Source organism: Microcaecilia unicolor, chromosome 2, assembly GCF_901765095.1.
Source record: "Microcaecilia unicolor chromosome 2, aMicUni1.1, whole genome shotgun sequence".
Taxonomy (NCBI): Eukaryota; Metazoa; Chordata; class Amphibia; order Gymnophiona; family Siphonopidae; genus Microcaecilia; species Microcaecilia unicolor.
In genome coordinates this window covers 601,329,871-602,483,303 of record NC_044032.1, presented here as the reverse complement: position 1 = coordinate 602,483,303, position 1,153,433 = coordinate 601,329,871, and the positions used below count along the sequence as shown (strand labels likewise).

General features: G+C 42.0%; 1 protein-coding gene across 2 annotated transcripts; it reads right to left on the bottom strand.

The window, feature by feature from the left end:
* Positions 1–258,292: 258,292 nt before the first annotated feature.
* On the bottom strand, positions 258,293–1,136,212 carry FSTL5 (follistatin like 5). Of its 2 annotated transcripts, XM_030191590.1 has the most exons (16): positions 1,136,184–1,136,212; positions 1,070,090–1,070,228; positions 1,004,475–1,004,508; positions 843,824–844,072; positions 642,586–642,782; positions 616,654–616,774; positions 510,618–510,784; positions 454,746–454,866; positions 430,607–430,768; positions 416,802–416,936; positions 372,381–372,407; positions 368,494–368,612; positions 359,525–359,674; positions 323,907–324,014; positions 310,126–310,250; positions 258,293–261,335 (listed from the first exon to the last, which is right to left on the bottom strand). In XM_030191590.1, the coding sequence occupies exons 2-16, from the start codon at positions 1,070,210–1,070,212 to the stop codon at positions 260,633–260,635; spliced, it is 2,541 nt and encodes an 846-aa protein (XP_030047450.1). In that variant the 5' UTR covers positions 1,070,213–1,070,228; positions 1,136,184–1,136,212; the 3' UTR covers positions 258,293–260,632. The 2 variants fall into 2 exon arrangements, with proteins under 2 accessions (XP_030047450.1, XP_030047451.1); XM_030191591.1 differs by lacking the exon at positions 372,381–372,407.
* Between the last annotated feature and the right edge of the window lie 17,221 nt (positions 1,136,213–1,153,433).

The window sequence follows — 1,153,433 nt, the reverse complement described above, 5'->3', positions numbered from 1 at the left end:
AAAGGGCCCTGCGGTAGTGGTAACGACCATTTTTACCGCATGCTGAGGCCCTCTTTACTGCAGTGGGTAAAAAGGCTGCAAATATACATAAAAAAAAGAGGTAAGAACAACAATCAAGGTGGAGAAACAGGATCTGCTATGAGGGAAACAATACAGGAGCGAGGGAGTAGCGAGATCAACAGGACTCTTCCAAAGACCGAGGGAGACAGGAGGATGATATGAAAAATAGGTCCTTTATGAAGTAGACTCCACACGGCACCGCATTTTGGCAGTAGTGCCTACCTCAGGAGTCTGTTTATTTTTATGGTTCAGGGACAAATGTAAAACCAGGCACAAGTCTTTAAAAAGACTGATAATGAACTGGTAAAACATAGAAAACAATAAAAATGTTAACCGGCCATCATCCTGCTGTCCCCCTCGGTCTTTGGAAGAGTCCTGTTGATCTCGCTACTCCCTCGCTCCTGCAAAAATACATAGCCATGCAGTAAGATTGTTCTTACCGCATGACCATGTGGGGGGAGCACTTACTGCTACCCATTGAGGTGGCGGTAAGGGCTCCTATGCTAATCCAGCAGTAAGCGGGTAGCATGCGGCACTGCCCGATTATTGCTGGGTAACCACCATGCAAAAAATTGAGCCCTATTTTCCCAAGTGCAGGACATGGTGCACACTGGGGCTGTAACTACCACCAGAGTCTGCATTGGGCAAGCAGCAGCTCCAAATTGGCACGCGGTAAGCCCATGTTTGGCTTACCGCTGCTATGTAAAAGGGCTTCTTTATGTGCTTACTTAACCAATGAGTAAACTAAATATCACCACTGACTGGATAAGTTGTGGCTTCACCCAAACTCCATTCCTAAACTGTCCCTAACCTAGCCAGTTACAGATTGCCCGGTTAGCACAGATATTCAGTAGCACTACCTGGTACCACCTCTCCTGGCTGGTTAAACCCATTTGAGTATCAGTCTCTATATTTTTATCAGAGACAATAAACTATGTACTGTACTTCTTCCATTCATAGAAGAGAAAATGGGTGTGTGGTAAGGTACATAAGTACATAAGTATTGCCATACTAGGAAAGACCAAAGGTCCATCAAGCCCAGCATCCTGTTTCCAACAGTGGCCAATCCAGGTAACAAATTTTATTTATTTATTACATGTATACCCTACATTTTTCCACCTATTTGCAGGCACAATGTGGCTTACAAAGTACAGTAAAGGTGTTTGCCATTTCGGTTGATAACAAATACAAGATTGTGTTGTGGTCAAATGAGGTAGAAATCAATCAAGCGTTGTGAGGTTGAGGGAAAAGAGGAAAGTAAATTGTCCAGTACGATCATTGATTATGGTGTGTTTTTGGGTGTGAGGATTTATGTTCGATCGGTGGGATAAGAGTTTTTGAAGAGGTGGGTTTTTAATGATTTCAAGAAGTTTAGATGGTCATGTATTGTTTTCACTGCATATGGGAGTCCATTCCATAGTTGTGCGCTTATGTAGGGGAAGCTGTATGCATAAGTTGTTTTGTATTTTAGCCCTTTGCAGTTTGGATAATGTAGGTTTAGGTATGGTCATGCTGATCTGAGTCTGTTTCTAGTTGGTAGATCTATGAGGTCTGTCATGTATCCTGGGACTAAGCCGTAGATGATGATACCTGGTAAGATCCCAAAAAAGTACAAAACATTTTATACTGCTTATCCCAGAAATAGTGGATTTTCCCCAAGTCCATTTAATAACGGTCTATGGACTTTTCCTTTAGGAAGCCGTCCAAACCTCTGCTAAGCTAACCACCTTTACCACAGTCTCTGGCAACAAATTCCAGAGTTTAATTACACGTTGAGTGAAGAAACACTTTCTCTGATTCTTTTTAAATTTACTACATTGTAGCTTCATCGCATGCCCCCTAGTCCTAGTATTTTTGGAAAGCGTAAACAGGTGCTTCACATCCACCCGTTCAACTCCACTCATTATTTTATAGACCTCTATCATATCTCCACACAGCCGCCTTTTCTCCAAGCTGAAGGGCCCTAGCCACTTTAGCCTTTCCTCATAGGGAAGTCGTCCCATCCCCTTTATCATTTTCGTCACCCTTTTCTGCACCTTTTCTAATTCCACTATATCTTTTTTGAGATGTGGCGACCAGAATTGAACACAATATTCAAGGTGCGGTCACACCATGGAGCAATACAAAGGCATTATAACATCCTCATTTTTGTTTTCCATTCCTTTCCTAATAATACCTAACATTCTATTTGCTTTCTTAGCCGAAGCAGCACACTAAGCAGAAGGTTTCAACGTATCATCAACGACGACACCTAGATCCCTTTCTTGGTCGGTGACTCCTAACATGGAACCTTGCATGATGTAGCTGTAATTTGAGTTCCTCTTTCCCACATGCATCACTTTGCACTTGCTCACATTAAACGTCATCTGCCATTTAGACGCCTAATGTCCCAGTCTCGTAAGGTCCTCTTGTAATTTCTCACAATCCTCCCGAGATTTAACGACTTTGAATAACTTTGTGTTATCAGCAAATTTCATTACCTCACTAGTTACTCCCATCTCTAGGTCATTTATAAATATGTTAAAAAGCAGTGGTCCAAGCACAGACCCCTGGGAACCCCACTAACTACCCTTCTCCATTGAGAATACTGACCATTTAATCCTGTTCTCTGCTTTCTATCTTTTAACCAGTTAATCCACAATAGAACACTACCTCCTATCCCGTGACTCTCCAATTTTATCTGGAGTCTTTCATGAGGTACTTTGTCAGACACCTTCTGAAAATCCAGATATACAATATCAACCGGCTCACCTTTATCCACATGTTTGTTCACCCCTTCCAAGAAATGTAGTAGATTGGTGAGGCAAGATTTCCCTTCACTAAATCCATGTTGACTTTCCTGCTTATTTTCAAAGGAGAAGGGCGGCCATCTTCCGACACAAATCGGGAGATGGGCGGCCTTCTCCTAAGGCTGGCCAAATCGGTATAATTGAAAGCCGATTTTTGCTGGCTTTCACTGCTTTCCATCGCAGGGCTGGCCAAAGTTCAAGGGGGCGTGTCAGCAGTGTACCGAAGGTGGGACGGGGGCGTGGTTAACAGATGGCCGGACTCGGCCGATAATGGAAAAAAGAAGGCCGGCCCTGACGAGCATTAGGCCGGCTTTACTTGGTCCCTTTTTCCTCACAACCAAGCCTTGAAAAGGTGCCCGAACTGACCAGATGACCACCGGAGGGAATCAGGGATCACCTCCCCTAACTCCCCAGTGGTCACCAACCCCCTCCCACCCCCCAAATAAATTATAAAACATTTTTTTGCCAGCCTCTATGCCAGCCTCAAATGTCATACCCAGCTCCATCACTGCACTATTCAGGTCCCTGGACCAGTTTTTAGTGGGTACTGCAGTGCACTTCATGCAGGCAGACCGAGGCCCATCCCCCCTACCTGTTACACTTGTGGTGGTAAATGGGAGCCCTCCAAACCCACCCTAAACCCACTGTACCCACATCTAGGTGCCCCCCATTACCCTTTAAGGGCTATGGTAGTGTTGTACAGTTGTGGGTAGTGGGTTTTGGGGGGCTCAGCACCCAAGGTAAGGGAGTTATGCACCTGGGATCAATTTGTGAAGTCCACTGCAGTGCCCCCTAGGGTGCCCAGTTGGTGTCCTGGCATGTGAGGGGGACCAGTGCACTACAAATGCTGGCTCCCCCCATGACCAAATGGCTTGCATTTGGCCGGGTTTGAGATGGCCGCCATTAGTTTCCATTATCGGCGAAAACCAATGGAGGCCATCTCTAACGCCGGCGATTTCTAAGGGCGGCCCAAATGTTGAGATTTGGCCAGCCCGACCGTATTATCGAAACGAAGGATGGCCGGCCATCTTGTTTCAATAATACGGTCGGGTAAGCCGCTTTACGGGGCCATCATTAGAGATGCCCGCCCTTATAGAAGGCTGGCCCCGTTCAATTATGCCCCTCTTTGTCTCATTAATCCATGCTTTTGAATATGCTCTGTAATTTTGTTCTTAATAATAGTCTCTACCATTTTGTCCGGCACCGATGTCAGACTCACCAGTCTATAATTTCCCAGATCTCCTCTGGAACCTTTTTAAAAAATCGGCGTTACATTGGCCACCCTCCAATCTTCCGGTACCATGCTCGATTTTAAGGATAAATTACATATTTCTAACAATAGCTCTGCAAGCTCATTTTTCAGGTCTATCAGTACTCTGGGATGAATACCATCTGGTCCAGGAAATTTGCTACTCTTCAATTTGTACAACTGCCCCATTACATCCTCCAGGTTTACAGAGAATTCATTAAGTTTCTCCGACTCATCAGCTTCGCATACCATTTCCGGCGCCGGTATCCCATCCAAATCTTCCTCAGTGAAGACCGAAGCAAAGCATTCATTTAATCTCTCCGCTATGGCTTTGTCTTCCCTGATCGCCCCTTTTAGTCCTCGGTCATCTAGCGGTCCAATCGATTCTTCTGCTGGCTTCCTGCCTTTAATATACCTAAAAAAAATTTTATTATGTGTTTTTGCATTCAACACAATCTTTTTTTCAAAGTCCCTCTGAGCCTTCCTTATCAGCGCTTTGCAGTTGACTTAACATTCCTTATGCTGTTTCTTATTATTTTCAGTCGGTTCCTTCTTCCATTTTCTGAAGGATTTTCTTTTAGCTCTAATAGTTTCCTTCACCTCACTTTTTAACCACGCTGGCTATCGTTTGTCTTCCATCCTCCTTTTTTTAATATGCGGAATATATTTGGCCTGTGCTTCCAGGGTGGGTGGCAGCCAGCTGCAAGTCCTCACAGAAACAGAAAATGTAAGTAAACAGTAATAAAAGTTTGTTCTATTTTTTTCTATGTTCAACTCTACAAAAGCCTGTTGCTTCACTGCTTAGTATAGTGCCATCAATGTTTCTTTCAAAATTAAAAGGAAGCAGTCTCAGTAGGGCTTGCTTTTGGCAACACTGCACACACAGTGTTGCAGGTCCAGACAAACACAATTAAACATAGGCCTGCCTTCACTGTATCTGATTCTTCACAGTGATTGCAGAAAAATTTCTACTTTGACAGTTGTTCACCAGAGGTGTAGCCAGACCTCGATTTTGGGGGGCAAATTTTACCTCGCATCCCTGAAGTAACCCTACATACCTGGGCTGGTGAGAGTCCCCAAGCCCCACCAGCAGATTTCCTGCAGCGATATTCACCATCGCTCTGCCTACCATTCTTTACCGCCTGGCACGCATGCTCATTTTTAGTGAAATTGAGCATCCATGTAAAGCTCACACATGCTCGATTTCACTAAAAACAAGCATGCGCATAGGGGAAGGGTAAAGTAGGGGAGGTAGCATGGTGGCAAATATCACCACAGGAAAGCTTCTGCTGGCATGGCTTGAGGACCCCCAACAGCCAAGCCAGCAGATCTTTGGGGGCCCCAAACCCAAATTGGGGGGCCTAGACCCTCAATGCCCTCCATGACTATGCCACTGTCATTCACACATAGATTCTGGAGGAATAAGCTGGAAGGATGCTCTGCTTCCCTGAGCCTTTTCTCAGGTACTGCAGCCAAGCTTGGAACACCCTGGGAGGACCTCTCTCTCTCTCTCTCTCTCTCTCTCTTACTCTGGGCCTCCCTGTTCTATTCCTGCTCTGGGGTTTTAACTGTGCCTCAGTCCCCTGCCCCCTTGGCTAGGCAGGCCAACATACCTATTCTTAAAGTGGCTCAGTGAGGAAGTGCTCTTAAGGGGTTTACCTAGGCACTTGCTCACAGTGGATCTCTGTATGTATATTTACAACTTTAACCTCTAGTTTAATACAGTTCTCTTTGAGTATTCTAATTTTTCTATTGTATGCGCATGTCCAATTAGTTACAAATTTCGGCATCTAAAAATAAACATTGTAAAACTGAAATGTAATTATTAAAAGAAGCTGACATAATAAGTTTTGTGACTTTTTCTTTACTCTGTTTCTATGAAATTCAGGTCTAATGGTACATCAGCAAGTGGCTAAATGTTCCTAGTTCCCAAAATGAAGGAGCTTTCTTCCTGCCTTTATCAGTTGTAGCACAAAGTGAGTTATATTCAAGTGCAGTATTTTGCTGTTCCCAAAGGGCTTACAATTTAAGTTTGGATGAGACAATGGGGGTTAAGTGACATGCCCAAGATCAAAAAGAACTACAGTAGGATTTGAACTGAGATTGCCTGGCTTACAGTTTGCTGTTGTAACCATTAGGCTACTCCTCAGCTGCAAGGAAAGGGGAAAATGATTGTTTGCCAATTCATATGTCATGACACCCTAGAGAACAATGTTCTTTAACTGCCTTCTATATGCCTTGTGAATGAAGGTTAGTTATATCTGGTGAACCAGTATCAAAGATCAAGACTTCACAAAAGGCTTTATATCTTTTGTGTATAGCAAATGCTTACCAGTGCAATAGGAAAGAAACATTGCACCCCCCTGTATTCTGTTGGTCACCTTTTTAAATTTTTTTTTTTATTTATAGCCGTTTAAATTTTTACAAGCGATAAAACAACTTGTGGGAAATACAGAGAAAGTAATATATAGGAATCATTTCAGTCAGGTAATTCTATTCTCTTCCTTAGACCACTAAATAGGGAGAGTGAAACAAGACAAGATCGATCGATTAAACAATAAACAGAAAAAAAATGTGGTATTAACCTGATTATCCCCAGATATTACTCGTCTAATTCATTATTCCACATTGATCATCTGGTTGGCTTCTTCAAGGCCAATACGGTGTAAAGTCAAATCATTTCATTGAAAACATACTTATTGTTCAATATTAGTTAGAAATAATACATCTGATTACATTCTTTCTCTTTTAAAAACCAGAAGTTATTTAACAATACATATACTTAAGTCTCTAATTCAAATCCCACTGATTAAAGTAATCCTAGTTTTCACAGGCTTCACTCCTTTTAAAGTAATAATTTCTGTTGGTCACCTTTTAAGTTGTTGTTTGAAGAAGTTAATGGGTCATTGGGAGTCACATTAATAAACAAATTCTGATCTTCGATGTGGCAATTATTAAAACCATTTCTGCAAATAAGAATGTGTCAGCAGTGAAGTGGAGGACTGGCCTAGTGGTTAGGGTGGTGGACTCTGGTCCTGGGGAAGTGAGGAACTGAGTTTGATTTCTACTTCAGGCACAGGCAGCTCCTTGTGACTCTGGGCAAGTCACTTAACCCTCCATTGCCCCATGTAAGCCGCATTGAGCCTGCCATGAGTGGGAAAGTGCGGGGTACAAATGTAACAAAAATAAAATAGATACTATTGGAGATTCTACATGGAATGTTGCTACTATTGGAGATTCTACATGGAATGTTGCTATTCCACTAGCAACATTCCATGTAGAAGGCTGCGCAGGCTTCTGTTTCTGTGAGTCTGACGTCCTGCACGTGCAGGACGTCAGACTCACAGAAGCAGAAGCCTGCGCGGCCACATTGGTGATCTGCAAGGGCCGACTTCTACATGGAATGTTGCTAGTGGAATAGCAACATTCCATGTAGAATCTCAAATAGTAGCAACAGTGGAGGAGTGGCCTATTATAGGTATAGGTAGAATAGGTATGTTGGCCGCCTAGCCAAGGGGGCAGGGGGACTGAGGCACAGTTAAAACCCCAGAGCAGGAATAGAATAGGGAGGTCCAGAGTAAGAGAGAGAGAGAGAGGTCCTCCCAGAGTGTTCCAAGCTACTACTACTACTAGGGTTCAGTACCTGAGAAAAGGCTCAGGGAAGCAGAGCATCCTTCCAGCTTATTCCTCCAGAATCTATGTGTGAATGACAGTGGCGTAGTCATGGAGGGCATTGGGGGTCTAGGCCCCCCAATTTGGGTTTGGGGCCCCCAAAGGTCTTCTGGCTTGGCTGGTGGGGGTCCCCAAGCCACACCAGCAGAAGCTTTCCTGTGGCGATATTTGCCACCATGCTGCCTCCCCTACTTTACCCTTCCCCTATGCACATGCTTGATTTTACTGAAATCTAGCATGCATGAGCTTTACATGCATGCTCAATTTCACTAAAAATGGACATGCGTGCCAGATGGTAAAGAATGGAAGGCAGAGCAATGCTGAATAACGCCGCAGGAAATCTGCTGGTGGGGCTTGGGGACTCTCACCAGGGTGGTGGACTTTGGTCCTGGTGAACTGAGGAACTGAGTTTGATTCCCACTTCAGGCACAGGCAGCTCCTTGTGACTCTGGGCAAGTCACTTAACCCTCCATTGCCCCAGGTACAAATAAGTATCTGTATACAATATGTAAGCCACATTGAGCCTCCATGAGTGGGAAAGCACGGGGTACAAATGTAACAAAAAATGGGTTATTTGAAAATTACCCCCTGTGTAGCACCTGTATTAAGTGTAGACATCTCTGGGACTGTTGTTTTGGTTGGAAAAATGTCCAACGATAATTCAGGTGGAAACCAATGTAGGTAGTTTTTCTGTAAACAATTTTCAAAGAGAAAGTATAGACCAGTAGAAGCAGAATGTGTTTGATTGGGAGAGGGCAATGGAAAAACAAAAGCTCTGTCTTTCCTCCTACCCCAATAGGAATTTCATTTTATAAAGGTTATAGCATCTCCTGTATTAAAAGCTGATTTACATGTGCAAATGGCTTTACAAGTGCACAGTTTTGAAGAGGGTTATGTTGGGCAGACCTGAAAAGTATTCATGTATTTCCTTTTTGCAATGGAAATATATATATATACCTCAACAATTTCCCCATACCTCATTGACATTTGCACTTGCTTTTGGCATGCATAAGTGTTAGCTGCTTATTTAGACCTGAGATTTGGAGAGGTGATTAAGGAGGCCATTTCAAAAATAAGAAAAAATGTGAGTATTGGTTTGAACAAGTTCCCTACGGAAAAGTCCATAGTCTTTTATTGTGGCAGACATGGGGAAGCCACTGCTTGCCCTTGGATTGGTAGCATGGAATGTCGCTACTATTTGGGTTTCTGCCAGGTACTTGTGACCTGGATTGGCCTTTGTTGGAAGCATGACACTGGGCTAGATGGCCTATTGGTTTGACCCATTATGGCTATTCATTTGTTCTTATGTTAGTTGGCTCCCCATGATCATGCATTTCACAAAATTCATTGCTTATAAATGTGAGTGTGGGCATTACATGTACAGAGTATCAAGTGATGCAGCTTTTTTAAAAACTATTTTATTTTGTTTTATACAGCAACTTTGTATAGTATTTTTTTCTTTCTTCTGTGGTTTATATTGGTCAATAATGTGCTTTTTGAAACATATCTGCTCTTACTGTACATGCAATAAAACAAGTGTTTTTCTCATGGGCTTAAATGTATTATTATTGTTGTTCTTATTTTTATCGCCCACAATATTCAGAACCATTTAACCAGCCAGGAATGGCACCTGGACGGTTAAATGGTACTTAGCCGGCTATCTGTGAATTTTCAGCTGGACATAGTTGGCCATGATCCACTGAAAATTCACAGCTAGCAGCTAGCCAGTTATATCATGTGATATAGCCGGCAATCTGCTGATTTTCAGTGTGAGTTTGGCAGCCATGTTTGGCCGCATGCATGCCTGGTATTAGCTGGTTTAAACTTGACCGGCTAGTGCAAAATATTAGCTTGTCTGGTTAAGTTCAATGTTGGTCACCAGAAGTGGCCCAGTATTGAATATCTGTCATCACCGTGGACCCTGGGAATTAGCCAGGCTAACTCCTGTGGTCTGAACATTGACCTCATTCAATTCAAGCTTCACGCAGATTCTTAGAAATTATCAGGTATTGTTGCAAAATGTAGTTTGAACCAAGACTGTTTTCTTTTTCTTAAATCCACTGTTGGCAGATCTGCAATTTCAAGGTTTTCTAGAAATTTGTCCAGCCTTGGCATATTTTCACCTAAGGCACCTACTGTATAACACTTCTTCTATTGTCAGATCTCAATACTTCAGTAATTCTTCCAATTCTTCCTCTAATTCTTATGTCTCCTGGTACCACAGTGTCAATGGAAATCATAATATTATTTTTTTTCAATTATCATGATATTGGGAATAAAATGTTCCAGACGTTGGTTGTTTGAATTCAAAAGTACCTAAAATCTTGACTTTTTCATTTTCTATGATTTTTTTTCTGCAGGGTGGATATAACACTATTTTTTTACTGCAAAGTTTATTTTATTTATTTGCAGACATTTGATATACCACAAGGGTGTCCAGTCATGGCAGCTATTTGATTCACAGTTAAAATATAAAATGAGAGTGCAAGAGATGAGGGAAGAAGGTGAAAAAGAAAGAGAGAAAAAAAAAAACAGACAGGAAAGAGGGGAAGAGTCATATTGTGCAAGTCATTTTTTTGTGCAAGCTCCAGTGAATCATTGTGGCTACCCTGTTGTATCATATTTTCATAATCAGTATGGACAATTTTAATACATCCATTAAGCATGTGGTCAATTTATTTATTTATTTAAACAATGTATATACCACCTAAATAGTCTACATTTGCTGTTAGTCAAAATATGTTGAATGCTCACTTTCATGCAGTTACAGTAGTTTGTAAATCTTGTTCCTGAGATGTGTACCCAGCTGCAGCCATTGCCACGCTGTCATCCATGTTATTCTCAATTTACCTAAGGTATGGTTTATGTAAATCCTTGTTTTTCCAGTTTTTCAGTTCTGTGCTTGTTTTTCCTTTTCTTCCACCTTGATAATTTCCTCCCTGCAAACCTCAATTAACATTTTCACATTGCTGATGTAATCATTCAGTTCCTGTTTTTCCTTCTTAACAATCCTTCTAGCTTGAAGTAGACCCTGATCATCAATATTTTGTGATAAAAATAACCAGCCAATGTCACTTCAAGGGTAAAAAGCATAATGTACTGTCAACAGTATTCTAATTTTCAACTCCAGATTATACAATTCCAGCTGGGTCCAGTATAAAATTCCAGCTGTGTATCTGAATATCATAATGGCTCATGTGTTTACGGCTTTCATATTATTCCACAAATACTGTAAACAATCCACTTGCAAAATAAGCACACCTTGCAGACAATAAAAGTGGAATTAACACAATCTTCAAATGCTGATAATTAATGTTGAATTCTTCCTTTTCTCTTTTCTTCTTTTAATATTAAAAGTGTGAAGGAAAAATACCTCAGAGATCTGCTGTGCTCAACCTTCTCTTCACCAAAGCACTGTGCAGATAATTAAATTATCATTGGTCAAAAAGCCTCCAAAGCCTTCCCTCTAAACACTTCCATTAAATAAATACAAGCAAAACGGCACACTTATCTTTAAGCCCACCAGGGTCCAGTTTCACCCATGACATCTCCTTGCTTCTTCAGGCGAAATATGTACCCAATTGTGCCACAAAAACAAAACACACCACATAAAAAAAAACAGCATTTGTTATAAACAAACTTTCCTTCAGACATATATACTCGAAAACTGGCAGCACTGTCTTCTCGCTGACGCTAAATGCTAAATCTAAAATGAAGCTTCAATATAGCTCTGACACCAAAGCTCTCTACAGCCAATCAAGGTTGAAATGTCATCAGGCCTCTGAGATCAACCCTAAAATCATAAGAAGGCAGCCCATTTAAATGCTGTGCTCAGACCCTCAGGTCGATCATTAGCATTATATATGTTTTTACATGGTACCTAATCACTGCTAGGTTGCCATCAACTAGCTGGGTAGATGACTGCAGCTATGCAGCTGGACTGAGGATGAAAGCTGGGGAAATGATTTGAAGCCTTGAACCACGAAAGAAAATAGCTAGAAAGAATAGGCTGGGGGGGGGGGGGAATGGACTAAGTGAGTTCCATTCTTTTTTTTTAATTGTTACTGAACTGTTTGAATAAAGCTGTGCCCTATTTTCTTTTGCTTTCATATTTTTATTATGCAATTATAAATACATCTATAGCAGTCAATCACACCATTTGTAATGAAAAGTGAAGGATAAAGAAAACACATATCATACAAAATTAAGGGGCCTTTTACTAAGCCACGTAAGCATCTAGGTGCACCCAACATGCACCAAAATGGAGTTACCACCTGGCTACTGCGTGGCTCTTCTGGTAATTTCATTGTTGGCGTGCGTCTGATATGCACGTCTAAAAATAGTTTTTTATTTTAGATGCATGTATTGGGCGCGTGCCAAGTGGTATTTGATGCACGTAGGTCATTACTGCCCGGTTACCGCATGAGACGTTACCACTAGATCAATGGTTGGCGGTAGGGTCTCAGACCCAAAATGGACCTGTGGCAATTTTCATTTTGCCGCACATCCATTTTCAGTAAAAATGTAAAAAAGGCATTTTTACAGGTGCGCTGAAAAATGATTCTGCACACGCCCAAAACACACATTTACTCTACTGTAGGCCATTTTTCAGCATGCCTTTATAAAAGGGCCCCTAAGAAAATAATCCTTTACTCTACACTAAAATCTGCATTGTTCTTTCGGTATGATTGCCCTCATTTTTTGACACTATGGTTTCCTTTTGGTGCATTAGCTTCATACATGCACAGTCTTTTTAAAGACCTCCTTTGTTTTTCACCGAACAGCCCTTTTTTTTTTTTTTTAAACATTTATTGTAAGACTCCAGAAGAAGGCACGTTACATGCTGAAACACGGTGCCATGTCGAGTCTTGACCTTAAGTTTTAAGCCTTGACATTAATTTTAATGTGCATCATTGGATTTTTAGCTTATTCATGTTAATGTGTATTATTTTATATATATTATATTATTTCTCTACATATTTTAAGTAATAAATTGTGATTGTATTGTTCCTGAGGTTTGTCTACCCTTCCTTTGTTCCCACTCCTTTGTGCATTACTGCTTGTCTCATGGGACCTTTTTTGTTCAGTTACCTTCTGGTTTCTGGTCTCTGCACTAAACTTTGAAGAAAAAGGTTTCCCAACTGAAAAATCCCTCGTCATTAAAAAGAAATACCCTTTTTCACTTCTGGGTTTCTCTTGTCATATCAGGGTAAATTTTTATTCTATTATTTATTCAAAAACAGAGCATTCCTATTCTTAAAGAAAAGCTGGAGAACCCAGTCGCTGTCAGATTTCAAGGCAAACTGACCAACTAATATAGATAAGAGTCACCATATCAAATTCAAAAGTCTCTAAAATATCTAAAATATTCAATAAAGGTGTAGCATTGAGAAGTGGAACTTCACCAGGCGCTCTTCTCTTTGCAGAGGGCAAATATACTTGAATTATGGGAGGCACAGAGTGGCATTTTAGAAAGGTTGTCCAAATTGGAAAAAGGACATGAAAATCAGTATGTTTCTGATGGTGCATGAATTCATCCAGAATGAACAGCTTGCAGGCTCAGTAAGTGGCAGTGGTTAAGAAAGCAAATTGAATGTTAGGTATTATTAGGAAAGGAATGGAAAACAAAAATAAGGACATTATAATGCCTTTGTATCGCTCCAAGGTGCGACCGCAACTCAAATACTATGTGCAACACTGGGCACCGCATCTCAAAAAAGAGATAGTGGAAACAGAAAAGGTATAGAGAAGGGTGACGGAAACTATAACGGGGTGGGATGACTTCCTTATGTGGAAAGGCTAAAGCAGCAAGGGCTTTTCAGTTGGGGAAAAGACTGCTGAGGTGAGATATGATAGAGGTCTATAAAATAATGAACGGAGTGGAATGGGTAGACGTGAATTGCTTGTTTTCTCTTTCCAAAAATGCTAGAACTAGGGGGCATGCAATGACGCTACAAAGTAGTAAATTTAAAATGAATCAGAGAAAATCAGTGTAATTAAAATCTGGAAATCATTTTCAGAGAATATAGTAAAAGAAGTTAGCTTAGCAGGGTTTGAAAAGGTTTGGATAGCTTCCTAAAAGAAAAGTCCATAAGCCATTATTAAAATGGACTTGGGGAAATCCACTACTTTTTTATAGGTTAAGCAGCATAAAATATATTGTACTGTTTTGGGATCTTGCCAGATACTTGTAACCTGGATTGGCCACTATTGAAAACAGGATGCTGGGCTTCATGAACCTTCGGTCTGTCCCAATATGGCAATATTTATGTACTTATATGTGACTTCACTAGCAGCCCTTGATGAGCACAATAAGGTCAGTGCCCTGCAGTGGAATGCAAGGAATACCTGCAGGTTGAAGGAAATGCACTGATACAGCTTACAAACACTGCCATAGCCTGACATATACCAGATGACTTCACTCAAGGCCATTTCTGAGCACAATAAGATCAGTGTCCCACTGGAGGATATGGCAGTGGGCAAATGCCTCAAGGAAAGGGGTGAGACCAAAAGAGAAGGTCCTGCCCTCTTGGAGTCCTTTTGGAGGCAATAGAGGAGCAAGGAGTGGGAGATTCTGCCCTTCCTTTTTCACATGGGGAAGCATAAGGGAGGTTGGTCTATAAAAATAACAACTGTGATGACAAGAGGACCTATGGATCAACATTTGCAGTATAAAGGAGGAGCTGTAAATACTAATCTCCCCTCTCTGGTCTCCTTGTCATCAGATTGTTGAAACACCCCTCCCCCTCTCCAACCAGTAGTAAGGGAGTTGCACCTGTCTCCTAATAATGCTGGTAGTGAGTCTCAGATGCCATGCCCTCTTTAGAGCCCACTCCTAGTTCTTCGGATAGATTACCAGTACCTGCCCCTATTAAACTATTTTTGGACTCTCCTTTGTTGGTCTCCTAACTGCAACAAAGTCAATTACTGATAGTACGCCTGAGGAAAGTTTAAAGGATATTGGCACTACAGTCTTCAAAATAAGGAAAATTTTATCTAAAAATTCTGAAAATACTTCTCTTAAACTTGTTGAACATGACAATTGAATTTGTTTAATGGAACAAGTGTTTAAATCTGACTCTCAGCTAAAATCTGTTTAAGCTGCAGTTTCTGCTGTGACTAAGGATAATCTAGTGATCTATATGCAGATGGAAGCAATTGAGAACTTAACGCGAGCATGTAACACATAATTATTTGTCTCCTATGGAATTGTTTAAAATGTCCTTGAGAGATATACTGCAATTCCCTAATCCTGATGTTGTGACAGTATTAAATCTACATTATTTGTCTAGAGGTATTAAAGAGCTTAGAAGGGTGGGTGAAATAGATGTGATTAATTCTCCAGATAATTTAGATGTCTCTCAAATCCTGGAATCATCTCAGGATCTGATACATAACTTACATTATATTACATTACATTACATCCAGACTTGTATCCCACTATCACCTGTCTGAAGTGCAGTGCACCCACTAAAAACTGCTCCAAGGACTTGCATACTGCTATCAGGGAGCTTGGTATGACATTTGAGGCTGGCATAGAGGCTGGCAAAAAAGTTTTTTTTTTTTTTTTTTGGGGGGTGGGAGGGGGTTGGTGACCACTGGGGGAGTAAGGGGAGGTCATCCCCGATTCCCTCTGGTGGTCATCTGGTCAGTTGGCACACTTTTTTGAAGCTTGGTCGTGACCAAAAAGGGACCAATTAAAGCCGGCGAATGTTTTTTTTTCCATTATTGGGCGAAGCTGGCCATCTCGAGAGCATGCCCCCGTCCCGCCCCTGTCCTGCCTTCACTACCCTACCAACACTCCCCCTTGATGTTTCGCCGGCTCCACGATGGAAAGCAGTTGAACCCGGCCAAAATCGGCTTTCGATAACATCGATTTCACCGGGTTCAGAAGATGGCCGGCCATCTCCCAATTTGTGTCGGAAGATGGCCGGTGATCACTTTTGAAAATGAGCTGGTTAGTTACCTTACAATTAGAGGAGCAAAAACTGGCAATTTTGAGACCCTATTTTCCTAAGAAGAGTTTACCTTTTTGTGGCCAGGCCATTATGTTATTTCCTGATGTCTCAATTACTGAACATGGCCAAGACCGAACTTATTGTCTTCCCACCCAAGCCCACTTCTCCTCTCCCTTCACTCTCTATCTCAGTTGATAACACCCTCATCCTCCCTGTCTCATCTGCCCGCAACCTCGGGGTCATCTTCGACTTCTCCCTCTCCTTCTCTGTGTATATCCAGAAGACAGCCAAGACCTGTCGCTTCTTCCTCTATAACATCAGCAAAATTCGCCCCTTCCTCTCTGAGCACACCACCCAAACTCTCATCCACTCTCTCATTACCTCTCGCCTTGACTACTGCAACCTACTCCTCACCGGCCTCCCACTTAACCATCTATCCCCCCTTCAATCCATTCAGAACTCTGCAGCGCGTCTTATCTTCCGCCCTCTCCTCAAGTCTCTTCACTGGCTCCCAATCATGTACCGCATACAGTTCAAGCTCTCCTACTAACCTACAAATGCACGCGATCTGCAGCCCCTCAATACCTCTCTACTCTCATTTCCCCTTACACTCCTACCTGTTACCTCCGCTCACAGGACAAATCCCTCCTCTCAGTACCCTTCTCCACCACCGCCAACTCCAGGCTCCACCCTTTCTGCCTCGCCTCACCCTACGCTTGGAATAAACTCCCTGAGCCCATACGCCAAGCCCCCTCCCTGCTCATCTTCAAATCCTTGCTCAAAGCCCACCTTTTCAATGTCGCCTTCGGCACCTAACCATTATACCTCCATTCAGGAAATCTAGACTGCCCCAATTTGATTGACTGCACTTTTGTCCTTTAGATTGTAAGCTCTTTTGAGCAGGGACTGTTCTTCTTTGTTAAATTGTACAGCGCTGCGGAACCAGGGCAGCGCTTTAGAAAATGTTAAGTAGTAGATCCGAAAAATTACAGACAGGTAAGCCTGACTTCAGTGCCAGGCAAAATAGTAGAAACTATTATAAAGAATAAAACTACAGAACACTTTGACAAACATGGTTTAACGGGACAGAGTCAGCATGGGCTAGGGGAAGTCTTGCCTCACCAATTTGCTTCATTTCTTTGAAGGCGTGAATAAACATGTGGACAAAGGTAAGCCGGTTGATGTAGTGTATATAGCTTTTCAGAAAACGTTTGACAAAATTCCTCATGTGAGACTCCTGAGAAAATGTAAAAAATCATGGGATAGGAGGCAATCCAGCTTATTTTCGAAAGAGAAAAATGCCTATAGTGCGACCTACGTTTGTCTCGCAAAGGCGCCCAAATCGGTATAATCGAAAGCCAATTTTGGGCGTTTCCAACTGCACTCCGTCGTAGAAATGAATAAAGTTGACGGGGGCGTGTCGGAGGCGTGGTGGAGGCGGAACTGGGGCGTGGTTATCAGTCGAGGAGAGATAGGCGTCTTTAGCTGATAATCGGAAAAAAAAGGCGTTTTTACCGCGATTTTGGGTCACTTTTTTTGGACCCTTTTTTTTCACGAACAAGTCCCAAAAAAGTGCCCCAACTGCCCAGGTGACCACTGGAGGGAATCGGGGATGACCTCCCCGGACTCCCCCAGTGGTCACTAACCCCTCCCACCAAAAAAAAACTCACTTTATGCCAGCCTCAAATGCTGTACCCACTTCCATGACAGCAGAATGTGTTCAATCCTCTCACAGCCTTTCCCTGGGTCAGATGTGGCTCTCGGGAGCAGTACAGCATTGCATTGTGGTGGGTGTAGGGTATTGGGCTCCGTGATTTCATTAGCTTGTGTAACAGTCTCACGATGTTGGTAGTTGCTAGGCTCTTCTCCCATGGTGCTTTTCCCCCTGCCTACTGGGTCAGAGTGTGTCCTGTTGTATTTCCTGTTGTAGTCCATGCGGTAGTGGCCATTTTTGTAAGCCAGTTTTAGTTCCCTTTCCTGGGTTAGCCACGTTAGACAACTTAGTTCTTCCCTTGAATGTGGCTGAAAGAGGGAATTGTACAGCATTCTGCCAGCTCTGACCTACTGCTCATCTCAGTACCAGGGAGACTCGTTGCCAGTGGGGCACAACCTCTGATCTGCAGTTAACTGTGAGTAAAGGCGGTTATTCCAATAAAGGACATTTTCGGAGAGATTAGTCTTCAGGTGTCAACTGGTGTGCCAATGTTATATAGCAGCAACCAGTCCTAGAGGCCTGCGTGTATGCAGGTCCCTGGAGCACTTTTAGTGGGTACCGCAGTGCACTTCAGCCAGGTGGCCCCAGGCCCATCCCCCCCCCCACCTGTAACACTTGTGCTGGTAAATGGGAGGCCTCCAAAACCCACTGTACCCACATGTAGGTGCCCCCTTCACCCCTAAGAGCTATGGTAGTGTTGTACATTTGTGGGTAGTGGGTTTTGGGGGAGGGGGGTTGGGAGCTCAGCACCCGTGGTAAGGGAGCTATGCATGTGGGAGCTTTTTCTGAAGTCCACCGCACTGACCTAGGGTGCCCAGTTGGTGTTGCTAGGGCTAGATGGGAATCTACACGGAATTCGGCTTTTTTCTATTTGTCTCCCTCTCTTTGGAATGGCCTTCCAAAAGAGATCAGACTTGAGAAATCTTACTTTCATTTTCGGAAACTTTTGAAAACCTTCTACTTTATCGATTATGTAGAACAGAATTTAGAATAATGGAAGAAAGGTTATAAATGGGCATCTGTAATATATATTAAATCAAAACTGTATTATTTGTCTGTGTAGATTATATTATGTATTTAATTTTGTATTTGCGGTGTTCTCCTGTATACTAATCATGAGTTATACTGTTTTTCATCTTATGTAGCTAGTTTGTGGGTTTGCTATGCTTTCCTGTAATGATTGGAGTTCTAATGTTTGTCCAATTTGTACTTATTGTATTGCTTCTTTTTATAAATTGTAAACCGTTCTGTCTTGCAGTAGCAATAAGATACGGTATATAAATTTACGTAAATAAATAAAATAAATAAATAAATAAATATCAGGGGGGCGAGTGTACTACGAATCGTGGCCCCTCCCATGACCAAATGGCTCGGATTAGGACGTTTTTAAGATGTGCGTTTTTAGTTTCCATTATTGCTAAAAAAAACAAACGCCCAGCTCAAAAACATCCATTTTTTCGAAAATTCGGTTCGGCCCACCCCTTCACGGACCCGTTCTCGGAGATAAACGCCCATGGAGATAGGCGTTTTCGTTCAATTATGCCACTCCACGTCTCTCTGTGGATTAGGAATTGGTTATTGGACAGTTAACAGAGAGTAGGGTTAACTGACCATTTTTTTCAGTGGAGGAGGTTGAATAGTGCAGTGCTACTGGAATTTATTCATTTAGATTTTGCTCACACCTTTTTCAGTAGTAGCTCAAGGTGAGTTACATTACTACTACTACTACTTAACATTTCTAGAGCGCTATTAGGGTTACGCAGCGCTGTACAGTTTAACAAAGAAGGACAGTCCCTGCTCAAAGGAGCTTACAATCTAAAGGACGAAATGTCAAGTTGGGGCAGTCTAGATTTCCAGAATAGAGGTAAAGTGGTTAGGAATAGAGGTAAAGTGGTTAGGAGCTGAAGGCAACATTGAAGAGGTGGGCTCTGGATATTTCTCTGTCCCAGGAGGGCTGACAATCTAAGTTTGTACATGAGACAATGGAGGGTTAAGTGACTTGCCCAAGATCACAAGGAGCAGCAATGGGATTTAAACTGGCCACCTCTGGATTGCAAGACCAGTGCTCTAACCACTAGGCCATTCCTCCACTGGGACTGGTGTTATTTAACATATTTATAAATGATCTGGAAATTGAAACAGTGAGGTGATTAAATTTGCAGATGACACAAAACTATTCAAAGTTACATTTTAGAAGACCAATTGTTCATTGTAGATGCCTTGTTATAGAATCCCTTTCATGTGCACTGCAAAATGCTATGATTGTAAACTCAATAGAACATGAAGGTCATACTAAGGACTCTTAGGGGTTAATTGATGTTTACAAAACTGTTTTGATAAATTATTCTGATAAATAATCATAATCATTTATCCTGATAATCATTAACATTTTATTTGTATTCTATTTAGAAATTATCCTATATTCATAAGTGTGATTTTGAAAACACTACCATCTTATTTGCTTTTTAGGAAGGGGCTGAAAACATATTGATATAGTAATTGATCAAAGCCAAGTTCACAACACTATTAATGTTTTCAAGTGTGTTTTTATGACCTGTCTCTGTTGTTGAGTTTTTGGGGGAGGGGGGTTTGGGGGGGATTGTGAACTGTTGTGAATCCATTCTAGAATTACAGCCAGTATATAAGACATAGATAAGATAAGCTGCCTACTTACACTGGGAAAACTGTCAAACTGTAGCGGCGATAATCTACTAATGTTGTTATATACACTATACGCCACCAAATAGTAGTGTATGAACCTAGAGCATCTAATGTAACCCAAACAAATGCTTCAAATGGAATTATCACAATGTATAGCTGATAGATTTTAGTTTTATCGGGGAAAGTCTCATATGGTCACCGGGGCAATTTCTGTATCATCAATGTGGTGTACCCTATTTTGTGACAATTTTAATCATTGACTTACCTCCAAGCTGCCTCTTTTGATTATATTCTAATTTTTTGTTTTTTTATTTTGTATTTTTTCTTTCTACATTCATTAAGTCCTTAGTGTTTGCCACATTAATCTTTGTCAGTGTCCGCACTGTAACAGCTAAGCATAACGTTTCATCTTAGCAGAGGTATTAATCACAACACTTATCTATGTGTCCAGGTGTCACTGTAGCCCCGACAGGTGCCTGTTTTGCTCTGTATGGCTTTCTCAAGGGATAATTAACCACCGGACCTGGACAAATTAAATAAGAGTCCATCACCGTGTATGTCTGATGCAGCACTCCGTCCTTTCCTGGTTCTCCTTGTATCTTTCCCATCGCTCCTTCAGAGTATTTTCTAATGGCTCTTCTTCCACCCCCATCCCGCTCTCTGTTGGGGTCCCTCAAGGATCTGTCCTTGGACCGCTTCTTTTCTCGATATACACCTCTTCCCTGGGCTCCTTGATCTCATCACATGGATTCCAGTACCATCTCTATGCTGATGACACCCAGCTTTACCTCTCCACTCCCGACATCACAGTCGAAACCCAGGCCAAAGTTTCGGCCTGCCTCTCCAACATCGCTGCCTGGATGTCCAACCGGCATCTGAAACTGAACATGGCTAAGACTGAGCTCCTTGTCTTCCCACCCAAACCCTCTTCTCCTCTTCCCCCACTCTCCGTCTCTGTTGACAATGCGCTCATCCTCCCCGTCTCTTCAGCCCGCAATCTCGGAGTCATTTTCGACTCCTCCCTCTCCTCCTCTGCCCATATCCAGCAGACAGCTAAGACCTGTTGCTTCTTCCTCTATAATATTAGCAAAATTCGCCCATTCCTTTCTGAACAGACCACCCAAACTCTCGTCCACTCACTCGTTACCTCTCGTCTTGACTATTGCAACCTTCTCCTCGCTGGCCTCCCGCTTAGTCACCTATCCCCCCTTCAATCTGTCCAAAACTCCGCCGCACGTCTTATCTACCGCGTGAACCGATACTCTCATATCACCCCTCTCCTCAAGTCGCTTCACTGGCTCCCAATCCACTACCGTATACAATTCAAGCTTCTCCTATTGACCTTCAAGTGCACTCAATCTGCAGCCCCCCATTACCTCTCTACCCTCCTCTCCCCGTATGTTCCCACCCGTAACCTCCGCTCTCAGGACAAATCACTCCTATCTGTACCCTTCTCCACCACCGCTAATTCCAGACTCCGCCCCTTCTGCCTCGCCTCACCTTATGCCTGGAACAGACTTCCTGAGCCCATACGCCGTGCGCCCTCCCTGCCCATTTTCAGTCCTTACTCTTCTCCCTTGCTTTTGGCGCCTAACCACCTTCCCCATTTTAGATACATACACTGACTACATAGCTTATTACCTTTAGATTGTAAGCTCTCTTGAGCAGGGACTGTCCTTCCCCTTGTCTAAACTTGTACAGCACTGCGTAACCCTGGCAGCGCTATAGAAATGCTAAGTAGTAGTAGTAGCAGTAGCACTCCAGTTCGTATAATCAATACATCAAATCATGGCTTACAGGTTTTCAACCTCCTTGTCTGCACACCGCCGTTAGAACCTCTGATGGTGACGGCATCTTATAAACAGTAACGGTACCGAGCATATCTGGTTTCCGGTACTGCATACGTGGGCTCTGAGATTGAATCACATAAAGCATCCCCAATGGATATACGTATTCAAACCATTCGGTTCCAGGGTGTCTAAATGGTAAATCCAGAAGGTTTCTTGCTGAAGTAGTCTTCTATTGCGATCCCCTCCCCTGGGTATTGGGGGTGACGTGATCAATCACCATGCATCTTAGAGTTTCCACTGTGTGACTGTTTTACATGCAGTGCTGTACCAATGGGGCCCCTACGTTGTGTGCTAAAATCCGTGACCGGTGTTCTGTCATCCTTGCAATCAGGGATCAACTTGACTTCCCAATGTAGACTTTATTGCATGGGCAGATAATATAATAAATAATGTATGGAGTGCGGCACATAGTGTGATGTTTCAGCTGATACTGCTTGCCATTGTTCCTGAAGCTGGCTGTCTTGATGGTTAAATCACATGTTTTACAGCTAGTCTTCTTACATTTGACATGGCCAGTTGTAACTAATGCAGATTCTAGGTCTTCACGTGGTAATTCAGCGGGGCTCAACAGCTCCTTCAGGTTCCTCGTGCGCGAAAATGCTGTCCTTACACGATGATGCATGAACAGAGGATGGGATCGCATCACGTCCCAATGTTGCCTGATAATGCGGGCTGCCCCTTCTCCACCTGGGGCAAACCGCATAACAAAAGTCATAACAGGATCTCTGGGTTCATCACTCTGCTTTGGTTGCCTTCCTCAGTGTCTTATGTGGGTATTTCCTCTGTGTAAGGTACTTACTGAAGTCATGCGCTTGGAGCTTAAAGTCCTTATCTGACGTGCAAATCCGTCTGAAGCGTACTTACATTGGAAGGCAGCAAAGAATAAGGGCATCTTATCTGCAGTGAAGGTGGGGGCCAATTCTGCATTACCACCTGCAACATTTGGCCACCCCCCCCCCCCCCATGCCACCCCCCCCCCCCCATGCCCACCTCAAGCTACGCCTATATCTACTGATTTATAACCCTGGATCTAGAGACACATTTATTCTGCAACATGTTAATAAACTTTATTTTACTTTGCTTAAGTGTATAAAATAGTTTTTCTTTGATTTATACTGGATGAATTTACAATTAGGCAGAGAAGTGAAAACCAGGACCTTGTCATTGAAACCGGGTCACATTAAACTTCCCAGGGGATTTTAGTACATAGCATGGTAATAAATAATAGTCATTAGCAGGCTATGCACCTGTTTAGCATACACAGGCACATTAAAATTTATAGCACCTGCATATGCACTATTCAGTACACACATTGCCCTTTATTAGAGGAATTTTAGATAGCATGTTAATTTAACAGTGTTTTCAGTACATAGGACCAGAATAGTAAAAGTTATTTTCGATAAGATCCTTGGGGTCAGATTCATCAAGGATTTTATCAAAAAATATAGAATGGCACACAGTTCAAAGCTCATTGCAGCACTGTGTAAGGTCAGGGAAACTGGCTACTGAGCCAGCTTGATGCTTGAAGGCAGAGGATGGGGGTGACAAAAGAAGTATTTTACATCTGGAAGGGTGCCTGCAATATTTTATACTTAGGAGGGGTGAAGCTTTGAATTTGAGGGGCAGTGATTTTATTCTGGTCTCTGAGGGGCTTATTGGTTGCTAGGGAAAGGGGAGTATATTACTTTTTCCATTAGTAAACTATTACCATTCAAACTGATTCTCTATATCATGAGAACCTCATCGCCACCATGGACACTGACCTATGGGATACCACAAAGACAGATACTGTCACCCCTTTTGTTCAGTATCTACCTCTAGCCACAAGCCAAGCTGATTTGGTTGATGGACATTCAGTTCTGCAACTACGTGGATGATGCACAGCTACTCATACCCACTGAACCTGACTTACCCACAGCCCAGAATAGACTAACTATTTAATATCAATTCAAGAATGGGCTAAAAACAACAAACTTTGCCTGAACCCAAGTAAGACTGAGCTTCTATGGGTCCCTAACACAAGTGGGTGCATATCTGACATCAAAATCTCTTTTGGGAAATATAAACTCCTCTCAGATCTCAAGTCAGGAATCTTGGAATACAGCTAGACTCAAAATCCCCAAATCCAAGGAACATTCAAAAGCTGTGTCTATCATTTGTGACAACTATGACGCCTCTCTCCTTACGTTAAGAAGGCAAGATTTTGCTCATGAGATCTCTAAGTTGGTGTCAGCCATTTTGAAGTATAAATTCAATAAGCTACACACTGCAATCAAGGAGGTCCACCTTGATCGCCTAGAGATCGACATAGTAGTGCCTCCAGAAGTGGACATAACCCCCTTGGACAGAGGATCTGATGTAACCAGGGGAAATGCGGTGCGACAGCAGCTGATCCAGGAGTACTTTGCCAGAGTTCCCCAGCCTCTGTAATCAGCTACCACTTGTGCATTACTGTATTGTATATATAGAGTTACCAAGGTAGAAGCCAAGAAGACATATATGCACAGCGTTCTTTAAACCACAGCTTATATTTCAATCATTAGTGAGACCATCTGTATGAATACTTGAAATGTTTATATTAATAGCATACAAATACAAAGTTGTGACAAAACCCTTGTGTGTGGTGCACACAATATCATATATAACCAATGTTTATAACAGTATATTAGTTCAGTAACAAAAACATGGCATTCTGTGTGCTATTGTCACCTTTATCAAGGTCTTCAGTTCTATCCAACTTGAACTTATTTCCCAAAATGTATAATCCACAAGATGGTAAACCCATACACATGATACGTAAAAAAAAGTGAATTAAAAAAAACAGAGACAGTCTTTGGTGTTCAAAGTGTTCCACTTAGACCGTCATGTAGGACTGATGGATCTTGCTGTTGCACTGTGCCTTGAAAAAAAGAACAAAAATTAGTTGTGAATTCTGAAAACAGCACGGTGGGGACATGGATGGACTGTGTAGGTCTTTATCTGTAGTCATTTATGGGGACGTTATCAAGCTGCATTGGGGCTCTTTAACTCATATTTGTTGCACCTTAATGTGACTTATAGGGCCCTAATGCATCTTGTCTAAAATTACTTAGGTTACCGAAAGTTGCATAATAATGAGATGCAAAACATGCATATATATTTGAAGCATCTCATTATTAAGTAAAAACCATGACACAACTTGCAGTGATTACATCGCAAGTCACATTATGAGCAGAAAATCATAGTAAAATGATCCAGCCACAAGCTCAGGAACATCAGGACTCATTGCAAGGCCCAATGCTCCCAGTCAGAGATTAAAGGGTCAATGGGGCTGATTGCAGACCATCCTCTGATCTAAGTCCTCACAACTCCAAGCAAATCTTCCCAATCCCTGATCCAGCTCCCAACACTCCAATCAATCCCTCCAAATCCCCAATCTAAGCCCCCCATCCTCATTCTTATACCTCTGTTCGCTGGTGGTCTAGGATTCCTTGGGCATGCATAATCTTAGTTGTTCCTGCGCTTCCAGCATCACCTGCCAAAATGGCTCCCCTAGTGGTAGTCTCACATGACTACCACTAGGGGTCATGTTTCCTTATGAGCTCTAGTGGTATTCGTGTGAGACTAGCACAAGGGGTGCCATTTTACAGGCAGCGCCAGAAGGGTAGGAACAAATGGGGATTGCTCCTATGAAGGGAACCCTAGACCACAAGGGAACAGAGGTACAGGCACAGGGGTGAAGAGTGGAGGATGGGAAGATGTGTTGTGGGGGACTTGATCAGGGGGTGGAAAGAAATGCTCAAGGCGGCTGGATAGGAGATGGGCAGATGTGCCTGGGGGAGGGGCTGGAAGATGTGGTCAGGAGCTTCAGGCCCTGGCTTGGCAGCATGATGTTCCATGCCGATAGACTAACACTGCTTGCAGGGTGGCTCGCAAGCAGCATTATTCATTTACGACGGTAGTCAGCAACCTGTGGGACTGTTATAAAACAGGCTGCTAACTACTGTGGTAAATCAAGGTGCAGTAAAAGCTTAACTTTTACCACATCTTGATAACTTCCTCACTTACTGTGTTACTATAACTAATGCAAAATACTTTAAATTGAACTTCCTCTCAAAAATGTTAAGCAATTTCAATGCATTCAGAGTGCAGGATTGTGTTTGGTGTTCATACTAAGGTAGCCCAACTGTATCACTCCTGTTCTGAATTTTCTGCATTGGTTGTTAATTGAGTCCAGATGCAGCTTAAATTGTTTATATTGATAAAGATCAAACAGAACTATGATACTGAATACTTGCAGGGTAAAGTTTCATTGTATATGTTTCATCTCTTTCTTTTCATGTAGATTTGTTTACAATCCCTGTATTGCTGCTTGCCTATGGAGAATCAGAATAAAGGCCTCTTCAGTTGTTGCCCTATGAATATGGAACACATTAGACTGGAATCTGACTTTTTGGGCGTTAAAAACCATTTTAAAGCCTATTTCAACAGACATGTTTTTCAAATTGATTTTCTGTTTCAAATACAATTTTATTTTTGTTTAAGGATCATTCATTTTGTATTACAGTAATTTGTATTAATTTTATTTTATTATATTTCTTGCTATTCCATTAAAATTATATTGTTTTGCTCATGTACATCACGATGAGATTCAGGAAAGTGATTTATAAATTTAATAAAAGGAAAGGAAAGAAAATTCTCCATGCAGATGGCATAAACATATGTTGCAGATTTCTAAATACATCTACCCTGGACCACCGATAAACTGGAAGCTATTATTAAATTAATAAATTCATCCTGACCCACAACTACTTCAGCTTCAATAATAAAATTCATTTCATTTCATTTATTTCATTATTAGCTCAGTGATTTTTATTCCCAGTCCTGAGGGTCACTGACAGGTCTGATTTATATGATATCTATAAAGAATATGCATGAAAGCAATTTTCATACAATAGAACTAATAGTCATAAAACTCTCTCTCATGCTTATGTATTATCAACTATCACAAATATAAGGTTCACTCTATTTCAATATAGTCATTTGTGAACAACACTATCTCATGTGTGACAGCATAGGTTATCTATTTCTACTAACCCTATACCACAATTTTACTTATTCACAGTTAAGATTCATTTAAATTCCAATCTTTTGTGGTTTAAGAGTCAAAAGGATTCTGTGGGAAAATTCCCCTTCAACTTATCTGTGATACAGTTGTTCAGTCCTTTAAACCACCATGTTGAAGAATCCCTTTACACCATAACCGTCGTCCAGCTTTTATGATGACCAAATTGCTGTGATCCTAATATTTAAACTGCCAAATCCATATTCACGATCCTCCATTTCATCTCACTGTCAAAAACCTTCTCACAACCCAACATGATCCATCTTTCTCTATGGTGTCTTCAGGGGTTGAGACCAACAAATTACAAATATCTACTAAATATTGTAGCTAGAGAGAAATATTCTAACATTTTTTTTAAATCAGTTAAGCTCTTTTACTTACCAACAATTTGAAACTCACCTTAGATACAGAGAACTGAACGTCCCAAGAGTGAAGCTCCACAGCAAGCCTTTGTCTAAAAAAATGCCGATACATGCATGTGAAAGCACCCATGATTGCCACTGGATAAAAGATCTCAATCATTTAAATAGCTGCCAAATCTATCTCCATGTTAAGGCCCTGCGACATCAAATGCATTCAGAATATACATAAATGCATTCAAAATATACATAAAATAATACCACAAACCCTAAAAACAATCATAAATATTCATTATCTATATCATTTAAATCCATATGAACAATCTTGTCAACTCCAAAAAAGAAATCCACCACTTATTATAGCCGTCAGACTTACTATGACGCTCATTTGAGAGCAGATACTTCTTCAGAGCTTTACTAAGGGGCCCTTTTACTAAGCTGTGGTAAGCATAGCAAACGGTGGCTTCCTACGGAGCACACTGAAAGGTCCCGCAATAATTTTTGGGTGTGTGAGCAGTACTCATGTACTAAAAAATAAAATTTATTTTTTATTGGTGGGAGCAGGTCTGGGAGCAGAGAATGAGCATGTTCTGTGCTAATCAGTTAGAACACAGGTTTAGGCGGAAATTCTATATATATATATATGGCGCCTAAAAATCAGCACTGGAATCAGTGTCAACTACACGTATTCTATAATCGGTACCTAGATTTAGGCACTGATGATAGAATACATTTAGTTGATATCTCAACACTTAAAACTATGTGCATCTGTTTACACCAATGAAAACATAGTATAAATCCCGGTGCGTAGATTTAGGCATACTGGGCCATATTCTGTAACTACATGCATAACTTTCAGAATGCTCACAAAACGCCCATTTCCCTGCCCAGAGCCTGCCCCTCTTGCCTGCGTGCATTAGAAGTTCAGTGCAGTTTGTAACAGAATACGCCTAGTGAGTTGTGCTCCAAAATTCTAATCAGTGTAAATTAATGGTTATTATTGCTTTGTTAAATGCTGTTATCAGCACTCATTAGCTTATTAAGCCAATTAAGTTGCGTGCACTACTACAGAATCCATGCCGATTTCAGCGCGGATCTCTGGGCATGTTATATAGAATCCAGGGGTTAGTGCCCGAGTCCCTACTGCCCACAAAATAAGTGGTGGTAGGAGCTCACACTCTAATGGGAAAATTAGTACATGTGCAGCAAAACAGTGAAGATGACACAAGGATGAGGGGACAACATTCCAATCAGTAAAAACAGTTTCTTACAGATTGTATTGGACTCAACCCAGCTGTGTTTCAGCCAGCTAGGCTTGCATCAGGAGTCTATTAAAATAAGCATATAAAAAAACTGACAAATACAAGAATACAATGCAATATAAAAAGATGTAATAACATTAAAATTCAAAATAATTTATGTCAAAATTATTAATTTATATTTTGAACTTTAATAACTTTGAAACAGTCTTTAAATTTAGCGATCCATTATATAAAAATGATTAAAAAATGATACATGAATATAAAACACATATAAATACCTCATATATCAAATAAGGTCATCCACTTGTTGAATCTAATGAGAACATTGATAATGTGCATGGCCATAAATATGCAAAATATAAAAACTGGTCATTTTACATTGGCAATAAAACTGGCCTTAGTATGCAGTGCAGGAATGACCCATATAAATACGTGCTTAGGCCACTTGTTACCACAGTTTGGGCACCTGGATACCTGAATGCGGAGTCCCACAGGGATCCCCCCTCTCACCGACTCTATTCAACTTAATGATGATACCCTTGGCCAAAATATTATCAAACCAAAACCTCAACCCATACATATACGCAGACGACGTAACGATCTACATCCCATTTAAACAAGATTTAAAGGAAATTTCCAATGACATTAACCAAAGTCTCCATATCATGCATTCATGGGTGGATACATTTCAGCTGAAACTTAATGCAGAAAAAACCCAATGCCTAATACTTACCTCTCAACATAACACGAACAAATTCACCACCATTAACACACCAAATCTGAAACTTCCAATTTCGGATACCCTAAACATTCTTGGAGTTACCATCGATTGACACCTAACACTTGAGAGCCATGCGAAAAACACAACCAAGAAGATGTTTCACTCAATGTGGAAACTAAAAAGAGTAAGGCCTTTCTTCCCAAGGACTGTTTTCCGTAACCTGGTACAATCAATGGTGCTCAGTCATCTAGACTACTGCAACGCACTCTACGCCGGCTGTAAAGAGCAAATAAATCAAGAAACTTCAGACAGCCCAGAACACTGCAGCTAGACTCATATTCAGTAAAACAAAATATGAAAGTGCTAAACCCCTACGAGAAAAACTACACTGGCTCCCACTTAAAGAACGCATCACATTCAAAATATGCTCCCTAGTTCACAAAATCATTCACGGAGACGCACCAGCCTACATGTCAGACCTGATAGACTTACCACCCAGGAATGCAAAAAGATCATCCCGCACATTCCTTAATCTTCACTTCCCCAACTGCAAAGGTCTAAAATACAAACTAATGCATGTGTCAAACTTTACCTACCTGAGCACACAGTTATGGAACGCACTGCCACGCAACTTAAAAATGATTTACAAACTAACCAACTTCCGCAAACTACTGAAGACCCATCTCTTTAATAAGGCACACCACAAAGATCAACAAATGTGAACATACACCACTCCTCCACATATACTCAGAACTGTCCTATAATATCTGCTTGTTACATTACTATCATGTTTTATCATTATCATGTAACCCAAGATTCTTCTGTAACACTAAATGTCTATTTTCTAATTTACTTCCACCATTCATGTTATATTGTAAGCCACATTGAGCCTGCAAAGAGGTGGGAAAATGTGGGATACAAATTCAATAAATAAATAAATTTGCCAAGGTTACTCAAAGCCAACTACAGTATAGGCAGTGTATTCCATTGTGCTGAAATATAACAAAAGAAGAAACTAGCCCTGACAATTCTACTGAAGTCATACTCAGCCATGTAAACCAATATTTGGACATCCATGCAATATGGATATCTAAATGCCACTTTCCAGACATCCAATAGATGATAGAGCTTCTGAAATAAGCACTTTAATATCCCATTGCCCCTGGTGCGCACTTTGATTTAATGTACATAAGTACATAAGTAGTGCCATACTGGGAAAGACCAAAGGTCCATCTAGCCCAGCATCCTGTCACCGACAGTGGCCAATCCAGGTCAAGGGCACCTGGCACGCTCCCCAAACGTAAAAACATTCCAGACAAGTTATACCTAAAAATGAGGAATTTTTCCAGTCCATTTAATAGCGGTCTATGGACTTGTCCTTTAGGAATCTATCTAACCCCTTTTTAAACTCCGTCAAGCTAACCGCCCGTACCACGTTCTCCGGCAATGAATTCCAGAGTCTAATTACACGTTGGGTGAAGAAAAATTTTCTCCGATTCGTTTTAAATTTACCACACTGTAGCTTCAACTCATGCCCTCTAGTCCTAGTATTTTTGGATAGCGTGAACAGTCGCTTCACATCCACCCGATCCATTCCACTCATTATTTTATACACTTCTATCATATCTCCCCTCAGCCGTCTCTTCTCCAAGCTGAAAAGCCCTAGCCTTCTCAGCCTCTCTTCATAGGAAAGTCGTCCCATCCCCACTATCATTTTCGTCGCCCTTCGCTGTACCTTTTCCAATTCTACTATATCTTTTTTGAGATACGGAGACCAGTACTGAACACAATACTCCAGGTGCGGTCGCACCATGGAGCGATACAACGGCATTATAACATCCGCACACCTGGACTCCATACCCTTCCTAATAACACCCAACATTCTATTCGCTTTCCTAGCCGCAGCAGCACACTGAGCAGAAGGTTTCAGCGTATCATCGACGACGACACCCAGATCCCTTTCTTGATCTGTAACTCCTAACGCGGAACCTTGCAAGACGTAGCTATAATTCGGGTTCCTCTTACCCACATGCATCACTTTGCACTTGTCAACATTGAACTTCATCTGCCACTTGCACGCCCATTCTCCCAGTCTCGCAAGGTCCTCCTGTAATCGTTCACATTCCTCCTGCGACTTGACGACCCTGAATAATTTTGTGTCATCGGCGAATTTAATTACCTCACTAGTTATTCCCATCTCTAGGTCATTTATAAATACATTAAAAAGCAACGGACCCAGCACAGACCCCTGCGGGACCCCACTAACTACCCTCCTCCACTGAGAATACTGGCCACGCAATCCTACTCTCTGCTTCCTATCTTTCAACCAGTTCTTAATCCATAATAATACCCTACCTCCGATTCCATGACTCTGCAATTTCTTCAGGAGTCTTTCGTGCGGCACTTTGTCAAACGCCTTCTGAAAATCCAGATATACAATATCAACCGGCTCCCCATTGTCCACATGGTGAATGAACTTATTCTACCTGAAAAGTGTTGAAACTGTCCTTGACTTAAAATTGGAAATGTGACCTAAAAATACAAAATATTATTAAGTTGGAGATCAACACACACTAGTGAAAATGGCATAGGCACCTTAAATGACAACTTTCAAAGTCATTAATCTTTCTGCATAAATATATATCTGGGTAAATTGACCTAACTGAAAATTCTCCATCTCAGCACTGTTAAAAGGGGATTCAAGCTTTCAGTTTGCACATACTTTTAGCTGAATTGGAAGGAATCATTCCCAGGGGATATGTTTAGGTCAGAAAGGAAAACAATATGCTTACACTGGATTTTCAAAACTAAAATGTGCTACTGCTTTAGTTTGCCTTATTAGTGAGTTTTACATTAAATTAGATTTTTAGGTGTGGTAGTGAACCGTAGTAAGTTAACCTCTGTGCATACTCTTGCCATTGTTTTGTAGTCCCATAAGAAGCCATTGCTAAATGACTTGGGTATTTTTAATCTGTGTATGTTGAAAGCGAATCCCCCCCCCCCCCCCGTTTACTAAGTCATGCTAGCGGCTGCTGTGCGCTAATGCCGATACAGCCCATTCAAAGTAAATGGGCACAACACCAATTCAAAGGAAATCAAAGAGAAATATCAAAGGAAATTAATCAAATGTCTCACCAAAAAGACAGAGAAAAAAAGAACGCATATAACTGAAATAAAGTACATGGGGTGGGGGGTGCTATGCCCAGCTAACTTTGGGGGTTAGGCAGAAAAGCTGCTGTGGGCTACAGAAAAATCACACTTTTGGCATACATTAGCAAAATTCGCCCTTTCCTCTCTGAGCACACCACCCGAACTCTCATCCACTCTCTCATTACCTCTCGCCTTGACTACTGCAACCTACTCCTCACTTAGCCATCTATCCCCCTTCAGTCCGTTCAGAACTCGGCTGCACGTCTTATCTTCCGCCTCGACCGATATACTCATATCACCCCTCTCCTCAAGTCACTTCACTGGCTTCTGATCAGGTACTGCATACAGTTCAAGCTTCTCCTACTAACCTACTAATGCACTCGATCTGCAGCCCCTCCTTACCTCTCTAGCCTCATCTCCTCTTACGTTCCTATCCGTAACCTCCGCTCTCAAGACAAATCCCTCCTTTCAGTACCCTTCTCCACCACCACCAACTCCAGGCTCTGCCCTTTCTGCCTCGCCTCACCCTATGTTTGGAACAAACTCCCTGAGCCCATACACCAGGCCCCCTCCCTGCCCATCTTCAAATCATTTCTCAAAGCCCACCTCTTCAATGTCGCCTTCGGCACCTAACCACTACACCTCTACTCATAAAATCTAGACTGCCCCAACTTGACATTTCGTCCTTTAGATTGCAAGCTCCTTTGATCAGGGACCGTCCTTCTTTGTTAATTTGTACAGCGCTGCGTAACCCTAGTAGCGCTCTAGAAATGTTAAGTAGTAGTAGTAGTTTCGATTATCTGTCATAAATGGGACTGACAGGTTCGAAAAGTCAGAAAAAGTGGATGAGGGATAAAATAGAAGTAAACTGAATGCAGCAAAAAAAAAAAAAAAACCCTTAAAACTTAACGTGGTCAAGAATCATACCTAGCATAGGTGCCTTTTAACTAAATGTGATTGTGGGAAAGAGAAAGAGAAATCTGCCCATATCTCAATGACAATGCTTTGACATCACTGAAGTAAGGAAATAAGTCGGATAATTGAGACTCTACTGTATTAGTATTCTAACCCATTTAGTGATTGTACTAAGCCATTACCTATCTGCCAGTACAAACGTGTGTTTTGGAGGGAGACATTTCACTTGTACAAATGGTTATTTTATGTTACAGAACCAACTATTGGTTTAAGAAAAATAATTATTGATCATCTGTATAGGAGAGCAAGAATTTCTCTGAATGAAAAATTAGATTTATAGGACTGAAGTTTTTCCCTCAGGTTCACACAAGAATCAGATATGAAACTTTAATAACAGTATGGCTACAATTAATGGGATTAGTTTCCTTGTTTATGCTACCTTAGCATTTTCATTGATTTAAACATATTCTGTCTGATCTGACACATTGCCTTCTCAAGCATGAAATATTCACATTCCTCCAAATGATAAACAAAGGTTCACTGAATGCTGCATAGAATATGTGAGATTTAACCTGCAGGGTTACACTGAAGACAGCACATCTCTGAAGATTTTATTATGAAAAAAAATGACTAATGAACTGAAAAAGAATCCATGTCAAGAATACTCAGCCGTTCTTTGCAATAACTCCACCAATATATTGCTGTTATTAGAATTTACTGGGATAATGATGCAATTTTTACAAAATATTTCTGTGCTTTAGGATCTCTAGAGCCACCAGAAAAATAATCCTATCCTTATGTTTTAATATGCCAAATATTTTCAACAAATATAAAAACATAGAAAATGACAGCAGATAAAGACTGTGCCGCCTATCCAGTCTGCCCATCTTTGCAAACTACTAATCTCTGTTATCCCTTCCTGTCTCTTAGAGATCTTCTACGCTTGCCCCACACTTTCACAAATGCGAATACAGTCCATGTCTCCACCACCTCTACTGAGGCCATTCTACACATCTATCATTCTATCATATTTTTCATAAAGAAGTATTTCTTAGATTACTCATTTTTCACCCTCATCCTATGCCCCTTGTTCCAGAGTTTCCTTTTTTCATTTGAAAGAGGCCTGCTTCTTACACATTTTTGCCATGGAGGTATTTAAATGACTATTATAACTCCCCTCTTTGGCCTTTCTTCCAAAGTATTGTAACCCAATAATAACAAAATTTGTACCTGCCGGGATCTTCCTAGAGGGGTCTGGGTATAGTGGGCAGGATCCAGGGTGATGATGGCAAAGCTGGTCCTGATTTTTGAGAGTGAGATTTTAGCACATGCCTTCTGCCCTGTCCCACTCTGCCTTGGTCCTGCCAACTCTACCTTATGACTCCACACCCTAGCATACCTCAATCCCACAGCCATTCCAGAAAATATTTTATTTATACCAGTGACAGCAGGGATGGGTAAGAGGGATTGTTTCAGTTCACTCTATTACAGCCCTATCCAGCATCTATTCCCCCCAGGAGCATAACTGCAAGGGAGCCTTGACTCCCCCCCCCCCCCCCAAGTTAAGCTTAAGCCCACTCCAAAATTGTGGCACTGGTTGATTTGTTGGCAGAGATGCCCAAGACCCACTAGCTGAAGACGTCCACTGCATGAGCCTCCTACCATGCTGTTGAGCTCTGCAGCAGTCGGCAGCATGCTTCAACCATTGATGTTGGCCCTTCTGCATAGACTCAGTTCAGGCACTTGAAAATGGAAAATAAGATGATAACTTTTTATTGGATTAGCCTAACACCTTTTTCAATTAGCTTTCAGAGGCCAAACCCTCCTGCCTCAGGTCAGTATTGGTCTGTGAAGGCTAGTCAAAAATGTATTAAAATTAGTCCAATATAAATGTGTCACCTTAATTTCTAATTGTGTTTGTCTTCTGTGGGTCCCACTCCTGGCTCATCATCTGTAAATACAGAAAAGAAATATTTGTTAAGCAATTCTGCTTTACCCTCATCAGCTTCTACGTATTCCTCCCCTTCACCCTTGAGAGTCTCACAATGCTAATTTTGCACTTCCTATAATTAGCATATCTAAAAACAAAAAGTCTTGTTCACCATCCTCATATTGTACTCAGCTATTTTTTCTTCCATTTGCATTTTTTCTATCCTGACTACTGTAACCAGTGGATTAAGTATTAAAAAAAAGTTTATCTGGGGTCTGGGGGGTTTCCGGGCTTCTCCTTAAGCATTTATGACCAGTGCTTTCTCTTTTATTTGATGGCTTTGGTGCCTGATTGGAGTCTCCTTGGGGTCGTGGAGCCGCAGTAGCTGTGACCTTCCCTGATGCAGCCCAGCCGAGGAGTGCTGTTTCCTGGTCGGGCGTGAGTAACAAAATGGCTTTGGCCTGTGAGAGGAGGCTCTGAGCATGCGCGATTTTTCATGCATGCACAGTAGCACTCCCAAGCTGGCACTAGGCCCGAAATGAAGTCAGAGCCTAGATTTGAGAGGCACCTGGGTGAGGCACCACGGTAAATCACAGTGTTTTCCTGCTGCCATGGAGGGCCCTCCAGGATCCAGACTGGAGGTGGAGGTCATGTCCTGACTCTATGGGGGACCAGGTAAGGAGTCTGGCGGCCCATGATTGTATTTAATTTGTTTTTAAAATGTGCTTTTATTCCCATTGGGACAAGATTTAAGGGGTTAATTTTTAGAGGAATCTAGTGGTAGTTATGAGTTCCTGAGAACCTCTCTAGGTGGGCTAATACTTTTTGGAAATAAATAATTTTTGAGGTAAATCAAGAAGGTTTTTGTTTGTGCCAGTTCTAAACTTTGATTTTTTTTTTTTTGAGTGAGTGTCACTCATGGGTGTGTGTAGGGCAATGCAGAATTTTATTAGTGTGGACATCTCTGGTTTTATAGGGGGTTTAAGAGTGATTTATGACAAAAATGTGTGAACGTTCTTAAATCTGTGTTTAAATGGATGGAAAAAAGTACAGTATATGTGGTTTGATGGAACTAATGGTTACAGGACATTTTGAACAAATTTCATGGTAATTTCTGTGGCATTTTTATTAAAACTTCAACTTTTCTATTATTCTCTATGGAGAAATTCTCTTTCAAAATGGAGATTGTGAAAGTTCAGTTAGGGCCCATGCTTCAAAACATTCTATGATCTGAGACCTGATTGGCTAGCAGAGGCTACTGATGCAATCAGTGTCACTGTCTCCTTTAGCAACATTATGCCTAGCAGTGGGGAGAAAGGCTGGAGATACCGAAGAGTGAGGACATGTGTGAGAGAGCTCTGACTACGTGATAGATTTCTGAGCCGAAAAAGTTAATTTTCCCTCAAAGGCTTAAGTGCTGAATGAAGGTAAAGTGAGTTGGAAGTGAAAGGTGTGGATTTGTTTTAGAAAAATTTGAAAACTGATTTCTTATTACCTGTGTGTTATTTGAAAGTTTTGTAATTAGGAGTGATGGCGAGGAACTGTGTGAAACAGGTTTATTTGAGTGGATTAGTCCCAGTTAAGTCCCAAGGAAAACTGACCTTCAAGGCCTAAGGTTTGGCCTAAAGTAAAACAACTTGTGTGTTATGTGTGGTTTGCTAGTGTGACAGTGTGTGAGCTTGCAGCCTTTTGTAGAGACCTAGTTGCTGTGGGCACTGTGGACTGCAGTGTTCAAAGAAGAGTACCCTTCTTTAGTTAGGGTATACAGTGAATAGCAAAGGAGAATTGTTTAGGGTTGCAAAATTAGCATTTATTTTCTCAGCTAGAAAGTCCCAGTAATCCCTATGCACTAGCTAAGGTTGTTCCTGGTGTTAGACAGGAAGAAATGTTTTCTTACTGATTTGCTTTAAAGTGAAAGGCAGTAGGTTTCAAAACTGGAAGAAAATAACCCGAGCTCAAAACGGTGAAGAAAAGAAGCACAAATAAAGACCAAAGTAAAGTCTGCACCTCCATATACAGCAAAGGACATTGACAAGTCACTAGGTTTAGTAAAACTTACCTTTTCTAGAGACTGGTTCTGGGTGTCTACACCTGAAAAACATAAAATAGATTCTTAAGACACAAACTCTAAAAAGAAAGTTATAGCTATAGAGTAAAAGAAAGAGAGTAAGATAATTTGGTCAATACTTATTTGATAGTTTCACTGTTGTTCCAGAGCAGTATCTTATTTGATGGTGTCACTGTTGTTTCAGAACAGTATTGCTGTACCTGTTAGTTAAATTGTTCTACCAGAAGTATTGTTTTGAAGATATGTTTATGCAACAGAAGAACCAATTTTGTTAACGTGAACACATTTTCTATAATGCCAAACTGGGTTTTAAATAAATTATAATTTATAATTACTATCTGTCTGGTTATTGGGTCTCAAAATCCTATTAGTTTCCATTCCTCTCCATAATTTAGAACTTTGGAGATGAGGTTAGTTTAATTGTCTCTGAGCTCAGAGGTGAGATGTGAGCTTCAGGTATCTGGCCACGGGTAATAGTAAAGTTCACAGGCCCTCTGCGATTCACCAGCTTCACTACTTTATCAGCTATTTTTTTTTTTTGAGAGAAGTATAGAGATTGTGGATGCTTGTCAAAGTGGCTTGCTCAGACAAAGGGTGATGCAACCCATGAGGGGAGGGTCAATGTTGGATCTAGTGCTCACAAATAGAGGAAGTGTTTCCAATATCCAGTTGGGTGCCCACCTAGGCAATAGTGATTATCACACAATATGGTTTGATATTAAGAGCAAAAACAGAGTGCAGACACACAAAATTCAAACTACTGAATTTCAGACATACTGGTTTTGTTAAAATGGGGGAATAGCTGAAGAAGGAGCTGATGGCATGGGTAGGCATATGTGAAGTGCAAGCACAGTGGTCCAAGCTTAATGCTGCTTTAAATATAGCAACTAATGTTTACACAAGGAAAGTAAACAAAACAAGAGAAACAGGAATCCTATATGGTTCTCCAAACAAGTGGCTGAAAAAATAAGAGCAAAAGAAGCTTCATTCCAGAAATACTGAAGAATGTAACAAGAGGATCACGGAAAATATTACTGGATTAAACAAAGAAGTGAAGAGGGAAATGCGGCTAGTGAAAGCGCAGGTGAAGGAAATAAATGGCTAAAGATGTAAAGAGAGGTGACATGATCTTTGTCAGATATATTGGGGAAAGGAGACAATATAGGACTGGAATTTTAAGACTGAGAGATTCTGAGAATGGCTATGTGGAGAGTGATAAGGATAAAGCAAATGTGTTAAACCAAGACTTCTTGTCAATGTTGACAGAAGAAAATCATGGAGAAGAACCTTGGTTGACTGCCAAGGGTATTTCTAGGAATGGAGTGGATATTGCGCCGTTCACAAAAGAAAGTGTTTATAAACAGCTTGAAAATCTGAAAGTGGACAAAGCTGTGGGACCAGATAGGATACACCCCAAGATACTGAGGGAGCTCAGAGTCCTGGCGGGACCTCTTAAAGATTTATTTCATAGATCTTTAGAGATGGGAGAGGTTCTGTGGGATTGGAGATGAGCTGATGTGTTCCCTCTTCACAAAAAGCAGAGACAGGTAAGACGTGGGAAACTACAGGCTGGTAAACCTCACATTGGTGGTTGGAAAATTAATGGAGTTGTTGCTGAAGGAAAATATAGTTAACTTTCTAGAAGTCAACAGGTTACAGAATCTGATGCAACATGGTTTTACCAAAGGAAAATCCTGCCAAACAAATCTGATTGACTTGTTTGACTGGGTGACCAAATAACTGGTTAAAGGACAAGTGCTAGATGTAATCTACTTGGAATTCAGCAAAGGCTTTGATACAATCCCTCACAGAAGTTTCATAAATAAACTGAGAGGGCTGAACCTGGGATCCAAAGTGGTGAACTGGATTGGAAAATGGTTGACTGACAGGCTGTAGAGGGTGGTGGTAACTGGAATCCACTCAGAGGAAAGCAAGATGAGCAGTGGAGTGACTCAGGGGTCGGTGTTGGGGCCGATTCTTTTTAATATATTTGTGAAATACATTGTTAAAATGTTAGAAGGAAATGTTTGCCTTTTGCGGAGTATACGAAGATATCCAATACAGTGGATACCCCAGAGGTTGTATTTATTATTATATTTATTGCATTTGTATCCCACATTTTCCCACCTATTTGCGGCTCAGTGTGGCTTACAATACATTGTGAATGATGGAAATACAATTTGTTACAGTAAGATTATGGGTTACATTGTGAAGAATTATGGGAAGACAAAGTCAAAGTCAAAATGTCAATGGGGAGTAGAACAATGGAATGTAACAAGGGGGAATTGATAAGGCGATATAATAGTAACAAGAGAACATTAGAGTAGTACAATTTTATCTGTGGGTGGAGTTTTAAGTGTGGTGAAAGTACGGGGAAGAAAATTCAGAAGCGAGTGTATTGATGCATTTCTCTAGTGTGTATGGACTTCATGTGTTTTGATCCTTGCAATAAATTTTCTCAAAGAGATGAGTCTTCAATAGTTTGCGGAAGTCGGTTAGTTCGTAGATCATTTTCAGGTTGCGTGGTAGTGTATTCCAGATTTGCGTGCTCATAAAAGAGAAGGTGGATGCGTGCAGTACTTTGTATTTTATGCCTTTGCACTTAGGGAAGTGGAGATTGAGGAAAGTTTGGGATGATCTTTTAGCGTTTGTGGGTGGCAGGTCTATTAAATCAGACATATATGCAGGGGCTTCACCGTGAATGATTTTGTGGACTAAGGTGCATACTTTAAAAGTGATACGTTCCTTGAGTGGGAGCCAGTGTAGTTTCTCACGTAAGGGTTTAGCACTTTCGTATTTTGGTTTTCCGAAGATGAGTCTGGCTGCTGTATTCTGGGCTGTCTGAAGTTTCCTCAGTATTTGTTCTTTGCAGCCTGCATATAGCGAGTTGCAGTAGTCCAGGTGACTGAGTACGAGTGATTGCACTAGGTCGCGGAAGACAGATCTTGGAATAGATCTCCAAATATTAGAAGAATGGTCAAAGGTTTGACAGTTAAAATTGAAACACTCAATATTCCCAGGAAACCTCAAAATATATATATATATTTTTTTTTTACTGTTCTCTCAATGTTTTTCTATTTAGTGTTTTGTGCTCAGTTTTTAGTGCATTACATTGACCATGTTCAACAACTTGTAATATCACCAATCCACTATCATTGTACCATTGCCCACCCCTGCCTTCCACTTTTATACATTATTTAACTGAAAATTATCAAAAACATAAGTCTTTTTTAGAAAAACCTGTTCACTTAGCTTGGAATGGCTGTTAATTGGTGCTATGGTGACCTTCCTTTGATTGGTGCTGGTCTTGATGGAATCATATGCCTTATAGAATTATCACCATGACCCTTTTCACACAATGTGATTCTTTAAATCTTTATCATGCTTTTTTGTTCATGGTCCATGTTTTGCCATATAGTTGCATCCTTAGGAGAACTTAGCTGAAAAGACAGGTTAACAATAAAATATCAAGACGATTTTTAGCACTGTCACACAACATACTTCTTAACATTTCAAACTATTATCTTTTAATTTACTTTTTATAACTAATCTGAGATGGAGTCCCTCTCCACCCGAGCCCATTTGGAAAAACGCTGGTGCATGCGTACAAGATCTTTTGTACATCACTGAGTCCTTTCTATGGGAATTCTAATATATTCTAAGCAATTTGATTTCCCGGTCTAGGCCATTAGTGGCCACTGTATTCCATATAAATATGAACTGCTGTTTTTTTTTTTTAATAATACTGCTACAACATCACCCCCATGTGGCAAAGTGATCTGTAACAATACTACATATTTTAAATCTTCTACTTTGTGCTTTTATGTGTTGTGTGTGACTAAATCTTGGTTGCTTGAAAGTTAAAGTTGAATGCCAAGAAGTGCAAAGTGATGCACTTGGGATTGCAGATATCCAAAAATAGATGTACCTAATAGGAGGGGAGAGATTTGTAAGCTTGGCTCAGGAGAGGAACTTTGGGTAGATGGTGTCTGAGGATCTCAAGGTGAAGAAACAATGCGACAAAGTTGTGGCTGTGGCCAGAAGGATGCTAGGCTGCATAGAGAGGGGTTGTTGATGCCCCTGTACAAGTTACTGTTGAGTCCTCACTTGGAGTATTCTGTAGAGAATGACTTGGGATGGGGACCCGCGGTAATTGCGGAGACGAAGCGGGAACAGAGCCTGAGTAGACAGAGCGAGGATAGGGACAGAGCCTGTGGGGATGGAAATGAACTTTGTCCCTGTTTCATTCCTTACTTTAAAACCTGTTAATGAACTGGACCATTATTTATATTTGAGTGATATAGACAACAATATTTTGATTTTTTGGAAAAACAGGCAAACATGTAGCCACAACTAGCAAAATTTGTAAAGGGGAGATCCTGTACATTCCTGCTACCAGCACATCTTCTCAGAAGACATCTTCTATTGCAGGAAGGACTGTGGAAGACAGGAGAGCTAGACTGAACCCGGAGATTGTTGATGACTTGAATTCATCTACAGATTAAAAAATCATAAGTGTTTTTTAGGCCATATTTCTCCCCCGCTAAGGCATACAGAATGGGTCAGGGGCGTATCTGCATGGGGCCACAGGGGCCTGGGCCCCCGCAGATTTTGCCCCGGACCCCCCACCGCCGTTAACCCTCCCTCCCTCGCCTACCGCCGTCACCTACCCCGAGGTCCGCTTCCTCCGGCTTTTTAAAATATTGCTTCAGCTGGCGGGGGACCCCAACCCCCTGCCAGCCCAGCCGCGATCTTTAACTTTTTCATCCTCGTCGTGCAGCGCGCTGTGAAAGCTGCATGCATCTTTAGATCCAGTTGGATGGAGTCTGTCTGACGTCGCAGCACGTTGACGTTACAACGTGCTGCGACATCAGACTCCATCCAACTGGATCTAAAGATGTAGGCGGGGGAGGGAAAGAGTGTTAACGGCGGTGGGGGGGGGGGGTTGACGGCGGTGCGGGGGGCTATAATGTGCCCCCTCACTCTAGCCCCTGCCCCCCCCTACCGCCGAACCTCAGATACGCCCCTGGAATGGGTTGTATTTTAAATCCCTGGACATTTTAAACAGGGTGGATTAGGATTCCTTGGGGTAGAGGAAGTCAGCTATTGTTGGGGTTGGAATGGTAGAGGTTGTTGGTGGTGGGGTTATTATAGTTGCTTTTTATTGTTGTCTATTTGTGATTTATAAACAAGTATATTGTTCCTTTTTATACTTTAATACAAAGTTTTAAATATAAAATCATAATTCTTTGAGGCTTCTGTAGATGAGGACGGAACCTACAGGGATGGGGTGGGAACAGAGACAGAGCCCACGAGGATAGAGACAGAATCCATGGGGATGAGGCTGGGATGGAGACAGAACCCACGGGGTTGGAGCAGGGATGGGGGAAACACTTTGCCCCTGTGTCATTCTGTAGTATTGTGTTCAGTTTTGGAGACTGTATCTTGCTAAGGATTTAAAAAGACATGAAGTGGTTCAAAAAAAAAGCAACAAAAATGGTATGGAGTTTGCCTATCAAGACATATGAGGAGAGACTTGATGACCTGAACATGTATACCCTGGAGGAAAGGAGAAACAGGGGTGATATGATACAGATGTTCAAATATTTGAATGGTATTAATCCACAAACAAACCTTTTCCTGAGACGGGAAGGTGGTAGAACTAGAGGACATGAATTGAGGTTGAAGGAGGCTGACTCAGGAATAATGCCAGGAAGTATTTTTTCACCAAGAGGTGGTAGATGCCTGAAATGCCCTTCTGTGTGAGGTGGTGGTGATGAAAACAGTAATGGAAGTAAAAAATGTGTGGGATAAACATAAAGGAATCTTATTTAGAAAGAATGGATCCAAAGAAGCTTAGCAGAGGTTAGGTGGCAACACCGGTAATTGGGAAGCAAAACCAGTGCTGGGCAGACTTCTATGGTCTGTGCCCTGATCATGGCTGAATAGATTTGGATGGGTTGGAGTGGAGCATTTCAGGGGCTTCAATGACAACTTCAGAAATTTTAGAAGAAGGACCATGTCAGGCAGACTTTTATGGTCTATGCCCTGAAAATGGAAAAGACAAATCAAGATGTGGTTTACATATGAACTAACACATCATGCCTTAAATAATGAGTTTATCTTGTTGGGCAGACTGTATGTACCATACAGGTCTTTATCTGCCATCATCTACTATGTTACTATGACCTGCTTCATGCATTGACTCACACATTACTTGCTTCAAGGATCAGGCTGCCAGTGCCTCAAAAAGCACATGATTAGATCCCGGTGTAGATCTGTCTGGGGGAACTAATGACAAATTAAAATCCTCTAAAATACACAACTTCTCCACATCCATATCTAAAGACAACATAAAAATAAACAAAGCAGAAAAATCAGCCATCAAAACCCCCGGAGGGCAATACACCACAGAACAAACCAAATCCTCATTGCCCACCATTGAAACCTCCCTTCATTTTGAAAACTGGCCACAACCACCAACTTAAATCTCAATCTCTGCTTGAAAAAAACAAACAAAAAACCCCACTCCACCCACCCCTCTTTTAATTTCACTACAAGCCCATTCCCATGTGCACAGGACAACATTGCCTTACCAATACCAGATCAGTTTCAAGCAACCAAGATTTAGTCACACACAACACATCCAGACTTCAGAAATACTCTCCCAATTACTGTAATTAATAATGTTACTCCATTCATTATAAATACACTCTGATGATTTCATTGTTTTTTTAGTACCTGGTAATAATGTTCTTTAGTCATTATATATGCATGAGTATGTATAACAAACTATGTTGACAATACACTATATCCAAAGCTCTATTCATAAGAAGAATGGAGCTAAGAATCATTTTCTAATTACTTTGCAGCTATTAATTACTATGCCTAAAAAAATGTTCTGACCTCAGATGTGAGGGCTCCTTTTAAAAGAGGTTCACAAGTCACAACCTAATTGTCTAAATGCATAGATTATGCTTATGTTTCTCAAATTAGCTTACTAATGTAGTTTAAAGAAATGGGACATTTGTTATCAAAATTCTCAAGAGATTCATGAACACTCACTACAGAATACAGATGCATGCAGAATACAGTGAAAAATGTAGCACATTCTTATCTTCTCATAGATTAACTAAGATTTCAGTTTCCCTACCTCTTTCAGTCCTCTGGCATCTGCACTTTTTACCCCTCAGGAAGTTGATTACAGATCTAAAGTCCTAGTAGTAGGTTTTGTAAGAGTTCAGCTTTTACAATGCCTCAAAAAGAACTGAATGGAAGTAGAAAATGAGGAGCAGGGTGTAATATGGAGTGTTGCCACGATTTGGATTTCTGCCAGGTACTTGTGATCTGGCTTGGCCACTATTTGGAAAACAGGATACTGGGCTAGATGGACCATTGGTCTGACACAGTATGGCTACTCTTATGTTGCCTCCTATTTACATGCCTAGATTTCAAAGAATAAATTTTAATTGTTTTAGATTGAGATCATACTTGGTGGTGTCATTTCAGTATCCCATGCACAAACACTAGAACACAGATGAAAGGTGAAAATGAAACTCAGGCTGAATAACAGTACATTTCCGTTAATAGATGTATAATATATATATATTTTTTTTAGTTCAGGCCGGCTTGATGGCCTGGAATACACTTTCTGGATGATTACAATATGCTTGAGTCTCATTAAGCCTTTTTTTCTTAATATGCAAAGTCACATATGTAACATTGGTCCCTAAAGGTGGTGAAACTGGAATAGGTATACCATAACCTCAGCACCAAGCAGGGCTTTTTTTTGAGAGGGTACTTGGGGGTACTGAATACCGGCACCTTTTCTATTGTCTGGTAAAATTGACCCATAGACCTCAAGTTTTAATGAAAGAGCTCAGGCTCTACACACAAATTCTGCCTTGTTATAGATTCTGTGACTGGTTGTAGGAGGCCTGGCTATTGTGGGGTGGGTCCCTCAGTGATCACCTTACCCCTGAAGGGTGGCCTGGTATTTGAGTACCGGTACCTTTTTTGCTAGAAAAAAAAACACACTGGCACCAAGTATGGGTTAGAAGCCAAAAACCTTTTCCTACACCTCTTTTACAAGCTAGTCTGATTCTTATACTCTCCCATGTAGTTTTATAGTTTTGCACCATAAGAATTAATGGGAAAGGGGACTTGATATACTGCCTTTCTGAGGTTTTTGCAAATATATTCTGTACCAGGGGGCAATGGGGGGGTTAAATGACTTTCCCAGAGTCACAAGGAGCTACAGTGGGGATTGAACTCAGTTCCCCAGGATCAAAGTCCACTGCACTAACCACTAGGCTACTCTTCCACTTCACTCTAAACTTTCACTCTATAAAGACTTCACAAGATAGCAGTACAAAATTAGATATCAAAGTCATGTTAAAAGCAATTACTAAGCTACAGTAAAATGTCCCATTTTGCCACAGCTTAATTTACCATGGGAGTCACTAACATGCAGTGACTCAGAACCACAGGTTGATAACTTCCATGGTATATGAATAATGCGACTTTTATTCCATCCATTGTGAATTCTCAACATAATAAAATCGTACTAAGACAAATGGGGGTTTCGTGTAGAAAGGATACCAATGCAGAAAAGTAAATGGTGTAGCATGGGAATGTGAAAAATGCCATATAGTAAAAAGAGACTAACAGGCTCATTTTTGAAAGAGATGGACGTCCATCTTTCAGAGACATCCAAATCCGTATAATCGAAACCCGAATTTGGACGTCTCCAACTGCAGTCCGTCGCAAGGACGTCCAAATTTCAAGGGGGCATGTCAGAGGCGTAGTGAAGGTGGGACTTGGGCATGCCTAACCCTTGGAAGTCTTAGAGACATAATCGAAAAAAGTAGGGACATCCTAAATTAAAACTTGGACGTTTTCACCCAGACGTGTTTTTTTTTTTTTACAAATAGGGCACAAAAAGGGGCCCAAAATGACCAGATGACCACTGGATGGAATTGGGGATGAGCTCCCGTTACTCCTCCAGTGGTCACTAATCCCCTCCCACCCTCAAAAACCATCTTTAAAAATATTTTGTGCCAGGCTCATATCTCATACTCAGGTCCATGACAGCACATGCAGGTCCCTGGAGCAGTTTTAGTGGGTGCAGTGCACTTCAGACAGGCGGACCCAGGCCCATACCCCACCTGTTACGTTTTTAGTTCTGTTTCATTTTGTTTTTTATAATATGTTATTTCAAGGCATTTTGGGTTCAGGCCCGCCTAGCAGTGGCAAATATTTTGCTGGTGTAGTTGTGGAAGTAAGCAGCCACCGATGCTGCCAACCTCTGTGCATGCTCATTTCATGCACATGAACCAAGCAAGTACAAGGTGTGTCAGTATCAGCAGCTGAAAGCATGCCACTGAATTCCACAGTATTCAGAAGGGGAGTTCTGATGGAAGCTTGGGGACCCCAGCCAGCGAAGAAATTCATTTTTAACTTTTTTTTTTGGTGAGGGAAGGAGGTAGCAGATGAAACCAGGTGTGGTGGTGGGGGAGGGGGCAGAAAGGAAATTTGTGAACCCACCCATTCAACCCGAGGCACACCCAGAAATTCACTTCTAGCTACATGTGCTATGCTATATGATTCTTATATTCTGGTAAGTTCAAAAGAAATTCTAAGCGGATTACAAACAATAAGTACTTCTTCAAGAGAATTTACAATTACATATCTAATACACTGAAACTAAAAAAAAACAAAAAAACAAAACTGTCTCATCAATTGCACATCTAAAACATTAATTACAGTTGTATATCTAATACATTGAAACTAGGAGTGGCCTAGTGGTTAGGGTGGTGGACTTTGGTCCTGAGGAACTGAGTTCAATGCCCAGCACAGGCAGCTCCTTGTGACTCTGGGCAAGTCACTTAACCCTCCATTGCCCACCGCATTGAGCCTGCCATGAGTGGGGAAGCGTGGGGTACAAATGTAACAAAAAAAAAAAGGTGAAAAACACCTTTCTCATCAAACAAAAAAAAAAGATTTGAACGCTATCCTAAAGGAATAATATTGTGTTATTCTCTGAATTTCTTAAGTCTGTTCCAAAACCTTATTCCTTGGTGTAAAAAGGAATGCTCTAGCATGGTTTTCTTCCGGACGTCCTTAAATGATGGATAGTTTAATTTCAAACAGCGTTCTGATCTACCTGAGGAAAAAGATGAGAAATCCAAATAATTAGTTTACCAGATCCATCACCGTACAGCATTTTGTACATCATACATGCTTGCTTAAACTTCAGTCTTGAAGATGCAGGAAGCAATATAGCTCCTTCAACAGTAGGGATGCTTTATTAGTAACTGGGGTGGGGGATGGGGGGCATTTTACTAAATTGCACTAGTAAATGCACTTAGATGTTCCTGATGTGTGACTTTCCCATGCGCTAAGCTCATTTAGATTACAGCAATAAAATAGCTATTTTTCTATCTGTTTATCTTCCATATTTATAGCCTGCTTTAAGCCAAAACTGGGTACAAAAAATACATAAAATCAATACATACAAAATAGATGCACATTTAACACTGTCAACAATAATTTCCAGCCTTAGGAGAACTCATCAAGAATAAGCCCAAAGTCATCCCTCTAAAAACACCTTCACAAAACAATGAGTCTTCAAATATTTCTTAAACTGTTGCTTCTTTGAGAAAAGTCTCAAAAGTCCTGGAAGATTGTTCCACATACTCACAGCACCAACTGAAAAGGCTTGAGTATGAGTATCACCAAAATGAAAAGCTGAGCATTGTGACCCACAGGGCCTTCACAGGTTTGTAATCCACAGGTTACTGCAATTCCTTAAACTTACAGCTGAGCAGGCCTCTTGCCAGGAGACAAGCACAGACACAGCCCTCCCATGCCTGTCCCTCCTCAGGATCCCCTTGTCCAGGATTTACCAACTCCAGACCAACAGTCTTTCTTTTCTTCTTTATTTACTTTCTCCAACACAGTCTTTGATACATACAGTTAGCAGGTTTTGCTTCAACTCTCCCTTCACTCCCTTCTCATTACTCTTGGGAGATGAAAGGGGTCACACCCAACCACTGTCAGTCTCTAGCACCTGACAGCCCCTCTCCCCCTTCCCGTTTGACCCCAGTTGACCCCCTCCTCCTCCTCCTGACCCCAGTTGAAAACCCTCAACCCCGGTTGGAGTGCTTCTGCAACTACTTCTTTCCCTCTTTCATTAAGTCATCAAACCATGTGGCCAGGAGTCCTCTTACTTGCCCTAAGGCAGAAATGTCCTTGGGATCTCCTTCTGAAGTCTCCAATCCTCCTCCAGACTGCCAGTCCATGGGCTCCTCTACAGCCCTCTTTACCAGCTGCCTCCCATCATCATTATCCCCCTCTCCCAGCTGTTTCCTATTCTGTTCATCCAGCCCTTCTAGATCCTCTGCCTTTCCCTTAGGATTCTGGGACATTTCTTTCTCAAGGGCTGCTGGGACTTGTAGTCCTTCAGCCTCATTGTCCTCAATGGTGAATGAGACAGGCTGCTTTCTTGCACTGGACCTGCACTTTTGATTCTGGCCCTTTCGGCTCTATCCTCCCAGGGTGGTCTAGGATACCCAAGCAACTTCCCCCTTCCCACTTTCCTCGCTGTGCGACCCTCGCTCCTCGCCTGATCACAGCATACAGGAATACATAATTGCTTTGCCACTTCTGACCAAAATGCATGTCTAGGTTGGTACATAGTTTGCACATTCAAAAAATAAACAGGAACTGATTCATATACCTGTTGATGAATTAAACATAAAACCTTTAAAAAAACAAACAAACCTACCTTCTATTTGACAGGGAACCAGTGAAGCCTTTTCCAGATTGGGGTGATATCATGGTCTGATTTCTGCATTCCTGCAATTAAATATGCTGCCGTGTTCTGCATGACCTGCAGAGCCTGAAATCTAGCCACTGATATACCTAAATAAAGAGAATTACAATAATCTATTCTAGTTAATATCAGGCTCTGCATGTGCTGAAAAAAAGTAGTCAAGCTTACCTGATCAATTTGTTTTTGCATTGTTAAATTTGAATCCAATAACACCCCTAAATTTTGAAGGAAAAGCTTCACTGTAAAACATTCACCTTGGAATTTTAATGTGACCAGTAAGATAGGGTCCAATTGCCTTCCCACATACATAATCTCAGTCTTTGCAAGCATTTAAGACAAAATATGTGGCTGCATCCAATTTGTAATCCTGTTGAAATACAAAGATAATACCCCAAATAACTCTTGTTCATCAGTCATAACTGGAAAGAAAAATTGTATGTTGTCAGCATATATCCTAAAGGACACTTTTAAATTCTGAAATACCTTGCTCAATGAAGCCATACACAAGTTAAAAGCAAGGCCAACAAAGCCGACCCTTGTGAAATATCACAGTTTATTGAAAAACTGTCAGACACAGAATCAGGAATTTTAACTACAAAAGATCTTCCCCTTAAATATAACTCAAACCATTGTATGACTTGACCCTACATACCTACATCATGAAATATGCTAAGTAGAATTGCATGATCAAGAATGTCAAATGCAGAGGCAATATCCAGAGTCATCAAGAAATAACAAATATTCTTATCCATTCCAATTCTCAATTTATCTGTCATAGATAGTAATAAAATTCCACACCATGATCCTTTCTAAATCTATATTAATACTCATTTAATACATTATTTCTCTCCACAAACTCTAGCAATTGTCTCAATACCTCCTTCTCTGTTACCTTGGCCAAGAATGGCCATACCAAAATAGGTCTATAATTACTAGGTACTGTCACATCTAAATCACCTTTTTCATTAACAGCTTTACATTTGCTAACTTCATACAGTCAGCTAGATGACCTGACAAAAATGTATTACATCCAACATTGATCAAAAACAACACAGAACTGCAAGGATCACACTGAGTATATGTGGGAGTCAAATTCTTTATTTACTAATACATCTTCCTCTTCCACCATGTGAAATTCAGACCAAATTTCAACTGATCCATCCTCAAGTGTCTCAGTTTCCAAACAAACCACAGAGATCTGTGTTTCATCTGCACACAATTAAGGAGCCATTTATCATAATCATGAGGAGATAAACTCTGATCAACCTCATCAGCAATACCATTAACCGTCTGAAATAGCTCCTTAGTTCTATTTAATGACAACTTTATTTTATCCTGAAAATATAAATTTCTAGTAGTTTCACATAAACAACAACAACAACAACAACAATCATTTCTAAAGCGCTACTAGGGTTACGCAGCGCTGTACAATTCAAACATAGAAGGACAGTCCCTGCTCAAAGAGCTTACAATCTAAAAGACAAGAGAACAAACTAAGGACAAGTGAACAATCTAGAGGACGAGTGAACAGTTAATCTGATAGGGTGGTTAGATTGGGGTATTTTATATTTCTTGAGTGGTTAGGCGCCGAAGGCAGCATTGAAGAGGTGAGTTTTAAGCAGAGATTTGAAGATGGGTAGGGAGGGGGCCTGGCGTATGGGTAAAGGAAGATTATTCCAGGCATAGGGTGAGGCAAGGCAGAATGAGCGGAGCCTGGAGTTGGCAGTAGTGGAGAAGGGTACTGAGAGAAGGGCTTTGTCCTGTGAGCGGAGGTTGCAGGCGGGAACATAGGGGGAGATGAGGGTGGAGAGGTAGTGAGGAGCCGCGGCCTGAGTGCATTTGTAGGTAAGGAGGAGGAGCTTGAATTGTGTGCGATATCTGATCAGAAGCCAATGAAGTGATTTGAGGAGAGGGGTGGTGTGCGTATAACGGTTTTGGCGGAATATAAGACGTCCAGCAGCGTTCTGAACGGATTGAAGGGGGGATAGATGGCAGAGTGGGTGGCCGGTGAGGAGTAAGTTGCAGTAATCGAGGCGAGAGGTAATGATACTACTAACGTTAGAAAATATAAATCAAGATCATCTTCATCCACATCCGTTCAGCTGCTCTTACTCCTCTACATACCTCCTTCAAAATGGGGGTGTGCCATCTGAACTTCTCTGAGGTTTTTATACACTCTGTAACTTTCTGAGGTGTTACTGTAGCTAAAGAATCTAACAGAGATTGTGTCCAAATATTAATCATAGTATCATGATCCATACTATCAATGAAGACTACTTTTTTAACTCATAGATCTTTCAAAATTGTCATATCAAACTTTTGCCTAACCTTTCCCATTGTTGAGGTTTCATAGGAAGAATTAATACCATCTGTTTATTTATTTATTTATTATTTATTTATTAGGATTTATTGACCGCCTTTTTGAAGGAATTCACTCAAGGCGGTGTTGAAATAAACAGTCTTGAAATACTTTCACCCAAACTAGATGTGGTTGATGAGAACAATACAAATTTTCATGAAAAGGTAAATTAAAATCCCCTAAAATATAAATCTTACAAAAATCAACAGACAATGTTGACAAGAATTTAAGAAAAGGGAAACATTAGCCAATAGTTTCCATAGAGGACAATATAAAAGACACAGCACAAGTTCCTTATTATCAACAATTAAAATATCAGCAAAGTCAGATGACTCAGAAAAAACTAACTTAAAAACTAAAGTCTTTTTTTACAAATAAATAAATAAATAGCAATACCTCATTCCCTTTTATAAGTCCTACATGCCCATTCACAGCCATAATCTTATGGACATTACCTAACTTTAACCAAATCAGAGTTTAACAACCAAGATTCAGTAACATATAGTACATCATATCTTCCTCTTCTATTAATCACAAATAAGAAATTCCTAACAGAACGAGCATTAAGCAAACCAATCCTCATTTTATTAGTTTTATCATTGACAGCACGATTCACTGACTGTAACACTGAAGTCACACCTGGGAACTATCTCTGATATTGTTTTGTAGATGATAAAGGACCATAACTGCCATGCCCTGTAACAACCTCTGTTGGGGCAAATTTACATATATTATAAACAAATACAGACTACAAATTACAACTAAAACCACTCATTTAAACAAATGGAGTACCTCAAAGCTGACAAGAAGTCCCCACTAAAGTTATATATGAAGGGGCATACAAGGGGGTAGAGCATGCCCCTTTTTTTAGTTGGATTTTGCTCACACCTTTTCAGTAGTAGTTCAAGGTAAGTTACATTCACTGAGTATTTCTCTGTCCCTGGAAGGCTCACCATCTAAGGTTGTACCTGAGGCAATGGAGGGTTAAGTGGCTACAAGAAGCAGCAGTGGGACTAGAACCAGCCACTGCTGGATGTCAAGATGGGTGCTCTAACCACTAGACCACACTTCACACCTTTGGCATGCCCCTTCAGCATGATACCTCAGAGCCTGGTGTCCTTTTAATCCCATACCAGTGATATCATTCAAATGTGCGCCTCACAGCTGTAGCACTCAGGCACCGAGTCCTCTCCAATACCGGAAGGGAGTAGCAGATGGAAAACGTTAGGTAGGACTTAGCTGACACAGTTCAACCCTCTTATCTCCCAGCAGAGTTTAGATACAGATGGAATAAACATGCCTCAGAGCCCAGTGTCCTTATAACCTTGTGTGGGTGATATCATCCAAATGTGTGGTCTCACAGCAGTAGCGCTCAAGCACAGGGTCCTCCTCAACACCGGAAGGGAGTAGCAGAATGGAAAACACTAGGTAGGACTTAGCTGATACAGTCCAACCCTTTAACCTCCCAGTGGAGTTTAGAAGCAGGTGGCCCTGTGCTAATGTTAGCGAACGAAGGAGATATATTTTTTAAATTCTGCACAAGCGAGAACAAAATTGGATTTATAGATTGCAAACTGTTGCTCCAGACGGACTTAATGGTCCTATCGAATGGGAAGCTTTCTTTTGAAATTATGCCTGGTGGATACCTAGCCCTTTAAATTTTAGATGTGTAATGATTGGTTGAATGTTTTTTTTTTCAGCATCCTTTTAAGCTTTGTTGCCATTTTGGAGTTGGATTGTGCAAAAAACTGTTCCTCCTCCTCCTGACACAGCTTGTGGCAAAACAAGGGGGCCCTTGTCAGGGATGATGAACTGTGCAATGTATTGCTGGTTGGGATGATTTTCCAGAAACTTTCATGAAAACTTTTGTCCTCCTTTGCAGATAAGTGGTGGAGCTTTCTTCTATTTTTCACACAGCGCTGTAAAATGTTTTTCTAGAAGTAATTGCCAAAATGTAGGTTACCCTTTTGGGGGATATGCTATGCAAATATGGTTTTGTGGGTTAAATGACTGTTTTGAGGGGTAGAAGTTTTCCTCTGATGTTGGGAGTTGTTTTCTACTACTCTTTTTTTATCTGGTTTTATAGTAAGAAATCAATGATAATGAGGCCCATTTGAGGGTTTGTTAAAAAGTCAACAACTTCTCCCTTGGCTGTTGAGGTTTCATTGTTTTATTGTTTGGATGTAAAGGATGATAGTGATGTCGCATTTCCCCACAGGGTTAACTTAGCAAAAATTGTTAGTATTGTGAGCATTAGCACCAGGGCCGATCTTAGCAAGTGCGGGACCTTTGCAGACCAATTTGGTGAGGCCCCATCCTAGCCCTGCCCCTATCCTAGCCCCGCCCCTGCCCCACCCATTGATAAGATTATTCAATTTTTAGAAAATCTTTTATTTATGAAATTTCAAATAAAGACAAATGAAGCTAAACTTGTACAGGAAAAACTGATTGAAATAATAAGCACAATGCTATCATGAACCCCCCCCCCCCCTCCCAAGAAATAGGCAGAACTGTAATTACACCAGGCTCTAAAACACCAATACACTACCTTGTGAAAAAAAAAGGGCTGCAAATACTACACACTAGCAGGATACTGTACCTTGATCACACATGAAAAACACATGACACAACAAGTATGAAGGCAAAATACTGAATGGAAAGTTACCTCAAGAAGTCAGACTCAGCATGCAGCAATACTAGAAAAATTGAAACTTACATGCAAAATATCACAGATGCACATTTCTAAAAGCTGACATATTCCAATTAATAAATTCTGAATAAAATACTTTTTTTCTACCTTTGTTGTCTAATCATTTAGTTTTTCTATTCGCTTTGGTCCCAGTGTCTTCTGTTTTATGCAGTGTCTTCTTTCCGTTTGATATTTTTTCTCTCACCTTGTCCACCATCCTCCTGTGTCCTTATGTGTTCTGTCTACCATCTGTAGCCCCCTATCCCTATCCTTTCTCCAGTTTCAGCATCTGCCTTCAAAGTGTTCTGATCCAGCCCTTAAATTCAACAATTTTCCCTCCATCCACATCCAGCATTTCTCCTCTCTCCCCTCCACTCCATTTCCAGCTATTTCTCCTCTCTCTGGGCCCTGCCATCCCATCCAAGTCCATCCTTGGCCCTCTCTGCCCTTCCCTCCTCCATCCACATCCAGCAATTCTCCTCTCTCCCCTCCCATCCATTTCCAGCAATTTCTCCTCTCCCTGGGCCCTGCCATCCCATCCAAGTCCATCCTTGGCCCTCTCTGCCCTTCCCTCCTCCATCCACATCCAGTAATTCTCCCCTCTCCCTTCCCCTCCATTTCCAGCAATTTCTCCTCTCCATGGGCCCTGCCATCCCATCCAAGTCCATCCTTGGCCCTCTCTGCCCTTCCCTCCTCCATCCACATCAAGCAATTCTCCTCTCTCCCCTCCCCTCCATTTCCAGCAATTTCTCCTCTCTCTGGGCCCTGCCATCCCATCCAAGTCCTGGCCCTCTCTGCCCTTCCCTCCTCCATCCACATCCAGTAATTCTCCCCTCTCCCTTCCCCTCCATTTCCAGCAATTTCTCCTCTCCCTGGGCCCTGCCCTCCCATCTGTTCCTCTCTCCCCTGCCCCCCTCCATTCACCCATGTATCCAGCAATTCCCCTCTCTCCCTGAGCCCTGCCATTTCATCCATGTCCCTCTTTCCCCTGCCTGCCCTCTTCTCTCCCCCATGATCAATCCCTTTCCTTTTTTTTCTTTTAAATTTACCTCCAGTCCGGCAGCGTCAGAGAAAGCGCTCCCAGTAAAAGCGCTTCTCTTCGCTCAGTGACCCGCCTTCTTCTCACTGGGCGGGCGGAACTAGGTCAAGTCTGACTGAGGTGCGCCGCGCGGGGCCCCCGTAAGCGCGGGGCCCTATGCGGCCACCTCGGTCGCCTCGGCCTAAGACCGGCCCTGATTAGCACATGGTCTTTAAAAAAAAAAAACGAGGACACCCATCTCAAAAACAACCAAATGCAAGCCCTTTGGTTGTGGGAGGAGCCAGCATTCGTAGTGCACTGGTCCCCCTCACATGCCAGGACACCAACCGGGCACCCTAGGAGGCACTGCGGTGGACTCCACAAATTGCTCCCAGGTTCATAGCTCCCTTACCTTTGGTGCTGAGCCCCCAAACCCACTCCCACAACTGTACACCACTACCACAGCCCTAAGGGGTGAAGGGGGGCACCTACATGTTGCTACAGTGGGTTTCGTGTGGGTTTTGGAGGGCTCACATTTACCACCACAAGTGCAACAGGTAGGGGGGATGGGCCTGGGTCCGCCTGCCTGAAGTGCACTGCAGTACCCACTAAAAATTGCTCCAGGGACCTGCATACATAAGTACATAAGTACATAAGTAATGCCACACTGGGAAAAAAACCAAGGGTCCATCGAGCCCAGCATCCTGTCCACGACAGCGGCCAATCCAGGCCAAGGGCACCTGGTAAGCTTCCCAAACGTACAAACATTCTATACATGTTATTCCCGGAATTGTGGATTTTTCCCAAGTCCATTTAGTAGCGGTTTATGGACTTGTCTTTTAGGAAACCGTCTAACCCCCTTTTAAACTCTGCCAAGCTAACTGCCTTCACCACATTCTCTGGCAACGAATTCCAGAGTTTAATTACGCATTGGGTGAAGAAATATTTTCTCCGAATTGTTTTAAATTTACTATACTGTAGTTTCATCGCATGCCCCCTAGTCCTAGTATTTTTGGAAAGCGTGAACAGACGCTTCACATCCACCTGTTCCACTCCTAACGTGGAACCTTGCATGACGTAGCTATAATTTGGGTTCTTTTTTCCCACATGCATCACCTTGCACTTGCTCACATTAAACGTCATCTGCCATTTAGCCGCCCAGTCTCCCAGTCTCGTAAGGTCCTTCCGTAATTTTTCACAATCCTGTCGCGAGTTAACGACTTTGAATAACTTTTTGTCATCAGCAAATTTAATTACCTCGTTAGTTACTCCCATCTCTAAATCATTTATAAATATATTAAAAAGCAGCGGTCCTAGCACAGACCCCTGAGGAACCCCTTCTCCATTGTCAATACTGCCCATTTAACCCCACTCTCTGTTTCCTATCCTTCAACCAGTTTTTAATCCACAATAGGACTTTTCCTCCTATCCCATGACCCTCCAATTTCCTCTGTAGCCTTTCATGAGGTACCTTGTCAAACGCCTTTTGAAAATCCAGATACACAATATCAACTGGCTCCCCTTTGTCCACATGTTTGTTTACTCCTTCAAAGAATTGAAGTAAATTGAATTGATTTCCCCACACAAAAACCATGCTGACTCGGTCTCAGTAATCCATGTCCTTGGATGTGCTCTGTAAGTTTGTTTTTAATAATAGCCTCTACCATTTTCCCCGGCACTGACGTCAGACTCACTGGTCTATAATTTCCCGGATCTCCCCTGGAACCTTTTTTAAAAATGGGCGTTACATGGGTCACCCTCCAATCTTCCGGTACCACGCTTGATTTTAAGGATAAATTGCATATCACTAGCAGTAGCTCCGCAAGCTCATTTTTCAGTTCTATCAGTACTCTAGGATGAATACCATCCGGTCCAGGAGATTTGCTACTCTTCAGTTTGCTGAACTGCCCCATTATGTCCTCCAGGTTTACCGTGAAGTCAGTAAGTTTCTACGACTCGTCCGCTTGAAATATCATTTCTGACATCTGTATCCCACCCAAATCTTCCTCGGTGAAGACTGCTGTGATGGAGCTGGGTATGACATTTGAGGCTGGCATAGAGACTGGAAAAATGTTTTTAATTTTTTTTGGGTGGGAGGGGGTTGGTGACCACTGGGGGAGTAAGGGGAGGTCATCCCCCATTCCCTACGGTGGTCATCTGGTCAGTTCGGGCACCTTTTTGAGGCTTAGTTGTGAAAAAATTGGACCAATTAAAGTCGGCCAAATGCTCGTGAGGGCCAGCCTTCTTTTTTCCATTATCGGCTGAGGACGCCCATCTCTTAACCACGCCCTTGTCCCGCCTTCGCCCCCATGAACTTTGGTAGTCCCCGTGATGGAAAGCAGTTGAGGACGCCCAAAATCGGCTTTCGATTATGCTGATTTGGGCAACCATGAGAGAAGGACGCCCATCTCCCGATTTGTGTCAGAAGATGGGCATCCTTCTCTTTCGATTATGCCGCTGTAAGTCTCATTGCCTAAAATGGGATCTGTCCTAAAATAGTATGAGTTAGTGGTAAAATAACATGTCTTAACAGTAGCCCATTTTGATAACTTCCACCCCTAAGTGGGCCTTCTCACAAGGACATCTGATAGATTTCAGATGGTTGCTAATGCAAACTTTGATTTGGGGTGCTGACTTGCTAGTATGCATAAGTTTTCTTAGGCAATAGACTGCATAAATGATTTATGTGACAGTAGAATCAGTATGCACAGGTAGCTTGCATGGGAAATGGAGAAGGTGATGCTGGTTTAAGTGAGACTGATGCTAACTCTTGGGATTTCCTATAGGTTAGCAGCCTAAGGACCTCTTTTACAAAGCTGCCCTAGCAATTCCTATGTGGTAAATGAGAGGAAGCCCATTCAATTTCTATGGGCTTCCTTTCATTTGCCACGCGGGAATTGCTAGCACGGCTTAGTAAAAGAAGCCCTAAGTGTGCAAACTTCTATTATGGACACAAATAAGCTTCATGGTAAATGTTTCCATAGAATTTTGCCAGTGAGAAGCTGGCAAGAAACAATAATTAAACCAAGGACCTCTTTTACTATGCTGTGTTAAGCAGTTAAGAAGGGGGTTTACCATGCAGTAGACAATAGCACAAACCCACGCTACTGTCTCCTGTGTTAAAAAGGCAGCCATTGCAGTAAAAATCCCACATTATCTGCCTAACGTGGCAGTGGGTTGGATATGGGCATGACATGGACTGCTACAGATGTGTCCAGTAGTGACATATGTAGTGTTCTAGGCAAGGTATACTGTTCTAGGCAGAATGTCAGGAAGTATTTTTTCACGGAGAGGGTGGTGGAAGCTTGGAATGCCCTCCCGCGGGAGGTGGTGGAGATGAAAACGGTAACGGAATTCAAACATGCGTGGGATAAACATAAAGGAATCCTGTGCAGAAGAAAGGGATCCTCAGGAGCTTAGCCTAGAATGGGTGGCAGAGCTGGTGGTTGGGAGGCGGGGCTAGTGTGGGCATACATATACGGTCTGTGCTGGGGCTGGTGGTTGGGAGGTGGGACTAGTGCTGGGCAGACTTATACAGTCTGTGCCAGAGCCGGTGGTGGGTGGCAGGGATAGTGCTGGGCAGACTTATACGGTCTGTGCCAGAGCTGGTGGTTGGGAGGCGGGGTTGGTGGTTGGGAGGCGGGGATAGTGCTGGGCAGACTTATACGGTCTGTGCCAGAGCTGGTGGTTGGGAGGCGGGGTTGGTAGTTGGGAGGCGGGGATAGGGCTGGCCAGACTTATACGGTCTGTGCACTGAAGAGGACAGTACAAATAAAAAAAAGTAGCACATATGAATTTATCTTCTTGGGCAGACTGGACGGACCGTGCAGGTCTTTTTCTGCCGTCATCCACTATGTTACTTTGTTACTATGTAAGTATAGTGTACCTTAAACAGACAGCATAAACCATCCCCAAGAAAAAGCTTCACCAGTAGACTCTCAGAAACTTTTTACCAAGCTGTGGCAAAGGGGGACCAGCGCTGGCATCAGCACATGTTTTACATGCATGCTGAGGCCCTCTTTTACTGCAATTGGTAAAAGGGAAGTCTCGCCTTCTTACAGGAAATGGCCGTGCAGCAAGTAAAGCACTTGCTGGACAGCCATTTCGGGGGAAGCCCTTACCGCCACCCATTGAGGTGTCGGTAAGGGCTCCCATGTTAACCTGATGGTAACCAGGCAACACACGGCACTGCCTGATCACCGCAGGGTACACTCCGGTGCTATAAAAATAAATACATTTTTGTAGTGCCGGAAATGATGGCACACTGCTGCGGTAGCCTGGCGGTACTTCCTGTATAGCGAGCGGTAAGCCCGCGTTGGACTTACCACTGCTTAATATAAGGAACCCTCAATTCTTAAGCAAATCTACTTTATTGTAGTACTCAGAATAAACAAAGAAAATCTAACTTACAGTTCAACTGCTTGTAATAGAATTGCGGAGTTCTGTCCATAGAGTCTGTATCTAGCCACCTGAGAGGGAAGGAGATGGCCAGAACCTCAAAGCAATAACACTCAAAGGAAAATAAGGGGTAAAACTCAGAGAAAATAAATGGAGAATGACTTGGGGTAATGATCTGGGGAGATGCCTTGAGGAGATGGCTTGGGAAGATGGTGAAAACTCTTGATGGAATTAAGTTAGGATCAGCGCCTAGAACAGCTGCTGATCACAACAACTTGCTAGGAAGATTGGGCTCCTTCACATAGCCCATGGGAGCAGAGAGGAAGGGTTGGCCCTAACTCAGAGCTAACAGCCAATAGGGAAAGCTCAAAAGGAGACAATCACAGGAACTGGGAACTATTTGTAAAGCAATCCCAATACACAATGCTATTACACAAACAATGCAATTGAATAGAAATAATACTCATATTAAATACACATGAATATGGGGGAAGGACAACAGCTAATGTGGGGATCAGTACTAGCTGTCATGAGTGCTGGTAGCACAGCCAAACTTTCCAGCTTTTCTTGTGGTGATGGTAAGTGCAGCTCTGGTACTGGAAGTCTAGTAGCACAGTGCACTAGCACATGAATTGTGACAGTGTTACTCTGAACCCCCCAGCACAAACATCAAACCTGCCTGCACTTCCACTGATCACACAATCCCCACATATCCCAATATAACCTCAACCCTTCAATCGTATATCTCTGACCCCCTGACCATAGACTCAACCCCCCAACTCAAGGCCTGCCCCCCTAACCCAAGGCCTAACCCTTGACACAAGGCTTGACCTCCTGACTCAAGACCTGAACCCAAGCACATAAACTCCACTCCTTTGACAAAAACCTCACCCCTAACAATAAACCCTGCCCTCCAGAGTCCTACCTTTCCTACCCCCTGGGGCTTAATTGGAGGTCAGCACTGTTGGTTCTCGGGGTCCTGGATGATAGCAATCCCCTTTTTCTACTACCTGGGTTGGCACCCTAATCAAAAACAGTGGCAATAACCTTATCAGTATTACCACTAAGGGTCATACAGTATTACCATTAAGGGTCATCCTATGGAATATGGTGAACCGGGGGAGGGGGGGCAACAAAAAGGGATCACTGCCACATGACCGACAGGGTAGGGTAGGGCTATGGATGGTAGAGTTTTTTGTTAGGGTGTTTTTTTTTTTCTTCAGAGGATAGGATTTATGTGCTTGGGACTGGATCTTTTGTTGGGGTTGGGCCTTGTCAGGGTTCAGGCCTCATGTCAGGAGCATTGAGCCTTATATTGGAGGGTCAGGCCTATGATTTGGGGGGTCAGGTCTATGATCACGGGGTTGAGGTTGTGTAATTAGAGGTCTGGGTCAGGCTTTGTGATGGGGGTAGAGTCTTGTATAAGGGGTAGGGCCTTGAGACAGGGGATCAGATCTGTGAATGGGGACTCAGGGTTGCATGATTGGGGGCTTGGATCTGTTATTGAGGGTCAGGGTCAGATTGGGGGGGTGTCAGGATTGTGTGATCGGGGTTTGGAATCTCAGCAGAGGGTCAGATATATGATCAGTTTGTGTGGGGGATCAAGGTTATGACTAGGGATTCAGATTGGGGGAGGGATGGGGTTAGGGTTGCCATATGGCTCCAGAAAAAGGAGGACACATTGATCCAGTCTGGGTTTTGCTTCCATTAAAAGCAATGGAAGTAAGACCCAGACTGGCTCAATCTGTCCTCCTTTTTCTGGAGCCATATGGTAACCCTAGATGGGGTGCACCACCACATCAGGTCTTTTTTTATCTTCAGTGCACCCGCACCTCATTACATGCAGGACCCGATGGCATAGGTGATCCTGAGCTATCTGGCACTGCATATAACACGGAGCATGTGCCCTCTGCAGTAAATGCAGGGTAGGTTTAGGGCATGCATCCAGCATTTACCACACAGGTTTTGCACTTACTACACATTATTTTTGTGTTAAACGTGGTAAGTACAAAACTTGGCATAGCTTAGGAATAGGGCTGTTAAGTGGATCTACAATCAAATCTGTGTTACTCCATTAATAAAATTTAGTTAATTTGGCCATGGCCAATTAAAAAAAAAATCAAAACAATAACAACAACAAAATAGAAAATAATGACAGAAACCTAACAGCTATTCCAGATAACAAATCAATGAGGATGTTGTTAATTAAAGATAATAAGATATTTTAGCTACAAGCTAATCCAATACTCAGTTTTCATGAAGAGATGGTAATACTTAGAAACCAGCGTGATAAACAGATTGAACTCTTCAATGTGAAATGTACAGTGATCTTTCAAAATATATACAGGAAATGCAAAACCACATTTTAATTTGTTTTGCACAAACTGAAAATGAATTAGCAGGTATACTTACATAAGTAGAAGAAGCAATATTAAAAGGTATAAATAATATGGTAAATGTTGACATTGATAATGAACTATCAGACTGAATTATGACAATCATGAACTGAGGGCAGATGATTGCAAGGAAATTGGAGAGCTAGGCTTAACCAAATTATTTCAGAATTTCAAACTGGAAATGGAATGTCAGAAAATGAATATTACTCTTTGATAGACAAACTTAATGAAAAACAGTTAGACCTTTCATCTCATGTAGAAAATTATTGCATTTGCTTGTAAGTTTACTGCTGGATGTGGCAAATCAGTACTTATAAGAGCTATATATCAATCCTTTTTAAAGCTATATGATAAAGGAGATTGTAATCCTGATGATCTGAATGTCCTTTTTTGTAGCTTCAACTGGAAAATCTGCTCATGTTATTCATAGAATAGCACTCCAGGCAGCATTCTTTCTCCTTTCGAATCAATCAGGGAAGAGAATGATTGAACTTCCTGCTGATGTAGCTAACTCCATAAACTTTGCAACATGAAAGCAATTAGAAATGGACAACATGCACGGCATTTTCGTAATGTAGAGTTTTAGCGGTAGTAAGTTTTTGGAAAGGATAAAGCTATTTTTATTTTGATAGTTTCAGACAACCACTTTCAGTTGGAAACAGGTATCTTTACAATATACCAGCATCTGAACCTAATTTTATTTATTTATTAAACTTAATTAACCACCAACTACAGATTGACATAAACAACTCGCATTGTAGTAATAGCATAAATAGTAGTAAAATGACCAGTGAGCTCATTTTCAAAGTACTTAGACTTACAAAGTTCCATAGGTTACCGTGGGGCTCATTTTCGAGTCAGATGTTCAAAAAGTGTCATAAAGCAACATTTGGACAAATGTCTTCACAAAACGTCCAAATCAGCATTTTAGAAATCTATTTTACAGATGTTTATCTAGGTAATTCACCTGCAGGATGCCCAAATCAGAAGGGAGCTTGTTGGGGGCAGGCTTAGGGCTTAGTGAAAAGAATGGTTGGCATGTGGCAAAAAGGTCCGCACCCTGATGCAGCTAGGGTTTAATACCTCTCGAAACATTGTCCGTGTAGGCAGCAGATCTGAAAAGTCAACATAAGAGCTAAATAGTATAAGTGACTTTTATAGAAGTTTAAATAAATGAATGAAGTTTGTGAAAAGTAATTCTGACCAATGAAGAAGCAGGTGAATCATGAGTTGTATACTAATGTGAAACAAGTCGCTTTTGAGGACATGAATATTAAAAAAATGAAGAGTTATTAGAGTGCTGAGCATTTATTAGATACTAGTAAAAGCGGCCCGTTTCAGAGAGCAATGAAACGGGCGCTAGCGAGGTTTTGTTGTTTTAGCGATGTTGGGGGGGGGGGGGGTCAGTGACATACCGACAGCGTTTGGTCCCGTATCCTTCCATTATTGCAGCTCGTCGATCGGTGCTTCGTGCATGTACAGGTCCTTTGGGCTCAAGATTTGCAGTTAAATAGTAGGAAGAGATATTCCTTTTTTTCCATGCTTGATGCACTGCACACCAAGAAAGACACTGGGAGAAGGAGGAAGTGGCCAACTGAATGGCAATGATATTGCACTAATTCAAATTGTCTAAAGTATGAGAGGAGTATGCAAGATGGTGATTCCTAGAGGGAGCAAAAAGAGAGGCAACATTGCCACCGCAGTAATGCTGCCAGCCATCAACCCACCCCTCCCCCCAAGAAGATCTACCTCGATCCTTCTTGGCTGCCCTGGTGGTGTAGTGGCTGCTGCGGGGCAGGAAACAGAATCCCACTCTTTCCTGCCCTCTGCCACTCTTCTGTCTCCCTTTGCTCTTCTGTGCTGCACTGCTTTTGGGTTTTCAAAATGGCTGCCCAATGTTTTTTTTTCTCCCAGAGGGGAAGTAATGGCTGTTTGCTATGTCAGCACATTGACATTCCACCATTTACTCCTGGAGCCCTTACCAACTCCTATTTAGGAAATGGCATGCTGAAGAAGCCAGAACTACCACCGGGCTCCTGAGCAATACCGTGGTAGCCCTAATGCAACTAGATAAAAGGGGCCCTATATGCATTACTTCCAAGCTTATAGGTCAATCCTCCTCTCCTATTGTTTTGTGTCTATATCCTCTGAAGAGGTTCTTGCAGAGTGACCACTGTACAGAGAACAAACATAATAGATTCTTAGACCAGCACAGTAAAGCTGAATTAAGCAATATTGTGGTCTGTTCATGTCAGTGGTAAACTCCTGATGACATCCATTTTTTGAGTGAAATGGGTCCCATTGGGATTTATATTTGAACATGTGACCAGTTGATCTCTGAATAGATAAATGTGTACAGAAGTTTTTTACTGGCAACTAATGAATATTTTTTATATACAAGAAAGTTTTTGGAATAAGTAAAACATTTTCATAAATATATGTGATCCGTTGTTTTGACTCATAAGCAAGATTTTTAAAACCCTGAAGCTCTTGTAGATTGGATTTTTGATTCTCTGAAGAGGTTCTTGCACAGAATTTTTACAAAAAGATTACTCAGTTACGTGACATCTTTCTTATTAAAGGTATTTTATATATCCCGCTACTCCATCTTGAATGTCTTTTATCTTGCCCTGCCATACTTCCCTGTCTCTTATTACTTTTTTCTTGAATAGTTCTAGTGGTCCTCTGCATTTTACTTCCCATTTTGGTAGTGCTTGATTTATCAGCTGCCTTTGACTTTTTGAACCATCAACTTCTTTTGTATCATCTCTATGAACTGGGGGTGGGTCGAAGGATGCTTGACTAATTTTCTTCTTTACTCATTGATCATTCTTTTTAAGTGGGCACCCCCTCTTTCACTTCCCCTTAGCTTGGATTATCATATGGTACTCCCCAGGGTTCTATTCTGTCCTCACCTCAGGGCCAGCATTAGGGGGTGGCAAACAGGACAATTGCCCTGGGTCCCCATACCATTGGGGGCCCCAAACATTCCTCAAGCTAAAGGAGGCATAGGTTGAAAACTGACTTTTGGGTACCCTCCTTGGTTTCCACACTGTGCCCCTGAATGTCTAACACCAACCCTGCCTCTCCTTTAATATTTTATTTTAGCCTCTTGGCAAATTTAGTTCATATTCATGATCTCCAATCATTATTCTATACAGATGATATTCTTTTAGTTTTTACTTTTGATCTCCATGCTCCTAATCTTTGCCTCATACAGACCTGTTTAGATGATATGACATCATAATAAGAGAGTGACTTGTTAGATAAATGGCTGTCTATCCAACTAGCCTTAATCACTAGCCTGTTCAATCTCCCAGTTCCTCCACTTGAGTTCTTCCCGCACTTAGGAAGGATTATTAATGCTGACTTCATTCAGGGATTTCACATATCCTAATATAACCCAGGTATCAACAACTCTAGCACCAGCTCAGCTCATTCCACACCAACCCTGGTCACAGGGATAATCTCTACCTCCACTATACCACACTCTCACAACCTCTGCACTCTCCGTTCAGCTTGTGCTTGGGAGTGGGTTAAGGTCCAGACTAGAGGTCTGGGGCATCTGGGAAAATTTAATGGATCTTTTTTATCCACTCTCACTAATCCCGGGAGCAAGCATCCTCAGTTCTGCTGCAAGGACCACATGACACTCCAAGAATGTTGATGCAATGCAAACTCAACTTTACTGAACTTTCTGTAAATCAATGTCTTATAAATCCATATGTACAGTGTAACTCCTCCTGTCAATTCAAGACTGTGTATTACAACCTCAACCCTCTTTTCCAAACATGATGTTTCTTAACAATTTCAGTATTTACACATTTACAGATACTCCTGCCCTTTAGAAATCCCAGAGACTGGCAATAATCTAAAGCTTGTCCTATATTTCCTTGATCACAATCCACTTCCCACACACACAGACTCTTTATGCTGTTCTTCTTCTAGCAATGTGATTCTGGAGCGGCAACCTGACCTTGAACAGTATTCCTCTGTCCAGGTTCCTGCTTTTGAGCTGGGTTCCCCTTACCCATCCTTAGTTCTGACACCTTCACACCACTTAATGGACAGCAACTGCTCCTCAATTCAGCCTGAATTTGGGATCCCCCTGTCCACCAAGGTTCCCAGCAGCAGGGTCAGCTCAAGGGATAGTGCAGCTCTGAGCCAACTTGCTTTGGCAGCGCCCCCCTCCCTCTCAGTGGGTTTGACATCTCTCCCTTCCTTGGGCTGGCATTGATCCTCATCACAGCAGATATGGCACTGCTTCCTCATGCCTCTCACTCTCCCTTGGTCCTATTAAGTTTATGTTGGTCACCGACAACAGGAACAGCAGCATGACTGACTGCCTTCAAGTAGCCCTTGGTCTTCGCTCTGCCACATCCTGCCCATAGGAAATTGCATTGCAGGAGGAAGGATGTAGCAGAGGGAAGACTCAGGAGCTGGCCAAAAACAACCTGTCATGCTGCCGCTGCTGTAAAAATCACAGAACCATGGGGATGTGAGAGAAGTGAGGGAGCAATGCTAGATCCATGGAGTGAGAGGGGGGAATAGAGAAGGGGGGAGAGACAAGACCAGGGGGGAGAAAAGGCTTAACCAGTAGACCAGGTGAGATCAGAGGCTAGATATTTTGGCACCCTTAATCATCAGTATCCTGGGCCAGAGCCTCACCTGGTCCAATGGTTAAGCTGGCCCTGCCCAGTGGGGGTACAGGCAACCAAAGATCACTTTCCTCTACAAGTAAAGACATTTACTCTCTCTAAACTCCATCTCCCTTGTCAGTCAAACAGCCTACCCACATTCTCTCTGCAGCTTGTTTACACAACACACCCTTTGGGCTGGGCTTTCTTCCTACCCAGGGACATGCCACACTCTCCCCCCCTAGTAACTCTAGGGAAAAGCTGTCATCATTCAGTAATCCCCTTATGATTACACTAAGATTGAGTTTCCTGACCTTGTGAAGTCCTACATCCTCTATGAGGCCTTCTAGATGCTCTCTCTCTCTCTCTCTCTCTCTCTCTCTCTCTCTCTCTCTCTCTCTGCATACGCTAGTTCATGCTTTCTTATATTCAGTTTTGGGTTACAGCAGTATAGTGTATACAGGGATTTCTAAACACCAGCTTAAGAGGCTTCAAACTACAGTTGCCCACTTCCTGTACAATAATCGTAAATGTGACCTTGTGTCCCCTCATTTGCAACATTTACACTGGTTACCTGCATCTGTTCTATGCTTAACTCACAAGGCAGTCTTCCATGGGAACCCTTCTTACCTATATAATATAGCTATTATTTATACTTCCAGTGACTCATATCGCCTGGTGTTTGTAGTAAAGGGGGGGAGGGGATGGGACTTCATATACCTTTCTGTGGTTATAATCAAAGCGGTTTACATATTATATTCAGGTACTTATTTTGTACCTGGGACAATGGAGGGTTAAGTGACTTGCCCAGAGTCACAAGGAGCTGCAGTGGGAATCAAACCCAGTTCACCAGGATCAAAGCCCACTGCACTAACCACTAGGCTGCTCCTAGTAGCCTAATGGTTAGTGTAGTGGGCTGGGGAACTGGGTTCAATTCCCTCTGCTGCTCCTTGTGTCCATGGGCAAGTCACTTAACCCTCCATTGCACCAGGTACAAACTTAGATTTTGAGCTCACTAGGGCAGAAAAAGTACCTGCCATATAATATATTTAAACCACTTTGTATGCACCCATAGAAAGGCGGTATATAAAATCAATTACCCTTTACCCGTTCGTAGTACTTGCTCACGATCACTATAAATCTACTCGTAAATCTGCCATCTTTTTCTTTTGTTTCCTTGTCTGTGGAATGACCTTCATCTCACTCTTCAGAGAGAGAGAGAGATATCTTTTGTAAAGTTTAAATTTGCTCTCAAAGCTTATTTATTTAAAGCAACTTTCAGTCGTGTACTGTCTGGCCTGGGGAGCAGCTTTTGTCTTCTTTTATCCTCTTTTAAGGAATACTAGTTTCTATCCACTTGATGAAAGAATTTCCTTCCTATCCATGTTTTAAGGCATTCCTTTCCATTCTTTGTTACCCCCCCCCCCCCCCCGTTTACTAAACCGTGCCAGGGGCTACTGTGTGGCAATACCGACACAGGACATTCAAAGTGAAAGGACAGTGTCAGCATTAGCGCACCAGCAGCCGCAAACAGGGGGGTTAATCTATAAACTGCTTTACAGATTAACAAAGGTGCTATAACAAGTAAGTACCTAATAAACAAAAACATCATGACCTTATTTACTGTGATGTAGGTAAATTACTACTTTGGGGAGGAGGGTTTGAGCTCCAGATTGATGATTACGATTGTTTCCTTTTTATTCCGCTGCTACTGGTGATGATTATGGTAATTAGTTCAGAAGCTGACAAATGCGGTTACATTAATCTCAAAATTCCTTGTTTAATAACCAAACATAAGAAAGGATACATCAGCAACTGTTCTAAGCTGAGCAGAAGTGACAGTAGAGAAAAAGAGTGTGAGAATGTAGGCAAGTGGAATTACAATTCTGGGAGGGTAGCAAGGCTATAACAATTATTTATTTATTTTTTTAGGACATCAGTAGACAAAGAGCAGAAGCGAGAAGAAAAGGTTACACACAAAGCACATCCTAGGGAGATAAGTTCTCTTATTTATTTGGTACAGACAGGGAATAGATACTAAGGAGAAGAGGAAGAAGGACATTCCATGAGCAACATTCCCTTGGAAGATCTCCAGCTGGAGCCCAACATCTAAGAGAATATCTAGGAGGGAGAAAATATAAGACAAGTGACTGTATAATTAAACAAAAATGTGCACATGGAGACAAATGAGATAGGACTGATACAAAAGAAGGATGATTTAAAAAGAAACAGAGAGGAAAGAAAGAAGAGAAAAAACACACACATATATATATATATATATATATATATATATATATATATATATATATATATATATATATATATATATATATATAATGTCTTTTGCTACTTAAATCATCTTTTTACACGTGAACATGGTGTCTATCTCTTTTGAAAAGATCTTCCTAGGACTACTACTACTACTACTACTATTTAACATTCCTAAAGCACTACTAGGGTTACGCAGCGCTATACAATTTAACATAAAGGACAGTCCCTGCTCAAAGAGCTTACAATCTAAAGGACAAGTGAACAGTCAGTCCGAAAGGGGTAGTCAAATTGGGGCAGTCTGGATTTCCTGAAAGGTGAGAGTTAGGTTCCAAAGGCAGCATTGAAGAGGTGGGCTTTGAGCAAAGACTTGAAGATGGGCAGGGAGGGGGCTTGGCGTAAGGGCTCAGGAAGGTTGTTCCAGGCATAGGGTGAGGCGGGGCAAAATGAACGGAGCCTGGAGTTGGCGGTGGTGGAGAAGGGTACTGAGAGGAGGGATTGGTCCTGTGAACGGAGGTTTCGGGCGGGAACGTAAGGGGAGATGAGGGTAGAGAGGTAGTGAGGGGCAGCAGACTGAGTGCATTTGTAGGTAAGAAGGAGAAGCTTGAACTGAATGCGGTATCTGATTGGAAGCCAGTGAAGTGACCTGAGGAGAGGGGTGATATGAGGACTGGACTTACTACTGCTTTAGAACAAACTGACACATAAAAACCTAAGTATAATCATAATTGTCCATCTACTACAGTATCCTGTTTCAAATAAAGGTCAATCCAGGTCAAAAGTACCTGGCAGAAAGCCAAATAGTAGCAACATTCTATGTTACCAATCCCAGACCAAGCAGTGGCTTGCCCATGCCTATCTCAATTGCAGACTATGGAATTTTTAACGAATCCTCTAACATCTAATCGAGCAAGTTTATTTAGTTAGTCAGTTCTACTTTTCATTCAGCAAGGAGGAAAATGCTTCAGATGTTTGGCTGTTCTTTATGAATTTTTCCATTTGCCATTCGAACTTCCTCATTGTCCAAAAAACCTCTGAATTGCATCTTTTTCTTATTTTCTCTTTTTCTTGTTATTTTTTAAAATTATTATTTTTTAAAATTTTAGATTTTACTCTTGTTCACAGTCCATTCTTCTATGTCATTCTTATCTGACAACTATTTCATAGCTGACACTAAAGTCACTTATCTTAATTAGAATGCTCTTAACGTTGGTTTGCTCAACAGAGCACCTCCTTTTCACCACTGCTTCTTCAGGAGACCAACCACCTATATTCAGCCTATATTCTTTTGTGTCCTATATCAAGCACACCCTCAAGTTGTATTGAAAATTAATAGACCCCTGACACAGACCTTTACGGCCGAAACACAAATCGTGTCAGGTTGTTTTTATTGATTTGAATAAAGACCTTGTTCAGGGAACACAATTTGTGAGAGGACTCTTTTGGATCCACTGTTCGTTTGTTTTGGCTTTCGTTTCTCCTGTGGAGAGATCACCTTCTGTAGGTGTTGGCACCATCTGAAAGTAGCCCAGGTTTTTATCCTTTAGATCAGTGTTTCCCAAATCAGTCCTGGAGTACCCTCTTGCCAATCAAGTTTTCAGGATATCTACAATGAATATGCATGAAAGAGATTTGCATACAATAGAGGCAGTGTATGCAAATCAATCTCTTATACGTTCATTGTGGATATCCTGAAAATCTGACTGTCAAAGGGGTACTCCAGGATCGACTTCGAAAACACTGCTTTAAATAATAGAATTTGAACATTACTCTGAATGTATACTGTTAGGCTGCACCATGTTGCAGGAGCCAAGAGACTTTGGGTGAGGTAAGCTAACTGTGGGACCCAAGTTGTGAATGCCTCTGGAACAGTCAAGGCCATTTTATCTACTTTGGAATCGACTGCCAATAGAGATATCAGTTAAACTGAGACAAGGCATTAGCAATATTATTCTGCATACCAGATTAATGTTTTACTGAGGCTGCAACATTCAGCTGGAGGGAACATACTAAGAAAAACACAAAAGGCAACAGTCTACTTGCTACATAAAAGTCTGTTATAAAAAGTAGACCGATACACATATATAAAAACAAAGAATAAATTATTTCTTTGTTTTTATATATGTGTATCGGTCTACTTTTTATAACAGACTTTTAGGGAACATACTAAGGCCAGTACCAGGACCCTCATTAGCTCCGCAACTACGGGGTGTCTTGCAGCTAAAGTGTTAATTATCTTGACAACTGCAGCATTATCCAACGAGAATTGACCCTTATGTTCTTAAATTTATTGCCAACACCCACAGAAGGTGATCTCTCCACAGGAGAAATGAAAGCCAAAACACACAGACAGTGGATCCAAAAGAGTTTTCTTAAACAAGGTCTTTATTTCAAATCAATAAAAGCAACCCACTGTCTGTGTGTCTTAAATTTATTGCTACATATATGCAGAACCCTCAGAATAGAGGGTGGATGGAGTTGTGGGTTGGTGGATTTTGATAGGGGTAGGTACTAGATTGTACAGGCTGCAACGGTTTGTGTGAACCTGTGAGATATCATGTATGGTAGATTTTGAGGAGGATAGAGTGTAGATTGGGGAATGGGATTTGGTGTGGGTGGGAATGGTTGGTAGGGTTTAGATTTATGTGATGATTTTATTGTGTTTTACATGTTGTGATCACTTTGGGTCTCTGATAGAGGTTTGAAATAAGGAGATATATATATATATATATATATATATATATATATATATATATATATATATATAAAGAGAGAGAGATACACACACACATAAATTTGTAATATTTTCTGTGGTAGTATTTCTTTTTTTCAGTTTTTGGCTTTTGCCTAGAGGAGTTCAGAGGGTAGTGGGGATTTATTTGAGTCAGCAGGCCTTCATTGGGCCATGTGTTAGCAGCCAAGTACTCCCAGGGACAACAATAATACAGCTTGTGAAGTTTATTGCAGCTGGTTTCATTCATTTAGGGGCCCTTTTACTAAACCGTGGAAGGGTGAATGCGCAGGTTGCGCGTGCTAAATTGATACTACCACTGGGGTAGCGTGAGTGCCTCACAGTAATTCCAAAGCTGTTTCCCATGGTAGAAAATAATTTTCTATTTTCTACATAGGGAGCATTCCCAGTGGTAATTGGCAGTGTGGCCACATTGTTGCTCGCTGACTGATTACTGCACAAATAACACAAGAGCCCTTACTGCCAAGTAAATAGGTGGTGGTAAGGGTGCAGGCAGTAAATAGCCATGCACTACTTTTAACACTGGTAGTCAAATATAACAATCCCAAAAATAGTTCCCTGGTAAAATACAACTACCAAGTATCCAATAACCAGGGCACAACAAAGGATACCGAATATATGGGAGAGAGATATCAGACACTTAAATCTTTGTAGAAGAAAAAAATTGTTTGTTATATCACTTATTATTTTATTAAAAGCACAGGTGTGCAGTTGATTCACACAATAACACGCACGGAGAAGTTCTATGATTGAGAAGCTTATCCACCCTTAGAGACATAAATCACTTCGGTGTTGTCTCACTTGGGTGAGTTTATACTCTGAGAATTCTCCATTATCACAAAAAAAAATTTTCTTCTACAAAGATTTTAGTGTCTGATATATCTGTCCCATATATTCGGTATCCTTTGTTGTGCTCTGGTTATTGGATACTTGTTACTTTTAACATTAGCACACTGCCATTTACTGAAGTTTGCTGAGTAAGCTTCGGAAGCACTTATGTAAGGTGGTTGTATGACTACTTTTAGGGGTTCACTTTGCTTTTTACCCCTATTAGTTTTTTTACCCCTGACGCAGCCTGAGGGTGACAATAGTAGTTCTACCCCCAGAGCATGCCATTTCTGGTGATAGCAGAAATATTTAAAAAATCTTTCTTCTGGGGATTACCCAGCCGTAATCAGGCAATATTTATACACTTACTTTAATTTATTTTAATACTGTTTGTACCCTAAACCTTAAAATACCTTGTATTTCTCATTCTGTAAATGGTGTTAGCCACTACGGCTTTATGTAATCCACATTGAGCCTGCAAAAAGGTGGGAAAATGTGGGATACAAATGCAACAAATAAATAAATATTTAAAATCAATTGGGTCTTTCTTTACCCAATGCATAATTAAACTCTGGAATTCGTTGCCGGAGAACGTGGTGAAGGCGGTTAGCTTGGTAGAGTTTAAAAAGGGGTTAGACGGTTTCCTAAAGGACAAGTCCATAAACCACTACTAAATGGACTTGGGAAAAATCCACAATTCCAGGAATAACATGTATAGAATGTTTGTACGTTTGGGAAGCTTGCCAAGTGCCCTTGGCCTGGATTGGCCGCTGGGCTCGATGGACCCTTGGTCTTTTCCCAGTGTGGCATTACTTATGTACTTATGTATTTATGTACTTTTGGAGACACGCCCATGGTCCATCCATGCTCCACCTACATGTATGCTCCCCATGCAGTTAATCAACCCAAAAGAATGTCCCTCACGCTGGACCTAAAACAACTGGTGACCCTTTGCAGTTAGGCACTGTGGGGCCCTTTTACTAAAGGGTTGCCGAATAGCAACCCGGAACTACTACCAGCCCAATACAGGTGACAATAGTAGACAGAAACAAAAAAAAGGCAAAGATCTGCCACAGAAATAGCAAATCAAAAGAAAAAAAGCAGATCAAAAAAGACAAAAAAAAAAAATAGAACAGGAGGGTAACAGAAGAAGTGGTTTATTACAAGTTACCCGACGTAGCCACGTTTCGCCCTCAGGCTGCGTCAGGGGTAAAAAAACTAATAGGGGAAAAAGCAAAGTGAACCCCTAAAAGTAGTCATACAACCACCTTACATAAGTGCTTACCAAGCTTACTCAGCAAACTTCACAATGCTATGTTGACTCCTCCGAGCGAACTCCATTTACAACCACCCTCTGGCGTCTGCCCGTCAACCAGTTCCTAATCCAGTTCACCACTTCGGGTCCTATCTTCAGCCCATCTAGTTTATTCAATAGCCTCCTGTGGGGAACTATGTCAAAAGTAACATAGTAACATAGTAGATGACGGCAGAGAAAGACCTGCATGGTCCATCCAGTCTGCCCAACAAGATAACCTCATATGTGTATACCTTACCTTGATTTGTACCTGCCTTTTTCAGGGCACAGACCGTACAAGTCTGCCCAGCAGTATTTCCCACCTCCCAACCACCAGTCCCGCCTCCCATCACCGGCTCTGGCACGGACCTTATAAGTCTGCCCTCCACTATCCTCTCCTCCCAACCACCAACCTCTCTTTCCCCACCTGCTCCGCCACCCAATTTCGGCTAAGCTTCTGAGGATCCATTCCTACTGCACAGGATTCCTTTATGCATATCCCACGCATGTTTGAATTCCGTTACCGTTTTCATCTCCACCACCTCCCGCGGGAGGGCATTCCAAGCATCCACCACCCTCTCCGTGAAAAAATACTTCCTGACATCTTTTTTGAGTCTGCCCCCCTTCAATCTCATTTCATGTCCTCTCGTTCTACCGCCTTCCCATCTCCGGAAAAGATTTTTTTGCGGATTAATACCTTTCAAGTATTTGAACATCTGTATCATATCACCCCTGTTCCTCCTTTCCTCCAGGGTATACATATTCAGGTCAGCAAGTCTTTGTTCATACGTCTTGGAGGGCAATACATCCATAGCACGTCCTTCATTTAATTCTATGGTCGCCCAGTCAAAGAATTCAATGAGATTCGTTTGGCACGATTTCCCTTTGGTAAAACCATGTTGTCTCGGATCTTGCAACTTATTTGCTTCCAGGAAATTCACTATCCTTTCCTTCAGCATGGCTTCCATTACTTTTCCAATAATCGAAGTGAGGCTTACCGGCCTGTAGTTTCCAGCTTCTTTCCTATCACCACTTTTGTGAAGAGGGAGCACCTCCGCCGTTCTCCAATCCTACGGAATCTCTCCCGTCTCCAAGGATTTATTAAATAAATCTTTAAGAGGACCCGCCAGAACCTCTCTGAGCTCCCTCAATATCCTGGGGTGGATCCCATCCGGTCCCACTGCTTTGTCCACCTTTAGATTTTTAAGTTGTTCATATACACTCTCTTCCATGAATGGTGCTATATCTATTCCATTCTCACATGTACTTTTGCCAGTCAATTGCGGTCCTGCTCCAGGATTTTCTTCTGTGAAAACAGAACAAAAGTATCTATTTAGCAAATTTGCTTTTTTTAGCCGCCCAGTCTCGTAAGGTCCCTCTGTAATTTTTCACAATCCTGTCACGAGTTAATGACTTTGAATAACTTTGTGTCATCAGCAAATTTATTTATTTATTTTTATTACATTTGTACCCCGTGCTTTTCCCACTCATGACAGGCTCAATGCAGCAGGCAATGGAGGGTTAAGTGACTTGCCCAGAGTCACAAGGAGCTGCCTGTGCCGGGAATTGAACTCAGTTCCTCAGTTTCCCAGGACCAAAGTCCACCACCCTAACCACTAGGCCACTTCTCCACTCATCAGCAAATGTAATTACCTCGCTAGTTACTCCCATCTCTAAATCATTTATAAATATATTAAAAAGCAGCAGTCCTAGCACAGACCCCTGAGGAACCCCACTAACTACCCTTCTCCATTGTGAATACTGCCCATTTAACCCCACTCTCTGTTTCCTATCCTTCAACCAGTCTTTAATCCACAATAGGACATTTCCTTCTATCCCATGACCCTCCAATTTCCTCTGTAGCCTTTCATGAGGTACCTTGTCAAATGCCTTTTGAAAATCCAGATACACAATATCAACTGGCTCCCCTTTGTCCACATGTTTGTTTACTCCTTCAAAGAATTGAAGTAAATTGGTCAGGCACGATTTCCCCACACAAAAGCCGTGCTGACTTGGTCTCAGTAAGCCATGTCCTTGGATGTGCTCTGTAATTTTGTTTTTGAAAATAGCCTCTACCATTTTCCCCAGCACCGACGTCAGACTCACCAGTCTATAATTTCCCAGATCTCCCCTGGAACCTTTTAGAATAGTTTATAGAATACTTGCTGTGCCAACTCACGCCTGATATTGAGATGATGTAAGAGGTCATGCCTAAACATGGGCATACCAATGCTGGCAGTATTCTATAATGGAATCTTGGTACCAAGATGCCATTATAGAAATGGCACTAACCCCACAGCAGTAGGGTGCCTAGATTTATAGAATTTATAGAATTGCCACCTTAGGGGAAAGAGGGTCCCAGAAAACAACAAGGCAAGTGACCTGCAAAATCCAATGTGGAAAACAAACTGGCAGAGCAATATAATATCCAAACCACTTTATTGAAGATACCGTATGTAAGAAAAATGCCCGACACAGGCCATGTTTCGCCCAACAATAGGGCTGCGTCAGGGGCTATAATAAACAACAAACATATCAAATTATAAAACATAGAGAATCATAAACAATAAGTAGCTCTATGAAAATATGCATAAAAACATCAATACTAATAGTAGTATACATGTAAAACATAGACATGAATTATAAACATTGAGAGTCTCTTTTAAATTCAAAATTAATATGAATATTTAAAAACACATCAAGATAAATATATATAAAAGAAATGCAATACAAAATATAATTTTAAAAGAATGTTAACACATGAATAGGCATATAAATATATATATAAAATATATAAATATGTCAAAAACCTCAACATTATAAACTAAAAACAACAAATTAAAAACATAAATAATACATATAAATTGTGTAAAATACCAGCAAAGAAAGGGCACTTGCTTGGACATAAATAGAAAAAACATCGATTGTAAAACCATTAAAAGTCGTAAAATCAAGGACACATACCTAATCTGTATCTTCATTAAATGAGAGCGGCTGAAAGAGGATGAGCAAATATATAAATAACACATGACTAGAGAAAATGATTAAAAAATGATTTAAAAAAATAATAATAAAAATATAATAAATAAAAATGATGAAAATTTTCCATTAAATAGGCATATAATACTTACTAGTAAATAATATATCAAGGCAAGGATAAAAGGAATTTCCTTTATAAAAAAACAGCAAAAGCAGCATAAACCAGCGTGTTCCTGAATGAATAAAAAATGAAAAATAAATGATACCCAAATATCAATAATAGAAAATAGAAAAAATGTGAACGAAAGATATATAGAAAAAATATATATATAATATTTAAGAATAATAAATTGAAAATAGGTGAAATAAATATATTAGTGTATATAAACATCGAAAAGTAATATATTATAAACTAAATCGTGATTAGATGTGTGAAACCTATAAATTGCAATAATGCATTCTAAAAACAGTGAGTAATATATGTATGAATCCGTGCCAAAACTTAATGTAGATATGGAAGTCTGTAAACGCAGCCAATCATAATGCTTGTTCGGCGATTACATAAGTGCTGTATATTGACAGCATCAAAATCTACATCTACCGACTTGTCTACACGCCAAAGATCACCTGATGTTTGCTAACTAAAGCTCTATTATAAATGCTAACAGCGTCTAGAGCTTGTCGCTAATTTGTGAGCAACACAAAATGAAATAAAACTGTTCTCACGGTAAACTCAATGGTCACTTACGACGTCAAAGGACTCTGATGAACAAATTATAAAAATGGGGTCAATAATATATGAACTCATTTCCAGCCATAATCTTTAAAAAATGGCTGGCAAAAGAATCCTCACCCTGAGTTAAAAAGTATATCCATTGATGATCTTATATACCATATCAGAAACATAAATATAAATACTAGCAGTGTCTGGAACTTGTCACTAATTTGTAAGCAACACAAGATGAAATGAAACTCTTCTCACAGTAATCTCAAAGGACATGAACAACGTCAAAGAACTCTAATGAACAAATTATAAAAAATGGGGTCAATAGTATATAAACAACTCATTTCCAGCCATAATTTAAAAAAAAACATCAGCTGTCTTTAAAACTCTGTCAGGTGACACTATATCTTGCTGTGATAACCAATGAATCCAAAAAAACTAATACTCACTCTGTGACGCCAAATGCTTAATGAGCAGTCTGCTATCAAAAGCTGGAAAAAAAACGTTAGGAGTAAAGACGCTACCTTATATACGTCATTTCCGATTCAAAAGACACCTGTGAAATCTCAATTGAATCTGATGATCTAAATTACAAGATAATATAAATGGAAATTGACAACTATTTGTAGTGATCTATTATCTTTAAAATATGATATAATGAAATTAAATAGATGGTAATATTTAATGATTGGCCATGCACATCACAGCCTATGTTGGGCGAAACACGGCCTGTGTCGGGCATTTGTCTTACTTACGGTATCTTCAATAAAGTGGTTTGGATATTATATTGATCTGCCAGTTTGTTTTCCACACCTTAGGGGAAAGAAATATAGTAACTGTGTGGTGGTCACCTTTTAAATATTGACCCAGTAATATTTTCCAGAGTTGGCCTGTCAAAAAATGGAAATCTACATCTCCTAACCCTACCACACACACACACACACACATATGCCTTGGTTCCAATTACTTCCCAGCCTGTGTGCAGGTATAAAAATTCACATTGTCACACAGAGGGCAATTCTATTTTTAGGCTCTAAGGGGGAATTTTGCACAAAACATTTGAAAATTCTGCACACTTTATATGCAATTTTCTCATGCAGAATCCCCCTATTATAAGGAATGGCATCTCCCCCTAGGCATGAAATATACTCTCTCTTGTACCACCACCACCAGCACAGCCACAGAATCTTCCCATGTACTTTCCTACAGACATGCACGCCGTTCCCATGGCACATACACACACACAAATCACTCATCCACCTTTTCCAGCCTCCTCCCTGCACACATGCGAGCCACCTTTTCCCAGTCTCCCCCCCTCCCCACATGCCTTCCCTACCTTTTTTACAGCTCCTTTCCCCATGGACCAGGCCCCTCATTCCCTCCTTCCTTGTACCTTCACCACCTTCAGTGTGGCATGAGAAGGAGCTGCCCAGCAGTAAATCAAGCTTCTACCTGTTCCTCTGCCAGCTTGGGCCCAACTGTTCCCTTCAACCATGCTGTCCTCCAAATAGCCACTGGCAGGAACTGCCAGGGACCAAGGTAACAGAGGAGCAGGAAGCAGCCTGACATGCAGTTGAGCAGCTCCTCCTCATTCCAGAGTAGTAAATGTGAGTCTGAGAAGCAGTACATTCCTGTGTGGAAGAAGATGAAATGCAGTGACAGTACCCTCCCGCCTTCCCTATTTTGCAGGCCTTTATACCAGTTTATAATTGCCTTTCTATGCAAAGGAAAGCATTTAAATTGGAAGGCATTGCTACTTTCACACTAGAAACTCCAGTTCAGAAGGAAGGACTCACATTTTTAACATAACAAAGCAGAAATAATGTCACACGTCTTTCAAAAACACATTGATATTTTGCCTCAAACTGCCAGTAAATAAGGAGACATCAATTTTCATGTTTTCCCTCTTTTCCTTATTCTTTTTCTCATAGCGTGGTCACAAAGACAAAAGTTCAAGTTAGATGTTTTTATTTAAAAGCTCTCCACAACTATTTTTCTCTAATACCTCTAGTTTATTAAAGTCCTTCAGCACAGAAACAACTATTGAAGTTGATTGATAGCATAATGATGGTAGTGATTTTAGTTGTATTGCCATGCAACACCACTTAACAGCCCTGCCTCTGAATTTCTGTAACATATCAAATTCAGGCTCAGAATTCCCCCCCCCCCCCCCCCCCCCCCGTACATTAAAAGAGAACAGATGATTCTTCCAGCCCTTGTCTACATTAAATATTGCTGCTGAAAGTATCACAGTGCAGGAACTATCTCCTGTGACAATTAGAGGGCATTGAGCTGAACTGGGAGAGGGAAGGAGAGTGGAGCCCAAAGAATGAAAGACCGTAGCAATAAAACCTAACTCATCTTTTAAAGCTGTATCTCTAGCATCTGCCTATTCCATATAGTTTGCACAAACACAGCTACCTATTCAGCTTGTAGTTGTGTTATAGACCGGTGAGTCTGACATTGGTGCCGGGGAAAATGGTAGAGGCTATTATTAAAAACAAAATTACAGAGCACATCCGAGGACATGAATTACTAAGACCAAGTCAGTATGGCTTTAGTGTGGGGAAATCTTGCCTGACCAATTTACTTCAATTCTTTGAAGGAGTAAACAAACATGTGGACAAAGGGGAGCCGGTTGATATTGTGTATCTGGATTTTCAAAAGCGTTTGACAAGGTGCCTCATGAAAGGCTACAGAGGAAATTGGAGGGTCGTGGGATAGGAGGAAATGTCCTATTGTGGATTAAAAACTGGTTGAAGGATAGGAAACAGAGAGTGGGGTTAAATGGGCAGTATTCACAATGGAGAAGGGTAGTTAGTGGGGTTCCTCAGGGGTCTGTGCTAGGACCGTTGCTCTTTAATATATTTATAAATGATTTAGAGATGGGAGTAACTAGCGAGGTAATCAAATTTGCTGATGACACAAAAAGTTATTCAAAGTCGTTAATTCGCGAGAGGATTGTGAAAAATTACAGAAGGACCTTACGAGACTAGGAGACTGGGCGGCTAAATGGCAGATGATGTTTAATGTGAGCAAGTGTAAGGTGATGCATGTGGGAAAAAAGAACCCAAATTATAGCTACGTCATGCAAGGTTCCACGTTAGGAGTTACGAACCAAGAAAGGGATCTGGGTGTCGTCGTTGATAATACTGAAACCTTCTGCTCACTTCCAAAATTGGAGGCGGTAAGGGCTCCCCTGGGAGAAATGGCTACACAGCAAGTATTTAATTCACTGCATGGCCATTTCCTTTCTTAATAGAAAAAAAATCATTTTACTGGTGGCGGTAAAAGGGGGTCTTGGCATGGGTTTGCTGAGTACCGACACCACCGCAAGGCCCCTTTTATTATTTAGTAAAAGGGGCCCTAAGGGGTCCTTTTACTAAGGTGTGCTAACAGATTTAGTGCATGCTAAATGATAAGACATCCATAGAAATATAATGGGCATCTTATCATTTAACGCATGCTAATCATTATTGCATGCTAAATCCATTAGCTCACCTTAGTAAAATGACTCCTTGGTTGTATTTTAGTCACCTGTTTTTATTGTCCTAAGTTTAAAGAAATAGACGGTAATGGAGAAAGAAGATTCAGTGGAAATTTTGTGTTTGGCAGTTTATGGAAGTCTAAATGAAGGTAATGAAAGAGTGGTTAAGAATTTTACTAGTATTTTTAGGAAAAAAAGGAGTAGATTTTTTTTAATCTTTATTTTTATTTCAGATTTTCTTTGTAGTACACCAGCAATCAAATATGCCATGCATATACTAAAACAAGAGGTATATTCATATCTTTGATGATGCAAATAGAAAAAGAAGATGTTTGTTGGAAGGGAAGTTGTCCTACATAGTTTCTATTATTATTGGTCTTTTCCTTCTCTTTTTTTGTGTACCCCGCCTTTGCATTATTTGTTCGTACTCATTAGAATTATTGTAGATTTATGTCTCATTTTCTTCCCAACTATTTCTCTTTTGCCTGAGTATCACTGCACTCCCCTGGGTATGCCATTGAGATGAAGCGATTCCCTTTATTAGAGGTGTATTTTTTTGGTGGCACTTTCTTCTTTGTTGTGCACATACTTCTTTCTGTTCTACCCGTGAGACATCCTTATGGATTCTCCTTTCTTTAAGCCTTGCTCTGACATGCTTCTGTTTCTCTTTCTAAAACCGGAGATGAAGGAGAAAGAGGACCCCTGGAGGACAGGACAGGACTCTTCACCCACCCCCTCTACCAAGAGGACAGGACACTCTCACCCTTCATCAAGTTCCCCAAACCCTTCTGGGAAGAAAGGAATTTTTAAGTCTGTTTCATTTTTTTTTTTTTAATTTACATTGTTTTCTTTTTTTTTTTAGATCTGTATTGTATGTGTGTCTGTGCTAATGAATATATTTAGGGGCTCTTTTACAAAGCTGCAGAAACACATGCTTACCGCAGCAAAAAAAATGGCTTACTGTGGGTGCACTGAGGCATTGCATGGTAATTTGGGGGAGGGGGTGTGCACCTCCCATGCACTAAGAAATATCATTTAGTTTTTAGCGCTGGGGCGGCTCTAGGGGGTGGAGAGGGGGCATGTTCTGTGTTAATTGGTTTGGGCAGGTTTAGCGTGTGAATCTGTACTACCTTCAAAATAGGTGGTGGTGGTAGGAGCTCATGCACTAATGGCCACAAAGAAATAAGAAAATTAGTGTGTGACCATTAAAAAGAAAAAATAGGCCATTTTACCCCAGCAGTAAAAATAGCCTTAGTGCACAGGATTGACCCGCATAAGGCCACACTAAGGGGTCCTTTTACTAAGGTGTGCTGACAAATGGCCTGCGATAGTGTAGATTGTAAAGTGTATCCTCTTCCCTCAGCGGTTGCAGCTCTCCACAACCTGAAGAACACCTTCCAGTACTGCTCCTTTTTCCCTCAGAACAATGAAGCTTTTTTATTGCCTAGGAGGGGCTTCCCTCCTTCCCTCAGTTGTGGCACCAAAACACAAAACAAAGCACAGTTATCATTCACCTTTCTCAATCCGGTTAGTTTCCCAGGCCAGGGTTCCACAGCTGCTACCTCTCCCTCCCTCCTGGGGGAGAGTAGCAGCAAATAAAATAAAAAAACACAGCTCAGTCCAGCTTGGCTTTCAAAACACAGTTCAATTTTAGCCAAGCTTTCAAAACACAGCTCAGTTTAGCCAGGCTTTCAAAAACACAGTTCAGTTCTAGCCAAGCTTTCAAAATACAGCTCAGTTTAGCCAGGCTTTCAAAAACACAGTTCAGGTCTAGCCAAGCTTTCAAAATACAGTTCAGTTCTAGCCAAGCTTTCCAAAACACAGCTCAATTTAGCCAGGCTTTCAAAAACACAAGTCAGTTCTAGCCAAGCTTTCAAAATACAGTTCAGTTCTAGCCAAGCTTTCCAAAACACAGCTCAATTTAGCCAGGCTTTCAAAAACACAAGTCAGTTCTAGCCAAGCTTTCAAAACACCGCTCAATTTAGCCAGGCTTTCAAAAACACACAGTAATGGCTTTGCGCGGGCTCAAAGCCTAGGGTCCCACCCTCTTGGTCAGTCATACTCCTACCTGACCTCCTCCCGCATGACCCGGCTTGGCCCCGCTACTTCCCTGGCTTTCGCTGAGCCAGAGCTGAAAAGTCCATCGGCTCTTCCAGGGTGTTCTCCGGTTCAGTCAACTCCATAGGGCAAGGCTCACTCTCTCCCTCTCTCTCCTCAGGAGCCCAATCCATATTCTCCTCGCCCCGCCCTTCTCCCAGCTGCTCACCCGTTCTTTCATTAAAGCTCTTTGGTGTCTCTTCTTTCTCCACCCACCTGTTCCACCACCTCTTCCACCAGGTTGGAGAATCAGCCTTACTCCTTCCCCTGCGGCCCTCCTCTGGCCACTCCTGGGACTGCACATCATTTCTCTTATCCCCAGGCTCCCTTAGGGCATGCTGGGAGTTGTAGTTCTTTATTTCTAGTTTTTTCCTGGGGAATGCCTGCCTATAACGGGGGTATTCTGGCCTATCCCAGGGTTCCTTTGGGGCCTGTCCTACATACTCTTTACAAGATGCATGTTTTGGGCGCATGCAGAATTATTTTTTGTGCACCTATAAAAAATGCCGTTTTAAAATGTTTGCCAAAAATGGATGTGCGGCAAAATGAAAATTGCCACGCGTCCATTTTGGGTCTGAGACCTTACCACCAGCCATTGACCTAGCAGTAAAGAATCCGAGCAGTAATAACCTATGCATGTCAAATGCCACTTGGCGCATGTCCATTACGCGTGCCCGAAAATGCGCATATCGGACTTGCGCCAAAAATTAAATTGCCACAAGAGCCACATGGTAGTCGGTTGGTAACTCCATTTTGGCATGCATTGGGCGCACGTAGATGCTTATGCAGCTTTGCAAAAGGGCCCCTAAGGCCACTGTTTACTGCTGTCTGGTAAAAGGGCCCCTTAGTGATGTGCTAGCATGAATGAGACTGCTATCAGAGAATGAGTACATACAGAGCCGCCGAGAGGGGGGGGACAAAATTCCCCGCGCCGCCGCCGCCGCAGTCCGGCCCACCCGCCCTCCGTCGCTCCCTGGCATTGAATTTAAGCGCCTCACCTTCGAAAGCGCAGCAAGCAGCGGCAGACCACTCCTTCCTTCCATGTCCTGCCCTCGCCCTGCACAGACCTTAAGTGAGGCACTTAAGGTCTGTGCAGAGGGCTCGGGGGTGGAGAGAGGGCCCGGTGGTAGGTGGAGGGTGGCCCGGCGAACTCGGGTGGGGGAGGGGCCAGGGGGCAGCCTTGTCCCGGGCCTGGCCCAGTCTTTCGGCGGCCCTGAGTACATATATGCAGCGTGCGTCCTGAGATTGTAATTGTCTGAAAGAAATGTGAGAAGATATATGAATATAGGGAAGGCGGGGCATTCATGGCTACTGCTGGTATGCATTCCAAGTAGAACATTTTTTTTAAAGAAGGCAATTTTTAATCTGGCAGCACTGGGACAATGTCTGTGGGTACTTCTTATCAACACAATTTTCATGAATTTTTAAAACCCAGGTGTGTCCATACTTTCACTTTAAAATGAACCATAGATACGAATACCCATGGATATGTGTATCTGCTTTCTATCAGAGCACATTTTTCATAAAAAGAGAAGATATTCAGAGTTGAACATGCATTCTGTATGTATTTTCCTCACCCGACCTAAACATATCCATATGAGTGCCACCTGCATGCAGCTCCTTGTTTGTACATTGGGGAATACTATGCATACGGTAGTTGCAATGAGAAAGTATGACTTTCAGGCAGTCAATTTATGTGCTTTGAAAACTGTCTTTCAAAAGAAAAATGTCACCTTTAAAACAACAAGAGATAGTTCTGAAAGAGCTTTTATTTTTCAACACTGTTCTGATCTTTTTTTTGTTTCAGATTCTATTCCAAAATAATTGACTGGAGTAAAATAAAGGGACTGGCATGGGATGACGTCAATGATTTCCCAAGGGAAAAAAAATGAAAACCTGCCTCCCCAAGAAAAAATATCCTTCTGTAAGAATGATCACAACACAGGCAAAAGGGAGACCAGTGATAAGCAATAATAGAACATATTTTTTATTTTACTACTTCTCTTCAGATTAACAAGTATGGATTTTAGAAAATAACATATCTGGCACAAATCAGTGGTGCACTCTACTAGGACATATTTGCCCTCTGGTTTGCAAATTAGGTTATGCCCCTAGGCCACTTGAGAGGAAAGAATGGATACTGAGCACAATATTTACTCATCTTACCCTTGTGCATAGAGAAAACAAATCCAAGATAGAGGAGATTAAAATGGAATCAAGTAGTAGGAAATATACCTTTTAAATCAACAGTGCTGTTAACCTTGAGAGAAGCAATAGACAAATTACTGATGGATCAGATATAGATGGCATTTCAAAGTAGAAAGGTTCATTTTTTACACACTTTTTACTGATTAGTTGAAAAGGAATAAGAAGTAACTGGTATATGAAAGAAGCCTGAAGCTTAATCCATCTTTTTCACACGACCTATGAGAGCGATGAAACTTTGCCAGAGATTTAACTTCAACTCAGTTAGCTACAAGATGTTCAGTGTGCTGCAACACTTTGACATTTTGTTCCATTAAAAGTTTAGTGTATTCAAAAACTCAGTGAGAAGTATCATGCCTGGATAAAGATAGACAAAAAATGATTATAGGGTTTGAAAATACCCAGGTAGCTATCCACATTTGTTCCCTCATAATGTCTTTAAAGTGAGGCCAATCAGAATTCCCATGGTCATTATATGAAACATCTACTGATGAATATAACCACTAGCCTTATATGGTGCTGCCCATTCACCATTGACTGGTGCTTGATAGAACATCTGTTTAATTCTTAATATGAATAAAGAACAGTGGTATTTATCTGAGTAAATAAAAGACCCAAACCTAGGTTATTTGGTGCTACTTCTCTGGTTATGTGCTGTTGCATACCAGATTATATTCCATCACATGCCCAGTCAGATGCCATGACATAACTGGATATTTTCCAATTGGTTCCTTATCCAGTCTAGCACACTCTGGGGCTGAAGGACATATATGGCCTTCATCAGATTCTGGCTCCACAGAAGTAACAAACATGTCACCAAGAAAATTATCAGCTTTGTTTTTTTTTGAAAGAATGTGGTTTGACTTCTTTATCAAATTAATCACAGGACAATCAGGAATGTCTGAGACCATCTTACGGATGCCCTCAATGGTAGCTTGTCAAGATTCCTTGAGGTTAGTATTATGCTTTAAACAGGGATCCATAAGGGCAGCCATATAGTGGAGTTCATGCAAAGGTAAATGGCTTTCAAGAAAATGATGCAGTTTTAGTTTGAGATGCTAAATTGGTTCAACTTCATCACCAAGGATTGAAAGACTTTTTGCCAGTTTCACACAAACAACGACTACTAGATGCAGCATTGGTGTCTGATCAGATGAAATGAGTCTTGTTGCATCATCAAATGCTGCAAGTGCTTTAATTACATCCAAAAGAAAGTCCTCATTAACATCCAAGAGATGCATGGTAGGTATGTGGTCTTTTGCACTTTCAGCGAGTAACTTCAAGTGTTCCAGATTTTCTGAGACAGGGTTAAGCATCCTCAGTGTACTGGTCCATCTAGTAGAAAAAAAACCTGCTTTAATGTTGTTTCCAAATTGTGTTGTAGGCAGGTGCACTTAACCCTAGTGACAGTTTATTTGCAAGTTGTGATCAGCTCAATAACTGGTCAAAATGGTAAACTATCCACAATGGGCTTAGGGTCCAATGCATGAGAGCCAGACCTGGTTGTGAAATGCAACCTTTATATTTGTTCCATTATCTGTAGTGTAAAAATTGTTTTGATGGTCTGCATCAAAATCAATCAGAATTTTACCTACGACTGACCTGATGTTGTCAGCCGTCTTCACTTCCTCCATGTATTTCATAGCCAAGACATTTGCCAAAAATTCACAGTTCGAATTAACATAATATACAGTTACAGTAATGTAGCTGGTGCTAGTTAATTCATGGGTCCACATATCAGTTGTAACTGCCAATCTGCAAAGTCCAGACTATTGCTCCTTTAGCTTTATTTTCTCAGTGTCGGCCAAGAGGGACAAATGACGAGACACAGTTCGAGGAAGAATGTCATCAATTGGCACCTTTACATATTTCGCCCCCAACGAAATCAACTTTGATGCCAAAACTTTAAAACTTCTGCCTTTGATAATGGCGAATGGCCTGGCACACATTTCAGCAGAGGCATTGACAATAGCGTTCTTATGTAATATCAAAGGCTTTGGTCTATCTGGTACATTTTGAAAGCCTGACATTGACTGTGTCCCTTTGATCTTGTTCTTTTGTACATGGCATAACTTCAGATGAGCTCTCAGACCACTTGTGTTGTCCAACAACTTCCACTTCAGCACACCACTGCACTGCACACAAACCATGAGATAGCAAAATGTGCCATTGATGTTGAACTTTTCATAGGCCACACATAGCTTTGTCCCTTGCATTTTGTAAACAAGGTGTGTTTACATTTTCAATTTAATAGTTTATTGAACGCATTTTTCCAAAAATGTAATTGTATGCATTAGGGGTCTTTAAAAAGAAAATCATGTATTAGCATGAATGTAAACACCAAGATAGAAATCTAAATCTATAGTATAAAAACATCAGCCTTGTTTCATTTAGAGTTGAAAGAAGAAGGGACAACTTTTTAATTTAAACAAGATTGCTCTTGTAACTATGCAGAGCTGGCAATCAGCAGTACAAAAAAAAATAGAAGCTTAATTCATGCCTTGATTTTAATTACTCTATCCACTCTGAAACTTATATTTCTGCTGACCTCAAGAAAGGTTTACAACACAATTGCAATAACAAATAGTCATATAATGCCATTGGATAAATCTTACAATAACTTATGATTGACTTTTGAACAATTTCACCTAGCATAGTGTAACCAGTGAGTTTAATTTAGAGAATACAAAAAGAGTGTTTTTTTTTTCTTTAATTCCTGGTCTGGGGGTGTTTTCTTCTGGGTCCAGTCAGCCCTGGGGCTGTTTCTGTGGTCAGTCCCTCATTGGTGTCCTTGTGATTTGTTGGAAACCAGAAGGAGAGGGCTTGAGGGGTCCGGAGGTATTTTGGAGTCTTCTGGGGAGAGGTTGCATTTGGCACGACCATCCGCAGAGCTTCTTGGCTAAGAAATGAGTTTCTCAGGCCAGGACACACTAGGAAAATGACTGGTCATGGTCTGGTCAAGTCTATGGAGCATGTACGTTTGTTCACACATGCACAGTAGTGCTATGGAGATGCAACTATGTCCAAATTGAAGCTGGAGCCTCGAATTTTGGGCCTATCAGCTTCAATTCTGTGGTTTTTGTTGTCTTTCTCCATGGTTTCTGGTGGGGGTCAAGTGAAGGGTTTTCAAGGGTCAAGGTAAAGTGTCTGGTGGCCCAAGGTTTTAATTTTATTTTAAATTGCACTTTTTGGTCCCGTTTGGTTTGGGGCTAAGGGGTTAATTTTTTGTAAAATATAAAGTCAGTTTTGGGCTCCCGAGAACCTCCTAAGGTAGATTAGTACCTTTATGTTTTTGACAAAAACATTTTAATGGAGAAATGAGAAGGTTTTGGTTTGAAGTATTTATGGGTTCTAGGTTTGTTTGTTTGTTTGTTTGGTTTTTTTTTTTTGGCAGGTGTCATTTGGGGGTGTGTTGGGACATTACTGAATGTATTTGGAGAGGACATATCTGGTTCATTGGGATTTGGGGGGGTAATTTTTGAACAAATATGGTAATGTCTGTAAATGGGAAGCAAAATTTGTGGGAAAAAAATGGAATGTGGGGCACAATAAGCTCTAGGGTAACAGGACGAGTAAATTTTGTGGAAATTTCTGTGTTAATTTTGATAAAAATATATTTTTTTCCCATTAATTTCTATGAGATGAAAATGGAGACTTTGAACTTTCCAGTTAAGTTCCATGACTTTCAAAATTTTGTGCTAGGGGATTTGATTGGTCACCAGAGGTCAGCTGGTGACTCAGTCACTGTATCCCCTAGCAACAGCTGCTCAGGCTGCTGTTAGAGGGGCTGAAGTTCTCAGTGAGGTTGGATGTATATATGAGATCTATGTGCTTTAGAGAAAATTTTTGGGCTAAAAGGCTGTCAGATGATTTTAAATTTAGTATTCTTTACCTTGGGGGTTTAATGGAGCACTGGTGTTCACCCCAGAAGTAATTTTCTTTTAAAGAAAAATAATTTTATATTCTACTACTTTGGGAAGTGTTGTGAGTGAGTCTAAGAATGATTGGAGCTGTGACAAGAGCTCTGATTTTAAGGTTGGAGTGAGGTCACAGAAGAGGGAAAAAGAATATTTTCTTTACAGAAGTTATTTTTAAGTGGGACTACAAGGCCTAGGTTTGGCCTATAAGATCTAAGTGCTGGCCTACTGACCGGGTAATAAAACAGTGAGTGACTGGTACTATATGAGTTGTAACTGGAGCTTTATTTAAAGGTCGAAGTGAAAATACCAAGAAACAGAAATTGAATTTAAAGGTTGTTTTCTTCAGTACAACTGCCTGAAATTGGGTCCACAGGACCTGAGTGTAAGGGCCTAGGGTTCACAAGCATAGGTGTTGGCCTAAAAGGAAAGCACAAGTGGGTATGGAAGATTGCATAAGTGAGTGTGAAAGTATAGGGACAAAAATGACAAGACAGGTACTTAAGTTAAAGAACTCAGGGGCCCTTTTACTAAGGTGCATAGGTGTCTACATGTGTACAATGCACATAAAATTGGAACTACTGCCCAGCAACCGCATGCCCCAGGCGGTAATTCCATTTTTCATGCATCTCCAAAACACATAGTAGAAATACCGTGTAGCTCTTACTCAGCAGTAATCGGCAGTGTATGTGCACTGATGATCACCACCCAGTTGACATGTGAGACCTTACCGCTAAGTCCAGGGCCGGTCTTAGGCAGGGGCGACAGGAGCGATCGCACAGGGCCCCGTGCCTCCAGGGGCCCCATGGCACTTCCTCCCGCTCCCTGCCATTCGATCCTCAGCTTTCCTTCCAGCCGCCCTGCATTTAAAAACTTGCAGCAGCGTCAGCGAAAAAGCAGGCTCGCCTCTAGCCTTCCCTTCTCTCTCAGTGTGCACTGTGCCGCCTTCACGGAAACCAGAAACAGGAAATTGCATCAGAGAAAGGCGGCACCATGCACACTGAGAGAAGGGAAGGCTAGGGGCGAGCCTGCCTTTTCGCTGCTGCTACTGCCGCTACAACTTTTTAAACGCAGGGCAGCTGAAAGGAAAGGAGGGCTGTGGAAAACTGAGGGCACAAGTGGGACTGGGGTTGGGAACTGAAACTCAGGGGCTGAAAAGGGGGGTAAGTTGGGGGCTGGGGCAAGTCACTGGACATGGAGGGGAGGGCAGAAGAGAATCGCTGGACATGGATTGGATGGGAGGGGAGGGGAGGACAGGGAACAGAGGAGAATCACTGGACATGGATGGGAGGGGAGGGCAGAGGAGAGTTGCTGGACATGGATGGATGGAGGGGAGGGCAGGAGAAATGCTGGACACGGATGGAGGTGAGGGAAGACAGGAAGGAGATGCACATGGATGGAGGGGAGGGGAGAGAGGAGAAATGCTGGACATGGATGGAGTTGAGGGCAGGGAAGAGAGGAGAAATGCTGGAGGGAAGGAAAGACAGAGGAAGGAGATGCACACGAATGGAGGGGAAAAGAGAGAAGAGAGGAGAAATGCTGGACATGAATGGAGGGGAGGGAAGACAGAGGAAGTAGATGCACATGGATAGAGGGGAGGGGGAATGGAGAAATGCTGGACATGGATGGAGGAGAGGGAAGACAGAGGAAGTAGATGCACATTGATTTGGGGGAGAGGAGAAATTCTGGACATGGATGGAGGAGAGGGGAGAGTTGAAATGCTGGACATGGATGGAGGGTAGGGAAGAGAGAGGAGATGAGATGAACATGGATGAAGGGGAGGAGAAATGCTGGACATAAATGGAGGAGAGGGAAGAGAAAGGAAGGAGATGCATATGGATGGAGGAGAGGGAAGAAAGAGGAAGGAGATGCATACTGACGGAGAAGAGGGAAAGGAAAAGAGGAGAAAAACTGCACATGGATGGAGAAAATAGGCAAAAGCTGGATCCACTCTATACCTCCTCCAGTCAAGTCCGCGGAGGACCCAGCTTTTACCTATGGATGTAGGGCAAGAAATGAAGGAGGAAACTAAAGAAATAAATGGAAAGGTAGCCCTGGAAGTGGAGTTAAGGGAGCAGATAAAGAGCAGCAGATTCAGAAGCTGGGACCAACATGATCAGAAAAACAAAGTCACAAGACAACAAAGGTAGAAAAAAAATCATTTTATTTTTATTTTAGTGTTTGGAATATGTCCAATTTGAGAATTTACATCTGCTGTCTTATTTTGCAATGTATAGCAATGTTCTGCTTTTCTGGTGTTGTGTTGCATGCAAAGTCTGTATGCTAATTTGGTTTGTGTCATTTTGGGTATACTGGAGCTGTAACAGCTTAAAGAAATTATTTATAATTTTAAAAAAGGTATTTTTCTTCTCTTGTACTGGTGTAATATTTTCAATGATTACTGTTTATATGCACCATGGCTGGTGAAAGGGTGTGGCTAAATGTGCCAATATTGTCCAGTTCAAAAAGTCGAATGCAGTTATATTTGGCACTTAAGACTGCACGTTCAGTGAAAGGGGGAAGGTCTCATAATGTCACCACGCTTTGTCCTGAAACCTTTATTTTTCTGTTCATGGACCTTCAAAGCTCGAGTGGATCTATATAATCATTGACGACCCCCAGCCACCTATTTTACTCTATTTTTTGTTAATTTTGTAATTTTACTTAATTATTGTGATTATATATGTGTTTCTTCACTCTAATGCGTTCATTAATGTTTAAAGACACAGTCTTATATTTGAAAGCACTCTTGTACTGAAGGATAATCAATTAGTCACTTATCTTCATAGTTCATATCTTCTCCAGATCCTGACAGGTCCCTGTTTTGCCTGGGCTTTGTCTGGGGATCGGGACTAGGTTGCAGATCTAATAACAAAACATACAATAATGCTTCAGCATATTCTCCAAGTTTCATATATAATTGCTATTTATAGCTTGGGCACTTACTCGCGTCCTTCTCACTCCGAATGCAAACCGTGACTATTCAACATGGCGATCACGCTTTCTAATGACTTCTTTACTGGATATGCACGGGGAAGCTACCAGAAACTCTCATTCTCAACTGTAGCATCCCCAGGGTAAATGCGTGTTTAATCTCTCCAGTTCCAGAGATTTAAGGAGATAGGTCCAAAAAACTTCCCTCTGCAAAAGTTTTCTATTGAGATCACCCCCTCGATTACTTAGTTGGACTTGTTCTACCGCCAGACATCTCATGTCAGTAAACTCATGAGAATGCAGCACGCAGTGCTATAACAACAGCGCTCCTAGTGTTCTCGCCATATTGCGTAAACGGTGTTCCCTTATCTGTACATGTAAAGTTCTGCTTGTTTTCCCTATGTACACTTTATTACAGGGACAAATTACTACGTAAATTATGTTCTGGGATTGACAGGTGGTATGTTGTCTCAATTTGTAGGTCTTTTTGTCCAAATAATTGGTGAATTTGTCCGAGTGCATGGTGATTGTACATGTTGTACAATTGGGTCTGTTGCATTTACAATGACCGAGTGAGGTATTCACATAGGACTCTATGGTGGGAGGCATTCCTGCTGGACTCAATATCTCTTTCAGATTCTTTGAGCGAGAATATGCCTTCCTTAAGTGCGTGTTGCTGAATACAGGGTGTGTTGTCATGATGTCCCAGTGGCGACGAATGATGTTAGCTGTGGCTTCTCCTCCTGGTGCAAACCGCATCACAAACACCGTCAAGGGATCCTCTGATGGAATATGCTTCTTCGTCTGTAATAAGAGGTCCCTGTTGTTGTACCTCGCTGTTAGGTATGCCCGCTTAAGGACCTCAGATGGATAATTCTGGTCCTGCAAATTCTGTTGGAATGCTTGTGCTTGTGTTTTGAAATCCTCCTCTCGAGTGCATATGCATCTAAATCTCAGCATCTGCGAGAAAGGACTACTCTCTCTTAATGACCTCGGATGACTGCTCCCATATTCAAGGATGGTATTTCTGTCAGTTTGACGAATACCTTGGTGTTGAAGGTCCGATCGTTTAACTGGATGCTCACATCTAAGAAGTGTATCTGAGTTGCGAAAGAGGCTATCGTGAACTGTATGCTACTGTGGCAGGTATTAAGCCACTCACACAGATCTCATAACTCGTTTTCTGTTCCCCACCATAGTAGGAAAACGTCATTGATAAACCTCTTCCTTAAGAGTATTTTCTGTTGGAAGGGAGATTTTCTAATCCACTTCTCTTCAAACACATTCATGAACAAATTTGCTAGTGTCGGGGCAAAGATAGCTCCCATCGCTACACCAGACAGTTGTACATATAGATCATCCCGAAATCGGAAAAAATGTTTGCGCAAAGCTATTTCTGTCAGCGTGCATAAAAATTGCATGGGTACTTCGTGTGGTCTCGGTCTTGCCTTCAATGTGGTCACCACTATTGTGAGTAACATCCTGTGGTATGACTGTATACAAGGATTTAATATCTAACGTGGCCATGACCACGGGAACATTGTCCAGTTCAGCACACTATTAGCAGCCAAGTTCATACAAGTTAATTATGTTTAGTGGAAAATAAATCTGTTAGCTCAGGCTGCTTGCTATCTGAATATTCAATCACTGTTTCATTATTGCTACCAAGTATTACATATTAAGGGGATTCATTTTAATTCATTTATCCAGTCCTTACATGCACATGGTTTTGCTTTTTAAACCCAAAGGTTTCCTAGTATAACATTTTTCCTGTTTGAATTAGTTTTTGTATACAAGTTTTGCTTGATTTGACTTTATTTGAAATAAAAGAAAATGTTTAAAACATATCTTGTCAACAAGGGGCGGGGCTGGGTGGAGCGGAGCTAGGTGGGACTGGGGGGGGGGGGACCCAGAGCACTGGTCTGCCAGGGCCCTGAAATTGCTAAGACTGGCCCTGGCTAAGTCAATGGGTGGCGGTAAGGTCTCATGCCGAAAATTGACATGCGCTGGTTTTAATTTTCCTGCACATCCATTTTCGGCCCAAAAAAGATCTTTTTTGCAGACTTGCTGAAAACTGGACCTGTGCGCATCCAAAATACATACTTATACCAGTGCAGGCCATGTTTCATCGTACCTTAGTAAAAGGGCCCCTCAATTATTGTTTTTTTTTTGTTAAGTAGAGGCCCAATTGAACCCTTTCTTATTAGAAAAAGTAACCTGAAACTAGCCAGTAAGATAAACTCTCTCTTTGAGTTGTTTTTAAATTTAGAGTAGTAAGACAAGGTTCTAGAGTCCGTATATTGGAGCAAGCATGCAGCAAAGGGCCCTACCATTCAAGCAAAGTGAAGAGAGAAGACTCAAGAGAGACCACAGTTTCTACTGATAGCTGTACTCACAAACCTGGAAGAGAAAGAAAGGACACTAACACAGTAGTGACTTACCTGATAGGGAAGACCCTGTTTTGTAGAGGTCTGAAAGACAAAAAAATGCACAGAAAGAGTCATTTCTTAGAAAGTTACATTTTATTTTGGAATTAAAGTTAGCAGTTAAAACCAAGTGAACACTAATGCTTATCTGATATTTTGGTTCTTTATCAAGATGTTGGTGGGAAAGGTCTAGTTGTTCCTGTAAAGGAATAAAGGTTATAAAGTGTTAGCTGTTGAAAGTGAAACTGTTTAAAAACATTTAGCAATTCATTTAATTGAAAAGTCCCCAAATTGGTTAATAATAATTATCAATTAATGTTGTAACATCTGACTGGTAATTGACTCATAATCCTTTTAGTTTCCTTTCTTCTTTCAGTTTAGAACTAAAAGAACATAGTTATTCTAATGTACCTTGCTATTCAGATTTGCCTGGTGATTTATTTTATTTATTTATTTATTTATTGCACTTGTATCCCACATTTTCCCACCTATTTGCAGGCTCAATGTGGCTTACAGAGATCTGTTATGGCATCGCCATGACAGGGTGAAAGGAACAAATTGGTGTTATAGAGAGATCAATGATGACAGAGAAGAACTAAGTAGACATTTAAAGAAAGACATCGTTTAAAATTGGGTGGGGTGAAGTGTAAGCGGCCGGTAATTGGTAAAGTCACCATGCCCCCAGACCAGGTATTTCTTGGTCAGTAAGCATTGCAGATTGTCGCACCAAATGTGTCTGCCCCCACCAGCAGACCCCAAAATGCCTCCAGACCCCTGAAGCCCTCTCCTTCTGCCTCCAATGAATCACATGGTCACCAATTAGGGATTGGCCACAGAAATGGCCCCAGGGCTGACCAGACCCAGAAGAAAATGCCCCCCAACTAGGTATTAAAGATTTAAAAAAAAACTTTTTTCCTCTCTAAATTAAACCCACTGATTACAATAGTAATAGGGGGAAAGGAGGAAGCTTGAGAAACAGGCAGGTAACCCTTTGTATGGAGTGACTGCTAGACCGGTGATCCTGATGTTGGTACCAGGCAAAATGACACTGTTATAAAGAACAAAATTAAAGAGCATATTCAAATGAGAGAAAGCCAACATGGATTTAGTGAAGGGAGATCTTGTCTCACCAATCTACTACATTTCTTTGAAGCGGTGAACAAACATGTGGATAAGGGTGAGCCAGTTGATATTATGTATCTGGATTTTCAAAAGGCATTTGACAAAGTACCTCACGAAAGACTCCAGAGGAAATTGGAAAGTCATGGGATAGGAGATACTATTCTATTGTGCATCGAAAACTGGTTAAAAGATAGAAAACAGAGAGTAAGGATAAAAGGTCAGTATTCTCAATGGAGAAGGGTAGATAATGAGGTTCCCCAGAGGTCTGTATGGGGATTGCTGCTGTTTAACATATTTATAAATGATCTAGAGATGGAAGTAACTAGTGAGGTAATTAAATTTGCTGACAACACAAAGTTATTCAAAGTTGTTAAATCACAAAAGGATTGTGAAAAATTACAAGATTGGGAGACTGGGCATTCAAATGGCAGATGATGTTTAATGTGAACAAGTGCAAAGTGATGCATGTGGGAAAGAGGAACCCAAACTATAGTTATGTGATGCAAAGTTCCACATTAGGAGTCACCAACCAGGAAAGGGATCTCAGTGTGCGGCAGCGGCTAAGAAAACAAATTGAATGTTAGATATTATTAGGGAAGGAATGGAAAACAAAAAAGAGGACATTGTAATGCCTTTGTATCACTCCATGGTGCAATCACACCTCGAATACTGAACACTTACTTACTTAAGTACTTATGATTAAAAGGTAGAAAGGCTTGTTCCTACCTCACCTTATCCCTTTCTTTCCGCCATTCAAAATAGAGTTCAGCAGGTCTACACTCCTTTTTCCAGGGTCTGCAGTGCCTTGTTGTGAGCTCCTCGCTGGCTCCAGCCCTGATAATGGAGTCCAAGGAGGCAGCGGCTGATGACTGCTAATGGGAAGCTCCAGGAGCAGTGTACCTTCACACCCCTCCTCCCTTCCTCATGCTCCTCTCCAGCACAAGCATGCCCGCAGCCACAAATCACTGGAACTTTGCTTCTGCTGTTGTTCTCCTCCTTGTTGTTGTAGCCTCTCTGAAGGCCCCTGCCTGCATTCCTCCAGCGCCTGCTGCCTCTGCAAAACCCCAACTATTCTACTGTGCTCTGCCCGCCACCAATCCCAGAGCAGCTTACTCAAGTGCACTAACACTTCTATCCAATCAGAGAGATAGAGGGAGAGAAAGACATGCATACAGTGGTGGAAATAAGTATTTGATCCCTTGCTGATTTTGTAAGTTTGCCCACTGACAAAGACATGAGCAGCCCATAATTGAAGGGTAGGTTATTGGTAACAGTGAGAGATAGCACATCACAAATTAAATCCGGAAAATCACATTGTGGAAAATATATGAATTTATTTGCATTCTGCAGAGGGAAATAAGTATTTGATCCCCCACCAACCAGTAAGAGATCTGGCCCCTACAGACCAGGTAGATGCTCCAAATCAACTCGTTACCTGCATGACAGACAGCTGTCGGCAATGGTCACCTGTATGAAAGACACCTGTCCACAGACTCAGTGAATCAGTCAGACTCTAACCTCTACAAAATGGCCAAGAGCAAGGAGCTGTCTAAGGATGTCAGGGACAAGATCATACACCTGCACAAGGCTGGAATGGGCTACAAAACCATCAGTAAAACGCTGGGCGAGAAGGAGACAACTGTTGGTGCCATAGTAAGAAAATGGAAGAAGTACAAAATGACTGTCAATCGACAAAGATCTGGGGCTCCACGCAAAATCTCACCTCGTGGGGTATCCTTGATCATGAGGAAGGTTAGAAATCAGCCTACAACTACAAGGGGGGAACTTGTCAATGATCTCAAGGCAGCTGGGACCACTGTCACCACGAAAACCATTGGTAACACATTACGACATAACGGATTGCAATCCTGCAGTGCCCGCAAGGTCCCCCTGCTCCGGAAGGCACATGTGACGGCCCGTCTGAAGTTTGCCAGTGAACACCTGGATGATGCCGAGAGTGATTGGGAGAAGGTGCTGTGGTCAGATGAGACAAAAATTGAGCTCTTTGGCATGAACTCAACTCGCCGTGTTTGGAGGAAGAGAAATGCTGCCTATGACCCAAAGAACACCGTCCCCACTGTCAAGCATGGAGGTGGAAATGTTATGTTTTGGGGGTGTTTCTCTGCTAAGGGCACAGGACTACTTCACCGCATCAATGGGAGAATGGATGGGGCCATGTACCGTACAATTCTGAGTGACAACCTCCTTCCCTCCGCCAGGGCCTTAAAAATGGGTCGTGGCTGGGTCTTCCAGCACGACAATGACCCAAAACATACAGCCAAGGCAACAAAGGAGTGGCTCAGGAAGAAGCACTTAGGGTCATGGAGTGGCCTAGCCAGTCACCAGACCTTAATCCCATTGAAAACTTATGGAGGGAGCTGAAGCTGCGAGTTGCCAAGCGACAGCCCAGAACTCTTAATGATTTAGAGATGATCTGCAAAGAGGAGTGGACCAAAATTCCTCCTGACATGTGTGCAAACCTCATCATCAACTACAGAAGACGTCTGACCGCTGTGCTTGCCAACAAGGGTTTTGCCACCAAGTATTAGGTCTTGTTTGCCAGAGGGATTAAATACTTATTTCCCTCTGCAGAATGCAAATAAATTCATATACTTTCCACAATGTGATTTTCCGGATTTAATTTGTGATGTGCTATCTCTCACTGTTACCAATAACCTACCCTTCAATTATGGGCTGCTCATGTCTTTGTCAGTGGGCAAACTTACAAAATCAGCAAGGGATCAAATACTTATTTCCACCACTGTATGTACATAGACAGAAGTCAGACAGGAGGGTGAGAGGCAAGAAGTGGGATGGAGCAAAAGTTGTAATTGAGGTAAGCTGTGAATGCTGGTCTGGTTTGTCTCCATTACTGTGGAATTACTGCTATGATGCTCCCCATTCCAGCGGTACTACCATATAATCTTTTACCGTAACCATGGTATTACCGTATCATTTTTATAATTATTCCCCATTACTGCGGTAATTACTGTGGTAACTGCAGTATTACTGTGGTAGCCATTACCGTGTCCCTCTCTAGTGTAGATGATTCTCTGTAACAGTGCAAATGAGTTAGGTGGTTTTCTAGTTGACAGGAAGTTTGTACCAATAAGTTGTTATTAAAGGAGCTAGAAATATTTTCAATTTTTTTTCTGTAAAAAAATTGATCAACTTGGCTACATTGATCTGCTGTTCTTGTAGGCCAGCATGAGACCATAAAATTGGCCTTTTTTTCACAAAGGAAAATAATTCTCTTGATTTACTACTACCTAGTTCAATCGTTTTAAGACAAAAAAAGCAACTTCTTTTTTTTTTTACCAGATAGTGCCTGTGTATAAACTATTCTGTGTGAGCTACAATCTGCTGCTGTTTCATCATTCCTAAACATTCTCTGTCTGTTTCCAAGCCTTTACCTTTTCTGCTTTGTCTTTTCAATTTCTTTTCATTTTTTTTCTTTGATCTCTGTCTCATCCTATTCACCAGGATCCTTTATATTATTTTTCTATTTTCTCCATAATTTCTCTATATTTATAGCACCAGTCAACTTCTGTGTACTTCTTTTGTATTGTACCTCCAAGTCTGCTTTCTTATCCTAGTGAAAGGCTGACTACACATTTGTAAATTACTATTTAGTGCATAAATGATTTTGAACTTTATTTTATTATTTGGAACATTTGATATACTGCCATTCAGCAGCCATCATGGTGGTTTACAAAAGTCCAGTGTTTAAGAACAGTTGTCAGCAAAAACACAAACATACACAAAAAAAAAAAAACAGAAGGGAGGCATGACAGAACAGTGTTTTTTAAGCCTGTAAAGCTATTTCCTGAAGTGTATTTCTCTAGTTTGGCCAACAAGTGCTGCATGTTTATGTTTTGAAGCTGCTTTAGAACTGAGGGGCCCATTTAGTAAGCCGCGTAGGTGCCAATGCATGCCCAACGCTTGTCAATTTAGAGTTACCACCCGGCTACTGTGTAAACCTTGCGGTAATTTTATTTTTGATGCACGTCCGCTACGCGCACCAGAAAATAATTTTTATTTTCTGGTGCGTGGCAGAAACTGAGCAGTAATTATCATTCTATGTGCATAGATAATTACCGCATGGTTACCAAGTGAGACCTTACCGCTAAGTCAATGGCTGGTGGTAAGGTCTCAGACTCAAAATGGACGTGCGCCAATTTTTATTTTGCCGCATGTCCATTTTCGGCAAAAATGTAAGAAGGGAAATGGGACTTGATATACTGCCTTTCTGAGAGTTTTTTTTAACTACATTCAAAGCAGTTTACATATATTCAGGTACTTATTTTGTACCAGGGGTAATGGAGGGTTAAGTGACTTGCCCAGAGTCACAAGGAGCTGAAGTGGGACTTGAACTCAGTTCCCCAGGTTCAAAGTCCACTGCATTAACCACTAGGCTACTCCTCCACTAAAAAAAAAAGGCCTTTTTTACAGGCAAGCTGAAAAATGGATCTGTGTGTGCCCAAAACACGTGGCTACATTACCGCAGCCCATTTTTCAGCGCACCTTAGTAAAAGGGCCCCTAAGGTTGTTTTCTTTGTTTAAGCCTTTTGGAAAGGCAGTCTTCAGTATACTTTCAAAGATTATTGTTCTGGGGTCTGATTGGCCCGGGAGCTCAATTTCATTTGGATTTTACTGGCTTTTCCCCCAGTCAGCCAGGGAGAAAAGACAGATCTCTTTGCTGAGGCTCAGTGAACAGTTATATGTCCTGATCTTCCCAGGTACTTTTTAGAAATTAAACAAATGTTTAGATAGTTTTATAATTGATCCATTTTTCAGTTAGCAGTTATTGTTTGCTGATTGCACTTTTGTTGTTCATTGTTTAATATTTTTAAGACAATAAACACTATTCAGTTTATTGTCTCTGCTGTTTGGACTGATAAAGAATCCTGGTGGCTTGTGTGTTGGGTCTCTGAGTGCTTTCTGGGAACTGTGGGACCACTGGGAGTGTGGCCTCCAGTAACCTAGAAATCACTGGGGATAATTTGAGAGCAGATTGGGAGCCAGTTGGTGGGAGGAGGATGAAAGTGTAGATCACAAGCAGCAGGTGCATGCAGACCTGAGCTGTGTTGGGGATAGACCCTCTAAGTGGCTGTAGGGTATCTCAAGGGTGGCTACGTGTTTCGTGACAGGAGGGAGTTAACAGCACAACATAACAACTGGAAAATCAAGAGAAAGAAGGACCAACATTGTGTTAGAAGGAGCAATTAAACTTAATTTGTTTTCCCCATTGGGAAAGCCTGGGTAAAAAAAAAAACAGGTCTTCAGGTTAATTTTAATTCATTTATTAATTTATTTTCAGAAGGCTCAAGTCAAAGCTGTATTGGAGACTTTCTAAGGGTAGGGACAATACAGCAAAAGTCTGAGGAAGAAGAGGAGTCAAGCCATAGTTTAAAAAAGTAAGGAATGACCAAAAGATCAATGTTTGCTGAGTGTAGTATTTGGGAAGGTGAACATGGAAGCATCTGTGAAGAAAAATAAGTTGGTTGACCAGTGTAGAGACCTCTGTGAGGTAGTTTACATAATTCTGCCTTTTTGAGTATTGAAACTTAGTTGTCACGGAGTGGGCTACTCCTTAAGCTTTCTTAAATCAATTTTTTTTACTGCCTACTTTCTCGGACAGGTACAGTCTATGAAGATCTTGGTGTCATCTGCAGAAAGACTCTTTTCCTTCTAAGCTCTTCAGAAGATTCCTCACAAAGGTGCCTTTTTACAAAGGGGCAGTAAGCACTAATGCGTGCTTACCATAAGTTAAAATGGCCTACCACAGTGTGTGCTGAGGCCATCTGTGGTCATTTTTACATGTGCACATGCAAACTGCACCCTACAATATTTTATCTATTTTTTGTTTGCAGAGGATTCATGTCTGGGGCAGAGTATAAGCGCATCTATGCATATCGTTTAGCGTGTTAGCTTCACCGCATGCTAATTGATTAATGCAGTCCCCACCATAAGTACACAAGTATTGCCATACTGGGAAAGACCAAAGGTCCATCAAGCCCAGCATCCTGTTTCCAACAGTGGCCAATCCAGGTCACAAATACCTGGCAAGATCCCAGAAAGTGCAAAACATTTTGTACTGCTTATCCTAGAAACAGTGGATTTTCCCCAAGTCCATTTAATAACGGTCTATAGGTGGCATTAGGGGCTCACACAGTAACGGCCACACACTAATGGGAAAATTTGCATGTGGTCAGTAATGGAAAAATTAGATTTTCAGCCATTTTACCCCTGCAGTAAAAATGACGTTAACGCGTGGGAAGAACTATATAAGGGCGCACTAAGGCAACTTTTTACCCCTGAAGTTATTGAACTGAAAGAACCCTAGGACTGATCTCTGAAACACACCAGTTATCATATTTCTTGTTTTACTGAGTGAACTTCAATTACCATAGTTAGGACATCCAATAATTCTGTGGCCAAATTAATCCTCCTGTTTATCAAGCCGTGCTAGTGGTTCCCACACAGCAATGTCATCAGCACACTGCAGCCACTAGCATGGCTTAGTAAATAGGAGAGGTAAACAATAAAACTTGCGCAGAAATGCAAATTCCAACTCTTTGTTTAGTCAAACAGACTCTGAGGGGCATAATCGAACGCAAACGCCTATCTCCATGGGCGTTTATCTCCGAGAACGGGTCCGTGAAGGGGCAGGCCGAACCGTATTTTCGAAAAAATGGACGTTTTTGAGCTGGGTGTTTTTAGTTTCCATTATCCCTAAAAAAAAAAACAAACGCCCAGCTCAAAAACGTCCTAATCCGAGCCATTTGGTCGTGGGAGGTGCCAGGATTCGTAGTACACAGGCCTGATATGCCAAGACACCAACTGGGCACCCTAGGTCAGTGCGGTGGACTTCAGAAAAAGCTCCCACATGCATAGCTCCCTTACCACGGGTGCTGAGCTTCCAACACCCCTCCCCCAAAATCCACTACCCACAAATGTACAACACTACCATAGCTCTTAGGGGTGAAGGGGGCATCTACATGTGGGTACAGTGGGTTTTGGAGGCCTCCCATTTACCAGCACAAGTGTTACAGGTGGGGGGGGGATGGGCCTGGGGCCACCTGGCTGGTGCACTGCGGAACCCACTAAAAGTGCTCCAGGGACCTGCATACACGCAGGCCTCTAGCACTTGTTGCTGCTGTATAACATTGGCACACCAGTTGACACCTGAAGACTAATCTCTCCGAAAACGTCCTTTATTGGAATAACCGCCTCCACAAATAAAGAAGTCTTCAATAGCTGTTTAGTAGTCTCAGTTCCCAGTGTTAAGCGTTATTCTATAAACGACACCTAACTTTTTAAACGCCAATTATAGAGTAATGCTTTGAGCTATTTTTTTTCAGCATCATTTATAGAGTTCAGTCCTCTTTTAGAAAAAATGAATGAAATAAACTAATTTGCTGAGCTGAACCACTGGGATTTCTCTGTGTAAGGGAAAGCTTTCAACAACACAGCAAAACAACATTTGGCCCTAACTGCTGTTTTTAAAAAAAGTAAAGAAAGTATTTTGTTTGTTCTATAATATGAAGTTTATATACTTAAAAAAGAAAGGGGAGGGAGAAGTCTGTTTCTGCCTAAGGACATTTAATACATTTTTATATCACAGCATGCCTATATTTTCTAGAGCTGGCCAACATTTTTCTCTTTGTATTGACTGTATTTTTCAGTTTCCTAACCAGGAAAATGTGATGGGTTTTGATTACTTTTAAAGATTTCAGCCTCCCCTCTCCCACCTCCCCTTAATTCTGTGGTGTGTATCTCCCAGCTCTGATTGCAAACTGGAAGTTGTAAGGCATTTTATAATATACACTAACTATCCTTAGTCGGGATGTGCATTCATTTGTAACAATATGAGAGATATCAATGACATAACCAATGTCATTATGAAATGAAAACCAACAGAAAAAATGTAATGCATTTTTGTCATCAACAGTGCACACTCTTTAGAAAGAGTGCATGCTCTTTCAGAAGAGTGCATACTTTTTACAAATAGTGTACAATGTTCCCAAAAATGCATACTATTTGCAAAGAGGGCACACTGTTTAGGGAAGCATGCACACACATTCCTTATATTAAATGCACTTTTTCCTAAACAATGTACCCTCTTTGCAAAAGAATAATAATAAATCAACAAGCAGTGCAGTTTCATTATTACACCTTTTGCTACTAGTACTTAAAAATGGATGTTTCATTGGTGGATGTTTTTATAAATTGATCTATTACTCTTCTGTTCTTAATTTTTGATAGTGGATGAGGCAAACACTGTGAACACACACATTATGATTTTTGTTAAGATATTTTGGCTTAAAAGATATATGTTATTAAGCTACACATCACTATTGGTAATTTTAATTGCTTAATTTTATTCATATTTATTTGCATTGTTTTTATGTATTGTTTATGTATTCTGTATAATTTTAATTTATGTGTTTATGTATCCAGTTTTTACCCCTGACACAGCCTGTGGCAAAACATGGCCACATCGGGTGACTGTTTTAATAAACGATACAGTGCTTCAGAATTGCTGGTCTGCTTGTTGGTTTATTATGTTCAGTTGTGGATCATTGGCTCTTATTGTTGTCCATTGCCCTCTTTGAAAAGTGCACACTTTTTTTTTTATTATTTGTTGCATTTGTATCCCACATTTTCCCACCTATTTGCAGGCTCAATGTGGCTTACATAGTACCGTGATGGCGATCGCCAATTCCGGAGTAACAACTCTTCTAAAAGAGAGCACACTTTTAACAACATCGCTGTCATAACAACAACAACAATGAAAAACCCAAATAAAACAAACATTCCTGTAACAAACATAGGAAACAGCATAAAAAATGTTTTCTGGCTGAGCACCCCAGGCTATACTAAAACATTTCATCTGCGACTTTAAAATCTTGTTTGACAATATCATTTGAATCCTAAGGGGACATTTTTGAAAACAATTCAGATGGGTAATGATCAAGCTGTATTATGGCAATAACATTTGTTATTTGTCCCTAAATGTGTTCAGTGACTCTAACATTCCATTGCCATAATGCAGAATTATTTACACAATAGTGACATACAAAGTATGTAAATGTTTCATTACTATATAAATTCTATAATGCAGCTTGTGGTGAACACTGTAAGCCTCATTATAGCAAGAAAAATATCTCCAGCAAAAAGCTGGGGTTATTTTCCTCTCCTGAGAGCACTGAGCCTCAAAGCCATAGCCTTTGCTTCTGGGCCACATCTTACAAGGACTGCTGAAAGTCACTGATGCCACCTTAGGTCTGCACTCCCACCTCCTAACCACAACCACTCCAACTTGGAGGAACCCTCCATATTTTAGCCCCCATTCCAACGCAACCCCTTCCCAAATTAAGACCCCCCCCCCCCCCAAACCGGAAGCCTCCCTTCACTGAAAGACCCCCTTGCTGTTTCTCTTCCTCGTATAGAAGGACTTTACATGTTTTGAAGTCAATTTGATAACTTTAGGATTACTTGTCACCACGGAACAAAGTCAGACCCCCCAATATACTTGAGGATTTATTGAGTGGACCGCGCATAACTCTGTTTTTCCTTCTCTTCATTTACAAGTGGTATTTATGTTAAAACATCTTTCTGTCTTCTGTACAGAGATAAGCATTATAATACTCACGTTTTAATTCATTAAATATTTTAGGATCACACAATTTTTAATGAGTGTTGCAGTAGTATGATGCCAATTAGTTTGTGCAAAGCAAATTTTCCCTATTCTTTATTTCTTTTTTCTAAAAATGTTGTAACAATGTGAATGAGAATAGCAAGGTAGATATAGCAAATTATAAGGCGTTTCAAGCGGGAGGTTTATTAATGGTTTGCTAATGTCTATTGTTTGTTCTCATTCTTCATACACATTTTGACAGAATTATGGTAGATGGTTAAGGCATTTTAAGACTAGATAAACATAGTAACATAGTAACATTGTAGATGATGGCAGAAAAAGACCTGCACGGTCCATCCAGTCTACCCAAGAAGATAAATTCATATGTGCTACTTTTTTATTTGTACTGTCCTCTTCAGTGCACAGACCGTATAAGTCTGGCCAGCCCTATCCCCGCCTCCCAACCACCAGCTCTGGCACAGACCCTATAAGTCTGCCCAGCACTATCCCTGCCTCCCACCACTGGCTCTGGCACAGACCGTATAAGTCTGCCCAGCACTATCCCCGCCACCCAACCACCAGCCCCGGCACAGACCGTATAAGTCTGCCCAGCACTAGTCCCGCCTCCCAACCACCAGCCCCAGCACAGATCGTATAAGTCTGCCCAGATATTAACCAAGCAATGAGATATTATTGCCTTTATTTTAATTGCAACAAGTATGTTTTTTATTTCTTATTTTTAGATTCTAAAAGATAACTTTTAGGGAATACTTTATATTAATCCCCTTTTAGGTGAGAAAATATTTGTGCTATCCTTTAAATACCTTTTGATGAGACTACATTAGTACAACTCTTTTTTAGTTAACAAAAAGATTGAATAATATGAAACTGCATGTTATATAGAGAATGACACTGTATTTGAGGCTCACACGCAGATAATCACTTTTTCCTATATTTTTAAGTTTTCACATTAAGTATGCATTTATTTGATGTCATAGAGAATGGCACTATATTTGAGTTCAACATATAGATAATCACATTTTCTCCTGTACTACACAGTTTTATTATATTTTTGTATTTTTAAATTTTCATATCATGTATGCATTTATTTGATGCTTTATATTTTTATTAATGTCATTTTACTGATGTTTATGAAAGTTTTTTGTCTATATGTTTTTTTGTAGTTTTTACTCCTGACACAGCTGAGGGCGAAACGTGGCCATGTCGGGTAACTGTTTTAATAAACACTTCTTTTTATTCTATTTTATTTGTTCTGCTTTTCTTATACTTGTATCTGAGCAAATCATTTTGTGCCTCTTGTTCTTGTTTTTGTTTTGGTTTCTATATGTGTATTTCCACAGTGGGTAGAAGAAATTCTGTGCAGAAAAGAAACTACCACTATTACTACTACTACTATTTAGCATTTCTATAGCGCTACAAGGCGTACGCAGCGCTGCACAAACATAGAAGAAAGACAGTCCCTGCTCAAAGAGCTTACAATCTAATAGACAAAAAATAAATAAAGTAAGCAAATCAAATCAATTAATGTGAACGGGAAGGAAGAGAGGAGGGTAGGTGGAGGCAAGTGGTTACAAGTGGTTACGAGTCAAAAGCAATGTTAAAGAGGTGGGCTTTCAGTCTAGATTTAAAGGTGGCCAAGGATGGGGCAAGACATAGGGGCTCAGGAAGTTTATTCCAGGTATAGGGTGCAGCGAAACAGAAGGCGCGAAGTCTGGAGTTGGCAGTAGTGGAGAAGGGAACAGATAAGAAGGATTTATCCATGGAGCGGAGTGCACGGGAAGGGGTGTAGGGAAGGACGAGTGTGGAGAGATACTGGGAAGCAGCAGAGTGAGTACATTTATAGGTTAGTAGAAGAAGTTTGAACAGGATGTGAAAACGGATAGGGAGCCAGTGAAGGGTCTTGAGGAGAGGGGTAGTATGAGCAAAGCGACCCTGGCGGAAGACGAGATGGGCAGCAGAGTTTTGAACTGACTGGAGGGGGGAGAGGTGACTAAGTGGGAGGCCAGCAAGAAGCAGATTGCAGTAGTCTAAACGAGAGGTGACAAGGGTGTGGATGAGGGTTTTGGTAGAGTGCTCGGAAAGAAAGGGGCGGATTTTACGGATGTTGTAAAGAAAGAAACGACAGGTCTTGGCAATCTGCTGGATATAAGCAGAGAAGGAGAGAGAAGAGTCAAAGATGACCCCAAGGTTTCGAGCTGAGGAGACAGGGAGAATGAGAGAGCCATCAACAGAAATAGAAAACGGGGGGAGCGGGGAGATGGGTTTGGGGAGGAAAATGAGAAGCTCGGTTTTGGTCATATTTAATTTCAGGTGGCGTTGAGACATCCAGACAGCAATGTCAGACAAGCACGCTGAAACTTTGGTTTGGATGCAAGGTGAGATATCAGGGGTAGAAAGGTAGATTTGGGAGTCATCAGCATAGAGATGGTAGGAAAAGCCATGGGATGAGATTAATGAACCAAGGGAAGAAGTGTAGATAGAAAAGAGGAGGGGACCAAGAACAGAACCCTGAGGTACGCCGACAGGCAGAGGGATAGAAGTAGAAGAGGATCCACCATAGTGAACACTAAAGGTGCGGAGGGAGAGGTAGGAAGAGAACCAGGAAAGGACAGAGCCCTGGAATCCAAGTGAGGACAGGGTATCGAGAAGTATGCTGTGATCAACAGTGTCAAAAGCAGTGGAAAGATCAAGAAGAATGAGGATGGAATATTGACCTCTGGATTTAGCCAGTAATAGGTCATTGGAGACTTTAGTAAGCGCAGTTTCGGTTGAGTGGAGAGGGCAAAAACCAGATTGTAGTGGGTCAAGAATAGCATGTGAGGAGAGAAAATCAAGGCAGCGGCAGTGAACAGCACGCTCAAGTAATTTGGAGAGAAAAGGAAGGAGAGAGATGGGTCGGTAATTAGAGGGACAAGTAGGGTCAAGTGAAGGCTTCTTGAGGAGAGGTGTGACCACAGCATGTTTAAAGGCAGCAGGGACAGTCGCAATGGAAAGTGAGAGGTTGAGAATGTGACAGATAAAAGGAATAAGAGCAGGAGAGATGGCATTAAGAAGGTGGGTGGGAATGGGATCAGAGGAACAGGTGGTACATTTTGAGGAAGAAAGGAGAAGTGTAGTTTCCTCAATAGTAACTTCAGGAAAGGAGGAAAGGGAATGAGGGGAAGGAGAGAGAGGGGAACGAACTAGTGGAGGGAGAGGTGGTGAGGTAGAGAAAGCAAGGTTTATCTTTTCAACCTTGTTGTGAAAGAATTCAGCAAGGGTCTGAGGAGATAATGAAGGGGGAGTTGGGGGAGGGGGCACCTTGAGGAGAGAGTTCAATGTGGTGAAGAGAAGTCGAGGATTAGAGCCAAGAGAGTTAGTCAGTTGGATATAATAATCCTGTTTGGCACGTAAAAGAGCAGATTGGAAGGAGGTCAGCATGAACTTAAAGTGTAGGAAATCAGCAAGGGCCCGAGATTTCCGCCAGAGGCGTTCGGCGGAGCGGGTACAGGAACGTTGGTAGCGGATATTAGAAGTCAGCCAAGGTTGGGGTTTTGTACACCTTACAGGGCGGGTCATCAAAGGTGCAAGAGTGTCTAAGGCAGAGGATAGAGTATTGTTGTAAGAAGAAACAGCCTCGTTGACAGATGTGGATGGTGCCACAGTAGAGAGGAGGTTTGAAACATGGGAGGATAGAGATGAAGGGTCAATATCGTGAAGATTCCTAGATAAATTAGATGAGATAGGACGGGACTGGGAGGGAGGAGATTTAAGTGTGAAAGTTATAAGATGGTGATCAGAGGAGGGAAGATCAGAGGCAAGGAAACTAGAGGGTGAACAGTTGGAGGAGAAGATGAGATCAAGACAGTGACCATTTTGATGAGTGGGGGAGGTGGAGCATAATTGGAGATTAAAGGAGGACGTTAAAGCGAGTAACTTGGAAATATAAGAGTTGGAAGGATCATTAGCAGGAATATTAAAGTCACCAAGGATGAGAGAGGGGGAGGAAGGATCATGGAAGAAGGCAAGCCAGGCATCAAAGTCACTGAGAAAGGATGAAAGGGACTTATCAGGGGGACAATAAATGACCGCTATTCGAAGAGGCAGAGGAGAGAAAAGGCGGATAGAGTGGACTTCAAAGGAGGAAAAACAGTGAGATTGAGGTGGAAGAAGGGGTTGAAATCTGGAGGAGGGAGAGAGAAGTAGTCCAACACCGCCCCCACGGCCAGCAGGGTAAGGAGTATGTGAAAATAGATAACCGCCATGGCACAGGGCTGCGACTGAAGCAGAGTCATCAGGGCAGAGCCAGGTTTCTGTTATGGCGAGCAGATGGAGGTGACGCGAGATAAAGAGGTCCTGGATATAGGCGAGTTTGTTACAGATAGAGCGGGCATTCCATAGGGCGCAAGAGAAGGGCAGAGAAGAGGAGGAGAGTAGAGAAATAGAGATGAGGTTAGAGAGGTCGCGGTGAGATCTGTAGAGTTGGGATAATAGTTGGTGAGGGGGGCCAGGATTGGGATTGATGTCACTGGCTGAGAGTAAGAGAAGGAGTAAAAGAGAGCGGAGGAGAGTAGGAGAGGTGTGGCCACGAAGGCGTCGAAGGCGAGAGGTATTTAGGTGGAATGGGGAAGGCAAAATGGACGGAAGAAAGAGGCGGAGATTAAAAGCCAAGAGGGAGAAAGAGGGTAGGAGAGAAGGTGAGGTGATGAAGTCGATGGATGGGCAGTGAGTTCCTGTAGCGGAGAGAGGTAGGGGTGAGGGAAAAGATTAGGAAGGGACAGGGCTAGGAAGAGAATGTGAATAGGGGCCATAAATGACTGAGGTACTTTAGCAACTGGGAAGAAGATTAGATGTAAAGAGAAAAATGCCCCGCGCGCCATTAGACGCGCGGCACCTAGATCAGAGGCCCTGAGTGGATCGGAGTGGATCTGGGTGTCACCCCGGAGAAGGCTGTAAGAATATGCAGATGAGCTGCAAGTCCTCCACAGCACCTGAAAGGCAGCCGGTGGTAGAGCTGGGCACCTCTCAGCTGAGGAAAGGCTTACCAGGGGTTAGGCCGAAGCCAGCATTCCTCCCCCTGAGGGTCGCCTGATCCAAAGTAATGACTACCAAAGTAATGACTGAAACTTTGCTTACCCATATTGTTCCCAGATTTGGTGTACTACACAGAATTGTTACTGATAATGGTTCACATTTTTGTAATGTTCTACTTCAAGCAAAATTTGGCTTTTGATTGTAGATGTTTCAGTCTATTCACCCAACTGTAATGATTTGGTGGAATGGTGTAATGGACTTAAAAAAAACAAATTAAGGCAACTTATTACTACCACAGATCAGATTTGGCTTCAGGCATGGCCTGTGGCCCCTATGATTCTAAGAAATACTCCTTTGTGAGTTTGTAAAATGTCCCCTTTTAAATTATGATCGGGGTGTGCTATATGTGTACCCATGTCAGGATACGCCTCAAATGCCCCAACCTTACCTGATGACTTGTCTGTGTTTGTTAAAAATTTTCAGGTTGCAACCCAGCAATTGACTGCCATAAAGACTATTATACTTCCATTTGTGGATCCACCATACAGGTTTCATTCAGGGGATCTGGTCTATCGACATAACTTTTCCAAAAAGACTTGGCAAGCTCCTGTCTACACTGGTCCCTTCAAGATCTCCACTGCTACTCCCACTGTAGACATCCTGAAAAGGGATTCCACTTGGAGACATTTATCTGATTTGAGGCCTTGCCCTTTTTTTTTATTCGTGGACAGTGATTTGTTTCCCCTTGTGGGATATTAGAACTTTTAAAGATTATTTGCTTGGGTTTCTTTTTTATATTCTTATTTTTCTGATTTTGCATTATACATTTCAACTAAGCATATTCTAGTAACATTTTTTTTACCCTTTTGTTACTCGTTCCTATATACCCAATTTTTTTCTTTGTTTATTGGGAATAGCATCATTAGTTATATCTTTAACTTGTGTTTTCAATATATCTAATTGTTGGAAATGTATGACATTATCTTTGGCTTTATCTACAGGTTTTCCTTATTCTGCATTTTCTTTGATGCTGGCCCATCTAGCTATTAACTCTTTTCTGTGGACTAACTCTTCTGACCTGATTAATGCTACTTTGGGCCTTTATACTTGGGGGAATGGTTCTCTGACACTATTACCAAATTCTTCCATTATTGTTTATTCTACTACTTGTGCCTTTATCTGTTTTTCAAATTGGGGCAGCGGAACTATTCTAGATAATTCCTCACATTCATGTGAATAGTTTTTTACCTGTTCTGGATGGCTTACACATAATGGAACTGTAAAACTGGGTTTTTGTTGGATGTTCAAGTCATGCAATGATAGTACTCTTAATGATAATTTTTGGGCTCTCCAATCTTGTAATGATTTCACTTCTATACATCAGAATGGGTTTCAGTATAACTACCCCCTTCCTTTTTGAGGTTATTATGATGCAATTACTCCTACTAATATTAGTTATGGACATGCATCTAACTGTATTGTAGCCTTTGTAGGCCACTACTTTGTGTGTGGTTCCCATGCCTACCGATCCCTCCCGCCTATTTGGAGTGGCACTTGTTACCTTGCTATTTTTCATCCCCCTGTTAAGGTCTATAATTCTTTTTCCTCCTTTTCTCATTCTCACTGCTGGATTTCTCATCATAAGTGAGATCTCCAACAAGCTTATGATATACTTAACTCAGCCGCTCCTCTGATGAAAGCCAAAGCTGTTGGCTGGTCTATTGTAGGTTTTATCCCTTTTACTTTCTAGATGGTCTGATTCTGTTATGTCCACTAAAATTTAGTGCTTGCAAGCACTTTTGGAAATTATAGCTCATGAATATGACCTTGTCTTTCAAGCTATTACTTCTGTACTGTATCAGCTTTGTACCTTTTCTCTGCAAAATAGAATGACTCTGGACTATTTACTTGTCTCAGGTTGGAGCTTGTGGAATTATTCATTTATTATTTATATTTTGCTCACACCTTTTTCAGTAGTAGCTCAAGGTGAGTTACATTCAGGTACACTGGATATTTCTCTGTCCCAGGAGGGCTCACAATCTAAGTTTGTAATTGAGGTAATGGAGGGTTAAGTGACTTGCCCAAGATCATAAGGAGCAGCAGTGGGATTTGAACCGGCCACCTCTGGATTACAAGAGTGGTGCTCTAACCACTAGGCCACTCCTGTTGTGTGTATATTATTGATACTACTCAAATAGTATTAGATGCTGCAAAAAAGATGATAGATCTGACCTATGTTAAAGACTCTCAATCCTTGTGATATTGGTTCACGGGTTTTATGGACTGGTAGAATAGTTCGGGATCTATAGTAAAAGGTTTCCTTATGTTTATTTTTTCTAGTTGTATTATTACTGTAATTGAATGCATTATGTTTCCCTGTATTTTAGCTTTTCATAAACATTTGTTAGCTCGTATTACTACTATTATTATGATTAATTAGTCCTCTGCTGCTTCGTCTCATGATCCTGTTAAAGAACATATAACTTATTGGTTGGTGATGCCCCCCTTGTGGATAAAAAACAAGATGGCAAGTGATCTGCAAAATCCAATGTGGAGACAAACAAAGCAGATCAATCAGTGATATGGTTCAAAACTTTATTTTCAGAAATTTGCCCGACACAGACTGTGTTTTGCCCACAAGGGCTGCATCAGGGGCTCTACAAAAGCGAAACACAATCTTTGTTGGGCGAATTTCTGCTTTGTTTGTCTCCCCCTTGTGGATAATCCAGCCTAATGTTTGTGTTTACTCCTTAGTTTTCCTTTCCTTTTATCTGCTAGGAAGAACCCAGTGATAAGTTATATATCCCTTCTGCTGCTGTGTGAAGAATCCCATACCAGTGGATGGATGGAATTCTTTAAGAGGGAAATGTGGAAATCTCTGTGCATAGCATAGTTTCTTGTTATAAAAAATGGAATATGTGTCTTCTTTAACTCCTGAGTGAAGCAGAGTTTGGCCAGATTTGTTTCATTAGGAGGTTGTGTGATAACAATAGAAGCCTGCCAGGTAAAGATGGACTATAGACTCTAGGGTATAATGTTTTTTTTGTTACATTTGTACCCCACACTTTCCCACTCATGGCAGGCTCAATGCAGCTTACATATACAAGTACTTATTTGTACCTGGGGCAATGGAGGGTTAAGTGACTTGCCCAGAGTCACAAGGAGCTGCCTGTGCCTGAAGTGGGAATTGAACTCAGTTCCCCAGGACCAAAGTCCACCACCCTAACCACTAGGCCACTCCTCCACTCTTCAGTGCAGAGATAAGAATGAAATTAGAAACTAGCATTTCTGAAGGAATGGAACTAAGAATGGATCTGGGAAAGAAAAGGGGGTAGTGGTAGAAGTAAGTAATTAACTGCATATTCAGCAGAAACCACAAAGGTGGGGGCGAGTCAGCAGATGTGGAGCATTGCACATACACAGCTTGAAGTAAAAGAAAGAAAGAAGAGTATACAAATAGGGCTGAAGAAAGAGGAGGCAGAAAATTTAGTAGAACTGGTCAGCGTTTTGCTGCAGATTTTGCTTCAGCCCCTCATAGGAGGGAAGAGAGCTAACTGCTTGTTTCAGAACATGTTTTATGAAATTGCAATGTAATTGGTTTTATCTGATTGGTGTCTAAAATAAAGGTCTTTGAAAAAAGGAACATTCTTTTACAAATTGGCTCAGAGTGTATCTCTTCCTGTGACAAATGGAACAGGTAAAATTTAAAGTATAAAAGAGTAAATCTGGGGATAAGCACCCTTGAATGTTTAGCCCATGCAGCCTTCTACTAATTATCTTTCCAAGGAAATTGGGTAGGGGCTAAACACTGCAAACTGTGAAAGCTTAACAACAAACTAAAATGGCCCCCATTTATATAAAATGGCATCACAACAGAACTCAACCAATCAAGAACATAGGACCCTGTTTACTAAGGTGCAGTAGTGGTTTGTGGCAAGTGCTAAAATTAGTGCATGATAAACACTAGAGACACCCATATGTTCCTATGGGTGTCTCTAGTGTTAGCACACACTAATTTTTAGCGTGCGCTAAAAACACTAGCACATCTATAGCACGGCTTAGTAAACCGAGCCCATAGTGTTTCCTCTGTCCAGGGTTATTCAATAAAAATGACACCATTCAATTTTAGAATTCAGTCCAAAAGGTTCTAGAGTCTCTAAATGATAAATCCACATTTGTTCCAACAGCAATATCATCCATCGTCTATCACTATCTCTATTTAATGGTTTATTCCATTGTAATAATATACAGTGTAATGAATCAAAATCATGCTGTTTGGCCATGCACTGCACTGCCAAAGGGGAGGTAGTTTTCTGTGTACAAATTGTACTTTTTTGTTCTGTCAACTGAATATTCAGGCATCTTGAAGTCTGCCCTTCATATATTTTTTTTGCAGGGACAATGCATACAATAGATGACAAAATCTGTGATGTATGTTGTTTATTTATTTATTTTAGGCCATTTAGACTCCGCCTTTTGCCACAGTTTTGCAGCCCCAAAGCGGCTTACATCATGTAAATTATATTCTTTTCTAGATTGAGGATTTTTAAAATTTAGATGACACATCTACAATCTTATATATTTGACAGCTGCCACAAATATCATGTCCCTTTGTTTCAAAACTTTCCCATAATACTGGTGGATAGATAGGTAATACTGAAGGACTCAGGAGCTCTTTTAAATTCTTCCCTCTACTAAATTTAAATGTAGCAGAAACAGGCATGGTGGTTATGATATGCCAATGCTTCTTTATCAGGCAACCACTTTAGAAGTAACAGAACAACCCATGTCACAAAATCCCCATCAGATGCATTTTCCAATAGCAGGGTTAACAACAATTCTGCATGATTATATCTTGCCACTTAAAGGCTGCTGCAATCAATTTTCAGGATAACCTCTATAAATTAGACAGTGGCATAAATCACTAGATTGCATCTTCAAATCTTCAAAATATGAACAGATACATCTGTATTTAAGAAACTGTGATAATGAGAGACTGTTCTTAAGGGACCTAGGGTGCAACTACGATAATCCAATACCAGCAATCAATGGTTTACAGCAATAATGCCCTGTATATTTTGCTAGGTATCCAGGGCATTCTGTATTTATAAAATGGAGGGTTTGAATGAGATTAGCAGAAAGGGGTTGGTCTGTTAAATTTTCCCCAGAACAGTTCCCAATTGACTTCCACCATGAAGACATATGTATCTTCTACTCATAAACTCTGGAATCTTAGGAGGCCCACAAAAGTCTGGTCTCTCGGATTTTTGTAACAAAGTGAAACAATGTGCCAAAAGTGTTTACACTGCAGACAGAGTTTTAAAACATTTGGTGCACTTTACTTATTTGACAGATGGTAAGGAGAAGATAGTGGCATAGCCGAAGCCAATGAAAATGTATATTAGGAAGTAAGGCATATGAACCCTGCAAAACACTGAATGTCAACCTCCTGGAGTGATCAACCAATTGAATTATTTACCATACATGAATTCCTCCAAATGGGTATTGATAGGCTAATAAGCCATGAAGTCTTCTGCATATTCTCAAGTGCTCTAAGTACCTGACATAACAGCATATTACATAATGATCTCTAAGGAATTTAGGAGCCACCATGCTCCAGAGATGTTCAAGAGAAAATATAACCAATGTGGACCCTTAACATCACCAGCTTCTATATCCAACCATTGCGTACCATACTGTAGTAGGAATGCTTGATTATATAAATAAAAGTCAGAAAAGCTGACTCCACAGCAATCGCAAGCTCTCTTCAATTTGTTCTTGATGATTTTTAAGACATTGTTCACCCAGAGAAAATGGAATAGCATCCTTGTACACTTCTTGCATATAGCTGGGTAAAAAAAAGAGATATGCTTAAAATATAGTTTCTTTGCAGAGTTGCTGCCATCTTGATTTAATCAAGGTGACCTCAATCTACTACTTAGACCAATGAGCGATAGATTGGACTAGGATTGATTTAATTTTCTTTATTCCCCTTTGCTCAATCTTTGCAATATCCCTAGTAGGACTCATTCCCAAATATTTTATAGTGTTGCCAGCCTACTTGAAGTCAAACTATTCAGCATCTGCTATATACTTCATTCATAGACATTAACTCTAATTTGCTTCAGTTAATTTTATAGCCAGAAAACACAGCAAACTGGGAAATTAAATGAGTGACAGCTGGTAGTGATGATTCTGAAGATGAGAGATAAAGCACTACATCATCAGCATACATTGCTAGCTTTCATTCTACTCTAGGCACTTCTATGTCCTGTATATCTGCACTCTGGTGTATAGCAATAAGAGGGAGATCAAACACTAGATTAAATAAGAGAGGGATGATAATTGTCAACCCTGTCTGGTGCCATACCATAAGTGAAAGTCATCCAGCAAGATGCTGTTGACTAACAAATGAGAATGTGGATTGTTGTAATAAACTGAGATGTGTTTTACAAAACTGCCTTCATATAAGAGCCAGTACAAGATAGCAAATAGGTATGCCCACTCAACACAGTCAAATGCCTCAAAAATAGATGCAGTCCAGAGTCTGACCTTATCATAAAGACAAAGAAAAATCTAAACATGGCAACAGCTCCTCTGCCAAATGAATTAAATTACAAGTTAAGTGCACAACCACTTGATGTACAGTAGTGTCATACAAAGATTCATACAACAAATGACCAGCAATATGGGTAGATTGTTTCAACAGCTGATCAAATATACAAGCAGAGAACAAATCAACCAATAAATGATTCTGTTCCAAAACCAATACAGAATCCAGTTCAAAAGGTAAATTAAAATCACCTAAAACACACAAAGATACTAATTTAACAGGTAAAACAAATAATCATATTTAAATGAACTATCTTTAAATAACAACTTAGGTAGACAGTATACAAACAAAAATAAATCCATTTATTTGGTACCACTAAAAGCATCAACAGCAGAGAGAATCAACTTGAACATTCCTAAAACCTAACATTTGAACATAAATATCACCCCCCCCCCCCCCCCTTTTCCTTGATTTATCCATCTCTGGTCCAGGACCCGGCTTTTTTTCTTTTTAACTGTCCATGGTATTCACAAGCCTTGCTGCCAACACCACATCTCAAACACATCAATATTTCTTTTTTCTCCTATGTCTTAATGCTCCAGCTCTCACATCTATGGAGTATAATAGAAAAAACCATGGTACATGCTATTTGGATCTTTGCTTGTAAGAATATATTTATTTATTTATTTATTTAAAACATTTCTGTGCTGCAACATCTACCATTCTTAGTGGTGAACAAAATGACATACAAATTCTTTAGATAAAAACACATTGATTACCATATAACATAGTAACATAGTAAATGATGGCAGATAAATACCTGTACGGTCCATCCAGTCATTGTTTCTACTCCCTCCAGGATATCCACTCTAATGGCTATTTTCAAGTCATCCGCAAATAGGTAAACCTTTCCTTCCAACCCTTCAGCAATAGCTCCTACAAATATATTAAACAGAATCTGCCCCAGCACCAACCCCTGAGGAACTCCACTGCTCACTTTCCTTTCCTCTGAGCGGATTCCATTTACCACCACCCTCTGCCACCTGTCGGTCAACCAGTTTCCTATCCATTTCACCACTTTTGGTCCTAAGTTCAACCCTTTCAACTTATTCATGAGTCTTTGGTGGGGGACCGTATCAAAAGCTTTGCTGAAATCCAAGTACATTATATCTAGTGCACGTCCTTCATCCAGTTCTTTGGTCACCCAGTCAAAGAAGTCAATAAGATTCGTTTGGCAGGAAATTCCTTTGATAAAGCCATGTTGCCTAGGGTCCTGTAACCTATTGGCTTCTAGAAACTTAACTATCCTTTCATTCAGCAGCGACTCCATTATTTTTCCTACCACCGATGTGAGACTTACCAGTCTGTAGTTTACCACTTCTTCCCTGTCTCCATTTTTGTGGAGTGGGACCACATCCGCTCGTCTCCAATCTTGCGGTACCTCTCCCATCTCTAAAGATCTATTAAATAAATCTTTAAGAGGTCCCACCAGGTTCTCTCTGAGCTCCCTCATATAATAGGCACATCAACTCCTGTTCATAACCCTTCAAGTTTCAAGATAGCCAACCACGATGTTTATTCTTACTTAGCATCTTAACTATCAGAAAAGGCACACTGGAAAAGATGTGTTTTTAGCATTCTTGTAAAATTCATACACAGATCTAATCATTCTCAAAGATGGTGATAATTTGTTCTATAAAATAGGTCCAATTATATATTTAAAAAATGAATTTCTATGTTGCTCTAAATGCACCACTCAAAATAATGGTATATCAAACAAGTTAGATCTAGCAGATCTCGGTGATCCCCTTGACTGATACAAATGTAGACATGCTGAGATAACAGATGGTACAGAATTAGTTACTACTTTAAACACTATCAACAACAATTTATATATCTTTGCTCTTATATATTTTTTTCCAAACCCTTCGTTGAAGCTCTGCCATGTGCCAGTTGCTGTTGTATTTCTTGACTGCTGAAGCCTTTCTAAATGATAACTGATTTCAGAAGGCAGAAACTGTCCATGACTTCCATGTGTTCATTAACAGCACTGAAACTGGCGGTTGTGCTTGTTGTCATAAATTATCTTCTTTAGATTTAGTTGCAGTACCATTCTTTCACTTGTTTAATATTTGTTTATTTGGCATTTTCTATACTGCCTTTCATAGGTTACAGCAAAGTGGCTTACAATCTAATTTATTAAAGGGCCCTTTCATTAAATTGCATTAAGGCTTACTGCAAAACGTGGTAATTTGCTTGTCAGCGTTTGATACTCATGTGCTATTTAATTGTTTTAATTTTGTTTTGGGAAGGAATGTGTCACAGGCAGGGAATGGGCATGGAAGCATTAACCAAGTAGTACATTCACATTAGCGCATGCTAACTGGATAATGCAGGGTTAATGCGAGAGCACTTAGCACCTTCTAAATAGGAGGTGGTTAATACTCTCCTGTTAATTATTCTCACATGCTAATGAAAAATTAGTACAGGACCTGCAAAAAAATATATATACTTAAAATACTGGCATCTTATATATGGGCTTAGCATGTGGGAAAGTCCCTTGTTAAAATACGGTAAGTCCATATTTTAGCGTGTGTCAGTAAAAGGGCCCCCAATACAGGAAAGAAAGAGCTATTGAGGGGGGGAGTTAATAGAGGTCAGCAGTCTTTTAATATATCTTTTTTCTCACTTGATAAAACAAGGATTCTACTCAGTGAAACGATTAAGGTACTAGGTGTGTTAATAGATTCCAATTATTCATTTCAACCTCAGTGTTGTCAGTAATTTCTTCTAAGTTACCCCTGATTGATTCTATTCACCATCTTTTGGAAAGAAAGCCCTTAAAATCATCATCTATGCTTTAGTAATCTCACAATTAGGAAATTAAGGTGCTTTAACTAATACAGATTATTGCAGTTAAGTTGATATTTGAGGCCTGTTTTAATTGTGGTAGATGATTTTCTTGACAGCTGTAAACATGGTTGCTAATTCATTTTTATTTTTCTGTTATTGTTTCACAATATATGTTTTAGGTTTTTTGTGTTTACCAGAACATATTTTTGGCTTTTAAACAGCATTGTTTAATATCATCACTTTGACTCATTATGTGTGTGATGTGGATGTGATGTAATTTATGAGGTCATAGCACCTCCTCTATTTTAACTGCCATTCTTATGCATGGGGAGTCTGGCTTCAAATGTTTGGTGTTTTTGGCATTTATACTGAAGAATTGTTCATGCAGTAATACCTTTATGTTTTTTTTTAACTCAAGTTACTCTTAAGCATTGTGTGCAGTTAGTTTTTAGCAACTCTGGGGTTGCTTTTATGTGTGTTTTTTTAATTGCCATTCTCTAAAATGTGGCGAGTTTGGCCTCAGCCATTTTTTGGCACTTGAATTAGAGGACTGTGGATGACTTTTAATGGGGTCTTTTACTAAGCTATGATAGTGTTTTTAGCTCATGATAGAAATCAGCTGATGGCAAACGCCAAGACACCCATATGAACATAGGAGCCCTTTTACAAAGGTGCACTTAAAAATGGCCTGCAGATGAAGAAATGCTTACAGATATTAGGAAAGCTGGCAAATTGGGCAACACTATGATAATAGGTGATTTTAATTACCCCGATATTGACTGGATAAATGTTACATCAGGGAGTGCCAAGGAGAGAAAATTTCTAGATGTAATAAATGACTGCTTCTTAGAGCAACTGGTCCAGGAACTGATAAGAGGGGGAGCCATTTTGGATCTGGTTCTTGGTGGCATGCATGGCATAGTGTGAGAGATGGTGGTGTTGGGTCCCCTGAGAAACAATGATCATAACACGATCAAGTTTGAGCTACTATCTGGGATGAACTCGCAAAGGAAATTTACTGCAGCTGCATTTAATTTTCAAAAGGGTGACTATAATAATATAATGGGGGAAATGGTTAAAAAGAAACTAAAAGGATTGGCTGCTAAAGTTAGTACACTTAATCAGGCATCGACATTATTCAAACATACGATTTTGGAAGCCCAGTCCAGATGCATTCTACATATTTGCAAAGGTGAAAAGAAGAGAAAATGACTGCCAGTATGGTTAAAGGGTGAATTAAAAGGCTATTACAGCCATAAAGACTGTCCTTCAAAGAATGGCAAAAGGATCCAAATGCAGAAAAGAAGAAGCAATATAAGCACTGGCAAGTCAGATGCAAAGCATTAATAAAGAAGGCTAAAAGAAAATATGAAGAGAAACTTGCCGGAGAGGCAAAAATTCATAGTAACAACTTTTTCAGGTCATTTCTCTAAATGGAAGAGGGTGGCATGCCACGGGGATCTGTATTGGGACTGGTGCTATTTAACATATATATAAATGATATGGAAATCAGAAAGATGAGTGAGGTGATTAAATTTGTGGATGATACAAAACTATTCAAGATTGTTAAAACACGAGCGGACTGTGAAATATTGCAGGAAGACCTTAGGAAATTAGAAGACTGTGTGCATCCAAATGGCAGGTGACATTTAATGTGGACAAATGCAAAGTGATGCACATTGGAAAGAATAATCAGAATCATAGTTACCTAACGCTAGGCTCCACTTTAGGATTCAGTACTCAAGAAAAACATCAAGGTGTCGTTGTAGATAATATGCAGAAATTTTCTGCTCAGTATGCGGCAGCAGCCAAGAAAGCAAACAGGATGATAGGAATTATTAGGAAAGGGATTGTGAATAACACCAAAAATACTATAATGCTTTTGTACCGCTCCATGGTGTGACCGCACATTTAGTATTGCATTCAGTTCTGGTTGCCGTATCTCAAATAAGATATAGTAGAATTAGAAAAGGTTCAAAGAAAAGCGACCAAAATGATAATGGGGATGGAACTCCTCTCATATAAAGAAAGGCTAAAGCGGTTAGGGCTCTTCAGCTTGGAAAAGAGGCGGATGAGGGGAGAAATGATTGAGGTCTACAAAATCCTGAGTGGTATAGAACGAGTAGAAGTAAATCAATTTTTTACTCATTCCAAAAGTACAAAGACTAGGGGACACTCAAGGAAGTTACATGGAAATACTTTTAAAACTCTTTGTTGGAGGATGAAGTAACAGTGGTTACTATATCTCGGTTTTAAAAAGGTTTGGACAAGTTCCTGGAGGAAATGTCCATAGTCTGCTATTGAGACAGACATGGGGAAGCAACTGCTTGCCCTGGAATTGGTAGCACGGAATGTTGCTGCTAATTGGGTTTCTTCTAGGTACTTGTGACCTGGCTTGGCCACTGTTTGAAAAACAGGATAGTGGGCTAGATGGACCATTGCTCTGACCTAGTATGGCTACTCATTCTCTATGTTATGTTTTTTGAAAATTAACGAGGAAGTTTGCCCAGCTTAAACAGTCTGAAGTACAAGACCATAGACTGAGTCTTTTTCCTCCGTAAATCTCAATATGTTAGGTTAAGTGAGGTAGAGATAAATTGCACCATTATTAGATTGAGTATTCTCACCAGCAAGTTTATTGTCAATTGATTGAATTAATTAGACATATTAACCTTAAAAGAATCCCAAAGAAAGGATCTAATAGTGATTGCTATGGATATTGAGAAGGCGTTTGACAGGGTAGAGTGGAGCTTTCTATTCAGAACTCTGTCATAGTTTGGTGCATGACATACACAACATTCCATAGTCTCTGTACTACTTTTACTTTCATATATTAGGGGGGGGGGGGGAACTTCCATGGTGAGCCTACTTTTTGTTAAAACACATTATTTTTAACACCCCATTACGCATTGCACAGGCAAAGGTGTTGTGAGAGCTGGGCAATGGGGTAAAGCAGATGTGCCTTTGGGTATCTCAATGTACTTTAATGAACTGCTACCAATGTTCCCATCAGTTTTTAGGTGTGGGGCAGGAAGCTTTGGGGATAAAGGGTTATGATATGTGCAGCCCCTCTTTTTAGCTTTAAATGGTTAGTGCAGGGGGCCATTTAATTACTTGTCATTTGATATTCTGTAGATTCTGATTTCAGCAATATTTTGTTATTCTTTCTTATGAAAAATGAATAACATGTATTGCAACAACTAAGGGACCTCACTGTATGTGACCTTGCCTATATATGGTGCTTGCACATGAGTGATTCTGTGATCCTGGGGATTAGCTTCATACTCATCTTGCCAGGGTGTGTTTGATGGATCTCCATGCCCTCATGGAGGGGGGAGGAAAGGTGATGGTAGTGCTTAAAAATTTCTCACCTTTGTCTGTGGCACAGGAGAACCAGGAGCTCTGTCTCTGACACAGTGAAACTGGCTTCCTGCACAGAGACATGACACTGTTGAATGTTCCTCCATATGCAGAGGTATATATGCATGTTATGTACATAGAGGGAATGTTCTGCTGTTGCCATGGGTGTTTCCTTGACAGGGGGACCAATATCATTGTTGCACATTTTGCATAGTGTATTTCCAATTGACGGAGTCATTTATCTCTGAATGTCTATGATGTTTGCAGTGTGTCTTGTTTTTAAGCATTTTTTTTCTGTATGTTCAAATATTGGAATATGTTTAGTTTTTTCTTCCATTATGGACATATGTTTTCAGACATTTTCTGAGAAATGTTTATTTCGCCATTTGAATGTCATATTGAAAATGCCCCTCTTAATCAGTTCCACATTCAGCCTGCCTGATTTCTGATACATTACAGCCAATTGCTTCAACAACTTTCAATAATAATCATACACCAGGTTTACCCAGTGTGTTTTTTTCCAGCAAAAAAAGGTGCCGATACTCAAATCTAGGCCACCCTTCAGGGGTGGGGTGATGACTGAGAGACCCATCCCATAATAGCCATGTCCCCTGCAACCAGTCACAGAATCTATGAAAAGACAGAATTGGTGTGTAGAGCCTGAGCTCTATCATTAAAACTTGGGTTCCATGGGTCAATTTTAGCAGACAATGGAAAAGATTCTAGTACTCAGTACCCCCCAGGAACACCCTCAAAAAAAGACATGGGGTTATTTCTCCTGGGTCATCAATTTATTGCAGTAAACTGCCATTGCACACTTAGATTTGTCAAACATTTTGAATTTGCTTTCTCATCCTCTCGGTTTTGAAAAGGATTTTCTCCAGTTTTGTTTTGTTTAATTTTAAAATTCTAGGAATGAGACTTCCAGGCTCCAATGTATGTTAGGCATGTCCTACTTTCACTGTAAAAACTACACCTCATTGAACCAAGTGGCAATTTGCTTTCTACCTTATTTAAGAATTGGAATAGAAATCTCCTTAGTTCAGTCCTTGTATTAATCCTGTATTCATTTCATCTTATGCAAAGGCTATTGCAGTTCCTAATAATTGTTGTGCTGCTATGTCTTAGAATAAAATCAGTCTGCATCATTGCACAGACTTTCAAATTGCATATGTAAATGTGCCCCATGACTCATGTGCTGGTGCTTAATGCTCACATTTCTTTCTCTGCATGTAACATGTACAGTGAAACCTGTATTTTCACATAGCACCTTTTAAAAGTATGCAACTTGTGACCTATTCATTGGACATGGTGCTTAACAACCTGCTGTTTGGCAATGCCACTTCAAGCTGTTGTGAAGTATGAAAGCAAGCTGAACATATTACATTTTCCTGAGCCAAATTCAGGCTATTCATTACTAATTCTATTTACATTTTCTCCAGATAGTTAAAACATTGAACAACAGGCTAACTGATTTTTATCTGCCACCATCTACAATGTTGCTATGTTATTATGCTGCTATGACAACAGCTAAACTTCTGCAAAGATTATAAAAAATGAAAATTAAAAAAAAGAAAAGAAAACCTATTCAAAGGACTGCATAGGTAGTATTCACAGATGCTATTTATTTATTAGGATTTATTTAGAAACTTTATTTTGAAGAAATTCATCCACACCATTGTGGAGCAGACATAGATAATAAATAATTAGAACAGTAAAATATTCAAGTAACTCTGGGGCTCATTTTCAAAATAGAAAAACGTCCAAAAAGCGGCACAAAGTAGCAGATGGACGGTTTTCTTGCCAATATTTCTGAATTGCTATTTTCAAAACCCATTTTAAGACAATTTTCTATGCAGTTCATATGCAGTGCATCCAAATCAAAAGGGGTATGTTGAGGTGGGATCTGAGCATTTCCAAAACTTGGATGTTTTTTTCCCATAATGTAACAAAGCAAAAACTTCCAGGACTAAGTTAGACAGTTTAGTCTAGACTTGTTTCTATCACGACTATCGTATTTTTCGGACTATAAGACACACTTTTTCCCCCCAAATTTGGGAGGAAAATGGGGGGTGCGTCTTATAATCTGAAGGTAGAGAAATTCGAGTTCCGGGATCCCCTGCCTGCCCTCCCTCCCTCCGAGTTCCAAGATCCCCCTCCCTCCCTTCTTCTGAGTTCTAAAAGTAATTTTACCTAGTCGGGGCAGCAGCAGAAGCGAAAACCATGCAGACTCGGCACGTCACTCTTCCCTTCTGTCTCTCTCAGCTCTGGTCCCGCCCTCATTTCCTGTTTGAGGGTGGGACCAGAACTAAGAGAAACAGAGTGTGCAGTATATGAGGTGAGATGGGGAGAGGTGCAGATGCAGGACATGGGTAGACATGGGGAGAGGTGCAGATGCCTGATATGGGGAGAGAATGATGATTCTGGATATGGTGAAAAATGCATATGTTGGATTTAATGAGAGATTGAAGGGGGTAAAGGGAGAAAGAGATGCAATGCTGTAAACACAGGCACTTTTCTATATAATTGCTACATTTTTTATTGCATATAAACAGCTTTGCAGAGGTTTGTTTGTTTGGTTTTTAATTATGAAGTCAATATATGTTTGTGAGTACAAGTATAGCTTAACTGTATTTTCAGTGGCACTACATTTGTACTTTGTGCTGCTGAAAAATACCTATACAAGCTACATATATATATTTTTGGCCATTTACAACTTAACTGGCCAAGTCAATATTCAGCATTGGCCAGTTAAGTTAGAACCAGCCAAAGATATTTCAAGTATTGATGTGGCCATATTTGGCCACCAAACGTGGCCAGCAACACACTGAAAATTGGCAGATAACCGGTTATATTGCGCAATATAACCAGCTATCCATTAGGCATAAACTGGTAATATTTAGTGGGAGACGGCTAGCTATCTCCCACTGAATATTGGCAGATAGCTGGCTAAGTACCATTTAACTGGCCAGGTGCTATTCCTGGTTGGTTAAATGGTTTTACATATCAGCAGGTATATGTGTAGGCACTGTTATTCAGCACCTATGTGTGTAGTTTATTCATTAGGTCCTGACACTTCAAGTTATACCTGATTTTGTCATGTCCAAGTCAAACGTATAAATTACATGTATAGGTGCTGAATATCAGACTGGATGGACTGTAAATGTCTTTATCTGCCGTCACTTACTATGTTACTATGTGTAGAGTATACATGTACTTGGGACTGGCCTGGAACATCCCTTCCATATCCCAATTTCCTGCTATATGAGTCTATGGGCCTTATTTACTAAGGCACATAAGCATTTTAAAATACTTATAATTAATGTGCGTGCTAACCATGTAGGCACCTATAGGGATATTATAGGCGCATACACGGTTAACACGCATACATAGTTAACACGTGTTAAAGACACTAATGCGCCTATAATGTAACCAAAAATGGTTATAGAAATGTAATTGAAAACAAATCAAATGCTAATTTGTTGACCGCTAGTATCCCCACTTTGGGTTCAATGTAGTGTACAGAGTAGCTAAAATACAGAATTAATTCAAATTATAATCATAACAAAATATTACTACTAATCACTTGCATTTTTAGGAAATAGAAAACATCTTCCTGAAGACAATATAGTTATATTCAATCCTAATATAAGAAGGAAGAGAATTCCACACTGATACTTCCAAAACTGAGAATATAGGGTTTAGTATTTTCAAAAAACTGGCATTTTTATAAAAAGGTGGGCATAAGATCGGTTGACCTCAAAGATGCAAAGAATGTCCACTAAAATATGAAGTGAGTTTATTCAATAATTCTGAAGTGGACCCATATAGAATATGAAAAAATTAAACAATCTGCTTTAAATTTAGTTCTCTCATTAACAAGGAACCAATGTGATTTCTCAAAGTATGGTGAGATATTGCTATATCTATTGAGTTTAAAAATTAATCTTACAGCTGTGTTCTGTATCAGCTGCAATTTTTTAAAAAACATTATTGGTACATAAACCAAAAAACAAGGCATTGCAGTAATCCAGTATAAGCAACACATAAACATGCTGATAACAACAACAACAAAAAAAGATCTGACCAAATGTAACTGCCTCATTTAAAAAACTGTTGTCTGCCAGAGTTAATTAATATTGAGCTTATTTTCGAAAGAGATCGCCGGCCATCTTCCGACACAAACCGGGAAATGGCTGGCGATTTCCTGATCCCGGCCAAATCGGTATAATAGAAAGCCGATTTTAGCCGGCCCCACTTGTTTTTGTCGCGGAGCCGGCCAACCTTCAAGGGAGGGTACAGAAGGCGGTATGGGAGGGCGGGGTGGGGCGTGGTTACGAGATAGCCGGCTTCACCCCATAATGGAAAAAAGATGGCCGGCTCAGACAAGCATTTCGCTGGCTGCACTTGGTCCATTTATTTTTAGGTCCAAGTCACAAAAAAGTGCCCCAATTGACCAGGTGACCACCGGAGGGAAACGGGGATGACCTCCCCTTACTCCCCCAGTGGTCACCAACACCCTCCCACCCCCCAAAAAAGTTTTTTTGCCAGCCTGTATGCCAGCCTGAAATGTCATACCCAGCTCCCTGACAGCAGTATGCAGGTCCCTGGAGCAGTATTTAGTGGGTGCAGTGCACTTCAGGCAAGTGGACCCCGGCCCATCCCCGCCTACCTGTTCCACTTGTGGTGGTTAATGTTGAGCCCTCCAAAACCCCCCAAAACCCACTGTACCCACATGTAGGTGCCCCCCTTCACCCCTTAAGTCTATGGTAATGGTGTAGAGTTGTGGGGAGTGGGGTTTGGCGGGGATTTGGGGGGCTCAGTACTCAAGGTAAGGGAGCTATGCAACTGGGAGCTATTTTTTTTTAATTTCTAGAAGTGCCTGTTAGGGTGCCCGGTTGGTGTCCTGGCATGTGACGGGGGCAAGTGCACTACAAATGCCGGCTCCTCCCATGACCAAATGCCTTGCATTTCGCCGGGTTTGAGATGGCCGGGCCCGGTTTCCATTATGGTTGAAAAACGAAGCTGGCCATCTCCTCTAAACCCGGCGATTGATTTAGCTGGCCCCAACTGTATTTCAAAAATACGGTTGGCTCTGCCCCCTTGTGAAGCCGGCACCAAAGATGGCCAGCCATCTATTTGGCCGGCGACGTTCGATTATGCCCCTCTATGTGATCCATAAGTTAAAGAGGAATCAAGAAAAAACCCTAATACTCTTGATTCTGTTTCCACCTTCAGAACTTTATCAGTAGACAAAATCAAAGAGCTAGGTATTTCAATACCCTGAGTTCTAAACCACAGTACCTTTGTTTTTTGTATTTTTTTTGGGGGGGGGGGGGGGTCAGATTCAGTTTATTACCTAATGCCCAATCTTGTATTGCATTAATCCCTATCTTAACAGAATTACAAAACATAGTGCAAGGCTTGAAACCAATAGTCTGATAATTGTTTATTCTGTTTCACAGAATAACTCTGATTAGTTAAAAGTTCATGGAACCATTTATTTACAGTGCCAGATATTCCTATTTGGCTCAGAGATTGCAACAGCAAGACACGATCTACCGCATCAAATGCGGTTGATACATTAAACTGAAGAATAACTACATAGCTTTTCCTTAATGTATGTAGTTAAGACAAACAACATCTCTGTACTATGTACAGATTTGAATCCAAATTGTGACTGATGTAAACCAGAAAACCTATTTGGTGCTATGCTGGTCATCCAAGTGCATTTTGGAAAATTAACTCCTATATAGCCTGGGAATACGCTGCTTCCTTTTTTCTTGGGACAAACACCTGAATAGTATTCTTAGTGAGAGGAACTTCTGCTCCCTGACTGAAGATCTGAGGAGCCCCCTCCTCTCCCCACACACACACAATTTTGGTTGTCTTGGTGAGGGAAGAGGATGCATTAGATCATCCCTCACCTCAGGCAGCAGATTGTCTTGAGCCATCAATCTGCATGGTTCATACTAAAGACTGGCCCCAAGATGAGGTGCACCAAAGCAAAAGTTATCTCAGTGGCTACAACCCTTTGAGCTAGCCCTGGATAATGTACCCTAACTGGAGTTTAGTTAGATGATAAGGGTAACTTACCTGAGGAAAAATTGAATATGCAATCAGAAAAGTTGCAACAACTGATCTCAGCTAGAGTATATGTGTTAAGCATGCTCCGCTGATGTTAGTGCATGTGTATATGACTAGCTGGTTAGTTTCATCTCCCATTAAAGGCCTGAGAAAAAAAAGTTATGCTTTGAGCTAAAGTAGAGATAGTCTTGTGTTAGCAGACGTTTTCATGGGAGTAAGTTCCAGAGTGTGGAGGCTACTCATGAGAAGGTTTGCTGGTGGGTGACACATGGAATGATTTCTTTTGGAAAGGAGATGCTCCTTTGGACAACAAGCCTTGGTGGTGCATAGAGGGCTATCCTGTTTATCTTGTTCTTCAAAAAGTCTGACCCATTTCCTTTAAGAGCCCATACGTCTAGCCCCGTCTTTGGCCGTTTTCAAGTCCAAACTTAAAGCCCACCTCTTTACCACTGCTTTTGACTCCTAACTACTACTACTTAACATTTCTAGAGCGCTACTAGGGTTACGCAGCGCTGTACAATTTAACAAAGAGAGACAGTCCCTGCTCAAAGAGCTTACAATCTAATAGACCACTACTCACTTGCCCTGTCCTTTTATCCTCACCTCTATATTCCCGTACTTTTATCCTTATCTCTTTATTCCCTTACCCTTAATTGTTCTGTCTGTTTACCTGTCTTACCTAGATTGTAAGCTGGTGTACAGCGCTGCATATGCCTTGTAGCGCTATAGAAATGATAAGTAGTAGTAGTAGTAGAAGAAGATCAGTGATCAAAAACTTTAAATCTAGCCCTGTATTGTACTGGTAGCCAGTGATTTTTTTTTAATAGAAATCTTACAATATGATCACATCTCTTATTAATGCTACAGCATTCTGAATCAATTGGAGCTGGTGCAAACTTTATAGACACACCAATGTGGAGTGCTTTCCAGTAATCCAGCCTTGAAATCATCGTGGTGTGAGCCACTGTGACAAGGTGGCTCAAATGTGGCATTTGCTGATTTGCTAACTTTCTCATATAATGAGGTTAACATTCCAAGAGTGTTGTCTGGAAGATTAGGCAAGCCTCAGTTATGCTGCAGCAGTGATACACTGAAGATTGGGGTGGAATGGCTAATGATTAAAAGAGCAAGCTGAAAGCTAAGATTCAAATTCATCTTCTCCTATTCATGTCCTTTGTGACATTGGGCAAGTCACTTCAACCTCTGCTACTTTAAGTATAAACTTAAGACTAGAATTACCAGTGTGTGCTAACGTTTTAATGCATGTTAATGTGATTTAATACTGGTTATTTAACACAAGCCTCATTATCATTATTGTGTTCTCTCCATTAATAGCTTGTGTTAATTGCATTAACATGCATTAAACACAAATTAATGCGTGACAATGCATTAACACAGGCTAGTAAATCTAGACTTTAGATTGCAAGCAAAGTGAGCAATTAAACCTAGAATCCAAATTGAAGATGCCTATCACAGACAATGTTCCCTCTAAGCTGTGCTGGAGTCATCCACCTAGCACTATCACATTTTCAATAGTGAGGGACAGGCATGTGCTGCAGCACTCTAGGGAACCTTCCTATCCCTAGTGATTGAAAACACAATATTGAAGCACCTGCCTCTACTGGCAACAATAAAGTTGGAAGACTCCCGCTCAGCTTAGAGGGAACAGTGATCACAGAGTAGTCTGAATTGTTCATCTCAGAGGTGAGATCACTTCAGCCCTTGAAGGGTAAAACAGCGTAGTTTGGGCTTGTCCCTTGAAGAGGGAAACTCAATTGCAAGTAAATAAAATCATATTATTTGTTAAAATACTCTGACTCAGAGCTTCTGCTTGCCTCGGAAAACTATCCAAACCCTTTTGATATTGTTTTTTTCTTTTTAAATCAGCCACTGGTCTCACTGGCATAATATAATACCAGTTTCCAGTTGATATGCATAAACTTCATTATCCCATCTGGCATATTCAGAGTTGCAGTCATGACTATGTTATAATCTGGAATTTCGTAGAGGAAACACATCGAGTTCCAGTATGTTAGGAGAGCAAGAAAGCAGTACAAAATCAGAAATGTTTCCCTCTATTTCAATCAACACACAGTCTTATTTGAATATCTTTAAAATTATTTATGCTTGCCCAATTTCATAGAAATAGAGGCAAAGGAAACTATAGAACTCTTCATTATATATATATTTTTTCTTTTCTTTTAATTGTGATTAATGGGTGAAGGCCAGGGGGGCACATGGAGGGATAGAGAGAATGAGTGAAGGCTCAATGGGGCAAATGGAGGTAGTGGGACAGAGAGAATGGATGAAGGCACAAACTAAGCATGCTTGGGGAGTGCAAGCGTTGCTGGCTGGAGGCACTCTGCTGACATCCTTGTTCCTGAGGCAGTACGAGGAGGAAGGGGGTGACTCAGGAAGTGGATTTCTTCAACTGGCGGGGCTTCAGCTACTCCACCAGCCACTGAACAGGTACTGTAAATTGGGGGGGGGGGGGAGCTTCACCCATTCTCTCTCTCATTTGCCCCCTGTGCCTTCACCCATTCTCTCTCTCCCTCTACGAGTCCCCCTGTTCCTTTACCCATTTTCTCTCTCCCTCAATGTGCCAACTGTGCCTTCACCCATTCTGTGTCTATCCCTATGCCCCCTGTGCCTTCAACCATTCTCTCTCTCTCTGTCTCCCTGTGCCTTCACCCATTCTCTCTCTCCCTCCATGTGCCCCCTGTGCCTTCACCCAATCTCTCTCCCTCTGTGTGCCCCCCCAGTGCCTTCACCCATTCTCACTATCCCTCCGTGTGCCCTCCTGTGCCTTCACTCATTCTCTCTCTTTCTCTATTATGCCTCCCCTACCACATTCTCCTTCGCTCTCCTGCCCACCATCTCTCCCAGGCCACTGTGGCAGCGATGAAGGTAGTGGCAGTGGCGGTGGCTCTCCCCTCCCCTCCTGGTTTACCTCATCAATTGTCTTGCAGTGGCTGGCATATTGAAATGCTGCTTTGGCCTGCACAGGGCCTTTCGTTCTGACCCGACGCCCCTTTCTGAAAATAGGAAGTTGCGTCAGAAGGGGGTGGGATGGGTCAGAAGGAAAGGCCCAGTGAAGGCCGAGGCAGCATTTCAATATGCTGCCGGCTGCTGCAGGGTGAATATTTACTGCAAAACAACTAAGGTAAACTGGAAGGGGAGGGGGAGCTGCCAGGAGTTCCAGAGGGAAACCAGAGATGCCAGAATTGGCAGGCAGTTAATAATTGATCACAATGAATTTTTTAAATCATGGCTAACGATTTTGCATGTTAATCACGATTAACATGCAGCCCTAATATAGATAGATACACTGAGCATGATATTTAGCCAGCAGTGGGAAGCAAGTTTACTGTCTGCCGCCAGAGTTAAACCCAGATATTTGATGCAACCGGCATTTAATATCTGGATTTATTTTGGTCGCCAAAATTAATACTGATATTCAGTTAACTTTTTAACAGTAAAAGATAGGCCTGCTAATTAAGTGGCCTATTTTGACAAGTCAACATAGCAGGGAGCTGAATATCCGCACCTAACCAACTATGTTGAGCAATATAGCCAGTTAGCGGCTAGTCACTAACTGAGATATTCAGCTGGAGATAGTCGGTTATCTTCTGCTGAACATCCACATTTAGGCAATTAAATCCTATTTAACCTGCTGAGAGCCATTCCTGGCTGGTTAAATAGTTTTGAATATTGGGGGGACTGTGTTTCAAAACAAAACTATACAAAGTTGTTTTCTGCATATCTCAAAGCTTGACCAATTTCAATACAATTTGGGATATATCATCCTGAATAAATTTGCAATAAGCCTACAACCAAATAAGCTTGTTCAAAATGGCCCCCACTGGCATGCACACATGTTTGGAGTTATTTTCTACATTGATCAACCACAGCATCAATGATATCCTGACTCAAGTTGGCCCACACCTCAGCCAAGCATTGCTTGAGGTTGTGTCACAAAGCGACTTTTCATAAGCATACTTCTGCATAAGACCCCAAAATCTGTCATCAACAGGGTTCAGGTCTAGACCATTAGGGGACCACAAGTCCAGCAAAATGAAATCCAGAGTCATTCTCTGCAGCAGCTGGATTGTTTCACAAGCACGATGATCAGGTGCATTGTCTTGCTGACTAACATTGCCAACGATATGCGAAATGGCCAGTAGCAGTTGCTGTGATAGTAAAACTTCACAATAGTGCTTGTCATTTGCACCTGGTTTGATGAAGAAAAGCTCTGTGCATCCCATTTTGAACACGCCAACGGAGACCATGACTGATTTGTTGAATGTTGAGTGAATATGCAGAAAACGATTTTCATCAATATTGCGCTTCTTAACTGCAGTCTGTGAGTAAAGTCAGTCATTTGGGTGTTGGCAGGTGGCTCAACCATGAACATTTTCTCATCTTTAAACCAAATGAAATCAGAATCATGTGAGGGGAACTTACGAAGAAGCTGCTTGGACCATGCCATATAAACAATGCAGTTGTTCTTGGTTAGCTGCTGTACTTGCCTCTGCTTAAGACACTGTAGGTCAAGATCACTGTGAATGATTCAAAACAACATTGACTGAGAAAGGCCAGTTGCTTGAATAATTTGACAAATGGACTTGTGAGTTTTAGGTGCATCTTCTTGATGCAGCACAAGTTCTTCATCTGTTGCAATGTTTTCCTCAGTGCGAACTGATCAGGCCTAGTCACTTCCTGACTTGCGATCAGTTGAGCCTGACAATTTCTTCCAAACATACAGTATTCTATGTTTACCCTCTTCCACCTCTTTTCTGGAAATTCTTGCATCTGTTTATGAGAACCATAACCTTTCTTCAGATACAAATGTTAATAAAGTCTGCAAAATACTGACTTATGTAGAACGGGTAAATGTGAATCAACTTTTTACTCTTTCAAAATGTACGAAGACCAGGGACACTCAATGAAGTTATACAGTACTACTTTGAAAACAAACAGGAGGAAATATTTTTTCACTCAACAAATAGTTAAGCTCTGGAACTCATTGCCAGAGGATGTATTATCAGTGGTTACTGCATCTAGATTTAAAAAAAGATTTGGATGAATTCCTTCATAAAAAGTCCATAGTCTTGCTATTGAGACAGACATAAGGAAAGCCATTGCTTGTAGCATGAATCTTGCTACTATTTGGGATTTTGTCAGGTACTTGTGATCTCAATTGGCCACTGTTTGAAGCAGGATACTGGGCTAGATAGACCATTGGTCTGAAACAGTATGGCTATTCTTATGATCTGATTCTCCTGACTGAAAACCATGATAACTGTTTATGTTTGAAGCAAAATGGCATCTGCATATATCATGACGATAATCATTAGGTGGTGGTGATGTTGTTTAGGTCATGTGGCTGGCATAAGTGTCTTATTGCTAATTTATTTAGCATCATATATCCCATATTTTATTGAAATTTGGTAAAGTTTTGAAAGTTATGCTGAAAACAAGCTTTGTGTGTGTGTTTTTTTTTTAAACAGTGTATATAAGAAATATATACATACACATATACATCTATATTACAAGGGGAAGCCTTCAGACATTGTTGAATGATCACGTAATTTCTTTCCACTCACTCCTAACTCATTTCATCTCACTGCTGCTGTTCCCCTGCTAGTATCAGCCAGATCATATCCACCATGTGTTGTTAGTCATGCCACTGCTGATACTGTGCTGGTACTGACCTACATTACAAGGATTCAGACTGATGAGACCATACCGGGCAGGCAATACTGGAGAACAGGAGAATGCAAGGATGAGGGAGAAAGAGAAGTTGCTGCATAGTATTAGGGAATCAATGGAATTAGAAAAAAGGTGGAGAGAAGCAGGAGAGTGATGGGGGGTAGGAAAGAATGTGAGAATACAGGACTTCCTATCAAACCCCCACATGCACTGTCCTCTAGTTATTTAAATGTATTTATTTATTTCTGACATTTCTTATACTGTAAATGATGACAGTATCAAAGTGGAGTGTGATCATGACAATTTAACAACTGTAGCAAATAGCAAACCCCATAAAGAACAGATGAGGACAAGGAACACCAAGAAGAGGGGATGAATAACACAACAAAATTCTTCAAAAGAACCAGCTTAAAAAAACCTGATCACATAAGGGTGGAAGGTCTGAAAATGAGGGAGCGAGGGATGGTCTAGGAAGGCAAAGGTAAAAAGAAAGAGATCAATGCAGGGAAAGGCCTTAGCAAAAAAAAAAAAAAAAAAAAAGATCTTCAGTACCACCTTAAATTTCTTCAATGAGGGCTCAAGATAGAGAGTGGGTGGCAGTTAAGATCATAAGAATAACCATACTAGGTAAGACCAATGGTCCATCAAGCCCAGTATCTTGCTTCCAACAGTGGCCAATCCAGGTCACAGGTTCCTGCCAGAAACCTAATAAGTAGCAACACTCCATGCTACCAATCCCAGGGCAAGCAGTGGTTTCCCTTATGTCCATTTCAATAAGGGCCTATGGACTTTTCCTTCAGGAACTTGTCCAAACCACTTGGGACAGTGAAAACATACCTACATATAATGTATCTGTAAACCAGTTTTAATGTACCACAGAAAGGCTATATATCAGATCCATAATCATGACGCAAATGTTGGAGAAGTGGACTGATTAGAGAACCAGATACCCTCCAATTTGTGGGGCCTGACAACAAGTTTGTGTTGTGAAATTTATGAGGAAATCCCACTAGGGACAGTAAAAGTACCTGCATATAATTGTAAAACGCTTTGATTGTACCATATAAAGGTGGTATATCAAATCCCATAGATATAAATTGTAGAATGCTGCGGTCACAATAAATTCCACTCTTTATTGGATAACTGATCAAGTGTGAATATATACTGTGTATGGTCTAGAGTGAAAGGAGAGTGCTGAAGTGCCACTTGCCCGATTTGTGCTATGCCATTTTTGGTTAAGCTGCACTTGGTGCCAGTTCGGGCAAGATTGCAATTTAAGGAATTGTTGTTTGTTTTTAATATTTTATATGATTTAGCATCTGATTACATTTATAATTTGGTCTCTCTGTATTCATCTAATAGAACCTTGTATTCAAATCAGGAGGAGAGGCTGAAAGTTACTTTAGCTGTGATTTGTCAAAAGATGACCATGAGGCATAGATCTGTAATACGAAGTGGTCCAGAGTTATGGAACAATTTGCCAAAAGATATTATAAAAATCACTTGTTATTCTATCTTCAGGAAAGCGATTAAGACTCTTCTGTTCAAACAATATTTCCAGGTCCCTTCTGTATGAAGTAATGTATCTGTTAATTATAAGTCTACTGTAAGATGATTTGTAATTCAATGGAATTTAGTCTCATTGACGGGTAATTTTACAAAAGGCGTGATAGGCTTGATATGTGTGCAGTGCAGGCCAAAACAATACTACCGCCAGGCTAGCACTCCCTCTGATGGTAATTTTGAATTTGACACATGCCCATACCGCTGGGACAAATTATTTTTTTATTTCCTACAGTGCAAGACGTTTCTGGTGTTAATCATCAGTTGGCACGCTCTGACCGGTCACCCCATGTATAGTGTGTGAGCCCTTACTGCTAGATCAATGGGTGGCATTAAGGGCTTAGGCCATAAATAGGCATGCGCTGATTTCAATTTTACCACATGGCCTTTTTCCCCAGATACAGTAAAAACTGTTCTGGCACACACCAAAAACACGCACCCACACTACTGCAGGTCACTTTTTACCATGCTTAGTAAAAGCACTCCTCAGTTACTTATTATTGTTAATCTGCCTACACTTTTTAGGTGAAGTGGGCTAGAAATTTTCTTATTAGTTTAGATTAGACTTACTAGTTTATTCACACAACTATTCTTGTGAACTTATGTTCATTGAGCCAGATTAATCTATCGTTGGAAACAATTAGAATCAAAGCATATAGACCATACTCAGTTCTGGAGCAATATAGAGCCCATTATACCCAAGTCAATTGAAAATCAAATAAGTTGGATAAATGATTGGGATAACATTGGCATCCAAATCCTGGATAACATGGCCTCTAAACAGATTGAAATAGTGAAGTAATAAATGGTACAATTCAAATTTATTGGCCCTTAAACAACTGTGTTGGAAATTAGAGAGGAAATACTACAAGGAAAAGATGATCATGTTACATTTTAAATGGAGGAAAACTATAAATGAATACAAATGTGAATTAACTAACTCCAAAAAGGTCCATTATACTGACCTGATTGTTAAAGATATCTCCAATACAAGAAAGCATTTTCAACTTGTAAATGAATTGGCAGACATTAAAGACATTTGCAGTAAATCTGGAGAAACATTTCCTTCAGCCTCCTGGTTTGCAGATTATTTTAAACAAAAAATAGATAAACCATGTACTGCACCATTAACCAAAGATGAAAGCCTAGAAGTCTATTTATTAAATTACCCAAATGAGAAATATATTCTGGTAGACAGGATCTGGAATATCTTTCTCCCTGTGTCCTTAGAGGAATTAGATACGTTAGCAAAAAAAAAAGTGCTGGGTCCAATTTTATGCTACCTAATTGTCCTACTTATTTAATGAAGGAAGCATCAGTGTATTTTAGAGCTGTATTTTTGAGCTGGCTGAGAGCTTCCTTATTGCTAGGTGAATTTTCCAAATAATGGGGCAAAATAATCCTTACCCCTATAATGAAAAATTTAAAAGCTTCTTTAAATGAAATTACCAACTACAGCATCTATCCCTTATTTCATTAAAATCATGGACGGTCTTGACACAAAACAATTGGAAGATTATTTAGACCAATTTAACATTCTCCATATTGCTGAATCCAGTTTCCGTACTGATCACAGCATGGAGACAGTATTAGGAACCTTGGTGACATAGGTCTGACATTTACTAAGTAAAGGGAAACAAGCTCTTATTATGCAATACAATTTATTGAGTGCATTTAACCTGGTCAATCACAGTTCATTACTGTATATTTTGGATAGTATTGGGATAACAGGGAATGTGTTAACTTGGTTTAGAAGATTCCTCACAACCAGGTCTTATAATCAATGGGACTTTTTCTGATAACTGGCCTGCAAAATGTGGGGGTACCTCAGGGTTCCCCTCTATCACCTATTTTATTCAACCTATTGATTGTCTTCCTTGGGGTGAAACTAGAAAGGGCAGGCTACCAGATTTTTATCAATGCAGATGAAGAAACACCATCTTACTACTGGTAGTATCCAAAATAAGTGAGATGCAACATGAGATATTAATTTGTATCTCTTTTGACTGATGAATGGATGTGTGCTAGTCACCTGAAACAAACAAAAAAAAAGGATACGACCGCATTTTTATTAATTGGGTCAAATTCCAGACTTTATCATGAGGCATCATTTGTTGTGGATAGTGTAAAATATAACCTAGAAACATAATTAAAAATATTACAAATTATAATAGATTATAACCTGACAATGGAACTTCAGATCAATCATCTGGTAAAAAGCTATTTCTGGACCCTGAGAAAATTGAGAAGAATCTGAAAAGATATTCAAGAAGATAAGTTCAATTCCTGATCCAGCACAAACTAGATTATTGTAGCATAGTCTTATCTAGGCATTTCTAAATATATGTAGAATGTAGCAGTTTGTTTAATCTTTTCTCTTAAAACATTTGATGATAACCTCTTTTTTTGTTTATTTTGTTTTATTTCATTTGCTCCCCTTAGAATATAGAGTTCTCTACCAAATTTATTGTCTGATATTTAAGATCCTTTATGGAACAGTGCAAAAATATATGCTTCCATTTATCTGTAGGCCAGCAGTCAACCAATACCACCTAACACACACAATTCTATGATTTCATCCTTTCCAAATCCTAGGGGTATTTTATCTGTAAAAGTGTTTTCCTCTTTATTTTCTTATCAAGCTGCTAGTGCTTGGTCTACTCTACCTAGTGAGATAAGATTCTTATCTAGCTATGCTATTTTTAAAAAAGCTATCAAAACTGTCCTGTTTTGAAAATATCTTCTACAAAGACAACATTAGGTTGTATTAGTATGTCTTATATCGTGTATTAATCTGTAATTTCCTAGATATATAATCTAGTCGTTTGTAATTCATTTGGAGTCATTAACAGGAATTAATGGAATATAAAAGGCATAACTGTAAACCTGAAGAAAGCCACAGTAACATGGCTGAAACATCAAAGGGGCCAATCTATTACATATATATTTATTTAATCATTTACTACCTGCTTACAACCTAAGGGCACTGTTTACTAAGCCACACTGTAGGCGTGCTAGGGTTTTTAGCTCGTGGTAATACTAGAGACACCCATATGGGGGTCTCTAGCGTTAGCGCGTACTAAAACACTAGCTCACCTTAGTAAATAGAGCCCTAAGCAAAATGTAATAACACTCATATTCATAAACTTTACACAACACAAACAAGTCCTTCTAAACAAACAAAACAGGTATTGAAAAAATTAAATCAACTGCACATTCATGCAATAAAGGCCTGCATGAAAAGGTGTGATTTTAATTCCCATAAGCTAAAATATCATGTACTGGTAACCAATGCAAGGATCCCAAAACAGGAGTAATGTATTGCTGCCGAGGTTCATAAAATCATGAGCCTCACAGCTGCATTTTGTACCAACTGTAAAGTTTTAAGACACGTGAGCAATTCCTAAGTATAGGACATTGCAATAATTTGAACCCTCCAGGCATACAAAATAATTTGCTTATAAATTAGTTAACGGTAAACAATCTTAGTTTTGTTAAGGTCAAAATGACCTCTGTGGTAGTTCTAGTGTTAAGGGATAAATTTTACAAAACTGGACATCTAGGAAGATCCAATTAAAAGTCAAACAAAAAACCTTTTCAGTCTTGATTTTGTAAATGTTATATTAAACACCAGAGAGGTAGGCACAATTGCTCCCTTTATCGCGTGTGCAAACCACAGGTTTAACTGAGCAGTTAGCTGATACACCTGTCTCAGACCAGCTGTAAATGCAACATTTAGGATTTTTTGTTCAGTCAGACATATTTCACAAGTATTTTCACTTTGAAAGTTGCCTAAAGAACACAAACCAAGAGACACTTGTATCTCCTTTTCTGTAGGCACTTTTTCCAGCTAAGACATGCATTTTTGTGTAATTAGAAAATCTGATCATAGAATCTATCCCCACCCTAACTCCTCCCCTTGGAATGTCTTCACTAAATTCCAGTTCTCTCTTTTTGAGCAAGTTACATAAGTTTACTGCCACGGAGGGTGGGTAATGCAATATAGATAGATAGATAGATAGATAGATAGATAGATAGATAGATAGATAGATAGATAGATAGATAGATAGATAGATAGATAATCCCTATAAATAGCGATTTAGGGGCCCTTTTACTAAGCCTGCCTTATTCTTAGCATGTGTGTTTCCCACTCGATGAGGCCACTTTTAGCGTTAATTTTCTCCTTAATGGCCACGCGTTAATTTCCCAATTAGTGTATGGCCAATAGCACCACCTATTTATTAAATGGTAAAGGCTCCTGCGCTAACCCCATGTTAATCAGGCAATACACAGCATTTACCCATGCTACCTGATTAGTGTAGGGGCATGCATGCCTATTCTCTGTCTCCAAACATGACCCCCATGTTAAAAACATATTTTCTATATTTTAGCATGCGATTGGTGTGTTGATCCCAGAACTATCGCAGGATGCCTCAACGTGTCCTGTGGTAGTGCCTTTTTAGTGTGCTGTAAGCATGTGTTACTGCTTGCTGCCACTTTGAAAAAAGGCCCCTTAATCTGGTAAATGGCTTTCCTGCTTATTTTCAAATGAGAAGGCTGGTCATCTTCCATCACAAATCGGAAGATGGCCGGCCATCTCCTAAACCAAGCCAAATCGGTATAATCGAAAGCCGATTTTGGCCGGCTTCAACTGCTTTCCGTCGTAGAGCCAGCCAATCTTAAAGTATGTGTGATCTGAAAAAGGGGGCACAGAAATGGGAAGGTCATAGGCATAACAGGGGCATCATAAAATTAACACGCATTGTTACAGAATAATGGGGATACATGCCACATTTGTACCACATTTCAGTTGGTGCAAATGGCCACGGAGAAAGTTAGGTGCAATTCCTGAGTATAAGCGCTATTCTATAAATAGCACCTAACTTGAAACGTGGCTTATAGAATAGCACGTTTTTTAGTGTTGATTTTTTTTGGCACCATTTATAGATTCTAGCCCTTAATGTGCATTAAGAGGGAAAAATGTGCCTTATTTCCTCACTGCAAGTTAGTAATTACCCTCAAAGTATCAACAGTAGTGCGCACTACTACTACTGCACCTAGACTATTGCAATGCACTCTTTGCCGGCTGCAGAGAACAGACTGTTAAGAAACTCCAAACTGCCCAGAATACCGCAGCCAGACTCATATTCGGAAAAACAAAATAAGAAAGTGCAAAACCCCTAAGAAAAAAACTACACTGGCTCCCACTTAAAGAACGTACCATGATCAAGATCTGCACGGTTGTTCATAAAATTATTTACAGAGATGCCCCGTCATACATGCTAGACCTTGTAGACCTGCCTCCCAGAAATGCTAAAAAATCTGCCCACACATTTCTTAATCTACAATTCCCCAGCTGCAAAGGAGTAAAATACAAACTAACACATGCGACCAGCTTCTCCTACACGAGCACGCGGCTGTGGAATGACCTACCAACTAGCTTGAAAACAATCAACGAAATAACCAACTTTCGCAAATCTCTGAAAACATATCTCTTCAACAAAGCCTACCTCGAGAATCCATAACTTAATTATAACACTTCACCACTCTACCCTTCCCTGAAAGTCTTCTTTCTATAACTGTTTGATTAATACTGTTTGCAATCCTTGAGATTTTGTAACACCAATTGTAACTCTTATCCTGGAATGGCAATACCATAACAGGTCTGTCTAAGCTACACTGAGCCTGCAAATAGGTGGGAAAATGTGGGATACAAGTGCAATAAATAAATAAATAAATAAATAATAAACACTGTTGAGCAATAAGATGTCCTGCTGATCACATTGCTCCCACACCACTACCACCACCACCCCCCTACACACACACACTTTGAAAAAGAGTATTAAAAATGCTGAATAGGGAAACTAAACAAAATGCAACTTTTTGGACTGCATATCCCTAGACCTCAACTTGAATCCAGGTACTGTGCTATCTACATGCAGCATTGACAACCACAACATGTCTACATAAGTACATAAGTACATAAGTAGTGCCATACTGGGAAAGACCAAAGGTCCATCTAGCCCAGCATCCTGTCACCGACAGTGGCCAATCCAGGTCAAGGGCACCTGGCACGCTCCCCAAACGTAAAAACATTCCAGACAAGTTATACCTAAAAATGAGGAATTTTTCCAGTCCATTTAATAGCGGTCTATGGACTTGTCCTTTAGGAATCTATCTAACCCCTTTTTAAACTCCGTCAAGCTAACCGCCCGTACCACGTTCTCCGGCAATGAATTCCAGAGTCTAATTACACGTTGGGTGAAGAAAAATTTTCTCCGATTCGTTTTAAATTTACCACACTGTAGCTTCAACTCATGCCCTCTAGTCCTAGTATTTTTGGATAGCGTGAACAGTCGCTTCACATCCACCCGATCCATTCCACTCATTATTTTATACACTTCTATCATATCTCCCCTCAGCCGTCTCTTCTCCAAGCTGAAAAGCCCTAGCCTTCTCAGCCTCTCTTCATAGGAAAGTCGTCCCATCCCCACTATCATTTTCGTCGCCCTTCGCTGTACCTTTTCCAATTCTACTATATCTTTTTTGAGATACGGAGACCAGTACTGAACACAATACTCCAGGTGCGGTCGCACCATGGAGCGATACAACGGCATTATAACATCCGCACACCTGGACTCCATACCCTTCTTAATAACACCCAACATTCTATTCGCTTTCCTAGCCGCAGCAGCACACTGAGCAGAAGGTTTCAGCGTATCATCGACGACGACACCCAGATCCCTTTCTTGATCCGTAACTCCTAACGCGGAACCTTGCAAGACGTAGCTATAATTCGGGTTCCTCTTACCCACATGCATCACTTTGCACTTGTCAACATTGAACTTCATCTGCCACTTGCACGCCCATTCTCCCAGTCTCGCAAGGTCCTCCTGTAATCGTTCACATTCCTCCTGCGACTTGACGACCCTGAATAATTTTGTGTCATCGGCGAATTTAATTACCTCACTAGTTATTCCCATCTCTAGGTCATTTATAAATACATTAAAAAGCAACGGGCCCAGCACAGACCCCTGCGGGACCCCACTAACTACCCTCCTCCACTGAGAATACTGGCCACGCAATCCTACTCTCTGCTTCCTATCTTTCAACCAGTTCTTAATCCATAATAATACCCTACCTCCGATTCCATGACTCTGCAATTTCTTCAGGAGTCTTTCGTGCGGCACTTTGTCAAACGCCTTCTGAAAATCCAGATATACAATATCAACCGGCTCCCCATTGTCCACATGTTTGCTTACCCCCTCAAAAAAATGCATTAGATTGGTGAGGCAAGACTTCCCTTCACTAAATCCGTGCTGACTTTGTCTCATCAGTCCATGTTTTTGTATATGCTCTGCAATTTTATTCTTAATAATAGCCTCCACCATCTTGCCCGGCACCGACGTCAGACTCACCGGTCTATAATTTCCCGGATCTCCTCTGGAACCTTTCTTAAAAATCGGAGTAACATTGGCTACCCTCCAGTCTTCCGGTATTACACTCGATTTTAGGGACAGATTGCATATTTCTAACAGTAGCTCCGCAAGTTCATTTTTTAGTTCTATTAATACTCTGGGATGAATACCATCAGGTCCCGGTGATTTACTACTCTTCAGCTTGCTGAACTGACCCATTACATCCTCCAAGGTTACAGAGAATTTGTTTAGTTTCTCCGACTCCCCCGCTTCAAATATTCTTTCCGGCACCGGTGTCCCCCCCAAATCCTCCTCGGTGAAGACCGAAGCAAAGAATTCATTTAATTTCTCCGCTACGGCTTTGTCCTCCTTGATCGCCCCTTTAACACCATTTTCGTCCAGCGGCCCAACCGACTCTTTGGCCGGTTTCCTGCTTTTAATGTATCTAAAAAAGTTTTTACTATGTATTTTTGCTTCCAACGCTAATTTCTTCTCAAAGTCCTTTTTTGCCCTCCTTATCTCCGCTTTGCATTTGGCTTGGCATTCCTTATGATCTATCCTGTTACTTTCAGTTGGTTCTCTTCTCCACTTTCTGAAGGATTGTTTTTTGGCTCTAATGATTTCCTTTATCTTACTGTTTAGCCACGCCGGCTGACGTTTAGTCTTTTTTCCCTTTTTTCTAATACGTGGAATATATTTGTCCTGAACCTCCAGGATGGTGTTTTTAAACAGCATCCACGCCTGATGCAAGTTTTTTACTCTGCGAGCTGCTCCTTTCAGTCTTTTTTTCACCATTTTTCTAGCCCATCTTTTAATATATTCGGGAAGATAAAAAAAAAGAAACTAGCACTGGATTTTCTGAAAAATAGTTTACAGATGCAGAAACAGGTATCAATGGAACAGTACTTCCTTGGTCTAGATCCTATCTATCAGACAGGCAACAATCTATAGTGTTTAGCAGCAACTCATCACCACCATGGGCACTGGCCTGTGGGGTACCACAAGGATCGATACTGTCACCTATTTTGTTCAATATCTACCTCAAGCCACTTGCTGAGCTGATTCAGTCAATGGACACTCAGTTCTACATCTACGTGGATGATGTGCAGCTATTCATACCCATTGACCCTGATGTACCTACAGCCCTGAATAAACTGATTACCTAATATCAATTCAAGAATGGACTAAACACAACAAACTTTGCCTGAACCCAAGTAAAAACAAGCCTCTGGGTCCCTAACACAAGTGGACATATACCTGACATCAAAAGCTCTTTTGGGAAGTACAAATCCCCCCTTAAATCACAAGTCAGGAACCTTGGAGTACAGTTAGATTCAACACTTACTCTGAATCCCCAAATCCAAACAACCTTCAAGTGCTGATTCTATTTGTGGCAGCTACGCTGCCTCTTTCCTCACATCAAGAAGGTAAATCTTATCCCAGTTGTGCATGCCATGATAACATCAAGACTGGACTACTGTAATGCACTCTACACTGGTTTGACTACAAAGGGCCTACACCAACTCCAATTGATTCAGAATGCTGCAGCAAGACTAATAGGTTGCAAGCAACGTGACCACATCACACCATTTTTGTAAAAACTTCACTGGCTACCAGTACAATACAGGGCTAAATTTAAAACTCTATGTCTGACTTTCAAAGCCCTTAAAGGAAATGGCCCCCCGAGTACCTGAAGAATAGGATGATATTCTACACACCTCCAAGGACACTAAGGTCTTCTCAAGGACTATCACTAACCACACCCTCTCCAAAAGACATTACATGATGTGATACCCGCAAGTAAGCCTTCTCTGGAGTAGCCCCCACACTCTGGAATGCATTACCTGAAATGCTCTGCTTAACACAAGACTATTTCTACTTCAGGAAGCAGGTAAAAGCTTGGATCATCAACCAGGCGTTTAATGGAAGATGTAACTAACTTGTTAGTCTTACTCACACAAACAGGCTGCACATACTGCAACAGGACGTGTTTATCCACTCCTACCCTAGCTGAGATAATATTTCCCCATCTTGCTGACCTGATGTGCACCTCTCTTTAAATTAGTCACCTTACTTTCTAACTCCTCTTGCTCTCTTACCTATCTATATGTTCCATATTTGCTTATACCCTACACTGTCAATTAAAATGTTCTATTATGTATTGTGTTGACATTGTAAGAGGTATACTGTGCTATACTTTCTATTGTTATTTGAATATTTTTACTGCTGTAATTGTCTATTGCTCATGTTTGATTTATTCTTACTGTACACCATCTTGAGTGAATTCCTTCAAAAAGGCAGTAATAAATCCTAATAAATAGCAGGTCTTCCAGCCATTATTACTGCTCAAACATTAATTTTTCATGTATGCATAAAAGGGAATTTTATGACAAGCGCCTCAATATGAACAGTAGTATATGCACCCGAATTAAGTGGTAAAGATTGAAAAGATCCTTGCATGCTGTTAGAAACTGTATGAGATACTGGTCCCTGTTGTGATACTACTGACCTAGATGGCTCTTGCATGTTAATAGTTGCTTGAAATTAACCAGGCGGCCATGAAGGGACATATACTTGTTGTTGATGTTGTGGATACTGTTGATATTTTTGATGTTGTTGGTATCACGATTTCCTCTACACCGTCCTCCCCGGTTCTGCATGTGTCCCCTTCTACCACTGCGTCGTCCTCGCATGTTATATGTGCTGTCAGAACTTTCATTTGAACTAGACAATCCTTCCAGAACCATTCCCCGTTGTGCCTCCTGTGAGGGGGACCGTCTTTCGTTCAACCAGGTATATATCGGACCAATTGCGTAGTCCTGTTGATGTCTCTGAAACTTCTTCAGCTTGTTTTGACGTAAAGAATAATAGTACTGATCCAAAGAGGACAATTTTACACTCAACTGTTCTTCTGGTTTAAACAAAGAATCCGGTGATGGTGAAGATAGCATCTGTAACTGGGTGATTACCCCATCTACAGTAACTTTTAATTATTTTACTGTTTCCTGAGCTGTCTCCACCACAAGCAGCATCAAGTCCCTAGAACATCTATTCAATATGGCCGCCCACCGTTCTAAAAATGGTATCTTATCTTGAAATATTTTTGGTTCCTTTTGAATGCGCAATCCTCTAGGGATCATCTGATGCTTAATATATTCAGTGAGTTGTTGCTCATGGAATTCTAGACTAATCATGTTCCATTTATGTTGTACATAAGTATTTTTAAGGCCAAATAATTGATATCCCCCCATATTGAGCGCCCTGACCCAATAGGGAAGAACGTTGTAATACTGATGTCACATGTTCGTCTGAATAACCGAACATGGATTGCCAATTGGCTGCCATCTGGATTTAATTAGTCCACCTTTGGATAATGAAAAACAAAAATCCCTCTGTCTCTGGTACAAATAAATCAATAGCCTTCACAAAACCAGGACTACTGTTACCTGATGAGATAGTTTATAATTATTCTATGCCACACTTCATCAATGGTTGAAATTTTTATTTAGTGTTTTGTATTACATTGTATGAGAGTACCCTCAGACTTTCCCACTCATTTTTGCATCCAGTTTCACTGCTGCTTGGTGGTATAGCACTTCTTTCATCGGGTTACTCTTCTTTTTTTTATACTTTTCACCATATGCGTGCTATTAGTGTCGGATAATAATACATTTTTAACTTTTTGTATATGTACCAATACTTGCCGTGCTCATTCACTAAATATGAAAAGGTGGCGATAGTCATTCATAAAAATTGCACTTATCTTTCTCTCTGTATCAGCGTCCACATAAACTCGCTGAATCAAAGAGCGGAACCGTGTGCAAACTTCCGACCACCTTCCCTTGACACCCGACACTGCGGGTTTCAATTTTCTTTCCTCAGGGACTCAGGTTAAAGCTGTCATCCACACTGTCTTCCTCTATTAAACAAGCTGCAAGACGTTCCTGTTATTCGCTGTGGTAGCTTTTATAGGCACTCCTCGCAAGGCTTCAAACCGAAAATCACTCTATTGACGTCACTGCATGGAAGAAAATATTTTTTGTATATACCAACTTTATTAGACCAGGGCACGCATTGTTGAAACTTTTTATTTTTTTATTAAAAGAACAAACATTTCTGTGTCCCCACCCCCATTAAACTCCTCCTTAATGGTTGTAATAGTAATAATAATAATAATAATAATAAATCCCACCCTGAAGATGCATGACTCAGATAATAGTATTCTACTCTATATTTTCATTCAAGCCTTCAGGTCAAATAGTTTGTAATTTATAAATCCACCACTGTTCAAGACGGGTCAATATCGACACCCGATCGGCAGCAGCGGGGGTTTCAGGAACCTGATCTATAATGAACCACTGTAAGTCTGTGAACATATGATGAAATTCCAGACAGTGAGCTACCAATGGAACAGTAACAGTTTTTGTCGCCAACCGACTTTTGTGTTCAGTCAATCGAATTTTCATCCTCCTAATGGTATGTCCTACATAATATAATTGACAGGGGCATTTTATAATATATACCACAAATGAAGATTGGCACGTAGTGATGTGATTTAGTTTGTAAGCTTGCTGTGTTCCCGGATACGTCCACTCCTGCATGACCATGGTCTGGGAGCAAAATTTACATTCCCCACAGGGTTGATGTCTTCCCTAATTGATAGATTCCTACATTCCTCCCCGTGAACTCCGCTCGCTTGACAAATCTCTCTTGTCGTCCTCCTTCTCCTCCACTGCTAACTCCAGGCTTCACTCCTTTTCTCTCGCAGCACCTTATGCCTGGAATAGACTTCCTGGGCCTATACGTCTAGCTCCATCTCTACCTGTTTTCAAATCTATGCTGAAAACCCCCTTTTCACTGCTGCTTTTAGCTCCTAGCCACAATTGCCCTCCCCTTGTCCCTTCCTCCCTTCTCACCCATTACTTCCCTCACCCGTAACTGTCTTGTTTGTCTGTTTTACTTAGATTGTAAGCTCTTTTGAGCAGGGACTGTCTCTTTGTATCAGGTGTTTAGTGCTGCATGCGTCTGGTAGTGCTATACAAATGCTAATAATAATAGATTGATTATGCTGAACCATAGTGGTATGTAATAGATTATCTCTTAAATTATGTCCCCGTGTGTAGGCTATACATGGCCGCTGTGTAAAAATTGGATGAAAAGTTAGTACTTGCCAATGTTTCAACAACAACTGGGCTATTTGGGGAGCCAAAGTCAAGAAACCAAATACACACACCACTTTCTCCATCTTTTGGTCTATCTAGCAGTAATAGAGACCGTTGGGCATACCAGGCTCTTTTGTATGCCTGATGGATACATGCTATAGAGTATCCTCTTTCTGTAATGTTAGGTTTTCCAAAACCTGGTGTCCAAGGGGAGCCAATTAAGAGCTAAGCAAGAAAACTTTTGATTTTGGAGTTCAAAGGTAATTTTAAATACGAGTGAGGTTAGCATAACTGATCCCTTCAGTTCAGTGGCGTTCCTACGGGGGCTGACACCCGGGGCGGATTGCCGATGCGCCCCGCCCCCCGGGTGCAGCGCCCCCCTGCGAAAAAACACCCGATCCCCCGGCGACCCCCCCCCCCCCGGTGCATGCTGCTGGGGGGGGTGCCGCGCGCCTGCCGGCTCTTCGTTTTCATGCTCCCTCTGCCCTGGAACAGTAAGTAACCTGTTCCGGGCCAGAGGGAGCATGAAAACGAAGAGCCGACAGGCGCGCGGCACCCCCCCCAGCGGTGTGCACCCGGGGACGGACCGCCCCCACCGCCCCCCACTTGGTACGCCACTGCTTCAGTTACTTTTGTAAATCCCAGGTCCAAATGAGCAGTTAGCTGACACTTATTTGTGTCTTGAAGAAGGCATAATTGCAGACCTCTAGATTTTGTAAAGTATGAGTGAATTGCTATTGAAGAATTTGAAATATATGCATATTTTCAGGCCTGCTTACAACATGGCCCTTTTAAAACTGGGCATGCTGCACATCTATAAGCAGAGGTTTTCTGTGTAAGTAGAGGTTTTCTAAAATTGCTTTTTAAAGATGTCAGTCATTTTGTGGTCCTTCTTAAGGTGCACTAATGGATTTAGCACATGCTAATGATTTGTAAATTCTAAATGATATAACACCCATTATATTATAACACACATTAGTAAAAGGAACCCTTATATTTGTAACTCCACTGTTTACATGTATAAATGCCACACAAGCCTTCTAAAATGACCTCCATAGTCAGGGGGACCAGTGCACTACAAATGCTGGCTCCTCCCACGACCAAACAGCTTGCATTTGGTTGTTTCTGAGATGGACGTGCTTTGTTTCCATTATTGCCAAAAATAAGAAACGACCAAGTCACGGGACAACCATCTCTAAGGATGACCAAATTTCAGGATTTGGGCGTCCCTGACCATATTATCGAAACGAAAGATGGATGTCCATCTTGTTTCGAAAATACGGGTTTCCCCGCCCCTGGATGGGGATGTTTTGCGAGGACATATTCCAGGCTTTTTATAACTCTTGTTGGACCATAGGCTGAAGTCAGTTGGGTTGCACTCAATCCAATGAAAACTCAGGGATAGCTGAAAACTAGTTTCATTTAGTTTTGAGATGGAGCATGGTAACTGGTCACATGTTTTAATGACATCATAAGAGTTTCTGTCTGGCCATCTGCTCGTAGTGACAGGATTAGGCTTTCTTTTGTTAGATTAGGTAGATGGACTTTCAGTCTCTGAGTCATTGTCTGAGAATAGGTGGAGTTTCAGTGTCTTTTGTTAATTCCAGTCTCTGTGATTGCGGTCCATCTTTAGATTTTTGTTCTTTGGAGATGTGTTGATGGACTGTATGTATCCACCCAGCTAGCTTTTGTTAAGGGAGGGTGATGGTCAGACCAATTTATCTGATACTGTTCCAATAAGTCTTTACAGCTGTATATTTTATCAATAACTCTGACAACTAAACTCATATCATGCTACAATTGGAGCCAATTAACTATAATAACCCAATTATTGCTATTTAATAACTTGTTACTCAATTAAGATGCATGCGCAACTTGGGCATGCGCCTAAATTTGGGTACACAATTTTGGGCACCATGTATAGAATTCTGGGGTAACTGATTAGCGCAGGATTAGCACATGAGCCCCTACTGCTTACACAACAGGTGTTGGTAAGTGATCACACACTAATATTTTTTAATGGTCATGTGCAAACACATGGCCATTCTTAGGACAAATAGAAAACTGGCCATTTTACTGCTGAGGTGAAAATGGTGTAAGGGCATGTTAAGGCAATTTTATGCTGCAACTTAGTAAAAGAACCCTTAAGTGGCTTTTAGGTATGCATTTTAATGGGGTGCAAACAATCTATATGCTACTACTACTACTATTTAGCATTTCTATAGCGCTACAAGGTGTACGCAGCACTGCACAAACATAGAAGAAAGACAGTGCCAACCCCACCCCCAACGAGCTATTTTAACCAATGGGGTTTTCAGCTATAAATAAAGCAAAAAACTATATAGGTACTTTTACTTTAATTATTGCCCAGTGGAAAATTACCCCTAGAGATTTGTGCCTGCTTTCTCCACAGATCTTTTTTCTTCCCTATTTTACCCATGTAAAGGACTTTCATTATCACCCTCTGAAGTTCATAGCACATGCAGTCAAAAACAATGAGGCTGCTATTCAAAGCAATTTAAGTAGGAAGAAGCCTCTCCTGCAGGCTTAAATAGCTTCCCAGTGCCTAACCATGGATATTCAGCGGCACCTTATAGCTAAGCCACCTTATTTAAGACAGCTCTGGAGCTGACCTAAGCGGGGTCATTGTGGTGCAAGTCTAAAATGGCTATTGTGACCTCTTGCAGCAGCTCATGGTACTAGAAAGGTCATTGCAGCCATTTTAGAACAGTGCTGCAAGAGGCAGGTGTGAGAGGGCCGCGCTGGACTACCAGGGATACAGGTAGGCCTGGAGGGAGGGCGGACATGCCTGCATGCATGGCTGAGGGGCGGGGGGTCTTCTGGGGCCGGGGGTCTTGATGAGGGAGGAGGGAAAGAAGGGAACATTGGCAGGGAGGCTTGAGGGGGGTTGGGTGCTTTAGTTAATAAAATTAAAAGAAATTTTTAAAAAGTTATGCAGGCCGGCCGGCTCAGTATTCAGCCAGGGCCCGGCCACATAAGTTTATGCGGCAATGGTTGAATAGCAGTCGGGCCTGTAAAGTGCCGGGCACCCAGCCCACCCCCCAAAAATCCCCAATATTCAGTGCTGGAGCCTGGCTATGGCCTGGCACTGAATATCGGGGGATAAGTTAGCTGGTAACGATCAGCGTTTAAAAAAACACTGACTGACGCTAGCTGAATATCAGGTGGAATGTTTGTAAGAGATCTAATCTGCAGGTCTCTTGCTTTTCCTCTTTTAGTTCTCTGTTTGTACAGTATTTCAAATTTTCTTGAAACCTGTAGTGGCTTTTAACAATGTAATACATCATTGTCATAGTTTGTCTAATGACATTAGATAGGTTTCAGCCCATCATACACTGGTAGTTCAGAACCAAAGTCAACAATCTCTTTCAATAAAGGTTCTAGTATTTTCTTACAAAGTATTTTTCTGGAACAGTCAGTTTGTTTCTATCCTGTTCATTTATCTGGCATTGATACTTTTTTTTCTTTAATCTATTGCCTTTTACACAGTGCTATATTGTGCATGAAAGGCAATTTATAAATAAACTTAGATTGATGATACGAGTGAGGTAGGTGCTCTGTAGCATTAATAATACTATTGACAGCACTGCACTGTTAGTCTACAGAGAACCGGGGGTTTTGCTTTGAACTGGTCATGCACACAGGGTTCCATCAGTTTTTGAATCATGTGGTTAACTGATGACAGCACAAACAAAAATAGAAAATAAATATGCAGAAAAGAGACTCGTCGCAGTTTTACCAATGACCCTCAGCCAGGTTCCTCTCAGTTGTTTAGCTAAACCCAGAGGACACGACACATGAGAAAGGCACCTTAATCAGTTACAGAGGGAGTAGCAGAGCAGAGGGAGTAGTAGAGTCAGGGTTCAAATTTCAGAAAGGACTGTACCCTGGTCATAAGACCCCTCCCCTACAGATTGGGGGGATGCTTATGACTGGCAGTGTAGGCAGAAGCAGTTCTATCAGATCCAGCTATCCAATTAAAAAAACAAAAGGAGAAGAGGAAGTAGGGAGTTCAATAAATGGGTGGATTGGGCTGGTTAGCAGCAGATTTGCTGGATAAGACAGAATAGCAAAGGAAAGCAGGCAGATCCATGCGCAAATCCAAATTAGAGCCAATTAATGTCAATAATTGATTGATAAAAGGCAATTATTGATTGTTAATGGCTTATTAACTAATTTAGTTGCATGCAGATCTCAAGGATCACATGCAATTTTAGGTACCCAAATGGGGGCACCATTTATAGAATCTGAGGTTTAATGTGCAGTTAGCAAGAGCAAACAGGTTACCACAGAAATCTGTTTAAGCATTATGCAGTATTTTTCCTGTTTGCAGGTGCTAATGGTTTATTACCAATTTAAAAAATATATTTTTCATAGGGGGCATGTCATGGCATTCCTGCATTATCCAGCTTGCATATTACGATTAGCATGTGCTAACTAGATAATACAGAGTTTACATTGACATTTGCACTCAGCCACTTAAAAACTTATCCAACTCATTCACATAGAATGTCTTTTACCACTCGGTTAGTGCCGTGTGCTGCAAAATAAAAATTATTTTCTGGCACACGTACTGGATGTGTGTAAAACATGAAATTACCACCCGGGCCATCTGATAGCCTGACGGTAATTCCAAATTGACACGTGTTGGGTGCATATAGCATAGTAAAAGGGCCCCTTCTTAAATCATTCATTGGCATAAACTTTACCATTTCAACAAGTACAGTAGAATAACTTGAGCACAACTAATTTAGCCCCCACTGCAGCTTTCTAGCTACATGGAGCCATTTGGTGCCCAAACTAGCTCTCCTTATTTACATAATTTTCACAACTCTCTATCCCATGACTCAATATGCCATTGAGTCGTGCCTCTACTTATGGTTGTGCTATCCATGAGTGACCATTTCAATTAAAGAGTTATCCCTCAAATGTTTATGATTTCAGCTATTTCTGGTGCTAATACCCTCAATTAAGGGGCCCTGATGTCATCACATCGATTGCTGAGAGTGTCGATGGTGTGCTTAGCTCTTGAATGAGGTTGAAAAAGTCTCCTGAAGAAGTTATATATGAAACACGGCCTGTGTAGAGACCGATTATGGATTTGAAGGAAGTGTATGGATGAAGAGGTTTCAATACATGTTCCGATGAGTGACACGTTGAGCAGAGAATTGATAGCAGCGGGTGCATCAGTTTGTGGACTTTTGAAAAAGCTTTCAATTTAAGTGTCAGCTTCTGTTTTCCAAAAATATTGGAGCTATGGAATGGACATATAACAGTATTATTACTGTGATTACAGCATTAACAGCATATTATATGGACATATGAGAATGCCATTTGAAGCTGAATACAAGTTTGGATATGTGTTGGTGTTAAACTAGGGGTGATTTGATCACCGAGTTTAGTCCTCATCAGTAGTATGGACAAACGTTTGTCTCTGTTACATGTATAATTCATTGGGAAAGTCTTTAGGAAAGTGTGCATGATTAGGTATGATAAGTTGTAGTGACAAAGCTATTTGTGATATTGTGATGTGAGTTGTTTAATTAAAAAATTAAATATTGGATATTGTTTAAAAACTTTATTAGTCATACTGGTAGATACATTGATATATAGTTGGCTAATTTTTAGGTGATTTAACCCTGTTATTGTGTATAAATATTAATTGGAGAAATCCTGAAAACCCAACTGAATAACCCTTGACGACCGATGTTGGACAACCCTGATTAAAAAAAAAAGCAAACAAACACAGAAAAACAACAGACAAGGGCAGGAGGGTGGACAAAATTTCTATCTCACCTCACCTACCCTCTACAGATCCCTCCCCATCACAAATGTCTCAAAGCCCACCAAAACCCTGTACTTAATTCCCCGTTACCATCCCTCAACCTTTTCACTTCCACCAATCCTCTTCTTTTATCTCCCTTCAATCACAGCTTCTCCCTTTGTTGATAACCCGACCAACTTATCCTACCTCCTTATACCCTATATCACCCTGATCTTTCCTCTCCACCCCTCTCTCTTTCATCACCCCTCCCACTCTCCCCAGTCCAATAATCGCCTCAATCCACTATCCAGTTAACAGTTGCTGCTTCAGCCAATGTTATAAACACCCCAGTGCAACCTGGGGGGGGGGGGGGGTCCCAAATGCGAGAGCACTTAGGACAAAATTCAATATATGGCACTGAAAAAAATGAGGGCTAAGTTCTATCCTTTAAACACTGCTGTGAGTTGGGTGCTACTTATAGAATAGCGTCTAGTGTAAATCCCCATGCCTGAATTAAGCATAAACACCAATAATACTAACCAGGGTATAATATCCTGGAAATATTCTCAGTGAAGGAGTTGACCCAGTGGTACACCAAATCAGGGTAGTGCTTATGTGACCAATTATTAGGAGAGAACTCAGAGTAAAAACTCACCTGGATAATTCAACACAAAGTGTTTAATGTCACCAAGGGTGGACAAAATATCTCAATCACTGGTCTACTCCTTAATCTATTTTTTTCTATAATTTTTATGCTTACAAATGCACCCCGTGCTACTATGCAATTCAAACCTTCCTACAACACACTCCTTCCACTAATATAGGCTACCAATAGGTCAGCTCCGTAACTGGTTTCCAATGACCTCATATGCACCACAGATCTTTAAGTGCATAAATACTATATCCATTTGTTTTTGTTAACTTGTTCTTTTAAACTATCTACTAAAATAGAATAAGTAGAATAAAGGCAATTAGCGTAATGGAGTCAGGAGGGTCTTTGATCAATCAAGCGTGCTCCCGGTCACCAAAGGAAGTTGAACGCATTTGTTGCTTCACTAAGCAAACCATTTCCCTTCGATAGTTCAACTTTGTCCATTATCATTCAACTTAAAACTGTTTGATGATATACTTCCAAGCACGCTTGTAAAAATCCAATGCGCATGTACCGTCCACTGACTTCAAGCTGGGTAAACTTGCTTTAAATCCCACTCTGCTCCAACACAATGTCCAAAAGAGGAATAACGTGAGTCCGACTCTGCAGGGTTTCGAAAGCTTCTTCAGGAACTCAACGCATCATGAATCCTACTGATGACATATTCGCATAAGATATTCACTTCCACAAATAGCGTTAAGTGCTCCACTTCTTATGAATTAAGCATAAGTCAGACGTATTCTCTATCAGTACCTGCCAAATTCTTGGAATGCCCATGACTCATTCATGCCCCTCCCAAGGTCACGCTTCTTTTCAGATGCACACACTAGAATCTATATGTACATCTTTTTAGAATATGCCTAGCAAGATGCACGTGTAACTTATAATTGCCAATTAGTGCAGATAATTGAGTAGTGCCCAATTAACAACATAAATTGGTTCATTATTCATTTAAAATGCATGATGAATTTGGGCACACACCCACATTGCCACATGCAATTTTGAGCACCATATATAGAATCTGGGAGTTAACATCTCCTAAATAGGAGGCAGTAAGTGCTTCTACATAAACTCTATGCAGGTACCAGACGCTAATGTCGACATTAGCACATGACCTGCAATAAAATATATATTTTTTAAAAACCATAAATGCTGTGTTAAATCCGGTCGTAACGCATGGTAAAATCCCACCTTACCATATGTTAAGCACAGATTTTACCACAATCTAGTAAATGGGCCCCTTAATGAAGTGCTAATAATGCTTCTGTGTATCATACCTATGGATTTGATTAAGTATTTTGTATTGTGGTGGTATCCTTCAATGGATCAGAAAGGCAGTATATAAAATTTAAATTAGATTAGATTTTGTTGCTTTACCATGCTCATTAAGCATTTTAAAATGTTTGATTATGTTTCTTCTTGCTGTTAAAAAATAGATTCCTTACAAAAGTTGTAAAAAATAAATATCACAGAGTGTACTGTAAATGCCACTACAGTTCTTTTTGGAATTTTGCAGCCTACGTGATGCATTGAACTGTATTCCTTTGATATAACAAATGTTGAAGTTTCATGCCATCAAAATAATCAGTGTGCTGTAAGGGGTGTAAGGTAGCTTTGGATAGGAAAACAAGCCTAATTGTTCACAAGAGTGTAACATATTTCTGTTCAATTGTTCTTTCAAGTCTTTTGAAAAGAGCAGTACAATATAACACAAAGTCAACTGATGTTGTTCTGTCTGATGACTAGAGACAGGGGAGTCCAAGAGCAGTTCTTTTGATTCATGTACTGAAAAGCACATTTCAATTAGAGAACAAACTGGAAGAAGAGTCAGCATTCAGGACCATTATTCTTGAACTAGTTGTCTCTCAATTGATGATCATCGTTATTCCAGAATCAACCCATTTAGTTGCTTTTTTAATGATAGATTGTATGAACATCCCTAAATTCTAAGACCTAAAGGAAAAACAAAGTAGTATGATGCTTTATCTGTTGTTTAATAGACTCTTGTATATTAGAAGAGAAAATCATTGCACCATGCACATTTTGAAAGGGATCAAATAGATATAATCAAAACTTCAAATATTGTCTATTCACTTCTCATAACTACTAGAAGGATGTCTTTGTATAGCTCATCTAGGTAGTTAAACATAGTTAAACAGACATAAAATATTGTCCATGTAAAACTATACAAGTTGAACTACTTCAGCTACTTGCAAAATTTGATCCTGCTTTAGAGGAGCGTACTTGATGTTTTTGAGACAAAGATGCATTTGATGAATACCTTCCATTACCCCAGGTATAAAAACAGATTGTGAACCAGTAGAGACAATTGTTCAGAAAAAAAGTCTGCTAATTCCTGAGCAGATGACTACATTAATGAAAGAATCTTTTGTTGAGGTGGTCAGAGGTTTAACCAAAGAGAACAGCTTATTGCTATTAATAGGCCCAGTACCAATCAGTTGACTGTAATAATTTTTCTTACTATCCACTACCTTTTTGTCATAGAGTCTAAACGCTGTCTTCTAAGAAAGCTTATCATCTATTCTCTTAGTTTTACACCAGTGTCTCTCTAGACATCTACAATTGTGTTTTAAAACATAAAGTTCCGTAGTAAACCAGGGTGAATTTCTCTGAGAAATAATTTTATTAGTAGATAAAGGTGAAATTTTATCTAAAACATTTAGAGAAACTAAATCCCACCTGAGCTTAAGTGAATCATTTGAGTCAATTGAAGGTAATATGTCTGACCTCATAGACCAATAGAGAGCATTATCAGTTTTACCCCTAGTTGATTCCAATGTAGACTTTCGTTTTGTAGCAACTTTACCCAGACAAATATTTAAAGTGAATTCTAATTGAAAATAGTCAGACCATGGAACTGGTGACCAAGTGCCTATCCTGCTTATAATCAAAATAGAAAAAAGTCTATATTGTGACCCAAATCGGGAGATAGACGTTTATCTCACAAAAATGAATAAAGTGGTATAATCGAAAGCCGAATTTGGACGTTTTCAACTGCACTCCGTCGCGGATGCGGACAAAGTTGATGGGGGCATGTCAAAGGCGTGGTGAAGGCGGAACTGGGGCGTGGTTATCTGCCGATCAGAGATGGGCGCCTTTCGCCGATAATGGAAAAAAATATGCGTTTTTAGCGAGAATTTAGGGCACTTTTCCTGGACCCTGTTTTTCCACGAATAAGGCCCCAAAAAGATGCTCTAAATGACCAGATGACCACTGGAGGGAATCGAGGATGACCTCCTCTGACTCCCCCAGTGGTCACAAACCCCCTCCCACCACAAAATATGCCGTTTCACAACTGTTTATTTTCACCCTCAAATGTCATACCCACCTCCCTGGTAGCAGTATGCAGGTCACTGGAGCAGTTATTAGGGGGTGCAGTGGACTTCAGGCAGGTGGACCCAGGCCCACCCCCCCACCTATTACACTTGTGCTGGTAAATGGGAGCCCTCCAAACCGCCCCCCAAACCCACTGTACCCACCTGTAGGTGCCCCCCTTCACCCCTTATAGCTATAGTAATGGTGTAGACTTGTGGGCAGTGGGTTTTGAGGGGGATTTGGGGGGCTCAACACCCAAGGGAAGGGTGCTATACACCTGGGAGCTGTTTTACCTTTTTTTATTTTTATTTTTTTGTAAAAGTGCCCCCTAGGGTGCCCGGTTGGTGTCCTGGCGTGTGAGGGGGACCAGTGCACTACGAATCCTGGCCCCTCCCACGAATAAATGTCTTGGAGTTATTCGTTTTTGAGCTGGGCGCTTTCGGTTTCCATTATCGCTGAAAAACCAAAACGCCTAGCTCAAAAAAAGATAAACGTCCATGTTTTTCGAAAATACGGTTTGGTCCGCCCCTTCACGGACCCGTTCTCGGAGATAAACGCCCATGGAGATAGACGTTTCCGTTCGATTATGCCCCTTCACGTCCATCAAATTAGGTGAGTAAATAGCAATAAAATCAAAAGCGTGACCCTTCTCATATGTAGGGCCACTTTCCAATAAAATCAGATCACAAGAACATCAAAAATCTTTATAAATTGCACAACATTTGCATCATTAATATCTTCCAAATGAAGATTTAAATCTCCAAAAATTATTTATTGATTTGTTTATTTAAAAGCACTTGCTATACCGTATACCAGGAACCAGAGATACCAGGAACTGGCATCTAAGTGGTTAACACAAAGATAAACATAATCATGATGTGCCAAAGAGAAACATGTACACACAAATACTGAGGGATGGGGAGGACACATCAAAGAGAACAGCTGTTTTGAATTTGGCGAGAGAAGATTCACATCTTGACCTACAATATCAAATAATTCTGCTTCTATTTTAGGCCAAGACTTGGGGGGAGGGGGGATAGATTAGAAGTATTCCTGTAATTAATTACAAAATCTGGAAAACAGGTGTTCCATGCTTGGGAAATGTAATGATTTATTTGACATGTTATACAACTGGCATGTGCTGCAGCAGAGATGTTCTTTCATGGGCTCAGTAAATGAAGAAGTAATTTGCAAGTTGCACTTACTGATTCAAAATCTGGAGAATGTGATAAGGATAGAATGGAATTTGTTAAACAGCATCACAGCTTATGTTTGCCAGAGGATGTTAATAATGCAACTGAGATCTTGCAATACATTATGGTGCTCATTTTAGATGCATATGGATGTCTCAAAAGTCAGAAATGGACATCCATGTGTTTGAAATATTCAAATCCCAATTTCAACACTGCAGTACATCCAAATATCAAGAGGGTGAGTTCTCGGCATGCTTTGGGTGGGACTAGGGAAGGCCTGAAATCTGAATATCTAACAGTAATTAACAAAGGGGAAGAAACACCCATGTCTAAAAAGCAAGACATTCTTATTTAGATCTGTTTCAGGAACATCCTGGCTACAGAAAGGTGTTCTGATTGAGTAGACGTCTAATGGAGGGATTAAGACATGATACCTCCTTAATCTTTCAGTAGGTGCTGTCTCTCTCCTTCTCCCTGAAAGTGAAGTAAGAATGGGATACCAGGCTCCATGACAATGTTGTGCCCCCGTGTTCATGGAGGAAGAGTGCGTTGTTATGTGTATTTAATACGAGTATTATCTATATTTTAATTGCATTGTCTGTGTAATAGATAGCACTGAGTACTGGGGTTCCCCCTCTTATAGTCAGCAGTGTCCTATGGTTGACTCCATGTGAGCTTTCCCTATTGGCTGTTAGCGCTGAGCTAGGGCCAACCCTCCCTCTCTGTCCCTATGGGCTGTGTGAGAGAGAACAGTCTTGATAGCATGCTTTTGTGATCAGCAGCTGTTCTAAAGGTGGATCCCTCCCTAATTAAATGTGATTCCATCAAGATTTTTCACCATCTCCCCAAGTCATTCCCCTTTATTTACCTTGAGTTTCTCCCCCTTATTACCTTTGAGAGTTACAGCTTTTTCTCTCAGCTGGGCTGAGGTTCTAGCCATCTTCTTGCCTCTGGAGTGGCTAGATACAGTCTATATATGCAGAAGGCGACAATCCTCTTCTGAATAGCTGAGCTATAAGTTGGATTTTCTTTGTTTATTCTGAGTACTATAATTAAAAAAATGTGCTTGAGAATTGAGAGTCTACTAGTAAAGCATGTACTTCGAGATGGTTTAAGTTGGCTGTTGAATCTACCCTATACTTGCCTAGAACAGCACAGTGAAAAATCTTGATAGAATAAAATCATTCCTCAATGTGAAAGAGCAGTGTTACAAGTGCATTGCTTAAAACTTTCTAATGTCTGATCTCAAATGAAAATTAAATAATTCTGCAGAAGAATAGTACAGTGCAAAAACCCTAAGCATAGCTTTATCACTAGCAGAGCAAATAAACATTTGTTAAAATAAATTCAATTGCTTAAAGTACTTGTGGTGTCAGTTTGAGGGGAAATCTGGACTGTTTGAGGGGAAATCAGGGGAAAAAGCCTGATAACAATTGCTGCTGAAGAGTTATATAGAAGGCAGTTCTAGTGCATTCAAGGAAACACTTTCTCTGAAGTAGTCTAGCAAGCTTAAAAAGTTGCATGGCTTTGAATTTTACTGTATGAATTTCAGTGAGAGACTGGTCTGCTTGAATAAATGAAGAATTGTGGAGCTTGCATTCAAGTCTACAAGCAAAGGACTTGTACAGATTTCATAAGCCTTCCAAACAGTGTGGTGCCAGTATGGGCAGATAGAAAAGTGTTTGAAAGATACAGAAGGACACAAGTACTTAAATATAAAGCTAAAGAGCAGTATGAAACAGAGGTAAACAGATTTGTCTTCTGAACAAATTCTGGATCAAAGTAGAGCAATACATTTTTGAGGTTTCAAAGAGGAGCAAAACTGGAAGCCTCTATACTGAGCAGCTGCAAATAGCCTTTAACCAGTACCAGCAAAAATCACTAGAGTACTGTCAATATCTGAGCAGACAACAGACTACAGATCTTACACTCCAGACCATAGTGACAGAAGCAATTAAGGGCACAGTAGCACACACAGGCCCTGTGGGGAGAATCAATCCCAACATTCTAGAAACTCTAAGCACAACACTAGAAGTTCTAGATATTGAAATTCACAGAGTATAAACCATTCCAGTCAGTCTGCAACCAGTGCAGCAGCTCTCCAGGTCCCAGTCAAGGCCAAGACTGCTAAATCAAAAATTCTTTATAATAAACAGGAAGCAGTCATAGAAATTGAGAAATTTAAATTAGAGGAAGAGGGAAAGAAAGCAGCAGCAGAGGCTGCTGCTACTAATCCTGAAGCCAAGGCTGCTGCTGCTGCTGCTGTTACTGCTACTGCTGATAAAGCAAAGGTTGATACATCCACTGCTGCTGCCACTGCTAAGGCTAATATTACCACATAGGAAGCCACTGCCACCACCAATGAATGCAAGAAGACATAATTAGATATTGCCAATAAGCTTCTCTAGCAAGCAAAAGAAGTAGCTGCCATGCAGGCTGAAGATATAACTCTGGAAAGGGTATAAGGCAAGATGGCAGGGAGAGCCAGCTCAGCCATATCATCATTGAAGATTCTGCCCAGCAAACATCAGCATATGTGAAGACGCATATCCTGGCTCACAAAAGTGCACATTTATGTTCTGACTCAGAAATGTCTAAAGATTGTGAGCAAGAATGTTCTTCTACACGAGAGTATAATTCACACAAAATCATCAAGCCTAAGGCAAAGCATTCTATGGAGATTTGTTGCCACCACAGTGATCTACACACTCCCATGCAAATGGATACGCTACGATGGACTCTCGTTCCAGGAAAGTGCACCAAGGGAAATGCTTCCTTTCAACCACAGACTCTATCACTACCTAAGAACTGGATTCAGACACAATTTGAGCAGTTACACCCAGCAAAACACCCTGTGATTAAGCAAGAGCCATCTGACTAGTCATACTACATGTCTGATTTCAGACCAACCCCAGCAAACAGCCAGCCACAGACACCTACTGCCAGCATGCTATAAACTTCAGAGAGAGAAAATCTAGCAACATATATGGCTCACAAAAAGATGGTGAACATGTGTCTTTACCAGTTCAGTGACTACCTAGAAAAGTATAGAGGGTGTAAATCTAACATTAAGGATGCCACAGCAATTATGAAGCTCACTTCAATGCAAGAGATGAACTTGATGAGAAAGTGGCTGGGAACTGAGTCAGCCAATTGTGTAAAGAGTTTACCAGATGCATATTTGCATGACCCCTCAGGAGGTTTGAAAGAAATATAGGATAAACTTGATCAGTGCTATGACAACCCAGAAGCTAACCAACAGGCAATGATGAAAAGAATAAGGAGTTACCCAAAGGTGACAAATAGAGATAATGACAAGCTACAAGAATTAGATCTCCTTCAACAACTGGACTCACTCAAAGCTTATCCAAACCTCACTGAACTGTATTACTTGGATACAGCTTGGGACATAAATGAGATTATATCAAAGCTGCCATATGACATAAGAGAAAAATGGTCATCGGTAGGCGCCAAGTATAAAGACAACCATCAAAAGAGGTTTTCTCCATTCACAGTCTTTATGAAATTCATCCAAGATTTGACAAAGAGGAGAAATGGTCCCAGCTTCATATTAGATGTGCCTGAAGCCGTAAAGACAGGCTACTTCAATATTGAAAGGCTGTTCAAGAAGTAAAGCTATACCAAGAAGCCTATAACTGTAAATATGACTGAAGTGTCACCCACAGCAATCTTACCTACTGAACAACCTCCTACTACAAAGAAAGTAGAGGATCCCGACAGACAATGTCCTATACATAACAAACCTCATCCTCTCAATAAATATAAAGGGTTTAGGAAGAAACCCTTAAGAGAACGTAGTACAGAATCAGCTATAAATGTTGCTCTTCATCCAAGTACAAATGTATGGCGTGCACTAGTAACCAGAATGTCAGCACCTTACACCCTGACAAGAGTAAGCCTATTTCTACAGGAACCTCAGCCTCATAGTCGAGCCATGTCACCACCAAACATTACCCCAAACTGTACACAGGTCTGCAGAGGAAGTTGTAATGGACAGTCAGCCACCAAAATATGTGTGGCTAATGTATATTCAAAAGAGCAACCAGAAAAGGCAGTAAGGATGTATGTCATCATCGATGAGCAGAGTAACCTGTCCCTGGCCAAGACAGAGTTATTTGACTTATTTGATATAAAGGAGCTTGCTATCTCTACATCAAAACCTGATAGAAACGATGGATGGTAGCAATAATACCTATGTACCAACTCTTATTGAATGTAATCATATACCTGATAACCAAGAAGAAATTCCCACAGCAGAGGTTGAGCAACACTACCATCATCTCTAGCCTATAGCGGAGTATCTGCAGCCTTTAGACCCAAATGCCAAGATCTTACTCTTGTTGGGAAAAGATGCACCAACATTGATCAGAGTTTGAGGGTCATGTGCAGGTCCACCTGGCACCCCATATGCCTACCATCTTGCTGGAAGAACCAGACCCCATCTCAACCATTTGTCAGGACACCTCTCCACCAGTTTTAGGAGAACATCTGGGGAACTCAGTGTGCCAAGTCATCTCTTTCAGTAGAAGATACAGAGTTATTGAGAATTATGGATAAGAAATTCTACAAGGATGAATCCAACAGCTGGGTGGCTCCACTACCACTCTGGACACCCAGAACATGGCAATCTAACAACAGAGAGCAAGCTCTCTCTCTCTCTTCTCGCTTCTTTCTTGGGGTCATCTTTGACTCTTCTCTCTCCTTCTCTGCTCATATCCAGCAGACCGCCAAGACCTGTCGTTTCTTTCTTTACAACATCCATAAAATCCGCCCCTTTCTTTCCGAGCACTCTACCAAAACCCTCATCCACACCCTTGTCACCTCTCGTTTAGACTACTGCAATCTGCTTCTTGCTGGCCTCCAACTTAGTCACCTCTCCCCTCTCCAGTCGGTTCAAAACTCTGCTGCCCGTCTCATCTTCCGCCAGGATCGCTTTACTCATACTACCCCTCTCCTCAAGACCCTTCACTGGCTCCCTATCCGTTTTCGCATCCTGTTCAAACTTCTTCTACTAACCTATAAATGTATTCACTCTGCTGCTCCCCAGTATCTCTCCACACTCGTCCTTCCCTACACTCCTTCCCGTGCACTCCGCTCCATGGATAAATCCTTCTTATCTGTTCCCTTCTCCACTACTGCCAACTCCAGACTTCGCGCCTTCTGTCTCGCTGCACCCTACGCCTGGAATAAACTTCCTGAGCCCCTACGTCTCACCCCATCCTTGGTCACCTTTAAATCTAGACTGAAAGCCCACCTCTTTAACATTGCTTTTGACTCGTAACCACTTGTAACCACTCGCCTCCACCTACCCTCCTCTCTTCCTTCCCGTTCACATTAATTGATTTGATTTGCTTACTTTATTTATTTTTTGTCTATTAGATTGTAAGCTCTTTGAGCAGGGACTGTCTTTCTTCTATGTTTGTGCAGCGCTGCGTATGCCTTGTAGCGCTATAGAAATGCTAAATAGTAGTAGTAGTAGTAGTAGACTCTGAGAAGGAAACCATAGAGAAAACAGAAATTTACAGCATTCACGCAGAGCATGCTGGATAATGACCATGCGGAGTCATCTCCACCATTAAAAGACAATGAAGAATGTTGGTACTCACCTACCTTTGGTGTGTATCATCCACAAAAACCAGGCAAGATCAGGATTGTGTTCAATTCCAGTGCTCAGTTTCATGGAATTTCACTCAACAATGTTCTGCTTTCTAGGTCTGACATGATCAACAACCTAATAGTAGTCTTGGTATGCTTCAGAAAGGAATCTATCATATCCAGCAAATGTTCTACTGTATTGTGGTGTACCAGACTACCAAAACTACTTGAGATTCCTGTGATACCATGATAATGATATTAACCAGGCAAGCGTAGAATACAGAATGAGAGTTCATGCCTTTTCTCATAGTCAATCACCTGCAGTAGCAACCAATGGGCATAGAAGGACAGCCCAAGAAGGAGAGAGAGAATATGGGACAGAAATCAGACATCTCATTGAAATATATTTTTATATTGATGGTTGTTTCAAGTCTTTACCTACTGCGGATTAAGCCATTGACTTGCTGAGGAGAGCACAAGCAATGCTGGCAGAGACCAATCTGAGACTTCATAAAATCTCCTCTAACAGTCCTGAACTAATGAGAACATTTCCTGCAGAGGATCATGCCAAAGATGTTAAGGATCTAGATCATAGAAGCCTTGGATTACATTGGTATCTAAAGAAGGACATTTCCAGCTTTCAAGTCTCCATCCAAGAAAAGTCATATACATGCAGAGGTGTCTTGTTTACAGTCAATACTCTGTATAATCCACTGAGGTTTGTAGCTCCAGTCATCATTCAAAGAAGATCCCTACTGAGAGAACTTTCCCAAAGTACTGATGAATGGTATGTTCCATTACCACCAGAAATGCAACAAGAATGGGAGAAATGGAAAGGTTTTTTAAAGACTCTTGAACAACTGCATATCCCATGCACTTATATCCCTGTAGTACTCAGTACTGCCTCTCACAAAGAAATCTGCATCTTCTCAGATGCTTCTGAAAAAGCTATAGCTGCAGCTGCCTACCTGAATGTTACAAACACAGATGGGCTATCTTATGTTAGATTAATTTTTGGGAAAGCCAAGTTAGCACCACTACCCAATCATACTGTTTAGAATTGTGTGGAGCAGTACTAGCACTAGAGGTAGCAAATATTTTACTCAATGAAATAGACATTCAAATTTATATGTCAAATTCTACACTGAAAGTAAAGTCATTCTGGGCTACATCTAAAACTAAACCAGGAGAGTATATGAAAATCAACACAACCAAAACAGTAGCATTATGTGCCAACTGACCAAAATCTAGCAGATTGTTTCACCAGAGCTGTGCCAGCATCTTGTCTAATGGAAACTACATGGTTATCAGGACCAGACCTTCTTCTAAAACCTGACCACACATCTCCAGTGATGGAGAACTCTTTTGAACCTATAGATTCTGACTCTGACACAGAGATATATCCAGAATTCACTGTTCTTGTTACTAACATTGTGCCTGAAAGCAACTTGGGAGCTCAGAATTTCTATAATTTCTCAAGTTGGATAACAGTCAGAAGAGCTAGCGCATATTCATATTGCATCTTCATCTCATCAGTTAGCTGATAAAAAAAGAAAAAACTCAGCACATGTATCCACTGGCACTTGTGTTCAAAGCCTTTCTCAGTAAATGAGATTATCTGAGCAAAGAATATCATCTTACGTTGTATACAACAAGAAATGTATGTGGAAGAATTCAAATGCATCAGCAGAGGCATGAACCTTCCAAATAGTAGCTCACTTCTAAGGTTGAACCCCTTCATCGATAGGGAAGGCCTGCTGAGAGTCGGAGGCCACCTCACCCAAGCAGAACTAGAGAAGGGTGAGAAGAACCCTCTTATCATCCCAGGCTGGCACCACATATCAACTTTGTTTGTGCATCATTAACACGAGAAAGTTAAACATCAAGGATGACATTTCACAGAGGGAGCTATCAGAGCTGCAGGATTATGGATTCTGGGAATGAAACGTAGAATTACCTCTATAATACACCAGTGTGTCAAATGTTTTAGACTACAGGGCAAGCATCAAGAACAAAGAATAGCAGATTTTCCAGTAGACCAGCTGAGTACTGAACTACTATTCACCTATGTGTGCCTAGACATATTTGGACCTGTTCAGTTGTGGCACGATGCACAAGAGGTGGAGCATCATTGAAGTTATTAAGTCAATGGACACTTCAAGTTTTTTTAATGCCTTCCTAAGATTCTTTAAGAGATCCAGAAAGCAGATCTGTTCTGATTGTAGAACCAACTTTGTGGGTGCTTGCAGAACGTTGAACATCACATTTACTAAATTAGACCATTGAGAGATACATATGCAACTGAAGGCATACTTGGATCTTCAATCTCCCTCACTCTTCACATATAGGAGGAGCCTGGGAGCAAATGATTATAGTAGCTCATCATGTCCTTGATACCATGCTCTTGGAAATTGATCACTTTCAACTAACACACAAAGCTCTGACAACCTTTCCTACAGAAGTCACTGCCATTATAAATGCCAGATCTATGGTACCAGTATCGTCAAACCCAGAGTTGCAAGTGATTTTAACTCCAGCTAGGCTTCTAACATATTTTTTGGGAAACATTGGAAGAGAGAATACCTTCCTACTCTGCAATATCAGAATAAGTGGCAGGATAATCAGCCTAACTTACAAGAAGGTGACCTTGAAGTACTAAAAGACAGTCAAGCACAACTAACAGTTGGCCTGTAGGGCTCATCACCAACATATTTAATTGAATTGTCTGTGTAATAGATAGCACTGTGTATTGGCCCTTCTCCTATAGTTTACAGTGTCCTGTGATTGACTCCATTTGAGCTTTCCCTATTGGCTGTTAGTTCTGAGCTAGGGCCAGCCCTTCCTTTCTGTTCCTGTGGGATGTCTGAGAGAGCTCAGTCTTGCTAGCATGCTTTTGTGATCAGTAGCTGTTCTATGAGTGGATCTCTCCTTAATTTACTGTAATTCCATCAAGATTTTTTACCATCTCCCCAAGTCATTCACCTTGAGTTTCTCCCCCTTATTTCCTTTGAGAGTTACAGATTTTCCTCTTAACTGGGCTGAAGTTCTGGCCAATTCCATGCCTCTCAGTTGGCTAGATACAGACTCTATGTGCAGAAGACAACAATTCTCTTCTAAGCAACTGAACTGTATGTTGGAATTTCTTTGTTTATTCTGAGTACTACAGTAAAGAAGATTTGCTTAGGAATTGAGAGTCTACTGGTAAAACTTATACTTGGGGATGGTTTAAGCTGGCTATTGAATCTGCTCTATGCCTAGAACAGCACAGACAGCTTCAGGTATTATGTGCATTCTTAACAGCAGGAAGAAAGTCTGTGGAATAGCCTAGAGGTTAGAGCAGTGGACCATAAACCAAGGAACACAAGTTAATATCCTACTTTGGCTTTATTTTTAAATTGTGAACTCTCCAGAAACTGAAAAATACCTACTGAACTGAAAATATATAAGCCACCTACAAGGCTAAAAGGCTATTAAAGTGGTGTACATTCAGGTTCAGTAGGTATTTTTCTGTTCCTGGAGAGCTCACAATTACAAACACATAGAGTTAAAGTAGGATTTGAACCCGGGTCCCTTGACTTACAGCCCACTGCATTAACCATGAGGCTGGTCCTCTATACTGCATGGATGTCTGCATGGCAATTTTCTAAGAATGCTGCTATGCAGACATCCATGTCCCTTGTTTTTCCCCCATTCAAAATTTGGATGTTTCAATTTGTAAAATTGACATTTCCAGCACTAGGATGTCTATCTCACATATTTTTGAACAGTCTGCATTCTATTTGAAGATACATGTGAGATGGACATCCGTTTGGGACATTTTGACTTGTATGTCCCTATTCTGACTTGGACATCCTTTCGAAAATGCCCCTCTACATCTAACAGTTTATGTGAAATCTTTCCAAATGCTGCAATTGGATTCAAAATTTGTTGACAAAGTGCATGGATTGCTTTATCTGAACACGGCTTTTCCAAACTTAAACTTCTGAAAAATAATTTAAGATCTAGCAGTAGCCAAGACCTTTTAAAGGACTTGTCTATTATTGACATTGAGCCAGAAGAAAGTTATAAAACTGACTACAACCAAGTGTTAGCTGAATTTATGTCCTGCAGAGTTTCTAGAATTTGGCTTTGTCCTTTGGGCCTGATTCTATATTTGGCGCCCAAAATTTTATCAGCATGGATGGAAAACACACCTATGCGTATTCTAAAAACTGTGCCTAAAGTTTAGGTGCAGTTTATAGAATATGTATAGCACCATCCATGCACTAAAAGTTATGTGCAGTCATTTACACCAATTAAAAGCTGGTATAAATGCTCACGTCTAATATTAGGCGCAGAATGGGTTATCTATAACACTGCATACATTTTAGGAATGCCCACAAACCGCCCATGCTCCTCCCATGGACACGCCCACTTCTGAGATCTGCACAGTGTAATTTACGTCGGCTAGTTATAGAATATGCTTAGCAAGTATTGTCCGTAAATTCTAATTAGTGCTAATAAATGCCAATAATTGCTTGTTAACATCCAATTATCAGCACTGATTGGTTTGTTAACCAACAGAATTATTTTCAAAAGAGAAGGGCGTCCATCTTTTGACACAAATCGGGAGATGGCGTCCTTATCTCAGGGTCGCCCAAATTGGCATAATCGAAAGCCAATTTTGGGCATCCCCAACTGCTTCCTGTCGCGGGGGACAACCAAAGGTTCCCAGGGCCGTGTCAGAGGCATAGTGAAGACAGGACTATGCGTGACTAACACATGGGCATCCTCGAGCGTAATGGAAAAAAGAAAGGGCGTCCCTGACGAGCACTTGGCCGACTTTACTTGTCCATTTTTTCTTACAACCAAGCCTCAAAAAGGAGCCCGACTGACCAGATGACCACCGGAGGGAATCGGGGATGACCTTCCATGACTCCCCCAGAGATGACTAACCCCCTCCCACCCTGAAAAAAACAACTTTCAAAACTTTTTTTTGCCAGCCTCAAATATCATACTCAGGTCCATCGCAGCAGTATGCAGGTCCCTGGGGGGGGGGGGGGGGTTGTGTGTGTGTCAGCGGAGGCATAGCGAAGGCGTGGACGTCCTTCTTTCAACATATTGGATATCCTGAACTTGCCGCCCCCACAGGGACGGCCAAAATTTCAAGGGAGTGGAGTGGAGGATGGCCTAGTTGTTAGAGCACTGGTCTTGCAATCCACAGGTGGCCAGTTCAAACCCCACTACTGCTACTTGTGATCCAAAATCCAAATAAATAAACAAAGGGGGCGTCTGAGGCATAGCAAATACATGGACATCCTTCCACAGAAACATCCACATTTTGGATGTCCTCACTGCCCGTCGCAGGGACGGAGGCATAGGGAAGGTGCCTAGCACTTGCACGTCCTTCACCCATACTCAAAAAAAAAAAACAAAGATGTCCCTGACGAGCACCTGACTTCTGCTTTTTAAGGTTGCAGATGGCTATTATACACGCAGCTTGTCTGCGTGTATGAAGCTGTCTTTGGCATGCGCAGAGCAGCCACGCATAATGCTTGGCTGCTCTGCACTGGCTTCCCCTCCTTAGGAAGGAAATCAATGAGCTAACAGCGAGAAGCTCATTTGCATGCGATTTCCTTCATGCATGCCCATTCATTTCCGAATCGCTAAGGGATCGGTAAGGGAAGGGCTTTTTCCATTCAGTTAGTGCATCAGTTAGTCCACTGCAGTGCCCCCTAGGGTGCCCAGTTGGTGTCCTGTCAGGGGGACCAGTGCACTATGAATGCTGGCTCTTCCCATGACCAAATGAGTTGGATTTGGTCATTTCTGAGATGGGCGTCCTTAGTTTCCATTATCGCCGAAAACTGGGCCCGACCATCTCTATGGTCGACCTAAATGTTGAGGTTTGGGCGTCCCCGACCGTATTATCGAAACAGGATGGCCGCCCATCTTGTTTCGATAATATGGGTTTCCCTGCCCCTTCGTGGGGACATCCTGTGAGGACGCCCTCAGGAAACTTGGGCGCCCCGTTCGATTATGCCCCTCCAATCGATTTGCTTGCATACTCTCAGATTTGCATGCATAACGCTAATCACACAATATAGAATTTAATCACACAATATAGAATTTGTAGGTTGGAGTCTGAAATGTCATATTTGTAGGTAGATCTAGCAATGCCACTTATTTACTCAGATGGTATTTTATATTTGATCAATTATACAGTTGTTGTTACTATCATTTACTACTATGTAATTTTCCTACAGTAGAACTGCTAGACTTACTTTGGTGACTATTATAATGTTGAAATCCATAAACTTTATCAGTTATCCTTAAGTAATAAAATGATAAGATGGGTTTCCAAGTTCCAAAATTTTATGCCAGGCACTCCTAAATGTCCAAGACTACCTATGGCTACTGCTGTCTGTGGCATTGGTTATACTGTACCTATGTGCATGACTGTCCCAGAATGCTCACCACTGATGCTGATACCCTGCAGTATTTGGGTCTGGACAAAAAAAACAAACATCAATTTTAGCAGCTTTTTATCTGGTTTAGCTCATTTATAATAATTTTTTCAGTGTTCTTTTCTGGCCAACAGACAAGTACTTCTCAACACTCTCACACTGGGCTAGTTTAAAATGTAATAAAGTCTATTTTCATGTTTTTTACATCATTTTAAAAATATTGTCCGCTGAGTTGATAGTGTAATAACATATGCATGACAGTAATCAAAATGCAGAGAAAAACCATAATTGCAACATTATGAATATCTGTTGTCAACAGATGGTGATGTCACACAATGCCACTGCTATATACAGTAGTAGACTGACAAATGTGACCACTGTATTGTTTGGATTTGTGCACATAAATATGATTGGAATCATAGAACGAACCATGAGCAAATACAGATAAGGACCAAAGCCACACTAACTGTGCTTACTAAATGCAAAACGTGCATAAATTACTTTGTATTTTTCAGATTGGCAGTACATTATATATATTTTAATAAGCACAAGAACCACTGAAAGCCATGGCCAGGGTTGACTTCCCTTCAGTGTGTCTCTGCTTACACTGAAAGTGGCAATATTTAGCCACTATCTCCCACATTCTATATAGTGCGACCTAAATTGTGCATTCAAATCTGGTCATATTCCAATTTGTGCAGGTAACTTAATCGGCTTAACAAGCCAAACAGCGTCAATAATAGCTACTTAACAAGCAATTATTGACACTAATTGGCTGTAATTAGAATGTATGCACACAACTTTCTAAGTGCATTCTGTAAAGTGATGCATGTAAATTGTAAGACGCAGATCTGAAAAGGGGGCATGGTCATGGGAGGGGCATAGGTGGGTCATGAGCATTCCTTGAATTTATATGCGGTGTTATAGAATATTCCTGTTCCGTGTACAACTTAGGCATGGGCATTTATACCAGGTTTTAGTTGGGGTAAATGGCCATGACTAAATTTAGTCTCTAGATGTATTCTATAAACTGCTCCTAACTTTAGGCATAGTGTATAGAATATGCCTAGGTGTATTTCTGTGCCAAATTTTTAGGTGTCATAAATAGAATCTAGCCCTATGCCTTAGATTTTATTTCGGTCACCCAAATTTGGGTGCAGATTCCAGTTCTGCATGTAAACTAGTTAATGAGTTATTAAAAATCAGTGTAACTAATTATTTTAAATTAGTCCAGATAAAAAAGCTGTCCTAATTTAACAGCACAGCAATATTTGTGGAGGATAATTTTATAACATGCAGCTGGTTTAATAGGCAAGTAGGTACCTATTTAGGAGTTATTTTATGAAGATACAAAAGCCCGTTTGGGGTGAATTCTATAAATGATGCCAAAAAATCAGCTGTTCCCTAAACCGTGCTTAAAGTGAGACGTGATTTATAGAATAGTGCTTATGCCCGGGAATCATGGCTAACTTTAGACACGGCCATTTGCACAAACCGAAACTTGGTGTAAATGTATGCACTTAAATTAGGCACATACCCTCCTCATTCTTTAACAATGTGCATAAATATTAGGTTCACCCCTGTTCCATCCTTGACCCTAATATTTCTACACCCCCTTTTTGAACTCATGCATAAAATTTAGGCGTGGATCCCACGTCTACATTTATACACATATATTTCAACACATTTAATTAGTGCCAGTAATTGGTTGTTAACAAGCCAATTTTCAGCACTAATTAGCTCGTTATTCATTTAAATTGCACACACAAATTAGGCACACAAATTTGCACGCATAATTTTGAGCAACTTTTATAGAATTTGGGGGTAGGTGACTTCATAAAATACTGGGGTAACTGGCAGAAATTGTGTTTTGAATGCAAGTGCAGACATTTACATCTTCTCATGAGCACATGTGAATGTTCACATGTAGAGTTTGTGCGAACACTCTCACATAAACACATTTTATAATCTACGCTTGTACTTGCGCACTCCACTCAAACTCTGCCTCTGGACACCTCTGCTGGCATAATACGCACCATCATGTTAACTCACATAGAACTCTTAGTAAGCAGGGTGTCTCTAGCATTTATCATGTGCTAATTTTAGGCGTGCACTAAAAACACTAGCGTGTCTTAGTAAAGAGGGTCCTCAGTTTTATGCTGGCCATATACAGATAACATAAACTTTATAAAATGACCCTGAATGTGGCTGAATATTACAGTATTACTGCTCTATGTATAGCCAAAACTGGTGACCTCTTGAGCAAAAGCCTTTTACCCACAGCAGGGTAAATTCTGGTGCTCTGGAAGTGTCTGGTTTGTACTCTGTACTGTGGTGAAATTTTTCTGCTCTTAACAGGCATTCACACTCCCTTTTCATCAACAACATTCATATCCATAAATAAATAAATATAAACCACTTCACTCAAACTGTGGATTAAATCAGCCGCAGCTTTATTAACCAATTTCAAATCATATTTAATAACTTCACTCTTAAATGGTCAATTACAATAATGTAACAACCCCCCTCCCCCGTTAATCAGATGGTCTCATACTGACATATCACATTCTCATTGACCCAATGGTATGGTTCATTGATCTGCTGAACCAACCCATTTCCCCCATGTCCATGGTGGTACTTGCACATTAACCCCAAACTTTCTTTCAATGGACTCCTCAACTGTATCACTTCTTAATTCACACTGAAATGTAAATGATCCTTTAAATCCCCCCCCCCCCCCCCCCGTAACATACTGGCCCCTCATTCCCCTTTAAGCCTCCCTATTACCCACCATAACAACCTCCACCCCAGAACAAAAAACCTTCCAATCCCAAAAGGCTGGGAGAGTCAGCCAAAATTAGCTATCACCTGCCCGGTCTTGTGAAGAAACTGCGAGCCCGCTCAAAATTCTCCACGCACTTTTCTTTCTCCTCTCCTTAATTAGTTCAGATTCCCCAATCTTTCAACCAACCAGCTCGTTACCTTAACTCAGCTGCTTCACTGCTACTGTTCCTTATTATTCCAGTCAGCTCAGCCATGTTAAACCACCCCAGTGTAAAATATGAAGTGGAGCAGAATATTTGCTGAGCACAGACTGTTTTACTCTTTCTGATTGCTGTGCTGCAACTAAGCACATTGTTCGTATCCTGATGGCTGTTTAATTTAAAAAGTCCTGGAGTATTCCTTTTTTCATCACCTGCATGGAGCTTAAATGGGGGGGGGGGGGGGGGAGAACATAGCTATTTACAATAAATTGGTATTAACTTTAAAAAAATCACTTAGTCTGATTCAGGTTTAGGTAACTAGAATATTGTCACATTCAAGGATTTTATTCTACAAAAAAGGCTGTCAATTTAATCTTCTGACTTGAACTTTTCCATAAAATTTTCATTTGCATGTCATTTACATAAGCAGATTGCTTTGGACTCACATCAGTCACACTACTCGACTTCTCAAAATTATTCAACTAGGTGCTTTATCTTGTTTATCTAATTTTGAAAGGTAATAGGTAAATTCTGCTTGAGACTCAGTTGAAAGAAAAACATGAATAAGTCTGATGTGAGAAAGGTTCTAAAACTGGTTGAATTTTGACAAACATAAAACTAACTTGCCTGTCTTCAGTTGACGGGGAACAAATGTAGTGTATGTGCTAGAACAGTGGGCTAACAATGATTAATGCAGCTGAAAAAATGTAGTAAATCAATAAAGCTGCTGGAATAGACTAAGGAGCCTGTTTACTATTGCATAGTAAAGTTTCATCCTTAACTGCAAATATTAATGCATAGTAAGTGCAAAGACCCATTCAGGGGCCCTTTTACTAAGACGTGGGTCTACGCGCTCCCAAAGTGCGCCAATATACAGTTACCATACGGCTACTGTGTGGCTCTTGCGGTAATTTCATTTTTGGCGAGCGTCCGATACACGTATCCAAAAAATAATTTTTATCTTCGGACACGCGTATTGGACGTGCGCCAAGTGGCATTTGACGCGTGTAGGTCATTATCGCCCGGTTACCGCATGAGACTTTACTGCTAGGTCAATGGCTGTCAGTAAGGTTTCAGACCCCAAATGGATACGCAGCAATTTTCATTTTGTCGCACGTCCATTTTTGGAAAAAATAAAAGGTATTTTTTGCAGGTGTGCTGAAAAATAATTCTGCACGCACCCAAAACACGCGTCTACACTACCGCAGGCCATTTTTTAGTGCATCTTAGTAAAAGGACACCTCTAGTTCTTCACTGTACGTTATGGTTTTTTTCAATTATCATAGATTCATTTAATGCCTCCTTTTGAGGAAGCAGTAAGTATACCTATACTAGTGGGAGTTCACAGTAAGAACCATGCACTAATTCCAATATGCAGCCCATACCCATTTACTACCTATAACCCACTAAGTTCTCACCCTCTAACACAGCATGTGGTTAACATGTGAATTAGCATATGTTAGCTATCATGTCAGTGCAGGAACAGTTACCATGCTCATGTGCTAAATTAGCTCTGTGCATTTAATGTGCCAGTTATGCGCACCACTGCTGGCACCAATCTGTAAAGATACTCATAACTGGTTTGGTGTATAAGTGTTAGGGGCATGCCAATGAGCGGAACATGGGCGGGGGTGCCAATTGATGCACATGCCTTACAGAATCCTGTAACTTTCGCCCACACTTGCTGTACTAATGTGCCAACAGTTACATCATGTCCATAGCAGTGGGAATTATGAGCAATATTTAAATTATAAGGAACAAGATTGGATATTTTTGCTGAATTCTATGACACCATTTGGGCTGAACATGAGATTGAATGCATGTTATTGTTTTGAGATCTCTGACTGGCCAAGATCCTGATTGGCTGACTGGGACACATGGATAGTATTTAATTTGTGAAATAAAGCTGTAACCACTTTGGCCGCCTTGATAGAAGAATGGAAGAGATGTGACTGCTATAGTGAGTGGGATATTTGTGCTGTTTAGGAGAGAGTAGCTTGATGAATGTTTTCTTTTTTCTTTTTTTGTCTTTTGCAGATTATAGTATTGCAAATTGAAGTTCAAGGGGTAATTCCCTTGAAACAGTAGTTGGGTAAAACATGAATTCATGTTGGGCTCCTGATTTTTAACGTTCCTTCCTTTTGAATATGAATCTCTGCACAAGATAAGTTGATTTTTTTTTTCAATAATGAGAGAGAGAGAGAGAGAGAATGCCTGTGTCTGTGTTTGTGTAAAGAATGCCTTCAGGTGCTACTTATAGATGGAATGTTTTGAAATGCTACCTTATTTATAATATGCATTTTTGATAATGTGCATAAAATACATTTAGAAGAATAATTTCAATATGATTTCACTGAAATGTTTAATAGCATACATTAAATAAATGTGTGCCTTCAAAGATTCAGAAACTAAAAACTTCAGTAGGATGCAGAGCCATTGAAGGGGAACATATTTAAAAATGATCATTTGACTTGCAGAAGAGCTGGTTTTTTTAATTATTATTTTATTTTTTTTATTGAAATTTAAACATTTTGCAAACCAAACATCCATTTGTACAGAAAAGTAAATAACAAAGAAGGAAAACTCAGAAGATTATTTTGAAGTATAGAAATTTCAGAGTTATATATTAATGATTGGTATGAAGAGTCAGTTTGCACCTTTAAATTTAACCAGGGATAAGGAAAGGAGAAAATATGGGAGAACCATTTCATATCAACAATTTTCTAAAGGTTTGAAATTTGCAGACAATTTTTCTAAGTAGATATGTAGACAAAAAGACAAGTGGGCTGATTAGCTCATGCCATAGAAGAATCTAGTTATAGTAACATAATAAATCATGGCAAGTAAAGACCAAAATGACCTCATCCAGCCTGTCCACTAGGTGTGTGTTCACTTTGGATAGATGAACCTATAAATTCCCATGGGCAACCCAGCAGAAACTTATTCCCATCTCATTTAACTGACCTCTCAGCCATCTTTCAACAGTGCCCACCATGTCTGTGCCAATCATGCCCAAAATCTGTTGATGGTCTTAATCATCTCAGCTAGGAGGTCATTTCAAGCCTTGACATCTTCAACTTAACTCCTTATGAGACCAATACTTAAGCTACCCAAACTCCTTTTTATGTCTTGTCACCACACCTACAAAAATGACTGAAGCTGTTCGCAAAACTCTGACCTATTTATGATACAGTTATTGAAGCAAATTAGCTTCAAGTTATTTTTTATAAGTTGAGGTTAGTTTATTATTTGAGGGACTTTTTATTTCCTTGTAACTTTAGAACCGTTGCCCAAAGTTTAATTATTCCCCATTTTGACTAATGCAACAGTTTGGTGGTTATTGTAAAAGTTATATTCACGTTTTGGATGTCTGAAAACTGGTATTTAGAAATCCATATTGCATGGGCATCCAAATCCTAATGTTACAAAGGCAGGATGTGGACATCTAAAACTACAATATGTCTACATGGCAAGGGGGTGGTGGTCTGTATGTGTTTTCAGCAGAACTGGGGGGGGGGGGATATGTATACCCAACTCCAATCACAAATGGGATCCTTGTCTAAAATGATGGACATTGTTATGTAGACCTGGTACTTGTCACATCCAGGTTACAGAAAGGTGCTCTGATTGAGCAGCTGTCCACTGGAAAGATTAAGGCATGACACCTCCTTAATCCCCCAGTGGTTGTTATCCCCTCCCTTTCCCCTGAATACAAAACTGGTAAGGGATACTAGACTGTATGACAGCTTCAGGTATTATAGACATTCTTAACAGAGCAGCATGTCAGTTTGAGGATAGGTAATGCAATGGACTGGAAACACAGGGACCGAGGTTCAAATTCCACTAACTCTTTTAACTGTGAGCCCTCCAGGGACAGAAAAATACCTACTGCATCTGAAAATTTAAGATCTGTAAGCCTGAAGGCTATTGAAGTGGTGTACAAATTAGTACAGTAGATATTTTTCTGTTCCTGGAGGGCTGACCAAAAAAATCATAAACAGCTGAAGTGGGATTTGAACCTGGGTCCCCTAATTCTCATTCCACTGCTCTAACGTTAAGCTACTCCTCTGCTCTGTACTTTGCACAGATCTCTGTGTGGCCATTTTACAAGGTGGACATTCCTGTGTTGCCATATAAAAGTCCAAGTCCATTGTTTGCCCAGTTCATAATTTGGACATTGCAGTTTTTAAAATGGATGTTCATGCTGCAGGTTTCCAGTACATGAACACCATCTCACATGCATTTTAGAAAAGTCTGTATCCCATTCTAAAATACATCTGAGATGGATGTCCATTTGTGATGTTCTAACTTGGACATCTGTATTCTGATTTAGACGTCCTTTCAAAAATGACACTCCACACTACTTGGTCTGCCTCAGAAGATGCTTAAGGTTTTTTCTAGTAGCTCAGAATACAGTTGTAAGGAGTACTAGTAGGAAATCTAGATTTGAACATATATCACCTGTTCTGTTTCAGCTGCATTGGCTTCCTATAGAATGGAGGATTCAGTGTAAGATTCTATTACTCATTTTTAAAATTTTGAACTGTCGAGTCTGTCCTTCTGTCCTTCTCCATGACAGACTAGCATCAGATGCCTTCCCCCTGCATTGATGATCAGGTCTTCTGTATGCGTATCTTCCCATTTCTCTTGTGGTGAAGACTCTGCTGAAACTCAAGCAATACCACGGGACCATGATCTTAATTGTGCCTTACTGGCCTCGGCAGATCTTGTTCCCTCTTCTTCTGGAGTTATCCTCAGAAGAACCTTGGAGATTGGCGTGTTTTCCGATCATTATCACATAGAACAAGGGGTCTCTTCTACATCCCCACCTTCAGTCTTTAGCCCTCATGACCTGGATACTGAAAGCCTAGAATTTGCTTCTCTCAGTCTGTCAGAGGGTATCTCCCGAGTCTTGCTGGCTTCCAGGAAAGATTCCACTAAAAGGTGTTATTATTCCAAATAGAGGAGGTTTGCCATCTAGGGCCCTCACAAGGCCCTAGATCCTGTTTACTGTCCTGTATAGTATCTGCTTAAATACCTTCTGCGAGTCTGGTCTCAAGACCAACTCCATAAGGGTTCACCTCAGTGCAATTAGTGCTTATCATCAGCGTGTAGAGGGTTGTTTGCTTCATGAGAGGTTTGCTTCATGAGAGTTGTTTGCTTCATGAGAGGTTTGCTTTTGTCAAAGCCCCCTGTCAAACCTCCACCTGTGTCATGGCACCTCAATGTCATTCTCATCCAGCTGATAAGAGCTCCTTTCAAGTCACTGAATTCCTGCCATCTGAAGTACTTGACCCAGAGAGTCATTTTCTTGGTGGCTGTTACTTCAGCTTGTAGAGTCAGTGAGCTTCAGGCCTTAGTAGTGAAAGCACCTTATACTAAGTTTAATCACAACAGAGTAGTCCTCCGCACACACCCTAAGTTCCTGCCAAAGGTTGTGTCAGATTTCCAGCTGAACCAGTTGATTGTCTTGCCAACATTCTTCCCCCGACCTCATGCCCATCCTAGAGAGAGTACCTCACACATTTTGGACTGCAAGCAAGCATTGGCCTACTATGTGGAGCAGACAAGGCCCCACAGACAGTCCATCCAACTTTTTGTTTCTTTTGATCACAACAAGGTAGGAGTTGCCATTAGGAAATGCACAATTTCTAATTGGCTGACAGATTGCATTTTTTTCACGTATGCTCAGGCTAGGCTGACGCTGGAGGATCATGTCAAGGTTCATAATTTCAGAGCCATGGATATGTCAGTAGCCCACATGCAGTCAGCCTCCATTGAAGAAATTTACAAGGCTGTAACGTGGTCTTCAGTCCACACATTTACATCTCATTATTTCCTTGAGCAGGATACCCAACTCAATAGTCAGTTCGAGCAGTGTTGTAGAATCTGTTTGGGGTCTAGAATCCAATTCTACCCTCCTAGGCCCATTTTCTTCTGTTCAAGGCTGCACTTTCACTCAGTTTGGATATAGTTTCAGGTTGATCTGAGTTATATCCTCACATATCCTCACCGTTCTGAGGTCCAGTTGACCAATTCTTGTTGTTTTCTGTGAGCCTGGATGCTATAGATACCTCACTTGTGAGAATTAATGCCTAATTGTCCTCAGAGAAAGTGAAGTTACTTACCTATTGGGGTCTTTTACTAGCATTTTAACACCTGGTTAGAGTAAATTAATGCATAAATGATGTATGTGCCATTAATATAGTCCTTTAATGTGAGCTAATTAACACAGGTTAATGTCCTGTGTCAACACACTTTAATACAGTGTTACTGTTCCCAAAAACTCGGTTATATGCAACTGTTACTACTTGATTCGATGTATGTTACAATCTAATCTATCACTCAGGAACTAATATGCAATACCATAACGTAGTCTTCTTTACCATGTATATATGCACCTTAATGCAATGCCTTTTGTAATTCTGTTACCCGGAAATGGCAAGCACCATTACGGCAAATGTGGGATACAAATGCTACAAATAAATAAATAAATTAATTAATTAATTCTGTTTATTTTAAGCAGGGATTTCGAATTCTCTTCCAAAATGCTCGCAGTCAGTTCAGAATACTACAATATGACTTCTTTTCCAAGCCTCAAAATACAATCATGTGACTCTACTACTAATGCACTATAGGGTCCTTTTGCTAAACTGTGGTAAAAGGGGGGCTGCGCTAGCATTAGTGCATGTTTTTGATGTGAGCTGAGGTTCCCTTTTACCAGAGTGGGTAAAAGACTATCTTTTTTTCTGAAAAAGAAATGGCCATCCAGTTAGTGAACCATTTGCCAACAGCCATCTCGGGGGAGCAGTAAGGACTCCCATGCTAACCCAGCTGTAACTAGGCAGCCCATGGCGCTGCCTGATTACCGCCAGGTAAGCACCAGCAGTACAAAAAATAGAAAATATTTTTATAGTTCCATAAATGTCACGTGCTGGGGCGGGAACTACCACCCGGCTCCAGCGGTAGTTCCAGATTGGCACACAGCAAGCCCATTGCCATGCGCCAATCCTTTAGCAAAAGGGTCCCTTTGTGCATAAGGCCATATATTCTTGCATTCCCTCCCTACCTGGCCCATCTAGTAACTCCTTTCTTTATCCCTTACTTTCTGTGTTTCTCATGTGATTTCTGGTTATATATTTCCCCGCCCCCCAGCTCTGCACACGTAGAAATAGAAACATGATGGCAGATAAAGGCCATATGACCCATGCAGTCTGCCCATCCTCTGTAACCCCTAATTCTTCCTAAGCGATCCCACATGCTTATCCCATGTTTTTATAAATTCGGGAACAGTCCTCAATTCCACCACATCCAACGGGAGGCCATTCCATGCCTCGACCACCCTTTCTGTGAAATAATACTTCCTTAGGCTACTCCTAAGCCTATTCCCTCTTATCTTTGTCATATGCCCCTCATTCCTAAAAAGCAGAGATAGTGCTTTTTATTTTTCTATCACACCCCTCATTTGTAATTCACAGCCTGTTCAATTACAGCTTGAGTTTTCTTTTGTTAAATTCAAGAAAGATCTTAAGATCCATTTTTTACAAAGGCTTTTGGGGTTGACCCCTGAGTTGGGGTATACATGTTACCATATATTTTAACTCTCTTCTACTGTCCAATCTGGAATACGGTGCTCTTTTCTAGTATTTTTATGTTTGTATTGCACACTACCTTGTTATGCCAAACAAAAAAGTAGTATTTTAAATTCCCAATTCCCAATAAGCATATTATTTGCAGACTAGTAAACAAAGGCCCATTTCTGAGAGCAATGAAACGGGCGCTAGTAAGGGTTTCATGGCTGCATGGCTCGTCGTGGTTTTACCTGGTTTGTGGCGTGCACCGCTGACCGCTGTTGTTTCCGTTGTAGCTCTGTGTGGGTGGCGGTTTTCGTGCCCTGCCCTCGACGTCATCGCGTTTTGACGCGAGGGCAGAGCAGAGCTACAGTGTGGAAATCCGGAGTTTGTGGCCTGAGTAGATGGTTGGAAGTGAGAATCTGCTCCGCCCTCAACGTCATAACATTTGATGCAAGGGCGGGGCCCAGAGACTGTGATTTTCGTGGCTTCAGAGCTTCGAACATACGAACCTTGGCTCCTTTGGCTTCAGTGACGTCAGCAAGCAATAGAACGTTGAGGATGAGTTTTATATATAGAGAGATAATTTAAATTTGTCAGAAATTCCTTCATGTGCCAGATGAGTATAATGCAATGGATTTAAAAAAAAAATGATACTGAATTGCTACCAGGCTGGTTGTTATGTTCAGATGTCTAGACATATTTCTGCAGCTTCAAGAGAAGGAGAAGCAGCATTGTTGTTGATTTTAGTATTTAGAAACCTAATGATAGCTATGGCTAAAGAAAGAGGGTTATAAAACACAAATCAGGGGAATGAAAATGTTTAACATGATTTCAACCCATACATCCTTATGTAATATATTACAAAATCTGTTCAAGGACAACACATCCGGGAGCTTGACTTTAATAATGACCAAGATAACTGAATTGTGTTTGGTCAGTCAGTCTCTCCATTGCTTCATCTGGGTGGTAGAACTGAAGATTAAATTGCTCCTTTGTGAGGGTAATGTCTGCAAATGGGTTAATTCTGTGCATTGGTACACACAAGCAATAATGATATTCAGAAAATCAAAATCATGATTCAAATTACACATACAGCAACAATCTGATATACCAGCACTTAAAAAGAGAGGAAAAAAAAAAAGACCTCAGAGAGCAATTCCACCAGCTGCCTGACTGGGTGGCTGGGTTCACATCAGGCTATGCAACTTAGATTAAATAATACACTTTTTGCTTATTTACAACACAACCTTTTACTTACTTCGGCTCAGTCTGTGTTGAGGCACCAGTCCTCAGTTTTACTTTGAACTTTTTTTCATTTATTTTGGCTGGACAAAAAGAAACTTTTATCTTCCCTTCAAATTACAAATAACTCTCCTCATGTCCTGTGATCGGTACTGGATCTATATTTACATCTAACCCTCCTCCTAGACAACAAAGAAAGAGCCTACAGCAACCTGCATCAATTGGACCATCCAAGGATATAAGAACCAGAAACTATAAAGTTCATACCTACAATCCGTGAGTTACAGTTTTATTTTAACTACATAACTATTTCTAAAATTCTGAATCTGTTAGATTCCTTAAAACTAAAATCAACTATCAACCCCCTCTGCCTTCATTTTCCAAACAAATTCATATAGAAGTGCAAAGTACAGCCATTTATTTCTCTATTGCTGGAAGCCTTTGATCTTTGACTCTCTTTGTTTCTGAAATAAGCTGGATTTGCAACTGAAAATCCTCCAGAGATCTGCATCAATTGGAACAAAAAATACCAGGATCAGAAACTGCTAACTGAAACCACCACTACAACTTGTGAGTTAATGTTCATATCTATAACTTATACTATCTCTAAAGCTCTGATATCTTGCTGAAGCATCCTCAGCATGAAAACTTCCAAATAATTTCACAGGAGTAAAACACAGCCACCTGATGCATGTCTTTAATGAACAGGAGTGCCAGTTAAATATTAGATACTGGACTTTATAAACCAAACTACCAAGCATTTCCCCTGGCTATATTCCAACATATGGTTAAGGTCAATGACGCCTCTTTGTCTTACAAATGCCTGAACTGCTCAGATCATCTCCTCCTCCCCTCTCCATTGCCTGCAGTACTCCCAAGCCTGAATCTTGAATATATGGTAACATACTAGATGATGGCAGATAAAGACCTGTATAGTCCAGACAGTCTGCCCAACAAGATAAACTTATTATGTATGAAACTTTATATGCATACCTGACCTTGCTTTGTCCTTTTTCAGGGTACAGACCATAGAATTCTGTCCAGCACTAGCTTTGCTTCCCAATTACCAATGTGGTCACCCAATCTTCACTATGCTTCTGTGGATCCAATCCTTCTGAACTGGAATCCTTTGTGTTTATCGCACACATTTTTGAATTCTGTTACTATTTTCATCTCCACCACCTTCCGTGGGAAAGCATTCTGAGTATCTACCACCGTCTCCATGAAATAATATTTCAAGACATTTTTCCTAAATGAATAATATATTAAGAGAACTATCTCGATTTGTAACCATGACAGTCACACTGTGGCCCAGCGTTTGCCATAAACTCTCCCTTCAAAACTGTATGACTGATGATGGAAGAACATCAGCCTGTTAGAGGAACCCAAGGAATGCTTAAGGTCAATTCTGCTTAGCTCTGTACTTATAACCATACTCCAAACAGCAAACAAAGGAAATCAACAACTCTATAACTTGAGAGCTACACTGTGGCCTCTCGCCTGATATGAACTCTCCCTACTGTTGCACGACTTACTTTGGAAGAATGTCAGCATAAATGAGGAACCCTACCTAATTACAGCAAGTCATAGCATCATTTTGAAGTCTGCCACACCAGCACATCCACATCTCCCCACCTTATGAGTACCTGAGACACCATGACGTATCCTCACCATCAATAGCTTCTACCTTCAAGGAGAACTGAAATCATTAACAGCGCACATTTAAAACTGATAAAGAGTGCTAAACCTGACTGACTTAAACTAACTCAAAAAGCTATCACCATGAAGTGGCTCACATGGATTTGCTTAGTCCTCTTGCGCATTGCAGGAGGCAACCTACCAGGTAACATAGTGCCTAATCATATCTCCATAATCTAAAATCAGTCTAGAAATCCCTGTACTAAGATACACCCTAATTGTAATGTCAGATACCTGCTAGACAATGCCAACATATACTGTCAGAATACTCTATGGTTACAGACCAGAAAAAATGGCTAACATTTGAAGGCCTAAAAAACCTTGCTACCTTTTGCAAATAACCAATCAACTCTCCCGTTTGGAACACAAGTCTCAACTCATTCCTGTTCCAGCCATCTATATCGACGCTAGATCTGTGGGGAACAAGGCTGTCTTACTCAGGGATCTGCTAGAATCTTCAGATTTGAACTTTCTGTTTATCTCAGAAAAATGGCTCACAGAAGTTGAATCTGATACTAAGGTGACAGTCCGATACTGCCCCACATCTATCCACCCAGTTATGATATTCTTCATTATCCAAGACAGGGTAAAAAAGGAGGCGGACTTGCTCTTACCTTTAAGAGTTTTTTTCCATGTGTCTTTAGTTAGTTAGTTCTGGGGTTTTCCCTGAAATGGAATACATGCTATGCAAATTCTGTAATTATTCAAAAGAGGCAAATCAAATCGCCCTACTCCTCATTTACCGTCCTCCGGAAGCTTGGTCCAAGGCAGAACCACTACTTGTAGAGATTAATTCCTCTACCATGTCACAATTCTCAAGGATATCTTAATGGGAGACTTAAACCTACATTTGGAAAGTGATGTAGACACCAATGTCCACAACTTCAAATCATTCCTGAAGGACTGCAGACTAACTACATTCTCCAAGGGTGCAAATCATGAAAAAAGACATGTTAGACTTCATGACGTTCTATCCTAATAGCTTGATTAGTCATTCAAATGGAAGCCAGTACCATGGTCTGACCATTTCCAACTGAATTTCACCATTGATACCTGTATGTCAAGCTTAACCAGACACAAGTCATCCAAAATCATCTCCACCAGAGGTAAAATCAACAAGGCTGCTTTCTGGTTGGAGCTAGTCTACTATAGCCGTATTTAATTTTTGAAAGGGTGACTATAATAAAATGAGGAAAATTGTTAAAAAAATAACTAAAAGGATCAACTGCAAAGTTTAGGACACTCAATCAGGCATGGATGTTATTCAAAAATACCATCTTGGAAGCTCAGTCCAGATGCATTCCACGTATTTGCAAAGGTGGAAAGAACAGAAAACATCAGCCAGTGTGGTTAAAAGGTGAAGTAAAGTAGGCCATTACAGCCAAAAGATTGTCCTTCAAAGAATTGAAAAAGGATCGAAATGAAGAAAATAAGAAGCAACATAAGCACTGGCAAGAAGGATAAAAGAGAATATGAAGAGAAATTTGCTGCAGAGGCTAAAACTCACAGTAACAACTTTTTCAGGTACATCAGAACCAGAAAGCCTGCGAGAGAATCCTTGGGATCATTGATCATGAAGGAGCAAAAGGGCGCTCAGGGAGGACAAGGCCATAGCAGAGAAACTGAATGAATTCTTTGCTTCTGTCTTTACAGAAGAAGATGTAAGAAATCTGCTTATACTTGGAATGATTTTCAAGGGTGATGATGCAGAGGAATTGAAAGAAATATTGGTGAACCTGGAAGATGTACTGAGCCAAATTAAAGAGTAGTAAATCACCAGGACTAGATGGCATACATTGAAGGGTACTCAAAGAACTCAAGCATGAAATTGCTAATCTGCTGTTAGTAATATGTAACCTGTCGTTAAAATCGTCCATAGTACCTGAAGATTGGAGCGTGGCCAATGTGACACCCCAATCAACATCCGGCATATTGAAGTCACCTATCAGTAGTACTTCCACTTTCCTAGCTATCTTATGGATGTCATAAATTTAAGTCTCTGTCCATTTCCTCCGACTGTGAGGGTGGTCTGTATATCACTCCAATATAGATACATTTTCCTTTCCCTCTTTCCAGCTTAACCCACAGCGCTTCTTCCCTACCCCACATGTCCTGCAGTTCTGTCACTTGGATATCATTCTTAGCATATAATGCCACACCTCCACCCTTTTTCCTACTCTCTCCTTCCTGAATAGATTATAGCCAGGTATAGCAGCATCCCAGTCATGGTTTTCCATGAACCACGTCTCTGTGACCACTACTAAATCCAAGTCCGCTTCCATCATTATAGCCTCAAGTTCTAGAAGTTTGTTTCCCCTACTACGGGCATTGGTATACAAGGCTCTCCAGATTTTACTCCTTTTATTCCCTTCTATAGAGGCATTAGATGTGCTACCTCCTTGGGGTTAATTATGGCTTAGTGGCCTTTTATACCCATCCCCATCAATTTTAGTTTAAAGCTCTCTTTAGTACTTTTGCCAGCCTGTTGCTGAAGACACTCCTACCCTTCCTTGACAGATGGACACCATCACCGCTCAGTGCCTCTTGGAAAATCATCCCATGGTCTACGAAACCAAAGCCCTCTAGTTGGCACCAACCACGCAGCCACGCATTTATCTCCAAGATGCAAGCTTCTCTCATTCGACCTTTACCTTCGACAGGGAGGATCGATGAGAACACTGCCTCCACACCTAGATGTTTCACCCTCTGACCCAAAGCCTCAAAGTCTCTAACGATATGTTCAGTAGGATACTTAGCTGTATCATTTGTGCCAACATGGTTGAGTAGCATAGGAGCGAGGTCCGTAGGCTTGATGAGTCTAGGCAATCTTTCCACAATATCATGAATCTTGGCAGCCGGCAGACAGCACACTTCTCTGGACAACATATCTGGCCGGCAGATGGGCACTTCGGTACCCCTGAGAAGTGAATCTCCAACCAACATTACCTTTCGCTTTCTTTGGGCCAATTGTCCGGCCGTGATGGCATTTTTGGTCATTGTTTCCTCCTGTTTTATAGAATAATGGCACTTACCCACAGAGATGTCCTCTTCTCTCAGAACTTCTCAGAAGTAACTCGTAGTCACCAGTTAGGTGGACACCTAGGGGAGGAGAAAACCCAGGAATAGATTTTAGCCCAGTTCTTATGGCCTGGTATATTTAAGCAGGTAGAGCTCTTTTCCAGTCCTTCCCAACCTGCCGAGGAGTCCTGCGATGGTCCCACTTGCTCCTCTTGTGCCCACACCCCTTGTTGATACCCTATTTGAGCAGATAACAATGGACTTCATGAGACCTCTGGAATACACCACTAAGAAATGAGTTACTTCTTCCATTAAAGGCTTGGCTGAAGACCCAAGCTTTCACTTGTTTCCTGAAGTAGAGATATTCTTGTGTTAAGCGAAGCCTTTCAGGGAGTGCATTCCAGAGCGTGAGGGCCACTCTGGAGAAGGCTCACTTGTGGGTTTCACATCGTGTAATTCTTTTGGAGAGGATGTGGTTAGGGATACCCCATTGGAGGACCTTAGTGTCCTTGGAGGACTGTTGAGGCTCATTCTGTTCTTCAAGTACTCAGGCCCTTTAAGGGTCTTGAAGATCAGACATAGAGTTGTAAATTTAGCCCCGTATTGTACTGGTAGCCAATGAAGTTTTTGCAAAATGTTGTGATGTGGTTCAGTCACTTGCAACCTTCTGTGAGTCTTGCTGCAGCATTCTGAATCAATTGGAGCTGGTGCATACCCTTTGTAGTCAGACCATTGTAGAGTGCATTACAGTAATCCAGTCTTGATGTTTTCATGCCATGCAGATCTGGGGTAATATTTTCCTTCTTGATGTAAGGAGAGAGGCAGTATAGTTGTCACAAATAGTAAAAACAGCTCTTGAAGATTGCTTGGATTTGGGGTGTCAGAGTAAGTGTTGAATCTAACTGAATTCCAAGGTTCCTGACATGTGATTTGAGGGTGAATTCGTACTTCCTAAAAGAGATTTTGATGTCAGATATATGTCCACTTGTGTTGGAGACCCAGAAAAGCTTGGTTTTACTTGGGTTCAGTCAAAGGTTTTGTGCTTAGTCCATTCTTGAATTGATGTTAGACAGGTAATCAGTTTATTCAAGGTTGTAGGTAAGTCAGGTTCAATGGGTATGAATAGCTGCACAACATCCATGTAGATATAGAACTTTGTGTCCATTGACCTAATCAGCTCGGCTACTGGTTTGAGGTAGGTATTGAACAGAATAGGGACAGTATCAATCCTTATGTTACCCCACAGGTCAGTGCCCATGGTGGTGATGAGTTGCTGCCAAACATTATGGATTGTTGCCTGTCTAATAGGATCTGAATCATACAAGTGCTGTTCTATTGATACCTGTTTCTTCCAGTTGTACTAGCATGGTATTAAGATCCACAGTGCCAAGAGCTGCTGAGAAATCTAGCAGTATTAACATCAAGGTAAATTTCCTGTTTTGGTTTCTGTGAAGATCATCTAGCAGGACCGTTTCTGTTCCATAACAGGGTCTGAATCCAGATTGACATGGATCTTCAGCATGGAGAAAAGACGGCTGAGGGGATATATAGTGGAGGTCTATAAAATAATGAGTGGAATGAAATGGGAGATCGCTTGTTTACTCTTTCCAAAAATACTAGGACTAGGGGGCCCATAATGAAGCTATTAAGTAGTAAATTTAAAACAAATCAGAGAAAATATTTCTTCATTCAACATGAAATTAAGCTCTATTATTCATTCCCAGAGAATATGGTTAAAATGTTTTGGTTAACTCTTAAAAAAAAAAGTCCATATGTCATTATGAGGATGGACTTGGGAAAAATCCACTGCTTATTTTTAGGCTATGCGGCATAAAATCAATTTTATTATTATTATTTATTACATTTGTACCCCACTCTTTCCCACATACAGCAGGTCCAGTGCAGCTTACATAGTAAAAGAAAGCATCTTACATGATAAAGAATGCAGTAAAAACAAGGAAATGTAGGAACAGTATTATAAATTGTGATGATCGTAACTGCTTACATTATGAAAGGCATTACAAAGGGCACGTGAAAAGAACGTAATGAACTAGAATAGGGAAGGTAGACAAGGATATGATAGGTGAAAGGGAAGGAGAATGGGAGGGAAATGGTAAAGGATGGAGGGAAGAAGATGAGGGATTGAGTATAACATTGGGGTCAGAGTAAGTGTCGACGTCTTAGCACGAGTATCGTAGGTGATCTGGTGGAATTAAGCTGGTCCAGAGGGGCATAATCGAACGGCGCCGGCCATCTACATGGGCAGTCATCTATATGGCCGGCACCGCAAAAGGTGGTCCTGAACCGTATTATTGAAAATGATGGCCGGCCATCTTTCATTTCGATAATACGGTTGGGGCCAGCCAAATGTCAGAGATGGCCGGGTTTGAGATGGCCAGCCTCAGTTTTCACCGATAATGGAAACTGAGGCCGGACATCAAAAACAACCAAATCTAAGGCATTTGGTCTTGGGAGGAGCCAGCATTTGTAGTGCACTGGTCCCCCTGACATGCCAGGACACCAACCGGGCACCCTAGGGGGCACTTATAAAAATTTAAAAAATAAAAATAGCTCCCAGGTGAATAGCTCCCTTACCTTGGGTGCTGATCCCCCCAAATCCCCCCCCCCAAAACCCACTCCCCACAACTCTACACCATTACCATAGCCCTTATGGGTGAAGGGGGGCACCTACATGTGGGTACAGTGGGTTTTGGGGGGTTTGGAAGGCTCAACACTTACCACCACAAGTGTAATAGGTAGGGGGGGGGGGGGGGGGATGGACCTGGGTCCGCTTGGCTGAAGTGCACTGCACCCACTAAAACTGCTCCAGGGACCTATATACTGCTGTCATGGAGCTGGGTATGACATTTGAGGCTGCCATAGAGGCTGGCAAAAAATGTTTTATTTTTTGGGTAGGAGGAGGTTGGTGACCACTGGAGGAGTAAGGGGAGGTCATCCCCCATTCCCTCTGGTGATCATCTGGTCAGTTGGGACACCTTTTTGAGGCTTGGTCGTGAAAAAAAAGGGAACAAGTAAAGTCGGCCAAATGCTCGTCAAGGCCGGCTTTCTTTTTTCCATTATCGGGCGAAGCCGGCCATCTCTTAAGCACGCCCCTGTCCCGCCTTCTGTACCCTGCCAACACGCCCCCTTGAAGTTTGGCCGGCTCCGCGACAGACTGCAGTTGAGGCCGGCCAAAATTGGCTTTCGATTATGCCGATTTCGCCTGCCTTGAGAGATGGCCATCCAACTCCCGATTTGTGCCGGAAGATGGCCGGCCTTCTCTTTCGAAAATAAGCTGGATAGTTGCCTATGTGTGTCCAACGTGCATCAATTTGGAGTTACCGCCTGGCTACCGCATCATCCGAGCGGTAATTTCTTTTTTTACGTGTGTCCGCTATGTGCACTGGAAAATCATTTTTATTTTCCTACACGCAGCGGAAACTGGGTGGTAAACATCATTCTACGCGCATAGACTATTACCACATGATTACCGTGTGAGACCTTACCACTGTAAGGTACTTTTATAAAATATAATCACATACAAAAGCAATTATTCTGGACTCCTTTGCTCAGGGATGACAGTACCTAATTGGCCCTTAGGCTAGCTAGCTGTACCAATGAAAGGAACAATGCCACAGAGAAGTTATATATCATTTATTATAAATAGAAAAAAAATATATATATGGCTAATGCAAAGCAAATTACAAAATAGATTTGTGCTACCAAAAATAGATTAGCACCAAGATTTATACAAAGAAATATGATTAGCCAAATAGACTATCTAAATAAGTGATCACACAACTAATCACAATACTGATATCCTAATGAGATTATAAGAACTTAACAACAAATATGTTTTGTGCAAAATACACTTAGCAGCTAATGATTCACTGACCACCAGTCCTGGACCACCAATCTGTTGCAGATAAAACCATGAACTAACTAAACCCTGAACCATAGGTAGTACATTCTGTCATTTCACCTTGCAGTACGTATTGGAGACTTCCAATGGTAAAGAATCGTATTCCTCTTCTGAGACTCAAGCTGAAGCCTCAGCGAGTCTCTCAGTCTAGAAATAAAGTCCAAGGTCTGTATTCAGTCTTTAAGGTGAGGCCGTGTATTGTAGCTGAGCTAACCTTGTCAGTTTGTTACAAGGTATGCAGTTCACTGGTGTTTAGGAAATCAGTCTCTTGCTCTCTCTCAGAGCCATCTATTCTCCAACAAGTCTTCTGTTCTTCTCCTCTCTCTTCTCTTTCTTCAGTCCAACATAGGCATCTTTCTGGGTCAGATGACGCCTATGGACCAATCACAATGGTGTAATTCTGGCCAGCCAAATTCATGGTCACTTCATAGTCATGGAGAGAGGCCTTTGTTATAGCAAAGCAACTGTTATCAGACACCAAGCAAACCTCCCTGATGGATCCCATACTCCTGGAGCCATCTGTGTCTGTCTCCTCCATTCTTCCCAGGAGATAGCTGGGGCTAGTTTGCAGCAAACACCGTGTCCTTGGATGAAGTCATCTTGGTATGCCCAGCAGTAATTTTCCTTTGTAGACAAGCTGGTTTCTGATGGTTACAGATGTATTCAGGCCACAGGCTGTAGAATCCATATTGTTATAAGAGAATGGTTCAGGCTTGTATAGGCCCCAGACCAGCAAAGGTGAGATAGCAGGTAAATACTCCTACTCCACTAAGTCAATGAGTGGCGGTAAGGTCTCAGACCCAAAATGGATGCACGCCAATTTTTATTTTGCCACACGTCCATTTTCAGCAAAAATATTTCAAAAAGTCCATTTTTACAGGCGCTGAAAAATGGATCTCTGTGCACCCAAAACATGCACCTACACTAGCGCAGCCCATTTTTGAGCGCACCTTAGTGAAATGACCCCTTATGTTCTTATTTTGCACTCTTCCTGATAATCTCCAAATAAAGCTTCTCTCTGACACCTGAAAGAGAATCCCTATTTCACAAAGGCTGCTTCAGGGGTTGACCAAATCTGGTGTCATAGCCACTGCAGAATTGCCATTTTGTAATTCCAATAGCAGTGGGCCGTGTAGCGGCAATTATAGCACATATGACATGACTACTGAGATCTCCTCATTCATTAATCCTTATGATGGCAAACAGTATGTGTTGAAGGGCAATACAAATTATAAAACAACTTATGTGGTCTATGCTCTTAAATGCAAATGTAAAATACAACAACAACAACAACCATTTCTAAAGCGCTACTAGGGTTACGCAGCGCTGTACAATTCAAACATAGAAGGACAGTCCCTGCTCAAAGAGCTTACAATCTAAAAGACAAGAGAACAAACTAAAGACAAGTGAACAATCTAGAGGACGAGTGAACAGTTAATCTGATAGGGTGGATAGATTGGGGTATTTTATATAAATTGTACGTGGGAAAAGCTACTCGCAACATATTAGGATGATTTAGCATAGATCATGTGTCACTCAGGCAAGTTGGGGGCTCCTTTTGTTTCTCATTGTTCTTCTTCAAATCATTCCTTTGATGAGTTTGTTTGTGCTGCCATTGAACATGTGACTGTAAACAATAGAGGAGGGTATTGTACTTTGAAATTGCTCTAGTGGGAACAATGGTAGATTCATCTCCTGCATTCTTTAGTGCCTTCAGGTTTGAATGTGGGCATTCAATGGATTGCTTTTTTTTTCTAAATTTTTAATTGTGAATTGACACACTGTGTTTTGTCCTGGTTTTTGATTGGTTGGCTGAGCAGATGTTCGTTAATTGGTCTGTTTGTATGATGGCATCTGCTTTATAACTCACCGCCAATTTGAAAGTTTACCAGCATTAATTGTTATGTCAGTCTTATAACAGTATGAGCGCCAGGCTTTCTTTTAAATGTTTTCCACAAATTTTTTTCCCTGTGTAGCTGGTAATTTTTATTTTGTTCTGCAGAGACCTTGATGTTGTGAATTGGGCCAGATGCATGTGCAGCTGTTTTCATTTTTCACCTGAGGAACTCTTTTAGTGAAACGGAGATCCCCGTAGGGATCGAAGACTTAAGATAAGTGCTGCTTTATAATGTTACAAAGTTGAATTCTGCAGAGTTGAATTTTGCAGTGCATGACCATTCATGAGGATTTATGATTGGGACTCTGACATTGTGAATGTACACACAGTGAGAGTATCATTGACACAAGTTTATATACTTTGCACATGATTATTTGTGATTTTGCATATTTTGAACATTAATATAAAAATAAATATGGAAGTTTTTATGACCTATGATTAAAGGAAGGATAAAGTTGTACTAACTGAACAGCCTGCTAGCATTTCAAACATGCTAGCTATATGAAGTCTTTTCTCCTAGAAAATTATATTTGTTTGGACAGCTGTGTTTCCACTGTTTTGTTTGTTGTAGCATCTACCGTTGGATGTTCAGTAGATTTTTTCCATATTTCTTGATTGTATTGATCTTCTATTAGCAACACCATTCTGGTGCTCCTCTCTCTGTATCATCTATGTGATGTAGCTAGTCACTGTGTATTTGTTTGTTTTGTTTTGTCTTTTTCTGTCAAAGTCTATCCTGCAAACAGAATTCTACTCTGTGACATTTTCATCCTTCAGTTAATGTTGCAGCAGATCTTTCCATAAGATGTTCAAAATTATTTGTTTCTCCATTGCTGCTGAGTCTCTATAATGATTCATGGCTAGCAGTCAGCATCTCCTGCCTGCCCTGTGTACACACTGTAGAAGTTATATATGCTGCTTTCCCAGGTATTCTGTCTTCACTGACAGGGAACAGATCAAAGTGATTGCTGTATAGCTGCAGCTAAGCGACATGGGGATGCACAGTTCATTGAGAAGTCTAATGAACAATGTATAGAATAGATTCATTCATCTTTTTGAAACGGCAGTCTTCCAAATTGAACAAACCAGTAAGTTCAACATGAGTCAGAACTTATTCCATGTATTAGTAATCCATGTAAGTTTAAGTCTATAGGCTTGCAGAATATTTATTTGGAATCACACAGGTCAATATTTAACCCAGCACTGAATATCCAGGGCTAATTCTGAACAAGCTGGCTGCCAGAGTTTATTTATTTATTTTATTTATTTATAGCATTTAAACTCTGCTCTTTCCCGCTCGATAGCAGGTTCAGTGCGGCTTACAAGGTATGGTACAGAGTATCACAGAGATAATACAAAGTATGGTACAAAGTATCATAGAGATAACCCAGTTATAGAGAGTAGGACAATAGGACGATACGATACGTGGGGGAGAGGATTGGAATTTGGGCGGTGCTAGTGATGTGGATGTGGATTAGGTTTAAGAATTAAGTTGGGTTGTTAGGGTAGACTTGTTTGAAGAGGTACGTTTTCAGCAGCTTCCGGAAGGGTAGATGTTCATTGGTTGTTCGGATGTGTCGAGGTATTGTGTTCCAGAGTTTGCTGCCTATGACGGAGAAGTTGGATGCGTAGTAGGTTTTGTATTTGAGGCCTTTGCAATTTGGGAGATGAAGGTTGAGATATGTTCGAGAAGATTTGGACCCGTTCCTGGCTGGTAGGTCGATCAATTCGGTCATGTAGCTTGGAGATTCGCCATGGAGGATTTTGTGGATCATTGTGTGGGCTTTGAAGTTTATGCGTTCCTTGATAGGGAGCCAGTGGAGTTTTTCACGTAATGGTGTTGCACTTTCAAATCGTGATTTGCCAAAAATGAGTCTGGCTGCTGTGGGTCTTGGTTGAATTTCATGCAGAACCCACATAAGGGTTTCTGCCAAGGTCCAAGCTCTCCCCCAGAATAGCACCCTTTTTCTGATCTCCCTTACTCCTGAAGACACATAAAAGAAGGCCTGAGTCCCTCATTGCATTCCACCCCCACAGGCCCCCTCTGGGCTTGCTTGGATATTCCTGAGGGCAAACAGGTAGGATTAATGCCCACTTGCTTTTGCCTGGCATGAAAGCTTGTTCAAAATGGCTGTCGTGACCCCTAGAGGCGGCCTAATAGGACATTGAATATCATGCATACACTGACTAGTAAGATAACCAAAGATGAAAAGAAATGTTTCCTAAAAATCTTAGGAATTTTAAAATGAGTTTACATCAAGAGCAATACATGTGTATGCATTTATTATTATTATTTATTGCACTTGTATCCCACATTTTCCCACCTATTTGCAGGCTCAATGTGGCTTACAGAGATCTGTTATGGCATCGCTGTAACAGAGAAGGAGTACACTTCGTGTTACAAAGGGATAAAAGAAGACAAGAGGATCAGGTTATGCAGTTATACAGTAAGACATGCTGAGTAAAGGAGTGTAAGGGTTGTGTTCTAGTCATTATGGGTTTTCGTGGTAGGCTTTGTTAAAGAGATAGGTTTTCAAAGCTTTGTGGAAGCTATTTAATTCATTAATCATTTTCAAGTGAGTTGGTAGTGTGTTCCACATCTTCGTGTCATGTAGGAGAAGCTGGACATGTGTGTTAGTTTGTATTTGACCCCTTTGCAGCTGGGGAAGTGTAGGTTGAGAAAGGTGCGGGAGGATCGTTTGGCATTTCTAGGTGGGAGGTCCACGAGATCTAGCATGTAGGTCGGGGCGTCTCCATAAATGATTTTATGAACAATTGTGCATATTTTGAACGTGGTACGTTCTTTCAGTGGAAGCCAGTGTAGGTTCTTTCTTAGGGGTTTTGCACTTTCATATTTTGTTTTTCCGAATATGAGTCTGGCTGCAGTGTTCTGGGCTGTCTGGAGTTTCTTGATGGTCTGTTCTTTACAGCCAGCGTAGAGTGGGTTGCAGTAGTCCAGGTGGCTTAGTACCAGGGATTGTATCAGGTTTCGGAAGATGGCCCTTGGAAAGAAGGGTTTTACTCTTTTGAGTTTCCACATGGAGTGGAATATCTTCTTCGTTGTATTCTTCACGTGGGTTTCAAGTGTGAGATTTCGGTCAATGATGACTCCCAGAATTTTCAAAATGTTTGAGATGGGGAGGGAGAAGTTAAAAAGTTATTTCAAAAGGTTACAAAGGTACAGATATTCTTCTCTGGTTATAGAAAATATAGAAAATAAACACTTCTATATACCTTTATATTTCTACCAATCATTTCTTAATCAGAAATATGATTCCAGGAAAACAGATTTTATTAGGTCTCTGAGACATTTTTAAAAGGTTGTGAAATTCTTTATTGTAAATCCTACAGTAGGAGTCATATGCTTAGTTGCATCTTCTGAACATCTATCTATCTATCTATCTATCTATCTATCTATCTATCTATCTATCTATAGAGAGAGACAGAGAGAGAGAGAGATTTTTTTACAGAGTAGTTGAGCATCAGACATTCTTTGATAAATTAAGTGAAACCTGTCTTTGTTCTTTCTGACATGTTATTCCATGTCACTGCATGAGGTAGATTGGATATGGCATACTTGTACTGAGAAGGAAGAGGAATTGGTATTTCTGTAGACTGAGAAGAAAGTGTTACTGAGTAAAACTGGAAAAATTAGCTCTAATGCTACGTATATATTATTTTAGAAGTTATTAAAATTCAAGCTTATTCATATTCTTATAAAAAACAGGTCAATTTCACTTTCTAATACTTACAAGCATATACCATGAATGTGAAATATTTTGAGAAATATGGTTTCAATATGACATCATGTTCTATGCTGGCACTGAAAAAATATCAAAAGTATGTAATTAGGGTCATTGGGGCTCATTTTTGAAAGAGAAAAATGTTTAAAAGTGGCATAAATCAGCATTTGGACATTTGTTTTTATTTTATTTTATTATTATTTAAACAATATACAAGTTGTAGTAACAACACACTTGTGGAAACACAGAGATCGTGTAAAGGAAAATAAACATCTGGACCAACAGGTCTCAAACAAAGAGTATTATAACAACAATCCTATCTCTTTCTCAGACCTCAATCTTCAAAGGAGGAAAAGGTGGTGAAAATCATATAGGAGAGATTAATAAAAGAAAACATTGTCTATTAGTCAGTGGCATTACTTCTGATATTTTCTCACTATTTCTAATAATTATTCTCAATTCAAGCTTTTCCTATCTACGAAACCCTGTAATTGTTCAGGATCATAAAAAATATACTTGTTATTCAAATATTTGACAATACATTTACAGGGGTAGGCAAGTAGAAATGAAGCTCCCATTTCTCTCTCTATCCCTCTGTAACAAGAATTTTCTACGTCTTTCCTGAGTTACTCTAGTAACATCAGGATAAATCCATATTCTTTGACCATAAAATGGTTTCTGAAAATTTTTAAAGTATAATCTCATCAGTGAACTTAAGTCTTGCTCAAATATTAAGGAAATAAATAAAGTACCACGAGTTGTCACTTCAGTTATGGATTCTTCCAATATAGCCGTTAAATTCTGAAGATCTATTTCATTACCCTCTTGTCCAGGTTCATTCTTCTTTGTTGATATTTTTAAATAGTAAATTTTATTACAAGGAGGGATAGCTTGAGATGGTAAGTTCAGATTCTCAGTTAGATATTTTTAAATAAGTCTTTTGGAGATATCCCAGGTATTATGGGGAAATTTATAGCTCTAAGAGTCAGTCTTCTATTGAAGTTTTCTAACTGTTCCATTTTTCTATGAAGCAAAAGTTTATCTTTTACCAGTGAATCAGCCATGGTCTTGATACTTTTTATTTCCTCATAATTCTGGGATATTTTTGCCATTGTCTCTGAACGTACATTATCCAAGGATTCCGTTAACTGAGTCATTTTTGTCCCAATTGAAGTAGTTTCTCGAACGGACTTAGAAACAACTTGTTTTAGATCCTGAAGCGCTTTCCAAATTAAAGTCAGCGTTATTTCTGCAGGGTTTGCTTCTTCCAAGCTTTCTTCCGTCGCAAACTCAAGAAAGGCACTGCCAGACTGAATGTTACCTTCAACGACTTCCGTTGCTTCGAACAGACCTTGCTCTTTCCTTTGTGTTGCCGGGCATGGAGGTGGAATAATCCCTGGGGGCGAGAGACAGATGTCCAAACCCTGGGACATCGGCGCTCCTACGACGGCATCCATCGCGGGTCTCGCCTCTCCAGCTTCGCGAGATTGATTCACCACGAAGCGCTCCAACGTTTGCTGCCGCGGAGACGATGTCCTGGCCACCGGCAGTTGGCCCCTGGTTATCGCCTTTCTTTTAGTGTGAGGCATTGTAAGTAACCAAAATTGTTTTAGGAAATATTATTTCAAGGCAGCGGGAGCGTCTCGTGTGTGCGTTAGATCGCCATCTTGCCACCGGAGCATTTGGACAATTTGCCTCAACATTCAAATCACTATTTTCAAAACCCATTTTTTAAATGTTTTGGTATGCAGTTATTTATTTATTTGTAACATTTATACCCCGCACTTTTCCACTCATTAGCAGGGTCAATGTGGCTTACATAGTAAATCAGGTTAACAAAGTAATACAGAATGGTTCATCAGCAATGCTTTCAAATCACAAGGGGGCATGTCAGGGGCATGTTTGGGGCGTACTAAGGGCAGGATTTAGGCATTCCTAAGATTTGGATGTTTTTTTCTGCCCTATTGGAGCAAAATAAAAACATTCAAGACTAAAAATAAGACCTGTTTTAATAACGACTAAGCCACAAAAAGGTGCCCTAAATGACCAGATGACCATAGGAGGAATAAAGGAATGGCAAGTCCTTAACCGCCCAGTGGTCACTGACCCCCATTCCGCCCTCCAAAGCTGTGAAAGAAATAGTACCTACCACCCTCTAGGACAGCCTTGAATGTTATAGCTAGTCCTATTAGAGTAGCAAGCAGGGGACCCAGGCTCATAATTCATTCTAATTCTTTCACTTGTAGTCAAAAGTGTTAGCCCCCAAAACCAACCCAAAATCTACTGTGCCCACCTATAGGTGACACCGGCAGTCATAAGGGCTATTGTAGTAGTGTGTAGTTGGATACAGTAGGTTTTTGGTGGGTTTTGGAAGGCTTACCATACAAAGTAAGGGAACAGTGGTGAGATGTGTACCTAGGACCTTTTATGTGAAGTCCACTGCAGTGCCCTCTAGGATGCCTCACTGCTCTGCTGTGATGTCTGTGCAGCCAGTCTACTAAGAATGCTGGCTCCTCCTAAATCCCAATGGTTTTTCCACTTGAAAGTTTTTATTATTTTTTGTTAAATGGCCCAAAAAGATAAACGTGTTAAGTACTGTAACGTCTAGAAAAAGACCATTTTTGAAACAAACAAACATTTTTTTTGGTTTTGAAAATTGTTATATTCGGCATTTAATTTTAGATGTTTTGAGCAAAATGTCCAAAGTCAGATTTAAACATCATACAAAAATGTCCCCCCAAGTGTCTGAACCAAGAAAAATAAACAAAAATACATTATACACAGATGTGAGTACATATTAACACTGTGGGATTCATAGGTCTTAATTTCAGCACAATTCATGCTATTGAAAGTGAGATGAGGTCTTTACCATAAATCTTTTTTGGTTCATTATTTTATATTGTGTTGGTTTGATCTACCCAGCATAGACTCCTTCTTCAGAACTGTCTTTTTTCATATCATATAAATAATGAATGTGTTCTTGTACCTTTAATCTATGGTAGTTGGATAGCAATATATGTACCCTACTATATAAATGAATAGTGACTGACGTGCCGCACATGCGCAGAACAGCTGCACTATTCTGCGCATGCGCGTCACATCACAGATCACTCCTGATGTGGTTAGAGGCAGGACGGACCAGCGCCACTACAGAAATCCAGAACGGCCGGGCAACTGCGCATGTGCGGCACGTCAAGATCACTCCCGACGTGGTTAGAGGCTGACCCTCCACTGTCACAGGGACTCCTAGTACCCCTCTCACACACACACACACACATGGGACACGGAGGGGATGGGAGGGGAGGAAAGAATCGCTGGACATGTAGGGCAGGACAGAGAGGAAACCTCGCTTACACGAGAGCCTTCCTAGGGCCCATTCATGTGATTCTGCTAGAGTACCATTGCAATTTATACAACATAAAAATGATCCAACCATTCATTATCATTTTTTAGCTAGCGCACATCAGGCGATTTTAAGTAGTTTTTTTAGTAAGAACACCAGGTGATCAGTAACGAGTTGTGCACTCCTTCCTTTTCAAAAACACTTTGACGCTGTCCGTTTCCATTACAGAGATGAAGATCAGCGCATAATATTTTTAAAACCGATCGCTAGCGATATAATTGACGTTCATGCGATTCTGTCAGAGTACCATCACAATTTATATAACGTATAAATGATCCGACCATTCATCATTTTTCCATAAGTGCATTACCATCATTTACATGACTTATAAATTGAATCATTAATTGGTGTATAATACATCAGCCTCTCTCAAATAAGAAGGTCCCATTGACTCATATATTCGTTCATATTTTATTATTTATTTTTGATTTTGTATTTTGCCTTTTTCTATTTATTTTTTTAGTTTTGTTCCATTACCATTCTTTTATTAATATTTTGGTACTATTATATCTTTTATTCTTTCATTATTTTTTCATTTTCATTCATCCAGAGATACGTCATTTTGTGCTGCTCATGCTGGTTTTTTATGAAGAAGATTACATATATACTTGTTCCAACAGAGTATTTGATAGTAAGTACCACATATGCATTGGTTTGGCATTTTTTATCATCATCATTATTTTTTTTTTTTGGAAGTTGTGTTATTTCATATGTTGGAGTCAATTATGGTCCTTATACATTTGTTCCTCTTCTTTCAGCCGATCTTACTTAATTTATTTATTTTTATTTTTGTTACATTTGCACCCCGCGCTTTCCCACTCATGGCAGGCTCAATGCGGCTTACATGGGGCAATGGAGGGTTAAGTGACTTGCCCAGAGTCACAAGGAGCTGCCTGTGCCTGAAGTGGGAATCAAACTCAGTTCCTCAGTTCCCCAGGACCAAAGTCTACCACCCTAACCACTAGGCCACTCCTCCACTAGTAAAGATACAGATTAGGTAGGTGTACTCAATTTTTTAATTATTCTTTTATTTTTTAATTATTATTATTATTTTTTAATCAATTTTTATGTTTGTGCCCTTTCTTTGCTGGTATTTTACAATATATTTCATAATATTTATGTATTATATGTGTTTTATATGCATTTTTTATATTTCCAAATAATAATTTGATGCTTGGTGTTATTTTACATGTCCACTGTATAGATTTTATGCATGCTCATATGTACTTCTATATTATTTTCATTACCAATATTGAATTATTATTATTATTATTATTATTATATTATTTTATATAATTTTTAAATGCTCATTTTATTTTTGATTCAACAGGGACTCCCCATGTTTATAATTCATGTCAATGTTGTACACGTAAATTATAATTTAAATTTATATTGATGTTTTATATATTTTTTATATATCTTATAGATATCAATATATTTTATGTTTTACTATTTCATGCTTCTAATTTTGTTATTTATCATAGCCCCTGACGCAGCCCTATTGTTGGGTGAAACACGGCCTGTGTCGGGCATTTGTTTTATGTACGATATCTTCAATAAAGTCCTTTTGGATATTATACTGATCTGCTGGCTTGTTTTCTACCTCTAATAATTGTCGTCAGAAAAAATTGGCACTAAGCGTGATTCTATAAAGAGTACACAACCTTTATAGAATTGTGGATAGCACTGATTCCTGTTGCAAACGTACACGTGATGAAATTAAGTGAAAATGCTGGCACCCAGGTTATTATGCTGAGGCAGTATTCTGCAAGAACACAAATAACTTTTTGGAATGCTCCTGATATGCCAATGCCCCTATGGCCATGCCCTCTTTTGAGTTGTGTGCTATTGGAATTAGGTGCCGTGGAGGGGTATAATTGAAAGGGATGCCTAAGTTTTGTTGAGGACGTCCTCGCAAAACGTCCCGATGGAGGGGCGGGGAAACCCGTATTATCGAAAAAGAAGATGGGCGTCCATCTTTCATTTCGATAATACGGTTGGGGATGCCCAAATCTTGAAATTTAGGTCATCCTTATAGATGGTCGTCCCTAGACTTGGTCGTTTCAGATTTTCGGCGATAATGGAAACTGAGGACGCCCATCTCAGAAATGACCAAATGCTAGCCATTTGGTCACGGGAGGAGCCAGCATTTCTAGTGCACTGGTCCCCCTGACATGCCACGACACCAACCGGGCACCATAGGGGGCACTGCAGTGGACTTCATAAATTGCTCCCAGGAACATAGCTCCCTTACCTTGTGTGCTGAGCCCCCCCCCCCAAACCCACTACCCACAACTGTACACAACTACTATAGTCTTTATAGGTGAAGGGGGGCACCTACATGTGGGTACAATGTGTTTGTGGTGGGTTTTGGAGGGCTCGCTGTTTCCTCCACAAACATAACAGGTAGGGGGATGGGCCTGGGTCTGCCTGCCTGAAGTTCACTGCACCCACTAAAACTGCTCCAGGGACCTGCATACTGCTGTCATAGACCTGAGTATGACATTTGAGGCTGGCATAGAGGCTGGCAATCAATATTTTGAAAGATGTTTTTTGAGGGTGGAAAGGGGTTAGTGACCACTGGGGGAGTAAGGGGAGGTAATCCCCGATTCTCTCTGGTGGTCATCTTGTCAGTTCGGGCACCTTTTTGTGCCCTGGTCGTAAGAAAAACAGGACCAGGTAAAGTCGTCCAAGTGCTCGTCAGGGAGGTCCTTTTTTTTCTATTATGGGTCGAGGACGTCTGTGTGTTAGGCACGATCAAGTCCCGCCTTCGCTATGCCTCCGATACGCCCCCTTGAACTTTGGCCGTCCCTTCGACTGAAAGCAGTTGGGTACATCCAAAATCGGCTTTCGATTATACCAATTTGGATGACCCTGTGAGAAGGACGCCCATCTTTCGATTTGTGTCGAAAGATGGGCGCCCTTCTCTTTCGAAAATGAGCCTTTTAGGGGCCCTTTTACTAAGCCGTGTAGGTGCCAACGCGTGCCCAACACACATCAGTTTTGAGTTACTGCCTGGCTACCGTGTGTCTTTGTGGTAATTTCATTTTTGATGTGCATCCGCTAAGCACGCCACAAAATATTTTTATTTTCTGGCATGCGGGTGGTAATCAGCATTTTACACATGTAGACTGTTACTGCCAGGTTACCGCACAAGACCTTACCTCTAGGTCAATGGCTGGCAATAAGGTCTCAGACCCAAAATGGACACACAGCAATTTTCATTTTGCCGCACATCCATTTTCATCAAAAATAAAAAGGCATTTTTTACAGGTGCTCTGAAAAATGATTCCGCGCATGCCCAAATCACACGTCTACACTACCACAGGCCATTTTTCAGCACACCTTAGTAAAAGGGCCCCTTATAGAATAACACGCAGTCAGAGGCATGCACAAATTATGGTGTGTGCCAATTAATGTCAATAATTGGCTGTCAGCACCCGATTATTGACATTAATTGGCTCATTAGCCAATTAATTTGTATGCAGATCTTGGGAGCGTGCCCAAAGTTTGGGGCACAAATCTAGGTGCCATATATAGAACCAGAGGGTATATTATTTATTTATTGAGATATGTTAACCACCTTTATGAAGAGGTACATTTTAACACCAAACTTACAATGTTGTTGACAGCATAACAATAGTAAAATGTAAGTAAAAACATAAATACAATGAAAGAGGGAAACTTGAAAACAGCAAATTGAAACCTAATAATAAGACTACCATGAAACAGGATCAAAAATATACACCTTTAACAGCACTGAAATTCAAATAACAGAGACATAAAATGATATATGTATGTTAGGAAGTGTTCAAGAAAACAGGTAGGTAGGCGACTTATAAAATCCAGCATGCAGTAAAAGAAAAGAGGCAAGTCACCACAAAGTTTTTCACCACTAAAATCTTAAATAAATAAATAGTTGGAAGCCTGACATGGCCGCGTTTTGCTCTCTTAAAGGCTGTATCAAGGGACTGAAATTACAACTGTTAAGAAAACATATATAAAAGAAAGAATGTTAAAATTAAAATAACATGAATATCCTAAATAATATAAAGACTACATAATAAAAACATACATAGTTGTAAACCATCCGTAGGTGGAATTGTTTAGACTGCACCAATGGGAATGTACTTTTTATTTTCTAATTATTAATATTTACTATATGGATGGTTTATATATATATGTTTTTATTATGTGGTCTGTACTTTATTTAGTATATTATTTATATTCATTTGCTTTTATATGTGTTTTTTTAACAGTTGTAATTTCAAGCCCCTGATGGAGCCCTTTAAGAGGGGAATACACAGCTGTGTCAGGCTTCCTACTATTTATTTATTTAAGCTTTCAGTGGTGAGGGCCCCTTTTACAAAGGCATGTAAGGGCCTACATGCATCCAGCACATGCCAAATCAGTATTACCACCCTGCTACTGCGTGCCCCGGGCAGTAATTCTGAATTTGGCGCACTCTGAAAACATGTGGTAGAAGATATTTTCTATTTTCTACCATGAGGTGCTTACCCGGCGGTAAACGGCAATGGCTGCGAACTGCATGCCTACCACTTGTATAGCGCATAAAACCTTACTGTTAAGTCAATGGGTGGTGGTATGGTCTCAGGTCAAACATGGACGTACGCTGGTTTTTATTTTGCCGCACATTCATTTTCCGGCCCTTAAAAAAGGCCCCTTTTCCAGTATGTGGTAAAAACCAGTCCGGCACGCATCCAAAAGACACGCCCACACTGCCACAGGCCACGTTTTGCTGCAGCTTAGTAAAAGGACCCCTAACTTTTTTCAGGCCATGTTTACTAAGGTGCACTAGCATTTTTTGCGCTTGCTAAAACCTTACACATGCTAACTGTGTAGACGCCCATAGGACTATTATGGGCATCTATACGGTTAGCGCACGCTAATGCTTACTAAACAGGGCCCAAAAACTCTCTGGCGATTTGTCTCTTTTTTTTTTTTTTACTCTGTCACGAAGTGTTTCCGGGAACAGAATCGGGGAAGATAATGAACTTACATGCATACTTCTGAATTTCCAAAGTAGCCATAAAAGTGGTCCTAGAAAAAAATACCCATACAATTAGCAATCTGCATGTGTACTTTTCACAAGTCAATTTTCAAAGAGATATTTTTACTTTGATAATTGATTTTTATTTAATTTAAATACAGTTCTGCAGAACATTCAAAGCAGACTACAAAATGAATAATGATGTCATACCCCTGAACCCATATGCCAGGCCCCCTCCCTACCCATCTTCAAATCATTGCTCAAAGCCCACCTCTTCAATGTCGCCTTCAGCACCTAACCACTACACCTCTACTCAGGAAATCTAGACTGCCTCAACTTGACATTTCGTTCTTTAGATTGTAAGCTCCTTTGAGCAGGGACCGTCCTTCTTTGTTAATTTGTACAGCGCTGCGTAACCCTAGTAGCGCTCTAGAAATGTTAAGTAGTAGTAGTAGTAGATCTTTTTAATTGATTTTTATTTAATTTAAATACAGTTCTGCAGAACATTCAAAGCAGACTACAAAATGAATAATGATGTCATATCTGGGGGTAAAAAGTACTCACAGAATTTATAAACATGTGCTTTGTTTGAAAATTGTCCCCTATTAGACCGCTAGAGAAGCCTTCATGGACTGTTGAACAATTGCTTTGTTATAGGTCTGTCACACTGTTCCAGAAGAATGCTATTCATGCCTTATTGGGATTCATTCAGGGTACCCTGTCAGTCTAATGCCTTTCTTAAAATTAAAGTAGATTTTTTCAACCAACTTGCAGTGAAAATTTTGCTTCGCTGATTCTTTGTCTAGCAGTGTGACCTTTTCGGATAAATGATGTTGTAGAGTGAGGCTAAAGTGATTGTCTTTTGCTCTTTCATCTGAATATGTGATGAGATCAGATTCTTTGATTGCAGATTAGTATTTTCATATTACTTGTATGAATTGCAAGGCCTTATAAGAAGAGAAAATGTTAGTGTTAAAAGCCTTTGCTAACAAGAGAGTATCTCTGCTGGGTAATTGTTCAAATTCCACTGGAGATCATACAGATTCAACAGCTCTGTTAACTTCTGATGTAGCAATTGCCTTTATCAGCTTCTGCAGCTGTATGAGAAAGACAGATATTGAGCCCAAAGTGAACATTTCTGGAGAGTCTTTGGAGACGTATGAGGGGGTGTCAAGGGCACTTGTTTTCATTCTCTTTATTTTCATGTGTCTTTTGTTTTTGTTTTGAGGCAAAAATTTTATTGTTGAAAAAGCTGTGCTGAGTAGTATGTAGCACTAGAATAGGAAATGGATAACAACTGAGAGATCATTAAAAACTGTAGTAAAAACCTAATGATCGAATCACCTGATTTTTCAGAGCATACAGTGAATGTATCTAAATTACACAAGAAAAGGTTTGTACAAGAAAACCAACTTTACCTTTAAAAAGACTACAGATCCTTAGCAATGCAATATGTTTCTGTGATTGCTACATAACCGTAGAGGTAAAACAAGCGGAGCTCTTCAGGAAGGGATTTAAAAAGCATACTGAATGGCGCCAAAACATTAAGGAATGTACCTTGCACACGTTTGGAGGCAAAGAAGAGGTGACACAGTGCTATCTCCATTAGGAGAAAGAAAGAGCAGACAGCAGTAATGACTGCTCGAGACAATATGAAGAGATGAGTAGTATTGCAAATGTAACCCGGTGGGTTATATATATATATATATATATATATATATATATATATATATATATATATATATATATATATATATATATATATATATATATATATATATATATATTCTTTTCCTGGGCTCCCAGAGATTGTTGGTGCAGAAGCAGTTCTGGACTTCCTGCATGGAGCTGTGCTGTCTGCGGCTTGCCCCCAATGCTCTGAGTGTTGGAGAAAAGTCTGTAAATGTATTTAGATGTGTGTTTAAACATGTGAAAGGTGCACAATTATTGATGGCACCAATAATTGTAAGGTGTTTTGATCTGATTGTATAGAAATGTTATGGGGTTTTGTCTGAAAGTATAGCTTTTCTATTATTTCCTATGGAAAGTTATTTTCCAAAATGGAGATTGTAAAAAAAATGTTAATTAGTGTCCATGAGGCAAACACCCTGTGTTCTGACACCTTATTGGCCAGCAGAGGTCAGCTGGTGACTCAGATACCCAGTGTCCCTTAGCAACAGCTTGCCAGGAAGTGGGGGGAGGAAGGGTTGAAGAGACTGGAGTGGGAAGATGTTTTTGGGAGAGCTCTGTGTTCTAGGCAGAAAAGTGTGTGAAAGTAATTTTTTCTGTGAGCTTTAAATTCATGAATACAGGTGAAGAGAGTTGAAAGTGAAAAGTGTTGGATTTGAGCAGAGAAAGAAAGTTCTAAAACTGATTTTTCTGTGTGCTGTTTAAGTATATGAAAGGGAATTTCTCTGCAAGTGTTTGAGCTCTGAGTGTAGTTGAAGTGAGCTGGAGGAGAAAAGTGTTGGATTTGAACAGTGAGAAAGAAAGAACTAAAACTGATTTTTGTTTGTGTGCTGTTTAAAAGTTTTGCAAGTTAAGACTGGTAGAGAGACCATGATTGTGTAAAACAAATTTGTGCAAGTATCCCAGTTAAGCCACTAGGAAAACTGGTCTCCAAGTTTAAGGTTGGGCTTGCAGTATGTGTGTTCACATGCTGGTGTAATAGAGTGGAGGATTGCATGAATTCCATTTCTTCCATTGCAGCCTGCCCCTGTGTCTGAGGTAGGGTCTGCATTATAACTGCTGGCAGGGGTTGGGGAAATGGGTTAACAACAAAATCACTACTACTAGATCCTCCCCTTTTCATAGTTCTAATTCTGCTACTACTTATTCATTCCTCTGTCTTGAAGGACATCCAGCATTCCTTGAAAGCAAAATAGCCATATTATGCATTTGCAATTGTTACTTCATAGAAGTGTTGGAAAGATGGCCAATTATTTTCCCCTGGCTCACATGCTTTTTATAGTGCAGACATTCTGCAAAGCATTAAACTCAGGGCACAAAAGCACCTCCAAACATCTGCTTTTTTTTCCTTGAACCTTAATCCGGCAGTGCTGCACACTGCCCAGTTTCCGCCGGGTTAGCGTGGGAGCCCTTACTACCACCTCAGTGGGTGGCAGTAAGTGCTCCCCCACACCAGAGCAATCTTACCACATGACCAAGTCTTTTTACAGCCTTTTTACCCGTTGCAGTAACAATGGCCTCAATGTACGGCAAAAATGGCCCCCGCCGCTAGTTCAGGGCCCTTTTTACCACAGCTTAGTAAAAGGGTTCCACGTATGGGCTGTGTCAGCATTGCCAGGCAGCAGCCGTTAGCACAGCTTAGTAAATGGGGGGAGGGGGTAGATGAATTGGGCATGGGCTTAAAATAAGCTTTTGAAGTGATTGATACACACATACACACAGACTTTGATATGTTTATTTATATTTCCCAAATATATCTAAAAAATAACTTAGAATCAGTTCATAGGAAGTGTATACAGTGATTGTAAAATAACTGTTTCAAGGAAGCATACAGCTAAAAAAATAAAATATGAACAGAAGCAATAATCAGCAGAAATCAAATAATAACTAGGTAAATACCTAAGCCTAAATAATAGCAATAAAATGTCATGTAAGCAAATCTTATAGGTTCTTCTTATCATAATATAGAAACATAGAACATGATGGCATGTAGGGATAAAAAAAACCTCACTAGTCTACGCCCAATTTATTTTCTAGTATAATACAATAAACTGTAGTTGATCTTCACCTTTTCTTATATGTTACTGCAATTAGGGATCATCTGCTAAAGAACAGTTTCTGACCACAGGCAGATTATAACAATTTCATAGTACTTTCTCAGAGTCTATATTTGTGCTCTTATGCCGGGAAAAGGGCATATGGGGTACACTATATCCTACTGGTGTACCAGAAAGATGCACGGGGAAAAAGGTTGTTTATTTGCAGAAGTTGTCCTTCTGATGGAATTGCAAAGTCATTGCTTACAGAAGTTGTCAACAGCATTTTACTTTACTAAAGCTGTCATTCTTTTTTTTGTGCATGATGCACTACGTTATCGAAACACCTTTGGCTCAGTTGTTGTTTAGTTAGCAGCTTAGCACAGCAGTTCGTCAAAGGTCACATTTCAACACCATTCCAAAAGCTGACCTAGTTTACCTTTCCAATCCATTCTCTGACAACAAGCAAGTTAATCAGGCTGAAAAACTCAGAAATGACAGCTCCTGTATGATGGCAAATTCTAAAGACAAAACAATACTAGGATAATTCTTTAAAGGTTTTTTTTGCATGTAAAATCTGTTTACATGCAGAAAAAAGGATTTTATAAAATTTCACGGCCATTTATGTGTATGTAAGTAATCGATCTGCAAACTCCAACGTAGACAACAAAACAACAGATACAAAACGGAAAAATGTTCAAGAATTTATTGATGATGTCAAATACCAGACTTATTGCCCGATACAGGCCGTGTTTTGCCCAAGAAGGGCTGCGTCAGGGACAAAAATCTCAGAGATATCATTCATCGTAATGTTATTCACATGAACCTTGAAATGCTAGGTTCTTGATAGAATAATGAGTTCTTGAAAAAATAGCAGGAAGGATATACTAATAACGATCATCACATGCCTTTCCTCTAGTGCTTCCGTTTTGTATCTGCTGTGTATGTAAGTATGCATGATGACAAAGTGATGCATATTTATATGCATTCCATGTGTAGTCATTCCTAGAGCTTAGTTTGGGTGGGGCATAATGTTAGTTGAAATGTATGGATGTATGCAAATACATGCAACATCCAATCAAGTTCTTTGTTCAGACTTTTGGGTGCTACTGTTTGAAGCATATAAATCTGTTTGAAGCATATAAATCCATTTTTGCTCTCTTTAATTCAATATCCTTTCAAAACTCACCCCCTCCCCCCAGCCTTGATGGATCACACTATTGTATGTCTTCTATTTTTTGCTGATGAGCAGTCCAGTAGGACACCTGTGGTGCTTTGGTGCAGTCTGTTGTAATGTGGGACTTGTGATCATTTAAGCTTAATCTAATTGCCAGGGTAGTTCTACCAATGTATATGAAGTCACGGGCATATGATAAGGATGGGCTGTAGTGGGCTTTGATGGCAACTCCAATAATTAGGAAGTAAGACCAGTGCCAGGCATACTTCTACAGTCTGTGTCTCGTAAATGGCATGGACAAATCAGGATCAAGTATGGGTATTTTATATCATATTCATATTTATTTATTGGGATTTATTAACTGCCTTTATGAAGAGATTCACGAGTCTGGGTGTTGTGCATTTCATTGGAAGAGGAGAAGGCATCTTAAGGTTGAAATTATTAAGTAAAATGTGTTATCAATATGTTTGAATCGTTGGATTAATAATATATTGATAATGAATGTGACTATGTTAGAGCAATAATAATAATGCAGCTCTGGTCGCCTTGTTGGGCAGACTGGATGGACCGTGAAGGTCTTTATTTGTCATCATTTGCTATGCTTATATTTATGCAATAAATCTGATGGTGTTTTTCCACTGATGTTCAAGGTGACAACCTTGGCATCTGAAAAGATGAAGTCCCTCATTTAACCTAGTGCTAAATCATCCAAAATAGATGTGAACAAATCATTTCTGGTAGAAATAGACTGAGGAGCCGTTTTACTAAGCCGCGTAAACTTCTAGGTGTGCCCAACACATGCCAAAATGGAGTTACTGCCCGGCTACCAAGTGGATCTTGCGGTAATTTTTGGTGCATGTCCAATATGCGCATCCGAAAAATAATTTTTATTTTCGGACACGAGTATCAGACGCGCGCCAAGTGGCATTTGACGTGCGTAGGTCATTACCACCCGGTTACTGTGTGAGACTACCACTAGGTCAATGGCTAGTGGTAAGGTCTCAGACCCAAAATGGACGTGTGGCAATTTTCATTTTGGCACACGTCCATTTTTGGCAAAAATTTTAAAAAGGCATTTTTTGTAGGTGCACTGAAAAATAATTCTGTGCGCACCCAAAACACGCATCTACACTACCACAGGCCATTTTTCAGCTCACCTTAGTAGAAGGACCCCTAAAATTCTCACACAGAGCCAGTACCCTAGTATCTGATGCTTAAAACTATGATCACATTGAACACTTGGACTATAATTCAAATACACAACACTATACTGAGGCATATCCGAGAAAAGGGGGGGGGGTCTCATAAATGTACTAAGAATATCTCAGTCAAAAACAAGGTCCAAAATCACCCATCCCCCAAAAATGACTTGATTTTGTTTTCTACAATTAAAGTAGAAATTAGACATACATAATAAAATGTATTCCTCATAGCTGGATTTATTTCCCAAGAGTCAAATATTTGAATGTCCGTCCAAAAACAATAAATCAGTCAAATTTTAAAAGACAATCTAAGAATAAGAGGCTCATAGTGAAAGCAAAAAAAAAAAAGTAAAAAATGATGGCATAACTGGCAGATAGTCAAAAAGAGGATAAGAGAGTAAACTTTAAAGTTGAAAAAAAGAGAGTATGTAGTTCACAAAAACACAAAAGCGAAAGTCTCTCTTGTACAAACTGCAAGATACTTGATATAGTACTATATTTCTGTGAAGTGCAAAATATGAGAAAGGGAAAAAGCTTCTGCGCCTCAACATGGGTCAAATTTTCTTCATCGGCATAAAAAAACCATTTTCTCTTTGAATCTTGCTAAAAGCTTTACAGGAAAATCTTAATTTTCATGGATCCAAAAAAAGTTAAAAGACGTGAAAAGAACACTTAGCTTTAAACTTCTAAATAGACACAGACATGCAGGAAAAGTCAGTCACATTGAGGGGCATAAACGAACGGGGGTGCCCATCTATAAGGGCGCCCATCTCTAAGGCCGGCACCGTAAAGAGGCATCCCCATCTTTCGTGTTGATAATATGGTCAGGGCTGGCCAAATCTCAACATTTCTGTCAACTCCAGAGATGGCCGCCCTTAGAGATGGCCGGAATTGGTTTTCACTGATAATGGAAACCGAGGCCGACCATCTCAAACCCGGCCAAATGCAAGCCATTTGGTCGTGGGAGGAGAAAGCATTTCTAGTGCACTGGTCCCCCTCACATGCCAGGACACCAACCGGGCACCCTAAGGGGCACTGCAGTGGACTTCATTAATTGCTCTCAGGTACATAGCTCACTTCCCTTGGGTGCTGAGCCCCCCAAATCCCCCCCCCCAAACCCACTCCCCACAATTGTATACTACTACCATAGCCCTTATGGGTGCCATTGCAATTGTGGGATGCGGAGGGTTGGAAATCCTGAAATGCACCTTTTTATAGGGCATTGGAGACATTTCAGCTGCAGACACTTAAATGTTTTGGAGATGGACTGTTATTATTATTTTTTTTTAATGACCCATACATGAAACAATTTGGGAAGAATGATGTCTAAATCCTATAATTTAGATGCCATTTTTGACCCTCAACTTTGCCTTACTGTTGCTAAGGCGGAGGTGGCTTCTCATCTGTCTGGAAACTTCCACACTTAGGAAACTAACTCATTTGCTCTCCATTCTGTCTCTGGAGCATCAGGGAGCTGAACCCTAGAACCATGAGCCAGCTGGAGCCCCCTTTTGCCACTGTCTCCAGGTAAGCAGAGACTTCTGATGCTACCTTTCTTCTTCTGCTAGGGAGTTTACCTGAGACCCGATCTGCCTTATTTTTCTGTTAACAAAGGACACCCTTCTTTTTGCAGGACCTGGCTGCTAGACAAGATAGAGCATAGGCACTGGTCAGCAGGAACACAAGGGACAGCAGTGGACTGTGATACTTTTTTAATGCTATTTATCTAGTTATTGTTTAAAAACAGATGCTATAAGACTGTGGGGATATGTGCAGCTGTGAATGTCATAGAGACACCCAATTGTGACTGCCTGCCTGACCAGCATGGGAGGAAGGAGGGAAGATGGCTTGGGAATGGGTCTGTGTACCATGTTCTCCACATGCCTGAGGTTCACAGAGTCCACATCTGTTGGCTTCTCTCCAGCCTTACATGTCACATCTCTCTTCAGCTTGCTCCTATTGTTTAGAGTCAGTCCTCCACATCTCCATTTGTGTGATAAACCCAATTCAACTTTGCCTTTGTGCCCACTCATTCCCAGGGTTGAGGGATACCATTTTATTTATGTATTATAATTTCTTAAAAAGTTAACTGACCTCCATAATCATCAGAATTCCAGCATCTTTTAACATTATACCTGTCCTGTTCATGTTCTATGGGTCCTGAGATGGGGCCCACACCCTCTGCAATGCCATCTGCAAATTCCATAGGCGGGTGTGGGTTTCTCATGCAACTGTTCCTACTCTTCCTTCCCTGTAAGTGGCTCCTGGCTGGTGCCTATGCTATTCCCCTGCCTTCTGGTCTGCTGAACACTGAGTAAACTCTAGTCTCTGCTATGGCCATGGACAACTGCTGCTTACTACCTGACTGGCTGCTATTGTGAAAGAACAGACATATGTATAACAGTTCCTTTCCCTCCTCATGTATATCCCCTATAGTTGTATCTAATTTGTTTTCCTTCCCTCCACTTCAATAGCCAAAATTGTTGTAAATATTCAGATATGAAGCAGCTGTTTGCAAAACCCTCAGTCATATTTGTTGCAGGAAAGGAAGCATGCAGAACAGAGAGTAAAGTACAGTATAGCCACTGCCTATGCATACCTGCTGACTGGTACCAGATGTATGACTAGTGAGAGACAACACACCTTTACCTTGAGGAGCTGTATGCAGTCTGTCAAAAGGATGTGGGGCTGCAGGGTGAAGGGGGTTTATGGGGCTGGTCTCCTGCTGCAAGCTGTCAGGAACAGAAAGGGAAATACTTAGTGGGTGAATCATGACCAACATCAGTACATGTGGCCCCCTACCTGGGACCAACAGTGCAAATGTTACCTAGGGTCTTTGGCAAGGGACACCTGTGATTGGAACTTGGTTCCAGGCCCAGCATGGAACTGTACTGAGGGACCAGCATGCCAAGTTTTCAACAATGTTTATGTCACAGACCACACAGCCCCATGAACCCCAGCTTTCCCTCAGACCATATATGTGGTGGCAGCATTGGTATAGGATAATGGCCAGATTGTGAACCCTCAGGGAATAGATAGCTGCAGTTGTAGGTGGGCAGTATGCCCCATACTATACTGTGACCCACAATGCTGATTCTATGCTCTGCTTTGTATTCTCATATCTGGGTATCTGTAGCTGCATTAGGAGATAATTTCCTTTGGTCATTTCATCTTCACATTGTTCCCCTAACCCCCAGAGGTATACTGGATGAGCTGAGTCAGGAGTATAGATATTGCCCTGTCATGCCCATCTTTTTCGAAAATACAGCCTGTCCCGCCCCTTCATGTACCCGTCCTCGGAGATAGTCACCCATAGAGATGGGCGTCCGCGTTCGATTATGCCCCTCTTGGTCTCCTTAGTCTGTTAAGACAGACGTCACCTACTATCACCCATCCTAGGGCGATTCATTATGCATATGGGGCATCAGGTAGACCTGCATGTGCCCCACAAACTCTGATCAAGATTGGTGCATCTCTTCCCAACAAGAGTAAGAACTTGGCATTTGGGTCTAAAGGCTACAGATATTTCGCTATAGGTTGGAGATAACAATGGAGTTGTGTAACCTCTGGTGTAGGGATTTCTTTTCGGTTTTCATCCACCGCTTCTATCATGTATTCACTTGATCTTCTCCCTGTCCACTTTGTCCTCCTTGAGCAGGTCTTGACATTATAGGGATAGTGAGCCCCTTGGATGTCAAATAGGTCAAAGAACTCTGTCTTTGACAAGGACTGGTTACTCTGCCTATCTATGATGACATTAATCTTTACTGCCTTTACTGGTTACTTTTTTGGATACACCTTGGCTACACATATCTTGGTGCATGACTGTCTACCACGGCCTTATCCACCCACCTGTGTACAGTTTGGAGTAACATTTGGTGGTGACGCTCATTTTACCTCCTTCTCCCTGCTGTGGCTTGACTCTGAGGTTGGGATTCCTGTACAAGTAGGCTTACTCATGTCAGGGTGTAAAGGAGCTGACATTCTAGTAACATAGTAACATAGTAGATGATGGCAGAAAAAGACCTGCATGGTCCATCCAGTCTGCCCAACAAGATAAACTCATATGTGCTACTTTTTCTGTATACCTTACCTTGATTTGTACCTGTCCTTTTCAGGGCACAGACCATGTAAGTCTGCCCAGCACTATCCCCGCCTCCCGCTACCGGCTCTGCCACCCAATCTCGGCTAAGCTCCTTAGGATCCATTCCTTCTGAACAGGATTCCTTTATGTTTGTCCCACGCGTGTTTGAATTCTGTTACCATTTTCATTTCCACCACCTCCTGCAGGAGGGCATTCCAAGCATCCACTACTCTCTCTGTGAAAAAATACTTCCTGACATTTTTCTTGAGTCTGCCCCCTTCAATCTCATTTCATGTCCTCTCGTTCTACCTCCTTCGCATCTCCAGAAAAGGTTCATTTGCAGATTAATACTTTTCAAATATTTGAACGTCTGTATCTGTATTCTGGTCACTATTGCACTCCATACACTTGATGACTGCTTTACAGTATTTAGCTATGTGCTTGGATGAAGATCAACATTTCTAGCAAATTCTGTACTTTTTCAACAAATATTAACATTCTCTTAAACGTTTCTCCCTAAATACTCTACTGAAATAATGAGATTCCTTATGTATAGGAAACTGTCAGGTTCCTCTATTTTCTCTGTAGAAGGAGGGTGATCAATAAGATTGATGTGGGTGAACCATCTGTCATGTGTCTAACGATAGGCTTCTTGGTGTTGTACTTCTTGACAGGCCTTTCACTAGGGAAGTAGCTTTCTTAACTGATTCAGGTACATCAAACATGAACCTGGCATCATTTCTCCTCTTTGCCAAATCTTGGATGAACTTCACAAAGACTGTGAAGGGAGGAAACCTCTCTTGGTGGTTCTCTTTATACTTGGCACCTATGGATGACCATTTTTCTCTTATGTCATACAGCAGCTATGATATAATCTCATTTATGCTCCAAGCTGCATCCAAGTAATATAGGCCAGGATGGTTTGGATAAGCCTTGAGTGCTTCCAGTTCCTGGAGGAGATCTGATTCTTGTAATTTGTAATTATCTCTGTCACCTTTGGGTAGCTCCTTATTCTTTTCATCAGTGCCTGTTGGATAGCTTCTGGGCTGCAATAGCACTGGTCAAGTCTTTCCCATATTTCTTTCAAACCTCTCGAGGAGGTCATGCAAATATGCTTCTAGTAATATGCATTTGACTGATCCATTCCCAGCCACTTTCTCATCAGGTTCATCTCTTGCATTGGAGTGAAAGTAATAATTCTGTGGCAACCTAAAAAGTTAGATTTCTGCCCTCTATATTTTTCAGGGCAGTCAGTGAACTGGGTAAGCCCCATGTTCACCATCTTTTTGTGAGCCATTTATGTTGCTAGATCTTCTGTCTCTCTCTGAAGTTTCTAGCATACTGGAAGTAGATCCCTCTGGGATCCCTCTGTGCTGGGTTTTGTCTGAAGTCAGGCATGGAGTGTGGTTGGTAAGGTGGCTCTTGCTTAATCATAGGGTGTTTTGCTGGGCGTAACTTCTCAACTTTTGTCTGTGTCCAGTTCCTAGATAGCACCAGAGTCTGCAGTTGAAAGGAAGTGTTTCCCTTGGTGAGTTTTCCAGGAGCAAGAGACCATGGTAGTGCATCCATTTGCATGTGAGCATTTGAATTACTGTGGTGGCAGCTCAACTCCATAGCATGCTTTGCCTTAGACTTGCTTCTTTCAGGTAAATTAGGCTCTGGTGTAGAGGAATGTGCTTGCTCAAAATATGATGACTCTTCTGAGTCAGACTGTGGCTGTGTGCTTTTGTGAGCCAGGGTATAAACCTTCACATATTCTGCTGTTCACTGGGTAGAATCTTCTGTGATGATATGGCTGAGCTGACTCTCCCCACCATCCTGCCTTATGAGTTCTTCAAGTTCTTTTACTTGGGCCTTGAGGACAGCTGCTTCTTTCTCTTGCTGATGCAGCTTCAAGGTGATGTATAATTTTCCCTTCTTTCATTCAGAGATGGCAGCAATGGTGGCAACATTAGCCTCAGCAGTGGCAGAAGCAGCATTGACCTTGGTGGTGGCAGCAGTAGCAGCAACCTCAGCCACTGCTTTTTTTCCCTCTTCTAATAATTTAAGTTTCTCAATTTCTATGATTGCTTCTTGTTACTAAAAAGATCTTTTGATTTAGCAGCCACTATATCCATTGTATTTAAGAGCAATACAGCCAATAGTGGGCCTGTTGTAATGGTTTGTCCTGTGTGATTTTAGAGACCTTGAACCTCAAGAATTTCTAGAACTGTGTCTGGAGTTTCCTGAATGTTGAGACTAATTTTCCCCTGCAGGAGATGTGTGTACCTCTGTGCCTTTCATTTCTACTTCGGTATCATATATTTCTCTGGCTTTAATAGGCATATTTGGTCTTCTGGATCTTTCTGACCTCTTCTCACTGCCCTTACTTGCTTGTGCTGTACCCCCTGTGCCAAGCTGCTCAAATACTTCAGAATCTGAAACAGCCTTGGACTAATAAAATAAATCTCTCTCTCTCTCTTTCTCTCAGATCACCATTGAAGAGTGAAACTTGACTTTGTGCCAAATATTGTCTTGTAGAAACAGCAGGGGGTGGGGGCACACAGCAGCTTCATTAGGAAGCCTTAATATGGAAATTCCTCTCATTCCCTTTTAGCTTGCAGGCAGTGAGGGTAGAGGGTGGGAAGTGTGTCTTGCACTATGCAATGCACTTTTGTCAGCTAATTGATTATACAAGTTTGCCTTTCTGTGCAGGGAAACTGGCACCACACTGTCTGGAAGGTATATGAAATTTGTACAAATACATTGCTTATTGAATGCAAGCTCCACAATTCTCAGTTTATTCAAGTAGACCAGTCTCTCACTGAAATTCACACAGTAAAATTACAAGCCATGCAATTTTTTTAGCTTCCTAACTTCTTCAGAGAGAGTGTTTCTTTGAATGTACCAAAACTGCCTTCTACATAACTCTCCAGCAGCAAGTGTTATCAGGATTTTTATTTTAACGGTTTAGATTTCCCCTACCAATATCATAACTACTTTTACTTTAACAAACTGTTATTGCTCTGCTAGAGATAGAGCTGATGCTTAGGGCTTTCACACTGTTCAGTTATTCTGCAGAATTATTTAATTTTCACTTGAGGTCACACATTAGAAGCTTTTAAACAATGTACTTGTAACTCTGTTCTTATTTTCACATTGAGGAATGCTTATAATTATTCTGTATGCACATGTCCACTAAAATCTTTATCAGTAGAATCCACTAAGTGACCAGGATGTTTTACTCCCCCTGAGATTTTTACTGTAGTGTCCAAGCTTTTTCACTATCCTGCTCTAAGCAAAGTATAGTGTAGCTTAAACTACCACATTAAACCATTCCCAAGTAGAAACTTTACTAGTAGACTCTCAATTCTTAAGCAAATCTTTTTCACTGTAGTACTCATAATAAACAAAGAAAATCCAACTTACAGTTCAGTTGCTTAACAGAGAATTGTTGCCTTCTGCACATAAAGTCTATATCTAGGCACCCCAGAGACAAGGAGGTGGTCAAAACCTCAGCCCAACTTAAAGGAAAAGCTGTAACACTCTAAGGAGAATAAGGGGAGAGAAACTCAGGGAAAATAAATTGGGAATGACTTGGGAAGATACTGATTGATGGAATTACAGTAAATTGAGTAGGGATCAGCACCTAGAACAGCTGCTGAACACAAAGCATGCAAGGAAGACTGGGCTCTCTTACACAGCCCACGGGGCAGAGAAGGAGGGCTGGCCCTAGCTCAGACATTTGAGCTGAAAGGGAACGCTCACAAGGAGTGAATCACAGGATACTGCAAACTATAGGAAAAGCAGTCCTAATACTCAGTGCTATCTATTTCACAGATAATGCAATTGAATATAGATAATACTCATATTAAATATTCATAACAACACACCCTGCCTCCATGAATATGGATTGAAATCATAAACCCCAAAGGGAAAGATAAATCACTCCAGATTCAAATTAAAAAATCAATCCCAGTTTCGTTGTATGTATTATTTTATAGTATAATATAAACGACACTCAGCAGCTATTTCAGGAAAGGAAAAAGTTCTAATACATTGTAGGAGTGAAGGAATAATGAGAAACTTCTAGTATATGCTGTTTCTTACTGCGAAGCCCAATTATTAGTGAGCATGCCAAACTTCGGCTCCCTTAAATGCTCTATACATCATAATTTATTTATTTATTTGTAGCATTTGTATCCCACATTTTCCCACCTATTTGCAGGCTCAATGTGGCTTACATTTGCCATAGTGGTGATTGCCATTTCCGGTCTACAGATTTGCACATGGTTGTACAGTCAGTGCGTACATACATGGTATAAGAATACGTGGAGGGGCATAATCGAACTATCTCCATGGGCGTTTATCTCCGAGAACGGGTCCGTGAAGGGGCGGACCGAACCGTATTTTCGAAAAAAATAGACGTCCATGTTTTATTCGACAATTTGTGAGCTGGGCGTTTTTGTTTTTCAGCGATAATGGAAAATGAAAGCGCCCAGCTCAAAAACGAATAAATCCAAGGAATTTGTTCGTGGGAGGGGCCAGGATTCGTAGTGCACTGGTCCCCCTCATATGCCAGGACACCAACCGGCCACCCTAGGGGGCACTTTTACAAAAACAAAAAAAAAAGGTAAAAGAGCTCCCAGGTGCATAGCACCCTTCCCTTGTGTGTTGAGCCCCCTAAATCCCCCTCAAAACCCACTGCCCACAAGTCTACACCATTACTATAGCCCTAAGGGGTGAAGGGGGGCACCTACATGTGGGTACACTGGGTTTGGGGGGGTTAGATGACTAAGCATTAAGCAGCACAATTGTAACAGGTAGGGGGGGATGGGCCTGGGTCCACTTGCCTGAAGTCCACTGCACCCCCTAACAACTGTTCCAGGGACCTGCATACTGCTGCCAGGGAGGTGGGTATGACATTTGAGGGTGAAAATAAAAAGTTGTGAAACATCATTTTTTTGTGGTGGGAGGGGGTTAGTGACCACTGGGGGAGTAAGGGGAGGTCATCCCCGATTCCCTCTGGGGGTAATCTGGTCATTTAGAGCACTTTTTGGGGCCTTATTTGTGAAAAAACAGGGTCCAGGAAAAGTGCCCTAAATTCTAGCTACAAACGCATACTTTTTTTCCATTATCGGCGAAAGGCGCCCATCTCTGTTCGGGTGATAACCATGCCCCAGTCCCGCCTTCACCACGCCTCCGACACGCCCCCGTCAACTTTGTATGCTTCCGCGATGGAGTGCAGTTGAAAACGTCCAAGTGCGGCTTTCGATTATACCGCGTTATTTGTTTTTGTGAGATAAACGTCCATCTCCCGATTTAGGTCGGAACTTGGGCGTTTTTCTCGTTCGATTATAAGCAGGATAGTGATCCTGCGTAGGTGTCAACATTATGTTGTTGCTCAGGTATCGACATTAGGGTAAAAGTGATAGTGTTTGGCATTGAGGTTAGTCAGCATTGTGTGGTTACATAGTAATCGATATTAGATTAGAAGTGGGATTGTTTGTTTATTAAAAGCATTGAGGTTATTCGATCATGTGATTAAGGTCGATCCAGTCTTATTCTTCAGCCTTATTGTTTAGTAATTAGGACGGTTGTTTGTGGTATAATGCTTCTCTATACTTTCCAACACCCTTTTTTTTGAAAGAGTAATTTTTAAGCACATCAACTCAGAGCAATAATAATTTTCATATGTTATAATTCTACTAAACAAATTCCCAAAAAGCTATATATGAGTGCACAGTTCAGTCTGCTGAATAAAGCTCTCAAAAAAGGAGCTAATCACAAGTTAAGTCAAGGCACCAGAGAAGAAAAGCAGAAGGCAGCAAACTTATCTTAATATATGTATGAATTTAATCATGAATATGGGGGCAGAACAGCAACATTGTACAAAAAATAAGCTGCTTGCCTTTTATTCAAACAAAATAATTATTACCCGTTTAGGTTTTCTATTTCCAAAACTAATCTAGTTTTGGTGATTCCACCTTGTGTTCTTTTCACAGTCTTCTCCCAAATGGTAGAACATCAGCAGGAGGCCACTTATAACTGAAAGAAGATCCACCAGGTTTTTAAAGATTCCTCAGCACAAAAATGTGAGAAATTATAGTAGGGATTATAGCTGCATTCAGTCGCACAAAAAAAAGAAAACAAAAACAGGCATTCCCACAAGCATGATTGGACTACAGTCGTGGGGGATAGGAGTTAGAGTTGTAGTAGAATAGTAGTATTTTCAGTGATCTCTGGCTACATGTTGCTGGTCATCCCTTTGTGCAGGAATAGCAGGAATAAGCTTTTGTTATTTCTAGCTAGTTTTATGTGATTTTCACTGGCAACATAGGTAGCTGTCTTGCTACTAAATAAGAATTAACATTAAGCCTATGCTTGCTTTATTTCATATGAGAATCATGTGTTCTGACATAAAAAAATATGAAGCTAAATTAGTTTTGTGCTATAGCTGAAATCTGATTTCTTCGATACCATCTTAACTTAGCTAATCAAATTAATTTGACATTTGACATGGATGTCTCATTGAAAATCAAGCTGATTAGAATTAAATGTGTAGTGTTAAATGGATAGTTGCACTTGTTGAAAATCATACTTCTTTTCCTGATTACAGTTTCAAGCACCTTCCTAGGTAAAGATATCAGATCCTAAGGGCTGTTAAAGTCTACTTTGAATCTCTTCATATAAAGCAGCATCAGTAGCTGTTCTTCAGTGCGATATATTTTGACCCTCTGCATATACCTCCTCCTCCAAAAATGTGATCTTCTGTCAATGATTTCTCTTTCTCGCTCTCTCTCTCTCTCTCTCTTTCTCTCTAGTACTAGACCATTTACTTTCCAAGCTACCACAATATGTATTGCTGCATATGCCAGGGAAATTCAACTCCCCAACAAGTATTTTCAGAATTTACCTCTGTTATTATTGAAAGTACTATTAAGTTTCTACAGGAGAGTAATAAAATGAAAGCATATGTTCACTCACAGCCATTGAACATATGAGGGCCTTTTTGCTAAGTTACTTTAAGCAAATAGTATGGGTTTTACCAAATGGACCCACACTATGCCTACCATGCCTTAAAACCAGCTAGCATAGTAAACATTCCATGCTAGTTGCTTAAAGTGGAAAAGGGTGATGAGTGGGCATGACAGGGAAATGTGCAAATCAGAATCCACTTGTCTAAATCAGAACTCCTATGATTCTCCTTCCACACAAATCAGAACCACCTTTCTAAAAAATTATAACCCGGTGTAGTCACATCCCGTTCATGGGAATTATGGAGCCACATCTCCGTAATAGCAACAATATCCAAGTTTTCTTCAAACATCAGGGCTTACAAGTCTTGAACCTTTTTACCTAGACTACAACCATTTGTTCTCATTACTTTCCATGTGCTTAGTGAGTTAGGTGGTTTTCTATATTTAGATGACCTTTCCCTCTGCCATCATTTTTGTTCTGGGAGAGACTTTCTGAATTCCCTTGTTTCTTTTTGTCACCCCCGCCTTCTAGTTTAAATGTCTAGAAACATACTGTCTGAATTTCTCCCCAAGGATCCTTTTTCCTGTCACAGAAAGATGTAGCCCATCATTACAGTACATGTAACATAGGATTTAAGGAAGGAAAAAAAATAATATATACTTACCTGGTCCGGAGGCTCCTGGGTGATGTCACTGGTATGGGGGAGGAACTGCAGGACATAGGGGTGATCCGGGGCTGCGGGGAGTGGCGCTGGATTTTTCAGGGCCCGGGAGCGATGTTGGACCAGGTTTTGGGGTGGGCACGATCGGAGGAAGAGTGCCGGATGAGGAAGGAGCTGCAGGGAACAGTGCTGACGGGTTCGGGGTTTTCAGGTCTGTTGCGGCGGTTTTGGGGGGCATCTCGAGGGAGAGCGGGTCATCTTCAGGGAGAGCGGTGATATCGGGGGCCCAAGCACGGAAGAAGGAGGAGGAACGGCGGGTCCGAGACGTGCTGCGGGAAGCAGTGCGGAAGCAACAGCGAAAAAGAGCATGGCCGGCGAGAAGAAGACGTCGGAAAAGGTGCGCGCGCATGCATTAGGTGGCGCGCCTCATGCACAAATCGGGGGCGTGCCTTATTCCGTTTAGGCTGAAGCTGGGGCCTAGATTTTGGGCTGAGCTTCGGAGGTTTTTTTTTTTGTTTCCGATTTTGGTTGGAGACTTCGAGGACCGGAACCAGCAGAGGTCTTCGTGTAAGGAGAAAATCAGCTTAAAGGTAAGGGGTCGTTTGGCCCGAAATTCTGATTGGTTAATTTTTAAAATGTAAAATAGTGTTTTATTTTTTTTTTAAATTCAGGGATTGTGCGATTTAAATTTTGTTTGTATATTTGTGTTCGGGGAATTTTTATTGGATTTTTGGGGTGGGTTCGTTTTTAAATTTAAATATTCTAAGGGGGTGTTTTGGAGGGGGGTAGGTTTGAAGGAGTTAATTAAGGGTTAAATTAAATATTCGACGTAGTAGGTAGTGAGGGAGGAGATTGAATTTTTAAAGTGGGTTTGAAATTTTTGGGATTTTTAAATGGTGTTAGAGGGATAAGTGTGGGGGTGGATGTTAAACGAGGTTATTTTTAAATTCTAAAAATATAGTTTGGTAGAGAAAGGGAGGTTTTAATGGTGGTGGAGAATTTGGGGTAATTTGGTTAAAGTAAGGGGGTGATTTTGGTTATAGAATGCAATTTCCATTCATTTTAATGGGAAATTGTCTAAATAAAATGGAGATTTGCACGGCTGGCCAGCATTCCGCTGGTCAGCTGTGGAAATTGGAATGTTGGAAGTGGTCTGGGATTGGCTGGGGGGGGGGGGTTCGGAACCCAAGCCAAAGCTCAGTAACCAAAGCAACGGGTCAGCAGGCAGTTGGCAGAGTGTGGTTCATGGTCAGTGAGTGAGGAGGTGCTGTGGAAGTTGTGGAAGAGAGGGGAGTGATCTAAGGGTAAAAGAAAAGATTTTGGGAGAGATTTTGTGTGACAAATGGTAAATGAAAGTGCTGTGAAGGGGGTGATGTGATTTAGAGGAAAGGCAATAGAATTGACCAGGTTTTGGGAGTTTGTGAGAATGTGAAAGGGATTCAGGGGGGGGACAGGAGAATGGTGGTATCAGAACATCAGTGAAAGGTATTGTGAGAGGTTTGTTAATGTATTTTGAGTATAATTTAAGGGGAAGTCAGGGAAAGTTGTACTATTGCCTGAGTGGTAGTGGGATGGAATGGTGAGTTGGGGTGGACAATTGAATGTGGAGAGAGTGATGCAGCGAGTGACTGACTGTCAAGCTCTTCACATTAGCTTAGGAAAAAAAAATAAAAATTATAGCGCAGGCCTGGAAGATAGGGAAATGTTTTATTAATTTTATTTTGGAGTATTAGTTGGCCACAGTACTTTTGCCTAAACCCTATAGCTGGACCGTCTTCGTTTTGGAGGTAGGGAGGAAGGGTTTTACCTCAAGTTTATTTATTAAGAGAAAGGTTTAGGAAGAAGACACGCTGCTTCAGGACGGACGAATTCCAGAGAACGTCATGGGCCCCCACGCAAGAGAGTCTTCATCAACCACCAGAGAGAAATCCTAATACAGCTAAGTGACTTGTTTGAAAACCAAGGAAACTGGGAGAAAGAAAGAAAGACTTAGTTGACAGGGAGATAAAACACATGCTTAACTTAATCATCCAGAAAAGCTGAAAGGAGTGATATAGTGCCTGGAAATAAAATAATAACCAAAGAATCAAACTCTTGAGATTAGTTAGACAGGAAGAAAAGTGACTGAAAGAAATTTGGGAAGTGGGTGTTTAGAGGATACTTATCTGATGTTGGTTGCATTCCGCAGGGGAGAGTGTGGTTCTGAAAGAGGAAGGATACACATAGTTAAAATAAGGTACCTTATATACATGGTTCTTTAAACTAGAACATAGTAAAAAGTTGTATTATTTGCTGCAAAAAGAGTTATATCTGTGATCTAGACAAAAAGTGTATTAAAATAAAAATGTTACATTGTTTTACAAAACCGAATGTATTGACTGGTATTGTTTAATTTGAGTAAGTATCTAAACTTAGTTTATTTTCCTCTCACGCTTTTTGAAAACGTGAGACGAGGTTAGTGAATCTGCACCATCCCCTGAGTTCTGTGGGGTATCCCAACTTGTGCCACGACTACTACCATCTGGTGTTGGGTAAATCACCCCGATTACTACAGAGCTCTGGAGGGTGGCAACAGGATTTTGGCGTAGTTGGCAGGATACTTGCCTAAATTAAAGTTAACTATTGTGGAATGTGAGAGCAATTTATCCATTTTTCCTTTAAATTGGGTAACTGGCTGTTTTTGGTGGCAGTTGTGATCCGGAGGTTGCTGTCTTGAATAAAATTAATTTTTAAATAAAGTGGGTCTTGTGTGAGTGTCTCTTGTGGGGGTCTTTTAGTTCTCTTGGCAACACCCAGAAGAAGATGGAAGGAGAAGCTACAGGGAGTCGGGCCGCACCACAAATTGTGACTCACACGGTGATAATTCCTCAAGATCGGACCATGCCTGTTTTCCAGGGGTTCCTGAGAAGTGCCAAAGATTTAAGCATTGAAGATTGGATCGGTAAGATGAAGACCAGGATGAGGATATTGCGAGTGGCACAGGAAGACCAGGTGGAGGTGATCAGGGACCATCTTAGGGGAATAGCGTTGGATACAGTAAAGTACTCCTTGCCTCGAGATTGCTCAGCGGAAGAAGTTCACAACCTGCTTAGGCAAGTGTATGGCGATAAAGTTGCCATAGGACTAAGAATTCAGGAGTTTTACAACTTGAGACAAAAGGAAAATGAGCCCATTCATGTTTTCGGCTACAAGGTCCAGGAAAAACTGGAGGCAATTACCAAGAGAGACCACAGAAGAATCAGTAACCCCGACGAGACTTTAAAAGAACAATTTGTTATTGGTCTTAAAGATGAAGGATTGAAGAGGGAAGTGGCAAAAAGAGGAGAAGACAATCCAGCCATGTCCTTTGCTGAGCTCATTCTGGCCGCTATTCGATGGGCTCGCGAGGAAAGAGGGTTTGTCCCAGTAGAACCCTCTCCAAGGAAGATTTTACAAAGAAGTCGTGAAGATGCCGGAGATTTCCGTAGGTCAGAAACATCGACTGCGGAAGTGCTGATGCAGCAGATGTCCCAGATGTTCACAAGATTGTATGAGCGGCAGGAAGAGGAGTGGAGCAGGCAGAGACGGGAACGCAGGGACATGAGACCTACTAGTTTCCGGGGAGGCTATTCTGGGTTTCCTCAAAATAGACCGACCAGGACTAGTATGGGAGAAGTAATTTGTTACCGGTGCAATGAGCCAGGACATTTTGCCAGGGATTGTGTTAGCGAAAGAGTCAATCGTGCATACTCCGCCGGAAACCCAGAAGATTCAGAGAAACCTGGTCCAAGTGGTGTACAGAGGAGTGAGTGAAAACAGGAGGAACCGTCCTCAAAAGGGGAAGCTAATGAGTTCGTGGTCCGGATGCAAAGGTATCTGGAAAGTGAAGAGGCTCCTGAAGAGAAATTGTTAGGGGAAAGGGCAATTGGAGCAAGTCCTCTTCTTAAAATTACAATTGAGGGAGTCGAAACCTTATGTACAGTAGCCACCGGATCTAATGTTTCAACGATTCTGGCCAGTTTTTTTTATAAAAACTTTCCCCACACCGATCGGTTGCTGGATGCAAGCCAGCTAACTTTAGTGGTGGTAAATGGAACTGAACTCCCTGTCTTGGATTACATTGATGAGGATGTGAAATGTTTGGGACAACTGGTACCTCAAAGGTGCATCTTTATAGTAAAAGACAATTTCCAGGATGGTCAGGTGGAGAAGAATCCTGTACAGGGGATAGTTGGCATGAACGTACTACAACATCTTAAAGGTTTGTTTAAAGACCTCTCAGCGTTCATACTGTAGCCTGCAAAGATTTCGGGTATCCTGACAAGGATTTCTGAGAAGCGTGCGATCAAAGTAAAGGAAATGTACGGGCTGGTTAAGGTACAAGGAAGCGTTGGACAAATTATACCCGCAATGTCCGAGCGGGTTATTTTAGGAAAGTGTCAACGGATACGAGGGACGTCCAGAGGATTGCTGGTGTCAGCATCCAGAAAAATAAACCTGCCAGACAAAATAATGGTGGCCAACACACCGGTTACCCAGAATCGGGGAAACGTCCTTATGAGAATGATTAATACCGGAGTACGGGATGTGATTATCCCAGGGAGATACCAAATAGCAGAGATTCAACAACCAGCTCTGATTCTGACAGAGGTGGAGTTCAACGAGGATGAAAGAGTGGAGTCAGAATGGGAACAGGAATTACCGAAAGTAAAGGTTGACTGGGGCAAACTATCTTCCGAACAGGCTTGCCGTTTCAAGAAGTTATTGTGGAAGCATCGAGCTGTCTTCTCCTCGAGTGATACTGATATTGGGTTTTCCAATCTGGTTACCCATCAAATTAACACCAGAGAGTTGAACCCAATCAGGCAGCCTTACCAGAGAGTTTCACCCCACATATATGAGCAGTTTAAGGAGCATGTCAACGACCTGTTACGACAAGGAATCTTGAGAAGAAGCCAAAGTCCTTGGGCCTCACCCGCTGTTGTAATCAAGAAGAAGGACGGAAGCATCAGGTTCTGCTGTGACTTCAGGAAACTAAATGCCATTACAATAAGGGATGCTTACCCCTTACCCCGGATAGATGAGTCCTTGGATTCCCTTGGAAATTCCAAATGGTTTTCATAGCTGGATATGACATCAGGGTATTTCCAGATGGGCATGCACCCGGGTGATATGGAGAAGACTGCGGTTACTACGCCCATGGGACTATTTGAGTGGACTAGGATATTATTTGGTCTTTGCAACGCACCCGCTAGCTTCCAACGATTGATAGAAACGGTCCTTGCAGAGTACATTTTTGATATCCTCCTCCTGTACTTTGATGACATCCTAATTTTTGTACCCTCTTTTGACCAACACCTCGAGAGGCTAGAGCAAGTTTTTACACGAATACGAAGACATGGCTTGAAGCTCAAACCATCAAAGTGCAGAATGATGTGTCTGGAAGTTAGATTTCTGGGATACATAGCATCAAGTCAAGGAGTTTCAACAGATCTGGAAAAAGTGAGGGCACTTCGGGAGTGGAAAATTCCAACAACCAAGACTGAGGTCCGTAGTTTTTTGGGGTTTGCAAGCTTTTACAGGTGGTTTGTGCAGAACTTTGCACAAGTAGCCGCCCCCTTACACGCACTGAGGGATCAAAACTACAATGGACTGAAGAGTGCCAGACAGCATTTGAAATGTTGAAGCAGAAGATGTTATCCGCCCCGGTATTGTCGTATCCTATCTTCACAGAACCCTTCATCCTAACAACGGATGTGAGTAATCGAGGGTTGGGGGCCATACTCAGCCAAATACAGGGCGGAGAGGAAAAGGTGATCGCATTCGCAAGCAGGGGACTCAGGAAGTCAGAAAGAAATGCGAATAACTACTCGGCTTTTAAGTTGGAGCTACTTGCACTTAAGTGGGCTGCCACTGAAAAGTTCAGGGAGTATCTAATATATAAAAAGTTTATACTCCGAACCGACCATAACCCGTTGAAATACCTGGATACTGCAAAGGTGCAAGCGGTGGAGCAGCTGTGGTTGGCTCAGTTAGTGGAGCTCGATTTCTCTGTGGAATATAAAACCGGAAAAAGTAATGCAGTGGCGGGTGCTCTCTCCCGGTTGCCTGATAAAGAAGAACCGGAGATGGATGGTGAGGACTCAGAGAAAGACTTCCTGAGGTTTACCTGTGCTTGGATTACTGTTAAACCGAAGAAAAATGCGAGGAGGAAGGATAAAAGCTGGAAGTTTAGGAGAATTCAACCTGAAATACAGAATTCTGAGATCTTAAAAGAGCAAGGAGAGGATAGTACTCTGGGGAGCGTCATAACTTGGCTGGTCGGTCGGTACTCGTTACTAGACCGGACAGCTAAGCTGCTTTTGCTTCAAAATATAATTCCACGATGCCCCATACAAAGAGGAAAGGCTTGGTGAGAGTACAACCGCCGAAAACTCTCACCTCTACGCCTGTGCAACTTACCCTGGACCGGTTTGTTATGAGTCGAACACAAGAATCAGGTGTAGTGGACCCAGTGAAGGACGCTGGCGGAGGAGCGCTGATGCCCTCAGGGTTGGAAACATCTCTTTCTTCGCCTGAGCTCTATCCACCATCTTGTCCAGCTCTCGTGAGAAGTCAGCCAGAGGACCCGAAGGTACCAGAAGTCGGCGCTACAGGTTCCTTAGTTGGCGGTGGCGTACCTCAGTTAGCTGAGAGTTCCAGCGTGGAACAAGTGGTTCCCGAGGTGGTGACATTAAACCTGATTTGGCAAGCTATCAAAGAGCTGACCAAGCTAACGGAGAAAACGGCTCAAGAAACTACTGCCATTGTAAGTAAGCTTGAATCTTTAAGCTTAGCTTTTGATAAATTGAAAAATGAATCGTCGAAACAAATGACTCAAGTACAATCAGACATATCGAATTTAAAGGCTACATCGGTTGCATTGGTTAAAGATAGTTTAATAACCGCTCAGAAAATTGAACAGATGCAGAATTATAACAGGAGGCTGAATTTATGAGTTCTAAACTTCCCAGTAGTTACAGCAATCTCAGCCATGGAATTATTTAAGAAATACTTGATCGAAGTTCTTCATTATTCACCCACTCTGATTCCTCCTATAAATAAACTATACTATTTACCGATTGCCTCAAAAAAACAGAGTGTAATAGAAGAAGCTGGAACTCGGTTACAATCACATGTGGATGATAATATAACTCTGGATGTTTCTGCACTCCTGGATCAATCTTTCAGTGATATAAAAACTCGAGCTACATTGCTTGTGTCATTTATATTTGAGCAGGATGTTAACTCTCTAATGAAAATTTATTTTAAGAATACTTTGACTCTTTTTTGTGGGGCCAGGATTTGGATATATCCGGATGTTGCTAAAACTACCCAAGAAAGAAGAAAATTATTCCTGGCCCTAAGAGAGGACACTAAATCTATCGGTGCTAAGTTTCTTCTTCAATATCCATGTAAATGCATAATTTACTATGTTAATAACAAATATGTTTTCTTCGACCCTGCGCAGCTCAAAAGAAAATATCTGCCTAAATTAGAGATTAATGTATATGAGCTATGTGATAATTTGTGTTCATTAGACCAGGCCATATGCCTCTTTAATTTTTTCTTCTTTATTATCTCCTATATTATGTTCGCCCCCCCCCTCCGTCTTTTTGTGGTCTGAGGTAGAGGTTTTATTTCTATAAGTGTTTAAATGTTTGGGAAATAATTTTGTGTTAATTTCCTTATCATTGGTTCCTATTAGTGATTATATATAAGCCTAAGCATAAAAGATTCGATGATATCTTAGCTCTATATTTCTGTATACAAGATGGAACAGCTTGTAAAATTAATAATTTTCAATAAAAAAAAAATAATAAATAACTTGGCTGGAAGAAAACCATACCCTGGGAAGAGAGGAGTTGGATTCTATTGAAAAGAAAGCCTTAAGGAAACATAGAGAAAGGTTGTGTGTCAAGGGGGGCATCTTATTCAGAAAGTTGGAAGATTGTAGAACTGGCAGAGATGAGCTGCAAGTGGTGGTGCCAGACATTTTGAAAGATCAGGTGCTCACCATTTTCCATGATCGGATGGGACACTACGCAGCGGAGACAACCTTCAAGAATTTAAGGAAAGCCCATTTTTGGGTGAATATGAAAAGAGATGTGATCAGTTGGTGCAGAAATTGTAAGAGGTATTGTTTCTCGAAAGATCTTTTCCCCAGAGAGCGTGCTGAACTGGGTTGTTTTAATGTTATACAACCGCAAGAGGTCCTAGCCATCGACTATACAATGTTGGAAAGGGACAGTGGAAGGTACGAAAACGTACTGGTGATGAGAGATATGTTTTCCCGTTTTACAATAGCGTTGCCAACCAAAAATCAAACGGCAGAGTCCACTGCCAAGATGCTGATTAGCAGATGGTTTATGGTGTACGGAGTGCCTGAAAGATTACATTCAGATCAGGGGCCAGTTTTTGAATCTCTGCTGATCCAGGAGATATGTAACTGGTATGGAATTAAGAAGATGCGCACTTCTCCATATCACCCTCAAGGAAACGGCAGGTGCGAAAGATTTAACCGAACATTTCATCAAATTCTCCGTACCTTCCCACCTGAGAAATAAAGATACTGGTCCAGATATTTACCGGAAGTCAATCAAATATACAATAGTTCGGTGCATCAGGCTACGGGTTATACCCCTGCGTTCCTGTTCTTAGGAAGAGAAAGTTTGTTACCTCATAACAAATTAGTGAGCAAAAATGAAGAGGAAATCGGAGATAACATTAAGAATTTAGAAGAATGGACGAAGATTGGAATTCACTGAAGATTTAGCCAGAAAAAACGCAGGAATCCAGTTTGAGAAAATGAAAAGGCAGTTTGATAAGAAAGCGGGTGCGGAGCAACTTCATGAGGGAGACTGGGTGTTGCTGCGAGAATGGGGATTCTGCGGTAGGCACAAAATACAAGACCTGTGGGAAGAGCAACCATACAAAGTAATACAGAATTTGGGAGAACATTCTAATGTGGTGAAAATACAAAATAGAGAACACGGAATAAAGATAGTGCACCAGGATGCACTAAAGAAATATGATTTTGAGGTAGTAGTACCGGAAACCGATTTGTTACAAAAGCAGAGTAAAGAAATTTTTGAAAGGGCTGGGTCATCTAATACTGGAAAAGAGTTGAAAGAAAAAGTGTGTGAGTACATTGTCTATACAGAATTTATCATTAATCCAGACAGTGGGTCGACTAGGCAAGAGAGGTTGGGGGAAGTGAGAAGTTCGATCAGAAGCACTAAAGGAGTTCACTCCTCATACTTAACAGAGAATTTCATTTTAAGTTAAATGGCAAGCAGGATAGAACGTGTAATATGGGACATTTATCAGTAAATGTGAGTTCAGTAAAAAAAAGACAAGCAAGGACTGTGGCCAAAGAAAACTGATAGGAAATGATTCAGTCAAGATTTGTTCATTAAAAAGTACGGGTTCCTAATGAAAAGAATATTGAAAAAGGAAAGTGTGATTGATTGATTAATTGGAAAAAAACAAACAAACAAAGGTAACCACTAGGTGGTAAATGTGCTCAGTGGATTTAGGAAATCTAGGAATTCCCATTGAGGATAGTTTAGCTATTGGATGTTTGGTATATTGAAATGACTGGGTATGGTTGGAGTACGGATGCTTGTAGGTGTGAGGAATATTGTTTGTTTAGAATTCAAGAGTGTGGAAAGTGGGAGTTGAATATTGGGGACAATATTAGTTTTTAGCATGGGTGAGTGTAACATAGGGTTTAAGGAAGGAAAAAAAATAATATATACTTACCTGATCTGGAGGCTCCTGGGTGATGTCGCTGGTATGAGGGAGGAACTGCAGGACATAGGAGTGATCCGGGGCTGTGGGGTGTGGCGCTGGATTTTTCAGGGCCCGGGAGCGATGTTGGACCAGGTTTTGTGGTGGGCGCGATAGGAGGAAGAGTGCCGGACGAGGAAGGAGCTGCAGGGAACAGCGCTGACGGGTTCAGGGTTTTCAGGTCTGTTGCGGCAGTTTTGGGGGGCATCTCGAGGGAGAGCAGGTCATCTTCAGATGGAGCGGTGATATCGGAGGCCCAAGCACGGAAGAAGGAGGAGGAACGGCGGGTCCAAGACATGCTGCAGGAAGCAGCGCGGAGGCAACAGCGAAAAAGAGCATGGCCGGCGAGAAGAAGACGTCGGAAAAGGTGCACGCGCGTGCATGAGGTGGCGCACGGTATTCCATTTAGGCCGAAGCCGGGGCCTAGATTTTGGGCCGAGCTTTGGAGGTTTTTTTATTTTTGCTTCAGATTTTGGTTGGGGACTTCGAGGACCAGAACCAGCAGTGGTCTTCGTGTAAGGATAAATCAGCTTAAAGGTAAGGGGTCGTTTGGCCTGAAATTCTGATTGGTTAATTTTTAAAATGTATAAATAGTGTTTTTATTTTTTTTTAAATTCAGGGATTTGTGCGATTTAAATTTTGTTTGTATATTTGTGTTCGGGGAATTTTTATGGATTTTTGGGGTGGGTTAGTTTTTAAATTTAAATATTCTAAGGGGGTGTTTTGGAGGGGGGTAGGTTTTGAAGGGGTTAATTAAGATTTAAATTAAATTATTCGACGTAGTAGGTAGTGAGGGAGGAGATTGAATTTTTAAAGTGGGTTTTGAAATTTTTGGGATTTTTAAAAGGGTGTTAGAGAGATAAGTGTGGGGCGGACGTTAAACGGGGTTATTTTTAAATTCTAAAAATATAGTTTGGTAGAGAAAGGGAGGTTTAATGGTGGTGGAGAATTTGGGGTAATTTGGTTAAAGTAAGGGGTGATTTTGGTTATTAGAATGCAATTTCCATTAATTTTAATGGGAAATTGGCTAAATAAAATGGAGATTTTGCACGGCTGGCCAGCATTCCGCTGGTCAGCTGTGGAAATTGGAATGTTGGAAGTGGTCTGGGATTGGCTGGGGGGGGGGGGTTCGGAACCCAAGCCAAAGCTCAGTAACCAAAGCAACGGGTCAGCAGGCAGTTGGCAGAGCTTGGTTCATGGTCAGTGAGTGAGGAGGTGCTGTGGAAGTTGTGGGAGAGAGGGGAGTGATCTAAGGGTAAAAGAAAAGATTTTGGGAGTGATTTTGTGTGACAAATGGTAAATGAAAGTGCTGTGAATGGGGTGATGTGATTTGGAGGAAAGGCAATAGAATTGACCAGGTTTTGGGAGTTTGTGAGAATGTGAAAGGGATTTAGGGGGGGGGCAGGTGAATGGTGGTATCAGAACATCAGTGAAAGGTATTGTGAGAGGTTTGTTAATGTATTTTGAGTATAATTTAAGGGGGAAGTCAGGGAAAGTTGTACTATTGCCTGAGTGGTAGTGGGATGGAATGGTGAGTTGGGGTGGACAATTGAATGTGGAGAGAGTGATGCAGCGAATGACTGACTGTCAAGCTCTTCACATTAGCTTAGGAAAAAAAATAAAAATTATAGCGCAGGCCTGGAATATAGGGAAATGTTTTATTAATTTTATTTTGGAGAATTATTTGGCCACAGTACTTTTGCCTAAACCCTATAGCTGAACCGTCTTCATTTCGGAGGTAGGGAGGAAGGGTTTTGCCTCAAGTTTATTTATTAAGAGAAAGGTTTAGGAAGAAGAAACGCTGCTTCAGGACGGAAGAATTCCAGAAAACGTCACGGGCCCCCACGCAAGAGAGTCTTCATCAACCACCAGAGAGAAATCCTAATACAGCTAAGTGACTTGTTTGAAAACCAAGGAAACTGGGAGAAAGAAAGAAAGACTTAGTTGACAGGGAGATAAAACATATACTTACCTTAATCATCCAGAAAAGCTGAAAGGAGTGATATAGTGCCTGGAAATAAAATAATAACCAAAGAATCAAACTCTTGAGATTAGTTAGACAGGAAGAAAAGTGACTAAAATAAATTTGGGAAGTGGGTGTTTAGAGGATACTTATCTGATGTTGGTTGCATTCTGCAGGGGAGAGTGTGGTTCTGAAAGAGGAAGGATACACATAGTTAAAATAAGGTACCTTATATACATGGTTCTTTAAACTAGAACATAGTAAAAAGTTGTATTATTTGCTGCAAGAAGAGTTATATCTGTGATCTAGAAAAAAGTGCGTTAAAATAAAAATGTTACATTGTTTTACAAAACCGAATGTGTTGACTGGTATTGTTTAATTTGAGTAAGTATCCAAACTTAGTTTATTTTCCTCTCACGCTTTTTGAAAACGTGAGACGAGGTTAGTGAATCTGCACCATCCCCTGAGTTCTGTGGGGTATCCCAACTTCTGCCACAACTACTACCATCTGGTGTTGGGTAAATCACCCCGATTACTACAGAGCTCTGGAGGGTGGCGACATACAGCCTGTTATTTTTTCCATGCTCCTATCTATCTAAAACCTTCTTTACATCAAGACTCAAGCCACTTATTGAAATCTACTGTTTTGTGTAGTCTTTCCTCTCCCTTCCCCCATGTTGGAATTATTTCAGAAAAAGCCACAGTCCGAACCAAAGATTTAAGTCCCTCCCCAAGCTTCTGGAATTCTCTCTGTGATGTAAACTTGCTATTGTTGGCCAGGTCATGTGTGACGATCACTACTGCCCAGGTGTGCACCCACTCGGACATTAGACACACTTTTTGAGTGGCTGCCCTTTGCTGTAGCTGTTACAGCAAAGTAAACTGTGTGATGATCACTACTGCCCAGGTGGGTACCCACTCGGACATTAGACACATTTTCCCCATTTGTGAGCACCAGATCCAGCGTCACTCCTTCCCTTATGGGTTCCATCACCATTTGTGTGAGCAGGGCACTTTATAAGGCATCCATGATCTCTCTCTACTTCTTTCTGATTTCGCAGATGGAACTTTCCAATGTTATGTTTTGTTACATGATTCTTGTATTCCGCAATTACCATTGCTAGTTCTATGCGGATCACATGGCATGACAACAGGATCATTTTCCTAGAATTAACAACAATGTGTAATTACATAGTTAGAATTATTGAAGTATTTCACAAATAAATAAGGGATATGTTTACTAAGGCATGTTAGTGTTTTTAATGAGCCTTTAAAGTTAAGGCGTATAAACGCTAATGTGCCAATACATTCCTGTAGGCACATTAGCGTTTAATGCACATCTACCTTTAATGTGTTTTAAAAATGCTAATACGCCTATAGCCAGTGGTGTGCTGGTAAATGTTCGACAACAGGCTCTCCTCCCGGTCCCCCTCTGCGCCCCCCCCCCCCCAAATTGCAGAGCTGGCTATAGCTGGGGGGAGTGCCTGGGGGAGGGTGGCAATGCATTACTCCAGGAAAAAAAATTAAATGATCCCAGGTTCCAATCTAATTCATGTTTAATGTGTGATAAAATGCCATAAATAAGTAAATAAATATAAACTTTTAATGTTGAGCACCTGATTCTCAAAGTGAACATATTCCAAACACTATAATGAAAATAAAATGATTTTTTTCTACCTTTGTTGTCTGGTGACTGTTTTTCTGATCATGCTGGCCCAGTATCCGATTCTGCTGCTATCTGTCCTCTAACTCTGTTTCCAGGGCTTCCTTTCCATTTATTTCTTTCCTTTCCTCCTTTCTTCTTCATTTCTGGTCCTCAGCTTCTGCCTATTTTCTTCATCCATGTGCAGTTTTTCTTCCTTTTCCCTCATCTCATCTCCTTCCTCACTCTTCCCTCCCCTCCATCCATGTCCAGCATTTCTTCTGTCTCCTCTCCCCTCCATCCACCCATGTCCAGTGACCCTTCTCTCCCCCTGCCCTGCATGCACCCATATCCAGCGACCCTCCTCTCCCCTGCCGTCCATGCACCCATACCCAGCGACCTTCCTCTCCCCTGCCCTCCATGCACCCATACCCAGTGACCCTCCTCTCCCCTGCCCTGCCCTCCATGCACCCATACCCAGCGACCCTCCTCTCCCCTGCCCTGCATGCACCCATACCCAGTGACCCTCCTTTCCACTGCCCTCCATCCACCCATGTCCAGCAGTGACCCTCCTCTCCCCTGCCCTGCATGCACCCATACCCAGCGACCCTTCTCTCCCCTCCATCCATCCATCCACCCATGCCCAGCGACTCCCTTCTCTCCCCTGCCACCCCCTCCCTAGTTGTTCAGCGAATTCTCTTCCCTCCCTCCAGATCCGGTCCCTCACCGACCTGACTCTGAGTCACCCTGCCTTGGCCTTCGAATTCTTCGGGGCAGGCAGTCTTGCTTGCCCACTGCCAGCGCAGACTCTCTCCCGCTTCCGGATCGCGTTTAAAAATGGCTGCTGAGACTTCAGCAGAAGTCTCGCGAGGCTACCTCTGGAAGTCTCTGTGGCCATTTTTAAAGCGCGAACCGGCAGCGGGGGAGACTTAGCGCTGGAAGCGGTCAGGCAAGACTGCCTGCCCCGAAGAATTCGAAAGTCAACGCTGGTGTCAGGTCGGTGAGGGACCGGATCTGGAGGGAGGGAGGGAGGAGAGCCGGCTCGCAAGTCTGTAGAAAATTTAACAACGGCTCTTGTGAGCCGGTGCGAGCTGGCTCCAGCTCACCACTGCCTATAGCACACCTTTGTAAACACAGGTCTAAGTCTTAAGAGTCTAGTGAAATGTCAAATAATTTTCTATACAGTGAATTGACGGAAATTCTTCAAACCAAGCCAACACCATATTTCCAATACCAATATTGCTCAGCCTGGTCAACAAGATATTGTGATCAACTGGGTTGAATGCACATGATAAATCAAATTGTATCACTATAGCTTTATACCCTCAGGTCAATAAAGATTTACCATGTTCTTCCAATTGTGTCGGAAGTCTGTAGACAACACCCATGTGGACAGAGGTTACATCATTTCTTTTCAAGGTAATCCATATCACTTCTTCATTTCCCAGGTCCCTGGCATTTCAGTCAGTGTGATATTGTTTCTCACATATATAGCTACTCCTCCACCTTAACGACCATCTCTATCCTTCCTAAATAGTTCGTAGCCTGGTATGTTTGCATTCCATTCATGGGAATCATTGAACCATGTCTCTGTGATAACAACAATGTCTAAGTCTGCCTCTAACATCAGGGTTTGCAAATCATGAACTTTGCTGCTTAGATTGTAAGCATTTGTGGTCATCACTTTCCAGCTACATTTCAGTGGCAGTCTCATCTTCTGTTTAGTTTTTTCTTTAGTCTCACTTCCTGCCGTGTTGATAAGAAGTGATTTGCTAAGATTGTTGTTTTCATTGCTTTCTTTAGTACTGTCAAATCTTCTCTTTAGCTAGGGGTGACCGCTGGAAGTGACCTGCCTCCATATGCCATCCCTGCCTTCTAGTTTAAATGCTTCAATATATATTATCTGAATTTCTCTCCAAGAATTTTTTTCTGCCACAGTGAGATGAAGTCCATCATTACAATATAGTTTTTTGTTTTTCCATGTATTGCCCTATCCCCCTATATACCTGAAACCTTCTTGATGACACCAGGCTTTGAGACACCTATTGAAATTCTCTGTATTTTGTAAACTTTTCTCTCCCTTTCCAAAAGTAAGTCGTACTTCAGAAAACACTACCATTTGTACCAAAGGTTTTAACCCCTCCCCATTTTCTGAAAAGCTGTCTACACTGCAAGTGGGGTATTATTGGCCAGGTCATTTGTTCCCAGATGGTACTCCTGGTAGCTGAGAAGCTAGAAGGCATTTCACTTTGCTGGGCCCCTTCAAATGTGTTTCAAAGTTAATGACTCTGATAATAGAATCCCCTAGTAGCAACAGTTTTCTGGTATGAGATTCTTTATTAGTTCTTTGGGGGGTTGTGAAGAAACAGTGGCCCCCTTTTACTAAGGCGCGCTCACGTTTTTAGCGCGCTCTAAAATTGTGGATGTGCTATATGTTAGAGACACCAATAGGAATGCATTGGCATCTCTTAACATTTAGCATGCCCACAGTTTTTGTGCACGCTAAAAACACGAGTGCGCCTTAGTAAAAGGAGGCCAGTGTGTTTTAACCACGTAAAATGTATTGAATATTTCCCTGCATTATGTTCTGAAGTGTATTTCTCCTGTTTGGCAGCAGATGGTGCATGTATATGCTTAAAGCTGTTACAGAGGACTCACTTGTCTTTCTTTATTTGGCACACAGAAAATAGGAAGTGTCTATAGTGATGTAATCAGTTTTTATTTGAAACTTGAATGTTCTGGGCTCTGATTGGCCAGGAATTTTGAAAATTACTCAGTAGTGCTGACTGTTGCTTCAGTCCAAGCCAGGAAGGAAAGAGAGACAGAGCTGAGGCTCTGTGAACAGTTATATGTCCTGACCTTCCCAGGTACTGTTTAGACAGTATATAGATGTTTAGTTAGTGTTATAATTGATCCATATTTCAGTTACCTGCTATTGTTTTCTAATTGCACATTTTTTGTTCAATGTTCAATTTATATGAGAATAAACAAAATTGTTTGTTTGCTCTGCCTGTCTGGATTGATAAAGAATACTGATGGTTTGTGTATTGGGTCTGTGAGTGCTTTCTGGGAACTGTGGGACCACTGGGAGTGTGGTTGCACTAACCTAGAAATCACTGGGGATAATTTGAAAGCGGGAGACTCTCCCAGAGGCTGTTGTAGCCCAGTCGGTAGGAGGAGGTTGCTAGTGTAGAACACAAGTGGCAAGTGCAGGCAGAGCTGACCTATACAGGAGATAGACCCTCTAAGTGAACACAGAGTAACCCCAGGCAGATGGCTAGACATTTCATCACAGGTGTCTTTTCTCTTGGGACATCTTCATCGCTTTTGTTCCACCTCAGTTCCATGTACTGGAGCATCACAGTGCTGTAATGGAACAAAATAATTTTATAGGGGCAACAATGGTGAAGGTGGATGCTTCCGTGCCACATGTCGTAGTGTACCTGAGCCTACTGTGATCCATCTATTCTTAGGTGTTTTTATTTATGAGGCAGTGGTGAGAAACTGGTATGATTCTGCGCAGTGATAGAAGCTGCTTTAATTGCATCCAATTCCTGTTTTAGGGGTCCTTTTACAATTCATTTTTCAGCGTGCCTGTAAAAAAGGCCTCTTTTTTTTTCCACGAAAAAGGATATGCGGCAAAATCACAATTGCCGTGCGTCCATTTTGGGTCTGACACCTTACTGCCAGCTATTCACATAATGGCAAAGAATCCTGGCAGTAATGACTTAAGTGTGTCAAATGCCACTTGGCGCACGTCCATTACGTTTGTCTGAAAATAAAAAATATTTTTCAGATGCGCGTATTGGACATGCACCAAAAATTAAATTACCTCGAGCCACGCCAGGCGGTAACTCCATTTTGGCGCACGTTGGGTGTGCGTAGATACTTATGCAACTTAGTAAAAGGGGCCCTTAGTATGTTAAGTTTCTGTTTTATACTAGCAAACTGAAGACTGATAGGACCATTTCTAAGCCTCCAGATGACATGCCTTGGAACTAAATCACCACAATTATTACACAGAATAAAAGTCATCTTGATTGGTTGGAATGGGTATGGACAGGTGAACTATGATAGGGGTTAGTAGTCTGTAAGATTAGTTGAGTTTATCCACAAATATTTTGTCTTCCCCTTATTCAGTTTGAGACTATGCGATGTTACCCATCCTCCAATTAAATTGATGTTATTTTGCATCTTCATTACAGTTTCTGACTATTCTTTGGATAGAGGCATCCCTGCAGAGCAGTGGGACACTCTAGGAGGCACTGCAGTGGACTTCACCTAAAAACTCCCAGGTACACATCTCACTGTTGCTCCCTTATATTGTATATTGAGCCCTCCAAAACTCACCAAAAACTACTGAACCCAACTGTACACCACTACAATAGCCCTTATGGCTGCAGGTGTCACCTATATGTGAGTACAGGAGGTTTTTGGTGGGCTTTGGAGGGCTCACACTTTCCACTACAAGTGTAACAGTGGTCCATAGAGAATTGCAACAACCACTACTCCAGGGACCTGCTTGCTGCTCTAATAGGACTTGCTATAACATTTGAGGCTGTCGTAGGAACTGGTATGTACTGTTTCTTTTATATCTTTGGGGAGTGGGAGGGGGTCATTGACCACTGGGGGAGTAAGTGGGGTCATTGCTTTATTCCTCCAGTGGTCATTTAGGGCACTTTTTGTGGCTTATTTGTTATTCAAACAGGTCTAGCTCAAAACATCTTAGTTTTAGTCCTGGATGTTTTTGTTTTGTTCCATTATGGCTGAAAAATGTCCAAGTCTTAGGAATACCCAAATCCCAACCTTAACACGCCCCAAACAAGCATCCTTTAGATTTGGATGCACTATAGACAAACAGCACAGAAAAACATCTGAAAAGTATTTTTCAAAACTACTGATTTGGATATTTTGGTGAGAAAAATGCCCAAATGCTGCTTTATGTCACTTTTTAGATGTTTTTTTCTCTTCGACAATGAGTCCCCTAGAGTCACAAGGAGCTGCAGTGGGAACAAAAATAAATAAACAACATACTCTTAATAATGCAATTAATCGTGATTATAATTGTAATCAAAGTACAGCCCTTACAAAAATACCCCCTTATTATAGTGACCTCAAAACCAAAATACATACGGTTCTTACTTCAAGCTCAAAAACAGTTGTTCAAACAGGACAAATATTTAGCTATGTAAAAGCTTTCTGACTTTAGTTGAATCCCAGTTTTGGAATTCTCTTCCTTGTGATGTACCTCGGTTTAATGATTATAGGGATTTTAGGAAATCTGATAAGACAGAACTTGTTCAGCCCTTCTAGGCTGAGAGGATAAGAGCAGGGTGCCTAGGATTGATGAGGGATAGATAAAAGTCTATGAGTGATTGGAGGTATGCTATGGGGGGACTTTGATGAAGGGTTTTATATTTTATAGTGGGGTGCTTTTATTGTTGAACATGCTGTATATTGCTTTGAACTAGTAAGGCTAGCCCCTGTAGTTTGAGGTAATTTGCTTTTGGAAATATGCCTAGAGGCATCTTTTAAAATATTTAAGTCAGCATTGAAAATGTATTACTTCAGCCAACGTTTCTCTTCCTAAGTCTTAGGAAGTCTCCCGGTCTGTCCTGGTGTAGTAGCTTTGTATTGATTTGTGACACTTCATCTTTGTCTGACCTATTGTATCTTATGGATTTTATGAATTAAGTGCTCAAGTTTTGATAGTAGAATGATGATCTTATGCAAATATGTATCTTAGGTATCGATGTCATTTTTATTTGACTTCTCCAAGCCTTTAAATTATTTTTATTGTAAACTGCTTGGATCTAGCCTGGATAGCAGAATATCAAAGAAAGTTCAAAAGTTGATACAAAATTATAATTATATACTTAAATTAAATACAGAGTGGAGCAGGAACAATCCTCAGTTGTTCCTATCAGATTAAATCATCCAGCATGGCATTGGTTGATCTGAGGTATCCCAGTGGCCTTCACATGAAGGACCAGAGAGAAGCCTTGGGTTCAGCATCTTAAAGGTTGGCACTAGTCGGGAATGAGGAACTAGGGGACTGCAGCTGCCCGGTGATTGACAACGAGGGTTCTACTGATAAGGAGGGTGGCATTGAGGGAGCATTCAGCAGGCTAAGGTTTACATATTGACACATTTGAGTGCATAAAAAAGGGGCCTTTTTAAATAGGGGATTTTGTATGAAGTTATTTGATATTTTGTTTTTAATTCAGAGATTCACAATGCATAGATGCTGAAAGCACCTGCAGATGTCTTGGCCTATCATTGATCTCAAAGCTAATTACCCAACTCTCTTGAGGGATAGATAGCAACCAAGACATAATATACCACTCTGTTTACTAAGCCACACTAGCAGCTGCCACACGGCAATGCTGACACAACCCATTCAAAGTGAATGGGCTGTGTCGGCATTAGCGCACAGCAACCGCTAGCGCACCTTAGTAGCAGGGGGGAATAGATTGTTAAGTTTATTAAAATACAAATGAATGCATTTACTAATGAGATCTTTTTTTTTTTAATTAACTTGCATGTGACACAGGTCACTGATTTTTGAATAGCTTACGTGTGGTTTCTGTATATATGTTCAATAATGCAATGCCAATTGTGCAATAATGCCATGGACCGAGCATGAATTTCAGCATGTGGAGAGTAATTTTATAACAGGTCACCTGAATTGAAAGTTCAAGAAGACATCAAATTGTGAAGCTATCTTATAAGGATACATAGACATAACCTCAGAAAACCTGCACAATTGCGGCTAAAATGCACCTATGTACATTTGCACCTGCTTGGGAGCAGTAGTTACTGTATACAGGTCAAATATGCACAGAGGTTTGTATTTTATAAATGATACACATACTTCATAGCTTCCCCATGCTCTAACCAAATTATGTCCCTGAAAACTCCTGTATGTAGCGTAAAGGTACACTATTGACCCCGATATAACTCGGAAGATGGGATCCAAAGTTTTAAATCTCATTTTAAGTGGTGGATTGAGAGGCCATGTATTCTCCCCCTCCCCTCCTCGCTGCACCTTCACCCTCACCTCTTCCTCCTCAAAACATACCTTTGCTGGTGAAAAGGTCTCCTGCGCAAGTCCCCCATGCAGCGGAGCAGCACTTAAGTTAGTGATGTGCTTTGGGTATAATAGGTGCATAGCCAGCACTTAAATGTTTATCTTGCATAAACCTCTAAGTCCCGATTTTACAAAACCTGGGACATGCATGTATTAGACCCAAGTGCTTGCAAATGGCAAGGAAGCATGGCCTGAGCGTATTTTGGTTGGGATAAGGGCATAAGATAATAGATGTTTAGTCCCCTTTTCAGGAGTTATGCCTGTTTCAAAGCACATTTATGATTTTGTGAACAGCTGCTATTGAGCAGCACTCAACAAAAGATCAGGAGGGAGGGGTTGTCCCTTTAATCCCTCAGTGGTTTTTGTCCCCCTCTCTCCAAATATCAAAACGCCAAGATTAACAGGTCACTGTGATAGTGTTGGAAACATAACCAGTTATGTTTCTAGGATTGCGAAGAAAACCAGTTATGTGCTGTTACATAGCTGCTTATGTGCCAGAATATAACTGGTTATGAACCAGCTTTCTAAATATCTATATTCAATGGGGTCGATATTCAAAGTGATTTCATCAGCCAGAAACAACTCCTGCCTGGTTAAATTGCTTGTTCGGGGCTAACCTCTCATTTTCAGTGGCACTTACTTGTTTAGTACCACATAAAATGACCGGTTAGCGCCTAATGCAAAACCAGCTATTTTGGGGGTGTTCTTGGGGCAGAGACAGTATTTGTCTGGACAGGGTCACCACATAAATAGGACCACATAAAAGTCTGTTCTATTTTTTAAGTGGTGCCCCATAGCTGGTTAAGAGGTCCTTTTACTAAAGGGTCGGTTGCCGCATGCCAATCTGGAATTACCACCGGACTACAGCAGGAGCCCAGTGGTAGTTCCCACCCCCAACATGCACCATTTCCAGTGCTACAAAAATATTTTTTATTTTTGTAACACCGGTGCTTACCTGTTGGTAATCGGGCAGTGCCGTGTACTGCCTGGTTACTGCCAGGTTAGTGCAGTAAGTGCTCTTCCCTGGAATGGCTGAACAATAAGAGGCTCACTTACCACACCAGAAAAAAAGACAGACTTTTACCCTCTACAGTAAGCGAGTGTCAAAAAACACATGCTGACGCTAGCGCAGGCCTCCTTTTACCGCAGTTTAGTAAAAGGCCCCCTAAGTGCTGAATATTGTACTTAACTGGCTATGGTGTAGCTGTCTGAGTTTCAGCTTGTGGAGTCACAGCAGATTGTACAAGTGATTCAGGCACTAAGCAATTCTACTTCTGTTCTATATGCATGTTCTACTATGGTGTTTAAAGTTTTGAGATCAGACATTGCAGACTCCATGGTTCTTGTCATCAATTGGATTAACTGATGCTGTTGTCCCTGAGGGTTTGAAAGGAGCTGTTGTCTGCTCTTTGTTGAAGAAGCCATCATTGAATATAGAATGAGTGGATAGCTTTCATCCTATTTCAAATTTAGGCTTTTTTTTTTTATTTTTTTTGCTAAAGTGCTTGATAAGATAGTGTTATTTCAGTTGAGTGACTATTAGTGGAATAGCAGTCTTTGTTGGATTCATGTCAATTTGATTTTTGATCTAAACATAATAAGGAAACTTTGCTGCTTACGATGATTGATAAGATTTGTCTTGGCTTTGGACAGGGTAAACACTATTTGCTAATATCATTAGATGTTGCGGCTGCTTTTGATATGGTCAGTCATGCCATTTTACTGGAGCATCTTTGCTCATTTGGTATTGTTGGAAACATTTTGGCTTGGTTTTGGTCATTTTTGACTGGCCGGTCATTTCAGTTCAGCATGCTTCTGTTTCTCAATGGTCACCTAAGGTATATGGGGTGACACAAGGATCTTGTCTATTGTCTATTTTGTTCAATCTATGTATGCATCCTGTTTGTCAAGTGTTAAGAACATAAGAGTGGCCATACTGGGTCAGAAACCCAAATTGTGGCAACACTCTGTACTACCAATCCAAGAGCAAGCAGTTGCTTTCCATGTCTGTCTGATAAATACATAAGTATTGCCACACTGGGACAGACCAAAGGTCCATGAAGCCCAGCATCCTGTTTCCAACAGTGGCCAATCCAGTTCACAAATACCTGATAAGATCCCAGAAATGTACAAAACATTTTATACTGCTTATCCCAGAAATAGTGGATTTCCCCCAGTCCATTTAATAACAGTCTATGGACTCTTCCCTTAGGAAGCCATCCAAACCTTTTTTAAACTCCACTAAGCTAACCGCCTTTACCACATTCTCTGGCAACGAATTCCAGAGTTTAATTACACATTGAGTGAAGAAACATTTTCTCCAATTCATATTGAATTTACTACTTTGCAGCTTCATCGCATGCCCCCTAGTCCTAGTATTTTTGGAAAGAGTAAACAAATGATTCACAGCTACACGTTACACTCCACTCTTTATTTTATAGACCTCTATCATATCTCCCCTCAGCCATCTTTTCTCCAAGCTGAATATCCCTAGATGCTTCAGCCTTTTCTCATAGGGAAGTCATCCCATCCACTTTATCATTTTTGTCGCCCTTCTCTGTACCTTTTCTAATTCCACTATATCTTTTTTAAGATGCAGTGACCAGAATTGAACACAATATTCAAGGCGTGGTTGCACCATGGACCGATACAAAGGCATTATATTGTCCTCACTTTTGTTTTCTATTCCTTTCCCAATAATACCTAACATTCTATTTGCTTTCTTAGCCACCGCAGCACACTGAGCAGAGGATTTCAACCAGTGGTGTGCTGGAGCCGGCTCGCATCAACTCGCAAGAGCCACTTGTTAAATTTTGACAGATCTTGCAAGCCGATTGTTCTTCAGGGCGAGCCGGCTCCATTACACGAGGTAAGCATGGCAGGAGGGCGCCATCACAGAGAATTGCTGGGCATGGATGGGTACAGGGGGGCAGGGGAGAGAAGAGAATTGCTGTGCATGGATGGGTAGAGGGGGGCAGGGGAGAGAAGAGAATTGCTGGGTATGGATGGATAGAGGGGGGCAGGGGAGAGAGGAGAGTTTCAGGACATGGATGGAGGGGAGGGCAAGAGAAATTCTGGACATGGATGGAGGGGAGGGAACGGAGAGAGAAGAAATGCTGGACATGGAGGGAAGATAGAGGAAGGAGATTAGAAGGGGGAAAAGGAAATGAGGAGAGAAACTGCACATAGATACAGAAAATAGGCAGAAGCTGGATCCACTGTACAGTCAAGTCTGCGGAGGACCAGAAATGAAGAAGAAAGGAGGAAAGAAAAGAAATAAATGGAAAGGAAGCCCTGGAAACGGAGTCAAGGGAACAGATAGAGAGCAGCAGAATCAGATACTGGGCCAGCATGATCAGAGAAACAAAGTCACCAGACAACAAAGGTAGAAAAAAATAATTTTATTTCCATTATAGTGTTTGGAATATGTCCACTTTGAGAATCAGGTGCTGAACATTAAATGTTTATATTTATTTACTTATTTATGGCATTTTATCCCATATTAAACATGAATTAGATTGGAATCTGGGATCATTTAATTTTTTTTCCTGGAGAGAGTAATGCATTGCCCCCCCGGCTATAGCCAGCTCTGCAATTTTGGGGGGGGCGCAGTGGTGGATGGGGGGGGGGGGGGGGGCGCCAAGGTGGACCGGGGAGAGAGCCTGTTGTTAAAAATTTACCAGCACACCACTGATTTCAACGTATCATCAACAAAGACGCAGAGATCCCTGTCTTGGTCAGTGACTCCTAACATGGAACCTTGCATTACATACCTATAGTTTGGGTTCCTCTTTCCCAGATTGGGTCAGTTATTGTCTTTATGCAGATGATCTGCAAGTTTTTTTTGCTGTTCCATCTAAAGTGGATGATGCTGTTGACATGGTGAGGGCCTTCTTTCATAAAGTACAATCCTGGATGTGTGAGAATGGATTATGTGGCAAAGACTCAAATTTTGTGGTTGTTCCGATTGGGAGAGTCTTGTACGGTTTCTGGATTTGAGTTGGACTCCATTTTCGTGCCTGTAGTTATCTCAGTTCATAGTTTTGGTGTGAGTTTAAACACGAAGTTGTCTTTTAAACAGCCGGTGGCTGCTATGGTCAAGAGTTTATTTTACAAACTGCAGATGGTATCTTGCTTCAGATGTTTTTCTCTGCATAGAGTTTTTGTACTGTGCTGCAGAGTTATGTACTGCCTTCTTTTGATCCACTAGAACGTACTGGGTGGTGTGGATGACAATCAAAATTCAAAATAATAAACAAATCCACGGGATATGAAATAACGTACAGGGGAAAAGCCTCAAAGAGACCCACATCAGAACCAGGGAAAGGCTGTCAGAGGATAGAACACATTCTGCTGTCATGGAGGTGGGTACGGCATTTGAGGCTGGCATACAGGCTGGGAAAAAAGTTTGTAAAGTGGGTTTTTGTTGGTGGGAGGGGGTTAGTGACCACTGGGGGAGTCAGGGGAGGTCATCCCTGATTCCCTCCAGTGGTCATCTGGTCAGTTGGGGCACTTTTTTTGGGACTTGAACCTGAAAAAAAGGGTCCAAATAAAGCGGACCAAAATCTCATCAAAAACGCTCTTCTTGTTTCGATTATCAGCTAAAGACGCCCATCTCTCCTCGGCCAATAACCACGCCCCAGTTCCGCCTTCGCCACGCCTCTGACAAGCCCCAGTGATCTTTGTTCCTCTCCGTGACGGACTGCAGTTGAGGACGCCAAAAATCGGGTTTCGATTATACCAATTTGGGCGCCCACGGGAAATGGACGCCCATCTCCCGATTTGGGTCGAAATATGGGCGTCTTTCTCTTTTGAAAATAAGCTGGAAAGTAACATAGTAGATGACGGAAGAAAAAAAACCTGCACGGTCCATCCAGTCTGCCCAACAAGATAAACTCATATGTGCTACTTTTTGTGTATACCCTACCTTGATTTGTACCTATCCTCTTCAGGGCACAGACTGTATAAGTTTGCCCAGCACTATCCCCGCCTCCCAACCACCAGTCCCGCCTCCCACCACCGGCTCTGGCACAGACCATATTAGTCTGCCCAGCACTATCCCCGCCTCCCAACCACCAGCCCCGCCTCCCACCACTGGCTCTGGCACAGACCGTATAAGTCTGCCCAGCACTATCCCCGCCTCCCATTAGTGTAATGTTTTGTTGTGCAGTCTTCTGCGTACAAAACTGCAGGCTTTGCAGGTTGCACAGAACTCTGCAGCACAGGTACTTTTGGGTCTGAGTCGGGAGGAGCATATTATGCCTCAGTTGAAGATGTTACATTGGTTTCCTGTGGAACTGCATTTTCAAATTAAACTCTTGTTACTGGTGTTTCAGGCGTGCCAGTGTGTTACTTCCTTGACTTTGGTGTGTTGTTTACAGCCTTACTGTCCTTCACTAGTACTACGATCTCAGGACCAGAATTTGCTGATTGTTCTCTTGTTTCATCAGGTGCATTTAGAAGAAATTCTTTGTCAGGTCTTTGTGGTTTCAGGCCATTGTTTGTGGAATTCTTTGCCATTGCCCATGTGACAACTTGCATCTCTCTCCGTTTAAGAAGCAGTTAAAAACCTGGTTGTTTTCCAGAGCATTTGGTTAATGGTTGGGTCTTGTTTTTTTTTTTTTTAGTTTTATTGTTTGTATGATTTTGTGCTGTTTCTGTATTTTTTATGAGTGTTTTATTGTACCTCATCTAGATGCTTGGATAGGTGGATTACAGATGTATTAAATAAATCTGGAGATTGAATGCTGGAGCCCAGACATGGCCCAGCATTGAATTTCTGGCCATCACGCTGGCAGTGGTCAGCATAATTTTGAATGCCACCACCTGAATGTCCACCCCCTATATGTTTATTTTTCTAAAGAAAAATACACCGATTTGGGTGAATCTCTTCATAAAGGGGATTAATAAAGCCCAATAAATAAATAATTTTGAATGTCTATGCTGTCTGCACTCAACACTTAAACATTAAATTTAAATTGCAATTTTAATTATAATCACAAGATAACAACTCTTGCTACAGTAACACAGTAGAAAAAAACAAAGGAAATAACAGCGTGTACATTCCCAGATAAATAAAAGACATAGCATTAATCTTTCTTAGACCTTAATATAGAGGGGGCATGAAAACAACAATTAAGTTGAAAAACAGCATAAATTGTAAGGTTAGGCTTAACATGATTACCCACTCAATATTGCTATTACATCCAACTAAAATCAAACTAGTTTTTTCACATCAAGAAAGGCCTTCAACTGTTCAGGGGTATAAAATATATATTTGGACCCTCCAAACCTAACCAGGCACTTGCATGGATACACCAACAAGAAAGAAGCTCCAATTCTTAGTTTCTTGTTTCATAGATAAAAACTTCTTTCTACATTCTTGTGTAGTCTTTGAAACATCAGGATAGATCCAGATCTTCTGCCCTCCAAAGGGAACTTTGGAATGTTTAATGAAAAGTCTCAATACTGTATTCACATCCTGGACAAGCAAGGTAGCCTTTTCTGTAGCTTCTGATATAGACTGTTCCAGAATTACTGAAATATTGTTCACATCAATAGATAATTCAGCCTCAGCTTTTTTATCTTCTCCTTTATCCTCCTGGGCCATAGGTTTAGAAGGCAAATAATATATCTTGTTTATAGGAGGCAATGACTCTGAAGAAAACTTTCAATTTTCCACCAAAAACCTCTTCAAAATGACCGTGGGAGACTTAGGAAAATTTAAACGAAGGTTGAAATTCCCCATCTGTTCTATTTTTCCTTTGGAGCACCAATTTATCTTTTATTGCAGCTGTCATAAATTCTTGCAATGGCTTTATATCATCTTGCACTTGCCTGACTTGGCCGATAAGATCCATTTTAGCAGACTTCAAAGTCTTTACTAATTCCTCAAATAAATAAATAAACACCTTTATCTCACCCGTTAATTTAGCAATGGTTGAATCCATAAGGTGTGTAACGTCACCTCCGTCTGGGCAGCGAGAAAACCAGCTGCTCCCTCGTTGTTCTTAACTCACAATCAGGCTCATTTTTGAAAGAGAAGGGCGCCCATCTTTCGACACAAATCGGGAGATGGGCGTCCTTCTCTCAGGGTCGCCCAAATCGGCATAATCGAAAGCCGATTTTGGGCATCCCCAACTGCTTCCCGTCGCGGGGACGACCAAAGTTCCCGCGGGCGTGTTGGAGTTGGAGGTGGGACTGGGCTTGCCTAACAGATGGACGTCCTCAACCAATAATGGAAAAAAGAAGGGCGTCCCTGATGAGCACTTGGCCAACTTTACTTGGTCCATTTTTTCTTACGACCAAGGCTCAAAAAGGTGCCCGAACTCACCAGATGACCACCGGAGGGAATCAGGGATGACCTCCCCTGACTCCCCCAGTGGTGACTAACCCCCTCCCACCCTGAAATAAACAACTTTAAAAACTTTTTTGCCAGCCTCAAATATCATACTCAGGTCTATCGCAGCAGTATGCAGGTCCCTGGGGGGTGGGGGGAGGTGTGTGTGTATCAGCGAAGGCATAGCAAAGGTGTGGACATCCTTCTTTCAAACATTTTGGACGTCCTGAACTGCCCCCCCCCCCACAGGGACAGCCAAATGTCAAGGGAGTGGAATGGAGGAGTGGTCTAGTGGTTAGAGCACTGGTCTTGCAATCCAGATGTGGCCAGTTTAAATCCCACTGCTGCTACTTGTGATCCAAAATCCAAATAAATAAATAAAGGTGGTGTCAGAGGCATAGCAAAGGCATGGACATCCTTCTTACAGAAACATCCACATTTTGGACATCCTCAACTGTCCCAGGGATGGAGGCATAGCAAAGGATGTCCCTGACAAGCACTTGGACATTTTACACCTGGACTTGTATTTTTCTAAGGTTTTAGACAGCTATTATACACGCAGCTTGTCTGCATTTATGAAGCTGTCTTTGGCATGCACAGAGCAGCAACGCATAATGCTTGGCTGCTCTGCACTGGCTTCCGGGTGTCAGAGGCATAGCAAAGGCATGGACATCCTTCTCACAGAAACATCCACATTTTGGACATCCTCAACTGTCCCAGGGACGGAGGCATAGCAAAGGACGTCCCTGACAAGCACTTGGACATTTTACACCTGGACTTGTATTTTTCTAAGGTTTTAGACAGCTATTATACACGCAGCTTGTCTGCATGTATGAAGCTGTCTTTGGCATGCACAGAGCAGCAACGCATAATGCTTGGCTGTTATGCACTGGCTTCCCCTCCTTAGGAAGGAAATAATGTGCAAATGAGCTAACAGTGAGCAGCTCATTTGCATGCGATTTCCTGCATGCATGCCCGTTCCTTTCAAAATCACTAAGGGATCGGTAAGGGAAGGGCTTTTCCTGTTCAGTTAGTGCATCAGTTAATCCACTGCAGTGCCCCCTAGGGTACCCAGTTGGTGTCCTGGCATGTTGTCAGGGGGACCAGTGCACTACGAATGCTGGCTCCACCCATGACCAAATGAGTTGGATTTGGTCGTTTTTGAGATGGGCATCCTCGGTTTCCATTATGGCCGAAAACCGGGGTCGACCATCTCAACATTTATGTCGACCATCTCTAAGGTCGACCTAAATGTTGAGATTTGGGCGTCCCCAACCATATTATCAAAATGAAAGATGGACGCCCATCTTGTTTCGATAATACGGGTTTCCCTGCCCCTTCATGGGGACATCCTGTGAGGATGCCCTCAGGAAAACTTGGGCGCCCCGTTCGATTATGCCCCTCCACATATAACAACATTTTAAGAAAGAAACTTCAAAGTTACAGGTTGTGAGTATATATATAACACTTACTATCCTTAACGGAGTCCCAAAATTATCACAAGTTTCAGCCTGAAAAAGGGAACACTGGGGGGGGGGGGGGGGGAAACCCTGACTTTAACATTGCACTTGAAGGGGAAAAAACAAAAATTGACCCCCCCCCCCCAAAAAAAAAAAAAAAAGTGCAGGGAACATTAGAACCAGCCAAAATCTAAAAAGGTTGCACACACACACACACACAAAAAAAACCTCACGAAACTGTACACAGCAAATAAAAAAAAATTCTCAGACCTGACATCACTCCAGCATTGTAGCAAAATGTGATATATTCTCAGAAAGAATCTGGCAATCCACAATAGTGATAGCTCCTTAAGGTCCCCTTCCTTGTGGTATAAACTTCAAAATTCAAAGAAAAACAGCACTGAGGGTCAATGTACACAGCTCTTCAGGTGTACATCCATCCCTCCCCCCCCCCCCCCCCCACTTCATTCTTACAACTTTGCTTCAACCCCTGCCACCTTTTCTTAACTTACTGGAGAAAACTGCTCATCCTCTTTATTCCTCCAAACTCACTACCTATTCCAAACCATCTACTCAGCTCTCTCTCTCCTACTGTTATTCCTTATATCTGGCATATTGTCAGTCTTTCATTTAATACTGCAACTGATCCTCATGCCTTCAGATATTCTGTGGTTACCTCATGCCTCAAAAAACCTTTACTGGAACCTATCTGTCCTTCCAACTATTGTCCCATCCCCCTCTTTTCTTTCTTTGCCATGCTACTTGAATGTGCTACTCACTGCTTTTGTCTTGACTTTCTTTCATCTCAAGCTGTTCTTGATCTACTAGAATCCGGCTATTGCCCTCAATATTGAAAAGAAATGGTCATTGCCCAAGTCTCCACTGCCTTATTCTTGGCCAGTTCCAAGGGCCTTTACTCAATCCTCGTCCATCTTGCTGCTTTTGATACTGTTGATCACCACCTACTCCTTGAAACACTGTCCTCACTTGTATTTTTGGGCTCTGTTCTATTTTGGTTGTCTTCTTATCTCTCCCATTGCACTTTTAGCATGTCAGGGCCAGCGTTAAGGGGTGGCAAACAGGACAATTGCCCTGGGTACCCACACCACAGGGGGTCCCAAACCTGCCTCAAGCTAAAGGAGGCATAGGCTGAAGGCCAGCTTTTGGGCCCCCTCCATGGTTTCTGCCCTGGGCTCCTGAATGTCTAACACCAGCCCTGAGTATGTGTTCTAGTGTATACTCCTCCACTACTATCTCACTATCAGGCAGTGTACCTCAGGACTCTGTTTTGGGACCCCTTCTCTTCTCTATATATATTTACTATCTGGGTGCTCTGATCTCCTCCTATGATTTTCTGTATCATCTTTACACTGATGACTTCTAGATCTACCTTCCCACACCAGAAATTTCAGCAGGAATTCAGGCCTAAATCTCAGCTCTCTTGTCTGACATCGCTACCTGGATATCCCACCACCATCCAAAACTGAACATGGCCAAGAATGAACATCATCCCTTAAACCCATTCTCCTCTTTCCTTATTCTCTATTTTGTGGATAACACTCACATCCTTCCTGTCTCATCAGCTTGTAACCTCTTTGCCTCCTGTCTCTGAACATATCCAACAGACTGCTAAAACCTGTTGTTTCTTCATCTATAACATCACCACCATTTGTCCCCTCCTTTTCGAGCACATCACCTCACACATAGATTATTATAACTTCCTTCTCAAAGGTTTCCCACTAAACCATCTTTCTCTCCTTCAATCTTTTCAAAATTCTGCTGCATGATTTATCTTCCACTAGTGTCACTATACTCACGTTAGTCTCTCTCTTCAAGTCACTTCATGGGATCCTTATCCATTTCCATATATAATTCAAATTCCTCTTACTTTCAAGTGCATTCATTCTGTTGCTTCTCAATATCTCTCCTCTTATCTCTACCTACACGCCTCACCAGGAACTCCAATCATCTGGCTAGTCACCTTATCTGCACCCTTCTCCTTCAATGCCAGCTCCAGACTCTGTTCCTTTCATCTTGCTCTGCCATATGCTTGGAATAGACTTTGTGGGTAGGTATGTCATGCTTCATCTCTGACCCTATTCAAACCTAGGCTGCTTTTAACTCTTAATTCCCCATTCACCTGTTCAGTACCCATGTTTGTTTCAATCATTCCCACAATAAATAACTTCTTAATCCAATGGTTTCCAAACTTGGCTTGGGGGAAACCCAGCCAGTCAGGTTTTTTGGATATCCACACTGAATATGCATGAGAGAAATTTGCATGTAGTAGAAGCAATACATGCAGATCAATTTCATTAATATTCATTGTAGATATCCAGAACACCTGACTTGCTGGGGTTTCCCCAAGATAGATTTGGGAACCACTTCCCTAATCCTGTATTTGTCCTGTTTGTCTGTCTTGAATAGGTTGTAAGCTCTTACATGTTTTGTGTACGTCACTGCATACATCTTATTGCACTGTAGAATTGATAGGTAGTAGTAGTTATATCTGTGTTTTGTGTTAGTTCCTATTACCTGATTGGCTCTTTGCATTCAGTAAATCCTTATGTGCCTTTTTATGCTGGATGCTCTTCTTGGAGGTACAACTACAATAGGGCTTATCTTGAAAAATCCTAGTTCTTATCTTGTTCTAGTCTAGTGTCCAAGCCTCATGAGTCTTCAGTCAGAATGAACCAGCCAAAATAAAAGTACTGAAAGATTGACTCAGTCACTATATAAAAAAAAGCTGATAAAAGAACTCAGCTAAATTTGAGAGTAACAAAGGACAGGAAAAAAGTGAAATGGCAGGTTACTTTCCAGTGTCATTCAATTTCAGCTTTTTCCTCCATTGCTAATAGCTATCAGACATAAGCCAGTCTTGAACTTGTGACCTCTGGATTTGGAAACAGATGACTTCCAGGAGCTGTTTCATCACTTAAGGGTTTCCTATAGTCAAGCCCATGCCTAGTTGTGTCTTGTATTTCTTCTACAGTGTTTTCTTGTCCAGTTAAGCCCTATCAAAAATTTATAAAAACAAAGCAAATACTTGAGTAACCATCAGCAGGCCTAACATTTACAAGCCTGCAGTTACATTAGCCATAGACTTAGCATAACTGCAGGCCTATAAATACAACAGGGACACATGTAACATACATGCATAATTACTGAATACTGTAAGTGGGAACGCTGCCCATGTCCCACCCATGCCATGTATACACACCCTTGCATTTGCACATTATGAAAGCTACACATGCCCTTACAGAACAATGCTGAGGAACCCTGCTGGCACCTTCATGGCATGTGTGAATTTGGGCACCCAGTTTATAGAATTTCTCTTCATCTGCTCAACATACACTTTAGTAAAAGGACCCTCAGTAGAACAATGCAATTTCATTGAGTTTACCTCCAAAGGACTAGATTCTATATATCAAGCCTAAAAAATCGGCACTGAAAGAAAATATACTTAGGCATATTGTGCATATAAAGTACACTTAGGCATGCTTTATGGAATAAGCCTAAATTACTAGTGCACAACTAAATTTAGTCGTGGGCAGTTACGCCAAGTAAAACTTGGTGTAAATGCCGATGCTTAAATTATGCGCAGGCCAGGTATATTCTATAACTATGTGCATAGATTTCAGAAATGTTCATTACCTGTCCATTTCATGCCCATGGCCATGCCCCTTTTAACTACGCAACTTAGAATTTACATGCATCACGTTATAGAATATGCTTAGACTAGTGTATGGGTAAATTCTAATTAATACCAATTAGTGTCAATAATTGCTTGTTAAATGGCAATTATTTCTGCTGCTTGGCTTGTTAAGTAATTAAGGTGCACACGCAAATCCAGAATATGACTGGATTTGCATGCACAACTGAAGTTGTGCTATATGGAATCCTGGGGTATTTCTATAATTGTGTGCACAATTTAATTGAATAATAAGCTTATTAGTGCCAATAATTGTCTTTTTAACAAGCAATTATTGGTGTTAATTGAAATCAATTAACATGTACGCTTGCAAATTTAGGTGCGTGATCCGTCCCTAAATTTGACGCATGTCCTGGAAAAGGGGGTATGAAAATGGAAGGGTCATGGACATTTTGGGGCAGAATGTGGGTGTGCATCCAGTTACAATTGCAATTACAGAATGTAAATTTAGGAAGGGGCATGTGCACCATGTTTTTGTTGGTGGAAATGGAGAAGACTAAGGTTAAGCGTGACCCCTGTGCTTAAGGCATGGCTTATAGAATAGTGCTTAAGCATTTTTTTTCCGCGTCAATTTCTTCAGGCACAATTTATAGAATTCACCCCTGTAATTATGAATGAGTAAATATCTGGTTTATAACATGTAAAATATAAACAATATAATGTGTCTTTGAAGTAATCTAGTTATGCACATATATAGTAAATCACTAAAGTCAACACTATTTAAAATGTAAGGGTTTTATTCTCCTTTATTCAAGCATTTTCTACATACAGAACATCCACATTGTGTAAATTACAAAGGATAATGTGTGAGAGACAGACTAACTTAACGAACATCATACAAGGTTCTTGTTCACAATAGGAAAAATTGTTAAAAAGGAAAGTACTTTAGATTCTAAACTAGATCTATAAGAAGACTTCTTTCATTTCAATCTATGTCTTGGAAAGTTTGATCTATCACAGTGTAGGATGCTAGACCACATAGAGATAAGTGATTATTATGCTTGCTACATTTCAGGTCTCTAAGCAGTTGTTACTGTCTAATTTGAAAATAAGTTGACAGAAATATTTTTGTTTGCCTTTAAATAGCAAGGGTTAGTTTGATAATTTGTGAGAACTTTTATCAAGATAAAATTAAGATGCTTTGAATGGGCTTCGTCAGCATTGCTGCATGGGAAACGCTAGCGCAGCTTGATAAAAGAGGCCCTTAGTTGGAAGAGCAGTTTATCCACATAAATCAGGTCTCCACATTTACTTGTGGCACTGGAAACCATTTTGAATTTTAGCCATTACAGTTTTCTCACTCAGGAATATACGATCTATATTGGAGATTGCCTTACAAAATAAAGCAAATGCATGTACTTAAACCTTTTTGTTTTCAATTTTTCCAACTGTAAGTGCAAGGTAAGAAAGAAATAAAACATATATGAATGTCTCTTATGAAAATACAGTACATGATAGACAATTCATAAATGTCTCCCATTGAGGTGAAGGTGTCTGATCAATCCATAATTTTTTCTTGTTACCAAGTCATATCTTTTAAGTAATGCATGTTAGCTGGTTATCTGAACTTTATCCAGTGAAAATCAGATAATTAATTCAGCCATTTCCAGTGCATAAAGTACAAATGAGTGAACTCATTAAAAAAATACAGATTAGTTCCTTCACATTTTCTGGCAATAATGTAAATTAAAAGTTAATGTAAAAATGATTTTCTAATCAATTCTGATATTATAAAAATTTCACCAAATTAAATATATGCATTCATCTGAAACTTCAGAAATTTCTCTGAAGTGCCCTATCAGTTTTTGAAATTACTGTTTAGCCATAAAAATTAACAATAAAAAAATTCCAGAATCAACAGACTGCATACGAAATTGAGGGGCCTAATGCATGCTTATGTTTTTTTGTGGTAATTTGCTATTTCCCATGTGCTAAGTGCACATTATTTATTTTTATTTTTGAAAAATATCTTTTCAGAGGAGGCATTCCTGGGCAGGGAATGTGTTATGATTACCTCGCATTATCTGATTAACACAGAATGTGGGAGCAGTTAATGCTTTCTAAATATAAGGCGGTAAGTGCTCCCATGTTAATTTTTTTTGCAGTTGCCACACACTAACATTAGCGCACGACCTGCAAATAAAATAAGATTAAAAAATACCCTTAATTTTACTGATGCATTAAATATGGGCTTAGTGTGTAGTAAAGACCCACGTTAAAATACGCCATGCCCGTTGTTTTGCACATTTGAGTAAAAGGGCCCCTAAATATGAAACAGAGGAAACAAATCATCCTCAAATGGCTGTGACTGGAAACAGAAGAGTACAGAAGACATGCATGTACAAATATTCCCCTTCTTCTCTTTTAAAGTTTTCCACACCTGGTGGAGACTAAACACTAGAGATGTTAAATGCTTCTTTTCAGCAATGAGCCACCTGTAGCCACAATGGGATTAAATTATACATTTTCTCATTTTCCTTCTTCTCGTGAGATATTCCTTCAAGGCACAAAGAGATTAAACAGTGGACAGGACTTTGATGCTTAAATTGTAAAGAATTTAAAGGCTGCAATATACCTCTTACTCCTTTTGGGAAGCTAGCCGCAAAGATTAATTGGATTTACTCCCAGCCACTAAAATAGTTTAATGTCATTTCAAATTCCCTGCATTTTAGGCATTTTTGTTTCTTTTTGCTTTTTTTTTACGTATTCCTCTACATTTCTGTTACTACATGGTAACTTTAAAAAGTTGCTATAGATTTGCTTTCTTAATTCACTAATTTAAATATTCAGATATCTAAGGGGTCATTAAGAATTAGCCATGTTGTTAACCATTGCAATTTTAGCATTATGTAAGCCAAAATTACCCCTCCTTTTACAAAGTCACACGACAATGCTGTGTTGGCATTGCCGCACTGGCAGCCACTAGCTTTGTAAAAGAGGGTGGTAATATTAATTTCAGTTTTAGCCAAATGATGCAGAATTATATAAAGGGCTAATTGCTTAAATGGTAAAAGCAATGCACATTTAAGAAATGGAGATAAGTGCATTGTTAATTTAGTAATTACCTAAAATTAAGTTTATGCTTCCCCAACCCAAATAACTGTGTTGCCTTTCTCCACTTCTGTGATCTCACAGTTTAATTTATTGAGTCGTCCATCTAGAATAAAGAGTGATTCCTTGGAAGGTGTCATTAGGTACTGGCCAAAGAGACCACTGCCCTGGATTATCCGGTTCTTGCTGTCCCAAATCCACTCTTCTGTCTTCACAGGCTCTTTGAGGCTTTTTACCATTTTAACTTTACCAGAAGAAAGTTCTACAAAGAGCACATCAGTCTGTGTGCCAGAACTAGCATAGACATTGTACTGATGAACCTCTGTAAATGATGGCTGGAAAGCCACATCTGATATATGCAAGTTAGTATGAATATCAAATGCTTCTTGGATTTCTCCTCTGATTGTAATATATTGAACACTCATGAGACCTTTTATGTCATCAATGCTGACAAGGTAATGTCCATCGGGAGAGATGTAAGGGGTTCCGTTTATATCCCCATTATATCCAATTACAGAGTCAGTAATACCATCCACTATAAGTTGCGGAGGAACAGCCCCAGTGCTATCAGGTAGACAGGAAATAAAATAATACCCTCCAAGGTGGGTATAAGCCAGAGATCGGGGAATGCAATTATAGTCCTTTAAATTAATTGTCTTGATGTACGACATTGTTTCTAGGTCAATTTTTTGAAGTGCAGGCTCACCTTTGTGAAGAATAAATCCAAACCTATAATAAAAGATTCAAAAAATAATTAATATTAAGGTCACATAAGATATTGTTCAAGAACATTTTTCTACAGTTCAACACTTGGAAATAATTAATATGGGCATGTTTTTAGATCATATTAAATATTTAGCTATGGTATATTACATTACAGTAATCATAGTGCATCTTTTTTATTATAACACAAGCAATTTTTTTCACTGATGTTTCTTCTTCCTAAATATAACATGATTCAGGGCTGTTGCACATAATGTAATAAATAAATACACTAGTCATTTGAAATTTCTTTTTATATACTTCATCACAAAAAATAAAAATTTAATGCAAATATTTATATTTTTTATAGTCTACTATAGTAAGAATAGAACTTTGATACTCTCATGATAACTGTATAGCTTATCATACATTTCATCCTCATGGTTTCTAAGACCAATTTTATGATATCCTTGAGACTGGATTAATGGTATTGACATTTGTACTTTGAAGTTTAGCTTATCATGCTACTTTTTTGATTAACCTGGCTGTTCTCTTACATGTACCTCCCTACACAACATTGTATATCAACACAATCACTCAAAGCAATATAGGCATGTAATCTGGATGTCAAGAACTGCTGATTTATTGACATGGACAAACATATGCCAATACCTGAGCCAGTCAAACAGTATAGATATCACCACCCTCTGTTATAAGGCAGCAAATGGTAGTCAACAAAATTGAAGGTAAACAACTAATGCACTCTAGACAAGTCTAGTCTTCAAGTATCATCAAGTGGCATTTTATTCATATCTCCTCCACATCACAACTAGGGCTCTTATCAAGTGACTGAACCCAGTTATAACCACAATGCCATCATCTGAAGTGATGCCAACCTTGCCAGAGTCTCCCATTATTGTCTTCTTACAGTCAGGAAGGCAGATGTACACTGCACAGAGTAAGCAATGATTTTCCTAGCCCCCCCCCCCCAAGAAAAACAAAAACAAGTCTATATCCATACAGCAAATGATTCTTTTAAAATAAGATAGGTGGGAGGTTTTTCACTGGCAGAAGAAGCTAAGCTAAGAAAGGGAAACATTGCACAGTTCCTCCCTTTGTCAATACCATACACCTACCCATACATCAAGCAACCCTACTAGCAGTATGAGCTATGCAGAGACCAATGTCTTGCACATCCCACTCCCCTGCCCTAAGTGCACCTCCAGTCATATAAGGTGATAGTCAAAAGTTCCTGTTATCTATAGCAGCTGACATTCCACACAATCACTCCTCCCTGCATCATCTTTCATTGCAACATTCACGCCGTCTCCTCATAACCCCCCCCCCCCCCCTTAGCACCATTATCATCTTGATGACAGCGATCCTCTTTTCAATGATGGAATTGATTACAGAAACCCTACTTATAGTAACCCATATCATGGCACCATCTATTACTCATACTAATTTACCCAGGACTCTTAGATTTCAAAGTCTTTGTATCCAAGACCCTGAAAAGTGGGACCTGGGACTCAAGACAGCAGAACTCGACCCTGAGGCCTTTGATCCAATAATTTTATCCTAGATCCTAAGGCATAAGGACCCCATAACTTCAGACATCACATTCTTTGCCCTATGGATCTTGGAACCTAATTTTATGGCCCTGGATATCTGGATTCTAAGGTCAGAACAGTATCACCAGACCCCAAATTTCCAGATCTGGGGCCCCTGAACCCTGCTGCCTTATGGCCATATGTGGTTGAAATGTTTCTTTATCTTGTCAGATCATTGATGGATGGAAAGTACTGAGAAACTATAAAATATATATCCTGGGTCCGGGGTTTCAATATCCATGAATGCCTGGTTCAATATGTCTGCATCTGAGTCTTCAGGATATGGGAATCTCATGTTCAACTTTTTTGGGGGTAAAGTTGTGGATCCATAGTCTAAGATCCAAAGATACAGGAGTTCTGAGTATGAGGGTCTTAGGTTCTAAGAGGGATCAGCAAGGTTTGTTCGGTTACCATTTAATATGTGCCAAGCACTAATACAATTGGTCATCAGTAAAACTGATTACTGCAACTTTGTTATTTGGGTCATCAAATGGAAGTCCACTGCCTACAAATAATTAAAAACATAGTGATGAAACTTATTAAAGGACTGAAAAATTGGGATCGCTGTTAAAAATCCGCTGTTAAAAAAACACTGGTTTTAAATTTCACATAGAATTTCTTTAAGAATCTAATAGAATTGTATAAGATTCAGATCTCAGAGTTTCCACTTCATCATCTCATTTATTGATACCTTATTCATCACCCAAATCATTATGATCAATGCAGCATATTTTCCTAAAAGCAAAGTCCATAAGCCATTATTATTTCTAGGATACACAGCATAAAATATATTGTACTGTTTTGGAATCTTGCCAGTTACTTGTGACCTGGATTGGCCACTACTGGAAACAGGATACTGGGCTTGATGGACCTTCGGTCTGTCCCAGTATAGCAATGCTTATTATGTTCTTATGTTCTAGAAGTGTTTCCCAAGTCCGGTTCTGGAGTACCCCTTGACAGTCAAGTTTTCAGGATATCCACAATAAATATACATGAAAGAGATTTGCATATAATGCATATCCATTGTGGGTATCCTGAAAACCTGATTGGCAAGGGGGTACTCCTGGACCAACTTCGGAAACACTGTTCTAGAATCTCCTGGCGATACCTTCAATTAGGTGTATCTACTATGGCAAAATCCAGCACTGTATCTTTAATGTTGTTAGCCCCACAATTTGGCACAAGCTTCCTAATATTATAAGAATGGAACTTTCATTTCAAGCATTAAAGCAAAGCCTTAACAAACATCTTATTTTTAGATGCATTCGCTTGGAATAAAATCTGTATATGTTGATTTTGGTTACAAGGAATGCTAGGTGGCTGGACCATTCAGGGCCTGTAGTATGTTGCAACTATACTCTATATGTCTATGCTTGACATCATATTTGTATTTCTCTTCTTGTTTTAAAGATATTGTTTGTAAACCACTATGATGGCATACCAAAAGTAGTATCAAGTCCTAAATAAACTGTAAACTAATACATGCCAAGCACTTGCTCTGATTAACACAAAATCATGCTTTACCCTATATTAGACTGTGCCAATTTTGGCAATAACATAGCATTCCGGAACATTATAAAAATGTAAATAAATTGCATAGAAAGTAAATCTACACGAAGCAGTTCATGAATGATTAATAAAGGCCAGATCAAACTTGTCCATGCAATATAATTTATGCTAGCTCTGTGGTAATAAAAATAAGAAATAAATGTCTACAGCTCTTCAGTTCAAAAGCCTTACATAAATTTTAATCCCTCCTCATGTGTTTTAGATCAAGAAGCCTTTTTGTCTGAATTCACTCTCACTTTTCTAATTTATTTTATGGCCTTAAGACTCCTTAGTGACTATCAAAGGGCTCTCATGGCCCTGGTTCCTATCCACCTGACTAATCACTCTATGAGGTTACCATTCCTTGACTGACTTCCCATTCCTTGACTGACTTCCCACTTTCTTCCCGCCCTCCACTGGTGGAGACTTCTTGTCCTTACCCATACCATCAAAAGCAGCCAAGATGAAGATGTAGGTAGGATAGAGCATAACTCACTTATATCCTAACAGTTCTGAGATCCAAACTGGTACCAGCAGGGCTGGATGTAAAATTCTGGAACTCATATGCAGTTTTTTTTTATTGTGGGTTGGTTGCAGCAACAGTAGAAGTATTAACTATACAAAGTTCTGTGCAGGTTCAGTAAGCTAATTTGTGGTCCGTTAGCCTTGGAAGCCCTTCACACAGGTTCCATGGAATAAGAGTGCCAACGTAGAGGAGGAGGAAGAGAGATATAGGAGCTGTAGCTGCTTGCTGGTTCACCAGGTCAATGATTAACTTTGTGTAAGTTGTTACTGCTACTGTTCCTGCAGCCACCCATAAGAAGAAGACAGTGGTGATGCCTGCAAACCTGACAGCTGTTGTGGCACGCATCATAATTTGATGCTGGAGATAATTGATGGTGTTGTTTTTAAATGGTTTGTTTTGATTGTAAAGTTATTAGTGGGATGGGGATGGAACTTGATATACCACCTTTCTGTAGTTACAATCAAAGTGGTTTATATATTATATACAGGTACTTATTTCGTACCTGGGGCAATGGAGGGTTGTGGCTTGTCCAGAGTCACAAAGAGCTGCAGTGAGAATCGAACCAGATCCCCAGGTTCTCAGGCCACTGCACTAACCACTAGGCTACTCCTCCACACTGAGCAGCCTGGTTGCCAGGAGAGCAGTGTAAAATAAATTAAAGGAAAGGAAATGTTGGCTTTGGTTGAATTTTGGCCTTGGTGCAGGACGATCAAATAATGTCCTTTTGCCCAAATGGGCAAAACCTGTTTTTAACACTCTTAGGGCCCTGTTTACTAAGGCACACTAGCATTGTTAGCGTGCGCTAATACTAGAGACACCCATATATTCCTATGGATGTCTCTAGCGTTAGTGAGTGCTAATTTTTGGTGCATGCTAAAAACACTAGCAGGCCTATAGCGCTGCTTAGTAAACAGGGCCCTTAGCGCTAAAGATTTTATGCCCTTACAATTGTTAGTGTTAAATTCCCACTGACCAATATTCAATGGAAGATAACCAGTTAGGAGGGCTCCCAACAACCAGGTGATCTCCAGATTTTCAGTTGCACGTAACTGACTCTATCCACTTAGCACTGGGCCAGTCTGTGGAAGGAGTCAGGGCGCAGCCAGTTTATCCAGATAGCAGCGATAATTCAAGGTGAGTTACATTCAGGTACAGTAGGTTTTTCCTAGATCTCAGAAGACTTAGATTGTAAGACTTACAATCTAAGTGGCCCTTTTAGTAAAGGGCGTAAGTCCTAATGTGCACTTTGCACATAAAAAACAGGCTACTGCAATACACATTAAAATATTTTGTGGTATTTTGATGTTAGGCACATTAGCTATTTTTTAAAAAGTATTTTGTGGAAGGGATGTGACATGGGTGTAGAATGGGTGCGGAAGTGTAAACCAGCTTGCGCATTCAGATTAGACTGTGCTAACTGGCAGTGGCGTAGGAAGGGGGGGGCGGTGGGGCGGTCCGCTCCGGGTGCACGCTGCTGGGGGGGTGTCGGCTCCGCTGGTTCACTGCTCTCTCTGCCCCACAACAGGTTACTTCCTGTTCTGAGGCAGAGAGAGCAGGGAACCAGCGGAGCCGACGCAGCTCCCAGCGACGTGCACTCAGGGCGGAGTGGCCCCCCCGCCTGCCCCTTTGGTATTAATGCGCTCTCCGGGGGAGGGTGTGCGCCGTGCTGCACCCATGGGGGGGGGGGTGTGCAGCGGCGAACCGCCCCGGGTGTCAGCCACCCTCGCTACGGCACTGCTAACTGGCTAAAGCTGAGCTAATGTGGGAGCATTTAGCGGGAGGCAGTAAGTGCTCCTGTGTTAACTTTTTACAAATAATGGACCAGATTCTATATATGGCACCTAAACAATCCGTGCTGTAAACATTTCCGCCTAAGCATATTCTATATGTGGCGCCTAGATTAAGGCACGGTATGTAGAATACACTTAAGTTGATATCCCTGTGATAAAAATATGCGCATCCATTTAGACTAACGAAAACATGGCCTAAAGTCCTGCACATAGTTTTATGTGCACTGGGCCAAATTCTAGAACTACACATGTACATTTCGGAACACCCACGAAACACCAGTTTCCCTGCCCTTAGCCACGCCCCTGTTGAAAGGAGTGCATTAGAATTTAGGCTCATTTTATTAGAAAATAAGCTTAGCGAGTTGTGCATGTAAATTCTAATTTATTGCCAGTTATTGCTCATTCTTGCTTGTTAAGTGTTGTTAACAACACTGATTAGCTTGTTAAGCCAATTAAATTATACATGTTGTTATAGAATACACCTAGATTTTGGCATGGATTCCTAGATGCACTATAGAGAATCTGACAGAATGCATGTTAAAGTCAACATTAGTGCACAACCTGTAAAAAAGATTGTTCAAAAATGCCTTAAATTTTGCAGCACTGAATCTGGGCTTAGTGCTCGGAAATGTCCCATGTTAAGAACTGTTAGGCTTGGATTCTAATGCCCTTTAGTAAAAGGGCCTCTAAGTTTGTATTTAACTTTATCCGCTTTGTTATCCAGGGACCAGTCTGAATATCAGCCAGCATTCAGCTGACTGACCACTGCAGGCTAAATATTGTCCCACCAGATAATGGCTATGTTAAAATCAATGAATAAACCTGAATTAATGGCTAATTTTAATACATGATCTATAGCTGAGCAGTGGCTGACTAGAATAAGATTAAAAAAGTAATGGGAAGAGTACTATAATAAAAAGAACTAGTGCTAAAAACTAATTACAAGGAAGAAGAAATAGCACTGAGTCAATGCCATAAGAAAACCAGCTAGATCTGCTGCCTTTGATGACCACTTAGCTAGAAATAATTATTCAAATCCTTTATGTAAATTTTTAGTACCATCAATATATTTTCATTCACTTCATTTACCTTTAATATTTTAAGAACATCAAATTAATCCCATTATTATCCAGATAATTATCCAAATCTTTCTCATTTTAGTTCAGCTGGAATGAATCCAAGAGATTAGATTCATGCAGGTTCATCACCGAGCTCCTATTTGGTATCGTTTTCAATAAGGCTTCCTAACCACAATAAATCTAGGAATTGCACTGTCTGACAGTAGGAATGACCTGCTGCATTAAAATGTCTTTAATTTGCATAGGGCCAATGCTATAAGCTGTAAATAGTTTCAAAGACGCCCCACAATATCATGCTTTACTGACTTGTGTAAATAATATTCAAAATTGTTGCATGGCACTAAATTTTGCTATAGAGTTTACATAAAATTGTGGACATCACTGCAAAAAATTAAGACTACCAATCTGAGATATAATTAAGGGGGCCATTTACTAAAGTGTGGTATAGATTTGCAGATACAGTGCGTTAGTTGCAAACATTAATGCATGAAGTTCAATGCCTCTGTGGATCCCTCCTCACGTGCATTTGCTCTTCAGTTACCACATAGGCAAGATTACTGCAAGATAATTTCATCAGCATACAGCACAGCACGTGTATCTGTACAATCTGACCAAGGCATTTACCAAGTGTCGGTGATAGCGGTGATCCTTGTGGTACTCCACAGTCTGCTTTCCACAGTGATGATATGCTTGAGTTTGATTTTACTTGGTATGTTCTTGTAGTTAAGGGTAAAAGGTGATTATTGCTCTTTGAAGAATATTTGGCTGTCCAAGCTGCTATATTGTGGAAGGATATTGTTGACATATTTTTATTTTCTTTCTTTAGAAAGAAGGTCAAAACATTTTTGTTTAAGAAGATTATATTGCAGACTTGATTTGTAATTCTTTAATTTGTTCATGTAATTCTTAGAGGATTGTTCTGGTTTTCTTGGTATCTGTGACCAGCTTGGAACTGAAAGGCGGTAGCTGGATACAAGTCAAGATGTTAATGTTAATGTTAGTATCCAGCATGCTAAGGCCATTTTTATCGCTGCAGAAAAATGGCCATTAGCGCACAGCCATTTAAAAAAATTACCATGAGCACTTACTGTCACCCATTTTGTAGATGGTAAGCGCTCATGCACTGTGTAGATGGAAATGCACTGACTGGGTAGTGCAGGAACATCCACTCTTCGCTCATGACGCACATCCTCAAAAAAAAATTAGAAATATTTTAAAACATACAGTAGTTTGTGCACATTTTGGAGTTCCTGCAGTAGACTTGAATGCTGGGGTACTTCATTTTTAGCTGCTTTAGGTGCACATTAGCACCTAATGCATGGGATAGTCACAGGGAATGCCCAAAGAGAAAGAGGATGGAAACATAACATGACTGCTGAGGTGTCATGATGGGCAAGAGTAATGGGAACTAAAGCCAAAGCCATACAGACTTCTACAGTCTGTATTGTGCAAATAGCAAAAGACTGAAGATTAATCCAGCATAGGGGACACTGAGGTCGATGCTAGACAGGCTTCTACTGGGGGCATAATCAAACGGAAACGCCTATCTCCATGGGCGTTTATCTCCGAGAACGGGTCCGTGAAGGGGCGAGCCAAACCGTATTTTTGAAAAAATGGACGTTTTTGAGCTGGGCATTTGGTTTTTTTAGCGATAATGGAAACTAAAAATGCCCAGCTCAAAAACGTCCTAATCCGAGCCATTTGGTCGTGGGAGGGGCCAGGATTGGTAGTACACTGGCCCCCCTGATATGCCAGGACACCAACTGGGCACCCTAGGTCAGTGCGGTGGACTTCAGAAAAAGCTCCCACATGCATAGCTCCCTTACCACGGGCATACCCCCCTCCCCCAAAACCCACTACCCACAAATGTACAACACTACCATAGCTCTTAGGGGTGAAGGGGGCACCTACATGTGGGTACAGTGGGTTTTGGAGGCCTCCCATTTACCAGCACAAGTGTTACAGGTGGGGGGCAGATGGGCCTGGGGCCACCTGGCTGAAGTGCACTGCGGTACCCACTAAAAGTGCTCCAGGGACCTGCATACACGCAGGCCTCTAGAACTGGTTGCTGCTATATAACATTGGCACACCAGTTGACACCTGAAGACTAATCTCTCCGAAAACGTCCTTTATTGGAATAACCGCCTTTACTCACAGTTAACTGCAGATCAGAGGTTGTGCCCCACTGGCAACGAGTCTCCCTGGTACTGAGATGAGCAGTAGGTCAGAGCTGGCAGAATGCTGTACAATGCCCTCTTTCAGCCACATTCAAGGGTAGAACTAAGTTGTCTAACGTGGCTAACACAGGAAAGGGAACTAAAACTGGCTTACAAAAATGGCCACTACCGCATGGACTACAACAGGAAACATAACAGGGCACACTCTGACCTAGTAGGCAGGGGGAAAAGCGCCATGGGAGAAGAGCCTACCAACTACCAACATGTGAGACTGTAACACAAGCTAATGAAATCACGGAGCCCAATACCCTACACCCACCACAATGCAATGCTGATGTGACCCTGTACTGCACCTGAGAGCCACATCTGACCCAGGGAAAGACTGTCACAGGATCGAACACATTCTGCTGTCATGGAGGTGGGTACGGCATTTGAGGCTGGCATAGAGGCTGGAAAAAAGTTTTTAAAGTGGGGTTTATTTGGTGGGAGGGGGTCAGTGACCACTGGGGGAGTCCGGGGAGGTCATCCCCGATTCCCTCCAGTGGTCATCTGGGCAGATGGAGCACTTTTTTGGGACTTGTTCGTGAAAAAAAAGGGTCCAAAAAAGTGACCCAAAATCGCGGTAAAAACGCCTTTTTTTTCGATTATCTGCTAAAGACGCCCATCTCTGCTCGGCTGATAACCACGCCCCAGTTCCACCTCCACCATGCCTCCGACACGCCCACGTCAACTTTATTCGTTTCCGCAATGGAGTGCAGTTGGAAACGCCCAAAATCAGCTTTCGATTATACCGATTTGGGCGCCTTTGCGAGACAAACGTCTATCTCCCGATTTAGGTCGCACTATAAGCGTTTTTCTCTTTCGTAAGTAAGCTGGATAGTCTGTGCTTTGCAAATGGCAAAAAACAGGTGAAGCTTCACCAAATCCAGTGTTGTAGACCATTTTATTGTCACATGCTGCAAGTGAGGGTGCTATGCGGCTCAAGGGGGAGGAGAAGACATCTTGACTGGCAATACTTGGGCTGCTCTAATAGGACTGCCATAACACAGGGGCAGACTGACCATATGGGCAACAGGGCAGTGCCCGAGGGCCCAGAGGCTCTAGGGGGCCCAGAGGCTCTGCCCAGATGCATGGATGCCCAGTGCACCGCTAGTGATCTAGTGGCCTCAGTGGGAGGGAACATGTTCTTTCCTGCCCAGCCCACTAGGCTACTGCTATTCCCCCACCCCGCCCAGAACCACCTTATTTTAAAAATGGCGGCCGAAACTCCCTGCGGAAGTCTTGCGAGACTGTCGAGACCCGCAAGACCAATGCAGGAAGTCTTGGCCACCATTTTGAAAATATGGCAGCACCGGCAGGTGGGGGAATAGCGGCAGCGCAGCAGGCAGGAAAGAACATGACCGCCCCTGCAGAGACCGCCAGCCTACCAGGACCCCTCAGGTAGGACCGGGACAGTGGGGCATCAGCTGCAGTGGCAGAGGCAGCAGGGGGGGGTGTTGGGCAGCGGCCAGGCAGGGAGCCCACATCACCTCCAGTTCACCCCCGCCACAACATCTGAATTAGTGATGGAGCCCGATATGTTTACATCTTTGCAGGGTGGGAGGGGGTCAGTGACCACTGAAGGAGTAAAGGGAGGTCACTCCTTTATTCCTGCAGTGGTCATCTGGTCATTTATGGCACTTTTTGTGGCTTATCCATTAATAAAACAGGTCTAGATCAAAATATCCAACTTATAGCTCTGGATGTTTTTGTTTTGTTCCATTACGCCAGAAGAACATCCAAGTGTTAGGAATACCCAGATACTGCCCTTAATACACCCCTGAAACACCCTCTTGTGATTTGAATGCACTTCTGACAGACTTCATAAAAAAATGTCTAAAAACTAGTTTTGAAAATACCAGTTTCAATGTGTTTTTGTGAGAAAAATGTCCAAATGCTGATGTATGCCACTTTTTGGACATTTTTCTCTTTTGAAAATGAACCCCTTAGTTTCCAGGCTGGAAAGGAAGAGGTCATGGCCCAACAGACCTTTACTCTCCTCACACTTCTGGCTCCAGAATCAATAAAGCATGGACCAGATATTCAGGGAAGTAACTGGCTTTGCTGAGATTCTGCGGGATAAAGGCATAGGTGTTTGCATACTGCTATGAGCGTGACCAATTGAGCTGGTCATTGATCACCTCAGATTCCATGAAGATCATCTCTTGTTACAGAATTGCATGAATTTATAGTACTTAAACTCAACATGTAACTTTACTCATAGCAAATACATTATTTGAAATATAGTACTAGCATCAGTGAGTTAATCAGGATTACAGATAATGATTGCAGTGATACTGATACAGGAAATTGAATGGAATTGACTCAGTAAGATTAGGCTCAGGCAATCTGCCTTCAGTGAGGTTCTTTCAGTTTATGACCTTGGCAGCAACTATTCTTTCACTTCAAAGCACCTATTAAATATCACAATAAATCACTTTAACACTGCACTGAAATGCCCCTTTATATGCATTATTTTCTGAATATCCATGGAATAGAAATATGTGCAAATTTGTCACATGCAGTAATGAGTATATTAAATGGAAGTATAAATTATGCAGTGTCAGCCTGTTTTCTAGCATTACTATAAAATGCATTACAATATACAATCATTCAAACACAGTGTTAGCTGATATAAGAACATAAGATGGGCCTTGCTGAGTTAGACTAATGCCCACTGAGCCCAACAGTCTATTTCTGACAGTAACTAGGCCATATCACAAGTATCCAGAGGATCCCAAAAAAGTAAACCAGTTTTCTCATAGTTCCTAGTTTACTTGGCTAATGATATTTCATTAACATTTCCTCCAGGAAATTGTCTTAGGGAGGACGTTATCAATGTATAAGACATGATATTTTACCTTTAACCCCAGTTTTAATTTATGAGAAAGCAGCTTACTTTTAAAACAAGTATGCTGCTTTCTCTCACCTTTAAAACAAAGAATTAATCAATTTAACCCACAAACCCTCTGTTTCACAAGTTTTTCAACACAATTTCTTAGTAAGCCAATACCCAAAGGTGCAAATTTCTCACCAAACGAGGAAAGTCCTACCATAGCTCTATGTCAGGACTGAGGGTAGACTGGGCTCTGGCTTTCCTTCAAATTTGTGTTTCTAAGGCAATTTCTTCTAAAAATAAAATCATAATGACTCATATGGCAATTAGTTGGGCACACAGATCCTTACAAATTCTCTTTTTGGTCTCTTACAATGCTTCAGTTCACACCTATTCAAAATAGCAACGTGGAGGGGCATAATCGAATGGGGCGCCCAAGTTTTCCTGAGGACGTCCTCGCAGGACATCCCGGCAAAGGGGCAGGGAAACCCATATTATCAAAACAAGATGGGCGTCCATCTTTCATTTTAATAATACAGTCGGGGACGCCCCAAATCTCAACATTTAGGACAACCTTAGAGATGGTCGTCCTTAGAGATGGTCATCCCCGGTTTTCGGCAATAATGGAAACCAAGGACACCCATTTCAGAAATGACCAAATGCAAGCCCTTTGGTCATGTGGGGAGCCAGCATTCATAGTGCACTGGTCCCCCTGACATGCCAGGACACCAACCGGGCACCCTAGGGGGCACTACAGTGGACTTCATAAATTGCTCCCTTACCTTGTCAGCTGAGCCCTCCAAACCCCACTCCCCACAACTGTACAACACTACCATAGCCCTAAGGGATGAAGGGGGACAGCTACATGTGGGTACAGTGGGTTTCTGGTGGGTTTTGAAGGGCTCACATTTACCACTATAAGTGTACCAGGTAGGGGGGGATGGGCCTGGGTCCACCTGCCTGAAGTGCACTGCACCCACTAAAACTGCTTCAGGGACCTGCATACTGCTGTCAGGGAGCTGGGTATGACATTTGAGGCTGGCATAGAGGCTGGCACAAAATATTTAAAAACATTTTTTTAGGGTGGGAGGGGGTTAGTGACCACTGGGGGAGTAAGGGGAGGTGATCTCCGATTCCCTCCAGTGGTCATCTGGTCAGTTCGGGCACCTTTTTGTGCCTTGGTCATAAGAAAAAACAGGACCAGGTAAAGTTGTCCAAGTGCTCGTCAGGGACGCCCTTTTTTCCATTATGGGTCGAGGACATCCATGTGTTAGGCATGCTCAAGTCCCGCCTTCGCTACGCCTCTGACACACCCCCATGAACTTTGGCCATCCCTGCGACGGAAAGCAGTTGGGGACGTCCAAAATCAGCTTTCGATTATACCGATTTGGATGACCCTGTGAGAAGGACACCCATCTTCTGATTTGTGTCGAAAGATGGGCGGCCTTCTCTTTCAAAAATAAGCATGTTAATCTCTATCTATCCCTGTCAATCAGGGTTGCCAGGTAGAAATTTTTTTTCCAGCCCAATCCGGGCCAGAAACCAGCCCAAAACCCGCCCAAACACAAACCCCGCCCCTGACACCCCCACCCCCGCGTCACCGGCCCCGCCCCCGCCGTCACCGGCCCCGCCTCCCACGTCATCGGGCCCGCCTCCCCGTAATCAGCCCCGCCTCCCACGTCATCGGGCCCGCCTCCCCGTCATCAGCCCCGCCTCCCCGTCATCGGCCCCGCCTCCCACGTCATCGGCCCCGCCTCTCACGTCATCGGCCCCGCCTCCCACGTCATCGGCCCCGCCCAAAACATCACTAACCCCGCCCAAAAACGTCACTAACCCCGCCCCCCGCGGCCGAAAAAAATCAAAAAGCCGCCCAAAAAGCCGCCCGGAAGCCTTAAAAACCGCCCAAAAAACCGCAACCCGCCGCGGGCAAAAATTTCCCGCGGCGGGGTGCGGAAAACCGCCCAATTGGGCGGTAAAACCGCCCACCTGGCAACACTGCTGTCAATGTTGGGCAGACTGTAGATAACTGCCTAGCACCAAGGTCTCTCTCAGCCAATCACAGACAGGGGTCTCTCTCAGCCACTCACAGACAGCTAAATACGCTGTGATTAGCTGAGAAAGACCCCTGTCTGTAATTGGCTGAGAGAGACCTGAAGGGGCATAATCAAAAGGGAGGGACATCCAAGTAAGTGGAGCTGTGGCCAAGTGGTTAGAGCACTGGCCCTGTAATCCAGAGGTGGCTGGTTCAAATCCTGCTGGTATTACTGAAAAAGCTAAGCAAAAAATACTTTTGATTTAGGACATCCCTGAGGAGCACTTCAATTTTTTTTTGTTTTTTTTTTTGGGTGGGAGGGGATTGGTGACCACTGGGGGAGTAAGGGGAGGTCATCCCCGATTCCGTCTGGTAGTCATTTGGTCAATTGGGGCTCCTTTTTGAAGCTTGGTTGTGAAAAAAAAGGGACCAAGTAAAGCTGGCGAAATGCTCGTCAAGCCTAGCTTTTCTTTTCCCCATTATGGGGCGAAGCCGACCATCTTGTGAGCACGCCCCATCCCCCTTCACTACCCTACCGACACGCCCCCTTGAAATTTCACCTGCTCTGCGACGGAAAGCCGTTGAAGCCGACCAAAATCGGCTTTTGATTATACCGATTTGGCCGGATTCAGGAGATTGCCGGCGATATCCTGATTTGTGTAGGAAGATCCTCAGCGATATGTTTTGAAAATAAGCCTGTATATTACATACAAGAACTAGCGTGTTCTATACTATCAAAGGCAACGAGAAAGATCTAATAAAGGGGCCCATGGTGTGGAGGAGTAGCCCAGGGCCAGTGCAGCAACCTGGGGAACTGGGCTTGATTCCCACCACAGCCCCCATGACCCTGGGCAACCCACCCAAGAGGCCCCCCCCCCCCCCCCACCAAGCAGCAGCAAAACGTGGCCTGCAGCAGTGTAGGCACATCCATTGGGTGCACACCAGACCAAGTTTTACTTTATCTACAAAAAAAGGACTTTTTTTTTAATGGGGCAGGAAAAGGGCCTGTGGTAAAAACGAAACCAGCGCGCGCCCAAAACCAGCCAGAGCCCTTAATGCCAGCCATTGATCTAGCAGTAAGGGCTCACATGCTACACGTGTGGTGACTGATTGATGCATGCCAAATGCCGATTACCGCCAGAACTGGAAGGCGTAGGAGGAAATAAATAAATAATTCATCCACACGTTATGGGCACACACCAAATCTGAAATTACTGCCAGGAGGGCTTTCTGGCCTGGTGGTAGTGTCATTTGGGCGCCCGCTGCATGAGCGTACAGCCTGCCACGGCTTAATAAAAGGACCCCTTAACCCTCCATTGCCCCAGCACAAAACAAGTAGCTGTATATTATATGTAAACCACTTTGATTGTAACCACAGAAAAAGCAGTATATCAAATCCCATTCCCTTTCCATTTTACTAAACTGCAATAATATGTGCTTAATTTGAGAAAAGAGTGTTTTATAGTAATTTGCCTGACAGCACGAAATAACTGCACAACATTTTTTTTTCTAATTTTTGCAGGAGGTACATGCTATGGAAGAGTTATCCAGCTAGTGTATGATTATTAGCGCACACTAACTGGATAACGTGGACTTAATTTGGGAGCACTTAGCATCTCCTAAATAGAAGGCAGTAAGTGTTCCCATGTTATTTATTTGCAAGTCCCACGCACTCATGGAGAAATTGTCATGGAACTTGCAAAAAACCCCCAAAATGAAAACGCCTTAATATGCTGCCATGTAAAATATGGCCTTAGCAAATGTGCTAAGTGAAGAGAGTGAGGAGGGCAAACCGTGCAAATCTCTTTTTGAAACCTGATTGATTCTAGTTTAAGAAATCCTGCTCTATCACGGTGTCAGGCGTTTGCACTGTTGCCTCCTCATTGAAGCTTACCTAAAAATGAATGTGTGAGGCTTGGCAAAAATTATCCACAAGGGACCCATCCAACTGTGTGGTTTTTTTTCTTAAAAAACAGACATATTACATGTCTCCTTCAATCTATCTGGGAAAGTTGCAAAAGGACATTTATAATCGCCTATGAGCGTTCCAATAAAAAAGCTGAGCATTCATAAATCAAAAAGGCTGGGCAGGATGTAGAAAGCAATCTGTTGCTTTAGTTGTAACTAAAATCTTTCTACTTTCATGCAGGAAGAGAATCATAAACAAACTTGGTTGATGTGCCAAGCCCAAGCCCTTCTAATTCCAAATGGTCATGAAGCACAGGGTTAGAAACAAACTGTAATTTTTAAAAGTATCAGCAACCTTCTGTTTTTCATGACATATGAAAGCTTTTGAAGGTATCTTTAAAGCTCAGATAAAGCTTCAGGGCTACTTTTAGCCTGTGAAATTTTTAATTCAGAACCTTTTATTTTAAACATTTGCATTATTACTGCAAGTGTATGCATTTACTTATTTATTTATTTAACTATTTATATACCACAACTATAGCATCAGTCTGATTAATGCATTTAACATCCAATAGTCCTACCTCAGCTTGTTAAAGTAAGTACAATTACTGTAATTCTTTCATGTACTAAGGGGCTGCTTTAGTAAGTGAACTTGGTTTCCCAATTATATGTGCGACCTGATTTAAAGCTTGCATTCAAGAAGAATTTCACTTTCTGAACATATAAAATGGCATTTTAAAAAGGACGTCCAACTCAGAACATCGTACATGGATGTCCATTTTTCAAGTGTTTTAAAACAGGATCGGCCCATATACAGCCTGTTCAAAAATACATAAGAAATGGACATCAGTTTTATAAACTGAAATATCCAAACTATGAATGGGGCAAAACATCTTTGTGACAGCAGAGAAACATCCATATTATAAAATGGCCATACAGGCATCCATGTTGAAAAACAGCCTAATGGGTAGGGCATCTGTGTGAGAACTAGCATAGAGGAGAAGAGGTTACTAGTCCACTATAGAGTGTTACCCAAGGCAGTCATTAACCTTTGTTGCCATATCTTATTTTTTTAACTTCTGAATTCAAAGATAGAATTCACTTTATTTCAACAGAGTACAGAGCCAGTAATAGAAACAAGACAATGGCCTGACCAAGTTATTGGCTGAATCGTAGTAATATCTATCTGATAATCACATTATATAGATTCAAAATAAAACACTCATGGAAATATTTATTAAGGGCCAGTAAAAGTTGGGGTTCTACTGCAATTTGTTGACTCCACTGTAAAACAGAATACTGCTGCTAGTTAGTCACCTTGCAGACAGTGTTATTTCATTTCAAATGCCCAGCGGCGTACCAAGGGCAGGGCGGTGGGGGCAGTCTGTCCCAGGTACATGCTGCTGGAGGAGTGCAGAGAGCAGCCGCGTGCCTGTCGGCTCCGCTGGTTCCCTGCTCCCTCTGCCCCGGAATGCTAAGAATGCACCGGGGGGGGGGGGGGGGGGGGGCGCATTGTCAATTTGTCCTGAGTGGCAGCTGACCTAGGATCGTCACTGCAAACGCCCAAGAGCATTGGGTTGCTAAGCCATGGCCTGATGCTCCCAGGCATATCTTAGAGGGGCCGGCAACTGTACTGAATAGGTGAGGCCTGGGCACCCCTCCTAAGCATAAACTCCCTCTAACAGCCCCCTAAATCAAGCACCCACCCTCAAATAGTGCCCCCCAACCAGAATTGCCCCCCCCTTTGAAGGGCTCTCTCTATTGTTGAACCCTCCAGAAGTTACGTCACATATAGTGGAAGACTCCCCCCTTCCCTCCAGGCCATGAATCTGCCCCATACCCCTGGACCTATCTTTATAAAATCATTGGTCCCTAGTGGTCCATGCAGCAGCTAGGGAAGAGCTCAAGACCCAGGCACTGGCTACCAAGAGTTAGTTTATGCTGAGGGCTGGTGGTGGCAACCCTCTGTTAACATCACACAATAGTGTTTTGATTTCTTCATTTATTTCATTTGGACCTCAATTCGTTGTGGTCAAAATGTTTACCTATTGTTCTTTTTGAACATTTTTCCTTGCATTCATTTTCTTTCTCTTTGTCATGCTAACCAAAGTGACGGTATTTTCGAAACAAAAGATGGATGTCCATCTTGTTTCGAAAATACAGGTTTCCCCGCCCCTGGATCGGGCCTTTTTGCAAGAATGTCCAAATCAAAACTTGGATGTCCCTTTTGAAAATGCCCTTCAAAGAGTAATCAATCCCGTCTTTCAGTCAAAACTACTAATCACAATGCCTAGGATTTTCCAAGACATAATTTCCCCTATCAACAATAATATTTACCTGATCATCCATCATCCTTCTCAAAAAAAATCAGATTGAGTTTGTCCAGATAAAATGGGACCCCCTTACAGAGTTTCAAAATACTTTGCAATTGTTTAATCATGTAGGGCCCCTGTTACTAAGCTGTGTGTTTTTGATGCATGCTAACACTCCCTTTTACCACAGTGGGTAAAAGGTTGTCTTTTTAAAAAAAGAAATGACTGTGTGGTAAGTGAACCACTTACCGCGTGACTATTTCATGGGGAAGAATTTACCGCCACCCTTTGAGATGGCAGTAAGGGCTTCCACGCTAACCTGGTAGTAACTAGTCAGTGCTGGGTTACTGCCGGGTAAACACCGATAGTACAAAAATAAAAAAATATTTTTGTAGCACCAGAAATGGTGTGCACTGATGATGGGGAGTACCGCCGGGCTGCTGCATAGCCCAGTAGTAGTTCCGCATTGGGCTTAATGCTGTGTAGTAAAAGACCCCCATAGTATGACCTTTGAAAATACATTAGTCCAACCTTTATTAGGAAAACCCCTTAGAAAATGCTTTGCACTGTTTGCCTTATTTTGTCACAAAAATGTAATTGCAACTTTATCTTCTTCGCTAAAAGCCATTTTGCTAAAATGGACCTCAATGGTCACTTCTTGAATGTCATCATTTTGAAAACAGGGGTGATCCAGTTTTTATAGCATCTTGCAGTAACACCTAAGAACTTAAGGATATAAGAATAGCTATATTGGGTCAGACCAATGGTCCTTTTAGCTCAGTATCCTGTTTCAAACAGTAGTTAATCCAGGTCACAAGTACCTGGCAGAAACCCAAATAAAAGCAACATTCCATACTACCAATCCCAGGGCAAGCAGAGGCTTCCCCATATCTGTCTCAATAGCAGACTATGGATTTTTCCTCCAGGAATGTGTCCAAACCTTTTAAAAACACAGATACGCTAAAAGCTGTTACTACTTCCTCCGGCAAAGAGTTCCAGAGCTTAACTATTTGTTGAGTGAAAAAATATTTCCTCCTAAGTGTTTCATGTAACTTCATTGAGTGTCCCCTAGTCTTTGTACTTTTTGGAAGAGTAAAAAAAATGAATTTATTTCTACTCATTCTACACCACTCAGGATTTTGGAGATCTCAATTATATCTCCCCACAGCTGTCTCTTTTCCAAGCTGAAGAGCTCTAACCTCTTTAGCATTTTGGGGCGGTGATTTAGGAAAATGTTGGGATCTCATTTTTTTTCCGACGCCATATAGTCCTGTAAGTAGAGGTATTTTCAGTTACCACTGCTATTTCAAGAAATATAATTATATCAGGTAATAGTAGCCATACAATTCTCTCTTAGTGGTGTAGGAGTGGACAAGCAAACACTGTACTCGGCCTGCGGCCATCACTAGACTGGCAGGACAACCTCAAGCTCTGTGCATACTACCTATGGACTTTGCTCTTTGCACACAACTTATGGACTTTGCCTTCTTTGTGGCATACTTTATACTTGGGTGTTTACTGAACATTTGCATCTTCTTGTATTGTGCCTTAACTATCAACTGTCAGCTCCTGATAGCTAGATAGATAACTGATTGAGACAGGATGCAGATGCATTAGATAGACAGCATAACACACTGTTTATTTTGTGTAGACTGTTGTGGACTTTTTGTACTAACAGGATTTTCTATTTGAACTTTGCATACACACTTGCACCTTTGCTTTGTACCAAAACCTAAGCTTACATATAATGAGCCTAGACTAAGACCTAAACCTGTGCAGTTTAGACTTTTACTAGTAGTATGTATTTATTAACCAGCAGCTAGATAACAAGTTGTAGTAGTCAGCAATTTAGGATTGTAGGAAAGGCAGCTGGCTCTGCCAGCGCAGTCTTGTGATTCAGGCATAGAGGCTGTATTGTGTAAATGTGCTGGAACACTGCAATAAGTTACATTTCTTGCAAAGTAACAATTTCTATGAAAGCTGTGAAACTGACGTATCTTTTCTCTGTGAGAACTACAGAACTACTAATGTATTGCGCATGTGCCTGTACTGCGCATGCGTATGTGTGACGTATGATGCGTTTTATGCGCATGACCAGTAATCTGTATAAGAACAAGTGTCAGATGACGCTCGTGACGCAGTATCCTGAGACTGATCTCGGTGCTGTTCATTGCTAGCAATAAAGCTGCCTCGTTCTCGGAACCATTTGCCTCTTGTCTCCTGATTTACTTAGCCGAAGATTCTGTTACAGTGGGACCCCAGGTGAATCCTTATTCTGGTAGTGGATTCCTGGGCCTATATAAACAAATTGTTTATGGGTCCTGATGAGCAGGGGGAAGACGTGAGTCTCCAAGGCCTGAAGTGGAACACAACTGTCTGGCTATATCCTCTTTTTAACCTAATTAATCCACTGCACATCAGTTTTTGAATTAAAATGATAATTTATGACACCTCTTAAAACAACATTAAATTATTGATTTACAATTATTGACAAACTCAAAACCCTCTGAATCTTCAGGCCTCTGATGCATGGTAATCCCCCCCCCCCCCCCCTTGGTTTTCTTAGATTCATTAGGGAGTCTTGTTTCTTGATCTATAACATCTGCTTCTCTTAGAATTTGAAAAAGATAAACTCCTTTCCTCTCTTTCATTCTTTCTGCCTTCTTAGATGGTTCTATTGCCTTGAGACTAACCCAGCCCTCTTCTGCTCTTCACCAGAATCTCTATACATCCATTATATGCAATTTAAGTAAAATACCAGTAATCCTGAGGATTTTAGAAGAATGCTAAGTGTTTGTGTGGCACAGATAGAGCAGGAGGGTAAACTAATGGTTCCAGCAGCAGACTGGAGTGGCCTAGTGGTTAGGGTGGTGGACTTTGGTCCTGGGGAACTGAGGAACTGAGTTCGATTCCCACTTCAGGCACAGGCAGCTCCTTGTGACTCTGGGCAAGTCACTTAATCCTCCATTGCCCCATGTAAGCCGCATTGAGCCTGCCATGAGTGGGAAAGCGCGGGGTACAAATGTAACAAAAAAAAAAACAACAAAAAAAAACAGCAGCTCACTGTGACCTGTGGGAAGCCACTTGACCCTCAAATGCCTTGGGCCCAATGCTGGGCAGGCTCTGGCAATAATGCCAGTCCAGGTCATACCTTACTATATTGGACAGCAGCATCACAGCAGTGTCCCAAACTGTGCAATGACAAACTACTTCTATATCATGCCAAGGAATCCACAAGGGGGGGGGGGGGGGGGGGAGCTTCATTACTGTATGTGGTCACCAGGAGTCTACTCCACTGAAGGGCACATCTGGATTTTGTGGAGAGGAAAGGGTATGAATAAAAGTGTGTATCTCCTAAGATAAAAAGGTTAGATAGTCCAGTGTTGTGGTTTCTAATCATATTTACATGATATACTCCAATTTGGCATGTCACTATGTAAACAAACAACAACAAAAATTCTTAAACATTTATTTTATTCTTTATAGGGTGTGGGCAATTGTGTGACCAGTTATAGGATAGTACTAGTTATGTACGTATCGTAGGGGCCCTTTTACTAAGTTGCAGTAAAAAGGGCCCTGCGCTAGCGGTGGGGGTCATTTTTGCTGGGCGCTGGGGCCCTTTTTACCATAGCGGGTAAAAAGGCTGAACAAAGAAATGGCTGTGAAAACAGATTGCTCTTATCATGTGACCATGTGGGGAGGAGCACTTACCACCACCCATTGTGGTAGGGCAGTAAGGGCTCCCACGCTAACCCGTTGGTAACTGGGCAGCGCACAGTGCTGCCAGATTACCACTGGGTAACCCCCTGCAGAAATATTTTTCAAATATCTCCACTAGAAATGCCACATGCTGGGGGGTGGAACTATCACCGGCACCCTTGTTGGGCCGGTGGTAGTTCCAGATTGCTGAGCAGTAAGCCTGCATTGGGCTTACCACCACTTAGTAAAAACATAGTAACATAGTAGATGATGGCAGAAAAAGACCTGCAAGGACCCCTTAATTAGTTAATTGGCAATACAAAATCAATAATTGGCTTTAACAAGCATGAATTGGGACTAATTTGCAGTTCCACACATAACTGACTTATGACCCTATTCTATAAAATCAGCCACGAACTCATACAGGGGCCTTTTACTAAAGCTTAGCACGTGCTAAATGATAAGAAGTCCATAGGTACAAAATGGGTTTTTTAGCATTTATCATGTGCTAATTCTGTTAGCTTTATTAAAAGGGCCCTATATTGTGCAGGTGCAAAGGGGGCATTGACATGGCAGGGTCATAGGTGGGTTGCACACTTATGCATAATATTTAAAGAATACTATGTTGAATATGTAAGTGCCAGCATTTAGATGCGCACATTTGCACCAGCTATAGAGATGGCATGAGTGGTCATGCCTAAGTTTAAGCACAACGTGTTCTGTCCTCTGACAGCCTTGCACTAGTTTATAATCGGGCTTATTTTTGAAAGTGATCGCCGGCCATCTTCCGACATAAATCGGGAGATGGCCAGCGATCTCTCAAAAGCGGTGAAATTGGTATAATCGAAAGCTGCTTTTTTGACACCATCACTGCTTTCCCGTCACCAAGCTGGCGAAAGTTCAAGGGGGCGTGTCGGAGGCATAGCGAAGGCGGGACATGGGCGGGCATGGGTATGGCTAGCAGATGGCCGGCTTTCATGGATAATGGAAAAAAAGTGGCGTTAATCAGTATTTCGCCGGGTTTACTTGGTCCTTTTATTTTCATGACCAAGCCTCAAAAGGGTGCCCCAACTCACCAGATGACCACCGGAGGAAATGGGGGGTGACCTCCCCGTACTCCCCCAGTGGTCACCAACCCCCTCCTACACTAAAAAAATAAAAATAAAAACATTTTTTGCCAGCCTCAAATGTCATACCCAGCTCCCTGACAGCAGTATGCAGGTCCCTGGAACAATTTTTGTTGGTTGCAGTGGACTTCAGGCAGGCGAACCCAGGCCCATCCCCCCTACCTGTTACACTTGTGGTGCTAAGTGTTGAGCCCTCCAAACCCCCCCAAAACCCACTGTACCCACATGTAGGTGCCCCCCTTCACCCATAAGGACTATGGTAGTGGTGTAGAGCTGTGGGGAATGGGTTTTGGGGGGATTTGGGTGGCTCACCACCCAAGGTAAGGGAGCTATGCACCTGGGAGGTATTTGTATATTTTTTTTTAAAATTTTTAGAAGTGCCCCCTAGGGTGCCCGGTTTGGTGTCCTGGCATGTCAGGGGGACCAGTGCACTACAAATGCTGGCTCCTCCCACGACCAAATGCCTTTGAGATCGCCGGCATTTGTTTTTTCATTATCGCTGAAAAACAAAACCGGCCATCTCAAACCCGGCGAATTCTGGCATTTGGCCGGGCCAAACCGTATTATCAAAAGAAAAGATGGCCAGCCATCTTTTTTGGTAATACGGTTTGGCCAGCTGTTTGCGGCACCACCAAAATAGATCGCCAGCAATCTATTTTGCCAGCACTGTTCGATTATTCCCCTCCATGTGACCCTAAAATATGTTTAATGCCTTTACTGTCATTCTCACTTCTAAGGATCTTCATTGCTGTAGTTCCCACTGCAAAGATACGGGAGCAATGTATTGTGTGTAATGTAGTTCAGAGGCAATGTAGCCACACTTGTCTATCTGTATAAGAACTGTTACCACTGGTTGTGCGGCTGCCCAGACCTCCTCTCTTTCTCAGCCAAGCTTGGCTCCTTTGTCTACTTGCTATCATTTCCTGGTCATTCTTACTATCTCTGTCCTGAGAGGTCAGCTAAGTACGACCTTTCTCTCCAATCGAAGGCTGTCCTCTAGGACCTCCCCTTGCTACCCGATCGCAGGCTCTGTCCCCATTGGTCTATTTACCCCCTACTCCTTGGGGCTGTGTGAGCCCTTCTTAGCCTCTCCCTCCCCCTTGCTTCGAGGCATTCTCCATCTTTCTTCAGACAGCACTTGTCCTGCTAAAACTCCCTGGAACAAACTTGTTTTTTTTTACCTTGAATATATCTTCCTAATGAGATATTGCACTCTCCAGTCACCCAGCTCTGAGCTACTTCTACCTGTTCGACTATTTTCTTACCTCTGCAATAAAGCTGCCTCTCCTCAGATTTCTACCTCCAACCACTGATACAGCTCTCAGAATTACGGAGTATCTGTGCCCTGGGGCAACACTTCTGAAAATCTGACTGTTAACAAGTCTTAAGAGGCTTGACACACTGTTTCTAACTTATTCTAGTATTTTTTAAGGGAATACGTCATTATAGAAAACTCATTATTTTCATGTCTATATTTTAGTACCCTTTATAGAATTACCTAACAGCTTAATTGTGCACAAATTTGAAACAGGCAGACTAGACTGGTCATTTTCTGGTTTGTATTCAAAGCTATCTAAGCTTAAATTGTGCTGAGTGGGTCGGCCACCAATATTCAATGGCACTTAAATGGGCATTCCAGACATGGAGTTGGGGAGGAACCAGGAGCTTGGTGAGTGCCAACAATATTCAGGATAAATAGCAACCCTAACTTTGGTTGTTTTAGCTATTCAGGCACTTCCACAAAAAACAAACAAACGAACAGAGGGTGAAAGACTTCATGAGACAAGTTCTCAGATAACCAGTAAATACAAAAATTCTCCAATGTTAAGTAACAGGATGTGTAGACAGTTCTGACCCAACACATTCATCAGGTATACCAAATTCATAAACATGTAATGTAGTACGTTTTTCCTTTAAAACCGGTGGTTTGTTTTGATGCCTTTAATAGTCTAAGGACTTGTACACTGTTTTTTGCGAACACTTTGCTGTGTATTCATGCTTATGTTTTTTGGAGGCAATTCCCCCCTTTTTTCAGCGTTGCTGACAGCAAGACTCCTGAGGAAGGTTGGTAGCCAAAACATTGCCCATGTCGGCTCAGAACTGTCTATACATCCTGCATTTTAACATTGGAGAATAAACCTTCATGTGTTTTTTAAGCTTGTAGACTTCTGATTTTTGCATTCAATTGTTTTCTGGAAACATATCTTGTGATGTCTTCCACCCACTGAATATTGGCCTATATCACAAAACTTCCAGGTCACCACTCTGATGTCCCCTCTCTCTTTACAGGTCCCCTCCAATCCTCAAAGCAGGCCCCCCTCCATCCATAGCCCTCCCTCCAAAGCAGGCCCCCTACAATCCTCAAACCTCCCTAAACTTACATTCCCACTCCTAGCCCAAACTGAAAGCCCCACCCACAATCCAGCCCTCCTCCCCGCACTACCCCAGAGACTTATCCAGGGAAGATCCCTGGTGTCTAGTGGGATGAGGCCGAGCAGTCCCTTTTCTGCTCCTGTCCTGTTGGCTCTGGGTGGCAAAATGGCAGTGCTGACCCTGTGTAATAGTCTTGCAGTACTGCCATTAGGGTTCAGTCTTCCAGATAAGGCATACTGATGCTGTTGCCCTTATATAGAAGGCTGTCGCCTAGCAGTAGTACCTCACTGAGGTTAACTTGAGGTTAGCGCAGCAATTTTGTCACCTGGAGCCATCAGGAAAGGAACGGAAAGGGGACCACGCCGGCCTCCATCCCAATAGCCACCAGATATCTCCCCCAGATAAGTCTCAAGAATGAAAAGAGGTTGCAGGGGTGTTGCAGGGATGGGGGATTGGACTGTGTGCAGGGCTTCCATTGGGGGGGGGGGGCATAAAGGGGAAAGATAATGATTTGGGGATCAGAGGGAGACCATAAAAGAGAGGAGGGAGACAGTTTGGACACATCTGACAGACACTTTCCCTTATGCAGATCCTAGCCAATATTCAGCAGGTGCAGTGCAGTCAGACCCAGATATTCAATGCAAGTGCCAGGACATGGTCCAGCTTTGAATATCCGGGGCTAAATTAGCCAGTGACAGTTAATGTTTAAGAAATGCTGACCGCCAGTGGCTGAATATTGACCTGTTTGGTCCTTATCAGCCACCATCCATTTATTCAGTATCATAATCTCACTACATGTCAAATTTTAGAATTATCAGAACAATGTTTTGAGATAAATGTGGATACAACTATGTTTTACACATTGTTTGATCCAGCCATGTCAAAGTGGCTTTAAATTGCCCTCCTAGTGATAGCATATACTTGCACATTAGCTGGATGATGGGCTGCAGACTAGGTAAGAATTATACAGAACAGCTCCAGATGGATTAATTTTGTATTTGCTAAGAAAGCAATGTTCAGTAGTTTCTCTTTTATTAGCATTTTGCATGTCCCAGCAAGCAAGCCATATTCACATGGGAAACTTCATTATCAAAGCACAATCTTTTGCTGAAAACTAAAGATGAGAATGTAGAAAAGCATTTTCCAGGTAAGTCTGCACCATCAAATTAGAATAGAATGGATTTTGATGCTGACATCATATTACAAGATTTGACACAACCCTCTAGCATTAATGTGCTATTTTACCCCAGGAGCTAATGATGGCAACCAGTGATACAGTTTCATTTAAATGTTTTCATAGAGTGCATTCACAAATGATTTGAAGTGTTTATCGAAAGCATTAAAGTGTGAAAAGAAGAAATTGACAGATTTATAACAATGCTTTAAGAGGGCAATTTTCAAGCAATATGGGCAGGTAAATAGCCATTTACTTATGTGAATCAACCTTCTACATATTTCCCTGCCTCAGTGTGGCTAGAAGTGCATGCACTTGCTTTATAAAGTGTGCAATTTTAACTGCATTAAGATGAGGCATCCCCAGGGGTATGTTTAGGTTATAAGAGGAAAAGTCTGGCTGAAGATTTCAATTTGAACTCCATTTCCATTCTTTTCCAAGGAGCAAATACCTACAGAAAATGAAGAAGCAAACTCCCATCCATGCTTTGCAACCAGATAACGTTTCAACATGGCCGTATGTCCAGCAGGTAAAAGGTGCTCATTTATTGTGCCACAGAAAAGCGGTATATCAAATCCATGACCCTTTGTTGAAAAATGCACAGATTAAAATTTGCTACTTATAATGGAGTTTTACAGTGATACTTGGAGAGCAATTTTCAAACCAGTTTACCTGAGCATATTGGCCTGGTTAAACATTGCATTCCTCTGCCTGGTTAAAAGTACATGAAGGCTTCTATATCAGGATGCCAGGGTAAGGCTACAATAGTAGCTTGAACTGTGGACAGCCTTGAAGTTTACAATAGGAATTGTGAATTAAATTTGGGGCCTGTTTTGTGTATGTATTGTGATCACTGATATAAAGTGGTAGTATTGCTGGACAGTACAGAGGTGACATCATCAAGTGGTGACTAACCAGCTCTTAAGTGATGCCTTTTGGGAAATTGAGTGTTTGCCATAAATGAAATACTGATTGTGCACTTTACATAAGTACATAAGTATTGCCACATTGGAAAAGACCAAAGGTCCATCAAGCCCAGCGTCTTGTTTCTAACAGCGGCCAATCCAGGTCACAAATACTTAGCAAGATCCCAAAAAATGTTCAATACATTTTATGCTGCTTATCCCAGAAATAACCAATCTACTACATTTCTTTGAAGGGGTGAACAAACATGTGGATAAAAGGGAGCCAGTTGATATTGTGTATCTGGATTTTCAGAAGGTGTTTGACAAAATACCTCATGAAAGACTCCAGAGGAAATTGGAGAGTCATGGGATAGGAGGTAGTGTTCTATTGTGGATTAAAAACAGGTTAAAAGATAGAAAACAGAGAGTAGGGTTAAATGGTCATTATTCTCAATGGAGAAGGGTAGTTAGTGGGGTTCCCCAGGGCTCTGTGCTGGGACCGCTGCTTTTTAACATATTTATAAATGACCTAGAGATGGGAGTAACTAGTAAGGTAATTAAATTTGCTGATGAGACAAAATTATTCAAATTCGTTAAATTGCAGGAGGATTGTGAAAAATTACAAGCGGACCTTACAAGACTGGGAGACTGGGCGTCTAGCTACGTCATGCAAGGTTCCACGTTAAGAGTCATGGACCAAGAAAGGGATCTAGGTGTCATTGTTGATAATACGTTGAAACCTTCTGCTCAGTGTGATGCTGCAGCTAAGAAAGCAAATAGAATGTTAGGTATTATTAGGAAAGGAATGGAAAACAAAAATGAGGATGTTATAATGCCTTTGTATCGCTCCATGGTGCGACCGCACCTCGAATATTGTGTTCAGTTCTGGTCGCCGCATCTCAAAAAAGATATAGTGGAATTAGAAAAGGTGCAGAGAAGGACGACGAAAATGATAAAGGGGATGGGACGACTTCCCTATGAGGAAAGGCTAAAGTGGCTAGAGCTCTTCATCTTGGAGAAAAGGCGGCTGAGGGGAGACATGATAGAGATCTATAAAATAATGAGTGGAGTTGAATGGGTAGATGTGAAGCATCTGTTCATGCTTTCCAAAAATACTAGGACTAGGGGGCATGCAATGAAGCTACAATGTAGTAAATTTAAAACGAATCGGAGAAAATGTTTCTTCACTCAACGTGTAATTAAACTCTGGAATTCGTTGCCAGAGAATGTGGTAAAGGCAGTTAGCTTAGTGGAGTTTAAAAAAGGTTTGGATGGCTTCCTAAAGGAAAAGTCCATAGACCGTTAATAAATGGACTTGGGGAAAATCCACTATTTCTGGGATAAGCAGTGTAAAATGTTTTGTACTTTTTGGGATCTTGCCAGGTTTTTATGATCTGGATTGGCCACTGTTGGAAACAGGATTCTGGGCTTGATGGACCTTTGGTCTTTCCCAGTATGGCAATACTTATGTACTTATGAAGCTCATCTGCATATTCTCACAGCCTTCTCCGGGGTGACTCCCAGGTCCACCCTGATCCACCCAAAGCATTCGCTCCATGTGCTTAGCGCTTCCACCAGCTGCCTTCCAGGTGCTGTTGAGGACTTGCAGCCCATCTGCATATCATCACAGCCTTCTCCAGGGTGACTCCCAGGTTCACCCTGATCCACCCAGGGCCTCCTGATGGCGCAAAAAACATTTTCTCTATACACTTTGTATTTTCTCTCTGTTATTTTTTATGGCTCCAGTACACTTTCTCTTCTTGGTACTGTCCTTTCCCAATCTCTTTCTCTGTCTGAAACCACTGTATACCGTAGGAACATATTGCCCACCTTTTGCTTTCATCATCTTACCATTCATCTTGTCTTCTCCCTTCTTCTCAGATCTCAACCTTCAACATTTCCTTCCTTTCATTCAACCATCTTCATGCTGTCTGAGTACATATCGCCCTTGTTGCTGCCGTCATGCCTCTCCTACTATTCTGTGTACTATCTTGATCCTTCTCTTGCTGTCCGCTGAGGATATCAATCCCAATCCTGGTCCTCCAAATCAGCTCTTATCCTATTCATGCAGGTCACACTGAGGGGCATAATCGAACGGGGCACCCAAGTTTTCCTGAGGATGTCCTCGCAGGACGACCCCATGAAGGGCGGGGAAACACGTATTATCGAAACAAGATGGGCGGCCATCTTTTGTTTCGATAATATGGTCAGGGACGCCAAAATCTCAACATCTAGGTCGACCTTAGAGATGGTCGTCCCCGATTTTTGGTGATAATGGAAACCCAGAACACTCATCTCAGAAACGACCAAATCCAAGCCATTTGGTCATGGGAGGAGCCAGCATTCATAGTGCACTGGTCCCCCTGACATGCCAGGACACCAACCGGGCACCCTAGAGGGCACTGCAGTGGACTTCAGAAAAAGCTCCCAGGTTCATAGCTCCCTTACCTTTTGTGCTGAGCCCCCTCCCCCAAAAAAACCCCAAACCCACTCCCCACAACTGTACACCACTACCATAGCCCTTAGGGACGAAGGGGGCACCTAGATGTGGGTACAGTGGGTTTGTGGTGGGTTTTGGAGGGCTCACATTTACCACCACAAGTATAACAGGTAGGGGGGATGGGCCTGGGTCTGCCTGCTTGAAGTGCACAGCAGTACCCACTAAAACTGCTCCAGGGACCTGCATACTGCCGTCATGGAGCTGGGTATGATATTTGAGGCTGGCATAGAGGCTGGAAAAATATGTTATTTTTTTTTTTTTAGGGTGGGAGTGGGTTAGTGACCATGGGGGGAGTAAGGGAAGGTCATCCCCGATTCCCTCCGGTGGTCATCTGGTCATTTAGAGCACAATTTTGTGGCTTGGTCGTAAAAAAAAAAAGGACCAAGTAAAGTCGGCCAAGTGTTCGTCAGGGACACCCTTCTTTTTTTTATTATCATCCAAGGATGCTCATGTGTTAAGCACGCCCCAGTCCCGCCTTCGCTATGCTTCTGACATGCCCCCATGAACTTTGGACGTCCTCATGATGGAAAGCAGTTGAGGACGCCCAAAGTCAGCTTTCGATTATGCCGATTTGGGCGACCCTGGGAGAAGGATGTCAATTTCCCGATTTGTGTCAAAAGATGGGCGCCCTTCTCTTTCAAAAATAAGCCTGACTGTGATGTCTCCAATATAATTTCTGTTCCTCTCCTTTCCCCTTCTTTTCTGCCTTTCTCATATGCTTGGTGGAATGCCCACTCTGTCTGCAACAAACGTTTCTACATCCACAACCTTTTTATCTCTCATACTTTCCATCTGCTTGCCCTGAGACTTTGCTTTGCCCTGCAGACTCTGCTTCAGTTGCGGTCCTGTGTAATGAAGTTTACCTTTCTCAGATACTTCTCACCTGGTTGGCCGCAAAAGTGGTGTTAGGCTACTACTCTCACCCTCTAATAGATTTTAACCTCTACTCCACCTCAGTCTCACTGCTTTTCTTCCTTCAAAGTCCACTCCATCTGTCTATTCACTCCTCTACCTCTCTGAGTAGCAGTCATTTTTCAACCCCCTGATAAGTCCCTTTCTCACTGACTTTGACTCCTTGCTTTCCTTATTTCTTGAACTTTCATCTCTTTCCCTCATTCTTGGAGATTTTAACATTGATACTAATGATCCCTCTGACACTTATGCTTCAGAGTTTCTCACTTTAACATCGTCTTTCATTCTTTAATTGTGCTGTACTATCCCTACTCACCAGAATGGCCACTGTCTTGATCTTATCTTCTTCTCCAAATGCTCACTCTCCAGTTTATGCACCTTGGCTCCTTCCCTCTCTATCATCTAATAACTTTCACACTTAAACACCCCCCAATTCCCATCCAATTTCCACCAATACATCTAGGAATCTTCAAGCTATTGACCCTTGCACTCTCTCCACCAGAGATTCATCCCTCTTCTCAATCACTAAGTTATCCAAGTCTGTAAATGCTCCTTCCATTCTCCATTCTGTAAGGCACACCAAACCCCAGACTTGGCTGACATCTAGAATCCACTACCTACGTTCTTGTGCCGATCTGCCAAACTCCTTCGGTAGAAATCCCATGCCCATGCTGACTTCATGCATTTCAAATTCTTGCTGACCTCCTTCCAGTCTGTGCTTTCAATTGCCAAACAGGACTACTACATCCAGTTGACAAACTCTCTTGGCTCAAACCCTTGACATCTCTTTGCCACACTGAACTCTCTCCTCAAAGTGCCTTCACCTCCAACCCCCCCCCCCCCCTCTTCAGTTTCTCCCCAGACTCTGGCTGAGTACTTTCATATTAAGTTTCACAAGATTAAACTTGAATTCTCAACCAAGTCACCTCCACCTCTCCTTCCCTCAGTCTATTCTCCAAACCCTTCTTCACCCCCTGCCTGCTTTTCTTCCCTTTCTGAAATCACTGAAGAGGAAACTGCACATTTTTTCCTCCTTGAGACTAACTACCTGTTCCTCTGATCCTATTCCCACCCATCTACTTAGCACTATATCTCCTACTGACATCCCTTCTGTCATATCCTCAATCTTTCACTTTCCACTGTGATTGTTTCTGATGCCTTCACACATGCCATAATTACACCACACCTCAAAAATCCTTCATTAGACCCTACCTGTCCTTCCAACTATTGCCCCATCTCCCTCCTCCATTTCCTATCCAAGATACGTGAATGTAATGCTCACTGCCATTGTCTTGACTTTCTTTCATCTCAAGCTATTCTTGATCCACTCCAATCTGGCTTTCGCCCTCTTCATTCAACTGAAACAGCGCTTACTAAAGTCTCCAATGACCTGTTCCTGGTCAGATCTATAGGTCTCTATCCTATCTTCATCCTTCTCGATCTATCTGCTGCTTTTGACACTGTTGATCACCGCCACTCCTTGATACTCTGTCCTCACTTGGATTTCAGGGCTCTGTTCTTTCCTGGTTTTCTTCTTATCTCTCCCATTGCACTTTTAGTGTATACTCACTCTAGTGGATCCTCCTCCACTTCTATCCCACTATTGTTGTACCTCAGGGATCTGTCTTGGGACCTCTGCTTTTCTCTATCTATACTTCTTCCCTTGACGCTCTGATCACATCCCATGGTTTTCAGTTTCACCTTTATGCTGATGACTCCCTGATCTACCTCTCCACACCAGAAATTTCATCAGGAATCCAGGCCATCTGAAATTAAACAATACCAAGACTGAGCTTCTTATCTTTCCCCCTAAACCAACCTCTCCTCTTCCCCCATTCTCTATCTCTGTGGATAACACTCATCCTCCATGTCTCATCAGCTCGTAATGTTGGGGTCATCTTTTACTCTTCTCTCTCTTTCTCTGCGCATATTCAACAGACTTCTATAACATGTCATTTTTTTCTCTATATCACCAAAATTTGTCCTTTTCTTTCTGATCACACTACAAAAACCCTTATCTATACTTATTTATTTATTTATCGCATTTGTATCCCACATTTTCCCACCTCTTTGCAGGCTCAATGTGGCTTACAATACATTATGAGTGGTGGAAATGTATTAGAAAATAGACATTTAGTGTTACAGAAGGATCTTTGGTAACATAATAATGAAAAAGAAAAACATGATAGTAGTATAACAAGTAGATACTATAAGAGAATTCTGAATATATGTGGAGGAGTTGTGTATATTCACATTGGATTATCTTTGTGGTATACCTTGTTAAAGAGATAGGTCTTCAGTAGTTTGCGGAAGTTCGTTAGTTCGTAGATCTTTTTTAAGTTGCCCGATAGTGCGTTCCATAACTGTGCACTCAAGTAGGTAAAGTTTGACGCATTTATTAATTTGTATTTTAGACCTTTGCAGTTATGGAAGTGTAGATCTAGGAATGTGCGGGATGATCTTTTGGCATTCCTGGGTGGTAGGTCTATCAGGTCTGACATGTAGGCTGGTGCATCTCCGTGAATGATTTTGTGAACTAGGGAGCAAATTTTGAACGTGATGCGTTCTTTAATTGGGAGCCAGTGTAGTTTTTCTCATAGGGGCTTAACACTTTCATATTTTGTTTTGCCGAATATGAGTCTAGCTGCAGTGTTCAGGGCTGTTTGAAGTTTCTTGATTATCTGCTCTTTACAGCTGGCGTAGATTGCGTTGCAGTAATCTAGATGACTGAGCACCATTGATTGTGCCAGGTTACGGAAAACAGTCCTTGGGAAGAAAGGTCTTACTCTTTTTAATTTCCACATTGAGTGGACCATCTTCTTGGTAGTGTTTTTCGTGTGGCCCTCGGGTGTAAGGTGTCGATCGATAGTAACTCCAAGAATTTTTAGGGTGTCCGAGATTGGAAGGTTCAGGTTTGGTGTGTTAATGGCTGTGAATTTGTTCTTGTTATGTTGAGAGGCGAGAATTAGGCATTGGGTTTTTTCTACATTACGTTTCAGCCAAAATGCATCCGCCCATGAATGCATGATATGTAGACTTTGGTTGATTTCATTGGAAATTTCCTTTAGATCTTGTTTAAATGGGATGTAGATCGTAACGTCATCTGCGTAAATGTATGGGTTGAGGTTTTGGTTCGCTAATAGTTTGGCCAAGGGTATCATCATTAAGTTGAATAGAGTCGGCGAGAGGGGGGATCCCTGTGGGACTCCGCATTTAGGTGTCCATGCGGCTGAGGTAGTTGAGTTCGATGTCACTTGGTATGATTATGTGGTTAGGAATCCTTTGAACCAATTGAGAACGTTGCCTCCAATTCCGAAGTACTCGAGGATATGTAGTAATATTCCATGATCAACCATGTCGAAAGCGCTTGACATGTCAAATTGTAGGAGTAGTATGTTCTTTCCAGTTGCAATCATTTGTTTGAATTTAGTCATGAGAGTGACTAATACAGTTTTGGTACTGTGGTTGGACCGAAATCTCTCATTTAGACTATTGCAACTTGTTTCTCACAGATCTCCCACTAAGCCATCTCTCACCCCTTCAACCTGTTCAAAATTCTGCTGCATGACTTATTTTCTACTAGTGTTGCTATGCTCATATTTGCCCTCTCTTCAAGTCACTTCATTGGCTCCCTATCCATTTCCTCATACAGGTTAAAGCCCTCTTACTGACTTACAAGTGCTTTCACTCTGCAGCTCCTCAGTACCTCTCCTCTCCTCTCCTCTCCACTCCTCTCTCTCTCTCTCCACTCCTCCCCGGGTCTCTCTCCACTCCTCCCCGGGAACTCTGCTCATTAGGTAAATCTTTCATGTTCAAATGTACAGTACTGCATATGTCTAGTAGTGTTATGGAAATGATAAGTTAAAGTAGTAGTAGTGGACCCTGATTGTCCCTTTAAGCAACCTGACTCAGCAAATGAAAACCTTAGTATTTGATACATGGAACAAATTATATGCTATATAGTGTTAATTTTATTTTTTAGGGATAGTAGAGGCAGTTGGATGGTTGTTTATTAGAAGCATCATTTTACCATTGTGGGTTATGAAGGAAATGGGAGCTTTTCTGTGTAAGTCTCCTGTGAAAACTCATTTAGAGTATTGTGTACAATTCTGGAGACTGCATCTGCACAAAGATGCAAACAGAACGGAGTCAATCCAGAAGGTGGCTGCTAAAATGGTCATTGGCCTTCATCAAAAAGCTTATAGGGAGAGACTTAAAAACCTCAATGTGCATACTTTGGAAGAAAAGTAAGAAAAGGCAGATATGATTGAGACATTTAAAAACCATAGGAGGTGGACCTCTTTCAACTGAAAGGAATTTCTGGAATAAGGGAGCATAGGATGGAGGTGAACAGAGATAGACTAAGGAGTTATTTAAGGAAATATTTCTTTATGAAAATATAGTAAATGTACAGAATGGCCTCCCAGTGGAGGTGGTGGAAACAAGGACTGTATTTGAATTCAGGAAAGAATTGGGCAATCACAGAAGCTCTTTAAGTGAGAGGAAGAGATAGCAGAGCATGATAGTTGATATGGATGGGCAGACTGCCACCATGTTCCATGTTGTATGTTTCTATATTATTCCCATGGTACACTAGGATACATTACCAACATGGCTACCTTTACAATGTTCATGAACACTACTCTTGTACTGTCTGGCAGAAGTTACCAGAAATAAAAAAAATTAAACATGTACATTGTAATGGCATTTCTAAAATGTAAGGGTATTTATTTATTATTATTTATTTATGACATTTATACTCCCATACAATTTCAAGTTCAATGTGGCTAACAAGCTAAAAAGAAGTCATTACAAAATATGAAACAAAATACACAAACCCACATATATCTATAAGGAAAGAATCGTAAATAGAGGTTTAGTGCAGTATAACATAAGCTTTCATTAGTACTGAAATCATCAGGACTCTTTTTGCTAGAAAAGGACAAAAAAGATCAAAGAATAGACCCATTGTACAGCTACATTAGAGAGACTGCTACGCATTTCAAGGTTTAGTTTTTAGGTGTCAAAATAGTGGTCCATTAATCTATTTTCTGAAACATAGAGCTCATAAGAGTATCCTAATTGTTGGCGCAACAGCCTGAGAAACATGATGGGGCTCTGAGAAAAAAAAGACTATTTTGGTATGTGAACATTACTTTTCTAGGAGATCTGTGGAGACTTATTTTCAAAGCATTTAGACTTACAAAGTTCCATAGGTTACCATGGGCTCATTTTTTGAAAGAGAAAAACATCTAAAAAGTGTCATAAAGCAGTATTTGAATGTTTTTCTCACAAAAGGCGTCCAAATCAGTATTTTTAAAATCTATTTTTCAGAGGTTTTTCTATGCTGTTCGTCTGCAGTGCATCTAAATCTCAAGGGGGCGTGCCGGGGGCATATTAAAGGTGGGATTTGCATGGTCCTAATACTTGGATGCTTTTCAGCCATAATGGAACAAAACAAAACCATCCAGGACTAGAACTAAGGTACAAACTGAAAAGCTAAGGAATAGGAGACAAGGTCCTATTGTGGATTGGGAACTGATTAAAAGAGAGAAAACAGAGCTTAAGGTTAAAAGGCCATTTCTCTCACTGGAGGGAGGTGAATAATGGAGTGCCATAGGGATCTGTAATGGGTTCAGTACTTTTAAACATACGATGTGTATAAATGACCTGAAAATGGGAATGATGAATGATGTGATCAAATTTGCTGATGACACAAAATTATTCAGAGTTGTTAAATTGCTTGCAGACCTTGGGAGACTGGAAGACTGGGCATCTAGATGAGAAATTAAATTCAGTGCAGACAAGTGTGACGTGATGCACACAGGAAAGACTAATCCAAATTATAGTTACACAATGCTAAGTTAAACATGTGAAGAGCACATTTTAACTATGCACCCTGAGGTTAGGCACTAAGTAGCAATTAAGCACATAAGTGCACTAAGTTCTATTCTATAAGGGCACATGCAAGGGGGCCTATATGAGGGTGGAGTATGAGTAGGACATAGGTGTGCCTCCCTGTTGTGCATGCAACTTATAGAATACTATCAGAAGCATAACTGAAAGAGGACGCCCATCTTCTGACAGAAATCAGGAGATGGGCGTCCTTCTCTCAGGGTCACCCAAATCGGCATAATGGAAAGCTGATTTTGGGCATCCTCAACTGCTTTCCATCGTGGGGATGACCAAAGTTCACAGGGGCGTGTTGGCAGTGTACAGAAGGCGGGATGGGTGCATGGTTAAGAGATGGGCGTCCTCGGCCGATAATGGAAAAAAGAAGGGCAACCCTGATGACCATTTGGCCGAATTTACTTGGTCCAAAGTTTTTCATGACCAAGCCTTGAAAAGGTGCCCGAACTGACCAGACGACCAACGGAGGAAATCGAGGATGACCTCCCTTTACTCCCCCAGTGGTCACCAACCCCTCCCACCCTAAAAAAAAACATTTTTCCAGCCTCTATGCCAGCCTCAAATGTCATACCCAGCTCCATCACAGCAGTATGCAGGTCTCTGGAGCAGTTTTTAGTGGGTACTGCAGTGCACTTCAGGCAGGTGGACCCAGGCCCATCCCCCCCACCTGTTACACTTGTGGTGGTAAATGTGAGCCCTCCAAACCCACCCGATACCCACTGTACCCACATCTAGGTGCCCCCCTTCCTCCCCTAGGGCTATGGTAGTGGTGTACAGTTGTGGGGAGTGTTTTTTTGGGGGGAGGGGTTGTTGGGCTCAGCACCAAAGGTAAGGGAGCTATGCACCTGGGAGCAAGTTCTGAAGTCCACTGTAGTGCCCCCTAGGGTGCCCGGTTGGTGTCCTGGCATGTCAGGGGGACCAGTGCACTATGAATGCTGGCTCCTCCCATGACCAAAGGGCTTGCATTTGGTCGCTTTTGAGATGGGCGTCCTTTGTTTCCATTATTCAAGAAAACCGAGGTCGTCCATCTCTAAGGTCGACCATCTCAACATTTAGGTTGGATGCGGTTCCTTGCATAAGAGTAGAAGTAAGGAAGAGGTTGAGAATTACAGACCTTGGTGAGTAAGCTAATGGAAATGCATCTAAAAAGGATTGTGACATTTCTTCAACTACATGGAATGCGTGACACGAGGCAGCATGGCTTCACTAGTGGCAGGTCGTGTCAGACGAATCTGACTGTCTTCTTCGACTGGGTGACCAAACAGTTGGATGTGGGAGGGGCGCTTGATGTGGTATACTTGGATTTCAGCAAAACCTTTGACACAGTTCCGCACAGGCGACTGATAAATTGTGTGCCCTCGGTGCGGGACCTAGAGTAACTGATTGGGTAAAAAACTGGTTGAATGGTAGGAGACAGAGGGTGGTGGTAAATGGAGCTTGCTCTGAGGAAAAGGAGGTAGTCAGTGGAGTACCACAGGGATCGGTCCTAGGGCCGGCTCTTTTTAACGTCTTTGTGAGCAATATTGTGGAAGGGCTGTCTGGTAAGGTTTGTCTCTTTGCGGATGATACTAAACTCTGCAACAGGGTGGACACAAAGTATGGCATAGTATACTACTTACAATGCCAACATAATATGTAATATAATATTTGATTTGACCGTGTAGGGTATAAGCAAAGATAGAACATATAGGTTAATAAGAGAGTAAGAGGAGTAAGAAAGTAAGCCGATTAATTTAAAGAAAGTTGCACATGAGGTCAGAGAGATGGTTAACATATAGATAGTTTAGAGAGTAAGAGAAGTTAGAAAATAAGGTGACTAATTTAAACAAAGGTGCACATGAGGTCAGTGTGTTGAGTGAATTTCTTAAAAAAGGCGGTAAATAAATAAATTTGTCAGGACCACCCTAATTTGCTATTATGATTTCTGCTTTTGAAAAACAGGCAAATGGTACACTATACTGAGTTGTGTGTTTTTGGTTTAATGTATTGCATTTATGACAGTTGTTCTATGTAATGTGTTTTGTGACAGAAAAGTAATAAATAAAATGGTTGAACTTAAAAAAAAAAGCTTTTGGGACACTTAACTATCCAGTAGGGCTATGGCACTGAAACAGTCTTCTTAATATGTTACACCCCTAATCCCACTAGCTCTTTCATCTGCTGGCAGTACTTCTGACCCCTGTCCTACCTAACCTGCCTAGCAATAACCACATCTATGCCAGACTCAGAAACTGAGTGTAAAGACAAATCCAAAGAGTCCTCCAATTCTGAAGATTCCCATACATATTCTGATACAACCACTCAACATGTCACCAGTGCTTTTCCTGAACCATACACTTTATTACTCTGCTTAAATTCTTCAAAAATTTGCAATCTGTGATCATGCTTCTTGCCCTTTTTTGCTGAAATCAAGGGGTCCTCATTATCCCTTGCCCCCGTATGCTAACATGGCAAGGATAAAGTCATCTTTGCCAATAGAGAGACTAGATGTCTGCCTAGGATGGTAGCATTTTGGGGACACCAGAACAGAATATTTTATCCTGTTCCATACTCCTCATCCCATGTCTAGCATCTTCCCCCTCTTCTCTGCCCTCACTGACACTGCCCTACCACTTCCTGCACCCAGATGGAAGTGAGTCACCTCAGGGAAGGGGGTGCATGGATGAAGGTTCATCTAGGGCAGAGGTAAGTAGCCATGGTCTGAGGACCACAATCGAATCGGGTTTTCAAGATTTCCACAATGAATATTGTGATAAAGTCACCTCCAGGATAGTTGGGTTAAGGCAGTTTCAGTTTGAAATACAAGTCCCAGAAGGCATTGCAGGCAAGCAGCCAGAGGGGGAGATGAAGAACCCGGACTGGACTCCTAGCTGCAATCAGGGAAGACATGGGTGTAAGCTGGCAGGTTGTGTAGATTGGCTGCCACTAGGTGGAAAGAGAGTTGGGAAACCCTGTGTGCAGGAGCTCATCAGTGGTCTCATTAGTCTAATGCTTAACTCAGCTGGTTTGGGTGTAAGGAAGCTAATGGAAGGAGAATGATTGGTTGTGGTAGCTGAAGCCAGGAATTGATTAGGCAGGTGGGAAGGAGTCCCAGCAGAGGAGTTGAGTTCAGTTCAGGAGAGAGAAGCAGAAGGGGAGAAGCAGTTACAGGCTGAAAACCCTTGGGCAGGGAGGTCCCTAAAGTATTGAAGCAGGCTGAGATTCCTTGGATGACAGGAAGTCCCAAAAGTATTGAATTCACTGTGAAGCTGATGCAGGGGAAACCCTTGGGTAGAAGGAGTCCCTAAAATATTGAGCTCTCCTGAAGGTAAAGAGGATAGAAGGTAGAAACTGCTGCTGGGTGACTGAACTGTGATGATGAACTGAAAGAACTGTTTGTCTTGGGAATTGAATTACTGTTTATTGTGCATTGGATAAAGACTCCAGACTGGAGCCTGTAAGTCTGTATTGAATCCTGGTATGTGCTATGCTGCTGTTGGAACTGTGTACTAGAAACCTGCATGGAATAAAAGTCCTTAAGATTGAAGTTACTGGTGGACATCTATTTCTTCATTGTGCCGGGAGCCTGTGGCTGGAGGAGACTGTTCTATCGTTGGCTGCACAAGAGAGGTACCTGGTTACAATATGCATAAAATGTATTTGCATAGAAAGGAAGCAGTACATGCAAATCAATCTCATGCATATCCATTGTGGAAATGCTGAAAACCTGACTGGATTGTGGCTCTCAAGGACTGAGGTTGCCCACATCTGATTTAGGGCATCTGATACCCTTGAGCCAGCCCTGGGCAAGGAGCACTTCTCAAAATACGAACAGTCCAATAGGACCATGTTGTAGCCACTGTACAAATCACTGAACTTATCTCTTTGCTGCACTGTTGGTTGATTAGCAGGACTAAAAAAGCTAGAAGTGGAGAAATCCTCAAGCAGCCCCTCAATTACAACCATACATGTAAACTGTGAAGTGAGTGCTCTTGCTCCTGACCTTTCCCAGCATTCCTAAATCTCACCTGATCACTCAGTCTTCTGCTCCTAGAACCTCAATCCATTTTTTGCTCCACAAAATAGATAGGCCTTCATGTACCCCCTTACCAGGAGAAAACTCAATTGCCCAGGTCAAACCTTGCTACTGCATCTCTTCTTCAGTCAAGATACACCCTCCCACCCTTAGTGCAAACATTGTGCTCATACACTGTCTCCTCTCCCCCCCCCCCCCCATGAACTCTCCTCCCAACTATTTTTATATACAATTTGTGTTCACCTGTAGCCATTCCCCCTTACTCACCCCTCTAGGGTTGGCTTTACCACTATGTAGACTTGGCATCTGCCCAGTGCAGCACAGTGCTGAAGATGGTGCCAGTGCTGTCACATCAAAACAAAGCAGCACAAATGCAAGCGACACAGTAAATCACAGACACCTTGAGTACATGTACACACTTGGGCCTTATTAGTACAGGATAGTCAGAGAAGGGAATCAGCTTAAGGTCTTGAGCATACACATATGTTTTCAGGCCAACACAGTTATGAGGAAATGAGTCAGGCATGGAAAGAGGAGGCCAAGAATGAAAAATAGTGGATGAGAAGTATAGGGAAAAGATAAGAAATGGAGATGTTGGGCTTTGGAAGGGAGGTATGAAGAAAAGGAGATGCTAGACAATGACAATGAAGTAAGAGAAGGGACAATGCTGGAATATGAGGGTTAAACAATGAAGAAAATAGGCTATATATGGGGTGGGGGGAGTAGGAAAGGTATTGTATTGCCCCTAGGGAGCTCAAAACAAAGGTTTATCTGAGCATTAGATACCCTTGAGCTGGCCCTGCACTCACTTCCAGCAACTGAATCCCTTCAAGAGAATCCCCTCTCCTACCCTCACACTTTCGCTTCCAGAAAGCACTTCTGGAACAACATCTCCCACCAACCAAAACACTACTGTGTGAGAGGCAGGCTCAGCTAGCAGTGACCATCCCTTAAAACTCCCTCTAGTGCAAAACCCCAGGCCACTGACAGCCCCTAAGTAATGTTCACCCAGGCCACAGATAACTGTGGCCAACCAAGCACCACAATGCAGAGCATATTTGACCAGACTGCTGACACTGCTTCTGTCAAAGTCACATCTGTGCTCCCTTGCCACTGACAGTGTTAAACCAGCTGCAACATCTATCTAGAATGCTACCAAGGGCCTGCAAAGAGAGCAATCACAAAACCCAGTCCCTCTTGTGCTCACCAAAATGCCATTAGCAGCCTGGGGGACCCTGCCATCCTACGTCACAAAGTAGGATTGGCTGCCTCCAGCTGCCTCCCCCTCTCCTTATACGGTAAAATTATGTATAATCATACCTGATAATTTTCTTTCCATTAATCATAGCTGATCAATCCATAGACTGGTGGGTTGTGTCCATCTACCAGCAGGTGGAGATAGAGAGCAAACTTTTGCCTCCCTATATGTGGTCATGTGCTGCCGGAAACTCCTCAGTATGTCGATATCAAAGCTCCATCCGCAGGACTCAGCACTTAGAGAATTACACCCACGAAGGGACACTCTGCCCAGCTCACCACCGCCGAAACGGGGGAGGGGAATTAACCCAGCTCATCCCCACACAAGTGGGGGAGGGGAATCCGTTCAGCTCATCCCCGCGGAGCGGGGGAGGGACACCACACCCGCCGATGCGGGGGGATCTGGCTTATCCTGCAACCGCAACCGCGGGAGGAGCTGACTGACCCTAACACCGCCGAAGCGGGAGGGGTACAAAGCTGCCCTACAGCCGCACGAAGCGGGAGGGAGTGCCGGCAGAATTTTAAGTCTCAATTCAGCCCCGTAAAACGGAGGGGAGAGGAATGCAGCAGCTCACTGTAACACAAACTCGTCTTAACTCTTGAAGAATCCAAGTGAAAAAACTTGAACACGAAGTCTTTCTGAAGTAACTGAAGACTAAACTTGAACCTGAAATGCAACCAGAATAAAAACAGTACAGATATCTGGGAGGGGCTATGGATTGATCAGCTATGATTAATGGAAAGAAAATTATCAGGTATGATTATACATAATTTTACCTTCCATATCATCAAGCTGATCAATCCATAGACTGGTGGGATGTACCGAAGCAGTACTCACCCAGGGCGGGACATTGAAATCCCTGACCTCAACACTGAAGCTCCAAACCGGGCCTCCGCCCGTGCAGCCACAGTCAAACGGTAATGCTTGGAGAATGTATGAGCCGAAGCCCAAGTTGCCGCCTTGCATATCTCTTCCAAGGAGACGGATCCGGCCTCTGCCATCGAGGCCGCCTGAGCTCTCGTGGAGTGAGCCTTCAGCTGGATAGGCGGCACCTTCCCCGCGGCCACATAAGCCGCTGCAATGGCTTCCTTGACCCATCTTGCCACTGTAGGCTTAGCAGCCTGCAGACCCTTACGAGGACCTGCAAACAGGACAAACAGATGATCCGATTTCCGGAAATCATTGGTCACTTCCAAGTATCTGATGATGACTCGTCTCACATCCAGATATTTAAGAGCAGAGTACTCCTCTGGGTAGTCCTCCCTACGAAAGGAAGGGAGACAGAGCTGCTGATTCACATGGAAGCGAGAAACAATCTTGGGCAGGAAGGAAGGCACTGTGCGAATAGTCACTCCTGCCTCAGTGAACTGCAGAAAAGGCTCTCGACATGAGAGCGCCTGGAGCTCGGAAACTCTTCTGGCTGAAGTGATAGCCACCAAAAAGACTGCTTTCAACGTCAGGTCTTTCAGAGATGCCCTCGACAAGGGTTCAAAAGGCGGCTTCTGCAATGCTCTTAGTACCAGGTTGAGATTCCACGCAGGCACCACTGAGTGCAGAGGAGGGCGCAGGTGATTAACTCCCTTGAGAAAGCGCACCACATCTGGCTGCGAAGCCAGGGAAGCACCCTTCAGGCGGCCCCTGAAGCAAGCCAGAGCCGCTACCTGGACTTTAAGGGAACTGAGCGACAGGCCTTTCTCCAGACCTTCTTGCAGGAACGCCAACACTGAAGAAATTGGAGCAGTGAAGGGAGAAAGTGAGCCTGCTTCACACCACGCTGCAAAGATACGCCAAACCCTGGCGTAAGCAGTAGAAGTAGAGCGCTTCCTCGCTCTCAGCATAGTGGCGATGACCTTGTCTGAGAAGCCCCTCTTCCTCAGACGCTGCCGCTCAATAGCCAGGCCGTAAGACCAAAGGGGGAGGGATCCTCCATCACCACGGGACCCTGATGTAACAGGCCCTGCTCCACTGGCAGCCGCAGAGGATCGTCGACTGAGAGCCTGATCAAGTCCGCATACCAGGGACGCCTGGGCCAATCCGGACCCACCAGGATTACCCTGCCGGGATGCTTTGCCACCCGGTCTAGCACCCTGCCCAACATGGGCCAGGGCGGGAACACATAGAGAAGCTCTTGTGTCGGCCACTGTTGGAGAAGAGCATCTACTCCCAGGGATCGAGGGTCCCGTCCTCTGCTGAAAAAGCGCGGCACTTGGCAATTGGCCGATGACGCCATCAGATCTAGGCTCGGCTGGCCCCAGCGCTTCGTGATGTCCAAGAACGCCTGAGCAGATAGCTGCCACTCTCCGGGCTCCAAGGTATGGCGACTGAGAAAGTCCGCCTTGACATTCATGACTCCGGCAATGTGGGCCGCTGAAAGCTGCTCCAGGTTCACTTCCGCCCACTGGCAAAGATTCATAGCCTCCTTGGCTAGAGGGGCGCTCTTGGTACCTCCCTGGCGGTTGACATAGGCCACAGCCGTGGCATTGTCCGACAGGACCCGTACAGGCTTCAACACCAGTACCGGGATGAACTCCAAAAGCGCCAACCGAATGGCTCTGAGTTCCAGGAGGTTGATAGACCACTTTGCCTCTGCAGGAGACCAGAGCCCCTGCGCTGTCCTTCCCAAGCAGTGGGCTCCCCAGCCCGACAATGAGGCGTCCGTCGTGACGACAATCCACTCTGGGGTCACCAGAGGCATTCCCGCAGACAACTTGTCTGTCTGCATCCACCAGCTCAGCGCCTTGCGCACTGCTGGGTCCAAGGGAAGGCGCACAGTGTAATCCTCCGACATCGGAGTCCAGCGCTGCAGCAAAGAGTGTTGAAGTGGTCTCATATGAGCCCTGGCCCAGGGCACAACTTCCATCGTGGCCGTCATAGAGCCCAACAGCTGCACATAGTCCCAAGCCCGAAGGGGAGAGGCTACTAGGAACTGGTCCACCTGAGCCTGAAGTTTGACAATCCGATTGTCTGGCAGGAACACTCTGCCCACTTGGGTGTCGAATCGAACTCCCAGGTACTCCAGGGACTGAGTCGGGCGCAGCTGGCTCTTCTCCCAGTTGATGATCCATCCCAGGGAGCTCAAAAGAGCAACTACCCGGTCCACAGCTTTGCCGCACTCTGCATAAGAGGGGGCTCGGATCAACCAGTCGTCCAGATAAGGATGGACTTGTACCCCTTCCTTTCGTAGGAAGGCCGCGATGACCACCATTACTTTGGAAAAGGTCCGCGGAGCAGTAGCCAACCCGAAAGGGAGGGCTCTGAACTGGAAGTGTCGTCCCAGGACTGCAAAACGCAGAAAGCGTTGATGAGGAGGCCAGATGGGAATATGCAGGTACGCTTCCTTGATGTCCAAGGATGCCAGGAACTCTCCTGCCTTCACTGCCGCTATAACAGAGCGGAGAGTCTCCATGCGAAAGTGCCGCACTTTCAAGGCCCGATTGACCCCTTTGAGGTCGAGGATAGGCCGGACAGAACCTCCTTTCTTTGGTAGCACAAAGTAAATGGAGTAACGTCCCTTGCCAAGCTGACTTTCTGGCACCGGAACGACCGCGCCCAGGCGGATCAGATTGTCCAAGGTCTGCTGCACTGCCACAGCTTTGACCGGAGACTTGCAGGGAGAGAGTACAAACCCGTCTTTTAAGGGTCGGCAGAACTCTAGTTTGTAGCCGTCTCTGATGACTTCCAGCACCCACGCGTCTGAAGTTATTGTGGTCCACTCGCCCAGAAACGAGGACAGCCGTCCTCCAATCTGCACTGGGGCGTGGACCAAGACCCCGTCATTGGGTACGAGACCCTGGGGGAGGACCGGAGGGAGCACCTCCGGGACGGCGGTCTCTGCGAAAGGAATGCTGCTTGGGGGAGAAATTCCTCTTGAAGGAAGAGGGGGCAGAGGAACCCGACTTGCCCGGGCGGTACCGACGGGCTTCCTGCAACCATCCTCTGGAGGTACCGGGACGAGTACTAGCCCGAGCCCTGACCTCTGGTAACTTCTTGCCCTTAGACGTGCCGAGATCGGTCACGATTTTGTCCAGCTCGACCCCAAAGAGCAGCTTGCCTTTAAAAGGCAACCTAGCCAGGCGGGATTTAGAGGCGTGGTCAGCAGACCAATGTTTCAGCCAAAGCCACCGCCGCGCAGAGATTGTCTGAGCCATGCCTTTCGCTGAGGCCCTCAAGACATCATACAGCAAGTCTGCCAAATAGGCTAAGCCCGATTCCAGGGCCGGCCAATCAGCCCTCAAGGAATGATCCGAGGGGGAAGCCCGCTGCACCATAGTCAGGCACGCCCTGGCCACATAGGAGCCGCAAACTGAGGCCTGCAAACTTAAAGCAGCCGCCTCAAAGGACGACCTTAAGGCCGCCTCCAATCTTCTGTCTTGGGCGTCCTTTAGGGCCGTGCCACCTTCCACCGGCAACGCCGTTTTCTTAGTCACCGCAGTGATTAAAGAATCCACGGTAGGCTACAGATAGGCCTCACGTTCACTCACAGCCAACGGATAGAGGCGGGACATAGCCCTAGCCACTTTAAGGCTCGCTTCTGGGACATCCCATTGAGCCGAAATTAAGGTGTGCATGGCATCATGCACGTGGAAGGTTCTAGGCGGGCGCTTCGTCCCCAGCATAATGGCAGAGCCAACAGGGGCTGAGGGAGAGACGTCCTCCGGAGAGGAAATCTTCAAAGTGTCCATGGCCTGTAACAACAGGTTGGGCAAATCCTCTGGGCTAAAAAGCCGCGCTGCAGAGGGGTCATCCGCTCCAACCGAGCGGGGATCCGTCTCCTCCAAGGAATCCGCAAAGGACCGTTGGGAGACCTCAGACACGCTGCCCTCATCTACATCGGAGGAGACAAATTCCTCCAAGGCCTGGGAATCAACCCGAGGGCGTTTACCTCTGGGAACCTCAACCTCTTTACCAGACGAGGGAGCAGGGGCAGCGTTGTGCATGAGGAAGGCCTGATGCAGCAGCAAAACAAACTCGGGGGAGAAACCCCCCAGACTGTGCACTTCCGCAGCCTGGGCAACAGCCCTAGACGCACCCTCAACCGGCGCTCGCAATAGCGGGGGAGAGACATGCTGCGCATCCAAAATGGCGTCCGGCGCGAAACTCCGCGAAGGAGCCGCGCGGGAAGAACGGCTCTTAACTTTAGCCGCTTCTGTGCCGTCGCCCAAATTAAGGGCGTTCATGGCATTAATGTCTCCAACCTCAAGGGCGGCCCAAGAAGAAGCCGTCCGAGCCGCGTGGCCGGCCAAGATGGCGGAGGCGAGGAGCGGGGGATGGGCGTTTATGGCGGGAAAAACCGCCACGCCGGAGGAAGGACCGGGACATTCATCGGTCATGAAACTGTCACCCAACAAGGGCGAATCAGGGTTTAAGACCCCCGCATCCCCTCTAGAAGCGCTCAAGCGACCCGGGGAGCGACCCTTTGCGCCCTCGCCCTCCGACGCCATATGCCACGAGGAGAAGAATCGGGGAACCCCCTGCCCGCTATAAAAAGGTAAAAATTACCTGCTGTCCGCTCCGAGTTGTAACGACCTGGTGTCCCAGTGAGTAGCTGCAATAGACGCTTAAATAAACGTCGAAATAAACGCCTTTAAGGACGTTCAAATTTTTTTTTTTTTTTTTTTTTTTTAACGGAGCCAGCGGGAGGGGGGAGAAAAGGAGGGACCTGGCACCACCAGGTTTGCACTTGCTCAAAAGAGCCCTCAACCCCAGGCACTCAACAAAACCTAAAATTTAGGCTTGGAGGCCTAGCCAGAGCTGCTGCTGTGTGTGACCACCACCTGCTGAGATAGAGAACATACTGAGGAGTTTCCGGCAGCACATGACCACATATAGGGAGGGAAAAGTTTGCTCTCTATCTCCACCTGCTGGTAGATGGACACAACCCACCAGTCTATGGATTGATCAGCTTGATGATATGGAACTTTTATTGCACTACCCCAACCCCTAAAGGGATATTGGAGTTCGGCTATGTTAAATTTCCTCTAATCTTTTGATGAGGGATGGCCTTAAGCATTGCCCATACTATAGCATCATTATTTTTTATCCAAATGGCGACTTCAAACCTACTTTCTACCCACGTAGAATTCTTGTGTTCAGAATATAAATCAATTTCAAACAATATAATAATACAATAAAAAAACAAAATACAGTATACTCTCATTTTCAGTTACCTACTGAGTTGCTGGAATGGCTGTAATATGTACACAGAAGGAATCAGAAAGAAACAGCTGAAATTATTTCAAATGAGACAAAAGAAATTAAATAAATTTAAAAATGAAAAAAAAAGTTTAATAATTTACAGACTTAAAGCATTCCACTTACTGGTTAATGATGACATATCAATATCACAGCAGATCTAAATGATATGGAAAACAATCAAAATTGCACGTTTCCTGACCAAAATGTCATCTAATAGCATTATGCATATGGAATGTGATATGAGTTCATTAATACTAATTCTGAATTTTTAAAGCAAATCTTAGTTTATTCCAAAAACAACAATGCAGGATGGTTATTACTAAAATAAATGAAATTAAGGGTCTCTTTTGCGCTCTAAGGGCTCCTTTTACTAAGCGGTGGTAAGACCAATGCGGGCAAACCATTCGCTGTACAGGAAGTACCACTGTGGTACCGCAGCAGCTCGGTGGAACTTCCCACCCCTAGCGTGCCGTCATTTCTGGTGCTACAAAAATGTATTTATTTTTGTAGCATCGGATTGTACCTGACAGTAACTGGGAAGTGCCACATGCTGTTAATGCGGGAGCTCTTACCGCCACCTCAATGGGTAGCGGTAAGGGCTCCCCCCCAAAGAAATGGCTGCACGGCAAGTGCTTAACTTTCTGCACAGCTATTTTCTGCAGGAAGGCGAGACTTCCCTTTTACCAGCTGCGGTAAAAGGGGGCCTCGCAGCTCCCTTTTGTCACAGCTTGGTAAAAGGGGCCCTAAATGCTAAGAAGCCCATTTTATACCTATGGGCTTCTTAGAAATCAGAGCACGATAAGCTTTAGTAAAAGGGCCCCTAAATTTTATTTCTTTTTTATTGAAAACACAATAAGAAGGCGTTGTGGATTTTTCTAGTTTGTTTGCTTACCTGATATGAGAGATGAGGAGGGTGGTTGAAGGAATGAAGAAATCATCCACTCTATCAAACTGATTTCCCACTGGCTGAGTATGGATAGTATGGTGGGAAGCACTGCCACTAGCCTGAGTTATCACCTGAATAACAAAAAAATATCTGGACTTTATTGAGTTACAAAAGAACAAACATCTTTGTACCGCTTACACAGCTATGACTTTCCATGAATTATTTTATGGTTTCCTGTAAAATTGTAACTCTCTCTCTGGGTGTATTCCCATATCTTGAGGACTTGAACTTTCCTTTCTTAGCTTTAAGATACTGTTATATTTCCTGATTATATTCCCCCAGATTCTATAAATGATGCCAAAGTTGTGCACATAAATTTGGGTTCGTCCAATTTGCATGTGCAATTTTGAAAACAAAATTATTTATGAAATTTTCAATTGATATGCATTACAACACATAGACAAATGGAAATATAAACAAGCAAAGATTATCTCAAACAAACCTATAAATACTAGTCCACAATATAAGATCCAAGATTAGAAATAAAATTAAAGGAAAAATATTCCAGATACATCAGAAATATATCAAACAGCAGTGTTCAAGAGAGGTCAAACTAGCCAGCAGAGGCAGATAACATTTATTATTAGATGAGGAACTTTCCCTTGAAACTAAAAAAAGTCAATCAGTTGCATATTTATTTATGTATTTATTTATGGCATTTCTATTCCGCATTAGCCCAAGTGGAACTCATGTTCAATGTGGCTTACAATATAAACATTAAAAAAAAGAAAGAAATTAGAGTTACATTTAAAGAATACATCATAAAAATATGTAGGAAGTGATGGGGCAAATTCAGTGGGGCGTCAGGAAGAAGTGAAATAAAAGGAACTAATAATATTCAGCACCAAGTTCTAACATTGTTGAAGATTGAGCTAAAAAAGTAAGATTTCAATAAATTACAAAATAACCCATATAATCACTAGTATAAATTTGTTTTGGAAGAGAATTTCAGATTTTGGTGCATTGGTAAGAAAAGTTAGCATTGCGAATTGTTTTGTATGATACTTTTCTGCAACTGGCGAAATGTAAAATGAGGTATTCTCAGGATGACATGGAAGCATTGCGTGGAGGTAAATCAATGAGTTCATTTATTTAGGATGGTGACATACCAAATAAGGGAGTCCTTTTACAAAGCAGTGGTAAGCCCAACGCATGACCATCTGCTGAAAAAAACCAAAGACCTGCCTTTTACCCGCTGTGGTAAACAGGGGCCTAGGCACACGTGAAAAGCACACGCTGATGCCAGCGCAGGCCCCTTTTTGTCGCAGCTTTGTAAAAGGGGCCCAGAATTTCATGGACCAATGCACAAAGTTTGAATGAAATTTTGCTCTTTATAGGTAATCAGTGTAGATTATGAAGGAGTACGCCTTGTAGCGCTATAAAAATGCTAAATAGTAGTAGTAGTAGTAGTAGAGTGGGGTAGCTTTAGACGAGCAATCGTATTTTGAACAGTTTGTAGTTTTTTTAAAGAAGGCCGCATTTAATTCCAGCATAGATGGAATTACAATAATCGATTTTTGTTAAAACAAGGGATTGGGAAAAATGATTGTGATCTCTTTAGTTTCCAAAGCATATGGAAGGAACTAGAGGCAGCATTCGAGACTTGACTTTCTAAGGATAAAAACTGATCAATTGTAACCCCTAAGATTTTCATTGAGGATACAAGAGGATAGGTTAGGCTCAAAAAATAGGAAATTAGCAAAACCACAAGATATAAAACATCTACATGGAAATCTCAAAGAAAATATTGTCACTAGAGCCAAGACTTGAGGCCGCAGGGCCAAAAAGTCCTTCCTCTTTTTCTGGGTCTCACTACTTAAATCAGGGAAAAACTCATTCAGAGCCTAAGAAAACCACATCCATTTTTCTGAACTATGAACATAAATTAAATTTCTATCTTGTTCAAGTGCAAATGTGGCAATCAATGTTCTTTTTTTCAGTCACAACTTCATTAGAGCTTTCTAAAAAAGCTGTCAATTCCATAGTCTCATAAGATCATTCATTCAAACCTTTAACTCTTGAATGAAAAAGAAAGGTAACAAGCCTTCATTACTGGTGGTAGATTATTACTAGGAAACTACAAAGCTTCCATTAAATATTTCTGTAACCTAGCCCTTGGGCTTATCACCGTAGATTTAGGAAAGTTTAGAAAGCGTAGATTCAAAACTCTACTACAGTTCTCCAAATACTCAAATTTCTTGACCAAACCAGCTTGCTCAGTAGTGCGCAATATAATTGAGTAATAAGCCAATTGTCCTTAATTGGGTGCTATCAATTATTAACATTAATTGGCAACAATTTCAATTTGTACACACAACTTAGTGCTATTCTATAAAGATTGACATGCAAATCATTTTGCGTGTAATTGAAAATGGGGTGTAGCTATGGGAGGGTCGTAGGCAGGTCAGGGGCATTCACAAAAGATGCATGTAGAATTTGTAGGATCCATGTCTAATTTACATATGAGGATTGATACCAGATTAAAGTAGATGTAAATCCCCGTGCCCAAAATTGGGTGCCGATCCCAGCGCTATATGCTATTCTATAAAAGGCGCCCAACCTGGAGCACCCTTTATAGAATACCATTCAGAGTGCATGTTTTTTTGGTGTCCAGGGTTGGGCACCATTTACTGAATCTAGTCCACTGTGAGTAGTTACTACACTTTACCTTATGCTATTTGTACAAGTTGTTTTTATTGATTACTAATTTTTGAAAGTCTATAAATAAAAAATAAAACCCAAGAGGGGGGTAGGAGGGCAAAATTCCCTAGGCCCCACCTCCAAAGAGGGCCCAGTGCCCGGCTTTCGGAAAGTGCCAACAATCACTGTGGATCGCCAACATCCCACAGTTCCACAGGAACGGTAAAAAGTTTTGTTCCCATAGTAAAAAAATCTCTTTCTCTCCGCAGGTCTCACTTATGGGATCCTGGAGCCAGCAGCGATTCTCAGTCAGAGGTTGTCTCTGGAACAGGAAATTGCAGTAGAGAGGGTACAACAGAAGCAAGGCCATGGAGATGGCCCCTGATTGTAAATCACTGCCATCTTCAGGAAGCTGTAGGTAAGACCAGCGGGGAGGAGGAAGGGAGGGGAGAAAAGTGGCAGTGGCCAGAGGGAGAAAAGCAGCAGTGGCTAGGGGGAGAGCAGCAGTGGTGGTGGTGGGTAACAGCGACGGGGGAGGGGGAGATGTGGGTAACAGTGATGGGGGGATGTGGATAACAGCGATGAGGGGTAGGAGCACTGGGGGACCCTGAAGATGTTTTTGCCCTGGGCCTAGCTTTGTCTCCCGACAGTTCTGGCTGCAGATACTCACATAACTTGCAGTATTTTAGAAGCTAGGTATATAAGTTTGAGCCCTGGCCATGTGTACACCAAAGATGACAAGTTACCCATTTCCAAGCTGGAGATTTTAGGACATTCCTGGCTTTCTGAACACCTCATCTTTAGGTATTATGGAACTTCAATCACTGATTTCAATGGGCAGGATCAGGCACTACAAATCCCACACTGCTTCAAGACATAAGTTCAAACCAGGACTGGCCCAAATTCTTCAGCCTGGAATAGGGTAACTTGGCATCTCTAGTGTACACCTTCTTATAAATGTGAGTTAAGCAGGTATTTACAAAATAATGCTTAGGCAGAGGTTTGACAGTTTTTTTTAATTGATTCATTGGGATTTATTAATCCCCTTTATGAAGAGATTCACCCAAGGGGGTGTACAGCATATACAGTTTAAAGATAATGCTTACAATTTGTTAACAGCATAATAGGAAAACAACCAAGTATAAACATAAAAACAATAAATGAGGTAAACTTGAAAACAGCACATTGAAACTTAATAATAGACCTACTGTGAAACAGTATCAAAAATATACACATTTAATAGCACTGATATTCAAATACCTGAGATATAATACAATGATACACCTAATAAGCATGTATTAGAACATTCAACTAATGTAGATATGATGCAAATGATTTTCTACAATACAGCTTACCATATAGCTGAAGAACCAAGTGCAGATAAATGATGGGATGCACAAATGATCATATATCTATGCATACCATTATTCTAAACATTTTCATATGTAATGGGTATGAAAATATTAGTGCCTATATTATACAATTTTTCCCTTTAAGTTCTTTATCTCTCTGATATAAGCTGTAATGTTTCACATTTTTATACACATGCTTATTAGAACACTAAGGGGTGAAGTTATCAACTTTGGCTACCATTAAGGCGGGTTGTTTTACAATTAACAAGGGTTATTAGTAACTAGGTCTCATTGAATAAAATGGAATTTGTGCTAAAATAGCACTAGTCAGTGGTAAAATAACCCATCTTAATGGTAGCCCATGTTGATTACTTCCTCCGTAAATACTATAGCATGTCATGTGCACAATAAAATGGCAATGTTAAAAATACAATTAGGGTACATTCAAATCATACCTCATACAGGGGCCCTTTTACAAAGCTACAGCAAAAAGTGGCCTGTGGCAGTGCGCGCTCATCTTTTGGGCATGCGCTGGGCCATTTATTACCGCATCCTAGAAAAAGGGTCTTTTTTTTAAGGGACTGGAAAATGTACATGCGGCAAAATGAAAATCAGCACTCGTCCATTTTCGGCCTGAGACCTTACTGCCACCCATTGACTTAGAGGTAAGGTCCCATGCGCTACCCGGCAGTAAGCATGCAGCTCATGCCCACTGCCATTTACCGCTGGGTAAGTGCCCTGCAGTAGAAAATATTTTCTAGCATGTATTTTTGGCACATGCCAAATTCAGAATTACTGCCTGGGACATGCAGTAGCCGAGCAGTAATGGCAATTTGGAGCGTGCTGAATGCGCATAGGCCCTTACTGTATACACCAAAGGCCCCATATTCTTATCATTAGTAAGTGAATATTCATAGTCAGATATTCTGTTTTAGAAGCAATGAAAAAGAAGAATACACTTTTTATTTTTTTGGTCTTGGATGCGCAAAATATTTACCTTACCTGAAGTCCTACAACTTTGGCAATAGATTCACTATGGGAGCCTTTTACTAAAGTGTGGTAAATTTTTGTTGTTACTGTTCAATAATTATCCAAATTGGGGTATACTGCAAAGCCCCTGCATTAATTGTTGGAGGCATTCCCAACATCGGTTCATAGAATAAAAGTAAAGAAAAAATATTCAGCACACGTTAAAAGTGCTAACAGATGCACCTGATCCCATCTATTGTCAGTGTATGTAACAGTTGTTACTGTGTTATCTGCTGCAGTAACAGTTAATGAGCAGACAGCATGTGCTACCTGCTTTCCCTCCCCTTTACATGCCATTCAATTAATGCAGGAACTAGCACACTCTATGAAGCTGTTTACTAAATATGTGGAGTATGATCTCAATTTCTCAAACTTACTGCTAATACTTGCCATAGTACTTGCCTCTTGCCATACAGAGCTTCTTTCTGAAATTTATAGGATGTAACATGGGCCTTAAAATTCTTTTTAATCATGATTTTGCATGGGCACAGTTTGAGGGGGAGGTGAGGGGGGCATTGCTCCACCCCCCCAAACAAGCTGCTCTTATCCAAGGTGTCACTACAGGTCGGCACGGGGTAGCAAGTGCCACCCCTCTGCCACCGCAGTTTCAGAATGCCTCAGTGCCTGTTCAGCATCTCACGTCCCCCCCTTCGATTGGCCCCTCTTTACAATACCTAGTACTTATATTGCACCTGCACCAGTTTCTAGTTTGAAGCGGATTACATATTAGAAGAGACATGAGTCAAATGAATTACAGGTGTAGGTAATACATTCCAGATCTTGGCTGTTGATAAGAAAAAAAAGTAAGACAAATTCTCTTAGGGGGTCTTTTAATAAAGCTTAACTTGAGTTATCTGCAGCAGGTCCCATAGGAATTAAATGGGCCATGCTGCAGATAACCCGAGCTAAGCTTTAGCAAAAGATCCTCTTAGATCTTAAGACCCTTACATGTTGGAAATGATAGCCTTAAAAAATGTTGGGTTCCATATCTTGAATGCAGAACTTTAATCAGTGTAAACATATAAGCCAGGGTGATTCCATGATCATTTTGAATATTAAACAACATAATTTAAAGATGATCCTAAGCCTCCACACGCAACCAATAAAGTTCAATATTGTAGCGTAATTCTGTCAAACTTCTTCAATGAGCAAATCAACCATTTAGCCGTAATTTGTTTCATTTGTAACTTCTTTAGCAAGTTCTTAGAAAAACCCAGATAGATTATGTTGCAATAATCTAGTATAGATATCATCAAAGCTTGCACACTAATCTAAACTTATTCTGTGTTAATTATTTTCAAATTTGTCTGAGATTATACATCAACCAGAAACATCACCTAACAAGCACATTTATTTGGGTTTTCAAAGTTAGATTTTGGTCAAGAATAACACCTAGGATCTTCAGTGAGGATTCTAATTTGTAATTCATGTTATTTTCTATAAAGGAGAAATGTTGGGGAGCTATCCTTTTCTGGCAAACCTGTTTTATCACTGTTTAATTTTAACTGATTATTAGCCATCCAGATGACAATCGGAGAATCTTTGTTTACCTCTCCATGCTCAATGTACATATCCTCAAAACCCCACTACTACTATGTTTTACTACAACTTGTACTTCAAGACTTTGTAATTCTATTTACTATGTAAGCAGCATTGAACCTGCTAAGTGTGGGAAAGCATGGGGTACAAATATAATTAATAATAATAATAATAATACAACTCTCTATATTAGATTTAATCTTGTAAATATCAGTGAAAGTCAGTGACTATCAGTGAAATATTTTAAACATATTTATAAATGACCTAGAGATGGGAGTAACTAGTGAGGTAATTACATTTGCTCATGACACAAAGTTATTCAAAGTCATTAAATCGCGGGAGCATTGTGAAAAATTACAAGAGGACCTTACGAGATTGGGAGACTGGGCGTCTAAATGGCTGATGACATTTAATGTGAGAAAGTGCAAAGTGATGCATGTGGGAAAGAGGAACCCGAATTACAGCTACATCATCGTACATTCATCTCAGAACTCCCACTCCCAAATTATCACATCACTCATACCTTTACTCACAGAAAGTTATATACCATATGACTTCATGTCCTTTTATCGCCCCTAAGCTACCATTGTTTCCTTCCAAAGTTGCAATGCCTATGTCCCATTATTACATCCCTAACGACACCTCAACTGCTTCGCTTAACCCTGCATAATATAATCTCTAACTATCTGTAACAAATTGTATTTCCAACATTCAAATCGTATTGTAAGCCATACTGAACCTGCAAAAAGGAGGGAAAATGTGGGATACAAATGCAATAAATAAATAAATAAAATCATGCAAGGTTCCACATTAGGAGTCACAGACCAAGAAAAGGATCTAGGTTTTTCCTCGTTGATGATACGTTGAAACCTTCTGCTCAGTGTGATGCTGCAGCTAAGAAAGCAAATAGAATGTTAGGTATTATTAGGAAAGGAATGGAAAACAAAAATGAGGATACCTTTGTATCGCTCCATGGTGCGACCGCACCTCGAATATTGTGTTTAATTCTGGTCGCCGCATCTCAAAAAAGATATAGTGGATTTAGAAAAGGTGCAGAGAAGGGCGACAAAAATGATAAAGGGGATGGGACAACTTCCTTATGAGAAAAGGCTAAAGTGGCTAGGACTCTTCAGCTTGGAGAAAAGGCAACTGAGGGGAGATATGATAGAGGTCTATAAAATGATGAGTGGAGTTGAACAGGTAGATGTGAAGCGTCTGTTTACACTTTTAAAAAATACTAGGACTAGGGGGCATGCGATGAAGCTACAATGTAGTAAATTAAAAAACGAATCAGAGAAAAGTTTTCTTCACTCAACGTGTAATTAAAATCTGGAGCTCGTTGCCAGAGAATGTGGTAAAGGTGGCTAGCTTAGCGGAGTTTTAAAAGATTTGGATGGCTTCCTAAAGGAAAAGTCCATAGACCATTATTAAATGGACTTGGGAAAAATCCACTATTTCTGGGATAAGCGGTGTAAAACGTTTTGTGCTTTTTTGGGGTCTTGCCAGGTATTTGTGACCTGAATTGGCCACTGTTGGAAACAGGATGCTGGGCTTGATGGACTTATGTACTTAAGTACTTATCTAAGTCAGACTTAGCACTGTGATAACATCAGCATACATAAAAACCTGAAAACCTGCTGTCTCTAATACAAAATTCAGCAAGGACATAAGCACATTAAAATAGAACGGGGGAGAGTAGAATTCTGTGTGACCCCAAACTCCTTAGTCCATTTAATCGAGAGAATCCCATTCATCTTGACCAGATATGATCTTTTTATAAGAAACCCCCTAAACCAATTTAAAACATTTCCTGTTGTACCAATATTATTTAGAGTTTTCAATAATAACTCATGATCCACGACATTGAATGTGCTTGATAAATCAAACTGCATAATAAGAGCTTTTCTCCCTTCACGCATCAAAATTTTGGTCTCAGCTATTAAAGCATAAAATGTGGTTTCAGCACTAAAATTAGCTCAGAACCCTGATTGAGAATAATGCAAAATATCAAATCTGTCCAAGCAATCAGTAATACGTCGTTGAAATCGTCCAAAGAACCTGAAGATTGGAGGGTGGCCAATGTGCCACCAATTTTTCAAAATGGTTCCAGGGGTCATCTGGGAAAATACAGACAGGTAAGCCTGACATCAGTGCTGGGCAAAATAGTGGAAAATATTATAAAGAATAAAATTGCAGAACATATAGACATACATGGTTTAATGGGACAGAGTCAGCATGGGTTCAGCCAAGGGAAGTCTTGCCTCACCAGTTTGCTTAATTTCTTTGAAGGCGTGAATAAACAAATGGATAAAGGTCAGCCAGTTGATGTAGTGTATCTAGATTTTCAGAAAGCTTTTGATAAAGTTCCTCATGAGAGATTCCTGAGAAAATTAAAGAGTCATGGGATAGGAGGCAAGGTTCTGGTGTGGATTAGGAATTGGTTACTGGACAGAAAACAGAGGGTAGGGTTAAATGGTCATTTCTCTCAATGGGGGAAGGTGAACAGTGGAGTGCCGCAGGGGTCAGTACTGGGACCAGTGCTATTTACCACATTTATAAATAATATGAAAATCAGAATGACAAGTGAGGTGATTAAATTACCTCAGAAAACTTTGACTTAATTTTCATTAATGAAACCTGGATTCATTCCCAAAATGATCCTATAATTCTTGACCTATGCCCCCCCAGGATAGAAACTCACCCATTGGATTAGAAAAGGAAAAAGAGAATTACCTCTTTAAGAACACGCAAAACAAGAAGACAAGACCCAATGCCTTGGCTCAATGATGAACTAAGAAAACTAAAAACTCTTTCCAGAAAACATGAACGGGCATGGAGAAAAAAAAAAGATGAACACACTCTTAATGCATGGAAACTAATGCAAAGAAAATACAAATATGCAATAAGACAGTCCAAAAGGCTCTACTATAAAACTAAAATAGGTCCAGACTACAAAGACCTGAAGAAACTATTCCATTTTGTCAATAAACTAACAGATTCTAACTCACTCACCTCTATCAATTCTGAAACCTCATCTACCGTCAATCTTGCTATACTTTAAGGAAAAAATAACAAAATTGCGTAATTCACTCCCTCAGCACAACTCAGACATGGATTATTTAATCAACTGCCTAGATTCTACCCTGGGAGAATACCCTGTAGATCAGACCCTGTTAAACTTTGCCCCCTCACCATTGATTTAGTTACCCAGGCGTTTCATAAATTTTCAAAATCTTATTGCAAACTGGACACCTGTCCTAACCACTTACTCAAATCTGCCCCTGACCGCTTTATTGCAGACCTTACATGCTATTTAAACTACATGCTTTATTGCAGACCTTACATGCTATTTAAATTACATGCTTGAACATGGTTTCTTCCCTGTGGAATATGGTAACATTTTACTCACTCCAATACCAAAGGACACCAAGAAAAAAAGCAATGATCTCACAAATTATCGCCCCAATGCATCCATTCCACCTCTTGTTAAAATGATGGAGAGCATGGTGACCAAACAATTTAATGATTACCTGGATAAGTTCTCTATACTACACAAATCACAATCAGGATTCCGCCCCCTTCACAGCACTGAAACCATGCGTATCACTCTCCTTGCCAACTTTAAGCAGGAAATAGCTTTAGGCAAAAGCATACTTCTCCAATTTGACATGTCGAGTGCTTTTGACATGGTAAACCACAACATTCTACTCAACCTTCTTGATTACTTCGGGACTGGTGGAAATGTACTTAGATGGATTAAGGGTTTTCTAACCTCCAGTATTTATCAAGTAAAATCTAATTCAACCGTATCACCATTGTGGAAAGCAGACTGTGGAGTTCCTCAAGGCTCACCACTCTTCAACATAATGCTGATTCCTTTGGCCAAGTCCTTATCCAATCTAGGCCTTAACCCGTTCGTTTATGCTGATGATGTCGCAATTTATATTCCCTTCAGACATGACCTGTCTGAAATTACCAATGAAATTAATCTTAGTCTGAGCACCGTGAATTTATGGGCAAACTCTTTTCAACTGAAACTGAATACTGAGAAAATGCACTGCCCTATCCTTTCATCTCAACACAATAAGTCCAAACCTTCAACTCTAATCACCCCAGATCGTACCCTTCCAATCTCAGAGAGCCTAAAAATACTTGGTGTAACAGTTGATCACAATCTATCACTTGAAAGCCAAATAAATTCCACTACAAAGAAAATGTTCTTCTCATTGTGGAAACTTAAACGAATTAAACCTTTCTTCCCGAGAGAAGTATTTCGTAATCTAATACAATCAATGGTATTATACCACTTAGACTACTGCAATGGAATTTGCGCAGGTTGTAAAGAACAACTTACAAAGAAACTTCAGACCGCCCAAAACACCGCAGCCAGATTAATTTATGGTAAATCCAAATTCGATAGTGCTAAACCTCTTTGAGAGAAACTGCATTGGCTTCCAATTAAGGAGTGAATCACCTTCAAAATCTGTACCTTAGTCCACAAAGTTCTTTAAGGAGAAGCCCCAGGATACATGACCAACTTAATTAACCTACCTTCCAGGAATACATTCAGATCATCCCGATCATACTTAAACCTTGATTACCCTAGCTGCAACGGCCTCAAACATAAATCCACTTATGCTTCCACTTTCTCCTTTATTAGTACTCAACTATGGAATGCACTGCCAAAAGCTGTAAAAACTATTCCCAATCATCTTAATTTCAGGAAATCACTCAAGACCAGCTTATTCGGAAAGGCCTATCCCAAGGATTCAACATACGTCCCTACATCCTGCAACACAGCAAATTAATGGACCATTTTGGACATCCTTAACCTTCCCTCCTTTTTCCCTGTATACCCTGTTCTTTTGATGCTCCCTGACCACTACACTATACTATATTTGTATATTTACCGGATTGGTGATTGCCTCTACGGTTTGATGTAAGCCACATTGAGCCTGCAAATAGGTGGGAAAATGTGGGGTACAAATGTGATAAATAAATAAATTTGAAGATGACACAAAACTGGCAGATGAAATTTAATGTGGACAAATGCAAGGTGATGCACATTGGAAAGAATAAACTGAATCATAGTTACCTGATGTTAGGGTTCACCTTGGAATTCAGCACTCCTGAAAAAGATCTAGGTGTTGTTGTACATAATATGCTGAAATCATCTGCTCAATGTGTGGTGGCGGCAAAAAAAACAAACAGGTTGCTAGGAATTATTAGGAAAGGGATAATGAATAAGACCGCCAATACTATAATGCCTCTGTATCGCTCCATGGTGCAACCTCACCTCGAGTATTGCATTCAGTTCTGGTCGCCGTATCTTTAAAAAGATATAGCGGAATTAGAAAAGTTTCAAAGAAGAGTGACCAAAATGATAAAGGGGATGGAATGGCTAAAGAGGTTAGGGCTCTTCAGCTTGGAAAAGAGACGGATGAGGGGAGATATGATTGAGGTCTACAAAATCCTTAGTGGTGTTGAACAAGTAGAAGTTTATTAATTTTTCACTCATTCAAAGAGTACAAAGACTAGAGGAAACTGAAGGAAGTTACATGGAAACGCTTATAAAACAAATAGGAGGAAATATTTTTTTCACTCAACAAATACTTAAGCTCTGGAACTATTTGCCGGAGGATGTGGTAACAGCATTTAGCATATCTGGGTTTAGAAAAGGTTTGGAGAAGTTCTTGGAGGAAAAGTTCATAGTCTGCTATTGAGACAGACATGGGAAGCAACTGCTTGCTCTGGGATTTGTAGCATGGAATGTTGCCATGATTTAGCTTTCTGCCAGGTACTTGTGACCTGGCTTGCCCACTGTTTGGAAACAGTATACTGGACTATTGGCCTGACCCAGTATGGCTACACTTATGTTCTTATGTAACCAACTGAATAATAACCAAACCTTCCATAACTTTTTTCAAGAATGTAATTGAGGCTACAGGTCTATAATTACTTACAGTTGCCCATGATGCCTTCTTATTTTTGGTATAGGGGTAAGAATAATTTTCTCCTAAACAAGGTGGAAAACACCACAAGAAAGAGATGTAGTTTCGGTCTGTTTTGAGTCAGTTGCCGCCATGTTAGATGCTGTGTAAGATAGGAAGAGTGCTGGTTTGGTGACCACATTGTGATCCCCCGAAGAAGGTCGTATAGATCGAAATGCCTGGAACAATAGTAGGTGTGGCAAGCTTTTCAACTTATAGTGCTGTACCCACGGAAGTGGCTGAAGCTAATTAGTCATGTTTTTATAGTCCAATGTCTGATGTTGTGAATTTATTTGAGTGATATTAGATTAATAAATTGAAAGAATTTAGTGGTGACAAAATTCTAGTTGTGTAAGAGCTCTAGAGGCAAATGATTGATGACAGGATAAGAGGGCTAGGATTTTGAACAGCTGTGCGCTGTAAGAGATCCAATAGCTCATGTCCAATATTCCTCTGATGCCTCTAGGTATGATTTACGCTACTGCCAAGTTCTACTCCTCTGTTCCTTTTTTTTTTATTATTATTTTGTTACTATTTGGGATTCTGTCAAGTACTTGTGACCTGAACTGGCACTGCTAGAAGCAGGATACTGGGTTACATGGACCATTGGTCTAACCCAGTATGGCTATTCTTATGTGATTTTTTTTTTACCCATTCCTCCTTCAGCTGTGGGATTGTACAGTCTTGCTAAATAGTAGTAGTAGTAGTAGTTATAAATTACCTCATGGGTATGGAGGAGTTTTCTTGTTCATATGTCCAGTTTTTAAGATCTATTAGAGGCCAGTCTACAGTTCCAAAACTGGGTTTACACTAGTATTCTATAATAGATTCTGGACACCCAGCTCCACATACTGCATCAAGGCGCCTACATCTAAGCGCCCCTGTATAGAATTGCCCCCATAGTGGACACTGGAGTTGAAACAAAATTATGATTAAACAAAGTTTAAAATTATATTATTGTCTTTCAGTTTTTAATAATAATATGATCAATTTCAATTTACATTGTATATGGCATTTTCATTTCTATAATAATGGCTTATAATGTGATTGAAAACGCATTAATAGTTTTGTAAAACAATATTGAAATGTTTTAGAATATTAGTATTTAAAACTATACTTTAAGAATCTAATATTTTAGAACACTTCCAACAATCTCTGTTTACTGTGCTGCTCTTACCTGCAATGTGGGTGAAGTCTTTTCCATATTACCCCAACTTAGCACCCAAACTTGGTCATGGGATTTATCATAGTGTAGCTTCACAGGAACAGGATCTGTACTAACCATCTAAGATAAAACAAAAAGAGCAAATTTGCCTGTTAAAAATGTATCTTTTTTAATACAAATATTGTAATATACTCTAGATGTCAAAGTTAGAAATAATAAGGCATGATTCACACTTGAAATGGAGTAATGGTAGAGAAGGCAGCATGTTCCTGTATTAGTTTTGTTACAATGGCCTACTATTGTTTCTCTACATAGCAGTGTTATGAAAAATTACCAATAAAAAAAGTAAAAACAATAACAACAACAAAAATCAAACAATTGCTTGGGGTGGGGGTGAGGGGAGGGATCAGAAGCCCTGATTCTGGTACCACAAGTTAACCAGGTATCAGCCAATATTTAGACAGGTGCCCGGTTAACTTGACACTAAAGTTAGAATAGTTTTTTTGCTGTTCTAACTTTAGCCACTTACTTAATCAGTTGGCAGTTTGAATATGGCCACTAACCAGTTAAGATCCAGCTCCTCCCTGGCTCTCATCAATCTACACCCATGGACTGCTCCAGCACAGTGCAAGGTTGGATGTTGTGATATTCAGTAGCACTGTCCAGTTATCAACGCTTAGGCAGTCACAAGTGACTTAATCAGGCAGGAGCCTCTCCTGACCAGTTAAATCGCTTTGAATATCAGGTCATATGTGTATTCCTGTGCAAAATCAGAAATATAAATCTAATTTTTTGGATTGCTATCCAGAACCTGCTTCCTTTGAATCTGTACATCCTGTTGCATTGTAAAATCAGCATTTGCATGTGTACATACTGCTATATACAAGTGTGACTGCTGTGCAGGACTTCTAAAATGATCTCCTGCCTTTGACACAGGTAATCGTAATCCTTTTTTGGCTAAGGAATATACCTCTTGAGTTGGTATGCTGGTTGACAGTTTTTGTTAACAGAGCCTGGCAGTGCTATGCTTACTCCTACATTGAAGCAGTGTGATTTGGATCCCTTTCTGTATAACCATGATACCACACTTGTTCACTTCCTCATTACCCCCTTCTTAGATTACTGCAACCTAATCCTTGCAGGTCTCCCAGAGAACTATCTTTCACCACAGCAATGCAGCTGCTTGACTTATCTATCTTCAATGTTGTTACAATCATATAACCTCTCTGCTCAAGTCACTGACTTCATATTCACTTCCGTATTCAGTCCAAATTTCTATTACTCATTTGCAAATGCCTTCACTCTGCTGTCCTTCATTACTACTCTCTCTCTCTCTTTCTCATGAACTCCATTCATCTGGCATGTTACTCTGATTTATGCCCTTTTTCTCAACTAACTCCCATACCTCCACTTGTTCAGTTTTGCTATACCATTTGCCCGGGACCAACTTCCAGGAATCAGAGTGTCATGCTTTATCTGTCCATTTTCAAATTCAAACTAATAATAATAATAATAATAATCATCAGTAGTAGTTTTAGTAGTAGCAGGTTTCCTAAAAGCTCTATTCTGCATAAGACACCTAGATCAGAAAAGGGGTGTCAAAGTTGGGATGTTCAAAATTTTCCAGGTATTTTACAAAAGGTTCACTGAATGCAGAGCCTTTTTAAAAATACATGTAAGGATGTGTCAGAGTACAAGAGGTCTCTGGTGCTGTTTTGAATCTGGGACTTGCAAGAGCAGAAGAGATTGGGGATTGTTCCTGCTACCCCTAGACTATCAGGGATACCAGTATAAGCTGAGGAATGTGGATAGGGATTGGGATTGTGGTTGGGGATGGGGTTGAGGGTGATTGCCAGGAAGAGTTCATATTAGGGATGGTATTCATTACAGGGGGGCTGTAATGGGGGTCATTGATATCAGAGGGTTGTTCAGGTTGAGCTGTTGCTGGGGGCGAGGACTGGAATGTGCTATGGATAGTGGTGGAGGGTGTGATCAGGGTGCATGGAGGGTGTGATCAGGGTGCATTGTGGTTGCAGAGGAGTGATCAGGTCAGCATCTTCCATGTGAGAGTGATGACTTGATTGGAGGCCTTTGATGATGGGGGTGATCAAGAGAGGGAGCATTCATCAGCGTTTATATCTGCCCTTTCATGTAGGCACTTATGACTGTTTTGGGGTAGATGTAAATGCCAACATCTAGAATTTTTATTACCAATGTGTATTCCAATTGTAAAATGAGGAATACACATCTGCATTGTAAGCCTGCTCAAACCACTCACTCTACATGCCAAAATGCACCCCATTACCTCTACACATGGATTGGATTCCCAAATGTAAATAACAGCTTTCTAAAATCATACTTACTGTACATGTGTATGACAATCTATACGTTTAAAAGCCACTATATGCAAGTGGAAATGCTTCTAAAATTTTTATTTATTTATTTATTGCATTTGTATCCCACCTTATCCCACCTATTTGCAGGCTCAAAGTGGCTTACATAGTAAAGACTAATGTAGCTAAAAAGCCTTGGGGTTGATTTTTAAAATGATTTAACTGGGCAGGAAAGGCACCTACCTTCTGCCAAGGCTGATTATTCAGCAGCAAATAAACAGGGGGCAGCGTCAAGGTGGATATGGAAGTTACCTAAACACCACTGATAGTCAATGGTGGTGCCTGGATAACTAACCTGGTGAACAGAACCACATAAAAGGCATTTCTCACTCTACTGGGTACCACACTGAACAGTGGCAGTACCCGAAAATTTCAGGACAAAGGCAAAGACCTGGATATTCAGTATCGGTACCCAGCTAGGAACCAGAATTTAATATCTGGCTCCAAAAATACTGACTGCCATGGAATCAATATCATTTAGATTGTTTTTAGAAAGTACACATGTACCTTCCTTTCTAAAAGTGTTTTGTATATGTGATAACATATCAGGCACACTTGTATATGTATATAACATCTTCTCCAAAACAGATATAAACAAACACACATATCAGCCAGAATATACATACGTGCGAGGGGCATAATCGAACGGGGCGCCCAAGCTTTCCTGAGGATGTCCTCGCAGGACGTCCCGGTGAAGGGGCGGGGAAACCTGTATTATTGAAACAAGATGGGCGTCCATCTTTCATTTCGATAATATGGTTGTGGATGCCCAAATCTCAACATTTAGGTTGACCTTAGAGATGGTCATCCTTAGAGATGGTTGTCCCCGGTTTTCAGCTGTAATGGAAACCGAGGGTGCCCATCTCAGAAACGACCAAATCCAAGCCCTTTGGTCATGGGAGGAGCCAGCATTCGTAGTGCACTGGTCCCCCTGACATGCCAAGACACCAACCGGGCACCCTAGGGGGCACTGCAGTGGACTTAGAAATTGCTCCCAGGTGCATAGCTCCCTTACCTTGTGTGCTGAGCCCCCGAACCCCCCCCCCCCCAAAACTCACTCCCCGCAACTGTACAACACTACCATAGCCCTTACAGATGAAGGGGATCACCTACATGTGGGTACAGTGGGCTTCTGGTGGGTTTTGAAGGGCTCACATTTACCACCACAAGTGTAATAGGTAGGGGGGATGGGCCTGGGTCTGCTGTGAGGGAGCTGGGTATGACATTTGAGGCTGGCATAGAGGCTGGAAAAAATATTTTTAAGTTTATTTTAGGGTGGGAGGGGATTAGTGACCACTGGGGGAGTAAGGGGAGGTCATCCCCGATTCCCTCCGGTGGTCATCTGGTCAGTTCGGGCACCTTTTTGAGGCTTAGCCGCAAGAAAAAATGGACCAAGTAAAGTTGGCCAACAGTTCATTAGGGACGCCCTTCTTTTTTCCATTATCAGCCAAGGACGCCCACATGTTAAGCACGCCCCAGTCCCGCCTTCGTTATGCTTCCAACACGCCCCTGGGAACTTTGGTCATCCCCGCAATGGAAAGCATTTGGGGACGCCCAAAATTGGCTTTCAATTATGCCGATTTGGGCGACCCTGGGAGAAGGACACCCATCTCCCGATTTGTGTCAAAAGATGGGTGCCCTTCTCTTTCGAAAATAAGCCTGCTAGTATGCATTTTACAAAGTAAATATGTAAACACCCAAATTTTGACTCAGGTTTGCCTGTAGGAACACTGACTTTATACATACATACATAAGAAAATTATGGGATGTATATTTTTATAGTGTATTAGTGGCAAAGTTTGCACAACCTGCTTTCTACGTGTAAAAACATGTTTTACATATGGGTCTAGAATTGTTCTCTAAAAAGGTAACATTTTTTTTCTTTTTGTTAACCAGTGTATACTCCTTCCATAATAAAGTGAATCATTTGATAAAAGTGTATTTGCATATTTATCATATTTTGCTATTGATTCCCTTTAAAAAAAGGTGATTTACAATTCCTTCCTTGACGTTTTCCGGAGTACTGGGACTGCTATCAAAAATTCCCATCATCTTGTATGTCTCCAAGGCACCTCTGTCCTTCCAGGGATCATCAGCAATCTGTGATTAAGGGTGTACTGTTCTAATTTATTCCATAGATGCACTGGCCCCAATCTATGCAGGGCCTTAAAAGCCAACATAATAAATTAAAATTGTATTTAAGAGGCTAGCCTGTAGGATTCGTTATGTAGCAAGACGTACAGGGACAATGGCATAAATTAAGGACTTAAATACCTAGATTCAAAACTGTGAGTGTTGTTTATGAGTTTTCCTGCCCCTTTTATAAAAACTAGTCTTGCCTGTAAAAAATATCAGAGGATACGTTTCAATAGCGTGAACTTTTCTCTAGCAGATGCAGTCCCTATGATTTATGCTCTGCTGCTGCTTATCGCTTAGAAAGAGCTAATATGGACATGAATCTTATGCAGGCATTCCTCTAATTTGTGTCCCCCAGATGTTGTTCTAAAGGGACCTTAGTGACATGCCTTGGAGACTTTCATTTCCTACTCTAAAATAAAATCTTGTTTAGGTTAAATTATTTTCATTTGCTGTTGGGGTTTCTCACGCATTGGGGACATGAGAAATATGTGCTGGAAAGTTGAGAATGTGAAGTAATAATAGAGCTGTATTTTGCTCTGACCTCTCGTTTCTTGTGCTAAATCATAGTTTTATTTCAATTCAGATCTGTGACTCTGGTCTGTGGGTTGAAGCCAGCCTCCCCCACCAGATACCAAGAGATCTCAGTGCGCCCCAGTAGTTGTAGAAGAACCCAGATGGGTATCAATGTGAGATTTAAGTCATACCTGCCCTTTACAATAGCAAATAGCCAAATTACATCAAGTATTTTCCTATCCTCAGATGGTTTGCACCTGAGGCAACGAATGGTTAAGTGACATCCAAGGCCACAAGGAAAATCAGTGGCATTATATACCCTGACTCTCACATTCACAACCTGCTGTTCTAACCACTAGACTACTCCATGACCATCTTGAACATTGCTGTACCTGTATGGCTGAGGTTTGCTTTATGTGCTGCTTGTGTTTTTCATTCATACAGCTATGTTAAGTGCTGGTTTTGTGACTCTGCTTATGTGTGTGTGTGGGGGGGGGGGGGGGGGGGGGGGGGAGTGTATGGTTGTATAGGTACATGCCAGGCTGGCATACCTGGTACTTATGCCTTTCTTCATCCTATCTGTATGTGTGCAATCTGATTAGGCTGCAATTGCATGTTCCATATAAGAGAAAGAGCAACAAAAGTAATAGGGGAGGGATGTAGGCTAACCAAACAGATAACGCTCCATAGGTTGATTGTAGTAAAATTTATTAAGAAGCCAGATACAAATGACTTGACACAGCCGTGTTTTGGCAAATAAATTGCCTACTTCAGGAGTCAAGTATTTGCTATAAATATCCACTTAATTCAGCGTAATATAATTAATAAAGCCAAAAGAGGTTTCAACAGTGACAGTCAATTAGTCATGATTGAAACAGGTCTAGATAAAAAGAACTTAATTTTGGCCCCAGAAATTTTCATTTTGTTCCATTATTGCAGAAAAGCATCTATCTTTTGGTGTCACCCATGTCCTGCCCAAAACACACCCCCTTGAAATATGGGCAAACTGTTGAGCAAAATGTCTTGACTTCCACTATCTCTCTAGTTTACTTTTCAAATAATCTTTAGCAGATTTAGCTAAAATAAATATATTGATACATGTAGATCAAATAAGCATATAAATAGCTATTTGAGAAAGCCATTATTTATACATATTCCTTTCCTGTTAACCTGCGTTTGTAGTCTCTCCTGGCCGTCCTCATCTTTATATGGTCTTTCTTCCTGCCAGGAACAGGGAAACTTTCCCAGGAACAGCCTGGCCAGGAGGAAGATATCTGATGCTGCTAAACTGGGTCGGCTTCTGTTGGCAGCCATTTTGGTAGTATTCCTGAGTCTGCAAAGCCAACATGCGCATCAAGCACACACACACATATGACAGTGTATATGTCCTTGCTGCATGTAGGTACCCACGGTTACATGAGCTCTAAGGACGATACCTAAATGTTAGGTGTGCTGATAGTAGATTGTACTAGTATTCTACAACAGAACCTGGAGAAACAGGTTCCTTTACAAAATAGACTTCTTAAGGCAGCACTTATTCATGGAGGCTGTTGATGTGATGCCATTCTTTTTTTTTTCTACCTTCATTTTTCTAAAATGGATACTCCTGCTACACATGCTGGTAACTATATTTGGCAGCATCCTTATTTATATGAGGTATTTTACAAAAGGCATTGTGTTTTGCAGATCCTTTTGTAAAATACTTAGAAATATGAATATCCTGACCTGGACGATTTATGTCCCATGTTGAGCTCCTATGCAAAATGGAGCTTCGCATATAGTTAATGAGTAAACTATTCAAATAAATTATACTGAATTCAACAGTCATTGGTATCATCAATATTTGTTTGGTCTTTTCACAGCAAAGCAAATTTGCTTTTTATCCCCCCTGCACATTCCTGGTTAAAATACAAACCATTTGTATTGTATCTACAGTATGTTACTATATTATGAATATCATTTTATTATACACCATTAAGCAAACAGGAAAGAAAAGGTTTTGTCATTTATGCCCTGCTATGTGAATTTAATATATGAAGATTTCCTCAGTGAAAAGAAATACAGTAGCACACCTTTCATCTGAAGATATATTAACTGTAAACTCTCATTATCCATAAAATGTCATGGTCCCAGGGCTCTGATCTATTATGTAGAAAAACATCATACATAAGTCATAAGCCATTGCTTCAGTCTCACTCTTAGCTATTTACAGCCAGTACAGAGCCAGGCATACCTTGTATAGCAGTCTTTAAGTACTTCTATCCAAATATTCTAGTTAATAATATAATTTACTGAATATATCAACTGGGCAAACAGTTTTTCTCTCTCTTCTCTCTCACATTTTCAAAAACTACAGCGTGACTCTATAGAGTGTTCTATGGTCATCCATTCTTTTGTGTTAGCACCTAACACAGCTTGGTAAAAGGGCCCCAATATTAGATGTGTTGTATAAGGAATGTATTTTTACAGGATGTAGTATTTTATCTGTGAAAATGGGTTGTTTTAAAAATTTTACATGCTCTGAGTGAGTAAAATTACACACTTTGTTTGAAAAGCATATAATTTTACCTGAATTACAAGAAGGCATTCCAAGGGTGTCTTTAGATCAGGAGAGAAATGTCAAATGTAGGTGGCATCTTCAAATTTATACTTGAAATTATCTGCTGATCTCCATGGGAACCTATTTCTAGGGCAATAATTAATGCTTAGATTTGTTTAATTATACAACTTGTTTAATTTAAGTACAACTTAAATTTGTTTAATTTAAGTACAACTTCCATATATATATATATATAACTAGCCGTTCAGCCCGTAAAAACGGGCTAGTATAGGAGGGGGGGGGGTTGAAAGGCCCCCCCACCCCGCCGCCGAGTTCGCCGCAGCCGCTCCCCCTCTGAGTTCGTCCCCCCCCTCGGAGCCGTCGCCACCCACCTTCCACCCGGTCGGGCCCTCGCTCTGCTATTGAAACAGCGAGGGCACGCAGCACACAGCTGTACTGCTGAGCTGCTGTGGCCTTCCTTCTTCTCTGCCTGTGTCCCACCCTCGTGTGACGTAACGTCGTCGAGGGCGGGACACAGGCAGAGAAGAAGAAGGAAGGCCGACGGCAGCTCAGCAGAGCTGTGTGCTGCATGCCCTCGCTGTTTCAGTAGCGGAGCGAGGGCCCGACCGGGTGGAAGGTGGGTGGCGGCGGTGACTCCGGGTGGGGGGGAGCGTTAGTGACAGCGGTGTCCCTTGCAAATGCGCAGTAGAGACCCTCTCTGTTCCGGCCTCGTCATCACGTATTGACGTGGGGGCGGGGCAGAGAGGGTCTCTACTGCGCATTTGCGAGTGAGTACGACACTCGCCATTTATATATATTGATGATACTTATGCTGCTTGAAGCAATGTGCTCAACGTGATTGCCCCTACGTGGTTATGTAAACACCAGTTTATTTTTTTTATCCTGGCAGTTTTCTCTTGTAGTTTTTGTATTACCAGTTCATTCCAAACTAGGACTGGGATTTGGTGCCATCAGTCTCCATTCACTACAGGAGGGGATTTTTCCCTTATTTTCATATTCTTCCCAAATTATCAAGCCTGTCCAATGACATTGTGTGCCACGCATCAAGGTTCATTCTGGAACCTAGCAACTATGGCCCTAAATCTAACCCAAATCTGACCAGTTTTTTTTTTGTTTTGTTTTTTTTAGACTTGTTGAAATTTTATTAAGATTGAACTGTCAAACATATCAGAACAAACCAAGTGGAGTAAAATATATATCTCAATCAATATTTTCAATTTAGAACTAAAATCAGGACACTAAACTCAGCAAGAGCTACTATAGTGCCCCAACTTAATAAGTTGATAAAAAAAAAAAAGTTATCTTATGGCCAGTTCACAATGGAACTAAATATTTTCTTTATGAGATGCCTAATGCAAGCGTCCATCGATAGAAGGCATTTTAACAAGCAAGCAAGCTGTTTAGCTAGAGTCCAATGTTAATATTATATCAGTGAGGAGACAGACTAAAGACAGGTCTAAAATTGTTATGTCTTCATACAGACTCGAGATTCTTCTCATTAATTCAACTTAGCAATTAGATTCAGTTTTCCTCTAAAAATGATCATGCTGACCAGTTAAACAATCACAATAGCTCCCACTGAGAACAATGACTACCTCCTTTGCAGTATTCTCCAGTGCTTTTTGTCCCAGGAACAGATAGGGATCAAACTAGGGACCTTCCTCTTCTGGCAAGTAACTTGATACCTGTATCACAAGGCCAGACCAGCATCATTATTGAAGGTGACTGTTCTCCACCGTTCACCCCTCCCACCCCAAAAGGAAAAAAAAAGTTGCACAATACTGTTAGATAAACATAAGTCTATGCTTTCCTTGGTTGATTTTTGGAAACTGGTGCAAGCCATGGTGTTGACAGGACTTGACTACTGTAATACTGTGTATTTGGGCCTCTCTAAAGCCTGTATCCGCTCTTTACGGACTCCAAAGGAGTGTCTTTTGTTAAATATTCCTGACCTTTAAGCCACCATTGACTTAGAAGTAAGGTCTCACTTGCTAACCGGGCAGTAAGCATGTAGTGCGCACCAACTGCTGATTACTGCTGGGTGAGGGCCCTGTGGTAGAAAATATTTTCTACCGCGTGTTTTGGGCATGCGCCAAAAATGGAATTACTGCCCGGGCCATGCGGTAGCTGAGCGGTAGTGCCAATTTGATGCCCATTTGACGCGTGTAGGCACATACACGCCTTTGTAAAAGGGCCCCTCTATTTCCTAGTAGCTTGGTATGTAAATCTTGCATCATGAATAGATCCGTAACAAAGATTTTTACAACATGGAAAATGGAAGAGATGATATTCTCTTGATGTCAGATGAGCATAAATATTGTATGTAGTCAGGAAAAAGGCCAAATAAAAATTTGATAACACATAGTTTAAAGGTAACTTTTTCACTTATTGGAAGCCAATGCAGTTTGATTAAAAGAGGAGCTGACCTGGTGAATCGAGGGGCATTACATACAAGACGAGCGGCAGTAGTCTGAACTGTTTGAATTTTTTTGATAAGAGAGACTTTTAAGCCCGAGTAAACAGCATTATAGTAATCAAATTTGGATAGCTCTAAAGATTGAACCAAAGAGCGAAAAAACAAGTTAGAAAAGTATTTTAAATCTCCACAGAGAATTAAAAAGACTAGAAATCACCACAGAAACCTGAAGTTCAAATGATAGGTATTGGTCGATAGTTATTCCCAAGATTTTCATGGTAGTAGAAAAAGGGTAAGACGCATTATCGATAGTGAAGTTTTTATAAGTCATTGGGTGGGCAGAATTGGTTAGGATTAGGAACTTGGTTTTATCCTTATTCAGTTTTAATTTAAAATTGGCAGTCTAAGATTACATCAGATCCAAGCCAGACTTAGTTCTAGGCAAGATTTCGTCTAAGTTTTCTTTAAATGGCATGTAAATAGTGACATCATCATTATAAATAAAATATATTAAAGCCATTTGATTCCAATAATCTACCTATTGAGACCATCATTATAATAAACAGACTGGGCCATCATTATTTTAAACAGACTGAGGAAGAAAGGGGTGAACCCTGGAACACCCCACACACAGAAAGCCAGGGTGAAGAAATGTTACCAGATAAGTTTACTTGATATTTTCTTGACTTTAGGAATCCATTGAACCATGTCAGGACTTCACCACAAATGCCAAAATGATCCATTGGACTCAGTAATATATTATGGTCAACTGTGTCAAAAGTGCTGAACATATCAAATTGTAAAATCAACATTTTTTCCCCAACTTAAATCCATCCTGAAATTGGTTATCAAAGTAGTAGGAACTGTCTTTGTACTATATGCAGGTCTAAACCTTGACTGAGAACTATGTAAAATATTATGAGTCAGAAGGTATTCCATGAGTTGATTGGGCACAAGGCCTTCCATTACCTTTACTAACAGTAGTGTGGATGTGCTATTGCACCAAGAGAGGGGTACCACTGACTATATGGCTGTTGAGAGACATGTCAGCATTTAAGAAAGCTTTAAAAGGCCATGTTTAGGGCAGCATATGGGACTGTACTTGTATAGGATCTTTCTGAATTATTAGTCTTTACTGGACTGCTTTTTGAATTCTGTTGAGTATTTGTATTTTACTGTATATCTGTTTTTCTCAGTATTTTATTATGTATGTTTTATTGTGCCCCACCTCGGGTAAAGGTAGGATATAAGCAATAAACCTATAACCTATATAAAAATATTGAAGCCATGCTAATCTAACTTTTTTTTAAATGAGAATATATGGTTCATACTAGATAACTTATTTACACTAAATACTACCTGCAGCTTTGGGAAACAAGTTGGATACATTCAGGACAAGATAGGAGGGCAAATATGGCAACTTATGGGACTTTGCATTCTGAGACCTAGTTCTACTGTATTGGGCCTGCTCTTCTCTTTCCCTCACAGTTGCTTACTTCCAGCATTCTAGGCTCCCCCTGCTGTTTTATGTATCCTGCCTAAGGGTACAGCACTGAAGGCAAGAGATATGAGACACGGACTCTTCAATAAACTCTAGCCCCTACCTTTTTTCTTTTCATGCATATGAATATACAGTGACACACAGTGAAGAAGACAACTTAAAGGCTTCAACATTTATTTATTTTCACAATCTTGATATACCACTGCAAGGCCTACGCATAGGTAACTATGCATTTACACAATAAAAATAACAACAATTAAGCATTCTACTAATCATAACATTATAAAGAAAAAAAGAGGAGGGGGAAGAGAAGAGAAAATGAGAGGAGAAGATATATGGAAGAAAATTAAAGTCTGCAGTCAAGTTGTATTAGGAAGCAAAAGAAAAAAAAAACAAGGGAGAGCTTTGAATGTTTGCTTAAAAGTGCTTCCTGATAAATAGTGGGAGGTCATGCCAAAGTTTGGGCCCGTTGTAATGGAAAGCTGAATGGTGGGTACAGGATAGGCGAAGTTGGGTTGGGGAAGGTAATGTGATAAGGTTATTGTCGGTGGGGCGGAGGCAGTGGAGGGGAGCATAGTGAATGAGGAGTTTGTTGAGGTAAGTGGGTGCCAGTGGAGACAAGATTTGTAGACTAGAAGAAGGATTTTAATGATCCTGGCAGGAGGCCTTTCACAACAGAGTTATTAGTCACCTGCACAGAAACTTGGCATAGGGATGTCACCTGACTCCAGTTTTTTTTCATTTGGCTCAATTTAGTCCTGGTTTAATTCCACTACATGAAGATATTAGGGAAGAAGTGAGAAACTACAGACCGGTAAGTCTCATGTCGGTGGTAGGAAAAATAATGCAGTCGCTGCTGAAAGAAAGGATAGTTAACTTTCTAGAAGACAACGGGTTACAGGACCTGAGGCAACATGGCTTTACCAAAGGAAAATCCTGCCAAATGAATCTCATTGACTTCTTTGACTGGGTGACAAAAGAAATGGATGAAGGCTGCGTGCTAGAAGTAATCTACTTGGATTTCAGCAAAGCCTTTGATACGGTCCCCCTCAGAAGACTCGTGAATAAGCTGAAAGGGCTGAACTTAGGACCGAAAGTGGTGAACTGGATAGAAAACTGGTTGACCGACAAGTGGCAGAGGGTGGTTGTAAATGGAATCCGCTCTGAGGAAAGGAAGGTGAGCAGTGGAATTCCTTGGTGCCAGGGCCCATTTTGTTTAATATATTTGTGAGAGATATTGCTGAAGGGTTTGAAGGAAAGGTTTACCTTTTTCTGGATGACACGAAGATAACCAATAGAGTGGATACCCTTGAGGGAGTAGAAACGATGAGAAGGGATCTCCGAAAGTTAGAAGAATGGTCAAGGGTCTGGCAGTTATAATTTAATAAAAGTAACAAACGCTGGGGTATATATTTTCATCAGGTTTTGTTTGTATTACCTAAGTATACCTAATGAAAACCATTGGTATTTAATAATTGACAGATAATTATACGTGATGCTATTGTGCTTAATTTTTTTTTTCTTTTTTAATATATGCAGTAGTGCTCAGTGAAAAGGGCTGTCCTGCAGGACTCTTACACAGTATGAACTGTGTTACCTCGCCCAATGTGACATCATAGCACTCCAACCTCCCTCTCTCTGTGTCATCAATAACATTTACTGGTGCTGACATCCAATTTCATGCTTCAGAGGTAGAAGAGTAAATAGAACACTCTACTTATCTTCGGGTGTAATGCCAGTTCATCCTACAGGGGTCCTTATCTCATCGTGTATTCATCCATAAAAAAACAGCTGTAAACTCCAGGCACTATGGACTTGAAATCCATCAGCTGCAGTCCACAATACTTTTAGGTTCCCGTCCCTACATGCGAGCAAAGGCATCTTCAGGGGAACGATTTGCTGAATCTGTGGCGGGAACCCTGATGAGCATTTGGCCGACTTTACTTGGTCCAAAGTTTTTCATGACCAAGCCTTGAAAAGGTGCTCGAACTGACCAGACGACCAACGGAGGAAATCGGGGATGACCTCCCTTTACTCCCCCAGTGGTCACCAACCCCTCCCACCCTAAAAAAAAACATTTTTCCAGCCTCTATGCCAGCCTCAAATGTCATACCCAGCTCCATCACAGCAGTATGCAGGTCCCTGGAACAGTTTTTAGTGGGTGCAGTGCACTTCAGGCAGGCGGACCCAGGCCCACCTCCCCTCCCCCCTATCTGTTACACTTGTGGTGGTAAATGTTGAGCCCTCCAAACCCCCCCAAAACCCATTGTACCCACATGTAGGTGCCCATTCACCCCTTAGGGCTATGGTAGTGGTGTACAGTTGTGGGGGGTGGGTTTTTTATTTGGGGGGGGGGGGTTAGAGGGCTCAGCATCGAAGGTAAGGGAGCTATGCAGCTGGGAGCAATTTGTGGCCCCCTAGGGTGCTCGGTTGGTGTCCTGGCATGTGAGGGGGATCAGTGCACTACGAATGGTGGCTCCTCACATGATCAAATAGCTTGGATTTGGTCATTTTTGAGATGGGCATCCTCGGTTTCCATTATCGCCGAAAACCGGTGACGACCATCTCAAAAATGACCTAAGGTCGACCTAACTTTCATGATTTTGGCGTCCCCGACCGTATTATCGAAACGAAAGATGGACACCCATCTTGTTTCGATAATACGGGTTGCCCCGCCCCTTTACGGGGCTGTCCTGCGAGAACGCTCTCATGACAACTTGGGCGCCCCGTTCAATTATGCCTCTTTATGTTACTATAATGGCTGCCTAGCTGCTTTTAGCAAAAGATAAAGCATAGCTAAACTTCATGTCCCTGCAGACAGTATAGGAAAAAAAAAACTGGATTAGATCAAGACTTCTGGGAAAGCTAGAGCCATGTGCTGGGCCTAATTGTCCATGCACATTCTAACAACATTTCTCACAGGCTCACACACTCTATTGAAGTGAAAGTTGTTAAAAACGCTTTCCCAATATGTTCTGGCACTGCTGTCTATCTCCTTGATCTTCATTATTTAATGGCATTGTTCATTAGTTTCACAATGAAACAACACAGACAATAAAACAGGAAGTTTGTCATGCCATTTGCAAGTGAAACACAATGATAACAATGAAGTACTTGCTTTTAGTTCATCTTTATTTTATTTCATTTACCATTACAATCTATGGGGAAGCAGAAGCACTGCCTATTTGTTTTTCAGCTAAGGAGCCTGATACAAATGGAATATGGGTAAAAAGACTTGTCTCTGCCTCAGTGGTCCCAAGCCAGAATTCCTCAGGCTTAAAGGTCCAGCACTAAAGATGTGTGTGAGAGAGAGAGAGAGAGAGAGAGAGAGAGAATACAGAAGTATAGGATTACCAAATAAGTCATCAGTGACAGGATGAGCCAGTTCTGGTTAACAGACGAAAAGATACCATGTTACTGCCCAGTTCTGGTTAAACCATATTGCATGCCTGAAACTCATGTAAGTTCAGCTTTTTCCCATTGATTTCTTTAAGAAAATCCAAGCTAAAGTCCCTTCATGCACTACCTAGGACTGGTTCAGTACATCCTTTTATGATCTGGGGCCGTCTGGTAAATGAGGAGAACAATATAAGCCTTTCTCCTTTCCACAATAATATCGGGTTGTACATAAGTACATAAGTATTGCCATGTTGGGATAGACTGAAGGTCCATCAAGCCCAGCATCTTGTTTCCAACAGTGGCCAATCCAGGTTACAAATTCACCTCCCTATTTTAGAGTACTGAAAGGGACTGACAGTGTGCAGATGCTATATAAAATGGTTAATTTATTTTTTTTTAAATTCTCTCACCTATCTCCAATCCTAGGCAGCTTATAAAAGATGGATCCTGTCTGGTTAAATTGCCTGTTTGGGGCTAATCACTAATTTTCAGCAGCACTTAACTGGTTAGTACCACTGAAAATAACTGATTAGTGCCAAACTGCAAACCAGCTACTTTGGGGGGCATTCCAGGGGCAGAGACGGCACTTGGCTAGTTAAGTGCCAACAACTTACGCAGCCGGCTTCTCCTACATAAGCGCACAACTATGGAATGGGCTCCCAAAAGCTGTGAAAACAATCCACGAGCAGTTAAACTTCAGGAAATCACTAAAAACCAACCTCTTCAAAAAGGCCTACCCCACGTAACCCTCTTCACCTACCAACACAGCATGACTATGATCGAACAGGACAACACGCAAACTTCATCCATTCCGACCCTCCACTTATACCTCATACGGTCACTATACAACTTTATATTTGTTATCCACCGACTGGGCAAATGCCTCTGACGGTACTATGTAAGCCACATTGAGCCGGCAAATAGGTGGGAAAATGTGGGGTACAAATGCAACAAATAAATATTCAGCACTTAACCATTCAGGTTAACACTATAAATAGGACCGCAAAAAAGTCAGTCTTATCTTTAAGTGGTAACCCGGCTCTGCAAAACTGGACATTCAGTGCCAAAGCACAGACATAGTTTAAGCGCCAGCGGTGGTCAGAAAAACTTTGATCACCGTCAGCTGAATATTACCTCCTTAATTTCTTAGTGACTGCCAAGAAGGTGGTCCAGTGTACTTTGAATATTTCTCCTATGTAGAATTGCTCAGTGCACTACAATTTGATCAGCTGACCCTGCAACGGTAAGCTCCATGCCCTTGGTTACATCAATCTGCTGTAACTTCCCACAAGATTGCCACTGTGCAGCATACCACCAAAAGGGTGTGGCAAAAGGGCTTGTGTAGTGATTTTGTGGCATTGTGGTTTTTCTGCACATAAGTGGTATACATCGTTGAGATTGTTCATGTTTTTTTTTAAGTTACGTATTTAACTCAATAGATTAAAGCAGTTCATTGGGAAGCTCTTTCCACTGTTATGCAGATGGGGCATTTTTACTTGGCCTCCATCAACTCTGATTCAAACTTCATTGAAGAGGGAAGAACAATCAATCATGGATCATATATAAATAAATAAGATACAGAAACAGCAACGTTAAAACTGTGTTTTTAAATGCACATATATACACTACACTATACTAATGGTGAACTATTAAGCATTATTAAAAGATGGCTAAATTTTATTTTATTGAATCAGTTTTCCCCCTTAATTATATTATAGATCATCAACCTCAGTGATCAGTTTGGGTTGGAGGAGTGCTCGCTTTAGAATGGTCTGATTTAGAGCTTCTCCGGGTTGACACCTCATTTTCCGACGATGAAGAGGTAATGTTGTTATGAGCTGAGATCTGGCTGTTTGTTCAATTTATATTTCTCCTGAGTCCACATTCAAAATATACAGCCTTTACTGGCTGTATAACAACTTTGGTCCTGACAGTGGTAATTTGTACTTGCTGACTTTAACCTGCATATTGATGGTGTTCCGCTTACAGCTGCAGCAGATGATATTTTATCGGCAATGCCTGCATAAGGACCTATATAGATAACAGGCATATCCACACATAAGTAAAGACACAGTCTTGGTTTAGTGTTTCTCCCAAGTGTCTTTGATACAAGGATCAACAAATCCTAGGTGCTCAGTGACTAGAAATTACTCACTGGCACTTGGAATTTTACTTGCCATGTATACAAATGTAGCCACTCCTGTTCAAAACACTTTACAGAATTACGTGGCTCTTTGATAGTGTCAGGCTTCTTCCCTGGAAGCACTGGGTTTTTGAGCCCTTGGACCACTACCGTGAAGTGGCAGTGGCAGGCAAGGTCACCTTCAAAGCAGAGACGAGGCAAGGCTGGAATGGAACCCCGGACTGGAGTTCTGCACTGGAATACACAGGACTGGAATGCACCGGACGGAGACAGAGGTAGAGCTAACTCAGGCAGCACCCCCAGGTGCAGTAGAGTGGAGTAATTAGAGCCATGTTGGAAGCAGCCAGCACACAGAAGGAAAACTACTCCAGAAAGGATAGGCAGAAGCCAGCTTAGAAGCTGAACCCCAGAAATAAGGTAAGTCTGAGGGTGGTCACGGCCACAGATGTGACAGATAGTTTGAGCTGTGCAGTACAAGAATTGCCCTGCTGGGCTTGGAGATCTCAAGTCTCTGAGACTAGCACAGTAATGCTTGCACTGCATGGCTCTGACTTTTGGAAAGCTGTGTGATTCAGCAAAGAAGCCACTCTTGTTACTGAGACTACAGTAAGATGAATAAAATAAGTCTAAAAGGGATGGGGTGGCTATCTGGCTGCACAGTGGTGATGAAGTTACTAGCTCAAGGGAGAAATTTGGAAGGGGGTGTATTAGAGGCTTATGAAGTGGCTAACTGGCATGTGAGCCTAATGGAGGAAGATGGAGAGAGGTGTAAACTTTGAGGAGTGTCTGACTTCCTAGGTGGTTTTGCTCTCAGGGGGATAGGGGATTAGCTGGCTACAATGCTCTTATGTATAATATCCTATTTTGATTATAGTTTTTACCAGCAATTCATAGAGAAAGCTGAACCAAATAGGCAGGTTCTTGTGAACACTGTATTCACAAAGAAGCATAACAAGATAATGGGGAGCTCATAAACAATAAAACAGATAAACTTATTGTAAACCCCGCACCCCTGAGACTCTTGGCCCAAAGAGTGTGCCCCAGGATACCCGATGTTATTGTTTGTAGTCGAACCGAGTGTCCAGGATCACACCGCCGAGAGCAGGGGGGAGCACATTAAACTTTACTTCGTCTCTCACACTTAAGGAATGAGGGAGAAAGTAAAACCAACTTCAGATTTTTACATTCTATTTATTTTATAAAATCAGACACAAGTGTTCACAAATTATTTTTTTATTTTCCTTCAACACAACTTGGTAAGTATTTAACCTTTTTCTTTTAAATTCAACAATATTTCCTTTCTTCAAATATTTGAACATAAGTATTCTATATGTGGTTATAATTATTTACTTATATTTATTTTTTATTCTCTTAACAGAGTTACCTCAAATACCCCAGAAAAAGAACAGCCATCAGATAAGTATACATTTTCCAACATTAAAATGAATCAATTTTCTCTATAAACTTTTTAATTTCTTGCATTTAGTAAGAATTTGATTCTTTGTGGGTATTTTTGTGTGTTCACAGGATTCACTTTAGAAGAACCCAGCAAATATTCAGGTGAGTATATCAGCTTATCGTTCTTTTATGCAGTTACTTAGCTGTAGCTGAAAATATTATTCTCCAAATGAAACCTGAAGTGCAGAATTCTTTCTTGCGTGGGGGCCCGAAGAATTTTCAGGTTGTAGTTCACTGCTTTCCCTTTCCTTTTCTTGCAAAGCTTCTTCCTAAACCTCTCTTACTCAAATTAAATTTGGGGAAGAAAACCCTAACTTCCTGACACGATTCATTAAATTCCAATAAGTAACATTAAACAATTCTTAAAACACTGTGGCCAATTAATCTAATACAAATAAAATTAATTAAAATATTCCCTCACTTCCAGGCCTGCACTTTTATTTCTCTAAACTAGGAAGGGCAAATGAAAGGGCATATGCTTTCACTCCAGGATTCCATCAGCACTTCATACAACATTATAAACACTCAAACACCATTTCATTTATACCCCATTAATTCCCTTTGGTACAACAATAAAACTAAACCCCCTTTTCCCCTAGAAAAATAAGTAGAATTAGCTTTACTCACTTCCTCTAATCTATACTAAACCTCTTTTAAAACTGCTTTAAACAAGCTTCACTTACCCTACTATACACAGCAGTCAAATCTGCACAATCTCTCACCAGAACTACCTGTACTCACCAGTGTAAATATCTACACTTATCACTGTGACACAGTTTACCTGCTTAACACTAGAATTTCCCTTTAAGCACGTTTAAACTGCTTCTTTCTCTCTGCCACAAACACACTCAAAACATTCTCTCTCCTCAGCTGCTTCTGCCCTTCTCAGCAACTGAGAGGCAAACTGTTGCTAAGGCAACGGAGACTCAGCTTGCACACCTGACCTCTCCTGGGCAATAGAAATGTCCATTTAAATCCCACATTTTTTTTTACAAACACTTAGAATCCTGTCTAAACAAACTGATTCTCCATTTTGATTTTTAATTTTTCCATAGAGAATAATGGAAAAAGTACCATTTACTAAATATTAAAGTGAATTATATACCAAACTGTATCAAAATCACCAAATCAATTATGCATTACAATGACCACAGAATTATAGTTTTACTTTTCAAAATTAACTATTTTTAATGAACGTCCCATATTTTTCATCAATAAAACCCTTTTAAAAATCCCAAAATAAATTAAAAAAACTTATTAAAAATGTAATTAACTCCTCGAACACCTGCTCCGTCGAAGGTTTGTTTTTAAATCCTGGCGGAGACCCCTTTTAAGCCCCCCTGGGAAAAGTACTACTTAAAATCTTTTTTCAAATTTTACCCCCCCCCCCCAAGCAAACCTCAAGCGGTTCTCAAAAACCCAAAATTAAAAAAAAAATGAAAATCCCATTAACCCCTTAATTTCTATAAATATAAGACCAAAAATCCACAATTTAAAACAAAACCAAATAATTTTTGGGCCACCCTTACCTGACTCCCTAGAGTCCCCTGACCTGGCAACCACTGTTGGGTTCCGGTCCCGAAGGTCCCCATCAAAAATCGGATCAGAAACAAAAAGACCCCCAAAAGCACAAAAATCCCTGGAACTCCGTCTGGGCAGCTCTAAAATCGAGCCCAAGGCTTCAGTGAGGCCTAACCGAAGCTCCAGGGATTGACTGAGCCCATCTTGTTTAACATTATGATGATCCCTCTTAGTTATCTTTTAGAAAAACATGGTCTTTCGACATACATATATGCTGATGATGTCACCATTTATATCTCACTCTCTAAGGAATTATTTGACATAACATGATTAGTCTAGGGATAAAACTTATGGAATCATGGGCTTCTAATTTCAAACTAAAACTTAACAACATGGGCATGTCATGGACATGTCGCCAAATGATACACACACTATTGGGTGCATTGCATGGCAAAGTTAGGTGCACCTACTTACACTACTACTACTTACTACTACTTAACATTTCTAGAGCGCTACTAGGGTTACGCAGCGCTGTACAAATTAACAAAGAAGGACGGTCCCTGCTCAAAGGAGCTTACAATCTATTGATCTGTCATAAGTAGGCCCACTTACCTTTAGACTTGCCAATGCAACTTTTTGCTAGTATTCCATAATAGCTTAGGTGTACCATTACGCCACCATTACAGATTTGATGCTCAGCATGCCCCTTTGTGGGGTCCAAAATGAGGTACCAATTTATAGAATTGTCTTCATATCCTTAAACTCATGTTGAAATCAGCAGCCAAGGCAATGCTTTTAGTACTGATTTATGATCAGTAGTCATCAGCATAGCAACTATTCTAACAGCAATCTTTTGGATCACTCATAATGGGTGCAAGGACATGTTGAGAAGTCCTGGATCCCTTATATTGCAAGAATCTAAAGGAGTAAGTAACTACTGCAAAACAGTTTTAAAGTAATCTGCATTAAGAAATAGCTTTAAGTGATTAAGCAACTGCAACTCAAAGATGAGTTGCATACCCAATTATTAATGTGAGCTTTAAAATCAAATCTGTATCCAGGCTTACACCCAAACAACCACTGATTAGCCATAACAATTTATGAACTAATAACTAGATCTTTCTGATATGCCAGGAAATGTTACAAATGACTTATTCAGATTTCATACCATACCATTAGCCTGCAGGCAGCACTCTGCTAACTTCACATGGGAAATCATCTAGTTAAATATAACATCAAGATTTGGAACCATAGATGAAAACAGCATATGGTCATCAGCATATAACCTGAAATTTACTTGCTGCATGTGTAACTCAGAATAGAAAGGACAAAAATATAAATTAAAAAGCTAAACCAAGAGAACTGAGCCCTGAGGCACCCCTCTGTTGAAAGGATACCAATTAGATATGCCCTATTTTGTTATGTACTTGTTGCACTCAACCTGTTAAATATAATTGAAAGCACTGGAGGACCTTACCCTCAAGCCTGTGGCTTTATAATCTAGATAGCAAAATAACATGGTCTTCTGAATCAAAAGCAGAAGTAACAACCAAACAAGCTACTACAACAGCACCTGAGGCTTTGATCGCCTTCAATCAAATGTCCAATGTAGACACCAAAAGCATCTCAGTACTAAAGCCTTTACAAAACGCAAATTAAAATACTCCAAGAAGCTGATTTTCACCTACAGATTGAACTAATTCATTTAATACCGACTGTTCAATGAACTTCAGTAAAAATAAAATGGCAATTCTGCTATTTAACATATTTATAAATGATCTGGAAATCGGAACAAGGGAGGTAATTAAATTTGCAGACAACATGAAACTATTTAAATTTGTTAAAGCCGTGAAAAATTGCAGGAAGGGCTTAGAAATTTGAACTGGGCTTCCAAATGGCAGATGAAATTTAATGTGGACAAATGCAAAGTGATGCATATTGGGAAGAAGAATACAAATCATAGGTACCCAATGCTAGGGACCACCTTGGAAGTCAGCACCCAAGAAAAAAGATCTAGGTGTCATTGTAGGTAATATATTGAAATCTTCTGTCCAGTGTGCAGCAGCAATCAAAAAAGCAAACAGGATGCTAGAAATGATTAGGAAAGGGATGATAAGTAAGACCGAGTATACTATAATGCCTCTGTATCACTCCATGGTGTGACCTTACCTTGAGTACTGTGTTTGATTATGGTTCACCGTATCTCAAAAAAGATATAGCTGAATTAGAAAAGGTTAAAGGAAGGGTGACCAAAATGATAAAGGGGATGGAACTCTTCTCATATGAGGAAAGGCTAAAGAGGTTAGGGCTGTTCGGCATGGAAAAGAGATATCTGAGGGGAGATATGATTGAGGTATACAAAATCCTGAATAGTGTAGAATGGGTAAAAGTGAATCAATGTTTTACTCTTTCAAAAAGTACAAAGATTAGGGGACACTTGAGGAAGTTACATGGAAATACTTTTAAAACAAATAGGAGGAAATATTTTTCACTCAACGAATAGTTAAGCTCTAGAACTCATTGCCAGAGGATGTGATAACAGCAGTTAGCACATCTGGGTTTTAAAAAGGTTTGGGCAACTTCCTGGAGGAAAAGTCCATAGTCTGCTATTGAGATAGACATGGGGAAGCCACTGCTTGCCCTGGGATTGGTAGCATGGAATGTTGCAACTAATTGGGTTTCTTCCAGGTACTTGTGGCTTGGATTGGCCACTGCTGGAAACATGGTACTGGGCTAGACAGATCATTGGCCTGCCCCAGTGTAGCTATTGTTATGTTCAATAGTTATTCAAATTATCTATACCTGTTGTGCACTTCTTGAAGATTGGGTGCATTGCAGCTCTTTTTTAGCAAGGGGGATAAGAAACTCTACTCATTCTAGCTATAAATTTCTGCAATCTTGATTTTAACTAACTGAAGCAATGCAGTAGGGCAAGTATCCAGTGGTCAAAGCCAATCCATCACTCTGCTGTCTACTGGTTTCAGATGCAAGAGCACTGAATGAACAAGAATAAGATAACCAGGGCTTTTTTTGAGGGGGTACTTATGGAACTGAGTACCGGCACCTTTTCCATTTTCTGCTAAAATTGACCCATGGTCCCCAAGTTTTAATGAAAGAGCTCAGGCTCTACACACTAATTCTGCCCTGTCATAGATTCTGTGATTTTATTGCAGGGGGCCTGGCTGTTGTGGGGTGGGTCCCTCAGTGATCACCCCACCCTTGAAGGGTGGCCTGGCATTTGAGTACCAGCACTTTTTTTGCTAGAAAAAACACACTGGAGATAACAGATAGATCTTAGGATAATAGTGTCAAGCCAAGATATCACAAGAGTCAACTATATTGCTTGGATTCATCAACATAAAAACAAGTACCAAATAACTCCTGCCCTTTTAGCAGCAGTAGAGGGGTAGTTTTCAAGGTGAAGTAAGGGTCAGGCTTTTACCGAACCTTAATGTAACAGAGTCACCAACCAATGGTAGCTCAGTACCATATGTGAATTATGTTGCTTGTGATCAACTCGCACACAGCATTATTCTACTGTCCCAGGAGCATCAAGCTACAAAGCCACAGCTTGATGCTTCCAGCTGACATCTTAAAGGGCCTGTCTCTGCTGTCCCATTTCCCCCATCTAGATAGAGATTTACCATATGGCACCAGAAAAAAAGAAGGACTGATTGAGCCAGTCAATGGAAGTAAAACTCAGACTGATTCAATTTGTCCTCCTTTTTCAGGAGCCATATGGTAACCCTAAATCTAGACACCTCCCCCTGTGATTCACTCCCCCCCACCCATGATCAATGCACCTCCCTAATCAAGACCCCCCCATCAAGGCCCTCCTAACAGAATCCCCCCCCCCCCTGATCACCCTCACTTCCAAAGAGACTCTCGATCAGGCCCACCAAGCATTCCCCCTTGCCCCTCCCCAGGCACACCTTCACAGTCGCTCCTGCTTATGCCAGCTCCAATCACAAAATCATGCTGTGACCCTCAGCAGCAATCTCACAAGACTGCCGCTGACAGTTGTGGCAGCAATTTTAATGGCAGAAACAGCATGGGCAAGAGCAACTGGGGATTGATCCTGCCTTGACTAGGTTACTAGCCTGCTTATTTTTGAAGGAGAAGGGCACCCATCTTCTGACACAAATCGGGAGATGGACGTCCTTCTCCTAAGGTCACCCAAATCGGCATAATTGAAAGCCGATTTTGGGCGTCCTCAACTGCTTTCTGTTGCAGGGATGACCAAAGTTCAAGGAGGCATGTCGGCAGTGTACAGAAGGTGGGACGGGGGCGTGGTTAACAGATGGGCTTCCTTGGTCAATAATGGAAAAAAGAAGGGTGTCCCTGACGAGCATTTGGGCCCGACTTTACTTGGTCCATTTTTTTTTTCAACCAAGCATCAAAAAGGTGCCCGAACTGACCAGATGACCACTGGAGGAAATCGGGGATGACCTCCCCTGACTTCCCCAGTGGTCACTAACCACCTCCCACCCTGAAAAAAAACTTCAAAAACTTTTGTCTTTTTTTTTTTTTTAGAGTATGTCCTTCACTATGCCTCCGTCCCTGCGACAGCAGTTGAGGACGTCCAAAATGTGGATGTTTCTGTGAGAAGGACATCCATGCCTTTGCTATGCCTCCCACACCCTTTTTATTTATTTATTTGGATTTTGGATCACAAGTAGCAGCAGTGGGATTTCAATCAGCCACTTCTGGATTGCAAGACCAGTGCTCTAAACACTAGGCCACTTCTCACAGAAGCATCCACATTTTGGACATCCTCAACTGCAGTCGCTTCCCCTTCTTAGGAAGGAAATTGTTTGCAAATGAGCTAACAGCGAGCAGCTCATTTGCATACAATTTCCTTCATGCATGCCCGTTCCTTTCCAGATTGGTAAGGGAAGGGCTTTTTCCATTCAGTTAGTGGGACCAGCGCACTACAAATGCTGGCTCCTTCCACAACCAAATGGGTTGGATTTGGTCGTATCTGAGATGGGCGTCCTTGCTTTCCATTATCGCCAAAAACCGGGGAAGACCATCTCTAAGGCCGACCTAAATTTCATGATTTGGGCATCCCTTACCGTATTATCGAAACAAAAGATGGACGTCCATCTTGTTTCGATAATACGGGTTGCCCCGCCCCTTTACGGGGAACGTCCTTAGAGATGGGTGCCCTTAGAGATGGGTGTCCCTGTTCGCTCATCCCCCTCTAGATCATCCTGATTTAAGGTAGGCATTGGTGTCCTACAGATGGGTCCAGGAGGAGGGAGAATTAATGGTTCCTCCTGTTCGGGGAGACAGGATGATTCTTCCTATTCAAGGGGCAAGGAGCAGGATGAATGCAGTCCCTTCTCTATGGGGGGGGAGGGAGGGAGGAAATGGACAGATAGATGGAGGTTCCTCCTGTTGGGCTGGGGGAGGAGAGGGAATGAGGGATTGGCCTTCTGTCTAGGAAGGGAGTGGGGGCTGAGCCAGGACTAGCACCAATTTGGGCCAATAGCAGCCAGTTTTGGTTTGGCTTTGGTTTCAGCCAAATCCAAATTGTGGCCACAGATTCAGTTTCAGCCAAAACTGAAAGAAAAAAAAAAGTTTTTGGTTGCCTTCTAACTATAACAAGGAGACAGAGAAAGAGAATACATTTTCTGTCACATTTACTTTTTTTGGTTTCTTGTTAACGAATGAATACTTTTTAAGTCAGGCCACGATGAAACAAAATTGATTTGGATTTGCATATTCCTTTCTTGACATTTTCTGGCCAGCATAAGAAAAGAAAATAATACCCAGATCACTATTTTTTAATGTTGGCATTATGGAATTGTTAGTTTGTTTATCAGTTCGTCAAGGACAGTACCAGCTGGCTAATTAAATGAATCTAATTTAAACTAATGATATAGATCCTCAAGATAATGCACTAATGACTGTCTGAGATTGCTGATGACACTTAAGAGTACTCCTGAGGTACTATGTCCCAGTAAAACCCGCTCTTCTTTTCTGAAATAATAAAACGAAGCTGGTTGTTTACCAGTTATTCATTCTTGCCAACAGCAAATGAACAGCAAATACTATTTTATGTTTAGTCAGAATAAAACATGAGATTCAACACTTCACAACATTTGTTGTACAATAATTTATGTGACCCTTCAGTATCCAAAATGATGCACACATTTTAAGTAATTTGGGTTGTTTATGTTCCATAAATTAATATCTAACAGACAAATAGTAACGACTTTGCATTAGCAGGAGTTAATAAAAATACCACTTCTTGTACTATTTCAATACACTGATTGTTGAATCATATCTCACTAAACCTGGCCCACACTACCAGAAAAGTAGCTGCTATAAAACATGAGGGCTGCTTCACTAAACTGCAGCTTGTGAACATAAACACACACAAAAATCATATTCTTGTGCATATTAATGATTACTGTGTTTACTATCAGGGAAAATCCATGCTAAATTTATAAATCGTAGCCACATTCAAAATGAACATGGTCATGTTTTTAAATTAAGCAATACAATGATAATGAGCTACTTAGCTCTCATCTCTGTATTCAAATAGCTATGCTGAAAGGAGATACAGTTTATGCGGATGATTTGTTGCACAAACATTTGTTCCATGTGGGAGGGTCATAGGAAGAGTCTAGAATAGCCAGTGCATTTTTTCTAGGAAAAAAGGTGCCGGTACTGAAATGCCAGGCCACCTTTCAGGGTTGGGGTGATCACTGAGGGACCCACCCCACAATGGCCAGGTCCCCTGCAACCAGTCACAGAATCTATGACAAGGCAGAATTGGTGTGTAGAGCCTGAGCTCTTTCATTAAAACTTGGGGACCATGGGTCAATTTTAGCAGACAATGGAAAAGGTGCCGGTACTCAGTACCCCCAAGTACCCCGTCAAAAAAAGCCCTGAGAATAGCGTTTCCCAAACTGTGTGCCACATCACCCTGGTGCACTGCAGCACTCTCTCTGGGGTGCTGCAGCAAATCCCAACCTCTCTCCTGCTCAAACCGCTACTGCACATAGCAGTGGCAGAAAAACAACAAAAAAATGCAAGCGTAGGGCTGCAGCAGTCTTCAAGCATGTGCTGTCAGTTCTGTTGGTCCTCTGCCCCTGGAACTGGAAGGTGATGTCAGCGGGAGCAGAGGACTGGTAGAACTGACAGCACATGCTTGAAGGCTGCTGCAGCCCTGCACGTGCAGATCGCGTGACTGCTGTTGGGCACTGGATTTATACCTGCTGAAACCTGGTGTAAAGCTGACACCGACTTAGGCGCGAATGTGACATTGTTCTCTAACATTGTGCATAACCTCTAGGAACACCCACTGATCTGCCCAAATTCTTCCTATAACTACACCCCTTTTGAGTTGCAGTGTTATAGAATAGGCATCATGGAGGTTTGCACACAACTCCTAATTACTGCCAGTTAAGTGCCTATAAACTCCAATTAACTCCAATAATACATTTTATTTATTTTTTGAGATGTATTAACCACCTCTATGAAGTGATTCACCCATGGCAGTGTATAAAACTTATAATTTTGTTAACAGCAGAGAATGTGGTAAAAGCGATTAGCTTAGCGGAGTTTAAAAAAGGTTTGGACCGCTTTCCAAAGGAAAAGTCCATAGACCATTATTAAATGGACTTTGGGAAAATCCACTATTTTGGGGATAAGCAGTATAGAATGATTTCTCATGTTTCACCAGAAAGCACAAAGATCAGTTCACACTCCCTAGCATCTCCTTTCATGACGTACCAAGATCACTTTTCCATCTTCTGGTTCTCCTCTGAAGTATCAAAATATCCTACAACCTGCTGAGACTCAAAGACTACGCCAAATCACCCATGGTAATCTTTCAATATTATGTCAGTTTAGGGCAGAGCTCAACGAAGTTTCTTAGAATCTAGGAACCAGCCTTAGAACACCTGTTTTTTTTTAGTCAATTAGGCATATTTATAAATCATACAGCATCCAGCTTGTAGCCACCCAGACAGTTTCCACCTGAAAGTTCCCACCCAGAACTCCCCCCCCCCCCCCCCGGTCATTTCCCCCCCTCCCTATCCTTTTTACTTTGTTTTTATTCTTGTATCATGACTCTTTTTTGTTTTCCGACTGAATTCCCATAATTCTCGATGGGTACATCGCATTTCAGATGCTAACAAGGAAGATCATTTGTGCAGCAGATGGATATACATAGAGGAAGTATAATAACAAAATAACTTTTCATAGGTAGAGTAGTACTTTGTTATAATTCATAATCAGTGTGTCATTTTGAGGGGCTGATTATAGGGACACCTAGCACATGTTGTGCTCAACATTCAGAGTTTCTGTCTATCTATTTATTTACTTATATCATGCATTAAACATGAATTAGGTTGAAACCTGGGAGCATTTAAAATCTTTTTTTTCCTGTGCTTACATTTTCCGTTTACTGGCAGGCAAGATGTAGTTGGGGGGGGCACATTTCTCCCCCCCCCCCCAAAAAAAAAAAAAAAACTGCATGTCTGGAAGGGGAAAGGGATGTGTAAAAGGTAATGTCTGCGTAGAGGGGCAATGCTCCCCCCCCCCCCAAATGCTGTAGAAGGGGAAAGGGAAGGAGATTAAAAGGCATATTTTCAAAGCACTTAGCCTTCCAAAGTTCCATAGGTTTTTATGAAACTTTGGAAGGCTAAGTGCTTTGAAAATATGCCTCTAATTGTCCTAGTGTGTGTGTTTTTTAAGTTGTGGGTGGGAATTGTTCTCCCTGGTCTGGTGAGAATTGGTTCAGTGGTAATTGTCCTAGGTGGGAATTGTCCAGATGGGAATTGGTGGGTAGGAACTGTGTGGTGGGAAATGTCCAGGTGGGAACTGACCTAGAACCAAATCATACATTCATAATGTGGTCAAGGTGATGCACAGCAAGTTATGTATTACAGTAACAGGGAAGCATTAGATATGGAACTATTGCTATCCCTATTGCTGGTAAGGGTGGAGAAATAGATTGGGAGGTGTGCCCACCCAAGTACCCTCAGTAGCTGCAGCAATAGCTTTTCGCTGTTGACACCTGCACCCAGCAGCTGCAGTGATTGCTGCAGACTGAGTCCACCCATTCTCAGCAACCGCAGACTGAAGCCCCAGCACCCCAGAAGCACATCTTCATCCCCTCTTGCCCCCCCCCCTACCGAAGATTTACCCCTCTCCCCCACCTCCAAAGAGATCCCAGGGCCTGATATTCAGCTAGCAGATACTCTTCTTTTCTTCTGCTTTGGATCAGCGCAGGGTCAGGTCTGCATTGAGGGAGGGTAGTACGCGTCTTTATAGAATTGGCACTAAGGGCCTGATTCTATATATGGCACCTAAAATCAACGCATGGTAGGCAATTATGCCTAAGCATATTCTAAATACTGTGCATAAATCTACGTGAGGTATTTAGAATATGCATATGCATAGCTTATATGACTGAATCTATGCGCAGCCATTTACGTCAACAAAAAGCTGGTGTAAATCCCTGAACGTAGATTTACACACACTAGCCTATATTTTATAACAACACAGGTACAATTTGAAATGCCTACAAAATGCCTGTTTCCACACTCTTAATCATGCTCCTTTTTGCCTTTGCACATTACAATTTATGTGCAAAACATTACAGAATACACTTATCAGTGTTGTACGCTTAGCAATATATGCAAGTAAATTCTAATTTTTGCCAATTAGTGCTCATTGCTTGTTAAGAGCTGTTAACAAAGCTTAACTGCTTGTTAAAAACAATTAACCTACGCAAGTAGTTATGAAATATGCCTGGATTTACATGCAGAATAGTGCATAAATCTAGGTACGCTATATAGAATCCAGGGGTAAGCGCATGGCATTGGGGTATCTAAATCATGGCACTGATTTATAGAATTGTCACCCATATGCATATAGGGAGTGAAGGAGTGGCCTAGTGGTTAGGGTGGTGGACTTTGGTCCTGAGGAACTGAGTTCAATTCCTGGCACAGGCAGCTCCTTGTGACTCTGGGCAAGTCACTTAACCCTCCATTGCCTACCACATAGAGCCTGCCATGAGTGGGAAAGCATGGGGTACAAATGTAACAAAAAATATTCCTGTAGGATGTGACACCAGCTCAGAACCATGCACAGGTTTTTCAGAAGTGTTTGTTATGGCTAAAGCTTTACACAAAGGATTATAGGAGTCATTCTTCTTAATCATCATCCTTCTCGATCTATCTGCTGCTTTTGACACCATTGATCACAGCTTACTCCTTGATAGGCTGTCCTCACTTGGATTTCAGGGCTCTGTTCTTTCCTGGTTTTCTTCTTATCTCTCCCAGCGTACCTTTAGTGTATACTCTAGTGCAGTGATGGCGAACCTATGGCACGCGTGCCAGAGAGGGCACGCAGAGCCCTCTCCCTTGGCACGCGCGCCGTCGCCATCGCTGGTCCGCCCACTCTCCCTCCCAGTTCGGCCTTCCTCCCGCCCTCCCTCCAACGCAACGAGCAACAGCCCGCCCGCCCGTCCTCCCTCCCTCCTTCCCTCCCTCCCAGCACCAGGAACCCCCCTCCTCCTAAAATTTAAAAAGCATACCTCCAACCTCCTCAGTCGGGGTTAAGGCGGCGTGCGTCATTAGCGAAGCGCCTGTGCTTCGCTCGACGCGCCTTCGGCCTTCCCTGTCTTTCAAGCTCTGGTCCCGCTGTATTTAAATTGTACTGTTGCTGGCAGGATGTCCAGGTCCTGCCAGCCAAAAATGTCTGTTGCCCAAGCCCCCGTCTGTGCTGCTTGAGCAGCGAGGAAGTCATCAGCATGCTTCAGCCACCAATGCCAGAACTCCTACACATGCTCAGTTCAGTCATTGATCTGAGCATGTTCAGGAGTGCCGGGATCGGTGACTGAAGCATGCCGCCTTACTTCCTTGCTGCTCAGACAGCACAGGCAGGGGGGGCTTGGTTATCCCTACTAGCTACAATTTTGGAGGGGATTTAAGCCCAGTGTGGAGTGGGCGGGATCAGAGCTTGAGAGACAGGGAAGGCCGAAGGCGCGTCGAGCGAAGCACAGGCGCTTCACTGCCGCTGCCGACGCACGCCGCCTTAACCCCGACTGAGGAGGTTGGAGGTACGCTTTTTACATTTTAGGAGGAGGGGGGTTCCTGGTGCTGGGAGGGAGGGAGGACGGATGGGCGGGCTGATGCTCGTTGGGTTGGAGGGAGGGCGGGAGGCCGGCCTGGTGCTGTCTGTGTGCTGCTGGGTGGGAGGGAGGCCTGATGGTGGGTGCTGGGTGGGAGGGAGGCCTGCTGCTGCTGCTGCGTGCTGGGTGGGAGGGAGACCTAATGGTAAGTGCTGGGTGGGAGGGAGGCCTGATGGTGGGTGCTGGGTGGGAGGGAGGCCTGCTGCTGCATGCTGGGTGGGAGGGAGACCTGATGGTGGGTGCTGGGTGGGAGGGAAGCCTGATGGTGGGTGCTGGGTGGGAGGGAGGCCTGCTGCTGGGTGCTGGGTGGGAGGGAAGCCTGATGGTGGGTGCTGGGTGGGAGGGAGGCCTGCTGCTGCATGCTGGGTGGGAGGGAGACCTGATTGTGGGTGCTGGGTGGGAGGGAAGCCTGATGGTGGGTGCTGGGTGGGAGGGAGGCCTGCTGCTGTGTGCTGGGTGGGAGGGAGGCCTGCTGCTGGGTGCTGGGTGGGAGGGAAGCCTGATGGTGGGTGCTGGGTGGGAGGGAGGCCTGATGGTGGGTGCTGGGTGGGAGGGAGGCCTGCTGCTGCTGCTGCGTGCTGGGTGGGAGGGAGGCCTGATGGTGGGTGCTGGGTGGGAGGGAGGCCTGGTGCTGGGTGCTTTTGGGTGCTGGGAGGTAGGGCAGGGGGGAGAAGAGGGCTGCTGGACATTTGTGGCTGGAGGGGAGAGGATGGTTGCTGGACATGGATGGAGGGCAAGAAATGAAGAAGAAAGGAGGAAAGTAAAGAAATCAATGGAAAGGAAGCCCTGGAAACGGAGTTGAGAATAGATAGAGAGCAGCAGAATCAGCGACTAGAACCAATATGGATAGAAAAACAAAATCACCAGACAACAAAGGTAGGAAAAATCATTTTATTTTCATTTTAGTGTTTGGAATATGTCGAATTGGAGAATTTACATCTGCTGTCTTATTTTGCACTGGGCATACTGGAGCTGTAACAGCTTACAGAAATGATTTATAATGGAAGAAAGTCATGTTATTTTTTTCTCCTACACTAGTATAATATTTTCAATGATGTCTGTTCATATGCGCCATGGCTGGTGTAAGGGGTGTGGCTATCATAGGGGTGGAGTCATGTGTGGTGACCCCGCCCATAATGAGTACCGGCACTTTGCGATAAATAATTCGGTTTTGGGTTGCTGTTTGGGCACTCGGTCTCTAAAAGGTTCGCCATCACTGCTCTAGTGGATCCTCCTCTGCTTCTATCCCACTGTCAGTTGGTGTACCTCAGGGATCTGTCCTGGGACCTCTTCTTTTCTCCATCTATACTTCTTCCCTTGGTACTCTGATCTCATCCCATGGCTTTCAGTATCATCTTTACGCAGATGACTCCCAGATCTACCTCTCCACACCAGAAATCTCAGCCGAAATCCAGGCCAAAGTATCAGCCTGCCTGTCTGACATTGCTGCCTGGATGTCTCAGGGTGTGAAGAAGGGGTGTGAGTGCCAATGTTAAGTGTGAAAGACATACAGGCTTATTTTCGAAAGAGAAGGACGCCCGTCTTTTGACACAAATCGGAAGATGGGCGTCCTTCTCACAGGGTTGCCCAAAATCAGCATAATCGAAAGCCAATTTTGGGCATCCCCAACAGCTTTCCGTCGTGGGGATGACCAAAGTTCACAGGGGCGTAACGGAGGCGTAGCGAAGGTGGGACTTGTGCGTGCCTAACACATGGGTGTCCTTGACCCATAATGGATAAAAAGGGCGTCCCTGACAAGCACATGGACAACTTTACCTGGTCCTGTTTTTCTTACGACCAAGCCACAAAAGATGCTCAAACTGACCAGATGACCACCGGAGGGAATTGGGGATGACCTCCCCTTACTCCCCCAGTGGTCACTAACCCCCTCCCACCCTCGAAATACATCTTTCCAAATATTTTGTGCCAGCCTCTATGCCAGCCTCAAATGTCATACTCATGTCCATCGCAGCAGTATGCAGGTCCCTCGAGCAGTTTTAGTGGTTGCAATGCACTTCAGGCAGGCGGACCCAGGTCCATCCCCCCTACCTTTTACACTTGTGGTGGTAAATGTGAGCCCTCCAAAACCCACTACAAATCCACTGTACCCACATCTAGGTGCCCCCTTCACCCATAAGGGCCATGGTAGTGGTGTACAGTTGTGGGTAGTGGGTTTTAGGGGGGTTGGGGGGCTCAGCACACAAGGTAAGGGAGCTACGTACCTGGGAGCGATTTATGCCAACTGCAGTTCCCCCTAGGGTGCCCGGTTGATGTCCTGGCATGTCAGGGGGACCAGTGCACTACGAATGATGGCTCCTCCCATGACCAAAAGTCTTGCATTTGGTCGTTTCTGAGATGGGCGTCCTTGGTTTCCATTATCACCGAAAATCAGAAACAACCAAGTCTAGGGACGACAATGTCTAAGGATGACCTACATTTCAGGATTTGGGCGTCCCCGACCGTATTATTGAAACGAAAGATGGACGTCTATCTTATTTCGATAATACGGGTTTCCCCGCCTCTTCGTCGGGAGGTTTTGCGAGGACATCCTCAGCAAAACTTGGGCGTCCCTTTCGATTATGCCCCTCCATATCACCTTTGTAGGCATGAAGCCAAAGGCAAATTATTGAAAGGACAATTGATTGATTGAGAAAGACTTACCCTCAAAGGATGAAACTACTCCCTCATTACTGGATATAACAGCAGAAGTCTTAAAGTCACATGGCCAAAACAAGTATCACCTAAAAACAAGATAACTATATCCTTGGAAGTAAGTCTTTCTTCAGTTCCCTTCCCAATTTTTTTTGTTTCTTTTGTGTTTTTCTTTTTATGATTGCTTCTTTTTGTTTTGTTTTATTTTGTTTTTTTCTTTCTCCTTAATCCCTCATGCAAAGCTCTGACTGAAACAAGCAATTGTTAAAAACCTATGCATGCCTTTGAACTAATGTAAAACTCAATGTGGAAATTTTATCCCACACATGTACATTCCATTTATAAAATGGGGGATACATATGTACAATTTAGCCCCTTTCAAGCCACATCCCCTTGAAATTTCTAAGTGGTGTGGATCTCCATATGTAAACAGCAGCTTGCTGAAATTAGTATTCACACATGTATGCGACAAAAGAGAAACTAGTAAAATAAAAGTAGGATCCTTCTATTATTACTATACAGTTTTGCACATTCCCCTGGATTCTATATAGCGTGCCTAAGGATCTGTGCCAAAATCCAAGCATATTCTATAACAATGTGCATTAATTAATTGGCTTAATAAGCTCATCAGCATTGATAACAGCTCTCAACAAGCAATAATGAGCACTAATTGGTACTAATTAGAATTTACGTGCACAACTCGCTAAGCACATTCTGTAATGTAGTGTACCTAACTTTTAATGTGCGCAGGCAAAAAGGGGCATGGTTAAGTGCGGGGAAATGGATGTTTTGTGGGCGTTTTGAAATTTATATGCAGAGTTATAGAAGATGGCCCAGTGTGCCTAAATCTACTCATCAGGATTTACGCCATATTTTCATTTGTGTCAATGGATGCGTGGTTTTAAGCATGAGGATGCCAACTAATACTACTCCTATCTCTAGGCGCCATATATAGATTTTTAGGTGCCATATATAGAATCTCCCCCATGGTAGGTGGCTTATTATCTGAACAACAAATAGCTGAGATTTATCTTTGTCTTAACCCCTAATCTTTAAATGATATGTTTTGACATGTTCTTGAACATTGTGTTTGGTTTAGTACACCAACCCATTTTCTGATCAGTTTTACTAGCACATACTCGTATATTAACTTAATAAAATATGATCAGACTGAAATTGCTCAATTTCATTCAACAAAAATCTTGACTGCACCCCTCACCAAACTTATGGAAACGAAGACTTTTATATAGAAAGGAGTGGCATAGCCAGAAGTCCATTTTGGGGGGTAGGGATGGACTAAGGGGGGCCACATATTTACTCTCATCTCTCTCCCTCCCACCACCACTGCTGTGTTTAAATTGTACTGTTGCTGGCAGGATGTCCAGGTCCTGCCAGCCAAAAATGTCTGTTGCCCAAGCCCCCGTCTGTGCTGCTTGAGCAGCGAGGAAGTCATCAGCGTGCTTCAGCCACCAATGCCAGAACTCCTACACATGCTCAGTTCAGTCATTGATCTGAGCATGTTCAGGAGTGCCGGGATCGGTGACTGAAGCAAGCCGCCTTACTTCCTTGCTGCTCAGACAGCACAGGCAGGGGATTGGTCAATGGATCTTTTTGTCTGCCAAGGCTTGGTTAAACCTACTAGCTACAATTTTGGAGGGGATTTAAGCCCAGTGTGGAGTGGAGGGGCAAACCTCCAAGGCACCCCCATGGCTACACCTCTGATAAAGAGTTTTGTTTCTTCATTTGATTTATAAAGTATAATAAAGCTTGTCACTGGTACCTGTACAACTTTCTGTGACTGTACATCCACAATAATCACTCTATCCAAATTGGGCTGAGTAGCATAAATAAACTTGTCTTTGACATTAACAGCCGATGCCCATACACATGGCTGAGCTGTATCACTCTCTGGTTTGGGACATACTTCTTCCTAAAATTGAACATGAAATGAGAAAACATGGACATCATACATTAGAGTTTTTTTAAAGCTTTACAATCTTATTCTAAAGCTATTCAGACATCTGCATGAGTTCTTAGGTAAAATAGCTTACTTCTTTTGAAAATTCAAACATAATTATAAATGATGTTCCAGCCTATGAATGCCTCTCCCCTATTACAGATAAAAGTACATGTGCTGAAAAATTTATGGCAGGGCACCTACATGAAATTAAAAAAAAATCTATTTATGTGTATTTTATAAAAGCTAGAGAATGTCCTATGTAATACAAATTCAAACATGACAGACTCAAATGCAATATTAATGGGCCCTTTTACTAAACTGAGGTAAAATTACTACTACTTAACATAAAATCTGGGCTTAGTGCGTTCTAAAACAGGACTTTCTCATGCGCTAAGCTCAGATTTAATGCAGCATCTTTGTAGGACTTTTTTTTTGCAGGTCATGCATGTTTTGCTAAAAAATTAATGCAGGAGCCATTACCGCCTCCTATTCCGGCATTAACTTTAGCTGGATAATGTGGTAAAGGCTCACTCTCTGCCCATGACATGCCCAACAAAAAATATATTTTTTTAAATAGGTAACAAATGGGCAAAATACTACAAAATACTTTTAATACATTCTGTTAGTATGAATTAACTGCACATTAACCATCTAATTCTATAAAATTCCCCAAAAATTGTGCTTGCAAATTTGGTTGTGTGCCCGCATGCAGATTAATTGAATAATAAGTCAATTGGTGACAATAATTGATATTTTAACAAGCAATTATTGGCGCTATTTAGATTCAATTGGAGCTTACATGCATACATTTAGGCATGGGATCCACACCTAAATTTTACATGTCAGTAAAAAAAAGGGGCATGGAAAGGGGAAGGTCATAGGAAGAATGAGGGTGTTCTTAGCATTTACGTGTGTTATAGAATTCAGGGGATACATGCCTAATTTAGGAGTCCTGCTTTTACTGCCACCGGTAAAAGGACTTCTTCTTTTTACATGGACATGACAGTGCAGTGTAACACTTGTCATGTGGCCATTTCCAGGGGGAGCCCTTACTGCCGCCTATTTAAGAGGCAGTAAGGGCTTCCGTGCTAACCAGCAGTAGCCTGGCAGCACATGGCACTGCCCAATGCCTGCCAGGTAAGCCCCCGGCACTAAAAAAATTAAAAATGATTTTTTTTTGGCATGGGAAATACCACGCAATGGGAGCTGGCACTACCGCCAGGCTCTCCTTGATAGGGTCAAATTGCCATGCACCAAGCCCATGGTAGCCCTACCATGGCTTGGTAAAAGGGCCATTTAGGCACATTTGCACCACATTTCAGTTGGCCGCATCTAAGTTAGGTGTGATTCCAGGACATAAGCGCTATTCTATAAACCGTGTCTAACTTTAAGCTTGGCTTTTAGAATAGTGCTTTTTTTGTGCTGATTATTTAGGTTCCATATATAGAATCTAGCCCTAAGGGCTTAATGTCATTTAGAAAAAGGACCCCTAAATTTGCTAATGTAATAATAATGGAATCATCAGAACAGAGATCTGAGACAGAAACCAACCTTTTATCACTAAAGAAAGCGGTATAGTGTATGTTAAAATTATCAGTCTCATAAGCCTTTTAATTGATAACTTTTTTTTTTAAAGTCCATTATATTGTAAGTAAAAATAATACTTATGAAGCCAGCATTGGTCTAAGTTTCATCACTTGACTATTTCAGTGGAATAGCTTTTCTCTCAGATGGTCTTAGTGTTTGTTACCATCATGAATATAATCTTTCCACAGAAAAACAGATGTTTTAACTTTACTCCACAGGCCATAATGACGTATGAAATTCAAAAACTTTATTGTTCATTAAAAAATGTAGGAATGTTGCACTTTAGTTATAAACGTTTTCTATATTGTTAGACACATTTTAGAAAGGGCATACAAACTTGAAATTGAATCGTTCAAGTTGGGACATCTCATGTTTTATTTGTATTTTAGAATAAGATTGGCTGTATGTAGAGCTTGTTCTAAAATACACAGAGAAATAGACATTTATAGACAGTTAATTCTTTCAGAAGAACTGTAAATGCCTAAAATATTAATGGGCCAGATAACATCACAGCAAGATATGGAAACTCTGCCTGTTTGCTACAGACATGCAGTGTCTGCATTTTGTATCCTCCTTTGTTGTGAAGTGACATATCTTGCTGTGATGGCTATCTGACCCCTGACGCAGGCATTCACCGAAACATGGGCCATGTCGGGTCATTGAATAAATATAACAAAATATAGCATAATATGTCTTGTATTCCACTGTTAACTTGTGATTCTAAGCAGATCACAATAAAAGAGTCTGGACATTATCAGAAAATACAACCATTAGACTAAAATAATAAAATACAGCAAAAGACTCTCACAGCTTCATTATTATCTTTTCCTTTTTGTCTTTGGCTCTGCCTTGTGGTTCCATCTGCAGCCCTATACACTTCTTCACAATTTATCTGTTGTCATTTCCCTCTGTTATCCTTATGTGACCAAAACAGAAACATATGTGTTTATATGTGCCAGCAGATAAATGCTTTATGTTCTGAAATGCCAACATTCATGTTTATATGGCAGAACATAAACATATATGTTAGCCATTTTAGAAACAAACATTTATTTCTCTAAGTTATCATGCAGTCTAATAGTTTCTAATCCCTCCTGTGAAGTGCTGCTCATTACAAGCAAGTTTCTGAAACCTAGATGACTTTCCTGCTTATTTTTGAAAGAGATCGCCGGCCATCTTCCGACACAAATCCGGCCATCTCCCGAACCCGGCCAAATCGGTATAATGGAAAGCCATCACAGAGCCGGCCAAAGTTAAAGGGGGCGTTTCGGAAGGGTATGGAAGGCGGGATGGGGGCATGGTTATGAGATGGCCGGCTTCAGCCGATAATGGAAAAGAGATGGCCGTCTCTGACGAGCATTTGGCCGGCTTCACTTGGTCCATTTATTTTTAGCACCAAGCCTCAAAAAAGTGCCCCAATTGACCAGATGACCACTGGATGGAATAGGGGATCACCTCCCCTTACTCCCCCAGTGGTCACCAACTACCTCCCACTCAAAAAAAATTAAAAAAAACATTTTTGTTGCCAGCCTGTATGCCAGCCTCAAATGTAATACCCAGTTCCATCACAGCAGCATGCAGGTCCCTGGAGCAGGTTTTAGTGGGTGCAGTGCACTTCAGGCAGGTGGACCCAGGCCCACCCCCCCTATATATTACACTTGTAGTGGTAAATGTTGAGCCCTCCAACCCCCCCCCCAAAACCCACTGTACCCACATGTAGGTGTCCCCCCTTCATCCCTAAGGGCTATGGTAGTGGTGTACAGTTGTGGGGAGTGGGTTTTAGGGGGGATTGGGGGGGCTCAGCACCCAAGGTAAGGGAGCTATGCACCTGGGACCAAATTTTGAAGTCCACTGCAGTGTTCCCTAGGGTGCCCGGCTGGTGTCCGGGCATGTGAGGGGTACCAGTGCACTACAAATGCTGGCTCCTCCCACGACCAAATACCTTGGATTTGGCCGGGTTTGAGATGGCCGGCATTAGTTTCCATTATCGCCGGAAACCAATGCCGGCCATATCTAAAGCCGGCCCTAATTCTGAGATTTGGCCGGCTCCAACCGTATTATCGAAATGAAAGATAGCCGGCTATCTTTTTTCGATAATACGGTCGGGGCACCGCTTTACGGCGCCGGCCAAATAGATGGCCGGCGCCATTCGATTATGCCCCTCTTTGTTCATTTAGGTGTCCTCTTACTAAGGTGCACTGAAAACTGGCCTGCGGTAGTGTAGGCACGAGTTTTGGGGCGCACACAGATCCATTTTTCAATGCGCCTGCTAGAAATGCCTTTTTTTAAATTTTTGCCGAAAATGAACGTGTGGCAAAATAAAAATTGCTGCGTGTCCATTTTCGGTCTGAGACCTTACCACCAGCCATTGACTTAGCGGTAAGGTCTCTTGCATTAACCATGCGGTAATCGCCTACGCATGTCAAGTCGGAGTTACCGCTCGATTTTCACTCCATACCACAAAATAAAATATTTTTTCTGGCACGCATAATGGGCGTACATAAAAAATGAAATTACCGCACGGGTCACGCGGTAGCTGTGCAGTAACTCCAAATTGGTGCACGTTAGGCACACATAGGTGCCTATGTGGCTTAGTAAAAGGGTCCCATAGATATGCGTTCCCCTTCTGAAATGGGGAATACACATTTATATATATTTTTGTCCCACCCTAGTCCTGCCCAAAACATGCATTTTCCAGTTTTAAATGTTTATAGCCTGGCATTTAGATGTTTATGCAATATAGAGGGGCATAATCAAATGGGGTCGGCCATCTATATGGGCGGCCATCTCTATGGCTGGCCCCGTAAAGCAGCATACCCGACTGTATTATCGAAACAAGATGGCCGGCCATCTTTCGTTTCGATAATACGGTTGGGGCTTGCCAAATCTCAACATTTGTGCCGACTTTAGAGATCGCCGGCATTAGAGATGGCCGCCATTGGTTTTTGCCGATAATGGAAACTAATGGCCACCATCTCAAACCCGGCCAAATCCAAGGCATTTGGTCATGGGAGAAGCCAGCATTTATAGTGCACTGGTCCCCCTCACATGCCAGGACAACAACCGGGCACCCTTTGGGGCACTGCAGTGGACTTCATAAATTGATCCCGGGTACATAGCTCCCTTACCTTGTGTGCTGAGCCCCCTCAAATTCCCCCTAAAACCCACTCCCCACAACCGTACACCACTACCATAGTCCTTAGAGATGAAGGGGGGCACCTACATGTGGGTACAGTGGGTTTTGGGGGGGGGGTTGGAGGGCTCCCATTTACCACCAGAAGTGTAACAGGTAGGGGGGGATGGGCCTGGGTCTGCCTGCCTAAAGTGCATTGCATCCACTAAAACTGCTCCAGGGACCTGCATACTGCTGTCATGGAGCTGGGTATGACATTTGAGACTGGCATAGAGGGTGGCAAAAAATGTTTTGTTTTGGTTTTTTTTGGGTGGGAGGGGGTTTGGTGACCACTGGGGGAGTAAGGGGAGGCAATCCCCAATTCCCTCCGGTGGTCATCTATTCAGTTGGGGCACCTTTTTAAGGCTTGGTCATGAACAAAAAGGGACCAAGTAAAGTCGGCCAAATGCTCGTCAGGGCCGGCTTTCTTTTTTCCATTATCGACCGAAGCCGGCCATCTGTTAACCACGCCTCCGTCCCACTTTCGGTACCCTGCCAACACGTCCCCTTGAACTTTGGCCAGCCCTGTGATGGAAAGCAATTGAAGCCGGCCAAAATCGGCTTTCGATTATACCAATTTGGCCGGCTTTAGGAGATGGCCGGCTATCTCCCGATTTGTGTCGGAAGATGGCCAGCCTTCTCGTTCGAAATTAAGCAAGATAAGTACCTAAATGCTGGTGTATGCACCTCTAAAATGTGAATAGTGCTTATAAGATAAGCATCTGTGGCACTCAAACTATGAAGCATTTTGATTTTAAAATTAGAAAATAAATCAGTGTGATGTGTAGATGTAAGAAGATGCAAATGTGTGTGTGTACTGTGAGTAAGTACACATGTATTGTATAAAATGTGTGGATATCAGAACGTTGCAACTACTAACTCAAACTATGCCCATCTTTTGACATGCTCACCTATATATAAACATTTGTGCATGCAGTTTTATGAGCCCTTTATCAATATAAAACATGCTTTTCATATATAACATGCTTTACAACTTTTACCTACAAAAAGCATTCCCCTGGATTCTATATAGAGTGTCCAAACTCGGGAGCCATAATTTTCGTGCAAATCTGAGATCTTCATATAACTCAATTGTTTAGTGGGTGATAACACACACCAATTAGGTACTTAATTGGAGATGGAGGCTGATCTTTCCTATATGCTGTTCTTTAATATGGTGCATAATTTTTTCCATGCACAACCCAAAAGGGGGCGGGCTCTGGGAGGGACATGGACATTCAAAAACTAAAAAAAAACCCCCACTGTAAATGAACCACACAAATGTATAACAGTGTTCAATTTCCATAAAGTGACATATGCAAATCAAAAATATCATCAATAACGATGTGTATTAAAAACTTTAAAGAGTGGAAGGAAAAGCCTCAGAACCCAGTCTGGAAACTTGAAATTTTCACGGGCTATAAGGGTGAAATCTCAAAGGCATAAAAACCTTCCACATATATATTTCTGTTGTAAAGTAACTTATAGAAGAACATTTTAAGATGTTTTCTGTTTTCAGATGGTTGGACCCGAATACCCTGGAGCAGCTCTCCTTGCGAAATGTGCCACCATCAATGGGACCTTATGAAACTACCCCAAATGATTGTATATATAGAATTCTCATTCTGGACTGGGTTCTGAGGCTTTTCCTTCCACTCTAAAGTTTTTGATACACACAATTATTGATGATGTTTTTGATTTGCTGATATCGCTTTATAGAATTTATTTGACCACTTTTATACACTTGTATGGTTCATTTACAGTGTTTTTTTTTTTTTTTTTTTAATTTTTGAGTTGACATTGATTCCATAGTTTCTTATCTGTAGGGACATGGCCATTTCCAAAAGTTAGATGACACAGAGGGGCATAATTGAAAGGCACCGGCCAAATAGCTGGCCTGCCATCTCTAGCGCCGCAAGCGGGCGGAGCCGGCCATCTTTTTCTTTGCTAATACGGTTGGGCCCGGCCAAATGTCAGAGTTCACTGGGGTTGAGATGGCTGGCCTCGGTTTTCGGCCATAATGGAAAAAAATGCCGGTGATCTCAAACCCGGCGAAATCCAAGGCATTTGGTCGTGGGAGGAGCCAGCATTTGTAGTGCACTGGGCCCCTTGACATACCAGGACACTAACCGAGCACCCTACGGGGCACTTCAAAACATTAAAAAAAATAAAAATAGCTCCCAGATGCATAGCTCCCTTCCCTTGGTTGTTTAGCTCCCCCCCCCCAATCCCCCCAAAACCCACTTCCCACAATTCTACACCATTATCATAGCCCTAAGGGGTGAAGGGGGGCACCTACATGTGGGTACAGTGGGTTTTGGGTGGATTTGGGAGGGCTCCCATTTACCACCACAAGTGGAACAGGTAGGGGGGGATGTGCCTGGGTCCACCTGTCTGAAGTGCACTGCACCCACTAAAAACTGCTCCAGGGACTTGCATACTGCTGTCAAGGAGCTGGGTATGACATTTGAGGCTGGCAAAAAAGTTTTTTTTGTTTTTTTTTTTGGGGGGGGGGGGTGGGAGGGGGTTGGTGACCACTGGGGGAGTAAGGGGAGGTCATCCCCGATTTCCTCCGGTGGTCATTTGGTCAGTTTGGGCCCCTTTTTGAAGCTTGGTTGTGAAAAATGGGACCAAGTAAAGCCGGTGAAATGCTCATCAAGCCTGGCTTTTTTTTTCCATTATCAGGCGAAGCTGGCCATCTCGTGAGCAAGCCCCCGTCCCGCCCCATCCCGCCTTCACTACCCTACCGACATGCCCCCTTGAAGTTTTGCCTGCTCCGTGACGAAAAGCAGTTGAACCTGGCCAAAATCGGCTTTCGATTATACCGATTTCGCCGGGTTCAGGAGATTGCCGGCCATCTCCCGATTTGTGTCGGAAGATGGCCGGTGATCACTTTCGAAAATGAGCTGGACAATGCCCATCTTCTCCTAATTTTGTTGCCAGACTTACGCCTGATAGAACCAGGCATAAATCCAGTTCCCAAAATTATGCATAACCTGCGTGCTCTGCTAGTATTCTATAAAAGTGAGATGCCTTTTATAGAATATGGCAGTGGTTCCCATACCTGGTCCTGGAGGCACCCCAGCCAGTCAGGTTTTCAGGATATCCACAATGAATATTTATGAGAGAGATTTGCATGCACTGCCTCCACTGCACTCTCACAGAAATGCCAACCAGTCAGGCTTTCAGGATATCCACAATATTTATTGTGGATATCCAGAAATCCTGAATGGCTGGGGTGCTTCCAGTACCAGGTTTGGGAAACACTGGAATATGATTTTCATGCAGATCTTCCTGGACCAAATATAGGGGCCCTTTTACTAAGCCGCATAAGCATCTACGCATGCCCAACACATGCCAAAATGGAGTTACCACCCGACTACTGCATGGCTCTTACAGTAATTTCATTTTTGGTGCACGTCCGCTACACGTGGATGAAAAATGTTTTGTATTTTTGGGCGCGTGTAACGGATGCGCGCCAAGTGGCATTTGGTGTGTGTAGGTCATTACCGTCTGGTTACCGTGTGAGTCTTTACCGCCAGGTCAATGACTGACGGTAAGGTCTCAGACCCAAAATGGACATGCGGCAATTTTGATTTTGCCTCACGTCCATTTTCAGTAAAAAAACCAAAAAGGCCTTTTTTATTACAAGCGCGCTAAAAATGGATTGGCGTGAGCCCAAAACCTGCGCCTACACTACCGCAAGCCGTTTTTCAGCATGCCTTTGTAAAAGGACCCCATAGAATCCAACCCATTGTATCTATACTTCTGCCTGCATAGGGTGAGAAATTTATTAGATGCCCATTTATACAGGCTCATTAATGTTATACACATGTAAGTGGCTTTGAAAATTACCCTCACTTGTCTTCATATGACACTGTTCCTCACTTCTGAAATAGAGTTAACCTCCTCTTGTTACAAGAAGCTGGACATGCTGCACCTTGGTATTTAGCTTTTTTCCATTCTTCATTTAGTTTAAATTAATGGTTGATAGTTATGAAGTACAATCCATGTACAATGTTGTACATACCTGAGATCCAAAGATTTTTTCACTTGGTTTAATGTGCCTCTGAAACTCACATTCTACTGGTTGTATCACCTTGATTCCATCCTCATAGAAAACATAGAACATGTTTCCAATTCCTAGACCTTTAGAAAAAGAGATCAAAGCATTCAAAATTTGTTTAGGAAGAGATATTTATACTGCTCAACCGCAACATAGCTATTTGTTAAATAGTATATCATTGATTCCTATACTGGAGAACTGTGGATCATCTGTGATCATCTGTCCATCTGATGATTTCTTCTATTTCTTGTATTCCATGTTTTTTAAAATTGCTTTTATGTTATTCTTATGTAAAATACTACTTCTATTCCATTTCTATTCAACATATCCTTTTGAAATAGAACATATTTATACCATCCGGTTACTATCTCTTAAAACTACCATTAATGACAACCTGTTTGTTAAAACATTTTCATTGTAATCATTACCTGTTTATAACACCTACTCTGTAATCTCGAGCTACTTGGCAATCTTATTAAATATTCACTTTGTAATCTCAAATTGCTTGTAAACCACATTGATCTCAAGAATGCTTGGGATAATGTGGGGTATAAATAACAATAAATAAAGGAATAAATAAATAACTTAGAACATATGTCTCCAAATTATGCTTTTTATTATGTCCCTATAACAGTAATAATATCTAGGCTAACTTCTGTCAGTATGATCAGCAGCTCTGGGATTTTATTGCCATGAGTGAGCATTTGGGTACACACCCACATTGATGATATTCCCTTTCTTTTGGATTCCTCTGACATGAAAACTTAACTATTTCTTTTAGACCACCATCATTTTCAGATCATTTCCAGCTCTTTTAAAGTATTGCTAATGCAGGAGTTAATCTATTCTTAAGCATCTTCTGAACAGATACGGACCAAATTCTGCCTAACGTTTTATTACTCCTGATGGAATAATGACCCAACTTAAATGACTCAACCCTGCAACACCTCACTATTAAAGATCGTATTGGATATTAATGAACTCTTTTACCTCAACCCAACTTGATTGAATCTTATCTTCCCTATCCCAATACAACATATCTTCCCTATCCCAATACAACATTTTGTACCTATCCCGTACCGGATTTGGCGAATACCTTCACAGTATTATGTAAGCCACGTTGCACCTGCAAATATGTGGGAAAATGTGGGATACAAATGTAACAAATAATAATAATAACCATCCTCAGTGAAGCCAAACTGCTACTTTTTTTATACTTGTTTATCTTTAATTGTTGGTATAGGGAATCCTGTTTTCCTGCATAGTGCATATGAGAGCTTTCAAAGTAGACCACCAATCTTGCTAGCTGATTAGCATCCTTTCGTATCTCTTCAGTCTCTTCCTGCAATAACTGAAATCCTCTCGTTTCTCCTTCCTATTTTCACTTGCTTAAGGATAAGACTAAAGATTTCACTGGTAATGAAAGATCAGATGTGCCTTTTAACATTAGAGCCCATGGGTAGATTTCTGCAAGGTGATAAATACAGTTTTAGTGTGTTTCTTTCATGGATATGCTGTAAGGTCTTAAACACACCAGTTTGCTGTCATGTCATTTGGTTTTGCTAGGGGCGTAGAGAGCTCCAGAACCTAGGCTATCACATTCTTCTGTGTTGTTGCTAAAATTGCATATTTTTAGAGAAGGGCATTATCATCCTACTATAATGAATTAAATTGTCACACAAATGTCATGTTTTTGTTTTGCATTAGCTTGCTTATTGAACCCATTATGGCATCAATAATTACTTTGCCTCTTTTAATGACTGTCATTAACAGGTACAGTTAGGTTATTAAAATGTAATTGTAAAAGAAACTACAATTGTAAAAGTTCACAAGGTTATAAAGCAATAAGTAAAAGTATACAGGAGAGAAAAAAAGTTACTTTATTGTTCCTATTGGCTAATTCATTCTACAGTAAGTATATCATGGCAGGAAAGAAAATCAGTTAAGTCATTATTATATGTACCATGAGATAACATGGTGTAATTCTAGATTTAATAGTCAAACATATATGTAACCTTTCTGCATTAAAGATGAGACTTAGAGAACAAAGAAGCACTTTTAATAAAGAGCATTAAAATCTGGGCTTAGCGCATCTTAAAATAGGACTTTCCTGCGCATTAAGCCCAGATTCAACACAGCCTATATTTATTTTTTTCCAGATTATGCGCTAATGTTTGTATTAGTGCATGGTACTTGCAAAATATTTAATGTGGCAGTATTTTATGCCTCCTATTTTGGAAGCACGGATCCCCTTATATTCAAAACCATTTAACTGGCCAGGAACAGCATTTAGCCAGTTAAATGGCACTTAGGGTCCCTTTTAGTAAGCCGCATGAGACTCTTTGCGCACCCGTGTGTCAAAATGGAATTACCACCCGGTTACCATGTGGCTCTTGTGGTAATTTCATTTTTGGCGCACATCATATACATGCAGCCGAAAAATAATTTTTATTTTCAGACACGCGTATTGGACGCATGCCTAGTGGATTTGGCGTGCATGGGTCATTACTGCCCGGTTACCGCATGAGACTTTACAGCTAGGTCAATGGCTGGTGGTAAGGTCGCAGACCCAAAATGGACACACGCCAATTTTTATTTTGCCACACATCCATTTTTGGCCAAAAAAGGCCTTTTTAGCAGGTGCACTGAAAAATGGACCGGCATACATCCAGTACATGCATCTACACCAGCGCAGGCCATATTTCAGTGCACCTCAGTAAAATGATCCCTAACTATATAGCTGCATTTGCTAAACAGATCAATCCCTTTGAGTGTCCAGCCCTTGTTTATAAAGAAGAAGCTTCTGAAAGCCGTATCTTGAAATCAAAGTTTCAGAAGTTAATTCAACTCTTTTGCTTTCTTGGGGGACAGTTATAAGTTTGTCCATATAGATGCAAAGTCACAAGGGTTCTTTGTACCCATAAACTTTGCAATATCTTTCAAAGAGACAGCTTCATGTCAAATACTAGGAGAGTGAAAACCCAAATTTGTTTTAAAAAATGTGTCTTCTGTTCATTTAAAATGAAATTTTCCTGATTAGTTGAAATCATTAATAGAGCAAGAAATTCAGGTACTATAAATAATTAATTTTTCTTCAAACAATTTCAAACGTAGGGCCCTGTTTACTAAGCCACGTTATAGGTGCGTTAGCATTTTTAATGCGCATTAACCATGTACTTGCGTTAACAGTGTACTCGCATACAATATCCCTATAGGCTCCTACACAGCGCACATGCTAATTGTAAGCGCTTTAAAAATGCTAACAAACCTTAGTAAACAGGGACCTCAATTAAGGATGAATCCAGAAAACGCATATTTTTAACATCTGTAATGTACAAATCATAATACATACAATATAACTAGCAGCAACTCACAAGACATTCAGGAGTCCTTTTACAAAGCTGTGGTAAAAGGTGGCCTGTAGTGTGGGTGCCTCTTTTTGGCACGCACTGGGCCACTTTTTACTGTGGCTGGGAAAAAGGCCATTTTTTAATGGGTCGGAAAATGGGCGTGAGCCTATTTACGGCCTGAGCCCTTACCGCCAGCCATTGACCTAGACGTAAGGGCTCACACGCTACCTGTGCAGTAACCATGCAGTGTGTGCCAATGTGGTCACGCTAATGATTACTGCTGGGAGCACTCCCTGTAGTAGAAATTAGAAAAATATTTTCTACCATGGGATTCGGCGCATGCCAAACTCAGAATTATCACTGCATGCACATGCTACCCCTGTAGCATGCTACCAATGCATTAGCCTTCCTGCAGCTTTGTAAAAGGGTCCCTCAGTGAAATAAATATATAAGAAAAGTATCATCATGAATAGCATAGATAAAAATGATTTGTTCAAATACCTTCATCCCGCCACAATATATTTGCAACTGCAGCATGTTAAAATAAGAGAGAGGAAAAAAATGGATGAATGGGGAACACATGAAAAAATATATTAATACTACTAAAAGAAATGGAACAATTCCTGATAGAGAACTAATTAATATTAATAACGATCTAACACAACTGACTATTGTTGCTGAATTTGCACCTAGACTTACCTGGTTTTGAGAAACGTGTATTGAAGACTTCCTACCATGGTTTGAGCAGAGAGGAGAGGCTTCTGTCCATTTAAACCACACCGAGCAGGTCAACACAGACACCCCATCAGCAGACAACCTTGCTAAATTCTTCAAAGAGAAAATTATAAAACTACGATCCACGTTACCCCTTAATACCACTGACTACGAAAAATTTATTGATTGTCTAGACCCAATTTCCGATGAATACCCAGCAGACCGAACCTGGACAAACCTCGATCTACTGACCCACAAAACCGTCACCCAAGCAATCAATAGATTCGCCAAATCCCACTGCAAACTGGGTACTTGTCCCAACAACCTAATAAAATCCGCCCCCAACGCTTCATAACAGACCTCACGTCACATCTAAACTACATGCTACAACATGGACTCTTCCCCAAGGACAAAGGAAATATACTACTCACCCTAATACCTAAAGACTCAAAGAAAAAAAAAACCCAAATGACATAACCAACTATCACCCGGTAGCATCTATCCCTCTGGCAGTCAAACTAATGGAAAGCCTGATAACCAACCAACTTACCGACTACCTAAACAAATTCTCAATGCTACATGAATCACAGTCAGGATTTCAATCCAACCACAGCACCAAAACAGTACTAATCACTCTCCTAACCAAATTCAAACAAACAATTGCAACCGGCAATAGTGTACTTCTCCTACAATTCGACATGTCCAGCGTGTTCAACATGGTTAGCCACCAAATACTATTGAACATCCTAGAATACTTCAGATTGGAGGAAACGTACTTAAATGGATCAATGGCTTCCTAACCGCAAGATCATACCAAGTGATATCAAACTCAAATACATCATCACCATGGAAACCTGAATGCGGAGTACACCATGGATCACCGCTCTCACCAACCCTTTTTAATTTAATGATGACACCTTTAGCCAAATCGCTATCCAACCAAGGACTCAATCCTTATATCTACGCAGATGTCACGATCTACATCCCGTTCGGACATGATCTAACTGAAATCACAAATGAAATCAAACACAGCCTCCAAATAATGAATTCATGGGCGGATGCATTACAACTAAAGCTTAACGCAGAAAAAACACAATGTCTCATCTTCTCTTCACAATATAACACAAACAAACCCATCACCATAAACTACACCCTTCCTGTGTCGAACAGCCTGAAAATTCTCAGAGTTACAACTGACCGAAATCTTACACTAGAAAACCATGCGAAAAATACAGCAAAGAAAATGTTCCTCTCAATGTGGAAACTCAAAAAAGTAAAACCTTTCTTCCCAAGGGAAATATTCCGCAGCCTAGTACAATCAATGGTGCTAAGCCACCTAGACTATTGCAATGCCATCTATGCAGGATGCAAGGAACAAATCATTAAGAAATTCCAAATGGATCAAAACACAGCAGCCAAACTCATAAATGGAAAAACGAAATACAAAAGCGCCAAACCCCTAAGAGAAAAACTACACTGGCTCCCACTAAAAGAAAGAATTGCATTCAAAGTTTGCACCCTGGTCCACAAAATCATTCACGGTGAGGCCCCGATCTATATGTCAGACCTCATAGACCTACCAACCAGGAACAAAAAAAGATCAGCACGCACATTCTTGAATCTCCACTACCCCAGCTGCAAAGGACTTAAATATAAATCAACATATGCATCCAGCTTCTCCTACATAAGTGCGCAACTGTGGAGCGCACTACCAAATTCCATAAAAACAATGCATGATCTAACAATCTTCCGAAAACTACTGAAAACCAACCTGTTCAAAAAGGCATACCACAACAATCCATCCTAAATACTAGACAACTAAACTCTACCTGAACTAGACAAAACCAACCTCTCCACACTAGACTGATTAACCTACGTTATCACGTATGAACACTACGCATTATGCACTACCACTTTATTTTGCATGCCAGAAATGAACTTTCTATAGTTGATTGTTTAAAATACTCTATAATGTACTCTATCATTTAGGAACTTCAATGTAACACCACTTTGTAATCTACTCTATCATTTATGCACTCTAATGCAATACCACTCTGTATTTCTTAGTCCGGAAATGGTGATCGCCATTACGGCATAATGTAAGCCACATTGAGCCTGCAAATAGGTGGGAAAGTGTGGGATACAAATGCAACAAACAAATAAATAAATAAATAAATAAATAAATAAACAAACTACTAATATTCAGCTGCTCTGAACCAGGCAGGACTGCTGAATATCAGCTCAGGCTACCCAAACAAAATTCCCACCAGTGACAAGGAGGACCATGGAGTAGTTGGGAAAGGTGGCACCATTTGGGCATGGGCCTCAGCGTTTCCCACTGTAATGCCCTTTTGCCGTGCAGTAGGCCCATGTTAGACCTACCACGCCTTATTAAAAGGGTATCATAGCTCCTGTTTAGAATCATGCTCACAATTACATACTGGAAGGAGGTTCCCTTCAACAGGCACAGAGTATTGCTAGTCATCCTGCTAGTCAGAAAATGAACATGGTCAGGGCCAGATTAAGGCCAACTGATGCCCTAAACACAGCCCAACAATCGTGTCTCTCAGCGCTTCCATTGCTTAACTGACAAGACATTAACGCCCCCTGTTTACAAAGCTGCGCAGCATTGTTCACATAGCCCATTGAAAGTGAATGGGCTGTGTCGGCAGTACCACACCCCCGCTTAGTAAACAGTGGGGTAAGATTTGGTAAGTGCTAAGAAATATTACTGTATGAAACAAAACATCATACATATTTCTAATGATAAGAAAAAACACTGAAATTCATGTTGGATAGTGGGTGTGGCAGGTGGCAGTGAAAGAGTTAAGGGCATGATAGCTAGGTGGAAAAAAACAACTCTGTGGTGATCCTCTTCCCTTGAATAGTTCTTCACTCAATGGATAGTTTTAAATATTGGCCAGTATGTATCTATTATGTTATGTCTATTAAGTATTAGTTTAATTTTTGTCTTGTTTTGTTTTTTTATATATCTTCATCCTTGTTATCATTGATTTGAATTCTAAACCGCTTAAATGTCTTATGTATGCATAGCGGTATAACAAACAAAACTGAACCTGAACTTGAATTTAAGCTCTGGAACTCATTGCCAGAAGATATGGTTATAGCAGTTAGCATATCTGGGCTTAAAAAAGTTTTGAACAATATCAGGACCATAGAGTATAATGACATATTAAGCTCATCTAGTTTGCCGAAATAAATTTCTACTTTATTGCAATGGGCTCCAGTTAATCTCACGCTGCCTTTCTGCTTCCTTTGCACTACAAGATCAATTGTGTATCTAGTATACATATTTTCAACATGAAAAGATTGAGCCTTTGTTAAACCTTTTGTTAAAATCAGTTTACTTCAAATGGTTGAACTTAGGCTTCTATCTCTCCAATTATACAACCTACACAATGTTAACCCTCTTGTGTAACCAAATGGTTTTGTGCTCTCTTCTTATCATAAGCATCATATCGCATTATTGTGCTTTAGACTCAAAAAGGGAAAAAAAGACTTCCTATTCAATATGAGGTATAAAAAAGGGAAAGTCCAGATGGTATTCAGTTCAGAACTGAATGCAAAGCACTGCTTCATATAGAAATGAGAAATGTGAGTGTTCTAAGGACAAGCATTTGATAGTTGACATTGAGTATTGAGTTATGTATGGTGTAGTGATGATTGATTTATCTGAACATTCTGGCAGCTAGCACCTATTATGTTTAAGGCATGCTTGACAAATACCTTTGATTACAAAAAAAGCCTAACAAGGACTTCTGTTTTTTAAATGCACAAGAAAATCATAACAAAAGACATTAGATCATGTGAAGAAAATGACAAAACATCCTACCTCAGTGCATTTTTGACTGATTACTTGGCATCCAATACCCCAGTACACATACAGCTGTTGTGCCCTTAGTGTAATTGATATTTTTACTTGTCTGTGGACCAGTGTATTGTGATAAGTTTTGGACTGAATACCATCTGGGTATCCTAATTTTTTTTATGGTTCATTTCTTTTAGGCATGTCGGTTTAATTGAAAGTATGCTGGTAAAAAAATGTACAAAAATGTCATAACAGTTGAAAATAATAGATCTAGTCAACAACAGTCAGGTCTGTCTGACAAATTGTGTAGAACTGGGGGGCCCTATACTGAATCTTAGTGCATGTTAATGGAATTAGCGTGCGCTAAATGCTAAGAAGCCCATTTTATACCTGTAGGTTTCTTAGCATTTACCCCCTAATTCTATAGAGCTCATCAAAAATTGTGTGCACAAATTTGGGTATGTGCCCAATTTGCGCTTACAATTTAATTGAATAACAAGCCAATTAGTGCCATTAATTGGCTTGTTAACAAACAATTGGCACTAATTAGAATTAATTGGAATTTATGCTTGTAAATTTAGGTGCAGGATCTGCGCCTAAATTTTACACACAAGTAAAAAAAAGGCAGCGCAGAAATGGGAAGGTCATAGGTGCAATAGGGGCATTCCTAGCATTTATGTGTATTGTTATAGACTATGGGAGTTATGCACCAAATTTAGGTGCATACATTTGCACTACATTTCAGTTAGTGCAAATGGCTGAGCCTGAAGTTTGGCATGACTCCCGGACGTAAGCGCTACTCTATAAACAGTGGCTAACTTTAAGTACGGCTTATAGAATAGCGCTTTTTTGGCACCAATCTTTTAGGCGCTATATATAGATTCAAGCCCTTAGCGCATGCTAATTCTATTAGTGCACATGCCAAGCTTTAGTAAAAGGCCCCTATGTAATTTATAGGTAAGGTGGTTGACTGGATCTGCCTGGTAAGGTGAATGGAACTTAAACCGAACTTGACTATGAGAAATCAACAATGGCAAAACCATAACAATTGAGTTCTGATCAAAATATATTGAAATGTAATGAAACCCCTTGTTAGAATATGCTATAGAGTGTGGTGCTTACTCAAGAACACACACGGGATATTTCTTTTCTCCAGTTGTATCCCCACTACCACTTAGCACATGCACTCTCTCCTTCAGGTGAGGATCTGATGAGGAAGTTACATGGAAGTACATTTAAAAACAAATAGGAGGAAATATTTTTTTCACTCAATGAATAGTTTAGCTCTGGATATTGTTGCCGAAGCATGTGGTAACAGCAGTTAGCGTATCTGGACTTAAAAACGGTTTGGACAATTTCCTGGAGGAAACATCCATAGTTTGCTGTTGAGATAGAATGGATTGGCCACTGTTGCAAATAGGATACTGGATTGGATGGACCATTGGTCTGACCCAGTATGGCTGTTTATATGTTCCTTTGAGTGCCTAAAGGTGTACATTTTTATGCTTTGCTAAAAATACTGTATCTTATAAAATGTACTAGTATAAAAGGCCTGTTTCGGAAAGAAATGAAACGGGCGCTAGGCAGGTTTTCCTCGTAGTGTGGATGTTTGAGTGTGTGTGTGAGAGTGACTGTGTGAGAGAGAGAGTGACTGTGCGAGAGAGAGAGTGACTGTGCTATTGTGTGTCACATAGAGATTGAGACTGGGTGCTTGTGTATCTGTGAGTGAGTGTGTGTGTTTCAGAATGACTGTGCGAGTGCGTATTGGTCAGAGTGAGTGAGAGAGACAGATTTTTTTCAGAGATACAGTGTGTTTGACATAGAGTCTGGTTTTCCCCTTTCCCTCCCCATCCTACCTTTCCCTTCCGTTTGCCCCCCCTCCTTTTCCTCCCTTCCTCTACTGAGTGAGTGTGAGCCCCTCCCCTCTCGCAGGGTCCCCTCCCCCACCTCTCTGTTGTGAGGACCCCCTCCCCTCCTCCTTTTCCCTCTGTTAAGCGTTACTGACTTCCTCCTCCTCTATGCCTGCGTTACTGTAAGAGATTGGGCAGGCTTTCCCCGCCGAAATACCGAGGGGGGCTCCGGGATCTCTGTCCAAGTCCTCTGTCATTGCCGCTGTGTGTACCACCCCGCCCTCGACGTCATCGTGTTGTGACGCGAGGGCGGAGCTACATTTCCCTTTTTTTGTTGTTGTTGCCTCGCTGGTACTCTTCCGTCGTGAGTTCAGACCTCCGTTTCTTGGTTTTTTTTTGAAGCGCTATTATTTTATGTCGATTTACCCTCCCTCGACGTCATGACATGTGGACGCGAGGGCGGAGCATACAGAGATGGAGCCTGAGCTTCAGAAACTTCAAACCCTTCACTGAAGCCACAGAGTCAGCTTCAGAATGTTGAGGTTGGTTTTTATTATATAGGATGCTTAAACACTGATTCCTATGAGCACACACATTTTTTTTGACTCAGAAGATACTTTGTGCAGGAGCATTCAGGAAGGAAACGTTATAAAAGCACAGATGATCCCTGACACAAAAAGTGCTTAACATCTGGCTTACCATGCACTAACTGTGAGAATACCACAAAGACACTTAACGTGTTTCTGTGATAGCAATTAACATAAAGAGGGGCATAATCTAAAGTTCAGGTGGACAACGGGTACACAGTAGAATCTACATAATATATAGGAATGAGTCCTGGTTTTGGATGTTTAAGGAGGTTAGGGTAGTTTGCGTTATAAATTTCAGAAAGGTGTATTAAATGTTTGGATTCAGGTTGGTCACTGTGAGCTTGAGCCTTTTCTGTTCAACTGTCGAATTTATGGGTAGACTTGATCGGTCAACTGGATGGTTAGGTAGGTTCAGTGGGGATCTGTTTTCTGAAAAGGTGGGCCTTCAGGTCTTTCCAGAAGGTTAGATAGTTGTCTGTCAGTTTTAGGTCTTTTGGAAGTGTATTCCAGGTTTTTGTGCAGATATAGGTAGGGTCTTGCTGATTTGTTTGTGTTCCAGATTGGTAAGTCTATTAGATTGGTCATGTCATGCACTGAAGTACACCGGGGAGGGGCAGATACTGAACTGGCAGAGTAAAAGGAGAGACAGGATTGAGGCACCACTGCTGGCCTGAGTTAAGCATTGGGGGGCCTGTGCCCACCCAGGCCCACCTGTAGCTACCCCATTGGTGCCAATATAGCTAGTCAGGCAAGGTGAACTGCACAAAATGCAGTCCTAACTTTGCTCAGTTAACTATGCGTGCATGTCACTGAATTGGTCATACCGGCATAACGTCTGGACACCACCGATGACCCAAATATTCAGTGTCAATACCCAGAAATGGCCCAGCACTAAATACCCAGGTCTAATTTAGTCAGCAGCGGTCAGTGCTTAAGATCAAAGAATAACCACTGCCAGCTGAATTCTGACCAAATATTCTACTACTACTATTTAGCATTTCTATAGCGCTACAAGGCGTACGCAGCGCTGCACAAACATAGAAGAAAGACAGTCCCTGCTCAAAGAGCTTACAATCTAATATTCATAACTCTGCACCTATCCAGTATTAGTTACCCACATGTTCTTTACATTATTTCCCATCTCCTCATTGTGTCTTACACAAAGCATCATCTTGCTTTTACATTTTCATCTTGAAAGTTCCTTTTCTGTGGTGTAAGCTTTCCTTTGACATTCAGGATTCACTATCTCTCCTTAAATCACATTCTCAGTCTTAGAAAAAAGTTCCTTTACAGGAGAGGCATGATAAGGAGCTCTCCTCACTGATGCAGGAAATAACTCTTTTAAAGTAATGGTTGCAGTTGAGAAAGATGACTCCTAAATAATTAAAAATGATTGAATCAGTATTAAAAAGCAATTATCTGGCTTTAGTACCCAGATGGATGAAGATGAACACAAAATGGCTTAATGGAAGGCTTAACTGTACAATTAAAGCACACATTCTAAATGTTATATAAACTATGAGAATTAAATTGGACTCCTGATTTCAGGTACAGAAGAACAACATACATTTTTTTGGTTTCAATAAAGGACCAAAAGGTAATAATTGTGAAATATTTATGCAGTACTAAATAATCAAAATACTGAATATTTGATTTGATTAAGGTTTTAAAGGCTCATAATTGCCCCATACTTTTTATATATGTACATATATACCTAACTTCATTTATTACATTGCCTTTTTACATAAACAACAAAGTGGTTTACTTCAAGTACACTATTGGCATAAAAGAATTTCTCCATTTTATTGCAGCACTGTAATTGCATTGTAATTGTAATTGTATTGCAGTACCTTTAGATTGTAAGCTCTCTTGAGCAGGGACTGTCCTTCCCCATGTTTAAACTTGTACAGCGCTGCATAACCCTGGCAGCGCTATAGAAATGCTAAGTAGTAGTAATAGTAGTAGTAGAGTGGTGATAAGAATTCAGGTACAATATCAGCCTTATTTTCGAAAGTGATGGGCGCCCAGATTTCGACCCAAATCGGGAGATAGGCGCCCATCTCGCAAAGGCGCCCAAATCGGTATAATCAAAAGCCGATTCTGGGCATCTTTCACTGCACTCCGTCGCGGGAACGAACAAAGTTGATGGGGGCGTGTCAGAGGTGTGGTGAAGGCGGGACTGGAGTGTGTTTATCGGCCAAGGAGAGATGGGCGCCTTCGGCTGATAATCAAAAAAAGAAATGCGTTTTTAGTGTGAATTTAGGTCACTTTTTTTGGACCCTTTTTTTACATGAAGAAGTCCCAAAAAAGTGCCCTAAATGACCATATGACCATCGGAGAGAATCAGGGATGACCACCCCTGACTCCCCCAGTGGTCACTAACCCCCTCCCACCAAAAAAAACAACTTTAACAACTTTTTTTCCAGCCTGCATGGCAACCTCAAATATCTAACATTTTATAGGGGATAGATGTCATTTAAATTACTATTTAAAAAAATAGAAGGTATTTAATTTCTAAATACATGCGGATAAACATTATTCATATCTGCAGAATGAGATTTTTCTTCTAAAATGTTGAAAAGTTGTAAATTAATTGTGCCAATGCCTTCCACTGCTCCAGGTGAGCCGTTGTTGCAGGGTGGGAATGTTGTTTACTTTTCCACTGCTGCTCTCCTCCTGGTCTCTGTCCAGGTTATTGCCAGAGGACAGGAAATCAATAGAGCTCAGCAGCAAAGGAGAGTGGGGGTTTGCTGAAGTAACCCAGCAGGTGGTCTGTCCATCATGACTCCTCTGAAAATGTTTCAAATTGATGGCCATACCCAGCTCCATCACAGCAGTATGCAGGTCCCTGGAGCAGTTGTTAGTGGGTGCAGTGGACTTCAGGCAGGTGGACCCAGGCCCATCCCCCCTACCTATTACACTTGTGGTGGTAAATGGGAGCCCTCCAAACCGCCCCCAAAACCCACTGTACCCACATGTAGGTGCCCCCCTTCAGCCATAAGGGCTATGGTAATGGTGTAGAGTTGTGGGCGGTGGGTTTTGGGGGGGATTTGAGGGGCTCGGCACCCAAAGGAAGGGAGCTATGGACTTGGGAGGTATGTGACTTTTTTTTTAATTGTTACAAGTGCCCCCTAGGGTGCCCAGTTGGTGTCCTGGCATGTGAGGGGGACCAGTGCACTACGAATCCTGGCCTCTCCCAAGACCAAATGCCTTGGATTTGTTCGTTTTTGAGCTGGGCGCCTTCAGTTTCCATTATCGCTGAAAAACGAAACCGCTCAGCTCAAATCCGCACAACTCCGATGCATTTGCCGGGCACAAACCGTATTATTGAAAAAAAAGATGGGCGACCATTTTTTTCGAAAATACAGTCTGTCCTGCCCCTTCACGTACCCGTTCTCAGACATAGATGCCCATGGAGATGGGCATTCACGTTCGATTATGCCTCTCTATGTCCTAGCCACAAGGAGCTTACAATTTAAGGGGGCAGTTTTATAACTGGCTACCTCCATTTAGGTGCCCTGAGGGCAGGCAATAAGAGTATATTCTATAATGGAACCTAGGGGCTTGGATTCCATTGTAAAATGCTAGTGTAACTCCGTATTGCCATGGCTAACACTTGGGCACCTGAATGGCATCTAAATGCATCAGGGACATATGTAACAGGGTAAATGGGAGCCATACCTATGTCCTGCCCTTGCTCTGCCCATTTGTACACCCCTCTTGCAAATATGCGCTGTGCAAGATTGCCACCTAAACACTGTTGTGTGTTTGTGTGTGTGACTTTCTGGAGTGTGCTTGTGTATGTATATACATATACTGGTATTCTATACATTTATATGTGTAATATATACACACAAATGTGAGCTGTTGGTCTATAGCACTGCCTTTCATGTGGGTACCTGAGGCAACGGGAGATAAGGTTGCAGGAACAAGATGCAAACTCTGACCTCTCTAGTTCTCGGTCCATTGCGCTGGCCACTAGATCACTTCCATAGACTATAGAAATAATTAACCAAACTACTATTAAAAAGTGGCCTGCGCGTGCTTATGTGGGTTATTCTTTCACACTAAGGCCATTTTTCCGCAAGGGCAAAATGGCTGAATTTCCATTTTTTTCTAATAATAGCCATTCACTAATTTTCCCCATTAGCATGTGAGCCCCTACCATCATCTATTTTGTAGGTGGCAAGGGCTCAGGTGTTAACCATGTGCTAATCAGTAAGTATATGGCAATATAGTTGTGCTACCAATTACCACAGAACATGCATGTTGTGATGAAACGTTTAGCCACCCACCTGGGATTACCCAGTGGCCAGTTAGAGAGTCTATCCCCAGCACAGCTCAGGTCCACCTGCACCTGCCACTTGTGCTCTACACTTGCACCCTCCTCCCACCGACTGGGTTCCAACTGCTTCTGGGCAAGTCTCCCGCTCTCAAATTATCCCCAGTGGTCCCACAGTTCCCAGAAAGCACTCATAGACCCAACATACAAACAGACAGACAAGCAGAGGCAGCAAATTAAATTGTTTATTGTCTGAACTTGAACAATGAAACAAAAAAGTGCAATCAGCAGAACAATAACAGGTAACTGAAATATGGATCAATTATAACATTATCTAAACATTTGTTTACTTTCTAAAAAGTATCTGGGGAGATCAGGACGTATAGCTGATCACCAGTTATCAAATATAGCTGTTTTACGGAGCTTCAGCAAAGAGCTTCCTCTCTCTCCTCTACCAGGCTGAAACTGGAGCAAAAGCCAGTACAATCCAAATAAAAATGAGCTCCTGGGCCAATAAGAGCCCAGATAACAAGTTTCAAAAGTATACTGCAGACTGCCTTTCCAAAAGGCTTAAACAAAGAAATAATAGACTTGGTTCTATAGCAGCTTTGAAAGATAAAGATGCACCACCTACTGGCCAAAGTAGAGAAATACACTTCAAGGAATAAGTAATACAAGTTACAGGATTAAAAACACACAGTTTTGTCACACCTTCCTCCTCAAGAGAGAGACCTTGGACTGCGGCCTCTACAGACCGCAGATCAGGTCTCAATAGTCCAGTGTCATGGTGGTTCTGGCTCTTCCTTTCTGGAGAGGCCAACAGTTTCACCATGTTCATTGCCTTTCCAGTGCTGTATGGTAAATTTGTACATTTGCAGAGACAGGCTCCACCGGAGTAGTTTCCCATTCTCTTCTGAGACTCTCTTAAGCCAGACCAATGGATTATGATCTGTGATGACAGTAAAATCTCACCCATACAGATATAGTTGTAACTTCTCGAGGGCCCAAACTAAGGCCAAACACTCCTTTTCAATAGTGGCATAGGCTACCTCTCTGTCAAGGAGTTTGTGACTCAGATACACAATGGGGTGCTCCTCCCCTCTGCTATTCACTTGACTGAGCACAGCCCCAATGCCATATGCCGAGGCATTAGTCTGTACCACAAATCTTGGCTGTTAATCAGGTGCAGCTAGTACTGGATCGGTAGCTAATGCTGGCTTTAATTTTTGAAAAGCCAATTAACATTATGGCAACCAGGTAATGATTCGGGGTAGTCTCTTTTTAGTCAAGTCATTCAAGGGCTTGGCTATGGTACTGTAGTGAGGCACAAACTTCCTGTAATCCTCCGCTGTTCCAAGGAAGGCCAATACATGCTTTTTAGTTTAGGGAGTGGGCCAGTTTTGTATAGCTTCCACCTTAGCTGGTTCAGGCTTCAGCTGTCCACCTCCCACTATGTTCCCTAAATATTGCACTTCTGCCATCCCCACCTGGCATTTGCTGGGTTGTATAGTCCTGAGCCGGTCCAGTACTCCACTCAAATGGATCAGGCGGTCATCTCAAGTCTGACTGTACACAGCAATATCATCACGATAAGCCCTAGCATGCTCCTAGAGTCCATCAAACAGACGATTCACTAAGGACTGAAATGTACCAGGGGCATTTTTCATTCCAAAAGGCATTACAGTAAACTCATACAGACCAAATGGGGTAATAAATGCTGATCGCTCCTGAGCAGCAGCTGTTAGGGGAATCTGCCAGTACCCTCAGCTAAGGTACACTGTAGTCAGGTTCTGGGCCCCAGCTAAGTGGTCTAGTAATTCATCCATCCGGGGCATCAGATAGGTGTCAGATATAGTACATTCATTAAGTCGCCTGTAATCCATGCAGAAGCGCGTTGTGCCATCTTTTTTGAGAACGAGAAATACAGGAGAAGCACAGGGACTATGATACTTCTTTATAACACCTAGGGCTAGCATCTCATTAATCTCCTGCTACATTTGCCTCTCCACCTTAGCAGTTATCCGACAGGCACCCTGCTTCAGTGGGTCACGGTCACCTGTGTTTACATTGTGATCAGCCAAATGAGTAAGTCCTGGTTTACTGGAAAACACATTAGTATACTTTTGCAATTCTGCTTCTAACTGCTGTCTCTGGGTGGGAGTTAATTGCTCTTCCACTACAATTTGTTGTGTGGATCCCTCTGGTAAGGTCTCTGCTAAGAGATCAGGTATGGGCTCAGTATCCTGACACTCTTCTGGTAGGCTGCACACACCTAGCATCATAGCTGTACGATTTGAATAGACCTTTAACATATTCACATGAAAAGTACGCTGCTTTTGGTCTTGGGAGTCACAGAAGAGAGGGTAAAAACAGCATACAAGCATAAACAGAAACAGAAAAAAAAAAGCAACACTGGGCCTTCAGGATAGAGATAACGGTCGTCCTTTAATCTGAAAATGACCCGACATGGGCCGTATTTCGGCGTACAAACGCCTGCCTCAGGGGTCCACTACGTTGTGATTGTCCTATTAATCAAACAGAACGCTGTCTGTGAAAAAACCCGCCAATTTTGGCTTGTTAAGTAATTAAGTTGCGTGTGCAAATTCAGAATTGGAATGGATTTGCATGTGCAATTTAAGTTGCGCTATATAAAATCTGGGTGTAACAGGCTAAAGCCGAGTTAACATGACGGCATTTAGCACCTCCAAATAAGAGGCAGTAAGTGCTCTCGCATTACTGATTTTTAAGTCCCACTCATTAATGGAAAAATTAGCACAGAACCTGCAAAAAAAAAAAAAAAAAAAAAAGCTCTATTTTAGGGACACACTAGAAATGAGTTTAGTATATGGGAAAGTCCCACAATAAAACACACTAAACCTATTTCTTAGTGCATCATAGCAAAACAGACTCTTTATAAAGCAATGCAACTTTATATACTACTTTTCAGCACGTGTGTAATGCCAAACTTCACAGGCAGCTCAGAAATGCATTTTGGTAAACCTCACTGAACTGTATGTGAAAATGAGCCCTTGAAATTTATATATGTGTCCTCATTTTTCTAAATATCTTAACTCCATCTTTCTAAATGGAAACTATTTTCAGTGCAAAAGGTTTTAGCATTGCTTTGCAATTATTCTATCATTGTTGGTACAGCTTTAACACTGGTGGCTTCTTTGCTAAATAAGCACCTGAGTTCAAAGAAGAGTGACCAAAATGATAAAGGGGATGGGACGCCTCTCATATTTTTATTTATTTATTTATTTATTAGGATTTATTTGCCGCCTTTTTGAAGGAATTCACTCAAGGCGGTGTATAGTAAGAATAGATCAAACATGAGCAATAGACAATTACAGCAGTAAAAATATTCAAAAACAATATGAAGTGTAGCATGGTATACTCTTTACAATGTCAACACAATACGTAATAGAACATTATAAGTGATAGCGAAGGGTAAAGCAAAGATGGAACATATAGATAGGTAAGAGAGTAAGAAGAGTTAGAAAGTAAGGTGATTGATTTAAAGAAAGTTGCACATGAGGTCAGAGAAATGGTTAAATGTTATCTCAGCAAGGGTAGGAGTGGAAAGGCTAAAGAGGTTAGGGCTCTTCAGCTTGGAAAAGAAACATATGAGGGGGGATATGATTGATGTCTACACAATCTTGAGTGGTATTGAACAGGTAGAAGTGGATCAAATTTTCACTCTTTCAAAAAGTACAAAGACCAGTGGACATTCAATAAAATTACATGTAAATACTTTTAAAACAAATAGGAGGAAATATTTTTTTCACTCCAAGAATAGTGGTAACAGTAGTTAGCCTATCTGGGTTTCAAAAAGATTTGGACAAGTTCCTGGAGAAAACAAAATCCATATTCTGCTATTGAGATAGACATGTAGAAAGCCACTGCTTGCCCTGGGAAAGGTAGTTGGAAATGTTGCTACTATTTGGGGTTCTGCCAGGTAGTTGTGACCTGGATTGGCACTATTAGAAGCAGGATACTGGGCTAGATGGACCATTGGTCTGACCCAGTATGGCTATTCTTATGAGTCTTAAGAAGAGCAAACCAGATTTCTTTATATATGTACATTTGTACATTCTATTGTACATGTCTGGGGTTTTCCACTTAGTTATTTCCCTTATTTATTAGGAATGTCTGGTTCTTGTGTCCTCTGTGCTCATATGTAATAGATCAGATGCAAATTTAATATATATGTGATAGAACTTATTTATATTGTAATTACTGAAAAGGTTGCTCATCAGTCATGACTTCCTTCCCCTGCTAATGCTAATTCAGCAGCACCTTGCTTGTACAGGACAGAACAGTCTGTTCACCTCACAGTTCCAGGCATTCTGCCAGTGCTTTACTTTGCCTCCTGCATATAATTAGTTTTTTCCTCATTTGCCTACTTGATGATTCCTTATCAGGACTGACTGCAGGCAGATTACCACAAACATCAGGCAAGATCTGGTTACACATGAACACCATTTTGATTTGAATTTTAGATTTAATTACTTGCCTTTTTTCCAAATCCAAGCTCAAGGAGAGTTACAAGCAAGTGCACAAATTATTTTCCTGTCCAAGTGGGTTTACAATCTAAGTTGTACACAAAGCAATTGAGGATAAGATGACTTGCCCATGATTACAGCAGCAGGAAAAGTTGGTTTTTAAACCCTGACTTCTCAGGTTCTTAACTTACTACTCTGGTCACTAAGGTGCCCATTTACAAAGGTATGTAAGGGCCTACACACATTCAGCGTGCGTTAAATCGGCATTACCGCCCAGCTAGTATGTGCACCTGGCGATAATTCTGAGTTTGGTGCACTGAAAACCCACAGTAGAAAATAGTTTCTACTGTAGGGGCATTCCCGGCGGTAATCGGCAGTTGACGTGCGCTGGACGGTTATGTGGGTAATACATGAGCCCTTATCGATAAGTCAATGGGTGACATTAAGGGCTCAAGCTGTAAATAGACATGTATTGGTTCTAATTTTGCCGCACGTCCATTTCTCAGCCCCCCCCCCAAACCCCACCTTTTTTCCAGACACGGTGGAGAAATGGTCCGGCGTGCATCTAATACATGTGCCCACACTCCTGCAGGACACTGTTTGGCATGCCTTTGTAAATGGGCCCCTAAGCTACCCCTCATAACCTTGTCTTGTCCACAGAGTGTTATTTTTCATCAACTGCTCATATCAAGGTTTTAAAAATGCATACGAGATAAGCTTCCCGTACAAAGCATCCCTCATTCTATGATGGGTTACTGATGAAGGCAATAACTCTAAACTTTCTAGTTTAGTGGATAGTTTTCAGTCTATTTTTGTGGATATTTTGTACCCATAAACCTTACATATTTGTGAAAGCAAATAGATGCATGCATTGCATGTATTTTATAAAGACATTTCTGCTATGTACCTATATGGTGTGCGTGTGATCAGGCAGGGAGCGTGGATTGGGAATCCAAAGGAGCAGGAAGGGGAAAGTCCCTTTTGTACCAAAAAAAACCCACGGGAGTACAGGGCCAGAAGGTCCAGAACCAAAAGATCTAGGCCAGTTTGGGAGAGCAGCTTGTCTCCTTCTCCATTGAGGTTATTGGGCTCAAAAGACTACAAGTCCCAGCAGTCCTTGAGAGAGGCACCGGGTAGGACCAGGAAGTGCTACCCACACTATGAGTCCCAGAATCCTAGGGGAAATGAGGAGGATCTGAAGGGGCTTGATCAGGATGATAGGAGACAGCTGGGTGGAGGTGATCAGGAGGAGGGGAGATGACTGGGAGGAGGTGCTGTAGAGGAGCCCATGGACTGGCAGGCAGGGAAAGGTGGAGGATGGTTAGAGAGAGAGGAGATCCCAGAGGGAGAGCCCATGAACATTTCTGCTCTAGCTCGAGTCAAGGCCGGTGAAAGGGCTCATGGCAACATGGTTCTTTGACTTAATGAAAGGAGGGAAGAAGTGGCTTCAGCAGCACTCTTAACAGTAGGTGAAAGTTTCAACTGGGGTTGTGTGGGAGGTTGTCAGGTGTTGGAGCTGACAAGGAGGGTGGGGCCCTTTCATTTCCCAGGCTGTAAAAGGTGGAAGTGAAGATGGGTGAAACTGAACCAGTTGCATGGTGTATACTAATGACTGTGTTTTTGGAATAGGAAAGGAAGGAAAATAACTGTTAACCTGAGTTTGTGACAAGGGTGAACTTTGATAATATAAAAAGGTAACAGGACCTGAGGAGTGGGGAAGACATACAAGTGCCTTCTCTCCCCATAAGGGGAAGGGGAATGAGGAAAGGTTAAAGGCGGGGGGGGGGGGGGGGGGGGGGGGGGGTGTTGCCCTTCAGACAGAGAGTGACTATTGCCCTGGAATTAAGGGTGGACTTGGATGAGTGCTCAGAGATCCCAAGCAGCTGGATGAGCTACAGTTGCGAGCAATGGTCAGAAGCTAGAAAGGGGCGAATAGAGGAGCCCCGTAAATCCAGCGTCTTAGCTGCAGCCTGGGTGGCCACCTAGGTCAGAACTGGGTGTATCCATTCGGGGTTGAAACCAGACACTGGTGTCCCCCTTCATCCATAAAGGCTATGGTAATGGTGTAGAGTTGTGGGGAGTGGGTTTTGGGGGGATTTGGGGGGCTCAGCACTCAAGGTAAGGGAGCTATGCACCTGGGAGCTATTTTTTTTAATTCTTTTTAGAAGTGCCCCCTAGGGTGCCCGGTTGATGTCCTGGCATTCAGGGGGACCAGTGCACTACAAATGCTGGCTCCTCCCACGACCAAATGCCTTGGATTTGGCGAGGTTTGAGATGGCCAGCCTCGGTTTCCATTATCGGTGAAAACCGATGCCAGCCATCTCAAACTCGGCCATCTCTGACATTTGGCCGGCCCCAACCGTATTATCAAAACAAAAGATGGCCGGCCATCTTTTCAATAATACGGTTCGGGACCGCCTTTTGCGGCGCTGGCCATATAGATAGCCGGCGCAGTTCGATTATGCCCCTCCATGCTAATATTACTGGGACAGTTCCTAATTAGCTTGAGACTCTCCATGTGGCAGTGGGTAAATCAGTCATAATCTCAGACACATATCTTCTGACACCTCACTAAATTGACACCTAAGGTACTGTAAACCAGCCCTAGCTTCCATTACGTTGACTTTATTAAACTTTCCTTAGCTGACCAGGCTTCACAGTGGAAAGCAATCTTGAAACAAGCCTTCGATCAAATACTCCACAAATTCACACTGCTACACTTAGAGAACCTTGGTATACACCCAACTTGAAACTCGTTAAACACCAATTCCATCATGCCGAATGACTTTGGAGATGACTCCGCACACCTGCTCTCTCACTGCTTACAAAGATCTAGCATGCAAATATAAAGCTTCCATTCTGAAAAAAAATATATTTTATGCGTTGAATAACCAAAGCCCGTAACATTTCTATCCTTTACTCCATTCTTAAAATCCTCACTACATTTCCTACTCTTGCAGACTCTTCCACATCCCCTCCCTCTGTCCAGGTCTTGGCCACCTTCTCTGACAAAATGCAATCTTTGAAAGACCCCACCCACTCACCTAGTATTGCCATGTTCTCTAGTCCTCTAAACAATTTCAATATTCCTTCCCTCTGCAATCACCACGGTTTTGAAATCATGAAACCGATGACAGCTCTGCATGACCCTATCCCCTCCCTTGTCATTAAATGTGGCATTGCTATACTATGTCCCTACATGTACCACATGATGATAGCCAGTCTCTCTCAGGCCCAGGTTCCCACCATCTTGAAAATAGTCATTTTATGACCCAAATTAAAGGATCTCCACAAACTAACTTCCTGCTGCTTCAATTACCGCCCAATTTCCAATTTGCCTTTTGTAGAAAAACTTATCAAAAATGTTGTTCTCTCTCAACTCAGTGACTTCATTGAGAAAACAAATGTACTTCACCTGAACCAGGCTTAACTACTTTTATTTAATCTTACTTAGACCACTCTAAATTGGTTCTTGTCCTTTTCTTGGACCTCTCATCTGCATTTGATCTTGTAGACCATTCCTGTTTCAATGTTTATGCCATATCAGCATCACAGGGCTTATACTAGACTGGTTCCACTCATATCTAACATCTAGTAAATATAAAGTAAGATATCAGGGAGCATCACCCAGACCTGTCTCTGCATGTGGTGTACCCCAGGGTTCTATCTTGGCATCTATTTTATTCCACATTTTTGTCACCACTTCTGACCCTCATCCAGTCAATTAGGCCTCATGGGCTACATATATGGGAACAACATACAAATCCTGATGCCTCTAGAGTCAACTCTCAAGACATACACTCCCTGAATGATAAGATAGCCTAGGTCACTGATAATAAACTGAAGCTAAAGCCAGAGAAATCCAGAGCCCTCCTATGTTTAGACCTGCCTAGCATGACTACCTGCATCACTTTTACTCTGATAGACAGGTTCCATTGGTCCTGACTTTAAGAATACTTGGGATCCTACTTTACCATGCTCTTAACTTTCAACCACAAATCTCCTATTTGACCCATCACTGCTTCTTTAAACTACACATGATTTAATTGATTAGATCACTCCTCCACCCTTCTGCTCTTCAAATGCTAGTCCATTTTTGTACTCACTGAATTTAACTATTGTAATTTGTTATATAAAGGCCTTAGGCAGAAAGACTTATACCATATTCAATTAATTCAAAATATTTCCCAAACTAATTACAACTCAAGGAAATTTGGTCATGTTTTCCCCCCCTTCACAAAGTTCCACATTGGATAGCAATCACACATCAAATCATCTATAAGAACCTGCTTTTGGTCTTCAAAACAAGGGGTACAGACCCCCCACTCTTTTTGGAGTATCTCCTGACAACTTATTCTCCAATACCACTTTTTAGCTGTACCCTCCTTCAGGCAAATTACTTATGATACCACTCGACACACTATTTTCTCAGTCATTGGTCCTACCCTCTGGAATGCTCTATACCCTCATCTATTCTTACAGACCTCTCTATAGAAATTTAAATCTGACCTGAAGAAATTTCTTTTTGAACATGCTTTTATCCACACTTAAATCTACTGTGGGCATGGGCCTGCCAGGCAACTCAGATGAGCTTTTATAGCCCTACTCACTGTTTACCTCCTTTATCTTATCTTCTCTGTCATTGAGTGGAGGAGTGGCCTAGTGGTTAGGGTGGTGGACTTTGGTCCTGGGAACTGAAAAACTGAGTTCAATTCCCAGCACAGGCAGCTCCTTGTGACTCTGGGCAAGTCACTTAACTCTCTATTACCTGCCACATTGAGCCTGCCATGAGTGGGAAAGTGTGGGGTACAAATGTAACAAAAAAAAATTATTGTAGTTCCATTTCCTCTCTCCCAAACCTGTTTATCCAATTTCAGTCTTCCTCTCCATCTCTCTTCAGCTTTTTATTTATTTATTTAGATTTTGCTCACACCTTTTTCAGTAGTAGCTCATGGTGAGTTACATTCAGGTACTCTGGATATTTCTCAGTCCCAGGAGGGCTCACAATCTAAATTTGTGCCTGAGGCAATGGAGGGTTAAGTGGCTTGCCCAAGATCACAAGGAGCAGCAGCAGGATTTGAACTGGCCACCTCTGGATTGAAAGACCGGTGCTCTAACCACTAGGCCTAGGATTGTAAGCCACTCAGATATGCTACTTGATGTGTGGGATAACAAATACTTAATAAACTTGGAATCTTGGATAAACCTGTAAGTCAGAGTATGAATCTTACTCTGTAGTGGTCCAGCCTCATTCACAATCCCACAAGGGACAAACTGAAACCTAATGATAATGGACTGAGAAATGCAGCCCAGGGGAATGGGTTATGGATGTGATGGTTTATAGCAAGAATGGTGGTAACTGGTAAGACAGACATATGTAGATTCTATAAAATAAGTGCTGGAAACAGTTACTCATCTCATAGCTGGCTGTGAAGTTCAGATTAGAGAACATTTCTACACAGAAATACATAATAAGGCAGTAAATCTCATCAACTGGAAACTTTGTAAACATTGCAATACTGCTGTACTAGAAATTCACGTTAATACCTGGTGAATTTTAATCATGACCCTATGAGAAATATAGAGAATGAAGAAGTTCTAATAAACGTGGGACATTCCCATTCTGATTTTTAAAAAGCCTGATGCAAGAAAACGGGATATAGTGGTATGATCAGTGCCAAGTGGCTCTCCTATTAATTGTGTGGAGAGGGACAAGATCCACAAGTCCCAAGAAATACAGTTAGAGACCATGAAAATGTGGCAGAAATATATCAAAAGATCTCCCAATGTATTATTTATTTATATTATTTATTGTTTTATTTATTTTTATTATGTGTCACATACCTATTAAAAGCAATTTCCAAGCACAGTAATAGGCAGCTTATCACATATTACATCATATGAACTCTAGAAGGCAGAGCTCTTTGGCATAACGCAAGCACTATGCAAAACATTAACAGTAAATTGTGAGAGGCTGAGATCATTCCCCACACAGCTGAGATCATTCCCCACATATTGCTGCTCAGGAATGAAACTCAGTACTGTTATGGCAGATTTTCTTTAACGCTGTAAAAAAGAGGGGCTTTTGTGCAAGGTAAGTGCGTTTTTCAAGCTAAATGCTTATTTGAAAACTTGAACATTTTAAATTGGTTAAACATTGTAATAATTGATTAATGGAGGTTTTTTATGCCAGTGATTGCAACTAAGCCTGTGATTGACTGAATATTTAAATGGTCGGGGTTTGCTGAGGACTTTTCCTCCTTGATTTAATTTAATCTGATTAATATATACGAGTGTTAAGTTTGGTGAGGATTAAAGATATTTTGGTGATTTACAAAACTAAACCATTACAAGACATTCCTCTAGTGGAAGAAAGCATAGTATTCTGAACAGTCTCTTCCAAGAAGTTCACATTAAGAGATCCCATTCATGGGAAGAGTTGGTTATAGTACTGTTGGCCCTCTTTGAAAGTATATCTGTCCACAATTAAATGATGTATTTAAATATTTTATTTATTACATTTCTTATGTATCACCTGCAAGCCCAGAAGCTATCAACATGGTGTACATTCAGATACAGTAGGTATTTTTATGTCCCTGGAGAGCTCACAATCTGAGTTTGCACCTGAGATGAAGGAGAGCTAAGTGACTTCCCCAACATCACTAGAAGCTGCAGTGGGATTTCAGCTGGTTCTCAGCCCTCTCCTTTAACCACTGTAGCTGTTGCTTCTTGAATCTGGGAGCTTTCTGGATTCTTTACATAGACTGGACCTTCCTGTTCACAAGGTGCACAGACAGGACTTCTCCAATTTTCTCATCTGTATATCTTTAAGGACTTTGTGAAGCCCATCACACCTTCATTGGAAGGGATGTGGATTTGGAAGATGTCCAACAATTCTGCCTCACGTTTCTCCTCCTTCTCTAACTGAAATATAATGATGTTAGCCATCTTCTTTTTGAAAACAGCAAAAGATTCATTTGAAGTGGCTTTCTCCTTTACGTTGAATTAGAATGGTGTGAAGGGAGATCAAAGGGACACTTCATCATAGACAATTTGAGGCAAGAATATTTTGGGGCCTTTTTATTTATTTATTTGCTGCATTTGTATCCCACATTTTCCCACCCTTTTGCAGACTCAATGTGGCTTACAATTATGCCGCAAAGGCGATCACCGTTAACGGAATGAGAAGTACAGAGAGGTGTTACAGTTAAGGTATATGGAAATATCAAGTAAATTAGATGTGAGAAATAAAATATCAAATGAATTAGGAGTAAATGAATAAATAATTCATAGCAGGTAGGTAATAACAGGACAAGGTAAAATGTTCAATAATATCAATGTGATTAAAAAAAACTAGATTAAAGGAATCAATGCTGGTTTGTTCTGGTGCATTTTGATGTCAAGTCTTTATGAAGGATTCTTGCTATAAGTGTCTTTGAATAAGTTTGTCTTCAGTAACTTCTGGAAGGTTATCAGATCGTTCGTTATCTTTATAGCCTTCGGTAGTGTGTTCCTTAGTTGTGTGCAGATGTAGGAAAAGCTAGACGCATATATTGATTTGTATTTAAGTCCTCTGCGATTGGGGTAATGGAGGTTTAAGAAAGTTCATGATGAAATTTTTGTATTTCCTGCTGGCAGATCTATGAGGTCTGAAATATATGACGGGGCCTCTCCATGTATGACTTTATGAGCCAGGGTGCAGCTCTTGAATGTAATTCGATCTTTTAGTGGAAGCCAGTGTAATTTTTCTCTAAGGGGTTTGGCGCGTTCATATTTCGCTTTTCCAAATATGAGTCTAGCTGCAGTGTTTTGGGCTGTCTGGAGTCTCTTGATAGTTTGTAAAAGTGAATAGAATGTTGGGTATTATTAGGAAAGGTATGGAAAAGAGGTGTGAGGATGTTATAATGCCGTTATATCGCTCCATGGTGCGACCCCACCTTGAGTATTGTGTTCAATTCTGGTTGCCGCATCTCAAGAAAGATATAGTAGAATTGGAAAAGGTGCAGCGAAGGGCGACTAAAATGATAGCGGGGATGGGACGACTTCCCTATGAAGAAAGACTAAGGAGGCTAGGGCTTTTCAGCTTGGAAAAGAGACGGCTGAGGGGAGACATGATAGAGGTATATAAAATAATGAGTGGAGTGGAACAGGTGGATGTGAAGCATCTGTTCACGCTTTCCAAAAATACTAGGACTAGGAGGCATGCGATGAAACTACAGTGTAGTAAATTTAAAACAAATCGGAGAAAATGTTTCTTCACCCAACGCATAATTAAACTCTGGAATTCGTTGCCGGAGAATGTGGTGAAGGCGGTTAGCTTAGCAGAGTTTAAAAAGGGGTTAGACGGTTTCCTAAAGAACAAGTCCATAAACCACTACTAAATGGACTTGGGAAAAATCCACAATTCCAGGAATAACATGTACAGAATGTTTGTACGTTTGGGAAGCTCGCCAGGTGCCCTTGGCCTGGATTGGCCACTGTCGTGGACAGGATGCAGGGCTCGATGGACCCTTGGTCTTTTCCCAGTATGGCATTACTTATGTACTTATGTACAGATGGCTTAATACTAGTGATTTTATTAAAGTGCAGTAACGTTTTGCCCTTATTGCACCTTAAGTGCAAAACTTATGGTGTGGAAAGGTCAAAACCTATGCAATAAATGCAAGGGCTGTGGAAAGCATCTCCCTGCATTTACCACACAGGCCAGACATGAAATTCAGTAAATGTCACTGAATAAAAGTTAGGTGCGGATCTCCCAAATTCTATAACACTGCACGCATCTTGTGAAAATGCCTATGAGTTGACCATGACCCTCCCAGTGCTTAGTTTTGCTGCCCCTTACACTCAAGTGTACAGATACCCATGAAAATGTTGGTATCCTGTATATTTATTCACACAAGTTGCGTGTAAATGTGGTCACCCCATTGCAGAATTGCCCTTTTTCTGCATGGGCATCAATGCATGTAACAAGGGCCCAGGCTTAATCAAAATAAAAACTCCGATCATGATACAAGGCTTCCCTTCAACATCCCCTGATCCCTAAACCCCTTGAGGCTACCCTCAAATTCTTTATGGATTCCCTAGTAGTCTAGAGGGCCATAATCGAACGGGGCCGGCCATCTATAAGGGTGGCCATCTTTAAGGCCGGCCCCGTAAAGCAGCGTCCCCGAACGTATTATAAAAAAAAATGGCCGGCCATCTTTCATTTCGATAATACGGTCGGGGCCAGCCAAATCTCAACATTTGTGCCAGCCTTAGAGATGGCCACCATGGGTTCTCCCCAATAATGGAAACTCATGGCAGCCATCTCAAAACCGGCCAAATCCAAGGCATTTGGTCGTGGGAGGAGCCAGCATTTGTAGTGCACTGGTCCCCCTCACATGCCAGGAAACCAACCGGGCACCCTAGGGGGCACTGCAGTGGACTTCAGAAATTGCTCCCAGGTGCATAGATCCCTTACCTTGTGTGCTGAGCCCCCCAAAACTCACTCCCCACAACTGTACAACACTACCATAGCCCTTAGGGATGAAGGGGGGCACCTACATGTGGGTACACTGGGGTTTTTTTTTGGGGGGGGGGGTTGGAGGGCTCACATTTACCAGCACAAGTGTAACAGGTAGGGGGGATGGGCCTGGGTCCACCTTTCTGAAGTGCAGTGCACCCACTAAAAACTGCTCCAGGGACCTGCATATTGCTGTCATGGAGCTGGGTATGACATTTGAGGCTGGCAAAGAGGCTGGCAAAAAATGTTTTTAAATTTTTTTTAGGGTGGGAGGGGGTTGGTGACCACTGGGGGAGTAAGGGGAGGTCATCCCCCATTCCCTCCGGTGGTCATCTGGTCATTTAGGGCACCTTTTTGAAGCTTGATCGTGAACAAAAAGGGACCAAGTGAAGTCGGCCAAATGCTCGTCAGGGCCAGCTTTCTTTTTTCCATTATCGGCTGAAGTCGGCCATCTCTTAACCACGCCCTGTCCTGCCTTCGGTACACTGCCGACACGCCCCCTTGAACTTTAGCCAGCTCCGCGACGGAAAGCAGTTGAAGCTGGCCAAAATTGGCTTTCGATTATACAGATTTGGCCGGTTTTAGGAGAAGGCCGGCCATCTCCCAATTTGTGTCGGAAGATGGCTGGCCTTCTCCTTCGAAAATAAGCAGGCTAGTGAACCTAGGCAGGAGCCTCCCTCTGTTCCTGTCCTGTAGCTGTTGTGGGATCAAAACGGTTGATATAACCCCTAGCAGTAATCTTCTAGTACTACTGCTAAAAGTATATCTGTCATGTAAGGGTAATCACTCCTTTATTTGGCATGCTGACCCCTAGTTATTTTACAGGTTTCACATCTGTCACATTTGTTGTGCCCTAAATTATTAATGCAGTCCATAAAAATCAGTACTGACTTGTTAAACATTTGGTAAATCAGAAAACAAATATGCCTTTAGATACGGAGACCTGGTATACACCATTACTAAGAAAGATAAAGTAAAAATCTTGTATGATGACTAAACTTGTCAGTTGCTGTTTTTAATGGCTGGAATTTTAGATGGCACATTTGAAAAGGGATGGTAAAAAGACCAAGAATATTATAATGCCTCTGTATTGCTCCATGGTGTTGTCTCACCTCACCATTTAGTTCTGGTCACCGTATCTCAAAAAAGATATAGCGGAATTAGAAAAGGTTCAAAAAAGAGCAACCAAAATTATAAAGGGGATGGAATTCCTCTCATATGAAGAAAGGCTATAGTGGTTAGGGATCTTCAGCTTGGAAAACAGACAGCTGAGTGGAGATATGACTGAGGTCTACAAAGTCCTGAGTGGTGGAGAACAAGTAAAAGTGAATCCATTTTTTATGCTTTCAAAAAGTACAGATACTAGGGGCACTCAGTGAAGTTACATGGAAATATTTTTAAAACAAATAGGAGGAAATATTTTTTTCACTTAGTGAGTAGTTAAATTCTGGAACTCATTGCCAGAGGATGTGGTAACATCGGTTAACATATTTGGGTTTAAAAAAGGCTTGGACAAGTACTGGTTAAAAGCCCGTAGTCTGTTATTGAGACAGACATGGGGGAAGTCACTGCTTGCCCCAGAGTTCGTAGCATGGTTTCTGCCAGGTACTTGTGACCTGGATTGGCCACTGTTGGACTAGATGAACCATTGGTCTGACTCAGTATGGCTATTCTTATGCTCTTATGTAATACAGAAGTAATAGTTTCTTTATGACTTCTGACGATTATTTTAGTGGTCAATAAAATTTCTCTTTCATCTCTACCAATAAATAAAGATCTCTAACAAACCTTCTTCACAACATCAAAGTTAATCGCTCTAATATTTCAACAACTTCTGAGCTTCTAGATTAAATAAATATGTAGTATGTTATGATTTCATTACAGTAATTTTGTTTTAACCATGATAATATAGAATTCATAGATGAGTTAAGTACCTGTTGAATTATGATTCCGTGGTCTTTATTTCTCCTATTTACATGTGCCTGCCTGAGACTTTTAAATAGAAGACAATAATATTTCTTATAGTGGGAGGGTTTTGTTTATGCCATTTTAAAATTCCACAGTCCTTTTGCTTTGCATGAATTATTTTGTTATGACTTGGGGTCTGCCCTTGGATCGCAGCTAAGCTAGAGCAACCAAGCCAGCTCAAAGGCTGGCTAGACCCTGACTGGCAGTGGGCGAGACACTGGGTAAGGCTGGACTGAAGGCTAGGCTAAAGCTTGAAGACAGGGCTAGAGCTTTAAGGTAGTACTGGAGCAACGCAGGAACAAGGCTAGAACAGGATTAGAACAAGACACAGGCAGGAACTTGAGATAAACTGGAACAGGGCTGCAACACACACTAGACAACTCTAGGAGACCTGTTGCATAGGCACTAGCTGGAAGTCATGAACTTCCTTAAATACTACTAGACAGGAAATGATGATATCAGCCAGAGCCCTCTTGCAGGGCTATAAAGGAAGTGCTGGGTTTCCAGAAAGTAAACAGACCCTTCTTGGCATCGAATACTGCTGGAGACCATAGAGAACTATGCGGTAACAGCAAAGTCAGCATGGCATCTGTTAGAGGTGCATCCAGCAAAAATGACTGCCCATTCTAGGTACCCAATGCTAACTACTCTGCCCATGTCCCACTGGTGCAGCCACAGGGAGCTTTTGGGGCCTGGGCCCCCTCACATACAGCTTGGGCCCCCTCTGCTTTAATAGTTGTTGAGGATGCCAAGTCCCACCAATAAAAGGCGTCTCCTTCTTGAGTCCCATCTGTGCTGAACTAGCAGCGTTTATTAGCGGCTGAAGTTTGCCTGCTGAACTGAAGGCTTTCCCGTGCATGATCCATTATACCTGAACTGAGCATGTGTGGTACAGCCAGCATTAATGGCTGAAGTGCACCTGAAGAATTAAGTGCTGCTCGTTCACCATAAATGCGACTCAGACAGGACAGGAGACATCTTCGGCTGGTGGGTATTAGCATCCCCGCCAGCAAAGGTAATATTTTATTGTGGCTGTGGCTACTGTGAGAGGGGGAGGGGGAAGAGGAAGAGAATATTGCTCCCCTCCAGTCCACCTTTGGGAACCTCCAAAACCATACTTCTGGTTATCCTCCTGCCATGCCCTGTCTAGTTCCTGCCCCCTAACACAAAATACCACCATCTTCATCAGAATGGAATCAGGTTACTTCAGCAAGTATGGGTTTTCTGGCAAATTGCCTTGGAATATTGACTCTTACTACTACTACTACTACTTATAATTTCTATAGCGCTACAAGGCATACGCAGCGCTGTACACCATACACAAAAGACAGTCCCTGCTCAAAGAGCTTACAATCTAGATAAGACAGGTAAACAGACAGAACAATTAAGGGTAAGGGAGTAAAGAGGTGAGGATAAAAGGACAGGGCAAGTGAGTAGTGGTTAGAAGTCATAAGACTCATATGTATGTATGTATGCACATATTTTACAAAGCATATGTGTGTCTCACAACTTTGACCCAGCTCCACACGAAAAAGAATGCTTATATTTGGCGCACCTAAAAACATGCATGCTCCCTCAATGTGTGCTCTTGTACATGTGTTTCAAAGCAACATATATTACATTGCATTGACATTTCACTCACACAAAAAGCATATGTATAAACTATGGGTTTTTTTCTACACAAGGGCAATTTTTGCAAAGGAAAATTAAGTGCATATTTTATTATTGAGAATTAGACACACGATCCACAGGTATAACATATCCATGGAAAATTTACTTAGGCAATGAGTTTGAAAACTGACCACAAATTGACCTATATCACAATAGCAAAGTAACATCACATTACCTGTGAATTCATCCTTGTAAGATTAAAAATCATTTACAGGTTCTGAATGTTTTAGAGCTAGTACTAAATGTTGCTTATGGTTAATTAAGTGTGAGGATATCATACAGGCTTAACTTACAAGCCATATGATTTCGCTTCATCCTGCCTAGTTAATCATAACATAAAAAATCAGAACAAATGATACGCAGAGAAAATAAGTATATGGATATTAAGTATAACACACAATGTTGGTTCTATTAAATGCATATGAAGTTGGGCGTATAAAAATATATCCAACAAACCATCATCAAAAAGCTTTTAGTCTCATTTTAACTTATTGGCAGCTAATGAGGGTTAAAAAAAACACCTTCAAAAGTGTGTAGCATTCATGCTATAATACTACTTATAAAACAACTAGTAAAAAAGGCCCGTTTCTGACACAAATGAAACGGGCGCTAGCAAGGTTTTCCTCGGAGTGTGTGTGTTTGGGAGAGTGTATGTGAGAGTGAGTGTTTGAGAGTCAGAGTGAAAGTGTGAGTCCAATCCATGCTCCTCTGTCACCTGGCCCCTCCATTCATCCCTATCCAGCAATTCCGCTGTCTCCCTGAGGCCTGCCCTGCAATCCATATGCATCCATGGCCATCTGTCCCCTCCATTCATCCCTATCCAGCAATTCCCCTCTCCCTGAGTCCTGCCCTTCCAATCCATGCCCATCCATGCTCCTTTGTCACCTGGCCCCTCCATTTTTCCCTATCCAGCATTTCCCCTCTCTGCCTGAGGCCTGCCCTGCAATCCATATCCATCCATGGCCATCTGTCCCCTCCAATCATCCCTATCCAGCAATTCCCCTCTCCCTGAGTCCTGCCCTTCCAATCCATGGTCCTCTTTCACCTGGCCCCTCCATTCATCCCTATCCAGCAATTCCCCTCTCTGCCTGAGGCCTGCCCTGCAATCCATATCCATCCATGGCCATCTGTCCCCTCCATTCATCCCTATCCAGCAATTCCCCTCTCCCTGAGTCCTGCCCTTCCAATCCATGCCCATCCATGCTCGTTTGTCACCTGGCCCCTCCATTTTTCCCTATCCAGCATTTCCCCTCTCTGCCTGAGGCCTGCCCTGCAATCCATATCCATCCATGCCCATCTGTCCCCTCCATTCATCCCTATCCAGCAATTCCCCTCTCCCTGAGTCCTGCCCTTCCAATCCATGCCCATCCATGCTCATCTATCACCTGGCCCCTCCATTTTTCCCTATCCAGCATTTCCCCTCTCTGCCTGAGGCCTGCCCTGCAATCCATATCCATCCATGCCCATCTGTCCCCTCCATTCATCCCTATCCAGCAATTCCCTCTCCCTGAGTCCTGCCCTTCCAATCCATGCCCATCCATGCTCCTTTGTCACCTGGCCCCTCCATTTTTCCCTATCCAGCATTTCCCCTCTTTGCCTGAGGCCTTCCCTGCAATCCATATCCATCCATGGCCATCTGTCCCCTCCATTCATCCCTATCCAGCAATTCCCATCTCCCTGAGTCCTGCCCTTCCAATCCATGGTCCTCTTTCACCTGGCCCCTCCATTCATCCCTATCCAGCAATTCCCCTCTCTGCCTGAGGCCTGCCCTGCAATCCATATCCATCCATGGCCATCTGTCCCCTCCATTCATCCCTATCCAGCAATTCCCCTCTCCCTGAGTCCTGCCCTTCCAATCCATGCCCATCCATGCTCGTTTGTCACCTGGCCCCTCCATTTTTCCCTATCCAGCATTTCCCCTCTCTGCCTGAGGCCTGCCCTGCAATCCATATCCATCCATGCCCATCTGTCCCCTCCATTCATCCCTATCCAGCAATTCCCCTCTCCCTGAGTCCTGCCCTTCCAATCCATGCTCATCTGTCACCTGGCCCCTCCATTTTTCCCTATCCAGCAATTTCCCTCTCTCCCTGAGGCCTGCCCTGCAATCCATATCCATCCATGCCCATCTGTCCCCTCTATTCATCCCTATCCAGCAATTTCCCTCTCTCCCTTAGTCCTGCCCTCCCAATCCATGCCCATCCATGCTCCTCTGTCCCCTGCCGCCTCCATTCATCCTTTTCCAGCAAGTCCCCTGTCTCCCTTCCATGACCCCCCCTTGCATCCATGCTCCTCTCTCTCCCATGTCCCACTCCCAGCCTGGGCCGCCCTCTTCCCCCCCCCTTCGCATCCATGGTGTCGTTTCTCCCCTTGCCCTGCCGCTCCCATTGTTTTTATTTTGTGGCCACCCTCTTCGCTCCCCCCAACATGTTTTTTTTTTTTTTCTTGTTTTTAAATGTACCTCCGTGGCGGTTCCGGCAGCGAAGCGTCAGGGAAGGAGGCGGTGCTCCCGACGTCTAGGTTTCCCTTCGCTGTGTTCCGCCTTCTTTTGACGTCATCCTTGACGTCAGAAGAAGGCGGAACACAGCGAAGGGAAGGCTAGACGTTGAGAGCGCCGCCTCCTTCCCTGACGCTTCGCTGCCGAGCGTTGCGATTGGTTGAGTGTCATTGCTCCGCCCTTGACGTCATCACGTTTGACGCGTGGGCGGGGCAGACACAATGCGATCTCACCCCCTTCACTTTTGGCTAACAGAGGCTTCATTCGAACGTTGGAGGTGCGTTTTATATAGAGAGATAAGAACTAGATTCACTGATGATGGCAATAAAGAATCATCTGATTCCTGAGTGGAGGAGTGGCCTAGTGGTTAGGGTGGTGGACTTTGGTCCTGACAAACTGAGTTTGATTCCCGGCACAGGCAGCTCATTGTGACTGGGCAAATCACTTAACCCTCCATTGCCTGCCCTAGTGAGCCTGCCATGAGTGGGAAAGCATGGGGTACAAATGTATTAAAAATAAAAAATATGCAACTGTGCACACCACTTCTTGCTTTATCTGTGGTTTGTTTCATTCATGGTAGGTATTTTCCTTCTTTTTTATGTACTTTTGTTCACATCATTAAACATATCTGCTTGCAAAAAAGAATTTACCATTGACATAGATAACTAAAACTCATCCCATTAAAAGCAACGGGGCTGATATTGAAAACCACTTGTACTGGTCAGAATCAGGATACATTTTGGTCATATAATTCATTGTACTGCTAAAATAGGGAGAAGGCAGCAGCTGTACCTATGGGTGGCCATGAGAAGACTGAGTAGACCCTTCCAACTGCCACTGGTTGCAATGGCCAATGGTGTGATGTCCTCTTTCTGTATTGGCAGATCATAATCCAAACATAAGGGTTTTTATTTTGGGTTGGTGGTCTTAGGAATGGTCTTTATCGGGACAGAATTGTTTGAGCTGTTGTTCACTTGAGATAATGGATAGTTCAGTTCTTTCAGGTATATGAGGAGGTACTCTCAGATGCATCTTGTTATTATCCTTCTATTGTCTGGTTCACTTACTTATGCTGATTCTCTTTACAATGCTTTTCATTATTATTATTACTATATCATGATGACCTTTACTTTTGCTACTTGGAATGTTAGTGGTCTCAATCATCCTTTAAAATGCTGCAAAATGTCTGATTATGTCATTAACAAAGGTGAAGACATTTTATTACTTCAGGAAAAAACATTTGAATTTATCAATTTGTCCTACACTGAAATTCCCCTGGTCTGGATGCCACTTATATTCTCCTGCTATATTTAAAAAAAAAAAGAAAAAAAAGGAGTTTCCATTCTTTTTATGAACACTATAAATATCCAAATTCTGCAGCAGGCTGCAGATTTAGAAGGGAAATGGATTATCACTTCAGTTACAGTAAACTCTTACTTTTTCTATTTTGAATGCCTCTGCACCGAATATAGATACTTCCATTTTTATGCCTATTATCAGAGAAGCGCTATTGGAATACAGCTCATATCCTATAATTGCTGTTGGGTATTTAACCTCCCACAAGATCTTTTATTAGATCTCCAACCTTCTTGTACTTACCCTCCATCTAAAATGTGGCAATATTTATATTCCGTCATTAGCAAAGTGGGCCTTGCAGATCCATGGAGAATCCTGAATCCCACTGAAAATGATTTCACTTATTTTTCTGCTCCAATCTTATTCCAGGATTGATTTTTTTCCTTATTTCCAAATCACTTCTTCTTTTGGTATTATCCACACAGATTTTTGCTATTATATTATCTGACCATACTTTGGTATTCCTACAACTTGAACTTATTTCAACCAAACCGACACCATGCTGGAGAATCTATTCTTACTGAAGAAGATTGTCTAAAGGAATTTATATCTTTTATGGAAGATTTTTTTTCAATGCAACACACCATCTGTTTCATCATTTACTACTGTTTGGGAATCATTCAAGACTGGCCTATATGGAGTAATTCTCTGCTTTGTTGCCTGTCGCAAAAAATCTGACCTGGCTTGATATTTATCTTTGAAAGCTGAGATCTCCCACATAGAACACCTGCATATTCAATGGGGTGATTGCATTGTTCTTCCCAAACTTTTGAAGCTCAAATATGATTTTAATAAGCACTGCAGCTCCAAAGTCCATCATGATATGGTCTTACAGCAATCTGGTCAATATACATCTGCAAACAAATCTAGATGCCAAATAGCTCGATATTTCGCCAACCGCGAGCAACGTTCTATAATTGTTTCTGACTGGCCAAGTTTTATCTGATGATATGTCAAACACCAAAGAATGTGAACATTTTTAAGGATAACTAGTCTCATTATCAATCTGTGATCATTCCTTATCAGGAACTTCTTTTCTACTCAGTTTATCTCATCCGGCCTTATCCAACACTCAAGCTACCACATCTGGCATCATCCCAATGATCACGGTAGATTTGTGGAGGCTCAAATTACAATCTTACCAAAACACGGATGTGATTACTCTAATAGCCCTGTTTACTAAGTTGAGCTTGTGTTTTTAGCGTATGCTAAGGCTAGAGACACCAATAGGAATAGATGGGTGTCCCTAGCGTTAGCGCACGCTAATTTTTAGCACGTGCTAAAAATATTAGCATGCCTACAGCACAGCTTTGTAAACAGGGCCCAAAGGTTGTCAAATATAGATCCATCTCACTTTTGAACATTGATTGTAAAATACAGTACTTGCAAAAGTTTTGCCACACATTTAGAGACATTGGGGTCCTTTTCCTAAGGTGCGCTGAAAAATGGCCTACATTAGTGTAGGCGCATCATTTTTCAGTCTGTAAAAAAGGCCTTTTTTGTTGACTGAAAATAGACGGGCAGCAAAATAAAAATAGGTGCACATCCATTACTGCCACCCACTGACTTAGCGGTAAGGTCTCATGTGTTAACCAGGCGGTAACCGTCAGTGTACGTAAAATGCCGATTACTGCCCGGTTAGTGCCACGCATTAGAAAATAAAAAATATTTTTGGGCACACGTAGCGGATGCATGTAAAAAATGGAATTACTTCCCGGGCCTACATGGCTTAGTAAAAGGGCCCCATTGTTAACTATTATCATACATCCAGACCAGTTGGGTTTTATGAAAGGATAGTACATAGGTGATCATGCTCACACCTTTCATGCCTTGATTGATCTTTCATATCAATATGGTCACTCTGCTGTTGCTATCTCTGGATGAGAAGAAGATGATTGACTTAAAAGCATGTTTCCTGGCCTATTGGCAAAACAAGGGCATTTGGAGGGGCACTTTTGAAAGAAACGTCTAAATCAGAATTTGGACGTTTTACAAAGACGTCCAAATTCCGAACAGGAAAGAAGGTCATTTTCGAAATTGTGTTTGAAAATACTATGGATGTCCTGTGATTTGGACAGTTTTTTTCTGATTTGGATGTCCATTTTCGAACAAAAGACGTCCAAATGCAAGAGGTCCAAAACAGGGAGTAGTGGCTTAATGATTAATGCAGTGAGCTTTGATTGTGGCAACATGGGTTCAATTCCCAATGCTGCTCCTTGTGACTTTGGGCAAGTCAAATGCACAAGGGGCATTTTTGGATATGACATCTAAATTTGAATTTGGGCATTTTTTTGTAAAACGTCCAAAATCAGAACAGGAAAGGTTATTTTCTACAAAAAAAGTCACTCTTTTCCTTTTGAAAATGCTTTTTGGAAAAATGTTTTGTGAGTTGAATGTTTTATTTTTTTGGTCCATTTTCAAACAAATACATCCAAATGCAAAACATACAAAATACACAAGAAAATCCACAATAAAGTGAAACCATTCACATGTTCTAAGTGTGGTAAAAGCTTTGGTTGTAATGTAAATCTCAAAGTGCATCAGAAAGTCCACACGGGAGAGAAACCATTTGCATGTAAAGAGTGTGGTAAAAGCTTTGGTCAGAAGGTACTACTACATACATTGTCTAACTTTATATTTTTTATTTATAAGAATATTATTTTCATTGTGAGAGCTGTTTATTAACTATCTCATCCTTGTTCTTGTTCTTATGTACGGTTTTTGCAATATAATTTTTGTTTTCCTTTGTTCATATATATATCAATAACATTTTAGAAATTACAAAAAAAGAAAGTTGTAACTAGAACTGAAAGTTCATTACATGATGACAGTTGTTCTATTATGTGACTTGACTTTTTAAGACTGTTGAGAGATTTCAGAAGCTGGACCAGAAGATAGAATTTTTTTTATAATGATTGTGGGTTGTTGAAGCCTCAAGTTAATTCTTTACAGTCTATTGGGATATCTAGCATCAAAAGCAGTCTCAATATTCATTTTAAGTTGGAATCTTTGGAAAACGTCCCTGTCTATAAGGAACTTGATGTTTTCTAATTTTACAATAGCCTCAAATTCTTTTTAAAGAAATATATTACTGAAGCACTGGGCCTTCCTAATCCTGATCTAATTTTGATAGATAATTGCTATTATATAGCTAAGTTGACTCAAGTGGAGAATCAGGCAAAGGGGAGATTGGAACCATCAGGCAGTTTTAATTTAACTGGTTTCTTAGAGTATTCACACCATGTAATTAATACTAGATCTACCCTTCTAGTCTCCTTCTCCACATACAGTAAGTAAAACTTTTGGTGATAAAAGATTACTTTAAGAATAAAAATATGTTTTTACTGGTCAAAGGGTTCAAATATTCCCACATGTATCATGTGTCACCCAAATGTATGAAAAATAATTTCTTCAACAGAAGTCATAGGTATTAGAGAGAGGGGGTATTATCGTCCGGGTGTATTGAGGTCTCCACCTTGCTTAGAAGTAAGATCAGCAGTATATATATATTACTGTAATAATGAACCTGAGTATGACATTTGAGGCTGGCATAGAGGCTGGCACAAAATATTTTAAAGATGTTTTTTGAGGGTGGGAGGGGGTTGGTGACCACTGGGGGAGTAATGGGAGGTCATCCCCAATTCTCCCCGGTGGTCATCTGGTCAGTTCCGGCACCTTTTTGTGCCTTGGTCGTACGAAAAACAGGACCAGGTAAAGTCATCCAAGTGCTTGTCAGGGACGCCCTTTTTTCCATTATGGGTCGAGGACATCCATGTGTCAGGCACGCCCAAGTCTCACTTCGCTACACCTCCGACACGCCCCCGTGAACTTTGGTCGTCCCAGCAATGGAAAGCAGTTGGGGACGCCCAAAATCGACTTTTGATTATACTGATTTGGGTGACCCTGTGACAAGGACGCCCATCTTCTGATTTGTGACGAAAGATGGGCGTCCTTCTCTTTTGAAAATGAGCCTGACAGTAAATATGTTTTTAGTTATATTAAAAGCAAGAAGCCAGCAAAAGAATCAGTTGGACCGCTAGATGACCGAGGGGTAAAAAGGGCACTCAGGGAAGACAAAGCCATAGTGGAGAGATTAAATTAATTATTTCCTTCAGTCTTCACCGAGAAAGATTTGGGAGCGATACTGGTGCCAGAAATGGTATTCAAAGCTGATGAGTCAGAGGATTTTGAGGGTAGTAGGGGGTTTGTGACCATTGGGGGAGTAAGGGGAGGTCATCCCTGATTCTCTCCAGTGGTCATCTGGTCAGTTCGGGCACCTTTTTGTGCCTTGGCCGTAAGAAAAACACGACCGGGTAAAGTCGTCCAAGTGTTCGTCAGGGACGTCCTTGTTTCTTTCGATTATGGGTCGAGGATGTCCTAGTGTTAGGCACTCACAAGTCTACACCTCCGATATGCCCCCTTGAACTTTGACTGTCCCTGTGACGGAAAGCAGTTAGGGTCGTCCAAAATTGGCTTTCGATTATACCGATTTGGACGACCCTGTGAGGACATCCATCTTCCAATTTATGTCAAAAGATGGGCGTCCTTCTCTTTCGAAAATGAGCCCAAAAGAGTACAATACAAAAACAAAAAGTTTTGATAGTCAAGAGATGTGGGTTTTATTATCTCCAAGTACACAACTTACTTAGGGTTTTTTTATACTAAGGTTTCCTCACGTTTTTGGCGTGCGCTAAAAATGGGCATGCGCTAAACTTTAGAGACACCAATGCATTCCTATGGGCATCTCTAACGTTTAGCGCGTGCCCAATTTTAGAATGTGCCAAAAACGTGAGCGTGCCTTAGTAAAAGACCCCCTTAGCTTTTAAATGTCAGCCCTAAATTCTTTAACTGCAACAGTCACACTCTGCATTATTGCACTTTTATTAGAGGACTTGATTATTGTGCAATGAGATTATGTTTAAGCATGGTATAGTTACAGACTTTTTAGCGTGACCACCCAGCAATTTTTGCGTGTTATTATTTTAAAAAAATGAGATATCAGCCTACTGTCAATGATGTCACAATGACATAGACTTGGGTCTCGGAAGCAATGTTGGAGGCCTATCCACAAGCTTCACCCAAAGCCGCAAATAACTGGTGAATTTTAAGGAAGTTCTGCAGATGATCTGGCACAGCCTGCCACAGGGATCGATTAATAAGTTTAAGAGCTTCCCAAAGCGACTGAAGGCCTTTGTTAAAGCTGGGGGGTAGACAACTTGAGCATTCACAGTGACTGCAAAATTCTGATGCATGCTTAATTATATTGTTTGAATGGCATTATTTTACTGTGTTTTAGCTCAAACATTTTTAATGCGCAAAAATCACTAGCTAAGATGTCAGAAACATCAACATAGCTTAAGATAATTAAACGATGTTTAATAGTAATTGTGACAGAACAGTAGGGTCCTTTTACTAAGGTGCGTTGTAAAGTGGCCTGCGCTAGTGTAGGCATGTGTTGTGGATACGCGCAGATTCATTTTTCAGCACACCTATAACAAATGCCTTTTGGGTGGGGGGGGGGGCAGAAAATGGATGTGTGGAAAAATGAAAATTGGCGCGTGTCCATTTTGGGTCTGAGACCTTACCACCACCCATTCACTTAGCGGTAAGGTCTCATGAGTTAACCGGGTGGTAATGGTCAACGTGTGATCAAATGCCAATTATCGCCCGCGTATCAAAAATACAGTATTTTCTGCTGCACATAAAAAACTGAATTACTGCCTGGGCCACACGGTAGCTGGGTGGTAATTTCAAATTAATGTGCATTGGGTGCACATAGTTGACTACGCAGCTTAGTAAAAGGGTCCCAGTGTGTTTTAAGCCTGTAAAATATATTGAGCATTTTCTGAAGTGTATTTCTCTAGTTTAGCCAGCAGGTGGTGCATGTTTATGTTTTGAAGCTGCTGCAGAACTAAAGCTATTTTCTTTGTTTAAGTCTTTTGGAAAGGCGTCTGCAATATACTTTCAAACAGTGGCGTAGCCAAGGGTGGGCCCAGGTGGGCCCAGGCCCACCCAATTTAGGCTCAGGCCCACCTAGTAGCAGCACAGCTATGATAAGGCTGGCAGGGATCCCCAAGCCCCACCAGCCAAAAACTCCCAACAACTGTCCCTCCTGCATACCTTGTAAATAGCAGATCTTCACCTGCAGCAAGCAGCAACTGATACGTACTGTTCGCACCGACCCCACAGCCTTCCCTCTGATATATTCCCGCCTATGTGGAAACAGAAAGTTGCATCAGAGGGAAGGCTGTGGGACCAACATGAGCTGTGTGTATTAGTTGCTGCTCACTGCCGGTGAAAATCTGCTACTTAAAAGGTATGCGGGGGGGGGGGGGGATGTTTGAGAGCCCATATGGCATGCAGGCGAGAGAGGGAGAGACAAAATCACTTGTGGGATAGGGTAGAGTTCTTCTGCCCACCCATCTTAGGCCCAGGCCCACCCAAAATTGGGTGTCTGGCTACGCCCCTGCTTTCAAAGATTATTGTCCTGGACTCTGATTGGCCCAGGAGCTCAATTTCATTTGGAATGTACTGGCTTTTGCCCCTGTCTTAGCCAGGAAGAAAAGAGAGTAGGATTTCTTTGCTGATGCTCTGTGAACAGTTATATGTCCTGATCTTAGCTTAGAAAGTAAACAAACGTGTAGATAGTTTTTTAGTTGATCCATATTTCAGTTACTTGTTATTGTTTGTTGATTGCACTTTCTGTTCATTGTTCAATATTTTTAAGACAATAAACAATTCTCAGTTTATCGCCTCTGCCTGCCTGTACTGATAAAGAATCCTGGCGGTTTGTGTGTTGGGTGTATGGGTGCTTTATGGGGATAGTTTGAGAGCAGTCACCTAGAAATCACTGGGGATAGTTTGAGAGCGGGAGACTTGCCCAGAGATGGTTGTAACCCAGTTGGTGGAAGGAGGGTGCTGGTAACATAGTAAATGACAGCAGATAAAGACCTGTACGGTCCATCAAGTCTGCCCGACAAGATAAACTCATTTTACATGGTAGGTGTTACTTTATATGTATACCAGAGTTTGATTTGTCCTTGTCTTTCTCAGGGCACAGACTGTAGAAGTCTGCCCAGTACTGTTCTTGTACTAAGTTTTGAAGTTAACGTCGAAGCCCCTTACAATTTACACTCCAGCCCATCCCTACCTATTCAGTCACGATCAGGGCGTAGACTGTAGAATTCTGCCCAGCTCCCATTTTGTTTCCCCAATTACCGGCGTCGCCACCCAATCTCCGCTAAGATTCCATGGAACTACCCATGTGGAGCACAAGCGGCAGGTGCAGGCAGACCTGAGTTGTGCAGCGGATAGACCCTCTAAGTGACTGTGGGTTAACTCCAGGCAGGTGACTAGGCATTTTGTGACAGTAATACATACATAAGTAGTATGATTAAATAAGTGTGTAAAGTTTCTTGTTTAAATTCAAAGCGGGTGCTGAGAAAACAGAAAAGACTCTAGGGCAGGGGTAGGCAACTCCGGTCCTCGAGAGCCGCAGGCAGGTCACGTTTTCAGGATATCCACAATGAATATGCATGAACTTGATTTGCATACACTGCCTCCATGGTATGCAAATCTATCTCCTGCATATTCATTGTGGATATCCTTAAAACCTGACCTGCCTGCAGCTCTCGAGTGCCGGAGTTGCCTACCCCTGCTCTAGGGGGTTACTTCTTTTTGCCTCACTCAGTACATATGGGTGCTCATTTTCAAAGCACATAGAATTACAAAATTACATTGTAACTTATATAACATTTTAAGTCTATGTGCTTTGAAAATGAGCCTCCCATGGGAGCCTAAACAGCAGTAATGGTATTTGCACTGTATATATAACTCAAAGTTTCCATATGAGAGTCCTTTTCACACTTTCCCCCCTTGTTTACTATGCTGCGCTAGTGGCTGCCAATGCGCTAATGCAGATATAGCCCATTCACTTTGAATGGACTGTGTCGGCATTGCCGCACAGCTGCCACTAGTGTGGCTTAGTAAACAGGGGGTTAATAATTACTATCAAGCTTTGGCATATTTTAGGATTGTTTTACACGTGTAACCAGCATATAGATGCGAGCATGTGCTTTACAGAATTGCCCTAAAGCTGTTTTACAAACACACATACACATCCACACACAGGGCTGAAAAATGTGCGCAGAAAAAAATATGCCTAGGCGTATTCTCTAAATTACACCTAAATTTTATAGAATAGTCTTAAATTTCCAAATGGTACATAGAATGCCCTGATCAGCTCTCCATGTGACCAAATTTGGTCACATCTATTTAGGCCATGTTTTACTTGGTGTAAATCACAATGCCTAAAATTAGGTGCATATTGGATGTGTTCTATAGTAATGCGCATAGATTTTAGAAACACCTATGCCCCACCCATGGTCATACCCCCTTTTCAACTATTTAGGAGCACCACGTTATACAATACATTTGGAGGGGCATAATCGAACGAACACGTCTATCTCCATGGGCGTTTATCTCTGAGAACGGGTCCGTGAAGGGGCGGACCGAACCGTATTTTCGCAAAAAATAGACGTCCATGTTTTATTCGACAATTTGTGAGCTGGGCGTTTTTGTTTTTCAGCGATAATGGAAAATGAAAGCGCCCAGCTCAAAAATGAATAAATCCAAGGCATTTGTTCGTGGGAGGGGCCAGGATTCGTAGTGCACTGGTCCCCCTCACATGCCAGGACACCAACCGGGCACCCTAGGGGGCACTTTTACAAAAACAAAAAAAAAGGTAAAAGAGCTCCCAGGTGCATAGCACCCTTCCCTTGTGTGTTGAGCCCCCCAAATCCCCCTCAAGACCCACTGCCCACAAGTCTACACCATTACTATAGCCCTAAGGGGTGAAGGGGGGCACCTACATGTGGGTACAGTGGGTTTGGGGGGTTGGACGACTAATAAGCATTAAGCAGCACAATTGTAACAGGTAGGGGGGGATGGGCCTGGGTCCACCTGCCTGAAGTCCACTGCACCCCCTAACAACTGCTCCAGGGACCTGCATACTGCTGCCAGGGAGGTGGGTATGACATTTGATGGTGAAAATAAAAAGTTGTGAAACATCATTTTTTTTGTGGTGGGAGGGGGTTAGTGACCACTGGGGGAGTCAGGGGAGGTCATCCCCGATTCCCTCTGGGGGTAATCTGGTCATTTAGGGCACTTTTTGGGGCCTTATTCGTGAAAAAACAGGGTCCAGGAAAAGTGCCCTAAATTCTAGCTACAAACGCATACCTTTTTCCATTATCGGCGAAAGGCGCCCATCTCTGTTCGGGTGATAACCATGCCCCAGTTCCGCCTTCACCATGCCTCCGACACGCCCCCGTCAACTTTGTACGCTTCCGCGATGGAGTGCAGTTGAAAACGTCCAAGTTCGGCTTTCGATTATACTGCGTTATTCGTTTTTGCGAGATAAACGTCCATCTCCCGATTTAGGTCGAAACTTGGGCGTTTTTCTCGTTCGATTATAAGCAGGTTAGTGAGAGATATGAAAGTGGTCTATAAAATAATGAGTAGAGTTGATCGGGTAGATGTGAAACGTCTGTTTATGCTTTCCAAAAATACTAGGACTAGGGGGCATGCGATGAAGCTACAAAGTAGTAAATTTAAAACGAATCGGAGAAAATGTTTCTTCACTCAACGTGTAATTAAACTCTGGAATTCGTTGCCGGAGAATGTGGTAAAGGCGGTTAGCTTAGCAGAGTTGAAAAAAGGTTTGGGCGGCTTCCTAAAGGAAAAGTCCATAGACCATTATTAAATTGGACTTGGGGAAAATCCACTATTTCTGGGATAAGCAGTATAAAATGTTTTGTACTTTTTTGGGATCTTGCCAAGTACTTGTGACCTGAATTGGCCACTATTGGTAACAGGATGCTGGGCTTGATGGACCTTTGGTCTGTCCCAGTATGGCAATACTTATGTATCTCAATGCCAATTAGTGCTGATAATGGCTTGTTGACATCCAATTGACAATGCTGATTAGCTAGTTAACTAATTAACTTATGCACATTGTTATAGAATACACTTCAATTTCCATGCAGAAATTGAGACACCATACATAGAATCCCAGAGACAGTTTTTACAGTATTGCTGATCTATAAAAAACACATTAAGCATGGTCCAACCTGCTGCTACACTATGATATATCTATTTTTCTCCCCTCTTTTGTCTTGTTGTGTTAATAATGCATAACTTGTCTGTCAACTTTCTTCCCCTTTCATTCATTTATTCCTGTTTGATGTGCTGTATGGTAGATATACTGCTTAATTACTCTTACCGTAGTGAAGTCCTTCTAATAAGTAAAATAAATAAAATGTGAAATTGGATCTTTAAATTAACATCCGTAAAGTACCCAAAGCTCAATAGCAGGCTGGAAAAAAAAGCACTATAAGAAATGTTGTTCAGGAATTATAAGCAGAGTGACAAATGCAGCACAGAAACCTTTGGGGTAATATTCAGCTGTCTGGTGAATGCATAAAAATATACAGATGTATATTGTTATTCATAACTTCAGCTAAGATATGAGTTCAAGTCTGAATCCTGAAAATACCAGCATAACTAAATATATTAATGTATAAGTCATGTGGACAATAATTAAATATGGCCACTATCCCCCTAATTCTATAAAAGTCACCAAAAATTGTATGAACAATTACATTGAGTAAAGTGCTAATTAGTGCCAATAATTGGCTTTTAACAAGCAATTATTGACACTGATTAGATTTAATTAGCATTTACATATGTAAATTTAGGTGTGGTATCCACGTCTAAAATTTATGTGCGATCCAAAAAAGGGAGTGTGGAAATGAGAGGGCCATGGGTATAATGAAGGTGTTCCTAAAATTAACATGTATTATTATAGAATAACAGAGATATGCACCTAATTTAGGTATGATTCCCAGGCATAAGCGCTACTGTATAAACAGCACTACACTTTAAGCATGGCTTAGGGGCCCTTTTACTAAACCGCGTAATTGTCTACACGGGCCCAACTCGCACCAAATGGAGTTACCGCCTGACTACCACGTGGCTCTTGTGGTAATTTCATTTTTGGCACATGTCCGATACGCATGTCTGAAAAATAGTTTTTATTTTCCGGTGCACGTAACGGACACACGCCATGTGGCATTTGGCATGCGTAAGTCATTACCACCTGGTTACTGCGTGAGTCCTTACTGCTAGGTCAATGGCTGGTGGTAAGGTCTCAGACTCAAAATGGATGCAAGGCAATTTTCATTTTGCTGCACGTCCATTTTCGGCAAAAAAAGGTCTTTTTTACAGGCGTGCTAAAAAATGGATCAGTGCACACCCAAAACCCATGCCTACACTACCACAGGCCATTTTTCGGCACACCTTTGAAAAAGGACCCCTTATAGAATAGTGCTTTTTCACTACTGATTTTTGTGGTGCCATATATAGAATCTGACCCTATCTGTACAGTTTATGGCAATGCCCTAGACCTCTCCTGTTCCTGCCCCTCCCCCTTTTATATGGCTAAATTCAGGCAATGTATTGAGTATGGTGACAAAGACAGTGTGGACTTGAACCAGAAACGCATGCTGTGTGACATGCCTGTTAGTGCACCTGCTCCTCCAAGAGTGGTATGGACAAGCAAGGGAAGCAATGGACAGGGTACAGGTTTGGTGCCCCCACTTTCCTTGCACCCTGTGTGACATAGCTCACAAAGTCCTTGCTATCTTCTATCCTGAGTCCATATACACACATTAGAAAATAGCTATTCATTCCTACCCAAAAACGTAACCTCCTGATGATGAAAAAGCAACTGCAGAACAGCCCCTTTGTCTAGAACAAATACAAAAAACATAAACAACATTGCTCATCTTAATAGTACCTAGGGATTACTCTAGTAATCCAATAAGGTCTAGGATATCAGCAGACATTTCAATATCCTGTTCCTCCTCCTCTTCACTTGTACTTCTTTTTACAAATAATAAATTCTCCGGAGAGGAGGAAAAAGTGCTTCTGGAACTTCAAAAATTCCTTAACAAATGTATGAAAAAAAAAACTCACAGGGAAGCTTAGTAGTAGCGTAAAGACAATTTAACAATCTCAAATTCAGACTACTTGTAAAATTATCAAAATTCTCCATCTTCCTGTGCAAAACCGTCTTCTTCTGAATTAACATCACTGCTACTTACGGGTTTTTCGTGCAGAGTCCTCCACGAAAAGTGAAGATATGTCTTCATCCACTCCTGCTTCATTTTTAGCAATGCAGGTATAGGCCCCCGTGTCTTCATAGCGCACATTGCTTATATGAACTTCACTAGCATTTGCTGAAAGAAATCATGCATTTTTAGATATTTTTGTACAAGAATTTGCACCAAGTTACTTATACTAAACTGGTGTACATTCTACTGGCTTTTGGGCAGAGCATGGGCGAATTCATGATTTATGCACAGTCTATGAAATGTACTAATTTCTGCATACTATATACTTACGCTGGTGTCTAATCCTCATAAAGCTTGAAACATAACTTTGAATAGTGGAAAGATATAGGAAATAATGAAAGAAAAAAGAATATTGCACAGTGAAATTGCAAATGAAATTAAATAATGGTGTTATTATGAAATTTTCACTACGAGGTTTTGTGAACCAATGATTGAGTCATTGCTAAAGATGTGTTGTGTAGCCACAATGAAGAGTGGTTGTTAAAACATCTTGCGATATCTGAGGTCCTTTTTCCCACTTAATAAGAAGAAATAAGTGGATCTGCATATTGTAGTTGCATATCAAATAGACACTTTTATGACAGTTGCTATTCATAGGCCAGAGAGAGCTAGGCTAAATGACAAGCATTTTATTGCTATCCTCTATAATGAACAGACTCTAGAATGTATGCATGTTTACCTTGTATGTGCCTACAATATCCCTGTAGATGCTTACATGGTTATTGTGCACGATAATTGTAGGCATGTTAAAAATGCTAATGCACCTTAGTAAACAGGGCCCTTGGTCTTATTTTGCATCCCTATCCTAATAATTCCTAGCATCCTGTTTACTTTTTTGGCAATTTCTAGTGACCAGCATTGAAAATCCATTTTTTGGGCCTAGTTTAAACTTAACCAGCTAAGTTAATATTCAGTGCTGGCCGGTTAAGTTCATGGCGTCCAAAGATAGGCCCGCTGAATATCAGGCCTCCATGTGTATAATGCATGCATAAATGTTATCACATACTCCCTCACTTTATATAGGGTGCCAAAAGTTATGACCGAGAGGGACTGGCAAAAGTACACCTGAGAATGAGGTGGATAGAGCGCCATTCACAGAAGAGAGTGTGTATCAACAACTTGGAAAGCTAAAGGTGGACAAAGCCATGGGGCCGGACGGGATCCACCCCAGAATACTGAGGGAGCTCAGAGAGGTTCTGGCGGGTCCTCTTAAAGACTTGTTTAATAAATCCTTGGAGACGGGAAAGGTTCCGAGGGATTGGAGAACGGCGGAGGTGGTCCCTCTTCACAAAAGTGGGGATAGGGAAGAAGCTGGAAACTACAGGCCGGTAAGCCTCACTTCGGTTATTGGAAAAGTAATGGAAGCCATGCTGAAGGAAAGGATAGTGAATTTCCTGGAAGCCAATAAGTTGCAAGATCCGAGACAACATGGTTTCACCAAAGGGAAATCGTGCCAAACGAATCTCATTGAATTCTTTGACTGGGTGACAGGAGAATTAAATCAAGGACGTGCTATGGACGTCATCTACTTAGATTTCAGCAAGGCTTTTGACACGGTTCCCCACAGGAGGCTCTTAAATAAACTAGACAGCCTGAAGATAGGACCCGAAGTGGTGAACTGGATTAGGAACTGGTTGACGGACAGACGCCAGAGGGTGGTGGTGAATGGAGTTCGCTCGGAGGAGGGAAAGGTGAGTAGTGGAGTGCCTCAGGGATCGGTGCTGGGGCCGATTCTGTTCAATATATTTGTGAGTGACATAGCTGAAGGGTTACAAAGTAAAGTTTGCCTTTTTGCGGATGACACCAAGATTTCCAACAGAGTGGACACCCCGGAGGGAGTGGAAAACATGAAAAAAGATCTGAAGAAGCTAGAAGAATGGTCTAACGTTTGGCAATTAAAATTCAATGCGAAGAAATGCAAAGTGATGCACTTAGGGAGTAGAAATCCAAGGGAGACGTATGTGTTAGGCGGGGAGAGTCTGATAGGCACGGACGGGGAGAGGGATCTTGGGGTGATAGTATCTGAGGACCTGAAGGTGACGAAACAGTGCGACAAGGCGGTGGCCGTAGCTAGAAGATTGCTAGGCTGTATAGAGAGAGGAGTGACCAGCAGAAGAAAGGAAGTTTTAATGCCCCTGTATAAGACATTGGTGAGGCCCCACCTGGAGTATTGTGTTCAGTTTTGGAGGCCGTATCTTGCGAAGGATGTTAAAAAAATGGAAGTGGTGCAAAGAAACGCTACGAGGATGGTATGGGATTTACGTTCCAAGACGTATGAAGAGAGGCTTGCTGACCTGAACATGTACACCCTGGAGGAAAGGAGGAACAGGGGTGATATGATACAGACGTTCAAATATTTGAAAGGTATTAATCCGCAAACTAATCTTTTCCGGAGATGGGAAGGCGGTAGAACGAGAGGACATGAAATGAGATTGGAGGGGGGCAGACTCAAGAAAGATGTCAGGAAGTATTTTTTCACGGAGAGGGTGGTGAACGCTTGGAATGCCCTCCCGCGGGAGGTGGTGGAGATGAAAACGGTAACGGAGTTCAAACATGCATGGGATATGCATAGAGGAATCCTGTGCAGAAGGAATGGATCCTCAGAAGCTTAGCTGAAATTGGGTGGCGGAGCAGGTGGGGGGAAGAGGGGGTGGTGGTTGGGAAGCAGGGATAGGGGAGGGCAGACTTATACGGTCTGTACCAGAGCCGGTGATGGGAGGCGGGACTGGTGGTTGGGAGGCGGGAAATACTGCTGGGCAGACTTATATGGTCTGTGCCCTGAAAAGGACAGGTACAAATTCAATTCAAGGTAAGGTATACACATATGAGTTTGTCTTGGGCAGACTGGATGGACCATGCAGGTCTTTTTCTGCCGTCATCTACTATGTTACTATGTTACTATGATAAATCTTGCAAGATTTATTCAGCAGTAAAGTGCCTTCTAAAACCCATTTGATACAAATTCAAGAAAGAGCTGAGTCTTGAATAATCCTGCAATTAATCACACATTAGGCAATTACACCTAAGCATATTCTAAATACTGCACGTAAATCTATGCAAGATATTTAGTATACGCTTAGATGAAGTTCATGGAGACGGGAGAGGTTCCGTGGGATGTTGTCCCTCTTCACAAAAGTGGTGATAGGGAAGAAGATGGAAACTACAGGCCGGTAAGCCTAATTTCGGTTATTGGAAAAGTAACGGAAGCGATGCTGAAGGAAAGGATAGTGAATTTCCTGGAAGCCAATAAGTTGCAAGATCCAAGACAACATGGTTTTACCAGAGGTAAATCGTGCCAAACGAATCTCATTGAATTCTTTGACTAGGTGACCGGAGAACTGAATCATGGACGTGCTATAGATGTAATCTACTTAGATTTCAGCAAATCTTTTGACAGGGTTCCCCACAGGAGGCTCATGAATAAACTTGACAGGCTGAAGATAGGACCCGACATGGTGAACTGGATTAGGAACTGGTTGACGGACAGACACCAGAGGTGGTGATTAATGGAATTCCCTCAGATGAGGGTAAGGTGAGTAGTGGAGTGCCTCAGGGATCGGTTCTAGGGCCAATTCTGTTTAATATATTTGTGAGTGACATTACCAAAGGCTTAGAAGTTAAAGGTTGCCTTTTTGCGGATGATACCAAGATTTGTAACAGAGTGGACACCCCGGAGGTAGTGGAAAACATGAAAAAGGATCTGCAGAAGCTAGAAGAATGGTCTAAGGTTTGGCAATTAAAATTCAATGCAAAGAAAAGCAAAGTGATGCACTTAGGGAGTAGAAATCTGCGGGAGATGTATGTGTTAGGTGGTGAGAGTCTGATATGTACAGACGGGGAGAGGGATCTTGGGGTGATAGTATCTGAGGCAGTGGACGCAGCCAGAAGATTGCTAGGCTGTATAGAGCGAGGTGTAACCAGCAGAAGAAAGGTGATGTTGATGCCCCTCTATAAGTCATTGGTGAGGCCCCACCTAGAGTATTGTGTTCAGTTTTGGAGGCTGTATCTTGTTAAGGATGTTAAAAGAATTGAAGCGGTGCAGAGAAAAGCTACAAAAATAGTATGGGATTTGCGTTACAAGACGTATGAGAGCAGAGACTTGCTGACCTGAACGTGTATACCCTGGAGGAAAGGAGAAACAGGGGTAATATGATACAGACGTTCAAATATTTGAAAGGTATTAATCCGCAAACGAACCTTTTCCGTAGATGGGAAGGCGGTAGAACTAGAGGACATGAAATGAGATTGAAGGGGGGCAGACTCAGGAAAAATGTCAGGAAGTATTTTTTCACGGAGAAAGTGGTGGATACTTTGAATGCCCTCCCTCGGGAGGTGGTGGAGATGAAAATGGTAACAGAATTCAAAATTGCATGGGATAAACATAAAGGAATCCTGATCAGAAGGAATTTATCCTCAGAAGCTTAGCGGAGATTGGGTGGCAGTGCCGGTGGTGGGAGGCGGAGCTAGTACTGGGCAGACTTCTACGGTCTGTGCCCTGAAAATGGCAGATACAAATCAGGGTCAGGTATACTCATAAAGTAGCACATATGAGTTTATCTTGTTGGGCAGACTGGATGGACCATACAGGTCTTTCTCTGCCGTCATCTACTACGTTACTATCCTGTTTACTTTCGAAGGAGAAGGGCGTCCATCTTCTGACACAAATCGGGAGATGGGCGTCCTTCCCCTTAGGTCGCCCAAATCAGCATAATCGAAAGCCGATTTTGGGCGTCCTCAACTGCTTTCCATTGTGGGGACGACCAAAGTTCAAGGGGGCGTTTTGGCAGTGTACCAAACGCGGGATGGGGGCATGGTTAACAGATGGGCGTCCTCGGCCAATAATGGAAAAAAGAAGGGCGTCCCTCACAAGCATTTGGCCGACTTTACTTGGGCCATTTTTGTTCACGACCAGGCATCAAAAAGGTGCCCGAACTGACCAGATGACCACCAGAGGGAATCGGGGATGACTTCCCCTGACTTCCCCAGTGGTCACTAACCACCTCCTACCCGAAAAAAACAACTTCAAAACTTTTGTCTTTTTTTTAAGAGTATGTCCTTCGCTATGCCTCAGTCCCTGACAGTGCAGTGGAGGACGTCCAAAATGTGGATGTTTCTGTGAGAAGGACATCCATGCCTTTACTATGCCTCTGACACCATCTTTATTTATTTGGATTTAGGATCACAAGTAGCAGCAGTGGGATTTGAACCAGCCACCTCTAGATTGTAAGACCAGTGCTCTAAACACAAGGCCACTCTGCCATTCCTCCATGCCACTCCCTTGAAATTTGGCCATCCCTGTGGGGGGAGGGGCAGTATGCACGTCCCTGGGGGGGTATGTGTGTGTCAGCAGAGGCATAACAAAGGCGTGGACGTCCTTTCAAACATTTGGGACGTCTTCAATTGCCCCCCACAGGGATGGCCAAATTAGAAGGGAGTGGAGTAGCGTGGAGGAGTGGCAGAGTGGCCTAGTGGTTAGAGTACTGGTTTTGCAATCTAGAGGTGGTAGGTTTAAATCCTACTGCTGCTACTTGTGATTCAAAATGCAAATGAAAAAAGAGGGTGTCAGAGGCATAGCAAAGGCATGGACATCCATCTCACAGAAACATCCACATTTTGGAGGTGCAGGGAAGGACGTCCTGAACTGCCCTCCTTAAGAAGGAAATCGTGTGCAAATGAGCTAACAGCGAGCAGCTCATTTGCATGCAATTTCCTTCATGCATGCCCATTCCTTTCCGGATCGGTAAGGGAAGGGCTTTTTCCATTCAGTTAGTGGGACCAGTGCACTACGAATGCTGGCTCCACCCATGACCAAATGGCTTGGATTTGGTCGTTTCTAAGATGGGCGTCCTTGCTTTCCATTATCACCGAAAACCGGGGACAACCATCTCTAAGGTCGACCTAAATTTCATGATTTGGGCGTCCCCGACCGTATTATCAAAACGAAAGATGGACGTCTATCTTGTTTCGATAATACGGGTTGCCCTGCCCCTTTACGGGCCATCATTAGAGATGGGCGCCCCCATTCGATTATCCCCCTCCACATTACTATCTGTGTTTAGACTTAGCTAAACGTCTTGATTGATTTTTTTTTAATAATTTTATTAAATTTTACAGCTACCTTTGATGCACTAACCTTACTATTTTACAGTTCCATTTAACGAATTTGAGATTGGTGGGATGATTTCTACCTAATTTCCTTAATTTTTAATATACGGAAGCCAGTATTACATAACTGTTCTATCTGCGGAGCGGCAGTTTTGCTGTAATGTTCCTTAATGATAAATTTTAGCACCCATCTTGTTTAATATTTGTGTCTGCTGAGAAATTTAATCTCACAGTTCTGTATTACTGTTTTATCTATGTTGATATCATTTAATGGATGATCCCTATGGGGCTGTTAAGATGTAAGACAGCACTTAATCTAAATCATTGCACAGAGAACATTATACAGTGTTGTAAAGTACATAAGTTTAATCTGAGCCATATAAACTGAGTGGTTGACATTCAAAGCAATTTAACTGGGCAGAGTAGGTTCCTGCCTGGTTAAATCATATTGGCCAGTTACTCCATTTACTTCGTGGTGCCGCGAAAAGGAGGGTCTTTTCGGCCTATCCTAGATTTAAAAGAAGTCAACAAGTCTCTGCACGTGCGGCATTTTCACATGGAAACCACTCTGGTATTTAGATATATGTAATGAGACCTCCTTTTCATCTACAGATCTGAATTCAAAGCCCAAATCTACTGATAAACAATAGACACAAGGCTCAGATGTTATTAAAAAAAATAGAAAACTTGGCATCAGGTAGAATAGTGGAAAAAAATGACATCCCAGGAAAGCAATAGGGCATCCTTGGGGGCACTGCAGTGGACTTTATAAAATGCTCCCAGGTACTCAACGTGTAATTAAACTCTGGAATTCATTGCCAGAGAATGTGGTAAAGGCGGTTAGCTTGGCGGAGTTTAACAAAGGTTTGGACGGCTTCCTAAAGGAAAAATCCATTGACCGTTATTAAATGGACTTGGGGAAAATCCACTAAGCAGTATAAAATGTTTTCTACTTTTTGGGATCTTGCCAGGTATTTGTGATCTGGATTGGCCACTGTTAGAAACAGGATGCTGGGCTTGATGGACCTTTGGTCTTTCCTAGTATGGCAATACTTATGTACACTTCTGACCATTGCTCCCTTACCTTGTCTGCTGAGCCCCCCAAAACCCACTACTCCCAACTGTACACCAGTACCATAGCCCTTACAGGTGAAGGGAGCACCAATATGTGGGTACAGTGGGCTTCTGATGGGTTTTGGAGGGCTCACAGTTTCCTCCACAAGTGTAACAAGTAGGGGGAGGTAGAAGCCTGGGTCCACCTGTCTGCAGTGCACTGCATCACTACTAGACTACTCCAGGGACTTAATTTCTATTCTAATTGACCTGAGTATAATATCTGATGCTGGCATTTTTTGAGGGTGGGAGGGGGATAGTGACCACTGGGGGAGTAATGGGAGGTGATCCCCGAGTCCCTCCAGTGGTCCTCTAGTCATTTGGGGCACATCTTGTGTGCAGTAGAGGAGTAGCCTAGTGGTTAGTGCAGCAGACCTTGATCCTGGCGAAGTCGGTTCAATTTCCACTGTAGCTATTTGCTATAAAAACAGTACCCTTCTCCACCACTGCCAATTCCAGGCTCCGCTCAGTCTGCCTTGCTTCACCCTATGCCTGGAACAATCTTCCTCAACCCCTACGCCAAGCCCCCTCCCTACCCATCTTCAAATTTCTGCTTAAAACTCACCTTTTCAATACTGCCTTCGGCACCTAACCTTTCGGTAAATATAGTATGCCCTATCAGATTGACTCTACACTTGTCTTTTAGATTGTACACTCGTCTTTAGATTGTACACCTGTCTTTTAGATTGTAAGCTCCTTGAGCAGGGACTGTCCTTCCATGTTAAATTGTACAGCGCTGAGTAACCCTAGTAGCGCTTTAGAAATGTTAAGTAGTAGTAGTAGTAGTAGTAGTAGTAGTCTAGCTCAAAACGTCTATTCTAGGCATATGGTGCAGCAAGATAAAAGGAACGGAGTCTGGAGTTAGCAGTGGAGGAGAAGGGTGCCGATAAGAGAGATTTACCCAGTGAATGGAGTTCCTGGGGAGGAGTGTAGGGAGAGATGAGAGTGGAGATGTACTGAGGAGCTGCAGAGTGAATGCACTTATAGGTCAATAAGAGGAGTTTGAACTATATGCAGGAACGGATAGGAAGCCAGTGAAGTGACTTGAGGAGAGGGCTAATATGAGCACTAATTCTATAATGACAATATCATATAAAGTTGCCATTATAGAATAATAGCATAAGTCTGCATTGCCCTGCAATAGCAAAAAGAAGCAAGTGCCTATTTCTGCTGAATCACTTGCTTATTTTTGCTATGCAAGGAAGCGTGTTTTGGCACGTAACTCTAGGCGCAAGCAATTACACTATGTGAAGAGCTGGTGTAAATGTTTGCTTCAAAATCCTGGCAGTTATGCATATAAAATTGGAAGTATTTAATAGCTTAACAACTAATTGCTTGGCATTTCCTTGACTCTCCAATGTCCCTACCACATCTACACCCCCGCTTAGAGCTCTGTGTCAATTAATTAGGTGCTAAGTTTATAGAATCAGAGCATAAGTCATATACATGCATGCATAACTACAAATTAGTGACAATTAGTGCTTGTTCTCACCAATTATTGGTACTTAATGCCAGTTTAGCTTCAGTTAGCCAATTTAGGGGCCCTTTAACTAAGTCGCACCCAAAAGTGGCCTGCGCTGGTGTAGGCACATGTTTTGGACACACGCTGGTCTATTTCCTGAGAGTGCCTGGAAAAAAAATGGGATTTGTTTTTAATGTGCCAGAAAATGGATGTGTGGCAAAATGTAAACCAGAATGTGTCCATTTTCGGCCTGAGACCTTAAGGTCTCACATGCTAACTGGGTGGAAAGTGAGCAGCGCACGCCAACTGCCGATTACTGCCGGGTAAGGGCCCCGAGGTAGAAAATAGAAAATATTTTCTACCGCGTGTTTTGGGCATGTGCCAAAAATGGAATTATCGCCCGGGGCATGCAGTAGCCAGTTGGTAGTGCCAATTTGACACACATTGGATGTGCATAGGCATCTACGCACCTTAGTAAAAGGGCCCCTTAGTTATGTATGTAAATGACTCTTGCGAACCTAATCTTTAGCACCCTTTTAGAATTTAGGAAAAATGCTTAACGTAGTTTAGTAAAAGGTCCCCATTGTGTTAAACATATCAAAGACTATGTCAGATTTCCTAATTGCTTCAAGAAGAATATACTATAATATTTTGAGTCACATGAGGCTGATTTAAGCAATGAAGGGCAAATGGATCAGGAGTCCTTAGCTTCTACTTTTTCATCACAGTATAAATTACCCTCGGTTTGGGTTCCCCCTGGTCCTACTCAGTGCATTTTTTCTAGCAAAAAAGGTGCCGGTACTCAAATGCCAGGCCACCCTTCAGGGGTGGGGTGGTCATTGAGGGACCCACCCCACAATAGCCAGGCCTCTGCATCCAGTCACAGAATCTATGACAAGGCAGAATTTTTGTGTAGGGCCTGAGCTCTTTCATTAAAACGTGGGGGACCATGGGTCAATTTTAGCAGACAATAGTAAAGGTGCCGGTACTCAGTACCCCCAAGTACCCCTTCAAAAAAAGCCCTGGTCCTACTGATCCGGTGGTGGAAACATTTCAGAGATTAGTACTTCAGGATGTGGGGGATATGGAACAACAACATGAGTTTGTGCAGTGTAATTTAACCAACTTACAAAGGTAAGCATTAAGAGATTTGACACTAGACCCTGATATTGTTATATCCAAAGCTGATAAGTGCGGAGGGGTTGTAGTTCAGGACTATGTGAAATATGTTCAAGAGGCTAATCGTCAATTATTGGACACAACGTTTTATCAGAGACTTCCTGGTGATCCTACGGTAGAATACTTACAATTTATTTTAGCATTATTGCTATCTGCAGATGCACAGGGTATTATAATGGCCAAAGAATACAAGTATTTGGTTAGGAGAGCGCCTAATTTATTTATTTATTTATTTGTTTGTTACTTATATCCCACATTTTCCCACTCATGCAGGCGCAATGTGGCTTACAGAGAATTAAATAAGAGTACAAACTTAAAAGCTTAGGCAAGCATAAAAGAAGCAAGTAGGAGGGGAGAAACTAACAGCGTGAACTAGGCAGGGTAATGTGCCACATAGTTACTTTATTCCTAAGATCCACAAGTCAGTGAACAATCTCCCCAGCCGTCCTATAGTTTCTGGAATTGGGTCTTTATTTGAGCCCTTGTCTCAATTTCTAAACTTTCATTTGCAACCGGAAATATTTAAGATTCAGACTTATGTTAAGGATTCTAATGACATGTTGAAATATTTAGCTTCCACTCAGATAGCTCATGATCAAAAATTCATATTGGTGACTCTAGATGTCCCAGCATTATATAAGAGCATTCCACAAGGAGCAGCTCTTCAAATTATTAAACAGGTATTGGAGGGTCGGGAGCTATTGGGTGCGTTAATTCAACTGTTGATGCAAATGGCATCACTAATCATAGAAAAGAATTATTTTACGTTTTCAGATCAGCACTTCTTGCAGGTGAGAGGGGTTGCCATGGGAGCCACAGTGGCTCCCACGGTAGCCTGTTTATACATGGGAAATTTTGAGACACAGTTTGTGTACCCTTCAGAATTTAAGGATAAAATCCTAATGTGAAAGAGGTACATCAATGATGTGTTTGCTATCTGGTTAGGTACGGGAGAGGAGTTGGATGTATTTTAGGAGTATTTAAACAGGTGTGATCCCAATATTCAGTTTGAAACACAGACTCGGGGCAACACAGTGTAATTTTTAGATATTGATGTGGAATATGTGCATGATCGGTTTGTCACCAGTACTTATCCAAAACCCACTGATAGGAACACCATTTTGCACTTTGATAGTCATCACCCTAGGAAGCTAAAGGAGAGTATTCCTGTGGGACAGTTTCTGCGTATAACAAGATTATGTTCTACTGATGTATATTTTATGAATCATTCGCCGGATCTGTCAAGTAGATTTCAGCAACAAGGGTACCCTAAGGGTGTGATTTGATCAGCATAAAAGTGAGCTAAACATGCACAATGACAGTGGCTATCACAGAGAGCCACTAAGGAAAAGAGTCCACATATAAATTGTGTGTTGCCTTTTTACAAACAAACTCAATTCAGAAAATCATTTTGAAGCATTGGCCAATGTTGAGGTTGCATAAAGGATTATTGGAGAAGCCTCGCTTCTCGTGTACTAGAGATAGGAATATAGGGGAGATCTTATCTAGTAACAAGAGATCTAGATCACCTATAAACGAGGGTGCTAAAGGACATGGTCCCTGTCAACAATGTGTGTACTGTAAATATGCAATGAATGTTAACCAGGTTAGGGTTCCTAACACTGGGAAGCAGTTTTATTTACAAATGAAAACGGATTGTAATTCCAGCAATGTGGTGTATGGCATTTGTTGCCCATGTCAGTTGTGGTACATTGGAGAGACCACACGAAAAATAAAACTGTGAATACCACAACATTTGAGCAATATAAGATTGCAGAAGAGGGATACTCCTTTGGTCAATCATTGGTTGATGCGTAATCATTCAATTTTGAAGTTGCGGTTTGTTGTATTGTTTCTAATTGAGAGTGGGAGGGGCAATATTGAAAAACACTTGGTTCGTAAGGAACAGACATTGATATATCATTGGAACACCGTGGAGCCCTATGGACTAAATAAAGAGGTTGATTGGTCATTATTGATGACCACTTAAAAGAGCCAGGCAGTCAGTCACCCTATCGTGTGAAGCAGGAAACACGGTAGAAGTGTTGCAGTCTGGGGAGCTCCACAAGGTATACTGAACAGAGTTTAGAGGTCAGATATGGTAAGAGAAAGGTTGTTTTTATATTAGAGCTATGATGGAGGTGGAGATAAGATTGTAATGTTGTGCATTATGTATTGTCAAAAGTCTCCTGATGAAGTAATTAAAAGAAACACGGCCTGTGTTGGGACCCAGAAAGTATGGGACAGGAAGATATGTGAGATGTGGTGGATAATCAAGTGCCAACCAGTCCACAGTCTCTCTTCGTTTCACTTTGGACCAATGACTTCTTTTCAGAAACCAATAAGGATTTAAAAGCAAGCTGAAGAATGTATTTATCAAGGTGTGACATTTCCAATTGTGGAGATTGAAACGGAAAAGACATTGAGGGTAATTAAAAGAAACATGGCCCATGTTGAAACAGGCCATCGCCTTGGATATCTGGAATAACGTACGATGAACTACAGCTGATTTTGCTGAATGGTACTGGGGATGAACAATTTGGGAAATGTATAATAAGGAGAGATCACTGTGAGAGTGTGGGGCAGAGAGTGTTTTATTGTTAGATAAGTGGTGTTTTCATAATAAAATTGTAAAAATGTATTGTATACATTGATGTGGTTGTAGTATATTTAAATATTTAAAGATAGTGCATTAGTCAAGTAATAGAGACAATATATATCTATGACTAATTATTGTGAATTTTCCCAGGGGTTGTTAATAAGTGTACCCAAAATACACTATGAGACAATTTACAATCAAAAGAATTTATTTATTTTTCTAAAATTCCCTAGCAATTTTCCATAAAACATAACTCATTCAATGTTGTCATGTTCAGAACAACTTTAACAATTGTTTTTCTAATTACTAATAGAAGATACATCTAAGATGCTTTCTACTGGCATTATGGGGTGAACTCTATATGGCAGTGAAAACATTGTCACTGAAAAAGCGCTATTCTATGAGCTGCACTTAAAGTTAGACGCATTTTATGGAATAGCAGTTAAACCCAGGTCTCATGCCTAACTTTAGGCATGGCATTTGTACCAACTGCACAGAAAGAGAGTGGGAAATGGACCAATGACTCCAGGAGAACGGGAGATAAGATTTAAAAGAACCACTTTATTCAATGACTCGACACAGAAAACTGTTTCGTCCAAAAGGCCTGCCTCAGGAGTCTAAAAACAATAAATATTTAAAAACATAAGTTCAAATAAACAACAATAATAAGAAATTATACATAAAAAAAACTCTAACAGTATATATATAGTTAAGAGATAGACTAGAGTAAAAGCATATATATACATATACAAAATTATAAATATATATAGACACATAATTTTGCAGAATGATAAAAGAAAACGAACTCCTGAGGCAGGCCTTTTGGCCGAAACACAGTTTTCTGTGTCGAGTCATTGAATAAAGTGGTTCTTTTAAATCTTATCTCCCATTCTCCTGGAGTCATTGGTCCATTTCCCACTCTCTTTCTGTGCTGTTATTTTTACGTGGGAGTTAGTGTTCATCCAGTTAGGTGGATTACTCTCTCCTTATTTGTACCAACTGAAATGTGGTGCAAATGTATGTGCCTAAATTTGGCACGTATCCCTCATATTCTATAACAATGCACATACATGGTAGGAACACCCCTGTTCCACCCATTTCTGTGTCTCTGTTTTTTTTTACTGACACCTAAATTTACATGCATGTTTCAATTAAATCTAATTAGTGCCAATAATTGCTTGTTAACAAGCCAATTAGAACTAATTAGCTCAATATTCAGTTAACTTGTGTGTGCAAATTAGGCATGTGCCCAAGTTCGTGCATATGATTAAACACTTGTAAATAAAAATGTCATATAAATAATAATCTACAAATTACCTTGTAGAGTAAGCTGTTTGGATAACTTTGGAGTGATGTCAATTCCATTTTTTAGCCAAGAAAGTTTTGGATTAGGAATACCATCAGCAAGGCATCTAAGGCTAGCTGTAACACCTGGTTCTCTGGCTTGACTTTCTGGGTATACTCGGATGACCGGTGGAACTAAACAGAGAGAAAGTACAGCAACAGAATATTAGACTTTGAACAAGAAATAAGCAGTCCAAATAGCACGTGTTATAACATGTACTACAGACCTCATACATTAATGGAGACAATTTTAAACTCCACAGGATATTGTATGCCCATGGGCACACTGAACATTCTCTTGAAGTCTCAGAGGGGTAAAGGGGAAACCATGAATAGTTTCACTTTGAAAATGCAGGGGTGGTTCACAAAACAAATATATCAGTGGCTGAAGATATTGAAACTGCTTTGCAGTAGGGTCAAAATCAATGTTGAGATCACAAGAGGGAATTGCAAAATGACACCCTACGCACTATGAACTAGCTTCACTCTTCCCCTGCTTCTTGATCTGCCTCTGGGTGAAAAAGTCCATGCTGTGAACCAGAACAGCTACTGTTATCTGCAGAAGGACAAGAGTTTTCAGCTCCCCTATGGTAAATTCATCCAAAAGTTGTCTTCCGTCAAGGAAGTTTTGAATTTTCACCAAGAGCTTAGAAGCTTATTTGAAATGAAAAATCCCCATTTGAAAAAAAAAATCGCAGCAAGAATGGGATTCAGGTATTTTGGTAGCACCTTGCACCTACTTGAAGGGGGCACAAAAGTATGAGATTAAATCTCCACATCTACTTTCACTCTCCTAGCCTAATTCCGCAGCTTTTCCTTTTTCATTTCTAAACCATTATTATTTTCAAAGGACATACAAGCAAAAATGTACAAATGAAAACAGTACTGATTGTTGCAGTTGTCTAATTAAGATGCCAGCTGCGGAAGCTTAAGAGAACATAAAACAGTATAAAACAGTGGCAGTAGAGTATACAAACCTGGACAAAAGTCAGCAGATGTTAACATCTCAAACAGAATAGTGCTTCGCTTCAATGTTATGGGTTGGCTTTAAAGCTTAGAGTGGCTTGAACTGGTTTCCAGATTCATTCAAATATAGTTTCTCAGCTTTTATCATGCAAGTAAACATCTGTACACTGTGAAATAATGTGCCTGCTTTTATCCACACTGAGTGGGCTGGGTACTATTCAGGGTTTTTACCTAGGCAAAAATGTATTTACCCACATAAAATGTTGGATTGTGACCTACATTGTTCAAAGCCATTCAATGGATCAAAAAGGGTTATTACCCTTGCCTGTGGGGACACCATGGCACAGATTTCAATTAATCTATGTGTTTTAAAAAATGCAAGTATGAAAGAGAAGTAGAAGACTTTCCAGGTGGGTTTTGTTTTGACCTGTGTTCTGCAGCACCTCATAACAAAACTGAGAAACTAAGGAAACTGCTGTGTATGGGGAAGGACAACACATGCTCAGAACTTTACAGTGAGCTATGGGAGAGCTATTGTGCCCAGTGATGTGTGATGACATACCCCTCTTGTGAGCCTGACAGAAAAAAAAAAGAATATAGGAATTCCCTGATTATTTGTTTAAATCTCAGTTTTAATCATCTTTCACTGTACAAAGCAACATTTAGCTGATAAGGTGGATATTCATTGTTGATAATTTTCAAATTCCAAACTATGCATCATGGAGTAGAGTGGTTCTCAACTAGTAAACTAGTAAGGTTTTCAAGATATTCATAATGAATATGCCTTAGAAAGATTCCTATGACCTGCCTGAATTGCATTCAAATTTCTCTCTTGCCTCTTGCCTTCTGGGCAGCGATATTATTTTTTCTGGCATTTCAAAATCACACCACATTTCAAAACAGAAAAGTCAGAAATTCATAAAAGCAAATCAGTAACTACAAACAATTTTTTTCCAAATTGTGTCCACAGTATTTGGAAGGGAAGAAATAAAAACTGGAATAAAGCAGAACAATAATTAGAGATACCTCCAGGAGCAGTCCCTACAGTGATATTCCACAGCAGTACTGAAAGAAAATTAATGTTGAAAGCATCCATCCCTTTACTTTGAAATTCTTGAAATTTTGCACATTTCTAAAAACATTGCTATTCTCTAAATATATTGAAGGCTCTTCTTCATTATTTATTATTTATATGTATGCTGATTGGTTGCATTACCTACAGTGTATTACGTTTATTGCAAAAACCACCAAGAACTTTGGGTTGAGGTAGTATATAAATACTAATTGTTATTGCTATTATTGTTATCTTTGCATTTGTTTTTGTTTACTGGATTACTTTTGTTTCATGTATGTGCTTTGAACAGTTTTTCGACAGAAATAATTAAGGACTGTCTAAATGATAGAGTGAAGCTAGCTAATTCCTGCTTTCTTTTACTGACTAATTGATTAATTTGATTAATTGCTGTCAAGTTGAAGCTAACTCCTGGCAAAGGACTGTGTTAATAGCGAAGTAAAGACATTTGTTCCTAATTTCTGTTTTGCTGACCAATTAATATGAAAATAAATCTTGCTGAACCTACAAGCTAGTGAGCCTGACCTGAAATAGGCTCATTCATCCCAGTTTCCCACAAGCATATTCCAGGATTCTTCTCTTCTAGACTTAACTCAGCACCATTGGTACTTGGTCATGCCTTCTCCTAGTCTATTTGCAATTATGGCTACTGATGTCAGACACCCCTACATACCAATGGCGTAGCCAGGGGGGGTGCCAGGGGAGCGGCCGCTCCCGCAAACGGAGTTCTGCCAGCTCTGGTGCCTATTTTTTTTTCTCAGTGTTGCATTGAAAATGTGCGCCAGCGCCGGCAGAAGTCCGCTCTCGCTCCCCCCGCGCCGTCAACCTGGCTCTGCTTCTGCTACATACTTCAGAACTCCTCTCGTGCCTTTCTGCCATATTCCCACTTCCTCTTCTGCTCTCCTCATCCTTCTGCTTACTGAGGCTTAATAATGGAATCTTACTTTTCTTTATTTCCATGTTCTTACTGCTGTCCTGAATCAGCCCCCCTCCCTTTCTGATATGACCAACATTACAATGCTTTTTCTTGCTATCATGAATTCTACCTTAATATTCATCCCAATCATTGATGTCACCTTACCAATCCAGGGGCAGCAGCACATGTTTTTGGTTGGAGGGACCAAGCAAACCAATCCCAGACTCTGTCCCCAGGTTCTTCAATTGTTAATGTTGTGTTTGACAAAATATTAGTAGGGTCGTAGATCCCTGTAGCCCACTCTATTCCACTGCTTATATGCCAATAAACCTATTAAACAGACTGTGTGCAGCATACTCCTAGCTTACCTGTGTACCCAGGCTACTGATCATCACATACCATGGTCCCTCCTCTATGATACCATACACAGTCACTCCTTTAATGCAAACCCTGACAAAAACTGATAAACCTTGAGACAGAATGACACCAGGAGCACTCATCTTACAATGATAGCAGGCAACAAATACCCAATAAAAGAAAGAGGAAAAAAATACACCAAATGTGAAAGCCCTCATCAAAGTCACAAAGAAGCCCTTTTTAGTAAATGCAATATAATCTGGGTTTAGCAAGTTCTAAGCAGGACTTTCCCACATATTAAACCCAGATTTAACATAGCACTCTGTAGGGCATTTCTTACTTTTTTTGTGCAGGGCAAGCACTAATGTTGTTATTCACATGCAGTAACTGCCAAAAAATGTATTTGGTAGTACTTTTCACTATACACCAATCATAATGCACTAGCTGGATAATACAGGAGAACCTACTCTACGCCCATTACATGTCTTCTCCCAAAAATATTTTCAAAAAATAGGTAATACATATGATACCAAGCTAACAAGCATAATACTGTAAAACACTTTAATGTGTTTTGTGGTAGCCTGTTGGCACAGGCTAAGTGTGTATTGAAGGCTTAATGTCCTGTAGTAAAAAAGCCCATTAGCCTGTAATTGCCAGGGGGCATACACATGAGTGGAGCATGAATGAGCCATGGGTGTGTTGCCAAATGATATGCACAAGTTATAGAATTCTATTTGTTGCACACATTGCATAGCACAATTATATGTTAAAATGTCTACCAGCAACTGAACTGCCATAGGTGGCATGCCTACATTTTAGCACACAAACATGACTTTGCACTAGTATTGCATAACAGTTTAAGCATGCCTGTCATTATTGAATTTGCACTAAGTGTGCCGCATTGTGGTTCCTACATCTAGGTGCCAGGTTATAGAGATGGTCCCATTCTCCTGGATTCTATGTATCGCACTTAGTGTTCCGTGCTGAAATCCAACCGTATTCTATGACAACACAAGTAACTTAATTGGCTTAACAAGCTAATCAGTGTTGATAACAGGTCTTAATGAATAATAATGAGCGCTAATTGGCAATAAAAAGAATTTGCATGCACAACTCGCGAAGAGTATTATGTAATGCACTGTGAGCCCCTTTTACCAAGCTGAGGCAAAAGGGGGCCTACGCTGGCATCAACCCATGTTTCTAATGCACGCTGAGGCCCACTTTTACTGCAGTGGGTAAAAGGTAGTTTTTTTTTTTTTTTTTAAGAAATTGCCATGCAGCAAGTGAAGCACTTGCTATGTGGCCATTAGTGACAGTATTTCCTTATGTCTGGAGGGCTTACAATCTAAGGAAACCTTTTAGTAAGCCACACTAAAATGTGGCCTGCACTCTTTTTATCCCACGCACTGAGGCCACTTTTAGCACGGCAGTAAAGTAGACACAATTTCTATTTTTCCATTCATAGCCATATTCCCAATTAGCACGTGACATTTAGAATGTGGAACCGCCCCGCCACCTATTTACAAGGCGGTAAGGGCTCCCACACTAACCCCGCGCTAATTGGGAAGCACACGGCAATTTACCTGCACTACCCAATTAGCGCACATCATGCCTATTCTTCACCTCCAAACACTCTCCCAGAACTATTGCAGGATGTTTGAGCCAGGGGCGTATCTGCTATGGGGCCACAGGGGCCTGGCCCCCGCAGATTTGCCCCTGGACCCCCTTACCAATGACACTCTCAACCCCCCTCCTCCTGCCGTCACTCCGCTGTTGCACCTCACCTCCCTTTGCTGGCGGGGGACCCCAACCCCCGCCAGCCGAAGTCTCCGTCCTTCCTTCCTTCCTTTGTTTGAGATTGGTGGTTTCTGACGTCCTGTACGCACGCACGTACAACGTGCAGCGTGCAGGACGTCAGAAACCACCAAACCCAAACGAAGGAAGGACGGAGACTTCAGCTGGTGGGGGTTGGGGTCCCCCGCCAGCAAAGGGAAGTGAGGCATGACGGCAGAGTGACGGAAGGAAGGACGGAGACTTCGGCTGGCGGGCCAGCCCCCGCCAGCAAAGGGAGGTGAGGCGCGACGGCGGGAGGAGGGGGTTTAAAGTAGTCAGGCGGGGGGGAGTGGTGGCGTCGTCTTCGTCTTCAGCGGGGGGGGGGGGGGTCAGTGCCGCCGGGGGGGGGGAGGCTAAAATGTGCCCCCTCTCCTCAGCTCTGCCCCCCCCTACCATTGAAGTTCAGATACGCCCCTGGTTTGAGCGCATCCCTTGGTAGTACCTTAGTGCGTTAGTGCTTACTGCCACTTTCTAAATGGGCCCCTAAGGTTATACATTAGGGACTGACTCATCCATGATCACAAGTGCCATCGTTGGGAAATGAACCCTGGATTTCCTGGCTCTTAGCCAAGCTCTTTATTAGGCTACTCCTCCAGGTACAACATGTTCGAAAATAAAATACCATTCAAAAAATGAAGAGCAAAGGTACAGTGCAATTTCCTGCTGGCTTGAATTTTATTTATTTATTTTTGTTCTATTAAAGATTTTGAAATTTACAAGAAAAAAAGAACAAAATGATTATAAAACATTTTTTTTTAAGTCTAAGTGGCCTTTGTACAAAAAATGGCATACCACAGACCATGCTGGGGCATCCTGCAGCAATTTCAAGATATGCGCCCGCTACCCACATACTCAAAGATAAAGTTTATTTTGAGGAGGGGGTGCAGAGAGTGGGCATATTCTGTGCAAATCAGTGTAGATATATTGCTGTGCACTAACCGATTAGGATGTGCTTAGCAAGTGAGCCCTTACCACCTACATCATGAAGTAGTGATAATGGCTCATGCGCTAATCTATACTAATAGCCATGTGCTAATGGCAAAATTAGCACGTGGACATTAATACAAAAAAATAGGAAATTCAGCCATTTACCCCAATGGAAAAAAATGGCCTTCCTGCTCAGAAAAGACCTGCGTAAGGATGCAATAAGGCCACCTTTTACTGCAGCTTGGTAAAGGGCCCCGTAATGAAAGAAGACATAAAACCACAAATACAATTATACCATACCCAAATACAAAAAGTAGACAAGTTTTCTAAAAAAAAACACTGCCAAATCTCTGTAGTGAGCTATACATCCACCTAATGATAAAAATACCTTATGGCCCCCTTTTACAAACTACACTAGGTTCTACCACACACCTAACACAGAAAAAACGGCCTAAACATAGTAACATAGTAGATGACGGCAGAAAAAGACCTGCATGGTCCATCCAGTCTGCCCAACAAGATAAACTCATATGTGTATACCTTACCTTGATTTGTACCTGCCTTTTTCAGGGCACAGACCCAGTGGCGTACCAAGGGGGGGGCGGTGGGGGCGGTCCGCCCTGGGTGTCAGCGGGTGGGGGGTGCTCCGCGAGAGCCGACAGCTTTTTTTTTTAATCCATGCAGCGATCGCCGATGCAGGCAGCGCCTCGCGTCTGCCCTGCACGAACTGAAAAGAGGAAATCGCTATGCTGACGTCGGGCCTTCCCTCGCTTGTTGTCCCGCCCTCGAGGAAATAGGAAGTTACCTCAAAAGAGGGTGGGACAACAAGCGAGGGAAGGCCCGACGTCAGCAAAACGATTTCCTCGTTTCAGTTCATGCAGGGCAGACGCGAGGCGCTGCCTGCATCGCTGCACGGATTAAAAAAAAAAAAAAAAGCAGTGTGATGGCTTTAGGGTGAAGAGGGCTCAGGCCTCTCGACAGAGGGGGGGGGGGCTCAGAGGGGAGAAGGGGATTGGTGAGGGTGCTCAGAGGGAAGAAGGGGATTGGGGAGGGTGGGGGTGCTCATTGGGGAGAAGGGGATTGGGGAGGGTGCTCAGAGGGGAGAAGGGGATTGGGGAGGGTGGGAGTGCTCATAGGGGAGAAGGGGATTGGGGATGGTGGGGGTGCTCAGAGGGGAGAAGGGGATTGGGGAGGGTGGGAGTGCTCATAGGGGAGAAGGGGATTGGGGATGGTGGGGTGCTCAGAGGGGAGAAGGGGATTGGGGATGGTGGGGGTGCTCAGAGGGGAGAAGGGGATTGGGGAGGGTGGGGGTGCTCATTGGGGAGAAGGGGATTGGGGAGGGTGCTCAGAGGGGAGAAGGGGATTGGGGAGGGTGGGAGTGCTCATAGGGGAGAAGGGGATTGGGGATGGTGGGGGTGCTCAGAGGGGAAAAGGGGATTGGGGAGGGTGGGAGTGCTCATAGGGGAGAAGGGGATGGTGGGGGTGCTCAGAGGGGAGAAGGGGATTGGGGATGGTGGGGGTGCTCAGAGGGAAGAAGGGGATTGGGGAGGGTGGGGGTGCTCATTGGGGAGAAGGGGATTGGGGAGGGTGCTCAGAAGAGAGAAGGGGATTGGGGAGGGTGGGAGTGCTCATAGGGGAGAAGGGGATTGGGGATGGTGGGGGTGCTCAGAGGGGAGAAGGGGATTGGGAGGGTGGGAGTGCTCATAGGGGAGAAGGGATTGGGGATGGTGGGGGTGCTCAGAGGGGAGAAGGGGATTGGGGATGGTGGGGGTGCTCAGAGGGAAGAAGGGGATTGGGGAGGGTGGGGGTGCTCATTGGGGAGAAGGGGATTGGGGAGGGTGCTCAGAGGGGAGAAGGGGATTGGGGAGGGTGGGAGTGCTCATAGGGGAGAAGGGGATTGGGGATGGTGGGGTGCTCAGAGGGGAGAAGGGGATTGGGGAGGGTGGGAGTGCTCATAGGGGAGAAGGGGATTGGGGATGGTGGGGGTGCTCAGAGAAGGGGATTGGGGAGGGTGGGAGTGCTCATAGGGGAGAAGGGGATGGTGGGGGTGCTCAGAGGGGAGAAGGGAATTGGGGATGGTGGGGGTGCTCAGAGGGAAGAAGGGGATTGGGGAGGGTGGGGGTGCTCATTGGGGAGAAGGGGATTGGGGAGGGTGGGGGTGCTCAGAGGGGAGAAGGGGAATGGGGAGGGTGGGAGTGCTCATAGGGGAGAAGGGGATTGGGGATGGTGGGGGTGCTCATAGGGGAGAAGGGGATTGGGGATGGTGGGGGTGCTCAGAGGGGAGAAGGGGATTGGGGATGGTGGGGGTGCTCAGAGGGAAGAAGGGGATTGGGGAGGGTGGGGGTGCTCATTGGGGAGAAGGGGATTGGGGAGGGTGGGAGTGCTCATAGGGGAGAAGGGGATGGTGGGGGTGCTCAGAGGGGAGAAGGGGATTGGGGATGGTGGGGGTGCTCATAGGGGAGAAGGGGATGGTGGGGGTGCTCAGAGGGGAGAAGGGGATTGGGGATGGTGGGGGTGCTCAGAGGGAAGAAGGGGATTGGGGAGGGTGGGGGTGCTCATTGGGAGAAGGGGATTGGGGAGGGTGCTCATAGGGGAGAAGGGGATTGGGGAGGGTGGGAGTGCTCATAGGGGAGAAGGGGATTGGGGATGGTGGGGGTGCTCAGAGGGGAGAAGGGGATTGGGGAGGGTGGGAGTGCTCATAGGGGAGAAGGGGATTGGGGATGGTGGGGGTGCTCAGAGGGGAGAAGGGGATTGGGGAGGGTGGGAGTGCTCATAGGGGAGAAGGAGATTGGGGAGGGTGCTCATAGGGGAGAAGGGGATTGGGGAGGGTCCCTAGAGGGGAGAAGGGGATTGGGGAGCTCAGAGGGGAGAAGGGGATTGTGGAAGGTGAGGGTGCTCAGAGGGATGAAGGGGATATGGGGATTGTCTATTAGATTGTAAGCTCTTTGAGCAGGGACTGTCTTTCTTCTATGTTTGTGCAGCGCTGCATATGCTTTGTAGCGCTATAGAAATGCTAAATAGTAGTAGTAGTAGTAGTAGAAGGGGATTGGGGAGGGGAGTGCTCAGATGGGAGAAGGGGTCTGGGGGTCTGACAAGGGGGCAGGAGGGAAAATGGGTCCATGCCTAGGGCAGGTGGGAGAATGGGTCTGGGGCTGAAAAGGGGGGGGGGAATGCAAGGCATGTGGTGGATGAAGGGGGCTGGAACTGGGGGCTGAAAAGGAGGGTATTTGGGATAAGGGGGCTAGTACTGGAACTGGGGGCTGAAACGGGGCAGGGGCTGAAACTGGGGGCTTTAAAGGAGACAGGGAGAACTGGCTGGGGCTGAAGCTCGGGACTGATGGGAGAAAAGGGATGGGGACTGGTGGGATAGTGGGGCTGAAAAGGGGGGCAGGTGGGAGATGTGGGCTGGGGCTGGAACTAGGGGCAGGTGGAATAAGGGGGCTGAAAAGAGGGGGCAGAGAGAGAGAGGGGACAGACCCTGGATGGAAGTGGGGAGCGTGAGGGAGGGCAGACCTTGGATGGATGGGAGAGGGAGGGCAGACCTTGGATGGATGGGAGAGGGAGGGCAGACGGATTGAAGGGGCAGAGAGAAAGGGCAGATGGTGGGTGGAAGGGGGAGAGAGAAAGAGGGCAGACTGGGGTAAATGGTGGATGGAAGGGGCAGAGATAGAGGGCAGATGTGAATGGAAGGGAGTGAGAGAGATGGCAGACTGGGGCAGATGGTGGATGGAGGGGCAGAAATAGAGGGCAGATGTGGATGGATGGAAGGGAGAGAGAGGACAGACAGTGGATGGAAGGGGCAGAGAGAGAGGGCAGACACTGGATGGAAGGGACATTAGAGAGGGCAGACACTGGATGGCAGAGAGTGAGCGAAGACATGCTAAATAGATACTTTTGTTCTGTTTTTACTGAAGAAAATCCTGGGGAAGGACCGAGAGGGACTGGCAAAAGTACACCTGAAAACGAAGTGGATAGAGCACCGTTCACGGAAGAGAGTGTATATGAACAACTTGGAAAGCTAAAGGTGGACAAAGCCATGGGGCCGGACGGGATCCACCCCAGAATACTGAGGGAGCTCAGAGAGGTTCTGGCGGGTCCTCTTAAAGATTTGTTTAATAAATCCTTGGAGACAGGAGAGGTTCCGAGGGATTGGAGAATGGCGGAGGTGGTCCCTCTTCACAAAAGTGGGGATAGGGAAGAAGCTGGAAACTACAGGCCGGTAAGCCTCACTTCGGTTATTGGAAAAGTAATGGAAGCCATGCTGAAGGAAAGGATAGTGAATTTCCGGGAAGCCAATAAGTTGCAAGATCCGAGACAACATGGTTTCACCAAAGGGAAGTCGTGCCAAACGAATCTCATTGAATTCTTTGACTGGGTGACGGGAGAATTAAATCAAGGACGTGCTATGGACGTCATCTACTTAGATTTCAGCAAGGCTTTTGACACGGTTCCCCACAGGAGGCTCTTGAATAAACTAGAAGGGCTGAAGATAGGACCCGAAGTGGTGAACTGGATTAGGAACTGGTTGACGGGCAGACGCCAGAGGGTGGTAGTGAATGGAGTTCGCTCGGAGGAGGGAAAGGTGAGTAGTGGAGTGCCTCAGGGATCGGTGCTGGGGCCCATTCTGTTCAATATATTTGTGAGTGACATTGCCGAAGGGTTACAAGGTAAAGTTTGCCTTTTTGCGGATGACACCAAGATTTCCAACAGAGTGGACACCCCGGAGGGAGTGGAAAACATGAAAAAAGATCTGAAGAAGCTGGAAAAATGGTCTAACGTTTGGCAATTAAAATTCAATGCGAAGAAATGCAAAGTGATGCACTTAGGGAGTAGAAATCCAAGGGAGGCGTATGTGTTAGGTGGGGAGAGCCTGATAGTCACGGACGGGGAGAGGGATCTTGGGGTGATAGTATCTGAGGACCTAAAGGCTATGAAACAGTGCGACAAGGCGGTGGCCGTAGCGAGAAGGTTGCTAGGCTGTATAGAGAGAGGTGTGACCAGCAGAAAAAAGGAGGTTTTAATGCCCCTGTATAAGACGTTGGTGAGGCCCCACCTGGAGTATTGTGTTCAGTTTTGGAGGCCGTACCTTGCGAAGGATGTTAAAAAAATGGAAGCGGTACAAAGAAAAGCTACGAGGATGGTATGGGAGTTGCGTTCCAAGACGTATGAAGAGAGACTTGCTGACCTGAACATGTATACTCTGGAGGAAAGGAGGAACAGGGGTGATATGATACAGACGTTCAAATATTTGAAAGGTATTAATCCGCAAACGAATCTTTTCCGGAGAGGGGAAGGCGGTAGAACGAGAGGACATGAAATGAGATTGAAGGGGGGCAGACTCAGGAAAGATGTCAGGAAGTATTTCTTCACGGAGAGGGTGGTGAACGCTTGGAATGCCCTCCCGCGGGAGGTGGTGGAGATGAAAACGGTAATGGAATTCAAGCATGCGTGGGACAGGCATAAAGGAATCCTGTGCAGAAGGAATGGATCCACAGAAGCTTAGCTGAAATTGGGTGGCGGGGGAAGAGGGGTTGGTGGTTGAGAGGCTAGGATGGGGGAGGGCAGACTTATACGGGGTCTGAGCCGGTGATGGGAGGCGGGACTGGTGGTTGGGAGGCGGAAAATACTGCTGCACAGACTTATATGGTCTGTGCCCTGAAAAAGACAGGTACAAATCAAGGTAAGGTATACACATGAGTTTATCGTGGGCAGACTAGATGGACCGTGCAGGTCTTTTTCTGCCGTCATCTACTATGTTACTATGGATGGAAGGAAGACAGTGAAAAGAAGATGAGGAAAGCAGAAACCAGAGACAACAAACTGTAAATAAATATTTTAATTATTTTGCTTTAGGATATAGTATTGTAGCTGTGTTAATAAATGTTTATAAGTAGAACATGTAAATAAGGTCATCTTTTTATTGGACTAATTTTAATACATTTTGACTTAACTTTCAGAGAACAAAACTCCCTTCCTCAGGTCAGGATAGGATAATGTAACAGCACTATACTGTATTGACCTGAGGAAGGAGATTTTGGCCTCTGAAAGCTAAATGTATTAGTCCAATAAAATGATATTATTTGTTTTATTTCTATTTGTTAATTTGTAAAGTGGTGATTGGTATTTGTTAGTTTTTTCAAATTTACATCTGCTGTCTTTATATTTTGCACAGTACTAGGGGACATTTTCTGTTTCTGCGGTGTTGCATTGTATGCAGAGTCTGGCATCGGGGGTTCAGTTTAATTTTTGTCTAAATAGAAAGTTTATGATTACTTATTCTATAGTGGATTAGGGTGTATCTGTGTTTGTGAAAAAGACAAGGCTTTCAGTTGGCATTGACTGTGCAGGATCTACGATCTGTACTATTCTGTCTGGTTTCGTTTTACAATAGGTGAATTGATGTTCTAGTGCTCACTGTAGTGTTTTAAGATGTTTTCCTTTTCCTTGTGTGACTCGTAGAAATGACTGCTTATGGTATGGTAGAATCGCTCTATAGGTCCTGATGTTTTGTATTCTCGGTATGCCTAGTACTGGATTTTGGGGGGGGGGGGGGGGTGTTAAAAAATGACCGGCCCCGGGTGTCAACTACCCTAGGTACGCACAGACCGTACAAGTCTGCCCAGCAGTATTTCCCGCCTCCCAACCACCAGTCCCGCCTCCCATCACTGGCTCTCGCACAGACCGTATAAGTCTGCCCTCCACTATCCTCGCCTCCCAACCACCAACCTCTCTTCCCCCACCTGCTCCGCCACCCAATTTCAGCTAAGCTTCTGAGGATCCATTCCTACTGCACAGGATTCCTTTATGCATATCCCACGCATGTTTGAATTCCGTTACCGTTTTCATCTCCACCACCTCCCGCGGGAGGGCATTCCAAGCATCCACCACCCTCTCCGTGAAAAAATACTTCCTGACATCTTTTATGAGTCTGCCCCCCCTTCAATCTCATTTCATGTCCTCTCGTTCTACCGCCTTCCCATCTCCGGAAAAGATTTGTTTGCTGATTAATACCTTTCAAGTATTTGAACGTCTGTATCATATCACCCCTGTTCCTCCTTTCCTCCAGGGTATACATGTTCAGGTCAGCAAGTCTCTGCTCATACGTCTTGGAACGCAAATCCCATACCATTCTTGTAGCTTTTCTTTGCATCGCTTCCATTTTTTTAACATCCTTCGCAAGGTACGGCCTCCAAAACTGAACACAATACTCCAGGTGGGGCCTCACCAACGACTTGTACAGGGGCATCAACACTTCCTTTCTTCTGCTGATCACACCTCTCTCTATACAGCCTAGCAACCTTCTCGCTACGGCCACCGCCTTGTCACATTGTTTCGTCGCCTTCAGATCCTTGGATACTATCACCCCAAGATCCCTCTCCCCCTCAGTACCTATCAGACTCTCCCCACCTAACACATAAGTCTCTCGTGGGTTTCTACTCCCTAAATGCATCACTTTGCATTTCTTCGCATTGAATTTTAATTGCCAAACCTTAGACCATTCTTCTAGCTTCCTCAGATCCCTTTTCATGCTTTCCACTCCCTCCTGGGTGTCCACTCTGTTGCAAATCTTAGTATCATCCGCAAATAGGCAAACTTTACCTTCTAACCCTTCGGCAATGTCACTCACAAATATATTGAACAGAATCGGCCCCAGCACCGATCCCTGAGGCACTCCACTACTCACCTTTCCCTCCTCCGAGCGAACTCCATTTACCACCACCCTCTGTCGTCTGTCCGTCAACCAGTTCCTAATCCAGTTCACCACTTCGGGACCTATCTTCAGCCCATCTAGTTTATTTAAGAGCCTCCTGTGGGGAACTGTGTCAAAAGCTTTGCTAAAATCTAAGTAGATTACGTCTATAGCACGTCGATGATTCAATTCTCCAGTTACCCAATCAAAGAATTCAATGAGATTCGTTTGGCACGATTTCCCTCTGGTAAAACCATGTTGTCTCGGATCTTGCAACTTATTGGCTTCCAGGAAATTCACTATCCTTTCCTTCAGCATCGCTTCCATTACTTTTCCAATAACCGAAGTGAGGCTTACCGGCCTATAGTTTCCAGCTTCTTCCCTATCACCACTTTTGTGAAGAGGGACCACCTCTGCCGTTCTCCAGTCCCTCGGAACCTCTCCCGTCTCCAAGGATTTATTAAACACATCTTTAAGAGGACCCGCCAGAACCTCTCTGAGCTCCCTCAATATTCTGGGGTGGATCCCATCCGGTCCCATGGCTTTGTCCACCTTTAGCTTTCCAAGTTGTTGATACACACTCTCTTCCGTGAACGGTGCTATATCCATTCCGTTCTCAGGTGTACTTTTGCCAGTCCCTCGCGGTCCTTCTCCAGGATTTTCTTCAGTGAAAACAGAACAAAGTGAGACACGCTAAAGCATTCCACGTTAGTGTGTGCAGATAACAAAACTAAGGACACAATATTTATTTATGTCTTGTTTTCATTTTGGAGGGGGGAAGGTCAGTGCTGAGAATGGGCATGGATATGCTAATCAGTACATCCATAACACTGGAGCTCTTAGTGCCACCTACAAAGGAGGAAGTAAATGTTCCTGCAGTTATTTTTGTAAAGGATTGCATGATAATAGCACATGGCCATACATCCTGGATATATTTATTTATACAATTTCCATACGCAAATGCCAATCAAGATGGTGTACAATCATCATATAGAAAAAGGCCATTTTCAATTATAACATGTTCTGACCCTGTTAGCATTAGCGCACAAAAACTGGGAAAAAAATTAACGCTAAGAGGCGCTAAGAGCATCTGAGGTAATTCAGCATTGTTCAGTTAGTGTGTGCTAATGTCAGCACACTAGTTGAATACTGCTTCCACACCCATGTCCCCTCCATTGAATAAATACATACATACCACACGATTAGCACACACAAATGGCAATACTAATGCAAAATGCTCTACTGCATTCTGCATGGCCATTCTTCCCACATTAGCACTTAATGTAGTTTAATAAAAGGACCCCTTAGATTATAAGTCCATTAAGGACAAGGACGTGCTTATATATAATATGTAAGCCACTTTAGTTGTACAGCAGAAAATACTATGTCAAATAATGTATAATAGAGGAAAAAAGCTTTAAGATATTTCCTAAACTGGAAAATATTACTAATGCAGAGCACTTCATATTGGGAACATTCCACAAAGTGAATCTGCAGTATAGAATACTAATAAATGATATTCCTCCAGTCTAAAAGAAGGGGACATAAACATAATAATTTCTTTACTGAACGTAATGCACGAGAAAGATGGTAAATTCGAAGAGTAGCAGCCACTGACAAAAGAGCATCATAAATCATTATTTCATGAATAAGAGTCAATACCTTGAAGTGAACACACCATCTGACAGGGAGCCAATGCAGTTCAAGATAAGAACATAATAGCCGCATAAGATCAGACCAAAGGTACATCTAGCCCTGTGTCCTGCTTCCAGCAGTGTTAAATTCAGGTCAAAAGTACCTGTCAGAATCTCAAATAGTCACACGATTCATGCTACTGATCCCAGGGACAAGTAGTGGCTTTCCCCATGTATATCTCAATAGCAGACTATGAATGTTTCCTCCAGGAACTTGTCCAAACTATTTTTTAAACTCAGCAACGTTAACTGCTGATACCATATCCTCCAGGAATAAGTTCTAGAGCTTAACTATTAGTCTAGAGCTTAAAAATTAGTTGAATATTTTTCCTGTTTGTTTTAAAAATAGTACAAATGTGTCTTCCTTGAGTGTCCCCTAGTCTTTGTACTGTTTGAAAGAATAAAAAAATAGATTTATATTTACCCGTTCTACACCACTAAGTATTTTGTAAACCTCTACCATATCCTCTCTCAGCCATCTCTTTTCCAAAATGAAGAGTCCTAACCTCTTAAGCCTTTCCTCATGAGAGGAGTTCCATCCACTTTATCAATTCAGTTGCTCTTCTTTGAACCTTTTCTGATTCCGCTATATGTTTTCTGAGATACGGTGACCAGAATTGAACACAATACTCAAGGTGAGGAGGCATTGCAGTATTCTCGGTCATATTTACCATCCCTTCCAAATAATTCCTAGCATGTTGTTTGCTTTTTTGGCTGCGACTGCACACTGAGCAGAAGATTTCAGCGTATTGTCAACAATGACATCTAGATTTTTTTCTTGGGTGCTGACTCCCAAGGTAGAAAATAGCATCAGGTAACTGTGATTCAGATTATTCTTCCCAAAGTGCATCACTTTGCATTTGTCCACATTAAAATTCATCTGCCATTTGGATGCCCAACCTTCCAGTTTCTGAAGGTCGCCCTGCAATGTTTCACAGACCACATATGTTTTAATAACTTTTAATAGTTTTGTGTCATCTGCAAATTTAATCACCTCACTTATTCCCATTTCCAGACCATTTATAAATATATTAAATAGCACTGGTCCCAGTACAGATCCCTGGGGCACCTCTCTATTCATCTTCCTCCATTGAGAAAAACAGCCATTTAACCATATCTTGTTTTCTGTTCAATAACCAATTCCTAATCCACAACCAGGGGCGAGGTAAGCAACACAGGGGGGCGCCGACCTCTAGAGGGCGCCACTCACTTGCAAAATCTTTTACCTGAAGTTGTGATTCTCCTCTCTCCCCTGCCCTTCCCACATCAGGAAGTGAAGGTAGCTCACCAGTGCTGAGACAGACATGCTGCTCTGCTAAAGCTGTTTCAAAGAGTACAACCAGCACCTATTTATGGCTTTGGTGTGTGAACAACTTTCATTCAGGGTGAGCTGGAACAACATTCAAATTAAAGAGAACAGGTTTGGAGGCAGGTGTGCAAGTGAGACTGGGGAGAAATAAAAAATAAATAGTGTAATTGTTATCTATAAGTGGTTCAAAGTTTTTGTTTTTTGAGCATGTACACTGAGAGGAGGGCAAGGCATGACTGCAATGATGTGTACATAATTATCATAGCTACAGCTAAAATCCATTTAATTGGCTGAGCTTCAAAGAGGAAGTTTAGCTGACGTATAGTGTAGAATAGCTGGTAAGTAAAAATCTGATTGCTCTTTTTGCGTGTTTGTTTTTATATAAAACATTCTGCTTGGGTAGGGAGAGTTTGTGATATTTGAAAATACATTTTGCTTTAATGGAATTGCTAAACTTTAGAGTCAGAGAGTTATCAATGAGGGATACATACAGTGAAAAGGAAGCCCTGGAAACAGAGTTAAGAGGACAGATACCAGCAACAGAATCAGATACTGGGCCAGCATGATCAGAAAAAGAAAGTCACCAGCCAACAAAGGTAGAAAAAAATCGTTTTATTTTCATTTTAGTGTTTGGAATATGTCCACTTTGAGAATTTACATCTGCTATCTTATTTTGCAATGTATAGCAGTCTCCAAGAGACTGGGCTCCCAGTGAGCCAGGGAGGTCAGACTGTGTAAATGAGATGAAGAGACACCCCCCCCCCCCCCCCCCCACACACACTGTAACAAAGACAGGAACATGCATAATCAAAGCTTAGGTCTCTGCAGTTACAAGGGCTGGCCATTCCTAATTATGCTAATAGTTTTTAATAGGCTAAGTCCCACTGAAAAGCCTCATTATAAAGGCAATGCTTTCTCTGGAGAGCAGTGTTAAGAAACAGCAGGAATTGTGTTTATTTTTTTAAACTGCTTTCCAGTGTAAGCTAATTTACAGTCTTCTAGTATATGCTTGACATTGAAGGGTGTGGTAGACCCTTTTGTCAGGTCTGGCTGGGCCTGTAGTTTTCAGTCTAAAGGAAAGACAGGTAGCAATGGAGAAACATCTAATGAAGAAGTGAGACGGGGGGGGGGGGGGGGCACCAACTGATAGTCTGCAGGGGGGCACCAGAGACCCTTGGCACGGCCCTGTCCACAACAGAACACTGCCTCCTATCTCATGACTCTTTAATTTTCTCAGGAGTCTCTCATGAGGAACATTGTCATAGGCTTTCTGAAAATCTAGATACACTACAGCAAGTGTCTCACCCTTATCAACATGTATATTCATGCCCTCAAAAAATGAAGCAAATTGTTGAGGCAAAACTTCTCTTGGCTGAATCCATGTTGCCTCTGCCCCATTAAACCATGCCTACCTATGTGTTCCTACATTTTATTCTTTATAATAGTTTCCACTATTTTGCCCAGCACTGACTTCAGACTTACCGGTCTGTAATTTCCTGTATCACCCCTGGAATCCTTTTTATAAATCAGAAGTACATTGGCCACCCCCCAATCCTCAGGTACTATGGACAGTTTTAATGATAGGTTGCATATCATTAACAGCAGATCAGCAATTGTTTGCTTGTGTTCTTTCAGCACCCTAGGGGGGAATGCCATCTGCTCCAGCTGATTTACTACTCTAATTTGTTGATTTGTCTCAATGTGTCTTTCAGGTTCACTGAGATTTCTATCAGTTCCTCCACATCGTCATTCTTGAAAACCATTTCTGTTACTGATAGGTTTCTTACATCTTCTTCTGTAAAGACCAGAGCAAAGATTTCATTCAGTCTCTCCCCTATGACCTTGTCCTCCCTGAGTGCTCCTTTCTCTCCTTCAAGGTCTAATGGTCCCATGGATTTCCTCACAGGATTTCTGCTTCTGATGTACCTGAAAAAGGTGTTACTGTGAGCTTTTGCCTCTGCAGAAAGTTTTTCTTCATATTCTCTTTTGGCCTTCTTTACCAATGATTTGCATCTAACTTGCCATGCATATGTTACTTCTTATTTTCTTCACTCCTTTTTCCATTCTTTGAAGGATGTTCTTTTGGCTCTAATAGCCTGTTTCACTTCAACTTTTAACCATGTTGGATGTTGTTTGCTTTTCTTTTCACTGTTGTAAATATGTGGAATGCACCTGGTCTAGGCTTCCAAGATGGTATTTTTAAACAAAGTCTATGCCTGATCTAAAGTCCTATAAAGTCCTAACCTTTGCAACTGATCCTTTTAGCTTCATTTTGTAACCATTTTCCTCACTTTATCATAGTCACCCTTTTGAAAATTCAATGCTGCTACAGTAGATTTCCTTTGTGACGTCATTCCAGATATTAGCTCAAATTTGATCATGTTATGATAACTGTTTCCCAGCAGACCCAACACCGTTACCTCTCATATTATGCCCTGCATTCCACTAAGGACTAGATCTAAAATAGTTCCCTGTCTTGTCAGTTCCTGGACCAGTTGCTCCAAGAAGCAGTCCTTTATTATGTCTAACAATTTTACCTCCCTAGCACTCCCTGATATTGGGGTAATTGAAATCAGTACTCAAAGACAAAATCACCTATTCAAGGTATCTCTTACTGCCTTGCAATCCCCAAAAAATGTGGAGAAAAAAGACCTCAGAAACAACAGGGCTTTAAAACAAACAACCACAGATGATAGTAGTGAAAAGCTCCCCTTCATTCATTGGTCAAAAAACTCTATACTTAAAATTTGACCGATGAACCCTGAAGCAGGCGACGAAACGCTGGCCATCGTAGGTCATGGTCCATTAGTTTGAACAAGAGGAGAGCAAAGAGCAAGGAAGATCAACTTGGAGCTAACTCTTCAGATTACTATTGTGGAGTAGAGATTTGAATAATACATATTTCTGCAGTTATATAATTAAGTATTTTTCCACAACATTGAGCAAAACAGGTCTAGTTTATCAGGAGGTTTTTTATGCCATGTTTTTTTTAAAGCCAATGATGAAGCAGTCCTGCTTTTGTTGCTTTTAGCAACTTTTTGAGCTTCGTGAGGCTTTTTCCTCCTGTAACATAAACTTGCTAGAGTCAGACCACTAGAGAACTCTCAAAATGTATTTATATATATTGATTACACAATACAGAGGGTTCTACCCTATTTTTTGATTTAACGTTAGTGCACGGCCATTAATAGAGAAAAGGAAAAAAAATCTGTCATTTTCTAGCTTTGGTAAAAATGACCTTAGGGGCCCTTTCACTAAGGCATGTAGGCACCTAACTATCACCTGGCTACCGCAAGCTCCGGGCAGTAATTCTAATTTTGATGTGCGTTCAATCACGCGGCAGAAAATAATTTCTATTTTCTACCACGTGGCGCTAATCGGGCACTAATCGGCAGTGTACAGACGTTGATGATTACCACAGGGTTAACATGTGAGACTTTACCACTAAGTCAGTGGGTGGCGGTAAGGTCTCAGGCCCAAAATGAACGCACGCTGATTTTTATTTTGCCACATGTCCATTTTTGACCCAAAATGCACCTGCGCACGTCCAATACACGTGCCTACACCAACGCAGGCCATTTTTTGGCGCGCCTTAGTAAAAGGGCCCCTTAGTGTGCAGGCAAAACCCACATCAGAATACGCTAGGGCCATTTTCTACCACAGCTTAGCAAAAGGAGCCCTAAAATATTCTTTTTTGGCTGTCATAGTGGTTTCTGAAATGTCTCTAAATAACAGAGATAATCAGCCAAAGAAGAGGAATTAGGATGCCTACGCCAAGCATGCTCTTTTCTGTGTACCAAGTGTTTGCCAAGTTTTAAATGCTCTGAAATCCATGGAGCTATATGGTGACATTTAGGAGTCCTTTTCTTTAAAGGAGCTAATATTTCAAGACAGAGTTGAAAACCAAAATAGGTAACTCTTCTAATTCTTTCTTCAAATGACATTGAAGCTTTCAGCTGGACAGGGTGAAAAGATCCTTGTGATTTATATTCAGATCTACTTTATACAAAATATTTGTAATTATGCACGGGAAACCAATAAGTGATAAATGATCTGACCAAGGGATAGGTTCTGTGGATAATTTCACCTGAGTATTTAAAAGATACTGCTCATCAGATTTAATAAAATATACACGCAGTAAATTAAAAGTATGCTCTGCCTTGTGTTTTGCGCCACTGACTGTCTCCAACCTAAATAAAAGACAAGATTTGGAGAACGTCAGACTGTCACATCACTATCTGCGATCTGATCAATATGCAAATTAAAATCACCCAGTATAAGAAACCAAAACATTAAAAAGGGCAATGGTGTTTCCTCTGCTAATGAAGAACAACCTTGACCAAGAAAAGCTCAAAAGTTTCTAGCCAGTATCTAATATCCATGGGTGTAGTTTGACAGTTTCATTTGAGGGGGGGGGGGGGGAAGCAAAGGGTGGGGCGTGACACATTAGTATATTCATTTGCATATATACATCTTATACATATTCATTATAGTTATTCAAAACACACATACACAAGCCTAGAACACTGAACATGAAGCCAATATCTATCTATCTATCTATCTATCTATCTATCTATCTATCTATCTATCTAAGGCAAAAACTGGAATGGAGACCCTCCCTCTCCTCCACCCAAGAAAGCCAGACTCTACAAACAGGGCAATACTGGTCAGAGAGAAACAGAAATGTTTTTTTTTCCTCCTGTACTCTGCAAAATACAGAACTAAAAATAAATAAATAGATAAATAAATAAATAAAATAAATGTACATTTCACAAAGCAGGCACATCTCAATCTTTAAAAAAATATTAAATAAATATACATATTTTTTTCTACCTTTGTTATCTGAGCACCTTATTTTTTCTGATTGGGCTGGTCCCACTCTGTTCCACTTTCTATGTGTCAGTCTTCTAAATTCTTTTTCCAGATTGTCTTTTCCATTTCTTCTCTCTCCTCTTGTTGTCATCTTTTCCCATTCAGTCACCAAGTCCCACTCATCTTCTTCTCTTTTCCCCTTTCCCCATACCCCTAGTCGCATCCATATTCCGCTCCTTCTCCCTCCCTCCACTCATGCCCTCTAGTACCATCCATCTTCTGCTCCCTTTCTCTCCCCACACCCCCTAGTCCCAATCATCTTCAGCTCCTTCTCCCTCCTCCACAAGTCCTACTCATCTTCTCTGTTCCCCTTCCCCCCACACCCCTAGTTCCATTCATCTTCTGCTCCTTCTACATCTCTCTCTCCCTTACTCCCCCCCCCATGGTCTAAATTTTTTTAACCCTTCCCCACCCGGGCCTGCCCCTGTGTCTCTCGACACCACCATCACCACAGCACTGGAGTCTTCCTGTGGCGCCCGGTATCTTCCCCCCCCCCCCCCCAGTTTTCCAATTGGCCAAGCCGCCGGCACTCATCAAGAAAGCAGCACACACACACACTGCTCTAGATCTACCCTGGAAGCCCTTCTCCCTCCAACAGCTTCCTGCCTACGTGGGAACAGGAAGTTGAAGGAGAAAGAAAGGCTTCCGGGGCCAGGTCTAAAGCAGTGTGGGTAATGCTTTCTTGCTGAAGCTGCTGATGGCTTGGGGGAATGGAGGATGGGGTGGCAGCTCATTTGGGGGGGGGGGGGGGGCACTACATCCAATCCATTCATTAATAAACCAAAAGCCTCAGAAGGGAAGGAGAATGCTCAAGGAAGTGGTATTTTCCTAGTGTTTATGCAATAAACACCTGTTATTTTATTTACTTTTTGCACCAGTCAAAGCCTAAAATCAGAAGCCCTAAATGCAGTCTAATAAGGAGCTGAGAAGTAGTTGATGAACTAATCAGTGTATAGTGTACACAGAATATCAGGACAACTATCACTACACAATATTTGAGATTCTTAGCTTGGAATCACAATGAGGGGCATAATCGAACGGGGATGACCACCTCTAAGGGCGCACATCTCTGAGGACGTCCTCACGAATGGGCAGGGCATTCCATAAAATTGAAACAAGATGGGCATCCATCTTTCGTTTCGATAATACGGTCGGGGATGCCCAAATCTCAACATTTAGGCTGACCTTAGAGATGGTCAACCTAAATGTTGAGATGGTCGACCTTAGAGATGGGCGACCTCGGTTTTCGCCGATAATGGAAACCGAGGACGCCCACCTCAAAAACGACCAAATCCAAGTCATTTAGTCGTGGGAGAAGTCAGCATTCATAGTGCACTGGTCCCCCTCACATGCCAGGACACCAACCAGGCACCCTAGGGGGCACTGCAGTGGACTTCACAAATTGTTCCCAGGTGTTATAGCTCCCTTACCTTCGGTGCTGAGCCCTCCAAACCCCAATCCCCACAACAGTACACCACTACCATAGCCCTTATGGATGAAGGGGGGCACCTATATGTGGGTACAGTGGGTTTCGGGTGGGTTTTGGAGGGCTCCCATTTACCACCACAAGTGTAACAGGTGGGAGGGTTGATGGGCCTGGGTCCGCCTGCCTAAAGTGCACTGCATCCACTAAAAACTGCTCCAGGGACCTGCATACTGCTGTGATAGAGTTGGTTATGATATCTGAGGCTGGCATAGAGGCTGGAAAAATGTTTTTTTATTTATTTTTTTTTGGGTGGGAGGGGTTTGGTGACCACTGGGGGAGTAAGGGGAGGTCGTCCCCAATTCCCTCCGGTGGTCATCTGGTCAGTTCGGGCAACTTTTCGAGGCTTGGTCATGAAAAAAAAGGGACCAAATAAAGTCAGCCAAATGCTCGTCAGGGACGCCCTTCTTTTTTCCATTATCGGCCGAGGATGCCCATCTCTTAACCACACTCCCGTCCAGCCTTCGGTATGCTGCCGATGCGCTCCCGTGAACTTTGTTCGTCCCTGCAACGGAAAGCAGTTGAGGACGCCCAAAATCGGCTTTTGATTATGCCAATTTGGGCAACCCTGAGAGAAGAACGCCCATCTTCCGATTTGTGTCGAAAGATGGGCGCCCTTCTCTTTCGAAAATGCCCCTGAATATGGTTGTTAGTCTTTAATACTGCTCAAGTCAATATGATGCTTTCCAAATGTAACAAAATAATAATGTGATTTTTTTTTCAAGTTTCTCAAAATCCTATCTTATCTACAGGGCTTTTACCTCCCCCCCCCTTTTTTTATGGAGGCAGGGCATACTGTGTCATACTTTATTATCTATTTTTTTTTATTCCTTTCAGCACTGCAATGTCTATATTTATTCAGGAACACTAAGTACAGCATTATAACCATGCTTTATCAGTGAAAGGAAACACTGTGTAACTACACAAAATTATATAACTGAAACCCAGAAAAAAGACCACAGACAACATGGTAATTAGGATATCTTTTCTTACCATTCACTTGAAGGATGTGAGTCTGATAAGGCTTATCATAGCCATCAGCATGGCAGCTGTAATTTCCCATGTGAGTTGTGGTGACCTTAGTAATGTACAAGGACCCATCATCTCCGAAATCCTACAGGGAAAGATTGAGAAAAAATGATCATAATTAACTACCTGGCACTGCATTAACATCCTTGCACCTTAATTGTAATGCAAGATTTAAACCATTTAGGCATAACATCTGAATGCCAATGACACAGCTTGTTCTAAATTTGATTTGTCAGATCTCTTTAATGAAGAAATGTCATTTAAAATACAGTGTAGTATTCAATATTCATCTCTTTTGAGCTACCTAACATTGAAAACCTCAATACCTCAACTCGGTTAGGTAGTTAAACTGAAGTCTTTTCAAACTGCCCAACAAAGTGGATTTCTTTGTATTATTTACTTAATTTATTCTAGCATGATTTTTAGCAAATCACAATTTGGGATAAATAATATTCTTATTATAGAGAATGTATTCTTTCTCAAATTTGAAAATCACTCAAATGAGAATATGATGTGGATATTAACAGTATTGTTCTTTCCGTCATCATGGGCAGGAAATAAACCAATTGCTAGAATTGCAGATCAATGAAGCAGGATGCTATGTTTTGTGATTTGATGAAGGTAGTATATTTAGGCACATTGGGAACACAATAGTAGTAAAAAAAAAACAAAAAACAATAGTTATAGAGATGTAACCCTTTAGAATTAATCCTTAACAAAAAAAAAGAAGGGACTGATGCAATAAGAGGAGGGATAATGCTAATGCTGGGAGCAGGAGTTGAGGCCGAGGCTGAAGCTAATATTGGGCTAAGGGAAGGAGGATGAAGTAGGGACTGTGACAAAGAAGCTTAGGACAAGGGGGTTAGTGATGGCAGATGCTGGGGGGAACAGAAATAGAGCAGGACAGATTGTGAGGGAGAGAAGCAACAAGATATGAAGGGAAAGAGCGAGGCAGAGGGATGGACACTGGTGTAATAAGGAAAAAGCAGGGTAAATGAATATTGGAGAAAGAAATTGATGGGTGGATGTTGGATAAAGGGACGACATACTGTAAGACGTGCTGGGTATTGAAAGTGGGGACTTGGGACTGCGTAGGGTAGAACGAGGCCTGTGGGATAACTAAGAGGGATACCAAGGACTAAACCTGAGTAGGGATTAAGAAGACAATGGGACTAGGATGCCTGGAGAAGGATATTTTTAGGGCTGGAAGAATGAGAGTGGAAATATGCAGAGGGAAGATGATTTGAAGAATCTAGAAGATTTGTGAAGCAGTTTAAAGGGGAATAGAGCTGTATATGGAGTGAGAGAGACAGAAGAAGAAAGGCACAGATCTGTGAAAGAAGTGAGAGGATAGCAATGGGGGGGGGGGGGGTGGTAAGAGGGAATGGGACTGTAGATAAAAGTACATAAGTACATAAGTATTGACACACTGGGACAGATCAAGGGTCCATCAAGCCCAGCATCCTGTTTCCAACCTTTTTTAAACTATGCTAAGCTAACTGCCTTTACCACATTCTCTGGCAATGAATTCCAGACTTTAATTACATGTTGAGTGAAGAAAAATGTTCTCCAATTCATATTACATTTACTACTTTTTAGGTTCATCGCATGCCCCCTAATCCTAGTATTTTTGGAAAGAGTAAACAAACAATTCACGTCTACCCATTCCATTCCACTCATTATTTTATAGACCTCTATCATATCTACCCTCAGCCGTCTTATCTCCAAGCTGAATGAAGGTGAAGAAGAGCTAAGAAGTGAAAGGTAGTTGAAGATGAGGAGGGGAAAAGTACAGATGGTGGAGGTGGGAAATATAAGGTGGGAGAAAGATGGAAGGAATAGGAGACTGCAGAAGGCTATAAAAATAAGTGGAGAACTAGGAAATGGAAAGCTGGTACGTAGATACAGAGAGGGAGACTGAAGACTAGAGCAGAGAAACGAGGAATGAAATCTAGCTATAGGTAGATAAAACAAAATGCAGATGACAAATTGAGAAAAAAGATGGAAGAAAAGGACCAATATTAGATGTGGAGAAGGGAGGACAGTAGATAGGGAATGTAAAGGACTAAAATACAAGCAGATACAGTGGGGGAAATAAGTATTTGATCCCTTGCTGATTTTGTAAGTTTGCCCACTGACAAAGACATGAGCAGCCCATAATTGAAGGGTAGGTTATTGGTAACAGTGAGAGATAGCACATCACAAATTAAATCCGGAAAATCACATTGTGGAAAGTATATGAATTTATTTGCATTCTGCAGAGGGAAATAAGTATTTGATCCCCCACCAACCAGTAAGAGATCTGGCCCCTACAGACCAGGTAGATGCTCCAAATCAACTCGTTACCTGCATGACAGACAGCTGTCGGCAATGGTCACCTGTATGAAAGACACCTGTCCACAGACTCAGTGAATCAGTCAGACTCTAACCTCTACAAAATGGCCAAGAGCAAGGAGCTGTCTAAGGATGTCAGGGACAAGATCATACACCTGCACAAGGCTGGAATGGGCTACAAAACCATCAGTAAGACGCTGGGCAAGAAGGAGACAACCGTTGGTGCCATAGTAAGAAAATGGAAGAAGTACAAAATGACTGTCAATCGACAAAGATCTGGGGCTCCACGCAAAATCTCACCTCGTGGGGTATCCTTGATCATGAGGAAGGTTAGAAATCAGCCTACAACTACAAGGGGGGAACTTGTCAATGATCTCAAGGCAGCTGGGACCACTGTCACCACGAAAACCATTGGTAACACATTACGACATAACGGATTGCAATCCTGCAGTGCCCGCAAGGTCCCCCTGCTCCGGAAGGCACATGTGACGGCCCGTCTGAAGTTTGCCAGTGAACACCTGGATGATGCCGAGAGTGATTGGGAGAAGGTGCTGTGGTCAGATGAGACAAAAATTGAGCTCTTTGGCATGAACTCAACTCGTCGTGTTTGGAGGAAGAGAAATGCTGCCTATGACCCAAAGAACACCGTCCCCACTGTCAAGCATGGAGGCGGAAATGTTATGTTTTGGGGGTGTTTCTCTGCTAAGGGCACAGGACTACTTCACCGCATCAATGGGAGAATGGATGGGGCCATGTACCATACAATTCTGAGTGACAACCTCCTTCCCTCCGCCAGGGCCTTAAAAATGGGTCGTGGCTGGGTCTTCCAGCACGACAATGACCCAAAACATACAGCCAAGGCAACAAAGGAGTGGCTCAGGAAGAAGCACATTAGGGTCATGGAGTGGCCTAGCCAGTCACCAGACCTTAATCCCATTGAAAACTTATGGAGGGAGCTGAAGCTGCGAGTTGCCAAGCGACAGCCCAGAACTCTTAATGATTTAGAGATGATCTGCAAAGAGGAGTGGACCAAAATTCCTCCTGACATGTGTGCAAACCTCATCATCAACTACAGAAGACGTCTGACCGCTGTGCTTGCCAACAAGGGTTTTGCCACCAAGTATTAGGTCTTGTTTGCCAGAGGGATCAAATACTTATTTCCCTCTGCAGAATGCAAATAAATTCATATACTTTCCACAATGTGATTTTCCGGATTTAATTTGTGATGTGCTATCTCTCACTGTTACCAATAACCTACCCTTCAATTATGGGCTGCTCATGTCTTTGTCAGTGGGCAAACTTACAAAATCAGCAAGGGATCAAATACTTATTTCCCCCACTGTACATGCCACCACCTTCTCTTACATGAGCACGCAGTTGTGGAATGCAACAGCCCTGAAAGCGACTGACGAAATAACTAACTTCCGCAAATCCTTGAAGACACATCTCTTCAACAAAGCCTACAAAGAGAACCCATAACCTTACAAAACTACCTTACAAAAATACCTCACCAATCCACCCAGTTATTAAAGTCCACCTTCTATCCTGCCTAACACCTTCCTTCTCGCTTCCCTTACTTAATCTTTGTACATTACTAATTGTACTGAGATCATGGAATGATTTTGTCATAACCAAACTCTGTAAGCCACATTGAGCCTGCAAATAGGTGGGAAAATGTGGGATACAAATGCAATAAATAAGAGAAAAAATGTAAAATGAAATCTAGAAAAAAATACTTAGGAGAAAATCAACAAGAGAAAGCGATAAAGGAAGAATAAGACCATTCCAATTTGAAAAATAAAATTATTGATTGACAATTGTCAGTTTTAGAGAATAAAATATGGAGAATGTATTTTACTAAGTGGTGGTAAGCTCAATGCGGGATTACCGCTTGCTAAACTAGAAGTACAGCTGGGCTACCGCAGCAGCCCAGCAGTAGTTCCCATCCCCAGTGCACGCCAATTCAGTGCTTACCCAGCGGTAATCTGGGCAGTGCCGCATGCTGTCTGGTTACCACTGGGTTTGCACGGGAGCTCTTACCGCCACCTCAATGAGTGGTGGTAATGCTCCCCCTCAAAATGGCCATGTGGCAAGTGAAGCACTTGCCGCATGGCTATGTCTTTAAAAAAAACAGCCTTTAACCCGCTGCGGTAAAAGGGGGCCTCAGCATGCCATCGCAAGCCTCCGGTTGCCGCAATTTAGTAAAAGGACCCTGGAATGAGGAATTTACATTTTTTTCTTTGTATTTTGTTCCATACAGGAGGAAATGTATTTCAGTTCTAATTTCTTCAGTGTTCTACAGCTGAGAATCTGGTTTGTTTCTAATTTGTAGCCTCTTCTTTACAAGTTGATGGTACAAGTTTTCAATGTGTAACCAAGGAGAGAAATCATGTTAATATATATAGAGTCTGTGTAGGAGACCAGTTTATTTCCTCTTCTCATCTGCAATGTTAGCTTTATATAGGTAGAGTTGGTGAAGCTTGAGTTGTTGCATTTGCTACAGGTATGATATAGTAAACTGCTGAGTGTCATGTTTTGCAAGATTTTGTGTTATTTCACACAGTGTCTAGTGGCATTGTTGTCATCAATGAGACACCAGAATATGAATAGACTTTGAAAAAAATATATACAGATAATATCAGCCATCTCTATAACTTAAAGCCCAGATAGTATTTGGAGGCTGGGTTAGGAAAGAAGAAAGAGTAGAACAAAACATTATCTTGATAGTAGTAATATTCAACCAGTGGATAAATTAAATATTTTGTTTAACTCTGCCAAACATCAGGCCTAAATTGGATAGCGATTGTACAGTCACCACACTGTGCATATATTTATCATTAGTACCCATACAGATAACAGGACTGAATATACAGATTAGGTTAAACATGGGTGTTTAACTTAGGCTGATCACTGTACTTGCTGAAAAATTACCCCCTTCTATGTGGATTACACTACAAGATTGGCCCAAAAATGGGAGCAGCAAAATTGATTTAGGGTGTTATATCCTCTTGAGCTGGCCCTGAGCTTTTTGCGCTATTGGACATATGTTCAAGAAATACATAGCAGCACTGAGGGAAATAGCTCTCAAAGGAGTCATCTGGGAGAAAGTGATGAAAGTTACACATTCTACTAGATAGAAAAAAAAACCTAAAGATGAATGGAAAACATCTGGAACAGGCTTTTTTATTCATTTATCTTTGGTGCACAATTTGAATAAATGTCCAAGAGGAACCAATGATAGATCACATGTCCATCTGCATAAACATCTTCAGTGCCAGCAATGTCATAAAATAAAAATACTAAAGTAGTATTTAGATTGAAAAAAAAGATTATTATAAAAATGATTTAATTTGGGGAAAAAAAACTACTAAATGAAACAATGGCAAAGTTAAAAATTTGCATGAGGCATCAACTTTATTTAAAATTACTATCCTAAAAGTTAAGATAAAATGTACATCATGCATTGAAAAAAACGTTAAACAAAGATCAAGCAATCGGCAGCTTGTTAAATATTGAGGTGCAGAGGAAATTAAAGTTAAAAGGACACCTTTCAAAAATAGAACACAAATACAAATGAAGAAAGTAAAGAAGAGCATCAGTGCTGATGAACTGGATGGAAAACATTAATGAGGAAGATTAAAAAAAAATTGCAGGCAACAAAAATTATTCAAAGTTGTTAAAGCAACAAGCAGATTATGAAGAATTTCAGAAGGATTATGTTATTAAGTATTAAGTTATGTCCAATAAAAAAGGTATCATCTTATTTTCTTTTCCATGTTTTATTTTGTTTGATTTCTATTGATAACCTTAAGAGTGGACTAACACGGCTACCACACTCCTCTACTTAAGAACGATTATGTGAAACTGAGAGATTGAGCACCTAAATGCCAGGTGGAATTTAATGTAGGCAAGTGCAAAAGTGATGCACATATTAAAAATAGACCAAACTATAGGTACACATGCTGGGTTACATATTAAGAGTCACAACCTGAGAAAGCCATTTTGGATTCATTGTGTACAGTACATTGACACCACCATCTCAGTGTGTGGTGGCAATCAAGAACAACACCAACACGGGCTTACCGCTCGCTCTTCTGGGACTACCGCCGGCCCAAAGTGGCCAACAGCGGTAGTCCCGCCCCAAGTGAGCCATTTCCGGGAGAAAAAGAAAACCCCAGAAATGGCTTGTGTAGCTCTAACCCAGCAGTAATCGGGCATCACACACTGCCCTGTTACCGCTAGGTTAGCATGGGAGCACTTATCACCACCTCAATGGGTGGCAGTAAGGGCTCCCCGCCGCATGGCCACATTGTAAGAGTTTTCTCACCGTGTGGCCATTTTTGGGGGGGAGCTTTTACTGGCTGTGGAAAATACAGCCGTGGCACATGGGAAAATGGCCTCCACTGCTAGTGCAGGACCCTTTCTCCTGCAGCTTCGTAAAAGGGCCCCTATATGGAAGAATTAGTTGAAAAGGAATGAATAACATAATTGCTCTGTATCTATCCATGCTATGACCAACCAAAACTTTTATACTGTATGCAGTGCTGGTCTCCCCATTTCAAAAAAAGGTAGAAGGAAAAAGGCAACCAAAATAATAAATGGAATGGCTCCCATATAAAGGTGGCAAAACAAGCTGGAGAAAAAGTCGATAAATTATGACATTATAAAGAGCACTCGGTCCTATCAAAGGCAATCTCAAAGAAATTGGAGTAGCTAAACTCAAATGATCACACCTGTACTAATTAATGGTCCCTTTACTTGTGATCTGCTGAGTGAAAAGGTAACAAAAGTGGGGCATGTGACTTATTTATAGCACAAGATAAAGGGATATCAACTGCATAATCCTGCCAAATTTCAGCTTCAGGTATGGAATAATTATATCTTTAAAAAATGAGAAATGTTTATTCATAAAAAAAATAATTAACCCCAGAAATCACATACCCAACTTTAGGTACCTTTTTGGCATTTGTTCTTTTTAGATTGTAGAGCATGAAAAAACATCAAAAATGTGAAAAAAAATTGCATCAAGGAGTGCTAGGGAGGTAAAATTCCTAGATGTAGTAAATGAACCAACAAGAGGGGTAGCTGTTTTAGATCTAGTCCTTAGTGGAATGCAGAGTTTAGTATGAGAGGTAACGGTGTTGGGTGTGCTGGGAAACAATGAAAAAATGATCAAATTTGAGCTAATATCTGGAGTGAAGTCGTAAAGGAAATCTACCGTAGCAGCATTTAATTTTCAAAAGGGTGACAATGACAAAATCAGGAAAATGGTTAAAATAGAAGCTAAAAGGATCAAACAGGACTTTAAATCAAGCATGGGCATTGTTTAAAAATACCATCTTCGAAGCCCAGACCAGATGTATTCCATGTTTTATTAAAGGTGGAAAGAACAACAAACTATACCTTGGTTAAAATGTGAAGTGAAAAGGGCTGTTAGAACCAAAAGAACATCTTTCAAAAAATGAAAAATGATGCAAATTAAGAAAATAAGCAACATAAGCACCAGCAAGTTAGATGCAAAGCACCATAGGCGTAGACTGGGGGGGCCAGGGGGGGCAATGCCCCCCCAAACGACGTGAGGCGCCGCCGCGCCATTAGTTAAAAAAAAAAAACAACACATGCAGGCACGCGCTCCTCTCCATCCGCTTGGCTTCCCTGCCCTCTCTATCTGCGTCCCGCCTTCCTCTGACGTCATTTCCTTTCGGGCGGGACGCAGACAGAGAGGGCAGGGAAGCCAAGCGGATGGAGAGGAGCTTGTCCATCTACCCCTCTCTCTTCCTCCCTCCCTCCGGCGCAGGCAGCAGTCTTTTCCAGCGTTCCTGGCAGCGGTAGCTTTGTACACGCTGCCTTTGGCTCTGCCCCGAAGCCTTCTCTTCAAGTTCCTGTTCCCGCATAGGTGGGAACAGGAACTTGAAGAGAAGGCTTCCGGGGCAGACCGAAGGCAGCGTGTACAATGCTACCGCTGCCAGGAACGCTGGAAAAGACTGCTGCCTGCGCCGGAGGGAGGGAGGAAGAGAGGGGGTAAACGGAGTCACCATCTTGGACCTCGCGGGGGGGTGGGGAGCAGAGGGAAGATGGATGGGACGGAGGGATGGTGAGCAGAGGGAAGGAACAGAAGATGGATGGGACTGCGAGGGGTGGGGAGCAGAGGGATGGACCAGGAGATGGATGGGATTGGGAGAGGTCAGGCACAGCAGAGGGAAGGAGCAGAAGATAGATGGGACGGAGGGATGGTGAGCAGAGGGAAGGAACAGAAGATGAATGGGACTGGGAGGGGTGGGGAGCAGAGGGAAGGAACAGAAGATGGATGGGACTGGGAGCGTTGGGAGCAGAGGGAAGGACCAGGAGATGGATTGGACTGGGAGGGGTGGGGAGCAGAGGGAAGGAGCAAGAGATGGTTGGGACTGGGATGGGTGGGGAGCAGAGGGAAGGAGCAACAGATGGATGGGACTGGGAGGGTGGGGAGCAGAGGGAAGCCTACTGGAAAGAAGACACTGCATAAAACAGAAGACACTGGGATCAAAGCGAATAGAAAAACTAAATGATCAGACAACAAAGGTAAATAAAAGTATTTTATTCATAATTTATTAATTGAAATGTGTCAGCTTTTTGAAATGTGCATCTGTGATATTTTGCCTGTAAATTTCATTTCCTTCCTCCATATTAGCATATTCATTTGCATATGTATATATGCAAATGATATGCTAATATGCTCCGCCCATTCTTTGCCCCCCCAAATGAAACAGTCAAACTACGCCTATGCAAAGCACTGATATAGAAGGCTACAAGAATATAAAGAGAAACATGTCACAGAAGCAAAATCTCTTAGTAATCACATTTTCAACAAGAACATCAGAAGTAAAAATCCTGTGAGGAAATCCACGGGACCTTTAGATCATCAAGGAGCAAAAAGGGCCAAAGTATAGAGACCGATTGAATTCTTTGTTTCAGTCTTTACTGAGGATGATGTAAGAATTCTACCTGTATCAGACATGGTTATAAGGGTGGTGATGCAGAGAAACTGAAAGAAATCTCAGTGAACCTGGAAGACGTGGAGGGGCATAATCGAAAGCGAACGCCCGTCTCCATGGGCGTCTATCTCCGAGAATGGGTATGTGAAGGGGCGGGACAGACCGTATTTTCGAAAAAGATGGCCGTCCATCTTTTTTTTCGATAATACGGTTGGTGCCGGGCAAATGCATCGGATGTGTGCGGATTTGAGCTGGGCAGTTTCGTTTTTCAGCAATAATGGAAACCGAAGGCGCCCATCTCAAAAACAAACAAATCCAAGGCACTGGGTCATGGGAGGGGCCAGGATTCATAGTGCACTGGCCCCCCCTCACATGCCAGGACACCAACCGGGCACCCTAGGGGGCACTTGCAACAATTAAAAAAAAATTAAATACCTCCCAAGTCCATAGCTCCCTTCCCTTGGGTGCTGGGGGTGGTTTGGAGTGCTCCCATTTACCACCACAGGTGTAACAGATAGGGGGGATGGGCCTGGGTCCACCTGGCTGAAGTCCACTGCACCCACTAACAACTGCTCCAGGGACCTGCATACTGCTGTCATGGAGCTGGGTGTGGCATCTGAGGCTGGCATATAGGCTGGCCAAAAAAGTTGTTAAAGTTTTTTTTTTTTTGGTGGGAGGGGTTTGGTGACGACTGGGGGAGTCAGGGGTGGTCATCCCCGATTCCCTCCCCTGGTCATCTAGTCATTTAGGGCACTTTTTGGGGGCTTGTTTGTGAAAAAAAGGGTCCCAAAAAAGTGACCTAAATTCTCGCTAAAAACGCCCATTTTTTTGTTTATCGGCCGATAAATACACCCCAGTCCCGCCTTCACCACTCCTCCGACACGCCCCCCATCAACTTTGTCCATTCCTGCGACAGATTGCAGTTGGAGGCGCCCAAAATCGGCTTTCGATTTTACTGATTTGAGCGCCCATGGGAGAAAGGCGCCCATTTCCCGATTTGGGTCGGAATATGGGCGCCTTTCTCTTTCGAAAATGAGCTGGATACTCAGCCAAATCAACTAGTTAAGAATAGTGAATCACATGGACAGGATGGTATATACCCCAGGGTACTGAAACATGAAATTGCTAATCTTCTGTTAGTGATCTGTAACATGATTAAAATTGTCCATAGTACCTGAAGATTGGAAGGTGGACAAAGTAACACCTGATTTTTAAAAAAGGATTCCAGAGGTGATCCAGGAAATAATAAAACAGTAAACCTGATGTAAATGCCCAGCAAAATACTGGAAACTATTACAAAGAATGGTTTAATGGGACAGAATCAGTATGGATTCAGCCAAGGGAAGTCTTGCCTCACCAATGTGCTTCATTTCTTTGAAGGCATGAATAAACATATGGCTAAAGGTGAGCTGGTTGATGTTTTGTATCTAGATTTTCAGATAGCTTTTGACAAAGCATCTCATGAGAGACTGCTGAGAAAATTAAAAAGCAATGGGATAAGAGGCAATGTTCTGTTGTGAATTAGGAACTGTTAATGGATAAAAGACAGAATGTAGGGTTAAATGGGCATTTTTTTGTGAGTAGAGGAGGGAGAATACTGGAGTGCCTTGGGGATCTGTACTAGTACCAGTGCTATTTAACAATTTATAAATGATCTGGAAATTGGAACAAGTGGGCTGATTAAAATTACAGATGACATAAAACTATTCAAAAGTTATTAACACACATGTGTACTGTGAAAAAAAATTGTAGGAAGACCTTAGGAAAGTGGAAGATTGGGCATCCAAATGGCAGATGAAATTTAATATAGACAAATGCAAAGGGATGCATTGGGAAGAATAATCCAAATCATACTTACTTGATGCTAGGGTCCCCCTTAGGAGTCAGCACCCAAAGAAAAAGATCTAGGTGTTATCATAGACAATACATTGAAATCTTCTGCCCAGTGTGTGTGTGGCGGATAAAAAAAAAGCAAACAAAATATTAGAAATTATTAGGAAATTGCTTCATGATGCAACCTCACTTTGAGTACTCTGTGCAATTCTGGTCTCAATATTTCAAAAGAATATACAGCAGAATTAGAAAAGATTCAAAGAAGGATGAGCAAAATGATAAAGGAGATAGAACTCCTCTCATATGAGGAAAGGTTATAGAGATTATGGCAATAAGCTTGGAAAAGGGGTGGCTGAGGGGAAATATGACAGAAGTCTACAAAATCCTGAGTGGTAAAAGTGAATCAAGTTTTTACTCTATCAAAAAGTACAAAGACTAGGGGACACTCAAAGAAGTTACACGGTAATAGTGAAAATATGTTTTAACTTGACAAATAGTTAAGCTCCTGAACGTGTTACCATGGAGTTGGTGTGTTAGTGCCTAAATGCTGAAGAACCCAAATATCTTACTTTTATGAGATAAGCATGTAACTGTGAGCCCTTCTCATACTCTGCTCAAGCTCTGTCATCTGTACACCCTCTTTGCACAAATTATATGGGCATTTACAGAATAGTGTTTAGGCATAATGTTGACATTTATGCATGTATATGCACACATGCATGCATAAATGCTATTACTTTAATCATTATATGCATAAAAGACCCATAAATGTTAATAAGTGCTATTATAGAATTGTCCTCGCATGCATATTACCACGTATGCACTACAATTATTTATATAAAATTACCCCTTAAAGTCTTCATATCCTTTGTCATACCAAAACTAGGGGCCCTTTTACTAAAGGTTTGCCGTGTGGCAACCCAGAACTACTATTGGCTCAATGTGAATACCAGTGGTAGTTCCACCCCCAGCACTTACCATTTCCAGCACTAGCAGCACTAGCAGAAATATTGAGAGAATATTTCCACAGGGAGATACCCAGCGGTAATTTGACAGCTTCACGTGCTGCCCAGTTACCTCTGGGTTAGCAAGGGAGCCCTTACAGTCACCTCAATGGGTGGCGGTAAGTACTCCTAAAATGGCCACATGGCAAGTGCAAACTTACCACATGACTATTTATTTTTTCCACCTTTTTAGTCACTGCAGTAAAAGGGGACTCTGCACACAGCAAAAACTCAAGTTACCGTTAGTGCAGGGCCCCTTTTAACACAGCTTAGTAAAAGCCCCCCCCCCCCCCCCCAATTAGGTACATTTCTAAAAATGTTCTTAATAATGCTCATAATAAGTTAAATAGAGCTACTTGTATCCAATCACAGTAGCTGTCCTGATTCAAAAACTCCTAGATGAAGAATCAATCTGTTTCTGTTCAACAAAGTGATGTTGAAGCAAAGATCTAAACATGCCGAATATAGGGCTAGAAACATGCCAAACATAGGGCTATAGAAATAACATAGAAATCAATTTATTCAAAGGTATAGATTGGTGGCAAAATATAAGAAAATTTAAGTATGTTTAAATTGGTCGTCCCTAGATATGGACATTTCTGATTTTCGGCGATTTTCAAAACCAAGGATGTCCATCTCAGAAATGACCAAATCCAAGCCATTTGGTCATGGGAGGAGCCAGCATTTGTAGTGCACTGGTCCCCCTGATATGCCAGGACACCAACCGGGCACCCTAGGGGGCACCGCAGTGGACTTCATAAATTGCTCCCATGAATATAGCTCCCTTACCTTGTGTGCTGAGACACTCAAAACCCCTCAAAACCCACTACCCCCAACAGTACACCACTACCATAGCCCTTACAGGTGAAAGGGGGCACCTAGATGTGGATACAGTGGGTTTCTGGTGGGTTTTGGAGAGCTCGCTGTTTCCTCCACAAACATAACAGGTAGGGGGTGATGGGGCTGGGTCCGCCTGCCTGAAGTGCACTGCACCTACTAAAACTGCTCCAGGGACCTGCATACTGCTGTCACGGACCTGAGTATGACATCTGAGGCTGGCACAAAATATTTTGAAAGATGTTTTTTGAAGGTAGGAGGGGTTAGTGACCACTGGAAGAGTAACGGGAGGTCCGGTGGTCATCTGGTTATTTCGGTCACCTTTTTGTGCCTTAGTCGTAAGAAAAACAGGTCCAGGTGAAAATGTCCAAGTGCTCATCAGGGACGTCCTTTTTTTTCCATTATGGGTCAAGGATGTCCAAGTGTTAGGCCCACCCAAGTCCCACCTTCGCTACACCTCCGACATGCCCCCTTGAACTTTGGCCATCCCTGTGATGGAGTGCAGTTGGGAACGTCCAAAATCGGCTTTTGATTATACCGATTTGGACGTTTCTGTGAGAAGGACCTCCATCTTCAGATTTGTGTCAAAAGATGGGCGTCCTTCTCTTTCGAAAATGAGACCATATATCACCCTGAAACTAATAGGTTGGTGGAGAAATTTATTGGTTCATTAAAGCACATGTTAAAGACTTTTGTAGAAACATGAGACCATGACTGGGAGAAATACTTGCTCTACCTACTCTTTGCATACAGAGACGTACCTCAGGAGTCTACAGGGTTCTCCCCATTTGAGTTGCTTTATGGCTGGAGGGTAAGAGGGCCCCTTGACCTAATAAGAGATCATTGGGAGAGGAAATTTGACATACCTGACACTCCTGTAATTGAATATGTAGTTAATATGCAGCAGAGATTAGAACTGGTGGGCTTTGTCAGAGATAACTTGCAGGCAGCCTAGACTAAGCAAAAGAACTGGTATGAACATAAGGCCTGAATTAAAGAGTTTTATGAGGTTCAGCAGGTACTTGTTTTAGTTCCAGTATGTCAGAATATACTTCAAGCTAATTGGGCAGGACCTTACAAAGTCATAAGGCGCCTAAATGATACAAACTATGTTATAACTATGGACTCTCCAGACAGAAAGCAGTGTACTTTTCATGTAAATATGTTAAAGGCCTATGCAAATCTCATAGCTATGGTGCTAGCTGTATGGAGTATATCAGAAGAGTGACAGGATAGTGAGCCCATACCTGACCTCTTAGCAGAAACCTTACCAGATGGATCTATACAACAAATTGTAATGGGAGAGCAATTAACTCCCACCCAGAGACAGCAGTTAGAAGCAGTATTGCAAAGTATACTGATGGGGTTTTCCACTAAACCAGGACTTACCCATTTGGCTAATCACAATGTAAACATGGGTGGCCATGACCCACTGAAGCAGGGTCCCTATCGAATATCTGCAGAGGTGGGGAGACAAATGAAGCAAGAGATTGATGAGATGCTAGCCCTAGGTATTATCAAGAAGTCTCGTAGTCCCTGGGCCTCTCCTCTAGCTCTTGTTGAAAAAAAAGATGGCACAACCCACTTCTGTGTGGATTATGGAAACTTAATGATTGTATTGTATCTGACACCTATCCGATGCCCCGGATGGATGAGTTACTAGACTATTTAGCTGGGGCCCAGTACCTGACTATAATGGACCTTAGCTGTGGGTACTGGCAGATCCCCCACCAGCTGCTGCTCAGGAGCGATCAGCATTTATTACCCTATTTGGTTTGTATGAGTTTACTGTAATGCTTTTTGGAATGAAAAATGCCCCTGGTACATTTCAGTCCTTAGTGAATCGTCTGTTAGATGGACTCTAGGAGCATGCTAGGGCTTATCTTGATGATATTGCTGTGTACAGACAGACTTGGGATGACCACCTGATCTATTAGAGTGGAGTACTGGATCGGGGAGGCCTGTCTGACTATAAAACCCAGCAAACGCCAGGTAGAGATGGCAGAAGTGTAATATTTAGGGAACAGAGTGGGAGGTAGACAGCTAAAGCCTGAACCCGCTGGCTTAAGTGGTTGTGCCTAAATTATACAGTGTAGGGGTAATTCTCAATAGACTGCCTAAAGTTAGCTGCTGGAAAATTCATGCTAAGTGTGGATTCTATAATGGCAGTTGCATGTGCAACTGCCATTATAGAATACTACTGTAAGTCCAGATTTACATGCCTAACATAAGGCACAAGTACTTACACCAGCCAGATGACTAGTGTAAATGCTTGTGCCTAACTGTAGTATTCTACACATCCCTGACTTGTTGACAAAAAAACAGCACCAAGGGCCTTCAAGATGGGGCAAATCAAGAGTCTTTATTAAAGAAACTCAACACGGGCCATGTTTCAGCGCAGTATGTACCTGCATGAGGGGTCTATTCAAAAAATCATTAGTGTGCATTAAAATTTGTTAGCACACCTTAGTAAAAAGAGCCCTAAATCATAAAACAAGTATGCAATAATATAAATCTAGGGCACGCTTAGCATGACAAATGGCATCAGCATTAACTATTGGCACATAAGTAAAAAATATTTGAACACAGTTCAATCACCAGCATTTCTACTACTACTACTATTTAGCATTTTTATAGCGCTACAAGGCGTACACAGCGCTGCACAAACATAGAAGAAAGACAGTCCCTGCTCAAAGAGCTTACAATCTAATAGACAAAAATAAGGTAAGCAAATCAAATCAATTAATGTGTACAGGAAGGAGGAGAGGAGGGTAGGTGGAGGCGAGTGGTTACAAGTGGTTACGAGTCAAAAGCAATGTTAAAGAGGTGGGCTTTCAGTCTAGATTTAAAGGTGGCCAAGGATGGGGCAAGACATAGGGGCTCAGAAAGTTTATTCCAGGCGTAGGGTGCAGCGAGACAGAAGGCGCGAAGTCTGGAGTTGGCAGTAGTGGAGAAGGGAACAGATAAAAAAGATTTATCCATGGAGCGCAGTGCACGGGAAGGGGTGTAGGGAAAGATGAGTGTGGAGAGATACTGGGGAGAAGCAGAGTGAGCACATTTATAGGTTTCTCACTGCAGACTTCTGCAAACACTTACTCCATCTGGCTCTATATGATATAAGGGGTAGAGTTGCAAGAAATGAAAAAAAAAATACAAGTTTTTTTTTAGTTTGATCTGAACTCTGAGAGTTACTCTATTTCAGCTACCCCAGATGACATTACCCACTTATGTGGCTTTTTAAATCTGTCGTTGATGACCACCATCTATCGCAAGTAAGCAACTTTATTTGATTATACAAGAGATTATTTGCAGGAAATAGTAACACTAAGGGACCTGTTTACAAACAGCGTTAAAGGTGCATTAGCATTTTTAGCGTGCACTAATGATTAGCATGTGCTAAACGCTAAGTCGCCCATAGGAACATATGGGTGACTCTAGCGTTTAATGTGCGCTAATTTTAGCACGCACTAATAACACTAACATGGCTTAGTAAGCAGAGCCCTAAGAAAAAAAGGGGGCAGTGAGAATTTTTTTAGTATTATTTAAGAACAAGCTATCACATTGGAGAACATCATTCTAAGAAGATTCTGTTATTAGAATATCAGATTACAGTGATATGTAAGGATAACTTTAATATAATACAGAATAATGCTGTTGTATTTTACAAATTAGAATTGATGGAGAATAGACAGAAAAACCTGAATGTAAGGGTTTTTGCTTTTTAGTTTCCTTAGCCTGAGAGAAATGTTCACAAACTACTTGACAGAGACTGTAAAATTCCTAGGAAAGTTTTGCTTTCATGAAGTTTTATACCTTTGTATAAGAAGTGTGAGGTGGAGCAGTCTACAGTCTCAGATGAATTTTAAGTTTCAGTAGATAACTGCATTTCTGAAATGAGCTAACTTGTTAAACATTTATTGGGATTTTGAATGTTCCCAGTAATGGACTTACTGTATGTGAGATTCACAAACTGAAATTAGGTTGTCTTTCTTTAAAAGGAACTCGACATAGAAGACAGATTGAATTATCATTCCTCATTCAAGGCGTTAGAGTATGGAATAGCCTCCCAAGACAGATTAGGGAACTTTTATTCCAGAAAGCAATTAAAACATATTTGTTTCCCAATTCAATAATTTAATTGATTGTATTTAATAGCTTTGTTTTGATTTTTTACAGTTAGTGTATATTGTACTTGCCTCTACTGTTGAGGCCTTTTTATAATTTGTACTTCCCTCTATTGTTTAGATCTTCTAATCCGCTTAAAATTTTATTTTTAAGAAATGCACAGAATATAATACTATAGATGGTATGGTAAGATAAAAGATTTTTTTCACATGTAAAGGTCTTTTTAAAAATTAGCACAAGAGTTATGCATGTAAAAATGTGTGTGGGGGTGCTCGAGCGTGACTGCTGAATAGCAGCATAGGAATAGAGATTCCTGAGCATGTTGTATGTATTATCCTTTTATCGGAGCCAGACTTGTTTTATTTGAATATCTTCCGATATTTCTACTTTCTGCCATGTCACCTCAGAAACAAAGTAAGATTGAAGCCATTTTCTTAACAGATTCTGTAAGTAAATGCTAGAAATCTGACCCAGCCTCTCCCTGCAAAGACACGTCCATGAGGGAAGGTGCTTGTTCTTCGCCAGACATCGCAGCACAACTCAAACAGATCACTGCTCTCGAAAAAAAAAATCTGCAGTGAAATCCATCCAGGAATATATATCACATATGAAAGAATGGGCAGTTTGAAGAAACCAAAGGGAGAATCAGCAGCCCCAAAGGATAATCGCATGATGTGCTGAAAAACATTCTGCACTGAAATCCACCAGGAAGATATATCACATATGAAAGAGCGATTTGAAGAAGCCAAAGGGAGAATCAGCAAGCCTCAAAGATAATCGCATGATGTGCGCACAAAATGGTGCGGGAACTGATAGCAGTCCTAGAAGACACAGGAACCATCTTAATAATATACGAAATTTGGGCCTGCCAAAAGGTAGTGAAGGCATAAATGTTGCAAAATTCTTTGAAACATTCATCCCTTCGCTCTTTCAACTTAAATTTGAGAGACCATTTGAGCTGGACCGTGCCTATCGAGTACCCTCCCAGATGGGGTCTAATCAGAAAGGTCCAGGCCTTGTTGTTCTTAAAGTTCTAGGGTTTACCCAGATTCAAGAAATATTACAAATTGCTAGATCTCAAAAACAGATAAAATGGAATCATCATTGCATAATATTTACAGCTGATTTCTCTAAGGATACAGCTAAAAAAAGAAATGCTTTTCTAGACCTATGACTGCGGCTAAAGAAGTTGGAAGCAAAATATAGACTATTTGCACCCATGATTAAGAAGGTCACCCATTGAAATAACATAAAATCTTACACTGATGAACATGATTTGGAAAAGTACGTCTTAGAACAAGAAGGTCTACAGATGGTCTTATAATGCCTATCCAGCTTATAATTGAAAAAGAAAAATGCCTATATTGCGACCCAAATCGGGAGATAGACGTTTATCTCACAAAAACGAATAACGCGGTATAATCGAAAGCCGAATTTGGACGTTTTCAACTGCACTCCGTCGCGGATGCGGACAAAGTTGATGGGGGCGTGTCAAAGGCGTGGTGAAGGCGGAACTGGGGCGTGGTTATCGGCCGATCAGAGATAGGCGCCTTTCGTCGATAATGGAAAAAAAATATGCGTTTTTAGCGAGAATTTAGGGCACTTTTCCTGGACCCTGTTTTTCCACGAATAGGGCCCCAAAAAGTGCCCTAAATGACCAGATGACCACTGGAGGGAGTCGGGGATGACCTCCCCTGACTCCCCCAGTGGTCACAAACCCCCTCCCACCACAAAAATATGCCGTTTCACAACTTTTTATGTTCACCCTCAAATGTCATACCCACTTCCCTGGCAGCAGTATGCAGGTCACTGGAGCAGTTATTAGGGGGTGCAGTGGACGTCAGGCAGGTAGACCCAGGCCCATCCCCCCCACCTGTTACACTTGTGCTGGTAATGGGAGCCCTCCACACCGCCCCCCAAACCCACTGTACCCACATGTAGGTGCCCCCCTTCACCCCTTAGGGCTATAGTAATGGTGTAGACTTGTGGGCAGTGGGTTTTGAGGGGGATTTGGGGGGCTCAACACCCAAGGGAAGGGTGCTATGCACCTGGGAGCTCTTTTACCTTTTTTTTTTTTTTGTAAAAGTGCCCCCTAGGGTGCCCGGTTGGTGTCCTGGCATGTGAGGGGGACCAGTGCACTACGACTCCTGGCCCCTCCCACGAACAAATGCCTTGGATTTATTCGTTTTTGAGTTGGGCGCTTTCATTTTCCATTATCACTGAAAAACAAAAACGCCCAGCTCACAAATTGTCGAATAAAACATGGACGTCTATTTTTTTCGAAAATACGGTTCGGTCCGCCCCTTCACGGACCCGTTCTCGGAGATAAACGCCCATGGAGATAGACGTTTCCGTTCGATTATGCCCCTCCACGTCTCTCATAGATCTATAATTTGTATATCTGGCTCCTACATATGCAATCCATGGTAGTGCTCTGGTACTCTTCTGTGCCTGTTCCTTTGCCTTGAAACCCGATGTCCTTGGTTATGAGGGTGCAGTTGAGGATGAAATGTTGTATGTTATGTTCCTTTTATGTATGTGTTCCACCTTTGGCATCACTATGTATTACATGTTAAAAGAATTATGAATATAATATGGTATATCTATTCTGGTTATCCTTTAATGCTTTATGAACCTTAACATGCTATCTCAAAGTAAAAGGTATTTGCAATCCTATAAAAAGAAAAAAAAAGCAGCTACTATATTCTAAACATTTCCAACCATCTGAGTTTTTTCTCCAAAAATCTCATTTATCCAGGCAGAAAGCAATCACATTGAAACAAGACTGGGTAAAAGAGTGTTACTTCTCTCCAGTCATGGAAAGAAAAATGGTGCAATCACACTGTTGTCTAAAAAATTACAGTATTCTGTTCTATATCATGTATCAAATTCAGAAGGGCAGTAGTTGTTATTAAAATCGACCAACAAACTATGTTCCTCCTGGATATATATGCCCCTACTACAGATCAGCCTTCACTTTTCCAACAACTGAACACTCAGATTGCATTATCAGGTTCTGACAGGGTTATTATGGCAGGGGATATAAATCTTCCTCTCGCTATTGTTCTGGATAGAAAATCCAACTCTAAACCAAAACCATTAAAATCAACAATGGAGTTATACCAACTCTTAGATTCATGGAGTTTAGTGGACTGGTGGAGACTGTTACACCCTAATGAGGAAGAATTCTCATTTTACTCTAAGCCTCACGATTCATATTCTAGACTAGGCTATATTTTTGTATTTAATTCTCTAATATGTACAATGGTTAAAGCCACTATTGAATCAATAGTAGTTTCGGATCATTCTTATGTCACTCTTAATATGAATCTTTCAGATCAAATATACCTTCATCTCTTTGGAGATTTAATTCATCTTTGCTGCAACACACAGTGTTTTGTGAAAAGCTTAAGAACTGGTCTGAGGTATATTTGTTATTTACCGAATCTGATGATATAGACTTCTCTATAGTGCGGGATGCATACAAGGCCAACATAAAAAAAGAAATTATAAAATTTACCACTTTTAAGCACATGACTCAAAAAAAGACCTCTGTAGAATTGAGAACCACTTATATATCTGAAAAACATCTTGTCCCCCAATTTTACTGTATCAGCTATCTTTTCCTCCATTTGCCTCTTGGCTTCCCTGATAGCTTTTTTTTAAAAAATATTTATTTATACTTTCAAATTATACATCTTATCAAAGAAGCATATAGAAATAAGAAATAGTCAAAACAAAATCATTATTTTCTTGAGGCAACTACTTGTCTCAATTAAAGGAAATAAAATTATTCATTATCGACCTCCATATTGGAAATACTTAAATGAAACCAAGATACAAATTATCATATACAGTAATTAATAATCAGACTATTACATACTCCAGATACATTCTCAATCTATCATACAGTGTCCATATGAGTTCCTAAACTTTCACATTTACATTCTCAGCTTCTTTAGAACTCAAAAAGTCCTTGAGTTGTTTTGGATCGAAAAATTGATAGTTATTCTGTTGATAAATAAAATGACAAATACAAGGAAATTTAAGGGTAAACGTTGCCCCAAGATTTAAAGTTCTTTGACGGAGTGCCTAAAAGGCCTTACATCTACGTTGAGTCTCTCTTGCGAGATCTGGAAAAATTCTAACTTTAGAGCCAAAAAACCTTGAGTCTTAAAGAATAACTTTAGTACCATTTCCCTACCTATCTCAAGTGCAAATGTTACCAATGCTGTTGTCCTTTGGGTAACCACCTCTAAAGAAGACTCTAAAAAAGACGTCAGGTTCATTCCTCCATCTGTAACATCGTGGTTACTTCCAGGTTTAGGTGATATTAAAGTCTGGAGATAAATTACCCTTGTTATGGGTGGTAGAGACTCACCCGGCATCCCTAGGACGTCCATCAAATATTTTTTAACCATGTCAATTGCAGAAATAATTGGAGATCTGCGGAAGTTGATAAGCCGCAAATTAAGTCTTCTCTGCTGATTCTCAAGATATTCCATTTTCCGTTTAACAAAATTACTGTCCTTAATTGTGGCTTTATTCAAATTCTCCAACTTCTGAATTTTATCCTCAAGCAATTTTGTTTCAGACAGCTGTCGGGCATTAATTTGCTCTTGAGTCAATAAGGCTTCTGATAGAACTTTAATTTCTCCAGTATTTTTTAACAATACTGAATGTAGCGAAGAATGCATCGAGAAAGTTAAGTCCCATAGTGAATCCATAGTTACTACAGCAGGTTTTACAACTCCTACATTTAGCTCAGGAAGAGGGGCATTGGAGATCTGTTTTAAACCATCTCTCATAACTGAGGAAAAATTTTTGTTAAATCTCTGTCCTACCAGGTCTCCCTCGTTATCACTGCGTTCGGTTGGGCTCCCTTCCTCGGTGGTCCTCTCCATTTCAGGCATAGGGCCCTCCAAGTCACAAACCACTCGCTCTCTTCCTGGTTGGGGAGGTGCTGCATGGTCGTCGGAGCTAAGAGAAGCCCCGTCCACTCCTGACCGAGTTGGTAGAAGCCGGTCCGATAGCTGGAGAAGATGCGCCCGGGGTCCCAGCGTTACTCCGAAACGTTCAAGCGTCATCTGCCTCGAGAGGGGGTTTCAGTAGGGGTAACAGGAGCCTCCCTCACCTTTCCTCACCGCTTCCCCATAACAAGGGAATTCGGACTCCTCTCTCGGTTCTGTGAAAGAAAGTCTCTGAGCGCGTCTGGGGTAACGTCTCAGTACGGCACCATCTTGGTTTCTCCCCCTGATAGCTTTTACAGCCTTTCTTAGCCTTTCTAGGTATTTTTGTCTGTCTTCCTCTTTCTAAGTTGTATTGTTTTGTATGAAGGCTATCCTTTATTCCTGAGGCAGCCCGTGTGGCCAAAACACTATTCGTTTTCATTAAAAGTCATACTGATCAATCTACTTCATCCTTTTTTTTTTTTTGTATCACCTTCGCTGTGTGTTTTTATCAAAACAAAATTATCTGCATGTGCAGACACTGTTTTGTTATATACATCATCATCTGAAACTTCTATCCCAAAGCTATTTCAGTTGATTGAACAATTGGAAACACTATCCAGGTACGTATACAATTAACTGCAGGTATCAAGGTTCTTTTAATATTTGCAACTGCTTTCATGTATCCTATCTAGTAAACTAGTGTTAGCATCTTTACAAGAGAAACCAGATATATTCAAGGTGATGATGGAAAAGCTGACTTTGGGGGAAACTGCTTCAAAAATATATAAGATTTTGTCACTCCTATGTTCAACACGCTTCATCAACATTACAGTCTTCATAGATATCAGATGCAGCATTAACACTTACAAATCAACAATGGATAACCTTTTGGTCTATTAATAGTCCACTCATTTCATAGCCATTATGAATTATTATAAAGAATAAAATTACGCAACGCATAGACAAACATGGTTCAACAGGGCAGAGTCAGCATGGCTTCAGCCAATGGAAGTCTTACCTCACCAATTTGCTTCATTTCTTTGAAGCTGTAAATATACATGTGGATAAAGGTGAGCCAGTTGATGTAGTGTATCTGGATTTTCAGAAAGCTTTTGACAAAGTTCCTCATGAGAAACTCCTGAGAAAATTAAAGTCACGGGATAGGAGGCAATGTCCTTCTGTGGATTAGGAATTGGTTACTGGACAGAAAACAGAGGGTAGCATTAAATGGCAAAATTTCTCATTGGAGGAGGGTAAATACTGGAGTGCCGCAGGAATTTGTACTGGGATGATGTTATTTAACATATTTAAAAATAATCTGGAACATGAAACAATGAGTGAGGTGATTAAGGGGCCTTTTTACCAAGCTACGGGTAAAATGGGCCCTGCGCTGGTGGTAGAGGCCATTTTTCCTGCACGACAGGGCCCTTTTTACTGCAGCAGGTAAAAAGGCCCCCAACATACATGGCCATGCGGTAAGAAAACTTTTACCGCATGGCTGTCACCTCGGTGAGGCTCCTCTGATGCAGAGCGCCGGCCATCTTGGCAGCTCCAGCGCTCCGGGGATTCCCCTGCCTGCTGCAATGCTCCTCCGTCCCTGCGATGTTTGCTGCAAGAGCGAGGCTCTTGCTCCCTCCTTCTCCGTCGACTGGCAGCCAATGGGAGGCCCTCTTTGCCAGCTGATTCGATTTTCCATGAGGGTGGGGGCGATGGGCTCTTCAGCCCAGCTGATCTGGTTTCCCCTGATAGTGAGACCCATTTAAGGAGCAACTTCATTCCACTTCGTTGCTTTGGCTTCTACTACGTTAGTAGATTGCTGGTGTTACTAGGAGACTCTGTCTACTACTATTGCTGCCTGACCTGACCTGAGCTTGGAACCTGACTATTATCTGCCTGCCGCCTGACCTGACCTGAGCTTGGAACCTGACTATTCTCTGCCTGCTGCCTGACCTGACCTCTGCTGGGAACTGGAGTACTCCCTGCTTGTTGCCAGCCTCGATCTTAGCCCGTCTCCTGTCAAGTTCATTGCTCGCTGCCTGTCCCAAATCCCAGCCGTGTCCGGAAGTCCTGCCGGCCGCCCGCACCTGGGGGCTCAACCCCCGGGGAACGGCGGTTGTCTCAGGTGAAGCTTTGGGAATTGTTCGGCCGCCAGCTGAGCACGGGCTTTTCGCTGGTGCTTTGCACGGTTCAAGGACTCAGTACCATAACAGTAACAATGGCCATGTGATTGGGAGCCCTTACTACCACCCACTGAGGTGGCAATAAGGGCTCCCACACTAACCTAGTAGTAACCGGGTAGCACACGGTGATGTCCAATTACCACCGGGCTACCATCACACAAGCCATTTCCAGGGGTTTTCTTTATCCCCCGGAAATGGCGCACGCTCGAGGCTGGAATACTGCTGGCGGTAGTCCCAAACAAGAACCAAGCGTAGCAACTCACACTAGGCAAAAGGTAGGAGACCTGATTCAAAGAGGTGCAGAAGAGTCCCAAGGTCCCTTATAAAGACTCCAGCTCCTGATATTATTGTCGGGTGTCCTGTCTATCTCCCATCACTGGCCCTTTTAAATTAAGACTCACAGTATGCGTGTGCACCTAGGAGAGCTGGCATCAGCTGGAGGCAGCAGTGCCAGCAGTCTGCTGCACCAAGGAAGCATCACGGAGGCCTGGAAAAAGCTGCAGAGCTTGACCCTAACGTCCACCAATGGTGGGAGGTGAGTAGGGGTGTGGGGCACAGCTACAGCCATGACATGGAGATTTTGGTACTTTAGATCATCTGCTTTATTCTTGTCCTCAGTTACAACTATATTGGTCCAAGGTTTGGTCTGTATATCTGAGATTCTCCCTAATCAAATAACTCTCATGTAATATTGTAATTTCCACTCACTTGGTTTCCCACATTTATCATCCAATGAACAAGCTAAGCTTCTGGATATTTTATTAGCTATTGTTTTATTTTCTGTTGTTGCGTTAGGAAAGGCAGGAAAGTGAGTTCTTAATTTTGGTGGAATTCTGTGTTCAATTTATAAGTATGAATTGGTATTGGTTTCATGTACTAAACACACTATAAAGCATAATAAAGGCATGGAACCAAATAGCCTTTTTGTTCAAGTGACTGGAGGATTTATTTACCCTTTCCTTCTCTTTTACTTTTAGAATGTATATACCTCCAGAATTAGCAATATGCACTATACAATACTTATATTCATATTATGTATAATAGCAATGCACATATTTCTGCATTAGTAATGTTTATTTGCAGTTTAATTTAGGTTTATTGCCTGATAGCTTTGTAGTATGAGATTGCTTTTTTTGAATTTTATATTTTCTCAATAAAAACCATTTGAACACACACAAAAAAATGTGTTTTGACAAGTAAGATGTGCTTTTGCACAACCCACATGTAGGCATGTTTATGGAGATGGCTGTGGTGGAGTGAGGGAAGTAACATTTTATATGAAAAGGGAAATTCTGTAATAGTGCAGCTTTATTTAGTCTTCTGTCCCTGGATTCTACATATGGTGCCTAGATTTGCATGCCCAAATTTGGGCGTGCAAATTAATTGAATAATGATCTCTGAATCATCAATAATTGGGTGCTAACAACTAATTACTGAGGCTAATTAGCACCCATTAAAATTTGCATACGTATCTGGCTGTGTGCTATACTATAAGGCAGGGCGCCTAACTCCCATAGCACATATCTGAAAAGAGGATATGGTCAAGGGAGGGTGCATGGGTGCACCAGGAGCATTCCAAAAACTACATACGTACTTAAAGAATACAGGATCAGTGCACTTACCTTGGATGACAGCATTTATACCAGGTTTCAGCAGGCGTACGTCTGGCGCCCAAAGTTTGGGCACAAGAATCGTCACTAAGTGCAATTCTATAAGTGTTGCATGCTTTTAATGAATAGCACTTAGCACCACTCTTTTCTGGCACCCATTTTTGAGCGTAATGTATAGAATTTTCCCCCCTACAGGGTGCCTATATGGCACCTGCATAACAAGTTAAACGCTAGCCTAAAATGTAGATACAAATACTTATGGCAGCAATAGAGCTGGTGTAAAGGTTCACTCCTAAATGACTAGAAAGCACACACATTATAACATCCTATAATTTACACATATAACTGAGTGCTCTGCCCAAGCTCCACCCAGACTCCGCCTATATATATATACATCCACATTCACATAACTATAAATACCACAAATGATCATAAATACCAAAAATCCACCTAAGTGCAATTCTGTAAATATATGTGAAAACCCCCTCCCCGTGGGGTGGGTTTAATGAGCCTGCAAATAGGTGGGAAAATGTGGGATACAAATGTAACAAATAAATAAATGAGAATTAAGTGGAGAAAAGAAATCTTGATGAAGTGCTTTAAAACACAAACCTCCCCGCTGTTCAGCTGGCGACAGCGTTTTTTTAAACACTAAACTGTCACCAGCTAAATTAGCCCCAGATATTCAATATTGAGCTATGTCCAGGCTCCGGCACTGAATACAGGGGGCAAGTTGGGTGGCAGAGCTTATGCAGGCCCAGCTGATATTCAGCTGAGGCCCACATAAGTTATATGGCCCCAGCTGAATATAGGGCTGGGATCCGCATACGCTTTTTTTTTTTTCAAATTTGAGCCCCCCTGATTCCCCAATCCAACCCCTTCTCTGTGGCCACAGGCCACTTCCCTCTCCCCCAAACACCCCAACCCAACCCCTCAGTAGTTCAGGTTGGTCCCACAGACCTAACTTGATCCCTGGTTGTTTAGTGGTGTTGGTGGTTGTTATGGGCAGGTACAGAGCCCCCTTGCTCCTTTCCCTTGCAACACCTTCCCAAAATGGCTGCCATGACCTCCCACAGCAGCTTGTGGTACTACATGAAGTGAGGGGGCTCTGCTCCTGCCCCCAACAACCACCACTGGACCATCATGGATCAAGGTAGGCCTGGGGGCCTAACTGAACTACTGAGAGGTTGGGGCGGGAGCTGTATCAGGAGGAAGGGGGGGATGTCTTGTGACAACAGTCTGGGGAAGGGGGAGGGGGATGACTTGGGGGCTCAGGGGGACTCTATGTTTTTTAAAGCTTATCCTGCTTATATTCGAAAGAGAAAAACGCCTATAGTGCGACCTAAATCGGGAGATAGACGTTTGTCTCGCAAAGGCGCCCAAATCGGTATAATCGAAAGCCGATTTTGGGCGTTTCCAACTGCACTCCGTCGCGGAAACGAATAAAGTTGACGGGGGCGTGTCGGAGGTGTGGTGGAGGCGGAACTGGGGCGTGGTTATCAGCCGAGGAGAGATGGGCGTCTTTAGCTAATAATTGAAAAAAAAAAAAACGCTTTTGGGTCACTTATTTTGGACCCTTTTTTTTCACGAACAAGTCCCAAAAAAGTGCTCCAACTGCCCAGATGACCACTGGAGGGAATCGGGGATGACCTCCCCGGACTCCCCCAGTGGTCACTAACCCCCTCCCACCAAAAAAAACCCACTTTGCAAACTTTTTTCCAGCCTCTATGCCAGCCTCAAATGCCGTACCCACCTCCATGACAACAGAATGTGTTCGATCCTGTCACAGCCTTTCCCTGGGTCAGATGTGGCTCTCGGGTGCAGTACTGGGTCACATCAGCATTGCATTGTGGTGGGTGTAGGGTATTGGGCTCTGTGATTTCATTAGCTTGTGTTACAGTCTCACGATGTTGGTAGGCTCTTCTCCCATGGTGCTTTCCCCCCTGCCTACTGGGTCAGAGTGTGCCCTGTTGAGTTTCCTGTTGTAGTCCATGCGGTAATGGCCATTTTTGTAAGCCAGTTTTAGTTCCCTTTCCTGTGTTAGCCACGTTAGACAACTTAGTTCTTCCCTTGAATGTGGCTGAAAGAGGGCATTGTACAGCATTCTGCCAGCTCTGACCTACTGCTCATCTCAGTACCAGGGAGACTCGTTGCCAGTGGGGCACAACCTCTGATCTGCAGTTAACTGTGAGTAAAGGCGGTTATTCCAATAAAGGACGTTTTCGGAGAGATTAGTCTTCAGGTGTCAACTGGTGTGCCAATGTTATATAGCAGCAACCAGTCCTGCAGGTCCCTGGAGCACTTTTAGTGGGTACCGCAGTGCACTTCAGTCAGGTGGCCCCAGGCCCATCCCCCCCCCCCACCTGTAACACTTGTGCTGGTAAATGGAGGCCTCCAAAACCCACTGTACCCACATGTAGGTGCCCCTTCACCCTTAAGAGCTATGGTAGTGTTGTACATTTGTGGGTAGTGGGTTTTGGGGGAGGGGGGTTGGGAGCTCAGCACCCGTCGTAAGGGAGCTATGCATGTGGGAGCTTTTTCTGAAGTCCACTGCACTGACCTAGGGTGCCCAGTTGGTGTCCTGGCATATCAGGGGGGCCAGTGTACTACCAATCCTGGCCCCTCCCACGACCAAATAGCTCGGATTAGGACGTTTTTGAGCTGGGCGTTTTTAGTTTCCATTATCGCTAAAAAAAACAAACGTCCAGCTCAAAAACGTTCATTTTTTTCGAAAATTCAGTTCGGCCCGCCCCTTCACGGACCCGTTCTCGGAGATAAACGCCCATGGAGATAGGCGTTTCCGTTCGATTATGCCCCTCCACGTGTGTCCCAGCCTGATATTCAGCTGGCGCTGTCCTAAATTCACCTGTTTACCTTATGCAGGCCTTGGCTGAATATTGCTGGCACCCACATAAGCCCCAACTCCTCCTCAGCACACCCCCTGGCCTGCCCACATTTTGCAGGGCCAGTCAGAGGCTATATTCAGTGGCACTCCCCACTTTAGTGATGCTGAATATCAGTGGTTGGATGGTAACAGGCCATTTAAGCAGGCTAGAGCCTCTCCAGCCCACTAAAATTGCTCTAAATATATGCCCCAAACTAGTTCATTATTTCTGAGTTCATAACTGGCAGTTTTTGCTTGCCTTAAAAGGAACTGCACAAAAATGTAGCTGATTGAACATTGTTACATTGCAGGAGGAGGTTGGGCCCCACAGCTCTTCCTGCATGCAAATGGAGCCAGACAGACAGACTGCTGGGAATATTTCTACACATTTTAAGGAGATTAATTCACTGAAGGGAATAAAGCTTGCAGAATGAATGATATACACATACTGAATGGAGAGAGCTGAATAAGGGAATTTGAAGATGTGCTCCCCTATGAGTTTAGGGGAGGGGGGGATTGGTGGCATGGTTGGAAATTCACTGTGGGGGGAAAAAAGGAGAGTGGGTTTGTTTTGTGCTGATCCATCTCTGATGGTTCTGGTTAAGATAGGAGACAACTCTCTAGAGGGGAAACTCTGTTACTAGTAGTTGAAGAGCTCTATTAAGGGCTGGTAATTCTGAACCCCAGCAGGCAGAGTATCCTTAGAGACTCTCCTGAAGATAAGAAGAACGGCAGCTCTTGGTAGCATTGCTCAAGGTAAGGAGGTCTTTGGGAGCAGCTCAGGGTAGAATGAGCAGCAGTCCTTGGAGCATCACTCAAGGCAAATAGCCTACAGAGACATTGTTGATGCCTAGGGCTCAGAAGAGCAGAGGTAGTTCTCTAGTGGGGAACCCTGGTACTGGTGGTTGCTGAGCCCTGTTAATGGCTGGTAAAGCTAAACCCCAGCAGGGAGAAACCTCAAAGGTTTCTGTTCGAAAGAGAACCAGCGAGGGACAAGGCCTCCGGGGTGCAATCAGCACTAGGGGATCTGCAAGGGAGAAGGCTCCTTAGGTGTGGCTAGCACTAGGAGCCCAGTGGAGGACAATAGATTTTGGGAATACAGCCGGACCTCAGAGCACAGAGAAAGCTTTCAGGAAGCTGCAACTAGGATAGGCATATCTTACCCGGATGTCCAGCAGCCACCAGCCCAAGAAGTCCCCAGTGGAGGGATGAGATCTGAGGGGAATGGAAGAGGGTGGACTTGCAAGGACAAGAGAGAAAGGACCTAGGCAATACAGCCACACCCACACAGACTTAACTACAACACTGGGAAGAGCTTACAGCTACTAATGGCAATCAAGACTGAAGGGATTTAATATGGTGGGAAAGACTGCAGGTTACTGGTTCTGAAGATCTGGGTTAAAGACTAATGCTGTTGGTTTGATTGAACAAATCAAAAAGTATTTGATATACTGGTTTAAGAGGTTAAGTAACAAGAATGTTGGTGTTTGATTAAGGTAAATGAGTTAATGTGATAAGAAATCTTCATTTCTTACGAGCATAAGACAGTGTATACAGAGGTCTATGTAAAACCTGTTTAATTTATAAGCCAGCCTTGTTTACAGTGGTCTTTTGGGATTTTTCTGGGGGGAAATGGGGGTACTCCCACCCACAAATACTTTTCTTCCCCAGATGGAGGCACCGAGCGCCAATCAAGTAAGAGATCAATGGAGATTGCCCTTGGAAGGTTATAGCTAGGTCGAGCCCCAGATCCAGGAGTGCTACATATGCATATATTTCATAACCCATATTTTACAGGTAGGCATACACATAAGTGGATTCTGAGCAGATCATTGGTGGGACTCACAAGCCACATTGAGCCTGCAAATAGGTGGGAAAATGTGGGGTACAAATGAAACAAATAAATAAATAAACAAACAAAGTTACACATGTATCTCTGACATTCAGGCATGAGAATTTACTCCAGTTATATGGCTGGTTTAAATGCTCATGCCTGAATTCTAGTATATATTTATTTTTTTAGTAAAATTTTATATAATACCTTTTAAATTAATATCAAAGTGGATTACAATAAAGTAAAAAAAACTGAACAAGAAGCAGGTCAATCACAAACATGGCTTGGATATAAAACAAAACTGACAAAAAATGTTAAAAATACAAGTCAAATAAAAAATGGAGGGGGGGGGGGGGAGGGGGTTGTGAAATTGCACAACTAAAGAAACCCAAACACTCAAATTGCAAACATACACAAGAAATATTCCATTGCTGTAAGGAGGGCTATCTTTTCAACATGAGCAACTGATGAAAGCCTGGTTAAGTAATGTAAGATGCCCTTTAACTAAAGCTTAGCACATGCTAATGAACATTAATGCATGCTAAATTCTGCATATTCTATTTTATACCTATGAGTCATGTTTTCACACCTATGTTATTTATTTATTTTTTATGAGTCCTCATAGCAAACATTTGGCAGGAAAGCATTCCAGAGAGTAAGGGTCACACAGCTAAAAGCGATGTGTCATAAAGTGTCAAGGCAAATCTAGATATGGCTGGAATAAGAAGGAGATTTGCTTGAAGGATTGAAAATTATGGTCCGGGAAATATGTGATCAGAATAGAAGTAGCCAGGGATACCAATATAATAGGCTTGAAAACCTGACCTAAAATCGACAGCCAGTGCTGGTCCTGTAATAAAGGAGATACATGAGTTTGCATTCTAGCAATATAAATCAACTGGGCAGTGCTGTTTGGAATAAGTTGTAATCGTTTGATTTGATAGATTGGACTCCCTACAAGTAGCAAGTTACAATAATCAAAGTGATTTATTACACATGCATGTAAGAGTGTCTAATACCCGAGAGTCCAAGAAATGCTTGAGCGATTGTATGTTTCTAAGAGCTACAAAAGAATTCTTTATTGTAACTGAAATATGGGATGCAAAAGAAAATTTAGCATCTCAGACCACCCCTAATAAAACAAGAATCCCTTATAATAATAGGGTGTTGCCAAATAGTAGACTGAAATGGGGGGGGGGGGGGGGGGGACACCTAAGTTTCGATATCCAGAAGGCCTTATATTTCTTAGGTATAGTATCAACTTGCTAGCCTCGAGCCACTCAACAATTTCCCCCAGATTCTGACAAGAGTTTACTGAAAAGCAATATCCCATTCATCATCTACTATTACCTGTTGGATGTTGCAGCATAAAAATAATCACTGAGTCCCAGATCCTCTATCAGAATAGTCAGAGGAGCAAAAAAAAAGAAAAAAAGAAAGTTAAATAAGATTGGAGCAAGGACAGACCCTTGAGAGACACCATAGCTTATAACTTAAGTAGAGGAAGTCAGACCTTTTATGAATGCTTGATACATTCACTGTGAAAAATATGAACCAAACCAATTTAATGTCATCCAGTGATACCTATTGATCTATTCCAGTCTAGACAGCAAAAATGAATGATAGATTCTAATGCAGCATTTGACATGAACAAACAGAATTTAAAGACTTCCCCGAGACTGCTTTTTTAAGTGCCAATCTCCTCTAGCATTCCTAAAAGGGTTGTTGCAGTGCTATTACCTTTAAAACAGTCCAATTGGCAGGGATACTTGTAGCAACCCAGAATGTCTGTTCTGCTGTGGCTTTCTCCAGGGCATTTGACATAAAAGGTAAATTTGAGATCAGACAATAATCAGCTAGATTTTGTGTGCCCAAGTTATGTCTTTCAGCAGGGGATAGATCATGGACTATTTCCTTCTAACTAGAAATAATCTTTCCCTTAAACTTGAGTATTCTAGAGTAGGTACCTACTTTCCTTTATAGAATAACTACCAAACAGGTACACCTGTTTCCTTTACGGATTATATATGTAAAAAAACACTCAGGATTTGCAAGCTCTAATGTTTGAGGCTAATTGGATATTGTTGCTATCAAAGAGGCATGGGACACAACCATATCATGCTATATTTTTAGGAAGAATAGGGAGGGCCGAAGGAGTAGAGAAGTGTCACCATATGCAAAACAAAACATTACAATGGTTGAAATACAGGGAATCTGGGGAAAAGAGAATCATTGTCCGGCAATGATGTCAGGCTCCCAGATCACATCTGAAAACCTTATTAAAAATCAGTGTTACATTGTCCACCCTACAATCTTCCGGTGCCATGCTTGATTTTAAAGATAAATTACATATTATTAACAATAGTTCTACAAGTTCATTTTTCAATTCTATCAATACTCTGGGATGTATACCATCTGGTCCTGGTGATTTGCTACTCTTCAGTTTGTCAAATTGTCCCATTATATCTTCCAGGTTTACAGAGATTTGATTCAGTTTCTCTGACTCATCAGCATTGAGTACCATTTCTTACACTGGTATATCTCCAACATCATCCTCGGTGAAGACCGAAGCAAAGAATTCATTTAATCTCTCCACTATGGCATTGTCTTCCCTGAGTGCCCCTTTTACCCCTCAGTCATCTAGCGGTCCAACCAATTCTTTTGCCAGCTTCTTGCTTTTAATATACCTAAAAACATTTTTACTATTCATTTTTGCCTCCAACGCAATCTTCTTTTTAAAGTTTCTCTGCCTTCCTTTTCAGCGCTTTGCATTTGATTTGCCATTGTTTATGTGATTTCCTCTTATTTTCAGTTGAATCCTGCTTTTATGTTCTGAAAGATTTTCTTTTAGCTCTAATAGCTTCCTTCATCTCTGTTTTTAAACATGCTGGCTGTCGTTTGGTCTTCCTTCCTCCTTGGGCTTCAAGGATGGTATCAGCATCCATGCCCGATGTAATTTGTTGACCTTTTTAGCTGCTCCTCTAAGTTTTTTTCTCTGTTCTTCTCATTTTATCATAGTCTTTTTTGAAAGTTAAATGCTACTACTTATTTCTATAGTGCTACTAGACATACACAGCACTGTACACTTGAACATGAAGAGACAGTCCCTGCTCGACAGAGCTTACAATCTAATTAGGACAGACAAACAGGACAAACAAGAGATAAGGGAATATTAAAGTGAGGATGATAAAATAAGGGTTCTAAACAAGTGAACAAGGCTTAGGAGTTAAAAGCAGCATCAAAAAGGTGGGCTTTTAGCTTAGATTTGAAGACAGCCAGAGAAGGAGCTTGACATACCGGCTCAGGAAGTCTATTACTACTACTACTTAACATTTCTAGAGTGCTACTAGGGTTACGCAGCGCTGTACAATTTAACAAACAGAGACAGTCCCTGCTCAAAGAGCTTACAATCTAATAGACAAGTGAATGGTCGGTCCGATAGGGGCAGTCAAATTGGGGCAGTCTGGATTCACTGAACGGTAAGGGTTAGGTGCCGAACGCAGCATTGAAGAGGTGGGCTTTAAGCAAAGACTTGAAGACGGGCAGGGAGGGGGCTTGGTGTAAGGGCTCAGGAAGGTTGTTCCAAGCATAGGGTGAGGTGAGGCAGAATGAGCGGAGCCTGGAGTTGGCGGTGGTAGAGAAGGGTACTGAGAGGAGGGATTTATCCTGTGAATGGAGGTTACAGGCATAACAGGTTACAGGTCTATTCCAGGCATAAGGTGGAGCAAGATAAAATGAACGGAGTCTGGAGTTAGCAGTGGAGGAGAAGGGTGCAGATAAGAGAGATTTACCCAGTGAACAGAGTTCCCGGGGAGGAATGTAGGGAGAGATGAGAGTGGAGATGTACTGAGGAGCTGCAGAGTGAATACACTTATAGGTCAATAAGAGGAGTTTGAACTGTATGCGGAAACGGATAGGAAGCCAGTGAAGTCACTTGAGGAGAGAGCTAATATGAGCATAACGACACTGGCGGAATATTAGTCGTGTAGCAGAATTTTGAACAGATTGAAGAGGAGAGAGATGGCTAAGTGGGAGACCTGTGAGAAGCAAGTTGCAATAGTCTAAGCGAGAGGTGATAAGAGTGTGCATGAGGGTTCTGGCAGTGTGCTCAGAAAGGAAAGGGCGAATTTTGGTGCTATGATAGAGAAAGAAATGACAGGTTTTAGCAGTCTGTTGAATATGTGCACAGAAGGAGAGGGAGGAGTCGAAGATGACCCCAAGGTTATGAGCTGATGAGACAGGAAGGATGAGAGTGTTATCCACAGAAATAGAGAATGGGGGAGGAGTAGAGGTTGGTTTAGGGGGAAAGATAAGAAGCTCAGTCTTGGTCATGTTTAGTTTCAGATGGCGCTGAGACATCCAGGCAGCAATGTCAGACATTTGGCCTGGATTTCGGCTGAGATTTATGGTGTGAAGAGGTAGATCTGGGAGTCATCAGCATAAAGATGATACTGAAAACCATGGGATGAGATCAGAGTACCAAGGGAAAAAGTATAGATGGAGAAAAGAAGAGGTCCCAGGATAGATCCCTGAGGTACACCAACTGACAGTGGGATAGAAGTAGAAGAGGATCCACTAGAGTATACACTAAAGGTACGCTGGGAGAGATAAGAAGAAAAACAGGAAAGAACAGAGCCCTGAAATCCAAGTGAGGACAGCATATCAAGGAGTAGGCTGTGATCAACAATGTCAAAAGCAGCAGATAGACCGAGAAGGATGAGAATAGAATAGAGACCTTTGGATCTGGCCAGGAACTTATCTGCTAACATATTAGAGTTATAACCAAACCACTTCTAGGAACCTGCATTATTAGCAATATCTACTAGCTAAGATAATAAATTACTATACTATACATATTTTTTTCAGATACCGGGTGTCACTCTATGTTGCCAGCATGTTAGATAGGGCTTTTGGGCCTAGGGGTGAGGAATATAGGTGTGATAATTACTCCTGGGCATACTGGTGCTTATTTTCAAAGCATATGGACATCTCAAAATGCTGAAACAGATGTCCATGTGCTTGAAATGCCCAAATCCCAATTTTGAAAAGGCAGGATTTGGACATCCGACACTACCATACATCCACATAGCAAGAGGCCATGTTGTGAGCGTGCTTTGGGCACCCAACAACACTTACTGAAGGGAAAGAAATGTCCAAGTCTAAAAAGGATGTCTTTATTTAGACCTGTTTCAGTTATGTCCAAGGTACAAATAAGGTGCTCTGATTGAGTGGTTGCCCTCCACAGGGATTAGGACATGAAATTTCCTTAACCCCCCCCCCCCCCCCCAGTTGTTGCTGTCTCCCTCCCTCTCTCGCTAAAAATGAAACCAAAATGGGATACCAGGTTCTATGACAGCTTCAGGTATTATGGACATTCTTAGCACAGCAGGAAGCAAGTCTGAGGAGTAGCCTAGTTAGAGTAGTGTACAGTAAATCAAGGGACCTGGGTTCAAATTCTACTTTCTCTTATTTATGTTTTTATTATGTGCCCTCCAGGAGCAGAAAAGTACTGGTAACTTGACAAATCATCCCTCGCTTCCATAGAGGGGTCTTTGGTTGCTTGATAGTCCCCAGCCAAGAGACCAGGAGGAGAAAAGGGGAACCCCAAGTGAAGAGTGTGGCTTCTAGCTAAAAAGGGGGGTTGTGGCTCCTGAAATGGCAACCAGTACAGTGAATGAGCTACAAGTGGGCAGACAGCGACCCAAACCCAGGAGCTAGGGGATTGCAGCCAATGAGAGCTGGTTCTTAGAACCAGGTGGATCCATAGAGGGATCACCACTGGCGGACGGGCAGATCAGAAAGAGGTCTTGTGCCACAGACAATTAAGTCTGTACTGCGAAGAGGAGGAGTGGCCAGCAAGAATAACACTGCTCAAGGGATAGGAGAACTGTATATATGTGCATACTCCCTACTGGAAAACTGCTCTTGTAAATAACTCTGAGGAGAGAAATGGTAAAGGAGTTCACCTAAGGAAAAACAGAAGACTTGGAACTTGGTTTGCATTTATTTGAAGTTGGATTACTGAACTGCTGATATTACTGCTGTTGCGGAGTTGGAGAATAAAAATTTGAGCTTTCGCATAAGACTGTGGATTACAGTATCATTCGAGATTGAAAAGCGAAAGTCAATATTTTATTAAGGGGTCCTTTTACTAAGGTGCACTGAAAAATGGCTTGCAGTAGTGTAGGCGTGGGTTTTGGGTGCATGCCAATCCATTTTTCAGTGCGCCTGTGAAAAAGGCCCTTTTTGCTGAAAATGGACGTGCAGCAAAATCAAAATTGCTGCGCGTCCATTTTGGGTCTGAGACCTTACCACCAGCCGTTGACCTAGCAGTAAAGAATCCAGGCAGTAATGACCTACGTGCATCAAATGCCACTTGGCGCACATCCATTACGTGCGTATCAGATGCACGTCAAAAATGAAATTACAGCAAGATCCACGTGGTAGTCGGGCGTTAACTCCATTTTGGCGCATGTTGGGCATGCGTAGAGGCTTATGCGGCTTACTAAAAGGGTCCCACAGTCAAGTAGGTTTGTTCTAGACTTCATAAAATTGGCATAAAATAGGAATGTGAAAATAAACAATGGGCCAGATTCTGCATCCAAAATGTAGGCACATTTGAATAATGCACCTAGCGCTATTCTATAAACTCTGTCTACAGTAAGATGCGATTTATAGAATAGCGCATAGGCCAAGAGAATACATGTACATTTAGGTGTGGCCATTTATGTCAATGAAAACCTGGTGTAAATCCCTGAGCCTAAATGTATGTGCGTTTCCCCCAAATTCTATAACAACATACGTAAATGTGATTAACATCCTCGAAATGCCCACACTCCTCCCATGGCTATGCCCCCTGTTCAGCTATATGTGTTGGAATTTACGTGAGTCTCTTTTTAGAATACACCTACAAAGAAGCGCATGTAAATTCCAGTTATTGCCAATTATCCAATTGAGTAGCACGTTTAAATTGGCCATGCACATAATTTAATGCACACTACTCATCGTGCCTTATATACCCAGGCAGGACTTCATAGAAAGTACCCTCCACATGTTGTAAAAGCTTTAACAAATTGCCTTCATAATCTAGCAGATACTTAGTGTTGACTCTCTCTCCTTACTAGGGCTTTGAAATTCAATATTGCATGCTACTGTATGAATAACACAGGAGTTTCTTGATGTACTGCAGTTAAACGTGTGGCTGTCACTGAGCGACAAAGTACAGCTAAAATAAGAGGGAAGTTGCAGAGCCTTGAGGGTATACACTATTTATCACACTGTTATACTCAAGCTATAGTAGAAGGCAAAGCCCCACATAATTCTTTCAGTATGACTATTTTCCAGAAATGCAGCGTTGAGCTTTATGAAGCTTTATTGTTGTGATTGGTTGGGGGATTTCTGAAAAGGAATACAGACTCCTGAGAACATGTTTGCTGATAACTCAGGACAGCTGAACAATTCAACTGCCACATGTGATTTTTTTCCTCATTGTTCCAACTGTCAGTTTTCCTTTCAGAAAACTAACTCTCAAAGTCAACTATTATTGCACGTAGACATTCTAAAGACTGAAAATGCCAGGCGAATAAAGTGTGAAACTTACCAATTGCCTCAGTTGACATCTACTGTAGGTATGGAATTATCTGAAAGTAACCTAACAGCTATCATTACTTCTTGCCTAAAAATGTAAATAGTTTAAGGATAGGTTTGCATTGTTTAAATTGTTTACAAAGATAACAAAAAAAGGGTACATAAAAATGCAATACTCACATACAAATTTAATTTTGTAAAAAAGATGATTATAGTGTTTTATTTCTTTAAAAAATGCACAAATCTGGGCCTGATGTAATACAAATTTTCCTCAGATGTGAGATGGGCAATTTTTATCTAAGTAAATGATCCCATATCTGGGTAAACTGGGTATATAAAAATTGCCACCTCCCCTCAGAGTTGCTAAAACATATATATGGTGTTCATAGTAAGAATACTTCCTGCTGCATTTCCAGAATGGGGTGGGGCGCTGTTTAAATCAAAGGAGTAAAGTACATAAGTAAAATGGCACTGTCAAATCTGCATTCTCCTTCCATTCCGCCATCTGCACAAAAAGAATGTGCAAATTCCATGGAAACATTTGACCTCATGTTCCAATGTAAAATAATTCTCTAAGGAAAAATATACACATAGGGACCCTTTTACTAAGTAGCAGTAAGCACTTAGCATGTGCTTACCACATGCTAAAAGACACTTTCCTGGGGTCGCATTCAGGAATCCTGTGGTAGTTCTGGTATTGGTACATGCCAATCCCGCGCTAAAAAATATAAAAGTATTTTTTAGCATATGGGCGTGTTTTATTATTTATTTTTTTATTTGTTACATTTGTATCCCACATTCTCCCACCTATTTGCAGGCTCAATGTGGCTTACATGGTACCATAAAGGCAATTGCCAGTTTCGGTATGAACAAATACAAAGTGATGTAGTGGTACAATAAAGTTCATGTGTGACAGACACATTAGGGAATCGTAGAGGGGAAGAGTTAATTTGTGTCCAGTACTAGCTTTGGTTTCGTTGTGTTGCAGTTGTTTAAGCATTTAAGTTGGGTCGGTGGGGTATGCCGTCTTGAACAGGTTGGTATTTAGTAATTTCCGGAAGTTTAGGTGGTCATACGTTGTTTTCACGGCCTTAGGTAATGAGTTCCATAGTTATATGCTTATATAGGAGAAGCTGGATGCATAGGTTGATTTGTATTTGAGTCCTTTGCAGCTTGGGTAGTGGAGTAGGCATATCCTGTGCTAATTGGCAAATCACCATGTGCTGATTAGCACGGGTTTGGCACAGTAGCCCTTAGTGCCTAGTAAATAGGTAGCAGTAAGGACTCATGCGCTAATGGCTACACACTAATTGGGAAATTAATGCATGGCAATTAAGAGAAAAATTGAAATTGTGGCCATTTTATTGCTAAGCTAAAAGTGGCCTCAGCATGCAGGAAATCCATGTGCTTAAAATAGCGCAGGCCACTTTTTAGTGCAGCTTAGTTAAAGGGCCCTATTGGTTCTTATTGAAAACTTCCTAACTGGATTATAATTATAAACGTACCCACAGATTTTCCACTTACATAAACTAGTGAAACATTTCCCCAGAGAGGAAGAAAAAGCATTGTTGTTCACCTGTAGGAGCCATTTTCTGTAGATGGCAGCTTACAGAGATCAGTGTCACAAGTTGATGACATCATTGCACTTCACTGGGACAAAACAGCTTGGAACTTTATGTAACGTTTTAAGCATGCAAATCCCTTCCTATGCACAGTGGTGTCTTTGGATCCTCAGTTACTTCCAAAGCTCAAACTAGTCAGCCAAATCTTGGGGGGGGGGGGGGGGGGGGGATTGTGTGCCTATACAAAATATCTGTTGGTGGTGGTCCGTACTATATATTGGAGTAGAGGAGTGGCTTTAATTGTTACAACAGTGGGTTCAGAACCAAGGAAGCAATGTTCAAATCCCGCTGCCCCTTCTTGCGGCTTTGCCTCTGGTGACAACTTAGACTTTAAGCCCTCCAAAAATGGGAAAATACCTACTGTACCTGAATGTGACTGACCCTAAACTACTGAGAAAGGTGTGAGCTATATCAAACTCTCCCTTCCTAGTTCAATTTTCAAAGTCTTTCATCTCTTTCAATGCCTCTTGTCCCTTTATATTTCCTTCCTGGTCCCTCTAGACCCTTCATACTATCTCTCTACCTCTACCACTACTCTTCTTCTCTTGCCATCCTCTCACTCCATCATTAAAGACTGACTTTCACACTCACTCAATATTATTCCCTCTTCTCATTCTCTCCCTCCAGCCACTTCCCCCTTTTCACCTCCTTATCTACATTTTTTTACACACACTTCCTTCATCTGTCCACTTTTTTCCTGTTCATGCCTGTTCCTTTCTTTCTTCCAGATGCTATTTCCCTTCTGATCCCTCCCTCTTTCTGAAGGTTCTTCTCCCCTTTCCTCTCTCTCTTTCTCCAGCCTCTTTTCTCCTTCTCTCCTTATGATATTCTTCCTTCTCATCTCTCTCTCTCTCCACTGTCTTCTCTTCTCACCCATACCTTTTAAAGACATACTCCCTTCTTGTTCCTCCCTCTGAGCCTGGCCTGTCCTTGCCATATTCCTCTCTCTACCTTCTCCCGAACTGAAACAGATCATGCAGCCATGTACAAGTATATGGGTTAACATTTAAGTAATATTCTTGAAGTACTTTGTATATTTGTGAGATTTTTCTGTAAAACAGGCAATTCTTCCAAAACACATAAGTACATAAGTAATGCCACACTGGGAAAAGACCAAGGGTCCATCGAGCCCAGCATCCTGTCCACGACAGTGGCCAATCCAGGCCAAGGGCACCTGCAAGCTTCCCAAACGTACAAACATTCTATACATGTTATTCCCGGAATTGTGGCTTTTTCCCAAGTCCATTTAGTAGCGGTTTATGGACTTGTCCTTTAGGAAACTGTCTAACCCCCTTTTAAACTCTGCCAACCGCCAAACTTTTAAGCTAACCGCCTTCACCACGTTCTCTGGCAACGGATTCCAGAGTTTAATTACGCATTGGGTGAAGAAAAATTTTCTCCGATTTGTTTTAAATTTTCTACACTGTAGTTTCATCGCATGCCCCCTAGTCCTAGTATTTTTGGAAAGCGTGAACAGACGCTTCACATCCACCTGTTCCACTCCACTCATTATTTTATATACCTCTATCATGTCTCCCCTCAGCCGTCTCTTCTCCAAGCTGAAAAGCCCTAGCCTCCTTAGTCTTTCTTCATCAGGATTGTGCCTCTCAAATTAGCTGGTTTGAATATCATCATCAGTTATTATCCTCAGATTCACATAGCCTAAGCCTGTTTTGGCCAAATATTTCAACAGATTCAGCATACCTCCTTTTCTTATGGTAAAGTTTGCAGGCGGCTGGGGCTGAACTGTGGGGCTTCGGCTGGTGCACCTCAGCAGTTAGCAGTCGTGTTAGGACAGGCAACACGGCACCATGACAACGATCCCCGTGCTACTTTATTTGTGGCTGCTGTAGCACTGCATGCAAGTGGGAAGGTGGCAGTGCATGTGCCTAGGCCTGTTTTGTTTTTTTGAAACAAAAATTGGGGGGAGCAGTTGGCAGGATGACTTGCACTCCTGACAGGTGATATGACATCAGATGCTGGCTTGCATCTGACAGCTCGGCTGTTTTTGGGACTGGAAGTTCGGGCCCAGTCAGTTGCAAACATCTGAGGGGGAGAAGCAGAGGTAAGGAAAAATACTATTTATTAAAAAAATACTTTCTTAACTTGTAATCCATTACTAAGTACAAAAATACAGCTTATTTGTAAAGAGTTGCAGGTAAAAAGTATTGGAAAAAAATGCAACTCGAGACAAGTAAAAGTACTGCATGCTACCAGTCCTGGGGCAAGCAGTGGCTATCGACTTTTCTTCCAGGAACTTCTCCAAACGTTTTGTAAGCACAGATACCCTGTTTCCCCGAAAGTAAGACATCCCCCCAAAATAAGACCTAGTAGAGGTTTTCCTGAATTGGTAGATATAAGGCCTCCCCCGAAAGTAAGACCTAGCAAATTTTTGTTTGAAAGCAGGGCTGCCGAGAGCCGGACAAGGCCGCCCCCCCCCCACCCGAGGTCGCTGGGCCCCCCTCCACCCACCCTCCGTCGCTCCCGGAACTAACCTTAAACGCCTCCTTTCACCTTCGCAGCAAGCAGCAGCAGGGCAGACCTCTCCTTCCTTCCTTGTCCCGCCCTCACGGACATTACGTCAGGCGAGGGTGGGACACGGAAGGAAGGAGTGGCCTGCCCTGCTGCTGCTTGCTGCAAAGGTGAAAGAAGACGTTTAAGGTTAGTTCCGGGAGCGACGGAGGGAGGGCGGGCGGGCCAACCCCGATGTTTCCCCGAAAAATAAGACAGCCCCTGAAAATAAGACCTAGCGCATTTTGGGGGGCAAAAATTAATATAAGACAGTGTCTTATTTTCGGGGAAACACGGTACACTAACCACTGTTACCACATCCTCTGGCAATGAGTTCTAGAGGTTAACTCAATGGTTCCCACTCCATTACTCACCCTCCTTTCCTCCAAGCAGACTCCATTTACCACCACCTTTTGCGGGGGCAGGGGGTGGGTTAAGGCTCCAGATATGTGCATGGTAAGTGGAGGAGGGCCCCATAAGTAGTTGTCATTGGATATTCTGTACATTCTGATTTCAGCAAATGTTTTTCTTTCTTATGAAAATGAATTCACATGTAATGCAACTACAAAGGGACATCAGTGCATGTGACCCTGCCTATGTATGGTGTTTGCACATGAGTGGTGCTGTGATCCTGGGGGGCAATGCTTCACACTCCACTTTCTAGTCTTTTCCTTACAGATCTCCATGCCCTCATGTGGTGGTGGTGTTTCATTATTTGTTTCCTATGCCTGAGGCACAGGAGGACCAGTAGCTCTGTCTCCTCCATAGAGAAATTTGGTTCCCTTCTCAGAGACATAGCTGGGTATTCAGAGGAATGTTTTGCATGTGGAGGGAACATCCTGTCATCGGCACGCACATTTTTTCAATGCGGGGACTTGGCATTGCATGTTTTGCATATTGTATTTTCGAGTAGCGGACATGTTTATCTCCAGATGTCTAGGAAGTTTTCAGTATGTCCTTAAAAACACTTGTTTTGTGTGCATGTATTTTCAAATCATCATTTTCGGATAAACATATATTTCGCTTTTTGGATGTCATGTCAAAAACACCATTCTTAACCATTTAAACTGTTTATGTGAAAACAAATGAAACCCAACAGAACTGAAAAATGAGCATTGCAAGGTGAGGTGACAACACAATTTGAGACGATGTTATTACAAAATTGTAGCAGAAATAAGTGGTATAAAGCGGTATATAAAATCAATAAATCCAATCCAAATTCAATTTAACACATTACAGATAAATTATGTTTCTTTCAAGATAGAACTATTTTTATCTGTTTTATGGATTCATGTTTGGTAGTGATTTTATCCAACTGTATAAGAATTACTCAAAAATGTTCTTGTACATGAACTTTTGAGACATCCTACGTAATGCTCAGTGATTTTCATCTGAGAGGGCCCTCGGTGATCTTCAGAGCTCAAACATCTCCATTGCCTTAGGTGTAAGCTTAGATTGCAAGCCCTCTGGGGACAGAATCATATCTAAAGGACTGAATGTAACTCTCCTAGACCTACTATTGAAGACATAATCGTACAAATGTGGATACTGTTTATGTAAGTTTAATAAAATGTATTATAACCCTCAAATAATTTATCTCATTCTAGGTTAAATATGATAACTGGAACTCTTTTTTTTTTCTTTTTAAAGTGAAGGGAGATCAGTAGTTTCAGTTCTGGATTGAAATTCAAGCTTTGCCAGAATCTTCCTTTATTGGATGCCTCAAGGCCTTTATTCGCGGCTGCCTGAAGTTTTACATCTTCTTCACAGACTGCCCAGTCATTGCAGTGACAGTTCTCAGGCAGGATCACGCATTATAGTTTTTCTGCAACCTGGCTAGGGTAATTCTAACAGGAAACCTAAGTACCTGAATATAAATTTGTAAACTGCTTTGGTTGAACCACAGAAGGGCAGTTTATCAAATGCCTTACCCTTACCCCCTTAGTAAATTGCTAATTAGGGCACCTATATAAATCCTATTTCAAGAAAAATGTAGGTGCCTACTTTTCTTTAAAAATATCAACATAACTAACTGAGGGGCTCTTTTACAAAGCGTCAGTAAGACCAACGCCGGCTTACCACATGCTAAAATGGAACTACGGCCGACCCAACATGGCCGGCGGCGGTAGTTCCAGCATGAGCGTGTGTCATTTCTGGCACACTGGAAATTTTCTTTTTCTAGCACAATGCTAACCCAGTGGTAATCAGGCATTGCCGCACACTTCCCGGTTACCACTAGGTTACTGTGGGAGCCCTTACTGCCACCTCAATGGGTATTGACTATTTTTGTCTTCCTTGTCCATCTTTGCTTTCCTGACTACTCTGCCAACTTGTCTTAACTTTTCTAGGTATTTTCATCTGTCGTCCTATTTCCACAATCACTTATAGTTTATAAAGGCTAACCTCTTTTTCCTTACCTTTTCAGCTACTACGTTTGAGAACCAAAGTAGCCTTCTCTTCCTCTTAACATTATTTAATTTCTTTACCAAAAGGTTTTCTGCCCCTACAATAGCTCCTTTCAGCTTTGCCCACTGCTTTCCTACTTTTTCCAGACAATTCCTTGAGGTAAAACCCCATCTGAAGAAAGTTACTTTTTTTGAAGTCTAGAACCTTCACTTTTGAATTAACCCTCTCCACGCCTATCTTAATGTTAAATCATATCATCTGGTGACCACTGAATGTCCTGCAATTGTGTGGCTTTATGTTCTTTAACATATTGTTCCACTCCCCTTCCCTTACTTCCTACCCTTTCTTTCCTGAACTGATTATACCCAGTATAGTTATATCCCAGTCATTGTTCTCTGTGAGCTATGTCTCCATGACCGCCACTAAATCCAAATCAGCCTCTTTCATTATAGCCTCTAAATCCAAAAAACCTTATTTACCATGCTACAGGCATTAGTATATATTGCTTTCCAGACCTTATCCCTTTTTCCCATTCGTTTAGAGGTATTTAATTCTTCTCCTACCATTCCTTCACATTTTTCCACCTTACTTTAAACCCCTTTAAAGCCATAGATCATAATAATCCCTTCAAGCAGTTTAATTCAGCCACAAATAGTTTTGAAAAAGCCAAGTTTTCAAATGCTGTATAAATGAGTTATGGGAATGAATCATCCTAATATGGTTCGGTAAAGAATTCCACAAAGAAGGACCATAGCCTTTAGTAGTTTTATACTTTGGGGATTGTAAGGAGGAGGTAGAGGGAAGGCAGAGAAGAACTGAAAGGGGCAGTAGGCCTAGAAAGGAAGATCACTCTCTGCCGGGGAAAGGGGGTAGGAGACTTGCAAGAAAGGAAGTGAACTACAGAACCCAGCAGTACTTGCAAGGGAGGAGGGAACATGAGGGACAGCACTCCAACTCCCAGCAGGCAGAAAGGTCAGCAGGTGATTGGGAGATGGAGGACAATCAAGGGGAGGAGCAGCACCTGGGAGAGAGGGTGGGGGAAGACTCCATGGAGTGGGAGGAGATTGGAGCTGGAGGAGGACTGTGAAAAGGCCATGAAAGAAGCTGAACCAGAGCAAATGGAGTTCTTCTGCTCAGGACAGAGGGTTATTACATGAAGAAGGTCAGTCTGTACATTTTCGGTGGGAGGTTGTCAGAGTGTTGGTGGCTGACAAGTGAGGGAGGAGAAAATGCCTCTATCTCCTAGGCAGTAGGAGAAAGTGAGTAGAGGAACTGACTGACTCAAAGGTCTATTTCATTTGGGTTTGGAGTCTCAAGACTGAACTTTTGGGAACTGTTGGGGGCTTGTGGGGAGAGAGGAAGAAGAAGGGAAGTAAGTTGTACAGAGACCCGCAGCTGGAATACAGCGCATACTCTATGCGCCTGCTGGTGGGGCTCTGAAATAAAAGTGCTCTGCAGAATAAACAGTACTGTGAATTGCTTTTTGCAAGTGAGCCGGAACAGTTCTGTTGGGGAGATGGATTAGCCCCAATTGTGTGGGCGAAGAAGGACAGCTCGGAGAGGTGCTCAGAGGTGCGCAGACCACACAGAGAGGTGTTGAGCGGAGCGCGGACAGCACAGAGAGGTGTCGAAGCAAGAGCGGACAGCACGGAGGGCTGCTTGCTGACATTTGGTGGCAGTGGTGGGATAGTTGACAGAACTTCCTGGTTCTCCAAGAGAAGGAGGAGCAAGGCGCAAAATCCTGGGCTATCCGGTGAGCATATAGCAGGGCTGGAAAGGGATTTTGCTGATGCATGGGTGTGGTTGCAGGGTGGCAAACCTATAAAAGCAGCTGCACTTGGAGGTTGTTGTTTTTGTGTGTTGTCTAGGAGAGAAGAAGGCCAGCACAATGGATCCAAAGGAGATGTTTTCCTTCATGGCCCATCAATTCCAAAAACAACAGGAACTGGCACACAAATTGATGGAGGACTCCTTGGCCGCATCGAGGGCCCAGCAACAGCCGCTTCTGGAACTGTGTCAGGAGTTGTTGAAAGGAGGAGCACGGGAACAGCCAGGGCCGACGATGCCAGAGGGAGCTGCAACGGGAGGAGCACCGTTGACCGGAGGCCTGACGGGGATGAACTGGTTACCCTGGGGTAAGCTGTCCGATAAGGACGACATAGAGGATTACCTGGGGGCATTTGAACGGGTAGCGGTTGCTGCAGCCTGGCCAGGGGAGCAATGGACTATGAGACTGGCTCCGGCATTATCCGGGGAGGCACTGGCAGCATTTCGCAGTCTCCCGGCTGTTGAGATTGCGGACTATGCTAAGCTTAAACGGGCTATTCTGGACAGGTACGGGCTAAGTAAGCAGTCCTACCGAAGGAAATTTAGAGAGTGGAGGTGGGCAGAAGGAGAGACGCCCAGGGCTTTGGCCCAGAAATTACTGGATTTGGCCACCAAGTGGTTAGAACCAGAAAAAAACTCAGTGACTCAAGTAATGTTAGAGCTGGTGTTGGAGCAGTTTCTGGAGGCCTTACCAGCAGAATTGAGAAGGGACTTGATTAGGCGGGGCTGTGGGTCTTTGGATGAAGCTGTTAAAAGTATGGAATGCTTTCTAGAGTCCCAACATGTGGGTGGGGGCGGGGTGCGGGCGGGAAAGGAGAGATATATGACAGGGGCTAAGCCTCTGCAGGCAAAGAGGGAACTGGCCGGTATGGGTGAAGGGGGAATGGGGGTCTCGGGGTATGCCGGGGATCGTATTTGTTATAGGTGTGGGCATAAAGGGCACGTAAGGAAGGATTGTAGGGCCAAGGAGGGCTTTACTTCTCATTCTTATAAACAGGTGTCCAATCCCTTTACTCAGGTCGTGGAGGTGGGGGGGGGGGGGGGGGGGTGAAAGTGGAGGCCCTGTTAGACTCGGGAGCTGACCAATCTATGCTTTCAAGGAGGTTATGGTCCCGTATAAATAAGGGAAAGTATGATCAGAGAGGGGCTAGCCAGGGGGAGGTAGCTATTCAATGCATTCATGGGGCTAGTACTAGGTATCCTTTACATTGGGTGACCGTAAAAGGGCCTATGGGGGCACACCGGATATTAGTAGCGGTGTTGTCTCGGCTGCCACAGGACCTGATACTGGGGAGGGACTGGGCCCCTTTTTCCCTATATGTGAAAGGGGGAAAAGCCTTTGTAACTACCCGGGCTCAGTGTCAGTCACAGCAGGAGGGTGGGAAGGTTCTTCCTTTGGATCAGGTTTTTCCCTTTCATCCTGAGATTTTTGGTACCCCGGGGAAAAGTAGGAAAGGGGTCCGGCAAAATAAGGGAGCTCAATGGAAAAGAAGGCAGGCCATGATAGAGGTCGAGGGGGAAGGAGATTTTCCAAGGGACCTGGGGAAGCTCCTAGAGCAGTTTCCCTCTTTTCAGAGGGAGCAGGAGTCTGACGGTACCTTGCAGTACGCCTGGAGTAGGGCCCGAGAAGGGGAGGGGGGCTCTTCCCCGCATTTTAGGGTGGAGAAGGGGCTGCTATTTAGAGTTAGCTCGGCAATAGGGAGCGGGTGGCAGAAACAGTTGGTGATACCTAAGGGGTTTCGTAGCCTGATCATGAGATTAGCTCATGATCACCCGCTGGGGGGACATAAGGCGACACAGGGTACCCTGGACCAGGTTTTGCGAAGGTTTTATTGGCCAGGGGTTTATAAAGAAGTGGAAGTGTATTGCAATTCCTGTGGGCTCTGTCAGAAGGTAGCCGAGAGGGGGCCAGAGCGGGCGCCTTTATGTCCCTTGCCTCGTATTGGGGTTCCGCTAGGTCGCCTGGCTATGGATATTGTAGGACCGCTCCCCAAGTCACGGAGGGGTTTTGTGTATATTTTGGTGGTGTTAGATATGGCCACCCGTTTCCCGTGGGCGGTGCCCCTGCGTACAGTGTCAGCTAAGGTGATTGCCGCTGAGCTGATTCACATTTTTTGTACGGTGGGGTTTCCCCGGGAAGTACTTACTGATAGAGGCACTAATTTTCTCTCCCGTACATTGGCTCAAGTATGGGAGGCGTTTGGTATTGCACACATCCGTACCGCAGCTTACCATCCTCAGACCAATGGTCTGGTAGAGAGATTTAATAAGACTCTTAAGACTCTCTTGCGTAGAGGGTTGGGGAGCTGTATGGATGAGTGGGATCGCCTCTTGCCATTTGTCTTATACACCTGTAGGGAGAGTGTGCAGGCTTCATTAGGAGTGTCTCCGTTTGAATTAATGTATGGGAGGGGCCCGCGGGGAATTTTGGATATCCTGAGGGAACAATGGGTGCCACCGGATAGAGGAGACTGTACGGTGGTCTCTTATCTGTTTGACCTGAAGGGTAGGTTGCGACGATTGGGGGGCTACGCCCGGGATAAATTGGGTAAAAGTCAAGAATATCAAAAATCATATTATGATCAGGGAGTGAAAGAGCGAGGGTTTGCAGAAGGGGAGAAGGTCATAATTATGATAGCAGATGGCCCTCATAAATTTGAAAGTCGGTGGAGGGGACCGGGGGTGATTACTAAGAAATTGGGGCCCGTTACGTATGAGGTGAGGAATAAGAGGGGGAGAAAGCAAACATATCACGTGAATGTGTTAATGTTGTGGAGGGAAAGGAAGGTGCTGTGGGGCGGGACTAAGGCGATGGAGGAGGAGGATCTGGGGCCTCAGATCTCAGACATCTTTAAGTCCCTGAAGCCCCACATTGCAGAGGAGTTAAATAAGGATCAGCAGCAGGAACTTGGGGCACTACTAGAAGAGTTCCAGGATGTCCTTACTCCCTGTCCGGGGGAGACACATTTGAGCATGCATGAGATTATTACAGATCAGGGCCGGGTGGTTAGGCAAAGACCTTATAGGCTGTCCCCGGTGAAACAACAGGAGGTGGTTAGACAGGTGAAGGAAATGCTGGAGTATGGTATTATTGAAGAATCATATAGTCCTTGGTCAAGTCCAGTGGTGCTGGTGCCTAAGAAAGACGATACCTGGCGGTTTTGTATTGATTTCTGCCAGGTTAATGCCCTCTCCTCGCCTGATGCCTATCCTATGCCTCGTATTGAGGATTTATTAGATAGGTTGGGGTCGGCTCAGTATCTGTCTACGCTGGACTTGACCAAGGGATATTGGCAGATTCCTTTATCTGCGGAGTCTAAGCCCAAGACGGCCTTTTCTACCCCCTTGGGGCTCTTTCAATTTAAGAGGATGCCGTTTGGATTAAACTCCGCAGCGGCGTCCTGTCAGCGCCTGCTAGATAGGGTCTTACGGCCTCATCAGAGTTATGCTGCGGCTTATCTGGATGACGTCATTATCCATAGTGAGGACTGGGTTACACACATGAGGCAGGTCAGGAAGGTGTTAACAGCTTTCCGGGAGGCAGGTCTCACACTGAATCCCCAGAAATGTCACTTCGCCCAGCAGGAGGTTAAATATCTGGGCTATAAGGTGGGGGGTGGGCAGGTAAAACCCTTGTTGGATAAAGTACAAAGTATTAGGGAGTTTTCTTATCCGACAACCAAAAAAAGGCTGCGGAGTTTCCTTGGGCTAGTCGGGTACTACCGCAGGTTCATTCCCCATTTTGCCTCGCAGGCTGAGCCCTTAACAAATATGCTAAAAGGGAATCGGCCGAATCAGTTGAAATGGGGGGAGGAGGAGAAAGAAGCCTTTCAAGAGTTGCGTTTAGCGCTATGTGAGGATCCGGTACTGAAGGCAGTTGAATGGGGCAAACCCTTTGTGCTGCAAACGGATGCCTCGGGGGTGGGCTTGGGGGCAGTACTTTCTCAGATCCATGAGGGGGAGGAACATCCTGTGTTATATTTGAGCCGTAAACTCCTTCCTCATGAAAAAGGATATGCCACCATTGAGAAGGAGTGTCTGGCTATTAAGTGGGCCACCCAAATGTGTCAATACTATTTAGAGGGACGGCCCTTTAGGCTTATTACGGATCATGCCCCCCTGAAATGGTTAATGCAGATGAAAAGCGCTAATGCCATACTTATGCGTTGGTATCTGTCCTTGCAACCCTTTCAGTTCCGGGTGGAGCATCGGGCAGGCAAACTATTGGGGAATGTGGATATTTTGTCCCGAATGGCCGGGCAGGAGGTTGAAGGAGTCAAGCCCCGGGAGGGTAAAAGGTTCTTAAGCGGGGGGGTATGTAAGGAGGAGGTAGAGGGAAGGCAGAGAAGAACTGAAAGGGGCAGTAGGCCTAGAAAGGAAGATCACTCTCTGCCGGGGAAAGGGGGTAGGAGACTTGCAAGAAAGGAAGTGAACTACAGAACCCAGCAGTACTTGCAAGGGAGGAGGGAACATGAGGGACAGCACTCCAACTCCCAGCAGGCAGAAAGGTCAGCAGGTGATTGGGAGATGGAGGACAATCAAGGGGAGGAGCAGCACCTGGGAGAGAGGGTGGGGGAAGACTCCATGGAGTGGGAGGAGATTGAGCTGGAGGAGGACTGTGAAAAGGCCATGAAAGAAGCTGAACCAGAGCAAATGGAGTTCTTCTGCTCAGGACAGAGGGTTATTACATGAAGAAGGTCAGTCTGTACATTTTCGGTGGGAGGTTGTCAGAGTGTTGGTGGCTGACAAGTGAGGGAGGAGAAAATGCCTCTATCTCCTAGGCAGTAGGAGAAAGTGAGTAGAGGAACTGACTGACTCAAAGGTCTATTTCATTTGGGTTTGGAGTCTCAAGACTGAACTTTTGGGAACTGTTGGGGGCTTGTGGGGAGAGAGGAAGAAGAAGGGAAGTAAGTTGTACAGAGACCCGCAGCTGGAATACAGCGCATACTCTATGCGCCTGCTGGTGGGGCTCTGAAATAAAAGTGCTCTGCAGAATAAACAGTACTGTGAATTGCTTTTTGCAAGTGAGCCGGAACAGTTCTGTTGGGGAGATGGATTAGCCCCAATTGTGTGGGCGAAGAAGGACAGCTCGGAGAGGTGCTCAGAGGTGCGCAGACCACACAGAGAGGTGTTGAGCGGAGCGCGGACAGCACAGAGAGGTGTCGAAGCAAGAGCGGACAGCACGGAGGGGTGCTTGCTGACAGGATTCAAGATGGATCACGTTTGAATTTGGTACCTCCAATCAAATTTCAAACCCCGAGTGTAAACCGTACCGAAATGTAAACTGTACTGAAATGTGACATATAACTCAGTGCCATCCCATATAACATTTTAAAAACAAACATTAAAACTTTAAAATCTATTCTAGCCTTTGCAGGCAACCAATGAGTATTGAAGAAGTATGATGTAACATGCTCCACCATCTTCCCTCCCCATTTTTACTGCCATGTTCTGTAAAACTTGTAATCTATGAAGCTGCTTATCAGGCTGGTCCAAGAGCATAATATTTACATAATCCAAATGAGATAATATCAAGGCTTGCATCATTAGTAACAAGTGTGTTTAGGTTTCAGAAATTTGCAAATTCTTCTAATTAAATTCAAATTGAAGAAAATCATTCGTACACCCATATTCACATGAGGTTCCATTGGTAACCTAGCATCAATCCACCCACCTAATATTTTTATCTCCAATGAAATGGGTATACTCACTCCTTCTAAATCAATATTTGTCTGGATTAATTCAGCATGTTGAACTCCCACTCATATTATTGTGGTTTTAACTGGATTAATTTTTAGTGCATCCATGGCCATCCAATCTTTTACTTTTTTGTAAACCTCATTAATTAACAATAATGTTTTAGACATTGAATTCTCAGTTGGAAATAACAGTGTAATATCATTTGCACACATAAAATGCATAATTCTCGATTCTCTTAAAAGTATCCCTAATGGTGTCAAATACACATTAAATAGAATGGGGGACAACAGGCATCCCTGTAGTACTCCACATATCATCTGTCATTCACTTAAGGTCTTATCAATTCTTGATGTTCTGTATTTGAAAAAATCCTCAAACCAATTTTTCACAGTTCCTGCAATACCAATTTCATCTAAATAAAAAAGCATGTCTTGATGTACAATCAAAAGCAGCAGATAAATCTAGCTGCACAACAAATACTTGAATAATTTCGTCTCTCCATAACCTTAATTATGTTAATATTGCTTCCAGCAATATTTTCATGCTGAATAAAGTACAAAATTCAGATTGAGAATCCTCCAACTATTCATAGGCCTCCAGATAATCTTGTAATTGACAGGCTACCACACCTTCTATTATTTTTGTCACATTTGAACTACAGGTTGATAATTAGAACAGATTTTATCATCCAGCTTTTCACCTTGCAATAGAGAATTTAAATTAATTAATCTCATCTCCTTATGAAAGGTATCCCTTTGTAACAATTGATTAACCATCTCTAGTAACCATCCACTTATAGCAACAAGCACTTGCTTTAAGAAATAAGCTGGATAAGGATCCAAATTAGTTGTCCCCCTCAGCATATTTACAAAATTTATAAAAGTCCTGCATATTCACCTGCATTTTTTATTATAGCCTTTTCCCACAGGTAAAATATGCTTTACATGCAGAAATGGCTTTATCTAATTACTCCTGAAAGGGCAGCATCATAAAAGGCAGCTAGGCAGGAAAGGCACAGAGCTGCCTTTAGGGGTCAATTTAGGGGTCCTTTTACTAAGCCGCAGTAAAAAGTGGCCTGCAGTAGTGTAGGCGCATGTATTGGGCGCGCGCTGGGCCAGTTTTTATTGTATTTACAAAAAAATGGCTTTTTTAAATGGGATGGGAAAAAATGAAACCAGCGGGCACCCAAAACTGGCCTGAGCCCTTAACACCACTTATTGATCTAAGGGTAAAGTCTCATGAGCTACACATGCGGTGACCGGTCAGTGAGCCCCAAGTGCCGATGAACCGGCACGCGTAGAAGGAAATAAATGAATAATTCATCCACACATTATAGGCACCTGTCAAATCTGAAATTACAGCCAGGAGGGCATGCTGGCCTGGTGGTAGTGTCATTTGGGCGTATGCTGCACAGCTTAGTAAAAGGGCCCCTTAGATGGTTAGCGTGATAATTGCTGCTCAGTGCTTGTTATACCCCCCCCCCCCCGATCCCTTCTCCCAGGGCCTTGTGGGGAATGTAGTCTGGCCCCATACCTCCTCCTGACCTGCTTAGACCCTCCAACCTCCTTACAGTGCGTCCCGCCTACTCTGCAACTTCCTGTTTTCCGCATAGGTGGGACGCGCGCCTGAGGAGAGGCCCCGACGATGTACGCTGGCAGAAGGCTGACTATGGGAATCGCCGGTGCTAGAGGTAAAATGGCGCTTCAGGGCAGTAAAAATGACCAGACCACATGGACAGGGAGAGCGGGCAGAAGAGAGGGAGAAATGCAAAACTCAGGAGGGGATGGAGAAGGGAGAAAGCGCTGCCTAAGACCAGAGTGGAAGTGAACTTATCTAGTCCACTGTAAGCAAGGTAAGGAAGCCAATTTGTGATCTGTTTCCACTTTCCATCCCCCTCCTTCCCCGTGCAGCCGTCATTTCAGTTCACTCAAAACAAAGTGGAGAAAATTTTGTGTCCACCTACTTTGGGCTCAGGCCCATCCAAAACTGGCTGTCTGGCTACACCACTGCCACATGCCTTTGTTTAACGAAGCAACTGTCACTCTGTGCAAGTTGCTTCTTCCCATACTCTATACATGTGAACTTCTAGCTGTAGCAAAGACCAGCATTTTCAGGTATATCACTTATTTGAGCGAGAAAACAACTGAATTTTCAAAAAATGTATCACAACCTGCTTGACATTATACACCCACTGAGTTCTTCCATTTGTATACTGCAATCTGCTTCTGTTACTCATTGGTTTATTTTTTTCTTTACTCAGAGTATAAAAATTTCTGAAGCACACCCTACAATAGTCCCTTTATGCTCTTCCTAAATTGGAAAAAGGAGTGTTTTCACACTTGGCATTATTTTGCCATAATATACAAAATTATTGTCTTGGTATCTAGTGATGTATTAGTCATATTACAAATCGATACACCTCTCTTGTACCAAGCGATAATATTCACATCTCTTGGAGAACATAGGCCATATCATAAAAATAACTGGAAAGATAACTCTGTCTTGATGGTTAATGGGTGGTGGAACTAAGGGCTCTGTTTACTAAGGCGCACTAGTGTTTTTAGCACGTGCTAAAAATTAGTGTGTGCTATCGCTAGAGACACTCATATGGGTGTCTCTAGCATTAAGACATACTAATTTTTAGTACACCCTAAAAACGCTAGCATGCCAACAGTGCAGCAAACAGGGTCCTAATTCTGTGGCAATGCCAGGTACAAGCATCTTACTGAGGAGTGCAATGACTTACGGATATATATTCTCATATAATTAATTTCGCTGCATCATAATGATCTTCTATTTCTTTATGGGGTCCTTTTACAAAGCCTCGGTAAGAAGTGGCCTGCGGTGCAACTTTTTGGCGCACACTGGACCATTTTTTACCACGGTAGAGAAAAAAAAGCTATTTTTTAATGAGACGGGAAATGGGCCCGCGCTAAAATTAAAACTAGTACACACCTATTTATGGCCTGAGACCTTACTACCACCCATTGACCTAGCGGTAAAGGCTCACACTTTACCGTGTGGTAACCATGCAGCACACGCTAACATGGCCGCGCTGCCGATTACCACTGGGAACGTCCCCCGTAGTATAAATTTTCTACCACGGGATTTGGCACATGCCAAACTCAGAATTACCGCTGGGTACACTTGCAACCCCAGCGGTAGTGCCGATTTGGTGTGCGCTACCCACGCTGTTAGCTCTCCCGTGGCTTTGTAAAAGGGTCCCTTAGACTTACAAAGTTCTATAGGTTACTATAGTCTCAGTCTCTTGTAATTCATTTTGCTGCATCATAATGTTCTGTTGCTATTTCCTTATATGATTATATCCCTCAAATGTCTGACAAGTTTATTTTTCTGGCTATTGTTGTTACTGAAAAGGTTTCAGTAAAATTTGAGGAACAAAAAAACAAGAAACGGCTTAAATAAATGTATACTTTGTATTCAGACTATGAAGTTAACTTGTATTTGACAATCAGGTCTCCCTGGGGTTAAGGTAATAGGCATACCTCGTTAAGCTAATTACTGAAAATGTATTCTTACCTATATACCACTGTGCTGCATTCAAAGACTGAAGATCTAACTCTTTATGGAAACATTTTGTATTGTTGCTGTTACTTACACTGATATCTTCCAAGTCCAAGCTATTGAGAATTATACTGTTGCGTTTCCAGATGATTGGCGGTCTCAGGGTTCCTTGAATGGCACACGTTAGAACAGTACTTTGTCCTACCGTTGCTGCAGTGATGCTTAATTTCTGATCTTCTGGCAGACTCAGCTGAACAATTTCTGTGAGAGATGTTTTGTTGATAAAGCTAATTAGTAAGCAGTTTTGCAGACAAGTAATTTAAGGGTTCTAATTTGAATCAAATAAAAAGTTTCCAAAGGAATGGACTAAGTTAAAAACTGTTTCAACAAAAAGGTCAATCTGCCATTTCATTTAAATTGATTGACAAGTATCAGCTAGGAAGTTGAGAGGCATTTCAATTAAATTGAATTTCAGAGGGATAGTTATACTTAGCATGACATATTTTACCTGAAGCAAGATAAATTATTGAAATGTCAAAGCAACATATTATTTTAGCATCTGCATACTAATCAAAAATGATTTGCTTATCTGTCAATAAACTTATAATCATATTGCAGGAAGATCAGAACAACTATGCATCTAGAGAATAATTGCATAAGAAGCTTCTATACAGGGCTAGATTCTGTATATGGCACCTGAAAAATCCACCTGGAAAAGTATTATGCCTAGGCATATTCTCTAAAGTATGCCTAAATTTTATAAAATAGACTAAAATTTCTGTGCAATATATAGAATATGCCAAGCGGCTACACAATGTGACTAAATTTGGTCATGTCCATTTAGACCATGTTTTACTTGATTTAAATTCCAACGCCTAAATTAGGCCAGATCGGAAGTATTCTATAATAATGCACATAGATTTTAGAAATGTCCATGCCTTGCCCCTGGTCCCCTTTCAACTATGTGAATCAGAATTTAGACATACCACATTATAGGGAAAGGGAAATTGGACTTGATATACCACCTTTCTAAGGTTTTTGCAACTACATTCAAAGCGGTTTACATATATTCAGGTACTTATTTTGTACCAGGGGCAATGGAGGGTTAAGTGACTTGCCCAGAGTCACAAGGAGCTGCAGTGGGAATTGAACTCAGTTCCCCAGGATCAAAGTCCACTGCACTAACCACTAGGCTTCTCCTCCGCTCCAAATACACTTAGGGCCCCTTTTACTAAGCGCGCTAGTGTTTTTAGCACATGCTAAAACTGAGTGTGTGCTATCGCTAGAGACACTTATATGGGAAGTACCGCAGCAGCCCGGTAGTACTTCCCACCCCTAGTGCACCATCCTATCCAGCCGGGTTAGTGCAAGAGCCCTTACTTCCCCCTCAATGGATGGCGGTAAGGGCTCTCCTCAAAATGGCTGCATGGCAAGTACTTTACTTGCCTCATGGCCATTTCCTACATGAAGGAGAGACTTCCCGTTTATCCACTGCAGTAAAAGGGGGCCTTGGCATGCGTGAAAAGTACACACCAATGGCAGCGCAGGCCCCCTTTTGCCGCAGCAAAGTTGTGCATGTAAATCTCAATGCCAATTAGTGCTAATTGCTTGTTATTATCCAGTTAACAGCGCTGATTAGCTAGCTAACCAATTAAGTTATGTGCATTGTTTTAGAATACGCTTTGGTTTCTGTGTGGATTTTTAGGCACCATGTAAAGAATCCAGGGTATAGCGGTAACAAATACATGCATTTATTTAAACATCAGGCTACAGTTTAAATAAATATGCTGACCACCACCACTGAAAACTTTTTTTCTCATATTCTGAAAAAAAATCAAATAAGCCATAAGTACATAAGTACATAAGTATTGCCATACTGGGACAGACCAAAGGTCCATCAAGCCCAACATCATGTTTCCAATCCAGGTCACAAATACCTGGCAAGATCCCAAAAAAGTACAAAACATTTTATGCTGCCTATCCCAGAAACAAGCAGTGGATTTTCCCCAAGTCCATTTTAATTATAAACTTGTCTGTACAACTGAAGCCCTCCCTCTCTAGTGTCCTGCTTTCTCTGACAAAACTTCCTGTTTCCTGTATTATACACTGTACAGGTGGAAATATGAGGGCGACACTTTACAGCATTAATCGTGCTTCCTCGGGAGCCGCTGGCAAAAAGGTACTGCTAAGCTTTCAACTTCATTCTCTTTATGGTCAATCACTTCTCCGAGAAAACAGAAATGATTGATGGTGAAATAAAGAAATTGAAAGTGAAAGCTTAGCAGTACCTTTTTGCCAGCGACTCCTGAGGAAGCAACATATTGTGTAAAGGAGGGGATCCGTTGAGCATTAGCCGAGCATTGCACAGAGTTTTGAAAGTGAAGTCACCATGATTTATTAAGTTTTACTATTGAGGAGTTTGTGGAAAATTTAAAAATGTAAACATTTTTGAAAAAAACAATAGTGATATATAAAGAAGAGAAAAACAAATAGAAATAAAGGATGGGGGAGGTTTTTAGACTGGTGATATTTTCAGACAATAGCTTTCAATAAAAAAAAATGCACTGTCTTTATTGAAGTCTTTTCCTCCACCTATATAAAATATTGGTTGCATTTATACAAACAGACTTAGGGTTGTATGCAGATTGGGTTACTAGGAAATCCATTCATGGATGTGTACTGGATTTGTTTTAATTTGATTTCAGCAAAGCTTGTCGTATTCTGAACAGGATGCTCCTAAAGAAACTGAGCAGCCTAAGGAATGGTCTGGGTTAGGAGACTGGTTGAATAATAGAGAGAAAAGGTAAATTGAGTTACTCAGAGGAAAGAATGATGGTTAATGAAGTGCCTCTGTAATCAGTGCTGAGGCAAGACCTGTCAATACCTTTGTGACTGTGCAGAGGTATGAGGAGAAAAAGTTTGTCTTTTTGCAGTGAACCTTAAGATCTGCCACATACACCTGAGGAGCAAGATGAAATGAACAGCTGAACTCCTGACTGCTTGGCAGCAAGGCTTGAAACCAAAAATACAGACTTTTGCATTTTGGACTAGATTCTATATATGGTGCCAAAAAAATGGCGCAAAAAATGCTATAAGCTGCGCTTAAAGTTAGGCATGGTTTATAGAATAGTGCTTACGCCCGGGGATTGTGTCTAACTTTAGGCATGCGTGTTAAAAACACGTGTGAGCTTCTTAAGGCTTTTTCCTCCTGTTCAAACAGCATTTTTTTTGAAAGTCAGACAGCTGATGAACTCCCACTATTGTTTATATATTTGAATTTGTTTACTGTCGTTCTCACCCCGTTTTTTTATTTAACTTTAGGCATGGCCATTTGCACCAACTGAAATGCGGTGCAAATGTACACGCTTACATTAGGCACATATTCCTGTTATTCTATAACAACTGGCATTAATTTTAGGAAAGCCCCCATTCTGCCCATGACCCTTCCATTTCTGCGCCCACTTTTTCAGATCACATGTAAAATTCAGGCACAGATCCCACGCCTAAATTTACACACACAAAGTTCAATTAAATGTAATTAGTGTCAAAAATTGCTTGATAAAAAGCCAATTATTTGGTGCTAATTACCTTATTTAATTAAATTGCGTGCACAAATTAAGCATGCACCCGAATGTGTGCGTGCAATTTGTGGTGACATTTACAGAATTAGGGGGTTTAGAACTAATTTTATAAAGCATTTTTGGTGAATACATGGCCACAGACAGGCAAAAAAGGCTTTATTATAAAATTCCAAGTGGCAGAAATGTAGGTGCATTGCCCTGTTAACATATACTTTTGCTAGTAGGTGTGTGCAGGTGTGAAGCCTTGGCAGTGCATAGGCAGAGTTCACAATTATGTACAGAAATTATAAAGTATATTAATCTATGTGCATACACATATACTCTATGGTCGATATTGTGTATCTAGATTTTTAGAAGGCATTTGAGAAAGTACCTCATGAAAGACTCCAGAGGAAATTGGAGAGTCATGGGATAGGAGGTAGTGTTCTATTGTGGATTAAAAACTGGTTAAAAGATAGAAAACAGAGAGTAGGGTTAAATGGTCAGTATTCTCAATGGAGAAGGGAAGTTAGTGGGGTTCCCCAGGGGTCTGTACTCAGACCGCTGCTTTTTAACATATTTATAAATGACCTAGAGATGGGAGTAACTAGTGAGGTAATTAAATTTGCTGATGACACAAAGTTATTCAAAGTCGTTAAATCGCGGGAGGATTGTGAAAAATTACAAGAGGACCTTACGAGACTGGGAGACTGGGTGTCTAAATGGCAGATGACATTTAATGTGAACAAGTGCAAAGTGATGCATGTGGGAAAGAGGAACCCGAATTATAGCTACCTCATGCAAGGTTCCACATTAGGAGTTACGGAACAAGAAAGGGATCTAGGTGTCGTTGTTGATGATATGTTGAAACCTTCTGCTCAGTGTGCTGCTGAGGCTAAGAACGCAAATAGAATGTTAGGTATTATTAGGAAAGGAATAGAAAACAAAAATGAGGATGTTATAATGTCTTTGTATTGCTCCATGGTGCGACCGCACCTTGAATATTGTGTTCAATTCTGGTCGCCACATCTCAAGAAAGATATAGTGGAATTAGAAAAGGTGCAGAGAAGGGCGACGAAAATGATAAAGGGGATGGGACGACTTCCCTATGAGGAAAGGCTAAAGTGGCTAGGGCTCTTCAGCTTAAATACATAAATGCAAACTCCTCCCCAATAGTTCTTCCAGGAATGCCTGTGTTCAGTCTGGTTATACACACATTATGTATGTGCAGTTACTTTATAAAAGCCTATTTCTGTATGTAAAGTACTGCTTTGCCATATAAATGTTTGATACAAATCCACTAATAGCAAGTAGAAATTCTCTGTTAAGTGTCTTACTTAAGTGAGGAAAAGACTTCAGATACTCGGCTCTCGCTGATATAACTGCCACATGAACCGGGTCGCTCAGCGTTTACCTTGAAAAGTTTTATGTGCCAGGTTTGTGCAGTATATCCATATAACATCCATCTTAGAAACACATATATAATTTTGACATATTCAAAACCAGCACATCACCAATTATATTTGCAAACTTAGAAATATAACAAGATATTATCTCAATGCTGTCACAGTGACTGTTTTTCCTTGCCAGTTTGGCATTCAGGGGGGTCGGGGACACAAAATCTACTTGGGGATTAAGGGGGCAATTCCACGTACCCCCCATCCCTCCAGTGGAGTGTTGCTCAATAGTAGCTGTTTACCAAATCCTAAACGTGCTTTTTAGCAGGTGCAATTCCCAGTGTCAATCATTCCCCTTCTGAAATGGGGAATAAATGTCTATGAACTTGCCAAGTCCTTGTCCCTCCCCAAACATGGCTAGACCATGCCTTCTTAGCATCTGCATGCACTTGACATGTATGCAAGATAAACACTGGTGTGCTGGTTTATGCATGAATCAAATATGAATAGCATTTGTAAAATGAGGGCCTTAACTGTTCTAATGATATCTAGTAGATTAAACACTAGTGACAAATATGCATTATAATAGACCGTTTCCTCTTAACCAAGTTAACAAACATTGTGTTCAATTCTGGTCGCCACATCTCAAAACAGATATAGTGGAATTAGAAAAGGTGCAGAGAAGGGCGATGGAAATGATAAAGGGGATGGGGCGACTTCTCTATGAGGAAAGGCTAAAGTGGCTAGGGCTTTTCAGCTTGGAGAAAAGACGGCTGAGGGGAGATATGATAGAGGTCTATAAAATAATGAGTGGAGTGGAAAAGGTAGACATGCAGCGTCTGTTTATGCTTTCCAAAAATACTAGGACTAGGGGTCATTCAATGAAGCTACAAAGTAGTAAATTAAAAATGAATCAGAGAAAATATTTCTTCACTCAACATGTAATTAAACTCTGGAATTCATTGCCAGAGAATGTGGTAAAGGCAGTTAGCTTAGCAGGGTTTAAAAAAGCTTTGGATAGCTTCCTAAAGGAAAAGTCCATAGACCATTATTAAAATGGACTTGGGGAAAATCCATTGCTTATTTCTGGGATACACAGCATAAAATGTTTTGCACTTTTTTGGGATCATTCCAGGTATTTGTGACCTGGATTGACCACTGTTGGAAACAGGATGCTGGGCTTGATGGACCTTTGTTCTGTCCCAGTATGGCAATACTTATGTAATTATAACATGCATGGAGATTGATGCACATTGTTATAGAATCCGTTTGGATTTTGGCATAGAACTCTAGGTGTGCTATATAGAATCTAGGGGAATATGTTGAAGGACTGGGTATTTTAAAGAGTAAAGGGTCATGGATTTGTTATACCACCTTTCCGTGGGTACAACCAAAGTGATTTGCATATATTATATGCAGATGCTTTTTCTGGGACCCTTTTTACTAAGCTCCGCTAAAAGATTGCCTGCGCTATGATTAGCATGTCAGTTTCCCCCGCATGTTGAGGCCACTTTTAGTGTGGCTGTAAAATAGCTGATTTTTAATTTCTTCAACTAATAGCTTCGGACTAATTTCCCTGTTAGCGCTCCCATGTTAACCATGCGCTAATCAGTTGGTGACCAGCAACGTAGGTGTGTTAACCAATTAGCGCCCCCCAACACACCCCTAGTGCTAAAAAATACAAAAGTGGGAAATGTGTGTAGGTGAAAAAACTACCACGGTATACCTGACCGTGTCCCACAGTAGTGAATTTTCCTGCATGGTAAACACACGTTAGTGCTTACCGCCGCTTAGTAAAAAGACCCCTAAGGAAGCCAGAAGAGTTTTTAATACTTTGTAAGCCTCTAAAGCCTCATTTATTTTACTATTGTTTATCATTAGGATTCATTTACTGCCTTTTTGAAGGAATTCACTCAAGGCGGTGTACAATAAGAATAAATCAAACATGAACAATAGACAATTGCAGCAGTAAAAATATTCAAATAACAATACAAAGTATGGCATAGTATACTACTTACAATGTCAACACAATACGTAATAGAACATTTTAATTGACAGTGTAGGGTATAAGCAAAGGTGGAGCATATAGATAGGTAAGAAAGTAAAAGAGTTAGACAGTAAGGTGACTAATTTAAAGAAAGTTGCACATGAGGTCAGAGAGATGGTTAACATATAGGGGGTATGTTTACTAAGGTGTGTTAGCATTTTTAACGCACCTGTAAATTTAAGGCACATTAAACACTAACGCGCTATACATTTCTATGGGCGTGTTAATGTTTACTGCGTTAAAAACACTAACGCGCCCATAGAGTCGCTTAGTAAACCTAGCCCATAGGTAAGAGAGTAAGAGGAGTTAGAAAATAAGGTGACTAATTTAAAGAAAGGTGCACATGAGGTCAGAGAGATAGTTAAATATTATCTCAGCTAAGGTAGGAGTAGATAAACATGTCCTGCTGCAGTATGTGAGATGTAATAAACTGTGAGCCTCTAGATGACATTCACTTTAGTACAGTAGCCACTACGGTTTCGCTTTAGCTAAGGTTGTCAGACTTGCTATCAGACGATAGATGGCAATGTTAGATGTCCAAAAGTCATTTTAGGTATGAATGTTAATACAATAATGAACCCTTTCATGGTGGGGTGTTTTTTCATATAAAGCATCGACCATCTTACAAAGACTTTTAGCAAATTTTCTTAACTATTATATATCCCAAACAGTTACTGGGAAAACTTGTTCCCAGAGTGACTATGAGGGGCATAATCAAACGGGGTGCCCACATTTTCCTGAAGACTTCCTCGAAGGTCATCCTGCGAAGGGGCAGGGAAACCCATAATATCGAAACAAGATGGGCCGCCATCTTTCTGTCACGCTTCTTGTGGAACCTCTGGGTTAGTGAGCCCTTGGACCACTGCTGAGGAGCGGCAGCGGCAGGAGAATCACCCAAACACAAGACAGGCAGACCAGACGTCCCGGCAAACCCAGGATAGGAACTCTCAGACGCAGGCTGTCACCGAGGCAACTCAAGCTGGCACAAGCAAGACCGGAAATAGCCCAAACGTCTCCTGCACCTGACCGCCATTCCTCCGGAGTTGAGCCCCTGAGAGCAGGCGGCCGGCAGGACTTACCGAATAGGGCAGAAGGCAGACAGTAGAGAAAACCAGGATATAAGCTGGGTCTGGACATGCAGCAGGCAGTAGAGTAAACCAGGATACAAGCAAGATCAAAACCTAAATCAGGAAAACCTCAGCAGCACTGCTAACAACTCCCACCAAAGGAAACTCCTTTGAGGACCTCTGTTGCAAGGCAAACTAGAGACCTACCCAGGTGGTTAATAAAGGCAACCTACATGGGAGTTCACTAAGTACGGGTACTGCTTGGTTCCAAAAAACTCCCAAAACAATCTGGAAGGCTGGAAGATCCGGACAGGACCAGCATATCTTCTGGAACATGGGAAACGGTAAACCATCACTTCCCAGCACCCACAAGGTCTAACCACCGGGGACCGAGGTGTCTGCAAGCAAGGAACCTGGGCACAACCGTGACACTTTCGTTTCGATAATACAGTCGGGGACGCCCAAATCTCAACATTTAGGTCCTTAGAGATGGTTGTCCCTGATTTTCGGTGATAATGGAAACCAATGACGCCCATCTCAAAAACGACCAAATGCAAGCCATTTGGTTGTGGGAGGAGCCAGCATTTGTAGTGCACTGGTCCCCCTCACATGCCAGGACACCAACCGGGCACCCTAGGGGGCACTGCAGTGGACTTCAGAAAAAGCTCCCCGGTGCATAGCTCCCTTACCTTGTGTGCTGAGCCCCCCAAAACCCACTCCCCACAACTGTACACCACTACCATAGCCCTTAGGGATGAAGGGGGCACCTAGATGTGGGTACAATGGGTTTTGGAGGGCTCACATTTACCACCACAAGCATAACAGGTAGTGGGGGATGGGCCTGGGTCCGCCTGCCTGAAGTGCACTGCAGTACCCACTAAAACTGCTCCAGGGACCTGCATACTGCTGTCATGGAGCTGGGTATGATATTTGAGGCTGGCATAGAGGCTGGAAAAATATTTTTTTAGGGTGGGAGGGGGTTAGTGACCACTGGGAGAGTAAGGGGAGGTCATCCCCGATTCCCTCCAGTGGTCATCTGGTCATTTAGGGCAATTTTTTGTGGCTTGGTCGTAAAACAAAAAGGACCAAGTAAAGTTGGCCAAGTGTTCGTCATGGACGCCCTTCTTTTTTCCATTATCGGCTGAGGATGTGTTAAGCACGCCCCAGTCCCGCCTTCGCTATGCTTCCAACACGCCCCCGTGAACTTTAGTCATCCCCGCAACGGAAAGCAGTTGAGGATGCCCAAAATTGGCTTTTGATTATGCCGATTTGGGCGACCCTGGGAGAAGGACGCCATCTCCCAATTTGTGTCAAAAGATGGGCGCCCTTCTCTGTCGAAAATAAGCCTGTATGTCAGCCCTTATACCTGATTGCACGTCCAGATTTAAAGTGACTCGTGTTGCAACGCATCAGGTTGAAACGTCTATATGAGCACTGCAGAATGCAGTACCTCTTGCTTCCTCTTACAATGTAGGGCTAATTCAGAAGCTGCTAATTCATTCGCCTCACTTCTTAATTGAACATGTTTAGTATGCAACAGGGCAGCAGCAATTGTAAATATTGATCTAGTATTATTAAGCTCCGTATCTATACGTTTTGCAAAATAATTCTTGTTAGCATCTACTGATGCTGCTTTATATTGTTCAATATGCATCCGCCACAGTCTTCTAAGCTTCAGGTCGAAGGCTGATCTCCACAGACATTCTAAATGCCTACTCTCAGCTTTCATCTGAAAATTGTACTGAGGAGCAAGATTCTGTCAACATCCAAATTCAGTTTTAAAAGCTGCTTTATAATCCAAAGTATTTTTAATTGACATGAGTGGAGGAGTAACCTAATGGTTAGTGCAGTGGGATGAGACCTTGGGGAACTGGATTTGATTCCCACTGCAGCTCCTTGTGACTCTGGGCAAGTGACACAGCCCTCCATAGGATTATAAAACTGTCTTGTTTTGGTTCATGCTTTTCTGGCAAGTTTTTTATTTTCTCTGTCAACTTTGGGGAATATACACCTCTGATGATTTTTTTTAATATTATTTTGTATAGTACAGAAGGAAATACATTTCTGTTTCTATATTTCCAGTATTGCATTGTATGCAGAGCATGTCTTCATAATTTAGGGGCCCTTTTACTAAGCTGTGGTGAAAGGGGCCCTGCACTAACAGTGGTGGCCAATTTTACCATATGCTGAGGCCCTTTATACCACAGAGGGTAAAGAGGCCGAAAAAAGAAATGTCCATGAGGTAATATTGCACTTACTGTGTAGTCATGGGGGGGGGGGGGGGGGGGGGAGCACTTACTGCCACACACTGAAAACCTGGCAGTAACCAGCCAGCGTATGGCACTGCCCAATTGCGGCCGGGTAACACCCATTGGAAATATTTTTTCAAATATTTCTGCTAGCAACAGAAATGCTGTGCACTGTGGGTGGAACTACCAACAGCGTCCACGTTGGGCTGTCAGTAGTTCTACATTTCCTCAGGTAAGCCCGGTGTGGGCTTACTGCCATTTAGTAAAAGGGCCCCTCAATTTACCATTTTCTATTCCTCAGTTTACAAGCAGAGCCAGGATGGAGCAATTTTTTTTTGTGACATTTGTTCCCCGCGCTTTCCCACTCATAGCAGGTTCAATGTGGCTTACATATTATATACAGGTACTTATTTGTACCTGGGGCAATGGAGGATTAAATGGCTTGCCCAAAGTCACAAGGAGCTGCCTGTGCCTGCAGTGGGAATCGAACCCAGTTCCCCAGGACCAAAGTCCACCACTCTAACCACTAGGCCGCTCCTCCACCGGATTCTCTATATTGTGCCTAGCATTCTGCACAGAAATCCAAGCATCTATATAATAATTTGTACCTCAAGGTTCTCTGACTGGCTGGCTGGCTGGATTCGTAACATGTTGGTGATGTCAGCTCGCCTCCAACGCTCCCCTTTCATTGTCCTGCCCTCGCGTAGAGACAAAATGACATCAGAGGAGGGCGAGACACTGAAAGGGAATGCTGGAGGCGATGCAAGCTCAGCCTGCCTGCCACTGCTCAGATGGAGCGGAGGACAGAATCGCGGGACATCGAGGGGAGGGGAGGGCAGGGCAGAGGAGAATCTATGGACATGGATGGGAGGAGAGGAGAGAATCGCGGGACATGGATGGGTGGGCAGGGCAGAGGAGCATCGCTGGACATAGAGGGGATGGGAGGAGAGGGGAGAATCATGGGATATGGAGGGGAGTGCAGGGCAGGGCATAGGACAATTGCTGGACCTGCCAGCGCTCCGATGGAGGGGAGGACAGAATCGCAGGACATCGAGGGGAGGGGAGGGCAGGTTAGGGCAGAGGAGAATCGATGGACCTGGAGGGAATGGGATGAGAGGATAGAATCATGGGATATGGATAGGAGGGCAGGGCAGAGGAGAATTGCTGGACATGGAGGGGATGGGAGGAGAGGGGAGAATCGCGGGACACGGAGGGGAGGGAGGGGAGGGAAGAATCACGGGACATGGATGGGAGGGCAGGGCACATGACAATCGCTGGACATGGAGGGGAGGACAGAATTGCAGAACATTGAGGGGAAGGGAGAGCAGGGCAGAGGAGAATCGATGGACATGAATGGGATGGGAGGAGAGGAGAGGAGCGAATCGCGGGACACGGATGGGAGGGCAGGGCAGGGAGAATTGCTGGACATGGAGGGGAGGGAAAAATCATGGGACACGGAGGGGAGCACAGGGCAGAGGAGATCACTGGACATGGAGGGGAGGCCAGAATCCTGGGATACGGAGGGGAGGGCAGGGAAGAGGAGAATCGCTGGAAATGGAGAGGGTGGCCAGAATCATGGGACAAGGAGGGGATGGCAGAGCAGAGGAGAATTGCTGGAAATGGAGGGGAGGTCAGAATCGTGGGACATGGAGGAGGGGCAGAGCAGAGGAGAATCACTGCACATGGAGGGGAGGTCAGAATCGTGAGACACGGAGGGGATGGGAGGGCTGGGGAGAGAGGAGAAATCGCTTAGATGAGAGCATTTTAATCATTTTTGACAAAATGGGCTTTGTTGCACTAGTATTCTATAATGTGTGTAAGCTAATTGACTTAAGAAGTCAATCAGTGTTGTTAACAGCACTTATCAAGCAATATTGAGCACTAATTGGCTATAATTAGATTTTAGTCACAGAACTCCCTAAGTGTATTCTGTAATGAAGTGTACCTAAATTTTAATGTGCACAGGCAAAAAGGGGAATGGTTACAGGCAGGGAAATGTGCATTTTGTGGGTGTTCCAAAATTTACATGCATTGTTATAGAATATGGCCCTCTGCGCCTAAATCTATTCGCCGGGATTTACACCATGTTTTCGATGGTGTAAATGGATGCATGTAGTTTTAGGCACTAGGATATCAACTAAACATATTCTATATACCATGCCTAAATCTAGCACTGCTTATAGAATATGCTTAGGCGTAAATGTTTTCCGCACATATTTTTTAAGCGCCATATATAGAATCTGGCCCTATATGCTATGTGATGGTAGATTTTGTACAAAGTGGCTTTCTGTTGATGGCATGTCTTCTTTTGATATCTGGATGATTTAAAAACTGATATTAGGACTTAAGGCTCATTAAAAAACAGACTCACTCAATACCGTTTGAGACAATAGAAACTAAGATCATCACTATATTGTATGTCTAACTGATCAGCCAAGTCTCTTTAATTTTACATTTGAGTACCCAGATTAATTCTGTGTTAAATGCACAGCATTTCCAAAGTATTTGAATAGTTTGAAATCACAAAGCTCACTGCTGAACTTTAAGTGAAAGACTGCAATGCTTTATAAGATACATATTTATATATTTATTTGTCAAAATTTGTATTCCACACTATTCTGCGCTATCTTCACAATTCTAGGTGGAGAACAATGTTACATAGATAATACAGGCAAATCATAACAAATAAAACATAACTAAGTTAGGGGATATTTTACTAAGGTGTGCTCACATTTTTAGTGTGCACTAAAATTGGGCACTCGCAAAATGTTAGAAATGCCCATAAGAATGCATTGGCATGCCCAAATTTAGCAGCAGCCTGGCAGGAGTTCCCACCCCCAGCATGCCATCATATCTGGCACTACAAAAATTGTTTATTTTTGTTGCACTGGTGTGTACCCAGCGGTAATCGGACAGTGCTGCACGCTGCCAGGTTACCACTGGGTTAGCACGCGAGCCCTTACTGACACCTCAATGGGTGTCAGTAAGGGCTCCCCTCCAAAATGGCCATGCGGCAAGTGCTTCACTTGCTGCACAGCCATTTCCTAAAAAAAAAGACCTACTTTTTACCCGCTGCGGTAAAAGGGGGCCTCAGCGCACATCAAAAACATGTGCTGATGCCAGTGCAGGCCCCCTTTTTCTGCAGCTCAGTAAAAGGGCCTCGGTGTGCCCTTTCATTTTCAAATGGTTGACTGAAATAAATATCCTAAAACTTTGGCTAGCATGACTGCATAAAAAAGATGGCATCCATACTTCTTAATTCTCTCCAGTCCACCTAGTACTCGTATATTGTTTCTCCAGGATCTATCTCACCCTCAACGTTCTGAAGACAACGTTCTGAAGTCACTCAGTCAGTCAGTCACTGAAGGGTTCATGGATTCATGGTGGTGAAGCCTCAACACTGACCATGTCTCTCTGCCCCGCCCTCGCATGACGGACCAATCAGAAAAAACACCCTCAACATTCTGAAACACAAAGGACCATCACAACACCGTTCCCAGGCAACACTAGGCAACATAAGACGGACCAATCAGAGGAAATTACGTGACAATAAGGGAAGAGCATTCCCCAGCAGAATGGCTCATTATCTGTGCAGCACGGAGAGCACAGAACCACCGCTGGAACGAGAGAAGAATATTCCTGCTGTGGGTATGTGCAAAAATTTACATTTACATTTCACCAACAGAAAGACCCCCCTCCACAAACCTCCTTGACAGTCAAAACCACACACACACAATACAACAGAAACACACCCTCAAAGCCACACACCAATCCAACCCACTTTGCCAGCACAGCACATCCCCCAACCCCCAAGCAAAAAACAAAAAAAGACACACATCAACAACCTGCACACACACACTTACACACACACACACACACACACACACACACACAATAACTCTGTGACACATACACACGCACACACAAAAAAACACATGCTAGCACCCGTTTCATTGGTTTCGGAAACGGGCCTTTGTTTACTAGTTTTTTATATCCTCCAAGTTGTGCCCTAGCACCAAAATGGCTTGCATTCATTTCTTAAGAATCTGTAAAAGTGCATCATGACTTCAACTGTGTTCAAATTCAGTTGTCTTCATAAATACCACGGTAAATTCACCTTGTAAGATAGTTATCTCAAACAGCATTTCAGTTCATGCAGCAGAATTCTTCATTATTTTTTTTTTCATCTGATGGAGTTCTGTCATTAAGGTGTGCAAAGCGATCTCATGCTCTGTAGGCCCACTTTAATCGGTGAAAGTGCGTCTTGTTAGTGCATTTTATACCTTTCGAGCTAGTACAGGAAAAGTTCAGCTTATTACAGGGCCCTATATATATTCCTCTATAGACTATTGCATAAACAAGACTGTACGGCTACTTTCGAAATGGATTTCTCTCAATCTGCAACTATGGAAAATCTCGTTTGAAACAAGGGGCCCTGTTTACTAAGCTACACTAGAGGCTCACTAGCATTTTTAGTGCACGCTAATGCTAGAAATGCCCATAGGAATATATGGGCATCTCTAGCGTTTAACCTCAGATTCTATATAGTGTGCCTAAAGATCAGCGCCGAAATCAGTGTGGACTCTATAACAATGCACGTAATTAAACAAGCTTAACAAAATGAGCACTGATAACAGCACTTAACAAGCAATAATGAGCATTAATTGGCACTGATTAGAATTTAGATGTACAATGCGCTGTGTATTCTGTAATAAAGTGCGCCAAACTTTTACCATGTGCAGGCAAAAGGGGCGTGGCTATGGGTGGGGACATGGGCATTTTGTGGGCCTACCACAGCTTAAAATGGCATATCACAGGGTGCACTAAGGCATTCCATGGTAAGTTGAAAATGTGCGCGCGCTAATATTTTTTATTTTTTAGCTGGGGGGGGGGCTTCTCTGGGGGTGGAGAATGGGTATTTCTGTGCTAATCAGTTAGCATGTTAACACTGTCACGGGATGATTAGTCAAAATAGGTGCCAGTAAGAGCTCACACACTCATTTTTGTTAATGGCCACATGCTATAGGAAGCATTAGTATATGGACATTAAATTGCAAAATGGAAATTCCCACATTTTGTGGTCTCAGAAAAAAGTGATCTTAGTGTGCAGAAAGACCCATGTAAGGGCATGCTAAAGCAGTGACGTAGCCAGTATGGGGCCACGGGGGCCTGGGCCCCCAATTTTCCCCTGGACCCCCCTGACGACGACCCTCTCAACCCTCCCACCCGCCGCCAACCTGCTGTTCCCAACCCACCGTCGCCTCCCTTTGCTGGAGGGGGACCCCAACCCCCCCCCCCCCCCGCCAGCCGAGCCGAGGTCCTCTTCTTCCCAATCCCGCACAAGGCTTTGTTCTAGTCTGACGTCCTGCACGTACATGTGCAGGATGTCAGACTAGAACGAAGCCTTGCGCGGGATTGGGAAGAAGAGGACCTCGGCTCGGCTGGCGGGGGTTGGGGTCCCCTCGCCAGGAAAGGGAGGCGACGGTGGGTTGGCAGCAGGAGGGTCGAGAGGATCGTCGTCGGGGGGGATCGGCAATGGCAGGGGGGGGTCAAAGTTGGTGGCGGGGGGTCGGCGGCACCGGGGGGGGGGGGGCTAAAATGTGCCCCCTCACCTTGGGCTCTGGACCCCCCTCCCGCCAAAGTCTAAGCAACGTTTTACTGCAGGTTTTTAAAAGGGACCAAAGGGCCCTGTTTACTAAACTGTGTTATAGGCACATTAGCATCTTTAACACACATTAACCTGGTATGAACATTAACCATGTAAGTGCCTACAAAATCCCAATAGGCGCCTACATGGTTAGCGCACGCACTAATTGTAGGCACGTTAAAAACACTAATGCGCCTTAGTAAACAGGGCCCAAAGTGTTTTTTTTTTTTTATTTCATTTGTGAAAGTTGACTTTTAAACCAAATAAGGAGAAAGGTTCAAAACTATTTCATTGAAGCAGTCTTCCAGGCTATAGGCGCTTCAGATTAGGCTTGGATAACTACCAAATAAAAATGTGTCTTGGTATGAAAGGTGATTGTTTTTAAATTGAATTCTAAGTAGGCAGTCAAAATGAGCATAAGCTTAATGCAGTCTTAATTTGAGACACCAAACACTAGTCTGCACAATGTTCATTAGCATAGAATCCAATGGGTATATTTTGTGGTTAGCATGAATAAATAACAATGACTTCCATAACAAATGAGAAACCCACAAGTTGGGGAGTTGTTAATGGAAAATATAATTGCTGTACGCATTTTGATTAATTTAAAAAAATTGCCTTACTCTCTCAATTAAAATGTTTCTCTTACATAAAGAATAATTAGTGCACCACAGAAAATGTCTGTATTCAAGACATAGACATCTTCTGGTTGTTCATTTACATATTCTAAGTGATGAATGTTTCATTTATTTCTTTACGCATATTAGACAGTTATTGCAGTACTATTGCAATTTTTGTTGTTGTTGTTGTTGTTAAATAATGCTACACTATAGGCATGTAATATGATTTAGGACCCTATATTTAAAACATTTTTTTAAATATCTGATTTATAAGAAACAACTGAAAATAAAATTCTTAATGGACAATTTTTTTGTCTACGTATTTATTGAAGAAAAGTTTATGCAAACAGGTTTTACACTAAGAAATGTTATTACTTTAATTTAAAAAAATGCCTTTCAAAATAGCCACCCGCAAATATATATAAAACACAAATCATAAAACTGATGTAATAAAATATTGACAGGAAAATCACATAAAACTCCCCAACAATGATGTTGAATACTGGCTTAATGCTCTTACTGAACTTCTAATGCCTACAAAAGGCTTGCTATTAAGTTGAAAAAAAGGAAGGATCAAATGATATATAAAGAAATCGTTCTTCTCTGAGAGGGTGGCAGATGCAAGGAATAGCCTAACAGCAAAAGCAGTAATAACTAAAACCATGAGAGAATTTTAATCAGATGCTGAAGCAGTGGGGAGATTTTATTTTATTTTATCCATGTGTAACCTGCTGTATCTAAGCAATTCTAGGCTGCTTACAAAATAACATACAAAATCAACTGAAGGACACCAGACAATAAAATGAAATTAATATGAGCATAAGAAACTATATGTTCTATTATATGAAATAAAAGAAGCCCAACAAGGGAAAAAAACAAAGCCAAGTTGTACAGAAGAGTGTTACAGCTATATCAAAATCCCAAGAAGTGGAGGGAAAGTCAGCAAACGTGATCTAGTATATTAAGGGGTCCTTTTAGCAAGCTGTGGTAAAAAGCACCCTGTGCTGGCGGTGGGGGGGTCGTTTTTCCTGCACGCTGAGGCCTTTTAGCCATGCGTGGGGGAGAATTTACTGCCACCCATTACTGCCTGGTTAGTGCTGTACTAAAAAAAATGGGCCGATTTTCCCTAGCACAGGAAATAGCGCATTCCAGGACTGGAACTTCCACCAGTGCCCATATTGGTCTGGCAGTAGCTCCAGATTAGCATGTGGTAAGCCCTTTGTAAAAGGGCCCCTAAAGGAATAACATATATGTTCCAGTAACAGATGCTTTTGAGATCTCAAAAACGAATATGCTACATCTTTTTGATGCCCTTTTTAAAGATATCACAATATGAAACAGTGCATAGCCAAGGGTGGGCCTAGGTGGACCCAGGTCCACCCACTTTGGGCTCAGGCCCACCCAGTAGCAGCACACTTATGATGTGGCTAGCAGAGATTCCCAAATCCCACCAGCTGAAAACTCCCAAAAACTGTTCCTCCTGCATACCTTGTAAATAGCAGATCTTCGCCTGCAGCAAGCAGTGACTAATACATACTGCTCGCACCGCCCCCACAGCCTTCCCTCTGATGTATTCCCGCTTATGTGGAAACAGGAAGTTGCATCACAGGGAAAGGCTGTGGGGACAACATGAGCAGTGTGCATTAATTGCTGCTTGCTACTGGTGAAAATCTGCTATTTAAAAGATGCGAGAGAGGGGGGATGTTTGAGAGACCATATGGCATGCAGGAGAGACCAAATCACCTGTGGGATGGGGCGGAGTTCTTCTGCCCACCCATCTTGGGCTCAGGCCCACCCAAAATTAGGTGTCCGGCTATGCCTCTGATATGAAAGAAGTGAACTTCATTAACAATGATTTAGGGAAGATCATAATGTAAGTAATTTAGAAGTCACTTGTCTGTATGCTGACAATATTCAATTTTTGGTACCTGTTTGTTCTTCCATGGCTGATGTGGCTGCCTGTTCGCTATTGCCACATGAAAGTAAGTTAATGAGCTAGCCTTGAATAAAGTTAAGGCTGAACTCGTGGTGTTGAGTCAGTTCCCCTCTTCTGATATTCCACCTCTTTTCCTTGGACATTTAAAATGTGTCATTTTTCTTTTTAAATGGCCACATGCTGTTGCTTCAAATAGTCAGACTATTCCACAGATAATAAGAGAAATCTTGATCAACAATACTGTGGTCTGAAAAGTCAATGCTAGACTTAATTTTTTAAAAATGAAGGAAAGACCTCAAAAGTCTACCGTACTTAATGAAAATTTCACAGGTTTTTAGTACTACCACAGACACCTTGTTCATCATTTGCCAGAAAAAACTCCAAATCTTACATCCATTCTGTAATTTATTAATTTCTTTATACTTTTGTGCTTCTTTTTTGCTTTTTCTTTCTTATAAACTGTTCAACAAAACACTGTCAATTGATGTCCATATACATTTGGATAAACCAATATAATAGGCAATCAGGTACTTATCTCATTCTTCCCAATGGGGAATTGAGAAGTATGACCTGAGAAGTAACGAAAGGCAATGAGGGGCCCTTTTATGAAGCTGCAGAAAAAAGGGCCCTGCACTGGTGGTGGGGGCCATTTTTTCAGTGAGCCAAGGCCCTTTTTACCGCAGCAGTTAAAAAGGCCCCCAGTACACATGGCCATGCGGTAAGAGAACACTTACCGCATGGCCATGTGACAAGAAGCCCTTACTGCCACCCATTGAGGTAGCGATAAGGGCTCCTGCGCTAACCCGGCGGTAACTGGGCAGCACACAGCGATACCCAATTACCGCCAGGTTACCGCTGCTCAAGCCATTTCCAGGAGTTTTCTTTTTCCCCTGGAAATGGCATGTGCTTGGGGCGGGACTACCGCCCGTGGCTGCGTTGGGCCAGCAGCAGTCCCAAAAGAGCGAGCAGTAAGCCCTCGTTGGGCTTACCACCGCTCTGTAAAAAGGCCCATGAATGTTTGGCATACAGGAGGTTTCCCTTGAGAAAGCTTTTCAGTGAAATAAGGACCCCATTGGGAAGAATGAGATTAAGTGTCTGATTGTTGCCTATTATATACAGGGCAGTGGTTCCTAAGCCTGATCCTGGAGGCACCCCGACAGTCAGGTTTTCAGGATATCCACAATATTCATGCAAATTTCTCATGAATATTCATATAGGTATCCTGAAAACCTGACTGGCTGAGGTGCTTCCAGGACCATGTTTGGGAACCACTGACATAGGGTGACTGCCTATACACCACTCTGCACCTGGACTAGCTTGTTACACACACTGTAACTTAGACCAATTCCTTATATCTTGTTAAACTGAACAAAGAACTTGCCTAGAGTTTAGCTTCCCATCTATTTATCCCAATTGACACTGTAACACATCTTGTCCCCATCCATATATGTGCACTTGGTCCCTCAGCTATATGGTAAGCTGTGTTATAGAAAAGCATTAGCATTATATCTATGTTATTTGAATGTTCTAATGAGTGCTTATTAGATGTTTCATTACTATTATGCTGACATCGCATTATATCTCTGTTATTTGAATTTCAGTGCTATTAAATGTTAAATATGTATGTATATTTTTAATACTGTTTCATGGTAGTCCTATTATTAGGTTTTAATTTGCTGTTCTCAAGTTTACCTCTTTATATGTATATCCGAGTTTGATTTGTCCCTGCCTTTCTCAGGGCACAGACCATAGAAGTCCGCCCTGCACTGGTTTTATTCTTCAAATACCGGCGTCACCACCCAATGTCTGCTAAGATTCCATAGATCCATTCCTTCTAAACAGGATTCCTTTATATTTGGTCGTTTTTACTATTGTTATGCTGTTAACAAAATTGTAAGTTTTATATTAAGCTGTACCTGCTGTACATTGCCTTTGATGAATCTCTTCATAAAGGTGGCTAATATATCCCAATAAATAAATAAAATGTGTAAATACTGAATTTACAACCTACCAGAAAATTTTATAGTTGGTCATCTATGTGTGATGTGGGGAGTTCATGCATAGGAAACACATGGCCATGCATATTTTATGAAGAATGTGTGTAAATAATGATTCTACCCTCTATTCTGAACACGTCTACAACAGAGTTGTGTACAAAGCACACATTCTTGTCATCATGTGTACTTTTACTGCGAGCTGTTATAAAATGCATTTTATGCATATGCATATATACCAGTACATATATTGAAAGAAGGCATTATAAAATGACTCCCTTTCTGTGGTAACAGCGGTTAGCGTATCTGGGTTTAAAAAAGGTTTGGACAACTTCCTGCAGGAAAAGTCCATACTCTGCTATTGAGAGAGACATGAGAAGCAACTGCTTGTCCTGGGATTTGTAGTATGGTGTGTTGCCATGATTTGGGTTTCTGCCAGGTACTTGTGACTTGGCGTGGCCACCGTTTGGAAAACAGGATACTGGGTTAGATGGACCATTGGTCTGACCCAGTATGGCTACTCTTATGTTCTTATGTCTATGAAACTCTATGCCCAAAGTCAATTAAGGAGTCAAGCAAAAAAAAATCTCTGTTTTGCATTTTTGAGGAGGTATTTTATAACAGACAGGAAAACACAATTGCTTCTTAATCACAAATGCAAACCTCAGGTGCAAGGTGTAAATGCAGACATCTAAATGCAAGCTAAGACAGGCAGCTGAAGAAACACATAAAAAACCTTGGTTTAATGTGCTGAACACATGAGCATCTGGTCAAGGCTCATGCAAGGGTAAGGCACCCTGGGCAAACCTGTAGTCTTACACCCCCATCCCCCCCAGCACACCTTTCAACCAATTAAACTTAACAATCATAAACAGCCTTATAGCACCATTCCTATTTCTACTGAAACACAATGTTGGGCATCATGTTTTTAAATATTAAGCATTGTTTCATACTTATGCATAAAGAAGACAACTTACAAAAGCTTCTTATCAATTGAGCCCTGTTTACTAAGGTGCTTCAGCATTTTTAGCATGCGCTAAAGGCTAGAGTTGCCCATATGTTTCTATGGGTGACTTAGTGTTTAGCAAGCATTAATCATTGGTGCACACTAAAAACGCTACCACGCCCTTAGCACAGCTTAGTAAACAGGGCCTTCAATATGCTATTTGAAAATTAACTAGTGGTTAAGCCAGCCCTGCGTGCAGTAAGCATATGAGCCACCTGCTACATACTGAATTGACTGAAGTACCCTAAATGAAGATATAAGCAAGCTAAAATAAACAGCAATGCAATAATCAATGGGTGTTATGTGTTGTTTAGATTCTACCAGAGACTTCTGCATTGTAGTCATGTTATGTGGATGTTCCTTGTCTTTTTTTTTTTTTCTGATGACAATTGAAGGCAAGGTACACATGAAATAGCATCTATTTTTTTTTACTTTTTATTTTATTTAAACTTTTGACATTTTTCTTTCACATTTGTCACATATTTATTGAGTTTGTACAATTCTTTCTTACATATCTGCACAGTTTTCTTTTCTAATAAAAACAGAGCTGATTTACATTTATTTTGAACTTCTATTTTGAGCAGGTGTTGCATTCTAGATACTGTGTACTGACTCTCTTGCAAACAAAAAATAAAATTATTTGAGAAAGCTTATATTTGTGTTCACCTTCCCCTCTCTCCTGCTCCCTCCTGCTGTTCCTCTTTCCCTATTACGACTATAATTACTGTATTTTGTAATATTGTTATTTAATAGACTATTGTACGCCACATTGAGCCTGCCAGTGGGTGGGAATAATGTGGGATATAAATGCCATAAATAAATAAAAATCTTGTGTGTGTGTGTTGGGCCTAGGTGGGAAAGCTACATTATTGGATTTTCTATGTGTCCAGCTGTTCTGGAGTGAGTCTCCTAGGTATTTCACTATCCCTCTTCTAAATTTTGCAACTGAAGGAATTCAGGTGGTTGCTATTTTTTATTGCGTGGGTATTGTCCCAGTCTCACTGCTTTCTCATAGGACTGTGGTGTGGCTTTTGACTACTTGTTTCCATCTGTCTTCTTGCAGACCTGTTAATGGTAATCACAGTTTTTGAAAGTCGTGTTCCCTCTTTCACATAGTGGCTACCCCCATTCCATTTATAGAATGTTCCAAAGTTTCTTTCTGCATCTATCTTTAGAGGTTGGCTCCTACTCCTTCCAGGTTGCAGCTATGGAGGACAGCCCTAAAGGCGGGACTTTTTTTGAGGGGGTACTTGGGGGTACTGAGTATTGACACCTTTTCCATTGACTGCTAACATTGACCCATGGTCCCCAAGTTTTAATGAAAGAGCTCAGGCTCTACACACCAATTCTGCCTTGTCATAGATTCTGTGACTGCTTACAGGGGCCTGGCTATTGTGGGGTGGATCCCTCAGTGATCACCCCACCCCTGAAGGGTGACCTGGCATTTGAGTACCGGCAAATGTTTTGGTAGAAAAAATGCACTGCCTAAAGGAGTCTGTGCCTTATGGAAGAGGAGAGATTCGGAGAAGGAGAAATATAGCCCTTGAAACGACATCCAGCTACTAGGATAAGCATGGACAGGAGTATTTGTCTATATGTAAATAGCCCTGATTTAAGAATTCCCTGTACGTATACCAGTGAGAAAGGGTAGGGGTCAATGGTAGATTTGACATCAAAATGGTTTGAGAGTTGGAACATTTGGTTTGTGTTAAAGGGAAATTCAAGTTGCTAACTGCCTGCTGCAGCCAAGTTCAATAAAACTTAACTTTTATTGAACTTGGCTATAACAGGCAGATAGAAACTTGAATAGCAACTTGTCTATAAAATCTCCTGAAGTGCAGAGTGGTTAATGGATAAACTCAGAAGTAACCTGAGGAAATGCTACTTCACAGAAAGGATAGTGAATTCATGGAATGGCCTCCTGATGGAAGTGGTGGAGACAAAAGCAGTATCTGAATTCAAGAGAGCTTGGGATAAGTGCATTAGCATCTCTAAGGGAGTGATAGGAAGAGTAGATGGCATGGATGGGCAGACTGGATAGGCCATATGGTCTTTATCTGCCTACATTTTTCTATGTTTCACTGAGGCTGCCCATCTCGTGCTGCCACTAACTGCATCAACTCACTGGTCACTTGTCCACAGTGGTGTAGCAAGGATGGCTGCTACCCGGGGCGGTTCGCCGTTGCACCCCCCCCGGGGTGCAGCACGATGACACCCCCCTCAGCGCATCAACACCCCCCCCCCCGACCCAGTGCCTACCCTCCTCAGCTCCCTCCAACCAGCTGAGCACCCTACCTTTAAAGAAATTTCGGAAGCCGTGGAGAGGCGAGGTGCAGCGCCTCGCGCCTGCAAGTAAAAGAAGCGAGGATCGTCATCGGGCCTTGCGGAAATAGGAAGTTGTGTCAGCGGAGGGCGGGACAGACCGCATGAGGGAAGGCCCGATGACGATCCTCGCTTCTTTTACTTGCAGGCGCGAGGCGCTGCGCCTCGCCTCTCCACGGCTTCCGAAATTTCTTTAAAGGTAGGGTGCTCAGCTGGTTGGAGGGAGCTGAAGAGGGTAGGCACTGGGTCGGGGGTGTCATCGTGCTGCACCCGGGGGGGAGCTGGCAGGGAGCACCCCCCTGAGCTGACACCCGGGGTGGACCACCCCTCCCCCCTTGCTACGCCACTGCTTGTCCATTGTCTGCCACAGTCTTTCCTCCATTTTAGTTTGGTGAGGGTGTTTTTTTTTCTGGTTGAGGATCTTATTAGGTGTGGCTATGAGCTCTTTGCTTACTGTGGGGTGATGGAATATTCTCTCTAGGTGGGTCAGTTCTTTCAAGGTTAATCCTCTGGGATTGTAGATGGTGAGCTATTTGCAGGAGTGTAAATACTTTGGCTGTTCTTTTGCATTTTTTTTCTATTTCTTGACTGTCAAAGAAGGAGTTTCCTGATACAAAGTCAAGTGAATGCATTCTCTTTCATCCATTGAAAATCTTCCTAGGTTGTGGGATTCTGGTAACTCTTCATCTAGTAAATTTGGTCTGATTGGAGAACTGTATGGTTCAAAGTGTAGCTTTGTTGCTGCCTTATGCCATGTGCACAGTACTGGGACTAAAGGAGTATTTTCCTTTGCAACCTTGGACTTTTTCCTTTCTTTTTATATAATAGTTACTCTAGGGGTATTCCTGCTATTGTCTCTGCTTCAAATTCTTTCCATTGTTGGTTGTCTTGGTTTGCTGCCCAGCACAGCACCATACGTAATGGTGTAGCTGAAAAATAGGGGTTAATCTATTTTTCCTTTCCATGACATCTATTTTTTTTCTCATATTATTTAAAGTTTGCATTTTAAATTATTCATAGCATGTTGACAAATCAACAGCTAGATCTGTTGTGTAAAAATGAAGTTTCACAAAACTCGTGTTTTCTATTTCACATAGCTTTGCTGGCATCTGAAATAGATCTCTATTTTGTTCCTGCCATTCTTTACTTCTTGCTAATCTGTTTTGATTGCCTTTAGATAGAGTCTCTGCTGCCTCTGGGGTATTCATTGTAATTGGCTGACATTGATGAAATCATTGTGCACAGAATTGAAAGAAATGATTATACTTCTACCAGCAGCATCTTTGATGCATGTTTTGTAGGTCTACAGTACTCTGAAGGTTATTGTTTTGCTCATAAGGCATCTATTTAGTTAAAAAAAGACATATCCTGTATTATTTACCAATCTAAAGGATCAACCGTTTCTAAATCACTTTACCAAAAAAGATATATGTATTTCTTGGTAAAATAATATATGATTGGTAATATATTTGTAATTCACTCTACGCCGGCTGCAAAGAGCAAATACTCAAAAAACTCCAGACAGCCCAGAACATGGCAGCCAGACTTATATTCGGCAAACCAAAATACGAAAACGCAACACCCCTTCGCGAAAAACTACACTGGCTCCCACTCAAAGAACGCATCACGTTCAAACTCTGTACCTTGGTCCATAAAACCATCCATGGTGACGCCCCAGCCTACATGTCGGACCTAATAGAACTACCACCCAGAAATGCAAAAAAATCTTCCCACACATTCCTCAATCTTCATTCTCCCAAATGTAAAGGCTTGAAATACAAATCAATGCATGCATCAACCTTTTCCTATACAAGCACACAGCTCTGGAACTCACTGCCACGTAACCTGAAATCGGTCTACGAAATGACCAATTTCTGCAAACTCCTGAAAACTTATCTCTTCGACAAAATATATCATAAAGAACAACACGCGTAACTCTACTTTCTTTAAGATATCCAGGAATGTTCTTTAATGTCTTTTGCTTTCACATTATCATGCACCTAATGTTTATGGCTTTAATACTATCATGTATTTCACCATCATGTACCCAAAACTTGCTGTAAAACCAAATGTACATTCTTTTCTATTTCCAGTATCCATGATGAATTGTAAGCACATTGAGCCTGCAAAAAGGTGGGATAATGTGGGATACAAATGTAATAGTAATAATAATAATAATAATTTGGTAAAATATATATGATTCTATAACAGTATACCTATACATAGGGGCCAAGAGGGTATCAGATAGTTGCACATTCAATAAAGCAAAGAAGATGCCTACTTTCCTTTATACAATATGGAGGGAATTCAGGGGTTCTTTTCACAAAGCCATGGTAAAAAGTGGCCTGTGGTAATGTGGGTGCGTCTTTTTGGCATACACCGGTCCACTTTTTTACTGCGGCTGGGAAAAATGGCATTTTTTAATGGGCCATGAAATGGGGATGTGCAAAATTTAAAACTAGCATGCACCTATTTACAGCCTGAGCCCTAACTGCCAGCCACTGACCTAGCGGTAAGGGCTTACATGCTACCTGTGCGGTAGAAAATAGAAAAAATATTTTCTACTGGTGTGGAGGAGTGGCCTAGTGGTTAGGGTGGTGGACTCTGGTCCTGGGGAACTGAGGAACTGAGTTTGATTCCCACTTCAGGCACAGGTAGCTCCTTGTGACTCTGGGCAAGTCACTTAACCCTCCATTGCCCCAGGTACAAATAAGTACCTGGATATAATATGTAAGCCGCATTGAGCTTGCTATGAGTGGAAAAGCACGGGGTACAAATGTAACAAAAAAAAATTTGCCACATGCCAAACTTGGAATTACTGCTGGGTATGTGTGCCATCCCGACAGTAGTGCCGATTTGGTGTGTTCTACCCGTACATTAGCCCTCCCGCAGCTTTGTAAAAGGGCCCATCAATAAATGGTACAGAAAACGTAGTGCCAAACAAATTGAGCGCTGTTCAATAAAGGAAATGTGCCCTTTATAGAATAGTGTTTGACATGGATCTGGCACCTAACTTTTGGGCATCGTAATTAGGCCTGCTGCAAGCAGGTGTAAATGCCAGCACCCAACTGAGGCATGCTTCAGGCAAATTCTATAAATCTGTGCACAACTTTCTGGAACACCCCCTGTCCATGCCCCCTTTTCAGATACATGATTGAAGTTAGATACTATGTTTATAGAATAATACACAACGAGATGCACATACACATTTTTAAGACTGCTAATTAACATCAATAATTGGTCTTAGCACCCAATTATTGATAGTTTCTGAGCTCACTAGTCAATTTATTTCCATGCACATTGGAGTTGTGTGTGAAAATTTGGGAATGATGTATAGAATCCGAGGGTACTTGTGTAATCAAGTATATACACAGGTAGGTGATTAGTTGTGAGCACTTTTGCCAGCCAAGTATGTGTGCCTAGGTGCCAATGATGTGTGCATATCTATAGAATTCTAAACGTTATACATATAAATGTGTGTCCTACCCATACACTGATCAGAGTCTACCCATGTGCACCTGTAAAATATGTGCTATTGCACATATGCACAAATTTACAGAACAATGCATAAACTCATATCTGTCATACACATGTATGTGTGCTCATACTGCATATCCTAGAATTCTGAACTAGCATGTAAATATTAGCACCTACTTTATATAACTACCCGCTTAGTGGGTCAGTACTCAGTGCTACAGTCAAGAATTTATTTTTTATACCTCAGACACAACAAACAAAAACAGTCTTGATATTCAACACTATTATCTGGATAGTGATCAGTGCTGAATATCCAGATAACCAAAATCAGAAAGTAGTCAATCCCAAAAACAGTGTATCAGATTTCTAGAGAAATACACAATCCTGTAACACTTTGTTAGAAAAGGGAACAAAAGAGAATTCAGTATAGGCTGAAACAGCCGAGCTTGAATTTCAGTGAGTATAGCTGCAAATGGTTCACTTGAAAACTCTACATATCATAGATGCTCCCTATATTTGTAACCCTTTATTTATTTTAATATATCCAGATTTTATTTTATTTATTTATTACATTTTATACTAAAAAAAATGCCAGTGCTGCATTAACAACGAATCCTCCATTGTTAATCTGTTGTTAATGCAGCACTGGTGTCCCTGAAGAAGAATTTGGAAACAGGGATTTCTGTTGGACATTTGGAACAGTCAGAGCGGCATAATCAAAGGGAAGACCAAGTTTTCCTGAGGACGTTTTCGAAGGACGTCCCGGCGAAGGGGCGTGGAAACCCGTATTATCGAAACAAGAAGGGCATCCATCTTTTGTTTCGATAATACGGTCGGGGACTCCCAAATCATGAAACGTCTATCTCCATGGGCGTTTATCTCTGAGAACGGGTCCGTGAAGGGGCGGAACGAACAGTATTTTTGAAAAAAATAGACGTCCATGTTTTATTCGACAATTTGTGAGCTGGGCATTTTTGTTTTTCAGCGATAATGGAAAATGAAAGCGCCCAGCTCAAAAACGAATAAATCCAAGGCATTTGTTCGTGGGAGGGGCCAGGATTCGTAGTGCACTGGTCCCCCTCACATGCCAGGACACCAACTGGCCACCCTAGGGGGCACTTTTACAAAAACAAAAAAAAAGGTAAAAGAGCTCCCAGGTGAATAGCACCCTTCCCTTGTGTGTTGAGCCCCCCAAATCCCCCTCAAAACCCACTGCCCACAAGTCTACACCATTACTATAGCCCTAAGGGGTGAAGGGGGGCACCTACATGTGGGTACAGTGGGTTTTGGGGGGTTGGACGACTAAGCATTAAGCAGCACAATTGTAACAGGTAGGGGGGGATGGGCCTGGGTCCACCTGCCTGAAGTCCACTGCACCCCCTAACAACTCCTCCAGGGACCTGCATACTGCTGCCAGGGAGGTGGGTATGACATTTGAGGGTGAAAATAAAAAGCTGTGAAACATCATTTTTTGTGGTGGGAGGGGGTTAGTGACCACTGGGGGAGTCAGGGGAGGTCATCCCCGATTCCCTCAGGTGGTAATCTGGTCATTTAGGGCACTTTTTGGGGCCTTATTCGTGAAAAAACAGGGTCCAGGAAAAGTGCCCTAAATTCTAGCTACAAACGCATACTTTTTTTCCATTATCGGCGAAAGGCGCCCATCTCTCCTCGGCCGATAACCACGCCCCATTTCCACCTTTGCCATGCCTCCGACACGCCCCCGTCAACTTTGTACGCTTCCGCGATGGAGTGCAGTTGAAAACGTCCACAATCGCCTTTTCATTTTACTAATGTATTTGTTTTTGTGAGATAAACGTCTATCTCCCGATTTGGGTCGCAATATAGGCGTTTTTCTTTTTCAATTATAAGCTGGATAGTTATTTTTATTTAGTATACTTCTTAGTGGGTAATAGCGATTCTCCTTGGAATATTCCTTGTCTGATTTTGATCTCATGCTGCGCTTCTTCATTTACCACCAGATTTGTCTTCCAGGAAACCATTGATATTTTTAGAAATTCTCTTATACTTTTACTTGATCTAAAAATTTCTAGACATTTTGTGATCCAGCTATGGGGAAGTGAATCAAGTGTGACTTTTTTTTTAGTCAATCCAAGCCATAAAAACATTTGTTTTCCTTTATTTTTGAAGTTTTCAAAATAATTTTGTCAATCCAGCAAATGTTTTGTAGTTCCTTTTTGTTCTGTTGGCGATAAAAAGGGTTTTCTTTCAAATAGGCATATGTTAGATAAAATTCCAGTGATTAGTTTGAAAATGCTGAGTAGGCAAGTTATTAGTCTCTAGTTACCAGGATAAGTGTCTTTCTTTTTATGTGTGGATCAAAAAGAGGTTCTTTCTGCTTTATCCATGCTTCATTAGTTGTTTGTAGAATGCTGTTAAACTGAATAGCTAATCTAGTATGTAGGCTTTTCAGATATTTTAGCCAGAATCCATAGACATAATTTTTTTTTTCAAGGGGTCTCCAGTATTTGGCCTTTCTGGCTTGTCTTTGAACCATTTCAGTTGTTATTCCAATAAAATCTGTCTTCGGGTTTCCTACATACTCTTGTAGCTTTCTTGATCGATGGTGCCTTTTTATTATATTCTTTCCCTCTGATATTCAACACTATTTAACTGGCCATTTTGGATTTCCTTTTCTAAATGATTTTGATTTCTTTATTTCATATCCTAGTACAATTACGGCAACAAAGGCAGCAGGATACGTTAATTGATTCATTTCTGGAATGGTTTCTTTGAGGATTGTTTTGATCACTGCATTGATATTATGCAGAGATTTAGCCAAGTTCTTCCTTTTTCTTCTCCATTAGTGTTTGGCATCTTTCATTTGGTGTTTGATTTTTTTATCCATATGTTTTTGTCAATTGGTTAACTAGTCACTTTTTATTTCATTGTTTCCTTGATGTTCATGCACTGCAGAATGATTTTCTTCTTTTTCTTCAGCTTTGTCCACTATCTCCCAAATTCCGTAAGTGGTGCCTTCAGTTGTGCATTGTAATTTAGCAACATAGCCAAATTGCATGTACAATTGATTAACAAGCTAATCAGTGCTGATAATTGGTACTTAACAACCAATTAGCAGCACTAATTGGCTTTAATTAGAATGTATGTACACAACTTTCTAGGCGTATTCTATAATGTGTCGTGTGCAAATTCTAATGCGAGCTGCCAAAAAGGGAGCATGGTCACAGAATGGGTGGGTCATGGGCATTTCAAAAAATGATGTGCACTTTTATTGTAGGCATATTTTATAGAATCGTGGTAAGCGTGTAGTTTTTCGGCCCCAATTTTTGATGCACCATTTATAGAATTTGGCCCAATCTCTATATGAAACCAATTGTATTTTTCTAGCTCATAACTTTTCTTTGGTTTCATGGCTTAATAATTTCAGTTCTGTCTTAGTGAAGAGCTTATTTCAAACAATGACCCTAAGTTGATCCATTAGTCACTGTTCTGTAATATTCAAGTCTGGGAAATTGTGTTTCAAAATCCTCTTGATGGTTTGATAGGTAGAAATATTTCATAATTGATCAATTTTCCAAAGTTGACCAGTTTTCTATTTTTGTTGTTGTTCTTTTTCTATAGCTTTATATATACTTGCCCTGGTTGACTAACAGAGAAAACAGAGCCCTGTAGCCCACTTATTGCCTGATCCCAAGAGCCATAACATCTGGCATAGTTGTTGTTGTTGACATAGGCAATGGCTGATCCTGTACGGATTGGCAATATGTTGTTGGAACACATTTACTAAGATGCACTAGCATTTTTAGCCCATGCAAAATGCTAGAGACACCCATATATTCCTATGGGTGTCTTTAGCATTTAGTGTACACTAATCGTTAGCATGTACTAAAAATGGTAGTGCGCCTCTAGTGTGGCTTAGTAAACAGGGCCCTTAGTCTGTCCCTTCATCTAAGATCTATCTGATTTAGATGGTCCTACTGGTAGCTAAGCAACTATTAGCATAACTCCTATTATCCTCAGAACATACAAGCTGTCCACCACGTCAACATAGTGCTTCACAGAGGGTTACACTTATTATACATCAAATGGTTGTTCCATAGTAATATAGTAAATGTCGGCAGATAAAGACCTGAATGGTTCATCCAGTCTGCCCAACAGTCACACTTATTATCAATACGTGATTAAACCAACAATAAATATGATATAAAATACTTGATCGTGGTCTTTCTTTGGCATTTCTGGGACATAGACCGTAGATGTTGTCGCATTTATATGTTTAATGCAATTTGTAATTTAGTGATTTTCCCTTTCTTAATAATTGTGGATTTATCAAGTACAAATTGCATAACAATATCATCACTAAATATCTGAACTGCATGTAGTAATGATTCCATTTCAGGCTTTGATTTAACATATAACTTTAGTTCATCCATGTAAAAAAGATGGTTGATATCTAGGCTTTGCCTTATTTAACAGATATGCGTAGTGATTATGATTTGCTGGTCCCTCCATTTAGACAGTTCTTTATCCCTTCACAAATGTTTTCTTCATTTAAACCATTTTATCTTAATTAAAAGAATGTTAATTCATAATGTATCAAAAGCTTTTGAAAAATCCAGATACACTCACGTTAATTGTATTTGCTACAGTACATATAGCTTGTTTCTAACACTCTAAACAAATTGCATAAAGTACCTGTGACAGAAGCTATTATTTATTGTGATGAAACAATCTTTTTACACATTCAGAAGCAGCCCAGAGAGACAGAACAATTAGACTGTAAGGAAGGCAGAGGGATCTCTGGGGGGGGGGGGGGGGGGGGGGGGGGGGGGAGCTGTCTCATCAGAGATAGAAGTATTGCATATGAGTTGACTGGAAGATTGAAATAATAAAAAAAAAACCCAGGAGAAACAGGAAAAAGAGGGCTACTAGTAATATATCTGAGAGAACCTTGGATAAAAAACAATTTTACCAAGTAAAGCAGTTGCCACAGAAGAGAGTGGTAAAACTGGAGAAGGCAACTGAGGCTAATTAGAGAGATGCTAAGAGGAAGGGTCCAGATTCTTATGAGCAGAGGAAACTTCTAGGACAGAAAGACAACCAGACAGCAAAGCCCAGAACCTTTGGTTAGAGATTAGGAAACTGCTAAGATATAGTGGGGCCCTTTTACTAAGCTGAAGTGAAAAGTGGCCTGCAGCAGTGCAAGCACACCTTTTGCGCATGCACCGGGCCAGTTTTTGCTGCATCCTAGAAAAAAGGGCTTTTTTTTAATAAGGATTGGAAAATGGACATGCGGCAAAATAAAAACCAGTGCACCTCCATTTTTAGCCTGAGACCTTACCACCACCCATTGACTTAGCGGTAAGGTCTCATGCACTACCCAGGAGATAGGCATGCAGCGCGTGTTCACTGCTGTTTACCGCCAGGTAAGCACCATGCAGTAGAAAATAGAAAATATTTTCGACCGTGTGTTTTCGGCGCACACCAAATTCAGAATTACCACCCGGGGAATGCGGTAGCTGGGTGGCAATGGCAATTTGGTACATGCTGGATGCACGTAGGCCCTTATGCACCTTTATAAAGGGGTCCCAGTATTAGGAAGAGTATATGGGGTTTGTGGTATTGGACTGGCATAGAAGAATACTACCACTGTACGTGACTCCATTGTTCTGATGTCTCTGGATAGGAACTAGAAGCTGTATGATGTAAATAGTTGAGAACAGAATACAAATGCTACTTGTTAAAGTAGTTGGCATAGATCTGGATGGCTGTAAGCATATGGTGCCGGAAATGGGATCTATAAATTGACAGAGATTGACTGGGGATGATCTTAGAAAACCTATGTAGCTGAGAGGCAATAATTGCTGATGAATGAAAAGGGACCAGAGGAAAATGGTAATTTTGTAAAAATCTGCCTAATAGGTGCAGCTAATATTGCAAATAAGCACAGCCCCATTTTCAAAAATATACATATATTTGCATATTGAATTATGTATATTATAAAGTCATTTTATGGCATTTTCTTATGTCCAGTTAATTCATTCAATCCTTTCTTTGGAGATAGATTTGTGATTGGTGTTTGGAAGAGAACAGGGAGGAAACAGGGGAAGGAGAAGAGATATTGGAGACTGTAAGAATATAAGCAGAGAGAGAATGAATCTCAAATGAAGAAAATCAAAAAGGGATCTCAGGCTAGAAAGGTATAAAGATATGAATAGGAATGTAGAGGTAGCCTGCTGGACAGATTAGCAGGCTGTGAGCCAGGGAAACTAGAGTTCAAAAATTGGTACTCGTTGTGACTTTGGGCAAGTTACTTCATCTTCTACTACTTTAGGTACAAATATAGATTGTATGTCCTCTGAGGACAGGAGAAAATATCTACTATAACTTCCCTTGAGTTACCAATGAAAATGCATGAACTAAGCATAATTTAATTTAATAATGGGTATGTTTACTAAGCACGTTAGTGTTTTTAACATGCCTATAAAGTTAAGGCGCGTTAAACGCTAACGCACCAATACATACCTATAGGCGCTAGTGTTTGACGCGCATTAGCATTTAATGCGCGTTAAAAACACTAACGTACCTATAGCACGCCTTTGTAAACACAGGTGTAAAACACTTGCATACCACCTTTTCTTTTTGACACAGTGTACAAGGTGAATTACATCATATTTAAATACATACAATCATTCATTTTTAAACATAAACTTAACAAACCTCACCAAAACATCCTAGTTCACTCCATTCCTTTGCTATACATACATATATTCTATTTGGTTTCAAAGAACTCCAAACAAACATGCCTTTATTGTCTGCATAAAAGTATATAAAAGAATGAATGAAGGGAGATGTACGTATAGAGAGGGATGATTAGGAAATATCCACAAGGATATAGGAAAGGGGAAGAAAGAGAGGGGATCTAGGAGTATAAGAGAGAGAGAGAGACAATGCAATCAGTTTTATGATTTTATTTTAAATATTTATGGGTGGTAATTTTAAAAGGCATTTTTTTAATTCAATTAATAACATTTCTTTGCATAAAATCTTTCAAAATTGTCCATTAAGATTTTTATTTCACCATTCACCACTCTTGATACCTGTCCCTTCTCTTACTCATACATCCTCTTCAACCACTACTGTCCTCTCCAAATCTCTCATTCTTTGCTATAGCTCTTCAATCCACACTTAGTCATTCTTGCAATCTTCTCACTCAGGCCCCACCTATGATTCCTTCACTCAATCTTTTTTCTCCTCCCTTCCTCCCCCTGCATTTTGAATTCACTCACTCACACTTAACCCACCATCTCTACACTCAGTCTTCCTTTGTCCCCCCACAATTTAACTCTCCATCAGTGGCTTACCAAGGGGGGGTGGGGGCTGTCCGCCCCGAGTGCACGCCGTTGGGGGGGGGGGGTGCCGCGCGCCTGTTGGCTCCGAGTCTGTTCGTTCCCTCCCTGCTGCTCCCTCCACCCCGGGTGTCAGCCAGCCTAGGAACGCCACTGCTCTCCATCACTCACTCTCCTCTTCCCCCTGTATTCCTTAGTTATCTCCCTTCCCTCCAAATCCTTTCTGTCGTGATTTAGATGCAGGAAGAGGAATTTAGCAACACAATACTTTTGTCACGTATACAAGCAGGAAACTAGGTTGTGAGCCCTTGGACCACCCCACGCTAGAGACAGGGCAGATCTCTGACAAACAGTTAGGCTTCACCTGGCCACTTTTCACCAAGAGTTGAGCTCCAGGCTTCAGGTGGCCGGCAGGACTTACTGGACAGGGCAGGACTGGATAACAGCTAGGCAGCACAGGGACAGCAAGGCAGGGAAAGGATGGGCTAAAGGACAGGACTGAAAGCTGAACACAGCCACTAACACAGGGAGCAAAACACTGACTAACAAGACACAAAACTAAAAGCTGCAGAGCAGCCAGTAAGATGCAAACAGACAAGGACTAACACAGAACTACAACTCAGAGACAAGACAAGACAAGAAAACAAACAAACAAACAAACAACAATCTAATCTAGCTATCCACAGACTAGCAAGAACAGACAAGAATCAAGGCAGGAATAAACTAGAAACTGGAAACAGCAGAAGTGCACCAGCACCCCAATATACCATGGCCTTAGACGCAATGCAAAGGCAAGCAGAGAGATTTTAGAATGGCTAATAAGCCCAGCAGCAGCTGAGGCTTCAGCAATCACCAGGCAGCTACGGATGCTGGTCAGGGACAAACAAGAAGAGTAAGTCTGGCAGCCTGGAAGATCCGGACTGGACTGGGCTAAAGTCTGGAATGGGCAGGAACAGCAAGACAGTCTATAGCAGTTCATAGCAGCCACCGGTTCTGGCCACCAGAGGGCGAGGTGAGCACAGACGTAACAACTTTAGGCCTCATCAAGGTTCTATGCTGCCTGGGGCTAGTGTCATCCTATGTAGTGTGTGCTTCTAGTCCAGGCACCAGCTACCTTGTCATGGGTCAGGGGCACCCGAGACCAGGCCACTAGGTTATTATCTCTCTTTCTCTAGTTCAAGACCCAAGAATCCCTCTTGGTCACACTAGCAGAGCTGAGCGTAGGCCTGGGCTAGACAAATATTCAGAAACTTACTGATAGGGGGTAATATTGAAAATCCGGAGTCACACAGTTGTAACTTATCACACTAAGAGGCATATTTTCAAAGCACTTTGGGAGGCTAAGTTCCATAGGTTTCTATGGAACTTTGGGAGGCTAAGTGCTTTGAAAATGAGCTTGTAAGACTCCCGTAGTATATTTTTACAAAAACACCTTTTATTACATCTATGTGCCCTTACATATCAATTGACACAAATAATCCATAAAAGCATTCATTCATCACCATTCATCCAACACTCAACCATTACACCTAAATCGTTGATTTAAATATCAGTAATCAGCCTACATATGCTTAAGAATATCATAAACATAAAAACCCAACACTATACTCGTTACAGGTCACAAATGTCCACAGAGTGAACTACTTTATATCTTAATTAGCAGTGTGCGCTCTATAAATCATTGTCCAATGCAGCTAGTCCATGAATCAAACATCAAAAAGCATGACATTTATCACAACGCCAGTCAGCTTCTGTCGATTGAGATGTCATCAACACTCAAATTGGATACTGCTGCAAATGTCAATAATACGCTGCCCAATACCATCCGTTGTAGTCAACTGTAGGTCATGGAAGAGAGGTGCTTAAACCACCTTAAGGACAGATATACTTTTCTTTCTCAAACCGGTTCCCCTGAAGGTGGTTTAAGCACCTCTCTTCCATGACCTACAGTTGATTACAACAAATGGTATTGGGCAGCGTGTTATTGACATTTGCAGCAGTATCCAATTTGAGCGTTGATGACATCTCAATCGACAGAAGCTGACTGGCGTTGTGATAAATGTCATGCTTTTTGATGTTTGATTCATGGACTAGCTGCATTGGACAATGATTTATAGAGCGCACACTGCTAATTAATATATAAAGTAGTTCACTCTGTGGACATTTGTGACCTGTAATGAGTATAGCATTGGGTTTTTATGTTTATGATATACTTAAGCATATAGTAACATAGAGGGGCATAATCAAACGGCGCCGGCGAAATCCCTGACGTGCACTTCCCTTAATAGTCGTCTTTCTCTCTGAAAGTGCACTTCTCTTAATGGCCGTCTTTCTCCCTGAACAGGGAAATCAAAAGTTTTTGCACACTGCTTTTTTTGTAGTAACAGTGGGACTTGAACCAGCCACCTCTGCATTACAAGACCAGTGATGTAACCACTTGGCCACAGCTCTACTTAGTTGGGTGTCCCTCCCTTTTGATTATACCCCTCCAGGTCTCTCTCAGCCACTCACAGACAGCTTAACGCACTGTGATTGGCTGAGAGAGACCTGAAGGGGTATAATCAAAAGGGAGAGACAGCCAAGTAAGTGGATATGTGACCAAGTGGTGGCCAAATAGTTACATCACTGGTTTTGTAATGCAGAGCTGGCTGGTTCAAATCCCACTGTTACTACTAAAAAAAGCTGAGAGCAAAAACTGTTTTGATTCCCTGTTTGGGGAGAAAGCCGGCCATTAAGAGAAGTGTACTTTCGGAGAGAAAGACGGCTATTAAGGGAAATGCACGTCAGGGTCTGCCATCAAGGTAAAATGAACGGCAGGGACTTTTTTTTCATTTGTATGAAGTCTGTCTTGAATATTTCTCAAAACAGTATCACAAAATACAGCACTCCAGAACAAGTAAGTCATAACATAACTGATCAGCAAGATCCTTTTTTTTTTTTTACGAGCTGGCCGACTGGCTTCCCCTCCTAGGAAGGAAATGTTTTAAAGTTTTTTTTGGGGTGGGAGGGGGTTGGTGACCACTGGAGGAGTATCGGGAGGTCATCCCCGATTCCTTCTGGTGGTCATCTGGTCAGTTTGGGCATCTTTTTCAGACTTGGTCATGAAAATAAATAGACCAAGTAAAACCGGCCAAATGCTCGTCATCGCCGGTTTTCTTTTTTCCATTATCAGCTGAAGCAGGCCATCTCGTAAGCATGCCCACATCCCGCCTTCACTACCCTGCCAACACACCCCCTTGAAGTTTAGCCGCCTCCGCGACGGAATGCCGGTGTGTCCAAAAATCAGCTTTCGATTATACCGATTTGGCAGGTTTTAGGAGATGGCCGACCATCTCCCGATTTGTGTCGAAAGATCGCCGGCGATCTCTTTCGAAAATAAGCCTGATAGTAACAAAGTAACATAGTAGATGACAGCAGAAAAAGACCTGCACGGTCCACCCAGTCTGCCCAACAAGATAAACTCACATGTGCCATTTTTTGTGTATACCTTACCATGATTTGTACCTGTCTTTTTCAGGGCACAGACCGTATAAGTCTGCCCAGCACTATTCCCGCCTCCCAACCACTAGCCCCGCCTCCCACCACTGGCTCTGGCACAGACCATATAAGTCTGCCCAGCACTATCCCCACCTCCCAACCACCAGCCCTGAAGGCTGATTACTGATATTTAAATCAACGATTTAGGTGTAATGGTTGAGTGTTGGATGAATGGTGATGAATGAATGCTTTTATGGATTATTTGTGTCAATTGATATGTAAGGGCACATAGATGTAATAAACGGTATTTTTGTAAAATTATACTAAGGGACTCTTAACTCTTTATACACTCTGCACACTTTTCTCTGTTAGTCCAGAAAGTAAGTAAATTCCCACTCTCATGCACAGAAAGACTCCAGTCTAGAGTTTTATGCAAAACAACAAGAACTTTACTGAAGGTTCTGCAACAGGCAGTTCAAAAATCCTCTCTTTGAAACAGTCAATTAGTAATCCAAACTTGATATCAGATGCAAACAATAGATCCAGAGCCAAACTCAGGGATATGGTGTATCTTTTCAAATGCAATTTATAATCCTACAGTATGTACATATTTACAGCTTCTCCTGTCCATACCCACCCCTTCTGGGTGAAACAACCTAAGGCTGCTCCTGAAGTACTTGTGCTACGTGTGGATCTTACTTTGGATCAGACCTCCCTGTCCACACTGTCCTCCAAAGGAGTACCTCTCTGGGCTACCACCTTTAGCTCTGAACAGCTGTTTCCTGTTCCTGCTCTCAGGTTGGGATCCCCTACTTCCCATCTGGAGCACTACTCCACTTCACAGTTAATGCTTTACTGGCAGAAACCTTCCTGTTTGGTCAGACTTAGTTTATTGAACCCATCCAGGACACCCTCTTCTTCAAAAGTGTCCTGGCAGGGGTCAAAGCAACCAAAAACCTCATGATTTCCCCAACAACAACAATTATTAATTTCTAACTCCTCCCCTACTGTCATTTAACAATCAGAAACATTTCCCTCTGCAACTTACCCTTGGGCTGGATCGTTTACCACACACAACCTCAGAACCCTCCCCTCAGTAACTCTGGGGAGCTATCTCATGTTCTTTAGTAATGGGGGATTACATATAGAGCTCCAGAGCAGGAAGCAAAGGGGGTGGACAAGGCTTGATGCATAGTACTGCTGATTAGCTCAAAAGAAGCTAGGATCGTGCCAGGTAAGGAGTAGGGATGGCCACCACTTCTTTGGACGACACTAATTCTTCTGTTGCAGTTTCGTCATGAATGCATAATTCCATGAGGCTGTCCAGATTTAGTGGTCTTTCCCCTCACTACAAAATAACAAGAGACTGAAGACCTTGCACATACTGTGATGTGCTAGTAGCACATTATTTTATTTAGATCAGCTGGATGCTAAACACTGAAGAGTAGGGGAGATCCAGAAGTCAGAATGTTTAGGAGTTCTAGGAACTGCAGGATCCAGACAAAAAAGAAATTCAAATCACAAGTACAAAAAATTAGCCACAAAGGAGGGCAATTCTGTAACCTAGGTGCTAATAATTTCACATGAATTGTGGGGTAAACTATCAAAAAGTCACTGAAATGTAGGCACTGGGATGATGTATACTAAGCGCAATTTCTGTAATGGCAGTTGTCCATACAACTTTGGTTAGTAGAACATCATACAATTTTGGATAACAGATGCAGAGTAATTGATCGGGTGGCAGTTGGTTGGGAGGGTGGCAGTACTGAGAAAATTTTGAATTATAGAGAACAACGCTGGACTTTTCAGTTGAATTCAGTGACTCATTCAGGTTTAAATGCCAAGGTGGAGTTGATGTCATTGATTTAACTCAGGAATTCTGTAATTTGTTTTCAAAGGAGTCATGTGACAGATGAGAATAGATAAAAAAGCAAGGGGATAGAATGCTTTGAAAGAGCAAGCCTGCTATTGTAAACATTACATTGGCTCCTAATCAAAGTGTATTGCTTTTAAGCTATGTACTTTGGTATATCAAATTATTTTTGGCCTTGCTCCAGGCTATATGATGGAATTAGTTAATCTATCATTACAAAATGTGAAAATAGGAATGAGAAATGACCTCACTCCATTATTCCAGCTGTCAGAATTTGTTATATAAGTCAGTATATTCAGTAGGATTCACTTACCAATTAAGAAAGTGGTGGATTTCTTTACCTAAAGATCTAAGATGTATGAATAATTGCTTAAGCTTTTGTAAACATTTAACAGCTGCCTTTTAAAGAAAATTTTATTATGATGACAGTAAATGAGGTCTAAATTCTAAGTTAGAAATGATTTTTTGCTGCTCTGATTATCTTGATGTAAGTATTCTTTTCCTTTCATAAACAAAATGTTTGTTCTAACATATATTCAACATTTCTGTATTACTCTGAAATGTTTTAATTTGTAAAAATTAATTCTTTGTGTTCTGTTTGTTTAACAGGTTCCTCACTGGTCTTGCAGGTAAGTATTAAATATTTGTTTAGCTAGTTTCTTATGTATCTCAGTTCTCAGTGTATTTGTATAGCTGAATTAATAAACTTAGCTGTTTCTTCCAGCTTTCTTGAATTTCTTCTGCTCTTGGTCTTTCTTTTATCGTTGGGTACCTTTAATGTGTGTCTGGCTGTACCTACTATACTATTCTTTACAAAATTAAAGGGAGAAACCTAATCCCTAACTAATTTATTCCACAGAAGAATTCTCTTTAAAATGTATACTACTGCCCTAACTAGCTTTCTCCAATAAAAATAATTTATAATTATAGATCCCTCTGCTCAACCCACTGACAGTGGCCTAGTGGTTAGGGTGGTGAACTTTGGTTCTGAGGAACTGAGTTCAATTCCCACTTCAGGCACAGGCAGTTCCTTATGACTCTGGGCAAGTCACTTAACCCTCCATTACCCCAGATACAAATAAGAACCTGTATACTATATGTAAGCCACATTGAGCCTGCCATGAGTGGGAAAGCACAGGGTACACATGTAATAAAAATACTCATCACCAAATATTTAATTGCTGGGCTTAAGATAACATTCAGATACTTTAAAGTTCTCTGAAAAGTTTCAGCACTCCGCTGTAATAAATTTCAGTTTAGTTTCTTTTCCTAAAATAATTTATTTTAAGTCTCTGTAGAGATTTATTATTCAAATATTTCTCACAGAATTTACATCAATATGATGCAGTCCAAATGTGTATATAAGACCACACATTTGACATTAATTTTCAGTGTGAATAGTTAGTAATGTACTAAGTCACATCAAATCCTCAAACCATTAATAATATTGTTTAAAATATTAGATTATTTTTCTTTTAAATACAGAGCTTCTCACCTCAGCTCTCAAACACACCTCTAGAAGCCTAAAAACACCTGCAAAGCTTCTTTAATTAATTAACTAAGCCCAGGCATTTTCACACACCTCAATCAAATCAAAATATTAACTCTATCTGTTTTTGAACAGATATTTTCACTTTATAGAACTCAGATCACCAGTTCAGGTCTGCTCAGCATCAAACTCACCTCCCAACTGCCAGCCTGAGCTGTTTGTCACTCACCTGAGAGTTCCATCAGCATGCGGAACACTCAGCACATGCACACGGACTTCTCAGTTTCTCTGCACTGCTCACTGCCTCTACACCAGATCTAGAAGGAGCCAGGTAATCTTTTTAAATTGAATCCATAGGGTTACAGTTCAATCCCTAGTACTAACAAAATTTGACTACTGCAACTCCATTTATGTAGGAATTAAAGGTGGCCTTATCAAAAAATTACAAACTGATCAAAATACCTCTGCACTCCTCATATGTTGATCACCTCACTTAGCCAATGCAACTTTTCTTCTATATAACCTACACTGGCTACCAATAAAAAATAGAACATCTTTCAAGTTCTGTGTTTTTATTCACCAAATTCTATATGGTTTTGTTCCATCATATATGAACAATCTCATTGGATTAGCCCCACATAATGCCGTATCATCATCCAGAGAATATCTTATTCTGCATTTCCTTATTTGTAGGAATGTAATCTAGAAAACAATTCACAATGCCAGGTTCTCATATCAAGGTACTAAAATTTGGAATTCTCTACAAAAAAACAATTACATACACAGATGATTACCTGTCCTTCACAAATCTACTGAAAACTCATTTTTTTCAATTTAGCCTTTCAGAAAACAAAGAATTTCATTTCAACATTATCCATTCATACAAATAATTTCACTTCTTCTTTCCTCCCTAATCCTATCTAGCCCTAATTGTACCTATATTTATTCATCTTCACTTTTGTTTACAAACTTAATTATGATATAGTCTTCTTCTCTATCCATATACCCTTAAAAACAGTTGCATCCAGGTTAATTCACCACATATGTTATATTTGTTTTACAAAGCCAATGTTATAGCATTATTTATTGTACTTTGTTTCAGTGGCGTAGCCAGAAGTCAATTTTTGGGTGGGCCAACAGGTTGGATGGGTGGGCACTAGACAGTGGTGTGCTGGTAAATGTTTAACAACAGGCTCTCTCCCCGGTCCACCTCTGCCCCCCCCCCCCCCCCCCCCCCCGTCCACCTGTGCACCTCCCCTCAAAATTGCAATGCTGGCTATAGCCGGGGAGAGAGCCTGGGGGGTAGGGGAGGCAATGCATTACTCTCTCCAGGAAAAAAAAACATTAAATGATCCGAGGTTCCAATCTAATTCATGTTTAATGTGGGATAAAATGCCATAAATAAGTAAATAAATATAAACTTTTAATGTTGAGCACCTGATTCTCAAAGTGGACATGTTCCAATCATTATAATGAAAATAAAATGATTTTTTTCTACCTTTGCTGTCTGGTGACTTTGTTTTTCTGATCGTACTGGCCCAGAATCTGATTCTGCTGCTATCTGTCCTCTTTACTCCGTTTCCAGGGCTTCCTTTCCATTTATTTCTTTACTTTCCGCCTTTCTTCTTCATTTCTTGTTCTGGTTCCTCCGTAGACTTGACTGTCCAGTGGATCCAGCTTCTGCCTATTTTCTTCATCCATGTGCAATTTTCTCCTCTCTTCCTTTTCCCTCATCTCATCTCCTTCCTCACTCTTCCCTCCCCTCCATCCATGTCCAGCATTTCTTCTCTCTCCCTTCCCTCTCCTCCATCCATATCCAGCAGCTTCCTCTCTCCTGCCCTTCCCTCCATCCATCCATGTCCAGCAACCCTCTTCTGCCCCTGCCCTCACCTCCATCCACCCATGTCCAGCAACCTTCCTCTCTCCTCTTCCCTCCCCTCCATCCACCCATGTCCAGCAACTCTCCTCTCCCCTCCATCCATCCATCCCCAGCAATTCTCTTCTCTCCCCTGCCCCTATCCATCCATCCATCCCCAGCAATTCTGTTCTTGCCCCTGTCCCCTCCATCCATCTATTCCCAGCAATCGTCCTCTCTCCCCTGCCCCCACCTCCATCCATCCATCCATCCCCAGAAATTCTCCTTTCTCCCCTGCCCCCCACCTCCATCCATCCCCAGCAATTCTCCTCTCTCCCCTACCCCCCTACCTCCATCCATCCATCATCCCCAGCAATTCTCCTCTCTCCCCTGCCCCCCCTCCATCCATCCATCCCCAGCAATTCTCCTCTCCCCTGCCCCCCACCTCCATCCATCCATCCATCCCCAGCAATTCTCCTCTCTACCCTGCCCCCCACCTCCATCCATCTATCCATCCCCAGAAATTCTCCTCTCTCCCTTGCCCCCCACCTCCATCCATCCATCATCCCCAGCAATTCTCCTCTCTCTCCCCTGACCCCCACCTCCATCCATCTATCCATCCCCAGAAATTCTCCTCTCTCCCTTGCCCCCCACCTCCATCCATCCATCCATCATCCCCAGCAAGTCTCCTCTCTCTCCCCTGACCCCCACCTCCATCCATCTATCCATCCCAGAAATTCTCCTCTCTCCCTTGCCCCCACCTCCATCCATCCATCCATCATCCCCAGCAATTCTCCTCTCTCTCCCCTGACCCCCACCTCCATCCATCTATCCATCCCCAGAAATTCTCCTCTCTCCCTTGCCCCCCACCTCCATCCATCCATCCATCCATCCATCCATCATCCCCAGCAATTCTCCTCTCTCCCCTGACCCCCACCTCCATCCATCTATCCATCCCCAGAAATTCTCCTCTCTCCCTTGCCCCCCACCTCCATCCATCCATCATCCCCAGCAATTCTCCTCTCTCCCCTGCCCCCCACCTCCATCCATCCATCCCCAGCAATTCTCCTCTCTCCCCTGACCCCCACCTCCATCCATCCATCCCGTGACTCTCCTCTCTCCCCTCCCGCTCCCATCCATGTGTCCAACGATTCTCCTTCACCCCCATGCATCCTTCCCTCCCATTCCACTTGCCCGCCCTCTCTCTGACGGCAGCGCTTCCCAGACACTGCCTACCGCCGCCACGATCTACCTCCTCCCTCTGTCTCACTCTCGACAGCAGCGGTAGCGATTCAAACACGCTACCTCCTGCTTCTAATCCGGAAGCGTCTCCTCTGCAGAGGAGATGCTTCTGGGTTAGAAGCAGGAGGCAGCGTGTTTGAATCACGAGAGAAGGAGGCAGATGCAGGATCAGCGCTGCCTGCTCCCTCCGCTCCGCTGCTGGGTGGGCCTGAACCCAAACTGGGTGGGCCTAGGCCCATCCAGGCCCACCCGTGGCTACGCCCCTGCTTTGTTTATATAATTTTTAATATGTATCATTCATTTAATTGTTTGTTATGTAAGCCACATTGAACCAGAGTCACTCTCAGGCTAATGTGGGGTAAAAATGTCATCAATAACTAAATAAATAATAACTAAATAATTTTCAAAAAAGAGAAAACATCCAAATGTGGCATAAATTTGCATGTAGATGTTTTTTCTCACAAAAATGTCTAAATTGATATTTTCAAAACCAATTTATAGATGTTTTTTCTATGACGTCCATCAGAAGTATGCTCAAATCATAAGGGGGAGTGTAAGGGGCATTCAGGGGGATGCTAAGGGAGGGATCTGGGTGTATATAAGTTGGTCATTTTGGTCTAGACTTGTTTTATTAATGAATAAGCCACAAAAAGTTCCCTAAATGATCAGATGACCACTGCGTGAATAAAGGAATGACATCCCCTTATTCCTTCAGTGGTCATTCACCTACTCACACCCCGCAAAGATGTAAATGAAACAGGATATACCAGCCTCTATGACAGCTTCAAATGTTAGGCCAGTTCTATTAGAGCAGCAAGCAGGTTCTTGGAATAGCCTAGTGGTTGGTGCACTGCACTGTAGAGAAGGTGACTCAGGCCCATAATCCACTCTAATTATTACACTTGTGGTGGCAAGTGTCAGCCCCCCTCACCCCCCCCCAAACCTATTGTACTCACATATAGGTGACACCTGCAGCCATATAGTTAGGTACAGTAGGGTTTTTTTTTGTGAGTTTGAAGGGCTCCTCATATAATAGAAGGGAGTAATGGTGAGATGTGTACCTAGGACCTTTCATTTTAAGTCACCTGCAGTGTCTCCTAGCATGCCCTACTGCTCTACTGGGATGCCAGTGGGGCCAGTCTACTAGGAAAGCTGGCTCCTCCTACATCCAAATGACTTGATTTTGTGCATTTTATACTTGGATAGTTTTTGTTTTAAATGGTCCAAAAAGATAGATGTACTAAGCACAACTAAATCTAGGAAAGGTCATTTTCAAAGAAAAAATATAGACATTTTTCAAGTTTGAAAAAGGTCATTTTCATTACTTGATTTTTGGACATTTTCAGCAAAATGTCCAAAGTCAGATTTAGATGTCATATCAAAAATGCCTCTCCATGCCACATTGAACCAAAGTATTTTGGAAAATTGTGGGATACAAAAATAAAATACAACAAAACAAAATGCTGCCGCCATTCTGGAGTCAATTAAATTGACTGCCCAAAAATGTCGGCATTGGTTGTTGGTTTATGCACTATATTAAATCACACTTAAAACTGAGAGTTCTGTTTGGGGAGTATTTCATGATGTATAGAGAACTTTCAAGTGAGCCGCATTCGGCAGCCTGACTCACTGAAGTATCGCTCGTCTGTAAGTACAGCTTAAACTGAACTCTCCATTGGACTCTTACAAAATTATATATTATTTAATTATCATTATTTGATTCTTTTGTTGTGGAGTTCTCTACTTACATCTGGGTTTGTTTGGTTTTTTTTTTGCTTCACCAGATTTTCACATTTTTGGGATTGACTCATTTGCTGATTGATTAGTTTTGTCTCTCCCTTGTAATTCTTACTAGTTGTTTGAGGGGACATATAGGAGTAGCCTAGTGGTTAGGGTGGTGGACTTTGGTCCTGAGGAACTGAGTTCAATTCCCATTTCAGGCACAGGCAGTTCCTTGTGACTCTGGGCAAGTCACTTAACCCTCCATTGCCCCATATAAGCCACATTGAGCCTGCCATGAGTGGGAAAGCACAGGTTACAAATGTAATAAAAAAAAACCCCACTCCATAATGAAGTAGTGGAATGGGGCAGGAACAAGCCTTTTCACTTCACAACCATGTCTGGCTCCAGATGTCAAAATGATGATGACCCTTAGCAGTAATTTTGCAGCATTATCACTCTTCCTTATAAGGACAGCTTTTTTTTCTGGCCTAACTTAAACCCCTTAACTATATGGATAGTGTATGAATATGACTGCTATCCATATGGTTAGACAAAACAGCATAATTTTGTCCTCACTTTACCCCAACACTAGCCACATAGAACTGGAACATTTAAAAGGAATCTGGAGCTATTTCTGAAGAAATTTAAAGGCCTTGAACTTAGCTTTGTTGAGGCTTATGAATCTTATTCTTTAGATTTGTGATATTATCTTATATTTTTGGATTTTTTTTCATATTTTATACTATTTTGATGTTACTTGTGTTTATCGATAATGATAATTTTGCTGTTTTAAAATGTTATTTTGTTAAATATTTAACAGAAGCAAGATCAGGAAATATTTTTTTAGGAAAGCCTAACTAAACATTCTTATGTTTTTAATAGCTAGAATGCCCTCCTGGAGGATGTGGTAGAGGCAAAAATGGTGCTCAAATTCAAGGGAGCCTTATTAAGGGTGGGATTTGGGTGTCCCTTAGACTTGGACAGTTTTTCAGCCATAATGGCACAAAATAAAATGTCCAGGACTAAAACTAGGAGGTTTTGGTCTAGACCTGTTTTAATAATGACTAAGCCACAAAACAGTGTCCTAAATGACCGATGACCACTGGAGGAATAAAGGAATGCCCCTCTAATCCCCCAGTGGTCACTTCTCCCCTCTCACCCCACAAAGATGTGAAAGAAACAGTATATACCGGCCTCTTTGACAGCCTCAGATGTTACAACCAGTCCTATTAGAGCAGCAGGAGGTCCTTGAAGTAGCCTGGTGATCGGTGAAGTGCACTGTGGAGAAGGGGGCCCAGGCCAATAATTCACTCTTAACTGTTGCTCCTAGGTACACATCTTATTGCTCCCTAGTATTTTATGGTGAGCCCTCCAAAACCCACCAAAAACCTGCAGTACCCACATATAGGTGATACCTGCAGCCAAAAGGGAAATTGTAGTATGTCTAGTAGCGCTATAGAAATGATAAGTATTAGTAGTAGTGTAGTGGTGTACAGCCGGGTACAGTAAGCTTTTGGTGGGTTTTGGAGGGCTCACCATACATTTATAAGGGAGAAATGATGAGATTTGTACCTGGGAGCTTTTATGTGAAGTCCACTGCCGTGTCCCCTGGAGTGCCCCACTGCTCTGCTGGGAAGTCTGTGAGGTCAGTCTACTAAGAATGCTGCCTCCTCCTACATTCCAATGGCTTGATTTTGTGTGTTTTTCACTTGGACTTTTTTTTTTTTTTTTTCAAAAATGTACTAAATAGATAAATGCATAGAGCACAAAAACTGACGGATCTGTAAAGACACAATCTCTACAATTTCGCCGATTTTGAATGGAGTCTACATTTTTTGACCAGCTGACCCTGACGCAGCTCAGCAAAATGCTGGCCACCGTTGGTCATGGTCTAATTTTTGGTGTAGCTGGAAGGAAGAGACTCTACAGTTAAGTATTTAAAGCTGGTATTTTTGACAAATCTGTTAAATTTCATAATTTGCACCTAACTCACTAGGGAGGTTTTTTTTGCTAATGATGATAAAGCCCTGCTCTTTCAGCTAATAGCTGTGAGCTTCTTGAGGCTTTTTCCTCCCTTCTTATCATTTTTTATTGCTTACCGATAGTGCGTGGCCATTAATGAAAATAACAGAAAAAAAGGCTCTGTTATGGCTGCGGTAAATATGGCCTTAGCTGCTGGGAAAGACTGCATAAGGGTGTGCAGAGGTTAATTGTCTCATCCTTTCATCCCAACACAGCACGGACAACCCCACAAGTATCGACACCCCAGATTACACCCTCCCTATCTCAACAGCCTAAAAATCCTCGGCGTCATAATGGACCGCAACTTAACACTGGAGAGCCAAGCGAAATCCACAACAAAGAAAATGTTCCACTCAATGTGGAAACTCAAACGCGTGAAACAATTCTTCCCGAGGGAAACATTTTGCAACCTGCTACAATCAATGGTAATAAGCCACATAGACTACTGCAATGGAATCTATGCAGGACGCAAAGAACAAACCTTAAAGAAACTTCAGACTGCTCAAAACACAGCAGCCAGGCTTATATTTGGAAAAAACACAATTTGAAAGCTCAAAACTCCTCCGCGAAAAATTACACTGGCTCCCAATCAAACAACGCATTGCCTTCAAAATCTGCACGCTGGTTCACAAAATTCTCTACAGCGAAGCCCCTGGATACATGACAGACCTAATCGACTTACCAACCAGAAACACATCCTAATCAACACGAACACATCTAAATGTACACTACCCAAGCTGTAAAGGACTTAAATACAAATCTACCTACGCATCCAGTTTTTCCTACATAAGCACACAACTGTGGAACATGTTATCAAAAGCCTTGAAAACGATGTACGACCACCTAAACTTCTGGAAAACACTAAAAACCAACCTGTTTAAAAAGGCATACCCTACCGATCCAACTTAAATGCCTGACCTCGGCCACACAACAAAACTAAAGCACATAATGGACATAACACAACTCTACCGCTCTACGATTCCTAATGTGGCTATACCACATGAACTGTATCTTACCACAACATCACATTGTATTTGTTCACACCGGAGTCCACAAACACCTCTCCGGTACTATGTAAGCCATATTGAGCCTGCAAATAGGTGGGAAAATGTGGGATACAAATGTAACAAATAAATAAATAAAAATAAATAATTCTTGTTGCAGCTTAGTAAAAGAACTCCTAAATGTGTTAATGATATTTTAAGTAGTCTAAAGGCCCTGTTTACAAAGGCAAGCTAGTGTTTCTAGCATGCACTAAAAATTAGCAAGTGCTAACCATGTAGATGTCCATATGGGTGTCTACATGGTTAGCGTGTGCTAATTTTTAATGCGTGCTAAAACTGCTAGCGTGCCTTTGTAAACAGGGCCTAAATGAAATATTGCCTTATATATATAAGTCATCTAACTTTATACATGTACTAGTTTGAGAAATGTGATTTACAGTCTTTATTTAGAACAGGTATTAAGTTAATCATGCAACTATGAAATAAGCTATGAGGGAACAGTTTTGACTTGCAATCAGTAGTTATTAGCATACAGAGATTATGCTTTAAATAAAACACTATCTGTACCCATCTCTTATGAAAGCATACACCTGTTTTTCATGTGCCTTATATGTTTTTTTAATCAAAGTTAAATCAGTAACACACAGTATACTTCACAATTAAAAGTAACTACATTTGTAAAAATATTATAGGGCTCATTTTCAAAAGAAAAAAAAAACATTTAAAAAGTGGCATAAAGCAGCATTTGGTCGTGTTGCTTTCGAAAACATTCAAATTGCTATTTTTGAAACCCACTTTCTAAACATTTTTCAATGCAGTGCATTCAAATCACAAAGGAGTGTGTCAGGGGCTGGATTTGGGCATTCCTAGGACTTGGACGTTTTTCTATCATAATGGAATAAAACAAAAATGTCCAGGGCTACAATTTAAATGTTTGGGTCTAGACCTGTTTTTATTACTACTAAGTCAGAAAAAGGTGCCTTAAATGACCAGATGACCACTGGAGGGACTAAGGCAAGACCCCCCTTACCCCTCCATTGGTCACTGACCCCTCTCCCAACCCCCAAAGATGTGAAAGAGACAGTACATGCCAGCCTCTATGACTGTATGCAAAACATATCCTCATCTCAGAGAAAAAAGGGAGAGACTTCAAAATGCTTCTCAAAATTCCAGACACTATATTCATCATCGACATGTACCTTAAAACACAAGTCATGACACCATCTTCTTCCTGCATTTCATGAGAACGAGGTTTCAGTAAAATATCCCTGGGGTTGTATTTAGCACGATGGTATGCACTAGAAACAACCTTCTTGGAGTAACCACGAGACAATAAACGTTGGCATAGATCCTTCGCTTGACAGCAAAAATCATCATTAAAGTTGGTGTCATTTTTTATAGTACAGTGGAATTTTTCCAGCACAGTGGTCGGTTTTTCAAATACAGTGTTCCTTTAAGAACGTGTGGTGATTGGATGCTGTTCCTTGCATCGTCTGATGTCAACCCTTTTAAAGGGTCACCATTTTTTCTGATTCACTGTCTTCCTTTCTCCGTCAAGAGAGGAACGGAGTTTTGAAATGTGCGGTTTGAAGATTGACAATTGAGTGTGAATGTGTTTTGATACAGCATAGACTTGATTTTGTGCTGATTTCCCTTCTTCTTTTTTTTAGATTTTTGACCGTTAGACCCTGATGCAGGCAAACGAAATGCTGGCCATCGTTGGTCACGGTCTGTTTTTCGAGAAAGGAAAGGAGAAGAAGAACTGCATATGCTAAGTACTATTTGAATATAGTAATAATGTTTATAAACCTATGACATAGTATTGAAAAGATATTGTTGAAAACATTTTGTAAGAGCTGTTCAATTCTACAAGGAGGATTTTTTGTGCCAATGATGAAGCAGCCCTGCTCCCATTGCCAATTTTAGCCGGGAGATTCTTGAAGCTTTTTCCTCCTTGCAATTCCACACTGCTTATAAGTTGAGTTCTATAGGAGAACCCCCGTATATATTTGTGTAAATCTATACTATTTCTACTGGGTCCTCCCCTTCGTTTGGTTTGGTTTGTACCAAAATTAGTGCATTACCATTAATACAAACAAGCATAATTAGCAATTCTCTTCTTTGTCATGTATGTTTGTCTTGAGGACTGCAACTTCCTTGGATGAGGGAATTTCTCTTTTGTGCAGTTATACAGATGCAAATATATTGAATGGCACTTTAGAAATAAGTAGTTAGAAATAAGTAGCACTATGATAGTGACAGCATGATTTAACGGCAATCATAGAGACGAGGTTCACTGTGAACCATGACTTGGATATAGTTAACCCAAGTGATAATCTATTCAGAAAGGTCAAGGGAGTTATATGCTAAAGATAATATTAAGGGGTCCTTTTACAAAGGCGCATTAGGTGCTACATGCGTGCAGCAAGCGCCAAAACAAAACTACCGCAAGACTACCGTGCCCCTGGTTGTAATTTCAGATTTGGCATGCGCTCATATCTCCTGGATGATTTATTTATTTATTTCCTCCCACACGTGCAATTTCCAGTGGTAATCAGCACTTGGCACAAGCTGAGCAGTCGACACACGTGTAGTATGTGAACCCTTACTGCTAGATCAATGGGTGGTGTTAAGGGCTCATGCCAGATTTGGGTAAGCACTGGTTTCAGTTTTACCACGGGCCCTTTTCCTGTCCCATTACAAAGAAGCTCTTTTTTGCAGATGCGGTAAAAACTGTCCGGCATGCACCCAATACATGTGCCTACACTACCGCAGGCCACTTTTTCCCATGGCTTAGTATACGGACCCCTAAGTGACAGGCATGCAGGACTATTGGGGTAAGGAAGAGGCACTGCTGATTAAGCTGGGGAATGGAAATTATATATATATGTGTGCTATACAGGCCTCCTTTTCTTCATAGAAAGAAGTGGATTTAATTGAATACATTAACAATATATCTATGAAAGGGGAAGTAGTACTAATATGTGATTGCAAAAGGGATGCCCCAATCAGCATCCCTTTTGCAATGTCATCTAGGAGTAGAAAGATCCTGGATTATCCACAAGGAGAACTATTTCATCAGTTGGTAATGGAATCCATGTGGGATAGAGCCATACTGGACCTGGTCTTATGGAGGGGGAGACTGTTTCTGATGTAATAGCTGAGTTCATCTGATATCTAGTGATCACTGGGCGGTGTGGTTCAATATTAAGTCACACATGAAGTGGGTTTATTAAAAAGTGAAGGTTTTAGACTTCAAAATAATTTTGTCAAGGTGGGGGAATACCTCAAGGAGGTGTTACCTAGATGGGAACATCTAGAGAGAAGTAGAAAAGCTGTGGACAAAAATGAAAGACGCTATTTTAAAGACAATAAACCTTTTTCCTGAGAAAGTAAATAAAAGCAAAAGGAAAAGAAAGCTAATTTGGTTATTAAAAGTAGTAGCTGAAAAGGTAAGGAAAGAGAGGTTAGTTTTTGTAAACACAAGTGATCCTAGAAAGAGGAAGAGGCAACAGTATCAGGAAAAACTGCATTCACTCTGTAGCTCCTCAGTACCTCTCCACTCTCATCTCTCCCTATACTCCTCCCCGGGAACTCTGTTCACTGGGTAAATCTCTCTTATCTGCACCCTTCTCCTCCATCGCTAACTCCAGACTCCGTTCCTTTTATCTTGATGCACCATATGCTTGGAATAGACTTCCTGAGCCGGTACATCAAGCTCCATCTCTGGCAGTCTTTAAATCTAAGCTAAAAGCCCACCTTTTGATGCTGCTTTTAACTCCTAACCCTTATTCACTTGTTCAGAACCTTTATTTTATCATCCTCACTTTAATATTTCCTTATCTCTTGTTTGTCTGTCCTAATTAGATTGTAAGCTCTGTCGAGCATGGACTTTCTCTTCATGTTCAAGTGTACAGCGCTGCGTACGTCTAGTAGTGCTATAGAAATGATAAGTAGTAGTAGTAAAAACTAAGAAGCTAGAAAAATAATCAGGAAAGCAAAATTGCAAATGGAAGAAAATATATCCAATATAGTAGAAAGATATGTTAGTGTTAGGAGGAAGTGCAAACATGGCATTTTGAGAGCAATGCGAGTTCATTATGAGAGCAATATATTGAAGTTAATATAGAAAAAGTAGAATTGCTTAAAATATATTTCTGTTCTCTGTTTACAGATGAAGGACTGGGACTGTAGAAGACAAACACTAATAGAAATGGAAGTGTGGTAGACCTTGACCGAGTTTCAGAAAACTGTGTTTATGACATATATTCAAGGTAAAAACTAAGTACTCTAACAGAGGGCAACGCAGGAAAGGGTTCTGTACTGTCTAATAAATGAAGCCTACCTCAGACTAAAGGGAACAGAAAAGGGCACACTCTGACCCAGTGAGCAGGGGGAAAACCACCAATGGGAACAGAGCCTGCCAACTAGCAACAGCATAACCAATCATATAACAGTTCTATGCAGACAGGCTAGTGAAGTCACATTGCCTGATAACTACACCCCCCACAATGCAACACTCATGTGACTCTGCAGTGAGAATGACAGAAAAAGTGTCACACTCACCCCAGAGCCACATTACAATCAGGGAAAGGCTGTCAGAGGACAGAACACTAATTATATAGACCTTCATGTAACTACCTAGGTTCAAAACTGGTTGAGTTGAAGATGACAAAGTGAAATGGTAAATGGAGTTTACTCTGAGGAAACAGATGTTACCAGTGGTATGTGGTAAGGATCGGTTCTTAGTCCAATTCTCTTTAACATATTGCAAGCGACATTGCTGAACGGTTGTCCGATAAGGTTTGCCTCTTTGTAGATGATACCAAAATCATCAATAGGGTAGACACCCCAGATGGCATGGATAAGATGAGAAAAAAAACTAATGAAATTTGAAGAATTGTCCAGAATTTGGCAACTAAGATTTAAAAATCTAAAAAATGTGGGATCATGCATTCAGACTGTAAAATCCCAAGGGATAAATACACTATAGAGGGTGAACCATTTCTGTGCATGAAAGGTTCAGTTTCAGGTTCAACTTTATTTACTATACCACATATCAAATCAATCTAAGTGGTTTACAAAAATAAAAATATAAAGGGACATAGGGAAAAATAGAAAACAGAAAAACACAATGGGAAACTAGCACCCTGTTTACTAAAGCTTAGCTCAAGTTATCTGCAGCAGGGCCCATTTTATTCCTATGGGCCCTGCTGCAAATAACTCGAGCTAAGCTTTAGTAAACAACCCCCTAGGTTACAATTCAGCATAATAAGGAGAGGGGATCGAGGAAAGTATAATTAACCCTAAAGAGAGCAAACAAGAAGGGGCCCTCAGATTACATTCTAATATTTAGGGCATGCTAAACATTAGCAATGTCCATGGATATCATTAACATTTAGCGTACCCTAAATATTAGTGCATGCTAAAAACGCTAGTGTGCCATAATAAAACAGGCCCTTAGTTATTTTTGCAGCAGACAAATATGATCATATTACTCCTTTGTTATTTCATTGGTTACCATTGGAGGCAAAATTTCAATTTAAGATATCAGCTTTGACCTATCAAGCATTGTATGGATTGACTCCTGCTTATCTAGGGGTTAATCTTGTTTTTCTAAATGATAATTTCTATATCTACGAGAAATCAATTTTTATTAAAATGTCCTTCATTTCACCATGTAAAGGAAAGAGGATTTTTCAATTTACTTTTTCTTATCAGGCTGTACAGTTTTGGAATTCTCTTCCTTCTTTTCTTTTAATAATTTGTAGTTATCTTCAGCTTAGGAAAGCTGTTAAGACATTTCTTTTTATCACAGTTTACTAATTTGTGGTAATGGTGTACTTTTTGAAAATTCTTGTATAATTTGGTTTAAAGTATTGTAATTCCTGATATTTGTTCATCTTTTGTCTGTTGTTACCTACAGTGAACTTTTGGTACTTTGTGGGTTATAAGACTGTAGTAATAATAATAATAGTCATGATCTCATTTGAGAAGAACTCATCTATCCATGTAAATCAGCATTTGGTGCACAAAATAATTAATAACATTAATCTCAATGAGTTCCCATCACAGGCCCTCAGGCATACTTAACAACATCAAAAATATAGAAGAACAAAAAACCTCGCAGAGAAAAAAACAGGAGACAGCAAAGGTGACTTAATAATGCGATGATGCTGTATGGTCTAGAAGATTCATCAGCAATAATGACTCAACATGGCTTTGTTTCGGCCAACTGGCCTGCTTCAGAAGTCACAAATCTAGAGAAGATTGTAAGTGTGATTGTCGAGGGTGGGCGGCTCTACTTGCAGTGCTTCCTGCCTTTTTTTGCAAACCACAATAGCAAATAAAACCTGAAATACTTCATTACAGCAAGTGATACTGATAGACGCATCTATACAACATAGGAAGACTCCTGAAACAGGCCAGTGGGCTGAAACATGGCCATGTCGAGTCGTTATTACTGATCAATAAATCTTCTACACAATACAGCATCATTGTTTTATTCAGTCACCTTCGCTGTCTCCTGAGTGATTCTTAACAACATCAACAGAATCAAACAATAAATGGACACAGATGATCTCCATCTTCACGCTTTGACAGGCATCCAACCAAGAGAAGAAATGGAAAAGAATCCACCAGCATACAGTGAAAAACAGCATCAGAATGTTCAAAGGAAAAGAAAAAAAACTGCAAATAAGGAAAAACAACTGGTTAAAGCACAAACAGAGTGGGGAAGTAGAAAGTTATATCAGAAATCACAAGTAAATATGAACTTGCCACAGGATAATGGCAGCACATGATAATGGACTCACACTCAGTCCAGGAAAAATAAAAGTGGTAAAACAAATACAGCTTTGGTAGAACTAAACATGGAAATTTCATTTATGACATTTATATCCCACAGTATTCCCACCCATAGGCAGGCTCAATGTGGCGTACAACAATTAATAAACAAACAATAGTACAAAGTACAGTAGAAAAGGTCATAGGAGAGAGAGAAAACAACGAAGGAGGAAGAGGAAGGGAGGGGGAGGTGATAAATCAGCACGGAAGGAGTCATGGCCTAAAAGGGTACGGCACCTGTAGGGTTCTTAGCGTAAGCACGGCCAAAGAGGAAGGTCTTGAGCCGCTTCTTGAAGGTCGGGTGATCGGAAGTGAATTTAACCTCTCGAGGCAACCCGTTCCACAATTGAGTGCTGAGTGCTGCCTACAACTAAGCAGATTACAAGAGCACATGCATAATCCAAACAAAAGTATAACAAATTGACCTCATGCTAACACATACAAATGTGATATCAGCAAAGTGAATAAAATAAAAACTATGTTACTGTAGCAACGTACAAAATCTAACACATTAGCTCCAGCTTGCACACACAGATATGTCTTCAGTAATTTCTAAGTGTGATATGCTGATGTCAAAAGGCCTGTATATAGACAGGCACAAAAAATTAGCCCATGTCATTGACCGGAACCTGTATAAAATTTAACATTCCTGTGCCAAAACAACAACAACAAAACACTGGGATCATGACCCAGGCAGAATTGTATAGAACAAAAAAGTTAAGACCGCCTGGAACATTCCTGTTCCCAATGATTGAAGGCTGTAAATGCAGCTGAGAATGTGAATAGTCAGTGTTGTGATGAAGGAAGTAGCCTGTCATCATGGTATAATAAGGAAAAACGAACTGAATGGACTGTAGCACAGCCTCCTGTATCAGAGACAGAAAGAAAATGCATTCAAAGGGAACCACTCTCTCTCAGAAACACCTTCACAATAGAAAGACTGATGGGAGGAGAGAAAGAGGCTTTCGAAATATCAAACAAGAACTGAAGGCCAAGTTTCTGAGAGAAGGGAAGGTGGAGTCCTTAAGGATTTTTTTTAAAGAGTTTAATCAGCAGCAAGAGGGAAGTTGGAATGGGGAAACAGGGATGGAGGCATACTCTTACTGAAAGAGGAGGAAAATATAGACATAGATGTATCAAATATATTTGCTATCGCTGTGGAAGAATTTGTATAAATGGCATTTATATAAATGTATATAAAGCTGCAATTTATACAAACTACATGTATATAAATTGCAGCTTTGCATAATAATCTAATCACTTTTACTTGATGGGGAGGCAAATGGACATGTCACTGTTGCTGAGAGGCAATAGGGTACAGAATGGGTGGGAGATGCCCTAACTTTCTGCAGGGTTCTTTGATAAACTTCTCTCAGTCCCTCTGAATTGATTCTTCTTATACTGGGGGTGTGGAGAGTTTGGTAACTGAAGGGGATTGTTTGGATCTGAATTCTGAAAAAGATCCGTACTTGGCTGATCCTGATTGGTCGCTATAATATGATAAACATGGGAGGATGGGTGGAGAGGTAAGGATTCTAAAATGATGTAATAGCAACTGAGTAAACTACATTTGTCTCTTCTGTAAGTTACTAGTGGGCTATTGTAGGAGTGAAAGGTTGAAGTAAAATGAAAAATTAAATTAAAAAGGAGGAGGTACACCTGAAAGGAAGCTTTTCGGAATGGGTTGATTTTGTTTTGTGTGCAGGAAGACTCAGGAGTAATGTCAGGAAGTACTTTTTCACTGAGAGGGTAGTGGATACATGGAATGTCCTCCCGCGGGAGGTGGTAGAGATGAAAATAGTAATGGAATTCAAACGTGTGGGATAAACACAAAGGAATCCTGTTTAGAAGGAATGGATCCATGGAATCATAGTGGAGATCGGGTGGCGATGCCAGTAATTGGGAAGCAAAACTTGTACTGGGCAGACTTCTACAGTCTACACCGTGATCATGACTGAATAGATATGGATGGGCTTGAGTGTAAATTTTAAGGAGCTTCAACGTTAGCTTCATAACTTTTAGTAGAAGAAGAGTTTTGGGCAGACTTGTACTGTCTGTGCCCTGAGAATGGCAAGGACAAATCAAACATATAAAGTATCACATGCCGTGTAAAATGAGTTTATCTTGTTGGGCAGACTGGATGGACCATACAGGTCTTTATCGGCTGTCATTTACTACTATCAGGCTGATTTTCAAAAGAGATGGACATCCAAAAAGTGACATAAATCGGCACTTGGACGTCCATCTCACAGAGACGTCCAAATTGGTATAATCAAAAAACGATTTTGGACATTTTTCTCAGACGTCCGTCGCAAGGACGTCCAAATCTCAAGGGGGTGTATTGGAGGTGTGGTCCAGACGGAACTTGAGCGTTCCTAAGACTTGGACGTCTTTGAGACATAATGGAAAAAAGCAAAGACATCCAGGACAAAAACTTGGACGTTTTCACCCAGACTTATTTTTATTATGAATAAGACACAAAAAGGTGTCCAAAATGACCTGATGACCACTGAGTGGAATTAGGGATGACCTCCTTACTCCCCCAGTGGTCACTAACCCCCTCCCACCTTCAAAAAACATGATTAAAAATATTACTTGCCAGCCTCTATGCCAGACTCAGATGTCATACTTAGGTCCATGACAGTACATGCAGGTCCCTGGAGTAGTTGAGTAGTAGGTGCAGTGCACTTCAGACAGGTAGACCCAGGCCCACCCCCCATCATCTATTATTTTTTATTTGTTACATTTGTATCCCACATTTTCCCACCTATTTGTAGGCACAATGTGGCTTACATAGTACCAGAGAGGCCTTTGCAGGCTCTGGTATGAACAAATACAGTGTGATGTTGTGGTAAGATCAAGTTCATGTGGCACAGCCACATTAGGGAATCGGAAAACGGAAGAGTTGTGTTATGTCCATTATGTGCTTTAGTTTGGTTGTGTTGTATTTGTGGAGGAAACAGCAAGCCCTCCAAAATCCACCAGAAACCCTCTGTACTCACATGTAGGTGCCCCCTTCACGTGTAAGGGCTATGGTAGTGGTGTACAGTTGGGGGTAGTGGGTTGGGGGGCTCAACACACAAGGTAAGGGAGCTGTGTACCTGGGAGGAGTTTATGAAGTCCACTGCAGTGTCCCCTAGGGTGCTCGATTGCTGTCCTGACATGTCAGGGGGACCAGTGTACTAAAAATGCTGGCTCCTCCCACATTCAAATGGCTTGAATTTGGACATTTTAGACTTGGATGTCTTTGGTTTCGAAAATGGCCGAAAATCAAAGACGTCCAAATCCAAGGATGACCAAATCCAAGGACGTCCAATGTATTTTCGAACACAAAGATGGACATGATTTCATGTCGGATTAAAGATGTCTCCGAAATGAGTAACTATTCGTGAAAACAAGAATTCATAAAAAGAAAAAAAGTAAAAGAAACAAGAACAGTGAAAACTCTTCTAAGCTAAGTATATTAGATGCTATAAGACTGAATATTGAAAGTTGAAATTTGAAAGTGAAAATGTTGGAAAACATGGATCAATGACGAATACATACCCACCATAACGAAATACCTGGCTTATATTCATAGCCTGAATGGTGGTGACATGATTATCTGATGGATCCAATACTCAAAATCCTTTAAGTGCTATATAAAAGATATTGATAAGGATTGATTGGAGCTGGGTATTGATAAGGATTAGTTAATGACAACCCCCTCCACTAAAGTTTAAACAATACTTTTTAAATTGGACATTGTATTCCATGGGCATCTCAGCATTTAGCACCAGTTGATTTTTAGTACAAGCTAAAAATGCTAGCACACCTTAGTAAAAGACCCTGTAAGGTAGTCAGTTAGTAATCAGGCAGGTGGCACCTGTAGTAACTGCCTGCTGGTTTCTGTAATGGCTCAGATAATTTGGAGTGCATTATCCCACCACTAATGACCAATAATCATAAAGCAGTGGCCTACTTGTTATCCATGGATATGTGCAACATTTGGTATTTTGTAGGTGAGATGAAGTATGGGGTATCCACCCAAGCTGCAGTTTTTATAGGAGGTTTATAACTTTTCTGGTTTGTTCAGCTATAGAGGATAGAGGCAAAATAGCAGTGTTTTGCTTGGGAAGAATGCTGCAGATTCTGTGCTAACAGATATAACACAACAAAGTGCATTTTGAAAATGCCGCAGACTTTCTGCTGGAGGGATTGATATAAAAACAGCAGGGACTTGTTTGAGGAAAACACTGTAGATATCACTTTGAAAACACTGTAGACATCACTTTGGAATCAATAACAAAATAGCAGGATGTACTTGAACAATGCTGCAGACAAGCTGCTGAGGGAGACGATATAAAATGACAGAGGTTTTAAAATCATCCATGGACTAGCTCCACCCAGTTTAAATCGATTCACTGGATTCTTCCATTCTAAATTTGGGACTCGTAACCAGATAAAATTAGTGTTTCCATCTTGTAAGGGTATTAAATCTAAGACAGCTTTTTTTCATGCTATTTTCCTATTGCACAGCTAAGCTGTGGAATTTATTGCCCATGTCTGTGGTTCAAATGCATAATTATGTTAGCTTTCACAAATCAAAAGGCAATTTTGTTTTGAAAATATTTGCTTCTAAATAGGTGCTAGTCTAATCGCTACTGTTAATTTGGTTGTGTGGATGTTAACTGATGTAAATTGATTGCAATCTGTGTATCCAAGAATTAATGTCTCTGGTTTTATCTTTTTGTAATCGGCTTCAAACCAGTACTGGTGTAGGTGGAATATAAGAAATGGATAAGTAAAGTAAAATGAACAATATACCTATGCTGCTGCAGATTTGACCTAAGTTGGTTTCAGAAAGGGATTACAGCGTTGCCATTGTGGAAGCGTTGCTGGAGAAAAACTAACAATGACTAATCCCTTGTACTGAGATCTGATTATAGGTTATTGGAAAGCCCTTGATGAATTAGGTCACTACAAGCTAGACTTTAACAAAACCAAGGGTAGTAGATCTTAGAATGGGTTACAGTATAATTTGTGCATCAAGGAAACACTGAAATGTAGAGAAATCTTGATATAACTTTCTTTTCATTTGTGTTTAATGTAACTAGTGGTTAGGGTGGTGGACTTTGGTCCTGAGGAACTGGGTTCGATTCCCACTTCAGGCACAGGCAGCTCCTTGTAACTCTGGGTAAGTCACTTAACCCTCCATTGCCCCATGTATGCCGCATTGAGCCTGCCATGAGTGGGAAAGCATGGGGTACAAATGTAACAAAATAAACCATTAAAGTGTACATAATGATTTATTTATTTATTTATTTGTAGCATTTGTATCCCACATTTTCCCACCAATTTGCAGGCTCAATGTGGCTTACATTTGCCGTAATGGCGGTTGCCATTTCCGGGTATTAGCATTACAAATGGTATTGCACCTTAATGCATACATACATTGACGTGCATACATACATGGTAGCATACATGGAACATAACATAAATGGAACAGATTATGGTATATATATATATATATATATATATATATATATATATATATATATATATATATATACTGTATATATATATATATATATATACACCATGTGCATACATACATGGTAAAGAATAATACTTTATGGTATTGAATGAAGGTTCCTGAGTAATAAATAGGATTATAACATACATTAGGTCATTGACTTTAGAGAGACCCTATTTGATATAAGGTTTAAGGAGGTAGTGCTTGATCGTTAATAGCAAGGAGGTTGATCAGTCATGTGATAAGTTTTCAGATTTGTATAGATCATGTGTAGTGTTATTACTTAGTATTTAAGATGGATGTTTATGGTATGCCTTCTTGAAAAGATCTGTTTTCAGTTGCCTTCGGAAGATGGTTAAGTCTTGCGTTGTTTTTATGACCTTCAGTAGTGCATTCCATAGCTGCGTGCAAATGTATGAGAAGCTGGTGGCGTATGTGGAATTCACTCTGAGAAAAAAATATGGAGTGTCCCAGGGACTACAAATGAGCTCAGTGAGAATGGCTGCCTGGAACAGAAGTTCCCAGTATCCCATAAGTATATCCTGAGGTCACAGACTCCACTTTTCATTACTTATATTTGATTACAACACTACTGTATTGGATCTGCTTGCTCTGGTGAATAAACCTGGCATATTATTTAAAGACATTTCCAGTAGGCACAAGTTTTAAATGCAATAGGAGATGATGATTACCCGTTATGATATCCTTTAGCTGCAGTAGAATATGTTAGCTCTTTAGCCTTAGCAATAAGACTTCAAGGCACAGGCTCCCAACGAAGCTTAAACAGGCGAAATGGACGGCTATGTAGAGTCCTGGAGCATTATATCAGCTAAAGATAAGTTCCTATATTTCAAGTTGCTATAAAGAGAAGCAGTTGTTGAATTAATTTTGATATTTTTTAAAATTATTTTGGACATTCACTTGATAATGGACTTATGATTTTATGATCACCGGAAGTTTGGGTTTTAGGAGTTATGGTATAATTTGAAAAAATATGGAGGCTTTTATGTCCAATGATGGTAGTGTTCCTATGAGGTTCTTCCATATGCTCTTAATAGGACATATGAGAGCCACTAAGATCTTTTCCCTCTGTGTAGACATAATATATGTTATGACTTTTAACAAACAAACTCTCTTCTCAGCACAGGTTTCAAAGTTGGGTCTAGTATTTAGTATATTGGACCAGAATTTTACAGAGTCAATTTTGCCTCTAGATTGAAAAACTGAGGAGACCTCGGAAATTAAATTGTCTTTAATGGATTACTTCCAGTATAGAGTGAAAGTTAATTTTTTTATAGACTGACCGGGATGCTGGGGACCAAGAGATGTTGTCATTATAGTGGACAGCTATTTATGAAGTCCTATTTATGCACTAAGGGGCTCTTTTACTAAGGCATGTAGGCGCCTATGTGTATCCAATGTGTATCAATTTGGAACTACCATCCGGCTACCGCATGCCTTGGACGGTAATTCCATTTTTTACACGCATCCAAGATGAATGGCAGAAAATAATTTTTATTTTCTACCATTGGCACTAACTGGGTGGTAATTGGCAGTATATGCACACTGACAATTACTGCCCACTTAACACGTAAGACCTTACCACTAAGTCAATGGGTGGTGGTAAGGTCTCAGGCCCAAAATGGATGCACACCAATTTTTATTTGGACGCACGTCCATTTTCAGCCCCCCCCCCCCAAAGGCCTTGGTTCGCTGAAAAATGGACCTGCGCGTGTTCAATACATGCACCTCCAACAGCGCAGGACATTTTTTGGTGCAGCTTAGTGAAAGGACCCCTAAACATGGCTGATTAGCTCTGAATATTGGGAGCTAACCGGAATCCACTCCTGCAACACCCCTGATGTAGCTGGTTTCCACTTCAACACTAACCAGTCATTTTCAGTGCCACTAACCAGTTAAATGCTGATAGAAATGACCAGATAGCCACACACGAGCAAGTTAACTGATTGGCAGCCGTTCCTGGCCCGATAACTCGCTTTGAACATCAGCTGGTGTGTCTTTATCTACATAACCCAAACATTGTGGAATTCCCTCCCTTTTGCTGTTCATGCATTCCTTTTCCAGAAGATTTTTGTTCTGGTACCTGAGATAGTTCTGGCCCATGGTAGGCAGGATGGTCCATGTTGATGTCCTATGATATACACCACAGCAGGTCTATACTAGTTCCGAACCCCTTTTCCTTGTTTCCTTTATTCTTTGCAATCCTAAGATGGCATTCCTTTTATGGTTTCCTTTTTTTTTTTAATTGTAAACCATTTGGTGTATTCTTCATGAAGTAGTATATCAAACACAGAATAGACAATATCCATGTACATTGGTCAAATAACAAAACAGCTATTACTGACAGATTCCTAGGGTTATCTATCATGGTCATGCTCAGGATACCACTCCTGGCACTATAAATGAAGGTTCCACATGATGCCACTTTAGCTTTCTGGATATGAACTGACTCTACTACTGAGCTGATGGAGCAACTCATCTCATTATTTTATTAAGATATTTATCAAGTTCCTTATTACTTCAACCTGTTCACTATGGAAATTATATTGATTACCTGCTTTCACAACAGTTGCTATTCCTATTTCTTCTCCATTTTGGTTCACCTGTTCCATACAGCATGTACCTAACAACTGTATATATCAGAAGAAATACTTAAGGGACCTTTTTCTAGAGCATAGTATGCCACAGTACACGTTAATGGACATTAGCGTGCACTAAATGCAGAGCATTCTAATTTAAACTTATAGGGCATGTGCTTCTTCATGTATGCTAAGCTTTAGTAAAAGGGCCCCTTAATTTATCAGCCCCCCCCCAAAAAAAAAGAAAGAATGTAGAAATCTCTCTTAATTAAAACAGTGCTACAGTTTCCAAATTTTCTAAAACAAAAAAACTTCCAAGAAACTGACACCCTATTTCTATACACTTGTGACTTTAGACTTAGCACGTAAATTTCCACACACAATTTATAGAACAAGGTCAGCGTCATGCATAACTTAATTTAATCATTGATGTTAATTGGAGTTTGCCAACAATTGGTTTAATTGGTGCTAATTGACACCAGTTGGAAGTTGCATGTGCTACTGTCCATAGTCACTATTCTAGAAGATGTTCACCCAAATTTTATCAAACCTAACGTCCAGGGAAGTATGGAGATGGGACGGGCAAGGGTGGGTCAGAGGCGTGCTTAGGAGTTAGGTGCACAGGTTATAGAATACTAGGCATTCTGCATCTATTTGCTAACAGTTAGGTGTGAGCACTTTTACCAGTGCTCGGCATGGTGTAAGCGCTTGTACCTAAAGTTAGATGCACAACTGCAGACTTATGCTAATAGGGCCAGATTCTATATATGGCACCTGAAAACCATGTGGAATAAATTTAGGCCTAAGCGTATTCTGTAAGCGGTGCATATATTAAGGTGCGGTATATAGAATACGCTTAGTTGACATCACAGCATTTAAAATTATGTGCATTCATTTATACCAAGGGAAATGTGAAATACATGCTGGTGTGTAGATTTAAGGGGTATATTCTATAAACACCGCGTGTAAATTTTGGAATGCCCACAAAACACCCATTTCCCCACCAATAGCCACACCCCTTTTTGGCTACACACATTAGAATTTAGGTGCAGTGCATTACAGATTACGCTTAGCAAGTTGTATGCGTAAATTCTAATTATTGCCAATTAGTGCATATTGCTTGTTAAGACCTGCTGTCAATGCTGATTAGCTTGTTAAGCCAAATAAGTTATGTGCCTTATTATAGAATACTCCTGGATTTTGGCGTGGAATACTAGGATAAAATCTAGGAGATATTCTATAATGGTAGTTCTACGTGGAACTGCCATTGTAGAATTTGTGCTCATTGCGCATCGTCCTAACATCTAAATGATGATGCTCTTTCCTGAATCTAGCACTAAAGGTGCTTCTTTTGTGTATTAATCAATAAGTCTGCAGCAGTCAGTATGAGATTGCATATGAGATGCATATTTTTAAAACCTTTGAGTATATTTCAATGCCATGTGGAAGATAACTTTCATTAGATTGACATATTACAGCTAATATATATTTATGTTCTTATTATCTAAATAAGAAATCATTCATGTAATACAACCATCTGTACATGCAGGCTTATTTTTTTAATATATCTTTTCAAATAAAAGTAATGCTGGAAGATTGTGGCATAATTAATTTCATTTATTTTGAAAATAACTTAATCATAGCTACTAAGAGTGTGATTCAAAATATACATCTAATACACAAACATATAACACAATTAAACCACATCCAGCTGACCCCAGTCCAATTACCCATCCACATAAGACCTCTCAAATCCAGGAACATAAGCCTTGGAACAGTATTTACAGTTCAAGTCTTTGCGATTTTTTCCCAAGCATTTGTAATGGGATTTGCAAGTGTGAGTTATTTATTTATTTTCAGCACTTGATATCCTAAAAGTGATCCTTGAGGAGACTATCCAGCTTATAATCGAAAGTGATCGCTGGCTATCTTCCAACACAAATCGGAAGATGGCCGGCGATTTCTTAAAAGCAGCAAAATTGGTATAATCGAAAGCGGCATTTTAGACAGCATCGCCGCTTTCCCGTCGCTTCGCCGGCGAAAGTTCAAGGGGGCGTGCCGGTAGATTAGCGAAGGCGGGACATGGGCGGGCATGGGCGTGGCTACCAAATGGCCGGCTTTTGCCGATAATGAAAAATAAAAGCGGCGTTAAGCAGTATTTCGCCGGGTTTACTTGGTCCTTTTATTTTCAAGACCAAGCCTCAAAAAGGTGCCCCAACTGACCAGATGACCACTGGAGGGAATGGGGGATGACCTCCCCATACTCCCCCAGTGGTCACCAACCCCCTTCCATACTAAAAAAATAAAACTAAAAACCTTTTTTCCCAGCCTGTATGCCAGCCTCAAATGCCATACCCACCTCCATGACAGCAGAATGTGTGCTATCCTCTGACAGCCTTTCCCTGGTTGCGCTGTGGCTCTCGGGTGAGTGTGACACCTTTTCTGTTAGGTGCCATGCAGAGTCACATTAGCAATGCATTGTGGTGGGTGTAGGGTACTGGGCTCTACTCCCATGGTGCTTTCCCCCCCTGATAACTGGGTCAGAGTATGCCCTGTTTTGTTTCCTGTTGTAGTCCATGCAGTAGTGGCCATTTTTGTAAGCCAGTTTTAGTTCCTTTTCCTGTGTTACCCACGTTAGAGAACGTAGTTCTTACCTTGAATGGTGCTGAAAGAGGGCACTGTACACCATTGTGCCAGTTCTGACCTACTGCTAATCTTAGTACCAGGGGACTCTGATCTGCAGTTAACTATGAGTAAACGTGGTTATTTCAAGAAAGGACTTTTTCAGAGAGATTAGTCTTCAGGTGTCAACTGGTGTGCCAAAGTTATACAGCAGCAATAAGTCCTAGAGGCTGTATGCAGGTCCCTGGAGCAATTTTAGTGGGTGCAGTACATTTGTGGGTAGTGGGTTTGGGGGGGTTGGGGGCTCAGCTCCCAAAGTAAGGGAGCTATGCACGTGGGAGCTTTTCTGAAGTCCACCGCAGTGACCCCTAGGGTGGCTGGTTGGTGTCCTGGCATGTCAGGGGTACCAGTGCACTAAAAATGCTGGCTCCTCCCACGGCCAAATGCCTTGAATTTGGCCGGGGTTTGAGATGGCTGACATAAATTTCCATTATCGCTGAAAAACAAACCCGGCCATCTCAACCCCGGCGAACTCCAAGGCATTTGGCCAGGCTAAACCGTATTATCGAAAAAAAAAGATGGCCAGCCTTCTTTTTCGATAATACGGTTCCAGCCAGCTGTAGCACCGGCGATCTATTTGGCCGGCGACGTTCGATTATGCCCCTCCACGTGGTTTATTTCTATGTACAAATCTACATAAACTTTGGACAGACCTTGAAACTGATGGTTTGCTTCTTGTACATTATGGAAAAAATGGATAAGATTAAATCAAAGAATGAAATTTTCTTGTTGATAGGAGATAGACCAAAGGGAAGAAACAGCTTCATTGAAGTTAGACAAAAACTGACTCAATCATTCTGATGAAGAAGAAATAAAACTTGTAGAGGGTAATTTTATAACAGGTTGCCTATATGTGAAGGCCATTTAGATGCCTATTTGTTTATAAAAACACAAAAGCACCTATAAGAGATAATGGCAGCAAGGCTTCATATATACAAACCAAACTGATCATTGAGATCTGCATCTCAGAAGTTACTTGATATTCCATCTCTTCATATGATACGCTCTGAAGAGTATAGAAGTAACATTTTGTACATTGCTGGTCCAGTTTACTAGAATAAGTTGTCAATGTGAAAAAGGTATATTACAGATTTTAAAGAATTTAAAAAAGAGCTCAAGACATTGTTATTTATGCAGGCTTACAGCTGGGGTCATGAATGATGATTTAGTACTTGTTTCAGGATTTTGATTTTGAAGATGTTTTGTAATTCTGTTTGTATGTTTTAGTTTGTTTAAAAATGATGTATGTGATTATGTAATCCGCTGAGATCTTTGGATCTAGCGTAATAAAAGTTTTAAAATAAATAAATAAGGCCAATTCAGCACCCACATTTATGTGCCACTTGAACGAGTAAGTTACAGTACACTGTCAATGTCATGGGTAGATGTATACGTGCATGTAAGTGGCAGCAAAACTCTTAAGCACTATTCCGTACACATGTACATAAGTGGCATAGGACTAAATTTTATATATGAGGCCAAAGAAATTGATGCAAGTTAGGCAAGGTTTATAGAATAGCGCTTACACTCAGAAATTGCGGCTACCTTTAGGCATAGCCATTTGCTCCAACTGAAACATGGTGCAATTGTATATGGCAACATTAGGCATGTATCCCCCCTTATTTTATAATAATGCATGTAAATGCTAGGAACACTCCCATTCCACCCATAACCCTCCCAATTCCACATCCCATTTTTTTTACTTGCACGCAAACTTAGGCACTAATTAAGTCTAATTAGTGCCAATAATTATTAGTGCTAATTACCTCGTTATTTAATTGCATGTGAAAATTGGGTACACACTCAAATTTGCATGCACAATTTTTGGCAATTTTTAGAGAATTAGGGGATATCCCCAAATTATATATATTGTACCTTAATTTCTGTGTGTAAATTAAGCATAACTTAATTGGTAAATTAGCTAATCAGCGCAGTCAATTGGATGTTAAAAAAATTATCAGCACTAATTATGATTTATGTGCACCAGGGGCGTATCTGCGTGGGGCCTCAGGGGCCTGGGCCCCCGCAGATTTTGCCCTGGACCCCCCTACCCGCCATCAACCCTCCCCCGCTGCCGTTCTTACTTTTGCTGGCGGGGGACCCCAACCCCCGCCAGCCGAGGTCTGCTTCCACCTGCCGCTGCCTTCAAAACTTCTTCTTCAGCCGGCGGGGGACCCCAAACCCCGCCAGCCGCCCCGCGCTGTTTAAAATTCATCTTCGGCCTCCGTGGCCGTGCTGCTGGGATAGGCGGCGCTGTTGAAATCCACTTCGGAGTCTGACGTCGCAGCACGTACAACGTACAACGACGTCAGACTCCGAAGTGGATTTCAACAGCGCCGCCTATCCCAGCAGCACGGCCACGGAGGCCGAAGATGAATTTTAAACAGCACGGGCGGCTGGCGGGGGTTTGGGGTCCCCCGCCGGCTGAAGAAGAAGTTTTGAAGGCAGCGGCAGGTGGAAGCAGACCTCGGCTGGCGGGGGTTGGGGTCCCCCGCCAGCAAAAGTAAGAACGGCAGCAGGGGAGGGTTGGCGGCGGGAGGGGGGTGGAGAGACTAAGTCATTGGTGGCGGTGGGGGCTCGGCGGTGGGGGCGGCGGCGGCGGCGGGGGGGGGGGCGCTAAAATGTGCCCCCTCTCTCTGGCTCTGGCCCCCCCTACCGCCGGAGTCCAGATACGCCCCTGATGTGCACAATTCGTTAAGGGGCCCTTTTACTAAGCCGTGTAGGTGCCTGTGCATGCCCAACTGTGCCAAATTGGAGTTACCTCCTGGTTACCAGGTGGCCATTGTGGTAATTTCAATTTTGGCGTGTGTCCGCTAAGCGCGTCTGAAAAATATTTTTTATTTTCTGATGCACAGTAGCTACGTGCATCAAGTGGAATTTGATGCGCATAGACCATTACTGCCCAGTTACCGTGTGAGACCTTACCGCTAGGTGAATGGCTTGCGGTAAGGTCTAAGACCCAAAATGGACGTGCGGCAATTTTCATTTTGCCACATGTCCATTTTTGGGAAAAAAAGGCATTTTTAATAGGTGCGCTAAAAAATAATTCTGCGTGTGCCCAAAACACACATCTATACTACTGCAGGCCATTTTTCAGTGCACCTTAGTAAAAGGACCCCTAAGTGTATTCTGTATTGTGGTGTGCATAAATTCAAAGTTGCACAGTTGAAAAGGGAACACGGTTAAGGGCATGGAATGGGCGTTTCTAAAATCTATTCGCATTATTATAGAATACACTTGCTCTGCGCCTAATATAGGTGTTGGGATTTACGCCAAGTAAAATATGGCCTAAATGGACACCGCCAAATTTGGTTGCATGGAGATGCTCTCATCATTATTCCAGTGGCGTAGCCAGACCTGAATTTTTGGGTGGGCCCAGAGCTAATATGGGTGGGCACTAGCACTAACCTGCTTATTTTCGAAAGAGAAAAACACCTATCGTGCGACCTAAATCGGGAGATAGACGTTTGTCTCGCAAAGGCGCCGAAATCGGTATAATCGAAAGCCGTCACAGAAATGAATAAAGTTGATGGGGGCATGACAGAGGCGTGGTGGAGGCGGAACTGGGGCGTGGTTATCAGCCGAGGAGAGATGGGCGTATTTAGCTGATAATCGGAAAAAAAAAGGCGTTTTTACGGCGATTTTGGGTCACTTTTTTTGGACCCTTTTTTTCATGAACAAGTCCCAAAAAAGTGCTCCAACTGCCCAGATGACCACTGGAGGGAATCGGGAATGACCTCCCCGGACTCCCCCAGTGGTCACTAACCCCCTCCCACCAAAAAACCCCCACTTTAAAAAAAGTTTTTCCAGCCTGTATGCCAGCCTCAAATGCCGTACCCACCTCCATGACAGCAGAATGTGTTCGATCCTGTCACAGCCTTTCCCTGGGTCAGATGTGGCTCTCAGGTGCAGTACAGGGTCACATCAGCACTGCATTGTGGTGGGTATAGGGTATTGGGCTCCGTGATTTCATTAGCTTGTGTTACAGTCTCACAATGTTGGTAGTTGGTAGGCTCTTCTCCCATGGTGCTTTTCCCCCTGCCTACTGGGTCAGAGTGTGCCCTGTTGTGTTTCCTATTGTAGTCCATTCAGTAGTGGCCATTTTTGTAAGCCAGTTTGTAAGCCAGTTTTAGTTCCCTTTCCTGTGTTAGCCACGTTAGAGAACTTAGTTCTTCTCTTGAATGTGGCTGAAAGAGGGCATTGTACAGCATTCTGCCAGCTCTGACCTACTGCTCATCTCAGTACCAGGGAGACTCGTTGCCAGTGGGGCACAACCTCTGATCTGCAGTTAACTGTGAGTAAATGCGGTTATTCCAATAAAGGACGTTTTTGGGGAGATTAGTCTTCAGGTGTCAACTGGTGTGCCAATGTTATATAGCAGCAACCCGTCCTAGAGGCCTGCGTGTATGCAGGTCCCTGGAGCACTTTTAGTGGGTACCGCAGTGCACTTCAGCCAGGTGGCCCCAGGCCCATCCCCCCCCCCCCACCTGTAACATTTGTGCTGGTAAATGGGAGGCCTCCAAAACCCACTGTACCCACATGTAGGTGCCCCCTTCACCCCTAAGAGCTATGGTAGTGTTGTACATTTGTGGGTAGTGGGTTTTGGGGAGGGGGGTTGGGTGTTCAGCACCCTTGGTAAGGGAGCTATGCATGTGGGAGCTTTTTCTGAAGTCCACCGCACTGACCTAGGGTGCCCAGTTGGTGTCCTGGCATATCAGGGGGGCCAGAGTACTAAGAATCGTGGCCCCTCTCACGACCAAATGGCTCGGATTAGGACGTTTTTGAGCTGGGCGTTTTTAGTTTCCATTATTGCTAAAAAAAAACCAAATGCCCAGCTCAAAAACGTCCATTTTTTCGAAAATACGCTTCGGCCCGCCCCTTCACGGACCCGTTCTCGGAGATAAACGCCCATGGAGATAGGCGTTTCTGTTCGATTATGCCCCTCCACGTATATAGGTATGAGTAGTGTTTCTTGGGATACTACAAAATAATACCTTAGAATGCACTTGATGATGGATTGCTCTGCCAGGAGCGGAAGCGGCGGCTGCCATGAGAGCGCATCCTGCCTGTCCCTTCGGATCTGTTTACTGTGGCGGCAGATTTTTCTGTGCGCCACCAGTATCTGTGCACTGCAGCCTGTGGGGGCCCTGGGGGGCGGGCAAGGCAAGGCAAAGCACGCAGGCGCCATGACGAACGGAGATCAGAGCAGCAAAGCATGTTGTGCAGTGCACTAAAAAGTTCACCGATTGGAGGACAAGCAAATGGGGTGGGCCTGAAACAAGACTGGGTGGGCCTGGGCCCACCCAGGCCCACCCATAGCTACGCCCCTGCATTATTCTATATACCATACGGAAATTTAAACCTATTCTATAAAATGTAGGTGTATTTTAGAGAATATGCCTAGGCGGTTTTTTTTACCATACAGATTTTTCAAGCATCATATATTGAATCTACCATATAGTGCATAAAGTTCAGAGGGGCATTCACATGAGTGAAGCATGGGGGGGGGGGGGGAGTATGGGCAGTGCTGCCACTTAAACACACAATGTACAGAATAAAATAAGTTGTGCACCCCCTTTCTGCATTTGGTTATACTAGGTCTGTAGCTGGTGTACCTGCAGGTGCCTTCATGTAAGGCACACTGACACCAGGTTACACTCGTATTCTTTAATGGAATCTGTGCAGCTAGGATGCCATTACAGAATAGGCTCTCTCTGTGCAGTATCAGGCACCTAAAAGAAGGTACCCATTTATAGAATTGCCCTATTTCTGCTTTTATGAAATAGTGACAGAAATTCGGTAGAAATAGTGGCTAGATGGATCCCATAGATAATATGCATCTATTTGCATATTTTATAACATAGAAATGTAAATAATGGCTTTGCATATGTTCTAAAAAGAAAATGGTTTCTCGCAACATTTTTTGAAGTTTTTTTTAAAAGATCTGAAGAAATTGCAGAGTCATGGAATCGGAGGTAGGGTATTATTATGGATTAAGAACTGGTTGAAAGATAGGAAGCAGAGAGTAGGATTGCGTGGCCAGTATTCTCAGTGGAGGAGGGTAGTTAGTGGGGTCCCGCAGGGGTCTGTGCTGGGTCCGTTGCTTTTTAATGTATTTATAAATGACCTAGAGATGGGAATAACTAGTGAGGTAATTAAATTCGCCGATGACACAAAATTATTCAGGGTCGTCAAGTCGCAGGAGGAATGTGAACGATTACAGGAGGACCTTGCGAGACTGGGAGAATGGGCGTGCAAGTGGCAGATGAAGTTCAATGTTGACAAGTGCAAAGTGATGCATGTGGGTAAGAGGAACCCGAATTATAGCTACGTCTTGCAAGGTTCCGCGTTAGGAGTTACGGATCAAGAAAGGGATCTGGGTGTCGTCGTCGATGATACGCTGAAACCTTCTGCTCAGTGTGCTGCTGTGGCTAGGAAAGCAAATAGAATTTTGGGTGTTATTAGGAAGGGTATGGAGTCCAGGTGTGCGGATGTTATAATGCCGTTGTATCGCTCCATGGTGCGACCGCGCCTGGAGTATTGTGTTCAGTACTGGTCTCCGTATCTCAAAAAAGATATAGTAGAATTGGAAAAGGTACAGCGAAGGGCGACGAAAATGATAGTGGGGATGGGACGACTTTCCTATGAAGAGAGGCTGAGAAGGCTAGGGCTTTTCAGCTTGGAGAAGAGACGGCTGAGGGGAGATATGATAGAAGTGTATAAAATAATGAGTGGAATGGATCGGGTGGATGTGAAGCGACTGTTCACGCTATCCAAAAATACTAGGACTAGAGGGCATGAGTTGAAGCTACAGTGTGGTAAATTTAAAACGAATTGGAGAAAATTTTTCTTCACCCAACGTGTAATTAGACTCTGGAATTCGTTGCCGGAGAACGTGGTACGGGCGGTTAGCTTGACGGAGTTTAAAAAGGGGTTAGATAGATTCCTAAAGGACAAGTCCATAGACCGCTATTAAATGGACTTGGAAAAATTCCGCATTTTTAGGTATAACTTGTCTGGAATGTTTTTACGTTTGGGGAGCGTGCCTGGATTGGCCACTGTCGGTGACAGGATGCTGGGCTAGATGGACCTTTGGTCTTTCCCAGTATGGCACTACTTATGTACTTATGTACTCTTTGCCTTATTTTTGAAAGAGAAAGACGCCCATATTTCGACCCAAATCGGGAGATGGGCGTCTTTCTGCCGTGGGCGCCCAAATCGGTATAATCGAATGCCCATTTTGGGCGTCTTCAACTGCACTTCGTCGCGGAAATGGCCAAAGTTGACTGGGGGGGGGGTGTCGGACGTGTGGTGAAGGCGGGACTGGGGCGTGTTTATCGGCCAAGGAGAGATGGGCATCCTCGGCCAATAATCGAAAAAAGAAAGGCGTATTTAGTGCGAATTTGGGTTACTTTTTTGCACCTTTTTTTTTCACAAACAAATCCCAAAAAAGTGCCCTAAATGACCAGATGACCACCCCTGACTCCCCCAGTGGTCACTAACCCCCTCCCACCAAAAAAAAAACAACTTTAAAAACGTTTTTGTCCACCCTGTATGCCAGCCTCAAATGTCATACCCAGCTCCATCACAGCAGTATGCAGGTCCCTGGAGCAGTTTTAGTGGGTGCATGCACTTCAGGCAGGCAGACCCAGGCCCAACCCCCCCTACCTGTTACACTTGTGGTGGTAAATGGGAGCCCTCCAAACAGCCCCCAAAACCCACTGTACCCACATCTAGGTGCCCCCCTTCAGCCATAAGTGCTATGGTAATAGTGTAGAGTTGTGGACAGTGGGTTTTGGGGGGGGATTTGGGGAGGCCTCAGCACCCAAGGGAAGGGAGCTATGGACTTCAGAGGTAGTTAACTTTTTTTAATTGTTACAAGTGCCCCCTAGGGTGCCCGGTTGGTGTCCTGGCATGTGAGGGGGACCAGTGCACTACGAATCCTGGCCCCTCCCATGACCCAGTGCCTTGGATTTGTTCGTTTTTGAGATGGACGCCTTCAGTTTGCATTATCGCTGAAAAATGAAACCGCCCAGCTCAAATCCGCACAAATTTGATGCATTTGGCTGGCACAAACCGTATTATCAGAAAAAAGATGGACGCCCATTTTTCCAAAACTACGGTTTGTCCCACCCCTTCACGTACCCGTTCTTGGAGATAGACGCCCATGGAGATGGGCGTTCGCGTTCAATTATGCCCCTCCACCTTACACAGGGCAAAGCAACTTTTCCAGTTAAAGAATTTAAAGCACCTTATCCTTAAGTCCATTGGTATTTCCATATGTTCTGCCAAACTCATCCCCTGAACATGCAGAAAGTTGCATACAAATATATGCCTAATTGCACCAATGCATACTGTTACACCTGAGGTAATTTATGAAGCCTTTTATGAGTGTATACTGCCTTATACACAGGAAAACTTCTTTATAACATTAGATTGAAAAAGGGCCAAAAATCTAATTAAGGCAGTTCTAAAGGAGGAAGGAGGAGGTTTCAGTTGAAAGCCAAGAAAAAATATATAAAAAAAGATCAGGAGCCTAAAGAGGAAATTGATTTTGACTGACAATGTAGAAGCTGTTAGACCACTGCAGCAATGGAAATGCTGTACAGAAAACATTTTCCTTTCCAGAAAGCTCTGAAAGATTCATTTATATTCAGAACCGAGTGTGGTCATGTGACCCACTTTTGTGACTTGGGTGAACTATTTTCCTTCAGCGAAAGAATTGTTCATGCAATGAGGTGGCCTCATTATAGCGGTAAGTTACAGGGAAATGGAGAGTAAATAGCAAATTGAAATGTTTAAAATTTATTGAATAGCAACTGCTGCTAAAATAATGGTCCAATATTCAGTGAGCAGTTCTTACTCAGATAAGGGCCAGTCACTATGGCCAATCATAGATTTTCAGTGACATTGTACAGATAATGCTGCTTCAAATGTTTACTAACTTCCCCAGAATTATCTGGACAATGCTGGGATAGTCTGGGGAAGGATATTCAGTGCCTATACCCAGATAATTATCTGGGATGACCTAATTTGCCCAGATAATTATCCAAGTACTAGCACTGAGCATCAGCCTTTAAATTTCAAATATGGGGGAAATATAAACTGCGGGGCTGGTGGTTGGGAGGCGGGGTTAGTGCTGGGCAGACTTATACGGTCTGTGCCCTGAAAAAGACAGATACAAATCAAGGTAAGGTATACACAAAAAGTAGCACATATGAGTTATCTTGTTGGGCAGACTGGATGGACCATGCAGGTCTTTTTCTGCCGTCATCTACTATTTGTTATTTATTTATTTATTGCATTTGTATCCCAATTTTCCCACCATATGGCAGGTTCAATGTGGCTTACATATTGCTAAACAGGCATTTACAAAATTTAGATTTGTAAAAGTCTAGTACATAATACTTAGGTTGATATATTAGCGTATTGTGTGAGAGGTTAATATTATTGTTTTCCATTTCTGAACTTTTCGTGATGTATGGTGGTATGGGATTAGACAGATCCGGGGGGGGGGGGGGGGGGGGGGGGGGGGAAAGACTCCCTGAAAAGATGTGTTTTCAGGTTTTTTTCTGAATTGTAGGTAGTTTTCTGTGAGTTTCAGGTCTTTGGGTAGTGAGATCCAAAGTTGTGTGCCTATAAACGAGAGGCTGGCGGCATGTGAAGATTTGTATTTTATACCTTTGCAATTGGAGTAGTAAAGGGTTAGGTAGGTTCTTGCTGTTCTCGTCACATTTCTTATTCGTAGATCAAAGTTCCGTTGTGTAATCTGGTGTGAGTCGGTAGATGATTCTGTGGACTATTGTGCATATTTTGAATGTTATGTGAGCATTAATAGGAAGCCAATGTAAGCTTCTTAGGAGGGGTTTCGCGCTTTTGAAGTGTGTTTTTCAGAAGATGAGTCTGGTAGCCGTGTTTTGTGCTGTCTGTAGTTTTCTTATGATTTGATCTTTGCAGCCTACGTAAATATTTTTGCAGTAGTCTACATGGGTTAGCACCATGGTTTGGATCATGTTGCGAATGAATCACTGGGAAAGTAAGGTTTTATACATTTGAGTTTGATACATTTGAGCTTCCACATAGTGTGGAACATTTTCTTGGTTGTGTTCTTAGCTTGGCTTTCTAGCGTTAGGTTGCGGTCAGTTGTTATGCCTAAGATTTTCAAGTGGTCTGAGATTGGGAGGGATGAACCCTGTGCGTTAATTGCCGAGGGGGGGACATTATTGTATTGGGATGAGAGATTGAGACATTAGTTTTTATCTCTATTGAGTTTTAACTTGAATGCCAATGCCCAGTATTCCATGATGGTCCTGCTGTTTATTATTTCCTTGGTGATTTCTGTTGGGTTCTGTTTGAAGGGAATATAGATGGTGATGTCATCTGCATAGCGAAATGGATTGAGGCCTTGTTTGGATAGAGATTTAGTCAGTGGTGTCATCATTAGGTTGAATAATATAGGTGAAAGTGGTGATCCTTGTGGTACTCCATATTCCGCTTTCCAAGGTGGAGATATATCTGAGTTTGACTTGACTTGGTATGTTCTGGATGTCAGAAATCCCTTGATCCAGGAGAGTACTCTTCCTGTAATTCCTATCTTGTTGAGGATTCTCAGTAGTATGTGGCGGTCGACCATATCGAATGTGCTTGATAGGTCAAATTGGAGTAGGAGGATGTTTTACCCCTTGCTATTTCCTGCTTGAATCTGGTCAGGAGTGTGGTTAGTATTGTTTCTGTACTGTACTGAGGTCCCATCATTGATATACCAGATAGCAAGCAGTCCAAAATCGGATTTAGACTTCATATCAAAACTGATTCTCTTAACCTCTTTCCTGGTTACTAAAAGGGCTAATGGCCAGTTCTTCCTCCCCCCTCACCCTTCCCATGGTACAATAAGTAGGTTATATAACTGCTGCTGTTCTCCTACTCTAACAGTGAGCTTTTCTTATTTCCTATAGCAGTGGTTCCCAATCCTATCCTAGGGAAACCCCAGCCAATCAGGTTTTCAGGATATTCACAATGTTCTATGGTATTGCAATTCTCTTTAAAATCTCCATTTTCTAATTGGATTCACTAACATTGAGGACTTTTGCAAAATGTATGTTGTAATTTCTTTAGTATTATAGATTATTTTTGGCTTGTGTATATTAATTAAATTTTCTTTTTCCTTAAAAATGTTTCCACCTTTTCTATGCAAATATGTGTGCTGTTTTGCTTGGTTTACTATTTTGAATTGTGCATAAATATACAATTTACGAAACTTCTGGCTGCTGCATTTGAATAAAATCAAATATTCAGCACATAGGGCCCCTTTTACCAAACTGCTTTTAACCTTTTATCACAGCAGGCTGGGTTGTTTTCTTTTGGAAAAGAAATGGCCGTGCTGTAAGTGAACCACTTGCCATTTGGTCATTTCTAGAGAGAACCATTACATCCACCTATTTAGAGGATGATACCAAGTAACACCATTGAGTACACAAGCATCCTTGAATGCCTAGACCCAAATCCTGGGGAATACCCTGCCGATCGATCATGGACCAATTTCGACCTGTTTTCAGTAAATGAACTTACACACTGGCTCAGAAAATGTGCCAAATCTCACTGCAATCTTGACATCTGCCCTACTGGCCTAATAAGATCCGCACACAAACAATTCATACAAGACCTCACGAACCAAGTAAACTATAGACTCTTAAATGGTCTCTTCCCCACGGAAAATGGACACATCCTGCTCACTCCACTGCCAAAAATGCCAAGAAATGCACAATGGACTTAACCAACTACCGACCAGTTGCTTCTATCCCAATCACAACAAAATTGATGGAAGGTATAGTGACGAAACAACTCACGGAATACCTGACCAAACACTCAATTCTACATGAGTCTCAATCAGGATTTTGATCAAATCATAGCACTGAAACTGTACTAGTGTCGGCAATGAACTCATTAAAAAAAAAAACGATCGCAACCGGCAAGAACATACTTATACTACAATTCGACATGTCTAGTGCCTTCGACATGGTGGATCATGAAATTTTGTTACACCTACTAGAATACTTCGGAATCAGAGGCCCAGTTCTCAAATGGTTTGAAGGATTCCTCACCACCAGATCCTACCAAGTAATAACGAATACGGACAGATCGCCACCTTGGATACCGGAATGCGGAGTTCCTCAAGGATCCCCCCCTCTCACCAACTATCTTCAACCTAATGATGATACCATTAGCCAATCTCCTAGCTAATCAAAACCTTAACCCCTACATATATGCCGATGACGTTACGATCCATATCCCGTTCAAAAGTGACTTAAACGAAATAACCAACGAGATCCACCAGAGCTTCCAGATCATGCACTCCTGGGTGGACTCATTCAAGTTAAAACTCAACGCAGAAAAAACTCAATGTCTAGTTCTCACCTCCCAATACAACACAAACAACTACCCTACAATAACTTCACCCTACTGCACACTTCCCATCTCAGAAAATCTGAAAATTCTTGGAGTCACCATTGATCGAAACCTCACTCTGGACACCCACGCGAAGAATACAATGAAAAAAATGTTCCAATCGATGTGGAAACTCAAAAGAATAAAACCTTTTTTCCCAAGAAACGTCTTCCGCACCCTAATACAGTCATTAGTAATAAGCCACTTGGACTACTGTAACGCTCTGTACGCAGGCTGTAAAGAACAGACCATCAAAAAACTCCAAACAGCCCAGAACACTGCAGCCAGACTCATTTTTGGAACACCTAAATACGAAAGTGCGAAACCCCTAAGAGAGAAACTGCACTGGCTCCCGCTCAAGGAACGAATTGAGTTCAAGATCTGCACGACTGTACACAAATCATTCATGCAGATGCCCCACTCTATATGTTAAACCTAGTGGACTTACCGCCCAGAAATGCCAAAAGATCAGCCCGCAAATTCCTCAATCTGAACTTCCCCAGCTGTAAAAGAATGAAATACAAACAGGCTTATGCTACTACCTTTGCGTACAAAAGCACACAGTCTTGGAACGCACTACCCATGGCCCTGAAAACCATAACCAATCTGACCAACTTTTGCAAAGCTTTGAAAACACACCTCTTCAACAAAGCCTACAAAAGTCACCCTCAATGAAACAAATCATTCCTTAAACCACCCAAGTACACCAAAAAACACCTCGCACACGACCTTACCGAACACCTTTCCATCTAAATTCTCTTTCACCTTTGCTTATGATCGACTGTTTTTTAAATCATGTAACGACGTTATCATATCTATACTCTGTAAGCCACATTGAGCCTGCAAAAAGGTGGGAAAATGTGGGGTACAAATACAATAAATAAATAAATAAATAAGAGCTCCCACACTAACCTGGTGCTACAAAAATGCAAAATAGTTTTGTAGCATTAGAAATGGCATGTACTGGAGGTGGGAACTACAGCAAGGCTCCTGCAGCAGCCCGACAGCAATTCCGGATTGGCACATGGCAAGCTCATTGCCGTGCGCCAACTCTTTTGTAAAAGGGGCCCCATAGTGAGCAGAGTTGAATATATGGATACATTGGTCAATTCCTTCACTGTCTGGATCGCAGAGCTATGCAGAACATTAGCCAAATAACTAATCAGATAAGGTTAGGACAGCTATTTTGTTGTCTTAATTTTATCTGGATAGCTCCTTGGCTAGCAATCTGAATATTGCCACCATCTGAATAATTTTGAAGACTGCCCATGCTTCGTCCACACACAATCCCAGCACAAGCTTGCCAAGACAGTGTGCAAGGATATTCAGCGACACTCTCCAAATAGTATCATTGAGGAGTAAATTCTATAAACAGCAGCAAAAAATCAGCACCGGAAAAAATCAGCATGAAGCACTATTCTATAAATAGTTGAGTTGAATGTCAAGAAGCAATTGTCAGCACTAATTGGCATTATATAATGTGGTGCGTGAAAATTCTAAGTCACATAGTTGAAAAGTGGATGTGGTTATGGGAGGGGAATGGGTGGATCACGGGCATTTCTAAAATCAATGCCCATTGTTATAGAATACACGAGTTCCATGCCAGAGTTACATGTCTGGATTTACACCACGTTTTATTTGGCATAACTGACCACGACTAAATTTAGTCACATGGAGCAGCACTCAGCATATTCTATAATGTACACCTAAATTACAGTGTACTTTATAGAATATGTTTTAATTTCCCCATGGAAATTGAGGCGTGATATGTACAATATAGCCCTAAGTGTGAAAATGGAAGTACAAATGTATAGAATTAGGAGTAAATGCATATTCTTCTTTAGTTACATAAAGTCAGATCAACCTCATAAAATAGTTGTGTTCCCTAGAAGATCATTTTAATGTTTTCACTTTGTGCCTATGACAGCTGTGATTCCACTAATAAGAGAGAAGAGAACTCCCTATGGCCCAAAAGGATCATAATCAAAAAATCCAGAATATAATTTATAGTCATGTAAGATTATTAACTAACAATCTTCGTATGATAGAAAGCTCTAATTAACTCCACTACAGAAGAAAACAAGTGTTTCCTACAAGGAAATGCTAATGAAACAATAGTGTTAATTAGTTCTACAGATACCTGTCCCAGTCCTTGCATTTGTAAATTAAGACTGAGACCAAACTTTAAAAAAATTATTATTTAATTAGGGCTTCTATTGTTGAGATGTTTATTAATTGTGAATTTGAATGTTTATTTTTCCACTAATTAGGGGTCTTTGAGAGTACAAAAAAAAGATCAGCAGTGATCAATGGAGAACAGGCATCTGAGGGGAAATATATGAAACAGGTCTATAAAATTATGAGTGGAACAGAACAGGTATATGTGAATTGCTTCTTTACTCTTTCCACACATCCAAAGATTAGGGAGCACCAAATGAAGCTACTAAACAGCATATTTAAAACAAATCTGAGAAAATATTTATTTACTCAACATGTAATTAAGCTCTGGAATTCGTTGCCAGAAAATGTGGTTAAAGCGATTTGCTTAGCAGGGTTTAAAAAAAGGTGTAAACAAGTTCCTAAAAGAAAAGTCCATAAACCATTATTAAGAAGGACTTGGAAAAATCCACTCCTGATTCCTGGGTTAAACAGCATAAAATCTATGGGCCTAATACCGAAAGTGATTTAGCTGGCTGCTGACTGATTAAATTGCTCGGTCGGGGCTAGCCGCTAATACCCAGCAGTGCCGAACTCAAAGCCGGCTATGTTAGGGGCAATCCAGGAGTGGATTCAGCACTTGGCCACTTAAGAGCTGATATTTAACTCTTAAGCAGCCAGTTTACTGACTAAATGAGATTGTCGCATACAAGTCTGTCCTATTTTTATATGGCAACCGATGGCTGTTTAAGTGACGAATATTGACTTAAGCAGCTATGTCTTAACTGGCTTAAAAATAACTAGATATTCAAAGTCGAAGCCTGCACAGGTCCCAGCTTTGAATATCTGGGAATAACGCTGCCAGTGGTGAACAAACACTCACTGCTCATAAGTACATAAGTACATAAGTAATGCCATACTGGGAAAGACCAAAGGTCCATCTAGCCCAGCATCCTGTCACCGACAGTGGCCAATCCAGGTCAAGGGCACCTGGCACGCTCCCCAAACGTAAAAACATTCCAGACAAGTTATACCTAAAAATTTATAAGTTATACCATTTAATAGCGGTCTATGGACTTGTCCTTTAGGAATCTATCTAACCCCTTTTTAAACTCCGTCAAGCTAACCGCCCGTACCACGTTCTCCGGCAACGAATTCCAGAGTCTAATTACACGTTGGGTGAAGAAAAATTTTCTCCGATTCGTTTTAAATTTACCACACTGTAGCTTCAACTCATGCCCTCTAGTCCTAGTATTTTTGGATAGCGTGAACAGTCGCTTCACATCCACCCGATCCATTCCACTCATTATTTTATACACTTCTATCATATCTCCCCTCAGCCGTCTCTTCTCCAAGCTGAAAAGCCCTAGCCTTCTCAGCCTCTCTTCATAGGAAAGTTGTCCCATCCCCACTATCATTTTCGTCGCCCTTCGCTGTACCTTTTCCAATTCTACTATATCTTTTTTGAGATACGGAGACCAGTACTGAACACAATACTCCAGGTGCGGTCGCACCATGGAGCGATACAACGGCATTATAACATCCGCACACCTGGACTCCATACCCTTCCTAATAACACCCAACATTCTATTCGCTTTCCTAGCCGCAGCAGCACACTGAGCAGAAGGTTTCAGCGTATCATCGACGACGACACCCAGATCCCTTTCTTGATCCGTAACTCCTAACGCGGAACCTTGCAAGACGTAGCTATAATTCGGGTTCCTCTTACCCACATGCATCACATGCATCACTTTGCACTTGTCAACATTGAACTTCATCTGCTCAACGACTGAATATTGACCCATATTTTACTCTTTTGGGATCTTGCCAGGATCTTGTGAACGGGAATGGACACTATTGGAAACAAGATATTGGGCTTGATGGACTTTCGGTCTGTCCCAGTATGATGATGCTTATGTACACATATAATGTTTGTGAGGTTTTTTTTAATATTGAATGCTGTGACAGAAATAAATTCAGTGCCACTACATGAATAACAGCCAGCCTTAAACATCTGGATTCAGCCATCACTGAATCCATATCCAGATAGCAGTGATATTGAGATCACCATCCAGATAGCAAACTAGGGGGCCCTTTTACTAAGGCATGCCAAAAAGTGGCCTGCACTGGTACAGGTGCATGTTTTGGATCCGACGTCAGACTCCGAACTGGATTCAATCAACAGCGTTACAACATGGCCACGGAGGAGTCGGACGAAGAAGAACTTTGAAGACCTCGGTCGGCTGGCGGGGGTTGGGGTCCCCTGCCAGCTGAAGAAATATTTTTAAAGGCAGGAGGAAGTGGACCTCGGCTGGCGGGGGTTGGGGTCCCCCGCCAGCAAAGGTAAGCAGCGGGGGAGGGTTGACGGCGGGAGGGGGGTGGAGAGAGTCGGTGGCGGGGGGTCGGTGGCGGCGGGGGGGGGGGGTCAGTGGTGCCAGGGGGGCCTAAAATGTGCCCCTCCCTCTGGCTCTGGCCCCCCCTACCGCTGGAGTCCAGATACGCCCCTGGTATAAAGAAAGGGCACATAGTAAACCTGATGGTACCCTTTGTTACCATTTAATTGCAAGTTTCACTGCTCACTTCACAGGAATCAATGGGAAAGAGAAGATTATTAATATATGGTTTTCATAGGTGACAAGACAATGTATCAACTTAACTGCTTAAACTTCTAATAAATTCACCTATTTTTTTGAGGAAGTGTATTAGCTTATTGACTCTGAAAACAATCAAATATTTTGTTTGTTGCTGGGTCGCTTTGCCACAAGTCTAAAAACCTCCTTTATTATCAGTTTATTAGTTTTCTTTTTCTCATTTTCTTATTTTTCTAAAATAATTATCAACATGTTATTAGTACAAATTTTCAAATCGTTCAATTCCAGAAGTTAATAAGATTTTGCAAAACAGCAACTTAGCTTTTCAGTAGTTGAAAGTTGTTAGCTCTACAGAGCATTACTGTTTCACGGTCTGCTTCATCAGGAGCCTGCCAGCTTTCCCATTCTCCACAGTGTTGCCAAACCTTAAAGCTTAATGCATGCATAGCTAAAGATGGCACACATAAATGCCTGGTATAAGAGGTAGGCTAAGCCTCCCCAGCCACAATCCCCTGAAGTACCAGGTTTTCCATATCAGGGCTGCTCCCTAGGTCCAGCACTTCTTTCCTCCTCCATTACTTCTGATCCAGCATTTCCCTCTCTCATCCTCCTCCCACCCCCCGATGCAGTGTCTACCCTCTCACTCCCTCCTTGCGGTCCCTATAATTTGATTAGCTCACTGCCAGTGGCGGCATGCTAGCAGCATACTAAATAAAAACAGCTTGCTTCGGGGCTTCGGCCTGATGGCATTCCTTGTGACACATCCACTCGCCTCTGATGCAACTTCCTGCTTCTGCGAGAGCGGGACACATCATAAGGAAGGCTGTCAGGCTGAAGCCCCAAAGCAAGCTGTTTTAGTTAGCATGTTGCCTCTGCTGCGCTACCAGCAGCAACCTAATCAAATTATAGGGATTGCAGGGAGGGAGATGGATAGATGCTGCATTCTGGGGCGGGGGGGGGGAGCATGAGGGAGAGGGATAGATGCTACAACAGATGGGGGAAATAAATGAGGGAGAGGGATAGACACTGCAATGGTTGGGGGATGAAAGAGATCCTGGAGTAGAAGTAATGGAGGAAGAAAAAATGTGCTGGACCCAGGGAGAGTGAGGGAAGAGAGGAAGAAGTGCTAGATACAGGAGGGAGAGGGAGATACTGGGCCAGGAAGAGGCAAGAGAGAATGCTGGCCTGGAAGAGAAGAAGACACTAGACCCAGGAGAGGGGAGAAACTGAAACAGGGAAGAATCAAGGAAAGAGGAGAGACACTGGATCTGCGGAAAGGAGGGAGAGAATGAGACTGACTAGACTGGAGGAGATGAAGAAACACTGGAGGAAAGATGGAAGAAGGGGGAAGTAAGAGAGAAAGAAAGAGACTGAGTGTGACTGGACTGGACAAAAGGAAGAGAGGGGAGGTAGTGGGGAGAAAGAGAGACTAAGTCTGAAATTGACTGAAGGAGAGGAAGAAAGGGAGAAAGACATTGGAGGGGGAGGTGGAAGGGAGGGGGAGAGAGAGAGACTGAGATGGAGAAGAGAGGAAAAGACACTGGACTGGGGGGGGGCAGGAAGGAAGAGAGGAGAAGACATACTGGTCCCATGGGTGGGAGGAAGGGGACGAGGATGAGAGATACTGGCCCCATGGTGGGAGGAAGGGGACAAGGAAACAGAGAAGAGATGCTGGGCATGGAGAAAGCATAGGGACAGATACACAGAGGGACAATGCTGGAAAGAGAGACAATAGGGACAAACGGGGGCAATGTTGGACACAGGGATGAAAGGGACACAGAGGGGCAATGCTGATCATGGGAAGGGACACGGACACAGGGTGGAAATGCAGGACAGGTCAATCTAGGGACACAGATAAAAAATGATGAATATGGAGGAGGATAGGGATGCTAAAATGGCAGATGCTGAACATGGAAGGAGGGACAGGGACACAGAGGGAAGATAGATGGAAGACATGGAGAGAGAAGAAATGTCTAATCAACTGGAGCCCTCAAAATACAGGGGAAAAATTGAAAAGCAGAAAAGAGACATCAGGACCAAAATGAATATAAAAATAAAATACTTGGACAACAAAGGTAGAAAAAAGTATTGTATTCAATTTATTAATTGGAATATGCCAGCATTTAGAAATGCATATCACACGTATTTTGCATTTGAGTTACCATTTCTTTATAAGTGTTGTGTGCAGAGTCTGATTTCAAGAGGTTTTGAGTTCAGTTTTTTCCTTATATATCTCTATTACTGATGTACGGTCCCTTCGTGTGTGTGTGTGTGTGTGTGTGTGTGACCAAGGTATGGTATTCTGCTAACATGCAGAGTCTGTGAAGAGATCTTGTTGCGGTCCTGTTTGGGTTTTTTTTTTTTCACTAGATGGTGTATTGGTGTTTTAAGGCATGGTGTAATATTTACAGGGCTGCCTTTTCATGCATGTTTGTTGCTTTTTGAGTCCTGGAAATTAGTGCTATTGTGCAAAAACACACTTATAGGCAGAAGATCAAAAGCCTCATGCTGTTCCAAACAGCGTTTTTAAAATAGCGCTGGAACAGTGCGGGGCGTTATTAGACCTATAATCAAGCAAATTTAAGCATGCAATTATCTCTGATCATGGGGTAGAAGTGCGGGAGAATTGTGCATGAGTTTCTCTCTTATATGGTGTGAAGCCCCGCCCAGCACATCCCAGGATACACTGGGCAGGGTTGGGTGTCACCATTTTGCAGACTGTGTCGTCGAAGGAAGAGGACAGAGGCATGCTACCTCCCTCCCTCCTCCAACTCAAGGTAGGGGGTGGTGGGGGTAAGGGAATTGACACTGGACCACCAGGGACCCCTTGTTAATGTTAGGGGGGTGAACTATGTCAGGGGGTGTCGGGGGGACTGGAGGTCCGGTGGACCTCCAGCCCCCCTGTCGCTGGGGGGTGGGTCGGTTGCCCACTGGGCCACTAGGGACCTTTTACAAATGCTGAGAGGAGTTGGGTGGGGCTGGAAATCCACCAGATCTCCAGCCCTCCTTGAACCTGGGAGGGTCGTCGGGGGGGACTGGATGTCCACTGGACCTCCAGCCCCCTGTCGCTGGGGGAAGTCTTCGGTTGGGAGGTTTGCTTCATTGGGGGGAATGTGGGCCTGCTAGCATGCAAATTCATGCTGGACAGGGCTCACCAGTCCTCCCCAATGGTCTGCAAACCCTAATGCCAGCTCGGCCGCGGCCATCAACCCAATCTTTGGCATGCTGGTCGCTGATCATTGGGGATGAATATGTTTAGCCCTGTTTTGCATGCATTTGCATGCTAGTTGCGTTCAGAGCCCTCAAGCATGTTGTTTCACGTGCTCAGGGACTCTAATCATGGGGCAGTGGCAAACGCCGGTGCTAGTATGGCGCTAACAGCCTCTAGCACTGGTGTTTGCTTCTGATCATCCGTATGTCAGAACCTTATAGTTCTATAAATATGTGTATAGTGTTTTAAAGTGGAGGAGCTGTTCTGGCCTTACTGAGGTGGCTTCAATAGTATGTTATAACATCAGAGTGTTGGCATCCAGTATATTCCTTCCCTCCATGCAGTAATGTCCAGCAGTTTATTCCCCCCCAACCCCCCCCCCCCCCCCCCGCGCCTTCCAACTGCATTGTGCAGTCATAGAGCTCTCAGACATATTTGATCAATTTGATGTTCATGAAGAGCCTGTTGACCTTCAGCTCCCACTCTCATGAGGCAGCAAAATCAACAAGCTCTCTGAGGGGTCCTTTTACTAAGCCACGTACGCGTCTATTTTTGGGCGCATGTAATGGACGCACGCAAAGTGGCATTTGGCGCATGTATGTCATTACTGCCCAGTTACCTTGTGAGTCTTTACCACCAGGTCAATGGCTGGCAGTAAGGTCTCAGACCCACAATGGACTCGTAGCAATTTTCAGTTTGCCGCACATCGATTTTTGATAAAAATTTTTAAAAAGGCCATTTTTACAGGCGTGCTAAAAAATGGATCGGCACGCATCCAAAACCTGCACCTACACTACCGCAAGCCAATTTTTTTTAGCATGCCTTTGTAAAAGGACCCCTGAAGGTGGGACTGGAAGAAAAAGATATATGCATGAGAGAGAGGCAGATTGGCTGTGGGAAAGTAGGATATGAAAGACAGAAAGAGGGGGCAGATGGACTGCAGTTCTCTGTAAGTATTAGCAACTGACACTTTTTAAAAAATCCACTTTAATTCAGTGGCCTAAGAGTCTTATAAATATCTAATGACGTTTGCACTGTTTAATGTTCTTTGCTACTTTATTCTCTGGCATTTGATATCTCTTAATATCTAAATTTAACAAAATTTTGCTGAACTTTCCATATGCTTTCAGGCAATTAAGGACTCAAGCCTGACCCCGCCCACATTAGCCTTCCCAAAACAGCTGAGCCACCGACCACCTATGACGGCACAGCATTAAGCTGTTAGGTTTGGCAACACTGTGGAGAATGAGCAAACTGGCAGGATCCCGATGAAGCAGACCACGAAACAGTAGCACTCTGTAGAGCTACGAACTGTCAACTACTGAGAAGCTAAATTGCCGTTCTGCAAAATCTTATTAGCTTCTAAAATTGAAAGGTTTGAAAATTTGTACTTATAACATTTTGAAAATTATTTTATAAAAATAAAAAAATAATAATAATAAAGATATAGTAAAGGAGGTTTTTAGAATTATGATGAAATATTTGATTGTGTTCGGAGTCGATAAGCCTCAGCAAAATAAGTGAATTTAGTAGAAGTTTAAACAATTAGGTTGATACATTTTCTTGTACACTAGAAAAGATTGGTGAATTCACTAATCACAAGTTTTAAGTCATTAAGATTTGAGAAATTTCATAGGTGACAACAGTCAAACTGCCCATGTTGATGCAAACCTCACACATACTTTTAAATCCAAAAATGTAAGCACAACCTGAAGAAATTTTGGCCTTCTTTCTACAAGAGTACTTTTCAGGCAAAATAATATCAGCTGTTTTGAAAATGTAAAACTATGCATGCTTACCCCTTTTCCGGGTAAAGTGGAATAACATACGTTATTTTACCCAGAAAGGGTATGGGCAATTTTCAAAATAACCATTTCTGTACGTAAAACACTCTTCTACCTGCAGAAATGGATTCCAAAATTCCCGGAGTGAAGGAGTAGCTTAGTGGTTAGTGCGGCAGACCCTGATCCTGGGGAGCTGGGTTTGATTCCCACTGCAGCTCATTGTGATCCTGGGCAAGCCATTCAACCCTCCATTGCCCCAGTTACAAATAAGTACCTCTATATACTATATAAACCAGTTTGAATGTAGTTGCAAAAACCACAGAAAGGTGTTATATCAAGTCACATTTCATCTTCTCTCCCCTCAGAACTTTCAATGTCCAAAGGAAAATATATAGTATTACACATTTGTGCTTGCCAATAAACAACAAAAATATTCAATTTCCTAATATATTACTAGGTCCACTGAGAAATGGGCTCCAAGAAAACAGAAATGTATACTGCAAAAATAAAGCCAAATACTACTATTAAGCCTTAACACCTGAATCTGATAAAATCAAGGCTAATTACTCAGAAGAAAAACCTCTAACCAGTATATTTCAATAACAGTACTCTCAGGAGAGATGAGTGTCACTGAATATTAATTCAGGCTCATATTATCTTTTTTTAAATTGATCTGAATCAGACAATAATCTTACATTTGCAGGGATAACTAAGATAGAAGGATATCCCCATGCCAATCATTTCCTCCTTAAATGATAAACATTCTCATTTATCCTTATCCTCTGACTCAAAAATGTTTGAGCTCTATTAAACAGAAATAACTGCAAGAGAGAGTCATAATCTAGTTTCAAGAAGAAAGTCGGTAAGGGCTGATTTTCAGCAGCCACTGCTGGATAAAGAAAAACATCAGTGGCAGTGCTTTAGTTTATTCATATATCATCTATCTCTTATCTCTTCTCAGTGTAAATGTGCCTAGGTACCTATCTGCCTAGGTGCATATATACCTGGTTAGGCTAGTATTCTATAAATTAAAATAAACACCTACTTTGCTTTATAGAATGGGCTCCTACTAGGCGCCCTCTGGGTGCCTAACTGTATGTAAACTATCACAGAATTGCCCTTTAAAAGGTCAATTCTATAAAGGCACACATATTCAAGGGGTGTTAATAGGAAAGGAGACGCCATGACATCAAAAAAGTTGAAGCTGATTTTCCCCAGCAGCGCCATATTGGTGTACCCAAAACAAACCTCTTGAAAACTCCCCAACCCCACCAACTCCCTTCCCAACTGAAAGGATGCAAACCCAAGGAGATTTAATAAAACAATATAAGCCTCACAAGTTTGCTATTGTTTCTCAATAGCGTCTGCAAATGTTTTGGGTCACTCAATATGGTGGCAAACTTCAGCACATATAATGGGCCAGATAGGCTCATGCTATCCTATTAAACCTATTCTATAATGAGGCAATTCTTATAGGTGGATGCCACAATTTAGACACCTTATTTCCTTGGGCAGCGCACCAATTCTATAAGAACACTTATAGTATTCTATAAAGGGTCATGGATTTCATATACTGCCTTTCTCTGGGTACAAGCAAAGCAGTTTACATATATTATATGCAGGTACATTTTTCTGTCCCTAGTGGGCTCACAATCTGAGTTTGTACCTGTGGCAATGAAGGGTTAATTGACTTGCCCAGGGTCACAAGGAGCTGCAGTGGGAATTGAATCCAGTTCCCCATGTTCTCAGCCCACTGCACTAACCGTTAGGCAATTCTTCAACTCCATGACTCACAATTAAAATAAATAAATAAATAAATAAATGTTAGTGCCTGAATATGGCAGTTACATGAATAACAGTAAGGTACATGCAAAAGTGGGTCCCCTGCCTATGAACTATCCACGTGAATGCCCCTCTGACAATTATATTCTATGGCAGTTTAGCACATAATTGTAAAATAAAATTTAGGTGCTATACTGTCATGTAAATACATAAGGGTACACCTACCTGCAACGAAGACAGTATTCTGTAAATGTAGGTACACAAAGAGATAGATTCTACAAAATGGTGTTGGAAAAATAGACAGTGGGATAAATCAGCCATCTGAGTTATTCTATAAAAGGTGCTCTAGGTGACTGCCCTTTATAGAATAGCGCCTATCTGGGATTCTCGCACCTAATTTTGCAAGAGGATTTATGCCAGCTGAAACCTGGTATAAATCCTGGTGTGCAACTTGGGCACACATCCCCAAATTCTATAACACTACGCATAACTCATTGGAATGCCCCTGAGCCACACCTGCTCCTCCTATGACCATGCCCACTCTTGGGTTGCATGCAAGAGGATTGGAGCACAGAACGTTATAGATCCATGTGCAAATCCAAATTAGTGTCAATTAATGTCAATGATTGTTAGCAGTCAATTATTATTAATAACTTGTTTTATTTGCACATGGATCTCAGGATCATGCCAAAGTTTGGGCACAATTTAAAGAATATGGGGGAATGTGTGTGTAAATTTAAGCACCCTGTAATAGAATCTTTAATAAAGTCTCTTTTGTTATCCTCCTTGGATTGTCCTCACTGTTTTTTCTTTTTTGCATCTCACGGTTTTGTGAGGTATTTTTCCTTCCTTTTTGGTTGTTTTATACAGAAGTGCTAACAAGCACACCTACAACACCTGGAGACTTTTGGCTTTGCAAAGGCCCTGAATGAATGTCCACCACTTCCTTATAAAGGCCCTCACTAATGATGTCACAACTACAGGACAGAAGCAGGAAACACACTGAACACCAAAGTGAGGTATGGAGCACACAGGAAGTGGAAGCACTACAGGAAAGAGGCTTGAAACACACTGGAAGTAGAAACTACAGGAAAGAAGCAACAATGCAAGGGGAAAGAACAGACAGGAGCCAGCTCAGATGCTGACCATCGGGAAGTAAGGTGAGTCAAAGAGGGGTCACGGCCACAGTCATGACACATTGTTAGTGCACACTAAATCTGTTAGTGCACCTTAGCAATAAGACCCCATGTGTCTCTATAAAATTCTGCCTAAACAGGTGCCTACTTTCTCACTTAAAGAAGGTGACACCTTATAAACTTGCCTTAAAACGGGGCAATTCCATAGCACTGGCACTAATATTTATCCACCCACTGTGTTGCATAAATGTTGGGAATACTAGTATATATGTCTTTATGTGTGCACATATATGTGAATATTTGCCAATATTTTGCCTAAGCACTATCTGTAAATACATACGTATCTTGCGTAGTTTGTTTTTGCAAAGATTGATCTGCACAGGGGAAGAGAATGAGTAGGACTCACACTTACACATGTTACTTAAAGTATTCTATAAGTTATGTATGTCTCTGTGGAATTTAGGCAGGACCATTTACACCAGCTCTATGGCTGACATCAGTGGTTGGGCCTAAATATTACACACCTATATGCATGGTCAACCTGGTATTCTATAAAGTAAAGTAAGCATTTACTTTCCTTTATAGAATAGGCTACTACTAGATGCCCTGTTATAGAATTGGCCTATATGAGAGTTATTTTATAAGATGGTGCACAGTTTATTAATTTTATATTATTTTTATTTATTTGTTGCACATGACATACTGCAATGGGTCTACAAGACATATATGTGGTTTATAACAAAAATAACAAGTGGAAAAATGGAAAGGGAAGAAGCAAAGAGGCGAATGAAAAAAGAAGAGGAAGATTAGAGGAGGTTGGGTATGTTTCAGTCAGTAGAAGAACCAAAGGTCTCAAAGAAGCGATAGGTTTTAAGTAATTTCTTAAATACGTGGACAGAGGATTGGTTCTTGATGTACAGAGGACATGAGTTCCAGAGCTTGAGGTCTAAATGCTGTTTCATGGGAGATGGTAAGGGGTAAGGCTGAGGGAGATGGAAGAACAAGGAGGTTATAAGTACATAAGTATTACCATACTGGGACAGACCAAAGGTCCATCAAACCTAGCATCCTGTTTGCAACAGTGGCTAATCCAGGTCACAAGTACCTGACAAGATCTCAAAAAAGCACAATACATTTTATGCTGCTTATCATATAAACAAGGTTACAGTAGAAATGAGTTGAAGTTCATACATTTACCTTATATTATCTCTGAATATTTTATATCCTGCTGAAGCCCCTTCTCAATTAAACTTTCAAATAATTTCACAGGAGTGAAACACACTCATTTGATCTATGTCTGTAGCGAACAGGAGTGCTTGTTAGATATTAGATACTGGACTTTAAAAACTATTTTACCGTGTTTCAAGATTTAAAAGTACAAAATATAAATAGAATAAGCAGTTATACTGACTGACTACATATCTATCTGAGAATCTCAACTTTCCTACTTCAAAGGGACTCAGACCCTCATCAAACACTGTCTGCATAATTAATACTCCACTGTTAATTGCTGCCAAAGACAAACTGTCTATATATATATATATATATATATATATATATACTGAATAGCTAGAGAGCTCTATAATTTTACCTACTTTAAACAAGAATGTGCTTTGACCTAATAAACCAAAGATATTCATGTATCCCAGTAAACTGGGGATGAAGAAACAATAGACTCCCCCATCCACCTAAAGGACACAAACTCAACAGGCAAAACTCTTATCTAGCTATACTTACACGAATACCTGCCTATCACCATCAAGTAACCCCTAAAACTACAGCTACAACCACAACTAACAGACTAGTACTTGGGAACTTGGACCTAGTAAATGCCAGATCAGCCAACAAAAAATTTCCTATAATCCATGATGTCATCAGTGAATACCACTTAGACATTTTGGTAATAACTGAGACTTGGCTGGATGAAAATGGAGGAGTAGCATTGGCTGATCTATGACCCAGAGTATTCACTATCCTGCATCAACCAAGACAAGGGAAGTGGGGTGGAAAGGTAGCAGTCCTGATCCGAGAGACAATCAAACTGCACAGAGTCTCCATCCCCCACCTGTCTGAGTCAGAATGCCTCGTAATCCAGCTGGGAGATTAGGATCCAGTGTGGCTGCTCGTGATCTACAGAGCACCTTGTAACAATGTATCCATCATCTGTAAAAGAACTGCTGAATCTGGAGACTGAGGTAACCCTGAGCTACTTTAGGTTACTGATCATGGGATACTTTAGCCTGCATACTGAAATCCAGACACCACTGTATTTATCTTTATACTTGTACATTTTACTATAGTTATGAGGTCAACAAAATTGTAAGTTTGATGTTCAACTGTACCTACTATACATCGCCTTGGGTGAATCTCAGCGTGCACCAACTGCTGATTACCACCGGGAACGTCCCCGTGGTAGAAATTAGAAAATGATTTTCTACTGTGGGATTCTGCACACGCCAAATTCAGAATTACTGCAGGGTGCACGCGCTAGCCCGGCGGTAGTGACAATTTGGCACATGCTACCCATGTGTTAGCCCTCCCTTGCCTTAGTAAAAGGGCTCCTAAAATTCCTTCTACTTGTATAAAAGGCCTTTATTAAATTACTCCTTAAATACATTCTAAAAGAAAATGTAGAAAATAGATTTTGCCATGCAAAAATAATCACCTAATTAAATGCTTCATTAAACAAAACAGGCTTTCAACCACGTTCTAAACTGTAGCACATTGGACTCTGCCCTTAAATCAGTGGTTAATGAATTCTGAAGGAAGGGACCTGCAACTAACAAAGCCATAGAACGCATCGTTGACAGCTTGCATATCTTAGAAAAGGAACACAAGAAAATTTGCATTCATGGAGCACAAAAAGTACTCTCAGTGGCACCAGACTAATATGGGGGAATGGGAATAGGGGATGAGATTTGATATACCACCTTTCTGTAGTTACAATCAAAGTACTTTACATATTATATATAGGTACTTATTTTGTATCTGGGCAATGAAGTCACAAGGAGCTGCAGTGGGAATAATCCAAGAGAATAAAGACGACCGAACTTTAAAAACAAATCAACCAATAAATTTTAAATTCAATTTTAAATGAATACCACAAGCAGCAATAAGTCTGGGTTTTGGAAGAAACAAACATGTTATTGAGTTTGGAAGAAATGATATGATAGTTTGTGGTTTAGAAGAAATGGTGGTTGGGAGCTTGTGGGTTTGAGTGATGATAACCAATTCTGCGGCACGACTTGTTTTCCGCCAGAATCGTTATACCCATACTAGCCCGCTCCTTAAGTCACTTCACTGGCTCCCTGTCCGCTTCCGCATTCAGTTTAAACTTCTCGTACTGACCTTTAAATGCATCCACTCTGCAGCCCCCCATTACCTCTCCGCTCTCATCTCTCCCTACATTCCTCCCCGTGAACTCCGCTCGCTTGACAAATCTCTCTTGTCGTCATCCTTCTCCTCCACTGCTAACTCCAGGCTTCGCTCCTTTTCTCTCGCAGCACCTTATGCCTGGAATAGACTTCCTGGACCTATACGTCTAGCTCCATCTCTACCTGTTTTCAAATCTATGCTGAAAACCCACCTTTTCACTGCTGCTTTTAGCTCCTAGCCACAATTGCCCTCCCTTTGTCCCTTCCTCCCTTCTCACCCATTACTTCCCTCACCCGTAACTGTCTTGTCTCTCTGTATTACTTAGATTGTAAGTTCTTTTGAGCAGGCACTGTCTCTTTGTATCAGATGTTCAGCGCTGCATGTGTCTGGTAGCGCTATACAAATGCTAATAATAATAATAATAATAAGATTTTGTTCTGACATAAAGAGTTGTTAGTTAAAAGTTTAAGAATTATTAGTCAATCGGAATGGATTGTCATGATGAGAGATAAACCACCTTATAATCGAAAGAGAAAAACGCCTTGATTTCGACCCAAATCGGGAGATAGACGTTTATCTCACAAAAACGAATAAATCGGTATAATCGAAAGCCGATTTTGGACGTTTTCAACTGCACTCCGTCGTGGATGCGGACAAAGTTGATGGGGGCGTGTCAGAGGTGTGGCAAAGGTGGAACTGGGGCGTGGTTATCGGCCGAGGAGAGATGTACGCGTTAGGGCGATAATCGAAAAAATAAAGGCGTTTTTAGCGAACATTTAGGACACTTTTGTTGGACCCTTTTTTCACACGAACAGGTCCCAAAAAAGTGCTCTAAATAACCAGATGACCATCAGAGGGAATCGGGGATGACCTCCCCTGACTCCCCCAGTGGTCACTAACCCCCTCCCACCACAAAAAAAATGATGTTTCACAACTTTTTATTTTCACCATCAAATGTCATACCCACCTCCCTGGCAGCAGTATGCAGGTCCCTGGAGCAGTTGTTAGGGGGTGCAGTGGACTTCAGGCAGGTGGACCCAGGCCCATCCCCCCCTACCTGTTACAATTGTGCTGCTTAATGCTTATTAGTCGTCCAACCCCCCCAAACCCACTGTACCCACATGTAGGTGCCCCCCTTCACCCCTTAGGGCTATAATAATGGTGTAGACTTGTGGGCACTGGGTTTTGAGGGGGATTTGGGGGGCTCAACACACAAGGGAAGGGTGCTATGCACCTGGGAGTTCTTTTACCTTTTTTTTTGTTTTTGTAAAAGTGCCCCCTAGGGTGCCCGGTTGGTGTCCTGGCATGTGAGGGGGACCAGTGCACTAGGACTCCTGTCCCCTCCCACGAACAAATGCCTTGGATTTATTCGTTTTTGAGCTGGGCGCTTTCATTTTCCATTATCGCTGAAAAACAAAAACGCCCAGCTCACAAATTGTCGAATAAAACATGGACGTCTATTTTTTGCGAAAATACGGTTCGGTCCGCCCCTTCACGGACCCATTCTCGGAGATAAACGCCCATGGAGATAGACGTTTTCGTTCAATTATGCCCCTCAATCTGTGTTCCCTAATAAAACAAAATGAAAAAAAAAAAAGAAGAGCTGAATGATGACAGTGTGAGCAGGGTCACCTTCATTAAAACAAAGGTGTCCTGGCCCATGTTACAACTGAGTTAAGAGAACACGTGGTGAAGCATAAGCAGGTTGCGACCCTTGGTAGTATCAGGGTGTCCTGACTATGGAAGAGTTGTGGTGGGGGGTCATGGCGATTAGGCCCTAAAGAAAGGAGAACACAGAATGGGATATGGGTTGTGTGATGCAAACAAATGGTGAATTGGGAAAAACATGTGGATAAGTGTTTGAAAATAACAAGAAAGTTGTTGAATTTCAAAACATGATTATGTTTGAATAAAAATGGTTGATGTTACCAAGGTTTACTTTTTAACCGCTGAGGGAGAGGGAATGTAAAGTTTGGCCCTTGAGGACAAGGGAGGATGATTCACCGTGATGCAACAAGGGAAATAATATTTACTGGGGTGGGACAGTATAATCCCTTGGTAAACTGAGTTGAAAATTTCATCAGGGGATTACTAGACTGCTATAGAACTCTCCAGAGTCACTGGTGGGGGGGGGGGGGGGGGGAGGGGAAGAGCCAAGCACAGAGGGAGGATTAGTAGAGAGTAACTGGCAGTAAATGTCATAGTGGGGTGGAGTTGGAAGGTAATAAAAGTGATAGAATTAATGAGCACATGGTCTTTGGTTGCCTTCACCCCCGCCAGGACACATGAAGAGAGGGGGTGTCCTGAATAGGCCCAATAACCTAAGGTTGAATATAGAGGTGGTTTTTGCCAACAAAAGAATTAACTGAGTGTGAGGAGTGCTCTGGGTGGGTAGAAATGGTTAACCGAGCCCAGGGGAGAACAGGAAAGAGCATGTTCTGTACCGGAGGAGGCACATGCTCCTAGAAGTGCCCCTCTAGAGGAAGGACAGACAGGGATGTGTGATCCTGAGATGTTCTGACTGTTAAAAGGCAAGTGGGACAACATGCAGCAGAAAGCACGATAAACACAGCCTTGGATTCTTCTGCTAGAAAGGATGGGTATTGGAGGACCGGTGGTGCTGTAAATATGTAAATATACTAGAATTTATAAATAGACTATTAAGTAGTTAAGATTTACACTAACAGTCTTGGACTGGCACTAAAACCTCTTTCAGTAAAGTAAACTGGATACAAAAGAGACTGTTTTTCTACAAGAAAGTATTATGTTTGGATTGCTGCAGTGTTCCAGTAAAGTTCTGGAGTAAGAGTGAAGTTATTTTGCTCCCAGACTGATAAAGAAGAAATAATAAAAGTGTGGCTTACAACCCTACCCTACTGGGATCAAGCTGGACCCCGTCCTGCGCCCATCTCAGTAAGAAATAAAACTTTTGTAGTGACCCTGATTCAGGTGCTGACCCGAAGAGCTAGCTGGTGCATGGAACTGTGTAGTGAGACCAGGGTTACACACATATCAGGAAACAGACATCAAGGCGATAGTGTTTGAGGACCTCAAGGTAGTAAATCAATGTGCAAAACAATGGCCAAAGCCAGAAGAATGCTAGGCTGTCTAGAGAAAGACGTGACCAACTGAAGAGAAGGAGACGATAACTCCCCTACAGGTCATTGATGAAGCCTTGCTTAGAAGACTACATTCAATTTTAGAGGCCATATTTCACTAAGAATTTTTTTTTAAATGGAAGCATTTTAGAGGAAAGCAATCAAAATAGTAAAGAGGGGCATAATCGAACGGCGCCGGCCAAATTGATGGCCGGCCATCTTCGGGGCCGGCGCCGTAAGTGGGCGGAGCCAAGCATATTTTCAAAATACACTTTGCGCCGGCCAAATTGCTCACTGGGTTTAGAATAGGATCACCGGTGGATCGCCGGGTTTAGATGAGATGGCCGGCTCTGATTTTCAGCCATAATGGAAACCGGACCTAGCCATCTCAAACCCGGCGAAATGCAAGGCATTTGGCCATGGGAGGAGCCAGCATTTGTAGTGCACTGGCCCCCCTGACATGCCAGGACACCAACCGGGCACCCTAGGGGGCACTTAAAAAATCTTAAAAAAAAAAACAAAATTAGCTTTCAGGTGCATAGCACCCTTCCCTTGTGTGCTGAGCCCCCCAAATCCCACTGCCTACAAGTCTACACCATTACCATAGCTCTAAGGCGTGAAGGGGGCACCTACAAGTGGGTACAGAGGGTTTGGGAGGGTTTGGCAGGGCTCAACATTAACCACCACAAGTATAACAGGTAGGGGGGGGGGTGGGCCTGGGTCCACCTGCCTGAAGACCAGTGCACCCACTAAAAACTGCTCCAGGGACCTGCATACTGCTGTATGACATCTGATGCTGGCATACAGGCTGGCAAAAAATGTTTTAATTTTGTGTGTGTGTGTGTGTGTGGGAGGGGGGGGGGGGTGGTGACCACTAGGGGAGTAAGGGGAGGTGATCCCCACTTCCCTCCAGTGGTCATCTGGTCAGTTGGGGCTCTTTTTTGGGACTTGGTCCTAAAAATACATGGACCAAGTCCGCCTGGCGAAATGCTCGTTTGAGCTGGCCTTTTTAATTTTCATAATAAGGTGAAGCCGGCCATCTCGTAACCCCGCCCCCCTTCCCGCCTTCGCTACCCTACCAACACACCCCCTTGAAGGTTGGCCGGCGCCGCAACGAAAAAGCAATTGGGGCCGGCCAAATCGGTTTTCAATAATTCCGATTTGGCCGGGATTGAGAGATCACTGGCGATCTTCCAATTTGTGTCGGGAGATCGCCAGCGATCCCTTTCGAAAATAAGCCTGAAAGTGTCTGCATCTCCAGACATGTGAAAAGAGACTGGAGAAGAAAGGATGAACAGGGGAGATATGGTACAGACACTTAAATACTTGAAAGGTATTAATGAACAAATGTTTTCATATAGAGGGGCATTTTTGAAAGGATGTCCAAGCTCATAACGTCCAAAATGAACGTCCATCTCACATGTATTTTCTAACAGCAAATATGTCTGGATTTTCTGTTCACAAATACGTGAGATGGATGTCTGTGTGCTAAGGACGTCCACCATGAACAGGCATTTTACAAACTAGAACATCCAACATATGAACAACAAAAAAGCAGGGACAAGGATATCTGTCTGGCAGCATTCTTAGAAGAATGACCACACAAATGTTGCAGAGCAGAGAGGCAGCCTAGTAGTTATTGCACTGGACTTTAATCTAAGGGACCCAGGTTCAAATCCTACTTTGACTCTTCTATTTTGTAACTGTGAGCCCTCCAGGAACAGAAAAAATATCTACTGTAGCTGAATGTATACCACACAAGTGGCTCATATATTTAGGTACAGTTGGTATTTTTTCTGTTACTGGAAGACTCACAATATATAAAAAAAAAGTTAGAGGGATTTGGAACTGGGTTTAAAGTCTAATGCATTAACCACTAGGCTACTCCTTGCTTTTAAGTTGCTTTGCTTGCTTCCCCTTAAATTTTAGCCATGCAAAGGTCAATGACTGAGGGGAGAAGACATGCGTTAATATAATAAAAGAACATTAGGCATATTCAGTACCTTGCGAAATCATTAGTAGCACACTACTTCTTGATTTCCATCTGAGTAGAATCAACTGGAGGACTCACAATATTTAAAAAAAAAAAAAAGTTAGAGGGATTTGGATCTAAAGTCTAATGCACTAACCACTAGGCTACTCCTCAGACTTGCTTCCTGCTTTGCTAAGAATGCACATAATACCAGAAGCTGTCATAGAGCCTGGTATCCCCTTTCAGTTTCAATTTCAGGGGAGAGGGAGGAGGACAGCAACCACTGGAGGATTAATGAAGTGTCATACCTTAATTTTATTTGTTACATTTGTACCCCATGCTTTCCCACTCATAGCAGGTTCAATGCAGCTTACATATTATATACAGGTACTTATTTGTACCTGGGGCAATGGAGGGATAAGTGACCTGCCCAGAGTCACAAGGAGCTGCCTGTGCCTGTAGTGGGAATTGAACCCAATTCCCCAGGACCAAAGTCCACCACGCTAACCACTAGGCCACTCCTCCACACTAATATGATCAAACTTGATATTAGCTTTGAAGTAAGTATACACAGGAAATCCAATACGTTAGCGTTTAACTTTAAAAAAGGAGAGTAAGATAAAATTAGAAGAACTGTGAAAACAAAACCTTAGAGGAGCGGCTTTGAGGGTCAAACATTTACATCAGGCATGGATGCTGTTCAAAAACACCATTCTGGAAGCCCAGGCCAAATATATTCCGTGTATAAAGAAAGGAGGACAGAAGACTCAACGACAACCGGCAGTAGTCAGCTGCTCAAACAGAGCACCTTTTTGTACCCTGGGTGTGACTGAAACAGGTCTAATTTAGGACATCCATCTTTTTAGACTTGGGCATTTCTTCCTGTTCAGTTATCGCTGTTGGACATTCTAGTTTTGGGCCTTCCTTAGTCCCAATCAAAACATGCCCACAATTATCCCGCTTACTATTTGGATATACTGCAGTGTTGGACAGCCCTTTTCTGCCTTTGCAAAATCAGGATTTGAACGTTTCAAGCCCATGGACATCCATTTGGCTATTTCGAGACATCCATATGCTTCAAAAATAAGCTCCATATTAATATATATATAGCAACATCATAAATAATGGCAGATAGACTTATATGGTCCATCCAGTACACTCAACAAGGTGGCCAAAGTTGTATTTGCCGATTTGTATAGGCTACATTCCTCTATGCCCTGATTGAAGTACTAAGGTTATTTAAGTTTTATTTTCATTCCATCCTCTTTCTGTATAGGGATGCTCAGTATTTATCCCAACTGAATTTTGTCATTGTTCTTGTCCTTACCACCTCCACTGGAAGGGCATTCCAGGACTTCAGCACCTTCTCCTTGAAAAAGTATTATCTGTCCTAATTAGATTGTAAGCTCTGTCGAGCAGGGACTGTCTCTTCATGTTCAAGTGCACAGCGCTGCATACATTTAGTAGCGCTATAGAAATGATAAGTAGTAGTAGTGGAAAAAAGTATTTTCTGATATGTCACTCATAAATCTACCATCCTGAACTCTTAATTCATGTCCTCCAGGTTGACTGCTTCCCTGACTATGAAAAGGATTACATTTGTATATTAATACCTTTCAAGTATGATTTTGTATTTTTATTTTTTAGCAATAATCAAATACAATAATGTAGCTATTAATATTTTGACAGAAAAGAATACATCAAAACAAAGAAATATATCAAATGAAAGAAAACAAAAAAAAATCCACCTTCCTGGCCTTAGCATGCGTGGGAGTTGGGGGAGGGGCTAGTACAGCAAGGCAGACTGTCAGTACCAGGTGAGGCAAGGGGCCCCCATCAAACTGGTTTGTGCAGGGCTCCGTAGTTGATAAGATTGGCCCTGATCAACAGGTCCTTGTACTGAAAATCAAAAACTGTGAATCTGGAATGTTTGGATGATCTAGGGTTATTGCTTTGTTTACGCTGCCTAAGGTGTTTCATGCTTTTCACCCAACACACTGATGCTCTATTTAAAAAAAAAAAAAAAAGGCTAAGCTAAGCAATGTCCTATGAGGTTTCCCAGCTGCAAATACAGGGACAGAGTGATAAATACTGGCTAGCACTACTGATTTACTGTTAATATGGCATTTCAAAGTACTAACTGCTGAGAGACCAAAAATAATTATTTTAGCTGAGTTGCTCAGAATTTGGAACCAATGTGCTAAATTGTCCCAGTGCTTTCACAGGTGCCAACACATATTAAAAAGCACTGTTAATGCATGCAAGCTGATTTACATGAATTCACAAACACTTTTAGGAAGTAATTGTACAAAGGAGTTTTTACATGTAAATCCTTTTGAATTGCATGCAAAAGGCCTCTTGAAAAATCACCCCAGGCATAAAAGTATGCATGGTAACATAACATATGTACTTTTGCATGAATTAAAAGTAGGCATGTTTGGAGAGGGGTTTGGCTGAAGACAAAGTTCTGAAGTATGCGCCTAGGTTGTAAAGTATAAGGTATACAGCTCCTACTTTCTAGCCACAATATTGGCTGTTTCTGTGATTCTATTGTATAAAGACACATACATGGATCAAAATAGAATTTTCTATTTCATAAACATCTAGAGGCTGATTTTCAGACCGCGGGAGTTAGAACGGCTAACTCCTGTGGTCTGCATTGAAACCTGATATACAATGCAGAGCATTTCCAGGGACCAGCATTGAATATCCGTTTTTTCTTTGGTCGGTCAGAATTTAACCGGCCAAGATGATATCCAGTCCTGGCCGGATAAATTCAGACCAGCCAAAGATATTCTAGGGTTGGCTGGTCGCATTTAAAAAATTAATGGATAGGCGGTTATATCACCCGATACAACTGGCTATCCACGCTCCGCTAACCATCAATGTTCAGCGGTACATGACTGGACAGTCAGCGGACAGCCAGTTTTCTGGTATTTAACCAGCCAGGTGCCAATCCTGGCCAGTCAAATACCACTAAATATTGGGGGGCTCAACTATAAGACTGGACTCATTTAAATTTAGCTACACATTTAGCAATGAAAATTTTACAGTATTTTCAAAAGAAAGATACCAGGAAAGCCTGGAACAATTTTTGAATTACTGCCAAATATCCATGCATCTTGTCCATGTAAATGACTGCCTTAAATCCTCTTGTACTTTGTACTACAGTAGACCTAAATAATGAAATAAATCAAATTATTTCCAAATAATATTAAACGCTACACCTGGACATTTGTTCATCATTACTGGTCCTCTTTACTCTGGGACAATTTGATAGGATGCCAAATTAGGAACTATTTGTCATGGAAAACTGCCATTGTTCCTTACCTAGAGGAGATGACTTTAGAAGGGTTATGTGTCATTTACAAGGGTAAAAAACTGATGTATACATGTAAATCATCATACACATCATGTATGCATGCACAGCTGTAAAGGGGCATTCCCTGAGAGTGACTTTGAAAGAACACATGCATTCTATATTTTGCAACTACTACATGTACTTCAACATATTTTCCTATTTGCAACTAAACCTGCTCTGAGTCGTGCATAAGCCCTAGGTAACTGTTCATATGAATCAGGGTTTGGAGGAATGATTTCAATGACAATTATGCTTACATCTCGGTGGGGGGGGGGGGGGGGGGGCCTTATCTCCTTAACTGGTTCCCATCAGATGTGCAATTTAGCAAAATTTGCTACTTACACATGCAAAATCACCACTTATACATGCTAGTAACACTATTAAACATGCAAACCCCCCAATGTATGGCACTCTCAATTTTAAATGTAGTAAAGAGATTATTATGTTTTGAATGAACTACACAACACAAATCTCCTAACTCCCATCTACAGAAAAACAATTTGTGGTCCATCAGAGCGTGAATAGATCTGGATACAAAACTTAGTCCAGAAACAGCACCTTAGTTCTTTATCACTTCTCTCTTTAAAAACATATCAATACTGTTTGAAATACAAATCATTCTGCCACTTCTCAAAATTGAAATGCAAACTAATCTTTGAAGTTTAGGTTTCCTTCTCATTAATGCAAAAATTAGTCTTCTGCACTGAGTGCATACTTTTGTGAAATGTCTCCTTATGTACATATTTTCAGTGCTGTTATACATGTTTTATAATCAGGCTCTACAACTCAACTAAAGTCGGGCACCAAGATGATACTCACTGAATGCAAATTCTATATCAGCAATCATGCATGCAATTATCGTTGTAGAATACTAGTGTAAGTCTACAGCTACATACCTAACTTTAGGAGTGAGCATTATGCTAGCTAAATGGCTGATGTACATGCTTGCACTTAGGGGCATATCTTATATTTAAGTGCCAGGCATGCCCATCCCAGGTCCATAGCCCCCTTCTAGTTGAGCACTATGGATATTGCATGCACATTTTGTAGAACACTGACTAATGACAGTTGTATGCATAACTGCTAGCCAAGTAACACCAATGCTAATAATTGGTTGTTAAAGACAATTAGCCTTTAATTAGTGAATTAAATTATGTGCATAACTGACCCTATTCTGTAATGTAGGGTGCACAACTTTGCAAACTAAACATTAAGAACAGACATACTGGGTCAAACCAGTGGTCCAGCTAGCCCAGTATCCTGTTTCCAATAGTGGCCATTCCAGGTCACAAGTAGCTGGCAGAATCCCAAATAGTAGCAAGACTCCATGCTACTATTTGATCGCAAGGCACACTATGGCTTCTCCTGTGTCTATCTCAATAGCAGACTATGGACCTTTCCTCCAGGAACTTGTCCAAACCTTTTTTAAACCAAGATATGCTAGTTTCTGCATCTGGCAGAATCCCAAATAGTAGCAAGACTCCATGCTACTGATCCCAGGGCAAGCAGTGGCTTCCCCCATAACTATATCAATAGCAGAGTAACTTTATTGAGTGTCCCTTTTGTCTTTGTAGCTTTTGGAAGAGTGAACAATTGATTCACTTTTACCCATTCTACACCACTCAGGATTATAGACTTCTATCTTATCCCTCCTCAGCTGTCTCTTTTCTAAGCTGAAGAGTCCTAACCACTTAAGCCTTTCCTCACATGAGAGGAGCTCCATCCCCTTTATCATTTTGTTTGCGTACACGTTTGTAGAATGAGGAGGTTAGTGAGCATTTTATTAAATGCTGTCAAATTTTTCCATGCATTGAGCTGAATGTTTGCTTTGCAATCCTGATGCCCTATACAAACGTAGGTTAATAGTGTGCAAAACTATGCAACCAATTTAGTTAGTACTCGGCATAGACCCATCATAACTTTAAATGTAATAAATAAAACATTTTTAATTGCTTGCTTTTAAGTTGCTTTGCTTGCTTCCCTTTAGATTTTAGCTGTGCAAAGGTCAATGACTGAGGGGAGAAGACATGCGTTAATAAAAGAACAACATTTGACATATTCAGTGCCTTGAGAAATCATTAGTAGCACACTACTTCTCGATTTCCATCTGAGTAGAATCAACTTTTTACAGCATATAACAGTTCAGTTGTTCTCAGTTATCATTATATTCCTTCCATGCAAGAGAAGTTTGTGAAAAGATAGATGACAACCCAGAGAATTATAGAGCAAATTTAATACTTACGAAAAGCCCTGTAGAACTCATCCAGTGCTAGGTGTTTGTCACTGTTATAGTCGTCATATTTCAGTAGATCAAACAGAGAGCAGTCAGATGGATCCTTGCCAAGTCCATCTTGTTTTATTATCTGACAAGACAATTATAACCATGAAATTACACTGGAGGCTTGCAAGTTCAACTATATAATTAAGTGTTACTAATAAGTGTTTAATAGATCATTTTAATGCTGCTGTGGGACAATATATTTTAAATGAATGAATTCAGGAATTTCTTGCTACTTTATCATCAGATATTATATTGGATATCTTAAAAGGTAATACCTTCGTTGAAGAATGGTGCTGAGCAGAAAACAAAATGTGTGAAACATGTTTTCCTTTCCAAATATGACACAATCTGACTAGATTTAAGAAACTATGAGGTCACTTTTCAGCAACAGAGTAATGAATATAGTTAAATGGACAACTTATCTTTTTAACCTTCTGCTGCTTTTCAGCGATCCTATTCATCCCAGTAGGATCACTGAAAATAAGTTTGGAGTATGTTACTGCATTTATGAATATGTAAGTGTAATTTGCCAAGGCATAGATTGGCAATAAGTTTTATAAATGAATAAGTATAACCCAAAATTGGCAAGTTATCTGTTTAAAGATTCATTGTTATTGGTGTGGTCCAACTTGGACACATATGTTATCTGATGAGCAGCTAAATATCATTGATCAACAGATAACAAACTCTATTCTTGGAGTCCCTAAATCATATTTCCACACTAAAATAGATCATTTTGGACATATAGGAAGAGATTCTATACATGGTGCCTAAAAAATCGGCGTTGAAATCAGTGCTGAATTCTATAATTAGCGCCTAGATTTAGGTGCCAATGATAGAATATGCTTAGTTGATATTTCAGTGCCTAAATCTATGCGCATCTATTTACACCAATGAAAACATGGCGTAAATCCCAGCACATAGATTTACTTGCACTGTGCCATATTCTATAACTATGTGTGTAAATTTCAGAATGCCCATGAAACGCCCCTGCCCATAATCACGCCCCTGTTTTCCTACATATGTTAGAAGTTTGGCGCACTTTGTTACAGAATATGCTTAGTGAGTTGTACAGCGCTGCGTGCGTCTGGTAGCGCTATATGCATGCTATTAGTAGTAGTAGTAGTTATAAGATAAAAACATCACAAACAATACAAAACTTTCACACAGTCTAAATCAATGCTGTATACTATCCGTACTGCAGGAAGAGCTGTAGGACAAATCGAAGATCAATCCTCCATAAAAACCTTCACAAAGTAAAAAGTTTTTAAAAGTTTCTTAAATTGAAATTTCCCAGAACACAGTCATGAATAACTAGGGAGATGATTCTGCAAATCTGTCCCTGCAATGGAAAAAGACTACTTACGTTATTATTGTTGAGTAAGCAATTCTATGCATTTGGTCATGCAGCATCTAGATTCTATAAACTCCTGGATTTTTAGAAGGCCTTTGACAAAGTACCTCATGAAAGACTCCAGAAGAAATTGGAAAGTCATGGGATAGGAGGTAGTGTCCTATTGTGGATTAAAAACTGGTTAAAAAGATAGAAAACAAGAGAGTAGGGTTAAATGGTTAGTATTCTTAATGGAGAAGGGTAGTTAGTAGGGTTCCCCAGGGGTCTGTGCTGAGACCGCTGCTTTTTAACATATTTATAAATGACCTAGAGATGGGAGTAACTGGTGAGGTAATTACATTGCTGATGACACAAAGTTTCAAAGTCGTTAAATCGCGGGAGGATTGTGAAAAAATACAAGAGGACCTTACGAGACTGGGAGTCTGGGCGTCTAAAGTGCAGATGACATTTAATGTGAGCAAGTGCAAAGTGATGCATGAGGGTAAGAGGAACCCAAATTATAGCAACGTCATGCAAGGTTCCATGTTAGGTGTCACCGATCAAGAAAGGGATCTAGGTGTCGTCGTTGATGACATAGGAGCCGGCTCTGTGGGTGCTGTGGGTGCTTGAGCACCCCCAATATTCAGAGAATTCTTTATATGTGTCCAGGAAGGGATTATTTCCATTGGGCTTAGCAGCCCCAATAATACTGAAAAGTTGGCTCCTATGGTTGATGATACGTAGAAACCTTCTGCTCAGTGTGCTGCGACAGCTAAGAAAGCAAATAGAATGTTAGGTATTATTAGGAAAGGAATGGAGAACAAAAACGAGGATATTATAATGCCTTTGTATCGCTCCTTGGTGCGACCGCACCTCAAATATTGTGTTCAATTCTGGTCGCCGCATCTAAAGATATAGTGGAATTAGAAAAGGTGCAGAGAAGGGCGACGAAAATGATAAAGGAAATGGGATGACTTAACTATGAGGAAATGCTAAAGTGGCTGTGGCTCTTCAGCTTGGAGAAAAGACGGCTGAGGGGAGATATGATAGAGGTCTATAAAATAATGAGTAGAGTGGAACGGGTAGACGTGAAGCGTCTGTTTACGTTTTCCAAAAATACTAGGACTATGGGGCATGCGATGAAGCTACAAAGTAGTAAATTTAAAACAAATCTGAGAAAATGTTTCTTCACTCAAAGTGTAATTAAACTCTGGAATTTGTTGCCAGAAAATGTGGTAAAGGCAGTTAGCTTAGTTTTTTTTTTTAAAAAGGTTTGCATGGTTTCCTAAAGGAAAAGTCCATAGACCATTATTAAATTGGACTAGGGAAAAATCCACTATTTCTGGGATAAGCAGCATAAAATGTTTTGTACTTTTGGGGAGATCTTTCCAGGTATTTGTGACCTAGATTGGCCACTATTGGAAACACGATGCTGGGCTTGATGGACCTTTGATCTGTCCCAGTATGGCAATACTTATGTACTCTAAAGTTTCCTTACTAATAAATCGTTAGGTTAAAAGAAGTATGGGAAGAAGATTTTTGTTACTCTTTTTCATATACTGAATGGGATTCTCTGTGATATATTGTTTTTATGTTTTTTTAGATCTTCATCCTTAACTCATTCTTTTCTATTTCTCACACATTGGACACCTATAAGATCTCACTGTGGAGTCCTTTTATTACGCCATGGTAGAGCTACCGCAGCAATGGCATGTGACCAATTGGCTCTACTGCTGGGCTACCACATGGTCCCCTCCATTGATCCTCTGCCTGCCAATCAGTTTGGGGGTTTTAGTCCAAGTACACATTTTCCTCTGGCTCTGTGTTTCTGTGCCATAGAGATAGATTACCTTTTGAAGGAAGACACTGGCTCAAAATTTGTCATTGCTGACAGCCGATACTGATATGGCAGGGTCTCAGATACGGTGACTCCTCCATTGTTCTTTTGCCTGCCCAATTGATGAAAAGACTGTGGTTCAAGTACACAGTCTCCTCTAGCTTTCCCTCCCTCCCTAGGTATTTAACACAGTAGTTAATGTGCACTGTTTTATCAGCAGGTTAGCTATTTTGGAATCTGAGTTAATGATTTAACACATGCTAATTAGGTGCATTAAACACCAAAGAGGTTTAGTAAGTAGATTCCAAATTAAGAAGTTCACTTACATCATTAGCAAACTTCCACAAAATAAGCCACTAACTCACCAAAGATCTATCTCCACATTCTCAGTTTTTCTGTCTTACTCATAGCATGCATTACATGCTCTTGTAGCTGGACTAAAAGGAGGTATTCCTGATATTTTATTTAGAACAAGGGACACAAATACGGCATTTTTTCAAAATATTATTTACACCTTTTGGTCGCTTGCACAAAATATCAGGTGCCAAGTATGTGGACAATTCTAGTTGGTAAATTTTGCACTAATTTTTCAAAGGGAAACTACCCGGGAGGACCCGAAACTAACTACCTGTGCCTCTGATCCTATTCCTACCCATCTACTTAACACTATCTCTCCTACTGTCATCCCTTTTATCTGTCATATCCTCAATCTTTCACTGTCCACTGCGACTGTTCCTGATGCCTTCAAACATGTCGTAGTCACACCACTCCTTAAAAAAACCTTCATTGGACTCTACCTGTCCTTCGAACTATCGCCCCATCTCCCTCCTCCCTTTCCTATCCAAGATACTTGAGCATGCTGTTCACCGCCGTTGCCTTGACTTTCTTCAATCTGGCTTTCACCCCCTTCGTTCAACTGAAACCGCTTGCTAAAGTCTCCAATGATCTGTTCCTGGCCAGATCCAAAGGTCTCTATTCTATCCTCATCCTTCTCGATCTATCTGCTGCTTTTGACACTGTTGATCACAGCCTACTCCTTGATACGCTGTCCTCACTTGGATTTCAGTGCTCTGTTCTTTCCTGGTTTTCTTCTTATCTCTCGCAGCGTACCTTTAGTGTATACTCTAGTAGATCCTCCTCTCCTTCTATCCCACTGTCAGTTGGTGTACCTCAGGGATCTGTCCTGGGACCTCTTCTTTTCTCCATCTATACTTCTTCCCTTGGTACTATGATCTCATCCCATGGTTTTCAGTATCATCTTTACGCTGATGACTCCCAGATCTACCACCCACACCAGAAATCTCAGCTGAAATTCAGGCCAAAGTATCAGCCTGCCTGTCTGACATTGCTGCCTGGATGTCTCAGTGCCATCTGAAAATAAACATGACCAAGACTGAGCTTCTTATCTTTCCCCCTAAACCAACCTCCCCTCCTCCCCCATTCTCCATTTCTGTGGATAATACTCTTATCCTTCCTGTCTCATCAGCACGTAACCTTGAGGTCATCTTTGACTCCTCCCTCTCCTTCTCTGCACATATTCAGCAGACTGCTAAAACCTGTCATTTCTTTCTCTTTAATATCACCAAAATTTGCCCTTTCCTTTCTGAGCACACTACCAAAACCCTCATCCACACTCTTATCACCTCTCGCTTAGAGTATTGCGACTTGCTTCTCAAAGACCTCCCAATTAGCCATCTCTCTCCTCCATAGCAGCCGAGAGGGGGGGCAGGGGAGGTCAAAATTCCCCGGGCCTGGGCCTCCAAGGGGGGCCCAGTGCCACAGTCCCACCCACCCTCCATCATCGATCGTCTGCCCCTGCATTTAAATCGCAGTCTCACCTCCGTGAAAGCAGCGCTGCAAGTAGCAGAACGCCTCTTTTCGGCCCTCCTTCCCCCCTGTGTCCCGCCTTCGTCTGATGTAACTTCTGTGAGGGCGGGACACAAGGAGGGAAGGAGGGCTGAAGGGAGGCATTCTGCTGCCTGCAGCGCTGCTTTCAAGGAGGTGAGACTGCGATTTCAATGCAGGAGGCCCGGCCCGGTGGTGGACGGAGGGGGGAGCGGCGACGACCTCGGGGGTGGTGGAGGGGGGAGCAGTGGCTGCGGCGATCTTGGGGGAGCAGTGGCAACCTCAGGGGGTGGAGGGGGAGCAGTGGCGGCAGCAGCGACCTCGGGGGCGGGGACCCAGGGGGCGGCCTTGCCCTGGGCCCGGCCCAGTCTCTCGGCGGCCTTGCTCGCCTCTTCAATCTGTTCAAAATTTTGCTGCACGACTAATATTCCGCCAGTGTCGTTATGCTCATATTAGTCCTCTCCTCAAGTCACTTCACTGGCTTCCTATCCATTTCCGTATACAGTTCAAACTCCTCTTATTGACCTATAAGTGCATTCACTCTGCAGCTCCTCAGTACCTCTCCACTCTCATCTCTCCCTACATTCCTCCCCGGGAACTCCGTTCACTGGGTAAATCTCTCGTATCTGCACCCTTCTCCTCCACTGCTAACTCCAGACTCACATTTTCCATTTCCTCTATTAGTGGCTACATGCTAATTTCCCCATTAGGTCATGGCCATTAACACGGGAACACTTACCAACAACTATTTTCTGTAGTAAGGGCTCCCATGCTAATCGGTTGATGCGCAGCAATGTAGTTATGCTAACCGATTAGCACAAAACACACCTACTCTCCATTCCCAGAACTAAAATATAAAAAGTATTTTTTTGCACCTAAGAATTGTGCGCTGATCTAAAAACTACCTCAGCATAGTAACTCCTCACTATTTAACATACTTAACTATTTAACATAGTTAAATAAACATAGTTAAATAAATAAAAAATAAACATAGTTAAATAAAATATATAACTATTTAACATAGTAAATCCTCACTAACTATTCCCCAAACTACTCAGTTGCATCTAAAACACCTCTCACAACACCTACCTAGCACCTGCATCTAAACGACCTACCTTAGCTTATTATCGACTGTATCTAAGATCATGTAATGACTGCATCATAACAACACTCTGTAAGCCACATTGAGCCTGCAAAAAGGTGGGATAATGTGGGGTACAAATGCAATAAATAATAATAATAATAATAATAATAAAAGGCCCCTATGAGTTAACAGTTGGAAAAAGGATCTTGGATGCATTGTGGACAATACATTGAAACCTCAGCTTAATGTGCAGAAGGGGTCAAAATAGCAAATATCTTAGAAATTCTTTGAAAAATTAATAAAGAAAAAAACTAAGATGCCTTTGCATGAGATCCATGTTGTGATCAGACCTTCAGGCCAATGTAAAGAAGTATGGAAAGCTCTTTGTATGGCTTAATGAGCTAGGTGGTGTGTACTTTTGTGTGTGCAGACTTTAGCATCCAATGCAGGAAAGAGTTTTATGTAAAAAAAAAACAATATGCATGTAAGAATGTGTACATGTTTATGCTCCATCATTTAAATCTTACAGAAAGAAGATATTTGAACTGTTACCCTTGAATGCCAAAAAACTGTCACTGGTTTGTAAGACTTAGCAATCTTTTTTTATTATTGTTTGTTTTTGTGGCTTGTTTTAGTGTAAGTCGTAATATATTAACGTGATTTATCTGTGACAGATTGTGAATCTGTCTCAAGTGAAGTAAGCCCTAGATCTCCAAAATAATAAACCTAGTAGGCCAAGTGAACACTCCTCCTGACCACCAACACATTTTAAAAAATGTAGTGAGGACCTTCTGCGCTCCATAAATTTAAAAACATGTAGTCACCAATCCCTGGATTCTACATATGATGTCTAGATTTTGCATAGAGATATGCACGTCTCTTAATTGGCGGAACAAGGTAATCAGCGTTTTTAACAGCACTTAACATTCAATAATGAGCACTAATTGGCAATAATGACAATTTATGCATGGAAATTGGTAAGCTTATTCTATAAAGAACTGCACCTAAATTGCAAAGCACACAGTTCAAAATAAATGTACATAGCTTAAAAGGGTGTTTTATGGGTGTTTTGTGGGCATTCCAGAATTTCCACGTATAACTACAGAATATGGGTCAGTGCGCCTAAATCTACATGCATGGATTTAATCCAGGTTTTTATTGGCATAAATTAACACACATAGATTTAGGCACTGTTGTTATCAAATAAGTGTATTCTATATACTGTGCCTAAATTTCATAGAATATGCCGTATATAGAATCTGGCCCCCAAGTGGTTGCCCTTAGTAAAAGTTTATACCTTCACCAGAACCCCCTTATAACATAGTAACATAGTAGATGACGGCAGAAAAAGACCTGCACGGTCCATCTAGTCTGCCCAAGAAGATAAATTCATATGTGCTACTTTTTTATTTGTACTGTCCTCTTCAGTGCACAGACCGTATAAGTCTGGCCAGCCCTATCCCCGCCTCCCAACCACCAACCCCGCCTCCCAACCATCAGCTCTGGCACAGACCCTATAAGTCTGCACAGCACTATCCCCGCCTCCCAACTACCAGTCCCGCCTCCCACCACCAGCTCTGGCACAGACTGTATAAGTCTGCCCAGCACTATCCCCGCCGCCCAACCACCAGCCCCGGCACAGACCGTATAAGTCTGCCCAGCACTAGTCCTGCCGCCCAACCACCAGCCCCGGCACAGACCCTATAGGTCTGCCCAGCACTAGCCCCGTCTCCCAACCACCAGCTCTGCCACCCATTCTAGGCTAAGTTCCTGAGGATCCCTTCCTTCTGCACAGGATTCTTTTATGTTTATCCCACGCATGTTTGAATTCCGTTACCGTTTTCATCTCCACCACCTCCCGCGGGGGGAAATCTCCAAAAGCCCATATGTACAGTAAGAGAAGCAAAAGTTTTTCCATTCCCTAGGGGTTGAATATAAAGTACAATTAATGCCAGCACTTTATAGTTAACTATTCACTACACCTCAGCAAGGATTGGTCCCTTCAGGGACAGTTGTGCAATGGGAATTGAACAGCTGTCACTAAAGTCACCAATCACTGCTGCAATGCAGTGAATACATTAAGTTTTGTGTGTAATGTTGTCCCCCAGGTAAAAGTTGTTTGAATGTTGCCCTAGCATTGTTCACACATTTGTGTGTGTTAACTTTCTACACTGCAGTAATTTACATGCTTTTTTTTTTTCATTTTTTATAGCATTGTTAGTTAAAGGTTTTTTATGTGTGTGTTAAGAAACTCTGTGCTGAAATTCAGGGCATGGTTTTAAATTACAGCCCCCTTGAGTGTTGTGTGCAGTATAGATCAAGTGCTTGAGAAGGGCAATAAAATGAGAAAAAGGCTAAACAGGTTTAGGTTCTTTAGAACAGGGCAGAGACAAATGAGACAGATAAAACAGAGACAGAGATTTATAAAATCTAGGGTGGAATAGAACAAGGTAACACAATTATTTACCCTCTCAAATAGTACTATAGGAAACTTGCAACAGGATATGGTCAAGGCAAGTAGTATAACTGAGTTTAATTTAACAAAAAAATGGTTGTACAGATTTTGGAAGAACCAATTCATTTACAATTATTAGCCAGGTGGATTTGAGGATGGATCATTACCTCCTATTTCCAGAAATGAGCAATGTGAGAAAGACTTCAATTATGATCTATCTGACACTCCAATTGAACTGAATTGGCCACCGTCAGAGACAGGTTATTGGACACAACGGATCATTGGTTTGAGTTAGCCTGGAACGACTTATGTTCATATGATTTTATGAATTTTTGAAACTGCAATTCTCTGGCTTTTATTGAATCCTCTGATACTTCACCTATGACTCTTAGTCACAGGTACTTGAAACATTTTTGGAAAGCAGGAAAAAAGTTCCACGTTTTTCAGTATGTGTGTGGTTTTTTTTTTCAGTCACACCTATAGCCTTCATGTAGAACAGTAGTCACCTTCAAGGTAAAACTATTCTGGGTCTGATAGGATAGAGACACACATTTACAACATTTCCTTAAAATGGTATGGCCTATTTCTTTTAAGATGGAACTTTCCACTTTCTGCTAGAGAAGCTGTAAATGTGTGTTGTTCCTTTGGAAGGTTTTGTCAATCATGTTTGGACTCGGCAACCCCACAGTCCTAACAATTTGCATGCTTTCAGCTGTAGCTGCTCTTATAGTTTGAATTTGAAAAGCTTATCCACTATTAGACAATGCTGGGGGTAATCTGAGTGGAGGAGTGGCCTAGTGGTTAGGGTGGTGGACTTTGGTCCTGAGGAACTGAGTTTGATTCCTGGCACAGGCAGCTCTTTGTGACTCTGGGCAAGTCATTTAACCCTCCATTGCCACATTGAGCCTGCCATGAGTGGGAAAGTGCGGGGTACAAATGTAACAAAAAAAAACTAGTCATAGTTTAATTCCCACTGCATGCAATGAAAGTAAAACCCAGATGGGCTCAGCCTGTCCCTGAATAATCCAGATCTGTCAGGTAGATTTCCTTTTTATAATATTAATTCAATCCCAGATGCATTCCTTGCCAGGTCATAGCAGAAAGTGGCACTTCTTATGATTTTACTTCTGGTATTGTTGACTATGAACTCTTTCAAAAGAGTGCACCCTATCTCCCGGATTCTATATATGACACCCAGAATTGTTCACTCAAATTTGTACACATGCAAATTAATTAACAGGCCAATTAACACCAATTAGGTGCTAACAACCAGTTATTGATGTGAATTGACACTTATTAAAATCTGCACACACATTATTATTAGTAGTAGTATTTGTATAGCGCTACCAGACGCACGCAGCGCTGAACACACAACACAAAGAGACAGTCCCTGCTAAAAAGAGCTTACAATCTACATAATACAGACAGACAAGACAGTTATGGGTGAAGGAAGTAGTGGGTGAGAAGGAAGGAAGGGACAAGAGGAGGGCAATTGAGTAGTGGTAGGAGCTAAAAGCAGCAGTGAAAAGGTGGGTTTTCAGCATAGATTTGACAACAGGTAGAGATGGAGCTAGACGTATAGGTCCAGGAAGTCTATTCCAGGCATAAGGTGCCGCGAGAGAAAAGGAACGAAGCCTGGAGTTAGCAGTGGAGGAGAAGGGGGACGAGATTTGTCCAGTGAGTGGAGTTCACGGGGAGGAATCTGGCTGTGTTTATTGTAAGATCACCTTATGTAGAGCACAGGTATAAATTTCCTATTTTTATTTTTATTATTGAGGTTAATGGTGTAGGCACCTATGCGGCTTAGTAACAGGTCCCCTACGTGCACTTTATAGAACCTGGGGGAGTGTACACATGTGCACTGCGTGCATATGCAATGATTCCAGTGGCCACACTTGGATATTCACTCTTTCCAAATGAGCACACTCTCTTTCAGAAGTGTGTGTTTTATTATTGGCAAATGAAAAAAACAGGAAGAGAAGCATTTTCAAAAACAGTCAAGTCCTGCTGATGACATCCAAACTCATCCTGCTCATGACATCCAAATAAAATATCCATCTCACAGCCATAATCAAATAGGAAAAATGTCTAGATTTCCTATTCAATTATAGCTGTAAGATGGAGTTTTTGGAGGGGTCATGCCTTATTCCCTCAGTGGTCAGCTGCTCAATTAGAACAACATTTGTAACTTGGACATGACTGAAACAGGTCTAGATAAAAATGTCCTTCTTTTAAGACATGTATGTTTGTTTGAAAATCATTGTTGGACATCCTACTTTTCAGCCCTCCCTAGTCCCTCCCTAAACACACCTACAACACAGCCCCTTGCAATTTGGATGAACTGCAGTGTGAACTCCCCTCCCATCCATGTCCAGCAATTCTCTCTTCCCTGCCCTCCCCTCCCATCCATGTCCAAGAATTCTCCTCTCTCCCCTGCCCTCCCATCCATGTCCAGCGAGTCTCCTCTCTCCCCTGCCCTCCCATCCATGTCCAGTGATTCTCCTCTCTCCCCTGCCCTCCCCTCCGATCCATGTCCAGCGATTCTCCTCTATCCCCTGCCCTCCCCTCTCATCCATGTCCAGCGATTCTCCTCTCTCCCGCCTTACCCTCCCATCCATATCCAGCATGTCTCCACTCTCCCCTGCCCTCCCCTATCATCCATGTCCAGCGATTCTCCTCTCTCCCGCCTTACCCTCCCATCCATATCCAGCATGTCTCCTCTCTCCCTTGCCCTCCCCTCCCATCCATGTCTAGTGATTCTCCTCTCTCCCTGCCCTCCCCTCATATCCATGTCCAGCAATTCTCCTCTCTACCCTGCCTTCCCTTCCTATCCATGCCCAGCAATTCTCTCTTCCCTGCCCTCCCTTCCTATCCATGTTTCCTTTTGAGAACATTTCATGCATTTTTGTATTTACAATTTTATTTGATGCTTTTTCTCAATTATATTCGATGCTTTTATAGATGTCTTTTACATTAATATATCAACAATATTATTTTATGATTATTATTGTTCACAATTTATAGTTATATTTATGTATGTTTTATATTTGGCTTTGTAGACTCCTAAAGAAGGCGCTACGGCGCCAAAACATGGCTGTGTTGAGTCAACCTGTTACAATAAATATTATACTTTTTTCAAATATACGTCTCCCCTATTGATTGGAAAGAGCCTATTTTCCCCCAATGTAAACCTCACATCAGTAGAGGAAACAATAATGGAGTCACTTCTGAAGGAAAGGATAGTTAACTTTCTAGAAGCCAACAGGTTGCAGGATCAGAGGGAACATGGCTTTACCAAAGGAAAATCCTGTCAAACGTATCTTGTTGACTTCTTAGACTGGGTGACCAAAGAACTGGATGAAGGACTTCAGCAAAGCCTTTGATACGGTTCCTCACAGAAGACTCATGAATAAGCTGAGAGGACTTAAATTAAATGGACTGGAAAAATTCCTCATTTTTAGGTATAACTTGTCTGGAATGTTTTTACGTTTGGGGAGCATGCCAGGTGCCCTTGACCTGGATTGGCCACTGTCGGTGACAGGATGCTGGGCTAGATGGACCTTTGGTCTTTCCCAGTATGGCACTACTTATGTACTTATGTAGGACTGAATTTAGGACCCAAAGTGGTGAACAGGATAGGAAACTGATTCACAGACAGGCGACAGAGGGTGGTGGTAAATGGAATCCGTTTGGAGGAAAGGAAGTTGAGTAGTGGAGTGCTTCAGGGGTCAGTGCTAGGGCTGATTCTGTTTAATATATTTGTGAGAGACATTACTGAAGGATTAGAAGGAAAAGTTTGCCTTTTTGCAGATGACACAAAGATAGCCAGTAGAGTACAAACCATGAGATGGGATCTCCAAACATTAGAAGAATGGTCAAGGGTCTGGCAGTTAAAATTTAACTAAATAAGCAAAAGTCCAGAATGTTATAAACACATAATCCAAATTAATTCAATAAACAAAGTAAAAGTAACATGTGCTCAGTTCTATTCTATTTAAGCCATTACATCCCCAGGGGAACATGTGGTTGAATCAGAGGAACCATCATGGCAAGGTTAGGTGTTTCTATATATAGGTAAATGGAGGTAACTAAATATAACGCCTAAATATTGTGCTAATAATAATACATGAGGACACAACTTTGCAAGTGCCACATTACCATCAATAATTCATACTTGTCTATTGACACAGCAAATGTGAATTGTTACCATCCTCACGCTATACTGATTCAACTACCCCAATGGATGTCCCAGTCCTGTGACTTAGTGAAAACACGCACTGGGCTCCAATGCTCCAGCACGCTCATGCACACACCATATAATGTCCCCTTCACTCTGGCTGAGTTTCGCTATACTTTTTCAAAAGGGAACCTGCATATATATATATATATATATATATATATATATATATATATATATATATATATATATATATATATATATATATATATATATATATATATATATATATCAAGGTGAAGCAACGCATTTGACCTTCAACTATTAACAAATAATACACAAATATATATTAAATTACCTACAAACTCAATTCAGCAATCTGTTTCGGCCCCCTCACCCTGAAGAGAGCCAAAGACTTCACCCATGCTAAGCGTGTGTCATGTCTGTGGCTGTGACCACCCTCATTCTTACCCTGTTTCTGGGAGTCAGTGGCTGTGCTGGCTTCTGCTTGTCTCTGTGTCTGTCTCTGTCTTAGTTTCTCTCTGGCTCTGTGTGCTGATTGCCTTACTGGACCTCACCTGTGTGGGCTATGCCTCTTCCAAGATGGCTGCCGACTCCTCTATGCCAGTATCCAAGACGGCTCCCGCTGTTCCTTCCTGTGGGCTGACTTCTCTGTGTGTCAAGCCTCTGTTTGGAGGCAAGGAGATTGCTGCAGCTGTGCCTCTGGTGTTGAAGGGCTTTATTAATCACTTTGAGACTGCAGCCCTGCCCTTTGCATTTCGTCTAAGGGCCCTGGTATGTAGAGTGCTCTGTACACTGCTACATTGTTTGCTCTGTGTGAGTTTCTATGTTTGACTTGTTAGCTTGGGCACAGCTTTGCTTGTTAGCCTGTGTACAGCTTTACTAGTTCTCCTGAGATTGCTCTGTGTATGTCTCCAGTGTATGACTTGTTAGCTTGGGCACAGTTTTGCTTGTTAGCCTGTGTACAGCTTTATTAGTTCTCCTATGTGCTCTGTGTATGTTTCCAGTGTGTGACTAGCTAGCTTGGGCACAGCTTTGATTGTTAGTCTGTGTACAGCTTTGCTAGTTCTCCTGTGATTGCTCTGTGTATGTTTCTAGGGTATGACTTGTTAGCTTGGGCATAGCTTTCTTGTTAGCTTGTGTACAGTTTCCTAGTCTTCTTGTGTTTAGCCTGCTGGTTTTCCCGTGTGTGTTTTCTTTTGCTTCTGGAGCTTCAGCCCTTGTTCAGTCTGTTGCCAGCACTCCTTGATACTGAAGCTCCAGCCTCAGCCTTGTCCCTTGACTTGACCATTGCTTTGAACCTTCCTACTGCCGGAACCCGGACATTCCCTGCCTGTCTGCCTTGCTTTCGCCTAGGTGCCTGGGGGCACTCCTGGATCCTCATTCCTGCTGTTCCTGCTTGCAAGTTCCAGTTCCTGTTTTTCATGTAAGTCCTGCCGGCTGCCCGAACCTGAGGGCTCAACCTGCGGGGAAAGGTGGCTAAGCGTAGGTGAAGCCTAGGTCCAGTGTGTTACTGTTCAGCGGGTTCCAGTCCCGTGGGTTCCGCTCCAGTGTGTTCCAGTCCAGCAGGTTTCACTCCTGTATGTTCCAGTCCAGTGGGGCCACTCCAGTGTGTTCCAGTCCAGCGAGCTCCACTCCAGTGCGCAGGAGGTTTTGAAACAGACTTGTGCATTTTTGGAACAAATAGATGTGTGGGATAACAGGAAATGGTTGATATAGATATTTATTTCTTCCCTTCCGAAGGGACACCACCTTGTAGTGGTGGAGGGGCTTCTGTGTTTCAATCACTCAGAGGGCTATGTTGAAGGGCTACCCATGAAGCAAACACCTTCCTTGTTCAGGAAGACACTCATTGTGAGAGGACTTTTTTGGATCCACTGTGTGTTTTGCCTTTCGAAGGGCTACCCATATCAGACAGGCCTTTGAGGAGAAACCAGACAAAGAGTGTCCCAAACTGGGAGAGTGGTGAGATGGTGACCTGGAGTTCGTATGCCCAAAGGCCCAGCTGCCCTCTGAGGTTCTGTCTTCTTTATGTAAATTTCCTCTTTGCAATTGCATTTTCCTTAACTGAGAGGAAGGGAACAACCGGCGGTCAGCCGCTGATGGCCAGCGTTTTGTCCCCTGAGCAGCAAGTGCGGGACCGCTGTGCATCAAACTGCCCACAGATGAAAGGGTTGGCGAGTCCTTTGATTAGCGCCGGCGAAGGAGCGTCAACGCTCTTGGACCTGGAAAAACAACTCCATCGCTCCCAAATTATTCAACCACCATGTCCAAAGGAGTGGAGGAGTGAGTTAGAGGCATATGCTGAAACGGAGGACATTTACAGCAGAACCCAAATCGGCGGAACCACTCCTAAACACCTCAAGAGAAATCATCTTGGAGTTTTTGGCTTCCATGGAGGTTACATTGAATACCATCTGGAAGGCGCTTCGGGACCTAACGGCGGTAGTAAATAACTTTGTTTCAGATATGATCTTATTGGAGAGTTGCATGGACAATTTGACTGAACCTTCTGAGAGTGAAAAACTTGATATGACAGATGAAGTTCTGTACAAGCAAGAAGTGGTTATGACCTTGAAAATGATAATGGACCAGAAACTTTGACTAATAAGGTGGATGTTTTTGTGGATGATTAATGTCGAGATTATTGTTTTTCCCAGAGTTCCAGGTATGACTCCTAAAGTTTTCCTCAGAAATATTTCCTTAATTATTACTTCGAAAGGAGTGAAGCCTGTGAAAACTGGGATTGCTTTAATCAGTGGGATTTGAATTAGAGACTTGAGTATATGTATCGTTAAATAATTTCTGGTTTTTAAAAGAGAGAGAATGTAATCAGATGTATTATTTCTAACTAAAACCTGGACAATAAGTATGTTCCCAATGAAATGAATTGACTATACGCCGTATTTGGTCGTGAGGAAGCCAACCAGATGATCAATGTGGAATAATGTATTAGATGAATAATATCTGGGGATAATCAGGTTAATACCATGTTTTCTTTTTTCTGTTTACTGTTTAATTGATCTCCTTGTCTTATTTCACTCTCCCTATTTTTCTTCACTTTGTGGTCTAAGAAAGAGAAAGATTGTATATAATCCATATATCTAGTTGGAATTGTTTTCTTCTTATATTGTATTAATGTGCAATCATCTCTGTATTACTGTTTGCAAGTGACCCTTGTAAAATGAAAAATTATAAATAAATGATTTAAATAAATAAAAAAAAGAAATGTATTTCTTTATATGACAATGTGCCAGACCTATTGGCCTCAACCAAAAGGTCAGTAACCTTAGCCTCAACATCTGGTGTCAGGTCCACTGAAAGATGAACATAAAAACTAGAACTTGACAGCTGAGCATAAGCCTATTGTAAATACTGTTGTTTATCGGTGTAACATAGAACACCTGAGCTTCTGAGCAATAAAACAAACCAGAACCAATGCTCAGGAAAAACAATAGAAATAAACGACTGTCTCCATGAACTGTACATTCACAGGAATTCACAACTCCTTGGCAAAACTAACCAAATTATATCACAGGCTGGTGCATGGGACAATAATTCAGTTATTTAAACCCAGACAGCAACAAAGAGAAAGGACAGACACATCCACACACACACCTTCAGACCCACATACACCCCTCCTATCTGCAGCCATTCCACCCACACTCCCCTTCTCAGCCCTGAGAGAGACAGACCTTCACTCAGAGACCTCAGGCAGAACCTGAGACACACAGAAGCAGTGCTATCTTTCTTCCCTAAGTTCTGTAAGCCTATTTCTAGCTAAAATGTATTTTGTCAAGCCACACTTATGTGTTCTATTATTGTGCTACCAGACTTACTGCCCCCTAAGAAGTGGACTCGGGACCAAAAGAAATGAACTCACCAGACCAAAGCCAAAGCTGATGTCTGACCTCTGGGGCCATAATGGACATTATCGATTATAACTCATTTAAGTCACTAGCAGGCTTATTTTCGAAAGAGAAGGGCGCCCATCTTCCGACACAAATCTGGAGATGGGCGTCCTTCTCTCAGGGTTGCCCAAATCGGCATAATCGAAAGCCGATTTTTGGGCATCCTCAACTGCTTTCCGTCGCAGGGACAACCAAAGTTCATGGGGGCATGTCGGCACCGTAGTGAAGGTGGGACTGGGGCATGATTAAGAGATGGGCATCTTCGGCCGGTAATGGAAAAAAGAAGGGCGTCCCTGATGAGCACTTGGCCGACTTCACTTGGTCCATTTTTTACTGCAACCAAGCCTCAAAAAGGTGCCCGAACTGACCAGATGACCACCGGAGAAAATCGGGGATGAACTCCCCTTACTCACCTAGTGGTCACCAACCCCCTCCCACCCTAGAAAAAAGTTTAATTTTTTTTTCCAGCCTCAAACGTCATACTCAGGTCCATCACAGAAGTATGCAGGTCCCTAGAGCAGTTTTAGTGGGTGCAGTGCACTTCAGCCAGGTGGACCCAGGCCAATCCCCCCTACCTGTTACACTTGTGGTGGTAAATGTGAGCCCTCCAAAACCCACCCAAAACCCACTGTACCCACATCTAGGTGCCCCTCTTCACCCCTTAGACCTATGGTAGTGGTGTACAGTTGTGGGGAGTGGGGTTGGGGAGGTTGGGGGGCTCAGCACCCAAGGTAAGGGAGCTATGCACCTAGGAGCAATTTATGAAGTCCACTGTAGTGCCCCCTAGGGTGCCCGGTTGGTATCCTGGCATGTCAGGGGGACCAGTGTACTACGAATTCTGGCTCCTCCCACAACCAAAGGGCTTAGATTTGGTCATTTTTCAGATGGACGTCCTCGGTTTCCATTATGGCCGAAAACCGGGGACAACCATCCCAACATTTAGGTCGACCATCTCTAAGGTCGATCTAAATGTTGAGATTTGGGCGTCCCCGACCCTTAGCGGGGCCGTCCTAAGAGGACGCCCTCATGAAAACATGGGCACCCCATTCGATTATGCCCCTCTAAGTAACACAGTCTCTGATTATAATCATGTAAGAAACTTTGAGCCAATATGTTTGGTAAAAATTGTGGGATACAAATACCACTGTAAATAAATAAATAAATATGAAATATATCATCAACCTTCTTTCAGCAGTTTATTGGCCCCTTGTTTGAAGTCTTACAATTTAATCCAGCAAATAAATTCTATATTATTTTTATTTTTGTTTCGTATAATTGTATTTCCTTATGCTTGTGGATCATGTATTTCATTTTCATGAATTATGTGTTGAATGTACATCTGAAATTGCATACAGAAAGTATTACAAGTAGTAACTTCTCTAAATTTGAGCAGGGACTGTCCTTCTTTGTTAAACTGTACAGCGCTGCGTAACCCTAGTAGCGCTCTAGAAATGTTAAGTAGTAGTAGTAGTAGTAAATTGAAAGAAAACCTCTTAGAGTATATTTATTTCCATTTCCATTTTATTTCCATTTATTTAGTCTTATATCCATATTATCCACATCCAGTTTGGTTCCATGTGGCTCACTGTATAACAGGATCTGTTATGCATAGTTTACATTGTAATAAGGAGCTGCGGAGGGGCATAATCGAACGGGGCGCCCAAGTTTTCCTGAGGGCGTCCTCGTAGGATGTCCCCGCGAAGGGGTGGGGAAACCTGTATTATCCAAACAAGATGGGTGGCCAGCTTTCATTTCAATAATACGGTCGGGGATGCCCAAATCTCAACATTTAGGTCGACCTTAGAGATGGTCGACATAAATATTGAGATGGTCGACCTTAGAGATGGTCGTCCCCGGTTTTGGGACGACCATGGAAACCGAGGACGCCCATCTCAAAAATGATCAAATCCAAGTCATTTGGTCATGGGAGGAGCCAGCATTCGTAGTGCACTGGTCCCCCTGACATGCCAGGACACCAACCGGGCACCCTAGGGGGGCACTGCAGTGCACTAACTGATGCACTAATTGAACGGAAAAAGCCCTTCCCTTACCAATCCCTTAGCAATTCGGAAAGAAACAGGCATGCAAGAAGGAAATTGCATGCAAATGAGCTGCTCACTGTTAGCTCATTTGCACTCGATTTCCTTCCTAAGGAGGGGAAGCCAGTGCAGATTAGCCAAGAATTATGCGTGGCTGCTCTGCGCAATACAAGTCCAGGTGAAAACGTCCAAGTGCTCGTCAAGGACGTCTTTTTTTTTTTAGAGTATGGGTGAAGGAAATCCTTTGCTATGCCTCCGTCCTGCGATGGCAGTTGAGGACGTCCAAAATGGTCACCACATCTCAAGAAAGATATAGTGGAATTGGAAAAGGTGCAGCGAAGGGCGACAAAAATGATAGTGGGGATGGGACAACTCCCCTATGAAGAAAGACTAAGGAGGCTAGGGATTTTCAGCTTGGAGAAGAAACGGCTGAGGGGAGTCATGATAGAGGTATATAAAATAATGAGTGGAGTGGAACAGGTGGATGTGAAGCATCTGTTCACGCTTTCCAAAAATAGTAGGACTAGGGGGCATGCAATGAAACTACAGTGTAGTACATTTAAAACAAATAGTAGAAAGTTTTCTTCACCCAATGCGTAATTAAACTCTGGAATTCGTTGCCAGAGAACGTGGTGAAGGCAGTTAGCTTGGCAGAGTTTAAAAAGGGTTTGGATGGTTTCCTAAAGGACAAGTCCATAGACCGCTACTAAATGGACTTGGGAAAAATCCACAATTTTGGGAATAACATGTATAGAATGTTTGTATGTTTGGGAAGCTTGCCAGGTGCCCTTGACCTGGATTGGCTGCTGTTGTGGACAGGATGCTGGGCTTGATGGGCCTTTGTTCTTTTCCCAGTATGGCATTACTTATGTACTTCCTGTGAGAAGGATGTCCATGCCTGGATGTTTCTGTGAGAAGGACTTCCATGCCTTTGCTATGCCTCTGACGCTCCCTTTATTTATTTGGATTTTGGATCACAAGTAGCAGCAGTGGGATTTGAACCAGCCATCTCTGGATTGCAAGACCAGTACTCTAATCACTAGGCCACTCCTCCACTCCATTCCCTTGAAATTTGGCCATCCCTGGGGGGGGGGGGGCAGTTCAGGACGTCCAAAATGTTTGAAAGAAGGACATCCACGCCTTCGCTATGCCTCCGCTGACACACACACACAGCATACTGCTGCGATGGACCTGAGTATGACATTTCAGGCTGGCAAAAAAAAGTTTTTAAAGTTGTTTTCTTCAGGGTGGGAGGGGGTTAGTGACCACTGCGGAAGTCAGGGGAGGCCATCCCCGATTCCCTCTGGTGGTCATCTGGTCAGTTCGGGCACCTTTTTGAGGCTTGGTCGTAAGAAAAAATGGACCAAATAAAGTCGGCCAAGTGCCCGTCAGGGATGCCCTTCTTTTTTCCATTATCACTCAAGGACACCCATCTGTTAGGCACGCCTCAGTCCCGCCTTCGCTAGGCCTCCGACACGCCCCCAGGAACTTTAGTCGTCCCCCCGATGGGAAGCAGTTGGGGACGCCCAAAATCGGTTTTCGATTATGCCGATTTGGGCGACTCTGAGAAAAGGACGCCCATCTCCAGATTTGTGTCAAAAGATGGGCGCCCTTCTCTTTCGAAAATAAGCCTGATAGTCAACAGGTTAACAGTGTGACAAAGGACTTTTTTTGATAAGTAGTGAAATGGAGAACTGTAATCGTCATGTTAACAGGATAACAGTGAACCTGCTATAACAATGAGTCTACTGTGTAACAGTCAGTGGACTGCAATCAATCATCATGTTTACAGCATAGCAGGAATCTACCAAGTAACAGTTACACTGTGACAGAGACGCTACCATCGGCAGGTTAGAAGCAAAATTGAGAGCTACTATAACAAAGAGTTCACAGTGTAGCAGAGAATATATCAAGTAATTGCAAAGCTATGTGTTCTGTGGGGGAGTAGGAATCAAGATATGGTAAACAGAGACATGTCATTTTTTAATTCAGTTGAAGAGTGACTCGAACGATTCTCTTCAGCTCTAATAAATGAACTTTTGAAGCCACTATGATTATCCTATAGAAGTTCAATTAGTAGCAAGGCATGTTTACGCAGTTAGTGTACAGTTTTCCTCAGGGCATATTTTTATTCAGTAAGCATTGTGGTAAATAATGCATGCTGATAGCATCAATGCATGATGTTAGCAAATGACCTAAATTATTTGAGTTCTTGCATTTTGTAGGCCCTTCTAGAGTCATCTATTTTGATTTTCTCCATTTATGCTTCATCATTTTGGTTTCTTCTCAAGGAGGAGAGCTAAGATCTGCCAAAAACCACAGGTTAGACCTCTACCTTTGAACTATGACCTGCTATTTCTAAACCAATAACATCTATCAAACTCGCTGCTGCTGTGCTATTTCCATATTGTAGTACATACATGAAATGATCATTTTACCGCAAATACCCAGTTGCAACACTTTTTTTGCTCAGGCTCCATATTATGCAATGAAACCTAGTTACTAATAACTGGAGTTAAAAGTAATATGTCTTAACAGTAGCCCGCATTGATAACTATGCCCCTTAGTGGTAATTCATGTTACTAACGTCACCCTGTAGCTACTAATAGCTACAGTAAACAGTAGCGCATGTAGGCCACTATGGAGCTCATTTTCAAAAAAGAAAAAAAAATCCAAAAAGTGGCATAAATCTCCATTTGGACGTTTTTCTCACAAAAACATCCAAATTTGCTATTTTCAAAAGCAATTTTTAGATGTTTTTCTATGAAGTCCTCAGAAGTGCGTTTAAATCACAAAGGGGTATGTCAGTAGCGTGTTAAAGGTAGGATCTGGGCACCACTAACACTAGCTCAAAATGTCTTAGTTTTAGTCCTGGACACTTTTGTTTTGTTCCATTATGGCTGAAAAACGTCCAACACTTTTTCAGCCATAATGGAACAAAAGTGTCCAGGACTAAAACTAAGACGTTTTGAGCTAGACCTGTTTTTATAACGAATAAGGCACAAAAGGGTGCCCTAAATGACCAGATGACGGGAATCAGGGGCGACTCCCCAATATCCCCCAGTGGTCACTGACCCCCATCCCAACCCTCACAAATGTGAATACAAATATGATTTAGCAGCCTTTATGACAGCTTCAGATGTTAGAGCCAAGGCTATTAGAGCAACATGTGGATCCCTGGAATAGTGTAGTGGTCAGTACAGTGCAGTGCACCATGGAGTGGGTGACTCTGGTCTTTATCTCCCTGTACCTGTCACATTTGTGGAGGAAACTGTGAGCCCTTAAAAACTCACCAGAAACCCACTGTACCCATATATAGGTGCACCCTTCACCCATAAGAGCTCTTGTAGTGTTGTACAGTTGTGGGCAGTGGGTTTTAGGTGGGTTTTGGGGGGGCTCAGCAGACAAGATAAGACAGCAACCATGAGATGTGTACTTGGAAGCATGTTTTTGAATTCCACTGCAGTGCCCCCTAGGGTGTCCCATTTCTCTCCTGGGATGTCTGTGAGACCAGTCTAGTAAAAATGCTGGCTCCTCCTACATCCCAATGGCTTGATTTTCACTTGGACAATTTTTTTTTTTTTAATGGACCAAAGAACAAAATGTCTAAAGCACAAAACTTTGTTAGGAACAGTATATTCAAAACCAAAAGATAGATAGATGTTTTTCTTTTTTGAAAATGAACTTCTTTCCTATTCAGATTGTGGACGTTTTTTTTGCAAAATGTCTAAAGTCGGACTTAGACGTCATATTGAAAATGCCCCTCTATGTAACACAGACTGTGTTTGTAATCATGTAAGCAGTAAAATGACACATTTCAATGGTAGTCCACATTTATAGCTTTCCTCCAAAATCACATCTTAACGGTAGCCCATTTGATAACTTCCCCCTTAAAAGACTGATATCATGCATACATTTGCCTGCTTAAAAAGGGGTCATTCCTTTGGGCATTTTTAGATCAGGTAGGAAATAAAGCTCACATTCATGATATTTCTGGAAGTATGGATGCTATATTCCTCCTCTCAGATGCACATACAGGAGAACAAGTGAAACACACGTGGAGGGGCATAATCGAAAGGGACGTCCAAGTTTTGTTGCGGACGTCCTCGCAAAACGTCCCGATGGAGGGGCGGAGAAACCCGTATTATCGAAACAAGATGGACGTCCATCTTTTATTTTGATAATACGGTCGGGGACGCCCAAAATCTTTAAATTTTGGTCATCCTTAGAGATGGTCGCCCCTAGACTTGATCGTTTCTGATTTTCGGCGATAATGGAAACCAAGGACGTCCATCTCAGAAACGACCAAATGCAAGTCCTTTGGTCGTGAGAGGAGCCAGCATTTGTAGTGCACTGTCCCCCTGACATGCCAGGACACCAGCCGGGCACCCTATGGGGCACTGCAGTAGACTTCATTAAATGCTCCCAGGAACATAGCTCCCTTACCTTGTCTGCTGAACCCCCAACCCCCCCCCCAAAAAAAAAAAACTACCCACAGCTGTACACCACTACCATAGACCTAAGGGCTGAAGAGGGGCACCTAGATGTGAGTACAGTGGGTTTGTGGTGGGTTTTGGAGGGCTCGCTGTTTCCTCCACAAACATAACAGGTAGGGGGGATGGGCCTGGGTCCGCCTGCCTGAAGTGCACTTCACCCACTAAAACTGGTCCAGAGACCTGCATACTGCTGTCATGAACCTGAGTATGACATCCGAGGTGGGCATAGAGGCTGACAAAAAATATTTTAAAAGATATTTTTTGAGGGTGGGAGGGGGTTAGTGACCACTGGGGGAGTAAGGGGAGGTCATCCCCGATTCTCTCCGGTGGTCATCTGGTCATTTCGGGCACCTTTTTGTGCTTTGGTCGTAAGAAAAACACGACCAGGTAAAGTTGTCCAAGTGCTCATCGAGGACGCCCTTCTTTTTCCATTATGGGTCGAGGACGTCCATGTGTTAGGCACGGCCAAATCCCACCTTTGCTACGCCTCCAATATGCCCCCTTGAGCTTTGGCCATCCCTGCGACGGAAAGCAGTTGGGGACGTCCAACATTGGCTTTTGATTATACCGATTTGGACAACCCTGAGAGAAGGATGCCCATCTTCCGATTTATGTTGACAGATGGGCGTCCTTCTCTTTTGAAAATGAGCCCAATAGGCAATTTTATGTGTCCATTATCCCCTTAATTCTAGAAAAGTCACCTAAAATTGCATGCAGAGATTTGGGAGCAAGCCCAATTTGCACAAACAATTTAATTGAATAATGAGCCAATTAGTGCCAATAATTGGCATTTTAACAAACAATTATTGATGCTAATTGGAATCAATTAAGTTGTACGCATGTAAATTTAGATGCGTGATCCATGCCTAAATTTTACACGTGCTAAAAAAAGGGGGTGCAGAAAAGGGAGGATAATGGGCAGTTTGGGGTGGATTGTGGGTGTGGGTTTTGGTTACACGTGCAGTTATAGAATAAGGGGGTTCTGCATGTAAATTTAGGTGGGAGCATTTGCACTACATTTTTGTTGGTGCAAATTGATGCACCTAAATTTACGTGTGACCCCTAGAACTTAAGCGGGATTCTATAAGTGCATCTTTTAGTGCTGATTTTTTACGGCACCATATATAGAATCTAGCAGTATGAGGGTCACTTTTATAAAGGGGCACATAGTTTAAGTACGACGCTTATGTGTCTTTGTAAAATACCAGTGCAAGTGGTAGAAATCATGTGAATCTTGCAGTGCAGACATTTACACCTACTTCAGAACACTAGATTATTTAAGTATATGTATGAATGAGCCTATTTTATAATCTATGCGCATACTTGTGAAAACCACACATGCTCCAAACTCTGCCACTGTACATCCCTACTGGCAAAGCAGATGCCATCAGTAGCCTAATGGTTAGTGCAGTGGCCTGATATCCAGGGGAACTGCGTTCAATTCCCACTGCAGCTCCTTGTGATTCTGGGTAAGTCACTTAGGGCCCCCTTTTACCAAGCTGCGGCAAAAGGGGGCCTGAGCTGGCGTCGGCACATGTTTTTGACACACGCCGAGGCCCCCTTTTACAGCTGGATATTACGTGTGCTGGGGGTGGGAGCTACTGCTGGGCTGCTGCAGTAGCCCAGCTGTACTTCCCTTTTAGCAAGCAGTAAACCCGAGTTGGTCTTATCGCTGCTTTGTAAAAGGACCCCTTAACCCTCTACTGCCCCATGCTTTCCAAAAATACTAGGACTAGGGGGCATGCGATGAAACTACAGTGTAGTAAATGTAAAACAAATCGGAGAAAATTTTTCTTCACCCAACGCGTAATTAAACTCTAGAATTAGTTGCCGGGAACGTGGTGAAGGCGGTTAGCAAGTTTAAAAAGGAGTTAGACGGTTTCCTAAAGGACAAGCCCATAAACCGCTACTAAATGGACTTGGGAAAAATCCACAATTCCAGGAATAACATGTATAGAATGTTTTTACGTTTGGGAAGCTTGCCAGGTGCCCTTGGCCTGGATTGGCCGCTGTCATGGACAGGATGCTGGGCTCGATGGACCCTTAGTCTTTTCCCAGTGTGGCATTACTTATGTACTTATGTACCACAAAGCTGATATATCATATCCCATCCCCATCCACCCATCCTTTATTTCACATACTTTTACGCCAGATGACTTTTCATGAGGCCATTTATGTGCCTATGTGCATAAATTATAAAATTAACCCCCACCACATGTGACTTTTCAACTGGGGAAACCACCCATTTGATTTCCTTTTGAATACTTGTGTGAAGCATGTCTGCTAAAACCTTATCTTAGTAGTTTGCAAATATGAAGGCTGTTTGAAAACTGTCCCCACTAACGGCCACTGTAGTCACTCTTTGCTATCATACTCATTATTTCTGTGTTTCACCCTCAAAATTCAAACGGTAGTATATTCTTCAAACAGAACAGAAGGAAGGAGTAAGTTAATCAAATTGCTTCCTCTCAGCTTCAAATATACCTAACATATTTGTCAAATTATTTGATATCTAGCAGGTAACTGATTAAAAAAATATGGCACTGCAGCTTGAACTTTTTTTTTATGTCATTTACCACAGGAATGCTTTGACACTATCTGTGGTTCTGGCATTTTCTTGTTGAAATAACAATGAGATGCTTCATCACCTCAGTGAAGTTTCTCTGCTATGGAAGAGATAAATCAATAACCCTACCTGGGAGAGTTCATTACTATCCACAAGCCCATTGAAGTTGGCATCAAATCTTTTGAACATCTGATCCACTAACAACTTCTTCAGAGTCATTTTATCTTCATTGTTTTTGTCATTTTCTGTTCTGATATATTTCTGGTTTTGCAAATCAAGAAGCACATTCTTCATCTTGCTATATTCAGTTGTTTTGCACTTGTCCCCTGTGATAGGAACAATTCAGTTAGTTGGTTATTTAAAAGTGAATTCGATGGTGATTTCTTTTTTAAAACTGTTACCAACTAGTACCAATTTCACAGGAAATTAAAACTGAATTAAAAATGACATACACGTATTTTATTTAGTAAGGAACTAAGAAGGGTAGTTACTAAGCTGTGGTAAAATATTGCATTTTACCACAGCTTAAATTTACTCTGGGAATCAGTACTTTCTGGTAAAATGAGTACTGTACGTTAGTAAGAACTCGGCCAGGAACATGATCAAAGAGACCCTTCTTAGCTCTTGAAGACAACACCCTCATCACTTACCTCCCAGAATAGACCCTCACTCCCAAAAATACCCACCTAGACCTATCATACCTAACACTGGAGACTAGTGGTGGAGACCAAAGCAGTTCTCAGTTGCCCCTGCCCCCAAGGCTGCCAAACTCCACATGGTATCAGTTGCCCCTAGTGATTGTCTTAATAGTCAAAATGATAAATAAGGAACAAGTGGCGGTTTGACCCCTGTATTACCACAACTTGTTTTGATGAGGGAGGAGGACTACTGTTAGGGACTGGCCAGTAGTATTTTGATGCCAGCAGCCTAAGGAGAATGAGCATTGGGGCATCACTTCTGCCTCTCACCACTATATGCCAAGGATAAAAGAGGGAGGTTCAGAGGACGTCTTTAGGGAATAGACTTTGGTTTACATTACCTCCAGCCCCTTTAGGACTGCTCCTTGGAGCATCAGGATGCATATTCATGACCTGATAATCCCAGGGAGGAAAAATAATGCCAGCTGAAGGTTGGTATTATTGTTCAATGAATAACACAGCTTTCAAGTTAAGTGCAAGCTGCTTTATTCAATAATAATGAGGTGCTGTGCATTAATTTTTATGCTTTGCATCTTATTATTTATCTCACATTATGGTAACATAACAATGCTTATGCTGAAATAATATATAATTTTGCCATTTAACCTGCATTAATTTTTTTTTTTTAAATCACCCGTTATTCCCTGAAAGCACTTTTCCTCTGCAATTTGAACAATTATGTTGTTTAACTAAAATGCACCAAGCAGTTAGCATAGCTTTTAGTAAATGCTAACCATTGATGAAGATCCGTGCTAATAGCTACCATGTGCTAAAACAGCCAGTGGATGTAAAAACTCCATGCTAACTACTTAGAGCGGGATGGGGCGATGCACAGGCGGGACATGTACAGAGAATGGGCATGGACTGCACATTACAGTGAAGACACTTGGGGGTGTTTTAGAAAGATGTGGTGCCATTTTTAGGGTATGCTAATGATTAGCACGTGATAAACGTTAGAGATGACCATAGGAAAATATGGGCATCTCTAGCATTTAGCACCCGCTTATTTTTAGCATGCAATAAAAACTCAAGTGCACCTTTGCAAAAGGCCCACATAATTAAAGGCAGCATTGAGTAAATCCATGCTAAATGCACTTGAGACATTATCTTGCAGTAGAAAACTTGTCTATTTGGTAACTGCAAGAGGCATGCTAGACACATTACCAAAAGTAAATGTAGAGCTTTTGAAATTTTGGTGTGCTGGTTATTGCACCTAACACAAACTATGTGCAAAATCTTTCCATGCTTTATTAAACAGGGCCCATAATGAACTTTCACCCTAAACCTTTAATTTTAACATCAACATAAAGGAGCAATTCAAATTACTTCCTGTCTTCTGAACTGGGTTACAAGAATAGCATAAGGGTAAATCTAATAAACTGACAACAAAAATGTAACATTTCATTTCAGAGAAAACAAATATCACCCAATCCAGTCCATAGTCCAAAAGAAACAAGAAGCATTTTAAAATTATTCAGGAAGGGTGTCCAAGATGATGTCAAGCTGACTGCACACTGAAGGAGCTTAGCCTTACATACTTTGATTGTCCACTTTTCTCTATGTCAGTTGTGGAGAAAAGGTAGGGTAAGACCCAAGTCTACCCTCTAGACATGGATGAGCAGCCCTCTTTGACTCAAGTAACTTTGGATGACTTCCTCCAACAGACTGCAGAGCTGCTGAGTTCATTGATCAGCACTAGAACCTTGCACACTGCTGCTGAGATGAGCACAGACACATCACTCAAGTCCTGAACTGCACGGTCTTCCCATGCAGTCTGTGGGTGAGTGAAATCTGGAGATCATCAGCCCAACAACCGATGCAGAGATTGTGCTGCAGTTTGGGATGAAAGAGAAAGCATTGGAATACCCTAGTCCCCCAGTTTCCTTTCTAAGAGGTCTTATTTTCTTCTTTTATTGATGTGTTTACTTTATTATTATTCTATGGACCTATTTTCTTAGCTCTCCACATGTCAGTTTAAGAACAATTACAGTGCACTCCATGTAAGTGCACGTCGGATAAGCGCATGCTCTGTTTAACTGCATGCCGTACTTCGGTCCTGTTTTTGGCGCTATCAATTTCTATGGGGACAAACTTCAGTTTAGTGCACCACTGATATGTGCAAGATTCACTTATATGCATAGTTTAAGACCGCTCCTCTGCAGGAAAGACTTTGCATAAGCGCGCGCATGGAATATGGAAGCCGATTGGCGCGTGACAAAGGGGTGATAAATTTGAAATCTCGTTGGTTAACTGCCACAGGCAGAATAAGTGAAAGAATGTTGTTAGGGGGTACACTGGAGTCATCATCGTCATCGTCACACAACTGTAAGACTTTAACACTGGCTGAACGAATAGAAGTTCTTTAAAAATTAGAAAACAAAGTCAAGCATCTATTGCTAAAGAATATGGTGTCAATCCCAGTCAAACTTCACATATCTTGAAGCAGAAAGACCAGCTTCTGGAAGACTGGCAAAACAATACAAATCCACACTGGAAACGAAAATGGGCCGGAAAACCTGAGGAGGTAGAAGAAGCTCTTCTTTGGTGGTTTTCTCAAGTCAGGCGCAGACAGTTTCCTGTCAGTGGTCCACTGCTTATACAGAAAGCTAATCAGCTAGCTGAAAGTCTTGGACTAACTGAATTCAAAGCCACTGTTGGATGGTTGGAAAGATGGAAGGAGAGGAACAACATAAAATTCAAGAAACAGCATGGTGAAAAACAAGACGCTGATGACTTTGGTGCTGCTCCTTTGCTGCAATATGGATGGGAGTGAGAAGTTGGAACCACTCATCATTGGAAACAGCAAACAGCCCCGTTGCTTCAAGAATGTTAAACGACTTCCTGTGTCATACGAGGCTAACGCAAATTCATGGATGACTGGGGAAATTTACAAGCAGTGGCTAAAGAACTTAGACACTAGAATGCGGGCACAAAAGCGTCAGATTTTATTGCTTTGTGATAATTGTGCTGCACACAGTGATGATGTCAGGCTGTCTAACATCAAGGTGGTCTTCCTGCAACCAAACACTACCTCTCTGATCCAACCTATGGATCAGAGCATAATAGCCAATTTCAAACAACATTATCGGGCTCTTGTGCTACATCGTCTGATGAGCGTTATAGATGACCAGACTGTCAAGGATAAACATGCTGTTGAACTGGCTCGTAATCTATCACTGTTGGATTCCCTACATATGCAGAAAGAAGCCTGGAATCATGTTACACAGGCAACCATTGTGAACTGCTACAAGCGGGCAAGCTTTGTTAGGGATGTGGAGAGGGACGAAACAGATGAAGCTGTTGCAAATAAGTCAGATGAACTAGCTATTGACATCCCAGCCAGTGTTACTGAAGAGGAGTTTCATCACTACGTAGCTGTTGATTACGATCTTCAAACAGCTGACAACAGCACTGATATCAAGATATGCGCCTACATGCAGGCAACGGCTGATGATGAAACAGATGATGAAATGAGCAGCGAGGCACATACTGACAAAATTCAACAACCTCCTGTCACTTTTGCAAGAGCGCTGGAGAGTCTCAACACCGTGCGGGCCTATCTGGAGGCCACTGGATGTCAGTGCTATGACAGTTTTTACCGTCTGGCAGACGTAATCTATGGAACTCACAGACACAAGAGTGTACAGAGGACTATGACTGATTACTTCAAGTAAACCTAACATCAGTTAACAGAGACTGTATACTGTACGTATAATAAACAGTACTGTACATATGTTTATCAGATATCAAGCTTCTTTTTTGGGTCACAACGGTTAAGTGCATGCACCAGTTAACTGCATGTATTTCTTTGGTCCCAGACCCTTGCACTTAAGCAGATTGCACTGTACTTCACTTAGAAGTATAGTTGAGTACTCATTTTGAAATAGAAACAGTAGCTCTAGTCACGTGGAGGGCAACAGTAACAGTATGGGAACCAAGAGATGCTATAAAGGTAACAGTGCAAGTGTGCTGATTGATCCGTGACACCTTAAAACAGCCATAAGCGAACCTTGGCCACAATCAGTGGGGTCTACAGCTAAATACTTCAAGTAACTTTGACTGAAAGTTAAGTCAGTAGAGGGCCCTTTTACACAGCAGCAGTTAGCCTGCTATTCCAAGACTACCACTGGCCCAACGCAGCTGCTGGTGGTAGTTCTAGATCGAGTGCGCACCATTTCTGGGGGAAAACACCTGGAAATGGTTAGCATGGTGGTAACCCGGCAGTAGCAGGACATAGCTGTACACTGTCTGGTTACCACCTGGTTGCTGTGGGAGCCCTTACTGCCACCTCAAGAGATGGTGGAAAGGGCTCCCCGCTGCATGGCCACATGGTAAGTGTTTTCTTACCACATGGCCATTTTGCTTTTGGACCTTTTTATCCACAACAGTAAAAATGGCCCCGGTTTGCAGGAAAAATGGCCCCCGCCACTACAGCAGGGCCCTTTTTCCTGCAGCTTGGTAAAAGAACCCCTGTTTTATTGAACAGTAACAGATTTTGTTGGGTTACCAGAGAACTAATACTGCACATGGTTTTTTTTTTTAAATTACAGTGATATTATTACCCTTTAAATCCTGTCATAAAAAAGAGGGTGAAAGTGGGGTTCTGATGCTTCCCCCACCCCATTATTATCATAGTCTGTTGCAGTTTGTTTGTTGAACATTCAAAGTACAGGTTTTGAATATTGTCGGCAATTGAGAAGAGGAACAGTTATAACAGTATGCCTATATGGCACCTATTCTGTAAAAGAAAGTAGGTGCCTACTTTCCTTTATAGAATACATGCATGACAGTAAAAAAATATGCAACTATAACTTAGGAATGAACACTTACACAAGCCATTGGGTTGGTATACAAGTTTGCATCTAATTACTAAAATGTGCACATTAATTATAGTATTCACACATGTAACTGTCTGCCCTGTCCACCCTCTGTCCAGGCTCCACTTATGTGTCTGCCAACCTGCAAACTATACACCACCATCGCATTTAGGCACCATATTATACAATAGACAGTAGCCAGAATTTTGGCATTTACACGTATATGTATTTTTGTCATTTACGTGTGTATTTTGGACTAAACTCCATAAATGGTGCCTAAAAAAATCATCACCAAGTAAAATAGCACTTAGTGCTATCCTATAAACAGCTCTTAAAGTTAAGCACCATTTATAGAATAGTTACATTTAGGTGCAATCATTTACACCAATGAAACCTTGGTGTGAACCCTCACGACTAAACCAAGCACAGATCTCCTTTATTCTATAACAACAAGCGTACATTAAAGGAACACCCCTGATCCGCCCATGACTCTCCCATAACCATGTCCCCTTTTTGGACCCAAATAAGTGCATACATTTTGTTAGAACCCAATTATCAGCACTAATTAGCTCATTATTCAATTAAATTTACACACGCAACTCATAGCACCATATACAGAATTTGGTGGCTGGTACCTGAATGTTGCCCATTTTATAGAATTAGTTCCTAAATGCCAGTCAAATGTATTGTTGTTGAGTATACAGGACTCAATTCTGTAAATGGCGCCCAAATTTGGGTGCAAAAAAAGGATGTAAGCATTATTCTATAAATGGCATTCAAAGTTGGGCACCATTTATATTAGTGCTGGGATCTGCACCCAATTATGGGTGTGAGGATTTACACCAACTGAACCCTGGTGTAAACCCCTGCACCTAAATTAGGCATGGATCCCTTGAATTCTGTAACACTGAGTGCTAATCCAGGAAATGCCCCTGACTTAAACCCCTCCCATGGCCACACCCCTTTTTGGATCCATGTGGAAATATTTACATGCATATCTTTATAGAATAGTGACTATAAAGATGCATGTATAAATTCCAATTATTGCCAGTTCTTTATTTGTGCAGGCAGCTTAATTAGTTTTATTTATTTATTTTTTTTTTATTTATTGCATTTGTATCCCACATTTTCCCACCTTTTTGCAAGTTCAGTGTGGCTTACAATATGAGTTAAATGTTGGATATACAATTTGTTACAGATTGGTTATGGATTACATTGTGCAGAGTTATGCGAAACAATTGAGGTGTCGTTAAGGAATGTAACAATGGAACACAAACATTGAAACTTTGGAAGGAAACAATGTGAGCTTAGAGAGCGATAAAAAGGCATGAAGACATATGGTATATATCTTTCTGTGAGTAAAGGTATGAAGGATATGATAATACGGGAATGAGAGTTCAGAGGTGAATGTATTATGCATTAGTGAACAGCAAGTGTGGGCTTTATGTGTTTTTGTTCTTTCCGTAAATTTTTTCAAAAAGATGGGTCTTCAATAGTCTGCGGAAGGAAGCTTGCTTGTTGATTGTTCTTAAGTTGCGCGGCAGTGTATGCCAAAACTGCGTGCTCATGTGAGAAAAGGTTGACGCGTGTAGCGCTTTGTATTTCAAGCCCTTGCAATTGGGGAAGTGGAGGTTAAGGAAGGTTCAGGATGATCTTTTGGCGTTTCTGGGTGGTAAGTCTATTAACTCAGACATGTAGGCTGGGGCTTCGCCGTGAATGATTTTGTGGACTAATGTACATACTTTAAAAGTGATGCGTTCCTTGAGTGGAAGCCAGTGCAGTTTCTCTCGTAATGGTTTTGCACTTTCATATTTTGGCTTTCCAAAGATGAGTCTGGCTGCCGTGTTCTGGGCTGTTTGAAGTTTCCTCAGTGTTTGTTCTTTGCAACCTGCGTATAGCGAGTTGCAGTAATCCAGATGGCTGAGCACGAGGGATTGCACTAGGCTGCGAAAGACGGATCTTGTGAAGTATGGTCTTAACCTTTTCAGTTTCCACATGCTGTAAAACATCTTTTTAGTTGTGTTGTTAGCGTGAGTTTTGAGCGTTAGGTGGCGGTCAATAGTGATTCCAAGGATTTTTAGCGTTTCTGAGATTTGAAAGTTCAGGTTTGGTGTGTTTATAGCTGTGAATTCTTTTGTGTTGTATTGGGAGGTGAGTATCAGGCACTGAGTTTTTTCTGCGTTTAATTTCAGACGAAATGCATCTGCCCATGTGTTCATGATGTGTAGGCTTTGATTGATTTCGTTGAAGATTTCGTTAATGTCTTGTTTGAAGGGGATGTATATTGTCACATCATCAGCATATATATATACAGTGGGGGAAATAAGTATTTGATCCCTTGCTGATTTTGTAAGTTTGCCCACTGACAAAGACATGAGCAGCCCATAATTGAAGGGTAGGTTATTGGTAACAGTGAGAGATAGCACATCACAAATTAAATCCGGAAAATCACATTGTGGAAAGTATATGAATTTATTTGCATTCTGCAGAGGGAAATAAGTATTTAATCCCTCTGGCAAACAAGACCTAATACTTGGTGGCAAAACCCTTGTTGGCAAGCACAGCGGTCAGACGTCTTCTGTAGTTGATGATGAGGTTTGCACACATGTCAGGAGGAATTTTGGTCCACTCCTCTTTGCAGATCATCTCTAAATCATTAAGAGTTCTGGGCTGTCGCTTGGCAACTCGCAGCTTCAGCTCCCTCCATAAGTTTTCAATGGGATTAAGGTCTGGTGACTGGCTAGGCCACTCCATGACCCTAATGTGCTTCTTCCTGAGCCACTCCTTTGTTGCCTTGGCTGTATGTTTTGGGTCATTGTCGTGCTGGAAGACCCAGCCACGACCCATTTTTAAGGCCCTGGCGGAGGGAAGGAGGTTGTCACTCAGAATTGTACGGTACATGGCCCCATCCATTCTCCCATTGATGCGGTGAAGTAGTCCTGTGCCCTTAGCAGAGAAACACCCCCAAAACATAACATTTCCACCTCCATGCTTGACAGTGGGGACGGTGTTCTTTGGGTCATAGGCAGCATTTCTCTTCCTCCAAACACGGCGAGTTGAGTTCATGCCAAAGAGCTCAATTTTTGTCTCATCTGACCACAGCACCTTCTCCCAATCACTCTCGGCATCATCCAGGTGTTCACTGGCAAACTTCAGACGGGCCGTCACATGTGCCTTCCGGAGCAGGGGGACCTTGCGGGCACTGCAGGATTGCAATCCGTTATGTCATAATGTGTTACCAATGGTTTTCGTGGTGACAGTGGTCCCAGCTGCCTTGAGATCATTGACAAGTTCCCCCCTTGTAGTTGTAGGCTGATTTCTAACCTTCCTCATGATCAAGGATACCCCACGAGGTGAGATTTTGCGTGGAGCCCCAGATCTTTGTCGATTGACAGTCATTTTGTACTTCTTCCATTTTCTTACTATGGCACCAACAGTTGTCTCCTTCTCGCCCAGCGTCTTACTGATGGTTTTGTAGCCCATTCCAGCCTTGTGCAGGTGTATGATCTTGTCCCTGACATCCTTAGACAGCTCCTTGCTCTTGGCCATTTTGTAGAGGTTAGAGTCTGACTGATTCACTGAGTCTGTGGACAGGTGTCTTTCATACAGGTGACCATTGCCGACAGCTGTCTGTCATGCAGGTAACGAGTTGATTTGGAGCATCTACCTGGTCTGTAGGGGCCAGATCTCTTACTGGTTGGTGGGGGATCAAATACTTATTTCCCTCTGCAGAATGCAAATAAATTCATATACTTTCCACAATGTGATTTTCCGGATTTAATTTGTGATGTGCTATCTCTCACTGTTACCAATAACCTACCCTTCAATTATGGGCTGCTCATGTCTTTGTCAGTGGGCAAACTTACAAAATCAGCAAGGGATCAAATACTTATTTCCCCCACTGTATATGGGTTGAGGTTATGGTTTGATAGGAGTTTTGCCAGAGGGATCATCATTAGGTTGAAAATGGTTGGTGAGAGAGGTGATCCTTGTGGTACTCCACATTTAGGTGTCCATGCCTTAGACGTGGTTGAATTTGATGTGACTTGATACGAACGTTGGGTTAGGAATCCTTCGAACCAATTCAGGACATTTCCTCCAATGCCAAAGTATTCGAGTATGTGTAATAGGATTCCGTGGTCAACCATATCGAAGGCAATCAGCGCTGATAATTGCCACTTTACATGCAATTATTGAACTAATTGGCATTAATTAGAACTTACACACAGAACTGTCTAAGCATATTGTATAGTGTGATGCACGTAAATTCTAAGTTGCATAGTTGAAAAGGGGATGATGCCATGGGCATGAAATGGGCAGATCGTGGGCATTTCTAAAATCTATGGGGTCCTTTTACTAAGGTATGCTGAAAAATGGCCTGCAGTAGTGTAAATGCCTGTTTTGGATGTGCACAGAACTATTTTTTAGCGCACCTACAAAAATGCCTTTGCCAAAAAAGGATGTGTGGCAAAATGAAAACTACTGCTCATCCATTTTGGGACTGAGCACTTACTGCAAGCCATTGACCTAGTGGTCTATGCACGTCAAATGCCACTTGATGCGCGTAGCTGCCGTGTGCTAGAAAATAAATATTTTTCATATGCGCAAAGCAGATGCGCACCAAAATTGAAATTACCACAAGGGCCATGTGATGACCGGGCGGTAACTCCAATTCGGCATGTGTTTGGCACGCATAGATGCCTATGCAGCTTAGTAAAAGGCCCCCCTATCTGCATTGTTACAGAATACACCCAGTTCATGCCTAATGTAGATGTCAGGATTTATTATTTTTTTTATTTATAGATTTTAATTTTAGATTCACATAAATGTGTTAGCAATATTAGCACTAGTAATAAAGGAAAACAAGTAACAGTGGAAATCTCACCATCAACTTTTTCCACAAATATTGATCCAGATACTAGGAATATAAAAGTCAGAATAATAGGAAAACAGATCTTAATCAGTGAAGCAGTTACTACTACTACTACTACTACTACTTAACATTTCTAAAGCACTACTAGGGTTACGCAGCGCTGTACAATTTAACATAAAGGACAGTCCCTGCTCAAAGAGCTTACAATCTAAAGGACAAGTGAACAGTCAGTCCGATAGGGACAGTCAAATTGGGGCAGTCTGGATTTCCTGAAAGGTGAGAGTTAGGTGCCGAAAGCAGCATTGAAGAGGTGGGCTTTAAGCAAAGACTTGAAGATGGGCAGGGAGGGAGCTTGGCGTAAGGGCTCAGGAAGGTTGTTCCAGGCATAGGGTGAGGCGAGGCAGAATGAGCGGAGCCTGGAGTTGGCGGTGCTGGAGAAGGGTACTGAGAGGAGGGATTTGTTCTGTGAACGGAGGTTTCGGGCGGGAACGTAAGGGGAGATGAGGGTAGAGAGTTAGTGAGGGGCAGCAGACTGAGTGCATTTGTAGGTAAGAAGCTTGAACTGAATGTGGTATCTGATTGGAAGCCAATGAAGTGACCTGAGGAGAGGGGTGATATGAGTATATCGGTTCTGGCGGAATATAAGACGTGCAGCAGAGTTCTGAACAGATTGAAGGGGGGATAGATGGCTAAGTGGGAGGCAGGTGAGGAGTAGGTTGCAGTAGTCAAGGTAAGAGGTAATGAGAGCGTGGACGAGAGTTCGGGTGGTGTGTTCAGAGAGGAAAGGGCGAATTTTGCTGATGTTGAAGAGGAAGAAGCGACAGGTCTTGGCTATCTGCTGGATATGCGCGGAGAAGGAGAGGGAGGAGTCGAAGATGACTACGAGGTTGCGGGCAGATGAGACGGGGAGGATGAGGGTGTTATCAACTGAGATAGAAAGTGGAGGAAGAGGAGAAGTGGGTTTTGGTGGAAAGACGATGAGCTCGGTCTTGGACATGTTCAGTTTCAGGTGGCGGTTGGACATCCAGGCAGCAATGTCGGATAAGCAGGCCGATACCTTTGCCTGGATCTCCGCGGTGATGTTTGGTGTGGAGAGATACAGCTGGGTGTCATCAGCATAGAGATGATACTCGAAGCCATGAGATGAGATCAGGGAGTCCAGGGAAGAGGTGTAGATTGAGAAGAGAAGGGGTCCAAGGACAGATCCCTGGGGAACACCAACAGAGAGCGGGATGGGGGTGGAGGAAGATCCATGAGAGTGAACTCTGAAGGTGCGGTGGGAGAGATAGGAGGAGAACAAATACTCGCAGCCAAGATACAGCATTACTTAACTTGTGGATGCAACTAAGGAGACCCCACTTACTCCCTCCTTAGAAGTAATAAATTCCTGCAGTTTCTTTGGGTCAAAAAATACATAATTAATTAGATTTAGAGACACTATCAGGGGTATTTTCGAAAGAGAAGGGTGCCCATCTTCCAACACAAATCGGGAGATGGGCATCCTTCTCTCAGGGTCGCCCAAATCGGCACAATCGAAAGCCGATTTTGGGCATCCTCAACTGCAGTCCGTCACGAGGACGACCAAAGTTCAGAGGCATAGCAAAGGCGGGACTGGGGCGTGCTTAAGAGATGGGTGTCCTCAATTGATAATAGAAAAAAAGAAGGGCGTCCCTGACGAGCATTTGGTCGACTTTACTTGGTCCATTTTTTTTCTTGCGACCAAGCCTCAAAAATATTTTTTTAAGGGTGGGAGACGGTTGGTGACCACTGGGGGAGTAAGGGGAGGTCAACACTGATTCCCTCCAGTGGTCATCTGGTCATTAAAAAAAAAAAAATATATATATATATATATTTTTTTTTTTTTTGCCAGCCCGTATGCCAGCCTCAAATGTCATACCCAGCTCCATAACAGCAGTATGCTACTACTACTACTATTTAGCATTTCTATAGCGCTGCAAGGCGTACGCAGCGCTGCACAAACATAGAAGAAAGACAGTCCCTGCTCAAAGAGCTTACAATCTAATAGACAAAAAAAAAATAAGCAAATCAAATCAATTAATGTGTACAGGAACGAGGAGAGGAGGGTAGGTGGAGGCGAGTGGTTACAAGTCAAAAGCAATGTTATGCAGGTCCCTGGAGCAGTTTTAGTGGGTACTGCAGTGCACTTCAGGCAGGCGAACCCAGGCCCATCCCCCACTACCTGTTACACTTGTGCTGGTAAATGTGAGCCTTCAAAACCCACCCGAAACCCACTGTACCCACATGAAGGTGCCCCCTTCATCCCTTAGGGCTATGGTAGTAGTGTACAGTTGTGGGGAGTGGGTTTTGGGGGGGGTTGGAGGGGTTGGGGGGCTCAGCACCGAAGGTAAGGGAGCTATGCTCCTGGGAACAATTTGTGAAGTCCACTGCAGTGCCCCCTAGGGTGCCCGATTGGTGTCCTGGCATGTGACAGGGACCAGTGCACTACGTATGCTGGCTCCTCCCACGACCAAAGGCCTTAGATTTGGTCGTTTTTGAGATGGGCATCCTCGGTTTCCATTATCGCTGAAAACTGGGGACGACCATCTCTAAGGTCGACCTAAATGTTGAGATTTGGGCGTCCCCTAATGTATTATTGAAATGAAAGATGGACGCCCATCTTGTTTCGATAATAGCGGTTTCCCTGCCCCTTCGCCGGGATGTCCTTAGAGATGGGCAGCCTTAGAGATGGTCGTCCCCATTCGATTATGCCCCTCCACACATCTACAGGGAAAGTTTAACAGAAATACACCACCTAAGTTGAAAACTCTTGGTTTTAAGGCCAAGAATTCTCTTCTCCTTTTTTATGTGTCCCTAGCTAGATCAGGAAAAACTTGAATTTTCGATCCCCAAAAAATAGCATTTATATGACGAAAATAGGAACAAAATATATTTTTTCTGTTGGCTCTAAGGCAAAAGTCACCAGAAGAGTAGTCTGTTTTGTTATTACTTCTAAAGAACTTTCCAGGAATTCAGTCAAATTCAAATCAGGTTGAGACTGCTCTGATGGTAATCTTGAAATTCCCATTATATATTGGGCTCTAACTATAGGCGGATAGCCTTCAGCCGGAATACCCAATATTTCACAAAAGTATTTTTTTTAACATATCCAATGCTGGAATAAGCGGTGATTTAGGAAAGTTTAGGAATCTCAAATTATTCCTTTTACTCTGATTTTCCAAATATTCAAGCTTGCGAGCCTGAATATTTTCCTCCTTAATTACTGTTAAAGCAAAGTTCTGTAGTTGCTTAACTTCATTTTCTAGTGAATCAGTCTTGTTAGTTTGAACGTCGATCTTACCAGACAGGAACTAAGTTTGTTTTAACTCCAAAACCTCTCCCCCAAAGGAGTTAGAAATCTGCAGAAGGGAAGAGTTCAAACCTTGTATTGCATCCCATAGAGCCCCCATTGTTACCACAGCTGGTCTCATTAAATCTCCATTCCCTCTGGGAACAGGGCCCTGGGTAAACGAAGAAGAAAGTTGAATAGCCTGCCTATCTTCTGATGTTGTAACCTCTGGGGACAACGTGGCGACGAGTCCTCCTCGGCCAGCAAAGGAAGCTTGTCCCACCTCGGGTGCCTCAGCATGCTGCCTATCCGTTGTCTCGAAACAGCTTCCGGGGTGTGGCGGAGCTGTGCTTGAGGGAGGGCTAAGTGTAACTCCCCTGATGCTGTGGTCTGCGTCTACAACTGTGGAACCCCCTGAAGCAGGTGTCAGCACTCCCTGCAATCGAACTTCGAAATTCTCTAGAGTAACCTGGCGTGTGGTAGGGGTTGCAACCAGGCTTGAGGAGCTAAGAGCTTTGGTTTTCCCTTTTCTTTTTCCCATTATCAACACGGGGAAAGATCCAAACCCTTAGCTTTCTCAAGGAGCTTCAGGAGCTCAAAAAACGCACATCTGCTCCAATCGCCATCTTGGATCGATGTCAGGATTTACACCAATTGTTACTTGGCATAACTACCTGCAACTAAATTTAGTTGCATGGACAGACACTTGATGTATTCTATAAACCACATGGAAATTTAGGTGTATTCTATAAAATACTCCTAAATTTATATGTATGTTATAGAATACCCCTAGGTGTATTTCTTTTTGATGCCATTTTTTTAGGCATAATGTATAGAATCTAGTTCTAAGCGCTATTCTATAAATGGCATTCAAAGTCGGGCACCATTTATAGAACAGCACTTAGCGCTGGGATCTGCGCCAGTTTTGGTTTGAGGATTTATATCAACTGAACCCTGGTTTACATCACTGTACCTAAATAAGGCACAGATCCCTTGAATTCTATAACGCTGCACACAAATCCTAGAAACACCTCTAACCTAAACCCCTCCCATAGCCACACCTCCTTTTGGGATCCATGCAGAAAAAGTTACATGCATATCTTAATAGAATAGTGACTATAAAATGCATGTGTAAATTCTAGCTATTTCCAAATAGCACCAATAATTGATTCTTAGTGCCCAGTTATTGGTGTTAATTGGCTTAAGCAATTTTGAATGTTATATCTCGAATTAAGGTGATACTGTATTGGTCATGCAGCAGCATCTGTGCATTAAAACGGTGGGATGAGCTTCAGTATACAGTTTTGTAATCCAGGCACTGAATAAAGATTTAACCCCGATGCAGTAAGCTAATGGCATTACAAAATGGATGCCAAGAGAAAAAAAGTGTGAGCCATTGTGGTAATATGCTGACATTTTCAGTGTCTGGCAAAAATCTTTTTTTTTTTTTTCTCTTTTTTCTGTCCCATGAACCATGTCCCATTCACTGTCCCACTTGGACCATCAGGGATTATTTAGGAGATGGCAGAGGGGGGGCTTTTTGAAGCCAAAATGGACTGCTAGGGACTTTTGGAGGAAAGAGGACCTGGGACTTCAGATCCCAATTTGGCCACCAGGATGGCCATCTGAGGTGACATATGTCATCTGAGATGATCCTTCTTTTTCCATGCTATCTTTACCACAACTCAGAATTGTAGCAAAATATAAGTGCTAAAGGGAACTATATATAAAAAAAAAAACATTTTTGACCCTCTTTTTTTAGATTTTACATTGCAAACAATTTCCACTTCTGCTGGGTTTTGCTTGTAGACTGTACTACCTTTAGCAGCACAGTTCCAGTGTAGAGTTTTCTGTTTTAAGACCCTTACTACATTGGTTATAAAGATTAGCATGAGAAAATCCAGAATAAATTGCTGTGCTAAAGGACAGTGCAGCTTATTACACAGGCCCCGCTTCGGGTCCATGTAAGCAATACAGGTCTGCCTCTTAAATAAACAATTATTTCTATTGTTTGTTGTTTAGGTGTTTATATATTTAAAATTATGGGTTCATTAAATGTACAACAAATTAGTGTTTTTCTACCATCATTGCTGGGTGCTTTTACTAGTTGAATAAAATGTTTTATTTCTTATTGTCAATATATATACTTCACATTTGCACAGCTTTAGAGTCAATCAGCACAGAAAAGCTATGCAAGAAGTCACTGAAATTTAGGTGGCAGGATAGCATCAGTTCTGTATAAGCAGTTCTGTATGCAACTGCTATTATAGAATATTAGACTACATGAACTGTGCATTTACACACCTACATTTTTAGTAGTGAGCGCGTACACCAACTCAATGGCTGGCGTAAATGGTCACACCCAACTTTAGGTAGTTAGGTGTGTAAATGTTAGTATTCTATCACCCGTGCTTAAATGCTTGACATGCCCCCAACCTGCTTATGCTCCTCCCAGTTCCATGCTCCTCTTGAAGTTGGGCATGCTGGAATTTAAGCTCAGAATTGATTATTTAAGGTGTGGATTTCTTTCTTTCTCTCCTTCTCTTTTGCTTTCTCTTTCCTATATTATAATGGAGTTATTTTCTTTTTTTCTTTTCTTTTTTTTTATTATTGTTGTACACAGCTTAGAAAGCTGCACTTTTAGGTGGTATCTCAAGCTTTTAATAAACTAGAAACGAATAGTGACTTGGGGCAGTTACATGCCTGTTAATTGATTCCAATTCGCACCAATACAGGCCAATTGTAGGCTATTATTGTTCATTAAAATCAATTTTCAGCTCATTATTAAATACCCTTGTTCTATAACTTGTGCATGCAAAATTAGGAACACAATTTTATAGAATTAGGGGGAAAGTGGAAGATCCAGTGCAGACAATGGAGGGGTGGAAAGTATTTGGAGGAGAAGTTTGTTTGTTTATTTTCTGGTGCTTAACCAATAAACACATCTGAAATCACAAGACCTAATTCTAATCTCATCACTTCTTTATCTGCACCTTGACGCAACAGAACAGTGTAGCCTCCCAGCAGTTGTTATCCTTCCAGCTGAAAATATCAGCTCATCCTTATCAGGAATGTGGGCTTGGCTCATGATTGATTCATCCTCCTCCAAGGAGATGAGGCAACTCAAAATCTGACAGCCAGCTTGAGCCCTTTGTGGTTTGCCTACTCTACTCATTGTTGGCAGAGGCAAAACTTTAATATTTATGTATAGGTTTTGCAGCAGATAATTGTAGGAAAATTCTATTAGTTTGCTTTTGGATTGTTATAGAAATAATCAGCTCAATATTCAGAAGCACTTATTTGGATTGCTGCTGGCCAGGTCTACTGCTGATTTTTTTTTTAATCACTTAGAGTCATTACTGACTGTCCTGATATTGTCTGGATACTGCAGGGGTCGTGGGTGGGCGCAGCATGGACAGTTCTAGGAATTATCCAGATAATGGTGATATTTAGGAGCACAGTTATCAGTTTGGGCTACTTTTAAGACATGTTATTTTACCACTAACTTGTGTTATTTTAGCACAGGTCCCATTTTATGCAATGATACCTAGTTATTAATACTGAGGTTAACAGTAAAATAACATCTTAATGGTAGCCCACATTGATAACTTCTCTCCCTGTCTCCAGTTACTACCATATATAAAATATAAACCAAGATTTAAATGTTCCAAAAATGGGGATTTCTGTTTATATTCAAATTCCCACCCAATGACTGGGGCTTTTGTCCTCCACTGACTACTCAATGACCAGTGTTACTGTCTTTCACTACCCGCCTGATAACTGACACTGCTGTCCTCCACCCCCCCCCCTTCAACCGGCATTGCGCTTACCATTCTGGTGCTCACTGAAAATGATGCCAATGCTCTGTGTTGGGCCAGTGCAGGACCTTGAGCTTCTGTACATTATCAAGACCCTACACCAGCCAGCACAAAGCATTGGCATCAGTTTCATAGAGCACCAGAACAGTGAGCTCAATGCCGGTCTGGGAGGGGGAGGAGTGAGGAGGACAGTAGCACCAGTCATCGGGGGTGGGGGGGAGAAGCTAGTCATCAAGAGGAAGGGGAGGACAGAAGTGGCAGCTAAAGAAGGTAGGACTTGCAAATAACATCTGGTAACCAAGTGGGGCCAGGGGGCGGAGCAGAGCAAGAAATGCCAGTAACCGTGGGAAGTGGAGGGAATGTGTAGTAAGAAATGCCCATCATTGGGTGAGAGAGAAAGTTATCCTATACTTGAATATAAACACACACCCTGCTTTTGTTTTTTTGGGGGGTGAACTGCTATCTTGGTTTAAACTCAAATGGGTTTATATTCAGATATATATGGTAATAACCCGGTTTAGCAATATTCATTTATTTTTATTTTATTTGGGTTTTGTTCACACATTTTTCAGTAGTAGCTCAAGGTGAATTACATTCAGATACACTAGCTATTTCCCTGTGCTCCCACACTAACATGTCTTTAACAGTAGCCCATGTTGATAACTCCCCCTCCCTAGTTACTAATAACCCAGGTTAACAATAAAATAACATGTCTTAATAGTAGCCCACGTTGATAACTCCCCACTAGTTATTAATAGCCTGGGTTAACAGTAAAATGACGTTTCTTAACAATAAGCTATGTTGATAACGTCCCCCCCCTAGTTTCTGAGTGGCCTAGTGGTTAGAGCACTGGTCTTGTAATCCAGAGGTGGCTGGTTCAAATCCCACTACTCCTCCTTGTGATCTTGGGTAAGTCACTTAACTTTCCATTGCCTTAGGTACAAACTTAGATTGTGAGCCCTCCTGGAACAGAGAAATATCCAGTGTACCTGACTATAACTCACCTTGAGCTATTACTGAAAAAAGTGTGAGCAAAATCAAATTAATTAAATAAATGTTGATAACTTCCCCCCTACTTACTAATAACTGGGATTAACAGTAAAATAACATCAAACCAGTAGCCCACATTGATAATTCCTTCTCTCCCAATATGAATAATCTGGGTTAAAATTTATTTTTGTAAATTTTATTTGGATTTTGCTCACACTTTTTTCAGTAGTAGCTCAAGGTGAGTTACATTCAGATATACTAGATATTGCCCTGTCCCTGAAGGGCTCACAATCTAGCATGTCTTAATAGTAGCCCATGTTCATAACTTCTTCCTCCCCTAGTTACTAATAACTGGAGTTAACAATAAAATAACACATCTTTATGGTAGCCTGTATTGATAACTTCCCCCCCTCCAGTTACTAATAACTCGAGTTAACAGTAAAATAACGTCTTAACAGTAACCCATGTTGACATCTTCTCCCCCAGACCCTTCCCTGTAGCTAATAGTTGGGATTAAAAGTAAAATAATGCATCTTAACTGTAACACACATTGATAACTTTCCCCTAGTTACTGATAATACAAGTGAACAGTAAAATAATATCTTTTAATGGTAGCCCAGGTTGACAACTTTTCCCCTAACTACACCTGCTACGTAGATAACCCTGGTGCTGATCTCTGTATCTGGATATTCAGGACCAGGTGCTGTTTAGATCGCAGCACTGAATACACGCATCATGTATAAATGCATGTGCTGGTATAAAAACATAGTAACGTAGTAGATGATGTCAGATAAAGACCTGTATGATTCATCCAGTCTGCCCAATATAAACTCATTACATATGGTATGAAGTGTTACATCATATGTATACCTGTTCTTGATTTATCCTTTCCATTTTTAGGGCAAGTCTGCCTGGCACTGGCCTTGTTCTAAAATTTCTGAAATTGTTGAAAAAGCACCCGAAAAGCTCCACTCTGGCCCATCCAAATCTACTCAGTATCCACGAGGGCACAGACCGTTGAAGTCAGCCCAGCACCGGTTTTCCTACCTAATCTCCCCTAAGCTTCTTTGGATCCGATTCTTCTAAACAGGGTTCCTTTGTGTTTGTCCCATGCATTTTTGAATTCCGTTACAATTTTCACCACCACCTTCCGTGGAAGGGCATTCCAGGTATCTACCACCCTCTCTGTGAAAAAAATACTTCCTGATATTATTCCTGAGTCTGCCCCCTTTCAATTTCAATTCATGTCCTCTAGTTCTACCACCTTCCCATTTCCAGGTTTGTTTGCAAATTAATTCCTTTCAAATATTTGAACACCTGTATCATATCACCTCTGTTTCTCCTTTCCTCCTGTTTAGGTCAACAAGTCTCGCCGTGTACATCTTGCTGCCTAAACCCCCTACCATTTTCAGCGCTTTTCTCTGAACTACTTCAAGTTTTTTTTTACTTCCTTAGCAAGATAAGGCCTCCAAAACTGAACATCAACTGTGGTTTTAAATATTGACCTGATTATACTTTGTATAATCCACATTTAAGTTAATTCACATTAATCAGGCTCAGAGGAGCACAATTTGTCTTCTACTGTTGACAATGAAAAGATAAAGCATGTCTATGTTGCTCTACTGTAAAATCAATAATTACAAACAATTGGAATTTCAAAAATTGTATTATATGCCAATACCATTACTCTGGTCATAATAATGAAAAATGATTTTCCTAAAACCTTTAAATTAATTACTATTTAAAACAATCTTCATGGGAGTTATTATACTGCTGCTGTTTAAATAGATCAATTATCAGAGCTAATTGCAGTAAGTATGCAGATTTAAAGGCAGAAAGCTGTCTTTATGTCTTTCCAATTTACTAATGTTACTTTTGCTTTCCAGTTAAACAAGTTGTAATTTTAAACTTACATCAACATATCGAAGCCATAATTGCTGTAGAAAATGCTAAGACAAAGGCTAGCAGTAATATAAATCACTAAGGGGAGACACTTCCAGAACCAGATTCTATTTAGTGAAGACGGGAAATAAGTTCTGCTGTTAAGAACATAAGCGTTACCATACTGGGACAGACCAAAGGTCCATCAAGCCTAGTATCCTGTTTCCAACAGGATGAACTACCTAGGTAACAAGTACCTGGCAAGATCCTAGAACAGTAAAACAGAATTAATACTGCTTATCTTAGAAATGTGAATTTTCCCAAGTTCATCTTAATAATGGTTTATGGACATTTAGGAAGTTAGACAAACCTTTTTTTTAAACCCTGCTAAGCTAATTGCTTTTACCACATTCTCTTTATAGTTAGATGAAATGAAGTGTTCTGGATTTTACTTACTAGAATATTCTCTAGCAATGTCCTTCCCCCTAGTGCACCTCTTTGTGGGTGACTTTTTTTTTCTGTAATCTCAGCCATTGGCCATGTAGTGTTGTAATTACTAGCTGCCTGCTGTAACTTCCTCCAGCTCTCCTGAACCAGACCACTCTAGCTGATGAGATCAGGAGAACTTTAGTTCCAAAGGAGGGGTTAGACACTGGAGGACTTCATGCTTGTGTTTTACCTTAATTTGTGATTGTAAGCTGCTCAGATGTATGTATAGATGAGCAATATATTAAGTATTAAATAAACTTGACGCTTGGTGATACTTGTTGAGGATGCGCTATGTTTGAATATTCTGTTGATGACTGGAGAAGGGGGAAGTTGGGGTGTGCTGATAATATGGGGGTTCTTTGGTATCATCTATTCTATTCTATGACATATTGGATTGGGTTTATTACTTATAACCCGCCCTTATCCAGGGCGGCAAACAATAATATATACATAAAATCACATTAAAATAAATTCAAAAACATATTCTTCATAATCAAAACAAAAAGAAAAAGATAAAAGTAAGAAATATTGTCCAAGTCTCTTGAATAAACTAAAAAGCAGAAGCATCAGGTACATAATTTGTTTATTTCAACTGAAATTCAAGGCAGATTATAGCATAAGAAATATTCAACAGAATGAAGACATGGAGGGGCATAATCGAACGGGGGCGACCATATCTAAGGGCGTCCATCTCTAAGGACATGCCAGCAAAGGGGCGGGGCAACCTGTATTATCGGAACAACATGGACGTCCATCTTTCGTTTCGATAATACGGCCAGGGACGCCCAAATCTCAACCTTAGAGATGGTCGACCTAAATGTTGAGATGGTCGACCTTAGAGATGGTCATCCCCGGTTTTTGGCGATAATGGAAACCAAGGACGACCATCTCAAAAATGACCAAATCCAAGCCATTTGGTAGTGGGAGGAGCCAGCGTTCATAGTGCACATGCCAGGACACCAACCCTAGGGGGGCACTACAGTGGACTTCACAAATTGCTCCCAATTGCATAGCTCCCTTACCTTGGGTGCTGAGCCCCTCAAACCCCCCCAAAACCCACTCCCCAAAACTGTACACCACTACCATAGCCCTTAGGGATGAAGGAGGGCACCTACATGTGGGTGCAGTGGGTTTCAGGTGGGTTTTGGAGGGCTCACATTTACCACCATAAGTGTAACAGGTAGGGGGGTGGGCCTGGGTCCGCCTGCCTGAAGTGCACTGAACCCACTAAAAACTGCTCCAGGGACCTGCATACTGCTGTGATTGAGCTGGGTATGACATTTGAGGCTGGCATAGAGGCTGAAAAAATGTTTTTTAATATATTTTTTTAAAGTGGGAGGGGGTTGTGACCACTGGGGGAGTAAGCTGGGCCACCAAGAGACTGGGCCAGGCCTGGGACAAGGCCGTCCCTGGGGCCCCCACCCAAGGTCACTGGGCCCCCCCCCCTCCACCCGCCACCGGGCCCTCTGCACTGACCTTAAGCGCCTCACCTTCGAAAGCACAGCAAGCAGCGGCAGACCACTCCTTCCTTCCGTGTCCCACCCTCGCGGAAGTTACGTCATGCAAGGGCGGGACACGGAAGGAAGGAGTGGTCTGCTGCTGCTTGCTGTGCTTTCGAAGGTGAGGCGCTTAAATTGAATGCCAGGGAGCAACGGAGGGTGGGCGGGCCGGACTGCAGCAGCGGCGCCCCCCCCCCCCCCCCCCCGGAGGCCCGAGCCCGTGGAATTTTGTCCCCCCTGCCCCCCCTCTTGGCGGCCCTGGGAGTAAGTGGAGGTCATCCCCGATTCCCTCCGGTGGTCATCTGGTCAGTTCGGGCACCTTTTTGAGGCTTGGTCGTGAAAAAAAAGGGACCACGTAAAGTCGTCCAAATGCTCATGAGGGACGCCCTTCTTGTTTCCATTATCAGCCGAGGATGCCCATCTCTTAACCACGTCCCCATCCCGCCTTTGGTACATTGCCGACATGCCCCCATGAACTTTGGTCATCCCCGCGACAGAAAGCAGTTGAGGACGCCCAAAATCGGCTTTTGATTATGTCGATTTGGGCTGCCCTGAGAGAAGGACGCCCATCTCCTGGTTTGTGTCGGAAGATGGGCGTCCTTCTCTTTCGAAAATGCCCCTGATAGTGGAATGATATCAGTATTGTAAGTTTATGCCAAGCTATACGTACCAATGTGGCATCTATTCTATAAAGGAAAGTAGGCATCTATTTTCCTTTACAGAATACTAGCCTAACAATTGAAATGAACACCTATAACTTAGGTGTGAGCACTCAGGCCAGACGTAGGGCTTGTATAAGTGCTCATGCTTAGATGCCTGGGATATAAAGGTAACATAGAATTCTTCAGGTTATCTGCATGAATCCCATCCATATTCTGTCCAGACTTTGCCTATATGTATGTCCATCTGTAAAATATGTGCTGCTGAAGGTATGCCTATATTTAGAGAATGGTGCTTAGTTAGAAGTTTGGCATTTGTGTGAGAATGTGCACATTTACACCCATAACGAACATTTTTCATGCCTACTTTATTGAACTGATCCTCACTTTTCAATAAATTTTGAACATTTTTTTCTGTCTTTGTTTACTGTCCTAACAAAAGTGCTCTTTTACTAAAGTATGCCAAGCAATTAGCATATGAATTAATGCACAGTGCCGTTAGCATATGACCACAGTTGACTGGCATGATAGCAGGTGTTAATTCACACACTAATTCCATGCTGTGTTTTGAGATGGGTTGTGGATGGGGAATGGTGGGGACTGCACAATGTTGTTAGTTCACTGTAATTTACTGTGCACCATCAGTGATGCACAGAGGTCCCGATGCTCAGAAGCAAATGCAGGCGATAGTAGCCAATCGTGCCAGACTAGCACTTGCATTTGCTCCCGCCGAATGCTCAGAGCCACCGAGCACATGAAATAACAAGCTTGTTGGCTCTGGATGCAATGAGCATGCAAGAGTGCTCCTCTTACGGCAAACCCTATACCAGCTCGTAGCTCGCATTACAGTTCTGCTGAGCAGGGGAGGAATAGGGAGACCAGCCATCAAAGCCCTGGTGGTCCAGTGGATCCCAAACCCACCACCCTCCCACCCCAAAGATTTCCATCCATGGTGGTCCAGTGGACCCCAGACCCCCCTCAAAATAAATAATGCCCTGGTGGTCCAGTGGGATGCCAACCCCCCCAAAGCTAGTGCTGGTGTTTTAGCTCTGGTCCTCCCAACCCTCTCTTACCTTGGGAGAAGGAGGAAGGACTAGGACTCTCTCCTCCTGCTGGGCACCTCCACAAAATGGCAGTGCCTGCCCTGCCCAGTGCATCCTGGGAAGCCCTGGGCAGGGCTTAACTACAATATAAAGGAGTTTCTATAAATGGTGCCTAAAGTTAGGCACACAATTGCACTGCACACCCAGTTCTAGAATAGGGTCAGTTATGAATGTGACATAATTAGCTATTTGGCACTAAATTGGAGACAAGTAGCAATAATGTGTATTACCAAGCACAAATTGACGCTAATTCTGTATACTGAGTGCCTAACTTCTCTCACACACCGCTGCAAAGGGGAGAGGGGAATGGCTGCATCAAGGGCATTCTGACTGACCTCACATGCACATTATAGAATATTTGCTTTTGCGCATGCAACACCACCGTTCACACCACTCATAGAAATGGCATAAGTGGTCATGCCTAAAGTTGGGTGCATTACCGTGGACTTAAGCTAGTATTCTGTAACAAATATGGGGTCCTTTTAGTAAGCCATGGTAAAAATTTGTCCTGCGGTAGTGCGGTCGCATGTTTTTGGTGTGCGCTGGGGCATTTTTTACCGCGGCTGGGAAAAAGGCTTTTTAAAATGGAGGCAGTAAATGACCGTGTGCTATAATGAAAAGTAGCATGTGGCTATTTACTGCCTAAGCCCTTACTGCCACTCATAGGAGCCGGCTCTATGGGTACTGTGGGTGCTTGAGCACCCCCAATATTGAGAAAATTCCTTGTATATTCCCAGGGAGGAATTATTTGCACTGGACTTAGCACCCCTAATAATTTTGAAAAGTTTGCTCCCATGCTGCCACCCATTGACCTAGCGGTAAGGGCTCACGCGCTACTCATACAGTACTCGTGCAGTGCGCGCTAATGTGGTCAAGCTGCTGATTATTGCCAGGAACGCCCCCGCGGTTAAAAATAGAAAAAGATTTTCTACTATGGGAAACAGCGCATGCAAACTTCAAAATTACCGCCAGATGGTGCACTAATCAGGCAGTAGTGTCGATTTGGTGCATGCTACTCATGCAGTAGCCCTACCGCCGCTTTGTAAAAGGGCCCCTTGGTGCACAATTCTGCCATTATAGAATACTAGTTTAACGGCCAGTTTTTTGGCACCTGATTTTTATCACCCTTTATTGAATTTAGCCCCTACTGTGCGCTATTTTTCTGTGCAGTAATGGTGCGAAAATAAGATGGGAACACCCCTAACAGTGTATTTTAGCGAAAGGGTTCAACAATGTGTTTGTTCCTCTAATTACCTCTTTTAATTTTGCTTACTGTTACTTTATACCACCTAGATTCCTTCTCTTCCTCAGCCCTGATGAGATTCTCCTAAAGTATTCCTCAAAGATGACATCACTTTGCATAATGGAAAACAGCAATTAAAATGAACAAAATACAGCTTCTATTTTATACTACTTTATATCAGTAGTAAGGAAGGTTATAGGTTTATAGAATACGAGTAGGCCCATTTTCCATCAGCGCTGATTTTTTTTTGGTGACAGATATAGAATTTAGCCCTTAACGTTCATTTAACACCAGCAAAAAAACTATTAAGTATCTTGTATTTATAAAATACACTTGCATGCCAATATTTTGCATTTACCTAGCAGCATATATTTTTCCCAAGATGAACATCCAAGAACAGCGCATGATAACTACTTTGCTAAACCTATAGAAACACAGTTTTTAATTAAGGAATGAAATGCTATTTCAATTATGATTTTTCCCTGTGCAACAGTTACTAAGTTTTGCCAGTTGATATGTAAACATAAAAACCTATTATCTATAGCAAAGAGGGCTATAAATCTCAGTGAAAACACTAGCTAATCAGTATAAACAGATCCTGAATTAAATTTTGTTTTTTAACTAATCACAAGGTTTATCTCTGGCAACTCCTAGTACGAATAATTCACTCCAGATTTGTAATGCAATTCATCTTTGGCAAGAGGATGCATACTGTTGAATATTCTTCCAAAATAAGAAAAATAAAAGTACTGAAACAGAATTTTTTTTCCAGATCCTGTAAGAAATGAGATGTCATTTCCTTTCAGCGAGTGGCTATTCATATTCAATTGAACTCAGATTGGCTTCTTTAATTCCTTTAGGACCTCTTTTATCAAGCTGCGCTAGCGGTTCTCGCTCAACGATGCCGATGAAACCCATTCAAAGTGAATTGGCTTTGTCAGCATTACCGTGGGGTCCTTTTACTAAGCTGCAGCAAAAGGGGGCCTGTGCTGTTGTCAGTGCGTGCTTTTGACGCACGCCGAGGTCTCCTTTTACTGCAGTGGGTAAATGGCAGGGTTTTGGTTTTTTTTAAGAACTGGATGTGTGGCAAGTCAAGCACTTGCCATATGCCCATTTCAGGTAGGAGCACTTACTGCCACCCATTGAGGTGCCGATAAGGGCTCCCGCCCTACCCTGGCAGTAACCAGGCAGTGCCAGTGCCCGATTACTGCCGGGTACACACTGAAAATGGCACACGCTGTGGGTGGAAACTACCAGCAGGCTGCTGTGGTAGCCTGGCAGTACTTCCTTTTTAGCGAGCGGTAAGCCAGCATTGGACTTACCACTGCTTTGTAAAAGGGCCCCTGTATCGGGAACCACTAGCACGGTTTGATAAAAGAGGCTCTTACTGCTATAGGAAGCAATTCTGCAAGTGGGCATCTCTATTTGGTGCCCCAATGCTGCCTTGCAAGATGCCATTATATCATGGCATTTGTCTAGACTACTAGTTTAACCCAGTATAGGCACCTTGCATTTATGAGTCCACAGGTACACAAGCATAGAACTGGGATAATTATGTTTATGTTTATTGTACTAGCGGAGGAGTAGCCTAGTGGTTAGTGCAGTGGACTTTGATTCTGGGGAACTGAGTTCGATTCCCACTGCAGCTCCTTGTGGCTCTGGGCAAGTCACTTAACCCTCCATTGCTCCTAGTACAAAAATAAGTACCTGAATATATGTAAACTGCTTTGAATGTAGTTGCAAAAACCTCAGAAAGGTGGTATATCAAGTCCCATTTCCCTTTCCCTTTAATATACCACCTTAACCCCCTTGTTTACAAAAGTCTCCTTAGCAGCTGCCAGGTAGCAATGCTGACACAGCCCATTCAAAGTGGATGGGCCGTGTCAGCATTACAGCACCAGCAGCCATTAGCATAGCTTTGTAAATGGGAGGGGAAGGGGGTAACTACAGAGTACAAAGGGGTTTACAATTCAAAGTTAAAATCACCTACTCTCAGGAACGCCATAAATTAATAGGAAAGCCATCTGACCAGAGAAAAATCAACCACATTCTCTCTACCTAAAATCTACACACAGATAACATACTTGATATCCATCAAGACAATTCATCAAAAATATCAAATCATTCATGGACTTAACTGATTTAAGTATGATGCTTAAAAACTAAAGTGGTCATGTAAATGCAGTGGGGATGTGTGTAACTAACACTATTCTGTAAGTTATGCATTTAAATGGGAGCCTCATCCATGCTCTACTCATGTATACCCACAGTAGCATAGTAGATGATGGCAGATAAAGACCCAAACTTTCCATCCAGTCTGCTCAACAAGATAAACTCATTAATATGGTATATGATACTTCATTTGTATACCTGATCTTGATTTGTCCCTTCCATTTTCAGGACATAGACCGTAGAAGTCTGCCAGGCACCGTCCCTGTTCTAACATTTCTGAAGTTGTCGTCAAAGCCCCTGAAAAGCTCTACTCCAGCCTATCCAAATCTAGTCAGCCACAATCAGGGCACAGACTGTAGAAACTGCCCAGCACTTGCTTTGTTCTCCACACCATTTATGCCTGATACCACTTACATGTGCCACTGCAGAACAGCATTCAGTTGCCCTGTTGTCACTTTCACAGGCGAATGTCCACTTGCTGGGGAATTCTATCAATGGTGCCTAATTCAGTGCACAACTTTCAGCATGGAAATGCATTCTAATGGATGCAAAGTGCAGAAACAGGGTTGAGATGGCGGAAATGCATTTACATGTCCAGGGTACCGAGTCAAAATAACCTCGTCAAAACAGTTCTATCAAAATAGCCCCAAGACAAACTAGCCTGGACAAAAAAAACCTAACAAAAAAACAACAAAACTAACACAAAAATAGTCTCTGACAAACAACCTGCCCATATTATGGACCTCGACATATTAGCCCCTGAGAAAATGGCCTGACACATTAGCTCTCCCCCTCAATGGCCCGATCAGGCAATGCTCACTTACCCACTACTAGCTGCCATCAGTTGTTTTGATTAGTATAGCGGGAAAGACTGTTGTTAGCAATAGTGTTTGCACATCTTGGCAATGACCTTGTAACTTTTTTTTCTGATGGCCTATTATTTTTTATTACTTTTTAAATTTAACATCTATTTTTAGCATGTTTCTATCAGTTTTGTTTGATTCATTTTATGACAAGAAGTTGCTATTTTGCATTCTCAAATGTTTTGCATTGATACCAGATATTGTGGCTTAGCAGATACAATTTAAGCAATTTTTTAAAACATTTTTGAGAGATACCTATTTTTGTCAAGGGGGTTATTTTGTCAAAGGTTATTTTGTGGGAGGGGTTATTTTATCTAGGGCTGTTTTGTCTAGAGCCATTTTGTCAAGGGCTATTATGACGGGGTGCCATGTGCCCAGTTATAGGATAGTGCCTAACTATTCATGTGCAACTGCAAAGGGTGTGTTCCCATGGAAGGTGCATGGGCAGGTCAGGGACATTCTAGAAATTGCACATAGTATTATAGAATACTACCTATGCACATCCAGTTTGCATGCCAGGACTTGCACCTGGTTTCAGTTGGTGTAAGTCCTCACACCCAAAGTTGGAAACATAGAAAAATGTTGGCAGATAAAGACGATATGGCCTGTCCAGTCTGCCCATCCATACTATTAACTCTCCCTATCACTCCGTTAGAGATCCTGTGCACTTGTCCCATGCTCAATTTATTTATTTATTAGGATTTATTTACCGCCTTTTTGAAGGACTTCACTCAAGGTGGTGCACAATAAGAATAAACCAAACATGAGCAATAAACAATTACAGCAGTAAAAATATTCAAATAACAATACAAAGTATGGCATAGTACTACTACTACTTACAATGTCAACACAATACGCAATAGAACATTTTAATTGACAGTGCAGGGCATAAGCAAAGATGTAATATATAGATAGATAAGTGAGTAAGAGGAGTTAGAAAATAAGGTGACTAATTTAAAGAAAGGTCTCTCTTGAACTCAGATGCTGTTTTCGTCTCTACCACTTCCACTGGGGATGGAATGTGAGAACCAATGCTACTGTATAAAGAGTGCTCATCCCGGAGAGCCCTTTATACAATAGTGATGGGCTCCATTTACTGAATCCAGACTTTAGACAAGCACATAACAGTATTCTGCACATTTATGCATTCAGGAGGCCTTTTACTAAAGGGTTGGCATGCAGAAATGTGTTTGCCGCGCACCAATCTAGAAGTATTGCCAGGATAGCACAGGAGCCCGGCGGTAGTTTCCACCTCCAGTGCGCCAGTGCTTAACTGATGGTAATAGGTTAGTATGGGGGCCCTTACCTCCACTTCAATGGGTGATGGTAAGTATTCTCCCCAAAATGGCCATGTGGCAAGTGGTTCACTTACTGAATGGCCATTTCTTTTTGAGAAAAAAAGACAGCCTTTTACCCAGTGCCGTAGCGAGGGCGGCTGACACCCGGGGTGGGTCGCCGCTGCGCACCCCCCTGGGTGCAGCACGGCGCCCCCCTCGGTGTGCACCCCCCCTCCAGCGCGCACCCTCCCCCGGAGCGTGATCTTACTTAGTTTAGAAGCGAGGGGCGGGCGTGAGGGCCGATCCACCCCCGAGTTCACGTCGCTGGGAGCTGCGTCGGCTCCATTGGTTCCTTGCTCTCTCAAGGAACCAACGGAGACGACACCCCCCAGCGGCGTGCACCCAGGGCGGACCGCCCCACCGCCCCCCGTTCCTACGCCACTGCTTTTACCTGTTGCAATAAAAGGGGGCCTCAGCGCGCATCAAAAACATGCGCAGATACTAGCGCAGGCCCCCTTTTACTACAGTTTAGTAAAAGGACCCCTCAAGTAGCACGTAAATATGGACACCTTGTTATAGAATTTCTCTTATAGTGTTTGTCACTCTTATTGCAGTGCTTCTCAAAGAGGGTTTTCAAGATAGCCACGTAATAAGCATGTGATAAGTGTGCCTACATTGGAGACCCAAGCGCATGTTGATGATGCTTCAGAGATTACAAAGCATTGGGTTCAAAATTAAAAAGGAGTTATAGATGACAATTTTAGAATAGGTTGTCTAGGTTGGGAGAGAAAGTAGGGGCCTATTTTGAAAAGACATATTAACCTCTGTGGGGAACGTTCTATAAGTGAGTGCCTCCTTTTTGATACACTGATGCTGCACAGTGAATGCCTATTCTATAAGGCACTCTAGCCCCTTGATATCAAGCTGGTGGCAGTCAGCATTTTTTTAAATACCGATCTTAGCTGGCTAAATTATCTCCCAATATTCTGTGCTGGGCCATGTCCGGGCATCGGCATTGAACTTTGAAGATTATTTTGGACAGCATGACCACCCGGAGTTTATGCAGGTCCAGGCAACTGTGGCCCCAGCTGAATATCAGGCCAGCCGCATGACTTTGTTTTTGGTTTCTCCCCACAAAAAAGAGCTCCTGAGCTCCCTCCTGACAATCTCTCCCCTTTTCCTCCCTCCTCCCCGCAGCCTGTGTCAAGACCTCTCCCCGGAAGAACCATGCTATTTGTGCAGGGAGGCCCTCCCTCCGAGCCTGCCTGTATCACTCATAGGCCAGCACTGTAATTGGGGACAGGAGCGTAGCCCCCTCATTCCTGCCCCTTGCAGCGCCTCTCTAAAGTGGCTGCTGCAAACTCTTGCAACACCTATCTAAAATGGCTGCTGCAAGTTCTCATAGCAACTCGCGGTACTTTATGTAGTATCACAAGCTGGCATGAGAGGTTGTGGCAGCCATTATAGAGAGGTGCCACGCATAGGCGGTCAGTGGCCCAACTGTTTGGGGAGACTAAAGGGGGTGGGGTTAGGGGTGGGGCCAGGGGTGGAGCTTAAATCCATAATTGTCTGATAACACACAGAAAAAATAAATAAATAAAAATAAAAGTAACAATTAATACCTTTTATTAAATTTAGATATTAGATATGTATCATATGTCAAAGAATAAAGTGGTTGCTCAAAGCATATACTAACCACAATCGCTCAACTGCAAAACATTATGCACAACTTTGTGCAAAAACACACTCAGAACCTTACTGTACCATAAATATTACACTGGGCAGAACCTAATACACCAATATACCACCCATACGGACAACATCACAGACCGTCAACAATATGAAACAAGGGATCATAATATCACAATTCACATGTACAGCCACAAAACACCCTAATTCATGTTTAATGTGGGATAAAATGCTATACATAAGTAAATAAATATAAACATTTAATGTTGAGCACCTGATTCTCAAAGTGGACATATTTCAAACACTATAATGAAAATAAAATGATCTTTTCTACCTTTGTTTGGTGACTTTGTTTTTCTGATCATGCTGGCCCAGTATCCGATTCTGCTGCTATCTGTCCTCTTAACTCCGTTTCCAGGGCTTCCTTTCCATTTATTTCTTTACTTCCTGCCTTTCTTCTTCATTTCTTGTCCTACATCCGTAAGTAAAAGCTGGGTCCTCCGCAGACTTGACTGTCCAGTGGATCCAACTTCTGCCTATTTTCTTCATCCATGTGCAGTTTTTCTCTCTTCCTTTTCCCTCATCTCATCTCCTTCCTCACTCTTCCCTCTCTTCCATCCATGTCCAGCATTTCTTCTCTCTCCCTTCCCTCTCCTCCATCCATGTCCAGCAACTCTCCTCTCCCCTGCCCCCCTCCAGCCATCCACACCCACCCAGCAATTCTCTTCGCTCCCCTGGCCCCCCTCCAGCCATCCATACCTACCCATTGATTCTCTCCTCTCCCCTGCCCCCCCTCCAGCCATCCACACCCACCCATCCATTGATTCTCTCCTCTCCTCTCTGTTCCCGGGCAGATTTTCTAACAGAAGCTGCTCATCCAATCAGAGAGCTGTATTTGAATGCAGATTAACATACATACACTCTAATGGGAATTTTTAGTCAAAAACACTAGCTAAACCCTTCGTTTTTGGATCAAACTTCACATTTTTGATCAGAGCCATGCCCTAACATTAAGGCTGTAAACATTTCCAACAATTTTTACCCATAAATATGCAAATGAGAACCTCCCAAAATGAACTAATTTGCATATGGCTTGAGCAAATTTGAGTACATAGCATACCAATCCCACTTCCTAGCACCTAAATTCTGCAATTAGATTTAATGCAAATACTTTTAAAACTTATTTTTAGCACTTTTAAAATTTCAGGGGTCAGTGCAAGTCTCTTTGGTATGAAGTGCTCATGTGCAGGAATTCATCCTAGTTAAATATCTCCCTGGCAACCCAGGACACCTCCAGCCAACCCCCTGCTCTGCTCTCCCAGCAGTAAGGTAATCAAATTACAACTGGTTATACACAAGGCTAGAGACGGCTTTCACTGCAGCTGCTGCTATTTAAACCCCCCAGAGCAGCGGGACTCACTGGAGAACTACTACTACTACTATTTAGCATTTCTATAGAAACAGCTGATCCATCCTGCTGTGGCTGGGGAGGCATAGCCTCCACAAGCCTCTTATACCGGGTGCCTATGGTGCCACGAGGGAGCTGCGCTCCTGCCCCAAAACAACCCCTGTTGGACCACCAGAGATACAGGTGGGCCTGGGGGCCTACCTGCATTGGCTGGAAGGGGCATCTTGCAAGGGAGAGCTTCACATAGGCTGGGGAAGGGGAGAGGGAAAGAGGGGACATTGTCAGGGGGCAGGAGGGGGCTCAGGAGATTTTTTTTAAGGAAAATAAAGTTATATGGGTGCTAGTCCGATATTCAGAGTTGCACCCACATAGCTAAGAGGCCTTATTTAAGACAACTTTGGAGCTGTCCTAAATTAAGCCATTTAGCTATGCAGCACATTGAATATTGCCAGCACCCACATAACCTGGACTCATCCCCAATGCTGCCCCCTGCCCCTGACTTGTCCACTTTTTAGTTGGGTGGTCTGAGAGAATATCCATTGTCACTCTCAAGTTAAGGGTTGCTGAACATCCCCACTTAGGTGGCAAGAAATGATTTAGGGGGGGCAGAAGAGGCTCCTGCCCACTTAAATCGCTTTCAAAATCAGCCCCTAGGAGTCCAGATTCCATTATAGACTACCGGTGTAATTTGGCATCGACATGTCTTGCGTTTACATGCCTGCAGTTACGTCAGTCATAGACCTGGTATAACTGTGGTCATATGTATGTAATGCACATACATTACACTATTCTGTAAGTTATAACTGTACGTGGCAGCCCCACCCATGCCCTCACATGTTCCACCCATGTGAACACCCCCTTGCATTTATCTGCTATGCCACTTACTGGCACCCTTACAGAATAGCTCATAGTCGCTTTCCTACCACTTATGTGCATGTGTACTCGTGAAGAACTACATCACACAGGAAAGATAATGAAAGGAGATTGTATCACAGATCCAGCTTTTGCAGCCCAGACAGACCCCCTAAGGGAAAGGGGGAGGATTAATTATTGAAGGCATCATGAAAAAGAAATGTTTTTAAGCCCTTTTTGAATTGTTCAAAAGATTGTTCTTGGCAAAGATGCTGAGGTAGGAAGTTACAAAGAAAGAGACAGACCACACCGAACAGTCTTGTAGTAACAAAATCATAACAAATATGTTGAAAAGAGGGGACTGTAAGAGAATTAGATTGGGAGGATCTGAGGCTTCAAGTTGGTAAGTAGGGAATCAATAGGTACAGTGGCATGTAAATGTGGGTGGTTAGTTACAGAACTGTCTTTCATATGTCTTTTTCAAATTGCCACAAAAATGAAGCCATCTTTTGTTTCGATAATATTCAGGGACGTCCAAATCCTTAAATTTGGTCATCCCTAGATTTGGTCGTCCCTATACTTGGTCGTTTCTGATTTTCGGTGATAATGGAAACCAAGGACGTCCATCTCAGAAACAACCAAATGCAAGCCATTTGTTTGTGGGAGGAGCCAGCATTTGCAGTGCACTGGTCCCCCTGACATGCCAAGGCACCAACCGGGCACCCTAGGGGGCACTGCAGTGGACTTCAGAAATTGTTCCCTTACTTTGCGTGTTGAGCCCCCCACCCACCCCCAAAACCCACTACCCCCAACTGCACACCACTACCAAAGGCCTTATGGGTGAAGGGGGGCACCTAGATGTGGGTACAGTGGGTTTCTGGTGGGTTTTGGAGGGCTCGCTGTTTCCTCCACAAATGTATCAGGTAGGGGGGATAGGGCTGGGTCCGCCTACCTGATGTGTGCTGCACCCACTAAAACTGCTCCAGGGACCTGCTTACTGCTGTCATGGACCTGAGTATGACATCTGAGGCTGACATAGAGGCTGGCACGAAATATTTTGAAAGATGTTTTTTGAGGGTGGGAGGGGTCATTGACCACTGGGGGAGTAACGGAAGGTCATCCCCAATTCTCTCTGGTGGTCATATGGTCAGTTCGGGCACCTTTTTGTGGCTTGGTCATAAGAAAAACACGACCAGGTAAAGTCGTCCAAGTGTTCGTCAGGGACATCCTTGTTTTTTCCATTATTGGTCAAGGATGTCCAAGTGTTAGGCACACCCAAGTCTCGCCTTCGCTATGCCTCTGACACACTTCCATGAACATTGGCCGTCCCTGCGATGGAAAGCAGTTGGGCACGTATAAAATCGTCTTTCGATTAGACTGATTTGGGCGACCCTATGAGAAGGACGTCCATCTTCCAATTTAAGTCAAAAGATGGGCTTCCTTCTCTTTCAAAAATAAGCCTGATAGTGTTTGTTAGCCTTGGACCAAGTACAAAATGCATTAAGAGGAGGAGACAGAGGCCGTAAATTGACACAATTAGAAAAGAGATGGATATATATGTTACAAGCCTTGTATCCTAAAGGCTTGAATAATACAATTGAGTGGAAAACATTCCTTTAAACAAATTGATCGAGCATCAATCTTATGTCATAGCATGCAGAAAAACAGTTGATCAAGCACTAAGCCCTCCTATTTGCTAGGAGATAGTAGCGTCCCTTTAAAACAAAACAGGCTGAATTTTGAAAATTGGAACAAAGATAAGTAGAACAACAAATTAAAGGCCAATGAAAGTGTTGCCCAGATGTATAAATCCCTGGAATATAAAAATATTCCTCAAGTGCATGTAATTGGAGACTCACCAATGTCAAGAATGGGAGCTACCTAACTAAAAGAAATTCCATTATGTACAAGTTAGAATTGGATATGAAGAGACATTTAATGGATTAAGATACTAAGGACAATATGATAACAGAATTAAATTAGTGAGCAAATAGTAAGAAGAAAAAGGAGAAAGGTTACTGACTAAAGTGACCAAACTAACCTGACTAGAATAGTCTAGAGTAATGCAAGGTTGAAGGATACATAATGAATAGATGAAAAGGATACACTATTAAACGAAAGCTGCAAGTTCCATGAGAAAGCAGGAAAGCAAGTTAGCTAATAACAAAAAGAACTTAACTAACATGAAGCATATTATTAAGTAGACTACATTAAGAATTGAACAAGAGAAGCTTAATTAGGTGGAAAAATTAAGGACAACATATTATCCTACCAATTAGGCATAATGCCCATATACCATCCAGGAGCCACATGAAGGCAGCACACAGATACATTTGTTAAAGTCTTGCACTTGATCGTAAAGATTGCTGGTAAGCTGACCAGCACTGATCAGGCATGCAGTTCCTCCAGTGCTGGCTTCCAGTTCAAATGCTCACAAGGAACAGTGACAGAGCTGGAACTCACAAGAAAGTAAAGGCTGTACTGGAAACTAGCCACTGAATCAGAACACAGAGATGGTAAAATGTCCAGTACTGACCAGGTACTCAGTTCCTCCTGTGCTGTCTTCCCATTCAAATGCTCACAGGGGACGGAGCCAGAGCTGGACCTCACAGAAAATTAAAGGCTGTACTGGAAACCAGCCACTGAATCAGAACACAGATATGGTAAAATGTCTAGTATTAAGGCATACTTTGTAGAATACGCTTAAGCAAATTTAATTTTGGTGCCAAATATTTAGGCATGATATATAGAATCTAGTCCTAAGAGCTGGAAATCGTCAACAATGATAAAAGATGCAAGATCAAGGGACTATATTAGAGTTGCTAGAGGAGCTGAGAATAGATTGAAGTGTATGCTTATCTATATAAGAACTGACCAACATTTATGAAGTCCTTTCAAGACCAGTTTCTTGAAGTTTGAATAGAAGCAAGTTGTAATTAGGTTATGCGCATTATTATGGACCACGCTTCAATTTCCGCATGGAAACCTCACACTAACACTATTTGCTTTTGTCTCACCTAGCATGTAAACCGCACTGAACCCTCTAAAGGGGATATTAGCGGTATACAAGAATTGATTTGAAATTAATTGAATTTGAATTGAAATCTCGGCGCGATATGTAGAATCCATGGGTTACCACTGAATATCGTCATAGCCAGTTAACTTTTTAGCAGCCAAAATAAACCCGGATATTCAATGCCAGTCACAAGAAATGGCTCGGCATTGAATATCCAGATTTAATGCCAGTGGCAGACAGCAAACATACTGCCTGCCTCCGGCTGAATATCAGATCCTATGGGCCCCGTTTGCTAAGCCACGCTAGAGGTACGTTAGTACTTTTAGCACATGCTAACAATAGCGCGCTGTGTAGGCACCCACAATATTCCTATGGGTGCCTACACAGTTAGTGTGCGCTAATTTTGTGCCCACGCTTAAAATGCTAGCGCACCTTAATAAGCAGGGCCCTATGTGTTTTGAAAATGAGCCTCATGTTATCTGGTAGATTTGAAACCCTTTTTACACATGACTGAAATAATTCTATAACATCATTATTGTCCAACAAATGAGAAAAATGTCAATAAAACCCTTGAGATTGTTTCCCCTTGGTTAAAATGTCTTTATCAAGCAGATGGATGAATTTTCTTTAATTGTTTTTAAAAAGAATTAATAGAAAATTTAAAAAAAAGGTTTATTTACTGGTGGCAGATGGCTAGAATGTTTTGTGGAGGTGTGACACAAATTACAGAAACAGAGAGTTCACCCTGTTGCTATGTGCAAAATGGTCCTTTCTCTATTAAATAAGGTAATTTCTGGCAGATCACAAATAAGCAGGAGGAATACACACAGCATATAGGGTTCACATTTCCTTTTCCTCATAATTATGTAGCTAATAACAGGACAGCTGTACATTCCATTTATCACTTCTTTTCCTGAAAACAAATGGGAAAAAAAAACCCCATTGCTTTATCCATTAGGGCAGGTTAATGAGAACACACAACCTGTCTATGTATGTGGGCAGGCTAATTTGCATATTTGGGTTGTTCTGAAAAGAAGTAGGCTCTTGTATTAACTGGTGTCAGTTCATGCACAATTTTTCTATGGATACAAATAAGCCTTGAATCAAAAAAGGGATGCAAATTCATTTGAGATGATGTCTGCAACATTTCCTATGTCATTTCATGTCATTTTAAACCCAGAATGATAGGAAACATCTGATACATTTTTCCTGTGTTGTTAATAGTACACACAATTGTGCAACGGTAACACTATTGCCCAAATAGTGTGCACTATAGCAATGTAATGTATTTGAGGTCTCTTCTACAAATCTATGATAAGTTTTGCACTTACCACACAGTTAACATCTACCCTGCATTTACTGCACTGGACATTCAGATAATGCAACATAGGAACTGTGTTACATGAAGTGCCAGATAGCATGGGATCATCAGGCCCTGCATATAATATGGTGGAGACCCACTAAAGAAATATATAATTAAAATAGACCTGATGCAGCAGCGTACCCCCATTCCCCATCAGAGAGAGACCCCCATTCACCATCTCAGACCCCCACACAACCGAATCACACACCCAACCCCCCTGCTGAGAAACTGACACCCCAACTCAAGTCCCAATACCCTGACAGAAGACCCAATCCCCAACTTGCCCCAACCTCCCAATGCAAGTCCTGACTCCCCAACTGAAGACCTGACCTTCTGATGCAAGTTCCAATCCCCTCCTGACTGAAGACCATTCTTCTGACTCAATCTGACCCCTCCCCCCCTTGATGGAAGTCTGAACCCCCCAACTGAAGAACCTGAATTCAGCACATAAGACTTGTTCCCAAGCAGAATCCCACCCCCTACACAGACACCAACCCCAACCTTTTTATCAGACCTAACACCCAAGGCATACCCAACACTCACTAAGACATAAACACTCTGCCTCCGATCGCTACCTTCACCCCAGTCTTTCCCAGGGGTCCAAATTGGAAGGGCAGTGGAACACAGGTGGCAGCAATACACTTCCGCTGCCACCCAGGTAGGCTACTGTATCCAAAATGGAGCCAATAAATCATTTTGGTTGTCTTGTGGTATATATGGAAGTATGACCCTAAGTGGTAGTACTGCAAAACTACCATTAGGGTTCATCAGTGTCACTTTGGACAGTCTTGCAGACTCCATGTATACTGCATGATTACCACTAGAGTTCATTGGTGCCATTTTCAATATAGGCACCTATTTGAGAAGCACTGGAGGGGGACTGATGATGCCTGGGCTCCATTGCCCCACCAATTCAGACCACCAGGTAAATTCCAGGATAAGGGAAGAGTGGAGATAGGGGACAAAGTTTTTAAGCTAGAATGGTAGAATTTTTGTGGAAGGAGCAGGGGATTTTATATTGGCAGTCCCATATGTTTTCAGGAGTGTCAGGGTTGATGATGGGGAGGATCAGTGTCTGTGTTGGAAAGTAGGATTGAGATTCTCTTGGAAGCAAGGTGTGTGTTCTAGGGACAGGTCCTTGAGTTGGGGGGATTGCTGATGCTACTATTTGGGATCTTGCCAGGTACTTGTGACATGGATTGACCACTGTTGGAATCAGGATACTGTGCTAGATGGACCATTGGTCTGACTTAGTATGGCTATACATGTTCTTATTTTATTATTTTTTATTTTCGTATTTATATCCCACCTTAAACCAAAGCAGGTTACATCAAAACATACATAAAATCATCACATACAATATATCATAACATTCGCCCCATCAATTTTCTTATGGTAATATTTCAGTCTTTAGGATAGCTGTTTAAAACAAGTCCAAAGTCATCCCTCAAGGAAGGTTTTCTTATAACGTTTGGATTTACATTGTGTGTGTGTGTGTGGGGGGGGGGGGGGGGGGGGTGGACAGGACTACGGTAAAAGGATTAAGTTTTCAGTTGGGGAGTCAGGACTTGCACTGGGGGCGGAGGGGGGGTCAATGAGAGCACCATTGCATCTCCTGTACCAGAGCACTGCAGTAAAGGACTGCTGGTAATGCAGCTGCGCTTATCACCTCTTCTTGAGGTGGCAGTAATTTCGGCTGTGCTATCAACAGTCATGACTTCTAGTGCATAATACAGATCCCCACACTGGCCACATGTTCACCCACCTATGTCACACTCAGATCCAGCCCAGTCCCATGTTAGGCAACTAACACAAAATATTTAATGTAGTGACTGCCTTTTTAGCAAAGGAAGCAGTAGAATGGGCCTGTGCTACTGTCTCCTGCACTGTAAAACCCTCATTAGCTGCCTAATGAAGCTTAGTAGAAAGGATCCTTATTGCTTCAATAGGCACACTACTGCACAATAATGTGTACTATTTATTTAAAAGGATTTTCCTCACACCTTTTTCAGTACGAGCTCAAGATGAGTTACATTCAGGTACACTGGGTATTCTGTTCCTGGAGGTCTCACAATCTAAGTTTGTACCTGAGGCAATGGAGGGTTAAGTTACTTGCCCAAGATCACAAGGAGCAGAGTGGGATGTGAAGCAGGCACCTCTGGATGGCAAGACAGGTACACTAAGCACTAGGCCACTCCTGTACCTCACTGAGAAACAGAGCACATTATGAGTGGAGGAGTGGTGCGGAGCCCAAATATTCAATGCCAGGCAGGTTCCGCTGACTGGCATTGAATATCCAGTTTATTTTTGGTCAGTTTGAACTTAATTGGCCAAGCCAATATTCAGCACTGGCCAGTTAAGCTGAAATCGGCCAAAGAAATTCCACCTATTGACGCAGCCATATTTGGCCACCAAACATAGCCGGGCAGATGCTGAATATCGGCGTTGTCTGGCTATGTCATACAACATAGCCAGTCATCTGGCTAGCCACTAAGCGCCAATGTTCAGCTGAGCTAGCCGGCTATCTCACGCTGAATATTAGCGCCTAGCCGGCTAAGTACCATTTAACCGGCCAGGTGCCATTCCTGGCTGATTAAAAGGTGCAGTGAAGGGCGACTAAAATGATAGAGGGGATGGGACGAATTCCCTATGAAGAAAGACTAAGGAGGCTAGGGCTATACAGCTTGGAGAAGAGACGGCTGAGGGGAGACATGATAGAGGTATATAAAATAATGAGTGGAGTGGAACAGGTGGATGTGAAGCATCTGTTCACGCTTTCCAAAAATACTAGGACTAGGGGGCATGCGATGAAACTACAGTGTAGTAAATTTAAAACAAATCAGAGAAAAGTTTTCTTCACCCAACGTGTAATTAAACTCTGGAATTCGTTGCCGGAGAAAGTGGTGAAGGTGGTTAGCTTAGCAGAGTTTAAAAAGGGGTTGGACGGTTTCCTAAAGGACAAGTCCATAAACCGCTACTAAACGGACTTGGAAAACTCCAAAATTCCAGGAATAACATGTATAGAATGTTTGTACGTTTGGGAAGCTTGCCAGGTGCCCTTGGCCTGGATTGGCCGCTGTCGTGGACAGGATGCTGGGCTCGATGGACCCTTGGTCTTTTCCCAGTATGGCATTACTTATGTACTTATAAATGGTTTTGAATATCAGGGGGACTGTGAATCAAAAGTTAAAGTTCTAATGTTACCCAGCCTTCTACTGGAAGCCAATGCAACTGATGTAACAACGGAGACACATGTGGGCTCATTTTTGAAAGAGAAGGGCGCCCATCTTTCGACACAAAACAGGAGATGGTTGTCCTACTCCCAAGGTCACCCAAATCGGCATAATTGAAAGCCAATTGTGGGCATCCTCAACTGCTTTCCATCATGGAGACAAACAAAGTTCCTGGGAGCATGTCAGAAGCATAGTGAAGGTGGGACTGTGGCGTACTTAACACATGGGCGTCCTCGGCTGATAATGGAAAAAAGAAGGGCGTCCCTGACGAACACTTGGACGACTTTACTTAGTCCTTTTTTTTTTATGACCAAGCCACAAAAATGTGCCGTAAATCACCAGATGACCACTGAAGGGAATAGGGGATGACCTCCCCTTACTCCCCCAGTGGTCACTAACCCCCTCCCACCTTAAAAAAAATAAAATATTTTTCCAGCCTCTATGCCAGCCTCAAATATCATACCCAAGCTCCATGACAGCAGTATGCAGGTCCTTGGAGCAGTTTTAGTGGGTACTGCAGTGCACTTCAGGCAGGCGGACCCAGGCCCAACCCCCCTACCTGTTAAACTTGTGGTGGTAAATGTGAGCCCAACGAAACCTACCACAAACCCACTGTACCCACATATAGGTGCCCCCCTTCATCCCTAAGGGCTATGGTAGTGGTGTACAGTTGTGGGGAGTGGGGTTGGGGGGCTCAGCACACAAGTTAAGGGAGCTATGCACCTGGGAGCTTTTTCTGAAGTCCACTGCAGTGCCCCATAGGGTGCCCGGTTGGTGTCCTGGCATGTCAGGGGGACCAGTGCACTACGAATGCTGGTTCCTCCCACAACCAAAGAGCTTGCATTTGGTCGTTTCTGAGATGGGTGTCCTCGGTTTCCATTATCACCGAAAATCGGGGACGACCATCTCTAGGGACGACCATCTCTAAGGTCGACCTAAATGTGGAGATTTGGACGTCCCCGACCGTATTATTGAAACAAAAGATGGCCGCCCATCTTGTTTCGATAATACGGGTTTCCACGCCCCTTCGTGGGGACGTCCTGCGAGGACGTCCTCAGGAAACCTTGGGTGCCCCGTTCGATTATGCCCCTCGTGGTCATATCATCAGGAGTGATGGATCGATCGGGCATTTGCATTTTGTATCACTTGCAAGGCCTTTATCCATCCAGCAAGGAGTCCAAGATGCAGTGAATTTCAATAATCTAAACCACTTAACACAATCAAGTGAAAATCCTCCCCGGGCAAAAACGACCTCACCTTGCTTAACATCCTCAACTTAAAAAAAATAAAAAATGAATGCTTAATCACTATGCTCACTTGTTGTTTAAAGGACAAACTTGCATCAAGAACAATACCCAAATTATACACCTGCCATACAATAGAAACCTCCCACCCACCTAACTTGATCTTACTAGGCAGATCAGCTACAACAGGCAGAGAAACTATCATCTCCACTTTATTCTCAAAATTCAAAAACAACCTATTATCTTCAAACCAACTGGCTACTTTCATGAATACCGCTCTCAGCTGCCCCAATGCAGATTCGACTGACTTTCGAAATGGAAAGAAAAACTGTGCATCATCGGCATAACCCTGTAAGAAACCAATAAAGACCATAAACAATGGCAAAAGAGAGTCAGATATTAAACAAGGCAGCAGACGAACAAGAACCTGTGGTATCCTAGCATTCAGCTGTTTTGGGATAGAAAACTCATCACCCACCCAAACCTTCTGCCCCCTGCCCCTTAAAAATTAGCTAAACTGTTCCTATACTGCTGCTGAAAATCCAAACTATTCTAAAAGATGCAATAAATGGCCCGATTCAATGTATAAAATGCAGCTGAAATAATTCAAACAGACCGAGAAAAAATTATCTCCCTGATCCAAACCCCTTCTAAGTACAGCCACAGTTAGACAACAGGAGTCACTCAGTACTGTGGACCTTTCGAAATCCAAATTGTATGGATCCGAAAGCCTGACAGATTCAAGAAAGTCATTGAGCTGCACAAAAGTATTCTTTAATTTTTGTGCAAAGTTGTGCATACCACCTAGACTCCATCCATGTATATCCCCAACTTAAATTATGCACATCATATTTAAGTCCAAATAAACTCAAACAAATAGGCAATCGATCTACAAGATCCAACAAGGAAAAAAGGAGCAGTAGAACTCAAAACACCAAGATGTGCAAAATGTACAAAATGTACAATTTATTCACCTCTAATAAATAAATTAATAATTAAAAGCCCAACATTGCCATGTTTCACTCTCTCACTAGGCTGCGCCAGGGGCTGGAAACACCATTGCTACTCGGTGAAGCATTCTGTCAACACTACTGGATTCTGTTTCAACACCCTGATGCAGCCCTTTGAGAGGGTGAAACATGGCCATGTTGGGCTTTTAATTATCTATGAATTTTTTTTTTAGTGGTGAATAAATTGAACATTTTGTACATTTTGCACATCTTGGAGTTTTTGTTTTAGTTCTACTGCTTATTTTTTCCAACATATTTGTGTCATTTTATAGAATAGGGTGTATCCAGATTACTGGCATTCGCATATGTATTACACACACATGTATATATATATATATATGCTGGTGTTTTGGTAATATATGCCCATTCTTGGTATCTATATGTTGGTGTCCTATTTATAGAATTACTCCTAAAATGTTGTTTTTGCATTTTTTGTGCATTGTCGCCCTGATTCTGTAAAGGTTGGCAAAAATTATGGCCACAAATTTAGGCATGGCACCAATTTCTGCTCACAATTTAATAAAATGAGCCAATTATTGGCAATAATTGGCTTTTTAACAAGCAATCATTGGCACTAATTAGATTTAATTGGGACTTACATGCATACGTTTAGATGCAGGATACATAACTAAAATGTATGCATGGCTCAAAAAAGGGGGGCACGGAAATTGGAGAGTCATGAGCATTTTGGGGCAGATCAGGGGCTTAGTTTTGAGTTACGTGTATAATTATGGGGTTCTGCATGTAAATTTAGGCACAGTCATTTACACAAATGTGGTGCCTAAATTTATACGCAACCTGTCCACTTAAGCGTTATTCTATAAATTGTGCCACAATTTAGGTGCAGCTTATTGTCAGCAGGCCCTCACCTTCAGGCCTTCCTGCAGGTATGAACTCAGCTGACCCTGGAAGGGCCCTTCCCTGGACACAGCACTCCCAGAATCAGACTCCAAAAATAGGCTTAAAACCACTTTATTCCATCATTAAGGCCAAGACATTTCCTCTTCCAGACACAGTCCTTAGTTACAGCACATATCATCCCTTGTTCCTCCCCCCCCCCACCCCCACCGGCCACAGTTTCTGGATACAGTTTATTCCCCAGCATGGCCTGATTTCTGGACACAGTTTAAATTACTCACTGCTTCCTAGCATGGCATGACTTCTGGACACAGTTTAAATCACTCACTGCTTCCCCAGCATGGCATGACTTCTGGACATAGTTCAAATCACTCACTGCTTCCCCAGCATGGCATGACATCTGGACACAGTTTAAACCACTCACTACTTCCCCACCATGGCCAGGTTCCTGGTCACAGTTCAAGTCATTACCTGTTTCTCCAGCCGGGTCTGACTTCTAGCCACAGCTGAAATCATTCACTGCTTTACAGCATGGCACCTCTCTCCCCCTTGAGTGGAACAGCTGCTTAACGTTTCCTCCAAGCTTTCCCCAGCCTTGAAGAAGGTTTGTTATGAAGCCTTTCAACTTCTTCCCTTGTACCTGAGCTAGAGCAGCAATCTTCATGGGATCACTTCCCCAGTCATCTTGGGCTTGGATCACCTCCCCGACCTCTTTCTCCACCTCCCATTCCATGGGCTCCTTTCCCTTTATGGTCCCTAGCTGGTCCTCTCCCTCCTGATTATTCCTCCTCAGCCAATCCCCCTCCTCTCCCTCGGGAACCTGGGACTTGTAGTTCCCTTTGTTGCTCCCTTTGCTTGCCCCCAGGGCTTTGCAGGGGTTCTTGGGAACTGTAGTCCTCCTCCCTTCTCCTGCTCTTGGGAAACTTATGCTTCTGTGGGGGCGTGGCTTCCCAGCCTCTAGGATCCTGGGACTTGTAGCTGGAATCCTGGGTATGAAACCTACTCATCTTGCTCCTCTCCCGGATCCCTTCCTCCCTTACCCTCAGGGTTTCCTCACATAATAGAATACCACTTAAACGGAGGGTTTTCAGCACCAATTTTTAATCACCATATACAGAATCTAATCTTGTGTGTGTGTGTGTGTGTGTGTGTGTGTGTGTGTGTGTGTGTGCATGAGTGGAATTTCCCTGCAGTTTTTGCACAATCTCCAAAGCAAGCACAACTGTTATAAAAGTGTGTGTCTGTGTATGTGTGTGTGCGCGCGCACGCACACGCACATTCAGTGGGGAATCCATTGCATAGTACAACCATGTTTTGATAATTCCATAGAACTGTACTCACTATCTGTTTCTTAAGATTACATCATTCAAAGGCATTAAATAAAATGGACTTATTCAATAAAGAATGTTCTCCAAAGACACAGAAAGGGGTAAAGCCTTTTTTTTAATAAGACGCATTGTATCCTGTAGTTCACAAAGTGATCTTTTTATAACTCCTTGCATTAATTCTGTTTCTTGGCACATTCTAAAGTAGTCACATTGTTGAAAAAATTCATAGCTTTTTTTTTAACTCTAATTATACATCGATACCCAATATGTCAAGACTATAATGAACCACTGAATAAAATGAATGTCCCCCTCAAATTATCCAGGTTTTTGACACAACATTAATTTCTCTTGGACTAGTTTCAAATATTTCAATAAGAAATTTAATTTGTATGCTAAATGAACTCTGTTAGGATAAAAGTATATGTTTATTTCAAAAGCTAATTACAAAAAAAGCTGCATGAGCCCAGAATGTGTTGGCAGTGTACCATACATGGTAAAACAGAATAGCTGTACTCCTTATGTAGTTGCAGGTAGGTGCTAAAAGATGTACTTACATGGATTAGCTCAATATGGATATCCTTTCTAAATGTATTTACTGAACCTATTCATTCAAATTGATAGTATGATCATTCTTTCCGGTTAATTATTTTAAAGAAGACATATAGACGTAATATTTAGCCTGTGGCGGCCAGCACTTTTATTTATTCATTCATTCATTCATTCTTATATCCCACAATTATCAAAAAAGAAGTTTCAGAAGTTTCAGTGGAGGAGTGGCCTAGTGGTTAGGGTGGTGGACTTTGGTCCTGAGGAACTGAGTTTGATTCCCAGCACAAGCAGCTCCTTGTGACTCTGGGCCAGTCACTTAACCCTCCATTGCCTGCTGCATTGAGCCTACCATGAGTGGGAAAGTGCGGGGTACAAATGTAATAAAAATAAAATTTGGCTTACAGTTAAGAGAAACTACAGCAATGTTTTACAATTACAAAGCAGTATAGAGCATCCGAAACTAATCAGCTAGGTTTTCAGCTAAATATTCCTCTAAATCTAGCTGGCTAAAACTTAGCCAGCCACATTTTGGGAGCAATTTTAGCAGCATTTATACATTTCAGGGTCTTTTCACAAAGCTGCGTTAAGCAGCAAACATGTTGCTTACCTTGCAGTACATAATAGCACAAACCCATGTGTTTTAAAAGGCAGCTGCTACAGTAAAATCCCCACATTAGCTGCTTAACACAGGAGAGGGCAGGATCTCAGCATGGCAGAGGAAGGTGGAGGATTGGCATTACCTTCTGCTAGCTGTTGAACATTCTGACAGCATAGCCAAATGTTTACTAAAGTGCAGTAAATTCTGCACAGAGGCCATGTTAACAGATGACAATTTCCCAAGATGAAGCTAGGAGAAGATCCGCCAGAAAAGCGGAGAACTCAAACACCCCACGGTAAAGACAATGTTACAGAAAAAGTGGGAGAGCGACCAAGGATGCCAGAAACTGGAGGATGTTGAATGATAAACAGTTTTATTGATAAATTTGAAGACTCGACACAACGTCGTGTTTCGGCCGTCAGGCCTGCATCAGGAGTCTCTGGGACAAAATATTACAAAATAACGTTGAAAATAATTGTCCCAGAGACTCCTGATGCAGGCCTGACGGCCGAAACACGACGTTGTGTCGAGTCTTCAAATTTATCAATAAAACTGTTTATCATTCAACATCCTCCAGTTTCTGGCATCCTTGGTCGCTCTCCCAAGATGAAGCTACCCATACCCATCTATGACTAAGGGTCCCTTTTACTAAGCCACGTAAGCGTCAAAATAGAGTTACTGCCCGGCTACCATGTGGCTCTTGCGGTAATTTCATTTTTGGTGCACGTCCAATACGCTCATCTGAAAAATAATTTTTATTTTCAAACGTGCATATCGGACACGCGCCAGGTGGCATTTTACCTGCTAGGTCATTACCGCCGGGCTACCGTGTGAGACTTTACCGCTAGGTCAATGGCTGGCAGTAAGGTCTGAGACCCAAAATGGATGCGTAGCAAAAAATTTTTAAAAAGGCATTTTTTGTAGTTGCTTTAAAAAATAATTACACGTGTCTACGCTACCGAAGGTCATTTTTCAGCACACCTTAGTAAAAGGACCCCTAAGACCTGACCTTCCCCCCCCCCATCATGAATCCAAATCTCTCCTGACAGATACCTGAACCCCCCCCCCCCCGACATATGTGTAATGCAGTGGCTATGCATTAAGTTGTGTGCCCTGTTTGCTAAATTCAGGGCAGAGGCAAGGCATCCCTTGCCCCACACACCTGCATTTACCACATCCTTTGCACTAGCTGCATGGTAATTTTTATTTTAACCATGTAGCAAGTGTGAAATTTACTGCCCTTTAGTGAAAGGGGCCCTTAAATAGCAGCCTTTGGGAAAGTAAAATCATTTGTAGATTTCCAGGATGCACAAATTGAAGGGGGAGCTACCTATATAATTAAATGTTTTCTCTACAGCCTTTGCACATCTTCCAAAACAAGCCCAACTGTTATTGAAATTGGATTCATTGATTTTATATTCTGCGTTTATACCTTAGTTTCAAAGCAGTTTACAGATAATTGTTGCTGCAGAATACAAAAAAACATACAGGGCCCTGTTTACTAAGTCACGCTATAGGCGTGCTAGCATTTTTAGCACACGCTAATGCTAGAGACACCCATAGGCATATATGGGTGTCTCTAGCATTAGAACATGCTAAAAACACTAGCGCAGCTTAGTAAACAGGGCCCACATTTCCATAGTAATAAAAGGTCAAAAACACATTAGCTAAACATTATTGGAATAGCTAAGTTTTTAATAGTTTGCAAGATTGGATTAGATTTATTGATTTTATATACCACATTTATACCTTAGTTTCAAAGTGTTTACAGATAATCCTTAGTATAGAATACACTAACACGTATACAGTTCAATGGTAATAAAAAGTCAAAAACAAACAAAAAAAGAACATTGTTGGAATAGCCAAATTTTTAACAGTTTGCCACATTAGATTGGATTTATTGATTTTTATATACTGCATTTATACGGGAGGTTGTTTACTAAAGCTTATCTCGACTTATCTGTAGCAGGACCCATAGGAATAAAATGGGCCCTGCAGCAGATAACTCGAGCTAAGCTTTAGGAAACAGGTGGGCTAGTGTCAAAGCAGTTTACAGTTAACAGTTATTAGTAGAGAATAAAATAAAGATACACAGGTCAATATTCAGCCCGCGGGAGGCTGGCCGACTAAGTCTCGTGATCAGCACTGATCCTGGATATTCAATGCCAGGCCATTTCCGATGGCCGTAACTGAATATCTGGGGGGGTTTTTTCAGACATTCCATTAACTGGCCAAGTTCATATTCAGCGCTGGACAGTTATGTTTATAGAGGCCAAAGATAGGACTGCTATTAGGTGGTCCTATTTGGTCGTTAAACTTAGCCAATCAAAGAACGCATAGCTTTCAAAATCTGCACCCTGGTCCATAAAATTATCTATGGCGAAGCACCAGGTTACATGGCCGACCTCATTGACCTCCCAACCAGAAACGAAGCCAAATCAACACGAACATACTTAAATCTCCACTACTCAAGTTGTAAAGGACTCAAAGATAAATCAATTTATGCATCCAGCTTCTCCTACATAAGTACACAATTGTGGAATGCACTACCAAAAGCTGTGATAACAAGGTACGACCATCTTAACTTCCAGAAAGCACTAAAGACCCACCTGTTCGAAAAGGCATACCCTACCGACCCATCTTAAGTACCTAAACCTTGCTACACAATGTAACCCAAGCTCCTAATGAAGACTATATATCTCTTCTTCTCTACTATTCCCAATGTCTCCGTAACTATGAACCTTATCAGACTACAACATCACTTTGTATTTGTTTCTCCACCAGAGTTGGTGTAAGCCTTCACGGTACTATGTAAGCCACATTCAGCCTGCAAATAGGTGGGAAAATGTGGGATACAAATGTAACAAATAAATAAATAAAATAAATATTCACAGCTAGCCGGTTAGCTGCGATCCCTGTGATTCTATATCGTGCTGAGATTTACATGTGGAAATCATAACACAGTCCATAACAATATGCATAAACTATTTGGTTAACAAGCTAATCAGAGGTGATAATTGGATAATAACAACCAATTATCAGCACAAATTGGCATTAAATACAATTTACGAGCACTACTTGCTAAGCATATTCTATAACATGGTGCGCATAAATTCTAAGTCGCATAGTTGAAAAGGGGGCATGGAATGGGCAGGTCATGGGCATATGTAAAATCTATGTGCGTTGATATAGAATTCACCCGCTCCGTGCCTATTTGAGACATCAGGATTTACACCAGGTTTTACTTGGCGTAATTGGCTGCAACTAAATTTAGTTGTGTAGACCGGCACTCAACGTATTCTATAAACTACGTGGAAATTTAGGCTCATTCTATAAAGTACACCTAAATTAAGGCTTACTTTATAGGATACGCTTAAGCAAATTTCATTTTGGTGCCAAATTTTTAGGCTTGATATATAGAACCTACGTGGTAATATTCAACGGAGATAACCAGCCACCTCATGCTGAATATTAGCCAGACAGTTTCATAGTAATAACAGTTTAATAGTAATAGTTGTAAAAGTGCTCATTTCAGCCAAGACTTAACAGAATGGATTGAGATAATTAATACTCTTAATTCTCCTTTTTTATCATTTATTTATAATTTTTCATTTTACAAGGGTCACTTGCAAACAGTAATACAGAGATGACTGTACATTAATACAATATTAGAAGAAAACAATCTCAACTAGATAAATGAATTATATACAATCTTTCTCTTTCTTAGACCACAAAATAAATAGGGAGAGTGAAACAAGACAAGGAGATCAATTAAATAACAGTAAACCAAGAAAATGTGGTATTATCCTGATTATCCCCAGTTATTATTTATCTGAATCATTATTCCACATTGATCATCTGGTTGGCCTCCTCAAACCCAAAACGGTGTATAGTCAATTAATTTTGTTGGAAAAATACTTATTGTCCAATATTAGTGGAAACAATACACCTGATTTCATTTTCCCCCCTTTTAATTAATTCTCCTTTTTCAGGGGTCCTTTTACAAAGGCAAGCTGAAAAATGGCTTGCAGTAATGTGGGTGTGGGTTTTGGGTGTGTGCCAATCCATTTTTTTAGCGCGCCTAAAAAAAGGCCTTTTTTTGAAGAAAATGGATGTGCGGCAATATGAAGATTGCTGTGCATCCATTTTGGGTCTGAGACCTTACCGCCAGCCATTGACCTAGCGTTAAAGACTCACGCGGTAACTGGGTGGTAATGAGCTACGGGCAGCAAATGCCACTTGGCGTGTGACTGCTACTTGCGCCTGAAAATAAAAAATATTTTTCAGATGCATGTATCGGATGTGCACCAAAAATGAAATTACCATATGGGCTATGCTGTAGTTGAGCAGTAACTCCATTTTGGCATGCATTGGGCGCCCGTAGATGGTTATCCTGCTTATTTTCGAACAAGAAGGCCAGCCATCTTCCGACACAAATTGGGAGATGGCCAGCCAGCTCATAAATCCAGCCAAATCAGTATAATCAAATGCTGATTTTAGCCGTCTTCAACTGCTTTCCGTCGCGGAGCCGGCGAAAGTTCAAGGGGGCGTGTTGGCAGTGTACCGACGGGGGCGTGATTACCAGATGGCCGGCTTCGGCCGATAATGGAAAAAAGAAGGCCGGCTCTGATGAGCACTTGGTCGGCTTTACTTGATCCATTTATTTTTAGGACCAAGCCTCAAAAAAAGTGCCCCAATTGAGCAGATGACCACCGGAGGGAATTGAGGATCATTTCCCCTTACTCCCCCAGTGGTCACCAACCCCCTCCCACCCCAAAAAAAATTATAAACATTTTTGTGCCAGCCTCTATGCCAGCCTGAAATGTCATACCCAGCTCCATCACAGCACTGTGCAGGTCCCTGGAGCAGTTTTTAGTGGGTACTGCAGTGGACTTCTGGCAGGCGGACCTAGGCCCATCTCCCCCCCTACTTGTTACACTTGTGGTGATAAATGTGAGCCCTCCAAAACCCACCCGAAACCCATTGTACCCACATGTAGGTGCCCCCCCTTTACCCATAAATTCTATGGTAGTGTTGTACAATTGTGGGGAGTGGGTTTGGGGGTTTTGGGGGGACTCATCACACAAGGTAAGGGAGCTATGCACCTGGGATCAATTTGTGAAGTCCACTGCAGTGCCCCCTAGGGTGCCCGGTTTGTGTCCTGGCATGTGAGGGGGGCCTCTGCACTATAAATGCTGGCTCCTCCCACGACCAAATGGCTTGGATTTGGCCGGGTTTGAGATGGCCTCCATTAGCTTCCATTATTGGCGGGAAACCAATGGTGACGATCTCTAACGCCGGCCCAAATGTTGAGATTTGGCCGGCCCCGACAGTATTATCGAAACGAAAGATGGCCGGCCATCTTGTTTCGATAATACGGTCGGGTATGCCGCTTTACGGGGCTGGCCTTAGAGATGGCTGCCCATATAGATGGCCAGCCCCGTTTGATTATGCCCCTCCACATGGCTTAGTAAAAAGGGCCCCTAAATTTTGTCATTCTTCAAGGAATAAAATACTTTAGTTACTTTGCTGCTTAATTGTCATGATTCATACCTATATTTTTTGAGATGAGAACAAATGTAAGCAACATGCACACACAGCTATAGGGACAAAACTTTGATGGCTGCCACTTAACCATATAAGTTATATGAAAATCTGCTGAATTTTACTGATCTCCATACCAGTATAAATACATTATGCCCATATTCTGCCACTCCTTCCCCCCTCTCATTGTGTGTACATGTTTAATTTTGTTTTGCATTTTTTGTAGTTGCAGCATGTTAACTGACCTGCTCTCACTGTATATGGCTCATTTCCTCCTGTCACTGAGAGCATTTCCAGGTTCAGTCTTTAGCCCAAGCAGTGGCATACCTAACTTGGTTGTCACCCCGGGTGGCGCACCCCCTGTTCCAGGCGCGTCTCTCCCACCATCTCCCGTCCTCCCTCCCTCTCTCCCTTCAAGCAGTAAAGGGGGAGCATTGAGCAGTCGAGTGGCTGTCAGCTCTGCCGGTCCCCTGCCTCCTCTGATGTCAACTTCCTGTTCCAGTGCACCCCCTTTACTGCCTGCACCTGGGGTGGACCATACCCATGGCCCGTCCTTGGTACGCCACTGAATCCAAAGTACATGCTTTGACCCTGTTGGTCAGTCTACAGTCCACTAGCCTTATGGGTATTCTTGCACCCCTCCTTGAAGTGCAGAATTCTCCATCTTGGGCTCAGAGAGCAAACAGTCCACAGCTTCTCTCTCTCTCTCTCTCCACACCTCTCTGGAAAACATACCCTCCTTTTGAATGATGCACAACATCATTCATTCACTGAAACCTAGCATCCTTCTCTCACATCCTTGTCTGCAATAATTCAGACTCCATTCTCCAATCATTCAACATCTGCCCCTTCAGTGTGGCAGCCAATTAATCAGCATCCAGTTTCAAAGATTCACACTGCTTAGGCAGAACTTTCCTTTCAATTAATTGCATGCAGTAAGTTACTTGCTTTTACTTATTTGTAACAGTTGGAAGTCTGCTGCTATTGAAACTCAAAATCTAGCCATATAGGAAATTGGGGGGTCCTTTTACAAAGCTGTGGGAAGGCTAATGCGCAGCTAGCGCATGCAAAATCGGCACTACCGCTGGGGTAGCGAGTGCAGCCGGCAGTAATTCCGAGCTTGGTGCATGCTGAATCCCACAGTAGAAAATATTTTTCTATTTTCTACCGCTGGGGGGGGGGGGGGGGGGGGGGGGGGGAGGAGCGTTCCTGGTGGGATTAGTGGCGTAGCTACATGGGGCCACGGGGTCCTGGGCCCCCGTAGATTTGGCCCTGGACCCCCCTGCTGACGACCCTCTCGACCCCCCTCCCACCGCCAACCCTCCCCCGCCGTCGCCTACCTTTGCTGAGGTCCTCTTCTTCCTGCGGAAGGCATCGTTCTGTTTCTGTGAGTTGTACGTGCCGGAAGAAGAGGACCTCGTCTGGTGGGGGTTGGGATCCCCCGCCAGCAAAGGTAGGCGACGGCAAAGAAGGGTTGGCAATGGGAGGGGGTCGAGAGGGTCATCGGCAGGGAGGGGTCAAAGTTGTTGGTGGTGGTGGTGGCGGAGGTGGCGGGGGTGTCGGCAATGGCGGGGGGCGGCGCTGGGGGAGGGCTAAAATGTGCCCCTTCACCTCGGGCTCTGGACCCCCCTTCAGCCGAAGTCTGGCTATGCCCCTGGGTGGAATTCATCACCATGGCCATGATGGCACGTGATGAACGCTTACCGTGCGGGTAGTGCATGGTCCCATACTGCTAGGTCAATAGCTGGTGGTAAGGACTCAGGCCATAAATAGGCACACGCTAGTTTTAATGTTTGCACACGCCTATTTCCCAGCTCACTAAAAAATGGCCTTTTTTTCACCTGTAGTAAAATGTGGCCCAGTGTGCTCGCCCTAAAGACACACCCACACTTCACAGACCACTTTCTTTTTATCACACCTTTGTAAAAATTCTCCTGAATGACCAGAATTTATGTGTTCCCCATTGCTAAGATTTAAAAACAAGGACTTGTGCACCCACTGCCAACCACATTACTACTACTACTACTACTATTTAGCATTTCTATAGCGCTACAAAGCATACGCAGCGCTGCACAAACATAGAAGAAAGACAGTCCCTGCTCAAAGAGCTTACAATCTAATAGACAAAAAATAAATAAAGTAAGCAAATCAAATCAATTAATGTGAACGGGAAGGAAGAGAGGAGGGTAGGTGGAGGCGAGTGGTTACAAGTCAAAAGCAATGTTAAAGAGGTGGGCTTTCAGTCTAGATTTAAAGTTGGCCAAGGATGGGGCAAGACGTAGGGGCTCAGGAAGTTTATTCCAGGCGTAGGGTGCAGCGAGACAAAAGGCGCGAAGTCTGGAGTTGGCAGTAGTGGAGAAGGGAACAGATAAGAAGGATTTATCCATGGAGCGGAGTGCACGGGAAGGGGTGTAGGGATGGACGAGTGTGGAGAGATACTGGGGAGCAGCAGAGTGAGTACATTTATAGGTTAGTAGAAGAAGTTTGAACAGGATGCGAAAACGGATAGGGAGCCAGTGAAGGGTCTTGAGGAGAGGGGTAGTATGAGTAAAGCGACCCTGGCGGAAGATGAGACGGGCAGCAGAGTTTTGAACCGACTGGAGAGAGGAGAGGTGACTAAGTGGGAGGCCAGCAAGAAGCAGATTGCAGTAGTCTAAACGAGAGGTGACAAGGATGTGGATGAGGGTTTTGGTAGCGTGCTCGGAAAGAAAGGGGCGGATTTTACGGATGTTGTAAAGAAAGAAACAACAGGTCTTGGCAATCTGCTGGATATGAGCAGAGAAGGAGAGAGAAGAGTCAAAGATGACCCCAAGGTTTCGAGCTGAGGAGACAGGGAGAATGAGAGAGCCATCAACAGAAATAGAAAACGGGGGGAGCGGGGAGGTGGGTTTGGGGGGGGAAATGAGAAGCTCGGTTTTGGTCATATTTAATTTCAGGTGGCGTTGAGACATCCAGACAGCAATGTCAGACAAGCACGCTGAAACTTTTAACTTTTAAACACTGATCTTGTTTTGTTCTAGATTATTGCAGAACAAAATATTCATACTTCTAGGTTACTTAGAATAAATTATTCATAGTAAATAAGCATGCATATTATGATGCAGGGTGGAATTTTAGAAGCCTAGGTGCCATTTATATATGTAAATTGATAAATACACAGACAGCCCCCAATTTTAACAGGCCATAGAAATCAGGATTGAGACATGCAGATCAGTACATCTCAAGTATTTTTAGAAGAGAAACTGCCGACAGTCTGCTCTAAAATTCAGGAGAAATGGATGTTTATGTGCCAGATGCATGCAACATAAACATCCATTTTAGCAAAATAACCATAGAAAATACCCACGTGCTCAAAACTAGCACATGTGCATTTAAATTAACACATAACTAGCATTTTTACATTTGAGACTTTGGAGACATAATCGTGTATTATCCTGACACTATCACAGAGACTGTTTTCCCTTGGCAATTTGGCATTTGAGAGGGGATAAAAAAAAATACTGTGGAATTTAGGGGCCCTTTTACTAAGGCGAGTAGGCACTTACGTGCATCCAACATGCGTCAGTATGGAATTACCGCCTGGCTACCGCATGTCCCGGGCTGTAGTTCCATTTTTTAGGTATGTCCGATATGTGTTGCAGAAAATAATTGTTTTTATTTTCTACTGTGTGGTCCTAACCGGGCGGTAATCGGCAGTGTACGCACGTTGATGATTACTGCCCGGTTAACGCCTGAGATCTTACCACTCAGACAATGGGTGGCGGTAAGGGCTCAGGCCCAAAATGGATGCGTGTCATGTTCGGCCCAAAAAAAGAGGCCTTTTTTGCAGACGCATTGAAAAATGGACCTCCGCGTGTCCGATACACATGCATACAACAGCACACGCCATTTTAGGTGCACCTTAGGAAAAGGACCCCTAAGAGGGCAACCTCCCCTAATCCCTCCAGGATTAACAATTTGTAATAGGTCCTTCTCTATTGCTGTGCCTTTTGAGTGGAATCAGTTTAGAAGTGCAGATAAACTATTGTTTATTTTGAAGCAGGTGAAGAAAACATTATTTCAGAGAGCATTTGGATAGTTGATAATGCATTTTCACAGTTTACTGTTTTGATGTATATATAAAATTTTTATGCTGTGATGTTTTGTTTTATTTTTTGTTTTTGTTTGTTTTCTTATTTTATGTACATCCTATTGCAACCTGCCTAGCATGGTGGATTGGGTGGGTAATAAATATTTTATATAAATAAATACAGCCCTTTCCTTTATAGGAAGCCAATGCAATTGGTACAAACATGGCCTAGCACTTTCCCAACTTTGTCCATTTAACACATGCTACTGCTGCAATCTGTAATATCTGTAACTTTCTTATAAATGTAGTAGACAGTCCTATATATAAAATATCACAGTAATCCAAAAGACTTATTAAAAAGTATAAACTACTAATGTCTCCACTCCAGTAAGAAATGTACCTTAACTCTAGACTCACTGCTGACGGTATTCACACTAGAAAACTGAAGAAGAAATGTAATTTAATCTTAGAAATACCAAATTGATTAAGAAAACTTTATTCCTATTTTACTTGTTCCAGAGTAACTAATCCTGCATTAAGGAGTCGAGTCATTAATGGGTATGGAGCTTCATTTTACAAAGTAGAAATTGGAATTCAGATGTCCAGTTTGGAATGTGCTCAATTCTGGTTGTGTTTCAGAAAAGGATCTGCCGATCCAGAGGGTTTTTTTTTCTAAATAACTAGCAGGAGCACATGTCTGTGCACTGACACATACAGCAAGACCAGCCATTTAGGGCCCATAGCCTTAAGGCAGTGGGCTAATAATCTTGGATGAGCAGCAGCCATGTTTACCTGGAGAGGAATGGGGGGGAGAGGGGTGGCATTGGAAGGGGTAAGGAAAGAAATGTAGTTCAAAGTTAATAGTAGTAAGGGTTAGAGAGGGATAGGTGGAGGAGGGTTGTTGGCAGGCAGAGAGTGTAGGAGTTGTGGGAAGGAGAAAATTGGTTCAGGGAAAAGGGAATGAGTTTGGAGGGAATTAGGCAAAGGAATTTTGGTGGGCAAAGGGTCATTGGGTGTCGAGAATAGGAAGGGAAAGGTGAGGGAGACTGGTGTCAGGAGTAAATTCTTTCCTCTCATCCTGCCCAGTGTTGGTGGCTGATGGGGCTGTGAGTTCATGGGGGAGGCTTGGTTTAGGCACTGTGTATAGGGTGTGTGTGTGTGTGTGAGAGAGAGAGAGAGAGTCACAGCATTGGGGTAGTTGAACAATTTACCAGGTAGTCACAGAGGCAGGGAGGGGTATTGAAAGTATGAGTTACAGGAATTGACATGTAAGCTTGAACAGGGGAAAGGGTCGAATGCGATACAGCCTTGAGCTGAGGTGGGACTTGGCAACACCGCAAGGCTCACTTTTAATATATAAGTTAATAAACTTTGTTTCAATGGGGATGAGATTAGGTCAATACCAACTAGCCTTATGATTTTGGGATGGGGGGTTATGGCCGCTCTGATGGGAAATGAAAGACAAATTGTAGTTTAATATTGTTGACATATTTGAGTTGTTATAAAAAGAAGTTAAATAAATTGGCGGCCAATATATTGCAACATTTGTATATTATTTGTGCATTTTCTTGGATGATAGGTTTGTGGGTTAATTGAGTGAGTGAAATGGATGCTATGCAAGTGCCAAGCTTATACAAATAAACATAAAGCAGCATGAACCCAGCAGCTTCCAGGGTCCTTTTACTAAGTTGCTCTAACTGATTTAGTGTATGCTAACAAATTAGAGTGTGTTACGTGTCATGCAGCCTATTGGTATATAATGGGCTGCAGGGCATTTAAAGCCAGATTCTATATAAGGTGCCCAAAAAATCCACACGGTAAACATTTCCGCCTAAGCATATTCTATAAGCTAAGCGCTGCTTAGCTTAGATTTAGGCACAGTATATAGAATATGCTCAGTTGATATCCCAGTGCCTAAAACTATATGCTGCCATTTACACCACTGGAAAATGTGGCGTAAATCCTCACACATAGATTTACACACACTGGACCATATTTTATAACTGTGCGCATAAATTTGGGAATGCCCATGGAATGCCCATTTCCACGACCATAGCCACGCCCCTTTAAACTGTGCGTATTAGAATTTAGGCACAGTTCATTAAAGAATATGCTTAGTGAGTTGTGCGCGTAAATTCTAAGTATTGCCAATTAGTGCTCATTATTGCTGCCTGGATGTCTCAGTGCCATCTGAAACTAAACATGACCAAGACTGAGCTTCTTATCTTTCCCCCTAAACCAACCTTTCCTCCTCCCCCATTCTCTATTTCTGTGGAAAACACTCTCATCCTTCCTGTCTCATCAGCTCGTAACCTTGGGGTCGTCTTCGACTCCTCCCTCTCATTCTCTGCACATATTCAACAGACTGCTAAAACCTGTCGTTTCTTTCTCTACAATGTCAGCAAAATTCGCCCTTTCCTTTCTGAGCACAGTACCAGAACCCTCATCCACGCTCTTATCACCTCTCACTTAGACTATTGCAACTTGCTTCTCATAGGTCTCTCACTTAGCCATCTCTCTCCTCTTCAATCTGTTCAAAATTCTGCTGCACGACTAATATTCCGCCAGGGTCGTTATGCTCATATTAGCCCTCTCCTCAAGTCACTTCACTGGCTTCCTATCCATTTCCGCATACAGTTCAAACTCCTCTTATTGACCTATAAGTGCATTCACTCTGCAGCTCCTCAGTACCTCTCCACTCTCATCTCTTCCTACATTCCTCCCCGGGAACTCCATTCACTGGGTAAATCTCTCTTATCTGCACCCTTCTCCTCCACTGCTAACTCCAGACTCCGTTCCTTTTATCTTGCTGCACCATATGCCTGGAATAGACTTCCTGACCCGCGACATCAAGCTCCATCTCTGACCGTCTTCAAATCCAAGCTAAAAGCCCACCGTTTTGATGCTGCTTTTAACTTCTAACCCTTGTTCACTTGTTCAGAATCCTTATGTTATCATCCTCACTTTAATATTCCCTTATCTCTTGTTTGTCCTGTTTGTCCTAATTAGATTGTAAGCTCTGTCGAGCAGGGACTGTCTCTTCATGTTCAAGTGTACAGCGCTGCGTACGTATAGTAGCGCTATAGAAATGATAAGTAGTAGTAGTAGTAGTATTGCGTGTTAAGTGTTGTTATCAATGCTGATTAGCTAGTTAAGCCAATTAGGTTCCTGGCATTATTATAGAATATGCTAGGATTTCAACATGGCTCTCTAGGCATGCTATATAGAATCCGGCAGTTAGTATGCTCTATTTTGCACACCTTAGTAAAAGGACCCCTCCATGAGGAGCTGTCTGCACTTACATGCAGAAGTGTGGATTTTGCAACTTCTATGTGTAAATGATACAACTTCTACATATAGTTGCCCCATTTTACAAATCTACATGTGAAGTGCCACCATTTACATTGTGAGATCGCAATCTTTAACTTGGAAGTGGACATAAACTCCCTTAATCCAACTTTGACAGCCCTGGCTAAATTGAGCACTTTTGTAATACTTATTTGTGCCTTTGAGCTGAAGTAAAACCTGATGTGGGAATTTTACCCATACATATGCATACTACATGTGTAAATTTTAGTCCTGCTTCAGTTTCAACCTGGGAGAAGGAGAGCTCTCTTATGCTGAAGCTCTGTGAACAAATATATGCACTGATCTCCCCAGGTACTTTCTAGGAAGTATGCAGGTATTTAGATAGTGTTATGATTGATCCATATTTCAGTTACCTGTTATTGTTTTCCAATTGCACTATTTTGTTCCACTATTCAATATTTTTTAAGAGAATAAACATAATTGTTTGTTTGATCTGTTTGTATGGACTGATAAAGAATCCTGGTAGTTTGTATGCTGGGTCTGTGAATGCTTTCTGGGAACTGTGGGACCACTGGGAGTGTGGCCCCAGTAATCTAGAAATCACTGGGGATAATTTGAGAGCGGGAGACTCACCCAGAGCTGGTTGTGACCCAGTCAGTGGGAGAAGGGTGCTAGTATAGAGTACAAGCAGAAGGTGCAGGTGGACCTGAGCTGTGCTGGGGATAGATTGGGGATAGACCCTCTAAGTGGCCGCGGGTTAACCCCAGGTAGGTGGCTAGGTGTTTTGTGACACCAACAAATCAGAGAGAAACAGCAACACAAATAGACAGGGACAATAATCAGTGTCTAGGGCCTCAGATGGAACAAACAAGCAGAACCAAACTGTCAAGAAAGCAATTTTATTCAAGACCTAACATGACCCATGTGGATCTCTTGTATATAATGCACACATGTTGCATTCTTTGTAATTTTATATGTTTCTTTTTTTTACATTACTATGTTTTTAAAATCCTGTATTTTTACTCAGTATATTATTGGCATTCACAATATGGTGTGCATTATATACAAGAGATCTGTAGCCCGGCAAAAGTTATTGTTCATCCTTATCTCTGCACCAACCACAGTTCTGTATTTATGTTTATATCAGTATGACATTATGTCTGTTTTTTGGATAATAAAACATTTTTCTGTGCAGATAGACAAGTATTAGGTGTCATTTTACCATGCCTCCTGATAAGCTCTATTTATTATAGTTTTAGATAAGATTGTGGTATGATATTAGAGCCATATAGCACTCAGGATTATAACACACTGTGATCCTTTTACTAAGTTGCGCTGAAAAATGGCCCGCAATAGTGTAGGCATGGGTTTTGGGTGCGCACAGAATCATTTTTCAGCGCACCTGTAAAAAAGGCCTTTTTAAAATTTTTGTCGAATATAGGCATGCAGCAAAATCAAAATTGCCGAGCGCCCATTTTGGGTCTGAGACCTTACCTCCAGCCATTGACCTAGCAGTAAAGTCTCATGCGGTAATCAGGTTGTAATGACCTATGCACATCCAATGCCACTTGGCGTGCATCCGATATGTGTGGCAGAAAATAAAAATTATTTTTCGGCTACGCGTATTGGCTGTGCACCAAAAATGAAATTACAGCAAGAGTCACGCGGTAGCTGTGCAGTAACTCCATTTTGGCACACATTGGGCATGCGTAGAAGCTTACGCAGCTTAGTAAAAGGGCTCCACTGTTGGTTACTTATCTTTTATTTCTTGTGTTTGCTAGTTGGTGCAAGTTAGTTTGTTGGGCTGTATATTATTATTGCGACTCCACCCTGTGAACATTACACAAAAGCATTGCAGCGGCATCAAGTGGGATGTGGCCCTGTTCATCATGTAATTTTGTATAAAAAAGTTATTTAATACCTTGAATTTTTTGAGTAACATTGATTTTCATTTATTCCATTTTTTTTTAAAGATGGCTACCATTCTTAAGCATTTTATATGGTTTATCACACATCATCATTAAACACATAATATGTGCATAAGTACATAAGTATTGCCATACTGGGAAAGACCAAAGGTCCATCAAGACCAGTATCCTGTTTCCAACAGTGGCCAATCCAGGTCACAAATACCCGGCAAGATCCCAAAAATGTACAAAACATTTTATACTGCTTATCCCAGAAATAGTGGATTTTCCCCAAGTCCATTTAATAATGGTCTATGGACTTTTCCTTTAGGAAGCCGTCCAAACCTTTTTAAAACTCCGCTAAGCTAACCGCCTTTACCACATTCTCAGGCAACGAATTCCAGAGTTTAATTACATGTTGAGTGAAGAAAGATTTTCTCCGATTAGTTTTAAATTTACTACATTGTAGCTTCATCGCATGCTCCCTAGTCCTAGTATTTTTGGAAAGCGTGAACAGACGCTTCACATCTACCCGTTCAACTCCACTTGTGAATTTTTAGGTGGCTCATTGGCAGAATAATGTTAGCAGATTTCTCTCGCGGAAATCAGTTTGGTTTCCATTCAACATACTGTTTTTATTTGGTAAGAATAAATTTTGGGCTTTTAAATAGGTGTATACTTTAATTTAGATTTACAGTAAATGAATAATAGTTTTTGTGCTTTTATGGTTGGTTGAGTTTTTATTGTTAAGAAGCCTTTTCCCTTGATTGTAACAGTTCACAGCATAGTGACTTCGGTATGTAGTTTGGAATTTGAGTTTTGAATTTCATATGTTTTGAATCTATATTCTTAATGCTATTACTTTCATTGCAATGATTGCTTTTTTGTTCCAATAGTTGGCTTAGATTCATCACACCAATTTGGTGCTGTTTTGAATGAACAGACAAGTAAAGTAAAGCAAATTATAGAGTAAGTAGTTGCTAATAGGAATGAGTAAAGGGAAACAAATTTTGCATCATTTGCAGTTTTTTAGACATTTTTATATAATTTTTTCAGTTTATTTCACACTTATTTTGATTTAATAAAAATCAACTTGCATTAGAATTTGCAAGCAAGTCCACTTTACAAATGTTAAGAACATAATAACATAAGCATTGCCATACTGGGACAGGCCAAAGGTCCATCAAGCCCAGCATCCTGTTTCCAAAAGTGGGCAACCCAGGTTACAAGTACCTAGCAAGATCCCAAGACAGTACGACACATTTTATGCTGCTTATCCTAGAAATAAGCAGTGGATTTTCCCCCAAGTCCAGCTTAATAATGGCTTATGGACTTTTCTTTTAGGAAATCAGTCAAACCTTGTTTAAACCCTGCTAAACTAACTGTTTTTATCACATTCTCTGGCAATGAATTTCAGAGTTCAGTTATACGTTGAGTGAATAAATATTTTCTCTGATTTGTTTTACATTTACTACTTTGTATCTTCATTGCATGCCCCCTAGTCCTAGCAGTTTTGGAAAGAGTAAACAAACGATTCACGTCTACCCATTCCACGCCACTCATTATTTTATAGACCTCTATCATATCTCCCCTCAGCTGTCTTTTTGCCAAGCTGAAGAGCCCTAGTCACTTTAGTCTTTCCTCATAGGGAAGTCGTCCTATCCCCGTTATCATTTTTGTTGCCCATCTCTGTATCTTTTCTAATTCCACTATATATTTTTTGAGATGCGGTGACCAGAATGGCACACAGTATTTGAGGTGTGGCTGCACCATGGAGTGATACAAAGGCATTATACCATCCTCATTTTTGTTTTCAATTCCTCTCCTTATAATACCTAACATTCTATTTGCTTTTTTTCACTACCGCTGCACACTGAGCATAGGGTTTCAACGTATTGTGAATGATGACACCTAGGTCTCTTTCCCAGTCAGTGACTCCTAATGTGAAACCTTGCATCACGTAGCATTAAATCGATTTTGCATGTGCTTAATTTTTTTAAGTTGCACTAACAAACTGAAGGCTCCTTTTATGAAGTGGCACTACCAATTCGCATGTGCTGATTGTGAAGAAGCCTATGAGAATTGAATGGGCTACCTTGTATTCAGTGCACACTAATCAGTAGTGCCACTTCAAAAAAAGAGCCCTGAATGTATGCTAACAAATGCACATCTGAACAATAACTCCATACTTTGTTTACCAAGCAAGTTTCAGGAAGGGTTAAGAGCGTGGAATCCTGTGCTAAATAATAAATGCTTAAATCTTGACAAAGGAACTAACTCACTTGTGTTTTTATCAGATTTTAGTGCCTTTTTACTTTCATGATTAAATGCTTTTGTTTTAGGTAGAACAGTTTTTAAATAATTTCTTCAATTTTAGTTGATAAAATGCAAAGAGCAGGCTAGAGAATTTCCAGCCATCTGTCTATTCTATTTAATATTTATTTGCTTCCACTTTGTGATTTATACCAACAGTTCAGCATTAGCTTTTTTATGTATGCAGAAGATGTCCAGCTGGTTATCCCTGTGGACGCCTCCAACCAGGAATCAATAGATAATCTGAACAAATGCCTGGGTAGAAAGGACTGTTCATGTAGAGAAAATAAAATTTAACCCAGAGAAGACAGGTATACCTTGAGTCAGCAAAACCCAAGATAGACTATTACAGTCTATCTCAGGGATATGTCTACTAAAGGGTGTTAAGCCATAATGTGTGAAAACATTTCCTGCATAGCATGTTAAAAACATTTTTGTGCATGCTAAGCACATGTTATTTATATTTTTCTATTTATTTTTTAGAAAAGGGCAGAGAATGGGCATGTCCATAACACAGGAGCACTTACCACCTCCTAAATAGGAGGCAGCAAGGGCTCTTGCATTAATTGTTTTTAGGTTATGTATGTTAATGCAAACATTAGGCCATGACCTGAAAATAAAATACTTGAAAATGCCCTATTTCCTGGGCTTGCTGGAAATAGGCTTAGGGGGGAATTCTAGATATGGTGCCTTAAAAATCTGTGCGATTAGCGTGATTCGATAAACTATGCCTAAAGTTACATTTAGTTTATAGAATACTCTCAAGTGCCATTCTTGCAACTAAAATTTAGGCACACCTATTTAGGCCACCTAAAACCAGGCCTAAATACCTATGCCTAATTTAGGCACAGATCGGGTGTATTCTATAACAGTGCAAATAGTTTTTTTTTAAACACTCACAACCTGCCCATTCCACACCCATGGCCATGCCCCCTTTTTGACTGTGCACATTAAAATGTATACCCATCGTGTTACAGAATACGCCTAGAAAGTTGTGTGAGTTAATTCTAATTAAAGCCAATTAGTGCTACTAATTGGTTGTTAAGTACTAATTATCACGTTAACACCATATACTCAGTATACCTGAATGTAACTCATCTTGAGCTACTATTGAAAAAAAGTGAGCAAAATCCAAATAAATAAATATAATGTGGGAGTTAATGTGTAAGAAAGTCCCGTGTTAGTATGTGCTAAACCCATTTACTAGCTCCCTTTAGTAGACGTACCTCTTAGTTTGGACTGAACTATTTTCTTACCCAGTCCTAGTGTCCAGTTTGAGATTATACATCGACAAATTTTTGAATCTTAGTCATGCTTCTGAGTGTAATCAGTATTACTATGGCCTTTTGTTTTAACTAGATGTCATTTGTCTTAGTATTTTACATTCTGCTTTTTATATTTTATGTTTTTTCATGTATTGTTTGTTTTATTCTGTCATTTGCTCTGAAGAAAAAGTATGCTTTGATTCATGGAATTCAAATTTATAGAATGGGTCATGTAAACCCTTATACATCAAGTTTATTTTTTATTGCCCCTGCAAGATGATTTTACTGTTACCCAAGTTTTGGTTTCGTCATGCAATGATTTCAATATTTATCATATGTGGGCCTGCCACAAAAAGTTCACTTTAAACTACAATTAATTCATAATAAAAATGGCTAGTTTCCAACTCACGGGATAATGTATCACCATTCCTAGAACATTTATCCTGGCTCTCACTTTAGAACTTGTATGTGCAAATGTACAGAATCCTAGCACTTATGTGGATAAATGTATACTTAACTGTGAAAATGCCAGGAAGGTGCCTAAGCAATATTTTGTATTGGCGAATCCAAATTAGTGGGGGGAGGTGTACCCATGAGCGGGATATGAGGGGGCCCCAGTTACATGCATAATATACAGAATACTGTAAATTATGCATGTCCCTACCACATTTAGCCACACATACTTACACCAGGTCTATAGCTGGTATAAGTATAGTGGACACTTACATGTCAGGTGTGCGGATATCAGGATATGCTAGAATTCTAAAATGGAACCTGGGCACCTTAGGTGCTATTATAGAATTGGCTCTTGCCGTAATGCCTAAATGAAAGTGCCCAGTTGTAGAATTGCCCCCACAGTGCTGCATAATTTGATTCTTTATTTTTTGGAGCTCACACTTGAAAAAATGTATATTTCCCATAAAGGTTGGCAGAGCAACAACTTCTGCAGTTGCCTTCTCTCGGGGAGATGAAGAAAGTGTGACCTGGGAAGTACCTTTTCGTGTATCACTCTGCATTTGTGGAACATCATTTGTAAAAATGCATGATAGGCTAGCCCGATTATAATTTTATATATTGGCTGTTACAGATTTCAGATGCAATATTTGCCATCTGCCTTTATTATAGTATTGTGTTCATATTTATTATGTTCTTCAGTATGCACTACATTTAAGATGTTTTCTTGATCCGCTCTCTGTTTTATTTATTTATTTATTCAATATTAGGATTTATTTACCACCTTGTTGAAGAAATTCATCCATGGTGGTCTACAGCAAGAATAAGCCAAATATAGGTGACAGATAATTATATCAGTCACTTTTAAATAAAATAAACATTATGAAATACTAGGCTACTTATAAAGTAAACACAATAAACAAAATAGCTTAATAGGCAGCACAGAGTATAAGCAGCGCTGGAGACAGATAAGACAAAATAATTGGAATTAGATAAAAACATGGGTGGCTAGCAAGGACAAATTGCACATGAAGTCAGAAAAGGTGCAGCAAAATGATTTCAGCTAGAGTGGATGTGGATAAGCAAGCTGCTGTTAGTCCTTGTGTGTGTGACTAGCCAGTTAATTGCTTCTTCCGTTAAACTTGAGACAAAAGCTAAGTTTTCACATGTTTTCTGAAGTAGAGAAAGCCTTGAATTAGGGGATCTTTCTACTAAGGTGCGCTGAAAAATGGGCTGCGTTAGTGTAGGTGCGTCCTTTGGGCGCGCACAGATATATATTTTTAGCACACCTGTAAAAAAGGCCTTTTTTAACTTTTTGTCAAAAATGGACAAGCGGCAAAATAAAAATTGGCACACGTCCATTTTGGGTCTGAGACCTTACCGCCACCCATTGACTTAGCGGTAAGGTCTCACACAGTAACCGTGTGGTAATTGTCTATGTGCGTAGAATGATGATCACCGCATGGCTTCCGCCACGCATAGTGGATGCGTGTAAAAAATGAAATTACCGCCCAGGCCATGCGGGAGCCGGGCAGCCAACTCCAAATCCACACTCATAGAATGCGCATACGCGCCTATGCAGCTTAGCAAAAGGACCCCTAATGAAGCCTTTCTTGAACAACATTCCAGAGTACAGGGGCTATTCTGGAGAAGGTTTGTTGTCACATTGCATGATTTCCTTTGGAGAGGTTTTGGTTAAGAATATTCTTTGGGATAGCCTGAGGGGCACAGGTTTTGGATGCGTGCCAAGCCATTTTTCAGTGCACCTGTAAAAAAGGCCTTTTTTAAATTTTTTGCCGAAAATGGACGTGCGGCAAAATGAAAATTGCTGCGCGTCCATTTAGGGTCTGGGACCTTACCGCCAATCATTGACCTAGTGGTAAAGAATCACATGGTAACCAGGCAGTAATGACCTCCACGCATGAAATGCCACTTGGCACGCGTCTGATATGTGTGTCCAAAAATAAAAATAATTTTTCAGACATGCATATCATAGGCACCAAAAATTAAATTACTGCAAGAGCCACACGGTAGCCGGGCAGCAACTCCATTTTGGCACCTGTTGGGTGTGCCTAAATGCTAAAGCGCTGTGTACGACTGGTAGTGCTATAGAAGTGATTTATAGTAGTAGCAAAAAGGTCCCTTAGGAACCTTTGAGCTGGATAGAGAGGGATCCTGTTCTTCAAATACTATGGTCCATTTCCTATAAGGGCATTGAAGATCAGACATAGTTGTACTTTAGCTTGTGAAATTTGCACAGGAATGGAGCGATGTGCTCACTTCACTTATAACCTTCTGCAGGTCATGTTGCAGCATTCTGAGTCAATTGAAGCTGGTGCAAACTCTTTGTTGTCACAACAATGTACAGTGCATTACAGTCGTTCAGCCTTGATATCATCCCATGACGTGAACCACTGTGACAAAACATGTATTATCATTGTATATAGAGAGACAGCATAGTTATTGCAAAATGATAGAGGCAGCTTTTGAAGCTTGCTTGGATTTGTGGGATCAGCATAAGTGTTGAATCCAGCTATACCCAGGGTTCCTGACCTGTGATTTAAAAGATAATTCATAGATCACAAAAGGGATTTTGTAGTCAGGTATGTAACCACTTGTGTTAGGGACATACAGGAGCTAAGATGTACTTGGATTCAAGCAAAATTGTTGCTTTTAGCCCCTTCTTGATTGTTAATCAGTTTATTTAGAGCTGTAGATAAGTCTGATTCAATCAGTATGAGTAACTACACATCATCCGGGTAGATAAAGAACTGTGTCCACTGACCAAATCAGATTGGCCAGTGCTTGAGGTAGATATTAAAACAGATGATGGCAATGATTGGTATCCCACAGGTCAGTATCCATGGTGGCCATGAGGTGCTGCCAAACAGTATAGACTGTTGCCTACCTGATAGGGTCTGAACCAGGCGAGTACTATGTCACTGATATCTGTTTCTGCCAATTGTGTTAGCATGAAATTGTGGTCCACAGTCTCAAAAGCAACTGAAAAATCAAGCAGTACTAACACTGAGACAAATCCTTAATCTTGGTTTCTGTGAAGATCAAGTAAGATCTATTTACATTGATTTGTTGCTGCTATCTGCATTGTGGAATATTTTTGTAAATGTGGAATATAAATTGAATGAAATGAAAATGGAAAATTGCTTTTCAATTTCTAAATCTTGTGTTTCCCCTGAGTAATATAGTCTAAGGAGAATCCACAACAAGTGGAGAACTGGAATCACTGTGACAGACGGTCCATTTGTACAACGGTCTTTTTTAAGACCATTTTCAAGATCTCAACTGTAGATCTTTGGTATCTCTCACCTGTATTTTTGAGATTCCTTTGATGTGCTATAATTAATTTCAATTTCTTAAATAAGACTCCTGATGTAGGCCATTCGGCCGAAACACAACGTTGTGTCGAGTCATTTTTAATGTGTTATTGTTATATTTTTATTTGTTTGAAGACTATTAAACTTTGTTTTAAGTAAAGATCATTTGGTTCCATTCTTTGGATAGCCTGGCTTCTTTTCCCACCTTTTTATTTTTCGTTCCCCTGAGTAATATACAGACGGGAATTCCAATGTAAGATCCCCTGTTCAGATGGCAAGAAGGAATATTGGATCTTCTAGCAAAGGTTCTTTATAAAGGTTTAACATAGCAACATAGTAGATGACAGCAAATAAAGGGAAACGGGACTTGATATACTGCCTTTCTGAAGTTTTAGCAACTACATTCAAAGTGGTTTACATATATTCAGGTACTTATTTTGTACCATGGGCAATGGAGGGTTAAGTGACTTGCCCAGAGTCACAAGGAGCTGCAGTGGGAATTGAACTAAGTTCCCCAGGATCAAAGTCCACTGCACTAACCACTAGGCTACTCCTCCACCTGTATGAGCCATCTAATCTAAGCATAGCATAAAATATGATGCAATACTACATATGCATACTTGATCTTCATTTGTCCTTGTCATTTTCAGGGCACAGATCATAGAAGACTGCCTGACACTGGCCTCGATCTCCAACTACTGAAGCTGTCACTGAAGTCCCATCCAAAACTGTCCAGCCATGATCACAGCACAGTTCATAGATCTCTGCCCAGCATTGATAATTGCTTCCCAATTACTGTTGTTGTTATCTAATTACCACTAAATCTGTTTGGTTCCATTCTTTCTACAAAGGATTCCTTTGAGTTTATCTCATGCATTTTTTAATTCCATTACCATTTTCATCTCCACCACCTCTCGCAGGAGGGCATTCCAGGTATGTACCACCCTCTCTTTGGAAAAGTACTTCCTGATGTTATTTCTAAGTCCCCCCCACCCCCCCCCCCCCCCCCCCCCCGCAACCTAAATTCATATACTCTAGTTCTACTGCCTTCTCATCTCTGGAAAAGATTTGTTTGTATATTAATACCTTTCAAATATTTGAATGTCTGTATCATATCACTCCTATCTCTCCTTGCCTCCAGGATATACATCTTCAGGTCATCAAGTCTCTCCTCATACATCTTGTGGTAAAAACCTCATACCATTTTTGTCACTTTTCTCTGAACCACTTCAAGTCTTTTTACGTCCTTAGCAAGATACAGCCTCCAAATTGAGCCCAACAACTCCTTTCTTCTACTGGTTATACCCCTCTATATGCAGCCTAACATCCTTCTAGCCGTGGTCACTGCTTTGTCACATTGTTTTGACACCTTGAAATCCTTAGACACCATTACATCAAAGTCCCGCTCCTGAGCTGTGCTTATCAATCTTTTGCCTCCAAACTCATACATCTCCTTTGGATTTCTGCGCCCCAAATGCATCACTCTGCATTTCTTAGCAATACATTTTAACTGCCAGACCTTTGACCATTCTTCAATTTTTTTTATATCCCTTATCGTGGTTTCTGCTTCCTCCAGGGTATTCACTCTATTGGCTATCTTTGCAAAAAGGCAAACTTTTCCTTTTAACCTTTCAGCAATGTCTCTCATAAATATATTAAACAGAATTGACTCCAGTACTGACCCCAGGTTTCTTTCCGATTTTAGAAAAGTTTCAAGTTTAGTAAAGGATTTACTATCCTGCCCATGAAATGTGTTTCTGAGAGGCTTATAATCTAGATAGAGAAATAGATGGTAGAGAGGGTTAACATACAGGACTTTCAACATTAGGAGAGAAGGGGACAACTACAATATCAATAAGAGAATGGTGGACACAAATAAGCATCAGTAGCCTTTGACTAAATGTATTTTTCTTCACCAAACCATAATGTAGAATCAAATATATACCCCTGGATTATATATATCGCGCCTAGTGTTCTGAACCAAAATCCAAGCATATACGATAACAGCACATGTAACTTAACTGGCTTAACAAGCTAATCAGTGTTGATAACAGGTCTTAATGAGCAATAATGGGCACTAATTGGCAATAGTAAGAATTTATTTATATTATTTATTTGTTGCATTTGTATCCCACATTTTCCCACCTTTTTGCAGGCTCAATGTGGCTTACAATGTTCGGTTATGGCTTTCGCCATTCCAGAGTAGTAAATTACATTTTGAGTTGTATAGAGAATAGGATAATAGGCATAGAAAGAGACCAGTAAGACTATAAGGTGAAGTGGTGATGTGTTGTGTTTACAATAGATGTGTTGTGTTTACAATGCACGCACAACTCGCTAAGCGTATTTTGTAATGCAGAGCACCTAAATTCTAATGTGCGCAACCAAAAAGAGCTGTGGTTATGGGTGGGGAAATGGGTGTTCCGTGGACATTCCTAAATTTACCCGTACTGTTATAGAATATGTCCCTGTCCTCCAGATTCTATATAACATGACTAGAGATCTGCAACAAAATCCAAGCGGATTCTATAACAATGCACGTAACCGAACAAGCTGAACAAGCTAATGAGCACAGATAACAGCACTTAAACAATAATGAGCACTAATTAGCACTAATTAGAATTTATTCGCATAACTCACTAAGGGGTCCTTTTGCTAAGGCATGTAGGTGCCTACTCGTGTCCGATGCACGTCAAATTGGAACTATCGCCTGGCTACCACGTGCTCCAGGCAGTAATTCCATTTTTGACACACATACAAAACACATGGTAGACATTTTCTACCATGTGGCATTAATAGGGTGGTAAGCATCAATGTACGCATGTTGACACTTACTGTCCAGTTAGCGTATGAGACCTTATAAGCAAGTTAATGGGTGGTGGTAAGGTCTCAGGCTGAAAATGGATATGCTGGTTTTAATTTTGCCCCACATCCATTTTTGGCCAAGGCCTTTTTTTCCAAGCACACAAAAAAATGGACCTGCGAGCATCCAAAACATGCGCCTACACCAGCGCAGGCCATTTTTCGGCACGCCTTAGTAAAAGGGCTCCTAAGTATATTCTGTAACAAAGTGTGCCAAATATCTAATGCGTGCAGGCAAAATGGGAAGTGGTTATGGGCAGGGAAATGGGTGTTTCTTGGGAGTTCTGAAATTTATAGCGTAGTTATAGAATATGGCCTGCATAAATATACGACCCTTGGTGTAAATGAATGTGTGTAGTTTTAAGCGTTCTGATATCAGCTAAAGTGTATTCTCTATATACTGCCTAAATATAGACGCCATTTATAGAATACGCTGAGGCGGAAATTCATTCCATGCAGAGTTTTCAGGTACCATATATAGAATCTGACCCATAAGCCACATTGAGCCTGCAAATTGGTGGGAAAATGTGGGATACAAATGCTACAAATAAATAAATAAAACAGTGCTTAACATCCCCTCACATTCTTCGCTTATAATATACAATATAGTTTTTTTTATAATGGAGGAAAAAAACCTTTAAAAAAACCCTGCGGCACTTTTTCAGAATTTCTCTGATATATAGTCAACACAGGAAACACGTTATCAATATTTGATTTCACTCAATATTATTCTTAAATACAGTCTTTTTCTTTACTTAAAACACAAACCAGGAACATGAAAAAAGTTGAAACTAATGGCAAATGTAACTTGCTATTCCCAACGGGGTTCCATTTCACCCATGGCTTTTTCAGGGAATGAACAGTGCACCCTCACTATATGGACTCCACTCTCAAGCGTACATTATACATCAATTCTCCGCTTCCATGTCATCTGGATAACACACTCTATTTTGACCCACAGAGAGTTTTTTCTAATCAAAAAATACCCCATAATTTATTTATACACAAAAGCCTGATGACAGCTGGAAAGTACATAGTGCTCATGTGGACTGATCCATTATTAAAAATGGAACTCTCTGAAGAAATCAAAACTATCATATACATACTGTAGAGAAGATATCATCAAAACAGCGATGCCCGCAGAAGCTAGTGTTTTTTTTTTGTGAAATTCTGGACCCCTTCTAGCATTATTGTCACTGAGCTTTAGATCTATATTCCAATCTGCAACAAGTTAGTATATAGTGGGCAAAGCACCAGATGGCCCTTCTAAAGCTTTCTCTCCTCTTAATTGATTTCAGTTATGTGTCTTGTCCATTTAATTTAGATTGGAAACTCTACAGAGAAGGGACTTTTATGTGTCCTTCCAGCCCTGTCTGCATCGTGCAGCATTATATAAATGTTTAGCAGTTGTATAAGTAGTAGACTCTGATTACAGCATTTATTATGCATTCAGTCTTCACTGCTTGGCTGGGTACTGAAAGAAAAGAAGGCTGTAGGAAGGAATGGGAGGATTAATTAGGCTTCAAAACTACATTTGCATTTTGAATGAAATGTTTGTTGTCAATTTCAACATTGTTTGTAGGCAAATGCATTGCATTATATTTTGTCACATGTGGTAACTGTGAGGAGAATTTTCAAAGAATTTCTTATGAGTAAACATGTGTATGCATGCAAAAATGTCTTGTGAAAATTAGCCACAGCCAGTGTCACTAAAACATGTATGCAAAAACCGCTTTAAACACCTTGGCTGATCTACGCTTAATATAAAGTAAATAAGTCAAATCAAATGTAACATTCCACAACACACATACTTTTAATGTGATGGGAGAAAGGATGGAGCTTGTCAGGGAAAAGAAAGTCCATGTTACCTGTATTCTTGTAAGCTACACAAGAGGTATGAAAAATTCTCCCTTTTATGTGATGTCAAATTTTGTATTATTTATTTATTTTGTTACATTTGTATCCCACATTTTCCCACCTATTTGTAGGCTCAATGTGGCTTACATAGTACCGGAGAGGCCTTTGCAGGCTCTGGTGTGAACAAATACAGTGTGATGTTGTGGTAAGATCAAGTTCATGTGGCACAGCCACATTAGGGAATCGTAGAACGGAAGAGTTGTGTTATGTCCATTACGTGCTATTAAAATGAATAAAACAGTTAATTTAAGGGGCCTTGTGAGTATAGTGAGGTAAAGTTATGCACCTACTACATTTTAAATGCTGGGACTGCTCCAAACAGTCCACAGGCTTCGCAAGTTCCTGTGTACAGTATTTACCATACAGAAAAGTTCTGAATCACACGAGTTTGTTTGCAGCATGGATGCACTTAGGGGTCCTTTTACCTTACTGTGGTAAATAGGGCCCTGCGATAGCGGCAAGTACCATTTTTCCCTGAGTGCCAGGGCCCTTTTTCGTGCAGTGGGTAAAAAGCCCCTAAAAAAATAGCCATATCCATTGAGGTGGCAGTAAGGGCTCCCACAATTTTCACTGTGCTGGAAATGATGCGCAGTCGCGGTGGAACTACTGCCACAGACCACATTGGGTCGGCGGTAGTTCTGGGTCGCCATGTGGCAAGCCCGTTGCCACACTGCAACCCTTTAGGGAAAGGGTCCCTTACTGCCTTTTAAATGTTTTATATGCTACACTTCTGGATTATGTCAGACACCTGATGCAGGCCATATAGCTGAAACACAGCCCTTGTTGAGTCATCTTAGAAATTAATAAAGATTGCTGTACATCATTGGTGGCTGCTTTGTTTATGCGGTCATCTCCACTGTGTCCTTTCTATGTGAGGATGAATAAGGTTCATTTTTTTCTAGTGTGTTATATTTTCTTTCTTAATCTGCATTATCTCATTGCTAGATTGGAAAGATAAAGATTTAACTGTACTATTTATTTATTTATTGCATTTGTATCCCACATTATCCCACCTTTTTGCAGGCTCAATGTGGCTTACTATGCCTTGTCCCCCTCATTCTATAAACTTGCACACACAATTTTACGCTCAGAAGGGCATTTTTGAAAGGGACGTCCACGTTTCGATTTGGACGTCCCTGCAAAACATCCCGATCCAGGGGCAAGGAAACCCATATTTTCGAAAGAAGATGGATGTCCATCTTTCATTTCGAAAATACCATCAGAGACGTCCAAATCCTTAAACTTGGTCATCCATAGAGATGGACATCCCTAGACATGGGCATTTCTGATTTTCAGTGATTTTCGAAACCAAGGACGTCCATTTCAGAAATGACCAAATGCAAGCCATTTGGTCGTGGGAGGAGCCAGCATTTGTAGTGCACTGGTCCCCTTGACATGCCAGAACACCAATCGGGCACCCTACGGGGCACTGCAGTGGACTTCATAAATTGCTCCCAGGTACATAGCTCCCTTACCTTGTGTGCTAAGCCCCCCAAAACCTACTACCACCAACTGTACACCACTACCATAGTCCTTACAGGTGAAGGGGGGCACCTAGATGTGGGTACAGTGGGTTTGTGGTGGGTTTTGGAGGGCTCGCTGTTTCCTCCACAAACGTAACAGGTAGGGGGGGATGGGCCTGGGTCTGCCTGTCTGAAGTGCACTTACCCACTAAAAATGCCCCAGGGACCTCCATAATGCTGTCATGGACTTGAGTATGACATCTGAGGCTGCCATAGAGGCTGGCATGAAATATTCTGAAAGATGATTTTTGAGGGTGTGAGGGGGTCATTGACCACTGGGGAAGAAACAGGAGGTCATCCCCGATTCTCTCTGGTGGTCATCTGATCAGTTCGGGCACCTTTTTGTGCCTTAGCCGTAAGAAAAACAGGTCCGGGTGAAAACGTCCAAGTGTTCATCAGGGACATCCTTCTTTTTTTCGATTATGGGTCAAGGATGCCCATGTGTTAGGCACACCAAAGTCCCGCCTTTGCTATGCCTCCGACACGCCCCCTTGAACTTGGCTGTCCCTGCGACAGAGTGCAGTTGGGGGGGAAATCCACTTTCGATTATACCGATTTGGACGACCCTGGGAGAAGGACATCCATCTTCCGATTTATGTCAAAAGATGGGCGTCCTTCTCTTTCAAAAATAAGCCCATCACAGCACAAAGTTGTGCATGGAATTTATAGAATAGTGTCAGTTATCCATGAAACTTAACTGCTTAATTAGATGCTAAATGAGCATGAACAACCAATTATAGGTCATAATTGGAATTAACTGGAACTAATTGGCACTAATTTTCAGGTGCTCACATAACTGCTTTTACTCAGTTGCGTGCCTAACTGAGAACAGGTAGGTGTGAACATTTGCACCAGTCACTGAGCTAGCATAAGTGCTTGCACCTAAAGTTAGGCGTGTAACTCTGGACTTATGCTAGTATTCCATAATGTCAAACAGGCACATAATTGCCAACATAGAATTTACACATAGGGCCAGATTATATATATATATATATATATATATATATATATATATATATATATGGCACCTAAAAAATCCACTTGAAAAGCATTTCCGCCTAAGCATATTCTATAAGCTGTGCCTAGGTTTAGGCGCGGTATATAGAATACACTTAGTTGATATCCCAGCACCTAAAACTATACGTCTCAATTTACATCAGTGAAAATGTGGCGTAAATCCTGGCATGTAGATTTAGGCGTGGAGGGGCATAATCGAAAGGGATGCCCAAGTTTTCCTGGGGACGTCCTCGCAGGACGGCTCAAGCAAGGAGTGGGGAAACCCGTATTATCGAAACAAGAAGGGCGTCCATCTTTTGTTTCGATAATACGTTCGGGGACGCCCAAATCAGCAAATTTAGGTTGACCTTGGTCGTCCCCAGGACTTGGTCTTTTCTGATTTTCAGCGATAAAGGAAAGCAAGGACGTCCATCTCAGAAATAACCAAATCCAAGCCATTTGGTTGAGGGAGGAGCCAGCATTCGTAATGCACTGGTCCCCCTGACATGCCAAGACACCAACCGGGCACCCTAGGGGGCACTGCAGTGGACTTCACAAATTGCTCCCAGGTATATAACTCCCTTACCTTCAGCCGGATGCACTAACTGAACGGAAAAAGCCCTTGCCGATCCCTTAGCGATTTGGAATGGAACAGGCATGCATGAAGGAAATTGCATGCAAATGAGCTGCTTGCTATTAGCTCATTTGTACACGATTTCCTTCCTAAGAAGGGGAAGCTAGTGCAGAGCAGCCAAGCATTATGCGTGGCTGCTCTGCGCATGCCAAACACGGCTTCATACATGCAGACATGCTACATGTATAATAGCCGTGTACAACCTTAAATAAATTGCCATCTACAACCTTAGAAAAGCAGAAGTCCAGGTGAAAACGTCCAAGTGCTTGTCAGGGACGTCTTTTTTTTTTAGAGTATGGGTGAAGGACGTCCTTCGCTATGCCTCTGTCCCTGCGACACTGGACTTTTTTTTTTTTTTTTTTTTTTTAGCGTATGGGTGAAGGACGTCCTTCGCTATGCCTCTGTCCCTGCGATGGCAGTTGAGGATGTCCAAAATGTGGATGTTTCTTCGAGAAGGACAACCATGCCTTTGCTATGTCTCTGACATCCCCTTTATTTATTTGGATTTTAGATCACAAATAGCAGCAGTGGGATTTGAACTGGCCACCTCTGGATTACAAGACACATGCTCTAACCACTAGGCCAGCCCTCCACTCCACTCCCTTGAAAGTTATCCATCCCTGTGGGGGGGGGGGGGGCAGTTCAGGACGTCCAAAATGTTTGAAAGGACGTCCATGCCTTCGCTATGCCTCCGCTGACACACACATACCTCCCCTCCCAGGGATCTGCATACTGCTGTGATGGACCTGAGTATGACATTTCAGGCTGGCAAAAAACGTTTTTAAATTTGTTGTTTTTTTCAGGGTGGGAGGAGGTTAATGACCACTGGGGGAGTCAGGGGAGGTTATCCCCGATTCGCTCCAGTGGTCATCTGGTCAGTCTGGTCACCTTTTTTGAGGCTTGGTCGCAAGAAAAAATGGACCAAGTAAAGTCGCCCTAGTGCTCCTCAAGGATGCCCTTCTTTTTTCTGTTATCGCTGGAGGACGCCCATCTGTTAGGCACGCCCCAGTCCCGCCTTCGCTATGCCTCCGACACACCCCTGGGAACTTTGGTCATCCCCACAACAGGAAGCAGTTGTCGAAGCCCAAAATCGGCTTTCGATTATGCCGATTTGGCGACCCTGAGAGAAGGATGCCCATCTCCCGATTTGTGTCAAAAGATGGGCGCCTTTCTCTTTCGAAAATAAGCCTGATTGTATAACTATGCATGTAAATTTTGGAATGCCCAAGAAATGCCCATTTTCCTGCCCATAGCTATGCCCCTTTTTGCTTGCACGCATTAGAAGTTAGGTGCAGTATGTTACCGCCCAGTTAGAGATTTGTGCATATAAATTCTTATTATTGCCAATTAGTGCTCATTATTTATTTTCAAGTGCTATTATTAATGCTAATTAGCTTGTTAAGCCAATTAAGTTATGTGCGTTGCTATAGAATACACCTGGATTCTGGTACAGATGTCTAGGCGCACTATATAGAACCTGGGGATAGCGTGCAGCTTCCTGGCACCCAACTATGGGAGATCTGTAGAGAATTGCTTCCTGTATCTTTTACTTCTTCATTTTTTTTATTATTGTTAATTTGATAGTTTACAAGGAGGGTGTTAGGGATAAGATGAACCTTTTGAATTAAAGTCTTGTAACAAATGTGAGATATTAAGTTGTTTTTTTATCTCTCACTTTTAAATCTTGCCTGAAAGGAGCAATCGAAACAGTACAGGCGACAGCATCACAATTAGCTGTGGTTTATTGACTTAAAGGAACTAGTTTTAAGCAGCACTTTTTAAAGGCTGGCTGACCTTATCTCAGTAGTTTCCTTGACAGGTGACCAGAGTCAGAATGGGTGTAAAAAAGTGGAATCCAGTGATATAGGGGCAGTATTTGTTAGAGCTGATTCTTACTGTACCAAATTGTTTACATTTAATTAATCTAGAACAGGGAATCTCAACCCAATTCTCGGGACACACCTAACCAGCCAAGTTTTCAGGATACCCATAATGGATATGCATGTGATAATTTGCCAGGCACTATCTCCATTGTATGCAAATCTGTCTCATGCACATTGATTGTGGATATCCTGAAGACATCACTGGCTCATGATATCCCAAGGACCGGGTAGAGAGCTCCTTAACTAAGAGCATAATTAAATATTAAAATAGTAAATGTTGTAAGTTTACTACTCTAATACCTACCGCTCCCCCATTTTAAATGGGTCTAAGGAAGCAAAAATTTTATTGGAAGGATTAAAGTGATTTAACTTTGGTTTTTCTTATTGTTAGATTAGTTCAAATTTCTAATGTATTTTTGAATAATGGCTGTATTTCAATAACAAGTGAATTCTTGTTATAATGTTTAAAATCAATAAACAAATTTAATCATAAAATAGTAAATGATGGCATATACAGATTTGCATAATCCATTAATTCTGCCCAACAAGATAAACTCATAGCATAAGATGTGATGTGATATAACATATGCATACTTGATTTTGATCTGTTCTTGCTATTTTCAGGGCACAGACCATAAAGGTTTGCCCAGCACTTGTCTTATTCCCCAACTACTGGAGTTGCTGTCGCAGCTCATGCCAGCCCATCCAGATATGGCTAAGCATAACTGGAGTACAGACCAAACAAGTCTGGCCTTATTTCCTATGTTACAGGAGTTGCCTTCTAAGCACCTCTAAGTTTGTTTTGCTTCCATTCTCTTTCTATATATCCCACATATGTTTGGATCTCATTATCATTTTAATTTCCACTATCTACCAAAGGAGAATATTCTAGTCATCCACCACCCTCGCTGTGAAAAAGTACTTCATGATGTTACTCCTAAGTCGACCCCCTTGCCACCTCAATCCTTGTCCTCTAGATCTACTGCTTTCCCATCTCTGGAAAATGTTTGTGTATTAATACCTTTCAAATATTTTAATGTCTGTATCATATCACCCCTATCTCTTCTTTCTTCTAAAGTATACATAGAGATCAATATGGCCAACTAGGATGGACGCTTCAAACCAGCTCCAGAATTGCAGTCTGGATCAGCCCTAATCCCGAGACTCGTGACGCAGCTGCCCCATCCAGGCAAGATCCTTAGAGTCACTGAACTGACACTGGGAATCCAGGGTCTTGGGCTCAACTGCCCAAGCAAATGAACCTTCCATGCGGAGGAGCAGAGTCACACAGAGGACGTACTGAACCGAGGAGGACCCTAGTCGAACCCAAGCGGCTCCAGGAAGACACGTGACCAGAGAGGATCATTTGACTCCGCGCATATGGGTGTGAACCCAGGGATTGAGCACCGATAGAGGCCGTCCTGAGCTGTGCTCTGCGGCGACACTGGAGATCGTGGCAGAACACCCTGAAGAACTGACCCATTGGAGGAGCAACAAGGAGAGCAGGAGATCCCACACCCAGCCATAGACCACCGGTGCAACCCTTCTCCACATGCAGCCATACCAGAATGATGCACATGGATGATCACAGGAGGTCCCCCACAATGTGCAATCCCAGTCCACACCAGGCAGAGCACACAGCGAAGAGGATCTCCATCCAGACCATCTTGAATGGGACGGCTGACTCGGCAGGCCACAACAGCAGGCAAGAATGCACACTGTTGCCAGTAACCTCCAGGTCAGCCATGAAACAGAGTGCAGAGCGCACTGGCCACCGCACAGGGATTAAGCTCGGGTGAGACTACTCTGAAAATTAAGGTGCTAGATATAGAATCCAAATGGCAAGAAAACTCAGGCTGAGAAATTAGCATCAAGAACTGCAGAGTGACGTAGACAGAATACCATCTTGAAAGAGAGCAGCAGGGCTTGTTCAAATATTGAAGTCAAGACTCAGAATGATTTATGTAGCTAATTTTAAACCATAACTACTACATATACTTATGTATAGAGGATTGTTTGTAAAAACTGAGCAAAAAAAAATACAAAACAAAAAAATGTTCAGTTTATGCCTTAGACAGAAAATCACCTTGAAAGAGAGCAGCAGGGCTTTTGTTCAAAAACTGAAGTCAGGACTCAAAATGATTTATGTAGTTAATTGTAAACCATAATTACTGCACATATTTATGTATATATCAAAGATCTTTTGTAAAAATTGAGCAATAATAACTGTATTTAGCTCATGCACAGTACACATATACATATCTTTTACATAAAATGTTCTATTTCAGGTGTAAGCTACACGTACAAAACATGTATGTCGCCATACATTGAACTGGATTTAAATCTGCAACACATATTTGGGCTCATTTTCAAAAGAGAAGGACGTCCATCTTTCGACATAAATTGGAAGATGGACGTCCTTCTCCCAGGGACGTCCAAATTGGTATAATCGAAACCCGATTTAGGACTCTGTCGCAAGGACGGCTAAAGTTCAAGGGGGCATATCGGAGGAGTAGCGAAGGCGGGGCTTGGGCATGCCTAACACTTGGATATCTTTAACCCATAATCGAAAAAAACAAGGACATCCCTGATGAACACTTGGATGTTTTCACCCGGACCTGTTTTTCTTATGACTGAGGCACAAAAAGGTGCCCAAAATTACCAAATAACCACCGAAGAGAATCGGGGATGACCTCCTGTTATTCCCCAAGTGGTCACTAACCCCCTCCCACCCTCAAAAAACATCTTTAAAAATATATCGTGCCAGCCTCAGATGTCATACTGAGGTCCATGACAGTGCATGCAAGTCCCTGGAGCAGTTTTAGTGGGTACTGCAGAGCAATTCAGACAGGCGGACCCAGGCCCACACCCCTCCTACCTGTTACATTTGTGGAGGGAACAGCAAACTCTGCAAAACCCACCACAAAACCATTGTACCCATATATAGGTGCCCCCTTCACCTTTAAGGGCTATTGTAGTGGTGTACAGTTGTGGGTAGTGGGTTTTGGGGGGCTCAGCACACAAGGTAAGGGAGCTATGTTCCTGGGAGCAATTTATGAAGTCCACTGCTGTGCCCCCTAGGGTGCCCTGTTGGTGTCCTGGCATGTCAAGGGGACCAGTGCACTACAAATGCTGGCTCTTCCCACAACCAAATGGCTTGCATTTGGCCGTTTTTGACATGGACGTCTTTGGTTTTGAAAATCGCTGAAGGTCAGAAGCGTCCATGTCTAGAGATGACCAAATCTAGGTACGTCCAAATTTAAGTACGGTATTTTCAAAATGAAAGATAGATGTCCATCTTGTTTCAAAAATATGGGTTTCCCCGCCCCTGGATTTTGCCGTTTTGCAAGGACGTCCAAATCGCAACTTGGACATCCCTTTCGGAAATGCCCCTCATTGTAAACTGAAGTGCATCTGTACAGTGCAATAAGGAAACCTTAGTGGTCCTACACATGAACCATCGCAGCAAGATGATTTTGAGTCAGCCAATGGTACCTCTTATTTAAAGCAGAAGCGTCTTTTAATTATAGCATTGTGAAATTGTAGTTATCTTCCCACAATAGCAATTCTGCTACAATTCCACCCCCTATCATCCATCCATCCATCCATCCATTCAAGGCTGAGTCAACAACAGCCCTTACCTAAGCCAATAGCACTACTCTAAAAACTGACCCCTCAACACAAGAAATCAACAAACCTCATCAAAAAAATGACCAACACCAGAAACAATAAACAGCTACATCTCAAAACAATCCTACTCACCCTACCCTTTTTCTCTTCCACCTCCAACTCACTCAACTTTCATACAAATGAAATCCACAACATTCCAATCATCTCCCACTCATACCACAACAATCTGTCAAGACACACCAACATCACCAAGCTTACACAACCTCACAACAAAATTTACAGTCAGAACCCACAGAAACAAAAAAGCAAACAAAACAGATATACCAGCTACATACCTATATCAATAGCATACATAAATGACAGATCAGCAGTAAACAAAAAAGAAACCATCGGGGACTGAATAGCGAATGAAAATCTAGGAACCTTATTCATCACAGAAATCTGGATTCCATTTGCAGATGACCCCATCCTAAATGAAATATGCCCCCAAGGTACAAGATCCTCTATATTACAAGAGACAGAAAAAGAGGAGGCAGAATAGCAGTGATCTCCAAACCTTTCCTCCAAACAGAACTGATCTCCAAATTTAGTTCGCCACAACTTGAAATTCTATCCTGCACAGTACAGGATCAGCTGTGCTGCATCCTCTTCTACCACTCACCAGGAAAATGGTCAGAATCCCATCTCAAATTCACTGACTTCATTTCCAACACATGCAAATCATACTCAAACATTCTGCTGCTCGGAGACCTAAACATACACCTAGAAAACACAAACGATGCAAGCACCAATGAATACCTTAATTTCCTACAGCAAATGGAACATCCCGTCCCCCAATCAATCCACAACAAATACCACACTCTTGACTTAATAGCCTACAAATTCACAGAAACACATCACATAACACCCACCAATATAAAATGGGAGGAAACACTATGGTTTGACCACTTCATACTACTCATGACCCTCAACTGGAAAGAAGCCATCCCTCAAACCACAACCCTCCAATTGGCTTATGTATCCCAAGGCAAAATAGACAACAACATCTTCTCGACCAACATCTATTCCAATTTGTGGCCGCTTCCTAATAATATCACACAATTCCTAACAACCGGGGAGGACTGATAACCGGCCCACCCTCAACAATATAGCACCTCTGAAAATGAAGAGAACAACCAGCACTAAGGTAAACCCATGGTACAACAATGAACTAAAGGAACATAAAAGGGAATACAGGAAGCTGGAAAGACTATGGCAGAAGTACAAATCAGAGGACAACAAAACAAAATGTGAATCAGAAATCAGTCTATATAAATCGATGTTGAGGAAAATCAAATTCAACTACTACGAACAACTAATTGGATCCAACTACAAAAAATACACAAAAAAACTATACAACATAATCAACTACTACTACTACTACTATTTAGCATTTCTATAGCACTACAAAGCGTACGCAGTGCTGCACAAACATAGAAGAAAGACAGTCCCTGCTCAAAGAGCTTACAATCAAGTAGACAAAAAATAAAGCAAACAAATCAATTAATGTGTAGAGGAAAGAGGCGAGGAGGGTAGGTGGAGGCGAGTGGATACAAGTGGTTACGAGTCAAAAGCAATGTTAAAGAGGTGGGCTTTCAATCTAGATTTAAAGATGGTCAAGGATAGGGCAAGATGTAGGGGCTCAGGAAGTCTATTCCAGGCATAGGGCACAGCAAGACAGAAGGAGCAATGTCTGGAGTTGGCAGTAGGGGAGAAGGAAACAGATAAGAAGGATTTATCCAGGGAACGGAGTGTACGGGAAGGGGTGTAGGGAAGGACGAGTGTGGAGAGATATTGGGGAGCAGAAGAGGGAGTACATTTATAGGTTAGTAGAAGAAGTTTGAACAGAATGTGAAAACGGATAGGGAGCCAGTGAAGCAACTTGAGGAGAGGGGTAGTATGAGTAAAGCGACCCTGGCGGAAGACGAGACGGGCAGCAGAGTTTTGAATCGATTGGAGAGAGGAGAGGTGACTAAGTGGGAGGCCAGCAAGAAGCAGATTGCAGTAGTACAAATGAGAGGTGACAAGGGTGTGGATGAGGGTTTTGGTAGAGTGCTCAGAAAGAAAGGGGTGGACTTTACGGATGTTGTAAAGAAAGAAACGACAGGTCTTGGCGATCTGCTGGATATGAGCAGAGAAGGAGAGAGAAGAGTCAAAGATAACCCCAAGGTTTTGAGCTGAGGAGACAAGGAGAATGAGAGAGCCATCAACAGAAATAGAAAACGGGGGGGGGGGGGGGGGGGGGGGTGGGAAGGTGGGTTTGGGGGGGGGAAATGAGAAGCTCGGTTTTGGTCATATTTAATTTCAGGTGGCGTTGAGACATCCAGACAGCAATGTCAGACAAGCACGCTGAAACTTTGGTTTGGATGCAAGGTGAGATATCAGAGGTAGAAAGGTAGATTTGGGAGTCATCAGCATAGAGATGGTAGGAAAAGCCATGGGTTGAGATTAATGAACCAAGGGAAGAAGTGTAGATAGAAAACAGGAGGGGACCAAGAACAGAACCCTGAGGTATGCCGACAGGCAGAGGGATAGAAGTAGAAGAGGATCCACCAGAGTGAACACTAAAGGTGCGGAGGGAGAGGTAGGAAGAGAACTAGGAAAGGACAGAGCCCTGGAATCCAAGTGAGGACAGGGTATCGAGAAGTATGCTGTGATCGACAGTGTCAAAAGCAGCGGAAAGATCAAGAAGAATGAGGATGGAATATTGACCTCTGGATTTAGCCAGTAATAGGTCATTGGAGACTTTAGTAAGCGCAGTTTCGGTTGAGTGGAGAGGGCGAAAACCAGATTGTAGTGGGTCAAGAATAGCATGTGAGGCCAGAAAATCAAGGCAGCTGCGGTGAACAGCACGCTCAAATAATTTGGAGAGAAAGGGAAGGAGGGAGATGGGTCGGTAATTAGAGGGACAAGTAGGGTCAAGTGAAGGCTTCTTAAGGAGAGGTGTGACCACAGCATGTTTAAATGCAGCAGGGACAGTCGCAGTGGAAAGTGAGAGGTTGAGATTGTGACAATTAAAAGGAATAAGAGCAGGAGAGATGGCATTAAGAAGGTGGGTGGGAATGGGATCAGAGGTACATTTTGAGGAAGAAAGGAGAAGTGTAGTTTCCTCAATAGTAACTTCAAGAAAGGAGGAAAGGGAATGAGGGGAAGGAGAGAGAGGGGAACGGACTAGTGGAGGGAGATGTTTCACGACAAGGTTCAAAAGATAAACCTTGCATTCTCTACCTTGCCACCTCTACTACTACTACTACTTAACATTTCTAAAGCGCTACTAGAGTTACGCAGCGCTGTACAATTTAACATAGAGGGACAGCCCCTGCTCAAAGAGCTTACAATCTAAGAGACAAATGACAGTTCATTTGTCTCTTAGATTTTAAGTTCTTTGAGCAGGGACCGTCCCTCTATGTTAAATTGTACAGCGCTGCGTAACTCTAGTAGCGCTTTAGAAATGTTAAGTAGTAGTAGTAGTAGTAGTAGTAGAGGTGGCGAGGTACAGAATGCAAGGTTTATCTTTTGAGCCTTGTCGTGAAAGAATTCAGCAAGGGTCTGAGGAGATAATGAAGGGGGAGTTGGGGGAGGGGGCACCTTGAGGAGAGAGTTCAATGTGGTGAAGAGAAGTCGAGGGTTAGAGCCAAGAGAGTTAGTTGGATATAATAATCCTGTTTGGCGCGTAAAAGAGCAGATTGGAAGGAGGTCAGCATGAACTTAAAGTGTAAGAAATCAGCAAGGGCCCGAGTTTTCCACCAGAGGCGTTCGGCGGAGCAGGTACAGGAACGTAGGTAGCGGATATTAGAAGTCAGCCAAGGTTAGGGTTTTGTACGCCTTATAGGGCGGGTCATCAAAGGTGCAAGAATGTCTAAGGCAGATGATAGAATATTGTTGTAAGAAAAAACAGCCTTGTTGACAGACGTGGTTGGTGCCACAGTCGAGAGGAGGTTTAAAACATGGGAGGATAGAGATGAAGGGTCAATACCATGAAGATTCCTAGATAAATTAGATAAGATAGGATGGGACTGGGAGGGAGGAGATTTAAGTGTGAAAGTTATAAGATGGTGATCAGAGAGGGGAAGATCAGAGGCAAGGAAACTAGAGGGTGAACAGTTGGAGGAGAAGATAAGATCAAGACAGTGATCATTTTGATGAGTGGGGGAGGTGGAGCATAGTTGGAGATTAAAGGAGGATGTTAAAGTGAGTAACTTGGAAATATAAGAGTTAGAAGGATCATTAGCAGGAATATTAAAGTCACCAAGGATGAGAGAGGGGGGGGGGGGGGGGCGGGAAGGATCATCAACTCTCTCCTATGCACAGTTCAACAGATATGTGAAACACAAAACCCACCAGGAGCACAAGAACTAGCCAACTATTTCAAAGATAAAGTAACGTCAATGAGAGCCTGCTTCTGAATAGATAACCCAGACCTGGACTTGCTTTTGGATGAGCTCACCAGAATCGATGAACCATGCAATACCGACAGATCATGGCCATCATTTTGATTTCCAAACATGGCCCTAGTTCAGCAACTACTACTTAAAATTACTAAATCTCACTGCTCCCTGGACATATTCCCCAGCTACCTACTAAAAGAACAACCCGCCTAATTCCTAGAAAGTATCACCATCTATTTAGCTGACCTAGTGAATGCAGGCACCTTCCCTAATGAAAAAGGCAACATTATTCTAACACCTATTCCCCAAAACTCAAAATTAAGCATAAGCAACGTCAAAAACTACAGACCAGTAGCCTCCATACTCCTCATCGTCAAGCTACTAGAAAGTATAGTCAACAAGCAACTTACCAAATATTTGAACAATGATTCTCAATCAGGCTTCAGATCAAGCCACAGCACAGAGATAACACTAACTGCTCAAATCACCAACTTCAGAAGATAAATCAGTCAAGGAAGTAACATACCACTACTATAATTTGACATGTTATCAAACTTCGATATGGTTGACCACTGCATCTTAATCATGGACAGGACCAGAGGCAGAGCTGAGACAGATGGGAAGGCAGTCTGAAGTGCCGCTCGCCTTCACTGCTGACGCTGGAGCCCGAGGACAGGTCGTGCTTGCAATCGGAGGGGAGAGAGAGAAAGAGAGAGGGAGGGAAGCATGGGGGCGTGGAACTCGGAGGAGAGGGGGGCATGGAACTCAGAGGGAGGGGGGTGTCCTGCAACTCAAAGGGGACGGGGGCGTCCTGCAACTCGAAAGGGAGGGGGGGGTCCTGCAACTCACCTCCAACGTTCTGTGGCTGGCTGGCGCTGGCTTCCCTTCTCTCTCTCACTGATCCGCCCTCTGATGTCATCACCAGGGTGGACCAATGGGAAGTGTGTTACAAACCCAGGCATCCAGACGGAGGTGCAAATTATTATATAGGATAAGATATTTTTTATATACCGTTGCAACTGCAATTTTTTCTTGGAGAGGTATATCTAGGCCAATTCCTACTTCTTCCTAATTATCAGCCCTATTAAATTGTATACCTTGGGTGCTTACTCTAATTTCTTTGTTAATATATGCTTATTCCAGTTTCCTATAGAATTTCTAATTTTGGTCCTTCTCCTTTTCAGTGAACTGCATTATATATTTGATTTTTATGATAATTATTTCTGCCTTATATGGGATTATTATTTCTGAATTTCTGTTTCAAAAAAAATGCAGGAACACTGATCACTTCCTATTTATAAGGTACTAAGAGCTCCTATGTTATGGATGTGATAACCAGTTAGTATTCCAGTAATGTCAGCACACTATCCCCCGGATTCCATATAGCGCACCTACAGATCGGCACCAATTTCAGTAAGAATGTGCGTAATTTAACAAGCTAATGAGTGCTAAAACAGCACTCAACAAGCAATAATTTATTTATTTATTTATTTATTGCATTTGTATCCCACCTTATCCCACCTATTTGCAGGCTCAAAGTGGCTTACATAGTTTTGTTATACACCGTTAATCATGGATGTCAGGTACAATTATTGTTGTGCTGAGATTAATTAGGGGAAGAAGTAGAGAGAGGAAGGAAGGAATTTAATAGGTATATTTGACGATGGGTTTTCTTAGACGATGGGTTTTCAGAGGTGGATTAGTACAGTTCTGGGTTTTCATTGTAGGCTTTGTTGAAGAAATATGTCTTGAGGGATTTGCGAAAGATAGTTGTTGCGTTGATTGTTTTCAGGTCTCTAGATAGTGCGTTCCATAACTTCGTGCTCATGTAGGAGAAGGTGGTATCATGCGTCGTCTTGTATTTTATTCCTTTGCAGTTGGGGAAGTGCAGGTCAAGAAATTTGCGGGATGATTTTGAGGCATTTCTGGGAGGTAGGTCCACAAGGTTTAACATGTAGATTGGGGCATCTGCGTGGCCAGAGGATCAGGCGACCCTCGGGGGAGGAATGCTGGCTTCAGCCTAACCCCTGGTAAGCCTTTCCTCAGCTGAGAGGTGCCCACCTCTACCACCGGCTGCCTTTCAGGTGCTGTGGAGGACTTGCAGCTCATCTGCATATCCTTACAGCCTTCTCCGGGGTGACACCCAGGTCCACCCCGATCCACTCAGGGCCTCCGCTCTAGGTGCCCAGCGCTCCCACCAGGTGCTGTGGAGGACTTGCAGCCCTTCTGCATTTCCTCACAGCTGTATCCGGGGTGACTCCAGTTCCACCCCGATCTTCCCAGGGCCTTCTCTCCAAGTGCACAGAGTTTCCAGGTGCTTTTTGGCTAGGATCAGGCGACCCTCAGGGGGAGGAATGCTGGCTTCGGCCTAACCCCTGGTAAGCCTTTCCTCAGCTGAGAGGTGCCCACCTCTACCACCGGCTGCCTTTCAGGTGCTGTGGAGGACTTGCAGCTAATCTGCATATCCTTACAGCCTTCTCCGGGGTGACACCCAGGTCCACCCCGATCCACTCAGGGCCTCCGCTCTAGGTGCCCAGCGCTCCCACCAGGTGCTGTGGAGGACTTGCAGCCCTTCTGCATTTCCTCACAGCTGTATCCGGGGTGACTTCAGTTCCACCCTGATCTTCCCAGGGCCTTCTCTCCAAGTGCACAGAGATTCCAGGTGCTTTTTGGCTAGGATCAGGCGACCCTCAGGGGGAGGAATGCTGGCTTCGGCCTAAACCCTGGTAAGCCTTTCCTCAGCTGAGAGGTGCCCACCTCTACCACCGGCTGCCTTTCAGGTGCTGTGGAGGACTTGCAGCTCATCTGCATATCCTTACAGCCTTCTCCGGGGTGACACCCAGGTCCACCCCGATCCACTCAGGGCCTCCGCTCTAGGTGCCGCGCGCCGGGCATTTTTCTCTTTGTATCTAATCTTTTTCCAGTTGCTAAAATACCTTAATCGTTTATGGCCCCTATTCACATTCTCTTCCTAGCTCTGTCCCTTCCTAATCTTTTCCCTCACCCCCTACCTCTCTCCGCTACAGGAACTCACTTCCCATCCATTGACTTCATCACCTCACCTTCTCTCCTACCCTCTTCTTCCCTCTTGGCTTTTAATCTCCGTCTCTTTCTTCCCTCCATTTTGCCTTCCCCATTCCACCTAAATACCTCTCGCCTTCGACGCCTTCGTGGCCACACCTCTCCTACTCTCCTCCGCTCTCTTTTACTCCTTCTCTTACTCTCAGCTGGTGACATCAATCCCAATCCTGGACCTCCTCACCAACTATTATCCAAACTCTACAGATCTCACCGTGACCTCTCTAACCTCATCTCTATTCCTCTACTCCCCTCCTCTTCTCTGCCCTTCTCTTGCGCCCTATGGAATGCCCGCTCTATCTGTAACAAACTCCCCTATATCCAGGACCTCTTTATCTCGCGTCACCTCCATCTGCTCGCCATAACAGAAACCTGGCTCTGCCCTGATGACTCTGCTTCAGTCGCAGCCCTGTGCCATGGCGGTTATCTATTTTCACATACTCCTCGCCCTGCTGGCCGTGGGGGCGGTGTTGGACTACTTCTCTCTCCCTCCTCCAGATTTCAACCCCTTCTTCCACCTCAATCTCACTGTTTTTCCTCCTTTGAAGTCCACTCTATCCGCCTTTTCTCTCCTCTGCCTCTTTGAATAGCGGTCATTTATCGTCCCCCTGGTAAGTCCCTTTCATCCTTTCTCAGTGACTTTGACGCCTGGCTTGCCTTCTTCCATGATCCTTCCTCCCCCTCTCTCATCCTTGGTGACTTTAATATTCCTGCTAATGATCCTTCCAACTCTTATATTTCCAAGTTACTCGCTTTAACGTCGTCCTTTAATCTCCAACTATGCTCCACCTCCCCCACTCATCAAAATGGTCACTGTCTTGATCTCATCTTCTCCTCCAACTGTTCACCTTCTAGTTTCCTTGCCTCTGATCATCCCTCCTCTGATCACCATCTTATAACTTTCACACTTAAATCTCCCCCCTCCCAGTCCCGTCCTATCCTATCTAATTTATCTAGGAATCTTCACGATATTGACCCTTCATCTCTATCCTCCCATGTTTCAAACCTCCTCTCTACTGTGGCACCATCCACGTCTGTCAACGAGGCTGTTTCTTCTTACAACAATACTCTATCCTCTGCCTTAGACACTCTTGCACCTTTGATGACCCGCCCTGTAAGGCGTACAAAACCCCAACCTTGGCTGACTTCTAATATCCGCTACCTACGTTCCTGTACCCGCTCCGCCGAACGCCTCTGGCGGAAATCTCGGGCCCTTGCTGATTTCTTACACTTTAAGTTCATGCTGACCTCCTTCCAATCTGCTCTTTTACGTGCCAAACAGGATTATTATATCCAACTGACCAACTCTCTTGGCTCTAATCCTCGACTTCTCTTCACCACATTGAACTCTCTCCTCAAGGTGCCCCCTCCCCCAACTCCCCCTTCATTATCTCCTCAGACCCTTGCTGAATTCTTTCACAACAAGGTTCAAAAGATAAACCTTGCTTTCTCTACCTCACCACCTCTCCCTCCACTAGTCCGTTCCCCTCTCTCTCCTTCCCCTCATTCCCTTTCCTCCTTTCCTGAAGTTACTATTGAGGAAACTACACTTCTCCTTTCTTCCTCAAAATGTACCACCTGTTCCTCTGATCCCATTCCCACCCACCTTCTTAATGCCATCTCTCCTACTCTTATTCCTTTTATCTGTCACATTCTCAACCTCTCACTTTCCACTGCAACTGTCCCTGCTGCCTTTAAACATGCTGTGGTCACACCTCTCCTTAAGAAGCCTTCACTTGACCCTACTTGTCCCTCTAATTACCGACCCATCTCCCTCCTTCCTTTTCTCTCCAAATTACTTGAGCGTGCTGTTCACCGCCGCTGCCTTGATTTTCTCTCCTCACATGATATTCTTGACCCATTACAATCTGGTTTTCGCCCTCTCCACTCAACCGAAACTGCGCTTACTAAAGTCTCCAATGACCTATTACTGGCTAAATCCAGAGGTCAATATTCCATCCTCATTCTTCTTGATCTTTCCGCTGCTTTTGACACTGTCGATCACAGCATACTTCTCGATACCCTGTCCTCACTTGGATTCCAGGGCTCTGTCCTTTCCTGGTTCTCTTCCTACCTCTCCCTCCGCACCTTTAGTGTTCACTCTGGTGGATCCTCTTCTACTTCTATCCCTCTGCCTGTCGGCGTACCTCAGGGTTCTGTTCTTGGTCCCCTCCTCTTTTCTATCTACACTTCTTCCCTTGGTTCATTAATCTCATCCCATGGCTTTTCCTACCATCTCTATGCTGATGACTCCCAAATCTACCTTTCTACCCCTGATATCTCACCTTGCATCCAAACCAAAGTTTCAGCGTGCTTGTCTGACATTGCTGCCTGGATGTCTCAACGCCACCTGAAATTAAATATGACCAAAACTGAGCTTCTCATTTTCCCCCCCAAACCCACCTCCCCGCTCCCCCCGTTTTCTATTTCTGTTGATGGCTCTCTCATTCTCCCTGCCTCCTCAGCTCGAAACCTTGGGGTCATCTTTGACTCTTCTCTCTCCTTCTCTGCTCATATCCAGCAGACCGCCAAGACCTGTCGTTTCTTTCTTTACAACATCCGTAAAATCCGCCCCTTTCTTTCCGAACACTCTACCAAAACCCTCATCCACACCCTTGTCATCTCTCGTTTAGACTACTGCAATCTGCTTCTTGCTGGCCTCCCACTTAGTCACCTCTCCCCTCTCCAGTCGGTTCAAAACTCTGCTGCCCGTCTCATCTTCCGCCAGGGTCGCTTTACTCATACTACCCCTCTCCTCAAGACCCTTCACTGGCTCCCTATCCGTTTTCGCATCCTGTTCAAACTTCTTCTACTAACCTATAAATGTATTCACTCTGCTGCTCCCCAGTATCTCTCCACACTCGTCCTTCCCTACACCCCTTCCCGTGCACTCCGCTCCATGGATAAATCCTTCTTATCTGTTCCCTTCTCCACTACTGCCAACTCCAGACTTCGCGCCTTCTGTCTCGCTGCACCCTACGCCTGGAATAAACTTCCTGAGCCCCTACGTCTTGCCTCATCCTTGGCCACCTTTAAATCTAGACTGAAAGCCCATCTCTTTAACATTGCTTTTGACTCGTAACCACTTGTAACCACTCGCCTCCACCTACCCTCCTCTCTTCCTTCCCGTTCACATTAATTGATTTGATTTGCTTACTTTATTTATTTTTTGTCTATTAGATTGTAAGCTCTTTGAGCAGGGACTGTCTTTCTTCTATGTTTGTGCAGTGCTGCGTATGCCTTGTAGCGCTATAGAAATGCTAAATAGTAGTAGTAGTAGTAGTAAGTCAGACCCGGCTGGAGAAACAGGTAGTGACTTGAACTGTGTCCAGCAACCTGGTCATGTTGGGGAAGCAGTGAGTGATTTGAACTATGTAAATGGATGTGTGTAGAGTTAAGCGCTGAAATATCAACTAAGCATATTCTATAATCAATGCCTAAATCTAGGCACTGATTATAGAATACACTTAGCACTGATTTCAGTGCTGATTTTTTAGGCTCCATATATAGAATCTCCCCTATGCCCATGCCCATTCTCCACCCATCACAAAAGGCAAGTGTATAAATTGTAATCGAAAATGATATAGCAAACAAGTATGACTACAATATATCACACAAAACTTTGTGTTAGACTTTAATATGTTAATATATTAAACCTCAGCAGCGGCACTTGAGAACACAAACATATCATCAAGCTTCACCTACAAACCTCTTCATCAGTGTATCATATTTACTGCACTTGCACTCTTACAAAAATCTTCAAAAGAACACTTAACTTATCTGAAGCAATTATCGGTTCAGGGGGGACAGTTGCTTCAGATAAGTTAAATGATTTTTTGAAGATTCATTTAAAAGTGCAAGTGAATGGGCCATGTCAGCACTAGTGCTGCTTCGTAAACACACTCCACAGTTTGTTAACAAATGGCTATGGGGAGCTACAAACCTCTCAAAATTTAAATAAACAGGGCCTCAAAGCTCAGAGAACATCAGTCTGACCAAATGTGTCGGTTTCCCCAAACAAATTCCCAGATAATTATCATTGGCCTCAATAAATCCATCAACCTCCAGACAAAAAGAGAGCAACCAAAAATCTCCCAAAAATGGAGAAAAAAGTTGCTCACCAAAAAACCTTAAAAAATAGCTAAGTGAAGGGCACCCAGATGTAATTATATGAGAGGCTCTTACCAAACTTCGGCTTTGGGCGCCTTAAAGAAGGTGCCCACATAGACAATTGCCTACACATAAGTTAAACATACAAAATGTTACGAGAGAAACCAAGGTGGTGTCACGTGGAGTGGAGGAGTGGCCTAGTGGTTAGGGTAGTGGATTTTGGTCCTGAGGAACTGAGTTCGATTCCTGGCACAGGTAGCTCCTTGTGACTCTGGGCAAGTCATTTAACCCTCCACTGCCCACCGCATAGAGCCTGCCAAGAGTGGGAAAGCACAGGGTACAAATGTAGCAAAAATAAAATTATGAGAGTTTGCTCTGCAGACCTTGTATGACTGACTTTGTTGTGAGCGGTCTTCGTACCTCTGGAGAAACCACGGAGCAGAGGAAAGCAAAAGTTAAAATACCTCCGTCTACTGTGTCGATTACAGGCCTTTTGGACTTTTGCACTGTTTGAGAGAAGACCACAGGTGGGGAGAGGTTTAAGTGCTCCCCGGATGAGCTGGGTTTCTCTCTCAGCTCTTGTGGTAGGAACCTGAGGACAGTGTGCTCGATTTGATAGGTTTGACTCAGACTGCTGCAATCAAACCCAGAAGAGATGAGCAGCAGGCAACTGATTTTTTAAAGGTCTATATCAACTGTTGGAGGAAAACTACGGGATAGATTGATACTAATATTTCTTCTTTCAAATCCTCAGTCCTGCTTCCTACAGCTGTACCAGGACTTTCATGTGTATTCTCTGGAAGTATGAGGGCTAACCCAGTTGCCTTGGAGGATGTATGGGAAGATTTAGGAAGGATTAAGGCTGCTTTCGAAGACTTTATTGCTTCCACATCAGAGTTCAGTAAGGGGATCATTTTCAAAGCACTTACACTTACAAAGTTACATAGGTTACTATCAGGCTTATTTTTGAAAGAGAAGGACACCCATCTTTCGACACAAATCGGAAGATAGGCATCCTTCTCACAGGGTCTCCAAAATCAGCATAATCAGAAGCCCCACGTCCATTTTTGGCAAAAAAAGGCCTTTTTCACAGGCGCGCTAAAAAATGGATCGGCGCACACTCAAAACCCATGCCTATACTACCACAAGCCATTTTTCAGCGCATCTTTGTAAAGGGACCCCTTGGTTTCTTTCTGTCTTTTTCTGAACACTATTGTGACCCCTGAGACAGGCGTTCTTTGATGCCGAAGCACAGACTGTGTAGGGTCCATTGTGTCCAAACAGCAAATAAAGCATCTTTTAAAGCATCATCTTCTGTTTTGTATTGTCCTTCAACCAGCCTCTACTCCTTTCTTCATGCCCATTTCCGTGCTCATAACCACGCCCTCTTTGTCTACACATGTTAGAACTTAGGTGCTCTGATTTACAGAATATGCTTAGTGAGTTGTGCGCATAAATTCTAATTATTGCCAATTAGTGCTCATTGTTGCTTGTTAAGTGTTGTCATCAATGCTAATTGGCTTAAGTTATTATAGAATATGCTTGGAGTTTGGTGCAGAACACTAGGCACGATAAATGGAAACCAGGGATTAGTGCTATTCTGTAAAGTCCATGTGCCCTTTATAGAATAATGCATAGCGCTGATATTTGGGTGCCCATTTTTGAGCACCATATATAGAATCTTCCCCCTAGAGCTCCTATGTTATCAAGCATCCCTGAGGGGAGAATTTATCAATGTGACTACTGTTAGGACATGCTATTTTATTGTTAAGTCAGCTTACTAGTAACTAGGGGGCCCTTTCACTAAGCCACTGCAAAATCTAGACACTATCCGGCTTATTTTCGAAAGAAAAGGTCGCCCATCTTTCGCCACAAATTAGAAGATGGGCGTCCTTCTCCCAGGGTCGCCCAAAATCGGCTTTCGATTATGCTGATTTGGGCAGGGATGACCAAAGTTTATGGGGGCGTGTTGGAGGTGTAGCAAAGGCGGGACTTGGGAGTGCCTAACACATGGGCGTCCTCGACCCATAATGGAAAAAAAGGGTGTCCCTGATGAGCACTTGGACGACTTTACTTGGTCCTTTTTTTGTTGTGACCAAGCCACGAAAAGGTGACCAAACTGACCAGATGACCACCGGAGAGAATCAGGGATGACCTCCCTTTACTCCCCCAGTGGTCTCTAACCCCCTCCCACCCTCAAAAAATATTTAAAATATTTTTTGCCAGCCTCAAATATCATACTCAGGTCCATCGCAGCAGTATGCAGGTTCCTGGAGCAGTTTTAGTGCGTGCAGTGCACTTCAGGCAGGCGAACCCAGGCCCATCCCCCCCACCTGTTACACTTGTGGTGGTAAATGTGAGCCCTCCAAAACCCACCAGAAACCCACTGTACCCACAATCACCTGTAAGGGCTATGGTAGTGGTGTACAGTTGTGGGTAGTGGGTTTTGGGGAGCTCAGCACACAAGGTAAGTGAGCTATGTACCTGGGAGCTTTTTCTGAAGTTCACTGCAGTGCCCCCTAGGGTGCCCGGTTGGTGTCCTGGCATTTCAGGGGGACCAGTGCACTACGAATGCTGGCTCCTCCCATGACCAAAGGGCTTGCATTTGGTCGTTTCTGAGATGGGCGTCCTTAGCTTCCATTATCACCGAAAATCAGAAACGACCAAGTCTAAGGACGACCATCTCTAGGGACGACCTAAATGTCAAGATTTGAGCGTCCCCGATCAAATTATCGAAACGAAAGATGGACACCCATCTTGTTTTTCGATAATACGGGTTTCCCCGCCCCTTTGTCGGGACCTCCTGCGAGGATGTCCTCAGGAAAACTTGGGCGCCCCTTTCGATTATGCCCCTCAATGTGTCTTAACGCAGGAGTTTCCAGGCACTAAGCCCATTTTTATCATGTTCAAAAGAAAGGACTTTTTGTGTGAGATTTGTAAAAATATTAATGCAGGAGCACTTAGAGGAGGCACTAACCCCCTGGATTCTATATAGCACGTCTAGTGATCTGCGCTGGAATCCAGGTGGATTCTATAACAACATGCATAACTTAATTGGCTTAACATGCTAATTAGCATTGATAATAGCACTTAACAAGCAACAATTAGCACGAATTTGCTAAGCGTATTTTGTGCCTAGCTTCTAATGTATATTTTTATTCATGGTTTTAATTCATTGTCCATCTTTCCATCATTTTCATTGTTTGCATTATTCACACACAGACTTTTCTGTTAACTTTATTATTTTATTGGTTATAATTTGTGTTGTTATATACAGACTTTTCTCTTAATATTATTTATTGTGTTATAACTTTGCATTGTTATTTAAATGTTTTTATGGTATTTTCATTTGCATATATGTTTTTTGTTATTTTGTAGACTCCTGAGGCAGGCCATAGGCCGAAACATGGTGCTGCGTCGTTTTTTTAATCAATAAAATTTCTCAAAAGTATTCAGGCTGTCTGTCATCTCCAGAGTCCACGGTCGTTTTCCCAATTTTTCTACTGCTGTTGTATCTCATGGGATCTCAGAGTTCTCCACTTCAGTGGATTTCTACTAGCTTCTAATGTATTCAGACAAAAAGGGGTACGGTTATGGGTGGGGAAATTGGCATTTCACGGGTGTTCTGAAATTTATGCACATAGTTAGAGAATATAGCCCTTTGCATCCAAATATACACGCCAGGATTTACACCATGATTGTGTTGGTGTAAATGGACACGCACAGTGTTAGGCTTTGGGATATCAACTAAACGTGTTCTATATGCCACACCTAAATATAGGCGCTCCTTATAGAATTCGCTTAGCTGAAAATGTTTTCTGCACAGATTTTTTCATCGCCAATATATAGAATCCCCCATAAGTGCTTCCCTGTGTTAACCTATTAGCTCACACTAATGTGAATTCACTAGCTGGTTACTGTTTCCATGCCACATCTCTCCCAAAAAATATTGCAAAAAAAATACGACAGTAACCCTTTTTCAGCACATTAAGCCTGCATGTGATGTGATGTGATGTGATATGTTTCTTATATACTGCTAACCCCCTCTGGACAGAGGTTCAAAGCTGTGTAACAAAAGAAAAAAATGTAATCAAGAGTGGGATTTATGACACAAATCGTTTAAACAAATAAGTCTTTAAGCGTTTCCTAAAAGAAAAATAACTGGAGGACCCATGTAAACCCCGAGGAAGAGAAAAACAGAATTGTGGTGCCTGAAAACAAAAAGTAATCTCAAGAATCTGTTTAAATATAATGCCAATAAATGAAGGCAATAAGAGACTAAACGGATCCCTAAGTTTCAACGTTCCACAAACAAAAGGAAAAGAAATTCAATTAAAAAAAATATTCTGGAGCAGAACCATCAAACTTTTTAAAAATTAAACAGGCTAGCTTAAACAAAACCAAGAAGGGCATCAAAGCTTAGTGCACCGTAGTAAAAGGGCCACGAGGTCTCTTTTCATAAAATGGGTTCTGTGTTAAAATACCATGAGCTAGTAATACAACATATCTGAACAATAGCCCACGTTGATTACTACATCCCGCTTAGCTTGTAGCATGCCCAAACCATGCCCCTGCCAAACCCTTTAAATCTCTGCATCTCTGGAGTTTTACTCATGTAAATAGTGCATGTAACCTACACATGTACATTTGCCATTTATGTATGTAGAGGTTTCTAAGATGACCTCCTAAATGAAACAGACAATAGTAGTAAAAGCATTTCTTAAGGGATTAACAACTTGTCGAACAGATCAGAAGAAAGGTGTGGGTTACTGCATGGACTTTGGGTCAGTCTGAAATTAATGTCTCTTGTACATGCTTGCATTGCTTGGTATATTAAGGAATAGTCACCTGCTGTATTTGTGAAGTAACAGGCTGGAGTACGGAATAAATACTCAGTTTTACTGCAACCACCTGGCTGTGTACAGTTGTTCTGGAAATCTGGCAGCAGTTCATAACAGCCCCTAAGTGGCTTCCTGTCACACTGTGCATTATAATTCCTGTATTGCATAGGTTTTGATTTACTGTTACACATTTTATATTTTGAATCTTTCTAGGACAGAGATTTTCCATGATGTATTTTAAATAAAGATGTTAACTGGAAGCAGAGTGGTGGTATAGAGTCTGAAAGGCTGATCTATAAAAGCGTTTATCTAGGTAGAGTATCACTGCTGGCTGGATAAAAGCCACTGAGATATTCAGCTGCACTATCCAGCGGTGTGGCTGAATACATAGTAACATAGTAACATAGTAGATGACGGCAGAAAAATACCCGCATGGTCCATCCAGTCTGCCCAACAAGATAAACTCATATGTGCTACTTTTTATGTATACCTTACCTTGATTTGTACCTGTCCTTTTCAGGAAACAGACCGTGTAAGTCTGCCCAGCACTATCCCCGCCTCCCAACCACCATCCCTGCCTATGACCACCGGCTCTGGCACAGACCGTATAAGTCTGCCCAGCACTATCCCCGCCTCCCGCCACCGGCTGTGCCACCCAATCTTGGCTAAGCTCCTTAGGATCTATTCCTTCTGAATATCCAACAGTGCCAGGGTGGTCCAGGGGTGAAGTTTAGGCAAAGAAACAGATTATCTGGATAGTGGCAATTTTCAGTACAGATGTCCAGATGGTATCAGGCGAGTTCCCATCCGGACAATTCCAACCCACCAATTCCCCCCAGGACAATTCCCACCAAAGACTTCCCCTCCCCCCCCCCCCCCCCCCCCCACTGGACATTTCCCACCCTTCCTAGCCTGTAGCTTCTTTCTTATATTGGGTCCCTTAAGTCCTGGTGGTGCTTTTTTTTTATGGTGCCTGAAATGAGGTTATAACAGCATATGGATGTACACAGAGGACATATAATAACAGAATAACTTCATACGTAGAGTAGTAATTTGTTATAAATCGTAATCAGTGTGTCATTTTGAGGGACTGAATTAGGTTGAAACCTAGTTTGGGGGGGGGGGGGGTGTAGGGGCAATCCCCCCCCCCCCCCCCCCCCCCCCACGAATTGCACTTTGTATTTATCTATTTATTTATTCATGACATTTAGTCCCTGATTAAAAATGAATTAGGTTCAAAACTAGTTTGGGGGTGTGGGGGCATCCCTCCCCCCACATGAACTACATGTCTGGAAGGGGAAAGGAATGTGTAAAAGGTAATGTTGTGGGGGGGGGGGTGAGGGTGTGCTGGCCCCCCCAAACAATGTGGAAGAGAAAAGGGAGGGAGATTAATTGTCCTAGTATGTTTTTTGGGTTATGGGTGGGAATTGTCCTAGGTGGGAATTATCCAGATGGGAATTGGTGGGTGGAAACTGTCCAGATGGGAACTAATCAAGAACCATCCAGATAACTTAGGACAGCGAAAACGTTGTCCCACTTGCTGTCTGGATAAGCTATTCGGACAGCGACTGAATTCCACTGCTCTCTGAATAGTTCTGGCAGCTCACCAATCTATTCAGACATTCAGCTGGACCTATTATGTATATATTGCTCTTGAATATTCAGATTTATTTGCTTGTGGATGCTGGTGTTTGAAGAAAACACTGACCACCACTGGGGGGATGGGGGGGAGGAGAGTGTTTTATCCACTGTGGAAAGAGAGGAAAGCAACAGAAACCTATCAGCAACACACACAAAAAAAAGCTGTTGTAAAGTGAGCAAGAGAGACATCTTGGTTGTACCACAATCCTCGAGTCGGCATCTCCTGACTGTTTGGTATATAAAGTGTTTTCAGAGGAACTATTACAAGACCCCTGATGTAGGCGTTTCGCAATGCCGAAACACAGACCATGTCGGGTCCTCCTATATCAGCGACAATAACGTATTTCTTCATAATATCTCCAGTGTTGGATTCATCTGTTGGTCAGCCTCTACTTCTCTTTGCTAAAAAAATCGTTGCTGACAAAAGTGCTATTCTTTAAACCATGCTTAAAGTTAGGTGTAGTTTATACAATAGTACATATGCCTGTGAATTGCGCCTAACTTTAGGTGCTGCCATTTTCATCATCTGAAGTGTGGTGCAAAGTATGTGCCTTGTCAGCAGGCCACCACCTTCAGGCCTTCCTGCAGGTATGAACTCGGCTGACCCTGGAAGGGCCCTTCCATGGACACAGCACTCCCAGAAGCAGACTCCAAAAATAGGCTTAAAACCGCTTTATTCCATCAGCAAGGCCAAGACATTTCCTCTTTCAGACACAGTCCTTGGTTACAGCACATATCACCCCTTGTTCCTTCCCCCTGCCGGCTACAGTTTCTGGATACAATTTAAATCATTCACTGCTGCCCCAGCATGGCTTGATTCCTGGACACAGTTCTAAATCACTCACTGTTTCACCAGCATGGCAGTGTTCTGAACACAGTTCAAGTCACTCACTGTTCCCAGCATGGCATGACTTCTGGACACAGTTTAAATCACTCACTGCTTCCCCAGCATGGCATGACTTCTGGACACAGTTCAAATCACTCACTGCTTCCCCAGCATGGCATGACTTCTGGACACAGTTCAAATCACTCACTGCTTCCCCAGCATGGCATGACTTCTGGACACAGTTTAAATCAACCACTGCCTCCCCAGAATGGCATGACTTCTGGACATAGTTCAAATCACTCACTGCTTCCCCAACATGATCAGGTTGCTGGACACAGTTCAAGTCACTACCTGTTTCTCCAGCCGGGTCTGACTTCTGGCCACAGCTGAAATCATTCATTGCTTTACAGCATGACACCTCTCTCCCCCTTGAGTGGAACAGCTGCTTAACTTTTCCTCCAAGCTTTCCCAGCCTTGAAGAAGGTTTGTTATGAAGCCTTTCAACTTCTTCCCTTGTTCCTGAGCTAGAGCAGCAATCTCCATGGGCTCACTTCCCCAGTCATCTTGGGCTTGGATCTCCTCTCTGACCTCTTTCTCCACCTCCTATTCCATGGGCTCCTCTCCCTTTATGGTCCCCAACTGGTCCTCTCCCTTCGGATTATTCCTCCTCAGCCAATCCCCCTCCTCTCCCTCTGGATCCTGGGACCTGTAGTTCCCTTGCTGCTCCCTTTGCTTGTCCCCAGGGCTTTGCAGGGGTTCTTGGGAACTGTGGTCCTCCTCCCTTCTCCGGCTCTTGGGAAACATGCCTCCGTGGGGGTGTGGCTTCCCAGCCCCTAGGATCCTGGGACTTGTAATTGGAATCCCGGGTATGAAACCTACCCATCTTGCTCCTCTCCCGGATCCCTTCTTCCCTGACCCTCAGGGGTTCCTCACTTTTTGTTGATGCCCCTCTAGAAGTCGTTGGTGAGGCCCCACTTGGAGTATTGTGTTCACTTTTGGAGGCCGTATCTTGCTAAAGATGTAAAATGTCTGGAAGCGGTACAAAGAAAAGCTACAAAAATGGTATGGGATTTGCGTTGCAAACCGTACGAGGAGAGACTGCTGACCTGAACATGTATACCTTGGAGGAAAGGAGAAACAGGGGTGATATGATACAGATGTTCAAATATTTGAAAGGTATTAATCCGCAAATGAACCTTTTTCAGAGACGGGAAGGCGGTAGAACTAGAGGACATGAATTGAGGTTGAAGGGGGGCAGACTCAGGACTAATGTCAGGAAGTATTTTTTCACGGAGAGGGTGGTGGATATGTGCAATGCCCCCCCCCCCCCCCCCCCCCCCCCCGCGGGAGGTGGTGGAGATGAAAATGGTAATGGAATTCAAACATGCGTGGGATAAACACAAAGGAATCCCGATTAGAAGGAATGGTTCCGTGGAATCTTAGCAGAGATTGGGTGGCGACGCCGGAAATTGGAAACAAACAGGAGCTGGGCAGATTTCTACGGTCTACGCCCTGATCATGATAGGGATGGGCTGGAGTGTAAATTTTAAGAGGCTTCGATGTTAGCTTCAGAACTTACTACAAGAACAGTACTGGGCAGACTTCTACGGTCTCTGCCCTGAGAAAGGCAAGGACAAATCAAACTCGGGTATACATATAAAGTATCACATACCATGTAAAATGAGTTTATCTTGTTGGGTAGACTGGATGGACCGTACAGGTCTTTTTATCTGTCATCATTTACTATGTTACAATGAAATGAAAGAATTAAAGTTAGAATTTAACCTGGGTCCTGTTGATCACTGTCCACTTCACTGACCACTAGGCTACTCCACCCACTTGCTTGCTGCTTTCTTAGGAATGCTAATAATACCTGCAGCTGTCATAGACCCTGGCATCTACTGCAACTTGCACATTATAGGAGGATGGGAGGGGTCAGTGACCACTGGGGGTTTAAGGGAGATCATGCCGTCATCCCTCCAGTGGTCAGCTGGTCAGTTATTTCACCTTTCAGACTTAGTCATGATTGAACAGGTCTAGATAAAAACATACTTCTTTTCTGCCCTGGACCTTTTTTCTGTTCCATGGTCAGACATGCAGACTGTAAACCGGCTTCGAACACTGCCCCCTCCCCCGCTATCTGGACAAACCTCAGTGAAAAATGTCCCAATTATGCCTTTTCAAAAATCATGATTTAGACGTTTAGGTGAGAAAAACATCCATCTGCTGCTTTTGAGACATTTTTATCTTTTGAAAATGAAAACCTTAATGAATACTATTGCCTCATAATTGATATTTCCACATAAATATAGAGCAAAGAGCCAACGTTAATCCCATAGGTTTTGTAAAAGAGAAGTGGCTAAAACTTTTAGAAAAGGGAGCACCCCATACTGTAAGGTTCATTTGCGAGCAGCTAAATATTATTTATGTCACAAAATCCCTAATTGACCCTAATGAGGCATTTATTCTGGCATCTATGCTGCTGCTTCCCAAAATCAGTCCTCAAACCATCAACACTCTTTATTAAGAAAAATTACAATCTACTACAGCAATACTTTTATCAGTCAGTTGTTAGGTGATCTTTCATAGCTGAAGTTTTACAGGTCTGACTGTTTTTTTATCTACCTCACCTTCTTCCGCAGTAGGTCAGAAATTATTCCTAGTCCTCATTGTCGTTTATTACAAAAAAAGGACAATTCTATAAGTGGGCAGCCCTGATGTCACACAAGGAACAGCCTGTTCTACAATGGCATCTCCAGCTCCAAGATTCCATTATAGAATATTAGTGTAACCTGGCATTGGCGAGGTTGCACCAGCCTAAGACCTGGTGAATCTGTGGAGACATAGTTACGAAAAGGGTGTGCATAAATTATTGTATTCTGTAAGTTGTGCACATAAGTGGCAGAACTGCCCGTTCCCCCCTCTCCATGCATTTATACACTATCCCCCGGATTCTATATATTGCACTGAGATTTCCATGTGGAAATCGAAGCGTATTCCATAAAAAGGCACATTCCCTCATTAATTAACAAGTTAATCAATGCTGATAATTGGATGTTAACAAGTAATGATCAGCACTAATTGGCATTAATGAGAATTTACGTACACTACATGCTACGCGTATTTTGTAACAGGGTGCACGTAAATGTTAAGTCACGTAATTGAAAAGGAGGCATGGTCATGAGCATGGAATGGGTGGAACATTGGCATTTTTTAAATCTATGTGCATTGTAATAGAATACACCCGATTTACGCCTAATTTAGGCATCAGCATTTACACCAGGTTTTACTTGTTGTAACTATGACTAAATTTAGTTGCTTGGACCGGCACTCAGCGTATTCTATAAACAGTGTGGAAATTTAGGGGCCCTTGTACTAAGCCGCGTAAGGCTCTATGCGCACCCAACGCGTACCAAAATGTAGTTACTACCTGGCTACCGTGTGGCTCTTGTGGTAATGTCATTTTTGGCAAGCATCCGCTATGTGCTGGCGAAAAATTATTTTTATTTTGGGCTGCGTGTACCAGACGCACGCCAAGTGGCATTTGGCGCATGTAGGTCATTACAGCCCGGTTACCATGTGAGACTTTACCACTAGGTCAATGGCTGGCAGTAAGGTTGCAGACCCAGAATGGACAGATGGGAATTTCGATTTTGCCACACGTCCATTTTCAGCAAAAATAAAAAAAGAGCTTTTTTACAGGCGAGCTGAAAAATGGATCAGCGCGCACCCAAAACCTGTGCCTACACTACAGCAAGCCATTTTTAGCTCACCTTAGTACACTCTATATTCAGAAGAAGCCTCAGACGGTTCAAAACAACACAGCCAGACTATTCTTTGGAAAATCACGTTTCGACTGCGCAGCCTCTCTGTGAGAATCTTCACTGGCTTCCCATTAAAGACTGAACTGATGTCAAGATCTGTGCCTTAACTCATAAGATCATTTACGGAGAAGCACCAGTTTTACATGTGTGATTTGCACAACGTCAGACTCAGAAACAAAATGAAGGAAGAAGAGGACCTCGGCTGGCGGGGGTTGGGGTCCCCTGCCAGCAATGGTAGGCGACGGTGGGTCAAAGTTGTTGGTGGTGGTGCTGGCAGTGGCGGGAGGTGTCGGCAGTGGTGGGGGGGTGTGCCAGCAATGGCGGCGGAGGGGTCGGCGGCACCGGGGGGGGGTGCTAAAGTGTGCCCCCTCACCTCGGGCTCTGGACCCCCCTCCCGCCGAAGTCTGGCTATGCCCCTGATGGTGGATATAGAGTTGCCCACTGGGCCACCAAGGACAGTTTTTTTGGCATCAGGGGGTTAGGGGAGATAGAAGTCGACCTGACCAACAGGCCCCTGTGCTGTTGTGTTGGGGGGTCAGGGAAGCTCGGAGGTCCATCAGACTTCCCAGCCCTACCACATCTTGGGGGGTTGGGGAGAAGACTTCAGCTGGTGGGGGTTGAGGACCCCCGCCAGCAAAGGTAGCATACGGTGACAGCGGGTTGGCGGCGGGGGGGGGGTGAGAGGGTCATTGGCAGGGAGGTCCAGGGCCAAATCTACGGGGGCCCAGGCCCCCATGGCCCCATAGTAGCTACACCCCTGCCTCATACCCACCCTGGTGGAATAGTGCCCTTAAACCCCTCCTCCTCCTTCCAGCGCCACCTTCAAAATGGTGGTGCCCTGCCCAATGTGTAAATTTTAATTGGTGCCAATTAGTGTCAATAATTGCTTGTTAATGGTAAATTATTGGCACTAAGTGGCTTGTTAAACAATTAAGTTGCATGTGCAATTTGTCCGCACTGACAAATTTACTTGTGCAACTTTAGTCACCATATATAGAATCTGGGGGGATAATGCGCCTTATCCTGGTGTTTAAATTTTGGCGCTCCTTTTTACTCTGCCCCTGTTTTTGGCCCCCATGTTAATGACTAACATTTTAACACTCACATTAAACACACATCACGGTTTAGTATGTAGGTATCTGTGGTTTCTTTTACTTTGCCCTCATTCTACTGCAGATAAAGACCTAGATAAATAAGGCTCTAGATACAGAATAGGGAAAAACATTAGTGAATAAAACTCTTTAAATCCATTGTGGCTCATTAACACTGAATGAAGGCAGTTCAATACTTTAAAAAAAAGTGAGAACATAAAAAAAAGGAGAAACTTAATTCATTTGTAATTAGCTTTCAGGAATTTCTGCATAAGATCTTTGTAAAATCATGCTGATGAGCACTAGACAATCTGATAGGTCTGATGGGAGGAGTGAAATTCCTTGCACTCAATTAATCTTCCTTGTAGTAAGAGTAACCTTCTATTTCAGGTTACAGATGTCTTTTTGCTGTGTTTCATTTTTATATATATACCATCCAATGCACTTTTGTTTCATAAAGTTATAATTGCATTTATATTTAAAGGGAGATGAGTTTAAAATAGGCAAATTCATACTAGTGCCCTGTTTTTTTTTTCTCCATGTCTTTCCTGTGTATTTTCTTTCTCTGTATATTATTTTATTGTACACTACCCTAAGGTGGTATATCAAATAAAGTTGGAATTTGGAACTTGATTGGATATTAGGTGCTTCAATTATTAACTCACTGTCTGATAGAAATGTGTAATTATATGCTTCAGGGGTATCACTAGCCTTTGTAGCTGTGTAATGTGGGAATGTGTTTGAAGATAGCTTGCCCAGAGAGATTAGCCATGGGAGGAGAACTGGAATGTGATGATGTCAGGCAAGAGTATAAAAACTTTTGTTTGAGAGGAAAATTGTCTTATGCCTCTTTCTGCTACTCAGAAGTATTTCAAGAGCTCAGCAGTCCAGAGCTTCAGATCTTATGTAGGGTGGACCCTGAAGTTCCAAACCTATCTTGACGGCTTTGGAGTTTTACCTCTTTTCTTCTGTTCTAAGCCAGGTACTGAGCTCAAGCAGCCCTGGGATCCAGGACTTCAGTAATTAAACCTTGCATGTCAAACAGTACATGTAAATTAATTTTTAAAAAGTTGTTTCTGTGAAAGAGAAGCCATATAAGAAGAAATCCCACTATTTCTTTTTTTTTTTTTTTTTGGGGGGGGGGGGGGGAGAATTCTTAAATTCTGTAAACCTGCAGGAGTATGGTCAGCGTTCAAGTGTTACTCAGTTCAGGATCCTGGCAGTAAAGTGTCCTGTAGGACTGAAGAAGCTAGAAGATCCAGACTCAATTACCACTGGAGGCTCAGAGAGCCTGAGAAAAGTATGAGGAGGTATGGGATACTACCTAAGTGGATGTCCCTCTTGTGGGAGGAACTGGATTATGAAAGTAATGAGGTGTGTTCCAGGCCAGATATGTTTAACACTTGGGTGTAAAAGAGGGGAAGGGGAGCTGTTGAAATGTCTTACAGGTCAAAAGAGTGAAATCCTGACTGTGAGCTAGGAATAAGCAAGACAATTCCTAGCTTCTGGAGCAGGAACAGTCCTTGCTCAGAAGCTGCAGGAAGGAGTCCTAAAAGAAGAACTAAGGGGTCAATTTATAAAGGTGTGGGAGGGCTAAAGCACAGGTAGCGAGCACTCAATCAGCACTACCACCAGGGTAGCATATTCACCCGGCAGTAATTTCAACTTTAGCATGCACCAAATCCCACGGTAGAAAATAATTTTCTATTTTCTACCACAAAGGAACATTTTCAGCAGTAACCGGAAGCACACCCATGTTGGCGCGCATTGCATGGTTACTACATGGCCAGGGCTTGAGCCCTTACTGCTAGGTCAATGGGTGGCGGTAAGGGCTGAGGCCGTAAATAGGACCGCACTAGTTTTAATTTTACATGTATACCCGAGTTTGATTTTACCACAGCTTTGTAAAAGGACACCTAAAATTTCTAAGTCTTACATATATTTGCCTTCCTATTTTTATCTGTGAAAAAAAAAACAGCTTTTTACTACATTTAATTGCCCATCAAGGATTTTCTTTTGGCATATACAGCCCAAATTTAAACTGGACCTGATCTCATTGCCTGAAAGAGAGGGTATAAATACCAACTTCCACCAAAATAGGGTAATTTTATAAGGAGGCATCTAGTTAAAATACCCTTTAAGATGCCTTTGTTTCTTTGTGAAGCCTATTTGACTAAGACAAGTAGGCACCTTTGTTTTTATAAAATACTAGCATAAGAGAGAGGTAGCCCTAGTGCTAGTGTAAATGTCCAAGCCAATATTTGTTGTATAATCTATGTATGCACTTTCATGCCCATGTTCTGCCCAAAATCCACCCCATGCAAGCCCACCAGGAAATTATACACCATCATTTCAAAGAGTGTACTGTTGTGCCAACCGGTGCTTTATAAGAGATCATTTACATGTATTTGTGGCCACATTCACTTATATATGACTAAAATACCACCAAAGTAAGTGCATGCATTATTGTATCAAGTATGTGCCCCTTTATAAAATTGCCCTAAAAAATATCAGTACATGTACTTCAGGAAGCAGGTGAAAACTTGGCTCTTCAACCAGGCCTTTAATGGAAGAAGTAAATGACACCGGTTGAACATACTATAGCAGGACTGTTTAGCCTCTCCTCCCTAGCCAAGATAATGTTCAAGCACCTTTCTGTCCTCACTTGCAACTTTCTTTAAATTTGTACCTTATTTTCTTACTCATGTTACTCTATCTTATCTATCTGTATGTTCCACCTTTGCTTACACCCTATGCTGTCTATTAAAATGTTTCATTGCGTATTGTGTTGACATTGTAAATGTAGCATACTATGCCATACTTTTTATTGTTGTTTGAATATTTTTACTGCTGTAATTGTCTATTGCTAATGTTTGATTTATTCTTGCTGTACACCGCCTTGAGGGGTCCTTTTACTAAGGTGCGCTGAAAAATGGCCCGCACTGGTGTAGATGCATGTATTGGACATGCGTAGGTCTACTTTTCAGTGCACCTGCAAAAAAGACCTTTTTTTGGGCTGAAAATGGACGTGTGTCAAAATAAAAATTGGCGCGCGTCCATTTTGGGCCTGAGACCATACAACCTCCCATTGACTTAGTGGTAAAGTCTCACGTATTAACCAAGTGGTAATCATCGGTGCGCATACAATGCCTATTACTGCCCAGTTAGCGCTGCGTGATGGAAATTTTCCGGCAGGCATAGTGGACGCACATAAAAAATGAAATTACTGCCCAGGCCATGCGGTAGCTGGGCAGTAGTTCCAAACTGGCACTTGTTGGGCACACGTAGGCCCCTGAGTGAATTCCTTCAAAAAGGCAGTAAATAAATCCTAATTACAAAAACAAAAATCCTGATAAATAAAATGTAGGACTGTCTCTCAAGGACCTATGACAGTAAGGAGAGTGACCTACCCCTCCACATACTGCAGCCCTTGGCTACTGCTAGCAAAAATGGCAGCCCAACTGGTTGGCTATATAAAAGTCAGGGTAACATATTTTCTCTGCTTCAGTTATTGGAACTGTCCAATTGTTCTTTTGAGTCTGCTAATACTGCTTTCACAAAACCAAAGTGGCAGGGGGCAACTCATTTGAGCAATCTGACTTCCTGAAGAGTTTCAAATGTTTTTTTTACTGTTTTATGTCACCAATTTAATTATGTAATTACTTCAATCAAAATTTAAAAAAAAAATACAGAATTAACAGCTCTAAATTCAAAAGATTTCTGGTGTTATTGTAAAATTGATGAAATCATTTCGAAATAGGTTCCAAAGCAATTTTATAACTATTACTTGTTTGATTGGTTAAACGATGACTGAAGTTCTAGAGTTCTGAGTAGACAATGTCTAAAAACTCTGATTGTGCAAACAGAGAATAAATTTCTTCATCTTGCAATGCAGGATATCTCTGTGATTGGTTCATAATGTTAAATGCTGTTTTCAGATGAGAAAATTAATTACCTTGCAGTCAAACCAGCATCATATGATTTTCATTCTTTCTTGACACAAGTTAATAACCTGAATAATCAATCACAGGAGGTATCAAAGAAGATAGCCTGCACTTGTAATGGATTCATATCTATAATTAATGTAGCTGTCAATTTGAATATTGGATAATGTAAGAATAGAAGGTGTCTGTGCCTGTTGATTTTATTAAAATATCAACATTTTAAAATCAATGTGATTGTTTATTCATATATATGTATAGGTTTATGGGGTCTTTTACTAAAGCTTAGATCGAGTTATCTGCAGCAAGGCCCATAGGAATAAAATGTGATAGTGCCGATTTTGCACACGCTACCAGTGGCTTAGTAAAATGGCCTCTAAGATAGAAAAATGAGAGGAGCTGAGTGAGCGAATTTTACAACTTAAAGTAAAGTTTAATGATTTAGTGGTTTTAGGAGACCTGAGTGCACATTTTGAGGACCCTCTGGATGAAAAAGCCTCTTTCCTTCTATTGGTGTTAAGTACGGTTGCTTTATGACAATTAGTACAGACTTCTGTAAATCAGGGAGGACACTTGTTGGACTCTATTTTTTCAGATAAAGAAATGGTTGAATTAAAAATCTGGATTATTGATACTATTGTTTTTCTTTGGACATTTTCTTAGGTCATTTTATTTAACATATGTTGGGCCCCTTTTCCTAAACCATGCTAACGATTCCCAGCACGGCAAATGCAAGGCAACCCATTCAATTTGAATGGGCTTTGTCACATTTGCCACATGGGAATTGCTAGCGCGGTTTTGTAAAAGGGGCCCTTTGGTTGGATAAGTCAAAAAAGAAGATTACTAATTCAGAAATTTGGAATGTAGAGGTAAGGTTGATAGACCCTAGTTGGGAACAAAAGGATTTAAGGTCTTTAGGAGATATGAAAACTGGGAAAGTGGAACTAATGTATGAAAACTGGCCCATTATGTTAGATCAGCATTAGAGGAAGTGGCCCCTACTCACTACATTTGTGTCAGGAAAGAAAGAAATAATTCATGGTTTTCTCAGGAATTATGTGTGTTTCGTCAAAACGTTTGCTGTATAGATAGGAAATGGAGGAAAACTAAATCTATGTTGCTTAGAAACAAATATAGAAAGGCTGCAAATAATTATTTATCTCAGCTTAAAGCAGCTAAATGTCAATTTTTCTCAAATAGGATTAATGCCCATATTCATAAAGCCACAATTGTATTTAGTAAAGTAAATATGCTTTGGAGCATTAGGCCCAAAATACACTGTGGCTGAGCATTTTGCAGAGGATTTGACTGTGATTTTTAAGGAAAAAGTTATAAAGTTAGAGAAATTTGAATATTAAGACTAGAGATTCTTCATTACAACTTTGGAATGTGGGCCCAAGTTTATCCTCATTGCATTGCTTGAAAGAGTAAAGGACTTCTGTTGAAAATTTCATTTATGCCATTTTATTGAGCTCCTACTATATTAAGAGACTGTTCAGAATATATGTTTGGTTGATTGGCAAAAATTATTAATGCATCATTTCTCAATGTTTCACACCAAAAAGTTTAAAAGAAGCAACAGTCACTCCACTGTTAAAAAAACGAATTGCTACAGATCATTAAATAGAAAATGCTAAAATAATATCTGGTCTCAGTCACACAAACAGAACACATATACCAAATAAAAAATAATTGATCACAAGCTACAAATAGAAATATGCAGATAAAATTTAAACTGAAACCTCAAGATGCCGGTCTTTCATGTAGAACAACACCAGAGAAATAGAAAAAGATGCATTTCCATCTGTGCTCTGCAAAATATAAAGAGAGCAGATGTCAGGGATGGTGGTGTTGGGGGGGGGGGGGGGGGCATGCATCCAGGGCAATAATCTTTGACCCTCTAGCCATAAAATGTCCCAAGCCTGCCTGAACCTAAAGAAGGTACAGCTTGGTAGTAGATTTTGGGATCCCCCCATTCCAAATTTCTCCCCTGGACCCCAACTATGTCTAATATCAGCTCTGACATATGTACATTCTAAAAACTGACATTTTAATCACTAAATAGAAAATAAAACAAAATAGCTTTATTTTTCTACTTTTGTTATCAGGTCGTTTTATTTTAATTGTATTGGTCCAAATTTCTTGTTTGTGCTTTCTTCTGTCTTCTCTTAACTGTTGCTCCTGTGTTTTGTGGTTTATTTTAACTCAGGCCAGTGTCACCTGTCTTTTGACATTTCTTCTATCTTCATGGCCATCATCCACCTTCATTTTGTGTCCCTTTCTGCCCCTCATGTTTAACGTGTTCTCTTTGACCCTATTCTCTCCCTATATTTAGCATCCCCCTTCTCTGTGTCCCTATCTTCTTCTGCTCAGCATCTTCTTCTCTGTGCCCATATCCCTCCCCCTGTCTAGCATTGCCTCTCTATCCCTACCCCCCATATCCAGCATCACTCATGTCTCTGCCCCCTTGTTCACCATCATCCTTGCTTCCATATTCTTCCATCTCTAGCATCACCCCTTTGTGTCCCTGTCCCCCCAATATCCTGCACCATCCCTGTATCCCTACCCCTTTCCCCTCTTCCATGAAGAAATAATCACACCCGTTAAGTGCTAAATATTGTAGTTAACTAGCTTTATTTTTGCTGGCCACCACCAGCTGAATATTGACTCCACAATGTATTTAGCATATAAATTGTAGGAGACATTGAAGGACTATAAAACTGAACAAGGTGGATGCAAGTAGGTATTAAACAAGACAGGCAACACAGAATCTTTTAGGACCCCTCAAAATATGGGAGCCCAAGCATGAGTTTTGGGGTGTCAGAAGAGGCATTTGCCCCAACTGGAATTCTTAGCCACTCACTTCTTCCTGCTACTATTCTTACTATTCCCCCCCCCCCCCCAACACACACACATACCCCCAGGAGAAATTCCTCCTTATACACTACTGAGTCCATGATAATGTTTGGCAAGGAAAAGATACACACTCAGAATGGCAAGTTAAAAATTTGAAACAATATGGAAAATATCCAGAATGACATTACGTATGTTCTTATGTTATTCCTGTGAGTACCTGGACTTGGTCCAATATTTCTATAACAGTTCAAGCTGAAATATTCTACTTTGCAGCACTTCAGCATTTGACAAAGACAACCATTTCTGTTTGAAACACAATGCAAAATATATTTCACTAAACAGAGCCAATGCGAGGTATGGAGTCCACAGCAGAAGTGGACCCCATATTCTACCAGCAGGCTATACTTTTTTTTCACTTTTCGGCTGGTTTACAACTCCCTATGGAATAGGAACCCAGGGTAATTACTCTGGTTGCACCCCCCCTAAACCCTGACCCTGCCAATGAAAGACTTCCGCTGCCCTATTCTCTGTTCCTTTCATAGCCCAGCTGCCTCACCTCATCCGCCTGATTGTTTCTACACAACAGAGAAAATACCACAGCTTCACACAGTTCTCAGTAGGATCTGTACAAGGAAACAAAAACATCCACAGCTGTTTCACACAGAATTTCACTCAGAATTTCTTTTTTAATACATAAGAATTCGGTAAGAATGTCCCCCATCTGCAGCAACAATAGAATTCCTTTTCCTACAACCTCCCCACATTGAATTCAAATTTTATTCACTCTATAAACAGTATTTGCTAGCTTACATATTCAAAAGGCAGCCAGGAAAACAAATGATGCATAAAATATTTGTAATAGTCTTCTTTACCATGTGTCTGTTTTTCTTGAACAACTATGCAGAGAATTTAAATAATCTCATTGAGTTCTACCTGTGTTCCTTCTGAACTGGGTCCCCCTTCTGTCTGCTGCTGCCAGTATTTCTCTCTATATTTTTAGGTATCTTTTCCTAGAGTGGTGACTCTGCCTCCATCTCCAATGTTTTTTTTTTCTAATTTCTCCATCTGTGTACCAAACTATTGTTGCATGGAAGTCCCACCCTCCTTAAGTCTCAAAGTTTCCAGTCTCAAAGTAGATTACTCTGTAATTCCGTATTTCTCTGGAAGCTTCCCTCCTGCTTCTGGGGGTCAAGGGAAAACATACCCCCCCCCCCCCACCAATATTCAGCACTATTTAACCTGTCAGAACAGCTGCTGGCCAGTTAAATAGCACTTTACTGGCTATCCACCGATATTCAGCAGTGGATAACCATTTATCCCCCACTGAATATCCACGGTTAGTGGCTAGCAGAGGGTTGGTTATATCAGTCGATATTATCAGCTATCTGCTTTTTTTTAAACTGGGTTTTGCAGCCATATTTGACTGTGAGAAAACCCAGTATATCTTTGGCCGGTTTAAAGATAACTGGCTAAGTCTGAATATTGACTTAGCTGGTTGTCTTTAAACCGGCCAAAAGTATACCAGATATTCAATGCTGGTCACCAGAAACAGCCCGGCATTGAATATCCTGGCTTAGCTCTGACCACAGGAGTTGGCCGGTCTAACTCTCGCAGTCTGAATATCGGCCCCATAGTTTCCTTTAATGATTCTCTCTTTTGTTCTTGTGGTTAGATCTTTGGATTTTTACTTTAATGGATGGTTTTTCTCTTTACTTTCAGGAAGTGGAAATGGGAAAAGGCTTGTGTGGTAAAGGCAGGAACAACAGAAGAAGAGGGGCTTGAAAAGGAAGTAGTGCAACTGTTCTCCGCTTTGTACTAGACTCACCCCTCTTCTTTTTCCCAGCTATTTCTTTAAGCCACTTGCTAAAGAGAACACACACATATAGGTTAGGTAGAAAGTATCGCTAAATTTCCAAGTGTAATTCAAGACCTTTGGCACATGGTTCCTTAGGTTACTGTTTATTTGTTAGGAAATGCTAAAGTTGTACCAGGAATAATTACTAGTTCTGTTCTATTGCTACTCCACTGTATGTCTGCTCCGTCATATCAATATATATTTATATATATTACCAATAAATTATTAGCAGAATCAAGAAGGTGTTGATGCCCTTGTACAAGTCATTGGAGAGACCCCACTTGGAGTATTTTGTTCTGTTTTGGAGGCTGTATCTCACTAAGGGGTCCTTTTACTAAGGTGCGCTGAAAAATGGACTGCGGTAGTGCAGACGTGTCTTTTGGGCGCACACAGAATTTTTTTTTAGCGCACCTACAAAAATATCTTTTTTTTGCCGAAAATGGGAGTGCGGCAAAATGAAAATTGTTGCTCATCCATTTTGGGTCTTAGACCTTACTGCAAGCCGTTGACCTAGTGGTAAAGTGTCACATGGTAACCTGGCGGTAATGGTCTATGCGCATCAAATGCCACTTGATACATGTAGCTGCCGCGCGCCAGAAAATAAAAAATATTTTTAGACGCCCATAGCGGACATGCGCCAAAATTGAAATTGCTGCAAGGACCATGTGGTAACTCCAATTTGGCGTGTGTTGGGCGCACATAGGCGCCTACACGGCTTAGTAAAAGGGCCCCTAAGGATGCTAAAAAAACGAAGTATTTCAGAGAAAAGTGACAAAAACGGTATGGGCTTTACCTCCCCATACATTACAAAAAGTGTAACATCCAAGTGCCTCCTCTTCCAACCTGAAAGTACTTGTGTGCCTAAGCCCTACTCCCCAATCTTATTTGCACCAAAACAGAACTAGAAGAACCATCACAAAGCCCAGTGGGAAGAGGAAAGGCTCTTCAAAAGTTTGCAATCACCATAATTTTCATTATTTGTGACTGATATTTAACAACATACATAAGAATCAAATCAGATTTTAAAGCTACAAATTGTCTATTTTGTATTAAGCATCTAAAGTCATTGGGGCCCTTTTATAGAGCGGCAGTAAGCCCAACGCAGGCTTAACATTCGCTCTTTTGGGAATACCACCGGCCCAATTCAGCCACCGGTGGTAGTCCCACCCTGAGCACGCGCCATTTCCGGGGGAAAAAGAAATACCCCAGAAATGGCTAGCACAGCGGTAACCCAGCAGAAATTAGGCATCGCTGCACCCTGCCCGGTTACTGCCAGGTTAACACCAGAGTCCATATCGCCACTTCAATTGGTGGTGGTAAGGGCTTCTCACCGTATGGCTGGGGGGGGGGGGGGTTAAAGGCTGCAGGAAAAAGGGCCCTGGTGTGCAGGAAAAATGTCCCCCGCCACCAACGCAGGGCCCTTTTTTCTACAGCTTAGTAAAAGGCCCTTATTGTCTACAGACATTTTCTGATAGGTATCACTATTTTTTAAGTGATGTCCTTGTTCTTAATAACTATCTGTATGTGTTCTTTCATTGATCTGGACAGTTTTCTGCAGAATTCTAGAGTTATCTTCCGAGTCCACAGAGTTTTGATTCAGTGTTACAGGTTTGCTTCAGATGTGGGATTATGTATGGCCAGTTTCTGCTTCATCATGGTCTGCAAATGGCTACTATGATCTCTCATGGCACCCTCGTGGTACTATACAATAATGTTCAAATCTAGGCTGTTGCCGAACCAAGGTTCTATCAGTTATCCTGTTAATGAGCCAGCCATACCTTAACATCTTTTGTTCCATGGCATGGTGCACCATCTTGTTGGAAATGAGCTATGTTGTGAAGTCACACTACTCAAAATAGATCAGAGAAGTAGACTTTATAGCAGAAGGAGAAAAAAGCCTCAGCTGACCCAGATCTGCTAATCAGCTACGGTCTATATGGGTTCCATATCTCTATGATCGGCATACAAAACCTCCTGTACGTCATTATCAAAATATATAGAAGTTCCTTATCAAATTAAATCACAGCAGTACTTAGCTTAATATTTTCCATCATCGCAATAGTCCGACAATGGCCAGTGTTTCGAGGACTTCAAAATGCTGTGAATTATCATAAGGTTTGGCAGTTTCTTCTTCAAAAATTCAAATAAACAGTTCTATTAATTGTGGTATTCTTTGGCATAATCCACAGCCCTGCTCCCTGCACCTGAGCCATAACCTTTGGTACTTGTTTGACGCTCTTGGGGAATGTTTAGCTGCCTTTATGATTGCATTATCCATTTGTACATCAATAGCTTTTGGTCGACCTGAGCCTGACGGAGACTGAAAAATGCTCAGCTCTTCATTTTATCAGACCATTGCTATGACAGTTGAATGAGCAACTTTCAGTTTCTTTGCAATTGCTCTTATTTGGTATCTTTTCTTTGTACAGAATTATGATCTGTGCACTTTTCTTTTGGGTAAGCTCTTTCCCACATACCATACTGCTGAACACAAGCACAAACCTGAAGAAAATCAAACCAAACACACCAAATATGTTCAATATCTTATAAGTAGATACTGTACAGATGCCTTAGATTTTCATTTTGTTGCACCTTATAAACAAAATAATGTATCTTCAGTTTGTTTCTTTAACACAACAGATTTTTTATTCATCAGCATCAATTTTTAATGGATCTGATTCTTTTGTTACAGTCAAGTTAATCAAACAATAATACAGTAGTCTAAGAGATCATTAACTCCTCTATTATCACTAAAGGCTATGACTGATATCTATTCTTACACTGACAAACAATAAAAGTTTGATCATACCAAAAATTATGCCAATAAGAATATTATAAGTTGACACATTTCATGCAGGAATGCAAAATCCAATGTGTAATTATGAAAAACTCACCAAATTCTTACTTTCTAAGTGAGATTTATTAAAAAAAGATGGCTGCAACTATTAAAAAATAAATATGTAGACCTAAACAAATAAAGACTATAGCCCAACGTACCCAATCAAGAACCCAGTGTGGTACAGCTGAAAACTGCTTGGTCATAAACTTTTGACCGTGACTTGTAGACCCCCCTGGAATTTAATATTTATTTTTTTACAGTATATAAGCAGTAACATGATCCTTCATCCGGTGCTACCCTTTTTTGCTACCTCCCTCTCCTCCTTTATTGATGCCAATGGAGCCATTCACAAGATTGTCTTTTGTCATGAGTGCATGAGTGTCTGAACATAATTTGCCTATGGAGTGGGGTTAGAGTAAGGCTGCCAGATCTCTACATGACTTCCTTACAGGGTCAGCTTCCAGATAAATTAGGGGTCCTTTTACTAAGCCGCATAAATGTCTACGTGTACCCAACACACGCCAAAATGGAGTTACCACCCGGCTACCGCTTGGTAATTTTACTTTTGGTGCACATCTGATACACGAGTCTGAAAAATAATTTTCAGACGCACGTATCAGACGTGCTAAGTGGCATTTGACATGCATAGGTCATTACCGCCTGGTTACCACATGATACTTTAATGTTAGGTCAATGACTGGTGGTAAGGTCTCAGACCAAAAATGGACACTCGTCAATTTTCACTTTGCCCCACATTCATTTCTGGCAAAATGTTAAAAAGGCTTTTTTTGCAGGTGCACTAAAAAATGATTTGCGCATTCCCAAAACATGCGCCTACACTACCACAGGTCATTTTCAGTGCGCCTTAGTAAAAGGACCCGTTAAATTGAATACAAACCATGTAAAAAGACTAGTAGGACTCAATAACAAGCCCAGCATTCTGTTTCCAACAGTGGCCAATCCAGGTCACAAATATCTGGCAAGATCCCAAAAAGGTTGAATACATTATATGCTGCTTATCCCAGAAATAAGCAGTGGATTTTCCCCAAGTCATTTTAATAATGGTCTATGGACTTTTCCTTTTGGAAGCTGTCCAAACCTTTTCTAAACACCCCTAAGATAACCGCCTTTACCACATTCTCTGGCAACAAATTCCAGAGTTTAATTACATGTTGACTGAAGAAAAATGTTCTCTGATTCATTTTAAATGTACTACTTTGTAACTTCATCACATGCCCCCTAGTCCTAGTATTTTTGGAAAGAGCAAACAAACGATTCACATCTACCCGTTTCACTCCACTCATTTCTATAGACCTCTATCATATCTCCCCTCAACCATCTTTTTCTCCAAGCTAAAGAGCCCTAGCTGCTTCAAAAAAGGACTTTGAGAAGAAATTAGCGTTGGAAGCAAAAATACATAGTAAAAATTTTTTTAGATACATTAAAAGCAGGAAACCGGCCAAAGAGTCGGTTGGGCCGCTGGACAAAAATGGTGTTAAAGGGGCGATCAAGGAGGACAAAGCCGTAGCGGAGAAATTAAATGAATTCTTTGCTTCGGTCTTCACCGAGGAGGATTTGGGGGGGACACCGGTGCCGGAAAGAATATTTGAAGCGGGGGAGTCGGAGAAACTAAACAAATTCTCTGTAACCTTGGAGGATGTAATGGGTCAGTTCAGCAAGCTGAAGAGTAGTAAATCACCGGGACCTGATGGTATTCATCCCAGAGTATTAATAGAACTAAAAAATGAACTTGCGGAGCTACTGTTAGAAATATGCAATCTGTCCCTAAAATCGAGTGTAGTACTGGAAGACTGGAGGGTAGCCAATGTTACTCCGATTTTTAAGAAGGGTTCCAGAGGAGATCCGGGAAATTATAGACCGGTGAGTCTGACGTCGGTGCCGGGCAAGATGGTGGAGGCTATTATTAAGAATAAAATTGCAGAGCATATACAAAAACATGGACTGATGAGACAAAGTCAGCACGGATTTAGTGAAGGGAGTCTTGCCTCACCAATCTAATGCATTTTTTTTGAGGGGGTAAGCAAACATGTGGACAATGGGGAGCCGGTTGATATTGTATATCTGGATTTTCAGAAGGCGTTTGACAAAGTGCCGCACGAAAGACTCCTGAAGAAATTGCAGAGTCATGGAATCGGAGGTAGGGTATTATTATGGATTAAGAACTGGTTGAAAGATAGGAAGCAGAGAGTAGGATTGCGTGGCCAGTATTCTCAGTGGAGGAGGGTAGTTAGTGGGGTCCCGCAGGGGTCTGTGCTGGGTCCGTTGCTTTTTAATGTATTTATAAATGACCTAGAGATGGGAATAACTAGTGAGGTAATTAAATTCGCCGATGACACAAAATTATTCAGGGTCGTCAAGTCGCAGGAGGAATGTGAACAATTACAGGAGGACCTTGCGAGACTGGGAGAATGGGCGTGCAAGTGGCAGATGAAGTTCAATGTTGACAAGTGCAAAGTGATGCATGTGGGTAAGAGGAACCCGAATTATAGCTACGTCTTGCAAGGTTCCGCGTTAGGAGTTACGGATCAAGAAAGGGATCTGGGTGTCGTCGTCGATGATACGCTGAAACCTTCTGCTCAGTGTGCTGCTGCGGCTAGGAAAGCGAATAGAATGTTGGGTGTTATTAGGAAGGGTATGGAGTCCAGGTGTGCGGATGTTATAATGCCGTTGTATCGCTCCATGGTGCGACCGCACCTGGAGTATTGTGTTCAGTACTGGTCTCCGTATCTCAAAAAAGATATAGTAGAATTGGAAAAGGTACAGCGAAGGGCGACGAAAATGATAGTGGGGATGGGACGACTTTCCTATGAAGAGAGGCTGAGAAGGCTAGGGCTTTTCAGCTTGGAGAAGAGACGGCTGAGGGGAGATATGATAGAAGTGTATAAAATAATGAGTGGAATGGATCGGGTGGATGTGAAGCGACTGTTCACGCTATCCAAAAATACTAGGACTAGAGGGCATGAGTTGAAGCTACAGTGTGGTAAATTTAAAACGAATCGGAGAAAATTTTTCTTCACCCAACGTGTAATTAGACTCTGGAATTCGTTGCCGGAGAACGTGGTACGGGCGGTTAGCTTGACAGAGTTTAAAAAGGGGTTAGATAGATTCCTAAAGGACAAGTCCATAGACCGCTATTAAATGGACTTGGAAAAATTCCGCATTTTTAGGTATAACTTGTCTGGAATGTTTTTACGTTTGGGGAGCGTGCCAGGTGCCCTTGACCTGGATTGGCCACTGTCGGTGACAGGATGCTGGGCTAGATGGACCTTTGGTCTTTCCCAGTATGGCACTACTTATGTACTTATGTACTTATGTACTTATAATCTTTCCTCATAGGGAAGTTGTCCCATCCTCTTTATCATTTTTGTCGCCCTTCTCTGTACCTTTTCTAATTCCACTATATCTTTTTTGAGATGTGGTGACCAGATTTCTCAATTATCTCCATTGTAGAAATGTGTAGTAAACAACCTTGTCTTGACTGTAAGATTCTAGAAGGAAGATATCATGGTAACCTTTCCTGGAAATAAATAGGTTTTTGATTATGAGGTATCATAAAGGTCTAATTCTTCAGCTTAAACTGTGTACCCTCTCCTATACAGGATACAAGTTTAGCTGTACCTGGAATGGGTAAGCACTTTTTCATTTATTCACCTCTGACAAAAGCTTTGCTGCCATGTTCTGGATCAATTGCAAACTTAATATTTTTGCACGCAACCCAACATATACAACGTTACATTAGACCAGAACACTCAGAATCTTGGTATGCTTTACAGAACAGAGAGCATTTCCTCCAAATAGCTTTCAAGTTTCACTAAAAATGATTTGAAATATGTATTTTATACCTTCCTTGCGCTTTGTGGTTGAAAAGAACATTGCATATCAAGAACAAAATACACCCAAATCTCTCCTGTGATCTTTTATCGGAATTGCAACCTTTTCAATTATAGGAGTACAAGCCAAGGTAGACAGATCTAACCTTCCAAAACACAGTAATTCTGTTTTCTTGGCATTTAAGACCAGCCCACTCTGTAGCCAGCTCTTTAGTTACCAAATGATTATTTAATTGATCCATAAATTGTTGCAGCTGACTATGCTGAACAGCCAAAAGTGGGATATCATTAAATTAGGCTAAAAAAGGACAATCAACCCAAACATTGCTGTGTGATCATTTTAGTGGCAGTACTTGGACAGTTAGCGTTGATGAAATCTGCTTTGTGTTAATCAGATATCTCAAGGTAGTGCCCCTTCTGCTGAAAATCTGCCTGGTACACTTGAAACACAGCTTGAACAGAGAGAGCTTTATTTGAGTGCAGTAAAAAAAAACAACCCAACGCTATAAATTAAATTTTGATTAGTATAGCAGCTTTCTCAGAATATTTGGGATGTACTGGGGTAATCATCAACTAGGTCAGGAATTTAAGAGTATTTTTATTTGAAATCTCTTAATAACTAACCTATTATTTATATGTTTAGCCAATGCTAATATAAAATGAAATATTTATTGATGTGAGAACACTAGAAACATTAACAGTATTTAATAAAATGCCTTTTAAATGTTTTAGTAAACACTAATATTGCACCTAAGACATATCTCTCCCTATAAATAATCTGCTTTCATGGCTCAGTTTCAAAGGTTGTTAGCAAGCAAAATGACGAAGGACAAAATTCTCTAGGGTTACATAACAAATATGTTCAAAAGCAACATTTGTTTGTCCAGACATGGGCATTTAGGTCAGCCAGGAACAGATTGCTTGATTACCATATATCCCCAACTGTACTGCTTGAAGCAAATTACCTGACTGGTATGAATTTTTATTACACTAATCGTATTTGTGCACTATATTATAGATGCTAATCCATCAGGTTTCCAAATAATTACCTAACTCCACTTACTTATATTTAACAAACTAATTTAACAAAATAATTGATAAGGAGAGCTAATTTGAGACATGATAGAAATGCAAGGTAGTGTATTTCATCCTGTTCAAGGTGGTTCAAAATGAATCAATGCAAACAAAAATGATAAAGGGCTGGACATTCTAAAGCACTTATCCATATGGTGACAACCAATATCCAACTTCCTGCCCTATCCAAGAATTTTCAGCTGCTGCTGCTGCAGCTGAAATTTCTTACAGACTGTTCCAACACTATCTAAATAGGGCAAGATTCTGTAAATAATGTCTAAAATATATATGTGTCCAAAAAAAAGCACAACACTATTCTATAAACCATGCCTAAAGCTAGGCGCAGTTTATAAAATAGCACATTGAGTCTGGGAACACGCCTACATTTAGGCATGGCTCTTTACACCACTGCAGATAGTGGACAGGTCAAATGCAGCAGCTGGCATTTAGAACAAACATTAAACATAGTTTTTGAACACTGACCTGAAAGAGCTAAGGAACACATGAGGAAGCTAGCGCAATACTGAGGCTTTAAGTTGGAAGACAAGCAACTCTGAATGGCATGATTTTTAGTCTGGACAATAAAAGACATGGTTGAGGTAGGGGAGTGTCTATGTGAGGGAGGGTATGTGGGGTGAAGCTGTTTGTGTGTGTGTCTGAGGGGGGTGGAGATTGTGTGTGTGAGGGGTGGGGTTGAGGTGTGTGTGTATGTGGATGAGGAGAGAGGGAGGGGAGAGGAGGAAGCGGGGGCAACAGAAGGAGCCCATCCTCCTCTATGCCCTTCTCCTCTGCACCTCCAACCCTCCTCCTTGCACTCTGGTTCCCTCTCCCTTGCCATTCTCCCACTCCCTTTGAATTCTCACACTCTACCCTATTACTCTCTCCCACTCCTCCCCCCCCCCCTTTTTCTTCCTTTTCCTTTCCTCTCACTCCCTCCCCACACTTCCATTTTGGCAGCAAATGAGAACTTCGCTGTAGCCCAATCCCCACCAGCAGATACTGTTCCTCTTTCCTGCTGCAGTGACTCCTGGGTCTTCTTGTGCCAATGGGGTTTGAGTTTCACCAGTAAACACTGCTGTTCTTTGCCACTGCAGTGCCTCTCTTGGTTTTCTTGCACTGGCAGGGGTTGGGTCCCCACTGCTGCTCTTTGCTGCTAAAGCGACTCTCTGGGTTTTCTTGTGTCAGAAGGGGTTGGGTCCCTGCAAGCAGATGTTGTGGGTTCTCTTCCTGTCATTATGGAGACACATAGGCTTGTCTGTGCTTTCAGACAGGCAAAAGGATGGATGAACCCTTAGGAGAACATGTCATAAATGTGACTTTACTCTATTATGGTGATATAATAGGATCCACACATTTAAGTCCCTTAAAATTAAAAACAAAAAGCAATTCTATAAATCCACACCTACATATGTGGTTGGTGCTATACTGTAACATACACAGGCATTGCTGTTCCCATGTATGTGTGAGGGGGGTGTACAGAAGGGCAGGGCATGGGCGGGATCACCAGTTTTGCAAATAACTTACAGAATAATTTAATTTAAAACATTTATAACCTACTCAATCTACAATGTTCTAGGCAGCTTACGATTAATATATGTGAAAATGCTACAAGGTAGCCACAAACTCTTATGCCTGCCATTGATATTGTGTAGGTGATTGTGGCTATATATGGGCAAGAATCTCCCTCCCTATTCTTGTATTTTATTACAGTATGTACCCCCATACTTGTCATTTTAGAATACTGCTTGGTGCTATTTTTTTCTGGTGCTCATTTCTTGGCACTGTGTTTGTCAACCTTTGCAGAATTGCCTCCAAAAGAGAAATGAGAATCTGAGCAATACTGTCTTTTTCTTTTCAATCACTTCTTTTTTTTGCGTGTGTGTGTACTTTTACCGCCCCAGCAATACTGGCCTGAGAAAATCTGAACTTCTCAGAAGCTCAATAGGGTCATATAGGCCGCCAGGAAAAAACAGGTGATATGGATTGCAGAAAGCAACAGGAACCACTACAGAGTCCTCCCAAGAATTCCATTTATCATAAAGGGGCTATGGTCTACCGACAAGGTATTTACCGCTTCTTTCACTGTATCAGCTCCCAGTGGTAGCCCTGTTTATAATCTGTTGTCAGGAGCTGACAAAAGCACAGCACAGCAGTCTCCCACAGGCATCCTACTTGATTTGACATGCCAGGTTGGTAAGCAACTCTGATGACTGAACAGCACTATGAAAGTCCTAAAAATGCAATTTTCTTTTCAAACTCCAAACGCTTTTGGAGCCCCCTATTCCCTTACTTTTCAGTGAAAGGAGGAAATGCAATCTGGGAAGAAAATTCTTTTGGGAATAACTTTATAGCTGTGTACATGCCTATAAGGTTCACACATATTTATTCATTTTTGGAGTTTACAAATTTTCCAAAATGAACAGGTGCCTGTTTCTGCTTTTGAAAAGTATCTGAGTGAATTTATGCACTTGCATTTATACCTGTTATTTAGCAACACATGTTTTACACAGACAGGGGGTAATTCTCATTAGATCACATACAGTTAGGAGATGAGATGATGCACGCTAAGCAAACATACTAAAGCAGCAGTTGCACACACATGTGCCATTATGAAAAACTAGCATGTTAGCACCTGGACTAGCTTGATACATGCACTGTAGCTTAGATCAGTTCCTTATCTCTTGCTTAACTATACAAAGAGCTTGCCTTGAGTTTAGCTAACCATCAGATTACCCCAACTGACTTTGTACCATGTATCTTGTTCCCATCATATATCTGCTCTTGGTCCCTCAGCTATATGGTAAGCTGTATTGTAGAAAATCTTTAGCATCATATCTGTTAGTTGAATGTTCTAATGCATGCTTATTAGGTGTATCATAAGTATTATGCCAACGTTGTATTATATCTCTGGTATTTGAATTCCAGTGCTATTAAATACAGAAATATAGCAAGGTTGAGGGCACGGGGGAGAGAGAGCACGGACTGCTGATGTCGCTGGCACTTAATTTAAATGCGACAGATTGTGTAAAAAATAGGCGCCAGAGCTGTCGGAAGCCCATTTGGGAGAGCAGCCGCTCCCCTGGAGATCCATCTACCTACGCCTCTGATTAAATGTGTATATTTTTGATACTGTTTCACAGTAGTTCTTTTATTAAGTTTCAATTTACTGTTTTAGTTTACCTAATTTATTGTACTTATGTTTATTCTTGGCTATTTTACTATTGCTATGCTGTTAACAAAATTGTAAGTTTTATGTTAAACTGTACCTGCTGTTCACCACCTTAGGTGAATCTCTTCATAAAAGCTGTTAGTAAACCCCAATAAATTGGTATTTACAGGGCCGGTCTAAGGGTTTCTGGCGCCCTCCTGCAGCCTATTAGTCGGCGCCCCTACCCATCCAGGGGTGGGATCACTATGGCTCCGCCCCTACAGTAGTCACACCCCTTTTACTAGCCATGGCATCATTGAAAATATTACACCTGTCTTCCCTTCCCTTCCCTCCCCTCCATCTATGTACAACAATTCTCTCCCTGCCCTCCCCTCCATCCACCCATGTCCAGCAACTTCCCTGCCCTCCATTCATCTGTCCATATCCAGCAATTCTCCTCTCCACGGTTGCCCCCCTTCATCCATCTATATCCAACAATTCTCCTCTTTCTCCCCTGCCCTCCCCTCCATGTCCAGCAATTTCTCATCTCTCCCTGGGCCCTGACCTCCCATCCATGTCCATCCTTGTCCATCGATGCTCCTCTCTCTCCCCTTCCCTCCTCCATCCATCCATATCCAGCAATTCTCCTTCCTCCCCTCCCCTCCATGTCTAGCAATTTCTCCTGTCTCCCTGGGCCCTGCCCTACCATCCATGTCCATCGATCAATGCTCCTCTCTCCCCTGCCCTCCCGCTCCCATGTCCACCTGCCCGCCCTCTTCTCTGGTTTAAATCTTGTGTTTAAATTCACCTCCGACGTCGCAGGATTGCTGTCGGGGTCCTGGAGTTGAGGTAAACAGCGAGGGTCAACATGGCACGGCGGCGCCCTCCAAAGGTCGGCGCCCTCCTGCCATGCTTACCTCGCTTACTGGGTTGGACTGGCCCTGGGTATTTACATGCCAACTTTAGGTGTGAGGATTTATCCCAGACTAATGGCTGGTGTAAATACTCATGCCTAACTGTAGGCACTTAGGTACATGAATGCTAGTAATATTACATTATATTACATTAGATTTCTAGACTGCCTGACCCATGAGTTTCTAAGCAACTTACAATAAAATATAAAGCAAAAAAACGGGAACAATATCTCGGAAATTACAATTATACCATATAATTGAAAAGAAAAATTAACTATCAAATCTTTTAAAAAGAATAGTCTTCAGAAGTTTCCAAAAAACTATTGGAACTATTCAAATCTTCCAATTTTAAAGCAAGTGAGTTCCAAATATTAGGAGCCCGAGACATCATCAGCTGCTTTAAAAAGCCACATCTTTTGTATTCCCTTAGGAAAGGAACTGCAAAAGGGGAATACGATCTTGTACTCTTCCTAAAATTTTTAAACAACACTTGCTGACACCCTCTCCCCGGCGTACCCATGCCCTTTTCCAGATCCACATCCCCTTAGAGTTGAATGCTCTGGAATTTGAGCATGCAACATGCAGAATACTGACTAGGGGCAGTTATGTGCATAAATGCCAATTACTGCTAATTAGCAGTAACACCAATTATAGCCAATGATTGGTTGTTAAGGTCAATTAGCAGCTAATTCATCTATTAAGTTACCACACAATTGACTTTATTCTACAAGTTGTGAGCTAGTCTAAAATGTGGGTGTGTAAATTTCTAGAAATAGGGGAATAGTAAATCATCCTTAAAAAGATGCATATAAATGGTAAGCCCCTCCCCCACACACCTTTCTCCCAGGACTGGGTGAAGCTATACATGTAGAGGCTGAAGGGGGTAACTTCATAGAGGACTTTTCATGCACAAAGGCCTTTTTATGTATGTAAAAGGGCTTTTTTAAAATTAGCCCAGGGGTTATGTGTATAAAAGTATATGTGGTACCAAGAAGGTATACCAATCTATTAAGCCCAGTATCCTCTTTCCAACTGTGGCCAATCCAGGTCACAAGTACCTGGCAAGATCTAATACAGTAAGACAGATGATATGCTGCTTATCCTAGAAATAAGCAGTGGATTTTCCCACGTCCTTAATAATGGCTTATGGACTTTTCTTTTAGGAAATTATCCAAGCCTTTTTTTTTAACCTTGCTTTCCCAGAGCTCAGAACTTAGTGGAATTTTCTGAGCAGGCACAGCTCTTCCTGTGCATAGTAGTCCTCTCATCTCTTCAGTTGGTTTCAAAGTTCACACAATTCAGGCTGTGTGTCTTATCAATTCTGCTGTCTACTGAAAAGATCTGTTCCAGGTAAGCAACATTATAATTTTCCATTGACAAGCAGGACTGCTCAGACACACAACTGAATGCCAATCTTAGGTTTGCTCAGTTTAAAATTGTCTTATGCTGGGGCTTACTAAGTTGCTAGCGCAGCAGACTGTGTGCTGTGTCAACAATGCCGCGTGGAAGCCACTAGCGTGGTTTAGTAAACAGACCCCCTTAGTCTTTTGAATAGCTCACACAGTTAAGTGTGAAAGCAGTGCTTTACCAAAGGCATTGCCTGTGCTGCAACTTGGTCCAGACTATAATGTGCTTTGAAAATATGAAGAGAGGTCCATGTAGCTAAATTGCAGATCATGTTCATCAATGCAGACTTCAAAAGGACCACAGTGGCTGCAGTAGCTATAACTTGATGAAACTTGGTCATAAAGCTGAGGGAAATATCCACTTGTTGACAGTTCAGTTTAGTTTATTAAAACTTAATAAACCACCTTTAACAAAATCAAGAAGCTAGCCTGTTTGCTAGAGTTCCATTTTTGTAGTCAGTTTCATAAAAAATTCAGTTCAAAAAAATCTAAGTAGCAGGCAAGATCCAGTATACGTATTCTAAAATATTGAGGTCTTCTTGTTGAGGTTTTGAATGGTGCATCAGAAGGAAGGTATAAAGCACTATTATCTCAGTCAGATAGGCCTGCTTTTTATGTGGCCTTACTTGCCCTCTAAGCCTGCCTGGTTAAGTTCCCAAATATTGAGACTTAACTGGTCATGCCCCGGAACACCTCCAACCAGTTAAATGCCACAGCAAATGACTGGTTATATGGCAAGAGGCAAGTTAACTGGTCGGTAGCCATTCCCAGCCAATTATCTTGCTTTCAGTATTGGCTGGTTATATTTTTTCCATCAACAAGCAGGACACAAGGCTACTACTACTACTTGACAGGCTATCATAATTTTAGCTGTCGAGATAGCCAGGCACAAGTCTGAATATCAGCCAGTGCACGGTTAACTTCCAGGTTGCTGCATTAACCTAGATGTTCAATACTGGAGGTTGGATATTCCCTGGCATTGAGTATCTGGGGTTAATTCAGTCCACAACTTTGAGTGGCTTGCAAACCACTTACTGCTGTGAGCTGAACATTGGGCCTATGGTATTCTAGATTAAATTTCCATAATTAGAAGTTTCCATGAAAAATGAACAGAGGTGAAGTGATTGAATAATGAGGAAGAGACCTTAGTAATATGAAGTTGTGAAGGAGAACACAGCACATATACATTTTTTTTCTTTTTTTACAGATCTTATTTGCACTATTTTCATAGTGATTTTTGGATGTATTGATAGTTATTGTAAACACAAAAATCCACAGGGAGTGAAACAAAAGTAAAATGACAGAGGCAACCAAGCTTAGCTGCAAGATTTTATTCAGGTCACACAATATGGTTATGCCCAACAGATATTAACAGAAGGTAAAATTGAACCTAGATCACTTATTAAGATCATATCAATTAGAGATAGCTGTATCTCAATAGAAAAACAACAGCAAATCATAGTACAATTAAAATAACATCAAGCACTTAATAGCCTGAGCAGGCATGACATATAAGATTAGGACTCCGAAAACAAACAAATCACCCTATGGCTGTTCAAGTCGTCCCAATCTATTTTGGAATTGGAACTGTTATCAAACAGCCCCAGCACCATTACCTCCCGCACCAGATCATGCGCTGCACTAAGGACTAGGTCTTAAATTTTTCCTTCTCTCGTCGGCTCCTGTACCAGCTGCTCCATAAAGCTGTCCTTGATTTCAAGGAATTTTACCTCCCTAGCGTGCCCCGATGTTACATTTACCCAGTCAATATTGAGGTAATTGAAATCACCCATTATTATTGTGTTGCCCAGTTTGTTTGCGTCCCTAATTTTCTTTAACATTTCTGCATCTATATGTTCATCCTGGCCAGGCGGACGGTAGTACACTCCTATCACTATCCTTTTCCCCTTCACACATGGAATTTCAATCCACAGTGATTCCAACAAGTGTTTTGTTTCTTGCAGAATTTTCAATTTATTTGAAGGAGTGGCCTAGTGGTTAGGGTAGTGGACTTTGGTCCTGGGGAACTGAGGAACTGAGTTTGATTCCCACTTCAAGCACTCCTTGTGACTCTGGGCAAGTCACTTAACCCTCCATTGCCCCATGTAAGCCACATTGATCCTGCCATGAGTGGGAAAGCGTGGGGAACAAATGTAACAAAAAATAAAATAAAAAAATGTATTTGATTCAAGGCTCTCATTAATATACAATGCTACCCCTCCACCAATTTGATCCACCCTATCACTACGATATAATTTGTACCCCGGTATGACTGTCCCACTGGTTATCCTCCTTTCACCAGGTCTCAGAGATGCCTATTATATCTAATTTTTCATTTAGTGCAATATATTCTAACTCTCCCATCTTATTTCTTAGGATCCTGGCATTCGCATATAGACATTTCAAAGTATGTTTGTTGTTCCTATTTACAGTACTTGACAGTATTAATTTGCAATCTTTTGTCTGATTTTTATTTTTGTTTAAGGACACCTGATCTACTACGGTCTCTTTTGCAACCTCACTATCAGGATACCCTATATTCCCTGTTTTGTTGATATCTTTGAAAGATACCTTAACCAAGCGCTTTTGAGCGACTGCCAGCCTTCCCCCTGTTTCTAGTTTAAAAGCTGCTCTATCTCCTTTATGCCGACGCCAGTAGCCTGGTCCCACCCTGGTTAAGGTGGAGCCCATCCTTTTGGAATAGGCTCCCCTTTCCCTAGAATGTTGCCCAGTTCCTAACAAATCTAAAACCCTCCTCCCTGCACCATCGTCTCATCCACGCATTGAGACTCCGGAGCTCTGCTTGTCTCTTGGGCCCTGTGTGTGGAACGGGTAGCATTTCAGAAAATGCTACCCTAGAGGATCTGGATTTGAGCTTTCTACCTAAGAGCCTAAATTTGGCTTCCAGAACCCCTCTCCCACATTTTCCTGTCATTGGTACCCACATGTACCAAGACAGCCGGCTCCTCCCCAGCACTATCTAAAATTCTATCTAGGTGATGCATGAGGTCCACCACCTTCGTACCAGGCAGGCAAGTCACCAGGCGATCCTCACGTCCACCAGCCACCCAGCTATCTATATGCCTAATGATCAAATCACCAACTACAACAGCTGTCCTAACCTTTCCCTCCTGGGCAGCACTTGGAGACATATCCTCAGTGTGAGAGGATAGCACATCCCCTGGTGGGCAGGTCCTTGCTACAGGAGTACTTCCTACTTCACCAGGGAGATGCTCTCCTTCTAGGAGGCCTCCCTCCTCCAAGGTAGCACAGGGGCTACCAGACTGGAGGTGGGATTTCTCTACAACATCCCTGTAGGTCTCCTCTATGTACCTCTCTGTCTCCCTCAGCTCCACCAAGTCTGCTACTCTAGCATCAAGAGAACGGACATGTTCTCTGAGAGCTAGGAGCTCTTTGCATCGGGCACAAACATATGACATTTCACCAACTGGTAGATAATCATACATGTGACACTCAATGCAAAAGACAAATTAGATTTAATTAATGTGTTTTTTTTATAAAACCTATATTTCATCAGGTAAAGCAATGCTTTAAATGGAGAAATGCATTTGAAAAGTACCCTCTCCATGAACTCAGAAGAAATTAGAATATAAATTAAAATGCAGCAGAAGTCCAACTTTCTTTCTATTCATATTCCTATAGCACAGGGAAAACTAACCCATATATTTTAGATAATGAAATCTTATATCTGAACTATCTGTAATGTTGCTAACAGTGCTCTCTCTGCTCATAATCACAGCTTCTACTATTGTGAAATATTTTTGTGCCCCTTCTCATCAATTTCTGCTGTCAGAGTACCAATTTTGTTTATTTGGATTTTGCTCACACCTTTTTCAGTAGTAGCTCAAAGTGAGTTACATTTAGGTACAATGGGTATTTCTCAATGCTGTGATAGCCAGTAAGCCCACTCTCTGGCTCTTTCTGAAACCTAGTGTTTGTGCATTCTCAGATCACTTCTGGGAGGCAAAGCCGGGGATAATCTCCACTTGGCTTAAGGATGAAAATGAAACCTCAGTCTCCCGAATTACAGAAAGCAGGTTTGCTCGCTTTAGTAAACAATTTTGGGTAAATTCTATATATGGCGCTGAAAAAAAAGCACTATTCTATAAGCCATGCTACTACTACTACTTAACATTTCTAGAGCGCTACTAGGGTTACGCAGCGCTGTACAAATTAATAACTAAGGACGGTCCCTGCTCAGAAGAGCTTACAATCTAAAGGACGAAATGTCAAGTTGGGGTAGTCTAGATTTCATGAGTAGAGGTGTTGTGATTAGGTGCCAAAAGCGACATTGAAGAGGTGGGCTTTGAGAAATGATTTGAAGATGGGTAGGGAGGGGGCCTGGCTTATGGGCTTAGGGAGTTTGTTCCAAGCATGGGGTGAGGCGAGGCAGAAAGGACAGAGCCTAGAGTTGGCGGTGGTGGAGAAGGGTACTGAAAGGAGGGATTTGTCTTGAGAGCGAAGGTTACGGGTAGGGACGTACGGGGAGATAAGGGTAAAGAGGTAAGGAGGGGCTGCAGATCGAGTGCATTTGTAGGTTAGTAGGAGACGCTTGAACTGTATGCGGTATCTGATCGGAAGCCAGTGAAGTGACTTGAGGAGAGGGGTGGTATGAGTATATCGGTCAAGGCGGAAGATAAGATGTGCGGCAGAGTTCTGGATGGACTGAAGGGGGGATAGGTGGCTAAGTGGGAGGCCGGTGAGGAGTAGGTTGCTCAGAGTTATGCGCTTATGCCTGGGAATAACTTTGGACACGGCCATTCGCACCAACTGAAATGTGGTGCAAATGTACATCCCTAAATTAGGCGCTCATTCTCCCTTATTCTATAACAATGAATGTAACTGCTAGGAATGTCCCGTTTTGCCCATTACCTTCCCATCTATGCACTACCTTTTTTTTTTTTACTTGCATGCAAAATTTAGGCATGGATCCCGTGTCTAAATTTACACATGTAAATTCCAATTAAATCTAATTTGTTCCAATAATGGGTTAACAAGCCAATTATCATGCTAATTAGGTCATTATTGAATTAAAATGGCACCCACAAATTGGGCATGTGCCCAAATTTACATATGCAATTTTAGTAACTTTTACCGAATTAGCTTAAAAGGATCATTACTACATATCTTCCACAGTAGACTCTACCAGCCAGCTTTAAATAATCACTGTACAATCACTATTACACCTAAAGGAACCTTTTGACATGAAAAATGCCACTGTTACATATCACAGCCTCAACAGCGATCCTATCTAATAGTAAAATATTTATTTCTGTAATTCAAAAGCAGTGAAAACCAGGAAGGAAACACCCCTGGGATACTTCTAAACTTTACTTTAACTCTCACTGGCATACAAGTCTGAAATTTATACACTTTATCGGTTAGGGAATGATATAGTAGCACTATATGTAGTTTCAAATTCTATCAGAAAAGCATACCATATAAATTATTAACGATATCCATACCAAAAGGAACAATGAAGGAATGTAGAGTTATTTTGCACTTTTACATTGTATGAGGCTAAACTTAGATTTACTAAGTTATATATTTTTGAGACAGATGGTGCTTATTTTCTACCATCTCATATACAACAATCTTCCTTAGTTAGTCAATTTGGCATCAGGGCTAGCATTAAGGGTCACAGCCCTAGATCACAGAGGACCCTCCTCAGTGCAATCCTTGCTCCCAAGAACCGCAGATGAACCACCAGGGCAAAATGTAGACCCAAGGGACACTACCTTGGCTGCGAAGGATGGGGTGTTCCTTAATGCCCCAGGCCTTGACATTGTTGGGGGCAGGAGGGGGCTTGGGGTCTCTTACAAATAAGTTATATGGGCTGTGGTCTGATATTCAGCCGGGGCTGCATAACTGTTATAATTGTTATAATGTATTGTTTTTGTTGATTTTATGGTTTTAGGGTTCAGCACAGTCAGCTATGCTTTTTAACATCTACATGGTCCCCTTGGGAAGGGTGTTTGAGCCTTGAGGCGTGTTTGAGCCTTGAGGCGTGTTTATGCAGACAATGTGCAATTTTATTTCCAGTGCAGTCTTGGGGTGCATTGGCTAGTGAATTGAGTGCAGGAATGTATGAGAGAAATTAGAGAATAGATGACTAGGAATGGGTTATTGTTGAATGTGAATAAAACAGATCATGGTGGTGGGTACTGATATGGAAGAATTGTGGCCTACTGATATTTGTCAGGAAGGAGTGATGTCACCAGTAAAGTTGGAGATGAAATTGTTAGGTGTTACATTGGATGTACATTTGTCTATTTATTTATTTATTGCATTTGTATCCCACATTTCCCCACCACTTTGCAGGCTCAATGTGGCGTACAATACATTATGAATGGTGGAAATACATAAGTGCACAAAATGTGAAAATAGTTCAGTCGGATTTTCAGCAGTTACGTTTATTACATAGATTGAAGCCAATGTTGGCTGGAAGGTATTTTTGTAGTGTAATGCAGTGTTTAGTTTGTCAAAACTTGATTACTGTTATGTTTGTTTGTTTATTTTATTTATTTATTTACAAAAAATTATATTCTGCACTATCTATATTATTCTAGGTGAAGAACAAAAAAACATGCACAATAATATCAACAATACTACATCACAAAGGTGCGGTTAAAAGCATTGCAAGTTATTCAAAATTCTGCAGCCCATTTAGCTGCATGAGTGACAAAATTTGAGCACATGACAGCTAATTTAAAACAACTCCACTGGTTGCTGGTGGAGCACAGAATACAGCACAAGGTTCTGAAAATTATCCATCAGGCGCTGGATGGAAAAATACCAGAATATATCTCAAGAGTTCTGAATGTTTATCGACCTGGAAGAGATTTACGATCTGAGACTGCAATACGTCTATCTGTGGACATGATGTCTACAGTACATTATGCATAAACAAAGGCTACAGCATTTTCTGTGGCTGGTCCACAGTGTGGAATAAGTTGTCAGGTCAACTGTGTTTATGTGCAGATAAGATGCAAATTAAAAGACTGTTAAAGGCCTGTTTTTTTTGTGCAAGCCTTTTTCTGAGAAAAGGGGTCTTTAATATTTAATTGTGCAGAGTTTCTGTAAGATATCGGGTAAGTTTGGGGATTTTGAGGCTTATTTATTTAGGAGTATGGTTGAGAGTTGAAGGCGGAGAATCAATCTTTACTATTTGTGTATTATTGTTTTGTGATTTTATGATTTTGCCTGCTTAGGTGTGAGTTAAATATTTTTAAAATAAATATATGTTTTATTGTGCCCTGCTCTGGTCTAAAGCTGGATATAAATGCGGAAAAATAAATAAATAAATTAGTAATATATAGACAGAATCACTACATATTTATATGTGCTGAATTCCCCACAACCCCACCAGCATAAGGGATTACATGCACACACTTAAACTTCATTAAAAAAGATAGTCTGACACACATTTCTGTTCCTTTATAGTGTATATCTTTGGGACATGCAGCCAAAACCCAGGTCAACCTATTTCATTTATGCTTGGATGAAAACCAGCGCTCCATAGCAAAGTACATCCCTCTTAGAAAGAGCAAACCCCAAATTCATCATTGATCTATATAATAGGGATAATAGCATATGCATATGGCTGCTATTGCACAAAAGGATTTCTGTGTCAGAAAGCTCTCAAAGTATACTGTCTGTTCTTCCATATCATTCTATTGTTGCCCTTAATTGCAAATTACTACGGAAGGTGTTTCTAGGATTGTCTGGGAATGTCATCAAAGGAGCTCAGCCCTTTTTCTCAGCATAGCTGATCAATATACGTCAGGCCTCTCTGTCACTACTCAAAGGTGATCAAGAACATACAAAACTAACATGAGAAGACGTGTGCAGAGAACTCCCGACGCCTCCATCGAAACTGCTAAGAGAATTTTCCTTTCCATCCTCTTTAGATGGGGAAAAGGAAAGGGAAAACCGGGGTTAGAGCCTCTCCCAACCCTGGAGGAAATCCTGCTCTTAGGCAAGCAACGCTTGAGGTATTTGGAATCTTGACGCCGAGTATGCAAACGCCTGCTCTGACCGGTGCCTCCCATGTTGGGGAAGACCTCAGCATTGAAGCGGCTTCGTTAAGCCCGCTTCTTCAACTACCACCCCCGAGACCGGGTAACAGAATGATGACAGCAGTGGAGTCTCGGTTTGACTCACCCGAAGTTGGTTTGTCTACACCGGTGGCAGTGAGAGGACCCGCTGATTTCTCCACCGCTGTGGAGATACCATCGATGGGGGCAGTAGGCGCGGATGCGCACCTGCCCTCACCAACACTGGGAGCTGTTCCTGTGGGCCTCAAGGTGAAACAAAAGCCAGCGGTAATAACGCTCGAAGCGCTGTGGGACACTATCCAGACCTTGAACACCTCGCTTCTTCAGGTAAATACTTGCTTTAAACAAGAACTGTCTGAGTTGAAGCAATCAAATAATTCCTTGAATGAGAAAGTTCAATTGTGTGAGAAAACATCTGCTTTACATGATGAAAAATTAAAGAAATTGCAAAGTTCCATAGGAACACTTATTCAAGATAGAAATATTATGGAAAAGAAGATTGAATATTTGGATAATCAGTCTAGGAAGAACAATTTGAGATTCCTTCAATTCCCTAAATCACCATTAATTCCTCCTATGGAAATGCTGAAGAAATATTTTATGGACATATTGGCCATTCCGAAAGAAGCATTACCACCGATAGTAAAATCCTATTATATAACTTGATCTATAATTGCTATAAATCATCAGCAGAAGGAATCATTAAATTTAACTGAATTTCTAGAATCGACTCTGGATGTAATCACTGAGCGAATTACTCTCATTGTGACATTCGCTTTTGAAACTGATAGAAACAATATTCTTCGTCTATATTTCAGACATATTTCGTTAGAGTTTCTTGGTTCAAAAATACGTTTATTTCCTGACCTGAATAAGGAAACTCAAAAGAAAAGACGTCAGTTCATGGACTTGAAAGCTAGAACTCTTGCTCTTGGTGGGACTTTTCTTTTAAAATTTTCCTGCAGATGCTTAGTTTCTCTAAATGCTGTTAATTATGTTTTTATTTTGAACCAAGGAAAATGCAAGAATTTATTCTAGCACGTGAACAAGGAGATGTTCTTAGACTGGGTACACCCACAGTTTGAATGCTGGAAATCGCTAGCAGACGTTTTTCATACTCACTCCCTCACAGATTGTTTTCATTTACAACTTATTTTATTATTATTTCCTTGTATCTTGCCAAAATTTTGTGGGACAATTTAATAGGTTTATTTCTGGTCTAAATTTCATGTTTTCTTTTTTCACGTAATTTCTATCATTTATGTAAATGTAAACTTGAAATCATAAATAAAGATTAAAAAAAACATACAAAACTAAATATATGGAATATATGCCAATGGGGCCATAGGGGAGAGGACTGCACCCCACACCCATAGTGTAAGAACAATCATAAGATTAGACCTGCAGATTTGTCATACTCTAGTAATTGTTGATCATGTTGTGATAAACACACTCAACTTTACAAAAATGGCTTTATCTTTCCACATCAATCTGAGGGGCACCTATACCTCTCTTCAAGCTCATCTTTCGAACATCACATTTTTTGCTGCCAAGAATATAATCTAAGGACTGGTAATCCCATCCCCTGTCACCAAACTCTTTGGGTTTCTGAAATCTATCTGTATCCTGGAGCCTTTTTGTTCAATATGTAACAGGTAGAATAGCTGTTAAATTCTAAAAATATTTTATGTGAATGTAGCACAGTATATGGTGAACTAAATAAAGAAGCTTTCAGAGGACACACATTTTGAGAACATTAATTCTATCTACCCATCAGGTCTACAACTGAGCCCATTCTGTCAAAGCTTTCTTAATTATTCAGTTTAGAGGGGCAGAATTAGCCTTAAATAGCTCCTGCAGCCCAGCCACTACCATAACTCCCAGATAAACCAATTTATAAATAAAAAAATTTATAATCAGTTATTTTTGCAAGGGATTTGAAACTTCTGCCCTACCAGAAATACAACTGATTTGGAAAAATTATTGTATTCTGAAATTATATTGTATTGATCTAGAATTCTCAAAGTGTAGGCGTAGATTTATTTGCTTTGGTTAGATAAAAAAGGGGGTCTATATACAAAGAAATCTTGGGGCCTACAAAGCTGCAGTAAACACTAACTTGTGCTTACCGCAGCAAAAAAGAAAAAAAGGCTTGCCGTGAGGTGCACTGAGGCATCCCACGGTAATTTGGAAATATGCATGCTCTACCCATGTGTTAAAAATTAAAATTTATTTTTGAGTACTGGGGCAGGTCTGAGGAGAGCAGGCGTGTTCTGTGCTAATTGGTTAGTGTGTGGGCATTGCTGCATGCTAACCGATTGGAGCGGGTTTAGCACTTGAGTCCCTACCAACTTCAAAATAGGTGGTGGTAAAGGCTCACACGCTAATAACAAAATTAGCATGTGACCATTAATGAAAAATGTTGAAAATTATCCATTTTCCTGCTGCAATAAAAATGGTCTTAGCATGCGGGAAAGACTTGTGTAAGGGTCCTCTAAGTCCACTTTTTGATGCAACATAGTAAAAAGGCCCCATTTTGTGTGAGATACCATGGAAAGAATACTCATACATTTCTAATGACATCCGGATCATCAAAACCAGAAGTTCAATGACTAGGTTGTATACTGAGAAACAAGAGGCGGCCTTATTTTGTATCCTATACAATAGATAAGAATTTGAAATGATAGCTATTGATTAGGATCACACCATAGACCTTCTGTACAGGGACTGGATCAGATTTATACATAAGAGAGGGATCCCAAATTGTGAGAGGAAGTGAAACAGAAAAGGCCACTGGAAACTTATCAAAAGTCTTGTCTGCATACAAGGTCAAAATAAATCCTAGAACTGTATCACCCTTTGTAAATACAAAATGTTAAACAAGCACTAGTATTCACATCTGAAGATCTTGCCTTAGGGAAGTCTTTTAGTAAAGCTTAGCTCGAGTTATCTGCAGCAGAGCCAGTAGAAATAAAATGGGCCCTGCTGCAGATAACACAAGCTAAGCTTTAGTAAAAGATCCCCTTAATGCCATGCCTCAATTGACTAGATTGAGTTCTAATATTGGGAATCGTAGTCTTCCCAGCACCAGTTTTATTGCCATGCTCATAACAGTTTTGATCTGTATGTCTAATCCTTTTCTTGATTTTACCTGGATCAGACCAATGGTCCATCTAATGTTTCCAACAGTGGCCAATCCAGGTCACAAGTATCTTGCAGAAACCCTATTAGTAGCAACTTTCCATGCTACCAATGTCCTATCTCAATAGCAGACTATGGACTTTTCCTCCAAGAACATGTCCAAACCTTTCCTAAACACAGGTACACTACCTGCTGTTACTACATCCTCTGACAATGAGTTCTAGAGCTTAACTATTTGTTGAGTGAAAAATATTTCCTCCTATTTGTTTTAAAGGTATTTCCATGTAATTTTATCAAGTGTCCCCTGGTCTTTGGTTATAAATGTCCCAGCTCTGCCCTAGCAGAAGTCAATGCCCTATATACCCCAGATAAATCGGTATCTTTATGTTTTCCTTCTAGCTTCCCAGTTCTAAATGACAGAATCTACTTTTGATTAGAGTATGAAAGTATTTTCCCTTCATATTTGCTTTAATTATTTTCCATTATAACATTGAAAATATTCTTCAAAGGCTTTAAGGTCAGTATACTCCTTAACTGTTTTCCAAATCATGGTCTCAAACTCAAGGAGGACTATAACTCAATTGTTTACTCCCTGCAATTGACATACATGTAAATTTACACTTAAGCAATTTTATTAATATCAAAACTTATGTCAAACCAGGGATTGAAAAATACCCTCCATGCAAGTGAATGGAACAAAGAGCTTAGCTTAAAAATATTTTCTGGCAGACAATGTCACTAGGACACTCCAGTTTAGCATACTATACAACTCCTTGGGGAAGTGGGAGGCTATCCAGCTTATTTTCGAAAGAGAAAAACACCTATAGTGCGACCTAAATCGGGAGATAGACATTTGTCTTGCAAAGGCGCCCAAATCGGTATAATCGAAAGCCGATTTTGGGCGTTTCCAACTGCACTCCATCGCGGAAATGAATAAAGTTGATGGGGGCGTGTCGGAGGTGGAACTGGGGTGTGGTTATCAGCCGAGGAGAGGTGGGCGTCTTTAGCTCATAACCGAAAAAAAAGGCATTTTTACCGCGATTTTGGGTCACTTTTTTTGGACCCTTTTTTTTCACTAACAAGTCCCAAAAAAGTGTTCCAATTGCCCAGATGACCACTGGAGGGAATCGGGGATGACCTCCCCGGACTCCCCCAGTGGTCACTAACTCCCTCCCACCAAAAACACCCCACTTTACAAACTTTTTTCCAGCCTCTATGCCAAATGTCATACCCACCTCCATGACAACAGAATGTGTTTGATCCTCTCAAGCCTTTCCCTGGGTCAGATGTGGCTCTCGGGTGCAGTACAGGGTCACATCAGCATTGCATTGTGGTGGGTGTAGGGTATTGGGCTCCGTGATTTCATTAGCTTGTGTTACAGTCTCACGATGTTGGTAGTTGGTAGGCTCTTCTCCCATGGTGCTTTTCCCCCTGCCTATGTGCCCTGTTGTGTTTCCTGTTGTAGTCCATGCGGTAGTAGCCATTTTTGTAAGCCAGTTTTAGTTCCCTTTCCTGTGTTAGCCACGTTAGACAACTTAGTTCTTCCCTTGAATGTGGCTGAAAGAGGGCATTGTACAGCATTCTGCCAGCTCTGACCTACTGTTCATCTCAGTACCAGGGAGACTCGTTGCCAGTGGGGCACAACCTCTGCAGTTAACTGTGAGTAAAGGCAGTTATTCCAATAAAGGACGTTTTCGGAGAGATTAGTCTTCAGGTGTCAACTGGTGTGCCAATGTTATATAGCAGCAACCAGTCCTAGAGGCCTGCGTGTATGCAGGTCCATGGAGCACTTTTAGTGGGTACCGCAGTGCACTTCAGCCAGGTGGCCCCAGGCCCATCCCCCCCCCCCCCACCTGTAACACTTGTGCTGGTAAATGGGAGGCCTCCAAAACCCACTGTACCCACATGTACATAAGTACATAAGTACATAAGTAGTGCCATACTGGGAAAGACCAAAGGTCCATCTAGCCCAGCATCCTGTCACCGACAGTGGCCAATCCAGGTCAAGGGCACCTGGCACGCTCCCCAAACGTAAAAACATTCCAGACAAGTTATACCTAAAAATGCGGAATTTTTCCAAGTCCATTTAATAGCGGTCTATGGACTTGTCCTTTAGGAATCTATCTAACCCCTTTTTAAACTCCGTCAAGCTAACCACCCGTACCACGTTCTCCGGCAACGAATTCCAGAGTCTAATTACACGTTGGGTGAAGAAAAATTTTCTCCGATTCGTTTTAAATTTACCACACTGTAGCTTCAACTCATGCCCTCTAGTCCTAGTATTTTTGGATAGCGTGAACAGTCGCTTCACATCCACCCAATCCATTCCACTCATTATTTTATACACTTCTATCATATCTCCCCTCAGCCGTCTCTTCTCCAAGCTGAAAAGCCCTAGCCTTCTCAGCCTCTCTTCATAGGAAAGTCGTCCCATCCCCACTATCATTTTCGTCGCCCTTCGCTGTACCTTTTCCAATTCTACTATATCTTTTTTGAGATACGGAGACCAGTACTGAACACAATACTCCAGGTGCGGTCGCACCATGGAGCGATACAACGGCATTATAACATCCGCACACCTGGACTCCATACCCTTCCTAATAACACCCAACATTCTATTCGCTTTCCTAGCCGCAGCAGCACACTGAGCAGAAGGTTTCAGCGTATCATCGACGACGACACCCAGATCCCTTTCTTGATCCGTAACTCCTAACGCGGAACCTTGCAAGACGTAGCTATAATTCGGGTTCCTCTTACCCACATGCATCACTTTGCACTTGTCAACATTGAACTTCATCTGCCACTTGCACGCCCATTCTCCCAGTCTCGCAAGGTCCTCCTGTAATCGTTCACATTCCTCCTGCGACTTGACGACCCTGAATAATTTTGTGTCATCGGCGAATTTAATTACCTCACTAGTTATTCCCATCTCTAGGTCATTTATAAATACATTAAAAAGCAACGGACCCAGCACAGACCCCTGCGGGACCCCACTAACTACCCTCCTCCACTGAGAATACTGGCCACGCAATCCTACTCTCTGCTTCCTATCTTTCAACCAGTTCTTAATCCATAATAATACCCTACCTCCGATTCCATGACTCTGCAATTTCTTCAGGAGTCTTTCGTGCGGCACTTTGTCAAACGCCTTCTGAAAATCCAGATATACAATATCAACCGGCTCCCCATTGTCCACATGTTTGCTTACCCCCTCAAAAAAATGCATTAGATTGGTGAGGCAAGACTTCCCTTCACTAAATCCGTGCTGACTTTGTCTCATCAGTCCATGTTTTTGTATATGCTCTGCAATTTTATTCTTAATAATAGCCTCCACCATCTTGCCCGGCACCGACGTCAGACTCACCGGTCTATAATTTCCCGGATCTCCTCTGGAACCCTTCTTAAAAATCGGAGTAACATTGGCTACCCTCCAGTCTTCCGGTACTACACTCGATTTTAGGGACAGATTGCATATTTCTAACAGTAGCTCCGCAAGTTCATTTTTTAGTTCTATTAATACTCTGGGATGAATACCATCAGGTCCCGGTGATTTACTACTCTTCAGCTTGCTGAACTGACCCATTACATCCTCCAAGGTTACAGAGAATTTGTTTAGTTTCTCCGACTCCCCCGCTTCAAATAATCTTTCCGGCACCGGTGTCCCCCCCAAATCCTCCTCGGTGAAGACCGAAGCAAAGAATTCATTTAATTTCTCCGCTACGGCTTTGTCCTCCTTGATCGCCCCTTTAACACCATTTTCGTACAGCGGCCCAACCGACTCTTTGGCCGGTTTCCTGCTTTTAATGTATCTAAAAAAATTTTTACTATGTATTTTTGCTTCCAACGCTAATTTCTTCTCAAAGTCCTTTTTTGCCCTCCTTATCTCCGCTTTGCATTTGGCTTGGCATTCCTTATGATCTATCCTGTTACTTTCAGTTGGTTCTCTTCTCCACTTTCTGAAGGATTGTTTTTTGGCTCTAATGATTTCCTTTATCTTACTGTTTAGCCCCTTCACCCCTAAGAGCTATGGTAGTGTTGTAAATTTGTGGGCAATGGGTTTTGGGGGAGGGGGGTTGGGAGCTCAGCACCCGTGGAAAGGGAGCTATGCATGTGGGAGCTTTTTCTGAAGTCCACCGCACTGACCTAGGGTGCCCAGTTGGTGTCCTGGCATATCAGGGGGGCCAGTGTACTACCAATCCTGGCCCCTCCCACAACCAAATGGCTCGGATTAGGACGCTTTTGAGCTAGGCGTTTTTAGTTTCCATTATCGCTAAAAAAAAACAAACGCCCAGCTCAAAAACGTCCATTTTTTCGAAAATTCGGTTCGGCCTGCCCCTTCACGGACCCGTTCTCTGAGATAAACGCCCATGGAGATAGGCGTTTTCGTTCGATTTTGCCCCTCCAAATGTTCTTATATTCATATGTATCTTGCTGTTTATAGAAAACACCTATCAAAATATGCAACTTGGTTTTCTCCAAGGACAAGGAGGATACAAAGTCTTCACAACATGGGAATCTCTATCTATAGGATACTTCAATGAAAAAAGGAGATAAATAATATGTGTTGTAACAGACAACACCCTTTTTTTGGTGTGTGTGTGTGGTGGTGGTGGTGGTGGTGGGGGGGGGGGTAATAAGGGCCTGGGGGTTGGATTCTAAATAGAATCTAGAGGACTATCTAGCCAAACCTATTTCTGCATTGGGCATCTTGCTTTAAGAAATAATGCAATATAAATGTATTAACAGAAGTCCATGTTGAAGTTCTGCAAACCTCTTCTATAGAGGCTGACCTTAAATGGACTAATAATGTTTCCATAACTCTAACATTATACTTCTTCCATTGCATACAAATCTCTTTCTTGTGTATTCACAACATAACCTTCAAGAGTCAGGCCTTCTTGAGCATAAGTGAAGTACAAACAGTCTGCTATATATTTAGGGCCCCTTTTATAAAGTGGTGACAACACGGGTTTACCGCTCACTAAAATGGAAGTACTGTTGGGCTAACGCAGCAGCCTGGTGGTAGTTCCCACCCCCAGCACGCAATCATATCTGCTGCTACAAAAATATATTTATTTTTGTAGTGCCGGTGTGTACCTGGTGGTAATCGGGCAGTGCTGCGTGCTGCCTGGATACTGCTGAGTTAGCGTGGGAGCCTATACCGCCACCTAAATGGGTGGCAGTAAGGGCTCCCCCAAAATGGCCGCATAGCAAGTGCTTCACTTGCCACATGGCCATTCCCTGAAAAAGAAAGACCTACCTTTTACCCATTGCGGTAAAAGGGGACCTCAGCACGAATCCAAAACATTTGCCAACGCCAGTGCAGGCCCACTTTTGCCACAGCTTGGTAAAGGGGGCCCTTAGATAATGTGGGTTGCCGACAGCAGCCCCAGTCTTGTATGTGTCACAAAACGAAACAAAAAGGTGGGTGGAATTTCTATGGTCTTTACTGCATGTCAGATAGAACAATGTTCCCAGGTCAGTCCTGGAGTACTGCTTTGTCAGTCAGGTTTACAGGATATCCACAATAAATATGTATGAGATTGATTTGCATATACTTCCTCCATTGCATACAAATCTCTTTCTTGCGTATTCATTGTGGATATTTGAAAAACCTGACTTCCAAGAGGGTACTCCAGGTCAGGATTGCCTTGGGAAACACTGAGATAGCAGACCAAGACTCTTACAATTCAATGTGTGCAAGAGGCAGTGGTGTGCTGGAGCCGGCTCGCACCGGCTCGTAAGAGCCGGTTGTTAACTTTGCTCGGCTCTTGCGAGCCGGTTGTTGAAACGCGCGAGCCGGCTCTTCTCCTCCCTCCCAATCCGATCCGGTCCCATCCGTCCCTCCCAATCTGATCCCTGGCTCCCTCCCTCTCGATCCGATTCGGTCCCTCCCGAGCCTCCACGTCACCGACCCGACCTGAGTCTTCGCATTCTTCGGGGCAGGCAGTCTTGCCTGCCTGCTGCCAGAACTGACTCTCCCCTGCTGGCGCTGCCGATTTGCACTTTAAAAATGGCCGCCGAGACTTCCAGAGGCAGCCTCGCGAGACTTCTGCTGAAGTCTCGGTGGCCATTTTGAAGTGCGAACCGGCCGGCAGCGCCAGTGGGGGAGAGTCAGTTCTGGCAGCGGGCAGGCAAGACTGCTTGCCCCGAAGAATGCGAAGAGTCAGGTCAGGTCGGTGATGTGAGGGATCGGGAGGGAGGGACCGAATCGGATCGGGAGGGAGGGAGCAGGGGAGGAGAATTCGCCAACAACTCGGAAGGGGGTGGCAGGGGAGACAAGGGAGTCACTGGGCATTTGTGGATGGAGGGGAAAGGAGGGTCACTGAGTAACATAGTAACATAGTAGATGACGGCAGAAAAAGACCTACACGGTCCATCCAGTCTGCCCAAGATAAACTCATGTGTATACCTTACCTTGATTTGTACCTGTCTTTCTCAGGGCACAGACCGTATAAGTCTGCCCAGCAGTTTTTCCTGCCTCCCAACCACCTGTCCCGCCTTCCATCACCGGCTCTGGCACAGACCGTATAAGTCTGCCCTCCCCTATCCTCGCCTCCCAACCACCAACCCCTCTTCCCCCCACCTGCTCTGCCACCCAATTGTAGCTAAGCTTCTGAGGATCCATTCCTTCTGCACAGGATTCCTTTATGCACAGTATGGCTGGGTGCATGCAGGGCAGGGGAGAGGAGGCAGGAGGGTCACTGCTGGACATGGGTGAATGGAGGGCAGGGGAAAGGAGGGTCACTGGGTATGGGTGCATGCAGGGCAGGGGAAAGGAGGGTCACTTCTGGACATGGGTGCATGCAGGGCAGGGGAGAGGAGGCAGGAGGGTCACTGCTGGACATGGGTGGATGGAGGGCAGGGGAAAGGGGAGTCACTGGGTATGGATGGATGGAGGGCAGGGGAAAGGGGAGTCACTGGGTATGGGTGCATGCAGGGCAGGAGAGAGGAGGGTCACTGGACATGGGTGGATGGAGAGGGGGGAGAGAGAAGAAATGCTGGACATAGATGGAGAGGAGGGAAGAGTGAGGAAGGAGATGAGGGAAAAGAAAGAGAGAGGAGAAAAACTGCACATGGATGAAGAAAGTAGGCAGATGCTGAGGACCAGAAATGAAGAAGAAAGGAGGAAAGGAAAGAAATAATTGGAAAGGAAGCCCTGGAAACGGAGTTAAGAGAACAGATAGCAGCAGAATCGGATACTGGGCCAGCATGATCAGAAAAACAGTCACCAGACAACAAAGGTAGAAAAAAATCATTTTATTTTCATTATAGTGTTTGGAATATGTTCACTTTGAGAATCAGGTGCTCAACATTAAAAGTTTATATTTATTTACTTATTTATGGCATTTTATCGCACATTAAACATGAATTAGATTGGAACCTGGGATCATTTAATTTTTTTTTCCTGGAGTAATGCATTGCCCCCCCCCCCAGGCTCTCTCCTCGGCTATAGCCAGCTCTGCAATCTGGGGGGGGGGGGGGCGCAGAGGGGGACGGGGGGCGCAGAGGGGGACCGGGGAGAGAGCCTGTTGTTAAACATTTACCAGCACACCACTGGCAAGAGGTCTAGGAAAAAGTACTGGTAGGGCAATAAACTGATTAAGATGGAACTCTGACACTGCTTTAGGAAGGAACTTTGGATCAGTCCACAAACCTTCTATTGTTGTAAAATTTCATGTAAGGTGGATCAGTTACTAGGGCCTGGCAGGGCCGCCGAGAGGGGGGAGGGCAAGGGGGACAAAATTCCTTGGGTCTCTCTCCTCCTGCTCCCAGGCCGCTGGCACTGCAGTCCCCAGTCTCACCTGCCTGCCCTCAGCTCCGTCGACAGCCCCCCTCCGTCCGCCACCGGGCCCCCTGCATTCAAATCGGCAGCGCCTCACCTCCATGTGAAAGCGGCAGATCGCTTCCCTTCGGGCCTTCCCTCACTGTGTCCCACCCTCGTCTGATTTAACTTCTTGTTTCCATGAGGGTGGGACACAGGGAGGGCCCAAAGGGAGGTGATCTGCATGCTATTCCAGTACTACTGCCAGCCCAATGTGGCCACCGGTGGTAGTTCCAGGTCAAGCACACACCATTTCTGGGGAAAAAAACTTAAACCCTGGAAATGGTTAGCATGGCGATAACCTGGCAGTAATCGGGCAGTGCATGTTACCGCCAGGTTACCATGAGAGCTGTAGTGGTAAGTGCTCCTCATCACATGGCCATGCGGTAAGAGTTATCTTACCACATGGCCATTTTTTTTGACAGGGGGTCATTTTACCCACTGCAGTAAAAAGGGCCCTGGCACATGGGAAAATGGTGTCTGCGTTACCACAGTGCCCTTTTTCCTGCAGCCTGGTAAAAGGACCCCCTAATCCCTTCTACCAGTTCCTCGTGCACCTCTCCACTATTATTTAACAGATATATACTGTATTATCCACACAATTGAAGCACAGAACCCTGACCTGATTCCCTTGGCAACAACAAACCACCATGAGATTCCCTTCAGCAAACCCCAGCACAACCCACCCTCTGATCTCCACCCCCGCCTGACTGGGGTCTCTGATGTCAAACAGGCACAGGAAGGATCCTCACTCACTCCTGTTCTTAAACCTCAAGTATTACTTCTAGGAGTCAGACTACCAGATAAAATGTCCTCTTTTTTAAATTCCCTGAGCTATTTAGATGGAAGTAGTGATTTAGATGGAAGTGATGTTACATATTATGCTTCATGTTTCTGTCGCATTCAGTACTGTAGATAATTCTATTATGCTTTCTTGTTTTCTTGTTTGCATTTGATAGGTGTTGAAGGAAAAGTGATCACATAGTTTAGATCCTTCTTGACCAACAGAAGTTACTTGAGACAGAGTTGCCTGTTGAAGTTAAGCGCTCAAAGTACTTTAACTCCTGAGAAAGCCATAAATTAGTGAAACCTAGGCTAGGCGTTTCCGTTCAATTATGCCCCTCCACGTGTTTCAAAAGTGGCCTTTTCATATACGTTTTTATGCTCAGTGCATTTTTCTTTTGCAATCATTTTAGAAAAAAAAAATTCCAAGGGAAAAAATGCACAAAAACAAGCCTTGGGACATATGGGAAGGGGCAGCATTCTTAGTAGACTGGCCACATAGACATCTCAACACAGCAGTGGAGCACCATAGGGGACGCTACAATAGACTTCACATAAAAAGTCCCAGGTACACATCTCATCATTACCCCTTTACATTGTATGGGGAGCCCTCCAAAACCCTAACGTACCCAACTGTATACCACTATAATAGTCCTGATGGCTGCAGGTGTTACCTATATGTGGTTAGAGTAGGTTTTTGGTGGGTTTTAGAGTGCTCACACTTTCCATTACAATTGTAGCAGTTAGAGTGGACTGTGGGCCTGGGTTCCCTTCTCTACAGTGCACTGCACCAATCACTAGGCAACATCAAGGACCTGCTTGCTGCTTGAATAGGACTGGCCACAACATCTGAAGCTGCCATAGAGGCTGGTATGTACTGAATCATTCTCATCTTTAGTTGGTGGGAGGGGGTCAGTGACCACCAGGGAGGAAGGGGGGTCATGCCTTAATCCTGCCAGTGGTCATGTGGTCACTTATAGCACCTTTTTATGACTTAGTCATCATTGAAACAGGTCCAGACCAAAATGTCCAACTTTTAGCCCTGGACATGTTCGCTTTGTTCCATTATGGCAGAAAAATATCCAAGTTGTGGTAATGCCCAAAATCACACCCCTAATATGCCCCCTTGTGATTTGGATACACTGCAGATGAACTGCATAGAAAAATGTCTTTAAAGTGTTTTGAAAATAGGACGCTTTTGCAAGAAAAACATCCATCTGTCGGTTTGTGCCGCTTTTTGGACAATTTTCTGTTTTGAAAATGATCCCCATAAATTTGCAGCCTCTGGCATTGTTATTGTAAAGTGAAACTTTCATTTCAATTTTACACTGATGACATACAATCACTGATCCCTGTGGAAAAACATAAATAATTATAAGTGTAAGCAACATTATAGCTTAGAATCCAGAGTGGCTCCTAGCCAGTAAGTTGAAATTGAACTTGAAGAAAACAGAAGTGCTTTGGATTAGCATTTCAAAAACTGACAACTGAATAAACAGAACCAACAAATATGTTTCACCCCCTTCCCCCAGTTGCATAATCTAGGGGTAGAATTAGATAAACATTTGCTAATGTATCAACAAATAAAGACAGCGGTGAGCATAGCATTTTTATGTTTAAATTACTTAGAGGGTCTTTTACTAAGCCGTGGTACATTCCAAGATGCCCATAGGAATATAACGGGCATTTCAGCATTTGCGAGGGGCGTGGCAAGATGGCGACCTGAATCTCGTTTGCTAAACTATCTCTGTTGTTCTCTGACAATTTATACTTACATTCAGTGGCATAACCAGACTGCCAATTTTGGATGGGCCTGAACCTAAAGTGGGTGGGCACAAAATTTTCTCTCTACCCCCCTTCCCCAGCAAAATTTAGTCACAGTTATCAGACGCATTTGTCACACAGGGGTAAAGTGCTGCTTTTCAGTGCATCAGGTTTCAGAAAATAATTTATTTCATAGCCTAACACCCTTTTCAATGAGCTTTCGAAGGCCAAAACCTCCTGCCTCGGGTCAGTATAATGCTGTTATGGTATCATCTCCTGACCTAAGGAAGGAAGTATTGGTCTCTGAAACTTTATTAACACAGGTACCATATTACTTTATCCTAAATTAAAAATAAAATTATTTTCTTTACCTTTGTTGTATGGCCATTTACTTTTCTCATTGTGTTGCTCCCAGTCTCTAGATTCTGCTTTCCTTCGTCTTTCTCTTGCCAGGGTTTCCTGTCCGTTCATCACCTATGGCTTTTCATCTTTTCCTCACCTCCACATGCCCCTTCCTATTATTCTCCAGTCTTTCCCTACTCTGTCCTCTCCCTCTTTCCATCCAGCAGCTCCCCTCTTTCTCTCCCCATCCTTCCAGTGTCTCCCGTCTTTCTTTTGCATCCAGCGTCTCCTTTTTCTCCCTACCCTTCCATCCAGTGTCTTCCCTCTTTCTCTCCTCATCCTTCCACCCATCTACCCTCTCTCATGATCCTTCCATCTAGTGTCTCTATCTCCCCTCTCCTTCTATCCAGTGTCTATCTCTCTACCCTTTTCTGTTCAGTCTCCCCTCTCTCTCCACATCCTTCCAGTCTCTCCCCTTTCTCTCTGCATCCTTTCATCCATCTCCCCTCTTTCTCTCCCTATCCTCCCATTTCCAGAAGCTCTCTCCTCTCCAGTCCCTTCTTCCTCTTTCTCCCTTGTCCAGCAGCTCTCTCCCTTCCCTCCAGTCCCTTCTTCCTCTCCCTCCCATGTCCAGTAGCTCTCTCCCTTCCCTCCAGTCCCTTCTTCCTCTCTCTCCCATGTCCCAGCAGCTTATCCCTTCCCTCCAGTCCCTTCTTCCTCTCCCTCCCATGTCCCAGCAGCTCTCTCCCTTCCCTCCAGTCCCTTCTTCCTCTCCCTCCCATGTCCAGTAGCTCTCTCCCTTCCCTCCAATCCCTTCTTCCTCTCTCTCCCATGTCCCAGCAGCTTCTCCCTTCCCTCCAGTCCCTTCTTCCTCTCCCTCCCATGTCCCAGCAGCTCTCTCCCTTCCCTCCAGTCCCTTCTTCCTCTCCCTCCCATGTCCCAGCAGCTTCTCCCTTCCCTCCAGTCCCTTCTTCCTCTCCCTCCCATGTCCCAGTAGCTCTCTCTTCCTTCCCTCAAGTCCCTTCCTCCTCTCCCTCCTATGTCCCAGCAGCTCAGCCACTTTCCCTCCAGGCCCGCAAATCCACATCCTTCCTGCGCTGTCACTGCCCTTTTGTCCCACGGAGGCAGCGTTCAGCGTTTCCTTCCTGCCCTGTCTTCTCCCCAGGCTCCGCTGCATCGTCCCTGCAAGTGGAATCCTTTTCCTTTTCGGCCGTCACGCTGCGCTGCCATACACACAGGCAGCTTCGCTCTCCCCCACCACGTTCATCCGGCCCTAAACAGAAAGTGCATCAGAGAGGGCCAGAATGGACGCGGCGGGGGAGGAGCAAAGCTGCCTGTGTGTATGGCAGCGCAGCGCGACAGCCGAAAAGGAAAAGGATTCCACTTGCAGGGACGATGCAGCGGAGCCTGGGGAGAAGACAGGGCAGGAAGGAAATGCTGAACGCTGCCTCCGTGGGACAAAAGGGCAGCGACAGCGCAAAGGTTGTGGATGGGTGGGCCTGTCCAGGCCCACCCGTGGCTACGCCCCTGCTTACATTTCTTTTGCCTCATACTAAGAGGAAGGGGCCTGCTAAAGGGGGAAAGGGAAATGATATACCACCTTTCTGAGGTTTTTGCAACTATATTCAAAGTGGCTTACATATATTCAGGTACTTATTTTGCACCAGGAGCAATGGAGGGTTAAGTGACTTGCCCAGAGTCACAAGGAGCTGCAGTGGGAACCAAACTCAGTTCCCCAGGATCAAAGTCCACTGCACTAACCACTAGGCTACTCCTCCACTTCATTGCCAGGCCAGCAGAGACTAGACTGATATGAAATGAGTCGCCCACTGATGACTGGGATGGCGAGCCCCAGTCAGAGCACCGACGGAGGAGCGTCAGCCCTCCTGGGGCCAGAAACAACTCTGTCATCTTAATCCACCACTATGTCCTGTGATGTTTGGGAGCAAGGCAGGAGGCCTAGCTGAAATAGAATCCATTATCAGCAGGATCCAGATCGGCGGTGCAGCACCTAAACCTGCAGAGAATGTAAACTTGGAGGCTGGATCTCCTGTGGTGGCTACATTGAATTCCATTTGGAAGGCAATTCAAGATCTAACTGCTGCTGGACAATTTAACTGAATCTTTGGAAAATGTTAAACATGAAATAGCAAATCAAGTTTCACAGAAACAGAGGTTAAAAATTTTAAATCCACAATGGAGGTTTTGGTAAAAGACAAGATTGCGACTTACCAAAAAATAGAGCAAATAGAGAAATATAACAGATGTTTAACCCTTTGACTACTGAATTTTCCTAGATCCACAGGTATGACTCCGACGGATTTCTTCAAAAAATACCTTGCTGAAATTTTGAAATTTCCCTCTTCAGCTATTCCTCCATTTAATAAGATCTATTACCTCTACTTTCTTCTCAAAAAGGAGAGGAGCCTGTGAGTTCTGGAAATTTACCTCAAGTACAGGAAAATGAACCTGGAATTCAAGATTTATCTGCATTACTAGAGAATTATTTGACAGAAGTATCCATTTGAGGGACATTAATTGTTTCCTTTGTATTTGAACAGGACCTTAATTCAGTAATGAGATTATATTTCAAGAATTCCTTGGTACCATTTTGTGGACATAGAGTATGGATATACCCAGGTATGAGAAAAGTTACACAGGATAGAAGGAGGCAGTTTCTGGCTCTTAGAGAGGAAACAAGGGCCAAGGGAGTATCTTTTTTATTAGCATACTGTGAGCACTCTGGAGGGCTGGTGCGAGGGAAAGGGGATAGTGGGTCTTTCAGCCGGCATCATTCCCGTTCATTCAGCCCAGCTAGGAGAACAGGGCGCCCTCTAGGGATCAAACTGCCAGGGAAAGCTGTAATGCAGGAGAAAAACTACACTTCCCAGAAGCCAGTGCAGGGTCAGCTGAACTCCCAGGAGGGGGAGGGTGGAGTGACTGATTGGGAGATGAGGTCTGATCCTGGAGATGGGGAACAGCTGGTGGAGCTTGGGGAGGAGGAGATGGAGTGGAATAAAGAGGAGGTAGAAGGAGAAGGTAAAGGGGAGTGCATGGAGGTTGGAGGGTTTGCTCAAGCTTCCTCAGGAAAGGTAAAGGCTTTGGTGGCAGAAGTGTGGCCCAAGCTGTGCATACTTGGGGAGGATAAAATAATCCAGTGGGGAAGCCACTGGTGGAAGAAGCTAACCCATAAACTATCTAAGGGTAGAAAATAGTGCTGATGAGGGGAGGCTACAATTGGGAGCAAGACAAAGGTTTGCTGGGTGTGATATTCTGAGTTAAGACTGGACTGTGTTAATAAGCTGAATGTGGAAAAACTGAACTGACTCTTGCGTTCTTGATGAAGAAGCTGCTTGAAGATTAAAGCTGTATTAAAAGATGCTGAGAGAATAAAGACCTGTGGTTTTCAAGAGCTATAAGACTGCTGGAGTTTGTGTGTCCCAGTCCTGAGCTGATCCTGGGCGCAGGTCAGCTGGGCAGCAGTTAAACTAGGCCAAGCAGTGCAGCTCGTGCCGGGGAAAAGCTAGCCAAGCTAAGCAGGGTCAACCCCGGCTCTCACCTGGAAGGGTGACCTGGTTACAATACCCATGCAAATGTCTGATTCATTTCTTCGGTATTAAATATGTTTTCTTTGAACCAGACCAATTGCGAATTTTCCTGGACATGAAGAAGCTATCTAGTGGACCGATGGGAATAACTGATTTAAGTAAATAATAAGGTGGGAATACTCAGGTCAAGTCATTTTCCTTTTTATTCTTTTTTCTTTTTATTGTATTGATCTCCTTATCTTTATACCACCCCCAACCCCTAACTTTTTGAGGTCTAAGGAAGAGAGTTGTTTCATATCCTCTATAATGTATTTTTCTTTATTAATCTTTACTTTCTCTGTATTTCAATTGCAAGTTTTACTTGTAAAACATTTAAATTGCTATAAATAAAAATTTTAAAAAATCAGTGTTTGCCACCAGCTGATTTCTACGGTAAGCTAAAAATGCTACCGCGACTTTGTAAAAAACACCCAAAGATATTTGCACAATATTTTGCTTTCCTCTGATTTCCATGTGGTTTTGCAAGTAAAGGTGTTATGTTGATCTGATTACTGCAATTCATTATACCTAGGTTCCCAATCATTTTCAAAACTGTTATTCTCAGCACATATGACTTCAGGCAATAAATTCCATTAATATATATATATCATGTTCACCACATAGGATGATCATTGATCTAGTCTGCTCTATTTTATGGCTTATATTCCGCTTTTTATTTTGGTAATTCAAAGCGGATTGCAAAACAATAATACAATCCTAATCGGAAGGAATTACACCTGACTTGAAAAACAAATTCAAAGCCTAAACATTCAATCACAGTTAAAATAATATTTCTAAAATGAAAATAAATACGTTTTGAGAACTTTCTAAAGAAAAAAATAAGATGTAACTAACCGAAACTCAACTGGTAAAGAATTCCACAATCTTACACTCTGAAATGAAACAGAACGCTCCAATAATGCTTTCTGGTTCATCCCTCTAACTGAGGGAATATCAAGCAATAACATCTTTGAACTTCTCAATCCAAGTCTATTTTTTGAAAATAAAAGTAAGCCTCCAATCATATCTGAGTTGAATCCATGGAAACATTTATAGATCAAACAGGCGACTTTGAAATAAATGTGAAATTTAATGTTCAGCCAATGTAATTCTTTAAGGAGCTGAGTAACTTCACTAAGGGTCCCTTTTATAAAGGTGTGCTAGCATTTTTAGTGCACACTAAAAATTAGCATGTGTTAACTGTGTAGATGCCCAAAGTGGGAGTCTGCATGGTTAGTTCATGCTAATTATTAGCACGTGATAAAAACACTAGCACACCTTTGTAAAAGACCCCCTACATGTGTCCATTGTTCGGTTTTGCAGTCTATAATAATGTTTTAAATAAATAATATGTAAAAAATAATAAACTCTGGGGAAATATGAACATCTCAACCTGGACGTCCCACTTCTCTTATTCAGCCCTTATGCTCAATTAGGCTTCAGGAATAGCATTTTAGAAAGGATGTCCAACTCAGGATAAGGACGTCCAGGTCAGTATGTCACTGGTGGAGCAGATGACATAAAAGTTGCTCTAAAATACATGAAAAATGGATGTCCATGTGCTAATCCTCATCAAACCCCCTCTTCCTATATTAAATGCAAGGGAATGTCAATGTGAACAAGAAAATATACACTCATTATCTCAAAACATTGCACAAGAGTTGGCAACCAATATCAGTTGGTTGCCAACTTTTGTGCAATGTTTTTAGATAATGAGGTTATATTTTCTTGTTCACATTGACATTCACTTGCATTTAATAAAGGAAGAGGGTATTCGTTGATGATTTGTAACGTTTGTTTCTCTTTCATCCTCTATTGTTTATTCATTTTTATCCACCAGCATGAACATTCATTTTACAAATATTAAAATTATATGGATGGCAGCATATGAATGTCCATATTATAAGCTAACTGCATACACATTCATATGGTGTAGAGGCGCAGCCTCATAGAGAAAAGGACTGAGACCTAGAGGACCTGGGTTCAAATCCCACTTCAAATGTTTATTATTTTTTTTTATTATTATGAGCCTTACAGAGACAGAAAAAAATACCTGCTTCACCTGCAGGTTTTTAATATACAGGTAAGTAGGTGTTTTTCTGACCCTGAAGGCCTCACTATATAAAAAAAAATTTACAAAGAACTGAGATAGGAATTGAAGTGGGACCCCCACTGGGTCTCAGTCCCCTGCTCCAACCTTTAGGCTACTCCAGAACTCCACCTAGAAGACAAGACTATTAAAAGGTTTATATATATTAAAAAAGATGGACATTGTTATTTAGACCTGGTACTTGACATGTCCAGGTTAAGGAAGAGTGTTTTGATTGAGCAACTCTCCCTGAGGGATTAAGGCATGTCACTTTTAATTTCACAGTGGTTGTGGCCCCCCTCCCTTCCTGCTATTTTTAAACTGGCGAGGGATACCAGGCATATATATATGCCTGGTATCCCTCGCCAGTTTAAAAATAGCAGGAAGGGAGGGGGGCCACAACCACTGTGAAATTAAAAGTGACATGCCTTAATCCCTCAGGGAGAGTTGCTCAATCAAAACACTCTTCCTTAACCTGGACATGTCAAGTACCAGGTCTAAATAACAATGTCCATCTTTTTTGACAAGATGTCCCTTCCCCATCCAAAATCAGAACTAGATGTCCATATTTTGGCTCCTCCCTAGTTCCACCCAAAACACACCCAGGCCATAGCCCCATGCCATAAGGATGGACTGTAATTTTAGATGTCCATATCCTGGCTGTGTTTTGGGTGGAACTAGGGAGGAGCCAAAATATGGACATCTAGTTCTGATTTTCCATATGGAAATCGCTAGTGCAGTTTAGTAAAAGAGGCCCTACATTAGCTAGTTGAAATAACTCTCAAAATGAGACATATCAAACTGAGCATTATCAGACTTTGAGGAGGTAATTATATGAAATAATTGTTGTGAAAAGCATGCAATACGACATGATGGTGGGTATTTTGCTGGTAAACATGTACAGGGGTGGAGTTTGGCTAAAGCATGGGCAGAGTTCACAAACATATGCGTAGATTATAAAATATACTAATCTCTGTGTGTATTTGAAAATCATAGGCGTTGACCTTTGTACCTGCTTCAAGGCAGGTGTAAATATCTGCATCTGCAAGGCAGGCATAAATTCTGCCACCAATGTTGGTATTTCATAAAGAAAAATAGGCATCTACTTGTCTGTATAAAATAGTGCCTATGTAGGTGTCTTCTTGCCCTCTTAAACCAGGTGCTCAATTATAAAATTCCTGCTTAGTAACATCTAGCCCAATTGATGATTTAATATTATTTATGCTGTATTTTATGTCATTATCCCTACAAATAGCATATAATGGGTCCTTTTACTAAGCCATGGTAAAAAGTGGACTGCAGTAGTGCAAGTGCATCTTTTGGGTGTGTGCTGGGCCATTTTTTATCATGTCTAGGAAAAAGGACCTTTTTAAGGGGCCGGAAAATGGACGTGTGCTAAAATTGAAACCAGTGCACGTCCATTTTTGGACTGAGACCTTACTACCACCCACTGACCTAGCAATAAGTTCTCACATGCTACTCATGCAGTAAGCTTGCAGTGTGCGCCAACTGATTGTTACCACAAGGTAAGCAGCCCGTGGTAGAAAATAGAAAATTATTTCCTACCGTAGGATTTGGTGCATGCAAAATTCAGAATTACCATCTGGCTCACGTGCTAGCCAAGCAGTAGTGTCAATTTGGTTCATGCTGTACACGTGTAGGCCCTCCAAAGCCCCAATATGATGTCAGCATAAATAACAACATTTTCAAATATAAGATATATGTTTAGATATTTACTTGTAGGTATACATTTTTCTCATATTCAACTTAAAAAATATCCAAAAGAATCTCAAATACAGCTAATTCAGTCAATCATCAATCATAACAACTTACCACCACTACCATATAGGGAAGGGATTCAGTGAACTTCAGCGAAGTACATGTCTTTCTTCCCAAAATATCTCTAACCAAAATCACCCTACAAGCAAAAAGCCCACCTTCCAATGGATACTCTATATGGGACAAGAAAACACCCTGGAACACCCTCACCCCACTCCTTTTCCTCTACACATAGAACTATATATATAGTTGATTTATATATACAGTACTGGTTTTCAAGGGTGATCATGCAGAGGAACTGAAATAAATCTCAGTGAACCTGGAAGACATGGAGGGGCATAATCGAACGCAAACGCCTATCTCCATGGGCGTTTATCTCTGAGAACGGATCCGTGAAGGGGCGGGCCGAACCGTATTTTCGAAAAAATGGACGTTTTTGAGCTGGGCGGTTTTTTTTTTTAGCGATAATGGAAACTAAAAACACCCAGCTCAAAAACGTCCTAATCCGAGCCATTTGGTCGTGAGAGGGGCCAGGATTGGTAGTACACTGGCCCCCCTGATATGCCAGGACACCAACTGGGAACCCTAGGTCAGTGCGGTGGACTTCAGAAAAAGCTCCCACATGCATAGCTCCCTTACCACGGGTGCTGAGCTCCCAACCCCCCTCCCCCAAAACTCACTACCCACAAATGTACAACACTACCATAGCTCTTAGGGGTGAAGGGGGCACCTACATGTGGGTACAGTGGGTTTTGGAGGCCTCCCATTTACCAGCACAAGTGTTGCAGGTGGGGGGGGGGATGGGTCTGGGGCCACCTGGCTAAAGTGCACTGCGGTACCCACTAAAAGTGCTCCAGGGACCTGCATACACGCAGGCCTCTAGGACTGGTTGCTGCTATATAAGATTGGCACACCAGTTGACACCTGAACACTAATCTCTCCAAAAACGTCCTTTATTGGAATAAGCACGTTTACTCACACTTAACTGCAGAGGTTGTGTCCCACTGGCAATGAGTCTCCCTGGTACTGAGATTAGCAGTAGGTCAGAGCTGGCAGAATGCTGTACAATGCCCTCTTTCAGCCACATTCAAGGGAAGAACTAAGTTGTCTAACGTGGCTAACACAGAAAAGGGAACTAAAACTGGCTTACAAAAATGGCCACTACCGAATGGACTACAACAGAAAACACAACAGGGCAAACTCTGACCCAATAGGCAGGGGGAAAAGCACCATGGGAGAAGAGCCTACCAACTACCAACATCGTGAGACTGTAACACAAGCTAATGAAATCACGGAGCCCAATACCCTACACCCACCACAATGCAATGCTGATGTGACCCTGTAGTGCACCCGAGAGCCACATCTGACCCAGGGAAAGGCTGTGAGAGGATCAAACATGTTCTGCTGTCATGGAGGTGGGTACAGCATTTGAGGCTGGCATACAGGCTGGGAAAAAAGTTTTTAAAGTGGGGGGTTTTTTGGTGGGAGGGGGTTAGTGACCACTGGGGGAGTCCGGGGACGTCATCCCCGCTTCCCTCCAGTGGTCATCCGGGCAGTTGGGGCACTTTTTTTTTTGGACTTCTTCGTGAAAAAAAAGGGTCCAAAAAAGTGACCCAAAATCGCGGTAAAAACACCTTTTTTTTTCGATTATCAGCTACAGATGCTCATCTCTCCTCGGCTGATAACCACGCCCCAGTCCCGCCTCTGACACGCCTCCGACATGCCCCGTCAACTTTATTCATATCCGCGACGGAGTGCAGTTAGAAATGCCCCATATCGGCTTTCGATTATACCGATTTGGGCGCCTTTGCGAGAAAAACGCCCATCTCCCGATTTGGGTCGAAATATAGGCATTTTTCTCTTTTGATTATAAGCTGGATACTGAGCCAAATTAACAAATTAAAGAGTAGTAAATCACCTGGACTGGATGGTATATACCCCAGGGTACTGAAAGAACTTAAATATGAAATTACAGATCTGCTCTTACTGATATGTAAGCTGTCATAAAAATCATCTGTAGTACCTGAAGATTGGAGGGTGGCCAATGTAATGTTTATTTTTTAAAAAAGGATCCAAAGGTGATCCGGGGAATTACAGACCAATAAACCTGATGTCAGTGCCAGGCAAAATAATGGAAACTATTATAAAGAATAACATCACTGAATACATAGACAAACATGGTTTAATGGGACAGAGTCAACATGGATTTAGCCAAGGAAGGTCTTGCTCAATAAGAATTAGAATAGATTAAAAGAAGGGTAACAAAAATGGTTAAGGAGTGGAACTCCTTTCATATGAGGAAAGGCTTAAGATGTTAGTACTCTTCAGTTTGGAAAAGATATGGCTGAGTGGGGATATGATGGAAGTCTACAAAATACTGTAAGTGATGAAGAATGGGTAAACATTAATTGATTTTTTACTCTTTTCAAAAGTACAAAGACTAGGGGACACTCAAGGAAGGTGCATGGTAGTACAGCATCAAACAAATGTTAAAAATATTCACATATGAATATAAACACTCAGAACAGGTCCCTAACCTTAAATTTGAACAAGTATTTCTATGAATAGAGGAAGTGAATGAGAATCCACTGCTATACATAGGGAAAAACTCTACAGAATTTAGAAAATGAGGGGAAAATGTTTTAAAGATCAGCATATACGCAAAAAAGAAAAAGTAACTTCAAAAATACCATAGGACATACCAAATACTTCTCCGTGAACTGTATGTCAATCAAAAATAGACAAATGAATGAATAAGGAGAGAAAATGATAAAACTAAGGATGACAGATTGATAGCTGCAGCCCAGAACACTGGAATATAGATGAGGTGGTTCATAGCAAGCACAAAAAATTGTAAAAACAAATGAATGTAGATTTTTTTACAGAAAAGCTAGAAATGGTTACTCGTCTTGTACCTCGCTAGAAAGTTTTGATCGTAGAAAATGTGTATTCATAAATGTAAAATAAGGTGGCATGTTTCATCCTTTGAAAACTGTATACACAGTATAACATCAGTTTACCAGAGAAGCAGAGAAAATGAAGAGGTTATGATCAGTGGCCTTCCAAGGTCTGTTTTTCTAAGAGAGAGATGTCAAGAAAGTGCAGAAGCGAATAATAGACATAGTGAAAAGTCCACGGTGCAAAAAAGTCAAACACAGATGAAGTAGCGCTACTTCATAAGTATTTGACTTTTTTCGCACTGTGGACTTTTCACTACGTTTATTATTCGTTCCAGTGCATTCTTGGCATCTCTCTAAAAGTATTTGAGCGGACTTGTCTTTTACAGGAGTTTTATTTTCCCATTATTGGATAATCCAGTTTTTCATCATTGGATTATGGAGACAATGGACCCCTGATGAAGGCATTTGACTGCCAAAACGTGGATCATGTTGGGTCTGATCAATAAAGTATAGCTGAAACGCTCTCATTTTTTAAGGCTCTTTGTGCTTTTTTTTCTGGATTTTAGCTTTTGCTGTTTTGCCTTTGGATTCCCTCTACCTCTGTATTATATAGTCTTAAAAGTAATGTCAGAAAATTATTTTCCATGGAGAGGATGATTGATGCCTGCAATGCCCTCCCGAGGGAGGTGGTGGAGAAAAAATACTATGGCAGAATTTAAAATGTCATGGGATGAACACAGAGGATCTCTAATTAGAAAATGTATGGTATCCCCTCCGAGGGACACCACCTTGCAGTGGTGTTTCAATGACTCGGAGGGCTATGCTGAAGGGTTACCCATATCAGACAGGCCTCTGAGGAGAAACCAAAGAGTGCCCCAAACTAGGGAGAGTGGAAAGATGGCGACCTGAAGCTCGTACGCTTAACGGCCCAGTTGTCCTCTGAAGTTCTGTCTTTGTTTATTTGAAATTTCCTCTCTGCAACTGCAGTTACCTTAACTGAGAGGAAGGGGACAATTGGGGGTCAGCCACCGATGGCCAGAGCTCTGTCCCCTGTGCAGCAAGTGTGGGATGGCTGTGTGACGAGCTGCCCACAGATGACTGGGTTGGTGAGTCCTTTGATTAGCGCCGGCGAAGAAGCGTCAATGCTCTTGGACCTGGAAACAACTTCATCGCTCCCAAATCATTTAACCACCATGTCCAAAGGAGTGGAGGAGTGAGTTAGATGTCCATGCTGAAATGGAAGTTGTTTACAGCTGAACCCGAGTCAGCGGTGCCACTCCTAAACCCGTAAGAGCTATCAACTTGGGAGTTTTTGGCTCCCATGGAGGTTACATTGAATATCATCTGGACAGCGCTCCAGGACCTAACGATGGTAGTAAATAACTTTGCTTCAGATATATTCCTATTAGTGAGCTACATGGATAACCTAATCAAACCCTTTGAGAAAGAAAAAACTGATACAGCAAATGAAGTTCTACAGGAGTAGGAAACGGTTAAGTTTTTGAAAATGATAATAGACCAGAAATTTGAACAAAATGAATATTATTACAGATGATTAATATTGAGATTGTTGTTTTCCCAGAGTTCCAGGTATGACTCCTAAAGATTTCCTCAGAAATATTTCCTGAAAATTTTGTTATTTTCCTTTGTCATGATTCCTTTTAGTAATATAAATTATTACTTACTAATATTAATTCAAAATGAGTGAAGCCTGTGAAACTGGGATTACTTTAATCAGTGGGAACTGGATTAGAGGCTCAAGTGTTAAATAATTTCTGGTTTTAAAAGAGAAAAAATGAAATTAGGTGTATTATTTCTACTAATATTGGACAATAAGTATGTTTCCAATGACATAAATTGAATATACACCGTTTTGGGATTGAAGAAGCCAACCAGACGATCAATGTGGAATAATGATTCAGATAAATAATAACTGGGGATAATCAGATTAATACCACGTTTTTTCTGTTTACTGTTGTTTAATTGATCTCCTTGTCTTGTTTCACTCTCCCTATTTTGTGATCTAAAGAAGAGTACAGATTTACCTGATTGAAATAACTCTTGTGTATTACTTTCTCTGTATTTCTGGCAAGTTATTTTATTGCTTGTAAATTTAAATTCTTATAAATTAAAAAAAAGAAAGCGTATGGTATAAAACCAAAACTTAGAGATTTGCATATATATTTGCATATTAAGTGGTGCTTAGATGGTAACTATGGCTGTATCAACTAAGGCCGGTGCTGGGCTGTCTTGTATGGTCTGAGTCCCGCAGTTTAGGATGGGCTGTAGAAAGCATCGACAGAAAACTCCAGTAATTTGGCACATGAGGACAGTGCCAGACAGACTTTTATGGTCTGTGCCCCCGCAAATGACAAGACGGATTTGGATAGGCTGGAGTGGGCTTTGACAACAACTCCAATACTTGGAACATAAGGACAAAGCCGGGTTGACTTCTACAGTCTATGTCCCAGAAACACCAAAGATAAACCATGATCAAGTATATAATTTCACATTCATTGATGATTTAATCTTAAATTGAGAATGAATGTGACTGTTGGGCAAACTGGATGGACCATTCAGGTCTTTATCTGCTGTCACTTACTATGTTGAATGGGTATATATGGCCCTGTATCTCCTGCCGTTGGGTGTGTCTCACCTTGATTGGCACTGCTGGAGGTTTATCTACCCTGCTATTAGACTGGTCCAGTGCTGGCTAGATCATCTGTGTTTTACCTGTGTTTTTAGGGATGCTTGACGGAATCCGTGTGAGGTGCATCAGGGTTCCACATTGTCCCCGAAGTTGTTTATATGTTTTTACATTCACTGGGTTTTGAATGTGAAAAGGAGGGATTTTTGACATAAAGTTATACAGATGACATATCCATTTTGATCCCTTGACATTCTTTTTTCAAATTTAGGGCCTATTTTTCAAGCCACACTAGAAGTCCCTGGTGCGGCAATGCAGACAAAGTCCATTCACTTTGAATGGGCTCTGTCGGCATTGCCACATGAGAACTGCTAGCACAGCTTGACAAAACAGGACCTTAGTACTTTCACATATTTTATCATGATATCAAAGTGGTAGAAATGTGGATGTGAGAACACAAATTAAAGTGGAATACTGAGAAAACAAAGTTATTCTTTTTCGATAGTAAGCCAGATCCTTCTTTTTCAGCTATTAATATAAATCAAATAGAGTACAAGTGCCAAACACTTTCCTTAGAAATTCATATACATTTTTTAATTAAAAAAGCATTTTTGTTAATGAGAAAGCTTAGCCACATTCACAAATTGTTTGAGGCAGATCATTTTCAATTACTTGTGCTAGCCTTATTACTCAGTCAATTAGATTATTGTAACATTATATTCCTAGGCTGCACTAAACAATTGTCAAGGAAACTTCAAACCATACAGAATGCATCTCTGTGACTCATTTTTTCTTTGAAGAAAAATGAGCAGGTATCTCAATTTAATTTTTAACTTCGCTAGCTTCCTATAGAGGCCAGGGTGTTCTTTAAGTTCTCATGTTTTCTTTACAAAGTATTATAAGGTTTAGCACCAAATTATCTTTATGATCATCTTCTCTTTTATAATTCTTCTAAACTCTGTTGGAAAACAAACTTTAATTTTTTTTTTATTCTGCCACCTGCAAAAAGCAAGAGCAGACTAAGATTAATGGATATCTTATTTGCATTTCAAGGTGCTGGATTAAGTGAGGAAATTTTGAATATTCTGGTAACATCTCCAATTTATCAAATTTTTAGAAAGAACATTAAAACATCCCTTTTTCAAAATTTGTACTACATGACAGATTGTAACGTGTTAATAATATTCATTTTCTTGATTAGATTTGTAATTCCTAGTCTATTCTTTTAAATGGAAATCAGTTTAGATCTGCAAGATAAATGTGGACTATAAGTTCTGAATGACTATTATTGTTACCTGTGCTTCCACGTTCCTTGTCTCTCAGCTTCTAGATGATGTTATTTTCAGATTCTAGCTGGCCTTGTTCTTTGTCTGTGTGTCTCAACCAGACTGTAAACTCCACAGAAAAAGGAGCTGTTTCTGCTTTGTGTCAGTACAGCTTTATTTACATCTAATAGTGCTATTAAAATGTTCAATAATGGTACTTGTAAGATTTCCTTTTCATCCAGCTAACAAAATTAGAATGCAGTTCTTGTTCACAATGTATTCAATTCAACTGGAGCAGATAAAGTGCAACATTGTGTTCCTCTATTCACACTACGGTGACTTGTGTTTACCATCTATTTCTGCCAAGTGCTTCACAGTATATAAAATATACTAAAATTAACAACTAGGCAGAGATATATTGGAAAACCATAAAAAAACAGATAGAACTTTCCATTGAATGCATCATGGGCTAGATTCTATGTATGGCGCCTAGAATATAAACGCGTTCCATTGACATGCCTAGGCGTATTCTATTAGATGTGCCTAAATGTAGGCGTGGTATATAGAATATGCCTTGGGCCAGGTGGATGTGCCTAAATTTAACCGCGTCCATTTATGCCAGTGAAAAGATGGTGTACATGCATGCACTTATATCAACACGTGCTAGCCCAAATTCTATAACCAAGCACACAGATGTGATTGATAGGCTCAGCATGCCCACACTGCTCCCACCACCGCACCCCCTTTTTGGCTACACATGTGAGAATTTACACATGCTGATTTATAGAATACGCCTAGCAAAGAACATGCATAAATTCCACTTGAATCCAATTAATGATAAGTGGTCGTTATCAGCCACTTATCATAAAACTAAGTGGTTCATTAAACAATTGAGGCACTGCGTAGATTAGGCACATGCACTTTTGAGGTGCCTGTGTGTCTTTAGACAGGAAATAGGCACCTACTCAGGTTTCACACATACAGTGGGGGAAATAAGTATTTGATCCCTTGCTGATTTTGTAAGTTTGCCCACTGACAAAGACATGAGCAGCCCATAATTGAAGGGTAGGTTATTGGTAACAGTGAGAGATAGCACATCACAAATTAAATCCGGAAAATCACATTGTGGAAAGTATATGAATTTATTTGCATTCTGCAGAGGGAAATAAGTATTTGATCCCCCACCAACCAGTAAGAGATCTGGCCCCTACAGACCAGGTAGATGCTCCAAATCAACTCGTTACCTGCATGACAGACAGCTGTCGGCAATGGTCACCTGTATGAAAGACACCTGTCCACAGACTCAGTGAATCAGTCAGACTCTAACCTCTACAAAATGGCCAAGAGCAAGGAGCTGTCTAAGGATGTCAGGGACAAGATCATACACCTGCACAAGGCTGGAATGGGCTACAAAACCATCAGTAAGACGCTGGGCGAGAAGGAGACAACTGTTGGTGCCATAGTAAGAAAATGGAAGAAGTACAAAATGACTGTCAATCGACAAAGATCTGGGGCTCCACGCAAAATCTCACCTCGTGGGGTATCCTTGATCATGAGGAAGGTTAGAAATCAGCCTACAACTACAAGGGGGGAACTTGTCAATGATCTCAAGGCAGCTGGGACCACTGTCACCACGAAAACCATTGGTAACACATTACGACATAACGGATTGCAATCCTGCAGTGCCCGCAAGGTCCCCCTGCTCCGGAAGGCACATGTGACGGCCCGTCTGAAGTTTGCCAGTGAACACCTGGATGATGCCGAGAGTGATTGGGAGAAGGTGCTGTGGTCAGATGAGACAAAAATTGAGCTCTTTGGCATGAACTCAACTCGCCGTGTTTGGAGGAAGAGAAATGCTGCCTATGACCCAAAGAACACCGTCCCCACTGTCAAGCATGGAGGTGGAAATGTTATGTTTTGGGGGTGTTTCTCTGCTAAGGGCACAGGACTACTTCACCGCATCAATGGGAGAATGGATGGGGCCATGTACCGTACAATTCTGAGTGACAACCTCCTTCCCTCCGCCAGGGCCTTAAAAATGGGTCGTGGCTGGGTCTTCCAGCACGACAATGACCCAAAACATACAGCCAAGGCAACAAAGGAGTGGCTCAGGAAGAAGCACATTAGGGTCATGGAGTGGCCTAGCCAGTCACCAGACCTTAATCCCATTGAAAACTTATGGAGGGAGCTGAAGCTGCGAGTTGCCAAGCGACAGCCCAGAACTCTTAATGATTTAGAGATGATCTGCAAAGAGGAGTGGACCAAAATTCCTCCTGACATGTGTGCAAACCTCATCATCAACTACAGAAGACGTCTGACCGCTGTGCTTGCCAACAAGGGTTTTGCCACCAAGTATTAGGTCTTGTTTGCCAGAGGGATCAAATACTTATTTCCCTCTGCAGAATGCAAATAAATTCATATACTTTCCACAATGTGATTTTCCGGATTTAATTTGTGATGTGCTATCTCTCACTGTTACCAATAACCTACCCTTCAATTATGGGCTGCTCATGTCTTTGTCAGTGGGCAAACTTACAAAATCAGCAAGGGATCAAATACTTATTTCCCCCACTGTAAGTGGTCTGTTATCAAATTTCTATCATATAATTAATAGCTATTCTTTTGCATGGGACATTCCCAGATCAACCAATAGAACTATCCCAATAGTGGATAGAAAGCAGAAGTAGAATATTTCACTTTAAGATTCAACATAGAAAAAAAAAGTCTATGGAAATTCTGATGATGGAGCAGACAAAAAGAGGGGAGATGCTAGCAGATACTAGGGGTGGGGATGGGAGAAGTGGCATCATGTTAGGAGAAGGACTGATGGGCTGGAAAAAGGAGGCTAGGGCTTGAAAATGGGTCTGATTCTGGGGCAGGAAGAAGGGGTCTGGTAGCTGATACAGGGGTTAGGGATAAAAAGGGACAGGTAAAAAGAAACCAGAAGAAGTGATAGATCAGAACTTTATCAAATGTAAAACTAAAATGACATTAATTACAAATTTTAGAGTATGAAATATATCTGTTTTGAAAATGTGCATTTCTTTACATTTTACTCAGTAAAAGGTGATTGTTTTTTCTGTTCCTCCTTCTCCAGTATTCCAGTCTAGTTTTGTGGGGTTTCCATATCATTTTTTGTTGATATGTTCGTTTCTAGTTTGTGGTCTTATATTCTTTACTAGGTGATGGTCTGTTTTCAATGCATAACTGAGATAAGTGATTCTGTTAACATGTAGGTTCTGTGCAATAATCTATAGCAGTCTGGCTTATTCTCTTCTCTATCTCTCTTTTCTCTCATCCCCATTCAATATTTTACCTCTTTCTATGTCTCTGACTCATCTAACTTCTTGCTTCTTTCTCTCATTCTTTCTTTCTCCCTCCATCTCCTTCCCCTCTTCCCTATCCTTCACCTCAGCTCTCTTTCAGCCCCTATCCTTCATCTGCATTTCTGTTCCCCATCCCTTATGTCCAGTACATCCTCTTCCCTTCCCTACAATGTAGTTGAGCATCTTCCCTTTCTCCTTCCATTGCCCCATTTACTCCCGGATTCTATATATGGTGCTCAAAGTTGAATGACCAATTTTAGGTGTGCTTCTGAGATGTACATGGAAATAAATTGGATAATGAGCCCTGAACCATCAATAATTGGGTGCTAACAAACAATTGTTGATATTACTTGGCACTCATTAAAATTTGCATGCACATCTGGATGTGTGCTATTCTAATATGCACAATGCCTAACTCTCTTGGCGTGAATCTCAACAGAGCATGCCCATGGGCATGTTGGGATGTTCCAAAAAGTTGCACATGGAATTATAGAATACTGTCTAACTGTGCTTAACTTGGACACTGGTATTTACACCAGATTTCATCAGGCATAAATCCGAATCTCAAAATTTAAATGTAGAATCCACACTAAACATTATTCTTTATAAAGCACACACCCTTTATAGAATACCGCTTAGCGCTGAATTTTTTTAGTGTCTAAATTTTGCCACCACTTATTCAAGTCCCTCTTTACTCTCTTTTAGGGGTGTTAAATCTACAAATTTTAAATTTGTATGGTTTCCTGTTATTCAAGGTAATTTTGTTGGAATCAAAACAAAAAAATATTTCACCAGCAATATCATTTTAAATACTCCTTCAGAAAGAGGGTGCACTTTTAGGAAAGTGTGTATTCCTCATGAATAGTGAGCACTCTATTCCAAAAGTGCAGACTCTTGTGGAAGAGTGTTCACTACTTGCAACACAAGGAAAACAAAAAGCACATTTTCATTTTCTTCTTGTCATTTCAAGTAAAAACAAACAAAACAAACATAAAACAACCCCCACACAAACCCAAAATGACAGGGAAACTGTCATAGACACCCTTATCTCTTGCCTCCATGGTTCATTATCTCCCCTCTCTCTCCCCACTCTCTCTCCCATGTGGTCCAGCATTCTCCCTACCTCCCTTCCCCCTGAATTCAACATCCCTCCAGGAACTATAACCCACTAGGCTGTGGTATCCTAGTCTCTCTGACCCATACTTCTTTTGGAGGGGTGCAGATGCAGCACAGTCTGAACATAAAGGGTTCAAAGGTTCTAATGTGGCTCTTTAGTGATTCTTTTACTGTTACTGCAGGCCTGACAACAGCAGCAAGTGGAGGGGAATGCTCAGAAGTTTGAACATGCTAGGGCTGTTATAGCCTAACCCGCATCATCTATTTGCATCAGTTATGTAGACCTGGTTTTTCTATGTTCAAATTTACAAAACTCACCTTTTCACCTGTGGTTGTTATAAGAACTACATGATAGTAGCAGAAAATATCTGAGGTACACATTTGAAGTGTTGATCTATTACTACTATTGCTGCTGCTACTCCTACTCCTACTCCTACTACTACTCCTACTACTACTACCTCTTACATATATACAGCTTGGTACAGACACATACCACTGTTCCATAGAGCTCACAACATATTCAAGACAGACAGACATGACAAGCAAGAGTGTCCAGGGGAAGTAGTCAAGATATAAAAGCAACCTTAAAATGTTTTATGTCTGGTTTTGAATGAAAGAGCATGAAGCACCGACTCAGGAGTTATGCTCTAAGCAAGTTCCAATTAACAATGAAGGAAAAAGGTACACTTAAGAGTGACTTTCCAGATGAATGGAATGCATGAGGGAGAGTTTATGGAGAGAAAAGATATGTAATGAAGAGCTGCAAAATGAATGTGTTGTGGGTGAATAGAATAGTGAACTGTATGTAGAAGCAGATGGGGGAATCAGTGTAATCACCAAATCAACTAAATTTTATGCAGGCAAATTTTGCAAAATGGTGTCACTGGGTCTAGCATAAGTGAGGATCACTCATGCACCCTTCTAGGAGCTGATTTTTAGGGTATGTCTGAAGCTAGGAAGTAACCACAATAGGGGGCTGCCTTTTAAGGGGTCTAGAGGCAACTTTCCCTCCCATTCTCCACCCATTACCCCTCTCTCCCCTTTCCAACTAAAAAAAAAAACCAATCCCCTGGTGTCTCCACCCAACCTAACTTCAAAATTTCAAAAAATAAAAAGTCCCTGATGTCTAGTGGTGACCCAGACATTTAACCCTCGCCCAGGACCCTGAGACTCCCTACCTCTAAATGAGACAGGAACAATGCCTACTTGCTCCTGAATCTGGTGCCAACATCCTCAAAATGGCTGTTCCCTACCCTGTGAAGTGCAATCTTGGATAGACTGGATGGGGCCAGGGTGTCATATAAGGGAAATATTCTCCAACTGAGCCTTTGTATTTCAGTTTATGGATGTAGAACCAGTTCTTTCATATTTTTGTGGTGGACAATTAATTAAACAGATACTTTCAACTGAATTGGTCTTCAGTCCATCATTGTATTTCCTTGGCTTATCTGTTTTTGGGGGGCGTTTGTTTGGTTTTTTTTGAGGGGGGCTACCCTCACTACTTTGCTATACTAACCATTCTCTGAGGATTGGGTTTGCAAGGGAAAACAAAACATCAATAAGAGAAGCTGAGACTGCAACTTGCAAATACTTCACATTTCAACAGTAAAACTTTAAATTTTATGCAATAACTGATAAGTAACCAATGGCTCTTCAAGAAAAAAAAGAAGTAACAATGATGAAAAGGGCAATCTCGATAGAGCAGGCAAAGTGCTGTATTTTGGACCAACTGTAACAGCCTAAGAGACAACTGTCTAACACCATTATACAATGAATTACAGTAATCTAAACAGCTAAGAATAAATGTTTGTAGAAGTTAGTGTAAGGCATCATATGTCAGAAAAGTCCAAAAGGGATGAATTTGTCGAAGAGCAAAGTAGAAACATGATTTAACAACCAAAGCAATTTTTGCATCAAATAGTAATTCAGAATCAATAATAACCCTCAGGAGGCAAAAGGAGGTCATTAATTCAAGTTGCTGATTAAGCAAAGATGGAGCAGCAGAAGGGAACATTGCCTTGTCAATAATCCACATTGCATCGCATTTGCTAGAATTAAGAACCAGCTGGCATGTTCAGAAGAAGCAGTGATTTTAAGAAGCTGCATGTGGGAAAAAATTGTCCTGCTCTTCTCAAAGCGTATTGGAGCAGATTTATAAAATTGCTATTCCTGATGCAAAGAAACTTCCACACCAATTCCCACTGACAGCACAGAAACCATTAAGATTTTTGAACCCTTCCCCTAAACCCCAATCATGAGAGCAAAATATAACCCCCACTCCAGTGGTTCCCAAACCTGATCCTGGGGGCACCGCATCCAGTCAGGTTTTCAGTATATCCACAATGAATATTCATGAGCTAGATATGCATGCTGTTACAAAATGCCTAGCCACCCGCCTGGGGTTACCCTATGGCCACTTAGAGGGTCTATCCACAGCACGGCTCAGGTCTGCCTGCACCTGCCACTTGTGCTTTACACTAGAACTACACTAGAACCCTCCTCCCACCAACTGGGTCACAACCACCTCTGGGTGAGTTTCCTGCTCTCAAATTATCCCCAGTGATTTCTATGTTACTGCGGCCACTCTCCCAGTGGTCCCACAGTTCCCAGAAAGCACTCACAGACCCAACACAAAAACCACCAAGATTCTTTATTAGTCCAGTCAGGCAGAGTCATCAAACTAAACAGGTTTATTGTCACACTGGAACAATGAACAAAAACAAAATGTGCAATTAGCAAACAATAACAGGTAACTGAATTATGGATCAATTATAATGCTAACTAACATTTGCATACTGTCTAAACAGTACCTGGGAAGAGCAAGACATTATATCTGTTCACAGAGCCTTAGCAAAGAGATTTGTCTCTCTGTTCTCCTGGGCTAAGATTGAATCAACAGCCAGCAACTGCTGAGTGTCACGGTTGTGACCATGTCCTTATGTTCAGACCAACTGTTTCTCTGTATCTAGCTCTGTGACGTCTCCAGTCTGCCTTTTTCCCTGTTGTTGTTCATCCTGTTAGCCAAGCCTCGCTTTGGTGTCCCTGAAGCCAAGCCTCGCTTTGGTCTCCCTGCTTCTGCTTCATTTCCAAGGGGAGGCCAAAACAGTTGTGAAGCGATAAGACAATATATTTTGATTCAGATAAGTTCACGTTTTGATTTAATTTTGAATAGAGCACTAAGGTGTTAGGCAATAGCACATACAGAAAATTAAGAGAGACCCGATGAAAGAAGTGCTATACCACTTGGCAAAGAAATGTATTGCCTCTAAAAAAGTGGTTTTTGCTGAGGGCTCTCTTTATCACACACACACACACACACACACACACACACACATATATATATAGATTAAAAACAGTAATTCTCTAAAAAAAAACAATTAACTTTGTTGCTGTATACCATAAGAGACATCTGGACCTGTATTGCAATTAGCAGGGTTTTAAGCAGATAATGAGTCTTTGAGAAATATCATTTCTTACTTGTGACATCATCAGCCTACTCCTTTATAAGAACCCAGAAAGAGCTTTCCTGCATTGTCTTTGCAACAGGTCTATTTTCCTTTCTCTTGTTGTACTGTTGTTTGATTCTGAGGGAACTGGTCTTCTTGTTAGTCTGTGTCTCTGGGCACAGCCCTGAGCCCTGTGTGTGTGGTTTTGGTTTGAATCTGTATGGATTACTTCCCTGTTAGGTTTGCTCTTAAGCAAATCCCTCTTCTGTTTCTCTGTGTGGGTTGTTCTGCTTAAAGCCCACTTCTGTTTCTCTGTGTTTGTTCTGTTTTAAACCTGTATGGATTACTAGCGTGTTAACTTTGCTTCAAAGCAAAGTCCTCTTTTGTTTCTGTAGAAATATGATACAGGCTTAAGGCCTACTGCCCAATCTGAAGCCTACTTTTCCTTGTGTAGTTTCTTTTCTTACCTTTGTTCAGAGAGCTGGTTGTTGCCAGCCCAGCTGCTTTCCTTGATTACTTTGCTTCCACAGCCTAGCTGCTTTCTTTGATTACCTTGCTCCTGTGCAGCTGGATGTGCTCTGTCTCTGCCTGCCTTTCCCTTCCCTTACTGGCTAAGTTCTGGTAAGAACATTGTTTTTTTTCCCTTCGTTTGCTTTAAACCTTTGACTGCAGTGTAAGTCCTGCTGCTTTCTGATGTGTTTTAGAAGCAGCCCTTCCCGTTAGCCTGCTTTAACTCTTTGCTGTGTTTGTCTCATGATTCTTGTGAGTATTGCTCCTTATCTGATCTGTGTATGTAAAGGAAGCTTTCCCTGTTTGCTTACTTTTCCCTTTGTCTCTAGTGTCTGTTATTTGACTCTGTGGCACAGCCTTGTGTATTCCTATAAGCGGCTGCCCTTTACACTTGTGTGTTGTGTGGCACAGCTTAGAGTGTTCTCTCATGAGTGGCTTCCCTTATCCTTGAGTTCTGTATGGCATAGCTGTGAGTGTTCCTCTGTGTGGCCTTGTCTTGAGTTTTTCCTGTTTGCTTTCTGTTTGAGTTCTCTTTGTGAGGTTTCTGGTTGTATTTGAGTGGATTGCTTTTTCGTTTAGCTGTGACTACTAGCGCAGCCTTGAGCGGTCTCTCTGTGTGGCACGAGTGGGCCGTTCTTCTGTTTAGCTGTCTTCTAGCACAGTCCTGTGCATCCTCTGTTTGAGTGGGTGGTTCTTTTGTTAGCGGTGACTACTAGTTCAGCCTTGCGCTACCTCTCTGTGTGATTTCTGTTTGACTTGGTTAGGATTATTCATTTATAGCTGTGGATCTAACACAGCCCTGAGTGTCCTCTCTGTTTGGTTCTGTTTGTGCTTGAGTGGGTGGTTCTTCTGTTTAGCTGGGACTACTAGCCCAGCCCTGTGCTACCTCTCTGTGTGATGTCTGTTTGACTTGGTTAGGATTATTCATTTATAGCTAGGGTTCTAAGCCCAGCCTGTGCTGCCTTCCTGATTGTTTTTCTTATCTTTTCTTTATGGTTTCTACCATGTGAGTGTAAGTGGGGTTGTCTTTTCCACTTCAGTTTCTTTGTGCCTGTGTGTAGGGTCTTTTGTCCCCTTGTTTGTGGCTCTGTTTAGTGCAGTGTGTGTGCACCGCTTGAGTAGAACTTGCTCTAGAGATTCCATTCTGTTTCTTTCCCCTTCCCTCTGGTGTGGTTCAGCCATAAGGCCCGTACGCTTTGACTCTGTACGAGTGGGTTACGGATCGGCCGTGAGGCCCACCTGAGTGGTCTATCTCCCTTTTCTGGTGGTGCTTGTTGCTTGTCTTGAGTGTACGCTGCAGAGGACTTAAATACAAATCTATACATACATCTAGCTTCTCATACATCTGCACACAACTATGGAATGAATTACCGATCACCATAAAAACAACACATGACTTGACAATCTTCCGAAAATTACTGAAGATTTACTTATTCATAAAGGCGTACAAAAAAGATACCCCATAACGATCTGACTCCCAAATTACTCTAAATACAATTATTATGGAACTCTTATTTTATTTACATCCTCATTACTGAATATTATATCTTGTCCGTTATCATTATATTATGTTTTATGTATCTATCCACTTCCAATCCTACGTGATATACTTATGCACCTTTATTTGCAACAATTCTGAAATTATTATTCTGCTAATATAATTGCCATGATATTCTTATGCACCTTATCTGTATCTATATTCTGAAATTCTTACTCTATTAATGTGAATATCGTTGTAACATTTTGTAAGCCACATTGAGCCTGCAAATAGGTGGGATAATGTGGGATACAAATGTAGCAAATAAATAAATATTTGCCATGTCTGGTATCCTGTTTGTATTCAGTGCCTGGTTTGCCACAGCTCTGTGCCTACCCAGAGGACTTGTCTGCTGCAGCCTGGCTGCAGCCCAAGGGCTTACCATCCTGGGTTCTGGTGACACTGAGTAATTTTTCAACTCCAGACTAATCAGAGCCCAGTCAACAAGATTTAAAAATATACAGCGCTGCGTATGCCTTGTAGCGCTATAGAAATGCTAAATAGTAGTAGTAGTAGTAGTACTGCTGCTTGCTTCCTGCTTGTATTAAAGAAAAAAATAAAAACATTAAGTTCCCTGTAACAGCTTTACAGCTAATAAACACCACCTACTGGCCAAATAGGAGAAATACACTTCAGGACATAATTAAAACAGGAAAATATCTAATACATTTTTCAGGCTTAAAACACACTGTTTCTTCACACATGTAATGGAGGCAGTGCATGCAAATCTATCTCATGAATATTCATTATGGGTATCCTGAAAACCTGACTGGTCGGGGTGCCTAAAGGACCAGGTTTGGGAACCACTGCCTCACTCCCAACATCTACCAGGGTTTTCCCTAGTGGCTAGTGGTGGGACAGGAGTAATCCCTGGGTTCTCTTGTCCAGTGGGATCTAGGGTTCAAACTGGTACCAGTAGACACTAGTGGTAGTTTTATGGTACTACTACTAAGGTTCCAGCTGACAAATAAGGTGTGTGCTTAAGCCCTCGCCAACAGCCCCCAAGAAAACCCTCAGGGTTGGGATGGGTTGAGGAATAGTTGGTCTGCACTGTCAGGGAGTAAAGGGTTTGAGGGAATCAGTAATATCAGCAAGTTTCTGTGATGTCAGAGGTTGGGATGTAGGCATAGGCGCCCCGTATAAGAGGCTTGGAGAGGCTAAGCCTCCCCCCTGCTGCAGCAGAATGGATCAGCTGTGGAGTCCAGCTGCTCTGAGGGGATTAAATTGTTGATTTACCTCCATCCTCACAGCAGGAGCTGCAGTGAAAGCCCTCTAGCAGTTGTAGAAATTGGTTTATGGTTTGTTTACCTTACTGCTGGGAAAGCAGGGGGGGTTGGCTGGAGGTGTCCTGGGTTGCCAGGGAGATATTTAAGGAGGATGACTTCCTGACCTGCACTGAGGACAGATAGCAGCAGAACGGATACTGGGCCAGCATGATCAGAAAAAGTCACCAGACAACAAAGGTAGAAAAGATCATTTTATTTTCATTTTAGTGTTTGGAATATGTCCACTTTGAGAATCAGGTGCTCAACATTAAAAGTGTATATTTATTTACTTATTTATGGCATTTTATCCCACATTAAACATGTATTAGGGTGTTTTGTGGCTCTACATGAGAATTGTGATGATATGATCCCTTGTTTCATATTGTTGACGGTCTGCATTTTCCGTATGGGTGGTATATTGGTGTATTAGGTACTGCCCAGTGTAATATTTATGGTACAGTAAGGTTCTGAGTGTGTTTTTGCACAAAGTTGTGCATAGTGTTTTGCAGTTGAGCGATTGTGCTTAGAATATGCTTTGAGCAATCACTTTATTCTTTGACATATGATACATATCTAATATCTAAATTTAATAAAAGGTATTAATTGTTACTTTTATTTTTATTTATTTATTTTTTCTGCGTGTTATCAGACAATTATGGATTTAAGCTCCACCCCTGGCCCCACCCCTAACCCCGCCCCCTTTAGCCTCCCCAAACAGTTGGGCCACCGACCGCCTATGGATATAGGTTGGAAGGGTTGAAGCTGTCAAGAGATGGGGTTGGGTGTGGAAGGGGTCAATGCTGCCAGGAGGATCAGAGTAAGGGGTTGATGCTATGTTGCACTACCCCTTTATTAGCAATTGTGTGTGCTTTGAGGCAGTTGCAAAAGCCAAAATGGAATTTAAAAAAATCATGCTTTCTCCATTTAGAATGGGAAATACACATCTATCTTTGGGGACCACCCAAAAAAAAGACCCCAGCATGCCTCTCCCCATAAAACTATCTGTCCATGAGATCTATACAGGCTAGTACTGGGTTTATACAATCTCTATCTGCATGTGTATACTAAAAATTCATTTTCATTTCATTTGCTTATATCCCCACATTATCCAAATAAAATTTGGTTTAATGTGGCTTACAGTAGAAGAAAAACATGATTACATTAAACTATAATAGGTTTACAGTGAAACTATTGAACAGTAACAGGCTTGTGAAGAAACAATGATAGGTTTGCAGGGGAGCAATGATGTTAAAAGATTTGCAGGGAGCAATAACAGGTTCCCTGTGAGACATTTGCATAGGCAAACAGTCATATTCATATGTAAATGTTGCTATATAAAAAGGTGAATGCTCCTAAAATAAGGGCTCCTGTGCCTTTATAACTCAGCACCACAAATGCTGCCAAAATTGCAGCTAAAATGGAGCTGTAAATGTACATGGCTAAAGTGCACGTGTAGGAATGTATTTTATAATGTACCGTGCATGCGTCACGACTCTGCCGATGCTACCCCCAAACTCCCTGAATATCTTCTTGTTGCCATACACACTTTTGTGCATGGATTAATTTTATAATAGGCATTTTAATTGAGAGCAACATGGTTTTCATGCAAAATATCCTTTATAAAATTACCCCCTTGTATGGTTATGCAGCATTATATACATGGTCTGATTTTTCTCTGACACAGGTGTCACTAAAGCCTTACAGCTGAAGGTGAAAATGATCTTTCATGCATTTTCAGGGGTAGAACTGCCCTAGAAGCAGCATAAGGAGATAACCAGTATGGAATATTCCAGCTGGGTTTCCAAATGGGATGTGCCCAGGGGAGGAGCTAGCTAGGTTTGTTGGATTCTTTAAGACCCCATTTTTGAGGGGCAAAGGTTGTTGTTTTTTTTTTTTTTTTTGCCTGTTTTTGGCTCCCAAATGGGTTTTATGCCTCTTTCTAGCTCCCTCCCAACCAGTTTGGGTACCAGATTGTAGAAAGCTTCATGCCTTTGGAAGGTGGGTCCTGAAGAACCACTAAGCGATGAGGACAAAATAGAAGTAGGACCTTCATGGAAGAGGGATAAACTTGACATTACCCTGAGCCAGGAGCCCAGAGGGAAGATACCAATGGTTGTTTGTCTGGACAGGAGGGTCCAGGAACCAGTGTGATACTAGAAGCTTTTCCCCAAGACTGGAGACCTCTTGCCACATAAAGTGAGAAGCCCAATGATACGGGACTGGTGCCATGCTGGAAGGTAGATCCCATAGAGCTAACACAGCTGTTAGTAGGGAAAACAGGATTCATCAAAGCAATGACATAGCCAGCAGTGACATAGCCAATGGGGGGATCCTTGGTGGCCTGCCCCCCCCCCCCCCACTTTGGGCTCAGGCTCTCTTGTAACACCCAATTAAATGGCTGGTGGGGATGTCGAAGCCCTCCCAGCCAAAAATATTTGGTGCCCGAGCTACTCCAAGAGCTCTAGTGTTATACTTAGACTTTTCAAATTATTGAAGGCCCTGAGCAGAATTAGGTCAGGAAAGAAAAAGTTAAGCAACACACACATATTTTCTGCATTACCCATTTAACTTGGTTGGAAAAAAACTAGGCATTGCAGTAGCAGGCCTAAGTCTAAATCTATTTGGATACCTACCCTCCCTCCCTCCCTAAATTTAGAAAACAATAGCTGTATCTTGTGGCCAATCCCTCTCTTGAATGTGTGTTTTTTTTTTAATGTTCTCTCTCTCCTTCCTCATGCTGACAGTAATAATAATGATAGTAAACCAGTCTAACTTGTTTTGCAAATAGAACAGTACATCAAATTGTTTTAAACTATTAAACTATTAATAATAAAACAGCTGACCCGTCTGCCCCAATTTGCCTTCTTTCCACCTTACATTGGCAGTAATAATAATAATAATAATCAACATCATAATAAAAAAAATGCCCAGCCTAGTTCTGCCACCTTGCACAGACTGTAATAGTAATGAAACAATATGTACCAACATTCTAAAGCATTCACTCTACATTCAAGCTGTCAATAAAGTGACTGTAGAAAAAGGAACTGGGAACATAATACTGATCCCATGCATTTGCTGATTGATCAAGCATAGAGATGATATAATACAGTAGACAGAAAGGACTGTAAAATTACAGGTCTGCAAAGTTAGAGAGTCTTGAAAAATGTCACCAGGAGAAATACACAATTTGTGAATTTCATAAGATCTCCACTATCTTCTTGTAAATGTATTTAAACAGCATGTTTTAGAAATATTGAAATGTCACCACCCACCTCAAGGGTATATTATGCCATACTTTTGCTACTCTTCACCTGGAAGGCAAGTAAAGGGTTTCCAATGCCTAATCCCATTCACCCCCTTGTGCCGAAAGAGCTCTTCATGACTAGATATCCCTCGAGCCTCTTTTATCTCCATGGAAGATTCCCCTCTACTTTTAGCTTATTCAAAATAGGGAACAAAAAAGATCAGGGCAGGAAAGAGATGCCTGCTCCATTGCCCTGCAGTCAGTGACTATGCAAGTGCTGTGGCTTAGGCATTTCACAAGATTTTTCCATGTACGGGCAGTGCATATAGAGTTCCCTAGATGAAACTATGGATCACTGCTCAATTCAAAAACTGTATTAAGAAACTGAATCTATGAAGGAGGGAAAAAAAGCTGGTGCAGTGGGTTAGCGGCCGGTGACAATCTCACCATCTGGGAGGGAGGGCGAAATATCCAGATACTGCTGCTGGACAGAATGTCCATTTACCAGAAATGTTCTTTACCCTTAATGGTACCAGTCCCATACATTGTAAGTAACATAATTCTGCTTTATTGAAGTTAAAACTTTCTGTCTAAAGTGAATTACTCTACCCCTTAATTTTATCATTCTTTCTTTTTGTTGGAGAAATTTTGTGATGTACTCTAAACACACACTTTTTTTGTATCATCAATATTAATAATACTATAAACAATTTCAAACCTCAGTAAGCTTTGTGTAAAGATTAAAAAAAGAACGTACTAATTTCATGTCACTATCAGAATCTAAAAAGCCTAAAATGGGTATGTAAGCACTGAATGGAAAATAAAAGAAATATCAATAAATGGAGTTTGCAAATTGCAAATTCAATTTACACATAGAGAGGACAATTTTCAGAGCCATTTAGCCTAGTAAATAGCTAGTTACCTGGGTAATATGGCTTGAGTGAACATTATCCTTCTTGATATAAGTAAAGGAACACAAATATCAAAGCGGCATCTCTGGCCAGCCAAGGAACCTTGTGATAAAAAAACAAATGCAAAAGTTCACAGGTACATTGCACTCACGTAGGTTTCAAACTGAAAGTACCTGTGCATTTTCTCTTTGAAATCTGGTGCAAAGTCCATGGTTTAAGAGTATCCATGAACTATTTTTCAAAGGGAGCAGTTTAATAATTTCCCCACAGAGGGCAACCTGGGTAAACTGATTTGTCTCAAAGTTACGTGGAGGGGCATAATTGAATGAAAACGTCTATCTCCATGGGCGTTTATCTCCGAGAACGGGTCCGTGAAGGGGCGGACCAAACCGTATTTTCGAAAAAAATAGACGTCCATGTTTTATTCGACAATTTGTGAGCTGGGCGTTTTTGTTTTTCAGTGATAATGGAAAATGAAAGCGCCCAGCTCAAAAACGAATAAATCCAAGGCATTTGTTTGTGGGAGGGGCCAGGATTCGTAGTGCACTGCTCCCCCTCACATGCCAGGACACCAACCGGGCACCCTAGGGGGCACTTTTACAAAAACAAAAAAAAAAGGTAAAAGAGCTCCCAGGTGCATAGCACCCTTCCCTTGTGTGTTGAGCCCCCTCAAAACCCACTGCCCACAAGTCTACACCATTACTATAGCCCTAAGGGGTGAAGGGGGGGCACCTACATGTGGGTACAGTGGGTTTGGGGGGGTTGGACGACTAAGCATTAAGCAGCACAATTGTAACAGGTAGGGGGGGATGGGCCTGGGTCCACCTGCCTGAAGTCCACTGTACCCCCTAACAACTGCTCCAGGGACCTGCATACTGCTGCCAGGGAGGTGGGTATGACATTTGAGGGTGGAAATAAAAAGCTGTGAAACATCATTTTTTGTGGTGGGAGGGGGTTAGTGACCACTGGGGGAGTCAGGGGAGGTCATCCCCGATTCCCTCTGGGGGTAATCTGGTCATTTAGGGCACTTTTTGGGGCCTTATTCGTGGAAAAAACAGGGTCCAGGAAAAGTGCCCTAAATTCTAGCTACAAACGCATACTTTTTATCCATTATCAGCGAAAGGCGTCCATCTCTCCTCGGCCAATAACCACGCCCCAGTTCCACCTTTGCCACGCCTCTGACACGCCCCCGTCAACTTTGTACGCTTCTGCGATGGAGTGCAGTTGAAAACGTCCAAAATCGGCTTTCCATTATACCGATTTATTCATTTTTGTGAGATAAACGTCTATCTCCCAATTTGGGTCGAAATCTAGGCATTTTTCTCTTTCAATTATAAGGTGGATAGTAACATAACCTAGTAGATGACGGCAGAAAAAGACCTGCACGGTCCATCCAGTCTGCCCAACAAGATAAACTCATATGTGCTACTTTTTGTGTATACCCTACCTTGATTTGCACCTGTCCTCTTCAGGGCACAGACCGTATAAGTCTGCCCAGCACTATCCCCGCCTCCCAACCACCAGTCCCGCCTCCCACCACCGGCTCTGGCACAGACCGTATAAGTCTGCCCAGCACTATCCCCACCTCCCAATCACCAGCCCCGCCTCCCACCACCGGCTCTGCCACCCAATCTCGGCTTCTTAAAATTACAAGTACCTATGGAATTCACAATGTGTATACTTTTACCTCTACTACAACTTGTAGCAATGCTGGATGCATGCAATGCCATATAAGTTACATACAGGTACTTTCTCTGTTCCTAATGGGCTTCATAATCTAAGGTGTTTTTGCACCTGGGGCAATGGAGGGTTAAATGACTTGTCCAAGGTCAGGAGAAGCCGCAGTGGGAATTGAACCCAGTTTTTGAGGATCTCAGCTCACTGCATTGACCATTAGGCTACTCCTCCACCTCCATTGAAGGGGGCCTTTTTTGTTTTAGCCCATCAAGGATTAGAAAAATTACAGATTATATGCAATTTTGACATGCTATAAAAACATGGTTATTCCACAAATATCTTTAAGTTGATCTGACAGGGTATTTTCTAACTGATGTCTTAGAGGGTGTATTATAAATATGATTTTAAAGTGTGATCTAAATTGTTTCTTTACTTTTATTGTAATTTGTTCTAGAATTTGATTTTACTTGATTGTTCTTCTTATTGTAACCCACGTAGAACTGTATGGTTAAGTGGGATATAAATGTTGGATTGTTATTATTACATGACATTTTTGGAAGTTCTTGTATTATGTTTACTGCCTCAGTGAGCTCTTGAAAACCTGGCTGTTTTCTCTTGCTTTTCTGATTCCCTCTCCCTCCCACCCTAAGACCACCCCAGCACTAGCTGGACAGTGCAGGAGTAGGACTAACAATTTGATTAATTCCCTGCTTCTAATTACCCTAGGACATTTACCCACTATTCTGATAACTGGACAGCTCTTTGAGGGACCACAGCATGCAGCCCTCTCTTTGTCCTGTGCTGCCCTTATCCTTAGCTTTACATATCACTAGCTGGGGATTGGGCTGACATAGTTTTGATATTTCTTTTATTTTCCATTCAGTGCTTACATACCCATTTTAGGCTTTTTAGATTCTGATAATGACATGAAATTAGTACGTTCTTTTTTTTATCTTTACACAAAGTTTACTGAGGTTTGAAATTGTTTATAGTATTATTAATATTGATGATACAAAAAAAGTGTGTGTTTAGAGTACATCACAAAAAGAAAGAATGATAAAATTAAGGGGTAGGGTAATTCACTTTAGACAGAAAGTTTTAACTTCAATAAAGCAGAATGCTGTTACTTACAATGTATGGGACTGATACCACAAATGAGCTCAGTTACCCACAAAACTCTGACCCAGACTTAACCCTCTTGGTAGAAAGTGTATAGCACATTTGTGTAAATTGGTGAAATAAGCTCATAAGTACATAAGCACTGCCACGCAGGGAAAAGACCAAAGGTCCATCAAGCCCAGCACTCTGTCTCCGACAGCGGCCAATCCAGGCCCCAAGAACCCGGCAAAAACCCAAACTTTTATAATGATCAATGGACTTTTCCTTCAGGAATCTGTCCAGACCCCCTTTAAACTCAGCATGGCCAGCTGCAATCACTACCTTCTCCGGCAATGAGTTCCAGAGTCTAACTACGCGCTGAGTAAAGAAAAACTTTCTCCAATTTGTTTTAAACCTACCACATTCTAGTTTTATCTACTGTCCCCTGGTTCTATTATTGTTGGAAAGTGTAAACAAACGCTTCACATTTGAAGAGGCGCTGTCAGGTCAGTGCAGGGGGCCTGGCATGGAGGGGGGAGGGAGCGGCGGCGAGGAGGGTAGCTGGAAATCTCGCCCGTTTTTACGGGCTTAACGGCTAGTATAATTTTAAAATGAGAAATGTAAAGGGATAGCCTTGCCAATCTGGGGCTTTAAACATGTTGCCATTAATACAATATAGAAAAAAAATAGGTGAATTAACAATATTACAATATTAATCAATTGAGCAGGGATTGTGGAGGCAGCTGAATACTGAAAATTCAGCAATAGTGAGCCATTGGTGGTCTACCCAGCTCTGAAACATGGAATGCACTACCCATGTCTTTACAACCTTTACTAATCCTTTTCTGACATACAAGTCATTCAGATAATATTCTGTTTTAAAAATAGGACAGAAGGCACCGAGCATGCATAGGTAGTACTGTTAGGCATGAAGCCAAAAAAATGTCCATTGTAAAACTACATGGTTGTCTTATTTGCATATTCTCACTTATTCCCAGCTCCATAGGTGTCAATGGGGAAACGCCATCACTCACAGAGCTAGAAAATGAAATGTGTAGTGAAAAACACCATCAATAGCTTATTAAGCTGCAGTACATGAAATACTGTTGTAAAGAAGTCCAATATATGTGAAAAATGTTAACAAGCAACTATTTATAGTTTCTATAGTCTTCATTCTTTACTCATAGCTATGAGAGAGGCACAAAATACTATGGCATGGGTTCCCAAACCTTTTTCAGCTCACGGCACTCTTAGTGTCCGAGCAATTTTTCACGGCACCCACCTATGTGCACAGCTTACAGAATACTGTGAGTTGCACGTACCCTTGCCGCATTTATGTGACCTCAGTTATACCAGGTCTATGACTGGTGTAACTGCAGGTATGTAAATTGTAAGGCACACCAATTTCGGGGTACATTCGCATTTTACAGCAGAATCTGTGTACCCAGATGCCATTATAGAATAGGCTTCCACTGCATGACCTCAGGGCACCTGAAAGGGGACAAAGTTATAGAATTGCCCCCAGTGGGATGAATTCTATAAAAGGCGCTCAAAAATGGGCACTGAAAAAAATTGTCAGTAAGTGATATTCTATAAAGGGTGCACACCCTTTATAGAATAACATATAGCCTAACTTTGGGTGCAATATTTATATCTGCTGAAACCTGGTATAAATGCTGGTGCCACACTTACCTAGTATTTTATGTGTGTAAGTTTTTGGTATACCTTTGATATGCCCATGGCCCTCCCATGGCCACGCCCCCTTTTGGGATATGCGCTATGGGAGTTAGGTGCTCTGACTTATAGAATAGTGTACAGCCAGATATATGCACAAATTTTAATGAGTGCCAATTAACATAAATAATTGGCTGTCGGCACCTAATTATTAATGGTTAAGAGCTTGTTAACCAATTAATTTGCATGCACATTGCAGCAGTGAATCAAAATTTGGGTGCCATATATAGAGCTGGGGGAATGGTGTCTGGATAGCAGTAATATTTAGTCACTTTCTAGAATAATAGTGGGACCACAAAAATAGCAGTCATAAGTTTAAACAGATATGTTGCCCATTTAAATTTAGTAGTTTTATGTATGTGGGTAGAGAAACATAGAAACATGATGGCAGATAAGAAACAAATGGCCCATCCAGTCTGCCCATCCACAGCAACCACTATCTCCTCCTTTCCCTAAGGGATCTCAGGTGTCTGTCCCACATGTTCTTAATTTCAGACACAGTCCTCATCTCCACACCTCCACTGGGAGGCGATTCCATGTATCCACAACCCTTTCCGTGAAAAAGTATTCCTTAAATTACTCCTGAGCCTATAACCTCTTAACTTCATCCTATGCCCTTTCATTCATGAGTTTTCCTTCATTTGAAAAAAGCTCACCTCCTGTACATTAACGCCACAGAGGTATTTAAACGCCCCTATTATATCCCCTCTCTCCCGCCGTTCTTCCAGAGCATACATATTGACATCTATGAGTCTGTCCACATACGCTTTATTGTTGGAATGTATTGTATTTTTGCATGCATTGCCTGTCACCTATTATTTCTCTGTGATTACTCTGTGACCTCTGATGTGAATTACTTAGAGAGGTCACACAGCTATGCAACTTCCTGTGGGGGTTAGATGCAACACATGCAGCACATGGAGCACATGGAGCTCATGATCTCTCCTAACCTGAGAGGATCTATGGTGGTGTGAGCATCCATTACCATCTAAGCACATGGAAGGAGCTGATAATACAAATGTATAGTAATATGTATATATAAGTCTGTCTGATTATAATCTAACTGCAAACTGTGAGTAAACAGATGTTTTGTTACTTCAACTTTAAAGTGACTCAGCAGTGAATTATTCAGGGGTGAATGAGAGAGAGATGAAGAAAGAAATTAACATTTCTAAAGCTGAAGCTGTGTGTACTAAAATCTGCTAATTATTTACTACAAATAATCCAACAAAAGGGTTATGGGCCCAGGGTCCAGGAATTGAAAAAGAAGAGAAATATTACCAGGCAGAAAAAAAGGCCACATTTTTCTCTTAAGTTTTAAAGGAAAGATTCAGTCTGTCTCTCTCTCCCCCCACACAGCAGACAGAAGGCTAAGAAAATGGCTGAGGGAAGAAATTCACCATTGTTCTATTCTCTCAAGGTGCCTAGATTAACTGAGTTTAATTATCAGCAGTGGGAATTAAGATTCATATGTTTCCTTCGAGCAAAAAGATTAGATATATGCTTAGACCAAGACAGAACAGCTGAAAATATGGCTGAATGGGACAATGCAAACTATTATGTGAAGTGCATGCTTTTGGAAGCTCTCTCAGAGAAACAAGCCATATTAGTGGAGGGAAAAGATACACCAAAGGACATTTTATATAAACTGAGAACTATGTATGCAACTACATATGCAAAGCAGCAACCAATTTGGTTGGCAGAGTTGAATGAAACCAAATTAAGGGATAAAAGTAAATGTAATGATCACATTATGCATCTTATGTCTTCATTTCAAAAATTAGAACTTTTTGGAATTCCCATGTGTGATGCATTGAAAAGAGCATTTCTTTTTACCTCACTATCAAAGAAGTTTGATGTTTTTAGGTCTGTAAATGAGGCCATTGAAGGGCAATCTTTTGAACAGGCAACATCAAAACTAAGGCAGGAATGCATAATAAATGATTCTGAGGAGATGTGTTCTCAAAGCAAGTCAGAGAGAAATGAAACAAATTTCTTGGCAAAGAACAGAGGAAGGCGGAGCTATGGGAAAACTCCACCCAAGGGCAAGCTGATTTGCTACTCATGTGGAAAGGAGGGACATGTATCTAAATGGTGTAAGGAAACACAAAACACTCCCTCTAGCTCACCTAAGCCAATGGAACTAAAGAATTTTCAAACCAGGAAATGTATGAAGGACAAAGATAAACACAAGGGCTTTCTAATGGCAGAAAAATCTTTGACTATGGTAAATAATAATTCAAATGAAAGTACTTGGATTTTGGATTCAGGGAGCACATGCCATTTAACCAATTGTAAGGATTTCTTTCAGGAAATGTGTCCAGAGGAAGGTATTCTTAAAACTGCAAACGCAGGGACTGCTAAGATCCAAGCAAAAGGTATTGGATTCTTAAAATGCAAAGTGTCCAATGAAGTTAAAGAAATTCCTGTAAGTGATGTCTTGTATATTCCCCAAGCAGTTTGTAATATGCTTAGTGTATCTACATTAGATAAGAAGGGATTTGTGATTCACTTTGAAAACAGTAAGTGCACAATCTCTAAAAATGATGAAGTGTATGCTGAAGCTTTTATGCATAATGATGTTTATAAACTGAGCATTTCAGGTGAAGCCTCACATATGGCGCAAGTAAGGAAGAATGATGGTAAATGTAGTCTGGAAATCTGGCACCGCCGCCTGGGACATCGTGATTTTAAGGTGATCCAGGATCTTTACAGTAAGCAACTAGCCACCGGCATTCAGATAAGTGCAGATGCTGGTAAAATGGAGAAATGCATAGACTGTGTTACTCAAAAAGGTGTGAGACCCTCATTTCCTGCATACACAGGAAATAGGAGTAATAAAGTACTGGACTTAATACACAGTGACTTATGTGGACCGTTTAATATCCCATCATTGGGAAATAACAGATTTGTGCTAATATTCTTGGATGATTTCTCTAGATATTGTGTGGCCTATTTGCTGAAAGAAAAAAGTCAAGTCACAGACATGCTGAAGAAATACGTAGCCATGGTGAGCAATAAATTTGAAAGAAAACCAAAGGTTCTTCAGACCGACAATGGTGGTGAGTTCACTTCACAAAGCATGCGCACATTTCTAGAACAAGAAGGCATTCAGCATATCACAACAGTAGCTTATACACCAGAACAAAATTCTGTTGCAGAGAGAAAATTTAGGTCACTTGTGGAAATGACCAGATGTATGCTGTCAGATAGCAATCTCCCTAAAAAACTATGGGGGGAAGCCATTCTCACAGCAGTGTACCTACAAAACAGAATGCCAACTAAAGGCGCTGAGCGCACACCACATGAGACATGGCATGGTAGGAAGCCAAACCTGTCACACATAAGAACATTTGGAAGTACAGCATATGCTCATGTACCAAAGCAAAGAAGGCATAAGCTGGATTCCACAACAGAAAGGGGCATTTTAGTTGGCTATACTCCAGGACACAAAGGATATAGAATTTTGAATCTGAAAACTGGCATTGTTGGCATAAGACATGTTACATATTTTGATGAAAACAAAAGGGTTGATAAAGGCTGGATTATCCCAGATGAGCCTTATCATCCAGAATATGAAACTAGAACCATAATAGACATGCCAGTGTATATAAATGCCATACCAAGGCAGATGTCTGAAAGCAACTCATCTGTATCTAACGAGGAACAGGCAGAGGAAGCAGACACAGAAAGGATCATTGAAGAAGACAGTACAGTTGGAGAAGGGGAATCAATTGGAGAAGAACTCTCAGATTTAGAGGATGCGGAAAGGTCAGACCAACCTGTTGTCAGACGCTCATCCAGGGAAAACAAAGGTGTTCCACCCCCAAGACTGTCTTACCTAACAAAGTCAGCAGAAGCTCAAGAGCCCTTAACATGGGATGAGATTGAGAAAATGCCAGCAGAAGAAGCTGCTGAATGGCGTAAAGCTGCACAAGAAGAAATTGATGCATTGGATAAAAATAATACTTGGATTCTTACAAAATTACCTCCTGGCAAGAAAGCTATAGGATGCAAATGGGTATTCAAGTTAAAAAGGAATGCACAAGGAAAAGTGGAAAGGTATAAAGCCAGACTAGTGGCAAAGGGATATCTTCAAAAATATGGAGAAGATTTTGATGAAGTGTTTGCACCTGTAGTGAAACACACGACAATAAGAACACTTCTGAGCATTGCAGTCTCAAAAGGCATGCAAGTCAAACACATTGATGTGAAAACAGCGTTTCTTCACGGAGATATAACTGAAGACTTGTACATGGAACAACCAACAGGTTTCATAAATACAAAACAAAGACAGCTAGTGTGTAAATTAAACAAAGGTCTTTATGGATTAAAGCAAAGTGCAAAATGTTGGAATGAAAAATTGCATGAAATATTGACAAATTTAGGATTTAAGCAAGGTGAAGCAGATAAATGCTTGTACACTAGGTGCACAAATGGACAATATGCATACATTTTAGCTTTTGTTGATGATCTGCTCATTGCAAGCAAAAGTGAGCAAGAGTACAAGGACATTGTAAAGTGTTTAAACCTGAATGTTGAGATAAAAGAACTTGGTAATGTGTCATACTATCTTGGTATAGAAATTGAGAAACAAAATGATGGTTCTTATCTTCTAAGCCAGAAGCAGAAAATAAATGAGCTTATTGAAAGTTTAGGTATGCAAGATGCCCAAGTTGTAAGCACTCCCATGATCACTGATTTTCTGAAGGATGAAACAGTAAGAGAACCTTTACCAGATAACATCCAATATAGATCAGCCATAGGTAAGCTTTTATATCTAGCTACCACATACAGGGCTGATATAGCAAATGCAGTAGGAATTTTGAGCAGAAGGGTCAGCTCACCTACCAAATCAGATTGGACTGCAGTTAAAAGGATGGTAAGGTATTTAAAGGGTACCATTGATTGTAAATTAAAGATTTCAGCCAATAGTAATCCAAAACTAATATGTTACTGTGATTCAGATTGGGCAGGGGATCATTCTGATTATAAATCCACAAGTGGATATGTGTTTATGTATGGAAATGTACAAATTTCATGGGCCAGTCATAAACAAAGTATTGTGAGTTTGTCTTCTACAGAAGCTGAATATGTGGCCGTATCGGAAGCGTGCAGAGAACTGATGTGGATTGAAAAACTTTTGCTGGATTTCGGAATAGCTGAAAAGAGACCAATCCAGATAATGGAAGATAATCAGAGCTGCATCCGACTGTCACAGAATGACAAGGTTCAGTCACGCACCAAGCACATCGCAACGAAATACCACAACGTGCGAGAGTTGGCAAAAGAAGGGGTCATCAGTCTACACTATTGTCACACCAGTGAGATGACAGCTGACATCATGACCAAACCGTTACCCAGAGAACATTTTGTGAATCTGCGTATAAAGCTTGGACTTTGTATGAATAAATAATTGCATGACAGTTATGCATGAGAAGGGGTTTGTTGGAATGTATTGTATTTTTGCATGCATTGCCTGTCACCTATTATTTCTCTGTGATTACTCTGTGACCTCTGATGTGAATTACTTAGAGAGGTCACACAGCTATGCAACTTCCTGTGGGGGTTAGATGCAGCACATGCAGCACATGGAGCACATGGAGCTCATGATCTCTCCTAACCTGAGAGGATCTATGGTGGTGTGAGCATCCATTACCATCTAAGCACATGGAAGGAGCTGATAATACAAATGTATAGTAATATGTATATATAAGTCTGTCTGATTATAATCTAACTGCAAACTGTGAGTAAACAGATGTTTTGTTACTTCAACTTTAAAGTGACTCAGCAGTGAATTATTCAGGGGTGAATGAGAGAGAGATGAAGAAAGAAATTAACATTTCTAAAGCTGAAGCTGTGTGTACTAAAATCTGCTAATTATTTACTACAAATAATCCAACATTTATGACAGAGACCACTGACCAATTTTGTAAATGCCCTCTGGACCGACTCCATCCTCTTTACATCTTTTTGTAGGTGTTCCTACAATGGATAGTGTTACTATATATCCAGTAGAAAGAAAGCACATACATCATCCACTTTTCTTAATGTAGTGGCCATAACTTTGAATATTGACCCTAGTGGGTTTTTTTTAATCTCATTCCAAAGACACTTCATCAATGTGTGTAGTACTAAGAGGCCCTTTTACAAAGGAATGCTAAAAAGTGGCCTGTGCTACTTTTAGCTGGTGGTTTTTCCCATGCATTCAGGCCACGTTAGTGTGTCTGCCAAAAAGTCAAATTTCTATTTACAGCAATAATGGCCTGGCACTAAGCCCAAAATTAGCGCCTGGCCATTTACAGTGTGACCCCCTTACCACCTTCTATTTAAGTGGTGGTGAGTCCTCATGCGCTAACTCTGTGGTAATTGGGTAGCACGCGGCAATATGGTCGTGCTGCCAATTACCACCAGGAACGCCCCCGTGGTAGAAAATAAAAAATTATTTTCCACAGAGAGAAACTGCATGTGCCAAGTTCAGAACTACCACCAGGCTCCTGCGTTACTCCTGCAGTAGGTCTGATTTGGCATGTGCTACCCGCGCAGTATTCCCTACTGCGCCTTTGTAAAAGTGCCCCTGAATGTCATAACACAGTATTCACACAGGGTGATTTCCTGTTAATATACAGGAATGCCAAGAAACAAACACAAGGGATACATGTTGCTTTTTTGATGATTCGGTGACATGAATAAACACATTCAATCTGAAATCAGATCTGTAATAATTTCGCTAGCGAAATAACTCTTTTTCTGAAGGCTTCAAAAAGCAATTTAAATAACATTATTATGTGCAAAGCTATTCAATTTCTATTTTCAAGAGATGGTATTGAAAAAAAGAAAACCTATACAAAATCAAAAAACAGTACCAAGGGCCCTCAAGATTGGGATAAAACACTAATCCCTTTTTTTGCTGCCTATAGACCTGACCCAGGCCGTGTTTCAGTGTCAAACACCTGTATCAGGGATCTAGTGAGTTATCCTTAACATAAAAACTGAAGAATACAGCTCATCAACACACTTAGGAATCTCTCTCTCTCTTTCTCTTTCTCTCTCTCTCTCTCTCTCTCTCTCTCTCTCTCTCTCTTTCTCTTTCTCTCTCTCTCTCTCTCTCTTTCTCTCTCTCTCTCTCTCTCTCTCTCTCTCTCTCTCTCTCTTTCTCTTTCTCTCTCTCTCTCTCTCTCTTTCTCTCTCTCTCTCTCTCTCTCTCTCTTTCTCTCTCTCTGCTTTTCTCACATTTTTAATTCCTTTGACTCTTCTCTAATTCTCTGAAAAACTCACAACTCCGAACGTGCACTCCTGAGGGCCCTTGGTGCTTTTTATTTTGTCTTTGTGTTGTCTGCTTTGACCCTTTCTATGATTGTGGAAGAAAAAATCCCTATGTAATTATTCCAGTAATTTGGGGTATAAGATAAAGGAAAACAAGCATCCAATAATTCATAGTTTAATTATTTTATACAGTTCAATAACAGAAGTCATGAAATAACTATAATTCTGTTTTTAAATCAAAGTATATGAAATATTGAAAACTATAATTACTTGCTTTACTTTGAAAACCTCAAAATAAATAAATAAAGAAATAAAGAAATAGTTAAGGAAATGAATATGTAACTAAAAGGCAAGCGAACTTCTGAGGATCCAGTCATGTCTTTCCCCATTGATATTTGGTGACCTTGCAAAAGTCTCTTTACTCCCTTGTACTTCAGTTCATTCAGCTGTAATTTTCTAATAATGATAACGCTGTTCCTTCTCTTTCAAACCAGGGAAGATGTCATGCAGTTTCTGAGTTACTGTACATTCAGCCCGCAGCTGGAATCGTACACATATATTGTACCCAATGTGCAATAACTGTAAAGTACATTTGAAGTGTTTTGATGAAAGACACTATTAAAATGCAAATTATTATATTGCTATTGTTATCATCACTTGCTTCCCCTATATGAACATTATTAGATGTCACAATGAATTAAAATAATTTTAACTTACAACTGAATGAGAGGGACTCTATAAGGTAGGAATAGAACAACACTTGCCAATTAACTTTCTACAGCATTGCTTTTTAACCTTCTCTAATTTCTGATCTAGATAATAAATTTCATATGTGTGAGCCTGATATCGAAATGATGTACATTCTTAATTTTGAGAATTAGCCCCTTAAATTGGCCTCTATGAAAATTTACAAGGGCAGAGTGCCCAAATTTATACTCAAAAAGTGAGTGGCAACAGGAGTAGATTTAGGGGGAAAAGATTATGAGCTTAGCACTGATGTTCAGCAATAGGTTTATTAGTTAGGGTCATAAATCTATTAAAATGGCACACCTAAATTAATAAGCATAACATTTAAGCTATTCTTATATATTAAGATGGATTTGCAGCTGAAAACTCAGGAGGGTATTTACTAAGGTGCAATGCAATGCATAAGAACATAGCAACATAAGAATTGCCATACTGGATCAGACCAATGGTTCATCTAGCCCAGTATCCTGCTTCCAATAGTGGCCAATCCAGATCACAAGTACCTGCCAGAAACCCAAGTAGTAGCAACAACCCACGTTACCAATCCCGGGGCAAGCAATGGCTTCCTCCATGTCCATCTCAGAAACAAACTACATACCTTTCCTCTAGGAACTTGTCTAAATCTTTTTCAAACCCAGATACACCACATCCTCCAGCAACAAGTTCCAGAGCTTAACTATTCTTTGAGTGAAAAAGTATTTCCTCCTATTTGTTTTAAAAGTATTTCCATGTAATTTCATTTAGTGTCCCCTGGTCTTTGTACTTTTTGACAGAGTGAAAAACTGATTCACTTCTACTGAGGCTGACTCAAGAGGTTGTGGCACCCTGGGCCAACATTTGGTTTTGGGCCCCCCATACCCCATCTCCCATCTGTCCCACCCCTGCCCTGCCCCCTACTTTGGGGCCAATTTGCTGCTCTCTGTCCTCTCTCTCTGCCTTTTCCCATCCAGCTTCTGGCCCCTCTCTCTGCTCCTTCCATCTAGCATCTGTCCTTTCTTTCTCCAGCGTCTGCCCCCTGTCTCTGCCCTCTCCATCCAGTGTCTGCCCTTTCTCCCCCTTCCATCAGAATCTGCCCCTCTTTCTCTCTTCCATCCAATACTCCTGGCCCCTTCACTCCTTTTTTACATTTCATGCCCTCCCCCCCCCAATTCTGCTACTCCTCCTCCTCCCGCTCCAAATTAGCAGCAAAACGTTAAAAAAAAGCCATGGTAGGATGAAATTAAAATATTAAGATTGTGGGTCTAACTACCTGTGGGTGTGGCTCTGCCCCAGAACTGGAAGTGACCTCAAAGGGGCAGGATTGGCAGCCACAGGTAGTGCAGAGACCACACATTCCAAAACCCAAGATATTTACTATTTGCCGCTACTGCCGCTGCTTCTCCTCCAGCAGAGTAGCAGCATCGGCGGCCAGGTGGGGGTGAAGGTTCAGGCTGGATAAAGGCGAGGGATAGCGAGGCGCCACCTGGAGGAGATGTGGTGACTGTGGCTCGGCAGGGGAAGTTTCAAAAGAAGGGATCGATGGAGCAGAGGGAGTGGAAAATCTCCCCTTTTGATCTGTATCCTGGACAGTCTACCACTACCACCCCACCCTTGGTATGCCACTGTTTGTGCCTCACCCTTGGTATGCCACTGTTTGTGCTTTATGGGCCGGGAGACATCATGGGTTGGGTATTTGGTGCCCTTTGGTGCTGGCGCCCACGACCATAGCCTCACCTGGTCTATAGCTTGAGCTGGCCCTGCTTCTACTCATTCTACACCACTCAGGATTTTATAGACCTAAATCATATCCCCGCCCCCCCCCCCTCCACCTTTCTCTTTTCCAAGCTGAAGAGCCCTAATCACTTTAGCCTTTCCTCATATGAGAGGATGTCCATCCCTTTTATCATTCTGGTCGCTCTTCTTTGAATCTTTTCTAATTCCACTATATCTTCTTTGAGATACTGCAACCAGAATTGAACACAATACTCAAGATGAGATCATACCATGGAACAATACAGAGGCATTATAATTTTCTTGGTCTTATTTAGCATCTTCTTGCGATTTAACCAGTGAGGTAATTAAATTTGCTGATGAAACAAAGTTATACAAACAACTTTGAATAACTTTGTGTCATCAGCAAATTTAATTACCTCACTTGTTACTACCATCTCTAAATCATTTATAAATATATTAAAAAGCAGTGATCCCAGCACGGACCCCTGCGGAACCCCACTATCTACCCTTCTCCATTGAGAATACTGACAATTTATCCCTACTCTCTTGTTTTCTATCTTTTAACCAGTTTTTAATCTATAATAGGACACTATCTCCTATCCCGTGACTTTCCAATTTCCTCTGAAGTCTTCCATGAGGCCATAGGGCCTTGAATAGGAGTACAATCAGATATTGTGACCTTAGTTTTAGCTTTCTTTTTAGGTATAGAAAAAGGCAAAGAAAAAATACAAATAGTTGAAATGAAGCTTTAGATGATCCAACAGAGGCAAACAGTCATTTAACTCTTCTGTTGCTCCAGCCAGCAATTTTTCCAGTAACGAGCTAATTTGCATGCTTTGCATCTCAATACTATGCAACCTACAGTAACTTAAAAAATAGCATGCGTTATTATAATATAACATGCATTAGTGCCCTATAACACCATTAAGGTAAAAATAGCACACGTTGGACTAAATTCTATAAATGGTGCCAAAAATCAGCGCTGAAAAATGTAAGTGCTGAGTCTGTTTTATAAAGGATCCACATCCATTATAGAATAGCACTAAGCACAAAAACAGTACTAACTTTAGGCACCCACAATTATGCCTGCAGAAAGCAGGTGTAAATGCTGGTGCCTAAGTTAAGCGCAGATCAAGTCTATTAGTCCTCTCCTCAAGTCACTTCACTGGCTCCCTATCCGTTTCCGCATTCAATTCAAACTTCTCTTACTGACCTATAAGTGCATTCACTCTACCGCTCCCCAGTACCTCTCCACTCTTGTCAAACGCCCCCCCCCCCCCTCGGTTACTCCGTTCTGTGGATACATCTCTCTTGTCTGTCCCCTTCTCCTTTACTGCTAATTCCAGACTCAGTTCCTTTTATCTCGCTGCACCTCACGCCTGGAATAGACTTCCCGAGCCCCGTCTTTGGCGATTTTCAAATCCAGGCTAAAAGCCCACCTCTTTACCGCTGCTTTTGACTCCTAACCACTACTCACTTGCCCTGAACCCTTTTATCCCCACCTCTTTAATTCCCTTACCTCTTAGTTGTTCTGTCTGTTTGCCTATCCTATTTAGATTCTGAGCTCTTTGAGCAGGGACTGTCTTTTCATGTATGGTGTACAGCGCTGCGTATGCCTTGTAGCACTATAGAAGTGATAAGTAGTAGTAATATTCTGTAACAATGAACATACATTCTGGGAACACCCCTGGAATGCCCCTATCCATGCCCCCTTGAAATTACATGCTATAGGAGTATTGTGCACATCGTTATAGAATATGATGTGCATGCAACTCTCAATTAAGGCCAATTAACAACCAATTGTAGGTGTAGACTAGCTCATTAATCAATTAAGTTATAGTAACGTGTGCAAATCAACATGGCACGCTGATTTGCACACACAACTTTAATCGCCATATTTATTTATTTGTTGCATTTGTATCCCACATTTTACCACCTATTTGCAGGCTCAATGTAGCTTACATTGTTCCGTCATGGCAATCGCCATTTCCAGAGTGAGAGATACAAGTGGTATTACTTAGCAGATTATGACCATAATGTACCTTGATAGATATACCCTAAGTCTTAAAATACACAGAAAATCATCCAAGCATCCAGATAAAACAGTTTTGAAACAATTGATTCATGGCAACTATGTAGTTCCAAATTCAGCAAAACTCAGCAACTGTCAGACCGAAAGGGTAGGCTTTCAGACTACACACAGTTTCCAAATATGCTCTTGACCTTCCCTGTGCCCCAGACTCATATATACTCCCTTCTCTCTCTATTTCCTTAAACCGTAATCATCTTTCTCCCTATCTATTTCTCTCAGGTTGTTGGGGTCTGGGAACTGCCATTAGGTCCCCTGCTCTAATCCTCCAGCCAAAAGTAACACTTTCAGCTCATCATAGAAAGACACAGAGAAATATTTTGCATAAAAATGCATAAAAATGAAATCTACTTTGCATAAAAATGAAATCTACTATTAGTACTCTTCTTTAAAATAATAATGCCAAAATCTAAACATTAGGAGAATCAGACATTTTACTGAAATTATATTATCTTGACACAATCCAGTTTTATACTTAGAACCCAGAATGTTGTGTAGATTGTCATTCACTGTGCACGGCAGTGAGTATAGCACAGGTTGGGGAATTGTCAGCAGTTGCAGTAAACTGCTTTCATCTCACTTTACTATGGGCTCTGTACCTCACTATCAGGCAGATAATCAAAGGCAACATGGGCACTAGAGGTCATTAGAGCTGGACTAGTACCCACGTTTGCCTGCGCCCTAGGATCAGTGCCGGTGAGCATGTGTAACAACGAGCTCACCAGCTCTGAGTGCAAGTAGCATGCAAATGCATGCTAAAGAGGGCATTAGGTATTCCTCCCCAATGCTCAGCGAGCAGCGTGTCACATATTAGCGCTGATCCTGCAGCAAAACCTACACCAGCTTGGAGCTGGCATTAGGGTTTACAGAGCATTGGGGAGGAATAGGGAGCCCTGTCCAGCATGTTTAGAGGTCCCCCACCCCCTCCCGGACACAAGGGAGCTGAAGGTCCAGTGGGCCTCCATCCCCCCTCCACACAAAAAAGGTTTCCCTGGTGGCCCAGTAGGCACCCCCCACCACCAAATCTGGTGACCTAGAGCCCCACAAGTCCGCCAAACTCCCACATACCTTGAAGTAGGAGAAGGAGTTGCATTCCCCTCCTCCCGTGAATGCTGCTTTCAAATACTGCACCCTGCCCTGCCCACTGCATCCTGAGATGCGCTGGTGGAGTTTCAATACCATATAAGGGAGAAACTCCCTTATATGGTTCTGAATCCCTGACCAGTGCATCCCATTTTGAAGGCGGTGATTGCAGGTGGAGGGAGTGCAACTCCCTCCTCCTGCTTCAAGATAAGGAGGGGTTGAGGGATTTGGGGAGACACAAGGCCAACAGGGTGGGTGTAAGGTGCTACTCACTGGGCCACCATATAAGATTTTAAAAACCATGGTACATACTTTAAAAGCTATACATGCCTTTATAGGTAACCAGTGAACATTAATTATTAAAGGGATTAACCCGTCACATTGTTATTTATGGATGATCATTTTTGCTGCTTGTAAAAATGGTTTTCACATAGATAAATCCATATCCACATTAAATATTGTCTAGCTAATATTCAACATTTTTCAAAACACAGCCACTGGCTGAGTTGGATCTGGATATTCAATGCTGACCCATATCCAGGTACCAGCATTAAATACCCACCAAAAGTTGTCCAGGTATGTCCGATATTCAGTGCAGGCACCTGGTAACTATTCAGGCAAACTCCAGCAGTCTTCTCTCAGAGTTTCCCTGTGGCTTTATTAGTAAACCAAACCCCTTCCCCCACTCCGCTCTTAAGGATGTACTTCCTAGGGGACAGTTAGCATTGTAACCATTCACCTTTCTCTAATCAAACCCTGGCAGAGAATGCACAAGCGATGCCAGTTCGGGTGAAAGCTCTTAGGCAAGATTTATTTTAAATCACATCCAAACACAACACAAAACTCAGTGCAGTTCAAACAAAATACATTCTTTAAAGAGATACAAGTGGGACACCATGCACAAAGACAATAGATTATCTAAAAATCAGCAACAATTTCTACTTTACTCAAACCGGGGCTCTCCTGCTCTCATGAACTAGTGCTGCAGTCACTCTGCTCACAGCTCTTCTAGGCTCCATCAGTTCCTTCTGCCTCTCCCCCTTTCAGACAAACCTTCTTCTCTTAGGGGCCCTTTTGCAAAGGCTCGTAAGGGCCTACACACGTCCAGCGTGTGCCAAATTGGCATTACCACCTGACTACCACGTGCCCTGGGCAGTAATTCCGAATTTGGTGTGCACCGAAAACATGTGGTAGAAAATATTTTCTACTGTGGGGCGCCTACCCAGTGGTAAATGGCACTTGGCGTGCGCTGCATGCTTACCATCCAGATATGACACCTTATCGCTAAGTCGATGGGTGGCGGTAAGGTCTCAGAGCAAAAAAGGACGCGTTCTGGTTTTCATTTTGCTGCACATCCGTTTTCCGACCCGTTAAAATAATCACTTTTTTCCAGGTGTGCTTCAATAAGGGTCCGGCGTGCACCAAATGTGCCAGTTTTTGGCGTGCCTTTTTAAAAGATCCCCTTAGGTACTAAAGAGGGTTACCCGTTTCTTCATGAACCCAAAGTAGGCAACTCTAACAAGTATTTTTAGTAGACAGCTTAACAACCCTTTTTAACATTTATCTCTCTTTCCCCCTAAACAGAGAGTTTAGACTATGGGGTTGCCCCATTCATTTAGAACACTGCACTTCTGCAACCTTACTCTAACAGCCATTTGTTTCTACCAGTTTGGAACTTTGACAAAACTTTAGCATGTATCCCTCTTTTCCTATAGCAGAGAGTCTGACTATTGAGTGGCCCTTCCCCTCTAACAAACGCTTTCAGAATTCTTCTGCAGATTTACTCTTAACGGACATAATATGGGCTTAAATTAGCCTGGCCTTTTCCAGGACCCTCTCTCTTTTCTGGCTCTCTGAGTCATAACTGCCATGAAGGAGTTAAAACTTCTATCCCTTTTTGCCCTACCTTGATTCTGGCATTAAAGGCTGGCATGGCTTCCCTTGGTTGGGATTTCTCTCTCTTCTTTAGGAGTACGAACAAGTGCTAGCTGGGGTTACATGAAAATTACCCAGACTCCTCTTCCCCCCCCCCCCTCCTTTCAGGTCTCTCTCTCTCTCTCTCTCTCTCTCTCTCTCTGTCTCTCTGCTTGCTTGGAATCACCCTAACAGGTAAGCTAAGAGCCTAGCTCTGCTAGTGGCCACAGGGCTTCCTCCCTTCTCTGCTAAGAGTCTCTCTTTCTTTCTTTCTTTCTTTCTTTCTTTCTTTCTTTCTTTCTTTCTTTCTTTCTTTCTTTCTTTCTTTCTTTCTTTCTTTCTTTCTTTCTTTCTTTCTCCCTCCTGAGATTAAATCTGTACCATGAAGAAGGTGTTAACTAGCCAGCTGGGGCTCACTGAATCATCGGCTTCTCCAGTTCTCATCATCACAGTTTCAAGAGCACATGGCCTTATGGGAATTCAATCTCAACTCCCTTTAAAGGGATCCAGGCTGTAAAATGGCCTGAACATATGCAGAAAATATTCCCTAATTTTCTGCTTTTTATCCTGCATGTGCGGATGCCCCCAGGCTGTACACCGCAATAAAAAAAGGTCCTAAGCAAGTAAAATCATAAAATCTAAATAAAAACAGAAGCATATAACCAGAAAAACATCACCCCATTCAAGCAAAGGCTAGAATGTTAAAGACGTTTTCCAACTGGGTTAGTCAAAAGCTTGATTAGAAAACAGGTTTTGACCCTGTGCCTGAATACCTTATTTGTCTCTAAGGGATCATTTTACTAAGGTGCGCTGAAAAATGGGCTGCGCGCCTGTAAAAAAGGCCTTTTTTAAAAAAAGTTTGCCGAAAATGAACGTGCAGCAAAATAAAAATTGGTGCACATCCATTTTGGGTCTGAGACCTTACCCATTGACTTAGCGGTAAGGTCTCACACGGTTACTGTGCGGTAATCATCTACGCATCTCAAGAAAGATATAGTAGAATTGGAAAAGGTGCAGCAAAGGGCGACAAAAATGATAGCGGGGATGGGACGACTTCCCTATGAAGAAAAACTAAAGAGGCTAGGGCTTTTCAGCTTGGAGAAGAGACGGCTGAGGGGAGATATGATAGAGGTATATAAAATAATGAGTGGAGTGGAACGGGTGGATGTGAAGCGTCTGTTCACACTTTCCAAAAATACTAGGACTAGGGGGCATGCAATGAAACTACAGTGTAGTAAATTTAAAACAAATAGTAGAAATTTTTTCTTCACCGAATGCGTAATTAAACTCTGGAATTCGTTGCCGGAGAACGTAGTGAAGGCGGTTAGCTTGGCAGAGTTTAAAAAGGGGTTGGACGGTTTCCTAAAGGACAAGTCTATAGACCACTACTAAATGGACTTGAGAAAAATCCACAATTCCAGGAATAACATGTATAAAATGTTTGTACGTTTGGGTAGCTTGCCAGGTGCCCTTGACATGGATTGGTCGCTGTCGGGGATAGGATGCTGGGCTTGATGAACCTTTGGTCTTTTCCCAGTATGGCATTACTTATATACTTATGACAATTACCGCCCATTTCCACTGTGCGCAAGAAAAAAAATTATTTTTCGGCACGCATGGCGAACCATGTAAAAAACAAAATTACCACTCAGGCCACGTGGTAGCTGGGTGGTAACTCCAAATTGACGTGTGTATACACCTACACAGCTTAGTAAAAAGGCCCCTAAATGATTTTTTCCCATTAAATTCTACACATAAAAAGGTATGCATTCTCATGACCAATGTACTCATCTCTTTCGATGGTGGGATGAGCAGTACCTTCTGAACTGATCATAATGATCTAGTTGGACAATGCTATCTCAAAAACTCCTGCATGAAGACCAAATTATACTTTAAAAATTAAACAGAGAATGTTTAAGGGTGAAGTTATCCATGTGGTCTACCATTAAGTTGGGTTATTTATGTAATGAAACTCTGTTCTAAAATAGCAGAACTTGTAGTAAAATAACCCATCTTAAAAATCCCACATTGATATCTTTCCCCCTAAATTATATTCAGAAGACGGTTGGACAGGCAACATTTCTATTAGATTCTAAAAGAGTTGACATTCTTTGAAGGTTGTTTTACTGGCTTTATTTTTTTCTATTTTAGTAGATAAGATTTACTGCTTCAAATTTTCACTTCCTACAGTATCTTGAAAGGATATTCTATCATGCTGAGCTCAATCATTTTTGGATCCCTCTGGCAAACAAATGTAGCTGATATTCCAAAGTATTACACTTAAGTACTTACCTTTGAAGAAACAATCTTCATTATGGACAATAGTAACCTTTTGCTTTTTCAGGCATGCAGCTCGGTGTAATTCACAGTGGTTTTCATAGAATTCTCCATCAGAACCACACACAGGTTTGTAATGTGGTTTACAGTGTTCCATGCACACACATTCATCTTGTCCAGTCTCCCTGTTAAGAACACAGTGCCGGCCTAGACCGCAATATTTATTCTCACAAGATCCAAAATGACCATCCTGAACCAGGTATCCTAAAAATCAAGGCAAGACAATGAATAATTAATTTCATAATAAGCACATAGGGGCCATTCTAAAATTTTAGGTATAATAACTGTTAAGTAGGCAGAAGAAATGTTCATAAATTAAGTGTATATATATATATATATATTTTTTTTTATAATAGGGGTGAATATTCTTCCCCAATTCCTCCAGAGAAATAGCAGTGTATCCATAAAATATGTACGAATATATGCATTTATTCATGAGGATGTTTTTATTATTACCTTTAACAGGTAGATTACAAACATTTTTTAACTATAAATAAATACAGTAAAATTCCATCTTTGATATTAGATTTTTTGATCTTATGTATATTTATATCACATTTTAATGTACATGTCAGTGAAATGCTTTTACATTTTGTAATGATAAAATGCAATGCTTAATTTTAGAACTTGACAATGGCTTACGATTTGTTAGAAAAAGGTCATACCCACTAATCCACAGATTCTATATATTGCGCTGTGATTTACATGCGGAAACTGAAATATATTCCATTACAATGTGCATAACCTAATTGGTTAAAAAAACAATCAGCGCTGATAATTGCCAATTAACAAGCAACTATCTATTGTTATAAGTTACAAAAGTAGCTAGATAGATTCAAATTGCTCATATCATAAAGGAAAATATTGATAAAATGAATCTGTTCCTTAATCAAATCCTCAGGGTTCACAGCATATGCATCATTGTTGCTTAAACTGGATTGTACCAGAGCAGTGTGCAAATCTTCATCCATCCAGTTTTGTTTAAATTTTATTTAAATAAAGTTTCTAAAATTTTTTGAAACAAAGTATTGATCGACTATTATAGAGAACAGCGCTGGATATATGTACTCAACACACTTCAGCCGATAGGTGGTCATTAGTTTGATCGGTTCTGAGGCTCTTTTTGTTTTTATCAAATCAGATTTTTGCTTATATTTATTTTATCCAATCAGATGTTTGCATATTTTTTTATCCAATCAGATTTTTGCAATTCTTTTCATTTGCACATCCAATTGAGTAGCTCTATTTTCGATCAGTTGATGGACATTTAAACTGCAGCAGCAGTGGGGGAAAATAGCCATGATCATTTTATAGGCAAGTCAGTATGCAAGTCTGTTGTTTTGTAAGTTTTGCTATTAGGATGAAATTTATAAGTTTTGTAGATTTTGTTCACAAGAGTACACCTATGAAGTCAAGCCTGCATTGAGTGCTGTTGTGTCTTGCAGTGAACCTCTTCCCTGATGAAGTATCAAAACCTGGTCATGTTGGTGGGGGTTCTTGTCAATTTGGAATCGACTGTATCTTTTTTAATCTCATGCCTTACTGGAATGTGATTTTGAAGAAGTTAATGAATGTTTTGCAAGGAGAGATTGTATAACCAGACTATACTTTGTTTCAAAAAATTTTTGAAACTTTATTTAAATAAAATTTAAACAAAACTGGATGGATGAAGATTTGCACTCTTTTGCTCTGGTACAATCCAGTTTAAGCAATAATTATGCTCTGAACTTTGACGATCCGATTAAGGAACAGATTCTTTTTTTCCTTAATAATATGATCAATTTGAATATATCTGGCTGCTTTTGTAACATGTAACAATAGATAGTTCCTTGGGATATTATGAAGTCAGTTGATTTGACATATGTCCTTGCACATTAACTAATTCAGTCCTGTTTATGAGACTAATTAATTAGTGGCATTAATTAGAATTTATGCACAGAACTATCTAAGCGTACGTGATGTACGAACATTCTAAGTCACAAGTTGAAAAGAGGGAATGGCCATGAGCATGGAATGGGCAGATCATGGTCATTTTTAAAATCTATGTGTGTTGCTTTAGAATACATATGGTCCGCACCTATATATTTTTTTTACATTTACATTTTAAACATAAACGTTTAAGCAATATCCGTAAATTCAAACTAAAAGAAATACACAAATCAAAACTACGGAAATCTTTCCCCATTAATTTTGTCCACAATACTTTTGGATCCAGATACTAGGTAAAAAGAAAAAAAAAGGGAAATAAACTTATATCATTAGAGCATTGGGGAGTAAGACAACACTCGCAGCTGACTGAACAGCATTTTAACTATTGGGTATAATCAAGGGAACCTTAACACTTTCTGTAGAATTAATAAACTGTAGCAATTTTGGGGGATCAAAAAAACATAATTAGTGGAGTCTAGAGATATCTACAAGGAAATGTTAACTTAAACAATGCCCCTAAGTTGAGAACCCTTGGTTTATATACCAAGAATTCTCTCCTTCTTTTTTGTGTATCCCGAACCAAATCCGGAAAAACATGAATTTTACACCCCCAAAAAAGAGCATTGATATGATGAAAATAAGTACGAAAAATATTGTTTCTGTCCAGCTGTAATGCATAAGTCACCAGAAGAGTAGTTTGTTCTGTCACCACTTCTAATGAGCTTTCCAGGAATTCAGTCAAATTTAAATCAGAAACAGACTGAGGTTGCACGCTAGACAATCTTGAAGTTCTTGTTATATACTGTGCTCTAACTATGGGCGGAAAGCCCTCCGCTGGTATTCCCAGTATTTCTCCAAAAATGTTTTTTTTTTTTACATTTCCAAAGCAGGAATTAATGGTGATTTTGGAAAGTTTATAAACCTCAGATTGTTTCTGCATCCCTGATTTTCCAGGTATTCAAGCTTATGAGTATCATTACAGTATTGAAGTAACATTATGTATCTGGGTAACTTCCCCCTCCAACGCTATAATCTTATTTGATTGATCCTGGATATTTTCAGACAGATTTTGACAAGTCTGTTTAAATTCCCAAATTTCTCCCCTAAAGGAGCTAGAAATTGATGAAAAGGTGGAGTTCAAACCTTGAATAGCATCCCATAGCGACTCCATCATCACCACAGCCGGCCTTAACAATCCTCCGTTTCCACTAGAAGTTTAGACCCCGAGCAGGAGACAAGGAGAGTGGCGTTCCCTGCACCCTCTCCATTACCAATCCGCTTGGGGTTGAAGCGCCGGCAGGTCCTCCTCTTTCAACAAACGAAGGTTCACCATTCGCCTCCTCCTGCTGTAACACCATCGGCGCTAAATCCCTTCTGGGTCGTGGGGGGGCTGTGCTTGAGGGAGGGCTCAATGATACTCCCTCTATGCTATGGTCCATGTCAGAAGACGCGGAGCCCATTGAAGCGAGCGTCCACTCCCCGAGTGCTCTCACCAAGGTAGTTTGACGCGCAGAAGGGACTATTGCTAGATTCGAGGAGGTAAGAACCTTAGCTTTCCCTTTTTGTTTCCCCATAATACAATACGGGGAAAACTCTTAGCGTCTGGCTGCTTCAGAGGATCTCGAGAGCAGAGAAATGCTCACACTGCTCTAGTCACCATCTTGAATCCCCCTCAGGCAGAAATGTTTTTTCTTAGTGGTCCTTTTATAAGGTGCACTGAAAAATGGCCCGTGGTAGTATAGACGTGAATGGACCCTGTTCTGGGATGGGACAGAGTAACTGAAGAGATGGTGTGGAGATTCATAAGGACTGATGGGGATATGTGTGGCAGTTACAACATGTAGATGCCTTAACCGCAAGAAAAGGAGATTGACAAGTATTTGTTCTGGCTGTAAATACAATAGGATACCTATTTGTTCTGACTGCAAATGGAGGATATGTAAATAGACCTGAACAGTGATTTATATGCCCTGACATCATTGGAGACTATGTTTTGCGCTATTCTGACCACCTTAAAGACCCTGAACTGTAGAGACTATATAAAATAGTATGTTCCATGATAGATAAGCTTAATCCTATATAATAAAAAGCACCTCCAACGTTCTGAAGCTGAGAAAGTGAAGCCTTGAAGCATTTGTGCTCCTGCTGTATCCATCTCCTGAATTGACGTAACGTACTTCCATGTACATCACACACAGCAATGACCAACCGCACGCTACCAACATGAGGCCTCGCCCCTGCCACCACGCCACACCACGCAGGCAGCAGCGAGGTAGAAGGTGGTAGGCGGGTTTCAGCGACGTCACAGCTTTGTACAGCAGGAATACTGGGAATTGTGGGCTGTGTGCGCGCAGGTCGCTGGCATCCCTGTGCAGTTCTTTATGACCTCACTGGTGCTACCTGCGTGGGAGCGGGACGCTTTTGGCGACCGCGGGTAAGGAATGAGGTCCCGACGGCTGCCTGTCAGTGCTCCGGTCTTTGCAGGGAGTAGAGGCTGTGGTACCAACCATATGACTCGTGTGTGGAAATAGGGCCTTTGCAGTGCAATGGTTGCACGTTTTTATGCTGCTAATTAGCATCTGATATCAGACTTTTCTTACAGTATAAAAGTCATGGGTGTAGTGGCCAGCCTTTGTAATTGCACGAGTGTTGTGCGTCTCAAAAGCTGTGGGGTGATCCTGTGTGTACGGGGATCCGAGGCTGCTCCAGTCGCACACACTCTCATTCTCACACACACACACTCTCTCTCTCACAGACACACTCGCACCCAGTCTCACTCTCTCTCTGTCACCCACACACACACACACTCGCACAGTCACTCTCTCTCTCACACACACTCTCTCAAACATACACACTCCTAGGAAAACCTTGCTAGTGCCCATTTCATTTGTGTCAGAAACGGGCCTTTTTTACTAGTTTTTATATAAAACAAGAGGAAACCAGGAGAGCTATCTGAGGAGCAAATGTCCATAGGGGGATTCCACTCAATTGATAATTAAAAAAAGACAATAATATGCATAATATAATGCAATTGCAATATAATTCAATGGACTTCTGGTCTTTTACATTACCAACAGGTTTGGTACTGACTACAAAAGAGTAGAATTAGGGAGACATAATACAATCTCTTACAAATCAAACAACCACAGTACAGGCTAATATATAATATAGGTAATCTAATACTATCAATAGCTTGGACTAGCCTGTAACTATCAAAGTAGCTGTAATGTTAATAAGCTGTAATGTTAATAATTGGAGGAGAAAAGTCCTCAGAAACCAAAGAAAACAATCCTAAGTGCTGCTTTGAACAATGAAAGCTAAGTGTTGATGTATTTCCTTGTGGTGTGCTGCAGATAAGCTTTAATTGAACCATTATTTTTTGAATTTTCTGAATTTGGCATAAATATTGAACTTGACAAAGTCAATTTTTAAATTTGAAAGAGAATGCACAGAAGATGCACTTTAAGTTTGACAATGATTTAAAAGCACAGTCACAATTTAAACGCATTAAAAAAACCATATATAAAAACCTTTGGGGTTTTTAGTCCAATGATAGAAACTAAAACACTGACAAAATATTGTAACAGTGTTCAAACCAAGGATTGTTTTCTTTGGTTTCTGAGGGCTTTTCTCCAATTATCCTTATAAATATCACAGGTACTTTGATAGTTACAGGCTAGTCCAAGCAATTGACAGACATAATACAATCCTTCTCCTTCTTACCTACAAATGCACTCAGTCTGCTGCCCCTCACTATCTTTCTACCCTCATCTCCCCTTACGTTCCCGCCCGTAACCTCCGTTCACAGGATAAATCCCTCCTCTCAGTACCCTTCTCCACCACCGCCAACTCCAGGCTCCGCTCATTCTGCCTCGCCTCACCCTATGCTTGGAACAACCTTCCTGAGCCCTTATGCCAAGCCCCCTCCCTGCCCGTCTTCAAGTCTTTGCTTAAAGCCCACCTCTTCAATGCTGCGTTCGGCACCTAACCCTTACCGTTCAGTGAATCCAGACTGCCCCAATTTGACTGCCCCTAGCTGACCGACCGTTCACTTGTCTATTAGATTGTAAGCTCTTTGAGCAGGGACTGTCTCTCTTTGTTAAATTGTACAGCACTGCGTAACCCTAGTAGCGCTCTAGAAATGTTAAGTAGTAGTAGTAATCCCTGGAATTAACCATAATAAAATTAACTGGTATGAAAAATTACATCAAGATAATTAAAACATAAAATAAAAAGGTGTTAAGCAATCTCCTAATATGCAGGTAGAGAAATTCTGTTTGAATATAAAGAGGTAACAAATTCCAGTGCTTCACTATTTGAAATGAAAAGCAAACAGTATAATATCTTTGATATTGAACAGCAATTCTTGCTGGAAAATTTAAAATCAGAGCTTTCTTTATATGAGAAATCCTTTTAGGGAGGAGAGGGAGAAGAGGTTCATTCATGTAACTGGGACCTAATCCATGAAGAGCTCTAAATACCATAGTACATATTTTTAAAAAAAACCCCAAAACAATGTACTCATATTGGCAACCAGTGGTTTGATTAAAAATCAATTTTGCTGCTGTATTTTGAAGGACTTGTAAACAAGTTAAGGATGCTCCAGTGCATCCTGCATACAAAAGATTACAATCATTCAGAGCAAATAATATACTGACTTGAGTCGATATATTGAGATGTTCTGTCAGAAAATACTTCCTAATTTGTCAATAATGTTAGCTTATTTAATACTTTTTAAATATGTTCTTTCATTGTTAAATGAGAAGTGTGGTAGCCGTGTTAGTCCACTCTTAAGATTATCAATAGAAATCAAACAAAATAAAACATGGAAAAGAAAATAAGATGATACTTTTTTTATTGGACATAACTTAATACATTTCTTGATTAGCTTTCGAAGGTTGTCCTTCTTCGTCAGATCGGAAATAAGCAAATGTGCTAGCTGACAGTGTATATAAGTGAAAACAGTCTGACAGGGTGGGAGGATGGGGGTGGGTAGGAGGTATGCATGGGGACATCAAAGCATATCATTGATATTCTAACAGGATAGGTGTGGATAGGTGAGGGGAGGGTGATCAACAGAGAAATACAGCTTTATGGTTTATAATGGGCTAGGAACCCCAGATCCTTGTTAAGTCCTTTCTGTTGGGTGTTAAAATATTCAATCATTCTGACTTCAAAGGTCTTACGTTCTTGTATGGTTTTAAAGTTACCTTTCAGGATTCTCACTGTGAAGTCACTGGTACAGTGTCCTGGTCCTGTAAAATGTTGACCAACAGGCGTGGGAACCCTACTGGCACCAGTATTGTTCATGTGATGTCTATGTAAATTGAATCTTGTCTTAAGCATCTGGCCTGTTGCTCCAATATAGCATCCTCCGTTACATTTTTTACACTGAATGATATATACCACATTGGAAGATGAGCAAGTGAAAGATTGGTAAACTGCTGTTGGTCAGCATTTTACAGGACCAGGACACTGTACCAGTGACTTCACAGTGAGAATCCATAGCTAATCACAATACTTCACCACTCCACCCTACTCCGATATCCATCTTTCTGTAACTTTTCTTAGGCCTTTTTTTCTCCATCTAGAATCTTTCTGTAACACCAATTGTATCTATTTCCTGGAATGGCGATGCCATAACAGGTGCTTGTAAGCCACATTAAGCCTGCAAATAGGTGGGAAAATGTGGGGTACAAGTGCAATAAATAAATAAATAAATAAGAAGAAAACCAGGAAAGAACAGAGCCCTGAAATCCAGGTAAGGACAGCGTATCAAGGAGTAGGCTATGATCAACAGTGTCAAAAGTAGCAGATAGATCTAGAAGGATGAGCACCATATATAAAATTTATTTATTTATTTGTTACATTTGTATCCCACATTTTCCCACCTATTTGTAGGCTCGATGTGGCTTACATAGTGCCGGAGAGCTGTTTGCAGACTCCGGAGTAAACAAATAAAATGTGATGTTGTGGTAGGATAAGGTTCATGTGGTAGGACCACATAAAGGAATCGTACAACGGGAGAGTTGTGTGATGACCACTACAAACTTTAGTGCTGTTGTGTCGCTGAGATCTGGCATTTACGTTGGGTCGGTAGAGTATGCCTTTTTTAAGGTGGGTCTTAAGTGTTTTTCTGAAGTGTAAGTGGTTGTATGTAGTTTTCAAGACTTTGGTACAGCGTTCCATAGTTGTGTGCTAGTGTAGGAAAAACTGGATGCATAAGTTGATTTGTATTTAAGTCCTTTGCAGCTTGGGTAGTGGAGATCTAGGTACATTCATGTTGATTCGGATGTGTTTCTAGTTGGTGCTGATTCGGATGTGTTTCTAGTTGGTGCCGGCACTGAATATTACCTGTGCCTATGAAATTACTGGCTTCTCCCCAACTCTGCCCATGGACTGTGCCACACAGTGCCATAGTGGTCAGAGGGGAAATTCAGCAGGACTGTACAATTACATGCCACTGAATATCTGAGGAAGGCCTGCTAAACGAAGCTTAAGTAGACAGGAGCCTCTGTACAGAATATGCTCGCTTTGTAGAAGGAGGACTGACAACCGTGGTAAAAAAAAAAAAAAACGTGCACAACAGAAACATGTTTTATATCCACTCTGTCTTTCTACTCAATACTCAACAGATTGTTCAATCCTAAATAAAAGAGTCTGTGCCCTGACTGCTGTGAGGATCAGATCTCATAAGAATATTTTTTTTTACTGCTGATACATGTAAAGTGCAAAAGAACTTCTGCTGGAGTAGCTCTTCAGCTGAGAATGAAAAGGGCAAATCATGTTCAAATCAAAGATACCTGTTACTTGATATTCCGGTGTAGCAGCTTGTTAAATAAAGGTCTTTCTTAGATACTAGAAGGAATACACATAACCACAGTTTATTTTTAGCGCCCGGCCACGTTTTATTTTTAGTATCATAATGAGACAAATTACATCAGACTAAGTGCATTTTAGGTTTCAAAATGAATGCCACTATAAACTGTTGTAAATCTTTATGCCAATACAGTAACAGACTTCATATTAAAATTATCCAGCCTTTATTACAATTATCAAATAAAATGCTACACTATAACAGAACCATTAGAATCTAGTTATGCAATTCATAGAGTTCTACAGATGACAGCAGTAAAAGTTCACAAAGCCATCTGTTCTCCACATGTTCTCTTCCTGTTACAATAACACAGACTCTAGCTTCACATTTGCTTCCCAACAACTAAAGATCTGTGGTGTCTGTCCCAGGATCTGCCGCTGGTTCTCCCTTCACCTTTTCTACTAGGATGCACTTTTGTACATCCATCATCACTCTTTCTATGAAGAAATATTCTTTTGCTAACCCTGAGTGTACCCCAGAAGGATACTAGGCTACATAGACAGGCATAACCAGCAGAAGAAAGGAAGTGTTGGTGCTGTTGTACAAGTCATTGGTGAGGCCCCACTTGGAGTATGGTGTTCAGTTTTTGAAGTCATATGTTGCTAAGGATTGCACTTAACTGGCAATCCACCACTGAATATTCCCAGCTAGAGTCTAGGAGATAACTGGCAAGAATGTGCGATATAGCTGGCTATCCCCAAGTATTTAGAGCATTGACGGCCATTGTAAGTTGAAGGCTGTGTAAATAGCTGGAATATCTTTGGCCAGTTTAAACTTAACCAGCTATCTCCAAATATTGGCTTAGATGATTATTTTTATTTATTTATTTATTTATTTATTGCATTTGTATCACACATTTTCCCACCTTTTTGCGGGTTCAGTGTGGCTTACAATATATTATGAATCATGGAAATACAATTTGTTACAAATCGGTTATGGATTACATTGTGATGAGTTATGCGAGACAAAGTCAAAGTATCGATAAGGAATATAATAATGGAAAAGAGCGCTTAAACTGTCCAAAAATATTCAATGCTGGTCACTGGGCTGACCACCGACCATGGGAGTTAGCCAGGCTCCCTCCCGAAGTCTGAATATCAGCCCCCATTGTGCCCTCAAAACAGCTGAGAAGCAAAGGTTCACCTCCTATAGCTAGTGTTCTGACCATCGGCCAGTGTTCAGAATCTCAGGCAGCTGAAATCAGCTATTTTGCAGTTTCAGCCCCTGTCCTCCCAGGATATATGAAGGAACAGGAGACAGGAAGTAAGACTGGAGTAGAAAGAGCACAGAGAAGAGCTACTTTGCTCCCTAATCCAGCTCCCCCCATTTTGTCCGTCCTCCTGTCTTTTGCAGGGAACAGGAGAGGGTCAGCTTGAAGCGAGCAGATAAATATTCTAATGAAAGACAATGCACATAACTGATGGGCCAATGATCAAAACCCGGCGCTATTCAGGATAGAATTCTCAAAATACCGCTGTACTAGTGCTGAACAGCAGCGCAGTCATGATCAAAGTTAATATATACAGATATAAGCAGTGCTGTAGTACCACTAACTCCCTCTAAACAGCGTAATACTACTACTACTACTATTCATCATTTCTAAAATATACTAGGCAGCCAGGACACATGAGCATTAATTTGATGCGCTAAAAGAAGCCAGGAACTACGCGCATGTGCATAGGTGGGACACTCCTTGTGTAGGACAGCTCGTCGGTGTGCCGTAAAGTGCATCCTGCCGTAAAGCGCATCAAAAGATGCTGGCTGAAAATGCCGTAAATACATAGCTTGCCCTGCAGTTCTATCAGTGGCCCTAGTCTTTGCGTTCTTTGCTTTGGCTTTGTATCTTGTTTGACTGTGCTTGTAGTGCTTTTCTTTGGGCCTTTTTGTCACATCACAGACCTGTTTGAGGTATGTGAATAGACATGTGTATTTGAGTAAATCCATCGATTGTGTGGGAGGATTAACAGCAATGCTTTTTTGTTTTATTTTTTTCAGGTGCCTGTCCTTATATATAACTTTTAAGCTCAGATGGGATATAATGCCAGCCATGATCTGGCGTTATTTGCGGCATTGTTTTCTGCCTAATGCCATTCAACACCTCTGTTCACTGCGGCACTATTTTTTTATCATCTAGGGGGAACAGGAAATGCCCTCATTTACATGAGATAGGCTAAATTAACATGCTATCTGGCTTGCGCAAGTGCCTGGTGCGCTCGCTGTTTATGGCGGTAATCCCACACATCATCCCGTGTTTCTGAGTGCATGTGCTACAACAGCACTAATGGCTTTTAGCACTCACATTCACTTTTGATCATCTGCCCTTGACTGCATAAGAAAAATATTGATTTTCCTGTTTTTCATTTTAAAAGTAAAATGAAACAACAGTTCAGTGGGGTGGAGGGGGGGGGGGGGGGGGAGGAGGAGAGCAAGCTCCTCATGTGTAACAAACTCCAAAGAAAAAGCGAGGTCCAAAAACAAATCATCCAAGGAGTCCACAGATGATCATAAGCACTTCTAGTTATTAAAGGTGAAAATCACAGACAACGTCAAACACATTATCTGGAGAATTACGACTCGATAAGACCATGTTTCGGCAAAGATGCCTGTATCAGGAGTCTAATGCACTAAAGTGCTGTATATCACAATTTGAGCAGTGATGAGAAAATGTAGTTATAGTAGTTCTTTTAATCCTAACTTTGATTGCGTAAGCAGAAGCCGCCTTTGTGTAAATGCACAGCAGCTTTTTCTGAAATTATAAACAACATTTTCTTATCGTTACTCAAATTGTGATACACAACACTTTAGTGCATTGGACTCCAGACTCCTGATGCAGGCACCTTTGCCAAAATATGGTCGTGTCAAGTCATGATTCTCCAGCTGCACGTGTTAACTTTGTGATTTTCACCATCATAGTAACATAGTAACATAGTAGATGACGGCAGAAAAAGACCTGCACGGTCCATCCAGTCTGCCCAACAAGATAACTCATATTTGCTGCTTTTTGTGTATACCCTACTTTGATTTGTACCTGTGCTCTTCAGGGCACAGACCGTATAAGTCTGCCCAGCACTATCCCCGCCTCCCAACCACCCGCCCCTCCTCCCAACCACCGGCTCCGGCACAGACCGCACAAGTCTGCCCAGCACCATCCCCACCTCCCAACCACCAGCCCCGCCTCCCAACCTCGGCTCCGGCACAGACCGTACAAGTCTGTCCAGCACTATCCCCGCCTCCCAACCACCAGTCCTGCCTCCCGATCCTGACTAAGCGCCTGAGGATCCATTCCTTCGGCACAGGATTCCTTTATGCTTATCCCACGCATGTTTGAATTCCGTTACCGTTTTCATTTCCACCACCTCCCGCGGGAGGGCATTCCAAGCATCCACTACTCTCTCCGTGAAAAAATACTTCCTGACATTTTTCTTGAGTCTGCCCCCCTTCAATCTCATTTCATGTCCTCTCGTTCTACCACCTTCCCATCTCCGGAAAAGGTTCGTTTGCGGATTAATAAATAGAACTGCTTATGATCATCTTGGACTCCTTGGATTTGTTGTTTTTTGGACCTCACTTTTTTTTTATTTGGTATAGAATATGTCAGTGCCATTTCCAATACTGTTTCAAATAAATGCACATTCTGAATGTATAAGGTGACTGTCCCTGGCTTGGACCAGAGGCACCATTAAATGGCTGAGCTAAGCCATCTATATAACAAAGAGTGGGATGGGAAAGGGGGAAGGGAGAAGACATGGCTTAGAGGACATAAAGAGTTAAATTGGTGGTCTTTAGAGAAGGAGGGGCAGGGATTGGAGTGCAAGTCACAGACAATAGAAGAAAAATGCTGATTGGAGCATTCAAGTGTGGGCAAACTCCAATCAGTGGGGACTTGGGAATTGCTGAGGAAAAGTCTTGGTGGGAGACATGTTTTTTTTTTTTTTATTTGGAGCCTAGTTGAGCAGAGGGCATCACCAACCAACCCATCTTTGATGGTCGGTGGAGCAGGGCAGGGCTGTGGCTTCTGAGGTAATGGTTAAGGCATTTGTCACAGCAGGGCACAGTGGCTAATTCTAAATTTGCAGAACTGATTGTGGTATTTGGTGATGAAGAAAATGGGATGAGCTTGAGGGAAGGGTTCATGTGTGGCACCGTCATGGATTGAAGGCGGGGGAATAAAGGCAGGGTCTTTTGCATTTACTTCAGAGAAGCAGAAGGTTGAATGTAATCAGTTGTTGTGTTATTAATAAGTAATAAAGCTGTAAGTGGATTTGCCATTTAAGGCTTTGGCTGGTTTATTTGAGATGCATGAGAAATGGGGAGGTGCAAACATGTAAGTGCCTATGTTATTTACATATTTCTCACAATTATCCCCAAAAGTTCTGGCCTAACTCTTTTAATGACTCTCTAAACCACTTAATTTTGGGCTGGTCAAAAACATGAGATTTGATCATGCACACTACATACCATAAGGTTTAATGTAGCCTCAATAGCTCTTTAAAAATAATAACACCTTCATGTGCAATTAAGTTTTTCACATTTACAGCAAGCAAAAAAACCAAAACTCAACAGGTAGAAATCTGTAGATTAAATCTAACATTTTACATTAAAGCCCCTACTTTCCTGTTGAGGGTTTTCATATGGGATAATAGTGATGAGGAAGGAAAGGGCAATAGTAGATTCTGACCATTATCCAGCTAATTTTCTAAACAACAACAGCAAAAAAAAAAAGATTAAAAAAATATTTCACTTTATTCCTGTTACAATCTTTTTATGTTCGAATCAAAGTGAGTAACCAGAAGGAAGGAAAACGCCTCAAAGAACTTTTCAGCTCAGACCTACTTCTTCACTTTCTTTCATTGGCAAAAAAAAAAAAAAAGCCTTCCTGAAAACATTTCAAAGATCTCCAGGGTGACCTATTAAGGGGCATTTTTGAAAAGTTGTCTAAGTCAGAATTGGGATGTCATGCTTATAACATCCAAAAACCCCATCGATTTCACAGCCAATTTCAAACAGGATGAAAATCCAGATTTTCTATTTGAACATGGCTGTGAGATGGCCATCTTGTTGATAATGCCCAAATTATGAATGGAAAAAAACAGAGATAGGGATGTCTGGCATCATTTTGAGAGCAGAGGGATAGCCTAATGCTCCAGTTCAAATCCCACATTAACTCTTATTTTGTAATTGTGAGCCAGCCCTCCAGGAACAGAACAATATCTACTGTACCTGCATGTACACCACTTCAATAGCCTTCAGGCTTGCAGGTGGCTTATATATTTAGGTACAATAGGTATAGGGTCCCTTGGTTTAAAGTCCACTACAATAACCACCAAGCTACTCCTCACACTTGTTTCCTGCTTTGGTCAGAATGCCTGTAATACCTGAGGCTGTCATACAACTTGGTATTCCTTTCTAGTTTCACCTTCAGGGGAGAGGGAGGGAGACAGTATCCATTGGGGAACTATGGAGGAGTCATGCCTTAATCCTTGCAGTGGTCAGCTGCTCAATCAGAGCACCTTTTTTTACTCTGGTTGTCACTGGAACAGGTCTAACTTTGAAAATCCTAAATCTAAGACTTGGGCATTTCTTCCTGTTGGATTATAGCTGTTGGATGTCCTGTTTTTGGGCCCATCCTAGTTCCACCCAAAACACACCCCCTTGCTGTTTGGATGAACTGCAGTGTTAGATGTTTTCTTTCCAAAATTCCTATTTGGACATTTTGGGAAGATAGAGGGTTTTTTTTTTGGGGGGGGGGGACATTTCCTTTGAAAATGAGCTCAATAGTGTCTAGTAAAGGATCTCTATTGGGGCTATTGTCAGTTTTCATTGATCATTTTCATCCTTTGATGAAGAAATCATTTTCATATTTTTTGGATTCTGCTAAGGCACAAGAAATGCTGTTGGTGATCTTAGATGTGAAATCTTTATATACAATGGTTTCACAAGTTGAAGCCTTGCAGATTATTTCTCATTATTTGGATGAAAGACCTACTGTACGTTGCATAGGGTTCCCGTTGATTTTATAGTTTAGCTTGCAAAACTAGCTATGTGAGAATTATTTGTTGTTCAATAACCAAATATATCAGCAGGTATCAGGAGTAGCAGTGGGAACCACAATGGCTCCCTCAGTAGCTAATTTATTTTTGACTGTTTGAAATGCAATTGATCAAGACTTCTTTTTATCAAGCATACATATGGATGTGGATATTGTTTGTAGATGACATATTTTTATTGTGGACAGTAACACAATACCACGTACTAGCTTTTGTGGATGGGTTTAACAATTGTCACCAGAAGATTAAATTTACTAACATTCCATAAGCATGAAATTTACTTTTTTTTTAGATGTGCTTGTGGTATATAGAGATATTGAGTTTGTAACCACAATGTTTACAAAGGAAGTGGATAGAAATGAAAAGTATTTCTTTCCACTTTTCAAGCTGTCATCCTGAACCAAATGGTATATTTCCTATGTTAAGTAGAAATATATCAGAGAAGGAATTCCCATATATTATAGCTCTTCCTTGAGACTAGGTAGTTATCAGAAGGGACCATGGACACCAATATAAGCATCACCCAATAAAAGAATAGGGTCAGTTATGCATATGACAATTAGCTAGTTAGCGCTAAATTGGCACTTAACTGGAAATAAGTACCAATAATTGACATTAACAAGCACTAGAACATAATTGACTTACACCTTTATTCTGTAAACTGAGCACCTAACTTCTCTTGCATGCAACTTCAAAGGGGGCATGGTCAAGAAAGGGACATGGATGTCATTCCCAGGATTTATGTTTATGTTTTATTAAAACTTGCTATACTGCTCAACTGCCAAGGCAGAGCAGAGAGGTTTACATAAAAATTATAACATAGATAATTTAAAAAGGGAAAGGAACACCATATAAAACATAGAAAAGATGTTCATTTATACTTTGAGATTACGACAATATAAAGCTGGTTGCTCCATTATCCCGTGTACCCAAAGGCCTGTTTAATAAGATACGTTTTTAAGTTAGCCTTAAAAGAGGTTAGGGAAGAACCACTGCGGAGATGAATAGGAAGTGAGTTCTAGACGGAAGGAGAAAGAAAAAATGCAGTGTTTCTGGTCGATTAGTAGTGTGCATTTTTTGGGCTGGGAGAACAAGTCGGTGATCGCTGATAGAGTGGAGAAGCCTGGGAACAACTTAGGGGATGGTTAGATGTAAGAGATAGTCTGGGAGACCAAGTGTTAGGGTTTTGAAAGTGAGAAGGGCAAAGTTGTATGTAATTCGTTTATCAACCGGTAACCAGTGATGACGTTTGAGTAGTGGAGTTACATGATCCGAGTGTCTGGCATGACAAAGCAATTTGATTGCAATGTTCTGAAAGGATTGCAGTCTTTTTCATGGCAAATTGGGGTAAGCATGCATATACGATACTGCAATAGTCAAGTCGACTAGTGAACAAGAGGATAAGGGCATGAAAGTGTTGGGGGGGGTCGAATAGGTGATGGACAGTGCGCAATTGGCGAAAGAGAAAAAAAGAACCTTTAGACAACATGAAGTTATAGAATACTTCCATTTCAATGCCTGAAAGACAGTAATTAGGCGTGAGTATTTACACCAGCCTTTGGCAGGTGTAAATGCTCGTGCATGACTTAAGCTAGTATTCTATAAAGGCAATTCCATATGAAACTGTCTTTATAAAATTCGCACTTAGGGGTCCTTTTATCAAGCTGCAATAAAGAGGGCCCTGCGGTAGCATAGGGGCCATTTTGCCGTGTGCCAGGGCCCTTTTAACCACAGTGGGTTAAAAAACCCCTTATAAAGACATGACCATGTGATAAGATTATTCTTACTGCATGGCCACATGGGGAGGGAGCATTTACCGCAACTTATTGAGGTGACAGTAAGGGTTCCTTCAGTAACTGGGCAATGTGCGGTGATGCCTGATTACCACCAGGTTAGTGACACACTAGAAATTATGGAATTATATTCCATAGCGCTTGAAATGGCAAATTCTTGAGGCAGAACTGCCACCGATGGCCATGTTGGGCCAGCGGTAGCTGCAGGTTGCTGCGCAGCAGCCCTTTAAGTAAAAGAGCCCCTTAGGGTGCATCATCCCGGTGCCTAACTTTAGACGCCATTTATTGAATCTACCTCCATGAGTGTTATGAAGAATGGGATAGGAGCATTTCTTGCATCTAGAATTATTAAATATCACTGGAAGATAGTGACAACACTTCTCCCTTTTTTGAATAAGTAAATGCGGATAGCATATCAGAAGGGGTGAAATTTAAAGGAATGCCTTAGTCCAGCAGTATTGCCCCAAATTACACAATCGATAGATGAGTTGGTTAAAGGTCATTGTAATTGTACTAAATATCAGATGTGAAATCACAATTCAGATTTCTCATTTTACAAATCCCATTTATCAGGAGAATTATGTTTTACAGTATTCAACTAAGTGTGACAAGGAATTTGTGGTATACTGTACCTTATGTCTATGTAATAAGTTATATATAGGGCAGACTTTGAGAAAATTCAGAATCCAACTGAATGACCATCATAGTTGTATTAAGAGAAACAAATGGAGGCACTGTTGATACCACACTGCATTAATATGAATTGTCAGAATGAAAAACTATGATGACTTTTATTAGACCATATACTAGTTTGTGTAAGAGGACAGAAAAAAGAAATAAAAGCAATGGGAACAACATTGGATTTTCAAACTTGGCACAGTGGAACAGCAAGAGTGGAATCATTTTTTTGATAGAATTTTAGTAGCCAGTGAGATTTGAGAACGACAGTATGGTTTTGTAGTTTCATTGGTTTTTAAGCCAGGCCACTATTTTTCCTACTTGACACGTAAGGTTGAAAGTTTTTTGCCAGTGATTGAAAGTGAACAGCTAGACCTGAGCCAAAAAGTCATCTGAGGCTTTTTTACTTCCTGCTGGGTTACTCACTTTGAATGATTAATATAAGACTGAGGGGCCTTTTTATTAAGCCGCAGTAAAAAGTGGCATGCGCTAGTGTTGGGGTGTGAAATTGGTACAGTGGGAAAAAGGCCTTTTTTTAAAAATGGGGCAGTAAACGGCCATATGCTAATATGAAAATTAGCATACGGATATTTACTGCCTGAGACCTTACAGCCACCTATTTAGAAGGCAGTAAGGACTCACGTGCTACTCGTGTGGTAAACAGGCAACACGAAGCAATATGGCCATACTGCCAATTACTGCCGGGAACATCCCTCACAGTAGAAAATAGAAAATTATTTTCTACCATGGAAAACTGCGCACACCAACTTTGGAACTACTGCCAGGTGCCTGCGCTACCCTGCTACCTTCGGAACAACCGCGACTTAGGAAAAGGGCCCCTTAGCTAGTAGTTTTATAAAATCATTTTCATGCCTGTGTGGTTACAAATGCACATAAAAGCCTCATAAAATACATACTTTGGAATATACTTTCTTCTAGGCTGTGAGGGAGTAGGTGGTACAACACAGGGTTTCCATAGAAACACTCCTTCACTGGTGCAGTTTAGCTACCTTTCAACAGGTGGCATTAGTCTGCCAAGGCATAGAATGAGGCTGATGCTGAGTCAGATGAGCGAGGGTCAGATCAGGCTGAAGCTAAAATACCATAGGCTGAATAGATCGGAGAGAACCCGAGTGTAGAGGATTCCACTGCAAGCTGAGCTGTAGTACCTGAGGAGACAACCAGGGAAGTGTTGTTTTGCTCAGGCTTCATTGGTATGAGTTGTGTGAGAAGACTGGCAAGGTAGGAGACACCTTGAGTTACGTTCAGAAAGTACTTGTTTTGTTGTGAATAGACAATGTGTTGGGCTAGGCTGAGACTAGCCCTAATCAGGGACTGGACTTGTTCTGAATGAAAGCTTGTGAAGTAACATGGAGTGCATGGTGTGTCAAATAAAATATTTTCCCTTTTTCTTGCAAACCCTATGTGTCTGACTGAGTTTGTGCCTGATCCAAGACACACCCCTGACCACATTACCACACTGAAGGGAATAATCGAACGGCGCCGGCGAAATTGATGGCCGGCCATCTTCAGGCCCAGCGCTGTGTGGGCGGAGCCAAGCGTATTTTCAAAATACGCTTGGCGCAGGCCAAATCGCTCGCCGGGTTTAGAATAGGATCGCTGGCAGATTGCAGGGTGTAGATGAGATGACCGGCTCCGATTTTCAGCCATAATGGAAACCGGATCCGGCCATCTCAAACCCGGCGAAATGTGGAAGGAGCCAGCATTTGTAGTGCACTGGCCCCCCTGACATGCCAGCACACCAATCGGATTTTAAAAAAACCTTTAAAAAAAAACAAAATTAGCTTCCAGGTGCATAGCACCCTTCCCTTGTGTGCTGAGCCCCCCAAATCTGCCCCCAAAACCACTGGCCACAACTCTACAGCATTACCATAGCCCTAAGGGGTGAAGGGGCCACCTACATGTGGGTACAGTAGGTTTGGGGGGTTTTGGGGGGCTCAACATTAACCACCACAAGTGTAACAGGTAGGGGGGGTGATGGGCCTGGGTCCACCTGCCTGAAGTGCACTGCAGTACCCACTAAAAACTGCTCCAGGGACCTGCATACTGCTGTCAGGGAGCTGGGTATGACATTTGAGGCTGGCATACAGGCTGGCAAAAAATGTTTTAATTTTTGTGTGTGTGTGTGTGGGAGGGGGTTGGTGACCACTTGGGGAGTAGGGGAGGTGATCTCCGCTTCCCTCCGGTGGTCATCTGGTCAGTTGGGGCTCTTTTTTGGGACCTGGTCCTAAAAATGCATGGACCAAGTCCACCCGGCGAAATACTCGTTTGAGCCCGCATTTTTTTTTCATAATAAGGTGAAGCTGGCCATCTCGTAACCCCGCCCCAGTCCGCCCCCCTTCCCGCATTTGCTAGCTTACCAACACGCCCCCTTGAAGTTTGGCCAGTGCCGCAACGAAAAAGCAATTGGGGCCGGCCAAAATTGGCTTTCGATAATACCGATTTGGCCAGGATTGAGAGATCGCTGACGATCTCCCGATCTGTCGGAAGATCGCCGGCGATCCGTTTCGAAAATAAGCCTGATAGTCATCTAGAGGGGTGGAGTTCACAAATAAGCATGAGGAAAGGCTAAAGCGGCTAGGGCTCTTCAGCTTGGAGAAAAGGCGGCTGAGGGGAGATATGATAGAGGTCTATAAAATAATGAGTGGAGTTGAATGGGTAGATATGAAGCATCTGTTTACGCTTTCCAAAAATACTAGGACTAGGGGGCATGCGATGAAGCTACAATGTAGTAAATTTAAAACGAATTGGAAAAAATTATTCTTCACGCAACATGTAATTAAACTCTCTAATTCACTGCCAGAGAATGTGGTAAAGGCGGTTAGCTTAGAGGAGTTTAAAAATGGTTTGGACGGCTTCCTAAAGGAAAAGTCCATAGACCATTATTAAATGGATTTGGGGAAAATCCACTGTTTCTGGGATAAGCAGTATAGAATGTTTTGTAATTTTTTGGGATCTTGCCAGGCATTTGTGACCTAGATTGGCCACTGTTGGAAACAGGATGCTGGGCTTGATGGCAATACTTATGTACTTATAAAATATGCTAATCTGTCAGTACATGAATAATCTAAGTGTGGATATTTACACTTGCTCAAGAGCAGGAATAACTGTCTAAGCCTGGAAGATGGGGCCCGATTTCTCAACTCAGTCCTTAGGACACACCTAGCCTGTCAAGTTTTCAAGATGCCCACAATGAATATGCATGAGGTAGATTTGCATGCAGTTGAGGAACTGCATGCAAATGTATTTCATGCACATTCATTGTGGATATCCTGAAAAACAGACTGGCAGGGTGTGTCCCAAGGACTGGGCTGAGAACCTCTGATCCCACAGTGAAACACCTACTTTCCTGTTGAGGGCTTGCATATGGGATCATAGTAGTGGGGAAATTAAAAGTCATAGTAGTTTTTGGCCATGCATATGGGGCTACATATGCACATAAAAGCTTCATAAAATACTGACCAGTGTAAAAGTATACACTATGACATGAATGTACTTTGCTGGTAGTCATCTACAGAGGCAGAGTTTGGTAGGCACCTATGTGTCTGAATAAAATAGCACCTAAGTAGGTCCCTACTTGCCCTCTTAAACTAGGCACTCTGTTTTAAAATTACCCTCTACATTATTTAATGACCTGTCACATAACTTGAAAGCTCTGACATCTGGTACCACTGATGTCCCATAAGATGGCCGCCACTTCACTGAAACCATGCATCATGAGTACTAGCAATTTTTCAGTGTTATTGTTCATGTTTTGGAAATCATGATGATGAATTATCTGTGACCTCACTGTATGCTTTGCCCTCCACAATAAGCTAGAGTAGTTTTGCTGTCCTGCCAGTATGGGGTTTTCCAGGTTGTCTTTGGACTGTGGTAGTTTTTCCTCTTCTGCATTATTCTGAGGTTCTGACTCTTCTTCCAGCTGCTTCTCCCATTATATCAGAGTGGTGGTGCCAGTTGCATGTCAGAGCTGGAGTATTTTTGGCCATGTGGCAACTGTTTATTTTCCCCCAAAGAAACAACCTCTGCTGATGGTTCTCTGAAGAGGTGACTGTGGAGTCCAATTCCTCAGTTTCTTATTTCTCATACAGTTTCTTGGTGTAATCTACGTCTTGGTGATGGCCTAAGCACTGGCTCTGAAAACACGTGTCTCTAAAGCTGAGCTGTACCAAGACCTGTAAATTAAAGTAAAAGGAACAAATAAGCAATATAATGTGGAATTTTTAGTATAAAATAGTCACTCATGAATTACAGTGGGGTTCTTTTACAAAGGTGCATTAGAAACGGCCAAAGCGTGCCCTTATGTGAGTCTTTCCCACATGCTAAGTGTCATTTTTACCATGGCAGTAAAATGGCCTGTTTTCTATTTTTGAATTAATGGCCATGCACTAATTATCACATGGGCTCGTACTGCCATCCATTTTGTAGGCAGTAAGGGCTCACATTGCATCCTTGCAACAACCTGTTAGCGTACAGTAATGTAGATGCGTTAACTGGTTAACACAGGAATATCTGCCCCGATGCAACCCCTCAAAAAAATAGAAATATTTTAAGTATGCGGTTCGTCCATGCCCATTTGGAAGTTACCACAGAATGCTTGAGAGTATCATGAGGTACTCCATTTTTTTTTAGCTGCTTTAGGCATGAATTAGTGCCTAATGCTGCTTAGTAAAAGGACCCCTTTATTGCTCAGAATAGCATACAATAATCTTTTAACCATCACACTTATTTTTCTGGCTGTTTAGAAATAACCCAAGTAAGGTACCTTTATGGGACACCATTATCCACCCTCTCTTGCTTCCCTTTCAGGCCACATCATTCTTCCCTGCCTAATTAATGTTTTATGTCTACATTTAAACTTCAGTGCTTAAGCTCTGATTTTACTCAATCAAACCTGCTTTCCATTTTGTAAAGGATGCATTTCTTTCTGGCTTTAGTAGCCACTTCCACAGTATCATTTAGCCACGCTTGACTTTTTGATATTTGCAGTACATATTTAATCTCTATTCTTCAAGAAGACTTTTTTACCCTCACAGCTGTGCTTTTTAGTTTAGTTGTGTTCTTATTTTATCGTAGTGTCAATTTAAATATTTAAATGCTACTCTAGTAGTATATTATTCAACTCTGCACTGAGGGTTCTGCAAGCAGTACAACCACACAGGGCAAAAATTTGGAAGGTGCAAAAATTGCTTCTAGTCCACTGTCTCTTCTCATTGGCAGTGGCAAAGCTGGCAGGGGTTGTCAGTATGTGAGTTGCACAGGACACAACCATAGCTTGGTATGGCCCTGATATTATTTTTCCCCCATGATTGTCTCAAATTTGATCACCCTTTTGTCAAACAGCTTCACCACCTTTTCCATTGTACTATGCTCTGAATTTGAGTGAGATCTTCTCATCAGTTTCAGGAGCAGCTATAAACTGGATTATTCATCTATTAGGCCCTGGCCCACCCCCTAAGGCACTTCACAGCCCCCCAGAACACATCACCCCCACCACACTCCCTACTAGCAAGGGGGTGCACGGAGCAGTTGTGCGGCTGTCGGCTCCGCTTGTCCCCTGCCTCGGAACAGGAAGTAATGTCAGAGGGGGCAGGTGACCGGCGGAGCCGACAGACATATGACTATACCCCCTTGCTGCTTGCACCCAGTGCAGATCGCCCCTACCGCCCCACCCTTGGTATGTTACTATGTATATGCCAGAGTTGCTTAGCATGGAACTGCGAGAGGGATGTACACATGAGTGAAGCATGGGAAAACCATGGGCGCATCACCAAATGACATGTACAACTTATAGTTGTCCGCCTTGAATGGCGCTCTTAGGTGCTCCAACTTATGCCAGGCATTGATTTGTCATAAATGTGCATGCCTAAATTTGAGTGCACCAATGAGGCTTTGGCACTAGTATTCTATAACAGCTTTGGCACACCCTCACAGTGTGCCCCACTGTGGAGTCTACATCTTGGTGCCAAGTTATAGGACTGCCTGGTTTAGCTTGAATTAAATAAAAGTAGTGTTGCTGTAAAATAACAACTTGCATTATTTCACGTTAGCATGTTATTTGGTTTTAGTATAAGCTTTCAATATGACGTGCATTAAATTAAAATACAGAAAACAAAATGAAATGTGATACAAAATTGGAAAAAAAAACATGCAGCAGGAACATCCATTTTACAAAGAGGAACGTGGAGAACATCAATGGATGGAAAACAGCTGCATAGATATGCTGGCAAATACACATGTGTAACTGTATTTCATGTATACAGTCACAAAAGAGAGGGAATACAGTATATAAGAACAACCAAACAACCAAACAAAGCAAACACTGGGCCTTCAGGATTGAGAAAAATGTAGTTCTTTATTTATAATGGAGACCCGACACGGTCCGTGTTTCGGCGTACAAATGCCTGCATCAGGGGTCAAGGGACTCCTATAGGTCAGCAAGATAATAAGGGTGTTGGCACTGTCTATTTATTGCATGTGGATGCATGGAGACACACTGTCATCATACTATGAAATTTGGAGGAATACCTCGACGTCAGTGATGAGTTTGTTAGGTGGAAACGATGAGCATGACTGCTTTGGGATACGAGGGGATAGTATTTCGGCTTATTATACATACAGGTAATATAACCTGATTGTTTATTCCACATCTTTGTCAACTTATTATCTTGCTGACCTATAGGAGTCCCTTGACCCCTGATGCAGGCGTTTGTACGCCGAAACACGGACCGTGTCGGGTCTCCATTATAAATAAAGAACTACATTTTTCTCAATCCTGAAGGCCCAATGTTTGCTTTGTTTGTTTGTTTGTTTAAATGTATTTCATAACATACACATATATGTGCCAACACATAAACATTTTATATAATATATGTGTTATTTTGAAACCTACATGTCTGTTTCCCTAAGCTGTTGCAGAACCTAATATTTCACAGTATTACTCATAGGGAGGACATAAAATACTGGGGGGGTTTAGAAGACGTCCTCCCTTAATCCCTCCAGTCAAGAGCTCCTCAGAAAAACAGTCTAACCTCAAAAATAGCTGTAAATCCCTATGTTAATCTCAGAGGACATAAACACACATTCCCCTTCCAACATAGAGAATATGGCAGGGGCATAGCCAGATAGCAGATTTTGGGTGGGCCTAGTCAAGAAATGGGTGGGCACCAAGTGTTCTCCTCCCCCCCCCCCCCCCCCCCCCCCGCAATGCGATGAGGCCAGTATCAGCAGCTTAGGAAGCTTAGACTGCTGAAGTGAAAAGCAATGTTTTCAGCAACATCAGGGGAGGTCTTCAGCTGGCGAAGCTTGGGATCCCCACTAGCTAGCACTAAATATGTGCTCCTGTTGGGTGGGCCTGAGCCCTAAGTGGATGGGCCCCGGCCCACCTGTGGCTACGTCACTGGAATATGCATGTCCAAAACACACCTCAACCACACCCCTTGCCACAGCACATATTCACAATTTGGACATATATAATCTGGCTTTCTAAAATCAAGATTTAAACGTGTATGCAATTTGCACATCTAAATGCCAGTTTATGCACGATCAATCCTTTTAGGCTGTCTGTGGCCTGCTCTGGAGCACTCTCTCAGATTCGCATTGCCCCCTCTGACTCAACTTCCTATTTCTGCAGGGATGGGATGACTCAGAAAGGTTACTCTGGAGTAGGCAACACACAGTCTAAACAAATTGTTGAACTGCCACAATTCTATAGAAGATACTATTGAAGGTTCACAGCAAGGGGAGTGGGGATTGAGACGCTGAACCCATGAGCTGGTGGGCGGGGAGGGGGGGAGAGAGGTGTTGATGCAGGTGAGCAAGGGAGAGCTGGAGGGGAGCCTCAACTTGTACTTGGGCCACAGCATTTTTGTGTTTTTAGTTCTAAAACTTCCCTCGACTTATACATGACATCGGCTTGTGGTCAAGTATATATGGTACTAATGTGAGCCACTACATTAGTGCATATTAATGCCATTAACACGGTTTTTTATCACCTGAATTCTAATTCCCATTAATGGTTTAGTGTCCGATAATGCAGTAACATATTTGTAACTTTAGTCCTTAGCTGGTTAACTTTGGAAGTTAGCTGGCCATATCTTCCTAACAACCTCCCTCTCTTATTATTATTATTATTATTATTATTAGCATTTGTATGGTGCTATCAGATGCACGCAGCGTTGAACACCTGATACAAAGAGACAGTCCCTGCTCAAAAGAGCTTACAATCTAAATAATACAGACAGACAAGACAGTTACGGGTGAGAGAAGTAATGGGAGCTAAAAAGCAGCAGTGAAAAGGTGGGTTTTCAGCATAGATTTGAAAACAGGTAGAGATGGAGCTAGAAATATAGGTCCAGGAAGTCTATTCCAGGCATAAAGTGCCGCAAGAGAAAAGGAGCGAAGCCTGGAGTTAGCAGTGGAGGAAAAGGGGGGACGACAAGAGAGATTTGTTCAGTGAGCGGAGTTCGCGGAGTTCACGGAGTCCTCTCTTATTACTGGGTAATTTCACGATGGTTATGTTATATCAAATAGACACTACTAGTTTATTTAGTTATTTGTTACATTTGTACCCCACATTTTCCCACCTATTTGCAGGCTCAATGTGGCTTACATGATACCGGAGAGGTGTTAATAGACTCCGGAGTAAAACAAATACAGATAATGGTTAAGTTGAGATAAGAAGGGTACGGACCACTTGAAGGAACATGTGGTGGGGCCATATAGAGGACAGCAAGAACAGATGAGATTGTTTGGTGATCAATACGAACTGTGGTGTTGTTGTGTCGCTGATTTCAGGCATTTAAGTTGGGTCGGGGGGGGGGGGGGTAAGCCTTTTGTAACAGGTGGGTTTTTAGTTTTTTTCTGAATTGGAGGTGGTCAGACGTGGTTTTCATGGTTTTTGGTAGTGCGTTGAATAGCTGTGTACTGATGAGGGAAAAACTGGATGTGTAGGATGATTTGTATTTTAGTCCTTTGCAGTTTGGGTAGTTGAGGTTTAGGTATTGTCGTGCTGATGCGGACGTGTTTCTGGTTGGTAGGTCGAATAGGTTTGTCATATATCCCGGTGCTTCACCATAGATAATTTTGTGAACCATAGTGCAGATTTTGAAGGCGATGCATTCCTTGATTGGGAGACATATTATTATAAATACCAGCACAAAAGCAGCTGCATATATTTATATCAACTTGGGAGCTGGTATAAATGTACTTGGTTGAACTACATGTGTAATTGTGTATTTTATAACCTATTGATGGGAACCACAACAAAACACAATATTTGAAAGTTACCATTTTTTTTGAATTGCATATGTGCCTGTATACTCTAGCATTGCATTACTATGCAACTAATTTTTCAAGCAGATGGATATCTCAAAATCTCTCAAAACATTCTTCAGCTGAAAACAACGAATTACGATTTTCAAAAGGCAGAATTTGGAAGTTTTACACTGCAGTTCATCCAAATAGTGTTGGAGGTGTGTCTTGGGTGGGACTAGAGTGGACCCAAAATTAGGACATCTTTCAGCGATAATGGAATGGGAAGAAACATCCAAGACAAAAAAAAGGAGGATGTTTTATCTAAACCTATTTTAAGTCACATCCAGGATACAAAAAAATACCTTGATTGAGCAGCTGACCAAGGGAGGGATGAAGACATGGCCCTTCCATCTCCCAGTTGTTACTGACCCTCTCCCACCCTCCTAAAAAGTGAAAGTGACAGTGGATACCAGGCATTATGATAGTTTCAGCTGTTATGGGCTTTCCTAATAGAGCAACAAGCAAGTGTAAGGAGTAGACTAGTGGTCAGTGTAGTGGACTTTGAACAATGAGACCCAGGTGTAACTCCCAATTTTCCCATTCCATTATAGCCTACTTTTTACACTTGTATTCCTGTACAAATGTGTGCCCTTCTGGAACATAGAAGTACTTAATTTATAACACACATGCAAGCGTGATAACTATTGTAGCGGTGTACCTTTATGTACAGTAGATTTTTATCTGTTCCTGGAGGACCCACGACAACATAAAAAGGAATAAGTTAGGATTTGTACCTGGACCCTGTCATCAACTACATTGACCACTAGGCTGCCCTTCTGCTCAGCAGGTACATCTATGTGGTCATTTTTGTATAAATGATGCCAGACAGATGTTTTTGTGTCTGCTTTTCTGGTGTTCAAATTTTGGACATTCTAGTGTAAGAAAGTCCTTCTCATATATTTTCGAACAGGAAATCCTAACATTTTTCCTGTTCAAAAATTGGTGTGAGATATTTTTCGGGATGTTATGAGTGGGATATCCCAATTCTGACTTGAATATTCTTTCAAAAAGGCCCCCACATTGCTATTCATTTAAACTACATATATACATGTATACTCCAGCTTGAATAGTCACTATCCTAGGCAGGATGCTAGTTAAGCATTAATTTGCTTTAAAGAGAAAGAAAGAAAGAATTGCATTCCTGCCTGGACAGAGAAGATTTCCAGCCAGGCTGGCACAGAAAGGCGGACCATCTGCACAGAGAGAGGACCTATTTTTTTGTATTGCTAGGACCTCACAAGAATGTTAGTTAGTAGTAGTAGTAATGTTCTCCCCCCCACTCACACACACACACAACCTTTCTTCCCTTCTCTTTCTTGTAAGGTCATGTACTTCCGAACTGGCTTATTTCTACCTTGGGACTTCCAGTTCAAAGAGTATAACCTGCTGTGCCTTTGTCTGTTTTGGGTGCCTGTTCTTTTATTGCACTTTCATTTCTCTTCGGGCCTATCCAATCTGCCTGTTCTGAAGCTGTACAGAGCCCAACATTCTGAAGATGGGCAGAGAGAAGGGATCTGGGAAACCATTGTGTCTGTGCTTATCTGATCATGCAGAGATCAACCTATTCCAGTATACAAATAAAAGCAAATGGGCAATTCTATAAATTGGTGCCTCAGTCTAGGCATCCCAATCTCTCAATACTCTATAGACTACATGTGTAATTGGAGGATATACTCATACCCCATCCACAGGTATACTTCCCTTGCAGTTAGGCACTATGGCACTTAACTGTTACCTTATAGAATAGCATCTACTTCACATAGAGGGGCATTTTCGAAAGAAACGTTTATGTTTGGATTTGGACGTCTTTGTAAAACATCCAAATCCCGGGGGGCGGGGAAAACCGTATTTTCATAACAAGATGGATGTCCATATTTCATTTCGAAAATACCGTCAGAGACGTCCAAATCCAAGTACGTCCTTACATTTGGATGTCCCTAGATTTGGACATCTTTGACTTTTGGCGATTTTCAAAACCAAAGACGTCCAAGTCAAAAACATCCAAATGCAATCCGTTTGGATGTGGGAGGAGCCAGCATTTCTAGTGCACTGGTCCCCCTGACATGCCAGGACACCAACCGGACACCCTAAGGGGCACTGCAGTGAACTTCATAAAATGCTCCCAGGAACATAGCTCCCTTACCTTGTGTACTGAGACCCCAAAACCCACTACCCACAACTGTACACCACTACCATAGCCCTTATGGGTGAAGGGGGCACTTATATGTGGGTGCAGTGGGTTTGTGGTGGGTTTTGGAGAGCTCACTGTTTCCTCCACAAATGTAACAAGTAGGGGGGTATAGGCTTAAAACTGCTCCTGGGACCTTCATGCGCTTTGATGGAGCTGAGTATGACATCTGAGGCTAGCATAGAGGCTGGCACAAAATATTTTTTTAATGTTTTTTGAGGGTGGGAGGTGGTTAGTGACCACTGGGGAGTAACGGGAGGTCATCCCCAATTCCCTCTGGTGGTCATCTGGTCATTTTGGGCACCTTTTTGTGCCTTATTTGTAAAAAAAAACACGTCCGGGTGAAAACGTCCAAGTGTAATGGACGTCCTTGGTTTTTTCGATTATGGGTCAAAGATGTCCAAGTGTTAGGCATGCCCAAGTCCTGCCTTTGCTACGCCTCTGACATGCCCCCTTGAACTTTGAACGTCCTTGCAACGGACTGCAGTTGGAGATATCCAAAATTGGGTTTTGATTATACCGATTTGGACGTCTCTGGGAGATGGACGTCCATGTTCCGATTTATGTTGAAAGATGCACGTCATTCTCTTTTGAAAATGAGCCTGATAGGCACCTGTCAATTAATGGTGTCTTTGACACCCATAATTGGTGTATACATCTAGGCATCAGATTATAGATTTGCCCCATACATATTTTTTATCTATCTTTTCTGATTGAATGAAAGAAGTCTTCATGACGCTTTATGAAAGGATTTGTGCCCTGAAACTGAAAATTAACCTTGATAAAGCCAACATACTATGGGTGGAAAACAAGACGGCAAGACAACCAGAGCATACCCTGAAATGGCAGGAACAACAATCCCACTGAAAAACAAAAACAAACTCTAGGAGTATGGATAGACTCACACCTCAATATGTCCTCCCAAATAAATGATCTGCTACGTAAAAGCTTTTTCAAATTAAAACGTCTCTGGCACATGAAACACGTACTTGGCCAAACCCATTTCCGCATTATAGTACAGGCTATGGTTGTTACTGGACATGACTACTACAATATAGTCTATTTAGGACTACTAGACAAATCACTGAAATGTCTGTAAATAGTCGAAAATGCAGCAGCTAAATTGATAAGAGGAGGTCGCTAGTCTGATCATGCTACACCATTTCTCATGAGTCTACACTGGCTACCCATTAAAGCATGAATAGAATTCAAGTTACCTACAATGATCTTCATAAGTCTCTATGGCCTCACACCATCCTACATTCAGCACCTAGTCCAACTACATCAACCCAAAAGAACCCTAAGATCCTTAACTTCACAAGAACGCTGAAGAAAGAAAACTCACAACATGACAATTACAGGCAAAGGAGTGGAACTGTAGAACTTACTGCCATGAGACATAAGATTAATAACAGACTATCTGCATTTCAGACACTCAGTTAAAACTTGGTTATTCCAGAAACATTTGGCTGAACCTCAGGAAAACTAGCCCACATCTACATAAGACATGGAAGATAAAACACTACCTGTTAAACCTAGCAGAACACACACACAGAATTTAAACTTGTCCCGATAAAATTGGTGAAGGGTCTACATTATAGACTATGAGATCGAAACATTATCAAGTTTCATATTAAACATGATCTTACAGAAACAATTATGCTCAATCGTGTCTAGCTAGTTAATAAGATGCAATGTAATATTGTTTACTGTATTCTGAACAGTTCCACTGTAAGATATTACTAATTAATGCTAATATTTTGATAACATACTGTTAAATGTAAACCCCTTAGAACTTGTCAGTAAAGCGAGTTATAAATGCCAAATTAAATTAAAAAATTTTCTGAGTTGATTATTTGCATGCCGTATATACTCTACTATAAGTCAAGATTTTTGGACCCAAAAACGTCCAACAATTGGGGTCTCGGCTTAGTCAAGTCAGAAGAAATTTCTGTGTTTCCCCCTCTCCCTGTGATGACCAGCACTTCTCTCTCGCTTCATTCCCCTCCCAACACACACACGGTGAATGGCATTTCTTATTGCTCCCTCCTGGCTGCTGCCACCGTTGGCAGGGAAGTGAAAGGAAGCTGGGCCAGTGCGGGACCTTGAGCAGTCAAGAGGGTGTGGTAAAGAAATGCTGGTCACTGTGTGTGGGGGAGCGGAAAGCAAGAGAGATGTGCCAGTCATGTGGAGGGGTAGGAGAGGAAGAGAAGTGGCAGTCACTGTGGGTAGATGGGGATGGGATGGGCAAAAATGCTACACACCAATGGGAAAGGGATAAAGGAGAAATGCAGGACACTACAGGAAAGGAAAAATTATACTTGAATATGACCCCCCCCCCCCCCCAGCTTATACTCAAGTTAAGAGTTTTCCCCCATTTATTTTTTTTTGGGGGGGCTGTTAATTCGGCTTATATTCAGGCTTATACTCCACTATATATGGTATATCTTGGGAACAGAAAGAACTGTAGTAGGCTGTTTTATAGACAGCAAGGTCAGTAGTTAATAGCCTGCATTATAGGCAGCTGCCTAGTGGCTTGCATTACCTAGGTTCATTGATATTATCATGGCATGAACTACTGGCACAAGACTTGCCTTCTCAATGTATATAGAGAGGTGGCATAGTTGTTAACACCGATCTCCCAAATCCAAGCTGCAAGTGTTGAATCTAACTGCTCTCTATGTTTCCTGATTTTTGATTTAAGGGGGAGTTCATATCTTCCAAAAGAGGTTTTGATGTCAGGTATGCACCCACTTGTGTTAGGGAACCACAGGAGATCAGTTGTAGTTGGGCTCAGTCAAAGGTTGCTCATTTTAGCCCATTCTTGAATTTCTGGTAAGCAGGTATTCAGCCTAATCATTTAGCCAATGTGTGCTTCAATGGGTATAAGTAGCTGCATGCTATCTGTATAGATGTAGAACCAAGTGTCCATCAACCAAATCAGCCAAGCAAGTGGCTTGAGGTAAATATTTAACAGAGTAGATGACAGTATTGATCTTTGTGGTACCCCACAGGTCAGCATCCATGGTGGTGATAAGGTGCTACAGAACAATATGGACTTTTGCTTTTCTGTTAGATAATCTGAATCAAGCAAGTACTGTGCCACTTATACCTGTTTCTGCTAGTTGTGATAGCACGATATTGTGGTCAACACTGTTTAAAGCTTCTGAGAAATTCAGCAGTACCTACACTAAGGCAAATCCCCTGTTTCGGTTTCTGTGAAGATCATCTAGTAGGGATACAAGGCCCACTTCCATTCAATAACAGGATTTGATTCCAAATTGACATGGATCTAGCCAGTTTTTCTTTTCTAGTCAATCAATGAGTTGAACACAAACTGTTTATTCTATAAGTTTTCCTAGAAATAGGATGTTAGATATTGGCAGATAACTTTCAAGCTTGTTCTGGTCAAAGTTCTTCTTTAGCAAAGAATGTAAACTGCCCTTTTTAATGATGTTGGCATGATTTTTCTGGCACCTACTATGAGGCCCCTGCTTGCTTGCTGCACTCCCTTTGATGGGTTGGGTTTGAGGGAGCAGGTGGTTGGTCAAATGTCTTTTAGGATTTTGTTGAGGTCCTCCTTTTTTATTGGTTTAAGAGAGTCCCATAGGTCTATGTGAGGAGGGGTCAAATTTCTGCACCCTTGGTTTACTGACAGGAGACTGGGTGAGTATCTGTAAATCCTGGCAGAGATTCATTTTGTTGGCAAGGTATGCAGCAAAATCATTGTAGTTCAGTTTTGACTAGTTCTGCTATTTACTATGCTGAACAGGTACTTGATTGAATTGGCAGACTCTTCAATGTATTGAGAGAAATATTCCATTTCATTCCAGCATTCACATCCCACTTATATCAACTACAGAATGAAAGTGGGTTACATAGCACATGGATTAATAATCCCTTATATCCAGTTATAATAAGAACAATAACATGATATGTAAATTAAATTAAAACGTTTATAAAATTAAACCAAAGTATTTGTTAAAAAGATGAGTCGTCAAAACTTTACAAAATGATGGATAATTACAGTAAATACTGTCCGAATATGAACTGGTAGCAAGTTCCATTTCCTACTAGATTGTTCACGATTGATACATGAATAAAAAGATTTTGTGGCTGCTCTCAAGGCTCAGTGATGCTTTGTCATGTCTTTTCTACAGTTTAGCCTATCCTCATCCAGGTGAGATTTACTCCATCTCCTATCCAGTTTCCGTCCTTCATGCTTAAGGATCTGAAGTTCTGCAGAGAACCAAGGTGAGCATTTGTGAGTGGCATATAAGACCTCTTTTTAGAGCTGCAGTTTTCTCTCGGGTCTTAACTAAGTGTGTATTCTAAATCAAATCCAATCTAAATCTTATATACCTCTCTATCCCAACAAGAGGTTGAAGGCGGTGTACATAAAAGAAGCTCAAACAAATTGAGGAATTACATAATTAAAAATATATAACTAAAGAATTAACCATCAAATATATCAAATAAAAAAGATTTCAGCCTCTTACATAATCACATATAATTTTTGATCTATTTAGAGTATAGTTATTAATTAATTACAAATGACAGCTGCTTGAAAAGGAAACAAGAGAATCCAACTGACGCTTAAACAGAATCATTTTTTTTAAATGTAGGACATTTCAATTGCAAACTATTAAGGACTCTATTTGACATATATAAACAGTGAGAAAAAAACTGAGTTAATAATACAGAAGTATTACCATATAGTACCTTTACACATAATCCATGCATAAACATGAAGCCAATGAAGTTTTTTTTATATATACTCAGATACAGCTTCCCACTTCCTCAACCAAAAAATCAACCTGACTGCTGTATTCTGCAATAATTGCAATTTATAAAGTAACTGATGACTCAGTCCAAAATACAATGAATTGCAATAATCCAGACTGGACAATGCCAGCATCTGAACCGGAAGAGCAAAATGAGAACTATGGAAAAAAAAAGACCTGATTAACCCCAATTGATGTAAAAGGGGGAAAAAAAAGACTTCTTCCAAACTTGGTTAACCTGAGCTTCAAAAGATAATGAATGGTTCAAAATAACACCTAAAACCCTGGATTCTGTTTCCACATTCAAAACAATACCACTTGGTAATACAAAATTACAGGGAATATCCACCAAAAGATTACAAAAAACCATGAAACTTTTGTTTTTGCCTGATTCAACTGAATTTTTCTCCATGGTTGCAACAATTTTAACTAAAGTTTCATCTAAAGTAGAACAAACTGGAACTAACATTAAGATGTCATCAGCATAAGGAAATAAGTGTTCATCATCACCTAATATAATAGCAGAAAGAGAACTGATAAACAAATTAAAAAGCATTGGAGAGAGAGGTGAACCCTGAGGCACACCACAATTAGATCTCCAAAAGCTTGACATCACACCTCCTTTCCAGACAGTATAAGAATGGTTTACAATAAAATCTTTGAAACAATTTAGCACTGGGCCAGACAGACCTAAGCTACTCAATTTAGTTAACAATAATTCATCATCTGCAGAACCAAAAGCCGATGAGATATCATACTGGAACAAAATTTATCTGTTTACCCCTACTTAAATAATCTTTAACGATACTAGTAATAACCAATAAAAGGGATTCAGTACTATGTTGCGATCTAAACCCAAATTGTGATATGATAGCAAGAGAATTTGTCAATATAATGAAATAGCTGACAGCTAACCAATGTCTCTAGTAACTTGGTAAGCCATGGAATTCCTGCTATTTGTCTAAAAACTGGAAGTAAGTGACAAGTCTAAATTCCGGGCTTTAGAAATAGGAGTAAGTGCAATTGCAGTTGTCAATAAGGAATTAAAGAAATATACAAGCCAAAGTATCCCAATACCAGATGGATTCTTAAAAAAAATTGGAAGGACAAGTATCCAAAACACATTGGTAAGGTGATAATTTTGGTAATAACACTTAAAGATCCTTTGAAGTTATAGGTTCAAAAGAGTCCCATTATTGATCTACAGTTGTAATTGCTTCTAAGGCAGAAGCAGAACCCAACAAATATGAATTAGATAATTGCAGTTGATTGTAAGTAAGATCATTTTGGATTGTTTCCATTTTTGTATTAAAAAAAAAAAAACCCAGCCAATTCCTGTGCACTACGTTGCACCATAAGCACCAACTTATTAGGAATGAGAGAAGAAAGAATATCATTCACTAGCGCAAATATTTTTTTTAAATCTACCAACACAGAACCAATAACGGAGGCATAATATGCCTTTTTAGCCTCAGCACAATGAAATTTGTAAGATCTTAAAATTTCTTTCCACTTGAATTTTACAGAGGGGTCATAATTCTTTCTCCAAGTCTTTTCAAGACCTCTGCATGTCTTCTTTAAATTATTTAAGAAACCATTATACCCAGGATTAGGTTTAGTTGATCTAACCTTTTGAACTTTCACAGGCGCAATAGTGTCTAGGGAACTCATAATAATAGAATCACGTTCACACTTCATAATGCCTGGATCCTTCTGTTGAATGTTAGGCTAATCTGAAACTAAGTCCCAAAAGCCATCTGCATCAATTTTACCCCTCAAATTAATAGTAGATTTAATCTGTTTAGCCTGATTAGTCATCAAACAAATATGCAAAGTAAAATGGGTTAAAAAATGATCAGACCATGGAACAGCCAGCCAATTAACATCAGACAGTAAAGAAAAAGGAGATGGAGTAACAAGATCAAGGACACAACCTTTCTCATGTGTAGCAGTGAAAAATTTAAGTGATAAGACACAAGTCATTAAAAAAGATTTAAAACTAATAACCCTAGAGTTCAGATACTGTAGTTGTCTTTTCATCCATATGTGGATAGTTCAGGTCCCCTAGGAAATTCTCAGCACCCTGCTTTTTCTTGTCTTTGATCTCCTTCCAAAGCCTAGGAGGTACCATTTAATTTGATGAGAAAGTGGTCTGTTCCTCTTGTATGTATCACCAGTTGTTAATGTATTGTAACATATTGATTCACTTTCATTGTTAATGTATGAGCATGTTACGTTCCAATAAACAGAATTAAAAAAAAAATAAAAGAAAGTGGTCTGTTCCTGATAGAGGTGTTATTTCAATACTGCTATCCCGGTATTCTAGGGAGTCCAAACCCTCGAAGAACAAGTCTAATATGGACCATTTTCATGAAAATTGGAGAATTTATCACCTGTGTGAATCCTAGTGCTTGCATTGTGTCCAGAAAGACAGCTGTAGTGGTATCTGAGGTATCAATAAACTAGATCAAAATCTCCCAAGATCATCAGCCTAGGGAAAATCAAGCTAATCTCTAATTAGATCACTTGGTTCTTGCACAGATGATGTGGTGTTATGAGGTGCTCAGTATAACATGAGCAGCCAGATTGGTTTCTCCTAGCTGGATTGAAAGGGATTCTGATCCATGTAGGTGGGTGATAGTGATTCTGCACATTTTGATTGTGTCCTGAGTCAGGACTGTTACCCCTCCACTCCATCTCCCTGGTATCGGTTGATGTTGATGTTGTATGTTGAAACCAGTTGGGCATAGTTCAGACAATGGTAAACACCTGGTTTCGTCTAGCCAGGTTTCAGTTATTCCTAAAATGTCTAGATGCTGTTTACAGATGACATCATGGATCACTGAAGATTTTTTGCAGGTGATCTGGCATTCACTAGGCCTAGGAACCCACATAAAGTTAGGACGGAAAAAATGTTGTCCTAACTTTATGAGGGAAAGGTAACCTGGTACCAGTCTGAATATCGGCCAGTGCCTGGTTACCTTCTAGGTAACAGCTCTGGCTGCTACCTGTCCCGATCCCCCTTCCCACCCACCCCCAAAGATACAGCAAGATAGGTCTGGGCCCTCCTGACCCCCATGTACCTTGATGAATCTCTTGTAGCGAAGTGGTAAATGGGCAGGAGCAATACACACCCACTCCTGCCTACCTTTGAGGCCACTCCAAAATGACTGTTGTTTCCTCTTTGCTGAAAACCCAGTCATCTGGGTTCAGTTAAACATCCATCTAAAGATAACTGGCTAAACCTAACTAGTTACCTAAACTAGAATATTGACCTAACTTTATCCAGTCATGAATCTAACTTCTTATCTATAGGTGCTTCAGAATAAAGTTTGATTCCTGCTGAAAGTTTCTTCTACTTGATTCTATGGCATTCCTAACTTATAGTATAACTAATTCAAACTGCTTTATTATTTTAGAATTGGCTATATGCTGGATTTTTTAATTAATAGTGCGCATGTACTATTGCTATGAAAATTACCCTAAGATCTGTATACATAAACCTCATAATGCTATAATCAGCACATAAATGCAAGTGCTATTTGAAAACGAAGATTATAGAATGCTAGCACTTATATGCATGAATGTAATATTCGTGTGGATATGTGCTGGGTACTATGCAATATTAAACAAGCTCAATGTATAACCCATATAGGGCTGGATTGTATAAAGTTGTGCGCCCAAATTTCTGACTAGTGCACAAATTTGGATGCACAAGTTCTAGAATAGTGCCAGTTGTGTGCCTAACTCAATTATTAAATTAGGTATCAATCAGGGGCATAGCCAGACTTCATCAGGAGAGGGGTCCAGAGCCCGAGGTGAGGGGGCACATTTTAGCCCCCCTGGCGCCGCCAACCCCCCCCCCCATTGCTGACCCCCCCCCCCCCCCCGCCGATGCCACCACCAACTTTGACCTCCTCTTGCAGACGACCCTCTCAACCCCCCTCTCGCCGACAATCCGCCGCCGCCATCGCCTACCTTTGCTGGCGGGGGATCCCAACCCCCGCCAGCCGAGGTCCTCTTCTTCCGGCGCAAGGCTTCGTTCTGTTTCTGTGAGTCTGACGTCCTGCACAACGTCAGACTCACAGAAACAGAATGAAGCCTTGCGCTGGAAGAAGAGTGGAGTGGCCTAGTGGTTAGGGTGGTGGACTTTGGTCCTGGGGAACTGAGGAACTGAGTTTGATTCCCAGCACAGGCAGCTCCTTGTGACTCTGGGCAAGTCACTTAACCCTCCATTGCCTGCCGCATTGAGCCTGCCATGAGTGGGAAAGCGTGGGGTACAAATGTAACAAAATTAAATTAAAAGAGGACCTCAGCTGGTGGAGGTTGGGGTCCCCCGCCAACAAAGGTAGGCGGCGGGGGAGGGTTTGCGGCGGGAGGGGGTTGAGAGGGTCATCAGCAGGGGGGTCCAGGGCCAAATCTACGGGGGCCCAGGCCCCCGCGGCCCCACGTAGCTATGCCACTGGTATCATTTGGCCTTAAGTACAAATAGCAGCCCTTAAGTGGCACTAAGTTGTAGCTACACATGTAACTGCAATAAGGCACTATTCTATAGATGATAGTGAGCTGGCAGCAATGAACATTTTGCTGACCATTGCTGGTGCTATACCCAGAAATTCAAACCTGGCTCATGTCTGGGCTCCAGCACTGAATTTCCATGTATATGGAGCCAGTAAAAACATATTAACAAAATAGCAGAGATGAAACAAGATGCAAATCACTTCTATAGGTGCCAAAAGATCCTTTATTATGGATAAAACTAGACTTGACACGGGCTATATTTTTCTATGGATTGTTATACTTGAAATCTCCAGTTCGTTCAAAGTGAGAATTAGACTGGTTGTATACCAGGATGTTCTTTGAGACAACATTCCAAGCATGAATTCAGTTGGATTACATCTTAGTTCTTAGATATTCTATGTGGTATTTGGGTCAGACTCCTGAAGCAGGCCTATTGATCGAAACAAGGCCTGTGCCAAGTTTAGTTTAATCCATAATAAAGAATCTTTTGGCACCTATAGAAATGATTTACATCCCGTGTCACCTCTGCTGTTTTGTTACTCTGATTTGAGATTTGTGGAGGGCTGTTCTTCTATTTCTGCTGCCAGTAAAAACATAGCCAGTTAAAAGCAATATTCAGCGCTTAGCCAGCTATAAAAAACAAAACACATAAAAATAGAACTGCATTTTATATGGTCCTAGTTCTTCAGTTATTTTAGCCAGTTAAGTGAGAATATCATCATAAAACCACCTAACTGCTGAAACCATACCTAGAATGCCCACAAAATAGCCTATTTTAGATTGGGTGTTAACCGGACATTTTCAGCAGCACCATCCGATTAAGTCTTTTGCATTGAGAGTGAAATGTATGATTATCTCCCAGTTGGTGAGAGGTTATATGTGTGCGCTCGACGCAAAGAGCTCCTAGCTCTCAGAGAATGAGTCCGTTCTCTTGAGGCAAGAGTAGCAGACTTGGAGGAGCTGAGGGAGACAGAGAGGTACATAGAGGAGGACTACAGGGATGTTGTAGAGAAGTCCCACCTCCACTCTGGCAGCCCCTCTGCTGCCTTGGATGAGGGAGGTCCCCTAAAAGGAAAGTGGCACCCTGGTGAAGTTGGAGGTAATCCTGTAGACAGGACCAGCCCACCAGGGGATGCAATATCCTCTTGCAGCGAGGATGTATCTCTAAGAGCTTCTGCCCAGGAGGGAAGGGTTAGGACAGCTGTTGTAGTTGGTGACTGGATTATTAGGCATGTAGATAGCTGGGGTGTTGGTGGGCATGAGGATATCCTGGTCACTTGCTTGCCTGTTGTGAAGGTGGAGCACCTCATGTGTCTGGGGAGTGCTGGGATAGTTCTGGGTTAGTGATGAGGAGTAGCCTGCTATCTTGGTACATGTGGGTACCGATGACATAGGAAAATATGGGAGGTTCTGGAAGACACATTTAGGCTCCCAGGTAGAAAGCTAAAATTTAGATCCTCCAGGGTAGCATTTTCAGAAATGCTTCCCATTCCACACAGGACCCATGAGACAGGCAGGGCTTCAAAGTCTCAATGTGTGGTTAGGATGATGGTGCAGGGATGAGGGATTTAGATTTATTAGGAAATAGGCAACATTCTGGGGGAGGGGGAGCCTGTTCTGAAAGGAAGGGCTCTACCTTAACCAAAATGGAACTAGGCTGCTGGTGCTAATACTTAAAAAGGAGATAGAGCAACTTTTAAACTAAAATGAGGGGGAAAGCCGACAGTCGACCAGGAGCACATGGTTCAGTGCGGAGTATCCTATTGAAACAGGATCTTTAGGGAAATCCGATAGAGAGGTTTCAATACAGGTGCCTATTTAGTCCTGGACAGTCAATTTAAATCATTTTGAATATCAGGCTCCCAGTGCCTAAATACTATAGCGTACAACTACGAAAGGGGCATGCACATGGGTAGATCAGGGGTGTGTCTTGCAGTTGTGCATATACATATGGAATAATATCACTTATGAATGCAACTGCCAACTTTAGGCATGACACTTTGCACTAGCTTTTCTCATAACATAAGCGCCTGCATCTAAAATTATTATTATTAACATTTATATAGCGCTACCAGACACAAGCAGCGCTGAACACCTGACATAGAGAGACAGTCCCTGCTCAATAGAGCTTACAATCTAAAAATAATACAGACAGACAAGACAATTAAGGGCGAGGGAAGTACTGGGTGAGAAGGAACAAGGGGAGGCAATTGAGTAGTAGCTAGGAGCCAAAAGCAGTGGTGAAAAGGTGGGTTTTCAGCTTAGATTTGAAAACAGGTAGAGATGGAGCTAGATGTACAGGCTCAGGAAGTCTATTCCAGGCATAAGGTGCCGCAAGGGAAAAGGGACAAAGCCTGGAGTTAGCGGTGGAGGAGAAGGGGGGAGACAAGAGAGATTTGTCCAGTGAGCGGAGTTCACGGGGAGGGATGTAGGGAGAGATGAGAGTGGAAAGGTAATGGGGAGCTGCAGAATGGATGCATTTAAAGGTCAGTAAGAGAAGTTTGAAAAAAGTTTTTGTTACATTTGTACCCCACGCTTTCCCACTCATGGCAGGCTCAATGCGGCTTAATATACAGGTACTTATTTGTACCTGGGGCAATGGAGGGTTAAGTGACTTGCCCAGAGTCACAAGGAGCTGCTGAAGTGGGAATCAAACTCAGTTCCCCAGGACCAGAGTTGAATTGTATGCGGAAGCGGACAGGGAGCCAGTGAAGTGACTTGAGGAGTGGGCTAGTGTGGGTATAACGATTTTGGCGGAAAATAAGTCGTGCTGCAGAATTTTGGACAGACTGGAGAGGAGAGAGATGGCTGAGAGGAAGACCAGTGAGAAGTAAATTAATCACATGCATGCTGACTACACTCTATTCTCTAATCACCATTTCACATTCAATCGCTGTTGTAGAATTGGTGCTTAGCACCCATATATTTTTGCACCAAATTTTTGGAGCACTTTCTTGAAACTACCCCCAGAGTGAACAATGTGCAAATTTTACACAAGGCTGGAGCATGGGCATGGCACAGGCAGGTCCCAAATTTAGGCACGTAACTTAATAAATTATGTACTAAAGTGCAACCTTTGTCTGCTTATATTTACACCTGCCTTTTGCACGGTGTAATTGATAGCACCTAAATGTCATCATGCAAATTCTGATACATGCTCTGTTATGTAACAAACTCTGGGTGCCCAAATATTGTTATAGAATTCATGCTCAGCGCTCTGTGTTTCAGCGCACACAAATTTGGATGACCTTTATAGAATTGACTCGATGCTGTTAGAATAATTTGGGGGCACTGTTCCTTCTAAGCTGAGCAGAAGTCCTCCATCTGTAGTCCTACCAGAGGGGGGGGGGGCTGTTTCACTATCACAGTTTCAATAGTGAAGTATATGTAAATTCAGCAAGACTCCAGGGAATCTGCCTGATCCTAGCCATTGAAAATACAATATTGAAGCACCACCTCCTACTAGAAGCAATGCAGTTGGAGAACTTCTGTTCAGCATAGAAGGAACAGTGTTTGGGGGAGGGGGATATGTGCATACTTCTAAAAATCCAAAAGTATTTATATAAGTAGAAATCCCTTCTTAAACCCTCTCCTGCTAAGGTCTGCTCATTGTGGGCAGGTGAGCAGTTTTTTAAAAACCCATTTACACTGGTAAATCACTATTTTGACGTGGTTTTGAAATTTGCTCTTTTTAGGAGTAATTTTATGACTGCACACACTCAGATAAACCCCTGGATTCAATACATGGCGATTAAAGTTGTGTGCACATATTAGCACGCATAGCCAATTTGCATGCACAACTTAATTGATTAATGAGACAATCAGCACCAATAATTGCTTGTTAACAACCAATTAACCTTAATTGCGAGTTACACAAACATCATATTCTATAACGTGTGCATAACTCCTATACTGTCAGTTTCTATATAGCGTGCCTAGCGTTCTGCGCTGAAATCTAAGCATATTCCATAACAACACACAACTTAATTGGCTTAACAAGTTGATCAACGCTAATACTAGCACCTAGCAAGCAATAATGAGCAATAATTGGCAATAATTATAATTTACGTGCATATAATTTACTGCATATTCTACAATGAACTGCATCTAAATTCTAATGCTTACAGTTCAAAAGGGGCATGGTCATAGGCAGGGAAATGGGCATTTTGTGGGCGTTCCTAAATTTTGTGGGCGTTCCTAAATTTACACGTGTAGTTACAGAATATGGCCCAATGCACATAAATCTATGCACTGGGGGTTACGCCACATTTCCGTTAGTGTAAATGGAGGCATGTTGTTTTAGGTACTGGGATATCAACTAAGCGTATTCTATATACCGTGCCTAAATCCAGGCGCTGATTATAGAATATGCTCAGCCAGAAATGTTTACCATGTGGATTTTTTAGGCACCTTATATAGAATCTGGCCCATAGTGTGTAATTTCAAGGGGGCGTTCCAATGAGTTACACACATTTTTATGGAGTATTCCCAATCCGCACCTAATTTAGGCGCCAGCACTTACACCTGGTTTCAGCAGATGCCTTAAGTTAGGCACAGATTAGGCCCTTAGGTATCCTCATTTTATAGGATAACACTCAAAGCGTAATTTTCTCTGCACTGATTTTTCAGCACGATTTACTGAATCTAGTCCAAAATGTGCATAGTTTTCTCTACGTGAACCTGACTGGGTTTTCACATCAAAAGTAAAATGTTCACTATTTCCCTGTATTTGCTTTATGCAGTGCACAAATTTTCAGGCTTTACATACATGCATACAGTTGAAATTTCAATAGTGCATGTCTAAGGGCAAAAGCCTCCAAACCTTTCTCCCAGGACCACCTCTGCTCAATTGTACATGTATTATTTAACTGGAGATCATGCGTTTACTCTCTATCTATCTTTCAATATGTATCTATGTATCTCTAGCTCTATTGTTAGGTTGTATGCACATAATTTAACAGCATATTTGGTAAGCAATTTATATAAGCTTATCTCCCTGGGTGAATCAGTGTTTAACTCACAGAAATGCTTTTAAAAAGTGCTCTATGTCAGGTTTCTCGTGGAACCTCTGGGTTAGTGAGCCCTTGGGCCACTGCCGAGGAGTGGCAGCAGCAGGCAAATTACCCAAACAGGAGGCAAGGCAGACCACAGACAGACAGGCGCAGGCCGGACTGGAGCAGCTGGACTGGAACAGAAGCACTAAGCAGCAGCAGGAGAATAGTCCATGAATCAAGCAGAGTCTTACCGGCAGGCAGCAAAGCAGTAGGGAAACCAGGAACCACACAGAGTCGGTAGGCTGGCGGCAATCAAAAGTAAACCAGGGATCAAGCAGGGACTTGGGCAGGCAGCAAGCAGTAGAACAATCCAGTAACACAAGCCGGGTCAAAAACAGGCAAAGCAAGCATTCAGGGCAGGAATCACAACAGACCAACAAGGATAAGAACAGGACTGAAGACCTCTGTTGCCAAGGCAAAGTCTGAAAGTTCCCAGGTGCTTAATAAAGGCAACATACAAGGGAGTTCACCAGGTAAGGGTGCTGCTAAGTTCCAAAAATCCCAAGCCAGTCTGGAAGGCTGGAAGATCCGGACCGGACTGGCATGACTTCTGGAACATGGGAAACAGCAGACAGTCCATCGCAGCCACCAGGTCTGACCACCAGGTGGCGAGATGAATGAGAGCATGAAACAGGGGCACAACCGTGACACACTATATCAGTGTTTCCCAAGTCCGGTCCTATAGTACCCCTTGCTGGTCAGGTTTTGAGAATATTCACAATGAATATGCATGAACTTGATTTGCATAGACTACCGCCATTATATACAAATCTTTCATGCATATTCATTGTGAATATTCTCAAAACCTGACCGGCAAGGGGTACTACAGGACCGGACTTGTGGAAACTGCCCTATATGAGGTTATTTTACAAAGGGTGCCTAGGCTGTGGATGTACATAAGCACATATAATACATCTGTCTTATAAAGGTAATATATGTACCTATGTGCCTTTCTAAAATTGCTCCCATCCAGACAACAAGCTCTGAGGAAAAGGTAAACAGTCCACCTAAATTTGCACAGATAACATACATTTTATAATATGCATGCCAATACTATGTCCTTTTGTGTGTATACTCCAAGGCAATTTTATAAGCACCTGTTTGTACCTATAACAAAGGGGTACTTTTATAACATTTTCTTCATGCCAATGTGCAAGTACATGTATAGAAAATGCTGTGGATACAATTACACCACACATAAAAGTATGCACAATGACAAGAACATGTGTACCTTTATGTGAGCACTGTAGGCACGTGGAGAGTAGATTTTGGGTGGAGCACAGGCAAATTCACTATTTAAGGGGAAAGCTATCAACATGGGCTACTGTTAAGACATCTTATTTTACTGTTAACCTTAGTTGTTACTAACTAGGTCTCATTGCATAAAATGGGACCTGTGAAAAATAGCTTGAGTTAGGGGGGTTCACAAGCGGCGTTAGGGATTTAAGTCATGTTAATCGGCCCTTAATGTGACTTAAACAGTTCTAACGTCACTTTTCTATAAATATTGCAGCACTAATTAAGTTGTTGCGAGTCAGTGAGTAATGAGATGCAAAATATGCAAATATATGTTGTGCATCTCTTTACTATGCAAATACCCTAATGCGACTTGCGTTGATACACCACAAAGTCGCATTAGGGCCTCCACAACACGATAAATCAACCACCATTTTATCACTCAGCAGCATTGGGCTACAAAGCCACGGTATGATGCTCACAGCTTGCAGCTCGGGGTCCTCCCTGACTTAAACTGCCCCATGATGCAACTACTGCAAAGGGTGCCATTTGTGGTAAAATAAAACTTCTTAACAGTAGCCCATGTTGATAACTACACCCTAATATGGGTATTTGCTGGGGTTATTTTACCATTCAGCTTGATGCTCCCGGCCTGCAACTCTGGGTCCTCCCCAACTTAAACTGCCCCATGATGCAACTACCGCTAGGAGTGCCATTTTAGGAACACTGCCTGATGTGGGCAGGAACAATTGGGCATCACTCTAACCTAAAGAGCCCCAGGACTCCCAAACCACCCCCAGACAACCCCCTGACCCCCAGATGGCCCCCTTGGATTCCCTGACCCCCCCTGGACCACCACTGACCACTAAGGTAGCCACTATGGTGAGATGGATAGGTCTTGGGGGGAGGGAATTTACATCGGGGGTTAAAGTCGGGGGGTGGAGAGAACCAGAGCCGCAGGCCAGGAGCATGAGGATGTGGCTTTGCGTGGCCCAATTTTCCGGGACCACAGGAATAATGCTGCTTGCAAGATGTCTCGCAAGCAGCATTATTCTCTTGGCCCAGGATTCAGCAACCTGCAGTACCAGGATCCTGCAGGTTGCTGAATCCTGTAGGGCATCAAAGTGTGGTACAGGGCGAACGTTTACCACACATTGATGAATTCCTCCTTTAGTGATAAAATAAAACTTCTTAACAGTAGCCCATGTTGATAACTACACCCCTAACATGGGTATTTGCCATATTACATCAGCTTCTGATCCCCCCACCACTCCTATAAGGGACTTGATGGGAGGGGGAAATATAAGTTGGCTGAGCCCTTGATTCAATTGCAGCAAGATGGGGGGAATGGGAGTGATGATACTTGAGTGGGAAGCGCAGTGGAGGTGGGCATTTATGAGAAGTTACATGGGTAGGAGAAGCAGGATTCAGTTTCTTGTAGGCAGGTTCAGTAGGGATAGCAGAAGTGTCTGATGCTGGTAGAGTGATCTTCCAGTGAGTCCGGTGGCATAGAATCTGGGAGGTTATCTAGGAAGGTGCACTAGGAACCACTATGGTTTCAGCATAGGCACTGTAGCATATATGGTAACATAGTAGATGACAGCAGATAAAGATCTGTATGGTCCATCCAGTCTGCCCAACAAGATCAACTCATAGCATAAGGTGTGATGTGATACTACATATGAATATGTGATCTTGATTTCTCCTTGCCATTTTCAGGGCACATACCATAAAAATCTGGCTAGCACTGGCCTTGTTCTCCAACTACTGAAGCTATAATCGAAGTCCCACTCATTTTTTGCAGCACTGTTGGGTCCCAGTTTCCTGCTGCAGCAACAGTCTTAAAGGGAGGTAGTTGTGTAAACCAGTGGTTTGCAGGGTTTTGAGGTCACCCTTCCATTTTCAGCTCAGTCAGGACACATTACAATGAATATCGAGGCAAAGTGGGTTATACTCACCCATTCAGCAATCTCACCACTGTCAGGCCATTGGTTGGATGGGGTGTGATAAGGGTGTCATGCTTGGGGTTGGTGCTACAGTGCCCTGCAGTTGTTTTTTTCTGTCATTTCTATCATGCATTGACTGTTTTACTTGGGAAGGCAGTAGTTCTAAGGTGAGAGTTGGGTTCATTTCAGAGAGGGAAAAGGGCCTTTTGGAGGCATGTTATTTTAAGGGTTTGGAGGATAATAGCTGTGCTATTACAATTTGATCTATTCTGAGGTTTCCATTAAATTGCATAAGAAGCTTCAACTGTTGCAATATACAGCTGTTAAGTTAATTATTTAGATCCAAGAAGTATGACAGGGTTACACTCCTTTTGATAAAGTGTCATTGGCTCCCAGTTGAAGATTGTGTAAACTTTAAAGCTGCCTGCTTTATATGGTCTAGCTTTGGAGCATATGATCAGTTTGCTAAGAAGGCCAGCATCTAGTTCTCCATTAGGTTGTGATTTATTCAGCTTTCTTTCAGTCAAGGGCATGTGTCTCAAATGGCTATTAGAGAGTTCTTTCCATTTTCAAGCTTTATATATTTGAAATAGTCTACCATTGATTCTTTAACTGCAACTGTCGTATTTTCCCTTTTCTAAACATTTAAAGACATTCTGTTGTCATAATTATTTGATTCAGGAGAATTAATAAGTGTAACACGTCTTTAGAAATGTAATTTACCAATGTTTGTATTGGCTCTCTTATTGTGAGTCATTTCAGATAATTTTATTATTTATTTATTTACAGTTCATTTATATCCCACATTTTCCCACTCATGCAGGCACAATGTGGCGTACAGCAAGTTATGAAAATATACAATAAAGAGAATATGACAGAAAAGACAAAGGATAAATGGGGGAGTAGTGATTGGCAGAGGAAATCTAAGCAGGGTGGGGAGCATGAGGGGCACATCAATCAGCAGAATGGCTAGGGGAGTAAGTTTTGGCGAAGAAGTAAGTCTTCAGCAGCTTCTTGAAGAGGCTGTGGTCCATTTGTGTTTTGAGGTGCTGCGGGAAAGTGTTCCAGGATTTAGGGCACCAGTAGCGGAAAGAAGAGGTGAAAATCCTCTTGTACTTGACTCCCTTACAGTTCGGGAAGTGTAGATGGAGATATGATCGTGCAGCAGGCGTGGCATTCCTGGGTGAGAGGTCGATCAAGGGGAGCATGTAGTCCGGCGCAAACCCATAGATGATTTTGTGGGTTAAGGAGCAGAGCTTAAAAGTAATGCGCTCCTCTACAGGTAGCCAATGGAGTCTGAAGCGCAGAGGCGCAGCATGTGCAAAACGACATTCTCCAAGAATCAGTCTCGCGGCAGTGTTCTGGACAGTCTGAAACTTTTTCAGTAAAGAGGCCTTGCAGCCCACGTAAATTCCGCTACAGTAATCCAGGTGAGAGAGGACTAGCCAATGCACCAGTGTACGAAATAGATTTCTGGTAAGGAGGCATCGTATGCGTCATAGCTGCCACATGGCATGAAACATTCTTTTGGAGACCAAATGCACTTGATTATCCAGCTGGAGGTGCGTGTCCAGGTGCACTCCCAAAAGCCGCAGACTGTTGGTAATTGGAAGAGAGTAGCCCTTTAAAGGAAGCATTGTATCGGATATTTGGACATGTGGGGACGAGAGTATGAGACATTGGGTTTTTTCCTTGTTTAGTTTAAAGCGAAATACCTGAGCCCAATGTTCAATAGTGGAGAAGCAAGATTCAATGCGATTGGTGATTTCCGATATGGTGGTATGGAAGGGGATGGAGATGGTAATATCGTCAGCACAGATAAAAGGATTAAAGTCCAGCTTTGCTAGAGCCAAGGCTAGGGGTATCAGCATAATGTTGAATAAATGGGAAAAATGCTGGAGAGTGTGTGTTTTATGTTTTCTGAGTCATTAGGGCTGGTCTGGCTTCAAAAAAGGGGTTCTCTTGACAGTATAGGGCTGGTTGAATTAAATTGAGAAAATGCAGAAGAGTCTGACCAGAGACAAATCGGATGTGTGGGAATACAGGGATATTGATATTTGGATTGTTGAAATGACTTTAGATTTGGATCAGAGCAAACGTCCTCTTCAAGGCAGGGAGATGACTTCTGATGGTTACAGTGTTATGGAGAATGTTGGAATAATGGGGGCAGGAACTAGTTGGTTTAATCAACTGTTACTTTTAGGTAATGGAGATATGCAGGGCCTTCCTAGTGGCAACAGCAAGTTGGCTTTTTAAATTCCTGCTTCGAGTTTTATGTGCAGCTATGTACATAAGTATTGCCACACTGGGACAGACCAAAGGTCCATCACACCCAGCATCCTGTTTCCAACAGTGGCCAATCCAGGTCACAAATACCTGCCAAGATCCCAAAAAAGCTCAATACATTTTATACTGCTTATCCCAGAAATAAGCAGTAGATTTTTCCCCAAGTCAATTTAATAATGGTCTATGGCCTTTTCCTTTAGGAAGCCGTCCAGACCCTTTTAAACTCCGCTAAGCTAAATGCCTTTACCACATTCTCTGGCAATGAATTCCAGAGTTTAATTACATGTTGAGTGAAGAAATATTTTCTCTGATTCGTATTAAATTTACTACTTTGTAGCTTCATCGCATGCCCCCTAGTCCTAGTATTTTTGGAAAGAGTAAACAAACGATTCACGTCTACCCATTCCACTCCACTCATTATTTTATAGACCTCTATCATATCTCCGCTCAGCCGTCTCTTCTCTAAGCTGAAGAGCCCTAGACACTTCAGCCTTTCCTCATAGGGAAGTCATCCCATCCCCTTTATTTCCTCATAGGGAAGTCATCCCATCCCCTTTATCATTTTTGTCACCTTTCTCTGTACCTTTTCTAATTCCACTATATCTTTTTTCAGATGCAGCGGCCAGAATTGAACACAATATTCGAGGTTCGGTCGCACTATGGACCGATACAAAGGCATTATAACATCCTCACTTTGTTTTCCATTCCTTTCCTAATACCTAACATTCTATTTGCTTTCTTAGCTGCAGCAGCACACTGAGCAGAGTATTTCAACGTATCAACGCCGAGATCCCGTTTTGGTCTGTGGCTCCTAATGTGGAACCTTGCATTATGTAGCTATAGTTCAGGTTCCCCTTTCCCACATGCGTCACTTTGCACTTGCTCACATTAAACATCATCTGCCATTTAGATGCCCAGTCTCCCAGTCTAGTAAGGTCCTCTTGTAATTTTTCATAATCCTCTCGCGACTTAACAACTTTGAATAACTTTGTGTCATCAGTAAATTTAATTACCTCACTAGTTACTCCAATCTCTAAATCATTTATAAATATGTTAAAAAGCAGCGGTCCTAGCAAAGAGCCCTGGGGAACCCCACTATCTACCCTTCTCCATTGAGAATACTGACCATTTAACCCTGCTCTCTGTTTTCTATCCTTTAACTAGTTTTTAATCCACAATAGGACACTACCTCCTATCCCATGACTCTCCAATTTCTTCTGGAGTCTTTCATGAGGCACTTTGTCAAACGCCTTTTGAAAATCCAGAAATACAATATCAACCAGCCATATTACTTTCAACATAGATGCAATTTGTGTTGTGGTTTTCATTCTGCCCTTTGTTCCTCATTGGCAGGCACCAAGATTGGTAGAGCATTATCATTTTATCCAGCTGGTCAGTTATGTGTCTCCTCACCTTTACATAGCTCTGTCACCAAATAATATATAGGCTCTGGAGTTATGGTTGCCCAGTTATCCAAATGCTGGAGCAGCTCAGCTGGTGAAGGGTTTAAGTTTGATTTTTAAATTCCTTTCAAAGGCCTCAGTTGCATCAGACTTTTGAACTTCCCTTTAGTGTAAGCTTTGTTTGACATTGTGGAGTACAAATTGCAGAAGGAATTGGACTTAGGAAGGGTTGCAGATCCTTTCTCCCCATTTCAAAAAATAGTAGCATCTCTATTGTGTATCAGTCCAAAGAAAGAGCCTAGGAAGTATTGGTCAATTCATAATTTATCATGTCCTTTTTGAATAAATGTTAATTCTTTTACTGACCAACATGCTTCATTTGATTCAGCAGTTGACTTCTGCAGCACTCTGGCCTAGAATCTTTGATGGCAAAAAAATAAGTTGAATCGGCATTTAGATGGGTTGTTCTATAGCTTATGCATGTTTGGAGTAGTAGGACTATTGGCTGGGTTGGAGTTCATTGTGCATTACCTGGATGATTTCTTCCTTGTGGGCCCAGTGAGGTCAGGGGAGTGTGCATGATTACTTCTAATTGTCATTTCTATAGCGCTACTAGACGTACGCAGCGCTGTACACTTGAACATGAAGAGACGGTCCCTGCTCGACAGAGCTTACAATCTAATTAGGACAGAGAAACAGGACTAACAAGAGATAAGGGAATATTAAAGTGAGGATGATAAAATAAGGGTTCTGATTAGCGGAAATCTAGATTGCGTATAAAAAGTTGCTTATTTTTAGTTTATTTTATTAAGACACGTGGAAACGCATTTTCAAAGCACTAAGGCTTACAAAATTACATAGAACCTATGGAACTTTGTAAGTCTAAGTGCTTTAAACATGAGTTCCATAGGTGCTTACTAGAATGTTAAAAATCATGCCTAGATTGAAGGCAGAGACATGGGCATAAATGTCTGCACTTAAAATATACATGTACACATGGATTTTATAAACAAAGGATTAGATTCAGTAAATGGAACCCAAATTTGGGCCACAGAGCAACACAGAGAGGGTTCAAAGCAGAAACCATAATCCAAAGCACAGAAGCACCAAGAGCTTTCAAAAATGGAACAAGTCTCTTAATTTGCAATATAGATCAGTTTTGCCACTCACTGGTGACATTATGTTGGAGTTCTTTCACACAGTGTTTGGTTCTAGCTTCTTGCCTTTAGCTGAGACACTGGGCAAATTTAAATTGATCTAGTGTTATCGCATGACCCTTGACGCAGGTATTGTGCGGGTCATTGATAAGACTGATCTAGTAAATTAAAAGACATGTTCTGTTTTTTTTGGCACCAAAAAAATGGTCACTGAGTACTATTGTATTATCGGCGCTACAAGTTGGTCGCAGTTTATAGATGGATATGGGGGAAGCCACTGCTTGCCCTGGGATTGGTAGCATGGAATGTTGCTACTATTTGGGATTCTGCCAGGTACTTTTGACCTGGATTGGCCACTGTTGGAAACAGGATACTGGGCTAGATGGACCATTGGTCTGACTCAGTATGGCTATTCTTATGTTCTTATGTTGTAATAGCGCTTACCACCAACTGAACTGATGTAAATCCTCATGACTAAATTATGTGTGGATCTCCCATATTCTCTAATACTGTGTACATCTGTAGTGAACACCCTGACTCAGCCATGCCCCTCCTATGGCTGCACTCTCTTTTCAATTACACACTGAAACATTTACACATACATCTTTATAGACTAGTGCCTAGCAAGATGTGTGCATAAATTCTAATTGTTGCCAATTAGCACTGATTGTTAGCACCCAATTACTGGAACTAATTGGCTGATTACTCAATTAAATTGCACACGCAAATTGGGCGTGCACCCAAATTTGCATGCCATTTATATAATTTGGGGGAAATGTGTGCAAATTTTGACTGCCCATGCTTCATCCAATCTTTTTCTGAGCATGCCCACATCCCAGAATGCACCATCTTTTCAAATCACATATTTATGTAATCAGGGGCAGTGGCACACTGTTTTGGTTGGAGAGGCCAAACAAACTAATCTCTAGCCCCCAAGCTCTCTATTTACTGACACTGTGTCATGCTAAATATTGGCCCAACCTATTCTTCTGCCTATGTGTGTAATGCCTTGGCTCTTTCTGTTGCTGTAAAATTGATTTTACAAGTGAAAAGCTCTTTATAAAATTGCACACACACTCAGTTATTGTTAGATACTAGGGATGTATAAAGGATTTTTAAAAATCAGTTAATTTTTGAACTTTTTTTCATATTTCCCAGGCTGTCAATCACTTTTTAGTTCAATTTTTAAGGTGTATTTACAAACTATGTGCTAACAGATGCAGATTGCTACATTTCTTAGTTTGAGACCTCTGGCATTTTACTTACAGATACTTATATCTATTCTTTTTATTCCTACTTACAGCCTACGTATTAGCATTTAATACAAATTCAGGTAATTTGAAATCATTCATGGTTGCATGGGCTTCAATTAAATCTCCCTGAATTACTTCAGGTTTTTTTTCTCTATTCACTCTTTCAGGATTATCTAATTTCTCTCTTTTTATCTATGAAGATATCTCACTCTGAACTGTGTACTCTGAATTTCTATGGCTTTCCGCCATGATCTAGCATACAAAGAGGTCCCTTTACTTGTGTATTAAGCAGTTAGGGGGCAATTCTATAGCTGGGCTCCACCATTTAGGCCATTTATGCACCAAGATGCCACTGTAGAATGTTTCATGTATAGGCGTGCCCACCTTTACTTTGTCTACGGGTGACATAAATGTGTGTGTGCCTAAATGTGGCACATTAATATGTCCATGCTCCTCCCGGAGAATGTCCCCTTGCATTTATGCACCAAAGGATCCTTTTACAAAGCTGCAGTTGGGCCACTGGGGCAAAATGGCCTTAATGCTGGGCTACCGCAGAAGCCCTCGGTAGTGGCAGTGTGTGCTGTGTGCCATTTCCATTACCTGGCGATAATCGGGCAGCACCATCTGCTGCCCAGTTACTGCTGGGTTAGCATAGGAGCCCTTACCGCCTCCTAAATAGGAGGAGGGAAGGGATCCCTCAGGAAACAGCTGCCCGGCAAGTGCTTAACTTACTGCATGGCCATTTCCACTGAAAAAAAACCCCACAACATACTTTTACCCGCTGAGGTAAAAGGGAGCCTCAGCACGTGCAAACCCACACACCGACACTTCTGCATGGGTCCTTTTACCACAGCTTGGTAAAAGGACCCTTAAAGCATTTGTGCACACATTGGGTGGAATACCACTAGCACTCTGCCAGCACTTATGTGTGTAAGTGTACACTTCCCCTCATATTTGCTAGTATTCTATAAATTTAATGGATCCTTTTACTAAGGTGCACTAATGGAGTTAGGGATAGATTCTATATATATGGTGCCTGAAAAATTCATGTGGAATAAATTTCCATTTAAGCGTATTCTATAAGCGGTGCCCAGATTTAGGCATAGTATAAAGAATACTCTTAGTTGATATCCCAGAGCCTAGAACTAAGTGCATCCATTTACACCAAGGAAAATGTGGCGTAAATACTGTCACATATATTGAGACGCAGGGGGCATATTATATAAAAGTGTGCATAAATTTTGGAATGCCCACGAAATGCCCATTTCCCTGCCAATAACCACATCCCTTTTTGGCTGCACGCAATTAGAATTTAGGCGCTCTGCATTACAGAATACGCTTAGTGAGTTGTGTGTTTAAATTCTAATTATTGCCAAATAGTGCTCATTATTCTTTTTTAAGTGCTGTTAAAAATACTGATTGGCTTGTTAAGCCAATTAATTTATGCGCATTGGTATAGAATACACTTGGATTTTGGCGCAGAATGCTAGGTACATTAAATAGAATCCAAGGGTTAGTGGGTGCTAATGATTAGCATGTGCTAAATGCTAGGATGCCCATTTTATACCTATGGGCCTCTTAGCATTTAGCACACACCAAATCCATTAGCGCACCTTAGTAAAAGGACCCCTTTGCGTGCATATGCATCTTCAATACAGGCACCCTTTTACAGAATGAGGAGGTTAATGCAGAAATTAGTGTGCTGTTACCACATAAGAATGGTAACTGTTACTGCGGTGGAATGATAGCGTGCATTAATTTTCCCATTAACTGCATGCAGTGTTAGGGAGCAGGAACTCAGTAGGCTATGGGTGGAGAATGGGAGTGGCTTCCAAACTCTTGCTCCTCCATTTCTGTAGTCATTGGTGCCCACATATATCATCTTTACCTAATATCTTCCCTCTGCTTCTCTCCACCTTTAGGGACAACAACCATCCTGCTCTCTTCCCCCCTTCAATTGAGCACCGTTCTCTAACATTCCTTTCTCCCTCGGTTCCTAAGGATACAATCCATCACTCTTCCTCTAACAAGTAAGCAGGCTAGACAAACTTACTACAGAGACGGTCCCTCCTATGGAGGAGAAAAATAATGAGCACATGTGCCCTTCTTACCTGCTGTTTCCATGTCCAGGTCTTCAGGGCCAGGCTATCCTGCATCTGTTCCTTCATTGGAGTGAGGGTGGTAGTGCAGTTTCCTCCCATGCATTGAAGTTGATTTATGATTATTTTCTTCTTCAGCTCTTTCTTGAAATCATGGTGGCAGTGCAAATAATGTTCTGTCAATATACTGTGAAATCCCAGGCTGTTGCCTAAAGTTGTACTAACTTTCCAAATCTTGCCTTTCACTTCTTTGGGCTCCCTAAGGCACATTTCCCTTTAAGGGAACCACTCGGGACTGGTAGGATTGGTGGAATACAAATTGTAAAATAGTCATAAATTAAATAAGCATGCTGTACTCCTCAGTCAGCTTCTAGAACATTCTAAGAAAAAGTAGAACTACATCTGCTGGTTAGGATGTAGCGATAGCAATGGCATCAAAGGTAGGTGTTCATTGGAACTAGTATCAATTCCTAGTTTGAACTAGGGTCACTTCCTGCTTGATGCCTCTTCCCTTCCTTCTTCAACCTCCACATTCTTCTGCCCTCTATCTCATCCCTTTATCTTCAGTATCATCATTCCTACCTGCATTTCTCCAGCCATCTCCACCCTGCCCCAATCCACCAACTCTTTTCGTTATTCTCTCTTTCAATCATTGCTGGAAACTGCAAATCCATCCCTCCTCCAGGTTTACCCTCCCCCCTTACCTCCCTCTCACCTTGAGCCTCTCTCTCTCTTGCCTATTCTTTCACCCTGTTGTTCATCCAAGCAGTCCTTCCTGTAATGGACTAAAAGAGTAATACAGAAGCATTTCTCTCTTGCCTATTCTTTCACCTTGCTGTTCATCCAGGCGATCCTTTCTGTAAAGGTCTAAAACAGCAATACAGAAGCAAGATTGACTAGACAGAAAGCACAGACAGTTCAATACAAAGTTTAACTCCAGAAGACAGCGAGTGAGGTTTATTTGTTTTGAAACAGAAACATGCAATTAAACAGGCAGCTTAATTTCATGTGATTTTAGGATGACATACAAAAAGGCTATATTTTTTGCTGTATTTTTATTTTAGCACATGTTATTTGCCAGTAATGCATGCTAACACAAAAGCAAAAGGAAACAAAATAAAAGAAACAAATAAAAAAAGAGTAAAAATCAAACCTCCCAAACAAGATAATAAAAAAGCAGTGTGTACACCCTAAAGCCAGATTTAAGACATTGAGAAGTGAAACAATGTAAGCAAAAGAACATAGGCATGAAGGATGAATCAATAACCCATATCCACGCCTTGTCCTGAGAGCACCATCCTTCTCACATCACTGATGAGGAAAAGCATTTTGATAAAGTTTTTTTTTTCTTTTGTGAAATTTTCAGAAAGGAGAGAAGAACCACCTCTGCATGAATACATGCATTAAACAGTATGCTAATTGATGTGAAGTGGGGGCTAATGCACACATATAGAAGAATGAACACACATTAATATATATGGGCTAAACCATTAACATCATCACATTTAGCCATTAATGTAGATTTCTAGTCAGCTGCATCATTTATCTGATTATTTAGGACACTACACATTAAGGGATCCTTTTACTAAAGGATGCTAAGCTCTTAACACATGGTTAGCACCCACTAACAGGCTACCACAAAAACGTGTTAAAGCATTTTGCAGTATTTTCCCTGTTTGTGCGTGCTAACCTGCATGTTACAAATTTTTTAGAAATATTCTTGGAGGGGTTGGGTCAAGGGCAGAGAGTGGGTGTTCCCATGTTATCCGGCTAGCACATTATGATTAGTACACATTACCCGGATAATGCAGTTAATGTGGGAGCATTTAGCACCTCCTAAAAAGGAGGTGGTATTTCCACGTTAATTCTTTGCATGTACCGCATGCTAATGGGAACATTAGTACACCACCTGCAACTACAACAACAGAAAAAGGCCTAAAAATGCCATGTTCAATCTGAGCTTAGCTCACAGGAAAGTCCCGCATTAATCACTTTAAGCCCAGATTTTACTGCATTTTAGTAAAATCACCCCGTAATTAGGAATGCAATTTTTAAAGAATTTTCTTCGGGTAAAGCAGTTTTCACACATAGATGTCATTTGTCATTGGACAGAGTCAGAGAAAATACTAAAGTGCCCTATATTCGGCTGATGCAGGGGTGGCGCAAAGCAAGATGCCGCCTGAGGAAGAGCTGAGATGCCCCCTCCCCCTGGGCCATGGTCTGGCATCTCCTCCCTTCCTTCCTCCACCCCCTTCCCCGAGCTTACCTTCTTTTCCCATTTTCCAAAAGACAGCTGCGGCAGTGATTCCCTACTCCCAGAGATCAAAAGCCAGAAACTTACCTGCTTTTCTTTTCAGCTTTAGGGAATCTCCACATCCAATCCCTTCTTTCAGAGATCAGATATGGGAAAGTAACCTTCTTTCTAGCTGACAGCTTCATAGCTGGTTCCTTTTCCTTGGCTACCTGTCCCAACTCTACCACCGCCTCCCCCAACCAGTTGTACCCACTTGCTTATATATGGTGCCTGTTTAAATGTTTGCCCCAACAATGCTAACCAGGGTATAATATCCTGGAAATATTCTCAGTGAAGGAGTTGACCCAGTGGTAAACCAAATCAGGGTAGTGCCTATGTAATCAAATATTAGGAGAGACCTCAGAGTAAAAACTCACCCAGATAAATCAACACAAAGTGTTTAATGTCACCAAGGATGGACAAACATCTCAATCACTGGTCTACTCCTTAATATATTTTTTCTCTATAATTTTTATACTGACAAATGCACCCCCGTGCTACAATACAATTCAAACCTTCCTATGACACACTCCTTCCACCAATATAGGCTACCAATAGGTCAGCTCCGTCTCATGCAGAATAAAAGATCTCAGTCGTGAGAAGAGTAGTATTGAGAGAGGTGGAGCACTTAATGGTTCTTGAGTAAGTGAATATCTTATGCGAATATGTCATCAGTAGGATTTATGATGCGTTGAGTTCCTGAAGAAGTTTTCGAAACCCTGCAGAGTCAGACTCACATTATTTCTACTTTTGGACATTGTGTTGGAGCAGAGTGGGATTTAAAGCGAGTTTACCCGGTTTGAAGCCAGTGGATGGTACACGTGCATTGGATTTTTACAAGCGTGTTTGGAAGTATATCACCAAACAGGATTATGTTTTAAGTCGAGTGATACTGGACAAAGTTGAACTATTGAGGGGAAATGGTTGACTTACCAGCTTATAATCGAACGAGAAAAACGCCCAAGTTCCGACCTAAATCGGGAGATGGGCGTCTTTCTCACAAAAACAAATAAAGCGGTATAATCGAAAGCCGAACTTTGGACGCTTTCAACTGGACTCCGTCGCGGATGCGGACAAAGTGGACGGGGGCGTGTCGGAGGCGTGGTGAAGGCGGAACTGGGGCGTGGTTATCACCCGAACAGAGATGGGCGCCTTTCGCCGATAATGGATGCGTTTGTAGCTAGAATTTAGGGCACTTTTCCTGGACCCTGTTTTTTCACGAATAAGGCCCCAAAAAGTGCCCTAAATGACCAGATGACCCCCAGAGGGAGTCGGGGATGACCTCCCCTGACTCCCCCAGTGGTCACTAACCCCCTCCCACCACAAAAAATGATGTTTCACAACTTTTTATTTTCACCCTCAAATGTCATACCCTCCTCCCAAGCAGCAGTATGCAGGTCCCTGGAGCAGTTGTTAGGGGGTGCAGTGGACGTCAGGCAGGTGGACCCAGGCCCATCCCCCCCCTACCTGTTACAATTGTGCTGCTTAATGCTTAGTCGTCCAACCCCCCCAAACCCACTGTACCCACATGTAGGTGCCCCCCTTCACCCCTTAGGGCTATAGTAATGGTGTAGACTTGTGGGCAGTGGGTTTTGAGGGGGATTTGGGGGGCTCAACACACAAGGGAAGGGTGCTATGTACCTGGGAGCTCTTTTACCTTTTTTTTGTTTTTGTAAAAGGGTGCCCGGTTGGTGTCCTGGCATGTGAGGGGGACCAGTGCACTATGAATCCTGGCCCCTCCCACGAACAAATGCCTTGGATGTATTCGTTTTTGAGCTGGGCGATTTCATTTTCCATTATCGCTGAAAAGCAAAAACGCCCAGCTCACACCTTGGCGAATAAAACATGGGCGTCTATTTTTTTGGAAAATACGGTTCACTCCGCCCCTTCACGGACCCGTTCTCGGAGATTAACGCCCATGGAGATAGGTGTTTCTGTTCGATTATGCCCCTCTTAGTGAAGCAACAAGTATATTAAATTTTCTCTGTTTACCGGGAGCACACTTGATTGAAGACCCTCCTGACTCCATTATTTTTATTTATTTTTGTTACATTTGTACCCCTTGCTTTCCCACTCATGGCAGGCTCAATGCGGCTTACATGGGGCAATGGAGGGTTAAGTGACTTGCCCAGACTCCCAAGGAGCTGCCTGTGCCTGAAGTGGGAATTGAACTCAGTGCCTCAGTTCCCCAGGACCAAAGTCCACCACCCTAACCACTAGGCCACTCCACGCTAAGTGCCTTTATTCTACTTATTCTATTTTAGTAGATAGTTTAAAAGAACAATTTAAAAAAACAATTGATACAGTATTCATGCACTTAAAGATTTGTGGTGCATATGAGGTCATTGGAAACCAGTGACGGAGCTGACCTATTGGTGGAAGGAGTGTGTCGCAGGAAGGTTTGAATTGTATTGTAGCACGGGGGTGCATTTGTCAGTATAAAAATTATAGAGAAAAATATATATATTAAGGAGTAGACCAGTGATTGAGATGTCTGTCCACCCTTGGTGACATTAAACACTTTGTGTTGATTTATCTGGGTGAGTTTTTACTCTGAGGTCTCTCCTAATATTTGATTTCATAGGCACTACCCTGATTTGGTGTACCACTGGGTCAACTCCTTCACTGAGAATACTTCCAGGATATTATACCCTGGTTAGCATTGTTGGTGTTTATAATTTCTTACTGAAGGTAATTTGGGGATATTTAAAGTTTTTTTTGTTTAAATGTTTGAACATACAAGTCACGGTGATTAGTGACATATGGCAAAAACAAGTTTGCTTTTGTTTTTCACATTTTGAGGAGAAACAGGTGGTTCTTCAGCAGGGTGTCCTGCCTACAACCCTCAAAATAGGGGTGTTGTCCTTTTGAAAATTTCTTATGAAAGGCGGCTCAACATGTTCTGTGCAAATTCCTATAATTTGAGCCCGCAGCTCTGAACAAACAAGCATAGGTTGTTTATTTTTTCCATCAGAGACAAGACACCAGACAATAAAATCCTATGCCTTTCTGCCTCATTATTACAGAAAAATAGGTCAATTAAAATATCTATATTCCAATTAAAAATACCACTCCCCAATTAACCTTAATAGTTGCTTTTCTTAGCAATAAATATATAGCTCCATTTATTACATCTGACTCAATAGGAACACCAATACCTAAATCCACTTGTTAACTCTATAGATGATACTCTGGGATACCTCTTCCTTACAGCCTTTATTTTTCTTAGTAAATCTAACTTTTCTTTTATATATATATTTCTCATAATAGTGCTCTGTCCCCCAATATTGTGGTCTTTAGGTTCAGGCTTGATATTCACATTGAAATACCTACTACTACTACTAACATTTGTGTAGCGCTACCAGGTGTACGCAGCACTGAACATGAGACACACAGAGACAGTCCCTGCTCAAAGAGCTTACAATCTAGGTAAAAACAGATAGACAAGACATTTACGGGCAAGGGAATTACTGGTAAAGAGGAACAGGAGAGAAGGAGGGCAAATGAGTAGGGTTAGGAGCCAAAGGCAGTAGTGAAAAGGTGGGTTTTCAGCATAGATTTAAAAACAGGTAGAGATAGAGCTAGACGTATGGGCTCAGGAAGTCGGTTCCAGGCATAAGGTGCCGCAAGACAAAAGGGACGAAGTCTGGAGTTAGCGGTGGAGGAGAAGGGGGACGATAAGAGAGATTTGTTCAGAGAGCGGAGTTCACAGGGAGGAATATAGGGAGAAATGAGAGATGAGAGGTAGTGAGGGGTCATAGAGTGGATGCATTTAAAGGTCAGCAAGAGGAGTTTGAACTGAATACAGAAGCGGACAGGGAGCCAGTGAAGTGACTTGAGGAGTGGGCTAGTGTGGGAATAACGATTCTGGTGGAAAATAAGTCGTGCTGCAGAATTCTGGACAGACTTGAGAGGAGAGAGATGGCTGAGCGGAAGACCAGTGAGAAGTAAATTGCAATAGTCTAAGCGAGAAGTAACAAAGATGTGTTAACTTTTATTACTGTTTCTTGCTTATAGCCTGTACTTTCCTGTTCAAGTGAATTCACTTGTTTGATATGTTATAATGTTCAAAAAAATAGTGTTTAAATAGTGCACCCTCTTTCAGAAACACAAATACCCTCATTCTGTAGCAATGGAGCCTAAATATTTATTTAGATTTTGCTCATACCTTTTTCAGTAGTAACTCAAGGTGAGTTACATTTGGGTACACTGAATATTTCTCTGTCCCATGAGGGCTCACAATCTAAGTTTGTACTTGAGGTAATGGAGGGTTAAGTGACTTGCCCAAGATCACAAGGAGCAGCAGTGGGATTTGAACTGGCCACCTCTAGATTGCAAGACCTTTCCTCTAACCACTAGGCCACTCCTCCACTCCATTTAAGCACCATTTGCATGCTAAAATTATAGATTAGCATTTACGCACACGCATGTACTCTTATGCATGTTAGCGTGTTGGGCACTAAGCGGTAATCTATAATTAATGTTTGCAACTTGCTTAGGGCCGGATTCTATACGTGGCAACTAAAACCTAGGCATGTCCAATTCACCACACACCTAGCAGTAGTCTATAAACCACATCTATATTCAGGCGTGGTTTATAGAAAAGTGCATAGGCCGGGTGGACGCACCTAGATTTAGGCACAACCATTTATGATAGTGAAAAGATAGTGTAAATGCCTGCAGTTAAATCTAGGTATGCTCCCCCGAATACTCTAACTACATGCATAGATGCGATTGATGGCCTCAACACATCCACACTTCTCCCATGACTGTACCCTCTTTTTGGATGTGCACGTGGGAATTTATGTGTGCTGCTTTTTAGACTATGCCTGAAAAAGAAGGGCGCAGGGCCGGTCTTAGCAAGTGCGGGGCCCTGTGCAGACCAATTTGGTGGGGCCCCACCCTGGCCCCGCCCCTGCCCCACCCCATCTCCACCTCATTGATAAGCAAAAATAATATAGATACATGCAATAAAATAGAAATGAAATGAAAAGATATACAATAAATTAAAGTGATGTGTAAAATATAATGTACAATATAAAAACATATAGACCACCAAGGTATTAAAATTGTTTTAAAATATATACCACAACTCTCTGACTCAAGAAGACTCCAACTCTGTCTGTCACTCTGTCTCTGACTGGCTGCGGCTAGAAGCTCAAGCTGCAACTGGAACTCTCTCAACTCTCTCTGCCCGTCCCGCATGGCCCGCCCTTGAAGAAGGAAGTTGTCGCGGGGGTGGGCCGCAACATCAGTGGCAGGCCAGGAATGTCTGCCGCTCTGGAGGACTGAGCAGGATGGATCTACTGCTCTGCTGCAGACAGTCTGTGGCGCTCACGAACACAGCATGTGTCGCGACCATCACGCCACGCGGCCCGGGGGGGTCAGAGGTGCGGACTCACTCAGGAGGAGAGGTACGGTCCGGAGTGGCGACTGGGCGAGCAGGGCCAGGAAGCGCTGCAGCCCGGCTGCTGCAAGTCTCTGGCAGGCAGCCGGCTCACGCGCCGCAGAGCAGTCTGGCTGGGTCTGGGTTGCGGGTGGTTGGCAGTGGACTGTGAGCGCCAGTGCGGGAGTGGGATGGAGTGGAGGAGGCAGAGTTGAGGCGCATCACGCAGGGCCCCCTTAAGCGCAAGGCCCTATGTGGCCTGCTCAGTCGCCTCGGCCTAAGACCAGCCCTGGAAGGGCGGGTAGATTCCAATTATACCCAATTAGTGTTGATAATTGGTCATTATCGGCCAGTTGTCAAGACTAATTGGCTCATCACTTAATTTAGTAGCACATGTAAATTGGCCAAGCGTACAAATTTATGTGTGCTACTCCACACGTCATATATAGAATCCAGAGGTTAGCACATAAATGCAAGGAGGTGTACATATGGGCACAGCATGGGTGAGACTCCCACTTACATATGTAATTTGTAGAAAATCGTTACTTGCTAAATTGCTGCGTTTAAGCTAATATTCTATAATAGAATCTATGCACCCATATGCTGTTATAGCACGAGCACTCAGGATTACATTAGATTTATGGTACCACAGGAATCACGCCAAATTTTAGGCACAGCCATTTGCACTAACTGAAACATGGTGCAAATGTAAATGCCTAAATTAGGGTGTATCCTCGTTATTCTATAACAACGTGGGCAGGGAGGGCAGATGGGAGGAGGGGAGGGTGAGTGGGTGGGTAGATGGAGGGGAGGGCAGGGGAGAGAAGGGTTGCTGGACATGGGTGGGCGGATGGAGAGGAGGGTTGCTGGACATGGATGGAGGAGAGGGAAGGGAGAGAGAAGAAATGCTGGACATGGATGGGGGGGAGGGAGGAGTGAGGAAGGAGATGAGATGAGGGAAAAGGAAGAGAGTAGAAAAACTGCACATGGATGAAGAAAATAGGCAGAAGCTGGATCCACTGGACAGTCAAGTCTGCGGCGGACCCAGCTTTTACTTACGGATGTAGGACAAGAAATGAAGAAGAAAGGCGGAAAGTAAATAAATCAATGGAAAGGAAGCCCTGGAAACGGAGTTAAGAGGACAGATAGAAGCAGAATCGGATACTGGGCCAGCATGATCAGAAAAACAAAGTCACCAGACAACAAAGGTAGAAAAGATCATTTCATTTTCAATATAGTGTTTGGAATATGTCCATTTTGAGAATCAGGTGCTCAACATTAAAAGTTTATATTTATTTACTTATTTATGGCATTTTATCCCACATTAAACATGAATTAGGGTGTTTTGTGGCTCTACATGAGAATTCTGATATTATGATCCCTTGTTTCATATTGTTGATGGTCTGCATTTTCCATATGGGTGGTATATTGGTGTATTAGGTTCTGCCCAGTGTAATATTTATGGTACAGTAAGGTTCTGAGTGTGTTTTTGCACAAAGTTGTGCATAGTGTTTTGCAGTTGAGCGATTGTGCTTAGAATATGCTTTGAGCAACCACTTTATTCTTTGACATATGATACATATCTAATATCTACATTTAATAAAAGGTATTGTGACTTTTATTTATTTATTTTTTCTGTGTGTTATCAGACAATTATGGATTTAAGCTCCACCCCTGGCCCCACCCCCTAACCACGCCCCCTTAGCCTCCCCAAACAGTTGGGCCACCGACCCGCCTATGGTCTAGTGGCCTATTCAGAGGTAGGAAAGCACCCCACTCTTTACTGCCCACTACCGCTACTCTACCCGGCACCTTCGCATCTTCTTAATGGCTGCCGAGACTTCCTGAGGCAGTCTCGGCAACCACTTTGAAGATGCGGCGGTGCCAAACAGAGCAGTGCAGCAAGCAGGAAGGGATGGGGTTCTTTACTGCTCCCAAAGAGGCCACTAGACCATATGGGGCCATAGTGTGCAAGGGTGAAGAGAGGCATTGGGCTTCCCAGACACTCTGGGCACTGCCCGGTTGCCTGTATGGTCAGTCTGCCCCTGACCAGTGCCAAGCAGACGTGTACGGTCTGTGCCCTGATTGTGTCTGGACTCTGGACAGATTTGAATGGGCTTCAATGACAGCTTCAGTAGTTGGAGAACAAGGCCAGTGCTGGGCAGACTTCTAAAGTCTGCATCCTGAAAAGGCAAGGACAAATCAAATCAAGATAATGCATGCATATTTTTTAATTACATTTGTACCCTGCACTTTCCCACTCACGGCAGGCTCAATGCGGTGTGCAATGGAGGGTTAAGTGACTTGCCCAGAGTCACAAGGAGCTGCCTGTGCCGGAAATCGAACTCAGTTCCTCAGGACCAAAGTCCACCACCCTAACCACTAGGCCACTCCTCCACTCCTATATGTAGCATCACATCATACCTTATGCTATGAGTTTATCTTGTTGGGTAGACTGGATAGACCATACAGGTCTTTATCTGCAGTCATCTACTACGTTACTATGTTATGTTATATCCAGGTCTTCCATGGCTATATTCAGTGCCAGCACCTGGAAAGATATCCAGGCAAGTTACAACAGCTATTTCTACAGTCCTACTTGCCAAGATGGTTATCCAGGTATCAGCCCTATTAGTGGTACCTGGATAACTTCTGGATCCGCACTGACTCTGGCCACAGACAGGCCCAGCACTAACCAGATAGTGCTGTGGTGCTATGTCCGGATTTTCAGTGGCACTATCTCACTGTGTGTTGTTGAAATCTAGGGACCACCCAGTGCAGAAATAACTGGGCAGAAGCTAATCCTAGTTGGTTGTCTCTCACTGAATATCAGCCCTAAAGTTTCTAAAGCAGCAATGCAAGCAATATGAAATCTGGGGAAACATGAGGAAATTGCTTGTTATAAAATTGATTGAATATACAGGTAAGTGTGCACATAATGTCATTTTCACACACACTTAACCCAAGCTGAACAGAGGCATTTCTGGGGCTGGTGCTGGAAGAAGGTTTTTATTTACATACATTTTAGGAATTTCAGAAATATAGAAGGCAATGCTATAAACTGTTACATAAAGGTACACATCACTTACGTACTTCAAAGGCACAATTAGTTGATAAACTGTGCACTATTTATTTAGATTTTGCTCACACCTTTTTCAGAAGTAGCTCAAGGTGAGTTACATTCAGGTACACTGGATATTTCTCTGTCCCAGGAGGGCTCACAATCTAAGCTTGTACCTGAGGCAATGGAGAGTTAAGTAACTTGCCCAAGATCACAAGGAGCAGCAGTGTGATTTGAACTGGCCACCTCTGGGGATTGCAAGACCGGTGCTCTAACCACTAGGACACTCCTCCACTCCAGTAGGTGCTGCTCTAAGAGGTAACACCTATCTATGGGGAGAGGGGGGGCAACCATGCAATACCTTTTTTCCCAAGTCTTACATTTTCATCGGATTTGTAGTTCAGACGCCGAATATAAATTAAGATCGATGGACCTGTCGTAAATTTATTGAGAGGGGCTATCCATCTACATTAGTGAAGAAAGCTGCTAAGCATGCACACTTTAATCCACGCGAGTCATTACTACAATGTAAGACTCAAGACTCAGAAAGAAGATGTCCTTCCTTTTGTACTTAAATATACCACTATGTCAGAAAAATTGATTTATACTAATTACTTATACTATTAACTTACACTAATTACTGCATTAACAGTAACTGTTAAATGCAGCAGAGAATTAGTGGTGATTGGACAGAGAATGGGCAGAGACTGCACATTACAGCTGACAAAAAGGTAGTTAATGCATGTTAATGGTTAATATCACCTAAGCAGCATTGTGTTATCTGCAATGCAATTAATGGAGAGAAAAGAAATTATCATTGCTATTTACTGTAAGTGAAAGTGCTGTCAATGACCTGCATAGTAACTCTCAGGCTTTTCAGTTACCATGCAGTAAATGTGAAAAATTTTGCACAGTAACTGCATATCTTTATCATACTTTATTTAGTCCCATTGGATATTAGGCAACTCTATATTTTTTTAATTGCCATCTCAATATATGATTTTCTGTATTATTAACTGTTTTCTCTCCATAATTGAGACCTTTATTTTTCTTCTCACTTTCATTATCCTTTTTTTTTTTAAACTTCATATTATTTATATTAAGGAATATAATCAGCAAATCAACGTAAGAACATAAGAATAGCCATACTAGGTCAGACCAGTGGTCCATCTAGCCCAGTATCCTGCTTCTACCAGTGGCCCATCCAGGTCACAAGTACCAGGCAGAAACCCAAATAGTAGCAACATTCCATGCTACCAATCTCAGGGCAAGCAGTGGTTTCTCCCATGTCTATCTCAATAACAGACTATGGACTTTTCCTCTAGGAACGTGTCCAAACCTTTTTTTTTTTTTTACTCAGATACACTAACTGCTGTTACCACATTCTCCAGCAACGAGTTCCAGAGCTTAACTATTCTGTGAGTGAAAAAAATATTTCCTCCTATTTGTTTTAAACGTATTTCCATGTAATTTCATTGAGTGTCCCCTGGTCTTTGTGCTTTTTGAAAAAGTGGAAAAATTGATTCACTTTTACCCGTTCTACACCACTTAGAACAGCCCTTCTTTGTGAAGGGCATAGAAATTTGTATTTAATGCATTCATATTTTAGTAGACATTTACAAGGAAACTTGTAAAAACATATTAACTCCTAGGACCAATGCGTCTTGGTATTTTCACTTAAAACAATGTCACTAGCACATCAAATAAATATGAACATTATAAGCAAATATGCATGCTGTGTACTAGCATAGTAGGCACGTTCTTGGGTAGAGTTATGATTTACACATATAAAAAGGAAATCTATATATTAAGCGCTAAAATGTATGTGCTCAGTGGACCTGTAAGTGGTTAGAATGGCAGCAGAGAGGTCCTGTGAGGGGATGTCCAGAGCAGGAGAAAATTGCAAAGGTAAGAATTTGCTGGGAAATTGCTTTTAAGCTAGGGGAAAGGTAGACTTAGGGGAAAGGGAAATGGGACTTGATATATTGCCTTTCTGTGGTATTTTGCAACTACATTCAAAGCAGTTTACATATATACAGATACTTATTTTGTACCAGGGGCAATGGAGGGTTAAGTGACTTGCCCACACTCACAAAGAGCTGCAGTGGGAATTGAACCCAGCTTGCCAGGATCAAAGTCTGCTGCACTAACCACTAGGCTACGCCTCCACTCCACTTAGAGTTAAAAAGGTAACATCAGGGAATTTATTTTAAATTATTCTGCTCACAAATCAAGAAAGGGTTCAAGGAATAGTTTTCTTAACATATAAAGTCTCTGTTACAGTTCCATAGACTAGTATTTAAGGGGGGCTATATTCAAAGTTACTATATCATCAGTTTAAAGTGCAGCAATTTGGCACAGGAAGCCTCAGACGTGGATACTATTCAAAACCAAAAATACCATCCTGGAAGTCAAAACTGTGTATTAAGGGGCCCTTGTACAAAGGCACATAGGCGCCTACATGCATCCAATGCATATCAAATTGGAACTACCGCCTGGTTACTGCGTACCCCGGGTGGTAATTTCATTTCTGGCACATGCCCAAACCATATGGTAGAAAATATTTTCTCTTTTCGGCACTTACCCCGCAGTAATCGGCATTTGGCGCGCACTGGACGCTTACTGCCCGGTTAACACGTGAGACCTTACTGCTAAGTCAATGGGTGGCGTTAAGGTCTCAGGCTGAAAATGGATGCACGGTGGTTTTCATTTTGCCGCACATCCATTTTCCAGCACATTTTTAAAAATTCCTTTTGTTTTCAGGCACGCTCAGGAAATGGACCAGTGTGCATCCAAAACACGCACCTACACCAGTGCAGGCCACTTTTGGGCACACCTTAGTAAAAAGGCTCCTAAAAAAGTTAACAGAAAGGCCAAACAGCTGCCATGGTTAAAAAGTGAGATGAAGGAAGTTATTAGAACTAAAAGAAAATCCTTCAGAAAATGGAAGGAGGCTCCAACTGACAATAATAGGAAGCAACATATGGAATGGCACGTCAAAAGCAAAGTGCTGATAAGGAAGGCGAAGAGAAACTTTGAAAAGAAGATTGCGTTGGAGGCAATAATACATAGAAGGGCATTTTCGAATGGTGCCGGCCATCTCCACTATATATATATATAAAGATAAACTGCAGACCTCACCGCACACCCTGAAGAAGGCCTCAGCATGATGCAGCAAGAGAACATGTGTAAACCAGTGGCGTAGCTACGTGGGGCCACGGGGGCCAGGACCTCGGCTGGTGGGGGTTGGGGTCCCCCACCAGCAAACGTAGGTGGCGGTGGGGGAGGGTTGGTGGCGGGGGGTCAAGAGGGTCGGCGGCGGGGGGGGGGGGGGTCAAAGTTGTTGTTGTTGTTGGTGGTGGTGGTGGTGGTGGCGGTGGCGGCAGGGGGGGTCGGTAATGATGGGGGGGGGTCAGCAGCGCCAGGGGGTGCTAAAATGTGCCCCCTCACCTCGGGCTCTGGACCTCCCTCCCGCCGAAGTCTGGCTACACCTCTGGTGTAAACTTGTGTGTGTATGCATGCCCTATCAGGAAATGTGTGCCCTTTTTCCACTTAGTCCATACCACTTCCACAGTGCACACTATTATCCAAAATACTATTACCCAAAATTGGCAAAATGGCCAGAAAATCTGGAATAAAACAACAATTCCTATAAACATGGGAAACAAAAACTTTCTGGTGGAGGAGGCCAGCAGCTACCAAGATGATGTTTTGTACCCTTGAAGAAATAGAGGAGTCTGACTAATAAATTTGTTTTTTCACTCTTATGTTGGAATTTGATTGGTCCTCCTCTAATTTCTTTTTTGGTTTCTGGACTTATTCCATGGATAATGGAAAAGCAATTTGTGTAGCTTGGTGTTAAAATCCTGCTCACATTGCTTTAAGTAAATCAAAGCTCCCACGCTCCACAGTTGGGAGGAATTTCCCTGATCTTAAAATTTATCGTAGATCATGTATTCTAAGGTACGGCTCACTTTGGTGTGTAACTGACAATGTAGATGATATATCTAATTGGTTTATTTTTGAAGCAGATCTGTTGCATCCTGTGCTATTACATTTATTGCCCAGTAGGCACTATCCTTAAAGGTGAAATATTATGGTCACTCAAATGGTCTCCTGTAGAGTTTGATGTCCTTGTTAAAGTATTGGCTGAGAAAAATGATTTAATTTCAGTTAAACAGTCCATCTGAAATAATCCTAATATTTGAATTCAGGGCTGTCTACTTTAAAAATTCTGAATGGCAAAGATGGCAGATATGGCATCTGCAACTTGCCTTGGTAGGCTCTCAGTTTTAAACCTTTACTGAGCTGCAGGTTAAATACCATTTCAGTTCTACTCATTTTTTTATGGTATCAGCTACAGCATGCTATTAATGCATGGATTAAGGACCTTTCTTCCATAAAAGAGGATTGGATTTTTGAAGATGTAGAAAGTTGGCTGACTTGTACGGCCTAAGGCGCCCTCAAGAATTCATAAAATACTAATGTCACAGGTAGTTTGTTCTAATCAGTGTGTTCAAAAGGTGTGAGACACTGACCTGGGCAAGACATTAACAGATAATCAATAAAAAGTGTTCTGGGATTGTTTAATTTATACTTCCCCATCAGCATCAATAACTCAGTTTACGTTCATTTTAGTTCATAGGGCATTTATAACTCCAGTCTGGCAGGCTAAGTGTATGAGGCAAGACAAATCTCATTGCTGGTCCTATAGCTCAGACAAGGGGAAGGGAAATGGGACTTGATATACGGCCTTTCTGAGGTTTTTGCAACTACATTCAAAGTGCTTTACATATATTCAGGTACTTATTTTGTACCAAGGGCACACTGGACTGGAATTGTTGTATGAATGCACAAACCTTGTTTATTATTGGCAAGAAGTCTGGAGCAGAATTACAAGTATATTTTGTTTCTCAGATCAGCTTGTTTATTCAGTGATTGTGCTGAAGCCCTTAGCCTTGCAAGTGAGGTTAGCTAAGCCTGATGCACATTTAATGTTATGCTCACTGTAGTGATTCGATTGATTCTATTTAATTGAAAGGGAAATGCAATGTTAAGTATGAATCACTGTTGGAATACGGTTTGTCATCTACAAAACTATGACGCTGTTATGGCTCAGTAATGAAACCGTATATTAGTTTATAGCCAGAGATGGTAAGGACTGGATCAGTATGGTGTGAATGAATAATTCCCTCTTTATGAGTTATATTCAAGATGGCATTTGTTATGTTTTATTTTACTGCTGTTCTGTAATTTTTATTTGTGTTTGGAAATTACTTTAAAAATCAATACAAATATTTGAACTAAAAAAAAAAAAATCAATCATCTGGGCAACTCACAAATCAGCAATGAAGCAGAAGAGGAGACTAGACAAAAAGCTATATAGAACATGGGAGAGCCAATAAAATATAACTGGTAAGTAATGAGCACAAATGCTTGCACTTTAAACAACTAAGCTCAAAATTTGCAAGCTCTAATATTAGAGGCAGATTTAGATATTGTTGTAATCAGAGACATGATTCAATGTCTCCCAAGAGGGGGACACAACAATATCAAGCTATAATTGCTTTAGGAATGATAGAGATGTCGAAGAGATGGAGTCTACATTAAAACAAAAATACATGTTTGTTTTGAATGTTTAAACACTAGTCCTCCTGTTTACTAAGCCGAGCGAGTGGCTGGCGGTGCGATAATGCTGACACAGCCCATTCACTTTGAATGGGCTGTGTCAGCATTGCCGAGTGGCTTAGTAAACAGGAGGATGGGCATTTGTAGTTTTGAGCCTTTATTTATCATATGGGTTTGGTCCTTTTTATTTATTTGCTGCATTTGTATCCCACTAATGACAATCGTCATAAACGGTATGAAAAGAACAAAGTATTGTTACAATTAAGGTATTTTAGATATCAAGAAAATTAGAAATAAAGGAAATAATTAATGCATATCGGATATGCAAAAAGCACGTAGAATATAGCGTTAAATAATAACAGTGTGATTAAAGTAACCAAATTAAGAGATCAATGTTGATTAGTTCTAATACAGATGTGACAGTGAGTCTTTTATGAAGGATTCTTGTTGTAAGTCTCGTTAAATAATTCAGTTAATTTTTTAAGTTTTACAATCCATTTATTCATTTTCATTGTTCTTAATTCATTCATGATTCATTTTTGGGTTTTTACATATATATGCACATCAGATGTTGGATGCTTCATTTATTTATTTATTTAACTGATGAGTTTGGTATCCACTCTTTTAATGAGTTGATTTTATTTACTAATTCATCATCCCCCTTGTTTACTAACAGGCTCATTTTCATCCATCTTTCGACATAAATCGGAACATGGACGTCCATCTCCCAGGGGCGTCCAAATCAGTATAATCTAAACCCGATTTTGGATATCTCCAACTGCAGTCTGCCGCAAGGACATCAAAATTTCAAGGGGGCGTGTCGAAGGTGTGGTGAAGGTGGGACTTGGGCATGCCTAACACTTGGACGTCTTTTAGCCATAATCGAAAAAAGCAGGGATGTCCTAAAGTAAACCTTGGACGTTTTCACCCGGACATGGTTTTTTTATGAATAAGGCACAAAAAGATGCGCGAAATGAGCAGATGACCGCCGGAGGGAATTGGTTATGACCTTCTGTTACTCCCCCAGTGGTCACTAACCCCTTCCCACCTTCAAAAAACATCTTTAAAAATATTTTGTGCCAGCCTCTATGCTAGCCTCAGATGCCATACTCAGGTCCATGACAGCGCATGCAGGTCCCTGGAGCAGTTTTAGTGGGTACTGCAGTGCACTTCAGACAGGCGGACCCAGGCCCATACCCCCCTACCTGTTACATTTGTGGAGGGAACAGCGAGCCCTCCAAAACCCACCAGAAACCCACTGTACCCACATAAAGGTGTCCCCTTCACCCATAACGGCTACGGTAGTGGTGTACAGTTGTGGGGTTTAATTGGGGGTTGGGGGCGCTCAGCACGCAAGGTAAGGAAGCTATGTACCTGGCAGCATTTTGTGAAGTCCAATGCAGTGCCCGCTAGGGTGCCCAGTTGGTGTCCTGGCATGTCAGGGGGACCAGTGCACTAGAAATGCTGGCCCCTCCCACGTCCAAATGGCTTGCATTTGGATATTTTTGACATGGACGTCTTTGGTTTCGAAAATCACTGAAAGTCAAAGATGTCCATGTCTAGGGACGTCCATGTCTAAGGACATCCAAATTCAAGGACGTCCTTGGTATTTTTGAAATGAAATATGGACACCATTTTTTTTCGAAAATATGGTTTTCCCCACCCCCAGATTTGGATGTTTTACAAAGATGTCTAAATCCAAACAAAGACATTTCTTTCGAAAATGCCCCTCCAAGCCACGCTAGCAATTTCCGTATGCTAATGCTGACATGCTAATGCTGACACAGCCCATTCACCTTCTCATGTCTGGAAAACTTTTGTTTGCTGATTAATACCTGTCAAATATTTGAACGTCTGTATCTTATCACCCTTGGTTCTCCTTTCTTCCAGGGTATACATGTTCAGTTAATCAATTCTCTCCTCATATGTCTTACTGTGCAATGCACATACCATTTTTGTCACTTTTATTTAAACCACTTCCAGTCTTTTTACATCCTTAGTAAGATACGGCCTCCAAAACTGAACACAATACTCCAAGTGGGACCTCACCAACGACTTGTACAGGGGCATAAATACCTCCTTTCTTCTATTTGTTATACTCCTCTTATGCAACCTAGCATCCTTCTGCTGTGGCCACCACCTTGTTGCATTACTTCCTCACCTTGAGATCCTCAGATACCATCACTCAAGGTCCCTCTCCTGATCCGAGCTTATCAATCTCTCTCCTCCTATCCGGTACATCTCTTTTGAATTTTGCATCCCAAGTGCATCACTCTGCACTTCTTTGCATTAAAGTTTAACTGCCAGACCCTTTAACATTCTTCCAGCATTTTGAGAACCCTCCTCATGGTTTCTACACCCTCCAAAATATCCACTCTATTGACTATCTTCATGTCATCAGCAAAAAGGCAAACTTTTCCTTCTAACCCTCTAGTAATGTCTCTCACAAATGTATCTGTACTGTAGTCAGTTTTCAAAACTGTCTTGGTGTTAGAGTTTCTAAGGTTCATAATAAATAGCCACATTTTCCCAGTTTCTATTTGCTTGAGTAGAATTTATAAGAATTCTGTTAGACACAACTCAGGCACATTAATCAGAAAGGATCATCACACTGATATTTACAGTGGAAATGGAGAAAAACATAAAAATAAGCATTGATCAGCACAATACATGTTTAATTTATTGGGCCTTTTGGCATTAGCAATATAGGTAACTCCTTCTGTATGCCATGCTCAATGGGCCCTATGATTTCAGTGACTACAGGACATGCAAAGGTTTTTGAAACAGTGCTCAACTCACTCAAACAGTACAGGAACCCCCTATCTTGGTGCTTGGTTGAATCAAATCTGGCCACAGGGAGCACATTCCACATTCCTCTAACTCAAACCACTCTAATGATGTACTTCACCAACCTGGGCCTGCTCAGGAAAAATTCAGCAAATAGACTTCTTCAGGATTGACTCTGAACTCTAAAGGATTTCAGCCATCAGTTGGACATAAATTGTTCCTAATTCAAACAATCAGGGAACAATATTTTACATGAACAAGCGGAGAGAAACAGGCTCATACTTCCTATGTTGTGAAGTTATCAGAGTATGGAGTTCTCAATGGATAACCATAAGAGGAATGGGTCTCTCAAGAAGGTAAAACATCCTAATAAACAAAGTCATTTGGTTCCTAGAACCATATAGTGGAGGGGTAGCAAACATTTTTTTTTTTTTTTTGGGGGGGGGTCTTTTAATAAGCGGCAGTAAGCCCAACGCAAGCTTACCACTTGGTAAATCGGAAGTGCCACCGGGCTACCACAGCAGCCTGGCGATAGTTCCCACCCCTAGCACACAACATTTCTGGTGTTTACTCGGTGGTAATCGGGCAGTACCACGTGATGCCCAGTTACCGCCAGGTTAGTGCTGGAGCCCTTACTGCCATCTCAATGGCAAGTGGCCATTTCTTAAAAAGAAAACATCCTTTTACCCATCGCGGTAAAAGGGGGCCTCAGCGTGCATCAAAATCATTTGCCTTTCCATTTGCTCTGAACGGAAATGTTCCCCAGTTCTGCTTAAGGAGAGGATCATGAGGCAAACATTCTGAGATATCTTTAACTTGTATTGGGAAAAGATTCTTCTGCATGAATATCTTCCAATCTCTCTTATAGTTAAAACCTTTCTTTGCCCCTCCAGGATACAAAATCAAGCACTGGACCAGAAAGGAAAAGAGGGGCGTTGGCATAGCATTAATCCATCGATCACCCTTCACCGCTGTTACCATTGCGGAGTCCATAACTTCCCAACTCGAAACAGAATCGCTTAGAATTCAACACACCACCCTACTTGACCATCTAAACTGTGTCCTGTTTTATAGACCTCCAGCCAACTGGAACAAATGCCAATCACATTTTATGGACTTCATATCAAACACATGCGTAACTAACCCCAATATACTAATACTGGGAGACATCAACTTGCACCTAGAAGACCCAAACTCTACCAACGCACGCGAATGCAAGGAATTCCTCTAATTATGGGACCTTAAATTGCCACACACCCAAGCTACCCATATCAAAGGGCATACACTCGACCTTATCTCACACAAACTGTCCACAGACCAAAACCTAATAATATCAGATATCAAATGGACACATACACCATGGTCAGACCACTACAAATTATACCTTATAATCATGTATTGAGCAAAATACATTTAGTTACCGCTTCTATGAAAGGTATTAATCATGGAATCAATTAATTAATCAGCCTGGGAAAGAAGGAAGGAAAGCAAATTGGTGCAGGGCAATGCTTTCTTCAGAGACCACTGGCAGAAAGGGAGGGATAGGGTCTGGATACAAATATAATATTTTTTTTACAAAGGAGGGAAGGAAGAAGAGAGGGAGGGAAGGAGGGAGGGAGGCAGGGAGTCCTGGTATTGTTTTTTTTTTTTAATTGACCTTAGGGAAGGAAGGTGTTCAGTCAAGCTAGGTGGTTAGCAGTTGGAGGTGAGCACTTACAGAGAATGGGTGTAGGGTGTAAATGCTCTTGCCTAAATGCTGAAAATATATATACAACTTATTGTGTGAATCCCACCCACATTCCAGCCTTGTTTACATCCAGCTGTTAAATATCCACTATGCAAGATATTGCATATGCGTATTTACAGAACAATGCTTAACCAGATTTCCACAATTTGCATGCATATGTGTACACATACGTATATGTATGGCTGGTATTCTTATCACTTCCATGCACATTTGGCACATATATGCTGGTGCTTGCTTTATAGACTCACTCAGTGGTTCCCAAACCTGGTCCTGGAGGCACCTCAACCAGTCAGGTTTTCAGGATATCCACAATGAATATTCACGAGATAGATTTGTATGCAGTAGAGGCAGTACATGCAGATCTCTCTCATGAATATTCATTGTGGGTATTCCAAAAACCTTACTGGCTGGGGTTCCTCCAGGACCAGGTTTGGGATCCACTGGACTCACTCCCTTTACTACTACTACTACTACAGTTTGTCTTTTATCCGATTACTTGAAAGTCCATACAAAGAAATTCAACAGATTATTTTGGTGTGAACTTCTTTTGTTTAACAAATCCATGAAACCAATGATCTTGTAATCTCACAAGCCTTCCCCGAATAGTGATTTATTTACATTTTCTGCCTATAGGAATGAAATGACAGTCCTGTTGCAACTGAGAGATTCATCTATTCTTTGTGGAGAGGGACTTTATCTGCCTTTTCCCAAATCCTTTCAAACCACCGCTGTCTTCAGTGAACAGTTCAACAAGATTATCAGTGCTACTGCCAGCACTTCACTAATCCACTTCAGTACTTCTTGTCTTGCTCTTTTGCCTTACCACTGTCAGCTTTACTAGTTTTACATGATCTCCTTCTACTGTTAGACAAGCTCTGGATGTCTCATATTTATGCTCCTATCATATCTTGTTTTCACCTCTATCTTCCTCTTTGCTCAGATTTTTTTATTGACCCCCCCCCCCCCTCCCTTCTCAGAAACAGATGTAGGCTGGTAACATACAAAAAAAAAAAGAACTAAATTTGGGCATTTCCAGCACATTTTACAAATTGCTTTGCAGGACTAAGGTTTTTTGAAAAAAAAAATCAGCATGAAATCAGTGTATTCTTTGCAAAATAATTTCACTACACTATCCTGTGTAGCAAAAAATTGTGACTTTGTGAATTTACAAATACAGTGCAATCTGCTTAAGTGCAAGGGTCTGGGACCAAAGAAATACATGCAGTTAACCAGAGCATGCACTTAACCACTGTGACCCAAAGAAGCTTGACATCTGATAAACATATGTACAGTACTGTTTATTATACGTACAGTATACAGTCTCCGTTAAGTGACGTTAGGCTTACTTGAAGTAATCAGTCATAGTCCTCTGTACACTCTTGTGTCTGTGAGTTCCATAGACTACGTCTGCCAGAAGGTAAAAACTGTCATAACACTGACATCCAGTGGCCTCCAGATAGGCCCGCACTGTGTTGAGACTCTCCAGCGCTATTGCAAAAGTGACAGGAGGTTGTTGAATTTTGTCAGCATGTGCCTCGCTGCTTATTTCATCATCTGTTTCATCATCAGCTGTTGCCTGCATGTAGGTGCATATCTCGACATCAGTGCTATCGTCAGCTGTTTGTAGATCGTAATCAATAGCCTGTTCATCTGACGCGTTTGCAACAGCTGCATCTTTTTCGTCCTTCTCCAAAGCTTGTCCGCTTGCAGCAGTTCACAATGGTTGCCTATGTAACATGATTTCAGGCTTCTTTCTGCATATGTAGGGAATCCAACAGTGACAGATTACGAGCCAGTTCAACAGCACGTTTATCCTTGCCAGTCTGGTCATCCATAACGCTCATCAGACGATGTAGCACAAGAGCCCAATAATGTTGTTTGAAATTGGCTATTATGCCCTAATACATAGGTTATTCGACGTGCACTTAAATGGATTGCACTGTAATTTATACAATGCTAAATCACAAATGAGCATTATTGCACAATTTTTCACCTCATTAGTAATTTTAGCATAACAGCAAACAGTGTGCATTAAAAAGACAAAATTAGAAGAGCTGTGTGCTGTTTATGCTTGTAGATAGAGGATTTACATGTTTAAAGCAGCACATAAATCATGCAAGTACATATTTTAGGAAAGGTGGGCAGTCCTTCAAAGTGTGCGTGTGTGTGTGTGTGTGTGTGTGTATATATATATATATATATATATATATATATTCTGTCCTCAAACTTGGCAAAAGACATCTATCCAGGAAGTTACCCATGGGCACTCAGGGGTCCTTTTACTATGCCGCGTAGGCGTCTACATATGCCCAGCATACTCCAATTCGGAACTACCACTTGGCTACTGTGTGGCCCAGGTGATAATTTCATTTTTTACGTGCGCCCACTAAGCACGCCAGAAAATATATTTTATTTCCTGGCGCGTGGCGCTAACCGGGCGGTAATCAGCATTGTACGTGCACTGATTACCGCCTGGTTAACATGTGAGACCTTATCGCTAAGTGAATGGGTTAGGGTAAGGTTTCAAGGCCGAAATGGACGCATGTCAATTTTCATTTTGCCGCATGTCCATTTTTTTGGCCCCCAAAAATGAGGCCTTTATGGCAGGTGCGCTGAAAATGGACCTACTTGTGTCCAATACACGCATCTACACCAGTACAGGCCACTTTTCAGCGCACCTTAGTAAAAGGACCCCTTACATTCTAATCCCTTAATTGTCCTGTTTTGCTTTCTTGAATAGATGGTAAGCTCATAGAGCACGGACAGTCTCTTGTGTGCAGCGCTAAAGAAATGATAAGTAATAGTAGTAGCACTAGCACTGGACCACATACAACTCAGTTAACTTCTCATTAACATAGAAATCAAAAATAGCTTTCAAATAATGAACTCTTGGGCGGATGCATTCCAACTAAGGCTCAACGCAGAAAAAGCACAATGTCTTATCCTCTCATCACAATATAACACGATCAAACAAGCCACTATAAACACCCCAGATTATACCCTTCCTCTCTCAGATACCCTGAAACTACTGGGAGTTACAATTGACTGAAATCTCTCAATAGAAAGCTATGCGAAAAATATAACAACGAAAATATTCCATGCAATGTGGAAACTCAAAAGAGTTAAACCTTTCTTCCCAAGGGAAATATTCCGCAGCCTGGTACAATCAATGGTGCTAAGCCACTTGGATTACTGTAATGCCATTTACGCCGGATGCAAAGAGCAAATCATTAAGAAACTCCAAACTGCCCAAAATACTGCAGCCAGACTCATATTTGGAAAAGCGAAATATGAAAGCGCCAAACCCCTAAGAGAAAAACTACATTGGCTCCCAGTGAAAGAATGAATTGCGTTCAAAATCTGTACCTTGGTTCATAAAATCATTCATGGCGAAGCTCCGACATATATGATGGACCTCATAGACCTACCAACCAGGAACACAAAAAGATCAGCACGCACATTACTGAACCTCCACTACCCCAGTTGCAAAGGACTTAAATATAAATCAATATATGCATCTAGCTTCTCCTACGTCAGCTCGCAACTGTGGAATGCACTACCAAAGGCCTTAAAAACAATGCATGACTTAACAGCCTTCCGGAAGTTACTAAAGACCAACCTGTGCGAGAAGACATATCATATTGAGCCATCACAAATGACCTAATGTCAAAACTCTATTAGAACCAGATGATACTGTATTCTATACACCTGATTGCATCGCCATTACGGAATAATGTAAGCCACATTGAGCCTGCAAAAAGTGGGATAATGTGGGATATAAATGTAACAAATAAATAAATAAATGTAGGCCTGGGCATAGCAGGAGAACTAGGGGGTGGGGAAGGGGGGAGCAGGGTTCTGTTACTCCTCAGGCACTCAAAACTACCTAAAAAAGCCAAAACTGTCAGTTTCAGAGGTTAGCTCCCTAATCAGTTTCCCCACAGATGTGCATTTTTACAAAATCTGCTAGCTACACATGTAAGAGACACCATTTACATGCATAAGTAGCAAAATTGCTGCTTCCATAAAACCCCCCTAAAGGTAAGATTTACTGAGTAAATGGGGGGGGGGGGGAGGAGGAGAAGAGATCTCTGTCACATTGAGTTTTAAAAGCAAATTTATTCTCTCTGTCTGAGGTGAAGTGAGAGAACAAGAGAGGTTTGTCATTTTTGCCTTGGCAGCAGTGCTGAGGGGCCTACCAGAGGAATGTAACAGTTTGATAAATGTTACTTCAATTAACAGAGGGGAGAGGTGAGCAGTACAGGATAAAGAGTACACTAATTGCTCACAAGGAAAAAACACAGACAGACTGAGAGAGCCAAATTTACACACTTATAATGTAATCTACACACATTTATGTATGTACATTGCAATATATACACATGGGGAAAGGATAGCTGGAGTGGACTAGGGTTGGGAGGTGGGGCTAGTACTGGGCAGACTTCTGCGGTCTGTGCCCTGAAAATAGTAGATACAAATCAAGGTCAGGTATACACATAAAGTAGCGCATATGAGTTTAGCCTCTGGGAGCAACTTAGTGCGGAATAAAATGGCCAGGAGATACATGATCTATGCCTAAGGCTGAGAAGACTAGCAACCCTTGGGAGTGGGCTCTGGCAGTTGGCATACCTAGCATTTATATGCCCACAGTTACACCAGCCATAGATCTGGAGTAGCTTGAATGCATACAACAAGGCAGAACTGCCCATGTCAGCATTATGCTCCACCCATATAGATGCCACCTTCCATTTAAGTACTTCATGCCAAATACACGCGCTATTACAGAATAGCAGTTAAGCTCTTTGTACTTTTGAAAGTGGCGTTCCTAGGGGGGCTGACACCCGGGGCGGATCGCCGATGCGCCCCACCCCCGGGTGCAGCGCCCCCCCCCAGATGCAGCGCGACCCCCCCCCCCCAGCAAAAGGACACCCTCCCGCAAAAGACCCTCCCCCCCGGGTGCACGCCGCTGGGGGAGTGCCGCGCGTGCCTGTCCTTCGTTCGTTCCATGCTCCCTCTGCCCCGGAACAGCGGCGTGCACCCGGGGCGGACTGCACGCACCACCCCTCCCTAGGAACGCCACTGACTTTTGCATTTAAATGTTCACTCATGTGCTTAAGTGCCAGTATTCTGTTCACTTACTTCTATTAAGGGGCATATAAATAGAGATATGGAATTGCCCTTCACCTGCATTTCCACATCCTATGACAACAAGTTCCAGAATTGTATTGTATATTGAGTAAAAAAAATGTTATTTGAAATTTAATTACTTACGCCCCTGTTTACTAAGCCACACTAGCACCTGGTAGTGTGCTAATAGCAACACAGCTCATTCACTCTGAATGGGCTGTGTTGGTGTTGCCGCACGGCAGCCGCTAGCATGGCTTACTAAATGGGGGAGGGGGGTTGTAACTTCAAGGTGTGACAACAGGAGGCGATGGTTGACCGAATGAGAATCAGCACTTAAACCACAAGAGCAACCCTCCCAGAGTCAAGGAAACTCAGAATTTAGGTTTACTCTCTTCCATATATTTAGCAAATACTCAGAAGAGTCTAAAATATAACATCTTTGGCCAAGTTTTAATTTTCTTGCATGCATGGGGAATCTTGAAATCCAAATGTCAGTAAAAAAAAGCAGCTAGAAAAACAAACTAGGAGCAAATAAACAAGGAGAATGAAACTTTAGTGATGAGGTGTGTTATATATTGTTCTACTACACAGATATTTTAGTCATCGCCCAACACATTTCAGCAGCTGGAATATTAACACAACTTAAAACAGGGTATTCAGTGCATAAAGATTGCCTACACTGGGCTTCTCAAGGCCAGTGTGAACATCAAACTCACTCATTTTGAAGTTCACGCTGGCTTCAAAAAGTACAGTGTAGGCAATATCTATGCATTGAATACCCTGTTTTGAGGTGTGTTACTAGTTCCTATTATAAGAATTGAATGCACCCCTGATGCAGGCAGTCCAGCTGTTTGGCAATGACTGAAACATCTGTGCAGATGGACAATATATAACACAACTCATCACAAAGATTGCTTTTTTAAACAGATTTTCACTGTTGCCACTAGTTTGCTCTTCTGACTGTTTTTTTTTTTTTTAACTAACATTTGGACTTTTGCAGTGGCTTTTTTGTGCCTCTTTGTATTTTCCAGAATCATGAAATCCCCCGTGCTCACAGGCTCTTTGGGCTGGTCTGCATGGGAGATTTCATGGTGAAGGTGATGATGATATCCTGTTCCCTGACACAGCTTCATCGTGAAAAGGGACCCCCTTGCAAGAGCTAGATATTTGTGAAGCAGGCTTTTCACTTTCATGGATTGTAGGACTTTACAAATAAATGTTAAGAGTATTTTGGTCATTGGCTGCAATCATGTACACCAGTAGTACGTATTTACTGGACCTGAAGAAGCACTTGTTCATATTTGTAAATGTAGCTTTTTTTTCTGACTGATGATAGAATACAAATATACATAGGCATATTCAGAGGTCTTTATCTTCACATTTTTGTATATCCATTATTGATGCTATCATTGATTTAAGCTTTAATTGTTAATAAAGTCATAGTTTGAACAGTATATTTGAGTTTTATAATAGTTATTCATTTATTTATTGGAATATTATATTATTTTTGACACCATCAAGTCTTTATTTTATTTTTATTTTTCTACTGTAAGGATTTCATTCTTCCCATATCCTGGTACAAAGAAATAGAACTTGCATATCAAAATGACCCTACTTTGGTACACATGATGGAAGACTAGGGTAGCTTGGATCTCTCAAATACATATAATTAAAGTAACATGGCAACCTGAACAAATACCTCCTCAACACACAGACAGAGACACATTGAAAACCACCTAATGATGATGGCGAAGGCTTGGTGATCTAGCAGACTCTACCCCTCCCCCTCTCCAAGACTAAGATCAAGGAGCCACATGCCCTAAATGAATCCTCTCTTTAGGATTGTTTGTCTCCTGTGTCTTCTGATGTATGTCAATGATGATCAGGATAAAAGTAGGAAAACCTCTTTTCTACTCTACCTATACAGGTTTGAAAATGGTTCCATTGAGTTCTCACACTACTTTGCCACAAACATGAATGGGTGAAAGGGAGTATGTCATTTATTTTGGGTTTGTCCTGTACAACAAGAATGCCATAATAAAGAAGTCAGAATTGCCACAAAGCAAGGAACTGGCATTACCTATGCAAGGAAGCCTAGGAAGAAGGTTCAGCAGTAAACAAGGAGTAAGAAAAAATCATCACCAAAAACCGAATTATCAGAAGAAAACTTTTTACACAGCTGAGCGGATTTTCCTTTGGTGCTCTTATAGAAATGGAAATAGCAATTGAACTTTGAAAACAGCATGAATCCAGATTTGAGAGATAATTACTGCTGGAGGACAATTCTGATTGCTCTTCAGATCAATGCTCGTTTGGTGCAATTTCCATTTAATAAATTCATAAATGGTTATTTTAATGTAATCTATTCATCGTTGAACATAAAACTCGGTTTATTTTTCAGCAGTAAGCTCATAAAACTTTCTGTACTTTCCTGCACAAAATGACTGCACATCAATGCATACAAATGCAGTTCTTGCCCAAATCAACCCCCAATGCATATCTCTAATTGTACACATTACCCCCTGGATTCTATATAGTGTGACTGGAGCTCTGTGCACAAATCAGGTCATATTCTGATTAGCGTGCACAACTTAGTTATCTTAACAAGCCAATCAGCACCAAAAATGGCCATTTCATAGGCAATTATTGACACTAATTGGCTTTAATTTGAATTTACGCACAGAGCTTGCTAAGCATATTCTTTAACGTTACATAAGTACCTAAGTAATGCCACACTGGGAAAAGACCAAGGGTCCATCGAGCCCAGCATCCTGTCCACGACAGCGGCCAATCCAGGCCAAGGACACCTGGCAAGCTTCCCAAACGTACAAACATTCTATACATGTTATTCCTGGAATTGTGGATTTTTCCCAAGTCCATTTAGTAGTGGTTTATGGACTTCTCCTTTAGGAAACCGTCTAACCCCTTTTTAAACTCTGCTAAGCTAACCGCCTTCACCACGTTCTCCGGCAACGAATTCCAGAGTTTAATTATGCTTTGGTTGAAGAAAAAATTTCTCCGATTTGTTTTAAATTTACTACACTGTAAATTTTAAGATGCAGAACCTGAAAGGGGGTGTGGCCATAAATGTGGAATGGGTGGGTCGTGAACATTTCCAAAATCTATGCACACTGATATAGAACACACCCACTCTGCGCCTAACTTAGTAGCTGGCATTCACACCAAGTTTTACTTAGAATAAATACCTGTGACTAAACTTAGTCGTGTGGACGAGCACTAGGCATATTCAATAAACCATGCCTAACTTTAGACATAGTTTACAGAATATGCTCAGATGTATTTTTTTTTCAGCGCCAATTTTTATAGTGCAATAGATAGAATCAAGTCCTACATGTGTAACTTTATGGGCATCTCAGATATGTAATTTTGTAAGTGATCGACAGAAACAGAAGAACAAAATCCCTCGCACAAATCAAACAAGCACGCAAAGCACAGCGAAGGTGACACCAAAGAAGGAGCCAGATAATGTGTAGTTCATACAAAAATGTAACTCAAACATCCATTGAATGTTTAATTCAAACCTCATTGGATGTTTGAATTAAACTACACATCGTCTAGCTCCTTCTTTGGTGTCACCTGTGCTGCGCTTTGCTTGCTTAATTTTGTAAGTGCCCAATTCTGTGCATTATGGACTACTTTAAGATTGTCCAACTAAAAAAAATTTAGGTGAGATTTTCAAAAAAATTCATTAATGTATAAACAAAAATAATTTTTGTCAAATATCTTTAAGGCCCTGGGGAACACACCCTGTTTACTAAGGTGCGCTAGCATTTTTAGCACACACTAACGCTAGAAACACCCATATATTCCTATAGGTGTCTCTAGCATTAGCACATGCTAAAAACACTAGCATGCCTAAAGCATGGCTTAATAAACAGGACCTGTGGTTTGTAGCATGTCCAGAAAGCTCATTTGTGATTTACAGAGGAACATGATCAAATAAACAGTAGCATCACTCAGGGTAATAAACACATCTGGCATCGGCTCCCAGCACAATGAGGCATCCTGAAACCGTTGGCACCCTTCAAGGAACTCAGGGAAGCATCAGCCATCCTCCTCTTTAAACCACCACCATCTTTGAAAATAGCAGTGGTTCGGCTGATATCAATAACATCAACTGACATCAGCTGAACCCCACTATTTTCCAAAATGGCAGTGGTTCGAAGATGGTGCTTGGTTTGTTTGGCCCAGTGGCATAGCTATGTGGGGCCAGGGGGGCCTTGGTCCCCGTAGATTTGGCCCTGGACAACCCTGCCGACGACCCGTCCGACCCCCCCTCCCGCCACCAACCCGCTGTCGCCATCACTTGCCTTTGCTGGCAGGGGACCCCAATCCCTGCCAGCCGAGGTCCTCTTCTTCTTGCAAAAGGCTTCCTTCTGTTTCTGACGTCCTGCATGTTGTACGTGCAGGACGTCAGACTCACAGAACGAAGCTTTGCTGATCAGCTGGGTTGGGGATCGGGGAGGAGGAGATGCAAAAGGAGTTTTCGAGGGATCTGTAAGGGTGGGGGTTATATTCAAAATGGTTCTCAGTGCACCAGAGCTTGATTTGTTATTTCCAATGCTGCATTGTGGATTTCAGTGCTGTGGGGTGTAGTTATCATTATTCTTCTTACTGGTCCCTGTGAGGAAACGAGCAATCGCTGTTGTTGGAGCTGAAGGTGGGGTGCATTGGGTCAGGGTGCTATCTAAATCTTCCCCTTTTCAGTGCTCATATTTTCTTGGTGTGGCATAAACCGTACCTCTATTTTTGCTTGCCACAGTGGCTCAGGCTCTGTGCCAGGGCCAGGCTGCAGTGCCAGTCCCACTCGCAGTGCTGCCATGCAGCCCAGCACTCCAACACTGGGGAAGGATGAATTGCCACTGCCAGATATGCGGGGCAGGCAGGGCTCAATGCTGCAGATGTAGTTGAGCTGGATGAGAGCGGAGATGCAGTGGTTGGGGCAGCACCGCCACGGCTGGGGCTCGGCAGACGTCAGTAGCACGGGTGTGCAAGTCTCGCCGTACTGACGGTTTCTCTGTCTACATTCATATGCTACACAAGCATAACTAACACAAAATAGCAATGCACAATGACAACGTGGATGCAGTAGCTGATTGTTTTGGACCAACCGAGATGGCGGCTGCTGGGGGAACCAGCTTTAGCTTTTTTGACATCATGACGTCCCCTGTCATTAAACCTCCTTGGTTAGAACTGAGCTTAATTGCTTCTTGTGAAAATAAATGAAAAGTTATCAAAATCTCTAATCTGTAGGAAGTGTTTTTTTAACTGCTATACACAAAGGTTCAAAATCAATAAAACAGTAATTTGTAACTATAAGAATGAATTCCTTTTTGCCAGCTATAAACCAGGGGCGTATCTGAACTGCGGCGGTAGGGGGGGCCAGGGCCAGAGAGGGGGGGCACATTATAGCCCCCCCCCCCCGCCGCCGCCGCCGCCGCCGCCGCCATTGCCGATCCCCCTCCCCCCAGCCGCTGCCATTGCTAACCCTCCCCCTCCGTTGCTCGCCTACCTTCGCTGGCGGGGGACCCCAACCCCCGCCAGCCGAGGTCCGCGTCCTCCTGCCGCTGCCGGCTGCCTTTGGTCCTTTCATTCTTCCATTGAAGCTGGCGCCGACGAAAAAGTTTCTTTTGAATCTGACGTCGCTGCACGTTGCACGTTGTACGTGCAGGACGTCAGACTCAGAAACAATTTCTGAGTCTGACTTCCTGCACGTACAACGTGCAGCGACGTCAGACTCAAAAGAAACTTTCGTCGGCGCCACTGCTTCAATGGAAGAATTAAAGGACCAAAGGCAGCCGGCAGCGGCAGGAGGACGCGGACCTCGGCTGGCGGGGGTTGGGGTCCCCCGCCAGCGAAGGTAGGCGAGCAACGGAGGGGGAGGGTTGGCAGCGGTAGGGGGGTCCAGGGCGAAATCTGCGGGGGCCCAGGCCCCTGAGGCCCCACGCAGATACGCCCCTGCTATAAACTATTTTCACTAGGCTTTTTTACAGGTGTAAATCATACGAGTTAAAAAAAATTAGTTCTTTTTCCATTGTATATTGAAAAGTCCAGGCTTTGCATATCTTCTTGTGTTTTAAATTGTAATCTATATTCTTTTTCTGTTAAAAAAGAAGATGTCTAGTAGCCGCGGTTCTCAGAGAGGAAGTTGGAACAGAGAAAGATCAAAAGCTTATTAGTTGGTCTCCAGCGAGTGTGACTCAGTACTTTTTATATTTGTGAAAACTCAGCTCCAGACAATGTCAGAGGAATCCAAAGACTCTCATAAAATATTGTTTTATGCATGTCACTCTGAATTCAGATGCTTTAGTCATCATGTACTCTGCTGAACCATCTGTATATATATCAATATTACAAACTAAAAAATAATGAGTGGAATGGAATGGGTAGACGTGAATCGTTTGTTTATCCTTTCCAAAAATACTAGGACTAGAGGGCATGCAATGAAGCTACAAAGTAGTAAATTTTTCTTCACTCAACGTGTAATTAAACTCTGGAATTCATTGCCAGAGAATGTGGTAATGGTGGTTAGCTTAGCGGGGTTTAAAAAAGATTTGGACGGCTTCCTAAAGGAAAAGTCTATAGACCATAATTAAAATGACTTGGGGAAAATCCACTGCTTATTTCTGGGATAAGCAGCATAAAATGTATTGAACTTTTTGGGGATCTTGCCAGGTATTTAAGTAGTAGTAGTAGTAGTAGTAGTATTTGTGACCTGGATTGGCCACTGTTGGAAACAGGATGCTGGGCTTGATAGACCTTTGGTCAGTCCCAGTGTGGCAATACTTATATACTTACTAGTAAAAAAGGCCCGTTTCTGACAAATGAAACGGGCGCTAGCAAGGTTTTCTTCGGAGTGTGTATGTTTGAGAGAGTGTGTGTGAGATCGACTGTATGTGAGAGAGAGGGAATGAGAATCAGAGTGCGTGCCAGGGGCCCATCACTCCCTCCTCCCTGCCAGTTGCAGGGTCCCCCTCCCTCCCAGTTCCAGGGTCATCCCCTCCCTCCCTCCCTCCCAGTTCCAGGGTTGTCCCCCCTCCCAGTCCCAGGGTGCATCCGAGTTTCAGGGTCCCCCCACCCTCCGTCTTTCAGAGTTTCAGAGTCCCCACCGTCCCAGTTCCAGGGCCACCTTCCCTCCCAATTGAAACAGCTGTAGACTTGTTTCTGATGGAGCAACAATTTAAAAACGACAATGTGGAGCAGCAGCTGCTAGGTTTTTTTGGTTTAGAGTGTATGGCAATGAAGGCAGCATGGGTGAGTAAAGGCAAGCTCCTAAGACTCTGGGAGGAGTTAATTGTTTTAGTTGCAAGGAGCTGTGCACATCAGCTAACCTTGTTAATCACCCAGGGCAACCACTCCAGGTGCCTGAGAAAACAATGAGCTCCCTCAGCTATTTCTCTCTGCTTGTTTTACGACTCTCTTTTCCTTTGTGTACTTGCTAAACTGGATATCTATGCCACCTCAAGTTTCCGGTTGGAGACTTCAATTAGAATGTTGGAGGTGCCTTTTATAGATAGAGATGTACTTACGTAACTATAACATTCAAATACTGAGTTTCTGGAACAAGTGTCTCTTGTCTTGTGAAGATAATGCATTGACATCACTAGTGGGTGGGAAGGGCTGCTTTCTTTGATGTACTGTCAATACTGTGTAGCCACTAACCCCCCCCCCCCCCCCCCCCCCCCCCAATGTTCAAAATTAAAATTCAAAAACCCTGCAAATTGTATGTCTGGGAATGAATCCAGTCTTACCATTTTCCATCTACACCTGACCACATGGTTACTTATGCATATGGGATCATTCTATAGAGTGGGGGATTATATTTATACTCCAATTGTACACATATATGATTAGAATAATGCCACATGCATGTGTATGTGTAATATATACACATAAATGGCAAAATTCCACCTAAGTGCTATCCTGTAAAACATGTATATTTTATAGATAAGTGTCCACATAGGTGGAGTGTGGACCAGTGGCATAGCCAGGAATTTCTGACAGGAGGTGATTCTACATTTCTCTCCCTTCTCCTTCCTGCCGTATCTCTCCCTTCCCTTCTTGGCACCTCAAAGATCTGGCAAATCCTTCTCTCCCCGTGCTCCTCCCCCCCCCCCCCCCCCCCCCCACCAGTACCTTAAAATTACCTCCAGCCTTCACCTGGTCAGGCCATCAGCAGCAATACACAGAGATTACCTGTGGCCTGCACTGGGACTTTCTCTCTGAACCATCCCACCCTTCAGAAAACAGGATGTTACATCAGATGAGGCAGGACAGTTCAGAGAGACAGCCACAGTGCAGGCAGCCCATGGGTGCAGCTGTCATTGGGCGAAGATTGGAAGTAAGTTGATGGCACAGGGGGAGCAGGGGAAGAGAGGGAATTGTGAGATCTTTGTGGGGCTCGGAGGGCAGAGAAGGGGGAAGGGGAAAGGGAAATGGGACTTGATATACCATCTTTCTGAGGTTTTTGCAACTACATTCATAGCGGTTTACACATATTCAGGTACTTATTTTGTACCAGGGGCAATGGAGGGTTAAGTGACTTGCCCAGTGTCACAAGGAGCTACAGTAGGAATCGAACTCAGTTTCCCAAGATCAAAGTACACTGCACTAACCACTAGGCTACTCCTCCACAAGAGAAAAGAAGGGAGAAATGTGACGGGAGGGTGAAGGAAGGGACTGACAAGGGGTGCATGCGCAACATACACACCTTGAATGGCTATACTACTGGAATGAGCAAGGCTCATACTTTCACACATAACTTATTTGATACTATACATTATGCATATATTTCCATCAGTTAAGTGTATCACGCTCCATAGTGCAACCTCACCTTGAGTATTGTGTTCCATTCTGGTCGCCGTATCTCAAAAAATGATAACGCAGAATTAGAAAATGTTCAAAGAAGAACAATCAAAATGATAAAGGGGATGGAACTCCTCCCATATGAAGAAAGGTTAAAGAGGTTAGGGCTCTTCAGCTTGAAAAAGAGATGGCTGAAGGGGGATATGATTGAGGTCTATATCATCCTGAGTGGTATAGAATGGGTACAAATGAATCAATTGTTCACTCTTTGAAAAAGGGGACACTCGATGAAAGTACATGGAAATACAGTGCACTCCATTTAAGTGCACATCGGATAAGCGCATGCTCTGTTTAACTGCATGCTGTACTTTGGTCCCGTTTTTGGTGCCATCAATATCTATGGGGACAAACTTCGGTTTAGCGCAACACTGATAAGTGCAAGATTCGCTTATATACATGGTTTAAGACTGCTTCTCTGCAGGAAATACTCCGCATAAGAGCACGCGCAGAATATAGAAGCCGGTTAGCGCGTGACAAAGGGGCGGTGAATTTGAAAGCTCGTTGGTTAACAGCCATAGGCAGAAGAAGCAAAAGAATGTTGTTAGAGTGTACACTGGAGTCATCGTCGTCGCGCAATTGTAAGACTTTCACACTGGCTGAATGAATAGAAGTTCTTAAAAAATTTGAAAACAAACAAAGTCAAGTATCTATAGCTAAAGAATATGGTGCATATCCCAGTCAAATTTCACGTATCTTGAAGCAGAAAGACCAGCTTCTGGAAGACTGGCAAAACAATACAAATCCACAACGGAAACGAAAACGGGCGGGAAAAGCTGAGGAGATAGAAGATGCTCTTCTTCGGTAGTTTTCTCAAGTCAGGAGCAGACAGTTTCCTGTCAGTGGTCCACTGCTTATGCAGAAAGCTAATCAGCTAGCTGAAAGTCTTGGACTAACTGAATTCAAGGTCACTGTTGGATGGTTGGAAAGATGGAAGGAGAGGAACAACATAAAATTCAAGAAACAGCATGGTGAAAAACAACTCACTGATGACTTTGGTGCTGAAAATTGTGTTGTTTCAGTTCTTCCTACCATCTTGAACAAGTTTGCACCTCGTGACATTTTCAATGCTGACGAAAACGGTCTCTACTGGCGAGCGATTCCTGATGGAACACTTGCATCCAAACAAGCCGGAATTATAGGAAGTAAAACGTTGTTGGACTGACTGACGATCCTCCTTTGCTGCAATATGGATGGGAGTGAGAATTTGGAACCACTCGTCATTGGAAAGAGCAAACAGCCCCATTGCTTCAAGAATGTTAAGCGACTTCCTGTGTTATACAAGGCTAAGGCAAATTCATGGATGACTGGGGAAATTTGGAAGCAGTGGCTAAAGAAGTTAAACACTAGAATGCGGGCACAAAAGTGTCAGATTTTGTTGCTTTGTGATAATTATGTTGCACACAGTGATGATGTCAGGCCGTGTAACATCAAGGTGGTCTTTCTGCCACCAAACACTACCTCTCTGATGCAACCTATGGATCAAGGCATAATAGCCAATTTCAAACAACATTATCCGGCTCTTGTGCTACGTCATCTGATGAGTGTTATGGATGTAAATGTAAATTTAGGTGGGGGATCCAAGCCTAAATTTTACACATGATCTGAAAAAGGGAACATGGAAATGGGATGGTCATGGGTGGAACAGGAGTATTCCTAAAACTGATACGCATCGTTATAGAATAATGTGGATATGCACGTAATGTAGGCATGTTCCAAATTTCAGCACTGATTTTTTTTTGGTTGGTGCCATATATCGAATCTACCCTATGATGCTCAAAAGTGAGCATAGACATTTAGGTGGTAACCCAAGATGTATGCCCAACTAAATTGGCAAATAAGCCAATTAGTGCCTATAATTGGGTGCTAATTGGCACTAATTGGCATCACATCTTGCTAAGTGTTATTCCACAACAATGTGCACCCAAATCCTGTAGTGTGCAACCCAAAAGAGGGCATGGGAGGTGTATGGGCAGTTCAGAGGCATTCCTAAAATTTGCACACAGTATTATGGAATATTGGGGCTGTGCACCCAAATTGGATGCCAGGAATTACACCTGGTTTCAGCATGCATAATTGCTGGCATTCAAATTTGGGCACTGATATCAGCACTCAATGCAATTCTATAATGGAGCTCATCTTTGAGTGTCCATTACAGAATAGTGCTTGAGCACCATTTTTTGTTCAGTGCCATGTACTGAATCTAGCCCTAAATATGTAAATGTTGGTATTCTAGGCATTTGTGGACACATGTGCACTGAAATGGCCATATTCTGGCTACATGCTATTCTGTAAGTACACATCAATATTCAATGGTGCATACTTTGCAGATGGTCATCAGCATGTATATTATAGAATACTAAAATTCTGTGTGTTCTTTTGAAATTGAGGCATGAGATTTTGCACCAGCTCTGTGGTTGGTGTAAGTGGTTGTGACATGAATATAGAGGTGTTATCAGCCTACTAGGTACTTACTTTTCTTTATCAAATAGGCTTTACATAGGCACTTTCCTAGTGCCTGACATCTAGGTACCCTTTTATGGAATTACCTTCATAGAGTAATACCAATAAAATTGGTCCTTCTCTGTCACTCTAGGTTCACCTGCACTACAGAAAGAGAGGAGTGGAAAAAATAATAAAAGAGGGTCTGGATTTATAGGTATGTGCCTTTTTCAGCATAGTAGTCACCCCCTGCAATTGTTTCCTCTATCCTTCCCATGGCAATAGATACCCCTTAAACCCTATCATCTGATCCCCCCCAACAAGAAACTCATGATCATAAAATCCCCAACAAGACAATTCCCCAACCATCTGATACCTCCCAAAAACCTCCCTACCCAATGTCTCCTGCACAATCACCCACCTCCATCCGAAACTCAACCCCAGCCTTTCCAGGGGTCTCTCTCCTCCTTCCTGTACACATTAATTGATTTGATTTGCTTACTTTATTTCTTGTCTATTAGATTGTAAGCTCTTTGAGCAGGGACTGTCTTTCTTCTATGTTTGTGCAGCGCTGCGTACGCCTTGTAGCACTATAGAAATGCTAAATAGTAGTAGTAGTAGAGTAAAAAAGAACAGTTCATACTCTCCATGGTCATGAAGTAAAAATTGTGACCGTTATCCCTAGCTGTAATTGTGAGGTATTACCACTAGGGATCAAGTTGCCAAATATGGCAGCCTGACTCCTAGCAGCAATACCACAAGATTACAGCTAGGGTCCATGGCCACCATGTTGACAGAGTCAATATAATGGACAGTTCCTATATGTCTATTAAACCCTATAATCTATTAATTACAAATAGGGCTTCTAATTTTAGATTTTAACAACTACTGATAAATACCCAGAGGCAAAAAATTTAAATACGTGTTTATTGGATAAATACTTATTTCCTCCAGAAAAGCTACTTAGCAATAGAACCTGTGGCGTGAAAATACCAACACTCATTTTTATATCCTGAAAAACCTGTAATTATCTGGATAATTATCACCTAGAGCTAGAAGTCTTACTTATAAATGATATGAATCAAACAACATGTTAAACATATAGGACTGACATTAATCCAGGGGAAGTAATAATAGACCTTCCACTGTATGTAATAAGTACAATTTATTTGCGTGTTCCTGGATGCATCCATGAAATTCACTTGTTTTTATACTTCTAAAAAATGATTTTTTAGCTCAGCCCAGTGTGCCCTTGTGAAACTTCCTGTATGGAACCCCCTCAATTTCCAACAACGAAATACAAACATTCTTTGCTTATCATGTCCAACATTCTATTGTCTGACAAAATACTGTTTTGAACAGAAAGCAAGACACTAAGATTTTTTTTTCTTAAGCATATATCTAACCAACAGAGCAGTTAGCCAGGCAGTATTAACCTCATTCTATAACAGGGCTCTTGAATTGAAATGCTATTTACATGCTTAAGTTAACGTGGAGGGGGATAATCGAACGGGGCGCCCATCTCTAAGGATGGCCCCTTAAAGGGGCAGGGCAACCCGTATTATCGAAACAAGATGGACGTCCATCTTTCGTTTTGATAATATGGTTGGGGACACCCAAATCATAGAATTTAGGTCGACCTTAGAGATGATCGTCCCCGGTTTTCAGCGATAATGGAAAGCAAGGATGCGCATCTCAGAAACGACCAAATCCAAGCCATTTGGTCATGGGAGGAGCCAGCATTTGTAGTGCACTGGTCCCACTAACTGAATGGAAAAAGCCCTTCCCTTACTGATCCGGAAAGGAACGGACATGCATGAAGGAAACTGCATGCAAATGAGCTGCTCACTGTTAGCTCATTTGCACACAATTTCCTTCCTAAGGAGGGGAAGTGACCGCAGTTGAGGATGTCCAAAATGTGGATGTTTCTGTGAGAAGGTCATCCATGCCTTTGCTATGCCTCTGACGCCCTCTTTATTTATTTAGATTTTGGATCACAAGTAGCACCAGTGGGATTTGAACCAGCCACCTCTAGCTTGCAAGACCAGTGTGCTAACCACTAGGCCACTCCTCCACTCCCTTGAAATTTGGCCATCCCTGTGGGGGGCAGTTGAGGACATCCAAAATGTTTGAAAGAAGGACGTCCACACCTTCGTTATGCCTTCACTGGCACACACATACCCCCCCCCCCCCCCGACAGGGATGGCCAAATTTTAAGGGAATGAAGTGGAGTGGCCTAGTGGTTAGAGCACTGGTCTTGCAATCCAGAGGTGGCTGGTTCAAATCCCACTGCTGCTACTTGTGATCCAAAATCCAAATAAATAAAGAGGGTGTCCCTGATTCTCTCTGGTGGTCATCTGGTCAGTTCAGGCACCTTTTTGATGCTTGGTCATGAAAAAAATGGACCAAGTCAGCCAAATGCTCTTGAGGGATGCCCTTCTTTTTTCCATTATTGACCGAGGACGCCCATCTGTTAACTACGCCCCCATCCCGCCTTTGGTACACTGCCAATACGCCCCCTTGAACTTTGGTCGTCCCCGCGACAGAAAGCATTTGAGGACGCCCAAAACTGGCTTTCGATTATGCCAATTTGGGCGACCTTAGGAGAAGGATGCCCATCTCCCGATTTGTGTCGGAAGATGGGCACCCTTCTCCTTCGAAAATAAGCAGGATAGTAACATATTAGCACAGTAGATGATGGGAGATAAAGACCTGTATGGTCTATCCAGTCTGCCCAACAAGATACATTCATAGCATAAAGTATGATGTGATATTACATATGTATACTTGATCTTGATTTGTTCTTGCCATTTTCAGGGCATAGACCGTAGAAGTCTGTCTAGTATTGGTCTTGTTCTCTAACTTCTGTGGCTGTCATCGAAACCCCACTCCAGCCCATTCAAATCTGTCCAGAAAATGATCAGGGCACAGACTGTAGAGTTCTGCCCAGCACTGGCTTTGGTTCCCAATTACTGGTGTTGCCATTTAACGACCACTACGCTTGTTTGGTTCCATGTCTTCTATATAGGATTCCTATGTGATTATGCCATGTATTTTTTAATTCCATTACTATTTTCATCTCCACCAACTCCCGAGGAAGGGCATTCCAGGTATCTACCACCCTCTCCGTGAAAAAGTTCTTTCTGACATTATTCCTGAGTTGCTCCCCCCAAACCTCAATTCATGTCCTCTAGTTCTACCACCACCCTGTCTCTGGAATAGGTTTGTTTGTAGATTAATACCATTCAAATTTATAGAATACTAGCAATTAATGTGGGTAAATATACACCTAAGCACTCAGCAGAAATACTATTCTATAATGTTAGCATTCAAAGTGCAAGAAGATGTTCAAAGGGGAGAGGCGTGACTAGGTGTAATATATATGCATGTAACTTACAATTTAAATGCCTAAGTACTGCAGAAGACTGGCTAAGAGCACACACAAAAAATTGGCAGTATTCATTGCCAGTGCCTGCATAGCTAAGCAACCCTGGTGGTCTAGGGGTTAGGCTGGGCACGATCAAACCTCATTCTCTCCTGCCAATGTCAGCTCCGCCTGTAAAATGACTGCTGCATTCTCTAGTGATAGTCTCATGGTACTACGTAGTACGAGTCTACTGCTGGAAGTCATGGCAGCTATTTTGTGACAATCTAGTCACCACCCTTCATCAGTAGTCATGCATTTAGAAACCACCCATCCAGCTGTCTATTCCTACTTAGCTCAGTGCTTTCTCTAATCTGCATATTTATGTGCATGGATACAGATTATGAACCCTAAGCACACATGCACTGATTTGTAGAGATTCAGAAGAGATGTATGCGGCACACCTTTTGAATAATATTACATTATGTTACACTAGAGGCGAAATATAAGTTTCCAAGTTTATTAGGGGTTTATATCATGCTCATCAAATAATATCTGAGCGACTTCCAATATAGAGGGGTTTGAAAAAGGGGTTGAGTGCATTAACAGCAGACTGTGATGGAGGAAGGGGATGAAATACAATATTTTATAGGAAAGCTAGAGGAAAGTACAAAAGGGGGAGGGGGATTGTGATGTCCAGGATGCTATCACACCCCCTAAGCATGGTGTCAGCATAGATAGCTTTATCTATATACATCTGCAAATAAAAATGTTATTAAGTCAGTCTTGAATTTTTGTAAGAAAAATTATAAACAGATGAACCGGTAGTTTATTCCAGAGCTCGAGGGCTTGAACAGAGAAGACGGATTGTTGCGTAGTGTCATGTCTGATTTCATGAAAGGAAGGGATTATTCCCCCCCCCCAACATTGAAAACCATATAACTGGCCAGGAATGGCACCTAGCCAGTTATATGGCACTTAACCGTCTATTCACGATATTCAGTGGGGGATAGCCGGCAATACCCTGCTGAATATTTCTGGTTAGTAGCTAGGAGATAACTGGCTATATCGCATGGTATAGCTGGTTATCCACAAATATTCACTGTATAGCTGGCTATTATAAGCAGCCACATTGGGCATCTTAAATAGCTGGAATATCTTTGACCGGTTCAAATTTAACTGGCTATCTTCAAATATCAACTTTGCCAGTTATGTTTAAACCGGTCAAAAATAAACCATTCAATGCCAGTCTCACTGGAAAGGCCAACATTGAATATCCAGGCTGACTGCCGGCTGTGGAGTTAGCTGGATTCCCTTCCACAGTCTGAATATCGACCCCTATACGTTGGTCTGGTGGGAAGACCTGAGTGCACAAGAGAGGTAATAAGGAGTGAGAAGATGGGATAAGTAGGCTGGTTCATCAGAGATATGGGTTTTATAGACTAAAAGCATTAATTTGTAGGTTTTTACGATGGGTTAATGGGAACCAGTGTGCTGCTTTTAACAGTGGGGTAATATGGTCAAATTTATTATGGCTGGTGATTAGCTTAATAGCTGCATTTTGTATAAGCTGTAAACATTTGTGTCCTTTGTACAAGGTGTTGCACTAATCAAGTTGACTGATTACTAGGGAATGTATGAGAATATTGATTGCTGGGTGATGTAAAAGAGTTTTAATAGAGCAGATGATTCAGAGTTTGAACAATGAGCATTTAACCACAGCAGAGGTCTGTGGGATGAATGAGAGAGCTGAGTCAATAATAACCCCCAGTATTTTTGCACTTTGAACTAGAGGGACTGAGGTGGAACAAAGTTGAACAGGTGTTGCTACTGTCAAGGCAGGCTGCACTGTAAAAAGAAGTTTTTATTTGTTGGAATTTATCACAAGTCTGTTGTCAGTGAACCAGTCAGTTACTTCAGTCACCGATTCTTTTGTTTGGTTTCAGAATTTATGTGAAGAAAAAAACTACTATTTTTTTTTGTACGTCAGTAGTTGAGAGAGGATATAACTGGCATGAAATGATGACTGTTCAAAGCTGAGTTTTTTTTTCCATTAATAGAGGGTTATGGTCTTTAGTGCAGAAGGTCTTGGTAAATATTTTGTCAAATCAATAAGGATTTATTTGTTTGGGAAACATTTTTTTTGTTAGGTTTGACAATTGTGCGTCACTGCCATTATTATCTCTGTTTTGTTTTGTATTTCACACAGCACGTACAAATTTCTTTTTCTTTTTTTATTATTTAAATGATGTAACTTTTTGACTTTTTTTAGATTAAACTTATTGAATTCTATAAACTGTTCAGATGTTTGTGATGGGTGGTATATCACATTTTTAATAACATGTGAACTGTAAACCATAGTTTGCACTAGAAAATATATAAAGCTGAGACATTTTAATTAGTTTTTGAAAAACAGTACTGAGGAACAAAGCTATTCACAACTTCCCATAGAAACATAGAAAAATGAATGCAGATAAATATTATCTAGCTTATCTGCCCATCCCTGCTATCTACTGTCCCTTCCTCTCCCTTAGAGATCCTACCTTCACCGGGAAGCCATTCCACAAATTCACCACCCTTTCCATGAAGAAGCATTTCCTCCGGTTACTCTTGAGTCTGTCCCTTTTCACTTTCATCCTAGGCCCATTCATTCCAGAGTTTCCTTTCAACTGAAAGAGTCTGGCCCCTGTGCATTTATACCATATAAATATTTAAACATCTCTATCATATCCCCCCCTCTCCCGCCTTTCTTCCAAAGTATACATATTGGGATCTTTAATTCCGTCCCTATACACTCTATGAAGAAGGCCACTGACCATTTTACTAGCCACTCTTTGGACCATATCCAGTACTCTAAAGGAAATCTCACCAGAGGCATTATCACCTCCTTTTTCATGCTGGTTGTTCCTCTCCCTATACACCCAAGCATCCTTCTAGCTTTCACCATTGTCTTTTCTACCAGTTTGACCACCTTAAGGTTATCACATACAATCACACCCAAGTCCCGCTCCTATTTCGTGCACAGAAGTCCTTCACCCCCTAAACAGTATTGCTCCCTTGGGATTTTGCAGCCCAAATTCAGGACCCTGCATTTGTTATCATTAAATCTTAGCTGCCAAATTCTGAACCGTTCCTGAAACTTCACTAGGTTCCTCCTCATGTTATCCACACAATCAGAGATGTCTACTGTATCACAGATTTTGGTATCATCTACAGAGAGATAAACCTTACCAAACAGCCCTTCGGCACTATTGCTTACAAAAAATGTTAAAAAGGACCAGACCAAGAACTGAAACTTATGGCGCACCACTCAGCGTAAGCTCTATTTACCTCTACATTGCACAATTGTCTTCTCAGTGACATCTGCTAATAGTGATGAAATCCCATCGTGCTGCATCGAGCGGTCCGCACTGCTCATGGTCAAGTGAGGCAGTGCAGGGAAAACACTTGGCCATTTCAGAATTACTGTGATAAATGTTACCCTGTCGCCAAGACCCTGAAGCAGCCACAGCGCGAAACGCTGTTGGCTTGGGGATGCCTAAAAGGGTGCAGACCGATCGATGCAGCATGATCCCATCGCCATTTGCTCTACAGGATTGATAATGTCCTGAAGCTCTTTGAGGCCTTTTTCCTTCCTAGTTTAAAGTAATGACATGATGTTATGACTGCTACCTTATGTTAAGCATACATGGTACATATTTTTTGTCGGTGGAAAACTTTTTGTATATATTGTAAGAGATGAATTGTTTCCACATCCAATTCGTGAATTGTTTAGTGTTATATTTATGAAAAGGCTCCTTGTTCGTTAGGAGGTTCTTTTACTAAAGATTAACTCGAGTTATCTGCAGCAGGGCCCATAGGAATAAAATGGGACCTTCTGCAGATAACTCAAGCTAACATTTAGTAAAAGACCCCCTAAGCCTTTTCTAAAATACCACATAAAAAAAATACATAGACCATAATGACCTACACAAAATTATTATTCACACTAATATTGAAAGCACTGAGAACTGCCGAGTTAAGCCTGTGAAAACAGAACATTTATTTCCATGATTTACTCCCAACTTTTGGGTATTAAATTAATACTATTAGCACATAAATCACAAGATGTGGAAAGAACTTGGCATAAATACAATGCAAAATGTGACAAAATGGAATATCAAAGACCTCTGGAAAGCCATCAACTAACTTAAAAAAAGTTTGGAAAGGTTTCCTGTCTCAAAACAAATTTCAAAATTGCTCACATCCTTAGGAAACTGATCAAATCCACTGAAGTCATAACCCCATTTCTTATATTATGGATAAGACTGCACATCTCCAAAACGAGCTCTAAGACTGCGCCTTTAATGATAAATTGTCTGCAAAATCAGACTTTTGCATGAAAACTAATTTATCTCTTCAAGAAACTGCAACTACTGAAGATGGGTTAGCAGTAGATAAGCATAATGCATTGACAGCATTTAGGGAAATGAGTGCTGCTGAAGTGGAAATCATTCTCTCAGTGGTACACCCAACCATCTCCTCTGCTGATCTATGCCTCTGTAAACTGATTCACTCAGCAAAGGATACACTATTAACCCCACTTCAACAAATCTCTGAATAAGGGATGTTTATCACATGCCTTAAAATGTGCTGTGGTGGGAACATTACTGAAGGAACTTAAATTAGATGCCAGACCATCCAATATCTAATCTGCCCTTCTTGAGTAAACTTATTGAGAAGATAGTACTTCCACAGCTGACAAAACTAAAATACTAATCCCTAAACAAGCAGAATTTGGGAACTTCCATTGTACCAAGACAGCTTTACTTGCAACTACGGATGACCTGTGTATTCAGGTAGAAAATGGTGTAATGCTGATCTTGTTAGATATTAACACTACTTTTGACTTAAATCACATAATTCGTTTATTCCTAATATCATTAGGAATTGCTGGTTTTCCCCTAAAAGGTCTAACTAATAATTAGTTTTCTTGCCTAGAATTTTGGCTTCTGAGGTCTTTTGAGGTTGTCAGTATTTTTCTTTTCTTTTTTTTTTTTTTTTTACATCTACAGTATCTGCAGTCTTTGACTAAGATCTTTAAAGACTCAGGGCCACTTTTTTTTTTTTTTTTGCAAAAGATATACAGCTTCATGTCCTGCACATGGGCATCTATCTTACATATTTTCAAACAGGAAATCTCAACTTATTTCCTGATCATAGATAGATAGATATTAGTGCATTAATCCCCTAATTCTATAAAAGTCACCTAAAATTATGTGTGAAAATTTGAGTTAATCATTGGCACTAACTCCCTTACTCCTTAATAGTGATTTCAACCTCCTCCCCCCTTCTACTACTGCTGACTCCCTTTTCTCCCTTGCTGCAAGTGTTAGCTTTATCCAACACATTAATTTCCCTACTCACTGAGCTAGCATCTCTCTCAATCTAGTCTTTCTCCTTCCTTCCGCCTTACATCACTTTCTGTCTCTTGGACTGATCATATCTTCTTCCTACGATCCTACCCTGCTTCCTCTGTCTGCTCTCGCTGATGCCTGGACCTGAATATCACAACCATACATATAGCTTATATATATATATATATATATATAGAGAGAGAGAGAGAGAGAGAGAGAGAGAGAGAATGAATGTTGTTGCAGCTGATGCTTAAAAAAATGCTTGCTGCTGAATATTGACTCATATGTTTTTCATAAAGAAATCCTGAACCCGTAGTCAGGTTTTTTTCACCAGAACCCATCTCTCATCACCTGGTTCTGCCATATACTTGATCGGATAACAAAGGATGACTTCTAATTTGCCTATTTGGCACAAGTAAGCTCTGGTATAGTCAAATCAGAGGAACCACTTCCATAAATTGGACATTTACACAGACGACCAAAAAGGCAAAAATAAATATTATCTTAAAAAAATATGACTACTAAAACAATGAAGGGGTATTTTGCCTCCACTTTCTTTGGCCACTATGCTAACAGTTCTTCTTGGAAGCTATCTGAGATTTGAGCCCTCATATCTTATTTACCCCTGTGCATGCCAAAAGCACGCTGACTCACTGTACAGCTAGAGCCCGGACCTCATAAATATTCCCTGCCTGGCACACTTTCTCCTTCCAGGGAGACCTATGTTGTAAAAAATCATTTAAGGCTGTGATTTATTTCACCCTTTCACTTAGGGTTAGTAAGATTCATTCAGCGCTCTATACGTGCAAGCCTAACTAAATGGCATAATGTCAAGAATGATGTTTTCATAAAGAAGTGTATTCCTCATAACAAATTAATTGCTTCCAGAGAATATTTCATTATTGTGATTTTTCCCACAATAAAATGTTATAAACCACAGTTACACTTAAGGTGGCTTTTCTCAGATAATAATAATAATTATTATTATTAGCATTTGTATAGCCTACCAGACGCACGCAGCGCTGAACACCTGATACAAAGAGACAGTCCCTGCTCAATAGAGCTTACAATCTAAGTAATACAGACAGACAAGACAGTTAACTTGGTTTAGTAATTAGGATGCCCTATATATGGTGTCCTGGCAACCATGTTAGGCCCCCCTGAGCTTCTTACATTGTACCCTCCTTATGTGGCCTAACAGCCCATCCAGCTCTGTTGCATTCTTTTCCTACAATGAATATGCATGAGATCTATTTGCAAACAATGGAAGCAGTACATGCAAATCAATCTTAAGCATATTCATTGAGGGAATCTTGAAAACCCAACTGAATTGTTACCCTTGAGGACTGTGGTTGTCCATCCTTGCGCTATTGAGTTGTGCAGTTGTCTAAGTATTAATTTCAGAACTCTTGGCTTGACATTATTCTGTAGAAATACCAAGTGCTGTAGAAGGTGCTTAATATTATGTGTGAACGATTTTCTAGCTTGTTTTAGCCACTCGGGATGTGCCAAGGAAGGAGTTAGAGATTTCATTTAGATTATAAAAGGAGACTAAGGTGAAAATTGTCTTTAAATTCATTCTGCTAAGCAGCCAATAGGCAGTATAGAGCAACCAAGGTTGTAGGTTCTGAGTATTTGTCTAGGCCCTAGATGAAAGAAAAGTAGGGCTGATCTATTTTCCTCCTTTTCAACCATAACAAAGTTGAGGTTTTTGGTCTTTTTCCATCTGATGATCACTGGCACTCAGGTGAACACCTCCCCAGACATTAGACATTCTGTGGACAATTCTATAATAGCACACCTATCTTTAGATGCTTGGAGGACCTAGCGTAACAGGTGAATATATGCCTATACTTTAGACAGGTAAGGCGGGCAGAGAGGCTGTGGAGAGCAAGGAGATTGAATTTGTTAAGGCAAAAGCATGAAATTAAACAGGCTAAAAAAAAAACTTTATTGAGATAAAATTTCCACTAGCAACTGTCCTTCTAAGACATTTTAAATAACTACAAATTTGATGTGCCAAAAAGACCCAGATTGTTCTTTGGTTAATTCATATCAATTAGTTGAATTATGTTATGATAAAGTTAATTAACTTCAATCTTCTTTCCCTGTTAGTACTCCAGTACAGATTGTTATAGATTTGTCAGAAACTCAGATCATAATATCTGTAACTATTATATTGTTCTATTAGTTATTAGTCAAAGTTCAATATGCTTACTGGACAAGATTTACAAGAAGTACTATCTCAGATACACGTGACTTCTATCTTGGATCTGATCCCTTCAAAAATTCTAATGCAAAATTTACAACCTTTATTTCCATATATTTTGAGCATGATCAACTTGAGCTTCCAAACAGGAACTATACCAACATTTTGGAAAAAAGACGTAATACATCCTATTCTAAAGAGCAATTTACTTGATCCAGCCTTGCCTGAAAATTTTAGTTCCGTTTCCAACGTAACCTTTATTTCAAAGTTGGTAGAAAAAAGTGGTCTTAGTGCAGGTAAAATATTTTGTAGATAAAAATAGTTTGTTACAGCCTCATCAATCAGGGTTTAGGGTACTATAGTGCACTGAAACAAATTTGGTCTCATTGATAAATGAGGTTCGAGAACACCTGGAGAGGTGAGGTGGCATTGCTCACCTCTTTAGATCTATCAGCAGCCTTTAACTTGATGAACCATCCTTTCCTTCCAAACCTTCTTAAATGCAGTAGACTGGGGGGGGGGGGGGGGGGGGGACAGTCATTTCTATCAGAAACATCTTTTTTTGTTTTACATTCCTCTGTACCACCTTAGACTAAGGGCCCTGTTTACTGAGGTGTGCTAGCGTTTATAGCACACGCTAAAAATTAGTGTCTCTAGCATTAGCTCAGGCTAAAAATGCTAGCACGCCTACAGCACGGATTAGTAAACAGGGCCCTAAGTTAAGAATGTGGAGTCACCCAAGGTGCAGTTTCCTCTTCAGTGATTTCAGAAAAGGAGCCATGGTTTTGGACTGGTGTACGTGGGTCCTTCGGTGAGTGCTAATTTAACAGTGTTCTTGGAGGACTCCACTGATAGTATTCCCACTAGATCTACTCTGCTGGTCACCATCTTTAATGAAAATGATCAATCAGTGATCTTGAGGTCTCATTTTAAAAAAGAAAGTCCATGCTGTTTTGTGGAAAGACCATCCAGGTCTTTCCAGATGTTTCTCAAAATAATCCGGTTCAGAAGAAAGCATTTTGGCTTTGAAGACTACACTGGTTTGGGCGCCACTTTTTAATGCTTCCCTTGTGTCTTGTTACATTTCAGGAAAAGCAATATATTTTCTTTGAGTCTACACAATTAGAAAAGTTTTTGTGTGAACATAAATGGTGATTACGGTGGATAGAATATTGGAGTTTAGTATAGTATTGAGTCCTGATATATTAGGAAGTATTCTATATTTTCTTTTCATGTTTTTCCTGTAGCCATTTTTTACTTGTTAATAATTATTGGTAACTCTTCCCTCATGATGTGGGCTAAATGAGAAACATATTTATTTTGTTTATATTACATTTGTTATTAATGGGAAATGTATTATTTCCAAAAGCAAATTTAAAAAAAAATTAAAGTTGTTAAAAGTTATCCTTCATTCCCAATTATCCTTTGAAGCTCATATTTCAGCATAAGTTGTAGCTGCTTTGGAGCTTTAAACATGATGGGATCTGTTAGATCTTATATAGACAAACCCTTGCTTTATAAACTTGTGCATGCTTTAGTATTAAGTAGACTAGATTATGCCAATTCCTTGTTTAATGGCCTTCCTATGTATTCTACAAAAAAAAAAGTTGCAATCAGTTCAAAATACGGTCATAAGGATTATCACAGGTGCCAAACGGTTCAACAGAGTTATGCATTTGTTGAAGGAAGCCCATTGGCTTCCATATTTATTTTGCATGAAGTATAAAATTTTGATGATTGCCTATAATGCTTTTCATTCAGGCCAGCCAGAATTCTTAGCTAATTTACTTATTTCGTATTGCTCACCGTAAATTTTAAGATCATTTAATCAAAACTGGTTGGTTTTGCAATCTCCTGCTCATGCAAGCCTAGAGTCTACTTGTATTTCAACATTTTAATACCTAGCTCCAGCTTTATAGAATTCTTTTCCAAGCTATCTCCATTTAGAAACAAATCTATTAGTGTTTAAGGAAGGCTTCACTTTTTATTTCTCCTTAGTATTTTCAGAATCGGACAGCTCTGACTAGAGAGATGTTATTCTTATTCTGTGGGGGTTTTTATGTTTTAATATTTTAATCCACAGGACACATAAAAAGTGGAGTCAGTCAATGAAGATCAGAGCCAGATGATTCTTTATTAAACAACTAGAGATGAGAGAAAACCCAACATAGCTATGTTTTGGCTTCAGGGGTAACGTTCTTGTGTTTAAGATGACGGATGGGTTAACACAACGCATCAAAAGCTGGTATTATATGTAGTCAATTTTGGTAAGCAACCTAAATAGGTCTCGGCGAGTTTCAATGAGATGAATACCGTGAGGTGTAGAATCATCTAGTTCCTACCTCCATTGACTGACTCCACATTTTTATGTGTCCTATGGATTTTCTCTTTTCATGGCGGTTTTTCCTTCTTCATTTTACTATTATTAATGTTTTAATCAACACTGTAAACTGTTTTGATTAGTTTTATCTCACAGGATGGAGCCATAAAATGCCTAGCTACCCGCCTGGGGTTACCCTGCGGCCACTTAGAAGGTCTATCTGCAGCACAGCTCAGGTCTGCCTGTACCTAGTACATAAGTACATAAGTAGTGCCATACTGGGAAAGACCAAAGGTCCATCTAGCCCAGCATCCTGTCACCGACAGTGGCCAATCCAGGTCAAGGGCACCTGGCACGCTTGTGCTCTACACTAGCACCCTTCTCCCACCGACTGGGTCACAACCACCTCTGGGTGAGTCTCCCACTCTCAAATTATCCCCAGTGATTTCTAGGTTACTTGGATCACACTCCCAGTGGTCCCAATGTTCCCAAAAAGCACTCGCAGACCCAACACACAAACCACCAGGATTCTTTATCAGTCCAGACAGAGAGGCAATAAACTAAATATTGTTTATTGTCTTTTAAAAATTGAACAGTGGAACAAAATAGTACAATCAGCAAACAATAACAAGTTATTTATATGGATCAATTATAACACTAACTAAACATTTGCATACTGTCTAAGCAGTACCTGGGAAGATGAGGACATGTAAGTCACCGAACCTCAACAAAGATATCTCTCTTTTCTCCCAGCCTAAGGCTGAAGCAACAATCAGCAACAACTGCTGGGTAATTTCAAACTCCAGGCCAATCAGAGCCCAGTCAACAAGTTTTAAAAGTATACTGCTCACAGTACTGTAGATTCACTTCTTCACTGAGTGAAACTAAAAGAGGGCATTCACAGCAGGTAAAAAGCCCCCCCCCCCCCAAATGGCCATGCGGAAGGAAGCATTTACCACCACCCTTTGGGGGCAATGCTCAATAACTGCCATGTTACCACACCCTAGAAAAAAATTTTTTACGGTATGCCAGAAATAGTATGCGCTCAAGCTAGAACTACTGCCAGCAACCACGTTGAGTTGATGGTAGTTCTGATATAGCATGCGGTAAGCCCATGTTGAGCTCACCAACACTTTGTCAAAGGGCCCCATACTGAGCTGTCACAATTGAGTCATTCCAGTGGTTAACTAAGGTGCAATAAAAGTCTGATTTTTTTTGACACCTTAATATATGCCCCCCCCCCCCCCCCCCCACCACCACCACCACCACCACCAAAAAGTTTTAGAATTTTTGCATTTGGGACTTTACAAGTTGGCATTCACTGAACTGAATATAAAATGAAAGTTTTTGTGACCAGTGATTCAAACTTCCTATCCATACAATTGAACATATATTAAAGGCCTAAACATCTATGAGGTCTTTTCCTCCTTTTGTAGAAACAGAAATCAGTGTATTTTTTCAGTTGGATTCCTATTTGGCTGTGACTTAGGCTGATTCAGCTGGTTCCTTTTGGTTGATAGGAAACTACTGTTCCATATCACCAAAAACTACTCATCCAATCAGTGATGAACGTTTTTTTTCTAAAAATCAAGCCTATCTTTTGACAAAATATCAATGTCAGCTGAAGGGGCACAATGTGTGCAACTTACAAAATACAATCAGTTGCATTTGTTGCATGGCACCCAGGTGCACCAACTTACACCAGCCATTGACCTGCTGTAAGTGGGTACATTAAAGTGTTGGCGCAATAACAAGCTTTTATGCTTGCATTCTGCATTAAGTGCCATTATAGAATTGGCGCTAAGCATGACCCATTGCATTGCCTACACTGAGGCACCAAGTTATAGAATTGCCCCCTAAGTCTATAAACGTTGCCAAAACGTGTGTGCACAATGTATTTGAATGAAAAGCTAATTGGTGCCAATAATTGGCTTTTTAACGAGCAATTATTGCCACTAATGAGATTTAATTGGAATTTACATGTGAGTAAAACAAAGGGGCATGGAAATGGGAGGGTCAAGGGCAGAACTGGGGTGCTCTTAGCATTTACGTGCATTGTTATAGAATAAGGGGGGATTAGATTGTAAGCTCTTTGAGCAGGGACTGTCTTTCTTCTATGTTTGTGCAGCACTGCGTACGCCTTGTAGCGCTATAGAAATGCTAAATAGTAGTAATAGTAGTAGATATGCACTCAATTTAGATGCATATTTTTGCACCACGTTTCAGTTGGTGTAAATGGTTGCACCTAAAGTTAGGCGTGATTCCTGGGCGTAAGTGCTATTGTATAAACTGTGCCTATCTTTAAGCACAGATTATAATATAGCGCATTCTTTCAGGGCCATATATAGAATTCACTCCTATATGTTTAGCCATGGCCGCTAAATATACAAATCTTTTTGAATTCTGACCTGTGTTTCCTAAATTTGCAAAGTATGGCTGCAGAACAAAGCTAGAGATGATGCTTAAATGATGAAAACAAAAAACCTTCTATATTCATGCTGGCAATTAAATTGTATACCTTGCATTGATCACACAGACCAACTCCAAGGCAGCTATTTATTCACTGAGGCACAACAACCCTGACTTCCTGCACTGATTCAATACGTTAAACATTTCAAGCACCAATAATACCTGACTAGACATGACCAAACATGCACTTATTACATTATGGATTCTGCAGAACACTCAGCACATATTTACTGCAAGAAAAAAATCCAACATTGTATATCCCCATAAGCCATTGCTCTGAGAATTCAAATGTTTAATGCATGCCCCTGTGCCTAAGCTGCTTGTCTATTCAAGTGTTTGCTGCTATCTGATTTTCCTGTTTGTTTATTCACTAGACTGCCTGGAGACAAGCAGAAGCACACAAGCCAGTATGGGATTTCTACTTTTAGGGCTTCTGCAAAGCAATCTCTCATGAATAAAAGCAAATTATATTGGACCATATCAAACAAGAATAGTCCTGTAACATAACTTTTACAGTTTCCATAAGAAATTCTTACTGTAAATGGAAAGAAGTCCTTCATACTCTCAATCCCAAGAAAATAATAAAATCAAGTACTTCCGTTAGAAAAAAAAAGTTTTAATTCTCATTACCATTATAATGCCAGTAATTCTATTGAGAAGTCACTTATTCAGGGTTATATGTAAGTTAAACGATGGGCTTCATTCATCCCATTAAGGATTAAGAAGAATATATAGCCAGACATTTTCACATTTGGAGGCCTATGTACTTAGGTTATACTCTCTGAGGTTGGTCACCTTTGCCCTATTGATACCCTCCCCTTCTGTCTTCCCCTTTTTTCCCCTTTTGTTTTTTTTTACTTCCTCCTTTAACTTGCCTTTTGTCCCACCCCCACCCTGCCTTAATGTATCTTTTCCACTTGTTTGATTATTGTAAACTGCCAAGACCTGCCAGTTAGCCTAGGCAGTAGAGCAGTGGCGTAGGAAGGGGGGGGGGGGGCGGGGGGGCGGGGGGGGCAGCCCGCCCTGGGTGCACGCAGCTGGGGGGTGTCCGCTCCGCACTGGTGCACTGCCCTCTCTGCCCCGGAACAGGTTACTTCCTGTTCCGGGACAGAGAGAGCAGTGAACCAGCGCGGAGCCGACACATCCCAGCAACGTGCAGTCGGGGCGGATCGGCCCTCCCGCCCGTCCCTCGCTGCAGGTATGCGTTCTGGGGGGGAGGTATGCGCTCTGGGGGGTGCGCTCCAGCGGGAGGAGGGTGCGCCGTGCTGCACCCGGGGGGGGGGGTGCACAGCGGCGACCCGCCCTGGGTGTCAGCTCCCCTCGCTACGGCTCTGCAGTAGAGCAAATCTCTAATAAACTATAACTTAATGGCAAAACACATAGAGGTTAGTAGAATTTTTTTTTTTTTTTTGCTAAAGGATGCACATGATCTCCTCTGCTCACTTGCAACCCATAGCAACATTTTGCAAGACTTTTTTTGTGCATTCTCAGATAGACACATGCAAAAACTTGCTCGCAACATGACCCCATTATGTGTAGGTATCTGTTTAATGTGGTTTCTTGTCACAATTAACAGTCCTCACCATCTTTAGGGTGCCATAATGTCGGTCAAGAAACCTAATACTCCATCTACAGTCCTTTTAGTGTCTTTAGATGTTTCTGTAGTCTTTGATATTATTGACCATATGCATCTTAGGGTTTTGTTATTTTCTTTCAGGCTATTTTTTTAAAGTTGTGATTAACTCAGAAGTTTCTATCACCCAACCTCTTACATACAGTGTCTTTTTGGAACTTTTGATCCAGTCATAGGGCATCAGCACCCATTTTTTATGTATTTATTTAAATATATGATATCGAGCTTATAGGGCACATAGATCTTAAAACTCCTGATCCGCTCTCTCAAATTCTAGCACTGAGACATGTGGATTGCCGATCACCACTTCATGTTAAATCCATCTAGTTCCACAGCTCTGTGGATTTCTAATGGACTACTGATACCATCTGTAGTCACTTCCTTATTACTACTACTACTACTTAACATTTCTAGAGCGCTACTAGGGTTACGCAGCGCTGTACAATTTAACAAAGAGAGAGACAGTCCCTGCTCAAAGAGCTTACAATCTAATAGACAAGTGAACGGTCGGTCTGATAGGGCAGTCAAATTGGGGCAGTCTGGATTCACTGAATGGTAAGGGTTAGGTGCCGAACGCAGCATTGAAGAGGTGGGCTTTAAGCAAAGACTTGAAGACGGGCAGGGAGGGGGCTTGGCGTAAGGGCTCAGGAAGGTTGTTCCAAGCATAGGGTGAGGCGAGGCAGAATGAGCGGAGCCTGGAGTTGGCGGTGGTGGAGAAGGGTACTGAGAGGAGGGATTTATCCTGTGAACGGAGGTTACGAGCGGGAACATAAGGGGAGATGAGGGTAGAAAGATAGTGAGGGGCAGCAGACTGAGTGCATTTGTAGGTAAGAAGGAGAAGCTTGAATTGAATGCGGTATCTGATCGGAAGCCAGTGAAGTGATATTATTAGGTCAAACTGTTTTGCTGGATTCCATCTTAAAACTCTTCGGTGTTATTTTTGACTTTTGCTTGTCTTTTAATGCTATGTACTATGTGGTAAAGGCCTGCTACTATTACTTATATCAGTCTGTCTTCTACTTGATCAATCTGCACTCATAATTGTAGTACATGCTCAAGTACCCCACCGACCCAACATAAAATACCGGACACTTGCGACACAATATAACCAAGGATCGTAATGACATTACCTGACTCTTCCTCCCCTCTCCCTCTCTAAGTTCCTCCAATTGTACATACCGTACCTTACATGTACCTCATTCTACCACAATTCACTTTGTATTCATTCAAACCATGTATTTGTTCAGACCAAAATCGGCTAACACCGATAATGGTAATATGTAAGCCAAAAGGTGGGAAAATGTGGGATACAAATAAATAAATAAATAGGCTGGGTTACCCAAACGTATGGTTTAATGGGATCCCTCAATATTCTTTAAATCAATTTCAGTTAGTTCAGAATGCTGCTATATGTTTAAGTACAAGGATTTTGAGTATTGAATATATTACACATTCTTAAGGAAACACATTGGTTGCCTATTAGTTGCCATGTAAAGCTTAAAATTCTGGTCTTAACCCATAAGGCTTTTTACAAAGGATGGCTGTTGCATCTTTCCATTATGGCCGAAAATCAGGGACCACCATCTCTAGGGACGACCATTTCTAAGGTTGACCTAAATGTTGAGATTTTGGCATCCCCGACCGTATTATCGAAACGAAAGATGGTCGCCCATCTTGTTTCGATAATACGGGTTTCCCCGCCACTTCACCGGATGTCCTGCGAGGACGTCCTCGGGAAAATCTGGGCGCCCTTTTCGATTATGCCTCTCCACGTGACTTTGCTCAGGGTCACATGGATGAGAAGGAATTAAACCTGGTTCCCTAGGATTTTAACCCACAGCCAACTGTCAGCAGTAGGAATTGAACCCGGTTCCCTAGATCTACAATCTTCTGCACTAACCATTAGGTCACTTCTCCACTCTAGCCCATTGTTTTGCATACAGACTTCACACAGCACATGTTTAAGTTATGCTGCTGCCAATTTGCTAGGCAGCTTAGATGGACCATATAGGTCTTCATCTGCATCATTTACTATGCGTAATGCACTATAATATCAGTATGTGCCTATTTACAGTCACCAAGAATGGGTGCACTAATATACACTTGCTTTTAGGCTGTGCAGCTCAAAACATTTCACAGAGTCGATTCAAGTGGTTCATCATGCACTCCCTCTTTGCAAACAGTGTGCAGTCTTTCAGAAAAGTCTGCACTATTAACAACATGGAAAGATGCCCATAATTCTGTGTTTTCCCCCTTTGTTTTCGTTCCAGGATGACATGTCATTTCAAGCAAATGCACATCCCTTCTTGGTGTCAATGACACCTAAGCCTCAAACATGTCTTTTGGACCCAAAGCAGGAGATTAGTTTGAGTATGTTTGGGCAGGTAGTTTGTCTTTTGCCTCCTCCTAACTTCTTTTATCCCGCAACTGATCTATTGTTTTTTTTTTCTTCTTCCTTTTTTTTTTATTGTGTCAACAAAGAAGCTGCAAAAGTGCTACATAAGTGAAACCAGATAGTCAAACAACTTATTTCTGGGGTAGAAGCTAAAAGCCATGGTTAGCCTTGATATTTTCAAGCAACCTTATTCAGTCAACTCCACTAAATCTATCCAAGGAGAACAAAGATTGTGCTACAGCTACAGATGGTTCAATGTCTCCTGCAATTAATTTTTTTCATAAAGGAAGGACTGTGCAAGCTTTTCTTTTTTTTTTTTTTTTCACTTCATTCAATATATTTCATTGGTGGTTCTCTTTTTCATTTTATGGGTTTTTTATTTTATCATTTTACTCATTTCTTTTTTTGTGCTCACTATTGACAGTATGCTCTAACCCGTGGATTCTATATATGGTGCTCAGATTTGGGCACTCCCGAGATACACATGCTAATTGTCTAATGAGCTCATAACCATTAATAACTGGATACTAACAACCAATTACTGAAGTTAATTGCCACCCATTAGAATCTGCACTCGTACATAAGTACATAAGTATAGCCATGCTGGGACAGACCGAAGGTCCATCAAACCCAGCATCCTGTTTTCAACAGTGGCCAATCCAGGTTACAAGTACCTGGCAAGATTCCAAAAAAGTACAAGATCTCAAAACACTACAATACATTTTATGCTGCTTATTCTAGAAATAAGCGATAGAGTTTCCCCAAGTCCATTTTAATAATCGTCTATGGACTTTTCCTTTAGGAAGCTATCCAAACCTTTTTTAAACCCCGCCAAGCTAACTGCTTTTACTACATTTTCTGGCAATGAATTCCAGAGTTTAATTACACATTGAGTGACAAAATATTTTCTCCAATTCGTTTTAAATGTATTATTTTGAAGCTTCATTGCGTGACCCCTAGTCCTAGTATTTTTGGAAAGAGTAAACAAGCGATTCATGTCTATCCGTTCCACTTTACTCATTACTTTATAGACCTCTATCATATCTCCCCTCTGCCATCTTTTCTCTAAGCTGAAGAGCCCTAGCAGCTTTAACCTTTCCTCATAGGGAAGTCACCCCACCCCCTTTATCATTTTCTTTTCCCTTTTCTGTACCTTTTCTAATTCCACTATGTTTTTTGAGATGTGGTGACCAGAAATGAACACAATATTCAAGGTGCGGTCGCACCAAAGTGTGAGGAGGGGGATTGTAAATATGACTTCTAAGTCTGACTTTTGGATATTTTGCACAAGCTGACAGGTCACTGCATGTGTAGCACACGAGCCCTTACCGCTAGATCAATGGGTGGCGTAGTCCAGTTTTAGCATGTGGGAAAGACCTCTGTAAGGGTGCACTAAAGCCACTTTTTACCACAGCTTAGTAAAAGTACCTTTAAGTCTTTTGTGAACCAAAAATCCATACATTTTGCTGAATAGACTTTCTCCTGCCAGAATAGTCCTCTGTATAAATGTATTTATTGTAATTTGCTATTCAGCAGACCCAAATTATTCTGTATTATTAGCTGTACAGGAACTATAAAGAGAAGGGTGAATAAAGCCATCAAAGTAAAAAAGGTAAGGTTATTTTAATTGCATTTCAGAATAAATAAAATCCAGAAAGGATTTCATCCTGAAGGGTGATTAACAGACTATAAATTTCAGGTGATCCAATTTTCAAGTCTGAGCTCAAGGTGGGTTACGTTCCAGTTATCTTAAGTAATTTCCAGTCTGACAGGTTGATGTATGATGATATTTGCCATCTCTTATATGGTATTATATATATATATTTCAGATAATTCTACAGATATATCAGATACATATATATGGGAATGGGACTCAATATACCGCTTTTCTACAATTTTTGCGACCACATCCAAAGCAGGTTATCTGGGGCGACGGAGGATTAAGTGACTTTACCCAGAGTCACAAGGAGCTGCAGCGAGAATCAATCCCAGCTCCCCAGGACCAAAGTCCACTGCACTAACCACTAGGCTACTCTTCCACTCCAGATAATTCTACAAAGTCTTTGTAGTCTTTCTAAATGTAAGTGGCTGCATACTAACTCATACATACATTGGCATCAAGATGCATACTGGGCATACTTTGGGCACAGCATAGGTAGTACATGCAAGTACATGTGTAGATTAAAAAATGCTAATATTTACTGTATATTCAAACTTGAAAAATATAGACGTGGACATTTACACCAGCTTTAGGGCTGGTGTAAATGTCTGCATCCGCTATATACACAAAACAATTCCACCAGTTTGGACCTGTGTTTACAAAGGCGTGCTATAGGCACGTTAGCATTTTTAACATGTGTCAAATGCTAACATGCCTAAAGGAATGTATTTGTGTGTTAGCGTTTAACGTGCCTTAACTTTAAAGGTACGTTAAAAATGCTAACGCGCCTTAGTAAACATACCTCTTGGTTTGAAAACATGAGTGAATCCAAAATCACCTTCTTTAGACCTCAGTGAAAGATAGGACACCGCTGCAGAAGAATTAGAGCTTTGAGAGCCAACACAATGTTTATTGACGTACTGTAATGTTGTCCTGAGACTGTCCTCCCGAGGAAGCCTAAAAGCAAAATGGTGGGTCACCGTTCGGACATAGGACAAAGAGTATGGTTATGAATAACTCAAAGACAACAGTAATTGAAGATACATGTTTTTCTGATCTGATTAATATGGTATCAATATGAATTTGTTGAAGCTCAATACCTGAAGAAAAGTTTTTTATTTGTAGTTAGAAAAATAACCCCCCCCCCTGTTTAGAATTAGTGGCTGGTGGTGAGCTAATACCGACACAGCCCATTCAGGAGCCCTTTTACTAAGTTGCGGTAGGGCCTATGCGTATGCAACATGCACTAACATGCACATGCAACATGCACTAGCGCACCCCCCTCCGGCGGTAATTTCGGATTTGGCACGTGCTCATTCCAGTGGTAGAAATTATTTTTTTTGTATTTTCTACCGCGCGTGACGTTTTCTGTGGTAATCGGCAGTTGGCATGCACCGAATAGTTACTGCTTGTGCAGCACATGAGTCCTTACAGCTAGATCAATGTGTGGTGGGGTAAGGGCTCAGACCATAAATAGGCACACACTAGTTTTAATTTTAGTGCAAGCCCATTTCCTGGTCCATTAAAAAAACATGGCCCTTTTTCCCAGATGCAGTATAAAATGGCCCAGCGTGTGCCAAAAACATGTGCCCACATACCGTAGGCCACTTTTTACTGCAGCTTAGTAAAAGGACCCCATGGGCTGTGTCGGCATTGCTGTGTGGCTTAATAAACAGAGAGGTAAGTGTAATACAAAATATTGAGGTTTTTTTAGACCGATGAACCATAAGGAGTCATTTAGCCTACTACTACTACTATTTAGCATTTCTATAGCGCTACAAGGCGTACGCAGGCGCTGCACAAACATAGAAGAAAGACAGTCCCTGCTCAAAGAGCTTACAATCTAATAGACAAAAATAAAGGAAGCAATCAAATCAATTAATGTGTATGGGAAGGAGGAGAGGAGGTAGGTGGAGGCGAATGGTTACGAGTCAAAAGCAATTTTAAAGAGGTGGGCTTTCAGTCTAGATTTAAAGGTGGCCAAGGATGGGGCAAGACGTAGGGGCTCAGGAAGTTTATTACAGGCATAGGGTGCAGCGAGACAGAAGGCGTGAAGTCTGGAGTTGGCAGTAGTGGAGAGGGAACAGATAAGAAGGATTTATCCATGGAGCGGAGTGCACGAGAAGGGGTGTAGGGAAGGACGAGTGTGGAGAGATACTGGGGAGCAGCAGAGTGAGTACATTTAATAGGTTAGTAGAAGAAGTTTGAACAGGATGCGAAAACGGATAGGGAGTCAGTCTATCCATTACAACCTTACCTGGAAAGCCTATGACTACTGAGGTCTTTTCCGTCATTATAAAAATAAGGTGATGTTGGATTCACTTATGTTTCAAACAATATTGGCGGATGTGCATCTGCAATATAGGCACACATTAGATGATTATGCTAGAATTTGTAAGGAAAAGTAGGTATGTATTATCTTTATGAAATAGCACTAATATAGGTGCATCTTTAGGTGTCCTCTTGTAATATTACCCTCATAAAGTCATCCATGTAATTATGTAAAATCACTAATGAGCTACAAAATCAAGCAAATTATTCATTAGCAATTTTGCTATAGCAAGTTAACGTAAAACAAAACAAGCACAATTGTCTGATTTCTTGTCAAACGTGACTATTTCTCAAGAAGAGTGTTTTTTTTAAATATCTATCTATATCTATATCTATCTTTATATATTTTATATCTCTAAGTATTTATTAAACCACCTAAGGAAATGAGGATAGAACATTTTAATGTGTGACTTTCCCATGCACTAAGCCCGTTTCTAACACAGCAGTATTTAAGACATTTTTCAACTATTTTTTTTCAGGTTGTGCGCTAACATTCAATTAGTGCGCGTTATCTGAAAAAGGTTTAATTCGGGGTCATTTACTGTCTCCTACTTAGGAAACAATAGGGGCCCTTTACTAAGCTGAGCTAAAATTTACTAGCACATGGGTTTCCTGGGGCCACTTTTAGAACGGTTGTAAAATGGCCGCATTTTCTATAAACTTCATTAATGGCCACACACTAATGTCGCAATTAGTGCATTGCCATTAGTACGTGAGCCCTTACCGACATCTATTTACTATATGGTAACGGCTTCCCTGCTAATCACGCACTAATCAATTAGAGCACGACAATGCAGGCGGTGCTAACCAATTAGCTATTTGAGCTGGGTCACCTACTCTCTGCCTCCAAACATGCCCCCAGTGCTTAAAAGTAATTTTTTAGTGTGTGCCGATCTCCAACTACAGTGGGAAGCCTGAGCACGGCCCGCAGTAGGTATTTTTAACCTGCGGTATGCACGCATTAGTGCTTACTGCAGATTAGTAAAAGAACCCAGTGTGTTCCTGCGTTAACTCTGTGTTGTCCATTTAGTGTGCACTAGCTGGCTAATGCTTCTATACCTACTACATTCCTCGCCTATAACTTGTCCCCTCATGAAAAAATTAATGAAAAAAAAAGAAATAATGTGCGATTAGCAGGCGCTGTCAGGCAAATTACTGCAAAATACTTTAATGCATTTTGTGGTAAGCATTTTTCCCACATTAAGCACGCATTAGCACAGTTAGTAAAGGGTCCCCTAAGTTTTTTATTTCTTTGAAATTTTTTTTTTTCTAGAAAATCACTGTGGAAATTATGTACTTTCATGTAAATATATTAGCATTTGGCCATTCCAGCAGAGATTTTCTATTGACCTTTCAGCTTCTACCTCAGGCAACGAAGAGTGAAGTAAATTAAAATTGTTCAAATCCTATAGCATAAAAGGTATTAAGATAATTTAATGCTGAGTTTTGTGATTTATGGCCATAAAAGCAAAGCTGCTTACCTTGTAGCAAGTGTTTCTGCAGATAGCAGGGTTGATTAGGCACACAAATGGGTAACACCAGTGCATGGTACTAGCACGGAACAGCTCTTCCAATGCACAGGGGTCTCAGAGTATGATGAGGAAAAGAAATGAGGAAATTAGGGATGGCAAATGTAATGGGTTGATTAGGAAAAATTGAAGGAGAGGATTTTTTTTGAGGGGGGGTGGAGATTGCTAGGAGCTAGATTTGCAGATTTAGGTGGAGAAGTAGTATAAGTGATGTGGTAGCCCCTTTAAAGTAAAAAATGAGGAAAGGGAGGAACATAGCATAGTGGTTTTTCAGGAGAGTTTTGGCATAAAATATAGGTTAGAAATGCTTTGGATGAAGACAAGAGGATTGGGAAAAAGGGAAGTAAGTAAAAGCAGTGGGGCCCTTTTACTAAAGGGCACTAAGTCCTTACCCCCCTGATTCTGTAAAGGTTGCCAAAAATTGCACACGAAAATTTAGGCGCATTCCCGAATTGCACGTGCAATTTAATTGAACAACAATACGTTAGCGTTTAACTTTAAAAAGGAGACTATGATAAAATGAGAAGAATGGTTAAAAAAAACTTAGGGGGGCAACTGAGAGAGTAAAAACTGTACAACAGGCGTGGACGCTGTTCAAAAATACCATCCTGGAGGCCCAGGCCATACATATTCCGCAAATTAGAAAAGAAAGATGGAAGTCCAAAAGACACCCGGCCTGGTTGAAAAAGTGAGGTGAAGGAAGCTATTAGGGCTAAAAGAAACGCCTTCAGAAAATGGAAGAAGGAACCGTCTGAAAATAACAAGAAACAGCATTAGGAGTGTCAAAGCAAATGCAAGGCGCAGATTAAGAAGGCCAAGAGGGAGTATGAAAAAAGATAGCATTAGAGGCAAAAAAACATAGTAAAAATTTTTTCGGTATATTAAAAGCAGGAAGCCGGCAAAAGAATCGGTTGGGCCGCTGGATGACCGAGGGGTAAAAGGGGCGATCAAGGAAGACAAAGACGTAGCGGAGAGACTGAATGAATTCTTTGCTTCAGTCTTCACCGAGGAAGATTTGGGTGGGATACCGCTGTCGGAAATGGTATTTCAAGCGGACGAGTCGGAGAAACTTACTGACTTCACGGTAAACCTGGAGGACGTAAATGGGCAGTTTCGGCAAACTGAAGAGTAGCAAATCTCCTGGACCGGATGGTATTCATCCTAGAGTACTGATAGAACTGAAAAACGAGCTTGCGGAGCTACTGCTAGTGATATGCAACTTATCCTTAAAATCGAGCGTGGTACCGGAAGATTGGAGGGTGGCCAATGTAACGCCCATTTTTAAAAAAGGCTCCAGGGGAGATCCGGGAAATTATAGACCGGTGAGTCTGACGTCGGTGCCGGGGAAAATGGTAGAGGCTATTATTAAAAACAAAATTACAGAGCACATCCGAGGACATGGATTACTGAGACCAAGTCAGCATGGCTTTTGTGTGGGGAAATCTTGTCTGACCAATTTACTTCAATTCTTTGAAGGAGTGAACAAACATGTGGACCAAAGGGAGTCGGTTGATATTGGTGTATCTGGATTTTCAAAAGGCGTTTGACAAGGTACCTCATGAAAGGCTACAGAGGAAATTGGAGGGTCATGGGATAGGAGGAAATGTCCTATTGTGGATTAAAACTGGTTGAAGGATAGGAAACAGAGAGTGGGGTTAAATGGGCAGTATTCACAATGGAGAAGGGTAGTTAGTGGGGTTCCTCAGGGGTCCGTGCTAGGACCGCTGCTTTTTAATATATTTATAAATGATTTAGAGATGGGAGTAACTAGCGAGGTAATTAAATTTGCTGATGACACAAAGTTATTCAAAAGTCGTTAAATCACGACAGGATTGTGAAAATTACAAGAGGACCTTACGAGACTGGGAGACTGGGCGGCTAAATGGCAGATGATGTTTAATGTGAGCAAGTGCAAGGTGATGCATGTGGGAAAAAAGAAACCCGAATTATAGCTACGTCATGCAAGGTTCCACGTTAGGAGTTACGGACCAAGAAAGGGATCTATCTGGGTGTCGTCGTCGATAACACACTGAAACCTTCTGCTCAGTGTGCTGCTGCGGCTAAGAAAGCGAATAGAATGCTGGGTATTATTAGGAAAGGTATGGAAAACAGGTGTGAGGATGTTATAATGCCGTTGTATTGCTCCATGGTGCGACCGCACCTTGAGTATTGTGTTCAATTCTGGTCGCCGCATCTCAAGAAAGATATAGTAGAATTGGAAAAGGTGCAGCGAAGAGCGACTAAAATGATTGCGGGGATGGGACGACTTCCCTATGAAGAAAGACTAAGGAGGATAGGGCTATACAGCTTGGAGAAGAGACGGCTGAGGGGAGACATGATAGAAGTATATAAAATAATGAGTGGAGTGGAACAGGTGGATGTGAAGCTTCTGTTCACGCTTTCCAAAAATACTAGGACTAGGGGCATGCGATGAAACTACAGTGTAGTAAATTTAAAACAAATCGGAGAAAATTTTTCTTCACCCAATGTGTAATTAAACTCTGGAATTCGTTGCCGGAGAAAGTGGTGAAGGCAGTTAGCTTAGCAGAGTTTAAAAAGGGGTTGGACGGTTTCCTAAAGGACAAGTCCATAAACCGCTACTAAACGGACTTGGAAAAATCCAAAATTCCAGGAATAACATGTATAGAATGTTTGTACGTTTGGGAAGCTTGCCAGGTGCCCTTGGCCTGGATTGGCCGCTGTCGTGGACAGGATGCTGGGCTCGATGGACCCTTGGTCTTTTCCCAGTATGGCATTACTTATGTACTTATGAACAAGCCAATTAATGTCAATAGTTGACTTTTTAACAAGCAATTATTTGCATTAATCAAACTAGGGCTTTCTCATTCTCATGAACTAGTGCTACAGTCCCTTGCACACTGCCCACAGCTCATCTGAACTCCATTAATTCCTTCTGCCTCTTCCCCTTTCAAATAAACCTCCTTCTAAAGTGTTGCCTATTTCTTTATGAGCCCTAAGTAGGCAATTCTAATAAATACTTTTAACAGACAGCTTAACAAGCCATTTTAACTTTTATCTCTCTTTCTCATAAACAGAGCTTGATAATGGGATTGGTTCTTTCTCTGTAACAAACACTTTTAGAGCACTGTACCTCCACAGCCTTACTTTAACAGGCATTTCTAACAAATGCTTACCCCCCCCCCCCCCAATGTTCAGTTGGCAGTGGTCAGCATTTTTTAAAACACTGATCGTCACCGGCTACATTACCCCTCGATATTCAGTGTCAGCCATGTCCGGACAGTGATATGACAATTTGGGGCGGGCAGGCTGCTGGAGCTTATGTAGGCCCAGCTGATATTCAGCTGGCCTAAGAAAGTTATGCAGGCTCCCCTGACAACAGCACCCCTGGGTTGCCCCTCCCCAACAACAGCTGTGCTTCGCTCTGCCACTCCCCACCCCTCCACAACAAAATCCCCACAGCAGGATGGACCCTCCCCCGGCACCTACCTGATCTCCTTGGTGGTCCCAGCGGGATGTCGGGGGAAGGAGCAAATCTCCCTTGCTCCTGTCCCTAGGGGCAGCTTCTTGAAAACAGCAAACTTGTGAAGTTTTTATTGTTTTATTAAACATCCTTGGTTTTGTATTCTCTCTGTTAGGAGGGGATCGGGGGGGGGGGGGGGGGGAGGGATGTAAGGGGAGTTGGGGGGTTGGGGAGTTTTTGAAGGGCCTGTAAAGGGGTGAGGGTTAATGTTTATGTCAGTGCTCCAGAGCTTGCTTTGCTATTTGCAGTGCTGTATGCCTTTTTTTTCATCTAAAAATACATTTATTAGAGAACACGAATTGCACGACATATGAAACGTTGATACACATATGCAAGTTACAAAACCGTTGCTCTTCTAACATTTAGCATCTAGCACATAATAAACATTCATTCCTATCTGTCTGATGTGATCAGACTTCAACTGCCCAATGCAAAGCAATTTAAATGGGCAGGAAAGGTTCCTGACCGGTTAAATCGCTTGTGGTGCAGGTTGAATATTGACCATCAAGTTTCCGTCTGCCTCTCCCTCCATGACTCTGCTCATTGTCTCGCACACAGAACCCCCTGAAAGCCTTTCACCGCTCCATATACTCTCTGACAGATTTTTCTTTTATTGAAAGCTTCCTATATGTATTTCCTCCGGGTACATCCCTATGCTGTACAAGCCAACGTGTTTCAAAACATAACTAAGATATAATAACAATGCACAACGTGGATGGAGCAGCTGATAGTTGTTTTGGACATACTAAGATGGTGGCTGCTGGGAGGAAGCGGTTTCAGCTTTTGACATCATGCTGTTTCCTGTCATTAAACCTCCTTGATTAGACTGTGGAGTGGCCCCTCCTCTCTTACACTTTAGAACAATGTACTTCTGTTGCCTTACTCTAGCAAGCACAATAAGGATGTACAATAACCTAACTCCAGGACCTGCTCGCTCTTCTAGCTGTCTCACAATCAGAAATCTGCCATGAAGGGATTACAACTCCTATCCCTCTGCTCTACCTTAGTTCTGGCCTCACAGGTTGGTGTGGCTTCCCTCGGCAGTGGGATTCTCCCTCTATCCTAGGAGTATGGTTGAGTACTTACCGCCAGGTTACCATGTGAGACTTTACCAGTAGGTCAATGGCTGGCAGTAAGGTTGCAGACCCAAAATGGACGCTTGGCAATTTTGATTTTGCCGCACGTCCATTTTGGTCAAAAGATTTTTTTAAAGGCCTTTTTTACAGGTACGATGAAAAATGGATCAATGCACAACCAAAACCCATGCCTACACTACCGCAAACCATTTTTCAATGCACCTTAGTAAAAGGACCCCTCAATTTTGTATTTTTGAACTCTGGATCATATAGATATGGTTTAGGACTGATGCTTATCTAATAACAAGCTCCCCTTGCAGTGGCGTTCCTGGGGGGGGGGCAGTGGGGGCGGTCCACCCCAGGTGCACGCCGCTGGGGGGGGGTACCGCGCACCACCTGTCCGTCGTTCGTTCCATGCTCCCTCTGCCCCGGAACAGGTTACTTCCTGTCCGGGGCCAGAGGGAGCATGGAACGAACGATGGACAGGCGTGCGTGGCATCCCCCCCCCAGCGGCGTGCACCCGGGTGGAGGGTTCTTTTCATGGGGGAGTGTCCTTTCGCCGGGGGAGGGGGTTGCGTTGCATCTGGGGGGTGGGGGGGGCGCTGCACCCGGGGGGGGGGCGGGGTGCGCATCTGCGATCCGCCCCGCCTCCCTAGGAACGCCACTGTCCCCTTGTCTACTTTGGAGGACAGAAAAGGTTCAGGCCTGTAAGTCTAGTTGCTCAAAACTGTGAACACAGGAACACATTCAAATCAAATAAACTTAATGCCACTGCAGCTATTTTCTTGTTAAGTTATTCCATTATGCTTATTTTATAAACAATGCAAGCTGTCCTTGAGATATTATAAATCATTTATAAATAAAATAATAAGCAAAAAGACCTCCTTCTGAGAGCATTTAGAAGCATGGTGATTTTCATGACTGATTATTCAGCTCTGACTTTTAATGCTCTCTAACCACTGAACTGAAAATTAAAAAAAAAATTGACTGTAGACAGTTCGGTTCATTAAGAGCTTTTTTGTTCTAATTAAACCTAAAGGTTCTAGCATTATACATATATTTTTTAAACAGAACTCTAGAAAACTGTTTTAAAACCTCTTTCATTCACATGTAAATATGAAAAGCATTATAGACAATGAATGAAAGAAGCAAAAAGGGTTCATGTAGGGAGAGACGTGAGTGCACAATATTACTTCATAGGAAAGAATTTGGAGACAGAATAATTTAGTATCTATCTCACCATCATTTTTATTTGAAGCAAGCATTCTTTGAGATCCAGTGATGAAAAGCATTAAAACATAATCTCCATTCATTCTCTCTTTCATTTCTACTTGAATCTGCTGTGAAACGTGCAAAAGACTTCTTGGAAGAGAGATTATATAAATTCCATCATTCTCATATTTCTCAGTCAAGATACGAACAATACACAATAAAGGACTTGCAGATGTTACATTATGCTCCCCTTGCCACACAGGAAAAAATCTTTTCCACCTCACTAACAGCAGAGCATGATGTCACATGAGACGAAACAGGTGCCAAGGAATGTGCAGTATTCTGCAACTCGGCATTCCAAAAACAATTTTAGGTGTGCTTAAACACGGTTACTTAAAAAGTGTGGCAAACCTCAACCTGTCACCTACATAATATTTTAGACAGTGCTGGGGAGGAGCCAACTGTATTGGTACATGTGGGGACCAATGACATATGAATATGTGGAGGGAGATTCTGGAAGACCAAATGACGAGGTAGAAAGTTGAAATCCACAACCTCCAGGGTAGCATTTTCGGAAGTGCTCCACATTCCTGTGCAGAACCTAAGAGACTGGCAGAGCTCCAAAGTGTGGATGAAGCAATGATGAAGGGAGGAGGGTTTTAGATTCTGGGGAAGGGGAAGCCGATTCCGGAAAGATGGGCTCTGCCTTAACCAGAGTGGAGCCAGGCTACTGCATCACATTTAAAAAGGAGATAGAGAAGTTGTAAACTAGAGCTATAGTTGTTCAAAAGCATATGGTTGGAACAAGGTATCTTTAAAAGATATCACCAAAGGGCATCTCTGAGACCTGGTAGAAGAAAGACACCAATGGGACACAGTTATACCAGGGTATAAATTATATCAGAGAGATAGGGTGGATCGAATTGGTGGAGGGTTAGCATTGCATATTAAGGAGGGCCTTGAATCAATAGAATGAAAATTCTGCAAGACACAAAACACATCTTGAGATTCCTATGGATAGAAATTCCACATGTAAGGGAGTAGTGATAGAAGTCTACTACCGTCCACCTGGCTAGGATGAACAGACAGAAGCAGAACTGTTATCGGCAATTAGGGAGATAAACAAACTGGGTAACACAATAATAATGGGTGATTCAATTACCCTGATATTGATTGGTAATGTAACATCAGGGCATGCTAGGGAAGTAAAATTCCTTGAAGAATCAAGGACTGCTTTATGGAGCAGCTGGTTCAGGAACCAACAAGAGGGGGAACAATTCTAGACCTAGTCCTTAATGGAGCACATGATCGGGAGCAGGAGGTAATGGCGCTGGGGTCACTTGATAATAGTGATGACAAACATGATCAGATTTGATATAATTTCTGGAGTAAGCTACACACCAGGAAATCATACGTTAGCCTTTAACTTTCACAAAGGAGACTATGATAAAATGAGAAGTAGCTGCAAAGGTCAAGAATTTACCTTCTGACCAGATATTGGACCAGATTATCTCCATGCATTAAAATGGGAGGAAGGAAGGCCAAATGACAGCCGGCATAGTTTAAAATGTGAAGGTGAAGAAAGCTATTCGAGCTAAAAGAAATCCTTCAGGAAAATGGGAAATAGGATTCCACTGAACATATAGGAACAGCATAAAGATTGCAAGTAAATGCAAAGCACTGATAAGGTGAGAGAGACTTTCAAAAGAAGTTATGTGTTAGAGGCAAAATGCATAGAAAAAACTTTTTTATGTAACCCACGTCACTACCGGGTTAAACACCTCAGTCTTACTTTACCAGTGCAGTAGTCGTATTCTGCTGATTACTTCAGACCGAGTGCTATCCCAGATAAGGTGTTTAAAGACAACTACTAACCACCTATCAGCTTAAGATGAGTTTATATTACCTGCATAAACTGACATTATTTTATAACTTATGTGTGCAATTTTGTGCACCTACCCCAGGATTCTATATAAAATCCATGCATGTTCTGTAACAGCACACGTAAGTTAATTGGCTTAACAAGCTAATCAGCATTGTTAATAGCACTTACAAGCAATACTGAGCACTAATTGGCAATTAGAATTTACGTGCACAATTCCCTAAGCTACTCTATACCGCACTGTGCTTAATGTTAATGCGTGCAGGCAAAAAGGGGTATGGCTATGAGTATGGAAATGGGCATTTTGTGCGCATTCTGAAATTTACACGCAGAGATATAGAATATGGCCCAGTTCGCATAAATCTATGTGCCAGGATTTACGTCACATTTTCATTGGTGTAAATGAAGGCACATAGTATTAGGCACGTAATATCAACTAAGCGTATTCTATATACTGCGCCTAAATCTAGGCGCCACTTATAGAATACACTTAGCAATGTTTTTCTGCAATGATGTTTTAGGCACCATATATATAATCTCCCTATGAGGGAGATTCTATATATGGTGCCAAAAAAATCATTGCAGAAAACATGCTAAAGTGTATTCTATAAGTGGTGCCTAGATTTAAATAATGTCAGTTATGCAGGTAATATAAACTCATCTTAAGCTGATAGGTGGTTAGTAGTTGTCTTTATAACACCTTATTCTGGGAAACACTCGGTCTGAGGTAGAACTCAGCAGAATACAGGACATCTTAAAGATTTATTTAATAGATTCCTTAGAGACATAAGAGGTACCCCGAGATTGGAGATGAGTGGATGTGGTCCCTCTCACAAAAGTGGAGACAGGGAAGAAGTTGGGAAACTCATAGACCAATAAGTCTTACGTCGGTGGTAGGAAAAATAATGGAGTCGCTGCTGAAAGAAAAGATAGTTAGCTTTCTAGAAGCCAATGAGTTATAGGACCCGAGGCAACATGGCTTTACCAAAGGAAAATCCCTGCCAAACGAATCTTATTGACTTCTTTGACTGGGTGACTAAAGAAGCCTATATGTAATCTACTTGGATTTCAGCAAAGCCTTTGATATGGTCCCCGATAGAAGACTCATGAATAAGCTGAAAGGGTTAAACATAGGACCGAAAGTGGTGAACTAGATATGAAACTGGTTGACCGACAGGAGGCAGAGAGTTGTGGTAAATGAAATCCACTCGGAGGAAAGGAAGGTGAGCCGTGGGGTTCATCAGGGGTTGGTTCTGGGGCCTATTCTGTTTAATATATTTCTGGGAGATATTGCTGAAGGGTTGGAAGGAAAGGTTTGCCTTTTTCCAGATGATACGAAAATAGCCAATAGAATGGATACCCTGGAAGCAGGGGCATAGCCAGACTTCGGCGGGAGGGGGGGTCCAGAGCCCGAGGTGAGGGGACACATTTTAGGCCCCCCCCCGGCACCGCCGACCCCCCCCCCCCCCCCCGCCATTGCTGAACTCCCTCGCCACCAACTTTGACCCCCCTGCCATTGCCAACCCCCCCCCCCCGCCACCAACTTTGCCGATGACCCTCTCGACCCCCCCTCCCGCTGCCAACCCGACATCGCCTACCTTTGCTGGCGGGGGAACCCAACCCCCGCCAGCCGAGCCGAGGTCCTGTTCTTCCCAATCCCGCGCAAGGCTTGTTCTAGTCTGACGTTCTGCTCTGATATTTCAGTGCCATTTATAGAATTTGGTCCTTAGTGCAAAGAGTTCCTTGCTCTCAGAGAAAGTCCAATTTTTGAAGGATACAGTATTATTATTATTATTTATTGCATTTGTATCCCACATTATCCCAACTATTTGCAGGCTCAATGTGGCTTACAGAGTTTTGTTATGACATAGTCATTACAGGAAATCAGATACAATTGGTATTGTAAAGAGTTTTGTTATGACATAGTAGAAGACTTGGAAAAGCTGATGCAGACAGAGAGATCAGTACCTGGTCAGCATAGCCTCAACAAAAAAAGCCCTAACACCAAGTCCCTCTGCTGCTTTGAGCTGAGGTATGTCTCCCCTTTGCCCCAGAAGTGTTCCCTTTGTTGTGTTCCGCCTCATCTGATGCAACTTTCTATGTCCACGTAATCAGGACACAACAGAGAGAATGCTTCCAGGGCCAGCTGAAGCACCTTGTTGACGCTGTCGGTGGAACGTTGGATGATTACATTAGAACGTAAGAGTAGCCATATTGGGTCAGCCCATCTAGCCCAGTATGTTGTTTTCCAAACAGTGTACCTGACAGAAACCCAAATCATGGCAGCACTCCAGACTAGAAATTCTAGGGCAAGCAGTAGCTTCCCATGTCTGTCTCAATAGCAGAGTATGGACTTTGCCTCCAGGAATTTGTCCAAACCTTTTTTAAACCCAGATACACTAATCGCTTTTACCACATCCAGAGCTTAACTATTCGTTGAATGAAAAAATATTTACTCCTATTTGTTTTAAAAGTATTTCCATGTAACCTCCTTGAGTGTCCCTTAGTCTTTGTACTTTTGAAATGAGTAAAAAAATAGATTTACTTCTACTCGTTCTACACCACTCAGGATTTTGTAGACCTCAATCATATCTCACCTCATCAATCTCTTTTCCAAGCTGAAGAGGCCTAATCTCTTTATTCTTTCCTCATACGAAAGGAGTTCCCCTTATCATTTTAGTTGCTCTTCTTTGAACCTTTTCTAATTCTGCTATATCTTTTTGAGATACGCGACCAGAACTGAATGCATACTCAAGTTCTGGATGCACCATGGAGCAATACAAAGGCCATTATAGTATTTTGGTTCTTATTCACCATCCCTTTCTAATAATTCCTAGCATCATGTTTGCTTTTTGGCTACCAACACACTGAACAAAAGATTTCAGCATATTATCTACAATGACACACAATCTTTTTCTTGAGCGCTGACCCCAAGGTGGACCCTACCATCAAGTAACTATGATTCGTATTATTCTTTCCAATGTGCATCACTTTGCATTTGCCACATTAAATTTCAACTGCCATTTGGATACCCAGTCTTCCAATTTCCTAAGGTCTTCCTGCTGGGGGAAAGGGTGGGAGAGATACTGGACTGTGAAGGGTAAGCAGGAGGAAGAGGGAGACATGTTGGACTATGTTGGGAGGTGGGACTAGAGGAGGAGATGAGATGCTGGACCCTCAAAGATAGGGAGACAGAGTTTTTACTATACTAATTTTTGTGAAGGGCTATGGGCTATTTTGTTACAGGGGCTATTTTGTACAGGCTATTATGTTGGCATGCCAGAGAGATCTATAGTGGAGACTTTCAGAGACATAGTAGCGCAGACAAACCTCCAGTTTGGCAGTCCCTTTGCTGCCTTGAGGAAGAAAGGTTACCAACCTTAAAGAAGAATGGCTCTTAAACTGCATAAATTATATTTTGTCTATTCTGCAACATACATTCTTTATCAAACAACACCTATTTGACTCACCTAATTGTAACTTAGTGGCCCTGGGATTCAATATATGATGTGAAAATAATATAGAGGCAAACTTACAGGAATGTTACATGTACGCAACCTTTAGCATGGCAGTAAATATAATCCATAATTGAGAAAAATCTAATGCCAGATAAGATAAATTAACCATGAGAGGAGGTGACGGTTTTGTAAATGTTCAAAACAGAGATCAACTGCAAAAGGCAGTGTGAAGGGTGAAGCTTTTTATTAACTAGTTTTAAAGAAATGCCCCAATATGCAATTTAAAAAAAAAAAAAAAAAACCATGTTGGTAACATTTCAATATGACAACAAAGAAACAACAAATTAATGCCAAACAACAAACTAGTGTATTAAATTATACAAATGTTAGCATTTAAGAGGGAACAGGGTACACCTAGAGGACCTTTTACAAAGCAGCGGTAAGCCCAGTGTGGGCTTACTGCATGCTAATGTGTTGCTACCACTGGCCCAGTGAGGGTGCTGGTGCTAGTTACAGCCCCATCATGCGCCATTTCACATGCTGGGGAAAATAGGCTTTATGTTTTAGCACGGCGCTAACCTGGAGATTATCGAGCAGTAACCACATGCTACACTGTTACCGCCAGGTTAGTATGGGAGCCTTTACCATCACCTCAGTGGGTGGAAGTAAATGCTCTTCCTGGCATGGCCATGCGGTAAGAGCCATCTTATCGCATGACCATGGTTTCAGCTGTAAAAGGGGCTGCGACGCACAGCAAAACTGACCCTTGCCGCTAGCGCAGGGCCCTTTTTACTGCAGCTTGGTAAAAGGACCCCCAGTGCACTGTCCTGGCATTACCAGCTGGCCTCCTGCCCACCCACCAATGTTCCTGATAAGCTACGTTGAGCTGTGAGGGAGTCCCTGCCAGCATCCTTGCCAATGAGCATTGGTGCTATGAAATCAAGCTTCACACACACACACACTGATATAAGTAATGCCACACTGGGAAAAGACCAAGAGTCCATCGAGCCCAGCATCCTATCCACGACAGCGGACAATCTAGGCCAAGGGCACCTGACAAGCTTCCCAAACGTACAAACATTCTATACATGTTCCTGGAATTGTGGATTTTTCCTAAGTCCATTTAGTAGCGGTTTATGGACTTGTCCTTTAGCAGTGCTTTTTTGTAGAAAAAAAGGTGCCGGTACTCATTGTGGCGGGGTCACCACACATGCAGCATTTCTCCTCTCTCCATAGCCAACTCCTCCATCCATCCATGTCCAGCAATTCTCCTCTATCTCCTGCTCTCCTCTCCATCCATGTCCAGCAATTCTCCTCTATCTCCTGCTCTCCATGTCCAGCAATTCTCTCTTCCCTGTCCTCCCCTCCCTGTCCAGCGATTCTCCTCTCTCCCCTCCATGTCCAGCAATTCTCTCTTCCCTGTCCTCCCCTCCCCATCCAGTGATTCTCCTCTCTCCCCTCCATGTCCAGCAATTCTCTCTTCCCTGCCCTCCCCTCCATGTCCAGCAATTCTCTCTCTCCTGCCCTTCCCATGTCCAGCAATTCTCTCTCCCCTGCCCTTCCCTCCCATCCCATGTCCAGCAATTCTCTCTCCCTTGCCCTTTCCCTCCCATCCCATGTCCAGCAATTCTCTCTCCCCTGCCCTTCCCATGTCCAGCAATCTCTCTCCCTTGCCCTTCCCTCCCATCCCATGTCCAGCAATTCTCTCTCCCCTGCCCTTCCCATGTCCAGCAATTCTCTCTCCCTTGCCCTTCCCTCCCATCCCATGTCCAGCAATTCTCTCTCCCTGCCCTTCCCTCCCATCCCATGTCCAGCCAATTCTCTCTCCCTGCCCTTCCCTCCCATTATTTCCAGCGATTCTCTGCCTCTCCCATGCCCTCCCATCGACGTGCAGCGATTTTTCCGTCCCTCCCCTGCCCTCACCTCTCCCATATCCAGCGATTCTTTGTCCCTAGCGTCCTCCTTCACTGCCTGCCAGCCAGCGTCGGACTCAGAAGCGAACGGTGCAGGCAGCGATTGGCTGGCAGCGTCGTAGCTTCCCTCTGCAAGTCCCACCTACAACTTCCTGTTTACGCATAGGCGTGACTTACAGAGGGAAGCTACGACGCTGCCAGCCAATCGCTGCCTGCACCGTTCGCTTCTGACTCCGACGCTGGCTGGCAGGCAGTGAAGGAGGATGCTGGGGGACGAAGAATCGCTGGATATGGGAGAGGTGAGGGCAGGGGAGGGACGGAAAATCGCTGCACGTCGATGGAGGGAGGAGAGAGGCGGAGAATCGCTGGAAATAATGGGAGGGGAGGAGGAAAAAAAGCACTGCCTTTAGGAAACCGTCTAACTCCTTTTTAAATGCCACTGAAACATTCCCATGCATGAGAAACAATGGGTCAATATTCAAACATCCAAAGTTGGACTTAGACGTCATATTGAAAATGCCCTCAAAGGTGTACAAGTTTGCTATTCGGTACTTTTCCTTTGCTTCCCCTGGTTTATATACCTCTATTTTTCTGCTGTATATTTCAATATGAATCTTTACTAGGCCACAACCAATATAGAAAACCAATTTAATCTTTATGTTTTAGTTTCCAGTTTTAGCAGGTTTCAATCAGCTGTGCTTCAGAGCCCAAAGTGAATAGTATTTTAGTTTGGTCCCTCCTCTGATATGTAATAGCTTGCTTTAGAGATAGTCTCTCATTTAAATGCACTTCAACATTTCAATACATATTCTTTCAATTTACATTCAAATGAAGTAGCTGTTCCACAGCTTTCTGGATTTTTAGTACTTTCTTCACTATAATAACCATGATGATATCTCTTCTGCTTTTATGGCATCTATCAAAGTGACATCTTATCTTTCAACTCCTCACTACCCAAATCCAGGAAGTTAACAGTACAGTCATGAGTCCTTAAGACTGAATATGTGACAGAAATCTTAATTATTTTTGTAAGTGTAGCTCATATTAAAAGTGTCTGTATAATATATTTTGCCGATATATAATACCCGCAAATCATTCTGAATAATATCAGAACCAACACATGATTTTTTTAAATGTTCTTAAATTATGATAATAAATTAACAATACATTATTGAGAAGAGAAAGAAAGAAAGTACATACAGTTGGACTTATTTAAAAAAATCACATAAAAATAAAACTAAGAAGGAAATTTTACAAGATTTCATACCAGCTTGTTCCATCCTACAAGCTCACACAAAAGAGAAAATGAGGAGTTGTTAAGAAATAAGAATGTCAAAAGAAAATAAAAAAAATAAGAACAAAGAATAAAAATAGCAGACTATTGAATTTTGACATTAGGAATCATCACATCTTCATTTTGGAAGTAACTCATGATGAGCCTCAATTATACAGTCATAACCACTCATCTAGAAGTCTTTCCACTAATTCTTCCTCTAAATTGTTTTACATCTGTAAATACATATCTTTTACGTTTTATGAGGTACTTACACAAGAGGAATGTTAAAGTTCAGGGGTCCTTTTACTAAGCTGCGGTAAAAGAGGCCCTGCTCTAGCGGCAGCAGCTGTTTCTGGCATGCTGAGGCCCTTTTACCGCAGTGGGTAAAAAGCCTGAAAAAGAAATGGACATGCAGTATAATTGTACTTACCGCATGACTATATGGGAGGGGAACATTTACTGCCATCCACTGTGGTGGCGGTAAGGGCTCCCTCACTAACCCAGTGGTAACTGGGCAGCGCAAGGTGGTGCCCGATTACCGCCGCGTAACTCCCTATGGAAATATTTTTCAAATATTTCTGCCAACGTGGGAAATGCCGCAAGCTGGGGATGGAACTACCGCTAGCATCTGAGTTGGGCCGGCGGTAGTTACGGATTGCCGTGTGATAAGCCCTCAGTGGGCTTACCGCTGTTTCATAAAAGGGCCCCTCAGTGCCTTAAGGTAAAAATCTACTGTTGCAATTCTCAAAATCTGTTTTCTCTTGGTCTCAAGCTGAGTATTTGGTAAATACTCATATGTTATGACTCATAAAGAAATCATCCTTATGCCAAAAAATGTGGTGTCCACATTTACTTGTGCCTTGCACACAAACGTATAAAATACTAGTATTTATGCACATAAGAATAAATGTATCTGTGAAAGTGCCAGAAGCACACCTAAGCGATATTCTGTAATGGCTCATGTAAATGGCATACCTTCTAATTCTATAAACATGTGCTCCCAAATTTAGAATAAAGTCAGGTGTAGTGCAACTCTAATAATTGGCTGTTAAATTGAGTTGTCAATTATTTGCTTTAATTTGCATTAATTAGTATCAATTTGCAGTTGTGCTTGCTACCGCCCTTAGTCGCTATTCTAGAAGCTGTTTGCACAAAATCTAACCTGCACAACTTCTAGGGTTATGTAAGAGCAATGGACATGAGTGGGTTAGGGGCATACCTAGAAGTTAGGCACACAGGTTTTAAAATACCTACTGAGGAGTTACTAATAAAAGTTAGGCGCAAGCATTGCATCAGGCTTTGAAATGGCATAAGTGCTCATGCCTTGAGTTAGGCACAAGGGACTAGACTCTATATATGACGTCTGAAAAATTGGTGCCAAAAATATTTCTGCCTAGGTGTATTCTGTAAAATGTGCCTAGATTTAGGTGTGGTTTATAGAATTATGCCTAGTGAATTTATAGAATATACCTAGCGTCCATGCCTGCACCTAATTCTAGGCATTCCCATTTATGCCAATTAAAACTTGGTGTAAATACTGGAGCAAGTTTATTCTATAAATCTGCACATAGATTTTTGGAATGCCCACAGCCTGCCCATTCCATGCCCATGGCCATGTCCCCTTTATGGCAGCGCTCATTAGAATTTACTTGCACCACTTTATAGAATACCTCTAGCAAGTTGTGCACATAAATTCTAATTAATGCCAATTAGTGTCAATAATTGTTTAAGTGACAATTATCAGTGCTGATTGGCTTGTTAAACAATTAAATTGGGTGCTCAATTCCAGAATATGACCAGATTTGCACTTGCAATTTTGGTTGCGCTGTACAGAATCCAGGGGGAAATGCAGACTTAGGCTAGTATTACTACTACTACTACTTAACATTTCTAGAGCGCTACTAGGGTTACGCAGAAGGACAGTCCCTGCTCAAAGGAGCTTACAATCTAAAGGACAAAATGTCAAGTTGGGGTAGGCTAGATTTCCTGAGTAGAGGTGTAGTGGTTAGGTGCCAAAGGCAACATTGAAGAGGTGGACTTTGAGCAATGATTTGAAGATGGGTAGGGAGGGGGCCTGGCATATGGGCTCAGGGAGTTTGTTCCAAGCATGGGGTGAGGCGAGGCAGAAAGGGCAGAGCCTGGAGTTGGCGGTGGTGGAGAAGAGTAATGAAAGGAGGGATTTGTCTTGAGAGTGAAGGTTAACGGTAAGGACGTAAGGGGAGATGGGGGTAGAGAGGTAAGGAGGGGCTGCAGATCGAGTGCATTTGTAGGTTAGTAGGAGAAGCTTGAACTGTATGCGGTATCTGATCGGAAGCCAGTGAAGTGACTTGAGGAGAGGGGTGATATGAGTATATCAGTTTAGGCGGAAGATAAGACGTGCAGCAGAGTTCTGAACGGACTGAAGGGGGGATAGATGGCTAAGTGGGAGGCCGGTGAGGAGCAGGTTGCAGTAGTCAAGGCGAGAGGTAATGAGAGAGTGGATGAGAGTTCGGGGGGGTGTGCTCAGAGAGGAAGGGGCGAATTTTGCTAATGTTATAGAGGAAGAAGAGACAGGTCTTGGCTATCTGCTGGATATGCGCAGAGAAGGAGAGGGAGGAGTCAAAGATGACACCGAGGTTGCGGGCAGATGAGACGGGTATGATGTTATAATATTCTATAACAGCCTAGTGATCAGAGCAATGCACTGTAGAGAAGGGGACCCAGGCCCATATCTCACTCTGTTACACTTGTAGTGGAAAGTGTGAGCTGTCCAAAACCCACCAGAAATCTACTATACCCTCATATAAGTGACACTTGCACTCATAAGGGCTATTGTAGTGGTGCAAAACAAAAAAAAACAAAAAGGCACACAACTGCTTACAAAACAGTAGATAAAAAACAACAAAGCAGTGGAATCAAATGCATTTATTGGAACAATACCCGACGTGGCCACGTTTCGCCCTCAGGCTGCGTCAGGGGTATAAACTATCAAAAGTGTATGTAAATATATCATACACACTAGTAGTTCCAAAAATCTAGTTCCATTTATCTGCTACTTCCAACTGAACTGATATGCATTAGCATTACTAGCTTCTGGGTCTCACAGAAGCTAGTAATGCTAATGCATATCAGTTCAGTTGGAAGTAGCAGATAAATGGAACTAGATTTTTGGAACTACTAGTGTGTATGATATATTTACATACACTTTTGATAGTTTATACCCCTGACGCAGCCTGATGGCGAAACGTGGCCATGTCGGGTATTGTTCCAATAAATGCATTTGATTCCACTGCTTTGTTGTTTTTTATCTATTGTAGTGGTGTACAGTTGGGTACAGTAGGTTTTGGGTGGGTTTTGAAGGGTTCACCATACAATATAAGGGGTTATGGTGAGATGTGTACTTGAGGCCTTTTATGTGAAGTCCACTGTAGTAACCCCACTGCTCTGCTGGTATGTCTGTATGGTCAGTCTATTAAGAATGCTGGCCCCGATACATACCAATGGCTTGATTTTGTGTGTTTTTCACTTGGACTTTTTTTTTTTTTTACCAAAAATAGTCCAAAAAGATAGGCACACTGAGCACAACAACATCTAGCAAATTATCATTTTCAAAACAAAAAGATAGTTTTTTTCTGGTTCACAAATCACTATGTTCACTTTGATTTTGGACATTTTTAGCAAAACATCTAAATTGGATTTAGACACCATATTAAAAATGCCTCTCTATGTCAAATTTGATCATGTTATGATCACTGTTTCCCAACGGACCCAACACCATTGCTTCTTGCACTAAGCCCTGCATACCACTAAGGACTAGATTTAAAATAGCCCACCCTCTTGTTGGTTCGTGGACCAGTTGCTCCATGAAGCTTTAATTTATTATGTTAGGGATTTTACCTCCCTATCACTCCCTGATGTGACATTTATCCAATCAATATTGAGATAATTGAAATCACCCATTGTTAAACTGTTGCCAAATTTGCTAGCTTTCCTAATTTCTGTTAACATTTCTTTATCTGTCTGTTTGTTCTGGCCTGGTGGACATTAGTGCAGCCCTACCAGTGTGCTCTTTTCCTTTACACATGAAATTTATATCCATAAGGATTGTACATTGCTATGTTTCCTGCAGAATTTTTATTTTATTTGGCTCTTGCCTGCTTAAACTACATTGCGTGGGCCAGCTACCGGTATTAGGAAGCACCTAATTGGGTAGTGCCACCGAGGCAGTAACCAGCCGTAACAATACTGGGCAGCAGAAGGGCGGTCTGGGGAAAGATTAGGGAATGAGCCGAGAGTTATGTGGGTACTGGTGATATTCAGTGCCAATCCCCACATGGCTAAACATCCTGATAAGACAGCCATTTGTGCTGTTCTATCCAGGGGCAGCGGAATGCCTTTGTGTTTGGGGGGGAGCCAAGCTTAACCCCCAGCCCCACTCATGATCCACCCCTAACCCCACCCATGCGCCATCCCAGCATTACACCAAAACATGGGTCATGCCAGGTTCTTCAATAAAGCTTGCTCCCTTCAACCTCTTTTTGTGGCCAATTACATGTCTTTTTTTGTCTCTCATGTGTGTTGGTCATACTGTCTACTTTTGATGCCTTACGTTATAGAAGGTCTAGGATAAAATAGCTACAGTAAAATCAAGCAACTCTAGTCTATATCAAGCAAAATAAGCTAGCATTCTGGCCAGTGCATCAATATGAGTGCTAGACAAACTATGAAAAAAAGAAAAAAAAAGTGAAACTTTAGGTATGAAAAGAACACCAACTAAAACAACAACAATGGAAAACTGAGTTGCAAAACCACTGGGCTCTGGGGGGTGGGGGGGGGGGCACTTGTAAGACCACTGTAATGCAGGAGACCCTGCTCAAATTTATCTGGGCATGCCAAAAAGCTCTGGAAGCTTTCAAATCACTGCTTTAGCCTAGGTTTTATCCAATGATATCACCTACTCATGAGGACTACTAACCCACTTGTCCTCCAAGAATGAAAATTTAAATTGAAAGTAAACATATGTATGAAAAATGATTTGATTGACAAGAAAATCAGCTGTGTTATGTTGCTGAAAAGGGTGTAATAATTACCTACATTTAAACTACTAGTTAGGAATGGATGCATTCATTCCATTTAAAGTTGCCTTAGAAACTGCAGTCTTTAAGTATAATCAAAGCTGACAGATAGGTCCACCTTTTATGATAATGTGCCATGCAGCTTTATTAATCTGACCTTTTTGAAAGAAATGAGAAATCTAATACTGCCCTACCATAATTGTTAGTGGCAGACGTTTTAGTAATCCATAATTTGCATTTCGCTTTCATATCTGTTTCCAGTTATGATGTAAATGTTAACAGGATCTGACACTATTATTAGCATGTTAGTATCTACAGTAATAGCAATAGTGTATTCTTAGAGTGAGTAAAGTATGACCTTAATGAATAATGAAACACAAACTCTCGTGATTTCATAACTATTGAACAAAATGAATAACTGCTTTAGAAGGAAACCGATTTATGGTCTAGTATCCTGATCCAAACATAAAACATCTCGATTATTGATTATTATGATTTCTTTGGTCCTTCATCTAGATTATTTTAGCAGCTAATTCTTTGTCCTTCATTTCATACTAGAATGTGCACAGCCCAAGACACCTTTGTTAACTCTCACCCAAAAGCCCTTTTACTAACATGTGATGAACCAGGGGCGTATCTGCGTGGGGCCACAGGGGCCTGGGCCCCCGCAGATTTCGCCCTGGCCCCCCTCCCCGCCGTCAACCCTCCCCCGCTGCTTACTTTTGCTGGCGCCGAGGTCCGACCCGCAATCTCCGTTTTTCGTCTTCCTCCGTGGCCATGCTTCCAGGAAGTAACGCTGCAGTGCTGATTCGTTGAATCCAGTTCGGCATCTGACGTCAGACGTCGAACTGGATTCAACGAATCAGCACTGCAGCGTTACTTCCTGGAAGCATGGCCACGGAGGAAACGAAAAACGGAGATTGCGGGTCGGACCTCGGCGCCAGCAAAAGTAAGCAGCGGGGGAGGGTTGACGGCGGGGAGGGGGTGGAGAGAGGCGGCGGCGGCGGCGGGGGGGGGGGAGGGAGGCAAAAATGTGCCCCCCCTCTCTGGCTGTGGCCCCCCCTACCGCCGGATTCCAGATACGCCCCTGTGATGAACAACTAGCTGGTGAAAAAGCATGAGCTGTTAGTGCATGGCCATTGTAGTTACTGCATTGGTATGGCACTGAACTTATACTATCTGAGGCACACAGGTGATCATTTCAAAGCAATTTAACTGAGCAGGAGAGGGTCCTGCCTGGTTAAATCGCAAGTGGCTGCCTAAGTGCTGGTTTTCAATAGCATTTAACCTGATAATGAAGCTGATTATCACCACTACCCGCCCCTGTGCCATTCTCACTTGGAGGAGCCAGTACTTAACCAGTTAGCGACAATATTTAACACATCCAAAGGTTTTGTTTTTTAAACAAGTGTGACTTTAGTTTTTTTTTTTTTTTTACATTTATGTATACAATTTCAAAATACAAGATATTAGAAAAATCATAACATCAGAATCACATAGGGGCCCTTTTACTAAGCCACATAGAGGGGCATTTTCAAAAGGGACGTCCTCGCAAAACGTCCCCATCCAGGGGCAGGGAAACCCGTATTTTCAAAACAAGATGGACGTCCATCTTTCATTTCGATAATACGGTCAGGGACGCCAAAAATCCTGAAATTTGGTCGTCCTTAAAGATGGTCATCCCTAGACTTGGTTGTTTCTGATTTTCGGTGATAATCGAAACCAAGGACGTCCATCTCAGAAATGACCAAATGCAAGCCATTTGGTCATGGGAGGAGCCAGCATTTGTACTGCACTGGTCCCTCTGACAAGCCAGGACACCAACCGGGCACCGTAGGGGGCACTGCAGTGGACTTCATAAATTGCTCCCAGGTACATAGCTCCCTTACCTTGTGTGCTGAGCCCCCAAACCCCCCTAAAACCCACTACCCACAACTGTACACCACTACCATAGCCCTTACAGGTGAAGGGGGCATCTAGATGTGGGTACAGTGGGTTTGTGGTCAGTTTTGGAGAGCTCACTGTTTCCTCCACAAACAAAACAGGTAGGGGGGATGGGGATGGGGCTGGGTCCGCCTGCCTGAAGTGCACTGCACCCACTAAAACTGCTTCAGGGACCTACCTGCATACTGCTGTGATGGACCTGAGTATGACATCTGAGGCTGACATAGAGGCTGATACATATTTTTAAAGATGTTTTTTGAGGGTGGGAGGGGGTTAGTGACCACTGGGGCAGTAAGGGGAGGTCATCTCCGATTCTCTCTGGTGGTCATCTGGTCATTTTGGCCACCTTTTTGTCCCTTGGTCGTAAGAAAATCATGACCAGGTAAAGTCGTCCAAATGTTCATCGGGGACATCCTTGGTTCTTTCGATTATGGGTCGAGGACATCCTAGCGTTAGGTATGCCCAAGTCCTGCCTTCGCTACGTCTCCGACAAGCCCCCTTGAACTTTGGCCGTCCCTGCAATGGAAAGCAGTTGGGATGTCCAAAATCGGCTTTCGATTATACCGATTTGGACGACCCTGTGAGAAGGACGCCCATCTTCCGATTTATGTCGAAAGATGGGCATCATTCTCTTTCGAAAATGAGCCCAACAGGCACCTACCCGCGTCCTATGCACATCAATTTGGAGTTACCTTCCGGCTACCATGTGGCCCGGGCGGCAATTTTGTTTTTTATGTGTGTCTGCTACGTGTACCAGAAAATAATTATTTTCCTGCACACAGCGGAAACCAGGCGGTACGCGCGTAGATGGTTACCACATGAGACCTTACTGCTAAGTCAATGGGTGGCAGTAAGGCCTCAGACCCAAAATGGATGCACACCCATTTTTATTTTGTTGCACATCCATTTTTGGCAAAAATTAAAAAAGGCCTTTTATTACAGGTGTGATGAAAAATGGATCTGCACGCACCCAAAACACGCGTCTACACTACTCCTCCTGCATCAAGAACCATAAAGGAGTCCATCATCCCTGAAGATAAAGAAGATACACCCGATCCTGGGGAAAGACCTGGGTCTTAGCCCTTAATTTAACTATCGAGAAAACCAACACAAAGCAATGACATCCCTCAGTTCACCTTAATCCAATATCTTGACCAAGGCTCCTCCCCCCAATTCAGCTGTTTTCTAAATCCCTCTGACCAATATTTTATAAAGACAAAGGTAAAGAGTTCCATTGAATTGGCCCAGCCACCCACAAAATAGATGTTCAAAAGTCATCTAATCGAATTTGATTAAACAAAGGCACTTCTAGTAAACATTAGTTAGCAGAAAGTACTGTAATGCTTTTGATGGAAGAAAAACTTTCATCAATGTTGCTAAACAGAAGGGAAGATCGTTATTTAATGCACCGTGGAACAATATCATAATTTTAAATTGTACTTTCCAAAAATTAAGGGAACCAGCATCAAAGTAATATGTTAAAAATGAGAAGTTTGAATAACTAGGTGTGAAGTTGCAGCTTGAACTACTTGCAGTACTCTAAAATAATACTTGGGCACACCAAAAAATAGAGAATTGCAGTGATCAATGTGAGGCATTATAATACATTGGATAGCAGTTCAAAAATTACCATCTGATCAATAGTTAAATAACCAATGAAACAATAAGACAAAGCGGAATCATGAGAGATTCCTACATATTTAACTTCTTTCATAATAGGACTATTTGTCATTGATTTGAAAGTAATGAAATCAGGTAACTGGTACCAGCACTAGATAAAACCTGAATTACAGTTCTTGCAATATTTAAAAAAAATGATTAGCTGTCATACAACATTTTCTCATTTTAAATACATTCTAAAAAAAAAAAAAATTAAAACCAGTTTTATCAAGTGATTTCTCAACTGGAATACAAAATTTTAAATCATCAGCATAGAGAGTCTTTCCAAGGCAAGTTAATATTACATTTTGGTAAAACAAAAGTGCTGATAAGGCTGAGCCTTGTGGCACACTAGAAAACATTTGAATGCAAATGGATACTACACTATTTTGTGATAACTGAAATTTAGGATCATATAAAAAGGAAGTGAATCAATCTAAGACTCAACCCTTAAACCCTAAAGTACAAAGCCTATTTACAAAAATAAATGGCTTACCGTGTCAAAGGCAGCAAATATATCTAAAAATATCATCAGATATCGCACGCCACGATGAAAACCAGCATACACAGAATCACATACTGATCATAACAATACTTCCGCTTACAAGTTTTCAATTAATTCATGATTAATGATGTACTCTGCATGACACTGCAACATACAGGCTCTTGAATTCTGAATTTAAAAAGAATGTTTGTGTAATGAGCTACATGTAAAAGTTTTCTACTATTAAGTGAAAATTTGTACCACAGTGCAGTGTGTTTACTAAATTGCTCTAGGCAGTTAGCAAGGGTTTTAGTGCGAGCTAACCCTTAGCATCTCTCATGAATAAGGTGCTAAGAGCAGAGGTGATCTCCAGCCACTCTTGTCCTCACTGGCACCGGGTTCAAAATGGTGATGATAGACCACTTATTTAGCAGCTTGACTTCCTGTGGTAGCCCCACAAGACTACCACTAGGTGCCATTTTGAAACTGGAACCAGAGAAGGCAGGAGCAACTTGGGATCGCTCTTGTCCATAGCTTCTAGGCCCCAAAGAATTCTCCCTGAGGGTAGGAATTAGGGAGGGGGCAGGTTCTTCAGGGAGAGTGAGGAAGGATTGGGTACCTCTTGGGGGATCTTGCTAATGGGGGGTAAGGGGAGAATGGAACCACAGTACATGCATCAGACAACACTGATGTATCTGTAATATCTGCAGATGTATGCTTCATGTCCTATGAGGGCAATTTTATATCCAAATTTATAACCAAAGCATACCTATGTTAAGCCTATTTTACAAAGAAATGTAGACACCACTTATTCTTTATAAAATAACAGTGTAAGTGGTTGAAACCATGCCCAGCCCTAGGGTTTAAATGACTGTGTAGATGACAAGAGTGCACAAAAATTACACTGTTTTATAATTTGCATGCATACATGTATGCTGTACCCAAACTTTGATCACGTAACACACACACAGTAAAAGTATGCATCCTATTCTGTGTTCATGGAAGAAAATCCTGGAGAAAGACCACAATTGACTGGCAAAGGTACATTAAGAATGGAGCGGATAGAGCACCATTCACAGAAGAAAGTGTTTATGAACAACTTGAAAATTTGAAGGTGGACAAAGCCATGGGACTGGATGGGATCCCAGGATATTGAGGGAGCTCAGAGATGTTCTTGCGGGTCCTCTTAAAGGTTTTTTTTAAATAAATCTTTGGATACAGGGGAGTTTCCATGGGATTGGAGAAGAGTGGATTTGGTTCCTCTTCACAAAAGTGGTGATAGAGAAGAAGCTGGAAACTACAGGCCAGAAAACCTCACTTCAGTTATTGGAAAAGCAATGGAAGTGAAGCTGAAGGAAAGGATAGTGAATTTCCTGGAATCCAATAGGTTACAAGATCCAAGGAAACATGGTTTTACCAAAGGTAAATCGTGCCAAACAAATCTGAATTATTTGACTGGGTGACCAGAGAATTGGAAAGAGGATATGTGCTACATGTAATCTACTTAGATTTCAACAAAGCATTTGACATAGTTCCTCATAGGAGGCTCTTGAATAAATTTGACAGGCTGAAGTTAGGACTCAAAGTGGTGAACTGGATTAGGAACTGGTTGCTGTACAGAGGGTGGTGGTTAATGAAATTCACTCGGAAGAAGGAAAGGTGAGTAGTGGAGTGCCTCAAAGATCAGTGCTGGGGCCGATTCTGTTCAATATATTTATGAGCGACGTTGCCGGAGGGTTAGAAAGTAAGGTTTGCTTTTTTGCAGATTATACCAAACTTTGTTACAGAGTGGACACCCCAGAGGGAGTGGGAAACATGAAAATGGATCTGCAGAAGCTAGAAGAATGGTCTAATGTTTGGCAAGTAAAATTCAATGCGAAGAAATGCAAAGTGATGCACTTAGGGAGTAGAAATCCACGGTGAATGTCCGATATGTACAGGCAGGGAGAGGGATCTTGGGGTGATAGTATCTGAGGATCTGAAGGCGACGAAACAGTGTGACAAGGCGGTGGCCATAGCTAGAAGGTTGCTAGGCTGTATAGAAAGAGGTGTGACCAGCAGAAGAAAGGAGGTGTTGATGACCCTGTACAAGTTGTTGGTGAAGCCCCACCTGGAGTATTGTGTTCAGTTTTGAAGGTTGGATCTTGATAAAGATGTAAGAAGACTTGAAGCAGTCCAGAGGAAGGCGACAAAAATTATATGGGACTTGCACCAAAAGACATATAAGAAGAGTCTAGAGGAGAGGAGGGACAGGGGAGATACGATACAGATGTTTAAATATTTGAAAGGTATTAATATAGAAACATATATTTTCCAGAGAAGGGAAAATGGTAAATCTAGAGGTAATGAATTGAGGTTGCAGGGTGGTAAACTTAGGAGTAATGTCAGAAAATTCTTTTTCACAGAGAGGGTGTTTGATGCCTGGAATGCCCTCCCGAGGGTAGTGGTGGAAAAAGAACCTGTGGTGGAATTCAAAAAAGCGTGGCATGAGGATCTCTAAATAGAAAATGAATGAGATTTTAAAAAACAAAGGCTGCATATGTGTTTGTTAGATGGCAAATCTGGCTGCATCAACTAAGGCTGGTGCTGGGCTGGTTTGTATGGTCTGAGTCCCACATATATCAGTCCGGTTTAGGATGGGCTGGAGAGAGCTTTGAAGGAAACTCCAGTAATGCAAGGACAGTGCCGTAATGTGAGGACAATGCCGGCAGTATGTTTAGAAAAGGTTTGGACCAGTTCCTGGGGGAAAAGTCTATATTCTGCTATTGAGATAGACATGGGGAAGCCTCTGCTTTGCCTGGGTTTGGTAGCATGTAATGTTGCTACTAATTGGGATTCTGGTTAGTGCAACGGGCTTTGATCTCTGGCAACCTGGGTTTGATTCCCACTGCAGCTCCTTGTGACCTTGGGCAAGTCACTTAACCCTCCATTGCCCCAGGTACAAAAAACTTAGATTGTGAACCCCCTAGGGACATAAAAGTACCTGTATATAATATGTACAGAGGTGGGTACATCTAGTAGCGCTATAGAAATGATTAGTAGTAGTAGTAGTAGTAGTAGGTACTTGTGACCTGGATTGGCCACTGTTCGAAGCAGGATACTGGGCTATATGGGCCATTGGTCTGACCCAGTATAGCTATTCTTATGTTCTTATGACTCCTTAGTGCACAAATGCAAAGAGATATATATGTGGGTAGGGCATGAGCCTGCCTCCCAGTTACAAGCATTGCTTACAGAATACTATAAGTAACACATACCCTGCCACATTTAGGAACTCCCAGTTTGATTGGCTCTATGGTTAGTATAACTTCACATGCCTAACAGTAAGACATACCAATGCCAAGTTAAGCTAGTATCCTACAACAGAATCTGTGTGCCCAGATGTTATAGAACAGGATCTCACCATCAGTGTCGATGTGCTTAAAAGGAGGCACCCACTTACAGAACTGCCCCAAAAATGTGCAAATAAATGTGAGCGCATTGGACTAAATTCTATAAATGGTGCTTAAATCAGCACCCCAAAAAAGCACTTAAGCTGCACCTAAACTTCGGCACAGTTAATAGAGTAACCCATAAGCAGAGAGGTCGCGTGTAAATTTAGATGCCATCATTTGCATCGTTCAAATGGCCGCTCCTAAATTTACGTACGGAGCACCCATATTCTACAGTTATGCTCGTAACTCAAAATCATGCACCTGATCTACCCCAAAACGCCCATTACCCTTGCATTTCTGCGCCCCCTTTTCCAGGCCATGCTTATATTGTATGCGTGCTAGTCTCAATTCAATCTAATTAGTGTAATAACTGCTTGTTAAAAAGCCAGTTATTGGCACTAATAGGTTCATTATTCTTATTAAATTGTGTATGAAAATTGGGGCCATGCCTAAATTTGTGCACACAATTTTTGGCGACTTTTATAGAATCAAGGGTTAGTGGCTGCCTATGTGGTACATGTAGGACAGATGTCAACACACAAACGGGAGATACCTCTACATCAGAAAGTGACAGTAGACCAAAGTAGAGGCTGAACAAGGATGAATCCAACACTGGAGATGTTATCCAACAATCCTTTATTAATGCAGATATGAAGGGACCCGACACGGTCCGTGTTTCGGTGTTTATGAGCAGACCCTACAGAGATTACGAGTGGTGGTCTACTTGCGTTTGTCCTCTGACTTACTTCACCTAATCACAGCTCTACGATTTCATATATACAGAACTGAATATCAGTTCTTTTGATCTGAATTAGTAATTTGACCCCTGATGTAAGCGTTCATAAATGCTGAAACACGGACCGTGTTGGGTCCCTTCATATTTGCATTAATAAAGGATTGTTGGATAACATCTCCAGTGTTGGATTCATCCTTGTCCCGCCTCTACGTTGGTCTACTGTGACATGTAGGACAGATGCACTGCATAGGCTTTGCATTTACCACATGTTAAGATTTGCAACTGTGTAGTAATTGCAAAATCTTGTTGCACTTTCGTAAACAGGCACTTTTGGTATTAAACTGCATTAACTTTTTAATTTTTTTTTATATTATCCATTTTCTACTAAAATAACCCACTGTGCTGGTTACAGTTTTTGAGAACTCCCATGACAGAATTACTTGGCACGCAGAGTAAAACAACAAGCAAATCAGGCGTATCATAACAAATACCCAGTCTTTACCGTCACAGGAGAATATAATATATCAAGGCTGTGTTTGAACATAACAAGCCCTTCTGGGGTCTCTTTTAAATTTTAGTTCTAGCTTGTTCATTAAAAAATTGTGATGAAACACCTGTGCTGATATTATTTTCCCCGTGAGCCTCATTGCAGAGTACAATGTTTTATCTCTAGCGGTTAGCTTAGAGAGCAAAAGATAATATGATTACTTTTATTAGAATTATATCTATATAGTGCACTGTCCAAAAGTGTTATATAGTATTTAACAAACGGTGCATGTAAAAGATGAAGAATCAGAGTTTTCACCAAGTTTAATTAACTTCTTTCTATAAAGAAAATTGCAGCAACCCAGACTGGCTAAGTAACCATCATGATTCCTGGATTTGTATCATTATCTCTGCCAAACAGAAAAAAAGAACCTCTGAAATTTTCAGCATTCTTAACACTAAAAGCAACTTGGTGTACTGTCTCATATGAGAGACATTAATTTCAGCAGTATAATTACCCTTGCATTGTACTAGATAATTAACTGAATTTGAGCTCAGAGAAAGGATGCTCTACAGAGCTAGCATCATAGTTTGCACCACCCAATGAAAGACGTTTTATTTAAGTACTAACCACACCCAAATCTGTTTAGTTTTCCAGCTCCTATGGATCTAAAACATTATATATTATGATTAAAAAAGAATGAATCAGGCAAATATCTACTGCTCATTTCTGATTAGAAATGAATAAAAAATTCCCTACCTAATGTGAAAGATCATAAGAACATAAGCGTTGCCATACTGGGACAGACCAAAGGCCCGTTAAGGTCCAGAAGGATGCTTGGGTGCATAAAGAGAGGCATGACCAGCAGGAAAAAGGAGGTGAAAGTGTCATTGTATAAGTCTCTGGTGAGGTCTCATTTGGAGTACTGCGTGCAGTTCTTGAGACCGCACCTACAGAAAGATATAAACAGGATGGAGTCGGTCCAGAGGGCGGCTACGAAATTAGTAAGCGGTCTTGAATGCAAAAATTATAGGGACAGGCTTATGAACCTCAACATGTATACGCTGGAAGAGAGGGGGGAGAGAGGAGACATGATAGAAACGTTTAAATATCTCAAGGGCATTTATGTACAGGAAGAGAGCCTTTTTCAAATGAAGGAGAGCTCTGGAATGAGAGGGCATACGACAAAGTTAAGAGGGAATAGGCTTAGGAGTAACCTAAGGAAGTATTATTTCACAGAAAGGGTGGTGGAGGCGTGGAATGGCGTCCCGGTGGAGGTGGTGGAGTCTAGGACTGTTCCAGAATTTAAAAAGGCTTGGGATAAGCATTTGGGATCGCTTAGGAACAGGAACAATTAGGGGTTAAAGAGAATGGGCAGACTGGATGGGTCATATGGCCTTTATCTACTGTCATGTTTCTAAGTCCATTATCCTGTTTCCAACAGGGGCCAATCCAGGTCACAAGTATCTGGCAAGATCCCAGAATAATAAAACAGATTTTATGCCGCTTATTCTAGAAATAAGTAGTGGATTTTCCCAAGTCCACCTTAATAAAGTCTTATGGACTTTTAGGAAATTATCTGAACCTTTTTTAAACCCTGCTAAGCTAATTGCTTTTATCACATTCTCTTGGCATTGAATTCCAGAGTTTAATGACACGAGTGAAAAAATATTTTCTCCATCTGCCATGCCCATTCTCCATCCATCACATGGGAGTAGTCTAATGGTTAGTGCAGTAGGCTTTGATCCTGGCAACCTGGGTTCAATTCCCACTGCAGCTCCTTGTGACCTTGGGCAAGTCACTTAACCCTCCATTGCCCCTGGTACAAAAACTTAGACTGTGAGCCCTCTAGGGACAGAGAATGTACCTGCATATAAGAAAAGACAGCTGAGGGGAGATATGATAGAGGTCTATAAAATAATGAGTGGAGTTGAATGGGTAGATGTGAAGCGTCTGTTCACGCTTTCCAAAAATACTAGGACTAGGAGGCATGCGATGAAGCTACAATGTAGTAGATTTAAAACAAATCAGAGAAAATTTTTCTTCACTCAACGTGTAATTAAACTCTGCAATTCGTTGCCAGAGAATGTGGTAAAGGCGGTTAGCTTAGTGGAGTTTAAAAAAGGTTTGGACGGCTTCCTAAAGGAAAAGTCCATAGACCGTTATTAAATGGACTTGGGGAAAATCCACTATTTCTGAGATAAGCAGTATAAAATGTTTTGTACTTTTTTGGGATCTTGCCAGGTATTTGTGATCTGGATTGGCCACTGTTGGAAACAGGATGCTGGGCTTGATGGACCTTTGGTCTTTCCCAGTATGACAATACTTATGTACTTATACAGTGGGGGAAATAAGTATTTGATCCCTTGCTGATTTTGTAAGTTTGCCCACTGACAAAGACATGAGCAGCCCATAATTGAAGGGTAGGTTATTGGTAACAGTGAGAGATAGCACATCACAAATTAAATCCGGAAAATCACATTGTGGAAAGTATATGAATTTATTTGCATTCTGCAGAGGGAAATAAGTATTTGATCCCTCTGGCAAACAAGACCTAATACTTGGTGGCAAAACCCTTGTTGGCAAGCACAGCGGTCAGACGTCTTCTGTAGTTGATGATGAGGTTTGCACACATGTCAGGAGGAATTTTGGTCCACTCCTCTTTGCAGATCATCTCTAAATCATTAAGAGTTCTGGGCTGTCGCTTGGCAACTCGCAGCTTCAGCTCCCTCCATAAGTTTTCAATGGGATTAAGGTCTGGTGACTGGCTAGGCCACTCCATGACCCTAATGTGCTTCTTCCTGAGCCACTCCTTTGTTGCCTTGGCTGTATGTTTTGGGTCATTGTCGTGCTGGAAGACCCAGCCACGACCCATTTTTAAGGTCCTGGCGGAGGGAAGGAGGTTGTCACTCAGAATTGTACAGTATATGGCCCCATCCATTCTCCCATTGATGCGGTGAAGTAGTCCTGTGCCCTTAGCAGAGAAACACCCCCAAAACATAACATTTCCACCTCCATGCTTGACAGTGGGGACGGTGTTCTTTGGGTCATAGGCAGCATTTCTCTTCCTCCAAACACGGCGAGTTGAGTTCATGCCAAAGAGCTCAATTTTTGTCTCATCTGACCACAGCACCTTCTCCCAATCACTCTCGGCATCATCCAGGTGTTCACTGGCAAACTTCAGACGGGCCGTCACATGTGCCTTCCGGAGCAGGGGGACCTTGCGGGCACTGCAGGATTGCAATCCGTTATGTCGTAATGTGTTACCAATGGTTTTCGTGGTGACAGTGGTCCCAGCTGCCTTGAGATCATTGACAAGTTCCCCCCTTGTAGTTGTAGGCTGATTTCTAACCTTCCTCATGATCAAGGATACCCCACGAGGTGAGATTTTGCGTGGAGCCCCAGATCTTTGTCGATTGACAGTCATTTTGTACTTCTTCCATTTTCTTACTATGGCACCAACAGTTGTCTCCTTCTCGCCCAGCGTCTTACTGATGGTTTTGTAGCCCATTCCAGCCTTGTGCAGGTGTATGATCTTGTCCCTGACATCCTTAGACAGCTCCTTGCTCTTGGCCATTTTGTAGAGGTTAGAGTCTGACTGATTCACTGAGTCTGTGGACAGGTGTCTTTCATACAGGTGACCATTGCCGACAGCTGTCTGTCATGCAGGTAACGAGTTGATTTGGAGCATCTACCTGGTCTGTAGGGGCCAGATCTCTTACTGGTTGGTGGGGGATCAAATACTTATTTCCCTCTGCAGAATGCAAATAAATTCATATACTTTCCACAATGTGATTTTCCGGATTTAATTTGTGATGTGCTATCTCTCACTGTTACCAATAACCTACCCTTCAATTATGGGCTGCTCATGTCTTTGTCAGTGGGCAAACTTACAAAATCAGCAAGGGATCAAATACTTATTTCCCCCACTGTATATGTATAGCACTGCATACATCTAGTAGCGCTATTGAAAGAGAAAGTACCTGCATAAAATGTGTACAGCGCTGCATACATCTAGTAGCACTATAGAAATGACAAGTAGTAGTACATGCCTCCTAATACTAAAAGCACTTGAGTGGTTTACCTGCATGGTAACAGCATAGCTATTGCAAAGCCCTTTAAAATGGTGGTCCGCTAGCAGTTATCAGACAGTGAACTGCACATTAAGGACTAGATTCTATAGGTGCCACCTGAAAAATCCGCCAACAAAAAATCCGCCTAGGCATATCCTCTAAAGTGTGCCTAAAATGTTATAGAATAGACTTAAATTGCTACATGGTATATAGAATACGCCGAGTGGCTTGCCACGTGACTACATGCCATTGCATCCATTTAGGCCATGTTTTACTAGGTATAAATCCCGACACCTAAATCAGGCATAGACAGGGTGTATTATATAATAATGTGCTTAGATTTTATGAACACCCAAACCCTGCCCATGGCCATTCCCTCTTTTCATCTATACGACTTAAATTTAGGCGCACCGTGTTATAGAATATACTTAGCAAGTTGTGCGCATAAATGTAAATTAATGCCAATTAGTGCAGATAATTGCTTAACATCCAATTAACTGTGCTGATTATCTAGTTAACCAATTAAGTTATGAACGTTGTTATAGAATACTCTTCAGTTTTCACAGGGATTTTCAGGAGCCATATATAGAATCTGGGGGAAACTGCATAACGAAAATTAGTAAAAGGGCCCGTTCATATGGTTAAATTGTGTTATTTGGTTTTATCTATTACTGTGTTTTTTAATATTTGTTTTTATAGAGAAACAGCTGGTGTAAACTGTCTGAGTCTATTATACTAAGGGTGGTATATCAAATCCAGTATATGCACAAATAAGAGGGGGGGGGGAGTTCATCAGTCAGCATTAGAGCTTTTGCGAGTGTGTTAGGGTCTTAATGCACATTTAAGGAATTAGCATGCACTAAATGATAATAAGCCCATTTTATATCTATGGGATTCTTAGCATTTAGTGTGCGTTAATTCCCTTAATGCACGTTAAGGCCCTGACGTCCCCACGAAAGCCCTAACATTGCTTGATGGACTCTCCCCTAAATTGTGTATGTAGAAGCTCTTATATTCAGATATTCAACATATTTACATATGCATAATTATACATATAATTTATACTTAAACATTTGGCTGTGCTAGCTACAGGTATTGTGCCACTAAATATAGGAATAATTTGAAACATCTAGATAGATAGATTAAACGTTTCAAATTATCTACAAGATTCACCACCCTATATTGTTTGGTAATTAAGTATATACAGATTAATGAACACAGACAAAATAATTTACAAATCCATTTGATTGTAAAAAAAATATGTTTTGAAGAACTTTACCACTTGTAAATCTGAGTTTGTCCCTATTCAGAATTATGGGGCCCTTTTACTAAGCCGCAGTAAAAGTGGCCTACAGTAATGTAGGCGCGTGTATTGGGCCAGTTTTTACCGCGTCAACAAAAAAGGACTTTCTTAGTGGGATGGGAAAAGGGCCTGCGGTAAAAACGAAACCAGCGCACGCCCAAAACCGGCCTGAGCCCTTAATGCCACCCATTGATCTAGCAGTAGAGGCTCATGCGCTTCACGCAGAGTGACTGATTGTCGCGCATCAAGTGCTGATTACCGCACGTAGGATGAAATAAATCATTCATCCACGCATTATGGACGTGCGCCAAATCTGAAATTACCACCAGGGGGGGGCGTGCTGGCCTGGCAGTAGTCTCATGTGAGCACACGCTGGGTGTGCACAGAGCCTACCAAGGATTAGTAAAAGGTATGACATCAAGAAGCTTAAGAATACAGATGAGTGAACATAAATCAAATCTTAAAAGGAAAAGGATCAATGAACCACTTGTGATGCATTGTATTGATAAATCCCATACCTTTAATGATTTAAGATGTCTGGTAATTACATTGAGACTGTTAATGCTAGGGGTGGTGACAGGATGAATAATTTGACACGCAAAGAAGCACATTGCATTTTGAAACTTCAAAGAACTGAATTGAGGGGTTTGAATGCCATGATTGAATGGAATGGGGTTTTTTTTCTGAGATGTCAGCATCTACTATTGACATTTAACAGAAATTGATATCTGGGTTGTCATTGGTAGAATCTGAAAAATTGTTGGAAGACCTTGGGATTGTTGATAACTAGAGAAAATGAGCTGGCTTTGTATCAAAAATTTCATAACAATAGAATAATATGTGATAATAGTCTAAGGAAAATTTAATGAATTAAATTAAAATAGCACCATTAGTTTTTTTTTATATCATTAGTGCAGTGCGCATGTGTGAACGTCTTTTTGAAACTGTGATGCCATTTTATGAGTAATGTGCACATGAAAAAGAGGTGGTTCCAGTGAATGTTATTATGAGTATGATGAGAAGGCTGTTTAAGAATGGAAAAGATGTAAGGATTTTAAATTCTGCTCTTTATGTTTTTTTCTGATGTTTCCAAAACATGAGCACGAGTGATTTATATTTCAACCCTTGAGAAAGCCCAATGTATTTTAGGTGAAATGGGCCCTATTGATAAGTGTAATTTTGAGTCTTCCAGATATCTGAAAGATGTTTTTGCACCTTTTAATATTGAGCGACAATGACTTATTGATTTTGCATCACAAGATGTTTTCATAAAAATTAAAAACAAATTAGGGATTTGTATTTACCAATGAAAGATAATTGGAGCCTTGCAATAGCAGATTGAATAACAAGATCTGTGGCTATGGCATCTGAGGTCTTTTCCCTTAAAGACAAGTTTAAGTATATAGTGTGGTATATGGACATAAGTATGAATATAAAGGTTGTATGTTAAGTCTTTGAATTAATACAACATTTAAATAGATCCTACCATGGCCAGTCAGAACCCCCATTATGACCATCCTGCTGATCAAAAACACCTGGATAAATACCCCCCACCTCCAATCAAAACCCTCCCACCAGAGGAAGACCTCGCTACCCAATGATCAAGACTCTCCATACCCTAAGCCCCCCCCCACCCCCACCCCGCCATCAGCAAGGGCCTAAGGGCCCTGGTATTTCAGTAGTTCAAGGGCAGAAGCAATCCCCATTTGCTCCTGCACTACCGGCATCATCTCCAAAATGGTGCCCCTAGAGGTAGTCTCGTGCTACTGCCTTTAGGGGGCCATGTTTCTGTATAAGGATATTTATGTTCTGGATATATTGGATGTAATAACTATGCAGTTTACAATAAAATATAAAAAATGTAAGAGGAATTTCATTTACCAAGAAAAAGGGGGGAAACCTGAAGTAAATGGAGGGAGAGGATGAAAAGTAATTTGAGATAGGCCAAAGTCATTGTGTACCAAGCAATGTTAGTATCATTAAGAAACTTATAGCACTTCCCGTATAGTGCATTTTAGTGCTTATTTTATAGTACCTAAAAGCACTGATAATTTAACATAAAAAGAATGTTCAGTATTTCGCTCTGATATGTAATTTTGCAGTGGACCATTTGTCTTTTTTTGTTCCATTTGCATTTGCCCAATAACAAAGCATCATGTCAGTTAAGGTTACTTGGAACAAAACACTCAGCAATTCTGAGAAACCTTTGCAGACTTTTCTTGCAGGCATTTCTGTTTTTTGATCAGGCATAATCACATGGGAGATATACTGTAGTTTGGAGCCATGCAATTAAATACAAGATTGGTTTGCATGGAGCTTCTTTCTGGTTCATTGATTGAATACTTATGAGTGTAGAGAATGCCAAGAGGTCTCTGGATCTTAAAAGAGCCTAAATCATATTCAGAGGATAGTGAATTTGTTATCAAATGGAATCAAACGGTAGTTTAAGTAAATGTCTGCTTGATCCCATTATTGATAGACAATACAAGAAACAAGCTGAGATTCTGAGAACCCAGATGATTTTTGATTCATTAAAACTACAGATGCTACAATTGTTTTTGATTCTATATTAAAAGAATTTAATAATACCATTTCTTCCTTTAAGAAAGAGACAAAGTGAAATCAGATAAATTCAAGGATGAATCAGATTATACAAAAGAATGTGGTTTTCCACTCATTCAAAATTAACCATGCACAAAAGAAGTCACCTTTAAGGTGCTATTAGATTAGTCTTCTGTAGACACTTTATTAGTCTTCCGTAGACACATGATGAGCAATTTTTTTAAACAACTATAAAAATAAGGAAGAAGGTAGAGTACAAAACACATAGAACAACCAAAAACCTCACATCATAAATATGTAAGAAGAAAAGCCTAATAATGAACACTAGGAGCAGTGCCGTAGCGAGGGCAGCTGACACCCGGGGCGGGTTGCCGCTGCGCACCCCCCCCCCCGGGTGCAGCACGGCACCCCCTCTGGAGCGAGCACATCCCCCCCTGGAGCACACATTCCCCCCCCGGAGCGCATACTTACAGTGGAGAGCGGCGAGTGACGGGCAGGAGGGCCGATCCGCCCCGACTGCACGTTGCTGGGATCTGCGTTGGCTCCTCTGGTTCCCTGTTCTCTCTGCCCCGGAACAGGAAGTAAACTGTTCCAGGGCAGAGAGAGCAGTGAACCAGCAGAGCCGGCACCCCCCCCAGCGGCGTGCACCCGGGGCGGACCGCCCCACCCCTTCCTACGCCACTGACTAGGAGGAAAAAGCCTCCGCGGTTTCAGAGCAGCTTAAAACACAACTGTTTTTAGGGACTCTAAGTGGTATTTTTACTAAGCTGCGCTGAAAAATGGCCTGCGGTAGTGTAGACCCGTGTTTTGGGCGCAAGCAGAATTATATTTTAGAGCACCTACAAAAAATGCCTTTTTTTGTCCAAAACGGACGTGCGGCAAAATGAAAATTGCCGCACATCCATTTTGGGTCTGAGACCTTACTGCAAGCTATTGACCTAGTGGTAAGGTCTCACACGGTAATCGGGCAGTAATGGTTTACACGCGTCAACTGCTACTTGATGCGCTTAGCTGCTGTGTGCCACAAAATAAAACATATTTTTCAAACACGCATAGCGGGCACGTGCCAAAATTGAAATTACCACAAGGGCCACGTGATAACCAGGTAGTAAATCTAATTTGGCACGCATAGGGCGTGCATAGGCACCTACGTGGCTTAGTAAAAGGGCCCCTAAATTTTAAACATTGGTATAAAAACCCTTCTGTGTTGTTTTTATTGTCCACAATATAACAAAGCATCCATTCAATCATCTTAATTCAGAAAGCATAAATACTGAGCTTCAGTATTTAGACCACCACCTATGTCCAACAGTGGCCACCATTTCGATAACTGCTTTAGGGACTAGTGTGTCCAATAATCAAGAAATCAGAGAGCTCAGTCTACACTGCTGCTCTCAACAGGCTATTGAGCCAGTGATTGAAATTTAGAGTTTCTAAAACAAATGTTGTGTTTTCAGCTGGTCTGGGACCCCTGAGGCTTTTTCCTGCTAATGTTCAGTATTAGCCTTTTCTTCATACATATTTATGATGTGAGGTTTTGGGTTGTTCTGTGAGCCCTTTTTTAAGCCAAAACACATGACCTCCATATCCAACTATCCTGGACAGAATTTAACTAGTCAGTTCCCCCTGGATTCTATATATCATGCCCAAATTTTCATGCCCTACATTGTACATGCATCCGAGGTGCTCACGCAAATAAATTGACTAATGAGCTTTGAAGCCCCAATAACTGGGTGCTAACAGAAAATTACTGACATTGACTGGCAGTCTGAAAAATCTGCACACACATCTTGCTGCACATTATTCTTTAAAGCATGGTGCCTAACTTCATTCACGCATATCTGAAAGAGGATGTGGCCAGAACATGTTAAGGGCATTAAAAAAAGTTGCACATGGATTTACAAAATGTGCACGAAGGGTGCCTAAGTTGAGTACTAGCATTTTTAAGCAACTGATGCCATGGGCTGAATTAAGCACAAATATTCATTTCCAGACCATGTCTAGGCACTGCCATTGAATATCTGGATCAGCACAGTCACCCTGAAGTTAACTGGGCACTGGTCAATTTTCACGGTCGGCTCGATGGATAAAGCTAGGGCAGTATTTTTGCTGTCTTAATTTTATGCACTCACTTAACCAGTTGACAGACTGCGTATCGTCACTAACCTGATTCTACCCAATCTCCACCCAAGGACTGCCCCAGCACTAACCGGACAGAGCTGCAGTGGTTAAGTGCCGCTGAATATCTGTGGCTGGCTACTCATTGTGATTTAAGCAGGCAGAGCCTCTTCTGCTTGCTTAAAGCACAATGAATATTGATTCCATTATTTATAGTTCTTAAGATCCATAAGACCCTCGATTATCCATCTGGACAGTCCATTTTTTTCTGCTAAAAATTCTATTTTAGAACCATTTGCAGTTTTCATTGACTTTTCTTTGTTTTCCTTTATGCCTAAGATACAATTATATATCCAGAATGCATCTTACAGCATTACAATTTTTGATAAATATGACTACACAAGATATTGAAGTATTTTATACAACTAAGCTGCAGGAATTTTGGATATTAATTAGCATTTCACCTTTGACAATAGAATATTTGGGTTTCTACCGCTTTCCTGTGTGAAAGAGAAAGTATAGCACTTCATAACTATTTTGGTTTCAGTGAGACTTATATCATTGCCAGCAAATCAAAAGAATCATAATTGGGGTCATCATGTCCCCCAATAGTGCTAATTTGACATGAATTAAGGTTGTAGGGTGTACCTGAATGTAACTCACCTTGAGCTACTACTGAAAAAGGTGTGAGCAAAATCCAAATAATTAAATAAATAAAATATTTAGTAGTAACATCAGGAAATACTTTTTCACAGAGAGAATGGTGGATGTCTGGAATAGCCTTCTGGTTGAGGTGAGGAGGCAAAAGCTGAGACACAGAGGATCCCTACATGGAAAAAGGATGATATCAAAACAAAACTGGCTGATGATATGCTATGATGGGCAGCAGTGGTGCTTAGATGGCTACTCCTAAAGTTTGAATATAATGCCAGTGTTGGGAAGACTTCTACGGTTTGTGTACTGTAAATGGCAAAGACAGATCAGAATGAGCTGCAGTGAGCTTCAATGGCAACTCCAGTTGCTGATAAAGTAAAGCCAGTAACGCCAAGTAAGCGGGATCCACACCTTCCACAAAGCAACAAAGCACAACACACAAGGGATTCCAAGTGACCAGCCCAAACAGGAGATAAGAGCATCAAAATACTTTTATTGGGACCCTACATGGTCTGTGTTTTGGTAAACAAGCCTTCCTCGGGGACTCGTATGCTTCCTGCACTGCTGTTGCATTTTAAAGCATTCCAGTCCCTGAATAAGGCTTGTTTAGGGTCCCTAAAAACTTATTTTGATGCTCTTTTCTCCTGTTTGGGCTGGCCACTTGGAATCCATTCACTTCCACCCTTGTGTGTTGTGCAAAGTAAAGCCAGTGTCAAGCAAACTTCTACGTTTTGTTCCGAAAATGATAAAGGCAAGTCAGGATCAAATATGCGTATTTTATATCACATTTATATCATATGCTATGAGTGTAGATGTTATGTATCTCTATAGCGGAGGGGAAGACAATTTAAGGTTGACAGAGTAAAATGTTGTTAATTAGCAATATGGTTAGATTGTTACTTTAACGGCTATCATAACAAAACCCGTCTTCAGACTGCTGGTGTGTTGTCGTAATATTGTGACATTATATAGAACTATCTATATGTGATAGGCATGGTAACATATAGACCTGATTCTGTGTGATAGGCACAATAAATTGCCAGCTGCCCTATTTGTAATGCCAGTGTTTAATTATGAAAGAGTGTAAATGGTCAAATGACTGATACAAATTTATTTTAATCAAAGAAAGCTAGGCTGGATAGCTGTTATCCTCATATCCTCAAAACAGTGATTTTGGCTCAGCAATGACAAATTCAAAACAAAAGAACAAGTTATTTCACAGCAATTTTAAAACAGAGGATATTGTGACAAAGTGTCATTGGTTAAGTATCAATTTGGCTGTAGATCAGAGAGAAAGGAGGATGTGTGAAAATGATCTAATGTGAATGCTGGGAGATGTAGTCCCTGAGAGTCCTAAACTGGCAGAAAGAAAGGTCATATTGCAGACAAGTATTCTTGAGGGCATGCACAAGGGTGGAGTTTGGCAAGATGTAGGCAAAGTTACCACATGCGTGCATAGATTATGAAGTACCTTCATCTACACATGTACATTTGTACAGTACATGCCTTCAATTACAGTGTTCTCGAAAAGGTGTAAGTGTCATGACTACATTGAAATCATGCTCTCTATAACATAAGCTAGTATTTATAAAGACAAGTAGGTGTCTCCTTGTCTTTATAAAATATTAGAAAGAAATACAGAAACATGACGGCAGATAAAGGCCATATGGCCAATCCAGTCTGCCCATCCTCTGTAACCCCTAACTCTTCCTTTTCCGATCCCACGCCTTTTAAAATTCTGACCCAGTCCTCGATTCCACGCCTCCACCACCCTTTCCATGAAATAATACTTTCTTAGATTACTCCTAAGCTTATTCCCTCTTAACTATATCATATGCCCCCTCTTTCCAGAGCTCTCCTTCAGTTGAAAATGGCTCACCTCCTGTATATAAATGCCTTTGAGATATTTAAACGTCTCTATCGTGTCTCATGTCATCTCCTCTCGCCCTCCTAAACTAATATTACCTAACCATGGTGCCCTGTAAAGAAACTACCCTTCTTGAGGGTAATTCTATAAGTGCGAGCCTCCTTTTAGGTGTCCCATTGCTGTATATTGAGAGCCGGATTCTGTTATAGAATACTAGCTTAATTCAATATCCGAGCGTAAAATTTGCATGCCTGCAATTACACCTGCCATAGACCTGCTGTGACTGCTAGTACTCAAATGATTCAGGAGCACATGTAAACTAAGATGTGCTACGAAACAGGCTTAGTGTTTGCTAACGTCAGACTTTGTTGCACGCTAAGCCCATTCCCAACATGTCCCTATCATAGGACCTTTTTCTTTTTTTCAGGTCATGGGACTTGCAAAAAAAATAATGTAGGAATACTTAATGCCTCATATTTAGGAGGCCCTAAGTGGAACTATGTTAACTCAGCGTTAGCCAATTAGCTTGTACTAATGTGAACGTGTTATCTAGTTAATACTTGAAGCCCATGACACACCTCTCCTGAAAATAAATAAGTAAATAAATAAATACATAGCATGCAATTAGCACATGCTGACAGGCAAATTACCACAAAATTATTTAGCGCATTTCACAGTAAGCCTTTTTTCTCACATTAAGCATGTGTTAGCATTTAATACAGGCTGTGTTCTTTGAGGCTGATTTTCAGACTGTGAGATTTAGACAGGCTAACTTCCGTGATTGGCGCTGACAGCCGATATTCAATACCGGGCCATTTCCAGTGACCGGCACTGAATATCCTGTTTAAAGTTTTGGCCAGTCAGACTTTAACCGGCCAAGCCGATATTCAGCGTTGACCAGTTAAAGTCAGACTGGCCAAAGTTATTCCAGGGTTTGACGCAGCCAAATATAGTCACCAAATTTGGCCAGACTGAATTTAAAAATCGGTGGATAGCCAGTTATATTGCTTGATATATCCAGCTATCTGCTAACCAATAACTGGCAATATTCAGCAGTACATGGCCGGCCATGTACTGCTGAATATCGAGTCTGGCCGGTCAAGTGCACCTGAATGTTGGGGGGGGGGGGTGTAAGTTGTACGTGTAAATGGCAGATCCACTCATGCCCCTTCCATAATCTACCTCTGTTAATGCTCCTTTATATTTATGCACTGCACCACCTACGCAGGCTCTTACAGAGTAACTTAGGGGTACTTTTACTAAGCTGTGGTAAAAATGGGCCTGTGTTAGTGGTGGGGACCATTTTTGCCACACACTGAGGCCCTTTTTACCGCAGCAGGTAAAAAGGCTAAAAAAAGACATGGCCATACAGTAAGATTTGACTTACCGTGTGGCCATTCAGTGGGGATTATTTAACTCCACCCACTGAGGTGGCAGTAAGGGCTCCAGCACTAACTCAGCAGTAACTTGATTATCACCGGGTAACTGCTGCGCTAAAAAATAGGGACCTATTTCCCCTAGCGTGGGAAATGGAGCACGCTAGGGCTGGGACTACAGCCGTTGCCCACGTTGGGCCGGCAGTAGCTCCAGATTGGTGTGTGGTAAGCCCACATTGGGCTTACTGCTGCTTTGTAAAAGGGGTCCTTAGGTGCTTTGCTGCCACTTACGCACTGAAGTATACATTTACCTGTGAAAGTGACAGTATTCTGTACACTAGGGCGCTAACGTATGCCCCGTTATAGAATTGTCTTTCTTATGTCCTCTTTTATAATACACAATAGTACTGATAATTAACCTTGCAAAATTGTTTGGTTTTTCACTGTATCTGATATATAAGCGTAGTAGCCCTTTTGCCTTTTTGCTCTTTGCATCTATGTAGTGGAAAAACTTCAGGGCATTGGCCATTCCACTGAAGCAGACTTAAGGCTCCTTTTACTAAGTGTTGGTAAGCCCAACGCGGGCTTACCACTCGCTATACAGGAAGTACTGCCGGCCTACCATAGCAGCCCAGCAATACTTCCCACCCCTAGCGTGCCATCATTTCTGGCGCTACAAAAATTAATTTATTTTTATAGCACCGGAGTGTACCTGGCAGTAATCGGGCAGTGCCTGTGCTGCCCGGTTACCACCGGGTTAACCCGGGAGCCCTTACCACCACCTCAACAGGTTGCGATAAGAACTCCCCCCCCCCCAAAAAAAAATGGCCACGCGGCAAGTGCTTTACTTGCTGCACGGCCATTTCTGGAAGGCAAGACTTCACGTTTACCAGCTGCGGTAAACGGGGGACTTGGCACACATGTAAAACACGTGCCGATGCCAGCACCAGCCCCCTTTTGCTGAAGCTTGGTAAAAGGGGCCCTTAAATAACAAAACAATCTGTCAAATTAATGATTTGATTCTCCACTACTCTCAGTTGGTTAAACTTCAGATCATTTGTGGAAAAACAATAGATGTCATCATTATACTTCAATATAAATAGCTCAAAGGAATATTGTATCTTGTAGTATCCCAAATCGATATACTAAGCTATTTCATTTTGCATGCAATGCTACTGAAACTTCTGTAGAACATTTTACTTGCAGAAAATAGATCCTTTCAACAGGTAATATACTGAAGTTTTAAATAATAGCATTATATATACTACAGGTCAAAATTATCAACTTACCTTTATTTCTGGAACCTTCGTGGCTTCTGTCTTGCTGTAAATAGAAAAATAGATTCAATTAAAATTTCAGAAAATAAAGTGGATGGACAGAAAATTTTTGACCGTCCTGTGATTTATTAGTTTTGGGGTTTTTTTTTACTACACTTTGGGATTGATGCAGAAAGCTGTGCATTAAGTCTCTACCCGCATGGCCTCTACCACGAGCTTTCCACATATAATTGCCTAACTTAGTAACATAGTAAATGACAGCAGATAAAGACCTGTACGGTCCATCCAGTCTGCTCAACAAGATAAACTCATTTTACGTGGTATGTGATACTTTATATGTATACCCGAGTTTGAATTGTCCTTGCCTTTCTCAGGGCACAGACCGTAGAAGTCTGCCCAGTACTGTTCTTGTACTAAGTTCTGAAGCTAACATCGAAGCCCCTTCCCTTATCTATTCAGTCACGATCAGGGTGTAGACAGTAGAAGTATGCCCAGCTCCCGTTTTGTTTCCAATTACCGGCGTCACCACCCAATCTCCGCTAAGATTCCACGGAACCATTCCTTCTAAACAGTTGTTCAGTGATACGCAGTAACTGGCAGCTCACTGAAACATGTTCTCCTTTTTTGTCAGTGCTTGAGCAATGATTGGTTCACACATAAGGGAACAATTAAAAAAAAAAGAGGCAGCAAAGAAAAAATCTCCCATGTAGTCCAAAGGGTCATATTCACTGACCCCACTTCTCCTCCCCATTAATTGAAAAAAAATTTCCTGGTGTCTAGAGCACCCTCTAACCTAAACCCCTTCCCCCACTACTTAAAAATATTCTCCTTGTGTCCAGGGCACCCCTACTCCTATCCCTAACCCCATCCCATTCTCCACTACTTAAAAAGTTTCCTATTGTCTAAAGGAACCTCTACCCCTGGCCCCTCTTCCAGAATCCCATCAAGGCACTTGGAAAAGAGACAGAATCAATACCCACACACTCCTGACTCTGTGCTTAACCCCATACAGTGCTTCCCCGAGTGGGATCAGACTACCAAATAAAGGAAAAATTCCTTATTTGGCAGACCGACCCCCCCCCCCCCAGGTGCATCCCAGAATGCACCATGTGAGGGTCGAGTGTCACCATGTTCAAAGATGATGGTGTCATGGCAGGAGTGAGAGGGCATCATTCCTGCATCTCTCAGGGGTCTTGGGGGCCTGAGGGAGGGGTTGTGGACGCTACTAGACCCAACAGAAGTTTTTTAAGTTGGGGAGGGGATCAGATTGGGGGGAAGGAATGGTGTTACTAAACACCAGGGCCTTTAAAAGTCAGGAGAGGGAGGGAAGGGGGTTGGTCATGTCAAGTAGGTGGAGGTGCTGCAAGATATATTTTTTGGTGGGATGTTAGGGATAGGGAGGTCATTCCTGGGATGTCAGATTGAATGTCAGGAGTAAAAGGGGTAAATGGGTATGGGAATCGAGATCATAACACTTTTAAGGGGCTTGGGGGGAATAATAGCCTGTCTCAACCCTTCTTTACCTTCTCAGACCTAGCAACAAAATTCTTGTGTTGTGCTTGCCTTAAAGTCAGCTCTGCATTGGGGTAAAAAAGCTAATAGCCTCCTTACCATCTACGTGGAGTGTGCACCAGTACCTAACATGAGGTTCTGCTTCAGCACAAAACCTCTTTTTTGCATCAGGCAGCTCTTAAATTGCTCGTTAGTGCACGTTAGCAAGAGGATTTACCCACAGTAGCTTTCTTTATTGGCACCTTTGTTAGCTGTTATGGGGCAATTAATTCATGCTAATAGTTAACATGGAGGGGCATAATCGAACGGGGCTGGCCATCTATAAGGGCGGCCATCTATAATGACGGCCCCGTAAAACGGCCTACCTGACTGTATTTATCGAAACAAGATGGCTGGCCATCTTTCGTTTCGATAATATGGTCGGGGCCTTAGTAAACATACCCTTATGCCTTTTTACTGTCCTGATGGCACTAAGTACCATCAGTAGCTGGACATTTCCGGGTTCTTCTCAAGCTGTGGCCCAAATCACCCTGGCACTATCAGGGGAATTCTGTAAATGGTGCTTAAAATTGGGTGTCCAAATTTGAGAATGCCCAACTTGCACATGCAATTTAATTGCGTAACAAGCCTGAAAGCGCTAATAATTGGACACTAACAATCAACTATTGTCACTAATTGGCAACCATTTGGATTTATGCATGCATCTTGCTAAGCACTATTCTAAGCAGATGCATGCGTAAAGCACCTGAAAGGGGATTTTGACCATGTGAGGGTCATGGGTGGGTCAGGAGAGTTCAGTTAAGATGCATGCACTAATATAGAATTTGGGGAATATGCATCTAATTTAGGAACAGGGATTTATACCAGGGTTCAGCTGTTGTAAATTCTCATGTCTAAAAGTTGGGTGTGGATCCAAGGCTATGTGCTACTCTATAAACAGCACTCAACTCAGAGCACCATTCATAGTATAGCACACAGCACACACTGTTTTCAGCATCAAAATTTGGGCGCCATTTACTGAATTTAGGGGCCCTTTTACAAAGGCACGTAAGGGTCTACGTGCATCCAGGTTGCACCAAATTGGCATTACCGCCTGGCTACTGTGTGCCCTGGGTGGTAATTCTGAATTTGGCGTGTGCCAAAAACACGCGGTAGAAAATAGTTTCTATTTTCTACTGCAGGGCACCTGCCGACGGTAAATGGCAGCGCGCGCTGCATGCTTACTACCCAGGTAGCCTGTGAGACTTTACTGCTAAGTCAATGAGTGGCAGTAAGGTCTCAGGCATGCTGGTATTCATTTTGCCGCACATCCATTTTCCGGCCCATTTAAAAAAATCCCTTGTTTTCAGACTCAGTACAATAAGGGTCCAGCAGGCACACAAAAACACGCGCCCACACTGCCATGGACCAGTTTTTGGTGCGCCTTTAAAAAAAGGGCCCCTTAGTCCTTTATGGATAGTCACAGGGTAGACTGTAATGATTTTCAGCTATTGTTGTTCCCATTATTCCCATTAAACTTATTAAACATAGTCTAGGAAATTAAAAAAAAAAAAACAACAAAACTAATGACCAGGACAAAGCCCTAGAATGAACCAAAAGAAATTCCTATCTAGCTTTTTATGCTGTAACAGCTATAACAACAACAAGAACAACAACAGGGCATTTATATAGGGGCCAATATTCAGACCGTGGGAGTTAGACCGGCATTAAATATCTAGTTTATTTTTGGCTAGTTTAAAGATAAATGGCTAACTTGATATTCAGACTTACTACTACTACTTATCATTTCTATTGCCCTATTAGACATACGCAGTGCTGTACTCTTGAACACGAAGAGACAGTCCCTGCTCGAGAGAGCATACAATCTAATGAAAACAGACAAACAAGACAAATAAGGGATAAGGGAATTACTAAGGTGGGAATGATAAAACATACATGGGTACTGTACATGTGAATAGGGGTTAGGAGTTATTCCTATGCTCTTAATTCACTAGTGACATGTGGAACAGCCACAACCCACTTAGCTGATTATCTTTTAACCAGTCAAAGATATCCTGTGTTTTCACGCAGCTAAATATTGCCGCTAATCCAGCTTTAAATATCGGCAGATAACCAGTTATATTGGGTTATATATCCGGCTATCTGCTAGCCACTAACCAAGAATATTCAGCTGGGGATAGCCAGTTATTCCCTGTTGAATATCAGCAAATAGCCAGTTAAGCACTATTGAACAAGTCAGCAGCCATTCTGGACGGTTAAATAGCATTAAATATCAGGAGGAAACTATCTATACCTGGAGCTCAAAATTGGTTTACAAAAGATTAAGAAGTTACATTCAAATCATTACAATCTGAAAACTGACATGCAAACTACATTAAAAGAAGATCAATGAAACTGAGCCAAACCCTTCTCCAGATGCAGTTAAATCATCTCAGATATTTATGAAATAGCCAGGCCTTTAATTTGTTTTCTAAATCTGAGGTAATTTGGATCATATCTAATAGATGGTAACATTATTCCATATATATATATATATATATATATTTATTTATTTATGGTTCATTTGTATCCCACATTTTCCCACTCATGCAGGCACAATGTGGCTTAAAGTAAATTAAGAAAATTTACAATAAAGGAAATATTGCAAAGAGAGAATAGACAGAAGGAGCAGTAGCTAACAATGGGAAACCAAGCAGGGTGGGGTTCAAGAAGGGTGCATCAATCAGAAGAGAAACTAGGGGAGTAAGCTTTGGCAAAGAAGTGAGTCTTCAGCAACTTCTTGAAGAGGATGTGGTCCACTTACGTTTTGAGGTGTTGCGGGAGAGCATTCCAGTATTTAGGGCACCAGTATCGGAAAGAAGAGGTGAAAATCTTCTTATACTTGACACCCTTACAGTTTGGGAAGTGTAGATGGAGATATGACCGTGCTACAGGCATGGCATTCCTGGGTGGAAGGTCAATCAAGGGGAGCATATAGTCCGGAGCAAGCCCATAGATGATTTTGTGGGTTAAGGAGCAGAGCTTAAAAATAATACGCTCCTCTATAGGTAGCCAATGGAGCCTGAAGCACAGAGGCTCGGCATGTGCAAAACGATGTTCTCCCAGAATCAGTCTCGCGGCAGTGTTCTGGACTGTTTGGAACTTTTTCAGTAAACAGACCTTGCAGCCCGCATAAATTCCGCTGCAATAATCTAGGTGGGAGAGGACTAGCCAATGCACAAGTGTACGGAACAGATCTCTGGTAAGGAGCCTCCACATAGCATTAAACATTCTTTTGGAGACCAAATGCACATGATTATCCAGCTGGAGGTGCATGTCCAGGTGCACTCCTAAAAGCCGCAGAATGTTGGCAATTGGAAGAACGTAGCCCTTTATTGGAAGCATTGTGTAAGTTATTTGGGTATGGGTGGACGAGAGTATAAGACATTGAGTTTTATCCTTGTTTAGTTTAAAGCGAAACACCTGAGGCCAGTGCTCAATAGTGGAGAATCAAGATTCGATGAGATTAGCAATTTCTGATACGGTGGTATGAAAGGGGATGTAGATGCTAATATCGTCAGCATAGATGAAAGGATTTAGGCCTAATTTTGCTAGAGCTGAGGCTAAAGGCATCAACATAATATTGAATAAGGTTGGTGAAAGGGGAGAGCCCTAGGTTGCCCCGCAAGAGGCATTCCACGGAGCAGAAGTAGCAGAATTCACTGTGACCTGGTAAGTTCTAGTGGTCAAGAAGCCCTCAAACCAGTGTAAAACAGATCTTCCTATGCCGAATGAGTCTAATAGATATAATAACAGGTCATGGTCCACCATATCAAAGGCGCTTGACATGTCGAATTAGAGCAATAGTACCTTCCATATAGATGAAATTATGTAATTAAAAGTTGTTTAGCAAAAGAAAGCAGTCTTTGCTTTTATTTATTTTTAATTTTCAATTTACATATCACAGAAAATCAACTACAATAACACACAACATAAATGGCATCAAGGTAATATAAAGGAAACATAGGGGCCCTTTTACTAAGCCGCGTAAGCATCTATGCGCGCCCAACACATGCCTAAATGGATTTACCACATGGCTACTGCATGGCTCTTGTGATAATTTCATTTTTGGCACACATCCGACACGTGCGGCCGACAAATAATTTTTATTTTCTGCCGTGCGTATCGGATGCACGCCAAGTGACATTTGGCGCACATAGGTCATTACCACCCGGTTACTGCAGGAGACTTTACCACTAGGTAAAAGGCTGGCGGTAAGGTCTCAGACCCAAAATGGACATGCAGTAATTTTCATTTTGCCACAGGTCCATTTTGAGCAAAAATTAAAAAAAGACCTTTTTTACAGGTGCACTAAAAATTATTATTATTATTAGCATTTGTATAGTGCTACCAGATGCACGCAGGCTGAACACCTGACACAGAGAGACAGTCTCTGCTCGATAGAGCTTACAATCTAAAAATACAGACAGACAAGACAATTAAGGGCGAGGGAAGTACTGGGTGAGAAGGAACAAGGGGAGGGCAATTGAGTAGTCCTTGGCCACCTTTAAATCTAGACTGAAAGCCCACCTCTTTAACATTGCTTTTGACTCGTAACCACTTGTAACCACTCGCTTCCACCTACTCTCCTCTCTTCCTTCCCGTTCACATTAATTGATTTGATTTGCTTACTTTATTTATTTATTTTTTTGTCTATTAGATTGTAAGCTCTTTGAGCAGGGACTGTCTTTCTTCTATGTTTGTGCAGCGCTGCGTACGCCTTGTAGCGCTATAGAAATGCTAAATAGTAGTAGTAGTAGTAGTAGTGGCTAGGAGCCAAAAGCAGTGGTGAAAAGGTGGGTTTTCAGCACAGATTTGAAAAGAGGTAGAGATGGAGCTAGACATACAGGCTCAGGAAGTCTATTCCAGGCATAAGGTGCCTCGAGGGAAAAGGAGCGAAGTCTGGAGTTAGCAGTGGAGGAGAAGGGGGACGACAAGAGAGATTTGTCCAGTGAGCGGAGTTCACGGGGAGAAATGTAGGGAGAGATGAAAGTGGAGAGAGAATGGATGCATTTAATGGTCAGTAAGAGAAGTTTGAACTGTATGTGGAAGCGGACAGGGAGCCAGTGAAGTGACTTGAGGAGTGGGCTAGTGTGGGTATAATGATTTTGGCGGAAAATAAGTCGTGCTGCAGAATTTTGGACAGACTGGAGAGGAGAGAGATGGCTGAGTGGAAGACCAGTGAGAAGCAAATTGCAATAATCCAAGCGAGATGTGACAAGGGTTTGGATAAGGGTTCTGGTAGCGTATTCAGAAAGGAAGGGGCGAATTTTGCTAATGTTGTAGATAAAGAAGCGACAGGTTTTGACGATCTGTTCAATATGCGCAGAGAAGAAGAGAGAGGAATCAAAGATGACTCCAAGGTTACGAGCCGAGGAGACAGGGAGGATGTGAGAGCCATTAACGGAGATAGAGAATGGGGGAAGAGGGGAGGTGGGTTTAGGGGTAAAAATGAGAAGTTCAGTTTTAGTCATGTTTAGCTTCAGATGGCGTTGAGACATCCAAGCAGCAATGTCAGACAAGCAGGATGAAATTTTGTCCTGGATTACGGTTGAGATTTCAGGGGTGGAGATGTAGATCTGAGAGTCATCTGCATAAAGATGGTATTGAAAGCCATGGGATGAAATCAGGGTACCAAGAGAAGAGGTATAGATGGAGAAAAGGAGGGGTCCATGAACAGAACCCTGGGGGACACCAACTGAAAGCGGGATGGAAGTTGAAGAGGAACCGCCAGAGTGAACGCTGAAAGTGCGAAGTGAGAGGTAGGAGGAGAACCAGGAAAGAACAGAGCCCTGGAATCCAATCAAGGATAGCGTATCTAGGAGTATGGTGTGGTCAACACTGTCGAAAGCAGCAGATAGGTCAAGAAGGATAAGGATAGAACAGAGACCTCTGGATTTAGCCAGCAGCAGCAGGTCATTAGAGACTTTGGTAAGTGCAGTTTCAGTAGTGTAAAGAGGGCGGAAACCAGATTGGAGTGGGTCAAGAATAGGTTGAGAAGAAAGGAAGTCAAGACAATGGCGGTGCATGACGCGTTCAAGTAATTTGGAGAGAAAAGGAAGAAGGGAGATGGGGCGATAGTTGGAGGGACAGGTAGGGTCAAGTGTGGGTTTTTTAAGGAGTGGAGTGACAACAGCATGTTTGAAGGCCATAGGAACAGTTGCAGTGGAGAGTGAGAGATTAAGGATGTGACAGATAACATAGTAGATGACGGCAGAAAAAGACCTGCACGGTCCATCCAGTCTGCCCAACAAGATAAACTCATATGTGCTACTTTTTGTGTATACCCTACTTTGATTTGTACCTGTCCTCTTCAGGGCACAGACCGTATAAGTCTGCCCAGCACTATCCCCAACTCCCAACCACCAGCCCCGCCTTTCACCACCGGCTCTGGCACAGACCGTATAAGTCTGCCCAGCATTATCCCCGCCTCCCAACCACCAGTCCCGCCTCCCACCACCGGCTCTCGCACAGACCGTATAAGTCTGCCTAGCACTATCCCCGCCTCCCAACCACCAGCCCCACCTCCCACCCCCGCCTCCCACAGGGATGATAGTAGGAGAGATAGTGTTAAGTAGATAAGTGGGGATGGGATCAGATGAACAGGTACGCCCAAAACCCGCACCCACACTACTGCAGGCCATTTTTCAGTGCACCTTAGTAAAAGGGCCCCATAGACTTCAAAACCCACCCACCATAAAACGAAAAGGAAAAGAATCAAGAAGAGAAAAAAACCAACAACTAAAAAGTACCAGATTAATCAAGTTAAATCTATTACATAGGATTGCATCCTCCATTACATACCCCTAGCCAGCCCTAACAGTGGTTCTCAAATCATGTCTCTCAATTCTTCCTGTGCCACAATAAAGTCCAAGAGCATTTTAGGGTCCATAAAGAAATAATATTTACCCATTCTGCCTAGCAGAGATTTGATCCCTTTGGGTAAATATAAGCATATGAATTTTCATATAAAACCCAATATCAACTTTCCTATCTTCCTTGCCCCTCTCTTAACCAAATTTCTATTGCTTATTAAGGTTATCCTATATAATAATTCTCACCTCTAACATTCTAATGTGTTTGCCTGTGTCTGTGGCTCCTTCGGAGTTGCTAAGCTAGGCTCCGTAGCCAGGCTGACATCACTCACAGCTGATTCCCAGGCAGGAGGAGGAGTAGGGAAACAAGCGGAGCAAGTGGCAGGGAGCCGAGCATCAAACAACGACCCTCCTCTCCCCTGCCCCCTCTCCAGCCACCCATGCCCTGCGACCCTCTGCTCCCCCTGCCCCCCTGCAGCCACCTATGTCCAGCGACCCTACTCTTCCCCTGCCCCCCCTCCAGCCACCCATATCCAATAACCCAGCTCTCTCACCTGCCCCTCCTTCATCCACCCAGGTTGTGTAACCAATTCTTCGGGGCAGGCAGGAAAGATCCCCGGTCCTGCCTGCCCGATGCTGGCGCTGGTGCTGGTGATGGCGCTGACGCTCCCCTGCTGCCGGATCGCTGTTCAAAATGGCCACCAATACTTACAAGGGCAGCCTCCAAGACTTCAGCAGAAGTCTCGCAAGTCCGCCATTGGAAGTCTCGTTGGCCATTTTGTACAGCGATCCGGCAGTGGGGGAGCATCAGCGCCAGCACCAGCAGCGGGCAGCCAGGACCAGGGATCTTTCCTGCCTGCCCCGAAGAATTAGTTACATAACCTGGGTGGATGAAGGAGGGGCAGGTGAGAGAGCAGGGTCGCAGGACATGAGTGGCTGCAGGGGGGTGCAGGGGAGAGGAGGGTCGTTGTTTGATGTGCTGCTCCCTGCCACTTGCTCCGCATGTTTCCCTACTCCTCCCCCTGCCTGGGAATCAGCTGTAAGTGATGTCAACCTGGGTGGCTGGAGGGGGGCAGGGGAGAGGAGGGTCGCTGGACATGGGTGGCTGCAGGGGGGGCAGGGGGGAGGAGGGTCGCTGGACATGGGTGGGGGCAGGGGGAGAGGAGGGTCGCTGGGCATGGGTGGCTGGAGGGAGGGGGTGAGGGGGTCCTGAGACCAGAGAGATGGGGGTAGAAGGTGGCCTCAAACCATAAAGGGAGGAGGAGGGGGCACACACTCACTCTCTGTCTCTCACATAAACTCTGTCTGACACACTCTCTGTCTATCACACTCTCCATCTCTCACACACACTCTCTCTCTCAAACATACACTCCGAGGAAAACCTTGCTAGCGCCCGTTTCATTTCTGACAGAAATGGGCCTTTTTTACTAGTAATCGATAATCTGTGCAGGTTAGTTAGCCCCAATATTTTCATGTTGTTTTAGATTGTAACTGGGCTTTAACCAGATCTGTGCAGATTAACCTAGTTCCGCATTTCATTTAATTTAATTTAGAGCCACTTCTACTAAACCATACTAGTGATTCCCGGTGTGGCAAATGTGCCACAGCCCATTCATTTTGAATGGTCTGCGTTGCAGTTTAGTAAAATAGGCCCTTTATGCATAGAAAGGGAAATGGGACTTGATATATTTTGCAACTACGTTCAAAGCGGTTTACATACAGTATATACAGGTACTTATTTTGTACCTGGGGCAACGGAGGGTTAAGTGACTTGCCCACAGTCACAAGGAGCTGCAGTGGAAATCTAACCCAGTTCCCCAGGATCAAAGTCTGCTGCACTAACCACTAAGCTACTTCTCCACACAAATCAGATTTTCGCTTTAAAGATGAAAATTGTTTGAAAAGTACAGTTAGTCACAATGACTAAACATAAGAAGAATTGACTATAGCTACAGGCTCCCTTTCTTTTCCTACTGGGTACAGATTCATTGACCTATTCAGAAAATGGTTATCTAGATAGATGATAAATGGATAGATAATTACAAGGCTGCACACTTAGGATGGAATGGATGAAGAAAATGCCATCTATAATTCACCGTAAAAATGTCTCCTCAGAAATTAAATTCTTCCAGAGTGTTGTCTCTTTATATAATGTGCACAAACCTCTGTTTTATAAAATGAAATAGATAAAAACTTATGGGTCAATATTTGGCCCATGAAGATCAGAGTGCTGCCACTGTATTTTTATACCCAAATATTCAGCAGTGGGCCATACCTTGATACTGGTGTTGAATATCTGAACATAAAGGACTAAATTCAATAAATGGCAACCAGATTTTGGCATTGAAAAAATAGCACTATTCTATAAAGGTTGCTCCAAGTTGGGAGCTATTTACAAAATGGCCTTACCGCATCCAATTTTGGCCACGAGTACTTATACCAACTGAAACCTAGTGTAAATCCTCATGCCCAAATTAGGCATGGGAGTACGTACAAATTCTAGGAACATCCCTAACCCTTCCATGCCCATCCCACAGCCACGCCCCCTTTTCAGATCCATGTGCAAAAATTTATAAGAGCATTTTTATAGAATCCTGACTAGGAAGATGTGTGCATAAATTCAGGGGGGTCCTTTTAACAAGCTGTGGCAAAAAGGGCCCTGCAGTAGGGGTAGGGGCTATTTTTCCCATGCACCAGGGCCCTTTTTACTGATGCAGGTAAAAAGCACCCCCCCCCCCCCCCCCAGAAAAAATGGTAATGCAATAAGATTACTTTTACTGCATGGCCATGCGGTGAGGCCACTTTTCATTGCAGATTGGTAAAAGGGCCCCTATAGTTTGCTATGCAACCTTATTTGCAGTGCAAGTCAAGATTGAAAGCAATTTTAAAATATAAAATAACATAAAATTAAATTAAAGAGCACATCCCAAGATAACAAAGAAGGCAATCAATCAAGATACATATACACAACAGTAAATTCAGGTTGCAGTGTTCCCTTTACCACTGTCATTTTTCTCCAACCAATGAAGGAATGAGGACATGAAAATTTAAAGCTCTAGGTTCATCTTAAATGCAGTCCAAAAAAAAGTTGTTATGGATGAATGGAATTTCCCATACATTATAAAAGGGGTAAGTTATTCAAAAGGGCTGGAGCCGGGGGGGGGGGGGGGGCACCATTCTATGTGGAAGAGTAGCCTAGTGGTTAGTGCAGAGGACTTTGATCCTGGGGAAACTGGGTTCAATTCCCACTGCAGTTTCTTGTGACCTTGGGCAAGTCACTTAATCCTCCATTGCCCCAGGTACAAAAATAGATTGTGAGCCTTCTAAGGACAGCAAAAGTACCTGCATATAATGTGTACAGCGATGTGTATGTCTAGTAGCACTATAGAAATGATTAGTAGTACTAGTATTTCCAGCTGGCTCAAGCAGCACCTGGAAGGACAAGTCTTTGATCCTTCAGGCAGTGCAAAAATCTTGTAGGAATATATGGTGCTTTTATCTTTGGTACTCGAACATATTTAGAAAGAATGTATAGCAGGTAACAAATGGCATTACAAGTGTGTGAACAAGCGTGGAGAGAAGGAATTCTATATGTAAAATTATTCAGTTTCTCAGTTCCATTCTAATTATTATTATACATAGATGACTATAAACTGTTAATTTTTTGTGTCTAGCATTCACTTCCATATTCCATACTGTAATTAGTCAATCCCCATTTATTTTGTTATTACTACTTAAAGTACACTATCCCGCATCACGTTTTGTACTGTCAAACACAATAAGTTGTTAGCCATATTGAACCTGATCTATTGGGATAATGTGGGATATAAATGAAATAAACAAATATATAGCTGGCTACAAAATAGTACAATACAAAAACCTTTTTATTTCAATTGAAAGGAAGCTCTGGATTGAGGGATCATGGGATGAAAGTGAAAGAGGATAAACTCAGAAGTAACCTGAGGACATACTTCACGGAAAGAGTGGTGAACTCATGGAACAGCCTCCAGGTGGAAGTTGTGGAGACAAAAACAGTATCTGAATTCATGAGAGCTTGGGACAGGTACATTGGATCTCTAAGGGGGTGATAGGGAGAGTAGATGGCATGGATGGGCAGACTGGATAGGCCAAATGGTCTTTATCTGCCTACATTTTTCTATGTTTAAATATAAAGAGAGAAAAGGAAATAAAGTGTGGTGTCCTGTATGATTTTCAGTGAATATGCCAAGCAGGGGCATAGCCAGACTTCGGCGGGAGGGGGGTCCAGAGCCCGAGGTGAGGGGGCACATTTTAGCCCCCCCCTGCGCTGCCAACCCCCCCCCCCCCCCCCGCCACTTTTGCCCCCTCGGGGCCACCGCCCCTCCCCCATCCCTTTCGACCCCCCTCCCGGTGCCACCAACCCTACCCCGCCACCACCAGGTACCTTTGCTGGTGGGGGTCCCCAACCCCTGCCAGCCGAAATCCCCTTCAGCACTGATCTCCGAGTCCGGCGCGTTCGCTGATCTGGATTCTGTTTCTGTGAGTCCTAATGTCCTGCCTATGTCAGGATTCACAGAAACAGAATCCAGATCAGCAACGCAACGGAGATCGATGCTGAAGAGGACTTCATCTGGCGGGGGTTGGGGACCCCTGCCAGCAAAGGTACCTGACGGCAGCAGCAGGAGAGGGTTGGTGGCGGCGGGGTGGGGGGGGAGGGTCGAACGTGGTGGGAGAGGGTCAGTGGCAGGGGGGATTAAAGCAGGGGGCCAGGGCCAAATCTGCATGGGCCCATGCCTATGTGGCCCCACCAAGCTATGCCCTTGATGCCAAGTATTGGTAAGTATTTTCCCAAAGTATTACTTGAGTAAAAATGATTAGCTGTTAGAGGAAACCTTAGTGACGTCCAACTCAAACACATGTAACTTTAAACTTGGTTACTCTTACAAATCATTCATCTTTACCTAAATACATACTTGGTCTTCTTTTATCTAATGTTATTTACAACTGATATAGATAAGCCAGCAATGTTTAGAAATGTTTTTACATTTTTTTACGGTTGAAATGTAAACAATTGATCCAGTACTTCCCAATTACTAGGCAGAATATTGAACCTGAAGAAATTAATGCATGCTAAATCTATTCCATTAATTAAAAGAAATCTATTCTGGAATTAGTGGTATCAAGTGCATTAGTTCTTACAAAACACCATATGGAAGGACATATACTATTCCCCTCTGAAATCATTGCTGCAACAACAGGAACAATTGCCTTTAGGGATTTCTGGTCCTTTCTACTATCCCAACATAATTGCAAAATCCTGCTCAGATATTGTACATTGCAGGAAATTGCATCATGTTGGATTGCATCAAGTGGTGCCAGGTCTTATAGAATAATGAAGAATGTAATAAGACTTGCATAATGCATGTAACAATTACCACTGTTATAGAATGACTTTTCTATGGATATAGAAATAATGAAATCACTAACCATTCTATTTACTATGGCAGCAATTCAGTAACATGGTGGCTTCTTTGGCGTCCCAATGCAGAAAAGGGAGCGCACCAAGTCTATAATGGCGACAGGACACCCTGATGCCGTTATTATTATTATTATTATTAGCATTTGTATAGCGCTACCAGATGCACGCAGCGCTGAACACCTGATACAAAGAGACAGTCCCTGCTCAAAAGAGCTTACAATCTAAATAATACAGACAGACAAGACAGTTACGGGTGAGGGAAGTAATGGGAGCTAAAAAGCAGCAGTGAAAAGGTGGGTTTTCAGCATAGATTTGAAAACAGGTAGAGATGGAGCTAGACGTATAGGTCCAGGAAGTCTATTCCAGGCATAAGGTGCCACGAGAGAAAAGGAATATATAGAATATTAGTGCAAACTAGCATTGGTGTTCCAAATAGAAAGTGTGTCTGCTCATGCCAAGCAAATGGCAGGTATAAGAAGGTGTGTCTAGATCAGTCAATCAATGCACACATCTGATAATGTTGCACACTTTGATGGGTGGTGCTCCCACATACCACTGTGATCCTCAAACATCCATGCCCCCTTTTCATCTGTGCACTACCCCTTGAATTCTATATAGCGCACCTAGAGGATATGAGCTGAAATCCACGTGTATTCTATAACAACATGCATAACTTTATTGGCTTAACAAACCAATCAGCATTTTTAACAGCTCTTAAAAAGCAATGCACTCATTGGCAATAAATAGACTCAATAATTAGAATTCACACACACACAACTCACTAAGCGTATTCTGCAATAAACTGCGCCTAAATTCTAATGTGTGCAGTTCAAAAGAGGCATGACTATGGGCAGGGAAATGGGCATTCCTAAATGTGCACGTGTTGTTATAGAATATGGCCCAGTGTGTGTAAATCTACATGTAGTGATTTATGCCACGTCTTCATTGGTGTAAATAGATGCGCGTGATGGGATATCAACTAAGCATATTCTATATACCATGCCCAAAGTACTTGAAGAACAGGATCTCCTTCTATACACCTTCAAGGTCACTAATGTCCTCCCAAGGAGTTTCCCTAACCATACCCTCTACAAAGGAAATCACACGATGCGATACCCATAAGCGAGCCTTCTCCGGAGTAGCCCTCACACTCTGGATTGCACTCCTTGAAAGGCTTTGCTTAACACCAGACTATCTCTACTTCAGGAACCAGATAAAAGCTTGACTCTTCAACCAGACCTTTAATGGAAGAAGTAAATGACACCGGCTGCACATATTATAGCAGGACATGTTTATCCACTCCTACCCTAGCCAAGCACCTTTCTGAACTCTTTTGCAACTCTCTGTAACTAATCCCTTATTTTCTTACTCCTGTTACTCTATCTTATCTACCTATATGTTCTCTCTTGTTTACACTATATGCTGTCTATTACAATGTTTTATTGTGTATTGCTTTAGCATTATAATGTAGCATATTATGTCATACTTTGCATTGTTGTTTCAATATTTTACTACTGTAATTGTCTATTGCTTATGTTCCACTTATTCTTGCTGTACACTGCCTTGAGTGAATTCCTTCAAAAAGGCAGTAAATACATCCTAATAAATAAAGTGCATACAATTATGCAATTTATGTGCATAAATTGTTAGAATAATATGTACATAAATTGTTAGAATAATGGCATATATATATATATATATATATATATATATATATATATATATATATATATATATACATGTATTTGTGCACATATGCACATAAGTGCCAAAATTCCACCTAAGCGCTGTTCTGTAAATGTGGCTATGATGCTGAGATAGTGTTTCTATGGTTCTGTAAATATGGGCATATCTTACATAGCACGTATTTTACAGGTAGACATACACGTAGGTACAATCTGGGCAGTACTCACACTTAAGTGCATAAGTTACAAAATACTATATATTACATGTGCATCATTGAAACTTAAGCACTCACTCATGTCAGCTCTGTGGCATATATGTTTGCTGCTGTGCTGGTATTCTATAAAAGAAAAGTAAGTGCTTGTCACAGTGGAGGCAGATGAACCCTTTTGAGGGAAAAACTAAAGAGCAATAGGACACATAAAGCCTTTTTATATTCAGGAAAGGCAATTATAACATTAATGGGGTCATTTTACAAAGGTGCACTCACAGATTTAGCAAATGCTAATGATTAGCATGTGTGACGTGATAAGACATCTTTAGGAATATAATGGGCATATTATCATTTAGCATGTGCTAAATCCATTAGTGCACCATAGTAAAAGGACCCCAATACTAGGTGCTCTCCACACCAAGTGGCTTTTTTTTTTACTTGCATAGCATTTAATGTGTGCTAATATTGAAAAGGCCTCCAAAAGTAAAAGGCACAGAACTAAGAAGGCACATATCAGTGGCGTAGCCAGACCTCGGCAGGTGGTGGGGCCAAAGCCCGAGGTGGGGGGCACTGTTTAGCCACCTCCCCCTGCCACCGTCACTCCCGCCCCCCCTTCCGCAACCCTCCCCCCCCTCCGCCACCGCCACCGCCGCCCGCCCCCTGCCCCGCATCAGGTACCTTGTTTGCTGGCAGGGGTCCCCAATCCCTGCCAGCCGAAGAGTCTTCTTCAGCACAGGTCGACTCTGGTGCCTTCGTTGTGTGATCATCTGTTTCTGATGCCTTACGTCCTGAACGGGGCTACATGCACGGAGTCGACCAGCGCTGAAGAAGACTCTTCGGCTGGCGGGGTTTGGGGACCCCCACCAACAAACAAGGTACCTGATGCGGCGGTGGGGGGGGTTGTCAAATGTAGAGGGGGCCAGGGTGTAATCTGTGGGGGCCCATGCCCCCGTGGCCCCACATAACTACACCCCTGGCACATATATTTTACAAGCAGTGTGTAGGCATGTTCAGGCAGAGACTGGCTGGATTTGTGATTTAAGCACAAGGTTCATATGTAATACTTTGTGCAATTTCAGCCACTTTTCCCCTAGTATTTTATAAAGACACACAGGTGACCATGGGGGTTGATATTTAGCTGGGAGCGCTAAGTATTTTGCTGATTCTTGCTGGCGTCATGCCCGGAAACTCAATGCCAGCCATGTCCAGGCTTTGGCATTGAATTTTTGGGTTTCCAAAGCCACTAATTTGGCCATGGAACGTTGTTGTTTATTTATTTATTTTATTTATTTGTTGCATTTGTATCCCACATTTTCCCACCTATTTGCACGCTCAATGTGGCTTACATTATGCTGTAGTGGCGATCATCATTATCGGAATGAGAAATACAGAGTGGTATTGTATTAAAGTTCATAAGTGACAGAGTACTTTAAGCAGTCAGGTATAGAGAGTTCATTTCCGGACTGAGAAATAAAGTTAAAGTATTGCGTTAAAGTTCAATGGTGACAGAGTAAACTAAGCAATCAAGTATCAAGGGTTCAGTTTTGTCCAGTTCTGGTATAAGTTTCGTTATCTGGTATTTAGGATCGATCATTATGGTATGCCTTTTTGAACAGGTTGGTTTTTAGTGATCAGACTGTTATGACTGTTGGAAGGGGTACTTGGTTATCACTACAGTTATCAGCCCATGTGCGGATTTGTTACACTAGAGACAAATGCTTTTTTATGACCTCTGACTCAGGTGCTGTGTGCCAAAACACGGCCTGTAAAAAGACGGTTCCCAGCAGCACACACCACCACCAGTCTGTAGAGCAAGAGAAAGGCAAAGAGGTACAGGGAGGACGGTACCGGCTCAAAGGTACAGGCAAGAAATCCCAGAAGACCCAGTGAAAAATGACGTCCCAAATCATACACTCCAAATAAGATTTCTGGGACACAGTGGAGAGGGTGCTTCCAAAGATTTACCAAGACCCCTGAGGCAGGCCTTCGGGTCTAAACACAGCCGTGTCAGGTCGGTTTTTAAGTTCCTTGCAACCTCTCCAGAGAAGCTTACATATAAGGCATTGCAGTAATGATACGGGATTAACACCAGCAACTATGCCATTATCTGAACACATGGCCATTCTGAGAAAGATTCCAGTGGTCTGTTGTTGTTAACTGCTGCTGAGTTGATCTCGACTCATGGTGACCCTTTGGATAGTTGTCCTGAACTATGTTTGATCTTCAGTTGAAAGTTTGGCATCCATAGCTATTATTGTATCAGTTAGTCACATTACTTCTCTCAGGTCTTCCACTCAGCCATCTCTCTCCTCTTCAATCTGTTCAAAACTCTGCCGCACGACTAATGTTTCACCAAAGTCGTTATGCCCATAATAGCCCTCTCCTGAAATCACTTCACTGGCTTCCTATCCGTTTCCATATACAATTCAAGCTCCTCTTGTTGACCTATAAGTGCATTCACTCTGCAGCCCCTCACTACCTCTCCACCCTCATCTCTCCCTACACTCCTTCCTTAGAACTCCGTTCACTAGGCAAACCTCTCCTAATTGCACCCTTCTCCTCCATCGCTAACTCCAGACTCCGCTCCTTCTATCTCGCCGCACCTTATGCCTGGAATAGGCTTCCTGAGCCATTACGTCAAGCTCCATCCCTGGCTGCCTTCAAATCCAAGCTAAAGGCCTACCTGTTTGATGCTGCTTTCGACTCCTGACTTGTAACTTTTATCTTATCCTTATGTGTCCTTCTGTCTGTCCTTCCCTTCTCCTTTTTGGTCCTGTCTGTTTGTCCTGATTTAGATTGTAAGCTCTTTTGAGCAGGGACTGTCTTCTTCATGTTCAATTGTAAAGCGCTGCGTATGACTGGTAGCGCTATAGAAGTGATTTATAGTAGTAGTAGTAGTATTACTGGTCTTGCTCTTTTGAAATGACCTTCAGCCTTGCCAAGCATGATGTCTTTCTCTAATGATCTTTCTCTTCGCATGAAATGTCCAAAGTATGAAATCTGAAGTCTTGTCTTTTAAGCTTCAAAGGAAAACTTAGGATTGATCTCTAGTTCACAGTATATACTCTATTCTTTTTCAGCACCATGCTTCAAAGGTGTTAATGTTCTTCTTGTCTTGCTTCTTCACTGTCCAAATTTCATATCCACATGACATTACTGAAAAAACAACATGGCTTGGAGAAATTGAATCTTTGTATGCAGAGCCTAATCATACTTAATTCATAATATTCTGAAAGGACCACCGCTACTATTTGAAGCCTAAAAATTCTGCTGTATACATTCCTGAATCATTAACAGATATCCTCAACAGTACCGAGTCAAAACAGCCATGTCAAAAAAGCCCTGTCAAAATAGCCCCGCCAAAAACAAAAAAAAGCCCTGACATAATAGTCTCTGACAAAATGTCTTGTCCACATTATGGCACCCAACATATTAGCCACCGACAAAACGGTCCAACATATTACCCTCCCACACGCACACACACACACACGACAAAATGGCCCAATCATGCAATGCTCACATACCCTTTACTAGCTGCCACCAGTTGTTTAGAATACTGAGCCATTGGCCTTTATGTGGTTCAGTTCAAATGTGATGCTCAAACGTGCCATTTTTTTAATGGTATAGTGGTGCTCCACTCCCAGTGTATGTTTGCAATTGCAGTGTTATTAGTGAGTGCCTTTCTATTTTTTTTTTTGGCTGTTTACAGTTGTACTTTTGTTTGTTCTTTTAAAAAGAAGCATAATTTTACTGTTTCAGATACTTAAGCTGTACACATCTTTCAGATATAGATTAGCTTGTATTATTTATGTAAAGTACTATTCTTTTTTAATGTTTCCACCTTTGTGAGCCCTTTTTTTCATTTTTACTATTGCCATTTTTAAGAAAGTAGGAGCATTTCATCTGCAGAAGCAAGAAGTAGAAAGGGTAGGCTCTTCTGAAAAATTGGAGGAGACGTCTGTTGAGAATCCCTTTTTCTTGTAATAAAATAATTGATTCTAAACAGACATCTCCTCCGATTTTTCAGAATAGCCTATCCTTCCTACTTCTTGCTTCTGCTTCTTTTTACGTAGGAACCAGTGAACCTCCACCCTCCTGGTGGTTTCTTCTGTTTGGAGCATTTCATCTGGCATATACATTCTTTAAGCTAGTAATGTGTTGATAGCGTCTACTGCAGGCTAGGATGTAGAGTTTTATCTCATGTTTCTCAAGAGTGTCATTTTTTTAAGAATGCATACTATCCACCTTATAATTGAAAGAGAAAAACGCCTAGATTTCGACCCAAATCGGGAGATAGACGTTTATCTCACAAAAACGAATAAATCGGTATAATGGAAAGCCAATTTTGGACGTTTTCAACTGCACTCCATCACGGAAGCGTACAAAGTTGACGGGGGCATGTCGGAGGCGTGGCGAAGGTGGAACTGGGGCGTGGTTATCGGCCGAGGAGAGATGAGCGCCTTTCGCCGATAATGGAAAAAAAGTATGCGTTTGTAGCTAGAATTTAGGGCACTTTTCCTGGACCCTGTTTTTTCATGAATAAGGCCCCAAAATGTGCCCTAAATGACCAGATTACCACCAGAGGGAATCGGGGATGACCTCCCCTGACTCCCCCAGTGGTCACTAACCCCCTCCCACCACAAAAAATGATGTTTCACAACTTTTTATTTTCACCCTCAAATGTCATACCCACCTCCCTGGCAGCAGTATGCAGGTCCCTGGAGCAGTTGTTAGGGGGTGCAGTGGACTTCAGGCAGGTGGACCCAGGCCCATCCCCCCCTACCTGTTACAATTGTGCTGCTTAATGCTTAGTCGTCCAACCCCCCCAAACCCACTGTACCCACGTGTAGGTGCCCCCCTTCACCCCTTAGGGCTATAGTAATGTTGTAGACTTGTGGGCAGTGGGTTTTGAGGGGGATTTGGGGGGCTCAACACACAAGGGAAGGGTGCTATGCACCTGGGAGCTCTTTTACCTTTTTTTTTGTTTTTGTAAAAGTGCCCCCTAGGGTGCCCGGTTGGTGTCCTGGCATGTGAGGGGGACCAGTGCACTACGAATCCTGGCCCCTCCCATGAACAAATGACTTGGATTTATTCGTTTTTGAGCTGGGCGCTTTCATTTTCCATTATCACTGAAAAACAAAAACGCCCAGCTCACAAATTGTCGAATAAAACATGGACGTCTAGTTTTTTTGAAAATACGGTTCGGGCCGCCCCTTCACGGACCCGTTCTCGGAGATAAACGCCCATGGAGATAGACGTTTTCGTTCAATTATGCCCCTCTATGTATATTTTTACAAATATTCTTGTAGTTATGAATATTGTTCCATTTTGTATTAAGACTGCCTTTTTCAGATTTTGGGAAAGACTGTTGTTTAGCGACAGTGTTTGCACAACTTCGCAATGAACTTCAAACATTTTTTCTGATGGCCTATTATTTATTATTATTTTTATTACTTTTTAAATTGTATAATTATATATATATATAAAGAGAGAGAGAGAGAGAGCATGTTAACATGTTTCTGTCAGTTTTTTTGATTGGTTTTATGAAGAGAAGTCGCTATTTTACATTCTCATACCAGATATTGTGGCTTAGCTGATACAATTTAAGTATTTTTTAAAAACATTTTTGAAAGATATCTATTTTTGTCAAGGGGCTATTTTGTCAACGGTTATTTTGTGGGAGAGGACATTTTGTCTAGGGGCCAATTTGTCAAGGGCTATTTTGTTACAAGGCTATTTTGTGGGGGCTATTATGAGGGGTGCCATCAATTATTGGCACTAATTGACCTTAATTGAAATTTGTGAATGCAATTTTAGTCGCTCAGATCTGCAAAGGGGGCACAACCATAGGAGGGTCATGGGCGGATTAGAGGCATTCCTAGAATGTATATGTGCTGTTATAGATTAATGGGAATCTTCACCTAATTTAGACACAAAGATTTACATCACAGTTTACTTGGTGTAAATTGCTACGTCTAATGTTAGGCACCAAGCACATTCTATAAATGGTGCCCAACTTTCAGTGCTGTTTATAGACTAGCACTTAGCACGTTATTTTTTGATGCAAATTTTTCACACTATTTATAGAATTTGGTCTCTCATGTTCAATAAAACCCTCCCTAGCTACTTATCACAATTTAGCAAAAGAGCCCTATCCTATACAATAAAAAGCACCTCCAACGTTCTGAAGCCGGCAGCGTTGCAGTGAAGCCTGAAGCCCTGAAGTGTTCGTAGGCTTCGTAATAGCTCCGCCCTCCATAGGAATCGCACCACTCGCTCTCAAAGCCCTGCCCTTGGAGCCCTGCCATTCTCTGAGCCCTCCATTCGTAGGCTTCATCATCGCTCCGCCCTCCACAGGAATCGCAACGGTCGCTGTCATAGCACTGCCCTCGGAGCCCTCCCGCCCTCGGAGCACATCTGATCGGAAACGCTTTGTCATCGCTCCGCCCTCCACAGGAATCGCTCCACTCGCTGATATAGCCCTGCCCTCGGAGCCCTCCTGCCCTTGGAGCACAGCTGATCAGAACAGCCAGCTGGCTAAGTTGCTCGCACGTGTTCCGCCCTCCCGCCCCTCGCGCCGTGTCCCTCCCGCACTCCGAGCCCTCCTGAACACAACAAAGAGCCGCCTCTCACTCAGTTCCTCGCGCTGCTCAACAAACAACTGCCCGAATCTGTCCCTCGCGCTGAAATCCTCCTCCTGCTTAAAACCTGACACCTCACTCGCTTCCTCGCGCAAAACTCCTAAGTGGACAAACTGCTCTGACAGAACTCCACCTGCAAAGACACTGGCCGTCACTACACCAGCAAAGCTGCTGAATAAAGAAAATCTGATCCCTGTGCTACTTTGCCTCGCATGTATTCAAGTCTCCTACACTACTCCAGGCTCCATCACTGTGGGAACAGGAGGTGGTAAGGTGCTGGGCTGGGCTGCAGTGACATTCTCACACACACACTCTCTCTCACGGACACACTCGCACAGTCACTCTCTCTCTCTCTCTCTCTCTCACAATCACTCTCACACACACTCTCTCTAAAGCATACACACTCCGAGGAAAACCTTGCTAGCGCCTGTTTCATTGCTCTCAGAAACGGGCCTTTTTTACTAGTTGTTGTATAACTTACATGAATACAAAAATGCATGAAAATCAGGGGAAATGTGTTTTTAAACAAATTCAGACTTGCCATGCATACCCGTAGTTTATACTCTATTCTACTAGACTTTTAACCTCCTGAAAGTACCATAGCTACTACTGGGAAGGGGCAAATTACTAATAATACAGTAATTAACACTCTACTGGTATACAGGTGCCGTAAACAGTAAGGGGCCATTTTACTAAGCTAAGCAAAAGGTGGCCTGCGCTATTACTAGCGTGTGGGTTTCCCATGCACTAAGGCCACATTTTAACATGGGGATAAAATGGCCACTTTTTATATATCAGCAATAATAGCAACACAATAATTTTTCCATTAGTGCATGGCAATTAGTGCATGAGCCGTTAACTACACCTATTTTCTAGGCAGCGAGGGCTCACGTGATAATCACGAGCTATTGGGTCAGAGAACAGCAATGCCCATGCACAAATCCATTTGCGCTGAATGCACCCATTCTCTGCACCCAAACATGCCCCCAGTGCAAAAAAATAAAAATTATTTTTTAGCATGTAGGAAGCACTCGTTCATGACAACACTACTGCAGGGCAGGATGCCTCAGCGTGCTCTGTGGTAGGCATTTTCAACCTGCGGCAAACTTAGACAAAAGGGCCCCTAAGTGAGAGATTTTACAGCATAATTTAATTCAACTAACAAAAGCTACCCTTTAGTGGAATAAGATGTACTGCAATTCAAAGATAAGATTTAAATAGAAACAGTTTATCAGTTCTTTTCAACAACAGTGTTAATCAGGACAGATGGGGCTAATGCCATCTGAGGATGCTTAATCCCTTAAGACTTATTTGCAACCTGCTGCGTACAGGTCTTTTCAGCATTAAGATACCAGTTATAAAGAAAATGACCTCAGGAAACATAAAGAGTTTTTTCTTTTACACACTTTCTAGTAATTTGATGTTTTTAAGCAGCTTGGAGTTAATCTCCTGCAATGTGATATTTTTTGAGATTATGAGTTAGGATTGTTAGTATTTAAATTAGTATTTGAAATAATGCAAACAAGTTAATAAGAACAGAATACTCTTTCACTGGGGGGAATCTGTAATCAAAGGCACAGATCCAAGGGGTACATTTAAGGGAGGGGGAGTCAAATCTCTGTTGGGATCCTCGACTAGTTAGAACATAAACAAGACTCAGGCAGATTAATTTAATAACCTTATAGCAGATATGTGCATTAATTCATCCTACTTTATAAGCAGCCATTTTAAAAGACATTAAAAATATAAAGGGCATGTTCCTTCTAAACACAAAGGACAGAAACAGTGCGCGATTTCAGGGTTTTTTTCCTGTTTTTATTATTATTATTATCATCCATCAGGCATGAACCAGCCTCCGATCAGTGCCCCTTGGGTTGAAGGGCACCTGTTTTCCAGGAGGAGTAGCCTAGTGATTAGTACAGCAGACTTTGATCCTAGGGAACTGGGTTCAATTCCCACTACAGCTACTTTTGACTCTGGGCAAGTCACTTAACCCAGCAAAAAAAGGAGTAAGTTAGGCTGGCTCTTTCCAAACAACAAGGGAGACACTTGTACAATTGTCTTTATTGAGAGAAACCAATCAACTTGACACAGCTGCAAAGCGCCTGCCTCAGGAGTCTTGTGGTATAATAAGGTCTAATACAAAAAGTATTGTGGTGTTTTCAAGGTCTAATACAAAAAGAAAGCAAATGCCATTGTTTTCAAGGTCTATCACCAAAGAAAGCACATTTCATAGTCCAAGAGTTTAAAAAACATACCTCCAACGACAACTGCAGTATTCCAAATTAACACGCCAAGCCATTTGGTCGTGGGAGGAGCCAGAATTTATAGTGCACTAGTCCCCCTCACATGCCAGGACACCAACCGGGCACCCTAGGGGGCACTGAAGTGGACTTCAAAAATTACTCCCAGGTGCATAGCTCCCTTACCTTGTGTGCTGAGACCCCCAAATCCCACTTCCCAGAACTGTACACCACTACCACAGCCCTAAGGGGTGAAGGGGGCACCTACATGTGAGTACAGTGGGTTTCTGGTGGGTTTTGAAGGGCTCACATTTACCACCACAAGTATAACAGGTGGGGGGGATGGGCCTTGGTCCATCTGGGTCCGCCTGCCTGAAGTGCACTGCACCCACTAAAACTGCTCCCGGGACCTGCATACTGCTATCATGGAGCCGGGTATGACTTGACACTGGCACAGAGGCTGGCAAAAAAATATTTAAAAAGTTTTTTTTTAAGGTGGGAGGAGGTTAGTGACCACTGGGGGAGTAACGGGAGGTCATCCCCGATTCCCTCCGGTGGTCATCTGGTCAGTTCAGTCACCTTTTTGAGGCTTGGTCGTAAGAAAAATGGACCAAGTAAAATCGCCCAAGTGCTTGTCAGGGGCGCCCTTCTTTTTTCCATTATCGGTTGAGGACGCCCATGTGTTAGGCACGTTCCAGTCCCTCCTTCGCTACGCTTCCAACATGCCCCCATGAACTTTGGTAGTCCCTGCGACGGAAAGCAGTTGATGGGCGCCCTTCTCTTTCGAAAATAAGCCTGTACGTAAACCACTATGAATGTAGTTGCAAAAACCACAGAAAGGCGGTATATCAAGTCCCATTCCCTTTCCCTTCCTCCTAGGAAACTGATTGAAACCAGCCCATCCTTAGTGGGTTTTAGTTCCTGTATCTTGATTGACCCAGCAGGAACCAGGCCAGGGCAGGTGGGGTATTTCTGCCCCATCTCTGCGCTTATTCCTTGATGTTTCATTGCTCTTGCCTTGCTGCTTCAATCTTGTTTTCTTCATCAGCCTTGCATTTAGTTTTTTAATTAGCCTTGCTTGCTGCTGCTGCTGCCTCAGGATTACAACTTTTTTGTCAAGCATTTCTAGTGATCTTTGCCAGTTTGTGTGCATTTCTTGAAGATATGGTGACATGAAAGCCCTCCCTTGTTAAGTCCTAGTTCTCATTCTGCTCCTATCTAGTATTCAAAACTTGAAAGCCCATATCCAGTAGTTGCTCACACCTCACCATGGGAAACCCTTTCTAGATGATTTGCCTTGTGAACCTATTGACTTGTAGTTTAAAAATCTTTGGAGTAAGTTTCTTGTCCCATTTTCCTAGTTCTGGGGAAAGTACTATGGAACCCTTGTTAAAATGTTTTTCCTAGTTGAATTCTTGGGCTTACAATTCTGAATCCTTGTGTGAAATTCCCAAACACTATTATAATATTGGAGACATTTACCAAGCCTACTTCAAATCCTGGTTGTCCAATTGTGATCCAATTTAGAAATGAAGTAAAATCATGTCTAAGAAAGTATAAGCTGTAATAGCTCCAGTGCTTGTAAACCCCCAGAGCCTTTCTTGAAATGTTTTATGGTACCTCTGAAGCATTAGCAGAGCTGCCAAATTACTCAGCTCCAAGATAGAGATTTCTGACAACTTAATCATGATGTATTATAGGACCTACAGCAAGGATTTCACTGGGTACAATCAGGGATTATAACCCTACACTGCTTTGGGGTGTAAATTCAACAAAATGTGCAGGTCCTATACAGTTGCCTCAAATGGATTTATTTAGCTCATAATATCAACATAGTTTATTTATTTATTGGGATTTATTAACTGCTTTTAAGAAGAGATTCACTCAAGACTATGGAGCATCCAAAAGTGTCATAAAATCCAATTTGGACATTTTTCTTCTCAATACATCCAAATCAGTATTTTTAAACCTATTTTGCAGACATTTATCTATGCAATTTGTCTGTACTGCATCCAAATCACAAGGGAATGTGTTGGGGGTGTTTCAGAGGTGGAATTAGGGCATGCCTAACACGTTTTAGTTTTGTTCCATTATGAGGGGCATAATCAAACGGGGCACCCAAGTTTTCCTGAGGGCATCCTCGCAGGACGTCCCCGTGAAGGGGCGGGGAAACCTGTATTATCGAAACAAGATGGGCGTCCATCTTTTGTTTCAATAATACGGTCGGAGATGCCCAAATCTCAACATTTAGGTCGACCTTAGAGATGGTTGACATAAATGTTGAGATGGTCGACCTTAGAGATGGTCGTCCCCAGTTTTCGGCAATAATGGAAACCGAGGACGCCCATCTCAAAAACAACCAAATCCAACTCATTTAGTCGTGGGAGGAGCCAGCATTCGTAGTGCACTGGTCTCCCTGACATGCCAGGACACCAACCGGGCACCCTAGGGGGCACTGCAGTGGACTAACTGATGCACTAACTGAACGGAAAAAGCCCTTCCCTTACCGATCCCTTAGCGATTCGGAAAGGAATGGGCATGCATGAAGGAAATCGCATGCAAATGAGCTGCTTGCTGTTAGCTCATTAGCACACGATTTCCTTCCTAAGGAGGGGAAGCCAGTGCAGAGCAGCCAAGCGTTATGCACGGCTGCTCTGACATGCCAAAGACGGCTTCATACATGCAGACAAGCTGCGTGTATAATAGCCATCTACAACCTTAAATAAATTGCCGTCTACAACCTTAAAAAATCACAAGTCTGGGGATAATCAGGTTGATACCATTTATTTTTTCTGTTTACTGTTTAATTGATCTCCTTGTCTTGTTTCATTCTCCCTATTTAGTGGTCTAAGGAAGAGAATAGAATTACCTGACTGAACTAATTCCTATATATTATTTTCTCTGTATTTCTGGCAAGTTGTTTTATCACTTGTAAAAATTTAAATGGTTATAAATAAACTTAAAAAAAAAGAAAAAAAAAAGCACAAGTCCAGGTGAAAACGTGCAAATACTTGTCAGGGACGTCTTTTTTTTTAGTATAGGTGAAGGACGTCCAAGTGTTAGATGCCTTCGCTATGCCTCTGTTCCTGCGACGGGCAATTGAGGACATCCAAAATGTTTGAAAGCGCCTATGCTATGCCTCCGCTGATACACACACACCTCCCCCCCCTCCAGAGACCTGAATACATGATCAGAGGAGTCCGTTCACCAAGAATCTTTTTGTTTGATCTGATGCGAAGGGATAACACAGTGGCGCAGTATATTGCTCTCAGCAAATGCTTCATATTGTAATGCACAGCCGCACCTAGTCTGCTAGACTTCGTGACCCCTGACGCAGGTGCTGTGCGCTGAAACACGGACCGTGTCGGGTCCAGTTAAGGACTGTTTTATCTAAGCACATGATTAAAAGTTTTTTGACCTTTTTTTGAGGGGCTCTGGTACTTTTTGTTTTTGTTTCTTGGACCTTTGTTTGTACTTTGTTCCCTCTCTTTGCTATACTTCAGAATGAATAAGGCAGAAAAGATGCCCTAAATGATCAGATGACCACTGGAGGGAATCAGGAGTGACCCCCCCCCCAATACCTCCCACAGGTCACTGACCCCCCCTCCCACCCCCAACTCCAAAAATGTGAATAAAAATATGACTTACCAGCCACTATGACAGTCTCTGATGATAAAGTCAGGTCTATTATAGTAGCATGCAGGCCCCTGGAGTAGTGTAGTGGTCAATGCAGTGCACTATAGAGTGGGGGACTCAAATTTCTATCTCCCTCTATCTGTCACACTTGTGGTGGAAACTGTGACCCTTTCACAAGTCACCAAAACCCTACTGTACCTACATATAGGTACCCCCTTCACCCATAAGGGTTATTGTAGTAGGGAACAGTGGGGGACAGTGGGTTTTGGGTGGGTTTTGGAGGTCAACCGGGTCAAGATAAGGGAGGAAAGGTAAGATGGGCACCTAGGAGCATCTTTATGAAGTGCACAGAAGTACCCTGTGGATTGCCCCATTGCTATCCTGGAACGTCTGGGGGACTAGTCTACTAAATGTTCTGGCTCCTCCTACATCCCAATGGCATGAATCTTTAAGTTTTGCACTTACTTATTTTGGGTTTTTTTTTTTTTTTAATGACCAAAAAATAAAATGTCTAAAGCACAAAACCTTGTTTGAAACAGTAATAAAAAAAAAAAAGATAGACATTTTTCTTTTTCAAAAATCACCTTCTTTCCTATTCAGATTTTGGACATTTTGTGCAAAACATCCAAAGTCAGACTTAGACATCATATCGAAAATGCCACTCCACGTATAGCAGTTATAGTTTCAACAAAAAAGGTGTCCAAACTTCCATAACAAAGCAAGAACCAAAAACAGGTGGAGAGAAAAAAAACACACAAAGTTGCGTGCCAAAAAAACCCCAGACCTTATTAAAAAGATCCAACACGGTCAACATATTTCGGCTAAAAGAGCCTGAGTCATAAGATGGTATGATCTCCTTTTTTTCTTTGTAAATATGTCTGAGGGGATTACGGTTGCCTATTCAACTCTTATGTTCTTATTACTTGATTTATTGATTTTCATGTCCTGTTCCAATCAACTGTGTTTGTATGATGCATTACACATGAAGCAGCCTGAAGGCGAATTGTGGCAATGTCGGGTTTTACCATCACAACAAATTTGATCTTAAAGACTTTATGTTGGTGTGGTAAACTGTATTTTGTTCTTATGGACTGTGAAAAAATGCAAGATGACCTTACGAGACTGGGAGTTTGGACATCCAAATGGCAGGAAAATGACCTAGGTATCACTGTTAATGATATGTTGAAACCCTCTGCTCAGGGTTGCAGAGGCGGCTAAGAAAGCAAATAGAATGTTAGGAATTATTAGGAAAGGAATGGAAAACAAAAATGAGAATGTTATAATGCATTTGTATCGCTCCATAGTGTGACCACATCTCAAATACTGTATGCAATTCTGGTCACCACATCTCAAAAAAGATATAGTAGAATTAAAAAAGGTATAGAGAAAGGCAACGAAAATGATAAGTGGGATGGGATGACTTCCCTATGAGGAAAGGCTAAAGTGGTAAGGGCTCTTCAGCTTGGAGAAGAAATGGCTGAGGGGAGATCTCATAGAGGTCTATAAAATACTAAGTGGAGTGGAACGGGTAGATGTGAATCACTTGTTTTCTCTACAAATTAATTGCTTTGCTTGCTTTATTTTTGTCTATTAGATTGTAAGCTCTTTGAGCAGGGACTGTCTTTCTTATATGTTTGTGCAGTGCTGCGTACGCTTTGTAACGCTATATAAATGCTAAATAGTAGTAGTAGTTTACTCTTTCCAAAAATACCATGACTAGGGGGCATGCAATGAAGCTTCTATGTAGTAAATTTAAAACAAACCAGAGACAATATTTCTTCACTCAACATGTAATTAAACTCTGGAAGTCATTGCCAGAGAATGTGGTAAAAACAGGGTTTAAAAAAGGTTTGGATAGAAAAGTCCATAAGCCAATATTAAGATGGTCTTGGGAAAATCCACCGCTTATTTCTCGGATAGGCAGCATAAAATCTGTTTTACTTCTTTTGGACCTTGACAGGTACTGGATTGGCCCACTGTTGGAAACAGGATACTGAGCTTGATGGACCTTCAGTCTGCCCCATTATGGCAATTCTTATGTTATGTTCTTATGAAAGAAAAACAAAATTAAACATTTTGTGCTCATAAAAAAATTCTCTCTCTCACACACACAGAAACAATATTAAATATTGTAGTTTTAACAGGGTTACACTTTAAATAAGCTGCTGTCTGCATGATTCATTTTTTGTATGGCTAGCTGTTATGTCACAATCTGTTATTAAGCTTCTAGGAAGAGGTCCAAACAAGCTTTCAACTGTAAATCTGAGAATCCATGATATACTGTACCATGGACAGACACTCAGATGCAACACTAATTCAGAAATACAACATTCAAATTATCAGCAGCAGTTGGTGTCATTCATTGCTCTTACAAGCCTTGCCATTGCTGTGTAATATGAGGAGCAAGGGGGAGGTGAACAGATGTCAAGGGAGTTGTAATATGCAAGCCTTCAATAGCAGCAACTGGCAAAGTTCTTTTTATTATTTCAAGCACTCCTTTCATCAAGAGAGTGATAACAGCTCTTCTGCTGTCATGATCTGTGACAACCAAATCTAAACACCTTGAAAAGGTATTCCCTATGCTACTGCATTTTCCATATAGCCTTAGCTCAGGGGTTCTCAACCCAGTCCTCTGGACACACGTAGACACTCAGGTTTTCAGGTTATCCATAACGAATATGCATGAGATCAATTTGCATGCACTGCCTCCATTGTATGCAAATCTCTCTCATGTATATTCAGGGAGAGTATTCTGAAAACATGACTGGCTGGGTGTGTCCAGAAGACGGGGTTGAGAACCACTGTCCTAGCTGTAGTCCTGTTACAGATACACTAGAAGGGCAATGTTATAAATTTGACATCCACATTTATGCACCCCTTGTACCCCTAAATGTGTAGGATGCTAGTACTTACATATGTAAGTGTACACGTACGTGTGAAAATGCCAGCAGAGCACATAAATGTTATTCTATTAGGGTGATGAAACTTACATAGGGGTTATTTTACTAAGCTGCAGTGAGAAATGGGCTTAGCATGCCCTTACATGTGCCATACGGTCCAAGTGATTTCCTACTCTTTAATTTGTCGATTTTGCTCAATATGTTTTCCACATTCACCGAGATTTCTTTCACTTCCTCCGCATTATCACCCTTCAAAACCATTTCCAGTACAGGTAGATTGCTTACATTTTCTTCCGTAAAGACAAAAGCAAAGAATTCATTCAGTTTCTCCACTATGGTCTTGTCCTCCCTGAGTGGCCATTAAAATATATTACAGTGGGAGTCCTGTAGTGGTAAGGGCTCCTGCGTTACAGTGCACTAACCAGTTAGTGCAGGAATGCCCACTCTCCACCCTTGACATGCCCCCTTAAAAAATTTACAACAAAATTACCATCATACATTTAGCGCACACACATGTCAAAACTAACACAGAACACTTTAGCACTTCATGTGTTAGGCTAGTTTTGCTATATTAAGTGTGCATTAGCGCTTAACACAACTTTATGAAAGGGTCCCATAATATGAAAATGCAAGGGGGGACTAGAGATGGATGGAACATGGATGAGGCTCCCACTTACACACAACTTAAAGAATAAAATGATGACAGATAAAGATCATACAGCCTATCCAGTCTCCCATCCTTACCCTATATAATCTCTTCCTCTTCCTTAGATTCTCTAGGTTTGTCCCATGCTTTCTGGAATTTAGCTACCATACTTATTCCTACCACCTCCATCCAGAGACTGTTCTATGCACCTACCACCCACTCTGTAAAGAAATATATTCTTAGATTACTCCTGACTCTATCCCATTTCACCCTCAACTTATGACCCTTTGTCACAGAGCTTCCTTTCAAATGAAGAATGACTACCTACTTTTATTTTGTATAGTGGATATATTTAGATTTCTCTAACATATCTTTCTTCTTCTATTTTTCTTCCACAGTGTACATATTTATATCTTTAAATATGTTGCCATATGCTCTGTGATAAAGACCAATGACCATACTAGTAGCCACCCTCTGGAAAGAGAAAGGAAAAGGGGATGGGATTTGATATATCACCTTTCTGTGGTTATAATCAAAGTGGTTTGCATATTATATACAGGTACTTATTTTGTACCTGGACAATGGAGGGCTGACTATAACCTTCAGCCATGGCCCATGGCATGGTCATGGAAAGGGCATGGGTGTTCCTAAAAATTATGTGCATTGTTATATAATACAGTGGGGGAAATAAGTATTTGATCCCTTGCTGATTTTGTAAGTTTGCCCACTGACAAAGACATGAGCAGCCCATAATTGAAGGGTAGGTTATTGGTAACAGTGAGAGATAGCACATCACAAATTAAATCCGGAAAATCACATTGTGGAAAGTATATGAATTTATTTGCATTCTGCAGAGGGAAATAAGTATTTGATCCCTCTGGCAAACAAGACCTAATACTTGGTGGCAAAACCCTTGTTGGCAAGCACAGCGGTCAGACGTCTTCTGTAGTTGATGATGAGGTTTGCACACATGTCAGGAGGAATTTTGGTCCACTCCTCTTTGCAGATCATCTCTAAATCATTAAGAGTTCTGGGCTGTCGCTTGGCAACTCGCAGCTTCAGCTCCCTCCATAAGTTTTCAATGGGATTAAGGTCTGGTGACTGGCTAGGCCACTCCATGACCCTAATGTGCTTCTTCCTGAGCCACTCCTTTGTTGCCTTGGCTGTATGTTTTGGGTCATTGTCGTGCTGGAAGACCCAGCCACGACCCATTTTTAAGGCCCTGGCGGAGGGAAGGAGGTTGTCACTCAGAATTGTACGGTACATGGCCCCATCCATTCTCCCATTGATGCGGTGAAGTAGTCCTGTGCCCTTAGCAGAGAAACACCCCCAAAACATAACATTTCCACCTCCATGCTTGACAGTGGGGACGGTGTTCTTTGGGTCATAGGCAGCATTTCTCTTCCTCCAAACACGGCGAGTTGAGTTCATGCCAAAGAGCTCAATTTTTGTCTCATCTGACCACAGCACCTTCTACCAATCACTCTCGGCATCATCCAGGTGTTCACTGGCAAACTTCAGACGGGCCGTCACATGTGCCTTCCGGAGCAGGGGGACCTTGCGGGCACTGCAGGATTGCAATCCGTTATGTCGTAATGTGTTACCAATGGTTTTCGTGGTGACAGTGGTCCCAGCTGCCTTGAGATCATTGACAAGTTCCCCCCTTGTAGTTGTAGGCTGATTTCTAACCTTCCTCATGATCAAGGATACCCCACGAGGTGAGATTTTGCGTGGAGCCCCAGATCTTTGTCGATTGACAGTCATTTTGTACTTCTTCCATTTTCTTACTATGGCACCAACAGTTGTCTCCTTCTCGCCCAGCGTCTTACTGATGGTTTTGTAGCCCATTCCAGCCTTGTGCAGGTGTATGATCTTGTCCCTGACATCCTTAGACAGCTCCTTGCTCTTGGCCATTTTGTAGAGGTTAGAGTCTGACTGATTCACTGAGTCTGTGGACAGGTGTCTTTCATACAGGTGACCATTGCCGACAGCTGTCTGTCATGCAGGTAACGAGTTGATTTGGAGCATCTACCTGGTCTGTAGGGGCCAGATCTCTTACTGGTTGGTGGGGGATCAAATACTTATTTCCCTCTGCAGAATGCAAATAAATTCATATACTTTCCACAATGTGATTTTCCGGATTTAATTTGTGATGTGCTATCTCTCACTGTTACCAATAACCTACCCTTCAATTATGGGCTGCTCATGTCTTTGTCAGTGGGCAAACTTACAAAATCAGCAAGGGATCAAATACTTATTTCCCCCACTGTATGTCCAATCCACACCAAAGTTAGGCACGGGCATTTACACCAGGTTTTAGTTGCCATAAATGGTCACGCCTAAATTTTTAATTGCGCCTAACTTTAGTTGAGGTTTATAGAATAGCAATAAGAATGTTTTATTGATGCTGAATTTTTAGGCACCATATATTGAATCTGGTCCTATGTGCCTTATTTTAGGACAGTCATTCATTTGCATAGATTAAGGAGCCTAATTGAGGTGCCTAGTGCTGAAAATCAGTACTAAGCTACTAATACTACTACTTATCACTTCTATAGCACTACAAGGCATACGCAGCGCTGTACACCATACATGAAAAGACAGTCCCTGCCCAAAGAGCTCACAATCTAAATAGGACAGACATACAGACAGAACAACTAAGAGGTAAGGGAATTAAAGAGGTGGGGATAAAAGGGTACAGGGCAAGTGAGTTGTGGTTAGGAGTCAAAAGCAGCGTTAAAGAGGTGGGCTTTTAGCCTGGATTTGAAAACGGCCAAAGACGGGGCTAGACATACAGGCTCGAGAAGTCTATTCCAGACCTGAGGTGCAGCGAGATAAAAGGAACAGAGTCTGGAATTAGCAGTAGAGGAGAAGGGGACAGACAAAAGAGATTTATCCACAGAACGGAGTACCCGAGGGAGGGCGTAGGGAGAGACAAGAGCGGAGAGGTACTGGAGAGCGGTAGAGTGAATGCACTTATAGGTCAGTAAGAGAAGTTTGAATTGAATGCGGAAACAGATAGGGAGCCAGTGAAGTGACTTGAGGAGAGGGCTAATGTGAGCATAGTGACTCTGGTGGAAAATGAGTCCTGCAGCAGAGTTTTGGACTAATTGAAGAGGAGAGAGATGGCTAAGTGGGAGGCCGGTGAGAAGCAGGTTGCAATAATCTAGGCGAGAGGTGATAAGAGTGTGGATAAGGGTTCTGGCAGATTGCTCAGAGAGGAAGGGACGGATTTTGCTGATGTTATAGAGAAAGAAATGACAGGTTTTGGCAATCTGCTGAATGTGAGCAGAGAAGGAGAGAGAGGAGTCGGAGATGACCCCAAGGTTACGAGCTGATGAGACAGGGAGAATGAGAGTGCCATCCACAGAAATAGAGAAAGGGGGGAGAGGAGAGCTAACCCTTTCCCTATTCCAAATCCACCCCTGTTGCAACTCACTTTTTAGGCTCCTAAATTTAGGAGTTCAGTGAAAGTTTGAGCATAGATGTAAGAACTCAGCTCTAGTATCTGAAAGAGACTCATACAAGAGCGTAAACATTCTGAATATCACCTTGCATACTTTTCACCAGTATGTATGTACTTTAGTAGCAAAAGATATAACTATTTTATAAACCACATGGCTCTTTCTGCACAGTTTATAAAACTTCTCCTGCTCCCATGCTGCATTCTTGATTCCACCGGGACATTTTGAACCAAATTCAAAAACAAAACAAATGAAAATAAAATATATGGAAGTCGTTTCCCTCCTGGCCCTCACATGGTACTTTGGAAGCTCTAAGCTCTTGGTGCTCCCTGGCTTCTTGTTTGGTGTGTCTCTTCTATAAATAACTAGCCTTCCCCCCAAACCCCCTTAGAAAATAAAATCTATGCTTGCGCTGGCAATTTACTTCATACTGGGACTGCACAACTTAATTATCGACCCTTATGTTTTCTGAGTATCTACACTAATGTATATGTTCACTAGGCATAGACTGTCCATTTGAAAACCACACATTCTTCCATGCCTTTTACAAAGAAAAACAAGCAGAAAAAAATAAAATTGGGGCTCAATATTCAGACCGTGGGACTTAGCCCGGCTAATTCCCATGGTCAGCCCTGAGCCCTAATATTCAATGCTGGGCCATTTCCAATGACTGGCATTGAATATCCGGTTTATTTTTGAGCGGTTCAAATTTAACCGGCCAAGCCGACTTTCAGCAGGTCATGGCCAGCCATGTCCCGCTGAAAATTTGTGGATAGACAGTTATGGTGCGTTTAACAAGCCAGATGCTGATCCTGGCCAGCAAAATGCTTTTCAACACTGGGAGTTTGTGTTTTGTTGTTAATCAAATATAGTGCTCATTCTTTGGAAAGAGTGCACGCACCCTTTCCTGATAGTGGAAAACCACCATGCACGCGCAAACCATTGTGCATCCACACATGCATGCCCTATCGGGAAAACAGCATGCCCTCTTTCCACATAGTACACACTATTTCCAAAGAGTGTGCACTTCTCCTCCACTGTTAACTCCAGGCTACGTTCCTTTTCCCTCGCGGAACCTTATGCCTGGAATAGACTTCCTGAGCCTGTACGTCTAGCTCCATCTCTACCTGTTTTCACATCTATGCTGAAAACCCCTTTTCACCATTGCTTTTGGCTCCTAGCCACTACTCAATTGCCTCCCCTTGTTCCTTCTCATCCAGTACTTCCCTCACCCTTAATTGTCTTGTCTGTCTGTATTTTTAGATTGTAAGCTCTATTGAGCAGGGATTGTCTCTCTGTGTCAGGTGTTCAGCTTTGCGTGCGTCTGGTAGCACTATACAAATGCTAATAATAATAATAATATTATCACAAACTTCAAAATGGCCAGAAAAACTCCAATAAAATGAAAATTCCCATAAATGACACAGGAAACAACACAAAATTTAAATTTTCTGGCTGTTCATCCTTAGTATTTGTGGGACATGTTTATGAGTGTCTACTTAAGGGGTCCTTTTACTAAGCTGCGGCAAAAGAGGGCCTACACTGGCATCAGTGTGTGTTTTTGATGCGTGTTGAGGCCCCCTTTTACCACAGCGGGTAAAAGGCTGGGTTTTTTTAAAGAAATGGCTGTGCGGCAAGTAAAGCAGTTGCCGCACGGCCATTTTGTGTGGGGGATCACTTACTGCTACCCACTGAGGTGGCAGTAAGGGGCTCCCATGCTAACCCGATTACCGCCAGGTAAACACCAGTGGAACAAAAATTAAAATATTTTTGCAGCACTGGAAAAGGCGTGTGCTGGGGGTGGGAACTACCGCCGGGCTGCTGCAGTAGCCTGGTGGTACTTCTGGTTTAGCAAGCAGTTTACTGCAGTTTAGTAAAATAAGTCTGTAAATCTGTGTTCTTCACAGGCACGTCATTTATATATTTATTTCCTTTCTGAATAGGGTCATAACGGAGTAATTCCACAAGCCATTTCTGCACATAAATCAGATGTTTATGTGTAGAAATTACTGCTTTTAAAATTGCACATCAAAGTATGTATATACAGCCTGAATACACATAAATTTACCTGAACTGAACCTACATCTTGCCCCATCCTTGACCATCTTTAAATCTAGATTGAAAGCCCACCTCTTCAACATTGCTTTTGACTTGTAATCACTTGTACTCTCGCTCCTACCTACCCTCCTCTCCTCTTTCCTCTACACATTAATTGATGTGCTTACTTTATTATTTTTGTCTATTAGATTGTAAGCTCTTTGAGTAGGGACTGTCTGTCTTTCTTTCTTCTATGTTTGTGCAGCACTGCGTACGCTTTGTAGCGCTATATAAATGCTAAATAGTAGTAGTAGTAGTGGGTTCCAGGGCTCTGTCCTCTCTTGGTTCTCCTCCTATCTCTCCCATCGTACCTTCAGAGTACACTCTCACGGTTCTTCCTCCACCCCCATCCCACTCTCTGTAGGAGTTCCCCAGAGATCTGTCCTTGGACCCCTTCTTTTTTCAATCTACACCTCTTCCCTGGGCTCACTGATCTCATCTCATGGTTTCCACTATCATCTTTATGCTGATGACACCCAGTTGTATCTCTCCACACCAGACATCACTGTGGAGACCCAGACCAAGGTATCGGCCTGTTTGTCTGACATTGCTGCATGGATGTCCAACCGTCACCTGAAACTGAACATGTCCAAGACCGAGCTTATAGTCTTTCCACCAAAGCCCACCTCTCCTCTTCCTCCTCTCTCGATCTCAGTTGATAACACCTTCATCCTCCCCGTCTCATCTGCCCGCAACCTTGGAGTCATCTTCGACTCCTCCCTCTCCTTCTCTGCGCATATCCAGCAGACAGCCAAGACCTGTCGCTTCTTCCTCTTTAACATCAGCAAAATTCGTCCTTTCCTCTCTGAACACACCACCCGAACTCTCATCCACGCCCTCATTACCTCTCGCCTTGACTACTGCAACCTTCTCCTCACTGGCCTCCCACTTAGCCATCTATCCCCACTTCAATCCATCCAGAACTCTGCTGCTCGTCTTATATTCCGCCTGAACCGATACACTCATACTACCCCCCTCCTCAGGTCGCTTCACTGGCTTCCGATTAGATACCGCATTCAGTTCAAGCTTCTCCTTCTCACCTACAAATGCACTCAGTCTGCAGCCCCTCATTACCTCTCCACCCTCATCTCCCCTTATGTTCCCGCCCGAAACCTCCGCTCACAGGACAAATCCCTCCTTTCAGCACCCTTCTCCACCACCGACAACTCCAGGTTCCGCCCATTCTGCCTCGCCTCACCCTTTGCTTGGAATCAACTTCCTGTGGCCCTACGCCAAGCCCCCTCCCTACCCATCTTCAAATCCTTGCTAAAAGCCCACCTCTTCAATGTTGCCTTCGGCACCTAACCTTAGACTGCTCCAATTTGACTGCCACTACTTGATGTCTGTACATTTGTCCATTAGATTGTAAGCTCTTCGAGCAGGGACTGTCCTTCTATGTTATATTGTACAGCGCTGCGTAACCCTAGTAGCGCTATAGAAATGTCAAATAGTAGTAGTAGTAGTAGTAACTGACCAAAGATCAGAGGTAGGGACAGCTTAGCATTGATATTCAACCCAAATAAAATGCTTACATATGGACATAAAATACATTGTGAAATTCTAAAGCAGCAGGTGTAAGTGTGTGTGCTTCCCGTGGATTGATTTTCAAAGAGAAAGTATACATACAGGTATACTAGGTCTATAGAGATTTCATTCAGTTTCTCCGACTCGTCAGCTTTGAATACCATTTCAGGAATATGTATCTCTCCCAAATCTTCCTCGGTGAAGACTGAAGCAAAGAATTCATATAATCTCTCCACTACGGCTTTGTCTTCCCTGATCGCCCCTTTTATCCCTCGGTCATCCAGTGGTCCAAACGATTCTTTTGCCGGCTTCCTACTTTTAATATACCTAAAAAAAAAATTACTATGTGTTTTTGCCTCCAACGCAATCTTTTTTTCACAGTTCCTCTTTGCCTTCCTTATCAGCGTTTTGCATTTGGCTTGACCTTCCTTTTGCTGTTTCTTATTATTTTCAGTCGGTTCCTTCTTCCATTTTCTGAAGGATTTTCTTTTAGCTCTAATAGCTTCCTTCACCTCACTTTTTAACCACACCGGCTGTCGTTTGGTTTTCCGTCCTCCTTTTTTAATACGCGGAATATATTTGGCCTGGGCTTCCAGGATGGTGTTTTTGAACAGCATCCACGCCTGATGTAAATTTTTGAACTTCGAAGCCGCTCCTCTAAGTTTTTTTTCCACCGTTCTTCTCATTTTACCATAGTCTCCTTTTTGAAAGTTAAATGCTAATGTATTTGATTTCCTGCGTATACGATTACAGGAGGACCTTGCGAGACTGGGAGAATGGGCGTGCAAGTGGCAGATGAAGTTCAATGTTGACAAGTGCAAAGTGATGCATGTGGGTAAGAGGAACCCGAATTATAGCTACGTCTTGCAAGGTTCCGCGTTAGGAGTTACGGATCAAGAAAGGGATCTGGGTGTCGTCGTCGATGATACGCTGAAACCTTCTGCTCAGTGTGCTGCTGCGGCTAGGAAAGCGAATAGAATGTTGGGTGTTATTAGGAAGGGTATGGAGTCCAGGTGTGCGGATGTTATAATGCCGTTGTATCGCTCCATGGTGCGACCGCACCTGGAGTATTGTGTTCAGTACTGGTCTCCGTATCTCAAAAAAGATATAGTAGAATTGGAAAAGGTACAGCGAAGGGCGACGAAAATGATAGTGGGGATGGGACGACTTTCCTATGAAGAGAGGCTGAGAAGGCTAGGGCTTTTCAGCTTGGAGAAGAGACGGCTGAGGGGAGATATGATAGAAGTGTATAAAATAATGAGTGGAATGGATCTGGTGGATGTGAAGCGACTGTTCACGCTATCCAAAAATACTAGGACTAGAGGGCATGAGTTGAAGCTACAGTGTGGTAAATTTAAAACGAATCGGAGAAAATTTTTCTTCACCCAACGTGTAATTAGACTCTGGAATTCATTGCCGGAGAACGTGGTACGGGCGGTTAGCTTGACGGAGTTTAAAAAGGGGTTAGATAGATTCCTAAAGGACAAGTCCATAGACCGCTATTAAATGGACTGGAAAAATTCCTCATTTTTAGGTATAACTTGTCTGGAATGTTTTTACGTTTGGGGAGCGTGCCAGGTGCCCTTGACCTGGATTGGCCACTGTCGGTGACAGGATGCTGGGCTAGATGGACCTTTGGTCTTTCCCAGTATGGCACTACTTATGTACTTATGTACTGTTATCAACCAGCCCCAGCACCATTACCTCCTGCACCAGATCATGCGCTCCACTAGGTCTAGAATTTTTCCTTCTCTCGTTGGCTCCTGTACCAGCTGCTCTATAAAGCAGTCCTTGATTTCGTCAAGGAAGTTTACCTCCCTAGCATGCCCCGATGTTACATTTACCTAGTCAATATCAGGTAATTGAAATCACCCATTATTATTGTGTTGCCCAGTTTGTTTGCTTCCCTAATTTCCTTTAACATTTCTATAACTGTCTGGTCATCCTGGCCAGTCGGACGGTAGTACACTCCTATCACTATCCTTTTCCCCTTTACACATGGAATTTTAAGCCATAGGGATTCCAAGATGTGCTTTGTTTCCTGCAGAATTTTCAATCTATTTGATTCAAGGCTCTCCTTAACATACAATGCTACCCCTCCACCAATTCGATCCACCCTATCAATACAATATAATTTGTACCCCGGTATGACAGTGTCCCACTGGTTATCCTCCTTCCACCAGGTCTCAGAGATGCCTATTATATCTAATTTTTCATTTAGTTCAATATATTCTAACTCTCCCATCTTATTTCTTAGGCTTCTGGCATTCACATATAGACATTTCAAACTATGTTTGTTGTTCCTATTTACAAAATGCTCAGTACTTAACAGTATTAATTTGTAATCTTTTTGAATGATTTTTATTTTTATTTAAGGACACCTGATCTACTACGGTCTGTTTTCGAACCTCACTATCAGGATACCCTATCTTCCCTGTTTTGGTGATATCTTTGAAAGATACCTTATCCCGAACCATGCGCTTTTGAGCGATTGCCGGCCTTCTGCTGCCGTGACACTCCACTAACAGCTCTGTCTTTCCAACAGTGAAATGATGGAAGACAGAGACCTGTATGGTCCATTCAGTCTGCCCAACAAGGTGATCAGAGTTGTACCTGTACCCCTCTATGCCCTGTTTACAATGTAAAGGTCATGTACAACTATCCCTTCCCTCTCCAATACAGACAAACTAGTGTTTGTCAATAAAATATCCTTCTAGATTTTCAGGATAGCCCTAAAAAATGTGCATTAGATTGATTTTGGTGCTACTGAAGCATGAACACAAAAGATTGCTAACTCTTGAAATACAAGAAAAACATTTTTATTGGGATGTTTATATACCAGCACTATTGAAAAGACAGAGCTGCCAGTGGGTGTCTCACCTATTTTAGATATAGGACCTTTTAATTGCATACTGTTATTTTTTCATCATCTTTGTCTATTCCCCACTCCATCTTACTGAGTTGTAATAACAAGTGCATACAGCCCAAAACCAAGATGAGTCTACTATTTAAACCCAGTCCTCCTGATATTCAAAACTATTTAACCGGCCAGGAATGGCTCCTGGTGGGTTAAATAGCGTTTAAGTGCCTAACCTTAGATATTCAGCTAGTTATTAGTTATCTCCTACTGAATATCCCAGTGAGTAGCTAACCGCTAACCAGGTGTCACACAGTGGTTAGACACAGGTATTCAGCGTCGGACCAACTATGCTGAATGGGCAAAATAGGCTGCTTAAGTAACAGGCCTATCTTGACCACTAAAAACTTAACCGGTTAGTGCTGAATATAGGCATAGCCAGTAACTTTTTAGTGGTCAAAATAAACCCAGATATTCAATGCCGGTCACCGGATACGATATGTTAATCCCCATCCCTAAAAATTCCCTGGCAAAAATAAACGATGTAACAAATTACAGGCCAGGTGCCTTTATTCCTTTACTAGTAATGGTGATTGAGGGCATAGTCACTCACCAATTTATGGATTATCTGTCCTCCTTTTCCCTTCTTCACCATACATAATCTGGCTTCAGACCCAATTTCAGCACGGAAACAGTCCTAGTCATGTTAATTGCTAACTTCAGGAAAGAAATTAGCATAGGCAGGAAGATCAGCCTTATGCAATTTGACATGTGAAGTGCATTCAGTGTGGTAGACCATGATTTGTTACTTGCACTAGTGGACAACTTAAGTATAGGAGGATCTGTCCTGAATTGGTTCCAAGGATTTTTAAAATCTAGATCCTATCAAGTCAAATTTCCTAATTCCATCTCCACCCAATAGGCTCCAGAATGCGGAATCCCACAGGAATCCCCCATTTCACCCAATTTATTATGAAGACCCCTTAGGAAAGGTGCTCGATGCCCATAGTTATAATATTATTTATGCGGATGATGTAACCATCTACATCCCTTTCAAAGATTCTATTGAAGAAGTGCTATCTATAATCAAATCTGGTCTAGACCTGATGGAGAATTGGGCCTCCACCTTTAAACTTAAATTGAAAAACAACATTTCTGTTATTATCTAACCCTCACCGTGTCATAAACTGTCACAACTTCACAATTCATAATGTAACTTTCCAGAGCTATTTTTTTTTCATTGTGCCACACCCATCTCAGACTGACCCTACCTCCTGACATCTCTTTTTCCCCAGGTTCAGCTCCCCAATTTTGTTCTTCTGTAGCAAGCCTCCAGCTTCCTCCTAATGTTGTTGTACCCCCCTCGTTTCTCAGTGTAAAGTGTCCCTGAGTACTTAAAATTACTATTAGTACCCAGAATCACCTCACCAAGGACGGAGAGTCCGACAGTTCACTAACCACGCCTCAAAATCTCAAAGAAAATGAGGGGAAAAATAAGCTAAATTTGGATTTGTCCTGCTTTTGAAATAACCAAACGGAAAAAGTGATTAACCAAAAACAACAATATTTTAATTCAATTCAAATACTATAAGGATAAATTATTAACTATCAGACTTTAACCACTAAACTTATAGAATTTGATTACAACAGTATGTTTTCTTTTCCAATACCCCAATTTCCCTCAATTACAATAATATATCAACATTTATATTCTAGTACAAAACCAAATGTATTTTACAATTGTATAACTTTTTTTCTCCTTTTCAGAATTTCCCCTCTGGTATCGATACCAAGATTCTTATCAGATAAGTATTAAGTGTAAATTTTTCTTTTTGACTAATTTCTTTCTTAACTCTCCATTGTATCTCAACTTTAAAGAATTGATACTTTGTGTCCTTTTTCTTTTCCCTTTTCTCACAGGACCTCGTAAGACAACCCCAGTGACCCAACTCAGGTAAGTAAGAATTATTTCTCTGTCCTGTCACTGTGTTGTCACTTAGCTGCGGTTTATTCTGATGCAGAATCCTCCGCGGTCTTTCTTGCGTAGGAGCTCAGGCATTTTCCAGAATTCTTTGCCACCATCTTTGCCACCGTCACCCTACACCTCGCTCTTAACAAAAATAAATGGAAGGAAAACCCTATCTTCCTAACAAACCCCTTCCCACACTAAATGACTTAAATATATACAATTTAAAACACTGGGCAACACTTAACTAAGAAAATTAAAATAACTATACCCTCGCTAAACCCCCTAACCTTACTTATTTTTCCCTAAACTAATGAGCACAAACATATATACACCTCCTTACACCTTCCACCAGAAAAAATTACAAAATACTTCCAACTCACCACTTTCCCCTCACACACTGCCCTCCTATCACCAAACTCAGTCAAAATCCCACTTCCAACCTTCTCAAGATCACTCCAAACTCACCACATCAGTCACACCACCAAACACACTTCCTTCCACCTCCACAGTCACCAGCGCTCTGCCAACTGTCCCACTGACCATTTCCTAGGAGACGGCTGCTTGGCTTGGGATTCCGCCCTCAGCCAGCCAATCCCTAGTCCTGCTCAACATTACAACTCTCCCTGCTGACAAGTGGAATGTTGAGCAGCACTGCTCAATCCCCATTTTAATTGAAAAATCCCCATAGAAATCAATGGGAAATTCTTCAATTAATATAAAACACCTATAAATTTCCATCAAATTACCCCAAATTTCCCATGCCAATTAAACCTCCCATCCTCTATTAAACGGTGTTTTTAAAATTTAAATATCCCAACATTTAACCCCCGCCACGCAACAGTCTTCTAAAAATCCATGAAAAAATTCCCAAAAAATTTAAAACCTATTTCAAAAATTTTAATATTCCCCTCTGAACCTACTCCGTCGAATTTAACCAGTTAACCCTTTCTTAACCCCTTAAAACCAGACCCCTCCCAAATGACCCCCTTAAAATATTCAAATTCAAAAATTAACATACCATAAAAATCCCAAAAAATTCCCCGACCCCAAATCCAAAAACAGAATTTAAAAATCATTAACCGTTTAATTTCTAAAAATCAAAAACTGCATAAATACAATTTAAAAATAAACTAATTTAAATTCTGGGTTAAAAACCCCTTACCTGCTTTCCCGATTTTCCTCACACACGACCACTTTCGTTGGATCCGGTCCCAGACGTCAAATAACAAAAACGGAAGCAAAAATAAAAAAACATCCGAAGCCTGGCCCAAAATTTAGGCCCCGGCTTCGGCCTACTCGGAACAACGCGCGTTACCGATATGTGCATGAGGCGCGCCACCTCATGCACGCGTGCGCCGACGTCCCGCACGCATCGCTGGCCATCTTTAAAAAAAACTGGCTTCGCTGCCTTCTGCAGCGCTTCTTCCTGGCCCCACCTTGGGCCCGAAATCGGCCCTGGAAATCGCCGGCATCCACTTCTTCACTCCCAGGGACATGCTCAAACGTCCCCGGAAGCCCAACACCGTGGCACCGTCTCAACCGGTCCCAAAACGGACCCACCACCACCCGGACATCCTCGAGCTCCCAAAATGGCGCCACCAGCCCCTGCCATCCTGCCGAGCCCCCCAGAGCCTGCCGAACCCCCCTGCAGCGCTCCTTAAGTGCCACCACTCTGCCCCTGGCCCCAACTGGCCCCAAACTTAATTGGAAGCCCAAAACAATGATGTTCCCCCCCCCCCAGGTAAGTATTTTTTTTTTTCCTCAGTCCCCCTTTACTCCATGTTACACTAAACAACCACCGTGATCCCCATGTTATCTCTGTTGTTCCCATTTTCTTTCTCCCCCCCCCCCCAATCTCTCTCCCTGCCACTCCCCAGGCATACCTACTCCAGCTTGATCTCTGTTTCTTCTTAGCTGCTCTATCACACTGCATGAGATCTGCACTCTTTTCCCTTTCTTTCCTCCCTGAATAAGTACCATCTTCCTTTCCATTCTCTAGATCAGTCATGGAGTACCCTTGCCAGTCAGGTTTTCAATATCCACAATGAATATACATAAAAGAGATTTGCATATAATGGAGGCAGTGTATGCAAATCAAGTGCATGCATATTCATTGTGGATATCCTTAAAACCTGACTGGCAAGGGGTACTCCAGGACTGGACTTGGGAAACACTGCTCTAGATGTCCTCCTGTTGACAAAAGGAAGCAGCCAAGCAGCACCCCTTACCTGATGCTGCTTGAATGTATATCCTAATAGCAGTGGCGTAGCCAGACCTGAGATTTTGGGTGGGCCCAGAGCTAATATGGGTGGGCACGCACTGCCTATATAAGTATGAGTAGTGTCTCTTGGGATCCTACAAAATAATGCCTTAGAATTCACTTGATGGATTTCTAAGTAGTCTGCCCAACAGCTGCCCTGCATCAGTATAACCACATACATACTTAATGGAAAAATTGATATTTTTAAATATAATTACATTATCCCACAATCTCTCCACTGCAAAATGCTATACACAAACTTGTGCAAAAACACACTTATATCCTTACTAAACCATAACAGCACTAATTCCAAGGACAGGATGAGCTACAACCTTATGCTTGAAAAGGCAGAACTGTAATTACACCAGGCTCTAAAACACCAATACACTACCTCGAGAAAAAAAAAAGCAAAACAAAACGGGCTGCAAATACTACACGCTAGCAGAATACTGCACCTTGATCACACATGAAAAACACATGACACAACAGGATTCCTTTATGTTTATCCCACGCATGTTTGAATTCCGTTACCGTTTCATTTCCACCACCTCCCATGGGAGGGCATTCCAAGCATCCACCACTCTCTCCGTGAAGAAATACTTCCTGACATTTTTCTTGAGTCTGCCCCCCTTCAATCTCATTTCATGTCCTCTAGTTCTACCGCCTTCCCCTCTCCGGAAAAGGTTCGTTTGCGGATTAATACCTTTCAAATATTTGAACATCTGTATCATATCACCCGTTTCTCCTTTCCTCCAGGGTATGCATGTTCAGGTCAACAAGTCTCTCATACGTCTTGTAACGCAAATCCCATACCATTCTCGTAGCTCTTCTTTGCATCACTTACATTTTTTTTAACATCCTTCACAAGATACGGCCTCCAAAACTGAACACAATACTCCAGGTGGGGCCTCACCAACGTCTTATACAGGGGTATTAAAACCTCTTTTCTTCTGCTGGTCACACATCTCTCTATACAGCCTAGCAATCTTCTAGCTACAGCCACCGCTTTGTCACACTGTTTCGTCGCCTTCAGGTCCTCAGATACTATCACCCCAAGATCCCTCTCCCCGTCCGTACCTATCAGACTCTCCCCGCCTAACACATATGTCTCCCTTGGATTTCTACTCCCTAAATGCATCACTTTGCATTTCTTCACATTGAATTTTAATTGCCAAACGTTAGACCATTCTTCTAGCTTCCACAGATCTTTTTTCATGTTTTCCACTCCCTCCGGGGTGTCCACTCTGTTGCAAATCTTGGTGTCATCCGCAAAAAGTCCTTGACAAGCTCCACAATCTTCATATGCACTTAAGGTTTTAATAACCTTCTGTCTCTGACAGACTCCACATCAACACACCCAGGCCTGCCTCTATTCTGGCCTCAAGGGTTAAAAACTCATAGGGTTTCCAGGTAAACCTTCTCCTACCTGAAGTAATCTTCTGCTGCTTACAGCTGGGTGGTGCAGGCATCTGCTTCCCTCTCACTCAAGTACCGAGTGGAACACCCAGGGCCTTCTTACGCAGGGCCTCCCTGTTCCGTTCTGCCCTGCCAGAGGGCTTTTAAACTTCCTGCTCTCTACTTCAGCCTCAGCCCACCTTCCTGGCTAAATTGGCTAACATACCTATTCCGTGCCTTAAGGTAGCTCAGTTCCAGCCTCAGTGAGGGAGTGTTCTTAAGGAAAACCTGCCTTGTACTGCCCACTCCCTCACAATATGTGACAAGGATCTTTTGAGAAAGAGGTCATCTGCGTTGATCCCACTGAAGTTTTAGGCACACATATAGAGTCTTGCTATAGGTAAGATCACTGTGGAAATTGCCATATGACCCAGAAGTTTTAGAAACATCCCTGCTGTACACTTATTTGTTGACAGAAAGTGAAACACTAGGTCTTGAATGATCTGCACATGGTTCTGAGGAAGGTAAGCTCTGCTATGAATTGTACTTATCTGTGCTCCGATAAACTGTATAGTTTGTGTTAGAACTAAAATGGACTTTTCCATATTTATGATGAAACCTACCTTTTGAAGAGTGGCAACTGTCGGGTGAAGAGAGTCCAGGAAGGTCTGCTTCAATTGCACAGAGATAAGTAAGCCAACTGTTAGTCTTCTTGCCCGCAGCGGCGAGCGGGCAGGCGTAAAAGCAGGAAGTAGCCAGGCTCAATTCCGTCCTTCGCTTCCTGCCCTCTCTCTGCGCCATCCCGCCTTCCTCTGATGTCATTCCCTTTCGGGCGGGCGGGACGCTGAGAGGGCAGGAAGCGAAGGATGGAATCGAGCCTGGCTACTTCCTGCTTTTACACCCGCCTGCTCGCCACTGCGGGCAAGAAGACGAAGTCATCATTGTAGTCGTCGTGGAAGGTCGCAAACGACTGGGTGGGCCTGGGCCGAGATTGGGTGGGCCTGAGCCCACCCAGGCCCACCCGTAGCTACGCCCCTGCCTAATAGTATTGACACAAGATACAGATACCGGTACTGAATGTACAGATGAAGGTAACACCATAGCTTGCATTTGGCTTAAGCCAGTCATCACAACAGCTGAAATTTGGCTCCGGTGATATTTACTCATATTTATATGCTCAATGCATTTAGACCATTTAAAAGAATCTAAGAATCAAGGTACAATAGATACAGTGGTGTGCTGGAGCCAGCGTGCACCTGCTTGGGAGAGCCATTTATTCATTTTAAAAGAATTTTGGGAGCCGGTTGTTAAACTTTAACATCCAACTCCCAAAATTTGGGATCAGTTGATTCGGGTCCCCTCCCGGCAGCGTCGTCGTCCAGCTGGCTTGTGGCTTGGGCATCTTCTTTCCCCACACAGCACCTCTCTCTCCCAAAGTTTTTATTCTCTCCCTGCACTTTCTCTTCATTTGCTGGCGCCACGTCGTGATTAATGTTTTTTTTAAGCAGCGCTGGAACACATCATCAGGAACAGGCTGCTATGAACTAATCTCAGGGGCCTTCCTTCAGCCCTTAGAGGTGGGAAAGACTGAAGGAAGAACTCCAGCTTTGAGATGGGCCACCCTTGGTGTCTCTGAACTCCTTTACCTTTGCTGAAAGGGATACTGAGCCCCGCCAACAAAATTAAATGTACTGCTGCTGATCCCCGCTGCTTGTTTCTGGCTCTGATCAGTGTCCCAGGACTTCTCACACAAGTATTTGTGAGAATTCCTGGCATCCTGCTCAGGGGAGTGGTGGTAGTCCATCTATTTGGCTGGTGGAGTTTGGCATCCCTGCCAGCAAAGGTATGCCTACCGTGCCCGTATGGGGGGGAAGGGGAGAGAGAGGAATGCATTGCCCCTCTAGTCCACCACAGCCCCCCCCCCCCAAAAAAAAAAAAAATTTCCAGGGCTGGCTATTCCCAGAGAGAGCCTGTTGTTAAAAAATGTCCCAGCGCACCACTGAATAGTTATCCAGATTCCATGATAACTGATTTACCTGCAAAATTCATAAGCATTCCTCCCCCCTGCATTTTTGTAAATCTTCAGAATCCTTCAGAAATGCCAACATTGAAACTCCAAATGAGGAGTTTGTAATGGAACCAGGCTAAATTCCATAGTTTCACTGATGCTGAAATTCTGACTGGGAGTAGCAAAAGCCAATGAGTTTTCAGTACATGGATTGATTTGGCCCCAAGTGACCTAAACGTGCCCTTTACACAAAAGAGACAGTTTTCAGCTGTTTTAGCCTTTGCTATTACAATGAAATAAATCATATGGACAGACTTTTGATCACACAAAAGTTATATTTTCACAAGGGCAGACTATATGCTGCCTTACCAAAAGTAACCTCACAGGATAAATGAGAGGTAGTTACCAATATTAGGAAAGTATTCACAACCCATATCACTTCCCAAGTATTATTTCAATTTTCTAATCCTACTGTTTCATATGAGTATTTTATATCCTACTATCTTAAATCTAAAATTTAAATAAGCTACGGAAATAATTTTTTAACTGCAAATGATATGCAATCAATTTATTTGACAATGCATGTTTATATAAAAACACAGAAACACGATGGCAGATAAAGGCCAAATGGCCCATCCAGTCTGTCCATCCACTATCTCCTCTCCCTAAGAGATCCCATATGTTTGTCCCATGCTTTTTTGAATTCAGATATAGGCCCCGATATTGAGACAGCGGAAGTTAGACCAGCTAACTCCCGCTGTTGCTGGCGAACCCGGAAATCCAGTGTCCAGCCACCAGCATTGCATATTCATCGGCTGACCACCTAGGTTCTACAGGCTAAATATAGACCTGCTATTTACAAAGGTCTATCTCGCTGCTAAACATAACCAGTCAGCTGGTAAAAATCAGCGGCAGCCGGCTATGTCACGCAACATAGGCGGTGACCAGGCTAGCTGCTGACCGGGATATTCAGCAGGAGATAGCCGGTTATCTCCCGCTCAGTATTGAAAGATAGCCAGCTTGAGTGTATTTATCCGTCCAGATGCCACTCCTGGCCAGTTAAATACTTTTGAATATCGGGCAGATAATCTGTCTCCATCTCTTCCACTGGGAGGTTCCACGTGTCCACCATCCTTTGTGTAAAAAAGTATTTCCTTAGATTACTCCTGAGCTTACAACCTTTTAACGTCAGCCCATGCCCTCTCATTCTGGAATTTTCCTTTAATTGGAATAGACTTGCTTCCTATGCATTAATGCCACAAAGATATGTTGTAATGTCTTGAACAAAATAAATAAATAAATATTTGAGGGGAAATATATGGACCCTATTCATTACCTAGAATTATGTCTTGCAAATCATTAATTGATTAATTCCTTTGACTGGGTGACTTCAGAGTTGGGTTTATGGAGAGAGCTTGCTGCAGTTACTTACATTTTAGTAAAGCCTTTGAAACCATTCCACACACGACTATTAAAAAAAGCACTGAGTGTTCTCGGTGTAGACTCAAAGTGACTGAATGAGTTAAGAACTGGTCGAGTAGGAGGCAACAAAGGGTAGTGGTGAATAGATTTCAGTCTGAGGTAAGAGAATTACAAGTGGTTTGCTGTAATTATAAGTTCTTGATCCGATTCTTTGTAGCATTTTTATGAGCAATTCTAAGGTTTGTCTCTTTGCAGATGATTCCAAAATATGCAATAGGGAAAATAGTCCTGATGGTGTAGGTAACATGAGGAGGGACCTAGCATAGCTCAAAGAATTGTCCAGAATATGGCAACTAAGATTTAATAGAAAATCTGTTAATGTACCTCAACACAATATATTAATTCATAGTAATATCAGATTTAATAAAACAATATATCCTACCTCACACATTCAATCATCATTCATTCCTAATCACACTCCTTTTTATGGAACAGCAGTGCATAATTACATCAAACTGTTTTGAGATCCTAAATAAAGCGCTAACCGCTTGCAGGTTAATAAGTCATCAAGTTCTTTAAACAAGATACTCCAGTTCCCAAGCAGAATCGCTGCTGCCAAGACTGTTATGGCCACATCCACGTGATCTCAATAGGTCCGCAGGGAGATTCAGTTGTTGAAAACCACACAAGTTTATAATCCAGTCAATCAAAAAAAAGCCAATCAAAGAAGGCAAAATTACTTAACGTCCAACAGCAGCTAGATCATCAATATAACACGCATACCAATCGGCTTTGATGTCTTCGACAATCCCGATGAACTCATTGATGAGGAAGCTATCAAACACTCCTCTGCTTTTCAGTGCAGAACCACATTTCGAGAGCTTCTTCAGGAGAAGCAACCTATATCGGGGGACTAACGTCCATCAAGTGATGACCCGATGCCTTAGAGTACTGTGTACAATTTTGGAACCTGCACCTTCAAAAAGATATTGAGTCAGTCCAGAGACAGAGCTACTGAACTTGTCAATAGTCTTCAACATAAAGTTTATAGGAACAGACTTAAAGATCTCAAAATACACAGGGGCTCATTTTCGCATCAGAAAAAAATCCAAAAAACGACACAAAGTGGCAGATGGATTTTTAACATAAAAACATCCACTATTTTTGAAACTCATTGTTAAGACATTTTTCTATGCTGTTTGTCTAAATCTCAAGGTGGCATGTTGGAGGTATGTTTATGGCAGGACTAGGGTGGGCTTACAATTTGGATGTTTTTCTGCAATAATGGAATACTGTAAAAAAAATTTTAGGTTAAAAAATAGGACATTTTTGGTTCAACCTCTAATGACTAAGTGCCAAAAAGGTGCTCAAACTGACCAGATGACCAATGAAGGGATAAAGGCATGATTCCAACCCCCCCCCCCCCCCCCAATAATACCCCAGTGGTCACTGATCCCCTCCCACCCTCTAAGAGGTATAAATGACAGTACATACCAGACTCTATGACAGCTGCAGATATAATGGCCATTACTCTTAAAGCAGCATGGAGTAGCCTAGAGGTCAGTGCAGTGGACTGTAGAGAAGGGGATCCAGGCCCACACCCCACTATAACTAGCATACTTGTGGTAGAAAGTATGAGTACCCCAGAAACCAAAAAATACCTACTGAACCCACATCGGTGACACCTGTAGCTATAAGGGCTACTGTAGTGGTGTACAGTTGGGTACAGTACATTCTTTTACTATTCCTGGAGGGCTCACCATACAGTATAAGGGGGTTATGATATGATGTGTACATGGGACTTTTTATGTGAAGTTCACTGCAGTGCTCCCTAAGTCTAGTAAGACTGCAGGCCCCCAGACATCCCAATGGCTTGTTTTTCTGCATTTTTTCCCTTGGATGTTTTTTGTTTGAAAATGGCCGTAAAAGAAACATATACTGAGCACAAAAAAATCTAAAAGAGGGCAGTTTTCAAACCAAAGAGATACATGTTTTTCTGGTTTAAAAAATGACCATGTTTGGCACTGGATTTCTGAACTTTTTTTGTAAAACATCCAAAATCGGATTTTCACAGTATATTTAGGGGGGAAAAAAAGGCAGGAGACGAGAGATATGATAGAGCCATTTAAATACCTCCATGGCATAAATGCACAAGAGGTGAATCTCTTTCAATTGAAAAGAAGCTCTGGAATGAGGGGCCATAGGATGAAGGTGAAAGGAGATAGACTTGGAAGTAATCTAAGTTAAAAAAAAATGTTGATGGAAAGGGTGGTGGGTGTATGGAACGGCCTCCTAGTAGAGGTGGTAGAGACTGTATCTGAATTCAAAAAAGCTTGGAACAAGCACAGAGGGAGAGGAAGGGATAGTGCATGGTATATATAGGCAGACTTGATAGACCATATTGTCTTTATCTGCCTTCATTTTCTATATTTCTATTTAAGAGCTCAGGGTTGGCTCTGTTTTTTGGAACCTTAGTTCTTGTCTACCAGAGGGCATTAGTACAATGCTCCTGTGCTTTCACCATCATTTCTTGAGAGGATAGCCCCTAACACATGTGAAAGAGAAGGCAGAAGAGATAAAATTGAATGGATTCATGGTGTTGTGTGGAGCTGACGGGTGTAGCATAAATGTGACCTGTGCTTCATAGGCTGATAGGCTGAGCAGCCAAAGGGTAGAGAGGGTTTGCAGGGGAGGAGGGAAGGGGAGAGAAAGAAGAGTGTGAGTGGGTGTTTGCTTACCTAGAATCTATCATTTAGTGATCTTGGCACTGCCAAAGTGATCAACTGATTGTGTCAGAATGTAGACATTTTGGCAGAAGCCTGGGAAGTGTAGCTATACATCAGTAATGATATTTAGGGAATGAAAGGACTTTGTTTCTGTTGGTTCCTTCTTTCTTAGAAGTTTTCCTGATAGCTAAGTAGATGTAATCAATAGTCTACAACACAGATGGAGAATGTGCCAACTCAAAAAGTTCTATCATTCTCATGGAAGGCAATATATTCACTGACTTTCCTGAGTAAAGTGCTCAAAGACTGAGCAATATAGAGTAAGGGCTAATGGCCCCCAGATGTAAACTTTCAATCAGTTGGGAAGTTTTTGGTGGTGGGGAAAGTGAGGATTTTGGTGACCTTTGGGTAAAGTGCACTATTATGATCCCAAAAACACTCCTGCAGCCTAAAGTCGCGGCTGCAGCAGTCACAGTTCAAACTCGCTGCCGAAAACAGCCTAGGCTCCGACCCGAACGCTGCTCCTCCTCAACCCCACAACGCTGCATGAGCGCTGCCACTGCCGACCCCAAGTACGTTTTTTTATTTGAATTAATTATTTGTTTTATTATTATTATTGTTAACCCCTCAGGGGTTACATTAGAATCATTTTATACAAATGTACCACAGAAAGAGGAACAGGAATTATAAGGAACAGTCTTTTGAAAAGGATTCACATCTGAGGGTACCAACAGAGTTTTATAGTATTACTAGCGCACTAGCTCTAACTGAAAATTACTTTGCATTTCAGGGTACCTTCTACCAACAAATCAAGTGGCACCCTCTGTTGAAAATCAATACATAGCAGGCTTTGAACAAAAATTCCTTTCAGATCATCCATTTAAAGATCATTTCTGGTGCTAGGAAATTATTTTTTTATTTTCTAGTGTCAGGGCATGCCCAGCACTAAGGGCTCCAGCAGTAAATGGTCACACAACAACTTTTAATTACCGCACGACCATTTACTGCCCCTTTTTAAAAAAACACATTTTACCAGCAGTGGTAAAAGGTGGCCTGCAAGCCCATGCATCAACACCACCCTGGGCCACCTTTTACCACCATTTGGTAAAAAGAGCCGTAAGATCTTTAAGAACCTTAAGACTGATCAAACCTTCAAGTTGAGACAGTTGACCAATTGTAAAAGCACGGGGTAGTATATGTAGTTGTGTGCCCCTGTGGGTTCATGTATATCGGAAATATTGCACGCCAATTTAATAAAAGAATTATTGAGCACAAAAGTGCCTTAAAAAAGAGCATAAGGTAAACCATTTGTTGAACATTCAGACCAGATGAACCACTCCTTTGAAGATTACAGGTTTTCTGTTTTGTTCCAACCTATGCAATCTTGGAGAGGCGGTAAATTGGATCAGATGCTGTTGAGATCAGAGATCAGAACAGAGATTGATTTTTAATTTCAATACTGTAAATCCATATGGTCTCAATCAAGATCTGGAGTTTTCAGTGTTATTATGATGTTGCATATACCTGTATCTAGATTTTATTGTACCCCATCACATTATTGTTCTTTGTTGTAATATATTTATTATTTGCATTTAGCATTTATAGTTATATGCAGTATTTATTAATGATTAAGCTCCATTTATTCATTATGTGCCTTTTATTTATGTAATTAATCATTTCAATTTTATATTTCTCATGGTTTACTGTGTTTTACTTGTAACACAGGGGCAGCAGCATCATTACACTTGTTTTATCCAAAATGATCTTTTTTAAGCTTATTTATTGAAAAATTGATAGTTTCATTGTATTATTATAAAGACCTGCAGTTCCTGAGGCTCTTCCAATGTGTAAGATGGCTCAGGCGTATCATACGCATCATTTCAATGTGATGACGTCACTAGAATACAACAGTAGAACACATGCCATTTTTGCCATTGTTAAGCATTTTAAACAAGATAAAAGAATAATAATGATACAGCTCACTTCTCTTTAAGGTTCTCTTTCATCTGATATGCATCTTGTATAGTATGGTGAGAGATCCCCAATTTTAGCGTTTTTACCTTAGCACTGCAGCTGTTAGCTTTCAAAGTTATTTATTTTCTATTTATGTTTTAATCCTACTCATAGTAACTTTTTTTTATTCATATCTATTATTAGAAACTACACTCACAATAATGTTTTATTATTATTATTTGAATGAGTGAGCAAAGGCTTACATGACTTGGGAAGGTCACATGGCCAATGAAACCACCAAAGGTAGAGGAACACAGGAGTCTCTAAGGGAGCAAAACTGAAATGAACAAAAGAAGTAAGGAGGTGGGATGGCTCTTCAAAAACAAACCAAGGAACACAAAAATTTATTAAGTGTGATGTTTATTGGTGGTCGATATACTCATAAACTTTGAAGACTCAGCATGGAACTGTGTTTTGGTAAAATGCTTGCCTCAGGTTTTATATGTTAGAGCTTCCACATAGTGTAGAACATTTTCTTGGTTGTGTTCTTAACTTGGCTTTCTAGCGTTAGGTTGCGGTCAATTGTTATGCCTAAGATTTTCAAGTGGTCTGAGATTGGGAGGGATGAACCCTGTTCGTTAATTGCTGAGGGGGGTAACATTATTGTATTGGAATGAGAGAATGAAACATTCGGTTTTATCTCTATTGAGTTTTAACTTGAATGCCGATGCCCAGGATTCCATGATGGTCATGCTGTTTATTATTTCCTTGGTGATTTCTGTGGGGTTCTGTTTGAAGGGAATATAGATGGTGATGTCATCTGCATAGAGAAATGGATTGAGGCCTTGTTTGGATAGAGATTTAGCCAGTGGTGTCATCATTAGGTTGAATAATATAGGTGAGAGCGGTAATCCTTTTGGTACTCCACATTCCGCTTTCCAAGGTGGAGATATATCTGAGTTTGATTTGACTTGGTATGTTCTGGATGTCAGAAATCCCTTGATCCACTAGAGTACGTGTCCTGTAATTACTATCTTGTCGAGGATTCTCAGTAGTACGTGGTGGTCGACCATATCGAATGCGCTTGATAGGTCAAATTGGAGTAGGAGGATGTTTTTACCCCTTGCAATTTCCTGCTTGAATATGGTCAGGAGTGTGGTTAGTATTGTTTCTATACTATGGTGAGGTCTGAAGCCAGACTGAGATTCGTGCAGTATGTTGAAATCAGTAAGGTATTCTGTTAGTTGTTTGGCGACTATGCCTTCTGTCAATTTGGTTGTTAGGGGTATGGATGCTATCTGTCTGTAATTCAAGGTGTCTTCTGGGGGGGGGGGGTTATGTGTCTTTTGGGATGGGAGTTAGTTGGATATTTCCTCTGTCCTGTGGAAATAGGCCTTTTTTGAATAGATAATTAAGGTGGTCTCTGAGTTCTGTGATGTATTGATTAGGGGTTTTTTTTCATTATATAGTTGGGGCAGGTGTCTAGTTGGCCGTGGGCGGAGGAGAATTTTCTGAGTGCATGCGCTATTATTTTGGTGCTTAGATGAGTGAAGTTATGCCAAATACGGTCTGCTGGGTATTCCCTTGGGTTCAGATCTAGTTCATTTATGAAGGTTTCTGGATTAATATTTCCCTGATGCAGATTATTGCATAGATTGGTAATTTTTTTCTTCAAAGTATTTGGCAAGATTGTCTGCATGTGGGAGGTTTGCATTCGGTGTAGTTACCATTTTGGTGTTAAATAAGTTGTTTATTAGTTTGTATAATTTCTTTGTAATCTCTGCCTATTCTCTGTAGAAGTTTCTTTTGGATTGTCTTATTTTATACTTGTATTTTGTTTGACTTTCTTTCCATGCCTTTAATGATTGGGTTTTTTTTTTTTTTTGGGGGGGGGGGGGGGTTCCAGTTTCGTTCTAATTTTCTAGTTTACGTCTTTACAATTTTTAGTTCTTCATTAAACCAGAGTATTTTATTGCGTTTTTCTGCTGATTTTGTATGTAAGGGTGCTATTTTGTTTAGGATTTTGTTGCATCGCTCGTCCCAAACAGTGAAGAAGTCAGCTGAATCAGTTTTTGGTGTCCAGTTGTTATCATATATTTGTTGCCAAAATGTTTTGGGGTCTATTTTACCTCTTGTTTTATATAAGGCCCATTGATGCATTTGGGGGAACACCTTTCTTCTTGCAGCATAAGGTCATAGTTAATTTAAAGTGGGCCTGCCAAGGTATGCTTTTCCATTGCTGTTCCATTACTGAAAAGGTTCGTTCACTGGATAGTTTGTTTGTTAATAGATGCAGTGCATGGCCTTTTATGTGTGTGAGGTTGACCTGTGGCCAGTGGAAGTCCCACATTTGTAAGAACTCTTTGCATTCTAGTGTGTCATATGAGGTTGTGTCCTCTAGGTGAAGATATATATCTCCTACTATTATTATGTTAGGATTTGCGAGGCATGTGTTTGATATAAAGTCCATGAGAGTTGGTTGGGCATCTTTCCAATTTCCAATATATAAAAGACTGCAAACCTATAGCCTCTAGGAGGCAACCTAGGGGTTCCATCATGATGTTAAAGAGAAAGAGATATTGAAGATCCCCTGGAACTCCACAGTCTGGGGACCAGGCTGGAGAGGTGGATCCCCCCATTATGACTTTGTATACACAGTGCATCTATGTAATGAACTAAAGGAAAGAAAATAAGGGATGGTGATCACAAAGGGGGAAATGCAATTATATACTGGTCAAGAGGAAACTGATCCAGCACTGGAATGTGAATGCGTTCAGAGAAACTAAAATGTTAACGGTGTAAGGAGGTTGGAGGGTCTAAGCAGCTCGGGAGGAGGTATGGGGCCAGACTACATTCCCCACAAGGCCATGAGAGAAGGGATCGGGGTGGTAGGGCCCAAAACCCGGTATGGCTCCCACGTGGAAGGGAGGGGGAAAAGGACTGGAAAGAGCAGCTGCTATGGCAGGCGAGGGCCAGAAGGGGGAGCAGGGATGACAAAGCTCAATACCCTTGGGTTAAAAATCAGTACAAGATTCCTTCCACCTAGGAGGGGGAGGAGATCTCCAACCAACAGCCTAGCAGAGAAGCAGAGTTAATGGAGTGCTTGGAGGAAGGAGAGGCTGGAGAGACCAACACAACAGGTTTGGAGGAGCCAGTTGACATGGACTGTAACTGTACTTTGGGGCAGAGTTGCAGGGACTGAAGGCAGTGGGTGGTCACAGGAGTCAATTAGCTGTGTTGTGGGTGGTGTACTGCCATTCTGCAACCACCCAAGCAGAAAGACTTTTAAAAACTGAAACCCAGGCTGTTGAACTGGGGGAGAACTTGGATTTAAAGGGAAGTTTTTCTTGTTGCTTTATTTTGGAAACTGAATGGGACTTTAACCCCCTTGAACTCAGATTTTGTGGAGGAGGGGAAATAAACTGTTTGGAACTAAAAGCTGTGTTGTCTGGAAGGACTTTGTGGACTGCTGAAGGGAGCCTACCACCCCTGAAGGTTTGCTACCGGGATTACAGATATTACAACGGGAAGATCAAATATGCAAACCAACCCCCTGTTTATGAAGCTGCAATAACGGCTACCATGCGCTAATGCCGACACAACCCATTCACTTTGAAAGGGCTGTGTTGGCATTGCCATGCAGCTTAGTAAACATGGGGGGGGGGGAGGGCAGACAAAGCTATGCACTATCCAAATAAATGTTGATGAACATCGAATAGATTTCAGGGAAAACAGAAAAAAAACCAGTTTGTAACAAGGCTTACCTTTAAAAAGATGATTTGCATATTTGAAGAAATCGCAAAATTGCTATGTGCTAGAGAACTGAAAAAGCATTGCACTGCGCCAACCCTGACATTAAATATCACCAAAGGAGTAAATGGTGTCAAGTAACAGAGAACACAGTGCATGCACTCTCACAGCACTGTTACCCTGATAACCGAGAAGACCCAAATCATTAATCTGTATACTGGCGAACAAAAAAGAAAATAAAAACATTAATGCCATACGTTGAGTCTTAAGGGTTGCATTATAGGGTAAAACAGTTGTATTATAAAATTGCAATTTAATGTGTCTATTAACAAAAAATGTAAAACTGCAAACTAGTACACAAAAGATGTGAACAAACAAAACCGAATGTATTTGTTGATTCAGACCAGTCAGGGTAAACAAAACTGAGTCAGAACGGTTGTATTATAAAATATAAAAAATTAAACTTGTATGCCAAAGAATGATATGTATGAACAACTGTATGTAATTATAAAGACAGACTATTCAGTGTAAACAAAATGAGTCAGAACGGTTGTGTTATAAAACCCCTAATTGCAATATAGTGTGGCGATGAACAAAAAGGTAAAAATGCAAAAAGGTATATGAAATGATATGAACAGACACAAACATATACAATTATAAAGACAGATCATTCAGTATGAGCAAAATGGTATGTGCAAAAAACATACTGTTGAAAACAATACATGGAAGTACAAATCTTGTAAAATACAGATATATGAAAATTTGAATCTTTTAAAAGGAGCTCAAGAATCAGTTGTGCACAGAGTTGGAGTGAATCTTATGAATAAACTTAAAGGCCCTTTTAGAGTATGGCGGTAAGCCCAACCAAAGCATGCACCATTTCCAAGGGAAAAAGGTTATCAATAGAAATCAAACAAAATAAAACAAGGAAAAGAAAATAAGATGATACCTTTTTTATTGGACATAACTTAATACATTTCTTGATTAGCTTTCGAAGGTTGATCGGAAATAAGCAAATGTGGTAGCAGATAGTATATATAAGAGGGAAAAAGAAAACCCCTGGAAACGGCTTGAGTGGCGGTAACCTGCTGGTAATCGGGCATCACCGCACACTGCCCGGTTACCGCCGGGTTAGCACGGATGCCCTTATCGCCACTTCAATGGCCATGCGGCCATGCAGAAAGAGTTCTCTTACCGCATGGCCATGTGTGTCTGGGGGCTTCTTTATGTGCTATGGTAAAAAGAGCCCTGGCTTGCAGGAAAAACGTCCCCCGCTGGTAGAACAGGACCCCTTTTCCCGCAGTTTGGTAAAAGGAACCCTTAAACATCAGTACTACACAGAGTATGAGTAACATAAAATATTAAAACAAATAGAGAGATGCCCAAAAGTAAAAAAGTACAAAGCAGATATATGAAAATATAAATCTTTTAAATGAACTTAAAAATCAGGTGCACACAGGGTTGAAAACAAATATATAAAAGTGCTAATATTGTAAAATACAGATACATGCAAATGTGAATCTTGTAAATGAACTAGGGAATCAGTTGCACACAGAGTTTGAGTGAATCTTATAAATAAACGTAAACATATGGGTATGGGTAACATAAAATATTAAAACATTTAGACTGATGCCCAAATATTTAATAGTACAATACAGATACCTGAAAATGAAAATCTCTAAAAAAAACTAAATCTTGTCATATTCTATATCAATGCACAAACCATTTGGGAATGCCCCCAGAAACTCCCCTATCCTTGCCTCCAAATATGTATGCCCATTAGGATTTACATGCACATTGTTATAGAATACAATATGTATGTAAATCCTATTGCCAATCAGTGCCGATAGGGCTTCTTTTACAAAGCTGTGCTAGCTACTACTACTACTACTACTATTACTATTTAGCATTTCTATAGCGCTACAAGGCGTACACAGCACTGCACAAACATAGAAGAAAGACAGTCCCTGCTCAAAGAGCTTACAATCTAATAGACAAAAAATAAAGTAAGCAAATCAAATCAATTAATGTGTACAGGAAGGAGGAGAGGAGGGTAGGTGGAGGCGAGTGGTTACGAGTCAAAAGCAATGTTACAGAGGTGGGCTTTCAGTCTAGATTTAAAGGTGGCCAAGGATGGGGCAAGACGTATGGGCTCAGGAAGTTTATTCCAGGCGTAGGGTGCAGCGAGACAGAAGGCGCGAAGTCTGGAGTTGGCAGTAGTGGAGAAGGGAACAGATAAGAAGGATTTATCCATGGAGCGGAGTGCACGGGAAGGGGTGTAAGGAAGGACGAGTGTGGAGAGAGATAGCGATTCCATCTTGGCAAATGAGAGGAAGCCCATAGGAATTGAATGGACTTCCTCTCATTTGCCGCTCTGGGAATCTCTAGAACGGTTTAGTAAAAGAGATCCAAAATTGACTGTCACCCAATTATCAATGCTGAATGGTTCATTACTCATTTAAGTTTCATGCATTAAATCGGGTCCATGCCCAATTTAATGCATGTAACTCTAAGCACCAAATATAGAATTTGGCCCTAAGAAGATAAAAAAATGAATGGAAGGTGGTGGAGTATTAAGTATCTGAATATTTTAAACACATCTCATGCTAAGTTCAATATAGCAAGAGTCAAAACACAATTTTTAACACACAAAGAAGGAAAAAGCCTCAGCAGACCCTGACAAATTCAAATATCAATGGTCTTTAAGGATTCTGGGGTTGATCAAAGGCATAAAAAAAATCCGGTGTTTACTATTTTTATTTTTTTATCAAAAAATAATTAGCACTCCACTGCAACTCACTTTGAGAGAAAATAGTACTTAACAGTTCTCACACAACTGCATTTGTAGGACGGTGGCCAGAGTTTCTTTGACTGCTTCAGAGACTTGTGTGTACAATCAGTTGGAGCAAACTTTAAGGCTCCGGGAGCACAGACTTCACTACTGCTCCTCCAACACAAGCTGTCCTAGCCCTATACCCTAAGGTGGAGATTCTATACAGGGCACCTAGATTTGTGCGTCAAAATCCAAGTGTATTCTAATGCGTGTAACTTAATTGGCTCAACAAGCCAATCAGCATTTTTTAAACAGCGCTTAACAACCAATAATGAGCACTAATTGACAATAATTGCAAGTTACGTGCACAAGTTGGTAAGCGCATTCTATAATATTAACAAAAAATGTAAAACTGTGCCTAAATGGTGGAGCATGCAGTTCAAAATAAATGTGCAGCGTTTAAAAGGCGCGTTTAAGGTATTTTGTGGGCGTACCAAAATTTACATGTGTAATTATAGAATATGGCACAGTCCACCTAAATCTACACACCAGATTTTATGCCAGGTTTTCATTGGTATAAATGGGTGCACGCAGATTTAGGCTCGATGGTATTGACTAAGCATATTATATATACCGCATGTAAATCTTATACAATATGCTTAGGCGAAACTGAATTCCACACAGATTTTTTAGGCACCATATATAGAATCTAGCCCTAAGCTGATAATGCAGAGTTAACGTAGGAGTTGATGAGTGTTTCAATGTTATTTTTTTTGCAGGTCTGTAGAGCTAATTATAACATTAGTGCACAACCTGTAAATTTTTTTTTAAGCCCTAATAGTGCCACGATTAAATCTGGGCTTCGTGTTCGGGAAAGTCTCATGTTAGAATACATTAAGCTTGGATTTCAGGGACCTTTAGTAAAAGGGCAAATAGTCAATATGGAAAATATTTTACCATAATATAGAATCAAATAACAATTAAAATTCCAGATTTAAGCCATATAAAAATAATTTGGTCTTCACACTCTTTCTTAAACCTTTAAGATCTCATTATACATGTAAAGTAGTAAATGTAGAATTCTATTGCTCAGATCCAAACATAGAACAATCCCAATTTCTTGAATTGGTCTTTCTTGCCATCCTCAATGATGGAATCTACAAAAACACATGTGATTCATACTAGAAATTTCATCTATCTCCACCTGTCCCCAGTGGGCTCTAATCCATACCCACCTGTACCCACTAAGATCCATTCAATGCCCATCCATCCTCACAATTAATCTCCTCCATCCCCGCCCATACCTACAGGAGTCCATGCTATTACTTACTTGCTCGCAGACTTCAATTTCCTCATGACCCCAACAGCCTCCCATGCTTTGGGGGAGTTAAACACTAAAGAGCACTACAGGTACCTTAAACTCAATTCCGAGTTACTACCATCAATTAGTGACACACAAAAAATTAACCTGGCTGCAGAGTTTAGCACTAACTGCTATACAGGCAAAACAGTCTTAGATAAAGCAAAGCATAGACTGTTAAAATACTCAATTCTGGACAAAACCAATTAGTAGAAAATGTTTCCAAAATCCTCAGCTTAAATAAGGATATAAGTGACGTGGAGGGCCATAATCGAACGGGGCGCCCAAGTTTTCATGAGGGCGTCCTCGCAGGACAGCCCCGCAAAGGGGCAGGGAAACCCATATTATTGAAACAAGATGGGCATCCATTTTTAGTTTCGATAATACGGTCGGGGACGCCCATATCTCAACATTTAGGTTGACCTTAGAGATGGTCGACCTAAATGTTGAGATGGTTGACCTTAGAGATGGTCGTCCCCAGTTTTCGACCATAATGGAAACCAAGGACGCCCATCTCAAAAACGACCAAATCCAAGCCCTTTGGTTGTGGGAGGAGCCAGAATTCGTAGTGCACTGGTCCACCTGACATGCCAGGACACCAACCGGGCACCCTAGGGGCACTGCAGTGGACTTCAGAAATTGCTCCCAGGTGCATAGCTCCTTTACCTTGGGTTCTGAGCCCCACAAAACCCACTACCCACAACTGTACACCACTACCATAGCCCTAAGGGGTGAAGGGGGGCACCTACATGTGGGTACAGTAGGTTTTGGGTGGGGTTTGGAGGGCTCACATTTACCACCACAGGTGTAACAGGTAGGGGGGATGGGCATGGATCCACCTACTTGAAGTGCACTGCACCCACTAAAACTGCTCCAGGGACCTGCATACTGCTGTCATGGATCTTGATATGACATTTGAGGCTGGCAAAAAAAAAATTTGTTTTTTTTTTTTAGGGTTGGAGGGGGTTGGTGACCACTGGGGGAGTAAGGGGAGGTCATCCCCGATTCCCTCTGGTGGTCATCTGGTCAGTTCTGGCAGCTTTTTGAGGCTTGGTTGCAAGAAAAAATGGGCCAACTAAAGTAGGCCAAGTGCTTGTCAGGTACACCCTTCTTTTTTCCATTATCAGCTGAGGACGCCCATCTCTTAATCACGCCCCAGTCCAGCCTTCACTACGGTGTCGACACGCCCCCATGAACTTTGGTCGTCCCCACGAAGGAAAGCAGTTGAGGACGCCCAAAATCTATATATCTTACTTGTGGGGATCACTGATAAATGTGTTTTAGTAAATTATACCCATTAGTGCTCACATTACTTTTATGAGTTTTTGGTTATTTACTTTCCCTCCAGCATAGACTTTGAGCTTTGCCTCCCCCTATCCACCAATAATACTCTTTACAGTAATAAGATGCACTGGTCTATGGTTTTTCTATTTTTTTTTTTTTACTGCTTAAAGCAACAGTCACCTCATATTCTTTCTTTTGAGTAGGACCTCCAGGGAGACCGTCACTTTCTAGTAAGAAGCAGGTCACATATGGAGGCGTATTTTCAAAGCACTTTGGGAGGCTAAGTTCCATAGGTTTCTATGGAACTTTGGGAGGCTAAGTGCTTTGAAAATGAGCCCGATAGTATTACTAGGGGCCTTTTTACTAAGCAGCAGTAAGCATCAATGCATGCTTAATGCACACTAAAAGGCATTGCTGCGGGACACACTCAGATGTTCTGCAGTAGTTCAGGGATGTGTACACCAATCCTGCACTAAAAAATACAAAATATTTTTTTAGTGCAGGGGGAGTGTTTGGGGGTGGAGAGTAGGCGTCCCATGCTCTAATCAGTTAATGCAGGCAAATCAATGCACGCAGGGTTAGTGCATGAGCCCTTACTGCCTACTGGCAGTAAAGGCTCAGGCAGTAATGGCCACGCGGTAATTGGGAAATTAGCATGTGGCCATTAATGGAAAAAAAAGAAATTGCGGCCATTTTACAGCCGCGCTAAAAGTTGCCTCAGCAACAGGAAACCGATGTGCAAAAACGACACACAGGCCACTTTTTAGTGCAGCTCTGTTCTATTATAGGGAGACTTTAATATTAGGAGAGCTTTAATTTCAATCTCTGTGAGTTTTGGAGACATTGATAAAGCAAGTCTATTTTTTAGAACGGAAAATAGCCCATCAATCAAATACAGTATTTTTTGTGTATGTTTCACTGATTAAACTAATATAACAGGCCTTAACAAACAAGTGGGTAGAACCAAAAGAAAGCTACATTAAGAAAATAAAGAATACCTTATGTCGTAATCGTACAAGTGGATGATAGGGCTTCAGGCCATAACCATCCTTAGCTGGCTTTCCTTCTAATCCCCAAAAAATGCTTCCAAGGAACAAAACAGCTGACAACCACTTAAACATCCTTATTGATCTTCTCCTGTTAAAATTAAAATGGTGAAAAAAAAAATCAGTGGTAAATTTTATAAAATTACTTCTCACATATAAAACAAGAGCAATTAAAGTTCATTTTTGAAAAAATGTAGGGGCCCTTTTACTAAGGTGTGTAGGCACCTACGCACGTCCAAAGCATGTCCATTTGGAACTATCGCCCGGCTACCACGAGCCCCAGGCGGTAATTCCTTTTTTTTACGCGTGTCCGATACAAGCGGCAGAAAATATTTTTTATTTTCTACTGTGTGGCGCTAACCGGGTGGTAATCAGCCATGTACAAGCGCTGATGATTACCGCTTGGTTAACACATGAGATCTTACCGCTAAGTCAATGGGTGGCAGTAAGGTCTCAGGTCCAAAATGGGTGAGCGCCAATTTTTATTTTGCCACATGTCCACTTTCGGCCAAAAAAAGGTCTTATTTGCAGGTGCACTGAAAAATAGAACTGCGTTCGTCCAATACATGTGTGTACACCAGCACAGGCCACTTTTTGTCGCACCTTAGTAAAAGGACCCCTTAGAGATCATTTTAAGAGTAATTAAAGCATATACTATACATAGAGAACTGGAATAATGTTTAAGCAACAATAGTTTTCTAGTCTAGTTGATAATATATTTATATGTATATTTATTGCATTTGTATCCCACATTTTCCCACCTTTTTGCAGGCTCAATGTATTGTTCTTGGTGGATAGTGTTACATAAAGATCGTGAACATCATAATGGAAAATTAAGTAAGCCGATATATGAAAAAGCTTTTCTGACTGTACTGTAGGTAAGTTGGGGATGCGTTACTTTTACACTTGTTGATCTTTGTGGTATGCCTTATTGAAGAGGTGGGTCTTCAGAGATTTACGAAAGTAAATGAAATATGGCACAGCATAACACATTCAACTGAAAAAGTGAGTTTTAAGGGGGGAAAAAAAGCAATTTTTCCAGTGATTCCGAGCCAACCTAAAAAGGTCAAACCTATTCTTAATAGGTCACTCACTTATTACTTCAGCTCAGAAATATTGCAGCTAAAATAAATTGTTGTCTTTAAGATGTGCTTCTTTGCTCTAAATAAAAGAAGAAAGCAGTCATTTCAACAATTTAAAGAAGGACCCAGACCTCATTCAGCAAGAGCTGGATATTTGGGAAGAGGATAATTGATGGTAGGAGGCATAAAGAAAGAGAGAGTTACTGCATGCAGGCAGGATCAAAAAGACCAATGACAAACTCATGCAGGGGACCTAGATATCATCACTAACATATAAAAGCAAGCTTGTGACTGACTAACCTTCCAGTTAGCTAGCCAGCAGTCGACATTTTGGCCTGTACCATTAAGCAATAGATGGAACAATGCATTCAATTACTTTTGCCAAAATAACAAGGGCATATGCAGGAAAATAACTGACTTTACCCTCTTACTCTCCCAGGAGAATAAATATTGCCACAGCAGGTAGACTCCTAGCTTTGAGGGAGGGAAGAGACAGCACCTAACAAAATATATATCATTTTAGTTTCAGTAATGTATGTTTTATATATGGTTGGGTTCCAACTGACACCCAGAAGCAAACTTAGGGGGGGTCATTTACTAAGCTGCGGTAGCATTTTTAGCACATGCTAATGATTAGCATGAGCTAAACGCTAGAGATGCCCATATATTCTTACGGGTGACTCGTGTGTTTAGCAGGGACGTAGCCAGACCTCGATGGGAGGGGGCCAGAGCCCAAAGTGGGGGGCACATTTTGGCCCGCACCCCCTGTCACTGCCGCCACTGCATCCCTCCCCCCCCCCCCCCCGCTGTCGTTGCACAAAAGTACCTTAGCTGGCGGGGGTCCCCAAGCCCCACCAGCTGAAGCGTTTGTTCCATGCTGGTCTCAAATTGCCTGCCCTGTTCTCAGTCGCGCCGTGCACACTCATTTTAATGAAACTGAGCATGCGCAAAGTGTCGCAAATGCTCAGTTTCACTAAAACAAATGTGCACAGCATGACTGAGAAGAGCAGGGTAGGCAATTCAGCAAGACCGGTGCTGGACAAATGCTTCAGCTGGTGGGGGTTGGGGACCCCCCTCCAGCCAAACCAGGAGCCCCAGAGCCAATTTGGGGGATTCTCAGGCCCCGGTGGCCCCCTGTAGGTACGCCACTGGCGTTTAGAACATGCTAATCATGTGTGCACTAAAAACGGTACTGCAGCTTAGTAAAAGTCCCCCTTAGACCAACTACTACTACTACTACTACTACTATTTAGCATTTCTATAGCGCTACAAGGCGTACGCAGCGCTGCACAAACATAGAAGAAAGACAGTCCCTGCTCAAAGAGCTTACAATCTAATAGACAAAAAATAAATAAAGTAAGCAAATCAAATCAATTAATGTGAACGGGAAGGAAGAGAGGAGGGTAGGTTTAGGCGAGTGGTTACAAGTGGTTACGAGTCAAAAGCAATGTTAAAGAGGTGGGCTTTCAGTCTAGATTTAAAAGTGGCCAAGGATAAGGCAAGACGTAGGGGCTCAGGAAGTTTATTCCAGGCATAGGGTGCAGCGAGACAGAAGGCGCGAAGTCTGGAGTTGGCAGTAGTGGAGAAGGGAACAGATAAGAAGGATTTATCCATGGAGCGGAGTGCATGGGAAGGGGTGTAGAGAAGGACGAGTGTGGAGAGATACTAGGGAGCAGCAGAGTGAGTACATTTATAGGTTAGTAGAAAAAGTTTGAACAGGATGCGAAAACGGATAGGGAACCAGTGAAGGGTCTTGAGGAGAAGGGTAGTATGAGTAAAGCGACCCTGGCGGAAGACGAGATGGGCAGCAGAGTTTTGAACCGACTGGAGAGGGGAGAGGTGACTAAGTGGGAGGCCAGCAAGAAGCAGATTGCAGTAGTCTAAACGAGAGGTGACAAGGGTGTGGATGAGGGTTTTGGTAGAGTGCTCGAAAAGAAAGGGGCGGATTTTACGGATGTTGTAAAGAAAGAAACGACAGATCTTGGCAATCTGCTGGATATGAGCAGAGAAGGAGAGAGAAGAGTCAAAGATGACCCCAAGGTTTTGAGCTGAGGAGACAGGGAGAATGAGAGAACCATCAACAGAAATAGAAAATGGGGGGAGCGGGGAGGTGGGTTTGGGGGGGAAAATGAGAAGCTCGGTTTTGGTCATATTTAATTTCAGGTGGTGTTGAGACATCCAGACAGCAATGTCAGACAAGCACACTGAAACTTTAGTTTGGATGCAAGGTGAGATATCAGGGGTAGAAAGGTAGATTTGGGAGTCATCAGCATAGAGATGGTAGGAAAAGCCATGGGATGAGATTAATGAACCAAGGGAAGAAGTGTAGATAGAAAAGAGGAGGGGACCAAGAACAGAACCTTGAGGTACGCTGACAGGCAGAGGGATAGAAGTAGAAGAGGATCCACCAGAGTGAACACTAAAGGTGCGGAGGGAGAGGTAGGAAGAGAACCAGGAAAGGACAGAGCCCTGGAATCCAAGTGAGGACAGGGTATCGAGAAGTATGCTGTGATCGACAGTGTCAAAAACAGCGGAAAGATCAAGAAGAATGAGGATGGAATAGAGACCTCTGGATTTAGCCAGTAATAGGTCATTGGAGACTTTAGTAAGCGCAGTTTCGGTTGAGTGGAGAGGGTGAAAACCAGATTGTAGTGGGTCAAGAATAGCATGTGAGGAGAGAAAATCAAGGCAGCGGCGGTGAACAGCATGCTCAAGTAATTTGGAGAGAAAAGGAAGGAGGGAGATGGGTCGGTAATTAGAGGGACAAGTAGGGTCGAGTGAAGGCTTCTTAAGGAGAGGTGTGACCACAGCATGTTTAAAGGCAGCAGAGACAGTCGCAGTGGAAAGTGAGAGGTTGAGAATGTGACAGATAAAAGGAATAAGAGCAGGAAAGATGGCATTAAGAAGGTGGGTGGGAATGGGATCAGAGGAACAGGTGGTACATTTTGAGGAAGAAAGGAGAAGTGTAGTTTCCTCAATAGTAACTTCAACTATTCAAGTAGCTAAATATAGCACCTGCATTCACACCTTTGTCTACTCATAACAATTTTCCTCTTACTCACATCACTCAAATAATATAACTCAGCATCTGAAAGTGTGGTAAAATCCAGGCCACAGCTTTGTTATAGCCATAATATTGCTATAATAATGTTTGTTATAATACAAAACTTAACTCCTCCCAAATTGTCTCTTGATGAGATTACATGCTTTCACTATCATACAGTAATTAAAATTAATAACAGCTCAACCTGGACTTGGGGAAAATCCACTGCTTATTTCTAGGATATAACAAAATGTTTAAACACACATGAATACAAGTGTATTGCTTCTTCAGCTTATTGAGAGTGGAGAGACAGAGTAATGCTGCAGTTGCACTTGAGACTGTTACTTGAACTGGTGACTCCCCCTTGAGAAAGTAACCACGAAACGGGGACCTGTCGGGGTTTTAAGAGCACCAACTTGTTCAAGCTAAGTGCTACATAAAATTAGATGTTAGCATATTGACAAACAGAAATATATCTTTACATATAAGATTAGCAAAGGGTGGTGGAGGTTCAGTCAATGATTAGACAATACACACAGATAATACACCCAGTCATTGGGTGAAAAATCAAATAATCTTTATCGTGTGTTACATATGAGACTACTCCACTCTCAATAAGCTGAAGAAGCAATACACTTGTATTCATGTGTGTTTAAACATTTTGTTATATTTTGATGCTCGACAGAGCACAGGCACAATTGTTTATTTCTAGGATAAGCAGCATAAAATGTATTGTACTGTTTTGGGATCTTACCAGGTACTTGCAAGCTGGATTGGCCACTGTTGGAAACAGGATGCTGGGCTTAATGGACCTTTGGTCCGTCCCAGTATGGCAATACTTATGTTCTTAAGGTGGCCTACCAGGATGCAACTAAACTCATAGTCCTTCATTATTCCACCCCAGCATTTACATGGGGATTTTGCCCATATTCACTTTACTCCACCAATCTGGGAGAGGTTGAACTGTATGCAGTTTCTTCAAATTATTCCCAGATTACTGCCTCAGCTGTGAATTACCACCCACTAACATAGGATTATTTCCCACCGAACACATAGCAAAATAAGGGAGGTCAGTGAATTTATCCACTCCTTATACAGCTTTCACTCCTCTGCCCAAGCTCCCAGTGCTTCAGATAAGCCCCTGCTACACTTCTCCCTTGCATTACCTTTTCCCTCCCCCACCCCTATAAACAATAGGCTCAGGCACAGCCATGTTTTGAGCCCCCAACCTATTTATTTCAGCTCTGGAGGGCAGCTTAACACAGAAAATAGCAAATAACAGAAAATGACAATAATAGCTCATCCAGTCTGCCCATTTGTGACTTTTCTAATTTGGGTAGATGGGTCGCGTATGGAAATTTATGGTTCCAGGTCAGTTCCCACCTGGACAGTTCCCACAAGACAGTTCCCACCCACCAATTCCCATCTGGACAATTCCCATCTAGGACAATTCCCACTGAACTAATCCCAACCACACCAGGAAGGACAATTCCCACCCAGAACTCAAAAATAAACAAAACACACTAGAACAATTAATCTCCTTCCCTTTCCCCTTCTAGAGCATATTTGGGGTCAATTCCTCCAAAATCCCCCCCTAAATATTACCTATTACAAATCCATTTCCCCTTCTAGACATGCAGTTTGTTTGGGGGGGGGGGCAATGCCACTAAACTGAAAATGTAGGCACAGGAAAAAAAAAGATTTTAAATGCTCCCAGGTTTCAACCTAATTCATGTTTACATGGAGGGGCATAATCGAACGGAAACGCCTATCTCCATGGGCATTTATCTCCGTGAAGGGGCGGGCCGAACCGTATTTTCGAAAAAATGGACGTTTTTGAGCTGGGCTTTTTTTTTTTTTAGCGATAATGGAAATTAAAAACGCCCAGCTCAAAAACATCCTAATCCGAGCCATTTGGTCGTGGGAGGGGCCATGATTCGTAGTACACGCGCCCCCATGACATGCCAGGACACCAACTGGGCACCCTAGAGGTCAGTGCGGTGGACTTCAGACAACGCTCCCACATGCATAGCTCCCTTACCACAGGTGCTGAGCCCCCAACCCCCCTCCCCCAAAACCCACTACCCACAAATGCACAACACTACCATAGCTCTTAGGGGTGAAGGGGGCACCTACATGTGGGTACAGTGGGTTTTGGAGGCCTCCCATTTACCAGCACAAGTGTTACAGGTAGGGGGGGATGGGCCTGGGTCCACCTGGCTGAAGTGCACTGCGGTACCCACTAAAAGTGTTCCAGGGACCTGCATACACGCAGGCCTCTAGGACTGGTTGCTGCTGTATAACATTGGCACACCAGTTGACACCTGAAGACTAATCTCTCCAAAAAACGTCCTTTATTGGAATAACCGCCTTTACTCACAGTTAACTGCAGATCAGAGGTTGTGCCCCACTGGCAACGAGTCTCCCTGGTACTGAGATTAGCAGTAGGTCAGAGCTGGCAGAATGCTGTACAATGCCCTCTTTCAGCCACATTCAAGGGAAGAACTAAGTTCTGTAACGTGGCTAACACAGGAAAAGGAAGTAAAACTGGCTTACAAAAATGGCCACTACCGCATGGACTACAACAGGAAACACAACAGGGCACACTCTGACCCAGTAGGCAGGGGGAAAAGCACCATGGGAGAAGAGCCTACCAACTACCAACATCGTGAGACTGTAACACAAGCTAATGAAATCACGGAGCCCAATACCCTACACCCACCACAATGCAATGCTGATGTGACCCTGTAGTGCACCCGAGACTCACATCTGACCCAGGGAAAGGCTGTGAGAGGATCGAACACATTCTGCTGTCATGGAGGTGGGTACGGCATTTGAGGCTGGCATACAGGCTGGAAAAAAAGTTTTTAAAGTGGGTTTTGTTTGGTGGGAGGGGGTTCGTGACCACTGGGGGAGTCCAGGGAGGTGATTCCCGATTCCCTCCAGTGGTCATCTGGTCAGTTGGGGCACTTTTTTGGGACCTGTTCGTGAAAAAAAAGGGTCCAAAAAAAGTGACCCAAAATCACAGTAAAAACGCCTTTTTTTTCGATTATCAGCTAAAGAAGCCCATCTCTCCTCGGTCAATAACCACGCCCCAGTTCCGCCTCCACCATGCCTCCGACACGCCCCCGTCAAATTTACCCGTTTCCACGACGGATTGCAGTTGGAAACGCCCAAAATGTGCTTCCAATTATATAGATTTGGGCGCCCATGGGAGAAAGACGCCCATCTCCCAATTTGGGTCGCAATATAGGCGTTTTTCTCTTTCGATTATAATCTGGTTAGTAACATAGTAGATAACGGCAGAGAAAGACCTGTACGGTCCATCCAGTCTGCCCAACAAAATAAACTCATATGTGCTACTTCATGTGTATACCTGACCTTGATTTGTATCTGCCATTTTCAGAGCACAGGCCATAGAAGTCTGCCCGGCACTAGCCCCACCTCCCACCCAATCTCCGCTAAGTTTCTGAGGATCCATTCCTTCAGAACAGAATTCATTTAGGTTTATCCCACACATTTTTGAATTCCGTTACCGTTTTTATCTCCACCACCTCCCGCAGGAAGGCATTCCAAGTATCCACCACTCACTCCGTGAAAAAATACTTCCTGACACTTTTCTTGAGTCTGCCCCACTTCAACTTCAATTCATGTCCTCTAGTTCTACCGCCTTCCCATCTCCGGAAAAGGTTCGTTTGCTGATTAATACCTTTCACATATTTGAACGTCTGTATCATATTACCCCTGTTTCTCCTTTCCTCCAGGGTATACATGTTCAGGTCAGCAAGTCTCTCCGCATACATCTTATAACGCAAATCCCATACCATTTTTGTAGCTTTTCATTGCACTGCTTCAATTCTTTTTATGGCCTTCAAAACTGAACACAATACTCCAGATGGGGCCTCACCAAAGACTTGTACAGGGGCATCAAAACCTCCTTTCTTCTGCTGGTCACACCTCTCTCTATATAGCCTAGCAACCTTCTGGCTATGGCCACCGCCTTGTCACACTGTTTCGTCACCTTCAGATCCTCAGATACTATCACCCCAAGATTCCTCTCCCCATCTGTACCTATCAGACTCTCTCCACCTAACACATACATCTCCCGTGGATTTCTACTCCCTAAGTGCATCACTTTGCATTTCTTTGCATTGAATTTTAATTGCCAAACCTTAGACCATTATTCTAGCTTCTGCAGATCCTTTTTCATGTTTTCCACTACCTCCGGGGTGTCCACTCTGTTATAAATCTTGGTATCATCCGCAAAAAGGCAAACTTTACATTCTAACCTTTTGGCAATGTCACTCACAAATATATTGAACAGAATCGGCCCCAGCACCGATCCCTGAGGCACTCCACTACTCACCTTTCCCTCATCCAAGTGAATTCCATTAACCACCACCATCTGGTTTAATGTGGGATATAAGCAGTACTTTTTTTGTAGGAAACAAAAGGTACCGGTACTCATTATGGGCGGGGCCACCACATATGGCTCCACCCCTATGGTAGCCACACCCATGTTTGCCACACCCCTTATACCAACCATGGCGCATATAAACAGGCATCATTGAAAACATTATACCAGTATAGGAGAAAAAAATAACTTGAATTTTTTCATTATAAATAATTTCTGTAAGTTACAGCTCCAGTATACACAGTGCAAAATAAGATAGCAGATATAAATTCTTAAATTGGACATATTCCAAAAACTAAGATGAAAATAAAATTATTTTTTCTACTTTTGTTGTCTGGTGACTGTTTTTCTGATCATATCGGTCCCAGTCTCTGATTCTGCTGCTCTCTATCTGTTCCCTTAACTCCGTTTCCAGGGATTCCATTCCATTTCTTTACTTTCCTCCTTCATTTCTTGTTCTACATCCATAGGTAAAAGCTTGGTCCTCTGCAGACTTGACTGGAGGATGTATAGAGTGGATCCAGTTTTTGCCTATTTTCTCCACCCATATGCAGTTTGTCTCCTCTTTTCCCTTTTCCTCATCTCCATCAGTATGCATCTCCTTCCTATTCTTCCTTCCCCTCCATCCATATGCATCTCCTGTCCTTCCTCTCTCTTCCCTCTCATCCATCCATGTCCAGCATTTCTCCTCTCTCCTCCCCTCCATCCATGTTCATCTCACTTCCTCTCTCTTCCCTCCCCTCCATCCATGTCCAGCATTTCAACTCTCTCCCCTCCATCCATGTCCAGAATTTCTCGTCTCCCCTAAATCCATGTGTATCTCCTCCTCTGTCTTCCCTTCCCTCCATCCATGTACAGCATTTCTCCTCTCCCCCTCCTTTCCATTCATGTTCATCTCACTTCCTCTCTCTTTCCTCCTCTCCATCCATGTCCAGCATTTCAACTCTTTCCCCTCCCCACTATCCATGTGCATCTTCTTCCTCTGTCTTCCCTCTCCTCCATCCAAATCCAGCATTTCTCCTCTCACCCTTCCCCTCCATCCATGTGTATCTCCTTCCTCTGTCTTTCCTTCCCTCCAACATTTGTCTTCCGTGCTCTCCACTCCATCCATGTCCAGCATTTCTCCTCAGGGCCTCCAGGGGGGGGCAGGGGGGGGACAAAATTCCCCGGGCCCAGGCCTCCAAGGGGGGCCCGGCGCCGCAGTCCCCTCCCCCTCCCCCCACCACCAGGCCGGGCCCCCCTGAATTCAAATCATAGCGCCTCACCTTGATCTCGCTCCTTGTGAAAGAAGCGCAGCAGCGGCAGTCTGCAGATCGCCTCCCTTCGAGCCTTCCCTCCCTGTGTCTCGCCCTCGCACAAGTTATGTCAGACGAGGGCGGGACACAGGGAGGGAAGTCCTGAAGGGAGGCAATCTGCTGACTGCCACTAATGTGCTTCTTTCACAAGGAGTGAGGTCGAGGTGAGGCGCTATGATTTGAATTCAGGGGGGCCCAGCCTGGTGGTGGACAGAGGGGGGTCGGCGACGATGACGACCCCGGGGGGCAGGGCGGGGGCCCCAGGGCCCGGCCTTGCCCCGGGCCTGGCCCAGTCTCTCAGCAGCCCTGTTTCTACTCTCTCTCGGCCCTGTTTCTACTCTCTCCTCTCCCCTCCATCCATGTGCTTCTCCTTCCTGTCTTCCCTCTCCTCTATCCATGTCCAGCATTTCTTCTGCCCTCTCCTCCATCAATCCATGTCCAGCAACTCTCCTCTCTCCCCTGTCCTCCTCTCCCATCCATGTCAGGGTAAACTTCTACAGAACAGATGAAGATGTGATTCCATTAGCCCCAATGAAAGAAGAGTTTAATTCTACTTCCATTTAATTTTAATATATTCCATCGTCTTTATAAACATCAGGCTTCCCAAGGCAGACTACAACCAGTTAAGATGAACCCATCAGGAAACAGAATAGACTTCTTACAGATGGACCAACAATAAAGAACGACAACGTGGATGCAGCAGCTCACAGGTTTGCTTGCTGTGTTTTGAGTGAACGGCGACGGCTGCGCGGGGGAATGGAAACAGAGATTAATCAAATATCTTCCTTACTTACAGTGGACTAGATAGGCTCACTTCCACTCCACTGTCTATTTACCGAAGTCGCAGCAAAGGCAGCAAGCAGGCAGTCTTGCCTCAGTCCTTCGCTTCCCTGCCCTCTCAGCGTCCCGCCCTCGCAGAAAGGAAATGACATCAGAGGAAGGCGGGACGCTGATAGGGCAGGGAAGCAAAGGACGGAGGTGAGCCTGCCTGCTTGCTGCCTTTACTGCTGCCGCCCACCGGTTTGCTGCTGCGACTTCAGTAAATAGAATATTTTGCAGGGGGCAGAACAGAATGTAGGGGAGCTGCCAGCCCTCAGAAAAAAAGGTACCTGTACAGTGTACCGGCATGCACCGGCACAAAAAAAAGCACTAGATAGATAGATAGATAGATAGATAGATAGATAGATACAGTGGGGGAAATAAGTATTTGATCCCTTGCTGATTTTGTAAGTTTGCCCACTGACAAAGACATGAGCAGCCCATAATTGAAGGGTAGGTTATTGGTAACAGTGAGAGATAGCACATCACAAATTAAATCCGGAAAATCACATTGTGGAAAGTATATGAATTTATTTGCATTCTGCAGAGGGAAATAAGTATTTGATCCCCCACCAACCAGTAAGAGATCTGGCCCCTACAGACCAGGTAGATGCTCCAAATCAACTCGTTACCTGCATGACAGACAGCTGTCGGCAATGGTCACCTGTATGAAAGACACCTGTCCACAGACTCAGTGAATCAGTCAGACTCTAACCTCTACAAAATGGCCAAGAGCAAGGAGCTGTCTAAGGATGTCAGGGACAAGATCATACACCTGCACAAGGCTGGAATGGGCTACAAAACCATCAGTAAGACGCTGGGCGAGAAGGAGACAACTGTTGGTGCCATAGTAAGAAAATGGAAGAAGTACAAAATGACTGTCAATCGACAAAGATCTGGGGCTCCACGCAAAATCTCACCTCGTGGGGTATCCTTGATCATGAGGAAGGTTAGAAATCAGCCTACAACTACAAGGGGGGAACTTGTCAATGATCTCAAGGCAGCTGGGACCACTGTCACCACGAAAACCATTGGTAACACATTACGACATAACGGATTGCAATCCTGCAGTGCCCGCAAGGTCCCCCTGCTCCGGAAGGCACATGTGACGGCCCGTCTGAAGTTTGCCAGTGAACACCTGGATGATGCCGAGAGTGATTGGGAGAAGGTGCTGTGGTCAGATGAGACAAAAATTGAGCTCTTTGGCATAAACTCAACTCGCCGTGTTTGGAGGAAGAGAAATGCTGCCTATGACCCAAAGAACACCGTCCCCACTGTCAAGCATGGAGGTGGAAATGTTATGTTTTGGGGGTGTTTCTCTGCTAAGGGCACAGGACTACTTCACCGCATCAATGGGAGAATGGATGGGGCCATGTACCGTACAATTCTGAGTGACAACCTCCTTCCCTCCGCCAGGGCCTTAAAAATGGGTCGTGGCTGGGTCTTCCAGCACGACAATGACCCAAAACATACAGCCAAGGCAATAAAGGAGTGGCTCAGGAAGAAGCACATTAGGGTCATGGAGTGGCCTAGCCAGTCACCAGACCTTAATCCCATTGAAAACTTATGGAGGGAGCTGAAGCTGCGAGTTGCCAAGCGACAGCCCAGAACTCTTAATGATTTAGAGATGATCTGCAAAGAGGAGTGGACCAAAATTCCTCCTGACATGTGTGCAAACCTCATCATCAACTACAGAAGACGTCTGACCGCTGTGCTTGCCAACAAGGGTTTTGCCACCAAGTATTAGGTCTTGTTTGCCAGAGGGATTAAATACTTATTTCCCTCTGCAGAATGCAAATAAATTCATATACTTTCCACAATGTGATTTTCCGGATTTAATTTGTGATGTGCTATCTCTCACTGTTACCAATAACCTACCCTTCAATTATGGGCTGCTCATGTCTTTGTCAGTGGGCAAACTTACAAAATCAGCAAGGGATCAAATACTTATTTCCCCCACTGTAGATAGAAACTCTGAATGTTGAGCACAACGCATCCTAGGTGTCCCTATAATCAGCCCCTCAAAATGACACACAGATCACGAATTATAACAAAATACTACTCTACCTATGAAAATTTATTCCGTTATTATACTTCCTCTGTGTACATCCGTCTGCTGCACAAGGGATCCTTCCTGTCAGCATCTGAAACATGACACACCCACCAGGACTTATGGGAATTCACTCGGAAAACAAAAAAGAGACGTGGTACGAGAATGAAACAAAGGTTAAAAAAGGATAGGGAGGGCGGGAAATGATACGGGGGGAGGAGAATCCTGGGTGGGAATTGTCCCCTTTAAGTGGGAATTGTCTTGGGGGGAATTGGTAGGTGAGATCTGTTCAGTTGGAACTCCACTTGCCGGATACTGAATCTATATGCCTAACACTGCCTGCAAGAGGAAGTGCTGTCACTATGACTAACCAATATAACATCTGCACCTGGCACTGTTTCTATAACAGCAAGGGCGAATTTAGTGTGAGGCTTCCACAGGTAGAAAAGTGCCCTCAGGTGATTGAGGGACCCTTTTACAAGGGTGCGTTAGGCTCTACGCATGTGCATCATGCGCCAAAATGAGACTACCGCTAGGCTACCGCAGCCCCTGGTAGTATTTTCACATTTTCCATGTGCCCATAATGCCTGGGTGAGCCCTTACCGCTAGATCAATGGGTGGCATTAAGGGCTCAGGCCAGTTTTAGGTGCATGCTGGTTTCAGTTTTACCGCATGCCCTTTTCCTGCCCATTAAAAAAGCCCTTTTTTGCAGATGCAGTAAAAACTGGCCTGGCATGCGCCCAAAACACACGCCTATACTACCACAGGCCACTTTTTACCGTGGCTTAATAAAAGGACCCCTAAGAATTTTGCTCAGCTTAAAAACGCATATTAAGATTGTTGTTAAGACTCCTGATGCAGATAATGCAGCTGAAACACGACCTATGTCGAGTCCACTAAGCGATACTTATACATGTGAATGGATGCCAATAAAAGAACTCCTTTTCTGAAGACACCTTAGACTGCACTCTGGTCTTTTTTGGTCATCTCCGTTGTCTTGTGATGTGCTTTGAGGTGTGGAGTTGTGTTCCTCATTTCTGTTATGCTTGTCCCCAGAATTAAACCTTGGGCATGTGAGGTATCTGTTAATGGGAGCATTGTTCAGTGCTTTTTCCTGATTCTTTTTTTGGACCCAATTCAGAAGGAGGGACTTATGGGCTCATTTTCAAAAGAGAAGGTCGCCCATCTTTCGACATAAATCAGAAGATGGACGTCCTTCTCACTGGGTCGTCCAAATCGGTATAATCGAAAGCCAATTTTGGATGTCCCCAACGGCTTTCCGTCGCAGGGACGGCCAAAGTTCAAGGGGGTGTATCGGAGGCATAGCGAAGGCGGGACTTGGGCATGCCTAACACTAGGATGTCCTCGAGCCACAATGGAAAAAAAGGACGTCCCTGACGAGCACTTGGACAACTCTACCTGGTCGTGCTTTTCTCACGACCAAGGCACAAAAAGATGCCCGAAATGACCAGATGACCACCGGAGAGAATCGGGGATGACCTTCCGTTACTCGCCCAGTGGTCACTAACCCCCTCCCACCCTCAAAAAATATCTTTCAAAATATTTTTTGCCACCCTCTATGCCAGCCTCAGATGTCATACTAGGGTCCATGACAGCAGTATGCAGGTCTCTGGAGCAGTTTTAGTGGGTGCAGTGCACTTCAGGTAGGCAGACCCAGGCCCATACCCCCCCTACCTGTTACGTTTGTGGAGGAAACAGCAAGCTCTCCAAAACCCACCAGAAACCCACTGTACCCACATCTAGGTGCCCCCATTCACCAGTAAGGGCTATGGTAGTGGTGTACAGTTGTGGGTAGTGGGGGGGCTCAGCACACAAGGTAAGGGAGCTATGTACCTGGGAGCAATTTCTGAAGTCCACTGCATTCTCCCTAGGGTGCCCAGTTGGTGTCCTGGCATGTCAGGGGGACCAGTGCACTACAAATGCTTGCTCCTCCCACGATCAAAGGGCTTGCATTTGGTCATTTTTGAGATGGACGTCCTTGGTTTCCATTATCGCCGAAACTCAGAAACGACCAAGTCTAGGGACGACCATCTCTAAGGATGACCAAAATTTCAAGATTTGGGCATCCCCGACCGTATTATCGAAACGAAAGATGGACGTCCATCTTGTTTCGATAATATGGGTTTCCCCGCCCCTCCATCGGGATGTTTTGCGAGGATGTCCTCATCAAAACTTGGGCGTCCCTTTCGATTATGCCCCTCCACGTGGTCTTCAAATCTTGAGTCCTGGTTCTGAATGGGACAATTGATTTTGGTTTTTCCTTTTTTTCTGTTTTGTACTTTATGGCAGGGGCGTAGCCATGGGCGGGCCCGGGTGGGCCTGGGCCCACCCAATTTCAGGTCAGGCCCACCCAGCAGCAAAGTTCCTGATGGCGATTCCAGTCGCAGCGATTCCCACACGCTGCCTGCCAGTGCCGGCTGCCACTCAATCTCCTTGCGCTACTAAGCGCTAACCCGGAAGTCTCTCCTCTGCAGGAGAGACTTCCGGGTTAGTGCTTAGTAGCGCAAGGACATTGTTGAGTGGCAGCCGGCAGGCAGCGTGTGGGAATCGCTGCGACTACGAGCGGAGCCTGCGAGTAGAATTGCCGTCAGGAACACTGTTGCTGGGCAGGCCTGCAAGGAGGGTGAGATGCTGCAGCTGCACGGGGAGGGGGGAGGGATGATGGGGGAAAGATGTTGCATGGGGGAGGGAAGACGGGGGACACAGCAGCTGCACAGGGGGAAGGGAAGATGGAAAGATGAGGCTTGGTTGGTGGGTGAGGGAGATGCACGGGGAAAAAGGGAGAGATGCAGCAAAGGGGTGGAGGGGTGAGGAAGGGAGAAGTCTTGGCTGTGTATGAGGTGGAGAGGAGGGACACATGCTGCATGCACAGGGGATAGGTGGGGAGGGGGAGAAATGGTAGGCATAGGGCTGGAGAGGAGGGATAAATGGTGGGTATAGTGGTGGAGGGAGGGCGGAGCAGAGAAAATTTTGTGCCCACCCACTTTGGGCTCAGGCCCACCCAAAACTGGCTGTCTGGCTGCGCCACTGCTTTATGGTGGTTAATGTTCATTTCCTCACTCCTAAACAGCTTCAGAATTTATAGAGGTTTACTAAAATGTTTTGGCAGTTCCCATAGTTAATCCTTAACCAGCTTGCTTTATTCACGCCATTGCATCTATGATATTATGTTTTTTTCTTTGCCTATATTGATTTATCTTATTCTTGGTCCTATTTTGGACTAATATTTGATTGTTATTTCCTCTTTAAATATTTTTTCCTGTTTGATTTTATTCTGTCATTCAATTTGGATTACTGAATGTATAATAAGAAATTTCATAAATAACATCCCAGAAACAGAAACGACCTGAGAAAAGACAAAAATAAAAAATTCTTGCTGCCTATCCATATTAGTCCATAGCCTAATATCAACTCTTGGAACAGGATCTGGATTTTAGATTTATTACTTGCATTTTCAAAATCTGAGCTCAAAAGCTATTTCCCTATCCAAATGGACTCACATTCTACATTGAATATTGAAGAAATAAAGTACATAAGTACATAAGTACATAAGTAGTGCCATACTGGGAAAGACCAAAGGTCCATCTAGCCCAGCATCCTGTCACCGACAGTGGCCAATCCAGGTCAAGGGCACCTGGCACGCTCCCCAAACGTAAAAACATTCCAGACAAGTTATACCTAAAAATGCGGAATTTTTCCAAGTCCATTTAATAGCGGTCTATGGACTTGTCCTTTAGGAATCTATCTAACCCCTTTTTAAACTCCGTCAAGCTAACCGCCCGTACCACGTTCTCCGGCAACGAATTCCAGAGTCTAATTACACGTTGGGTGAAGAAATATTTTCTCCGATTCGTTTTAAATTTACCACACTGTAGCTTCAACTCATGCCCTCTAGTCCTAGTATTTTTGGATAGCGTGAACAGTTGCTTCACATCCACCCGATCCATTCCACTCATTATTTTATACACTTCTATCATATCTCCCCTCAGCCGTCTCTTCTCCAAGCTGAAAAGCCCTAGCCTTCTCAGCCTCTCTTCATAGGAAAGTCGTCCCATCCCCACTATCATTTTCGTCGCCCTTCGCTGTACCTTTTCCAATTCTACTATATCTTTTTTGAGATACGGAGACCAGTACTGAACACAATACTCCAGGTGCGGTCACACCATGGAGTGATACAACGGCATTATAACATCCGCACACCTGGACTCCATACCCTTCCTAATAACACCCAACATTCTATTCGCTTTCCTAGCCGCAGCAGCACACTGAGCAGAAGGTTTCAGCGTATCATCGACGACGACACCCAGATCCCTTTCTTGATCCGTAACTCCTAACGCGGAACCTTGCAAGACGTAGCTATAATTCGGGTTCCTCTTACCCACATGCATCACTTTGCACTTGTCAACATTGAACTTCATCTGCCACTTGCACGCCCATTCTCCCAGTCTCGCAAGGTCCTCCTGTAATCGTTCACATTCCTCCTGCGACTTGACGACCCTGAATAATTTTGTGTCATCGGCGAATTTAATTACCTCACTAGTTCTCCAAGGTCACAAAGAACATCAGAGGAAATGGCAGCATTTGAATTCTGGCTATTTGGTTTGCAGTCTGCTTCTCTAACCTAGAATCTGTTGCCAGAGAATGTGGTAAAAGCAGTTAGCTTAGTGGGTTTTTTAAAAATTTGGATGGTTTCCTAAAAGAAAAGTCCATAAGCCATTATTAAAATGGACTTGGGGAAAATCCACTGCTTATTTCTGGGATAAGCAACATAAGGGGTTGTTTACTAAAGCTTAGCTTATCTGCAGCAGGGCCCACTTCGGTCTCCTCCCAGTATGGCAACACTTATGTACTTATGTAACCACTACTAAGCTATTGCTGGTGGGAATGACTGTTGACCGATTTCCTCTGTTGTAGATTTTCAATTAAACAATTTTATACATATTAAAGTGTCAGATAATTTAGACAAGCACATAGCAAAATCTCCACAAAATCTAAAAAGGATCCAATAAAATTCTCTAAGCACAAGCTAAGCCTAAGTTACAGCAGAAAACTACTATACTTGATATTCATAGGTGTCTTCTAATTCTGGAAAGAGTTATTGCAAAGATGATTTGAAACAACTGAAATAGATTAATTTGATTATTAGAACTGAAGTCAATTAATTGTTGTGCAGTTAAAGTGAAGGCTGAATTAAATAGTATGTTCTCCAGGAAATAGATGTGTCTTATTCAGTTATAATTGCAGGAATCATTGCCTATCTAGAATTGAAATTAATTGATTTATGTGGAGATTTTCAGGTGGTGGACCTATTTAATAGATATTACTTAGCTGAAGTCTGATAGTCTGGGGTAAAAATAACCTGACCAGAGCAAAATATATAATTTAATTTTAAATTCTGAGTTCTTTTTCCATGAGTGACGTTCCTGAATATTGCACTCTATTAATAGGAACGACATTCCACTGAGTAGTTTTTATTAAGCAATTTAATCTTTATTAGTACTATGTATCCATTTGTATGTGCCAAAGAAATGTGCTGTTATTTAACAACTATCCTGCAAGTTAGAATTGGGCATATTTTTTTCAGGATGTGTTCTTCCAATTTAAAAGGGAATGCAATCAATCTATACATCTGAGTAATCCGCAAAACAAAGTAAAATAGTGGGTAAAGGCAGTAAAAGAGTAATGGACACATCTGGTCGTTCTAGTTATTTATTCCCCAAAAGTGATATAGCCATGGGGAGTCCTAGAGCGGCACAGGCCTCTCATTTCTTGGCTCAGGCCCTTCACATGCCCCTAAAAATAATACTGTGACTAGCAGGGATCTCCAAAGCCCATCGGCTGAAAATATCAACCATTATTAAAAACCACTCTGCCCATCTACTCCACCCCCATGGCAGCCAGCACCACTCTTATTCTTTTTCATGGGGGTCCTTTTACTAAGGTGCGCTGAAAAATGGCCTGCGGTAGTGTAGACGCGTGGTTTGGGCGCGCGCAGAAATATTTTTTAGCGCACCTACAAAAAATGCCTTTTTTTATTTTTACCTAAAATGAACATGCAGCAAAATGAAAATTGACACACGTCCATTTTGGGTCTAAGACCTTACCACAAGCCATTGACCTAGTGGTAAGGTCTCACGTGCTAACCAGGCGGTAATGGTCTACGCGCATCAAATTCCACTTGACGCGCATAGCTGCTGCACATCAGGAAATAAAAAATATTTTTCAGACACGCATAGCAGATGTGCACCAAAATTGAAATTACCACAAGGGCCGCATGGTAACCGGACGGTAACTCCAATTTGGCATGCATTGGGAGCGCATAGGCGCCAACATGGCTTAGTAAAATGACCTCTTGTTGCAGTAAATGTGCATGCTGAAACCTTGAGAATAGCACGATCCACTGATAATCTTGAGATCAATAATGAGATGTGGCCCACAAGGTCTGAGTGTGTGTGCCATTGCAGACATCATACGGTTACAGTTAGTTGACTTATAGCCCGCTAACGCCATTTACATAGTTCATAGCGGGCTACAGCAAAAAAACTAGAACACAAAATGTCTAGGAATAACAGATGGAAAAAAGTAACCTTTAAAAATCATTTAACATTATCAATAATCATTTGTTCATCACATATTTGTTAAAAAGTAGTGTCTTTAGACCCTTCTTTAAAAAATTATAACTAAATGAAAACTAGAGTAACTGGTAAAGAAAAACTCCAGAACTTTGCAGCCTGGAACGCAAATAAACATTTAAAAAGATTCTTGGAAGCAATGCCTCTAGGACTTGGAAACAAAAAAAAAAAGAAAAAGAAAAGACCTTTGGGCTCATTTTCGAAAGAGAAGGACGCCCATCTTTTGACATAAATCAGAAGATGGACGTCCTTCTCCCAAGGCTGTCCAAATCGGTATAATCGAAAGCCGATTTTGGACGTCCCCAACTGCACTCCGTCCTGATAAACACATGGACGTTTTCACCCAGACCTGTTTTTCTTACGACTAAGGCACAAAAAGGTGCCCGAACTGACCAGATGACCACCGGAATCGGGGATGACCTCCCCTTACTCCCCCAGTGGTCGCTAACCCCCTCGCACCCTCAAAAAACATCTTTAAAAATATTTCGTGCCAGCCTCAGCTGTCATACTCAGGTCCATGACAGCAGTATGCAGGTCCCTAGAGCAGTTTTAGTGGGTGAGTGCACTTCACACGGGCGTACCCAGGCCCATCCCCCCTACCTGTTACGTTTGTGGAGGAAACAGCGAGCCCTCCAAAACCCACCACAAACCCACTGTACCCACATCTAGGTGCCCCCATTCACCCCTTAGGGCTATGCTAGTGGTGTACAGTTGTGGGTAGTGGGGTTGGGGGGGTTGGGGGGCTCAGTATACAAGATAAGGGAGCTATCTACCTGGGAACAATTTCTGAAGTCCACTGCAGTGCCCCCTAGGGTGCCCGGTTGGTGTCCTGGCATGCCAGGGGGATCAGTGCACTACAAATGCTGGCTCCTCCCACAAACAAATGGCTTGCATTTGTTCGTTTCTGAGATGGATGTCCTTGGTTTTGAAAATCCCTGAAAATCAGAAACGACCATGTCTAGGGATGTCCATCTCTAAGGGCGACCAAATTTAAGGATTTGGACATCCCTGATGGTATTTTCGAAACAAAAGATGGACGTCCAACTTATTTCGAAATACGGGTTTCCCCGCCCATGGATCGGGACATTCTGCATGGACGTCCAAATCGAAACGTGGACGTCCCTTTCAAAAATGCCCGTCTTTGTGTGTTATAGGATTTTCTCACAGATAGATAACATAACATACAAATCACATATTGCGAACCATTCCATTCATTATTTTCCATAGCAAACAACCTAATTTGAAAAATATTCCTGCTTCAGTCTTCAACCAGTGCAACTTGACAAAGTAGGATGTAATCCTTTCTGATTTTTTAACGAGAATTGATCAAACAAGCAGCCACATTCTCAACTGTCAACAATTTCCTCAATGAATTGCAATAATCAAGTTTACTAAGAATTAGTAATTGCACTACAAGTCTAAACAGGTCTTCTGTCAGATATGTATGAATAACCCTCAATTTTCCCATAACATAGAAATAGCTTCTGACAATTGTGTTAATCTGGTCTGTCACAGATAATTTGTTGTCTAAAACAATACCCAGGAATTGTTTTAAGTTGATCTAAAGAAAAACAATTGTCAATTGTCAGTTTTGAGTTTATCACTTGCATTCGCTTTGTTTGCACTAGCAAAAATTTTGTCCTTTCCCTATTTAATTTTAGATAATGAGCTGACATCCAGTTAGCAATAATTAAGAGACAATGAACAATTTAATCCTGCAGATCCTGCAGACTTGACTTAACAAGAAAGGTTATTGTAATGTCATCTGCATAAATATAGCTAGTAAAGTCTACCTGCTCCAAATATTTTCCTAAAGAGAACATTAAGACATTAAACAAAACTGGGGATAAAGAGGTCCCTGAGGAATGCCTGAAAGTAAAGATCAGTTTTCTAGTGAGGTAATTAAATTTACTGATGACACAAAGTTGTTAAATCGCAGGAGGATTGTGAAAAATTGCAAGAGGACCTTACGAGACTGGGAGACTGGATATCCAAATGGCAGATGATGTTTAATGTGAACAAATGCAAAGAGATGCATGTGGGAAAGAAGAACCTGAACTATAGCTACATAATGCAAGATTCCACATTAGGAGTCACCAACCAGGAAAGGAATCTAGGCATTATCGTTGATGATACATTGAAACCCTCTGTTCAGTGTGTGGCGGAGGCTAAGAAAGCAAATAGAATACAGTGCATTCCATTTAAGTGCACGTCGGATAAGCGCATGCTCTGTTTAACTGCATGCCGTAATTCGGTCCTGTTTTTGGCACCATCAGTATCTATGGGGACAAACTTCAGTTTAGAGCACCACTGATAAGTGCAAGATTCACTTATATGCATGGTTTAAGACCGCTCCTCTGCAGGAAAGACTCCGCATAAGCGAACGCACGGAATATGGAAGCTTATTGGCACGTGACAACCAACGTGATTTCAAATTTACCGCCCCTTTAACTGCAAAAGGCAAAATAAGCGAAAGAATGTTGTTAGAGTGTACACTGGAGTCGTCGTCGTTGTTGCGCAACTGTAAGACTTTAACACTGGCTGAACGAATAGTAGTTCTTAAAAAAATTAGAAAACAAAGTCAAGAATCTATTGCTAAAGAATATGGTGTCAATCCCAGTCAAATTTCACGGATCTTGAAGCAGAAAGACCAGCTTCTGGAAGACTGGCAAAACAATACAAATTCAAACCGGAAGCGAAAACGGGCGGTAAAAGCTGAGGAGGTAGAAGATGCTCTTCTTCAGTGGTTTTCTCAAGTCAGGAGCAGACAGTTTCCTGTCAGTGGTCTACTGCTTATGGAGAAAGCTAACTAGCTAGCTGAAAGTCTTGGACTAACTGAATTCAAAGCCACTGTTGGATGGTTGGAAAGTTGGAAGGAGAGGAACAACATAAAATTCAAGAAACAGCATGGTGAAAAACAAGACGCTGATGACTTTGGTGCTGAAAATTGGGTTGTTTCAGTTCTTCCTACCATCTTGAACGAGTTTGCACCTCATGACATTTTCAATGCTGACGAAAACGGTCTCTATTGGCGAGCGATTCCTGATGGAACACTTGCATTCAAACAAGCCGAAACTACAGGAGGTAAAATATTGAAGGACCGACTGACGATCCTCCTTTGCTACAATATGGATGGGAGTGAGAAGTTGGAACCACTCGTCACTGGAAACAGCAAACAGCCCCATTGCTTCAAGAATCTTAAGCGACTTCCTGTGTCATACGAGGCTAACGCAAATTCATGAATAACTGGGGAAATTTGGAAGCAGTGTCTAAAGAAGTTAGATACTAGAATGCGGGCACAACAGCGTCAGATTTTGTTGCTTCATGATAATTGTGCTGCACACAGTGATGATATCAGGCTGTCTAACGACAAGGTGGTCTTCCTGCCACCAAACACTAACTCTCTGATCCAACCTGTGGATCAGGGCATAATAGCCAATTTCAAACAATATTATCGGGCTCTTGTGCTACATCGTCTGATGAGCATTATGGATGACCAGGCTGGCAAAGATAAATGTGCTGGTGAACTGGCTCATAATCTATCACTGTTGGATTCCCTACATACGCAGAAAGAAGCCTGGAATCATGCTACACAGGTAACCATTATGAACTGCTACAAGCGGGCAAGCTTTGTTAGGGACGAAACAGATGCAGCTGTTGCAAACGCGTCAGATGAACAGGCTATTGACATCCCAGCCTGTGTTCCTGAAAAGGAGTTTCATCACTATGTAGCTGATGATTACGATCTACAAACAGCTGACGACAGCAGTGATGTCCAGATATGCGCCTACACGCAGGCAACGGCGATGATGAAACAGATGATGAAATGAGCAGCAAGGCATATGCTGACGAAATTCAGCAACCTCCTGTCAGTTTTGCAAGAGTGCTGGAGAGTATCAACACTGTGCAGGCCTATCTGGAGGCCACTGGACGTCAGTGCTATGACAGTTTTTACTGTCTGGCAATGTAGTCTATGGAACTCACAGACACAAGAGTGTACAGAGGACTATGACTGATTACTTCAAGTAAGCCTAACGTCAGTTAACGGAGACTGTATAATGTCAGTTAACAGAGACTGTATACTGTACGTATAATAAACAGTGCTGTACATATGTTCATCAGATGTCAAGCTTCTTTGGGTCACAACAGTTAAGTGCACGCTCTGGTTAACTGCATGTATTTCTTTGGTCCCAGACTTAAGCGGATTGCACTGTATTAGGTATTATTAGGAAAGGAATGGAAAACAAAAATGAGAACATTATAATGCCTTTGTAACACTCCATGATGCGACTGCACCTCGAATATTGTGTGCAGTTCTGGTATTCGCATCTCAAAGAGATATAGTGAAACTAGAAAAGGTACAAAGAAGGGTGACGAAAAATGATAAAGGAAATGGGACAACTTCCCTATGAGGAAAGGCTAAAGTGGCTAGGGCTCTTTTTAGTCTGTGAACCGCACAGATGTAACCCGGTTGGGACAGTAAGCCCATAATGAAACTTGAAACCATTCAATGTAACATATGCAATAATAGGTAGAAATCAGGAAGGGGTAAATACGTTTTCACATCACTGTATATACACAAACTATGGGAAAGAAGCAGGGAGGAGGAGAGAAAACAGAATACATCTACAAATAAAGATAGTTCTTTATAAAGGAATATTCTGCAGAGCTAGAAATGTAAAGTTCAATGAATCAGATAATTATATTCAGTAGATAATGGCATGAATAGTATGTATATAAAAGACTAGCAAACTGTAGTGGCATGTGGAATGGGACTAGGCACATAATAACCTTGCTATTAGATAATTAAGCAGTTAATCATAATTCAGATAAGAAGCAGTAACAAGGCCACTTATGTTTGCCTTCTACCAGTAATATGTATACTTCTGTGAATATAGCAATGTGTATGTTCTAAATACAGACATTACATAGCAAGGAGGGGATATATATTTTAATTAACCCTTGGTTAAATGTGCCTACAAGTTTTATCTTTCAGTGAATAAGCAACCTGAATGAAAATACAAGGCAAATAAAAACATTTGCAAGAGAGGTTTATTTAGCACCAATAAGCTTTCAGTTACACTACTTAAATGAAAGGTTGCTTCATTGCAAGATGACATTTGTACTTTGAAGGATGATAGATTGGAAGGCAGTTATTTCATTGACATAACTATGGACCTTGCTTTGCTAGCAATTGACTGATGACAAGGAACTAAGAATTGAGATTACCTGAAATCAAGATTGCTGAGCTGGAGCTGGCTCAAATGTTTGCGTCAATCTTTTCTCTCCAGATAATCAGGAAGTGGTAGGAGATAATTATAATCAAATGGATATGTTTCCAAGCTGCAGTAAAATATCACATTTTACTTCAGATTAGTTTATTGTGAGAGCTAACCTATAGTAACTCAGTACTGAGATTTAGTAACTCACGTCACTTTTTGGACGTTTTTCTCTTTTGAAAATGAGCCTGATAATTATAATCCACCTAGGTGTGCCTTGCTATGCCTGCATCTGATACTAAGTGTGTGCATTGCTAGGTGGAACAGCCATGACACACCCATGCTCCGCCCGCTAGTACAGCCCATTTACTGTTACTTGTCATGTGACTAGCATGCCAGTTTTATAGAATAGTATCTAGCACATAAACATACTAATTTCCTATATCATTCACATGCGATAAGTGCCCCTATTCTATGAATTAGTGCACACAATTGCTGCTGGATTCTATATATCGCACCTTAACTTTCATGGAAGCGTATTCTATAACAATGTGCATAATTTAATTGGTTAACTAGCTAATCAGCGCTGTCATCTGGATAACAAGCAATTATCAGTACTGACTGGCATTAAGATTTACACGTACAACTTGCTAAGCATATTCTGTAACATTGTGTACGTAAATTCTAGTCATATAGTTGTAAAGGGGGCATGGCCATGGGTGGGGCCATGGGCAGGGCATTTCAAAAATCTATGCGAGTTATTATAGGAAAGACCCACTCTCCCCCGGATTCTCTATAGCGTGCCTAGAGATCCACGCCAAAATCTAGGTGGATTCTATAACAATGTGCATAACTTAATTGGCTTTTCAAGATAATAAGTGTTGATAACAGCACTTAACAAGCAATAATGAGCACTAATTGGCAATAACTACAATTTATGCACACAACTTGTTAAGCATATTCTCTAATGCACTGTGTCCAACTTCTAACGAGTGCAGACAAGAAGGGGAAGTAGTTATATATGGGTGTTTTGTGGGTGTTCCCAAATTTACGAGCATAGTTATAGATATGGCCTTCTGCGCCTAAATCTATGCGGCAGATTTATGCGGTTTTCATTGGTATAAATGGAAGCATGGAGTTATGTGTGCTGGGATATCAATTAAGCATATTCTACATACCATGCCTAAATCTAGGCGCCACTTATAGAATAAGCTTAGGCGAAAATGTTTTCCATGTGGATTTTTTAGGTGCCATATTTAAATTCCCCCTCTGCACCTAATTTGTGCATCAGGATTTATGCCAAGTAAAACATGGCGTAAATTCCCACTACTAAATTTGGTCATGTGGAGAAGCAATTGGTGTATTCTATATACCACATGGAAATTTAAGCCTATTCTATAAAATTTAGAGAATGCAACCAGGCATATTTTTTTCTGCATGGAATTATCAGGTGCCATATACTACTACTAGACATATGCAGTGCTGTACACATTGTATGCAGGTACTTTCTATGCCCCTAGAGGGCTCACAATCTAAGATCTAAGGTTTTTTTTGGGGGGGGGGGGGAGGGGGGTTGTGCCTGGGGCAATGGAGGGTTAAGTGACTTGCCCAAGACCATGGGAAGCTGCAGTGGGAATTGAACCCAGGTTGCCAGGATCAAAGTCCACTGCACTAACCATTAGGCCACTCCTCCCTCCATATATATAGAGCCTAGCCCTCGGTGCCTATATTTAGACATCTATTATAGAATTGACTTTTTTAATGAGAACAAGTGCAAAATGATGCACATAAGGAAAAATACTCCCAGCTATAGATTCATAATGATGAATTCCATATTAGGTGTAACTACCAAAGAAAAAGACCCTGAAGTCACTATGGCCATTACATTGAAATCTTCAGCTCAGTTTTCAGAGGCAGTCAAGACAGTAACTAGAAATTAGGAATTATTAGGATAGGCATGGAGAATAGAAAAGAGAATATCATAATGCTCATAATGCTTTGACATTGATCCATGGTGCAACCATACCTTGAGTGCCATGTGTAGTTCTAGCTGTCCTTTTTGAAAAAAATATATAGCAGAACTAGGAAAGCTACAGGTAACAATGAACAGTATGATAAAGGGAATGGAACAGATGTCCTATATAGAAATACTAAACATGATAGGGTTCTTTAGTTTGTAGAAGTGGTAGAAGTGATGGAATATGATATGAAATCATGACTGGGGTAGAACAGATAGCGAACCGTTTTTTATCCTTTCAAATAGCACTGAGACTAGGGCATTTGCTATGAAATTAAAAGGTAGCTTAACACAAATCAAAGAAAGTATTTTATTTTTCATGCAACATCCAATTAAACTGTGAAATGTTTTGAAAAAATGAAGTCATCAAGGCAATTAACATAGCTGAGTTTGTCATGGGTTTAGACATGTTTCTGGAGGAAAAGTCCATAAACAATGATTAGTCATGTAAACTTTGGAAAATCACCACTTATCCTAGAGCATGAGCAACAAAAGATGAATCTGCTCTTTGGAACCCTGCCATGTAATTGTGACCCTGAATGACCAATGTCACAGATGGGCTGTTAGGTTTAATGGATTTTTGATCTGACCTAACCTGGTGTATTTTATATTGTTATATTTTTATGTGTGGTCTAACATCCTATGACTCATTGGCTTTATATTACTGCACTAATCTGTGTTTCTGTAGTATTACCATTCTATGCCTAACACTAAAGTCGAACTTTCAGCTTGTAGGTCTCTAATTCTTTTTTCCCCCATCTTATATGATTTATGACTACAACTGGTAGATTACACTGAAAAGGATAAGCTTGGTACTTTATCTGAACCCACAGAGTTCTGAACCCAGAAAGTACAAGTTCAGCAGGCAAATGCAATGTCACATCCAGCAATGGTAACATTTGAATAATCTATCCACCGTTAAGAAGATAAATGAACAGCAGGAAATGAAGCAGATCTAAGAAAGACCAGAACAAACAAAAACAGGCAGTGATTAAAACACCAAGGCACTGTTAAAGAATCTCACTAGGAATAGTCATATCAGTACATGACATGGGCATCTATTGGACCAGCAGGAAATAAGACACATTAAAGAAGCCACGTTGTTCAGTGAGTCCTGTCAGATCCTGCATGACCAATCAACTCAAAACAGCAGAAAAACTGCAGCTTTTAATGAACCATAGTTAACCCCCAAAAAAAGATATCCAGAAATTACCAGACGCATAATTTTTGCAGCACTGTGAGTTTGTTTGACTGATGTTTCAACCACCTTGCGGCTTGCTGTGGTTTTCTTCAGGGTGAAACTGTGAGTCAGCCACTAGAGGTTACAACCATTTTCAGACCAATTGCATTGTGTAGCAGGTAGGGTATCTTCCACAGCCAGGATTAGTCATCACTTGTAGATAAACCCAACAAATCCTTCAAGGTACAGCTGTGTACCTACAAGGGTCCTTGTTTTCCATTCCCTTGCCTCTCACGGTGAACAAATAAGTTCAAAACTTGGCAACAGCTTGGTCACATTCCACCACTAGACTAATACTGCCATCAGTCTATTTAGTAGTTTCAAATTTCCAAGATCCCAAATAATTTCCAGTTCCAAATGTTTGACAGTCCTTTAGTTCATATTCAAATAAGGCTCCCAGGAAGCAAAGCCCCTGCTTCCCAACTTCCAGCGCCAGCCAGTGGTTTCTCCCAGCAGTCCTTCATCATTGCAACCTTAATAAGAGCATTTTAACAGTAATACAGTCCTCAAAGTTCTCTCACTTATACTTGCACACATCACTTCTCAGTTTCCCAGTGTTCAAAGCGCCACAGTCTAAAAGCCCAGAAGCCTCTGACAGCTCCTTCCCATGGGATAGTTTTACCTTAGGCTATTACCACTATCCCCTGACCCACAGCTATCAAGTACTGGCCAACACAGCATGTAAGAGTCTTTAGTTCTTCACAAGATTGGTGTTTACTATAACTCCCTTCACATCGCCATACCTTGGAGCTCAAACTCAGGTTTCAAATAAGTGTAGTCCATACATTCAGGCTCAGTATAGGCTCTTCCCCTAATCCTCAGGATTTCCTAAATCTAAAGTATAGGTTCCTCCAGCCTCTGAGGACTAGGCAAGAGCTCCGTACCCCTAGACCCAGTAGGAGTCATTGTATACTGTTTGTGCACCCAGGGAGGTTATGTATCCCCTTGGCTCCTTCTCTCATTAGCCTTCACATGAGAAAGTATTAGACATCTGGGACCTACACCCCATTTCAGTCCCACTCCAGTTTGGGATTTCTTTCCTTTTGTGTGCCCAGCTCCTCAGGAAAGTCTGCCCTCATACTAGAAGGGTTCTTTAGGACAGGCTCAAGAGACTGGGCTTGAGCACTTTCCTGGCTATAACAATGGGCAGGAGTGACTAGGGATTGCTCCTGCCTGGAAAACCAGCAGAACAAAAAGGGTATGTGACAGTGGCGTAGCCAAGGGTGGGCTCAAGCCCATCCACTTTGGGTTCAGGCCCACCCAGTAGCAGCACATCTATAATGTGGCTGGCAGGGATTCCCAAGCCCCACTAGCCGAAAGCTCTCAACTGTCCCTCCTGCATACCTTTTAAATAGCAGATCTTTGCCTGCAGCAAGCAGCGACTGATACATACTGTTCGCACCGGCCCTGCAGCCTTCCCTCTGATGTATTCCCACCTACGCGGAAACAGGAAGTTGCATCAGAGGAAAGGCTGTGGGGCCAGCATGAGCAGTGTGTACTAGTTGCTGCTTGCTGTTGGTGAAAATCTGCTATTTAAAATGTATTCAGAGAAGGGCGGATGTTTGAGAGACCATATGGATGCAGGCAAGAAAGGGAGAGACCAAATCACTTGTGGGACAAGGTGGAGTTCTTCTGCCCACCCATCTTGGGCCCAGGCCCACCCAAATTTGGGTGTCTGGCTATGCCCCTGGCATGTGAAGTTATGCCTGGGGAGGGTGACAATCTTGAGGGGAAATACAGGAGCAGTCACTGTTCCTGAGGGCAGGGAGGGAGCACTGTTATTTGGGGGGGGGGGGGGGGAGAGAGAGATCAGTGATCACTGTATGCAGGTCCCAGCCGATATTTAGTCAGGACCCAGATAAGTTCAGATGGCCAACACATATCCAGTTGTACCGAGATATTCAATGCCACTGTGCAGACATGGTCCAACATTCAATATCTAGGTCTAATTTAGCCATCAACAATCAGCACTTAAAATACCACTGCCTGCTGCCTGCTGAATATTTACTGGTTAATTGTCCAACAATCCTAACCACCTCACTGGGCTACCTAGACCATTTCGTTCTTCATATGCTGCTTTCTTCTATTTATCCTTTTCATTATCCTTAATACCCTTTTCATTTTTCTGTTCATTAATTATATTCCCTCTGTACAATAGTAATGGAAGCCATGTAGTTACCTGCTATGGCATATCTATGTATGTGTTGTGCAGCTCATGCAGGGGTATCATAACATATAGGGCTGGAATGCATAAGCATGCACTCTGCCACTGCCTCCGCTGCTATGTTGCCACCACAACAGACCCATACCAGAAAAATATAGAGCTATTGCCAACCAGAATAGCAATAAGTAGTGGTGCTTTTATCAGTCAGCATGGCCCAGAAGAAGGAAGAATTGTTGTCCAACTTTGTAGAACTACACCAAGAACACTTTGTCCTCCCATCATTCAGTATTAAGGAAGAGGCAAGCTCCACCATATGATCAGATGAAAGATAGTGATAATGGCTAGGAAGATGGGGTTGGGATAGGAAGAAGGGGAAGATATTGTGATCGTATGAAGAAAGGGAGGTTCGCTGGGATGAAGAAAGGAGGGGAGAGCTGACAGATAGATGAGGGACTAATGGAACACAAAAAGTATAGAACCCACTATAATCCCCACACTTTAATCTCTTGCTTCTTGTATTTTTCCACCCCCTCCACAAATTAAACTATTACAATCTATGGGGCAATTTTAACAAACAGCGGAAAGAGAGGCTTTAGCAAGCCCTTATACAGGTCATTCCCGCATGTTAAGGCCAATGCAGTAAAATGGTTGATTTTCCAGATTTTTATATTGATAGCCATAATAATTTTTCCATTAGCATGTAGACCTCTACTGCCAAATATTTTGTAGGCAGCAGGGACTCTCGCACTACACCTGCGCTAATCAGTTAGCACATGGCAATGCCTACAGCTAACTGATTTGTGTAGAACAAATCCACTCTCCGCCCCAATGCTAAAAAATAAGTTTTATTTTTCAGCGCATGGGGAGCATTCGCACTTTCCCAAATTACTGCTGGACACCTAGCGCGTCCCATGGTAAAGTCATTTTTTTGCTGCAGTAAACACACATTAATGCTTACTAAAGCTTTGTAAAAAGGCCCCTGTCTTTCCTATCTTTGCAAGGCAATGACACTTTACTAGGGATATATCATGGAAAATGTTTTCCTCTTGTTAGGGGTCCTTTACTATGCCACGGTAAAAGTGGTCTGTGGTAGTGCGGGCGCATATTTTTGGCAGGCGCTGGGCCATTTTTTACCGCGGCTGGGAAAAAAGGCTTCTTTTTAAAATGGGGCAGTAAATGGTCATGCACTAGAATTAAACTTAGCACGCAGCTATTTACTGCCTGAGCCCTTACCACCACCCCCACTGAACTAGAGGTAAGAGTTGACGCGCTACATGAGTGGTACTCATGCTGCAAGTCTCATGTGACCATGCTGCTGATTACCACCGGGAAAAAATGTTTTCTACCTGCAGGAAACAGTGAGAGCCAACTTTCACATTAACGCTGGGTGGGCATGCTAATCGGGCAGTAGTGTCAATTTGGCGCTAGCTGTACTTGCGGTAGACCTACTGTCTCTTTGTACAAGGTCCCCTTAATTTGTTTTTTTCATTTTCACCTTTTTTTGTCTTGTTTTATTTTCTTTCATTTCATGATGCATGAATTATAGCTACGTCATGCAAGGTTCCACGTTAGGAGTTACGGACTAAGAAAGGGATCTGGGTGTCGTCGTTCATAATACACTGAAACCTTCTTCATAATACACTGAAACCTTCTGTTCAGTGTGCTAATGCGGCTAGGAAAGTGAATAGAATGTTGGGTATTATTAGGAAAAGTATAGAAAACACGTGTGAGGATGTTATAATGCCGTTGTATCGTTCGATGTTGGGACCACACCTTGAGTATTGTGTCCAATTCTGGTCGCCGCATCTCAAGAAAGATATAGTGGAATTGGAAAAGGTGCAGCGAAGGGTGACGAAGATGATAGCGGGGATGGGGCAACTTCCCTATGAAGAAAGACTTAGGAGGCTAGGGCTTTTCAGCTTGGAGAAGAGACGGCTGAGGGGAGACATGATAGAGGTATATAAAATAATGAGTGGAGTGGAACAGGTGGACGTGAAGCATCTGTTCACGCTTTTCAAAAATACTAGGACTAGGGGGCATGCGATGAAACTACAGTGTAGTACATTTAAAACAAATAGGTGAAACTTTTTCTTCACCCAACACGTAATTAAACTCTGGAATTCATTCCTGGAGAACGTGGTGAAGGCGGTTAGCTTGGCAGAGTTTATAAAGGGTTTGGACGGTTTCTTAAAGGGCAAGTCCATAGACCGCTACTAAATGGATTTGGGAAAAATCCACAATTTCGGGAATAACATGTATAGAATATTTGTACGTTTGGGAAGCTACCAGGTGCCCTTGACCTGGATTGGCCACTGTCGGGGACAGGATGCTGGGCTTGATGGGCCTTTGGTCTTTTCCCAGTATTGTATTACTTATGTACTTATGTAATGTGACTTTGGTCCCTGCAAATCAGATGTAGGCACATAAAATCTATTTTATATGTTTAAGAAACAAACAAATGCACACCTATACTTTTTATTTGTACATCTAAAGAAAGTATCTTCCACTCTCCTTCACCAGTACAACTGACCTTTCTATCTCCCTTTGTCCTGAAATTCTGCCTAGCTGCTTCCTTCTATGTCTGCTTGCATTTTCTGCCTGTTTTTAACTGTTATTTTTTTATCCTACTGGTTTATTCTCTTCCCCCTGCTAACATACCTGATATAAAGAGTTTTGGCAATCTCAGTACACTTTTTTTTTTACATTACCCAGCATATATAATGTTGGAAAATTATGTTGAAAAGGTCTGCATATGGCTTTCAGTGCATTTGCTAGAAAGAAAATAATTCTTCAAAGAAGTAACTACAAAATTTCAATATTTAAAGGGATCTTTCCAGCTAAAAAAAGAACTCAATGCACTGTTTACAGTCCTTACAACTGCATCTATACATGTCACTAGGGTATTTTGTTTTGTTTTTCAGTTTTGTGACTTTTGTTATCTTTGTTCCTTTTGCAGTACTTTCTTACTTAAACTGGGCATAACATGCAGTATGTATTAACAAAAACTCGTGGGTGTGCAATCATGCTCTTAATCCAAAAAAAACAGTCAAAAATTCTCACTTTCTGTCAGCTTGATATTGAATGGTTTGAATAAGTAGATTAGAAAACAGATGGTGGCACATCTCTTACATGCAACAAGAAGGTACACAGGAGAATGCAGGCAGTGCTACTCAGTCACAACCTGAGAAATCCAAATAGCAAATTGGTAATTGCTTATTCATAGCATGTTTGCTGACTGAATGATTCGTAGGAGGTAGAAATGAAGTGTCAGCTCTGCAAGCCAAAGAGCCTAAATTATGTTCTGTATTCTTCGAAGAGCATGGGTTCAATAGTCAAAAGCAATTATACATTCGTTCTGTGCTGAACGTATAAGTACTGTTTGTCCAAATTTTGCAGGCATTATCCTCCTCATTCTCCAACCAAGGGGCCTAAATTTAGCCACCACACCAGTTGAGTGGAAGTGGCCAGGAAAAAGGAAAAGAATCCAGGAGATATCACCAAAAATATCTTTATTGTGGAATTGACCCAATACAGTGAGGTTTTACAATACAATACAGATATTTATCATCCACAACTTACCCAAAGTTTAGTGTGGATTACAAACTGGAAGAAAACAGCGTAGACACCACTAGGGATTGCAATTTCATCGAAGTAGTCACATTTAAAAAGACAAATTCAATTAGCCAAGAATTTCCGAAATAATAATAATTAAAAAATAATTTTTTTCAACAATTTTGTACATTTTAAATAAGAGGATTCTACTCTAACATCACTAGGTAAAAAATTCCAATATATTGCAGCCTGATATAAAACGGAAGCAATACAACACTTCTTATACTTACTTCATTTTCCATCTGCTCAAAATATTAACAAAGAATGCCTAGTATGAAACTGTCATCTAGGATGAGCAAAAGTGGCCTTAGTGAACAGGTCTTTTCCCCACGTGAATACCATTTTTATCACTGCAGTAAAACGGTCAACTTTCTATTTTTGTCATTAATGGCCGTGTGCTAATGTTGGAAAGGTATTCCTGATCGTCTTTGTAAGTTTTATCCACGGCTCAACACTAGAGATGCCAATCTCAGACCTAAAATGCACTTTCACCATGAAGAGATCAATTTTCTTGCCCATTTCTACCTACCTATCTCTTTCATTATTCTGCTATAATTAACTTATATTTTCTCTATCAATACTCTGTAATCCATATTATTATTATGTAAGCCGATTTGAACCTGCTTTGAGTGGGAAAGCGCGGGGTACAAATGTAATAATAAATAAATAATAAATAAAAAGGACATCAATTCCTTAACACATCCATTTATAAAAAGCCCACAGATAGAAATACATATCTACATTACACCAGTTTCTGTGCCATGAGAAGTGGAAGGGTGGCCTAGTGGTTAGTGCACCAGGTCTTGATATCCAGAGGTGGCTGGTTCAAATCTCACTACTGCTCTTTGTGATCTGGGGCAAGTCACTTAACCCTTCATTGCCTCAGATACAAACTTAGGGCCCTGTTTGCTAAGCCACCCTATAGGTACACTATCAATTTTAGCACATGTTAATGCTAGAGAGGCCCATATATTCCTATGGGTGTCTCTAGCTTTAGTGTGTTAATTTTTATCATGGGCTCCAGGGACAGAAATACCCAGTGTACCTAAATGTAACTCATCTTGAGCTACTACTAAAAAAGGTGTGAGATAAAATTAAAAAAAAATAAAATGAATCTTATGAAAAATCTTACCCTGTGTCAATTTTTAAGACTACTGAGGCTTTGTGGTAATTATGAAGATTTTGAAACACAGGCCTCTTCGATGATATCTAGATTTATCAGCAGGGGTTAACTGAAGAAATATATATGTGAAAGTCACCACAGGGCTAAATTAATCACCAACGGGGTACAAGGCCAGCCCAGACATTGTCTGTACTCTAAAGAATCTATTCAATAAATGTATTAATTTTAATAGTCTGCCCAATAAACTAATTTACTTTACTATTATGCTGGAATCAAATTAGTCCTCCTCCACTTTTTCTTTCATTTTCTTTGCCATTAGCCTGTGGGCCCTTAACATCACTTATTTTGCAGGTGGTAAGGGCTCACATGCTAATCTCATGCAGGCATAACAAGTCACACAAATTTAGCATGTGACACACGCAATCAGGCCCCTTTTCCAGCTCTCACGCTTAAGGGGCCCAATCTCACGCATTAGCATCATCGCCCGCCACCCACAATCCCGTACTTCTCCTCTTCTTTTAAAAGTTCTTTTTGCCACAATCTATTCAGTGCCAGCACTCTTAGCAATAGCATGTTGCTTCAGCCAATAACTGTTTCAGCCAATCCCGGGGGCCTTCCTTCAGTTACATCCCGCCCTTGCTGATGGAAGGATCTTCGATTGGCTAAAGCAGGCTGCTCTCTCGCTGAGAGTATGAGTACTGCATAGATCATGACAAGAAGAACTTTTAAAATATGAGGAGAGGTACTGGATTGAGGGCGGGGGGGGGGGGGGGTGAAGGGGGAGGACCAAAAGGGAGAGAGATGCTATATGATGGGGGCAAGGAAGGAGACAGGTGCAGCATGGGGAGGCAAGGAAGGAGACAGATGCTGCATGGTGGGTGGGGGGCAAGGAGGGAGATAGGTGCTGCATGGAAAGGGGACAAACGCTGGACTGGGATAGGGTGGAAGGAGAAAGGTGACAGACACTGGAACCAGGAAGGGTGGGGGGGGAGAAAGGGGAAGGACGCTACAACTGGGAAGGGGGGAGAAGGGAAGAAAAAGAAATGGAACAGATGCTGGAACTGGGAGGGAGAGGAAAGGGGACAGATGCTGGACCTGTGAGATGGAGAGGGAAAGAGAGGTGCTAGACGTAGGCATAGAAAGATGATTCACAGGATCCAGGGATAGAAAGATGAAGGAGGTGCTATTTTACCAGTGTGGGAGGAGGTGTGGAGGGAGGAACAGACAAGAAGTGCTGGACCAAGGAGCTGGAGTGAGAGGGAGAGAGAGAGATAGCTGCTGGACCAGCTGGAGGGGGGGGGGAGAGTAGAAGGGAGGAAAAGACTGGAGGAGAGGAAAGTAGGGGGAGGAGGGAAAGAAAGAAAGACAGAGAAGAGATATTGGTTATGGAGGGAGCATAAGGACAGGTACCACAAGAGCAAAGTAGGACAGAGAGGCAATAGAAACACACAGGTTATACTTCAAGATATTGAGACTTTACAGATAACAAGTCTTAAGAGGCTTGACAGGTGGAGGGAGGGGAAAAAGAGGGAGTGAAAGATACAAGATCTGGCAAGTTCGGGAAGGGGAGGGTGAACAGAGTGAAAGATGCTGGATTTGTCAGGTTGGGGGGGGGGGTGAAGGGAGAGTACAGAAAAATGAGGAGTGAACCCTGGGTTTCAGACAGCTGAAGTTTCTGGACCTCCACTTAAAACATTTGAATAGCCCTGCTGTAGGGTATTCCTGTCACTGTTGTGTTAGTCCCTCTTTGCTACTTTTTTGTTTTAGGAGCGTTCCTTCCACAGCTGAGGCTGTGTTAGCCTTCTGTCACTGCTTTGCAAAGTGGATGGTGCTTTAGCTTTCTACTAGTGCAATTTTACTCCACTCGGTGCCCCAAAGAGGTGTTGATGTCTGTCTTTGTTTCTTAGAACTTTTATGGGAAATCCCAACATTATATAGAAAATTGGGATGCATTTCTTCACTCACTGACTTCAACAGAGAATATAAATTGAGAAATGAATCCAATGGAATATTTTTTTTTGTTAAATAGGGAAAAAACAAAATGAATATTGTATTACATATTCTTTAAGTGAATTATTTCTCCTTCTGAGTAAGTTTTCAGGAAGACATATAGACTTTGAAAAGAGAAGGTTTCTTATGTTAGCAATCCAAATAGTGTATACATGACTCTTATCCTCTGTAGCTTATTAAATTAGTACACAGCCTTATTAATTCAAACCCATAGCTAAATGTGTTGCTGGGTCTGTCTAACATGCTGTAACTATAGTAATAAATAGAAGTCCTCGTTTAGACCCTGCCATTAAAATAATTAAATCTCTCTGCAAGCTAACACACCTCTTATTTGGATCACTTTAGCCTGGCCAGGATGAACAGATGGATGCAGAAATGTTAAAGGAAAATAGGGAAGCAAACAAACTGGGCAACACAATAATAATGGGTGATTTCAATTACCCCGATATTGACTGGGTAAATGTAACATCACGGCACGCTAGGGAGGTAAAATTCCTTGACAAAATCAAGGACTGCTTTATGGAGCAGCTGGTATAGGAGCCGACGAGAGAAGGAAAAATTCTAGACCTAGTCCTTAGTGGAGCGCATGATCTGATGTGGCAGGTAATGGTACTGGGGCTGCTTGATAACAGTGATCCTAATATGATCGGATTTGATATTAGCTTTGAAGTAAGTATACATATGAAATCAAATACGCTAGCATTTAACTTTAAAAAAGGAGACTATGATTAAATAAGAAGAAGAAGGTGAAAAAAAACTTAGAGGAGTGGCTGTGAGGGTCAAAAATTTACATCAGGCGTGGATGCTATACAAAAACACCATTCTGAAAGCCCAGGCCAAATATATTTCTCATATTTAAAAAGGAGGCCAGAGGACCAAACTACAACCGGCATGGTTAAAAAGTGAGGTGAAGAAAGCTATTAGAGCTAAAAGAAAATCCTTCAGAAAATGAAAGAAGGAACCGACTGAAAATAATAAGAAACAGCATAAGGAATGTCAAGACAAAAGCAAAATACTGATAAGGAAGGCTCAGAGGGACTTCGAAAAAAGATTGCGTTGAAGGCAAAAACACGTGGAGGGGCATAATCGAAAGGGACGTCCAAGTTTTGTTGAGGATGTCCTCGCAAAACTTCCCGAAACCTGTATCATCGAACCAAGATGGACGTCCATCTTTCATTTCGATAATACGGTCAGGGACGCCCAAATCTTGAAATTTAGGTCGTCCTTAGAAACGGTAGTCCCTAGACTTGGTTGTTTCTGATTTTCGGTGATAATGGAAACCAAGGACGTCCATCTCAGAAACGACCAAATGCAAGCACTTTGATCATGGGAGGAGCCAGCATTTGTAGTGCACTGGTCCCCCTGACATGCCAGGACACCAACCAGGCACCCTAGGGGGCACTGCAGTGGACTTCAGAAATTGCTCCCAGGTGCACAGCTCCCTTACCTTGTGTGCTGAGCCCCCCAAACCCCACTACCCAAAACTGTACACCACTACCATAGCCCTTACGGGTGAAGGGGGGCACCTAGATGTGGTGGGTTTTGGAGGTCTCGCTTTTTCCTCCACAAACATAACAAGTAGGGGGGATGGGCCTGGGTCCACCTTCCTGAAGTGCACTCACCCAATAAACTGCTCCAGGGACCTGCATACTGCTGTCACGGACCTAAGCATGACATCTGAGGCTGGCATAGAGGGTGGAAAAAAATATTTTGAAAGATATTTTTTGAGGATGGGAGGGGGTTAGTGACCACGGGGAGAGTAAGGGGAGGTCATCCCCGATTCTCTCCAGTGGTCATCGGGTCATTTCAGGCACCTTTTTGTGCCTTGGTCGTAAGAAAAACACAACCAGGTAAAGTCGTCCAAGTGCTCGTCAGGGTCGCCCTTATATTTTCCATTATGGGTCGAGGACGTCCATGTGTTAGGCACACCCAAGTCCCGCTTTCGCTACACCTCTGATACGCCCCCTTGAACTTTGGCCATCCCTGCGACGGAAAGCAGTTAAAATCGGCTTTAGATTATACCAATTTGGACGACCCAGTGAGAAGGATGCCCATCTTCCGATTTGTGTTGAAAGATGGGTGTCCTTCTCTTTCGAAAATGAGCACAATAGTAAACAAATTTTTAGGTATATTAAAAGCAGGAAGCCGGCAAAAGAATCGGTTGGACCGCTAGATGACCGAGGAGTAAATGGGGCAATTGGGGAAGACAAAACCATAGTGGACAGATTAAATGAATTCTTTGCTTAGGTCTTCGCCGAGGAGGATTTGTGTGAAATTCCGGTGCCAGAAATGATATTCGAAGCTGATGAGTCATAGAAACTGGAGGATGTAATGGGGCAGTTCTACAAATTGAAGAGTAGCAAATCTCCTGGACCAGATGGTATTCAACCCAGAGTACTGATAGAACTGAAAAATGAACTACCGGAGCAATTGCTTGTAATATGTAATTTATCCTTAACATCAAGTGTGGTACCAGAAGATTGGAGGGTGGCCAATATAACGCCAATTTTTTTTTTTTTTTTAGAAAGTGTGAGATGATTCAGTAAGTTGAAACACTAAAATAGATCTAATTAACAAACTGATTAATATCTGTTAATTCAGAAATAGGAAAAATCAAAGAAAACTGTCTTGTGGTTAAATACAATTCCCAGGATCAACAATTTTGAATGAAGGAAAGCTATACAGCCTGTTATATTTAAATGAGAGAATAACTCATCTTAAATAAGAATAATAGTTGAAGTATAAATTCTGAGAAACAAGACTTTACAGTAAAGATTGTCTGGTAAAAGTTCTCATACAGATAACATACAGATGAAAAAACTTATTCTGTGAGAATTTTTTTTTTTTTAATATATCAATTTTTATTGATAACACTCAAACACAATACAGCAAATAAAGTGAACAGCACATAAGAGATGTCATCAGGCTTCTAAATTTTCTCCCCTCTTCCCCTAACTCCCCCCCCCCTCCATCCCCTCCCTCAACTCTCCCCCCCTACCGGTTCTATTAACAGTTCAATATCCTGCTTCTCGCAACAGGTGTCAGAGTGTCCCAAAATGGAAGCCAGACTTTACAGAACTGGTCTCCCTTCTGTGAGGCCAAGTCTCCCACTTTTTTCTTTTCCAACATGCAGCATTGCATCATGGCTCCTCGCCATTGTGGTATTCCAGGTGGTTCTAATTGTAGCCACAGTTGTAGTATAGTATGTTTACCCATCAGGACCACTCTTTTCAAAAACGATTTGAGTCCTTCTGGTGACTTGCCACGAACATTATAGACATCAAACAGTTGTCCCGGCGTTGGTTGCCAGTATATGTTCCACATTTGTGATATTTGTTGTCCCAGTTTTGTCCAGAAAGGGGTCACTTTTGGGCAATACCAAAACATATGCCCTAGAGAAGCTCCCACAATTCCACATTTTGGTCAGTCGTCTGTTGTTCTCAGGGTCGCCTTATAAGCCCTGTGTGGTGATACATACAGCCTCATAATAAATTTGTATTGCATTTCCTGCCATGCCACATTCTCTGTCACCCGATACACATTCCTCAAGCACAGTTTGATCTGTTCTGGGTCCGGTTTCCACCGCAACTCTTGGTGCCATTGTTGCGACACTTGTGTGTAGTCCAGTGTCCCCTGTAAGTCTCTGAGGTGATGGTGGAAGTACTTAAGCGGTACTTTCAATTGTGCTTCTAGTCCCAGCATATCGCTCATGGATTCCCATATCTGCTGTGTGAGATCCGATGCAGGTAGTGTTCGTAGGTAGTGCTTGAGTTGCATATATTGAAAATAGTCTTTCTGTCCGAGCCCAAATTCTGCACACAGGGCCTGGAATGTTTTAATGATCCCTGTCTCAGATACTACTTGAAATAAGTATTTAATACCACAAATCTCCCATTTCCTAAACAAAGCAGATTTCCCCCCCTCTGGGAATGCTAGGTTACCTTTAATGGGCAGTAGTGGGGATGCTACACTGTTCCAAGAAGAAACTGGAGAGTCATGGGATAGGAGGTAGTGTTCTATTGTGGATTAAAAACTAGTTAAAAGATAGAAAACAGAGAGTAGGGTTAAATGGTCAGTTTTCTCAATGGAGAAGGGTAGATAGTGGGGTTCCACAGGTGTCTGTGCTGGGACCGCTGCTTTTTAACATATTTATAAATGATCTAGAGATGGGAGTAACTAGTGAGGTGATTAAATTTGCTGATGACCTTACGAGACTGGGAGACTAGGCGTCTAAATGGCAGATGATGAACAAGTGCAAAGTAATGCATGTGGGAAAGAGGAACCCGAATTATAGCTACGTCATGCAAGGATCCACGTTAGGAGTCACAGACCAAGAAAGGGATCTAGGTGTCGTCGTTGAAGATACGTTGAAACCTTCTGCTCAGTGTGCTGTTGCGGCTAAGAAATCAAATGGAATGTTAGGTATTATTAGGAAAGAAATGGAAAACAAAAATAAGGATGTTATAAAACCTTGGTGCGACCGCACCTCAAATATTGTGTTTAATTCTGGTTGCCGCATCACAAAAAAGATATAGTGGAATTAGAAAAGGTACAGAGAAGGGCGACAAAAATGATAAAGGGGATGGGACGACTTCCCTATGAGGAAAGGCTGAAGTGGCTAGGGCTCTTCATCTTGGAGAAACGGCAGCTGAGGGGAGATATGATAGAGATCTATAAAATAATGAGTGGAGTTGAACGGGTAGAACAACGGGTAGATGTGTAGTGTCAGTTTATGCTTTCCAAAAATACTAGGACTAGGGGGCATGCGATCAAGTTACAATGTAGTAAATTTAAAACGAATCTAAGAAAAGGTTTCTTCACTCAACATGTAATTAAACTCTGGAATTCATTGTCAGAGAATGTAGTAAAAGCGGTTAGCTTAGCGGAGTTTAAAAGAGGTTTGGACGGCTTCCTAAAGGAAAAGTCCATAGACCATTATTAAATGGACTTGGGGAAAATCCACTATTTCTAGGATAAGCAGTATAAAATGTTTCGTACTTTTTTGGGATCTTGCCAGGTATTTGTGTGCTGGATTGGCCACTGTTAGAAACAGGATGCTGGACTTGATGGACCTTTGGTCTGTCCCAGTATGGCAATACCTATGTACTTATGTACTTATAATGGTATGAGCTGATGTGGTTCCATCAGGAAATGCCAAAGGGAGATTTGGTGAAGGGGGTGGTGGATGATCAGGTAAACACTGTGCTGATATAGCTGGCTGTTGGATTATTGAGGGACCTTGTGCTCTGACATGAAAGGAGAGTGGGGCAAGTATGAACTAAATTGAGGATCTTGCATAATCAGTGATGTACCAAGCGTACAGTGTTCTCATGCCAACCTGCTGTGGCACAAATTTTTGTGGGGCAGGGGACAATGGATCTGGGCCAGGGTCAGGGTCTAGACCTGGGCCTGTGTGCCCCCCCCCCCCCCCATTCAGAAACACTAAGGTAGGCCATTGCAAAGTGTGAGATTCACCACCATAATGACTGAGATTAAAAGCCAATAAGTGAGGTTTTGCTTTCTAAATGCTGCTGAGGCTTTAGGGCAATGATTGTGATTTTTTTTTCAGATAGGACACACCAGATTGACAATGCTCATATGTGTGACACATTACATACATGACCCCTAGTCCAACAAAATATAGAATGAGTTAAATGTAAACATATTCTGCATCACCAAAGATCCAGCCCTCCCTGCTCCCCAACAAGTGTAATAAATAAGGTTTGGCAATTAAAATTCAATGTGAAGAAATGCAAAGTGATGCACTTAGGGAGTAGAAATCCACGGGAGATGTATGTGTTAGGCAGGGAGAGTCTGATAGGTACCAACGGGGAAAGGGATCTTGGGGTGATAGTATCTGAGGATCTGAAGGCGACGAAAAAAGTGTGACAAGGCGGTGGCCGTAAGTAGAAGGTTGCTAGGCTGTATAGAGAGGGGAGTGACCAGCAGAAGAAAAGAGGTTTTAATGCCCCTGTATAAGTCGTTGGTGAGGCCCCACCTGGAGTATTGTGTTCAGTTCTGGAGGCCGTATCTTGCTAAGGATGTAAAAAGAATTGAAACGGTGCAAAGAAAAGCTATGAGAATGGTACGGGATTTGCGTTACAAGACGTATGAGGAGAGACTTGCTGACCTGAACATGTATACCCTGGAGGAAAGGAGAAACGGGTGATATGATACAGACGTTCAAATATCTGAAAGGTATTAATCCGCAAACAAACCTTTTCCGGAGATGGGAAGGCGGTAGAACTAGAGGGCACGATACGAGATTGAAGGGGGGCAGACTCAAGAAAAATGTCAGGAAGTATTTTTTCATGGAGAGAGTGGTGGATGCTTGGAATGCTCTCCCACGGGAGGTGGTGGAGAGAAAAACGGTAACGGAATTCAAACATGCGTGGGATAAACATAAAGGAATCCTGTTCCGAGGGAATGGATCCTCAGAAGCTTAGCTGAGATTAGTTGGCAGAGCCGGTGGTGGGAGGCGGGGCTGGTGGTTGGGAGGCGAGGATATTGCTGGGCAGACTTACACGGTCTGTTCCAGAGCTGGTGGTTGGGAGGCAGGGATAGTGCTGGGCAGACCTATACGGTCTGTGCCCTGAAAATGACAGATACAAATCAAGGTAAGGTATACACAAAAAGTAGCACATATGAGTTTATCTTGTTGGGCAGATTGGATGGACCATGCAGGTCTTTTTCTGCCGTCATCTACTATGTTACTATGTAAGTGCAGACCATAACTAGGACATTTATTCAAAGACGTCCCAATTTAAAAAAAAATCTGATTCTCATATCATTTGAGTAATAGCAACATAAATCTTTACTATGATCAGTGTTTTTTTTTCTAGGAAAAAAATAATGGTACTAATGCAGGGTTACCCATAGAGGGCAGGGTGACTATCCATGGCTCTACCTCAATAGTAGCCACACCTCCAGAGTAGCCATGCCCATTTTTACCTACCACAGAGTATACAAAAAAATCAGCATTGCAAATATTACACCAGTCCCTGTAACAGCAAAACACCCCTTATTGGGAAAACAGAGGAAACAGGATTCTTTACACAAATTACACCTCAGCAGAATACCTCACCTCAGTTACATATACACAGAACATGGATATAGCCTCACAACCCACAACGAAAGTGATTACAAATTAAAATCAAGATGTGTGGTGAAATCTGAACAGGAAACCCCAAGAAGCCAGACTTTAAAACAAGTAGCACCAGCAGAACGTATTGCCTCAGTCACACAAGCAGCCCCTCATCAACTACAGAATAAGACACCATTAATTTTTAAAAAAGAAATATACGGATAAAAATTTACTGAAACCCCAAGAAGTCACTGTATGGAGTGCAACACTGGAGAAGCAGAAATACAAATGCATTTTCTCTTGTATTGTGCAAAATACAAGAGAAAATGTCTATGACTGTCCAGACACATTTCTCAGAAGTCCAGTGGATCTTCTCCTTTTTTTTCCCCTTTTCTATTTCTGTCAAATTTCACCATCTCACTCTGTTTCTTTTCACTTTTCATCTACCTATCAATTTTCCATCTCCTTCTTTCACCCCCTAGCTCTCCCATTTCGCATCTCACTCATTTCAAAGTCTTTTGTTACCTTTTACCTTTCATCTACTCCCCATTATCACAATTCTACCCTATGTACTTACTATACTCCTCTGGAAGATATACATTTAAAGGAGTTAAGTCCAAAGGGCAGCTTAGGATGCTCAATGGAATCCCATTATAAAGCATATAGGGACTAACTTGTGTATTTCATTGAGCAACCAACAGACACCTCTGGAAGTTCGAATGACCACTATCACTCGGCAGGTTTTCCCTCTGTCAGTGTTGAGGGGGGGGGGAGCACCTCACTCTCCTGTCTAATTATAATTACATCCAGTTCAGCATAAGAGCAGTCAAGTTCTCAGCATGACTACTGTAACTTTAAATTACCTTATTCTCTCTCAGCACAGAACCCCAAACTTACAGCTGGTATGCCTCTAGGCTGTTTCATTAACAAAAAAGTTTTCTGGGGGTCCCATAATGCCGGGTTAGAAAGCAGGAGTCAGTGAGAACAGCTCCTAGGCCCCGAGGGTAACACCTATTTCCTTCATCGGTGTTTACCTACCTGAAATATCTTTACTGTTTTGGGAAGCTGTCTGGACCTCTGTGGGATGCTTTTGTGATATTTATCAGTGCAGATGGCCTCTAAAATCCCACAAAAGGACCAGGATCAAGCACGGATCAACCAAGATGGCGGAAGAAGAGACAGCTGGACCTGCCTCTTATTAATTCCGTGTGGGTCACCGAAATAGAAATGGAAGTCAAGGTGGCTTTGCTCTCTCCTACTGAATGTCAGCTTCAGGAGATTTCCACCAAGCTTGGTTCCATGGATGGGCGGATAGAACAATTACATTTGAATTTTGCTCACTATCAACAGTATTTATCTGATGTTGAAGACAAACTGGAGGAAAAAGGTGGACAACTTGGAAAACCGCTCCCAGTGGTGGAATCTTCGGCTGACTGGAATCCCTGAGTTGGTTAAAGGTACAGAGTTGTGGGGCTTCCTTGAGAACTGGCTGTTGCTGAAACTGTCCACTGCAGCGGGCCCCTTAAGGACTGAGCAGGTGCATCGGCTGGACATGATTAAATCATCTGACAATCATCCCCGCACGATTATACTGAAAGTTTTGAACTATGTTCACAATGAAGAAATTCTCCGTACTATCCAATCGCTGAGCTCCCAAACTTATGTTCATAGTAAAGTACTTTTCAGGACTTTTCCAGCTCTGTGGCGGCATGCCACAAGGAATTAGTTCAAGCATGTTCTCTTCTACATTAGAAAAAAAGTGCCCTCTACTTTCTTGTTTCCTGCTAAGCTTCGGGTCCATCATGCGTGTAAGACATACTGCCAGAACCAACTGGATACCACTGACGCTGGTCCTCAGCTGCATATTTGGTTATTCTCTGTGATTATGGAAATCCGTGATAGTTTGAGCTGAAGTCTCTCTGGAGCCTTCTTCCCTTTAAGGGAGGCCTAGGGGGAGATACTGCCTACATATGATTCCCAACATAGACACTGTTTGCATATCTGTCAGATTTTGCTTACATCGGAGGCTTTGAGATTTTTTTTCTCTTCGCCTCCCTTGTTTTATCATATGATTAAACTGTGTTGTTTATTTGTACTTTACTCTTTAGGTGGGACTCATAGTTTGCAGAGTTTATGATGTTTTTTGAGGAGATGGAAAACAGGAGCATTTGTTTCTCACATTGACCTTCATCCTCATAGTAGGGTGGTTTTTACTTCTTTTTTTGGCGGGGGGGGGGTGTTTTTTTTGTTGATTCTTTTTTGGGGGCTAGTTTTTGCACTCTTTTGTTGTTTCATTGTTTTTCTTGTTTTCTTTTTTGTTATTAATGTTTTTAATGGGGGATATGGGGTTCTGGTTGATGCACCTTGGCTCTTTTTTCACATGCTTGGGAGCATGGAGAGGCTGCTGGCTGGGATGGCCCTCATGTTCTCTAGGTTTCTGTGTTTATTCTTGAGTTTTTACAGGATACAGATGGTTGACTCAGGTCTTCTTAAATTATCTTCTTGGAATGTAGGAGGGGTGACTTCTTCTATTAAACATCAGAAGATACTGCAATGTTTAAATAGGAATCAGTTGGACCTTGCTGTGCTGAACATCAGAAATTCCATAAATGGAGGAGGACTGAGTCCTTATTTTGTTTCAGAAATCTTTGGAAATCCAGATACATTCAGTAACTCAGGATCCAGAAGGCCACTTTGTCTTGTTCAAAGTATCTATTAAACATTCTCTGATATTATGTGTACACATCCAACATGTATGATAAAGATTGCTCCCATATGTGAATGGTCATATTATTCTATGTGGTGATTTTAATATAGTTGACCCGGCCCTGGTTAGGTCCCATCTGAAGGATGATTTGCAAGTTAATTTATCCAGGTGCTTACCTCTGCTGTGCAATACCCTAGCTCTTGTGGATTCATGGCGTCTGTTTCACATGGGGGAGCAGGATTGCACCCATTTTTCCCATGCACATTCTACTCAGTCAAGGATTGATTATATTTTGGTTTCTGACTCATTCCTACATTCAGCTAACTCGGTTATCAGTCCATTTGGCATTACAGATCATGCCTTAATAAGGATCTTCTTACATCTGTCACCTGTGGACCATTCTCCACCTCATTGGAAATTTCCTATTGACCTGTATTGGGACCCATCTTCAGATAATAGCATATGTAGCCCATAAGAAGAAAATGAGAGAAAGGGACATTTTGAGCCCTGAAAACAAGTGATTTGTGACAGGATCACTTTGGGGGTTCAGAAATCAGCTAGGGCTAGGGAGTCGTTGTTGGCTTCTCAAGTGGCTTTGAATACACTGTTAAATTAGCGGGCTACTAAATCCATACTTATAATAAAGTATCAACTTTTTCTTCATGGCAGTAAAAGTGGTAAATTGTTGTCTCATTTGATTTGTAACAAGCATGGCCCATCAAGGTCCTACAACTGGCAGATAGTAATGGCCTGCTGGCAACATCAGATTCAGAAATTAATCATATATTTAATCAGTTTTATGAAATTCTGTATGCTGTGCCAGCTGAGGATACTTTGGATGGTTCCTTATATTTGGAGAACGCTTCTCTCCCTTGTATTTCCTCCAGTCAGGAAACATTTCTGATTGCTCCCATCATGGAAGATGACAAAGCCAACATGAATTTAGTGAAGGGTAATCTTGGCTGGCTTCCTAAAGGAAAAGTCCATAGACCATTATTAGAATAAGCAGCATAAAATATATTGTACTGTTTGGGGATCTTGCCAGGTACTTGTGACCTGGATTGGCCACTGTTGGAAACCGGATGCTGGGCTTTATGGACCTTCAGTCTGTCCCAGTATGGCAATACTTATGTACTTATACGTACTTATGAGTTGATTTTGGCAATTGGGGATGGTGCACTTAATCATGTGTCAAGCTCCAATGTGTTCAGGGCGGAGTTTATTAAAATTGTACATGAACAAACTGGATCCCCCTTGTTGAACCTTTTTAATTACATGGTTGGTCATGCCATTTTGCCTAATTCTTTGAAAACTGCACAGATGATTGTGTTATTAAAGCCACATAAAGACCCTTGTTCTCCAAATTATTATTGGCCCATTTGTTTGTTGAATTTTGAAACTAAGCTCTTTGCTAAATTTTTAGCTAATCGTCTGGCTCGGATTTTGCCTTCTCTGGAGTAACATTCTCAGGTGGGCTTTGTTCAAGGTCGAACTACAGTTAAGAACATTAGGAAGATTTTGGCCTCCTTGGAGACAGTGCAGCAGTATGCCTTACCTTCTCTTTTAATTAATTATTTTCTATGCTGAGAAGACATTTGATCGGGTTTACTGGAATTTTCTTTTTAGTGTTTTGAAGGCTTATGATATAGAAGGTTTCTTTTTGGATGCTGTGCAAGTTTTATATTCTGATCCTAGGGCTGTTATGTGGGTCAATGGGATTTTGTCTGCGCCTTGATGAATAACAAAAGGCGCAGACAAAATCCCATTGAGAGGTTGCTAGGATTTCAATTCTAGTTGCAGCAGCAGATCTGCATGAATGCCAATTTAGGGTACTTTATCAGGCCTTTATCTCTCAAACAAAACTTTTCAATACAGGCGGAACTGACACTCCCCTTTGTCATAAATGTAATCAGCAACCTAATTCCTTTTTTCACGCCTTTTTTGACCAATGTAATCCAATATTTAGAATGTCTTTTGGGATCCCCAATAACTGTATTGGCAATGGATCTTTTGTTGGATAAACATGAAGTGTTTTTGTTGCAGAATGCGGGTGGTCATCTGCTCATCCGCAAGGCAGCCCTTTTGGGTAAAAAGATTATGTTAAAGGTTTGGACTGTTCCTGACCCTCCTTCATTTTGGAATTTCCATAATTTTTTTTCATCATATTATGTTGACGAAGAAGCAGAGGGTAGGGGTGTCCTTAAAACGTAAAAACCAGTTCTTATCTGTGTTGGGTCCATTATACATTCCCTTTCTCCCACAGCCTGCCGTCTGATTCTGAATACTTTGTAATTTTGTATGAATTATTTTTGTTTTGTTTTATTTTTGTAGTGGGCTGGATGGTTGGGGTGTTAAATTTGTTTTGGGACAGATGTCCTTTGTCTTTCAGGGGACTGTACGACACAAAACTCCTCTGTGTTTTTGCTTGATTGATGTATCATTGTTCCCAGTGGTGCTTGACTTCTTTTGTTGTTTCTTGTTTGTTTGTTTGTTTGTTAATTGACTATACTAATAAACGGATTTAAACATAAACAGAAGTCTTCATTTCCTTTTTGTCAGGTTTTAAGTATCATACAATACTAGGGGCAGTCCTGTTTGATACTTTTGATTTCTTTATTTTGTCCTTTTATATCTTGGGAATTTAACGTTTGTCCTTTGCAGCACAAGAAACTTGCTTTCCAGTTGCTGCTGGTGTAATCCCCTGTTAGGTTGTGTTGGGGATTACTAGAAGAGTAAGTTCCCTAGAGAGAGTCACTGGGGGGAGTGACTGGGAGATCTCTTGGTGGGAAGAAGCCCAGCCCAAGGGGAGTAGTTTTGAAATACAGTGCAGAGAGATAGTGTCCTGGGAGGAAAGAGTGACAGGGGGAAGAGATTGCAAGGAGATAAGGAGGAGTGTTTGCCCTTTAGAAGGGTCTTTGGTTGCCTACAGGTTTAAGCTGTCTGCACTGTCCATTGATCTTGAGGAAGGAAAGGGGAATCCTGGAAAGCAGAGGGATTCTTTGGCTGTAAGAGGCCAGTTGTGGCTCTATAAAGTGGCAACCAGGAGTGAAGTGTGCTAGGAGTGGGTAGTGGAAGCCCCAGCCCAGGAGCAAGGGACCGGAGCTAGAGAGAGCTCGTCTCAGGACCAGGGTGCATCCGGAATGGGGGTCACTGCTGGAGGAGGGTCAGACCAAGGGGGTCTGAGCCCGATACGGAGAAGTTATACTGTGAGGAGGAATGCGCCTTTGGAAATAAAATTTCTCTACAGGATAGGCATGGAGAGGAGCCTTGTGAATATGTATATAGCCCCTGAAAGAAAGTGCCCTGTAAATGTACCTGAGGAGAATAGTAGAAAAGGTGTTCCTTCTGGGACTGATTGTGCTAGAGTTTATTAAGTGACTGTGAAGACAAGTAAAGTTAAAGTCTGCCTGTTGCAGAGGTTGCAATAAAACCTGATTTTGTTATTAAACCCTTTGGAGTGCCGTGTGGTTCCTGGACTGAAGAGATGAGTGGAAGCCAGAACTGGGAAAGTGTCTTCCAAACCCCTAGATCACTATTCTGGACCATTTACCTATTCCCAAGCTGGACTGCATGTGTGCTAGAACTGATGAGTGAGAGGAGATTGGCCCTGAATGTGAAAGTAAACTGAGATCTGTTTTGTGGCCCGGGGCCGGAGCTAGCACAAGGGTGAGACCCAGGTTATACTGGTTAAATAAGGGAGTGCAAAAACAAGTCTGTTTTGCAGTCCCCAAAACATCCCTATTTCTTCAGCTTCAGCTCAGCACAATAGAATTAAGTTTAAGCAACACACCACTATGCTACTCTCCCTCACAGTGCTTGCTACACTGGCAAGACAACAGTAAAACTCAAATGTATAAGGCAAAGAGCTAGCCACTCAGGTGCTTTGTCCAATAAATTCCATTTCATCAATGTTCAAGTCAGCAAGGCTGAGCCTCTGGCTCTTTTTCATCACACAGAACTTTCAGCTAAGCAGGGGACACCCCTCCCCCTTTTCTTCCTGCAGAGCTCTTTAAGGAGTGATTTCTATCATCCCAGGTAGAGGAGTGTGGTAGCCGTGTTAGTCCACTCTTAAGGTTATCAATAGAAATCAAACAAAATAAAACATGGAAAAGAAAATAAGATGATACCTTTTTTATTGGACATAACTTAATACATTTCTTGATTAGCTTTCGAAGGTTGCCCTTCTTCCTCAGATCGGAAATAAGCAAATGTGCTGGCTGACAGTGTATATAAGTGAAAACATTCAAGCATTACTATGACAGTCTGACAGGGTGGGAGGAGGGGGGTGGGTAGGAAGTATGCATGGGGACATCAAAGCATATCATTGATATTCTAACAGGGTGGGTGTGGATAGGTGATATTGATATCATCCCAGGGAATTTTGCTGTGTTATGCCTAACCCCTTTTCTGCTATTTCCTCAGGCCTGTCCCCCCCCCCCCCCCCCCCAATCTTTAAAGGAATGCCTACTGGGGAAGTTAGGGATCTTCTCCCAATTATTCAAGGCTTTACTCTTCCTTCCTGGCAGGGGCAGGGACTTTATCACAGTTAGTTGCTGGTTTGTTCCTACTCCCTTCATCAGAAAGGTATGCTAGGGAAGATAATGGCAGATATTTAAATACTTCTGAGCAGTGTCATAGCCACAAGTGAAGAGGATTTTTCAGTATCAAAATTTGGTAGTTCATGGCAATGGCATTTCTACAACTGACTGGAGTTACATCATCTTGGCTTGAGCTAATGCAAGATGCTCCTGCAGAAGCAGACAATCTCATCTAACAAAGTAACAAAAATTTTAATTGTGGATGGGTACCTAGAACTCTTGTTGATCAGCAGAACTGATCACCTCCATTGTTCCCCCCCCCCCCTCCTCTCTTTGATCAGTTAATGCTCCTGTTGGGCTGGGTGTACCACAAACCTAGAGTGCAGTTGAATCTTGGCATAATTTAAATTAATTACTGAAGTGCAAAAGAAGCAGCAAGAAGTGGAAGGCCAGACTGGATGCATTATACCAGGCGAGCAACACAAAAAGCAGAAAATGAAAGACACAGTGAAGATCAGACCCTTTCCATATTTGCTCAAAGACCCTCTTGCAGCACTTTAGATTTCATATTTGGTATAATGCATAATATATGATTTTAATTTAATTAACCATTGTGTACTTTTTATAATTATAATCAGGAACAGACATTACACACATAATTAATTTTTTGAGAACTTGTGTACTTGTTGTTTCTGTCTGTGTGCTTGATTTTAGACCAAATATCTATTACAATAAATGGTTTATTAGATCAATTGTCTTTTAGGCCAATGTTATCATTAGCTATCGTAGACCAACTGTCCATTAGGCAACCTGTAATTAGACCAATTGTAACCTATACACACATATCAATCACTAAACACATTAAAAACACCCCAACCCCCCTATCACAAACCCTTCCTTCCTCCCTCCATACCCCTATGCAATAGTTAAACCAGGTAATAAGTTCCTGGTAGGTCCTAAAAAATGGATCTATTTCTCATAGCTCATTTACAGAAATAAGCAATGGTCTTTCCAACTACAGTGGTGGAAATAAGTATTTGATCCCTTGCTGATTTTGTAAGTTTGCCCACTGACAAAGACATGAGCAGCCCATAATTGAAGGGTAGGTTATTGGTAACAGTGAGAGATAGCACATCACAAATTAAATCCGGAAAATCACATTGTGGAAAGTATATGAATTTATTTGCATTCTGCAGAGGGAAATAAGTATTTGATCCCCCACCAACCAGTAAGAGATCTGGCCCCTACAGACCAGGTAGATGCTCCAAATCAACTCGTTACCTGCATGACAGACAGCTGTCGGCAATGGTCACCTGTATGAAAGACACCTGTCCACAGACTCAGTGAATCAGTCAGACTCTAACCTCTACAAAATGGCCAAGAGCAAGGAGCTGTCTAAGGATGTCAGGGACAAGATCATACACCTGCACAAGGCTGGAATGGGCTACAAAACCATCAGTAAGACGCTGGGCGAGAAGGAGACAACTGTTGGTGCCATAGTAAGAAAATGGAAGAAGTACAAAATGACTGTCAATCGACAAAGATCTGGGGCTCCACGCAAAATCTCACCTCGTGGGGTATCCTTGATCATGAGGAAGGTTAGAAATCAGCCTACAACTACAAGGGGGGGACTTGTCAATGATCTCAAGGCAGCTGGGACCACTGTCACCACGAAAACCATTGGTAACACATTACGACATAACGGATTGCAATCCTGCAGTGCCCGCAAGGTCCCCCTGCTCCGGAAGGCACATGTGACGGCCCGTCTGAAGTTTGCCAGTGAACACCTGGATGATGCCGAGAGTGATTGGGAGAAGGTGCTGTGGTCAGATGAGACAAAAATTGAGCTCTTTGGCATGAACTCAACTCGCCGTGTTTGGAGGAAGAGAAATGCTGCCTATGACCCAAAGAACACCGTCCCCACTGTCAAGCATGGAGGTGGAAATGTTATGTTTTGGGGGTGTTTCTCTGCTAAGGGCACAGGACTACTTCACCGCATCAATGGGAGAATGGATGGGGCCATGTACCGTACAATTCTGAGTGACAACCTCCTTCCCTCCGCCAGGGCCTTAAAAATGGGTCGTGGCTGGGTCTTCCAGCACGACAATGACCCAAAACATACAGCCAAGGCAACAAAGGAGTGGCTCAGGAAGAAGCACATTAGGGTCATGGAGTGGCCTAGCCAGTCACCAGACCTTAATCCCATTGAAAACTTATGGAGGGAGCTGAAGCTGCGAGTTGCCAAGCGACAGCCCAGAACTCTTAATGATTTAGAGATGATCTGCAAAGAGGAGTGGACCAAAATTCCTCCTGACATGTGTGCAAACCTCATCATCAACTACAGAAGACGTCTGACCGCTGTGCTTGCCAACAAGGGTTTTGCCACCAAGTATTAGGTCTTGTTTGCCAGAGGGATTAAATACTTATTTCCCTCTGCAGAATGCAAATAAATTCATATACTTTCCACAATGTGATTTTCAGGATTTAATTTGTGATGTGCTATCTCTCACTGTTACCAATAACCTACCCTTCAATTATGGGCTGCTCATGTCTTTGTCAGTGGGCAAACTTACAAAATCAGCAAGGGATCAAATACTTATTTCCACCACTGTATCTGGCTAATACCTTTTAGGGGCTTTTCCTCCAGGAGCTTGTCCGAATCGTTTCTGAACCTTGCTATGTTAGTCAGTTCGATCACGTTCTCTGGCAACAGCTGCATGGCTATTGATAATCACTTTGGCGAAAGTTATCAATGTGGGTTGCCATTAAGATGTGTTACTTTACTGTTAACCCCGGTTATTAGTAACTAGGTCTCATTGCATGAAAGGGGACTTGTGATAAAATAGCATGCCTTAATGGTAGCCCTTGCTAAAATACACCCCTTAATAATAAGAGAGAGAGAACAGAAATTGTTTCAAATGTTGAAACTGTGTCAAATTGTAATGCAGTAACAGAATATAATTCCAGATGATGCATTTTAAATTTTGCTTGATATAAAGCAAAGTATTTGAACCAATGTTTTTTTCATGTTTATGATAGTGAAACTAATCAGGCCATTAAGACTCAGGTCTGGCTATTGCAGTTGTCTTCAAACTAATACATATATATATAGTTTTCTTGGTGTGCTAGTGTGCAGACAAAGGTCATGTTTTCTCTGTTATTAGTGTAGTGTTTCATCAAGATGTGAAGATGATAAAGCACACTCTCTGATACAATGAATTTGCAAACTTGAGACTGTCTAATCTCATGATCTCAGTTTAGAAATTGGTCAGTATTTTGATGTACCAACCAGTTAGATATTTTGTGCTGCTTGGAAACTGAGTGAAAAGTTAAAATAAAGATAGATACAGACAAGGACAATACAGAGACAAAGGCAACAACCATACAGGAAAACTAGGGGCAAAACATCATTTTCTAATGGGAGGGAAAGGGAAGTGTAAGATTACAGTGGGAAGTCAAAACTGGGGCCTACATCATCATAAACAATTGTTAAAATGGAATGCATTCTTACAGAAAAAAGTATTAAGTGCATTCTTGAATATCCTATATGATGATTCTGATTGTATGTTGATAGATAAGTTGCTGCATAGCTGAGAGGGAATAACACCAAAAGAAAATTGTCTAGTTGTGTCCAGTAGATATAAATAAACACTACCAGAAGGTGATAGCGCAAAGATTGTAATGAATAAGATTATGTGTATGGAACAAGTGAGCTAGCAAACAATGCAGACAGACCAGTATAAAAAATTTGGGGGCCCTTTTACTAAGCCACATAGGGGCCTACGCGTGCCGAACATGCGCCAAATTGGAGTTACCGTCCAGTTACCGTGTGGCCCTTGTGGTAATTTCAATTTTGGCGTGTGTCCGCAAAGCGCATCTGAAATGTTTTTTTTTATTTTCTGGCACACGTAATGGACTTGCGCCAAGTGGCATTTGACGCACGTAGGCCATTACCCCCCAGCAGTAGCGTATGTACAGGTGGGCCTGGGTGGGCTGTAGCCCACCCAAAATTGTGGCTCTCTTGCTGTGGCTGGTGAGAATCTTCAAACCCCACCAGCTAAAGATTTCCTCCTTGTCAGGCAGCCAATGCTCTTCCAAATGGCAGCTGGCACCACACACCAGCCCCTCTGCACCAGGGACGTAGCTACGTGGGGCCATGGGGGCCTGGGCCCCCGTAGATTTGACCCTGGACATCCCCTGCCGACGACCCTCTCGACCCCCCCTCCTGCCGCAAACCCGCTGTCACCTACCTTAGCTGGCGGAGAGCCCCAACACCCGCCAGCCAAGGTCCTCTTCTTCCTACAGAATGAAGGAAGGAGAGGACCTTGGCTGGCGGGGGTTGGGGTCCCTCGCCAGCAAAGGTAGGCGACGGCGGGGGAAGGTTGGCGGCGGGAGGGGGGGTTGAGAGGATCATCGGCGGGGGGGGGGGTCAAAGTTGGTGTTGGTGGTGGCGGTGGCGGGTCGGCAATGGTGGGGGGGGGGGTTGGCAGTGCCGGGGGGGGCTAAAATGTGACCCCTCACCTCAGGCTCTGGACCCCCCTCTCCCCGAAGTCTGGCTATGCCCCTGCTCTGCACATGCTCAGTTTTTACCAGGTGGAAGCACTGATATGCACTACTGGCAGCGGCATCAGCTCAAATCAAGTGCTGTCAGCTGCTGCTTGGAAGAGCACTGGCTGCCCGAGGAGGAGGAAATGTTCAGCTGGCGCAGTTTGGGGATCCCTACCCGCTCAGGTATTTAATATTTTGTGTTTGAGGATAAGGGGAGAGCAGAGTTGAGGGGGGCCCAGGAGGGACTGAATGCCATGCCCATCCATTTTGGGCTCAGGCCCACCCAAAATTGGCTGTCTAGCTACGCCCCTGCCGCCCAGATTCTTTACCGCTAGGTCAATGGCTGGCGGTAAGGTCTCAGACCCAAAATGGACACGTAGCAATTTTGGTTTTGCCTCATGATCATTTTCGGCCCCCCCAAAAAGAGGCCTTTTTTACAGGTGCGCTAAAAAAATGGATCGGTGCATGCCGAAAACCTGCGCCTACTCTACCGCAAACCATTTTTCAGCGCGCCTTTGTAAAAGGACCCCTAGATAAGTATACACAGTAGGTAAACAAAGTTTATCATGATAAAAGAAAAAGCAAATCGATGGGAACCTGAAATAAGTTTAACTGCTGAATTTTGCAAGACTTGGAGTTGAGATTGTGCTTAGGACTTATAGATATTATAAATTAACACTAGTTTAGGTGGCTTAATACAAAAGTAAGGAAAAGGATACATAGAGCTTTCAGGGCCCAAACTGAGCAAATGGAATGGGTCATTTTTAACTCAAAGAAAGATTTCTTCTCTAGTATGGAAATGTGAGAATGAATGTCAGTTTATTATCAATGAACTGACTTTTCATTCATTATATTCTCGTTCAGATTTAAACATGACTCCTAGGTGGCCAGCAGGAAGTTTGCAACATCTGTTAAACCCACAGTGTTCTGGATATTAGTATCATAGACTAATGGGGCAAGTCTACTATGCCATACTAATGCCTGCCTCTTCAGTCTGTTCCTCTCCTGCTGGGCCTTCCTTATGTACTCAGTCCCATAGGGTGATAGGGCTAGGCTTAAGGCAAGCCTGGAGTGTCTAGTCACTTTGCAGTCATTTTACTAAGCTGCAGTTAGCGCTAGCATGCACATACTGCAGCTTAAACTGACTTACTGAAGACTTATTTAGGCTTCCAGTGCTAAGTTTGAAATCAGCGTGTGCTAACTGCACACACAAAAAAATTATTTTTGCATAGAGAGGGAGTGTCTGGGGGTAGAGAGTGGACATTTCTGTACTAATCAGTTAGCACAGGATTATCACATAGGCTCTTACTGCCACTCTTACAGGTGTGGGTAAGAGCTAACAGTAATTTTTTTTAATGATCATATGCTAATGGCAACATTAGCACATGGCCATTAATGCAAAAAGGAAATAGGTCATTTTACTGCTGTGGTACAATTGGCCTTAGCATTTGGGAAAATCATGCATAAGGGCGTGTTAAAGCCACATTATACCGTAACTTAGTAAAAGGACTCCTTTGCTCCCCTCCTGCCATATTACTCACAGTAATACACTAAATGACGGCAGATAAAGACGTGCATGGTCTATTCAGTCTACCTAACAAGATGGCTAGGGCAGCACCCACCACGATGCAGGCCAAAGCCACCCATGCTTAAGCACAGCTTGGTAAGTCTCCACCATGTCAACCACATATAGGCAGCCGAACATGACAGTCTTGGTTATAACCCCAAGTTTTAGTATTCAGCTTACCAGTCAAGATGTCTTCCCTCCCCCTGAGCTACATACCACACTCATTTGTAGATCACTTTGTCACGTACTGCAACACTGGAGCTGCCAAATCTTTACCAGTCTTTTGCTAGTTGTGAAACATAGAATGTAGAAGTCTGTCTGGCTCTGGCCTAGTTCCTACTACTTTTGTCCAACATAAGCACCTCAACAGCCATGTTGTGTTTTCATCCTCTTTCTATTTAGGCATCCACTCTGTCTATCCCACACATTTTTAATTTGCTCACCACTACCCCCTCTGTGAAAAAGTATTTCCTGACATTACTCTTAATTCTACCTCCCTGCAACCTCAATTCATGTCTTCTAGTTCTACCACCCCAGGTTTGTTTGTATATTATTAATACCTTTCAAGTATGTAAATGTCAGTATCTTATCACCTCTCTCTCTCTCTCTCTCTCTCCATTTTTCTGGCATATACATGTTCAGGTCCTCCGGTCTCTTCTCATATGCCTTTGTGGACAAACACTGTACCATGTTTGTTGCCTTCCTATGAACTGCTTCAAGTCTTTATATCCTTGAAGATATATGGCCTCCAAAAGTGAACACAATATTCCAAGCAGGGCCTCACCAACAACTTTTACGGGGGCATCAATACCTTCTTTCTTCTTCTGGTTATGACTCTCTCTATATACAGCCTAGAATTCTTCAGGTAACAGCCACCACTTTGTCACATTGCTTTTCCATCTTGAGCTCCTCACCCCAAGGTCTCCCTCCTGATCAGTACACACTAGGGGGTGAAAAACTGACACACGTGACTCTTGGATTTCTACACCCCCAAGTTCATTTCTCTGCACTTCTTTGCATTAAAGTTTAACTGCCAAGTAGCCTAAAGGTTAGTGCAGTGGACTTTGATCCTGTGGAACTGAGTTCAATTCCCACTGCAGCCCCGTGTGACTCTGGGCAAGTCACTTAACCCTCCATTGCCCCTGGTACAAAATAAGTACCTGAATATATGTAAACCACTTTGAATGTAGTTGCAAAAACCTCAGAAAGGCGGTTTATCAAGTCCCATTTCCCTTTCAACCATTCTTCTAAGTTTTTGAAGGTCTCTTCACATTTTGTCCACTCCCTCCGGGGAGTCATTCACAAAAAGGCAAACTTGTCCTTCTAACCCTTCAGCAATGTCACTCACAAATATGAACCTCCCCTCATCTCTAAGGATTTATTAAACAAATCTTTAAGAGGACTCGCCTGAACCTGTCTGAGCACCCTCGAGATTCTGAGATGGATGCCATCTGGCCCCATGGCTTTGTCCACTTTCAATTTTTAAAGTTGTTTATAAATGCTTTCTTCCAAATACAGCGTTATCAACTTTACTTTAATATGTACCTTTATCAGCTGACCAAGGTCTTTCTCAATGATGTTCTTCCATAGTGAAGACAGAACAGAAGTATTGCTTAAACACATCTGCTCTTTCCTCACTCTTTACATAGTGGTTCATAGCATCTTTCAGTCTTGCAATTCCATTTCTATCCTTCCTCCATTCACTAATTTACACCTGAAAAAACTGTCTTGTTGCCCTTCTTTATATTTTTAGCCATTTGTTCTTCCACCAGAGCCTTTGCCAGTCATATTTATTTCATCACTTTTTAGTTTATCTGGTAATTTATTTTTTATTTGTTACATTTGTACCCCGCACTTTCCCACTCATGGCAGGCTCAATGCGGCTTACATAGGGCAATGGAGGGTTAAGTGACTTGCCCAGAGTCACAAGGAGCTGCCTGTGCGGGGAACCGAACTCAGTTGCTCAGGACCAAAGTCCACCACCCTAACCACTAGGCCACTCCTCCACTCAGTTTATCTGGTAATCTCTTCTGTGTTCCTCTTCTTGCGTTCTTTTGTATTTCATGAATACCACTGCTTTTGCCTTTATTTTGTCAGCGACTTTGGTGAACCATATCAGCTTCCTTTCTTGTTTACCTTCCTTATATAAAGGTTTGTTGCTGATTTTATAGCTCCTTTCAGTTTGAACCACTGCTCTTACATCTTCCCATATCATTAGCTCTTTCTTCAGGTGCTCCTCCATTTTAACAAAGACAGCATGCTTAAAATCCAGGATTTTGTGTCTACACTCCGCTTTAGCTTTTATATCAAACCATACAGTGTGATGCTCACTACTGGCCAGGTGGGCACCCACCCAAGACGCTGTGCTCACAAATGGAGATAGCGTTTCCAAGATCTAGCGTCAACCTTCCCCTCATGAGTTTGTAATCATTTGTCGTAGCAGTGCACTTTGAAAAGCATCCACTATCAATCTAATCTTTCTGATTCACCAGATGGGACCTTCCAATTCACAACAAGTTCTCCTTGCTATATCTGATATGAAACAGCTGTAAAAAGAAAGCAAAAAAAAAAAAAAAACCACCTCACATTCTTCATATCTTAAGCCTTCTCCTGTCTTAACACTTCATATTCTGGTCAACTTATTTATTTATTTATTTATTTATTGTGCATTTATATCCCACATTTTCCCACTCATGCAGGCACAATGTGGCTTACAAAAAATTAGGCAGATATACAAACAAGCTGTAACTTAGTTATACTAGATATAGTTTTTGATAACTCTTTGATATAATTTTTTGATCAAGGCTTTTCTATATTTTTCAGATTTTTTTTTGTAAGAATCCTCTTTATTGGGTAAGATTATTTTAAAAAATGTTTAGGTAGTCTGTACAAAAATATTATACTTCCATAGAATACCATTAAGAATGAGCCAAGGTCAATACTTCAGTTGATAAATAATCAACATTCATTTATCAAGTACCTACTCAAGGTCAGCTCCTTCTGGTGGCTGTTACGAAAAACTCTCCTAGAAATTAGTCTCATTTAATTGAAATAGAAATTAAACTGTGAACTTTAATCTACTACAATCAAAACAGTATTAATTTAATTTAATAACACATTTGTATTCTGCTTCACAAAAAATATAATTGGCTCAAGGTAGATTTCGGGAACCTATGATTATTGCAATTCATAATACTAAATCAATACAAAATCTCTGAAACAAATATTAATTTAAAAAACCTCCAGTAGACATTAACCCCCGGATTCTATATAGCGCGCCTAGAGATCCATGCTTAAACCCAGGCAAATTCTGTAATAGCACATGTAACTTAATTGGCTTAACAGGCTAAGCAGCTTTGATAACAGCACTTAACAAGCAATAAAAAGTACTAATTTGTAATATTAGAGTTTACATGCACAGCTCGCTAAGTGTATTCTGTCATGAACTAGGCCTAAATTCTAATGTGCCAGCTTCTCTTACATAAGCGCAGAACTATGGAATGGGCTCCCAAAAGCTGTGAAAACAATCCACAACCACTTGAACTTCAGGAAATCACTAAAAACCAACCTCTTCAAAAAGGCCTACCCCAACGACCCCACGTAACCCTCTTCACCTACCAACACAGCATGGCTATGAACGCACAGGACAACACACAATCTTCATCCATTTCGACCCTCCACTTATAAGTCATACAATCACTATACAACTTTGCATTTGTTATCCACCGACTGGGCAAACACCTTTGATGGTACTATGTAAGCCACATTGAGCCTGCAAATAGGCTGGAAAATGTGGGGTACAAATGCAATAAATAAATAAGGGCATGGCTATGGGTGTGGAAATGGGCATTTCAAAATTTATGCACATACTTACAGAATATTGTCCAGTGCGTGTAAATCTACATGAAGGAATTTATGCCACATTTTTATTGCTGTAAATTGAGGTGCATAGTTTTAAGCACTGGGATGTCAACTAAGCGAATTCTATATACCACGCCTAAATTTAGGTGCCGCATATAGAATACGCTTAGGCAGAAATGTTTACCACATGTATTTTTTTAGGTGCCCTATATAGAATCTGGCCTTAAGAGGCCCTTTTACTTAGCTGAATTAGGTGCTAATTCATGCCTGATGCAGCTTAAAATGGCATATCACGGGACATGCTCAGGCGTCATGCAGCAACTGCCAAATGTGCACACACTAACGGGGGAATTCTAATGGTACTCAGTTGCATTTTCAGACCAATGGTGTAGCTACTATGGGGCCATGGGGGCCGGGGCCCATTTGGCCCTGGACCCCCTGCCGATGACCCTCTCAACCCCCCCCTCCCGCCGCCAACCTGCTGTCAACCCGCCGTCACTGTCTACTACCTTTGCTGATGGGGGACCCCAACCCCCACCAGCCGAAGTCTTCTTCCTTTGTTTGGTTTCCGAGTCTGATGTCCTCCATGTTGTACGTGCAGGACATCAATCAGACTCGGAAACCAAACGAAGGAAGAAGACTTCGGCTGGCAGGGGTTGGGGTCCCCCGCCAGCAAAGGTAGGCGACGGCGGGGAAGATGGGAGCGGGCGGGGGTCAAGAGGGTCATCTGCAGGGGGGGTCAAAGTTGTTCGTGGTGGTGCTGGCGGTGGGTGGAGAGTGGCAGTGTTGGGGTGGGGCTAAAAAGTGCCCCCTCACCTCGGGCTCTGGACCCCCCCTCCTGCCGAAGTCTGGCTATGCCCCTGGTTCAGACTTGGGTGTGTGCCCAATTTGCACTTGCAGTATAATTGTACAATGAGCCAATTAAGACCAATAATTTGGAGCTATCAATTATTGGCGCTAATTGGCAACAATTTGGATTTATGTGCACATCTTGCTAAGCGCTATTTTATAAAGATGTGCATGTTAATCTTTCACCATGCAACTGAAAAGAAGGGGAGGTGGCAATGGGAGAAGTAGGGGCAGGTCAGGGGCATTCACTAAGGGGGTCTTTTACTAAGCCATGGTAGCATTTTTAGCTCACGGTAGAAATCAACTGCAGTAAATGCTAACGCCCATTATATTGCTATGGATGTCTCTGTGTTTATCACCAGCTGGTTTCTACCGCGAGCTAAAAACGCTACCGTGGCTTACTAAATGACCCCCCCTAAAGATACATACACTATTATAGATTTCAGGGGATCCGCATAATTTATGTGAGAGGATTTACATCAGGTTTCAGCAGGTGTAAATCCTCATGCCTAAAGTTGGGCACAGATCCTGGCGCTACATGCTATTCTATAAAACAGCACCCAAATTGGAGAGCCGTTTGTAGAGTGGCACTCATTTTTTTCAGTAGTCCTAACTGTGCACTTACCCCCCCCCCCCCCCCCCCGTTTACTAAGCCGCGAAGTAATGACAACACAGCCCATTCAAAAGTGAATGGGCTGTGTCGGCATTCCTGCACTGCAACCACTAGCGTGTTTTAATAGACAAGGGGGGGGGTTAATCATTATATTTTTTTTTTGATGGGGCATGTCAGGGAGTGGAGAGTGGGGCATTCATGAGCTAATCAGTTAATGCAGCTACATTACTGCACACTAACTGGTTAGTGCACGGATATCACGTGAGCCCTTAACACCTACAAATATGTGGAAGTAAATGCACATTCGGTAATTTTTGGAAATGGTCATGCACAGATGGCAACATTAGTGCACGTCTATTAATTACAAAATAGATGTTTTATGGCTATGGTAAAAATGGTCTTAGCACATGTGGAAGACCCGAATAAGGTCGCACTATGGCCACTATTTACAGTAGTTTAGTAAAAGGACCTCAAAAATATTACTTATAAAGGAAGGTTTTCATTGCTGTCTAAACTGCAGGTAATTTTAAAGGGAGAGAATTCCATAATTCTGGGCCAATGCCAGTTATGAGTCTCCTGTATCAAGATTTCAGTCTAAAAAGACTTAACAGCAGATACAGATACTTGATGTTCATTTTCATATCTTAGTACCCAATTTTCCATAGACTTTGGAGCACGGCCATTTAACATTTTGAACATAAAAAGTAACAATTTGAAGACTATTCTAGCTCTTATAGGCAACCAATGACGTTTCACCAAGTAGGGAGTTGCCCTATCATCTGCTTAAAAAATCCCCCAAAGATCATCTTAGACACCACAGTTTCCAGCAGCTGCAAATAAGGCAGCTGTAATGGAGAACGTTTTAGAGTATCTAATTACCAATAATCAAGTGTTAAGATTGTATCCTGTACAATTACCTGTAAATGTATTTTAAAGTAGTGTCTGATGTGGCAACGTTGATGTAGTTTACCATATTTTTTTTTATTAAAAAAAAAACTTTATCCATAGTCAGAGTAGAATCCAAGGAGACTCCTAACAGCTTGATTTCCTTCCCAGCATAGAAGTAGTTGGAAAAAAACCCTGCTATAACTGGAACTCCAGAAGGCTTAGTCTCCTGGTTACCACCTGCCCAAAGAATTTAGCCTTTTCAGGGTTAATTTTCAAATCTTTCTCACTCATTCATATCTGAATGAAAGAAAACACCCTGCCCATTTCTGCATACACTTCCAGAATAGAAGTATTGACCGGAAAAAATAATACAATATCAACATATGAATATGATTGTTAAGCCTGCTGACATATTGACTTAATGATTGCATATAGACATATAGCTGCTTAAATATAACACTTTGAACTTGACTGAAACAACACAGTGTTATTTTTAATCACTCACTTCTAAGCCCATAATAAGAAAAGAAGAGAGATTTAGAATCCCAGGACCAACTGCATCAGTTAAGATTTAGAGTTAGCTAACAGTTCTGCGTCAAAAACAGTTTTAAAGTAAATTTGTCTATTCCAGTTGCAACTAAAAATACTGGCATTTCTCTTATAATGTACTGGTACGATTAGGTATCATAAAATATTAAAATTGCATTTTGCATAGGAAAAAGCTGATATTATATCCCAGAACCCCCCCTCCAAATACGTTAATGTATTTCATAAATGTTTTACATTAGTATAAAACAAATAATTAACAGCTGCACTTATTTGTTTTGAAAATTCTGCACTAAATGGCTATAATATAGCAAGAAGGGTTAGAACCACAAATAATGCAAAATTAAATTAAAAGCATCACTTTTTTTCAGAAGATTTTATAGTTTTTTCTTTTCTTTTTTAATTTTAGAAACCTAGAAAACATACTAGTACTAAATTAATAACTGGCTAATAATTGCTCCAATGAACCAGATAAGCTACAACTTATCAATCAAATCAAACTATAAACGCTATCAAATGTATCCATTACATGTTAGGAAGATAGTTTGAAACACATTTTTCTGCTTTGTTTGTCTGTTTTAAATAAACTATTATCACCAGAGCTTTGTGCTGAATTTTTGGCACTGCTGAAATTTTAATTAAGAAAATGCACGCTTTTGACTGTAAATACGGAGTTTTCCTCTGATATTGTCATGTGACTAAAGACTCTTGAACTTTACCAAATTATAACAAAAATTGTGCTGTGAAGCTGAAACAACTATTTCCAGTGATAAGGGAAGCGTGCTCATGCCACCAACTGAACACAAGAAGTAACATCCAGATCTCGGGAATTCAGTGGATAGTCTGCCTGCTGCATAAACAACCATAGTCTGCACATTCAGTAAGCACGATTTACCCATATATTTACTGGCAGAATAAACAGTAATAGATTGCCACCTGTAGTAATCCCTAGAGAACATTTTTTTTCCCTTTAGGTTTCTGATTGATGCCGCCGAAAGAAAAGAACAGTTTCAACACTAACAGAGAATGGAGAAAAAAAAAATGCCGGAGAAATATCACGAAATTACCAGCACCTAAAATTCTTGAATATATGAGATAGTTGTGCGTTTCATTTATTATTCATTATATATGGGAAGGTTTTTTTCTCAGTTTACTCTGAGAGTTGATGACATACAACTTTTAGGAAGTCCTCAAAAATGTTGGCAGAGAATTGCAAGATATAAAAGAACAGAATTACATTTAAATGCGCCCTAAAAAGCATATAAAAATATAAGGGCAGGGTCATATAATGTTTCAGTGACACTTTACTTAAAAAAACGGCTTTAAGTTCTAAAGTTTAGCAGCAGCCAAATGATTTGCATTTATAATGTCTTTCTTCCAAACCGCATCTCAATACATTACATTTCTTACACCTTGAAAACATGCATGCAGCAAGCTGTGAGATAGAATCCCTGAATATAGTGCATTAGTACCGCTACTCAATTATAGCTTGATCTAAAACTAATTATTAACCTGCACTGCCATATAATACAGTCCTGAAAACAATGTCATTTAACATAATATTTTATTATGAAGCCAAATGGCAGGCACTTTTTTTTTTGGGGGGGGGGGGGGGGAAGGGCTTGGCCGCTAGAGTTCTTAAGTTAAAGTAAAATAAATGTGGGTGCACATGCATTAAGAGAATTTGGACTTTCATGACAAAAATGGTAAATTACTGTGGAATTACTCCAACATAACAGTCACCACACATCAGGCAAAATAAGAACATCTTAACAGAGACAGACACAACCTACATCAAGCCTATGAACTCCCTGCAATGTATAAGCTACAGCTTGGTTTGAAACCCTGGAGTTCGAACTGCAAACAGTGCCGCAGAAAAATACTTCAAATGATGTTTTAGGTACTGCACATGAAGTCATGCCCAATATACTGTCGCAAGTGTTCTTAAGAAAAGGGTGCAAGGTCTTACCTAATCCATAATAGCACAACTGGAAAAGCAGAGATTCTACTCGAAAAGACAGAGAGAGAGAGAAACCCCCTTTCTTAAACTTAGAAAGCTTCTCCATGCAAAAAGAACTAGTATTAATATATCTAAGGGACTCACCAAGCTCACACGTTCGTGGTCGCTGCAAAGTAAAACGAACTAAGGAAACCAGCGCATGCGTATATTTGAAGCCAGTCCTGGCTTTCAAAAAGGGGAAAACAAGGGGGTATTGTGAGCAGCGACGAGAGCACTGAAAACAGGAACAGGGAAGGAAAAAAAAGAATACAGGAAGAAGGAAAAGGCGACATGCTGAGCACAGATATCCTTGGTCTCTGTGATGTACACAAAACAGTGAAGACATGTCTAAGGAGCCTACATATGCACATACTGAGAGCCTTTCTTTACTTCCACACTAATGGACGGCATGAGCTAAGCCGTATGTACTGTTGTACTGTAGACAATAGCACCGTTGCATAGGGAGGGTATTCTAGGGGTATTGTGAGCAGCGACCAGAGCTATGGAAATGATTATGCCTATGTATGAGGGCTATATAGATGTTTGAAGTAAAAAAAGCTTTGGATCGCAAAAGTGGTAGCAATTGTGTGAGAGGTGGGGGAAGGGAGAAAAAGGAAAGAAGGAAAGGGCTGTAAATATGCATGGAGTTGATTGGAATAAGATTGAAAAGCAGAACTTCAGACAGAGGACTTACTGAGCTTAAACATCCATGGTCGCTGCTGGGTACAATTTTAAAAAATGTCTAAGAAATCTGCATATACACATATTGAAAACTGTTTTGAAGAGAAGTGGCAGCATGACTGAAATCCCTTGCATTATAGGCAAACAGTTCTGTATAATGAGGATATACTAGGGGGTGCAATGAAACAGTATGCCTATGTGAAGAACTGCATATATGCTATGAGTGGAGGAGTAGCCTAATATCAGTGCTGTGGGCTGAGAATCAAAGGAACTGGGTTTGATTTCCACTGTGGCTCCTTGTGACCCTGGTTAAGTCACTTGAATCCTCCATTGCCCCAGGTACAAAAACTTAAGATTGTGAGCACACTAAGGACAGAAAAAAATACCAGTTGATAATATGTAAACTGCTTTGGTTGTACTGCACCTGGTGGCCTGGACTGTGTGCCTCCTAGGGGCTCTTAGTAGTCGGGAAGAGAGTTCAGCCATGATTCTGAGGCACTTGTTGCAGCCTTCCTGTCCTGTGTCAGGGGGTTCTTTTTCAGGGGGGGGAGGGTTCCCTCCAAGCACAGGTGTGCCCTCTGCCGGTTGGGGTCCATTTTCATGGGGTCCTTGGCAGTCCTTTGGTTGGCCCTCATGGGTGGCTCCTGCCGCTCTTCCTTCAGAGGCACGCTGGTGGATGTGCATTGGGTGCAGGGCCGGTCTTAGGGCAAGGTGACCGAGGTGACCACATAGGGCCTCACGCTCAAGGGGGCCCCACACGGCGCACCTGAATTCGCCCCGCCCTGACCGCCCGAGCTCCAGTCCCCCTCCCTCACAGTGGCGTAGTAAGAAGGGCGGTGGAGGCGGTCCGCCCCGGGTGTCGGTGGGTGGGGGGGTGCTCCGCTCCCGCTGCTCCCACCCTGACCTACCTTTAAAAAAAATTTGTGAAGCGCCGGAGTGGCAGGCAGCGCCTCGCGTCTGCCCTGCTAGTAAAAATCTCCTCGACGTCGTCAGGCCTTCCCACATTGAGTCCCGCCCTCCTCTGAGGTAACTTCCTATTACCGCGAGGGCGGGCGGGACTCAATGTGGGAAGGCCCGATGACATCAAGAAGATTTTTACTAGCAGAGCAGACGCGAGGCGCTGCCTGCCACTCCGGCGCTTCGCAAATTTTTTTTTTAAAGGCAGTGAGGGTGGTGGCAGGAGAACGGAGCTGGTAGGTGGGTCAGGTCGGGTCAAGCTTCTTCATTGTGTGCAGAGAGGGGTTTGGAACCCCCGGTCATTTTGAAATTTTGGTGCCTATCCCAGAGTAACCTCTTCATGTCAGATTACATTTGAATAGGGAAACAAATCTTATCCCCAGCTCTCTCTCCCTCTCCTCCTTTCACTCTGTACCTCTCCTCACACCACCTTTCTTTTCCTCTCTCTTCCTAGCATTCTTTGCCCCTCATATTCCATCTTTCCTCTGCTGTTCTCTCTCTTTCTCTGTCATTTGTCATCTCTCTCTCACTGGAGACCTTTTTTTCTGTATTTCTCACCCTCCTCCCTCTCTTTCTTTTTCTTTCCTCTCCTTCCCCCTCCCCTTGCTTCATTTATGCTTTATTCTCTTCCCTTGTATCTCTCATGTTTTTTTCCTGAGTTAACTATGAGCAGGGGTCTCATTTATATCTGAGGAGGGGGATATCCCAAGACTCAGAGTCTAGTAAACATCTCTATATGTGCACTATTAGCAGGTATAGGGTTGCAATGGAATGGGGTGGTGAGTAGAAAGGAAAGCCAATGCGAAATAGAGACCTCTTGTAGCAGGTACAGGTGAGACCACTATGGGAAAGACCAAGGGAAATGTTATCCAGATAACCAGGGAAAGAAAATAAATCTTGCAGCTGATAAGGGGCATTTAAACTAAGTTTCTGGGTCTGCCACTGCCTTATTTCCTGGCCTGGATAACCCTATTTTCTCCCTTTGGCCAGAGAAATGCATTATTTTCTACAGATCTTGGAGGGGGGGGGGGGGGCAGAGAGAGAGGGGCAGATTCTGGATGGAAGGGGGAGCGAGAGGGAGGGTCTGCCCTGGATGGATGGGAGAGGGAGGGCAAATGGTGGATTGAAGGGGCAGAGAGAAAGGGCAGACAGTGGATGGAAGGGATAGAAAGGGTAGACAGTGAATGGAAGGGGGGGAGAGAGAGGGCAGACAGGGGCAGATGGTGGATGGAAGGGGCAGAGATAGAGGGCAGATGTGGATGGAAGGGGCAGGGAGAGAGGGCAGACATTGGATGGAGGAGACAGCAGACAGGGCAGACACTGGATGGCAGAGAGAGTTCGAAGACAGATGCTGGATGGAAGGAAGACAGTGAAAAGAAGATGAGGAAAGCAGAAACCAGAGACAACAAACTGTAAATAAAATATATATTTTTATTTTTTTCCTTTAGGATAAAATCGTATTGTAGCTGTGTTAATAAATGTTTATAATAGAACATGTAAACAAGGTAATCTTTTTATTGGACTAATTTTAATACATTTTGGCTAACTTTCGGAGAACAAACCCCCTTCCTCAGGTCAGGATAGGATACTGTAACAGTACTATACTGTATTGACCTGAAAGCTAAATGTATTAGTCCAATAAAATGGTATTATTTTATTTTCTATATTTGTTAATTTGTAAAGTGGTGATTGGTATTTGTTAGGTTTTTTTCAAATTTACATCTGCTGTCTTTATATTTTGCACAGTACTAGGGGACATTTTCTGTTTCTGTGGTGTTGCATTGTATGCAGAGTCTGGCATCTTGGGGGTTCAGTTTAATTTTTGTCTAAATAGAAAGTTTAAATATTACTACTTATCCTATAGTGGATTAGGGTGTATCTGTGTTTGTGAAAAAGACATGGCTTTCAGTTGGCATTGACTGTGCAGGATGCAGAGTATTGGCAGGTGGTCGTCCAGGGCTTACTGGGACTATATTAGGCCTTTCTGAGGGGGCCTTGCTCAACAACCTTCTCTTTGCTGTTGGAGGTGCTGTCTGTCCTCGTTCCTATCCTGCTATTGCCTTACTCATATCATTCTGACTGTCTGGTCTCTTGAGGGCTGTTTGTGTGTGTCCTCGCTCTCCCATCTTGTGGTTGCCCCTTTTAGATGTTGGTGGCTCGGAATGTTCGATAGGGATTATTGGACACTCTTTAATCCATTTGGCCGGCTGCAGAGCTGTGCAGCGTCCCAGAGGGACTAACTGAATAGTGCTGGAACCTCCACTTTGCTCCCAGGCATGTCCCCTCCGCCAATCGGGAACTTATCGCAAGATGCTTGAGTGCATCTCGCAGTAAACATAGAAACAGAGAAAAATGTAGGCCATCTATTCTCACTTTTACTCTCTAAGAGATCCTATGTACTTGTCCCGAGCTCTCTTGAATTAAAATACTGTTTTCATCTCTACCACTTCCACTAGGAGGCCGTTCCACAAATTCACCACCCTTTCCATTAAGATGTATTTCCTCAGGTTACTTCAGAGTCTATCCCCTTTTACCTTCATCTTATGTCCCCTCATTACAGAGCTTCCTTTCAATTGAAAGAGACTTACTTCATGTGTATTTATGCCACATATGTATTTAAATGTCTCTATTATATCTCCCCTCTCCCGCATTTCATACAAACAATACATATTGAGATGATTAAGTCTGTCCCCATATGCTTTATGATGAAGACCTTTGACTACTTTAGTAGCCACCCTTTGGATCAACTCCATCCTGTTTATATCTTTTTGAAGGTGCAGTCTCCTGAATTGTACATAATAATCTAAATGAGGTCTCACCAGAATCTTATATAAGGGCATCATTATCACCTCTTTTTTTCCTACTGGCCACTCCTCTCCCTATGCAGTCAAGCATCTTTCTAGCTTTTTGCCTGTTTGGCCACCTTAAGATCACCACATATGATCACATCCAAGTCCCGCTCCTCTTTCATACACAAAAGTTCTTCACTCCCTTATTTTATAACAGTGTGAATAAATTGTAGGTACTCCCCTGATTCACCCAAGACCTTCCCACTGCCATGCTCCCTTTTTTGGAGCCATGCGTAAAATTTATGCATGGATCCCCATGACTAAAAATACATGCATAAATTTCAGTTAATGCCACTTAGTGACAATAATTGATTATTATCACCCAATTATCAGAATTAATTGGCTCATTATCAATTAAATTGCACCCACACAGATTGGGCACATGCAAATTTAAGCACCATTTATAGAATTTCAGGAAAAGTGTGTAAAGTGTGATACTATCCTAAGGGGAGGTGGCCGTTAGGCTGTGCATTTACACTTACTGAAGATGGGAAGCTAGGCTTTTTTCCTGATCTGTGAATCTGTCTTACCTTGAAGACTTAATTTGCATATTTTCTGGGTGCCATACCACTACTACTATTTAACATTTCTAAAGCGCTACCAGGGTTGCGCAGTGCTGTACAAGCTCAAAGGAGCTTACAATCTAAAGGACAAAAAGTGCAGTCAATCAGGATTGAGGCAGTCTAGATTTCCTGGATAGAGGTACAATGGTTAGGTGCCGAAAGCGACATTGAAGAGGTGGGCTTTGAGCAAGGATTTGAAGATGGGTAGGGAGAGGGCTTGGCGTATGGTCTCAGGGAGTTTATTTCAAGCATAGGGTGAGGCAAGGCAAAAAGGGCGGAGTCTGGAGTTGGCAGTGGTGGAGAAGGGTACTGAGAGGAGGGATTTGTCCTGTGAGCGGAGGTTATGGGTAGGAGCGTAAGGGGAGATGAGGGTAGAGAGGTAGTGAGGGGCTACAGATTGAGTGCATTTGTAGGTTAGTAGGAGAAGCTTGAACTGTATGCGGTACCTGATCGGAAGCCAGTGAAGTGACTTGAGGAGAGGGGTAATATGAGCATATCGGTCTAGGCGGAAGATAAGACGCGCAGCAGAGTTCTGAACGGATTGAAGTGGGGATAGATGGTTAAGTGGAAGGCCAGTGAGGAGTAGGTTGCAGTAATCAAGGCGAGAGGTAATGAGAGAGTGGATGAGAGTTCAGGTGGTGTGCTCAGAGAGGAAAGGGCAAATTTTGCTGATGTTATAGAGAAAGAAGCGACAGGTCTTGGCTGTCTGCTGGATATGGGCAGAGAAGGAGAGGGAGGAGTCGAAGATGACTCCGAGGTTGCGGGCAGATGAGACAGGGAGGATGAGGGTGTTATCGACTGAAATAGAGAGTGGAGGGAGAGGAGAAGTGGGTTTGGGTGGAAAGACAATGAGCTCGGTCTTGGCCATGTTCAGTTTCAGGTGGCGGCTGGACATCCAGGCAGCAATGTCGGATAAGCAGGCCAATACTTATTACCTTGTTCCTCCTCTGAAAGCAAGAGGCTTGGGAGATTTTAGAGTCTAAGTATACAAATATTGACCAGCAAAGAATTAATGTGCAGCTTTGGAAAAGGGGAGGTCTTTGGGGTACACCATAAGTGTATTAGTACCTGAAGATATGGACTACTATTGCTGAAGAAGTATATATTCATGGACTTTCTCTGGTTCCTTTGTTGAAAAAAAGTCCTCAGTTCGTTAGCTCTGAAAAACTGGTGATAGGTACCTGCTAGGTCACTCTAATTCCTCAGCTTTGAAAGGCAGGGGACAGGACCTCATCATCGTACCTAGGTGCTCTATGAAGAATTAGGTTTATAATTTGAGCAGGGTCAATGCTGATCATTACTAGCATCCTGAATTTGTCCTTGGTATTACTTTCCTCAATTTAACAGCATAATTTAACAGTTATTATTGGTATACTATTTTAGTATACTATGATTAGATAATTATTACATTTGCATTTCTCAGCTCTATTATTTAAATATGTATGATTTTTGCACAACATGTAACTTGTCATGACAGCAAAGTTGTCTTTACAGTTTTGTTGTGCCTTTTACTTGGCAGGAAAGGATGGGGAAGGTTTGCTGAAGACACTTTTCTGAACAGTTGATTTCAAACAGAAAGCAGAGCACAAGATGCAGAAAGCAAGAGAAAGAAAATAACTTTTATAATCTATGTTGCTTTCGCCTGCTATGTTGACGGCAGCCGGGTAAGTTGGTATGGGAATGACAAAGCAGATGGTTACAAAATCTAATCCTGATGGGCTCTGTGTGATGTCTTCAGCATGCTGAAGTTGTTATGCTCTATTACCTGGGCAACTGCTGCTATTAAGGACTTAGGCTATTATTTTCTAGGGTCAGGTTGCTTCAAAGTTGTGAGTGTTCCACTAATGACTGGTTCTTGTCAAGCCCTAATACAGGAAAAAAAACAATGCAGATGTTGAGAACAGAGTTGAAAGGACAGTATTAGGTTGTACTACATCACTGCTGTTTGTATCTGCTTTTAAAGGGAAAGCGTGGGCAAATGAAATGGCTTGCTATTTCAGCAACTGCAAAAAGCAGAGATGGCCAGGAGGACAATGATATATCACTGGAGCCACACTCAGATTAATATTTTATTGATGAGTTGACATGGCCATGTTTCAGCAAGGACCTGCATCAGAGGTCCTAGTGTTAACATGGGCTAGATAAATACATACATTCAAATAATTGATTACAAATAGAATATACACATACACCATGACCAGCTTAAATCAAACATAAGAAATCATTACAAAAAAGCATACTTTATATTTTAAAAAGAGAGTGTAATCTTCAAAGGACATACTGAATAAAATTGATATGCATAATCACAATTGGAAAAATACATGGAAAAATAGTTCTAAAACAAGTATAGTACATATATTGGAAGTTGACTGCACATAGAAAAACATCGTTATACCATCACATATATAACTAATAAATAAGGAATAAAAGAGATCAAGGGGCTCATTTTTTAAACAAGCAGTACGAAGCGGCAGATGGGTGTATTTTTTTGCCAAAATGTCCAATTTGCTATTTTTAAAAACCATTTTAAAAATGTTTTTCTATGTAGTTCATCTGCAGTGTGCCGAAATCACAAGGGACATATCTAGGGGCATGTTGTGGTCAGGGTTTGGGTGTTCCCAAAACTTGGATGTTTTTCTGCTATAATGAAACACAGCAAAAACGTCCAGTGCTACAATTCAGACTTTTGGTCTGGACCTGTTTTTATCACAGCTAAGTCAGAAAAAGATGCTCTAAATGACAAGATGACCAGTGGAAGGATTAAAACATGACCCCTCTTTACTCCCTTAGTAGTCATTGACCCCCTTCCACCCCCCAAAAATGTGATATTCTGACCAGTTCTATTAGAACAGCAAGTAGGTCCCTGGAATTGCCTAGTGGTTTGTGTAGTGCACTGTAGAGAAGGGAATCCAGGCCCATAACTCACTCTGTTACACTTGTGGTGGAAAGTGTGAGCCCTCCAAAACCCACCATAAACCTACTGTACCCACATACAGGTGAGACCTACAGCCAAAGGGGCCATTGTAGTGGTGTACAGTTAGCTACAGTAGGTTTTTGGTGTGTTTTGGAGGGCTTCCCATACAATATAAGGAGATAGCAGTGAGATGTGTACCTGGGACCTTTTATGTGAAGTCTACTGCTCGGCTGGGATATCTGTGTGGCCATTCTACTAAGAATGCTGCCTCCCCCCATATGTTCAATATGGCTTGTTTTTGTGGGTTTTTTTCCAATGTGATTTTTTTTTTATAATGATCAGAAAAGAAAAATGCACTGAGCACAAAATGTCTAAGAAATGGCTATTTTTGAAATACAAGATAGTGATTTTTAAACCAGAAAAATGCTTAAGTTTGCCTCTAGATATTTGGACATTTTCAGCAAAATGTTCAAGGTTTATTTAGACGTCATATTTTGTAACGTGATGTGAGCTTTCGAAGGTAACCCTTTTTCTTCAGATCAGATGTCATATTGAAAATGCCTCACCATCCAGCTTATTTAGAAAAGAGAAAGACGCCCATATTTCGACCCAAATCGGCAGATGGGCGCCTTTCTCCCGTGGGCGCCCAAATCGGTATAATCGAAAGCTGATTTTGGGCGTCTCCAACTGCAATCTGTCGCGGAAATGGACAAAGTTGACGGGGGCGTGTTGGAGGCGTGGTGAAGGCGGGACTGGGGCGTGTTTATTGGCCGAGGAGAGATGGGCACGCTCGGCCGATAATGGAAAAAGGAAGGGCGCCAGAAGTGAGAATTTGGGTCACTTTTTCTGGACCCATTTTTCTCACGAACAAGTCCCCAAAAAGTGCCCCAACTGCCCAGATGACCACCGGAGGGAATCGGGGATGACCTCTCCTGACTCCCCCAGTGGTCACTAACCCCCTCCCACCCCAAAAAAAGAACTTTAAAAACTTTTTTTCCAGCCTGTATGCCAGCCTCAAATGTCATACCCAGCTCCATCACAGCAGTATGCAGGTCCCTGGAGCAGTTGTTAGTGGGTGCAGTGGACTTCAGCCAGGTGGACCCAGGCCCATCCCCTCCAACTGTTACACTTGTGCTGGTAAATGGGAGCCCTCCAACCCCGCCCCCAAAACCCACTGTACCCACATCTAGGTGCCCCCCTTCAGCCATAAGTGCTATGGTAATGGTGTAGAGTTGTGGGCAGTGGGTTTTTGGGGGATTTGGGGGGCTCAGCACCCAAGGGAAGGGAGCTATGGACTTGGGAGGTATTTTAATTTTTTTTTTAATTGTTACAAGTGCCCCCTAGGGTGCCCGGTTGGTGTCCTGGTATGTGAGGGGGACCAGTGCACTACGAATCCTGGCCCCTCCCATGACCAAATGCCTTGGATTTGTTCGTTTTTGAGCTGGGCACCTTCGGTTTCCATTATCGCTGGAAAACAATACCGCCCAGCTCAAATCCACACAAATCCGATGCATTTGCCCGGCACAAACCGTATTATCGAAAAAAAAAAGATGGACACTCATCTTTTTCGAAAATACGGTCTGTCTCGCCCCTTCACGTACCTGTTCTCTGAGATAGAAACCCATGGAGATGGGCGTTCTCATTCTATTATGCCCCTCCATAGGAGCTTCAGCTGACTTTAATTTTTAATGCTAGTAAACTCAATGGGCCAGATATTCAAAGCACGTTAAACAGGAAATGTTCGTGGTTACTTAAATTGTTTGTCCAGGGCTAAGTGGGGATATTCAGCAGCACTTAAATGACAGCACTGCTCAATATTTTCGCTAACCGACCTTTCCCTAACCATCTACATTAGTGGCAGGCCAGGGGCGAAGTTAGGGCAGAGCGGCAACCTACCTGGTTAGTGGTGATTTATTCATCCAACTAACCTTTAGGTAACCCCATAATGTTGTCCTTTTACCAAGCTGTGGTAAAATGGGCCCTGCAGTGGCATAGGCACATGGTTTTGCTGCCCACCAAGGCCCTCTTTTACCGCAGCAAATTCAGTCTTGGTAAATGGCAATTCTGCTCTTAATACATATAAGGATGCAAAGGAATGCATGTGCAAATGCAGGATTGTCCATCAGGAATGATCATTTCAATAATAGCAGCATCACTCTGGATTTTGCCCATGTAACTGCAGACATTCATCTGTTCAAGTGCTGATTTTGCAGCCTGTGTGTCTAAGGGGCAGCTCTATCAACATGGGTTCCTGTTAAGATGTATTATTTTCCACTAAGGGGAAAAATTATCAACATGGGCTACTGTTAAGACATGTTATTTTATTGTTAAACCCTGTTATTAGTAACTAGGTCTCACTGCATAAAAAAGGACCCATGCTAAAATAGCATATGTTGGATTAAAAACTGGTTAAAAGATAGAAAACAGAAAGTAGGGTTAAATGGTCAGTGTTCTCAATGGAGAAGGGTAGATAGTGGGGTTCCCCAGGGGTCTGTGCTTGGACCGTTGCTTTTTAACATATTTATAAATGATCTAGAGATGGGAGTAACTAGTGATGACACAAAGTTATTCAAAGTTGTTAAATCGCAAGAGGATTGTGAAAAATTACAAGAGGACCTTATGAGACTGGGAGACTGGGCATCTAAATGGCAGATGACATTTAATGTGAGCAAGTGAAAAGTGATGCATGCGGGAAAGAGGAACCCGAATTATAGCTACATAATGCAAGGTTCCACATTAGGAGGCACCGACTGGGAAAGGGCTCACAGTGTTCCCCCTGTTCCCCCTGTTCAATGTGCGGCGGCAGCTAAGAAAGCAAATAGCATGTTAGGTATTATTAGGAAAGGAAAGGAAAACAAAAATGAGGATGTTATAATGCCTTTGTATCACTCCATGGTGTGACTTCAACTCAAACAGTGTGTGCAATTCTGGTCACTGCATCTCAAAAAAGATATGGTGGAATTAGAAAAGGTACAGAGAAGGGTGGCTTTCCTATGAGGAAAGGGTAAAGTGACTAGGGCTCTTCACTTTGGAGAAAAGACAGCTGAGGGGAGATATGATCGAGTGGAGTGGAATGGGTAGACATGAATCGCTTGTTTACTCTTTCCAAAAAGTACTAGGACTGGATAGATCTCTAAAAGAAAAATTCATAAGCAATTATTAAAATGGACTTGGGGAAAATCCTCTGCTTATTTCTAGGATAAGCAGCATAAAATATATTACACTATTTTGGAATCTTGTTAGGTACTTGTTACCTGGAGTGGCCACTATTGAAAACAGGATGCTGGGCTTGATGGACCTTCGGTGTGTCCCAGTATGGCAATGCTTATATACTTATCTTAACAGTATCTCTTGATGATAACTATGCCGCTAATTTGTGCTATTTTACCACAGGTCCCATTTTACAATGAGACCTAGAGGAGCATAATCAAACGGGGGCGCCCATCTATAAGGGTGCCCATCTCTAATGCCAGCCCTGTAAAGCGACATACCCGACCGTATTATCGAAACAAGATGGCCGTCCATCTTTCATTTTGATAATACGGTCAGCGCCGGCCAAATCTAAACATTTGGGCCGCCCTTAGAGATGGCCGACATTGGTTTCGCCGATAATGGAAACTAATGGCGGCCATCTCAAAACCGGCCAAATCCAAGCCATTTGGTCCTGGGAGGAGCCAGCATTTGTAGTGCACTGGTCCTCCTCACATGCCAGGACACCAACCGGGCACCCTAGGGGGCACTGCAGTGGACTTCACAAATTGCTCCCAGGTGCATAGCTCCCTTATCTTGGGTGCTGAGCCCCCCCCCCCAAAGCCCACTCCCCACAACTGTACACCACTACCATAGCCCTTAAAGGGTAACGGGGGGCACCTAGATGTGGGTACAGTGGGTTTCGGGTGGGTTTTGGAGGGCTCCCATTTACCACCACAAGAGTAACAGGTAGGGGGGATGGGCCTGGGTCCGCCTGCCTGAAGCACACTGCAGTACCCACTAAAATCTGCTCCAGGGACCTGCATAGTGCTGTGATAGAGCTGAGTATGACATTTGAGGCTGGCATAGAGGCTGGCAAAAAATGTTTTGTTTTTTTGTTGGGTGGGAGGGAGTTGGTGACCACTGGGGGAGTAAGGGGAGGTGATCCCCAATTCCCTCCGGTGGTCATCTGGTCAGATTGAGCACCTTTTCAAGGCTTGGTCGTGAACAAAAAGGGACCAAGTAAAGTCGGCCAAATGCTCATCAGGGCCGCCCTTCTTTTTTCCATTATCGGCCGAGGACGGCCATCTCTTAACCATGCCCCCGTCCCACCTTCGATACACTGCCGACACGCCCCCTTGAACTTTGGCTGGCCCTGCGACGGAAAGCAGTTGAAGCCGGCCAAAATCGGCTTTTGATTATACCGATTTGGCCAGCCTTAGGAGAATGCCGGCCATCTCCCGATTTGTGTTGGAAGATGGCCGCCCTTCTCCTTTGAAAATAAGCAGGCTAGTTACTAATAACTGGGGTTAACAGTAAAATAACACATCTTAACAATAACCCATACTGATAATATTCCCCAAAATGTCAGTCCTTAACTTCTATAAGTGCAAGACTTTATAAAGTAGGTGTCCAAGATCACTCAATTGAGATGGATTTTGGATTCTTGTTTTACTATGGAACTGCAAGTTATGGAGATCATTAAGGTGGTCTTTTGAAAACTGCAGATACTTCATAGACTCCAATCTTACTCACCCTGGATGTGTCTCATTTATTAGTTCAGATGTCACATCCACGAATGCTGGACTATTGTAATGAGCTCCCAAGTTGGTTACTATGCCATTTACAGATGCACAGAATTCAACAGCTAGAATAATGTTTTCTACATCATGATGAAAATCAGAGAAACTATTACAGGATAACTTGCATTGTTTACCAGTTGACACTCATGGTGTTATTTGAACATTGCATGAAGAACTTCCTTAAGTTAGTAGTTTATACATTGAAACTTTCACTCTGATCTAGTTCTGAAGCTTTGTTGGAAATTCCATCTGTTAAGAGGGTGCATCATTTTACATGGAGGCAAGGGCTTTTTTGGTGGCAGCTGCTTTGTTGTGGACCAAGTTACTTCAAGAGTTATGATTACTGAAGAGTTATGCACAGTAAATCTTTGAAATCCTGGCTGTACCCATAATCAATGTCCCTTGAGTTAAAAAGCAACTCTGAGAGAATGGTCTGAGAAATGCTATGGTGGATTTTTTTTTAGAGTTTTTTTTGTAGTTATGTTTATTTTAACTGTGTATAGCTTTGTCTTCATTTTGAAATTATTTTTATATTTGGTTTTGTGGGTTGGTCAGAGGTTTAAGTTAGTTTTATTGATGTAATGATCAGCCCTTACATGGGCTTTGTGGATTGGATACACTGCATCATGATATCTTCTCATCTGCTGTAGGAGTATGCAGCCAATGAATAATCAGATAATCAAATAATATTTGAGCGATAGGTATTAGCTATGCAATATTACCATCATACAGTTATTACAGATTATAACTCTACCTATGCACAGTGCCATGTGAACCTGGGCAGAGATTAGCTCAATAAAGGAGTAGCATATAGGGTCTAACTAACCACTTTGGAAATGGCAGGCATACAGAACATTAAGATTAGCTCACATCCCATGGGTCTCTTTACATCATTATAGTTTTGAAGTAGGGGTTGTATATCAGCATGAGTGCATGTGGACATGTCAAAGGGAGTAGGGAAATCATGAAGGTGATCAACTACCTTGATGCAGGAGAAACAAAACATAATGTGTGTTTCATGTTGGCAGCTGGTTACCTGTGTTTCAGCTTGACAGAGTGATACTTAAAAGATGAGTTTGATTTTTGAAAGCTGATTAGTTGAATATGATTCAAGTATGGAATTTGATGATGATATAAGCAACCCATATTTTTCTGATGACAATTTATGGTGCAGGTACATTGCTACTGAGTAAGCATATTTAACTTGGCATCTTCTGATAGTCCATCATACCCTGAATGGTTAATCAATATTGATATTTTTAGAATTATGACATGATTGGTTTAGAACCTTTAGTTGCTAACTTGGTGTAAGTGCTTGTGCCCCTTATTAAGGGAGTGGATAAACATGTATTAGCAATAAAAACATGTAGCAACAGTGATTTGCAATTTCCATAATCATTTATTCCAAAAACATAATATGAACTTTTTTAAGAGAGGGGGGAAGAGTCACAGGGAGAGGGAGAGAAGGCAGGTATCAGGAGGTGGGTGGACTGAAGATCATGAGAGGAGGGCATCTGGATGATGCAAGCATGATCGAGGGCAGATGACAAATCCCCAGCATGTGTACCCTAGCGCACTCCCCATCACTCCATCTTCTCTGTGCACTCCTGTTTAACCATTGCCTACTGTCCAGAGTCTTCTACTTGCTGGGCCAAAGTAGCTAGTGTCCCATATCCTGCAGAACCTAGGGTCACAGACTGAACTGCCTCTCCCCCATATGTCAGAGGGGATGGTGCATTGGCTACCTGAGGGGCAAGGGATGGAGGCTGCTAGAAGGCCTGGACTTCCTCAATAATAGATATTATTAACACTTATTTGTTCTTCTCTTCCTGGACTGGCACAGTGGGATGGCCAAGTGTGGGTGTCTGGAATGGAGAGATGAAGAGAGTGGAGGGAGCTATGAGGGATGGTTCAGAAGGAGAGGCTGGAGGAGGTGGAGAAGCAGCAGCAACTTCTGCCTCATCCTTTTCTTCTCCTTCCTCTTTCTATTTCCCTTCATTCACTTCTATCAGTTGTGGTGGCTGGGGCCAGACCTGCCCCCTCTTCTCCACAGAGTTCAACAGGTTGATGGTCAGCTTTAGAAATGAACCAGAAAAGCAACTATTAGATACAAGAATCTGGTGGGAAATACAATTAGAATGGCATTAGTGTTTCACCATCTTAGGGTTTCTGTGCAGGTGATGACAGCCTGGCAAGAAAATGTGACTGTCAAGGACAGAAACATGAAGGCCTGCTATATTATGATCATTCATTGGACAGAAATCCCCAGGAAACTTAGGATGCTTTGGCAGAAATGTTCCTGGAGAGGCCTTAAGATATAAGGAATAGAGGGTGATGGTGGTGCAATTGTATAATGCTAACAGTTGCTGTGGATGTTACCACACACATACATGGTCTTTCCACTGTATTTTCATGGAGGCAACACTAGAGCAGTGCTGTAGCAATGGGTGGGCACAGGCCCACCCATTCATGGCTCAGGCCCACCTAGCAATGGCACCCCACACCAACATCTCTCCTCCTCTGCGGCATTCCTGCATCTTCCTGCGCGTGGCTGAACCCCATCCCTCCCCAGTATACCTTACAGGCATCTCCAGCATCTGCAGTGATTAATTATTGCTGCCTGCGCCGGCCCCATAGGCTTCCATTGGCTGGGTCTTGCCGTTGCTAATTTCATTTCCTGTTTCCTATCTGGTGGGACCTGGCCGATAGAAGCCAACGGAGCGCTGACGCAGGCAGCATTAATGAATCACTACAGGTGCTGGAGACACCTGTAAGCAGTGGTGTGCTGGAGCCTGCTCACACTGGCTCGCAAGAGCCGCTTGTTAACTTTGCTCGGCTCTTGCGAGCCGGTTGTTGAAACCCGCGAGCCGGCTCTCCTCCCTCCCTCTTCCCTCACATCACCGACCTGACGAATTCTTCGGGGCAGGCAGTCTTGCCTGCCCGCTGCAAGTGCTGACTCTCCCCTGCTGGCGCTGCAGGTTCGTGCTTTAAAAATGGCCACCGAGACTTCCAGAGGCGGCCTCGCGAGATTTCGCCCTTGTAAGTCTCGGCGGCCATTTTGAAGCGCAAACCGGCAGCGCCAGCGGGGGAGAGTCAGCATTTGCAGCGGGCAGGCAAGACTGCTTGCCCCGAAGAATTAAAGGAGTCAGATCGGTGACGGGAGGGAGAGAGGAGAATTCTATTAACAACTTGGGAGGGGGTGGCAGGGGAGAGAACTAGGGAGTCGCTGGGCATGGGTGGATCTTGGAGGGGAGAGAAGGGTTGTCGCTGGGCATGGGTGGATCATGGAGGGGAGAGAAGGGTCGTCGCTGGGTATGGGTGGATGGAGGGCAGGGGAGAGGAGGGTCACTGGGTATGGGTGCATGCAGGGCAGGGGAGAGAAGGGTCGCTGGGTATATAGGTGCATGCAGGGCAGGGGAGAGGAGGGTCACCGGACATGGGTGGATGGAGGGCAGGGGAGAGGAGGGTCACTGGGTATGGGTGCATGGAGGGCAGGGGAGAGGAGGGTCGCTGGACATGGGTGGATGGAGAGGAGGGGAGAGAGAAGAAATGCTGGACATGGATGGAGGGGAGGGAAGAGTGAGGAAGGAGATGAGATGAGGGAAAAGGAAGAGAGGAGAAAAACTGCACATGGATGAAGAAAATAGGCATAAGTTGAGGACCAGAAATGAAGAAGAAAGGAAAGAAATAAATGGAAAGGAAGCCCTGGAAACGGAGTTAAGAGGACAGATAGCAGCAGAATCGGATACTGGGCCAGCATGATCAGAAAAACAGTCACCAGACAACAAAGGTAGAAAAAAAATCATTTTATTTTCATTATAGTGTTTGGAATATGTTCACTTTGAGAATCGGGTGCTCAACATTAAAAGTTTATATTTATTTACTTATTAAAGGCATTTTATCCCACATTAAACATGAATTAGATTGGAACCTGGGATCGTTTAATTTTTTTTTCCTGGAAAGAGTAATGCAATGCCGCCCCCCCCCCCCCCCTGGCTATAACCAGCTCTGCAATTTTGGGGCGGCGCAGAGGTGGATGGGGGGGGGGGGCGCAGAGGTGGACCGGGGAGAGAGCCTGTTGTTAAAAATTTACCAGCACACCATTGCCTGTAAGATACCCCAGGGAGGGGCGGGGAGGTGAAAAAATACCTATGATTTTTTAAATATCTCTGGGGGGGGGGGGGAGAGGCACGATGTGGGGTGGCGTGGGGTGGAAGGGTCAATCTAAATTAACTCTGGGCCCATCCAAAATACTGGGTCTGGCTATGCCACTGCACTGGTGGTTGAAACAGAGGGCCTGACGTGGAATGGGATTGGGTGCAGAGAACTATGGCTCTCTCAGGACATTGGAAAATATACCTTCAGAGAGAACAGTGCTTTAGGGCAGAGAAGGACATAGGATATGTGGCCCTTGCAAATAATAAGCTGTGTCCCTGCCCATGAGAACAATATGTGTGAGATAGATTTACACACAATACAAGTATTATCCATGCATATTCATTATAGTTTATGGTTTATTAATTTATATATATTTTTTTTGTTACATTTGTACCCCACGCTTTCCCACTCATGGCAGGCTCTATGCAGCGGGCAATGGAGGGTTAAGTGACTTGCCCAGA

Excerpts from the sequence above, each read along its gene's own strand:
- FSTL5 (XM_030191590.1), bottom strand. The coding sequence starts at position 1,070,212 with ATGTTTAAGTGGTTGTCAGCTGTTTTGTTCCTTGGAAGCATTTTTTGG. Across the intron at positions 642,783-843,823 it reads TGAAGATTGTTTCTTCAAAG|GGGACAAGTGCAAAACAACT; the intron begins GTAAGTACTTAA and ends TTCCTATCACAG. Across the intron at positions 454,867-510,617 it reads TGGACTTGGAAGATATCAGT|GATTTCGGAGATGATGGGTC; the intron begins GTAAGTAACAGC and ends CTTTCCCTGTAG.